This window comes from Penicillium malachiteum, assembly GCF_028827825.1.
Source record: "Penicillium malachiteum strain IBT 17515 chromosome Unknown utg000001l:1.0-8184562.0:1.0-8186909.0, whole genome shotgun sequence".
Taxonomy (NCBI): domain Eukaryota; kingdom Fungi; phylum Ascomycota; class Eurotiomycetes; order Eurotiales; family Aspergillaceae; genus Penicillium; species Penicillium malachiteum.
Window position 1 is genome coordinate 2,446,282 of NW_026643094.1, and position 1,075,328 is coordinate 3,521,609.

The following is a 1,075,328-nucleotide window of genomic DNA, read 5'->3' on the forward strand; positions in this document are numbered from 1 at the left end:
GCATGGAAGATTCTAATACCGCAAGTTTCATTTGATATTCATACCTAGGTAGAACTAAACTCACATGCACGAATTCTCCCAGTGGAACGTCGAAAGGTAGAAAGAAGCACATGAGCTGTTGACCAGGAACAAGCCCTACTGTTTTCGTGAGGGTCATCATCTACCAAGGAACCAAAAAGCTGGTACAGATGAACTCGGATGTATTAAAAACAACTGTCCACTACTTTGACCGCTCCATGGCTGTTAGTAGGACGTCATTCTTTGTTGTTGATTCTTAGGAAGCCCAAGAGTTCATTGTTAGAAGACAGGCCCCAAATGTTTTACCTACTCCCAACTTCAACGGATAGAGACCGGTCTCATCTCATAGAGACTGCCATACTACAACCAAACGATCGCAAAGAAAAGAACAAAGGAGAAGAAAATGCAGTTGGAAGAGATTATACTCGATCAATCGAGATGGCCGGCCGATCTACTGGAAGAAGTCAACAGAGCCCACGACCAAGCAGCACAGAATATTGCCTCCCAGGACAGATTATTGGCAGTCTTCATCGTCGTCCACGAAAGAAAAATGGTCTCTGAAGAATCAGAATTCATAATAGAGGGCGTCTACTCAGCTCTGGAAACGGCGAATAGAAAAACGATGGAAATTTTCCAATTGACTTATTCTGACTACCCGTCGTCTTCTTTTTATGCACAAGGGGTTTGGCAAAGCATTGGTCCGGACTCAGTGGGGTGGTATGTGTCTAGAAATGGCACATTGGCTCTGGAAATTGTCGATGAAGGTGGAAATGAATGTCGGGTCTATGCCCAAAGGCATGCTGTGGAGTAATGCGCCGGCCGATGTCAACTCCATTCCCCGTGGTCGCTTCGCGCTTGCTTGCATCGACTAGATGGAAAGAAAATACTCGAATTAATGATTCATGAAAAATATGGACCAAATCAAAAAGACTGGATTGTATGCTACCGAGATCTGGTTTATCAAAATTTGCGATAATGTAATGCTGCATATATGTGGACAATCTTCTCTTAGAATTCAATCTGCCACGACTTTCCAATCCCAACATTCGGGCTCTTGACAACAGCGTAGTCTGCCTTGCCATCCTTCTGCTCAAAGTAGTCTAGCGATGCGGTGGATGCTGTCTTAGCACCATCCTCAATGACGGTGACAGTACTCTTGTCCTTCCAAGTCTTAGGAGGATCAATTACAATAACACGCTCCACCGTGACGCCGGCCGTCGTCTTCAAGTACTCAGCGGTCTTAGGTCCCTTGGTGCCAAGGTCCTCAGATGACAGAGTAGAGCCGCGGAAGCGGAACTGGCGGTGAATGTAGGCGCCTCGCTCATAGTCGAATGTCTCGCCATCATCAAAGTAGAGAGTGCCATCAGCTCCGCCGTTCTTGTTCAGAGTCAGGATAAGGGTGTACGGATCCCATCTCATGAGGGCACTGCTGCGACGAGGTCGGTCTCGTCGGGGGACGATGTGACCACCCTGGATCAACAGGGGAATCTTATCCTCGGGGGCAGGGACAGTGTGTCTCTTGCCCGCACCCTGATAGACAGTGAAGTCAAAGTAGTCGTAGTACTTCTCGTCGTCGGAGATATAGATATCAGTGGTAAAGGTATTTTCAGTCACCACAGGCTTCGCAAGAAGACCAGTATCGCCCAGATACAGCTGGTCATCGATGGCAAAGCCTTGCTCATCTTCAGGGAAAACGTAGTACTGAGGGCGCACAATTGGCATACCATTCAGGGAGGATTCATGGAATGCAGTATACCAAGCGGGCAGAAGTTGGTATCTCAAGCGGACGGCCTGGGAAATAATGGTTCGGTGGGGCTCACTGATCAAGTAAGGCTCGCGACGCCGAGTATCAATGTGAGCGTGTGCACGGAAGAATGGGTACCAGATACCAGCCTGGTACCACCGCGACAGCAGCTCCTTGTCAGGGTTGTGGAAGAAACCACCAACATCAGCACCGGCAAAAGGATATCCTGCAATGCCATTAGTGAGAACCATTGGCAATGACATGGCCAAATGATCCCAAGTAGCCTGGTTGTCACCAGTCCACATGGCAGCATAGCGCTGGGCCCCAGCATAGTAGGAGCGAGTCAGGATGAATGGCCGACGGATCTCGCCCTTCTTGCGCTCCAGCAAAGCCTGGTAAGTGGCATTCACTAGGGTAAGACCGTTCACATTATGAACATCACGGTGCTCCCAGTCGCCGTAGTGAATGTTGTCCTTGGGCATGGTGGTTTCAGGCCCGTTGAAAACAGATGGCTCACTCATATCATTCCAAATGAACAGGTTAGAAAGCGAGCCTTGGAACTTGTCATATTTGTGAAGGCTCTTCCACCACGGAATGGCAGCAGGATTGAAGCAATCGACCCAGTTCGAAGAACCGGGCCAGCACCAACCATCATAAATGTCACCGTCTTTATTAAGAACAGCCAAGCCCTTGCTTTTGAGCTCTTGAGAAACAAAATAATCGTTCTTGTTCTTGATGTGTGGATCGATAAGAACGACCAGCTTACGCTCGGATTCAGCAAGCTGTTCTTGCATACCCTTGGGGTTGGGGAAAGAAAGTGGTTCCCAAGTAAAGTACTTGCGGTCGTCTGTGTAGTCAACGTCCAACCAGATCACATCGTAAGGGATCTGGTGCTTGTCGAACTTGGCATCCACATCCTTGACGTCTTCATCAGTGATGTAGTTCCAGCGACACTGGTGGTAGGCAATTGCAAAGTGCTGGGGCAATTGAGTGTAGCCAGTGAGTTGACCGTATGTCTTGCTGATGTCCTGTGGGGTGGGTCCAAGGAAGATAAAGAGATCAATTTGGCCAGCCTCAGAAATCCAGTGAGTCTGTGTGTCAGTCTTCGACTTAGAGCCCAAGGCGAGTGGGTTTGAGGAGGTAGATTTTTTGACAATGTCCACCCAAGTCTCAGCGGCATTGAGCCAGAAAACGCCGACAGTGGAATCCTTACGATGCGCCTGCATGAAGGGAATCGCGCCATAGAGGGTCATGGGACTGTTGAGTTCATACTCAAAGACATCCGAGTTGTACATGCGGTATGGGTTCTCATGGTTTCCAGGGCCGCCTCTAAAGCATGATTAGTTCTATTTCTACGTGTAGGGTTGATGGGGAAAGCGATACCGTGTCTCTCGGAGGGAGAGGGAGTCCGCGTGCTCGGGAATTCCAAACACATGGTTGTAACCAGGGAACGTCACATCAAGGGCAACACTCTCAGGGCCACGGGGCTTTGAGTCAGTGTTTCCACCGAAGCTCTCCTCCCACCATGTGCTTTCATCCTCCGCTGACTCGCTCTCGCTCTCGCCCTCTTTCTCGATCTTGGGGCGCCAATGCTCCATGTTTAACAGACCCTGGTGGTTCAGCTGCACATGAGTCTCGCCGTCCCTCTGGAATTCAACCTCAAAGGGTGCATGACGAATCACAGCTTGGAACTTGTCACCTGGGCCATACTGGACCTTGGTGAAACCTGCTTCAGCGTCTGCGTTCAACGCAGCCGACTTGCTGGCTTCCAATCCTCCAACAAGAACCCATTGCTCGGATTCGTCATAGCGCTTCTTGTTGATCTTGCTGTTGTGTCTAATTTCGATTTCACCCTTCATGCGCTTCTCCTCATCGACAATCAAGCGCGCGGCGCCAGATTCGAGGAAGGATAGAATGACAGGAAGGCGGACTTTTTCATTATTCGTAGTGGTCTTAATCAAGATTCCGGTCAATTGGCCGTCCTTGAACAGAACAGTGGAGGGGTCAAGCTCGTAGGGAGAGCTCCAAGATGCTCCTTGAGCGGAGGCATCATCGGCAAGAGCTCTGTTGCGTTTGCAGAATCCGGATTGGGCACATGTTTTGAAATTTTCGTGTTTTACCGTCACTTCTCAGGAGAATTGCAGTTAGAGATTGTAATGAATTCAAGGAGATATGGTGGTTCAGAGGAGGACTCACAACCGGGGACAACAATGCATCCAATCAAGACCACTAATGAGAGAAATAGTGTCCAACTGGACACGGGCCGACTCCGGGCCATATTGAATTGGGAATAAATTGCAATCCAAAAATCTTCAATCTCCTATTGAATACAGTATTTGGAGGAGGAGGATGACCTGCATCTGCAGTGGAGTTTACAGATGATTGGGAAGCTCCAGCCTGGCCTGACGGTGGGGAGCTGGGGTAATACAGGCGGCTATAAAAGTAAGGCAGTAAGGCAGTAAGGCTACAAGGCCACAAGGTATAATTCAGGTGTCAAGGTGTCAAGGTGTCCAAGCCAACACACCTTGGTGCCCCACCAATCCACCAATCGCGGGCAGAAAAAGACTCACAGGTATTTATTCTCCCTCTTTTCCTTCTTCTCTTTCTCATCCCTTGCTTATCTACCGATTTCGCATCCAATCTATCACAATGGCCGACGAGCAGACGTAAGTCACAATGCTTTCACCCAATGCTTATCATTTTCTCTTCCTACCTCTATACTTCGCATTAGCTATGCTCGGCTCTTTTACCCCTCCCTCTTTTTACTGGCGGTGAAGCTAATCAATTTGCTACAGTTTCATTGCCATCAAGCCCGATGGTGTCCAGGTATGCCTAAGATGCCCTTCACGTCTGATCCAATTCCCAAAATAATTGGTACCATGACCCATTGAGTCGCATTGACTAATCTAATCCCCAGCGTGGACTCGTTGGTCCCATCATCTCTCGCTTCGAGAACCGTGGCTTCAAGCTCGTTGCCATGAAGCTCACCAGCCCCGGCCAGGAGCTCCTCGAGAAGCACTACGCTGACCTCGCCACCAAGCCCTTCTTCAAGGGTCTCGTTGCTTGTGAGTTTCCGCAGCTTCCGTGTTACCAATATTTCACCCCGACTAACCTATTCCTAGACATGCTGAGCGGCCCCATCTGCGCTATGGTCTGGGAGGGCAAGGACGCCGTCAAGACCGGCCGTGTCATCCTGGGTGCCACCAACCCTCTGGCCTCCCCCCCGGTACCATCCGTGGTGACTACGCCATCGATGTCGGCCGCAACGTCTGCCACGGTTCCGACTCCGTTGAGAACGCCAAGAAGGAGATTGCCCTCTGGTTCACTCCTTCCGAGGTCCTCAAGTGGAAGTCCGCCCAGGCCGCTTGGGTCTACGAGTAAATTACTCGTCTTCCTCGACGCCTAAGATCTGATGAGTGCCTGTTCATGACTGGTTGCAGTATAGAATGCGATAGTTAAGAACAAGCCTCTCATGGACTTTCAAAACCAATACCAACATTATACAAATATATTTTTCTCCATGAGTGTTATACAGTATCTACATAAATCATCCGATAGTTATGTGTATTCCTAGCTCCGCCTAAGCAGCCGCCGAGCTGCTCGGCTTGTTGGCTGGAGAATAGCCCTTGCAAACCACGGTGTGGCCCATACACTTCCCGCTATCCGAAATGGTAAAAGAGCTTTGGTAATCGCGTACGCGGTTGCGAATTCGAGCACTAATCGCACGCCTGCTCTCTCCTTGTTGCTGGAATCGCCAGATGCTGTCACTTCATGCTCCGCGACGGTACTGACATCGGCATCATCGACCCAGCCCTTCTTTCTAAGCCATCGCCCAAAGCGCGCAGCCCCTTCGTCGAATGCATTATTCTCCCCAGACCCAGAAGACAGGTCTGGCATCCAATTGCCGTAATGGAAGGCCGCCACTAGACCGAATAGTGGCACAATGGCCGTCATCTCGTGTAGGATCAAGAATGAGGTGACATGAGTTATAGGAGCTCCAAGCAAGGGCGTTGTGTAGGTGCGCAGGAAGCGAGGTAAACGGTCATTGAACTGACGCAATCTGGAGCGAGAGTCTTTCGGAGCTGGGGGAGGAGTCGGGGAAGTCGGAGTCGAGAGATTCCTACGCGGGAATCTAGCTTGCGCGAGATTAAATACGACGCGAAGAAGAGAAAATTGGCGATGCGATGACATGATTGATAATAGAATTCGCCTGGGCAGTTATCGATAGTCAATTTTCAGGATAAGATGACCAACTTAGGCATTCAGGACCGCATGTCGGTGAAATAGTCGGAGAATCTCAGTTGATCCCGGTTGATCTCCAATGATCGCGCCTCATATCGCGCTGAGTAATCTTGGTTCCGGTCGATCTTAAAGAAATTATCTACATGAATAGAATTTAATTGGAGAATTCCTTATAGAACTAGCTCAATTTGAGGATTGAATGGTCTTAAATAATAAATATTAGCAAAAGTTTTTCAGGCGTAGATCTATCTAGCGAGCTTGGCCGTCATCGGCAGCGGGGGACATATTCAAGTCCCGGGTGCGGCCAGTTGCAGAACCTATGACGGTCCACTTCGGCCCAAATCCTACTCTTTCTTCCTTGAACCTCCCCCTGATTGCACTTCAATCAACCATCGCAATGGAGAAGAAGATCACAGAGAAGATTGCGGCTCTGCCGCCAGACGCAAACTACTTCTCGCTGGAGTTCTTCCCGCCGAAAACTCGGATGGTGGGGTAACCCCGCGTGTTGAACACTTCGATTATGAAGTAGCTACTAAAAAGGAGCTGGAGATAGATCACTTGCTAACTGTGGTGGTCATGACAGGGTTTTGCGAACCTCTCCGCACGTCTAGAGCGTATGGCACAGGCCCTCCGCCCGCTCTTTGTTACAGTCACTTGGGGTGCAGGCGGAAGCACGGCGGCCCGTTCCCTTGAGCTGGCCGAAGTATGCCAGCGACAACTGCAGTTGACTACTGTGCTGCATCTAACATGCACAAACATGAGTCGGGCGTTGGTGGATATGGCGTTGGAGGAGGCTAAGGCCCTAGGTATTCGGAATATCCTGGCACTGCGTGGAGACCCGCCCCGGAGCGAGGAGTACAACATGCATGGAGAAGATGATAGCAACAGGGACTTCACATTTGCGGTCGATTTGGTGAAATACATTCGCAAGCAGCATGGTGACTACTTCTGCATTGGTGTTGCTGCGTACCCCGAGGGCCATCCTGCCGATTCATTCCAGGATATGCAGGACCCGGCACGAGACCTTCCCTACCTGGTCGAGAAGACTGTTGCTGGTGCGGACTTCATCATGACCCAGCTGACTTACGATCTGGAAGCATACCAGAAGTTCGAGGGCATGCTTCGGAATCACGAGTCCGGCGCCTTTAAGACCATTCCTATCATTCCAGGATTGATGCCTATCCACAGTTACAAGATCCTCACCCGAGTCACAAAACTCAGCCATGTCAAGATCCCAGACAGTGTTGCCAAGCGCATTGAAGAATTGAAGCATGACGATGATGCTGTCAAGCGCGCCGGCGTTGACATCGTCAGCGAGATTTTGGGAGGTATGAGAGAGATCAAATCCCCCGGTCCCCGAGGCTTCCACTTCTATACTCTGAACTTGGAGAAGACCGTCTCATTCATTCTGGAGCGCTGTGACTTGATCCCTCCATTTTCAGTGAACCAGGATGATTCTGCCATCGATGTTGATGGTACTGTCTCTCTTGACGATGTTCCAACTCGCGCCCTGCAAGCTAGACGTCGCTCCTCCATCAACTCTCAACCCCACAACCGTGTTATTGTGGACAGACTATCTGGAAAAGACTCATCTCGAAGCTCAACACACGAGGCCCTGGCTGAAAGTGCTGGTCTACCTGCTCTGCCCCCGAACCGCAGCACAACCCTCCTCATCTCCGAAGGACTGGGTTCTCTGGGCAGAGAAGCTACATGGGATGACTTCCCCAACGGCCGATGGGGTGATGCCCGCTCTCCTGCTTTCGGTGAGATTGACGGCTACGGACCCTCACTTCATGTCACTTCCGCGGTTGCCCGTCGTCTTTGGGGTCACCCTGTTCAGCAGTCCGATATCAACACGCTGTTCCGCCGCCACGTTTCTGGCGAACTGTACATGGTCCCTTGGTCTGAAGGTGGTGCCGAGGAGGGCACAGATGCACTGAACGCCGAAACGGCACTCATTCGTCCCGAGCTGCTTAAGCTTATTGATGGCCGAGGCTGGTGGACTCTCGCCTCTCAGCCTGCCGTCAACGGCGTTCGTAGCAATCACCCCATCTTCGGTTGGGGTCCTCCCCGCGAGGGTTTCGTGTTTCAGAAGCCCTTCGTAGAGTTCTTCTGTTCCACGAACGATTACAATAATATCCTTCAGCCTCTCTTCAAGAAGCACGGCCATGAGAAGCTTTCATGGTTCGCCACAAACCAGGCAAATGCCTATGAGTCGTCATCGCCTGCTCCTGTTGCCGACACTGAGCTTGACGAGCTCGCTACGAACCCGGACAGTGCCAACGCTGTCACTTGGGGAGTCTTCCGTGGCAAGGAAATTATCACTCCTACCATCATTGAGGAGGTCAGCTTCCGTGCTTGGGGTGAGGAGGCCTTCCGTATCTGGGAGGAATGGCGCAGTATCTACCCGCGCAACTCGGCTACCGAGCGATTCTTGGATACAACCAAGAATGATGCCTGGCTGGTTTGTGTCGTTGGACAGCAGTTTGGTGCTGGAACTCAACCTGGTTCTAAGGAAGAGGAGGATGAGGTTAAGTGGATGTGGCGTGTCTTGGCAGGTGAGCAGGAGTAAGAAAGGAATCATACATTTGTCTTTGCATCTGCTGGATATACCCTGCAACATCCATTCGTTTTTTCTCATTCTTATTCAATGTCTTCTTGTTACTTTTTCTCATTTTATTGATTCTTTATTGTTGGTTATGTGAAAAGGATTTATGGTATCATGAGATATGGGATCCTGTATAGTACTTCAGCGTTTGCAAATGGCAGGACTATTACCTGAAACGACCTCCTGCTCCATCTACCTAAGTACTTATAATCTACTGGTATGGAGTAACCACTGGCCGTGGCAGTAGTATTTCTAAGAAATTTGAAATAGTAATGGTTCTCGTCGCATATTCGTTGCATGTCATGACTCTTATATACTTCGGTACGCATAAACCAACTTGGAACTTGAACCAAATACGCCAACTCAAATGCTTCGCTGCGACTTCGAGATACTTATCAGTAGACTAGCACGACCAATTAAACCTTAGAAGCGAAACCATGTTGCTCGAGACCATCTGCGTCGGTATCTGGGGTAGCGACGGAGGACTGAGAATCTTGGAACTTCTTTAGTGCATCATCCAGGCGTCCATAAACTCGGGGTGCGCGACGGGGCTGGTTGGTTAAAGCAGAGGGAAATTGGTAGCCACGTAGTCTGTATACGAATTAGTATCCAAGGCATATTGGATAACTCATCAATATTGTAGTTATCTCAAAACTGGTTCTCACGTACCTAGGTCCTGTGCCAGTGCAATCGGGTAACGTGGAGGCGTAGACACGATTAAAGACCCTGACATCTTCCTCAAAAGACCCACGCTGAATGCTTTCTCGCACACCCTGGAAGAACAGATCCAATACGTGAAAGTTATGCATTTGAAGGAGTGCCCAGGCAGTCATTTCCTTCGCATTCAGGAGATGGTTGAAATAGGCGCGATGATGGCGTCGGCAAGCATAGCATTCACAACCTTGACGTAAGGCAGATGTATCTTTCGCATACTGGGATGACCACATATCTATTCCAAGGGCGAGAGGCTCATTCCCGTTCTCTTGGGGAGGGGCAGGGAAGGTGAAATCCAGCGCAATGCCTGCGTCAGATGACACTCCGACGAAAGGAAGAGTCACAAGATCTGCACCAAGTGAGATCTCACGGAGGACTTCATGAGGACCACTAGGGTCACTGAAAAGTAGGCGGGGCAGAGCACCCAAAGACTCGGGGATAAAAGAAAGGGAAGCAGACTCGTACAGTGCCAGACCAGCGAGACGAGCACGGAACTCGGTTTCCAAATCATCCAAATAGAGTGTCTGCTGTGCATTATCAAGGGGCAGAATCGGCGCAAAGTATCCCGCTTGACATTTCTCAGCTTCAGGGACCGCATCGCCGTATAATCGGTCCAGCGCATCTCTGGTATATGCATGAGTACGATCTACCATCTTCCCCCGCCTCTTGTTGCCAGGTGGCCTCCCAAGGACCATATCAGCAAGTCCAATCACGACATCGGGCTTGAACTTTTGTATCGTCTTTATATACTGCTCGCCGGGTAGCTGGCGGTATCCATCAGAAGTGGAGATTGCGATCGAGGTCTCGGTATTGACTGGTGGGCATGCGATAGCAGGGAACCGACGCGAGCCTAGGATCAACGGCGATTCGGGAGAAGCGCACATGAATTTGCGCAAAGGCGACTCATTTGCGTCGACTGGGATATTATTTACTGGGGATTTATTATTTTTTCCAATGACTGATCTGAGCCCAACAGGGCGTGAATAATTAGTTGAGGCTGAAACAAAAACCCAAAGAGCGAAGAGAGTGGAGGGATTCTGGCATTTGCAAGTTGTAGAGCCATACATACAATCTTCAAGTCCCACATATAAGGCATTTATATCGGTCTCATTGCGCACATTGTCTTGCGAAATATGGGGTACCACACCCCGCGACGTGACCGGGAGATAATGCGGCGTGGCCAGTGCCTTGCGTCCGGCAATGGCCAATTTGCCGACTCGTGGTGCTAGAGCAGGGCCTGAAGAGCCCAGCACACTGAATGTCATATTGACAGACTGGTGATTCTCCCTATCCATTGTGGTCAATTCGTCTATGAAGTTGGAGAGATCTTATCGGAGAAAAATCATTGACAGGGGCCAAGTGGGGCTCGGGTGTGCCTGGCAGGCTGGTCCCAAGTATAGCCCTTTATCAACCTCACTTACCCTCTAATTTAATATCTACTTAATACCACCGTAGTTATTCTTTCCGTGATCAGGCTTCAGACTGAATTTGATCAGATTTTACTATTACAGACACAATAACTAGTTATCATTCTTTATTTTCACCATATTACCCGTGGACCTCCAAGGGCTCTCATGACCTGAGTTGGGTACTAGTACAAGATGGTCACACATTCTCCCTTATATTTGAGTAAAGGCTCCCCAGGTAACCACTCTGCCCTGCTAGTCTAGCGGTCGGCGACCCGTTTGGGGACAAAGGTACTGAAATGCGGACGCTGGACCCATTTTCAGTGGCAGAGACTTTACCGGCGGGCGGGAGGGTATCTGGCTTCGGCCAGGGAATAATGCTTTTTTTAATTTTTTATATTTTTTACTCATTATACTTCTAGCCATTCCCTTTCTATTCCTCTTTTTAGATCCTCAAAATAAAAATGATTGAAGGAGATAGAAGGGATTATGTGATGGCGATGGATGTATCAAGTGAGAGCTGTTGAGGCTATTCACGCATTTCCGATTTTGAAGGTCCTGGGTTCGATCCCTGACCTTGCTGGAATTCTTTTTTTCTTTGTTTCTTGACAAACTGCTGGATTAACTTTCTTTCCTATAAGACCTTCATATATATTTCTGGCTTGACTGATGCCTGTATAGACAATCCTGGTCTGCCGACTGGTTTTCTCTTCAAATTGCCACTGGCAGATACCCTTGATCTACTAGTAGCTATGGGAAAATTGAATGCTCACCAAGTGCAACATTAGGTTAGAGCTATTCCACCACTGATGCTCTAGGTCATCCAACCTAGAGGTTTGACTTCACTGGAGGATCCGTATTGGCCCTGTCATTTTCCAATATGGTACACAGCTCACCACCATCCACTCTATAGAGCTTTGCCCTCAGAACAGCACGGTTCTTTCCACTATACTCTATCTCAGAGACAAGTCTAGCCTCTTCGCCTTGACGCAATGGTCTAATCAGTGTTGCGGACAGATTCTTGCTTGTGCCCATTCGACTAAATAAACCAGGCTTGGAAAGAGCTCCAAGGAGAACGGTTGTCAGATCATCGACGAGTAAGACTGCACATCCTCCATGCAGGACATTGGCATTGTTGCATAGCTCTTCAATCACTCTGAAGCGATACGTGACGGAGGCATTGGGCGTCAGGGAGAATTTCTCAATAAAGATTTCAAGTTTGTTGAAGTCTGGGTACCATGACTGAGGTACGGAGTGTCAGTAAGGCTTAAACTGTCAAGCCATAACTTTACAGGCACATACCTTTGTTTGCGCGAAAACATTCATCCGATTCAGGTAATCGTGAAGACTTCGCTCAAAAGCAGCATCTGATAAGACCTCAGTCTCTGGTGTTGAAGCCATATTCAAGTTTTGGAAAGGATCAAATATGTATGTACAACTCTTGGGCGAAAGCAAAATACACCTGCCAGTGGGCATCCGTTGCTTTCGGCAGTTTATAAGTCCTTTCAACATGGCTTCAGCTCCACCACATCCATATCCCCGAGTATCCCGCTATACTCCACTGTGATCGGCGAACGTGTTCACCACACCTTAATGCAATGTGAGTAGTACGAATGCTATGGATCATGCACAATGTGGCTGAATTCAGCGCGCCGCAGCCCAACTATCGGGTGGCTCTGCAGAAAATTTGGCGTATGCGTGAGTCGATAGTTGTTAATTGGGCGGCGCTAGATTTTAGCGTGACTATCTGAGGCAATAAAAGCCGAGCAGTCTGTCACCGAGTACGCCATGCACTGCTCATATTTAAGTCCGTGTGGCTCGTGAACTTCAAAATGGACCTGATTCGGGTCTAGCAATAGCGTAAAGGGCTGAATGACATATCATTCTCTGGCGTTTTGTAGCGCGCTTGAATATGGGATAATACCATTGAATATCAAGCCTTAATAGCCTCTGGGCTCCATGAAGAGATTGTATGGAGCACAGGCTCCCGGCACAATGCATTGTTCAAGTTGTCTATGGGGCAACGGCTCGATGGTGGATAGGACCGGATATGTCACTGAGTCAATGAAAAACAGGAATATCGGTGAGTTGAAATGCGAGAAACCGCGGGGATGCAGAGATGCATATGGAGTACCCCGTTGCATAGTACGTAGCTGCATAAACAACATGACAGGCCAATCATGCTTGGCGATCCCATCGTCGCATGGCAGAAGCCGGACTGATATTTACCCGGTTCGGCGTGCAGTGTGGACTGGGGACATCCCGCCAACACCATCCACTGTGGGCGTCAGGACGCGTAGACATACGAAGTATAACCACTTCAAGGGAAATACAAAGTCTGGTGAGTGCGGATTAACTATAAATTTGAGCGCACATAGTTAACGTCGGACCTTCGATTTTCAAGTCGCACTTTTTTGCGCTTCCGATTGAATTCACAATGGACGACCAGTCACAGCCGAAATCAACGCGTCGCGGCGCGCTCATCGTCGTCGAGGGCCTTGACCGCGCAGGCAAGTCCAGCCAATGTGAGATGCTACGAGACTACATTTCGGAACAAGGCAATGCAGTGAAATACATCAGATTCCCAGGTATATTTCCCAATTTCACCAAACCACGGTGTCCTAGGTCTAACTCTTGCCTAGATAGGACAACACCCATTGGGCAGCTTATAGATAGCTATCTGCGCGGCTCAGCTAACCAAGACGATCACTCCATCCACCTCCTCTTTTCAGCGAACCGCTGGGAAGTGGCCAAGAGTATAGAGCAAGATATTGCAAGCGGAATTACAGTTATTGTAGATCGCTACTCTTACTCTGGCGCGGTTTACTCGGCCGCCAAAGCCAACCCCACCCTCTCCCTTGAGTGGGCATGGCAACCCGAGCTCGGCTTGCCCCGTCCAGACATCTGCCTATTCCTCAGCATCTCTGCTGAAGAGGCAGCGAAGCGCGGAGGTTATGGAGCTGAACGTTATGAGAATGAGGCCATGCAGACGCGTGTGCGTGAGTTGTTCCGCACGCTGTTTGGTCGACAGGAAGACATTGAGATTATCGATGCTGGGAAGACACTGGATGAGGTATCACGGGATATCCAAAGTGCTGTTTCAGATTGCATTGCGCGCCTTGATTCGATCGGGCCGCTGAAGGTTCTGGGACCTCTTGTCAACTAAGGGTGGAATATATCTCCCTCCAGGATAATTGTTGCACCTTATTCCACGAGCTCTGCGTCATCCCAGTCACTATCTTCGATGACAATCTCCAATCTAGCAGGGGGTGGAGAGGGCTGACTGTGTCGGCCAACCCCAAACTCTGTGTCTGACTCCAAGTCTACTCTCTCACACCAATCGTCATCCAATAAAGGATCTGTCTCGGTCAAAGTTGATGTTGGCTCCACGGAGCCATCACGCAAATTCCCTCTCCCTCCCTTCCCAGGGTTGGTCTTGCTGCTTGAACTCTTTGCGGATTCTTTCCGTTCGCGCCTTTCTTTCCTGCGCAGAATAATTTGGGCTTCTTTTTCAGCTCGATTGCGAAGAGTTAATTCTTGAATCATGAGTGGCCATTGCACGGTTTCTTTGCATGTTGGACAAGTACCCTGTGTTGGTACTAGAGCTTCCGAGTCATTGCTTGTCTCGAGAAAATGAGTAGATAGACATAACAGATGACATGTGCCTCGGCACGCCGTTTGGGGACAGACAAGGATTTGTTGCTCGGTTGGTGCGACCACTGCTTTGCAGATTTCACATTGTAGATCATCCGTATCGTCTAATATAAACATAGACTTCTCAAGGTAGCTTTCGAGTTTGGTGTAGTCAACCGATAAGTTTTGAATACAGCCGACTCTTTCGCTGTCTCCACTCGACGCTGAACAGTCTCCATCTAGGATGATCTTATCATGAGGGATAGGAGTATTCACCCGATCGTTCCAGACTCTCCAAACACGATGAACATCAGCACAGAAAAATCGTACGCGTAGTGGCCAGCTCGAAATATAGGTGGAGCGTAAAAGCGCATGTAGATCATCCAGGTGGGCCGTGAGAGATCTCCGAGAGCGACCGGGCCGAGGCCTCGTCTTCCCAGTCTTGGGATTCACGATGACTTTGGACTGAGACTGTTGATCTTCACTTTCCGGATGAATATGTCGAGTTCTATCCGGATGTTGCCAGGCCCATCTACTCATATATTAGCGGGTGTCGTTTATTTTTGAATGAAGAGAGTCAATTGGTTAGACATACTCAAATTGAAGAGCCCCCACTCTGCTCATAAACCCCTCAACGACCAAGACCATCTCCCAAGGCCGTAATTTATCTCGGGCCGTCCGTTTGGCTCCGCCTTTAGCATCTCCATTGTGTTGTGGGAGTCGCCTGATTGGGTTTGGCGTGGACCCAATATACAGCGAAGCGTGTCGGACGGTTGAGCGGAGAAGGTAACAACAGTAATAGGCCGGGATTGGCCGGAGCTCTCTCTGATCCTCCATTGCTTAAAGGGAATATTTATTGGTCTTTTGCTTCTTTTGAGATTCTGTTTAAGGGAAGGTAGGAGCTTTCAAGGTTGATTCTCAGCCGCGTTGACTATGTGGATCACATGATACGACCAACAATTATATCGGGAGCACGACGGAGTACTCCGTACGGAAGTATGCAGGTGGAGATAAAATTTCGCCATTTTTTTTTCACTTGAGGTGAGGTGGCATTGACATTACTTTGGCCCCAATAGCCTCTAGCCGATGAGTCTAGTGTATCGTAGGTTTTAGCTTGATGAGACGTCCACGCACGGGTAAAACCAGGGAACTCGGAAATCTCAGCCTTGGGCAGTTACCTAGGTATGGATCACATGAGCATTTGATAATCTATAAAAAAAACTCGAGGTATTGCCTTCACTTTGGACTGAAGAACCAAACAGCTGGGTACTAGTAGTATAATTTATATATGTTTATGGTGATATCTAAATAGTAGATTCTAGTTTTTTTAAGGTAAGATAATCGGAATGGATCTGAGATAATCAGCTGCATGAATAATTCGGTGATGTATCACAAAAAACGAGCTGCGCCCATTACCTAGGTAATCGTATCTGGACATTTGCTAAGATATTATTCAACCAAATGTAGACGCTCGGACCTTTAAGAGAATCATCCTTGATCCCATCAGAGATCGACCGTATGATTCCCCGTTTGCGGACTCGATCAATTTAGTGACGGTATAATTACCACATCAAACTAGTCCAGACGTGAAGATAGAGAACGGATTACAAGAGGTTAACCATTTATTACAGATAGTGTATCATTAGTACCATTAAATTACACAATATTCTCAATATCAGGGCCAGGCACCAAGCCTAAGGCTGCCCAAAGATCCACTTAAGAGCCCATAATGACAGGGTTGTAACAATACGTGACGGTCTTTCAAGTCCGGGCGATCCTTTAAGTAACTCAGAAGTTACTTTCGTTAATGTAAGACACACAAGAGTGACCTCGGAGTTACTTGTAAGCAACAACTAATGCACATAATCCCCATTCCTCCACTATCAAATCCATCCTTCCCTTTCCCTTTTCTTCTTGTGGCTTTGGCTCACTGCCTTTTCACTTGTTTGTCACAGCCCATTTCGATTTTTGAATCCCTTTATCTCTTTTTACTCTCAAATTTCCAATACCCTTATTTCGACCCAAATCGAGAACACCCCCCATTTTCTTCTGATCTCCACACTTCCATAGGAAACTTACACTCTTCCGCCCTTGTTCTCCAGTCTTCTTCGTTTACCCTTCCAATGCGCCAATCGCGCTATTACTGAACACGCTCCTCGGTACTCGATCACGGCGCTTGTTGCCTGGAATAAATCCTGTGCTCTTCCCACATAAGCTAGATTCGACGGAAGAGATGGTGGCCCCGGCCTCAACCGGACCGAACTCGATGGCTACTCAATCGTCGATGGGTCGTCAGCCGACCCGGTCTTCCAGCACCCACCCGTCGCACTCCCATAACGTACCTTTGAGTGCTCGTCGATCGGCGCCTTTGGACTTATCTACAGTGGAACGGCGTGGCCAGTCCAATTCCCCTCGTGAACCTTCGAAGCGCATCCGTCCTCATGGCATCCCCGAAGCACCGACATTTCGACCAACCGAGGAAGAATTCAAGGATCCAGTGGCCTACATCCAAAAAATCGCGCCGGAAGGCAAGAAATTTGGTATCTGTAGAGTCATCCCGCCGGAGAACTGGCAGCCATCATTTGCCATTGATACAGAAGTAAGCTCTACATGCGATCCTTGTCATCATGCTTCTACTTTTGCAGCGAGTGGAGACTGGTTTCCGCTGTTGCATGTATATTAGTCTCATGGCATGTTTTTTCAGTGACTGACCTACAATCTCATTTACAGCGATTCCACTTCAAGACTCGTCGACAAGAACTCAACTCAGTTGAAGGAGGTATGACCCCGAGTTCAGCCGAAATTGCTGCCGGTGGAAGTTCCCCCCAGCGCAGTTCTAATCCATACTTTGATTCAGGGAATCGTGCCAACATGAACTACATCGATGGACTTGCCATGTTTCACAAACAACACGGGACAAATTACAGTCGTTTACCTAGCGTGGACAAGCGGCCTCTGGATCTGTACAAGCTGAAAAAAGCTGTCGAGATTCGTGGTGGATTTGAGCAAGTGTGCAAAACCAAAAAATGGGCAGAAATCGGCCGCGACCTCGGATACAGCGGCAAAATCATGTCATCTCTATCAACCTCGCTCAAAAACTCCTACCAGCGTTACTTGCAACCCTACGAAGAATATCTTGCTCGAGCCAAGCCCGGTGTTCAGCAGCAGCTCGAGTTGGAACATGGTGGACCATACACTCCGTCTCCGCGTAACTCTCCCATGACCAGGAAACCATTGATCGACGAAACTGGCACTCCATCTAAACCACACGATGAAACTCCTTCAATTCCACGACTGGCCCCACTTGCGAGTACTCCGTTGGCGCACCCCGCTGATATGCCCACCCCGTCTGTTGAGCCTACACCCCCACCGCCGCGTCCTGTACCCACTGGATTTACCCCTGTGAATCTCGGTGCCGGTGGCTTTACAGCTGTCAACCATCATTCCCCAGCTGTTGCCCAATCCCCAGGATTTTCGGTAGTGAACAACGGTCCAGCCATCAAACACGAGGGGGAGAATGGGACATCGACCCCAAAGAGTGTTTCTGAGCATCCTGCACATTCAACGCCTGTTCCAAACGGTCAAGGTGGTCCAAACTTCAAGCGTGCAATCAGCCATGACAGTACTTCTCAAGGCGAAAATGGCGATGATGGTGGTAGCGGCCGGCGTAGCAAGCGCCTCAAGAAAGGTATCAAACCTGACACCCTCCGGTATTTCAGTATCAACTGACAATCTATTCTTTTTCTTTTAGACATGGCGCCAACTGTTGCAGGGTCACATATGTCACTTCTCCGTCCATCAGCCACCAAGCCACGCAAGGATGGCTCACAGCGAACTGGCGAGGTTAGTACTACCCTGATACATTCCATCCGATGAGTAATCTAATTTTCCTAGACGTGCGAATCGTGCGGCAAATCGGACGATCGTTCAGAAATCCTTGTGTGTGACAGTTGCGAACTCGGATACCACACGACTTGTCTCGACCCCACCACTAGCGCTCCGTCTGATCATGACTGGCACTGCCCCAAGTGTCTGGTTGGAACTGGAGAATTTGGATTCGAAGACGGAGGCGTTTACTCTCTGAAGCAATTCCAAGAGAAGGCCAATGAGTTCAAGAAGGGATATTTCGCCTCGAAAATGCCTTTTGATCCTGTTCTCAACACTCACAGACGTGAGACTGAGGATGACGTTGAGGCTGAGTTCTGGAAGCTGGTTGTCGATCTACATGAGACGGTTGAAGTTGAGTACGGTGCTGACATCCACTCAACTACGCATGGTAGTGGATTCCCGACAATCGAGCGAAACCCGCTTGATTCTTACTCGTCTGATCCGTGGAACTTGAATGTCCTTCCATTCTATGGAGATTCGCTTTTCCGTCACATCAAGTCCGATGTTTCCGGTATGACCGTGCCTTGGGTCTATGTCGGAATGTGCTTCTCAACATTCTGCTGGCACAACGAAGATCATTACGCCTACTCTGCCAACTATCAGCACTTCGGTGCCACCAAGACCTGGTACGGTATTCCCGGAGCAGATGCCGAGGCGTTCGAGGCAGCCATGCGCGACGCAGTTCCGGAACTGTTCGAAGGACAGCCTGATCTTCTCTTCCAGCTGGTTACTCTCATGCCGCCAGACAAGCTACGGAAGGCCGGCGTCAATGTGTATGCGGTAGACCAGCGGGCCGGCCAGTTTGTTCTTACATTCCCTCAGGCCTACCATGCCGGTTTCAACCATGGGTTCAATTTCAACGAGGCGGTCAATTTTGCCCCAGCAGACTGGGAGCCTTGGGGTGCTGCGGGAGTGGAACGCCTGCAGACCTTCCGCAGACACCCATGCTTTTCTCACGATGAACTGCTATTCACAGCGGCAGCTCGGGATACATCTATTACAACTGCGAAGTGGCTTGCGCCTGCCCTTGACCGATCCTCCCGTCGAGAACAAGGCGAGAGAGTAGCATTCCTAACCCGCCATCGAGAAGCCATGCCTCACAATTGTGCCATCGGCACCAACGCCCAAACAGGTGATTGTCAACTTAAGTTCGTAGTAGAAGAGGAGGATCTCCCAGAAGATGATTATCAGTGTCAGCACTGCAAGGCCTACACTTACCTCACGCAGTTCCGTTGCCACAAGTCAGGCAAAACTCTTTGCTTGTTACATGTGGAAGCTTATGACTGCTGCGGTGAGTCCCTTCCCCAGAAACTACTGGGCCCCGGCCATACCCTGCGCTACCGCGTCAGCGATGAAGAGCTCAGAGCAGTAGTCCAAAGGGTTCAGGAACGAGCCAGAATCCCCGAGGTCTGGGGTGAGAAGCTTGACAAGACCTTGGAGAATGAGCCGAAACCACAGCTCAAAGCTCTGCACACTTTGCTCAGTGAAGGTGAGAAAATCCCATACCACCTGCCTGGCCTCCAAGATCTTGCGGCCTTCGTCCAGCGTTGCGATAAATGGGTTGAGGAGGCGAACAACTACATCACCCGGAAACAGCAAAACCGCAGAAAAAACGAGAAAGCATGGCGTAAAGCTAGTTCGAAGGCGGCGGCGCAGCTGGACGAGCGTGATCGCGAAGTTCGCAGAGTGGAGAACATCTACGCCCTACTGGCAGAGGCTGATAAACTTTCCTTCGACTGTCCACAGATGGCGGCCTTGGAAGAGAAAACCCGCGAAATCGAGAAATTCCGCCAGGATGTTAACGGTGCCCTGATGAACCCGCATGTTCGATCGATCCAGGATATTGAGGAATTGGTGGAGTCCGGCCGAAATTTCAACGTGGAAATCCCGGAGGTGGAGCATTTGGAGAAGATTATGCAACAAATGAAATGGACTGAAGAGGCCACCCGTAAACGGGATCAGCGCCTCGCCCTCAAGGATTGCCAGGAATTTGTCACCGCCGGAGAACAGCTCGGAGTTACCGACTCCAATGAGAACCTAGTCTTCTTCAAGGAACTCAGTCGACATGGCGAGGCTTGGGAAACCAAGGCCAAGGAGTTGATGGCTGTGGAGGCTGTGCACTACCAGCAGTTGGAGGCTCTTTCCGCGCAAGCATCCCGCTTCCCGGTCTCGCCTGACACTTTGGCTGCCGTAGATGCCATCCTGACCAAACAGCGAGAGGCCCAAAAGAGGATCCAAACACTGTATGAAAGGAGTAAAGATCCCGATTTGAGGAACAGACCAAAGTACAAGGATATTCGTGAACTCATCGAGTCTCTGGAACAGCTAAACAGTCGCCCAATCGGGGCCATCGACCTGGAACGCGAACAGAAGCGCCATGAAGATTGGATGAGGAAAGGCAAAAAGTTGTTTGGCAAAGCAAATGCTCCATTGCACATTCTCAAGTCTCATATGGAGTATGTTGAGTCACGCAACTCTTTCTGTTTCGACCTGGATGACAGTTATCGGCCCCCTGTTGAGCCCTCATCACGAGACAACACTCCAGATGGCTTGCTGGAGAACCCAACCCCTAATGTCTGGGGTCCCAAGTCACGCAAGCGGGATGTTTTCTGTATTTGCAGAAAACTGGAAGCCGGAATGATGATTGAGTGTGAAGTCTGTCATGAATGGTGAGTCAATATATCCAAAGAAAAGGTATTCAAAGCAAATGACTAACAAGTCTTTAGGTATCATGGGAAATGTTTGAAGATTGCCCGGGGTAAAGTGAAGGAGTTTGACAAGTACACCTGCCCTATCTGTGACTGGCGTCAGAAGATTCCTCGTGATGCCGCTCGTCCAAAGCTGGAGGACTTGTTAGACTGGCAAGCTGAGATTGCCACCCTTCCTTTCCAGCCGGACGAGGAAGAGGTTTTGGATAGCATCGTCCACCAGGCGACTGCTTTCCGAGATTTTCTTCAAGGATTCACCAATGCAGCCTGTACGACCACTGAGGAGGTGCCTACATTGATCTTCTATTTGCGAAAAATCGAGGGAGCGGAGGTGCTTTTAGCCTACGAGACCAACTTCTTCCGCCAGGAAATTCATAAATGGGCGCCTGTCGCGCCTGATGCACCGCCCATTTTAGAACAATCCTTGTCTACGCGCAAACCTCGGCCCACGAAGCAACAGAAAATCATGGCCCAGATGGGTGTTGACCGACCAGAAGATCTTCCGGATCATCTCCGGGCTAAACTTATGACCGTGAAACGCAAGTCTGTCGATGCCCAATCTCAACCTCAGACTACTCCTCAGCCCTCTTCTTTGCAAGCGGTACCTCCAGTAGCGGGCAACAATCAGCCTGCTGCTACTGAACCGACATTGACCCCCATGTCTGACTCAAATAATAACACATCCTACCCCTTCTCCGCTGACTACGCCCTGCCCGCAAGCAACTCAACGCCTGCATTTGCATCCTCATCTTCTGCATTCCTGCCTCATGCAGCAGCAGCTTCACAGTCACCATCCTTCCTTCCTCGATCTCCCACACCTCAGCAAGGAATGGAAACTTCTCTTTTCAGTCCGACCCGCTTCGACCGTGATCCTCAATTTGTCAGCAGTAGCCCTCGCCCAAATATGGATGAGATGTTTGCCGATCTTACAAACCAAGATGTCGAAGCTGATGCTATGGAGAACACCCACACCAATGAGGTGCTCGAGGCACTCGATGTCAGCAATGGCAGCAGCCGCACTCCTTCTCCTACTGCCGAGCCTGCTCAAAGTGGGAATGTTGAGCCGGCCGAAGCTCAAACCGCCTGTGCTCCAGCTCCAGCTGAAGTTCCGGCTAGTGACACGAAACCAGAGGTCGATTCTTAATATTGTCTTTCTGTATCACTAATCTTAAATGTTTTTCATGTCTACTATCTGTTCGATTCTGACTTTATGGTCCTTTTTACCCCTTCTTTCATTGTCTCTTACTTTCTTACTCGTCTGTCGAATTCGGGTTCATTCTTAATCAGGGTGTCCTACGGGGTGACAGGGCCAGGCGAGCCCATGGAGTTTTCTAGCGCTTTATCACTTCTCTTCACTCCTGTTTTCTATCTCCTATTTTCTATGCCAGCTACGGCTATGTTTCTGATGACCCAGGCAGTCTGCTTCGATTTTGTTCGCTAGTTACAGTGTAATACTAGTTAAATGCACCATTTCATATCCAATATGGATTCTATTCAAATGTTCTATTATTACTACTACTTCTTAATCATCTTGGTCATGTACATCAAGGTCGTATGCCCCCAAGGCTGCCTGACCACCTGTATGAATGAACAGCACATTGATATGCTCCAATCCATTTTCCTCGGCATACTTACTGATCTCCTTCTCTTGTAGCCAATGTATCATTGCTCGAGCAACCTTGGTCGTATAGACCGGGTCCAAAATGACACTTTCATTCTGCGCCATAGTCTCTAATGCGGCCTTTGTCTCTGAATCCAAAACCCCATACGCAGTACCCACAAACCAATCTTCAAGTCGCACATCTGACATGTGTATATCCCTTTCGGACTCAAGCCCAATAAGCCGTCCTGCTTGTCGCGCAAAGGAAAGCACTCGTTGCTCATGATATGCCTTTGGCTTTGTTGGCGAATTCAAAACCCCGATAATGTGCCTAGTAGAGGTCATTCCATCCTTCTCCAGCATCTTAAAACCAGCAATCAATCCACCAACCGTACTCCCACTCCCACAAGCAACAAACACAAAATCGAATTTCCCCGATCCCTTTAGCGACATCTCTTTTTCCTGTTCTATAATTTCCACCGCGGCACGAGCATATCCCAATCCACCAAGAGGATGTAAACTCGCACCACTAGGGATCCAATAAGGAACCTCTCCCTTTGAAAATAATTCCCGAAGAACCGGCTCTGCATCCTCAGCTATAGGATCCCCTTCCGCATAAATCCGTACTTCAGCACCAAGAACCCGATTAATCTGCACGTTCCCCGTAGACAAGAACGCATGTTTATCCCTCGCAGTGCGCAGACCACCTCCCGTACCCCGGTGTAGTAGTACCAAAGCCTTGAGGCCTAGTTTTTTAGCGAGCGCGGTGACTTGCACGGTATGGTTACTTTGGATCGCACCCTCCGTAACGAGCGTTGTGACGGGGCCGGGAAGTGGATCTGTTTGTTGGTGGTGTTCATGGTGTCCGTATTTTGGGCTTTTGGAACATATATCCGGAACGATGTATTCAAGTTTGCGGTATTTGTTCCCTGCACAAGCGAGGGGCGCGGAGTGGTCTTCCCGTTTGGTGAAGATTGATATTTGGGGTTTCTTGTGTTGGAGGCGATTGTTGGTTGATGATGTAAGGGATGAGAGGGGGTGGATTGGGGATGGATGAGGGTAAAGGATTGGATAGCGGGGGATTTGGGCGAGCTTTTCGGGGAGTTGAAGGGACATTTTAGCCATTGTAGTTTGAATGATGGGAAATTGGAGTTCAAGCTCAGGGGGATGTTGATGTTGACGTTGAGACATTGACTTCGATGCGGGGATGCATTAGGCGGGATGTGGGGACGTGGGGTTTTTTAGTTTTTATGCATAAATTCGAGGTTGACATGTGAAATATTTCAAATGTTCAGGTTTAAACACTTACACGCGGAAATCTAGAGCTGGAAAAGAACTGATATGCCTTTTATGCATGAAGTTACATCCATACTAATCTCCACTCTTTGCCACTGCTGTCTTGATCACATCTTCAGACACGGGCAGGCTCTCTCCATATTGTTCCAAGAGCTGCTGCATAATCTGATGTCCTTTATGTCCAGTATCTGCAGCTATCGTCTTGACCATATCTTCCGAGACGGGTAAAATCTGTCCATAGTGGTCTAAGAGCTGTTATATAATCCGATATCCATTATGACCGATATTTGCCGCTGCTATCTTGACCACATCGTCGGAGACGGGCAGCATCTCCCCCGGTATTCCAGGAGCTGCTGTATGATCTTGTATCCTCTTCGTCCAGTATTTGCTACTGCAATCTTGACCACATCTTCGGTGATAGGTAGGCTCTCACCAAAGTGGGCCAGCAGCTGCTGTATGATCTGATGCCCTTTATCTTCAGTAATTGCCACTGTGGTCTTGACGTATCTTCAGAGACGGGAAGGCTCTCTCCACAGCATTGGAGTAGATATCCTATGTGATCTTTAGAATCGTTCTTTACCGCCATCTCTTTCATAATATCATATGTTATCATTGATACATCATATAGTCTTTGTGCCTTTTCAGAAGCTATCTCTTGATAATGTGGCGCCAGAGATATGAGGTCTTTTTGCTCTTTTAGCCCACTGTCGCACTCTTTATCAGCTAAGGATATTTCCAGGTCATATGAATGTCGTTGAGAGACTTCAGTATGAGAAAGAAATTTTGAGCAGAAATCACATTATAGCGGGCTGAGTTTTCTGTATTTTTGCCTGTCAGAACAGTGGCTGTACTCACAACAACTCTGAAGTGGTCATTGCAAAGTTTCAAGACAGTAGGACTCAAAACCCCCTTCAACAGACAGACAATATTACCTGCCTGTATTGATTCTGCAGAAGCCTGCAATGTCCACTGCGTGCCCCATTTGCTTCCACAACCCAGTGAACGCGCAGTGTCATTATAGGCTACGTTGATCTGTTGATGGCTATACATGGAAGTGCCTGGGTTAACATGATCAACGTAACCTAAAATCCACCCCTTTCCTTTAACCACAGCGACTAGCGTCTCGGGCCATGTTTCCACAGAGCATGAAATTGGAAATATGTCCATAGTGATCTGCTTGAAGACCTCATTCCATGGAAGGCGATAGTTTGGTTTTAAACTAGCTTGGTTGGTATCTTCGGCACTTAAGCCTAGTAATGCATAGACTTTATCATGTGGCTTAGTGGCATGATGATTATTGTCAGTGCTCCATGGGAATCGATCTCATAGCTTGGTCGAAAAAGCGCACCGCTTATAAGGTAAAGGACTGGGTGAATAGAGCTTTGTAGAAAGTACTGACACCCTCGAAGAAAACATGTCCGTTCATTTCCACAGAGCCACAGATGATAGAAATGCATCGTGCGACACCAATCTCTTGAAGTACCTATCATAGTTGGTTAGATTTATACTAGTATGTAGCGCTGGAGACATTTGATTCATTCCTTACCCATATTCGTTGGAACCACGCTCGCTGTAAAAGCTTCAGGCATATATCATTTTTTGTCTCCTGGCTCCGAGCCGATGACAATTCGTCCTGAAAAATTTCATTTTCTGCTCCAAATTGAGTTTGATCTTCTGCCAGGGCCAGACGACGAATCATTTTAAGCGCTGTTCCGCCGTCCTCTATGGATTCTCCCAGCCAGACAGTGACACAATTAGCTTGCACATATATCGCCCGCATAAGTGGAATTTGTGCGCTCGTCTCATCATCGTCATCCTGATTGATACATAGGGCATCGATCCACAATTTTCTTCTTAGCTGATGGTCTCGGAGGTGCAGCAAGGCTGTATAAAGATTGTAAGAATTATTGCACGAGGTTGATTTTCGCTACCCCAAACATAGGATAAAGCCTCAGAGATGCTTTCTACCATTTTGATTTGGTAGAATAAAGTTGAAAAGCTCGCATTTTATCTGGGCATCATCTTTCTCTGGGAGTAAAAGAATTACTAGGCGGGTGATATTCGGTCCAAGTCGAAGTTGGGAATAATCGGGGAGCATCTCCACCTAAACGATGTGTTTGGCTTCGGAAATATCAATATTGGAATTGATCACTTGAGTATGATAGGTTTCTTCACCCTCGGAAAAAATCATAGGTCGCTTTGGGCCGAAGGAAGAGAGATTTCCAACCTGAAAACACAGGGTTATTCTTTACCCCACTCTCAGCCTGCAGGTAATCGTCAGGCCTTGAACTTCAACCTTGGAAGTTGGCACCGATCGATTGCGCGACAAATACGGAGTCGGGCGCCTAATTATGACCAGTACCAGATCAGTGTTTCTTGATAGCTAATCAAGTATGAGTGAACACTAAAGCGAAAATGGAAGTTGAGAAAAGTCCAAGATCTTACTGTAAATAAACCAAATAGGGAGTACTTCAAGTTTTGCATATGTAAGTCTATCCACTACTCATCTTGGAATACTACCAGCATAATTTACTGTTTACTGACTCGGAGAAGAATTCAAAGCTATAAGAGTCGCATAACTGAACTAAACTAACAAAGTCAAACTATAGCAAAAAGCACAAACAATAACAAAAAATCAATAAGCCAAAAGAAAGTCAAGAAAGCAGAAAATCAGTCAAACAAAGTGTCAAGGACAGAGACGGTCAGTGATCAACTTGCAAGCAAGAGATCAACTTTGAGTTTCAACAGTGGCCGACGAACCCGACCCAGCCTCAGGAGGTGGTCCGACGTCGCGGACTTTCTGATCATTCTCAGAATTTTTAGAATCAATCTTCTTACTCTCCTTGGGACGAGCGGTGACAACCCTAGTCTCTTCTTGGACCTTGGGGTCCATTGTCACCGTCTTATCTCCCAGCCATCTCCAGACGTGAATGAGCTGCCAGAGGTAAGTCTCGTACTGCCAGGGCTGATCGCCAGCAAATTCCGAGGCAAGGAAGACAATCTCGTCGACGGTCAAAGCCGTGTGGTCAACGACAGAGGTGCACATGACATATCCAAGCACGTTGTTGTACTCGTTCTGGGCGAAGACACCACCCTTAGTGAAGTTGTACCGGTAAGTGTACACATCCACGCGAATAATAGCATTGCTGCGAGAGTTAGCGTGAGTGGGAGGATCAAGATGATGGATTGTACTCACTGCTTGATACAGACGAAGAATTTCTTGTCATAGGCCTCACCAGCAGAGGTGTCGGTGAGGAACTCTTCCATTCCGCGCGTGACGACGGTCTTGAAGCCATTGAGAGCGTCCTCCTCAACACCCAACGGCTTTGTGTTGGAACCTCCATACCCAAAGTAGGTGTCAATCGTGGTAGAGAGGTCCTTGCCGTACTATTTGGCAATTAGAATTTGGATTATCATCGATCCTGGGTGAAATAAACTTACCTCCTTACCGCAGTTGACACGGACAGACCTCTCAAAGCGCAATGCACGCTTTCCTGGGACACTGCGCTTGGCTGTGGACGCATTGTCAAGGAACATAGTTGTCAGCTCTGACTCGAAGGTATCAAGTCTAGCATCGGCAAGTTTCATGAGAATGTCCAGCTGCTCGCGGACCTTGGCACCGTCCGGATCCTGAGCCTCCTTCTCGATGAGAGAACTGAGGTTGGCACCCATTTTGGCAATAAGAGATGTTTGAGATAAGTTGAAAACTTGAGTCTGAAGATGAGATGATGATGAAGAAAAGACCTGGTCCTGGTCATCCTTTTATAGACATCGCTGTTGCTTCTTGCTCGACCTTCAAAATCTCAGCAACGTCTGTAAGGCATTCAGCGCGGTGGATGATGCCGATGTAGAATCCTTGTGAATGGCCAATTCCCTAGCCTCCCTCTCTTGAGGTTTCAAAATGAGACGAAAAGTACGTCCTTTCCAGATTTGGGTCAACTCCGAAGCGATTTTGGAAGTTGAGAAGTCACGCGAACGTTCAGCTCAGCCTCTTCAAGAAATTCGACCTCCAAAAGGGGAATGGATGAGCCCAGAATAAGAAAATATAGACTACATTGAGCGCGAACATGAAGGGATTTGGTTCGAATAAGCTGAGAATTCCAAGAATTCCATATTCTGCGAGAAAGCAGTTCTTAGCGACTGGTGCGGAGCAGGGAAACGGGAGCTAGTGGCGTTCGAGCGTAGTTCATGGAGCCTGATGGAGCCTGATGGAGGTGACAGTTCTTCAGGATTCCCGGCGCTAATGTATGTAGGAACGGCGAGCACCGTAGCGAACCTCTGTAGCCACTATCACATTCACCACGCTAGTGAGTTGATATGTCGGGGTATCAGATGACGCCTACGTAATGAGGACACGAACAGTCATCCAGGACATTTTTGGCGATTGATCGTCCACGTCCTTTCCGGGATTAGTTCCGACTCGCAGGCTCGCAGCAAACTCATATTTGGGCATTCTATAATGCCTACGGGGTTTGCACCACATCAGTAAGATGCCCATGGATTTTCCAACTTCGGCAAGAAAATCCATGTTGATCTTTCCAGATGTCCAGACTCGGTTCGAGGCTAACAATCTTATTTTTAGTTTTGGGCGTTGATTCTATCAAACATTAATGCGTGCACTTGGAGGCGCTATGCATCCGCAAGGCTGCATACGTGCAGTGCAGTATACCAAGTTGAGCCCTCCAATAGCATGATAATCCTCTGTCGCTCATTTTCATGATTTTTTACCTCGACAATAGTCGCTGGCAGATGGTGACCGAACATCTATACCCCGGTTTTCTACTAAATTGGTATCTCCGGGGGTCCTCAGTGTCGAACTCGGAATCTGCGCTCGTATGTTCTAGGCCATCTTAGGACCATGCCATTCTGATTCGGAGAATCCCGATCTAGTCTCACAGGCACAGCCTGTATCTCAGCTGACGAATTCCCACTAACCTCATCGCCGAGAGCAATAAGGTCTCCGATTGGACTCTTCATCGACTCGCCCTTCCAGATGCAAAAGAAGTAACCTGTTGCGGACACTGATATAACGCTAGAAACAAGACCCTTGGTTCAATTATCGGTGAACTCCGTCGACATATTCATCCTCTGGTAAAGTTGGCATGAAAGGAACCCGCAGGATTCACGAATCGGTCAGACGAGGCTTGAGATATTGTGTAACTCCCTTTTCTCTCGGTGATCTGAGTGTATCTTTTTTAGTGGCTTGCGTATGTGAAGCATTGGATAGAAATTCAATTTGTAATCCTCATACTAGTAGAGTTGCAGGTGGACTGTGAAATGAAAGGAAATTGGATTGTCATGATAGCCGGACGACCGGATACTTTGTATTGCTACCTGTTGTAGTACTAGGTGATAGGGCTAACGTTAATCTTCCAAGGTTTTTGAATTCAAGCCATGCTGCTACTGTGCACATGGGGACAGCTTCATTTTGATTCCACACAGACCTGATTCATTAGAATCAATAACGAGAGGTTCTCAATTGAGAAATTGCTTCAGATAAGGTCCATCGAGTAGTAACATCTTCAGTTAAATGATCTGCAACCATGTTAAGAGCTCTCGCAAACGTGCAATCTCCAGCCGCTGATGCTATTTCCTTTAGAATCTTCCCATAGGTCCAAATGTCATTCAATTGCCGAGTTTGAAATGGGAGATCAAATGGTGTTATCTCATCATGTATCTCTGGAGCTTGCCATCCATGCGTAATTCCACCGATCCCGCTAATGTCAATAAGAATCGCATTCCCATCTTTGTCTAAAACGATATTCGATGGCTTCAAGTCCATATGGGTTTTCCCTGCGCGATGAATAGTATCCAACGCACTCCCAATTTGGATAGCCCAGTCCTCCCAGCTGATATTGTTGAATTGTTGTTCTTTCAGGACGTGTTTCAAGGATCCGCCGCTATAGAACTCCAACAAAATACCACTGATGACCATCTCAGGCCGTTGACTACCTTTCTGGCAGGTTGCGTATGGATTGGTGAGCACTGCGACACCAACAGACTGGACTATGCCTCTTGCCCCTCTGAACTGTTCAAGGTTCTCTAGTTCTTGTTTTATGACATCCGTATCTTGCGGGTCGTAAAAAGGGCGATCGATTATCTTCAGAACATATGGCATCCTGTCACCTCTGTGGAAAACGCGAAACACTCCAGCCGATATCTCAATCTCTTGTATCAATTCAGAGATTTCGACAGCTCGAAATGACGGGAATTGAGCGGGTAATAGATATCTCACTCTCAAAGGATCCTCACGAATGTAATATTTCATATCTCCGATGACTCTTGGCTGATTGGTAACTCCTGGCTTCAGACACAGATTTGCAGTGTCAGTTGTCTCTGGGTCATTCAAAATAAGTTCAGAGACAGTATCATCCAGAAGCACCAGCGATTGGAAATCGATCATCGTGACAAGGTCTTGCACTTCATTGCGTCGTTCACGTTTGGACTTGAGTTGTCTTGGCCAGATTTTGTGAGAAGACCATGGGATTGCGCCGTGTAATGTGATTTTGATCCACCACTTTTTGTCATGAATACGGTAGATCACTGTCTGGGAGCGATTGTAAGGCTCAGGCTTGCATTGAACTTGGAAATCACTGTCTTCACAGTAAGCCTTGAATTCGAGCTCAGGGAGCACGGGTAAATCTTTTGCAGGTGGCATTCTGTCGTGTTGTCTTTGATGGGCGAGGAATAGTTTCGTGTTTTCAAATGTTTGGATCGCAGAGTTGCTCATGGAGTCATGGGTGAAGGGTAAAGGAGGAAGTTCTCGTTTTAGACCAAGTGAATCCCTTTACCCCCGTGACACTTACACTGTTGTTTGCTATTTGTTTCATAGTGCTATTAACACTGGCATAAATATTAGCTCTTCAAATCCTACCTACTCTTATTGACTATGTTGGAAACTTGAAGTAAATAGTGGACATGACCCAGCGTCAGTGACGTAGCGGAGTTCAAAACAAAAAAGAAAAAAACATTCGCACATTAATGATTCAGCTTCAGCATCGACTTCAACTTCAAGTTGAACTCCCTCAAATACTCACCCACCATGACAATCCTTCAATTCCTCCGAAAAGCCCGTCAAATACACCTTCAATTCCTCTCAGGATCCCTCACTGAATCCCCAATCTACGTCCTGGGTAATCCCTCCGCAGACCTCGATTCAATCATCTCCGCCATAATCTACTCCTACTGCGCCAACAACCACCTCCCAAGCAAGACACCACGCCCTCATATTCCTCTCCTGAATCTCCCCAAAATTCCATCTGGCCCAGACCTATACCGCCTCCGACCCGAATTCGTCACAGCGCTCTGGCTCTCCACACCCTTCCCCGCACTAAGACCCGATGAACAGTTTGAGGATTCGGCCGAGTCTGCAGGGAACTTGCTACGCGACCATATAATCACGGTAGCTGATTTCGCCCAATCACTACACGATCTAAAGCCACCAAGAAAGCATATCGAAGCAGACACTGTATTGGTGGATTGGAATGCATTACCCGAACGCCTCCCCGGAGGTGCAGGAGCAGAGGGGAAGGGGTCCCTGGGTGGCGTCTTATCAGAAGTAACCTTTCATGCGGTGGGCTGCATAGACCATCACGTCGACGAACGCTTCATGCCTGACAAGGAAAAACTACCTTTCAGCCAGCCGATTATAATCCAGCCTGGACCGGGGTCATGTTCCTCGCTTATTACGAATGAGATGCGCGAGCGTGGACTTTGGGGTTCGGGCTCGGATTCTGCTAGCGTGGACGCGTCATCGGAGATGGCGCAGGCGGCGAAGTTGGCCCTTGCGGCTATACTTATTGATACTTCGAATTTGCAGGCTGAGGGGAAGGTTACACAGGTAGACGTACGCGCTGTTGAGTTCCTGCAGGCACAGGTTGCGGCGGTCGGAGGTGAAGAAGGGTCTACATGGGATATGGAGAAATTCTATGAGCAAGTTCTCTGGGCGAAACAGAATAGTCTGGATCGGTTAACCCTGTCTGAGGTCTTGGGGAGGGATTATAAGGAGTGGACTGAGACGGCGCAGTCTTCGGGGACGAGCATGACGATTGGATTTTGTTCGTCTGTTAAGCCGATTCGTTGGATTCTTCGCAAGGCTGGTGGATCTCAGGCATTTTTGGATGGAATACAGGAGTTTGCGTCTTCGGAGGGGAGACATCTGGACGCGGTGGTTGTAATGACTTCCTTTACTTCCAAGAATGGCGAGTTCGCTCGTGAGCTCTTTGTTAGTACCGTGGAGGAGCAGAGTCCGGTCATCGATGGGATTAAATCATTTGTTGAGAATTCCGCGTCTCAGCTGGATTTGGTCACATGGTCTACCTTGGATGGTGAATCTGTGGATATCCCTGATGAGGAGATACGATCTACCTTGGATGGAGATGAGGGTATTTGGAGGCGATTATGGATCCAGAAGAATACCAAAGCGAGCAGAAAACAAGTAGCACCGCTTATGCGAGATGCTCTATCCAAGCTTTGATTTCAAGCTGGAGGGATACTCGATATATTACGACTGACATGCTAGAGCGAGGCCTACTACTAGGCAGGGCGCGTATTACACAGATCTACTAAATACTATGAATATACAGAATGGCAAGTTTGTGTACAATATTTTAATTGTTATTGAAATCTGCTCAAGAAAACGCACATTAATCAAACGCCAAACCATAGACATGGAAACATTAACTGTGCCAAAGAAAATGTAGACGCAATATATGCAATGTTCCAACATGGCCTGATGCAAATGCTAGGAGTGAAAAGGAAATGAAACAGCAAAGGCCCCAACAAATATGCAGACAAAATCAAGAAATGGCCACATCGACTATTTCTAATAAGCAAAACAAGAGATAAGGACAAACATCAGACACATTCCCATTCACAAAAGACACACCAGCGTGCTACTCGATCAGCCAGGACGAGACCACGCCAGGTACCGCGCTCGCCAATCTTGATCACAGTCTCCCATACACTGCCTTCAGCTGCGCCATCTCGGATAGAGTCAGATGGATTTTCAGGAGAGATCATGTGGTCAGCCTTGCGACTGAGACGCATGATCTTTCCGGAAGGAGACTGGATTGCCAGCTTAGCCGGCTTCTCTCGGCCACTGGCAGAACGAGTCGACGAGATGGCAGAGGTCGATGCAGAGAATTCATTCGAAGCACTGGACACAGTCGAGGCTCCTGCAGTACTTGACACCATGCTCAAGGCACTGGAAGGTCGATTGAAAACCGAGGGAGAGGCACGACCCTGGATGGGAAAGTCGTCCTTGCCCGCAGACTGTGGCGATGAAGGGTGTTGGCGAACAGCGAAAACAAACGTGTTATTGACAGCCAACCGCGAGCACTGAGGTTGCATAATGTAAAGATCATGGCGCTGGGCATGTGGCGTAGGATGGCGGAGGACAAAATCGTACGGCGGGTTCTCTCCAGTGTGTAGTATTGGCAGAGCCAATGCTAGCGGGTGTGGAATGTCTTTACTTGTGTGCATCAGACCCTTCTTGCCAGCATAAATCTTCAACACACCCTGTCCTTCATCTCCGGGTAGAACAGCCTTGACAGTAATTCGCTTCTGACCACCGACCCAGTCTGGCTGAACCAGAGCGCGTTTACGCAAAATATCACCACTCTCAAAGTAATCACCATCTGCGTCGCAGGCAAATGCTGGGGCTTCTACCTCGGCAGCACACTCGACATCTGGAGGAACGACGAGACAAATTTGCATACACTCGAGTCCATCAATTCGGATCAAGCTCGTATCATAGTCAGGAAACTGAGTGTTCAGCTTGAAATATTGTGGACACACTGTCGGGAGAGCGAGAAGAACATCTGGTGACACAGGAGGGCAGATGTGTTGTTCTTCAGGATAAAGTGGAACATGTGTATAGCAAATCTCAAGAGGGCGTGCAAGGAAGTACCAGCTTTCTGCAGTAGACGAATTGTTGGTGACAAATTTAGTTCTTTGAGGGCTTGTGGGATTCGCCAATGCACAATCCATGACGCGCCATTCCCCATCAACGAGCACCGAATTCCACCAGTGATTGGGACGAGACAAGCTTTCTAGATCCAAAGTATCTCCCGGGCTTTTCAGGAAGCCGTGAATGACTTCAGAGTGAAGTCCGACCGCAGCACACATATCATTGACGAGGATGGCAATCTCCTGGGGACTACCCCGTTTGGCATGAAGAACCCTCTTCATATCTACCTCAAGCCCATCGAGGGGTTCCTCCCAAGCGATCTTTTCGCTGACCCAGGTGAAGATAGCTCGAAGGCGTTGGACATCGCTCTTGTAAGGCCGGCAAATATAGCCTTGAGCCAGAGTCGTTGGGTTGGTCATTGGTGGAACACTGTTTATGAATCGGGCGCTCTTGTCAACCAAGGTCAAATTACCGGCATTGAAATTGGCAGGTTCGCTGATTGGCAGTCCATCAATACTCTCATCGCCCTCCGCTGTATCGTAGAGCTCCTCAACAGCATAGATGACCGGATGATCCATCATCTGGCATCGTTCGGCTCGCTCGATCCTCTCATTTCGACTGGGGGATGATGCTCGGTTGACATCGCGACGTACTTGAACCCAGTCAATAGCACTGGTATTGACTTCAGTGTCACGGTTCGTATCGCGGTTCGAATGAGACGTGAGCAGAGGTGATACAACATCCATCACCCTGTTACCTTTGGTAGGTGACTGAGAGCCACCGTGGATACTGCTTCGAGCACTCGCGGCGCCTGTTTTGGCGGACTCAAAAATCTTCTTGAAGAACCCCTGTTTCTTGCTCTTTGGGGTGGAGAGTCCGCCGAATACACCACCTGAATCACCGACGTCGTTATCGTTAGATGACCATGGAATAGCAGATGAGGCCCCTTGTCGTGATGTATTATGACTGGAATGGTATGAAACTCCTGTCATGGGAGATTCAGGCCTGTCCATATGGCCTGCGTCGCTAAATCCACGAGACCTAAAGGTATCCATGGCTGTGTTTGGTCTCTCATATGCACCATTTCGTCGGGCATAACTCCCTGCACTGGTCGCACTAAAACCGCCGGCGGACACCCCACTCATAAAGCTTTGACTTGTCTTATCAGTGCTCGATGTTACATTGGTGCCAACACTCTGCACGCCCGTAGAAGATGTGGCACTTGATTTATTCGTAAATGTGCGGTTCAGTTTATCAATTCGAAGATCTTGTCCAGAGCGGCGGCTTTTGAGATGGGGATACTGGGCTGGAATTGAATTGTGACGCGGATGATATGTAGCAGCATGCTTTGGAGGTGGTGGAGGTGGCTGATCATCACCTCCAGCTTCATTCTCATCGGTCGGTCGATTTTGATCTTCCAATTGACGAAGTCGACTCTCCATCCTTTGAACATAGTTGTTCAATTGAGGCGGGCCATCCATATAGTGATCGTGAGAATAAACGCTGTTCCGGTGGACCAACTCACCACGAGCTGGCTGTTTATAACCATCGAAACCTAAGGAAGTTAAGGGGCGGCGTCTTCGTGCAGGCGGTGTTTTATCCTCCATGTTATCAAACTCATCGCCCGACCAGGGATTGTTAAATGCTGGCGCGGGTGAACGCGTTGATCCTGGATGTGGTGATGGGGAAGGAGGATCGCGCGGCAAGCCCATGTCTTCCAAAGATGTCATCACATCCTCCATTGCATCTCGCAGAGGAGAGGGTGTATTTCCGTTGATATCCGATTGTGCGGAACGGGTGGACATTGCCCCCGGTGATGGAGTGCGGGAGAAAATGACATAGCGATCGTTCATATTCAAAGGAGTGGGTGAGCGCGATGGTCGAGGTGCATGAGTCGCAGGTTGAGGTGAAGGTAGGAAGCCCTGCTGTTGCGGTGGTGGCATAGGTGGCTGAGGTGAATGCGATCTCGGACGGCCGAGGGCTACGCGATGTGGCGGAGGCGGAGGAGGAGGAGAGTCGGCTTGATCTTGTATATCCATGCCAGAGTAATCATGTGGCATCGGAGAAAGAGGCTGATATGGGAGTGGGGAAGGCAGGCGATGCTGTGGGGGTTCAGGATGATACATGGGCGATACAGAGCGATTTGGCATTGGAGAAACAGATCGCTGTGGAATTGGGGAGTGAGAACGATGGTGCATTGGAGAAGGAGCACGCTGGTGCATTGGAGAAGGAGCACGCTGGTTCATTGGAGAAGGGGCGCGATGGTACATCGGAGAAGGGGCTCGGTGAGGCATTGGAAAGGGCTCACGATGCATCGGGATATCTTCTGGACGATATATCGGGGAAACTGCACGATGAGGCATTGGAGAAACCTGGCGATGGTGCATTTGAGGATCATCATAGTACATTGGTGACACTGGCCGGTGCTGCACAGTCGAAGGGGAATGATAAGGCATAGGTGAGCTGCCACGATGAGGCAATTGCGATGCTGTACGGTACGGCTGGGGAGAAGGCTGGCGTTGAGGTTGCGGACTTTGGTGGTATAATCGAGAGTTCTCCCGGGCCATGGGAGATTCCCGAGGCACAGGAGATTCCCTGGGCAGAGGGGAGACGTCTCTTGAGGAGGGAAGCGACGAGGATATGCTGCCGCGAGCCATCATATGCGAGGGCGATCGTTCAGGCTCCACGGATGTACGAGGTGAGACACCACGCGACGAGGACGGTCGGGATGCGGAGGAGGGACGGGATGAAACCGATCCTTGGTTTTTAACTGCAGATGCATGTGTACGCAAAGGCTTCACACTCTGGGGCGTACCACCAATACCTCGAGGGGGAGTTTGTGGAATTGAGCTGGTGACCGGAGTATTCGATCTGCTCCGGGCCAGGTTCGAAGCGGGAGACAGGGCTTCTTTGTGAGCTTGGAACGGCTTCCGGAATACTGTCTTCTGTTTTTTGGGAGCAGAAGTGGGATTATGGATTGGCGACGAGCCTGCTTGAACCATAGGACTCGTGTCTCGACTCACGGGCACGAAGTCCTCGCTCATCAGTTCCACGAAGTTAGATGGGAACAGTCCAACCGCCCGCTTGTCACGACGCAGACGACCCATCCACCATTGTCCGTCGCCAGCATTGAGACATTCAATCAAGTCGCCTTCCACAAATCCCAGATCTCGATTTGTCTCTCCTCCCCAAGAATAAACCGCGCGGCACCAGCATGGGAACCGCGATGGCAGGTGAGGCGCATTGGGTACCATCGCGATCGGAGATGTCGTGTTGCGGGCGCGGTGTAAAAATCGACAGTAGACGTAGGAGAGGTATGTTCAGAATGGGTGAGCTAAGCACGGATCAGATAGTGTCGCCGAGCAAGATGACAACTCGGTGTTTGGAATGCCGGTGATCTTATTGGGGACCAAGCCAGCTTGAGGTTGGAGGGAGGGGCGGAAAGGGTACACGAAGCCACAAAAGGTGCGACAACTCAGGCAAGCAACATAGTGGCAGAAATTGGAGGAAAAAGAAATGTAAAGTTTTGGAGAAATATCCAGCCTGGGGGACCAGGGTTTGAACAAGGCTGGAGGCAGAGGAAAGGGAAAGTAGTTCAGACGGTGAGACCCGAGAGCTTGTTGTTCAATGTTTACGGTGGTGACCCAATTTGGACTAGGGAAAGTCCGGCTTATCGATAAGCTTAATGCACGGTTCACCTCGGGTTGCTAGTCACTTGCTGTGTTTACATCGTTTGCAATGTTTACACTGTTTACACTATTGACATTTCTGATTATTAAGATCTTATTTTTCATCTTTCATCTATTGGAATCATCGAGAACACTTCTGGAGAAGCACCTTGTTCAACATTGAACTATATAACTCCCGTTTCATGGTTTTGAAAGCCTTATCCGATTTGGATCCGTGGTTGTCACTACGAACCAAGGGCCCTGGCAACAACCCGCCTCCCCACTATTAAGGGTTGGGCGCGATACAGTATCCCCACCTTGGCGCTAGGACGAAGTCAGATCTATAGATTCAGGGTCGATTCCATGATCAACTTCAAGTTCAAAGTACTACTGTAGTATGGTCGAACATTTTCTTCGATGTTACCCATCTCTCTGATGGCTTGTACTCGTCACCTAGATACCATGAATCCATCCATGGGAATGTCAACGCTCGAAGATCTTCTGCTCAAAAGGGTGGTGAATGACAGTTTTTCGTTATCGAATCGAGTAAGATGTACAGAGTACGTCAAATTGAGCAGTATCGGTGCAATGAACTTTGGATTAGAACTGATCTAGACTTTCAGTCTCAATATTCCATTGCTAGGTAGAATTTCAATCACCTCCGTGGGTGACAAATTTCTCCCCCGGATTTGGTGGAAGCGGGACCATGACTCCCCCTGAACATCTAAGTGATCAAGACCGGGATGAAATTGAGAACCTAAATGTTCCTCCCATCGATTTCTGAGTAATTGAGCAGATCAATTGATTCCCCTATGCGTCCAATTCCAAACCGTGGCAGGTCCAAGTGCTCACATTCCGATACAAGCTCAGGAATGACCAGCCACACATAAACAGTCCACCCTACGGGCTAGTTGACAAGTATCCCTGCAAGTCCCTGTCAATTACTTTTCTAGTTCGTGACTACTGACCATCCAGATGTCTATTCAGTATGAACATATGTGGTACTACTAGTATAATGGCTCCGTTCAGGTTCCAAGACTCAAATATTCCGAATGCCATTAGCATTTCGGGCCGGTTCGATCCGGTCTCCTATATTAAAAACAGAAGAGATATGGAACACCTTCTCCCAGCCACCCGAGCATTCCACTAAAACATGAGAACCTTCATGATCAATGGCATCCTTTCTGCCTATATGAATTGCCGGAAAGGAAGAGACGGACTCTTAAACTCGAGTCTGTGGCGTTTTTTGAAATATGCAAACACTGTATTCTTAGATGACAGGGGAATTGAGAGGAGAGCTCTGGTCGGAAAAGAGTCCCCTGGTATGCTGTACAAACACAATCTCTCACACTATTAATTGAACATGTTGCTCCAGGGATACTGCAATTTTGTAGATCTCATGTCCCCACTTCTTGTCATAGGAGAATTTCTGACCATTCTTGTCGTGGCAGAAGTTAAAAAAAACTTTAAGAGTTAGAATTGCTCATCAATTTTTCTCACAGCTGTCTTAGCGAGTAACGGCAGTGGTTCTCCAAGATGGCACCATTGAAGACGTTGCTTGCATTCGCGGGCTGTGGCCTAGCACCTTTAGCATGGGCTAAGGTTGTTCAGTTTGAATTAGACCTTACATGGCAAAAGGGTGCCCCAGACGGAAATGTTCGAGAAATGGTCTTCATGAATGACCAATTCCCTGGGCCAGAGCTAAGATTGGATCAAGGTGACGATGTGGAGGTACAACTCCCCAATTGATGTCCGGTATCATGAACTGTTGTACCCGAGTGCTAACTTGAGGCAGATCACTGTGCATAACAACCTTCCCTTCAATACATCTGTCCACTTTCATGGAATTGAGCAGCAGGGAACACCATGGTCTGATGGAGTACCGGGTTTAACCCAAAAGCCTATTCAGCCAGGGCATTCATGGATTTATCGGTGGAAGGCCACACAGTATGGAACCTATTGGTATCATGCTCATGGTCGTTCGGAAGTGATGGATGGCCTTTATGGCCCCATCTGGATCAAGTAAGTCGTTAATTTAAGATATTGCAGTTGAGATTCACGATACTGACAGAGAAAAGTCCCACGCCAGAGACACCCCAGCCTTTCCACCTCATCTCGAACAACCCCGCAGATATTGAAGCCATGCAAAAGGCAGAGCAGGATCCTCAGCTGATTATCTTGTCGGATTGGGACCATCTAACATTTGAAGAATATGATAAAATACAGCTGGACAGTCATCTGGACGTTTTGTACGTTTTGTTCTCGACTTTTGATGCGGAGCCTTACTAATTACATCAATAGCTGCATGGACAGTGTTCTTATCAATGGTCGTGGAGCTGTTTATTGTCCAGGAGGCGAAAACATCTCCAGTGTCGAACTCGATTATCTCAAAGTCGCAATGGACTACACACCATTGACTGATAAAGGGTAAATTTACAAGATACCCCTCCCTGTGCTTGTTTTACCAGATTTTAACTGACTCTTCACAGATGTTTACCCAATATTTACAATGTACAGGGCAGTTTCCCGCCCAATGATGAGACAAAAATCCCTCAGGGGGGTTAACTGGGGCTGCAAGCCGACAACTGGAAACCATGAAATTATTGAAGTTGATGGCAATGCTGGCTGGGTGAGCTTAAAATTCATCAGTGCGGCCGCAATCAAGGCCCTCATCTTCTCAATTGACGAACACCCGATGTATGTTTACGAGGTCGATGGCAGCTATGTGGAGCCCTTGCTTGTCAATAGCGCGGCTATCTTCAATGGAGAGCGTTATGCTGTCATGGTGAAGCTTGACAAGCCTTGGAAGGACTACACCATTCGAGTCCCGGATACTCAGGGCGACCAGGTCATTTCAGGTTTTGCGACCATGCGTTACAAGGGCTCCTCAAACCAACAGCCATCTCAACCTTATGTCGACTATGGTGGTAGGAACACATCTGCTTCCGTTGTCGCTCTCAACCCACGAGATATCCACCCTTACCCGCCTGTCACCATCCCTGCCAGTGCGGACCAGCTGATTAACCTCACAATCGGCCGTTCGGGGTCCCCTTACACCTTTACCACATCCGGTGGCACCTTATGGAACATGATGGCTAACCTCGATGATCCCATTCTTTATGATCTTGACGCAAAGAACAACCTGTCTCCCCAGCTCACTTTCGAAACTAAAAATGGCACTTGGGTTGATCTCCTCCTCCAGTTGGGTCACTTTCCCAACACCCCAGATATCACTCCTTCCCACGTTATGCACAAGCACGGAAACAAGGGGTTTGTTCTGGGCGTTGGACCTGGATTCTTTGAGTGGTCAAGTACGGAAGAGGCGGTCGCTGCCCATCCTGAGTATTTTGAGCTGAACAATCCTATGATGCGAGACACATTTGTTACTAATGGGCAATCCGGTCAAACTTGGATAATTGTACGCTATCAAGTTGTCAACCCAGGTCCATTCCTCTTGCACTGTCATATTGAGACACACATGGCCAACGGAATGGCTGTTGCTCTGCTTGATGGAGTTGACGCATGGCCCCAAGTTCCGGCAGGCGAGGACCAGAGTCCAAACCCTTCCCCAGTCACTTCGCAGAGTTACGCTCCAGCTCCGAGCAGTAGCTCCAACGTTAGATCTTCCTCAACTCCTAAGGTCCGGCCTTCCCCTTCGAGCACACCGCCGACTTCAGCCGCTGCACAGCTGTCCACGCCCACAGGGAAGCCATTCTCATTTACTTCGTCACCTAAGCCATCTTATACTCCATCTTCATCAATTCCTCTCGTATACAGTCCCAGCTCTCAGTCATCTACCTCCAGCACTCCTCCTTTTGTGCCAACTTCCCGACCGTACACACCGAGCTCTCAGCCTACTTCTGCTCAGCCCTCTGCACAGACTCCTAATCCGCTCATTGAACCTCCCTCTCCTTCATGGCTAGCAAGACTTGCTAAGATGGGTCACAATGCTTTGGCAAAGGAATTACTGCAGAATACCGAAGAATCTGAGGAGCGTCACAGGCCGTTTCCTCAAGAGGTAACTCTAATCGAGGAGAAGGCAATTGATGAAAAATGGGCTCAGCCCCCCTCAGTCATCAGGAGCCGCCGGAAAACACCGGAACCGGAGTTGATAGACTCCCCGTCACGGACTTGACCTTGTACCGACATACATGTAATAATTTACTTTTTTGCACTATATTAGCCTTTTCATTGATTTCTAATAAATTTGATATCAAAATTTTATCTGATTTAATTCTCTGTGTTCTTCAGGATCAATATTCACTGGCATTTTCAATTTGGGTAAGAATTCCAAGTTCAAGTTCAAGTTGTAATGATCAACCGCATTTATCATGATCCAGATTGATCTACACATGCGCAGGCGGTCCGTTGCGAGCCACTTTAGTTGACGATCAGTGCACATGTGTAGATCAATTGCGCCTCTGACGGAATATTCGAGCGTTTTAGTATCATTATGGGAACTTTAGTACTATAATCGTCTTTCAGACTCGGATTCGTGATGCGAAGCGTAACGTTCCAGTTCCATAATTGAAATTCAGGGTGACAGCTGTCACTGGTGGAGATAGAATCCACACGGAACCACTTTGGCTTCTTTTGGAAAGCTGAAGCTCAATCAGATCGTCACAGATCCATCCAATGAATTACCAGTGGCTTAAGTTATATTCTAATATTACCTAGTAGATATTAATTCGATTTTTCAAGAAATGGCAATATCCACGCACTGGCACTTCATAAGAGGATGTCAAGCCTGGGCTACTACTAGTAGTAGCACATGTAGGTATATGTGGGCAATAACCTTCGAATTAATAGCACTGAGTAATCCGAGTCCTTCAATGTTGGATGATGTACGTTGTATGTGGAAATGGCTTTAACTTTTTTCAACTCAAGGTCTCCAGGGCTATGTAGTAGTACATACAGTGCTATTAGGTAGACCCGATATCTCAAGGGCTGCACATGTGGATACTAATTGCACACTGGCACATCAATGTTCACACAGACCAACTTTGACCCTGATACATATATGGACCCTGAGACGCTGAGTCGGAGCATCCAAACTTGAATGGTCCAAGGTTCAAACACGAGTAAAAGAATTCAATGGTCAATGTGAAATTCCAGTGAGCACTCTCGACTTCAAATGTTCACATGTACATCCTGCCACTGGCAGTACCCAGGTGGTCAACTCGAAGTCATGACGTATTCAAGTTGGGTGATATAGCTGCATCATGCTCTGAAAAGATCTGCATAGAATTACTAATTTTGAAAATGAACTTCAAGTTAAAGCCACAAGTGCTGTTTTGGGGTATTGTTACATTCCGGGCTTGGAAGGCAGGTTTTGGGGTTTCCGAACCTCAAAGAAGCACAAACCTTGGAATATGTTTTCGCGGATTGGTCTGAACATTCAACTTGAACTACTTGATGGTATTAGCTATAACTCGAACTAGTACCCCTGAATGCAATCATTTGAAACGAGGTCAGAGCATTCTTCCCAGTTTAATATTCTCCTCTACTTCCAAGTTTTTTTTGTCGGTTCTGCAGGTACATGACTAGGGACCAAAGGTACATAGGGCATGACTATCACGTGATCATATAGAATCGAGTGTAACATTCCGAACGCAGCGACGATGAGTCTTTATTGTAACTATATGCGAGCTTTAACTCAATCGAGTCATTTAAATGTTGAATTCAATGCAAATTATTGGCTCATACATTATGGGTATTTTGCTTGAACCCCCACATCTGCCACTTGTTTCCCGCAAACAGCACTCCAAGCCCTGTACTTGTTATTGGGTCATGGGCACCTTTCTTATTTCGGAAGGGGAAAAGGGTCCAGGGTCATACCTAGGACCCAAGGAACCATATAAACTATGATTATTAAGTCCATTAAGGAATTGCCAAGGCAGCAAAGTAAAATTATATACTTTCTATCCAAAAAATAGAATGATCGGGATTTGGATCACAGTAACGGTCCCATTTTTAGCTTACCTAGATCATGGGCTCGTTCAATCGGAGTGTTACCGAACCAATACTGATGTGAATCAAGTGGATAAGATGTGGGTGTCTTGATATCACCCTTTCTGTCCCACTTTCACTCCTTTTTACCAGGAAACAGGGAACCAGCCCTGTGTTTCCCGATTTATTTTGCATAACTAAGAGTTCAATGATGAATGATGTCTTTTGACCCAGTCTAGCCCCACAATAGGTAGCGAAATTGTAGTTACATGTATAAAGTATGATACCCATCGATTCGCGCAGCACTCTGTGCTATTTTTTCTCTTTTTCTCTCAGCAAAGTTTCGGAACCCTTGGCTGGCATCGGGTTTGAGTATGAAGGGCCCCAGTCGTGTGTATCTCTTCGGAGATCAGACAGCGGATTTTGACTCGGGACTTCGTCGCCTGCTGCAAGCCAAGAATGATTCACTTTTGATAGCTTTCTTCCAGAAGTGCTACCATGCGTTGCGCAGGGAGATCAGCCAGCTTCCGCCATCAGAGCGGGAGATGTTTCCTCGTTTCACGAGCATCGTTGATCTCCTGGCAAGATACCGCGAGCATGGACCCAATGCAGCCTTGGAAAGCGCATTGACGACAATTTATCAGTTGGGATGCTTTATTCAGTAAGATCCTATAGATATAATGTCTGAAATATGAGAACTGACTTGATGAATTAGCTACTTTGGTGATCTTGGGCATGCTTATCCATCTGGGTCTGAGAGCTGTATTGTTGGTCTCTGCACCGGGCAGCTTGCTGCAGCGGCTGTGAGCTCTTCGAAAACGGTTGGTGAGCTCATGGCAGCCGGTGTTGAGACTGTTGTTGTGGCTCTCAGACTGGGGATGTGTGTCTTCAGAGTACGGGAACTGGTAGAAGGAAGTGGATCATCTTCACCTAGCTGGTCTGTCTTGGTTTTGGGTATTCGGGAGCAGGAAGCATTGCAGCTGATTGTAACCCTTGGCCAAGCTAATGTGAGTAGTTTGCCTGAAATTAGGCATCATAATAGTGACAGAGGAAAGCTAATATTTAATAGGCTGTTCCTCGGGTTTCTCTGCCATATGTCAGTGCTATCAGTCAGAATGGTGTGACGATCAGTGGTCCGCCCACCTCTCTGGACCAGTTCATTGAGAAGGCCCTTTCCAAGGAGAACAAGCCCACCAGAGTTCCCATTCATGGTCCTTACCATGCACCTCATCTTTATGATGCAAGGGATATCAACAGGATCATGGAATCATGGTCCCAGGACTTTGAGAGCTACATCCCGCAGATTCCTATCATCTCTAGCAGCACTGGAAAACAGGTCGAGACCGAGAACCTGGAGGAGCTGTTGAGAATCTCCCTTGACGAGATTCTCTTGCAACAGCTTGGTTGGGACAAGGTTGTTGATTCCTGCTCCACCATACTCAGATTGACGGAGGGACCGTGTACTCTGCTGCCAATTGCAAGCACCGCAACACAAAGCCTGCACTCGGCATTAAAGAAGTCTGGAATCTCTAACATTGAGCTCAATTGCGCAATCGGTGATGTGAAGAAGGATGCGAAAGGTGCTAATCGTACTGGCCGCGCGGAGCAGTCCAAAATCGCCATTATCGGTCTTTCCGGACGCTTTCCGGAAGCTCCCGACACTGAAGCCTTCTGGGATCTTTTGTACAAAGGACTCGATGTGCACCGAGAGGTGCCTGCGGACCGTTGGGATGTGAAAGCCCACGTTGATATGGAGGGAAACACACGAAACACCAGCAAAGTACAATATGGTTGCTGGATCAAGGAGCCTGGTCTTTTCGATCCTCGATTCTTCAACATGTCACCTCGTGAAGCCCTACAAGCTGATCCCGCCCAGCGAATGGCTTTGCTTACCGCTTATGAAGCCTTCGAGATGGCTGGATTTATTCCGGACAGCACCCCATCAACCCAGAAGAACCGCGTTGGTGTATTCTATGGAATGACTAGTGATGATTACCGTGAAATCAACAGTGGTCAGGATATCGACACTTACTTCATTCCGGGAGGCAACCGTGCATTCACCCCTGGTCGCATCAACTATTACTTCAAATTTAGCGGACCGAGTGTTAGTGTTGATACTGCATGCTCCTCAAGTCTTGCAGCTATTCATGTGGCCTGCAACTCTCTCTGGAGAAATGACTGTGATTCTGCAGTGGCTGGTGGTGTAAACGTCCTCACCAACCCTGACAACCACGCTGGTCTTGACCGTGGTCACTTCCTTTCGCGAACTGGAAACTGCAACACGTTTGATGATGGAGCCGATGGTTATTGCAGAGCTGATGGTATTGGATCGGTGGTCCTGAAAAGGCTTGAGGACGCACAAGCTGATAATGACCCTATTTATGGTATTATCAACGGCGCATACACCAATCACTCTGCAGAGGCTGTTTCTATCACACGACCCCTTGCAGGTGCCCAGTCCTTTATCTTTGATAAGTTGCTTAACGAGGCCGATGTGAATCCCAAGGATGTTAGCTACATTGAGATGCACGGAACTGGTACCCAGGCAGGTGACGCCGTCGAGATGCAGTCTGTGTTGGACGTTTTCGCGCCTGATTATCGCCGAGGCCCAACTCAGTCGCTTCATCTTGGCTCTACAAAGTCCAACATTGGTCACGGAGAGTCAGCCTCTGGAGTCTCTGCTTTGATCAAGGTCTTGGTTATGATGCAGAAAAACATGATTCCTCCTCACTGTGGTATTAAGACAAAGATCAACCATAACTTCCCCAAGGACCTCCAACAACGAAATGTACATATCGCTCTGGAGCCCACTCCTTGGAACCGTCCTGCTGGTGGCAAACGTACTACCTTTGTCAACAACTTTTCTGCGGCAGGTGGCAACACTGCACTTCTAGTGGAAGATGCTCCGATTTCAGAGCGCAATGGCGAGGACACGCGATCTGTACACACTGTGACAATTTCCGCGAGATCGCAATCTTCTTTGAAGAACAATGCTGCAGCCCTTGTCCAGTATATTGACACTAACAAGAATTTGTTCAATGTAAACGAGAATAAACTTCTTGCCGATCTTGCATACACAACCACAGCCAGACGTCTTCATCATCCCTTCCGTGTTAGCGCTACAGGATCCACCTTCGAAGAGATTCGAAATGGTCTGAACGCGAGTGCTAACCGGGAAAGCATCACTCCCGTCCCTGCTACCACACCCGGTGCTGGATTCCTCTTCACCGGCCAAGGTGCTCAGTACACCGGCATGGGAAGCCAGCTCTTCGAGCACAACTCACAGTTCCGGACCCACATAGAGCATCTGGATCGCATTGCTCAAAGCTTTGGATTCCCCTCTGTAGTGCCTCTGGTTGATGGAAGTGTTCCAGTGGAAGAGCTCAGCCCTGTTGTGACTCAGCTGGGAACCACCTGCATTCAAATGGCCTTGACAAAGTTCTGGATTTCTCTTGGTGTGACTCCCGCCTTTGTGCTTGGTCACAGCTTGGGCGAGTATGCCGCCTTGAATGCTGCTGGTATCTTGACCACAAGTGACACTATCTACCTTGTTGGTCGCCGAGCTCAGCTCCTTATGGAGAAATGCCAAATGGGAACTCATGCTATGCTTGCCGTCAAGTCCTCAGTGGCCCAAGTTAAGCAATATCTTGATGATGGCTCAGCAGAGGTTGCTTGTATCAATGCACCGGGTGAAACTGTCATCAGCGGCGCCAACGATAACATCGACAAATTTGCCGATACTTTGGCAAATGAGGGCTTCAAAGCTACCAAGCTTAAGGTGCCATTCGCTTTCCACTCAAGCCAAGTTGATCCCATTCTCCAGAGCCTTGGAGACATTGCCAAGGGTGTCATTTTCCACGAGCCAACCATTCCATTTGTCTCTGCTCTGCTTGGTGATGTCGTCAAGGGATCTAACACTGATGTCCTTGGTCCGAGCTACCTTACTCGTCATTGTCGCGAAAATGTCAATTTCCTTGCTGCTCTGGAGGCAATCCGCCACGCGAAGTTGATGACTGATAAGACTGTCTGGGTTGAGATTGGATCACACCCAGTGTGCTCCGGAATGGTCAAGTCTACATTTGGACCCCAAGCCCTGACAGTGACATCTTTGCGTCGCCAGGAAGATACTTGGAAGGTACTTTCGACAAGTCTTGCATCTCTGTACATGGCTGGTATGGATATTCGCTGGAAGGAATATCACCAAGACTTTGCTCCCATGCGCGAGGTACTCAACCTCCCTGCCTATAAGTGGGATCTCAAGAATTACTGGATTCCCTACACCAACAACTTCTGTCTGTTGAAAGGTGCACCTGCAGAGCCTGTCAAAGAAGCCGCTCCTGTGACTACTTTCTTGACAACATCAGCTCAAAAGGTCCTCGAAACCACCGGTGACAAGAACACGGCGACTGTCACTATCGAAAACGATATCGATGACCCCGAGCTGAACCGTGTCATCCAGGGCCACAAGGTTAATGGGGCCGCTTTGTGTCCATCCTCTCTCTACGCAGACATTGCTCAAACCTTGGGCGAGTTCCTTGTTGAAAAATACAAGCCTGAGTTAAAGGATCGCGGCTTCGACGTTTGCGATGTGGTCGTTCCGAAGCCTCTTATTGCCAAGGGTGGAAAACAGCTGTTCCGAGTCTCAGCAACTGCTAACTGGGCCGAGGAGAAGGTGCAGGTCCAAGTTTGGTCAGTTACAAACGAGGGCAAAAAGATTCTTGATCACGCTTCCTGCACCATCAAGTTCTTTGACACCAAGGCTGCCGAGGCTGAATGGAAGCGGTACACCTACCTCATCAAGCGAAGCATCGAGCATCTGCAAGAAAGCACAGAATCTGGTGACGCCCATCTTATGAAGCGGGGCATGATCTACAAACTTTTCAGTTCTCTGGTTGATTATGACGAGAACTATAAGTCTATTCGGGAGGTCATTCTGGACAGTGAGCAACATGAAGCCACCGCATTGGTTAAATTTGCTGCTCCTCCCGGAAACTTCCATCGCAACCCCTTTTGGATTGATAGCATTGGACATCTTTCTGGTTTTATCATGAATGCAAGCGATGGAATTGACTCAAAGAACCAAGTCTTTGTCAACCACGGATGGGACTCAATGCGTTGTTTGGGCAAGTTTGATCCCAATGTTACATACCGAACCTATGTTCGGATGCAGCCTTGGAAGGACTCAATCTATGCTGGAGACGTGTATCTCTTTGATGGAGATAATATCGTTGCCGTGTACGGCGGAGTCAAGGTATGTCACTCTAGCAACATAATGCAAATGGAAACGATAACTAACATGCGAAACACAGTTCCAAGCCTTGTCACGAAAGATTCTTGATATGGCACTTCCTCCAGCTGGTTCTAAGCCTGCTCCCGCCGCTAAGGCCAGACCATCACCGATTGATACCAAGAAGGCTCAAGCACCTCTTCCCAAGAAGGTATCTCGTCCCGTGGCTTCTCCCAAGTCCCCCGGAACTGGTATGATCACAAAGGCTCTGAGCATCCTGGCAGAGGAGGTTGGCATGTCATCATCCGAGATGACAGACGACCTGAACTTTGCAGACTATGGAGTTGATTCTCTTCTTTCATTGACTGTTACCGGTCGTTACCGTGAGGAAATGAGCCTTGACCTGGATTCCAATGTCTTTGTCGACCAACCCACAATCAAAGACTTCAAGCAGTTGCTGATTTCAATGAGCCCCGCCGAGAGTAGCAGTGATGGATCTAGCAGTGATGACAACATCTCATCTGCCGCATCTTCGACTGACATCTCAACTCCAAACTCCAGTGGTCTTCCGACGCCGACCAACGAGAAGAGCATGGTCCTCGAGCAGAATGACAGCATGCAGCAAATTTGCGAGATTCTTGCTGAGGAGATTGGCGTTGAGCCAGAGGAACTACAGGAAGACGTTAACCTAGGCGAAATGGGACTTGACTCATTGATGTCTTTGACTGTTCTCGGTAAGATCCGCGAGACGTTGGATCTTGATCTCCCGGGTGAATTCTTTATTGAGAACCAAACTGTCAATGAAATCGAGGTTGCTCTTGACCTGAAGCCAAAGGCCCCTGCTGCCGAGCCCATCCGACTTCCCGAGCAAATCTCAGTGTCGATTCCCAAGGCTATTCCCAGCTCAGCAATCCAGCACCCTCCAGCGACTTCTATCCTGCTGCAAGGAAACCCGAAGACTGCTACACAGAAGCTCTTCCTTTTCCCTGATGGCTCTGGATCTGCTACTTCCTACGCCACTATCCCTGGTGTCTCACCGGATGTCTGCGTCTACGGTCTTAACTGCCCTTACATGCGGACCCCAGAGAACCTGAAGTTCAGCCTTGATGAGTTAACATATCCCTACGTTGCTGAGATCCGTCGCCGCCAACCCAAGGGTCCTTACAACTTTGGCGGATGGTCCGCCGGTGGTATCTGTGCTTATGACGCCGCACGCCACCTAATCTTCGAGGAAGGTGAGAGTGTCGAGCGTCTATTTCTCCTTGATTCACCCTTCCCCATTGGTCTGGAGAAGCTCCCTCGTCGTCTCTACCGCTTCTTTGATTCGATTGGTCTTTTCGGAGAGGGCAAGGCACCTCCACCAAAGTGGTTACTCCCTCACTTCCTTGCTTTTATCGATTCCCTGGACGCATATAAGGCTTCTCCATTCCCCTTCGAGGACAGCAAGCTTGCAGACAAAATCCCCAAGACCTTCATGGTCTGGGCTAAGGACGGTGTCTGTAACAAGCCCAATGATCCTCGTCCCGCCCCCGCTGAGGATGGCAGCCCTGATCCCCGAGAGATGCTGTGGCTGCTGAACAACCGCACAAACCTCGGTCCTAATGGTTGGGATACTCTTGTTGGTCCCAAGAATGTCGGTGGTATTACCATCATGGAGGGTGCTAACCACTTTACCATGACTCGTGGTGAAAAGTCGAAGGAGCTGGCTGCATTCATTGCTGGCGCTATGAATTCGTAAACGCAAAGCAATCTTGTTACTTTGATTTTGACAGAGTTTCTTTTTATTTTGCACGAGATTGTCTGGAGTTGACTTTTGTTTTTGGTCTGTATTTGCTTCTTTGCGATTTACTATGTTGGTTGTCTATTCTTTCTTTTCTACCATTCTATACATAGTAATTTTGTGATCTAACCCACTCTTGGGCTTACTAGTTAATTGGAAACAGATACCTTGGGAAATCGGTCTTCTCTCACACATAACTACTTCTGCTCAGGTGGGAATTAGGAGTGCAACAGCTGAAATTCAGATTTCTGGCATACAGAATGAATGTAACCTGAATGCAATGCAACAAGACGCCATGATGGCTGAAACGGTAAAAATTGAACGAAAGGTAGCAAGAGCGAACACTTCAGTGGTCGAGAGTGTTGCAATAAAAACATGATCCGCGTGCTTAATGGGTATTATTTCTCTTGTAAACGTCATAGACTGGTGCTTGGGGAAACTAAGAAATGCAGGGAGCACACTGGGGATCCATGAAAGACCCAGGGGCCAAAGAACTAAATTGATGCCTCCGAGCTAAATCGCAGACCACTACCACGACCCATCATTCCGTTATTACCATTCCCATTGCCGTTACCATTGTTCACTCCAGGACTTGTAGGACGGCTTGAAGCAGCCCATTTGGGACTCCGAGGCTGCGTGCTAGTAGAGCGGGTAGAAGGGCGATTTTTGCGGATGTCGCGTAGCTCTTCTTCTTTCTTGCGTAGGAATTCATCGCGAGAGGCAAGCGTAAGTTCCAGTTCAGCGATTCGGTCAAGGTGAATTGTTGAATCGCTTTTGTTGGTGACTTCTCGTAGTTGGGCTGCATTGCCCTCAACCTTCCGCTTGAGAGCCACATTCTCAGATTGAAGTTGACGGAGTTCGTTTCCAGCTTGAGCAGCAGCATTAGAGGCATTCTGGTACTGTTCACGAGTGTAGTCTGATTGGTTGCGTTCGTATTCGGCCTTGCGCTCAAGACCTGAAACTTCTTGAGTCAATCGTCGAATCTCCTCCCGGGCTGTCTCGAGATCAGCCAACGTGCCACCACCATCCTTGAGTTCTTGGCGAGCAGCTCCGAGCTCGATGTTCAGCTGAGTTCTTTCCTCCTTCAACTTAGTAACATCATCTCTAAACTTCTCCACTCGTTGTTCCAGAAGCTTTCGAGATGCAGCCGCCTCATCACGCTCTACCCGAGTCTTGTAAAGGTCACTCGTCCGAGTCTCATAGCGATGCTGAAGAGTCCCCAGTTCCCTTTCCATTTCTTGGAACCGCATGTGCATTTGATTCAAATCATTTTGCAATTGCTCTTTTTCAGAGGCATGCGTGTTTTTCATTTGGACGATACTTTTCTCCAGAGACTCCAGCTCGAGATTCAAGCTTTCACTGGGCCCCTTAGTAGATTGAGTGAGTTGAGCAAGTTCTGGAGTGTCGACTTTAGTGCGTTTGAATGCAAGGTCATCTTGACCATCCTCTGACTAAAAGGATATTAGTTTCCAGAGTCATAAATAGTATGAAAGTAAAAACTTACCAATGAGCGCTTTTGTGCTACACCCTGTGATTCATCAGACGAAGATGTGGATGATTCAAGCTCATCAGAGGATACAAAATGCAAAGGCTCAACTGATGGAACCTGCCACTGTGCGAAGTTATGGAGCAAGTAGTTGAGGATCTCCTCGGCATGTTCCGGCACACCCAGTGCATTATCTTGGAGGTCGCCGACTTCATCATGGAGGCGAGCGGTGTATTGCAAGAGCAATCGCAGGCGGTCTGTCTCTGGCAAATCTGGCAAACAACGCTCAATGTGCTCACACGTGTTGGCTACGATGAACCAGATAACAGGAAGAAGATCATTATTGCGGGTAAAAGTTGTTCGAATATGTTCCACTGACGGACTCTGATGGTGGAAAGCTGTGTCAAGCGCAAGGATTGCAGATGGTGCCTTGAAAAGATCTCGAACACTCTCATTCGAATGGACGCCAAAGCTCAGCGGACCTTTGACCAACGAAACTTCTAGGTTTCCACCTAGCTCTTCCCGAGGTCGTGTGTAGGTAAACCCTTTGCCACGTAGGTAACGCTCAACAATTGATTGTTTTTTATCGTCTTGGACCGCCAGAATAACATGGAGCTCATGGGTACTCGCAATATCAATCAAATTCCCCAGTAAAAGGAACTTCGTGCTTGAATACTCCGCCCAGGAAGTCTGTCTATCAAGGTCTGACTCCGTCTCCACCAAATGATGGGAAATGTTGAGATCTGGATGGATGGAAACGTTGTTCAACTGAGCAATGACTTCGTACATCTTTGATTGCATTTCCTTTCGCTGAAACGTAACAAGGTTAGTTTAGTTCATATTAGATTCCAGGTCACCCTTACCTGGAGATTGGAAGCCTGGGAGTTTTGGCTGCCAAGAGCTAAAAAGTCCTGCACGGCCGCAGCAGAATTTGTCAAGACACGCTCATAATCATCTTTTACCCTTGAGTCCATGGGCAGAATCACCGCAAACTCAGATGGGCCAAGACGGAGGGACCCTGGCTGAGACTCATCGGCAACACCAACGGTCAATGCACTAGGTTGAATGGTCTGCATTCCAGCCTCGATGTGACCGAGATGAGTTGGCTGCAGTAAAGGTTCCGGGTGGCCATGGTGCACCGCAGTGTGAGTGTGTGCCATATTGTCGCCTTCAGTTCGTACACTCAACGGAACTGTTGTCTCAGGGAAGGACTTTGGTGCCACCGCGTCAACATCCCCTCCAGAAGATGGTGTCTGGCTAGCAGAGACGGGTGGTGCCGCTTGCCTCAGGTGGAACTGTTTGTCTTCCATGCTGAACCATATGACTCTGGTGGAAAATATGCAGGAGCTTTCACTGAGACAGAAAACGAGGGAAAGCTTATGCACAGGTTGGCTGTCCAGCAAACTCTATGGCAACTGGAGAAGCTTTCGAGGGACAGGTAGAAGGAATCAAAAGGGGGGAGAGGGAAAAGAGAGGCGATAAAAGTTTAGAAAGTCTAGAGACGCAAAATAAATGGCAAGTGGGAATTCTCGGCGACCCAGGTATCAAGGTTTAGCAATAGGCATCGATGATAGATGACCAAAGCGATACAACTCAACCTTGGTTGATTGCGGTTGTGGGTTCAATGTCACGGCTCAAATGTTGAAGTGCTGAATCATGTGTTGGTTGTCTTTCTAATGAGATAGAAAATTGATCAAATTCTCAAGTACGTCAAAATGAATGAGCCAGCAGCTCAGAGTTGACCGTGATTCTTGAAACTTGAACTGGTGGCTATGAGATTAGAGACCATACAGCAAGGTGTTGTGAATCTTGTGATTGCGGGTGGGTCGGTGTACAAGGAAGGAAAGAGGTACATGTCATTGTTTACAGATAAGCATCCATACCTTTATTATGCCTTCTAATTTCGGTCCCAAACACGCAGTTTGCAGAATGACGGGTGATTTAGGACTGGATGTATAGAAGAGGGTTGGGTGATCCGAGTCGCGGCGGTGATGAAGCTCAGACACGTGATAAGTACTATTATCGATAACAGATAAAGCGATAACAACCTCACTAATCAGGACTAGCGCGATCCTAGATCTACATTGTTGGAGATCATGACGGATTTGCCTCCCTCGAGGGCTCTGTAGTTTTATTCTCAAAGATGAATAAAAATCACAAAAAGATAATGCATTCAAATTACTTCATTATCTCGGCAATGTTTTTTGAACCTCAAATTTGGCCATGACTACATAGTAGTCATCCTAGTATGTAGTAAAAATGTAGGGTGCTTGTGCAAGTTTACACCTGGGCAATACTAACTTGAATATGTGAACATTTGAACATTAACGTCATCGATGGCACAAGAACATTGAAATCTAACTAGCCCTGGAGTAAATCTATATTTAATCTAAATGAAGTGTGATTATATTACCATTGCTCCTCCTGCTCCTTTTTCCAGCTCCCAAAATCAAACCCCAGTGCAGTAAGTGTCTTTATCTCACTGCGTTGATCCTCCTTCTGGACGAATGCCCATCTAATATCAGGAAACAATGCTTGCATCCAATGTTCACGATCTCCCCAGCATGTTCCCAATTTTCCCTTTCCATCGTTGATCAATCCAGGGCGGGCTTCAGCTGTGGCTGCCCAATTGTATAGATGGTTCAAATAGTCTGCATCCATGGGGAAAGGAAGAACATGAAAAGCCTTGCCCTCTCCTTTTTGTGAGATTTCACGTGCTTCTGCTTCTCTCATTACCCTATGTTCTGGGAGGTGTATCCTTCCTGACCATACCCTGGAGAAGACCGAAGCTTGATTTTCTGCCATGGGAAATGGAATCACCCTTTGTGAAAGCATAGGAAACGCAAGAGTGGGGTGATCGATGAAAATTAGTTGCTGATAGACATTCATTGTACGCCATCCGTGGGTTATGAAAGATGGCTTGATGGACTCCAAGAATGGGAATGAATAAAAATAGCCTGTACAGAAAACAATAGCATCAACTTCCTTCTCGATGTGGCCATCTGCGAACTGGACGGCTCGGTCATATTCTGAAGGAGTGAGGAAGGAGACAATCTCGGAATGGATAATCTTATCAGATGGCACCAATGCAGCTAAATATGATTCGGACTTCTGAGAGACAATGACTTTGCCTTTGCTGGACTGGTTGATCTGGGCTCCAATATCAAGACCCGATGCAGAACTCCCCACCACAATGACCTTCTTACTGCGAAATTCTTCAGCGGAGTCATAGAATTTCGAGTGAGATATCGCTTTAGGATATGGTCTATCCCAGGCTTCTATTCCTGATATTTCTGGAATATATGGAACGGCGAAGTGGCCACTGGCAACAACCACAGCATCATACATAGATGTTGTTTCAGTTCCAGTGTGCAGGTTCCTTGTGGTAAGATCACATGTACTGAGCTCAGGGTTTTTGAGCTTCACATCCTTGACTTGTTGTATCAAATTTGATGAGGTCTTTAATGTTCTGCGAATAATCTTCCAAATAGCGTCTCACCGTATGGTGCTTGGGGAAAAGCTGAGCCTCTTCCGGGAAAGGTTGGTCAGAATACCGCATCAAGTCTTTTGGTATATTTGTTTCCGGCTCAGCGTATAACGGCGAGACAAAATTTAACTCGCTCGTCCCCTCAGGTTGGTTGGTCCATATAGGCTCCTGAACGGGCTCATGCGGATTCAAATGTGGAACTGTGGTGGACATGCCAACCTTCAAAGATCGAGGAGTATAGTTCCAGACACCCCCGACTGAGCTTTGTTGCTCATATACATCAATCTTTTCAAAATATCTTTCCGCCAGGAGGTATCTATTCTGTTGGTCAGCAACATATTGCCTAGAATGTTGAATTGTAATCGAGATCAAAGCCTCAGCGTTCGTATTTTACAGCTGCAAGGCCAGAAGATCCTGCTCCGATTACAGCCACTCGTCGAACAGGGTTGGTGAGTACCATCATATGATAATTTAACCAAAAATTGAGATATGTTGTAATGCTTACCAGGAGGAGTTATGTTGAAGAAGCGGAGAAGCAAGTACTTGCACCATAGTGGAGCGAGCGGTGGAGCTTATCAGGGAAGTTCATTCAGTCTTTGTTGGAAGATACATTGATGTCAAGATGTTGTATTGAAATTTCAAGTCTAGAGAAACAAACAATTGACTCTTAAAGGAGCCCAAAAAGGCACTCTCAAACAAACCCTGTAACCTTGGAAAGCTGTAAGAATAGTTAGTTAACAGAGTGTCGATGCCCGATTATTCAGGTGCAAGGTAGGTATTGGCGGAACATAACTTTTGATACTAAATTGGTCTAATACCTGTATTATTACCATTGTATTACTCGGGCGAGCTGCATCCCGTAGCTCTCAGTTCTTGTCGCACTTGCGCCTCTCTACTCTCGTGCCTCTCACCTTCTCTGCTCTCGTGCCTCTACTTCTCGACCTAAACCCCCTTTGCATGGGTCCCTCTCTCCGGTATGCATAGTAAAGTGCGTTGCTGATGTTTGACGGGAAATAGCCGGCTCAATCATGGATGCAGCCGACCAGTCTTCGATACCGACTGCGTTGTCGCAACTCACCAAGGTTCCGATCGCGCAGTTGGCACCTACTGTGGAGCAGATTGAGGAAAAATGCATCGACGCAACAATCACCCTTATCTGGCCATATTCTTCTGTCAGACAATCTCTCAGCCTTTTGCTTTCTGAGCCTGATTTTAGCCTCCGCAGTTCGCATGGTACAGTGAAGGCGACATTCCATGGCCAGGCTGCAGAGAAGCTCGCGGCATCTCGTGTTGGTATCTATGAAAATATTCGCCTTTCGTTAAGGGGCTCAAAATTTGTTGCAAATGATTCAGCAGAGACATCTGAAAGTTACATCGCGTGGGAAATACACTTCGAATCGGCACTGTCCCTAGAGGTGTGTTAAGCTCCAGAAATGCTTCGCAGTTCCATATACTAACTTTCCGATATTCTAGATCAAACGAACACCAAAAGACTCCGAGTCGTCCGTCATATTCATCGAGCATGATGATCCACAGCCAGAACCTGAACCCGAGCCCGAAAAGCCTCCGCCCTCAACTCCCCGCGTCGTGACCCAGGAACAAACTACGTGGGAATCGCCAGCTTTTCTCCGTTCCGGTTCAAACCATTTCGGTGGTCTCCTACGTTCTTCACTCGGAATGTCTGCAGAAGAAGATGGCTTTGTCCCTGGTAAAGGAAGAAAACGTCCGAGATACAGCTTGCAACGGGATGACTGGCATCTTTTAGATGAACCTACAGACCCACAGCAGGTTGATGAGCCTGCCCTAGATTGGTGGGAAACAGATCCCTGGGAAAAGGCTTCGGAAACAGAGTTAAACCATGAGGAGACAGAAGATATTCCCAGCACCTTGCCCGATAAAGACGTTGTGGTGGACAATCAAGATGCTATGGGAGAAGAAAGAAATGCCGAAATGGTGTCAAATCAAGACGAAGAGATGGAGGTCATTCCTGGTAGTTTGCCCCAAAACGACGTTGGCATGGAAAATGAAGATGCCATGAACGATGATCAAGGAAATGTTGAGACAACGTCTCGAGAAGCTTCGCCCATATTCGTCAAGCCCTATCTTGACTTTTCCGGGGACATTTTCCAGACACGTTCCACGCAAAACGATAATGTCCTAACTGAGCCGAAGACAACCGCTTTTCAAGATCGCTTGATCTTAGCATCCCATCTGCCTACAGATACACCTCAACTCCGACCAATACCTTCTCCCGGTCTTCCGATCCCGTCGCCAATTGTATCAGATTCGAATGATAATCAAGGTTATTTTTCAGGACTGCACAACGTCACCGAATCTGTGTCTTTAGAGGCCAATCCTATCATCACTGCGCCAGAATCAATCTCATTCTCAGCCCCCTCCCCTGGGTCTCCGCCGCGGTCAACTTCAATGGTTGCTGACCCTGTTCGGATGGCGCAAAAGGACGAATCCATCTTCACATCAACCAATCTGGTCACCAGCCAGCCCGCATCGCCTATCGTTGAAGAGCAACGAGAGTTGACTGGAGGGTTGGTCCTCGATCAGACTGAAGCATTGATTTCATCCGAGTCTGTCGAGGACATTGGGGCAGTTGGAACTGTCTCCGCTAAAGAACCTATTGAAGATAACTTTTCTCCACACGACATAAATCAAGTCCCAATCCAACCAGCGGAGCTTGAGCCGATGACTGAAGAGATAGAAGATCCAGTGGACACTGAAATGGGCGACGCAGAAGCTTCTGCGCCTGAAGCTGACTCCGAGAATGCTCAGGAAGAATCCGATATTGAGCAGAAGGGTCTGGAAGTTTTATTACAAGCACATGATACCTTGGATGCAGAAGAGGCTCTAAGACCCAGAGAAGACAGGGTGGAAGAAGATGTTTCAGATGAAGAAGTTTTAGAAGATAATGCTTCCGATGTATCTCAGACCGAGATGTATCATCGTCGCCGTGCCAGCTTTAGTGAAGATGAAGGTGTCACAGACAATGAGGAAGCTATTTACGACGAGGAAAATGAAGACTCAACGACATACTCAGAACCCCAAGACGAATATGAGGAAGATGAATCCCAAGCGAATGATAGTGAGAGCGGACGGGAGGATTTACCAAGGACGCCTGCACAGCCCGAGGTGATCGTGTTGGATAGTGATAGTGAGGATGAGTCTAGCCACAATGGTCCGGCAATATCCCAATATATGCAGGTGGGACATGCAACATGTCGCTCTTCTTCTCCACAATCTGAAATGAATGAATCGGTTGCAGATGTGCGACCAAGACATTCATCGTCAGAAGCCGAACAATCTGAAATGGATGAATCGGTTGCAGACGTGCCACAAAGACAGTCACAGTCAGAAGTTGAAGAATCCGATGATGAGGACGAAGAGGTCAATGAAGAGGTCGATGAAGAGGTCGATGAAGAACTCGGAGAAGAAGTCGATGAAGAAGTCGATGAAGAAGCAAGCCCCTTGTATGGTGAGTCGGAATCTGAAGGTGAAGAAGATTCAGAAGCCGATAAGCCTGCTGTCTTCGGCCAGTATGACCGAGTTCGCGACAGTGACAAAGAAGACGAATCGTCAGTGGACGTTCTTGCACGAGATCACTACTCAGCACGATATTCCAGTCAACGTTCTTCTGTGGAGGAAGGTGACGATCAAACCACTGCTCCAGGAACCGAAGCTGAGGCTATGTCATCCAAAGGATATAATTCCGAGGACGTTATCAAAACCAGCACCAACTCAGAATCGGTCATTGATCTGGACTCAGACGAAGATGAAGACCAAGCCCCCGAAGCTAGGGAATCTACCTTTCCTCGAGAAGATTCGGCACCAGCCAGTCGGATTGAGAAGGCTTGGTCTACGAGAACCATTGACATGTTAGATGGAGCCAACGACCAGGATCTAGACGAATCTGTATCTTCTCAGAAAGCGGACGCCCAAGCTGAAGACAAGAACATCCAAGTCACATTCGAGGAGTCTACTGGTAAACAACTGTTGAACCCTGATCCCACACAAGCATCTAGTGGCTTGCGGCCTGCTGTCCAGATCGACAATGATGTAGAGGCACCACCAGAAGAAGACACTGAGGAACTTTCCATGGCCCCAGATTTCTTGTTGCCCCCGACTTCAGGCCTTGCAACAAATGTCACAGACCCAGTTGAACAAGCTGCGGTTTTGTCGCATCTTGAACAGGCGCAGATATCCCAAGGTATACCAGATGAGCATCACGCCGGCTATCCGTTAGTCGTCGTTCCCTCAACTGAGACCCGTTCATTTGATGAACAGCCACAAGCTGCACGAGATAAATCGCCGGATACCACTACTGCCGCCCTTAGCCAGCTTCCATCTCCAGACCGTCATGCCCATGGATTGCGGAGCAAGCTGTCTTACTTCGCACCTCTCGCCACACTCATCGACCATTTTGGGGCTTTGGTAGATACCGTTTCAATTGTGCATGAAATATCACCAATTGCCAAGTCAACCTCTGGCTCCAAGGACTATTTCATGACCATTCAACTTACCGATCCATCCATGGCTGGGACTGTTCTCCAAGCTCAAATATTTCGACGTTACAAGTCTGCAATGCCTACACTGGCGGAAGGAAACGCTGTGTTACTTCGCGATTTCAAGGTTCGCAGTTATGACCACTCGATGGTGCTGGTCAGTGTTGAATCCAGCTCGTGGGCTGTCTTTGATGGATCTGGACCGGATGCACAAGTAGATGGTCCACCGGTCGAATATGGCTCGGAGGAGCGGGCTTATGCATCTGGTTTGCGGAACTGGTACAGTGAAGTCGGTGCAAGCATGGTCGCTGATCACATGCTTCAAGTATCCATCATGAGAGATAGCATGGACAGAGAGGGCAGCTCTGTTCTCAGTGAAACTGGAAGCCTTGAATCTCCATCTCGCGACGTTCTAGCATCGACTCGAGGCTCACGACGCCGCAGAAGCCACCGCCGAGTTACTATCCATGAGCTACGAGATGGCCGACGCTACGCTGAAGTTGGATCACCGAGCACCAAAGAAAGTATCCATGAATTGCGTGACGGTACCGTCTATGCTAATCAGTGAGAGAGACAACATCACTTGAAGTTTGTCATCCATGCACATGTGTGTTCTATCAATTCCATAGGAGGCTCTCAACTCGAAAAAACTTTAACCTCTATACAATCCTCCCTCCTTAATATGTACTACTCACCTTTAATATGTTCGTAGGTAGTATGCCAGATGTACAAGAAATCCACCATTGGCAGTATCACTCACATCTTAGATGTCTTTTCCTCGGGATTGAAATAGTCCTTACTGACAGCCGCTTGAATCAACTGGTTCGCAATTGCCGTAGGCGGCGGCAGTCTCAATCCACCCTTATAATCGGGTCCAGCGGGACTGCTCAGATCACTAGTTCCAATACGAAGCGCTTCCTGCACTTCCTCGGCATCGAACCACCGAGCATCTTCCAGCTCGGGGTCATGTTCCAAGTGAATCTTCTCATGGGCAGGCTCGCTCACCTGCGCAATGGCACCAATCATCAAGTTTGCGGGATAAGGCCATGGCTGCGATGAATGGATCACGACTCGCGAGAGCGTCACACCAGCTTCTTCCCAGACCTCACGACGCACGGCATCCTCAATCGACTCCGCCGGCTCGATAAATCCGGCCAGTGTGGAGTACCAACCTGGCGGGTAGCGCTTTGACCGGCCCAGGAGAACACGCTTACCATCCGCAGAGAGAACTGCCACGATGATGGTGGGATCAGTGCGAGGGAAAGACAGGTTTGAGAGAGTGGTGCGGGTCGTGCAGGCGGAACGGTCCGCAGATTGGCCTTGCGCGGTGCGTGCGGCGTCTGTGGGTGGGCAGGCACGTTTGGTTCCTGCATTGACGGAGAGAGTGGGATTTCCACAGGTACCGCAGTAGGTGTTGCGGTTGTTCCAATCAACCAGGGCACGGGACTGCGCGTAAATAGCGGCTATGATGCACCGGTCAGTTTCTTGTCTCTAAACCCCAGGTTCTATACTTAGCGGGTTGACATACCTTCATCAGCAGTAAAAGTTGACACAACTCTTGCCTGATAGAACGACAGTCCCTTTGCCTCCATTGCGCTGATCACATCTTTTGCAGCGGCCTGTTGCTCTTCCGAGCCCTTGGGAGTAATATCGACAGCGAAGAATGGGACTCCGGAGTAGATCTTATAAGACAGGCTATTCTCTTTACGGCTCTCGTCCAGACCGAGGAAGATCAAGCTCGGGTTAATCTTCCGCGAGTCAAAATCCTTGATCATGTCTTCTTCAGATTGATCATAGATATCCTGCGGGATAAGCTTGCGAAGCTCATCATACTTGGCGTAGTATAACTCGGCGGGGGACCGGGTAAGCGGAGCGAGGTTGTTTAACAGAACGAATTGCGTGAACGGGTGCTTCAGGGCCGTGGAGATAAATGGGTGATCATCACGCAAGAAAGATAAGCGGTTGATTGGGGAGCCTGTGTGATATTTAGTTCCCATCCAAATTCTGCTCTTGACGATATTTGTCTCGAGTGCTCTCTCTTTCTCTCATCCCCTCGGCATATCCATACTGGAGAAATAGTTCACCGTTTCCCGGCCGAAGCGTCGCGATAACATTGATTCCGCGAGCGTATGGGCAGGAACGGGGATCTGGGACGATGCAGTCATTCTGATATGATCTATTTGATGCAAGGGGATATGTACAATCGATCAAAGCAAGCAAGGGACCGAAGAAGAATGCGATTGCGATTGAATTAATCAGCGGGCTGCTCCTGTGGCGCGTAAGCCGATAACTCAATATTACGTCGGACTTCCACCAATTATACTGCGTGAGGGGTGTATTCTATGTAATATACAGTAATTTGATTACAAATTCCTAACCCCGCGCCTCGGCTTTGTAGCAGCGAAATCAGGAAACTTGAAGTTATGTACGGACTTGGCTAGAGACTCAGTGCTGTATTAGACGGCCGTTCTATATCCTCCTTGTAACATGATTCAACTTATAAGCAGTAATAGAACCTCCGAGTTAAGAGTATATGAGTTAATCACCAACTGGTGGACTCAGGCGGTCAAAACGTACTGCAGAGCGGGGAAGCCCGGCCTCCCCACACACGTGATTTGGTGATGAATTCACCTTTTCTTTCAACTTCTGAATCTTACAATATTGGTCTATCGGAGAGGTGCTTGAGTGTGGTGATTATTCATAGTTATAATCATGGGTCACCTGATTACTCTAGCAACATGGTACGTCCGTTCGATTGGGCTAACGGAGCTCCATTAGCTGACTTGATAGCTCTCTTAACCAATGGGCCCTAGACTTTGAGGGCAATGCAGATCGCATTATTGAGAGTGTTCGACAAGCTAAAGCTGCAGGCGCTACTCTACGTGTTGGTCCGGAGCTTGAAATTACAGGTAAAATACTAAATAGCACATTGCACCCCCAGATCCAGAATGGAAGCTGACTGGGATCAGGTTATGGTGTGCTGGATGGATTCCTCGAAGGAGATACATTTTTGCACTCATGGGAGATGCTAGCCCGTATCATCGATCATCCAGATTGTCAAAATATTGTGGTTGATGTAGGCATGCCAGTTCGACACCGCAATGTGCGCTATAACTGCCGGTGAGGATTTCCGTAGCTCTACTGGTGTACAGACATTGGCTAATCCATATTCTTTCTTGACAGTGTCATTTTCTACAATCGAAAGATCATCCTGATCCGTCCTAAAATGTGGCTCGCCAATGGTTCGTCTCTTCCTATTCGCCGTTGTCCTCCTTCCATACTTATATACCATTCTCCAACCTAGACGGGAACTACAGAGAACACAGACATTTCATTCCATGGCAACGTCCCCAGGAAGTGGAAGACTATTATCTGGAGCAGATTGTTGGTAAAATCACAGGTCAATACAAGGTGCCATTTGGTGACGCAGTCATCAGCACAAGAGATACATGTCTTGGACTGGAAACTTGCGAGGAGTTGTTCACTCCTAATGGGTGTGTAGTACCTTTAGTCGAATTTTCATATACACTGGCTAAAATTTCTGAATCAGACCTCATATCCCATATGGTCTTGCTGGTATGTCAAGATTTGATGCTGAAAAGATGTGGTGCAGGAGCTAATACCATATCCAGGCGTGGAGATCATTTCCAATTCTTCTGGCAGCCATCATGAATTGAAGAAACTCGATACCCGTGTCAATCTCATAACACAGGCAACAAAATTGGTGAATAGACCCAAATTCTGTCTATTCTACAACTCCTACTAACCTATAACAGAGTGGCGGCATCTATCTTTACGCCAACCAGCAAGGCTGTGATGGCGATCGTCTGTACTATGACGGATGTGCCATGATCGTAGTCAACGGTGAGGTCGTGGCACAAGGATCTCAATTCTCATTGAACGATGTGGAAGTCGTCACCGCAACTGTCGACATCGAAGAGGTCCGAACTTATCGTTCAAGCGTTAGCAGAGGAATGCAGGCAAGCAAGCAATCACCATTTGTTCGGCTAGATGTGGACGTCCGACTTTCTCGTCGTGGCGAAGAAGCAGACCCTGGCCTCGCAATCTCCATGCCATTCAAACCTCATTTCCACGCACCGGAAGAAGAGATTGCTCTTGGGCCAGCCTGTTGGCTGTGGGACTATCTACGAAGATGCGGTGCCGCAGGATTCTTCATCCCTCTCAGCGGTGGAATCGACAGTTGCGCAACCTCAGTAATTGTTCATTCCATGTGTCGTGAAGTTCTAAAAGCAGTCCGGGAAGGTAACGAACAAGTTATAAAAGATGTTCGTCGACTCTGTGCTAAGCCTGAAGACTCGGATTGGCTTCCAAGCTCTAGTCAAGAGATTTGCAAGTGTATTTTCCACACCAGCTACATGGGCACGCAAAACTCAGGACACGAAACAAGGGATCGTGCAAAGCGACTTGCTTCAGATATCGGGTCTTACCATGTTGACTTTAACTTCGATACAGTGGTTACAGCCTTGATGGCTCTTTTCACAACAGTTACCAATTTCCAACCACGCTTCAAGGTACACGGGGGTAGTCCAGCCGAGAATGCAGCATTGCAGAATGTCCAGGCTCGATTGAGGATGGTTCTTTCTTACCTGTTTGCTTCGCTTCTACCGACAGTTCGCCAACGACCTGGTGGTGGTGGTCTCTTGGTTCTTGCATCGTCTAATGTGGATGAGTGCTTGCGTGGTTACTTAACCAAGTACGATGCCAGTTCAGCAGATCTCAATCCTATCGGCTCTATCAGCAAGGTGGATCTGAAGAAGTTTATTGGTTGGGCGGGTGTTAACTTTGATCTTCCTATCCTTGAGGAGTTCTTGCATGCGACGCCGACGGCGGAATTGGAGCCTCGCACTGCAACATATGTGCAATCTGATGAGGCGGATATGGGTGTTACTTACGCTGAACTGGGCACATTCGGTATGCATTTGAGTACATTTCACATTAAATGCGTTTACTAACTCATTGGAAGGTTATTTACGAAAGGCGGCCAAGCTAGGACCATGGTCCATGTATGAGAAGCTATTGGTAAGCCTTTTGAATCATCATCTATTTTCTGACTATATCTAATGATAAAACAGCATCTTTGGGGTAACGACTACAGTCCACGTGAGATCTATGAGAAGACGCGTCATTTCTTCTATCATTATTCTATCAATCGACACAAGATGACTGTCTTGACGCCGAGTTACCACGCCGAGCAATACTCTCCTGACGATAACCGTCATGATCTTCGCCAGTTCCTATGTATGTTTCTTAATCCATTGATGCCATACAAGGCGCTAACTAGAACTTTCAGATCCTTCTTTTACATGGGCATATAAGAAGATGGAGGACAGTGTCAAATTCTGGGAATCAAGGGGATGGACTTCTGGCAAGACACAGAAGAAGAGTGTCAAAGCAGATTAATTGATCAACTTGAACTGGATGGCTGAAATTCGATTTTGTCATGATATGAATGTAGTTCTACTCACTGAAGTTTCGGTAATTTAAGTCAAATTATTCAACGAAAAGAGCAAAAGAAAGACACATGAATTAGGCAGGAATTGAACCAAAAGGGAGATAGGAAATTAATTCAGTGAATGTAGACTGTTAGATAAGAAAAACACTGAGCTATTATGGGAAATGAGTGATGTTCACCGCACCCTGCAGATGAACTTGAAGATAAAGAAAATCGCTGAGGAGCAAAAATAGTCGTAGGTCATAACATAAAGAAAAGCGCCTCAGTAAAGATGAGAGCGAGAAACATTGGAGCGATCATCCAAATTAGTCTCGCCAGAACCAACCATTTTTAGGCTGCGAACCCTGTTCCCCAGAATTGCCATCGTCATTATGTGGGTGAGAGGTCTCAACAAACAATTCAGTCTCTTCTCGACCATCCTCAAACCGCTTTGTTTGAACCTTCTTGGTCTGAACCGAGCCATCAGGGAGACGTGTCCTTTCAGTGCTAATCATAGTTGAAATGACTCGTGGAGTCACGTTTGTAGATTCAGGCTTGATCTGTTTATTTTCGGCCGCAACAGTAGGAGTTGGAACTACCGAATCATGTGTCTCGGGGACAGACTTGCGGTTCCCACCTGAGACTAGATCCAGCCAGTTCTCCGTATCATCATTGCCTTGTTTGTCGTCTGAAGTTGCCCAGCCACGCTCGAGTTTCTCAAAGACCTCATGTCGTCGCTGTCGTTCCTCCATCAATGCTTGAAGAAGAGGACTTGAGGAAATCTCCCGAGAGAATTCACGTTCGCGAGTCTCAATATCTTGGAGGAAACGCTCATACAATTCCAACTCAGTTCCTGCTTGATGTTCATCGTGCGCAAGTGGAGGCTTTTCGATCGCTTCATTCTTTGCCTTGGATACATCATGATCCTCCTCATTGTATTTGTCGAAGGTGATACCAGACCAAGGGTGGTGTCTGCTACCAGGGACAAATTTCCACTGATCACCCAGAGTACCACGTTTGACGAGTCCATATAGCCACTCCATCCCATTCTCCTTTCTGCCCTTCTTCTGTGTCAAGGAAGTATGATCCAGCATGGGCTTCCCATTTTCCAAGCGGAGCAGATCTTCAAATGCCTCTCGCCACTGTGGCTCTGTGGAATGATAGGTGGAGTCAGGTTCAGAGCCGACCCGGAAAGATGACATGATGGAAGAGAATACACCTTTCTCGCGTTGCGACTGACGTTCAAGATGAAGAGGCGAGTAGGGGCTTAGCATGATGTAAGGGAGCGGCCAGGCAGGCGCGCCAGGCTCGTGGCTATCACCAAACATGCCTGAGAAAAATGGATGGTGGTGGAAAAATGCGGACGCGAAATGAAAGAAAGGACCTTCGAAGCGGTCGAAAAAGGAATCAGATCCAAAGAAACCGCAGGGGCGGTGATGGTTGTGCCAGTGATCATGGGGTTGTGAGGATCGATCATTATCATCAGGAAGGTATGATGATTGATGCGTCATGTTGGATCCATTGTTTTGGTTCTGGTCGGGGTTGCTGCCTCCATCTCCAGAAGCGTTATTGTTGGCGCTATTATCGGTACTTCGGTGTCGAGCGGGGTCACGTTCGGCTGCGCTGTTGGCGTTTGCGCCAGAATAGTCGCGATACGCCATGCTTTTGTAACCTTTGTCGGTGGTGAATATGGTCCAGTTATCTGATTGAGGAGGGGTAATGGAGGAGGGTAGGCCAGTGATTGACTGTAACACAGAAGAGACTTGTTCATCAGCGAAGCGCCGGAACGCGACAAATGGGTTAGTCTCGTTGTCCCAGTCGTTGTTGTGATTTCTTGGCATATCAGAATTGTTTGAGGTCTTGTTCTTATCGTCTGGGTCGCGGTCTGTAGGCATAATGGAAATAGTGATGAAAAGAGAGATGAAAGTGAAATGATTCAAGGTTGAAGAAGTTGAAGCTTGTTGGGGAACCTGAGCCCCACTTTCGCCACGTGAGTCTCCGCTCTTGTTGATGATATTATCACTTCTTATATACACTTGTACTCTGTTGTATAAAGAGACATTTTCTATTGTTTTATTTATATCAATCTCATATACAAACTATCCTACCGAGCGCGGAAGATGAGATATCTGTGCTGAGTACAGTTCATAGTCCAAACTGAGATCGGACACCTCACGGAAGAGACCCACTACTGCCCACTACGCTAGAACAACCATAGTTCAACCTCAAGATGATCAATTTGGAAGTATAAAATATAAAATAATTAAGGAAATGATCAATTGATATAAATGGAAAGTATCCAAAAATCAATAATAGACGTCATTAGACCATCTGACCTCAAAGACGAGCTCGCCCTGAGAAATTTTCCCATGCCTCATCAAACCCTGTAGAACGGATCCACATCCCGCGATCTCGACACCCAGCAGTGGAGTCAACGGCTGTTGAGGCGGGAAAATAATTAGCGACCAGCACTACGTAATTGTGGGCACACCAATCCAAGAGAAAAAAACTTACCCATATTGCCAATACGTAACCACATATCCCCGGATATCGGCAATCCACTCTCGAATGGCTGGCAAACATTCTGTCCATGTGCCAGGACACGCACCAGTTTAGCCAGGTGGCCGTCATCAGTCTGATGTGCCACAGCGCGTGAGATGACAGTATTCCAATCATCTTTTGCTGGATACTCGGTAACCTCATCGAGGAAGAGGGCTGGTGAGTTTCGAGATACATACATCACCAAGTCCATACGACCCTTCCATTCCAGTAAACGGAGCTTGGATTTCTGGTCTAGATACGAAAGATTCATGAATTTGGAAAAGAAGATAGCGGAGTTAACACAATGAATGAAGAAAAAGTCGATCTTTATCTCCTTTTCGCGGCGTTGGGCGGCAGCAGTGTAGTATACTAGATTATTGCATTAGTATTTGGTGTAGAGGTATGGTAGATGGGAAAATGGAAAGGTCCTTTCTAGATCCGGAAGATATCCACTCACCAACTGTATTGACCATATCTGCTAGTCTCTCTGGAACCTGTTCCTTTGAGACAGTATACTGAGCGGCATACTTGAGCATCTCCTGCGGCGCACGAACCAAGATCCCATTTCGAATTCTGTTAGTATCCGTCCACCTGACGCTATTTTTCAAGATTGAATTATCCTGTATCTCCTTCAAGAGTTCGAGGGATGTCTTTGTTCCTGGCTTGCCAATCTCACCAGCCAGCTTCTCAGCGGGTAGAAAAAGGTCACGACCCGTCCAGTCATCGTGGATAGCTGCCTGAGCTAATGCCTGGGCCACGATAGCGGGTTGATTGAATTCCAATCCGAAGCCAAGATGGATAATTGGATGAAGCAGGCCTGGGATGTCAGTCCTTGGCTTGTACCACATCTATTGAAAAGCACACATACCACCAAATAACCGACAAAGCATAGTCTCTGCACGACTATCTCCAGCAAATACATACTCTTGGAGAACATCGCCGAGCCCCTTGGTATCTATCGCATGCTGGAAATAGGCTAGAAAATTAGGGTAGTTCTCCTCTTTCCCTAAGTATTGCTGGAACTTTGTGCTATCCTGCATATTCCGGATGACGTCCGGGTTGGTGGGAAGAACAGGACGCTGATAGTTCTTGTTTCGGTCGTAGTAGGCTAATATCTGTTCGGAGGAAGCGCCGAGTGCATAGATACTCAATATGCCATGGACGATGTGATCTAGAGTAGCTTGTCAGAGTACTCTCTCGCAATATAATAGGCATCAACATACTATGGAACCCATCATTATTGAAAAAAACATGATGCTTCTCCATATCCTCTTGCAAGACCTGACCTGCTGTACGGGCGGCATCTTGCTGAACACCACGGCTATAGATCCCCGTATCCTTAAGATGGTCAAGCTGGATCTTTGTTGCAGTAGCCATGGTGATATTTCTGCTCAAGGCGGAGGATGAGCTATACGGACTTAGAGTGAAATGTGGCAAACTTCTCCGAGGCTGGGCGGCTAATATCAGTCGTGGCAGGAGCTGTGATACACGAGATGATGAAATCAAGAGAGGTATGACTCTCAACTTTTTCTTGCTGGTTAAATTATAGATTCTTGGAAGTTTGAATCCTTTGAACTTGAAGTTGTTTATTTTGAAATTCATCCGGGGACTCATGGTCCTTTTATGTCCCCAATCAGCATGATACGGGATTTTGAACTGAGATAGTTTGCGCTTGGATAACCTGGGGAAAGCTGCAGGAATCAAGAACCGAAACTCGGATGTGACCTATCAAGGATCAGTTATTAATTGATTTCAAGCTTAACAAGGAATGTGGAGATCGGACTTCGGGCTTTCGGCGCCAAGAAACGTCATGCTTAGTATGTGGACCAGGCCCTTCTTGCTGATTAACTCGTATTCCAACTTGAAGATTATTCTAAGGTTGACTCTCCTCACTGGTGCTAAGTCTAGATGAATACTACTTGATAATACTACACCTATTACTCATATAGAAGAGTCTAGGTTGCGGTTCTGGGCTGCTCCAGATTGTAGATTAAAGTATCATTTAGAAAAAGACTGCAATTAAAAATATTTCATTCATTTGGGTATCCTTAGATATCTCATCCTCAGTGCGAAAGGCACGACGCAACCGCATAGAATGGCTATAAAGACACGTTCCTGGTTTGCTCTTCTGCGTTTTCTCGTGTGCCACGCACGTCTTGGAGTGCGAAGAGAAAGAAAAAAATCATCTGCTATTTTCCTTCGCAGCGTCCTCTCGTTCCTTCTGGCGCAGTAAACGTTGTCTTTTGAAGCCCTGGAACAGTTTTGAGGAAGGCTGCTTCTTCTTGGACTGGCCCTCCTTCGTTTTGTAGTGGATGTAAGCCATATCATTACCACCGGCCATATCACTGAGAGTTGCAGCAGTACGTTTGGCAGTAGGCTTCTTCTTACGCCCACCCGAGCGCATCGAGAATAGATCATCATTCACCTGCTCCACATCGCCAGAAGACTCATTTTGCAACATGACTTCTTGGAGAAGTTCACGTCGTTCAGCGGGTGTCGAGAAGGACAGACCTTCATATTCATCGATGCCGTGAAGCGCGGTGATGACTTTGAAGGCATAGCCTTGGTCGATGAGGAAAGCCTGACGTTTAGCGGAGTAGACCATCTCACTAGTGTCTTTAGACACAAGCGAGTAGAAGAAAGCATTGAAGCCCTCGTCGTTACGACGCTTAGCCCGCAGAATACGACCCAGACGTTGAGCCTCCTGACGACGCGAACCATAATGGGATGAAATTTGAATGAGGCAGGTAGCCTCGGGAAGATCAAGCGAAGTGTCACCAATTTTGGAAAGAAAAATGGTGTTCACCTGCTCGTTGTGCTGGAAGTTTTCCAGAATACGCATTCGCTCATTCTGTGGAGTTCCTCCGTAAATGTATGCCTTGTTCAGTTTGAGCGCATAGCGTTCCAGCGCATAAACGTTATCGGAAAAGACGATGATCTTGTCACCGCGCTTCTCGTGATATTCAATCAAGAACTGGCATGCCTGGAACTTATGTGGGTTCATGATGTAAAGCAGAGCCTGTTTCCTTGAGCTCTCTCGCAGATACTCCGAGTAGAATTCAGTGGACATAGGACACCAGACCTCGGCACATTGAACCTTGGCAATATGACCCTGTGCAGCAAGCTCCATCCAATTGGCCTCATACAGTTTGGGTCCAATCAGGAAATTCAAATCCTTGATCTTGTCATCTTCACGAAGTAAAGTTGCAGTAAGACCCAGTTTGCTCTGTGCGGCGATCGCAGATGTCACCTTTCGGAACATCGAAGCGGGCACGACGTGCACCTCGTCAAGAATCATCAAACCCCATTCCCGAGATTGAAGCCAATCCATCATCTTCTGAGCCTCGTAAGAGCGAGCTCGAGTCTGTGACACCATGGAATAAGTCGAGACGATAATTCCAGTGGACCGCTTGAACTTTTCTTTATGATCAGATGTGAAAATGGCGATATCGCCGGGATCGATTGTGGTCCACCGCAAGAACTCGTTTCGCCATTGAACTACGGACATGGAACTCGTGCAAAGAACGATTGTACCTTTCCTAATCGTCGCTGCGGCAGTGATACCGACCAGGGTTTTGCCAGCGCCGCAAGGAAGAACGATGATACCACTCTTTGCGCGTCCGTTACCGAACATCTTACTGAGACTCATCTCTTGGTAATATCGAATGCGAGCAGCTGGTTTCAAGTCCATATCGATATTGGGATTCTCATGATCATCACGGAAATCGTACTCCTCGAGAGCGGGACATCCAATCGCTTGACAGCGAGCCTTAACAATCTCAACTCCAGCCGGTGGGATTTCGAAAGCGTATGTAATTTCCTCGCTGGGACCGACATCATCGATTCCATAATCAACCGCTTCTTCATCTGCATCTGCACCTGCATTCAAGTCTCGAGTCGGGGGCGCAGCAGCGTTCTGCTGATTCCCAGTCTCTCGAATACCAGCCGCATCCTTGGTTCCAGGAATGACGAGCGCGCCCATCTTCGGAGCCGCACGTTTAATAATTCCATCTTGAATATTAATTCTTTGTGGGCCGATAACTTCATCCTTCAACAGGCTCTGCAGCATTTCAGCGTCGGCTGTTTCCACGTAGTATCGGTTGTGTCGCAGGACCATGTGGATTTTTCCATAAGACTTAGTGAAGTCCATAACGAAATCTCGAACAGTCTCAGGCAGAGGAGTTTTCGAAAGACGATCCAGGAAAGAAACGATGTCATTAGGTTTCAGACCAACCGACACAGCCGCATAAAGACTATGTCCAGTCAAACGGTATTCATGGATATGTTGCGGACGTGAGAGGGGTTCGGCGATGGTAGTGAGGAAGTCCTGTGCTTGGGATGCCAGCGGGGAGAAGCTCTCCAATGTGATTGTGCCTTTCAGCGGTTCAATCCATAGCGGGCGGTTATAGTGGTCGACCTTCAACGGCAACGACGACATATCTTTGTAGCCAAATCGGGGATCGACCTTGGCGAGTTGCGATTTTTTGCTGTATGACTCCAGAGAGAACTTGCTAACAACCTCTGTACCCATCAAGCTTTAGCTACTGGATAGAGTGTAAGCAGAGAAGATTGCCACACTGTACCTTTGAGATTGTTCTGCGCTGGAACATCATCGTCGTCATCATCATCCTGGTTGTCCGAGTATTCATCGCTGCTAGAAATATCTGGAACCGGGGTAGAGGCGGGTGTTGGACGTTTAGACTTGTTTCCGGCGGCTTAAGACACTGTCAGCTATCTGACTCATTGTCAGAAAGGCAGAATACTTACTCTCTGTCGCCTTTCTCTTTGGAGGCATTTTGGAAGGTTTGGAGGGCGGAGTCGAGGGTGGAGAGATATTAAGGCAGGTAAATTCGGAGAAGTCGCTATCGATATGATCGGTCAGGCGATGGGCGCCTTGTAGAATGTATTTCAAGCTTGCATGCCACGAGCAAAGTTGGGTCGCGGGCAACAGGCGGCGTTCGCCGACTGAATAAAGCGACCAGAACGCAGGGAAACTTCTCTTCGAACAAGCAGCGGTAAAGATCGAGAGATGATGGTAAAGGTGGAGAGTGAGGAGGGTTTAGGATAGAACTGAAATGTAAATGAAGATGAAAATGAGAGAAGAAGTCGAAGATACGAAGTGAATGATAAACCTTTAATCGCCTGAGGCAGAAACCGGATCTCCCTATTGGTCAGCCAGGAGCCACCTTGAACTAGTGAATTGACGTAGCACATTGACTTGAACTTCTCCTACAAGTCGATCCCATCTTTACAACCATGAACACAGTAAGTATTTTCCCTAAGACTAGACCTTTGAATTCCCTGAATCTAATTGAATTTTACAGATCAGATCTACTTGGTGAGTAGGGGGGTTCTTACCCAAGCCCGGCGCGCACGCGGAGAGAGCTAGAAAACTGACCTGTGATAATCTCCTAGGGTTGGATGGGGCACTCTCTGTGTTGGTTAGTAATGCACCATTTCAAATCCTACAATTGATCATTGGCTTCCTATATGGAGGCTCAAGGGTCCCTTATTTCGGAGCGCTCAGGACTTACGGATATTTTCTACAGCCGGCGGTGGTGCCTATTACTTTGCCAAACAGTCCATCAATGCCGACCGACAATCCCGATTCGAAGCTGAAATGAAGCGCAAGGCCCAGATGAAGGCCATTGAAGATGATCACCGCCGTCGTCTACCTACCCCGAACTCAGCCGCCCCAAGCGACGACACCAACCTGACACCGAGTGTTGAGGCTTCGAGTGATCCCGCCGCCACGCGTCATGAGCCTCTGACAGAGAATGACCGAGTTCTGGAGAAAAGCAAATACGAAGCGGCAGCGCCGTTCCGACCGCCTAGTGGGAACAGATTCAGCTAGTCTGAACTTGTGTGGAAATATTGTACCTATATTGCTTGGCATGTAAACTATCATATATGGGTGGCTGCCCAGCTTGAGGCTGTGGCTCGACAAAAATGAATGGGCAGTGTCTTTGCCGTTTATCTGCTTACAATTCCTATTCATCGGGCAAGCAACTTGAATATCTTGGTATCAACTCTGTCGTCTTGGCTCTCAAACATCTGAATCTCCATGATGTCCCCGCCAAATTTAGGTCATGATGCCGAAAACCCAATGTTCACTTTAAACTTCATGCGACCACAAGTACGGAGTAGTAAATACTTAATCTTTCTAAAGTGCTAGTTGTATAGTATTCCTGTCGTCAAGGGGTTTGTAGGTACCTCCGTGCACTGTTAACTCAACTGATTCTTACTTCTACCCCCGGAGAACCTTGGAACTTTTGCACCTAAAAAACATCATGATATGCACCTGGGCATTGGGTATAGGTAACCCCGGAGTAGTATTGTTCTTTGAGTGACTACATCCAGCTGATAATGTACCCCGTACAGTGCAGGTATCCCGCAGCCCTACAGGCCGCTAACCAAGCTACCGCAATAAGTGGGGCCGTATACTCTATTTTAGTCTACGCATTTGGAAGTATGAAAATGATTCAGGGCGTTGTATTGTGAATGATCTAGATGCAATGGGCATCAGACATCTGGATAGCAAAAGCAAAAAAAAGTGTCCCACCGCGACACTGTAAAAGATAAAAAGCCACCCGCTCCTCGGTATCAATGAATCAGTAAAAGAAGGAAACCTTAACGCCAGGTCCTTAGCGCCCGTAAATCATGCATCATAGGTGAGGCTCCATGTTGACGCCTGCACTAGGTGAGAGCCAGAGCCCATGCAGCGGTGATGGGATGGCAAATGGGACTTAGGGACGTGTATTTGAAGAGTTGGATACATGTCGCGCCCTTAAGATATGTCTAGCGGGAATGGAAGCAAAGAGGAGGAAGAGTCCTGATTGTTCAAGCTGTTAGTTTTATGCAAATGAACCTTGCATAATAGTATACAACTTACTTCTTGCTGCGTTCACCAGACTTGCGGATACGCGAGCTTTCAATGGCAGGCGGGATAAAAGGCAGGATAACGCCCGAGGCGATGCAAGTCATCGCAATAGCGCGAGAAAGGCGACTGTCAGGACGCGGGCGGTTCGCTGAGAAGTGACGGATTGCCGGGCGAACAATCTGGGTACCCCAAACGGGAGGCATGGTGATAATTTGAGATGGAGTTTCAAAGTATGGTTTATAGAGGGAGTTGAGACGCGCCGAGAATAGAAACGGATGCCGAGAGTGGAGGAAGAAAGTGAGGGTATAGAGAGTTACTGAGATTACAGAGAAATCAAAGAAGTAGGTACCTTGGGGCACGTGGAATATTTATAACAACATCAGACAATTCGAGGCGTAACAGGGGGGGGGGCGTGACCAGTAAGTGCGGGGAGCCTGTGGGCTCAGGCAGCATGGGCTGATTCACAGCTGGGAAGACTCATCCGGGGTGATCAGACGCAATGACGATCTCTACTTAACAGTATTAAATTACTCACGCCATCGCGGGGTCCAAAAGCATCAAATGGCACCGGCCGAATAGGTGGGGCAGAATTGGGTCTGCCCCTCCTTTCCAGGCCTTTTTAATTCTCTCTATGGTAACTTGGGCTTCACCGCGTTCAAATAGGAATGGAATGATGCGGGAAAGGAGGCATCCGAACCACATTTGGGGCGTAGGAAGAATACCCGACCTTGGGTGCCGGTGGATAAAGGTAAATCATGTCAGATCTTAACAATGGGAGGGTCGATCTACCGGATAGTTTACCATGTTGATTTGCCGGCTAATCCGCGGGATTAGAAGTGATCATGTAGTCCGTAAATCCGAAATAACTGGAATGTAGTGATTGATTCGGTAGTTGAACAGATCAGAGAGGCAAATTATGAAATCGAACGAGCCAATTAATGTAAAAGATTCTTTAAAAGATCAAGAAGATCAATGTGATGAAAGTGATCAACATCCCTTGACATTGAGATCGTAGAGTTAACCTAAAAGGGAAAGTGTGTATGTAAGCATGTCACGTGTGATAGCTAATCAATAATCGGGGCTTGCAAGTCATCTGGGGCAGCTCCCTTCAATTTCAGATGATCAATGGTCAATGATCTCCGACAAACCCCGCCATGGCCTCTCATCATCTAGCCATTGCAAAGGCCTCCTTCTCAGCAGGTCTGTTACGCCCAGATCCAACCTCAGTCCCTAGAGAGGAGATTACCACCTTCCATACCTCCTTCGACCGCGCCCTGTCGCATTGCTCTCCAGCAAACATCCAGGTCTGAGCTGTTGCAACCTTATCCCCTCCTCCCCAGAGTTACTAAACCTCTCCGCCCCACACAGACCTGCAAAGCATGGCTACTCCACTATGTTGCATCCTCAGCCAACCGTGTAGGAGGACTAGCCAAATACCTGGTCGCACTGGCGGGCTCCGATGATGCGCCCACAGCTACTAAGTCCAGCCCGTCTCCGAAGCGTCGCCGGCTCCACATACTTTATCTGCTCAATGATCTATTCCATCATAGCAAGTACCATCTGGATGCCACGGCGACCTTTTCCACACTCAGTGGGTCCCTACAACCATATATGGTGGACCTACTTGGACATGCGGCAGCCTACGACCGGCAGAAGTATCCCCGGTATCATAAGCGGCTAGATGATCTTCTGGGGATCTGGTTCGAGCACGGATACTTCAGTCCCGACCTACTACATCGACTGCGGGAGGTTGTTAAGAACTCAGCCTCGGCGGAGGCAGCCCCGCTATCGACCGATCCCCTCGCTGATGATGCCGATGCAGTCAAAAGGCCACTTGGCAAGGATGTGCCATTTGTAATGCCGTCTACACATGGAGATCAGTCCACGCCGTACTTTGATCTTCCGGCGGGCAATTGGCTGCCTCATATCATTCCCAATTCCACCATTCCTCTTCATCCTGACAGCATTAAACCTTTACACTTTCTGGGAGGCCCCGCGGACGAGACGCTTGTCACAGTCCTCAAGGGGTTTATGAAAGAGGTGGACCATATATATGATACCGGTGATCTTGTGAAGGATGAAGAGAACGTGGATGTGGACGAGCTGGGCCAGAGAGTGCACCGAGATGAAATTACTGGAGATATCCTCGATGGCGAAACATACTACGGCTGGTCCCGTGCATTCTGCCAGCAAATGAAAAAGAACACACACAATTCATCCCGGGATAGTCAAGATCGGGACAGGATCGATAATGGCTACAAACGACGATACAGTGAGAGCTCTATGAGCGACAGAAGCAGGCGATCAGACTCTCGATCCCGAAGTCGATCTCGGGTCAGTAGACCCAAGTCTCACCGACATGCACCAGGGTCTAGAAGCCGTAGCCGCGAAAGCTCATACTCTCCCCGGGAACCATCCCCGCCCCATTTCCCCCCACCCCATCAACCCTCTCACGCCCACCCTCCTGCTACTCACTCTCAACCCTATAATCCCCAATTTGGATTCCCTGCCCCACCCCCACCTCCACCGCAGTATCCTGGGACCTGGCCACCAGCTCCACCCCCACATATGCCGGGCATGCCCTTTCCCCCACCGGGCCCCGGAATGAGCCACCCGGCCTTTCCTCCATCTTTCCATGCTCAACAGATGAATCTTCCCCCTGGTCAGCCCCTTCCTCCTGGCCAGTATCACTTCCCTCCACCTCATTCTGGCGGTCATTCTGGCGGTCAGCATGGGGAGTCTCGGGGATCACAAGGAGGCCGTGGTTGGCGGTAATCCGGTGATCAATGTATTTTTACATTCAAAAAGATGATATCGATTTAATGAGCTATATCGAGCTACCATGTGATAGTGAATGTCTTGAATATAGTTTTGCATCAAGTTGGTTCCCCGAGACACTGGCCGTGATTGTAACGAATGAACCGACGGCTCTTCGAGTCCTTATAGCAAGCTATTACGATAAGCATGCCCAACTTGAACTTGAAGTGAAGCTGTAACACAATCAGTAAAATACTACTAGTATTATACCTAGATACACATGTGTGTACTACTATTTCGAGACCCGGACTCAGTGCTCGGATGAGACTAAAGACTTGAGGATGAAAAGAAAACTCAAGACAGGTGCCAGTGCTATTGATTGATTTTACATAGAATTTAACAATTTCCCATGCAATAGGCCAAAGATATATCAAACGAAATGAAGAAATAGAAAACCAAAAAAAAAAAAAGGAAAACGCCAATGCCTTCAAGTTCTTCTGCATCGAATCAACAAATGCTCTCATGTGCATCAACATTGCGATACCGATACATATTCACCAAGTCAAACCAATATCTCATGACATCACATCATTGATCAAATCTACATTGGATTCCTCGCCGACATTATACCCAAAAGACTGATAGTATGCCTCCTTAGCCTTCTCAAAAGGCTTGCAAGCATTCATAGCAGCGCCCTGTTCAGCAGCAGCGTTAGCCATGCCCTGACCAAAACTTATTAACGGAATCTCTCAAATAAACAATAATTATTAACATACTTCAGTGTTGTTTTCGCAGCACATCGGGGTGTATCCGTGTCCCTGGCAAGTATTCGGATCCGTGAGTGGGGCCATCGCGTTGCCTATAATATATGTTCGTTAGTGATTCATTCATTCATCCACCACTGGCAGCATTTGAAGTCCGAGTTGGAGTCCTGAAGCTGCCAGTGCTTTAACGTGAACCGAGTGGAGATGAAATAGTCTCCAATGAGATTTCACGTACATTGAAACGAGATTTGCGAGCTAATAGAGATACCGCCCACAATTGGTACAAGATCCCCCACTGGTGCCATTAATTCCTTCGAGGTTTGCTCAAGAGACTGGCAACATGCTTTGTACTGGTTCCGAGGGCATTGATAGGCACCAACGAGGGTGAGAGTACTTGGGGTAGCCGAGTGTGAGGGCGAGGCAGTTGACGCAACGGACGGTGTAGACTTGGACGGAGTCGGCCTTTGCATTAAAGAGGGATTTGCTGCAACGGGGATAGCGACAACAATAGTGCAAAGTGTTGCCAGAGAGGTGAAAAGTGGCGCGAGACGCATTTTGGGCCAAAATTCCTGATACTATCTTTCCTATTTCGCGTCTGCTTTTCTCTTGTCGCTTGTAATCGTATATATCGAATAGAGTAAAAAGGGAAATCGAATCAAGGACGATAATAAGGCCGGTTGATCTTAATGGACGTGATGATTGAGGCTAATAGTAGGAATCTTCCAAAGGATTGTTTGTAGTTGAATTGATCAAGAGTCCCAAAAGAGTGTGAGCCAGCTAGATACCACCAGTCCAGTGGTAGATTGAAAGGAACGACAAGAGCTGGGCGTAACTACTAGGTCAATTGCAGCGTCATTCAGACGCTAGGTGCTGGCTGTCGACAAAAATTTCGTATGAAGCGAGACAATCAAAGGGAGAAAAGGGAGGACTTTTCACCCGTTAACAGGTGTACCTGGCTTGATGGACGGGATTCGGCCCTGATTGCCCTACTCAAATGATCTAATCCGATATTAAAGGACCTAAAAGGTCTCTGAATCCTGTTTTCCCCTGGCTATCTGGTCCTCCCTTAATTTTTATTGGTTTGGGATTCGAATCCCGGGATTCCAGGGATTCCAGGGGTTACAGACTGTCTTGAGACCTAGCAACGGAGGCTTTCATGTCATCTGGAATGTTCGAGCATCAACAAGAGACATCAATTGGTCTCTAAGAGATCTTTATTGTCCGGTATGTTGACATGGCAACATTCATATCCGATTTAGTAGGGAAACTCGGATATCCCATACACCAATATTGGTGAGTTTTTCTTTAATTTGATATGTCTGACTACAATTGCATTCCTATTTTGAAGCCTTCATTCAAAAAGTGCTTTGAATTTTCTTCAGATGAAGCTGTGACACAGCTCGCTACTACCTAGTACAGATGAATGTGATGGTGGTGGGAGATTCCCTGGTATGCAAGGGATTGACAAGATAAACAATGTGAAATTTGAACAATTTCAACAGACACTATTGTCTAAGAATGCTTTCTCTCAAATATCAAGGATTCTCTCATCTTCTACACCATAATACTGAATGTGAGCTGGTTCAGTCCCAGTATAACCGAACCTGATCCCAGAGCTCGAGCCTGGAGGTTAGGGCTAATGCGCACCGTGGGAAATAATATCCGGTACCTGGTGAACTACTTCACATTTAAGTACTAACTCAACATCAAATCACATTTATCTGGCAACTTCAACTTCAATTCCCCTTGAATCTAGACGCATAACTTAATTACTACTTCCGAGTCAACATTCATCTGTACATAACATTAAAGGATGGAACTACCACCACCTAGGACTACTAGTAGTATGTATATCATAAAGGACAACAACATTTGAAAAACAACACTTGGAACCTTTTTTCAGTACCACCTCAGGCTGCAATGACATTTGAATCAACTTGAACATTTGAACCTTCAAGTTGGAACTATATATAGTACTAGTAGCACTGCCCAGGTGGTATCCACGTGGATCATGTATGGGATCAATTCAAGTATGTAGTATATATTCCCACTCGTTCGAGTTCAACCTTGGAAGTTCAAATATTCAAATGTTTGAACCAATATTAACTAGTAGGATATATTCTAAATTGAAACTACGCCACCTACAAACTCCCAGCTGAACTGCCAGTGGGTACTGAGGTCTTTGAGCTATAATACTCCTGAGATGATGTGCAAACCAAGCAACTGCCTCACAAAATAAAAAAACACCAGATATTCAATCATATAGTACATCATAAAAGTACATCCCACTTGGTCGTAAGAAGGAATTTTTCACTCGAAGACTCGGTATCGCTGTCATCGAGGGCGTGGTATGTAGTTCATCAATAGTGCAGGGGCATCAGGAGAAATTGAAGACAAACCGGACCCAACCAAACCGAACCGAACCCAAACCCCCAAAAAGCAACTCGCTCGCTCGCTAAATATGTAAATATTGTACAAGTCTGACACCCCTTCACAGAAGGGATGACGAACGGGAAAAGACGGATCATGATACATAGGACACGGAGCCCGGAAGGTAGAATGATGTGAAATGGAAACGTCGTTTGTACGCTGGTCTTGGACTTATATGTCGATGAGACGAACGCCGAAACAGTCACACTTCAAATGAAATGGGAAGCAGGTGAACGAATGAAGTGTAGTTGGTGGTAGGCATGAGGGGGCAGTGGATGTGATCTTTTGGAAGATCTCACCTTTTTTTGGGAAATTTGTGAGTGTGGTGCGTGGATGGGAAGCAGGATCGATAGTCAAGCCCTCGAACTCCCACGAAGCATGAACTGGACATGCTTGCGGAGAAGAATCAATCTTCCGATGTTCTCTCTCCCTTGGGAGGAGAGACTTCGAAAGAAGGATGTAGGGTCGACTCATCGGTATCCTGAATACTGTATAAGCAGTAACAAAATGGGGGGAATATATAAACAGTGGGAGGGCTAAACAGAAACCATTCCACAGTGAACCCCCGCGCAGCTCAGGAACACATGAAAAGCAAGGCTGGAAATGCCGCACGCTGGGAAAGCAAAAGCTAGCACTTTGGCGCTGTATAACTCCAAGGAAACGCCGCCTCCCGGCGATTATCAAATATAGTCAAGTCGTTTGCAGGTGGACTATATGTTGATAATGCGCCATCGAACTCCAAAAGAGGATCGAACTGAGACCACAACGGTCACATCAAAGCGCACACAGAGACCGGGCCTCTAATGTACAGGATAAACATGTTAGGAATATAAAATTCATGCGGAAACCCAAACAAATGGGAAAAAGCCAAAGCGGGATAGCACACGTACTTGATGACCAAGCCAACAGGCTCTAATAGCCAGATCTGACATGATTGGACGATGTACGAGGTGTCTTAAACCGTTTCGCATCAGCCGAGGAACCCGCGGAAGTTGGTGGTGGTCCATTAGCTTTACTGGCTAGAACACCGTTGGAAGAAGTGCCGCTATTTCCACTGTTGCCGCTGCTTTGACTACTGCGACTGCTGGTACCATCACGACGGGTAGTGTCGAGGTCAACAAAAGAGGACATTTGGCGTTGAGTGTATTCCAACATAGTGCGGTTATAGTCCTCAAGAGAAGTTCGAGGATCAAATGACCGGTCAGTGTGAACATGACTAGCAGGAGGACCCGCTCCCGAGTCTTGAGCAAGAAGGTCAGCCTGCTGGTGCATTTGAGCTCTTTCAGTCATGGTGGAAGACGTCTGTGGAAAACGTGGTCAGCCGGGTGGATATTAATTCCTAGGTATATAGAAACCTTGAAGGGGGCAGTGTCTCGGGAATAGTCTAATGGGAAAAAAGATTTGAAGTGATCACAACACGGGGAGGGGGACCATGCATGAAGTGAAAACCTTTTCACCGCAAGTGGAAAGGCGTGATGCAAGCTGATACGGAGAAACAAACACCGCGGGAATAGGCAATCAGTATATTGGGGAGGGGCAAACAGCCATACCTAGGGAATAGGTAATTAAGATTGACTAGTCGATATGGAGGACTGAACCAGAGAATCGTCAAGGGGCTAAGTTGGATCTCTGTGTGGGAATCTGGGCACCAAAATGGCACCGATGGGTCCTTTGAGTAGTAAATTGGGAATAGGAATGTGTCTATGGGGCGGGAAATACAGGGTTAGGGCAAATCTGTAGAAGAGGGGCAGACTAATTGAAGACAACGAGATGGTCTAGTTCCAATTCGGAGGCTACATGTAATATATAACCTGAGGGAAGGGGGGGAAGTTCCCACTTGATATGAAATCACTGCTTATGTGCTCATGGGTTCGATGGCAAAAAAGAGTCCATGGACTAGGTTCTCATTGATAGGTCCACTGTTCCACGAGCCTATCATTCACGAAAGGAAGAGAGAAAAAAAAATAGAAAAAAGAAAAAGAAAAAAAAAGCTCGAGAGTCTGACTCCATCAGGCGGACAGCAAGGTGACATCATTGGCTGAGAGAGGGGGAAGAAATGAAAAGTGAGGGCTTCGAGCGTGTGGGCGACATCATAAGAACGGTACCTCTCCACCTTTGAGGATGAGAAAGGACTAGCCGCCTGTCTGACTGACTCTGTTTGGTTGAAACAGTTATCATCATGAATTCACCTATCTCCACATCTAGATAGCTACTGGTGCATATGGGGCACCGGTAGCATCAGTTGGTCCACTAGGGGGGGGCTTGGGCTAGTGGACTCTCCGATGACCTCACTTGGGAATGCATGAATGGACAAAAGTCCACAGTCTCCCGTACGTTCTGTGATCAGCAGCAAACCGACATGACCAGGCCCCCCCTGGTAAGATCTGCGCCTGACGTTTACCAGACGAATCATAACTCGAAGGCATGATTGTCGAGGCCCATTAAGGCCCATGAGGGGGCTTTTGCGACGCTTTAGGATAGGACACAGCATACTGTAGCGGGAACGCGAAGGTGGAGCCATGGCTGGTGAGTGGATTCGACGCTATTCCTCCGGAGTTTGGGGTATCGACAGGGGTGGCTTAAGTTCTGGATCCTTTTGGCGTATTTTGGCGATCTAGCACAAATATGCTTACTTTGTCGTTTACTTTATTGTTCAGCCTTGAGTCCACTTTGAAAGTGGACTTGGGAAGGGGACGGAAAAGGGTCAATTTCTTCCCCCCCCCATTTCCCCCTTGTGGGTGTATGCGACGTGAGGCTCAGGAGTGGAGTAAGCCATGTCGTCATAGCCTAAGCGTCGGGGCGATCCGAGTGTATCGATTTGGGTATTCACTCCTTTTTTATATTGCGGCCACGCATGCAGGAACAATAAGAAGTCTTTGGTGCCATTTCATTCCCCAAGACCCATGTCGACAATCGCAACATGGGAATTTCTGATACGAGAGAGCAAAAAGGACATCATTCTCAAGAAAAAAAAATAATGATATGCAGAATGCAAAAATGAGAGACACCGATCGGCCTGAGATTCCCAAAAATCCCAGTGGCAAAGAGTGGAGACAAAATCGAAAAGTGAAAAAAAAAGTGAGAAAAAAAGCAATGGCCTGAGGCATTGAATAAGCACCTGACGTCAGGGAGCCCTCGTTGAGATCGACATACATATACGGAATTGTCACAAAGAGACCAATTGACCACGCTATCCTCAATCTCAGTCTCATTTCCGATACTCCATGATTGGATAAAACACCGCATATAGCCCGCTATACGAAATATTCGACGGGCTAGACCCTTTATCCAATACAAGGGTGCAGAAACCAAAAATGCTTCGTGGCGTGGTCATGGTCCGAAGAGAGTGGAGTTCTACATGTACGGGAATGGGGCAAAAGGGATATCTACTCCACTGAAGCTTTGAATCAAAAATGGATCGAACACCCAGAACCACAGACCGCAAATGATTCTTGTCACATATGACCAGTGATAGCTTGCAGTAGACCTGGGTCCGGAACATCCAATATTCGCCATCCGCCATCTTAGCGGGGGAGGCGAAAGACGATGGGGGTCGCGCATGGGTCGGTACCAATGAGGTGGGAAAATCCTTATTTTATTTTATTTTTTTCTCTCACGAGTTTCCACTTTATCATTCCTACGAATTCCGAAAATCTTATCAATTATCAATTGAGAAAGTCATATGAATATTAGTCTTTATAGATTCGGACCCCTTATCCATTGCTACCTAGGTACCTACCTAGGTACCTGTACGTACTGGATTTTCCCCGACAGGTAGGGCTTTCCTATTCTGGTGACCGCCGCTTTAATGAGGGCGCTCAGGCTCAGGTTCAGTGAGTAGTTTGTAGTCTGTAGCTCAGGCTCACTGAGCGAGACCGTAGGTCACGTGAGTGGTCAGTGAGTGCTCAGTGATCCTGATCATGATCGTTCGCTGACTCATCGCATTGGCTGAAAGGGGGCATCTAAACGGGACCCAAGCTAATGTATTCGGTAAGCGAGCTGCGCACCCCACCGAAAATGCGTCCATGGATAGCACTTAGTTAATTCAACCATCCACCATGCCGCCAATTCGCTCCCAAACCTCGAAAAATCTAATTGAGCAAGAAGGTAGGATCTTATTAGCTATACAGGCTATAAAGAACCAAGAAATTAGTGCTGTTCGTGAAGCAGCGCGTCGGTTTAGTGTGCCTGAATCGACACTTCGTACGCGCCTCCGTGGTGTTTAAAACCACGCGATTTCTCGTGCCAATTCGCATAAATTGACAGAATTTGAAGAGGAAACCCTTCAAAAATGGATTCTTTCACTTGATGATCGTGGAGCAGCACCCCGGCCTACTACTATACGGGAGACCGCAAATCTTCTTCTTAAGGCCCGTGGAACTACCCCGGTTCAAACTATTGGGGAAAAATGGGTTTATAACTTCGTGAAAAGATATCCTAAACTATCAAACCGATTCTTAAGGCGCTATAATTATGAGTGTGCCAAATGTGAAGATCCAAAAATCAGTAGTGAATGGTTTAATCTTGTTTAAAAAACTATATCTTAATATAGTATTGACCCTAATTGTAACGGGTTGAACCCGACGAGGGCTTGTCAATCCTCGACGAAGCCCAAAGCCACGATCACGTACGGTCACGTTCGACGACAGTTGACCACGGACGTCTCCGCTTACAGCCCCACACGTGATCCGCGGAAAGACATATATGCCCCATCATGTACTATAGCTTCCTCTTCCTTAAGCATGAATGTAAACTGCATGTCGGCCTATATCGTTCTGCTTCAGTCTTTATAGAGCCCATCACATAAAGGGTTAATATTAACTTTTAATTCTTAATAGCTACAGAAGTTATTTAACACTAAATTTTAATAAAATTTATAAAGAAAACAATATTATACTAATTTATATATCTATATATTTATTAAATCTTTTATAGCCACTTAATCTTAGTTATTTATTAGTATTAAAACACTTATATGTTACGAACCGGCTGTCAAGCAACGTGAGTATGCACTTCCAAAGTGTTACTTACCGCAAGCCGTTATCCTGCAACTGTACCGTCGCCGTCGCTGGGCCTTACACGGGCTCGAGTCTATAGGGATCCTTGCACGGTAATGCTTGATCAGGGTGTCCGCTAGCAAGTCAGTCACGAGTGATGGAATCACGAGTGAGCTCCCAAGCTAGTTTGAGGTTGGTCTTCAAAGGTTCGACTGTGATCAAAGTATCTGAATTGCTGTACTGTAGGTCTCAATAACAATAGAGTAATAATCGCGAAGAACTAAATACATGATGGGTAACGAGTGTCCTTATATATCTAGTCCTTCCTATCCGTCGATGGGACCGGATCCCATCCGTCAGTGTGATCCGATCTCATCCCATCGTGGGATGGGATCTTGTCCTATCCATGCATGGGATCTATTGTTGGAATAGTCCCGTTGGTCACGTGTCATGGGGCCGGAAGTGGCCTCTCGTGCACCGTCCTTCCCGTATAGCCAGTATTCTTTCAGGCGGTTGATAGCATGCCGAATATGGCTCCTGTTGATGCCTGAGGCCCCAAATGGACATGCGTCCATTTGGGCCACGCGTCCATTATGGCCGGTCGTCCAGTCTGGGTCCGACCGCCAACTGATTGGTCCGTAATTGCTCCTGGGAGATCCCTCCGTAGTGGGTCCGTAACACCATCCCCCTCTTTCAGGTCTTTTGGTCCCCAAACGACCTTTGATTTGTTTTTAAACGTTGAACCCCCCTCAGGTAGGTGAGGCCCTTACTTTTCTGTATTTTCCCGTGTTCGTTGACCATGTCTTCAGCAGGAATCTCCGGCTCGAAGCTCCAAGATCGTATCGCCACTCAGGGTTTTCGTTCAATTGCCCCTTGCGATCGTTGTGTGCGTTTGCATAAGTCGTGTGTCCGTTCTTCGAACTCGAAGAAGTGTAGCGAGTGTGTTCGCGGCGGTGGAAAAGTGAAGTGCACCATGACTTCTGCTCCAACGTATTCCGAAGCCGAATGGCGAAAACTGGTTAAAATGCAGGCCGAGATTGCGGAGGAACGTCGCGCCGCTCTCGAAGCCAGTCAAGAGGCCATGGCTCGCCTGATGCGTCTTGACCGCCATGAAGCCTTGCTCCGCGATCGGGCTGGTGACTTCATTGCCCGTGATTACAATAAGATTGCCCAGCTCGAGGAACTTGAGCGTCGTGAGAAAGAAGAGATCGAGCGTCTCGAAAAAGAACGTGTCGAGGCCGATCGTCGTAAAGAGTGTGAAGCAGAGTCTTCCAGTGCCGCTACTGGGTCCGATAAAACTGCTCTTCCGGTCGTCCGTGACCAGGTTCTTGCGGCAACGTGTGCTGGTGGTGATCCTACTCTGACGCAGATGGTTGCGTCGGTGGATCCCAGTTTTTCTTTGGATGGTATTGATTTCGACGCTTTCTTGCGTTCCGTCCCGCAGGGGTTCTCTTCGCCTGCGCGTAGTACTGCCTCACCAATTGGTGACAGCCAGTCAAATTCTTGATGGGTTCCCATGTGTTTTCCGAGGTAGGGTAACCTTGCCATTTCACCAGGAGTTGTTGCTGATTGTCGTGCCATCGGTCCGCTAGGATTTCTTCAACCTCGTATTCTTCTTCGCTAGCGTTTTCGATTTCAACTTCTGTGGCGTTTTCTGCACTCTCTGGCGCTGGTTCCAATAATGAGACATGAAATACTGGGTGAACTCGTTTCATGCTTTCCGGTAGTCGTAGTCGGTAGTTCACGGGTCCAGTTTTCTCGTCAATGGTAAATGGTCCTAGTCGCTTGTGGTCCAGTTTCTCACTTGGTCGTTTTGTCTTGATGTTTCGTCGCAGCAAGTAGGCCTTGTCGCCTGGCTTCATGTCTGGTCCGGGCGTGCGCCTCCGGTCGACGTACATCTTCATCCGATGATTAAAGAACTCGATATCTCTAACCATTTGCTGGTGTAGGTTTTTGATGTTCTCCACTTGTTCTTGCGCCCCTGGCGCCACCGCGTGTTCCCCGATGGGTTCACCGATGAGTGTTGGGTTTCTTCCGTAATTTGCGTAGAACGGTGACAATCCTGTAGTCGCGTGCATAGCGTTGTTGTATGCGAACTGTGCAATGGGTAGCAATTCTGCCCAGTTGTCTTGCTGGTAGTTCACGTAGTGTCGTAGGTATTGTTCCAATGTTTGGTTAACCCGTTCGGTTTGTCCGTCAGTCTGCGGGTGGTAGGCTGTTGAAAGTCTATGATCAATGCCCAGTTGATCCGCCACTGATTGCCAGAATTTCGATGTGAACAGTTTGTCTCGATCCGAGGTGATCTTTCGAGGTGTTCCGTGGTTCGTAAAGATGTAACGTATCAGTGTCTTTGCGATCCCTTCCGCCGTCATTGTTTCTGACGCGGGTAACATGTATGCGTATTTGGTGAGTCGGTCGACGATGACAATAATCATATCATGTTGATCCTCTGTTTCCGGTAGCTTGGTGATGAAGTCCATCGTGATCCACTCCCATGGGTGTATCGGTACTTCCTTGTTTTGCATCTCACCATACGGTAGATGTCGAGTGGGTTTGTTTCGTAAACATGTATCACACTTCTTGATGTAATTCTTGACCTTTCGATGTATATTCGGTAGGTAGTAATTTCGTGTGATATGTTCAATCGTCTTCTCGATACCCATATGTCCGTGTGTTGGTACGTCGTGGTGTTTGGTGATGACTTCTTGCTGTAGTTCCCTTGGAATGTATATAAGTCCGTGGATCCACACAAGTCCATCTCTTGTTGTTTGTTCGTCTTCCACTGTTTGCATGATGTTTTGTAGTTGTTCATCGTTCTGTGTTGCTGCCTTGATTTTTTCCAGCCACTCGTTGTCGATGCTGTATGTCGTTGCTGCGAGTGTCTGATGGTTATATACGAGATTTCCTTCCCCGTCTTTTTTTAGGATAGCTGGCACAGCTTCCTTAGTGCCTTCTTCATAGTCAGGTCTCCTGCTGAGTGCATCGGCTGTTACGTTTTCCACACCCTTGGTGTGTTCGATTCTGTAATCGAATTGCGATAACGTTTCCGCCCATCTGACTTGTCGTCGTGTCAACGTCTTCGTCGTTGTGAAGTACGTGAGGTTTTTGTGGTCCGATTTGACCAAAACCTGATGTTTCGCTCCTTCTAAGTAAGGTCTCCAAACCTTGAATGCACTAACGACCGCTAGAAGTTCCTTGTCGTGTACGTCGTAGTTCATTTCCGCTGGTATCATTTTTCTAGACCAAAATGCAATGGTCCATCGTCTTTTGCTGCCACTTGGTAGTGTCTCGGTTTGCACTAGTTTCGCCCCAAGTGCATAGTCTGATGCGTCTGTTTCCACAGTGATTGGGTTCTCTGGGTTGAATCTTCCCACGATTGGTCGCTCCTTGAACCTTTCCTTAAGCGTGTCGAACGCTTCTTGTGTCTTATTGTCCCAACTCCATTGTGTATCCTTCCTGGTCAGCTTGGTCAGTGCTTCGGTGATTTTCCCGAAGCTATCTATGCTTCTTCGGTAGTAATTGCAGAGTCCCAAGAACCGTTGGATGTCTTTCACACATGTGGGTGTAGGCCATTCCATGATGCTTCTAATCTTTTCTTCTTCCATGCTGAATCCTTCTCTGGTGATCACATATCCCAGGAAGCCTGTTTCTTCTGTGTGGAACTCGCACTTCTTCAACTTGAGAGTTACTTTAGCTTCTCGAAGTCGTTGTAGTACTAGTCTGTTGTGTTCCACATGTTCTTCCATAGTCTTCGAGTAGACTAAGATGTCGTCTAGGTACACTACCACGAAAATGTCCAAGTATCCTTCCAGTGCGTTGAATATAAATCGCTGGAATGATGCTGGCGCATTGGTTAGCCCAAAAGGCATCACCACATATTCGAAGTGTCCCATATTTGTCCGGAATGCTGTTTTCCATTCGTCTCCTTCCTTTATTCTCAATCGGTTATAGGCGTTGGTGATATCATACTTTGTGAAGTACTTTGCTCCTGTAAGCCGGTCCTGGATTTCTTGAATCAAAGGCAATGGGTGTCGATCTTTGATGGTAATCGAATTTAAGTGTCGATAGTCCACACAAAGTCGAAGTTCTCCTCCCTTCTTGGGTGCGAACAAGACAGGGTATCCTGCTGATGAGGATGACTTTCTGATGTAACCTTTCCGTAGGTTTTCTTCGATGTACTCCCGGAGCACTTTTCGTTCTTTCTCGGATAGTTGGTAGATAGGCATGAATGTCGGTTCCTTGCCTTCGTTGATCCGGATCTCGTGGTCGAAGGGTCCATACTCTGGTAGTTGGCCCTCTGGTGGTGGTGTAAACACATCCTCGAAGTCTCGGTATTCTTCGGGTATTTCCGGTGTTCCTTCCTCTGTCGCGCAGAGGGTCTGCTCTCCGTGAGCTATCACGACATATTCTGTGAGTTCTTCATCCGTCATATCGGGTCGCTGTTCTGTGGTTGCGATGACGCTCACGTCGGTGATTTGGTGGGCCTTGCCTCGTGGCCGAGTGGCTACATCAGGTTTCCCTACCTGAGTGCCCTCATAGGTACCTGCTCCCTTTCCAGGCCCTTTCTGGTTTTCTTTGTTTTTCGTGGTTCCTCGTGTGCAGTTGCAATTATCGAATTGAATGGCTCCAGTATCCCATTGGATTACCGGGTTATGGTGTCGTAACCATGGCATCCCGAGGACGATGTCGAACGTGCCTAGCTCGGTGATGTCGAATTCGATGTTTTCCTTGTGTTCGCCCATAATCATTTCTACCGGCTCGGTCTCTAGGATCAGTCCTTTGTTGAGTCGCTGTCCGTTGAGTCCGACAATGGGTTGTGGCTTTTCCTTTTCTTTCACCCACAGCCGTAGTCTCTGGTTGCATTGTGGGTCCATGAAGTTCCCACATGCTCCTGAATCGACAAGGACTTTAACCTGTCGCCCAGTGATCATGGCGGTGACCTTGAGGTGTGCGCCCCATTTGGTCGCTGCGATTTGTTGTGTCCTGATTTGCTTGCTTCCATACCAGATTCCTCGATACTCTTTTTTCCACCTGGGCATGTTCAACCAGTTTGGTTTTTGTGGCTGAATCCCGTAGTTTAGTTTCCCTTGGTAGTGGATCTCGCAGTCATGGTCGTAGCATCCAACTACAGCCATTGCAGAGTGTCGTGGGTGTCGGGCATATCCATTGCACGAGCAGTTTAGGTCGCTGCATGGACATGTTGCCCTAAATTTTCCGTCGAAGTCCCCCTGGAACCCCTTCTTCCAATTTGGTGTTTCTTTTTCTCTGGTACTTGGTCGGTAGCCTTTCTGAGCCTTTAGCTGCGTATGTTGTTCGCAGGTGTCGTCAGTACAGTGCTTTGCCGATTGCATCCTGTGGTGTGGGTGTCGTTCGTATCCCATGCACCCACAGTCGATCCTAAGACAAGGGCATGTCCCTCTGTCTTCCTCGCTGTTCGTCGCGGTGTTGTTGGGAGTTTTCTGAGGCAATTCCAGGAACTCTGGTGGGGTCTCCGGGACCGTTTCCACTTCTAGGTTCCCGCTATCCGCGTTTGGGAGTACCTCCATCAGTTCCTGGGAGTCGATGGGTTGATTCCAGGAACCATACTGGGTCCATCCTTGACTCTCGATCTTGTTTCCTAGGATGTCGTTATCCTCTTCCTGGTCGTTCCATTCGATCTCAGGGAATTCGGTTTCGGTGACTGCGTCGCTGTGACTGTCCCAGTCCCGTTCGTTCATCCGGTTGTTCCATCCCTTATGGTCACCAGGTACTTGGTTTTCTTTGTTCCACTCCTCATCGTCAAGAGGTTGTCTAGTGGCTCGGAGCTGTTGCTCCCGGTTGTCGATAGATCTTGTTGCTCTGATCTGTTGTTGTCTTGGTGGTCCGCTGCTACGGCACTCACGTGAGTAATGCCCTGGTTTCCCGCATTTGAAACACAGTTGCTTCTCCTTTCGTCGTTTCTGTTCTTCGTCGGGGAGTCTGACTGCGTCTAGCTCCATTGGTCGAGGTCCGTACGGGTCATCCCGTCGGTCGTCTCGCCGTCGGCCTTGGTTGGCGCCTGTCCTAGGTCCAAACCGTTGCCCTTGGTGGTTTGGTCGACGGTCTCGTCGCCAGTGTTCCACCTCTTTCTTCTCTTGTTGTCGTTCCCATTCGCGGTTGTCAATACGGATCACTACGTCGATGATTTCGCTCATGGTCTCTGGTCGGTCCATTCTTGCTAGTTCATCCTTTAGGTGTGACTTAAGTCCGTACACGAATCTTGGGATCAATGCATAGTCGTCCCATCCCAACGTCGCGGTAATCTGTGTGAATTCAGAGACGTATCGGGATGCGGATCCGGTTTGTCGGATTTCTTGCAGTTTCCGTTCTGCGGTTCGTTTGGCGTCGATGTCGCCGAAGGTGCGTTCCAGGTGCTTGCACAGGTTTGCGTAGCTGGTGAAGATCGTGGTGGTGGTCTCAGACCAATCTTCCCGATCCTTCCCATAGTATTCGCGCACGTAGGGTTCGAGCCAATCCCATGCTTGTCCTCTCAGGTAGGTTGAGACGAAGATGACTTTGCTTTCTTCGTTCGGAAGCTGAGCCTGATTGACGTCAAGGTGCATGTCCATCTGGGTGAGGAAGCCCCGAAGCTTCGCTCTGTTGCCATCGAAGTTATCCGCCTTGGGTAACTTTGGCGTCGCGTGCGATGTTGGTCGTTGCCCGGTGTTCTGGGTAAGTCGTTCGGCGATCCCTTGGAACTGCTCCTGGGCCGTGTCGCCGAGGGCTCCCAGAGCTTTCTCGAGTGCTTTCATGTTGTCGGCTTGTTCCCGGATCTGAGCTTTCAATCGCTGGATTTCGTTGTCACGCTCATCATCGGAGTCGATGTCCATCTTGGACTGAGTTGCGGGTGGCACAGGTGCTGCCTTACCCTTCGAGGTACTGCCTTGCGAAGACATGATACTGAGATCACGGTCGTAGTAGACAGGGCGATTATTGTGTTACGAACCGGCTGTCAAGCAACGTGAGTATGCACTTCCAAAGTGTTACTTACCGCAAGCCGTTATCCTGCAACTGTACCGTCGCCGTCGCTGGGCCTTACACGGGCTCGAGTCTATAGGGATCCTTGCACGGTAATGCTTGATCAGGGTGTCCGCTAGCAAGTCAGTCACGAGTGATGGAATCACGAGTGAGCTCCCAAGCTAGTTTGAGGTTGGTCTTCAAAGGTTCGACTGTGATCAAAGTATCTGAATTGCTGTACTGTAGGTCTCAATAACAATAGAGTAATAATCGCGAAGAACTAAATACATGATGGGTAACGAGTGTCCTTATATATCTAGTCCTTCCTATCCGTCGATGGGACCGGATCCCATCCGTCAGTGTGATCCGATCTCATCCCATCGTGGGATGGGATCTTGTCCTATCCATGCATGGGATCTATTGTTGGAATAGTCCCGTTGGTCACGTGTCATGGGGCCGGAAGTGGCCTCTCGTGCACCGTCCTTCCCGTATAGCCAGTATTCTTTCAGGCGGTTGATAGCATGCCGAATATGGCTCCTGTTGATGCCTGAGGCCCCAAATGGACATGCGTCCATTTGGGCCACGCGTCCATTATGGCCGGTCGTCCAGTCTGGGTCCGACCGCCAACTGATTGGTCCGTAATTGCTCCTGGGAGATCCCTCCGTAGTGGGTCCGTAACATTATATAGTTAGAGAGTTAAAATAAAAATACGGCTTAGGATCAACCATATCAATAAACTTGATTTCCTTAAAGTATACCCCCTTACCCAAATTAAGGTATTTAAATAAAAAACTATTAACAATAGCTTTCTAGCTACTAGTTCAGTACCTTTTTATCCCGATCAGGTACTCTTAAAGCTCAATATTTATCTTTATGCACCACCACCTCCCCTAAGCTAGGGTAATGATTTAAGCCAGAACTTCACACCAAAAACCACTTTTACCAAAAAACAACTACGTCGGCAAGCTTCATCAATTAAAGCTCTATTTCGTACAGGATCTTGAAGTCCACCAAGTCCATTAGATCGCGCAATAAATCATTTTGTTAAAGGCTGCCATCTCGCATTACAAGGCGCTGCTATTTTAGCAAAGGAAAACAGCGAACTACGCGCCGCTAATGAGAAGCAAAAGCAAAAGCGGACTCGATCAACTAGGCAGATAGCATATGAGGGGGGGTCTCTCAGTTCAAGAGGTTCGTGAATTACGTTCGGAGCCATTCGAGATCCAGGTAGCGCGAATCAATAGCTATCGTGAGCAGGTTTCAGAGGGTTTACAGCCACGTACACAGGGCCGGCGAGGATGCGGAATATGTAGACGTCCAGGGCATAGAAGGGAGACATGTCCAGATAGACCTAGTGAGTTCATTGAATTAATCTTATAACGTTTTGGTTAAGAAAAATACATTTAAAATCAATAACTTTGGTTGGGTGCGCAGCTCGCTTACCGAATACGTTACTTCCTACCTAAAACAAAACTAGTATCAATCATCAACCAGGCCGATTAATTTTCCATGAATTTCTTGATGGCCCTTCATTTCCACATGGTCGGCATTATATTATATTTTAATATCCTTAATGTGTAATTAGCTCTAGACTATTGCACATACCCGCCATATACTCTATATCTCTTTTCCTAATTATCTTGGCTATTAATATGAATAATCCTAATGTCTCCTCTATTTTGTCTCCCTTATATTGATGTAAGACCTCCTTTCTGTGATGATTATTTTTTGTAAAAGCTTCCCTCCAAAAATGTGAAACTCAACAAAATCCGAGAAAAGAATTCTTCAGAAATCAGAAAAGGGCAAACAGAAAGAGGAAAAGGAGGGGGGAAAGAGGTAGGTCTACTGCCCAAGTGGATCGGATTACAAGGAAACGCAGTATCGGAGGCGATTCTTGGGGGAAACTTGGAAAAGAAGCTGAGCTGCGTTCAATCCAAACATGTAGTGAGTCAGCATCTGAAGCGAGGTTATGATTTTGCCGCCTTGAGGTTTCAAATGCTGTATATCCATATCTGAGTCACTCATCCTCATCCAATGGAACTTGAATCATCAACTACTAGTAGTACATGTTACATACTAGTACCATGCAATGATTAGGTACCCGTGGATAGCATTACCTAGTTATCATTTAAACATTGAATATACCTGGCTGTTTGAGACATACTTAATAGAGTAGGCCCTCATAGCTCCTTCCACCATTGCCTATATACGCACCTTCCTTCAGTAGCTAAAGTGGTGAGCAACTTCATCAATCGTAGAGGCCGTAGACACGTAGAAGACATCACGACCATGTCTGGCTCCAAGATTACCCCAGCTGCGCCCACCATGAACACCAGTCTGCCGACAATGCCGTCAACCCCTAGCCTCGAAAGCATTGTTTCCCAGCGAATCCTCACGGCCCTTCTCTTGGATCCGCCTTGGTGGAAGCTGTGCATGTTCTCTCTGTGGGGTTTTCTCACGCTGTGCTTGGTCCTCCTGCCGGTCTACGTGTACCAGGTGGGGCTCATGAGAGCCCGCGCTGGATTAAGGAGGTAGGACACCCACGCTGGGAATAACTTGAAGCAGGAAATATGTACTATGTGACTTGAGACAGTGCTAAAAGAAAAACAGAAGCGTTGCCGAAAACGAGGTCCTTCTTTCACCCCCGCTGCTAGCAAGCAGCCCCCTCTCTTGGATGAAGAGAGCGTGGTGGTGGCTCTCAACGCCAACAACCAGGGCTTGGGAGCGCGAGGCCAAGCTCCCACCGCCGGTATCGTGTCTGCCTTCGACCCCAATGAAACAACTCGGCAGCGAATGCCCCCCATCGGCCAATTCCAGGCTTTCGCATGGTTCCTTTTCAAGGAAACGGGGTGTGGAGGTTTTTAAGCTCAGCCGCACCACCGACGACGATCCCTTCTCGATCGATAATGAAGAGTCGCAGGTAGAGTGGTATGGGACAGCAAGTAAGTAGTACTTTTCTCCTCTCGATGCTAATGGGTGGCAGAGATCTTTAAACCATTTATTACATCATATACTGCATTTAAAACTTGCATCTGTAGATTTGTAGGGGGTCCGTCCAAAGCATCTTAAAAAATGCAAGGATTTACACTGACTTGAACTCTAGGTTGACAACAAAGTTCAAATGGAACTAAAAATTGAAGCAAGCCGAGCAAAATGGCCAGAATTTTGGCATTTTGTTTTCTTTAATTCTCATTCAAAGCCAGCTGGCCGCTTGCAACATCATTAATTGAACTACCTCGAGTACGTTTTGACTCATTTCGCATTCAAGTTTTCACCAGTAAATGGTATTTTTCGATTTACATAAACACCCAATATCAATCAAGTAGTCATCAGTTTTCTGATTCCGTTTAATGATTTTTGAAACATTTGAATAAAGGTGAAGGAGATCTGGACATGTCAATGCCATGGATTTAGTGAGCTAAAAGTGGGATGATCAGGATCAACTTGAAGTTAAAACACGTACCAGATCTAGCAAGAAAAAAACCAAGATCATTAACACCTTGGGAACTTCCAAGGTCATTTACCTTTGGGATCTGCGACGGCCGCTATACGTGCTTTATTGGCCGATATAAGAGAAGAGAGGGAGTGATAATCTGTGCCAGTGGTTCATGAGTTTGGGGTTCAGTTGAGGATGGATGGCACTCGACCTGAATTTCATATATACTCGAATCCATTGCGGATGTCTCTCAACGATTAAATAGCCCTGGAGTGAACTCGTGCTGCACACACAACCTATTCCATCTTATTAGAAATTCAAGTTGGGACCACTGGTCCATATGTTCCGTGGCTGTAGATACCTATGGTAGGTATCACCTTCCATCGCTCCTACACATCACGACACAGGGACACACTTCCATCATCGTCATCCCCCATTCAGATCTTCCAACACATCTAGGGTGCATCTAAACGTTCTTAACCCAGTTGCGGCCGCAGTTCAAATTGATCCCTGCATATGGATTGTTACACCAAGCCAGCCCTCGCATGTGCAACTTGAAGTCATTGCAACTGCCTGGGCTGACCAGACATACGGATCTAAATTTGTCGTTTGTGATGTAGAAACTGGGATAATATCGTCAATGGCACTCTTCAAAACTAATATTGGCCAGTAAGCCTCAGGTGCTTTTACCCTACGCTTTTTACATATGTACTCCTTTAATCTCAGAGATACATGTGTCTTGGAATATCATTTCATAATAGGCACTTGAACCTTGGAATATAACTACCTAAGCAAGAGGGTTTTCCAGGTAAGCACCAAGGAAAACGCATGCACTAGCTCGTAATAACAACTGAGAACATCAATTAGAAAGTAATCTCCTTTCAACATTTGAAGGTTGGAGTTACATAAAGATTCAACACAAAAAACACGATCTTAGAATATTTGAATCCTTGGAAAAATTCTGAGTTCACTACTCACCAGCAGGTGAGAGGCTCAAAGTCTTAGTATAAAGGAGGGTGCTTGTTGATCAAATCCAATGGATTCTCTTCACTATCCTTCATCAATCCCCACATTGAAGCCCGTAAGATCTGGTCATCATACCTATGAGTTGAATCGGAGAGCCGGAATAAATCGCGTACTTCAGCCTTTCGCGAGTCTGTAAGATCAAAGCCCCGGGATCGAATACAACATGCACATTCAATAGAGCAATGTCCAGTTCCAAGCTTTCGATTTTGGCCAGAAGTTGTAGCGCGCATCAAACAGCATCCACAATCGCGACCGCAACAGCCACCCTTTAAAGCGCAATCATTTCGGAGTACACGATGAAGATACCAGTGAGGATAAGAGCGCCATAGGTCAAAGGCTCTCGACAGGTACTCGGTAAACTCACTACGCCATCGCCACCATGTCTGTCGAAGGACGAAATAGTCTTGGTGCAGGCCGTCCAGCTTTTTTTGCATTACTTTTATTTCATCGGGGCAGCTAGTAAGCTCCATTTCATTAATGAAAGATTCCTCCTTCTGGACAAGTTCCTGGAGCTTTTGCTCTGTGTTGATCAAATTGTACTGAGCGGCAGTGTTGTCATAAGTCAATCTGTACCGGTATCTTTGAAGGGGCCCAATGTCTTCTTTCACATTTTTAATGAGATTTCTTTCCTCTGTGCTCAGGCTATCTTTACCTGACGCCATTCTGAGTAATCGATATTCCCTGGTGGTTTGAAGTTGTATGCTGTGAGTCTGAACTGAATAAAATGGAACTAGAAAAGTGATTGCTTATGAATATATTGATTGCTCAGTTATAAAAGGTTATGGGACCTGATAGACTTCCAAGTTTACTAGGAGAGGTTTAGTCATAAAGAATTATTGTAAGGTTCAAGTATCTTTTGAGTGAAAGAAGTACCCAAGTGGGAATCGGGGAACTATAGATGGACCAAAGACCACCCAGATCCATGGTTCCGATGTCTGCCGCGCCTTTAAGTGTGTCCGACAACTCTGTTTATATATATGTATAGGGCTTGGGTATGTCACGGGTTGAACCCGACCAGGGCTTGCCATGACAAGCCCAAGCGTACGGCCATACTCATCCCGCAACATAATGTTTGATCGCGGAATGAATAATGAAGCGTGCAGGGCTTTGATACCTTTGTGCTTAAAAAGAGGTTTATCAAGAAACCTGATGAACCCCTACATGATCGCCCCTACGCGTGACCGTACGGGCACGTGACCCATGGAAGGACTTATAAACCCCTAATCGTGTATAATAGTCTTCTCTTCTCTAAGCTTGAATGTAAATTGCATGTTGGCCTATATCGTTCTGCTTCAGTCTTCATAGAGCCCTTCACACTTTTGTCTTCTAAATATTGTAGGATTTAAATTTGACGATGAAAAAAATGAGGGGCATTGTGATATTGTAAATTTACCTGGTTCCTAGGAATAATAGGTGATAAGGCTTAATAAATTTTTTGATTATTACTATTTGTAGCTCCTGAGAGATAAAGATAAAGCGCTGTTCCAATCTATAGCAACTAGTTTCCTAGGATTCACTGTAATAGGGTAATTAATTTCTTTACGCTGGTAAGTAATTGAGTCGAGTGGCTTCTGGGAATAAAAATTTACATAGAGTCTGATAGGCTAGAAATCCGGATTTTGCACTGCTGATCCTTATGTTGAGATACAAAATGTGAAATACCATAGCTATGTGTACCAGGCCATCTCTTTCTAAATGGGAGATTGATTCCTAAGTAGGTCCACTTATTTGCACTAGCGCAGTGCATTTTATTTGGGTGGCTAACTCATTCCGTTGGCCCTCTGTGGTGCGATTGGTGGGTGAACCATAGGACTGGGAGCAGGCTCAGTGCCCAGGTGAGCCAGGGCTGAGCTGACTGATCCGCTCACTGAGTCTACGCCTAAGCTTACCTAAGGCTCAGTGAGCCGATCAGTGAGCTGGAAGCCGTGCTCAGATCTACTCAGTGAGCAAAAGCGGCGAGAGGGTGAGCACTAATCCGGAAAGAGAAACCAAAATCCGCCGGGGGGAAATCCATTACCTAGGTGTAGATGCAATTGTACTATGTATGCAGAACTGGACTCAGCACTCCGTGGGTACCTAGGTAGAATCTCGTATCATTATCAGTTGACCATCCACAACGACGTCAGACTATCCCTAGTGCTGTTTAAAATTGAGAAATGCACAGCAAAAGGCGGATCAATTCACTACTGTATGCACACTAAGATTGTGTGGGGCGCGAGTTCTGTAGGAAGACGCCGTTGTGTAATACTGAAGTAGGACATACCAGATGCAATGGAAGAATGATGTGCTGTCCGAGGCCCCCAACTACCTCATGTACAATGTCGTAACTCCGGATGTAAAGGACAGGGGTGAGAAAAAAAGGGGAGGTTTCTTTTGTGGAGCTGACCTCTACAAAGAGAGATTGGGGTTAGATCTACTCCGTACTTTGTGTATGGAGTACTGCATCACTGCGGGTAAAATCCAATAATGCTGCATAGTATTTCGTCCACATATCATCGGATCACACGGCAGTCCAGGGATCCTTATTGGAGAGAATCCCTTTGAATTACATATTGCCTTTTGTGGGATCCATAATCATTTGCCGACTATACCTGTGTAGGCAAGCCACCCATCTCGGTAACAGATATGACATCTCGGGAGGCGTCAGCCCAGACACTAGCAGTCTTCACGTTTTTGATATTCGGCTTATTTTTGGGGGCTAAAAGTCATTACTCCATTTCAAAGATACCCCAGGACATTGTTGAGGATCTCTTAGGGTGAATCATGGGCGTTGAGAATCTTCTAGGTGTCCTGGCGGCAAAAATGACGATTGAGTGGGCGCTAAAGGACCATATGATATCATGTCCTTCTCAACCTCGCACTTCAGAAACACAATTGTTTCAGTAAGCTCAGGCATTCTTAGAACTCTATACATTGTAGATAATACCATTTAATCTGGAACAGAATCAGAATATACTTCCTATGTCATGAATGTAGTTTCTCAGTAGACCTATGTAGTATATGAGATCATTATAACGCACCCGTTCGCAAAATCAAGTCTACCATGTGGCCTCTCGATTTAAGTCATCCGTATATCCTTCAGGGCTGGTCAATATGCGGCGAGTCTTAAGTTTTCTGTTGCATCATCGGTTAATCTCTCGTTACTAGGCCAGAAGTCTTGTTGAGATGATAATTTGAACACTCTACCTCGTCAGATGAAGGTCGGGTGAAGGCCGACTCAGAAACACGTTTATCAATAGTCCGCTAGTCACCGTACCTGGATGACCGCGGTCTAGACCTGTAGAAACCTGTTTTGAACAACCGTGAAAGACCAAAGCGTTAAGAATATGTGGATTGTATCGGAATGAATGCTTGTCCAAGTCCTGCAGACTCGTTTGCCAGATCCCTTCTTCCATCTCCACATCTTCCTCGCGCTGAGATGAAGTAAGAAATCAAGTCCAATCCACTGGTTAACCAGACAATGAAGCTGGTGACATAGATTCGGTGGTAGAAAACTCCTAGCAAGTGATACTGCAGCGGCGATGTTCGCTCAGTCTCAATCCGACCTCATTATGACGCTGATTTAGATCCATATGACCGGTTGCGCCCCGACATCTTCGGTTGGATGCGATGCCCAACCTGGAAACGTGAACAAACCTTCCTTTGCCCGGCCTTTACCTCATAAAATATCCCCGTCGTGGAGAATCAGCAGTATGCAACGAATGATCCTCGATTATGTATCACGGGCCGGAGGACAGCGACATAATCTAGTTCAGCAGTCTGAGCAGGTTGTGCACGATGCAACCGTAGAATCGGGTCATTAATCCTTGATCTTAGACTATTCATTGAATAGAATCAGCAAACGAATCCCTTGAGGTCACAGTGGCTAATCATACCGTGCGTTGAACTCAGTCAATTTACAGCAGACTCTCAAACCTGTTATTTCTTCGGTACCACTACTACATTACGCATCTCGCGCGTCCCGATTCAGAGGCTTTTAATCTCGAGGAGCCAATGAAGGCATAACGGCAAGAGATCCGGCCATTCATGAAGATATACCGAATTCTGGGAAATCATGTCATCTGGACATATAACCTGTTTTGGTTCAATTGATAAATGATTTTAGAATGCTATAGTAAGAGGCCAGCAAAGAGACTAGGCCAACACGCTGAAATCCCCAAGCCAAATGTTAAGGGGAGAGGAGGACATTGACAAAATAATGCATCGTATTTCACTTCGTGTTCATCAAACATAACCTAGTAAATTGATGTTAGTAAAACTCGACCAAGTCTACAGTGCCATTCTCTCATAGAATATACGGAATTGAACATACCCTTTCGTGCGCCCTGGAAAAAGAAGCGCACAACGAATACCTGCAGCGCGGCCATCGACACCATCATAAACGACTCGATCACACTGAAGTTGAAGATCCGACGCTCGGTACTGCGGACAGTACTGAAGTTACGGTTCTCACGCGTACGGAAGTACTTCTGGTTTCGAGAGATGGTGGACAGTTGTGAGGAGAGCTTGTAGATGGATTCCTCCAAGCTGGAGGTTTGTTCGGGGGTAGCGCCTTGTCGGGAGGGAAGTTGAGCGCGCTGCTCATTCTCGACCTGCACAAAGAAAGAAATACGTTAGTGATATAATTCCCCAGGTGGACTTGAGGACATCTTCAATGCAATAGGCGCATGTTGTTTATCCGCAGGTTGTGGATAGGGGCAGTTGACGTACAGCAATCTCGAAATCAACCATCTTCTCGGCAAATGTGGACATTTCATTGTTGAAGCAGAACTTGTATTCTCCAATGCTCTGCGCAGTGAAAACAAAGTCGCCCTGTCGCTGTTTCTCCTCGGCTGCAACAATCTTGTCGCCCGGAGCTTGGATAGAGTAGTCGACATCGAAGGAACCACCTGATTGGACCTGGAACAGAGAACCAATGTTAGAATCGGCTAAACTTGATAACTTCTAGGATCTCTCTTTTTTTCTAAAAGATCTCAGAGGTGACTGACCGCGAAGTAGAAGGCCACCTTGGCGTTGGCCTGCTCAACCTCCGCGTAGAAGCATGCCTTCTCGTTAGCTTCGAGGCGGTAGGTCAACGCGGTCGCAGAGACAGAGGAGGCCAAAGAGGCCAAACCGGCTAGAAGGGCGAACCGCATGTCGGAGAATTGAGGATGTGGATCGATAACTGCGCGTCAGGAGGTCGACGTCTCGGAGTTCAGTTGTTCTGGCCAGCTAGACGGCTGGCTCAAGTTTGCAGTGTTTGCACCCAAACAAATTACTGTATGCAAGCTGACCCTTAGCCCGACTCCTAAGTACTAAAGAACACTATGTATTAACCTCAGAATAAGAAGGCAATATTAAGACTTGGTGTTAATCATTCTACTAGTATCTACCATTTCAGTTAAAGAGCGGGTTACCTATTTTTTCATGTCTAGTAGCTCATTCTAATCTAATATCTGCCAGATTTGGGGTGGAATTGTATCTTTTGTAGCCAAAACACACCTGGGCATTCGTCTCTTCATGGCATTTATATCGCCTCTACTCCAACTATGAAACTATAAAACGGAGCTGAAAATGAATAAGAAGGAAAAGGAAGAAAGAATAATGGAAAGAAACAATGTTCGTCAGGTATGTGCTGCTCTTGTACCGATTTGCAGCATCTTGCCCTTACGCAAACCCCCACAGCGCCCCAGAAATCACTTTATCGAATGAAGAAACTCTCACTCTTACTCCAGAAAGAGCGGCTCTTGGTGGGATGATCAAGACCAAGAAGATCATCCAAGCCCGCTACGTCAGATAAGATATCATCTAAGAAGGGAGGTCATGATTAGCTTCTAGTTCCAAATTCTCATGATTGGAATCAAGTATGTTAGACTCACCATCTTCAATATACTTGGCATTTGGGAATGAGTTGCGAGGTACAATGGCAAACTTAATCTTCTCGAAAGGCTTGCCCTTGATACCTGTACGCTTCGACAGACGTTCCTTGGTTTCCTTGAAAATCTCGCCCTGTTCAAAATGTTAATACAATACTCGTGCAGAAGATTGCAGGATATGACTTACCGGCTTCACGATGAACTTGAAAGGAACGCCATGAGGACGGTTAGCCTCCCGGTCAAAGTTATAGGCACTGATTAATCGGTCGTCGCCATCCATGTTCAATTCCTCAGCTGGAATGCGCTCTGCATACAGTGTGGAGTATTCGTTGATGGTGGAGACGTTGAAATCCTCACGAATCTCCTTGGAGAACTTTCCATTGTGTGCCTCGAACAGCCTGATGTTGCCGAATGCCTCATCATCCAACTTCACCTTCTGCTGCAAGGCAGAGAGAAGTTCGGCAACGGTTCCATTGCGAGCTACAAGAACCTCGATGACCTCCTCCTTGGCGATGCCGTCAGGTAGGAATGTGACCTTGAAACTCTTCTTGCTCTCAAAGTCGCTGAGACTCATATCGAGGACCTCGTAGTATAAGGCGTCTGCGCGGTGCATGGTGTAGCCATAGGTACCGTACTGGCCGTTGAGGATCTGTGAGAGGGTCGAAGTGATGGAACGCTTGAGGAAAGGCTTGGCTTTTCCGGTGCTGGCCATCACTGGCGCGAATCGCAGATGGGTCGGGTCCACATTCAAGTGCTCGCCAACCTTCTTTGAGAACTGATCGTAGGTCATCTTTCGACTGAGTGTCAAGACAAAGTCACCTGGCTCCTCAGAAGACTTGATCGGAGCGAATGACACGTCCATACGGTTTAAGAGATGGTCATAAAACTGTCTAGCGTCGGGGAAAAGAGCTGCCTGGGGGACTTCGGAGTCTTTCAATGTGCGCTGGAACGTGATGATATCGCCATCCTGGATCTCTGATTGCTGGAATGTCTGCTTGGGCTTCATGATCTCGATCATGGTGTGCTTGATCTCTTCAAAGAGCATGAATTCAGTACCCACAGGCCAATTCATTCTCGCAAGAATTGTTGATCCCAAGTCGCCAACTTTTTGGTTCTTGCGAATATAAACAGAACCAACGCCAGCCAGTGTCTGAGTCGCGACATCAAAGTTCTTCAAGAAGATGAGAGCAGAGTCATTGCCCTCAGGCCAGGCCTGGCCGTCAGGCGAAACCTCCATCCACAGGCGGAAGTAGTTGCCCTTGGTACCATACTTGTTGTAGGCTTCTTCGACAGTCATTTCGGGGTCAGTGATGATCTGGTCAGGTCGAGTGGTCTTGTTTTGACGGTTGACCATAACCCAGAAACGGATCGCCTCAACACGGATATCATGTTCTTCCGCCATTTCCTTCGCAAACTCACCAACCTTCTTCGATCGAAGAACGCGGTACTGCTTAGGCAGTGCTGGGTCTTCGGCAGGAAGATCAATACTGGTAAGATCAAACCCGTGGTGAGACTGGAAGGACTTCTCGGTCAGAACACCAATGTTCATAAACAAGTGAGCCTCTTCTCTTTCCTTCTTGCGCCGAAGAGCCTCTGCACGATCTTCTGCCAAACGTGATTCTGCGACCTAATTAGTAGTGTTCAAAAGCATGAAAGGGTCAGATAAGAGGGAGACAAACCGATGTGAGATGGGATATCTTCTTTCGTAATCGGAAGAAGAACATCATCCACCCGTGTCTTTCGGACATACACCAGCATGTAGGCGTTCATCGATCGTTTAGTTGACAAAGTGCGAGTATAAGGCTGTCGAACACCAGTGGCGCCATTGGCCAGCTCATACTCTCCACCATAGTTCTCCTCCAAGACTTCCCTCTCGGTGACTCGGTTGACTCGGTCATCGTCAAATCGGTACCAATGTCCGTCCTTGGTGGGCTTCAAGAAAGCGTAGTAGTGACCAGCATCTAAACCACCACTGTGCACAAGGACTCCATGTAGTTCATAAGTCCAGGGCTCAGATCTATCAGCATTTTCAGAGAGATAGGGGGCAGCATCAAATTCCATAGGGAAAACATGTCGGTCGTTCACTTTCATCATTGTAAGGAGGTTCAGGTCGTACTCAAATCGTTTCAGGTGGAGGTGCAAGATAGGTGGAAAACTTTCGAAGATGACACCCTTCTTCGCATCTTGGAGGCCATATGGAGAGCCTGCGTCATACTTGTTCTCGCCTTCGAGTGTTTCCACTTGAATGTAATCACGGAAACTATCATCCAAGGTCTTGTTACCGCGAACATTGAGCTGGATGTCCCAAAAGTCCTCTACCCGAGAAGACTCATAGTCGACATTGATACAGGAGATGTAGGTTTTGGTTTTGCCGACAAACATGTCGGGAAGGGCCTTTTCTGCCACAGTGCCTTTCATCCTTTCCTCCAATCGCTCCATGAGCTTCCGGGAAAGCTCCTGGACATCCTGCTGTTCAAAAGCCTGCCGGGAATCCCATCCAAAAGACACAGTCAGCTCGTTTGTGGAAACAGCAGTCTCATTGGTCTGCAGGTTGTAAAACAACCGTTGAAGAGTCCAAGCACTGTTTTCACGAGTGGCCTCCTCTTCAGTGGGGATCTGGTAAACAGCCTATGATTATTGGTCAGTCATGATCTAGCTAGAGAAATCGAAGATGGCGCCATAGTATCGTATACCTTGCGGAAAGCATTCGTGAAATACAAGGATTGTAAGAGAGAGTTCAGGTAACAAGTGGCACCCTGGTTGCGCAGTCCGACCATACCAGTCTCCTTCTTGGAATCGTAACTTTGTGGGAAAAAATTAGCCATTGAGTTGCAATCCAAGTTTGAAGAACCTGCAAGGGCATACTTTTGGAAGCTGTGCCAGAGAACACCGGTAGGATCTTTGACCACACGAACATAGGCAGTAATATTGGCCTCATCGTCCTGGACTACCGGCACACCTTTGCCCTCCCATGGCTCGTTGAACAAGGTTCGGAGGTCGTAAAAACGAGTGAAGCCCCAGTCACCCTCGTCAACGGTGAATCGATGTGTCGCGGCTAGCATCTTTTTTTAGCGCAATCCTTCCTATCAACATTTTCGAACTTGCTTACTATGGGATACGTAGATCGATGGGTCCTTCACGTTCGATAAAACCAATGAGAACTGCACACAGGCATACCAGTTCTCTGGCGGCTTGCCCTCCCAGGCGTGTTCGAGGTAAAAAGAGGCATGTTCCGATTGGTTCCCGTAGGGGAAGAAGAGGATTCGCCTTAATTTTTTTTTTCTGGTCAGCATTTGCACCCTTGAAACAAATGTACTATGAGGTCACCCACCAAGGGAATCCACCGCAGTTGAAGACTGGTCCATGAAGCTTCCGATCCTGCTTCCTCCAGTCCTTAATGTGCCATGTATGAAAAACCTCCTCTTCGGTCTCGAGTTCAGGGTTTTTAGGTAATTCTCGTGCCATCATCGCCGCATCTAAAAGTTTGGAGGGGTCTCTGTTAGCTCAATCTGTCCCGAACTTGATCAGACCACTTCACATAGATTTGCATAATCTGAGAGAACAGAGTCCCATAAATCGGCTTGGTCGCAGATGTTTTGTTTTAGGGTTCACCACCGATTGGGTATTATGCTTGTTGTGATCCGGAATCTGCGGCGGAAGAGAGGGGAAATAGAAGAGAGTAACCTACGGTCAGCAGCAGAAGGCGCAGGATCAGGCTCATCGGAGCCGGCGCGAGAGACCACGACGACATCAGTCTTCTCATTGTTGTACTGCTCATAGTCGTCGACTAGCATGTCGTTCTCCGCAAGCTGGGGCCTGACGGTTAGATCTGCAATGACGACACACGCGAGGGGCACGGTCGGAGACTCACATTTTCCATGGCAAAAGCGCCCTCCCGTCCAGCCGGAAGGCACCTGTCAGAAAGGGTAATTTTGTGGAGAAAAGGGAGTAAAAGATGGTAGAGAATGAGAGGGAGGTGAGTGTCGGGAGGAATTTCTCAAGTTTGGAGAGAGCTTTAGCGGTGGCGGAGCCCTCCTCACTCGGCAGTTAAGAGCACCAAGTGGTTGAAGAAGGAAGGGGTAATAAGTAAATAATAACACGAATAACAAGAAGAACAAAAAGAAATATGAATGAAAGAAATGATTTACAAATAGAAAATAAAAATTCAATCAATCACCTATGTTAACTCTTTTTCTTCATCAGAATTAACTTGTTTTTATCATTTTAATTCTTCATAGTTCTGGTTCCTTAATACCCACATGTGAAGAACTTGACTTATACTACTTTCAACTACACAAGTCAAATAATACTACACATGACACTCTGTATCCTCTGACTCTCCCAAGCTATACTATACTACACCATGGGCCATTTGAAAGGCCATTCTTAAAATCAACTATGAAACACTAGCTTACAAACCAGCCTACGAAATCAGCTTTGTGAATCAGCTAGGTACGGGGTGAACCACGGGTCTGTTGAATGGCTTGTCGAAATGTTTTTTGATCTATATTGAGTCGCATAGTATGTTATCATTTTATCATTCCAACAGACCTATGCATTAACTCTTCATGTGCTAACCAAAGGACAATGGCCTGAAAGTTACTTATGCTCCACAAAGATCAGATAAAAGTACTGGAGGACTATATCGGCCATTTGATGTCTACTTGTAATTCTGAAGAATGCAATATGGTCGGTTGGTAGGCGATGTGTTGGATTATTCTCTCAACTTGAATGAGTCGCGTTCCTCTAACCTTTTCAAGTTGGATCTTGTACTGTATAGCCAGCTGGGCGATATATAACATTTAATGTTTAGGTAGTAAGGACACAAATTCCGATGTGGTGAAGAGGCAGAACTACCCGTAACCTTGGAAGCGGTGAAAACCACAACCTATTCAGGCGGACACAAGTTGTGCTTTACGCATGCTGATATCAACCCATGTCACGGTATATACTATAAATCTACAGCTTTTTTTTTACCTAGCAATTTAATAAAGGATCTCTTTCAGCAGTTCAAGTTCTAATTATCTCTCACACTCTCACCCGATACTAGTAGTAACTTGAAGCCCCTCTACTATGTTCTAGTTTTAAAGAAGTCCTACCACCTCGGCACATGTGCACATGTTATGTATTGATGGTACCGCCTATAGAGATAGAGATAGAAAATAATGGACCAGATAATCAAGTATGTACTTCCCAGTAATAATATTAAATGAAATTGAAGGCTATAAATAGTATATAGGTGGCTAAATACTAGAAAATATAGAATATCATCCATAATAACCTTGAAACTAAATCATAGGAAAATACTCCAGGCGGTGATACTTCTCACCGCCCGGCAGTTAGGGCTTACCGCCTTCCACGGCTGTATACATGGGGACCTAGAGCTCCGGATTGAACATGAGATCTCTACGTCTTAAACCTCCGAGAAAAAAGAAAGAAATAAGGTAACTGCATGGAGCACAATGCAGCTACTTCCAAGGAGCTGCAATGCTCTCCGGAAGGCGTTTAAACCTCGTTTCTTTGCAACCCACCAACCACCTCCATGGCGACCAGGTTCCGCGGTGGATGAGTATGACTCCGCACTCGGAAAACGTGCCTGATCTCCAAGACTAACCCGCGATATTCTTAGATGGGTCGAACGACCCATTCGCCCAATAAGTCTCCGCCAGTTGACTTTTTTCGGTCGCACATTGACAGAGCCTCGACTGATCAGCTCGGCAAACTATGTTCGAACTGAGCTGCCCACCCGGTAGGTCATGAAAATCATGATCATGAATCATGAATCACAAGGCAAAACGTGAACTGAGATCATTATAGTTTGGCCCATCGCCTGCGAGATATCCAACAGCTGCCCTATGTCGTCGTCTCTAACCCCCGTCTTACCCTCGTGTACGAGCTCTACTACAGAGCCTTCGAACGATTCCGTGTGATCCCCGAGATCCGTAGCTTGGACGATAATGAGAAATTCTGCGATGTGCTTCGCGATATGCTCAAGGAGCATCTGGTGGTGATCCCCAACCTGGCGACTGGAGTCTTGGAGTGCCGGGAGCTATTCCCGCCGGATGATATGGATCGATTCATGAACACTTTGCTGCGAGCGGTATGAACAACCTTGATATCGTGGGAAATGATCAACCCAACAAGATCAGAGCTGACCTTCTAATATAGAGAATCTCGCGCCGTGTCATTGCTGAACAACATCTTGCGCTAACCGAAACTTTCAATTCACCCTGGCATTTCCCCGACTCGCACGAACGAACTGATATGAATGCGGACTTTGTGGGCGAGGTGTTCCTGAAATGCAATGCAAAGGAAGTCATCGAGCGATGTGGCAAGGTGGCACAGGATCTGATGCGCAAAACCTCTCAGTCTTCCAACCTTCAAATTCCTGCGGTGAATGTTCGAGGCCATCTGAATGCAACATTCCCGTATATCCTCAGCCATCTGGAATACATTGTAGGGGAATTGATGCGCAACTCGGTGCAGGCTGTCATGGAAAAGTATCAAGATTCTTCTGAGCCACCGCCCCCGATCGAGGTCCTCATCTGCGAAACACCTCAGCACGTGATCATGCGCCTTTCCGACCAGGGTGGTGGCATCCCGCGCGAGATCCTGCCGTACCTGTGGTCATTCAGTAAAGGACCCCGAACTCAAACGCGACTTGAGAATCTAGGCCGTGTCCCCGCCATGGCTGCGACAATGCAAGAGCTTAAAGTCAATGAGCGCAAACAAGAACTGGCTGGGTTCCATGAAGGATCCCTTGATAGTCTGACATCCCGACCACCGAACCTACGCTTAGGCATGGGTCTTCCGATGAGCCGCGTGTACGCCGAGTACTGGGCAGGTAGCTTGGAGCTACATAGTCTGGAAGGTTATGGCGTCGACGCTTTCCTGCAGATTTCCAAGCTGGGAAACAAGAACGAGCAAGTAACGACCCGCGCAGCGATCGACGCTGTGTGAGGGGGTAAGCCTTGTTTTTCCCTTCAAAAAAACATCACCGTTGACAACATTTGTACTTGTGGCTTGTTCTTTCCTGGAAGGCGTACTGTTTTAGTATGCCTCATTGCACGACTTACTCCACCAATGACGATAATCCCCCGCGCGCTACTCGGGTAGTACATGGGAGATCATGAGGAATTCTGCTACCATTGATGAGGTGGCAGAGAAAGTACCTCCAAGATTTTCCAGAAGTTATTTGATCACCAGATGTGTACAATATCAGCACCTTGAATCCTCTTGAATACCTCAGTGTCACCTGCATGTACCTACCCATGTACCTACTTAGGAAGGTACATGGGTAGGTACTTAGGTGCCTGAGGTGTACTAGGGATGACGTCAGCCCACCCGATCTCTCCATCAGCCCTATCCATTCATGTGGACCATTTCTCCATCTCAAACAAGGTTGATCCAATACCTACGACTCCTCTGACTCCCCTCTGACGTCGTCTCGCCGATCATGAAACGAATTAATTCCCCCAGGGACGACAATATCCCTATTTACATCTTCATTCTCCTCTTTTCCATCCTCCTCCTCAGCTTTCTCGCAACTGCCGATTTTAAACGGTCTGCATCCGATTCTCAAGAACAATAAGCATCATCACCTCTATTATCATCAAATTCATCCATCATGGCAGGCACTTGCTCTATGCTATGTCTTATCTTGATCACTCTTTTCAGTAAGTGAATTTTATTTTGGATTGATCCAGACAGTTTATAAGAATGCAGCGCTAATAAATTTATAGTCCCTCCTCTAGGCGTCTTCCTGATCTCCGGCTGTGGAGTTGACTTCTGGATAAACCTCCTTCTCACGATTCTCGGGTGAGTACTAGATCTGTCGCGTGCTGGCTAGACCCAGTTTCCTCTTTCCAATCCAGTATCTAACAAGCTACCAGATACCTCCCAGGACATGTTCACGCATTTTATCTGGAATATGTTTACTACCATCGACGCAAGCAAGATCCCATGACCCGCGCAACACAACGACCCGCACCTGGTGTCTACTCCGAACGTGTTCAGAACGGCGGACACTCGAATCGGAACTATGGCACGATCTAAGACAAGACCAAGGCTGGTTGGCGCATAGTGGTTGATGGACTTTGTGGTTTCCGTCTTGCTTACTGGGGAGTCAATATGCCAATCCAAACTGTCCTTTCACGCGAGTACCCTGACGAAGCGATTATGGTCATTAATAGTATTACTTACATCCCCGAGGGCCATAAAATGAACCATTCTTAATGACTTACTACATTTACTGTTTCATTTGTATGAACCCGTAGAGCCATATTATTATCTATACCATCCATCCTTCTGATATTACACATGCATGTCAGGCCTTAGTGATTATAGAATAACCTAAACAAAATACCTAGTAGTGTAGAGGGAGTTCTATTCTAGGAGCGGACAGTAAAAAAGAACATCTGAAAAAGCCAAATTCATTCTGTATAGCAACTTGAAGCAATATGCTACTTTACGATTCAATGGTTAATCAATTAACAAGTAAAAGATCAATCAGATATCGACGTAGCAAGACAAATTGGAAAACTTCAAAACTTCGCAAAACAAAGAAATTTTTTTTTGAAACCACATAAAAACTTGAATCAATATCCACCTCAAGCATCGGTCAGAACCTTGGAAGTATCAGTCAACAAAAAGTGATACAGAGTCCAAGTTTCAAACAGGAGAACACACACAAAAGTATAGCTTCAATGTTGACCCAGTCATTCAAGTGTTCTAAGATTCAAAAATAGGTTCCCTATTCTTTGTGCTTGGCCAAGAAGTGCTTGGCCAAGAAGTGCTTGACTTTTTCTTTGAACGTTATGGTCTTCTTATCCTTCTTATCCGCCGGAACCCATCCATATTGTTCTGGATGAGTGATCAGAGCTCCAAACTCCAAAAGATATGGATGACGACCCACACGGGCTCTCACACCATGCAGTATCGGTCCATGTCCCCAGTATACCCCATCTTTGTTAGGATCGAGGTTTACCGATGAGTCCAAATCCACAGGCATCTCTCTCGCAAAACTCAAGTCACCCCTTTCATAGAGCTGCCTCAATAGCTTAATATGTTTTTTAATAGCGACTATTGGTTTTTGGTTTAAACCTTGTTCCGGGTCAATGATTTTGTGAATCTGGTAAAGATTCCCAAAGCTTCCATACATCTCCATCCAAAATACTCGATCAGGTCCCGGCCCATGACAACCACTGGCATGTAGATTCCAATCACAGCAAGTGTAATAATGCTAAGGACACGGAGGATAGGCCATTGGCTTATGATCGGATATCATGAAGTCATTAGACGAAACAGCCTTCTCTAGCATCTGGAAAAATCCTTCTGCATCCTTGATTGGTTCATCTAGATTGAAACCAACCCAAAGTGGATAAAAGTCAGACCACCTTTCCTTGATTATATCCATGCTTGTGTAGACTTTATAGTCTAGATATAATCTTCCACACTCCTTGATAATCCATCAAGGAAGTATAACTTTGAGATAGGGGTTCGCGTTGGCCTCGGTAAGTGGAGCCAAGACTCGAAGTCCTATGGACTTTAATTCCACCCATGATCCCTCTCTACCATCCTTGTATTTGAAAACAGTGTCAGGTTTGGGGATATTTGGATCAAGAAGGTTATCTTGCCAGAGCTCTGTGTCACAAAGGAGTTCTGGTGCTTCAAAATCAGGGGTCGGTAGGTGCTGCCACCGATCCTCCCAATTTTTCACTGGCTCTCTGTCATTATCAGCAGGGTGCCAGTCCTTCAACACTGGCAACTTCGAAATTGTAGACATCTTCGAGGTTGTAGGTTTTGGTATGGGTTTGGTGCTTTAACTTAAAGCTCAAATGCTCAAGCTCAAGCTCAAGTTCAAGTTCAAGTTGCTTCAAGCCTGAACCTGGGACCTCGGGAGTTATAATGATGAACTGGTGGGATAGTTGGGCGTTTAAATATCTCTATCTCCAATAAAGAGACCCTCTGGGATATTCAAGGTGAATCTCCGATTGAATGCGATAATCTGCGCCTTCATTCAACACCTCCAGCTCATTGAAAGTCCGAAATCCATAAAGGAATATTTTGATGATTTCCAAGTTTTCAGAGTGTTTCTTCAAAGAGACACTTGGGCATACGTGTGCATCTGGGTACCAAAGAACCAAAAAAGAAAATGAAAATGAACTTGAAAACAACTCTGGAAGTGATGTAGCAACATTTGAAATTTCTTTATCTTTCGATGGCTTAGCTATATTCTCTTCTTGATACTATGCACTTTTGGATTTCCGATGGGGTTCGAACGTGAGATCCATGCCCAGGTGGTTCCAAGGTCACTAGGTAGTAGTGCCTCCTGTTTCAGCTTCAATGCCATGTACTTCAAGTTGGGATAGCTAGGTATTTCATTGCGTGTATCATAATGGGAATGGACTGAAAGCCATAAGAATAGGCACCACTTATTATTTTTTCGGATATCCAGATAATATCGGTCAACCCGTAGGCGTACTCCATTTCTTTTAGTGGATGTATCTATATCCAAACAGAAACACCAATCAAATATACCCACCTCAACCCCATTACCATTCCTTAGACACTCCCAGTCTGACCCTCCACCTTCTTTGTCTTCAAAGCCGGAAACTCAAACGACTCACTCGTAACAACAGATCCATCCGTGTGAGGCAAAGCTCCAGATCCAGGACTCCACCAAAGAGCTCCAACCCAAGGTTGAACATTCCACCCAACAGACAAAGTGACATTCTCCCTTTCGGCCAATCGACCTGTAATATCACTAATCTGATACTTTGCCTTCTGGCCCCTTAATCGAAGAACACCAGGCGCAGGCTCGGCCTTAGCACTCTTCGAGGAAGCCTTCTTACTAGCCGCATTCTTAACATTCTTCTTTCCCTGCTTAACGGAAGAAGGCGAGATATAAGAAACAATAGGCGTAGGAAGAATCTCTAGCGCTTTGCTCTTGAGAATATCCCATGAATAAGGCGACGCTGGCGCAGGGATAATAGAGTCCCAGATTATAGCCTCCGAGGCACGAACACTCGAGGAGACATCATCGGATGAGGAGTATGTAGCATAGACGTAGACGAAGAGTTGTTTTGTGTTCCAGTTGAACAGTGGGGAGAGGTCTGCGTCTAGGTCGAAGCGGATTTGGGCATATTCGGATCGCTTGGTTGAGTAGTAGTGTGGTCGGCCCTTGGTTCTGTTTTACTTAGTATAATTCTCTTATATTTTCTTGCGCTCCAAGAATAAACTGAAATAGTTTGTAGGTATTCTGGACACATTGTGTTTGTGTTTGTGCTTGTGCTGGGTTAGCTTACACTTGGACATTCTTAAGCTGCACTGATGCTGTTGTCGCGTCGGTTGGGAATAGCAGCGTTGAGAGTGCAGCTACACCGGCGACTACGAGCGCAACGGTAGTGAAGAAACCGAAGACGGTTTGGAGGCGGTTGAGAGAGGAATGCATGGTGAGGTGGTTGAGACAGGGAAGATCGGGATGAATGAAGCCAGCTGGGCGTGTTTGGGGCTTATCGCGATAAGCACCGAATACTATAAACTAGTGCGATCGCTCAATGGATTCCCCAGGTTGAAACCCCTCTATTAGTATTTTCTTTACTTTAAAATCGCAGATTACAAGCTTGAGACAGCTTCATTAGGCTTGATTTGATTTGAATCTCGATTTCATACCGAGAATAATGGGTGACCATGTTCTTTTCTTTTATGGTAATACTCAACTCTCCTTCCCCTCCCATGGCCAGTTCCCACTTCGTATAGTTTGAACGTCAACAGATCGCGCATTGGACACTAAACGTTTACAGGAACGCTGATGGCACCACAAATCCTCCATCGTGTTATTCATGGTCGCGCAGACCCGGAACCCTGGCAAAAAGCGACACTTAGCTTCCAACCTGCCATACTGCATGGCTACCGACGCCATCGAGTGCGGGGCGCAGACTACCCGGGGATAATCTCTGTATCCGCATCTGCAGAGTCAGAATCCAAGACCAGAACCTCGGTCCTGGGAACTCTTGTCTCGGGTCTTACAGATGGGGATGTCCATCGACTAGATCTCTTCGAGGGCAGCGAGTATATCCGAGAAGGGGTCAAGGTGCGGACTTTGAAAGATGCATTGGATCAAGGCCACGAGTCAATGTCAGGTAATTCGAATAACTCTGGTGGGAATCTTTGTGATGTCCTTGATGCCGCGAGCGCGGAGTTTGTCGACGAGGCTGAAGAGGTTGATGCTGTAACCTATGTCTGGGTTGCTGGAAACGAGAGATTGGAGAGTCTAGAATGGGATTTTGAGTCTTTTAAGAAGGATAAGATGGCATGGTGGGTTGAGTCGGATGAGCGTGACTGGTAGCTGGGTTGGGTTCCTTGTGTATAGATTCAAATTCGAAATAGAAATGCTCATGCAGTCGAAAATAGTTGGTGATTGGTAGTATAGTACATATACTGTGTAGTCCTGACGAGAAAAACAAAAAAAATAACAATAATATCGATTATATGCTGACTTGGATATCTGTATGCATACATCTCATCTTGACGTCAAAATGTGAGCCAAATCATTCAACGCCTCTATGGTATCTTGGAACCGCGCCTTGTAATGCAAAGTCATCGAGACAAAAGAGAAACAGGGAATCTGATAATAATAAATAACGAAATCAAAGGTCGACGCCATCGGATTAGTCCCATCTATTCATATGTGGCAATACTCTCAGGCTCCTGACCGACCGTCTCGGACTTCCGATCGATGGTCTCGGTTGTTTGATCTTTGGAAGGGATTGTGGGTTGTGTTTCTGTCGGAGGCTTCTTCTCATCGTCAGCTTCATCATGTTTGTCATCATCCGCCTTCTTCGGTTCAGTGGCCCCCAGCAAGAATGAGATAGGGAACTGATCAACCATGAGTGGGCTCTGCTGATGATGTTTCTGTTCCTCATACAAATCATCAAGGAAAAGGCGGAGGCGCTGTCGAAGAAGACCAGGCTTAATATCAGGCCACTCAACCTGTCCCTCCTTTGGTTGCAGGATATTTGCAATGAATGAGTCTGGGTTCTGCACGAATTTCTCCACGTAAGCGAGAAGATATAGGCCGCAGTCCGAGTAATTATTTTGAAGAGGCAGGTTTGTGGCGCGCTTGCCCTTGATCGCTTTGGCGGTTGCTTTGGAAGAGATATCGATGCCGCGCTTTGATACAGATTCCTTGGCCAGGTACTGGCGCAGGATTTTGCTGGTTTGATAATGACTAATGTCAAGAGAATCGAAGGTGACAATGGTAGTTTGGTCTAGTCCGGAGGCTGAACCCTTTGAACCAGTTTCATCATTCTGAGAGCCAGGCTCAGATGCTGCATCAAGCTTGGACAAGTTGCAAATGATAGCAACGTACCAGTGGGCATTTTCGTTGATAGGAACAATAATGTAGTCGTACTCAAATAAATTGACGTTGCGAGTCCACTTCTCCACACCACCGTAATTGATGTTGGTACTACCAAGTGGAGAGTTTTTGAGGGTTTCGAAGAAATAGGAGTTGAAAAAGTAGACTCGTTTGGCAACTTCCTCGTTCGTGCGTTCGAGATGATCTTCTAAGAAGCGCAGGTAGAAAGCAATCAGGTTATCGTTAAGAAATTCATCTTCGCGCAAGCGTTCTCGATCTTCAGTGCTAACTTCTGCGCGTTTCTTCCCAGCTCGGGGGTAAACCATTGGCTTCTTCCATTTCGTCCAATTGGCTTCCTTTTCAAGAGGCTTTTGTGGGGGAGGAGATGTCTGCGTCCCAGCTTGGTTATTTCGTGCCGTGCGTCGAGTCGAGCGTGTCTCACGATCTAGGGATCCCAGAGTCTTCGGCAAGGGGACCTTGATCTCAATGTTTGGGTCGGGTTTATAAGCATCTGGTGATTCAGGTACTTCAAGAAGCTCTGATTCTGCTCTTGGGGCTTTCTCTGGTTCTGAGTTTTGACCATCCTCTGGCTCAGAGTCTTGGACATGTTGGAGTTCCGACTTCTTGGAACCCTGAGTTCCTGACAATTCAGCATTCTTTGGGCCTTGTTTCGGTGGTCCACGCATCTTCGTGGTAGTAATTTCGACGGCGACATTTGCGTCCAAGATCTGAACGTTCTCTGGATCAGGTGATTGCGAATCTGGCACTTCTCGTGATTCTACAGGACCATCCAATGAACCTATCCGCTGCATGTTGCCTTTCAGTCGTTTTGGCTTGGGTTCTACGCCGGTGTCCTGTAATGAGGACGAGACTTTTGAGCGAAAGCCAGAGAGACCTGTTGCTGGTGGAGCTTCTGAAACCGTGGTACGCTCAATGTCTTCCCGAGATCGTTTCTTCTGCGCAACGTGCTGAGCATGATCACGTTCAGTTTTCTTGAATGAATCGTTCATGAATTCTCTGAAATGCATGTTAGCTCGAAATCGCTCAAGGTGGAAGGCAAGCTGGGGCGGGTTCATGTCACATACGATGATTTCTTTACAAGAGTGCTCGGCCGCAGGCGGGACCCAAGCCTGCTTATAAAATCCACTCTCTCGCTGACTTCCAAAAACTCAATATCGACGTGATCACCCAGTGTAGAGGCACCTCTGGACAACTTCAATGTGACTTTGCAACTTGTCTTCTTTCCATAAAGGGCTTGGGCGATAGTCCGGATTGGGATTTCGATGTCTTTTTCTCCTCTGCCGAGAATGTCCTCTTGAAGGTGGATATTGTGTTCATCCAGGCAGATGGCAGCGCCTTCGGTTTTGCCTTTGGCAAAATTCCTTTGCAAGTCGCCGAAATGAAGGTACACGATCTCAAAAAACACAGCTTTGGAAGGAGGATGCGACTTTTTGGCCTTTTTCCTGGACTCTGAAAACATGAAAGGATCCATATCTGTGGATGAACGTTTTTCGTTGATTTGTTTCGGAGGAGGATTAGTTGTCACATCGCCCTGTATCTCATCATCGCTCTCTCCAGAATCAGGGACTGATTCGAATGCCTTCATTTTGGATGGTGACAATTGAAGAGGAGAGCTGGGTTGGATGAAAGGATGGGAAGAGGAAGGTTTAGGAAGAGAACGCGGAGATAGGGCTGTTGATTGAGACAGTGAATGAGAAGGCGCCTCATGCACGTCACTGAATGCCAGATCAAACCCATCACACAATTCGCTCTTCAGTCGCTTTTTGGCAGGTTTGCTGGCATTATCTAATTCAATTGGATCGCCTAGTCTGGGTGGATTCTTATTCAATATACAGGCCGGTTGTCTTGAACTCCCCACCCGGGAGTTTGCATTCAAGTTGCGGGTGATTGTGTCTCTCGGTTTAAACGCAGTGTTTGACTATGTATACCAAGCACATCAGTATTTATGACTATAAGAAGCTTCAGTATATAACAGAAATGTAGCAGAACATACCCCAGGAATTCTATTCTTTTGAAGAGACCTTCCGGGTCGAATCTGTACCGCATTGCTATCATCCTTGTACTTTGCACCCAGAAGGCGGGCCTCATCCTGGCGGGCTTGGCTATTTTTGCGTTTTGGGTCCTGGTTTAACATCGGTGAAACGTCCCCACAAGGACTAGGAGATGTGGGAAGGATCGAGGGGGGTGAAGGGCTTCGTTGCGAGGTTTCTTTTCGTTGGTGATCGGAGTGACGCGGTGACAAACTGGCGAGGATCTCGGAGATGCTGGCAAAAAGAGGCATGCAGAGAGCATCTTATGGTAGGACCGAGCGGAGCACCGGTCCCATCCTTAGTACTTCCTGGGTCTTATTTCGTCTCTTCGTCCTTTTGCTGTTTTTTTCTTTTTTTGGAATATTGATGTTGGTTATCGTCTATCGCTGGGCGGTCAGTGATTAGAAGCCTTATTCCTCAGGCGAAATAACCGGATTCGACTAGTTAACTAGTTAGTTAACTAGTTGCAGCCCGAGAGTAGATGTATAGAAGTAGATCATTAGATCAATAGATCAAGTCCTATGCTTTATAAGTATATAAGACAGAAATGAGATTTTAAAATAATCACTTTTAATTTCAATATAATCACTATTATAAGTGACATATATCTAAAAGAACGCTGAAGTATTTGAATCTCCAACATTGAACTTGAAACTTGAAGTCAAGGGCTTTGTACAAGTCCAGGAAAATTAGTACATTATGATAATGATTGAGCTAATCATCCTGTCGCTACTCCGTACTGTGAGCGGCAGCTTGAATGGTTTCCAACATTTGAAGCTCAGACTGTCACAATATTAAAATATTGTAATATTGATGAAGTGAGATAACTTGAAGGACCTTGATAGTACCTGGGAATCCGTGGACATACCATAATCAACATCAGCATCATGATATCAAGTTACAAGTTGATGACCAAGCTGCATTGTACATCGCATAATATTGAACATTGATATCGATTGAGCCGCCCACAAACACTAAATCATACTACCTAGAGGTATTATGGATTCGTAGAAGAACATCCAGGCCACGCCATCTGCAGATTACAGCTGCACTTTTAGCACCAGGGAGAAAGGAGTAAATAAGCATCACGCATGATCAAAACCAGAAAAAAAGGGCATAGAACTAAGGCATAAATGAGCTTCACTCAAAGACATAAAAAAAAGAGAAAAAAATTCAAATCAAACCGCTGAGTTCGCCTCGATGCCCCGCCGTCCCCCAAACCCAAACGCGTCCCAATGAGTTAGTGCATAAAAAAAGTTTTAGTTTTTTTTTTTCTCGGCTGTACTGTACAGGGCTCACGGCCATCAGAGAGGTAATTTATGAGGCTGGTGCCCCCTTACCCTTCTCTGCATCATCATGACCGCGCCGGCGCTCGTTAACTAGATGAGTCCCCGGGTTGGTAGAATTCGCGGCCTTTTCCTGACGGGCTTGGTCAATGGCAGAGCGCTGAGCAATGCTATCATCGTGGCTCTTCCAGACAATGTTGGTGTCGACCGGGAAAGCGAGCAGACGCTTGATCGTTTCTCTGTGGAATTGGGGATTAGTTTCATGATTACTACTACCCAAATGTGGAATTTCAATAACATACCTGATCTTAATGTTCCGCCCACCGTCAATCCGGGTCCATACACTCAACACATCCTCGCCACCACGCACGCTCAGTACAGCACCGCAGACCTCATCCCCAGCCTCGGCAAACTGGTCACCCACCATTGCCAGCAATAGATCTTCCCAGTACCGATCAGCCACACCCTTCTTCAATCGTACAATCCACTTGCCACCGCGCTTATTCGCCTCATCTTCCCAAACAGGTCGAATACCCTTCTTGAAAATATGGTAATCTGACACCGTGGGTAGCTGCGACGGCCGCTTCAAATGCGAATATACGGCCCAGAAGCTCTCTACCGAGAATATCGAGGCAAGCGGCACTGTCGACTTTTCATAGTCGGAGTACTTAGGTGTAGGCGGACGGTACCAGACAATCCAGGTTGACTTGAGTGGGTGTTCACCAGGTCCGGGCACGGAAGCCTGCATCAATGCCTTCATCCGAGCCGCTTCATCCTGTTCCGAGAAATCGCGCTTCTCGCCGGGATGCTTCGCATCTGACGAACCACCTGGAGTCTTGGGAGCGCCGAATGAGGCGAATGCTCCGGAGCCTAGGCCGAAGGCAGAGGAGGCATTGGTCGAGGGAGAGGCGACTCCGGCAGACATTGGAGAGATAGCGTTAAAGGGATTGGCGCGGCCGTGAGAGCTGTCAGGGCCAAACCGTTTGGATGAGCGGGGCAGGTCGACGCGGGTACCGTCCTTACCGTCGGTTCCGGACATGGACAAAGATAATTTAGAGGCGCTATAGTAAGAAGAAAAAAAAAGATGTTAGTGATCCAGTACCATATCAATGGATAATTTATGTATATGGGGAATCATAGGTGTTCCGCTTACTTTGCTCGACGAGTCCAGAGGTTGGCATTATCCATTGCGGCGGGTGTGACTGCCCGAGACACGAGCGGTCATCCGGGAAAAGAAAAAGCTTGGGAAGAAGACGAAGGGCAACACCGAGAGAGATTCGCGCACACGTCCGATTAGTGACGTCGACTGAAGTTCCAAAATGTTAAATTTGGCGAGGGAACGAAAAAGTAAAAGTGGGTTTAGATTGGCGGCGGAGGATGCGGACGGAGGTTGCGGAGGAGTGTAAGAGAAAAGGGTAAGAAGCAGGGTATCTAAGAAGAAGAAAAAAAAAGCGCCGGGAGTAGACTTAAAGTCAAGGATCGTTAAAAATGGTGGTGGGGAAGAATAGAAATTGAGGAAAGAGAGAATTGGAGGTGGAGGTGGAATAACTGGAAATAGAGGAAATAGAGAGGAGCAAAGAGAGAGAAGAGAAGCTCCATCATAACCAATCAGAGATAATCTCGCCTGCCGCACCGTCTATTTTCCCGAGCCGAAGTTATTTAAATCGAAATGAGTTTCATTTTTTCTTCTTCTTTTTCTTCTTTCTTTAAACAATTCAGACCACTTACTCAAATCAATGCCCGGACTCTTCATTCTCTACTGACCGGTCATTTCCGAAATGTGTGTCGAGACTAAAATGTCGCATCTAAAACCATCATCACGAGGGCTTTTCGAAGCTTCCCAAGACCCGTTGATGACCTGATTGACGAGACATTCCTTTTTATTGGATCCACGGATATTGTATCCCTTTTTAGTCATGTACGTTTCCTTAGTTGCAGTTATAAAATATTATTCTTCTTCCCATACATTTTTCTATCCTCTCCTATCTCCTTATGACGAAATCATTTGAGCTCTCTGGTAATCCGAGGTCTCAACCGCCTAAAATTCTACTGGACGCTTTCGTCCAAGGCTGGTTGGGCATGCGGTATATTGGCAAAGTCTGATTGGAGTTATATTAAACACTGGCATTTAATATCGGTTATATTTGGGAATCCTGGACTAACATGGATTAGTCTCGAGTCTTTGTTTTCATATGTTTGTCACCTTGCCCAGGGGCTCTGAAACATCCCGCGTAATTATCCCAACAACCCCATTGACGTGGAACCCAGCCCGAAATCAAACAAGCATTAAACATGAATGAATTAATTCTACTTTGTTGCCAGTGCATATTCTTTTGATCGCGTATATCGAATTCGAGACTTAAATCCGAGCATCGTCGTTTATAAGATAGATCACGCTGTAATAAGTGCATAGTCTATCTTAATGCTAGAAACAATGAAGACCTATGCTATGCATAAAGGACTCGGACTCGGAGACAAGCCACATGCACAGTCCAGATGAAACAAGCTTGGAAGTGCATGTGCGGCTTAAAACTAGTATGAACGGCTAAATGTTCCGATACCTCAATTTGCAAGAAACTTCAAGCCCTCTTCTACAATGGTTTACAAGACTCTGAGAGCCACACATGATTATAGATTGACACATGCATGATGATTGTAGGAATTGAATTCATGAGGTATGAGGGCAATAAATAACAGTAGCAAGCCCAAAAAGTATTTCCCGAATAGTTCGTCCCATGAAAATGCGAGCCCCATCCCACCCACGCTCCATGCAACATACAAGTAAAGCAAACAAAACATGGACTGCGCCAAAAAATCACCAAGATTAAACAGGTCGCGCGCGCTTAGGGTCGCGATCACTAGAAGCTTCCGCTTTTCGCTTCTCCCGGTCTTTTTGGTTCTGCGCTTCAATCCGACGAGCTTCTTTTCGAAGTGCCTTGGATTCAAATTCATGCCAGTCACCTTCCATGAACTCAAGCCTGTAGAAAATAAAAATGTTAAACTCGCATTTCAAATGAGGATATAGGGGTAAGGGGGGGGGGGGTGTATTGAGACTTACTCGGTAGCCTGTTTGGGAACGGGTTCTTCGGTCAGGAAGTAGGGGTGTTGTAACACTTGCTCAGCGCTAGGTCGCTTGGTATAATCGTACTGGAAGATCGACGAGATCATGTCCAAGGCAGCGGGGGTCAAAACCTCACGATAAATATCTTCAAACACTCTCTTTTTCCGCTCACGAGGACGCATCAATTGAAACCACGGCATTTCTACAAAATCCGCCCATTCGGTCCGGTTTGGCGTACCCAAAGCGTCATAGAGCTTTTCCAACTGGTTGATCTCACCACCGTCTCCAGGGAAGACTGCTTTCTTGGTAAACATTTCCATGCAAACACAAGCAGCACTCCACACATCAACAGCGGGTCCGTACCGGGTCTCACCCAGGAGAAGCTCAGGTGGCCGGTACCAGATGGTGATCACACGATTAGTGTAGTCCAGTTGGCGACTCTTCGAAAAGAAACGTGCCAGTCCAAAATCGGCAAACTTCAACAATCCTCGATTGCTGATGAGAATGTTGGCAGCCTTGATATCTCGGTGAAGAACTCCACGATGATGAAGAAAATTCAGACCTTCAAACATTTGTTTCGCTAGATCCTTCTTGTGTGCAAGGGTGAGGGAGAAACTTGGGTGGTTGATAAGCCCAGTCAAATCATGCGACAGATATTCAAAGACCATGAAACATTCGTTTCGTTCAACCATAACCTCCAGTAGACTGACGACATTGTGGCTGCGAAGGTGCTGCAAAAGCTTGATTTCCCGTACAGCCGTCACAGGGAATCCATCTTTCTCGCCTTCCATGCGGATTTTCTTCAATGCGACTTCGCGCTTGGTGAAGACATGGACACCCTTGAAGACTTTACCGTATGTGCCCGCACCAATCACTGATTCATTGCCCGGCTTTCGATAATATACAGAGTCAACCGATTCGTACTGCGCTGGAAGAGTGGGTCGAGCTTTGAATCGAGTCATAATCTTCTTTTGCTTGGGCGGCGGCGCTGGGGATGACTCCCGTGGTGGCTCCAGAGAAAAGTCTCGACGCTCTTGTCGGAAGTCTGGACGCCGGTCTCCTCCTCGCCGCCGATCTCGACGCTGGTCAAATCGTCGGTCATCTCGTCGGTCTCGGGGGCCGTCTCGGGGACCATGGAAATCTCGCGAATCCCGAGGGTTTCTGCGATCACCACGATCCCGTCCACCACGGTCTCGTTCACGTCGATCAAATCGTGGCTCCGGTTTGTATGTGGGGAGAGGTCCATTGGTTAGACGATTTCGAGGAGACGGCGCCTCGGGTGGAGGGGCTCTGACTGGAGGCTCTCGCGGTTGCATTCGTTGCGCCAGGTCTGGCTTTGGCTTTGGAGCAGGTGCGGGGGTTGTCTTCGCCTTCAAGGCAAAGCTAAATCTTCCGCCTTTATCAGCAGGGGTGGCAGCCCCGGGTTCGCGGTTTGGAGCTGGCATGTTCCGAAGATCATCTTGAGCATCGCCGCTCTCCGACAGAGATGGCGCGCGATCATTCGCATTGTCAAAGGCTGGCGGGGATTGAGGGTCAATCACAGATTGTGGGTGAGTTGGGTGAGTTCGGGATTCATGCGTATGCAGGGGCCGAGGGCTTTGATGTCCACCTCGACCACGGGAAGTCCACTGAAAGTTGTTGAAGTGGCCTCTTCCACCGCGTTGTGCTGGGCCATTGTTATATTGATGATGGCCAGAGTTAGAATATCGGGGACCTGGACCGTGGTTTGTGTGGTTTCCACGGTAGTTAGAGTGACCACCACGGTATGATGGTCCACCGTAAGAGGATTGAGGATGATTATTGGCTGGGCCATCGAAGGAGTGTTGCATTTGGCTGTGCGGTCCCGTAGGAATATTTTGATGATAGGAATTATCATTTTGATAGGGAGAAGTAGGTTGTGGCGATCCATGACGAGGACTGGTCGGCGTAAACTGTGGTGATCTTGAATAGGGTTGGTTGTCGATATGGGACCGAGAGGAGGGACGAGGTTGCTTAGTTTGCATATCCGATTGTCGCGACCCATGAATCGGAAAGGCATCCCGCAGTCCATCGCCTGATCGACCATTCTGGTTGCCATCAAAGCTCTGAGCCGGACGAGGCGATAGAGACGGACCTGAGGCGCCCACAATGGACTGCATTTGTCGAGCTGCGCCCATTGCCTCGTCACCTCGGGCACGAGAAGAGTATGAGGATGCCCTTGATGCAAAGGAACGTACTGAATGACGGGATATTGAGCGAGATCTGTAACGTAAATCTCTGTCACTGTTATAGCCTTCGCCGCCCGGCATCGGAGAGCGTCGATCAGGAGATTGTTGGTATCCTCGGCCTCGAACAGGCGACCTTGATCGCTCTAGCCTGGGAATATCGGAACGGCGGCGGTCTTTTCCTCGGCGATTATCACGACCGCGGCGTGGAGATCTTCGTTGGGGACCACCACGTCCTTGGAAACGACCCCCTCTGTTCTTGTATCCAGGACTACGGTCACGTCGGTCTCCATGCTTAGCAAATGAAGAGCGCCGTTGAGAAAATTGGCCACGTGGCCCACGAGGTGAGGGACTTCTTGTTCTTTGTCGTTTTGATGGAGGTCCAGATGGAGATTCTTCTCGCCGAAAGCCAGGGCCATCTCTGTCTAGCGGGCCAGACCGGTGGGAGTTCCAGTTGTTTGGTGACGAAGGTCCATTCTGATCCGATCGTCGATTATCATTGAATCCCGGAGAAATACCAGGTGAGCCACGCGGTGGAGATTGAACAAAGCCTTGGTCACCTGGTGCGGTTGATGAATCGGGACCGAAGCGAGATACGCGTCCAGTTGCCGGTGGCGATCGAGCAGGATAGTCAGGACGCCGGCCGTTAGGGCGTGGTGGACGTCCTCGATCACGATGGCGGTTTCTGCCGCGGTCTCGATGAGACCCTCGACCTCTGCGATTGTCTCGGGCACGGGGGTCGCGATCCGGGTCACCACTCCACTGGTCTCTCAAGTCCGGACTCCTACGGGATCCAGCCATGAAAATGTAGCCAGCAGCATCTGGCGTTGGCTATGGGAATAGAGAATAGCAGACCGAGCAAGAACGGGGTAAAGCTGATAAAACCCACAGAGTCGAATGGTCGCAGAGAGTGGAGCCGTTTAATCGTGAGCGCGTCTTTCCAAGCGGAAGTTCTTTTGGGTTTGGTTTGGGGGGGAGGGAAAGCCCGGAGGAGTGGTTTTTCCGAGAACAGTGTAAGTCGATGAGCAAGGAAGAGAGATCAAAGCAACCCCAACCGTTGTGTGGAGAATGCTTTCATCGATCGAATACGATGATATTCCAAATATCAATAATTTCCCGGGATTTCTACTATGTTCTTTCGTTGATGAAAGCGATGTGCGGTTTGAGGGCCGCTGGTAGGGGTCAAGTATTAGTTGTCGCCGAGATGCGACCAGGCCCCATGAGGCTCTCTACAGCTGGCTTGGGAGCAATAAACCATCAGCTCAGCCTTAGTTTCACGGTCGGAAAGTATTTCAGTTCAGCTCCTCTTCTGTTCGAAACAGAGTTATTGTGTTGCTTCTGGCTGCAATAATACCGAGGTGAGCAGGGGATAGATGATGCCCGAGGTGCACTGCCAAGTTTGTTGGCTTTTGTTTCTTCTGTTGAAAAAATTGCAGTCCACTTCAGCTCCTCGGATGGGATTTCAGTAAGCGCCTGCCGTTAGTTCTCATTAAAATTTGCTTTTGGGGCTTTGAAAATCTGCCGTGCCCTTGCTGACTTGATTGGCACTGCCCAGTTGCCTTGGTGAGGCAGGAGGACACATTAATGGATCGCTCTATCTACGTGCTGCATAAAGCCAAAGTGAAAACCACCAGGCCGGATTGCCGTGACTCGGTGCATATAAAACAAGTACCAAAGCTGGCTCGCTTGACTTGGTGGGGAAGCCTTGGCCCTTAGCTCAAGGTCATGCCATGGTGTTCTGGTAACACTCAATCCCAACATGAGGTAAGGGCGCCTGGGGAAATAGCGAGGGGATCTCATCACTCAAACATTCATCCACTTCATCCAAGATCCATGGGACAAGAAATTCGAGGAGGTCCGGTTGAAAAACTGTGCAGAACTTCAAGTCCGCGGTCGCAGATGAGAAATAAAGGGGAGAGTGCCCATTCACTGGAGTGCAGTGATGGTCATGATTTACAGCAGATGGACAAAATCATGTCTATCTGAAAAAAATAAACAAAAGAAAGAGAGGGATCTCATCTGGCTAAACGAGACCCAATATATCTGAAGAATGGAGAGCCGTTCCTCAATTTTCAACCAAAATCGCTCCCTGCAGCCTCAAATTTCTCATTGATAATCCTGGGAGTTCCATCTCGATGCAGAACACGCGATGCATTCCAAATTTCCCGTGGAGGATCTCAGCTGCAGAGAGAGTTTAGGAATGCGGAAAGTCAACCACGCTAGACAGGGTGCGCCGGAATTTCAGGGACTTGATTGGATGGATCACCCATGAAACTCAGTATAAGATCTGGGGAAGAGACGTAGAGGAGTATTTAGTAGACAAGTCTCCAGTAATCAACACCGTTCTATCACTTGTTGTATTCCGGTCCATGAAGGCGGAGGGGGATAAATGAAAACAAAGAAAGTTGTGCCTGTTGTCCAACAGCGGGTTGTGCGGCTTATACTAAAGCGTATCTTCCCACCTGGTGGGTTTTGTTGCTAACCGACCTAGCATTGCTGATCGACCCCGAGCCTGGTACTGTGCGGAATGCAGTTGCATTGGTCTGGCTAATACTCCAAAGGCACAACAAAGAGTGACAAGGGGAATGAAGGTTGGGAAGATCAAAACGTATTTAATCAAGGGGCAGGGATTATTAGTGATATGTTGAGGAGCATGCCGACGGGAAGCCGATGGGGCAAGTGGGACATGAGAAGTGTTGTTGATGTCACGTCAGGTTGAGGTTACAGGTGCCTGCAACTTCCGCCCCAGATCATGTGACACTAATGTCACGTGCCTCGCCGCCATCAGAATCAGATAACACTACCTAGGTACCTACACTAGGCTAGACATAGAACTCCAACAACATCATTATGCGAAATTGAAAAGAAAAATAAAAGAGAACAGAATTTTCGTTAAAATACTTTTAAATTCTTTTACCCCATTTTTAGATACTTCAAGATACTTCAAATGGAACTTGATTGAAAACCCCTCTCCGAGTCGACATATTTGACCCTCAAATCGCTTTGAAGCCCACTGGCTCACAAGTTCTCTTCGTCTCCATTCAAAGTTACTATTCGTAGTACATCCAAGTTGATCGTTGATGACTTCTAATGCTGATTGTTGTTCGACGGACGGTTAAGGTTCATGGGGGCCCCATTCTGCTGGTTTATGGTAGAGCCGGTGTTGGGTGTTGAAGACACATTCGAGGAACGGACTTGAGGACGGCTATGACTAGACCCTGTAGATGAGATCCCCAGTCGTGAAGTCCCATTTTGAAGCCAAGGAAGGCGTTGAATAGGGCCAAGATCACCATCGAATCGCGGGGGATCGTAGTGTGGAGCTGTTATTGCCACTTCTCCATTATTGTGCCTAGTCACATGCATAACGGTGAGTTCTGCACCTCGCGATTCTCCTCTTCCGAAGGGACCTTGCCGAGAATTCCTGCCTCGAATAGGTACGACTTCGCTTGGAGGGATACCCCCGATCAGCTGCTGGCGAATGAGGTAAGCCTGAAGAGCAGCTGCATCGCTTCTAAGCTGAGGAGCACGCCTACGCGTATTCGTCACATTCGGGGTAGGGCCGACATCATGGAGTCCAACAGCTGTCAGCTGCTCATTCTGTTCCTCGATTTCTTGAAACACTCGATCGAAGTCATTGGGCGTATTCACGATCTCGATGTTGTGTTGACCCGGGGGATTCGGGCCCACGGGGAGCCCGACTCTGCGTGAGTCGAGAACATTTGGAATCGAATTCTGGCTTGGAGGTTGACCCGGACCTGGGCCCTGGCCTTGGGTGCGGGCATGAGACTGGGCTTGGTGAAGGAGCGATGCACTTTGGAGTCGGGCAGCAGCAATTGCATTAGAATGATTATATGCATCTCTAGCCCGAGCAGCGGTCATTTCGTTGTGAACTTGAACATTGACTGCATCAGAATGATCGATAAAAGGACCTTGAGTATGATTTTCCACTGGCGGAGTACTTCTAACTGGCAACATACCGGAAGGGCCCTGAGTGCGATTAGCTCGAGCAGTTCGGACAAGAAACGCAAGAAGATGAGCCTCTGTCAAGTTCTCTGCATCACGGTGCCGGCCACGACTTCGCAAAACATTTCGGAGGGCTTCGGTACGAACACGAATCAATTCGGCGCGATAGGCAACATTCTGTGTAATTTGCGAGCTGGCTGAGCCTTGAATTCCGATTGCAGGCACGGGAGTACCTCTGTTCGCTTGGTTGCGATTGGATTCCTGAATACGACCAGTGAGATTATCGTTGCTCAGGGGTGCAGGGGATGATTGATTGACCACAGAGAGAGATGATTGCGCTGACTGAATAGCTGGATTGCCGCCCGAAAAAGGGTTAGCAACTCCGGTATTGAACGCGGACGTATTGATACCATTGGCTCCTCCTGTGTTGTTGTTTGTCTCCCGGTTGGTTGGGTTCAGCCGCTGATTAGTAGCTTGAATGGCAAATTGAATGTTGTTGTGCTGGAGGTTAGACGGAGGCAGACTAGAAGTATCATGTTGTCCAACTGCCAAAGCCCGAGGATTGACAACCAAGCCCATGCCAGAAGGCGAGTCAGTGGTTGAGATGGATGAGTTTCTTGTTATCGCAGCATTTGGGGGATTTGTTTGGGAATGAAAGAAATTTCCACAGGCCATTACATTGCCTCCAGAGGAATTCGGAGCTTGAGGAGTGGGGATCAGGCCATTGGGGTTTTGAGCAAGGCTGTTGGGAGCGGTAGAGTCGATGGCGTTCACATGTTGGACGATTCCGTTTGGACCATTGGAATGGACAGTCGCATGATTCATATTGGGCTGAACCCGAGCACGCCCATACTGTGGTAAGAGATTTCGAGCAATAAGACGTTGAACATGGGCCCGATTAGACATAGCTAGAGCTGAAGGAGCAGCAGCAGGTTCATTGACAATACTTGGAGCATCAAGATCGGTCATTTCAACGTCTGTGGATACACCTGGCTGGTTGGTCACTGCCAGCGCGCTCATCATATCCATGTTGACATTGCTCATCGAAGAACTCTCAGCTGGGTTTGCTGGGTTCGCTGGGCCATCATCTGAGGTGACATGCATTTCGTCGGGTCGAAGTGCTAAACAAACTAGCTTGTTAGTCCTGCTCCTTATACACCGAGTAGTATGGATATTGAGCAACCACACTCTTTTGTAGTCTCAGCTTTGTATATCGCGAAGGATGAGTCAACAAATAAGCGCGCGATGTTTTGCTTTCAATATCAGACCCTCGGTGTTGTGACTTAAGGGAACAAATACTCATGAGATTGGAGTTGATATGGCCCGACCAGGAATCAGGCTGAGTATGTGTCGGAAGATTCTGAGGTTGAGTCAGGGAGTTTGGAATGCATGGGTGGATTTTGGTCAAGAGAGGTGGATTTTGGATTGACAGAGGGGAGGAGAGGAAAGTAAAGAAATAAATTATTCAAGAAGAATAATACAAAGGTGATAGGAAAATCAGATGGGTTCAGTGAATGAAATGCTTTCACTTCCAAGGCTCCAAGGTCCTGGAAATCATTCACTTCGAAATTCATTAGATGAAATCGACACACTCACTTTTATGAATTAGGAAATTATTCTAGGTAAGGTTACTAGTAGATCTTATAACTATATGCAAAATATGATTTCCCGATCCAGTAAAGAAGCTCCCATTCACTTCCATGAATGCAGACAACTTGAACTTGAACCGCCCACAAAGAGAAGATGAAGAATACATCAATACTACATATCTTGGTATCATTAATGACATTATCTATATAGGGACTCGGACTCGGAGTACTCAAGTATTGATTTGAACAAGTTTAACTACAAATGTGCATTGTGGATATAGTGTAGTACGGATGTAGTAGTCATTGCCGGCATTAACTCCAGGTTTCAAGCCCTGGAGTTAAAGGTTGAATCCATCCAAGTTTCAACTTCCAAGGTTGAAGTTCTAGTGCCACCTGGGCAGTCCACAGGTAGCGCAGACCTTGGGGGTCAACTTCCGAGTCTGACTCCAGGGCTCAAGTGCTTGAACTTGAAGCCATGTGCACATGTGGCAGTGAACATCCATTTCAAACCCGAAGCGCACTTGGTCATACCTACATCGATGGATTGATAGTAGTAGTGTTGTGGCATTTCTTTATATTGAAATGATACATATACACATAATAAATATATGGCTAGAAACTTGAACATTTGAAGCCTCTTCATCAAGATTTCTAGTGTTTTCAAATAAGATATGAAAATTTCAAGTGTTGAAACAGCCTCGCCGACAGCACCAAAAGGGTCCGAGTCTTCATAAGCCAAAAGAAAACCGAGAGACAAAAGGAAATCAGGGGAAAGACATCCAAGAAAAAAGACCGCGTAAAATAAGGTGCATGTTGAAACATCATAAAGTTGAAAGAAGATTTTCGACATGAAAAAGTCATGATCAGAGATCCAGGCAGTCATGGGTCTCAATGAGTGTGCAAAGTGTTGAAGGACAGCCGGGATATATGGGATCCAAGAATGCTGTCAGAGGTATATGCAAGAACCAAGTTGAAAATGGAGAAGAAAAGAAGAAAAATAAGCTCAAGTCCCCGCCAAAGCTTCATTTTTGCCCCAAGAAGAAAAGAAAGGAGGAATCCATCATTACAAAAACCTGTTGAAAGGTCACACCCCAAACTCCAAAATCGTAACAAATATTAAAAGACCAAATTGATCAAGCTTATCGGCGATTCAGGAGTGTCAAAAACTCTTCTCTGGTTTTAGCACTGGATCGCATGCATCCCAACATGCAGCTTGTGGTGGTGGTGCTGCTAACCTTCTGCACTCCACGCATAACCATGCATAGGTGAGAGGACTCCATAACAACGCCAACACCACGAGGCTTCAACACCTCGGAGATAGCCAAAGCGACTTGCTTGGTCAAGCGCTCTTGCACCTGGAGTCGGCGAGAGAACATCTCAGCTAGACGGGCCAGCTTGGAAAGCCCGAGGACACGGCGATCCGGGATGTAACCGATATGCATCTGCCCCACATTGTTAGCGCTCATTATTCGCCACACATATATGCAGGGTTGCCCATACCTTTCCAGTGAAGGGAACCATGTGATGTTCACATAGAGAGAACACATCAATATCCTTGACAATGACCAACTCGTCGTGGTCCTCGTGGAAAACTGCACCGTTGACCAAGTCCCGTACATTCTCCTCATAACCTTTGGTAAAGTAGAGCATAGCCTTTGCGTATCGCTCGGGAGTCTCACGAAGACCCTCACGCTCGGGGTCTTCTCCAACACATTCTAAAATTGTTCGGACAGCACCTGCAAGCTTCTTTACCCGTTCTTCATTCTCTTCGGGTGTCGACTCCAATCGCTGCCGGGTACCAGGGCCTATGGGGCAGAACGTATATTTAGCAAATCCGAGCTTTCGTTTTCCATGGATCGAATCATTCTTGAGATAAAAAAGAGCGTTGCTTACAAGGCCAGCTAAGTCCATCAAAATCAACTGGTGGGTTCATGGTGTAAGGACTGGCGGGGCGGGATGTTGTCGCCGGCGGGGTCAATGGACCGGCCTCGTCCCGGGGATCGCGGGGAGGATCGTTGAGAGTCGGTCTTCCACTGCAGAGGAATTACATTAGAATTGAGAAGACAAAATGAAGAGAGGATGTGTTTTAAAGGACAATTTTGTCATAGCCGTACCGGATAGCTAAAGTGCCATGGGCAATACCCGCTTCACGGGCAGTGGCATCATCGGTGGGGGTAGCAGTAGCAGTAGCACCCTCAACGTCGAGTCCCAACCCCACGGGAACCCGGGGAAGCAAAGGACGAGCGAATGGAGGAATTGAGACTCTCGCGCTCACGAGCATCGCGAGCTCGAGTGCCTGAGCCAGGGTTAGAGGATGACTGCAAGGGGGAGCTACCGTTCAACATGTGGGACGGAATTGCAGAGGGCTTTGATGGAGGCGATGATCCAGAGCCCATGATGAATGATACCGAGTTGGTATAGACTGGATTGGAAGATACAGGGGGTAATGTAACTATGAAATCAATGAGATCACAGTCTAAATATTTCAGAAAGAGAAAAAAATTGGGATTCTAGTAGCAGGTCAGCATGGGCGTTACTAGTACACTTTTTTTTGACGCAACGGCCATCCGAGCACGCTAAGCCGCTTTTATGCAAATGATCCCCCTCACCTCTCCGATACCGCCTTGGTGATCCACCAATCGGGAGTTCGTGATTGCCCGCGGAGGATTTCAGGTTCGGAGACGGAATAACGATAGTGCGGGATATCTTATGTCGAGCATTCGGAGTAATCAACATTTTCCAACGAGGTTCAACTGAATGATTTAATAATAACCTTGGAAGTGAGTAATGTGATATTGAATGGCAATATACTACATATCAATTCAAAAATTGCATGGTTGAATTTTATATCGGGGCCAAACACTTGCACAATCTGACGGGTTGTGCTTTCTAGTATCTACAACCACAAGTACCTGGGTAGTCGGCAAGGCAGAGCATACAACCTTAGAAAATGTTACTACAAGTTGCGCACATGCAGGAATAAAACTGAACTGTAACAGATACTAGTATTTTAAATTGCGCATTACATGAACCCAAGTTTCGCCGGCAATCGCGTCAGGATGGAAATAATCTGGTAAACAAAAACTTGAGCAAGGACAAACTAGAACTCTATAGGGATCATGCCTCGAGCTCTTCAGTTGGAACATCTTCTAGGTCCTTGCCCACGATGGCATCCGCCACCTTCCATACCTGAAGGAGGTTGTCTTCCGCCGCTGAGCACAATACCCATGGGTCGCTAAGGTTCCAGCTGAAGTCGGAGATCCGGTTGGTATGACCGCCATGCATGAACAAACTGTACACGGGATTAGTCAATTGAAAAAAAATAAAATAAAATGAATGCTAGGAGGGAGACATACAGTTCAGGGGGGACCGTCCTGCGCGTCCTCGGGAGTCTGTTCCTCTCCAGCACGGCTGAGATCCCAGAACATGATCTTTCGGTCATAGCTGGAACTGGCCAGGACAGACTCCTCGAAGGGATGCCACGAGATCGATTGCACAGAGTCCGTGTGGCCTTCTAAAGAGTGGAGCTTGGTCTTCAAGTTTCGGAGATCCCAAAGACCAATGGTCTTATCTGCCGAGCCGGTCGCCAGGATCGTCTCAGCTGCCGGGTTGAAAGAGATGGAGTTGATGGCATCGCGATGTTGGCCTTCGGCAATCGCAGCAGCACGAGTAGTATCGGCAGAACGGACATCAAGGATTTGAAGGGTGATATCATCAGAAACAGTTCCAATTAGAGATGAGTGGAGAGGGTGGTGTTGAACATCATTCACGATTGAGGAGTGGTGAGTGTAAGTGCGGCTAGGCCGAAGGGCCTTGTTACCCTTGGTGTATGTGGTGAGGTCCCTGTTTTATGAATATAAGTTTATCGCTCGTGATGGGAATGATAGATATATTCTCACCAGAGTCGGATAGTCTTGTCTTCGCTACCAGTAGCAAGATGACCAGCCTCATGGGGGTTCCAGCTCAACCCGAAGCCCTCTGCCTCGTGTCCCAAAAGCTCCATCTGAGGGTTCACGGTCCCCGTGGGCTGGCTAGGGTGCTTTGAGCGATCCCAGATCATCACCCGGCCGTCGGTACACATTGTCGCAATGATGTTAGGGTTTTGAGGCTGATAACGAGCTTTGTTCACCTCGCCCTTGTGGTCAATCTTCTGTGCAATATTAAATTTGATCTCCATCTGAGGTTTCTTCGATCCACCACCATATCCACCAATCTCTCCACGCTCGTCATCGTAATCATCTGGGTTGGGGGCATTGGGGTTGGGAAGTTGTATGTGGGCGATTTGAAGGTAGTTCTGGGCATCGCCAGCAGTGTGAGTGCCGATAAGCAGGCGATGGGTTGAATAGGGCTTATCCGGGACTCTGTAACAAAGCACAGCTGTTAGAAGCTAGTTCCGTATGGCCAAAGAGACTCCTCAAACTCACTCCTGTTTGTCTGGAAGCCACTGGGTTGTGAGAGTTGGCCATTCCAAAGCTGTGCTCAGGATCATATCATAGAGGAAGGGCGCGTTCTTCTTCCATGTCTTGTATTCTGTTCACCGGACGTAGGGATTCAAGTCAGCCATGGCTGTCGCATATCACGAGTATAATATCAAGTTTATGATCAGGCATAGGAGATTTGTAGACCAAGTACCTTCATTGATGATCTTCTCGTTGCTGTGTTCGTTTTCCTTCTCCTGCTGGTCTTCCACAGCTGCTAATTAACTCAGTTAGCATTGAATAATTCTCATTTCCTCTTTCTCGGGACATACGGTTCTCTTCCTCGTAGGGGTCCATCACTTCCAAAAGGATAATGTAATCAGTGAGTTGGGGATTCAATCAATTAAATCAATTCACAGCAAGAGCTTCGAAAAATAGGAAAAAAGAGATGCAGTCGCAGAAAGATGGGCTTCAACACGCGAAACCCGCGTTAATGGGCGCCCGCTCGCGCTAGTCCCAATTAGGCAACCTAAGGCTTGGCAATGACTCGAGCTTGATTCACGCCTAAAAGTTGTCTCTCCACGGCCCTCTCTCCCACTTCTTCCAAATTCCTTTTTTTTCTTCCTGTAATCTTCGTTCATTGATCTGACAAGAGGAATTTAGCTCTTGTGGGATATTTGGCGTTGACGTCTGGTTATTTCTTTTCCATTTCCTTTCCTACTTGTTCACGACGAGACGACACTCTCTGACGTGCCCACCATTCTTCCTATTCGATTCGTCTAGCAACCCTACCCCTCCTACTTTCTTCCTGTACACAAATTCTCTCCATCTATTTTTCGCCTTAAGACTTTCCCTGCGACAGATACCGTATCACAATGGGTGTCCCCAAGTTCTTTCGATGGCTGAGTGAGCGGTATCCCGCCATCTCCATGCTCATCAAGGAGAGTCGCATCCCAGAATTTGATAGCCTTTATTTGGATATGAACGGTATCATCCACAACTGTACACACAGTGATAGCGATTCCCCAACATTCCGCATGTCTGAGGAGCAGATGTTTATTGCCATTTTCAACTATATCGAGCACTTGTTTGGAAAGATCAAGCCGCAGAAGCTGTTTTTCATGGCTGTAGATGGTGTCGCCCCACGAGCCAAGATGAATCAGCAACGTGCACGTCGTTTCCGAACTGCGCTTGACGCTGAGAATGCGAAGGAGAAGGCAATCGCGCAAGGAATGGAAATGCCAAAGGAAGACGCCTTTGACAGCAACTGCATCACACCTGGTACCGAGTTTATGGCCAAGTTGACCCAGCAACTGAAGTACTTCATCAACAAGAAAATTTCAGAGGATTCGGATTGGCAAGGCGTGGAGATTGTGCTTTCAGGACACGAGGTCCCCGGAGAGGGTGAGCATAAGATTATGGAGTACATTCGGCGCTCGAAAGCGCAGCCCGACTACCATCCAAACATGCGACACTGTCTGTACGGATTGGATGCCGATTTGATCATGCTGGGTCTTCTCAGTCATGATCCTCATTTCTGTCTTCTGCGAGAAGAGGTAACCTTTGGTCGCCAAACACAGAAGAAACCCAAAGAGCTCGAACACCAGAATTTCTATCTCTTGCATCTGAGCATGGTTCGAGAATATCTCGAGTTAGAGTTCCAAGAGCTAGAGGAAGAAGGTGCTCTAAACTTTCCATTCAATATGGAGCGCGTAATCGATGATTTTATTCTCATGGCATTTTTTGTTGGAAATGATTTCTTACCCAACTTGCCGAACCTTCATATCAACGAAGGTGCGCTGGCACTTATGTTCAAGATCTACAAGGAAGTTCTGCCTAAGATGGGTGGCTACATCAATGAAGAAGGTGTGATTAATGTCGAGCGCCTGGGCATGCTTATTGATGCGATGAGTGAATTCGAGCATCGATTCTTTGAAGTCGAGTACTCTGATGCACAGTGGGTAAAAGCGAGACAAAACGATGGCACTCTTGAATTAGAGACGAAACCAAAGGAGTTGACCATCACCACCTCTCAAAAGGAGATTCTGAAGAAGGTGAAGAAGTACGTCTTGAACCGGCCAAGCAAGGGATCTGAAGTGAAGCCTTTGGATTTCCCTCCCACACTACCGGACAGCGATCGCAACTTCATTGAAAAGCTTGCCGATCAACTTCGAGTATCTTGGTCTACAGCGGAGAATGCAAACGGAGATCGCTTTATGAGGCTGCAATTACCACAGCCCGAGAATAATGACTGTGATGATGATGAGTCTGATGAAGATGAGGAGGCCACCTTGGCCATTCAGCGTATTATTCGGAAGTACGAAAGAGCTAAAATTCAGGATATGACCGCTCAAGAAGCGCAAGAGGCAGCACAACAAAAGTACGATGCCACTTTCTTGCAATGGAGAGATAATTATTACCGCTCCAAATTCGATTGGGGGCTTGACAATGAGGAGGAGATGAAGAAGCTTGCAGAGAACTATGTGCAAGGTTTGCAATGGGTTCTATTCTATTATTATCGGGGTATTGCATCTTGGCCTTGGTTTTTCCAATACCATTACGCGCCCATGATTTCTGGTTAGTTCATTAGTGGCGTTTTTGTCCGTTTCGAGGGGTTTCACTTTATTTTTTTTTATTGACTGAAGGAACAGACGTAAAGAAGGGACTTGGTGCAAACATGAACTTTCGTCTTGGCCAACCTTTCCGTCCATATGATCAATTGATGGGTGTGTTGCCGGATCGGAGTAAGAAGATTGTGCCAACTGCATACTGGGAGCTTATGACCTCGCCTGATTCTCCTATCATTGATTTCTACCCACGTGATTTCGATCTTGACATGAATGGCAAGAAAATGGAATGGGAAGCTGTGGTAAAGATCCCTTTCATTGACGAAAAACGACTACTTGATGCTTTAAAGACGCGAGAAAAATACCTTACCCCAGATGAAAAATCGCGGAATGGCTTCGGAACTAGTCTGAAATTCACATATTCCCACGATGTGAACTTCGTCTATCCGTCATCCATGCCTGGAGTGTTCCCTGATCTGCCTAACTGCCATTGCATTGAGAATATCTTCGACCTCCCCACCATGGACGGATTGATTCCATACCATGGCCTGATGGATGGTGTCCAGCTCGGCGAAGCTGCCCTGGCTGGTTTCCCTAGTCTCAAAACCCTGTCCAATGCTGGTCAGTTGGGTTTCCACGGAGTTTGTGTCTTTCAACAGGATAGCCGGAACGAGAGTCAGGTTATTACTCTTCTAGACCCTTCCAATCGCTCCAACGTTGAACTTGCCAAGGCCAAGCTTGGAAAACGAGTTCATGTCGGATACCCATTCTTGCAAGAAGCCCTTGTCATCCGGGTTTCAGACGAACTATTTGACTACATTCTTCCTCCGGGCGAGCAACATGTTGTCTCCATCCCGCACACCCCTCAGCAAATTGAACAATGGAAGAAGAAGGCCAACAAAATTGAGGGCACTTACAGCAAGCGACTTGGTATCATCATTGGTGATGTTGAGTCCTTGGTGCACATCCAACTGTTAAAGGGCATGATCAAAACCGACGATGGAGCTACCATCAAAGAGTTCGCCGATGTCCCTGGCCAAGAAACCGATTTTGCAGCCCAAGTTGTCGTTGAAGATGTAATCAATCCCGACGCACGGTTTATTGAGCGAGAGGCCCTTCCAATTGAAGAAGAATTTCCAGAAGGTTCCCGTTGCTTCTTTTTGGGTGACTTCAACTATGGAAGACCTGTCCATGTAACGGGTCATTCCGAAGGCAAAGTCAATGGACTTGTCGCAGCTGTGAAAGGCCGCGAGCCAGAATTTGGGCGAAAGCACGTTCAGGAGGCTGAGCGATCAAACCCTTACATGCCCTCGTATGCTGTTGCACGAAGTCTACGCCTTAACCCTCTTGTGTTGGCCAAGATTACTTCCTCCTTCACTGTCGAAGTGGAAGGTCAGCGTGTTAACCTGGGTCTCAACCTCAAGTTCGAAGCCCGAAAACAGAAGGTTCTTGGATATTCTCGCCGTGGAGACTCCGGCTGGGAATTCAGCCCCAAGGCAGTCACCCTGCTTCAGCAGTACATGATCAACTTCCCGGAATTCATTGCTGGCATTCAACGCAACCCACAGAACGACCGCTACTCGCCTACTGACTTTTACCCGGAGGAGATTGCACTTGTGAAGATGAAGGAAATCCGCGAATGGCTTAAGTCAGCTGAGGCTAAGGACTTCCAAAGAGTCCCGCTTGAAGCCGAACAGCTTGACTCGGACATTGTCCTTCTCATCCAGCAGGATGCGGACGAAATGAACCAATCACTACCGGAAATGCAGCCGAAGAAGGTTCGGGGTGTCCCCCGAGGGGCTCTGCTTCGACCCGAGGATGTTGAACACCGTCTTGGTAGCCAGACTTTCAGGCTTGGTGACCGGGTTGTATATGCCCAGAATTCCGGAAAGGTCCCTATCGCTACCCGGGGTACCGTTGTTGGTCTCACCAGGACACCCCTTACAATCTTGCTTGATGTGGTTTTCGATGCGTCCTTTATGAGCGGCACAGACCTCGGCAAGCGTTGCGCGCCATTCCGGGGTCAGACAGTCCCTGCCGCATCGGTTTTGAATCTTTCCCACCGTCAGTTGGTCACTAGCTCCCGTGCTACAACAAACCAGCAATCTCAGCAGGAGCCTCTTCCCCTGACAGTCGCTGGATACGGAGCACCTGTTGGTCCCAACGGACAAGGGCAGCTGCATAATGCTCCCACTCCTCCTCCCCTCAGAGGCTCTTTCCGCGGTGCTGTTACTGGTCAAGCTCGAGGACGCGGAGGGCTGGGTAATGGGCAGTCGAGTACATTACCCTTCCGTCCCCACGTCAACGGTGGAGCACCCCGTGGACCTCGTGGCCGAGGAGGATTTGTGAATAACAATGGGAACAACGGAACTCGTGGCGGGCGTGGTGGCCGAGGCGGCTATGGCCCTATTGAAAATGGAGACCCCAGTGAAGGTGTGATCCAGAATAACCCTGATTTCAGGCCGCAGAACTACACTCAAGTTCCGCCTCCTCAAGGACTGGAACAGCGACGTGGTCGTGGCCGGGGTCGCGGTAATGGATCCCGCGGTAGAGGAGGCCGTGGAAGAGGTGCTCAAACAAATGACCAGTGATTTCTTCCCATCTAGAATACTTTGGCATCCGCCGTCTACTTTTCTGAGTATGAAGCGGCTTGCCATCTTGTATGCATAGAAAGGGAGTTATTTTCGAGCGCTGGCAGTCCATGACCTCAGGGAGTGGTGATTGAATTGAAATGCTGTTTAAATAAAAGAAAAAAAAATTACAAACCTCGAATGAAACATTCATTCGACAATAAATTTCCCCTCGTAAACTATACTAAAGTTTGAACTTCCATTTTCATATATTGCTGCTAGAGCTAGTGTATTCCACTCATCTTCGTATCAATTGAAGCCTGAGGTAACCTCATCATGCTGTTTCCAAGGTTACTGATACGCTTCTCCCGTGAAGTCTGATGAAATTGACTGTTCAAATTTTATGTGACATTGATCATCTCGTGCCACCTACTAACGATAGTATCAACTTGGAGGTACATAATGTTATTGTTGAGGTTGAAAATGATAGCGGCCTTGACACCTACAGCCTGAGAGAATCGCCACATGCAGCACCAGGATTGGCTGTCATGACATCTGGATATTCAAATGTTTTGCTTGTCCTACATGGGTATGTGCATCACGACTTGGAGATACTTACTGCGGAACACTCGAGTACTCAAATGCTCCGTGTCTAGTGTCACATCTATCATCCAGATGCCTGCTCCCATATCCTGTGTAGCCTGCTAGTGTTCCGAACCCTTGTCATAGACACCCTGATCGCCGTGCTCAGCTCAGCTCCAGACGTCCTTGTAGAGATAGAGATAGAGGGCCGAGTTTATGCCCAGGTGGAATCTCAAGTGCTCACTTGAAGCACCTGGGACTCTATTCAATCTATCAACCTCGACTGAATACTGGTACCCAAAAATATCGCTCGTTCATCAAACATGCCAGAGGCCTTCATCATGAATGTAAAGTAATCGCCGTCAGATGCGTTGTCTATATACAAATCTACAAATTCAAGTAAAGTACTAGTCTATACTCTAACTTGAAAGTCTTAAGATAAGTCGGGATGGACAATAAACACTTGAAGCCACTCACGATATCACGAGACCAATTCATTTCAAGAATGATCATATCAGAAGCTCAAGTTGTAGGTGCTGTCACAGCAGTTAACGTCTTCCAGTTGATCCCGCTGAATCGCCATATGGTCCTCATTCAATGCTTAGCTCGCACCCAGAGCTATACAGCAATTTATCTCTTCCGAAACAGCACCGGCGTACTAGTATTAGGCAAAATATGCTCGCCAACACACATATTAGGAGGTTTTCGATTATTCCTCCCGTCCTCATACTTGAACTCATAATCCATGATGATCTTGCTGAAAATTGCCTTGATAGTGCAACTCGCAAAGTGTCTTCCCGGACAAGCCTGGAAGCCTGCCCCAAAGTGCATGCTTGAGGCGGTGATATCAACAAACCTTGTAGAAGTTGAGGGGATTAGCGAGGATATAGAATCACATGTGGTGTCCTCTTCGGTTCCGATAATCTGATCCAGTTGCTTCTCGCTGAAGTGTTCCTCGTGGCATGTAAATGTTGCGAGGGCGTTACGATCCTTCGGTTTCTGACACCAGCGGAATCCGTCGAAGGATAGCGGATTTGCAACGAATGTGGGATCTTTGCTGATGGCTCCAGCCGGAAAGCAGATATGTGTTCCTCTGGGGATGAAGAGGCCGTCTGAAAGAGTAAATGACTCTTTTACAATCCGGTGGAAAGATACTATAGTTCATTAGCATAAAGAAGTCTGATCCTGGATAGAGTCAAGTCTAAGAGGTCCACACATGACGCTTTGACCCAGAGTTTTTGAGACATAAAGGAGAGAGGGCACTTGAAGAACTGAAGTAAGAAGTACTCACATTCCCCAGGTGGACCAAAGCGTTGTGACTCTCTCAAGAAGCTATCCAGCCGCCGCTGATTATCCAAAGAGCTCTTCGTCGCATTCTCCCAACCTCCCGAAAGCGTCTCATTGACCTCCTCTCTCAACGGGTACAAATATTCTGGCATCAATAGAAGATCATAAAGCGCATGACACATGGCCATCGAGCTTGTATGCACAACTGCAAGACTCATCAGGAGTAACATATGATGCGCCAAAAGCTCAGGATCCTTATCTTGCTCGTCTTTCGCCATATCCATCATCCACTGCAGGAAATCATCCGGCGGTACGTAACCTGGATCATTCTCTGCGAGTGCTTTCTCCTGTGCGGCCCAACGCTCGTTTATCATGGGGATGAAGAGATCCTTCACGAAACGTAGCTGTGCTTTCATTTGTCGTACGGAGGGAAAAAATCGCGCAACAAGTGGACGGAGCCAGGTTGGAAAGGGTCGGAGAAGGAAGATGGTGATCCCGACGTTCACCGAGTAGGAACTGGCTGTGTTTAACCATTGTTCATTTCGGCGAAGGACGTCGCCTGCGACGACTCGTGATGTAGCACGGGCGATTAGATGGACAAACATTTCGTGAGGCTTGATTGACACCCAGTCATCTTGATGAATGCGAATATTTTAGTAAACTTTCGTAATTATAGTGATGTTTATAGATCAAGAGGGTTATAAACCTTCGCATTCTGGGAGAGCGGCATTGAATGCGTAGCGTAGTTCATCTATTACCCATGGAATCACCCGTGCTGAGGGTTGGTCAACATTTGAATACAAGTGAGTCCAACTTGTCTTGGAAGCTGGCATAGACATACCTAGATTTGGAGTCAGACGTTTTCGAACTGTCTTGGAAGGCAGGGAACTGTTGATAATGATGTTGGTGTAGGATCCTAGGGCATTCTATCGAGCATGGGTCAATTGTCAAACACCAGGATATCATAAGCTCGGAAACTTGAAGCTCATACTTTGTACTGCGCATCCAAAGAACTAATCACTGTTGGTGGAAAATGTTTCATCTCAGCCAGATATTTGACTGGCAACACGACAAGCTCTCCATCACCAGTAAGCATTCGGAATGGAGCATCTCTGTACTATAGCACTTGTTAGTACACAATGCTTCCATAATGGACTTCAATCAACCAGCTGATAGAAATGATACCCTCTCATATCCCGAATCTATCAACGAGGCTGCCCTTGAATAAAACATGATCCTGTTCAATATGTCCGGTAAATATTTGGAATACCGCACAATGGGAATATGCTTGAGGCGATGATCTGTCTTCCTGCGTAGCAAGAGGCACACGAGCACAGCCCCAAGAAAGGGCCATACAAGAGAACCAGCCATCAATAAGAAAAGAGTAAAGTATGAGCTGGCAAAGCTTCAAGATTCAGGGGATTTTTATCAATTGAATACTTCAAGTTGCAAGAGATTAAGAAATCTAGAGCAACATGTAGGGTGGCACAGAATGGCATTCGGCTAGTATAAGGTGGCACCTCAAACAAAGAAATCAACCATTACAAAGGAACAAAGGTATCTGACTTGTTGGCAAGCTGGGTTTGAGTTCTGGATTGTTGGTCCTCAGGCTCACATTGTCTCTCATGTCGGTTTGCCCTTTTTGGAGTGAGCACGAACTACATAGGGAATACGGTGGAATCTCTTTGATATGATTTGGCGAGATCATCTCTAACATTCGATACCTAGTAACTTGAAGGTAGTACACTTTTTTGATGGGAAACAAAACACTCCCTTTTCCCCTATTATATACAAACGCCAGGCGCAAATGCAAAGTAGACATACACAGAGAGGGATATTCCTTACGAAGTCATTCATTCCAGGCCAACCCATTCACCTTCATCGTCGTCATCAGCATCGGCCATTTCCTCCTCATCTTCCTGAGCTTCACCGACAGTCAAAGCCAACATGGCACTCGATGGCTTCTTCTCAGCAAGAGCAGGCTTAGAGAGCAGATAGTTGAGATCGTAAAGGTTCTTCTCAGTCAACCGCTTGAGGTTCTCCCGAATTTCATCAACGGCCCGTTGAACTGCACGAAGTTCTGGAGCGAAGGTACCCGAGTTATCCTTGAAGTACCGACCATGGCAGCTGAACATAGATTCAATCCACATCAAGTTGAACTCAAGGTGGGGTGTCTCATCAGCTGCATGTGCGATAAAGCGAAGCAGGCGAGGCAAGTAGACTGTCGGGACGGAACGAACAACATGGGGGATATCCGAGGGCGGGATTGATTCGTAAACGGCACGAATAATCTTTGCTTCGTTCAATCGGAATGCCATAACCAAGGCCTTCAGGTAGGTGTTTTCTTCATCAACGGTGCCAGCTGCGGCAGCCTGGCGAGCAGCGTCAACTGTGGCAAGGATACTTGAAGGGGTGATGGTGATATCGAGATCAAAAGGATCAAAGACAAAATCGTCATCCAAGCTGTAGATAAGGAGTCCCTCGGTTGACGCAGCACAGAAGGCGCGGCCAGTGGGAGCAAAATCGACCGAAGTAACTCGTACTTCGGCCCCGAGTAGAACGAGCCCCGGCGTCACCGCGTTTGGCACCAGGGAGGGTGCTGTCGACACGATCTTCCTTATCAGAAGCCTCTCCTGTTTCGTCAATGAGAGCGCGAGGACCGGCCTCGGTGAGATTACGGCTGTTCAGGAACTCTTGGGTACCATCAAGGGAAAGGTTTACCGAGACGGTGAATTTCTTGATCAGGGATCCAGTACCAACGTCATACAGACAGATGTATTTGCTGTTTCCGCCCGCCAAAATACAGCTTCCGTCAGCACTGTAGGTGATGCGGTTGTAGGATTTAGTTCCCGCGGCATTAGCAGCTGTTGTGCGATCAGAGATCTTGCGGCCACCAGACACATCCCGACGTCCATCAACACCTCCCTGCTGAACTGCATCTTCCACTGACCAGAATGAAAGCTGGCCGTCTAGGGTAGATGCTGCAACTTGCAGGCCATCGGGGCGGAAAGCGACACTCAAAACATCCGACATAAGATGAAGAGGCTCACTTGTCTGTGTACGACCAAAGATGCTCCAAATACGGACCGTGTGATCCCAGCTGCCACTGACCAGGTGGTTTCCGTCTGCTGCAAAGCCAAGGGCTGAGACAGGACCTTCGTGGCCATTAAGCTGATCTAACAATTGGCCAGTCTGCACGGACCAGACATGGATATCGAAAGAGTCTGGAGAGCCAGCGCAGACAACTTCTCCACTAGGATCAACTGCCAAAGAGGAAAATGCGAGCCGGGAGGGAGCAGTAAAAGTTCGGAAGTTGCGGTATCGAATCAAATCCCATGCGCGAATCGATCCATCCAGGGATGCTGTGAATAAGACATTTCCCTTCTTAGCAAACTGACACGCGGTCACTCCGCTGGTATGTTCCGTAAATGTCACAATACAGAAGCCTGATTTGACATCCCAAACTTTAACCTTGCCGTCATCGGCAGTGGTGACAATTTTCTGGCCATCTGGGGAATAAACCAGAGAGTTCATGGAATCAAGATGTCCCTGTTGCTTCAGGATGTACGACTCGGATTGCCACTCCCACACCAGCAGCTGGCCGTGTTTGGACGATCCAAATGCGAGCCATTCTCCAGTCTTGTTAACAGTCACAACATCGATGTTGCTCTGAGAAACACTAGTCACGCAAAATTGTCAGCAAAATATTCAAACTAGCTTTGTAGAAAAACTCCGGTCACATACCTCAGTAAATGGATCATGTTGAATTCAGGCAAATCATAAAGTCCGAAAAGACCATTGGAGAAACCAACTACCAGCAAGTTGGAGGGTGCATGGAATGTGGCACAAGTGACCTTAGCATCGTTCTGCATGAAAAAATCCTTCTTCACAATTCTCCATCGAGCTTCACTAATATCTTCATCGGTTTCCGGGTCCTTCTTGGCTACATATTCCCAACGGAAAAGGGCACCATCCTGGCTGACAGTGTAGATTTTCTCCTGGTTAGCATCAAAGTGGGCGGTAACCACGCCTTGGCGGTGACCTGCCAGAGTGGTAGGCTCAAAGCCATCCTCAGGGTCCAGACTCCATACGCGCGCAGTCAGGTCTCGAGATGCGGAAAGCAGAAAACGGGAGTCGCTTGACCATTCAACATTGGAGATCGAGTCGAAGTGGGCTGCTAGATCCCGGTGCAACACGAACGGAGCGAATTCAATCTCGCCATTTGTCTCCGTACCAGGAGTAGAAGGGGTCTGCCAAATTTGCAAGCGTCTGCCCACGCCCACTACAAAATGCCTGCCGGACGGAGAGAACTTCAGGGCAGTAACGCGGCCCTTGAAAGAAAAATGGTGAATGGCAATGCGCCGTTGGAAATTGGTCAAAATTGCTCGACCAGTCTCATCCACGGTCAGCAGGAGGTTTCCTTTCGGGGAAAGATCCAGGCGATCAATATTCGTGCGATGGGAGAAGGGAAGAGTATAGGAGGTATTTCTAAACAGCCACCAGTCAGCCATTGTTCCATTTTGGATCTCCCCAAATGCCTCCATCAAAATCCACACTGGCGAAAACACCTACTGTACTAAATCGAAGACGGTGACCCGATTGCCTACAGGCGAAAGCAGGCAAGTTCCATCGGGAGTAAAGAGCAAATTGCCCTTACGGTAGACCGTCCCCAAAAGGTTGGAGAACTAGAATACAATAGTTAGTTGGATTGACCAGCAATATCAGCATTCCAATATACCAACATACCTTGAAATCGGTCTTCATTTTGACTGCGACAAGCTCTCTATGCTCCAAGTCAAAAATTGAATGATCGGCATTTACACAGCAGGAAAATGCGATAAGGTCGGATCATCTTAACACCGGCATCCGGTCCCTGAATGGTATAGTGTTATACGCTAAACTCAGATAGGAAAAGAGCCAGCTCCCTACTCCAGAGATTCAGGGGGAAACAGTAACCAAAGCAAGCCAAGAGTGCTCTCCTTTTCTCCATCCCACCCATAGGAAAGAGTCTCATCTTTCCTCATCTTCTTTCGTCTTTTCGTGTTCCTTGTTGTGTGCTTTCTTTTTCTTTCAATACCCTCTACGACCCCCTCTTTTTTCACCATGTCTACAACTGAGACTGCCTCGCCTATTGGCATTGCCAATGTAAGCTCTGTTCCCGCAAGCTCCGACCATTTGAAACTGGCAGGTCACTAATTTGGATATGTGGAACCATGTAGCTCCCCAACCAGCGGTGTGTATACCGTCTCATGGAATCAATGATTTCACCATCCATCATGGATAAACATACTAATGGATCATAATCTAGACACAAGATTGTTGCAAAGCGGGGTGCGGCTTTCACAATTATGGTGAGCTGAGGCCTGGAACTCCCTCAATTGAGGAAATTGCCGAACTAACCACCCATTGATAGGTTGCTGGCGAGTCTGGATTGGGAAAGACCACATTCATCAACACCCTTTTCTCCACCACCATTAAGAACTATGCCGATCACAAGCGCCGTCACCAGAAGCAGGTTGACCGTACCGTCGAGATTGAGATCACCAAGGCCGAGCTGGAGGAGAAGTTCTTCAAAGGTGGGGGAAAATATCATGGACCAGGAAATGTGTCATAGTCACTGACTAGCTCCCTTCTGATATAGTTCGCCTGACCGTTATCGATACCCCCGGCTTCGGTGACTACGTCAACAACCGTGACTCCTGGCAGCCCATCATTGAGTTCCTGGATGACCAGCATGAGTCTTACATGCTCCAGGAGCAGCAGCCTCGCCGCTCAGACAAGATCGATATGCGTGTTCACGCCTGCTTGTACTTCATCCGCCCCACCGGACACACCCTGAAGCCCCTTGACATTGAGGTTATGAAGCGTCTGAGCTCCCGTGTCAACCTGATCCCCGTTGTTGCTAAGGCTGATACCCTGAGCCACGCCGATCTTGTCCGTTACAAGGAGAGAGTAAGTGAACATGAAGCAGATCAAAAGATAGGAACCAGAGCAAGACTGACTTAACTATTTTTTGTTAGATCCGCCGTGTCATTGAGGCTCAAGGCATCAAGATCTACACCCCACCTGTCGAGGAGGACGATGAGCACGCCGCTACTCACGCCCGCAGCCTGATGGCTGCCATGCCTTTCGCCGTCATTGGTTCCGAGAAGGATGTTAAGGCTAATGATGGCCGTGTTGTCAAGGGTCGCCAGTACGCCTGGGGTGTTGCTGAGGTTGAGAACGAGGATCACTGCGACTTCAAGAAGCTCCGTTCCATTCTGATCCGTACCCACATGCTTGACCTCATTCACACCACCGAGGAATCGCACTACGAGGCCTACCGTGCCCAGCAGATGGAGACCCGCAAGTTCGGCGAGGCCCGCCCACGCAAGCTAGACAACCCCAAGTTCAAGGAAGAGGAGGAGAACCTGCGCAAGCGTTTCACCGAGCAGGTCAAGGTCGAGGAGCAGCGCTTCCGCCAGTGGGAGCAGAAGCTCATCTCCGAGCGCGACCGCCTCAACAAGGATCTGGAGGCCACTCATGCTGCGTATGTTTTAATATATATTCCTGGTCTTTGTGTCTATCGATTACTAACTTGCCTCCAGTATCAAGCAGCTCGAGAACGAGATCGAGAATCTGCAGGGCTCCAGCACTCGCAGCCACGGTCGTCGTTAAGTTGGTGGAAACGGCCCTGGTCGTTCAAAAAGGCAGTCTGTCTAATCTGTCTGCTCCTCTATTTCGTTATTTCTTCTTCTTCTGATTACCCTACGCCTAAGTCCTGCAATTTCACACGCTGGGGAGGGCGCACCTTCGCCTTAAAAGGCTGGTTCGTTTTGTTTCGTTTTATCCATTTGACGCTGGTAGCTAGCGATGGTGTCTACATTCTTGATAATAACCCCCTCCTGTTTTCTGTAGCGCAGGAAAAATACAATGTTAATCTGCTTCTAATTCCGGAATTAATTTTTTTTCAAATGACATGATTTCATCCACCCTCCAGAACAGTGTAGATAATTTTGCATAGAACAAAGAATGATATAGTTAGTATCTGTTAGTGTATAGAAGCTTGGCCCGAGCTCCACCGCGTCTTGTCCGCATTCTCCAATTTCCCTCCCCGCGATCATGATCTTTTGTTACAGCGATTAGCTCAACATGCCTCGCAAAGAATTCCCATCTCGGCATCTGCACACATTGAAGACACATAGTGGTAGGTCTATGTCAAACTAATATCATATAAAGCGTTTCGCTAACCCCATTTCGTCGCGCTAGTTCCTGTCAATGCGGTGACTTTCTCCAGCTACCCTGGCACATACGTGCTCACAGGCTCTTCCGATCGTGCTGTTCACTTGTCACGAGCTGTCCCGAATAATGCAGAAAAGTCTCCGCAAGCTATCGAGACCACCTCCCCGATCCAAAAGTACGAGGCGCATGGCTACCCCGTTCTCGACGTGGCCGTGGCTGCCGATAATGCGAGCTTCGTCAGTGTAGGAGGCGATCGGCAAGTCTTTCTCTGGGATGTTGAACAGGGAGTCACAAAAAAACGATGGGATGGACATACTAGCCGGATTGAAGCTGTACAATTTGCTGGAGAGGGTGATTCAGTGGTAGTGTCTGGTAATGAGCCCATTCCCCGCGTTCGAATCCTAGGTTGATGGTCGCTAACATTCATTCTTTTGCTATCTAAAGGCAGCGCAGATACGACTGTGAAGATATGGGATACCCGCTCTAAAGACTACAAGCCCATCCAGTCTCTGACCGAAGCAACGGACACTGTTTCCTCTCTCCATGTCCACATGCCTTCCTACTCGATTGCTAGCGGTAGCTACGATGGACATGTACGAATTTACGATGTGCGCATGGGAAAAACAACCGACGATGTCCTGGCGCACCCGGTAACTAGCGTCCGATGCTCGGCAGATGGAAATGCAATTCTTGTTTCGACGCTGGATAGCTATATTCGAATGCTCGATCGATCAAACGGAAAGCTCCTTGCAGCATTCGGAGGCCCGGAGAAAGAGAAGACCCCATTTTCGCATGCTAGCAAACCTCGACCTGCGTATCGGAATGCCGATCTACGTGTTCGTTCTGTCTTTGCACAAGGCGACGCTGTTGTTCTTAGTGGCAGTGAAGCCGCAAAGAATGATGAAGGTGGACTCGGCGCTTCAGTTTTCGCTTGGGACATTCTCAGCGGAGAGACTGTTGCGACGGTACCGATGGATGAGAAAGTCGTGAGCTGTGTGGCGTGGAATGAGAAGGGCTATTGGGCCGGCGGATGTTCGGATGGTAAGTTTCCTTGATTCAGATTAAATCTGTTAGCATTAACGCGCGAGGGAATCATTTTGCTAATAGTGCTGACCAGGTTCTGTGCGAGTATTTGGTTGAGCCAACGAATGATTGCCGACAATCAACGTGGGCTACCACAGTCTCCGCATCTAATCCATTTTTGTTGATGATTCTCGACATCATTCCCGCTTACGGGATGTCTAGTTTCACTATTCTAGGAAAGTGTTAAGGTACACTGTACGCTCTCCCTTGTTCGTGGGTTTATATAGTGGGATTTCCCTCCATGTCTGGTTCTTTTCGATCTCAATCCCATCTATAGAAAGGATCAGATCAAAGGGAGGCGATTGGGCACATTCGTCCATACTATACCAACATGAAACTCCCATCGATTATTATCGCAGCTACATCGTTGTGTTCAAGCACACTGGCCACCAATGTGACGATCCTTCGACCTAATGAACCATTCGTCCCCAATGACACACTACCCCCATCACACGCCGATTCTGATGGAGGATCAATTCTTCAGCATTTTGCGAACCTTGGCCGCTCAACGGAATGGAAACTAATTTCCAAGACACACTTCGAAGGCGACACGGGCGAGCCAGAAGGAATTGTCCGCTTCGGTGACGACCGATACATTGTTTCATCTGGAGTGTATACAGTTGCAACGAAAACATACGCCCATGAAATCAATGGAACCGACCGTACTCCCGGTGCGGGTTATGCACACATGCTTCTCTACGATGGTAAAGGTAGACTCATTGCAAATGCCACTATGACTCCCCCAGGCGACATTGAGTACCATACGGGTGGCATTGATTACGATGGCCGCTATATCTGGGATGCGATCGCTCAGTACAGACCTAATACGACGGCTACAATTGCTCGAATCGACCCATTTACATTGCAAAAGGAAGATCTCTTCCGTGTCCGTGATCATAACGGAGGTATTGTGCATGATACCATCACGGATGACCTTGTCACTCTGAACTGGGGTAGTCGCAATGCTACTACCTGGTCTCTGAAAGACTATCCCCAGGCCTTTACTCCTCTTCCAGGCTTTACTGAGCCGAGGTCTAATGTGCCGAATCCGACGTTCTTTGTTGATTACCAGGATTGCAAATTCCTCGGTCATCACCCTCTACCGAGTTCTATGATTGCTCGGGTTGGAGGACACAGTGACACATTCAGTGCGACACGGGCAATTATGTTTTGTGGCGGTGTTGCTACGTTGGATTACCCTTCGTCATCAGTCGATCTGGGTGGTATCGCATTGATTGATCTCCAGACAATGCTTCCACTTTGGGAGGTGCCTATCACCTTGACGAGTGACCTAGGAGTTTCCATGACAGAGAACCCCATCGATATTGCTGTTGTGGATGGTAAATTGAAGATTTATTGTCTCCCAGATCGACATAATTCGACCCTGTATGTTTACGAGGCTGCATGAAAGTACTATATTGGGTGGATGTGTCGGCAGCCTGCATGTAGCCTCAAGTATTGAATATGACATATCAGCTTCGAAGATCGAGCCTCTGCACTCAGACAGAAAGATTGTGATCCGTAAATCCACAACTCTAGTTTCTTCCAATAATGAGCTCCATCACGACATGAATGTAACCTTGGGCTTGAAAGTAGAAAGGGGGAAGGCCTAAGAAAAATCTACCTATCATACTATTAATGCAATATCATAGTTCAACGCAAGGCAAAAATCAGAATCAATTGGAATAGCTCAAACTGGGTATGAGAGATCGTGTAATCATACAGGACAACCTTGGAAGGTTTTGCAAATTGATGCTAAAAAAGCAAAAACAGATATTGAAAAAAGCACTTTTCCCCTCCGCTCCGTCACAACAATATGCAAGACTACTCCATAGATAACAACGCGACAACCATCCCAATGCTTCACAAAGGCAAGGAGAAAAGAACAGACCAAACAAAAATAAAATGAAACGTATCACTCAATTTTGGGAGAAACTTCACCCTGAAGCAACACCTCTTCGTCTCCAGTAATCTCATCATGTGCTTTTTCAGCCTCTAGTGCATCAATCGCTCTACGCAGCTCATCTTCCCCAACAATAATGGTACCAGCTCGCGCAGTACTCAAGAAGCTAATCTCCACTGCATCCGCCGAGGAATCAATATCCGGCTTCAGATGATGCGTAGTCGGTGGCAAGGAATGGTGATGCACATGAGGTCGTTTATTCTTATCCAGACCGCCGAGCGCCAATCGGGTTCCGAAAGTATCAAAAAGCGCGGGAACAGATCCGATCACGCTGCTCTCATTGCTACTCACAATACTCAGGTCTCCACTACCCGCGGCCCGGGACGAATGTCCATAAGTCGCTTCAGCGAGGCGTCCTGCAACACCGCAGACGATACCGGATGCTTCGAGGGGGAAATCGCGAAGATCTAGCATGATGGGGATGAGGTAATCTTCTTTGGAGCCGAGGAGAAGTCCCGAACCATCCTCGTAGCCTTGGTGTGAGCTTGTGGGGCTCGCGAAGCGGGGAAGGAGCCGCTTCTCGAGTAAAAGGGAGGCGGCGGGGTCCAAGGCTGCAAGAGTTAAAGAGAGGAAACGAGGTTCATCGATGAGGAGAGTTGTGGTAAGTGCATCACGCAGGATGGACATGGAGCTTTCTTGGCGATTGTACTGGTGATGAGCGGCGCATTGTACCAAACGAAGACTATCGTCTACATATGGAGAGATTTGGCGTTTGCGGAGATTGGCAAAAGTTCGTGTTTGTAGTTCCGCTAGGGTGGATGGGGGTGGGGTTACCGGTGGGATTAGGTCGCCATGGTGTTTTTCGAAGCGAGGTGATGTTGGGCTGAGAGGGTTATTGATGAAGGCTGCGGTGGCATTTTCGAATTGAAATCCTCGGTTCTCGAGTGTAGATATCACACTCGCCTTGCTGTGCAAGGGAACGAGAATGTAATCAGAAAAGTAAGTCGAAATGAAAAAGATGGAACTGGTATATACGTGTTAGTATGTGGGGGATTTCCGGGTTTGGGTGTCACCGTGACTGTCAACATATATTTTGACTCGGACTCGGAGTTGGGGGTACTTGAACATACATTCCTGCCATGGCGAGCGGACTGGTTAACTCCAGTACACGTTTGCCAGCCTCGAGTCCCTGACCAAGAACCTGCATCGCAATGTAGTCATTTTCACTAACGACCAGTCGAGATCGAAGCTGACTATCCAGATGATCAAGCTCTTTTAGAGTGGGCTCGAAATATTTGTCCACAAGGCGTCGAGGGCATATCACGGAGACCTCAACTGGAGTAATAGAGACATTCAAAAAGGCTGGCTGATGGTACTCGGAACCTTTCTCCGAATCATCCTCAAAATCTTCAAAGTCTCCATCATCATCCTCATGGGTCTTTTGGTCTTCCTCCAGAGGAGAGATTTCGTCATAGATCAATCGCAGAACGGACTTGAAGAAATATGCGTAAAGCTCCAAGGGAATGTGAACGAGGACCAACCGTTCTTCCTAAATATATACATATGTGAGTATACCAGTTGAATAGCGAATGGATGGCTTCGTTCCAGTACTCCACTTACCACAAAGTGGACCTGGGCGTCGATCAGAGTCAATGATTGATCCATCATGTAGTGGTTCAAGTTTCAAGTTCCTTAGTATGACCGGGATAGGATTGTAGTTTGTAGAAAAATATGAAGGTTATTTTTCCCAGGTAGACGTATGTTCAAATTGGGAAAAAATGGGTCAAATGGGGTTTGTCTCTTTCTTGGGGATACTCTCATGGCGCAGGGGAGAAATTACGCCATTGACGCAGCTAGTCACAATGTTAAAATGAAGTAGACGCCATCGGTGCTAGGCTTGCGTCAGTTGAGAGAGAAGCGAACTTTTTCGGGATGAGTCAAGAAATCCTAAAACGGTCCCAGAATAATCCGTAGTCGAGGAAGAGAGAAAAAAAGAGTAGAAGTGAAGTATTGAAGATGAGTTAAAAGAGTCGAAGAGTAAAGTTGAGGAAAGAAGGACAGAACCCCTCATTTCCTTCCCATTCTCCCACCTCAAAGATAATGCATCCTCTTTCACTCATAAGGGATTTTTTTACCCTCTTCTATCCATTTGTACCCAGTTTACCAAATCTCTTCATGAAAAAAACCTTTATCTTGCTCTTTTCCCCACTACTCTTATCATCCCGCGCTAGGCGCTGTTCCCGGTTGCTCACGGACCTACAATGTCGTGCAGTGGGCTTGGTACCTGATCGTGTGGAGAGTGAACCCCTGACAGGTACTCGGACTCTGCTGACTGCTGAATCAACTCTGATGCTCTGATTCAGATCCAATAAGATGGGATCGATTTATCAATCTGCACGTTCCCCTTTCGACCCCGCGTTGTCCACTTGACTAACAGTGGAGAAGGGATTCTATATCCAGATGCAAATACCCCGTCCTATCTCTCCCGACGCCAACCGGGTCACAAACTTCTAGTGCCCCGCTTCACTCTTGATAGGAAGCTCTTGACTACGGTTGGTGGCCTCAAGGACTCGGCGATCTACGATAAGCACAGTCATACCCTGGTTTGGGTGGAGCCATGGCTGGAAGTGGCTTTCCGCTGATACGACGTGCCTAGAACAACAGAACAAGGCAGAACAAGGGTCATTTGGTCGAGTTTTCAGTTTTCAGTCTTCGCCAGTGGACTGACTAGCTGTCTATGAACATACGCCTTAATGTGACATGCCATTAGGGAAGATGAGAGAGTGGAGAAAAGGAAAAATGATGCACGAATTGCTGTTGGCTCAGACATGGAAGCCATCGGGCCACCATCCAGTCATGCTCTACGTAATTAACCAACAACAATCCACAGGCCAATGGCATGATCCAAAATACCTGATCAGAATACAGGTTCCAGAAGATATCGAAAGCTCAAACAGACATTTCTTCCAATTGAGATCTATGTGAGCTTGTGTTTACAAATAACCAAGGTGGTCTGGCGTGGTATGTGACCCCTTACGCACGGGACCCGGCGCAACACCACTTTTGGTGATTCATCTACATGCTTGCAGCGGAGACCCATTGCTGGAATGCCTGAGGGGAGAAAAAAGACCAAGCTTGGGCGCCTGAGAGGCCCTTCATGAGTTCGTCCAGGGCTTTGTTTTTCTGATCCTTGAATGACGAGGGAGAAATTAGCATTGCAACAAAACATGGTATTGACCAAGGAGACAACATTGCTCCCTAGTTGCAGATCGATCAAGCATTGTTAAAGGAAGCTGAAATCCATTGCTTTCGTGAGTAGACCTTTCGACCAACACCGTCGCCAATTTTCGCCGACTTTCCTTCTTTTTGTCGACATCTTTGCTTTTTCTCGTTTTTAATTTCTATTCTTCGGCCTGCGGTACATCAATCGACTTGCCAATTCGGAGGATTTAATTATCCCTTCAATTGCAGTTCGATAGTCATTCGCTCAACGACTGCGATGGCCAAATTCAATCTGCTCCTGGTAGCTAGTTGGGCCGCAAAGCTTGCAGCGGCGAAAGATGTTTACCTCGACTGGAACGTCACTTGGGTTAATGCTTCCCCTGATGGGTTTGAGCGTCCGGTGATTGGTATCAATGGTGAATGGCCATGCCCTCAAATCGATGTGGACGTGGGAGATCGTCTGATTGTAGACGTTTACAATGGCTTGGGTAATGAGTCTACTGGTGTTCACTGGCATGGTATGCATCAAAACGGTACTGGAGTGATGGATGGTTCAACCGGTGTCACCCAGTGCCCAATTGCTCCAGGTCAACATATGCAGTACAATTTCCAAGTAAGTTGATTGTGCATACGACGAGATGTCTTAAATTAACATAGTATAGATCAACCAAACTGGAACGTACTGGTATCACTCACACACTATGGGACAATACCCAGATGGGTTCCGCGGTCCATTGATTGTACATGATCCTAACCCTCCATTTGAATATGACGATGAGTTCACAATCACGCTCAGTGATTGGTACCACGACCAGATGCCGGATCTGCTTGCACAGTACCAGTCACAAGAAGACCAGGAAGCCTTCGGTGGACGTGAGCCGGTTCCGAACTCAGCGCTGATTAACGATTCAACCGACACTAAGATCAAGGTTGAGCCGAATAAGACGTACTTGGTTCACATCATTTGTGTTGGTAATTGGCCTGGTCACACATGGACTTTCGATGGCCATGAGATGACTGTTGTCGAAGTGGATGGTATTTATACTGAGCCCTATCCTGTCGGTGACAAGTTGCTGCGTATTGCAACCGGGCAGCGTACCAGTGTTCTTATCCATACCAAGCCTGATGCCAGCCAGAACTTCGCGATCTGGGATACAATGGATATCAACATGATGTTCGTCTACGAGAACCGTTCAATTCCTGCGGGCTACAACCCTAATGCGACTGCTTGGCTGGTATACGATGAGACAAAGCCCTTGCCACCGCCTCCCGTTCTCTACGAGTTTGACTTCGTGGATGATGTTGATTTTGTTCCTGCCGACCACCAGCCTTTGCTTGAACCTGTCAACCACCAGATTATCCTCGATACTGGATCCGCTGTAATCAATGGAGTGCCCCGATTCACTATCAACAACAACACCTACATTCCTCAAGATGTGCCAACTCTTTATACCGCCAATACTGTTGGCTCGGAGTTTGCATCCAACCCGGCTGTATATGGTGATGTAAATCCTTTCATCTTGAAGCATGGTGAAGTTGTTGAAATTGTTATCAACAACCACCACGACGATTTACACCCATGGCATCTTCACGGACACGAATTCCAGGTTCTTCAAAGATCACAGCTCGGCGGAGGCTACTTCACCGGTCAGTATTACAAGAATGTCTCATCGACTCCTATCCGCCGTGATACAATCATGGTCCAGAATCACGGACATGTGGTTATCCGCTTCCGTGCCGATAACCCTGGTGTGTGGCTGCTGCACTGTCACATCGAGTGGCACGTGGAGGCAGGCTTGACCGCGACTATTATCGAAGCACCTGAGACATTCCCTCAGTCGGAGAGTCCTCCTCCTAAGAGTCACTACGACGTCTGCAATGCGTATCCCAACCCGACCCATGGTAATGCCGCTGGCAAGAAGGGATTGGACTTGACAGGTGCAAACGATCAGGTCCCGACCGAGGATCACGGTGCTCTTTATCCTGAGGTTGGAGAGCCTGCACCCTCTACGCAACCGGCAGCTCCCAGGCCAACCAGTTCCAAGCTTCCAGCGCCCGAACAGCAAACTGCCCCACCACCACCACCTGCTGCTAAGCCTACGCATACAGAGACTCCTGTTCCAGAGGCACCCCCGGCTCCTGAGGAGACACCAGCTCCCAAGCCTACTCATCCTCATGGCCCACTGCCAAAACAGCCAGCTCCCCAGGCTCCAGCACCTCAGGAACCAGCTGCGCCGCACGATCCTGCACCTCAAGCTCCTCCACCCCAAGCTCCGGCTCCTCAGGCTCCAGCTCCTCAGGAACCTGCTCCACAAGCCCCAGCCCCATCTCTACAAGTTACTCCCGAGTATCCTGCACCGGAAACTCCTCCTCAGGCAATTCCTGAGTACCCTGTTCCCGAGCCTGTTGAGATTATACCAGTCTACCCTCCCCCTCACGATGAGCCTATCTACGCTCATGAGCACGACTCTAAGGGTCCTTGGCCTCAGCCTCATGTGGATGAAAGTCACGGTCAGATTGGTGACGGTAAAGATGGTCCTCCCCCTACCTACGGTCATTCAGAGGACACTAAGGGCCCGTGGCCCAACCCCCACAACGACCAGTCTGACGCTCAGTCTCCTGATGGTCCCGACGGTGAGCCTGTCGTTGCCCACACAGATGATACCAAGGGCCTCTGGCCCAACCCTCACGTCAACCATGAGTATGTTAAGGAGGGTGGACACGTTATCCACCCTGCTCCTGATTCTGGGTAAGCTCACTTATCTCTCACTGCATACTCCTTTCTAACCATTTATTTAGTCCCAACGACCTTCCAAAGGACTTTCAATACTGGGGTCAATACAAAAACTAGATGAAGCCTTGTTCTTGTGAAGGGCTTGTATATAAGCTTTCGTGTCGTTCATTTCCCATTGACATGTAGTTTTTAATTCTAATGCTGGTCTGCTGACTTTACAGGCAAGCAAGTCAGTCTCATTCATTAAAGGATCTATTGAGTCCCAAGTCATGTAATGAGCATTTAGTCTCATCTTGCCGATTCCAATATTTTATTACTTCACCTGGATGCACACAATGCCGTCCAATCTTCCTACTAGCTTCTTCAAATCATCAAACTACGCATTGTTATACTTCTCTTCTTTATCTATTGATTCTAGTTCATTTGGACTTTCTTTGTGTTAGCATGTATACTATGGTGGGCAACGACCCCGAGACGTATCATGGGCAGCCCTGAAGCGCGGTTCAATGGACACCTTATATCAAGGTTCACATACTTGAGTACTCAGTCAGTAGAGTCTACAGGTAATTGGTGACCGACCCTTCTTTGCATGTAGGTACCTACGGGGTTACCTACAGGATCAGCTGGGGGTCAGGGGTCGCCTGGAAGGGAGGGTTAGCTGTTATATTGTTGGATATAGGCAGCTGGTAGCCCTAGGGATAAGCTCAGGCTGTAGGCACTCCTCGGGAATCATGACAGGTGGTGAGTAAAAGTGCAGGAATCCAAGTGGTAAAAGAAGTCTATCTCCTACGCAGATATGGATCGCAAGTGAAACTGTATAAGTTTGGGTTATATTGTAATTGGCAGCCTGGAAAATCCACGCCAGGACCTAATTGAAAGGCCAAAAACCAGAACTCTCGGTGAGGTCGCTTTAATTTTTGAGTGTCTGAGAACAGAAAATAAAGAAAATTGGGTGTAGATCATATCGCCGAACGCCCGCAATGCACAAAGACAACCCATTGCCCTGTCCACGCCCTCAAGGGGCCCACAAATAGAAAGTCGTATAATGCACAATAATACAAACAAAATCGAGAATCGGGCATTTTAGTCGTCATCCACACGGGCGCGCTTAGATCCGCGGTCGTCCTTGTCAGCCTCTTGAATACCGTAGCGCTTCTGACCTGTAGTCACATCGGCAATCATACTATCAATTCCAAAAGGATCCGCGGTGTCCTTTTCGAATTGGACAGGACCTTGACGTTCCTGTTAAATCACACCAATTAGCTATGAACCTGGGAAAGGTTACCGTTTTCAAACTTACCTCAGCGTCAGCAGCACCACGGAAACCTTCCTTAGCCCGACCCAAAACCTCAAACCGGCTCGTCTTTTGAATCTTGCTCATCTCGCCTTCGCCCGCATCTTCGTTGTCCGCATCGGCCTGGGCCCGAGGACGGTAGATACTGTTGATGGCATCCTGCGCAGCGAATAGCGGCTTATCGTAGTGGTTGTCTTCGTTGAAGCCAGAGCTCATACCACTGGTCTGGTTGAAGAGACGCGAATCCCACATGGATTCAGAGCTCTGTGTTGGCTTGGCTAATCCGAGAGCCACCTTCTCAGAGATATCACGGTTCTGCTCGCGTGCCATCGTCTGGATCCGACGCTCCGTACCCATACGGGATTGACGAAGCTGTCGCTCATTCTCCTGTCGGCGTTCACGACGCTCGCGCTCACGCTCTCGAGCTGCCTCGCCATCCTCACTCGGGGTACCGGACCTTGAAGAGTAAGGGGAAACACTGCGGCTGGCACTGCGAGAGCGAGAGCGGGGTCGGGAATCTGCGCGTCGGCTGGGTCCAGCACGCTCCTCGCGTGCCTTCTGTGCCAACTGTCGGAGGTGCTCCTCCTTCTGAGCCTTCTCCTTCTCTGCCAGCTTTTGTTGCATCTGGGCGCGCAGTTGCACCTCCTCACGTGCGTGACGATCGGCTGTAAATAGAGCCTCAGCAAACTGAGCGAACTTGTCATTAATAGACACATCTTGTAATCCACGGCCATCTGCTGCCAAACGCTTGTCCAGGGGAACAGTATATCCCTTGGGGTTCTTCCAATTCGACACGGGTGGGGGGGATTCGCCAGGCTTCTTGGTCTTCCGCAGTAAGTTTTCGAGGCGGCGAATGCATAACTGGAGGAGGAGGCGACGGGGGGGCCACGGGGAATCTTCTTGTGCTTGAACTTGGGAGGCTCCATAGGATCCTGTTGCCGTTCGACAATCTTCATAATCCGATCGTTCTTCTTATTATTATCGCCCATCTGGTTTGCTGGTGTGTATCGAACGAATGTTGGCTCGGCTCTGCTTCCGCCCTTCACGTTCTTTGGCTTCTGTGCAGATACAGCTCCGTCCACCAAGCTGGCCAGAGCAGTCTTGGTTTTCTCCATCTGTGCCTGAACTTCTTCCTCGGAGGGTCGATCAAGGGAAATTTCTCCCATGTCTACCCGCTGGCGTAACGGGATCAAATCCTTGAATGAGGCATGGACGATGCGGTTGTCTCCATGTCCCCGCCGAGCGATCGCATCGTACTTAACCTTGCCCTCGGCGTCGACCTGCACCGCGAGCGCATTTGATGTCGAGGAAGTGCCCTTTCGTCCCATGTCGAGGGGGTATTGCGCCACTAAAATCTCCGGGAAAGCACCGCCGTCGCCAAAATCTTCGGGAGCTCGAGGGCGCCATCCTGCGCGGTTGCCATATGGCGGAGGACCAGTTCTCTATTAAGAAACCATGCGTCAGTACAGTCCCGTAGAGCGAAAGCTTTCAAGAAGGGTGGTTCGGTACCCGTAGGACTACTTGAGTCTCGTCAAGCTGGTCGGCGCCCACCACACGCGGACCACGGGGTTGTGCATGCTGGGGCAACTCTTCTTCCTCGCCAGTGTATTTGGGCTTGGGGAGGGACTTGAAAAGCCCCGATGCGAGAGAAGCCATGATTACACTTGAAAATGAAGCGAAAGCTGTCAAGTCAAGTGGTTGGGTGAGTTAAGGATCTCGAGGTGAAGTGCTAGGCTTTTGCGGCACTGCGCAAGAGGTACTTTTGGCTCACCCTATAACAAGCCAACCAGTTGACGTCAGCAATAAAATAACCTTGGAACCATTTCTTATTTTGATAGATTTCAATATTATTTGAATTTCAGGCATAAGTGCACAGCTTGAAGATAATAAAATATCTTTATAGTCCAAAATCTCTAGAAAAATCTACTAGTACTAGTTGAGAACCATCCAGGTATGAGAATGTTCATTTGAAGACCCAAATATAACAAACAAAGCCGAAATGCTCATGTGAATACTAATCCATGAATTCGGCATCAACTTGAACGAGAGCTGCAGAGCTTTGGTATATGAATATTTGAATAGCCTAGAATCGATCTGAAACACTGGCATTCAAGTTGTAGTATTGGAGGAGAAAATGGTATGTGGCGATTATCTTCAAATTAACCTGAAACATGGAATAAAAATACACAGGAAAGGCTTCAGCTGTTCAAGACTTATCCCGATGGAGAGATATAGACTCACACACTTAAGAGGATACCAAGTGTGCGCGCATGGGGCAAGAAAAACCCTCCTTATCACCAACATCTATAAAATGTTCGCGGCCCTGGAATGTGTACCATATCTTCAATCGTTTGGGCAATAGGGGCGCAGGATCATGGAATCCAATAATTTGGAACTGGAATATTCATGTGAGCCTCATTCAACGCTGGGCATCAAGGGTCAGTAGCATGAGAACTTACTTTAATTGTATTTTCAGGTATCACCAGTTGGCTGCGATCAACCAGCGCGGCAACCGGAATAGTTACATCGACGAGTCGAGGATCGGGGAATTTGGACAGTAGTTTTTTGCTCGTGCCCGGAACATATCCATATTCAGCCTTGGTGATAACCAAGCCGTCTTGCGCTTCTTCCCGAGTTTGACGTCTTAGCACTTGATCAGCCATGAGTTCAATGGCTTGCTGGCTCTCTGCTCTTTTCTTGGGAATGAGTTTCTTCAGTTCATTATGGCGACGAGCCGCCGCTTGTCGTCTCTTCTTTCGATCCCTTGGTCGAATATAGCCAAATTCAACTGCACAGTATGCCAGCCATGGAACAACGGTAGCCAACATTGCAGCTTCGTGAGTAGCCTGCCGCGCAGGGCAGAGGATGACAGGAATATTAATACCCTGACCTAGTCGCTCCCATGAGACAGACATGTGAATACCCTTGTGAGCAATGCCAATAGCGAGCCCGAGTTTGGTATATTCACTAACCCGTCTAGTTCCCTGTACTGTCCAACTAACTGAAAGGTCCGGAGCGAGGACTGTGGTAATTGCGAGCCTTACAGCACGGGCTCCTTCCATCTTCTTCATGGGAAAGTAACCCACACCACTCCATTCAGACCTCACAGGGTCGTCACTGGGCTTGCCGGAAAACAAGTTTCGCTCATATTTCAGCACGAGGCCGCCTCCGCCGGGAGAAACCTGTAGCTGGGTGACCCATGACTCGCGGGCTCGATCAATATTCCTCTCCTTTCGCGAGATTTGTGCTAGCTCGTCATCGTCATCTTCATCACCATCACCGATGGTATCTTTAACTCGAGTCTTCGGTAGCGAGAGGAGACCAATCTGGAAACCACTTAGTTCATCCTCTGAGGCGTACATGGTATTAGGATACATCCCAAGAGAACTGAAACGGTCAAGCAACAGGTCAGGCCACTGCCAAGAGCCACTTGACCATGAAAAGAATGCTACTTTAGAAGGTGCTATTTCTTTCGATGCTTGGATTTCGAATGAAGGAGGTGCCTCAAGTAGGGGGTACTTTATAATGCTGCTGGCTGTAACTGAGAATGGCTTGATGCCAGAGATTGGCTGAATTGAACGAGCGATTGTTGTCTTCACAAGCCTTTCCGGAAGAACAACACCCTCCACCAGGACTGTTGAGTCTTGAAGAAAGGTAAATGGTCGCCAGCTCAATATTCCCTTTCTGCCTGCCAGTGCCCTGAAATTCGGGGCAATGGTGGCTCCAAGCTGCATCTCGTTACTGACCAGAAGACGCGGACCATCGACCTGGAAATTGTGTTAGTGAGAATTGCTGAGAGATAGACTGTGTTCGAAAACTCACTTTTACCGCAACCTCCTCATCTTCGCGGCCCTCGTAGGTAACTAGGTAAGTCCGTTTCTGACGAGCCAACCCACCATTAATACCAGCATTGATGGTCACATAGACTGGATCCTCAGTTTCCTCTAACTCATTAAGCCCTGCAGGCTGGTCTTGATCTTGAGCCTCGCTTTCATCATCCTCATTCTCGTCCTTTCTGGACAAAAATTCAGGCAAGGGCAACGGAGCCTTAAACTCATATGATGCGCCAAACGTGGTGATTTTCGGTGATGGGATCCCAAAGGTCACATCGTCTCCGTCCACTTGAATAATGTCCTCTGCATTAACTCCAAGTGTGATAGTCCCCTGTGGCATAGAAATGACATGTTAGTAAAAAGAATTGCTCTTGGAATAATGATTATTTCGAGGAATCGAAACCCACACTAGATTCCACCAAGCTCTGCACGGCTTTCCGCTCCCTCTTCTTCATTGTCTTCAAGAACCATTGCCGAAACTCATCCGGCGACATCGTCTTAACGCCGACCTCCTGTTTCTCCGCCTCCCCAGCCGTACCCATCGCACCTCGGTGGCCCCATTCTTGCTTGACCCCCTCTGCTCCCAGCATATCATACACTATGCGCTTTTGAGGGTCAATCAGAGCATCGTAGGCCTCCTGTATCCGAGTGAAGTGCTTCTGGGCAGCCTCCCGAAGATGGGGTGGTTGTTTATCCGGGTGGAAGCTTAGCGAAAGATTGCGATAAACAGAGCGAATTTCAGCTTCGGTCGGAGGTGGTTTCTGTGAAAGGCCAAGTAGGGCATAGTAATCGAGCCCTTCGGGGTAGTTGTCTACAATCATGTTGTAGTTCGCGTCGAGTGCGTCATCTTCCACCTTCGCGCCCAAGTTTTGAGCCGCTGTTGCAGCGGTCTGATCGAACGAGGCCATCGCCACTCACTACCTTCTTGTTTTAAATGTTTAGAACTTCAGGTGCGACAAAGCTCCATGATCTCCGATCTTGAAGGAAGGGCAGTGGTACGACACAGATCGAAATTCCATCGGAGAAACTCTCCGGTCTCCGCAGGCCCCGCAGGCTTTATACCGGCAGATTACGTTCGCCGCCTTTAATACCGCCCGTATACTGGCATCCATTCCAAGGTTGCAGGTAAAGGGTGATGACTCCTTGTTAGTTAGTATGCTTATGAAGTTAGCACTTGCATTGGTGGTATTTTCACATAGCCTTCAATAGTAAGGTTAGATGTAAGGATCTGCCCGGGAAATCAAATGCATATGTAAGGAACATTTGAAATATTTTGACGCCTTCTTAACTAACCTGAAATAAACCGGCACTGGCACCCGGGCATTTTAGAATTCTAGATTCTGAATAGAGGATTATAATAGTACATAGTTCCTAATACTGCAGAACAAACATTCGAATATCATGATGAATCCTTCAAAGAGGGTCTTTACTACCTTTGACTGCCCAGCATTACTCCAGTTAACCTCTACTAGTAGTAACGTGAACAGCCTCCGAAATTTTGAAGCTGGAGGATTGCGCTAGCCATAAAAATCTATTGATATTGAGCTGAGATCATAATAATCTCTTCCATACCATCATGATGGCAGTTGAATTTTAAGTTGAGCTCAAGTCTATTGAATCTGGGTTTTTCTTCTTCACTAAAGCTATAAAATGGGTCAGTTGTTTCAAGTTGCCCAAGTGGCAGACGAGTGACTCGGATAGCCCGTGCATCATGCAGCATACTATTAGATAATGTAAAATTTACTTGCCCAGGTGAGTTATCTATTCTGTAATAAACTAAATCTTTCAAATGTTAGATTGATTACCTTGACGATCTTCCCAAAATTGGGATGAATGCTGTACGAGCATGATACTAGCCCTGGAGTACATAGTGGGGAATAAACAGCAGAGCCTCATCCCCGCTTTCTAGGCAACCTTCTAAAGGTTAAACCCCCCGGATCCAAACACAGTCCAAGTCTCTAACATATTACTAAAAACACAAAAGCCAGCATGGAAGACTCTTCTGATCTCAGCCACTTGGGTGAGAAACCCCCCCATCTTCAGAATCAATCTTTCACTCCCTCCAGCCGAACGATATGTCAGCTTGGCAGCATTGTACCGCGACCGGATGCGCGCCCTACGGGGAATGTTTGACGACTTGGTGAAATCGCTTTCTTCCAAGATCCCAGTCCAGCTCATTCACAAATTAGCATGGCTTTGTCTACACAGACTCCATACGCGTGAAGAAACTGAGGAACTGCGCGGAATTAGCAAGACCACCGATATCGACATGTATCTTCTCATTTGTCTCAATACAGTCCTTGATCTACTTATGGGTTGTACAAGCGGTGGTGCTAGAGTCAAATCAAGCTCATCTCAGACTAAGATGCTTCACTTCCGAACACTGGACTGGGGAATGGATCCACTGCGCGACTTGATCGTTCAACTGGAATTTATTCGAGATTCTGACCGAGAGAAGGTCCTCGCTACGAGTATCACCTACGTGGGTTTTGTGGGTGTTCTCACGGGTGTGAGAAAAAACCTAAGTGCCTCACTCAATTTCAGACCTGTTCATGACACGACGCGGAATTTTACATTCTACGCCAATCACCTCTGTGTGCTTCTGGGGTTACGACAGTCCATTTCCTCGCTTCTCAGACAATATATTCTGCCTCCAAGTGACACCAATAATCAGAGTTCACCATATTCGACTTTGGAGGATATCGCGAAAAATGTACCTGGGACCCCTACCACAGCAGCGTACCTTATCTTCTCAGACGAGTCAAAAACAGTAACTATGGAGAAAGACCATAGGACTGCAGTCGTGCGGTCCTCATCGTCATTTATTGTCACGACAAATCATGACCAGGGACCTAACTCAGCATCACCGGAGGAAGTGGCACAAACAAAAAGACAGAACCATCGAGGTCTATCACTTGTTTCATCCGACGGACAAGCGATGGAGGATTTGATTGAAGACAGCAACGAGCGCCGTGATTGTATTAAAGAAAAATGGGACAATGAAGTCCAGGAACGAAATGAATCGAGAAATAATAGGATCTCTGCGAAAATTGAGATCCGGCCTCATGTCGAGTCATCGGGGTCAAGGTCTTCGGTGCGCTGGAGGAAAAAGAGAGAAGATGAGGAACTGAAGGCGGAGGCTGAGGCAAAACGAATCATCCTTCTGAATCCGGATGATGATTCTGATGTTGCTATTACGAAAACTACGTTGGTTAAATGGCTTACGACATTCCCGGTTGTGAATGAAACTACTCATTATGCCGCCATCATGGATCCGTGCAAGGGGGAGATTGCTTGGATAAGGCGTTATGATGCTAATGATTGGATTGAAGGGGAGAATTGAAAAAGAAAGATAGCTATATTCTTAATGGAGCTTCAAACTTAATACCTCAGGCGAAATTGAAGACACAGACTTGAATTCGAAATGCTCAAAATTACTAGTAATAGTTCTTGAAGACTTGAACACGAATTTACATCACTGGGAAGGATGAAGATGTCTCTGAAGATATATGTGAATTTTGAGAAGATATCCCAACCTCCGGACCCGACTTGTCGTCTTGACTTTTTAATATACATGTACAAAGTAGTAAGGGAGTCTGGAAAAGGCAAATAATCGCCGGAAAGATACAAGCCAGAAAGATTTGTGATCATATAGACCAGACCATGTTCAGGCTTGAAGACAGCAAGCTTGGCACAGATCAAGCAGTCTAACATAGATACCATCACGTCATAAGTAAAGACAAGCAAGAATAGTAGATGGATACCGAAGCACAGCTTGGCACCTTTTTCATGACAAATGTGTTCAAGGTTGTGAAGAATGCAAATGGGACAGGATCTCTTCTATAACGCTCACAGAATGAAGAAAGTTCAAATTGCCACCACATTGAAAAAGAAAGGGGGAGAAGAAGAGAGGAAAACGCTTTGCTTGTAGAAAAGGGAAAACGAGGAATGGAAAAAGATTTTTAAACGTCCTTCAGCCAAATGATTCTCTGCTCGGCAATGGCGATATCGTCAACGCGCATGCCATTCAGGAGCATTTCTTTTGGCATCGAGCCGAAAAACAAGTCCTCTTCAAGAGCACCGGGAGGATGGGAGGCAGAGGAACTAGCATGGACTTTGCTTTCGAGTGAAGACCCGACTAAAATGAAGCCAGTTTTGTCCTGAGTTCGAACTCGATCGTTCATACAATCAGTCAGGATGTCCAGTCGTCTCTGCATCAGATTTGCTAAGCTCACAGAGCTATCCCAATGGCGACCAAGGACTTTAACTACCCTGAGAGCACCCTTGAGTAAAGGTACACAGTCGGGGAGTTCTTCGATCAATCCAGCTGCGCTGAGAACGTCCACGGCAGATAGAATCAGGTAGCCCAAAAGTGGACTGAGAAGTGTGCCATTAATCCCGGGGATATCGTTGCTAAATCGAGAGGTTTGCACAATGTCGAGGTATGGCATACTTCCCATAATAGCTCTCAGTGTTCCCACTGCATGGTATCGAGCTCGATGGATGTATTGAACGAGGATGTCAGACCTCAAATTGGAGTATCGGGCATATCTGTAAACTTTCATCAAGGTAGCGTGGTAGAGCATGTGAATCGAGATGAAGGTGTCGGCCTTCTTGGTAAAAATAGCTCGTTCTAAATTGATCACAGAGAATGTCAGCTCCTCAGGGAGCCTTTTCATCCATTCCTCGGTGCGAACAGTGATAATTGAGTGAAATTCTTCCGCAAGTCGAGCATAGGTATCGGATGGAGTGTGTGCGAGACGGAACACATTTAAGGAAACGTCGCCCCAGAGTGCCATGATTTGAATCAAAAATGCCATCGAACTAAGAGAAGACCGATCATCATCTGCGCCGGAATTTTGGTTAAGAAATGGTTGGAAATAAGGTGCTGTTGCGTATTGCTGCGCCTCATATATCTCTTCACGACATGGAAGTCGGATCAATGCTGATTCAGGTGGAATGAACGTCGAAGACGCTGAGAAGAAGCTTGAGACCCGGTCTAGAATAAAAGCAACCCAATATGTCCGTCGACGACATTCAATTAATGCCTGTGGGTGTAATCCATAGTCGCAGGCTTGATTCTGATCCACGATAACGCCTCCAGACTCCACATTATATCTTAGGCCACTCACTGCTCGTCCTGCTGCCCCGATCGAGTCCCAAAATCCAACCAAGGATCCTGTAGCGTAATACAGAAGGCTCATAATCAAATGGCTCTGGGCAAGTTGCAAGGTCAGTGTATGCTGGCTTTTGAGAATAGCGAAACGTGCTACCCGAGAGTATCGTTTTAATGCGCCAATTTTGTCAGGCCGGTCGGAGAAAATGGCTCCCAGGGCCATCATCGCGTAGAGTAGCATCCTGTCTTCGGCAGACTTGGTATGACAAGACTTCACCCACAAAGCAAACCGAGTATGGGGGAAGATGTGATAAAGTCCATCGTTGACATATGTCAAGTATGATTCCAGGTAGTGAGTTGTGACCTCTGCATCGTACTCGTATGGATCAAGACTCCATGACCCTGCCAGTGGATCATCTGCACTGGTCTCTCCAATTTCTCCAAAGATGTCGGAATATTCTGGTCGAGGATTTTCAAGATCGGCCAACCTTGTAGCAGTGTCTTCGCCAGAACTGGCTGAGCGAGGGTCTCTGTACATGTGTGATGATCCATACGCTCGGTCTGTATCTAACATAGAATCGAACCTGTTGTCTGCGATGGCTGAAGTGGTCGGTTGCTCTTCCGAACCGGGCGAATGACCGCTGGTTCCAGGTAATGAAGTAGCACTAGCTGAAGCCTGAGGCATATTGTAAAGGGAGGGAGAGGTGTCAGAGGGAACATGTGGACCGGGAGAAAGGCCTTCTCTCATATCGTAATTGCTTAGTGGTCCTGTCGAGTGTGATCCTCTCAGGGAAGAACGAGTTCCGCGAGGGCTTTAAAAGATGTTAGTGCCAATTCCACCTATAAAATCTTGCTTTGCTGAATCTGGTACACACGACGAAAAAAACTTACGCACTCTCAAATCTGCACTCACGCCCAGATTTCTGACATTGATCGCACTTAGGTAGATTTGGATGGCATTTGATCTTCTTTTCCCGGCAGGTTAGACAGGCCTGTGCAAGTCGTTTTCTTGGTTTTCCTGCTTTGGTCACTCCCCAATTCGCATTGACAGGGACTCCATCAATCAGCTTTGGAACATGTGTGCCATCCGCATAGACATAACAAACTCCTTCTCCTTCAACATAACGTTCGTCAATGACATGCGGAAGCACCGACTGGCCCTTGGTTCGGTTGGCGTTCTCAGGAGATGAAGCATCCCCTACACCGAGAGACGTTTCGTGGTATAGTGTTCTAGGATAATTTATTTGACTGTGTTGAAATGATGATGCTAATGGATCGCTTCGTGTCGCTGAATGGTGTTTCATGTCTCGAGGGCTGTGCGAAGCCATCTGCGAGAGTGGAGGCAGGGTGCTTATCTGGGGCTGTGGGAAAGATTCTGAGCGCCCTTTGGCTCTGTCTTGTCCAGGTATGGGACTAAACTGCAATTGAGGGAAATTGTGCTGTTCATGTCGACGGAACGGATAAGAGTATTCACGATGATCTATACCGGCTGCTGGATCTGCGAATGGTGGGTGATAGGTAGGAGGGGAGTTTGGATCGGCATTAGGCGTTAAAAGATGTCGGAGAGAAGGCAATTGCTCGTTTCTTTGAGGTTGAGGGGAAGGTTCAAGTGATGTCGAATCTTTCCCCGATTCTGCACTTTCATCCTGTCGTTGCCGTAGGAGGGCGTCTGTTCCGAATTGCGAGTTGGCTGGTGCACGTGGAGGTGGGAGCTTGTATGGGTCATCCCCAGGTTCTGATTTATTAGCTGGGCGTTCCGGGGTAGTCTCGGGTGCTGAACTGTCGTTGGCGGGTAACATACGACCAAAGGAGCCTTCATGAAAGCCTGACATGACAGGCGTGTGGATCAAAAACGTTGTACTGTGAATCAAGTTCCAAGGCGAATAGTCATCGATTTGACAGTGCCACGTAGCGTAGAGTGTAGCGATATTGTGTTGTTCCCAGTATTCGAGCCACAGAAAGAAAGCGTCGCCAGTATATACCTGACAGTACAGAGCCGTCTGTTCAATTTTTATTTGATCGAGGGTCCAAAATCCTCGATAGAACGGTTGTGTATGATATCTATTCAAAGTGTGAGTTAGCAAGTGAACTGCCGTTACTTTTGTAGAAACTAACCATGAGCTAATCAAGCCCAGTAACCTCCAATTGTCTGGACAAAATAATGGACGGCAGGTCGAGGGTGGATAGATGCACAACTCTAATCGTCACGATAATGGCTCAACCTTTCAGGATGTAGATTGTGGTCCTGCCAATGCCTCAAACGTTTGCTTCAACGCTGTGGGTTCAATGAATCGTCAAGTCCGGATAAAGGAAGTCGAATTCGTGGATCGCAAGATGTGTCAACTCCGTTTTCCTTGAACGCCTGACACTGAATCGAGAAGAAATCGAGTATAATTTAAAAACGCATGTCGTAAATGGGTCGCTCTTTATGATCTTGTTCACTTGTTCATGATACCGCGGAATCCCAGTGGATTACATAAACCGAGAATTGCGAAAAAAAAAGTCGATATATAATCAGCAATTTACTCCAGGATTTGTGGAGTTTCAGTCGATTTGGTAAAGATGAAGAATCTCTGCACTTGTAGGAAGCAATATCACAGAATTGTGTTGATCCAAAACCACGGGATATACCGGGTTAGGCGAGCCTGAGCCTGCAATGTCTCCAATGGGCGCCCGAAAACTAATGAATGGCGAATGCGACATAGGCAGAAGTAAATCGATAGAAAAGCCTTTATGTCTTAGAGAAGAATAAAAGAAAAAGTCGGGGTTGGAATGAAATTAAAGCTGTTCTGAAGATATTCCGAGACTCCTCAATCCAGGAGCCGTTGGTGGCACACGGGCTTGACTATGGGAAAGTAACCTGGTCGTGTGCGTCGCTTGCCAGTGGTTAGTGCAGGGAACCCTGGGTAGGGGGAGACACTAAAGCAATGCCCTTGTCCAGTGCAATACGGAGTACACTAGCAAGAATTGAAGGACTCCGTGAGATGCCGGCAGGTTTGATCCCCGTTGAATTCTTTAGTTGACGTCTTGGCCTTTTTCCCCCTCTCCCCATACAAACAGCAAAGACGGGGGCGTAAAATCCCTCGGAGAAAAGGTTCACAGCCAAGAAAGGGTAATGAAGAGAAATAACACCTAAAATAAGGAGCAAATAACAAAGATAGAACCAAAAGGGAAGAGAAGGAGGGGTTCAACCACGATGCTTCAGAAAAGGACCAACAGAGACCGTTTGTATGGATACCTAAAGTAATCCATACATGAGAATTACCAAAGTACTTGGGGATACAACATACTTTCCAAGGTTTTTTTTATTATTATTTTCACTATTTTTATTTCTATTATTTTCTATTAATTTTTGATTATTTTTAATTTAGCTATTTTGCGACCCAAATCCATCCGATCGACGAGAGTGGAATTGATCTATTCTATTCTGGGTGACCCCGTCCGTGAAGGTCCAATTCTCCAATGCTTTTTAACTCCAAATAATACTATGATAAAGGGGTAAATAAATTCATGTTGACTATATTAAAAGGTAGGCTATTCAGAATACTGAAAATCAATATGATCTAGTCCCCGTTTGCTTTCATTTTAAGAGAAATGCCTGCAAGAGGCTCTCCTTTGGTGAACGCCACACGGCCAACGCCCGAAATTGAATGAAATTGGGTCGAAGGGGGCTCATAGAGTCATAGTAATTCTATAGCGCCATCGGAGAAAAAAAAAGTATTGACTGAGGTCATCTTTGTACACCTACGTTACCCCAAGTGGATACCTCCATCAGTACCGTTCCACTAGAGAATATACGATTCGTGGTCTTGTTTTTATTGTGGTGCCTTTTATTGACATCGGATCCCGAATTATGGAGGAAGTGCTGGCGTAATCTTGATCCGAATCCACCGGCAATTAGAATGCACTGCCGTGGAAACCTATGGGGGAGGATCCAAACATAGAATCTTGACGGGATGATCATGCTTTGATGTGTGAGATGGTGTACTACGGGATAGTGGAGAGAAAGAAGGGGTTAACCGAAACCACTAGACGGGTTCGTCCCGGTGGTGGTTCTCTAGTTAGCAAGTAGTAAGCTACTCAAGTGCTCCAGCTACTTACTATATTAATGAATCCTCCCAGGATCAAGGATGTAAGCATTCGGGACAAAGCGCAGACCTCGGAACTTGTTGATCGGCTTTTTTGCTCTCTTTGTACCAGTCCCGGAGTACGGAGAACTCAGTGAAAAATAAATAATATAAAAATAAAAATGAAAATGAAAAAAAATTTATATTTCGTGACCAGTCTCATGCTTAAGAGACATTTCCAGCTAAATCCCATGAATCAGGAGAGATGCTCGGGATTTGATGTCCGAGATCTGTTTTCATCTCATTTTGTTCAAGTTCTTTCTTTCCCCCCACAGAGGGAAACGGAGTAAAACGGTATGTCCGTTGACGACGACGCGCCAGAATCTTTTCGATCGGCTGAAGAAACGCTTCCGCGGCTGACCCTCTTTGAAGTCCCAGTGATCTGTGACTATTTCGTCTATGAGGAGCTTGTTTTGGGGTCCGGAAGCAGGGCCGCGAATATGCTCATTGTGGGTCATCTGTGTAGGATCCTTCGGCCGACAGTGGCGCGAGCGACTAGATGCCTAGATGGGCACATCCTTTTCCAAGTGTTTGGGGAGGGGGGGGCGCAGGGCTTATCGCCTTCTTGGCCTCTGGAAGATCGCTGGATCGCGTGGTCGTGCAGGGTGGACCGAGTGGACACGCGATTTGCAATTTTTGCGCAGGGCCCTCGGTTAGGTTAGCTCGGATGTTTCTCCATAATAATAAATCTTTTCTTTTTAGTGTCTGCCGTTTTAAGTCCGAATCGAGAGTCAGAGCCGAGACTTGGCTCCTCAGTTGAGCAATTTGCTGAATATTGGGTCTTAAAGCAGTGGATAGTCTTTGGAAAGAGAATCCACCTTGTTCGGAGAAAAATACCTAGGCTGGCATGTGCAGACTCTGCAAATCGGCTCTTTTTTTTCAACTTTCCAGTTCTTACATCGGGGTTTATCTTTTCTTGATTGATCTTTGATATGAACATCATTACCATAAAAGGATATTTTAACTTCGTATCCTCTCTATCTTTAATATCTTTAATTGGGGAGGTCCAGAAAAGGGTTAGAACACTTGATAGATGTTCCAGATGTACTTCAAATGTTGAAGAACTTTGAATCTTTTAAAAAAGATGTATCGAGTGGTCAATGTTACATTTACATCAATTGTACTAAGTACTAATTGACAGGTTCAATTTTCATACATATCAATCACTCCTCTTTCACTGGGATCCCTGGTCTTCAATAAAGGTCGGTAGTACCTGTTCAACTGCATGAAGTCAACTTCCCAGGTTGAACTTGAACCCCCCACTATATCTTTGACCTACTCCAACGGTAATGTACTCCGGACTTGACCACGTATTACTATGTCTCAAGCGCATGGCGATCTGATCTGCACGCCGTCATTTGGGATCCGCCGCCTATTTGGTCACTCTCAAGCCTCCCTGCTTTTTCTATTCTAGGTATCGCGTAAAAATTAAATGAGATTGTCCGAAAAGTTAGACCATTTTGATAATCAGAACAAGATAAAATACTAATTGAAGTTTAAAGTGAGATGGGAGAAGACTAGTCCGCTCGGGACTTCATGAGCTTCTCTTACTCCAACCCGGCAATGAATAGAGCCTGTCCCATCTGGCATGTCGACCCGAAAAACTCGCACACCTCATCACGGCTATAATATGACCATACCATTGGTTCCTTTATAATAGGACCCAGTTTTCTTCCGAACAAATACCGACCACAACAGTGACCTTAAACGGAGCAGACTACCTCTCTCAATCAAGTGCTATATGAATCCACTTATGGTGCCAGTGCTTATAACCTCTTTAGGGTCAATTGACGTCAATGTATACGAATTAACGTAGTTAAATTTTTCCGGATGGATAATTGCTCTTAACGAGTATGTACATGTAGATGTGAAAAAAATAATCAGATAAAAAATCCTGATATGGAGACTCGGAGGCGCCACGCCATTGTATCCGCGCATCCACATATGTACTACGATCATATACACCGTGACCTAAGTGGAGGACACTTTTCACTGTAGACCGCTCAAGTGCTGTGAAATAAATAAATTAATTTCTTCAAATTTTCGAACCTCGCATAAGTCTTGGCTGCACAGATGAACCATGTCTAGTTCTTGAGCTATCAAACGCTACTGCCAGTGCGTTGCAACTCTACTCAAACTTTGAACTCGGTATTTGCAGTTCAAGTTAGTCCAGATGTCCTAGATGTTTTGCATCGCCCGTGCTCCCTCCACATTATAGCGTCCGAGTCCCGGTTGACTCCCGGTAAAGTACCTAGGTATACTATTCTGGTGCCGCGCCCCTGAATCGTTTTCGTGTTAGGTGAGACATGCGTCTTGTACAAGAGCAAATCGATATTTCTGGATCCGCTAAATATGGACTTTCCCTTAATGGGACTCGCCTTCCACTTTCTACTCCATAATTCGTTATTTTCGCCGTTCTGGTTCGTATATCTAGACTGTTTAGGTTGATATTTACTCGTGCACTACGGGTATGGTCTATCAAAAACTCCAGATTTAATCCATATACCGCCATTCTTGACGAGTACAGTTTGAACATGTGTCTAAATTAATTTATTGTACATCCGAGGTCTTTCAAGGTTGATAGTAGTTAAATTGGTTGATCCTAGACATAGCCCACTGTTCCTCTTAAGGTCTCACCGGATGCCTAATATCGGACCAGAAAAATTCTCCGACATCTGGACTTTTCTTAATGTCTCATGGGTGTTTAAGTGGCTTTCCGAAAGGATCTCGGTTAATTCATGTTGCATTCTAAGCCATTCGCGTGGATCTTTATTTTTTCATTTTGAAATTTCCCCCTGTTCCCATATATTTTTAACTTAATAGTGGGCTCGCTAGTGAAATACCTGGTAACTCATCTCACGAAGCTTTCATACACGGCTCGTACTACAATGGAATCTAACCAGTCAAAAAAGGAAGATAGACCAAAAAAATCTTTTCCAAGGATCTTGTACCCCATTTACTCCATAGCTCCAAAACTCAATTCTACATTCCCGGACTCTCGGCTTCTGACTATGGCATTTCTGTAACTTTGCCTCGTCGATACGCGGAACTTCCGTGCCGCCCGAAAACTGACGTACATCGATCTCCACCTTGACCGAATCAGGCCCCTCCGTGCTGGCGACTATCGTGGACCCTGACTGTGTTCTTGGCGTCGTATGTTTGTGAATCTGATCGTCGCTTGGACTTTCGGTCGACTTTCCCGAAGATTAGCGTTTGTCCGCGTGCCCGAGTTTACAGTGCCTTTAGCTTAAATGTTTACTAGGGATACGTGGTATCTTGGGGAAAGGCTCCTCTTCCTGATGTTCACGGGGCTCACTATTGATTTATTTCCGCGGGTATGATTTTGTAAGATCATCCCAAGTCCCGGTATTCAAAATGTTGGATTAATCTCGGCATACTTCTGCACATGTGGACGGGTTTCTATGACTGATCCACTCTAAGGAAACCGGCGCCAACCGAATAAACAAAATTCAAATAGATTGAGGTTCTAGAAGTAAAAAGAAACATGTGAATCCGAATTCAATTAACGCAAATTAAGATTTTCTGTTCTCCTAGTCCGTCTCATTTAGAGTATAGTTCCATGTCTGTTGAACAAGGATGAGCCGGCTTCAGCCTCAACGTGGATTATGATCGCCATACTCTGTAGCTCCGTGTATAATCCGGAGGCTGGATCGCCAAGTTGACAGGTTACAGTTTTTTGTGCCCCTCAATTTCCGAGTGGGCTAGGGTATCGGACTCCGTTTAGATCAAAAGTACGAAATTCCAATATATGTCTCACTGGTTACTAGTATTGATGTATGATTTCGTCCCAACCTAAATGAATTAATATTAGCTCACACAGCCCCCGGATCAACGGTCTGCATTTGTACCCAAAAGAAAGTGCGGTATAGGATTTAAGACATGTGTACTCTGGAGTCTGTACTAGTAGCAAATTCAACTTCCGAGTCTTGAGGCCTAGGCAACGCCTATTGACACTGGCAGCGTCAGGTGCATGTGATAAAGATACTGAGGTATTAGTTTTTTTTTTCACCTGGGTAGGTTCTCGACCGGAGGAAACTGTCAGAAATATGATACTTGTCAACTCATATATGTATGTCCAACGTGTGCCTACAGGAGGCGTATCTAGATCGAGGCACACATGTGCATGGAAGATCGAACATTTGAAAGGATCTGCCAGTGGCACCTGGGGGATATGCCAGTGAATCCCGATATGGATTGCGCTCAGATGTTCAAGTTTTTCCTCAACATTTGAACAGTCCCGAGGTCTCCTCAGACTAGAGTAAAGAGCACTGTTCTCTGGCAGTGGATGATGTATGTAACAAGCCAAGCGATACACCTCAAATTTAGTACAACCTTGGAACAAAGTGAAACCTCATTTCCTAGATGTCTCTCAGAGCTCAGCTCCTAACTTTCGGTATTTACAACGGGTCCTGGCGTAGCACGTGAAATATTCTTCGATCTGAAGTACCGATGTAGCGCCGTTAATCCCGATTTAGCCTCTCGCATGTCAAGAGTGGAGTAGCGCGGTCCCGAAGTTCAACGCTTTTCAGGGGATCGGCAATGTAGTATGTATCATTTTGTCAGCCTACAGGTTGTTTTCAGCTGGCATAATTCTACTAGTAGGTGTATCTGTTCGCGGTGCTGAAGTGGAGGTGAAATCGTTAGTTCTAGTATGCACATGTGTCAGGATGCCCAATGCGCATTCAGAGATTGCTCTGGAGTCCTGACTTGGATTCTCCAAGCCTTGTACTTTGAGAAGCTGCATTCAACTTGATAGTACTATTGATATTGATGTTCAAAAAGAAAAAGAAGACAACTTTCCAAGGTTGGGAGCTCCGGATCTACACATGCCAGTGAGCTTGAGTACTACCATCTACAGCTTCAATGTCAACACTTCGATTCCCAACACTGCCACCGAGGCAGTGGACCAGTAATATCTACTGCGTACTTCGCAACAGTTCTAATAGTGCAAATAGTATGAAGTTTCAGCAGTGATCAACATTCAAGGCTGAATATTTGTCTGTGTCCTACATGTATCTCCGCGGCGCGTACGAGCCCTGATATCCATAACTTACACAATGTAAATGCTAGTGAATGTTACGAGTAGGGTGCTGTTCAAGCCACTGCCAGGGGCATCTGGGCATGATCATTCAAGTTTGAATACTAGTACTATGCACTCAGGCTGGCACTGGCACTGGCAACAAGCACCTTAAATGCTGGATGCAAGGTACATACATAGCACAGATAGATCTAAAACTCCTCCCACATACGTACACAAACTTGTAGTTATTATAGGTATTCCACAACTTGCATTTAAGTCATAACATTTAAAGTGGCATCATCTAGTTTTCTTTATACGTAAGTGCAGCTGAATCCTCCATTCGAGCACCGTTGACAAGGATGTCCCTTGTCACATTTGACTCTCCTTCTTTTGCATAAATCACAAGGCCTTTGTCGAATAGTGTATATATGCACTTTTCGTTGATCAACAAAATTCGAAATTTTTGACCCACATTCCAATCCACTGTGAATACAATTCTCACAAGGTCTTTTATTACTGCACTTGATCTTCCTGACCCTGCAATGATCACATGGCGACCTTCTCCCTGAATAAGACTGCTCTAATTGCTGTTGCATAATCGAGTGAGTCTCCTTCCAGAGCTCTTTACCTGCCATGTTGCAAGCACTATCAAGCCACAGAATCTCCTTCAGCGAGTTTCTCATATCCGTCCATTCAGACAGTTGGCATCTAGTCATGACTTCCACTAATGCTGTCGCATACCACTTTCTTTCGGATTTCTCAATTGACGCAATGCCACCCATCGTCAAGACCCACAACAGGACTTGATTTGTTGTTGAAACTTGCGGGTCCGATTCTAGAATCTCACTGTTCTTCAGCTCGGACTGTAATAATTGCACGAGTTTTGGGAATGGTGCGCCAACTCCTGCAAGTGGAAATGTCACGCCAATGCTGTAGATTATAGCAGCTATGCGGCATATCTCTGATAGTGCATTCTCATGGTGCCGTCCACTGGTGCTGGGAATGGACATGAGGTTGTACTGTGCTAGATTGCGCCTGTCGCACATCATCTGGGCGTCCAGTCGTAGAGTATCACCTCGGACATAGCTTTCAATAGACCTTGTGTAGGCAGCTAGTTCAAAGAATGTACATTTCATATCCAGGCTGATATTTGGATGGTTGCATGCCACTGAGCTTATGGTAGTAGTCTCCATCAGTATTTGGTTGTCGGATGTTTCTGTATCCAGTATATTTTGTATTGAGCCAGATAATGGGTAAAATGGAAGAGCCGGTGCAGTCAAAAGTAATGTAGAGTTGACAAGGACTCGGCTGCAGTTCGGAGTTAGAATCTTCAATGGCATGTCACAGTGTATAGCAGAGCTCAACTCACTAAAAGACTGCTGCTGCGACTCCTGGGGTTTGGATATTGGCAAGACCTCCACGCAGCTGTATAATACGACAGAGCCCATTTTGATGGGTCAAGTTAGGCTCCCTTGCACTGTGCACGTTCAGCCATTGGAGACCTTGAAGAGGTGCTTGAAAGGGAGACTCCTGGGACCATAATTTGTGCATCTCTATTTCGGGTTTCTCGACAGTCATCAAGACCGCCAAGATTGTTTCATCAGTAGTTGCACGTGAAGGATCTCGAAGGACATCATTGAGTGCGCTTATTGTCTCTTTATAGCAAGCTTGGAGATGCGGAGTATCGTCACTGTAGCGGGAAGAGATAACACCAGAAAGGAGGCCGTTGATTACCCGATGTGAAAGAGACGCAGAGAGTAACGCAGGGAACAACGCCCTGTCGTTCATTGATAATGGCAACCAAAATTGGAGATATGGATTTACCGAGTTTGTTGCAGGAAGCACACGAGGTGTCATTATTGAAAGCCCTAGATAACCAAGTTAGGCAAATCATGATATTTGGGACTGTGACATGCGTACGGTAGTTAAAGGCCTGTTGCACTACTTGAGGCGGAATGGAAGTAAGATGCGTTCCAGAAAGAAACGATCCTACTTGCTGGACCAGATAATCTAGAGGCTCTTGATTCATGTATCAGGATCTAGCGAACCAGGACATCACTGGGGATATTCAGACTCGTACGTATCTGCTGGTCATTGGTGATTGTAACGAATTGTTCAGGGCTTTCAGCCTGTATCTCGTCCACTTCCATTTCATCCATCTCATCTTCCCAATGCCGCTCGTCTTTGAGGGACCATAGCATAGGCTCAGGTCTTGAGGTCGCACCCATGCTCAATGACAATGACCCCTCATCCGGGAAATACGTTGGCTCGGACTGACTATAGTTCAAGTGAGAAATGATTCATAGTCAAGATCAAAGTTTCCAAGAGTTGTGTTAAAGAGAGAGAGAATGGTGGAGTTGGTAAGCACTAGATGTTCTAAGTCAAGTCTCAGCCCTGGAATGTCTGTAAGACGGAACTAACCTTAATGGAGTTCATCGACCGAACGCTTGAATCCCGATAACCGTGGGAAGTGGGGCATTTTGGCCTATCCTGACTTGGCGGGGTTTGAATATATTCACCAGTTGACGAGGCTCATGATACCATTTGCAGTGTCTTTTCAGACCTTAATCATGCTTAGCTGGGCGTAGGGGAAGATGCTTAGGTAGAAAGAGGCGTACTGTGTAAGAGAAATAATAGAAAGTATTAGTAAAAATCATAACTTGAAATTTGTTCAACTATTGACGAATGCTTTCTAAGACTCCAAAAACAGATGATAAAACAATTTCTTTGACTCATCATTCAAGACCTCACTTTAGAGTGCATTCGATTCCGCCTTCACGATTGCTGGAAGGGCTTCCCATACTGTTGGTCCCTCAGGCTTCCAACCGAGAGAGCGAAGACGAGTGGCTCGGCTTCGGCAGTTGCCTCCCCACAGGACAGGGGCCCATGGGTGAAACTTGGAGGCCTCCTCGACGGACAGCTCATCAACTTCCGCGGATTCAATCTTTCCCAAGTCTTTGGCGATTTCTGTGATCTTGGCAGCGATATCCTTCCACGCGAACTCGCCCGACTCAACGAAGTAGTATCCCTCGGGGCCCCACTGTGCAGATCCCCCGTTAGGCTTAAGAGCCTCTTCGATCAGCACAATGCACGCTTTGGCCACATCTCCGACATAGATGTCTGGTCACCATTAGCCATCGTCCCGAACGAAGAGAGTCATATGTAAAGAAGTGTACTTACGATCCCAAATATTTTTTCCTTCGCCAACAGTGAAACCACGTCCTCTCTTCAGAATCGCCTCACTGAGGAAAGGAATCTGCATACTTCGCTTCTTCAACGGGCCTTGACCAACACCATAAATAAGAGGAGGGCAGATGATGGCAGTAGGCACGTTGCTCTGAGCACCGGTTGTGAGCACAGCATCGTCAACGTCGCGGTGAAAGGCGGAGTCTGGAAGGGAGGTAATCTCCTTCAGGTCCTTGATATCATCGTACACTTTAGGTGTCGGGTTACCGGCGCCTGTCGACATGTCGTTCAACACACCGGTACCAGAGATATGAATCAATTTGCCGCCTCCAGTGGCAAGTCCTGCGATCGCAGACTTGACAACGGGGATATGGTCGGAACTTGCGAGTTCTGGTCTGCAAGTTAGTTCTTACTTCGATCATGAAGCGCCATGAGTTATGACTTACGCAGGACAACATCTGCCTTGGCACTTTCATCTTTGATAACATTTTCATCGTCGAGTGTTCCGATCACAGTCGTGATCTGAGGCCAGTGAGCCCGAAGCGCAGCTCCCTGCTCCTCAGTGCGGACCAGAGCCACAACCTCGTACTCAGGGTGGGAGGCAATCAAGAGTTCAGTGGCATGGCCGCCAATGTAGCCAGTGGCACCAGTGACGAAGATTCTAGGCGACATTTTGTTGGTAGTTTGTTGCTTGGTTTGTGACTTTTTTGTTTGGATCGATTGGATCTTGTGTGAAGATGATTGTTAAACTGGAAGTTGGTTGTATACCCCCAGTGATGGGCTTTTGTGCCAATTTATAGCCATCATTCCATTGATTCAATTTCGAATCTGTGTGTTGATTTTCAATCATTTAGATTCGTCAGCCTTTACATGTTAACATGAAGCTGCTCTCGCCGAACCCGCCGAGCTCGCCGGTCGGCTAAAGTTTCCAGAAATCTATCCAATCAGCACCAGACCCCCAACCCTATAGGAAAACCAGCTTCACCTCTTGTTTCATTTCCTATTCCATATTCGCCAGAGAATATTCCCAAATGGAAGTTGTCAAAATTCCAAGAATTTCCTGTATATATGCGGGGAAATTATATTAATCGATAGCTCCATGGCACTAGTGATATTCCCAACATTTGAACCCCGGTGCTAACCTTGGAAGAGATGTACCTTTTGCTAGTATCAAAAGACCAACTACTATCCCATTTCCAGGACAGCAGGCATATCTGACTTGTGGTCAAGTGATTATGGGAGGGAGGAACAGTTCTAGTACTATTTGTACATTACTAGTACTAGGTAGGCATCAACTGCAAGTTCAAGTTCAAGTTGAACACCGTGACTGTCCGACACTGCCAGTGGCAGGGGCCGGTGATTTTATGCTTACTAGTAGATATATTCATTCATCTCAACTTTGAAGCTTCAATTTTCAAGTTGAGAATCGGACACTGGCAGATTCTAGTATTCAGATCCATGCCAGCACTTGAGTGGATGAATCTTAGATGAAGCCTGGAATTCCACTCATACTACACTAGCACAACCTTGAAGCGTAAAAATCAATTGCACCTGCACATGTAGGCACACTCCAGGGCTTTAGTCCAACCTTGGAATACATGCAACTTGCCACCTGCCAGTGCCCAGGTGAGCAGTAAACGTGGAAACTCCGAGTCTTCTTTCTACCCCTGTTCAAAATGAGCTGGTTATTAGATCTGGAAACATGTCCTCATAATCCGTCCGGCGCATGTCAATAAAACAAAAATTCAACTTGAAGTGTGTAGACTCGGATTTTCCTAATGCGTTTTCCTTGGGGGCTCAAGCTAGTATAACGAAGTCACACCTTCAAATGTTTAAATAGGACAGCAAGGGTATAGGCCATTGCCAGCCTGAGTGAACGACTGGAAAGTACTCGGGTAAATTCTATCCGGTCTTTTTTTCTTTTAAACCTTGGAAGACAAGAATTCATATTGGGCCATGCACGATGCTACATTCTTACATTGACGGGCAACTCACCATCGGTGTACTACAGTTCTGCAAGCAATAAGATCATAACATAACCATCATATTATACTCCGAATCCAGAGCCAAAGGGGTATTGCAAAAAAGGACATTTATTCATTTTTGCTCAGAGACTACCATTTTTTCAACCGTAAAAACCCAAAAGAGAAGAAAGACAACGCTTACTCCTCAGACAGAGTGTTGAGGAAAGTGGCGTTAGCGCGCTCAGGCTTGCCACCCTCAACAGACTGCTGGCCAAGCTTCTGCTTGGCGTAAGCACCGGCGTAGGGGTTGAGACGGAGCATGACCTGCTTGTTGCGGAGAGGGTTCTTCTTCTGGACGTTGGTACGCTTGGTACGGGCCTCACCCTTGGGGGCGCGGACAACGGACTGGATTTCAGAAGAGTTGATGAGACGGGCAAGGTCAGCGTTGGCAACAAGGCCGGAAGGAAGGAGGTAGTCCTTCTTGAGGGCAGAGGGGCTGGTGGTGGTTCCGTAGACCTGGTCGAGAGACTCGAAGGCGGAGGAGGTCCAGACGACGAAGCGACCGAGGTGACCACCAGGGGCGAGCTGGAGGAGGTTGAGGGAGAAGACGGAGGAGGTCTCAACACCGGGGATGTTGCGGAAAGCACGGACAAGCTCCTTGCCATCGGTCTCGGGGTTGTAGACAACGAGGGGACCGCGGCGCTGGCGGAAGCGGCGGTTACGGAGCTTACCCTTACCAGCACGGAGCTTGCGGGACTTGGAGACCTTGACGAGCTCCTCACCAGCACCGAGGGCCTGGAGAAGGGCAATGGCGGCCTTGGTCTTGGTCAGGGCAGCACCGGCGAAGGTCTTGGACTCAACAACGAGGGGAACCTCAGGGACCTTGGCGACACGGTGACCACGGGCGAAGAGGAGGGCAGGGACGGAAGAAGCAGCAACGGCGGAAGCAGTAGCGAAACGCTTCTGGTTGAGGTTGATCTTCTGGTGCCACTTGCGCCAGACCTTGGTGGGAGCGAACATACGACCGGAACGGCACATGTTACCGAAGGCAGCCTGACCGGCACGGTGAGTACCACCACCAGAGACACGAGGAATACGAGCAACAGCACGACCTGTTCAATTGAAAATGAGGTTCGTTAGCGGCTTGTCCAATTGAGCCATTGAGTTTCATCTCCCATGAAAAATTCTTCCATTTCACATCTCCACTTTTTTTTTTCGATGTCCCCTCGAAGAATCTCATCCAATATCGCAATCGAAATGAAGGTTTTATTTAAACGTACCGGTACCCCAGGACTCAGCAGAAGTCTGCTCACCAGCCTTCTCGCTGACGGCGTAAGGCTGACGCTTGTTCTTGGCCATGCCGGTGTGCACCTGCCTGTAGAGAAAACATCAGCATTTCCACCTCGAACCAAATTTTCATTTCAAGAGATGTCGTACTGGACAATGTCCGAACGGATGGGCGCAGTGAAGACAGAGGGCAGGGGGTAGGTGGCCCCGGAGGGCTTGCCCTCAGCGGTGGCGATCGAGACGGTAGGGCGGGTGGCCATTGTTGTCGTTCGGTGTCGTTGGTGAGGTTGAAGTTCAAGAGATTCCCAGTATAGCCTGACCTGTGGATTTTTTCGCTTAGTGAGCTAAGCCTAGTCAGTGCGGGATCAAACCCTAAGCCCTGGTTAACTACATTTGGATATGCCCCACCTCGAAACCTTATGTAATTCATGTGACCCCACCCGAACTTTCCTATTTGGGATTGTTGACATTCGATTTCGTGGAGAAGGTGCGATCCACCATTCATACATACATCCACATCCTATCTAGATGATGCCAATATCCAGATCTACATAAGCTATGGGCTCATTCTAAACTTGATCACTTCCATGGATGGCTCTGCGTTTGAGACTTAAATGAATGGCACAATGACGCCATGTTCAATTTACCTATACTTACGTCTAGCTCACGCACTCGACGATTGCATAATCCTCCGAAATACTACTGACAGGAAATTTGAAAATCAGACAAGATGAATTTTTTGAATTGAAGACACTTGGTCGCACAATGACCTTCCCAATATAACCTCTTCTCCTAAATATACAAGACAAAAAGGCAAGAAAAAGAATGACTCCCCGAAGAGACAAAACGAAGGGGTCCGTTCTAGGACACTGACCTAGAAAACGGAAACGAAGCGAATGGAAGGAGAAGAAGCAGAATATGGAAAGAAAATGAAGTTCAAATAACACCCTAACCAGCAGGTGTTGTATCTATCTAAGCGTGGTGAGATTCACCGATATTTCGTTTGCGGAAGCGCAACTCAGAGATGGCACGAGCTCGTCGACTAGCGACGACAGACAACTCTGAGCTCGTACCTGAGGTGCATTTGGTGCCAGATGCCATTTGCTGAGCGACAGACCAGGTGCCACTGGCGCAACGCTGGAATGACGTGCCGGCGATACAATTCCACTCACCCTCTGTGCTGCATGAGCCGCTGAGGGTACCAGAGCTGGAGCTGGTTGAGGATGAGGAAGGGCTTGCGGGAGAGGCAGCCGAGGCAGTGGGCGTTGGTGCATACTGTTGAGCCGTGGAGGAGCTAGAAGGCTGAGCGGGTTCAGGGGCCTCGCTTGAGGTCGGGGCGCTGTATGATGGCGCAGAAGTTGTTCCCGAGCCTGAAGCCGAGCCCGAACCAGAACCAGAACCAGAACCGGATGAGCTAGAGCTAGAGCTAGAGCTAGAGCTGGATTCAGAGTTGGTACCAGTAGCGGAGTCACCAGCAGTAGCAAAAGTTGGAGTACCAGTGCAAGCTGCTGCACCCGCCTGGGCCAGATTGGATGGCTCGCCAAGATATTCAATGTTATCACCAGGCTGAGGGAAGCGAATGTCAACACTCTCAGAAGTAGTGCAGCCATTGATATTGGCAACAAACATGGGCGGGAAGCTAGAAGAGCGCTTCTCGACCTTATCGACAGATTCAATATCCTTGACAGCGGCGTTCTCAGATCTCTTCGAGGAACTGCTAGTCTTCACGGTCACTGGGGCACAGTTCATGTACATCTCACGGTTGCCGACGCGGTTGAACCAGGTCCAGGCGAGAGTGTACTTGCCGGCAGAAATGCCGTCAGGGATGGTGAAATTGAATGTGTACGGGTCGACCATGGTGGAACCACCAGAGAGGTTACCCTCAACATTGGCTGGGCAGCCACCCTGAAATGACTTAATAACCTGCCATTCGGTAGTCTTCGAAGGCGTCAGATCGGTGGTAAGACTGATCTGACATGATCCACCACCGTGAGTAGCACTGCCCTCGAATGTCAAGGGTTGAGATTCTCCGATAACCATTTCGTTTTCCTCGGTGACCTGGTATGTGTCTGAGCGTAGCTTACACGGGAAATCGCTGCCATCAGCAGCCAGAGGGGAATTGTTGAGCGTGTCTTTGCCGTAAGGAACAGGCTTCGTCATGATCATGTGGGCATGGGCCATAGAGGCACCCAGCAGGCCAATAAGGATTGATTTGGTGTACATGCTGAAAATGGGCAAAAAGGCTTTTTGAGTAGACGGATTGTCGTAACAAGAATGATGCTATGTAGGATCTTCTTCGTACCAGACGAGTAAGATCGCACGTAAAGGATTGGCTGGTAGTCGCGGGAGAACGGAAAGGATTGTAAATGGCCAGAAGACTCTGTTTTCAAGAATTAGTGATGAGGAACTTTTCAAAATTCGGTTGACCAGCAGTTTAAATAGACAATTTGAAGATCAGTGAAGCATCAGCCGCCCCCAGATCCTCAGAATGCAAAAACAATCCATATTCACTACTTCATTGAATGGGACCAAAAGCCAGACAAGCAGTTAATCAAGGGCAACTTACTAGTATTTTCAGACTAAGTCAAACAAGAATGGACAAATCTCTTTGATATTCTCTTGTTTCAAACAAGCTAATTGTCACAGATTCTGACAGATGGACTTCTTGAAAGAAAATGAATGTATGAGGCTGCCACAGGCAACGACTACCGGATGAATAAAAAGAGAGAAAGAAAGACAGGACTAGCCTGCGAAAGGTGTCAAACCGTGAATTGAGAAAGTGAGAAGACTGAGATGTGCGAGAAAAAAAAGGATCTGTACAATAGGCGCTGAAGGGTCTTATATTTACTTTTAGCCTCTCAGTCTGTTGCCCTGCATTGTACCCTTATTCTTTGTCAATCAGGACCCTGAATCATGATGAAGACCCAATAACAGGAACACATCACAATTAATCGCAGACTCGTAAAGTGTGATCTCCTCCACACTTCGCTAACTCAGAAATGGCTTGACGATCTCATTTTGCCAAACTCTAGGACCCATCATGGTGGGGGAGAAGCATTTCCAGAACGCTGGGGTGTTTCATATCTGCTCCTTTCACTTGCAGGTGCATATATCAGACGGTGAGTGGTGGCAGAGGGTAAGTAGTCTCCAGCCAGTCAGATACCAGAAGACAGACCCTCCAGGGTCTGCGATCTACATGTTCCAACTAGGCTGGGCGGCTGGTGAGGGAGCCAACCACCATTCACGAATCACCGCACAGACCGACCGCAAGGTGACCCCATCTACCCCTGGTAGCAAGATCTCTCATGTCGCACCATTAACCTTGGGATCCCAGGGATGCCATGTGCTCAGACATCCCGACCAGCGGACCAACGGGATTGGCTGCATGAAGTCACCCCCTAGGCGCCTATGGTTTCTTGTCAGCGGGTCGAGCGCCAATCAATCCACGAGAAATGCCAATATGCCACGACGGAATCGAAATTGGGGTTTACAATTCCTATGAGCGTTGCTCTCGTTTCAGCGGTCTTCCTCGCATGACAGCTCCACTACAAACTCGGTCTTCTTCAGCGACGACTCTCGGTTGGGCATCCGGTAACCCACAATTGGCATGTCCATGCAGCCGTGTGCACCCTTGCGACCTGTAAAAAAAGATTCAGAGACACCTACCGATGACGTATATGTTTTACGCGCCCAAGACATCCAGAATTGGATTGTGGCTGACAGGAAGAACTCATCGTCTGCATCCTACGAAATACATGTCATCTGCCCTCAACCATGCACATGGGGATATCATGGTGTTGATTGCGACTCATATTCCCTCAGACGCGAAGATCTCACTGGACCGTCAGATGCGCTGATCAGGTATCTCGCATCCCAGAATGACAGGAGCAATGGCTAACATGGTGCGGCTTAGCGCGGCGAAGATCTTGGTGGGTCCTCCGGGGAGAAGGGAAGGTATCAACCGATCCCTGTTTCAGGGACACCCATGTCTCATCACATTCATTCTCAGACGTCATCCTTCTACGTTTCTCCCGAAATCTGACCGGAGAATTTGATCGACTCCATAATAAAAAAAAAATCTGAGAACGAGGTTTTATGCTATTTGCTTTTATAAACTACTACTGGTAGGACTAGCAGTAGTATCCGCCACGATATATTGCATTTGCAGCCACCCGAGATTTCAAGTTAACATTTGCATGCTACTAGTACTAGTTCAAGTTCTTCGCAAACTTCAAGTTGAATTACTGACACTCAGTCAGAGGCAAAAATGCCAGTGGGTTCATGAGGCGTTTCAACCTCGGAGTAAGAACTGGAGAACAGCAACTGTGTGATACCTGTCAACGTCTCCAGGGCTATGAACTTACTGTTTTGCTCAGAACCCAGAGCTCGGAAAATAACGAATACGAAAAGCTAGTTTTGGCATGACCTCCTGGTAATTTCGTGTGTCTTGGCATCAATCTTCCTACTATCTAAGCGAATAAATTGGCAAAGGGAAGGTGATATGACCTCCTGCCAGTGGATAGGTGAAATTTGGAGAGGCGCGAACATCAAAAAAGGTTCTGACTCGTTCCATGGTACGATGAAATTTGGCCGCTTCAGCTTCAAGGTTAAATTCAATCTTTTTAAATTAAGGCACGATCGATACATCAACACTTCAAATATTGAAGCAAGCCGGGAACCCAGGCCTAGACGTTGCCCTCCAGGGGTGGATTATGACATATCTACCCACTGCGTCAAGTGCTCTGATTCGAGAGTGCCAGTGATAACTTGAACTTGAAGATGTCAATCATAACAAAATTCCCTTTCTCATAACTGTCCATATGTCTAGTGTGGAGTGCACAGGTGTTTGATCGACACAAGTGTACCTGAAGCTTTATTTTTTTTTTGGCATGGATGCTGGTTCAGCAACTTTGATAAATTGAACAAGTCTTTCAAGCCCGAGGTTGGCTCAAGCGCTAAATTATATGCATATCGATGTCTATTCTATCTAACTTGCGGAAAAGGGTCAATACTAGTACACACATGTGCATCCATCCGGGGCCCAGCATCATGCTCCCCCCTTCAAGTTTTAGCTCGTGTACTGAGCCAGATTGATGCCTAGGCGAGTTGATTCGTCTTCAGATTTTATCCACCCACAATGAAATATGACGCCTGCATAGGCAATCATGCACAGTTTTGTTAATGCAGATCGCCTCGGATCGGAATTCTCAGTCTGGGCCTGTGACCTTTGTAGCAAATGACCTCCCAGTTTCCACCGGGACCGAGGATGAAATCGATGCTCAAACCAGGGAAGATATTCAGTATTTCCGACACGTGGACAGATCCATTGAATCCACGTAGCGGTGAGCTTTGAAATACTCTAGCGAGAGATTTATACTGGTGGATTCATAGCATAGTGGGCGCAGGGAATTGCAATAATCCTGCCAAATGACAGATTCTTATTTCTTTCCTTTCTTCTTGCCCTTCTCGGCACTGGCAGAGTTATCGCCGCCACGGAAAAATCCACCCTTTACCAAAGCGTCACGACCAACATCGTTGATGAGTCGGAATCGTGCCGGCCCCAGATGAATTCCACCGTACCAACGGGAAACCACTACCAGGACGTTCCACACATCCATCAATTGCATGACATGTAGTAAGCGAGCGCCAGCAGCAGTCTCGCCATCATCATCATAATCTTGTATTTGCGTTTCAGTATCCGCTCCCACAGAGACACCGTCTTTCTTCTGCTTAATGCGCCATGCACTGATATTGTGTGTGGCTACCGTAACTTTCTTATCGGTTGCGGTCAGATAATCCAAGTAAGATTGTGCCTGTGCAAGACTTGATACTTGCACTGCTCTAGCCAGAAACACAGATTTTTTCTCCGTGACGACGTCGGAGAGGATCCAGTCTGGAGGATCGTCAAGTCCTAAGGAGTCTTTCAATGATAAGCGAGCAAAGCTTTCGGCTGGATGCGCTGTCGTTGAGTGAGGTTCATCAGAAGAAAGTGCTTGGTTTGCAGTTGATTCTGACTCCTCTGCAGGGCGGTCCTTGCTTCCACCGATGTTCAACTCAGGAAACACTTCCACAGCTTCGCTAATCACATCAAATAAACAGACAGCGCCAGCCTGCCATGTTCGTTCCACTATATCTTCCAACACATCGACTGCAATTTTTCCCTCCCCGCGCGCAGCAGTTGAGGCTGTTCCGAGAATATTGGGCCGCGACTCTGGGTATTTCGCATCGAAGCTAATGATAAAAGATAGATGGGGCTGTCCAGGAAGTCGGAGCGTTATTGTGGTATGCGCATCGTCTTTGGAGGAAGTGGTTCCTGTAGGGTCTAATGTGATGGTATCGGGTTCATAGATAGCATTGATGGCTTCTATTTCTTCAGCCAAATCTCGGTTCGGTAGGTCATCTAATTGCGACATTTTTTTTTGCATGGCTTTGAGGAAAGCAGGAGGAGTGGGACTGACTGCGGAGAAGTTTTGAGAAATCAATGGTTTCCCCGCAGAGCCTTCCTCAGGCCGCAAGGCACCAATCCAAAAGTAAGCGTTTGCCCATCTTTCGGAATTCTTTTCTGAATACTAAGATAATCAGATATGATCATTTGAATTACTCAATAATTTTGTACTGAGAATAATATGTAAAGCTCAGATGTTGTGGCTTGAAGCCTTCAAATGTTGGAATCAAGTGGATTCGCATAGTATTCAATCACATTCGATCTTTGAACGAACATTCATGTCTATACAAAAAGAGGATAACGTTCTGAAGCTTTTCTTTTAGCTACGCTAATTGGATAATATGGGTCGTACTCAGAGGAATCATTGGGCAGCATTAGATTCTTGGAAATCTCCATATGTCCCCTCCACTGGTAGTCAACTGGTTTTACATGCATGCCCAGGCCACCTGGGCATGTAGAACAGATTGAACATTTTGATGCTCATATGGTTCAAGTCACTATTTAGTATCATAAATATGTAGTATCGCAAGTCCAGAGGGGCAACAAGTTTCTTCAACTATCTCCTACATACTGATATGAATTTCAGCTTGGAATTCGCCCTTCTCAAAATGTCCTCATAAACGAAGGTCTGCACTGGAAATTTACTATAAGCTTAAATCTTATTTCAAGTTAGACATAGATGTAATTATGGAATGACGGCAGAGAAACATCATTCACGGGTCACTATTAAATAAGCCGAAAACTTAGGAGTAATCCTACATACAACATTTTGAAGGGTCAAGTTCTTCCATATGGTCCTTTAAAGGTATCATCAATACTAGGATATGCCCAAATGATCTCAAAAATACTACCCGAATGTTGGACGAGATCGGTTTAGACAGTGGAGCATCCATGAATGACAATGACTTCATGAAAGTTGGATGTTGCAAGTCAAGATGACGCATTTGAATTCTCAAGTATTTGAAGTTAGTTTGTAGATCTATCCAATGATAAATTCAAAACATCGAAATATTATGTTCAATTATCTCCCCTAGAGGTAACCTTGAAAAGGTTTAACCTAAGTGATGGTAAGCTAGTTCATCTGTAGTGTAATTCCCCAGAAGTTCGTCCTACCAAAATCTGATCAATCCTTACTGCTACCCCTGTAGGGAGGGATCTAATCTATCCGTGCGAGAGAACTACCAGGTAAGGTTCTAAGTCCGATGGAAGCACAAACATTGAAATCAGCCAGGCTCTACCAGAACCTGGAATCTACTAGTGATTTTAAAGATCAAATGTTCAGCTTTTAAGTCAATATAAGGACCAACTGCAATCAATAAGGTCAGATACAACTCGATCTTTGAACAGGTATTTGGGTACTAGTTTCGAAGGATGAAGAGTATAAACAAAAATGTGTTCGTCTGAGTGCTCTACCGGTGCCCAGGTGGGAGATAGTATTTATCTGGCTGCTCAGATTTCAAGACTTAAACTTCTGAGCCAACAATATCATGTCTTGCTCATGTGTGTCATACAGCTTGCCATGCTAGTACATACTACTCAATCTTTACCTGGAAAGTCAACATACCCTTGCTAAAATTTCAACTTTGGAATAATTCCCTCAAGTCAGATGTAGAATATCACACAGAATTGCGATTTCCGCCACTTTCTTTCAGCTTGAACCTTGAAAGTTGACAGCGGCGGTTACATGCAACTCTCCATAATCGAAACCACAATCTGGATTTCAAAATGTGGTCAAATATTGAGCAGAGAAAAGGCTCTAGATTGTGGGGAAATTCATGCAAGGTAACCCTTTCTCAACATTTGAAGTTTGACTTCCACCGGAAAAAGAGGAAACAAGTTAACTGGTATTGAGTCTGATAATCTCGGAGAATATTCAGATTCGACTAGACTCAATTCCAGTCTAGAACGTTAAATTTGTTTTCTCTGAACTTGATTTGAGAGAAACGAGCAGATAAAATACTCGAACCACTCTATATAAAGGGCTTGAAAGTTCCTCACCCCCATAACTATACGATCAAATTATATTTCGGTGCTCCCTTCTAGTTTTAAACTTGAATTCAATTCAATCTTGAAGCAATACTATATTGATTGATTGATCCAAAAATGCGGGTTGACGTTCTTCTTGCCATATTCGGGCTGGTGAGCACCGCCTTTGCCATGCCAGCCCCTGGGTCAGGTACGCTCTATTTTTGAATTACTTCAACACCTACTCGCATGTTTTAGATAATAACAACACGCAGACTTCGAGGTGATGGCTCGGGCTGAAGAGGCGCAAGAAGAGCAAGCGGCGCCTGCGGCAACCCAGGATGGTGAAAGGGGACCTGGCAGAGGAGGCGGGTGGGGAGGCGGAAGAGGAGGCGGGTGGGGAGGCGGAAGAGGAGGTGGATGGGGAGGAGGTAGAGGAGGCGGATGGGGAGGAGGCAGAGGAGGTGGATGGGGAGGAGGCAGAGGGGGCGGGTGGGGGCATGGCAGAGGAGGCGGGTGGGAGTGAGCGGCGTGGAGGTAACATAGGTGAAGATGGTATGGTCTCGATTGAACTAGGAATATCATGATTGGAAATTGGGAAATTAATAGGAGAAACCTCTGCAGTGGGAAGTGAAGCGTCTGTGAGGAGATGGAAATCACCAGTCTTTACAGACGTACTATACCAATAGGATGACTTTGGATTTATGTTCGAAGCAGAATATCACTATCATTAAAAGCTTTCCTTTTGATCAAATAGGAAAACAGTGTATGCAATTGGAAAAGCGTTTCTCGTAACAGTCATCACTACTAGGCAAGGGAATCTCAAACAAGGCATTAGTGTAAGCATAACCGACCATGTATAATCCAGTAGAGCTTGAGGCACCACAAGAAAGAGAACAATCAACAAATTCTTTAGATCTCCTATATTCCCGAACAGATCTCAACAGCCAGTGCCCAAAAAGTTGGCACCGGGACCAAGCTGGCGCATGTGCATCTCCAAAGTTGGTAGATCGTCGTCCAAGCCATCCAGATCCTTGCGATGCCAAAAGGATCGAAAGCCTTCCACAAGTCTGTATGTAAACGGAGCCACCTCATCAATGTCCATAGGTGCAAAAGAAAGACGGAGATACTTGTGAGCCTCCGCCACAGATTTAGGAGTAGGGGCAAACATGCTGCCCGGACCAACTAAGCACAGAGCTGGCTTTTGAGTAAGGTGAATCCAAAAGGCCTTGGACAACTTTTGAGCGCTATACTGAGATCGAAGAGGGTGAGTCTCGAAATCAACTTTAATCCAGGTGAACATTCCCGCCTTTGGCCAGACGAAATCAAACATTTGAACTCGGTCTACTACCTCCCAATCTTGGACCTGGGTTTTAGGTGTAGGACCTGACTCGGATTCCTCAGAGACCAGAAATTTGTTCTCTTCTAGAACATGGCACATGGCCTGCATGCGCTTCTCATAACCGGCTCTCAGTCCCTCCAGCCAGCGTACCCAGCCATCCATCTGCCAACCGTCAGGGCCTTGAGATTTGAAAATACGAGGCTGTTCATCATTCTGCTTCCCCATAAGCATTTCTGCAATCACTGATTGCACAAATCCTGAGGGCTGTTGCGTCGAGACTTCGGTAATACGAGTGATACGCTCAATAATGGCGGGTTGAGCGGTGATCCAGCCAAGTCGGCTCCCTGGAGCAACGGTCTTCGAAAATGTATCGAGTCTGACAACCCGGCCCTCCGTATCAATGGACAGATATGAAGGTGCCAAGGAGTCCAAAAAATGATACCCTGAAGATTTTCCATCCACATTATAATTTTGTGGAGGCTTTGTTGGTAATCCACGGGAATTGGCCTCCATCTCATATGCAGATGGGAACTGTAAATTCCAATAAGGCTCATCTTCGACAATTATCACGTCATATTGCTGGCAAAGTGCGTATATGGCTCTCTTGCGTTGAATCGAGAGCACACCGCCGGTGGGGTTCTGACCGATTCTGTTCTTGAAAATTAGTTTGAAGGCTCCATAGGTGCTTTACCCCTTGGAAATTCAATAGAATGGTGAAACGTACGTCACAGTATACATGAGATGGGGTCGTCGACCTTGTCTAGCATCCCAATTTTCTAAGATATCCGCCAAACCTCCTTTACCGAACGCACACATCCCTTCTCCATCAATTGCCACGCCAACGATATTCAGTCCTCGTGGCCTAGCAGTTTGAATGGCGTTCATGTAAGAAAATTCCTCACACAGGACTCCTTCCCGTTGACGGATCCAATCTCGATCGGGGTTCCAAACATTCGTGAAGAGTTCAATAGCCTTTGAGAACCCATCGGTATTACCACAGCTCAAGACGATTTCCGGGCCACCTTCATAGGGAACATTAGGGTGAAGGTGTTCGCGTACAAACTGTTTTAAGAAAGATAACAAGGCCGGATATCCCTCTGCAGTACCATATTGAAGTGCAGTGGTCAAGTCGATACGGCGCTGAACATCAGTGATTTCAGATAATTTAGGGACGATCACTCGTTCCGGCTTCGAATCGCCGGCGGTAACGGGCTTCAAGCGTTGTGGTCGAGCGACATTGGCCTCTAATGTGTCATAAGGGAAGTATGAGGGGTGTGGCAAGCCTGTGGAGAGCAAATAGTTAACCACGGTTGTATGAAATGACCTGATATGCTGATAGTACCTCCGGCAAAATTGGCGATTCCTGGGATCTGATAATACTTATAAAAGGCTTTAACGAAGCTGGCTGCACGATTTTTGGCAGTGTAGGAGAAGTGGTGTGACAAGTCTATCGGGGAAGCTGTCATAGTTGCTGATCACTGCACCTCAACGGTTGCGTAGAATTCTACTTAAAATGACGAACTATACACCCCAGGTGACGGGAGAAAAGACAATTTCGATCAAACAGGCAAATTGCCAATGGATTTCTATTTCTAATCTAGCCTGGGACCTCCGAGGCCCCCGGAACCTCCAAACCACCCCCCCCCCGCACGAGCCTACGTCGCGTGCTTGATAAGCAGTGCCGTTGGGACCCGGTCTTTCGCCGAGATAGTCAAGAACCAGTCGGGTAGGACCGATTAGAACAGCCCCAGAGTCTAGACAAAGAAGCAGGGCTAGGATTGGATGGTGCGAGTCATATCTTATCATGGATTTGGGCCCAGCCTTGAAGATATGAGATGTGCTTGCAAGGCTGCATTCTCCGCCTTTCCAGGAGAGAATATAAGGACCAGGGATATCTATACCCAATCGAGAGAGACCGTGACGTCCATGGGGTTATATAGTTCAAAGTTTACTCACCTCATCAAGGTGAGCACCCGTGGACGGTCTCCAGATGCCGGGGGTTAAATGTCAAAATTCTCTGTTGCACCGGCCTGCATTAGTGCAAGGTTGGCGGTAGGTTATATGAAACTCTCATTCCCCAGAAGGAAAATCGACTCACTTCAAGTCGATCTGAGAACTTTAGCGTTCTAGGAAAAATCTCCATTGTGTAAATATTCAGGAACCAGAATGAAGGGGAAAACTACAATGTCAACCACTTTTTGGATCTTGCCACGTTCATTGATGCCTTAATGCCTTAAGTCACCGCCCTCGACATCATTTGGCTTCTTGTACTTCGTTTCTTGCTTCTCTATTCAACTCCGTCGAAATATCCACTCACTCTCTTATATATTAATCACCCCCAGCACACATCAGCCTTGTATTGATATTCTCCTAGTCCCTCATTTCTTAGGTCGTTTTATGGGTATCTTGGTGCCTCGTCCCTGTTGATCCTCCACCATTCAGGGAAACCCACTTTTTGGAGCACGACCCCCACTGTTTTCGACTAGCGTGCCGACCGCTCCGGCACCGACATCATAGCTTTCACATTCATTCATTTGCGTCAGAATACACTTTCCAACACTTCCAGGTTCCAAATTATAGTATATGATGATCGGAGAGGGTCGTGATGAGGCCGGTAGGCTATATGTTGGCCCTCTGCTAGAGGACGACGAACGCCTACTCAATCCCGATGCTTCCGAGGATTTCCCGCCACCCGATGTGGAATCAGGTAGCGCCCTTCCCATCTGGTTACAGGAATCGTCCAAGTCTTTTCGCTGGGGCTGGGTCCCTTTACCATTGCGAAAAGCAGGACGAGCGACTGCAGATTGGATTAAAGGGCCCGACCCGTCTCATATGCTTCTATTGAAGCCATTGTTTCCGCGCGTACAGGAACTGCCCGTCCAGTACCTTGATCGATTCTTTCCAAAGCGCAAACAGAAGCTGGTTCTCCTTTTGGTGCTATATGTATCTTGGTTTCTACCCTGGTTTTTGATTCTATTAAACTCCCGTTCCTCGGGTTACATAGAAGGATACGGACAGCTCCAGACACTCTCCTGCTCTTCTAATCTCTGGTATGTGACAGTATAGTGAGCAAAACCGTGGAATGCGACTAACTGTGACTTTCTTCTGAACTAAAGGGAATTTGATAATGGATGCGGCATGAATGGTAATGACTGCCGTCCATTCATGGAATCGACTATCGCCTTTCGTTGCCCCGCAAATTGTCGCGACACCAAATTGTTAGAGCCCCATGTTGTAGGCAACCAGACCTTCAACTACCAAGGTCTTGTCATCGGAGGCCCACAGCCGCATTCCTCGGAACCTGGAGTATACCGCGCTGATAGCTTTGTATGCCAGGCGGCGATTCATTCTGGGGTTATCTCCAACGATGGCGGCTGTGGTGTTGTACAACTCGAGGGCGCGGCTCACTCTTTCCCGGCAGTGAAACAACACGGAATCCAATCGGAATCGTTCCCTTCGACTTTCCCCAAGGCATTTAGCTTTCTGCAACTATCTTCTTCGCAAGCTAACTGTCCAGCGGATCCTCGTTGGTCTCTCCTCGGGCTTACGGCCGCTGCGATCGGAGTGCTATGGCTTTTCTGTACTTCGCCGCCTGTGCTTTTCTTTAGCACATTCTTTATCGTATTTTCCCACACGGGACTTGTGGCCGATCCGCCTTCCTATCCAGGACTTGCCGATCTTGTTTCCACGCTGTTGTCTCGGATGCTCCCCGCATCATTTGTCGTATATGTCCTATACAAATTCTGCGCTGCCCCTCTTTTGCAGCCCATCAAATCACCTATATACCAGCTTGAGAAGCTCCTTTTATACCTGCCTACGCTGTTCATCGGGGCTTTGAACAACTATACTTTCGCGCGGCTTATTCCGCTCCAGCGCCTCACGCCAATGGATATCCAACAACAACCTGGCGCGAAGCTGGCACTGGCATTTGTGATTCCCATCGTCATTACTATTGTTTTCAGCCAAGCCTGGCAGATTCGTCAGGGTGGCCTGCTACCTCGCTACCTCAAGATTTATTGCACCATGGGTCTTATGATCCTGATCCTATCGCCACTTCCGGGCCTGCGACTTCGAATTCATCATTACATTCTCGCTATATTACTTATGCCTGGAACTGCTTTCCCGACGCGCCCTTCTTTGCTCTACCAGGGATTGCTCCTTGGTCTGTTTATTAATGGCATTGCCCGTTGGGGATTTGCCTCCATCATTGAAACACCTGCAGCCTTGGGAGAATTGGCTCCTGGCCGCAGTGGAGACCATGGTTGGTGGGGATCAACCTATCCCAATATCACTGATTCTTCGGTACATATTTTCCTGCCTGGTGAGGACTCCCCTGAGACTCACCATGGAAATGGTAACATCACCTTTTCTTTGTGGGAGCATGACCGAATGTCTGAACTCGCCGTGGATGGAATTTCCATTCTGCTCAACGACGTCGAACGTTTCCGGGGTTACGTAGATGAAGACAAGCGAGGTGAATTCACATGGCATCGTCATGGTCATGATGGGTTGGAGCTGCAGCAGCCGCTCATTTTCGAACGCCGGAGCCTCCAGAAATCGTTCGACACCCAGAGCAAAATTCTTGCTGACAGTGATCCTTCCGATGTGCCTGATGATCTGTTCTTCCGGTTCGCGTTCCTGCGGGGAGCTAAGCCCGGCAATTATGGACCCACAGGTGTCTGGCGAAGTGATGGGTCTTGGGTTTCCCCAGCTGCTCCTGAATGGTAGAAACTGTGCCATATTTGTCTATGCGCTGTATTTATTTTCCTTCTCATTCGTTCTTGCTTCCTCTGCTCTTTTTCTGCTGGATAGAAGATTATACATTGGTGGTATGTGTGTGCTGGATGCGCTCTCCCCCCCTTTACATAGTGGTAGATCCTGAGGGGCGCTTTACTCACAACACTCTTTGACGAACCGACACGCCGAATGAACCTGATGAATGTCGATAGTTTTTTGAGATTTCTTGTATTTATGAAATTGACATACCGTAGAACATCCAAGTGAACTAACTGATATTATTTCAATGCTATATAGTCGGATTTTGAGTAGCGTGCACGTGATTCCCAACGCTTCTAGGCAGCACCGCTTTTATCCAATGACTTAATTTACCAATATGCCAAGCCAATTCTGGTCGAGATGTACAGAGTACGGTGTGCCTACCTTCTTTGATTAAACAGCAACATTTGAAGGCAGTGCTTCTATCATGGAACCCGAGGGCTCCGAGCACGAAGAGAGAGGGGTGCCAAGCAGCACCCTAGCTCGACGCGCGGTATGTACAGTTCTCCACCCCTTGAGGGATTTACTACAACCTCTGCCACAAGGCAAGCAGACTATCACAATATCTTGTACTGAAAATTACTCTAGTGTGATCAATGCCGCACTCGAAAAGTGAGCAAAATATCATTGCATGACATGTTTTGCAGAATTGACGGAATTGGCAGATCCGCTGCGATAAGCGCTCGCCTTGTTCAAATTGTCGCAGCTCGAGCATTGTATGCCGATCCACGGGGGAGGGTCACAAGCGGTCAGAGCCAAGAAGGCGTGTCCTCATTTCCAGTCAGTAGTAAGTATCTACCATACTCTAGCTTGATGAATTGGGAAGTTAGTCCAGTTTGTGGTAACAGAAACTCCCAGTGAGAAAAAGATAGATTTGATCGAAGGGCGACTGGGAGGCATTGAGAAAGCGTTGCAAGAGCTACTCACTGCATCGCGATCCCAAAGCTCTGTATCAATAAAATCGTTTGGCTCATCTCATCAGTCACCCTTGTCAGTTGCTCGCGTCAGTTCTCCTGCGATAAAACCTGACCATGCAGGATTGAAAGGTCCTGGATATACTTCCAACTCTGCCATTGAGCAGCATGACCCGAGTTCTGGGTTTGAGGGAAACTCTTCACTCAGTGCTCACTCATTATATGCCAGGGACTTCTTGGAGTCAGCAGTTTCGCATAGTACACCCGAGGTTTTGTCGAGTCCGAAGATCAATGAGGCGCTTTCCTCATTGCGGCAAATCGTGAAGATGCAAAATAGGCGCCGAGGGGCTGATTCAAGTTCTCAAAGGGCTCAATTTTCTAACCAAGGCAGCAAACTAGGTGATCGTTGTGATATTCGACAACTAGAACTGCCGCCGTTGCCATTTGTTCTGACAGTATTGCGAAAAGTGAAAGGTATGACTGGCATAATCAATATGAAAGAACCATGCTCATTCTCATCTTAGCAAATCCACCCTCTTCATTTGGCGGCTATCTTCCATTCTTTAACGTGGATGTCTTTATTGAGAAATGCCGCGAAGTCTACTTCTGCACCGATGATTATTCTGATGCAACATTCATTGTCACAAACTTTGGGCTGTATAATATTTTCATCGAACTTGCATATGTAGAAAAGGTGCGAACTGCCCGGGATGAGTTTCAACATTATCTGCAGATCTGCAAATACAACTTGGAAGCGGCGTTGGCGAACTTGAACATTTTAATGCCGGCAACTTTTGATTCCATCTTGGCTCTCTCTCTGGGGGTAGGTCATTTCATTTCATATGTTGACTAACGAATCATAAATTTCGTGGAAGGCTGACATTTCCACTACTTAGGCAATACATGGCATTGAAATCTCTAAGCCATTACTGGGATGGACCTTAGCTTCAACAGCAATTCATATGTGTCAAACCCTGGGCTATCATCGTATGTCCTCCATGGAACATGACCCTCCATCGGTTCAGAAACAGAAGCAAAGCATATTTTGGTCCGTGTACACTATTATGAACATGATGTCCTTGCGACTTGGCCGTGCGCCTGTTGTTCAAGAGTACGATATTGGGCTGCCTTCCCCCTTTGAAACCTTTGCCGATGGAGGAATATGGGGCAATGTATGTGCAATATGGACAATACAGGCCATCATACAAGGCAAAGTATATACCCTTCTATATAGTCCCGTTGCCTTGAATCAACCAGAAAGCCAACGAGTCTCTCACGCCCGTCGACTTGCTGCCGAGATGAAGTCGGAGATTATTGAACCTTTTGAAGTAAGCAATTTCTTTCAAACTGCATGTGCAGATTTGATACAACAGGTAGACTGACTTCAAGACAGGATATCATGTCCTCTCCGGGGGCCGAATCAGCCCTATCTGATGTAGACATGCTCTATTTTCGAACCGAGAAGGTTAGCCGATTAGCAATATTGACATTGATATATCGAGCGATCCCTGCATCAGCCGAATCCGGGTCATCAAGTACTTTCATACCAGAATGTATTGAAACAGCTCGAGCCGCATTAGAACACCACCAAGAGTGTGTTGGGTCTTTGAAAGAAGCAAGCGAAATTATGCGATGTTCATACATGCATTGGTAAGAGCGGTCACCTAAGAATTCTCTTCATCTGATCTTGTCTAATAAGAACAGGTCAATTCTTCTCTCACCTTTCGTTCCCTTCATCGTCATCTTCTGCCATGTAATCGCAACCTCCAATACCGAAGATCTCACTCGACTAGAAGATTTCATCGCTTCTCTTCGACCATTGTGCTCCTTTTCCCAATCCGTTGACCGTCTCCATACAATCTGTTCTGTCCTCGGTACCGTTGCCAGACTATATGTTGAAGCCAAAACTACAGGGAAAGTGGGAGAAGATGAAAGCCTCTTCTCTGTTGGTCAGGAGTTTGATGCTTATCTCAGTGCCCTGGGACTTGCGCCTGGAAATTTAATGATGGGTAATCAGGGATATTCTCAGTCTGATATGTTGACTATGCAAGGTGGATCCTTGGAGCCTACCTCACAAATACCTGGGCTGGCTTCACCTGTTTCTCAATCACAAAGCCAAAACCACGAGCCTTTATCTGTGACTGAGATGTCACAGTCGGCCCAACTAGGAAATTGGTTCTCTGGAAACCAGTATATGATGGGCCTTCTTGAGGAAGATGCGCTTCAATTTGGTCCTACTGGGTGATAAACACTAAATGACGGGCTTCCGTCATTCTCCGGGTTGGGATACTACAAAAAAGATACAGCGAGCATTTTCTAGAACCTAACTAGTATGCACACCCAATGATTAAGACTTTGGCAACAACTCGAATCAGGCAGTTTGGGCCGAGAGAAGTGATTTGACAGCTTCATTGTGGGGCCGCTTATAGAGCCTGCACGGTTGACACTTGGGCTGGCTGTGGTTTGCTTATTCCGTGAAGGCGCTTTGATCAGTCTTGATGAATTTCCATCATCTTATTGGCCGCTTGTATGCGCCCGTGTTTATATCTGATCGACCACGTCAGCATTACTAGTCCCTTGAATCGAAAGATCCCCCGCTCTTATCTTGAACGCTCGAATAGCAAACTCAACGCCCCAAAAAACCTCACAAATTCGCAATGCATTTCAAACGAGTAAGGGCAATGCTTTCGGGAATGCCTCAGACTGAAAGCAATGATGGTTCGAAAACAAAAATTGCCAGCTTAAAGCCAAAATCCCTTGCCAGCGATGAGCGGAAATATCAAGATGCAAACCAACAAGAGATAGTTCAGACACACCATATTATAAAATCCAATTCATCTGAAAACTCCGAGGACCTGTGGATCATAGCTGAGAGACAGCTCAAAGACGACGTAAAAACGAAACAACTTCTGGTGCGAGCTGCCGAGATCGTGAAGGGTTGGGGATTCGAGCTGGCAACGGATGGAAAGGATAGACGTCAAAAACTCGCCAAGTTTCTGGATGCCAGAGTTGTCGACTTGGAAGACAAGAAATGGACTATCGGTGACCACGGTGCATCAATAAAGGAACAAACTGCCAAGGTGTTCCAAAAAATTTTGATGCTGAAGGATGTCTTTAACACGGCTGCGTCTACGAGTCCACCAGCTGCAATAGCATGTGCAGGTGTGGCAGTTGCTCTACTGGTAACTTCCCTCAACATGAGGATACTGTGAAATATTCTAATTGGTCTGGATTTAGCTATTCATTCAAACCGTCGAGCACCAAGGCAGTCTCTTGAAAGGACTGGATGTGCTCGCTGCATTAATCCCGCGCATTTACATGCTTGAGGATCTCTACTTGAGTCCAGGTATCACACCTTCGAGCGAATTTGCAGAAAAGTTCAAGGCAGGACTCATCTCTCTGGTTTGCAAAGTTCTGGAATACCAAGCGAGAGCATTGTGCTATCTAGACAAAAACTGGATTTCACAATTCGCAAGAGACTTAGTGAAGAAACATCCCTGGGAAGAACTCTGTGAGGGGATGAAAAGCCTTGAAGAGGAATCACACAAGTTTACGATCTTGATCGATGCAGCCGAACGGAAAGCAGACCGCAAGGCCAGAGAACAGCAGCTGCAGAACACATTGGAAAAAATATCAAATTTGGCAAATTACATCAAAGCGAGATGAAAACATCAAGAGATCTCTTCGAGAACTCTATACTTGTCCATATCGAGATCGGAAAGACAGAAATGGCCATCGTGTACCTGACACCTGCGAATGGGTCACAACCCACGCTCTCTTTAGGAACTGGAAAGCAAGCCACACTTCTGCCAGTGGTCTTCTATGGATCTCTGCAGACCCAGGCTGTGGCAAATCCGTTCTTGCAAAGTATCTGGTTGATGAAGTTCTCCTTAGTACAAGGATGACGACTGTCTGCTACTTTTTCTTCAAGGACGACTTTTCCGACCAGAACAACTCTGCGAATGCGGTTGCAAGTCTTCTACGTCAAGCTCTCATGGCTCGACCCTCTCTTTTTACCAATACAATATTAGAGAAGTTTGAAACTGATGGCCAACAACTCCTTGGTTCTTTCCAGAGCCTGTGGGATTTATTCATTGATGTAGCAGCAAATGAAAATACTGGCGAAATAGTTTGCGTGGTTGACGCTTTGGATGAGTGTCGGGACGAGGACCGTCTTCCCTTTATTCAAGCTATAAGCAGACTTTATTTGGAGGAAAACCCCAAATCAAAGTCCAATCTGAAATTTCTAGTCACTAGTCGACCATACGGACACATTCGCAGTGTATTTCACGCCTTGGAGACAAATTTACCGACAATTAATTTGAGTGGTGAAGATGAAATCGAAGTGGAGAAAATATCAAACGAGATTGATCTCGTGGTCACAAGTCGAGTCCAAGAGATTGCGCACATAAAATCCCTCGAGGACAGAGAATGCATCTTTCTCCAGGAACAACTGAAAAAGATTAGCAACAGAACATATCTCTGTGTCAGTTTAACCCTTGAATTCATTGAGAAAACGCCAGGTTTCACTAGAGGAAATGTTCGACGAGTTATACACAATGAAATACCGCTCGACGTGGACGAGGCCTATGAAAAGATACTAAATAGAAGTCCAAATCATGCCAAGGCAAAAAGATTACTTCACATTGTCACTGCTGCAAAGCGTCCATTATCTCTAGATGAGATGTCTCTTGCCCTGGCCTTCCGGCCTGGGAACGCTGACCAGGCTTATGACGATATCATCGATGAGATGGAACCAGTCGAGCGTCTCAGAACGTCGTTACGAGATCTTTGTGGGCTTCTTTTGACCGTCGTTGACCAAAAGGTTTACCTTCTTCATCAGACCGTCAAGGAATTCCTGGTCAGAAATTCCGCACTCGACATCATCGAAACATCAAATCTTTGGAAGCATTCCATTTCTCCTAAAGATTCAAGTCGAGTCCTCGCGGATATAGGCGCATGGCTTCTCTGCATGCATGAGGGGCTGAGTATTTTGAGATCGCTTTACGAATACTTTGTTGAATTCTGGCCAGTTCACTTTCGTGAATCTTGTGTCAGGAAAGAAGATCCTCTTGTTGTATTGGCAACTCAGTTATGCGATTCGACGATCATGGAATCTGCGAGGTTTCACGAATTTTGGAACTCCATGGGACAACTTCGATTTTATTATGACCACATGCAAGGTGACTTTCCGCTTGGAGTCTCAATATTGATATGCGCGTCGTATTTTGGACTTTCTGCGGTTGTTGAGAGTATTCTTGACAGCAGTGAGGTGAATATCAATGAAAAAGATCTCACATGGCAAAGAATACCCATGGGCTGGGCAGCAGAAAAGGGTTACGATGACATAGTCAAAATGTTTCTGGAGACTGGTAAGGTCGAATTTGGTGCAGTTGACCGTACTCAAGCATCACCATTGTTATGTGCGGCTAGAAGTGGACACACAAAAGTTGTTAAAGTTCTTCTTAGTTGGTGGTCAGATGACGTGGACTGGCCAGATGCGAAGGGACATACACCTCTCCTCTACGTAGCAGCTCTTGATTTTTATGGAGTAGTAAAACTACTCTTGGAGACCAAGAAGGTGGATGTCGATTCGGTTATTAGCGGTAAAAGAGCCCTTGATGTGGCTTGTGAGAACGAGCATCAGGAGGTTGTCAGGCTGCTCCTTAAAACCGGGAACGCAAGCGCCGACAGAATCCCTGGTCACCACCATTCACCACTACATATCGCATTGATAAACAAGCGTGAAGCTATCGCCATATTGCTTCTGGAGACTGGTCGTACTGATCCAAATCAAAAATGCGGGGATGAGCAAACACCACTCCATTATGCCGCACAGTCTGGACTAGAGACCGTGGTGAAATGGCTGCTTGATAGTGGTAAAGTGAGCGTTGATTCAAAAGACCGAAACGGTAAAACACCTCTCCATTTTGCTGCACAATCTGGAAATGAAAACATTGTGAAAATGCTTGTCGACACTGGAGAAATAGATGATATCGACTTGAAAGGTTATAAGGACAGTTCACCACTGTGGCTCGCGGCTTCTGAGGGCCATGCAAGTGTTATGAAGTTTCTCTTGAGCACTGGAAAAGTCGACCCCGACTCGAGGTGTTACCTGAATGGTTCGCCGCTTCTTACAGCGGCAGCTCAGGGACATGTGTCAATCGTCAAGTTGCTTCTAGATACGAAGGCCGTGGTAGTTGACGCAAAGGAGTCAACAGAGCAGCGTAGAGGTTTATCTATAGCTGCACAACATGGACACACGGATATAGTCAAGTTGCTCTTAGAGACTGGGGAAGTCGACGTTGAAACAAGAGATCTTCGACACGGGCGCACTCCACTCTTATGGGCAATTTGGAATGAACCATGTTTCCCAGAACAAGGATCTGTGGTTCGCATGCTCATTGAAATTGGGGAAGCAGACGTGAACGCACGAGACTCTGTGGGTCTGACGGCACTATTGCTTGCAATCGATAGAAATAGCGCAGAGGTTGTCAAATTTCTACTTGAGACTGGTCGAGTAGATGTGAATGCTCGAGGCTATCGTGATCGTACACCATTCGGTATGGCAGTTTTCATTGGACAACGTGAGATTATGAAGCGTCTACTAAGCACTGGAAAAGTTGAAGTTGACACACCATTCAACGATGGGCTCATTCCTCTGTTGTGGCTAGCGAAATGTGGATTCGAAGACATCATTCAGTTGCTAATCAGTGATTGCGGAGCAAACTGCAATGCACGAGCTCCTGCAGGAGATACTGCACTATCAATAGCAGCCTCCAATGGACATCCCAAGGTAGTCGAGTTTCTACTTGATACTGGCAAATTCGATGCGAACTCAAGAAATGACTTTGGCGAGACAGCACTGTCACTCGCAAGCCGCAATGGCCACCACGATGTGGTGAAGGTCCTGCTTGACACAGGAGATTTTGAGTCAAAGCCTGAAGTATCAACCTCAGATCAATCTTGAGCGCCTGATTGACAGCAAATCCAGAATGCAAATATATCACCCAAAGTTTCAGCCTGAAAAACAGGGCAACATTGAAAAGATCTTGTTCCAAGTTTACGTGACACGTAAATTATATTTCAATCTCCCACGTTCCTCCAACCTGAACATCTGAAGGTTGAAAGTGCTCCTTCTTTCTTCTTATCTCCATTTCATCTGTAGTCCAACTAGAACATACAGATCGGTACACGTGCAGACAAGTGTCCATCTTGAAAAAATCACGCATTGGGTCCAGACCCACTTATACTAAGTGGAGGTCCTTGAGGGTAAGAGTTTTACATTGATCAGAGGATTCAGAGCCGTATTCGCATCGCCGCGCCTGACGCCGGACTCACAGCTTCAATCTAGACCTTGCCCAGGTGCGAACAGTCCGGAAATCGGTTCACTTCCGATCAGAAAGGGGCTCATCATGATTTCTTGGACATGCCGAATAACGTCAGTGTGGTCAGTCTCCACATCGAATAGACTAGCCTAGATGACCCTCCAGGGCTGAAATGACTAAACATTTGAAATTACTACGAACAGAAGGAGGTTCCGGATAGTATAGCTATTTTCATAGTTGCTTAGATCTTGGCAATGTGATTATTCAAGTTTCAAGTTCTCATCAATAATGGCTTCTATAATCTCCTGGTTTGCAAAAACCGAGCTCACCCCGTGTCCTAAGGAGTAGTTTTAACTTGAAGTTCATGTAAAAGCCAATAGCCTAGATTGACAGACTATCAAAGTCATGCCTTTACCTTTAATGCTACCTGCTCGGTTATTATCGGTCAGCGCCTGGTTGCCTAGTACCTCTACCTTGCGTTGAGTACATGTATGGGTACCTCTCTCAGTACCTACTACTCTGCCTACTAGGTAGTAGCCTTAGAAATCTCTATAAAACATTTGAAGTTGTGATTCAAGTTGTGATGTAGTAATCCATGTCTGGTGTACACAATTACTTGGCCGAGCAGGTGGCGGTATTGCATGTATAGGAGGCATACAAATTGAGCCTAAATAGACACAAGATCACAGCCCTGCCCAGGTGGAGGTGATCATGATGTTCATTTAACAAATCTCACAATTCAATTCCGTCGCATGGGACTTCCTTTTTCAGGTTCAAATTTTCCTTAAGAACCACTCGTCGGACCTATATACTGGATACAAGGCAGTGAAAGGTTCCTTTTTAAGGTTCCGCCAAACGCTTTAACTAGGTAATTTATCCTGAATGCGATGAAATGCTTAAGGAGCTCCGACGGTGTACATCTGCATCATGATCCTAATGCTTACGCCATCAGACAGAGTGATCTCGAATGCTATCATCCCCATAATTACCAAAATGAGACTGATCACGCAAACCCCAAGAATCCCATCAGTGATGCCAATAATTGCGTTTTCAGATTTCGACTATGCTAATCGAAATTAGCACTTAGACACCACTAATTACACTCTATTTCCATCACATGACAGATATACTCATTCATGCAATGATGCAATAGTGCCGAGAACACCATAGATACGAAACTGTGCCTGACAACCAGCATACGTCTCTTCAGTGGGAGTCTGTGCCCTCCGACGATCCGAAATGCACACCTCTCCGACCACTGGCAAGCGACGGCGAAACCACCAATCTAAAAAAAAAAAATGCCCAGGAGAGTATCATATCCCGCAAGGCTACCACCTAACACCGCCATCTAAACTACCTAATGCAGTCTAGGGAGGTTGAAAGCAAATGCCGGCGGGGACAAAGCTCACCGGAGCGACGCCATCAAGATTCAAGGGGGCTGGGTGAGCAAGGCGTGATATGCTCACATGCCTCTCTTCCTCATTGAAACGAGGCCAAAAGAGTAGAGAAGATCATTATGGGCGGTAGTGGTAGTACAAGTGCAAGCGCAATGACTCGCCAGAGAACTCCATCGAACCATTCGGGGATTCCCACGTCCGCGGAGATCTTGCCGCCGAGGGGGGGTAAGAAGCCACCAAGTGGGGAATAGGAGGAAAACGCGTTGTTTTATTTTGTTTTTTCTTCTTTTCTGGGGTCACCGCATTTTGTTCGGCCCTTGCGCCATTATTCATGATGTTTGAGGTGTCATTAATTGTACTTCTTCATGGAATGACGTATTTTGATTTTCTGTGCATTTTGGAGGTTCCCTGTAACATCGACATCGATGATCCTTGAAAGTGCAATTAGATTTCTCCTCGGAGCAGACCGTACACAAAGGTACTTAACTCGGAATCCTCGGCCGACTCTTCAATAGCTTGGGTCGATTAAAATTTGCGGGGATTAGGGTGATGCTAGGATGCATGGACCAAGGTCCAGTAATTATGACATCCGGAGACTTTGCCTACTTTTGTATAGCTCACCTATAGGAAAACATCCAGAAGCCATAAGGAGGTGGTAGCTGCGTTCTGCACAGTGGGGCGTACCTTTCTGAGATGTTGCTGCTTTTATGTCATGCAGCTGGAGATCCCTAAGAGTAAATGTCAGTCTGGAGAGGGTTCTCATGGGGGGGCCTTTATTAAGCACTCAGTATTGTTGTTAGCGCCAACTTCAAGTTGACTATGATAGTATTTGCTTCATGATTTTAATCTGATAATGCGCACGTCCAGTTGAGATCGATTTGTTTATATTTATTTTTGTTTCTGTTTTTGCTCTTCCCTTTTCCCAATCCACTGTTTTCACTCAACATACGTTGTCAGTAATCCATTCGCCCGATTACTGCTAAGAATGCACATGCGGTTAGAGGAGCTTTAGTTTGAGACAAATCCACAAAATTGAAAAGCAATAGGAGAAAGAAATTAAACTGGAAACTCACCTGCATTAGCTCATCCACATTGTGGAGACTGTCCGCTGTCAAATCTGCCATATAGAGATTCATCGTCGGAGATAGCCGTGGCAAAGATTGAGCGGACATCTGATTGTCAAATTCTCCGAGGAGGGAAACCCCATAATTTGTTCTAGAAAATATCAGTATTTATCTCGATTTAAGAAATGGATTCAAAATTTTGCTCACCTTGATAGTCGTTCCAAGTGAACGGATCGCAGGGCATGGTAGAATCGGCATACAAGCCAAACTGAGAAACAAGGGCGCTATTTCCAGGTGTTTGCCCATGATGTTGTAAATTAGCATCCGAGTCACCTCTCCCTCCTAGTCCCAGTATAAGACTCAGATGCTCTGCAGCCTTTTGAGCCTCACGAGATCCAGGGCTCCAACGCAGCCAAATGGGGTATATGCTATGCAGTAAGTCGTAGATCTTTGTGGTCATTTCATTATCTGAAAGACCCTCTGGAGCTTTCTTGGATAGTTGAACATAGTAGCAGAGAATACTCATCCCGAGTAGAAAGACAAATCGGCTGAGCGACGTCAACATCCACCGAACTGGATACAACATACCATCCGACTGCGTTTCATCGTCTAGTAATTTTTGAAATTCAACTATTTGGATGGCTGCTTGGATGCATGCTTTTATCGAGTATTCATATTCCCCATTATCATATGCCGAACCCAGATACTTCCGATGCAGCCAGATCGTCATGCGCGGGATAGATAGCTGGAGCCAAATGCGCTGCATGACAATATGAGGTGGCACCGTCAATGACTGACTGAGAGGTTGCCATTGAAAAATAGGTGGGAGCAATTCATTGGCCTCTTGAAGGTTGCCGTCCAGTCTCATGACTTCTGCGTATGAATGCTCTTGAGTGTTTGCAAGTAGATCGCTGACTTGTCCACTTATATGATCAATTCGATTCCTTGCTATGAGGTAAAGAACGGGGGTGATATCGTTCTCTGATCTGGATGGTGGCATCTCAGTAGTAGTTTCGTCGAAGTCTGAATCAATGAGATTCAATGGTTCGATTGTATCACACTGGTGTAACTTGAGGAGACGTGGAAATCCCATCTGACTTGATAGACGGAGATCCATCTGCACTATGACAGCCCATACGCGACGTCTCATTTCCGCATCAAAGAGTGATATCTTTGGAAAGTTTTGAGGATCTCGATGGTATCCGCGACTCAGGGCAAGCTGCAAAATTATACCCATTACTAGCCACGCGCCAATGTCTGCATCTTTGCATAAAAGCAGCTCAAGGGTGATGTAGTGAATAAGGGTCTCCAGAATATATTTTGTGCCCTTGGTAAACTCGCCGAGGACAAGGCAATGAACTATTCTCTCACGGAAATTGGAAATTCGGATTAAAGCTTCAGCCTCTGGGGTATCCTCTATCAACTGCTGGTGTTGTGTTGAAAGAGCCATCATGCTGAATAAAAGGCCAAGCCATAGCAAAGATGCGGAAGCGGGATCTTGCCAGAAGTTTTCATACTGAACATCCGGTTAGCTCTAAAAAAGATTGAAGCGAGGATCCAGCACGTACCTGCTTGAGGAAATGACCACTATGTATCACAGGTATTGGTGCGCTATTTTGAAGATTGAAGTATCGTGCCACTATGCGATCCGTCACTGACCGAGGAGGTATCGAGGCCAGAATCTCCGCTTTTGTTGTGTGAACAGGTTGGTATAGAAGAAGAGGGCCAGGGCTGCGATAGGGAGCCGGGTCACTATTGGCCAGCATCCTTGCCTCTTCTTCCTTTTCGTAATGATCCTTGAGCTCGGAAATGCTGTCAAGAACAGCAGACCAATGGATGCTTCCGACATAGTTTGCACCATGAGAGTGGTGGCGCATACTACCGTACTCTGACGAAGCGGGTGAGTGCGCAGAAGGCTGATCGTGATCTTTTTCGTGGGTCAAAGATGCGTTCATCGGAGGAGACATTGTGTGGCTATCGGTAGAAGCCATTGGAGTCATCATGCCTGGACCTTCAGGCACAATACTTGGTGACTCTTTTGTTGTACCTTGATTGAGACTGGTCGGGATATCCGTCGCTCCTACATCTGGACGGACTGCTGGCACGCGCGAGTTATGAGGCTGCTGGGCAAGCGATCGAACTAAGCTCTCAAGCTGCTCAATGCGATCACCGACGCTCACCTTATTTTGGCGTTGCGGGCCTGGTGTGTACCTGCATGAGTGGCCGATGCCCTTGTTTGTACAGGTGTTGCATGGCATCTGTCTGTCACATCGCACTCTTCATGCTCAATGCTCTCATAAGTATGTGCCCAGTAGCTATCAATATGTAGTATGAGTGGAAATACATACTTGCGAGCTCTGCAAAATGTACATGACAGTATTGACTTCTCTCTTCGACGGTCCCGTAATCGCTGCGACACATCTGCTGCGGAGCCATTATGCAGTATCGAGGGTTCCATAGTTTTCGAATAAATTGACGGTGATAATTCACTAGCAGTTTTCGATGCAGGGAGACCAAGTGGGTCCGTTAAGTTCCCTTGTTCTTTGCTTTTTTCTTGCGGTGGAACCGTGGTGAGGTCACTGAGGTGGCGAGAGCTTCAGCCAAAGACAACGAAGGAGATCAATCGGATAGCCTGAAATAAGTGATTGTGAGTTGAATATTCAAAATCGGGGTTCTTCGTCTAGTTCATGGGTGGATTCTCGATCAACTGAGACAACGGAGCATTTGACGAGGTCAAGGATAAAGTAACGGAGCAATCGACGGAGCTTATTTTAACCCATCAAATGGGGGCCAAATTAGGGACTACATCTCACAGTCCCATTCACAATGCTCATGGCTATTACCCTCAATATTATAAAAAAAAATTGTATTGAATTATCATACCAAGATACTGTCCATAATAAAAATGAGATCTCAACATAATCCGTCGTTTAGAACCAGTGTGAGATGTATAATCACGTATAGTCTGATAACGGAGCAAGTTTCGGACCAAAGACTCCAGCTATATGATCAGTTCTGATATTCATCCTCCGTGTCTATGTCCCGATGTATCCCCTTTCTCCGTCTAGCTAATTATCATATAAAATCAATGTATTCACTTGAATTGAAATAAATCACTATGTTCCTCCCCTTTTGCTATTGTATTCTCATAATCCTCCTATTGATCTTAGATTCAGTGCAATCATTCATGAACATGCTAGGTAACAAAGGCACGCCTGACATCGCAACAAAAGCCAATTTCAACGGACATGAAATCCCACACTTGAACCCTACAAACTTCGATGCAGACAAGGACATCGAAAATAATTCAGTTGATAAGAAGACCACCAATACCAATGACCAAAACATCGTCGACTGGGATGGACCTGACGACCCTCAAAATCCTCGAAACTGGTCCAAAAAACAGAAAACATTCAACGTGATACTCATCAGCGCATCAGTTCTATACTGTAACCTTGCAACAACAATGTTTTCGCCAGGTGCCAACATCATGGAAAAGGAATTCGGTTACGACAATTCGACAATCGAGACCTTAACAGTTACCATTGCCTCACTTGGATTTGCGATCGGACCACTATTTATTGCGCCTCTCTCTGAGGTTTTCGGACGTTTGCCTATCTACCGCGTTGCATGTATCTGCTATATGGGATTTACAGTCGGATGTGCACGCAGTACCAATGTTGCTGAATTTCTTGTCTTCCGGTTGTTGACAGGATTTGCAGCCTCTCCATTTATGACGACTGGGGGTGGTACAATTGCAGATTTATTGGATAAGAAAGAAAGAGGTGCTGCTATGGCAATGTTTACTTCAGGGCCTCTTATTGGGCCGGTACTTGGACCTATTGTTGGAGGGTTTGTGACCCAAGATCTTGGTTGGAGATGGTCATTTTATCTGATTCTCATGCTGGTGAGCCTCTATATCTCAACTTTTACTGAGGGGCACGATGAAGCTAACAGAGCATCTTCTTTTCTCAATAGGCCGGCGCCGTCTCCATCGTTGGATTTATCTTCATGCGTGAAACATCTGCCTTGGTGATTCTGAAGGCTAAAGCTGTTCGTCTCCGCAAGGAAACTGGAAGCTCCAACTTTCATGCGGCTGGCGATAAACAAATCCCAATTAAGAAGCTTGTCACGCACGCTTTGAAACGTCCAATCAAGATTCTCGTCACCTCGCCACTCGTTCTCCTTGCTGCAATCTACCTTGCCTTTATTTTCAGCGTGATCATGCTTTTCTTCTCCACGTTCCCGGGTGTCTATGAAGATACATACGGCTGGAGCGTGGGGGTAACTGGTTTAGCATACATTGGGATCGGAATCGGCTGCGCGATTTCTATATTCACTTTTGGCAAGTTTAGCGATCGGATAGTACGAGGCAAGAACTCGGACTCGACGAACAAACAGAAATACCGTGCCGAGCGACGAATGATCCTGGTGATGTATTTCTGTTTTCTTGTACCCATTTGGGCTATTCATTTATGGATGGACTGCCTATTATCAGGTCCACTGGATTGCGCCCATCATTGGGACTGGGATCACGGGGATGGGGATAGTGATGATCACTTCTTCATGTCAAACGTATGTGATTGATCTCTTTGGGCCTCAGGCTGCAGCTTCTGCTCTTAGTGCTATTACTTTGCTGCGGAATATGTCTGGGGCTTGTCTTCCTCTTGCTGCTTCTTCGCTTTATGATAAGCTTGGTTTGGGTTGGGGGAATAGTGTGTTGGCTTTTATTGCTCTGGGATTTACTGTGGTGCCTTTTGTGTTTTATTTTTATGGTGAGAGGTTGCGAGAAAGGTTTCCTGTGAAGGTGTAGTCGTAATAGTGGCCGTGGCGGGTTCTATAGATAGAGTGGGTATTTGGGGCATTGTCAAATGATCAAGTTTGCTCTACTATTTTTATCTCAATTTCAAGTCTAATATTAGATAAAATTGAGACAATCATCTGAATTTATTTATTTGATATTGTAAATAAGATCATATTATTTCGAATTGAACTGTAGATCAATGCAATATCTACACTGTAGCCCTGGAGTGCATTTTATTGAGGATGATGAGTCAGCCATAATATGGCGTGCTCTCATTTACTCTCATTTACTCTGACTTCATTTCACTCAAAAGCGGCAAGAGATAGATACTAAAGGGGAAAGGGAACCCCCCAGGTACCCCAACTTGAAGATACATCGCATACCAGATACAAGTATATTCGTACACCTCGTACAGTACAACGTATATCGCGTAGCCTAGGCCGGGCTGAAGGCGTGCGCTGGCCACGCCCACCTTGTCCACCTGATCAAGAAAAAAAAATCCACGAAACTTCCAACCATTCAAAGATTCCACCAGGGGCATGAGAGTGAAAAAAGTGACTACAAGGACTCCATAAAAAGAATTTGATCAACGCCAATTGGAAGGAAAGGAATCCACATCCTAGGACCACGTGAGCGAGCCCCTGACAGGTTGTTGGTGGAACAGTTGCTTGCATATACAAAATTTGGAGACTCTTACTCCGTTACCTTCCAGCTCTGGAGGGCTTTGCTCATTCACCTCCCTATTTATCTCATCGTGCGTGATTTATTTGTGGTTCTTTAATGGGACTCCACGACTTGGCGTTAGCTTAACCTTTAACCGGACATTTTATTTTTTATTTTTTATTTTTTTTAAATTTGTTTTCTTTTCTTTTACACTATAAGTAACTGACAATGGGGCCGTCCCGATGGCCGATTCAGGATCTTCCCGTCTAACTGGTGCCGACAAGGTGCCGATTTTACGTAAAGAATTAAAATGCGCGAGAACCCAGACCCCCCCGAATGTTTTATGGACGATGGTGTCATGGTTCTTTTAGATTCTTTTTATGGATTTTACATTTTTTACCATTTTTACCATTTTACAATTTTTTTTTCTCATTTTTTTTTATATAGCTCATTGTACTATATACTACCTATACACTACCTATAATCTTATCTTATCCCTCCTCCGCGTTTCCCTCGGAACCAAAAATCTTCTGATCCAAAAAATCTCCAACTCTGGAAATCATTCAAAGAATTTTCATTCTCCTTTTTCTCTCTCCTTTTTTCTTTTATGCACATAAAAAAAATTTCCTGGTTTCCATCACTAATCCGCCCCCGGTGGAGCTGGATCGTCCCCGCCGTCTGATCGCGATTCTTGTTACATACAATTTTCTGCCTCCCCTCCCAGGGTACCCCACTATAAGCCCTCACCTCCATTTTTTCTCGCCAAGGCTCTTACTCCGGATTTTCTTTTTATTGCCCTGGCCCTCCTCGTCCAGATCCACTTCGATTCTCTCTATTTTCCTCTATAACCCCTCTCCTTTACAACCTCCTTATATCTCTGAGCCACCGGTTGGCTACCCCCCGAATCCCCGGATGACACAACCGCAAAAGACCATTGCCGTCGTGAACGCGACAGGACGGCAAGCTGCTTCTTTGATTCGTGTCGCATCAGCCGTAGGATACAGTGTACGCGCGCAGATTCATTCACTGAAAGGTCTCATCGCCGATGAGCTTCAGAATTTGCCGAATGTCACCCTCCTCCAGGGCCCTCTACTGGGTAATGTCCAACTGATGGATTCACTCTTTCAGGGTGCTTCCTTGGCTTTTATCAATACCACTTCTCAGTCTGGTGATGAAGTTGCCATTGGACGTGCCCTAGCTGATGCTGCCAAACGCGCCGGTTCTATCACACACTATATCTATAGCAGTATGCCAGATCACTCGGTTCATGGTCCTTGGCCTGCTGTTCCGCAATGGGCCCCTAAGTTTACCGTGGAGAACTATATCCGTCAGTTAGGTCTGCCGTCTACTTTTGTCTACGCCGGTATCTACAACAATAATTTCACGAGTCTTCCTTATCCACTCTTCCAGATGGAGGTGCTGGAAGATGGTTCCTTTGAATGGCGTGCACCCTTTGATCCGGAAACTCCTCTGCCCTGGTTAGATGCTGAGCATGATGTTGGACCTACACTGTTACAAATCTTCAAAGATGGGCCCAAGAAGTGGCATGGACATCGGTAAGTTCGAGTACCAGAGAGATAGGGCAAGAAAGAAGGAAAGAAAAAAAGATAATCTAACAGTACTCCTTTCTGCAGAATCGCTCTCACATTTGAAACACTTTCACCAAATCAAGTGTGCGCCGCATTTCATCGTGCTCTCGGCCGACCCTGCCGATACGTACGTGTGCCCAAGATTGAAATCAAGGTCAATGTTCCTATGGGATACCGGGAACAACTCGAGGCCTTGGAGATACTCTTTGGCGAGTGTGATGCCCCTTACTTCCCGCAACCCGAGTTTTCGCAGCCGGCTGCAGGCTCACCCAAGGGTCTGGGCCCAGCTGGAGGAAAGGGTGCTGGTGCGGGTATGATGCAGGGGCCAGGCGGCGTGGTGTCTCTGCGAGTGACAGACGAGGCTCGGCATCTGTGGCAAGGTTGGCGCGATATGGAAGAGTATGCGCGGGAGGTATTCCCTGTAGAAGAGGAAGCCAATGGACTTGATTGGATGCTTTGAAAGAAAAGCCTTCGATTAAGTCTAGTGGGGCTTTTCTCTTTTGACTTGAAATATGACGGGCTCAAGGAATTCTCTGTGGAATGTGTGGTTGCTGATGATAACGCAACTTTCATTTTTTTGCGTTTCTTCCTTGCTTTTGTTTGTTTTCTATGGGCTTATCTGCTTTTTTTTTCCTTTTGTCTTTTTACGACTGTTCAATCCCCGGCAGACGTGCATGGTGATGATGTCTATGCATGTTGATTTGCCATGCGGTGTTTTCTGCTTTTTTGTGTTTTTCTTGCTCTAATTATTGCATTTTTGGCGAATGGGCATGGGAATTATACGGGACATGACCTTTTTTTCTACCCGCTGTTCTTAATCGGATGTCCTGGAAAAGGACAATGGGGATCTATCTCTGCTCCCACCAAAAAAGTTTTTTACCTTTGCTCTATGTTTTGCCCGGGATTTATCGAATACCCGATCCAAAGCAATTTCAATACATCTCCTGATCTTTTTTTATATAAAAAAGAGAGAAAAAAAAATCAAATGATACATCACGAAACCTGGCACTATGAATTTACCATGAGCAGAAACGCCACAAATCTGAGACCAAGTCTTGAATGACACCATTTCCCCATTCCCCATTCCTTTGAGACTTTATTGGTATCTACTACGTAGTAGATAAGACCCGAAGCTCAACTTACGCTTTGACATCTCAACCGCATAACCTCGGCTGTATGCACCACGAACTCGAAGTATGCTCAAGTAAGGACCTTATCTAACCAATCGCCGGTTCCTACAGACCGCTCCTTCGTCCGACTCGCCCCAAGCTACACTCGGGGACGTCCCCGGGGACGCGGATGCGAGTGGCAACTGCATGAAAGAGACGAGATCCAACCTCGAGGGACAGGGAAAAAAAAGTACCCAAAATAGAAGATTGAATAGTTGAGATGGCGTCAAATTAAAGTGGTTTATTTGCCTTTTGTAGGGCCCGCTTGTCTTGCCATTCAGGTACAGTAAACTTTAGGATTGAGGGTCGGAAAAAGCAATGTGATGAAAGGTGGCTCCTATTTGAGCTTAATGGTACTTGAGAGGTTCAAATGTTGGGAGGAGTAGTTGGTTGGATAAGGGATTGAACAATACTAGTATTGTAAGCAGTTGAAGTTGGGGATTGAGGGGCTTGGAATTTCTTGGCCTGGGCATTGTATGTCATCGGGCATTAAAGTAATTGCATGATGAAACTGAGGGTCCTCAACATCTATAGATACAATGGGATCCAAGGTCCCCATATGTACTAGGTAGTATTATCCTGGGGGAGTCAACTGGCATAGAGCTCTTGGCTAGAGGGTATGGTCAACTGGTTCCATTGAGTTCTATGAACACGCCTGCAGTTAAAATGGACTGGGATGAATCATAAACGGCCGCATCTATAAAAACAATACTAGGTCATTCCTAGGCAGTTCAGTCTTTAATCTACTATACAAGTCATCGGAGTTTAACTATACCTGCTGAAATCTAGAGATCAGACCAATTTACTCTCACCGCATTTTATTCCTTTTCCTTATTCAAGTAGTTCAATGTTATTGGTCGTGGTCTATATGCTCTACAATGTCCTTATTCATTGACCGATGGCTCTCTACTACTTGATGGCTGCGGCAGTGCAACTCTCCCTCTGACCCGTTCCGGCAATTCACTGGCAGTTGCCTGTTTGCGTTATGTCCGAGTAGACTCAGCTATACAGTTATCAGAAAGTTGACAATATACATTAATCCCTAAGAATTGAATAATTGCCTATTTTCATATATTATTGTATTTATAACTATAAACATTGAAGGTTGAATAAGCGGAACTAAAAGCCGTGTTTTTGTACAGTGTCTAATTCGGTGGGAGGGGTTAGGCATGACGTATGAATTGATTTTTTTTTAATTAACACCTGAATATTAAGGCGATCAAAGTCCTACCGCGTTGCCTGGTGTACCACATGTGCCAAAGAACCAAAGAACCTGAGAAGTGAGCCGTGTTGTACTTTTTCGCTACAAGAAGATACTTCTTTCCCCACCTAATGCCCCACCAAAACAAATGTACCTTCTCTGTCACTCTATGTACACTTGAGAGCTCTCCGGAGTCCTTCTGCGCGCGTCGAGAGCTTTGATCTGTTTTAGAATTTTTTTTTTTTTAATCTCCCCCTCTTTCAATTTTTTTTTTCTTCTTCTCCCTTCCCTTCTACATCTACTCTTTATCTGATACCCCCATCTCTTTCCTTCCCTACTTTTTTTCTTTTCCTCTCACTTCATCTATTTGAGAGCTGTTTTCTTTCTTAATTCTTATACCCCATCTCATACATCATGTCTAACGGCGAGGATCAGTCGCTTCTTGAGCGCATTGAGTTCCCTTCTATCCCTGTTGAGGCCCAGTCCAAGATCGCCCTTTTGCAGGATGAGTTTATCCGTGCTGAGGTTGAGCAGCGTAAGTTCTCATTTGTTTTTCATTACTTGTTGTTTTGGACGGATATCAGTCTATGTGATTGGAGCTTGGCAGAAGCTAAGCAAAAAAAAAATCTGCATCAATACCATTGCTCAGGCCATCGAAATGACGAATAGGATTCAATTTGAATTCAAAAGTCTATGATGAAATGATATATTGGAAATTACTCTATTCAAGAACTCCAAGCTAACCAACCTTCCCCTGAACAGTCCGCGCCTCAGTTCCTCTTCTGACCCCGCTCTTCAAGAAGCGCAATGAGATCATCAACCACCCCGAGGTCAAGGGCGACTTCTGGATTCGCGTGTTTTCCAGCGCCCCTGAAGAGATTGATGAGCACATCCTGCCCACCGATGCCGCTATTCTCGGTGCCGCTCTTAAGAACATGAACGTTGAGCGATTCGAGGTCAACGAGAAGGGTGAGGGTGAGCCCCGCAGCTTGCGCTTCACCTTTGACTTCCAGACTGGCGAGGAGAACCCCTTCTTTGAGAACGAGAAGCTCGTTAAGGAGTTCTACTGGCGTAAGCAGATCACCCGCACCCCCAAGGGCAAGCGTCGCGTCTGGGAGGGTCTCGTCTCCGAGCCTGTCCGCATCAACTGGAAGAAGGATATGGATGTCACCAAGGGTCTCCTGAATGCCACTTGTGACCTTTTCGAGGCTGAGAAGAAGAAGTCTGGTCCCCGCACCCAGCTTCCTGAGTTCGAGGCTCTTGTCTCCAAGATCTCTGAGCTCGAGGCTGAGGCTGAGGGTCACGATGAGGATGAGGATGAGGAGGATGAGGAGGCCATGGGTCCCATTGGTATTAGCTTCTTCAACTGGTTCGGTTACCGTGGCCGTGATGTCACCGCTGAGCAGGCCAAGGAGGCTGCTAAGGAGGATGAGGAGCGCTGGGCCAAGATCGCCAAGGGTGAGAAGGTCGAGGATGATGACGAGGATGAGGATGATGATGAGGATGACGATGAAGATGATTTCTACTTTGAGGAATCCGAGGCCTTCGCCAGTGGCGAGGAGCTCGCCATTGCCATCGCCGAAGACCTCTGGACTGATGCCATGAAGTACTATGGTATGTAACAAGCCATGAAAGCCGAAAACCAGATCATTTCCCAGCTAACTGAATTTTCCCAAAGTCGCTTCTTTCGAGATGGGTGAAGACCTTGAAGACCTTGACATGGAAGAGCTCGAGGCCGATATGATGGAAGAGATGGATGAGGACGAGGATGATGACAACTCATCCGCGGATGAACAATCCCACCCCCGCAAGAAGGTTCGCACTTAAATCACGACAATTCCTATCGTCATACGAACGCCCTTGCTCCTGGTGATGCTGGTGGTTGTTTTGCTTTGATTTTTTTTGGGCCCCCTTATTGATGATGTACTATCACAGGACAATAACAAGAAATAATAGTAGCACAAGCGCAAATATGAGCGCTGCTATGCAAAAGGAGGACCATGTATCTAGGGTTTTAAAAAAGTCAGTTATGAAATCGTGATGCCCATGCTTTGAAATGTCCAATACGGATCTTGTGCAAGACGTAGCGTAGCCATGGAAGTAGGAGTAGAAGTAGAAGTAAAAGAAACATTAATCTCACCTTCGTTCTTCCGAACAATATGTCTAATACGTGCCATCCCATTCGTCAACTTCCCCCCCAACCCGATCAGCCAAAGTATCAACCTCATCAATCATGATAGCCTGATCCTCCAACTCCCTCCCCATATCATTCGCCTGCTGTCTCAAATTCCCCACTGTTCTAAAAACCCCATCCAACTGCTCATCCTGCTCATGCATGAGCTCGGTTTGTCTCTGCTGCTCCAAGGAAGCATAGTAATCATCACCCCGATTCTCCTCTTCATCTAAGGCCGCATCGAACTCCGTCGGATTCGGTAACTCCGGAGCAGGCGCATGTGACACCGTCGCTTGCAACTCCTGTCGCATTTTCTCGACTTCGGCCCCGACATCATCGACTAGCTTCCGACGTCGTTGTACCTCGTCTAGTTCGAGACCAAAGCGGTAGGGGTCTTGTTCGATGGCACGGACACTCTCGACTAGGTCATCGAGGTCGGTGCTTAGTTCTGTTATTGTTGTTTCGAGCTCGGAGCGGGATTGCTTTAGCTCGGGGTTATCGGGGTTCTTGGTTAAGGAGCGGATGCGAAGGTAGGAGGAGAAGAGTGGTCGACTAGCTTGGAGTGTTGATATGACGTCCCTGATGTCATGGTTAGTGAGGTTCCTGCTAGTAGTGATGGACTAGTAGAATGGTTGGTTGATGGATAAAATGAGCCCTTACGACTGGACTTGGAGGAAGGGGTCTGAGTGCTCCATGGTTGTGGTTGTGCTGCGGTATACTGTGTTGTAATGTAGCCTGGAGGTGAGAGTGATTGTTGATTAATGCGGAGCTGGCAGCTTCTTGGGGATCACGTGTTACCGAACTATAAAATGGTATAGTTCAAGTTGTGAGATACAATTCAGAGTGATTTTTGATTGTATACTGTTTTCAATAATATTAAATAATTTCTATACAATATAATGTCCTAAAATTAGCGGCATTAACAAAATAAAGTATTCATGCGACCGCTTGAACTCATCTGAGGAATACTATCGTGACTCAGCGGGTGGATCTAACGATAAAAGAAAAGATCAAAAAGATAACGATTTCCCCACGATCGACTGACCAAAACTGACAGGGTTCAAGTTTGGTTCAATCGCATCCCTGTGCTTTAATATGTCTCGCGAACGCCCTCTCCCACTTGCAGACGAGTGGGACAACCCCGATACCTACATCGATGCCCTCCTTTCCTTCTCCACCTCGCATACGCTCTTCATCAATCTATGTGGCGGGGTTCACATTCTCGATTTCTTAACGCGCGAACCCGATTTATACACGACTATACTCCCAGAGAACTGGGTAGCATTCTTCGAGCATCATGGCATACACGACATCATCCATTTACTACTACGTGAGGATATCGAACCTCTGCGACAACCAGGTGCACCGAATCAGACATGGAACGGAGGCGCATTCCCACCTGCAGATCTACTAGAGTACATTTACAATGTTCGTCGGTTAGTTTTGCGACGCGATTTCTATTCTCCTCATTTGGACAAGAAGAAGACCAAATTGCCGAGACACATTGCAGTGGGCATGAACAAGAAGAAGGTTCATGAAGTGGAATGTTTTTCGCGCTATGTTGGTGGATTATCGGATACAGTGGCGGAGCGACGTGGTGAACCTGTTTCGCATATTGTGGATTTCGGTTCTGGGCAGAATTACCTTGGACGAACACTGGCTAGTGACCCGTATCACAAGCATATTATTGCCATTGAACGGAAACATCAATATATCAGTGGAGCCAAAGGAATGGACGTCCATGCGAAATTGGCGGAGAAAGAGAAAACGGAAAAGACTTTCCATATCAAAAATAAGATGTCTCAGGTGAACAGTGCTGTAGATACTGCAACCACTACATCTGAAGAGCCGGGTGCTTGTCAGACAGAAGAATGTGTGGCTAAGTTCGGAAATGTCCCGGCGAGAGAAGTTGAGGAGAATATCGAAGAGACTACTGTCTTTAAAATGCTTGGAGAGATCAGTCTACAACCGGGTGAGATGTTTGGCTCATTTCCAAAGGGAAACCAACCAAGGAAGACCAAGGCTGAAGAACATATCATCGACGCTCGTGGTACGCTCAGCTATATTGAGCATGAAATTCAAGATGGGTACTTAGAGCCCATTATTGACCATGTTGTCAATCCATCTCCAGAACCAACACAAGACGGCACCGAATCAGACGAGGGACAGGTTGCTCTCACGCAGAACGGCAAAGAAAGCCATACTGATGCACGGGTGATGGTGGTCTCCCTACACTCCTGCGGAAACCTCGTCCATCACGGCGTGCGTTCTCTAACTCTAAACCCATCAGTGGTAGCAGTTGCCATGATTGGCTGTTGCTACAACCTAGTCACTGAACGTCTTGGTCCCGCAACATTCAAACTCCCCATCCTCCGATCTATACACCCACGTCTATATGAAACCGGCACATCATATGATCCGCACGGGTTCCCCATGTCGAAGCGCTATGAAGATTACAAAACTGCCAACACTGAAGGCATAAAGCTGAACATCACTGCTCGATCGATGTCTTGTCAGGCTCCGTATAACTGGGGTCGCACCGATAGCGAAGGCACCTTCACACGGAACTTCTACCGTGCCCTTTTCCAACGCATTCTTGTTGACCGTGGCGTCGTAGCTAAGCCCAGCGCAGTCGCGGATCTATACGAGGAATCGAATCCAGAAGCCGGGCCCAAGGCTCTGATTGTCGGCTCATTGCCCAAAGCTGCGTTTACATCTTTCACGGCGTACATGCGTGCTGTTACACATAAGCTGAGCCGCGATGTAAACTACGGCTCCAAGGTGCAGGAGCTGGTTGGATCGATGTCAGATGAGGATTTCCAGCGCTATGAGGCGAAGTACTTGTACGCGAGGAAGAATCTCGCTGTTGTGTGGAGCTTGATGGCGTTTAGCTCGCAGGTGGTTGAGAGTATTATTGTTGTGGATAGATGGCAGTATCTTCGTGAGCATGATTCTGTTAAGGAGTGCTGGGTTGAGCCGGTGTTTGACTATAGTGAGAGTCCTCGGAATCTGGCTGTGATTGGATTGAAGAAATGATGTTTGTACATTTATGAGATACAATTTTCAAAAATGATACCTCGCAGTAATCATCTGCGATTTTTGACATGTAGAAAGTTCCTCAGTAACTCTCTGGCCTTGATACTACATATGTGTATGTACAAAAGTGAAGACCCCTAGGAAGATCTTAACCAAGAGTCTGTAATTGATATCTTTGAATTTCATTGTTTCTTTTGGAATAAAATCAGGTGAAACTCAGGTGCTTATTGATACTATGGTTTGCATCCTTCATTTCAGAGAGAACGGATTGAAATTGAAGGCTTATCAGTGCACTGCCCAGGTTCTCTAGATATCTCGCTTGGTAAATCTCCTCAAAAATCGCCTAAGCCCTGGAGCTAGCCTTGAAACGAGTGGAACTAGATAAATACTGTGCCGCTCAAGTCAAGCCATTGGCTTAAGGCACGGGCCGACTAGTACTGTGATCTATCATCTAGCCCCGCTCAGGATGATGATGATCTTCCAGAGAATGAAGAGTGATTGGGTCTCAGTAAGACGCTATAATTCCAAGCCACGACACAGTGTGAAGAAAGCGCTAACAATATTGACCCCTCATTCAAATCTTACATGCACTTATAATCCTTCACGTTCCCTCACTTCTCTTCTTTATCTGCGCCGTGACCCTCTTGATAATCAATTTCCATTCAAACTTTCCAGACAAGTCAACAACTATGGCTCAATCAGCTGTCCCAATCAGCCGATGACCTTAAGGGCGGACTAAGCGAGTCAGAGCGTGTCGCAGCCATCAAAGCTGCTCGAAAGCTCGCTCAGTCGCTTGAGAAACCACGAGATGCCATTCTCAAGATGTCATATTCTGTATTTGCTCTTATCTACTCTGTTTATTCTTGATGACAAGGCCTTGAACGCCCGAAGCGGGCAACTACCGGTAGCTAATCTCTTACACGCTAGCCTGTGGAGATGGTATCTGTGAGAATTGCCATAGATTTAGGAATCTTCACAGCACTTGCAGAGAAAGATCACCCTATGACTCTAGATGAGTTAGCGGCAATTAAAGATGCGGATCCTATCTTTACAGGTAAACTTGATAGATCCCTTCTTACTCTAGGCCATATCAAGTTGAAAATGACTACTCACTGAAAGACTCTCAGAGCGAGTTTTGCGCCTGCTTGCTGGAATAGGTTACGTCGTGGAAGATGATGTGAAGATCTATTCCTCAAATGAGATCACTCGGCAGATGGCATTACCACGATATAGTGCCACTATAAGGTTTATGTGAGGCTCCCTACAAACTTGAATTTAATATCCCGGGTATCGGTTCGGTCTTCCACTACGGCTCTAGGCCCGCTATCAGCGCGTCCTGGTGGTCCTAATGATCTGTTTGGGGCGTTACAAGCGGATGATCTAGACCTGAGGCGATACCCCTTCAGAGCTCTGTTGGTACGTATTTGAAAGAATATGAATATAGTTAATCAAGTTGAAACTGAGCTAACGAATAAACCAGTGGCAGGAACTCTGATAGCTCACTTCGCGGTCAACTATGTATGTGGATATATACAATGTTCCTTCACATTAGACCCTCACTAACCTTCACTTCTCTCTCAGGACATGCCATATAAATACGTCGTGAAGGTGGCATCAAAGGGCTTCGATGAGGCCTCAGATCTGACCCCGTTCTCTTGGGCGTCTTACTTGGGCGACTCAGGACGCGGTCACGAGCGTAGGCGAGTCATACAACGCTCCAAATGAGCTGCCAGAGCTTCTGAATACATACCAATACTTGGAAAGTGCTAATCAATGCTTGATAAACAGGTTCGATTGCGGCTCGAACAGTGTTGCCGCTACTCCAGAATTCTTTCGTGCAACTCGGTTCCAGAACTCCCCAGAAGCAAATAACGGGCCATTGCAGTACGGAAATAAGAATAAGGATTCAATGTGGAACCTCATATCCAAGAATCCTCAGTTCAATGACGACTTCAATGCTTTCATGGAGGCCAGTTCTGGGGATCGAGGATTTTGGGTGGATTGGTTCCCTGTACAAGAGCATCTGCTGGATGGGTTTACTGGAGGCGCAGAAGACGTCTTCCTTGTGGATATGGCTGGAGGGAGAGGTCAAGATATAAAGGCATTTGAGGCTAAGTTCCCCAATACGCCAGGGCGACTCATTTTACAGGAAAGAGAGTGCATGTTAGATGAGGCGAAATTGAGTGGCAAGATCGAGAAAATGGGTTTTGATTTATTCAAGCCTCAACAAGTCAAAGGTAAATCATGGCTACTAGCAAAATGAAACGTTATGATAAAGAAATCTGATTTTCTACCATCTATTTAGGTGCAAAAGTGTACTACATGAAGAAGATCCTGCACGATTGGACAGACTCGCAGTGCCAGGAAATCCTACAGCATATTCGAAGTGCAATGTTGAAAGGCTATTCAAAGTTGATTATCGAAGAATTCGTCATGCCTGAAAAGGATGCCCCCTTACTCGCTACTTTGTGGGACTGGAATATGCTGGTCTTCTGCAGCACGATGGAGCGGACTCAGACCCAATGGAATCAGGTATTGGCTTCTGCGGGGTTCCAAGTTGTGAAGGTCTGGTCTCCTCCAGGAGATAGCCAGAGTATTATTGAAGCTGAAATGGTGTAAATGGGGGGGGGAAGTAACAATTATATCCAAACATTTGAATTATTATAATTTCGAAATAAAGTAACAATCTGATTGTGTCAACATATTATAAGAACACATGGAAATTACAACAACTGAGATGGCTGCACATGCAATTTGGTTTCATCACATTCAAATGCTCATTTTTCACGTTAAACTCATCACTTTGGGTCCAAAGGCTTATATGTATCGGAAAGCGCGGAAATTGCGAAAGATTTTTCGGGCGCCATGTAGCGTTGCCGCCATACCACCACCAGCAGTTGCCCATGCAGCTCCTTGAACTCGCAAGGAGTTAACAGGTATGTGTCTCTGTGGATTTGCGTTTGGATTTGAGGTATCTTGGACTATTATTATTAGTGCAACTGATGTTAGAGTGGAACTAAAGTCACGCTAGTCGCATAGCGGGGTATTTACCTGGCAGTGGGGAACTTGAAGGTGGCCATGATGAAGGCATCGTGATAGCTCCAACCTGCTGATCCAGGAGGTTTTGGAAGTTGTTAAAAGGACTTGGGGACATATTTCAGTCACTTCAATATCAGTAAGTTCAATGTGTACAGTAGAAATATTCAGTTTAAAAGAGGCAATGAGAGTAAGATAGGTTGTTTGCCTCTGAAGGCGATTTAATACCTGTGAAGCTCGAGCCACATGAGATAATAGATCAGATGATGAACGCCCGCGCTGATTTAGGAAATTAGTCAAGATCATTCCATTGGTTATGGAAATACTCGCTCTTCGAGTTATAATTCGTTCCTCCAGTCATGTTCCTTGGAACCTACATGCGTGGGCTCCACTGACGATCAGTCCAGATAAAAAGTGGCAATAGGCGTCCCATGCGTAGTCTGAAGAATAGAGAACGATATTCTTTCAATTATTCAAGATGAAATAGACGCAATTGATAGAGAAAACTTGATTGAAGATGCGAGACAAACTTTGACAATTCGAAATATTCGTTGTAGTGACAAAAATCCGGGGTTCAGTGGGGAAGAGACCCTGACGCCAAGAGTCCATTTCCGGACAGGTTCATCCAGCTATGAGATCATCGCAAGAATCAGTGCCTTGGCGTGAACTGCATTTTATCCATTTAGAAAGGAACATGATTCGCAATTATTCGTTCTTTGACCTCAATCACCATTGAAAGGATTATATATCATCGTGAAATACATTATCCACCGTGCAATCCCAACTCCGAGTCCGAATTCCAATGAACAACATCTCCTCATACGCCTACTCCTCCCAATGTCCCTCCCAAACTCCATGTTCGAAAAGAACTCCAACCCCAGTTCAGCCTCCTCATCACGCATCAAAAACCCCGATCGGCCATTACCGGACCCTGCCTTAAAATGGGGTATCACTCCCACCAAGCCACTCGACCCGAATGAAAAACCAGGGCCTGACCACCCTGTTCACCAAATTCCAACGGAAGAGCAACAGAGAATGCGAGAGAAGGGTATTAACCCGGTTCTGAAGGCTGAAATGGATCAAGTCTGTAAGGGTGAGGGAGGTTTTTGGCAAAAGGTTCGGCAAACCTCTATGGGAGGTGGTTCAAGTTGGTTACGGTAATTTGACACTATTTATGGACGGTATGTATGAACATGGGCCCCTGAGAGCGATGATTCTAATATTATTGGAGTAATGGGGCAATCTAACAGATTCCAGGGCGTTCTATATTCGAATCACGATACACGACGATACTGCACATCTGGCTGGACCGGAAATTCGTTTTTTTTCTTTCAAATGTTTCTTTTCGCATGGTATACCATCAATTGATGCCAGTGTAAGACCCGCCGGTGTTTTATGGGACAAATTGTGGTTTGACGCATCCATTCAAACTGATTTGTTGAACTTGAAGGGTATCTCGAAGGACCTGGGGAATAATCATGAGCCCGAAGTTCATCTTGAGGGGCCATTGAGGCTCAAAATCACAGAATCAAACATTGGAATCTCGGGGTTCTGGCGCACTCGGAGTCTCGGACTACTCCATATGTCCGACGTGACAAATAGATCAAGACACATAGATTAGCGAATGCATTTCATAGAGATTCTGTACTCCCGAGGTCTATTAGTACTCCAGCATTGGCATCCATTAATGTTAAGCTGTTCTAGTCATCGGAGTTACGCGTAAAGAGAAGATATCCAGATATCGGACTCGGATATAATGAAGTCGTTCATCCTATCTTGAGTAATTGGTGGCGTTAAACAGGATACGGTGAAAACTGCAGGATTACCAACAGATATCTGACTCATAAGCCTTATCCTCATTTAATCTTGCGGTAATTGGCAAGAGCCGATCGGTTAATGCGCATGTTATTCACGGGTGTTAGACTGTTGGTGTTATCAGCCGGGACTACTGCGTGACCCACCCCACATCATGCAACTCCTAGGCTCCTAGCACACATTATGGCAAATGAATTAGTTAAAGTGATGAGATCAGGAAAATTGAACAAAATTGGATGATTACCTGAGCTATACTCCGCACCTCCATCAATTTTTTGTGAATAAATCTCTCCAATGGACCAGTCAAGCCGCGTGGAGACTCGGTTGAAGCTTAGAAAGGATAAGCTTCGCGGAGTTCAACCACAACATCCCCGGCGGACTCCGCGGTTTACCCAAGCGAGAGGAATTTCCCTGCCGATCGCCATCTCATGAGTATCATATTTTATAAAGAATGATTCTCGATTAACTTCAACATGGTCATGTTTACAGCATGAAATTGTAAACAAATGTGACGAAAAGCGCCACAATACCAATGCGCAGCATGCCAGGAACAGTAGTGCCGATAGACCGGGGTATACCCTGGTCATTCCGGAGCACGGCCCACTTTGCTCCTGTGCATCTGATGAGGAGATGAGGAGGGGCGAAACTCGCATCACTGATAACACCTGTGGCGACCTCCCCACAGGATGTAACCTGCGTTATCATGTTGTTGGTTCCTGACCCGAGGAGGTGGAGATCCGTCGGTCTAATCTCGATGAGGTGAGCGATGGTGAGCTATGAGTGGAATGAGTGACATTTTGTGGGTGTCTGAGCGGGGATTCTATGATGAAAAACAATTTGCCAAATTTGCCCATAAACCTGAGATGGAGTGCAGGGTAACGAGGCACGAGGGACATAAGTAGTGCTGCCGATCCCTGCCTTCTATTCTTTTCCCCGTGTTTTTTTCCCTTCTCATTCTTCGGAGCTTAATCGCTGTCTACTATACCTGTAGACTGTTCGCCATGCACTCCACTGTTTACACCGGGCTTCTCTGCTCCCTGGCTGCGCCTGCTTTGGGCGTTGTCTGGGAGAGCCTTTCTGGCGGCGTCCCTAGCACTTGGTCCCTCTTGGATGAGCCCACGACCTCCACTATGTCGTTGGCTATTTCCTTGAGCCGTCAGAACATTGATCAGCTGCAATCAGCTTTGACCAAGGTTTCCACCCCGGCGAGTCGGAGTACGGTCAGTGGTTGGAGAAGGACGACGTTGATGCCCAGTTCCCTGTTGTCGATGAGGCTCCTGTTGTCAGCTGGTTGAAGAGCGCTGGTATCCAGAACTACACCCTCGACGGTGCTCTGCTCAAGTTCAGCGGTAGCGTTGAGACAGTCAACAAGCTGCTGAACACCACCTTCGCTGTCTACGAGAAGGAGGGATCCGTGAAGCTGCGTACCAGCGAGTACTCCATCCCCAGCACCCTGGCGAGCTACATTGATGTTATCTCGCCCACTGTGTACTTCGGCAAGACCCGCAAGGCTCTTCCCTATCCCACCAAGGGACACCTGAAGGCCCGTTCTGAGATCTCCGCCTCATGCTCTGACCAGATTACTCCTGAGTGCATCAAGGAGATGTACAACGTCGGTGACTACACACCTGAGGTTTCATCTGGCAGTAAGATCGGTTTCGGTAGCTTCTTGAACCAGTCTGCTTCGGAATCCGATCTGGCTGATTACCAGAAGCTGTTTGATATTACATCCCAGAGCTTCACCGTCACCACTCTCAACGGTGGTGTTGACGACCAGGATGACTCTGTTGACAATGTTGACGAGGCCAACCTGGATGTGCAGCTGATCAGCGCTGTCTCCCACCCTCTGCCTATCCATGAATTTATCACTGGTGGTACTGCGTATGTATTCATTCAATCTGAATAATGACTTCATTACTAACTATGAATAGTCCTTACTACCCTGATGCTGATGAGGAGGACGAGGATGAGAACGAGCCTTACCTCATCTACTACGAGTACCTTCTCTCCAAGACCAACTCTGAGCTCCCTCAGGTTATTTCCAACTCTTACGGTGATGACGAACAGGTGATTAATAATTTGTGACTGCACCATCTGTGTCCTTTTCTAATTCTCTGCTATAGACCGTCCCCGTGAAGTACGCCAAGTCTGTCTGCAACCTGATCGGTTTGAACACTCTACGTGGTCTGACCATCCTCCACTCTTCCGGTGACGAGGGTAAGTAAATCACCAGCACCATTGAGTACTATCTCAACTAACAATTTTAGGTGTTGGCTCTGCTTGCCAGTCTACCGATGGCACTACTCCCCAGTTCAACCCCATCTTCCCCGCTACCTGCCCCTACGTCACTGCTGTTGGTGGTACCTCCGGTGTGAGCCCTGAGTACGCCTGGAACGCCTCCTCCGGTGGTTTCTCCAACATCTGGGACCGTGCTTGGTTCCAGGAGTCCGCCGTCAAGACCTACCTGACCCACGTTACTAAGGAGACCCAGGCGTACTACTCCCAGTACACCGACTTCGAGGGTCGTGGATTCCCCGATGTCTCTTCTCACAGCTTGTACCCTGAGTAAGTACTCCATCGAAGTCCTATCTAGATATTACTGATACTGACATTTCACCAGTTTCGAGGTCATCCTTGGCGGAGAGGCTTATCTCTCTGGTGGTACCTCTGCTGCCTGCCCCACCTTTGCTGGTATCATCGGTCTGCTCAACGACGCCCGTCTGCGCGCTGGCAAGCCTGTCCTTGGTTACCTGAACCCCTTCTTGTACTCCGAGGGCTACAAGGCTCTGAACGACATTACCACTGGTGCTTCCTACGGATGCACTGGTATTGATCCCCAGAGCGACGAGGAGGTCGCTGGTGGTCTGACCATTGCTGGTGCTTACTGGAATGCCACTGAGGGTTGGGACCCAGTTACTGGTCTGGGTACTCCTAACTTCCAGAAGCTCAAGGAGCTTGTCCTTTCTCTGTAAAACAGATGATAGATGACTACATGTACAAATCTCTACGCTAGACTACGTGTAATATAATGAATCGCACTGGTAATTACCATGTGCATCACAAATATGATCAATTTGAAGTTGAAATACTCACTCGTGGACTCCATCAGTATACGCAATACCAAGCTTAGGCTCGAGTGCATCTTATTTTAAGCGGTTGGCCTGTCATTTCGCAGGTATTATAGGTAGTAGTAAATTCAAGTTTGATTATATTTGAGTTGCCAATAGTATCACAATTCTCAGAGTAGTCATAGTACAAGAAAAGAAAAAAGAAAACCAGCAAGGTCAGGGATCGAACCCAGGACCTTCAAAATCAGAAATGCGTGAATAGCCTCAACAGCTCTCACTTGATACATCCATCGCCATCACATAATCCCTTCTATCTCCTTCAATAATTTTTATTTTGAGGATCTGAAAAGTGGAATAGAAAGAGCATGGCTAGAAGTATAATGAGGAAAAATATAAAAAAAATTCAAAAAAAGCATTATTCCCTGGCCGAAGCCAGATACCCTCCCACCCGCCGGTAAAGTCTCTGCCACTGAAGATGGGTCCAGCGTCCGCATTTCAGTACCTTTGTCCCCCAGAAGGGTCGCCGACCGCTAGACTAGCAGAGCAGAGTGGTTACCTGGTGACCTTTTTACTCAAATATAAGGGAGCTCTGGTTCCTTGAATGGTGTTTAACCAGTGGACTCTCTGCTATTTACTGCCACTGTAATCCCTGTATTTAGATATCAAAAAAAAAAAAGATTCAAGTTCTAGATAATCAATCCATTCCAAATAATTTTGATATCATTACCTACCTAGTAGTAGTACTCTGTATCCCTGTAGTGAAAGTGGTGGCCCCATACTCCGCGTGGTGCCTTGAGGTAGTGAAGAAACTCAAAAGTGGTCTATCATGATTGTTTTTCTAGACTTATAATATACACTCGTACTTCTAAGGGTACTATTTCTACAGTATATAACCCCAAGGACCCTCTGAGTCTCATTTCATGTTGCTGTGACCGTATAGTCGATCTCAACCAAGCTCAACACTTCCCTCAGGAACACCCTGTCTACTCCTGAGTCTACTGGCGAAGAACTGCATAACAGGCAACATCTCATCCCGATTACTCGGCATCCCATCACCCTTCCTCGCATACCGACTAACCTCCACAAACTCAAAGACCTCCTTCGTCCTCTTCACCGCTGCTTCAGAAACAGCTCTCGAATCCCGCCCAGAAACCAAGAACACAGGTGTGCGATTCTTCTGACCAGCTCTAGGACCCGAAAGCGGATACGGCGCTCCGATGGAGATGACACCAGCTAAGGGCTCACTAATCACACCATCTCCCTCACCATTGCCACTTTTACTCATACCCAATTCCCTCGCAAGACTCAACCCCGCCATTCCACCTTGACCGAATCCCAGAACCAAGATCTCGCGTGGTCGGTACCCGCATTTCTGCATAAGGACGTCGCGCACGAGATCTCGGATGAAGGATGCAGTTTTCCCTAAGCCGGCATCCATGTCTAGTCCACCTGTTGAGGTGTCAAAGGCGACATCGTCGCCCCAGTGGAACCCGCCGAGGTCGAAGGGGAGTGGGGCGGGGGCTTGGAGGGTTAGGACTGTTGTTTCGGGGAGGTTTAGAGCGCGACCGAAGGGGGTGAAGCCTGCGGCTGAGTCGCCGAGACCATGCAGGAGGAGGAGGATATTTGGGGAGGGGGTTGAGGTTGGGTTTGGTGGGTTGGTGATTGTGATTGTGAGGTGGGAGGGGAAGTCGGATTGAGAGGGGATTTTCGTAGGCATTGTGTGGTTTCTTTCCTCAATTGCACTTTCTTTGCTTTTGCCCTTTTTTCTTTCTTTCTCAGAGATGCTCGGGTTCAAGCGTTGGTCTCAGTTGGGCTTTTGTGGCTGGCTGGAGTTGGATATCCAGACTTGTTTTGTGCCGGTTTGGGAGCTTTGTGTGGAGCTTCTCAAGCTCGGAAATCAGATAATAGCTCGGTCTCACCGACCTTGATTAAGCTTGAGGTGTTGAGGCTAGCTGGATTGGATTGTGGCTGCTTGTGGCTGAGTGATAGTGAGGTGTGGCTTGGATATCTCGGCACTAAGGTCAAGTTTTGCCCAGGTGATGTCGTGGATACCAGAGAGGATCTTGCCTTGATTGAGGGATAAGAACCCTGGAGCCGAGTTGGAGGGGCTGTACCAGTATGAGTTGGGTAAACAAAATGGTGGTATTGCCGTCGTTGCCTAGGAAGCGCCTAAAGCGCATGAAGTGATATCCACTGCCAAGACATGTGAGTTGAGGAACTTTCCAGTCACTTCGAGTGGCACTTTATGACCTCGGAGATCATGGTAATATGTTAATCAGTTTTAGAGCACTTGGGCATTTTCAGATGATACAGTTATCTCATTCCGGCGGCTAAACGATTGAGTATCGATGTAGAAACCAAACTACTCCGTAGTGGTATAGACCTTGACGTAACTATCAAATTTGAGACTGTTGGCTATATTAAACATGATACGCTCACTATATCTCAGAACCTTGCTATCATGCCAAAACATGACTCCGCATCTCTTTGACGGGGCACCTATCATAAAACTCCATATTAGGAGTCCGGACTCACCATCTGAATTGGATGTGGCGGCTATACCAGCGACGCCACATGAGGCGGTGCAAGTACGTAATGAGAACCAGATCTCTCAATCATCCAAAAAAAGAAACAAAAATTCCCGAGCCGAGTTCTGGTTCTGAATTGACTTTATCCGAAAATCATTACTTTTCAAAATGTTCTCTCCGATCCGTTGATCATGGCCATCATGGGTAATACACCGCTATTTGCGTGGTGATGCCAAGCACCTCTCCTGGTAAGGCAATGACAAGCCTCTGACAAGAAGCTTGGCCCGGACACACCGGCTGCATACAATCATCGGGCACCATTCTGATACCGTGTTGTCCGGGGGATACGTGGTCTTACCACTATGACTGGTTCGGTCTAGTCTCGGACTTGTGGTTGATTCGATTCGTCCGTCATCAGGCGGAGTAGGGCTGAACAATGGACTGAATGGATCGAAAAAAGACCCCTCCGATCGGCGAGCCATTGAGAGTGGTGGGACGCGTACTTGTACCCTTTTCTGATCCGTGTATCGTGATGGTTTCAGGGTAAAGTGATTAAAGCATGGGACGCTGTGTTTCATCCGAGTTCGTGGCATAATTGCAGCCTTGAAGTTCACATTGTGTCCAGAATCATTGAGGGTGCATAGTAGTGAAGTACATAGTATAATTAGTATACCGATGTACATAGTGACGTACGCTCCCACCTGTTCACAGCCTATAAGGTTGTCGAGATCGAATCTCAGCCAAAAATAAGACTCTTGGCTGGCGTTAAGTCGTTTCCGAAATACTATGCCCAGAGTCTCGGCGAAGTCGGGGTCTGGCACATCGACACCACAAAGATCATGATAGGTCATCCCAGCATAAGGGTAACCCCCTTATGGTTCCATCCGATTTGGATTCTCCCCACTTACCACGGGCATCCGGGGGTCGGATGGTACGTAAACAAAGGCTGAGGCGGTGCGATCTCTCGGACTCCACTTTGAAGAGGGGCAAAACTCAGGTCATTTTCAGAATCCATGGTCCGTCGTGTTTGGAGGGGTCCTCACTTCATTCTGCCGGTATCCCAAGATAGCACCTGTAAGAAGTCTGCCTCAGCCACGCTGTCCACATTCGGTGGGGCAGCGCCAGCTGAGACGGGTGCTCCTGAGCATCCTGAGCGGAATACGTACTCCGGACATAGTAGACTTTCTCGACATTTCTGTCAGGTGGCTCGGGTATAAGATGCCCCTCATCTCCCTCCTCTCTGACTGATTCTCTTCTCTATCCACATAACCTTTTATACCACTCCACCTTCTTCTTATATCACTACATTCACAATGGCTTGGGGCTGGGGTAAGTTACACTGCTTCCAATACTTCCTAATCCCCACTCCCACTGGCATCTGGGCACGCTTGCATACGCATGATTATGCATGGCCCGGATATCCATAACCTTCCTACTGGAATGCCTTATATAGAGAGTGGCAGCTGACATTTTCACTAGAACAATCCGATGACGCTCACCGTCAGGTTTACGGCCGTGAGGAGGAGCCACAGCATCACGAGGCTAAGTTCTCTCACGAGCTGATCGCCGGTGCCGCTTCTTTCGCCGGTATGAAGGCTTGGGAGGACCACCAGCGCAAGGAGGGTACGTCAGCTGCCTGCAGCCCATATTGAAATATATCTGTTGTGTTTGGAATATCATATGCTAACTCAAACTTTGTTCTCCACAGGCAAGACCGTCAAGCACGCTTTCGCTAAGGAGGCCCTCGCTGGTCTCGTCGGCGCTGAGGTCGACAAGCTCGTTGAGTCCAAGGGTATGGACGAGGTCGACAAGATCAAGGCCCACCACCACGCTAAGCAGAACGCCGAGAAGATGTACGAGGAGCACTACGAGAGCCGCGGTGGTGAGGAGTGGCACCAGGGCTACGAGCGCCACGAGCGCTTCGAGCGCTTCGGTCCCCCCGGTGGTGGCCGGTTCGATGGTCCCCCTGGTGGCCGCTTTGACGGTCCTCCCGGTGGTCGCTTCGACGGTCCCCCTGGCGGCCGTTTCGATGGTCCCCCCCGGTGGCCGCTTCGATGGCCCTCCCCAGGGCCGCTGGTAAATGCGAGTCCGTGCTGGCACAATGGACGATGACATGATTTAATATTTTGTTTCAATAAGATATCCTGGGCTCCTTTATTCCCCAGCTTGTGTATAAGCAGAGCCAGACAATGATGATCACGAATTGCTGGAATGTTCTAGTTGCTGATCTACGTAGTATCTATCATCTTGATAAGTTCCTTAATGGCGTCGGCCAAGCTATAGCTTACGTAGTAGTAGACCTCGGCGAAAAGTCCATATTCATGAATTCCCGAGCTATAGCTCATGTAGGATTGCAGGGCTTGGATTTTTCGGAATTTTTGTATATCTCTAATCTTCTCAGTCAGTTATCACCATGAGAACCCGCCGAGCAACATTCCGGAATCCCCACTGTGCATTCTTCAAAGGTTGTAGATCCTGAGATTTCGTCTTTTTCTGAATTTATTTCGTCTTTGGTATAAATTTTGAATCATGAACCATGTAATTGAATATCCATCCATGGATATACTATAGATTAGTGTAAGTACTAGTCTATATTCATATGAATACTCCATCAAGATGATTCTAGATGGTTTAGTCCAATGTTTAATATTGAAGTGTAAATAGCCAATTAACCAATCAACAAGTATAAATAGCTGACCAATAGTGGGGCACCTTTTTCGCCTGAGAATCCAGGAATCCATGAAATCATTCGTTTGCACGTGCTCTAGACCTCGTCGGTGATTGTTGCAATTCACTTAAGGATCAATAGGGATAAGACCGAGAATCTGGTACTTAGGTTCAGCCCTAATAGGAATCTTAATGAGAATCTCTGAGATGAAAATCTTATGCTTCTCTCTCTTATCACGGATCTTCCGAATCGCATCTGCAGCTTATCTGCAATAGACCGGGGCGTCTGGACTAATAGGTCCTAACCTGGAAAGTGACTGGACTGTGCTTCCATTGGCTAGTCTCCCATACCGGTTTTTCTTTTTGTTTTTTTCTTCTCAATTTTTCTTCTTTTTTTCTCCAACCATCCTCAGGCATGTCATGACGGAGATTCGTTGGCCAGGATGAAATTCGCGAAGTTGGTTTTGCCCCCGTGACACATCTGGACATTCCAATCACTAACCGATTTTCCATAGAGAGCTGGAACAGGAACTGGTTCCTGAGTGGCGGGCGAAATATCTCGATTACAAGGTACGATCCACGATATGCTGCATCCATGGATTTCGGGAGCATGGCTAATCGCACATCTTGTTATAGACCGGTAAGAAGAAAGTCAAGGCGATCACGAAAGCGATTCAGAAAGGAAATCGTGGTCCTCAAACTCCGTCGTTTCGATACCCAACCCCATCCTTCCACGAATCGCCAATTCTCGAGCGGTCCAATGCCAGGAAGCATATAGATGGAACGGATGAAGACGATACTTTGAATGAGAATGCGAATCGCAGAGGCTCTAGTCCCCTGCCGATTCCCCGCTCCAGGTCAACACCCAGACCAGAACGACAGCCGTTGCGCAATCATGGATCGCGACTTCCTGACACCGTTGGGAGCTATGGGAGCATCATCGCGACACCACCACAGTCGGGGATGATGGGATCAGACAGGGCTTCGTTCGAATTGCCAGATCCCTTGATAGACCCAAATGAGGAATATGTGCCGCCGGGGCAGGACCCAGGCTATCAAAAGGAAGTCAGGACTCCGTCTCCAGTCGCCAGGCGTGCGACTTTCACTGCAACTCCCGCGCAATCAATGGAAGATCGCACGATGATCCCAAGGACCCCGACGGTTCCTACCTTGCATAGTGCCAGCACTCAGGGAACAACATTGACCCCAACGAATTCAAATGCAAGAAACCGTACCTCGCAACTCCTTCGACGAGTTTGGTCCAACGCGGAAGGGGAGGTTCCAGGAAAGAAAGCAGCTGTTGATCCTGCGTTGGAGACACAGAAACGTCAAGACGAATTCTTTGAATTTCTGGACGCCGAGCTGAACAAGATCGACTCCTTTTATCGGATGAAAGAAGAGGAAGCTAGCGTCAGACTCAAAGTTCTTCGCCAGCAATTGCACATAATGAGAGACCAAAGGATTCAGGAAGTGTATGAGGTCAAGCGAGCCGCCAAGATTCTTAAGGGTGAACATCCCGATCGTACAAAGATGCTCGGCAAGTTGAACAGCTCCAGAATTAAAGACACTCTCACTGGGAAGACGAGGTTTGGAAAGAACACTCGGGCGTTGGAAGCGATGGGTACACCGAAGATTCCTGAGCGAGACAGTGAGTTTATTGCCAACCGACGAGACTTTATGCGGCGGCAAGATCCACAGAACAACGAGGTGTCTTACCGATCGGCGAAGCGCAAACTTAAGCATGCATTGCAGGAGTTTTACCGAGGAATTGAGTTGCTGAAAGATTATGCTCTCCTGAACCGGAAAGCTTTTAGCAAGATCAACAAGAAGTATGACAAAGCGGTTGATTCTCGGCCTTTGTTGCGGTATATGACCGAAAGGGTCAACAAGGCCTCCTTCGTGCAGAGTGAAGAAATTGAGCACCTGTTGGTAGCAGTCGAGGACTTATACTCTCGATACTTTGAGCGCGGGAACCGTAAAATCGCCGTGTCCAAGCTTCGTCACACCATTAACAAGTTGGGAGATTACTCGCCCAGCACTTTTCGGGCGGGCCTCCTACTTATGGCGGGCGTTCTCTTTGCAATCCAAGCGTTGGTTTACGCGTCACAACGTTTACACTCCGCCAACATGGCGGAACAGACTCAGACTAGTTATTTGTTACAGGTTTGTCCTCCCTTGCGTCTCACCCTGTGAAACCCACACGTCGCTAACTCGAACCAGATCTATGCAGGCTTCTTCCTGATCACATTTCACGTATTGCTATTTTGCGGGGATTGTATGATCTGGACAAACTCAAAGATCAACTATGCATTTGTTTTTGAATATGATACCAGGCACACGCTGGAGTGGCGCCAATTACTAGAAGTATGTCCCCATCCGGATATGTTCAGATGTTTTAGCTTTGGTCTCAGCTAACCTCGTATTTTTAGATCCCCGCTTTTTTCATGTTTATGTTGGGTCTTTTCATGTGGCTAAATTTTTCATGGATGAATGCCATGTACATATACTGGCCCGTCGTATTAATAGGGTTGTCTGTCTCCATCATTTTTTTGCCAGCCAGAGTGCTGCATCATCGCAGCCGAAAATGGTGGGCCTTTTCAAACGTGAGTTTACATTTCCATGCCTACTTCCATTGATGCAATCTAACAAATGCAGTGGCGACTTTTACTAGCCGGGGTGTACCCTGTTGAATTTCGAGATTTCTTTCTCGGTGACATGTATTGCTCCCAGAGCTACGCCATGGGGGTAAGTTGTCTAGTGTCTTTATTTTCATATTAACATATGACTAACTAATCTCTTCCAGAACATTGCACTTTTCTTCTGCCTATACGCCCAAGCTTGGGACAACCCACCCCAATGCAATTCCAGCCATTCAAGGCTTCTTGGGTTCTTTACTTGTCTCCCGGCAATATGGCGATCCTTCCAGTGCATTCGTCGATATGTGGACACGAAAAGTGCATTTCCCCATCTCTTGAACTTGGGCAAGTACATCTTCAGCATTCTGTACTATGCTACTCTCAGCATGTACCGTATCGAGCGACAGACCCGATTCCAGGCCTCCTTTATCACATTCGCACTCCTGAACGCTGTCTATACATCAGTGTGGGACTTGATAATGGACTGGAGCTTGGGTAATGCCTATGCCCCGCATCCCATGCTGCGAGAGATGCTCGCTTTCCGACGAGTCTGGGTGTACTATGTGGCGATGGTTTTGGATGTCATTATTCGATTCAACTGGATCTTCTATGCCATCTTTGCCCGCGATATGCAGCATTCCGCCTTCTTGAGCTTCGCCGTCTCTCTGTCGGAAGTCTTCCGTCGAGGGGTATGGACTATCTTCCGTGTGGAAAATGAGCACTGCACCAACGTGGCCTTGTTTCGCGCATCGAGAGATACTCCTCTGCCTTACGATATCCCGGCAACTCCAGCCTTCGATGGCGCCCAAAACGACGATGTTCAACTCCAGGAACAGCCGACGACGCCCTTTATGTCGCCAGGAGATGCAGAGCTTGGACCATCATCGATCTCGGGCCATCGTGTTCGGAATCGCCGACCCTCGGCCAGTGTCGCTCGTGTTGGAAACAAAGTTGCAGGCGCCCATACCCAAGACTTTGAGCGAAAGCGTCTGCCGACGTACTTCTCTAGCACTGCTCTCGCGCATGGACATGGTGTTTCACACAGTACTGAAGACACGTCTGATGAAGAAGAAGAAGAAGATGGAGATTTGACGACCGATGAGGACGAATCAGGCTCCACAGTTGATGTTGCCCATGATGACGCACAGGTTGCGGATGAGCGACGATCTCCAATGCACCGCATTGCGGAATAGACTGATGACATGACTTGCTTGAACAAAACATAATTATAATTTCATGACTAGCTAGACATTTGTTGATGAATGGACATATTAGTATTTCAAGTTGCTTCAAATGTTCACTTCAAGTTTCATTCAAGTTTTCAATGTTAATGTTCCAAGTCAAATCGACCATTGGACACTGGCAGTACGTATATAGAACTTGAAGGGAAATTCAACTTGGTAGTACACGGTTTGATCGACTTTCTTCCCACGTGCATCCATATGTGCACTCGTAATCTTCAAGATATCTGCAGAGGGCATCAACGAGATGTTCAATATCACAATCTTAGCATTCGATTGCACTCAAGGGTTGGTTAGCAACTTAGCATTAATTAGTTGATGGAGCAAGCTCCTTGATAAGATCGAGATACTCCACTTTGTTATCGATAAGAAGGCACGTGACTTCCTTGGAACGTCACATGGACGACGCCCCATTGTCATCTAGGCTTCAACACATCTTCATTTCTATATCTCACTTCTATTCCATCGACCTAGAGATAACGACGTGACATCCATAGCTCTCATCAATACTTGAACGCCATGGCTTCGAACGCCCGATACGAGCCCGCCCCGCAGCGGGACTCTTTTGAGGACCAGCATCAGAACTACACCCAAGCGCCGCCGTCTTACCAGGCTACAGCCGAACCCTCGCAGCCACGTTCCGAGAACGATAACCTGCCCGATGACTTTAAGGTACGTGACGCGCCATTTTGAAGCAAATTTATCTGCGAAAGACGTAGAAAATACTAACCTGGATGTTTCATAGTTCGGTGGTACCGTGGCTGAGGGAACGATTGATATTCGCATGCAGTTCGTCCGCAAGGTGTACTCCATTCTGTAAGTCATCAGGATCCTTGTTTTAGGAATATTACCCAGTAAACTAATAATCAAATCTATGCAGCACCGCTCAAATCCTCCTTACAACAATCCTCAGCTCTATCTCTTTCTTCAACCAGTCCTACCGCACATGGATCCAATCCAACTTCTGGCTTATGATAATCTCCATCTTCGGTGCCCTCGGTTTCATGCTCGCAACCTTCTGGAAGCGCAAGTCCTACCCATCGAACCTTCTCTTCCTATCCGCTTTCACAGTCACAGAGGCCTACTCCATCAGCGTCGTGACATCTTTCTACGATGCCCGAGTTGTCGTCCAGGCCCTCGTCCTGACTCTCGGCATCTTCGTCGCGTTGACCCTTTTCGCCTGCCAAACAAAGTATGATTTCGCGCACTGGATGCCATACCTGTTCGGTGCACTCTGGTTCCTAATTCTCTTCGGCTTCGTCGCGATGTTCCTGCCCTTCAGCAGTGCTACCGAGACAGTCTACGGTGTGCTTGGCGCTTTGATCTTCTCTGGGTATATCCTTGTTGATACGCAGATGATCATGCGTCACTACCACGTCGAAGAGGAGATCGCGGCCTCCATTTCGTTGTACTTGGATGTGCTGAACCTTTTCTTGTCCATTCTGCGTATCTTGAATGGCCAGCATAACAACTAGGAGCTGTAATGTTTTATGGCTGAGCAGGGACTATTGTCTGCTGTCAAGATTAGTTTTGGACTGTCGGGTATGAGATTAATGGCTGGATGATGAGGTAGGAATTGGGACGCTCCTCGGAGCTGGAATCTTGGGTATAGTTGTCTTTCAGTTTTTGCCGCCCTTCTGTAATCTTTTAGCTGGGTCGCTGTTTATAGCTTATTCGGTCATTCACTCTGCATACATTACACTCCTATTCAAGCTTGAAATTCAAGTTCCATTTACTATTACTCAAGTCTCATATTTTCAATCCCTTTACAATCGTCCTGCCTGTAGCTGCTCCTTAACTCTATTCACAGGCGTGTCCACTGTATGTTATCACCCGCTCTAGATTTCCACTCAATGAAAATCGCGTCGATATAACTAGGGAGTAAATTGGGCAGTATTGACCCTCAAATGATGCTGAGGTAGAGAGAGCATTTGAAGGAAAAAGTAAAAATAAAAAAGAGTAATTAATAAATAATAAAAAAGAAATAAAATATTTAAACAAAACAATCGACTCCGCCGGGGGTTGAACCCGGGATCTCGCGCTAACCCATAGGAGGCGCGCGCCTTACCACTTGGCCACGGAGCCCATTTATAAATAGATTTTTTTTATTTGAGATTGGTATACGGGTACATATCAGACCAAATTGAAAAGCCACTTTGAGACGTATATCAGCCCTACTCGACCTGACATCAAATGTCCACCTGCGCACTTGGTCCTCACTTCTAAGCAGAAGCTCCGTCAGTCCAACTTGACACAAATGCTGGAGCTGCTCATGAGGTCAATTATTTTTCATTTTCTTCCTCAAAAAATAATTTCTCCTTTCTTTAGCCTCTCTTTTTGTCAAGTACTGCTTTATAAAAAGCTCACCACGTAATGTAGAATAATTAATTAATCTATACTTTAACTTTTACACAACCCTTTTCAAATTATCCTGCCTGGAATCCATTATTTGAAATCATGGGATCAAAAAATGATGTCCTAAGATAGGGGACATAATGTGGTGTGATCTACAATATGAGGCGTATGCAAGCATTGGCAAGCACTGCGCGGGTGAAAAACCATACCATTCCTAGGTACTCGCCAAAAACGCGTTATGAATTAGGTAAGAAATTACAACTTCGATCGCCCCCATCCTTTCTGCGCAAGAAGTCCAAAGCTTTCTCTCTCCACGGCCGCATGGTCTGAAGCCGTGTTACCTGGTCGGTTCCCAGGACCCTCATCATTGAACTGCATCACTTCCCGCACCGTCTTGGACACTTCGAGGATTGTGCCTCCCTTAATTTGGTATTGTTTTCCCCGGCCAGAGCGATCTCCGATAATCTCGCTAACCTGATCCTGCTGCACCAAAGCCAGCATCACCTGTCCGACTTCCTCAGGAGTCACCCAAGCATCTGTGCTAGTATCTATCATCTTCAGCTTTTCAGGATGATCCGTCCACAGAGGAGTCTTGATGACACCCGGTGCTACCGCTGTAACGCGGATGCCGATATCCTCCAACTTGGCTAACGCCCGTACCAAGCCGTTGATGGCGTGCTTTGTGGCAACATAGATGGGAGCTGAAAATGTCGCGGTTTGTCCTGCAATGCTTGAGATGTGTACGATATGTTTCGGGCGGCCGTTTTCGCGGTGCTTTAGGAAATGCGCAATCGCGAGTTGTGTTGTGCGAATGGGATGGGTGACATTAATATCTACCAGGGCGTATCGTCCACCGGATGGTGAGTCTTTGCTTGGGGCTGAGCCTGGTGGACGCCAGAAGTTGCTCCAGTGCTGTTATAACCCCGTGGTCAGTGGATCGGCTCCTTCCTTGCTGCCGGTGTCATAAACCAAGACAGTTGGATCTTTTATTCCGATACATACCGGTTCATAGACACCCGCACCCGGGCAAACAATATCAATATCACCAAACTCCTTTTCTGCTACTTCGAACATTCGCTCAAGCTGAGTCCAGTCGCTAACATCGGTCTCTTGGAAGACAGCTCTCGCAGGGCCACCGGCATGCTTCTCGACTAATGCCTTGGCCTCAGGACGCAAGGTCAAGTCTGCAATCAGGACATTACATCCATTTTCAATAAGGAGCTTGGCGAAAGCGAAATTGATTCCTGCCAGGGTGCAGTGTAAGCACATCAATTACAATGATCAACTCCATGCCGATGGGAGGCGGTTACATACCAGAGCCTGCACCAGTGACGATGGCAGTTCTGCCTTTGACTGAAAGGGCCATGGTTAATGTAAGTATACGAAAAATGGAGAAGTGACGAAGCTAACACAACTCTTTGGAATGAACTAATATTTTATGGCTACGACTCTGTGGGACCTCGGGGTAAAATGCAGCGGGTAGCGTAACCGTTTTAGAGAAGAGGGGGAATGGCGGGGATTTAACCGGTGATGTAGGTTGGCCAGGCTCGCCGAGACCGGTATGATCACCGAAATCTCTGCAGTTCGATCAGCTTCATTTTTGGGTCTTCTGAGTAATTGACCCATCTGACAGGTTGGCGCGAAGGCCAATCCTGCTTATGGGGTTGATATGTGTTCATCCCGAAGTCCTCGAGTCCATCGGATCGCCGGTGGACCAGCAGTCGCCAGACTTACCTATTTGAAATGTGTCGCTTAAAATTCTCCTTTTGGGAGATGATGGATCGGAAACTGTATGTAGATCCAAAGCCTTCATATTCTTCTAGTTTATCTCTGGAGACAAATTATTGCTATTGGTTCTATATCAATTTCTATTGATCTGATCGGTGTAACTCCGACCAGCACTTCTATGACCTCATTTATCCACCAAGTATGCGGTCTGCCTTCCAAATAAGTCAAAGTGACCGCTTCAAATGCGCTACATTGTATTTAAGTTATGCTATTCAATTAATACTATGAGAAGAGGCCCCTAGCAACTTGTACATGTGTGGTTTCGCTTTAGTCGTGAAAAGTATCAAGGACGCCACCTGGGCACACTTTGAAGTATGACAGATGGAATAGCATGTCGCATAGACCAATTCTGCTCAATAATTGATTTTATTACTACTAGTAGTAGTTAAATTTAGAATGACTAGGACTGGTGTATTTTCAAATCTCATAATCTATTCAATTCTAAGGTTTTTGATGTACAATTCCTGTATCATATTCACATTGAAAAGATCAACAACTATAGTCGGGCCTTGATAGGCTCAACCTCAGCCTGGATTTCCGCTCTCGACCGCGCTGTATCCCACTTCACTAATTCAGCATACAGCTGTTGAATCCTCTCAGTCACCGCCCCACGTTTTCCATCTCCAATCTGACGTCCATCCACCTCACTAACATGGATCTGTGATGGGAATGTGCCAGTACAGAAAGCCTCATCTGCACCGTAGACTTCCGTCAAGGTGAAGTCCAATTCTTGAACAGGGATACCATTTGCACGACAAACTTCAATGGACTTTTGACGTGTGATACCTTGCATTTGATTGTTCTTCGTGGGAGCCCATACCTCTCCATTGCGGACGATGAAGAAATTGACTGAGTTACATGTCTTGACGAATCCATTCAGATCAAGCATAAGGGCTTCATCGACACCCGCCACATTTGCGCTGATGCAGGCTTGGACATCGGTTGCCTTCGAAATATGATTCCACATCTCATCTTTGACATCAGGTGGTCCACGACGGATGTGAGAGGTAATCAGCCGGAGTCCCTTCTGTTTAACACTAGGATCCGTGGCTTTGATTTCGGGAATGATAACAATCAGAGGGAGTCCAATGTTCACCGATGGATTTTGGTACGGCGTCGACTTCAATCCTCGACTCACAACAAGTCGTATATGAACATGTGCCTCATTTGACATGTTGTTTGCATCGATAGTGCGGTGCAGAAGGTCTAACAGTTGGCTTTTTGATAGCCTCAGGTCCATGAGCATAGCCTTTGCTGACTGAAACAGCCTATCGATATGATCTTTCGCGAACTGAACTCGGCCATTGTTCGCACGCAGGCCCTCCTGAGTTGCTTGTCAGTAAGCCTGCCATCAGATGGGATAGTATCGTATTCAGGTGGATCGACATACCCATATGCCGTCGCCAATTAAGAAATTGGAATCAAAGACAGAGACAACAGCATCTTTTTTGGGTACCAATTTGAACTCTGCACTCACTCCATCCCTCATTCCAATCTATTATCTGTCAGATAAAGCGATAAACACTGAAAAGCGGGAGGGCTTACCAAGATATCCTTATTCTTCTCATTGGGGATTGTGGCGTGAGTAGCGCCTCTCGCATTCTGATTAGCTGCCATAGCGATAGTTAACAATAATTAAATGAAGTAAATCGAACCATTAATCCTTTGAGAGCTTATCACGCCATCCTCCTCCTGAGTTGCGTACTTGGCACCATAGTGGGGTGAATCGCCGTTGTGGGGCTAAGCTTCTCGAATGAGATAAGTGAACCAAATACAGATCCACCGGATTTTGTATGTCTTGATAATAGATCGAATAAGAACCTTGGAATATAACGATATGCCCTTGAATAGGTATGAAAAAAGTGCGGAAGATATTAACAGTGTTCCGCACGGTCACGGTCCTGTTGATAGATCGAAACAAAACTAGTAAGACTCAAAAGAAGCACTAGAATACTACTATAGTAGCTTGATCGCCATGCTCTTGCATACTGCTAACCACCTCAGAGTTGAACTTCGAAGCATCAATTGGCAGTTTATACCCGTAGACCTACCTTTGGGTGGTACCAGGTGCCAACAGTGGAGACTCCAGCCACGGCTCTCCCGTGGTTGAGTCATACCTAGACATCTACATAAACGACCAAACTTCCATCATATGTGACCCAAGAGTCAGAGAAATTCGATTTTCGAGGGTATCCAACAATACGAAATTTCAGGTAAGAATCACGATGAAACAACTTGAAGTCAGAACTGGAATCCGCTTATCACAGAGAAACATGTTGACAGCCATCCAGTTCAATAATGGCGCCAGAACAATCCTCGAAAAAGCAATTTCATAGCACATCCTCTCCATGGGAGGCCCGCATTGGGTATTACCGTGCGGTGCGTCGTGGAAATCAGATCTTCGTATCTGGATCAACCGCCGCGGATCCTGATTCACCACCAGAGGCGCCCACCGTCCGTTTTCCAGGCGATGCTAGACAACAAACACGACTTATACTGAGCGAGATCATTCAAGCTATCCAGGCTGTTGGAGGACAAGGCGCAGAGAGCATAGTGAGATGTCGGATGTTTGTTAGCAGGAAAGAAGACTGTACTGCAGTTGGAGAAGGCTTCAGAGAGATCCTGGGGAAGCATCATGGAGGGCAGGTCGGTGCTGCTGCGACGATGATCGTGGTGGCAAATGGCTTTGTTGACGATAATATGCTTGTCGAGATTGAGGCCAATGCTATAGTTGAAGAAGATTGAACTCTTCCAAGGTTAGTAGTAGAGACCTATAACAATATCAATATTCAAATTGGATTCTTCGCTTGTAGGGGAAAAGGGATTCGGAACAATGATGACTTCCACAGAAGCATCAAATGAAAAAGGGTGTCAGAAATTATTATATGCCACATGGGCTGCTGTTTTCATCATTTCACCCAAGAGAGCCCCCAGAGTAACAAGAACTAGGCTTCTGTCTCACCTGCTCGCATCCGTCCCCGCATTTTACATTTTGGTAAACCCCAAGCTAGTGACCTTCATGAGAAACAGTCGCCGCAGCTAGCCTCATGACTGACAGCAAGCCCAGGAGTTGTAAAGTGGACTTCAGCTCACAAGATTGACTTCCGCAAAGTTGGGTTGCATCAGATCCTAGGATCATCCTATGCGCTGAGCCTGTGAGTGCATCATCAACCTCGCCTGATCACCTTGGCCCCCGCTTCCACATTTTGGTAAACCCCAAACAAGTGACCTTCATGAGAAACAGTCGCCGCAGCTAGCCTCATGCCTGACAACAAGCTCAGGAGTTGTGGAGTGGACTTCCAGTTCACAAGGTCAGCTTCAACAAACACAGGAACAAGAAGTTGGGGAGAGGAAGAAGGTGAGAGATGGGCTTTAAATATTGGAAAAGCGGTGGGGGACGCGTTGTTTGCCTGTCGCGGTGTTTGCCTTTAGCGACGTCTGCCTCTATGGTAGCGATGTTTACCTGTTTACATTCACTCCGTTTGCTTCTCGCTTCGCCTAAATCATTGATCCTGGTGGCAAATGGCTTTCTTATCGATGGCATGCTTGTGTATATTGAGGCTGATGCTATTAGTTAAAGAAGATTGAACTTTTACTAGTAGAGATCTATAATGATATCAATATTCATATTGAATTCTTCGCTCGTACTACATAGTGAGTTTGCATGTAGGTTAAAAGGTATCATATTGAGATGCCCATTCCGAGGTCCAGAGCTTGATAAATATGAGAATTCTTAATTCGTATCAGATAGGAGCTTTTGACTCAAAAAATACAAAATGAAAATTGAAGTAGAAATTCCATATACGGAGTAGAGCTCTGGAATACGTTGTCCGCTTTAATTGGGTCCGGGGGCAGATCACCGCCCGCGCTCCGAAGCTCGACACAACACAACCTCGCCTCAAGTCAGTCAATGCTCGATCGATAGCAATATGCGGCTTCAAGCGGCCCTTTTCGTCGCGGCATGCATGTCGCCTGCTGCGGCCATTTATCACGATGAGGTCAATCATATTGACTTTCACCATGCCCTCCTTGGTGCCCCCTCTCCCGACTCGACCTTCTTCCTAAAGCCCTCCTCCGCCTCAAATGCCTCCCTCCTCTACACAATCTCCGATAAGTCCATCCTGGGTGCTGTCAACCCTAGGGATGGTGCATTGCTCTGGCGCCAGAACCTCTCACGGGCTGGTTCTCCTGCCGGTGCTGGTATCCTGCGCGGCTCTGATGGAAATAATGCTGTCGTTGGTGCGGCCGGACAATATATCTCTTCTTGGACAGCCCAAGATGGCAAGTTGATTTGGGAGAACCAGTTCCTGGATGGTGTGGTAGCAGATCTGGAGCTATTGGAGCTGGAAGAGGCTGGTGCGACATCTGGTGCCCGAGATACCTTGGCCCTCATTGGCGGCGAAGGTACCGGCGCTGTGAGGCGGTTGGATGGTGCTTCTGGAAAGATTAAGTGGGAACACAAGGATGAGAGGTTAGTGCTCGCAGATTATTTTTCGGAGAATTGATAATTGATAAATGGTTATAGTGGTGATGTTGCCTTCCAGGTCTCATCTTCTCCGACAGACGTCTTCTACATTTCGCTCCAATCGGCTTCGAAGGGATACAAGATCAAGGTTACTGCGCTGGATCCGGTGACTGGTCGGCAAACTCGCCAATATACCTTGAACTCGGAGACCGATATCCCAACCCCCGATTCCGTCCTTTTCGTGGGCGCCAATGTCGCTTCGCCCTTGATCGCTTGGGCTGACAAGACACACAAGACCATCAAGGTCAACGTCATTGGCACAAAGCAGGTTCAAACAATCAACATCGAGAATACTTCTGGCCACGAGATCCGTCAGATTACGATTCACGCGCCCCACAAACTCAACTCCCTCCCCCACTTTTTGGTCCATTACGTGACTGACAATGGCGCATGGGCGGATGTCTATCACGTTGACCTCAAGTCTTCTGCTATTTCCAAAGCTTACCAGCTGCCCTATATTCAGGGGCAATCCGTGGTGGCTACTAGCAGCATTGATGCCAACGTTTACTTCACCCGCATTACTGACTCGGAGGCCGTCATTGTCTCCTCTGCATCCCACGGCATTCTGGGCCGCTGGAATTTGGAGGCTTCTTCCTCAGAGCCCGCATTTTCTGCTATTTCGGAGGTTATTGCCAAGGGTAAGAATGTCGCCGTCCGTGCTGCTGTTCTGCGCGAGGCTGGAGCTTGGGAGTTGATTCGAAACGGTCAGACTGAATGGACTCGCCATGAAGCTTTGATCGACGCTGTGGCTGCCACCTGGGTTGAGTCTGAGGTCCAGGAGAACCTGGTCCACGAGCTTGAAGTTGAAGGACACGAAAGTATGGTTGGCGCATACATTCACCGCGTGAAGCGTCATGCTCGTGACCTTCAACATCTCCCAGAGTGGCTTAAGGAGCTTCCTCAGCGAATCATAAGCAGCATTTTGACTGATGAAGTCACAAACCTTGATAGCTTCGGTGTGTCTAAGCCGGTCATTGTTGCTACTAAGAGTGGTCGTCTGTACGCCTTGAACACCGGCAAGCAAGGCAGCGTTATGTGGAACACCCAGGTGGAGAAGACCTCCGAGTGGGACGTGAAGTCGATTGTGACTCGACCCGGTGAAGTGACAGTCTATGTCGGCGATGGAAGCTCTGTGTCTGTGAACGTCTCTACAGGAGAGGTCATTTCGCGCTCTGTGCCCACAGGTGTGAAGCTCCAGGCGATCATTTCTCTTGAGAACCAAGAAACCATTGGCATCCAAGAAGATGGATCGCTGACTGGCGCATTTACCGACGCCACCGGTTTCCTTGTGACCACAAGTGCCGATGGACATGTCCTTGGCTGGAGCGGACGTGATAGTAAGTCACCTGTCTGGGAATTTGTTCCACCATCCGGACAGAAGGTTATTTCCGCAACCTCTCGTCCTGCCCATGACCCTGTTGCCTCGATTGGCAAGGTTCTTGGAAACAGATCTGTTTTGTACAAGTACCTCAACCCGAACCTCGCCCTGGTCACCGCAGTGAACGACAAAGACCACACTGCTGGTTTCTACCTACTGGACGGTGTATCCGGAAATGTACTGTATGCAGCCAACCAAGCTGGCGTTGACCCATCCCAGCCTATCGCATCGGTTATGACCGAGAACTGGTTTGCATACTCCTTCTTTGGTGATGTTGTTGATGAGTCTTCTGCCAAGGGCTACCAGCTTGTTGTTTCTGAGCTTTATGAGTCGTCTGCCCCCAATGACCGTGGTCCTCTGGATTCCGCCGGAAACTATTCTGCTGTTGACAGCCTTCCTCTGCCTCATGTCATTTCTCAGGCTTTCGTGATTCCCGAGCCAATCTCCCAAATGGCTGTCACTCAGACTCGCCAGGGTATCACGACTCGCCAGCTTCTCTGCGCTCTGCCCGAATCGAACTCCATCGTTGGCATTCCCCGTCCAGTTTTGGACCCCCGCCGCCCGGTTGACCGAGACCCAACTACTGCCGAGGCAGAAGAGGGACTCTTCCGCTATGCTCCTTTCCTTGAGTTTGATGGCAAGTGGTACATCACACACTCGCGAGATGTCTCCGGTATTAAGACCGTTCTCTCGCAACCTACTCTTCTGGAAAGTACCAGTCTCATTTTCGCTTTTGGCGGTGATATTTTCGGAACTCGCGCCACTCCAAGCCAGGCTTTCGATGTCCTTGGCAAGAGCTTCTCTAAATTGCAGCTTGTCCTTACTGTGGTAGCCTGCGCAGTTGGTGTAACCTTTTTGGCCCCCATGGTAAGATCTTCGCCTTTCCCCCTTTCTTTGACACTTCCATTGCATTTCAATTTACTGATCAACTTTTCTATAGGCCCGCAAGAAGCAAGTCAACCTGTTGTGGAAGGCAACTTAAACAACCTAGATTTTTGTTTCTATGTTCGTGAATGCATATACTACAGTAGTCCTACCTCAGAGTGGCCCTAGCTCTAGGCGGTCAACTTGACACATTTGAGATTACAATTTACACAGCTTTATAAAATAATTACTGTACGAAATCTTCCCATTCCATTATATACAGCTTCCTTTACAAATTATTTGGCATATAAGATTTTCTTATTCTATGTTGTGATAGCCTACTTGCATTGAAATTTCAGAACAAAGCACCGACAGGCTACGATACAGGCCTGGAGTACAAGTCCCTTAGGGTCCACTCACGCCCCGGGCTTCCCCCGAGCTAAGCCAAATTGGGTTGCGGCTATGCCTCCAGGCCTCCAGGGCTGATTCCCGACTATGAATCTACTTATGATAGCTTGGAGGCTTTGATAGGTCCACGGGTCTAAGCGCAATGTACTGTATTAAAACGAAATGCAGGTGAAAATGCTTACCTTTACATCCAAATACTGAGAGCCCTGCTATTAATAATCTTGGAAGCCTTAGATCTAAGCCTCCAAATTAGTGCCTTTTAATTACTCCCGATCGCCCACGGTTGTTCATCGCACTCTCATTCTCTCTTATTTCGTTACGTTATTTTCTGAAACCCACTCTGCTGTAACCCCCAGCCTGATAGCCTCTAGCGACCATCTCTATATACAGCTGTTCTCAAATTTACTCCTTTCTGTCCATAATCGTGGTGTGACGGATTCCTTGACTACCGATCTAACCTTGGAATTATGAGAGGTGCAAAACCGCCCCCTTATGAGGCTGTGCCAGCTGAAGAACAAGATTCAGTAGCGGCCCAGGCAACTGTTGAGCATTCGCTGGTCAAAAATAATGAACACGACAAACCCCCACCGCAGTCGTTGAATCATTCCTGGCTAGAGAGACTTTTGCGTCTAGCTTTTGATTTGATTATTGCCGTGATCGCGCTCCTCTTCGCTGCTTTTGGCATCATGGTCCTTCAAGCCGACGGAGATCCCGCGGGTCCAGGTACAATGGGCGCCAAACTTTTCACGGTGTCTCAATATGTCCGTAATCTGGATTCACTATTCCTTCTGTCTTCCATCATAACGAGTCTTTGCTAACAGCAACCCATTCTCTTAGACACCTACTGTTTTCCCTGTCTTGTTTGCTGCCATCGCTGGCAGCAGTATGAAAAGCATCGCGGCCTGGCGTGTCCAGACTAGTCAAGGAGCTACTATTGGGTTTATACAGCAGTGTCTCGGCAGCCAGACGATTTCGAGTGCCTTTCTGGTCCAGATTCGTCTCCGAGCCCTCAACGTTTTTGCTGTCTGCACTCTCATATTATGGTGTCTGTCTCCACTGGGAAGCCAAGCATCGCTCCGGGTTATTTCGATCGTGCCCAATTACCCAAGCACCTCGATCAACCTTACTACTGCGAATACATTCACTGAATATCAATATGGTCTTATTGATGGCGCTGAAATGGCTATGACGACCATAACAAATCCTGTCATTGCCTCTATAATGTCAACTACGCTGCTCAGGAGCCGCAACCAGGACCTCTGGGGCAATATTCGCTTCCCTGTGATCAAAAACCTCTCAAACAGCAGCTCTGACTGGATGGACATGCCTGCGAACAGTGAGTTGACCTACGCTTCTCTCGTTGGTTCCCCGGTCGCCGATCTATCTACCTCGGGTAACACATCCTTTACACTGCCAGGCTCTTACTTGTCTATCTCCTGTCCCGATTTTAGTCTGGTGAATCAGACCGGCTTTACCAATTTCACAAATTCTAGTGCTCCTGCGCCTGGCAACAACGCAGATTGCAGCTGGATAGTCTCTGAAGGGGGCACTCAATACCAGATTGCCATTTCAGACCCCTGCCCTGGCTTCAACACGACCATTGGTACTGGGACTCGATATGCCCGCAAGTTCGTATGGGAATCCGCTGACGGGTACTTTATAAATAACGGGATCAATCCTGATCTCTATACTCAGGCTACGTGCGACCTGACTACAACATTTGTGGATGTCAATGTAACGTGTACCGGGAGTTCTTCCTCCAATTCTGCTGGTAGCACTTGTACCCTGTCCTCCGTCCGCCGCTCGCCCACTCCGCCAGCAGATGGTAACTGGACTGTTCTTGACCTGGGTGGTGATAGCTACAGCTATCGGGAGGATGCCAATGCAGTTCTGACTGTTATCACCGAGTTGTTCCCTGATGCACAATTGGGTGGTGGCCAGCAACCCATCATATCCTATCTGATTGACCCAATTAGCGCCGTGGGAAATTATCAGGGGACGTCAGTCTATTCAGTTGGTCGCTCAGTATTCGAAACACGTATAGGCCAGATTTTCAATGCAGCCCTTTACCTTGGGATTAGTCCCTCGGCATTTACTGGCTCATACAATGACTCGAGTGATCTGCCTAGTGGGGGCCGGCTCAGTTTGAATGCTACAGTCACCACGCAGCACGATGTTGTGAGGTGTAGCCGGGGTTGGCTCGGTGTGCTCATTATTGCATCATTTGGAATCTTTGTCTTTGCACTAATGGGTGCGATTCTGCGTATCATGACGTTGTCTCCGGACGTTCTGGGGTCAGTATCTGCTATCTTTCTAAACAACAGGATAACAGGGATTACCGGGGCCTCGACATGGTCTTCCGATGAGTGGACTAGGCATCTGAAGGATGAGAAGCTATATCTGGGAGATGTTGAGCCTACGGCTGAAGTGGGTTGCATTGCGCTGGCAACTTCGTCAGATGATGTGCCAGTGGGTCAGATAAAGAAGGGTCGGGACTATACTTGAGTTTATCAAGTTTGACTATCATCATCCATATTACATCCATGGTTTCATGGCACTTAGTTTCACATACTATGAATCAACCCTTTTGTAGATTGCTTAGCTGAATTTTTATCTGAAACATTTGAAGGTACTGTTGAGAGTTTTAATAGGGAACATGGACTAATGACTACTAGCTTCGTTGAAGCTGCTTTTGTTCCCGATCGAGTACCACTAAAATTGACTGAATCCAACCAATTTAAAAAGAGATTGGTCAAGGAGGTTCAAATATTGATCACCAAGTAAAGAGCGCCGCGTGTACATCCGCGTGGCCCGCGTATATGTGCTGTTCAAGCGTGACGAAACATAATATGGAGGTCACAACTTGTATCAATATTCACGTCGCCACGCCGATTCTTTTTCCTAGTATGAGACAAGAGTATAGGATAGGTGTCAAATACCTCTAGAGTTCTCCACATGCGACCTTACCCGTGGACGAGATTGAAAAATGATGCGCCACGCAGAATATCCATATCACAGCATATGATACTATAAAATATCCAGATTTTACAATTTTGCAACCTTGTTTTTCTCATCCATGGATGCTTCAATGTTTTCAATTCCAGCGAATAAGCTCATGGGTCACATTATACGGATCAACCTGAAGTGGTCAAGATTTTTGGCCCCTTCATCCCTACTGGAACTCTTTCTGGCTAATCAGAAAGTCGAAACATACTCAAATTTGGAATTGAGGTGGTGAACTTGGTGCTTAGGGTGCGCAACTAGCGCGGAACAAGGGCACGGCCTCTCCAATGGATAGTGCTGATCCTACAACCACTAACTTGATGACGGTGGGGTTCTCTCTCGTTGACTTGCTTTTTTCATAGGTTGCAAATTTCACGTTGTCAGTCATCTCCAAAGCAAGTCTGCACTAGGAAGCCCTTGTGTGGATCTTGAAGGTGGTGACGGGGGATGATAAATGGCGATAGATCCCTCGGTCTGCACTTTGACTTATTTTGTTTTTTTTTTGTTTTTTTAGTTTTTCTTCTCCTGTGAAGCTTGCAAATATTGATCCAGTCTATTATCCGAAATTATGTTACTCAAGAAAGGACTGCCGAAAGTTCTTGGCTTTTCCTCTGAAGCCATTCACGCCTATCGTGGTCGTTCGAAAGGTTCAACCAAACAAGATAATACGACACCGGTTCAATTACCTCCTGGGACATATGCACCCAGCTGCTACTTTGTAGAAGATGGCTCAGAGGTTCCAAATTGCATTCATGAAGATGAAGCTGTATGGCAGCTAGACGAGATGGCAGAGAGACTAAAGCCTCCTGGTTATGAGGAGTCTCTTGATAAAGATAATATCGAAGAAGAGGAAGGGGCAGAGCAGACCTAGGACGAGAAAATTAAGAAGCGAGAGAGACTTGTCCGCGAACTCATGAATATGGCCGGGCCAGCACCGAATCCGCCTTGACGGCTGCCCTGTGCAGTGATTATTCCTCAACGTCGCCCTGGAAAGAAAGATCGTGGATTTTGTCGCGCATATGCCCCCATCCTAGCCGAGAGTGGCATTGATCAAGACACATTTTTATAATTTATCCAAAGCTTTGACAAAGCCAACACGGTATGTTTGTCTTCCTGATTTACAAATGAATTTACCTGCTGACCTTTACTTAGGTCAACCCAATCATTGAAGTTACCTTTATTGCCGCTGGTCTCCTAGGATTTGTTCCAAATGCAACTGCTCAAATTGTCAGCGCGGTTGTACAAATAGCGGCCGGTATCGCCAAAGAGCTACAGGCACGAAACCGTGCTAACACTTTTCTCGACCGAGTCAATTAAGAATTAAGAGGTTTTCATGCCTTGTGGTCTGGTCGCTATGATCATGGCATTCAAGGACGATGACAGTTCTGGATTTGGAAGCATCAAAAGACTATTCCACACTGAAAAGGTCGATATAAGTGATCTAAATGCTGGGGATCATGATACCATTCAGAGCAATCCATACGATCATCTCAACGAGGCAGCTACATCGCATAATATTCCTCAGGAGAGCCAAGGGTGGTGGAAGAGAAATGTCAAGAAAATCAGAGAGACAAACGGTCAGACAAAAAGATATGTTCAATTGCCAGAATCGGCTCCACTGATCTTCCCATATCTGGATGCAGCGATAGAGCAAAATGTGGAGGCACCACAAGGATTCACAAAGAAGATGGATGTTGCAGGCGACTGGGTCCAAGATTACATGGACAGGAAAGCCCATGCAAATCTGGTACATTCCTCTCAATCAGTCCCACATTACAAAATCACTAACGATTCACAAGGAGCGTGATAAGCCAGGTACTTCTCTGGCCATGTCCTATGATCAATGCAATCCCTTCAAGTCCCGGTTCAATGACCCGATCACCCCACAAATAGTGGCTCACTAATATCACTTGTTACGGGTGGTGCTATCGCTATGCCTAGTCGCCAGCAAATGTTGATTAGCCAGCTCCGCAAGCTCAAGGGAGGAGCAGATAGGGCGACCAAAAAATTCAGACAACATAGGTTTGGGTTTGATGAGTACAGTCAAGAAGATGAAGAAAGATGATATTTTCTATCTCACAGTGATCAATATGCCTACTCAGGAGGAAATTGATGCTGCGACTGCTCAACTGGGTGAATTGGGACAAGATATGCCCGCCCAGGCACAACCTGCTGCAGAGATGACGCGACCAGCTTTTGGATCACCTCACAATACCGAGAACTGTCATCCCACGCCCAGTGTCTCGTCTGAAGCTCTAGGCAATCGGTTTGCACAATCCTCGGTACTTCCTGGTGTGAGTGAACAATACTGTGAGGCTGGTCCTCCTCCTTACCCTGCTCAACATCCCCATTCCTAGTTACTAGTACTATCCAGTATATAGTAGGATGTGTACTTATATATCGAATGGAATGTCAGTGTGAAGATGTGCTGTTAGTGCCCATATTGCCTCTATGTCTGAATTACTAGATACAAGTACCACTGGGGCTCTTTCCCACCTTGGAACCTCAGAATCCCTGTTATTTATGAATCTCTACTAATCAAAAATCATCTCTCATTTGATTTTCCATTGCGCGGATAAAAAAGAGACAAAAAGACAAAAAAGAAATGTGCATCATCCGTGAATCGAACACGGGCCTCGTCGATGGCAACGACGAATTCTACCACTAGACCAATGATGCTTGGTTTACATAATCAGCTTCCTACTAAAGCATCATATTCGATTCCAAGGTTCGTATCACCTAGTAGTAGTACTCAGTAGACTTTAGCACCCTGGCAGTAAAAAATATCATAAAGACATTCTTCCATTAGGGTCGATTGACAGCTTCGAGTTTTAGAGCTCCATATATTCTACAGATTCCATAGATAGATTCCACATGCTGCTTCTTTTTAAGCCGGTTGAGAAGTGGCCACAAAGGAGCTATGCTGGTAGTAACCACCAGTAGCCATGGCTCACCATAGTAGAAGCATGCAATCGAAATTGGGATAACTGGAGAGTTAATTCCTATGTTAGTCATAATGCCTTCTTCCCGTCTACGCCCAATTGTTGGATCACTTACCTTTATATGCATGAAGAGAGTCCATCCAGAGCCAAATCACTTTACCAAACCCAAATACGGATGCGACAATACCCAGACCCATCAAAAAGCATGTTAACAGTTTCGTTTTCAATGGAAGTCGAAGATTGTGAATGAGGTATCCCGGGTAAATTCCGAGTATCAGGTCGGTCATGCCACCCCAAGCTAAACATCCTTCGTATATCAGTAATAGCAGAGAGTTGAAGTCGCCAGTGGTAAAATACCATGCATAAAGACCAGAAAGGGGTTTATTCCTGTCCCAGGGCACCAAATATGAGGGCTACAGCCAGGTTTTGGTCTGAAAGCCTGGCAAACTGACTTGAGCCATAGGGCACATAAATAAAGGCAGGATAGACCAAACTAGTCAGTAAATTCTATTCAGCATCTTTCAGAGCAAGTTGGAAGTCTGGACTCCAGATAATCTTGTAGAAATGATATAGGATGACTGCTTCCGGGCCTACCATGCGGACTCACATTCCCAAGTACAACGCTCCCTATCCCATATTCCCAAGCCGTATAAATTTGGGCTTGCACGTCGACGATATAAGCTAGTATACCAAGCCGCGCAAATGAAGCGCTGAGCTGCAGTAAAAAATAGCCTGCAGTGTGGTATGTTGTGTTCCAGTTGAGCTCAGGATAGTATGCTCCGAGGTTCATGATCAAGATGGTGGGAATGCCGACGGTCTGTATGAAGTTAGAACCTGTCTCACCGAGTTTCTACCTACTGATTTGTGTATGCAATATCAACGTTGAACTTAAAAGGATTGAAGTTCAAATGTGAGGTCCATATGGGCTAGTTCTTCAGAGCTGAAGGTCACATACCCAAGCAACCGTTGTCCATATCAGCGCCCAACCACCCTTCTTTTGAGTCAAACACAAATAGGTGTAAAGTCGCAATGGAAGTGATGCCGTCGCAATAACACATAGTATATCAACGAAAAGGACATTTTCGAGACCTGACCAGTATTCAAGGCCTGACGATAGGCTCTCTATCTCTAACCAGGTTGAGTTTGCAGGAACTTTACGATACATACTATTGATGGTACATGCTAGCGTAGGAAGCTGGACGTAAATGCTCTCAAGTGCTACCACTCTCACCGAGCGAATACCTCCAAATGCACATGTGGATAATAGGGAGGTTTTATAAAATGCTTTAACCTATATGAGTTTGACAAAAATTCAAATGTTCCACAGCCTTGAGTGCTTACGCAAATCTCACTAACCCTTCCAAGTTTACTCCTGCCTAGGTAGCAATCTTCATGCCTCAGTATAGGACCCTATATGTACACTATGGACCTAGTCTGCTTAAAGGTAGTATGTATTGGGGGACAAAAGCTTAAGTTGCTCACTGGAACTTGCATGTGTGACACGAACGCCCGGGGAACAAGCTGTTTCCCTCGAACATTTGAAACTCGAAGTCCTGGTCATCTCAAAGAATACTATCCATTCATTAGGTAGTATCAAAATGAGTGCCCTGGTGAGTGCACCTAAAATCATGTTTCAAGTCGGAACTTTGGAAGGAATGGGCACAAGAGAAAAAGCGAATATGGCGACCTCGGGAGATCACACATGTGCAGAAGATCTAGCACAATACTTTGCATATAACCTTAGAACTTTACAAAGAGCATCTACATGTGCCCCTTAGTAAAAGGTTTACCAATAACCTTGGAAGCCATACTAGTCAAACATTGAATACACTAGCCACCCAGCTAGTGGTAGTATATAGAAAAAAGAAATTGTGTTTAGAAAATTAAGTAGGATCCCAACATTTGTCGTCATTGGTAGAAGCGGGAGATAATGCGACGAGAGAGTCATAAATTAGGATGATAATGGATTATTTCTACATATGAGTCTATGGCCAATTCGAAGATTATCGACATCTGGATGTCTTATACTTGGTAGTAGTAGAGCCAAGAATGGGTTTAAAAGAACCTCCTATCTTCTCCAACTTGAACCTGATCGAGTCCAACATTTGAACTGATAAGATTTGAATCTTTCTTCTAAAATGGTCACATGGTTCGATATTGCTAGTATTTATGTAAGCCCCAGTTAATGATGTGATTCTTCATGATTATTATCTCAAATACCTTACCCTAGCTCATTACCTATTTGCATCCGTGGATGACACTACCGTCATGTAGATACAAAACAACCTTGGAACATTCAATGTTTGAACGCAGATTATTAATTCTTGATCCTTCAACTTGAAAGTGTCAGAGCTGGGATTATTTTTCGAAAAGATACCAGATATAATTCTCTATCTTTCAAAGGGTTACTATACACTCCTTTAGGACTAGTAATAGCTAGTAATGACTAGTAATTGATCCCTGCTGCCAGGATGACCTGCTGACCTCGCTCTCCCCACTACATCAGGTCTACTAGTGATACCAGGTCTAATGGACTCGCCAATTTTCTGTTCCTTCTGTTTTCTTTAGAATTAGCACCAATCCCAGGGGGTGATTGACTCGGAGAATTCAACATTTGAATGCACATTTCCAAGGGTCTCAGCTCAACCTGCATTGAAGAGATCCAACACTCAAGCAACATTTGAATTCTCAAGTGCTCTTGTAACATAGTTCAAAATGACGCTGCCACAACCACTTCCTCGGGTCTTGACCACCGAGGAAATTGTTCCAACGATGAAAAAAATCATCGAAAAGTACAATACCACTCGCGCTCAAATTCTTCGAGATGTTACCCCTGCCACTGCAACATTCGATAATGTCATGCTGCCAATAGCTCAGATCGAGAATGCCGTTCAAGGAGACTCGGAGTTAGGGATGATTTATATGCTGCAATATGGGTCACCGTCCCTTTCAACCCAAGGTGCAGTTAGCGAGGCTCAGAAATTGTACACTGAAGCCTCTGCGGGGTGGACTTTAGATGAGAACCTTTTCAAGCTCATCCAAGCAGCACGAGAAAAGCCTGAATTTCAGACATTAGATTTGGAATCACAACACTTACTGGATAAGGAGCTTCTCGAGTATAAGCACAAAGGATGTGGTATCCTACAACAATCGCAATCAGAGAAAGATGCGTATTACAAGACTCTCATGAAGATTGAAAGTCTGAAAAAGGAGTTCCAGCGGAATATAGCCAGGGAGTCTGGAGGCGTGAGCTTTACACTGGCCGAGCTGGATGGAGTTCCAGAAAACGAGTTGGCGAAGTGGAAAGATGAGCCAAAGAAAGAGGAAGGATCCGATGAAGACCAAGAGTTGAGTTCAGAGAAGAGGAAGTTTGTTCCTTTCGCAAACGGAGGAAACATCGCTGTATTAACATATGCGCACTCTTCTGAAACTCGGAAGACAATGTTCCTGGCAGACGGTCAGAAGCTTCAGCAAAACAAGCCTCTGTTTGAAGAGATTGTCAAGCTTCGTGCGCAGCAGGTCCGTATTTTGAAGTATGATACTCATGCCGAGTTCAGAATAGAGAAGCGGACTGCACCGAGCACGGATTCTGTGAAGCAATTTTTGGACCAGATACAGCCACCGCTTCATGTTCTTGGTCAAGATGAGATTGCAGTTATGCAGTCTCGACGACTGAAAGATCTACACGAGAGAGGAAAAGATAGTGAGAGTCTAATGAATAAAGGATTTCCTCCTTGGGATAAGCGATACTATGAGCGACTGTTGCAAGAAGAACTTGACATTGATCAACTGAAAATCTCAGAATTCTTCCCCTTGCAGAGCACTGCGGTTAAAATGCTGGGGATTTTTGCTTCTTTTCTGGGTCTTCGATTCGATTCTGTTCCAGCAGAAATGCTCAAAGATAAACTCTGGCATGGAACAGTCCAGGTTTTCTCGGTTTGGGACACGAGAAACCAGGAATTCATTGGATACCTCTACTTTGATTTGTTATGGAGAGAGAACAAATATCGGGGTAACCAATGTGTCAATATTCAATGTGTAATCCTTCCCTTACCTGGTTTATCTCTTTCTACTTGCTGATCAAACATCCATAGGGTCATTTACGAGCAGATGGAAGCAGACAATACCCATCGACAATTCTGATGTGTTCATTTCCGACTCCAACACCCACAAGCTGTGCCTTGCTCAAGCATTGCCAGGTCGTGACTTTATTTCATGGTAAGTCTCAATCAGAGATGACTAGAAAATTTTATTCTTGTACATTACATGTATATCTAACATGTCACACAATAGAAATGGGCCATGGCATCCACGACCTCCTAGCCCAAACCAAATACGTTCGCTTCCATGGCTACAGGCTACCCCCTGATTTTGGCGAGATGCCCAGCGTCATGCTAGAGAACTGGTGCTGGATTAAGGATATTCTCAAAGAGCTGAGCTGTCACTACACTACACTTGATGAGAACTATCTCGCAGATTGGCGGACGCACCACCCCGCTGAGCCAGATCCACCGAAGACCATTCCTGATGAGTTGGTCGACAATGTCATCAAGCATCGATATTTCAATGCGGGACTCTACTATCTGGACCAAGTGTAGGTTGTATTTAAACCATCGATCTCACTAAATTTCTCGTGCTTGGAATATGCAAGACTAATCTCTGGACAGGTCGATTTCGGTCTTCGATCTTCAAGTGCATTCACTAAGAACAGATGAGGAGATCGCGAATCTCGACGTGCGGAAGATTTGGTATGATGTCCGTGAAAGTATCGAAGGTATGGATTTCTCGGAGTGCCGGGATGGATATGACTTTGGGACTTTTACCCATCTAACGGCTGGTTATGATGTTTGTTACTATGCCTACCTTTAGTATGTTCCAAGATATTCTCATATGTGACAGGAGATGAGCTAACAGAATAACCTTGAAATTAAAGTTGCACAGCAATGGCTCAAGACTTGTTTACCTCGGTATTCGCAAGTGATCCATATAACAAAGATAAGTGGAGGAAATACCGACATGGAGTTTTGGAGTACGGAGGGAGTCAAAAAGATTTACTGGGCATGTTGGAAAATTTCTTAGGACATCCACCAAACATGAGAGCACTGGTTGAGGGGTTGACAGAAGCAAAGGCCAGGATCACACCTGAAGATGTCAGTGAAGATATCAGTGTGCCAGTCTGATCATGTTGCTGCATATTAGACACTACTGCTCAAAGAAATTTGGACGAGAGCTTGTTTTGGCAAGGGCATTGCATCATTCAATCATTGATAAAATATCTAGCATGGTATAGAAATTGGATAAGAAGAATATAGGGAAGGAGCAGTTTCAAACGCAAGGCATACGCAAATCATCCACTCCACTCTTTCATCTCATGTTTTGTGTTAAGAGAAAAAAGCTTCGCTCCGGGCATGATCATATAGAATATCTGATAAACCTCCAGAGAAAAGAAGAATCCACCCCATAACTAGAATCAGATCAGTGGCATGGGCGACTGATTCACATAATCGATATTATTATCCACAGACTCAATGCGATCAGCGCAAGTACCGAAGATGCGATCCCAGAGTCGAGTCTGCTTCCCATAGTTATAACTCTTCTTCCAACCCTTCCGGTGATGCAAGTCATGATCCTCAATGACAAGCTCCGCCTTGAAATACCGTAGCAACCAACTCAATGTCGATGGTGGAGTAGCATGAACCCGTAAACCAGAATGACCCGCAAGCTCAGCATACATGACATACTGATGGCAGATCCACCACTCATAGAAGCCCATAGGCATGCCCATCAACCTCATAGTGAAGTAAGTCGCCAACGGGATGCCAGCAATATCAAAGAACTCCTGCTCCAGATCAGCGTAAAGTGTTAGGAGCGGGTTCGGGTGTTTAGTGAGATGGTGTGTTCTGTGGTACTGCCACAGGGGCTCGAAGTCGTGCATAACACGATGATACCAGTAGAACCAGAAGTCGAGGATAATCCCGTATAATCCTACTTCAACAAATAGCCATGGGAAACTCATGTCGGCGGGTGTTTGACTAGTACTATAGGCGAAGAAGACTGTGAACATGGGCCGGAAGGTAGATGTTGAGAGGAGAGAGCGAACAACTTTCGCAACCCCGATGTCTGGGACGCCATCGCGGGCGTGCTTGTCACCATCCAGGAAGCCGTGAATGTGGCCCAGACGGCGGAGAACGTGTAGTTCGTGGATGGCGATTGCTTTGAATGCAAAGCCGTAAAAGATGAATGCGGCTATGGCACCGAAATTGTGACCTGTCCAGTAGATGTAGGCTTGCTGGATCAGGAGTGGAATAACGGAGTGGACGATGACCCAGCGGTGCATGGACCAGTCTGGGACATAGGGGACTGCGTCTTCTTTTAGGTGGATGGGGACTTCTTGTTCGAGGTTCTCCGGGTGTACGTCGATTAATTCGAAGAACCAGTGGAAAGGCGTCCACTCTGAGCGGGCCATACGGCGCCAGGTGGACTTCATTGAGTCATTAGGGTTTCGTTCGACCATGGTGTACTAGTATCGAGTTTGCACATAGGTGAGTGCGCACCGCAACGCTTGAATTGTGATTGTTGAATCCAAGTCCGTCGATTGTTTGAATTCTGGGGGTTCTGGGAAATCCGGGGTGGCGTGGGTATTTAAAGAATTAGGGAGTCACTACCACTCACTAGTAATGATAGTAGAGTGTCGATCCCCTGAACCACGGCATCATGTGAATCTCCACTTCACCCGCAAAAAGGAGCCTCGGAGTCTCCTATTGTCGATCTTATTTGATGGAATTATTTTCTTCCCCAACGTTTCTTTGGCGCTTAGACTCGAATCTGGTGGATCCTAGAGTCATGCACGGAGCATTATAACCACTTTGGGTCTAGTTCGGGGGTCCATCATGTTCATGCGGGTTCATATGTGAAGATGATACCATATGATGTTGAAGCCTGGAGATTCTAGTCAAGATTCTTTTCTCTAGTGAGATGTATACAACTTGAACTATCTATAGAGAATATTGGGTTATACTAGGTAATGTCATCGTATCCGTAGTCACACAAGAAATGCCCGATGCCCCTGAACTTGAATTTATGACAAAATGTATTCTGCTTAATCAGATAAAAGGAAATTTGATATTTAGATCAAGTGGATTTGTCGGTCCAGTCCCGACCAAACCTTCAGCACCATGGGAAAAGAGACTCGGAATCAAGCACATGATATCATAATATGTAAGTAAAGGTGTAAGCCTAGGCTTTTAGATACCAGTCCAAACTTGAAACTGCATGAAATTCAAGTTAAGATCGCCAAAGAGGCAGGGATTCCATTCAATCAGACAGCCTGAGGTGCAGCGTATATAGCACTCGGACTATCTCAAAGGCTCGTAGAGAGGAAGAAAGAAAGAAAAGACTAATGCAACGTCGAAAATAAACATAGACAGATTCTATTGACCGGAAATTCAAGCTCCACCAACTCAAGTGTTGACAACTGGGAATATAACATAAACATAGCCGAAGGAGACAATCATAACCCCGACAATCAAGCCCAACGTATCCTTATCTAGGCAAAAAGAAAAAAGAAAAGCAGATGAATCATGATCATATGAAAGAAGCTCATCAATGACATACAACAAAAATGAGTCTGAAGAAGTTAATAAGAAAACCCGAAACAGCAGACAAATGACAAAATGTTGGTACTTAAACCACTCCTCCAGTCTAATGCAACTGCACATGCAAAATCCCAGATAGTAATCAGAAAAATCAAATAAGCTTCCAGGCAGACACGAATTCTCATATCGAAAGCCTCGGCGGTTGAGATCTGTGATCTACATCTTGTGCGGAAACTCGTTTTCACCCCTTGCGGTTACTCCATGCGTCTATGCCGCCACAGTAGTAGTCTGAGTCTCCTCGGTAGAGACTTGATCAACGTTCACAGCGATCTTCTCGTTCTCCGTGGGAACGGGTGTGGAATCAGCATCGCTGCTTGAGGACTCTGCGGGGGCGGGGGACTGAGGAACGGGCACGGTCTTCCGTCGCTCCTTGCCATCTTCGGAACCAAGGACCTCGATCTGATCACCCTGGAACAACATCGGACCCTTGATAATGTCCGTCTTTTCGCCTGTCTGCACACCCTTCAGTAGCTCGCTGGCTGGTTCGTCCAAGTTGGGAAGGTCGCCCCATTGCCACTCCAGGTCGCCACCATATTGCTTTGGGAAACTGGAAGGGTCCATGAAGGATGCGAGGGTTGGCTTGACCTCTGAAGCGGAGAGAATGAAAATCTTGGAGGTAGTGACTGGGTCGAACCAGCGCTTAATCCAGCCCCAAACGGTAGGGAAGAAAGCAGGGGCACCGATAATCTGATGCATTGTTAATCATTGTTCTTTTAGGCAAATACTGTGAGAATGAGAATGCACTTACAAAGATCCGATCAAGAGTCTCAGGGTAATGAGCAGTAGCCAACACACTCGCGTCCTGCATATGGCTCTTCAAATTCCAGAACTGTTTCAATCCAACTCCACTAACATCCACAATGTTGGTCGAGGTGACAATAGGAGTCTCGGGGTTAGGTCTAGACAAAGCAGAGCAAAGAGGCATAACGAAGCCAAGCAAGTTCTCATACAAAGCAAACAAGTTGAGCAGGCGCGCGGGGACAGATGAGGACTTGTGAGATTCCGGTGTACCATTATTGATGTTCGCGTTATAAGTCGCCATCTCCTTTGAGTTCAAATGACGGATTTCGAAAACGTAAACGGGGATACCACGGCGATCACGACGACCAGTCCATTGCGGGTACTATAGAATTCCAAACAAACGTTAGTGATCACCATTCTGCCATCTCAAAACATCCAGCATAAATAGGATGAGTATGTAATCCAATTAACTCACCATCCGTCTGGAAGCCTCATATGAGTCCACACCAATATTCGCATAAAGCGACTCAATGGCATTTTCTTTGCGCCAGTCCTCCGTATCCTTAAATTGACCCCACGCACCCTCGACATCGAACTTTCGGGCTCGCAAGAACCGACTAGATAAGGAGCAAATTAGCATATTATCCCAATATTATTTCAGACCAATACAAATACGGCTCAAGGGTTCACCACATCAATGTAGCGATAGAGGTACAACATACAGCATTGTCGCATCATCATGGCTAGGAGGCTTCTCCTCCACGCCTTCAGCTGGTTCCACAGCAGCAGTATAGTAACCACGCTCAGCACAGACCGTCTTAAACTGTGCCAGTTTCTCTTCTTGTTCTGGTGTAAGGTGGTTCAAGTGACCGGCCAACCATTCAGTGCCCGCCGCCGCGGTGGCGGATGCGGCAGGGTCATTTTTGGATGCGGACGCTGTTTTGGAGAGGGAGGCGTCCTCGGAGGCCTGACTGTGGTGGGACTTTGTTCGCCAAAGCATGACGTATAATTTTCTTTCTTTTAACCTGAAATTTTATTAAGTTTTGGGTTGTTGATCATTCATGGAGGGAGAGATTCGGGGAGGAAGAGAGGGCGGTCAACTTTGAACATAATAAACTTGAAATTTGCGGAGTTCGGAGACCCTAGATGCTGACCCCGAGATCTCGGATGCTTCGGATTTCTTCAACTATGGGAATATGGGGTATATTATGGAGTTATTATACTTGGGGATTTTTCTATATTATTTGCTAATAGAATTTAAAAGATATTAATCCTTATACTATCAAATAAAGAGTCCTTGTTCAACTGGTCTCAAGCTGCATAGATCTTCAACCAAACCTAATCTGAAGACCCTTTATCAAGAAGAGATCGACCAGTTGACATCGGTGTCTACTATATAATATTGAAGTTTGTACTGACTTCCAGTCAAGGCTGATTTGATTAAGTTCAAATTACTCAAGAATCATACATATGGATATGGCACAAGATGTCTTTTATCCCCCGGAGAGGATCAATTCAGAATAACATTTGAAGATTTTGTACAGAACGCGCTACTAATCCCAGAAGCAATTTCTCATCATGGATAGTTAGAGCAATAAAAAAGAATTGAAAACATTGTAAATTTAATCCTCGGTCAGATCACCATACTCCCACATACCGCGACGCTCGCTCTTAGCCTCATCCTCCAAAGAGTGGAGAGTCTCCAGAGTATCAGGCGAAGCGCGCTCCCAAGCCTTCAACTTGCGAGGAACCATGGCCATACCCTCAGCGATAATGTCAGCGTTGATGCTCTGGTCAAGGCTCTTAGACACAGCCGGGTCCAGAAGAGTAACGTGCAAAGTGTTGTCCGAGTCAACGTAGTCAACGTTAGCAACGAGTTGACGGTCAAAGGCCTGGTCAGTAACAAAGTTCACAGCATCCTCAAGATAGTCGGGGGCGGTGGGGAATTGACAGAAAGAAAGGACCGCATCAACGGCCTGAGGACGAAGCTTCTGACTTGAGAACTGGGACTCGAGGGGACGGAGGCTGGACCAGGGCAGGGACTCGGAGTTACCGAAGTCAACGTACTGCACCTCGGAGGTCTGCTTCTCACGGTCGTTGCGGCGCACTCTACCGCGGTACCAGTTGCCATCTTCGGTGAACTGAGCAGCGACCCAGTCGCCGGCCTTGGGGGGACCAGACAGAGGAGTGTCGTTGGACTTGTTCAGGTGGAATGCACGGAAAGCGGACATGAGCTCGGTGAGCGCGCTGGTACCAGTACCAATCTGCTGGAGCTTGAGACGACCAGAAGCAGGGTCAACGAAGGTGACGGTAACATCACGGTAGTCCTTGCGACGCTGAGTAGAGACAGCCTCGCTCTCGTTACCAGTGCCGTTGGCAGTCTCTGATTCCTCGGCCTCGGCGGCCGCCTTGCTGGGGTCCCAATCGTGCCAGAGACCCTTGCGAGCCTCCTTAGCACGCTCTTCAGCGGCAAAGTATTCGTTGGCGTGACCAGACTTCTCAGCAGAGTAGGCGTGAACAGTAGCCAGACCTTCCTCCAGCAGGACCTTGGTGAAGTTTTCCTTGTTCACGTAGAGGGTTCCAATGAAACCACCGACCTTGTCAACGGTCTCAACGTCAATCTCAACATCGCGCTGCATGCAGCGACGGTTGGCCAGATCATGGGCCTCCTGGCCGAAGGGCTCGCCAGCATCGCCCGGCCCGCGGGCAGATTTGGGGGCACGGATACCGGACAGGACAAGAGTCAACTTGGCGTTCTCACGGGGGACCAAGACGGTAAAGCGGGAGCCAGACTTCACAAAGTCGACAACAGCAGGAATACGCTTAGAGCGCTGCAACACACCAACCTCAAGCTTGGCCTTCTGGGCATTCTCGGAGTAATCCACGATCTGCTTACCCTTGGGTGGCTTTGGTGACCACATACCACGGGCCTCCTTCTGTGCATCAGCCTCTGCAACAAGCAGAGAATCGTAGTCGGGGGATCGGTCATCGTCATCCATGCGGTGGCGAATAACGGAGGCGTAACCAGCCTCCACGAGAGACAGACCAACATTGACGTTGCCCTGAATCACAGTAGCGACTTCACGCTCCTCGTATCCCTCAGTAGCAGGCTTCTTGCCGTTAACGGTGACCTTAACGTGCTTAGCAATAACCAGCTTTCGCAGGAACTCCTTAGCATCAGCAGCGAAAGGAGCCTGCTTAGGGTCAGATGGCTTAGGCTGACGAATGCTAGTAAGGCTAATCTTCTTCTCATCACCAGCCTTGTTGCGCACAAAGATAGTATCAGCGTTCAAGACTCGGGTAACGGTGTAGTCGGCAGCGGCAGCACTGGCCTTGGATCCGACGTGACCAGTGAAAATACCCTTGCGAGAATCCTTGGCAGTGTTCTCAGCCTGGCGGAGAAGAGCCATATCGGCGCCGAGAAGAGCAGAGTGATGATCTTGGCAGCGGGCCAAACCCTCCTCCAGAACAAAGCGCGCAATGTTTCCCATCGGGTGCAGTAGTGTAGCGACAAGCTGGCCTTGTGGGGTGACGCCGAGCAATGAAACCTTCACCTTACGCTGCAACAATCGAGTCTCCACAAACTGCTGTGCCTCATCACCGAATGGCTCACTAGCCTGTTCCTTGCCCTCTGCAGTTGTGCGCTTAGCTGCAGGTGCCCGGATACCAGCCACAGCAACTACAGCCTGCAGGTGCTCCTCCGGGGACAACAGCAGACGCAGTACAACACGGTCACCGTTCAGGACCTTCTCAATAATACCTTCTAGCTGCTGACCCTTATACTTTGATACCAAAGCCGAACCATTTGACAGTTCATAGCTTGTCTCAATCTGGCCGTTGGAAGAAGATGCCCAGACACCCTTGCCTTCCTTCTCAGCCAGTTCCTCCAGCGCCCGCAATCGACCAAGGAGCTCAATTGTTTCCTCTGATTCATCACTGCGCTTGCCTGCCTCCTCACGGACCCGACTCCATCCTTCTTGGACACTGATATCGGGCAATTGAGCATCAAAGCCAGGCAGTTTGATAATACCATATTCGCGTTTGGCGCCCGTGGGGATAGTGTACACGACGTGGAACTGAATCACCTTGCCGACCAGGAGTTCACGAAGGAATTCACGAGACTGGAATCCATATACCTGTACCAATGGAGAAGAATTGTTAGCTCACTCGCACTCAGGGGACTGTGAATAAATGGGGGATCTGGGTCTCTCAAAGCTCCTGGTGACGGGAAGCCCCGTGCAAAGAATGGAGCTAGAATTGTGGTCGCACTTCCACGGCATGCAATTAACATTACAGGGTATACTACATACCTCATCACCCTCTCGCCTTAATCGGGGAGCAGACACATAAGCAAGGCTCAGAATGCGCTCTTGTGTAGGGTTGGTCACATGCGACAGCACGACAGTATCGCCTGAAAGGACAGACTTGACGCGAGCTTCGAAAGGCATGTTGAGGGAAAAGGGTCTGCTATCACGAATAGATAGCAAGTAATTATGGTAGAAAAATAAAAAACAGAACAAGAAGGAGGAATTGAACCCTTAGAGAACGAAGTTGGAGAAAAGGGAGCTTCGGAGGCAACGTGGCCGGTGTTGTGGGGGAAAGCGGTCTGAGCACTGACCACACCATCTAAGGAAGTATAAGGGGAGTTGAGACTATACAATGGCACGTGCACATAAGGATATATCAATCGTACAATAAAATAAATGGCATTCAATTCATCTCATCCTAGCCAGGGACTATCCTGAACTTTTCATCTTGCTACAAGATGGTGGGATATCAAGAGCCCAACTACATGGGGAGAAGACTCGGAGCTGGTTCAGTTAATTTAAGCGGCAATACCGATGACACCTATTACATGCATTAGTACTTCATTCTGGAGGGGTTATATACTCCAGGGGATCATGACTTACCGCAAGCAGGGCGGGGACCAGCGTTACCAGTCTTCTTGGACTCCTCGTTACCACCCTTGCCAAGGTCGTCAGTACCGGCGTGGACGACGAGGGTACGCTAAGATATTGTGTTAGTATTGATTCCAATCACGCAATCCATATTTCGGGTATATCTGGAATGCAAAGACGAGAAGAACTTACGCCCAGAACGCTCTCAACACCAATCAGCTTGACAAGCTTGTCCTGAACGGAGCCAACGGCGTTACCCTCAGCATCGGTCTTGAAGTTACCGAGGTCACCGACGTGACGCTCAGAGTCGGTGGGAGCACCGTGGGTCTTTCCGTGGGGGTTGACTATAGATCGTTAGATCTGAGTTTCGAGCTGTAGTTGATCAGGAACGATTCCGAATGGCTTACAGTGGGGACCAGCGGAGGTGCAGCCGTTGGTGTTGTCACCGAACTGGTGGATGTGGAAACCACGCTCAGCGTTGGCGTCGTGGCCGGTGATGTTCCAGGAGATGGTGGTAGCAGCGCTCTCGTCGGCCTGCTCGAAGGTAACAGTACCGGCGATCTTAGAGTCACCACGGATAACAGCAACTGGTATATATTAGCCTGGGATTCCCTGAAGCTCATTTAATTGATAAATAATGATAAATAAGCTTGTACAAGCTTCCAGAAGGTGATCCATCCCACCACAATCTGAATGAACCATCTTCCCCCGCACTCAGACACCAACCAGCGCTCTTCTTGCCGCAGGAGTACCCTGGAGAGTATATCTGAGCTGGTGGAGCTATGAGGGAGCAAAGCCGATAGGTTCGAGCTGATCCCCAAGGTGCTCAAATGTGCTCACTCTCCAAGGTCCTTTCGCCACGAGGAACGTGGGGACGGGGGAAGATCCAATAGTAGGAAGTATAAAAAGATCATGCTTGACACTTACCAGCCTTGACCATTTTGACGGTTATGAATTCTTAATTGAATTAAATTGGTTTGAGAAGGTAATGAGAAGAGCTTGAGGAGGGGAAGAAGAGGAGAGAAGACGGGAGTAGCAGAATAATAAGTGGATGATGTTGACGTGACTGCGTTACCGGAAGCTTGAGGGGCAGGTACCCGTTACTTAGTGCTTACGGCTAATTTTGCTGGTGAAAACATGTACCCGATACCTCATTACCAGACCAAAACATACCCCACCTTCCTTAAAGGGGAATTTGTAATGACATAATTCCGCATTTTCTTACTATATAGACCCCTAGTAGCTATAAGGAGGCGAAGATGAGTCGATTGAATTCACTACACACTATCATTTACTACTATTGATTGAGAGAATGGGTATACATCTTTCAATTCATGTACTTCATGTCATGCTTCGTCATCGTGGCACTTTGGGGGGTAAGCAACTGCGGGGTTCTGAATAAGCCGACTTGGTCCAGATTCACGGATATGTGAACGCCGAACGACCGAGTGTCGGATATAGGAGAATTGTCAGTTCAAGTGGACTCCCACCTGAGAGCTAAGACATGCCAGTGCTACTACTAGTAGGTACCTATGGTAGTATCAATACAATTGATGACTCAGATGCAACTTGAAATGTTATACCACTGGCAGTGGTGCTACTCTGAAGCTACGAACCATGAAGAAAATATAGAAATAGCCAGGCTAATATTGATAACATAGATTCATCAATTCATATCTACCGATTCCAGCATTTTTGAGGATCGCCAATTTACAAATCATAACTTAGACAAAGGGTTCAAAGAGAAACAAAGAGGGGGGGAATCAATCTAAGCCTGGATCTTGGCCTTGAGGAGCTCCTTAAGGGTAACTGCATCAGCAGCGAACTTGGAGATACCCTCACGGAGCTTCTCAACGGCCATAGCCTCCTCGTTGAAGTCGAAGCGGAACTCAGCCTCGTGGTGGAGGTACTCGCGCTTGGGGATATCCAAAGAAGCGGCGCTAGCAGCATCGAGCTTCTTGGGCACAGCAGCGGTAGAGTTGAACAGGTCCTCCAGAAGGTTGGGGGAGATGGTCAGGTAGTCACAGCCAGCAAGCTCGGTGATCTCGCCGGTGTTACGGAAAGAGGCACCCATGACAATGGTGTTGTAACCGTGCTTCTTGTAGTAGTTGAAGATGTCCTGGACGGACTTGACACCAGGGTCCTCCTGGGCAGTGTAGTCGCGCTTGTGGGCGGCCTTGTACCAGTCAAGGATACGGCCAACGAAGGGGGAGATGAGGAAGGCACCGGCCTCGGCGGCGGCGATGGCCTGGACGAGGGAGAACATGAGGGTCAGGTTGCAGTTGATGTTGTACTTGGACTGCAGGATGTGGGCAGCCTTGATACCCTCGTAGGTGGAGGCGATCTTGATCAGGATGCGGTCCTTGGAGATACCGTTGTCCTCGTACAGCTGTTGTCATTGTCAGTAATTGTCATCTTGGAAGATTCAATGAATCACAATGTTTTCGTGTACACACCTTAATGATCTCGAGGGCCTTCTTGACGGAAGCCTCGGTGTCGAAGGACAGCTTGGCATCGACCTCAGTGGAGACCTTGCCGGGGATGATCTCCAGGATCTTCTTGCCGAACTCAACCAGGAGACGGTCCAGGGTGGCATCGACCTGCTCATCGACGGACTTGCCGTTCTGCTTGCCGTAGGCAACGGCAGCATCGATCAGAGCAGCGTACTCGGGCTTCTTGGAAGCAGCCAGGATCAGGGAGGGGTTGGTGGTAGCATCCTGGGGCTTGTACTTGCCGATGGCTATTACATGTTAGCTGTATCCCACATAAGAACGTAGTCACAATCGATCATCGATATTTTTCATTGCCACTTAAGGGGCAGGGAAACACGTACTGGCAAAGTCACCTATAGCAAATTAGTGGGGAGTTCAATGCATGCATGGGATGATCGGTGGGACTTACCAGAGTCACAAACGACAACGGTGCCAGTGGACTTAAGCTGCTCAAGAGAAGAAGACATTTTGATATGAAGCAAGAGATTGGAATTGATGTGAAAAGACAAAAGAGTTGGAGAGAAAAGTGGCGACGTAAGAGTATTTAGAGGCAATCCATGGGGAACCGAAAGGCGGGAGCTAATACGGGAGGTACAAGTGTTATATATGGGAATCCCATAGTTAAACTAAGTACCTAATGGTATTCTCAACCAGGTGGGATGAAAGTGGGGCAAATATGACGCTGCACAATGAAATCACCAATATTTGCCTTGATACTTTTCTATCTTACCCCTCCAATTTGATAATGATAAACTCCAGGAACCGGATTCCCATTGGAATATTTCCCTTTAATCCGGAATACCTTACCACCAATTTACTTCATTAGTTCGATCAATTCTATATCTTTTATCAATTCTATATAGTACTCTGGGGAGAGACCCTGTGAGACCAAGAGGTCGGCGCAGTGTGCTCCGATACTGCCAGCCCGGAGTATGGTCGACCGGCCAACGGCCCACTGAGTGTATAATGGGCCTGCACTGTCCCTCACCGGGAGCCGGTTAAATCTCACCATCTACTCCACGACTGAGGGGATCCGTGGGCAATATGCTTTCCATTTCCCGCTATTTTGTATGCAGCGTTAAACAACCCCGGATTGATAGAACGGTCCAGAAATGCGGCTAGAAAATAAATGCAGAATAAAAAACAGGGAATCACCCAGTTGAAGAATTTAAAAACAGGAACAAAAAACGCCATGTGCTCTAACGTCACTCCTCCTTTTGTATGTAGGGAATCAATCCCTCGTGAAAAAGTACTCGTGTACGAAATAGATGGAGAAAAAAAAACAAAAGTCCATACACCTTCAATAGCCGCAGTTATCGGGAATTGGAATTGGAATTGCACCTCCGCGGATCAACGGCGTTGGATGCAGTTCCACTCATACTAGGTCATGTGGTTAGTCTGGGCCGAATAAGAAAATATCTTGAAAGGAAATTAAATCACTCACCACGCGGCCAACCTCATCCCCAGTATAAACAACTTGAGGGAGTGCTAAAATACAACTGATTCCGGCAGAGATGTTGGCACCCGTGTCGCGGGTGTTGTCTGTATGATGTAGTTGCCGGATCAGTTCCAGTTCAAATCGTCCATCATGGACATTCTTGGCCCAGATGTTGACCACGCCTCGATTGTGACCCGTCAATACAAGCTCTCGTTCGAGCCATTCGTTTTGGACGCCCTCGTAGAAGACGCAGGACAGGACGTGGTCATCGCTGGATTCACAGACCGGCTGGTCGACGAGAACCTCGCCATTCAAGGTATACATGGTGATGCGATTGCCCCGACACACAATGATGTCGCCAGTCACGTCGTTGATTCGCGCACACTAGAAGGCAAAGAATTAGTACCATGGTATAATTCCACAGAATATAAGAACTTACATCAACTGTTCCACTGGAAGGCAGAGCTCGTACGATGCATCGTCGATTCAAATCCCACAGCATGATCTGGCCATCATTGGAGGCTGATAGCAAGGTGCTGAATGACCGGGAAACTGCAAGGACAGAAACTGGAGCACGATGCCCAAAAAGAGACCCGACGGGTTGCAAATCAACCGATCGAGATGTTGAGGTAACCGTCCATAGAGAGATGGTGCAGTCGGTGCCACATGTAATGAGAGTGCGTGAATCTGCAAAGCTGGCTAAGGAGAGCTGGCCAACATGAAGATGCTCAAAGTGGCCGAGTAGCTTGCGATTATCCGTAGAATAGAACCGAACACTGCCATCAAAGAATCCCCATTCCATGTACTGATCATATGTGGGAGGCACGTTCAACCTAAGTGCAGCTGTACATAGTAGACGATCCTGCTTCATAGAGAGTGTGTTCACGCGTTCTTCGATATCTGGAAATAAACAACATGTTAGTTAGAATCACAAGTAGTGGGCACTCAGCCCGATACATACCAAGAAGTGAAAGTGGCATCTGGGTCAATGACTCTGCAAGAGTATCCAGTCGAGGAATTCGATGGCGCTGCTCTTCTCTCTGGGGATGAGTTCGCTGGAAAATTTGATGAGGCGTTTGACCAAAGTTATGAATGATGCCGATAGTCGCCAGTCTCTCCATTGGATCATCGATGGCATCCAAATCTTTTGCACCCTTGTACGAGAGATGATGGAAAACATTGACCGACTCGACGGCAGCCTCGCCTTTCTGCTTGCTACCGAACACAAGGTCAATCCAATGGTGAAGGTTTTCAGATACATATGGACTCTCAAGAGCCTCACGGTGTTTCTGAATGAAGATCTTAGGATCCCCTTTAGCCCATGGCGGGAGCTCAACAGAATCGATGACTGTACTTGTGTTCTGTAGTATCCCGAAATCATACTTGTTTGAGTTCACCAGGAACTCCGGGAGATAGAAAAACTCCGGAATCAGTTCACGAACATCAGTCATGTTTCCCCGAGAGGCGGATTCCCATGCTTTCCGGATTGAGTAAAAGAGTCGATCTGCATGGTCAAATGTGCCACCTTGCAGTAGCAGGTATGACTTGACAAAGGGTTGCAAACGGATAAGGTATGAGCTGACGATCATAGCAGACGAATAATGCGTTCCATAATGGAATGGGGGAGAGTCGTCATCACCCATCTCTGCGAAGGCATTGTATCGTTCGCGGAACCCGACTTCACGATCTGGGGTTTGGCAACCCATGGGCTTGGATAGATCACGGAAACTCTTGGGATTAGAGAGATCAAGCTCCTCACTCGTGTAGTCTGCGAGAACCCATGGGAAAACTGGATACTGCGTCAAATCGTTGAACGTTCGGCCAGCGAGCGTATTGATCAACATGAGATAATGGAAATTGGAAATTTCGCCACGAACCCATTTTCGCGTCGCTGGGCTGGAGGGAAGATGACCAAATACACTTGCAAACTTAGACCCAAGAGATTGTGGTGCATCATCTTGGCTACGCAGAGTCTCATAACGCCAGATATCCTCCGGCCGCGAGTGCCCAACGCTTCCAGTGACCTGAGGAGCTTGGTTGCCGAGCTGAGTACATAGCTCGTCTCGGACTCGAGCAGAGAAAAAGGTCAACAGGTAGCTGGTTCCATCAGTAAAGAATATTTCGAGAGCAACGTCACGGAATAGGAAACGTCTCTTGGAGACGCTGACCAAGTCAGACCATTTCCAACTTCGTGTTTCATGTTCTTGAGAGCGACGGTCGTTGGATTCTCGCCCAGCGATCATCCGCACATAGGGATCCCGTTCCTCTGAAGGTGCTTGCCAAACATTGACAATCTCACCATCGGCTCTCTGGAAGAAGTTGTCTAGAATGTAGATGCAGTCTTTGCCAAGTATCAAAAGGCCCTCGACGGCTTCCAGACCAATGATTCGAGACTGGTTGCAAACATTCTGTACCTGATCCCCTCGTTGAAGCGAGCGCATTACCCTGCGGTTTTTGTCTTCGTACTCTTCGATCTCGACTTTGGGGTCATCGATCATTTCAAAGTTCTCCTCCAGCATGCTGCGGTTATCAGCGTCGGCATCTTGCCCCTCGTATTCAACAGCCTCAGGCTCCTCTGTTAGTGCCGTTGGTGTTCCCACAGCTTCACCTTCCGACAACGCCCGCACTCGAGTGTCAATCTTCAGCACTGGGGGCTCAGAAGCCTTGCGCTTGGGCTGATAGTCTTGGCGGTCATCTGACTCATCTGGAACGACACGTAATCGCATACGACTGCGGCCTTCGGTCTGATCTAGTCTGTACTTCCTCTCTTTCTTGTCAGAGAGAAGACCGCCTAGTCGGCGGAGATCTAGTAGCAGGTTGGAGAGCGCAGACCACATGAAAGCTGAGTTATCCTGAAGATCTTGTAAAAACCTTTGGGATTTGAGAGTTTCTGATGATGAAATATTGGAGACCCAATGAGGCAGAGTGGCATCATGCTTACGAGTGACGTCTTCATCAAACTTCTCCAGCTGGGCCCATTGTTTGAGCTTTTCCTTGCGCTTTGCCATTCGGGATTTCGCAGATTCCTCACCCTTTGTATTCTCCTCTTGAACAAATACTTCCCATGATCGAGCGATGATGCCGAAGAAAAGAGCATCGAGATCATCACGTTCGTCATCAATCCAACGCAAGAAAGCTTCATCATCCATTCCCGCCAGAGCTTCGAACCCATCCGCAAGTCGACGTTGTAGAATTGGAGGCCCATGGCCCAGTAGATCAGAGACCTCATCGGGCTTTTGTACCAAAATTATTCTCCAAAGGCTTACAGCCGCCAGACGAATCTGCTCTCCAGTGCCTATCAACTTGCTGTACAGCAGGTAGAAAAGCAATTGGATATGCTGTGTTTCAATCTCCGCTGCTGCGAGAAGCACTACCTGCCAATAGTTCAAACGTTTCAACACAGTTAAAGTCTCATTCTCGTCTGCCTCTGACAGTTGGAGGAGAACGATTCTGTATAATGCAGAATGTATAGTTGCAACTGCTTGGTTACATAGTCGAATACTCTTCATGCTCGAGACATCTGGTCTCTGGATGTATTCCAGGATTGACCCAAGGAATTCAAGGCTGGAGGTTGCCCCATCAATGAACCATCCTTCATAGACAGCTTCTGCAAGGTGTGTTGCCAAGCGAGAGATATTGGTAAGAGTACGAGGTTCCTCAAGAAGATGAGGTTTGGTGGTGGGTAGATCTTTCAAAGTCAAAAGGAGGCGATTGAAAATCCAAGAGTTGAAGAATGCTTGATGTTCCAAAAATCCAGGTGGAGTCTTATGATAAAGTCCAAAGCCCGAGAATTCTTTCCGTTCTAACAGATGATCCTCAAATATTGTGAGAGCCAAGCCAAATATAGCGTTGACGAGAGGATGATTTGCCGCGGATCCTCCAGGAGAATAGGTGGGGTGAACGACTCGCCGGATACGAGCTGAAGATGGCTGAAATTTTGATTTGTCCGAGGAAACAAGTATGAACGAAGAACCACGGCGCAAAGGACCAGAATTATCCTCAGCCGCGGCTGGGAATTCGACTAGTGTAGTCTGCAGCACATTTGCTGTACTGGTGGCCCTCGAGCGTGGCCGCAGCACAAGACTGCTGTCATCAAATGAGAGCCCACCATATCGAGTGCTTAATTCTGTGTTTGGACTAATTGAGTCTGAACTGACAACAGTGGGGTAAAGTATTGTCAGTATTGCCTGGACATAGTTGGATTGATCTGTAAACTCTTGAAAGTTCCGTGAGATAGACCGGGCCTGCGCTAAGAACTCGACAATGGACAATAGCATGGAATATCCTTGCGCTTTTCGCTGCTCCAAAGAGGCATCTAGGGAAATTCATGGTTAGCAAAGCGGTTATTCCAGTCAAAGCTTCACTATCACATACCTGGGGAGTTCATTGATGACAATTTAAGACCCTTAGAATCAAGATTGTGTTTCTGTGTTGCTGTTTCAGCAACAACATCGTCCGTTAAAACGATGCTCTTCAGACCACTCTTTAACAGACCAGCAATGACAGGGAGCATCTCCGGATAGACTATACGAAGGTCGCCATCACTCAGGAACAGTTTAAGAAGTCCAGGGGCGTCAAAGGGCTGTTCAAGGTCTAATAATGCAATGTCTCGTCCAAATAGAATGGCGAAGCAAACGGGCCACAATGCCGGAATATTCCACCATCTTTTTAGGCGATGTTCCAAGATGATGTATCCGCCATTCTTGTCTGAAAACTTCTTGCTGTATCCACTGCCATGGACTACTAATAGCCGAGCCAGAATCTTGATTGCCATAACAACAACCTCGGGTTCATCTTCACACGAGAGATAAAGGAGCCACTGTAAAATAATTTGTCAGCATTGGGGCTTGAATTGGAAGCCAACTAGGATGACAAACCTTGTTTGTGACTGCTTTCGCGAATTTCTTCAAAGGAGCCGAGTCATGTTGATTGCATAAAACTGCTGCATACAGCCGTAGCATTTCAATTCCCTGCGCAGTAGCCGAGAGGTGATTCTCGGGGTTTGACTTCGACGAGCTAGGTCTAGAGGACGCTGCTGCAAATCGCAAGCTTTTTGCTCTTTTCAGGGTAGACGTGGGCTTGGGCAGATGAAGAGTGTATGTTATCGATAGGGCAAAGGATCGCAGGAGATCAGGAGACATGCTGCTCTCCATCAAAGATCGGAAAGAGGAAAGACAACAAGTCAGTGTTTCGGAGGAAAGCTCGCCGCCCTTCAAGGTCTCAATCAATTTCTTGCTGACACGCATACGGCCAAGCCTCTTCGCATTAAAGCGGCGGTAGGTGCTATCTGTGGCAAAGGTACTGAATTGGGTGTAATACAACTTGAGCACCGGTGCATCTCCATGACGCCATATATCCAGATCAACTAACAACACCCGATATGCAAGCGGATTTGTGATCAACGAATGGCTGGGGTTCTTAAAGTTGTATCCCACAAACTTCAGAGTTAGGTGGAGTAGGCGGAGAGTCAGCGTAGTTTGCTCCTCGGTAGTGGAGTTAGCCACGGCAGACTTATTTGAGGAGGACTGTCCAAGCTGAACTCCCAATTTCTCTCTTAGCAAGGCTGCAAGTATTCCATAGCCATTTTCTCGTTCCATGGCTTCGCTATTTCTCCAGTTGTCTTGAACCGCTTCGTACAGGGCCTCTACGGCCAATCCCAGGCTTGTGGGAGAGTCAGAGGCTCGTATTAAGCTGAGGTGAACAGCAGCACATCCACCCAAACACCAGCTCGCGTCATCCAATGACCAGGGAACTGCTACTACAGGGTCTCCCGTCAAAATTCCCACTCCCTGTGGTTGAGTCAGGCCATCATTAATGGCAGGGGTGGCTCCATTAACAGCAACGGCGTTCCCACCCGCTTTGGTCAGCTGCTGCAAGCTCTTGGCTGCTTGCTTTGACAAGAACTTTATCAGCTGTGATTCATCGACATTGTTGCTGTCGTCATCATCAAGAATAGCAACAGGGGAAACGTTGATCAATATCGAACTCTCGCGCACCAAAGTGCTGGCTCGCTTTCTGATGGCAGTCACGATATCCGATGACTCCTCTTTCCCAGGATGGAGGTGTTCGTTACGCAAGTTCAAGGTTGCGGAAGCTCTGTAGGTTTGGAACGAGCCAAGACAGTCTTGGAAGTTGCCATAATAGCGAGGCCCTAAATTGTAGAAAACAGCTATCAGATCGTCACTGAAAGCTTCATCCAGAAGTATGCCATTTGCTAGTGACCATCTCGAAGTGGAAACCCCCTTTCCAAGACGCATGGCCAGATCTTGGGGCGTTCCAAAAAATGCTTGTATGCGGGGAGATTGGCTTGGATGGTTAGCTGTGGGGGCCGTGGGGTAGTCAATCTTCAGCTGCTCCACAAACTCGCCGTCTACGAATAAAGATGCACGGGAAGAGGCTGCAAGTTTGGGACGTTTATGCACCAGGGCAATATGATACCAGCGACCAGACTGAAATTTAACAGACTTGAACCGCACACTAGGTCGAGGCCCACGGATGGATGTTTGAAGAATGAAATGTCGAGTATCCTTTTCAAGATACGCGAGCAAGAAGCATGTTTGGCTGGCGTCGAATGCGCCAAATATTGTGGTATGTGTATTCAAGTCAAATTCGTCAAACCGAACCCATGCTGCCAAAGTGTACCCCGCTGAAGTATTTGGGGGAAATGGCCGGCCTAAGGTTGCAAACTCCACCGAACAGAATCCATGCAAAGACAGATCGAACTGAATGGAAGGAGGCTCCTTGGAACATCTGAGGGCAGTCACAAGAAATCCCAATGCCTGTGGATTTTCGTGCGCTCGTCGGTACAAGGACACGGCGTCATCCAAGCTACTGATTCCTTGAGCACTAAGAAGCCGGGCCAAATCTTGATAAAGCTCCAAATCAATGGCCGTTCGGCTTTTATCGAACAGGAGTGGAATGATAGAAGTAAGCATCCCAGTAGCATGCAAAGCCACGACATTCCTTAATGATTGAGAGGCCAATTGACAAATAGATGCCGGTATGGCCAATCGCAGAATGTCACTGTCGGCAAAGGAAGCAGACTGGGATACCCAGACACGTACAAACGGACCCATGAGCTCTGCCACTTCTACCGTCTCAGCTGATCCTAGACACTGGTCCACAGCTTTCCGCATTTCCTTTGAAGATTTGCAACCAGCCTCGTGTGGAAACTTGGCAGACAGAGTAATAAAAATGCCTGCGACCGTTTCCTGGCAAAGAGCTGCAGCAAGGACTGCGCCGTACAAATGCTGTGCATCATTTTCGACATGCTGTACTTTCCCAACAAGCACCGTCAGAGAGCGCTCCAACGCTGCCGTTCCCCCTCCAGCGACGCGACGAGCGAAATATCGTCTGTTACCAAAATGTTCCTTCAATGCCTCGGCCAGCACTCCCAAAACGTCCTTATATATACCCAACGTCTCTTTTCTCTCCTCCTTCGAAAAAGCTTCGCCATCATAGAGCTCCGCGACCTGGCCTGCCAGGTCTAAGAGGGTTTGAAAACCCCGCAAGTGTCGAAATGTGTCCTTGGCGGTTCGTGGGCGGGCATCGTCAATAAATGTATGGCGGAGACGGAGAAGAGGCTCGGTAGCCGAAAGGGCTTGTGGGAGGGTGATCGAGTTGCTCGTGAGGGATTTCAACTGTTGTAAGGTAGGTGCCAATTCATCGGCCAATCGCTCAATTGATCCCGAGGGCGAGGGAGTGAGGGGCGGCGGAGCCATAACCAAATCTTATCCACGACCTATCCGATGGTGGAATACCATCAGAGACCGTGAATGGGCGATTGGCGAGTCGAGTGAGGCGGTCTGCATTGGTCTGGGGGGTGACGTTGGTGGGGAATGGGATCAGAAACATTCACACCATCCGAAGTGGAGTTGGAAACCACACGTTTCAATGTTCGGATGATCCAGACAATACACACAACAACAACCTTTGCCTTATCATTGAAAAATGGATCGGCAAGATGTTTATTGAGAGGCTCTATTACCATTGAACGGACAGCGGGGGAGGAACCTATCAGGTGACTTTTGGGGGCGGCCTCTTTTGGGGCGCAATGATGCGATCTGCCAAGTTCCAAGGTTTCAGTTTCCGGTATTATTGAGATGGAGCAAGTTTACAGCGTCAGGTATAAGTTACGAGATAAGGAGAGACCTTGGAACTTCCGATAAAAGATAACTACTAGGTAAAATGTGGAGAAATCTTGTGATCAACCTTTCCAGGGTTAGAATGATCATGACTCTTTATGGAAGTAGTATTGATTTATGTCTATCATTGCCCCCATTCTAGGCTGCATTAACCACCAATAATGCCTCGCGTCATCCGGATAGAAGCACGCGAGTTCGGAGGTTCCGTTGCCTTGTTCGTCACCTGGGGCACGAGAGTTGCTTAGTGGCCTGCCAGGTACCCGATTCTCATGCTGCACCGGGCAATATTCGGATTAGGACTCCGTACTAGTACTCAAAGGATAGGATTTAGCATAATAAACTCATTTATCTAACAGTCGGTATAAACAAACCATGGGAAGTAAGCAATCCCAATTATGTATAATTCATCCAATATTACAAGTCCATTCTGGTCTGCATGATGTGCGATAAGCATCTATCGCGTTTGACCGGGGAAAGCTACAGCATTCAGCTCCTCTTTACAATACATGACCATACCGCCCACCCCCGGTCTCGCTCCCCACTTAGCATCCTACGGGATCGACAGCCAGCGTCAAATCGAACAAGTCATCTGCGCCCGTATCAGTAATGTAATCGCCCGCTTGCATCATCCCGGATCCCCTAGATAAGGTCCACTGACTCTTACCTCCTCATTTCTCCTCACTCTCTCCCTCTCCCTCTTTCAACCCTTCTCCCTATATCTTCCCCCAATACACCCACTTCCATCAAACCTACTGATTATTTTTCCTATTCATTCTCTTTCTATTTTATTTTATCCACTCTCGTTCCAAGTCGATCTCGCCCATCATGAAAGGCTTCCTCGGCTTGACGCTGCTCCCGCTGCTGGCAGCTGCGTCACCAGCTTGGATGGATACCATCCATAATGGAGCTGCTCCCATTATTTCATCCACAAACTCACAGGAGATCCCAGACTCTTATATTGTCGTGTTTAAGAAACACATCAGTCCGTCAGTGGCTTCATCTCATCACAGCTGGGTGCAGGACATCCATTCTACCCATAATAAGGACCGAATGGAGCTGAAGAAGCGTGGGCTCTTCGACTTTGACTTTGAGACTTCCTTCCTGGGTATGAAGGATACCTTCCACATCGCTGGTTCGCTCATGGGATACTCTGGTCACTTCCACGAGGATGTCATCGAGCAGGTCCGCCGTCATCCGGATGTAAGTAGTAGACCTTACCCCAGTTTCCCCCATGATAAGCTCCCGCTAACCCAATCAACCCTTATCCATAGGTTGAGTACATCGAGAAGGACTCTGAGGTTCACCACATGACTAACCACGCTACCGAGAAGAACGCCCCCTGGGGTCTGGCCCGTATTTCCCACCGGGAGAGCCTTTCCTTCGGTACCTTCAACAAGTACCTGTATGCCGAAGATGGCGGTGAGGGTGTCGATGCCTATGTGATCGACACCGGTACCAACACCGACCACGTTGATTTCGAGGGCCGTGCCAACTGGGGCAAGACCATCCCTCAGGGTGATGAGGATGAGGATGGTAACGGTCACGGTACTCACTGCTCAGGTACCATCGCTGGCCGCAAGTACGGTGTTGCCAAGAAGGCCAACGTCTACGCTGTCAAGGTCCTCCGCTCCAACGGCTCTGGTACCATGTCTGATGTCGTCAAGGGTGTCGAGTGGGCTGCCGAGGCTCACATTAAGAAGACGAAGGAGGCCAAGGCTGGCAAGGTCAAGAAGGGCTGGAAGGGAAGTGTTGCCAACATGTCTCTGGGCGGTGGTAGCTCTCGCACTCTGGACCTTGCTGTCAACGCCGCCGTTGAGGCCGGTATCCACTTCGCCGTCGCTGCTGGCAACGACAATGCCGATGCTTGCAACTACTCCCCTGCTGCTGCCGAGAACGCTGTCACCGTTGGTGCCTCCACTCTGGCTGATGAGCGTGCTTACTTCTCCAACTACGGAAAGTGCACTGACATCTTCGCTCCCGGTCTGAACATCGAGTCCACCTGGATTGGCAGCCAGTACGCCATCAACACCATCTCAGGAACCTCCATGGCCTCCCCTCACATTGCTGGTCTGCTGGCCTACTACGTTTCCCTGCAGCCCTCTTCTGACTCAGCTTACGCTGTCGCTGAGATCACTCCTAAGAAGCTCAAGGACACCCTGATTACCATCGCCACCTCCGGTGCTCTCACCGACATTCCCTCCGACACTCCTAACGTAAGTAATCCCAAAAAACCCTCCACTGGCACCCATATACACAATGTGATCAATACTAACTTGGCTTTTAGCTGCTTGCCTGGAACGGTGGTGGTTCTTCCAACTACTCTGAGATCGTTGCCAAGGGTGGCTACAAGGCCGGCGCCGCCAGCCACGTCCCTGATGTCAAGGAGCTGCTTGAGAACGCTGAGAAGACCGCTCACGCCGAGCTCAGTGCTATCTACAGCCACATCAAGGATGCTGTCTCCGCTTAGAGTAGACAATTGGATTGAGCCTTGTCTGTGACTGGGCTCTTTATATGGGCATATGGATGGATGGTTACCACACTGGCGCAGATCATTTGGCTTTTTATCTCGGACTTTTTTATGTTTTGTTTCCCGATTTTTCCCTTTGGAGATCCCTACACACGGGTGATCAATTCCACACCTCATTAACCAGACTGTCGCTCCTTGCTTGTCTTTTTATTGTTACCGTAGCATATACTTCGGTCACAACTATACATTTCCTATGCCATCTAGAATGTGTTTAGGTTCATATACGAGTTTTCGCAGACTTGACAACCGTCGTCCCCTCTTGCCTAGTCGTAGATCACTATTTTTCGGTGGCTATCCGTAAAGACACTCCTCTTATGTCCCAACTAATAGTATCTATAGGACAGTCTTCATCTGACGTACATCTTGGTGCTTCTCCAAGTCCCAACACCACTGACTCGCTTTCTCAGTCCTTTCCTGCCCCAGCACAGGAATGCATTGATCCACAAATTTCTCCACGAGTTGAGCATCGGTCATAGGTCTTTCCAAGCTCCCCACCGCATGATCCACATGCTTCTCAATAGTGGCATGCTCCCCATTCTCTTTCTTAAGCAGGACCGTAAGATGACACTCATCAGCCCGAAGCTTCTCATTAATAGTAGCTTGGATCCGGTCTCGAATATCCACCACTCGCGGGTCAGTGACAATTCGATCCTCATACTGTGCTGGAGTCGCCTTCCCAAACAACAATCCAACCGCACCACCATGATAAACACTGAATTTCCCTTCCAATCCATCTCTCGGTGTCTTCTTCCCCGTTAATTCAAGAACCAAGGGATGAACCTTCACCTGAACGTCTATAATCTGATCAACAGAAAGTCCCATCCGGGTTAGTTCCTCATGAACCAAGATACACCCATCAATAATAGGATGCACCACAATTCCACAAGGAAACGGCTTGAATGCATTCTGAACGATCTCCCAGCGCCCATTCGGCGCAAGGCTCTTAATTTGCGCGTGTAGCTGGTTGGAGCTACTAACCACATTCGCCCAGCCGCGCTTGGCTTCTAGCGCTGTGGTCGAACTGGTGTAGTCCTCTGATGCTAGGATCGCGGCGAGAAGACCGTTTTGTGCGGCTCGACCTGGGTGGAAGGATTTGGTGTGTGAACCGAACATCTCCCGGAGTCCGGTGACTTGTGTTGCGGCGAGACCGATTGCATGCGCTGTTTGGGTGGTGGAGAGAGATAGTAGTTTGGACACTGCTACCGCTGCACCGATTGAGCCTGTGGAGCTTGTGATGTGCCTGAAGAATGAGAATTAGTATACTGGTTACAGTTGTCATGTATGGACTAGTGATTGTATAGTAGTTGTGTATTGCAACCTGGGACTTGGACACCTCCGAGTTCAAATAATTGAAACATTGAATACTAGGAGAGAAGGAAGTAACTTACCACCCAACATCATAATGATCAGGCCAAACCCCCAACCCAACCTTACACTCTGCTTCCACGCCCGCGACCAGCGCCGTGATAAACTCCTCACCAGAGACACTTCTCTCCAACGATTCCGCAACAGCCAATAAAGCCGACGCAACCGGTCCAGTGGGATGAATAATCGTATCGAGATGCGTATCGTCGTAGTCATGAACATGTGACGCAATCCCATTGAACAGCGCCGCATGCATGGCGTCCACGTCGACGCTTCCCTCCGAACCCAGGAGTCGCGAGGTTGGGGGACCGGAGAATCGGGCCAGCGCTTTGCGGGCTATGCTTGTTGCTGGATGGGCGCTTCCACCTACTGTGCACCCGGCCCAGTTGTAGAAGCTGCGGATTGCGGCTGTTCTTACATCGGTTGGCAGGGTGGTGAAGGTTAGATTTGTGGTCCAGGTTGCTAGTGCTTCGGTGGCCATTTTGAGTTTTTGTATATGAGTTAAAAGTTCCCTTGAAAGTCACGGAGTTTCAATATTGAATATGGGTTCAAGCTATGTGGGATTGTGGACACTTGAGTGTAGATGGTGCTATCTAGTGTTCAAATGTGCAGTGGATCAAATTTGTGACGTTTGGAGCTCCGATATAGGAACTTCAAGTTGAGGGGTCGAGATATGTACCCACTTTCAAGAAGTTGGAGATGACGGTCCCGGGGAATCTACAATAGCTACTAGCTACAGAATCGGACTAGTAGTATTAGTAGTACTGAGAGCAAAGTAATAAGCTTCAAATGCGCAAGAAAATCAAGGTTGTAATTACTATTCGGATGCACTAAGGGTCTTACCACATAGTACTTATGCGTGGTCTGAACTTGAAAGGAAGCGGGGAAGAAATTAGTATTTGATCCGAATAGAGCTCTATTAGGGACGAAATATACATTCCTACCCACAACGTCCCCAGTAGGAGTTGGGATATAATAACTGCCACTGTATATGTACTAGTACATAACCTTGGAAGTCTTCAAGTTGAAATAACTACCATTTGAGGGGTAGAGGACTATGTCATGGCCTGATCGCGGTCACCTTCAATTTTGAAGGATTTAAGGATCAACGGTGACTAGCACTTGAGTCAATTGACATGCCAAGTGACCTTTGACGGGAGTGGGGAATAGTCAATTGAAGGACCTCTGGGATATATGAAAAAAAAATATGTCTACTATAGGTCAAGGATCCAGGGTCATATGCGCAGTTGTGCGCATGACCCGTATATGCATACTTTTTGTCTGACATTTAGGTACATGGTTAATTGTTCACCGCCTTTCTATAATCAAACTTGCATATTCCTGCATGTACTGTGTAGAAGACAATGAGATACAACAACTCTTTTGAAGAAACATAACAAATATCTTGACTATACCAACTGGCGAGTGGAAATGAAAGTGGCCCCGGACCAATTAAACGAGATGAAATAACCACATTTACATATCGGGGTGGGAAGTTGATTATGGATCTATATTAATCCTAGTAAATTGACTAGTTCTACTAGCTTCAAACTACTGAAGTGCTAAGAACCAGGGGCGATAACGCATATGTTCGCCGTTTGAAGTATATCGCCTCGGCTATTTCACCTTAAAAGTGCCGAGTTAGAGTTGCCATGGAAATTCCTATCAGTTTTAGTCCTTCAATCTTAGAATTGTGAAGAATATCTGAAATTTCCAAGCTAACCTAGCCTATTGTAGACCCCGATCACAGTTACGCCATAGCTCTGCGATAAACAAGTGGGGAACCCGATAAGCAGTCAGCTGCTCGGTAGTTTCAAGGGTGTTCGAGGGGAACTTCAACTTCAATATTTAATATGAATATTTCAAGTTGAACACTTGAAGAGCTATATTCAAATCAAGAAAGTATTACTAGTTTATATAGAACAATCTTATTATATTCCCGAGTCAAGTCTGGTTTCGGTTCCACGTCCATAATGGTACCTGGCTCCACCATGCTGATGTAGTGGTGGACCATGTTACCCTCCCCTCGTTTCCGGATTTAAAAAAAAAAGCCCAGACCTCTTTGAGGAAAATCCCTAATCCCTGTGATTTTTTTTAATCCGAGTCTTTTTATCCTTTCCATCTATGACTCGGGTCATGTTCACTGTGACTCTTCCAACTTTGAATATATAGTGATTACACAAACGGTTTTTTAAACGGTTCTCGGTTCCGGACTTTTCCTGACTCCGACTTTGCCTTCTTTCCGCTTTCGCTTTGCGATGCGAGCCTTCGATTCGTGAATCGTTGTTCACTTAGGGGAGGTTTCCGACTTTATTCTTTCACTTTGTTCGCCTATTCTTATTGAATTATTAACTGGAATTCTCCTGATTGTCACCCCCGGGGGAGAAAAGCCGTGGAGCTTTGGAGCATTTCCCTCGTTTTCCCTATCGCATTGCTCCGTCATGCTCCCGCAATGTGCAGGCCCCATCTGGGCTGTGGATGATCTCTCTAGATGTTTCCAACGCAAGTAAGTTTCTTGGTACTTTTTTATTTTTTAGAATTTGTTTTTTTATTTTCCCTCTGCGATCAGCGGGTGGTCTCACATCTTGGTGTTACAAGCCGGCGACCGTTACAAGATTACAAAAACTAATTGAAAAAAATTGTTCCGATATAGCACCCTGCAAGTAACATTGCCCCTCGCAGCTTGCAGCTTATCCCTCCTCTGGATTGTCCTTCGCCTAGCATATCGCTATTTCGTTTCCAAACAAGGTGTCGCCTACAAGGTTCTTCCGAACGATGTCTCGGAAAATGAGGCTCCTAGCAGCCCGGAATCGGAATCCGACCCAATGCTGTTTCAGGCAGCTCAAACAGAACAATTGAAGCTAGAAATCGATCGTCCGCGTGGACAATTTATCGTCATTTCACTGGAAATCGCAGCCTTGGTAGGCCAGGTTGCGGTCTATGTGTGTATCCTATCAACTGAAGCTTGGGGTCGCCATGGAATATTTCCCGCAATCGCGGGTTTGGTATCCTGGGGTTATATACTGTTCTTGGTTTTAGTGCGTTTGCTACTGTCTACAATGGAAATTTTGTCGGCACCGCGCCTATGGAATCATACTGCAGCACTATATGGATTACAATGGCTTTTCAACATCATGGTCTTCCGATCTGCCATAATTCACCCGCTCTCAAAACACGCCCTCATTCTCAGCAGTATTGGATTTGCCCTGGGTACATTACTGGTTCTAATTTCCTTGACTACTCGCCGTGGCAACAAGCCCGTCTATGTGGAACGTGAAGATGGATTGGAACCTCCACGCTACCCCATGGCCAGTCTCTTATCTCTCGCCACATTTGCCTGGCTGGATCCCCTTGTCATGAAGGGTTACCGACAGCCATTGGAACTGGAGGATGTTTGGAACTTGACACCACACCAAAAGGCAGCAGCAGTTTTGACCGACTTTCAAAGCAGGAAGATGAAGGGATCTTTGGCTTGGAAGCTGCTTAGATTCTTCATTGGAACCATTTTGAAGCAAGGCGCCTGGACCATCTTTGCCAATTTGTTTGTATTCGTTCCCAGCTTACTTTTGAAGGCGATCCTCGAGTATGTTGAGGACCCTCGATCAACTACCCCCAATGCTGCTTGGTTGTATGCAATTCTTCTCTTCTGCTCTGCTATTGTTCAGGGCGTCGCTGATGGCCAAGCGCTCTATATTGGTCGTAAGATGGGTGTGAAAATCCGTGCGATCATTATCGGTGAGATCTACTCAAAGGCTCTCCGCCGCAAGGCTGGCGCGTCGTTGGATGCTGTTCGCAAAGCAACAGAGGAGCAGCAGGAGGCACCCAAGAGCAAAAAGAAGTCTCTCAAGAGTAAGCTCCTCTGCTTTGGTCGGGACAAGAAGTCCTCCAATGAGAATGATACCGAGACAGGTCGCAAGGTTGAGGCCGACGTGGAGGAAGCTGCCATGCAGGCTAATGTCGGTACTATCATCAACTTGATGGCCATTGATTCCTTCAAGGTTAGTGAGGTTGGAGCTTACTTGCATTTCTTGTGGGCCAGTGTCCCTGTGCAAATCACTATGGCCATCACCCTGCTATACAAGATCATGGGATTCAGCTCATTTGCTGGTATCGTCATCATGGTTTTCATGCTGCCGGTAAACCTCTTCATCGCTCGTCAGTTCAACAAAGTCCAAAACCAAATCCTCAAGGGTACGGATGCTCGTATTCATGCTACCAATGAAGTACTTCAAAATATCCGTATCATCAAGTACTTTGCTTGGGAACAGCGTTTCCAGGATGTTGTCAATGAAAAGCGCAAGGCCGAGCTCAAATCCTTGCGCAAACGTTATATCCTGTGGTCTTGTGCGGCCACAGTTTGGTACGGTACACCTATCTTGATCACCTTCATGTCATTCTTCTTGTACACTGTTGTCGAGAAGAAGCAGTTAACACCCTCAATCGCGTTCCCTGCCTTGTCAATGTTCTCGCTGCTGCGTGTGCCCTTGGACCAATTGGCCGATATGGTGGCACACGTACAAGAATCACAGGTCTCTCTCGCTCGTGTTGATAAGTATCTCAACGAAGAAGAGACCGAGAAGTATGAACAGCTCCGTCATACTAGCGGTGTCTCGGATGGCCCTGCCCAGATTGGACTAGAGAAGGCGACTCTCACATGGGGAACCTCTAAGCCCCAACCACAGCAGGCTTCCTCTGCTGAGACTGGTGCAGATGCGTTCCGCCTCATTAACATCGATGTTAAGTTCCCGATTGGTCGTCTGAGCATTGTCGCTGGCCCTACCGGATCTGGTAAAACTTCTATGCTTATGGCTCTGCTTGGTGAAATGCGACTCATTGAAGGTCGTGTCCACCTCCCCGGTGGAGTGTCAAGTCGTGCCGAGCTTCCAGTTGACCCCGCCACTGGCCTGATTGACAGCGTCGCTTACTGTGCCCAGGAAGCCTGGCTAGTGAACGACACTGTGAAGGAGAACATCACATTTGCTTGCCCCTGGGACGAGAAGCGTTACCGTGCAGTCATCAAGGCATGTGCCCTGGAACGGGATCTTGAAATCCTTGATGCCGGTGACCAGACCTTGGTTGGTGAGAAGGGAATCAGTTTGTCTGGTGGCCAGAAGCAGAGAATCTCTCTTGCTCGGGCTGTCTACAGCAGTGCGCGACACTTGCTTCTGGACGACTGTCTCTCTGCCGTTGATTCGCACACTGCCAAGCACATCTTCCGCCAGGCTCTGACTGGTCCACTCATGATCAACCGTACTTGTATTCTGGTTACCCACAATGTTGCTCTCACTGTTCCCCAGGCAGACCATGTTGTGGTCCTTGAGAACGGAAAAATCAGCGCCCAGGGTCGCCCTGATGATGTTGCTGCTACTGGCGCTCTCGGTGACGAGTTCTTCAAGTCTCGACCCGGATCCCATGCTAGTTCCCGCGGCCTGTCCCGTATGCCCTCTGACACCGAGGCGGAAGATGAGGCCAATGGTCACGAGCCGACAGGAGCCAATGGATCAGCCAACGGAACCGCAAAGAAGGACCAAAAGGATGATAAGGGCAAACTGCAAGAGTCCAAGGCTGTTGGTAACGTCAAGTGGTCCACGATCACCATGTATCTGGGTTCCATGGGCCAGTGGTACTATTGGATCGCAGCCGTTGCAGTATTCTGTTTGCAGCAGCTGGGCTCTGTATCAACAAACATTTGGATCCGAGAGTGGGCGAATGCATACCAGACTTCTAACCGAGGTGTAGAAACCGATGTTGGTCGTTATGCCGCTGCTGCTCACTTGAAGCCCCCGACTTTCAACGTTGGCAGTGTTTCAAAGGTCAGCACTTGGAGTCCTCCGCAACTCTCAATTAGTGTAAACCCCACAAGCCCTACCACTCCTGATGGTCAGGTTAACGTTGGTTACTACTTAATGGTCTATGCCCTCCTGGGTGTCGGTTACATTGCTATCTCTCTGACTCGTGAGGCTGTCCTGTTCTGGGGATCCCTTCACGCTTCTTGGAAGATTCATGACCGCCTCTTGAAGACAGTCATGCATGCCAAGTTCCGCTTCTTTGATTCCACGCCGCTCGGTCAACTCATGAACCGATTCTCCAAGGATGTTGAATCTCTTGATCAGGAAGTTGCGCCTGTGGCCATCGGAATGCTGCATAGTCTCGCTTCTGTGATTATGATTGTGATTCTCATTTCTATTATTACCCCGGGATTCTTGATTGCAGGAATTTTCATTACCCTCGTGTACACCGCTTTGGGAGCTATCTACCTAAACTCTTCTCGTGATCTAAAGCGACTTGAATCTGTGCAGCGAAGCCCATTGTACCAACAGTTCGGAGAGACTTTGAATGGTATTGTTACAATTCGTGCTTATGGTGATGGCCCTCGATTCATTGTTGATAACCATCGCCGCATCAACGCTTATAACCGACCTCATATCTACCTCTGGGCTAGCAACCGCTGGCTCGCGCTTCGAGTGGACTGGACTGGTGCTTTGGTATCTTTCTTCTCCGCTACATTCGTCCTCATCAATGTTGGAAAGATCGATGCTGGTGCTGCTGGTCTTTCCCTGACTTACGCTGTTACCTTTACGGAGAACGTGCTTTGGCTCGTCCGTCTGTATTCAGAGGTTCAGCAAAATATGAACTCGGTTGAGCGTGTGAGAGAGTATCTGGAAGTCGATCAAGAGGCCGCTCCTGTCATTCCTGAGTCACGACCATCCAAAGACTGGCCGACCGAAGGTGCAGTAGAGTTCGTGGGCTACAGCACCCGCTACCGACCTGACCTGGATCCTGTTCTGAAGGAAGTCTCCTTCTCCGTCAAGGCTGGCGAAAAGGTCGGTATTGTTGGTCGCACAGGTGCTGGTAAGAGTTCACTTGCCCTGGCTCTTTTCCGCGGACTGGAAGCCGAGAAGGGTCAGATTTTGATTGATGGCGTCGACATTGGTTCTATTGGTTTGCGGGATCTTCGTGAGGCTATTACCATCGTGCCTCAAGACCCGACCTTGTTCACTGGCACCATTCGAAGCAATTTGGATCCGTTCGGCCTGTTTAGTGACGAGGAGATCTTCACGGCGATCCGTCGTGTGCACCTCATCGGAGCCACTGCCTCCGGTACCACAACCCCCATGACTGAAAGCACTTCTACCGCCGTCGAAACCAACGGTACAGCCAACGGAACAGCCGACGGCAGTGCTGTGACTGTCGCAGACAACAAGAACATCTTCCACAACCTAGACAGTCTTGTCTCTGAATCCGGATCCAATCTATCCCAGGGCCAGCGTCAGCTTCTGTGTCTTGCTCGTGCACTCCTCAAAAAGCCCCGTGTTCTCATGATGGACGAAGCCACCGCCTCGATCGATTATGCCACCGATGCAAAGATCCAGGAAACCCTCCGTGAACTACATGATAGCACAATTATCACAATTGCTCACCGTCTTCAAACAATCATCGACTACGACAAGGTCCTAGTCCTTGATCACGGCCGCGTCATTGAATTCGATCACCCCTGGACTCTGATCAACCGTGACGAAGGTCTATTCCGCAGCATGTGTGATAACAGCGGTAACATGGATGTACTCCTCGATGGAGCCAAACGCGCCTGGGTGCAAAAGCGTCTAGTCGATGATTCCTAATCTTGCTTGATCATTTTGCATTTTTCATATATCTCTTAACTACGCGTACATATTCATTTTTTCCATCTTCCTCCTTCACTCTTATTACTCATATCTTTCCTTGGGGAGAGAGGCATGAAAAAAAGAGTTCGTGTACTTTTCATTTCTCTGGGCGGCTCTTGTGCTTCTGTTGGTCGTCATTCTTGACCATTTTTGTCTTCAGACCTCATGGCGTCATGGGCATTTCTGTTTACTACAATAAATTATTTCGGTTATGTCGAAAATTTAAGCTCATTACCTCATGTTTGTTTGTCAAGGGTCCATAATACGATATTTCAAGTTACTAAAAGCAGTGAGTAATGCTCCAAGTCATGACCTCTGACCGCGCATAGTATCGCTGGCATATAGCTACAACCCCAGATTTGAAGGCATCGAGAACCCAGCTAGACAATGCAATTCAGAGCTAACATTTGAAACTAGGCAATCTGGAATCACCTCCCAGGCTGGAGCTTGAGTAATGATCAAACAGTCTAGTCATCATTGCTGAAAATAACATCACATGTAAATACTACAAGTAAACTTGCTAGTTCAGTGAGTAATGGAAGATCCTCGAGTCACGAGGAGTCAATCGCAGGCAGAAGTTCAGAGCTCCCAAGCAGCTATTTGTGATAACCAACTTGATACTCTTGAACCAAGCTTCAAGTTCTCGATCCATGCAAAAGAAGGAGGCTGGCCGTCACACAACATATTTCGGTGTATTACCCAGGCATGCTCCCGACGGAGGCTGACATCAACTGTGGACCTGGCTGCCTGGTCTGACCCAGGTCGGTGAACACAAGGTACTCTACTCCGTTATGTGGATCCGATCGACCAATACATATGTGCAAGATGAGGTCAGGCGTGCCGCATGAGTAGGCGCGTCTCATCGGAAGGCAGATGTATAATTGCCCAGCCTCCTTTTTTTTTTCTTGATTTACCCCTTTAATTTAGATCGGATCCTCCTTATGGAATGATCCACATTTAAGGATAAAGTGAGGGAAAATTGAAGCTGGGGCTGGGAGGTAAAGTGCAAGTTGCATACCTCTCAGTGAGAGGAGGTGGAGGCTCAATAGCCCGTAGGCAGCCGTGTGGAGCGTGTGTGGGGAAACAGAACCCAACTTTGAGTAACGTATGTATCCGTCGCAGTACGGAGCATCCGTAAGCCGTAGTATGATTCAGTTTCATCGTACGGAGTAATTTGTCCGGTGACCTTATCACCGATCGGCAAGAAACCAATAAATGAGCTCACTTGCATAAGCCACAAAAGTCCAAGCAAATTATAAATCACTCAACGCCTATATCGGACCCCACGGACCACAGTGACGATACACAAGAGCGCAGCGATGAAGAATAAGACAAGCATAGATGGGACAAATGGAGGCGTGGTGATAACCATTTGAGAAGACTCAGAGAGGACCCAATCGACCTGCACAGTCTTGGCTTGTACTTGAGTCTGGATGTCTGCTGCATGATTCTGGCCCACATAATTCGAAGACGAGACCTCAAGTGATTGGGCGAGCTCGGGACTGATGTCCTGATCAGGATCAGAAAGAGGTGCGCGGAGAATGTCGATCTCTTTATCCGGTGTTCCGATTGACTGTAGTTGTTGTGACTGCCCAGTCCCTACCCCCTCATGCGCCATTTCATGTCCATTTGGCGAGTTGTTCACAGTGGCTGCTTCGTGAAGAGCAAATAATTCATCGGCGATCTCTTCCTCATCCGGGACAGTTTCAGGGAAGTAGTAAGGGGTTCGTTTGGCGAAATTATTGAGCTTGGCTTCGGAGTTCTGGTTGGTTGGTTTGGTGGATAACACCTGAGCGGAGTCGGTGGGCTCCCAGGTTGATTCTAGTGCTGCAGAATCTTGAAGTTTTGCTATCGAGGCAGGTGGGATAGCTGCTGATGTGGCGAGGCTGGTAAACCTCAATAGTATAGGAATTATAGCGAGCATTTGATCTGAAGGGTCCGACTCCTCCGTATCTCAAAGATGGGGTTAAAGATGGGGTTGTACTGATTACGAAGGTGCTGATAAAGAATGATCACATCACTGGAAACAACTTGTGATGTCGAATAGAGGAGAGATAAAAGATGGCAGTCTGTCACCTAGACATACTACTAGTAGTAATATATGAGAAAATCAGATATAACCAAGGAGAAGTAAGAACTGGAGGGGAAATGAAAAAGCAATGGATTCGGATGCCACGGGACTAGTAGTGCCCACCGGAGCGGGTCGGCTTTGGGTGTTTCTGCAGGTGCTCCAGGCTATTGTGGAGCTTTTATGCCTTAATGCACATCACTGGGAATTATGCCTGCGGCAACTTTGGTCAAGAAAAAATACTGTTTATTCTATTTTATTTATTTATTTTTGAACATTTGAATAGTCTAGACTCTATGGATAATCTATGTTAACTCGACCCACTATTGTCAGTACATGAAAAGGCCGACGGAATTTGTCCATCACGATATGCCTCATTGATCTGTACAACAACCCCATAGGTGCCACCAACCGCGATAAACGCCCCTAGAAAGAGCAAGAACACATGAAACCCATAAATCAGCTTGCGCAAGAGACTGCCTTTCCAGTAGTCGGCATGAGTGTATAGCCATAGCCATCCAGGGAGGCTAATCGCCAATGGGGCAAAACACAAAGCGCCAACAAGAGCAAGCACATACGTGAAAATGGGTATCGCACACGCAAGAATGAAAGAGATGGCAGCCACGCCAATTGTACAGCTTAGCCAGGTGCCCCAGTGAACTGCTGTGTTTGCCTGCAAATGTCTCGAAGTGCGCAAAATTCGCACGAATAGATACTTCGCTGCGACATGGACGTATAGACATCCACTGATAATGAGCCCGGGGAGGGCAATCCCGTATGCGACCCGTTTGACAGTGGGACCAGCACTACCGAGGGAAGGCGACGCGATCCATTTGCCACACCAGGCATAGATGACTAGACTAAATGTCAGGTAGGATGCGGTCACCAGACTCATGCTGAGGTAGACAGCCTTCGGATAATCCTTTGGTTTGCGCATCTCTGAGATCACTGGCAGGAATGCAGATGTAGCAGAACTCGATACGAAGATGGTCGCTGCAGCAGTAATCCCGGTAGTAAAGCTGGGACTACCGATAACATTGTATCCTAGATCAAAGTCTCCTGTCTGAGGTGCAGCAGCCGGTCGATCCCTTGTAGTGACTCCGATGCTGGAAATAGTTAGCAGATGCAAGACATATCATTGAATGACTCAGCTGAACATACACAATGATAAAGACAGCAATATACACGCTGGCGAATCCGACCCAGGTAAGCCAGCCAATATGGGAAAACTTCCGGACACTTGCACAGGCTGCAATGACCATCGTAGCAATGAAGGAAAACCAGACTGTACAGATAGCATACAAAGAAAGCGCATTAAGCGCGGTCGAGACACCAATTATCCCAGACGCAGCGACGATAACATAGCCAATTGTGAATAAAAATCCAACCACTTCCTTGAGAATTGGTCCACCAACAACCTGTGCCATATCGGCGATAGAATGGCAGCTTGGGTAGGCATTACGGAAGTTCCCCTGCAAGATAGCACAGTAGGTATTGAGAAGAGTCCAGCCTATAACATTGAGAGAACCTGGTAGAGCTCCCAGATCATACATTAATGATGGAATGGAGAGTACGCCAGTAGCGAAGATAACTGGATCGGAAAGAAGCCATGTTAGCGGTTCTGAATTTCGATGACAATGGCATCTGTTGAATCAATTGATGACTTACTCTTAAGGAAGATCACACTTGCCCGAATCCAGCTGTCGGTTCGAAAGTCAACTTGACCATCGCCTCTTTTGAAAACCTCATTCTGGTCTTGTACTTCTGCCTTTAGTGTATTCACTGGATAGGAGTCATCGGAAAAGTTGGGCGCCTCCTTGATATCATTTTCCATGGTAGTCATCATGAAATTGAGATGCGAATCTTCGTTGTAGCAGATCGAAACCCGTCTATTCCCACTGGCAGGCTAGGACTCGGAATATTTTTAAATCTCCAGGGTGAATATATAGGAGAATGCTCCACCAAGTGAGCACTTATCTCTCCCCGAGTTCTCCCATGAATGACAAGATCATTTCCTCTTTGACAGACTCAGAGGTGGAGTTTCTGGGGTTTCAATGCTCTGATTGAGCTAGGGCGCGATAACGAGCTAGAAGGAATGGAATGGCTCCACTGATTTCCCCACGAATTCTAGCTATCTGATAACAAACTTGATCCTCTGGAAGGATTGTCCATCGAGAGGTTTTGGGTAGGTCGGTTGGGGTAAACCCGGCCGGATGACCGCAATCGGTAAAGCCTTGGAGTAGGTGATTGCACTGCATAAGTGAGGGGGTTGGGAGATACCTGAGATAAGACTGGAAAATTAGCCAAGCTAAACTATGCATTCAGTCTGGGCCAGTTGACGATGGCTAAACATGGAATTGGAGACGCTGGAGAAGGTTGGAGTAAGAGCAATGTTCGGCAATTGGCCTGACAAATGTTGGGGATTTGGGTCAGATATCAAATAACCTTGGAAGCTCATAGTAGTAATATGTAGTAATATTAAATGTTATATCGTGACATATGGATTTAAGTCGAACGTTTTGCTTGCCTAAAGATTCCATGGTTGCAGAAATAAGTCGTAATGCTGACAAGCTACGTTCCATGTTGATTTTATCTTACCTGACCTTGAATCTGGCTGATATTAGTTACAACGTTTCAGCCCTTTTCATATAAGATAAAAAGATGAGTATTCATAATAGTTAATTATTTCAACATTGAGCCAGCTGGGGTAGGCATTAAAGCTCCGGGTGGAGGAGCATTCCTCGACTTGAATTCACGGCACACCTGCTCCATTTTCACAAACTCCACCCCATCATGTCTCAAGAAGTGTTCAATGAGCCTATAGAGGTTAGCAAATTGTGCCTATGTAATTAGAAGGTGGCGCAAACCTTTCATGCATTAAGAGAACATGTGGTCTCCCTGAGACATCCGGATGAATCGTAATCGGAAATATGAACTCATCATATTCTCGATAGAAATAATCGAAATGATCTCGCCAAATGTCCTCAACATCTCGCGGATTGACATAGCCATGGCTATTGGGAGAATTCTTGATAAACATCATCGGTGGTAGATCATCAATATACCAATTGGAAGGGATCTCAACTAGGCCAGTCTGAGGACCACGTTCCAAAGGCTTCATCCAGGTTTCCGCTTTCTGCTTGTAATCGATCTTGGTCCAGGTGTCACCTGTTCGCAGATAATATGGTTGGCAATCTTCGTGACTCATACTATGGTCGTACTCAATCCCATAGTCAAGAAGCAGCTGTGCTCCCTTCTTACTTGTTTCCCACCTGTATATATTAGATAAAGTTTCTGGGAATAGATCTTTTTCCCCACATACCAGGGCGCGACACTTCCTCGGGGAGGTTTGCCCGCAAACTCTGTGAGCATTCGGTACGTTTTGTCCAGCACGTCTCGCTGTTGCTCAATGCTCATGTCGGTTGGGTTCTCGTGAGAGTATCCGTGCAATCCAATCTCATGTCCAGCATCCCGGACTGCTGCCATGTCTTCTGGAAATGTCTCCAACGAATGACCAGGAATAAACCAGGTGGTCTTGATACCATATTTGTTAAACAGCTTCAAGAGACGTCGTGTTCCGATAGTTCCAGCCCAAACACCTGAGCAAGCATATTAGTACAGCTCACCGGACATTATCCCATGCCTAGCTCACCTCGACTAATGTCGTTGGTTGAATCTTCGCCTCCGTATGAGCCGAGCCATCCTGCAACAGCATCGACGTCGACCCCATAGGTGATGAGAACTCGTTTGTGACCCATTGATCACGAGATGGGGGATGATGGAGTGTGATTCAAAGCAAAGGCCAAATGAGAGAATTTGTACGGATCAATATGCCGGGAATCGATAAGAAAGCTTGGAGTTGTCGGGGCCACTGCAACATGGTCTTATAGCCGATCTTCATGTTGTTGAACTCAGATAACATCATATTTGAGTTGTAATTCGGATGACTCAAGTAAAGCTTAACTTACTTAGATGTTAGATGTTGGCGTACATATCCCGTCATCTCCCAGGGATCGACAGATTACTTGTTGTGGGTCTACTGGGTCTGAATCCGTCTGATATGTCCAAATGTTGGAGTCGGATTGGGGTCAATCAACACCGTCGGCAAAATGGCGATCCTGGTCCAACCATCCATTATTAGGTAAGTAGTCATTGGAGAGTGAACCCCGACCACTGAATGTCGGCAAGCGCCGATGATGTTAAAGAGAAATTATCAGTGACTGTCCTCTTAAATCTCTGTAACCCCAAGGATCAAGTATCAGATATCAGAGGCCCTGCCCATCATGTCAGTTCTTTTCACCAGCATATCGGAGTAAGTATACAGTGGGTTCAGGCTCAGATGGTACTTGTACCTTGTAACTTTAGATTACTGACTGCATGAAAGAAACAACCCGGTTAAACCAGGCGATGCTGAGGCGCTTATCCAACCCTTGGGGCTGACTATTGATCCATCGGAGTCAAATGACTTCCATACATTACTAGCTGCAGTTCACGAATGTGCCGAGGGTGTTCTTGCTCTTCCAGATTATCAACCGGTGTCTGATCAAGTCAAGTATCCACGGGAGAACGTTCGACGACCAGGTAAAGACGAGCAGGTCCTGGGACAAGCCTGGGCACACCGATTCCTTATTCGAGGAACCCCAGGAGGTGCCTTGACTGGGAAATCAATCAGCCTGAAGGATGTCATTGCAGTAGCTGGAGTACCACAGCTCATGGGCAGTGATATCATTCCATCGTGGACACCCACAACTGATGCGACTGTTGTGACGAGGCTTCTGGAAGCTGGTGCAAATATTCATGGAACCTCCACCTGCGAGAATCTTTGCCATTCCACTTCGTCATATACCAGTGCTCAGGGTGTTGTTGAAAATCCATATGCAACTGGCTATTCTGCTGGAGGAAGTACTTCTGGAGGTGCTGCTCTAGTTTCAGCTAAGCTGGTTGACATTACTATTGGAGGCGATCAGGGTGGAAGTATTCGTGTTCCTGCCTCACTTTGTGGATGTAGGTGGCACATTTATTCTTTTTTCTTAAACTTTTATTCTAATTCTCAATAGGTGTTGGACTAAAACCCACATACGGACGTGTCCCATATACAGGCGTCGCCAGCGGTGATGCAATGAATGATCATGTTGGACCTTTAGCACGAACAACCATGGAAGTTGCAACATGTCTTGACGCCATCAGTGGCTATGATGGCATTGATGACCGGTCCTTAGGTAGTACAAAGCCAGACTCAACAAATTTTGCAACAACTCTTAAACAAGGCCCTCGGCGACTTGACGGCCTCCTTATCGGACTCCTCAAGGAAGGCTTTGAGCATGAAGCAGTAGCATCCACTGTTCGGCAATCCGTTCTAACTGCTGCTAAAAGGTTTGAAGAGCTAGGTGCAACTATCGAGGAAATATCCCTCCCAGGTCACTTGCAAGGGCCAGCAATTTGGACCATCCAGCAACGAATAGCCGGTGCACAAACTCTGCTAGGTCAAAATACTGGTCGAAGAAGCTTGTGTATGACGGAAATGGAACGAGCCAGGCTACCCTGGACCGATGAAGGATTTCGACGAGCCTTTCCCTCAACAAAGAATGTGATTATCAACGGCCTTTACCTCACGTCACAGTTTCCGGATCTTTATGGCAAAACAGTCAACATTGGACGTCAAATGAGTGATAAATACCAAGTCTTGTTTGAGAAGTACGATGCGATCGTGATGCCGACCACTCCAGTGGTTGCTCCTAGACATGGTACACGAGGCTTACCTGTGGAGTCTCTTCAACCAAGTATGGGGCTCACAATTAATACTGCCATTTTCAATGTGACGGGCCATCCGGCCATGTCAATCCCTATCGGATTTGCGCCAGCCAAGGACGATGAAGAGATAATGTTACCTGTCGGCATGCAGATTGTCGGTGGCCTATGGCAGGAAGAGAAGATTCTACGAATAGGACATGCATGGGAGTCTCACTATGAGTGGACTAAAATGCAGTTTAGTACTGAGCTGAACTAGCCGTGGAGGAGAATCATAGCAACCTAATATTAGTTTTCCTTGAAATACATACATACAGAGTTGAAGATGCCATTCATGGTCTCAAGTGCAGTGCTGTCTCTCAATCCCACGTCATTATATTGGGCAGCTATATGATATCCGCGTACCTAGTGGGCATGTCACATGTGACACCGCTACTAGTCACTGCGTGTCCCTCCCCCTCAAGATACTACCTAGGCACAGAGCTAATTTCTTTATCACTCTCAGATTTATTTGCTTTTCTCATCTTGTCCACTGAGTCCACTGAGTCCCCATTTCTCGACATGAATGACACAAGAATTCCCCTAGACCAGATCCTAGGGAACGGAGGCACCGCTGTTGTCACACTGAAGACGGATTCGCTGTGAAAATGCCACTACGGTACCTATGGATCACAGATGTCGATCTACAGTGCTATTTGCGTGTCGTTCAGCTCGAGCAAGAAGTTTACCGCCGATTACAATCGAGCCATACAGAGCGTTGTCGTTCTATTGTCGAATGCGTTGAATTTCTTCCCAAGGCTACCAAACTTCGCTGGATGAAGAATGGGAATCTTCGCGCTTTCCTAGCAAATAACCGACCTTCTCAGTCACTAAAATTGAATTGGTTCTGTGATATGGCATCAGGTCTTGCATTCATGGAAAGAAGATCCTCGTCGCGGATATTGCAAGTCGAAACATCCTGATCGATTCTGATCTTTCTATCAAGTTCTGCGATTTTACCGAAGCCTCACTTCTCCCACTCGACACTGATATGGAAACTATCGACGGAGGAGGGTATAATACACTACTTGATATAGCCTTGCTTGGAGCTGTCTTCTACGAAATTGTCACCGGTGAGAAGTGTGAAATTGATCTTTTTGTCGACAGTGATCGAGCTCAATGGCCGGCTAGGCAAAATCTGCCACTCACTGAAGATATCTGGCTTGGCTCTGTGATTCAGGACTGTTGGACTGGTATATACCCTACCGCAAATTCTTTGCTTCAGGCCTTGGTAGCATCTCGTGATAAGCTTCATCATTAAAAGTACTGCCAACATTTGGAGGCATCTGGATCTCAATTTGACACAGGTAGCTCTGCTGATTTGAGGTGCAATTCCATAAACTGTAGAGGGGTTGCTCCGACTGATATCATGATGGATCAAACATTGAAGAATCAAGTCATGTGATGGTGAATTTATTATATTTATACCGTAATGTACCCTCCGTCCACAACCATGGCATGACCCTGGACAAATGAAGCCTGGGTTGAGCAAAGAAAAAGGGCCGCATCAGCCACTTCAGCGGGCTTTCCCATTCGTTGCATTGGAGCAATCTGGGCTGCAGGGGTAATGGCCTCCCGGACTTCTTTTTTCTCCATTATCAAGGGGGTCTCAATAACTCCAGGACAGACACAGTTCACTCGGATCCCATCTTTGGAATGATCAATCGCATCCGCACGAGTCATTCCAATTATTGCAGATTTCGACGCGCAATAAGCAGCTATGAGAGCCAAATAATCAGTAAGTCAATACACCTAACATGAATAGGCGAACTTACGCGCATTGGGCCGACCGACAATACCCAACTGACTTGCGATATTGACCACTGCACCGCGCTGTGGTGGGCGGCTGGGATCATGGCTGGGAAGCGGATCCTGTGCAAGCATTTGTGTGAGCTGTGCTTTAGAAGAAAGCCAACACCCCCGATAATTAATATTATTGACGCGATCGAATTCGGCAAGGCTGGTTTCCCCTGATCGCATGGGTAAACCTAGCACACCAGCACAATTCACAGCATAGTCAACTCGGCCGAATGCTTTCACGACCTTGGCGATAAATAATTCAGCGAACTGGTCATCCGCTACGTTCCCAAGATGTGCAAGCAGTTGGGTATTGGGGTGGGCGATGGCGATAGCCTCCTTAGTTTGCTCAAGCGTCTTTTCATTCAAGTCTGTGATTGCGATCCTCTCACATCCCGCTGTCGCAAAAGCGCGAGCTACAGCAGCTCCTATACCTATGAGGTTATTGAAATTAGCAATGTCCAAATGGGATCCACATCGGTGATCTTTCCGAGGTCTGCATATGATTACCGGATCCCCCAGCGCCAGTGACCACGGCCACACCTGGAAAAAGACGTTTGACCAACATAGGTCATTTATGTTTCTCAATAATGAAAGAAAGAAAAAACACACTGCCTATTAGCAGGTCCAGGTATATTGCTATATTTCCAATTTCAATATTCCTTGTCATATGGTGAAGAGTGGATCGAGACCTCGGGAACTGATAAGAGTGGAGTAAATTGGAGTCACCGCTTGGAGTAATTATCACTCAATCATTGGATTCTCTCCGAACCAGCTTGTACTGCTTGTCCCCTCCCCCGAGCCCACTTTCCTTTCCTTTCTCCAAGTACTCCGACATGCCATCCCCATCTCTATCACCTTCACCCCAGATTAAAGGCCGTGTTGCAAAAGCCCGGATTTGTCCCCATTGTGGCCGAGGCTTCCGCCGAACTGAACATTTGGAGCGCCATGTGCGAACCCGTAAGCGGCCCATTTGGAGTCTAGCACCTTGTGGCGGAGAAAACTGACTGTAGCTCCATAGACACCAAGGAGAAACCTTTCATTTGTTTTTGTGGAGCAGCTTTTACTAGACGAGATCTATTGAAGAGACATAATCGACTTGCACATCAAGATGACCTGTCGTCTACTAATTCTCAACCCGTTGGGTCACCGGTGAGGGCCGGTTCTCAAGCACCCCAGGTTGCAGCCCCGGGAGTCATCCCACAAAGGTATGATGCATCTGTCCGTCCAGTAGGATCAATTCCGGCCCCTTCAACGGTGCATCCATGGCCTGTACCCCAACCGGAGCATGCATCGTATCTATCACAAAGCCAGGCCAGCGGCATGATGCCGGCTGCCCCAGCTAATCACCACCCGGAGGCTCATCCTGGCATGCATGACCCGGCTATGATCCAAGCTGCGCAGTTGCTTATTCCTGGAGATTACCAGGCCCCTCGTAAGTTTTCAAAAATATCAAAATGATGCCAATGACTGACACTCTCCCTAGCGCTGTCCTATTTACCAGAAGATCTGAATCATTTTCAAGAATTCACTCATTTTTTGGATTCAATCGGGCTTCCGGCTGAATGGCTTCCTAACGAAGGAGAAGGCATTCAAATTCAAGAAATTGGTCTGGAAGACGTGCAAAAGACCACACAACCACCCCAGGAGCAATCACGACCCCAACGAACTCGAGAAGAGTCTCGTGGCGATTCTCCATTCCGGTCATGGTTGCCGTCAGTACCTAGGGGCGACCAGAGCCTAACAACTATTTCAGATACAGGTATGCATTATGTCCGATTCTTACTGGCGATGTTTTGAAAGCTAATTGTAAGTTTAGAACCGCCACACGCTGTCAATGCTTGTAGGTTCAATGTCTCTGAGGATCAACGGTTTCGACTCGCTGCTTCGCTTGAGGACTTTCGCAATGTTATACCCGACTTCACTCTTCCATCCCGCCACACATTAACCCGATACTTAACATCCTACTTTGAAGGATTTCATCCTCATATTCCATTCATTCACGTCCCGACATTTCGCTTTAATGAGTGCTCCCCAGAACTAGGGCTGGCTATAATGACGATTGGAGCCCAGTATCGATTTGAGCACCGCAACGCCGAAAAAATATTTCATGTTTCCAAAGCGATCTTATATGAACGTATTTCCAGAGAAGCTCGCATTGCTGCACATGGTTACCCCTCTTCACTGGGCGATATGCAATATACAAATGGGAGAGAAAACCAGCCCGCGACCCTTACGTCTAGTGCGTCGAGACAGATGGAAGTCATTCGCTGTCTGTTAGTGCTCATGAGCTATGCTACCTGGGAACGAGCTGGGCTCGTACAAGAGGCATTCCAACTTCAAGCTCAGCTCGTTCAAATCCTTCGGGAGGCGGGGTTGACAGAACCGCAGTCTGATCCACATGCTTTATCGACAGACTGGTATGAATGGGCTGACCAGGAGTCAATCCGGCGAACTAAACTTATCTCTTTCTGCTTCATACATATACATAGCATCGCCTACAATGTCTACCCGTCTCTTCGGAGCAGCGAGATACATATGCGACTTCCTTGCTCTACCAAAGAATGGATAGCCAAAAATGCCACGGAGTGGGAAGCTGCTCAACAAGAGCGGGGGCCTCAGCAGCTTTTCTTCCAAGATGCTCTCACTCTACTACTGCAGAAGTCAAGATCTGCAGTTCCAATCAATCCTATTCCCTCGCCATTGGGAAATTACATGCTGCTTCATGGTCTACTTCAGCGGATCCACATAGTCAGTGAATTATCATTACCAAATGGAAACCACTCGACCACCCTACCAACCGAAGAGCTTAACAAGATCGAGTAAGTATACCAAAAAAAGCCTTCTACTTCTTAATCACATCTAACTAAATGGTAAATAGACGTGCTCTTCGTTCCTGGACATCCGTTTGGCAACAAGCTCCCGAGTCAAGTCTTGACCCACATAATGCAAATGGACCCATCCCATTCACATCTAGTGCGCTATTAGGTTTAGCCTATGTGCGATTGTCCTTGAATCTCGGTCCATATCGCCGACTTGAAACGCGAGATCCATTGACAATAGCGTCCGCTCTTTGCCAATCCCCCAAACCTGAACGAAGTTACCGTCTTATCCCCGCGTTGATATATGCCGCTCACGCCCTCAGCATTCCTGTGCGATTAGGGATTGATCATATTGCCCGGAGTCAAGCCTTTTTCTGGAGTGTGCGCCACTCTCTTGCTAGTTTGGAATGTGCTGTCCTACTAAGTAAATGGCTTTTCACACTTGCTGAAGCGGCTCCGGATCAAGAACTCAGTGGTAAGCCTGCTATCTATACAATAGCTATCTCGATTTAATAGAACTAACAGTTATGCAGAGAATGAAAGTCGCATACTCAGATGGACCCAATGCATTGTGGAAGAAGCATACTCTTCAATTGATTTAGAAGATGAACCTGAAACTCCGCTCAACTTGGATCCAGCATCTTTGGGAATGGCGGTACTCAGATTATGGTCAAGGTTATTCAAACACAACACTCAATGGCCTTTCATCAATGCCCTTGGTAAGAGCTTGGAGAAGTATATGACTATGATCTGATTTGAATTCGACTTGTATCCCTATCATATGCACGTCATAATGTGTGTTCCTTCAAAATACCCCTTACGATATTTGAACATAGTTCTAGACCTCAACTTGTTAATATGAAATACTACTATTGGGTGATTGAACTTTCTGATATTTCTGGGACTGGAATATCGAAAGAGATCAAAGCACCAACTGACTAAAACCACCTGACTTAAAAATCCATGCCATAAACTTGAAGTTCTATAAATTCCAGATGTGACCTTATCAAAATCCCATCTTGTGACTACTAACGGGCCGAGTAAAGTAAGTGTCATGCTCTTGATACTTCAATAAATCAAGAATCTAAACTGATTATATGATAGCTAGCACAACTACTATGGGTCTGCCTCTGAATATACTGTCACGGTCTCTTGATATTTTGTTCATGATCGCGAACTTCCTAGCGGCACCAGATTCACTCAACCTAATACAATGCAGCCGATACTTCAAAGAAACTTTGCTTGAACAACTCTGGAGAAACTCCGACGCTATGGCTTTCCTATGGGCTCTAAAAAAGCCTTGCGATAATACTGCAGAACGTGCGATGAAATTCAGACCTCCAAATATCCATGCTTATATGTCTATATGGATGGATTCGTTCAAAATGGAAAGGCGTTTCCTGTCTCGGGCTGCTGAATATGGGCTTCCAAAAGCAACCTCACTTCTTATTAAGCAAGGAATGGATGTAAACTATATCTCACCCCTTTGCAATGAGACGCCACTTCTTGCAGCACTCCGTCCTAAAGAAGTCTCCTTCGAACTGAGGTTTGAGGCCATACCTAAGCTAGCTGGATATCTCGAAGTTGTCAAAATCCTACTTGAGAACGGGGCAAATCTTGAATCTCGTGGGGAAAGAGGGAATATTGCCCTGGCTCTTGCTGTGAGAATAGAAGAGAGTAAGCCATGGGTGAGGTTGCTGCTCGAATACAATCCAGATGTCAACTCCAGGAATGATTATGGTGAAACCCCTCTGTCTCTTCTAATGGACTCGGACAATTACTCTGTGATAGAGTTATTGATTAGCCATGGAGCGGACGTTGGAGCATTGATTCCTTCTCACAACTCCCATACACCAATCATAGCCATCGGGCATGCCTCAGCAAAGACCACAAGCCTTCTGATTAAACATGGGGCATCCCCATATGGTGGATATAACCTCTATAGGTATTCTATACTTCAAGTTTACTACGCCGGAATTTGGAGGTGCTTCGTCTCATACTTGGATGTAAACCTCCAGAAGAAACTGATGATTATTCAAGCCGGGCAAAGGCGGACGTTGCTGCAAAATGTCAAGATGAAATTGAATGGGCTGAAGGACATGATAATGAAACTGTACATCTGATGAGGGAAATGATTGCTCTTTTGGATGAGTAGCGCTTAAACTATTCAAGTTCATTCTGAATTTGCAGTCAGAACTAGTAGTATTCACAGGTTTTATATGCTTACATATCAATATCCATGAAGTTGATAGTATTGTGAAAAATCTTCCCCCTGAATTTCCCGAGGTCATTTCTTTCTTGCAACTTGGTTATTGTCTCTTTTATCTCCGTAGACAGTCTGCCAACTAGATACTGTAGCATTCAAAATCGCGAGAGTGACTCTTGGAACATACAAGAGAACATCATTACTTTGGCTCTCTATTTATACGGCAAGGCAGCGGGGCAATAAGGATTAAAGAGAGGTAGTCAGCCTTAAGCTTGAACATCAATGTAGAGAGTACTAAGCACTTGTTTGCAGCAAACTAGTAGGAGAGGGACCAAGAAGGCACATCTGGTATGTGCATAGACTGAGCGCGTAGCGCGTTTTCATGGTAAATATCAGGGGTCCGACCATGGGCATTGATCGGATGCCCAGACTCTACCATTCATCTGTCATTTGCAAGTACAAAAAGTACGATTGCCCCCTGAAGTGACCAAAATAAGCAGCCGCTTTTCATCGCTCACACCTTTCCGGAAACACCAATTGACTTATGTATGATGAAGGGTGCTTGCAAAGAGTTCGCAGCAAAAATTAAAGCCCTTGTATATAAGATATCCAAGCTGGTCTATCCAAAGGTATCCACAAGTATTAATTGACCCTGGACATCGCTGATAATTGACAAAGAAAATAGACGATCCGGAGACAGAAGTAAAGGGGGAACAGATCCACATAACCGACACAACACGCTCTTCAAGCGGCAAGTGCCTCAGAGATACAATGACGCATACAAAGAAAGCAAGCAACGATAACAATCCTTTTGAAATAAAGACCTTGCGAAAGAAATTATCACAACATTTCGCCGGCAGGACTACAACGCCACCCAGCACAGAGTCTAAAGACTCCAAACCGATCATAGTTACAAAGGTGCAATTGATTGAATTCCATGATACGAAGACGGACTTTGTTATGGAGATTGATGAGGATGGTAAGAAGCTAGTCCGCCGATATGACGCCTTCAGTGTGATGAAGCTTCATGGAGCAGAGGAGGCAATTGAGAAGTTCGGCTCCCATATTCTGCCCAAGGAAGGGCTACAGCGGAAAACTTAGCGAATAGAGCCAGGTCATTAGGTAGCCTTGCGCTTAGTGGCGGGGAAGAAAGCAACTATTTTTATTGAGGGGAGTTGATGGCAACTGTTCCATATCAATAGAGCCTGGAACGTCTTGGACTCAGGACGATGATCTGAAAACCGGGAGCAAGATGAAAGATAACAGATACACGAGCTCCGTCATCCCAGAATCTGCAGTTTCCATAGGATTGTCTGTACGCAATTTATGCTGTTTAACACTAGTTCTTATCACCTTAGCCTCACGGAATGGAATAGGATGAAGCACTAAGCCCTGCCATCATATATTTCAGACAAATTACTCTAAATACTCAAAGAGAAGATATGAAAAGCTTGCACTATGCTTGTGTTTGGGCGCAAGACATTGAAAATGCGACAAAACGAGGTATGATGATTGATTAATAGCGACGAAGAGCAAGGAATCTCTTAACTTTGTTTCAATGTGCTTTAGGAACACCAAGAGCACTAACATTCTGACGCAAGGATCCTAGTTTGGAAAGTAAATCCGTCCCTAGCTAAGTATGTTGTATAGTCTATCTCTCAAAACTTATCTCCATTAGAGTAGTATTGAAACATGCCTCCAGTCAAATATCTCTAGTCGAAGTCAAGAACTTTAATGTATCTAACAATTAATGCTGAGGTATATATACTAGCTTATGGCCCTGCCTAGAAGTATCCTGCTTTGACTGTTTCAAACACCAACGTCAGGCAGAATATCCACATGGTCCCTTGCTACAGTGCCTAGCGAAATCAGCTTCCTCCCTAGAGATCGGATTTCTTCTCCCAGGCCGCACTGCCAAGGCGCTAAGGCTGTAAAATATTTGACTGCCATCAATGAACAATACAGCTACAAAGAGTATTACTGTACATGGTATCTGACCAAAGCTGCAGTCATGTGGATGATATAGTCTCTGAGAGCAGCTCGATCGAATAAAACAACTCGAAGATACATCTGGAATAATCAATATGCATAGTACCGGCTGTGGAAGGCCCACTATTGTGGCCATCAATTTTTAGACCCCAGGAACAGCCACGAGGCTGTTAAAATGTTTTATTTTTGAACATGAAATCAAAACGCACACTTGTACATGTAGATCTAAATCGGGTTGTGTTTATGTTCCCCGATTAAGTTTTTTTTTCCTTTCCTTTTTTTAGGTGATAGGGAATAGACAGGGGAAGAAGACGTAGTTTCGTGAGGGCCCTCAAGATTGAATGCTGACGCTAGTCTCCAAAGGAGATCTAATCCTGTGAGAGCAGCCTTCCTTTGCTAATGCCTTGGTGCCATATTTCCACCACTCTTTACCGCCGTTCTGCCTGCCCGTGTGGCCAGTTCGACGTGGCACATGGTCATTATTTAGTCACGTGAGCTGCATTCAATCTGCAAGACCGCGGCTTAATCCAATGATAGTATGCCTTCTGCCGCCCAACTGCATTGCCCTCAGCTGGGGCTGAGCTACCCTGCTGGTGACGTGGCTGCCATGGGGATCTTACTTCTTGTGAGTGGCTCATCAACCTCTACGACCGAGATACACCTTTTCTGATATTCATTATCACTGAAATTCACCTTTGCTCTCAACTACTGTAGACCCACATGGCCTGCCCTCCACGCGATGCTTTCCAGATCGGATGGATCTGCGCCCTTCCGATTGAGGCTGCTGCTGCCACAGAAATGCTGGATGAGAATTTTGGGATTCTCCAGGAGCAAGATGCAGCTGATACCAACACCTACATATTGGGCCGAGTTGGCAAACACCATGTTGTAATCGCTTGTCTCCCAGGAGGCCAATACGGAACAACCTCAGCAACCGCCGTCGCGAATGATATGATTCGTACATTCTCTAAATCACTTCGTGTGGGACTGATGGTCGGTATTGGGGGTGGAATTCCGTCGGCTACTCATGATATTCGGCTCGGCGATATCGTGATTAGCTACCCCCAGGGCACTTGTGGTGGGGTGATACAATACGATATGGGAAAAGTGGTCACTGGAGGTGAATTTGAACGAACTGGATCGCTGAACAGACCCCCACGGGCTTTATTGGCTGCAGTCAGCGCGATGAGGGCTGCTGAGCTAACAGACGACCCTCGGTATCCTGAATTCCTCCGTAACGCCGCTCAAAGAACACCACGAACGGGAAGAATTTCGCCCGACCAAAAACAGAGCTCGATCGACTGTTTAAGCCACAGCATGAGCACTCCACGACTGCCAGTACTTGCACTATATGCCTGGTCGAATGGGAGGTGATCAGAAGCCAGCGTGAGAATGATGATCCGCAGCCCCATTATGGACTTATTGCATCTGGAAATTCCGTCATCAAACATGGGGGGGACAAGGGAGCACCTCAGGTCGAAGACAGGAGCGCTATGCTTTGAGATGGAGGCAGCCGATTTGATGTTAGATTTTCCCTGCATCGTCATCCGCGGTATTTGTGATTATGCCGACTCGCATAAGAATAAGGAGTGGCAAGGATACTGTACCATACAATCAGCATTTACAGCGGCCCTGAATTACCCGTAGTACGACCCGCCGTATAAATGATCTGCGCTAAGGTCTTGGCAGTGGGTCCAAAAAAGAGTGTTTGAGTGTTTATCGGTCAAGCCGATATTGAGAATGACTGTACTACATATCTTTCTTTGTGATTTCTTTTGTCAAAAGTCAACGAAGTCTTGAATCCAGGTAGGATACGTGTACTGTACACAAACACATAATTTATTAACGCCCGTTAGCTAAGCCGGTAGGGCAACTATTGCTGATCTACTTTACGCGTATATAGTACTGTGTCTCCTTAGAGCCCATAAATAAGACCTTGCCATATATGTCATTTCCAACAAGCAGTGTCGCATCGAACCAAAGAGAACTCTTTTGTTGAACCGAGAAACTTTGGGCACGCTTCAAATGTGTAGTCTATGCTCGTAAGCGAGATTTTTACTTTATCTTGATGATCTTGGAGTATTCTGAGAATGAGGTCACTCTTATACGGACGCCTGTAGAAACACATCAGTGGCGTCCAAAATCGATGCTTTGGTCCATTGATGAAGGGCTTCGTAGCCATAGCATGGACTTCCTTTAATAGCATGAAAATTCTTTTTGTAACTGAGAGCGTCAATGTAACCCTGATTCAAGAACTCCCTAGGATCACACAGTCTCGAGCAGGCCCAAAGCGTGCTAAGTCTCATTCGTTGAACGAGCTAACCTCGCTCACTTTTTTGTCTCCGTTTTGGTAATGGTAGCTGATTTCTCTCAGTTCCAGAGGAGAATATTGAGAAGCACCTGAGAAATGCTCCGAAAATGTATCGCGGTACCATGATTTTCAAGAGCAATTCTGCGTAGCAAATTCTATTAGAGTCCAACTCATTGAAGGCGATAATACATCTCATTTTAGAAAACACCTTGAGATGGGGCGAACACGTTGTCCATAATAAGGTCGTGTTGGCAGCTTAGGATTATCAACGGGCTAGGGATATTCCACAGCAAAGAAAACGATTTTCCATTTTTACGGGGCAGATATGTACAGTACACTGCACGCTATTCAATGGGGCGATCAACAAAACATGCGCGCCAAAGCGTTGGTAATAGGACCCAAGAGAACAAATGCAGTAATTAGGGAGGAAGCGGATTCCGCTAACCATGGATGTATGTATTTCCATGCCCGCATGCGTTGGGTATCAACATGACTAACGATTTGACCCCCGCTACTGACACCTGTTGCCTTCACAACACCAAGACGCTGGTCAACTCGTTCAAGCCGAACCATCCAAAGGAGTAAATCTCGGGTCAGTTCAGTCACTCCTATTCATTGCCCGGTTTTCTAAGACATCTGGTCAAATCTACCATCCATTCGCTCCGCCTGGCTCCATCGGCATCAATTTCAGCCCTCAAAAACAAACAAGTCCTAAAGTAACATCGTTTAATTGCAATCAAAAATCTCTTCCAATACTCCATCTGTCCAATCAAACCCCTCGGCGATCAGTGGGCAGCCAACCTCGAACAACATCTATCAGAATTATAACCGAATGAAACCAGGCTTGAATTTCCAATTCATCAGATGGATCCTCTCCCAGTAGACATCGAAGTGGATAGTACCATTGGTGTCTCCCAGACAGGCAGAAATCATGTAATTAACCTTCCAGGCAGAGGGTCCGCCTCCTTCACAGCGCTCGGAGTGGGAGAAGTCTATCCCCGAAATATCGATTGCCAGGGTGCTAATCTTCGAGGAATCTGTTAAGGGGCTCATGGGTTAGCTTCTGAGATTTAACTTGGCAAAGAGATTATATTGTATCAACATACCTCGCTCACTGACCCTGGTGGGGGGGATTAGCTCTGCCTGAGCTAAAGATGTTGATGACTTTCATGGGGGACTCTCCCTCTCGGTGGATTAAAGTACCTCTGTGTTGGATCATTACATCCAGTCGTAAGCGATCTCCCTGAATATACGTGTGATTAGTTGGAATTTCCATGAGATGGGTAATTTGGAACGGTTGCAGAGTCACGAAAATATACCTTTTTCACGAGCCAGTCAATTGAACCATTTTGGAAAGCAGAGCCCAAACACGAGTTTATGGGAAGGGAAAAGTCGACTGGATTCACGGTTGAGAACCCGAAGTGGCACGGACTACGCATGCTTTGTAGCTCAACTTTGCCACTACCCCATGCGATCGCACCCTGGACGACAGCCGTCAATCTGATAAAGACTTATAAGAAGGATTGTGGCCAAAGCCAAGGGAATAAACGTATACATACGCATTTTGACGGTCTGTGATGATGGTCATATCGGGAAATGCACGTATGATCTCACTTTGAAGGAAACGCGAAAGAGAGAATCCTCCGACAAGCAAGATTTTCTAAAATTCGTCAGTACATTCCAAATACCATCTTTCTCTGTAAGCTCACATACTTTAATGGCTGGTGCTTCTCCTTTCATACTATTGGCTTCACTCATGTGGCTATTCAAGTAATTGACAATTGTCCTGACAGAGGGTTGGAATAGCTTGAGAAGATCGGCACTGAGTGTGTCGACTTTAGCATCTCCCTAATAATACATGGACTTAGGGAATAAAGGAGGTTTCTTACCTGGATAGTATCACATGTCCTGTGCTTTGATTATACCACTTTGGGTCTGAGGGTTGCGACACGTTCATTTTGAGGGGGAGTTGGAAAATCGCATTTCCATGTCCAGTAAATGCACACTTAACTTTCATGAAATCCTGCATGAATTCGCTTGTGAGCCCAATCACATACCATGGTAAGCTAGAAAAGACAACACCGAATCTTTAAACTCCCTATCCACCGAAGTGGAACCGTATAGTTTCCCTTCATTATTTGATTAGCCTATGTTCAATTCTATCTCAGGGATGCTGAAAGACCTTACCTGAGCCTGGAGCAAGCTTATCGTATACAAGAGGAGTATACTTTGAGATCACAAAACTCACAATATCCTAGATAGCAACATTAAATTAAACAAAATAAAATCAGGCTCGTAAAGGGTAATTGACAACTGTTCCTCCCCCACAGTCGCAGACTAGAACTCCGTCTCCAGTCTTTGAAACTTATTAGTCTTTCAATCCAAACTCACATACCGAAAATAGTGTAACATACCTTGAGAGGTAAGGTTCCTGCATTATCTTGCAAGGTCGATAGAGCGAAGATGATGGCAGCGTCAGCCTCTATAAGTAGGCAGACATCATCACACTTCCTCGATCTAAACCCGCTGTTTCGATAGCAAAAAGCATATCCTACCTGGCTTCTGTGGACCAGTGCCCTGGTATGGTAAAACAGAATTTGATGGTGCTTGTCTCCAGGCTCTTCTCGGCATTGGTACATTTTTCTTTCAGATGGTCCCAGATCTTGGCCCGGAGAGCGCCCAGGTAATCTGAGATCGTGTCAATTGAGGATTTCCCTCTTGGAAGAGACATAATCCCTCGAGAACCTGCCCAACCCATTACCTCTGCTTTCCAGCTCTCGATCTCGATCTCAAGATCATCATCCAAGAATAACTTAAACCAAGAGATCATATTGGGCTCTTTCTGAGCAAGAAATCCCCACTGGTTCTCCTGAAGATTGGGGTTCTTCAATATAAGCAAGAACACTTAGAATCTTCTTGGGACGAGTCTTATCATCAAGTTGATTAATCAACCTAGGATAATAATAGGGGTTACCTAGCAAAATACTAGAGTAGCCAATGGCTAGAAGCGTTTATTAGAATACTCGCAAATTAATCATGTAATCATAAGCTCTTCTCGGAGATCATGACTTACCAAAGGCTGTAGTGCCAAAGTCAACCCCGACCACAATATCGTGCTTAGGTGTGGGCATGATGAATAATAATTATAATTCGTGAGAGCTGACTTTCTGCGATGATCGAGGGTTTTCTGCAAGTATAGGGTTGATTTTCTATGATAATCGTTGGAAGAGATTAGAGTTCACAAGAGTATTTTGGGAAATTTGCTTCTTTTTATGACCTATAGGTTAAGGGGTTTCTACCTAGCTAGTCCACAATGGCTATTATCATCGACTGGTAAGAAATGAGAAGCCTCATCTCAAAAGTGTAATTGAATCAATGAGAAGCGTCAGAATCATCAGCTTCAGCCATCTGTAATTTCCCGCCACTGTCGGTTTCCGCGACATTTCCAAAGGTTGACTCAGGCCATGAGTGTTATCTATCATATTTGAAACCGTCAAAGATTCACCGACATTTTGAAAACTTTACTATATGCTAATTAGGAAACAACAGGGATCCTTGTGTCTTGAATTCATCAAAATGAAGACCGCGTCTTTATTTTAAGGGTATGTCTAAGAATAATATTCTATTGGTTTCTATGAGTTTGCAATAGTGTCAACCTTAGAACTCAGCGTCATTTGCATGCATCTTGAAATGTGTTTCAAGGATCCTTTTCTTTTTAGGAGGCAAACTTGATGCACTATATCCGAGATCTAAAATCATGAAGACCTAGAGGTGGTCTCTACTCAGAGGTCCTGGTTGCCATGTTTCACGAGGGCTGCCTATTCTAGTCTCTAGTGTTTTATGATGCTTCCATGCATATTCCTAAATTGAAGCGCTTGCGTATAGATGACGTGGCACTAAGTTAGTCTGTAACTTCAGATTCTCATCAAAAGAATAATGGAGGAAAATATATATGTACATTCCTAGGAATGTGCTTTCACTGATCAAGGTTTATGGCTTGGCCAAGACTGTGTATGTAATTGATAGGGTTTTCTCTGTTAGATATTGTGGATCCAGACAGCCTACAAAATCCCGAATACGAATATCTTCAAATATTTGAAATGTCTGGCTTCAAGCCACATCCAAAATATACAGGGGTTCATATCGGTTGTTCTGTAGATCCCTCTAATACTGGGAAGAGTATTTCGTCTGTAGATGCAATAGTGTGTAGGATTCAGTAATCTAACACACCGCACTTTCGATTCTAGGCCTATCTCTAGCTAGTGATTTTCAAAAAACGAGACACGGGTTTCTCCGGGAGTAAGGGCGTTTTTTTCTCACGAATCCTTTGACCACAAAGAACCCTTTGAACGCCACCTAGTCTATTTCAAAACCAAAAAGAAATAAAAGAAAACCCTAGTTGCTCTGATCTTGGTCGTAAATGATGGTATACAAAAATTCAATATTTGAACGAATGTCTTAGCCGCTCTCTAGGGCTGTCGCTCGGTACACAATCTCTCTCTTTCCCAACTTTTTCAACCCTTTTGGTTTTTGTCCGAAGCATTTATTTCCCAATCTCATCTCTGGTGACTGTTCCTAGCAAGCAGGATGTGCAAAAGAGAGAAATCTCGAATGAGCAATACCCCGAAACGAAAGAAACTGCAGCCAAGCCCAGAGGCGGAGGTGGTAGGTTTGATAAAATTGTTCCAATTTTAACAGAGGATGAGAAAGACTGAATATCAAATATAGGCTGATGATACCCCTCCACCCGGTTCTGAGTTAGACACTGGGTGCATCAAAGTTGAGACCAGCAAAGAAGAAAATCATAACAGATCATCTAAGGTATTCCAAGATTGGTATATGTCCCATGAAATGAACTAACAAGTGTTCTATACACACAGAATTGCTGCTCATCCCCAATGAATTCCTTGGAAAATGACACATCCCTTCCCTTGACCGTTAAGGACCATGATAAGTCATCACAAAAGTCGAAACAATCAACACCTATTTCGAATCAATCTGAACGACTGCCACCTGTCCGACGTCAAACACTGTATAGAGAGAGATCTCCAGTGGCCGAAGAGAGCTCTTCAGACACAGACGAGAGCTATTTTGAGAGAGACCGGAGGTCGGGGTGGCAAAAAAAACCCCGTCCTGCTCCCCGGGACATGTTCCATCCTGATTACCCTTTTACCAAGAAAGACCCATATATTCAGCCACAGGAAGTCCTACCACTTCCAAACTTTACCTATACCTACAGAAGCTTTGAGGGATTTTGTGATTATATGTTTCCCCAAGAGCCGGATGATAAAGTCTCTTGTATGACTTCCGACATAAAACACTGGGTCAACGATTACTGTGGATCTCCAGTGGACATCGAAAACAGAATGACTACAGAGCAGAAACAAGCTGTGCTTAACTTTTTAGGAGATTGGTGCCTCTACAATGACTGGGACTCGCTGATCGCCACATTTCCCAACCAACGCTTTCGATTCCATACATTCACCCAGGCCATCATTATGAAGGATATCTTTCAGAGTCTTGTCGAGAATCCGTTCTACTATATGGACTTGGATACTCATTGGGACGGAAGCTCAGAGACTCTTCCTCCTACATTTGGAAAAGAGCTATATCAACATTGGCAAAAGCTTCTTCGCGGTGAGTTACGTTAGTGATACTATCCTATTACTCTGTCCTAATGTCTACTAATTTCTTTATCCTCTAGTGGATGAGCTAAGTGCGGAGAAGTGGCGTATTTCCACAGTTCAAATAATGAACAGGTATCTTGAGCCCACTGCTAGGCCAAAAACAGACCCCATATGGCCTGTTGAGGCATGGGACTGCACCACTGGTATACGGAGCTGGAATATTAGGCAGAGGTATGTAAATCAGTTGGTTCAAAACATGCTGGATCGATCCAGTCTCATTTCGCCTATGTTACTGGACCACGATCCCCAGAAGGAGCTAGACACCGAGCACCCTTTCCGTCGGGATGGACTGCTGCGTCGATGCTATGAGCAGGCCTGTGACTTTGCTGTCCAGATGTGGGTCAGGGATAAATCGATAATTCGTTTTGACGAGAAAATCAACGAGATAGGTCCATATACACTACTGCCATACCCTGACAGGGCGGGCACGCGTGACATGAAAAGGTGGTGGTCCAGCGGGTATGATTTCCATGATACTCCGTTCGATGATTCAACCGTCGAATTACATAAGGGACAAGAAACTACGATGATTTTGTGGCCTGCAATCTGGTCTGTCCGCTGCAGGCACATGACTGTGCCTTCTCGGAGTCTTAAATCATTTTTTTTCTGGGTATGGAGGAAGGAGTAATCTTCAGAGGGGCAGAGAATATACATATGTAGATGAGAGGGACTGGGTCTATACTATCCTTGCCTGTGGGCGTGTTTATCTTGCGGGCAGAGGGTTCGTGAAGCCGGACAATGCCCCTCGCAAGTGATCATTCTGTAATTTCCTAAATTCTCAAAGGGATTGATACGTAGTATACAGTCACCCCCTTCTTTCTCATCTGCGCCTCTCTATTTTCTTCTTTTTGTCTGTATTTATGTTCTTGGTTGCGTTGTCACTAAGATTGTTGTTTTGAATGCTGAAAGATAGGACGACTCCATATCCTATCCTGGGAGATTGGCGGAGGAAATTCAATTCGGATTTTTAGAAAATTCTTGAATGCCTTATTCTAATTTTTTTTCGTTCCTCCATCCCTGGGAACTTGTAGCTGTATCTGGATACCTTGCGTCTGAATTGATAAATTAAGTTGAATAGCTCCAACTTAAGGTCTGCTTTAGTTAAACCCTTGCAATGCCTTCTGATCTCGATATCAATACTGGTATTGTATCCTACATACGTAGAGCTTATAGAAGATAGGAGGTTTTTTTGGCCACGCACCCTAGAGTAAATTGCTGAAAATTCAATATCATTCTCAGGAGCAAGCATGGCTTGATGCAATAGTGCATTGAATAATTGTGCCTAAAGCACACGTATCTAAAACACTAATTTCCGGGAATCACATCACAATTGACTGGCCACTTGATCCAGGCTCACTGGTCTCACCCTTAGCCTTTCCACTCACCAAGAGCTCCTGGGATCGTCAGGCCTATAAATATACTTGACACCTATGTACTATATAACCTTGTAATTATCCTGTTGACTTGAATTTGAATACCTATACTATAATTCTTGTCCAAGTCATCAGCTTTTGTTAAATTGGACTCTCAGTCTATCTATTCTATCTGCCTACCTTCAGTGTACGGCAACAAGTTCATCACAATGAAACCAGAATATCATATCTCTCGATCTCTAGAGAGATTCGAACCAGCGGAGTCATCATCTCGACCCTACATTTCTCCATTACCACTTTATTTACCATCCAAGTTCGACAAAGTGAAGCTCGAACGACGTTTACCTGCTGCACGCACCTTGCGCTCTTTCTGGGCTTCCCTTAGGCATCAATTTGCCGTTCATTGAGCTCGTTTCTGGACACCGCTACCAAATGACTCGAATATGAAGGGTTTCCATATCTGGACAGCAGCCTTGATCAAGCTCCAGCCAGTTGAAGTAAAGGCAAGGCTCTGTTGATATGGGAGCCCAACAAGGAGCTGTGTACCAACAAATCCCTCTCTAGTGCACAAAGAGCGTTTATCCGACAAGCAAAGTCCAAAGGACCAATCCAGCTGTGGGTCAATACGGAGCAGGCTATCATTCACTGCCCCATTCACGCAGCGCTAGACAATAAATCTACCTCACAAGAACAGTACGCTCTAGCTTCCTCGCTGGAGTGGCTCGGCTCAATCATCACATTCGGGGACCATCGATTGGCAAGGGGGGATACTAGGCTGAAGTCACAGCAATATTCGAAATTGGCTTCCATCATTTGCACAGACATGTGTAATCTAGTAGGTGGGTCAACCTAAACTGATCCAATTGCAGTTGTAGAAGCTGCGGTTGAGCCCCACATCATATCTCAAAGCAGCATGACTAGATCCAGAATTGGACTAGCGGCAAGGCCCGAGATAGTTTCTGTATGAAAAAGATGGAAGCCGATTTCGAATATTGCTGTATTGAGAAAGATATCTGGAGAAAGCGAATCAAATGAGCTGAGTCCAGATGCCTTTCAATTAGAAAGGGGAACCAATTGACCGCTATGAAACCTTTCGTTTTTCGACAATGGTGCTACAAGGTGCGTCGACAGTTCAAAGGGATGGGCGAGCGGCGTTTTATAGGTGGATGGCAGATGACGGGAGCGGTAAAAGCGGCCAGCGTGGGCGCTAAGCCTGAAGCGGATCAGGGGTGGGTTGCAGTACCCGAACGGGCAGGGATATGGCGAAATCAAGCAGGCGGTAGATAGCGGCATATGAATGGTTGAACCCCGCTAACCGTCACAACAATTACTGAAGAACTCGAAGGCCGTTTCTATTGAATGGATAAGCTTAACCTACTAGTTTTATCTTGTTTTGTTGGGCCTTGAAATGAATGACCTTAAAATGATGATAATCGCAAATTCATTTTGAAAAAAAAACGCCTCGAATTGAGCCCAATAAATACTTACGGATAATTCTTTTTTGCTGCCAATAAACTAAAAAATCAACTTGAAGCCAATATTTCATCGATCAATCTTTTGTAACGGTATGAAACCTCCATCGCCTAGTCCGAAAGCTCAATCAAAGTGCCTGTGGGCACTGCAGGCATTTCAGGACCCACAGGAACTTCCTGCTGTGAAGGAGCTTCTTCGACAACCTCCTCCTCCTCAAAATCAATCAGGTCTGGCTCATCAAGCTGCGTTTGCTTCAATCGTTGGGCCTCCTTAGCCTCGATCAACTCCTTTGACAGGAACCCATTGTCAACCTCTGCAAGCGCTCGCTGCACCTCCTCCGAGTTAAGGTCCGTGGCGCTTGCCAATACTCCAAGGTGATTATCCATCACTTTGGCGCCCCCCATTGGCAAAGTTCACCCATCTATTCGTAGCCTGTTGATTTTGAGGAGGAACAGGCGTAGGTCGTGCCAGTGGCGGAATAACCCGAGATCCATTTTTTAAAGGTGGGCGGCGAGTGTGCACGTTGCTGCGACCGTAGAAGATGCTCTGTCGCGGGACCGGGGGAGGGGACGTCGTTGATTGGGAGGCAAGGCAGGCCTGCGAGGTAGTGCGCCGGATATAACTGTATTTTGAAATCTCTGCACCACCTCGACGAGCCTGCCTTTCTGAACTTGAACACACCCACAGCTGTGGATGTGAGTCTCTCCGCATGTTTTGGTACACGTCGCCTTACAGCACGAGCGGATGTCGCCGCAGGGTTTCCGACAGATAATCTTGCCGTGAGAAGATCTATACAGCGGGTCAGTATTGCTTCAATAGAGCTAGAGCTGGATGCAGTGACTTGCCCATGGCATTTGTGTGGACATACATGACCACACTTCAGTGTCGCCCCACACACCATATCGCAGCCGCCATTTATCTGCTGCCAATCCCCTGGAACTATAATTTGAGATTAGAAAATTGGGTGATAGAAGAAACTACGGCGAAGTGAGATAAGTATGCTTACCTTTGACCTCCATGTGACTGCCATGTCTCTCGCAGGTGAGTTTCAAGGCACCTCCAATGCGGCTGTCGCCGTCGACAGCGAATATGTCGATGACTTGCTTCCATAATGAACTCACAGAAGAAAGCAATGTCGAATTTCCAAAAAGGAAAAAACCCCGCCTAGCGCGAGACAATGCAACGCATACCCGATTGTCAACTGCAAGGAATCCAATTCCCTTGGACGTGTTGCTGCGGACAAGCGAGGCTAGAATGATGTCGTTCTCCTCACCTTGATATGAATCTACCGTAACAACATTTGGAATGTGCTGCCCGAGAGCTTTGTTTGTTCTCAGAAGTTTGAGCAACAACTTCCTCTGCCCATTGTAAAATGTCAAGATTGTCATCGCACTGGACGGAGTGCCGTTCCTAAGCAGATACGTGTAGAGCCCGACAGTCATGACAGCCTCCATCTCATTGAGCTTTGACGAAAGACTATCACCATTCTCGGGCCACTGATGATCGAAGAAATATGATCGCATAGACCCCATTCCTGGAATAGGAGGATATCCTGTAACTGAATGATGGTCCTGAAGCTTTCCATAAATCGGCTGAAGGAGTTCACTGATTTCTGGTATCATGCGTCGCTGCTCTCGTAGCATGATAAATGGTAAGTTATTTGCAACCAACCGTTCGAACATAGATACATCCAGGAAGAATGGTGGTCCTGCCAGATCATGCATAGAGCATTGTCCCTTGAGCTGCTTGTGATCACCAACAAGTATCAACTGTTGCAATGACTCAAAGCATGCAGCTGCAACCGGTGCTTCGATAACTTCAGCTGCTTCTTCGATCAGAACTATCTTGGGGCTCAGACTAGCCAAGAGGCCACGATATTTGCACAGACCTGTTGTTGTCATTGCAACCAGCTTGGCTCCTCGGAGAATTTCATGGTCACGTTCCCATCTGCCGATGCGCAAGTTGTTTGAAACTCCAGCGTAAAAAGAGGCCAATTTAGATACGTGTTTTTGAAGGATTTGAAACAACTTCGCGCGAAGGTGATTATAGAGTGAGCCTCGATGTTTAATCGGAACCTTCGAAAAGTCTGGGCTCTGAAGATAGAGCTCAATGGTCTCCTCTGAAACCACCTCCCGTGACTTGCCGCGAAAGGATGTCGCGAAAGTCACAGATCTTCCTTTCAGACCCTCATAATCTTCATTATCAGGCCCTTGCTCAGCTTCGAGCTCTTGTAGCTGCTCATACTCTGCGTCGATGTCATCAAATATGGAATTCTCATTCTCCTCACCGTAATTTGGCTCAAATAGTTCAATTTGGTCACTAAGCCACTCCTTGAACGGATCCACTCTCTGATCACCACTGGCCGTCAGCCATACATTGGTCTCCTGCGCCATGGAATCGAATTGCTCTTGGGTCAAGAGACCATATTTGACGAATGTACCAGCGCTCAGAGGGCCCATGCAAACTAGTTCATTCTCCAATGGCTTGAAAAGCTCAACAATCTCAGCGGTAATTTGTCGATACTCTGTCATCGCTGGCTCTAAAAGGCCATCATCCAGGCGACGAGGGTTGAAGGAACGTCTGACGGAGTACAGCGTTCTTTGGCAAATTTCTAAATCCTTGCACCTCCCACCCAACCGAATATAGTTCTTTTCAAAATGGGCCACTTGTCTGAGAAGCTGGTCCAATGCATGGTTTGTATGAGCGGCAATGATGATAGGAGGCTCACCGGCAATCGTATTGGCGAGAAGGATTTTCAGCGCAATGACAGATATATGAGTCTTTCCTGTTCCTGGAGGTCCCTGAATCAGGGCGAGCTTTTTTGTCAGCATCTCTTTTAGGGCTTGCCATTGAAGATCGTTAAGATTTCCCAATGGGGTCGTGGGAAGATCTGTCAGAACATTGTACGAAGATTTGACTTCAGAAGAGGTGCCAGTCAGGCACTGGAAATCTAATGAAGAATTTTCCATAATACTGTCCGAGACCGGAACATTGGCGTCCAAGTGACAGATGTGATTGCTCAAAGGGAAACTATCAAATATTAAAGATCATATTTCAAATGAGAAATCGCTAGCATACTTACCTTTCATGATAAAGCTTCTGAAGAGCTGTGAGGGTGTGCCGATAGGCTTCAAAATAACCCACTCTAGACTCAACCATGATCCATTCTGTCTGTGGATCGAAATCGATATCTTCGGGAGTGGCGAAGTAAATATCGACTTGGTGAGGATAATTTGAGACCAGATCCAGCGGTCGAGCTGCAACAGTTGCGACCACACACTTGGATTTGAATGCGTCCTTAGCGGGAGACAAAGCAACCACAGATCCGGCAAGCAAGCGAGAAGAGTACTTCCATAAGATCTTTTTACCAGCACGATGAGTGGAGAATCGTATCCGAAAGGCCATGCCTCCCTGAGCCATAGTGATGCGAACAATGTGTACCTAATAAAACATTAAATGTTAGAACAGTTGTGTATAACAATGACTTTTTGTGATGTGATACCATACCTTTTCATACACAACCACATCCTTGGTGTCAACCATCGAGGGATCAGCCCGCATGTATGCCACTGCGTCACGAAGTGGCGCAACAGAATCCTCCCGTAGGAGGGCATAGTGAGCTCCCATGTATTCCCCGGTTGACCCCCAAGGTTTTGTGGTGCAATTTGGCTGCAGAAGAACATCACCGTCTGTAATGCCCTCGGAACCCACGAGTTCTTCCTCAGAGGGCAGCTCTGACTTCTCCACCCACTCTGCATTCTGCTTGGCAGAAGGACCATGGGCTTGAAAGTATTGACGGACAGCCAGGTTAGCTGTCCGTTTTGTGTTGATGGTGTCCATGCCAGTGTGTGGAAACATATTGATCAAGGCTTGGTAGTATGTACCAGTAGCGCGACGAAGGAAGAATTCGGAAGTGTGAAGGTTCGAGGAAGAAAAACAGGCCAGTGGAAGTAAGAGGTAAGACTTAAAGTGCCCCTTGAAAGGTTGATGAGGTTGAATTGACTGATAAGTTGAAAGAATGAAGGTGTAAAAGAAGGTAGTAAGTTCCTTCCATAACTGCCCAGGTGCGCACTTTTTCTTTTCATAACGTCTTAAGACTCTAACGAGATAGTGATTTAATCTGATAATTTGAATGAGAAGGATTGACTATTTTCAATATTATCAGTACATCTAATATTCAATCTTTTCTAATGCTTTCGAGAATGAAGTTGACAAATGTTTATGTTGAGATTCAAGCTTGAATAAAGCATGACAAAGACCAATATATGATTGTCAGTCGCGATACAACTTGAAATAAGCGCTAGATGGGCAGAAATGATGCATTTATCACATATAGCTTTGATTTAGTGCATTCTTGTGATTCAGAATTAATTATCAAAACTTCCAAGGTTCATTTACTATTCAAGTGCATTTAAGAGGCCTTCTGGAATCTATATTGTAGGTATAGATGTAGGATTACGCTGATTGGTCAGACCCTGGCGGGAGATCACTTGACTCCAAAGGCTTCAACATTGAACTTGCGCGTTCTCATCGTTCACTCCTTTCAAGTCCCCAATTCTTGCCAATTCTCTCCCAATTTCTAGAAATTGATCATATTTTCAAATCAATTCCTTTATTGCTATTCTATCCTCTTTGCAAAAAGACTGTCAGAGCTTTATCACAACCCGCGCAGTGCTGAAATCAGCCGCGCGCGACCGCATATTCATCGGCCTCCCCAATCACGCTAGGGCAAAAAAGATTCAAAGACCTACAAGTCATTGATAATAATACTCATAATACACAGCTACGAGAGTGGGAACTATGGCGTCCCTTGAGGAGGAGGAAGACCGGGACTTGGGAGGTAGGTTGTTTCCTCATAGCTTTCCCCATACCCCACAGAGAGGGCGCATAGCTGACAATTTCTACGTTTGATAATTAGGATCCCAAGATGGAAGTAGTGATAATGAAATGGAGGACAATATGCGCGACATTGACGAAGGCGATGGCGATGGAGATAATGACAATGACAACGAACCGGATGCCGACCAAGACCAATATCAAGATCAAGACCCGGATAGCCCTTCAAATGCTAGTCAGGCCTCGGAAGGAGCTGGATTGGCGTCGCAACAAAATCAAGATACGAATATGACATCCCCTGGAAATGCAGATACCTCCATGGCGGACTCCTTCTCCATCTACCACCCTAGCGTGCGCCCAGAATGCCTGTCGGCCAAAACCTATGATATCCTCCCTACCACTGCCGCCCCTCACAGTACCTCAATCAATGCAATTGCCACAACCGCCGATATGCGCTGGGTTTTCAGCGGCGGGTCCGATGGATACACGCGAAAGTTCAACTGGGCTGAATCAATCAACAGTAAGCTCATGTTGACTGTGGCGCAAAGGCACCCCTTTGTCGACAGTGTTGTCAAAGCTGGTGTGTTAATGACATATTGGGAAAATATGGATGGAAATAGTCTGTCGCCAGTTTACTCCCTCGCATGTCAAAGTGAAGGGCTCTGGCTTCTCTCAGGATTAGAGTCTGGCGCTATTCGACTACAGTCGTTGCGTCACGATGAAGGCAAAGAGATTGTACAATTACGACAACATACATCAGCTGTTTCCTCGTTGGTCTTGACTTCGGATGAGGCGTCGCTTCTGTCAGGCAGCTGGGACAAACGAGTCTTTGATTGGGATTTGAATACTGGACAAGCCCGTCGAGCATTTGGTGGAAGCGCTGTTCAAATATCTACAGTACAGATTCGCCCAGAATCCAGTCTCCCCGTTCCACAGGATACGATCGATTTTATGTCTAATGGTGGCACATACTCCTCCAATTATCAGGCCCGAAACATAGACAAATTCAATTCCATGGATCACTCTCAAGACGCAGGAGACGCAGGTGCTGCTGAAAACCCGCAGGCGGGTTCACCGGCAGATTCTCTATTCGGCGGAGGAGATTCATTGTTTGGAGATGCAGATGGTGGCGCTGCTGATGGAGGAGAACCCTCGGGTGGTGTGTTTGGAGTCGATGAGGATGATGAGTTTGGCAAGGCTATGGCAAGCGGCCTGGCGGACGCAGATGCTCCCGGAGAGGTTGATACTGAGCCCCCACAAGCCGACATGAAACATCAGCCAGATTCTGCTGCGCCCGAGCCGAACGTGGGGGCAGATGGTCCAGAGCCAAATCGCGAGCATACAGATACCGAGATGTCAGGTACTGAGCCACCGCCACATGTGAATGGACTCCCCAAAGCAGAAGATATCGAATCATTCAAGAACCAAGATCTATCTCACGCTGCTCCGACCGAGCAGCAAGGATCCGGGACCGATACTACATTCCTGGCAGCGTCTATTGATGGAACGATTCGGGTGTGGGATAGACGCCAACCAGATCCAGTGGCTCGGATCAGTCCACGTAATGTTCCACCATGGTGCATGAACGCGTGCTGGTCTCCAGATGGAAACTACATCTACGCTGGACGACGAAATGGCACCGTAGAAGAGTTCAGTCTACACAAGGGTCTGCGGGAGGCCGAACGCACATTCAAATTCCCTCAAGGGAGTGGTCCGGTGACAGCACTCAAGGTGATGCCGAACGGCCGTCATTTAGTCTGGTGAGTTTGAAACCATTGATCAATTTTCTAGAATTGATTCTAACATGTCCCAGCGCCTCTCACGATATTCTACGTCTGTACGACTTGCAACATGACCAAGCATCCCGCCAAGCCACCACTCCATTCCTAATCATTCCAGGTCATCGTACAGGCACCATCTCTCAACTCTACATTGATAATGCATGTCGCTTCATGATCTCTGCCAGTGGAAATCGCGGCTGGGAGGGAAATACCACGGATGTTTTCCTGGGCTACGAGATCGGAGTTCCTCAATGATAGGACTTCCCGCTTTGGATTGATGCCTGTGCTAAGTGTGTTCGATCCGCAGAGTTGCCACACCTTATCTCATCCAGCTACTATGACTGGTTTCCTGACAATAATAAAGAAAACAAACTTTCATGAAGTAATCAATACCCGTATTTACATTATGAACCGTAAACTGGAAAGAGCGACTAAACCTGAACGCCAAACTTGATATCAACTTGAACATGTGCACGCAACGATGGTATATCCCAAGAAAACCGGATCAATCATTCTTCATCATGTCAAAAGCCATCACCGAAATGCAGTTCCGGACAAACATCTTGTCGCTGTTTTCGCCAGCTTTGTAACAGTGGGTTTTTGTTCCCACTTCCCTTCTCCTTGCTGTGTTTTCCAAAGTAAACATAGGCTGGCAGCTCGGTGATCTCCTCGTCCTCGTCATCGTCAGACATAATACTCTGCGACCTGCGGACAAGAGCTTTGAAATCGGGCATGATAGGATTGGGCACATGTGTTCGAGCCTGTACATGTCCGCTTCCTACATTATTCACAGTGATCAAATAGACAGGTGGTAAATCAGCATCACGTTCCGGACGGAGGGTCATCGGTGTCCAAGCCAAGTTGTCATAGGAATCCTCGCGATTTGTGTCATACACGAGCGGCAATGGTTGAGACAAAAGGATATCGTCCAATTTCTCGATGTCAAGAATCATGCCCGGCGCTTGCAAATAAAGTACACTGTCATATTGCATAAACTGAACTTGGCCTAGTCTGAGCAGTTTGGTGTCGGTCGCCGAGTAGCCTTTGGCAGCAGTCATATCAATTGGAAGTAACCAGATGCCATATTTGATGCTTGCGGAGCGTAGGATTGAAAGGGCCTCTGAAGCAGGCTTTCCGAGCTCTGCTGTAGACATGCGATCCCATTCCTCAGGGTACATGAATAGACGATCCTGAATTGAGGTCTTGCTTGTTGCTAAATGCTTGAAAAAGAGAATGACAGAGCATATGTCCGAAGGATCAGGGTTCGAAAGAAGCTGGAGATATGCGTAATTTCCACCTAGATTCTGGCGGCGATCGTGGCTTGTCTGTGGAGTGTCGGAATCACTCATCGAACTTAGATCTGAATCTGATAAGCCACGCTTTCGAGCGGAATTTTGGAATGTAGATCCCCGGGATCCTTCACCATGATGGGACCCAGGGGGTGGGCGTAGCGCATGCTGAATGCTCTTCACCGATTGTTGCTGTAGGACATATCCAGCCAAAAATAGCATCATTGAGAAGATGCACACCACCCCCATCGACACAATTGTGGAGACCGTTGACGAAGAAAGAAGGACCATGGCTGCCGCTGGTGGATGCAAGACATGAAAGGAATGTGAAGCATTGGATAAAATTCAAACCATCTCCTCATAACTACTGGTCCCTGAGACCCTGGATTCATGTGGGTAACCCTGGGGCCTGGAGAGGGGAGGGGATCCACGGTGTCTAGCCCCCCTGTTTCATGACATCAATTGTTTACCAGGTTGGCCGTGCGACTATCGATAAGGGACTTGGCGCGTCCGCGCCGGTTGCGCATCTGCCACTTTTCACCGCCCTGTAGTAACTTGATCGTAGATCCTTTCCAAGCTCTCTCCTCCACATTTTTTGACATCCACATCGATATGGCTCAGTCTCACCGCGCAGACGCTAGCGCATTCCTCGATAACCGTGGCTATACTGGCCCGCTTGTTCGGGGACTTAACCCGGTGACACTATTCGAAAAAGCGGTGCGCGACCGTATCACGGACTCCTACTACTGGAAGGAACAGTGCTTCGGTTTGAATGCAGCAACTCTCTGCGATCGTGCGGTCGAGTTGACATTCGTTGGTGGTACATACGGTGTCTCCGAAAAGCCATCACCATTCCTCTGTCTCGCTTTCAAGCTTCTGCAGCTCAACCCCGAACGCGACGTCATTCTCGAGTATCTCAATTTCAGCGATCCGGGCAGTGAAGACGATGGTGAAGGCGGCGCCCAGAATGGAATCCTGCAATCTCGTGGAGACTTCAAATATCTACGGGCTCTCGCAGCGTTCTACGTCCGGCTTACATTCAGCGCCGCCGACGTTTACAAGACCCTGGAGCCGTTGCTCCTCGATTACCGGAAATTGAAGCGTCGAGTTCGGGATTCATTCACCCTCACATATATGGACCAATTTATCGATGATCTCCTGACGAAAGACCGTATTTGTGGTACCAGTCTGTGGAAGTTGCCGTCGCGCTCCCATCTGGAGGACTTGGATATGTTGGAGGAGCGAATCAGTCCCCTCGCGGATGAACTGGAGGAGCTCGACCAGAACAGCGATGACGGCGATCGGGATTCTAGTGACAACGATTCTTCAAGTCGGAAGGACAATGGTGATGATGGCGACGATTGAAAAGTTTACCTTTGAGCAAACACGATCCATTATACATCAAACTGCTTCGCAACCATTGTTGTACCCCGCGCCGCTGATACTGAACCTCTTGGTTGGATCAATCCTCCATGATGCTGGTCATCTAGTTGAGGTTTCTGCAGGCATGCGGGACTTACAGTTCTATTCAAACGATACCCATTTAGCCATTTATGTTCATACCGTCTGGTCCGTGTCAGTAGTATCTGGCACTTAACATTCCTCATAATATCTCATTTTGACAGGTCTTTCGAGACTACGGTTGTCATACATTGTGATAATTGAACAAACAAAGCTGCCTCCATTGTATTATAGCTCACAAAAAGCCTCCAACCTGAGTGTGAAATGAAAAGAATAATCGCAATACAGAGCGTCAATAAACTTGCAACTTAGAACCCTTGCTGTCGATGCCACTTTTCCTTCCATCCTCTAAACCACGGACTATCATCCAGAGTCGCGACCTCCCATCCTTTGGGCACGGCACCACTCTCTTCTTGCTCCTTGGCCCACTCCTCGAGCTTCGGTAGAATCATATGCTCAACATGCCACACACCCTTGTACTGCATCAGGCTCCGCTTGCCCTCTTTTAATACCTTTGATATTAAAGCCGGGATGGCGGGTTCATCACGGAACTCGGAAATAGGTGTAAAAACGGCCTTGAAGTTGAAGACAACAGACGCGGATAGAGGGAGACGACGAAGTGTTTGCCAATCGACACGTAGAAAACAGTCTTCCACGGTAAGATTGGGATCCTGTGACTCCCGAAGAGCGACATGTGGGTCATCAGGTGCCATATACAGTGGTTGACCGACCTCAAGACCCCATGAAGCTCGTTGGATAGGTTTCTCGGTGGGCATCTTGGTAAAATACCTACCAAAGATTTGATCAAGTCAGCCTCTATTCTCTCACTTCATGGACGATTCAATGAAAGACTTTTGAAGTGTATCCAGCTTACCGGTCCATAGAGAACTGCATCTTCTCTTTATAATCCGGAATAGGAGAATGAATCTCATGTAACTGCTTCCCAATCTTGGTAGCCACATTCCATCCAATTGCCGAGCATATAACCGCTGCACGAAGGATATAGTACCCAGTCTCATCATCCCGCAACATGAGTGCAAAATCTTCAGGTACATGATCAAGGAGAACTTCCAATGCGGGCTTCGCTTTAATATCCTCTTCGATTCCTAGAATCCGATTATGCAGTATATGCTTATCAGTCAATGTGAAGTGCTGTGGATATCTCGCACAAATAAATTGCAAGACCATCTCCATAAGTTCCTTGCAAGCTAGCTCGGATCCAGGTAAAGCGTCAAGAACCGCTTTTCCATTCTTCGCGAATAATGCTTTACGCTGGGCAATACGAGCTCTGTATGTGCTCTCGAGTTCGATCCACCAATCAGTCTCTAGCTTTGTCAAGGCTGTTATGAAAGCGAGAACTACGTTAGTTCAGTTTCCTTTGGTGATATTGGGGATTTGTCACATACACATGGTTTGATGGTATGCCCATCGGAACGGACGGTATGGTCTTGGCTTCGCTTTATCAATATCATGGGCATGGTAAGGACTAGGAAGTGGAACTCCGCTCAGTGTGGCATAGTCCGGGAAGTGGCCAAGGGCTTTCACTTCTTCTACCGAGAATCCAGTTGGTGTGTACAAGTTGCCCGGGCTGTTCATATAATTGGCGGTCATGGGCAAGAGATTTTGGCACACTTTGGCTTCATCAATTTCATTGCAGTGGGAACGAGTTCCATTTAGCTGGAGGAGGGATTCCCTTCGTTGAGGTGGTAGGGCATCAGTGTAGCTTGAGGGCGATGTGGTGCTGTTGCCATTCTTTGTCCCGGGTGATACGGATCGGGGTGGCGTTCTAGCTGTTGAATTCTTGCGGCCGCGTAGGGTCAATCCGTTCCATACATATTTGCTTGAGAGTCGGTGGAGAATAAAATAGAAGGCGCTGATGGCTGCTAGGACCAGACCGGCTTGGGAGGCGCTCTCGGAGATCCTTAGGGTATCCATAATGGCTTAATCCATAGAGATTATTAGCCAAGAAGGCAGGACATGGATGTACGCCTAATCTGATATTTTATAAAATGTAAGCAGAAATGTCTCACTAGACATGCTATGGGAGCTTTCCAACCTTTAGAACTACTCAGTGATATTTGTGAAGTGGGAGAGTGGTTTATAAGAATCTTTATAAGTGGAACGGAGACAGAAGATACACAGGTATTCAAGTTCTTAGATCCGGATCCATGAAGCGGGGAAGCTCATTTCCATTGAGCTGGGTAATATCCACGCATAGTATAGCTATTTTGGTTAGTTTGCTGGCTGTGAAACCAGATTGCTTTTTCCTTGTTAGGTGAGAAAATGCATATCTACTCGTGGGCCTCAACTATGATGGTTACGTTACTTATAATATCAGGATGGCAGTGTGGAGGATCAGTATATTATTATCTTAAATTGGACTTTCTATCATGATAAGTTGATATCTAAAACTTCAAGTTGTGCTTTGCGTGTAGGAGGAAGGAAAGAAGTGGTGGTTTTGTTTGTGGTCTACTAATCTCATCCTTAACACCATCTGAGAAACCAGCGAATTCTAGCAGTGCATGAAAATAAGAGCTTGACTATAACAACTATGAGTATACATGATAAAACATACAGATCCAAACTTCTAAGGTTCTGGAGTCTCTGGACTATGTGCACAGAATGGGAAGAAAAGGATTCACTATACCTAAAAAGGCAAAAAAGTCCAGGCGCTTTGAAGAAGCAAATTGATTTGATAAGAAAACGTCACTCATCTTGAACGTGGATAAGAATGATACGTGTATGAAAGTTTATCTTGATTACGAAATAAAAATCTACAATATGAACCTTGGAACATGTGTTGAAAGGCAAATGTTTGAATGGGTTTCAATATTGGAACCTTGGAACTCATATGGTTGCTTAGCCAACTAGTTGCGAGTGGCTTGCATCACGGGCTTGATGGGAGTAATATGAGCTTTATATGAAAGAACTCGTGATTAATATTGAATCACTCGAAATTATTTGATGCATCCCCAAGTTAGCTCATTCAAATTCGAGGATTGACATAGGAATTATAATTATTCGAATATAGAATATGGTTCAGGTTGGGATAGTGGTATAGATTTCGTTTAAGACTATCACTATGTAGCTGCAACTTGGCATATTGATTGACAGCAATGAATGTCACGGTCTTACTACCACACACTTGAGTGCTCGCAATCACCAACCTGAACACTTCAAGCTCCAAGTCACACGGACTTGTCAACTCATGGATAGTATCGCGTAAACCCAACACTCACTCCTATTATACGACGATTCAAGAGATCAATATGGATCACAGCTCATGTGTCGCGCCACCAACTGATAAGGGCCCGTTCTTGGTCATGATGGTGAGAACTTCATAAAGCACGTCGGCAGCCGCCCTAAATAGCCACTTAGTTCGATATTTCTCAAATATCACCAAGAAGTTTCAGAATGCTTACATGGTTGTCAATTCAGCATTGGTGTCATAAGCTGGTGCGACCTCAACAATATCCGCGCCGATAAAATTGATACCGTCGAGTCCTCGAATGATTGACCTCAGTTCACGAGTAGACCACCCGCCAGTCTCGGGTGTTCCTGTAGCGGGTGCGACTAGCGATTTATTAGGTAAAGCCCAATAGCTCCGTGTTTTGGAAAATACATACAAGCAGGGTCGATGGAGTCAATATCAATCGATAGATATACTGGGTTCACGGTTCCGACACGGTCGCGAATCTTTTTGATAATACCCTCGGTACCTGAAATGGTCAGTGTAAGGCTTAAATGTGAAGGCATTTTGGGCGTGGGAATAAAACTCCATACCAATAGTATCAATCTCACGAGCCTCAACTATCTCAAAGCCACAATAACCATCATTTTCATAATCCGATGGCCCAGAAAGAGTTGTGCGAATACCAGCATGAATATTTGTATCGTTCTTCAGCAGTCCTTCCATGGCAGCATGGTAGAAGTACGTCCCGTGGTTGATGGCAGCCACCTCACTAGGAGAACCACCGAAGACCTTTGGCTTCCATGTGTCGCTATAGGTTATTCGTGTTAGAACTGGCATTTTTGGCGAACGGATATTGATGTATACTTACAGATGACTATCAAAGTGGATTACAGTCACTGGACCATAAGCTCTGTTGATGCTCCGCAGCAGGGGCAAAGTAATGGTGTGGTCTCCTCCCAAAGTGATGACTCGTGGAAGAGTCCTACCAGCTTGCGATTTTCCTTGTTTGTCTGCGTCCGTGAAAGGTCTGCGCATCAATACACTGTTGTGTCCTTCCTCAATCTGCTGAATCGCCCAGGCATTGTCGTACCTTGAATAATGTATTAGCATATTAGTTTCCTAGAAGCCCTCAATTTTTGGACATACGAGGTGACGGGAATATCTCCGCAATCCAGGATTTTCATCGCCCCAGAGAATGGATTGGCTTGGAGTGGCACGTTGTAACCTCCACTAGATTCACAGTATTAGCGTACTTCGTGGTGGAATGAAAGATTGAGAACAAGAAGAGAAATTTGTCAAGAGACAATCCGTAGTATTCATCTCATCCAAAAAGCTCCTTTTCTGTCTGTCACATACTAGAGATTCAGGCGACGAGATCCTTGTCTAATACCACTAGGGCCAAATCGTGCACCAGGTCGGTAGGATGTTCCAGTATCAAAGGGAGCACCGAGGAACGCGATATCGTATTGCACATCGTCGGTGGCCAAGCAAGGAGAGTACGGAAGACGACCGAACGTGGATACTCCAGAGAATACCGAGTCCGCCTGAGAAGTCGAAGAGGTTAGCAAGATCCAACCGCAAGTATCAATGTGAGATCATGCGTACCTGTGTGCCTCCATCACCTGGGAGGGTATTGTACCAAATGTCTTTGTATGGACCTGCAAGGGGAGTTTGATCATGACTTCCATGGGCCGCTGCCAGGCCGACCAAGGCAGTAACTCCAGCTACAACCAATCTCATTGTGATCAAGTGCTTATAACTAATATGCTGCAGTATCAAGTAGGTAACTCCAAATTCTGAACTGGGGCATGATGAATTTAGATGTATGTTGGGCGAAATGAAGCTTATATTCTTAGATGCTTCACTTACCACCGAAACAAGATCTTCAGCTGAAAAGAAACAGACATGATAGACCAAGCTGATTATACTAGTATCTACTGGTAATTTTTACAAGCATGGATCAACGTATACAGTGACCTACTGGTTGACCAAAACACTCCGAGACAATTGCATCAGACATAAATCTAGCCTGGAATTCTCTCTCCACTTTGCCTTAATCCGGCTACTGCTTGGAGAGTCGTGATCCCTGAAAGATAGATCGTCTTCGTATCATTGAGATCGATTGTTTTGTTTTCTCAACTCTTTTCACCTTCCCAATGAAGAAATCTAGGATGCTGTCGTTGGGCCTTGAATCACATCTGCATGCCATCATATGCAAGGATGTGCAATGCAAATCGAAAAAGGAAGTCCGGGGGAGAATGACATGATAACTCGATCTTATAAACTGAAGAATAAGATAAGCTGTGTTTGAGTTATTGATAGTATGGCTTATCAGTGGGCGATCAGGGCAAAAGGCCAATGAGGGGAAGATCATCTATCAGTTCAACACTCGTATACAGAATTTCTCCGAGAACGGACGCATTATGTGGATCATAATACCCCGCGGAGAATATCTTCATTCTTTCTCTTTTATTTCAAACCCTGTTTGTTTATACCCCAGAATTCTTATCTAAGATTTGCATAGTGGGTAGATTTGGGTTTGCGCTGGCATACAGGAAGCTAGATACGTTGTGCTTACTTGCGCCCGATAAGTTATGAAACAACAACTTGAATATTACACTAGAAAATCCTTCCATGCGGCTAGAGATCAATGATAACAGCATAAGCAACGATAACCCAAAATCAAATAGTTAAGAAAGAGTAAAGAAAAAGTTGCATAGAGTTGTGACAGTCTCTTGAATGGTTGCCGTGTTTAGTCTGAAACAGAGGCTAGACGTCACTGATAAGGGTCTATATTGCTTAGATCTCTGTCTAATGATTCTATCAGCTATTAAAGGAAAATACCAAGTAGGTGATAGGAAATTATTTAATGACTTATGAAGTAAATAGCTTAAACAAACCAGGCTATGCCCACTTCGAGCTATCATTGCATACAACATTGATTTTTTCCATATACCTTAGTATCCAACATGAATAACGAAAAGACCTTGGATCTTGTTAAGCACAATCAAGAGCAGATTTCGAATCCCCTTGGACTTCAATCTCCGATAAATGTTGAGCATGGAACGCAGGTCGTTTTGAATACATCAGCCATCAGTAGAAATGGAGTGAAAGTTCATCCGCAGCCTACATCTGATCCTCTAGATCCCTTGAATTGGTCTGGTTTTCAAAAGCATGCCATTCTTTCAATTGTTATGCTGAAGTATGTGTCACCTGGATTGGTCTGATCTCTTGTTTCGCGTCTAATCAGACTTAATAATGTTGATTGTGTTGCTAGATATTTTCTTTTCACATACCTCACAACAACTACAGTCCCATCTTTCACTGAAATCCAGACGCAATACCAGATCAACTACTCTCAGGTGAACTGGACAGTTGCTGTTCCTGCGTTGGGCCTCTCTGTGGGACCACTCATATGGTCATCTTTGAGTGACATCTATGGGCGAAGACTCATATTTCTGGTTGGCACAACCATAGCCTTGGTATCAACAGTCGGAGCTGCAGTTGCCGATACTTACTCAGGTTATATGGCAGCTCGGTTCTTCCAGGGTTTTGGTGTTAGTCCTGCATCTACAGTCGGGATGGCTGTTGGTACGTCAAATCCAATTTCTTCTCAGTGCGCCGTGTTACTCATCTATCGAAATTAGTAAATGATCTATTTTTCGACTATCAACGTGGACAAAAGCTCGGCTTGTGGGTGTTAGCTCTTGACTCAGGCCTTCTTCTCGGGCCGACCTGTAAGTTTCCGACTGTATTTTTAGCCTTTGATGAAATCAACTAACTGAAAAATTTGAAGTCGGTGGATTTCTGAATCTCGTCAGTGCACAGTGGATAAATTGGTTCAATGCCATTCTGTTCGCTTTGCTACTGGTCCTTGAATTATATTTCATGCCAGAAACCTTATACCCCAGACAGCAGATGCTCATCAATGAGATGCAACTGAAGGGCGATCAAGAGAAAAATAGAGGCGATTCGAGAAAAAGCGAAGCTGACAGTAAGATGTTGGCGCCGGGCACCCCAATCTCAGAAGAGTCATTGCTTTCAAATCTACCCCGAACGAAGATATTGGCCTTTGTGAACCTACGACCCATACCTGGTATGCGCCACCCAAAGCCATGGGACTCTGTGATTCGATTTGTCCTTACGTTCAAAATGCCGGTCGTTGTGATTGCTGTGCTCGGATACTCGTTCGTATGGTACTGGTGGGTTCTCTCTGTCATCACTATGGTTCCATCTGCATATGCAGAATACACACCCCTGATCCAGGGATTGCTATTCTTGGGGTTATTCTTGGGTACTATCGTGTCGGAGATTTGCTGCTCTGGGCGTCTTAGTGACTATATCGTTGCAAGACTATCGAAGCGGAATGACACTCAGCCCATGGCTGAAATGCGCTTGTGGCTAGCCTATCCCGCTATTCTGATCACAGCTGGTATGTAACAAGCAGAAAGCAAACAGTTTACATTGACTTTTAACTCTTCTCTTAGTCGGCTTGATTGTTTGGGGTGTTAGTATCGATCAAAACTATCACTGGATTGTCGGTCAAATCGCTTTCTTCCTGTGTATGACACCTTTTCAAATTCCCTGTTCCCATGAGCCTTCACAATTCATAATGAGCAGAAGCTAATTTCTCTTTAGTCGCTGCCGGAATACAAATCGGCAATACCGCTGCAAGCAGCTATATAGTCGATGCGTATCCCTTGCAATCAACAAGTGTTGTTACATTTTACGCTGTTTTTCTCAATCTGAGTGCTTTCATCAACCCGGTATCTTAGATCCCCTCCACATTCTCCCTGCATACCCCAGAACCTCCAAGATGCTAATTCGAATTAAACAGTTCTTTACTGTTTCGTGGGAAGCCTCGGTTGGTTGGACTTGGACTTTCACAACTCAGGCACTAATTGTCACCATCGGAGGCGGCCTGGTCATGGGTACTCTGCATAAATACGGAGGCTGGATGCGCGAGAAGGCACCACAACCCTCTTGGGTGAATCCTGAATTTGATATAGGCGCATAGGTAGTAATGCTGCTGGAGCTTGCACACATGCATACATAGTATGTCAATATAGCTTCGAATTTGAATCAACCAAACACCAGTGTGTCAAATGAGCACATATACTAGTATTTCAATATTGAGATCTTTTCATCTGAACTGTTCTCCTAGTTTTCAATCCAATTATATGTATATTCATTAAATTTCAAGTTCACTACAAAATGGCCAAAACTCAATGGATGTAAAACTCCACCTAGGAGGGTGGAATCATAATCGTGTTACGAGTGGATATGGAACACATTTGGTACACAAGAGGGGTCACGTCAAATTTCCCGCCTGTCTCAGAACAGATCTCTTATCAGTTTCAATTTTGAATGCTATTTGTTCTGATCTTTAACTTGGTTGTGGAGTAAGATCAACTTTCGGATGAATGTGGACACTTACTGTACCAATACCGTGATCATCATCTCCAGGGCTGGCATAACCTTGGAAGTCACGGCACTTTAGCAATCGTGCATAACAGTTGCCCCTAGCCGGAGCTCCGCTCATTCGCCCAGAGTTGCCATGAAACTGACTGTTTCAGTTTTTGTGGCTGCCTCAGGAAGGCTGCAGGGTAATCCTGGAAAAGAATCCCCAATGAGAAGACAGAAATGAATATAAACAATGATGGGAAGAAAATCAATAAGAAGTTGACATAACATGAAAAACAGTCAATATGATGGATCACATTGGGCTGCGTTATGTTTGTCCAACCTGCATGTATCTGACCCGCAGATAGTAGTAAATGTTTGGAGAGTTCGGGCGAGGCTTTCATGGCGGGGGTGGTGGGGCTGGAAGAGTAGGAGTCGCTGACGGAGATCAAGATGATGGTTCCGATAAAGAATTTCGGCAGTCAAGAAGTTCATTTGATTTATAAATAATTTGCTACATTGATATGATATCTCGTACTTCTTAGGTTGGGGTTACAATTGCCCCTATCTCGATTCCTCAAGTATGATTCCATCCTCCTTCCTAATTGGGGTACTGGATAGAGAAGTAAACTCTCTCTTTCTATTTCAGCTTCATGATGATGCACAACACTTCTTAGTCCGAGGTGGATTATTCATGTTATTATTTCTCATCTTTCAGCTCTTATCATCAAATCTATCACCAATTACAGGTTTACACATACTATGTGTGTTGAGAAAACTGGGATAATGCAAGTACAATGCAAAAATAACTGTTATGTTCGTATTTATGACACCCGAGATCGGATCAAACAAGTCATAGTCTTTTTCAAATGTTGAAATCTTATGAACAAAAGTCCGAGATGACGATTGCCGACACAGCGAGTCTTAGTTCTATACATTGGTATCTACTGTCGAGCTAGCCCCAAACTACCCGCTGAGGATATCATCATGATGAACTTCCCGGCAAGTTAAATTCACTAACTCATTCCATTGTCGAGTATTGAATAACCATTGTGCTGCGACCATCGTCTCAACCCTTCTTGTTGACGCAGCATCATGTCGAGCCCCGAACGAAAAGACCAGACCTCTGCTTCTAATAGCAACTCAATCAGTCCACCAAACGAGTATACTTCTCTTCTACCTCAGTCTTTTCCTGAGAATGATTCCAATCCTCAGTCAGACGATGTCTCAAACAACGAATTTTCCAATCCTGTGCTAAAGGAGTCTTGGATCTTGCTTAAGGGTGCTGTCCCAGTGATCCTCGCTTATATGCTACAAATGAGCCTGCAAGCCGTCACTGTCATTATAGCTGGTCGTGAATCTGCACTTAACCTGGCTGTCAGCGCCTTTTCTCTGATGTTTGCAATGGTTACCGGGTGGATGATTGCTCTAGGTGGCACTACTGCGCTGGATACGTTGGCGTCCTCGTCGTTCACGGGCAGTAAAAACAAACACGACTTGGGAATATTACTCCAGCGAGCATTTTTGGTTCTCGGCCTTCTCTACATACCAGCTGCTATTGTCTGGGCCTACTCTTATCCCATATTCCTGGCGCTTGGTCAAGACCCTGAGCTCTCATATCAGAGTTCTAGATTCTTGACATGTCTCATTCCAGGAGGGCTAGGGTATATCTACTTTGAAATTATGAAAAAGTACTTACAAGCGCAAGGTAAGTCATCGTCCCAAGTTTGGAATTTTAGGTTCCAGGTTCTAATGCCAGACTGTCCGATTAGGAATCATGAGAGCAGGAACATACGTCCTTATGATAACCTCACCGCTGAATGCCCTTCTATGCTACACTTTCTGTTATACACTCGACATTGGAATCCTCGGAGCTCCACTCGCTGCCAACATCTCATACTGGCTCTCATTCATCTTACTGGTTCTCTATGCAAAATTTGTCGCTGGCTCCGAATGCTGGGGCGGATGGTCGCGAGAAGCCTTTAAGAATTTGATCCCATTTACACGTCTAGCCATTCTAGGCATCCTTCACATTGGCACGGAGTGGTGGGCATTCGAAATCGTCGCACTTGCTGCCGGTCGCCTAGGCACAGTTTCATTAGCCTCTCAGAGTGTGATAATGACTGCCGATCAGATCATGAACACTATTCCATTTGGCCTTGGCGTTTCAACTTCTTCACGAGTGGGAAACCTACTCGGGGCAAGGGATGCAAAAGGAGCGATGCGCTCTTCTCATCTAGCCGCTATTCTTTCCTGTCTTTTTGGTGGAGTAGTACTAACCATCTTGATGGGGACGAGGAATCATTTTGCAAAGATATTCAACGACGATCCTCGTGTTATTGAACTTACCTCTGAAGTCATACCTTACGTCGCACTATTTCAGATTGCAGACGGCATAAATGGTAGCTGCGGCGGCGTTTTACGAGGCATGGGAAGACAGCATCTGGGTGCAGCGGTGAATGTTGTGAGCTATTATTGTTTCGCTTTGCCTTTGGGAGTTTACCTTGCATTTCAACGTTGCTGGGGACTCAAGGGTCTTTGGGTCGGTCAGTGTGTCGCTCTTTACTGTGTTGGTATCTTAGAGTGGGGCATTGTTGCATTCACCCGGTGGGATGATGAGGTTCGCAATGCATTCAAACGCATGGACCATGCGAGGACGGTGGAGTTCGAGGGTGATGCAGAGGTATCAGTCTGAAGCTTCTTCCAGGATGATCATTTATTTGATGAGTTGATTGTCAAGCAGTATATGGAGCCTAGAATTCGATTTTTTTCTATAATTTGTGATCAATTGGAACCTTGGAACAATATACTTGATCTATACCCATCTGAGTTGAAGTCGATCTTGTAGTTGGTTGATGTTGCTTTTCCAAGTTCTGCCAGTTGGAATCCTGATCTATGACGTCATGAAATCTCGGACTGATCGCTTTGTCAGCAGGAGTGGTCAGCCGTCAGCATCGAGGTTGAAAACATTGATCCTCGGATACTCCTAATAGTAAACTATTGAATAGAGTTAGATTGACTGTGATTTCTGCAAGAATGTCGACATCTGCAAAGACCATCATCGCAACCGGCGCATCATCTGGCCTGGTGAGACCCGAAATCTTGGTTGGCCGTATTCCAAACTATTGATTGCTGATGCAAACTCCAGGGATTCGAAGTAATCAAACAGCTACTGGAGCAGTCAGAGCAAGCCTACAATTTTATTCTGGGTGTTCGCAGCACCGAGAAGGTACAGGCTGCATACAATGATCTTGGATATGACACCACCAAGCACTCTATCACTATCCTTCCTCTCGATCTCTTGAGTCTGCGAAGTGTACAGCTTTTCACGCAGCAAGCTCTCGCCAAATTAGGCCCTCATCGTATTGATTATCTTTTCCTCAATGCTGGAATGTTAGATAAAGCTGAGGGACCTGGTCCTCATGGCTCTCAATGGTGTGAGGGATATGTGGTGAACCATTTGGGTAAGTGGGGAATTACCCCGCCAACCTAAACTCTAGAACAAAAGAAGACTGATGAATGTGTTTAATAAACAGCGCAACACTATTTTGTTCATTTATTGCGCGAGACACTTACCGCTTCGCAGACTCGTCTTGTCTTTGTGTCATCTGGCGCAATTCGCAATGTCCGAGGCCAGGATCCAGGTGAGTGGTCAGAATAAGCCCCACTTGTAAGCAGCTTATTGTTAACATGCCCGAACTACAGCTACTCTTGATGTCGACCTGAAAGCCAACTCAGGTGCTGGTATCGGCCCAGTTTACAGTGCTTCGAAATTTGTGGGTCTGTTAGGCGCGCACTACTGGCGTCGCAACCTTCCTCAATGCATTGTTGTTGCCGTTTCTCCTGGTCTGATCCCCAGTACTGGTCTTGCTACTAGCCTGGGCTTGAGCATGAGTATGCCGGATGCTAAGACTATTCCTGAGGGTAAGCAATTTTTCTCTTATCTTATTCTGCTTAAATGTAGTGTCTGACAATTTGAAAGGCGCCCAAAACCTTCTCCGTGCCTTCACAGTTAAGGATTTCCCGGCGGACCCAGAGCAAGTTTTCCTCACTAGCTGGGGAGACTGGTGGTCTAAGGAGGTTATCGCTCTGAGCCTTGATAAGACTTTACAAGACAAGTGGTGCCTCAGCAGGGAGGAAATTGAGAAGCAGGAGGTTCTTTCCAATGAGTAAGGCTCTAGCAGTCAAATCAACGATCTAACGGGTTAGTATCATCTAGTAGAATCTAATGCCTTTTTACTTTATGCATATATGGTATTGTGGTTCGAAATAACTTTTCGTCTCATCCCGCCGGTTGGTAGACCAGATATATAAGATTTTGGGATAGATCCACTGGTTGACGAGTCAAGCTAGCTGGGTGATATTCAGTCTCAACTTGAACACAGTGAGGCAACACGTTCGAGTACGCCGCATCTCCTGCCACCTACATCACACATCGATCATGTTGTGGAATTTTAGGTTTGCCCATCCTCGTAACTTAAGGCTCGGGTTACTTGGCGAAATAAGCTTAACGCTCTCGAAGTCTAAATCCGACGACTATCTGTAATTACTATCCAAGAATCCATCCGAACACACGTTGTATCAGGATATTGCAGTCGTGCGTCTCATTTATGACTATCAGTTGAGAAAATTTTGAGACTCCATCTTGAAGAAGATGCAACGTAGTCAGAGTGAGGCTTCCACGGAATAACCGGGCAAGTTGCCGAGCACTCGACAAGACCGATTGAGTTGGAAGATTCCAAGGTTCGCTCACTTAAACTTTCGAAGCCACTTGACCAAATCCGTTCCAATGTTACAATGCTCTTCGCAGTTCAAACATTTGATGATGCCCAACTGTTGCATGCACTCTTCTTTATCTGAGTTCGAGTCGGCAGCCTCGAGAAGAAGGCAATCCTTAGGCTACAACAAATTTGCACAACACAGAGTTTTCTTACAAGATTATTGCAATGTCACTTGCTCATGTTCAAGTTTTTTTAGAAAGAAATTTTCATTTCCACTAATCATTAATCAATATATACTACTAGTAGCCATTGATCATAAACTTCCGTAAATCAGTACGTTATGCGTAACTTATGATCATAGCATGCCACACATTCAAATTACATAAAATAGATAAAAGCCTCAGGCTTCTTAGTAAGCCTTCTCGTCAACGTGAGGCTGAGTGACCTCGACCTCATCAGCGGTGACAGCAGTCTTGATGTCCTCGACATTCTCAATGCCGGCCAGACCAAGGGTCTCGTAGATGCGCTGCATACGGTCGCGGTCGGAGGCGGCAATGGTGGCATCATCACCGCCGAAGAAGATATCCAGCTCCTCAAGGGTCTTGTCCTTAGTCTCAGGGGCGAACCACCAGATGAACAGACCACCGATACCACTGAAGATGGCGAAGAAGATGTAGGTGCCGTACTTCATGCTGCCGAGCATGTCCTTAGTGGTCAAACCAATGATGAAGTTGAAGAACCAGTTGGTGGAAGCGACAATGGCGACACCACGAGAACGTTGACTGTTGGGGAAGATTTCCTGAGCCAAAACCCAAGCGACGGGACCTATTGATTCAAAAGTTAGCAATTAAGCACGGATAAGGAAAGGTAAGTGGAGAAAAGACATACCCCAAGAGTAGGCGAAGTTGACGGCGAAGAGCCAGATGAAGGCAATAGCCACCCAACCTTGTGCTTTGTCGAGACCAAGGTTGAGATTCCAGTTATCCTCGTAGATACCCTCAACAGTAGCAACAACAATGTGGCAACAGAACATGCCGATGGCACCGACAATAAGGAAGGTCTTACGTCCGAATTTGTCGAGCCAAAGGACAGCGGGAATGGTGAAGGTGATCTGCAGAATACCGGTCACACCAGTAGCGAGGAGATCCGTCTTGGTAGAGCTGAAACCGAAACTCTTGAAGATTTGGGGAGCGTAGTACAGGACAGCATTGATACCGGTGAACTGCTGGCAAACCATGGTACCACATCCAAGGAAGAGACGCTTGAGCATGTGGGGAGCAAAGAGAGCCTTCCAGGGACCAAGCTTTCCACCGCTACCAACCAACTCAGCCTCACTCTCCTCGTCGAACATAACAGCAGCCTTGATTTCGAGGAACTCGGCACGGACGTTGGGGTCGTTGGCAGGAAGACGGCGGAGCTTGGAGAGAGAGGCAAGAGCTTCCTCCTCACGGTGCTTCATCATCAACCAACGAGGAGAGAAGGGGAAGTAAAACATTCCGAAGAACAAAATCCAAGCAGGAATGATCTGCAAGGCCAAGGGCAGACGCCAGGCAATGGTCTTCTGGCCGAGACAGGTGTGGCCGTGGTTTTGGGCAGCGTTGAAGGTTCCGTCGGCGAGGTAGGGGTTGGCGATACCCTCGGGCTTGCAAGTGTTGCCACCGACGAACTGCATACCGTAGTCGAGCCAGAAGGCAATGGAGGTACCGATGGTGATGGAAAGCTGCTGCAGGGAAACAAGAGATCCACGCAGCTCGGGAAGAGCAATCTCAGCCTGGTAAAGAGGAATAACCATACTGAACATACCAATACCGACACCACCAATGACACGACCAGCGAAGAAGTAAGCAGGTGCCTGAGCACCAGCCTGCAGACCAGTACCGAGGGTGAAGATAACGACAGCAACCATCATGGCGTACTTTCGAGAGATACGATCCGCAAGAACACCGTTGATCAGAGCACCGGCCCAAGCACCAAGCTCAAGAGCAGACACCAACCAACCCTGGATGGTCGAACCCATGAACGTGGGGAAGTGGTTCTCGAAGTTCTCCATAACAAGAACAGGACTCATCACACCTTGATCATAACCATACATGATACAACCAAGAGAGGCGAAACAACATGTCAAGGCAACATATGGGTTCTTGAGCATACCCACGATACCGTGGGACTTCTCCGCAGCCTTGCGGCCGACTACTGACTGACTGACCGCCATAGTGATAGCGTATAATCAGAAAGAGTAGAGAGTATAGAAAAAAAGTGGTGATCACAAAAAAGAAAGTTCTGTGGGGTGGGAAGTACCAGACATTTATAGGAAATTTTTCTTCTTTCTCTGCATTTTTTTTTCTCTTGTAAGAGCTAGTGCTCTGGCCAAGCCACTTTCTCCAGACCACGAAAACGCAGTCCTCGTGCTTCGTAGCCCCAGTCCCCAGTATCATGGCTGACAATGCCCTATGGGGGGGACCCTTGGTCACAGGATTCCATGTGCCGTGGCAAGCTAACCACAAACTAAGATATAGTAGGTTAGACTCGGGGAACAAAGTATAAGTCGGAAATGCTATATTCCGGAGATACGAAACACTGGCAGAGGTATGTAAAACCTTCCTCCACTAGCGAACGCCACTAAGCTTTCTGGCCAAGAGGAAAAGCCTGGAAAAGCCAAGTTGTGTCAAGCCCACGGCGTTGAGTGGATAGCGATGCGCCGAACTTTTTGAAAAAACAAGCCTCCTTTTCAAGAAAACGCCACTATTGGCCGGTTACATGACCATCCATTCCTTCAACTTGTCAGCTTAGACAGATTGTTTTTCCCCAAAGCTCAAGGGTCCCTCTTTTTTCGGGGGTGCTTCTCTATTAGCAGTCTAGTGCTTACGGGGGAACTGACATGCAGGCAATTCCCGACACCTTAATACCCCGCCTGTGACCGATATTTGACCGATGCCATTTGACACATGAGAAATTGTATTGGATAGATCTCGTACCGAAAATACTGTACGGAGTAGAACGTCTCAGCTTGAGGATTAATCCGATCAACGGCTTTTTTACGGAGGAACAATGGTCTGACTGGGGATCCATACTCGGGAATGCCGTAAGAGAATGGATCTGGGTGGCCGAGCCGCGTCCTTGTGATGAGAAGAAAAAATTTTCAGTAGCTAATTAAGGATCGCTAAATCGAAGGGGCAAAAAAAAGAGGCATCCAGGCGAGGTAGTCTCTTGAAAGAAAAAAAAAATCGAAAATTTTTCAAAATTAGAATAGCGGGGAGTGATTAACCTCATCTAGGTTAAGGTCGATAAAAGACGATCCCAGATTCAGTATGGTATGTTCTTGGCTCGTACGATATTCGGAGGAAACGAAGAGCGAAAGAGGGACCGTAACATTCTGGAATCCATCTCCATAAGCCACGAGGTTTCGGTACCTCAAAAGGTTCCATGGATTGTATGAGTTCTGACCTATAATCTTAGCCGTGTGGATGTTAGTTACCACATTTTTCCATTCTTTTTCTCCGTTGTCAGGTCAAGTGGATATCGGGATCAATGAGCTCGGTATAAATGCCAAGCTTTCGGGGAACCGAATCGCGGAGGGGACGCGTGGCTCAAATTTTGCCCATGGGGCTTGGATTCCGGAGAGATTGATCATCTTTTTTCAGAGCTTTGCCAGTTCCAGACGCCCGGTGAGTGAAAAGTGAACACTGTTCGTGGGGATAGAAATCCGGGGTCAGGAGACGTTCATCTGGCGATAGGCCGGGGGCGGAAATGAGAAACACTTTAGCGTAAATTATTTCAATTATTTTTTTTTCTCTTTGATCAAAGATTTTTGTTTGGATGAAATTGATTTTTCTGCGTCGGCCAACCGAGCCCGCTGATATGCCGGTTCTTCCGGTCTCGGCCAGAAAAGCCTTAGTTCCAGCATAGGCCCCGGGGCCCTTTAGAGGGGCCTACAAGTCCTTTGAGATTGTAGGGTCTCTTTTAATTTCCTGAACCAATGATTTCACAGTATAGTTGCCCGTCCCTGGCTCGGGTCTAACCGACAATTAGATGCGAGATTTGCCCATCTGGTTTAGTGAGAAAGTTTAGTCGGGACATTATGATTGACTCCCTTCCTGCATCTCTCATGGCTTTGACCCCTTTGGACTAGGCAGACCCCGGACTATCTGGGGAGACTTAATTCACTATGGAGTTTTACATAGGGGGGATTGGACTCATAGGACCGATGCGCACGGACTATGTAGTAAATGAGCTGGGCTAAGACCCAAAACAATACGATTTTGCGATGCTGAGTCAAGGAACACTCATCCCCCACAAAAAGCACCACATGTAAAACAAACCGGAAACTACGAACCTTCTAGTACACAAACATCCTCTGATCTTGTTGGTGGCGTGCTGCGCAAGCCATGTGTGGGTGTTGTGTGGGAGGGGTCTACTAACAATTCCATACTACTAGTATGACTCGAAGCTCCCTTCCTTCTATACTAGAAATCTGGGGTTTTCTGTTCTGACGGTGGGTCATGATCACCAGCTGGGATTCAAGAGCAGATACGGGGAATACTTCTAGCTCTGTCACCTGGACATGCACAGGGAAGCCGTGAATGATACCCTCTACTATCAATAACTGGGACTACCTAGAGACCGGTAGTATCGCCAATCATAGGCTCCCTAGGTACTCCGTACAATGTTTCACATGTAGTGAGTTGGCATGCCAGCGGTGCAGCAGGATATACTGTACCCTTTGGTCCGAGCCACTTGATCATATCTCCTCCCAGCAACCTTGGAATATTAAGCATTGCCTTTATTGGAACTGTGCATACGCGTGGATTCTAAGTACCAGAAATTTTAGTGCTTGCTAGTAACATTTGAATACTCCGCACAAGTGAAACCAATATCATGGCCTCGTACTGCTTTAATCTGATATCTGGAAGTTTACTAACTCGGATGGTATCCCGAGGAAGATAGCTCATCCGGAGAGTCTATATTGAGCATAGTGTCTTTCCCTCCCGAGGTCCAAGTAATAATGTCTGTGGTCATCGAATTGTCGTAATTCAGAGCTTCAAGTTTGCGGCGTCAACATTCAACTGCTACTAATACTTCCATTTCAATACTATTTCTTAAATCCGAATGTTGATGTTCTGTGGCATCAATGCCCCTTCCACGGAATTCCCGAACTTTTGAACTTGCCAGTAAGGTTTATAAAGCCGGGCGCCATAACCGTCCCACATTGCCAAGGGTGGCGGTAACACTGAGTCTGGTTCATTCGTTCTAATCTCGGTCTCAAGCTCTGGCCCGGGGAGGAATTTTATCGCAGAAGGATCTTTTTGCTATGATCCCACAATATCCCACAGCCACGTAAGGTGCTAACCTGAACGGGTGTGGACGTGGCGTTCTCCAATAGCAAAGAGATGAAGGCCTGATATAACTCCAAGTTCTCAGCATAATTTTAGATACTAGAAAAAAAAGAATCGGCATATGATCATTGATATAAATATCAGTCCATTTAGTGCCAAAGAGATGGGATCATATTGATATCAGACCACTGCACATGTGCATCGCCCTAATATTACACACGTGCATAGTACTATGTATATTCAAGTTCATGTGGTCTAAGCCCTGGGGCACTTGAGGTCTCAGTAGCACTTGAGTAGTGATATATAGCTCTCTCTCAAGTGCTCACTGCCCAGGTGGCACTTATGTACTAGCCCTGGAAGATGATGGATCTTCCCTTCCCTATGCTCCATGGATGAGCCTATACACATACTAGTTGACGATTGTCCATCTTCGTCCCTTTCGCATCCTTGCACATTTAGAATTAAGCCCCAGACATGGCACCGTGACGTTCCATCAATCTTCTTTGCAGTATCTACGATAGTGGTAGTAATACTACATACTACCAGTGACTGCCCCTGGCAGCACTTGAGTGCTGTTGAAGTTACACCTTTTGTCTTTATGGTCTCTCCCGAGGTCAGTAATTGACATTCCACTCAAGCAGCGTGATTTTGTCTGCTTGGTATTTAATATCCAGCAGCTCCCAGGAAACTACACGCTCACTGCTTTTTCTGCCAGGCGTCTGGGCATAGGTGATGCGGATGGATGTCGGGCTAGGTGAGTGTGGCCGTGTTACACCTGAGCAATGCACGAATAGTACTAGTATCTAGGAAACATCTACCTCAGGATAGAATTACTCCAGTTTTTATGAGTTTTTCTAGTTAGGCACATCCATATAACTTCCCACTAAGTTCACTCTCACGTCACGGTACTATTCTATATTCAACTTGAATTTTTTCAACATTGTGAATCCATTTGAAAAATCTTAAACCCCTTCATCCACGGAATTTGTATCTCTGATTTGCCTTGACTTCTAGAGGTATTAATACCCTTAGAAACTCAATTTATTGCATTGAGCACAACTTGTGTCTTCTAAAACAATGGCAGTCACATTAATAGCTCAGATATGCTATCTTAAGAAACAAGGTGCATCCTAGTTTCATCAATCTTTGTTTTCCCCCATACTGAAATAATATATCCTTTGTTTCCATTTTTTGCTACTAATACAGATTTAAGTTTGTCAGAAAGATGTCTCATTTTTTGGGACAAAAAGAAAGACAGTGTCTGTCAGGGTCACGTCTGACTTTCAGATCTTTCAGCTTGATTCAAGTTTCTCCTTTTTGCAGGCTCAACTTCGCTGAGTTAAATCAATCTCAGTGTCCTCATGGGTATTGAAAGCCTTTGCTACCGCTCACTGGAATAGAACAACACGCCACAGCCTTATTCTCGTTTATTCTCGTTACTCCCCCTAGTGTTTATAAGACATTCTATTCCCCAGGATCAGGAATACCCATTACCATCACACCCTGAAAGAGACTTCATTCGTATTGAGAAGGGGTTCCTTTTCTTCTCAAGTTCTTCTAACACTGTTCATACAGCTCACACTTTCGCCACATCATGTCCCCCTTTGGAGAGATCTCGCTCGATGCTCCATGCAGGATCAGAATCATACGGAACAACAATTTGCTGCAGAGCAGTCATCCTCTCAAGTCACCAATCACCTTGGGGATCTGCCCCTTGAACTCTTACTCATGATATGTGATTTCTGTGACACCTCATCACTTGTTAACCTCGCCCGTTCAAGCAAAGGATTCTTGGGAACCTTAAGAGTCAGAAAAGAATGACCGTGCTAGGAAGGGGCTTCTATGTCCACCAGAGGCGCCATTCGAACCCCACGATGACAAGGTACCTCAAATAAATCTTTGGATTAATGAACCAATGCCGTGGATGTGGATGTATAAACGCATGGCTAGAGGAGGCTTGAACAATACAGGATACCTTTGCCGAGTGATTGAGACAGGTAAAGTCGACCGGTTAAAGTTTCTTCTTGATCTGGGTGCTAATCCAAATTGGTGCACCATTTATGGAACCACTTTGTTGATTTATGCTGTACAAGAAAACCAGGCCAAAATCGTTCAATTGCTTCTAGACCGAGGTGCTGATGTCAATACTAAAATCTGGAGATCACCACCTGTGAGAGGATATTCTTTTGATTCATTTTACTATGCACACTACCTAGTAGAAGGTGATGTTGTTACACGGTTACTACTCACTAGCGGGGTGCATTTGACTGAAGCCCATATACATAAAGGCATACATTTCCGTTCTCTCGAGACTATTCGTGTACTAGTTGAAAATTTGACTCCGGCTACGTTCATGGGAAAAGAGAGTTACAAAGATTGGAATTTCAGCCTGCTCCATGAACTCACGGAACGAGAGGGACGCGATGCCCTGGATCTTGCGCTCTCTTTCAACCTCCCAGAGGAGATATTGAATGCGCGTTCCCCATCAGGTCGCACGGCTCTTCATGAGGCCCTTGTTAACGACAAGTTCCGACATCTAGCTTCCACTCTCATTAGTACTTGTGGCATTGACCTTGGCCTTAAAACTGACCTTGGCCTTAAAAATATATGTGGAGCCACGGCATTGCATATTGCTCTGGAACGGCAAGAATGGGACTTGGCTCACGAAATCATCAAGGCGGGGTGTCAATTGAATGTCATCGTTCTACACTATGGATTGTTTCATTGGAACGAACTACATATTTCTATTGCGAAGAATGCCCCCGTGGATATTATTTCTAGTTTGCTGACTGGTGGTGCGGGTATTAGTTAATCGCGTTAGCGATTTCAAGTCTCATATCGATTCAGCCACTTTGCAAACTCTCTTGTCGTGAGCAATTGAAAAGGGAGATGAAGATGAGGTTCGCACAATCCTTGATATGGGAATTGATCGGCCAGATTTGACGATCTAGCCACGGTGAGACGCCTATCCAGCAGGCTAAACACTTGGGCAATGTAGAGATCATTCGTATTTTAGAAGCTCCCCAGGGCTAGTTATAGAATAGAACATAGTGATAGAAGGATGGAGAGCTGGCATGTCGGAGTTAATGAGAAGGTGATATCTACACCTGGTCTCAACAAATTGAACCAACTTGATATTCCAAGTTGGTGAAAAAGAAATTTGGATGGATGGATTGTTTGGTCTATGTTAGTCCAATTGTAAATTATAAATTGTGCTATGAAAAACTCAGAATATTCAAGTTTTCTCTTCGAATTCGTCTGGTAGTGCATATTCAAGATTTGAGGTAAGGAAAGTAACACGAGTGCCCAGGTGAGGTTCTCAACCATCAAACACCCATACATGACGTAGTCAGGTTTCATAAATCACGCCACGTCAGTGAGATCTACAGATCTACATGGATATACGAGACCCTTAGGTTGGAGGGTAGCAATGGAAGAGTAATAATCACTGTGATCGTCCGATTCAGAAATGGTACCTAGGTATATGCAAGAGAATTTAGCTGTTACTCAAGTGATGGGAGGATAATTGTATTTCTCTAAGCATCATGAGTTAAGGCCATAGCAGAAACCTAGATGAGATAGGCACATGAATTAAGGAAAAGAGAAAAAGAAATTGGGATAAGAGCTGGCTGGATAGTACAATAGGTGAAATCAGAATTAGAGGAAAGAAAGATCAAGGAAATGGAGGCGATCTGGAGAGGGTCGGAAGTATGTACTGGAATCATATGGGCTGTGCGTCCATCGTCCACGGTATTTATGCAAGAGGTATGTAATGCTGGGTGCTCGTGAACTCGTCTCGACGGCGAATCATCGCTTCCCCCAAAGTAACCTTTGGAGGCGGGAAAGAAAAAGAAAGAAAAAAGTGGGCGCCGCTTAAACTCGTGTACTGTTGTGCCTCGCATTCATCCTTTTCGCGTCTAGACAGGGAGAGAGAGACCGTGGTGGCATGATGAAAGGAGCTCAGAACACATCCGACTTCAAATGTCTTCCCATCTCGGTTTTCCTCCTGACCACCACCTTAAGAATAAGAAGGAAAGAAGTCAAAGTGACTAATGGGTATCATAACAGAGCTGTTTTGGTAAATTCATGCGGAATTAAGGATGAAGGTAAACTCGGGTAGGGACGAGGGCGGGAAGAAGAAAACACAGATGGTGATGTGTGAGACGGATTTAGTCAGGGTTGGTAAGCTGTTATTGGTTAGAAAATGATCAACTGCACAGTGATTTTTCAGAATAATACTTACGCGAAGAACGGGTCGCGAGTAGTCCTCGTTGTCCTGCAGCGAGACACTGCTATCCCGACGACCATTGTGGTAGAGGGCGGTGTCCGTCTTCATACGGTTATCGGTGAAAGTGGCCTTACGACCCAGGCTGGATCCACCAGCACCTCCAGGGAAAACACCACGAGACCAGCTCGAACCTTGACTAGTTCGATCCGCCATATCTTGGCTAGGAACCGGGCTTGCAGAACGAGCACGCTTGCGATAGAAGAAGATGAGGAAAACCAGCGCTGCGATCAAGGCGAGACCTCCAATGACACCAACCACTATTCCAGCAATTGATCCTCCACTGAGACCAGAGCTCTTGTCACTAGTACTGGATCCCTTGTTACTGGCAGAGCCGGATGTAGCGGCTGAAACGGCAATGGTGATTGTTTTGACTTCTCCATCCGAGGAGGTGGTGACAGCTACCTGAGCAGTGGTAGTAGTGCTGCCGGTGGAGGAGGAGGACGAGGAGCTAGTCTATATTAAGAGTTAGCAAGATGTATCCCTTTGCTGGGTTGGGGTGATCAAAGATGACCATACGATCAATGATGTGCTTGAGGATGTGGTAGATGTAGTAGTCCCCTAATCCAGGCATTAAAAATCAGGACCCCTTGAAGAGCGCAGATTTAACCAGGACAAATGAGACTCAAAAAGACAAAGGTGGTAACTCGGGGAAATTCCTTGGGGCAAGAGCAAATGGACATAACATTAAACAGGAAGGGGAACGTACTGAGGAGGTCGAAGAGGAACCAGCAGCAGTGCTAGTCACGCTATTATCATCAATGGCGACGTAGGCAAAGACACCCTTGGAAGCACTTCCACAACTATCAGAAAGATAACCAGGACATCCTGTGTCACATTCGGTTGTATTCTTTTGAGTATCGGCAGCTGGTGCAACGTTGGAGCACCAACATTTCTTCCCTTGAAGAATGCCTAGAGCGTAGCTAGCACAGGTGACCTCACAAGCACCGTTAGACTGATAGATATTGCTGACTATTTGAGTCAAAGTTAGTAAAAATGATTCATTTTTCCTGACCTTGAATTTGACATCAGTTTCAAAAGGGAGTCCACCCACCAGCACTGAATGAGGATCCAGTATTCTCGGTCGAACAATAAGCTAGGGTCGTAGCTGCCCAGGCCTGTGGCAGTAAGGCCAAAGCCGAAACCACCAGTGAAAAACGCATGATGGAATAAGAGAGTGGCGTGACGTCTCGATATGGTGACCTCCTTTTTTTTTGTTGGTTGATCTCTTAGATCAGGTCCTGATGACCACCAATTTCACAGCACAGGTTTTTTGTGAGAGCGTTCACGAACGGATAGTCGGGGTAGAATGAGACGGAAAATCGAAATTGTGTGTGCCGACCGGTGGAAGAGTGTCGATCGCCCGTAGAGGACACCGGGGGTGGATGAGTGGTGCGGGAAAGTAAACGAATGCCTGATAATCCCACACCTAACCACCTGAGAGTTTCTTTAATTTAAAGGCCGCAATGATTGTCAGAAGGGAATTCGCATTGTCCTTCTAGGCCTTTATGATAAGTCGGGGGAGTTGCCTATGGGTGGGGTGGGAAACGAGTGTAAAGGGTAAGGGGGGGGGGGAAAGAAAGTAAAGAGGAGAAAGGGTAAAGATCACAAAAAGTCACGGGAATTAGGAACGTTTCTACTGTTTCTATGGACTAAAGTTGGTAATGCCGCTAGCTTTGCTTGTGGATACTGTGCATTTGTTCACGCACGTCCTTTTTGGGCCATTTTTTGGGTGTCAAATTTGGTGTATGATTATAGCTTGTAGTATACGTTAAGATTCTATCTTGTTTTGATTTATCTTTTACTTCTAATGTTAATTGAACTAGTCTGATTTGATCCTAAGTTGTACCATGGGATTTTCAGGGACGCTTTAATAGTTTAGTTCCTGCACCCTTTCCCCTTGGCTTTGTTTTTTTGTTTCTATGCATAAAAGGACTCGAAACCTGACGCGGCGCACAGTAAACCGAATACCAATTTGGTCTATGGGATCCACATCGGTAACATTGGTTGGCGTGGCGCATTATTCTCCCAGGAGATTCTAACATTCCCAGCCCTTCATTCCTTCATTTTCTTTGTTCTTTTTTTATATCTTTGAATCTAAGATGTCTTTTAAGGAACAAGTTGTTTTTATTAAACTTGATTCTTTCTACGGATTGATTCCGGTGACACCTGAGTGTTGTGTGACCGGAGGGGGGTGATAACGCGAACTAGAGCGAGGCATACGTAATATGTGGATAAGAGTTGAGAGTTGGTCTGTCTCAGAAGCTGCACTAACAAGCCACACAGAAGCTCTCCCGCAAGCCACATGAAATTATCTCTCGGGTATCCTATTCCGTGTCCCGATATTACAGCTACATATGAAAGATGACACTTACTGAGCTGGACTATGGAGTATAGTCCATATAATCAACTGTTGTTTTCCAGTCTGGAGTACAGAGCATAGAGTACAGGTTAATATACTCATCTCAACCAGAACTCATGAACCCGATCGCAAATGAATATTTGAATATTCTAATCACACTTGGCTCCTGGCCTAATTTGACAAGGGTTGGAGCTTTTTTCCAGTCAACTGGTGCTGTGGATTGGTCTATCCGATTCGACGATATCCATAATCATCCTGATTGATCAAAAAAACTGGGCATAGACGCCAGAGGCGACGATCAATTTGTGAAATCCCAGCAGATCCCAGTCTATCCATGGACATCCGAGTGTGACGGCACTTGCATACAGTCCTCAAATCATAAAGAACCCCTCTTTGGTGCCTGCACATGTGTATGCCTGTACAGACTGATGCCGCAGTTTCCGGTTGCCCCTCAACCAGCAGGACTCCCTCAAGTTTATTGGACATTTGAAGACCGATTAGTCTTGTTCTGGTAAGGGACTTGCTTATTATTTGCCCCCGGGGCGGGCCTAGTTGTTCTGCTTGTGGATGGTTTTTTTTTTTTTGTTTTTTTTTCTTCCTCCCCCTGAACCCATTCTGGGGCGTAAATTGTAAATAAAATACAGGACAGTCCTCCCTACCCTTATATTCTGATATCATATGAGTGGGTATGAAGGGTATCTGCTGTACCATACAATAGCTGTCTGTATGGACAGCTGTACTCATCTTAACTATGGGGGTCGGATCCAGACTGACGAAGAATCTTGGTCAAAGTGGATCAGTGTGGCTCCACACTGTAAATTGGCCAGGACGTTGACGGAATTTGAATGATATGATGCTGCATCGATCGTGATCGGTCTGGTCGATTCTTTTATGACCTCTCAGACTATTCCACAATTATTCTGGATAGATCCCCTCTATAACCCTGTATTCCTACACACTTTGTAGCCGACACATGTGCACTTCGCAGTACCTACTTGAGTAGGTAATATTAGACATGTCATCTTCAAATGTTTTTCTTTTCTTGAGTCATGTTATGAAAGACTTCGGATTTCAGATCTCGCCCCCCCCCCCTTACTCTCTGCCGATCGAATCCGTTGAATAATCCTCCGTACTCCGTACTAGGACGGATTAACGGGTATACAATCCACCCTGGTGATCACGAAGCTTCCCGAAGAGATCATGTAATCGGCGTTAATGATTCTAAGCCTCGAAATCAACATTGAGATTACTGACATCGGGAAGAACTTCAAAGTTACAACACCAATACAATCATATCACAAGACTCGAACCAGCCTGAGTGTTCCACTATGTACGGAGGTCGGTCCGGAAAGTTCTCGCCAGAAATTATAATTTCTTTTTCTCACACTAGGCTATATACAGTAAATATTGAAATATATCGCGTAATCAAGATGTATATAAAACGGAAATATATAGTACTGAAATATAATAACAGCTTGAAACAGTAAATATTCACATATCTTCCCATATATCGCTGTCGCTGTCGCTGTCGCTGTCGCTGTCGTTGCCGCTGCCGCTGTTATAGGCGTTATCACCTAACCCGCTAGGGGCTACTTCACCTAATTTATCACGCCCCTCACCGTATTCGTTGCCCCCTTCTAGTCTAATGACTTGCTGTATATGCCATGGTATACGTTCAATCCAAGCTTGAATTTGCGCCTGTGGTAGATCACGCCACGCAGCCTCCCATACTTTAATCCCTTCTTTACGCGATTTAGGTGCTCCTTTTCGCGTAGTGTATCTCTTCATCCAAGGCCATGCAGGTTCAATCATATTTAGATCAGGCGAATTTCCAGGCCAGATCATTCGTTGGACCCCCATTATATCAAATATTCGCTGTTGGTAGTGATGTGAATGGGCTGGTGCTTTATCCTCTTGAACTATTGTTTTCGTTCGAATTCGAGCACATTCTTGGGCGAATGGAAGTAGTTTTGGGGCTAAAATCACGGTGTTGTATCGGTACCAATCGATTCCACCTTTCGAATTGCGTGCAAGCTTTCCATTCTTCTGAGTCCATCTCCACTGAGGTTGTCTTCCAGGCTTATTGCGTAGCCCTAATCGCTGTATACCTGAATTAAGCTCCCATTCTGCACGCATAATAGGCTCTAATTCAGTATTCCATTCGGCGATTTGGTGTTCTGCTTCACGCTTTTGGGCTGTAGTTTCAGGTACCCAACAATGACAGGGGCCCTTCTGATCATAAGAAAAAGCACCCCAAAACATGAACTCAGAGGCCCCCTTCCAACGTTCTCGAATACAGCTTCGGACGAACCGCTCACTAGAAGTACGCCATACACGATATCCACCCCGACGGTGTAATAAAACAACCGCAGTTTCATCAGTCCAAATCACATTCTTCCAGTCTTCTATAGTCCAATGGGCGTGTTTTAAACACCATTCAAGACGTTGTTTTTTCTGCTCAGCGGCAAGCCCAGGCTTACGTGTAGGCTTTGTTTTTCGTAGGCCAATTTTTCGTAGTACATGCCAAACTGTTGTTTTTGATATATTAATCCCTAATTATAGAAGAAATATTAGAGGAAATAACATATCAAGTAACATATGAGATAACATATCAAATAACACACCAAGTAACACATCAAATATTATACTAAATAACATATTAAATAACACACTAAATAAAATATCAAATCTTAGAATAACTAACCTGATTCACTGCGTAGCTCTGCAGCTAGCTGTTCACATGTTTTCTCACGCCCATAGCGGTCTACACGGATTTTCGCCCCAAGTGTGGTTTTAAGCTCATCTGTTTGCTTAGATGGACGCCCAGAACGTGCTTTATCAGCTAACATTTCATCTGATATATTGAATGGTCGCTGATTCGGCTGAAAACCTCGTTCGAGTGCACGGTTCCATATGTCTCCTATAGTACGCCGTGGAATATTCATAAATTCACTGATCTCCTTAGGGGCATGTCCTTGGGCCCTTAGGTATACAATGACAGCACGTTGCGCAATATTGGTCTTCATTGTAGCTGTATAGGTGGGACAAAAGTGTAGCTGTGTAGGTGGGATAAAAGTGTGAAGGGGTGTACGGACTGTAGGCGGGGTAAAAGATAAAGATCTACGTGTCCACGGGTGTTATAAGCAATATTTAGCCTAGTACGTAACACGGCAATACATCCAATATACAGCAGGCTATACACCTGACATACAGGGCCGGTAATATATCAAGAAAAAGAAATTATAATTTCTGGCGAGAACTTTCCGGACCGACCTCCGTACTTGGCAGCTTTATCCACAGATGCATCTGGATGTACAAAATTCACCCATTCACTTGCAAGTGGTACCTGACCTCTCCACGGCCCTCTCCACAAAGCCCATGAATGATCCATTAATATGCCTGAGACAAGTCCACAATATACTCGGGTGGCGGCAGGGATATGTGTAATCATGTGGGCTGGGTTGCATCAAGGAAAAGGGGATGCATGGATCTAGACGCCTCAGGATGAATGATCGCCGGTCAATTTTTAAAAAAGCTTTGCTATCCAGATGTCCACGTAGGCTTATGTTTGGGGGCGATTCCTCCAGCATATCCACGAGATTCCATGAGACCAGACTTGGGAAGTTCGATTTGGCAACTTGAAAGTCACGTAGGCACCTGATAAGCAACTTGAATTTAAATTTCACTTTCTTGATGATCAGGTGTGGATGTATCCGGATATCTGGTTTGGTATGTTTTACAGGAACCATACGTAACATGCCAATATGCATTTGGTGGCTTGCGGATTGACTCTTGGCTACAGGTGTAGTTGATGATGATTTGTTGCCGCGGTAAAGATTTCCAATAAGCGGAACATTGACGTCGACAATGCCAGTGTGGCTTGCTGCTAAGAATATATGTTGCTAAGAATACCAGTGAAGAGTTTTCATTTAATGTTTATGCACATGTGCTCTTTCATCAAGTTCTTTAGGGTGTTTGCTCTACGTTCACGTATCAGAGGCCTTCAAACTTGACAAGGATATTCAAATGTTTCTTAACCGAGAAAGTCAATCTCAAACAAGTCTCACTTGGATAGAGTATATTTCTGCTTTCTAACTTAAATTTATATGTAGTGACATCATAATTATAAGAGTGAGGCAGTGTTCATTAATTAAACTCAGACGACAACTTGAATCATGTGTAGTACAGTGGTTTAGTCCCTGAAAGACCAGTACTACTAGCATCGAGTCATCGCCCAGGCGGGGGCGTCCCTGTGCCAATGGGTATCCTTCCAAGTTGGTACCTAGGTACTCCTGAGGTCATGATGAATGTGAGTTGATATCAAAGAAAGAATCTTATTCAAGCCCTTACCTAAGTAAAATGGACGTGTTGACCTGTATAGTATGTGAGAGATACTAATCAAAATGCGACAGATTAATGTTAACTATCTAGTAGTTGGAGTACTAGCAAGTGGATAGTGGACTTAATATCTTAATACTGGGGCATGGCCTGTAAAGCTAGGAATGAGCTAATATGCATGCTGTTAGAAATGTAAATGACAAGTCCGCAGTCAAGGATTGAGGGCTTACCAGTAATTCCAATTGCGACCATGTGGCAATATCAGCAGGAGCGTGAACTAATCCTTCGTCTACTACAGTTGAAAGTGGCATTCGAACACCCAAAATATCGGCATATTGCAATGCCATTGCATCCATCTGGCTGGCTGTCATACTGCACCCCGATGGGCTGGAATGGCACTGGATTTGTTTGAGCGCTTCCAGCTGCAGCTCTTGTAGGACAAGAGCATATCGCGCAACAAGGGCGTTATCTGTTGCAAAGGTAGCAAGATGATTCTCCAAGCGAGTTGCAGAATTCAAATACTGTTGATACACGTCTGCAGGTGAAGATGCTTGTTGGATTGTGTATACGAACAGAACGGCGGCAGCTGAGAAGCCATAATAGCAGGCACCCTATGAATAGCTAATCAGTTCACACTCAAAGCCCTCCTACTGTCTAAAAACAGGGCTCCGGAACCTTACCCAAAATGATCGAAACATCACACCGTCTTGAAACATTTGGCACACCCTATTGACAACATTTATAGCGGCGCCCAAGCACTCCTTAACTCCATCGTTGACTATCATCCTATATTGATCAAGCTCATCTCTGGAGCTGATCCTGTGCTGTTTGCTAAATCCCCTTAGCAAAAGGGGCCTGTTTGCGAGGATTACTGCATGCCAATATGTATAGTGCAGAACATCTCGTTGCCGATGAAATATAGGAATAAGAGGTGTACGCCTTGAAGGATCCATTTGCAAGAAGATGGGCAGCTCGGCACACCACTGTTGCAAAAGAGTCGTATATTTTGCCGCGAGGGTACATTGGTCTTCGATCGACACTGCGCGAATAGAATATAACTTTCGGAGGATCTTGGTTAAGATACGATGAAGCCTAAACTTGACAAGATGCCTTGTTAAATAACCAAGAATGGGACAGCGTCACACAGGGTGTGGATAGAATTACTTATAGTACGCAACGGGGGCAATCATTGTGGAGTACTCGGAGCTTCTCGCTGGCGCTAGAATATCCATGTGAACGCTCAAGTCATCGATTCCGGATGGTAGTTCTTGGTCAATGTCTTCGTCGTGAAATATCTTTGGACGGCCGAGCGTTAGGCTGAGATGCGTATCAAGGCAATAAGCACTCCAGAAGGTTCTGCGGCTACAGTCTGAGTCAATGCAGTTAGAACACTTTACTCGGCTCGAAGGGTGCTGCCGATGCAAGCCCAAAGCCAGAGCGAGACGGGCTACCGTTCCAAATAAGCTCCAGCAATGATTCACTCGCGACCTTGAGAGGAGCCAAAAGCATTGGAATAGCCTTGCCTGCACGCTACTAAGTCCCACAAAACTTCGCTCTTTAGAGAGTTGGTAGTCGGCTGCTAAGAAGTAGCGAACACTAACCATCCTATATCAGCGGTTATCCTGGTCGTACTGCGGATGGGGAACAGAAAGAGAGTTCCATTGTATAATAACTGACCTTTTATCTTCAGCTTTCTCAGCTTCAAATTCAGTTTTGTGCTCCTGAGCCATGGCAAAGATCATCCAGAGCATCGCGCGCTGAGCAGGCGCATTCTCAACATCTCTCATGGCTCCTAGAGTTTGCTGGAATTGCTCAAGCCACTCCTCTATTGTCCGTCGATGAATAATTCGATCTATAGGTATTGTGAATTCAAAGAATGTCTTGACCAGCCGCGACGACTCTTCTGGCGAGATCATGATTGAAGGAACAGGGTCGTATTCAGCCATCGGCGCGTCGCCAAAGGTGAAACTAGATGATGTGGGTTGGGTATTATGAAGACGCTTTTGCACACGCGCCAAGAAAGACAAGCCAGATGCTGGACCGACATATTGACCTTCATGGTCAGTAGTTGCATCCGGCGACGCGCCTAGGGGGCTTCTTTCGATCAGCGTGTTGTTCACCTCAAAGTCGTCGAGATCAGTCCCCGATGCTGAATGCGAGTTTTCTTCCTCGGTTCGCGCGTTAGATTCCAGGGGCACTGCCCTACGCGAGTTGTTGGAGCTGTTTAGTTCTTGATTATCGGAATTACCCGCGCGAGACTTCCGCCCACGCTTATTCGGAACGGTGTAAATGCACCTTGTCGCCTCCCTGGCACAGAAGCTACAAGGCCGATTACCTGTGCAGCGGATTTTTCTCCTATAGAAAGTTTCAGTCACCTTTATCACGTAGTATTTTGCAATGGTCAATGGCTTACCTTTTGCAGCGGTCGCATGCATGGGAAACGCGGATACGGACTCGCTTGACCCTCTCAGCGGATTCGGGAGAAGCTTGGACGATGCTAAACCTGCTTGAATCGTTCACCCATGGCTCGCCACTCTCTATATTGCCGAAATTCTCCATTCTGTCCGATAGAGCCAATGAAAAGAAGTGTACACGGATTAAAAGACGGTTGATAACGAGACGGATGCGGGTATGCGAACGGCTCAATTGAACTGCTTCTCAACAAACTTGGATAAGCAACTTCGGAAATATGGGTAATTAGATAGATGGACCTCGGGAGTCTTCTGCTGCTGGTCCAATCTAAGAAGAAATGATTGGATAACCGGGGTGAAATCACCCGTGATCGTGTTGGTGAGCCACATGTGCAGTTGGGAGTTGCACTTTGTGGGGGAAAACCTTGGAATGTACCTAGTGTTGTTATCAATACGAACATACCCGAGCATTTCATTGGCAGAAGTACTAGAATAGAAAAATAAAGACCTTCCAAGTTGAACTTCATAGGTGGAAATTCTAGTCAATTTGAACAATTTTGAATTTCCAACGTATATTTCACGTTTATCCACAAACCAATCGGGAATTCGGGGTTTTTGTTCCCTTTCTTTCTTTCTTTTAAAGATCCTGATAGGTGATGGATGGGATGCAGCAGGCCATCAAGACTCGGTTACCACATGGTCAAATATTCAGGGGGGCTCATGACGCTTCCCCAGTTGTGTGGGGAACGCGGGGAAGCCGGTATTGCCGTCGACCATCAACAACCTTGCCCAGGTGGAAGCGGTTGAAAGAAATTGAACCGTAGTGGAAAATTCAAGTTGTAGTGATAAAACCCATTCAAATATTATTATTTATCAAGGCTCCATCTCGTTTTTGTTATTTAAAATACATCAGCTCCTCGCCAGAATCTTACCTTCCCCGATTCTGAGTGATATTGTGACCTGTCTTCAATTTGACGTACCCAGAAATAACGACGAAAGCCAGAAAATGAACTCCAATTTATGGATGCTTGGGGGTTTGATAGCCGGTGTAGCCGTTGCTGCAACGGCTGTCATTGATCCATCACTCAAGCCTTCATTTTCAACGGTGGCCAATGTTTCAAGAGTTGATTATAGCCTTTCAGAGTATGATCGCATCGTGCTCCTAGTCGATGATGAGCCCTTCTTCTACAATGGAGTACAACTTAGAGTTGACAAGATGGCTGGTATCTGGAACATGACGGATGTTGAAATTGAGCCATTCTTCCAACTCATAGCCAATGATGGCTTTACAGTGGTCAATTGTCAACTTACCTGGGCTGATATTCAGCCGGATACATTCTACAACGCTTCAGAGTCAACCTATATCCGAGGTGGTAGATATGAAAACTACAATTATGTAGCGAATGTCTCACATCGCATTGGTTACGAAGCTGGAGACGAGGCCAACCAGGAGCTATCGTACATCAAATTCGATTATAGTGACTATTCACTCGCTCAGATCGACGCGGCGAAAGTACGCATCTATGTAAATTCAGCCCCTGATAATGATGTGGCATTCTCTGCGAACCTTTACGGCATTGCCAATGACACTTGGTCTGCATCTGACCTCACCTGGGCGAATGCACCTTCTCACGATGGAGTCAACATTTCCGGAACAAAAGATACGGATTATTGGTTCACTGATTCCAACCCTTCCTGGGACCCAATCAACCAAGCCAGTTACTACGATTTTGACGCATCATCCTTCATCAGAAACCATACTTCGAACGGTATCGCCAGCTTCATCTTCCAGCCCCAGATCAACAATACCGACCTAGCCAACGGTGCTACTCTATACGGCGCCAAAGGCCCTTTGCCCCCACAACTTTGGTAATCCAGTACAGAAAGCTGGGACTTTTCCCATGTTGATAAATTACTGGAATGGGCTGGTGCTGCTGGGATCAAGCTTGAATTCATCTGGTTTGGCTCGGATAGCACTAGCTCCACAGAAGACTTTCGGGTTCCGTATTTCGTCTTTCGGCATGAATTGGTGGAGAAAATCCAAAATGATGGAACCGTTGTTCCCGTCATGCTCAAAAACCAAGGCTATGGTTATGGAGTATACTGGTATCTTTCGGATAAGAATGACCTTGAGCTTCGAGCTCTCGAAAAGAAGGCACTGAAAACTTTGATGAATCATGTGGCTAGCTTTAACAGCGCCAATGGAGATATTAAAACACTAGTCGGAGTCGATGTCGCCAATGAGAACTCGGTCACGCATATCCACGGAGTAGGCGATACTGTTTACCACAATCCTGCCACCTGGGGTGCATACGTCAACTTTTCCTCGCAAGCCGCTTTTGTCGCCCGTACCGAGTGGGAGTATACCGTGAATTTGGCCAATGGAATTAAGGAGTCTAATTATCCTGTCTGGACGCGATTGAATACATTCACGACTGCGGAGGAAAAGTCGATTGACTACAATGAGGAAATGAGAGTATCCGGTGGTACGAGTTTGGATTTCGTGGGACTCGATCCTTATTCCACATCCACAAGCACCCTTTATAGCTATGGTCATCAACAGACTGTTGTTGGTACCTCGGATGAAAATTGGGCTGAGGGCTCTAATCTACCTATGGTCATGGAGAACTCTGGTGCCGTTTCAAGCGCTGAATCATTGCTTCTTGCTTCACTGGCCGGTGGAGCCTTCTACAATGTCTATGAGTACATGGGCCCTGATAATTTTGGCTTGTATTATCCGAAAGATACATCCACCGATGACTTCACTCCGGTGGCACGCGGCACATACGTTGCTGATGTCGTCAAGACCAACAAACTACTCAAGAGCTTGGCTCTCGATCTATCCACCAAAAGGCCTAGTGGCGCCAATGGAACTAGGCTGGTATATTTCAACCCTTTCAGCAACAGTACCTCAACTCAAGGCAGAATTTTGACCTTTGCAACTTCATTCACCGGTAACTCTACCGGTACTGTTGGACTTGCAATTGTTCGAAGTGACCACACTATTTTGTTGGCTAGTACTCGCGACTCAACATTCAGTATTTCTGGCATTGTCGACTATGGCATTGAAGCTGTGGAGTATGGCTACTACACAGCGGCGGGTAACTTTGTGGCTAATGGCACTCAATCATATATCGCTAATGCTACTGGCATCTCCGTTGATGTTGCCCAAGGCCTGCTTGTACATATTCAAACCAAGGATGCCTTTTTCGCTGTGAAATGACCTGGAGGGAATTTTGAGTAGGTGGTAGTATTAATGGGATTTCATTTCACTCCGTGGTAAACTGAAGCATGTGGAAATAGCATTGAGGGACTGTAAATGGCCAATTTATTTTTCTTCTACTTTTAGGTACATGTATCCTGTACCTTCTAGACTGTGTAAAATTCATGATCGCACAAAAGACCTGGGGACCTTGGGAGCTATGTCGAAAACCTTCAATGATATGAGAACTCATGATGACTATGGGACTCAGATAGTATTCAATTGATCCCAATGTTCCAGTCCCAAATTCAGCATCTATTCTGGGCAATGGATACGTTGCAAATAGTCTTCAATCTACTGGAAATCACGACACTGGACAAGTTAATTGTGGTGTTTTAATGATTGAAGATATTGACTCGGAACTGTCTTAGTTGGAACACGCACGCCCATGAACTAGTATACGTATATGAAATCCTCATTCTTCAAGTCAGTGACGTCAAGGAGTCCCTTGTCGTTCTCAACCGCAGCGCGTTGGTCCTGAACATCCTCAACTTCCACTGCTTTACTTTCCCAGAGCTTTTCCTTATTAATCATAGACATATCGGGCAGACGACCTGATTTTCCCAGTTCAATACGTTTCTTCTCATGCTTCTTGTTGAGGTAAGCGAGATAAAATGGGGTTAGTCTAGATTCATCTCATTAGTTCCGCAAGATAACCTAACTGCTGAAAAGGCGTCAAAAATGGAGTGACCTACCCGCAAATCACCCCAACAGTGACAAACATAGCAAGATCTGCGATGAGGCCTGTTCGGTACAGAGGCGCCTCATCGGTAGAGTAAAGAAGTGGTCCAATCACATTACCAGTGCACATGCCAACAAAAACAATGCCGGACGTGCACTTTTTCTTTGTATCACCTGCAGTGTTCTGCGCTTGCCATGCGTATAGCATGGGAGTGATTCCTGCCAGACAGGATACCTATGAAAAGCGTGCCCAGGTGTCAGCTAATTTTTTAAACGTAAGACTCTGAGTTTAGACACATAGGCCATACCAGATAATATCCAAACAGTAGAACTCCCTTTTGGGACCGTGGAACGGTAAGCATCAGAATAGCTCCAATTGTAGGTAGAACGCTAAGGCCAGCAATAACAAGGCCTTTACGTTGGGTCTTGGTAGCTATCCATGCAGCACCAATAATGGAGATGACCTGAACAACTCCAAATGGGATATTGAACAGAATAGTCTGAAAGCTGTTGAAACCAAAGGACTTGACGATGAGGGAGCCAAATGTTCCAATACCTCCACTCGCAATACTTCCAGTGTCCTCTCCGTCAGTTGAATGATTCCTTTTCTGTACTATTTCTGTGTTGGCATTTTGAGGAGACTTACGAGATAGCAATAATAGCGAAGAACCAGCACCATGTCTTCAAATCCAAGAATGTCTCCAAAACATGGTCCCAGCGCCATTCATGGTCAGAAATACCCATTTGGTTGGCCCGTAGTCGCTCTGTGGCAATAATTCTTTCCCTCTCATTCAAGCACTTGGCTTCAATTGGCGAGTCGGGCATAAACCAAAAGATCAAAAAAGCGTATAGTACTGTGAGTAACCCACAGAACAGAAAGATAGTTTGATATCGGTAAATAGTGGTGCTGCTGATATGTCCAAGACCATAAGTTACCAAGCTACCAATGATAGAGGTAACACCGTTCATCGCATTCCAATAGCTAACACGCATAGTTTGTTCGCTCCGACGCCACCACATCTGTGTGATGGCAACGCAACAGGGAGCGATGAATGCCTCGAAGGAGCCGAGAACAAACCGCATGCCGAGTAATGATGGGAAATTTGTACAAGCCGCCATTATTGATAGCGCAGAGCCCCAGAGAAGCACGGCCGATCCCAAAACCTTGCCTGCTGGAAGCTTCACGAGGATCAAAGCCACGAGAGGCTGCATGACAAGTTGAGCGAGGTAGAGAATAGATCCAAGCCACGAGTATTGAAGGCCGACCAAGTGAGCATCATCACTGAGACCGAAGATAGATACATAGCTATAAAATTGTGATGTGAGAATGGCTATTCTTGCCATATTACTCTATCGAAATAAAAACATTTTTGAAGGAGTGCATACCTCAATGAACTTTTATCCAGTTGCTGGAAAAAGTATGCCCACAGCACCAAAACTAGGACACGTTTGTCGATACGTCGGACAACAGCTTTCTCCTCTTCGTATGTGAAACTAATTGCCTCGGCCGAATGGTTGGCTAGAAACTCGATGGCCTTGGAATGCGATACAGGAACTTGGGTGGGTTCGTTTTTGGAAGGGGCGACACAAACTTCATCTTTGTCTTTATTGTCCATATTGAGTGCAAAAGTCCAGCCTGAGGCAAGTTCAAGTTGCGAAGTGTTTCTGTCTGTGACTCGGATTCCTTGGATCCTAGTGCTGTTGTTGAAGTATTGCTACTGCTGGGTTTCTTTTTTCGATACAAAACTGGAATTTCAATTCAGTCTTATCTAGGGTGGACCTTCAGTATTTATTTAAAACTTGAAGAGATGAATTGTAAGATATTTGATATATCCGCTCAAACACCCATACATCAATCTAAACCTTTGGACCCCGGATTCGGGAGAAGAACCCATGGAGTAGTCTTTGCACCAATGATACATTGGCATTTCAGCCAAACCTTGGAAGGGGGCTGCATTGTCCCCCAAAGTTCACTTCAAATGGGTGAGCATGCCACAAAGTGGCGTAGAAGGCGGGGAAATCGATGTCAAGTGATCCACATGCGAGAATTCAATATGACAATGACAAAAGATTTCGTGGGAAGTATCAACCGACGCTAATCCTTTCTTGTGGTGCCGGCAATTCTCCGTTCCTAGGCCCGTGAATACTACTTTTATCCGTTCCTATTATCCGTTCATTTTCCTTTAGGGCTGAACCTTGGAAGCCGGGATTCAGTTGTCATCAAGCGGTTTCAACATCAGCTATGTCTTCCTATTTTTTTGATTCTCCGTCAGGGTGATAACTATTTCAAGATGGATAGATGAGGGTGTTTCTCCGACCTCATAATACTTTTATTAGTACATATTAGCTTGGCATTCTCACCATTCCACTTTATCCTGGCTAAAACTTGAAGTATGGACTCTGTCTCATGCTTATTGCTCACTCTTAGTGAAAATGTTGTTCCGAGTAGCATTGATCTACTTCATTCAGGATATAGAACACCGGGAAATACCTGCTTCAGTCAATGTAGAGTATGCGACGTGGAATTTTCAGACAGGAAAACAAATATTCTACGAATACAAGTCAGGACTGGTGAAGTGATCCACTGGTGCCCAACATTTGAACGCTTGTAATCCTTTTACAGGGAGGCTGTCAACTGTGTAGTTCGGTAGACACGACATGATATTCATAACGATCAAATGGTAATGTGCTGCTATATCTGTCTTTTTTTTCTAAAGAAACCTTGGAAGGCATTTTTGTCTGTGGTTCAACAGATATTGTCCCAACAAACATGGAGTCCATGTTTACTTTCCGAAGTATAATCAATTTGCAAACAATAGTCAAAGAAAATGGCTGGATGATCTAGGTGAATGTTGCACCCGGCGGATCGCTGCGCCAACAAAAGCCCCTCAAGGAAGATTTATTATGTCTCTGACTTGCACAGCCTGTCCCGTACGAATAGAGCGGTTTGCAGCGAGACCAGTCAAGATCGAAGCTGCGCCATCAATGTGGCTCGCGGCTCTCATATTCTCATTCGGCTCCCTTATTCCAAAGAGATCATTTAGCAACAGGTTGTCACCACCTCCATGGCCTCCTTCGGCTTCTTCAACAGCTATGACACGTGGCTCTTTGAATAACTGTCGCAGAGTAAGGGTGATGCTCTCGGCAGCACCTTCAAGAGATTGCTCCCCACCAGAATTGACATAGCTACTCTCAACAATCTCCGCTTCTAGTCTGCCTGCAGTTCCATTGAAACTAATGCGAAATCCTTCCCATGGAGCATAGGCCGTGAGCGAGTAAGTGAGAACAACATCATTCTCATATCGAACAAGCACATTCATTGTGTCTTCGATATTGATGCCATCTCCAAAGACGCTTTGGTCACGATAGTACCCATCTTCATGCTCGGCGTCAAGATACAGGGCCTTAAGCATACCATTTTCTTCAAGATGTAAAGCAAACGGATCATCTTTCGCACTTTCACTGCCGTGAGCTCTTGAGTAAAACTTGCTTACACCACGATCCTCGGCATTCTTCTTGCCGTAAAATTTGAGATCGCCTTGTGCATACACGGTTTTAGGGCGAGACTGAAGCCAGAAGTTGACTAGATCAAAGTGATGAGTGGACTTATGGACTAAGAGCCCACCACTGTTTCTCGCATCACGATGCCAGCGTCGGAAATAGTCAGCGCCGTGACTGGTATTTAGCATCCATTCGAAATGAATACTGGTCACCGTGCCGATAGCTCCTGACTGTATGATTTCGAATATTTTGGTATTATGAGGCGCGTATCGGTAGTTGAACGTCACCCTCACCTTTCGCTGGGTACGTTCAACGGCGGAGAAGATCGCGCTACATTGTGGAGCATCGATGGTCATTGGCTTCTCAGTAATGACATCACAACCAGAATCCAACGCTCTCACAATGTAGGTGTGATGTGTACGGTCGATAGATGTCACAATAATCTCGTCTGGCTTTGTTTCTTTGATCATGGAGTCAAAGTCATCACTATGATAGGTCGCGATTTGACCACCAGTAATACTGTCGATGTTTGACTTGGCATAGGCAAGACGGGTACGATTATTATCGCAAATGGCAACCAAGATACTCGTCTCAGTGAAATTCTTCGCAATATTCGTGTAAAAGAGACGGGACCTTCCCCCAGTGCCAACGAGGGCATATCGTCTCTTCCTCGGCACCTCGTTGTCACCCATACTGATAAGATCTTTGGCGATTGTTGATAAGTTTTGATGGGCACAAGGAATAATCGATGGTGATATGGTAATAGCTCCTAGAAAAAGCGCAAGGTCAAATCATTTATAGTCCTATGGACATGTTCTTATTCCTGGTTCAACTTTTTTCTCTGCTCCTCTGTATTTCTCTCCCACTAGCCGAGCGGCTTCTACTTTTTTTTCCCAACGGCACAAATTGAACGGAACATTTCAACTTCCATTTTGTAATTTTGCGTATACGGCTTCATTTTCCAGCCCTGGAGGTACCGGTTGACGAGTGGTGGATATTACTTTTCGGAACATTTGAATGGACATTATCTAAAATTCCGTGCCAAGAAAAACACCTCCGTTTTACCCTTTTCTTTTGTCGCCATCGGCTCGGATCCTGATACACAACTTCCAAGGTTGTGGGGTTTCAATGTCTCCCTACTCCTGAGGTAGGCACTGGTAGTGGAACTCTCGGTGTCCGCAGTCCCCTTACAAACTTGAACATTTGAAATATACTACAAGTCACATGTATCATGATGTTTATATCGGGCGAGGTCAATATAGTCATAATATCGTATGATTCGTATCATATGGCTCATAACGCTAACCCATAACGCTAACTAACCCTGCATGCTAACTTTGAGTAACTGAAATTTCTTGAACAAGTTCATCGACGGCTATCAATAATCCACTCTCGCTCCTTAACTCTTCGTTCACCAGTCCATCGAGGACGCGGAGATCTTCTATCCACCAGCGAAGCCGAACGAGCAGGTCGAGATTCACGCTCGTTATTAATTTGCTGGATACGTCGTCGTCGAGCCTGACGGATCTCATCGGACAACTGAATCAGTTCATCAAGCTGGTTCTGTAAAATAATAATGTTAGAATAAGTTCAATTCACAAGTGGAACAAGGGACATTACCGGTTCCAGGTCGGAAAAAATGTAGTAGTAGGCCCTGGTCTCTTCAAACTCATATCCCAATCGTTCGATTGCATCACGAACCACCAAGTCTTTGGTGATTTCCGTCCAACGTTCATTCAAGTTGACCTCTGGCTTAGGGGGGCTCGGGCTCCGGTTCCACTCGATGGCCACGTTCAGTTTCAACCTCAGTTTCTGCTTCTGCTTCGGACTCGTCAGAGGATGCATCCTTAGGGGCAACTTCAACAATTTGGAGGGCTCCAGTCATTTCAACCACTTCCTCTTTTGAGGGAGTTTGAACTACAGACCACTCGTCTGTACTCTCCAGCTTCAACTCCTCGGCAAAGGATCGCGGAGTGGAGGTTGTCTCGCGGATGTCTATCTCATCCTCCTCAGAATCACGATATTGCAATCCCCGACTACGGGTAAAGCCTTCTAATTCTCTCTCACCGTTTAGATAAGGGGGCATTTGTGCTCGGCGTCGCCCATCAGTTTCCAAGGAATTTATGAATTCAGCGGTTTGACCGCCAAGAGTAGATTGTTCTTCATCGAGATGATTGAAATCAATATTTTCTTCCAGTCGACGTCCTCTTCTTTGGCTCCTAAATGTATGGATCAGATGAAAGGCTCACAAATTCAAAGCTACATATTATCTAAGCAAATTTCACGCACCGGCGACGGACATGAGTTTCATCAATGCTGTGACGTGAGGCTGCATTTTCTGGGCTGGGTGCACGAGGAGGCCGGGCCGTGTCATATCCTGTAAGTTAGGTTTCAATTAGCCCTGAATACATAGGCAGTAAACCGATGTTTAGTGAACCGACCATGATCGGTTTGACGATAGCGCATGACAATTTCTTCAACAACTGGAGATTCCCGCGCTGGGTCAGGGGATGAATCTCGCTCTTTGAGTGAGGAGCGACGTCGTTGGTCTCGGCGAACCTTAAGTTCATCACTTCCTATGCTTAGTCGTCGGCGCTCTCTTTTATCCCGCAGGATCTCCTTTTGCTCTTCTTCCTTCTGTCGCTCTCGGTAAAACTTATTGAAGTACGGCTCAAAATTTTCATCAGATGGCCAGGCTCTGGGTGGTCCTTGGTCATATTTAGAGCCACTTTGACGACGGTGACCCGGCGAGAACATGTCCTCCTCATCCTCGCTCTCTTCTTGGGGTGTAGGTCTGTCCTTCCACTGCATGATCATCTCATCTTCTCGCGACAAACTGGTGGAACGTAAGGGTTTGGGATGTTTTGAGCACGGCCTTTCTGAACGATCGACAATTCCCATTGCCTCATCACGGGTACGATACTTTCGGCCTGGGCCATAAGACTGAGCAAGTAGCTCATCACGGACCTCAGAAAACGATCTTTCTCGGCGTCGTGATTCGGGTACACGAATCTCGAATGGTGGCACACGTCCCCGGCGACGAATCACCTCCTCTTCTTCCCGGTCAAACTCAGCGTGGGGTCGTTGGTAGCTACCACGTCGCTCTCGTCTGTCAATTATGATTTCTTCCTCTAATTCGCGAGGACGTCGTCTTCTGCCACTGCGTGTCTCTCTTTCCTCCACAATGAGCTCTTTTTCATCGAAAGCACGAGTTGGTGCAGGTCGTGGTCGGGGATGTGAAAAAGCATCTTCTGCGAACATTACTTCTTCACTGGATCTTCTCATGCGGATAGGTGGATCAGGGACAGGAACAGGGATGGGTGGTTCAGGTCTGCGTCGAGGGGGAGCGAAAGGCTCCCGTACAAATTCTCGTGGAATGCGATCCCTGAGCCGCATGCGTTCCATCTCCTCAATAGGCGGCGAAATCCTTGGCCGACCGTACTCAATATCATCTTCATATCCACGTCCAGTCCGGCGTGAGCGTGGGTATCTTTTGCGATCAGCTTCGACATCATCTACTTCATAGTAGTATTTTGTGGTTGAGGTTCGACGAGACATGATTATGGTTGAGAAGAGTACCGGGTCATTCGTCGAGGTTGGTGAAATGGGTCATTGGGTATCATCCACTCAGTGCCTAATCATTCATGAGTTGGCACAAGTTGATACGTCGTCACCCGAATGTGACGCCCAACGGAATGTGTGAATGAGATCAGCTTGGTGACGTGAGCCGGGGCAGACCTGCAGATGTATGAAGGTTAGATCTTTGATCAAATTCAGCCTAAAGTTAGGCAAATGGTCAATTACGGTGCAACTGACGTCTTGTTTTTTTTGGAGAGCTCAAGTCACGGATGGTGAAGAAGGGTTGATTGTTTTGGATGGTCTGGGTGATGAAGAAGCACAAGGACTGCAAGGTGCTCAGTCTCTCACACGTGATGCAGCATCAGGCAGACTGAATCATGAAACTAGGCGTCACTGCTATGGCTCATAGCGAAGGCAGAGGTGTGGGTTCAAAGGTTCAAGGGTTCAAGGTATCGCGGGGTACGAGCAATTGTCAGGGCGCGTGCCGAAATTCAGCCTTACCAATGTTGCTCCGTTGCTTGGGGAAACAAGAATTGGCACAGTGAAGATCAACCTCCTGGTCACGAGGTTGAATTCAGGGTGCAAGGAAAGTACCCTCATTCACTGAATTACCCAAATCTTGGAAACCGCCTTAGCACCGTCTTAGTATGTCAAGGCACATCTGTTGGGGGCGCAGCACTATCGCTAGAGAATCCGGTGACCCCGCTACCCGCTGATGTCACACATACATTGTGGGACTATGGGATTTGCTATGACATGGCTACAGGTGAGTAGAAACTGAAGGCTAATGTAAGCTATAATGAGCAGTTTTATTTGTTTATTTAATGTATATAGATCAAGTGGCACGATCCATGGTTCAAAGTGGGCTTTTGACTGGGTCAACCGTAGTAATAAAAACCGGGATGACGTTAAAGGCTCATAGTTGACAGGGGTATATAGCAGGAGTATATTGTTCAAAGGATAAACTTGAACTACTCGTCAATCACAGAGTTCATAAGGTTGCCACTCAAATAATATGCAAGTCCAAACGCCGTGACTCATCCATGTCCATCATCACCTGGGCATGCACTAACATTTGAATACTGAGGTTAGCTGACAACATTTGAACCCATCAAAAGGCAAGGCGCATCTGTCCCTTTTCGGACTTTCCACGGGTGCTTCGACCTCCTCGGCCACGACTTGTCGGTCGAGAAGAATTTACGGAGCGTTCTTGTGGTTGAGCATTCCGTGCGGCCTGTCGTTCCTCATTCTCCAAGTCTTTGGCAAAATGCCAATCCTCATGTTCTTCTTTTTCATATTCAAGAATGGACTTGGAACAGCGTGGACAAGTAAACTGTGGGATATCGAAGTTCTCTTCCGGAGAAGCCACGCCCTCTATGGTGAATGATGCCGAGGCTCCATCTAGTTGGGACTGGGGACATCCTTCCTCGGATGGGGCAGAGCCACTAACAGGCGGCTGGTTGAAAAAGCGTTTAATGCTTTTTTCGTCGAGCTTCCTCTTCTTCTCCGCTGGCGGCTGTTCACTAAATGCAGTGTCCATATCACGAGATCTAGATGCATGGGTCAAAGACTTGGCCTGATCACCGCGAACCAAGAAGCCTTCAATGGCCCTGTTCTTGGACACACCATCCTCAAAATTGCTCACGCTCAAAGACAAGTTTGCACATGGCCATGCTTGTCCATCAGCAAGGACTTGGCACAGCAAAGTCTGAGCCAGCTCAAAAAGTAAATTCTCATCAATAGTATTAGAACCCGGAATAGGAATCTGGCGAGATCGAGTCGCTACAAGCCGATGGTGTAGAGTGATGACTCGAGGACGGCGTCTGTTTTCAAGTACACCATCCTCGACTAGTCGTCCGTAGATATCAGCTGCAAAGATGTGCAGCCACTTCTCTGCTTGTTCGACTGAATTGATGCTTGGGCGGAATGACTTTGCAGATAACATAGATTTGATCTGAGTTCGGGGGTTGACCTCGCTGCGATCATCTCCGCGGATAGTACCATATAGCCAAGTAGCTGTGTGGTCATCCAGTTTGGCACGAAGCTGATCCAACGACACGTCAAGAAGACCACTTACTTGATCGGTGCCAAAATCGGATGTGATCTGGTCTCCGAGCTTGCCACCCAACATCCGGATCTGAGTAAATTTATACCCAGCCAGAAAGTTTTGAACAGCGCGATTTCGCACGACGGTTTGTTTATCTGGCTTGTTGCAAGCACTGCCTAGTTTGGCAAGCATCTTATTACGTGCAACTCCCGCAGAGCATGTGTAGTGGAGATTATCCCACACAGCCTTTCTGACTGATCTTGTAATCTCTGCGGCCACCAGCATGACCACATCATCCCAATCCGGGTCATCTTCCTCGCTTTCCTGGAGGTCCAAATCTATGAGGCAATCCTGGTCCCATTGGAGCGCCGTTGTAGGAGGACAAGGCAATTCAACGTCCTTCTTGTCATTTTTTGCAATCGCCCGGAGTTCCGGATACCTCCGTAGCAAGACACAATAGATGAGAGGAGATAGATCAATGAAGACTTCATCGATACTGGCCTTTTCCAGACTCGCTGACAGTCCCTGTATGAGACCAACAGTTTCATCGTCATCTGAATCGTCCGTGCACCATCTCTCTACCTCATCCTTCATAGTTTTGAGAATCTTCCGCGACTCCGCCCGATAAGGATCCAAGGACACCTTATCAGTCTTGATATTCCGAAACGAATCATCCCGATAAGCCCATCGACCACCCTCACCCTCTCGAAACGTTGCAACGTGTTGTAAGATGATATTGGGGCATATTTTTCTGGCTTCCCCAGCTGTAATCATGCGGTTGATACCGAATGGTCTCGCCGGATAGTTCACCGCAATCAAGGATTCCCACTGACGGACAGCAAGTGGGGTATCACGCGGTGTGCCCAATCGCACCATCTCACATTGTGCATAAAAGGCATCGAGATCGATGTGTGCAATCGCGCGTAGAGGTGTTGCAGTAGAGCCTTGGCGCAGGAGTTGGAAGTGGCGATGGGTATACCGGGAGCGTTTTACGGCATCGGGAGGCGTGTTGAGCGGGTCTGCAGACGACATAATATAAGATGCGTCATGGTCAGATGGAAAGCGAAAGCTCTTTGAGAAAGAGAGTGAGCTCTTAGAGAAGCTTCGTTGAGGTTTGGAAAGCTTTGGTGACCCTTGGGATGGATGTCCCAATGTGGATTAGCGTCTGCACGTGTTTGGCTTAGAGCCTCAGGTTGCCAAAACAAACCATCCAAACTAGACAAACCACACAAACATCGGATATTAACTACACAATCCAGATCATAACAAACACCCTTGGAAGTATTCCATATAATATTAAATTGATATTACATTCCTAAGTCTGTGCTCAGGTGGCTTGATACTAGTAGTATTTTCATATCTAGTCAGGTTGAGAACTTTTCAAGGATTATGGGGATGGTTTGCTTTTTTTTTCTTCTTCCCACTCAATTGTTTATTGAACACCCGAGAACATACGGAATATTCCGTGGGCGGCTACATATACCTTGGCATGGACTCAGCTCACCGAGGTCAAAGTACAGAGTATTGGAAGCACTGTGACGCCTCAACATCTGACCTCGTTCAATTTCCAATGTCGTCAGCATCAAAACATATTTCTTTTTTTCTTATCCTTTCATTTCACTTTTGCGCCCACCAATTCGTGTTGGTCCAGACCAACCAAAACGCGCTGTGTGATCTCCTGCCTTGTGCTGACATAGCCGTACGCTGAGTGGCTCACGGGCGATCGGAGTCCTGCCCAACACGCATTCATGCCCAACGCAACTTCATGCAGTTTGGTGGCAACGGTCTGTCACTATTCCACCGATCTGGTCGCAGATTGGCCCCCTTACTGCAGTATTCGTTGCAGAGGAGGGTGAGGATCATCCCTTGTGGCCCTCATAGGTCCCGATTTGTCCAACCTTGTCATGCTCACGAGTCCGGGTCTAAGATTCCCGTCTTTTGCCACGGAGGGAGTCATCCTATAACGCTTTTTAGTCACTTCTATGTACTAACATAGGTTGACCGCTTCCTTGCTCCCCAACCCCCCATGACATACACTAGGTAAGCAATGATGAAAAAAAAGCAAAGAAAAAAACGCCCCTCTCACGAGATCCAATATGATGCCCAAGTGGCCCTACCAAAGACACTCGGACCCTTCAAGTTGTATCTAAATAATATGGGGGATCGGCCCTAGAAGTCAGCCTTTGTGAAAGTTTACGTAGTCTGGACCAAGACTAGGACCAGGATTGACTCTTCAAATCCCCTGGTTTCTTCATTATAAGGGTCTTTAGTGGAATAAGTTCAGGGCTAAGGAACATATTCGGTTAGAGACAGTGTGGTACAAAGTACTCTGTCCATTGATGTACGGGGAGTACCGTAGTACGCAGAATTTGCAGAATATTGCAGAATTTTCCAGATTTCTTTTTTTTTTTATTATTTTATTATTTTATTAGTATTATTTTCTCATGACTCTAAACCATTTTGGACCATGCATGCTTTTGACTTGATAAGTGGGGGAGTCGTGGCACCAGCCCAAGAAGAACGGCCCAACCGCCCTGCCCACTTTAGTTCGCCCCTTCTTCTTCCTTCTTTTCCATCTTTCCCATTTCTCTTACTACCTCCCCCCCTATCCTTTACACCTGGTCCATTGGAAAAAAAAAGGGACTCACTTAATTATAAAAGGCCAAAAAAAAAGATTCCCGGATACACTTGTGAGGAAGTGTGGCACTCCCAAACTTCCAGAGGATCTCTTTCCAACCCCGCCTCGGTGTTTCTCTCTTTCTCATCTCCCGACTTCGACTTGATTAGGTCGATCCCTATTTTCTCTCAGCAAAATTCCAAGGATTTTGATTTGAAAATTTCTTTTAAGCCCGGAACAACCACCACTGGACCCTAAGGATACCCCCTGGATATTTTACCTTCCCTGGATACAAAGGACTGTTTTGCTCTTCCGACCATAGGATCTCTTGTGGCCATCTCTCCCGTGGACTTTCGCCTGAATATCTATTTGATCTCTACCCAAGGATTCGACTCATTGTCATTTGAAGTGGTGACATTTGTGGATATCTTTGCACCGATCGCTCCATAGAACTCCAAAAAAAAGAGAACCAAATCTGTACATTTTTTGCCAATATAGCGGACACAACAACCCCAAGGATTTCACATCTACCCGGACTTTCTTTTCTTTTTCTTCTTTTTGGCCCGTCGGACCTGAGGACCCGTTGAAAAAAAAACTCCGGATACATCTTATTGCCTCAGGACACATTATGACAGGCCGTCAAAATGAATACTTTATTCCGGGTGAAGGAATCAGCCGCGAGGTGATCCAAGCAGATATCTGTCGGTACCTTGGAAATGACGCCCTTGTGCGACCGGGCAGCCATGGTGTCCGTTGCCCTTTTTCTTTGCTGTTATTTTGATGAAACCCGAGCGTAATGACTGACTTCCGCCGTACAGGGCCGCCAGGGATTTTTTATTCGTGCCTATCGGAATTTGACATCAGTAAGTTGATATACCGCGATGAATCCAATTGAAAATACAACCCAAAAAAACCAGCGACGAGGAAACCATCTGACCAAGGACCATCTGGATTTAACAGGAAATGATTGCTGATCTGAAGGCTGACTCTGCTCGTTGGGAAGCGGACGTCTCACGTCGAGCTGATCTAGGCTATCCACGAGGTAGTTACATTCAGGATGTGAACATGTCACACCCCCCTAACACTGGACCAGCGAGCTATTCCACTTCAGCTGTCCATGAGGTTCGTCAACAACAGGGGCCATCCCCTACAACATTCAGTGCTGCTCCTGCGCAGACATATATGGACCCTTATTCCCAAGGCTCATATGCCGGAACCCAAAATGCTCCCTACAACCAACCCCCTTCTTCCTACAGCTCCACACATTCACCTTACGGATCAGGCCAAGCTCCGTATCCTCCCCCTCAAGTCACCTACCCTGGCTCCACGCAGCCTGTCGTGACAGCTGCGGATATGCACCCTTCTTCCTACACCTACGCGGCCGGCTATGGTTATGAGGGCGGCCGAAATGCCCCTGAGATACCCAGGACCCGGCTATGATGACCAGTCGGATTATTCTCCCCAAACAACCGGGATGGCATACCCTACCACTACTGCCCCAGATCCCCGGATAGGAATGGAGCCGAGATACACTCCGGAATACGAGCGCAGTAGACCGCAACCCACCAGAGAACGAGACCCGCATCGTCGGCGGTAAATCCCAGATACCAGACTGGTATCTAGTTTCTGTCTTGTGCATTACATAAATTGCTTCTTCTCCATTATGGTCCACTGGATGGATGAAAAATCTCTTTTTTCCTTTGCCGCTCTGGACTGGGTCGAAATTCCTGGAACCTAATGATCTCTCCGATGAAACACAAAAATTCTCAAAAAATTATTCCTTGGACCTCCTCCGCTCTCCTCTCATTCATCGGTCTTACCTTTCCATTCCTTCGAAATAGAGAATACACCTCTTCTCTTGGAATTCCGGGATCACCCCCTAGGAACAGATCTCTTCTGTTGCATTGATCCAATCAGGTTCTCCACTTCACCATTCGTCGGATATGAATGCCATTTCTTTTTTCTCCATGGATTGATTCCACACTGGATACCATTGGCCGCTCGGGTCTGAGACTCGAACATGGTCCCCCAGGAGGGTTCTCCATATTTAATTAGTCTGCGCTATCGTGCAGTTGGCTCGTTGGGAGTAGGAGCATTATGCGTTGAACGATGGTTTTATGAAAACGGAGGCTCTTCTCAGCTTTGGAGCTGTTTGGGATTTCTTGCTTTTGCTTAATGACCTGCCGGATATCCACCAGCCACTCTGGGATTTTGTGGACTTTCTTCTTTTCTTTTTCTTTCTTTTTTCTTCCTTGGATGTTGATTCGATGGTGTACAGGGTTTGTGTTTGTGCTTTTAGCAATGTTTGTTCCATTTATTTTTTTTTTTCTCGTTTAACCTTTTCAGATTTGAATTGGTCTCCCCTTCGTGGGACATACGGCTCATGCCTCGCATGTTTGCTTTTTTCTGGGGGTCTTCCACTGGTTATTGGGAGAGACTGCTTTCATAAAGCGTGCTGATGATTGAACTACATGTAGATATGAGCATATACGGCGTTATCTGCCTTTGTGGTTGGTGCTTTGGTTTTGATCGGTTCTATCATATTAATAAAGCCTTTCGTCTCCTACCACAATGAAACACCAGGCATCATGACCTCTTGAAACATCTCATCATACGTTTAAACTTCCTTCTTGTAAACTTTGATTGCGTACGGAGTACTGTCGGGCTTAATTCCGTGTCTAAATTGGAGAAAAAAGGGTCCATCACTAGCAATTGATGTATCTTGATGTTCAGGTACTGATGATTTGAACTTGAAGTCAGGAGTCAGGAACCTTGGAGTCCCGCGTCGGGTACCTTCACCCACCTGGGCAGTCAACATACTAAGTTGAACCTTCAAGTTGGAACCTTTGGTGTCGACTTCACTACCACTACTACTACTACTACTACTACATGTACATGCCAGTGATGCTAATACATACAGGGTATGCAGCTACTAGTACCAGCACTCGAGTGCTATCAATATTAGCCCTTGAGTACGACTGCACATGTGTATATGTAAATTTGTGCATGTATAAGTCGATGGAGTCTCAGGCTGGTACTTGAAGCCTAAGCCCTGGAGCCAGCCTTGCATCACTGGCAGTGCCTGATCCCTATTGGAACATTTGAATACCATGGCGATACTTCCAAGGTTGCAGCATTCATAGGTAATAGCCTCCATGATCTTGATACTATATAGTATTCAAATGCTGTATAATGAAAGTGGTTACCCCAGCGTGAATATTTGATATAAGATCTGCTGGGCCATTCAAATGTTTGTAGATATTACATCATACTAGTATAAGATGTCCGAGTTTTGAAAGGACATGCCCAGGTGTGTCTGCTTCATATAGCATATCCATAGATGCATGTGCTAATGCCAGTGCTAGATGATTGATCCCAGATGTCAATGCTACATGCCAGTGCTCACATACTCACCTGGACATGCAAATGTCCACTAATGCCCAGGATTCCAGCAAATGAGAGTTGATCGATTACCGATTACCACCATTTGAACAAAGATTAAGATTTGGCCAGATTCTAGTGCCATATCTCTCGGTCTAAGACTACTATCTACATTTGACTTTGATCCCAATCAAAGACATAATTGAACACAAGAAATCGACTTGATGTCGTTTATATGATCACTCTTAAACATAGTACATACACTGCAGCGCGATACTCTCGAGACTCGACTATCCCAAGACCATATACGCGAACGAGATTGGTATCAAAACGCCTCTTTGTGGGGAGTAACAACCAGGGATAGGTTCGTTTCTTGCTGGCTCATAGCCGGGGTCGTCGATATGAATCCCCGGTTATGACAGTAACTCCACCCAGATCTCTCCATTTTGCTCAATTAATGCGCATCCATTCCATGACCAAGAATTGCCCGACACGGGTTCTTATGCTATCCGGCAGCTCCGTTTTCGTTGACTTTGGTCATTCTTTACTCGTCATCGAAGCCCTTGGGGATTGATCGCGGGCCCTTCGGGACTGTATAAATCAAGCATAATTATCAGTTTTCGTCGCTTTGAAACAGTAAGAAGAGTTCGAATTCTTACCGGGATATGAGAGGGGAATGGGCTCCGGGTCAACGTCACCAAGTGCACGACGGATGGGAGGCAGGGTGACCAGAGCAACGGGGCCCATGGAACCGATCACGAGGGAGAAGAAGATAGCAGGCTTCTCATGAGCGGCCCAGCGAATGTAGCGAAGAGGAGTCGACCAGAATTGAGGGGTAGACATGGTGAATGAACGAAGTCGACTGACGAGACTTGAGGGAGAAAATTTGCTGACGTAGCGGTACGAAGGACCAAAAAACTCAAGACCACAGCACTATGAACAAGGAATTGAGTATAAATGGAAATCACCCAGTGAAAAACTGTGGTGTAGAGGACGTGGGACCGTTGAACGAGATCAAAATCGGGAGGTCGTGGGGAAGAGGTGAGGTTCGACCGGAGATGCGCAGGTCCCAGAGTCTTGGCATCCGCCCGATTAACACGTCGCCCTTTCTATCTATACAACTCCGAACTTCTCCCCTCACCAACCAACCTATCCCTCCTTTTTTCTTTATTTTTCACAAGGTGTCCCGCTCCGCTGTGCGGAATTATTTATTAAAATGCGGTGGTGCCTTGCGTTACTTATCTGTGCCCTTGTGGCTGCAGTAAACGCTCTTAGTAGCTCTGGAAGCCGCCTGCTGGTGGTGTTGGATGATACCACCGAGAAGAGCAGTTTCTCGACATTGTGGTCGGATCTTGAAGGTGATCTAACGTACCATGCTGATTGAATATCATTGCTGACTTTTATACAATAGAACGAGGATATGACCTGTCTTTCGAGTCTCCCAAGAGTGATCAGCTATCCCTCTTCGCTCATGGCGAGAGAGCTTATGACCACCTTCTGATCCTCCCTCCCAAGTCAAAGGGTAAGATGATATCACTATTTGAAGCCTTAAACATCTCAATTGACTCTTCTAATTAGGCCTCGGACCTGCACTGAGCCCCAAGAACATTCTGGATTTCCTGAACAAGGACGGCAACATTGTCCTTGCTCTTTCTGGCAAATCTTCCACCTCCAGCGCTATTAGCTCCCTCCTCTTGGAAGTCGATATTCACCTCTCCAATGATCGCTCCGCCGTTGTCATTGACCACTTCAACTACGATACCCTGTCGGCCGCCGAGAAGCACGATGTCCTCCTCCTCCAGCGCCCTGGTGCTCTACGTCCCGATGTTAAGGCCTTCTTTGATGGTGAGGGTGTGCTTGCACTCCCTCGTGTTGCTCCTCAGACCCTGGGTAGCGACAGCCAGCTTCTTGCGCCGATTCTGAAAGCTCCTAGCACTGCTTACGCGTACAACCCTAAGGAGGAGATGTCTTCGCCCGACGACATTGAGTCGACCGGCTCCCAATTGAATGTGGTTTCGGCTGTTCAAGCCCGTAACTCCGCTCGCTTCACTATTCTGGGTTCCGTCGAGGCTCTTGAGGACAAGTGGTTCTCCGCCTCTGTCAAGGCTCCTAATGGCAAGAAGGTCCCCACTGTGAACCGTGAGTTTGCCAAGCAATTGACTGCTTGGACCTTCAAGGAGACTGGTGTTCTGAAGGTTGGAAAGATTGAGCACCACCTGGCTACTGATGGTGAGGTGGCTGCGGAGGATCTGAACCCCAAGATCTACCGTATCAAGAATGAGACCGTGCGTGAACCTTATATATTAAAGCCTTCTTCTTTATCTCATCAAACTAACGCCTCTTATCTATACAGGTTTTCAACATTGAGGTCTCTGAGTACGTTTATGACAAGTGGGTTCCCTTCGAGGTCCCCGGTGATGATGAGCTCCAACTGGAATTCACCATGCTCTCGCCTTTCCACCGCCTGGCTCTCCAGCCCACCAGCCGTACCGAGACTAGCGCTGTGTACAGCACCCAGTTTATCACTCCAGACCAGCATGGCATCTTCTCTTTCCGTGTGAACTACAAGCGTCCGTTCTTCACTAACATTGAGGAGAAGCATGAGGTGACCGTGCGTCACTTTGCGCACGACGAATACCCACGCAGCTGGGCCATCAGCGGCGGCTGGGTGTGGATTGCTGGCCTTTGGTCAGTCATTGGCGGTTTCCTAGCCTTCGTCATTGTCTGGCTTTACTCAGCTCCTACAGCCAACAAGGTCAAGAAGACCCAGTAAATTTTGTATTAAATTGTACCGTCAATGATGATGTGAAATATATTACATTTCTTTTCATATGATTGCATATTCCGAGTCTCAGGCTGAAGTTCAAATCATCATGTCGACCCAAGCTTTCCATTCTACGAGAAATATGGAATTTGAACAGTTCATTTACGTTCTGTCGAATTGCAAATTGGATTATGCTTCGGCGATGTCCAAGGTAAACGATAAAATAAAATCAGAACTCCAGACCATGCCAGCATGGATCAGAATCTCTAGTCCATGTAAAATACAGCACGCGCCGAGTCACCCAAGCATTGCTCGGGTGGGCCCAGACACTGATTGGGATGCTTCCTCCCATGTATGTCCCTCAAGGAAATATTGCTTTCCTTACAGACCTCGAGTCTTCTCTGGGTCCATCTGCACCTCATCTCCACTGATCTCCTTGACAGTTGTGTAAGCCGGCTTTCCAGCGTAGAGCTGATCAGACTGTGATGGTTTGCCGTCCATTTCTTTCGCAACAGAGATTGGGTGGTTTCCGCGGAAGCGTTTTCGCATATCGATCATGCCACGCCTATTGAGATAGAGGAGATAGTAATTAGCCATAATATTCTCTGTTTTCCATCTGTTGCTAAGTTGTTGTCGTTGTCGATCCGGTCCGGGGTTCGAAATGATGATTGACTCACTTGCACTCGCTGAATCCCTTCTTCAACTGTTGGCATTTCATAGGTAGCTCCTCAGCCAACGGAGAGCTCAAGCACTCACGCGGCGTGTGCCGCTGGACCATAATGCAGTCCGATTCCTGTAGACATTGGGCCAGTGCCTCTCCTGTGATTTGGTAGTTAGCGGAATGATCTGGGAGGGTAACATAGCGGGTCAAAGAGTAAAAGCGGGCCCTGTCAATAGAATAATCGGCTTCACTCACTGATATCTGCGCATGAACTCGGCATTGTGATCGAGGATATGCAACACGCTTAAGTCAAAGGACAAATTCGGCATCATTCGACTTATTGCTGATTGGTCTACCCCGGATGAGTAAGCACAGCGTTCACATGTCCGAGATGACGTCGCCAGAACCAATTCGGTCGCCTTTCGTCTTTAACACTTCTTCTTCCTTATTATACATTGATGGCAGTATTTATATTGAACATATGCGTGTATGTTTAGCATTATGTCGCGAGTTCCATTTATCGGGAGATTGTTCTGGTAAGTTCATGAATGAACCTGAAAACACCACATGTGGCAGGTAACCACTACAAGGTACCTTCCAAACCCATAGTAACAACAACAACTCATGTGGTACCATTCTAGGTTCGAATACCTAGCACTGCTAGGATCCTTGATCCTAGTCTTTCTAGAAACTGTCATTCACCTTATTACGTTCTGTCTTCGTGAGTTGCTTCATATCTTTCTTATCAAGTACGCGTCGCTGACCAACTCGCGATTAGCATCACCAATCATTCGGTTCTGTTACGATCAATCGAAGAAAATATTCAATCTGGTTATTCCTGAAGCACGGGATAAACGTACGAAGGAAGAAATACTCGCCGCTTCAATCGCCGAGGCATCAGACTTTACCGAGATCTGCTCGCTGTTTGGATACGAGGCGGAGGAGCACATTGTACAGACTCGCGATGGATACCTGCTTGGATTACACCGATTGGCCTATCGAAAAGGAGAAGAAGATATGCGCGTCAATCAGGGTCCCAGTTCAATCACCAAGAAAGTTGTCTATCTTCACCATGGCCTTCTCATGTCTAGTGAGGTGTGGGTTGCCTTGACTGACGAGCAGCGTTGTCTTCCCTTCCAGCTGGTTGAAAAGGGGTATGACGTTTGGCTGGGCAACAACCGGGGCAACAAGTATGCGAAGAAATCAGTCCGGTTTTCCCCTGGCTCAAACGAATTCTGGGACTTCTCTATCGACCAATTCGCCTTCCACGATATCCCAAATAGCATCGAGTACATTCTGGATGTGACGAGTCAACCATCCTTATCATACATTGGTTTCTCACAGGGAACGGCTCAAGCTTTTGCTACCTTATCGATTCACCCCCTATTGAACCAAAAGGTCGATGTGTTCGTGGCCCTGGCTCCGGCCATGGCACCATCGGGTCTTCGCAACCGCATTGTCGACTCACTCATGAAGGCTTCTCCAAATTTTTTATTCTTACTCTTTGGCAGAAGAAGTATTCTCTCCTCTACGACTATGTGGCAGACAATATTGTACCCGCCGATCTATGTTCGCATTATCGACTCGGCCTTATCACTTCTGTTCAACTGGCAGTGTCGCAATATTACTCATACCCAAAAACTTGCCGCCTACCTCCACCTTTACTCCTTCACCAGTACCAAGTCAGTAGTTCACTGGTTCCAGATTATTCGCAACAAGAATTTCCAATTCTATGACGACGAACTCCAGACTCCTTTCAGCCTTGTTGCCAGCGAGCGTTTCTACAAACCTGTCAAGTACCCGACTCGCAATATCAAAACACCTATCGTTCTACTCTATGGCGATAGCGACAGTCTCGTCGATATCAATGTCATGCTTCAGGGATTACCACGCGGCACTGTAGCCAAACCCATTCATACATACGAACATCTGGACTTCTTATGGGCAGCCGACGTGGACAAACAGGTCTTCCACCATGTTTTCGATGCTCTTGAAACCCACAGCCCAAAAGGGGTGAATGGGATCAGCGTGGCCAATGGCGTTAACGAAGTCAATGGAATCGATATATCCGCTTCAAGTCATTCACGACTGGACCGACCTCCCATTACAAGTCACACTTCGAACAGCTCTCATCCGAGACATCATGTTCATATTCCCAGTGATACCGTTCATAACGCTGCGCCATAGCTGGGCTTTTCCCTTCTTCCTACGTGTTCATTTCTTGCGTCTTGTACATTCACAGCTTTGCAACATCCCCATACCCCATATCATGAATCCCCATGGAATTTTATTTGTTTTTTTTATTCAATCTAAACCTAGAAAGCAATACACACGACTATGTCTAGAGCCAACTAAAGAAAAAAATATTTTAGTAACTAGTATTCAAAATAAATTAGTGTCTTGGCTCACTAGCAACATGATACTAGATCATATACGCTCCTCCACAAGCCTGGAATGTCTGGCCAGTCAACCACTGGGACTCTGGGCTTGCAATCAACGCAGCAATGTTCGAGACATCCTCAGGAAGCCCAACCCGGCCCAGCGGCGACCACTTTGATAGCATGGTCTCAATCTGCTCCGGCGTCATTTTATCACCACCAGGGATGTACTCCGCCGAGTTTTCATCGTACATATCGGTCTTCACACCACCCGCAGCGATACAATTAACCGTGATATTGCGAGAACCAAAGTCAACGGCAAGACACTTGGTCATGCCTTGAACAGCAGATTTCGAGGCAGCATAAACTGCATGGCGAGGAACACCCTGAGATAATAAAATCAGTAAATTATTCAAAAAAACATAAGACCCCAATTTCTTAACTTACCTTCACAGCCGAAATAGACGAAGTGAGCATAACACGTCCATGATCCGCCATGTACTTATAGGCCTGTTGCGCAACAAAATACTGGCCCTTGACATTCACCCCAAAGACACGATCGATATCTGCCCCCGTCACCTCCGAGTGATCCGCAAAATACTCAATCCCCGAGTTGCTCACAGCGATATCCAACCTCCCAAACTCACGCATCAGCGTCTCGAACATGGCGCTGACTTCTTTCTCCTGAGAGACATCGGCTTGGATCGTTATTGCTTGGACACCAAGTGCGCGGACTTGCTTGGCTACTTCTTCTGCTCCACTTGCGGATGAAACATAGTTAATTGCGACGTTGGCTCCGAGTTCAGCGAGCTTGATGGCGATAGCAGCTCCGATACCACGGCTTCCGCCAGTGACTATATTTTAAAGTGTTAGTCTGCGTATTTGGTATCAATTTTGATGGATACATGCCAATTGCCACTTTTCCCGTTAGGTGCTTGTTGACGGTCATTTCTAGAGAGTGTGGTAGATCGATTGTGGTGGCGATTAGTGGGGGTTGCAAGGGACTCGCCATCTTAATATCCTTTTATACTTATATCTATTTCGTCAGATTATTATGGTGATTAACCAATCAATAGCTCCAGGTGTCTTTTTTGTAGGGTTGAGCACGCATCGGAGCGGTCTGCCCCGCATCGTGGTGTTCAGCTGCACATGTGAGCGTGCAGGCATGATCTATTCCTTTTGGGGTATTGACCTGCAGTATTAGTACCATGGTGAAGCACAATTTCAATGTTTGAGGGTCTCAAAGCAGTACTTTGGCCTCTTCTTTATGTAGTAAGACTCTTGGAGGAACATCTTGCATATTTCATCATGCAGTCTCAGCCGTAAACTCTCCCTTGATAAATCCCATTAAACCTTGCATCCAAAAGAGAGGCTTTGAAGCCGAGAGAGCAAGAGACCATGATGTATTCAAATTTCCAAGTCATATTGAGCAAATCCATCGTGGGTTATGAATCAATTCCGGTCTCCTATAAACTTGAACCTTATCTGAATTCAGCAAAAAAAGAAAACGCTCCAAAACTTTTAATTCAACATCATAAAAAAGAACCTCTCCTCGCTAGACTATGCCAAGTGATAATCCAGACTCTAGTGGCAATTTTTGTATACAAGCCCACCGTTTCTCATAACCAGGAAAGCTTGAAACTGATCTCTATCCTTTTGTTTACTCATCACAGTCAATCTCACTCTTTTCTTCCGCGGGCTTCCTACCCACGAGGTAGAAAGTGACAACCAGTGCCGCAGTTCCAAACACTGGTGAAATCAGATTAGTTATGCTCCTATCTCATGAAATAATATAATATCGACAGTAGTAACTTACATGGTGCAGCAAGAAAGCTCTTTCGGAAACTGGCTTCGACAGAGAGTCTGGCATCGGTTGGAAGGGAGGCAGCCAATCGACTGTGTTTCAATATCTCATTCACCATCTTTCAAGTTCTCATGTTAGTCAATAAATCAAATAAGTCGAGGAAATTAGCTTATGCAAAGCATCAATCTTACCCTCATGCCTTCAACACCTCCACCGAATACCGATTTCAAACCACTTGCGAAGGCACTCCGAATGGCTCCTGCGGTAACAGATACACCCACAACTGAACCAATTTGTTGCATCAGATAATATGTGGTGATCAATCTCGCAGAATAATCTTCCGGTGAATAGGCGGATAATTCCACAAATTGGGTTGAAAACAATATACCCAATCCAATGCCGTAAGGAAAGGAATAAATCAATTCCCAGGTGTATATTGTGAAGAAACACCAACGAATCGTAATAAGAACGCCGCTCAAGATAGTTATAACGAGACCAGCCTGGGTCAATCCATGATATTTGCCGGTGCTGTAGCTCCATATTAGCACCCGCATTGACTCATCCATAGTTAAACAGTAAGATATGGTACTAACCTTTGGATTTTCCTTCCAGCTATGTATCCACCCACTGCACCTCCAAGCGCTGGAGGAGCTAAACTGGCAGATGCTGCAACCATCGAAAACCCTTTCATGCGAACAAAGAATTCGCTGAGAACCGAAGACAGCTACATATGACAATCAGATTCAAGTAAGACACATTCAAATGTTGGACAGTAATTAAACACGAGACGGATTCACTCACAGCTAGATCAGAAATCATAATCAATATCTGCACAACACAAACAACGCCAGTTCTGCTTGACAACATAAAAGACAATGGGATGAGTGGTCTTTTGGCCCAACGCATCTCGTGTGTACAGAATATCAGCCCAAGTAATAGACTTGCAGACCCAAGCCCAATGCTAAGGTATAGTTTATTTCCAGGGACTGTCTCGGCTTGTAAAACTTGGACCATCATCAAGCCGGATAGAATGGTACACACGAGCAACGTCATACCAGAGTAATCGAGTTCCGTTCTACTCGAGTCATCTTTGCTTTGGTCTTGACTTTCTAGCGTGGTAGATTTTGTCTCTGTAGGTGAGTCTTTTGGAAGTTGGAGAATCGCCATCAGTGTACAGATGATAACGATCGGTACGTGAACGAGGAACGACCTAGACGTGTCAGCATCAATACTGGAAGTGTCCCCTTTCTTCTGGATTTTTACCATCTCCATCCGATTAAAGTGGCTAACAGCCCACCTATAGCTCCTCCACTACTATATCCAATCATGGTAACAGTCATGAAGTAGCTTCGCAACACTGCGACTCCAGTGGGACCTCCAATATCTAGGCGCAAACCCTTTGTTAACAATATGTTGATAATCGTCTCATCTCTTTTGACTTACCATTCAGAAGGATAGAAGACAAATCCAACATGCCCGAGCTGCCAAATCCGGTGATGACTCTGCCAAGGATAGCGATGTAAATGTTCATCGACATTCCCTGCAAATCTAAGATCAGTAATTGAGATCAAAAGTAGAAGGATATAGGTTTGGCATACATAGTAAAGCAACCCACAGCATACACAATGTATGAGAACAAATAGGTATGCTTCCTCCCCCAGGCATCGCAGAGCTGACCATACTACTCATAGCTAGGGTTAATATTTTGAAAAACAAGCATCTGTTCACTGCCGTGGAAGTTCAAATCAACTTACAATTGGAAGTGATATCATGTATCCAAGATTAAATCCAGTGATAAGCCATGTGCTAGCATTCGTGGCATCAAAATTCGCCGCAATATCTGAAGCAGTTGAAAGAACAAAGGAGTCATCCGATGATGCAAGGAAAGATGCTGTCAATTGATTAGCATTATTAGATGTTTTTTTCGTTTCCTCAGTAAGAAAGAGCTGAGCATACATATCAACATCACAGTCAGGAAACTCCTGGCGATTTTAGGTTTAGTTGATCCATTTTCCAAATCCTGATGAGCGGTGTTTGGCTTCTGAAGAAGCGGGGATTCTTCCCCTGTCATTTTAGAGGTGCGATTGTCGACTGAGTGTAGGCAAAATCACACTTATGAGAATGGTTTTCTCTTGCAAATTTTTATGATCTCTATGGTAGGAGAAGAAGTAACAAATCACACCTGGAATACCCCAGCATCCCATAAATTCTTATCATGTCAATCTCATCTTATGTGGGGCTAGACATTAATAATACGTAAGTTGGGGTTAAGTTGGGGTTATTATCCCCTTTCAAGATGAGATATCGCTTGCCGGTTAGTGGGTCTTGACTCTTAGTATTATTGGACCTCGGGAAGACTCAAGTGCTTCAACTCAGTGACTCAGACTACTAGTAAAATGCAAAGAGCTGAGATTTGTATTTGTAAAAAGCAAATTTAATATTTGTGCAAGAAATCCGTATTGAATGACTCATATTGAATGCACATTTGCTGGGATGTGTTAGACAAAATGATAAATCGAGCGGCGCATATGCATGGAATTATCCCCTTGCAGTATGGAGGTGGAAAGTTCTTTCAACTTAGCAATCATAGCATAGAAAAACACATTGAGTCAGAATTTGTATAAACTACCAGATCAAAACTCCGCGTACAAATCGGATGAACATTATATGAAAAGTGGAATAGGAGAGTACCAGTTGACCTCAATCAACAGAAACGAACTATACTTCGAGCTCCATCTAAGATCTTCCTGGACACTGGCAGTAACCTGGGCAAAATAGAATCAATTGCCACTGGCAGCACTTGCTTTCTATCATAAATACTCGTGAATAGTAACACGATACCCACACGCCTCCGCTGGGAATCGCAACAACGACAATATCCTTTGGTCCGAACTAGACTCCAAAAACATACAAATGGCTATACACTCCTTCCTGATCCTTGCCTCAACCCAAGGCTGCCACTCATAAAGAGAGCACATAAGGCCCATCCAATGCGCCAAAATAATGAGCGCACGTGGATCCCTCTTCCGTAAAAGAGCCAGAAACTCACACTCCAACCTCCCCATGAACGAAGCAACATGTGCTACATTAGGACCGCTGGGTTCCAGCACCATTAACTCAGAAAGATATTTCAGGGGTGTATAGTAAATATTCGAGTCCTCAGTAGTTTCTTCGTCGATCTCACAAAGATCTGCTAGGTCTGGACTAAGACCTTCTCGACCTTTTGTTTCCTCCTGTTTGAATATCTTGTCTCCTGTTCTGTCAACTTCCTTGAATGCTTCACACCATATGCTTTTGGGGAGATATGATGATGTCAGGGTTAAAATGCAACGTAGGCCGCTTTGGAGAGCGAGCCAGTTCATGGATTCGGGCTTGTTTGTTAGGACCCAAGAGTCTATTGGCTCGAATTTCTCGGGGCAGATTGTCATGACACCCATGAGCATGCAGGTTGATAAGAGAGCGTCAACATTTTCTTCGTCGATTTTGGATGATAAGGCTTTTTGGTAAAGGTTTATGGCGTGTTGCCAGAAATATGATTCTGCAATGGCTCGTTCTTTGTTTGGGGAGAAACGATTGAAGTGGAGCATGCCGACTCCTAGGATGGTGTACATTAAATGAGGGCTCTTTAGATTTGAATTAGAGGATTCATTGAGGGTAGAGAAGGATAATGCATTGCATTGTTTTGGGAATACGCACTGAAAATGCGACGCGAATCATATCTGTCTTCATGACATTCCGAATTGCAGGGGCAGCGATTGTACCAGTTGAACAATTGACGAAATGATGAAACGCGACTGTGCTTATCGGTGTATCGGAATTCTTGCTCGTCAATGAATAAGGATTCCATCTCTGATCATGACTTAATGTGACCTCGATACTTTTTGTGATATCTTCAAGGGAAAGAGAAGCAAAGAGAGAAGTCGGTGGAGAGACAGACATCCATTCAGGAGAATTTTCCTCACGGCGAGAAACAGCTAACTCGGACTCTGATGAATAGTTGCATTGAATACCTCGAGTATTGCATCGTTGACATTCTGGTTTCCCTTCGTCACACTATACAACTTAGTCATGTTTCATCTTGAGCTTTCTGGTACGGCACACCTTGACTTTTCGTTTTTTGCACGTAAGACAGCCAGCCCGGGACTTTTTGTGAGCTCTTCGGGAGTGAAATTCTTGTTTTCTCTGCCCTGGCGGAGATACCCGAAATACGGTCTGGAGACCTTGAGGACTGGGGGGCTTGTTGGAGGTGCCACTGCTATCCGAGTATGTGTGCTCTACTCGTTTGCCATCCACAGGAACTAACATGGCTGTACTGAATAATTGTGCCGGAAAAAATAGAACATAAAGATCAGGATGAAAATAACAACATGGAGCAATAGGCAGATCTTCTTAAGATAATTATCGCAGTTGGAAATAAAGTTAAGCATCGCCACGCTCAAATCACGTGGCGGGGCAATGCTTCTATGCATGTTCTAGCAAGATGTTGAGGCTATTATCACTCTGCAAAAAAGCAGTCATGCTAGTTTAGGGGGGAAATCAAGTTCCAAAGGTTTAGCATATTGACCCAATGCTCAATACTCATGTAGGCGGGTCGAGGATTTACAGTCACCATGAGCGTTTTTTTTTTAGCTCTAGGGCTACAGACTTACGCTATGGCCAGGCATTCTTCTAAATACGAGCCTGGAAAAGCAAAGACATACTGAGGAGAGAAACTTGAAGTCATATGAACGATTCAATTGTTAACCGTCCTCACAACTTGACTAGCCATACTGACAGCATACAAAGAGGGTCCTCAACGGATCTAAAGATCGGTTACATGGTGTCAAAGAGAGCCCTCATTAGATAGATCGTTCATCCAGCGGGCAAATCAAAAATCCCACATCTCCAAGTTCGCCCAAATCAAAGCACGGTAAACGCCTTTCCGAGACTGCATCAGAGAGGATGAAAGAAAAAAAAAGGTGTAAAGAAGCTGGCAGAGTACATATGGCAGTAACACAGGAAGAAATGAAGGGAAGAAAAAAGTATGTAGGATGTTGTTTTTGTTTTTCTTGTCGTCAAGGGGGCATGACAAGGTCGAGGCATCAATCCTCATCCACACTGAGATCGGCAGCGTTGTTGCTGGCGCTGTCGAAGTTGGAGTTGTTGAATGTGAGCTTCAACTTTGGCTGGGTGCTCGGTGTACCTGCAGTCAACGGGGTATCAGTGCCAGAGGCGGCACCAGTCGACTGACCGTCGCCGACAGTAGAGCCGAGATCATCAAAATTGGCAAATTGAGGGTGATCAAGAGTCTGCCTCTTCAACTCCATCAAGCATTTAGCCTAGTAGACATGGTTAGTATCACCCTGTTAAAAACAAATATCACAAACTAGTAAAAACTTACCTCAATGTCATTTGCATCCTGGAACAGGATACTGCCATCCTCATTGTAGGTTCTGGCATTCTGGCAAAGGAGATGAATATCATCTCGGAACTCCTTCAAGCTCTGATAGTCATCGCGCTTCAACTTCTTTTCAATCGCGTCCATCGCAATCGGGTTCTTGATAATCATGTAGTAATCAGGATACTGCGATCGGGGCGGGGGCTTCATGAATGGCTCAATAATAGCACGAAGAAGGGGACCTTCCTCGCTGTCGGACCCTTCAGCTGGGAACTCCTGCTCCATTTCCTTCAGAGACTGAAGAGTAGTTGACACAATACGAGTCAAAATAGCGCGGTCCGCGCTGCTCAGAGTGTCAGGAATCTTTGGCTGGCGACCACGCTTCTTCTTCGGCTGCGGAGTCTCCTCAATGGGTTCCTCGGCCTTGCGCTTGGGGGCCGGACCGCGACGGCGACCTTGCTTTCGCTGAGGAGTTTCAGACTCATCGACAATGGAGGGCTCGGGTGAAGACTCCATGCCCTGTGCCTTTTTACTCTTCTTCTCCTTGCGAGCAGCACGCTCAGCGGCACGGCGTTCGTTCTTCTCGATAACTTGATCCAGGGTGAGTCGACCCTCCTCGAGGCCTTCCATGGCATCCAAGAATTGCTGCTCAGACAAGCCATCATCATATCTTGTCACCTTGCGCTCACGAGCACCACGTCCATAAACCTCGGGATCGGCATCCTCAGTGACAGGGTTGTCTTCCTGCAGATAAATATCGGGAAGTTCTTGGTCGCACATGAGACGGGGGAGTTTTTTGCCGGGGCCATATTGAGAATTGAGCGCGCGCTCCTTGTCCATTTCCTGGAAGATTTTGATCTCCTCCTCGGAACGAGCCATGATTTCGTTAAGGTCATCATCATCCATTTCATCTTGCTCGCTGATTTGATCAGCAGCTTCTGCGGTATCGAGAAGGGTTCGAAGAAGAGCATCACGTTCCTCGTTGGTTGACTTGTTATCGAATTTTCCGGCCTGAATGACCTTTCCATCCATATCAAGCTTAAACTGCGCACGCTCCAGAATCTTCTCTTCAACAGAGTTGGAACTGATGAGTCGCAAGATTCGAACTTCGTTCTTCTGACCGATACGGTGAGCACGATCCTGGGCTTGCAAATCCTGGTGAGGGTTCCAATCCGAGTCGTAGATGATGACGGTATCAGCAGTCTGCAAATTCAAACCAAGACCACCAGCACGTGTGGAAAGTAAAAAGCAGAAGTACTCCGAGTTGGGGTCATTGAAGACCTTCAAGAGATCTGATCGATCATCGGACTTGGTGGAACCATCTAATCGAAGGTATTTAAGGCCACGCATACGAAGGAAATCCTCCATGATGTTCATGATCTGAGTCATTTGGAAGAACATCAAGACACGGTGACCAGTGACACGGAACTTGGGCAGGATGCGATCAAGAAGTTCGAATTTACCAGCAGTTCGCCAAAGAAGATCGTTGGTCATGCGAGTAGGATTCATCTGGTCCTCAACGGGTTCAAAGACAAAAGGATGGTTGCAAAGCTTACGCAGCTGCATAAGCATGTTACTCAAACCACGCATTCCAGTCTTTCCACCCTTGCCATCGCCAACGGCAATCTTGTTGTGTGTGACAAGTTGCTTGTAAAGCTTTGCTTGCAAGGCAGAGAATCGACACTTGACAACACGCTCCTGCTTGTCGGGCAAGTCCTTCTCCACGTCCTTCTTGAGACGACGGAGCAGGAATGGACGAAGCACCTTGTGCAGACGACGAATTACAAGCAACTGCTCTTCTTCGCTCAGATCCATTCGGTCCTGGCCACCAGTATTGGCGAATGGAGTGTTGAACCACTCATCGAACGACTTCACCGACTTGAAGATGTTCGGCAGAACGAAGTTGAGAAGAGCCCACAGTTCAGGAAGGTTGTTTTGCAAGGGAGTACCAGTCAAAATCAAACGGTATCGGCTGACGTAGTAGGTCGACAAAGTGCTGCTCAACTTGGAGTTCGCGTTCTTCATACGGTGACCTTCGTCGACAATCATGTGAGTCCACTTGATCTTGCTCAAAATAGGGCGATCCTTAATGATGTATTCGTAAGTCGTCAGGAGAACCTGGAAGTTGCCCCATCGAATCTGCTGTTGCTGCTGCTTTCGCGCATTTGGAGGTCCCTTGTACACGACCTTGGTGACAGAGGGCGCCCATTTGTCAAACTCGATGTTCCAGTTAGTCAGTGTACTCAGAGGCACAATGACCAGGAAAGGACCGTTATTCCGCTTCTTCTCGATGATGTGGGTGATCAGACTGATGGTCTGGATAGTCTTTCCGAGACCCATTTCATCGGCCAAGATACCGTTCAAGTTGTTGTTGTACAACGAGATCATCCACTGCAGACCCTTCAATTGGTACTCCTTCAGAGAACCACCAACCAGGATGCTAGGCTGTTCGGTGACCTGCTCCCGGATACGATGAGCCACGGCATAGTAATCGATCTTTTTCTTGTTAGGATCTTGCTCGGTCTCATCATCGTCACTGTCAGCAATCTCCTCCTCTTCTTCTTCGTCTAGTTCCTCATCTTCACCATAGCGTTCGGCTTGGTTGCGCTGCTGCCGCCTGACTGAGGCAGCAAGCTCCTTCAAGAACTTGTCGGTCTGGTTGAGCAGATGGGAAATACGGGAATCCTTGGCCTGGCCAAGCAGCTTCATGTAGGTTTCCTCATCGTTGGCCTTCAGGGCCTGGAGACGTTGCTTGGCTGTTCGCTCCACGCGACGCTGCTCCTCTCGCTCCATATGCTGGTGGTGCTGTACCATCATGCGACCCAGTTTCTGGGAACGTGTGCGAACTCCAGTGGAGATATTAGCAAGCTCGGCGCCATGGTTGAGAATAGCCTGGAGCTGGTCGTACTGCTTCTTCTTCTCCCTGGTCTCACGAGCATCCCGTTGTTGCTTCTCAAGGGTCTCAGTGAGTCGAGCCTCACGCAGATTGGGCGTCTTAATCTTGCGATGAACGTAGCGGTTTGCAGTCATTCCTTGGCTGTATTGAAACATCTCGCGAGAGATAATGTCGCGAAGTCGCTGCTGCTTGGCATATTTGTCGATGGCTGCGAGCTCGTTGTAGACTCGAACCTTCAATGAGTCGTCACGAGTCGGGGCGTCGCTCGTCTCAGTATCCCAAACATCAACTGAGGCAGATTGCTCGGCAAGAACTTCCCGACGGCGAGCCATCGTGTGCATCAAAACTTCTTGTCGGCGTGCACGAATCTCCTGCAAATCCAGACCATAAGGCCAGACAGCAGGGATAGAGGGACGGTTTTTACTGATGCGGTACTTGTGGTAGTTTATCTGGGAATGCAATGCTGCGGGAGCCTCGAGACCACTGTACCAGTCTGCTTGGGGGGGTAACATCTTCATTGCCTTCAGCATTGTCAATGATCCTCTCTGCTTCCGCGACAGTAGCCTTGGCGCGCGACGGGATAGCTGCTGCAGTTAAATCGCTCAGAGTTTGAAAATCGTGGTTGGTGATAACAGTGCTGCTCTTCGCCTTCTCGTACAAAAGCTGTTGCTGTCGGTACAGGCTGTATTGAGCCTTGGTCCATGGTCCACTTCCGGCTACTGCAGGTCTTTCGGCTTGAGGCTGGGGTTGGCTTTGGGGTTGGCTTGGTCCTTGGCCGATTCCTGGAGCGGACGGAGTAGAGACATTTTGACCTGAGGGGATTCTGTCAGACACAAAACATATCTATATGCAAGAAAGAATTTGACTGATACTAACCCTGAGCGACGTGAGCCGCAGCAGCCTTCTTCTGTTGGAAAGCCATGACTTGCACATAAACGGAGAGAAAATATTTGTAGGTTTCTTTCTTGTCATTGGGAAGATCATCAACACGTATGCCTTTAGCATCCATCTGGGCTTTCATTTGGCGAAGTTTCTAAATTTATAATATTAGCTCTGGTCAACAGTGAATGAGCCTTGGAGGTGGCGGCAGTGAATGACAGCCGGAGTGAAGTGGAAGGGCAAAAAATCATTGAATGTTTGACATGACAATATCTTGGTATTGGTTACTCACTTGGAGAATCTCCTTCACTTGATCGGCATTCAAGTTTTGCAATGGATTCGCGACCTGGGCTGAGGTCGCGCCATTGGTTGGCGCCATCATTGGCGCCGATTGTGTGGATGCCATAGTATTTGTCTCTTTCTTGTTTAATTCATAAGTCGCGATAGAGTGGGCTGCTTGCCAGTCTATGATCAATGAAGACAATTACTTTTATGGTGAATGTCGCAGACTCCACTTATTGCCTTTGGCCTGACGCGACCGAACACGGAAGGGGGTAGAATATTGATGAGAGGGTAAAGACGTGATGGTTAGGGTAAGGTTTAATAGTCCGGGATGGTCGTGGTGGTCGTTCACGACCAGTAAGAGACTCTTGGCGATGAGAGACGCGATGATTAGGCGCGTGGTCGGCGGATCGGGGATGCGATCGATGGAGATTATGGAGAGGGGGCGGGTACTTGGAACAAAAGGGGAGAAATGATATTAATACGGGGGCGAGCCTGTTGCGCGGTGCAGGGCTCAAAAAAAGGGAATAGAGTAAATGCGGGGAGGATGGCGCGTGGCCGTGGATGAGAATGGAGATGGAGGGGACCGAGTTGCGCGACGCTCTCACTCGGGGAAACCTGGGTGCTCTCCAAGTTCGTAACAACAGGAAAGGGAGGAGATTTCGTGGGTATCACGTGATGTCTGCTGAGTCAAAACTGGTCTGTGCTGAACGCGCTGAAGGATCCACCTACAGTGTAGTCTTCAGAACCAATCATAGTTAACATGATTTTAGGCGTCCAGGCCACTGTTTACATGGATTAATGCATATGTGCATCTTTCATACATATAGGGAGTATTTATGTCAGTTAGCCGATCTATATTCATCTTAGCCACCAGGAGATATCTCCATTACACTGGCAACTTACATCACTACTTACTATGATAGAAAAAAAATGTGGATTGTATATGCCAGTGACGCCATAGTTCCATATAATTGTAGTTTCACTAGTGCTATACTCAGGATCAACTCATGCACGAACCAATGCAGCTCAGAGTCAAAGGAACAAATAATCCCAGTGTCCAACTCAAGAAAACAATGCAAAAAGGAGAGTCTCACAATGACATAAAGGGAAATATGGGTAAAACGAACGGAAAAAAATGCTACCTAAGTAGCAAGCACTAATAAGATCCAGCGCTAGAAGAGATAATAATAAGAAAAGAAAACAAAGTAAAGCCAAACACTCGTTTTAAATCGCAATGCCAAACGCCCCCGGTCCACCATCCCGGGTTGAATACACCTCATCTGCTTCCTATGCAGTGGTCAAGGTGCGCTTGACGGGTGGAGGTGGAGGTGGCTTCTTTGCACGAGATGGGGGAGGTGGTGGAGGGGCTTTCTTCGACAATCCAGATGCATTCAAAGCTGTAGAGCTAGGTCGGCGTGATGGCACGCTACCATGAGATGTAGCTGGAGAGCATGATCGATCACCGTACATCCGCTCTGGGCTGGAACGACCATAGGAGCCATAGGAGCTAACCTCTGAATCGGCATATGGATCCACAGTGGATCGAGCATTCAGGTAGGTGCTGCTTCGACGGGTCGAGAGAGTGTCACTTGCGGTTCGTTGGATCCATTGAGATGCCACCGGAGATTGCTCTTGTCGAAGCTGGGTCGGGCCCTCAAAAGTGGGGGTTCGACTCAAGACAGGCCGCGAATAAGAGTTGTTGGTGGGATACGCATCTCTCGGGGAAGCATCCGCGTGATTAGACGATACTGTCCGAGTCGGCCGAATTACGGGTCGGGCCTCCACAGCGTTCGTCAGCTCCTCCTGCACGGGCTCATACCTCTCTTGGTACGAGTGAGCTGTGTTGGAACGAGCTCGTCCAGGGTGACGGCGTCCGGGTGCCGGAGCAGGTGCGGCTCTATAATTACATGTTAATATGACAGAACTAGAGTGAGTGAATTTGAGGGAACTTACCCGCCAGGCCACTCGTTCCTCAGTTGCAGAAGGGCCTCCCGGCACCTGTCATGGTATTCCAGCTGGGCGTCCAGGAATGAGGTCAGATCCATCACGCTGTCAACTTCGGCGTCCTTAATGTCCTGCATGCGGCGAAGAACATCGTCATTAGCTTCTTCATATTTGACTTTTTGCGTCCGAAGCTCCTCTTCGACCCGGAAGTCCTCTTTCTTCGCTTTTTCCATCTTGGAAAGAGAAGTATCATATGCCAGTCGTCGACTGTCTAGCTTCTTGCGAGCCTGCTGATACTCTTTCATCTGGGTCAGAGATCGCTCTAGGGATTCAAGCCAGCTTGAATTCGCTTGTGTAATGTAACTTTCTTGAACACGAGCAATGCGCTCTTCGGTGCGTCCAAGCACTAAATATAGCCGTTAGAGATGTGGTTCAAGCGACTTTAGTGATATTCACTTACTAAGTAGGCACTGCCCGTATTCTGAGTTGACATCAAAGTCCTCTCCATGGCTGACCATGCTGCCTCCCAGATGAGCGACAGGCAAGGTCTTCTCCTTATCGTCGCCCTCGGTACGCTTGGAGATGGCCTTGACGTAAGCAGTCATGGACTTATGAATGCGGTCGACGCCTGTAAACCAACCACATTAGTATGAGGAGTCGATCTCTCAGTTAATTCGAGTTCTGTTTTGTTTACCTTCATGTCGCACTCCCATCTCTGTCTCCAGAGCCTTGAAATCATCTGATTGGTTGGTCTTGGCCTCACCACCCATCCGCTCTCCAGCCCACTGCTTAAAGCGTCCGATTCTCTTGTTCACGTGCATGATGAAGTTGGATTATTCTCTGGAGTGTGAGAAAGTTGGTAGGTGGCAGAACTAGTGTTGAAAATCTTCGAAATAGAAAACCCCTCTTGTCGCAGGCCGGCAGCGATTGGAGTAAATGTGTAATTGTTTTGTGAAACGATTGTAAATTTGCCTTGGAAGTACGAGTTCGAAGGAACAAACAGAAAAGAGTGGAAGTTGAGAAGGGGGGAGAGGTGGGGGAAAGAAAAGAAAGGGGAGGTTGGGGAAGGAAGCGAAGGGGAGAGAGAGACTTGTTGATAATAAAGATCCGGAGTAACTCCCACTCAAGACTTAAGATGGCAAATTCAATTAATCATTCACGCTATTGATAATTTATTTTAGATAAAAAAGGAAAATACAGAAAAAATAGTATTAAAAAGAAAGTAACAAAGCAATCAGAATGTATCAACTAATTCAGAAATTCTGGAACCCCCTAAAGCGTTTCACTGCTTGCATCCCAGATACAAATGTCGATCGGTGGAGAATGCGCTTCAGCTTTCTTTTTATTCCTTTCTTTTTTTCTTGTCTTATAATTTCAAGTTTCTATGATCTAGATCCTTAAACTGGAAGTAAACCAGAAAATCCCCCCTTTTTCTCTCCCAAGATCTGGGAAATTGAAAGTGTTTCATCTAGGCTCGATAATCTCGATGGCGGTTAAAGGTGACACGCGTTAGTGGGCCGTCGGTGGGGAAACGACAATAAGTTCAATTCCAATTGGAAGACCAGGAACTTCGTCCCGGATCGTCTTAGGCTATAATTATCTTCTTGACACGCCACCCTTTGGATTTCACAATGTACTCGGTACAAGAGGGAACAGGGTCTTGTGGATAAGTTCCATAAGGCGCCAATTGAATCATCATACTTGACTACTTGACTGCGGTGATCCCAACGGGATGCGTGTCGCCTGCCGATCGCACTCCATGCAAATCGCTGTAACGACTACGAGAGTGCACGGTGCATGGTGCATTGGGCACCACAAAAGTCTGGAGTTCTGGGTTTCGTCCATGTTTCAGTTTATCCTTACCGATTTAATGCCAAGCGTGCATGGTGGTGGCGATGAATATTAGCCACGTCAAATCATCGTTGAATCTGAAATGTGACTTAATCTATTTCTTATCCTTCACAGCCTTCTATGCAGGGTCGCCTGGCTTCCTGAAGACCTGTAATATGCTTATCTTTACTCCTGATAGATACGGAGTTGCGATATGTATCATGTATCCTGCCAGGTGTACTCCCCACTATGGTGTAACAGACCCATTGCTTGTTCGGAGTTATCAAGTCATAATGTAAACTCATGTCTCATTGCCGTCATATGCATCATATAATGTGATTAGAAAATAAAAGAAATCAGAAGCCTAAAAGACCCACCCCCGCCCCCTCTTTTGCCTAGAAAGAACCGGTTCGCGACCGTCTCACCTGGGCGCTCAAAGAATCCGGGGATCAATAGAGCAAGCTTCCCAAGGCTCTAGCCGCCCTTGTTCCTCAGCCGCCAACAAAAGATCAAACTCATTCCATGAATAGTCCATGATGACAGGGGAATCCAGCGGAGCCGCTCCCTCAGGAAGCGCGCTGCCTCGCACTAAATCCACATCAAAATCCCAATCCCTCTTCGTCCCCAATCCCCTTACCCTCAATGGCGATGGTTGTTGGGGTGGTGTTTCAAACTCAGACAAAGTCTCTGGTGATAAAGAGCCTGAAGCACAGCTTCCATTCCGAGTCACACTAATAGCATACTGACCCGGCGTAACGCCGAGTAACTTTTTAAACACCCGATGGAAGTGGCTTGGTGTCAGCCCTGCCTGAGCCGCCAGTTCATTCAATCGGGGTTTTTGTCCTGCAGCAGTTTTTTCCCGGATTTCCTTGCATGCTTTCTTGACCATTGCTGTTTGGGGATTACTCTGCACTGCGGTACCGTCCAACTGTGGCCGGCAGCGCTTACAGGGCCGGAAACCTGCATTCTCGGCTTGGGAAGGAGTGTTGTAGAATTTGACATTGGTTCGGCGAGCAAGACGGGCACCACAAGATGGTCGGCAGTAGATTTTTGTGGTGATGACACCGTAGACGAAGCTGTTCACTGTGGTATCACGCTTGGTTATGGCTTGCCACCGCTCAGCGGAGGTGAGGGTTTCCGTAGTCTGACTGAGTCGAGGGATTTTTTGTGTGGGATTTGCAATCATCATGAGAAATCGTAAGCAATATTATCTCGAGTTGCACTTCAAGTTACGAATATACTGTATAACTCGGAATTTGTGGGTACAATGAGTGAGAAAAGAAACTTGAAGCGTCCTGAATATTAAATGGGCTTTCAAATGTTCTGATCATCCGCTGATTGGTCAATTTGAGAGCAACGGGTTTAATCCGATCATTGTACTAGGAAATGCGACCATAAATAATATTGTTTACATGGATGGAATTGAGCCCTGGAGGTCTCAATAGCTTGATCATGATCCATGTTTATCTTTAACCCTTAGGTGTCACTGGCGCTTAACAGGTAGGCATCAGTTCCGAGATTTCGTACTAGTATGTACATTTGAAAGCGCCGGTTACGGCCCGAGGTTTATGTATATATAATCATCGACAAAACTTGAAGCACCGTGATTTTACTAGTAGACCTCCCAAGGTCCGAGTCCAGGACTCGGATTGAGCATACTACCTACTACTAATACAACATTTGAACTGTCCTCGGGTGACTTGACTCGAAATCTTGCCTAATATACTGGCACCACAGTGCCACTGCTCCAGGGCTGAGGTGATACATCAATCCGGCTGGATCAATGCCCAGGTGGATTGCCCAGGTGATCCATCATAATCCAACCTTCCAAGGTTGGAACCTTGGAAATCAACCGGCGATTTGTATGGACTCAGATCAAGCAATGTACATGATCCGAGTCATGATGGATACAATTGAGGGTTCCATTGTACTCAAGCGCTCAACACTGGCATCCATTGAACCTCAGGCTTGGAACATTTGAACTTGGAGTGCTACATATGTACTACTACTAGTACTACCTATGTACATATGATTGATTGAAATTTCCGAGTCGGGATCACTGGCACTGGCAGCAATTCTATGCACATGAGTAATACGTTGACTCCGAGTCCTGAAGGTCGAGTACTGGCACCGTGACTTCAAGTTTCCAAGGTTGAGACAAGTCCACATATGTAGGTAGTAATAAGTACCAATTCCTGTCTCGATACCTGGGAAAGGTATCTTCAACCTTCAAATATTCTCGACATCTAGAAGTCGTACCTATACATATAGATTAATAGGTGGGGACACCTGTATTATGTACACGCGGAAGAACATTGGAACATGGAAGGTTTGCATTGGCCAGCGGGCATGTGGACTGGGCCAGCCTGAGACACCGATGACTGAAGTCCATATAGATCGGACTCACTTGAACATCAAGATATTAGGATCAACCTTAAAAATCCACCTAACTAAATCTTATGTACTCAGTAGATATCAATCCTATCTAAGATTGATTGAATTAATGTACTGGTCTACAATCTACAAGGGCAGGCACCAGGACAGTTTGAAGTTTCGAAGGTGTATCATTGAGCCCCACTGGGCCATTTTTGATTTTCCATCCTGCCCTCGACAGAGGCCAACCCCGGACCCCATTCCATCACCCTTTTTTGTTGGTTTGTTCAGAAAAAGGATGGTGGCCACAACCTTAATTCGCTAAGGGCGCATGGGACGCTTATCCGCAGCCGCCTAAGTACATATGTCTCGTAGCAGAAGTCCATTTTCAACCCGTCACAAGAATAACTCCACAAATCATCATCACTACCCTTAATCCTTGGTCTTCTGGGTACCACGGAGCAGACCAGTACGGCGGGCAGCAATGAGACCAGCCTTTTGACCCTGGGCGGCGTAGCGAGAGATGGTAGAAGCCTTACCAATGTGCTGGTGGTTACCACCACCGTGAGGCTGTAGAGATAGAAAAAAACCACGTTAGAAAAAACGGATCCTGGAATCCATAGATTTGGGGGATAAAAGCAGTCAAAACTTACGTGATCGACGGGGTTCATGGCAACACCACGAGTCTTGGGCCAAGAGTTGCGCTTGACGGCGAACTTGTGCTTGGCGCGAGAAGCCTTCAGGAGGGGCTTGTCGGTACGGCCACCACCGGCGACGATACCAACCATACCACGGGCGGTGTTCTTGACGACCTTCTTAGCACCGGAGGGGAGCTTGATGCGGGTCTTGCCCTCATCGGGGTTGTGGCCGATGACGGTAACGTAGTTACCGGAGGTACGACCAAGCGCACCACGGTCACCAGCCTTCTCCTCGACGTTGGTGATGACGGTACCCTCGGGCATGGAGGCGAGAGGAAGAACGTTGCCGACGGTCAGCTGAGCGTTCTTACCGGCGTAGATGAACTGGCCGGTGTACATGCCCTCGTTGGCGATGAAGGTCTCGGTGATCATCTTGAACTTGTAAGGGTGACGGAACTGGACCTTGGCGAGGGGAGCACCACGACCGGCATCGTGGATGATCTCCTTGACAACACCACGGGTGTATCCGTGGCGCTCAGCGTAATCGAGGGTACGGAACTGAGCGGGGGCCTTGTTGAGACGGGTGTTGGCCGCTATAGACAGAAAAAAAAATCGACATCAGCAATCCATTCCAAATTCCCTTTGCGATTGTGGTGTAAAATGGTGTGGTGTATTCCAGTGTAATTCCATTCTCTTGCCTGCTCGCGAATGCAGCGTCGTCCGAAATTTCAATCCAGGATGTGTTTGTGGGATTTTTGGATGCGGTCGCACTCACTGAAAATGGAGCCACGGCCCTTCCTCTGGTTGCGGATCACACGACCCATGGCGACTGTCTGTAGGGAAAGAAGAACCTGTTGTTAGTATAACTGAGGAGGACAGACGAGGTCGGGGACGGTCGAGAAGGAAAGGTCGTACCTCGAATTGAAGATAGGCTTGTCGTTGGGAGGATGAGAAATCGTTGGAGACCGGGACTGTGTGGGCTTTAGGGCGCAGTCGCTAATCAAACCCAATTGGGGTTAGTGGTATGTGGATTATATAATTAGATCACCTGACTTTCGATCCATGGATTCACTAGACCAGTTGACAGTCTCTACTTCGCAATTCCCCACAAGACAAATAATTTTCAATCAGCTATCAGGAAAAAAAAAATTAGACCATAATAGGAATATTATCGCAATTAGAGAGTCTGACCCCTCTCAAAGAGCATTTACACCAAATGGGTCACTAGTAGACTATTCTCATCTTTTCAGTGGTCATGGTAGCCGATGTCCAGGCTGCTCTGCCGATGACCTAGTGCCCTCACGTGACCCTATCGATAACCCTGAGGCCCATAACTCGGTCCTGCACTTGGTATCATCACCCCGACCGTGCTGGATAAGTTGATTCATCTTGAGTACCTGGGCATAAACCATCGAATATTTGATCTCATACATTTAACTTAAAACAATTCAGGTCATTTTCTCAACAGTCGCCAGGAGACATGTAATTGAATATGATAAGCCTGAGAGACATTCAATGGTACTTCTCTAACAAGGTTTATACTACCAAGCTCCAGGGGGTTCAACTTTTTAACAGCAAGACCGTTTTGAATGTTTTGATTCAATTCCGAGCTGAATAATTGCCTTGTAAATGAGATCTCAGTCCTCAGAGATCACCCACATTCAAAATCTCGCCTTGGTACCTAGTTTAGGCAAAACCTATGCACTTAGAATCGATTTCATGTAGGAAGCCCTGTATAGATCATAATAGAAAAGCTCTCCTATTTAATTTTCAACTCATAACCATACTACACAAGCTCATTGCGTAGAAGAATAGGCGCGTAAGGAATCCATTAAATAATCACCTTTGCGGGCGCAGTTCCCAAGGACCCGACGTGACGTTTCCTTCGCGCACTTCAACTCTGTTCTTAGCATCTATCTTAACCACCCCCAACAACCCCACCTCTGAACATGGCACATTCAGATTCAGATATTTCTTCGCTGTCATCAGCACCTCCGACAGATGATGAAGCTATGGAGGTCGATGAAGCTCCAGTTGGTATTGCAAAGTACTTTAAGAAGGAGTCGGAAACTCCGCCGCCAAAGCGGGAGCCATCACCACCGCATGAATATGTCCTGGCCGATAATCCCAAGATTCCTGTGAGTTTTCCTGTCGCTGATATGTTCAATGGATTACTAGATTCTGTCATATACATATGACGCGTTTGTTATAATCAAAAACACGTTTGCTGAGTGATCGCATTGTTTAGTTCCTTGTCACGTTCCGCGCGCGCTTCCACGAAGCCTTTCCTCGAAGCATGCCTCATTTTGGACCACAGGATATTGAGAGAGGGTTAGAAGAGTCACCGCCTGGTGAATATGTAGAGAGATTACTATGCGCATTACTTGGCCTTGTTTTGAACCGCAAGAAGGACGTTGAGTATGGTCGCCACCCGATCGCCATCCCGCAATCCGGCGCAGAGCTACCAATACCCGATCGCTCTGAGCTATTACAGGCCAAAAGACATCAGGATCAAAGGAACTGACAATATATAATTTCTAGACGGAATCACTACACGCGACCACTGGAAGAGGCAATTTCGACGCATCAGTCGCAATGGCCCAAAGCATGGGAGGGCAAGAATCCCCTTCATGGGGGTCGCAGCTTTGCGACCATGTCGCCGGAAGAACGTGTATGCACCAGAGCTTTCTTTTTGGTTATGCCGAGATTTTCTTCTGACTTTTATTTTTCTCATCTTTTCTAGCTCGAACTATTAAGAGCATTGGTTCTCTGGTCTCTTTCCTCATCTGATGCCATTCAGGCCAAAATCAAGGAATCGTACAAACAAGCGCGCCACGACGATGATCTCAACCAACCGCTGTCTGTCCAAGCCTGGGGCCGAGATAGTTTGAAAAGGCGATACTGGCTCATTGAAGGGCAAGATGACACCCATTTCCGCCTGTACCGAGAAAGTAACCCCTCTCTGAAGAATATCAGCTGGCGGAGTGTCGCTGGAAGTATTCCTGAGATACAAATCATTGCCGAGAAGCTTCAGCAAGAGAAGGGAACAAATGCCAAGAAACTTAGTGAGCGGATTATGGCAGCTATTCCACGATTCGAAGCATCAGAAGAGGTCAGTTTTGTATGAAAATAATCAAGGTATAGAGCTGACAGAAAGCCTAGAAACGGCGCCGTCGTGATTATCGTCTTGCACGCAAGGCTGCGTTCTCTCGACCTGAGCCTGGCTTTTCAATGTACGAAGGCCGCACTCGTGGCAAACGGTTGAAGTACACGTACTCTGAGGATGAGGACATGTTCTCCGACGACCAATCTACCAGGCGGTCTGCTCGCAATGCCTCATCTAATGTGGCACCTGCTGAGTCTCGTACACGATTTACTGCTAGCGGAAGACAGGTCCGATCTCGCGCTGGAGGCCTATACGGAGAGGCCCTGCTTAGTGGACAGCGAGAAGATTCGGATGAAGAGGAAGAAGATACTACACGACCACAGAGATCTAGAACATCTACTAATCCTAATGGCTATTCTGGGTATGCGGCTGATGACCTTGATGATGAGTCGGAGGCTCGAGATTCTGGAAATGAAAGTGGCCATGAATGGTGCAGTGGAGATGATGAAAACGATTTTGAGGGCGACGACGAAGGAGAAAATGCAAGTGGCGATGAGTCAATCATCGATGGCGAACCCCCCTAGCCTTGTTGTCCAGCTTCGATATGGGAAAGGAAATGTACCAAGTGAACTCAAAACATCTGCCGAGGAGCCGCCTCCTGGGCAGGATCCTCTGGTGAAACCTGTTAGTCAAGATGGGGCCTCTACAGTTTACCCTACTCCCGCACCGCAGACTTCACAGCCGATCACTACGCCTGCAGCTCCAGCGGCAGTGGTAGCTGCATCGCCCATGTCAATTGGTGCCATCACTGAAGCCCCAAAGAGCAGTCACCCAACCGAAGCCAATGGATGGTCTGGACCAATTCCTCATGCCGAAAGTCATTCTGTCGCTGGAGCCCCTCAAGCTCCTCTTACCCCATGATTGAACCCGCAAAATTAAGCCTTTGAGATGCCCGTTTTTGGATAGAGAAGTCAAGAAGTCATTTATGTGTACTGTTTCGCTCCAGAGGGGAACCTTTGCTTGAAATGTATTATTTCTGTACAATAGAGCGATACGATAGGGATCGAAATAAGATAATCAGTTGAAAGAGAGGAATATACTCGTATCAAATGTAGGAAATGTGGCGTAATAATCTAGATATTGGGATATATAACAGACAATATGGATAGTACAGTAGAACTTGAACAAAACAAATATTCGAAACCATAACCCCAACGCCAAAAAAGTGCTAATCAGACAAGACGTAGCTGGCATCCAAGTTTAAGGACTTGAAACCCAGTCATAGTATTTTTAATCACAAGATATCAATCCGACCCAGCGTTAGAAAACTGGGCTTCATAGAACTGCAAAAACTCCAATAGCATCAGTCGCATTGCCCCTATTCGAAGAGCGAGGTAGAGAGTCCATAACGATGTCTACTCACTTCTTCAACTTGCGATGCCAACTTCGGGCTCTTAGTCCACTTGGGTGGAAGCTTCCAGTTATTGACCTCGTACCACCAACGACGAACTTTGCTGCCCAGCGTTTGTCCACCAAGGGAGGCACTGCGGTTCCAGAACTTCCAACCAGAAAGTGCAAGTGTCCAGACTGTGCCTTGAATAAGTGGGAGGAGGACCTATGGAATTACCACCAGTTATTAGAAAGTGCTTAAACAAAACATGACATCTCACAGGTACTTACTTGGTCCCTTATGGTGATCCATGCCACCCGTCCCCAGGTATCCGCATCCTTCAGACTAGCTAGATAACTTTGTTCGAAGCGAAGGTCGGGGAGTGGAGGGAGTGTCTGATGCCGGCGCAAGGGCCGAATTACCCGGCTCTCATCGACGATATCCGAGGACAAGCTGCCGGCGTCCGAAGCTGGAGCAGCAACCACGGGGCGTTTCTCGGAGGCCGCAGTGGACGGGTTGATGTCATGAGCAGCGGAGGGATGGGACTGAATTGAGGCGGTTTGAATGATCTCAGGGATCTCCAGTGTATGGTCGGCCATGGTGAAGTATTTTGAGATTAAATGATTGGGGAAATAGTATTTTGTCCCTTTGGAAATAAAAGCAAATAGACTTGTCACGGTTAAACTGATGGAACATATCACATCAAGTGGAGCCGCTTTCCGCCCGGTGCCCGGACTCTTTTCTGCCGGGCCCCTCCATCCTCTCCCACCTTCAGGTTCTCCTCCTGCTCCTCTTTTTATTTTGTTCAATTCATTTCCCCCGTTATCTAATACTTCCCTTTTTGTCTTCATTTTCATCTCAAAATGGCTGCCCCTCAAGGTTACCCTCTTCTGTGCTTGGAGAACCCTCTCCTCGATATCCAGGCTCGTGCTGACGATGCCCTCCTCGAGAAGTATGGCCTGAAGGCCAATGATGCTATCCTCGCTGAGGAGCAGCACATGGGTCTCTACGATGACCTCATGAAGCTTGATGCTAAACTTATCCCCGGTGGTGCTGCTCAGAACACTGCCCGGGGTGCTCAGTACCTGCTGCCCGATAACTCTGTCCTCTACATCGGTTGTGTTGGTAAGGACAACTACGGTGAGATCCTCAAGAAGACCTGCGAGGAGGCCGGTGTCCACACTGAGTACCGTGTGGACGAGACCCAGCCCACTGGCAAGTGCGGTGCTGTCATCACTGGCCACAACCGCAGCCTGTGCACCCACCTCGCTGCTGCCAACGAGTACAAGCTCGAGCACCTGAAGCAGGCCCACATCTGGGACCTCGTCGAGAAGGCCCAGTTCTACTTTGTCGGTGGTTTCCACCCTGACTGTCTGTGTTCCTGCTATCCTGGCCCTCGCTGAGGAGGCCGCTGCCAAGAACAAGGTATGGTTGAATCCTTGCCCTAATTTATAGATCGTCTGCTCACATACATGGAAACCTTCAGCCCTTCATGCTCTCTCTGTCCGCTCCTTTCATCGCCCAGTTCTTCAAGGACCAGTTGGACAGTGTTCTCCCCTACACTGACTACACTGTCTGTAACGAGACTGAGGCTGTTGCCTACTCTGAGAGTCACCAGTGGGGTACCGAGAATGTGGTTGAGATCGCCAAGAAGCTCGCCCTCCTGCCCAAGAAGAACAACAAGCGTGCTCGTGTCTCCATCGTCACTCAGGGCACTGAAGCTACCATTGTTGCCGTCGCTTCCCTCAGCGGCGAGGTTGAGATCAAGACCTTCAACGTCCACGAGCTCCCCAAGGAGGCCATCAACGACACCAACGGTGCCGGGTGAGTTAACAAGTCCCTCCGAGTTGATTGAAATATGCGGAATGCTAATATATACCGTAGTGATGCCTTCGCTGGTGGTTTCCTCGCCGGTCTTGTCGGTGGCAAGTCCCTGGAGGACTCCGTCGACATGGGCCAGTGGCTCGCCGCCAAGAGCATCCAGGAGCTTGGACCTTCGTAAGTTTGCCCGTAATGCCCTAATCTCTGTAACCACATACTAACGTTGAGCGATTTTATAGCTTCCCCTACCCCAAGCAGACCTACTCCCGGTCATAAATCAGTACCGCTCAAAATTAGATATGATGACTTTTCAACACAAGATTTTCCACTTTGGAAGATCTCGGTGCAACTCAATGCCACTTGACTGAACTTGCACCACCAACCTTTGGATGATTCAACCCTCTATACCCAATTATTTTCTTATTATATTTTTCTATTTCTTATTATATTTCCGACTTAACGTCGAAGAATCGAACGCAAAGGCACTTGTCCCTTGGGTGATATCTCTTTCTTTTTACTCCCGAGGTCGTTTCAATCAAGACAAAATGGGTACACATGTATTCGAAGGACTGTTGCGCTGGACATCTCACGTCTAACATGGCGTCTTCAAGTTTGCATTGTTGTGCGATATGGATAGAAAAAAAAACTGGAAGTCGGAAACTCGAACTCAGTGGAGATATATCCACAGATAGGTATCAACTTCCAAAGTTCAACGGGATAAACCGGGGCAGGCCCTGTTTTCAACAACAACAACAACCAACCCATTACCAATGGAATGAACATTTTTGAAAGAACTTGAAAATTTAAATGAAATGAAACGATGAGATCGAAACTTTGGGTTTTAATTGCAACATTGAATGTTCATATGGACCTCCAGGGCTGCTCTTTACAAGAATACTTAGTACTGGTAGGTAGTCTTCCAAGGTTACTACCTAGGTACCTACATGTAGGTATGATCCATCCACACCTGGGCAGATTTAAACGGTAACAAGATGATGCTAATTTGAATATTCATTGACCCTATCATCAACACTAGACCCCCACCACTTTCTGCATAATACTACCTAACCCATTCCCGAAACCAAAGCCCTTTCCAAAGAGTCGTATCTTGAATGTGCATCCATCATGTCACATCCACACGCTAAGACATTGCAAGAGGAATAAAGAAAGGGGTGACACAAAGACAGAAGACTATTTTGGTCATGACTGGACTTCATCTCGCATGAAACAGAGAAAAGAACAAAGAAGAGAAAATGAAAAGGGAGAAATGGAAACATCAACACATCGACAGTCATTCTAATGTCTCAGTTCCAACATCATTCTCAGCTGTGTCGAGTGTTGAACGCGCAGTGCAGACCACTTATCTATCTTTTCATAACACGAAAAGAAAGTGAAAGGGAATGCCACAGAAAGGAAACAAGGAGTGATAGGAATTATCGAGAATGGATCCATACATCTCAATGCAGAGCGTAGAAAACCATGAAATCCTAACTTGAGAGGGGAGACAATTCAGGTTATGAGAACAGATCGGGTTGAGAGTCAAGGGCTCGTAGACCACGATGCTGAAACTCGACGCTGAAATGCAGTTGCATCCATCAGAAAGGAAATATCAAAACGAGCATGGACATCGATCAGATCTCATTAACCATGACATATGAATGTCTGATCTGTGCTGGATAGTTCTTGACCATGTGAAACGGGAATAGAGCACACCGATACCAGAATACGTAAAGAGAATCCAGTTGCGCAGGATTTGAGATAATTTGACATCACCTTCTCGTATAGCTGATACGGGGTGAGTTAAGAATGTGCTGCAGAGCACATAATGCCATATTTTCATACTTACCGTACTAAAAACAAAAGCCGGGAATATGATCAGCCTCCTTGACCGCATCGTGGTGTCTGTCCAATAGCACCAAGTTGAGAAGCCGATTTTCGGTGGCCGCCCAAGCCAGGGGGGAATTGACTCGTGCTAGATGCAAGGCTACTGGCGATGAATGCATCATTCGCCCATGATGGTGCAGGCATACTCGACATAGCTTGGCTGGGCAACTCGTAAGAGCCAAAGGTCATTCGACCGAGTGATTCTCGTTCCCAAGTATTTGCTGGATAGGGCCGAGTTGGGACCTGAGGCTGAGCCTGGGCTGCAGACATGTTGGAGGCTGCCATCCATGAAGGAACAGACGGCGATGCATCCATTGAATTCGAAAACTGAGTTTGACCCATCATGCCGTGGCGGAGTAGTTCGTTGGCGATCTGGCCTTGAGAGGGGGACCGCTCGGACATGGGATTGACCGGAGACATTTGCTGCATTGGGGCCTGCGGGCCAAGACCTGGTGGAGTACGTGGAGATGTGCCGTCTCTTAGCGGGCCCGAAGATGAAGTGTTCCAGATACTTGGAATACTGGGCAGAGCGGGCAGCGGCGTGTATGACTGAGACAAGGACGTATGAAGAGCTGCAGCAGCATTGACAGCCGGCGGGCCCAGGCCCGGAGGAGCCCTAGGGGTCCCAAGCGGCTGCACGCCTGGTTCAGTGAAAGGAAAGCCATGTGAACTGGGCCTGATATGACCGGGCGGCGTGATCATATCCTCATTGTCATTTAGAAATGATGCAAACTGATCGGGAATGCCAGGTGCATTCTCATAAGTGTCCGACTCGACCAGACGTTCAACGCCTTCCACAATGCGATGCATATTGGCAGACATCGATGCAGTGGCTGACTGAGAGCCTCCAAACATGCTGCGAGCCTCGGCGACCGAATTTGAGTCTTGAGTTGGCGGTGGAATATCCTCGCGCTCAATGTTGGCATTTGGAAGAGTATCCGGACGACCCATCGGGCTGGAGAAGATTTGAGAAGACAGACCATCCTCTTGATAGATGAAGGTCTTCTTATCTTCATCGTCCACCAGAGCAATAGGAATTCTGTTTCCAACGACCAGGTCAAGACCATCGATAACAAATTCGCGAACCCGATAAAGCATTTCCATATTCGGATGACTTCTTTCAACACCGGGATCGGTCACACGAGGTTTAAGCTGGTCCTCCGTAGCATAGTATCGGCGAGTATTGGCTTTCTGATCTAGAGGTGCAAATCCGAGACTTTCTTCGTCTTCCTCTAGAAGGTAGTCAATCTCTGGGAGATGCACAACATCAAAGGTAGACGCAAGAAGAGTCAGGGTTCCAGCATAAATCTTCCAGAATTCCTTGATCTGGATCGAGAGAGCCGAGTCCTTTTCTTCCTTCTGCGCGATAAGGAAGTCGCTAGTAGCGAGAAGCCAGGAACTGTAATGGCGCAGAGCAGGTAGGATTCGACGCGCAACCACAGTCATCTTGTCTGGTCCATTATCAGCAGGCTTGCTATTGGATTCTTCCACTGCGAACCGTTCCAGCTCAACCAGCAAGATTTGTAGCAATGTGAAAAATGTCTTCACGTTGATACGCTCGAAGAAGATGCGCGCATTCGCCGACTCTTCGGTAGCTCGTGCTCGAGCAAAATCCTCGGCGGCAATATTGACAAGGCAGAATTTTTGGAGCGTACCCTCCAGGGATCTCTGTTCTCTGACATCCACAGCCAGCTGGCTCATAACCTCACTCTCTAATTCATCGTGCTCTGAGAAATCATTGCCCTTATAGCACTGCGCATGAAGATAGACAAACCAAGGAGCCAAAGCTCGGCCTGGGATACCGGCATCTTCTGGACGAATCAACTCTCGCTTGGCCCACGCATTCATAACCTTTCTAAATTCAATCTCCAGGTTTCCCTTAGCCGATGGATGGGGATCCCGAGCTGACAATGCCCTGTAGAGGTGATAGGTAGCACGGAAGTGATTGCCATCAGCGAGCGCAATAACCGCCAATTGATTGTGTGACGCGCCCGAGGTAGGGTAGATGACCGAAGCCAAATCATAATAGCCGATGGCCGGGCCCCAGTTACGATCCTTGTTCACTAATTCCGTTTCCCGATACCGAGAGAGGTCACCGAGTCGAATAAGCGTTGCGTGGCAAGATTGAAGAATGCGCTTCCGTAAGTCCGGCGTAACTTTGATTGGGGGCTGCGCGGCGAGGTCTGGAAAAGAGACGAAATGATTAGCATTTTCTTTCTAACCGTCAGACCGACTGAGAGGTTATTATGTAGAATATGTCGCACTTTCAAAATTGAACTTGCGCGCAACTTTCTCCAATTCCAGAATGCCGCCGAAGTGCGAAGAAAGATGCTGGATGTATCCGCGGTAGAAACGCTGACTTGATTTGATGAAGTCCAGATAATGCTTTTCGAGCTTCCGTTTCTCGACGGGCTTCTTTTTAACGTTCTCCTCTTTGTGCTATCCAGATTCGCACGAGTCAGCGACCAGAATATCTATATGCCTTCTTCCCAAATGACCGGCACTCACGCGAGAGAGCTTCTTGCGAAAGCGGGTATTGACTTTCAAGTGTGCTTCCCATAGGCGACCTTCAATGTCGTATTCTCGAGCGGCATCGAAATCGAGGAGGATAGCATTCTGGGATGCGGAGCGGAGCCTAACGACATGATCATATCATGGTCAGTGTGAACCGAGGGGGGGCGCACAGGTATTAATGTAAGACTGACTCGGCTAGATAGTGCGTAAACTCCACGTAGGTTGGTTCCTTCTCAGCGAGGCATCGCAAGAGCTCCCTTTCAGCATCAAGCGCAATCCTAAAAACCATCATTGTAAGAAGCTGTATTCAATTTTTGATATCTTGTCTTTTTCACTGTGTCAAGCACGGAGGGGTGGTCGGAGCACTCACTGCCACGCATCCTGGAACGAGGACGCCATAGTCGGGAAACCCGCTGACTCCAGGTGTGCGTCAGATGAGTCCTAGAAAGACGTCGGACTTAAAACACAGTAGAAAAGCCATCAGGCCTGATGGGGGGAGGTGAGAGGAGAGAAGATCTTAAGATCCGATATCAAGAAAAAGCGTGGAGTAAAAGGCACAAGCGCGGCAACTCCCCCTTGGACAGCGGTGATTGGATACGATAGAAGCGAGTGGGGATTTTCTCATCTACATTGAACTTGATCACTTTGACCTTCAATTATACTAGTATCTTTCAATGATGTGAGAATATTGAGTCTTCTTTTATTTCTTTTATAACCTTATCAATTCATTTCATCATGGAATAACCCCTTATGACTATCTATCTTGTCGCCACACCCTACTGCATAAAGCCCCGCCAAAGTGGACCGTGACCGATCACATTAAGCAGGCCCGACACCGCAAAGTCAGAGCTGGTAAATATGTCTAAACGCTCTCGGAGCCACTCTGGCTCCTCCTCAGACCTGGACTCGCATCCAAGGTCCCCGGATACAACAGATCACTCCACACCTCCACCAGAGAGAACGAAGATCGCGCGGGACTCTATTTCCGTCTCTGAGGTTATGCACTGTGCACTACCACCCCATAGAGAGACTCTCTCCTTTGCTTCTTATGAGGACTACGAAGTTCACTATCAGCAAACTCATGTCAACCGCTGTTCACAGTGTGGCAAGAATTTCCCCACTGGACATTTCTTGAACCTGCATATCGAGGAAAACCATGATCCTCTTGTAGCAGCCCGAAAAGAACGAGGTGATAAAACGGTATGTGATATGACTGCATATACGAGGCTTGAAGATGGGACTTTTCCTAATTCATGTCTGAATGAGTAGTACAGCTGTTTTGTTGAAACATGCGAGCGACAATGCTCGACCCCCCAGAAACGACGAATGCACCTGATAGACAAGCATATGTTTCCCAGGGTAAGTTCAGAGTAGCAATTCGCTTCCAAAGACATTGCTAACTAGTCCCAATTGCAGAGCTACAATTTCTACATTATTAATGATGGGATCGACAAACACACTTCTCTATTGAGGCCCATGAATAGCGATCGAAACCGTCGGCGCATTTCTACGGCATCTATCTCCTCCATCAACGAAGGACGACTACGACGTCGGAGTTCGGCATCCCAACCAAATACTGCAACAACTACTCCTCAGGCATCAGCAACTCAGACTAAACCAGTCACAGATGATATGGAGATCGATAACTTGGAACGGTCCATGTCGGCACTTCGGTTTGTGCCTGCCAGTGTAACAAGAAACAAGGTTAAGGCGTCTCGGTAAATTCTTGAAGATACCCTTAATTCCATAAATTACTTATGGTCCAATTCAATCATGACAACCTTGAAATGCATCAATCCCATTTAGTTCTTTATATGACCGCAGTAAAAGGAAATTATCCCGAATAATTGTTTTCAAGGTTCAAGCTTGATTGAAATCAGAATGAAATGCCAAACACATCACTGCTTCTGAAAACCACGCAGGATCGGGTATAGACAGCAATTGCAGATGACGAGTCATAATACATACAGAAAAGTAAGAATTCTCCCAGTTCCTTCCAACGTTTCCAATCCACATGTACAGAACTCCAATAGATATCCACCAAAAGAAATAAAGAAATAAAGAAAGAAGAAAGAAAAAGAACATTCACAAAGAAGGTAAACAATGAGACAAAAATGAATCAAAGGAATTAAAGAAAAACGTCGAGCAATAACGTCATTAAGGTGGCCAAGCCACTGTGTCATAGCAACTTCATGGGTATCAGAAATGGCGTTCAGATATACGGACCCCAGAAGTTCCTCTCTTAGCTCTCTAAGAGATCTGCATAAGCATCCAAGCTTGATCCAACCAGGTCGACAATCGCCCAGCTGGTATTTCCCTTGAAAGTGCGAGCCCAAACGCGGACAATAGCCACGCTCAGCTGGCGCACCTTAAAAGGATTAGCCATGAACTCCAAGTCCGGTGCACCAGGTGGATCAACAGCCATGTCAGTTTCATCCATCATGCTCTTAATCCACAAAAGAAGTTTTCGTTCATGTTCCGAAAGCCGCTGTTCGGGTTGCGTTGCTGGAATAGCGAGTAACCAGCGACTTAGAAGGAATGCACACTCAAGACTGCAAAGAGAGTGTTGGATACTCCAGAAAAAGGAGTGTGTGCGAGCCACGAAGTCGATACCCAGGCGGACTGGAATGGAGAGAGCATGAGCAGAGTGAAGCAGCGCCATGATTAGGCGTGGACTGCGAACAATCGGGGGTGATTCAGCTAGAGCCCCTGCGATTTGCATGGGATCCTGGGTGATGAGGTGTCGACAGGGGCCTAAATCAACGTGCAATCTAATATAAGCAAGGCCGAGGAGCGCAGTTGATGTGAATGCGATAGGACCCGCTGGGTTTTGAGGATCGATGCTAGATTCGGGGGTTCGTTTCCACAATGCTTTCCAGGCACTCAAGGAATTATCCAGCACATTGAGATCTTCTTGCCTTAAACTGGTGCCCTGCATATTCGGCGCAGAGAGACAAAGCTGGCGGGCGAAGAAAATTTGCTGAATTACGGCATGAATGAGGATGTAGTTGCCCAGGGGAGAGATTGGGGCTGATGGGTGCGAGATAGAGGATTTTAAGAAAAGCCGCGCAAACGCATCTTGGAAAGAGACATCGGTGCCTTGCCGCGTGCGGTACGCTCGACGCCATTGAATGGCGTTGTTGGCTTTCCATAAGTCATGGGAGCAGGGCATATTCAGCTTCAGCTCCCCATTTAAAATCAACGGGGGAATGTTGTACATGATGGAGTGCAGGTTGAAGAAACAGTAGACAATCATCTTTGTTCGTCTGTTACCTTCTCGTCGCACCCATTCTTCCCAGCTGATGGGATCTGGAGTGGGAGGTGGTTCCGTCAGGCCATGTTCACGAACGAGCCTGGCCAGGGTACTTTGGAGTGAGAGGATTTCTCGTAGCAATTCTGGGTGTCTTTCCCAGGAGGCAAACACTGTAAGTAGTAAGAAGGTTCGGATCACTTCCATATGGGCATCCGAATCGTCAGGTGTATAGATAGACGCGTTGACAGGAGGATTTGGCAGATGATGGTGTGTTTGAAAGGGGCTGCTGGTTGTATTTGAGATCATAGAAGAGCCACGTGAATTATAATGCCCAGAAGGAGGAGATATGTAATTCCAAGATGGATGAGGTACTTGCCGACTATCCCGCCGACGAAGGCGTTCTAGCAAGATAGCCTTTGCCGCATGGAACAAGTCGATTCCCCGACCATTTTCGAATCGGTAATGCGATCCAGCAGCGGCCGTGGCCAATGTGAGCTCTGGTGAGCATTTGGCAATAGACAGAGTGGGAACATGCACAAACGGTAGATGTTCATTTAACCCATTAATATATCCAGCGAAAAACCGGGATAGGGCATGTCGAGACGGTGGCACGAATCCTTTTGGCAGAACAAATGAGAATTCCTCAAGTTTTGAGACGAATATTTGACGATCAGCATTTGAAATATCCCAAGCCGGTCGAGATCCTTCATCCTGAAGGCCAATGCGATCTTCAATCTCATGTGATTCGGGCTGCAGCGATGGTAATCGGGATCCAAAGTTGGAAAATGATGGGTGTTCATCCACTTGCATTCGAGGATCACTCATCAAATCTCCACCCAGCCTTCCTGATGAAGTTACTTGTTGTTTCGAGTCCATGGATAAACCTGGGGGTAGCATTGGTTCTTCAACAGAGGAGAATACTCCCGAATCCCAGTCTGAGGAGAGGCCAACACTTTCTAAGAAGACAGTAAAATCTTGGACCGGGTCACCCAAATCTGTGAGATCCAATATAGAGGGCTCTAGACCATAATTATCGGTGATCGCTCTCTCTGGAACATGAGGAAGGGAATGGGATGGCGTGCCGACCGAATGCGATGTTTTCCTGATCGACTCCAGACTCTCCTGTTGTCCTTCCAATGCAACATGGCTCGCAGCATGCGACAATAAATTCAAGTCATAACCCCAAGAGGGATTGAAATGTGGGGTGTCTACTATCGACGGTGGTTGGATCTGCACCTCGGGAGGTGGAGGAGGAGGGACTTGGGTATGGACGGGAATAGCGTCGGCCAACTCTAGCATGCGCGACTCGTGGTGGGCAGGTTGGGTAATGGACGACTGAATTGGAATTTCATGGTGACTGTTCTCGTTTCCATTCTGTGTACGATGTTCTCGACCAGCTGCAGTCTCAGCGGGATGGACCAAGCGCTCATGTCGCACTAATAAGTCACTGGTTGCATGCGTGTAAGCGATTGGACGGTTATAAGTTGACCATTCGGATAGAAATTACCTTCGCGCAAAAGATTTGGAGCAAATGTCACATGAGAAGGGCTTCTCCTTGGTATCTAATTTGTCCTACATTAGTCCAGAGGTCACTCCCATGTTTTTGGGGTTACTCAACGAGTGCGGAGATGGCGTTGGAGATGCTCCAGGCGGGCGAAAGATCGGCTGCAATATTCACAAGAAAGAGACTTGCGATGAGCGGTAGCCTTCTTCTTGACTTTGGCAGCTTTATCGTCCTCCATGGTGGGGGGTAAAAATTTCCGAGGGAGTTGGGGTTATTTTTTACCAGAGAGGGGAAAAGAATTTGAGGCTTTTGGGAAACTTGGGAACTTCTTTGAGCGGGGAAAAAAATGGACTGTGGGGTTGGACGCGGGTGAGGGGGGGAAAAAAGCGTGAGGGTCACGTGGGATATACTATAGTCATGCCATGAAATTCATTAAAAAACAATTTATGCATAGATTCAAGTTGGAGAGAAATTGGTAGGGGGGAATTCTACTCCGAGTTTGTAGTGTGGCCGCATAACAGGTTGTTCTGCATGGTCTCCACCAACTTGAAGTGCGGAGAGCCGATGCCCAACTGGTCAAGTTGGAGCATGTATAAAGTACTTGATACCTGATATTACATATACTCTATAGCTGAATTATGGAGTATCATATATCTATTTAGTTGAATTCAACCTTGGAAACGATGTAGAGTTCTGAGGTATCTACTGGTAAATATGTGGAGCTGATACTACCTACAAGCCATACGGAGTACATGCTAGGTTAATAACAACATGCATATAATGTATCACAATTATTGGTTGGATATGAATGATTCGATAAGGTGTGTTTAAGCATACAGCTCGAATATAGGATTTGTTCTCATGTATTAAGGATAAAATTAGCGAGCTGTATCTAGTGGCCAGGTTACGTTACTTGAGGTGATCTAAATAGAAATTGGATGCCAAGACTTATTCAGAATAATTTGATATAATTAAGCTTAAATATGGGACATCTAGATGAAGTAGATTGGATTCTTGGAGCCTAAGGTTCCTACGTAATAGAAAGTAGTAGCACTGACAGGTCACTTCTAATATCTTCTCATATAGCAGTTCCAAAAAGGTACTTAGGCATACTAGTAGTAGGTAATAGAAGGTGCTCCAGCTGAGACATGATAAGTTTAAAATATGATAGTAGGTTAATAATTATTGGTTAGTACTACCAATCATCCGAGACTATGCTCAAGTGCCGTGTCAACTCAGGCTTTCAAGGTTCAAGTTGAAAACATACGCAGGTACAGCCGGAGGCATCTAATTGATGAGATATACCTTGATCATAAGTAGTTAGCATCATAGATGATGAGAAGGGCATTGGTAATCCCCGTCTACTTATATCCTGATTGGTGTATCAGTACATTTTCACTTTATGTCTTAATAATCTATACCAGTATCCATTGGATCCATGCAGCAAGTGGTCTCTTAGGACCCGTCCGAGTCCGAGTCATATAGTACCGAGTAGTCCTTACTAAAACATTGAAGTGACTTCTGACAACTCTGAGTCAATTTGAAGACACGGCTCTGGAGAACCTAAATCCTGAAGTAAGAGGTAGACAAAGTACCAGTGAGAGATACTAGCCAACCCTTCGAAGTAAGATATATCTAAAGTAGAAGTAAGAGATATAAATAATACCTAGTGAATGTGAGAGACTTAGTATCTTTCTGCTAGTATACCTATTAAAACTTACTTTTATAATGAGCCTATATCTTATCCTTGATCCGGATGTTTCTTATATAGCTCAGTTTTACTAAGATTCTTTTTCCTTTTTCCACCAAATTTTGAAGACTTGAAACATCACGATATGGGGATGCCCCTTGATACATCCATGGACCGTTGTCTCACTTTGATCCTGCTACACCACAATTTTTCCCCGAAAATCCCCCCTGAAACGTCAGATAAAATTAATTAAGTAGTTCATCTAAATTTCTTTAATCCGTACTACGAAGAGTTTTTCAGATCATCTGTGTCTTGGCTGTCAAGTGGAGAGCTAATCGGGATAAACGCCCGATCTCTCACACTAAGTGGTTCTTCCACCGATCTTCCCACCCCAAAAAAGCTCAGACATCTTCAGTCCGTTGTCCTTTCCAATTCCAATCCAGCCCGCCAGGGACCCTTTGTCCTCTTTGTTCCATTGTGCAACACAGGTCAGTATTCATTTCTGTCGCACCTAATGTCCGGGGCCCAATAGGCGGTGGTCTGGTGGTCGGGCCTGGGCCGCATATCATCGCCCCTCCTGGTCCCCAGACCCCATCATCATTTGACAACCCAGTTCAACCATATCCCCATAAACAACGACTGACCCTTTCAACAGTGTTCCATGATTATGTGTTGATACTACTCCTCGAAACCTCCGACTACGAATCGAGCCCGGCTCAAACGGCCCTTGTCCGCGGAGGCAAGGGCGTGTGATTTAGCCGCCGAACATCAAGGGCGAGATAAGGATACCTCGTGGCATCCACGGGCACAAAGGCATCATGCTGGCGAAGACGCAGTATGCTAATGGCCCCTTGGGGGTACCAACTCCAGTTACGGCTCACCCCACAACCACCACTCGACCTGGAACGGCCACTCGACTGGATGGATTTGGTTTCACAAGCCCAACCAAGTCGGATTTTTCAGAGGGGCAAGATGAGCTGGCGAATATTCGGTGAGACTACAGATTGTCAGTATATCATCCACTGGCGACGCGTACTGACTTGATATAGGGTGTGGGATGAGAAGAGAGTGGTGGTCTGGCTCCACAGCATCAAATGTGGACAGTACGAGCAACTATTCAGAGGTATTTGCTCTTACCAAGCGGTCTGAAGATGAATGGCCATTGACCTCATTGCAGCAAATCATTTCACCGGCGATAACCTGATCGATTGCGACCATAAGATACTACAGGAGATGGGAATCAAGAAGGTCGGAGATCGAGTGCGGATCTTCGTCGCAATTAAGAACCTTCGGAGCAAGGCCGTCGTCGTCACCCCCGACAGAAGAATATTGTAAGACATTCATTACTCATCACTTCCTGCGATATGTGCACTGACCTTCTATAGAACAAACTAGCTGCTTTAGAAACCGCCGCCTTATCCACCGAACCCTCGCGCTTCTCGGGCTTCCCAACATTGGGTAATCGACGCATGTCTCAACTGGCGGAGGAGTTTGGAAGACCATCTATTGCGACATCTCCGGCCGGGGATTCAGATCGATGGCGCAAGGATTACATGAACCAGCCATCATCGGGCAGCTCAGGGAATGGTCGCAATGACGGATCGAGCCGAGGAAGTTCGCACCCACGAAACCCTAGTCTCGACGGGTTGACCATGGGTCCTCTACCACCCAATTCGCCAGTCATTCGCGTGATCTACACCGGAGGACAGACCAAGGTCTTGGATATTCGGCATTGCAAAACACCCGATGAGGTCATGGTCGGCGTGCTCAAGAAACTTCAGCTTCCAGAGCATCAATACAGAAACTATTGCTTCTATGTCTTAGATGGACTAGATCCAGATCTGGCAAATTGCCGACGACTGACTGAGAGTGAGCTTATGGAAATCTGCGAGGGCGTCTCCAAGTCTGAACGTGGCCGTTTGATCTTGCGAAAGATTCATGCTGGAGAGCCGGATGATGACGAACTTCGTCGTGCATCGCAGCTGGCTGTGGATGAGAGTTCTGTCACACACCAAATCGCGTTGAACAAATCCAGTCGTCGCCAGCAGAACAAGATTCAACAGCTCACAGGTGAATCCTGGCAGGTTATCAATACTAAACAGCCAGTCTCACCAATGGGCCCCCGGCATCGTCCTTCTCCGTCTAATGATCCAGAGCAAATGTCGCCTAATGACCAGCGCAATCCGGTGGCTAAGCTTCGTTCATTCTTCGGCCAGAGACCTCCAAGTGAGATGATTATCCACGAGCTTCCGTCCTTCTTCCCGAGTCATGATAAGCAAGATATTGAGAAGACAATGCGGAGATCACAACGTCTCAGTCGTGCAGCCAGTCGCCTCAGTGTTGTCAGCAATTACAGTATCGCATCAAGCTTGAAGGATGCGCCGCCACTTCCACCCCTACCTTCTATCCCTCCCATACCCCCAATGCCCAACATTGCCGATGCCTGGCTGCAGAACCAAGGCGTGGCACCGGCCGCTCGTGCACGACCTATCTCAATTTCCAAATTTAATCTCCCCCAGGCTTCATACCGGGACTCTATTGCATCAACCACCCTTCAACCACTCCAGGAAGAATCACCAACATCAACAGAACCGAACCGGAAGTCCTACATTTCTCTTGATAGTGGCTCCGATGACGCTATTCCCTCGCCCCAGAGTACGGTCGGTGAGACTATGAGTGTTGCTACCCTTGAAGGCGATGCATTCAACGATCAGATGAGCGTGATTGTTGCAGAAGACGATGACGAGGAGGACCCCGGCCTGAACGATTTCTTGGCTGGCAACAACTTCGCACCGGCGAACTGGATGAAGGGCTCACTTATCGGCGAAGGTTCCTTTGGAAGTGTCTTCCTGGCTCTGCATGCCATTACCGGTGAACTCATGGCTGTGAAACAAGTTGAGATCCCCTCTGCTACCAAGGGCACGGACTTCGATCAACGCAAGAACACCATGGTCACTGCGCTCAAGCACGAGATCGAGCTTCTCCAGGGCATGCATCATCCAAATATCGTACAGTACCTGGGCACATCCGCTGATGAGGAACATCTGAACATTTTCCTGGAGTATGTGCCTGGTGGTTCCATCGCTACCATGCTGAAACAATACAACACCTTCCAGGAACCCCTTGTCAAAAACTTTGTTCGACAGATTCTCGCGGGTCTATCCTACCTGCACAGTAAAGATATTATCCACCGAGATATTAAGGGCGCAAACATTCTTGTAGACAACAAGGGTGGTGTCAAGATTTCCGATTTCGGTATCTCGAAGCGTGTGGAGGCATCTCACGTCCTGGGATCCCGCGCTAGCAGTGGTGGAGGTGGCCACATCAATCGCCCCTCTCTCCAGGGAAGTGTGTACTGGATGGCACCTGAAGTTGTGCGACAAACCGCGCACACCAAGAAGGCCGATATCTGGGGTCTGGGCTGTCTGGTTGTTGAGATGTTTATCGGTGCTCACCCATTCCCTGACTGCAGTCAGCTTCAAGCGATCTTTGCCATTGGAAGTAATAAGGCTCGCCCCCCGGCTCCAGAGCATGTGAGTCAGGAGGCTAAGGATTTCCTTGATATGACCTTCCAGATTGATTATGAGAAGCGGCCCAGTGCAGATGAGCTTCTAAAATGCAAGTTCCTGGCTATGCCGAAACTGGGATGATTGATGCTTTTCTTTTCTTTCTATTTTTCATTCAGCACAATGATATCCATGCATGATGGTTCTGATTTGATGGGTTATTCTTGTTCGGGATCTGGGTCTCGTTGGTCATGGAGTACTTTGCGTGTACACTTAGTGGTCTCCTCGAGCTTTAGCTTTGATTTAAGCACAGCGAATCCCATGATCATTATTATTACAATTCTATTTGAGGATAGCTACTGCCATAGTTCTTTTCTAATGTCTTTCGCTTGATAAAATTGGTAAAAAAATGAAGAGATAATACAAAATGTTGGGTGAATCGCAATGACCACTATGCAGGTCACTTCTAAAGTTACAGGTTTTGTAGGAACACAATGTGCCGAAGGGGATGAGAGGAACGAAATCACAACACCAGTAGAGTTAAGTGATTAGTTTAGTGCCTCAGTGGATGATCTTTCCGTAGAAAGGAATACCCATAGCGCTGAGGAGCAGACGGGCGTCCTTGTCCGCCTTGGCGGTGGTGTGGAGGGTGATATGGCAACCAGGAATCATCTTAGGGGGGGTACCTAAAAAACAAGCAGATTAGTATCAGAACGAAAGCAACAAAGCCAATGACAAATGGAACCCTGGGAAAAGAAGACTTACATATCATAGTTGACCTCAATCTCAGGGAAAAGAGCAACTTGCTCCGGTTCCAGACCGAAGGTAATGTTTCCACTGCTATCACCACTGCTTCCCTTAACACCAGGCCAATCTTTAATGCGAGGGAGAACAACATCAATCAGCTTTCCAAGGAAGTGATACATGTTTTCACCGTGCAGCTCAGCCTTCACAGCCACAGTATCACGACCAGGGACAATGCTCCAGTTAGCAACACTAGACTTGGACTTGAAGGTCTCAACTCGGACGTTGGAGATAGCCTGCACGGCGATACCAGCAACATGCAACCAACCGGAGTGGTCTGAAGCGGCGGACTTCACGTAACTGTGTATAGTGATGCGCTCAACCTTGGGGACGTTGTTGAATTTGATTGGCTTGCGGAGTAAACGCAATACATCTCCACCACGCGGTCCGCGGAGAGGACGGTTCTTGTGGTACGGGGAGCTGTCATCCCATTCACGGAGACGGGATGCCTTGACTGGAGGCTTGAAGCCTGGTGGAGTGTGCACGTAGCAGAGGGTGAGGATGTCAGATGCGACGGTTGAGTTGTAGGTCTGCTCGGCACGGGGAAGAGCGAAAGGACCGGGGACGAAGAGACGGGAGGAGGGATCGGAGGGAGCAGGGGGTTGGTGAGGGTGAAGAGGACCGCGATCATATTTAGGAGAGCGGAATTGGTATCTGGACGTTTCGAGTTAGGATAAATCTTTTTTTGGGACTGTTTCAAGAAGCTTCTCCGTCCTTGTCCCGTTGGGAAAAAGAGAGCACTGCGAATGGAGGATACATACCGACTCCGGGGAAGTTGGGTTTTGCGAGCTTTGCTTCGCGCAACGGGGTCAAATGACTTTGCGTCGGCATCGGAAACTTGCGCCGACAATGAAGACGAGGTCTCTAAGTCCTCGAGCTGGTCTGATAGACGTCGACCCGGGGCTTCATCGGAGACATTGCGTCGGCCCAAAAAGGCCTGGGGGCGGGCAGAAGGGGCGAATGCCCTGGGAAGTGCCCTTGCCAGGTATCTGGATGGCTCTCTGGCAGCCATTGTGTGGGGAGATATATGGTATTGTTGAACTCGAGGTTCTATGGAGCCCAGGGACCTGCGGGAAAATTGTTTGCACTTCGGGGATCAAGTCACGTGGCTAAATATTTGATGCCTGATATACGAGGTGTTAGTGTCGACGACCAACTGGTTCATATAGTTCCAGGCGAAAACGGTAACCTCAATTTTAGGGAACAATAGTACCTTCAAGTCAATTTAGCTCAAGGTCATAGTACTGTTGTATGAACTCAAACATTTGCTGGAGTTCTTCAAGCTTGAAATGACATTTTGAATGTGTTTCGAATCACCACCCATGAATTCTAACTACCGTGGACGTAACAGCGCTAGCCGCAGCAGCATTCCAAGGGCTAAATGAACCTTGCTTATATGGACCTAACTTGAAGAACTGCTGCCAGCACTACTTTAACACGATCTGAATGTTCAAACTTGAATGTTAAATAGGCACTTAGACCGAAATATTGGAAGCCTTGCTAGGAGGACTCAGTTTGACCAGCCTGACATCTGGAATGGAATATAAAATCAACTCATATGTATGAATAAGTTATTATTTTGGGATTCATACGATCCTGGAATCATTCATTACTTGCTCGGGACATATGGTACCAGAAAGAGGAGAGCAAACAGTAAGAAAATTGCAATATCGAAGATATCGATTTGGGCTGGCAAACTACGACTAACTTTTGGATACCAGGCAACATGAGAATGGAGATTCAGCCTAGGCAAACGCGCATGATGTGATAGTTCTATTCAAGTCACTGAAGAAGAAATATCCCCATATACTGCATATTTGAATTCGAAATTGAAAATCCAGATCTGCAAGGCGGGTATGGAGTACAGCTTCAAATGTTCCTCTTTGAGATGCCATTCGAGATCACCGACTCGGAACAGACCGCCTAACCTACCGCCCGGCAGATTGCATTGTGATCAGACGCTCGTGCCCCGCGAAAGTGATCAACACGTCCGAGCTTCATTCGATCAGCCCGCACCTGTCTTATCGAATCATCTTGCATCCATCTCTTTTGACGACCGGAGTGGCTCTCTTGAGTTATCCCGTGCCGCATATCAGAAGCTACCGTGGCATATGATGTGCTTTCTAAGAGTTCTATGGAAATCCTGCAGCCTCGAGTCCACCTGCCGTTAGTCTAGCTTCCTGACTACGTAGCCTGGAGGCTTCTCCGCATGTCGCCCGCTCAGTGATCTCATCAACCTACCTTTCCGATTTCCCTGTTAACCAGGGAGTTCCTGAAACCCGACATATCATTTCAAATACGCACAGCCACTATGAGCGGGATTCACAAGTTTCTTACTCGTCGTGACCGGCGCCGACAAGGCAAAGAAGAGGTACTGTCACAACTTTCTTTCAAATCCGAACAATCTTTCAGCCTTTCCCAGGATACATGAACCAGTCGCTTATATATTTTATCTTATTCATAGAATTCTCCTAATGTTTCCTTGCCTATTTTTCGTGGCCTTTTTGAAAAACAAGCCACAGCCGAGGAGAACCAAGAGCATCAGCGAAAGGTTCCACTCTCAATCTCTCCATTGATGTTCATGCATTAACCAGAACTCATACATAGACGCGATTGATCGAAGCCAAGATCCGAGGAATGGGTATCAGTGGCCTTGAAGAGCGTCATTTCAATTATGCTTTGCATGCCACCAAGGAGGATACCGACCAGGCGGTCACCCTGCTGTTGCTACTAGAGGACTCGATTGAGGGTATCATCAGAACCTACAAACCATCCACGAAGCTTCTGGGTGCAGAGAATCGACAAGGTGTGACCTGTTACTTGGACGCCTTGCTTTTCGCCATGTTTGCTCGGCTCGACTGCTTTGAAGCGATTTTATACAAATCATTCAACGATGAGCCCCGTCGGAAGTTGGTCACTTTGCTGAGGTTGTGGGTCAATCTGCTGCGATCAGGTAAATTGATCACAGCTGATATGGTATGTCAATTCTAAACTTTAATTTCAATTTACCTTTGCCCCTTTGAAGATCTTGAACCTGACATTTGGAAGACGAAACACATCCAAGATGCCCTTGCTGAGTGTGGCTGGGAAGATGCCGCTAAGCTGCAACAGCAGGACACCTCCGAAGCTTTTACCTTTATAACGGAAAAGCTAGAACTTCCCCTACTCACGCTCAAGATGGATATCTACCATTTTGGGAAGGAAGACGCAAGTGGTGATCACAAGTTCATCAATGAACGTTTGTTGGAAGTTGCCATTCCGCCTGAACCTACAGATGGTCGAACAATCACCCTCGAAGATTGCCTTGAGGCCTACTTCAACAACAGAATTGAAGTGAAACGGTATCTTGAGCGACGAAACACCCTGGGATCTACCAGATCATTTGAATCGCTGTCCACGACCAAAGGCTTCGCTTCTCACGTCGAGGAGGTTGGCTCCACTCCAAGACTTTCACCAGTCCAATCCGTTCAATCCAATTCGCCTCGAATTGGCAGATTAGGCTCTTGGTCGTCCTTTTCGGAGTTCAACGAATCTCTGTCGTCAGGACGAAGACTCAGTCGAAAGGATAGCCTGGTTAGAGAGCGATTTGTTCCCAACTCCTCAGACAGTCCATCATCTAGTGATCAGGATCCGTTTACGTCAGATAATTCTCAAAGGGGCAATTATCGGAAAGAAGTGATGATGCCGGCGTGGCAATTCTTCAGTTTGATACGTATGTCGACCCTCCCTTTGAGTCAAAATTGAATCTCGGCTAATAAAGCTAACTTGGACAGCATGGTACACTGACAATACACCAACCAGTGATGCTCAAGTTGCAGCACACTTTTCTTCCAAAAGGCCTATTCTGGGAATATGCCTGAAGCGCTACTCTTTCCTTCCGAATGGAACATCCGTCCGACTGAATACGTTTGTTGACATTCCAACCGAAATTGGACTGCCACATTTCATCCAGGATGACAACATGGATTCGAACGCTCCGATCTATGGGAACTTTAAGCTATCTCTACAGTCGATAGTCTGCCACAGAGGCAACTCGGTTGACTCAGGTCATTACATCGCCATCGTCAGAGGTACAAGCCCTGTTCCACCAGGATCGAGTGATGGAACAGGTCCCATTTCTTGCGAGGCACCTAAACACTGGATGAGGTTTGATGATCTAGCAAAGGAACGGGTGACTCTTATCGATATCGAGCAGGCTTTGAAAACCGAGTCACCATACCTATTGTTTTATCAGATTCTTCCAATTGACCAAGACGCTTCCATGGCTAACTACCAACACAAGCCATCGTCCTCAGACGCATCTGGCAGTACTTTGGATGGCGACATGACCGAATTTGCTCGAAAGCTCTCCAACTTGTCAGCTGAAGATAAATTGGACACCGGCCTCTTTGAGGATATCTCCTCTGCTCGTCCCAGCGTTGAAATCACCGGACCAGATAATGGCGCCCCGGCTTCACGAAATAGCGAAAGACCAAGTAGCGTGCTATTTTCAGAGATCAATCTACCTCCACCTCCAACGGCTCGATCCATGCCATCATCGTCGCCTCGATTAACACCCATGGACGAAGATGGCGGCAAAGGATTCCCTTTCGGACGTCGTGGATCACGCACTACAAAAAGCAGCACAGGAAGCCGTGCTGGTAGCCAGTCCGGAGAAAACAGAATCGGTGCTACTTTCTCACGATTCGCCGGAAGGCTGAGCAAAGACAGATTCACCATTGATAGCGATGATGAATCTACTACCGTCGACATGGAAAATGCCATGCACGAAGACGGCAAGCTGGAACCACCTGTTGAGAGCCGAGATAATAAATTCGGCAGAGGCCGAACCAAGGATCGTGTCCTGAAGGGCAAAAACAAAGAGAAATCGAAGGAGAAGACCCGGAATCCAGACCGGGAATGCGTGGTGATGTGAACGAGGGAGGAACTCATGGGCTTTTTATTCCAGCGGATTTATGATACCCCACACCTCATATTGTGTTGTTCCTCGATATTTCTGTTTGTTTTGCATATTTAAACTATTGATACCCGATGCATATAACAGACATGTATTTTAGAGATATATTAGTATCGACGCAAGAGAATGCGATCAACTCGAGAAGTCCACTAGCTACTAGTGGAACATTTTTAACCTCATCGACGATCTTTTTTTTCCATCAATAGCCTATGATAATTCAAAATAGCACCTACTAGCAGTACCTGTGGACTACTAGTACAAGTAGTCTCAAAAACTTGGAATTCTTCAGTCAAGAAATATAAGATAAAATTGGGTGATCCATTCTTCCAGTTCAACCAGTTGACTTATTCAACAAGTTCTTCCTTATCCAACTAGATGTATAGCGGCCCGGGTAGCCCTCTTCAGGTACGCCTTTATACTACGGTGGTAGTTGAGGCAGTACTCCTTACATACCTAGAGTAGGTAACCAGTGTCCTGAAGATACTACTATCTGAGCAGCATTTAACGCACGAAGTGTGTGTTGAAAATTGCTACTAGCTAGAGTTATTATCTATGAATTTGGCGACTCAGATTAGTATGGACGTCATTTTCCCAGCCTCATGTTGAAGCCTCAGGCACCAACTCGCCCTCCGCATTCCACCTTGTCTTGCCAAATCCCCCTCTAACTAAGCTAACTTACATGCAGCTTGCCCGAAGTCGCCGGGTGAGATAGCTTCTTAAAGTTGTCATGGCGCTGGATGGACCCGGCAGTTATATTGCTCCCAACGGCCTAATCGAGCCTGCAGACTCCCTGCCTATTTTCGATGTGCAGCGGGTGCAGCTCCAATTCCCCATTGCGGCCGACTTCGTGGCGGCGCAGGTCGCCAACAATGTGCTAATACTGGCTCTATCGACTAACCGTATTCTACGGATTGATCTCGACTCACCCGAAGATATTGATGGTATGATATATTTCACTATTCTCTTACTATCCCTTTGCTCAATGTTTACTGGGGTGACCGGAGCCTAATTGTGTTTATTCGTTACAGACATCGACCTACCCAAAAAGTCCTCCGAGATTGGCTTAATCCGTCGCATGTTCCTTGATCCCTCGGCTTCCCATTTGATTATCTGCACTACACTCGGCGAGAATTACTACCTCCATACCCAATCGCGTCAACCCAAGGCCTTGTCCCGCTTAAAAGGCGTATCCGTCGAAAGTATTGCTTGGAACCCTTCGCTGCCAACTGCCTCAACACGCGAGATTCTTCTGGGCACAACAGATGGTAATGTCTATGAAACATACATCGAGCCGTCAACGGAGTTCTATCGACGAGAAGAGAAATATGTTACTGCGGTATACAAGGTGCCTGACGCCTCGCCCGTTATCGGGATCTGTGCGGAGACAGTTCCATCGAGATCCGCCGATCAACGAAGGGTGATTGTGGCAACTTATGGAAAGTTGGTTCACTTCCTGGGTCGCGTTGGACCTGCGAAACAAGGAAGAGAAGGTGGTGGATCTTTATATGCGGATCTTTTCCAGCGTGAGACGCCCCTGATCCATGAGGTAGCACATCCAACGGGTACGGCACCGTCGGCCTTGATAACCTCATCATCTGCGACCGATTCCGGCAGTGGGTATCAAATCGATAACACTACTGAGAAGGCGTTTGCGTGGCTCAGCTCGCAAGGAATTTACCATGGCAAACTCTCCTCCGGCTCTCCATTTGAGACCGCAAACATGCTTCCCCGGTCGAAGTTCCCAGCCACCGAATCTGCTCGGGGCGGACGAAAGATGATACAAGATCCGATCACCGCAATGACATTATCCCAATGGCACGTTTTGGCGCTCGTTGAAGGGCGAGTCGTTGCGGTCAACCGTTTAAGCGAAGAAACCGTGTACGATCAAGCTGTGTTGGAGCCTAGACAAAGCGTCTTGGGTCTTTTAACAGATCTAACTCAAAATACCTACTGGCTCTTCACAAATCAGGAAATCTATGAAGTCGTTGCCAACGACGAAGATAGAGATGTTTGGAAAGTTTTCCTTGCTGAACAGAAGTTTGATGACGCTTTAGAATATGCCCGAAGCCCTGCACAGCGAGATGCCGTTTTGACTGCTTCGGGTGACTCCTTGGCCAAGCAAGGCCGTTATTTTGAAGCAGCGAAGGTATGGGGCAAAAGTAGCAAGGGCTTTGAGGAGGTCTGTTTGACCTTGATTGATAACAAGGAGTACGATGCTCTGCGGAAATACCTCATCTCGCAGTTGTCCACATACAAGAAGTCGTCTGTTATGCAAAGACTTATGGTTGCAAGTTGGCTGATAGAAATTTTCATGTCGAAGCTTAATTCATTGGATGACAACATCGCAACAAAAGCGGAGTTGACAGAGGGTGCCACTACTGGAGATATCAAGGATGAGCTGGGTAGCGTCCGAGCAGAATTTCAAGAATTCGTCAACAAGCATAAAGCGGACCTGGATAAGAAGACGGTCTACGGAATCATCAGCAGCCACGGCCGGGAAGAAGAATTGTTATTCTTTGCTACTGTTGCCAATGACTTCAACTATGTCCTCTCCTACTGGATTCAGCGAGAGAAATGGACTGAAGCGCTCAATGTTCTCCAAAGACAGAGCGAACCGGATGTCTTTTACAAATACAGTAGTGTGCTCATGACACATGCTGCTACAAGTCTAATCGAGATTTTGATGCGGCAGACAAATCTTGATCCTGAGCGCCTTATTCCTGCGCTGCTTAATTACAACAAGACTACGAGTGTTTCATTGAACAACAACCAGGCTGTCCGATACTTGAACTTCATCATCGTCAACCACCCTCACCCTTCTGCAGCTGTCCACAACACTCTTATCTCCATTCACGCTTCAAGTCAGTCAGCCTCAGAAGCTGGACTTCTTACCTATCTTCAGTCGCAGTCATCCTCACCACCTCCGTATGACGCGGATTTTGCCCTTCGACTTTGTATTCAACATAAACGCGTCCAGTCATGCATCCACATCTACAGTGCCATGGGCCAATACCTGCAAGCAGTCGAGCTTTCCCTGGAGCATGACGATATCGAGTTGGCCGCAATCGTTGCAGACCGACCGGAGGGCAATGACAAGCTTCGTAAGAAACTCTGGCTCCTAGTTGCCGAGAAAAAGATTCGTCAGCCAGGTACTGGTATCAAAGATGCGATTGAATTCTTGCGCCGCTGCGAACTCCTTCGCATTGAAGATCTCATCCCTTTCTTCCCCGACTTCGTTGTTATAGACGACTTCAAAGATGAAATATGTAGCGCTTTGGAGGAGTACTCCCGTCTCATTGATAATTTGCGTCAGGAAATGGATAATTCAGCGCATACTGCCCGCCAGATCCGCAATGAGATTACTGGTCTGGATACCCGTTATGCTATCGTTGAGCCCGGCGAGAAGTGTTGGATCTGTTCCTTGCCTCTTCTCAGTCGCCAATTTTTTGTCTTCCCTTGTCAACATGCCTTCCATAGTGACTGTCTGGGCAAAGAGGTCTTGGAGGGTGCAGGCGGCAAGAAGAAGTACATCCGAGATCTACAGACACAATTGAGCAAAAGAGATCTTTCTGCCTCCCGACGAGAAGAGATCGTGAAGGAACTGGATGGTCTTGTTGCTGAAGCTTGGTGAGTTGTCTCTGCCCGCCTGATCCTTGTCCCCCTGTAACTTTCACTAACGTTGACCTAGTATCCTTTGCGGTGACCATGCTATCAAACAGATCGACAAGCCATTCATTGCCGCTTCCGAGACAGATGAGTGGGCTCTGTAGTCTGTTGGTCTGATGATATTTACTTTTTTTGTGTTATGATGACTGCTCCAATAGGAATTTCATGGAGGGGCTGGGATCGGATCGACTTTCTATTATGCAATACCCTCTTTTTCTTCTCTTTTAGCGTGGTTCTTCCCTGTGTCTTAAGATCCCTCGTAAATAGCTACCAATATACCTTGTTGAAATGCGGGCCAAATCATTATTTTCTCGAGCTCGAGCTCTCAGTTCTAGCTCATGGTAGCACCTGGTTCTTCCCCGGTAAGCTACCACTGTGACGTCAGGATCCAAATAAACTTGATAATGATTTCGACCGTCGAACGACATGTGCGTCTATATTTGTTTTTGTGCGACATCTACTCTGGACGTGGCGTTCTGCGAGAGACGTGGAGCTTCTGTTGTGGTGTTTGTCTTTAAGCACTAACCCGCTCCCCCACTTTACATCTGACTCCTCTTCGACATGGATACATCATCCAGGAGAAAAAGATAAGACCTGAGTGGAGGCTTCCAATTCCATTGAATATCCAAAGAAATCCTCAAACCAAAAAATTGCTGTCGAAAAAAATCAATTACGAAAAAAAAATCAAGTGCTCAAGCCTTCACCACAACAAAGACAACAATCACACTTGAACTACCAAGGTCCAAGCTCAAGCAAACAGTAAGCCTCGATATCAAACCAAATGGAATACAACCTCTCAATTGAAATCTTCGGCACAGGCGAAGACCCCAAACATCGTTCTCACTGGGGCTTCGTAATTCATCAACCGCCACGCACATTCGGCGATCTCCTCCACGTCTGGCCTATCGACATCGAGAAACTTTGGTATGACTTTGAGCCACGTTTCGGTACCGAGCTCAATATTATGCAGGCACTTGGTCTGTGCCAAATCTCCACTTTGAGCTCTTCACAACGAAGACAGGCTATTGAAGTTATTAGCCAAGAGCCTGCCCCGAGAGATGGAAGGAGAAAATGTCAGGATTGGATCTTTAGTACATTGATTTCCTTGGAAGTTGAGGAGCTGGTTCCACCTGGAACTTCGGAGTTTTGGAAAGGGATGGTTGGATTGCCTGCGAAAGAGGTCCAAAGTGCGGTTGGTGTTAATTGGACATCTGTTGGGAACTGAGTGATCATGGGGGTTTGAGTTCTAAGAATACATTTAGGAATAATTGATCTCAAATTAATGGGCTAAGGCTCTTTTGGTCAACTGGTCATTATGGTTGATATGAATCCTAGACATTCATAATTTGTAGATTAGCTTGTTTGGTTTGAATTTTCTTTGCACCCAGAATTAAATAGAGGCTTCATTCAGAATCAACCCAGCTGCCAGTGCCTTAGGACTATTCAACATTGGAAGATTTGTCATAGCTCAGGCTGTTTGACGTAACTGACGCTCGTCTTGTCCACATCCAAATCGTCTTTAGCTCGCTCAATATCGACAGTAAGTCGACTAGGTTCTGTGGTGGCCTTGAAAGCCCAAATGCTTTGGTTTTCGAAGATCTCATCGATCTCTTCCAGAGATTTGCCGCATGTCTCCTGGAACAAGAAAAAGACGTGGATTGCGGCAACGATGCAGAAAGTCCCGAAAATACAGTAGGTCTATCAGAATTAGTGCGTGACCTCTATTAATGTTCAAATGGTTATACAGCGATAAAGTTGCTACTTACCTTCCACTGGATGTTTTGAAATGCTGGAGGTGTGAAGAATGTTAAAGCAAAGTTACAGCCCCAGTTGAAAAAGGTCGCTAGAGACACAGCTTTGCTACGGATGTAAAGGGGAATAATCTCGGGTGGGTATGCCCTATGAGTCGAATCAGTAGCCATCACCTTATTAGTTTTGTTCACCGATAGACTGACCATCCAAGAGGACTAAAAAACACATTTGTTAGCAAACATTTCCAATCTTAGTACGATGATTTTGTACATACCCCCATGTGGGTGCGTAGCATGCAATAAAAAGATATGAGCACGCAATTATAGCCTTAGAGGCCTTCGAGTTCGTAACTTTCCAGCGCACAGTGGGTGAACCATTTAGTCCACCTGGCACATAGTGACCATATGAAGCCATGAGTCCTGCTTGTGTGAACTGAAGAACACCCATTGCGAGAGCCCCAAAAATAAAGAGGTGTCGTCGTGGAAGTCGGTCGATGAAGATGAGGGCAGGTAATGTCATAATCACGTTAATAACATACTGTATAGATGCCGAGAGCAGTGTGTTATTGCCAGTCAAACCAGCCATCTAAAGTTTTGATCAGCCTTAGCCAGGAATATGAATGAGAGGTCGTTTAAAACCCACTTCGAATATGTAGACAATGTAATACATCATTGCATTTGTTCCCGTCAACTGAGCCCATATGTGAGTGAAGATGCCACAGTGAACTCGAATCAAGTTGCGCGAGTTGAAAAGTTCGAGCCAGGATGTGCTCTGGTACTGTTTCTCAATTCTTCAAACCCCTTGTCAGCTCATCAGACCAATACTGAAAACGTAAAAGATGACTTACTCTATCTTTTCTTGCATCTCACGGATTTGTGCAACAACAATGGGATCTAGTGCATTGCCTTGACCATGTAACTGTGAAAGAACCTCTGTAGCTTCTTCCCATCTGTCTTGTGATGCCAGCCAGCGGGGCGAGCGAGGAATCATCGGAAGGCAGCTCAGTAGTGCGATAGCTGGAATCCTTTGTATGCCCCATGGAAGTCGGAACACGCCGTTATTCCCCATAAAGGAAGCACCGTAGCTGATGAAGTACATTATCAGGATCTAACATGCGAGTCAGTGGAGATATGAGTAATATAGACGGAAGACTGAACTTACACCCCAAGTAATCATCCATTGTTGCAAAGAAAGTAGTCGACCACGTTGATGAGGCAAACTGATCTCAGCGATGAGAATCGGTCCTTGGCTAGTCAACATACCTACTGCGAATCCGTTGATAATACGGGAGACGATCAGCATGGCAACGTTCTGCACAGCACACATCAAGGTTGATCCAACAAGCCATATAATACATGCGATGAAAAGAAAATCACGACGACCAAACCGATCACTGGTCCATGATGAGAAGAGAGATCCTAACAAAGATCCCCCAGCCATGCTGGCCGTAATACCACCCTGAACTACCGAATCAGGATGGTTAAAGTATATCTTGTACTCATTTGTACCGATGATAGCAGACATACTAGACACATCGAAGCCTTGAATAAGACCTCCGATGGTCGTCATCCCACTGATCACGTACACATTGCTCAGACCTGAAGCCTTTCCCATGACTGTAGGATAACTTGGAATCAAAAACGAAGAGCTATGAGTAGCTCTAATTCCCAGCTCTGGGGCCCCGGATTTTTATCTACTCCACTCCATCAAAAAGCTCTAGAATCGCGCGCCAATGACACAAACGGTTTAGCCGACATCCGTTGAAGGTCCGGGAGCCGTGGAGTCAGATCCGTTGGATGGTAGTTCGTCAACCAACGCTATGATGGTGCCATCCGCACCAGTGATCCAACATGGGCAATAATCAGGGGATTCAAGCGAATGAAATCACCTCTTGATTAATACACTCAGACATGGGAAACGTAATTCTCTACGACTATTCTGCCATGGGCCACCGCACCTAAAGCCGTGTATAGCCGAGTGCCATGCGAGAGCCGATCTTTCTCCTTGCATCCCTCGGAATTCGCCATGTCGTGGAGTGGGGATATTGAGCTTGGTTCAATGCAGGAGAATGTGTCTGGAACGCGACGATCTAAGTCAGGTCAGATTAGCGTCAGCGATTCATGCTTATTTGAAGTACACATGAGCTGATACTTGAAACAGGCTGTACATTGTGCCGAGCTCGTAAAGTCAAATGTGATGAGAAATGGCCGAATTGTCTGAATTGTGAACGCCTTCAGCTTGATTGTCCTGGACCACCTGCTCCGGGTGCTATTACCCGTTCCAGACCACAAAGGCAAGGCGACCACGACACCCTTACCCAAGCAGGCACACTTCGACAACGAGTCGCCAAATCCTGTCACCCATGTCGCGTTGCAAAGACAAGATGTTCTGGTGGGTCTATATGTGGGCGATGTGCTAGCAAGGGGCTTGATTGCACCTCTGCAGCCAGTTCGCGTCGGACCAAAAATGACAGAGGTCTGTCATCCCAACATTTCCAAGTGCGTCGTAGTACACCCACAGATATCAATTCGGCAAGCGGGCTCCATACGACGATTCAAACGTCTCTTACGTCCAAATCAACTTTAGGTGAACTACCGAACTCTTTTGAATGGTAGGTCTCTGCCGTTATTTACCGCAACATCTTTAAAGCTGACTTGGTGAGGCTGTATACTTCGGAGATTCCCAGAGGCGAGAGGCTATACATTTTGGTTGAGGAATATTTTGCTCATATCCATCCACTGAGATGTAATGGCTTCGTGCATAAGCCTTCATTTATGCAGCAACTAGATGAAGATCCCGAATCATGTCGCCAGAGTGAATCTTTGCTTCATGTCATCTGCGCGTTAGGTGCAAAGTGAGTCCATTCACTTAGTTTTCTCAAATGGAAAGGCCCTAAATAACATAATTCAGATTCTTTGCACTTAATAATAACTCACAGTTGTCTTCAGAGACAGTACTCAAGGCAGGCAACCGATGGGCTAGGATTGCGAAAGCACGTATTTTCGTGGATATGGATGATTTGTCGTTGGAGAAGCTGATGGTTAGTCCTCCCCGTATAATTCTCTAGTTCAATTTGTTAACAGTTCTATACCATCCAGACCACAATTCTGCTGTATGAGCATGATCTTCGGATCGGAAGCTACGCAAGTGCGTTCATGCTGAGCAGCATGACGGCGCGGATGTCACAGGCACTGCAATTGAATTTGGAGATTTCTGCTGATGTGTTATGTACAAAACCAGAATCATCTTCGATTAATACTGAGACCAGGCGGCGGCTCATGTGGAGCTGTTACTTGCTCGATAGCTGGGTCGGTAGTGGTGTCAACCAACTTACCTTACTTGAGGATCGAGACTTGAAAATCCAGCTTCCGTGCCATAGTCACAACTTTTCGCTGGGAATCTCGTGTATAACAGAGACTATGAAAAATGAAAAAGTGTTAAGCTTCATCCCAAATGACCAAGTACCTCCCGATCCTTCTCAGAATATGGGAATTGAGGCATATTTCATTCGCCTTGTTAGCATCCGGAAGAAAGTGTTACGGTTTGTGCGATTATCCAATTCAGTCACTCTCAGCATTCAACTGACAAAGTACACCCAGATATGTCAAGCATTTAGATACAGGAAAACCTCCATGGCAAGCCGATTCTGAATTCAGTTTACTATGTTCCGAGCTTCACTCGTGGCGTCTCTCTCTTCCTCAAAGCTTGCTTTGGAACCCAAGCTCAATATATGCGCGGAAAGAGTCCTCTCAACTCGGTGCACTCACCTTACTGTGGTGTACGTTCTATCAGACATTAGTCGACCTCTATCGCATCGGAATGCCGGTTTTATTCCGTATACAAAAACACTTTATCTTTCCTCCAGAGCAAAAGGAGTTTCTGGAGCACTGTCAAAAGGTCTGCTTTGATAATGCTCGCGAGGCATCTACCATACTATCTGAGGCGCTGCGGCATGGTCTCAAGAATCTTGCAGACACTTGGTTATGTATCATTGCACATGATGGCACAAAAGTAATTTTGTATTACCTGAAACTACAAGAAGCTGCATCTTCGAGTAGCATGGACCAGAGAGAAAGGAATGAGGCAATTGCATTGGTTCAAAGTAATCTTCAGGTATTGCTGCAAATGAGGTCTATGGTAAAAACGGCCGAGCATTGTGTAAGTGTCTCTCTGAATTTGCTTTTATTCCTGACCTCATCTCACATTCAGACCCATACTTATGTGTTTTCAGTCACTCTCAGTTTTGAAAATCATGGCAGCAGCGGAGATAAAACCTGATATTCCTTTCGCCCCTCTTCTAAATGAAAGCTCCACAGAAACGTCGGAAGATACGTATGTGAAACATTAATCACTCATACGAAAATGAATACTGATGAGATTTAACAAAAATAGCCCCCCATCACCCGAATCACCAGCCCAGGAGTCACCAGAGAACATTCTTAACCCCCTCGCAATCTATCGTATGGCTCGGACAGCCTTACACGGAAAGCGAATCAAATCCCCCCTCGTCATGTCAAACACCAGAAAACAACGAATCCTCATCGCCAAATTCCACAAATAGGTCAAAAAACATATCAGCTGTACAAGCCTCTGACATCGACTTGAAGAATTCATTGCATATTCCTCAGCAGAGCCACCAATGGCCCTTCCATGATGCAGGCGGAATTTCAACCCTTGACCAAGTCTATGCAACTACTCAAAGAGATAGGGAATCTCCATCTATGACACCCAATATCATCACATCCATATCACAACCACCCTTTGGCGACATCTGGGATCCGGCAGATTCAGCGCTTCTGGATATGCTGGATGGGGGCATGACCACATGGACAGCGGACTACCTGACAGATGGACAGTCTGGTATTGACCCTTTTCTCTTTCCTTTCTAACGGAGGATCAGGCAATATCTGGAATTTAAGCTATGATTGGCATGGTGAGCGCAGAAGGAATATTCAAAGAGTGATAGGCAAAATCGTGATTCACAAGAAATCCATCTTACGCAAGGCGCAACTCAAGAGTCAAGTCTACAGATCTAGTGCTTCAATGACCCACAGTCGGGATCAATGAGATCGCCCGTCATTGAAAAAAGCATGCATATAACCACTCCAATCAACTGGAATTAAGAGAGGGTGATAGCAGGTCAAGTCTGACAGGCGATTGTCCTACCGACATCCTGCCTTGTTTGAGCTGCATTATTCGGGTAGCTATCATGTTCATTGGTAAATGGGTCTTCCGAGTCCCGGTTATAGATGTGCACAGCATTAATATGAGTAACCATTCACAATAATCCTCAAAGTTGAGACTCGGATCATTTTCAAATGATCTTGGAAACCGTTGAGTGGCAAAAGTCGATTCCTTTTCCATCTCTTCTCTGCATCTCCCGCGCGCTTGACACATTGAACTTTTATTTTGCTTCTTTTCCTCCACAGTAAGTTTTCGATCTGGGTTTCAAAATAAAGCACAATCCATCGACTTGGGAATCTGCCATGGCGGACGTATGGAAAGATCACTATGATTTCATTGTGATTGGCGGTAAGCTGATCCATATTAAAGTGATCTACCCGCTACTAACAGCTCCTAGGAGGGACTGCTGGCAATGTCGTTGCTGGCAGATTAGCAGAAAACCCAAGTTTGAAGATACTAATCATTGAAGCTGGTGTTGGGTTAGTCAATCCGTCATGAAAACTTTGAGTCTGTGCTAAATTATTCCAAGAAATCCGAGGGAACTTCCAGAAATCACTACTCCGGCCCACACGTTTCAATCGCATGGAGACAAACATGACTGGTGCTACAGGACAACATTTGTTGATACACAGAGCTATCGACGTGTTGAGACACCAAATACGCGTGGCAAGATACTCGGGGGAAGCAGTAGCCTGAATTGCTTTACATGGGTTCCAGGAAGTAAAGAAACATTTGATTCCTGGGCTGAATATGGTGGAGATGATTGGACATGGGAAAACTGCAAGGAATATTTCACGAAGGTGAGACTATCAATTAGTTGAGAATACCTTTTGCTAAAATCATAGAAAATCTTAGGCTACGAGATACCATGATGATGACCAGAAACATGACCCTGAGTTCTCAAGACTTGGTCGAGATGGACCATTGAATATCTCTCACGCAGACCTCCTTCCAGAGACAGCAGCCTTCCGAGAAGCACTGATAAAAGCCTGGGAAAGTAAGCGCCTGCAATTAACGAGTGATGTATACTCTGGGAAAATGGAAGGCCTTACGCATTGCGTAACTACTATTCACAACGGCGTTCGATCGGAGAGTTCTGTGTTTATAACAAACAAGCCCAATGTGGATGTCATGGCATCTACAATTGCTAGGGAAATAAAATTTGACGGAAATTCAGCAGTCAGTGTTACTGTGACAGATAAGGATGGCTTAGAGAGCACATTCAAAGCAAAGAAAGAAATTATCTTATCTGGGGGCGTTTTCGAAACACCCAAACTCCTCCTCTTATCCGGAATTGGACCAAGAACTGAGCTTGCTCATCATGCAATTGATCCAGTGGTCGTTTCAGAGAATGTTGGAAAAAACCTAATGGATCATCCAATCTTACCTCATGTTTTCCGACTGAAGGATGGTATGGGACTGGATAGCATTCTGCATCAGTATGGGCCGCTACAGAATGATGCAAAAAGACAATACGATGAGCACAACACAGGTCCCCTAGCCAGTGGGATTCTGGAGTTAATCGCATTCTGTCGCATTGATGACCGACTCGATGTGTATGAAGAGTATCGTGATGCCAAAGAGATGAATGGAGGGACAGATCCATATGGACCAGAGGGCCAACCACATTTCGAGATAGACTTTATGGCAAGTCAAACGATTTCCACCAGACAGACTATTATGAACTAACATTTAAAGCCAATATTTGCTCCACCGTTTCAACGAGACTTTTCCGTTCCCGAGGAGGAGGATTGGATGACTGTCATAGTCAATCTAGTCCGTCCACAGTCCAGAAATGGCTTCGTGAGACTGACTTCACTAGACCCACATGAGCAGCCGGAAATTAATCTCAACTTCTTTTCCAATAAACTGGATATTCTTGCCCTTCGTGAAGGTGTCCGTTTTGTTGATGACGTCTTAATGACAGGCGATGGCATGAAGGATATCATTCACGAGGATTATCCATGGCCAATCCAACGTACATCAGACAAGGAGATGGATTCAATGATTCTTGATCGAGCTCAAACTGGATTCAGTGAGCTTTCCTCAATTCAGTCTCACATATATGCGCAGATGATTTTAACTAACTTGGTGTATCTAGACCCGTGCGGGACCGCCAGACTGTCGATGAATGTTGAACAAGGCGTTGTTGATCCTGAGCTGCGAGTGCATGGAGTAAGGAATTTGCGTGTAGTCGATGCATCTATCATTCCCGTCATCCCAGACTGCAGAATCCAGAATGCTGTCTATATGATAGCAGAAAAGGTAAGATAAACTAGGAGAACCGGTGGCACTTGAGTCTAATTTGATTGTAGGGCGCTGATTTCATCAAATCTTCATATCCGTCCCTTTTTGGGCAATATAAAGATATCCCGAATCCCCTTCCTGTTGATAGCTGAGCCTGAGATGAAACTACCATGGCCATGTTGAAATACTGGCAGCATGGTCGGATTCTTTTCTACTAGCTCTTTGTATGGAGCTTAATGACATGTTAATATTTGAATGACGGACGAAAGAATAACCAGTAACATTTGAAAAATACTTCCACATAAGATCATTCTTCCCGTATCATGATGAACAAATCTTCGGATATTAAGACAAAATCCATGTAATAGCGGTACTGTTCCTGGGCGTTCGAGCTGCAAAGACTCGGAAGAATATAGGTGGATTTCAGACTCGGAGCTTCCTTATTCAAACGATAAGAAAATTAGAACTTGAATTCCTCTTCCTATCAAGTGCTATCATTGATCCTAACTTTATTTTTTTTCCCAATACCATTAGATCCACCTAGGCATATACATAGTCTCATACCTAATCTCAGACCCGTCATGGCCCCATGGCATTCCATCTCCGGATGAATGGAGAATATCAGGTCTGGAGACATTTATGAACTTAGATCACCTGAGAAGATAATTGAGCTTTGGATTATCTGGAGACACTATCTACACTAACGTTCATTTTGAATATGTAGTACTATCTACTCTGCTCTATTTAGGAAAGTATAACCGTCACGTGTAGATGCGGGGAAGACCACGCGATAAGCATAATTCAACTTGAAAAAGGAATGTGACGCCGACACTATCAACCTCTCTCAATCACTCCAGTTTTTACCCCAGGTCTTGCCATATCATGAGGTCGGATACTCAGCATGATGACATGAAGATGGGAACTATAAAAAGCCCTGCTGGTCGAGGACCCGGGTGAAGTTGAACATTCGACCATCCGTTCATGAAATCAAGCAAAATGGGATCTGTCCAAATCGAGATATGGTGTCCTCATCATTGGCGCTGGATTATCCGGTGTTTACAGCCTTTAACGCCTAAGGAAACGATTTCCCTCCTGGCGTATTCGTGTCCTAGAGGCTGCCGAAAGTGTGGGTGGTACCTGGAATTGGAATCGCTATCCAGGTGCACGAGTCGACTCCGAATCTCTATCTTATGCTTTCTCCTTTGATGAGGAACTCATGAATGAATGGCATTGGAAGGAGTCATTCGCACCACAATCGGAAATTCTTCGGTACATCGAGCGAATTGCGGAGAAGCACGATCTCAACAAGGACATCCGGTTTCAGAACAGGATCAAATCAGCCCGCTGGCAAGATTATGATGGGACTTGGCTATTTTCAGGCGAACGTGGCCAGCAATATCAGATGACCTTCTTTATCAGTTGTATGGGCTTCTTATCAACTCCCAGCTTACCTGCTATTCCAGGCATCGAGTCTTTCAAGGGTGAAGCATTCCACACTTCTCGGTAGCCGCGGGACCTTAATATCAATCGAGATTTCGCCAATAAGCGCATCGGTGTTATCGGAACAGGCGCAACAGGTATTCAAACTATTACGGCTGTTGCAAAAGAGCCATCTGTCAACTCTGTCAGTCTTCCAAAGGACCGCGAACTGGTCAGCACCACTGCGCAATGAAGAGATCACCCTTGAACAATGAAAGAGCATCAGGAAAAGTACGATAGTATCTTCCAACTTTGTGCTTCCACTCAAGGCTGTTTCATGCATCAAGCAGATGCCCGGAAATCTTTGGAAGTGACAGAGGAAGAACGCCGGGCGCTGTGGGAAGAAGTCTACGCAAAGCCGGGCTTTGCAAAGTGGCTTGGTGTTTTCAGCGACACATACACTAACCGCGAGGCCAACAAACTATACTCAGATTTCATGGCCAGCAAGATCCGTGAAAGAATCAACGATCCAGAGGTGGCCGATAGTCTTATTCCCAAGAACCATGGCTTCGGAACCCGACGCGTTCCGCTCGAAAGTGGCTACTTTGGAAACTTATAATAAGCCCAACGTTTATCTTGTCGATATGCAAAAGACTCCCGTGGAGAAGATCACTGAGACTGGAATCACAACAACAAATGGGGCGCATCACGAACTTGATGTTTTGATTTACGCAACTGGCTTCGATGCAATCACTGGTTCTTTCAGCTCTATTGAGTGGCATGCTAAGGACGGCCGCCCGTTGCTGGGAAGCAGTGATACCAAGGAAGGAGGACAAGCAATATGGGTGGATCACCGACCACAGACCTATCTCGGTCTAACAGCCTGCTCGATGCCAAACATGTTTATGGTTCTCGGACCTCATCAACCATTCGGCAACGCACCACGCACAATTGAGCATGCTGTTACTGTCGTCTCGGACCTGCTACAGTACTGCAAAGATAATAATTATAATTATGTTGAGCCAACCCCTGAAGCCGTGGAGAAATGGACTGAGCATGTTGTTGAATGTAGCAAAGGTCACCTTGCTAACGAGGTGGATGGCTGGATGACAGGAGTGAACAAGAATGTGAAGGGCAAGTCTGTTCGTAGTAGTGCCAGATACTCTGGTAGTGCTGTTGAATATCGGCGGCGGTGTTCCGAGTGTAAAGAATCTGGTTGGGAAGGTCTGACATTTGCATGATTTGGATAAACTTGAATTTAACTTCTCTATTGATTACTCAGACTTCCCAATAGCTGTAGAGACTTCCGACCTTACAACTTCTGCACTATGGAAAAATTCTTGATCCCGTTGAGACACTGCGGCAGTAGAACGTCGCCCGGAAGAATCCAACACTTTTTCAACGGCCTGCAGAAGCTGCAGATCTCTCTTTGGTGTTCCCATAATATCAATCACAACTGGTAGATACTCAGTCCTCTTAGTAACTTTCGAGATGTACGGTACTAGTACATCCCCAATAGGAATCATAATATCGGGAGCCCCAACATTTTGAAGAATAGGAGGTAGAAAAATCTGGTCCAATGCAGATTTCCAAAGAGGGGATTCAGTATGCTCATCGCGGTAGTTTGGAGCGGCATTCGCGACCGGGAGAACTACAAGAGGCTCAATTCCATCGGCTTGTCCAATTAGCATGGTTTCTAGTAGCCAATCTCTGTATATTTCCATTTTCTTGGTTCCATCTTCATGTTCAGCCTTCGAAATGGCGGCACCTTTCTCCCATCTTTGCTCCACGAATGGAAGAACATATAGCGGCTTGCCATCATGTTTAATGGCATATCCCTCACGAAACCCGTCAAATGCATGATAATACGTGTAGTGATACATCTGTGCTACTGTGTCGACCAAATATTCATCCAGATCATCAGACGTTCCAGGAGGATGGGACTCCTTCCATGCTTCTCGTATGGAGAGCCTGTTCACTGTGGCGGGAAGTAGAGTCACCATATCCGCAACAAATTCATCTATCATGTAAATTTGAAATAACCTTGGAAGTGGATGTGTAGCAAATTAATCAGGTGCTAGTATTTTACCAGCCTGGATAGCCAAGTACATAAGAAGAAACAACATGGCTCCTATGTAGTTTAATGAAGGGGAGAAAAGAAACAACTCGGCCCAGCTGGCCCAAGGTTAGCGGTCTCTGACTGCCCAGGTGGAGGACAGAGGCATTATCAGGATGGTCTGGCCTTGATCGATGGTTGAGGTGGCTCCAGAGGGCGGGAGGGCCTTACGGGCAAATATTTTTAAAAATTTTCTGATCCGCTATTTCTATCTGTGTTTTCAAAAAGCAAAAATGATCAAGAATGAATGAGATATCAAGGATGATGATGTAGTGATGGATGTATCAAGTGAGGCTATTCGCAGAATCTCACCTCACACCTCGATGCGCACTGGATTTCAAAAGTCCCCGGTTTGACTCCCTCGGATCAACATTTAATTTTCTTTTTCATCTATTGGAATATTGTCTTTATTACTAGTACACTCAAATGCTGCTTTTTATGGCCAACCCACAACTTGCCATTTGCAACCGCATTCCTGATAATTTCAAGTTCCTCGAATCAATGTAACTTGAACTACAAAGCTGGTAAGAGGTACTTCAAGTTGGCATCTGGGCAACACGTGCATTTTCCTTTCAAGGCTCTACTCCGTCTTTATATGATCAAGATTCCAGGGATTTGATATTACCCGGAATCAACCTTGGGAGCTAAACACGGGGGATTAAAGTACGTGGTGCCCACACGAGAGGTGTATTGCCCACATGTGCAGATTCTTCCACTAATCAATAAGGGAACGGTAGCCTGATTGTCTGCCGTGTCATCCGTTCAACTCCAGGCTGTTAACAAGAACTTCCGGTGCCTGATCAACTGTGGAGCCAGACCCCATTAATTGCGGGTCCTTAATCCTTTGGGGGAGCATTCGGACCCTGAAAGGCTTCATTTTAGTGTGAATTGTAGCCTACCGAGTGCAACATAGTGCTTATGGCCCCCGCCAAGAAGTAACTAAACGATTTAACTTGATTAAATCAAGAATTTCAGAAATTAACCCGCGGTTTGCATGGAGAATTCTGCGTTGCGGCTCTTCTGACTTGAAATTATAAAAAGCATGATCGAGACGGATTCTCTACCTCCATTCTCAACCATACCGACTGACTGGCATTCACGATGGCTCTCCTTTTCGCTGGTCTTTCATTGTTAGCAGCTACTCAAGCAGCTAAACTTACTTCGGTTGTTGTCCCTGGTGGATGCTACAATCTACCTGACTATGAGTCTGCCAGCCCTGATAATGCCGGGTTCGCCGGTCCCTGGGTTGTCTATGCTGATCAATGCGTGAACACGACCGCCCCTGACAACGCGTGCAGCATGGAAGGATTCGGTAGCCAACCTGTGGCTTGGGAGCAGGAAGAGGGAAATACCATTGTTGAAAGGGGATATGTAAGATGAGCAGAGCCCACAGTTGAGTTGATTATGCTAATAATATGATAGATTGGTATCGTTGAGGAGAACGATCTGGCCAAGTCCCCACTTCGCTGTATGGATGGCATCGGCTTTCAAGCTTGGGTCCCCGTCGGCGACTCTGCAGAGTACCGGGCAGTCAACATCACAGACATGCCGTACAGCGCTGAGCTTATGTGGAATCTTGGGTCTTACAGTGAGCCTATCCAGGCTTACTACCACTACTTGAGTGGCGTGAAACAGGATGGTATCTTCCTTGGTTCCCACAATGTTACCACCTGGGGTATCTCGCTCCAGGATGGTGTGGCTGGGAGTGGTGGAAAGCCGTGGTGGATGATTCGTTTACTGGGTCCAGGTAGTGCGGATCCTCAGACTGGAGATGCTTTGGAGGATGGTGAATACCGTACCTTCATTCGCATTGACGGGAGCTAAGGGTGTTTTGCCCAAGTAGCCTCGAAAGTTTGAGCCCGGAGGTTTTGTAATATCTGGAATGTACTGCACGTCCCCGAGGTCGCTTCACACAAGCAACACTCTACATAGTTACTCAAGTGCTATAACGTAAGCCACGGCCGTTCCGATCACACGGCCGTTCCGATCACTCCATCAAAAATCGCGTCTTTCAGCCAAAACATTTACTTCAAACCCCTGCGATGCCACCAGTTCGTTCTGAATCTCGGCAGAAATTAGCCAACCAAGAGGGCAAGGTCTTATTAGCCCTTGACGATATCAAAATGGCCGTACCACGTCTCTTCGCGCTGCAGCAAAGCTCTATGAGATACCCTACACTACACTCCATGTGCGCGCGCATGGCCTATCTTCATGGCATGATAAGCGTCCATCTGGCCATGAATTGACTCAACTAGAAGAAGATTCACTTGCTGAGTGGATAATCTCTATGAATACACGTGGAGCAGCACCTAGGCTATCTACTGTAGGAGAAATGGCTAATATCCTTCTTGCTGCACGTGGATCAACCTCTTCTTCTACCGTTGGTGTTAATTGGCCGTCAAGCTTTATCACGCGTCGAAATGAGCTCCGTACACGTATCTCAAGACGCTATAACTACCAACGTGCTTTGAATGAAGATCCAAAGATACTACGAGAGTGGTTCACCACTGTCCAACGTGTGATTAATGAGAATGGTATCCAACCTGAGGATATCTACAACTTTGATGAGACAGGCTTTGCAATGGGCCTAATTTCAACACAGACAGTTGTAACACGGCAAGAATACTCCGGTCGGCGATCGATTCTACAGCCTGGAAATCGTGAATGGGTGACAGCAATTGAAGCTATCTGTGCAGATGGCTATTCATTACCACCATGTGTGATTTTTAAGGGAAAGGTTGCTATCGCTAGCTGGTTCGATAATCTACCAAAAGACTGGCGATTCGAGGTCTCAGCTAATGGCTGGACTACCGATGAGATTGGCCTACGTTGGCTAGAAAGGCTATTTATCCCATTAACAAATTCACGTGTCCGTGGTCGATTTCGGTTATTGATTCTTGATGGCCATGGAAGCCACCTTACGCCCCAATTTGACCGAATCTGCTCAGAGAATAATATCATTCCACTATGTATGCCTGCGCATTCATCACATTTATTACAGCCATTGGATGTTGGCTGTTTTGCGGTATTAAAACGTGCCTATGGTCGCTTTATAAGTGATCTTGCACGTACAGGCTATAACCATATCGATAAGCTTGATTTCTTAGTTGATTTTCAACGCGCCCGGTTTGAAGCTTTGAAACCAGCTACTATCCAGAATAGCTTTATAGCTACAGGATTAGTACCAATTGATGCTGAAAAAGTTCTTTCTAAATTGAATATTTCGCTACGAACACCTACACCACCAGGTAGTCGACCAGGCAGCCGAAGCAGTCAATTTTCACCTAAGACACCTAGGACTGTGGTTCAGCTTCAAAAGCAAGCTTCAATACTGAAAGATCTTTTAAAACAGCGATCAAACAGCCCTCCAAGCCCGTCAAAATTGATCTTAGATCAGATCATCAAAGGCCACTCGATAGCACTACACAACACAGCACTACTGGCACAAGAAAACGCCAATTTACGTGCAGCAAATGAGAAGAAACGGCAGAAGCGCAGTCGATCAACTAGGCAGATACCATGCGATCAGGCTTTGACAGTTGAAGAAGGCCTACAGCTACTTGCGCAGGTGGAAACGCCTGTTGAAACACCTATAGTCGAATCACACACCCAGGTTGAACTGCCTATTCAGCCGAATCAGCCAGCCAAAAAGGCTCCACCTAGGTGTAGTGGGTGTCGAGAGATTGGCCATCGCGTTAATGTATGTAAAAATCGCTATATTTAGCTGAATTTATTAGTGTTGGTTGAGATGATCGAATTTAAAAAATTTCTAGTGGGGTGGGTGATCGGAACGGCCGTGGCTTACGTTACCCCAATAATATTTGACTAAGCACACATGCAAACCTCATTATGTATTTACGTGCTCAGCTAGATATTAAAGATAGTATCAACTGATCTATTACTAAAAGCGGCAAGGGTGGGCATCAAAGTAGAAAGGGAAATTTCGATGGAGTGAAACGACCTTGAAACTTCTCAATAGACATGTGGTATGCGCGAATTATAAAATATAACAATGAACTATACATAGAAAGACAGTATTTTTAGAACCCGGGTATTCCTAGCCCCTCCAATTAGGCATTGTTTCTTCATCATCGTCCACGATCACAACCATCCAGACTCCTACCTCTCCGTTACTGGCATAGAGAGGAGTGCAGTGAACCCAACGGTTACGACCGTCGGTGTTAAATCGAGTGACCCACTTGATTCGAGCAGTGACACTGCGTCCATTCATCATTGCTTGTGTGAGCTCATCCTTTACGGCAGACGAGCTACCGATACGGGACATAAAAGACGACTGAAGCATGCCAGGGATCTGAAGTGAGGGTGATGTGAAAATAACTTTAAGTGATGGGTATGGTCGGACAAGCAAATACTATAAGAAAATATCATTGTCTGTCGCAGGGATCTGCAATGATAACGGAAGCAATAACTTACATTCTCATAAACACCGGCCAAGGATCCACGCAGTAATGGTGACTTCATGTCTCGCAGTCGAATTGCCTCTGTTTCGCTGTCGACAGAGCCTCCACGCTGTAACCAGGTTCGATTACCCCGACTAGATGCTCTGCCGTTCGGTGGCTGGAAGAGATCACCGCCGTACTCTTGTGCAGCCGTCAACTCCTTAGGGCTAAACAGCTCTGCGAGCTGTTGAAACTCGTCCTTGTGTGGGGGTTCGGGCATCTCAGCAATGCTTTCCTCATCAGGGTCGCGGTATCGGGATTGTAGTTCAATCAGAGATTCCATTTGTGCGCCACCAAGGGTGAATCCTGACACATCGATTTGCGCACCGATGAAGTACTTGACACGGCCTTGGCTATCACAAAGAGGGGAGCATTGGAGGAGGTTCATGAATGGGGATCCGTCGCGGCGACTAGACGATGTGAATTCATAGGTTAGTTGGGTTTCTTCGTGTATTTTGAGTATGCGACAAATATCTTACTAGTTTAGGAAGAGCTCGGAGTGATGCCGGCATTCTTCAATGCCTTCTCGGATACGCCGAACACTGTTTTTGTTCGTCTTGGGCCCTTGCAAGAATCGGCAGTTGCGTCCAAGCACATAGTCCATGCCGTACTGCGTTGTTCGATGAAATTCTGTTCCCGTTAGAAATGCACGTTGAAATGATTGGCGGCAGACAAACCTTCAGATGCAAAAATGATTGGGTTATCAGGGCGCGTTGGGTCTGTGAGACAAAAAACCTCAGCTAGCGCATTGGATGTATCTCGGAACTTTAGTGGTAGTGTGCCGCGAATGCGCTCTTCCACAATCTTGCTAGTAATGCTGATGCACCTTGCTGCGATAAAGGCGGGCAGCTCTTCAGCTGTCAAGGCATGCAAGCCATCTATGACGCGCTGCTCCAGGACCTGGTTGGTAGTGATTCCGACAGCCTGTGTTCCTGTTTGAACAATTTGGACAGCTGGAGGTGGCACATCTGTGGATAATCGGACCAGCGCGTTCGCATACTCAATCGCTTTGAGAGCTTTAACAGCGTTGAGGTAGTAGGTAAGAGTGGAGATTGAGCGCGGCCGTTCTTCCAGAAGAAAGTCGCGAAACCGAACTAGCCAGCGCGGAGTGTTGAGAATTGTTAACATATGTTCAGTTCCGAACATGACATCGGAAAGACGCTCCAGTTTATGCAGAGGCGCCTCACTACCCTCGAAGGGCGCAATAAGATCATAGGAAGCGCCGTCATCATTAAAAGGATGAAACTCTTCTCGGTCCTCATTTGGGTTCATCTCCTGCAGCAGGGGCAGATCACTCGTTGTCACAAGATCTGCTGCTGCGACATTGCGTCGGATGTTCTTGATGGATGCCTGAGGTGGGGGGGAAAACCGTCTCTTCGTCTATCGCATCTAGATTCTTGGGTCGAGTAGGCGGATAAGGAAAATCATCCAGGATTTGATCACTCCTACATTATTCGTCAGTAATGAGCAGCGCGCATCCTGGGCGTATTGATCGCACCTGGATGTTCTCCCAGATTCCGTAACCCACTCATGGTACTCATCTGGCAACGTCTCTGTAAACGAGCGCAGAGACTCGGCGTCAGGACTGGCGATCCCGGTATTAAGATCTGTACGAAACATGATTAGGCCAATGTGAAGCTTGTTTCTTTCCTTTTTTTTTTCGCGGTTTTTCTTCTTCTGCGCGACCCTTGCAAAAACCGGGGAATCTACCTTGTCTTTAATACCTAACCCCCAACTGTGCCAAATGAGTGTGCATCTTATGCATCAATTGATCGACTATATCCACAAGTGGAATTTGCAGAAGAAGCATGCGAACACAAGATCTTAACAGGGGGGTCAAGACGACAATTACGAGCACAATGTGCCAGGTCACAATTGGAAAGTGAACGATCGATCGGTGTGCGGCCGCCGAACTCCACGAGATCGGTGTGATTTTTCAAGCAGTGATGCAATAGTGCAGCAAAGGGTTCGAGTAAGACATTTCCGATGCGAAGAACATTCGGTGATCTGCGGTTCTGTTGAGTCTATCGATTTTTGCGTTCCGCGGCAAGACCTTGACAGGGAGCCTACTCCGTGTTGATTGGCTTTGCAGGATTTTGGATAGATCGAACCGTTAGGCATGCGGTTACATTGCCATATGGGTTCGTTGTACTCCGTAAGTGGAGAATCTGAGGTGAATTTGTTATTCTCCATTTGAAATTCCTTTATCACTTGCATTGAGATATCCGTTTTGCGGGATTTGGTCACGGTAGGATGTTTAAGCATATCCGGGGTGAATTGATCCGTGTTTCAACTTGCAGGAAGGTTTTCCCCCTACTCTTGCTTCCCTGGAGATCTGCCTTATTCGTCAAAAGTACGAGGTCAGAGCGCCTTCGTGGATAGGTACAATGGGGTCTAGATTGCGGCTGGAGATGTTGACCCGACACTTTGGGTTTCCTAGTAGATGGAGTCGATAGTCAGTACGAAGTACGAAACAACAATAGGAGGACTTCGCGACAATCCTATAGTCCGTGCTCCGTGGTACGCTGGACTTGTCGGCTGTTCGCTCCATTCTCCACCAGAAGAGCCAGCGATCTGCCGTGAGTGGAGCCAATGCCCGTATTCCAACTTGCAAATATGTACTTTGTGATTCTGCCGAGGTGGTTATCGCTCTGCAACAATAAAAAGAAATAATAAATATATTTGAAGATGTGGGCAATTGAATAATGTCAGCCTGCAGCATATTTGAAATAATAACCTGTTCTCAAAATTGAAGCGAACCATATGTACAAAGTGCGGACTTGAAGTAGATATATCCTAGCGTCAAGGTAAGGGCGATATCGCGATAAGATAAGAACCCCCGGGCCTTATCGATAAGCGAAAATTTTCGGATTCGATAAGCTTCATCTCCGAGGTACTTCAATGTTGACGTCTATTCAAAATGCCCGAGAAGGTCCATACCCATTTTGGTGACGAACAGGAGTCTGCTCCGAAGCAGACTCTGCAGGCCTTGCCCGAGTCTACAGAACCCCAGGATGCTGGCCGCAAGAAGAAGCGGGCTAAGAAGCGCAAGCGCGATGAGTCCAATGACGAGTCCCAACCTAAGCCACGCGATCAAGAACCTCCTCAGACAGAAAAGACACTGCCCATATTGCCTGCGCAAAAGGAAGAGTCGATAGTGGAAATTCAGACTGAAGTCCCTGCTGAAGCGGAAGTGGCAGACGCTCCTCAACCACAATTGGCCAACAATGCGCCCAAATCGAAGCCGAAGACAAAATCCAAACCTTTGACCGATACCAAGACGAACTTCACCTCCCTCCGAGACAAGGCCGCCAAGCTTTACGAGTTGCGCAAGAAATTGCCTATTTTTGGACACGCAGATGAGATCAGAAAGAACCTCCGAGAGCAAGATGTTATGCTTCTAGTAGGTGAAACTGGTAGCGGAAAGAGTACTCAAATCCCGCAGTTTCTGGTGAATGAGTTCTGGTGTCGCCCGACCCAAGCCAAGATTCCCCAGAAAGACGGCTCATCCAAGTCCATCAATGTGGGCGGCTGCATCGCGATTACCCAGCCTCGACGAGTGGCTGCCATTTCCCTTGCCCGTCGTGTCGCCGAAGAGATGGGAACACCCCTTGGATCATCGTCGCCAGCTAGCAAAGTTGGTTATTCGGTTCGATTCGATACATCGACCTCGCCGAGTACAAGAGTCAAATTCTTGACTGAAGGAATGTTGTTACAGGAGATGTTGCACGACCCATGGCTCACAAAGTACAGTGCCATTGTGGTAGATGAGGTGCACGAACGAGGTATCAACGTTGACTTGGTTACTGGATTTCTACGGAATCTAGTCTCTGGCAAGCGCGAGGGACGAGGAGGTATCCCATTGAAAGTTGTAGTCATGAGTGCTACAGCGGATATGGAGAGTCTGCTTGGATTTTTCCAAGAGGGTTTTAAAGCCCAGCCTCAAATCCAAAACGGCGACACAAATGGGGCGACCGAGAGTAAAGATGTCACCAAAGATATCTCAGTCTGTCATATCAAGGGCCGACAGTTCCCTGTCAAAACTATCTACGCGCCGGAGCCCGTGCATGACTTTGTGGATGCCGCTCTCAAGATCATTTTCCAAATTCACTACAAGGAGCCATTGCCTGGTGATATTCTCGTCTTCTTGACTGGTCAGGAAACAGTAGAGGCCTTGGAAAACCTGGTTAATGAGTACGCCGTTGGGATGGATCCCTCTTTACCCCGGATTCAAGTCCTCCCGCTGTTTGCTGCTCTTCCCCAGGCTGCCCAGCAGCGCGTGTTTGCACCAGCACCATTTCGCACTCGCAAGGTGATTCTGTCGACTAATATTGCTGAAACATCAGTGACAGTCGCCGGAGTACGCCACGTGGTGGATTGTGGTAAGGCCAAAATCAAGCAGTTCCGTACACGACTTGGTCTGGACTCCTTGCTTGTGAAGCCTATTTCAAAGTCAGCGGCCATTCAGCGAAAGGGTCGTGCTGGTCGTGAAGCCCCTGGTCAATGCTACCGTCTATATACCGAACAGGATTATCTGACTCTCGACGAAACCAACACTCCTGAGATTTTACGATGTGATTTGAGTCAGGCACTCCTCAACATGAAGGCTCGCGGTGTTGATGATATTGTGCGATTCCCATTCTTGACCCGTCCTCCTCGTGAGGCGTTAGAAAAAGCTTTGCTTCAACTATTGAACATAGATGCGCTTGGAGACGATGGAGGCATCAGCGATGTCGGCCTACATATTGCCAAGCTGCCATTGACACCCACACTTGGACGAGTTCTGTTGGCAGCTTCTGAACATGGAAAGGAATGTTTGATTGATGTGATCGACATCATCTCCTGTTTTAGCGTGGAGAATATCTTCCTTAACACCTCATCTGAGGAGAAGAAGGAAGCTGCAGAGGCGGCCCGGCGGGAGCTTTACCGCCGCGAGGGCGATCATCTGACATTGTTGATGACAGTGCGGGCCTACGCCGGTGAGAATGCCGATCGAAAAGTGTGGGCTGAGCGGCACTTGGTGTCTCATCGGGCGATGCAGTCAGTGATGGTAAGTTTCCGATCTCGATGACATGCATAGTGCACCAACACTAATTGTGACTCTCTTTTTCTTCTTTTTTTTTAGGATGTTCGGAAACAACTGCGCACTCAGTGTCGCCAATCAAAACTCTTGCCCCGTGATGACCGACAGGACCAATATCATGATCCTGCACCTGTGCCCATCTTGCAGAGCTTCTTACGTGGCTTTGCGACTAACACTGCTCGACTGGTCCCCGATGGTAGCTACCGTACGGTGGTTGGTAACCAGACCGTTGCGATTCACCCCTCCAGCGTTTTATTCGGCAAGAAGGTCGAAGCTATCATGTATAATGAGTTTGTTTTCACCAACCGGAGCTATGCGCGGGGTGTAAGCGCAGTACAGATGGACTGGGTTGGTGAGGCCCTTGCTGGACAATGAGTGTGTTTGGTTGGTTTCCTTAGATGCCAGAAGACGTCATGCCATATTATGTCTCGTATATACCCTTCAAAAATTCAGCGAAGATCATACATGTCAAGTTTTCCTGTTCAAAACTTTGTACAGGTTGCAGCGCACTTCAAACATGCATCGGTGATCCGGTTTACAGGTGGGCGATCAGCGCATCCTTGCATTTACCCCGTTGGTCGAGCCACTGGACATGTTTTGCCACAAACTCCACATTAAACGCTTGGTGACCTATGCCACGGTGTTTTCCTCCGTATTCCGTACTCTTAGGCCTGGTAATCTATCTTTTCGGTGTACACAGCACATGTAGCCAGGGGGAAATCTGAGCACTCATGTTATGCACTAGACTCGGGCAATCACACGCGAGCTATCGAGTCGTCTGAGCTGAGAATCTCACTTTATCCACCTCTCTGGATGTTTATTTTTATACCTCTCATTATTTCTCTCATTAAGAAGATATCAAACACTTTGTACTGTTTACACGTCTGATCTTCCCTCTTGACTCGAAGTATACTAGTCCGATACCGCTACTTGGATCATCCCCACCGCCTTATCGTTATCAACGCATCATCATCCCCCAACATCACGCCTGCCACGTTTACTACGCTTTATTCTTTGTTTCTACCTTCTAAACCCCTCAAAATTTTCGGAATTTCTTTTCATATTTAAACGGAATCTCCGCTTCCGACCGCAAAAGCGGTCTTTTCGTTGCGGAGAAGATCCAGTCCTATTTATCCATAGCCTAGGAAGGCTTATCTAGTCCAGCTGCCCGATCTACTACCCCAGTCATTACCATGGCCTTCCGTGTCCCAGCCCAGGTTCCACGGAGAAGAACCTCGTACTCCTCCCCACAAGCCCCTCCTCCCCTCGATATCCCTACTCCCACTCCAGAACAGCAAACCGACGATACAACACAATGGGTACTGTTTTCTCCGACCGCCGATACCCACACAAGCTCTACCGATCGTACTCGTACAGCCGGAGCCTCTCGACTAAGTGACTTTGGTTCCTTTGGTACTGCGATCCGATCTACAGCCGGTCCTGAAGGTCAGGCTGTGGATGAGGATGTACTAGAGGACCAGTTGGACGATGATGGCACTGAGCTAGATAGCTTAGATGATGGGCTGCATGCTTTTCGCGCCCCATCACTGCCCTCCGCTCCACCTGCACGTCTCGATCAGGAAACTGCTGCTATACTACCCGCCCATGATGGCTTAGGTAGCTTTCAAGCATCCAGCCAGCTGGCGCAGGAGCAGATCTGGCAGCACGAGCAATATAACCCGCAACGGCGACCCTATGCTTCGACCCAACACCGCCGACGCTCAAGCGTCCTGCATCATTTGGATACAGTGAATGAAGGCGAGGCAGATGTCGAACGGGATCGCTGGCAGCGGATCGAAGAGTGGAGGATGGATCAAAGTCGAGCGCTTTTACAAGATATCGAGCGTCAGACTCGACGGCGACGCGGTAGTCGTATTAGTCGTTCTGGTGTCTCTGACTCTGATGCGATTGATCAGATTTCTCCCGCTCGCATCACTGGAACACTACCTGAGCCAGCGATCAAATCTGAGGAAGATCCAGAGACTGATGAGTCGTTCTGGCAACGTATTACTCGGAAGGTGATTCGAGATTTGATTGGAATTGACGATTCCTTACTCTCTGTTATATTTGGTGAATCCTTGCTGGACGAGCCATCCACACCAAAGAATTTTGAAGACCTTGATATGGAAACCGTTCTAGCCCGAGCGCTGGAGCCGGAGCACTCAGATCCGCCCATTTGGCAGAGCCGCGTCCTTCAACGGATCGCTCACGAGCTTGGAATCTTGGTGCATCAATTCTGTGAGCACCCGGGCGCTTTCACGACTTACTATCAAATGACCAAGGATATATCCGGTGAATATGCGGGTATGTCTTTAAATCTCCTAGCGGAGAGTAATATTACTCAAAAAGAGACCGAGAACACGGACTCAACGTCTGTAAATACTACGATTGACGATTCCATACCATCACCACAATTTAAACCAACCCTCCAAGACGCGAATCGAGAGCATGAAGCTCAATGGGGCATTGAAGAGGATGAACCTACTGCCAGTGGAGGAGACCCAGTCTCTGAATCCGCCCGGCTGCAGTCCGAACAAGAATACTGGGAACGCGGACTGGATGTTATGATGGTTTTCCGTTATCTTCGCACCCGTTTCGGTCGCCGAGGGTGCATGCCAGCTGACAAGCATTCCTCAACCCCTTCTCCCCGCCACACACAAGATGCTTCCCGTCGAGCTGCTATGATCCGCCAGCACCACCCCCTTGTTGCTCGAGCTCACTCCAGATCCCAGGCTCAGGCTCGCCGTGCGTCTCAGCTCTCTGGAGTTACAGGTCCTGTGGGCGTTTCATCACCTTTACTTCGTCCCCATCTTCGTCGACCTAGTTCGAGCTGCGCAAGCCAAAGTGCTAAGCTCTCGGCTATCTCTAGTCGTCGAACTCTTACTGGATCGAGCCGCAACTACTGGGACCTTGGCGGCAGTGTTGATAGTAGCAGCGTCATTGGCGTCGGAGCTGGACTCGGTGCCTGGGGCGAGACATAATTTTGTGCATTATTCATTGAACCTTGGAGTTATTTGGTGGCCTTGTTATATCATATCATATTATACGTTTACATATTGCGGAACATCATAGCAGACATCTGGAAGAACAAACTTGCATCTTGCCTTGAAATTCAATCATAATTTTATACATCTGAGTCCACTGGCAAATATCTCGCTCAGCTGGTAACAGCTTTTGCCATATATACTGATTTTGGAGTTATTGAAGGGCTATATGATAGGTGAATCATTCAAACTCGAACCTCCATATCTCAATCGGAGTCTAGACTTGCGAGCAGACTAGCAGATGGAGCAAAGAACGTCGTCCCTGTCAAAGGAGTCGAGAAATCCAGCAACCGATCATGCAGTCCCGGGGGATCCCCAAGAAACATCCGCTCTAGCATCTTTTCAATGACCCACAATCGACGAGTATATCCAATGAAATAGGTTCCGAACTCTCCAGATCCAGGAGACCCAAATGGCATATTGTCGCGCAGAATATCATGCTCATCACCCTGCTCATCCTCGATAGTATTAAGGGTCTTGTGAGACCGCTGTCCAGAAACAGCATCATCAAGTTCAACATTATCAAACTTCGTGCGTCCGATAATCTTCTCCTGTTGTTCCACAGGTAGACCTTTCCAAGCCGCAATATCATGCGCATATTTCTGAACAACGATATAGCTTCCACCCGACGCAGCCGTGTCCTCCTCCGCTACAAGCACGGAAGAGGGTACAGACGGTCCAACCGGGTTGGCGGTACCATCTACGAAACCAAGAAGATCGCGAACATCAAAGTAGCGGAATCCAATCGTCTCATCGATGACTGACACAGAATCGCCTAGTTGGTCCATGAGCTGACGCTCAAACTCAAAGCAGATATCGCGGCGCTCGGCGCGAATATGAAAGAGTAGGTCGCCTGGTGTTGAAACGGCTGTGTGTTTGGCACCTTTGACTTCGCGGAAAGGATGCAGCTCGGCTGGTCGAGGAAGTTTGGTTAGATTATCCCATATATCGCTGCCGATGCCGACTGTACAGGCGAATTGGGCACTCAAGTCGCGAATAGAGACGTTTTTGGCGAGACTGTCTAACCCTGCGAGTGTGGATCTGATAGTTTGAATTGAATCGGGCTTCTTGGTTGCTGTTACAACAAGGAATGTTGCGGATTGCGTTAATGGAGCGTCGACACGCTGTGGTTCAATGGGTGTGCGTTGACTGCTCATGGTTGCTTTGTTCAGATGGGGAAATATTCTGGTGCGGGGAGATAACTGAGGTATGTCGTGTCTTGGAAGCCTTAAGGCTTTATGTGATAAGTATTTTCTATGGCCTCTGGTGAAAATGAGGGTAAAATGTCGTGCTTTAGAGGATCCTCGGGCGCGAAGAATGTGGTTAAAGTAGTAGGATGTGAAACTACCCACTAGTGGCCTGCTCATATTTGGTCCCAAGCTACGAGAGAAGGTGGGAATGTACTTATTAAAGCACAAGATAAGGAGGAGTCAACTTATCTGATGTTCTATAGAAATAAGATGATTGGTTCGGCATCGAAAGGAAGATGAGATGATTTATCTCTCATGATGTCATACAAAAGATCACATCTATTACAGACTCGGAGTTTCAGTATTTAAATGAATCATAGAAACTGAATAATTCTGAATAATTTAACAACTGAGAATTTAAAGCCTAACGCGCAGTATAGCCACCGTCCACCATCAATGAAGACCCTGTAACAAAAGAGCTGCGTCCGCCTGCGAGATATAGTACTCCATCCGCAATTTCCTCTGGTCTCCCCATCCTCTCCATGGGCACCGCGGTGCCAATTCGCTCCATCATAGCCTGCAGAATCTGCGGGGATTTGGTGGTGAGTGGTGTCTCCGTGTATCCGGGACAAATAGCATTGATGCGCAATCCCTTGCTTGCATAATCATCCGAAGCAGTCTTCGTCAGACCAATGACCGCGTGTTTACTCGCAGTGTAGGCCGTGGAAAGGGGAATGCCAACGACTCCTTGAATTGAAGAAAAGTTGATAATAGAGCCGCGTTGCAAGGGTCTCCCATCAATACTAGACTTTATAGGCTCTTGCTCGAGCATAATCCTGGCTGCAGCGCGGAGGACGAAGAACGTCCCTGTAAGATTGATGTTCAAAATCCGCTCCCAGTCACTGGTTTCACAGAAAGCAGCTCCGCCGGGGTGCTTCATGGCAATGCCAGCAGCATTGACGACATAGTCAAGTCGACCGAAAGTTTTCGCGACTGTTTCGACAACTTCGTTGACTCGAGATTCATCGGCGATGTTGGAAGGGAAGAGTTCGATACGTGTGGGAGTGGCCAAGCCCTTTTGCTTTTGGCTTGCTTCGATCTCGGATTTAATGGCATCCAGAGCTTCTTGATTCAAATCGAGGAGAGCAAGACCCGAAGCTCCTTCGCTGGCGAATGCAAGAGCGCATGCTCGCCCAATACCCGATGCGGCACCTGTGATCAACGCGATGCCGGGGACGTCCATTGCAGATATTTCTCAGGAGAAGGGTTGAGAGTAATTGAGGTTTTGATATTTTCAAATAGAAAAATGATTTTGGATGTGTTCTTTGGTTCTAGAGGACTTGTCTGGGAATAAGTAGACTGTACAACACCGTGAGTCCGTGACTCTATACACTCTCCGCAGTGGGGCTGTCGCGGAGGCTTGCCTAAACAAAACAACCTTCTTATCTTACACTCAGCAATGTGTCAACACAATTATCAAAAGAGGCAGTTTGCATATGCATGCAGAACCAGTAGTATCAGCAGGCCAGAAGGTGAGGGGAAATCCCAAATTCAATGACTTGGTCATGCAAGCAAGATGCATGGTGTCGATGTACTAGTACTAGTATCACCTACCAAACCAAACACACCAAACACGCCATCATGATGATACTCAAACTTGAAGAGAGATGTGGGTGCTGCATTTCAATATTATTATATTCCCTACCTACTCGTCAACTGGTAGATAGACTGGAGACTCCGAGTCATTATGTGATGAGCTCTCTATCATAGACCTGGGCATATCTGGTGGCACATGTGCACGTCCATGTCAACTATTCGAAATTCTTTACTTTTTTTTAGTTCGGTCAAGTTCTTCAAGTTTGCAAGATGCATATGTGGAAGGTCGTTCCGAGCAATCAATAGTCTGATAAATCATATTTGCACATGTGATAGGCCAAAATAATTTCAAGAAAAGCTCTCTATATTTTAGCATCTAATCGACATCATGATCTGGAGGAATTCGCTCTTTGTCTAATCTATCATTTGGGAACCTCCGGGATGGTACCTGACATCTCAAGTAGTATTTATAGAGAGATTCAAATTCCATAGACCCCGGAATACAAAATACTATATCTAGCAGATCCATCCTCCGTCCACATTGTAAACTGCCCCAGTCACAAATGATGCTTCATCGCTCAGTAAAAAGGCAATTACATTGGCCACTTCGATTGGCTCCGCATGTCGCTTCTGGGCAGTGGCTTGAAGACCACGCTTAACATCCTCGGCATCCTCCCCTGGGACATGGGTGTATTGACAGAGCCTGTATATTTCAATCAGCCTGTGTCTTGAGTCGGGAAACACGATGCAGATGCTATCTTGATCTCACCTGGTGCAACGCAATTCACTCGAATTTTCTGGTTTTCTTTTGCTGCAGTCCTAGATAACCCAATGACGGCAGCTTTGCTAGCACAATATGGCGAGACACCGGGTGCTCCCATCTGTCCAAAGGTGCTTGCAGCAGAAACCTGGTGATGTTTAACAGTATTCTTGAAGTTTGAGCTGAGATACTTACAATACTAGCACCTGCTTTCATGGCTCTAAGCTGTGCTCTCAGACAGAAAAACACACCCCGCGTGTTAACTGCGAAGATGAAATCCCAAGTTTCATCACTAATCTCGGTGATAGGCTGGGCTGGGCTAATAATTCCTGCCATGTTCACTGCGCCATCGAGTTTGCCCAGCTTCTCAACAGTAGAGTCGATCCATGCATCAACATTCTGGCTGTGTCGTATATCAACAACAGTGTAAATGTGATTTTGTCCAGGCAAAGATTCTTGGGCGTTCTTGACAGCGGCTTCGTTAATATCCGCCAAGGATATGATTGCACCACGAGAAGCTAGTAATTTTGCAGTAGCAAGCCCCATGCCTGAGGCTGCACCGGTGATAGCAATCTGAAAGATCGAATATTCAGCAAGATATACTCTCATACATAATTATTCATACTTACCACTTTGCCCTCAAAAGATGCCATTTTTATCGGATTTGAAAGCTGAAAATCTTCAATTTGCGGTTATGTGACGAGAGGAGAGATAGGAAATCCCATAATCTTGTAGACATCCATGATTATTAAATAGATTTTCCCCATTACGTAGAAATCGATGAAATGGATGAGGAAATCGATGAATACTAACATTTTGATAAGCATAAATCAGATAGGAAGGTATCCGCGGCTCCAACTTGAACGGGCAAGTGTTCGCTATCTGACTCCACCTTCATTATCATTCCCGGCAAATCATCGGACTTCACCCGACCTATAACCAACTCTCTCAATGTGAGCTGTCTGCACTCATTATGGTGACACGTACCTCTGCACGCAGAGACACCGGCGCGCATACACGATCTTCCACAGGATGTGCAACAGTATGTACTTCTTTGCTCTGAACGCATGACTTGACTGATCTGAGCAGTGTCGGAGTCGTCACGTCAAATGCGACGAGGGACGCCCAACATGTTCCATGTGTGCATACTTCGATCTGCCATGCGCTGGATACAAGAAGGATGTATTCTTTGACAGTAAAAATCCAGACAGTCAAATTCGCTTTCGCCGACCTCTTTTGACTGAGGAAGAGCGACAACGAATGAGTGAATGGCTGGTATCAACTGCCCCACCAAAGTCAACAGCCAGATTACTCTCGCTCATCGATGAAGAGAGTGAAAAACGTTCCTCGGGATCAGATGAAATGGGACTTGTATTTGGTCCCTTTGGAGTTTTCAAAGTGCGGCAAGGTCAAGATGAGTGTTCATCACCCCTGGCAAGTGAATCCCTCCCACCGGTAGAGGAATCTGAAGATACTACTACAAGTAGCCCTCCGCAAAACATCTCCCAAATTTTGGAAACAATTCCGATAGCTTCGAACTTTGCTCAGTGGTCTCCCGAGTTCATGCAATCACTTCTTGAACAGCCTGATCAAGATCTCAGTCCAACAACTCCAAACTTGCTTGACATGATAATGGATCAAAGTCATTTGGAAACTCCTAGTATGACAATGCCGCCACACGACTATCAGCTCACTACATTTATCCCGACCACATATTCTCCAGTTTCCTCCTTAACCTCCTCTAACATTACCAAGTCCATTCCCCAGGATGCCGTTTTCCTTCTAAAACATTACTCGTCAACAGTCATAAGTCTCATGACCCCAGTACGGCACAAGAAGACACCCTGGCATATCCTATTTATTCCACATATTAAGGACTGTCTCGCAGCCCTAGCACTTGGTGAAGACCTGAGCCACGCGAGTCTGTGTGCTTTCTTCGGTACCTTAGCTATCAGTGCTTTCAGTTTGGGCGGAATGTCTCAATCTGAAAATTGGCTGGACCAAGGGCAGACATATCTCCAACGTGCTCACAGCCACGCAAGGTCAATGCTTATAACCGCCTATGATATTCCAAAACCAGCAAAATACAAGTCAATATTGATGGCAATCCTGACGATGGTACAAGTGTCTAACTTTTCGGGAAACCGACACCAAGCAGAGGAATATTTCCTAGAAGCTGAGAAATTCATCCGCTTAAGAGGGTTGAAGCGAAAGAAATCTCGCAAAGTCCGTCTTCTACATCACTGTTATGTCTTCGAGCGTATGTTCCACGAGAGCATCTTCGTATGTGGTGCCAACTCAATTCAGCGTCGTCATGTCCGTCGAGCGATTGAGTCCAGTGGTCTTTCTCGGTGTAGCGTCGATGGTCTTTCTTTCCGTCTATACAAATGGCAAAATCTACAACAGGAGATGCTACGAGTACGAGATCGGGAAGAAGGAGAGAATGATCTGCACCTTGAACGGCCAGGATTATTTTCAGCTACCCTTTACCCAGAGATTTTCGGAGTTCCCGAGCCTTGGATTCTGCTTCTTTCTCTAGTGATACGACTTGCAGTCGAAAAGGATGGTGCCGAGCAAGACCCGAACGGCAGCGGCCTGAATCTAAGAGACTATATCAGTCGGGCGAAGGCGCTGGAGGATTATATCAATCAACTCCAACGACCGAGTGAAATGGCCTTCTCTTCTACAACTCAGCAGTCCTCGATTGATCGGCATATTTTGGAGAACATGCTTGAGGCGATGCGACATGCACTAGCCATTTACTTTTACCGACGCATCTATAACCTAAGTGCGTCTATGCTGCAAGAAAAGGTGGTTAAGGTTCGCGATTGCCTGCTGCAGTGTCAGTGCGTTGATTCAAGCGTTGTCCATGGATCCGCAAGCTTTATATGGCCTGCGTTCATTGCGGCATGTGAAGCGGAGGATCCCGAGGTGCAGAAGTCTTTCGCTACCTGGTTTGAGACCTCAGCGAGGCGGAGTGGTCTTTCTTGTTTTAGTCAGACACTTGGTTCAGTTGAGGAAATATGGGAAGAGAAGTGTGTGACCTATGGACAGAGTGTTACTTGGTTGGATCTCATGAGAAGAATTGGTTCTCAGCAGCAGGAAATAGTATTTTGAGGAGGAAATCGGGTTCCCTTTCCCACCTGGGCAGCCTTGCGGTTGGACATCAATCATGATGATAATTGTTTAAGAAATATTTGTATTTATTGATCTTATTGGAATGACATGATAGATTTAAATAGCATCAATTAATTAAAAGTCCGATCGTACATAAGTCCAAAGTACCTGCCTGTGTTTATTTCCTGTGGCATAAATCATCATGAAGTAATCCAATCCCCAATTCATGGACAACATCATGTTATAAAATAGATAGAGAACGCCCCTCGCCCAGATAGTATGAAAAAGTATACATTCGGATCATGGAATTGCAGGATCCTTCGAGTTTGAAGCATATTCCTCACGAAGATGCTCAGAACTTGACGAGGCCAACCAGCTTCCACGATCTTTCTTCAGGCGTGAGGCGGATATGTCTTTAAAGCCGTATCCGTCATGGCTACCAGTACTTTCCTCCCTTCTTCCACGTAGAAGCAGCCGGAAATATGAGAAGATCGGGACGGCAGAGGCACAGAGGATGGCACAGGTGAGCTCGACTACACTCAGTATCTCAAATGCTGTGAGAGTCCATGTGTCATCGTCTGCCATTTCCGTTCCCGCCAATAAGACGGTGACTCGAGCCAAAGAACATCCGAAGGACCTAAGAAGTTTGTTAGTCTCACATGTGAATCCTTAGCAGGCTGTGTGAATGTCTGTCTTCAAGATATGACTTACACGAAACCCACTGAGAAGACTGCTGTGAGTCCAAGCTTGCGCTTTATATCCATTTGCAGGGTGATGACCGTTATGATCGGCAAGAGCAGAATAGCAAGGTCTGAAACCATACTCAAGACCAAGGGAGCACCAATGTCGCCTAAAGGTTGGACGCAAGTACCGGTCTCATTGGTATACGCATTGACTCTTTCCCAGTACCAGTTGACAGGCGAGCATTGCAGGATATAGAACAGGATGGTACCTAGACACAAAAGTGTGGCAAAGACCAGGTTGATCCACCAAGTGACTTTAAGCCATGTCTGATTCACGATAAATAGGCGACGATAATAAGTCAAAAGGGCGACTTTTGTTGCGAAGATCGATGGTCCGTTGAAGAGAGCAGTTACCCAGACACTCTGAGAAGCCGCGATTCATTAGCATCATGGAATAAGGAGAGTGGAGGGTGGAAGTTGTTATTTCAATTCGTTTCACTCACAGCAAATACTGAGACGAGGTCCTTATATGACGGGTCTTGGGCTACTATGCGGAAGGTATGAATACCTAAGCCTTTAGTCCCTGCAATTATTGTTGCGATGGTTCCAACATTGGCAAACAACTAGTGACATCATATTAGTATGGCTGATGAGTAGCAAGGATGAGCATAAATTGAAGGGACTTATAGCATACCAACGCTGCAACGAGAAAATAATCCTCCATGAAAGTCTTCCTATGAACTTTCCACTGGGCCCAGATGCGCATCGGGACAGATACATTTCCAAGCAGCATCATCACACCGCAGACGCCATAGATTGCTGACTGTCTGCTCTGCGGCCATTCTTCCAGTTCTGTTGAGGTAAGAGAAGTCATGATTGTCGTGCACGACAAGGGTAAGGGAAATTGAAATTCAATTTCGAAGGTGATTGCGGCATTTAGCTGTAAGTATTCTGATAATCACTGGGGCCAATTCTACATCTCTTTCTGCAGTTCCACTGGAATCAAACTCTACATCCTTCTTCTCTATATTAGGATGTTGCCTCTCCAAGTTGGGGGCCAGGGGCTCATTGATATTCAAAGCTAAAAGTTTCCATCGCATGACGCCGAGTCAGTCTTCTGAGGACCACTCCGTATTTACTTAGTAAACAACACGTATAGCACTAACTCCTGAAGGATCATATTTGATGAAGCTTACAGGCTACTTTAATGCGAAGGATTTGCACAAATTTCTGCAAATTGCAATGAAATTGGCTCTTGGGCCCCACATGCAACCTCGCATATTGACCTTGGGGGCTATAATCCATAATTTCTGAAGAAAACATGCATTAAATGATAAATGCATGAATAGAGCACGGGATAAAGCTTCATTTCGAGATTAATCCCCTTTATAGAAAGTGTCCACAGACTAATATCCTGACGGGGCCAAATTCCAAGTTTTCTCTTGCCTTTAGTCGTTTAGGCAAAATCCAGGTCGCGGAATTCGCGTAAAAGCTTTCCACTCCAATGCTTAGCGCTGCTTTTCATGCAAGTAAGCCAGACTAATTTCATCGTGGCGTGGTCCATGGTCTCAATTCTCACTTAGTGCTTGTTATCAGCACCAATCAGCCAAGCCAGCCACACCCGCTATTTTGACTAGCACTTGCACATCGACTCCACTCCAAAGCCCCCACAAAGAAACAAAGAAACATGGAAACAAGTTGAACTGTTACATGGTCGAATAGCCTGTTCAATAAACATTTATTGAAACAACGGCCCCCTTATTTGGATCATACAGTGGCCCCCTCAATCTTCCAGCAGAACTATACACTACTAACAACATTGAATATGGCTCAAGGATACTCTCAGGAGGATGGCCCCGTTGAGGCGCCACCAGGAGTCATGAATGCTAAGACAATTTGCGAACCCCTCTCTGAGATCCCGGATCCTGCTCGGGAAGTCCTGGAGAAATGGAGTCAGATTCCTTCCGCTGATGTAGTTCAGCATGTGAATGATGTGGTAGGTCTCTTCCAGCCTGTTTTCTAAGTTCCCAGTGGGGTTCATTGCTGACTGTGAATTTAGAGGGACCGCGCGTATGAAGTGGTAAGTGGTCGATCGATTTCCTGAAGAATATGTGCGAGATGTTAATGGAGTTGTTATAGTATCCATGGCCATCAATTGGTCTCTATCAATTTCTTGACATCCACATGTTGGGGTTCGACTCTTATCCTGAAATCCTTCAGTCGATCAAGGAAGGAGGCCTATTTTTGGACCTAGGGTGCTGTTTCGCACAAGAGATTCGGCAGCTGGTTAGTGAAACGATGATCTTTTCTAAAATGAGTTAAAGAAAAAAGACAAATTCCTAATTCATTACTGACAAATATGGACTTAGGTCCTTGATGGAGCACCAGCAGAAAATGTCTTCGGTGCCGACCTATCTATCGATCTCATGAACATGGGATATAAGCTATTCCTGGATGAGGAAAAGCTCGGTGTCAGATTCATTACAAGTGATATTTTTGACAGCCAATCAACCCTTAGGTCAGAGTTCAAAGGTCGATTCAGTGTGATTCATGCCAGCAACTTCTTTCACGTTTTTCCATGGGCGAAAACTATTGAAGTTGCTAAAATCACCCTCGGATTGCTCAGTGATCAACCTGGATCTACTATTTTAGGCACTCAGGTTGGTACTAAGAGAGCCAAAAACGTCGCTTTTCCCCATGTAAATAAGACTGCTTTTTTCCATACCCCAGGAACTTGGAAGAAGCTTTGGGTTATCGCCGCTGAGGAAATGGGCATTCAAGTCGACGTCCAGGCGACTGAGTCTTATTTCCCTAGTCATGATTTACATGGATGGCCCGAAGAGCTGGAATTCATTCGGCTACGCTTCCAGATTAGGAGATTGTCCTGAGCTTTTCAGGGTTATTCACTGCCAGTGTGAAGTTGGAATAGGTAGACGCTCAAATTTAAAGATTAAAATTACTAGAATATTTCTATAGACGTTTGAATATGCTCATTCTAAGACTCCTTCCACTACCAGTAGTATTTCAGACATTTGAATCATCCCAAATAGCCTGCACCACTGACAGTGTATCTCCAGCTGGTCTCTCTATTCCAACCCATTTGAAGCGCGGATCTGCGCTCTGCAGCAACGCCCGCCACATAGCCTCATCCCTTTCCCGAGCATTCAACAAAACCAACATATTAATATCCATTGCCGTATCCTGTCTTCTCTTCCACATCGGCTTGTTTTTGTGATCCAGAACATGATCATGAATCAGCACGCGCGTGCCCTGTCGCATCCCAGGTACCAAGCACTTCAGAATATTGATCGCATGGACATCACCCCAGTTATGTAGTACATGTCGTAGATAGAACACGGCGACATCACGAAGTGGCTGCAGAGCGAAGAAATCGTGAACCTGGAATTCTACATTCTTCATTGCATTTTGTGATGCTTTCTCAATCACTTCAGGCAGCTCCTGGACGACATAGTGCAAATGTGGATAAATTTCGGCCGCCGCCAAGGAAATTGCCCCATGCGCGCCACCAACATCCACAAAGACGGAGCCCGACGGGAGAGGCTGGAGGATTGGCCGGGACGCTTCAAGGAAAGAGGAGGGGCTGAAGCCGGAGCCGGAGGAATAACCCCTTTTGCTAGCGGCAAAAGTAGCTGCTCTCTCGGGGGATTGAGAAAGGGCGCTATAGAGAGTGAGGTTGTTGTTTGCGAGAGCGAACCCCTGTTCATTTTGATGAGTGAATTAGTGGCTGAAGGGGCAGAAGGATTCGGTTTCAGAACTCACTGATTTTGTCGGATCCGAGGAACCTGGAAATCGTTTCAAAGATTCAATTGTCTATAGATTGGGGGGGAAATTATGAGTTTGTGGTTTGTTGTTTGTGAGGCGTTTGACAGCCCTGGAAGTTACACTCAGTGACTCACCCTAGTTGCGCCAGGCCAACTATTTTCGCAAGTTGATCCAATCCAACCATGAATACCTTCTTGGCGGAGAAGCATGCTGGCTCTAGTGTGAACCACCTCATTTTCATTGGGCTCGTCAAATACGCGAATCGTCATTGCATGGCGCAGCAGGCGCCGGACATCCCCTTCAGGTAGTCCACATTGTTCAGCCAGTCCTGCAAAGGTGACGGGCTCGCCGGAGGTGGGCACAAGTTTGGCAATGTTAAACTGCTGAATAAAATGCAGTGATACGAGATTCGCATGCTACTGAGAAATTAGATGGTCTCCGGGGTCAATTAGAGAGTTGACAAGTCGACCTACCGCGGCATATGATCGGAGAAGATCTGCTGGCTCAAGAAGAAGATCTTGAATCTCACAGACTGCATTCAGTAGATTATTTCGAGCATCATCTGCTGCTGGAGGGAAATCAATTGACGTCGGGCAGTCCGACAAAAATGAGGGTTCCTTGAGTTCATGTTGAGCCAAAAGAGTGCGCAACTCTTGAGCCGATTTGGTGATAGTGCTCACTAGATGGTCAATTTGTGATGAGGCCATCTTGTTTTGCTAAAAGCTATCCAAATCCCTTGGATATAGACTGGTTTTATGCTGCAACAGTTGACAAATGAAATTTGATCATGGCTCCATGGGCGTGAGCCGGGAAATGCCTCATCCGTTATGTACCCATCGTGATAACTCATCCTAGCACAATTCCATATACACACTTTGTATATGGGTTCTTCACGGAGAGACTATCCACAATGGGATCAAAATCCGCCACTAATGAAATACCGAGAAGTAGATTTGGGGGCGAAAATAGTTGGTTGGTTCGGTAAAGGATAAGCATTGGGGGCTAAAAGACTATGGTGCTTATTTTCTGGCCCCATATGCTGAATCCATTACATTGAATATGTTGATCGCAGCGCCGGAAGAAGGTAGGTTGCAGCGACAAACACAAATATCGTACTAGTGTTGAGTCCAGCCCTGGCCTAGTGATGCACATGTGCCATTGGAACACTTCACGGGTCAGGACTCGGTTCAATCGTTCCGCGTGTTGAACAAGTGAAAGAAAATGGAAATTATTTAGAAAACATAAATTTAGGAAGAATTCAAGAGGTCGTTTCAACTTCTCATTTGCCTCTCTCTGCAGATCAGAAACAATTAGCACTCCATTATGCTTGCTCCGGTTGTTCCTTCTCCTACTATCGCTTTTTCCTCCCTAGAGAAACCCCAACTAAGGCAAAGCCTCGTTGAGGGCCTGGAGAAGCTTGATAAAATAGGAAACCTCTCATCGGAGGCCACCTCGCTGCTAGAGGTTTTCTATAGAGCCGCAGAAAGCTCGGCTGGCATCACATTTTATCAATCAAATGGTTCTGAAGTCACATCGAAGCGTCTAACTTACCAAGACCTCCTGGATCAAGCTTTGAATGATGCAGGAATTATCCAAAGGCTGAGTGATAACCTAGAACGGGATAGTGTTTTCTTATTACACTTTGACACGCATGAGGAGAACATTCGCTGGTTCTGGGCTGTGACAGCAGCGGGATACTTGCCTTGCATTGTGCCCAAGTTTGCCTCATCCGACGAGCGACGAATTGCCCAAGCAGAACATATTCTGCGCTTACTTGACGGACCAATCATTCTTACCAGTGGTCGTATGGCATGCGCCTTTAAAGATGTGGAAGTCAAGGCATTGCATCGCATGGACGATGTTGTGCATAAAGCCACATCCTTAAACTCGGCCATTCCACCATTGACACGCAATCAGCGCGAAGATGACCTCGGGGCTCTAATGCTGACATCTGGCAGCACGGGCTTCTCCAAGGCTGTGTGTCTGCGTCAACCGCAAATGCTGGCTTCAGCGGCTGGTAAGGCGGCACATTGTGGTGCCACACCTCAGGATGTGTTTATGAGCTGGATTGCGTTCGACCATGTGGTCAATCTTGTTGAGATGCATTTACATGCCATGCGACTGGGGGCAGAGCAAATCCAGGTATCTACCGAAGAGATACTGAAGAATCCGCTTCGCTTCCTTGATTTGGTTGACCAGCACCGTGTATCACTGAGCTTTGCTCCCAACTTCTTTCTGGCACTATTATCCGAACGTGTATCTTGTGCAGATTTTGACAAGGAGTCAGTATCCTGGGATCTCTCATCTCTCCGCTGTGTGTTCTCTGGTGGAGAAGCCACAGTGCGGCAGATGGCAGCAAACCTCTCTCGCGCACTCCAACCTTTTGGAGCTCAACCTTTCATCCGCGCTGGCTATGGACTGACCGAGTCTTGTGCCGGTATGATTTGGGATGTGATTGATCATACCGTCGATGACCTTTATAATGCCCCCGGCGAATTTCTTACTTGTGGTTTACCCATCCCTGGGGTGAAGATGCGTGTGATTTCCGATATCACTGGAAAGGAGGCGAAGGCAGGCGAAGAAGGTACTCTACAGCTGTATGGTGCCGTTATGTTCAGGGAATACTACCGTGACCCAGTAGCTACCCGTTCAGCTTTCACTGATGATGGCTGGTTCATCACAGGAGATAACTCCTATCTAGACGAACGTGGCCAGTTGTACATTACCGGGCGAACCAAAGATACTTTACTAATCAATGGTCTTACCATATTCGCCGTGGAGGTTGAGCATAGCATCGAACAAGCACTTATTCCAGGTGTGACACCGAGTTATACGCTAGTCTTCGCCCACCGACCTGCAGGAGCCGTGACCGAGTCATACTGTGTTCTGTATCTCGCCAGCTACGACCATGATGACGACGATGCCAGGGTACAGGCCAATGATGCCATTGAGCGCATTGCCAGTCTGGTTGTTCACGTCAAGCCTGCCGCGATTCTTCCCATTGCTCGCAGCCACTTCGAGAAAACTTCCTTGGGAAAACTATCTCGTGCTCATTTCAGACGTCTCTTTGAAAATGGTACACTTGATCCAGAACGCGAATTCCATGTATCGCGTCTTCAGGCATACCGTCAGGCTCATCGCCAACCACCCTCCTCTGAAATTGAGCAAACCATTCTCGATATCGTCTGCAAGCGTCTCTCTGTAGACCCCAACGAGGTCAGCGTTACAACCAATCTGTTCCAGCTTGGTCTCTCCTCCCTGGACTTTTACACGGTCACTCAAGACCTCCACCATACATTCAACGCCCGCGTTACTCTTCCCGAACTTCTTGCCGATCCCTCTATCTCTGGCCTCTCTCAACGCATCTCCGCCTCGATGAGCGATACCAATACAGAATATAACCCAGTCGTCTGTCTCCAACCACACGGCTCAAAGACTCCGCTGTGGCTCGTTCATCCAGCTTCAGGAAATGTTCTCATCTTCACGGCCCTCGCACGAGCATTCCACGACCGCCCCGTATATGCATTCCGCGCTCGTGGCACTCAGCCTGGCGAACCATTATTCACCAGTTTTACCGAGATGGCGGATGAATACACTGCTGCACTCCTGAAGAGTCAGCCCGAGGGTCCTTACGCTATAGCTGGGTACTCACTTGGAAGTAGCATCGCATTCGAGATCGCCAAGCGACTCGAAAGTACCGGTGCTGAAGTTCGTTTTTTGGGTGCCTTAGACGGTCCACCGGATATTGCACCGCTAGTAGGCGATCTTACTTGGACCGAAGCCTTGGTAATGATTGGCTATTTCTATGAGTTGATCTCAGAGAGGAGATGTATCGAGTTGATGCCAGAGCTGAAAGATGAGCCTGCCGATTATGCTTTGGATTATGTTCTTCGTGAAGCGAATCCACAGCGGGTGAAGGTTTTGGGCTTGGAGAGAGCTGAACTGATCCATGTTACCGATATCACGCATGGCTTTTGTAGTTCGGCTGGAAAGTGGATGCCTGCTGGAACAGTGCAGTCTCCTGTGGATGTCTTTGCAGTAGAGCCTTTATTGACAGTCACGGATAAGAAGGATGTTTGGATTAGACATTATCTTGGGAAGTGGCAAGCATTGACTAAGGAAGGCATGACGGTGCATTCTTGCGAAGGTCGCCATGCTGATATGCTAGGACTGGAGTTTGTGAATTCTTTGGCCTTGATTTTGCGGAGAGTATTATCTGAGCGTGGTGCTTAGTTCTTTTGATACTCATTTTCTAGGTATAACAGTACATCCTGGTGGACAAATATGAACAAGATTTGAATATAATAGTCTTAGGACCAAAATGATGTAATTAACTTGAGAGATGTGAATATGAAACTGAATTGATATTGGACAGGTCCTGCATATATAAATTTCTAAGTCATAAATTTCTTTAATTTGGCGTTGTTATATGCATCGATCATAAATCATCACTTGCTCTCAAGGCCCCAGCCTCGCACACGGCTAAAGACATAGGCACGGTCATTGCGAAGACCAAACTCACCCAGGTCATCAGTGAGCTTGTTGTAGTTCCAAAAACCTCTCCAAATCAATTTTGTATTTTTGGACTGGTTCGACTGAGACTTGGATGCCGATGTCGATCGTAAGGACAAGTGCATAAGGTAAGTGTACTTCGATTCTACGCCCTCGGTTTCAATGAAAATATCCCGTGGGTCTGAAGACTCCGGGGTCTGGTTAAGACCTTCGGCAGTTTGATTTTCCTCATCGGGAAGAGGCACGGGGGATGTCAGGCGCCAGCGTCCACGATGCCCATGTTTAAGGGCGTTCATCGCAACAGGCGGTATAGGATCAGCTGCACCAGACAAAGACTGGCCTTGCTCGGAAAGCCGGCGCTGATGCTGTTTGTGTGAGGTAGCCCGAGCAGTCTTAATGTTTTCCTTGCTGATGTGGGGCACCACATCTACTGGCTCGGTTGTTGAGAGCAAAGAAACCACAGTTCCATCGGGGTAGAATCGCAAGTAGCGATAATAAGTCACAATATGAATGGGGGTGTTCCAAGACACAGTTTGATATGTTGACTGGGCACCCGGCCTGGTGTAGTTGACTGTGCTTATATAGATTCCAGTAAACCGGATTCGTGGATAAGACTGGAATACTTGACTCCACGAAGCCAGCGGCTTGGGGATCTCCAAAGAGACTCCCTTTGGAAATGGTGTGTATCTTGTGCAGTTGAGGGTATAGATAGGATTTCCATAGAGATCACAGGCGTATGTATAGTGCATCCCGGCAAAGCCAAACTCGGGATTTTGACAAATTCCTTTCCAAATGTGTTGTTCCCGCAAAAAATAGTATGCAAATCTCTTGCAAACCAGGGCCATCCGACCAAAAGTGGCAGGGTCGCGCAAGCTCATATGTCGTAGGAGTTCCACTATAACCTCGGACGGCAAATTCGCGATAGGGCACGGCGGTGGTGGAGTATTCTCAATAGCAGGTTCCGCTTGTGGGATAGGAGAATTGGCGAATGATTCGATCAATTCGTTTATGGGCAACAACTCGACTTGAGAAGGGGCTGGCACCGGCACAGGCACTGTCTCTGATCCGCTTGGCGCCGGCTGCGCAGGCTTCTTCCACACATGCGCAAAGTGCTTGTTGCGATAAGTCTGGTCTACACTAGCATCAAGCTGGAAAACAGTTAGCAAAATATGATAAAAGATGGTTTATGCTACAAACACTCACCCGGTAAGCTTTCCGGTAGTCCTGTAGACTATCACCAAGTTTGCCCGCTGCTTCCTTCTCCACTGCCCGCTCAAAATGTTCCAAGGCGGAGCTAGGTTCATGACGATCCTTTCGAGTAAACACATCCTCTTCATGAGCCTTCTCTGGTTCCACACTCAGTTGCCCGACCTGTTGGGCAAGGTCCTCGGTATCAAAGGATGCCGGCGGGGCTCCCTCTTCTTCAAGGTCCTTGCGGTGAGACGCCGCATGTTGACTTGGAAGGAATCGAGTCGGGTGCGGGTCCCGAGTCTCAGATTGAGGGGTACCTCTAGGTTCAGATCGACCAGAAACCTCTTCGCGCCACTGGCGACGGAACGATTCAAGCTCCGGATTGTCTGTCATGGTATGAGGGGCGTCCGGTGTCGGAGATCGATTGCGATTGATAAGCCCACCTGGAGGGTCCACTGGGGCAGAAAGACAGATAGACAGAAAAGAGGGGGAAATAGAAGAAATCTATACAATAAATATAACATGCGCCATTGATTTTAGAACTTGTTGACCTCTTTCAAGCTTGAAACCTCAAAACTCGGTGAATATCAAGTAACAGAGAGAGAGAGCCGGGAAGCTTATCTCCGCCCGCCACCTCCCGCAAAACCCCGAAAAACTTCTAGACCGAGAGTGACGCATCTTTCTTAACAATCTCGCGCCGCATCCCTCTTTTTATCACACATTTTGTCTACTTAGGCTGTGCCTACTAATTGAATGCCGACCGAGTTAAATTTGAGCTCCTCCTTCAAGCCTCCAGGTACTCCCGGGAGCGAATTCGTTGCCGATATCGATTCCTCGGGGACGTCATGGACGTCCAGTTTTGAGGAGACTTCCACGATGGCCACTTCAACAGGGGCCGTTGCAACTCCTTCGGTTGGGAATAATCATACTACAAGTACCGATATTTCACTCGGGCAGCGAATGATTTCTGCCTCGGCTGGTAATATCTTGACCGGGCTCCTCGGTAAGTTAGAGAGACCGATGGCAAGTACCCTCGAAATGAAGTCATAGCTAATCCACGATCACAGTTACACCTCTCGATGTCGTGCGCGTTCGTCTACAATCTCAATCTCAACCACAACCTTCTGCGGCCTCACAATACACCACCCATACTACTCGATCCTTAAAGAACCTCCCTCCGAATATTGGAATCACCGCCTGTTGTCGGGAAGTATTCTGGGTTGGAGATAATGCGCAAATGTGTATGCTGGGCCCTCAAGGCAGTTCTATTGGAAGTCAGGCACATCCAGCTATAGACTGCGCGGTTGAGGAGACACAGCGACGGACATTTACATCAACATTGGATGGGTTACGGAAGATTGCTAGGAATGAAGGAGTGTCCACATTATGGCGAGGCCTTAGCCCGACGTTAATGATGGGTATTCCCGCGAACATTATTTATTTCGCCGGATATGACTGGTTACGATTTGATGAGAACAGTCCCGTGCGAAAAACAATTCCAGATGTTTATGTGCCATTTGTCGGAGGCGCCATCGCGCGGACAACGGCAGCAGCAGCTACCAGTCCTGTCGAGATGTTCCGCACCCGCCTCCAGGCTACCCCAGGAACGGGCGCAGGACATTTCAAAGCGACTCTGCAGGGATTACACCAAATGACTAAAGTCAACGGATACGCGTCTCTCTGGCGTGGACTGTCGCTGACGATGTGGCGTGACGTTCCGTTTTCTGGTCTCTACTGGTGGGGATATGAAAAGATAAAGCTCAGCCTGGAGTCAGCACGCCAACACACAACTGTCACAGCGATCGAGGCTGAAGTTCCCTCTTCTGCGACCGCATTCCTGGATAGCTTTATTGCTGGTGCCGCCTCGGGGTCTGTGGCTGCTTTAGTAACTACACCATTTGATGTTGGCAAGACGCGACAGCAAGTCTATTTGCACATGGACCATGTGCCTAGTAATGGTCAGCGATCTGCTAATATTCCCAAGGCCGTTATTCCTGAGCAACTATCACTCCCCAAGTTCCTCATGCACATTTTCCGAGAGGAAGGCACTGCTGGACTCTTCCGCGGCTGGTCAGCACGATGTCTTAAGGTTGCGCCAGCCTGCGCGATCATGATTTCAACATACGAACTTGGCAAGCGTATGGCCCGAGAGGTTAATGAACGACGACACGAGGCTTGAAAATACCTCCTCTCCTTTATTCTGTACTTTTAATGCATGCGATCATTGTTTGATCGCCTCTCCTCTACTCCTGTTTTCGCGTCGTTTTTGCCACCTTTTCCCCTGGGTTCAGGCGTTCTGTTTTGATACCGCATCAGCCGAACTATAGACATGTATGTATCGGTTTCTTTCTTTGTCTCAAAGCATGTTCGGAGTGGGTTTCTGGGATCAAAAGTACCCCTATTCTTGTATTATACGTTCTCAACAATCTCACCTTGGCAAATAATCTTGGAATCTTGGAAAAACCTTCGAAGTACCTCGTGATTCACCTGGGCATATTCATGTCTTAGATCGCCCTCTCGATGTAGATATGTTGTCTAATACAACTACTCGACTTCTTATGGATGTTCAAACCGATGACTTGAGTAGTATCGCTTGAGGCTAACTTAACTACTTTTTTACTAGTATTACCCTCTACTGATCATACTTTCAGCCTCGGTCCTGCACCCAGGCTAATGCAGGCAATACGCTAACAAAGCCAGGGCACTAATGTGCAAATAAGCAGGGGTTTGAGGTGCATGGGGTCTGTTCAGCGCCTCCTTTTACCCGGGTGCTTTGACTCATCGATCGGCACTGGCAGCCATAGTTGGCTTAGGGCGAACCAGGATGCCCGCCAGGCGTGTTCATCTGATCGCGCTTGAGGCTGAATCCCCTGAAGTCCGGCCCCCAAATCTCGTATTATCTTCCATTTAAATGATCCCTTCCCATGGTTCGCGCTATCCGTGCAATATAGGTCCAGTTGACAGCACTGTGAACCATGCCGTCGTCCTCAGTTTCTGGATTAAGGCGCCCGCCCTGGTTTGAGCATATCCAGAACGTGTCCAAGACGAACGTGGAGTAGGTGGACTCCAAATTCCCCGCTCATACGAGGAAATCAGCTAACTGGTCTGCAGTATTGTTGCTGTGCCGCCTATTGGAGCACATCATCAAAAGCCATGGACTGCACATAATAACAACATACCCTGGCTTAAAAACGAGTTGCTTCAACAAGTACCTAGAGCACGGGTCTTGTTATACCATCATGGACATGTCCACGAGCACGACAAGATTGAAAATCTAGGTCAACGCCTGTTAAACATATTATTAGATGAACGCAGAAAACACAGCAGTCGGCGACCATTATTCTTTATCTGCCATAGCACAGGAGGCCTCGTGGCAAAGTCATGTCTGGCTTTAGCTTCACGGGCCGAGCCGGCCCAGGCTATACTAACCAGCTGCTATGGCATCGCTTTCCTAGCAACTCCTCACCAAGGCTCGAGTTATCTATCGGCGGAGGAATATATGCCAAGTATTCATCGCATACTTCATCTTGAGCAGGATCTTCCTGCATCTCTCAGGGAACAATTTCGGCCTCGTCAGGATACACTCTGGCATCTTTCGAACCAGTTCAAAGCACTATCAGCTGATATGAAAGTCTGGTCGTTTCTTGAAACTATTGACTCCACCTTGACTGTATTGGATGTGGATTTTGGGACCACCGTGGAGTTTCATGCGCCCATTACATCGATTCGTTCTGGGTTATTGGATATTGAGCATGAGAATGAAATCCCAATGGCAACGGACCACATCGGAGCAGCCAGTTTCCAAGGCCAGGAAGGAGTACGCAATACGTTTCTGGTTGAGTTAGCCGATGCAGTCAACACGGCGGTGGAGCTCTCTAGTCATATAGATACCGAGTTGAACGTGGAACAAGAGGTGAAGGTTCAGATCAATGGATTTTTCGAGGACCCTGCATTGGGTGTCAGCGATGAGAGTCCTCTCAAACTATGGTCAACGCATGTCTCCTTGGAGGAGTATCTCGCTCGTGGACCTGGAGCATGTCTTCGGGATCGCTTGAAGCGTATCCACCCGGGTGGATTTGACGACTCCTCTATAAGCAGCTTTGACAGTCATCCCGTTCCACCTATCGTCCCTCCACAGGACCACCTCGATCACAATGAACATAATGAGACCCAGCAAGAAACTCGCCAGGAGCATCAAGAAACCAGGCCCTCCAGACCCACTATACGAGAAAGTCGAAGCTTCATCTCACCAGAAAATCAACTTTCTCCCACAATCCATATCACAGAAGCTTCCATGGATGGCTATTTTGGTAGAGAGCGTCCCTCAAGTGAAAGTCCACCGCCACCGGTGGAGCGAAAACGGAAATCCTCTATAGCCAAAGTGTTTGGTATATCCCATCTTCGGGCTCATAGACGAAGTACTTCGGATACAAGTTCTCAAGGAAGTAGCTCACGACCCGCATCGTAAGGACCACCCATCAATTTGAAAATTATACTCCATATACTAACAAAAACAGGGGATCTAACTCGTCGCCACGAAGTACCGGGTTCCTAGTAATCCCTCCATCAACACGAGACCGCATCAATCAACACGGCGATGCACCGGACATCCCTCGCTCAGTGCCTCGGTTCGATAGACCTGACCCCGATACTGAGAAACTACTCTGGATCCACGTTCCATATACACATACTGGATGGGTATCCCAGGTAATTCGTCGTGCCTGTCAAGATCGTCAACTTGAAGAACCAAGTTTGTAGGTAGTCAGTATTTCTCCCATGATGTTATGTACTAACTTGCATTGTAGTCTGAGGAAGTTTATCAATGACGAGAACTGGTATTCAAACCTCAACCGAGCGCGGCATTCGGAGCCTCATGCTCGATTTGTGAGACCTCGATGCATCCATTCCCGTCAGATGGATGTATCCCAAGGAATCAAAGCAGATGATTCGCATGATCCTCAATTAGCTCTCTATGTAAGTCTATCTTATCAACCAGCTTAATCTTTTCGCTAATACTCACTCTGGCAGACACCATATGTAAGTCACTAATGCCAGGCCTTTGTCCTGATGTATGCTAATTATCACAGCTTCATTGGGATACGTACCGGAATCTCATCCAGCGACGCAAGGTAGTTCAAGATCGACTTCGACAAGGTCGTTCACGCCCGGTACCACCCCGAATCGCTAATGCCAGCCTCGAGGCCCAGCTCATATGGCAATACTTGGGTTGTGAACCACCTATTCATTTCAGACGTACACTCGACCAATTCGGATACCCGAATCTACGGTCAACAATAGCTCGAGACGATGATCAAATGCTCTGGAAGCGTACTCGCAGGCCAGCTCGCATTGATGATCAACTCCGAGAGTATCTAGATGCGGCGAGCGACGAGCCCGATACAGAGCCAACGGAGTTCATGGATGGTAATGTACTAATGGTTGATCAACTTTGGCTCTGGATTGTCGATCAAAAGACCATCGTGACATTCTTCCCGAACCAGGAGGCTACGACATCTGAGGGAAAACTTTTTGAACAATCTAATCTTCACAGCAGTCTATATAATGAATTGAATGGGGATTTAGCGAGACGGTTTGAAACAGCGGGCGACCTTGCCGCCCTAATCATGTTGCATGCTGTGACTGTTCTCTTGGATCGAACTCTTCACCATGATCTTCAGGTTTTGAGAATATTTGAAGAATCTATAAGCATATTGGTATCGTTCCCACCCTTGTCTTAGCTGGTGAACTATCAATTTTAACCATTTATTCAGACTGAATCGGTGACGAAATCCTTCAAAAGATTCCGTAATCGTGGCTTCGCCGATAGACCCGCCGATCATAATCGTACTGCTGAAGGCAAGATCATGACTTCTACGCAGCGAGATCAACGAGATCGCCAGGTAGCACGACGCAACCGCGATGACCTATCCGTCCTGTTAGAACTACGAGACATTGAAGACGAGCTATCAACCATTATTAAACTTCTTGATCAGCAAGATGGAGTGATAAAGACTATGATGAAGTATTTCAATTTAAAGGACGGAAGCTGTGGAAAGGTGTTCCTTGATGCCGCACAGGTTCGGATTAATGAGTATCGAGCCCAGATGGGGGATATGAAAGAGAATAGTCATCTTGCTCAGAAAGCGGTATGAAATCAGACTCCACAGGTATATGTATTTTATGAGTATCAGCTAACTATGATTAGGTTGAAACACTCCTGGATCTGAAACAGAAACAGGCAAATGTGGATGAAGCCAAAATGGCGCGCTGGCAAGCAGAAGAAACCCAAAACCAGTCTCGATCCTTGATGGTCTTCACCATTTTCACCGTAATGTATGAAGCATTCTTCCCAAAGTGGCATATTCAAAACTAATAAAGAAAGTTTCTTACCCTTATCATTCTTCACCTCCCTCTTCGGTATGAACGCTCGAGAATGGAGCGGAGTATCAGAGAACATGCCTCTAGCCGAGATGTTCGAAATCGCAGGTATGAATTAGCCACTTGATTGAACTACATTTGAGATTGTTCACATCTAATCTGACTCTTAAAAAAGCACCAGCCTCATTCGCGATAATCGCCTTTGCTCTTTTAATGGCATTTAGCGAGAAACTACGAGAAGCAGTAACAAAATCCCACAAGATTGGATTCGGGCTTTGGGGCGACTTTATTTCCGGTCCTATCAAAGACTTTCTACATTGGCGCTCCATCAAGAATCAAATTCCTCCGCTTGCTTCTGAAGACTCGCGGATGCGCAAAAGGTTCGATCAGTACCTTGGGTATGAACAGCACCGGGTTAAGTTTGATGAGGATTTTTGGCAAAGAAGGAAAGAAGCTAAAAAGCCTGTTTTGGAGGTTGAGTGGAAGAATTCCAAGATTGCGCATCCTCCGACTGCGACTAAGGAGGTTATTTTGGAGAAGCCTAAGCCTACACATGGAGGTGAGGCTAGATTACCTGTTTGATTATTGTATTATATTTCATATTTGAACAGTGATAGAATGTTTAACCACTCCAGGCTTGAGTTTGGCTGAGAAGTACTGTCAAAAAGACATCCTATGTTTTAGCCAGGTTTTACTTGTAAGCACCCATACAGACTTGCACATGTGGCAGACCTGGGAAGTAGCCCTAGATGAACTCATAGCTGTATTGTAGTAATGGATATCGTATTCTGTAAGAAAATCTGTAAAAAGATGAAAGATAGTATGCGCCACAAACATCCATGGATCACTCAGTGGTATCTACATAGAATTGATCCGAAACCACGACGCCAGCTTTTGAATGCAGGGTCTGGATAAATAAAATAGAAAAGTCTTTGAATTGAGAATACCACAAATGACACCTGGGCGGTCATCTGAGACTCAAAACTTCAAAGAAACATTTGAAAAGATATTCGAGTATAAGAGGTAAAAGAACGAACTCCCAGTGCTGAACTCCCTTCTGAACACGTTCGATGCAAAGAAAAATGAAATAACCGTCACTGATCGGGGCGCCTGTGATGTACAGCATGGGAAATGCAAATAACCTTGGAATGCAAGAGTCTGAGTGTCTCACGATCGAGGGCAATGAGAATCAACCAGTTATCATTACTGGTATTTCCCACTGCCACCATGACAAACTCCCTCTCAAGCCTTCCCATTCGTAGATACTATTGTTGATGAGATATTCATTGCAGAATATTTCAAAATAGTCTCCATCATTTGACTAGGTTGTAAGGGCTTTGACACATAATCATCCATGCCAGATTCAAGGCACTTTTCGCGGTCTCCCAGCATGGCATGTGCAGTAAGCGCAACAATGGGTGTACGAGGTAGACTCTGGGCCTTCTCATATTGTCTGATTGTAGCTGTTGCCTCAAACCCACCCATCACAGGCATCTGAATATCCATGAGGACCACATCATATCGTCGACATTGAACCTCTTGCACAGCTTGCAACCCATTCCCAACAACGGTGACATGGTGTTTGGCTTTTTCAAGGATGCGGACAGCCACCTTGACATTGACGTCGTTATCTTCCGCAAGCAGGATGGAAAGAGGACGACTGTGTCCAGGTTGTGCGTGATTTGTGCGATCTCCAAGGGACAGAATAATCGCATTCCAAAGGTCGATCGGACGGCAAGGTGTAGTAATATAGGCTGTTATTCCCAAAGAACTAGTGGTTTTGATTGTCAGGGATAGGTCCGTGGCCATGATCACGACAGGGACGGTGGAGAAATGGTCACAAGTGCGCAATGTGAGAACCTCCTCCATTGTCGAGGCAATGATTGCACTGAAAGAGCTTTCCTCGCCGTTGCATCGACCTGAGGCAAGCTGCTTTTGCGTCATTACTACTGACTGAAGCCCAAGTTCATGCAACATGCGGACCGCTAGGGTTCCAGTTTCCTTCTGATCGCTGATCACGAGGAACCGGCGGCCTCTATGAGAAATGAGCTGCTCGGCGAGGGCGACCGGAGGCTCACTGACTTTCAACTTGCAGGTGAAACCAAAGGTACTGCCCTTCCCTAGGTTTGATTTGACCCAAATATCACCACCCATGAGAGAAATGAGCCTCTTGGAGATGGCAAGTCCCAGACCTGTGCCTCCAAAACGACGTGTCATGGAGCCATCCGCCTGTTGGAAATTGTCGAATATGAGACCAAGTTTGCTTTGTTCGATCCCGATTCCAGAATCTGAGACTGAGAACTCAAAGGTGGTTTCATCTGGAGCACAGGTGATGTCCTGGATGCGTTTGACCAAGACGTGGATTTCGCCGTGATCAGTGAACTTCACTGCGTTGCCCACCAAATTAATCATGACTTGTCGAATACGATAAGCATCGCCAATCAGGTAATCGGGTACATTTCCATCAACAGAGTATATTAAGCTCAATGCTTTCTCGACAGTTTGCACGTCGAATGCTTTCAGGACGCGCCATACGGTAGTGCTCAGACTGAATGCAGTCTTTTCGATTTTCATATGATTCGCCTCGATCTTGGAGATATCAAGAATGTCGTCAATGATGGTCAAGAGGCTAATGGCAAGGCTATGAACCATGCTTAGGGTTTCACGAATAGTCGCTGGTAGGTCGTCTGTATCGAGTGCTAAGCTGGTCAACCCGATGATACCATTCATCGGAGTACGGATTTCGTGACTAGGAGGATTTTGTTAGTTTGTGTGACCAGCTTCCACAGTCGAAACTGAAGACCATACCTTGTGTTTGCAAGAAACTCTGATTTACTGCGATTCGCCAACTCAGCAGCTTCACGGGCAGCCGTATTGCGCTGGATACTATCTCGTAAACTTGAGATCATCTTATTGATCTTCTGCTTTAGATCATCCATTTCACCTGATGCCGACACGGTGATCAGGGACGTGAAGTCACCACTCATGGCCGCTTCTGTAATTTCTCCAAACGCGCGAACCTGCGACGTGAGGTTGTCTGCCATCGTATTGACATCTTCACTGATCGACCTCCAAATACCATGTGAGCCCTCCACATTTGCCTGTCCACCAAGCTGACCACGCACTCCCACATCCCTCGCTACCCCTTTTAGCTCTCGTGCAAATTGTCCCAACCCATCCACCATACTGTTGATTGTTTCTTTGAGGGTGAGGATCTCGCCTTGGGCATGGACTTCGATTTTGGTGCTCAGATCGCCACGAGCGATCGCCTGAGTAACGTTGGAAATTTGCCGGACTTGCATCGTTAGGTTCTGGGCCATCGTGTTGACATTGTCGGTAAGATTCCGCCACTGTCCCTCGACATTCTCAACCTGTGCTTGACCACCCAGTGTACCATCGGTTCCGACCTCGCGGGCTACTCGGCTGACTTCGAATGCGAATTGATTGAGCCGGTCGACCATTGCGTTAATCGTAAGCTTCAGATCCAAGATTTCTCCCTTCACATCCGCAGTCACTTTCATTGTCAAGTCTCCACGCGCCACAGCAGTTGTTACTTTGGCAATTTCGCGGACTTGTTGTGTCAGATTCGAGGCCATACGGTTCACGTTATCGGTCAGGTTCTTCCACGTTCCCTCCACACCATGAACAACCGCCTGGCCACCAAGGGTACCGTCCGATCCAACTTCTCGAGCCACACGGCTGACCTCGAAGGCAAACTCTCGCAATTGGTCCACCATATTGTTGATAATATTCTTCAACAACAAGATCTCTCCCTTGCAGTCTGCTTGCACTTTGCTAGTAAGATCACCCTTTGCCACGGCGGTGGTCACAGTCGTAATATCACGGACTTGAGTCGTAAGATTGTTCGCCATGGCGTTCACGTTGACTGTCAATTCTTCCCAGATACCCTGGATGCCCTCGATCTTGGCTTGGCCTCCCAACACTCCTTCCGTGCCGACCTCGCGAGCCACTTTGGAGACTTCTTGACTAAACACCTGCAACTGATCCATCATTGTATTGATAGTCTGCTTGAAAGTTGCGATGTCGGGTGAAATCTCCAGGGGGTGCATTCGTGCTCTTTGGGATAGATCGCCATGAGCGACTTGGGTGATGATCTCCCCGATCTCTCTTAGCTCCTTCTGAAATGCCTCATTGATGTGAGTGTGTTTTCGTAGTTCTTTACGAAGATGGGAGCATTCGCGCTCGATCTCGGCGATAGATGAGTGAGCCTCACGACATTGAATCAGCTCCTCCACGATCTGCGAAATGAATTCCCGTGGTACCGAAACCTCCGGACTCTGTTGGTGCTGTAAGGCGGCTCGAGCCTGAAAGAGGTCGACATCGGCAGCCCGACTCATCTCCACTGCCATGATGGGTTGACAGTAGAGAAACTTGGGGTAAGAACCCGGAATCGTAGGCCAGATGGTAAAACGAAGGTGGGTATAATAAGCAGCAATGCTCCACTTTCTTTAGACTCGAAAGTCAGATCAAAGTAGAGGGGGCGTAATACCGGGGGTGTAATATTATTTGGGTAATTTTCCCCAAAGGTCCGGGGTTTGCCGAGGTGAGGGAATTCCCCCTGGTCGGAGATGAGAAAAGCAGCGGGGCTTGAGTAGAGTAGGCGCTCTTGTATGCATAACCGACCTCGAAGGTATTAAAGAGAAGAGGGGAGAGGGAAAGAGAAAAAAAGGTTCACAGTCTAAGGGGGGAAAGGTCATGTACTGGTAAACCTTGGAAGTGTGAGAGTAAGTTAAGAGGGACGAAACACGGGATGAAAATGCTGTCAATATAATTGTAGTCTAGACCGCCGATAGCTTACGCCTATTGGTGCAAAAGGTGCAAAACGAACAAAATGAACAAAATACCCGACGTATGATCCAATTACTTAGTTTTATCGCCACGCGCTGGAAAAGGGATATGCATATATTGCTCAGCTGGTATGAACTATCATAAGAAATATGTGGAGATATACGAACTTGATCTTAAGGTCTGCAGAGTTATATCTAGATGCAGATCAGCAAGGCTGCCCAGGTGTCAATGCGGGACGATCCTTAATTAACTTGGTCCACCTCTACAGGTCTTGTCCATCTGTCGATCTTGATAGATTATAACGGTTAAATACTCCCCATCCAATAGTGCTCACAACTTCAAAGGTTGAACCTCAGTGGAAAGCACCTGAGCATATGTGCATGACCACCTGGGCACCTTATCATACTACATGCAACTTGAATGTTACTTGGAGAGACGATCTTATCCAGGTGGAATATACTCGAAATTTAAGTTGAAACAAAAAAAAGAATAGTTTATAGCATCAAATAGAATGCATTAGCACCACATGGAGAGGGAATATGTTACAGTATTGCGCCGGAACCTTTTTCGAGCCCCAGAGAGTGGAGATGTTAAAAAAATGAGAAAAAAAAAATTGGAATACATGGTAATGAAAAAAACAGGCAAAAATACAGGTATAGGAAAGGAACACCAAACCGTTACAAAGATCCAGGGCCGCTGGGAAAGACACAGCGATGCAAAGAGATGCGCGGGGAAGTCATCAAGAGAGCACTAGGGTACAAGGGTTGAAGGAAAACATGGAGCTGGGGGCGCTTAGAACATACCGCCGCCCATGCCACCCATACCGCCCATACCACCACCAGGGGGACCGGCAGGTCCCTTCTCCTCGGGAGCGTCAACGATGGCGACCTCGGTGGTACCCAGCAGGGAAGCAACACCGGAAGCATCAACCAGAGCGGTGCGAACGACCTTGAGAGGGTCAACGATACCGCCGGCGATCATGTCAATGTATTCACCCTTGGAGCTGTCAAAACCCTTGTTGAAGTCCTTGGCGTACTCGTCGGTCAGCTTGCCAACAATAACGCTGCCCTCCAGACCGGCGTTCTCGACAATGGTGCGGGCGGGGCGGGTGATAGCGCTCTTGATGATGCTAACACCGAGCTGCTGGTCGAAGTTGGCGGGCTTGACGGAGTCCAGGGCGTTGGCAGAGGCCTTGAGCAGAGCGGTACCACCACCGGGCAGGATACCCTGCTCAACGGCAGCGCGGGTGGCGTTCAGGGCGTCAACAACACGGTCCTTCTTCTCACCGACCTCAACCTCGGAGGCACCGCCAACCTTGATGACGGCAACACCGCCGGAGAGCTTAGCAAGACGCTCCTGCAGCTTCTCCTTCTCGTACTCAGAGGTGGTGGGGTCAGCAATGAAGCCACGGATCTGCTCGCAACGCTGAGAGATGTTGTCCTTGGATCCCTCACCGTTGAGGATGATGGTGTCCTCCTTGGTGATGGTGATGGAGCCAGTGGAGCCGAGCATCTCGGGGGTGAGCTTCTCGAGCTTGATGTCCAGCTCATCGGTGAAGACGGTACCGTTGGTGAGGACAGCAAGGTCACCAAGGATGCTCTTGCGGTTGTCACCGAAGCCAGGAGCCTTGACAGCAGCGACCTGGAGCTGGCCACGGAGCTTGTTCAGGATGCAGACAGCGAGAGCCTCACCCTCGATGTCCTCAGCGATGATGACCAGAGGGCGGCGGAGGGTAGTGGAGGCCTCGAGAGCGGGGATGATGTCCTGGACGGCGGAGATCTTCTTCTCGGAGAGCAGGATCAGAGGCTTCTCGAACTCAACCTTCTGGGACTTGGGGTCGGTGATGAAGTAGGGGGAGGTGTAACCGCGGTCGAAGCGCATACCCTCAGTGACCTCGAGCTCATCCTCAAGGGTCTTACCCTCCTTGACAGTGATAACACCCTCCTTGCCGACACGCTCCATGGCAGTGGAGATGAGCTTACCGACGTGGATGTCGCCGTTACCGGAGATGGTAGCAACCTGGGCGATCTCCTCACCAGTGGTGATGTCGCGCTTGTTCTCCTGCAGGTACTTGACAACAGCATCAACAGCAGCCTGGATACCGCGGCGCAGATCCATGGGGTTGCAGCCAGCCGCAACGTTCTTCACGGTCTCGGAGAAGATAGCACGGGCAAGGCAGGTAGCGGTGGTGGTACCGTCACCGGCAAGCTCGTTGGTCTTGGAGGCGACATCCTGGAGAAGGCGGGCACCGAGGTTCTCGAACTTGTCCTGTAGCTGGATAGCCTTGGCAACAGTGACACCATCTATACAAGAGGACGTTTAGTATTGGGGGTTTCCTCTTTCTTCGCCTCTCTCGCTACTTCCAATGGTATCGAAGAATTGACACGTACCCTTAGTGATCTTGGGGGAACCGTAAGGAGAGTCAATGAGAACATTGCGACCCTTGGGTCCCAGAGTAGAAGTAACAGCCTTGGCCAGAGTGTCAACACCCTTGAGAAGGCTGGCACGAGCGTCAACGCCAAACTTGAGCTCCTGTTTGTTGGGTTAGCCGAGGATCTTCGGAATTGAGGTGATATGATTCCCAGTGCTTCAGCATAAGGGATTGAAGGCTCTACGCACCTTGTGGGCAAAACGCTGCTGCTGGACGCTCAGAGTGGAGCGGGAGAAAGGGGCACGCTTGGAGGCGGCGGACAGGACCGAAGCCCGGGAAGAGAGAGCGCGCTGCATGGTTCAAGAATAAACAATAAAAAGGAAAAGCTCAAAAGGAATTAAAAAGGGTTTATAGAGAAATGAGAAAGGCAACCCGATAAGGAGGGTTGATGATGGAGGAAGATGGGGAGAGATAGAGAGCTGGAGATGAAGCCAAAGTCTCGAAAATTTTCCCTTTCCTTCTCCCCAACCCCGGGAAGCTTGGCGGCAGAAGGAGCTAGAAGATCACATGATCACGGGTCTCCGGATCAACGGGACTATCAAGTTACGACTTACAAGTATCAACAACATCAATTGATTGAATAAAATCATCTATTAACCTTGGAATTATGGCCGGGATTACATTTCTTGGTGATTATTAAGGTCCGTTAATTATCTATCGATTCAAGTTGGTCTACATCTTGTATCTCACTTCAAGTTGGCAAACTTGAGCGAATCGGAAAAACAACCCGATGGAACTCCGAGTCACGGTCCGGCTATGTTCGGCTTCGGCACGGTAGTATATATCACTAGTACCTACATACTACTACTAGTACTAGTAGGAACATGAAGTTGAACCTGAGCATCCAGATGATCCAGCAACTTGAAATCAATCAATATTCATTTCATGTCATAGCACTTCAAATGTTGAGTGGATGGTGCAATTTGAAAATAAAGTCTCAAGCGCAACTAATTTTATATTTCAATTTCCAAGGTTTTAGTAGCTCTTCATTCAAATGTTGACTATACTAGCACTTGAGATTTCAAATTATGGCGTTTGTTGAAGTGGTGCTGCATGAGCCTCAACTTCAAGGCTGCAAATGTTGTGCGGGACGGGCAAAGTATCAGCCGAGGAATCTACTTCAACATTTGAACCTTCAAGTTGGATGTTGACGTTGTTCGAACTTTGACCACGTCCATGATGTGCATAACAACTACCTCATCTGGGTCAAGACTTGAATTGATGTTCCCACTACAACATTTTGAATTAATGGCACTAGAAATTTGAATTTAAACTTGAATAAATTAACCTTGATTGTGAAGGGCTAGTAAATCACTTCTTATCACTTGAAAAGATCCTTGCAACCTTGAGATCCTGCTGCAGAACTTAGAAAAAGCGAAACACCTTCGACATTCAAGGTACACGTCGATCGGACGTGAAAAAAAAAACCAAGCTCCTATGACTCCTGAGCGAAAAAAAAGCCATCATGGCAGAAAAGCAAACAAACAAAAGACCGCAAAAAGCGAATGCCAATGCTGCAACTCCATTCTCATATCATCCGTCCATTCATTCGAGACAACTGACAGCCAGTTGACCCTCAAAAACAGACCGATTTGAGGTAGCGTGCAGTCTCAGCGCTGAAGACAGAACATCTATCTAGTAGATGTTCTTTGATTCATAGAAATTGAAATCATCGTCGTCACGCAAGGTGGGATCTATCGCGTCGGTTTTCTCAATCGATCCCATCATATCATCTTCGGCAGCGGTCCCTTCATTGTACTCAGCGAACATAGAGGCAGGCGCATAGGAGGAAGAATCGGCGGATTCATCCCAATTGAGGTATTGATTCCAATTCTCCGCACCATTTCCGGTGTTTCCCCCCAAAACGGGCGGGTTCACGTTGGCATGCATTCCGGCAGGATGAAGATAGGATGGCTGCTGGACAAACCCAGTCGGGGCCCCCATGAACTGCGGGGCGACAGATTCCTCATAAGGGCTCATTGGGCGAGATCCTCTAGCGATAGCCTGGAATGGCGGCCCATTAGGATTGCCGTGGCCAAAACCACCTGTAACTACAGGGGACTGCTGTTCAGTGGGGTAGGCGACTTGAGAAAGAGTTGGGTTCGAGTAGATGTTGAACGGATTGGGGCCATTACCCAGGTAAACGGCGTGGGAGCGATAGGAAACTGGAGACATAAGCTGGGATCCATGTCCTCCAAGGTTGGAAGGAGAGGAGTGGATCTGCTGGCTGCCCGTTCCTGGGGTGGATTGATCAGGAGTCATTTCCATGGGAGCCCCTCCAACATGACCGGAAACTGAAAGGTTGTAAAGAGCGTTGGCATCGATAGGCAAGCAGACAATCTTGGATCCCTCATAATTCTCGCTTTCACCATTGAAGTTGCTGACTGAGATACTTTCATCACCGCTGTCATAATCAGGATCTTCATCAGAATTGTTACCAAAGTTGAGGAAAGGGGCTCCAACACACATGAGGGCATCTTCGTCAGAACCCTCATCGTGGGCGTCGCTGACATCATGGTCCTTGCGCTTCTGTGAAGTAGCGCTGACACGACGGTCGCGCCCCTTCAAGCGATGACTTTCTTTACGGGGAAGATGAGAACGCTTCCAAGCTGGGTCAGAGTTTTTCTTGCTCTTGCGTCGACGCTTGGGGTTCTGGTTCTCCTCCTCGCTAGTCCAGTCAATAGGCTCATCGTCAGTCAGATCACCATCGGAGCTTGGCGCCTGCTCATTATCCCTCTTGGAAGTTGACTTCTTGCGGCTTGTCTTGCCAGTGGCATTTGCTGCAGCTGGAATGGATCGGCGAAGTGGAGGGGGCACAGGCTTGTTCTCGGCCTCACGGCGGGTGCGCAGCTTTGACAGGTGCTGAATGATAGCGCCTTCGGTGAATTTGGTGCCCATTGTCTCGGCACACAGCGACCATGGGATCTTAACGCCCGTTGCATTGCAAGATTGCTGAACAGTTAACAGCAGCTGAATGTCCAGGTCATCTATCTCTGTCAGTATAGCTGGCCATGTGATTCATTCTTTCAAAAATATATTGGACACAAGATGACTGCAGAATAGTCGATCACATTCATGATATCACGAACAAAGTCCGAGTGGTGCAAGGTGTTAAACAAACAAGGGAAGCCCGAGGAACAGACAAAAGAGCAAAGAAGGAAAAAACAAAGAGGTTGCCGAATCAAAATGAATCTAGCACAGGGCACTCAACTTACTATCCCAGCGAACTAGCTGTCGCGGCTCTCGGCCATCGCCGCGGAGCTTTGGAGGCCGGTGCCTTTTTCCAGGCGTTTTAGCGCCCGGAGTAGGCGAACTCATGATGAATTCAACCAAGTCTGTTAACAAAGAATGTTAGTTAGGATGACTATGAAGCTGCACAGGCGCCTCATGAGAGAGAAACGCGTGGAACCCCAGCTCCCGCAGATCTCCCAGCCCAGGTTATCGATATGATCCTAGGCGAAATCTCACAAGAGTTCCCAAAACAAGAATACTTGAGGAGTCTCTGTTGAAATATTGAAGAAAGACACAACAGGCAGGCGAGGGTGGACCGAAACAATGGACGCTCAATCTCGACTCTTCCAAGATGATATAACGCGTCGATATCGCGTTACCTGCGGGGATACAGCGAGGACAGAGAAACCACCAAACTCTCCTGATGGGAGCAGCTATCTTGAAGGAGTGAAACTGACCTTGATTGATGAATTCGGAGTGATGTTGGTTAAGAATTGGATTTGAGGTGAGTGTAAGAATAGTGGATGGAGGGGAGAGAAGAGAAGGTGGAAAAGTGAGAGAATGAATGGGTGTCTTAAAGCTTTCTCCAGGCGCCAATAGCAAGATTATCAGATCGCCTTGGAGTCCATAAGGTAAGGGAACGGCTATTCAGACGATATCTCCATGGAGCCACCCAAGGCCGCCCTGTGGTATTGCTAGAGTTGTTGAGACTCTAGTCTTTGCTCAAACCTCCTGCATCCTGGCTCTTGAAAAATGACGCCTGAAGCTAAAGATGCTATGTTGAATATTTGCACACATACTAGAGGCTATCAAGAGGTATTTGTTTTATTATAGTGTGATTTGGTATTGCTCCTATTCTTTGCAAAAAGCATACACCTTTGCCAAGTCTCCAAAACACATGGCCGTGGCTTAAGATGTTCGAACCAATGAAGTTGAGTCCTTCAAAAGAGAACATTCGAAGGAATTTAGCTCCCCGCAAATTGTGTTGTGGACATCCAATATGTTGCTTAGTGGTTGGCTATCGAGGCAACCATCGCAAACTTGAAGGAGTGCAAACATCTACCGTTCATGCCGCCTAATTCCTAGATCAGAACCTTAAAGGTTAGATTACGATTGATAATAAATACAAGTTCCTTCAAAAAGTGTCCAAAACATTTAACCGCACGGATAAGCAATGGTGGATTGGGTCTACGACAAATGCAAAAGGGTTATAGATCCGGTGCAGAGAGCTTCAACCGGTTGAAAACGGGGATAGAACGTAAGCCACAACAACGTCGTAAAATTCGAAAAAATACTACGGATTATATTTATCAGAGTCAGTTAACCTGTTTGCTGTAATTCAAATATCATATACGGTCTACAAGTGCGTGAACGTTGCGGGGGAAAATGATGGTTTAACGTACAAATTTGCATTGAGGTTGCCGATTTATCCACGTGACAGAGCTTCAACACGTCCACGTGATCACCACTCCCGATCCTCCGAAGTCGAACGCTTCCAAACTCACCCGAAGCCGTTTTCACCCCCTTCAATCGAAACACCTCCTCATTCCACTCCATTCAAAATGACTGCCGTCTGGAAAGCCGCTGGCCTTACGTGCGTTTCTCTTCATAATCATTCGGAATTATTGATTTACTAACGCCGTGACAGTTACAACCGTTACCTGGCCATTGCCGCCCGCACGGTGCGCCGGTCTCTGAAGGACGGTCCTCGTCTCGCCTCTGAGCGCCGCGGCCAGATGGACCTCCGTTTCGCCAAGTGGGAGGTTAGTTGATATAAACCAGAAATTCCCGAAGCTTCGAGCCAGAAACTGACAAGATTCCGGCTACACAGAACGGCAAGCAAGGCAACGTCCGCTCTCTCGCCCAGGCCAACGATGAGGCCGTTGCTCAGGCTGCTGAGAAATAAACGACCAAATTCGCAACAATGCACTCTTCAACCGCGAGAATTTGATTGGGAAAATGTCGGACCTAGGCTTGGAAGGCCTGGGGAGGAGAAGATAGACTCCGGGGAAGCATTGAACTTGTACATGTGTAGCAATACAGGCCTGTCTGGGTTTGACAGAGCCTAGAAATCGCACTCTGCTTTTCTTTTCTTTTTATTCCATGAACTCGTATTTGATTGCCATTGAACTTGTGGATATTTTTTTCCCTTGGTATATATTGTAAGAGAAATCTTTATAAAAAGTGATCTGTTGAGCCGGCCGCACCTGCGTGACTGCGTCACAGGTACCGGTCTGCCTGCCCGAATCGCTTTTTCCCGCCCACGCTCTTTCCCCCACTCACCCCTCGATCCGTTCGTTCTCTCTCAACCTCATTTCTTCACGGCCGTTGCAAGCTTTGATTTTCCATGATCTGGATCGGCAGCGGACTGCAGAGCCCCAATTTCCTCTGCGATGCTGCCGAATAATGAGGTTCGTGTGCCCCCGCGGCCACTTACGCCGTCCGCTCCTCGGCGCGACATTACGGCCGAGTTCACAGAAGCGGCCTCAAGTAAGTTACTCCGAGTCCTATCCAGCTGGTAGTATTGCAGGTCTGACGATTTCACTTCATTGCAGAGCTACAGATCGGCGAACTCGTAAAAGATGAGGCATTCACACTCTTCGAAGCTGTTGGCGCATTGGAGGTACATCTTTGTTACACGGAGCGATAAATCGGCGAGAGGACACTGTGCTGACGGATTTTGCCATTAATGCAGATTATGGACTCGAAAATGGACAGCGGATACATTGCCTCAGGGGAGAACCAAGCGCAGGCGCTGGAGGACAATTACGATGTGCGACAAGAGTTGTCACCGGAGCAGGTCGTGGGTTTGATGGACCAGTTGCTTTGTTATGAGGTGTGTTCACATTTGGAATTGAGATGCACAGTCAGATTCAGTGGTTTTAATGATAAATTAGATGGCATGGCATATGGGTCATCCTCTTTCCCAGACGTTGTTTACATCCATCTATCTCGACAAGCTACTGTGGCCAGTACCCAGGACCATGGAGGATGCCCGATTTGACCGTGTGCCTAGCGACTCACCCCTCATCAGCCTTGTGCTTCGCTCATATTGCCTTGCACTGATCAAGGCCTGCGACCTTGTTCATAGCCGAGTGGCGGGCGAGTATTACTACGAAGTAAGTAGAAGCTGCAAGCAACTCTGATATAGTCTCTGACCGTTGTCATTACGCTTTTAGGAAGAGGACTTTGTCGCTCAGCTTTACCATCGTAACCTGTTATCTCCCTTTGACCCCTCCCACTTTTACCGCCTGCTGGACCAGGCGGTTGCGTGGGTGGATGCACAGAATGAAATGGACCAAAAGCTTCGAGATGCAATTCGGACTCGATTGATGTTTCGGTATGAATTCATGACTGCTCTTGATCAGGATCTTGAGGTTTTGGATACAAGGTCCACAGAAAACTTCAAATCATGTTTAGCACACCTCGATGCTCTGAAGGAGTCTTACCCCCTTGGCAAACCAGTGCCAGAAGCTTTCAGTTTGAAGATTCAACGCAAACTTGCCAGCACTGTGCCACCTCGTCCAATCGTGCATATCAATCATGAAGATGCACTTGATCATCTCAAGCGTCTCTGCAAAGACGCTATTGACATGCAGCAAATTCTTGAATATTGGGGACCTACCAACATCAAGGTAAGACTACTGACCTTTCTTACCGTTTCTTACCGTGACTTTCCCCTTGTTAATATTTTATCCTAGACTGCTATATGGACGCTTCTTTCTCGAAAGCCCCAGCCCTCCGTTTATATTCGCTGTCTGATGCAAGCTTTGATCGTGAGCGACATGACTATTCTAGGGGCAGTATCCGTCAGGAAATTCCTTTATGATGATCTTGTCGAGCTGGTACTGCCATCAAGCATTCTTCTCCAATCAAATATGGATGAGGTGGAAGTTCCATCCGATCCTCGATTCCAAATAGCTCGACTCATGGACGGATTTGTGAAACGATTTGCCCAGGTATGTGCAGCCGGTCTCAACTATTTGAACCATGAAACTGACCCCTCTTAGCCTTTTGTAGATTCAGTGCGATGTGCTTGCTTGAACCGGTGTCGTGTTCGTCGGACAGTTTGCCATACTGTTGTGGACTGGGATAATCTTCAGATGGAAGTCAGTATTTCCACCTGCTTTTTGAAATGGATGTCATTCTCATCTTAATACAGGCCGAAGAACTCGATTTACAACTCCAATCCCTCAGCAAGGAGCCTCCGCTGCAGCTTCATGGTGGCGAACCAACCTACTCATATCCACTCAGCAGCTGGGCATACCATCAGAAATTAACACAGCTTCGAATGATCCTTCAGATGGGCTTTGAGCTTTCCATCTACTCACCAGAGGAGCTCCCAGGGATGTACTGGTATCTTTCGCACATCTGTTCCACTCACCTTGGCCATCTTGATCGGATACGCACTTTTATTGTCGCAGCTCGAAAAAGAGACTTGTCCGCTTCAAACATCCATGCAGCAAGCACCAGTCGGGCAGCTGCCGCATTTCACAGATGTTACCGGTGCCTGGAAAGACTGACCACGCAGCTCATTGCTGTGGATGCTTTCGCGATTGCCCTCCACGCATTATACGTTCTTCTGGCACGACACAAGGTACTACCATCTGCTGCCGGGTCTGATGCGTACTCAACGGACAAGTTACGCTATGAGATTCGCATGAAGCCCTTCCTCCCCATATCTCTACCTGAATTAGTTCCGTATGAAGAATATCACCGCGAGGCTACTCTACAAGGTGATACAGACGTGACCATTTTAGAACGTGCCTCCAAAGCCATCACGGAGGCTAGAAAGGCCTGGGAAGCGACACTTGCCCATGGCGCTTTTGTTGAGGCTGTCTCGGCGAAGAAGACTCCACCCATTGCCATTGAGGAAGATTGGCAACGCAATGTGAAGGATACTATGCGTGCTTGTATCGGAGCTAGCATTGCCATTGAGACGGTTAAGAAAGCACTTTATAGTGATGAAAGGCCGGTGAAATTGCAGGTCAATATCCCCGAGGTCGGGAGCAAGAGCCGATGGCATGATTGGTGGAGCGTGCCGCAAGTTTCGCAGCAGTCAGAGTCTTAGTGCAAAGTTAGCCTCATTTTTAGGTAGTTTAGCATTTTGAGCGATCTCTTAGATCGAAGAAAAAAAAACATCATATTCAAGATATTCATATTCATGAATAGTGCAGATGTGTATATCAAGTTCAAGCCCATACTCTGTACTCTAACTAGATATATTGGGGACTATGTAGTGTGTACTAGAAGAAAACAAAACAAACCTAACAAACCCAACAAACTCTTCTACAAGTCACTTTCTCTTCCCCACATCTTCCCGTCTCTTCATGCAGCTTTTGAGCACTTTTTGTTGATTTTGACATTATTCTCTTGTTGATTGGTTTTTTGGTTTTTCTTCCGATAAAGTGGGGGAGAAATGCAAGTTGGATTCCAAGTACTACACACAGTACGCTCCCCAACTTTGCATCCTCAACAACTCCGACGGTCCGCTTAAGCCGCCAACCAAGGAACGCGGCCGCGTTATGAAATCATCGATTTTTCTTCCGACGTCCAAGTAACCCTTGTTAGCGCTGTCAATCTTCTAATTGACTTCGCGATCGACACTTCATCCACGCCAGTTTCGGCATCTCGGAAACTTCCATCATCACGGCCCCCCGAAGATCACAGTTTCTTTTCTTCTTTTCCCCAGAACAACTTGATCTGGGGCAAGCTCACGGACCTACCACAATACCGCCGCCACAATCCCTGTTACTGGTTAGTGGTTTAACCGAGATTCGATACATCTCGCGCGCCGCCTACTATCTATCTTTCTCGCTATCTTGCTCTACGTCCCACGTCCATCCCCATTCCTCGATTTGCCTATGCTGCTCTTTTTGGCCTTCCGCTCGCTGCAGGCAGCCTGACCAAGCTCCTTCTCCCCACCCTTACTCTTTCCGAGTGAAGGAGTAAGAGAGTGATTCTATACCGCGGGGCTCTGAAAAAATGCCGACGTATCCTATTCGCCGCCGACCGCGCGAGTGCAAGACCTGCCTGCCATGTCGTGCCAGCAAAGTCCGTTGCGACCGCAACGTTCCTGTGGGAATTGCGTTAAACGAAACTTTACCTGTTCATACGGTCGCCCGTCATCCAACAAGTATTCGATCCCGACGATCTCTCTCAATAATCCACCATCTGCGCCGTCACAGCCTTCCTTCGTCTCGCCCGCCGGCACGTCATCGTTCCCATACCCCACACAGCATGCCTCTTCCGCTGTCGATCACCCCTCCGGAATGAGTGATGAGCCTGACTCAGACCTACCGGAGATAATAGATATCTCCCAGGCTGAGTGGGATGAGATAAACAATAAGATGGTGGCCATGGAAGGTATCCTCGGTAGTCTCTCGTCGCTTTTCAATTCTCATTCGTCCCGTAAACGAAGCGAGGATCAGGGAATGGATCGCAAGGATTCTATCCGGTCGGAAGGTGTTTACGGATCGAACGTGCTGAAGACTGGTGCCGTCCATCTCGGTTCTCGTTCCGCCTTGGTGGATATTTTGGACAAATCCAAGGGTTCGGAGGATGCAGCGCAGGCGCTGCCACAGGAGGATCTTCTGGCCGAATTAGCACTGGGCAATGAGTCTGTTGCATATCCCTTTGTGGATCTTTGGTCATCCGATCCCTATACTTTCAATATTGCGGGAGTGTGTGCGGTTCTTCCAGATGATGCACAATGTCGAAGGTGAGATGGCTCAAGAGTCGAAGACGAGTTGGGGAACCATGCTAACGGTGTGAGTCTCCAGATTCGTGCAATTCTATAAAGATATCGGTGCGGTGTTGTACCCTGTACTACCTGATCTCAACGAACTTGACCGAAAAACAGACCGGTTACTTCTGGGAAGACAGCGGGCCGGTGGTATCTATAAGCCGGATGCCAACGGATTAGTCAAGCCGTTTGGGATGGATTTGCACTTCCTCAGCTTGCTTTTTGCGATACTTGCCTCTGGGTGCCAATTGTCAGATCTCCCGGAGCGGGATCGTGAGCTGACATCATGGGTATATGGTGCGACCCCCCCAAGTTCCCACGTTCACACGTTCACCGTGTCGATGACTCAATCTCCCCGAAGAGGATACTGACTTTCGATGCAGTATCTTGCGCGTACCAGTGTCTGCGAATGTTGAATTACGTCTCGCAACCTACAGTAGAGGTTATACAGATTCTCCTCATTATCAGCAATGTTTTGTCATACAACATGAATGCTGGCGCATCCTACACCTTACTGGGTAATTTCCACTTGATTCCGAATACATTTGGCGAATACCTCCTAACAATCTTTGCTTAGGAATGACGGAGCGAATGTGTCTGGTTCTTGGACTCCACGTGGAAACCACAGGGTTTTCACTTGAGGAACAAGCTTTGCGAAGGCGCGTATGGTGAGTTTGGACCAGTCTCTCTTTTCGTTGTTGCTTTATTGACCAAAATCCTTGCCATGTTTTAGGTGGGCAATGGCATTCCAGAATAGCCACTTTTCACTTGCTTATGATCGACCTTCTATTACTATGGTCAGCCAACCAGAGATTCCCTTTGATCGTAAATCGATGCCAGGACATCGTACCTACTTTGAAACCTTGTGCCGCGTGGTGTCTCTTGCATTGGAAGTGTTACGATCACGAATGCATCCGAACTCCTCTCAGCCGCCATTTCACGAGATTCAAGAGTACAAGCATCGAATCCAGCGTATGCTTGCAGAGGCCACACCACATCTGCGACATCGAGAAAACTGCGTCTCCTTGTCAGAGCATATCGAACGAACAGAGCTCCGTCTACACTCTTCATACCTCCTTTCAGTGTTATGTCGTGTCTCACTAGACTCCCATGCGCATTTAGATCACCATCGTCGAGCTTTGATTCGGGAGGATTGTATTAGCAGTTTGATTGAGACGGTTGACGCATTTGTGGAATTGCATGAAATCAACTCGCACTGCTCTCGATCTTGGATTAGTTTGCAAAGATCAATTGCTTCGGCTTTCTTGCTAGTCACGAATGACGATGGCCCGCGAACGTGGGAGCTCATTGATCGACTGGAAAAAGTTCTAGTCGCACATGTATACGCAGACGGGGACGCGGACCTTAATAATCGCACCGACTCTGCGAAACATCTTGCCTCTTCTCTTCGTGCTTTGCGTGAAATTCGGGAAGCGTTCCGTGCGCGCAAACCTGCGCCGTCGACCGCGACATCGCGTCAACCTCAGTCCTTCTCCCCACTTATCATGCCATCTCCTCCGTCGGTTGATACCACCCCCGAATTGCCCACCAACTTCGCACTTTCTGGTTCCGCACTTCCTATGGACGATTGGAGTATGCGCAATATTTTAGGCCGTGTTTCTGATGTCATGTTGTTCCCGAGTATGAGTGGACAGAGTCCAGCGGTTTAGGTCTTGCATTATGGCGTTTCCAGGCGTTTTATTCGGAAAGGAGGAGATTGGGGCCATACACTGGAAGTTTGGATATCGATATACCCCTGCATGACTGCATTGTCAGTTTGGTCAATATTTTCGACCTAATCAGCCACTTGTTATGGTCAACACACTGACACGAATTTTTTTTGGACGGGATTTTTTTTGGAGGAAGTTTTTTTTTGTCATTTCTTTTCCCCCCATGCACATACCTCGCACATTGCTAGTACTTAGAGCGCTGTGATATCATCGTCACCGACAATACAACCACAGTCGAGTCTCCGAAACTCGGATGTTTCAAATAAAACAGCCATCCATTCTCTTGCAACCAAACTGCGAAGCAGGAAATGAGCAAGCCCCTTCAATAAATATCACCGTCAGCCCATACGCAGCGTCACAAGCGTCACTTGGTGAGCATTCCCCTCGGATCCGGGGGCATCCGCCTCCGTTGGGTCTGACTCGCTCTATTTAAATCCCTACATCATTCGGTAAAGTCGGCGCTCGATCCCACACATTATGACCTAGCCAACAGTGTGGAGATAGCGAGTGGACACTCTAATTCAGTCGGGCACCTTTCTACCCCCGCCGTTCGGCCGGCCGAGAAATCGCCGCGGCCCGTTGAGATAGGATCGTCTGATCGACCGTGCTTCTCTCCACGACCCTCGGGGGGTTTAACCTAACCCTCGATTCAGCCCAACGATGTCAGCTTTTTCCAAGGTTTCCAAGGTTTCCAAGGTTCTATGACGGCCTATCCTACTCGTATCTTGTCATATATGTGGAGATTCTTCCCGGTATCTTCAATGATGCAATATCAATCTTCAGATTGCCGTCTGACCCATTTTTCCTATCCACATGGGTCCTTTGCTTATGAGCTCCGAACCTTATGCTGGTGCTCTGCCGCGTTAACGAGGTCCTTCGGCACTTGAGTCTCGTGATGGTATCCATCTGGGGAAGCTGCAAGATTGACCCTTTTATAGGTATGTGAGCTACCAATGGGATAAAGAGGACCAAGTTAGGGTGCGCCGCGGTCCTTGGGAAAGTGTCCTGCTTATGGCCTGTGGGCCAGACCCACAATCCTTTAGGCTAGCGATCGCCTAAGAATGCCTTTTTTTGGATGGAGACCCGGATCACTAGTACGAGTTGGTCCTGGTTAACCTATATCTTATTTTTATCGTGTCTTCCGGCCGAGGGTCTCGGAATGAAGATTCCCATGCACGTTTTAGCCAAGGCTGATGAAGATCTCAATTTCTATCCTGAATAGGCCGAGCTGGATGAGATTTCTGGGCATGAATTGTCCTCAAACGTGATTATTTTGATCTGACTATAGGTAGCATTCCTACAATTCATTGATGTCAAGTGGTTGATCCCTTAAGATGAGCACTGGCAGTGAAAACCACTCATCCCTATAAGTCAAGACCAGCTTCTTTCCATACAATTTTCCGCCTTTCCTGTACGGACTCCCCATCATCCTCATCAAAAACCGTGGCTGAGATGATAAATATCGCGAAACCAACCCAAAGCTCCAGAATAATCCGGCATATATTTCCGCAACAGACCTTTCCACTCTGCATCATTCGAGCCGAACCCAAACATCGCACCAACATACTCCCACCAAACAGGAAAATAACCAGACGTCTCCCAATCAATAATCCCAGTAAGCTTGAACGTCTCCGGATCAACCATAATATTGCAATTCGTGAGATCGGCGTGCGCAAGTGTCCAGGGTAAAGGGGAGGGCATCCTCTCCTTCCAAAGCGCAGCAACCTCATCTGGTACATCCTTGAAATTCGCAACCATCGTATCCCACAGCTCATCCTGCGTCGAGAAGGGACCATGAACTGTATATGAATCCCCGCCAAGAAGGAACGCATTATGTAGCGGCTGGCGATTAACGCTCTGTATCTTCGGCGAGTGAAACTGTCTCAGTTGAGAAATGTATTCCGCAGTCTCCTTAGCAAGTTCTTCTCTCTTTTCCTCTGTTATCTTTGACCATACTTTCTCGAGAGTTTCACCAGGAACTCGCTCTGCGAGTATAAAATGCCGAGTACCGTCTGTCCATTCTTTCGCTATACCAGGTACTGGGATTATGGTGTTTTCTTTGACGAAGGTTGTAGTCGCTGCCTCATGGACTGGTGGGTTCGAGTTTCGATCTTTAAGGATGAACTTCGATCCTAGAGACCATGCTCCTCGATCGCCGGCTTCGTAGAATAGTTTTAGATTGCTCTTGTAGCTGCAATACCTCTATCGTTCTGGTGTCCAGGTACATGCGAGACAGGGGATCTGATCTTTCGGGTCAGAGGGTTCCATTTTGAATGAGATAGAATTGAAGAGGTGGGTATTGAATGCTGTAAATGCTGGATGGAGCTGGTGGTTTTATAATAAAGCCAGTGTCAGTGGGGATCATTCAAATGTTTTGAGCCGCATCAAGTCTGGCCAAAGTAGCGGTGAGATTTCATGCCAGCACTTGAGGTGCTACTCCGTATATGATGCAGGGGACCGCAGTGGTCCAGAAGGAATAGATGTATCACTTTTAATTCCCTCTGCCAGATCGAAAGAGGGGTTGATGATACTCAAGTGCTTCTAGGGTTATTGCAAGAGTGATTTGATGTAAATCATTTCCCGCCTCTGATGACTCTGGCAATGAATTACTAGTACTACAAGTTTTCAAGCTCTAGGTTGTTTGATAAATAAGCAATACATCGAATATTTCGAGACTTACTTTTCTCTTCCATTATGTATGTACGATTTAAGTTTGAGTTCCAGCTTGCACCTGGGCAGGTCTTGGGCAGTAAAGATGGTACATAGGGATGAGAAGTTTTATATCTAGAATATGGGGACCTCAGGCTGTGAAATAAATGCCAAAAATGACAGCTTTTGATTCCAAAAGGACCTCTTTTCGTCCAACAACATCACTTTTAAGGTTTGATATTCCCAATAGATTCATTCCACTTACGACCAAAACGACGCCAAAAATGGCTCCATTCTGCAGTGCCATCTAAGCGTCCTCTCTCATCACCCTATCCAGTCAGGCGCTTCAAGTTATACATGTAATAAACTCCATCTTTCCCCTCTCTAAATGTCCTCATATTTCCAGGTGGTCTCCTCTTTAGAGTGGGCTATATATGCATGCATGCACTGGCATAACTTTCTTGGACCCGTGGGGAACCTTGGAAGAGTCCGGATTTTGGTCCCTTGACGTCTTGGCGGGTCCAAATAGAGCATGGTACATCTGAAATGCGCTAGGACAAGGACTAATCAATTGGAATATTACTATTGATCTAGACCCAGTGGGGAATAATACTAGGTGTGGAAATTCAGATGCAAATGAACCGCCGGCGAGAACATGGATATAGAGAATCACAAACTTGAACAGGAGATCCTTCTGCCATACCACGTGAGCATACTTATTGGGCACTACTAAGTACCTACTAGTATGAGAAAGAAACCATAGTAAACACACTATATTAGGCATAATTTTTGAAATATAAACTTCAAATTGGAACATTTGAAAACACCTAATGAGATGACGCAGCTATACCCCACATGCGAACTGTTAGTTCATTGCCAACTAGTGCCAACTAGTTATCACAGACAAATGATAGGCAACTTGAACCTATGATTTTGACCAAGACAAGACTAGTTTCTCTTGTTGTTTTCTCGCTTACTAGCTAGGCTATTATCCTCAACCCCCTTCCAGTGCTGTGCTTCCTACTTTCAACCCAGCTAGGGAAATATTCAATTACTGATCCACACTTATCCAGTCGCTATCCATGCCTTCAGAGATATCATTGGAGGTTCAAAATGGCTCTTTTCCAAATAATGATTGGATTTCGGAACGACCACCACTGGACTTGCCTTTTTTTCTGATTCCGTCAGCAATATTTGAGGGTGGAGCTCTTGTAAGTTCATCCGGGGATTTTGATCGCTTGTCCTCTTTAGACTAATAAACTTCAGGTTGTGAATACAGATGGTAACATCACTGCAACACTTTCCGCCACTTTAAGAGAAGATGGGAGTGCCATTCGACTTCCCCTACGACAAAGATTCCACGGCCTTCCAATCTTTATCTTTCATCGCTTGGCAAAGGTTGTCATTCTTTCTCAATTCTCGGTAAAAGGATCAAGTCTGCTTAGCTCCTTTCTTTTGAATGTTATGGCAGAAAGGTTACTTTCGACGCTGAAAGTAGCTAACGTACATAATATCATTTCGGAACACTCAAAAGATCAAAAGATGATACTATCGACCTTTCAGCGCATCTTTAGTCTATCCTTATGGCATCAAAGCTTTTCAGCTGCACTCCTTTACAGCATATGCTCAAGCTTGTGCTTTTACCTTCCCCTCTACGTGGGCCGTTCGATATTCTTTGAAGTTGGTGACTTTATGTCTCACAAGAACCTGAAAATCATATTGCTTATTCTTTTGACTTCAGTCCTTTATTTTGGGCTTGTGATACCCTCATATGCTGTCTTCATACGGGTGGCTGCCTCCACTTTGCCATTGCAAATTGGTGCAAGACATAAAGTGGACACAAAACTAAGTATCCACATGGCATGGCAAAGCTTCTCGTGGTCAGCTCGAATTGGTTTCTTTAAAATGCTTGCCAATGTCCTGGTGACAGAAGTATGTTTAGGGTTCATTGTGCTCACATACGTGCTTATCCTCTGTCATCCGGAGCTGCACCAAGATGTTGCGCGATGTTTTGCGAAGTATGCTGGATAGTAACAATTAAGTCATGGATGTGGAATATTCTCTGTGGCACTCCCATATACATGCCATGTTGCATACTAGTGCTGTGTTCAAATGAACTTGAAGGTTGATTTACTTATATGTTATAAGAGCTCTAAATTAGAATTAATAGTGTGGCATACAAGCCTTTCATCTGTATTTATTAGACAAGAGTCATCTCATTGCTGATGAACCAGTATGGTTATCACCTCGTATGTTGTTTCAACGTCTCCAGCAAGACATGGATCAATAAACCGACATGCGTGAACGCCACACAGGAGAGTGCTGATCTTGACCAATGTCCGTCAGTGTAGCGGTGGTATAGGGCGCAGAGGCCGATGAGGAGAACGCAACCTTGGAAGCAAGCTGGAGTAGATCTATAGAGTTTAAGAGTTCTACAAAGTTGCAAGGTTAGCGACATCAAGCAAATTTTTGATATCAGGATCATGACCAGCTGCTTTCTTACAAGTGTGTGGAGAAGGATCAATCGGAGTGATAGTAGTAAATAATATGTAATGATGAGGAGCTGGAGAAAGGATGGAATCAGCCTGAAGGAGACAGGGGAATAAAATATTCTTCTACCAGTCCAAAACTTCGATGATGAGAGAGCAGCCGATACTCATATGGCTACCTAGACACTCCGAAGTCGTAATTCAGCTCAGGAGATAATTAATGTATCAATCTGTGCTAGATTATATCGCAGTGACGTGGCCTCACCGTGCTTAGAAGGCATTTAGTGGAGAACTTCGGAGAGCTAGGCTTTGTGTTCGGTGTTCCCAATAATCTCCACATGTGCATGATCCAACCGTTCGGAACCCGTGCGTGAGCCTGAGCTTAGCTCGGCTCGGCTCGGTCCACGCGGCGTAACAAATGCCGCGATAGGAATCTGAGTGCTTGGGTTCGCGTAATCAATCACCACTTTTTCGTGGAGTTTGCAGACTGAAGGGTATGTACCTAGAATGATGGCAGTCTACTATAGCAAGAGAACTCTGGAGAAAGATATTCTGTCTCCACCACCTTCGCAGGAATAGGTAAATGCTTCCTGGATATCCTGGCTCTCCTATAGGCTAGTAAGGCTCAGGAGCGAATGTTCGTTTACAATAGAAATACACATGAAGCGAGTGTCACAATGCAGCATTAGTCCCTTTTGGCCACCAAACCATCGCATAAAGAGGTACCCCAGACCCACCTGACTGTCTAGTTGCATCTGCATTGACTTTTCCTTTCCCAAGAATGATTTCTTCAATTTCCTGGAATCCCAACGAGAGATATAAATCGCGGGAGCTTGGACTCGTCGCTTCAAGCCAGATGGGGACATCCTCAGCTCGAGCCGTCTTCTGATGCTGTCTCATGATAGCCTTTGCAAGGCCTGGCAGTGGAGTGAGTAATTTATCAAGATGCAATGATTATCATAGACCCACCTTTTCCTCGATGTTCATGCTCAGTCCCAATGCTGAAAATATAGTAGTATAGCTTCTGACCATGCAGACCTTTCTTTTTCGCATTGTCTGTCATACCAGAGAACTCTGTCCAAAGACGCTCCTACACTTAGCTTTCTCTCTGATGCCCCTTTCCTTCAAGGGATCAATCCTACCTTGAGACCCGAGAAACCAATCCTCCACAGAACACTGAGAAACCCAGCATACAGTAGCTTCCACGCATTATCAATGTATTTCCCCGGGGGTACAAGCACAGATGCCGCTTTCCAGCCATCTGCCTCGGTAATGATCGCGTCATTCAGTAATGCCGACTTGACTAGTGTAGACCAGTAGGTGGGTAGATATGCCAGGCGTTCCTCTTCCGACATTTCGAGTAACATGTATGTAACAACTGGGTCGGTATCGAAAACGTGACCATTTAAACGGGCAACGGGTTCTAGGAGCGCTGGTCTTCTTAGTCAAGTCAAGGTACGGTCTGGTTAGCTCCGGAGGGAACTCACTGTCTTTGCCATGAGTGAGTGGGATGGGCGTCTTCGACATGGTTAGGAATACAGTCTAGACTGGAGACTCCCATATGAATAATGAATAATTTATGTGCATTTCCAGGCCGACAGACATGTTGATCAAGGTGCACATGTGAGTTGAAGACTCAAGAACAACTGTAGTCATGGATGGATGTCTCATGTTTGAGACGACGTAATTTGTTATGTAAGCTAAATATTTCTCATTTGGGCATGGTTCATGGCATTTTTACCTTGATACAGTTGTATGAACCCATGTTTTTTGACCATAGCTTGATCTTTTTAGTAGTAGTATTGATGTCAGAGCCCTGGAGAGTCTGATTTTATCTACTACTAGCAGTACTTCAATGGATTAACCTTGAAATATAGTGGGGCCTATCTCCACTGGAGACTCGGTGTGCAACACCGAAGTAACAAAACGAACCCCTGAATATCAGATCAAATCTACAATTGACCACTACTAGTATAAAGGGATTTCATTTTAACTTGAAGCTATTAATTAGTACACAAGTGCTGTCAGCCTGAGGCTAATGACAATATGGACAGGGAAAATCAGTTTTTGTAGACTAGCGAACTTGAAGACCGTCCAGGTTGATTCTCCGTGATAATAATCTTTTCCACCAGAGAGGAAAGGCTAGCTTCGGGTACAGGAGTTTTTGCTTATCGATATGGCTTCAACGGATCATTCAATGCCAAAAACCTGAGGTAGGTTCCCGTCATTCACGCAAATCCACTTGGGTAGTAAACAGCATCGTGTGAATGATATCATTCACGCTGGGGCTAGGCATGGCTTCAACTCGAATATAAAAGGACTCCATTATGAGTTTATGCACTTACACTGCGCTTTTCTCCCCCACATGTGCCGCTCTTGTTGCACCACAATGGCCATTTTTCAGTCTATCCTGAATGCCTTGTTTGGCTTGGGTCAGAAGTTCAATGTCCTTAATCCAGCCTTTCAGTTTGTTCGGACTACCCTGTTCTCTTACCTCAAAGAAATGATGAAATTTACCGTTCCAGCCTTTTATTTCCGCATTATGGCTATCATTGAGGGAGGTGAGCAAACTATTGGTATCGTGGTGTGGGGGTTTAAGTGGGGAACTGGTGACCGGAACCGGGATGGAATTCTCCCTCTGGCATAATTTGCATAACCCGGTACCGGCATTCCTCATTTCTCTCCTGCCGATGCAGTCCTGGCTCTAAATACAACCTTTTCTTTTCCAAAGAGCCTCCCATCTACCAAAATATCCCTAAACCCACCGTCAAAATGGGTAATACAACTCTTCTTATTCTGGACATACAAAATGGTGTCATTGATCAACTCGAAAACACCGATTCCTACCTCTCAGGCCTAGCCGAGGCCCTATCTACAGCTCGCAATAACTCTATCAAAGTCATCCACGTTATCACAGCCTTTCGAAATGGATACCCCGAAAACAACCCCAACAACTCTTCAGTGCCTGCCGTTGCAGCGCGTGGTCAATACAAAGAAGGCGATTTCTCAGTCCAAGTTCATTCAAAGGTGGCTCCAACTCCCGAAGAACCCATCATTACAAAACGCCGTGTCTCAGCCTTCTTTGGAACTGAGCTTGACATGATTCTCCGGTGCTCGAATACCGATCATCTTGTTGTGGCGGGTCTTATTACTAGTGGTGCCGTTTTATCCACTGTTCGACAAGCTATGGACCTCGATTACCGTATCACAGTGCTACGGGATTTATGTATGGATCGTGATGAGGAGGTACACCGAGTCTTGATGGATAAGGTGTTCCAGAGGAAAACTATGGTTATTTCTGCGCAGGAATGGATCACTCAAGTCAATGCTGCAGCCTAGCTAGGTCTATTTGCAATGGAATTTCAAAATGCGTTTTAAGTGCTTTGTAGTCATTTCATAAGCACTGCTGATCATTGCATGAAGAATTCATAGTCGGATCCGGGGTATGGGTAGAGAAAAGTAGAAACTCTCAACCCGTTGATACTCATTTATCTGAAGTAATACTTCCGAGACCATGATCAATCTCAAGTGCTGCTAAAGCTTGGAATCTTGCCCCTCTAGTTTGATGTTCAATCGTATAAATACTAAATATATTACTAGTACACCTTAATTAATTCAACTTCAAGTTGAAGTTGGAAACGACCTGAGAGAAAATTACTACAGGAGATTCTATTTTTCTCCAAAGCATGACTATGCAAAGCTGTATTTGTTCTTTTTTTTTTGGAAGAACTTCGCTGTGATTTGATTTCAAGTTCAAAAGATCACCTACCAAAGAGCCACAGTTGATAGTCAGCGCGGAAACAGAAATGCAGGTGATCGACAACAATTGACCTACCTTGAAAGTACGTACCCAGGGCCAAGCTTAATTCTTTAAACCCTTTCAAGTTACTCTCAATGATAGAGTTGATTTTTAATCATTATAAATCACATCATGCAGTAGGTCGAATATAATGATAAATTCTGCTAGTACAGTGCCATGTTTTTATCTGATGTGTACTTCACAATATTCATCTTAAACTCCCACTGGCATCTCATCAGTCCATATGTCCCAAAAGTCTGGCCTCTCATGGGTCCTTGAGACCTAATCTGGCATTTATGGTTTCAAGTTGATTCACGATCACCCAATCCCCGAAATAGGAGATCAAGATGTACTAGTGAGGCTACATGCAGCGTCTCTCAATTATCGCGATATCTTAATAGCCAAGGTACATAAAGTGTAGAAACAATTCACGTAGAGCTCTAGTAGTATTCTACGCTGACCTCAAATTTCTCAGAGTACTGTCCCACTTCCATTCTTCCGCCCAGGAGTTATTCCAGCCTCAGATGGAGCCGGAGTGGTTGAAAAAGTAGGCATCAAGGTCCAAGAATTCCGACCAGGCGATCGAGTCTGTACCTATATTATCCCTCATATGCCTGAATCCAAGCAATTGTGTTTAATAGATACTTGTCATGGGCTTGGTCAAGCGGTTGACGGTACTTTGTGACACCATGGAGTCTTTCATGAGACTGCGCTTGTGCGTATGCCAGCAAAGCTTGACTTCCTTCAAGCGAGCACACTGACATGCTCCGGATTGACGGCCTGGAATGCCTTGTTCGGAGTTGAAGGATATAAGCCCAGGAAAGGAGACTGGGTCCTCGTACAAGGTACTGGAGGTGTCTCAATTGCTGCTTTACAGGTAGCCTTTCATCTCGCCTCTGTAGATTCTCAGATTGCTGATTTTGAGATATTTTGCTATTGCAATCGGAGCTACGGTAATCGCAATAACAAGTACAGATGAAAAAGCAGAAAAACTAAAATCTCTCGGTGCTCACCATGTGATCAATTATCGAAGGGATCTCGATTGAGGTGAAACAGCCAAGAACTTGACTCCAGAGGGCGAAGGTGTGCATATTGTTGTCGATGTTGGTGGTCTTTCCACACTTGCACAATCTCTCAAAGCAATTAGTGTTGGTGGACTACTTGTCCTAGCAGTTGTTTTGGGTAAATTGGAAGACGGGGGCATCGACTCCTTCTATCATGGATTGTCAGATGCGTGTGTGTACAGCGCGTGGGTTTTTCCTGGGGACCCGAGATCAGTTTCGTGAGATGAATCGATTCATAGACGCCCATGAGATCGAACCTGTCATTGACGACCGAGTCTTCGAGTTCGAGGATGTCAAGGCTGCATATGGGTTATTGGAGAGACAGCAGCATTTCTCTAAAAGGTGTATACGTATACAGCATGAATGAACTACATCATTGATTGTCCTTAAATCATTCATTTGTCGCTGTCTAGCTGTTGATCTCTTGCTAGGCAATGTAGCTAACAGATTGAATCGTGAATCGTGAAATCTTCATCTAAATCTAAAGCTTCACCTGGTTTCGATCCTGTGAACCAGAGCAACATGTTGGCTCTGGATGCAGGGTGGACTTGTTAAAAGACTGCGCAGACTGCGGAACATCCAGCGCAGGGTTCTTGTTGAAGAATCCATCTGGCTTCAGCATCACACTAACGCGTTCGACCGGCATCACAGGGAAATCTTCAGGACGAGGGTTGTGGGTGAGACCGAAAGCTAAAAGAGAGTAAGTATAATACATTACTTTGAGCGTCGAAAGTAACTTACTGTGCCAAAGAACGACATCCTCATCTTCAACCGCATCATTTCTGCCAGCCCAGACCTCCACACCCTCGGAACTCTTGCTTTGGTTCGTGAACTCGCCTGCGGCGAATATCTCATCATCTTGATACTTGGTCACCCAAATAGGACGAGTTGCGAACTGAGCACGTTTGGTTCCAAAGGACTTGGGAGAAGCCAGCATCATCTGACTTGGTGAAGTCTGCAGCTTATAAGCAATGGGGTGGTGTGTAACAGGGTTAATAATGTTATCATTGCGGATCTTAAACACCCGATGACGATCCACGCTTGTCCATGCGCTACCGCTTTGCTTGATTATATTCTTCTCGGTTGTGTACCCGACAGACCAAGGGTTTGAGTCATCCTCTGGCATGGGGACACTATCCTCGTAATAGATGGTATTTTTAAATCCATCCACTGCAGGATCCACGCGTAGAGAGAACAGATGCTGATGGAACGGAGCCATCACGCCAGGTCCAACATTAGTACCCCATGGTACCGTTTGGCCATTCTCATTATCGAAGGGTACCGTTGACAGGATACCAGTTGCACGAACCTCGAGTTCAATGTTGGCGGCTTGATCGAGAATAAAAGCGAAGATGTACTCGTAGTTTGCGACCGTGCAGATCATCTGGACGACGAGTTGTCTGTTTCGAACGACTGTCGCAGCCCCGCTGCGGTAATTGGTGTGTTTGTGCTGGAGACCGTTGTCCTGCTCGTGCATGCAGATAACATTCTGAAGTTGGATGGGAACACCCTGGGCATCTGTGCGGTATCCATCGAAGTATTTAATGTGGCCTAGACAATCACAGCCCAGGGCAAGTTGGTTGGCTGTGATTCCAAAACCAACATCGCCAACATCGAATGCTTGCTTGCGGTGGTAGGGACCACGAGGGTCTAGCTTGGTCAGCAATAGATCAAAATAATACAATAATTAATATCGTTATTATAAGATTATCACATACCTCCATATGGAACCGTCATCTCCGAGAAAGATAGACGATAGAATGTGTTGCGACCATCATAGGTCACGTTATGCAACACCAGTCCCTCACGATTGTTGAATCCAACACGGAAGCGCCACTTCTGCCATGAGACAGCATTCCCGATCACATTAAAGGAGGCACCTTCAGGCTGTTGAACGACATATGGTTTCAGATCAGTACGCAAAGGTTCATCCAGCAACTCATGTGCGTACTGGACGGTAGGAACGGGCTTCCATGGCTGGGTATCGGTGGTCTGGAAATCAGGCCCCCCGGGGAGGTAGTCCATGCGGACCAGCTGGTGAGTGATGCCATCAAAGACCGGCGAAAACTTGCAAGGAAGAGAGTACTGATTATTCCCCGGGTGGTCTGTTGCCACAATGTACATGTAGCACTGGAACAGGCGCCGATTCTCCTTGGAGTCATCAGTTCCGTAAATCCACGGATCCAGACAAACGGTCATGCCAGAGGGGAGCTTCAACTTCTCAATCTCCGCTTTGACAGCGGGGTGACTCAGACAGACTTGCTCGATCTCGAGCATTTCGTCCACATCGAGGGGGCCCTATGGCTTCTGTTACTATTTATAATGACGATCTTTATGAACAGTACATACCTGTACATCTTTCGGCAACTCCTTGGCCGAGACAATGGACTTGGTGTCGGCGTTCAGCAGGGCCTTATAGAAGGATCCATTGTCAAGGCGATGAAACAATGCCATCAACAATCGTGCAGGCTTCTTCGGACGGGGTTTTCCCAATCTTTCGGCCTCAATATACGGAATGACATCTTGCTTGATAGGCTCCTGAAGGTCAATGCGCTTGTAGCGCAATTTGACACCGGGGAAAGCGGATTCCAAGATTGTCACTGCCAATTGAATCTCCCCTGGAGTGATGGGGTCAAAGGGGTGAAGACTCGCCATGCTCAAGTTCTGAATGGAGTATTCTTGTGATATGATACAGATCCAGAAGTAAACAGCGAACTTCTTGGTCTTTTATATCTTTTGACCCAAACCATTTTGGGTAAATCTTTCGACAAGCGGGGGTTCAAATGTGATTCGTCGAGTCGAATCCACCGGCGCATCCTTACCATTTTACGGTTTAGCGCCAGAAGAGACTGATAACTGATATTTGGTGTGATTGGTTGGATCTTGGTGGAGAACTGGAGACATTTAAGGGTTCAATGTTGGCGATGAAGAGAAGACTATATGGTGTGTCATACGCGATAGCACTGGAGGGACCAGGTGGATTCAAAGCTTCAATTATTAATATCATTGCCATTGATCTTCACCTGGGCACATGAATCCGAAATCGTTTCAAATTAAAGTTGAACATTCAAATGTTGGATCCATGGATTTCATCCGTACCTTGGAGCCAAACATTCAAACTAATACGGGAGACTATAACGGCAATCTGGCCATAACCCCTATATCACTGGCAGAAAAAAAAAGAAAACTATAATACATACCATAACAGGCCTTGTGGCCTGGGCCTACCTAACCTTCTTATTTCTACGGAGTACTCCATACTGAATACTCACCTAGGTAAGGTTCAATTTAACACCCCTATCCTTAAAGCCAAATTTCTATAAAACTATGGACAGTAAGTATTCTAACCTAATTACCCTTTATTTATAATATACCAATCTTTAACCTATAGATATTTTCATATTATTACTAATATTTTTTCATTATTATTTATACTATCTTACTTTAGAAACTACTAGCATTTATACAATTATAATTTTGGCCTCTCTCACTTTAGCTATCTCTCACTTCGCCATAATTCACATTTCTCTTAAAAAAGACAAAGTCACTTCTTACCAATCAGAATAGACCATTGGTCATAATAAATCACATTGCTGATTTTTATTATAGCTAGAATCAACTTTTCCACGGCCTACAGTAGGCCCCTACTAAGGCTTGAGAGGTAATCAGGTATGTATTATTGAGATTTTTACAGCCTACTGACTCAGTATCCGGCGGTGAGGTAGGCGGTAAACTTTTACTATGGGAAAAATGGGTCATGGCCAGATGGCTGTTATAGTCTCCTGTCAAACTAACCAGTTTGGAAGACGACTAATAGTACATTGCTCAACAAAACCTTGGAATTGGAACTTGGATGCATGAGACGAGGTGCTCTGAATAAATGTCACCTACGCCATTTCAGCCAAACTATTTTTCATTCCAAAATGAGGACAAAATGAGGAGGAACTCCACGTGTAAAACGCGAGCTGGTTGTAATCCAGGGCTGGGAATGTCCCGCAGGGGTGTATACAAGGGACAAGGGGCATAGTAGTCGAATCGACCCCAATTGATTTCGTTAATTAGAATCTTCAATTTATCTAGTTTCAATTTATTGATAGCTCATAGCTTTCTTATAGACACAATGAAAAATAAATAACAATAGCCACAATTGAGCTCAATTTCGGGGGGATATCGGACCATTTGCGAGCCAAAATGGGTCGGAATTCGGGGCTGCTACACTCCATATCAGATCGGATTTCCAGATCTGACGCGACTTTTGACATTCCAGATCTCCATGGTCCAGACTATCGCGTAGAACTAGTATAAAGCCTTGTCACGTCCCTCGTCGCGTGCTTGACTGAAACCCACGAAGCCGACCACATCAACCACCATGTTCCTATAAGCATGCAAGCGACCGACAATTGAGACGATCATACTAACACCATCCACAGCAGATCTGTCATAGTATTCCTGAAATTCAGTCTTGATTATTATTCTTCTTTCCTCTTTCCTTGAGTACGACAACCTCGCGATATCGACTACTTCCATAATCCAGCATCATGGCGTGGACAAAATCTAAACTTCTACTCTTGCTCACCGGCACTCAGTATGCTTCGGGCTTCAAAAGCTATCGTCATGCGCATGGGCATCTCATGCCCCACGCTGAGTCCCTAGAGCCTCGAGACATAGCCTGGGCTGATAGAATCCCGGCTGACATGTTAATCGAGTTTCGCACCCTCACCACTACTGTATACCAAGATTGTAGACCTACCAACACAATCTTTGTTACAACCACCGTTATCGAAGATCTATTAGTAGAGCCAACTTATTCTCACCCCGAGCCTACCAACTTCGCGATCCAACAGCCTCAAGTAGCTGAATCTGAAGCTACGACCACAATCCACATGACAAAAACCGTTATGGATATCATGAGGGAGGACCTGCATTCCACCAAAACAATTGTGCGCTCTATTCCTGGATACGGCAATGCGACAGTCACTGTAGGACTGGATATCAACACACCATCCCGAGCAGCGTCAGAGGAAACCCCCACCGAAACCCACTTTTCGCCAAAGATCCCAGATTCAGTACATGGTACCGAAAACGAAGCCTCACGCGTTGTCTCAGATGATACAGAGCCACTCAGAGAGGCATTAGTCGATGAAAAACCAAACGCAATTCCTACACCAACCGATCCTGCGCCTGGGCTCTTACCAAAACTACCGGTCTTACCACAATTACTTCCCGCGACAGCAGTGCCTGACCTGTCACAATTGACACACGCTCTCGATCCACACGGACAACCTCTTCCATCCGATATCGAGTGGACCTCCCTTCCAAAGGACGGTAAATTTTCTACCAAAGGATTCGGGGGACGCAGTGCTCCCAAGGGGACGAATGTGAAATATCGCGGGAATATCGGGATTCCCTGGGGGAGCAACATCAATCTCGTGAGTCCATTCACAGCACACGAGTATAAATACGTTGTGAAATTCCAAGGCTCAAATACCGAGCCATGGACGGTGACCGTTTGGAATAAAGTTGGACCAGATGGGAAGATGGATGGATGGTATGGGAATTCCGCATTGACGTTTGTTCTTGCACCTGGCGAGACGCGTTATTTAGCCTTTGATGAAGATTCAGAAGGGGCTTGGGGTGCTGCGCCCGGAACGAAGGGCCTTCCGATTGACCCCTGGGGTGGATATACTTCTACTTGGGGAGAATTTACTTTTGGTGATGTGGAGAATAATGGATGGTCTGGCTGGGATGTCTCGGCTATTCAGGCGCAGATTGCTCATGATACTGTGCAAGGGATGCGGATATGTCAGGCTGATGGGAAGGGTTGCTCGATTATCACACCTGGTGCTAAGAAGGTGGTTAATGCTTATACTGAGTCGATGAAGCATCATGATGGGATTGGTGGAGCTGCGGCTCCTGGGCCTGTTAGACTTGTGGTGGATCTTGATTATCAAGGATAATTTTAATGTTTAATTTGCATGTAAATAAGAGCAAGGTGTTAGGATGCTTTGGAAGTGCAAGGCGGCATTGTTTTTGCATTCATATTGAACGCAGTATCTTGAGAATTCAATGACTTCAAATAACCTGAACAAAAACACCAGTGAAAGTACTACAATACACAAAAATTCAAAATTGAGATGAACACGACTTTCCAAGTTTTATAATCACAATCGCGCAGATCAAAATGTTCGCGACCAGACATTATGCTTAGGACATGGCCGGAATGTTCATAGCCTTGATAGTCCAGACCTTGCCACTTTGGCTTGAGGCGAGTCCAGTATAACTGGCACCAGAGCTGGTGACAATAGTGTCTCCGAAGGTGGCATCACCAGCATCGAGGGTGATGGTCGTGTTGAGGTACTGCTGGGCAGCGATAGTACCGGTGCAATCATCATCACACTCGGTTCCGGTACCGTAACTATTCTTATTAGCAGGATTCAAGTGCACTTAAAAAATGGAACTCATTCTTACCCATCCATGTAAGGTCCAGCAGCAATAGAGTAGGTGGACAGAAGAGCTCCAGTCACATCATTGGTCACAGTTCTGCAAGGGTTAGTACATCGTACGTGGTTCATTTGCGAAGAAGTCCTATACTCACTGAATCCAGGTCTGTCCATCACTCTCGAGGTTATACTCAATTCGCACATGATCAGTTCCACTAACAGGGCTGCCATCGCCACTGTACTGTCCAAAGGACCCGAAGACACTGGCACGCACACACCACTGTCCAGTTGTCGCGCCGCACCACGAGTTATCGGGCCAGCTCTCCAGGGTGGTTTGGATCAGATCACCTGTACCATTTGACATACCAGGCCACAGGAAAAGCTCTCCATTCTGTGTGGAGGGAGCTGTACCCGGAATGATGGTCGTGACGGCGTTGACGATGTTTGCCTTTGATGGACCGAGTGAGACGGCACCACCCCAGCTGTCTCTCTTGACAGTCGGGGAACCTCTTGGGATTAATCCGGCAGTGGCAAGGCCAGCACCAGCGAGGAGAGGAAGAATGATTTGCATTTTTGCGAGACTTTTGGAGAATGCCAATTTTGATCTTGGATTGATGCCAAGTTGAAGAATAAGGGTCTACTATTTATACCCAAGTTAGCACTGGAAGATGCAGGGTAAATTCAGGGTCAATTTATCCATTTAATTATAAGCCAAGAAGTGATGTTTTAACCCAAAACGAATTAAGATGACAGGCTAGTGGGTTGAAACGGCGGTAGTTCCACCCTACAGCATGCTGATTGATGCATTAATCCGGACTACCCAGGAACGGACAGGGTCCGAACATGATCCGCGAAGTGGAGATACAATTTAGAAAAGGATAAAAAGCCGAATACTCCATTCAGATATACAGCCGTAGCTAACAATCGCAGTGGAGAAGGGAATAATAATAGTATGGTTGCCTCTGTACGTGAAACAACCCACTGACTGCATGAACAAATGGAGACTGGAGACATGCGCCCGTGGCAATCTGGGATATATTGAATTACTCCAGATATTCCCCATTTGTCTCTCGGTGGATTATATCAAACATTGGCTTTGCACTAAACCACCCAGCTCCGTGAGTTCCCACTGTTTTATATGTTTCGGCAGCGTCGGCATCGTCGATCTTGATGGTAGCCCCGCCCCGACCTGCAGCAGCGGCATCTGCTAAGAGCTGAGCGTAGCAACACTTCTCCAGACAAACAAACCAGTAGACGGCTTCTTCAACAGTCTGACCGACCGTGAGCAGACCGTGGTTCTGTAAGATTGCTGCTTTCTTACCGCCCAACGTCTCTGCGATAGCGTGGCCTTCTTCCTCTGCCAGAACAACACCTCTGAATTGTTTATACACTGCGTGGTCCTAAGAGTTCAAGGAAAATCAGAGGTCAGTCCTGAAAAAAACAATTCAAGTTTCAATGGTGAAGCTCACATTATAAAAGGCACAGGAATCCTGCGTGATAATATCAAGTGGTCGACCCAGCGAAGCAAATGCCTTCCCATAGATACTGTGGCTATGAGCTGCACAGATCACATCGGGACGAGCTGTATGGATCGCTGCATGAATCATGAAAGCCGCCGAGTTAAGCATGCGATTCGCACCACCAGCAATAACTTGGCCTGAGTGGTCAACCTGGATCAAGTCCGAGGCCTTGATCAATGAAAAGGCTGTACCGAATGGGTTTACCCAGAATGTGGTTGGGTCGACGGGATCTCGAATAGTGATATGTCCGGCAACACCTATTGAAAAAAGTATTAGTTCGAGTCTAATAATAGAAGACTGACAAGTTCTATAGGAATTTGAGTATGCGCCTTCAATAGCGTACCTTCATCATAGCCAAACTTTCCAAAGATGCGAAACGCAGCTGCCAGCTGGCCCTTTAATTGTTCACGCTGTTTGAGCTTGTCCTCCTCGACTGGCATAGTCGGGATTGGCAGCACGGCTTTCTTGCCGTCGGCTGACTTAGGAAGCACATTTTCGGTGACTGTATCGATAGCTGCTGGGGGTGCCATGGTGAATATGAATTGGTAAATGGAATGAGTGCAGAGAAACCAACCCGAGAATTGGGCCGCACCTCTTATAAGTACCCCTCCCAGGGGCAAACACTTATCGGCAGTCCATTTGAGATGTAAGTCTGATTGGATGAAGTGATACTAAATCAGTTTCTCCATTCTTGGATCAGGCTGGATGAGTCCAAGCGGCCAGTTCCCCGCATCTCACAGCCTCGGTAGCATACCATGGAGCTCGGATTTGACGAATTTGTAAGACGGATAAAGCAAAAATGACTGTCGTGTAATGCTGACTACACATGTGCATGAACCTGAATTTAGAGCTTCAATTTTCATCCCATTGGGGAAAAATTATGTATTGTGGTCTGCATGTGTACGAAAAAGTATACAATTCCTTCCCAAGACAAGATTTGGATATGATCAAAACCAGACGCTGTATCACCAAGAAAAAATGCATAAAAATTAGAAAATGCCCGAAATAGTCGTAAATCATCATGGAAGGGGGAAATATCCCTCTTCAACTTCTCTCATCAGGACTTTCAGCAGATCCTGATCGGCTGCGTTCATAGCTTCACTCGCAAATTGAGTCGTAATAGGCATTTGACCCACTCTACCGACCAGCGGTTTTAAATCAGCCTGACAAAGAGTCCCCACCTCTGGAAGAGCCCCAGTCTGGAAATAAGTACGAATTCTTTTGGCTATGCATACTGATGGCGCGGCTAACGTGGTATGCTACAGGAAAGTTAATTTTATATGAAGATTAATGAGTAGGACCGGATTTTTACCTACCCCTTCTGAATCTTGTTCAAGCAATACTGATCCCGGAAATCGCCACGTCATATGTTGTGCACTGTTCCATATTAGAAATGTCTCTAGCAGAGATGTGGAAAAGCCGTACCTGTGCAGCGGTGTAACTGGATCGAGGGTATTTGATACAAATAGCATTGGATGTGAGGTGATACCTCCCATTGGACCTTGATATTGGTCAGTAAAAGAACTTCAGAATAGTACCTATTCGTCACCATACCTTTGAATGGATACTTTGCTCGTGCTTTCCACCCCGCACAAGCGAGCTCCATCTGAGCCCAGTAATCCCCCAAGGTCTTACTATCCTCCTTCATACCACGCCACATCTCCGTAAAACTATCAATATTGTGATCCGCCAGAAACTCGGCATCTGTGCAGAGAATAGCAGACATCGCATAGAGAGAATTATCCAGGCCTTGCGTGCACTGGGAGGACCACGGACCCGCAATACTGCATTCACTTGATGGGCATGAGCTGAAGTGTCGTTCATGTTTGAAATCGGCCATAGGGATCGCATTCCCCTCGGCAAGAGCACCAACCATCTCCGCTAATACGGGGAATGCAAGCAGCGGTTGGTAAACCGCAACTCGGAGAATGGCCTTGAGGTCTGTCCAAGTAATAACCTCCGGACCTCGATTTGAAGAGGCCATAACCGGAATAGAAGCATTAAGTAGTTGGTCCTCGAGCGCCCAATAAGCCGACTTGATTGCGTCGGGGCCTCCGTCCGCATAAAATGGGCATCCAGTTGGTCCAACAGCGTCACAGTAAAGACCGAAGCGATCGAAGATAGCATCAGCATCAACTATGACATTTTTCCCTTTGCCAGTGTAGTACATATCCATATTAACCACACCATCAAGGACAGCTCGGGATACTCGATCTGGGTAAAGAGCTGCAAACGTCGCTCCTAAGACCGTTCCATATGAACGACCCCAATACAAGAGTGGCTCTTCGTCTCGATGCCACTCCGTGCGCTTTGCAATGGCACCCATAGCATCATAACCATGAAGCTTATCATCTGCCTTCTGTGCCTTCAAACCCTCTTTCTCGCGCCACTCTCCATGGCGTTCCACAATAGTTAGCATGTCTCGGGCCACAAGTGGAGTATTAACATAGGACATCATCGAAGCATCTTTATCATTGTTATATACCCCGTTCATCTCATAGGCCGAGCACCCAAGATTCAGCGCCTGCGTACGCTGCCAACTCTTCAGGAGCGCACCGGGACTGCTGCCAAGCATGCCCTCCGCCTCAACCTGTAGCTCCCAATTCCGCTGAGAAACAGGATCAGGAAAACATGTTAAAGCTGGGTCAGTGGATCCTACACCACGCGGATCAAAACCAATGATGTCAAAATACTTGTCATCGGAGTTCATTGAACCAGCATCTGGGTCATTTTCCGCATCAACAATTGTCTGGAGACTTCGGCCCGAAAGAACCGCTTGTAATGTTCCAGGGCCACCAGGGCCACCTGAATCCTCATTAGCTCATGAGCGCTTGTGCATAATCTAACAATTTCAACTCACCGGGATTAATTAGAACAGCACCTCCATAGCGAGGATCGCTAATCGGTACCTTTGCAGGGAGCTTAACAACCGCCAACACGAATTTCCGACCTTCAGGATCCGGATCTTCATAGTCCATTGGCACTTCCAGACGAGCACACTGAAAATCATCTCCACAATTATGATACTCCAATATCTCTCTCGGTGAAATCTGGTCCCAGGTCAACGGTGCCGTGGATGGAATAACCGAAGGTCGAGTCTTGAATTTCTCCAGAAACGTGAAATCCGTACAAGTTTTAACAATAATCACTGTGGCCAAAATTAACTCCGCCCAGAGCATCACCCTCCTCCCCCTTTCCCTCCATAATACCGGTTGAAGTTGTAAAAGCGGGCGGGATTCGGTAGATTTCCAGTCCTCCATTGCTCATAATCCGAATACGAGCGTTGAGCGCAAGGGGCTCTAACAGCCCTTTTGAATCGAATCCTGACAACTCTAGGGACCAAGGGTCGACCACTAAATCCAGAAAACAAAGAAGATAATTTCCTGACACTTTCTGCCCGCAAAAGAAACCAAAATCTGGTAAGTCAGATAAGCACAACAAAAAGAACTAGGGAAAACCCAGCTGAGCCATGGCTCAACGATCGCAGGGTCCACAGAGGTCCACAGAGTGGGGAATAATGGAGACAAAGCCTATCAATGATCCCGAATGAAGCGGTCGGGCTGTGGATCATTGCCCATAGTTTCTCCCTGTATTCATTCATTGGTTTAGATAGAGAGAGGGATGTAGCTGCACGAGAAGAAGAAAAAAGTAAAAATTGATCGGCTGAGAAATCGCTGCATTCTGATGGGCTGACGGGCTGGGAAATCCTATCAAGTCCATGTGAGGAGTAAATGCCGGGTTATGGCGGGGAACCATCAACCCAATAATGCCTGATAAGAGTTAGTGACATGCTGAGATAGGCTAAACTCCTACCTACATATACGAATGTAGACTTGGCGTAGCTGGCCACTCATCTTTCTGGTTGTGGAGAGGGATTCTGGTTTGCTGAAACCGCTGCATGTTCATTTGGTGTTGGGCTGAGTGGGGCGCTGTTCTCCCACCACAGTGACTGACTCACTGAGCATTTGCATTTCCATATGGCAGCCTGGTTGACTCAGGTATTTTGACCAATAAGTCAGACTTTGGACGCCTCACAATTGAGGAATTCATTTCGATAAGTTTCGTGGCACCATAGAGCATAGCTATTAGCTTCACATATGATCGTGGATTGGCGGTCTAAACCGGAGAGATGCATCCATACAGGGAGAAAAATTGGGAAATCGTCCGGTTTTATACCTCAAAACACATATACTTACGAATAAAGTGGGCTGTGGCACAAAAATCATTGTAATAACGCCAGGTGCGTCGTCATCATCGGGTCGATGCTGTGGCACAAGGCTGCCAGGTCTGACATGGGGGCCGCAGAGCCGCAAAACTGGCCTATATAACCATACTCATTTCCTCTTGCATCACCACTCTCTCAAAATTGCACTCTCTTTCGCTCTCATATCCACAATCATCAAGCATCAAATCAAAATGACACTCTTACTTGAGACCTACATCAGCGAGATCACCGATCGTCCCTTAACTGACACCATCCACGCAATCGCCGAGCTCTTCCCAGGTCTTAAAGGAAGCGTCTCACCCAAATGCAAATACCTCATCACACACCCCGACTACTCAGGGGAAGCGCTTCTCAACGATCTGGGCAAGCTCTTCCTCAACTGTGCCGAACAGTGCAAGAACGAGCACGCCTCATTCCAGATTCGTTTGCTGCACCACTCCCTCGATGACCCCTTTGAAAATCTTTACAGAGAACTGTATAAAGAGGCCAAAGAGGGGGTGCTTAATGGGACGATTGTGCAGGAACCGAGCACCGAAGAGGGTTGTGCCTGCTGCCGTGGCGACCCCGACGCAACGATACTCTCAGGATTTCATGATGGTAATGCTTTCTATTATCCCGAAGAAGAGTACCGGGGTATTTGGGGAGACCAGAGTGAACGTGGATCATCCACTTATTATGATGAGGGGAGACGTGTGTCGCATTTGATGGCTTCAAAGGAACAGGTTGAGGAGGCGTTGGCGCGGGCCGAGGCTGAGGCTCCCGTGGCTAGCAGACTGTAGTTATTTACAGCCTTTCATTAGGCAATAGGGAATATTTTACTTCCAAAGAGGATTGAGTGGGATATAAATTTGATCTCTTGATGAAGGATAAAAGAATATTCCGGGACAGAAACTGATACTGAACCCCCAAAAATAACGAGAATGATAATGAAAATATTGAAATGAGGATGTTAAAATGGTGGCCAACTTACTGCATGTCTTGTTAAAAGAAGGCCAAAAAGCATTGACCAGTACCTTGATGGGGAAATGATAAGACCAATTTGATGTAGAGGGCTCAAAAAATAAAAGCAAACTTTTCAACGACGGCCACCACGTCTAGCACCACCACCTCGGCCTTTCTTCGGTGGCGGTCTCTTTTTAGATGATCCATGTGACCCAGGAGGTCCAGGCGGTCCTCGAGGAGCCTCTCGACCTCCTCGGGGTGCTCGAAAAGGAGCTCGGGGAGGCGGCCGAGAAAGTCCACGAGGAGGTGGACGGGAAGGTGCGCGAGGAGCAGGTCGTGCAGGAGGACGCTTAGAGCGAGGCGAGGAGGAAGCCACAATAGCTGGAGTTATAGTAGCGTCAGAATCGGCAACACCGGATTCGACACTCTGCAGATATGTGACGAAGTCATGGAAGTCTTCGAAGTCGCGCCAAGTGCGTGAACACTGGTCTTTGATAGAGGGGTTAATTCGCTCCCATAGGTGAAGAAGGCGATTGTGATCCTTGGTGTTCCAGCATTTCGCATATCGTAGCATAAGGAAGACAAAGTCACGAAGCGACTGTCCATTTCCTTGCTTAACATTGCAGTACAACTTTCGAGACTCCTGCTCAGTTCCATCGGGTGGAAGTAGCTGAACGAGGAACGTGCAGAATGTTAGCCAAGACACTTTAGGAAGTCGATTGGCATACGCGTTCCACCGAGCCAGTAGCGGTTCATGAAGACAACGTTTGCCGGCTTCGATCTTGTGCTCGTCATCATAGTAATTTGAGTACTTTTTGAAATGGACTTCAATATTGCCTGTGAAGTTTCTGAATTCCCACCAAGAACCCGCGCTGTAAGTTGGGACATGGGGGTGTGGCGGCGCAGGTGACATGCGACGTGCATGAGGTCCCGGAGTCTGTCTGCCTGCAGCTACTGTGTATTGATGAGGACCCGTAGGAGTACGCGCTCTTGGTGGAGTACGTGCCCTTGGTGCTTCTGGAGGGCGTTCCCGGGAACGGTATCGTGTCCTTGATGGAGAACGAGATCTGCGCCGTCTTGGTGAGCGGGTCCGGTCTCTTCTCACTGGCGACCGGTTTCCATATGATGGCCGCGCTGCAGGAGAGGGAGTCCTGTATCTTCTAGATGTTGCTGGTCTGGACGGCGAGCGAGGTCGAACTGACCTGGCAGGTGGCGAACGACCTCTATTTCTGGAACGAGAACGATCTCTTTGGTGTCTAGAAGGAGAGCAATCTCTGGGATATCTGGAAGGTGACCGAGCTCGGGGAGGAGAACGAAGCCTGGGTCGGGATGGAGAGCGAGCTTTAGGTTGTTTTGGGGGCGATCGTTGTCTTGGACCGGTAGGTGGAAAGGCCTCTTGTTGAATAGGTTGCGGTGCGAGTTGCGGTACGGGTTGCACCATTATGGGTTGCTCTGCAGGTCTCACCTGAGGCAGTTGCGTAGGCTGCTCCTTAATAACTGGCTTTGACTCTTGCTGGATAATACCATAATCCTCCAATTCAGCAGGGAACAGATTGCCTCTCAAGCCACTCAGCATCCTCACACGTTCGGGGATAGAATTTTCAATGACTTGAAGATACACCGTGTACGATATGTAGTCATCAAATTCCGTATGAGGCTTGCTGGCCTTTGCTCGAACAGATGGGAGAATTCCGTCCAAAAGACGCAACTTGTGATCATGAACGGTGAAAGTTGGAAGATGGGGCTCCCACTGGATCAGCCAAAGGGCGAAATGTCTAACAGGCTGGTTGGCGAACTGAGCACCATTTGAGAACAACATGGTAGCTGTTCTCTCATTGCTGTTGCGAGCGAGGGCATGCGCCAGGAAAGTAAGGTAGGATTTCCATGACCTCCCACGTTTGTGAGCGAATGCAATCCAAGGATTGCGAAACTGTGGTGCAAGTAAGCGGGCGCCGAGCTCGAGTCTAGGTTCATCCTCGGCGTAGTGTGTGGGGAACTTAAGGAAATACTCGTCAAGCCCCGCCAGAAACCGTTGACACTCATCCCATTTGGAGGCTTGATAAACGCCAAGTTTAGGGGGCGGGGGTGGGAAAGTGTATGCCTTGTTCACTTGCAGTGCTGGGTCATGATCTACTGGCTTGTTTGCACGTGGGCCTTCTTTCACAAAGGCAGCATCCGACGCAGGTGACACAGGCACATTATTGGTTGGCTTGACAACATGTCCATTGGTCTGCACACTGGGCGTGTTGTTCTGTTTCACCGCAGGCGAACTTAGTACCTGCTTTACCGGCATGGCTGGTCCCGTTGGTGCGCCAGTCGGCAGCGGCTGCAGCGGCGGTAGTCCAAGCTTGTTGTCCCTGAGTGTGATAGTGGGAATCAGCATCGGCTTCGGGGGCGACTGTACCGTCGGCTTGCTAAACTGGGCATCCCTCAGTGTTATAGTGGGAATCGACTTCGGGACTGCATTCATCTTTGGTTCTGGTGGCTCAGCGGCCACATTAGGAGCCACTGGAACAGGTACTGCTGGCTTTGTGATCGGAGCAGATAGCTGAGCAGGGAGCTTGACGGTGAGTGTCGGCGCTTTGCGAGGTGGTTGTATCTTTGCGGGAGAGGGAATGGGATTGATTTTCTGGATTTTAGCTGGCGGCACTTCGTTGTCTCCACGGGGACTTGCTGCAGATGGGCGGACTGCCGGGGTAGGGCTAACGTCATTCGCAGCGGAAACAGCAGGACGCTTGGCGCTCTGGACTGTAGCCGGTGGTGTCTTGAGCTGTCCAGCCTGTTTTGACGTCACCACAGGTTGAGAGACTGGCTTGGTGGACCCAGATGCCAGAAGGCCAGTGCGTGCCGGATGGACTCCCTGAGAGTTAGTAACCCCACCATTTGTGATATGGCCCTTCTGAACAGGGGACGCCTGCTCGGATTGAGGGCTCACAACTGACTCGATAAAAGCAGCCACCATGCTGCTAGTATCCGGGAGAGGGGTCACTGAGGGGACCGGGGTGCCCTCGCAACTCTGAGTACGAGCTGCATTAAGCTTGTCTTCTGCTTCTTGTAGCAACCTCTCCTCCTCCGCAACCTGGGATTGCAGCTCAATAAGCTGGCGTCGTTTACGCAAGCCTCCTATTTGAGCCCGTAAGCGGGCCATCTGGGCATCCATCTCGGATACCTCGTCGCCCGCTGCCATGATATCCGGTGTTTCCTCACGGCAAAGGGAACTGTTGTGTGGATGAAGGGTGTGTAGGTCGTGAGGGGTAGGAACCCCACTTCTTGGGTTCGAGATATGGTATTCGGGGAAGTCACAAAAAAGAATTGTTTTAAAATCCAAGCTTGGGCAAGTAAAAAATTTAAGGGAAGTCCACAATCTCGCGGGGATCTCAAAATCATGTCTCTCCAGCTGTCAGTCAACCGTGACTTTCCTTAGGAACATGGATATTCTGCTAATCGCTGATCAAGTTAACCAATAATGTAAGATATTGGAAATAGCGGTGAAGTAGTATACATCTATAATTGGGTAAAAATGAAAGCGGTGTGGAAGTAGACCCGTAAACGCGTTAAGTATACGTGACTGATCACTTTCTCTGATTGACACGTCTATACGCTAAAGTGAATAGAGAAAATTGGGCTGCAAAGTGGAGAACGAATGGTAACACGCGTGAAATGAAGCAGGTATTCAGAAATAAATTAAATATTATATATACAGCATATACTCCGTACAGTATGTCCAGTTATGAATATCACTCAGTTGACCTTTATTTTCCAGGTGACCCGATCAGGCAGGTAAACTTGCGATTGGGTGTATCATCCAGGGCATTCTTCACCAGATTCCACACATTCAAATCGTACGCCTCGCCAATATGTCCAACTGGATCCAGTGGGCAGTAGGTCTGAACCCAGACATTCTGAACACCATCTTCATGAATAAATGCAGTGGTGGGCGGGGTGACCAGTTCGTCGTACTTGGACGCAATGATCGTGATGTTGTTACCCGGTTGCGCGATGGGAGTTCCGTCATTCAATCGTTCCACAGCAGGTCCATCAGGGCCAAGGTCATTGCACGCCGCACATCCGACTGTGTCTAGGACATCGCCGACGACTTCCCGAGTGAGATTACCCAGAACATAAGCAAGCTCGTAAATACCCGCAAATGTGGTTGAGTGTGTGGGTGGTGCGATGGCGGCAATACGATCAATCAGGTGGGAGACACCTTCGAACTTCGGTACATAGAGGGATTGGAAGGCACCTTCAGAATGGCCGACGAGGTTCACCTTGCTCTTGCCGGTCTTCTCAACAACTTCCTTAATGTACGCAGCGATCTCAGGTGCAGACTCATCGACGGCCTTGAGTCCACCGAGAAATGGGAACCCTTCGTAAGCTCCATAGGTCAAGGAGTAGGTGCAGTAACCTTCGCTCTGCAGCCAGTATTGGAGATAGTTTAGATCTTCATAGTATGTAGCACCTAGACCATGTAGCAAAACCACGGGATTGGATGAGCTTTCGCAAGAGAAATCGTTAATCCCTGTCGCTTTGACTGTAGCTGCAGCCACCAAGGCCGAGGTGAAGATTTTGCGAATAGAAGTCATTGAGAGTCAATAGATGCAAGGCTGGGGTGTCACAAAAGAAAAACAAAGCTGCAGAAGCTGAGTTTTAATTGACAGCTCATGGCAGCTTCCACCCATGGTCTCCTTTTCAGCTTATTTCCCAAATCGCGTGTCGGATCCATCCGTGCCTGGAACTATTGATGTCGATCGAGAAATTGAGGATATTGAGTGGTCAGGGTAGTGGACCCTCAAGTTCTGTTCCGTCTTAGTGGGCTCAATGTGGAGTCTTTTAATCTTGCAGACTTGGAACTTACCCAATGAAAAAAATATTGACGGGATCAAAGGATCGAAGGTTGTCAGATTGAGGTCAGAGTTGTGATACGTCAATTTCCATTTACATGTATAGTGGCACTGGAGTAATGTGAAGTATCCAACTTGAAGATTCGAAGGTATTCTAATTGGAGAGAAAAGACTTTTGTTATGGAATCCTGAGTACGCCGTATCGTGATCTCGTTTAATAACAAAAAAAAGGATCTGCCTCATTATGTGACTTCAAGTTTGATCCGTGTTGAGTGGTGAGTCCTTATGAGTGGAGAGCTCGGACATATTGCCACCCCAAAGGCCCAAGGAATGGCGCTTCTCAACTAGACTCAAAACTTCAGCCATAAAAGCTCGCTCGGGACCGCCATCAGGGAAGGCTTCCCATGCCACACGTGTAGGAAACGCCAGGCGATTGATCATGTTTCCGGGTGCCGTGAGAATATAATATTCATATGTGCGACAAATGCCGCATCCAAGCTCATACTTCTCCATCAGAGAGACTCGATCCACCGGGCGGGTATCAATAGACGAGAGGATCAAGCGAACAGCATAGTATACACACATGGTTTGTGCAAGGAGAAGGTTTGGATATGTAAGTTTGGTTGCGGCATAGACAGCGCCAGTCCGCAAGTCTCGTCTTCTAAATATCGGGAATCCCTGCTCGCCTTTTTGCTCTGCTTCTTGTGGGGGACCATCTGGGTAGCACTCAACCCAATCTTGATGCCATTGGTAGAAACGACCTGTGAGATCAGTAATTCCATTCCAAATAGCAGTTTGCTTCACTGTCATTTCTTGTGCTCCCATCACGGATGACTCTTGTGCCTCCTGGAATTGATCTGATTGCGCTAGTAATGCAGGAACTTCGGCTGCCAGGTCAAGCAGGTGGTGTAGGATATCCTTAGTAGTCGTTCCGGCCGACCACGGGATTGTTTTCCACTCTTCGCGAGCAAGGAAGGATGGCTGTCGTGTTGCCATCGCACCACCGATCCAGTAAGGTCGTAGCTCAGTGAAGAGAAGATGCTCCACTCCATACATGTGATTTTCTGGTCCTCGATGTTCAATTAATCGCACAGCACCTCTGACATGAGCTGGGACACCACTATGTGTCGTCCTTTCCACACTCTCAAAAGCAAGTAACAGGGTGACTGTCACTAGCGTTGCTTCTGATTTAGATCGCTCAGGGTCAATCAATGCGTCCTGCAGTCCACGCAATACTCGTGGGTACAAACGAAAGCCCGACGCCTCAATTTCTTTATTTTGCACCGATCTACCAAAGAAAGCGACGGAGACTGCCTCGAATGCGTCAGAGATCAACGGTGAAAACATTCGAATCTCTGCAGCTGCGCGCAGAGCTCCTGCTCGACCAGACTTAGAATCGACCTCTGGACTAAACGCATCGACAAACCGTTCCACGAATATATCCACGGCGGGTCTTTGCATGCTCATCACAGAGATCGTTCCGGACGATCCTGATTCGGAACCACTGGACAAGGACATTCGTTCAGAAAGTTCACCATTTTCATCCTCCTCATCTTCGAGCGGATCATTGAAGTTGACCTCCCAGCTCGAATCTCGAGTAGATCGTCGGATTGGAATGACAGATCGTCGCAAACCGCCCGTATAATCGTAACCTTCGTATGCTGCAAGAAATAAAAAAGGTTCAGCTCGTGCAATCATAATAATAGCAGCGCTGATCCCAACCTACCTTCATGTCCCTCCCACGGTCCTACTTTCACCAGACTTCTCTTTACTCCACCATGTGCGGATCGAATCTCACGCACGAGCTGGTCAACTACACTAGACGGGGCGGATCGAATAGAGTCAAATAAGCCCTCAAGCTGGTCCAGCCGCTCGAGTTCTTGATCTCCAGACCCTGCAGCGAGACAGCGTTAGTGGCAGATGCTAGAGCCACGATTGGGCGATTTCAATGGAAATGAGACCCGGAGCCCCGCTGAAGTATAAAGGAACTAGGGGATGCCTCCACATACCATCTCGTCTTTCATCAACTTTTGTCCTCAATTCTCGGATCTCCGCCCGCAAATTCCTAATTTCCTCCGCTTGAGTAATAGGACGAGCTTCCTCGTCGGGAATGTTTTCGTAGACGCATTTCGATGGGTACCCGTGAGCGCAGCATGCATGACAAGGCTTAACACGATCACACTAGAACGGAGCGATGTTAGCTCTGTTTGCTCCGTTTGAATTGTGTACGTAGAATGTCTTTCAGTGGGGTGGCAGTGTAGACAGGGGGGCGCTTCGGGTACGGGAATAACGGTCCCTCCCGTCGCAGGGGATCTGAGCGGACAGTACCTTGACTTTACGAATTCTGCAGACCTTACAGGAGCGCGACTGGCGATTAGGCGCCTTCCTGACTCGTGAGTCGGGGGCGGATGGTCGCAATTCACCGACCATGGGGACGCGGCAATGGAGCGAAGGGGGAGGAGAGAATCATGCTGCGACCAACGGCACGGCGGGATTTGAACGAGTGAGATTTCGTCCGAGATCTCCTTCTCGGGGCGGTGGGGGGCGTCTCACAAGGGCCCAATTTTGGACCACCGATAGCTCTAGTAACTGGGGTTCTCAGGGACTCTGATAGCTCTGATAGGATGGTGGAGCTGCGGATCCTGCTCCGCACGTTGCGGCCGAATCCACTATTCAGTGGCCCCATTGGCGGAATGCAAGATGATGAGGCCGCGCAAACACTGTCACTGGCTTGAATTGGTAATGAGGGGCCGGTCGTTGGGATTGGGGACCTGTAAAATGACCTATCGGAATTGGATGGAATGATGTTGTAGCTCAACATAAGCCAATCGGCCTAGATTGCTTGAAGATTCCAACTCCCTATCTGGAGTATGGGTATGGGAATTCATCCCCACCATGCACTATGTGAATGTACATTCAAGGTCAAGTTTCTCGGGGGATCAAGATACTGAAGAATTCACTTGAAGCAGTTTCCAAGATCATAAGCTACCCAAGCCAGGAGAGGCAGGGACTCACCTGGACAGGGACGAAATACTCGCCCTTGAAAAATGAGCCAAGACGTCAATCTCCTCTATTAGTACAGAGTACCAAACATTTATTTGTTATATTCCAAGGTTCCAATTTCAAAAATCATAATCAAAATGCGGGGTTTCCCCTTTAATTTTCATAGAATTCTCAGATTCCTAAGCTATGTTACTACTACCTAGTACCTACTAGTACCGGCTTAGCATCTTATCATAATTGAGGCCAAAATGGACTCGGAGTAGTCCATGTTGAATAAGTAATTTACCTACTACAACTCCTTATTCCAAGGTTCTTTTGAAGTCATAGTAGCAAACTGCGCCTGAAGTGTCCCTGGGTGAGTCTACTACTAGTAGTACAACCAGTTGACTAGTCCTAGAAGTCTAAGAAATATTTCTGGTTCCACTTACATATAGTATGTACAAACACTTGAAGTATCATGATCATGATCTCCTGCATTTATAACTGGAAATTAAAGAGAGGTCAAAAGACCCGGAAGTTCAAGCTGGGCTCGATATCTAAATGCGAGATTTTCCTTTTGACATTATTCAACTACATACTCACTCTTCAGTCCCGTATTTGGCAGGTTGCATTTCTGTAGATGAATTTGCATTCCATCTGATTAGTATATGTGCTACCTAGTGTGATAATATCCTGGCAGTTTACTCTCAAAGCTCCTGGAGCTTTTATCATATCAATACTGAAATCCCCGTCGGCATATTACAAGTCCTCAGAAAAAGGGCAAAGTATCTACTCGGCACTCAACATTTGAAGTGCTTGGCCAGGAATCTCAGTCAAGTAGACACAGTGACACTACAGCCATGTTCACATACTTAAGTACCCAGTCAGTATGTAGTAAGTACAGGTATCTGGTGACATACCCCTCTTTGCATGTAAGTACCTACACGGTTACCTACGGGGTCACCTACATGATTACCTGGAAGGGAAGGCTAGCTGCTATATGCCAGGTGTTTAGTTGGATATAGGCAACTGGTAGCCATAGGGATGAGCTATACATCGGTTAATTCTGCCTCTCTGCTCTGCCAGGCGGGGAGGAAACTCGAAAAACCACTGCAACCCAAGTAGGAAAAGAGGTCTATAACATACTAATATACTGTAATTCCAAATGATGTCAGCCATTATTTCAGACATAAGGAATTATTGAATAAGATGAAAAGGAAGAACAGTTTGAACAACTTGAACAACTTGAAAGCGGAGAAACTGCGAGGCTATTATTTTTACCATGATAAGAGTACTATGGTAGTAGCGCGTGGCGTATAGCACTGTGGCAACTTAAACCTCGGTAAAATATAAAAATAAAGCTGGGCAAACCCCCAATCTTGAACATAAGCGCCACTGAAAATAGTGGTATCGGGAAATGCTTTCCCTTTGGTTATAGTCTCCAAGATCAGCGGAGCAACAAGCTACACAGAGAAGATAATACACGGAACAAAGTCAAAAGACTAATCTGAAACTCAAAGAATTCCACAAAAGATACCCATGATCTCACCATCTGGTCCAAAGCACGCGGATTTGGTCCGAGAAATACAAGTTGAACTCTTGAGTCTGGAGGTCCAAGGCCTAGCACGGTCCATCTGGGGAACCGTGTACACGAAGCTTTACACCATAAGAGGCTTGGCGTGGTTGAAACCCGGATTTGAGTGGCTTTGAATCGTGGGGTAACTCACCTCCATGGTCCTTTTGGGCCTATCATTCTCGTCATATGCATCTCACACCACCTTGGCACTTCGTGTATCTCTTGTCTTTCTCCGCAATCCGCACTTTTTATACCCCGTTAGGAGTGGAGGTGGCTAGTCCCCCCCCCCCCCCATGTTTTTCCCCAGACTCACATAATACGTCTGGGGTTACTTGAGATCGTCGGAGATACAAGAATCCGGAGGCTGTCTTATTGGACTGCGTAAAGATGAGCAAAGGCACCCCTGGAAAACTTCCGAGTCAAGCTGTCTTCTCTGTCTGAGATTCCCCTCTTTAGAATGGAGAATATAAAGCGACCACCCCGCACAGCTGACCTCCAGCAGTTTTTTTACTATCATCTCTGAATTTTACCCGATATCATCGAAGCCAGTGCTATTATTTCAAAATGGCCAGCAAGGAGCTTGGTCTCCCCGACCCTGATGTGGTCCAGGAGAAGGGCGAGGTATCCCATGAAGAAGCAGTATACAGAGCTTCACTTTCGGAAGAGGAGAAGATCGTCGAGCGCCAACTGCTTCGTCGCATCGATTCTTTGATTATGCCCCTGGTGGTATTGGTTTATCTTTTGAATTATATCGATCGGTGAGATTTCGGCGCGCGGGCCCTATGCTAGTTGATAATTGCTAATGCGGGAACCCTCGGATAGTAATAATTACGCTGCCGCTAAGCTTCAAGGTCTTACCGAAGAGCTTCATTTGACTGATACACAATACCAAACCTGCTTGTCAATCCTTTTCGTCGCCTATATTCTGATGCAAATCCCGAGTAACTTACTTCTCAATTATATGGGTCGGCCTTCGATTTATTTGGGGTTCTTCACTACAGCATGGGGTCTTGTATCCGCCTTGACAAGCCAAGTCAGTGGTTACGGAGGCATGGCTGCGTGTCGCTTTATTCTAGGACTGGTTGGTAAGTACGAAATGAAATCCTCCCTATAAATTCCATATTTACTGATTATCTTCCAGAGGCTCCTTTCTTTGCTGGTGTGCTCTTTTATCTCTCCAAGTGGTACACAAAGAAAGAACTCGCATTCCGAATGAGTCTCTTCTACTCCGGATCCCTGATTAGCGGTGCTTTCGGAAACCTCATCGCCGCTGGAATTCTTAGCGGCTTGAAGGGAAAACGCGGATTATCCGCATGGCAATGGCTATATATCATTGAGGGATCAATTACGATGCTCGTGGGAATCGTGATCTGCTTCCTTCTTCCCGATTTTCCGGAAACATGGAAACTACTATCTCCAGAAATGCGCCGTGTCGCTGAGCGACGTCTTGCAGTGGAAGCCGCCGAAGCCGACGTGGATGAGGAGGGTGGCATGAGTCAGATCAAAGGATTCAAGCTGGCAATGACAGATATCAAGACCTACGTACTTGCTCTTGGCTATATGTGTATCACTGGAGCTGCTGGATTCCAAAACTTCTTCCCAACACTCGCTGAGACCCTCGGTTATAACAACACAATTTCGCTGCTACTCGTAGCACCTCCATATGTCTTCATGGTCTTCTACAGTCTCGCACATTCATGGCTCTCGGACAGGTTTGAGAAGCGATTCTGGTTCTTCGTTTACCCGATCCCTATCACAATCGTGGGCTTTGTGGTATTCATGACAGTGGGCGAATTTGGTCCACGATACTTCTCGATGTTCTTAATGATCTTCGTTTTCGCCCAGAATGGCTCGCTTTATTCCTGGATTGCGAATGCCATTCCACGTCCCCCAGCCAAGCGTGCAGCAGCCTATGCTTTTATCAACGCGCTGGGTAACTCGGCCAGTATCTGGACACCATATACCTACCTTGCAAATGAGAAGCCATATTACAGAACTGCGCTGTCGGTATGTGTCGGTCTTCAAGTGCTCGGCGGGCTTTGCGGAATGTTCATGTATTTCAATCTTCGCATGCTCAACAAGCGACAAGAGCGATTGGAGAATGAGGACTACCAGCTGAGCGAGAAAGAACTTCGCCGACTGCAAGTGACTGCAGATCTTGAAGACATTGATATTGCTGCTGCGCGGCAATTGCAGAAGGGGTTCCGATACACGCTGTAGTGAGATGATAGATGATGGTACTCTTTTCTCTTTTCTTTAATTCAATGAAGCGATTTGATACCAGTTGTGAGCCCACAACTGCTAAAACCAATCTTGAGATCAACAGTAGATCTTTAATCCAGGAATGAGCCAAAGTCCCAGTGTAGGTCGTACGAGTGGTGCCAATTCCTGCCCCACTAGAATCCACTCGAATGCGGAGTAATTCTTGACAGAAACGGCTCTCACGGAGATCACCTGGGCCCCAGCTACTTTTAAAACTTCCATCCACCCAACAGATCAAAAGCTTTTCTTTTACTCTTAACTTTCAGAAGACTCTTTGTTCTACCTACCAGGTAACCTGATCAGAAATAACCAAATCAAGTGTCTTCGTGTCTCATTCCAGAGTGATCGACATACCGTCCCTTTCTCTCCACTTCCTCTGTTCCACTGTCGCTCCACTCGACTCTATCAGACATGATGCAGTCTGCACTTTATCGTCCGGTTCTTTCGCTAGCTCGTAACCCCGCAATCACTCGATCCTTCTCGGCAGCACCATCAATCCTGGGAGCTGGAGATACTGGTTCTCCCAAACCACGGGGCTTTTTGGCGGAGTAAGTGACCAAGGGAGTCGGTGACGTCACTACCAAGGTAATTCTGACTTGAACAGAAATGATGCATTTGTTCGTCGAGAGGCTGCAAGTGAGGCCATGTACGTTCGGGAACATGAGAGAGAAAAGTATGTGGTCAACTTATGAAATTTTTTTTATTTCGCAACTTTGTTAACCCAGGTGCAGGCTTGAGTTGCTTCGAAAGAAGCTGAAGGAGCAAAAGAAGCATACGGATGAGTTGGACAAATATCTGTACGTGTTTCTCCTAGGAATTGGTCTATCTGCGGGATTGAGAATATGCTAACAGTTTTTAGTGAGGAACTGCTTGCAGATCAAGGTGGTGAGAAGAACTAGGTTTTGTACCTATGGTCCTACTACGACTGAGAAAATTGATCGAGGATATGAGTGCCTCTCCGTAGCAATTACACATATGCAATCTTTTATTATCGACCCTTTCACTGCTTTTATATCCTAGGCTTGTTTCAATGGCATAAATTATGCTTTCGCTAGCTTCAGCAAAATCAGCCTCTGCTTAGATTTTTGCTTGCCATCTCCACCGGTAGCTAAGACAGGCCCACCGAGCCATCACGAACATTCCCAGTGCAACTATGAGCACGCTACCCAGATACGCGACCATTGCTCTTGATCCAACTGCCTGCAGCATCTCACCACCGATTGGGATACAAATGAGGGTACTGGGTGTATAGACTGTCAGTTAACTGATTACAACAACCAGGATTAGAAGATAGGAACCACTTACGCAATGCTCACAATGGAGTAACAAGCGCCAAATCTTCCCCCAACCTCGCTCGCTTTGGATATCTGTCCAATACACGCGGGCGCCAGACTTAGGAATGACCCCGACGCTAGTCCGAAGACTATGCTGAACATGTATAAACCAACTAAAGTGCCACCGAAGGGTAGCCAGATCACGAATACAGCGAGAGCTCCGAGCGTGATGAGTGCTGCTTGTGTGTTGATCCGACCATATTTATCGGCGACCCTACCAGCAATGAGCCGGCCTACCGTTGAGAAGCTAAAAGATTGTGAGTTAGTTTTAACAAATAACCACAGCGAGTCCCAAGAAAAGGGATATTCATACACGTTAAGTACAGCCAGCAGGATCACACTGGTAGAAGTGCTGAATCCCTGCATCACGACATAGGTCGGATAAAGACCAATGCCAGCGAAGACCTCCAATTCCAAGCCTGCAATGCCAGTTAGCTCCCAATTGCACAGACTGGATCCTGGAGAATCGGTTGCCACTTACTGAAAGTCCCTAGAGTCAACCAAGTAAACCGCGCATCCTTAAACGCCCGCAAATTGATAGTCGACTTGCTTCTCCCCTTCGGCAGACGAGATCTCACCAACAAAATCCCAAATCCACACAGAATACCCACAATCAGCGCCAACAATCGAATCGACCATTTATATCCAATACTAGTAAATGCCGACCGAAGCATCAACGGAAAAGCCACACCACCAAGCCCAGCTCCAGCCATCGCAGTACCCATCGCCATGCCAACTTTCTGATTAAACCAATGTGGCACAGCAGCCAAAGCAACAGTACTCAACAGCGCAGCGCCTGTACCCGTAACGACACCCATGGTTAACAGAAAATGCCAATACAATCGACACTCTGCTAGGATCAAGAGTCCAGCAACATAACAGATTGTACCTGCGATAAGAATGCCCGTCGGTCCGTACCTATCGAACATTGAACCAACCTGCGCACTTAATCCTAGACCAAAGAAAAGGAATAGACCAGGGATCCAACCCACGACACTGGTGGAGTAATTCGATAATTGGTGCGTGACGAAATAACTTTGGAGAACACCGGTTGAGTTCATTAATCCGTAAGTACTCATGAGCAGAAAGAATGACCCTGCGATAACACTCCAAGAGCGGAGTCCTCCATCTGGGAATTGGTCATCTGGAACTGGCTCAAGGATATGAGTTGTTACTGAGGATTGTTGTGCTGGTGGTTCAATTATCGTGAATGCTGATTGTGGGGCTTCATCGTCATGTACACTCGGGTACCTAGGGTCATCATGTCTGCTACTTGATGCCGAGGGTTCCTCGAGACCTCTTTCTCTTGAGAATAATGGTTTATCGGTGACTGTGATACCAGATTTGAGCTGTGTAGCCATCTTTATCTGGGCGGAGTGGTTATAGTGGGAAGAGAATGGTGCAGGGTTGGAAGGGCGCAAATTGACATTTATCAATCATCGGGTGCCGTTCCCGATTTCGGTGATTGAACGCGACATGCATTGCTTCAACAGAGAAGATTGGTGGTTTCGGGATTCTAGCCGGGGAAAATTGGGTCTGAAGTGTCGGGGTCACAATCGGGGAAGGCTTTGTGGGTCTGGAATCTGGATGGCCCATCTTGTGTGATAACACTGCCCAGGTGATAAGTGTAGTTTATCCTATCGCTGGAGAATCCGATCTTCGTTCTAGCTTATCAAATTCTGCATAGTCGATTCTCATAATATTCTCGAATCTTGGATGGATGGCTTTAGTCATGAAGTTCAGATGAATCGCCTGTAAATGCTAATTACATGCGCAGATCACCAATCTATGAAGTTTACAGAAAAATTCAGCCGATAAGCTACTACATAGTAGTAAGAGCTCAGATATATTAGATAGCACTTGAGTATTACTAGTAATGCAAGTTGATCCTGAATCCCTGATCATGCCAGTGATTCTCATTCATCAATGTCTACTATAGACCTCTTTTTCTACTTGGGTCACAGTGGTTTTATTCACCGCCGGACGCCTGTCTTGATACCCGACTCGGAGGAGAGACTACAGCTTGATTCCCTAGGGCTACCAATTGCCTATATCCAACCTTGGAACAATATACATAACAGTTAACCTTCCCTTCCAGATACCCCTCCAGCTAACCCTGTAGGTACTCGGTCACCTGTAGATGCTCTGACTCGGACGGAGCCATGTACTTAAGTATGTGAACACACCTGGCCAAGCACTTGAGTCCTGAGGACATATCTTTCCCGATTACAAATGCTCGCTGCTACTATGTACACTGGCAGTGCTGCGCGCGGCGTGAGTACTTGTGTACTAGTACCTATGTGGGGGCCGTAAATTCATTCGAGTCTTACCTCTTTGGGTCCCCGCCTATTCAAGTCACGGTTTAACCTCTCTTCAACTTGAACTTCACCCAGAACTGATCTTTGAGATCAAACACCCTGATATTCCTAAAATGCCTATTCCAGTTGAACAGATCCTCGCACCATATGAATACAAACCCGAGCTCGTGGAGCGCATAGCCTCACGGACAGTCAAACCCCCTATCACCATAACCAAACCCAATCCAGAATGGCCACAACGATTCGAAGAAGTCAAAACGCGAATTGAAAAAGCCCTTGGGTCCTTCATTGCGGTGATCACTCATACCGGCTCAACCAGTGTTCCCGGTCTACCCGCAAAAGACATTATTGACATCGATTTGACTCTGAAAGATGCCACGGATGAAGTATCATATGTGAAGCCACTGGAAGAGGCAGGGTTCAAGTTTCTCTTACGCGAGCCCCGATGGCATGAGCACCGGTTCTTTGTTGAGGATTGGCCTAACGCCTACCATGTTAATCTCCATGTGTGGGGCCCTGACTCACCTGAGGCTGCTCGTCACCTTATCTTTCGTGACTGGTTACTTAAATCGCCGGCGGACCGGGATCTTTATGCAAAGGTGAAATATGAAGCGGCGGAACAGACTTCGGATGAGGAATCAGTTATGGATTATACTCTTAGGAAGGATAAGGTGATTCAGGAGATTTTAGGAAGAGCATTTCGTGATTTGGGCTATATCGAATGAATTGGAGATACTCAACACTGAAGTTATGAGTCGACAAAGGACATATTAAAATTTTTCATTCTGAAGACGCAAAAGATGACCTAGCTAAGAACATTGAATGCACTTGATCTGAACTTCAACTATTTCAATCTCATTCAATAAATTGCACCTTCAACAATTCAAAAAAGAAACCATCATAACGCGAAAGGACTGCTTGAAATATCAATCAATGGGTTGAACCTTCGAAAATTACAAAAGAAAAATGCAATAACTCAGAAACACTAGAAACACTGTTTGTAATATCAATCAAGAATAATAGGATCCGAGGAATCATCACCACCGGTCATCACAACTGGAATGCGATTTAAAGCAATCTGAATAGAGTCATCGTTCTCAGTCTTGATCTTGACAGATTCTTCCAAGGCTTTTGGCTCTGGGGACTTCTTCGGAGGAGTCTTCTCTTCAATGGTCTTTGGAGTATCGTCCTGAGCACCGACTTGAGAATTTTCCTGAATATTTTCCTGCAGATCAGCTTGGAAATCACCCTTGGTATTATCCTGGACATCCCCGGGGACATCAAGTACCACAATGGCATCACCCTGAAGGTCAACTAGGACAAGATCAGCCTGGTTCTCCTGAGTGACTCCCTGAGCATCATTCTGTGCATCTTTGGGAGTATTTGCCGGGGCATTGTCTGTCTTGGTGTTAGTCTGAGCCACTCCTTGAGGATCCTTTTGCATGTCCTCTGGGGCATCAACGATGATGGTATCTGGCTGATTAATTGCCTGAACAGCTACTTGAGGCTCATTTTGAGCCTCAGCTGGAGCATCAAGCTCAATAACATCATTCGAGACATCACTCAGTTCACTGTCAGTTTCTTCTTCATCAGAGCTTTCAGCATCGTTTTCTTCCTTTTTCTCAGTCAAGTCCACATCTTCATCATCATCTCGGCAGTTGTTGCAGCGTACTTTTTCCACGCCGTGGCGATCGATAAAGTTGCGTCTGTTCTCTTCATGTTCACCGAAGATACAGTATTTCTGTTCATACTCGAGGCAATAAACGCAGATACCTTCGTAGATCAGTTTGGTACTGCGAGGGATACCACAGTGAAGACAGAAATAGTATGAGAGCAAAGAAGATCCTGGGACAGAGACTGGTGAGCCAATGTATTCGGGAGTTCCCTCATAGCCACTTGAGAAGTTTGCCGGGAAATAGTTCCATGGTGGCATTGGCATGGGCTGCATTGTTATGGGTTGGGGAAAGGGCATATAATGAGCCATTGGCATCTGCTGCTGGAAGGACATTGAATACTGGAAAGGCATTGGTCTTGGCATCTGGCGTGCCTGAGGAATGGAAGCCGGGGTCGGAGTAGGAACAGGAGCAGGAGTAGATTGCATGATGGGAGCTGGCGCTGGAGCAGGTCTTGGGATGGGTCTTGGGATGGGTCTTGGGATGGGTCTTGGGATGGGTCTTGGGGTGGGTCTCGCGTTAGATCCAGATGGCCGGCTTGGACCTGCCAGGAGTTCCCGAGCCCTTCTGCGCTCTTCCTCAAGCTGCTTCTCTCTTCTTTTCCTTTTGTACTCTCGGTCATTCTATCTCTAAGTTAGCCTGAGTTCTGTGCTTATCAAACCAAAGAAAAAGGATATTGGATCAAATACATCTCTGTGAATCTTTCGGCAACGACTGCACATCTTGCACAATTGAAGTCCGTTTAGTGAGATGAATTCCGTGATACCAAAGTTGTCCTTGCACTTGATGCAGGTTCGAATGTTAAGACCTTCTGCGGACGCTTGCTCCCAAGCATTCATGTTGAATATCTGGAAGATGGTGATCTCGAAAGAAGCCGGACAATAGGATATGGAGATACGAGGAAAGGTTTGAAAAGCACCTTTTGAGGCTGCGCTGGAGGAAAATGAAGGTCGAATGTGGGAGATGGAAGAAAATTGATAGAGGATTGACCTCAGGAGGAAGAAAAGATGTTGAGTACCAACCGATTTTCGGTTTGGTATAGGGTTGACCTGTGGTTGTAACTCAGCTTGTTGATCAGGATGAAGCAAAGAAAAGAAAAAGAAAAGAAAAGAAAAGTACTAAGGAAAACAAAAGATTAAGGGAAAAAAACAAGTCAAGTCTTCACGCGTCAGTGAGATCAAGAGGTGTATGTAGCTGGCTTGGGGTAGGAAATTGACTTCAAAGGGTGGAAGTGTGTTGGAAAGGAAAAGAGATGGAAAATAAAGGAAAAGAAGATAGAAAAGGAAGGGAAAATCGCTTGTAAGGTTTTGCGCAGAACGACGAATTTTGGGAGACTTACAACGGGACTGTCGTTCTGTTGATATGGTCAGGTTAGAAAGATGGAAATGAGAAGAGATGGAGAACATGGAAAGAAGGGGGAAGAAATAGACAAGAATGAGAAAATTGCTTGTAATGTTTCAAGCAAAATGACGATGGTTAGGCGACTTATCACAAAACTATCGTTGTGTCGATATAGTCAAGCCAGAGAGATAAGAAAAGAAAAGAAAAGTACCTACAGAGGAGTGTTGAAATAGGCTGCTTGAGTTTCCAAGCAGAGTGTTGATATGGTCAAGTTGGAGAGATAGAAAGGGAAAAGAGCACCTATAGAGCAGTGTTAAAATATAGGCTGGTTAATGTCTGTTGGGTGTAGTGTTAACCTCAGGCCTTCAAGTTGGAACTGCCACAGTGAGTAGGTTGATCAGGAGGAAAGTAAAAATATCAAGGGGACTAAAACTTCCAAGGTTAGAAGAGTCAGAAGTCAAACAGTCGAAAGAGCAGGAGGAAAACAATATGATCATAAACTTAGACGAAGGTATACACTAAGAATAGATATACAACAAGGAGGATTAAAGCAACGTGGGTAGATATGCTAAGCCTGTAGCTTATTCGTTGAATCTTGTTCTGTTCAGCTGTTTATAATGACAATTCGTCTTCCAACTCCAATCATTCCTAATACGCCAGTATTCAATATCTTCATTATTCGTTAAGAATCATCGACTTTTGATATAACCTGACCATAAGTAATTAGCAGGGGCTATACTAGTAAACTGCTACATATATGGTGACATTGAAGTGCTTACATAGTCTCACTTATCTTTGACTTGTTCCTCACTTATCCCTCATTTGCTCCTCACATATCTTTTATTTGTTGAAAGCAAATATACCGAGCTAGCTCACCTCTTCTGCTTGCTGTCTCCAGTTCGGAGACAGCAATTTGAAGTGATTTGAGGTCTAACTCGTCGTCGTCGTCGATCAAGGGTTCATCTGCGCCCGGGAGCAAAGGCATAAGCGGTATATCCATTGCACTTTGTAGTGTGTCGAGGCGATGGAGAAGGTCTTGTTGTGCAAGTCGCTGCATAGACGTACATGCGAGTACATGTCTGATATCAGGCTCGCCCGCCCGCGCCTGCTTCTGTATCTTTTGTAGGGAGAGTTCACACAGCCGGTAGGCAAGTTGGTCGGAATCAGTAGATGGATTGTGTGTAGCAAAGGCTGGGTGAGGAGGTGTAGCATTAACAACACGGAGTTGTTTTCGGCCCCGATTCAAACTTGGCGAGAAGTTGCGAGTGATAACTCTGCTGGCCTGCATTTTGAGAGTCGTGTATATACTTGTTTATGGTGGTGATGAGGATTTCCACAAGGTTGTTTCTTAAGAAAGTAGTCAGAGTCAGTTGAAATGGATATTATAGACAGGGAAAGCTTGATATAATCGACTCATGGTGAGCTCATGAGCAACCTAAGAGGGTCATACCACATTTCCCATCAGTAAAGAGTTGGACTGTTTTCACCCATATGTCGCCACTGCATCATGCCACTGCCGAATCACCAACCACAATAGCCTATCAAAATGCGGAATTTCTCATGATTTGTCGATCCTCGTGATTGATTGCTTCCATGAACAATCAAAGATCAGCGATTGCCAAATATAACAACTTGATAGGATCCCTGGCCAGGCCTTTTGCGATCATGGCAATGATTTCGGCATATACCATCAATCTTCACGGATCTAAGTCTGTGTAGGCTTCAGAGCCCCGGAGATCACGGATAAATAATGTATCGGGGAGCCAATATTCGAAATGATCATCTTATCTTGCCAATCACTTTGTTCCCCCGGTCGGCCCATGGAATGATCTCCTTTTACCCCGCCCATACATCCCGGTCTGAAAGCGAATCATAACAAACATTTGAACTCCAATCAAAAGGAATGTGAAAATTGAATACTTGACTCTGTATCTGGAGCTGAATTTTGCTAGATTTTGGAAATGATTCGAAATCTTGACTGGAGGTTCTCGGACTCGGAATCGGAGCGGGTTCAGACTGGCAGATTCACCAGTTGACCAGAAACTTGTACCAGCGCAGAACATTGAAAAGGGTACAAGGATGAGATGGATCCCTTTCAAGGTCAGTATAAATATTAAACATCCAAATTTCAAGTTTTCTTGCCTAGGTGCCTAGGAAAGGGAAATTCGAAGCTCTCAAGGTCGATATCCAACATTCAAATGCAAGGTTCGAACTTGAACTTGAAGGTTCAAAATGTTGAATCTGCCAGAAGTTCAATGTGTGCAGACTAATTTAGGGAAGTATATATGAATGGGATCTCCGGATTTCAATGATGTTTCTAGTAGTACATACTAGTACGTACATAGTCCTGGAGATACTAGTAGTCTTCAACTTGAACTTGAAGTTTGGAGTAAAAGCCCGGAGATCATTGATTCAATTACTACATACTACTGGTAGTACTACCTAGGCAGTTGCCTATATCCAACTAATATCCATGCACATGTGGTGTATACCTAGATATGTAGCAGCTACCTAGCCTCAGGCTTCCTTCCCCTTCAGTTAACCCCGTAGGTAACTGTCAACGGTACCTAGGTGCTTGGGGGAAGAGAAAGAAGGTTCCGTGGACGGTGATATCTACAAGGGACGGGGCCTATGGTCCCATGTCTAACAGTAACCCCGTAGGTAACCCCATAGGTACTTACATATGTACAACATTTGAAAGAAGTGTAGGTCTTCCGAGTCAGTCACCTGTAGTTGCTACTGACTGAGTCCTGTACTTAAGTATGTGAGCATCCGAATCCCTGTCTGAGCGGATTTGAACGCACCTCAACTTGAAGTGCTAGCCAAGCACTTGAGTGCTGAGACATACGGTCACATATGAACCTTTCCCAATTTCGCTGTTACAGCGCCACCAGTTGACGCTTCGTGTGGCGTGAGAACTTGTAGTACTAGTACTCACTCCTAGCCGACCGCGACATTCGTGGATATTGCATTCAAGTTGAAGTACCAGTAGTACTAGGAGTAGTACGGAAAGCTGGCTGTTTCAAGCTAGAGTATGACAGGACTTGACATCTGGAAGAACACGACTCGGGATCTGTGACGTCTGCCCAGATAAAGAGGATTGGATTTAACTTTCAGGGTCCAACGCCCCTAAACTGGAAAGGGATACAGACTCGGAATTCAAGTTCAAGTTCAAGTTGAGGCTTTATAATGTTTGATCTTTCAAGATTATTCCGAGTCAATACATGATTCAAGGCGAGTCTCCATTGAATTACGCACACTGGCATCTACTAGTAGTAACAATGGGGCGATGAGCTGACCGCTCCACACTGGCACTAAGTAGATCTTCCTCGCGATATGGGTAAATCCTTTAGAACTATCAATTTCAAAACACTAGTCCACGGGTATGGAGTACTAGTAGCAGCAGCAGCGCCTGACTACTAGATGAAAACGGCATTGTTGAACTGCACATGTGTGCCTACTAACGCAATGATTTCGAATTATAAGCATCTAGTCTAATAAAGAAAAACGTACATAGTCAGCTCTGACTCGCTGTTCACTCAATTATAATTAACTCATTAGTACGTAACCGGGCACAGCTGAATGATTTTTAAGTTAGGTTACATTGATGTCGACGGTAGGCATCAACGATAGAGAATAAATGAGAAGATAGGTCGGAAGGATTGAACCTCCGACTGATCCTGATTAGGATCTATCACGGAGTTTAGAAGTAGACTTAATTGCTCACGGATATAAAAAAACCTCGGAGATGAGAGAGGTCTTAATTCTGGAAGCCTACCCAAGTGGAGCTGATGGATGCTGTGAGGATTAATGCCGCTGAGTCAGCGCACTCCAAAAACCGATCTCACCCGGGAAAACCCTGTTTATTTATCGGCTTGATCGGTGTTTAGAACACCCGATATTGATCAAATGAACCATCCGGTTATCAATTCTGATCTATTTCAGGTTATTTCAAGCTTCCAACATGCTCATGACTGCACGAAACAAGTCAATCCGAATTGAATATGCATATACGGTGTCCCGGTCTACCAAATATGGTCAATGAAGCTGCCCAGGTGCCCAGGTGCCCAGGTGAACAAACAATGGATGTGTCAGCGGAAGATGCCAAGTTCCGGGTTTTCTTTACATCGGGCCTCCCCCTGGTGAGATCCACATTGGCTTGAGAGCAGAAATTTTGATCCATTATGGCGTGGGTCCCTCAGCCCGAACAAATAAGGATTCATTGTTCCCATGCTAAAACAAAATGATCTCTCCTTAGCCATGGGTCAGCCGCGTGGAAATGCTGATGCCATGAGCCGAATGGGGCCTAAATCTCCTAAATGCGAGCAAATGCGAGCTATGATTGGAAATCTTTGTCTCGGAGGGACTCTCGGAGTGACTCAAAAGCCGTCTGTTCACATACTTCAAAATGGGACCCACATATGCGCTGTGACTTGCGTTTCCAATAATACACATAAAGAGTCTGATAGCCCACATATGACGAAAAAACGTTAAACGCAAATTTCGGTGCCATCATGGAGGAATCTAACCCACCTCCATCTGAGAAGGTGTCATTGGATATCAGGTATGAGACTGAGAGTACAGGCACTGTGCTTGGAGAAGAAACTCCTATCAAGAAGAGCATCAACAGCAGCCCTGCTCAAAGCGAATACAAACCCGAGTCGTCTTTGTTGTTACAGATTCAACAACAGAATGAGCGAGACCTAGCATCCGGGTTCAAGCGACAGGAGCTGGGTGTTACCTGGCAAAATGTCAACGTCGACGTGATCAGTGCCGACTCCGCCGTGCAAGAGAATTTCTTTTCCCAATTCAACATCCCCCAACACATCAAGGAGTCTCGCAGCAAAGCTCCCCTCCGTACCATCTTGCATAACAGTCATGGTTGCGTCAAGCCTGGCGAGATGTTGCTCGTTCTGGGTCGTCCAGGATCCGGCTGCACCACACTTTTGAAGATGCTGGCGAATCGACGAGGTGGATACCAGTCCGTGCAAGGAGATGTTCGATTTGGTTCATTGACTGCCGATGAGGCGGAGAATTTCCGTGGCCAAATCGTCATGAACACTGAGGAAGAGTTGTTCTTTCCTACCTTGACGGTGGGCCAGACCATGGATTTCGCAACTCGTCTCAAGGTTCCTTTCAAGTTGCCCAATGGTGTCGAGTCTGCCGAGGAATACAGTAAACAGTCAAAGGAATTCTTGATGGAAACTTTGGGAATCTCACACACACATGATACCAAGGTTGGTGATGAATATGTCCGTGGTGTCTCTGGTGGTGAGCGCAAGCGTGTCTCCATCATTGAAACTATGGCCACTCGAGGATCCATTTTCTGTTGGGATAACAGTACTCGTGGTCTCGATGCAAGCAGTGCTCTTGAATGGACAAAGGCTATCCGTGCTATGACAGATACTCTTGGATTGTCCACTATTGTCACCTTGTACCAAGCTGGTAACGGAATCTACGACCTTTTCGACAAGGTTCTCGTTCTCGACGAGGGCGAGCAAATCTACTATGGTCCCCGCACAGAGGCTCGTCCCTTTATGGAGGAGGCGGGTTTCATCTGCCGTGAGGGTTCCAATGTTGCTGATTTCCTCACTGGTATCACCGTTCCTACTGAGCGCCGCATTCGCGAAAACTACGAACACCGCTTCCCTCGCAACAAGGATGCCCTTCGAGAGGTCTATGAAAAGTCATCTATTCATACACAGATGATCTCCGAATATAACTATCCCGATTCAGATGTTGCTCGTGAGCGCACCCAAGACTTTAAAGAGGGTGTGGTTTTCGAAACCTCCAAGCAGTTGCCCAAGAATAGTGCTCTTACTGTCAGCTTCACTGACCAGGTCAAGGCCTGTATTGTGCGACAGTACCAGATTCTCTGGGGAGACAAGGCAACCTTTATCATCAAGCAGGTTGCCACGTTGGTCCAGGCCTTGATTGCAGGATCGCTTTTCTACAACGCCGCTGATAACTCCAGTGGTCTGTTCATCAAATCTGGTGCACTTTTCTTCTCGCTGTTATACCACAGTCTGCTTGCGATGTCCGAGGTTACAGACTCCTTCAGTGGACGTCCCGTACTTGTTAAACACAAGGACTTCGCATACTTCCACCCAGCTGCGTTCTGTATCGCTCAGATCACCGCTGATATCCCTGTTCTACTGTTCCAAGTCAGCATGTTTGCCGTCATTGTTTACTTCATGGTTGGTTTGACTATGTCTGCTGGTATTTTCTTCACCTACTGGGTTGTTGTGTTTGGAGCTACCATGGTAAGATCGATATGATTCCCTTTTCTAAAGAGTATTAGCTGACTTTCACAATAGACTATGACTGCCTTGTTCCGCGCCATTGGAGCTTTGTTCACAACATTTGACGGAGCTTCCAAGGTGTCAGGTTTCTTGATTGCTGCGCTCATCATGTACACTGGTTATATGATTGAGAAGCCCGAAATGCACCCCTGGCTTGAGTGGATCTTTTGGATTGACCCACTTTCATACGGCTTTGAGGCCCTTCTTTCAAACGAGTTTTACGGAAAGACCATCCCTTGCGTTGGTTCCAATCTCATTCCCAATGGTCCTGGCTACACCGACTCCCTATACCAGGCTTGTGCTGGTGTTGGCGGCGCTAAGCAAGGTGCCACATCCGTTAGCGGAGTGGATTATCTTGCCTCGCTTTCCTATGACCGCTCCCATTTGTGGCGAAACTTCGGTATCAACTGGGCTTGGTGGGCTTTGTTCGTTGCTGTCACTGTCATTGCTACCTCCAAGTGGAAATCGGCCGCTGAGAATGGAAGCTGTCTTGTCATTCCTCGTGAACGTCTCGATGCTCACCGTCAAAACTCCAAGTTTGATGAAGAGTCCGGGGTCCAGGAGAAGTCCAAGCCTTCTGAGAATGATGCGCATGACTCCGAGGCTTCTTCTAAGGATATCGATAACCAACTTGTTCGGAATACATCCGTGTTTACCTGGAAGGATTTGAGCTACACTGTTAAGACTCCTACTGGCGATCGGGTCTTGTTGAATAACATTTATGGTTGGGTCAAGCCCGGTATGCTGGGAGCTCTTATGGGTTCTTCCGGTGCCGGTAAGACTACACTGCTTGATGTTCTTGCCCAACGTAAGACAGAGGGTACTATCCAGGGTTCGATTATGGTTGATGGACGTGACCTACCTATCTCCTTCCAGCGCTCCGCTGGATACTGTGAGCAACTGGACGTCCTGGAGCCTTTCGCCACCGTTCGTGAATCTCTTGAATTCTCTGCCTTGCTGCGTCAGTCCAGAGATACTCCGCGTGAAGAGAAGCTGAAGTACGTTGACACCATTATTGATCTTCTGGAACTTCATGACCTCGCCGATACCCTCGTCGGTCGCGTTGGTGCTGGTCTGAGCGTTGAACAGCGCAAGCGTGTCACCATTGGTGTTGAGCTTGTGTCCAAGCCTAGCATTCTGATTTTCCTTGATGAACCCACCTCCGGACTGGACGGTCAATCTGCCTACAACACCGTGCGTTTCCTTCGCAAGTTGGCCGATGTTGGCCAGGCTGTTCTGGTCACTATTCACCAGCCCTCCGCCCAGTTGTTTGCCGAATTCGACACCTTGCTACTTCTTGCCAAGGGTGGAAAGACTGTCTATTTCGGAGAAATTGGTGACAATGGTCAGACGATTAAGGATTACTTCGGACGTTACGACGCTCCCTGCCCTCCCAACACCAACCCTGCTGAGCACATGATTGATGTCGTATCTGGTCAACTTAGCCAAGGCCGCGACTGGAACCAGATCTGGCTTGAATCCCCTGAGCACGAGAAATCTTTCAAGGAACTCAACAACATCATTGAAACCGCCGCAGCTGCCCCTCCTGGTACCTTCGATGATGGCCAGGAATTCGCTACATCTCTCTGGGAACAGACCAAGTTGGTCACCACCCGCATGAGCACCGCGCTTTTCCGTAACACCGACTATATCGACAACAAGCTGGCCCTGCACATCGGTTCCGCTCTTTTCAACGGATTCTCATTCTGGATGATTGGCGACAGCGTCGCCAGCATGCAACTCCGTCTTTTCACAATTTTCAATTTCATTTTCGTCGCCCCCGGTGTCATCAATCAATTACAACCACTTTTCATCGAACGCCGATCCATCTACGAGCAGCGAGAGAAGAAATCCAAGATGTACTCCTGGAAGGCCTTCGTCACTGCCCTAGTCGTCTCCGAAATCCCCTACCTCTGCATCTGCGCTGTTCTCTACTTCGTCTGCTGGTACTACACCGTTGGATTCCCTAGTGATTCCAACAAAGCCGGCGCAACATTCCTTATGATGCTTCTGTACGAGTTCGTGTACACTGGTATTGGTCAATTCGTTGCAGCCTACGCTCCCAACGCTACCTTCGCCGCTCTCGTTAACCCCGTTATCATCGGTATCCTGGTTTCCTTCTGTGGTGTCCTGGTACCATATGGAGAGATTACTGCGTTCTGGCGATACTGGATTTACTGGATGAATCCATTCAATTATCTCATGGGTGGTATGCTTGTCTTCGATGCTTGGGATGTGAATGTGAAGTGCAAGGAGAGCGAATTCGCTGTTTTCAATACCCCGAATAACTCTACATGCGCTGATTACCTCTCTACCTACCTGGAGACCATTGGCAAGAGTATGAACCTTGTTAACCCGAATGCTACCTCTGGTTGCAAGGTTTGCGAGTATACCAAGGGCTCGGACTATCTCAATGATCTCAATCTTCTGGAGTACTACTACGGATGGCGTGATATTGGTATTGTCGCCATATTTGCGCTCAGTTCGTATGCTTTGGTCTACCTGCTGATGAAGCTGCGGACCAAGGCCTCTAAGAAGGCTGAGTGAACACTCTTTTCCTTTCCTTTCCTTTTCTTTTTTTTTATTACTATATTCCAACGAATTTTCGGATTTCGATGAGATAGACAAGATAGACTGCATTCTAGCATTTGACATTCATGCGATTTTCATATCGCACAAAATAATAATTTCATGTTCATTAATTATTCAATTCAACTCCATTCTCTATTCATACATTAGCCATGAACCATCATAGAGTAACTTGGATAGATTCATGGACAAGTTCCAATTTCACTCAAGTTATCTCATGTAGCTATGGCAGAATTTACGATAAACTTGAACTTGAAGGATATTAAGAAGTAATGATAATATGAGGTCATATCATATGATGCTGCCCAGCAGAAAGAAAAGTCTAGATACATGAACCAACACCGGATCTATCAACGCTAAAAGATCAAATAAATCGCAATCGCTAAAAAAACAAGATGAATCCCTCTAAACCAAACTCCACAAAGAACCGATGAAATCTTTATCGTGTATATGCAAGAAAAAAGAACCAAAAAAATCTAGAAGCTGAAAAGACCAGTGCGCTTCTTCCCGAAAGGATAAATTATGAGAGCGGACATGAAAAGACCAACGGTAATACCAATAGCAACCTGAATCATTCCGTATCCAAGACTGGAAACAGATGTACTGGAATCATCAGTTGATGATGTGTTACCAGAGATAACCTCGTTGGCGTAGCTCAGACCAGATAGTAAGGAACCACTGGATGCAAGACCAGATGGAACAAGCACGAAGATACCAGGTAAAATAGCAGTTGCGGCATGACCATGCCACAGACGACTGTATAAGTTACCCAGAAGACCAACAGTAAATGCACCAACGGTATTCGCGACTTCAGATGAAGAGCCGAATTTCAGTGTGCTGAAGTAGTTGGCAATGTATCCGGCAGTAGCGATGAAGACCATAACTGGCATCTGCTTCCACTTGGCCTGATTGACGAGTGCGAGGAATACGGCATAAATGGCAACGAAGGGAAACTTGCGCACGTAGACTGATCCGTATACGTCGAGATTGGGACATGTGGTTTGGGAGGATGCGTTGTGGTCCATTAGACCGTAGATTGTAAGACCAACTGTGATACCGTAGCCGAGGAAGAGAGAATAGATGATAGCGTACACCATGCGAATCGAGCCAGCGATCATTTGGTGGGATTGCAGTTCCAGACTGCTGCAGAGGACTGTGAAACCGGGGAGGATAAGAGCGACGGAGGATTGAGCAAGAGCAGAGAGGCAGAATAGGGGTTCCCCATTGTGCGTAATGCTACCGAAAGCACGCGCCAGGAATGAGGTTAAGATGGCAGCGGTGACTTCGAAGACGTTGGAGTAGAGGACTGAGCGGGGAGCGATAACGTGTTGCATGAACCCAACGAGGCAGCCGAGAATGAAGATAATAGGCATATCGATTGGACGGGCTTCGAAAGCAAATGGACCGACCGCGGCACTGGCTAAACCGTAGCAAAGAACCGTGAGCCACTTGTTGTATCGTGACTTGCGCTGCATGATATCGTCCAACTCTTGGCTGGCTTCCTCGACACCAATCAGGTCGTGGACGACGTTCTTGTACACATTGTGGGTATCAGCAAGTCGGCCCAGGTCGACACCTTGCACCATTCTCACGAGCTTGACCTCGGCGGTACGAGTTGCCGGATCATCGAAAGACATGATCATACAACCGGGAAGGTAGAGGAACTGTCCTGAAACCTCCAGAACTCGCGCAGTCATCTGCATGTACTCTTCCAAACGGTGGGTAGGAGCGCCATAGCGCATCAGAGCACGGCACAATTGCATGATGTATCGCTGACGGGAGATGATCTCGGCAATATGCACGGTAACACGGATTTCATCCTCGAGACGAGTCTTGCGCTTGCTCTTCTTGTGTCGCTTACCAGGTTGGAATGCCTCAGCAGCCGCCGGCAAGCTAGCAGAACTGAAGTTCATAGAAGCATTGATCAGCGAAGAGGTTGATCGATGGTTAGACTTCTTGTACCACTTGAGCTTCTCCTTTCGAGGGGTAGCAGCTCCAGAAGTAGGCATAGACGGACCCAGAGATGGCGAAACAGACCCGATCTTCTTCGGGGTCGTCACACCAGACGAGACCTGAGTCTCACTATCCGAGTCATCACTAATGACACTCTCCGGGCGCGAGGAGCCACCATTTTGAACCGCCTGAAGTCTCAGAAGCTGCGACAAGATACCACTACTACCGCCACCGAATCCACTTGATCGACGACGCGCAGCAGCAGTATAATCTCGCAGCAAGCCCTCAGGGGTAGTTTGGCCCGAGCGTTGGTAAGCACCACGTGGCTTGCGCTTCAAACGGTCTCCGACCGATGTCATACTGCGCACGAGACGATGCGCCTCGGCGCTTGGCGCAGCCTCAATGGGTTCATCGCCAGCTTCCAGAGCGCGCAATCCATCTGCATCACGACGAGCGCGACGAGCTTGGATTTCTTCCAGCGGAATGCTAGAGTCAAAGTCATCGGGAAGAAGGGATGCATTCAGGGCCTCGCCCTCATCCGTAGGACGACCGAGACGTTCACTCCATTTGACAGTCTTCTGTCGAACTAATTGACGAGCCGCGCGGAATCGCTCACCAACAGATTGTTGTCTTTGCACGGAATCCGGCTCATTCTTCTCTGAGAAACCATTGTATGAATCCTTGCGGGTGCGACCGCTACCGTGGCGGGAATGTGCGGGGACCGGCGGGGTGACGCTTCCGGATAACGGGATATCGCTCAGCTCTGCTGGCGGCAGTAGAGGACGTTGGGACGCGTCAGATTGGTCTGAAACGACTCGTAGAGTGTCGGATGGGTGTAAGTATCGTTCACTGAGACGACTGATTGAGCGAAAGCGCACACGAGGCGATCGGGTGCGAGATTCTATTTGAGGTTCCTCTGCAGCGGGTTCGGGTAACGTGGGCGGCGAAGGCGGCGAAGGTGTTTGTAATCCGGAGACAAATTGAATACTCTCTTCAGTTGGTTGACGTTCAAAACTTGGACGGGTGCTTGGGTTTGTAGAGGGGAATGGATATTCGGCGTAATCATCGTTCGGACTAGGGTGTGGAAAAGGAATTGAGTCGGACATGAGTAGAGGACCGGTCAAGCCGGGAGTGACTCTATGTGTGAACGAAGGACAATGAAACGAAGGTGATGGATGATGGATGAGGAAAAAGAGAGTGAGGGAATGACAGGCAGTATAGTATATAAATATTTTTATTAAAAAAAATTAAGAGTCACAGAGTCTAGACTGGAGTTCGGGGAGTATCAATGCTCTGAACCACGGATCCAGTATAAGGAATTCGGGCTTGTAACATGGGGGAGTTTGAACTTAGGGTCTTTATTTTTCCTATGTGTTTGTGTATTTTATATAGAATTCCATATTAGATTTATTTTATTATTTTTCTGACAATCTTAACTTTTTCCTGATTTTTTTTTCACACTTTTTTAGTATTCATCCACCTAGATCAGGGATCGTCGGATCCGCATAAATTCCCATCGATAAGGGACATGCATGACAGCTAAGAGGTGATTCGCTATTATAAACTGACTTGCAGAGATTTCTAGCTTTGTCTTTTTATACTAAAATTCGCCTTATCCTCTAATAGGACCTTGATACTATCGGGTATCATCATGACCTCTTCCCCCCTTCATCTCCGTGATTATGCCTACTCAAACTGCCTAACTTTCGGTAAATTCCTGGATTTCTTTCCTCAGAATTCTAGAACCGAACACGTACCACCCGCACATCATGGTGGGTCGGTGGCAATTCACAATGACAGTGGCACCGGGGGCCGAGCGAACCTACCCGCTCTCTACTTTCCAAGGCTTCCATGGAAAAGAAAAAATAGTGGAATCTAGCGTGGTGAGAATTGCCAGCCCTGAACTGATCTTAGCAAAGAAGAAAAATTTCCCTTATCATCTCATGATAATATCCACAATTAGGTTCGCATTCGGTCTTCCCGAGCTGACGATCCCGGGATGCCGGTCCATATTATGGTGCCGGTGCCGTATAGCCACCTCCTGAGCTTTGATCCCGAGTTAACCTATATAAGATTCAAGTTTTGAATATGATGGTCAATGGGGGAACTGGGATTACATCAGAGATCGTCAAATATTGCACAGCTATGGAGTCAATAGCAAGGGGGGGTAAAACACATAGCATAGTGGGGGGGACTCCAACAGTAAATGGAGCACTTGAGCTCAAGCCAAGATCTCGGTTATACATAGAAACAGCTTTCGAAGCTCCACCATGGCAAACTTGAACATAAAACAAAAGATGTCGAAACACATTACGAATTCATTGGCGAATAATTGTCCAGAAGTTCATATCAAACTAAACACAAAGCGCCACCAAGTGGGTCATTTTCACACCACCTGATCATTTAGCGCAGAGTCCATGTTCTCGAATCCCCTTAGTGCTCCCTGAGGCTGCCACGAAAATACACACTAAGAACTCACTAAGAACTCAAATCCAAGCTTTTAGCTGTAAAAGAGTGCATTTCAGGGTTATCTAGACAAAATAGAAAGAAAAAAAGGTCCAGCCGTATAGTGTCTCCACCATCCCACCTTGTCCCAATCTGCAACGTGTATCACACTCTCATAGCACTCGGTACACACCTGGACACATCTACTCCAAGCGCTTTTTATCCGGAAGAGCCCACCCATTCAAGTATCCTACACCGGCGTTGAGATACGTCGCATATCCTAACCACGCGGCATACGGAGTCATTAACCAGAAAGCTGTACGGTCCGCATCCCACCAGTTGATCATCAACAAGGCCACATTGCCCACCAAAAACGCCATATCGCCAAGGGCCGCGGCTGGTCGCCCCACTCCAAAGAAAAGTGGCATCCAGAGGAAGTTCAAAGCCAGTTGACTCGTGTAAAGGGTCTGGGCGCTATTGTTAGCGTCATGAGCCGCTAGTGAGAGTGATCGAGACGCTGTAACGGTCGCATGGTGAGACGCATATCCCATTAGTCCATAGAGTACCGTCCAGGCCGGTCCGAAGAGCCAGCCCGGCGGACTGAAGGGCGGTTGCCGAAGATCCTTGTAGGTACTTTGGGTTTTGTTTCCTAAAGATGTGATACATTAGCGTCTCGTCATTTGATAGATGAGGGATTTTCGGGATTTTCGGAATCCTGAGACTATTTTTTTTTTTTTTCCAGGTACTCACGGTTCACAAGGAGGGCTGTGGCGGTCCCGCCGATGATTGGCGTGGCGATCGAGAGTAGGGGTGATGAGAAAACTCCCTGTGGCAGAGCAAAAGACCAAGGCATGATGTGGACAATCTGATAGCTGATTTATTTATTATGGTGTGATTTGTGATTCAACAAACAGTGAAGTTCTAAATGCGCGCGCGAAAGGGGAATTGAAACCATCGATCGCGATCTGGTGGCTTTCACATTCAACTACGTCACTGGTAACTCGAGAGCTTGGTTATTGACTCCAGCCAACCAGCAAGGTCAATATTCTAATATTCTCCTAAGACGTGACAAATACTTGGATGAGGTCAACTCTATCCCAGATACATTATGGTGCATGTTGTCGCATTGTGCATGATGCATAGTCGGTGCAGGATTCTGCGCGAAATCCGCCTTCCACTTTCCCCTGTATGCGTTGGTCAATGCGACGGAAATTTCAAGACGCCTCCTTTAGCGGGGCTTTCTATCGCCAGGTGATACTTGGTGAATGAGAATCCCCTTTGCTGCCCAACGGGGATATCACAAAGCTTAGGCCGTTGAGATCTCGTACACCGTAAAGGGGTCATATGGGGCCTCTCGATGTGGAGAGGAAACACTACCAATTAGCCACAAACATCATATGCATGGGCAACTTGAAAGATAGATAATAAACAATGCGAGTTTCGCCAATTGCATCTTCAGGCGGTCCCATGAGCCTGAGATCAACTTGACAAGACCGGGATAACCCCTTGAGTGCCCTCGGCGCTAAATTTTCGGCTTCATTAGTACGCAGAACTAGACAGGGAGCTTATTCCGAACCATTCTAATGGGTCAGGATAGCTAATGATGCTCGCACGGTCACTATCCTGAAAAGGTAGTGATCAACTGAGCTCTTCGGTCGTGACAGGTGGGTAAGATGATCTGCAAGAGAGCTTCCAAGATTCACATGCTCAAATTGCCACTGACTTGGACCTGTACAGCAACCTGCAATATGAGATAAGAAATGAAATCATTTGCAATCAATCTCGATTCCAAAATTGACCGGTTTGCTACTACTCGAATTTTGATCATTTCCGCGGTACCCGAAGTGTTTCTACTATTTCTACTATGGACATCGTATATCTCCGACCCATTAATTATCCGATGAGATCAGCCCTATGACTTCGAGTTCTGATTCGATGACTCGAAACTCTATTACATGGTTCAGCGGTAATTTTTTTGGTATGAACTATTGGTTTGAAATAACTTTTCTGCTTGAGTTACTCTGGAACGTTCTAAACGTTACTTGCATGGACCGGTAAGCGCCGTGGCTTGTTCGGAACCTCGAATCAAACAAGTTATCCAAACCATCCTAATATTCTGCATATTCTACATTGCACCATCTCTAGACATCTTGAAACACATTGCGTTTCCCACTGCTCCATTGTCCACGAGTATTCACGACAGCTCTTGAGTGGCCCACTCTAAAATAATTATCCGAGCCAATCACATTGGATAATTGAGTGGATTAGTGGAGCCTCGATCCAAATTTAGATGTGCCATCTGAATCGAGTCCCGCTCATTCATCAACCATGGATATCATGCACATTCCAGCCATTGTATAACTTTATTCTATCCGGATTTGCCATTGAAGTCTAGACCTGGGCCTCGTGAAACAAGCAACGTCATATCTTCCGTACATCACTACATCATTGTGGAGATATATGAGTGTTGTTATTTACAGACAGGCACTTTTGATAAGGACTACGAAGACAAACAAGTCGATCTAGAACATCATGATCCCCGATGAATCCAAGAAAAGCATTTTGGAATTCCGAGTCTCACACAGAATAACAACGCCAATGCCTTATTCCTTATCAAGCATATCTTTATATCCTTTGTGGGGATATCATAACTTGAACGCTGGCGCACACCCATTCCAGCCATTTGTGTCGCATCCATGAATATCAAGAAGGCACACAGATAGACAGCCGCACCAGCAAAAACTACTGTTTTCGCCATTTTCACGCCGTACGGCCTCCAAATGCACCAAAACGAAGATCAAATGAAAGAGAATATCGCGAAGAGCGCGTACCAAAAAGATAAGAAAAAAGTTCAACGGCGAGCGTGCGAATTAAACTGATGACTTCCGCCGTGGAAACGAGACAAGAATAAAAAAGAACAGTAATCGGACAGTACTCAAACCAATATGACCAGGCCAGGTAGCTAGGCCACCCGACCTGGTCAGCATACCAAAATCCGTTTTATCCCTATGAGGGAACAAAGGCATTCTGACAGATCTGAGTGATGCATCCAGCTCCACATTTTGGTGTCTAAGCCCTTTGAAGTATCCAGACTCCGCACAGCGAAAGGGAAACTTCATGCCAGCATACTAAGGGCTAAAGAAAATGTGTCGAGAGCTGTGAAAATAAGAAATAATATTCTGGTAAGACCGGCTTCAGGTTCATGTGCTAATAGCCTGTTATATTGTACCCATGTGTGCAGGCACAAGAGTCTTGTTTTCTTCATATCATGTACAATCCTCACTCCCAAGGGGTATATTGGACTCTGTCCATCATGATATGTCGCCGCACACAACTATCCTCCCACATATCTCACCACCCCACCACCCGTCTTTTTTCAAACGTGAACCAAATGAAAGCCGCGGTTGAGGAGCATATTTACCGAAAATATAAAAAAAGAAATCATTTGCGACTGTGCGAATTGAACCGATGAACTTTCGGTGAGGCAAAAAAAGAAAAAAAAAAGAACAAGCAAACAGAGCAATTTGACCAGGTCAGATGGGCTCAGAGCCTCCACCCCCTCCCCCTCCCCCTCCCCCCTAGACCACTTGACCTGGTCATTATAGTGGATTACTTTTTATCCCTATGAGGGAAAGACAGGCATTCAGAGGGGTTTTTCCTGTGCCTCTAACTCTACATTTTGGTGTCCTCGCCCTTTAAAGTCTTGGCTCTGAGTATAGCAGAAGAGAAATGCTATGCCAACATTTCAAGGGCCAAAATAATATCCCCAAAGCAATACATTTGGTGTTGACCGAGTATTATATGGTAAATTCAAAATAAATACATCAATCGATGTGCGAAGTCATAATAATACTAGTAAGAACAAGTTGACACACTCACCTGGGCACCGGCACAAGCACAATACTAGCGAGGGACACCCTAAGGCATAGATATGGCCAGAGAGCACTTCAGTTATAGGTGGGGGCCCTGGAGTTCCTTTCCATAGTCTCGGGCTTGTAGGTATAAGGCAAAAGCACCGAACATTCAAAAACATCATAGATGATATAATTTGAAGAAATTGGACTCGGAGTTGGTGCTGAGGTCCAGATGTCTCCAGGGCTGTAGATACTGCACAGCGCTGGAGGTATATAATACCATATCGAATCCGTTGACCTCCAGGGCTGTGGACGACTTCCAAAGTTCCAAGATCTTTCCCAAGGCATAATCATATTTTCATAATTTTCCGAGGGGGATCAGAAGTAAACATGTATTCATATTGTTGCGATAGATCAAATATTGTGCATTAAATGATTTGTCGATAGTTCTTTGGTTGGACTCTCAGCCATTGGGACTAGCTCGATGAGGAGGAAGTCGAAGCAGGAGGAGCTTAGCGCGCATTATCTTTGGAATGTTGTTGGCGCATTTGCGTATCTGGAAGGCATAGCCTTGAATCTTTATGTATCGTGTCAGTTCAGGGCTTCATATTTGTGACAGTTGGCACGGTATGAGAGCCATTGTCACTTAGCTTGATGGCTGCGATCCTTATGGGTTGAGTTTTTTGGTGAATGGAGAAAGTACGTGTTGGGATTCTTGGGAGCCGTGTATTTGGGAGAGTATGGAGAGAAGTTCTAGTTGGCCGGAGAGCTATCTAGACAAACAGTGTGTTCCGAACTACTTTGTAAGGTCACTCGCTGATAAGGTTGCTTGACATTTCCACGAGCAGGGAGCGAAGTGAATATTCTATCTTCTATAACTACTCCAAAAAGCGATATTATACATACATGATAGCGTGATACGGGGAGACAAATGACGAATCGGGTTTCTCTCTAGGGTGACATGGTGTGGTTGTGGGCAGCTGTCACTGTAGCTCGCTTGATAAGCCCCTCACGATCCATCAGGATCACGATTCCCCGCTCCGATAGCACCAACTCCACCTTTCAATTGATAAACTGGTCAATTTCCTGTTCAATTACTTTTCAATGTGAGAGTGATACAACGTTGATTCTTCAAATCCAACATCATACCGAGAACCGAAATAATGACGAAAACAGTGTTGCCAGCTCTGCCACACCCAGATTCAACCCTTTCGATATGGCATCGGACAACGCGCTCATTCCCGCACCTGCATGCAAATCGACTCATCCCAGTGCCCGCATCAACAAAATATCTGATCATAGGCTCGGGACTTTCTGGGGCGCTGACTGCGTGGAAGTTAGTTGAGAGTGGAGTTAAGGGTGAGGACGTTTTGATCATCGAGGCTCGAGAAGCAGTCTCCGGTGCTAGTGGGAGGAATGCTGGACATATTCGACCTGGTGAGTGCTCTGTCTTCACTTCCCCGTCACAGATTCATATCGTTTCAGCCCTAACTTCTACTTAGACTCTTTTCGTGGGTTTCCTGATTATGCTGCATTTCATGGACCCGATCAAGCCAAGAAAGTCTTGGAGAATGAAAGGGCTGTTCTGGAGAGTGTTCGCAAATTTGTCAAGGCGCACAATATTGATAGTGATTTCAATTACATGAGAACATTTGAAGTTGCCCTGACGGAAGAGTTCGTCGCTCTTCTAGCTAAAGCCCTGGAGGAGTTCAAAGCTGCTGGTGGCGATACTTCCCACATCAAGTTCTACGAAGGGGAAGAGGCGAAACGAGAGACCAGAGTTCCCAATGCACTTTGTGCTTACGAGTCTCCCGCGGCATCGAATCATCCAGGAAAGCTAGTACAGTGGATTTTGAATGATTTCATCAGCAAAGAGGGTAAGTTATGGACTCACTGTCCAGCAACCAAGATCACTCGCGCCGAGGGCTCTACAGCTGGCTTGAGATGGAAAGTCTCTACTCCCCGTGGGATTGTGGCTGCCGAGACTGTTGTTCATTGCACCAATGCTTATGCTTCGTACCTGTTACCCGAATTGACCAAGTTCATTTCGCCTCGTCGATCGCAGGTCAATTCATTTGTCCCACCCCTTTCGCTTTCTGGTGAATATACTCTCAAGCATACAATGGCATTAAGATATAAAGCAGATCACTTCTTCTCCGTCAATTCTTTGACTAATGGCATGGTCTTACTCGGCGGTACAGGGACTAAGAATAGCTCAGATATGACATCCGAAGATTTGGCCTCGCTTGATGATTCGAAATACAGCGATCGCCTGGCAGAGAATAGCACGAGGGAGTTTTTGAGCCTCTGTCCAGAGTTTGAAGCCACAACACTCCGACATGGGGAAGGACTGGATCACGCATGGACTGGGATCATTGGTATGACGGCGGACCGTGTACCGTTGATCGGACCCATCGAAGGTCTTGAGGGTCAATGGATTTGCGCCGGATTTAATGGCCATGGTAAGTTTATCTGGACAAATTCTTTATCCAAGATCTCCTCTCTGACTATGGACAGGAATGGCTGGGATTTTTACTTGTGCCCCTGGATTGGTCAAGTTGATGTCTGGTCTTTCTTGGCAAGATACTGGTCTCCCAGAATGTTTCCAATTCAGTACCGAGAGAATCTATCGTTTCATAAGACAAGTTGGAAAGAGCGCTCTTTGAATTACTTGAAAACTTAACTTGAATGTTCATGAACCTTTGCCTGTGGCATTCCTGATGTGCTGGATACTATACTTGTGAGGCAGGCCTGCGGCCCATACATACCAGTGAATCAATGCTATAGATACCGAGTCACGCTTCATTGAGCAAGCTCATTCCACTTCTCATGACCTGAGCTATCCGTCCACAACATAGGATATTTATGACACATAATAACATGTGTATCTTGTCAAAGCCCCAACTCTCTGCAGTGAGGTGTATATGCAAATTGACTAATTCGGATTAGCGTCGCTATCGTGCACCCGATTAGGGTTAGCGCATTATCACTACGGATCAACCAACCTACACAATCATTGGTTGATTTCAAGTATATTTGCACAATCTAATGGAGATGACACTTGACAATCTACCAGTGATCTATCATTTGACTAATTCCATCTTCCTCGCTACCCTGATGAGGTTCGCGCAACCGAGGGTGGAGTATGATAAACTTTTCCCGGACCTTGCCGATCACAATGACCACAAAACACAGTCTGAGGCTTGAAGAGTCACATGGAAAGAGAATATTTATAGAGGGCTTAAGCCCCCCCACCTTGAAAACCACTGAAAATTCTTATACAGATAACCGGCTACTGGCAGCTCCACTAGCATCACAATGAGAACAGTCCTCTCAAACGACTATCTCATCTCAGACCGAGGCGGTGTCATCGAAAATCGACATGCAGTCCATGCAGCGATCGTGGATAGCACTGGCCGTCTTCTATACTCCCTAGGCGACCCATCACGAATAACCCTCGCAAGATCCGCCGCAAAGCCAGCCCAAGCTGTCGCAATCCTTGAAACAGGCGCATTCGACAGATTCGATTTCGATGACGCGGACCTTGCCCTTATGTGTGCATCGCACAGCAGCGAAGAGCGACATATAGCTCGCGCACGCAATATATTGGAAAAGATCGGGGCCAACGAAGGAAATCTTCAATGCGGTGGTCATACCTCTATATCCAATGCTGTAAACCGAGCATGGATCAAGAAAGACTTTACTCCAACGGCAGTTTGTAGTAACTGTTCTGGGAAACATGCTGGCATGATTGCTGCGACGATAGCACTTGGTGCCGATGTCGACACGTACCATTTGCCCACCCATCCAATGCAGGTCCGGGTCAAGAATACCGTGAACGAGATATGTGGCCTTGATGAACAAGGTTCAACATGGGGGTTGGATGGATGCAATCTACCTGCTCCGGCATTTCCTTTGCTTTACTTGGCTAGAATGTATGCATCATTTGCTGCTGCTGCCTCTGGGAACCATGCTACAACTACACGTTCTCCTCGAACCCTAGCACAGTCTCGTGTCTTCAAAGGTATGTCCCAGAACTCAGAGTATGTTGCGGGCGAAGATCGGTTTTGCACGATTCTCATGCGTGCATTCCAAGGTCTACTTATTGGGAAAATTGGCGCAGATGGTTGTTATGGTATCGGGATCCAGGAGTCCGAGGAGACGACACGACTTGGTGGTAATGGGTCAATCGGCATCGCCATCAAGATTGAGGATGGCAATATAGATGTTTTGTATTCGGCTGTAGCGGAGGTCTTGGAGCAGCGTCAGATAGGAAATCCTGATATGCGTCAAGAGGTTGCTAGATTTCATTCACCAGAGATTAGGAACACGGTGGGAATTGTAACAGGAAGACTTGTGCCGTGTTTCAAGCTACGAGAGATATGAAGTACGGAGTGGGACATGTGTTGGAATAAAATGGGCTGGCATTTCATTCACTTTTTTTGGTGTTTGTGTTTTCTAGAATACATGAGATTCGTTGTTTTTTTGGACTTTTTTTAATTTTCCACGTTCTTTTTTTTTGTCTTTCTCAGTGGGCAGCTTTTTTTTCAAGGTTTTTTCTTTTCAATTTTTTTTGTTGTTTTGTTGTTTTCTGAGAGAAAAAAAAGAAAACCGAAACACATCCCCTCAACCCTCAACCTATCCACGAAGCCATGTCATGTGAGGCTCGTACCCGTCACTCGGTGGGAATAATGTGAAGCATGGATCTATCAACCATCCAGCTCACTTTCTCGCACCCAAGTGACAAGCACGAACCTCACACAACAATAGATATCGCGGAGAAGCGGCCTACTGGACCATTTCGTTGAAGGTGGGTGTGCGGAGGTAGTTCCGCCCATCTACCTTCACGGCACAAGCAACCTGATTACCCTCGCCATCACGGAGGGTTGAATCCTTCGCATCGAAGGTTATGGCGAGGTCCCGCTGGGCCTGACCCATGAAGAAAATATTGAGTCGAAGGCCTTCATAGTAGCGGCAATCGACTGTGATCTCATCGGAGGTACCGTCTGTCAAGAGCACCTCGATCTTTACCTTACCCCATCCCGAAGCCCGAGTCTTCGCCATCTCAGGGATCCGCTGAAGCACCTTACAGACGGGCTTATCATCCCGGTCATACTCCTGATAATCAGTCATGACTGACTTATCACCCGCATGCGTGAGGGGCGTCCTCATCAACAATCACCCAAGGCTTGACCTTTCCGTTATCTGAGAGTTTGATGAGGGGTTCGGCCGGTCCTGTTGGCTCGGTGCTGCGCTTGCCAAATATTCTCGCTTCAATCGACCCAAACTTCGGAGCGTCCTGTCGATTTTCATCTGCTGCTGGTGCCTTCTCCTCTTCATTAATCGAAAGCTGACGCTGTTTCACTGCCGTCTTATCACCAACAACCGGACGACCAACAGAGGGGCTACCGATAGTGATGCCACCAAGAGTCAGACCACTGGAAGAGGAGTCATCAACAGAGGAGCTATCTCCTGTGGAACCACCAAGGGTCTGAGCAGCAGGAGTCGGGCTATCAAGGGTCTGAGCATCAAATTTCTCCGGTTCGTACATCCAAATGCCACCTTTCGGTTGCCAGTTCGGAGGGCGTGCATCCGGATTCAGCCAGTAGCACTTGGAGGCCAAGTGGAATAAACCTCCACAATATGCGCATTTCTTGTCCTCGGTGTATTGCGGCAGTGTTTCACGTAGCATCTTTGCGTGTTCGTGGTGATTCGCACCGGGAGGGGGCCAGTACTTTCGATTTTGCAGTCTGAGGACAGCTTGGGCTGTTTCCAGGCGTTCGACGATATTATGGCAAGTGTCTTGAAAGTCCACGATACTGAAATCACTCTGAAGATGATAATCATCGGCCTTTTTGTTTAGGTCCGCGATTATGGGGGCGAAAATGCTCTTGTTGTCGAATATGTGCAGCTTGACCAAGAGTTGGCAAAGTGCAAAGTATGGGTGGATTCGGACAGGCTGAGTTGCCCAAATGTCGAGCAGCATTTCCATGAACTGCAAGACAAATTCCTTTGTGGTGGCGTAAGTATCAGGGATTATCCACATGAACTTCTGAACACAAGAGATATCTGCATATATTGCGGCGGTTTCGAACTCGGCTTTTGCTTCAGCAATAAGCTCGTCTGCCAGCTCAGTACGCTTTCCATGGGCCAAGATCTTTTTCAGCAGGTCATCGGAAATGTTATGGGCAAGCCACTTGGAAACCTTGCGCGAGAAATCAAGCCAGCGGCTTGATTCAGGACTCTCGCGACGGGGTCGGGGGACTTTAATGTCCAGAAGCTTATCGAGTCCGAGCGTCTTTAGGTACCAGGTGATGTTGCGAAGCCAGATATCGAAATCCCCTGGATTCTTGAGAAAGTAATGGACGCTAGTGATATCCAGGTTGAAACTCAACGGAAGGTTAGTAGCCTGGTCATCCTGGTCATCCGGTTCATCCTTAGGTAGGATAGACCAGTCCCTGTCCTGAGAAGCGGCCGACATGTTGGCTACGAGTGAATTTGCGATGTGAACGAAGAGGTTCAATAATGGGGAAAAAAAGCGTATGGGAACGAAGAAATTTTGGTGTACGGTGGTGATAAAGAAGAAGGGAGATGGAGGGTGCGGGCGAAGTGACGGATCGAAGTGACGGGTCGACGGCGAAGAGCTCGCGTCTGGAGCTAAACAACCACCGCGTCTTAAAAATTTTAGCTAGGCGGGCGTGCTTTTTCTGCCTACGACCGTCTGATAATAGTAGAATTCAATAAAATTGTGAGCATTCTCTTTAATACTTATGACTGATGCGGGCCAAGCCTTTTTTTTTCTCCCACGCCCTACTTTCCCATGAAAAAAAAACATTCATCAGTCTGTCATAAAGCGTTTTCAATAGAGCTAATATCACATCGGATTCTGAGTCCTCTTAGGGTTTCTGAATGTCTGTTCACTAACAGGATAACTTTGAAAAATGTATAATGGTATGTGATTCAATTTTTGTCACCGCTGTGCTATATCCGGACTGCGTCTATTGACGTACTAACACACCTCTATAGCGCATGCGACCTTGGCGGAGAGTCTCCATAGCTTCTTCGATTCCTTCCTTGTTCAAGGGGAACTTCATTGTGGTCGGCACAATTTTTTTGTCCGCAGCGAATTGCACCAGGGACCGGAGGCTTTGCCGAGAGGCAACAAGGGACCCCTGCACACGGATTCCCCTCATATTCAGGGACAGCATTGGAACTGGAGATGGCGCAAAGTCGACTGTCAATGGGTAAATTGATCCCATGGTATCCATCAAGGGGATGAGGCTGAAGCCAGGTTAGCAGGAGTCTTAATCATGGGACTGGGGTTTGAACATACGAGGAATAATCAACATTAGCACTACCACACAGCAGAAGGTGCTTAACTGGCTTGCAATCTTCCAGCTTCTGGCCAGCTTTGAATACATGGTACTCGGAAGCACCAAAGCTAAAGGCTTCTTCTCGCTTGGCCTCGGAACTGGAGAAGACCACGACATGGCAGCCCATAGCAGCTGCCAGCTTAATCGCCAGATGGCCCAGACCACCGATGCCCATGATTCCAATTCTATCAGTCGAGCGGACACCATATTCACTCAGGATAGTCCAGACAGTTGCACCAGCACACATAAGAGGTGCCGCATCAGCAGGGTCATAGCCCTGGGGAATAGGAACTACACAGCCGGCATCCCAGACAACACCACGACTGAAGGATCCCAGGTCATGATCATGGGAGCCGTATTCTTTCTTGTTCTCACAGTATTGATCCCAGCCTATTTGGTGAGTTAGCCTCCATGGCATGACGGTTATTAGGGCCCCATTCAGAACCTACCATTCAGACATTTTTCACAGGTTCCGCAAACGTAGTGGGTGAATCCGAATCCAACATATTCGCCGACCTTGACATTGTTGACGTTCTGGCCGATCTGACGCACAATTCCAACACCCTCGTGGCCAAGGACCTGCCCGGACTTCAAGAAGTGCTCGTCCGTTCCACACAGACCAGAATGTGTGGTCTCGATATAAACTTCATTAAAGCCTAAGGTTCGGGTTGTTGTATCTTCAACGATCTTTCCCTCCTGCGATCCACGGAAAACATCGAAAGTGACACTCATTCTGGTTGGATTTTGAGTTGAAGTTGAGGAATAGAGGTATTGAAATGTGAATAAAGATTTGCGGATCGAATCCAGGAACAAGTCTAATACTTAAATACATTTGGTGGGTCAGAACCCGTTGTCTACGAACAGGTTCTCTAATCCAACTTGATTTCTCAGAATTATGACATATCAAACCAATTTTTTCCATATGCCGAGGTCCCTCCAAGGAATTTTCTATGGAATTTTGAGGCAAATCTTCAAAATTAGGGTTATCCTGCGGAAACTACTATGATCCATGGTCCTGCAAGAGGGGACCTGATCCCAAATAGATAAAAGCTCCGTATAGCCGCAATCCGAAGCATCCGAGGAAGAAGATTCTTCGAATAATCTTCGCTCAGTCTACCTGTTTAGGAAAAGCCGTGGATACTCTGTTGATATAGTATCCACCATAACCAAACTCCAACCCGTCGGCCAAACCTATTCACCCGAGAACAGGGAAAATTCGGCGACTTTTCTGTTGCCACTGACACAAAATCTGACTGAATAAAGTTATTACTAAGAGATCACCACGTGGGAATATGCTTCTGTGGCGTTCACGTACATAATTGGCGGTCAGATCTAATGCTTGGTTTCAAGTTTTTGCTTAACTACGTTCCAAGGTTAAAAACACTCTGCTTTGTTATTAATCTATATGCCAGGATAGTACTACAGTAGCAGGCCAAACTTCTGGAATATCACACAATATCCAATACGAGTGCCATTTATTATGATTATGATATTCGAGGTTTTATGCGAGAATGAACTGAAGACTACACATATGAATGAGGCTCAGCTAGCGCCTGCGCCTTTCCGTTTCAAGTTATAAAAGTGGATCCCACAAGATTCAAGTTTCAACATTTGAACAATTCCATGATTCCATGATTCATGTACTGGATTTTATGGAATATTTGAATGATTTGATTGGTTGCCAGTGCTGTAATATACATGACCCACATAAATTTAATAAGCGCGAGGAAATATCCCACTAGTTAGTTATTCCACAAATCCCTTGTCTCCCCTCATATAACCAAAAATGAAGTTTTGCTCAACGGTTCCATAACTCAGTTGGTTAGAGTGTCATGCTAATAACGTGAAAGTCGAGGGTTCGACCCCCTCTGGGACCATTCTTTTTGTTTTTATCTTAATCTGCTCTGGTTGTGAATCTTTTTTTGTTGGCCCTACTGCTCCCTGTTCAGTGTAGTCATAAATCTCAATCTATTTTCAATTCAGCGGTCGTCCTAGGTGCTGAGCCCTGGGAAATGCCCCAATTATATCTTCAAATATCACTAATGGATGGCCCTGTATATTAGAATAATGTTTGACTGGTATTCCAAACAGCATTCTGAAAGAGAAGAGTAGTAAAATTCGCTTTGAAGACTCTGTATGTCCTCGCGAAAAAAAATTTCGAACTCCAACTCAAAAAGCAAACGGCAGGTATAATTTTGAATATTGAATGAAGGCCTTCACTATCACAAAGATCGTTGAAAGTCTTCAACTTGAAGTTGGTTAAGAGAAGAATGATGACAACTGCCAGTCACAGTGAGTCATTGAATGGATTTATATTACCAACATTGTGCATCACATTTGCACTGGCATGATCATCATGATGCCCACTGGCAGGTGCCCAGGTGATGCACATGTGATGCAGCGAGCTAAAGTTTAGTCCTTCATCAAAGGTGAAGTTGGAACAATTCTCTCCCAAACTCCAGGTGATAGTGCCATCCGCGCCAGGTATCTTGTACATTGTGCTCGTATGAAGGGAGGAGAGCAGGTATTAACTGTCCTCATTCCAGTCAACGGAATCGAGATGACCAGTGGAGCAGCCTGAGTCCACAGGTTAGTTCATATATAATATACAAATGAATATTGAAAGTGAAATAGTGAAATCAGATGGGAAAAATTGTCTGATAAAGATACTGAGTCCCGGCCATCGCTGAGCCTTAGCTCCGAAAGAAAAGTCCCTAGACCAGGTGCTTCGGGCTGCAACAGATCTGGGCGCTAACACCACAGATGGTGACAGCCCAAGAGGACTGCGGGCTGTGATGGATGTCAATGGCGGAGTCATCAACTTCAAAAACATGGATGCCCCTGATATCAGCAGCCGACTTTTCAAAATTCGTCACTGCGCTCGAAGGCAGCGGCTCCCACGGCTGGGTTCCGCACAAGTATTTCAGTAGACAGATTCTCAGACGAGAGCACGCAAAGCACATCGTTGCTACGGACGATGGTCCACCAACTGACATCCATCATTACCTGGCATAATGAGTACAATGTATCCTCATCTCATCCTCACCATGTTGCGTCTTTCTGTGAGAAGCCCGCATCATCCGGGGGAGAAACACATTTTACGTCCTTGTTGGCAGTATACAACAGACTGAAGAAGGAGTGTCCGGAGTTACTGGAGCAGTCTGCCAAGATACATGTACAAGTCCACGGGTTTCACCATAAAGCTGTGCAGACTCACGGTCTTGTGGGTGGAAATGGTGTGTTCTCTTCTGCTGCATTTGGGCCTGTAGACGAGAACTTGCAAGGGAAGTAGCAACGCCAACCTGTAGAGGCTCGCATTGAGACATTGATGAGATGGATGGTTGGAGTCGGGAAACCATGGATGCCCCTTGGCGAGGATTTGACTGGGAATGGACTGAGACCGGTGGACTGAACATTACTCACCGTGTGGCTGGTATTCGCATGCAGCCTACTCGAAAAGTGCCCCTACCCAATTATCTTGACTAGTCTTGACGCTCTTCTTTAGATCTCCGGTATGGAAGAGGATGAAGTTATTCCAAGGGAATAGATGGACAAGGCGGATGAAATCCAAAACGAACTTGCGTCCGGTGATGCGATGGCAATTAATGTGAGTATAGAAATCTCTCCAAAGTTCAACTCAAGTCTAGTACTAATGGAGAATCCAATAAAAGTTTGCGGACCAGCATGCACGCCTGCCCAGAGACACCGGCTAGCTTCTGGGATAAGCCGGGACTTCGCGGTGTCCCTATGAAGGTGTAAGCAAAATTACAAGTATTGAATGTATTTCTTCTGATGCCCACAGGTAACAGAGATGCAGCTAGCGCTGAATAACCTTCTGGCTAGTCCAATTGCCCATAATCTCATTAGTTCTCTAGTGGTAAGATACATGCCAGTGCTTGGGTCTACATACTCCGAGCCTGTAGGGCCCTTCAATGGTATTGAGAATGAAAATATCAGATATATGTGAGGTTTATTTCCAAGGCTGTCACGTTATGAGCACTGGCAGGCCTTGAATTCGCAAGGTCGAATGTGTTGGAAGTAAAAGTCATATTGCTCGATGATTATTTCGGAGTCTCGAATGATAGTAACAGGAGCTTCCACGCCAGACACCGGGAAGACCTGAACAAGATAATGAACTGCTCCGCTAAAAACTACTGCAGACTGGCCGAAAAAAATAAATTTCTGACAAAATGGGCGCAGCCGCAAAACAAAAGGAAGAAAAAAGAGCATATGACAAAAAAAGACTGCCCGACCTGACTCCATCGCACATAAACCATGTCCGCATATCAAGGAAGAGGACGCGCAAGCTTCAGGAAGAAATTGATAGCTGACGTGGTATTATTGATTAGTCGTCAGCAGAGGTGTCCACAAGGTCACCGTCAGGGATGTCCGCAGGGGTATCGGCAAAGGTATCGGCCTTGCGTGCATCGCGCTTGGAGTTGGGCTTCTGAGCAGGAGTCCACTGGGTATCTTCTCCCTCATCACCCTCGGCATTGGTAGTGGCGGCAGCCTTTCCGCGACGACGCTTGGGCTTGGGCTTGTCCTCAGCGGCAGCTTCCTCGCCCTCCTTGTCGGCATCAGCAGCCTTGCGCTTAGTGCCCTTAGGAGCGCGAGCACGCTTCTTGGGCTCAGTCTTCTGGGGCTCAACGTCAGCCTCGGCGCCAGCATCGATATTGCCTGTCTCGGTAGTTGTCTCCTTGGTAGCCTCGGTGTCCTCGGCGTTTTCGACAGGCTTCTCCTCTTCAGTATCAACTTTGGTGGCCTTCTTGCGACCTCGGGCAGGCTTCTTCACCTCAGCATCACCGTTTTCCCCATTTGCAGTATCGGCCTTGACGGCCTTCTTGCGACCACGGGCAGGCTTATTGGGCTCATCATTGTCGTTCTCCTCCTTGTCGGCATCGGCCTTAACGGCCTTCTTGCGGCCTCGAGCGGGCTTCTTCACCTCAGCATCGCCATTCTCCACATTTTCGGCATCGGCCTTGACAACCTTCTTGCGACCGCGGGCAGGCTTCTTTGGCTCATCATTTTCGTTCTCCTCGGTGGCATCCTTGATGGCATCATCAGCCTTGACGGTCTTCTTGCGACCCCGAGCAGGCTTCTTTGGCTCATCATCGCCATCGTCCTCGGTATCGTTGTCCTTTGCCTTAGGAGCAGCCTTCTTGGCGCGACCCTTCTTGGGCTTCTCATCAACGTTCTCATCATCTTCATTGGTAGCCTTAGGCTTTCCAGCCTTCTTGGGGCTCTTTGAGTCATCGTTCAGTTCGTCATCCTGTAACGGTGTTAGTCATGTATCAATATTTATAAAGGAGTGAATATCATACAGTTGCATTAGCCTTTTTTCCACGGGGCTTTGGGACACGGAAAAAGCGGCAGCCAGGGCGATTCATTTCAACGTCCTAGAATGGGCCAATTTGGTTAATTTCCTCACAATGGTATCAAATTGTACCATATCGGGATCACTTACGCCATTCCATTCATCATCATTGACATGACCCTGCTCAAATGCACGACGGACCTTGTCCTGAAGTTCCTCGGGGATCTCATCGAAGCCATCCAAAAGAGTCGGGTCGACTTCCTCAGACTCGTCTCCCTCCTGCAGATCATTCTTGATGTTCTGAATCACAGTAGGAGAGGTACAGCCCCTTTGAATCATTAGTTCTCCTGAAAATGAAGCGTGTTTAGAAACAGGATGCTTTTCTTTGCTTACCAGTGGCGCCACATCCAGGCCTGGATTCTCTCGGTATCAATCCAAGTGCCCACGCGCAGGGCGCCTTTCGGGATCTTCACCTTGGCATCCTTACATTCTTTGTTCTGACAGCCAGCACGATTAGAGGGACTGAGTTCTGCAAACAAGTGTCAGTGTTGAATAAATTATGTGGTGAGATTTAGCGATGGAGATGATGGAGATGCTTGGTCAGTGCGAGGGCCAACCGCACCGCACGATATCATCTCAAAATCAAGCGTTCGCCGCGCACATCCACGCGTCAATAGATTTAAGAAACATTGATACAGTGCAGGCAAAGAAGGATGGGTTGATAAGTTTTCCTTTTGATTGAAAAATCATCAATCTTGAAGTCAAACTTACCGACACGGTGAGGCATGATTACAGGCGACGCGCCAGTGAACCTTACACAAAAAAAAAGTTTCAGAAAAGAGAAGCAGAGGGAAAATAAAACGGCAGTTCAAACTGATGATTTCCAGAAACCGCCAGTCTGAAGTAGAGGGAACTGGGGGAAAGGAGAAAAGTTGGGGGTTGAGGGGAGTTTAAGAGGAGAGGGTGACGTGACTCCAGGCTGAGGTGCAAATCAAACTGATACTTTGGGGACACAATCTTTTCAACCTCTAACCATATTTCTGGACTAATTATTATGCGGCTCGGGATTTACTAATTGATTCAAGATTTTGAATTTATTATTATGATAATATCCCTGTTAAATATCCTAATTAGTCCACTTATCATTGATCAAAGAGATCATGTACTGTTACCAGCGACCGTCCAGTAGCAGGCACTATGCTCTATCAGCAAAATGGGTGTACAATGGGTCTTTTTTGTCCCCAAGATTAAGTATCAATTACTCTTCTCCTAAATGCATATTTGCTGGATTTATATTGAGAATATTAAAAATCTATTGGTGTGAAATTGATGATCTTTTGTGATTCATGCAATGGGCTATACATACCACACTAATTGGGCGCCGATGTCAAAGATGCATGTGCCTAAATACAAGTTGCCTAAAATGTACAATAGCAAGTCTATCAAGGGCGATATATTATATCCAGTCTCCAATCTCTATACTATGCATCAGTAGTTAGTATCATCTTTGATTTATCAGAATCTACTAGTATGGACTCGGAGTCCTATCCTTTAATTCATTCAGCACCATGCCCATAGCATGTGTAGATAAGATATAAGTACCCAAATAAACCATAAAAATAGAAAAAGAAAAATTGATTCTCGAATAATAATACAACTATTTTATAAGAATTCTATATTATTATCAAAAATTAGACATCAGGATGATTTATACTCTGTAGACCTCTCAAGTGCTCCCAAACCGAAAGCGGTTAGTGTGTTCCGCGGAGCTTCAAATGTTCTTCGCATCTTCAACTTCATGTTCAACCCACGTCTACTTCTCCATTTGCCACTTAGCGCCTTTCTCCTTGTCGCAAGGGTATCTCCAAATTCCAAACACGCAAAACAATTTTCTGGGAGCAAATACTACATCAATACTCGGTAAAATACCGGGCAACGAAAAAAAAAAGACCGAGGTCGCAAGCAACCATGTCTGAACCTGGCCCCGATTCCCTTCCTACCAGCGCCGATCCGCGCAGCAAACGGCCCACTAAGCGCCGCGCCATTACACCACACTCCGAACAAGCAACGGAGATCAAAACCCTGTTTAAAGACCCATCGAAAGAGGTTCGCCTCCCAACTGCCGCGAAAGATCGCACCGTCGCGTCGCTTTCCGCGCCACCGGAGATTGTCACCAATGTCCAGGGTTCATCTGCTGGTGCTGGATCTGGCGAGTTCCACGTCTACAAGGCCAGCCGACGACGCGAATATGAGCGATTACGGAGTATGCAGGCGGAGGTAGATAAGGAGAAGAATGATGAAGATTGGGAGAAAGAGCGGGAAGAGGCAAAGAAGAAGGATGATGCGAAGACGGATAAGAATCGACGGAGGAGAGATAAGAAGAAGGCTGCGAGGGGAAAGCAGAAGAATGGTGGTGGTGCGGATATGGATGTTGATGGTCCTGCGCCGGGCATGAAGAAGAATCCCAATGTCCCTGGTGTGTCTCTTGGTGGCCAGACTGATGGTGCTGGAGAACAGTATGCAGAGGAGGCTCCTGGTGTGATTATCCACGACGATGATTGAATGGCGAATCATGGTGGATGCTGTATGATACTGATACCCATTTTATGCTAATTGAGAAACTTGAAGCGTCTTTCTGTTCAATTTTCGATATTTGACAGACCATGGCATTTTTATAGTATAGTGTAGTAGCCCTTCCTTCACCTAGAACTTGCATAGTATGCACTTCATGGTGTTCAAGACTTTGAGTCATACTCTGGTACTTGAAGTTTGCTATACTAGTACACCCCGTATCCTGAAGCACCTGCTTTCCTGGCTCACACTCCTCCAACTTGCCCAGGTGAGGACTCAGACTTGACTCAGACTTGAGTCTTGACTCCCAAGCACTTCGACTCCAACAACTTAATATCTACGCACACATTTAACCAAATTCTTCTTGGTATAACCCAGCCCTGGAGGTTACATCCCTCCGATTACGGTAAAAGATACGAGTGGGGTTTTACATAACCCGAGGAACCGCGGACTCCTTGCCGGCCTGAGTCAGACTCGAACGGAGTTTTCCCCTCGATCCCAGGTAGTCAGAGAAAGGCAGTGATTCTTCCCCTGTGCTGATTTCCCATTTTACAAAGGTTGCGCGGTGCCTAAATTCAAATTTTGATCATGGCCGCCACAACTGAGGGAACAACCACTCAGCAACCAGGCCGAGAATCAGCTACCCGGCTTGGCGAGGATATCGATGTAAACGAGACTACATCCCTGCTGAAATCTGCCAAAGCTGAGCCTGCAGATGTGCGTCTACCAGGCCAACAGTATGGAGCGACGACAGAAGCAAACGGTGATGTCGTTTCTGAGGTGGATAGTCAGGACGAGAAACCTTTGCCCTTGGCTCAGATCCTCTTTCTCTGCTATGCCCGGGCGATAGAGCCCCTGGCGTTCTTTTCTATCTTTCCATATGTTAGTCAGATGGTTCAGGATAATGGGAATGTTCCGGACTCGGATATTGGGTTTTATAGTGGACTTATTGAGTCCATGTTCTCCTTGACTCAGGCTATGGTTATGCTCTTCTGGGGCCGTTTGGCCGATCGCATTGGACGTAAGCCTGTTCTGGTCTTCTCTTTGCTAGGTGTGACTGTTGCAACTAGTCTCTTTGGAACCGCCAGATCTATCGGGCAGATGATTTTGTTCAGATGTATTGCTGGTGTCTTTGCTGGAACGATCGTCACAATCCGCACCATGGTAGCTGAGCATAGCACGCCTGCAACTCAGGCCCGCGCATTCAGCTGGTTCGCTTTTAGCGGCAACCTGGGCATTTTCCTCGGTCCTCTACTGGGTGGTGCACTTGCTGACCCGGTCCGTCAATACCCCGGTCTCTTTGGAGGAATGCGTTTCTTCGAGGACTACCCCTACGCGCTATCCAGCTTCGTCGTGGCGATTATTGGAGCCACTGCCGCTATGTCGACTGCCTTCTTTGTTGAAGAAACATTGAAGAAGGAGCCTGCAGCCGCAGGTGTTGATGATAATGAGGCGTTGGACAACATCTCTGTCCGCCATCAAAACCGTGACATGACAACATGGGAGCTTCTTAAAGCGCCCGGTGTAGCTACAGTGATTTACGTCTACGGTCATCTGATGGTTCTTGCCTTTGCCTACACAGCTATCATTCCCGTCTTCTGGTTCACGCCTGTTTCCCTCGGTGGATATGGCTTTACACCTATGCAGATTTCTCTTCTGATGGGTATGAACGGCGCTGCGCAGGCTGCTTGGCTTCTCTTGGTCTTCCCTCCACTACAGAAGCGCATTGGAACAAAGGGTGTGATACGTCTATGCGCAGCTGCCTACCCATGCTTCTTACTAGCCTGTCCTTTTGGAAACGTCCTGCTACGTATTGGAACCAAGGCCGCTATCAATACTTTCTGGGTCTTCGTGCCCTTGTCTCTGATTATTGGATGTGGTGTGAGTATGAGTTTCACGGCAGCTCAGCTGGCTATCAACGACGTATCACCTTCCCCCAGGGTCCTGGGTACTCTCAACGCCGTGTCCTTGACTAGCACTAGTGTGCTGAGGGCTTTCACACCGGCTCTTTCTACCACTCTCTTCGCGCTGGGCGCGAGGTCTCAGCTACTTGCTGGCCACGCTATCTGGTTGTTCCTAGCCTTGTTTGCTTCTGGGCTGCTACTTGCTACCAAGTATCTCCCAGAGCCTCCCAAGACCCGCAAGCGCCAGAGCAGCCAGGAGAGCTAATATCATTGACTTGATTTGAAAAGCACAATGGTCGAACCTGGGGCCTTGAGAACTACGAACCTAAAGGTGGTTTCAAGCTCGAATGGTTATTTTTAACGCCTCACCTTGCATGTACTACGTCAATTTGAGGTCTCGTCATATGACGGACAAAGAGCATATATCCATACCATGCGAATATACCCATGTGACAATTCATTTTGGTCTAGAATGTTCATACAAGAAAGAAAACCGGAGGTATTCGTATAGCATTATGTACGGACCTCAGGTCCTGAATCATCTTTTTGTTTTTTGGTTCTTGCTCATATCTATTACTTACTCCTCGCCACCACCAACGCCGCCGGCTTGTTGAGCCGACTTACCACTGCAGATATCGTCGACACGAAGAAGCAAGCATGCGGACTAGAATAGTAGTTAGCTGACCGTAGATTTGATAGGAGAAGACAAAAGCTTCTTAGGCTTACCTCGACAGCAGTCTTAATACTCTGGAGCTTAACAGCCTCAGGCTCCCAAACACCGTACTCCTTCATATCGACCAGGTTACCAGTCTCGCCATCCAGACCCCAAGAGTTGTGGCCCTCAACGTGCTTGGCACGCAGGCGGGTCAAAACACGAATGGGGCTAGCACCAGCGTTCTGAGCGAGTGTGCGAGGAATAACCTCCATGGCATCAGCAACAGCCTTGTAAGGCCACTGCTGCACGCCCTCGATGGAGCGAGCCAATTGGCTGAGCTTGACAGAGACAGCCATCTCAATAGCACCACCACCGGGGGACAGACGAGGGTGGAAGATGACGTTACGGGCAACGCCCATAGCGTCGTGGAGGTTACGCTCGATCTCGTTCAGGATATCCTTGGAAGGACCGCGCAGCAGAATGGTACAGGCCTTGGGGGACTGGCACTTGCGCATAAATGTGAAGTATTCGTCACCAATCTTCTCAATCTCGAACAGTCCGCAGCGGGTACCGATGTCGGACTCTTGGATGTCGTCGACACGGTTGACAATGGTAGCTCCGGTGGCACGGGCGATACGGTTGTTGTCGGTCTTACGGACACGGCGGAGGGCAGTAATGTTGGCCTTCATGAAGAAGTGCTGTGCAAGGTCTGAGAGGAAAGAAGCGGTTAGATAAGTGACCTAATGCACAGAATGAACATAAAGAGTAATTCTTACCAGAAACACCCTTCTCGGTGATGACAATATCGGGCTTGAACGCCACGATGGCGTCGCACATGTGCTTGACCTGCTCCTCCTCAATCTGCAGAATACGGTTCCAGTCATCTTCCTTTGAGACCTCAATGTTTGTCTGAGACTCTCCCTTCTTGTACTCGAGAGGGCAGTCGAGCAAAAGAATACGGGGGTTCTCAATTCTCCTCCGCATCTTGGGGTGGGTGATATCCTTGTTGACCATGACACCATCAATGACCTCGGAGTCTTCGATTTGACCACCAGGGATCTTCTCAATACGAGCGTAACGCTTGATATCCACCTCCTGCTTTCCACCACCCACATCAAAGGAAACCGTTCGCACGGCGGTCAATGCCAGGTTGCACATGAGATCGGACCACCGAGAAACGAACTTGGTACCAATGGAAGACTGGATAAGAGAGGCCATAGCCTTATCATCAGTGATATCGACGGGTACGGAAACCTCTTCGATGATCTGGAGGGCATCGGCGAGGGCGCGCTTGAAGGCGGAGATAATGACGACGGGGTGAATGTTACGTTCAAGTTGAGGGAGAGACTGAGCAAGCATCTCACCAGCTGGAATGGTGTTAGTGATTTCTTTCCCCGCACTCTCATTTACCCATTCATAAGAAACATACCCAAGATGATGACGGATGTAGTACCATCACCGACCTCCTCGTCCTGGGTACGGCTGAGCTCGATCATGCTCTTGGCTGCGGGATGGGAGACCTCGATTTCACGCAGAATAGCGTGACCGTCGTTGGTGAGAACAATACCACCCATTGGGTCGAGAAGCATCTTCAACATGGCCTTGGGACCGAGACATGACCGAATGATGTCGGCCACACTAGTGGGGGGTATATCATATTAGTATCGGGGCGGAGGAAGGAACAGCAGAGACCGGGGAATGCGGGAGAGAATCGTACGTCTTAGCAGCAGTAATGTTGGACAGCTGTGCTCGGCGACCAACTTGGCGATCACCGGCATTGGTGTCTATTCAGGAGGCCGTAGGTTAGTAAATGCCGCCTTAGGGGAGGAATCGGAGGGGTACGCACTCATCACCACCACCGGAGCCTGCATTTTGGCGGTAATTCAATATGGGAAATCAAAGAAAAAGGGAACGAAGTAGACTCTAGTCCAGATGCAACAAAAGACTCCTGATGGATAAAGAGGTCAACTCGGCGCCGCGTTGAGGTCGCCCGCATCCCAAATTTCCAAAGTGGGAGCTCCTTGGCACTAAACCCAAACGGGTAGGGACAAACTAAGCAAACAGGGACTACATTGACCGATCATTATATCACACTCAACAGTTACTTATAACAACTACTTATGATCAATAAATTGAAAGATTTGATCGATAGTGTACACAGTAGCATTTCTATTTACTTGTCAAATGATTACACATCAACAAATACTACATACATCTCCAGAATATTCGTACAAGTGTCCCTGATTGTTTTCCGCCGGCCCCACCCCTCATTACTCAGAAACATCCCCATGCTCGTTTTGACTCTACCAAGGCGGCATTCCAAGTCATTATTAGTATACCCGGCTTTCTCCAATCTCGACCACATCAAAAACTCCTGTTTCAGGAAGGCCAAACTTCTTCAGAGCGGTCTTCAACTTCTCTGGGGGCTCAAGTACATCTTCCTCGGTCAGAACCCAAGTGCCCCAGTGAATTCCCAATGCATTCTTGCATTTAGTATCTTGAAACATCGAGACAGCATCGTGAGGGTCACCATGAACAGGACTCCATACATGACGAGGGGCGTATGCACCAATTGGGATCAATCCAAGGTCGAAGGGACCCCGGAACTCGCCCACCTGCTTGAAAGCAGGGCAAACAGGGAAATCATATTTGGGATCATGGTCATCCTCTCCTTCGGGGACTTCAGTAACTGGACGGTATCCGGTGTCTCTGTGTAAACAAACTTCGTCAGCCGAACAGTTCTTTGGGTGTTGGATTATGAATGAGGGCTTACCCTGCGAAGTATACTTTCTTCCCTCCCGATTCGAGTGCCCACGAGCACCACAATGTTTTATTTCGGTCATGAATACCCCGCGCGCTGACATGCTGACAAGGTAAAGAGCCAATGCGGGCTGTAATATCCGCGCTCTTCATATCTCCTTCACCCACGGCCTCAACCTTCGCTTCCGTCTGGGTTGACGGTGATAATGTGATATCGCGCTCCTCCCACCAGTCCAATTCGGTAACCTTGTGAAATCCACATTTTTCAAACCAGGATTTATTCCCAAGCGGGACGAAGAAATGGCAGTTGGGATGTAACTTGGCAATTGCGCTAACGGTATGGTAGGACAGGTGATCGTAGTGGTTGTGAGAAATGAAAACAGCATCGATAAACGGGAAATCTTTTGGTTGACATGGCGCGTCTGTAAAGCGTTTGGGTCCTAGTAAGTTGTATGGTCCACAGTGTTCCTCGAGAACCGGGTCGAAGAGGACGCGTAGGCCGCCGGGAAATTCAACATAGTATGCAGCATGGCCCAGCCAAGTTGCTCGTAATTGGGGAGTTTCGCGGGTAGGAAGGAATTCGGGTTTGCGAACAGGAACCGTGGGACCACTGGTATCGGGAATATTGCCTTTTCCATTGAAGCGACGCCTAGGAAAACAATGTTAAAATTCGCGCGAACACTTCCAAGCGCATATTAGACTTACTTCATAACCTCTGCAACATTTTTAAGCCCGACATCTCGCCATGAGCTGGTAGAAATTTCGAGTCAGTGTCATGCCATACACAAGGTGACAACATGGATCACTCACTCCCAGGGATTTCTAAATCCCGATTTACCATGATGACTCTTTTGGGCAGCATCTTCAGGTGCTGGTCTAGTTGAAGCGGTGGCTACTGTCAACGCGTAGAGAATTTCTGTTGTAGTTGCACCCATTTTGCGAATCGAGGTGTAGGGCCTGTATAGACTCGGCCTAAAATGGCGGGGACGATGCAGAAAACCACGCATGGGGAAAAGAGCCTTTTTTTAAATGCTACCACGGAGTATTAGAAGGACATCAAAAGTCAAAAAATCATCAATTCATCGCTCTTGGGGGCCTGAGTAGATTTCTGTGATGTGATTGGGACAAATTGACGGGAGAGCCACTCATCACTCCTAAATCCGAGTATCTCCGCCTAACTTGAATTGCCCGGCGTACATGGTCTTGCCGACTCCGATTATGATATGGGATATCATGGGATCAGAAATTTTTTGATAGAGCAGAACATAGTTTCAAGTTGAATTGAATATTAATCTAATGAATTTATCCAAATTTCAATCATTGTCATGAACAGTATAATGTATAGTGTAACCGGGCAGATCAAACTAGATCGGCCCGTTGTAACTCCGATATCACTTCTTATCGTGAGCTACAGATCTTTTGGCTTCATTGAGTCTCAAGTCTGGGTATGGAGTCAAGTGGCACTCCCAATGTGGTGACTGCACCATCTGCAGGAGATTTAATCCTGCAGCAAAAAACACAGGCTATCCAAAATGCCCAACAGTCGGCTCAAAATGGCGACGGTGGTATTTTCTCTCAACTTACAAGCAATCCCTTATTCACAGCAGTATGTGTCTCTTTGCAGCGCTAGCTTCGGTATTGGCTAATGAAATTGATTAAATGTAGGGATTTGGCCTTGCGGGTCTAGGAGCAGGTCTCACCTTCGCCCAAAAAGGAGTCCGCCAGGGTGCAGCTTTATTACGCCGGCGCATGCTGGTTGATGTCGAGATCAGCATCAAAGATGATTCATACCCATGGTTCCTACACTGGATGACCCTCTATCAGCAATCGCAAGTTGGTGCAGCCCGTGCGACCGCCACGAACTCTGGCTTCATCGATCGCATGCTCCAAAAAATGACACCCGGAATGCGCCATCTCTCAATCCAAACCCAGAAAGTCGAACACTCCAACGGCGCGATTCATACCCACTTTTCCCTCGTTCCTGGACCTGGAAAGCATGTCCTTCGCTATAAAAATGCATTTATCTTCGTCAATCGCGTCCGTGAATCCAAGTCCCGCGATATCCAGACCGGAAAACCATGGGAGACGATCACTTTAACGACTCTTTACTCTCATCGCCATATCTTCGAGGATCTTTTCACCGAAGCTCACGCTTACGCTGCCAAGTCACATGAAGGGAAAACAACAATCTATAATTCTTGGGGTACGGAGTGGAAACCATTTGGCAACCCCCGACGGAAGCGTCCACTCGAGTCAGTGGTTCTTGCTGAGGGTGTCAAGGAGCGGATTGTGAAGGATGTGCAAGATTTCATCTCGAGTGCCTCCTGGTATAACGACCGAGGTATTCCTTATCGACGAGGTTATCTGTTGTATGGACCTCCCGGAACTGGCAAGAGTTCTTTTATTCAAGCGCTAGCTGGTGAACTCGATTACGATATTGCGATCCTGAATCTTAGTGAGCGTGGACTGACCGATGACCGGCTAAATCATCTCCTGACTATTGTTCCTAATCGGACATTGGTTTTACTGGAGGATGTAGATGCCGCTTTCTCGAATCGCCGTACGCAATCTGATGCAGACGGATATCGGGGAGCCAACGTCACGTTCTCTGGGTTACTGAATGCGATGGACGGAGTGGCTAGCGCCGAGGAACGAATTATCTTCCTCACTACCAATCATGTTGAGCGGCTTGACGAAGCCTTGGTTCGACCAGGGCGCGTAGATATGACTGTCCGTCTTGGCGAGGTATCACGTTATCAAGTCGGCCGTCTCTGGGATCGATTCTATGAAGACATTGACACCAATGGGTCGCACCGAAAGATTTTCCTCGACCGGCTTCAAGACTTTGGCTTGATCGAGGATGAGAATGGTTATAAGGCCGATCGCTCTCGAAACACTAGTGCGGCATCTCTGCAAGGTCTCTTCTTGTATAACAAGGGCGATATGGAGGGCGCGATTGCTATGGCCGAGGGACTTACCTATTCGGTGCATGATGAAGCAATGGAACACAACGGCCCTCAGTGAATAACTGTGGATCTGACTGTATGATGTAAATATTCCCCAGCAAAATGTACAATATAGAAGAAATCCTGTTATCTTTGTCCCGCATTTTCTGCAGTTTCTGCAGACTCTCTTCATCCAATCCCGCTCGTCTTTTGTGGTGCAAGCCCCGGTGAGTTGCATCTCCGCATGCGCCGAATCTTCAAGATCACTGAACTTTACGGTGAGATTTACACTGACAATACAACCAATCGGCAACTTGAAGAGCGAGAAATTAATGAATTGGGTGCTAAAACCACCAATCATGGAGTTCGTGACGCGCCTTTCCCTGCAGTCACTATCCCCGTCGCACGGACTCAACCAATCACACCCATTAACAATTAAGCGCCCGGCCCCAAAAATAGGCTTGTCACATACTTATCCCATCCTGCACGGTGTGAAGGAACCGATTCCCACCGACACAAATGGGGTATATGTCAGTTAAAACATCCCCCTGTTCGGGGTCCTGGACAATGTATCAAGTTTTTCTTCAAGGAGACCCACGAGCCTATCAATCTGTCGTGGTGTGGTCTAGTACTAGTCTGGATCTATATACAACTGCCTTCAAATTCATGACCACTGGTAGTCATGAGTCAATTTCAACTATTTCCATCGACATCGCCGGAGCCAAAGGTGCCCAAGAACCCGTTTCGTAAGGGTATCAAGAAGCCAGTCTCGACTGTTGAGTTAGAGGCCTCAATCCCTCTCGATGATCTCCAGGATTCCTCCAAAACAAGCGAGTCAGTGCTACTACAAATTATCCAAGATACTCAGACTCTTCCTCCCCTCCTCCTTTACCAGCACATCTTGCGCGATCAAAATCTCCTTCCAAATCGGTCTCATCTTATGAGTCCTTTTCTCCTCAATCGTCCCGTAGCCGAAGTCGACAAGAGAGTCGACCAAATCATCGAGCCTTACCGTCGCAAAGTAGTATGAGCAATAGCAGCGGTAGTTTTCGCACAGTTAATTCAGCCGTATCGCCTCAGTCTTCTCAATCGTCTGTTTCGCCAGTTCCAATGAGATCAATGTTTCCTCAATTTGACCCCAAGCTTCCACTTGATCAGCAGGGCTCGCCACCCATGTCGAGCGATACACCTGAGGCGATAAGGAAGGCTCGGAGGCCTAAGTTGACGCTGGCTTCAACTTCTGAAATTGACCAGTTTCTCGGCCCAAAGACTGTGCCTGCGAGTGTACTGAACTTTCCGACTGGGGTTCTGGAATCTGACGAGGTTCGATTTTCTTCACCGCATGAATTGGAGATGTTATGGGAGGCTGCAAATGGACAGCGACCACAGCAACTATATGGCACATTTAATCTGCGACTGACAAAGTGAGTTTGATTTTTGATAATTTCAACCAGTCATAAGATCTGTCTTTCTGACTTGATTCAAGAACCGGTCCTGCAACCTTCGCATTTGGAAACTCCCAACAACCATTTTATACGTTGCAGACGTATTCGAATAACGAAATATCGATCTCTCGGGCAGCGCCATCAAACCCTGATAATGATGTTCCAATCATGACATTCAGTCTTGAGGACCGCAGTCGTCGCGACCACCCCAATGACGGACTTATTGCACTCCTCTTTTCGCGGCTTGCTGCTATGCTTGCGATCGATCAGGCCGCCGAACTCAGCAAAAAACACAACCTCGCTGGATCCGAGGCCTCGGAAGTCGAGAGGAACGCCCTCAAGCGAGCCGCAGCTCAGGAGTCATGTCGACTATCTTGGAATCGGAATCTAAGACTTTACGAGCTTCGTCATCCCTCATTATCTAAACGAAATCCTCCTGCCCTTTTGGGAGCTGCAGGTATACCGCTTTCGCCTGTGCAGGCACAGTCATCCGGGGTTCTTTACATCACTGTCTCTACTCCATCGAGCGATACGAGCCCTAAGCAGCCTCCAACAATTATCGTCACTGGTCCCGTGTCTTCTACTGCATTCGAAGCCGCGCAACAAGCTGCCAATCCTCGCACATCGACCTTACCTGCTCCAGACTTGGACGAGCCCCTCGCAACTCTAGACTTTGCCACTCGAACATTCTCTATCTGTCCTGCAGCTGTTATTGCCACAATTCCATCATTATATGCAGTCGATTCCTTGATTGCAGCCATTCTGGCAGTGGCTGTATCAGATGAATCCACCAACCCCATCCTCGCAGATATGGAGCTCGGCTCTCCCAAGTCAATAGCGCCAAGCGTAAAGTCAATGTCGCGACAGGGTCAGCCATTCCGTGGAAAGCTCATTACAACTCTCGCAGAGCGCGAAGACTATGCTGAGAGTATCGAGCTGGCCTCTCAAATCGAGTCAGCAGCTGCCAAATCTGCTGCTCATCCGAAAAGTAACTATTTGAAATTCTGGAGCCAGAAGAATGTCACACCGCAGGACGTCAAGGAGTCATCGAAGTCCAAGAAATCCAAAAATAAGCAAATCGTGGTCGAAGAATTCGACCTTGAGAAATATGGTCGCTACGGTCGGACCTCCTCACGCGAGGGGGAGAAACTCCCCGGAATAGTCCGAGGGATTTTGAGAATTCTCTTTTTTGCTTTGGATCTAATAGTCAAAACATTGACTGCTTTTGTTAAAGTGTTGGCATGGCTATTGGTAAATATGACTCGTTGTGTGACCAGTGAGAAGTTCTAAGCTGGACTTGGATATAATGTGGATTCTTTTTTGATTTCTGCCACTTCACTTCTGACAACTCATTTCTGTTCCTCTTCTTATTTTTTATTTGTATTCTTTTTGTTATCTCTTTTTAAATCTTGTTTAATGTCTTCAAAGGTTTTTTTTTAAGTGACATGAATCATGTTCACCGCTAGTTATACCCAATCAACGATCTTTACTACGAACACAACCTTGGAAACCACATGTGCATGCACAGGTGACTTCTGCATATTTATGATATCCGCATCTGCATTATCTCCTACATATCATACATCAGATAAACCAACGTGTTCAAGTTCATGATAAACCTGATCTTGATCTGGTCCAAGTTTAAGTTTTTACTGGCTACAATACTAACCCGCACGCTATGAACTAGACTGATCTTTTATCCAGTTATCCATTCAATGGCAAGATATGCCGAGAACCCACCCACTTGATAGGAACTACGATTTTCAACGTGGATCTCAATGTGGATTTCAGCTCGCCATGAATATGACGTGGTGGATCTCCCGTCAATAGTTCGTCATATCGTCCAATGATTAACATTGAATTCCTTCTAGCGCCCAAATAGAATACCCAACTCGGCATCTCCGGCCGTTTGTTACACGGGCACCCTGATGATTCAAGTTCTTAGCCCTAGAGATGATTTAAAATCTTTTTGAGTCCACTAGGGGTGGAATCATGATTCAATTCTGTTGAACGCGATCCATTGAAGCTTCTCCAAGCTCTCAATTCCCACTTCCCTAGCTGCAATGGCGGACAATTCTACATTCCCGTTCACGATAACGGAACATGTTATCGATGGACAGCATATTCGGGAGTATCCGGATGCTACCGTTGACGGAAGCTCATCCCTGAAGCTTGTCTTGAAGAAATACACCCCTGTCAATAACCCCAATCCCCAGCCCGGTGACGTAACAATAATTGGGGCTCATGGATGTGGATTTCCAAAGGTGAGTAGCTACGATCTTAGCGCCAGATATCATGGTAGCTTGCGAAGTGGATTAGCTGACGAGTCACCTACATAGGAGCTATATGAGCCACTATGGGAAGACATACTCTCCCGGAGCGAACAAGACGGTTACAGAATCCGATCTATATGGATAGCCGATGTCTCGAACCTTGGTGCTAGCAGCATTCAAAATGAGAAAGTTCTCGGAAATGATCGTAAGAACACAATATTCCATATCCACATTGAAGATGCCCAAGCTAACTATATCAAGCATCATGGCTGGACCACAGTCGCGATCTACTCCACATGATCAACAAATTCCGCGATGAGATGCCACAGCCTATTGTAGGTGTGGGACATAGCATGGGTGCAGGACAACTGTACGACACTTCACCCAACCTAAAAACTCGAGATATCCCTTACTGACATTGTATGCAGTGTTCTTCTATCACTTCTTCATCCCCGTCTCTTCACATCCTTAAGCCTCGTCGAACCTGTCATCGCACCAGACATAATAACGGGTAAAGGTCCCCTCTTGTCCATCGTTTCACTAAAGCGCCGCGACACATGGAAATCCCGATCTGCAGCCATCGAAGCCGCGCAGAAAGCGCACAAAAAATGGGACAAGCGTGTTCTCGACAGATGGATTCTTCATGCATACCGTGATCTCCCAACATCCACATCAACTCAATCGACCAACTCCGAAGCAATCCCAACCGATAATCCCGTCACGCTTACCAGCTCAAAATACCAAGAGGTACTGCAGTACCTGCGACCAAACCCATCCAGTCATTTAACCCTGGGCGAGGAACCACAAGAAACACCGGATACTCCTCCCCATGATCCTCTTCTCTATCCCGATATCATCGGGGACCCCGAAACCACAAATCGATTCTATCGCTTTGAGCCAATCTTCGCATGGAAAATGTTAAAGCATGTGCGTCCACCTGTACAGTACGTATTGGGAAAGAGCAGTCCCATTTTCTCAACGGAGAATCGTACAAAGATGGTTGAGCGCACAGGAAGGGGAATTGGTGGAAGTGGCGGAGTTCGCGCTGGACGGGTGGAACAGAAAATCATTAAGGGCTCTCATCAGCTACCTTTGGAGCAGGCAACTGAGACAGCTAGTGCTGTTGGTCCTTGGATCAGCAAGTCTATTCGGATTTGGGAGGAGGATGAGGTGCGAGTTGCTGAAGGGTGGGCTCGTCAGCCTTTGGATGAGAGATTGAAAGGCATGTCGGGCTGGATTCCTGAGTTGCAGAAGATGATGGAAGGGGATACGCCCAGAAGAGATTCGAGGCTTTGATTGAATACTTAATGGTTGGTGATTTTCCTGTGATTTTCAATTCTAGATTTAAACTGGGCTATAGATTCTAATTATGCACTGGGGATCGTTCATTTATGCACTGAGCCCTGTAAGTCAAACAAATTCCAAATTTAATGTTTGAGCATCGACTATCTCATATACAACACTCCTTCACTCTTGAAGAACGAATTTTGAACACACTGGCAGCGATAAGGATCTCGCCCCTACCCCGGCAAGGACCTGAAGGAGTGGTCGGTCTCCGAGTCGTTTACTTATGTCGGACTATTACTCTCACGTTCCTGACGACCAAATTCTCCCATAGCCAATCTCAGTACTCTTCCCGATGAGTACTTCAGGCAATGGCAGGTATACACCTCTGGATATCTACTGAGTCACTTACTGGACGATCTTTTTAAGAGCCCTGACTCAGGGTGCTAGCGATCAAGTGCTCTCTTCAAGTGAATGACCCCCCCTACAGGAAAATAACATCTCAATTGACTTCAAACTCCGGAGTATTCTTTTCCATTCATGACTCGACGTCAGTTTCCTAATCTCCGGAGAAATCCCGCGACTCTAATTTTAGTCTTGGAAAACCGGATGAGGGAGAGGATACTGCCGTTGGGGTCCAAGCACGTTTTGATTATCTTGATCTTCAATCCTTTGACCGGTTCAAGTTAGTGAACAGGGTTCTGACTCGGCACGGAGGCTCCAAGTGGGGCAGGGCAGGACCCTGAATCTGTTTGTTATACAGTATGAAGATCGATATTCCTTGATTAACCAGCGCCAACAGATTCTAGACAGAAGCCAGAACCTTGAAAAGCGAGAATACTCCATCCAAGGATCTCTTAACGGACAGAAAACCTATCCGTATGGCTCCCTTTTCCCGCCATTCACGGAGTGCATCAATCTCGTATTCAATGTCTCAGCCACTACACTTTGCCAAGAACAATCTTCATTCCGCGCACCAGTCAGAGATGCGTGGAGTTCAGATAGTGGAGAGAGAGAAAGAGTCTCATGGAGGATAAACATTCAAGCTTAATCCAATTGAGAAGAGGCCTGCGAGGCTGGCAGATATGGTGCAAGAGGAAAATTAAACAGTGATCAAGACCCGAAATTAGGGGTTTTGGGGGCCACAAGTTAACTTCAGGTATATACGGAGTAGTCCCGTCGCATCGCGTGCGATCATCTAATAAATTCACTTCTATTCATTTGTTGACCATGCCTCAATTACAATCTTGTGGGCTGTACGGCCTTTCCTTCTTTTTTGGCGAAACTTGTGTCTGCATTCCCAAATGCTGATTCCAAACCTGTTGCTCATGCTGGCTTTCAGCGCAATATTCCCGCTCCAACCAATGCGCCAGGGCCAGCAGATAGTGCCCTGAACAAGCGAGATTCTGTTGATACTGCATATGCTACAAGTAGCTCATGTTACCCAGTAACAACATACACATCATGGGTTCCCGCCAGTGTATGCGGTTATGTGGACGGCATGTGGGAGGATGGTATGTGCTCTCTTTGCATCATGAGCTTGTTAAGAGACTCCAACACTAACTTTCATCTCAGATAGTATGGTTTATTGCGGAAGTGGGAATCAATGCGTATTTCATACATCAGACAGCAGCTATCCTGGCATGGTAGGCTGCTGTGCTGGCAACGACCCCAACGCCTGCGCATACGAGACGACGTGCTACGATAATAATGATATCTCTGCCACGCCCAGTCTGACAGAGCATTATGATATTTTCGGTGTTTACTGCACAGCCACTGGCGCTCCAGCCTGTCAGACATGGACATATCCCGACCTCGGCGTTATGGGTTACGGGTGTGGCTATACTGCTGATTTCGAGACCTTATACTTGGTAGCTACATTGACATCTACCACCGATACCAGTTATTACGATGGGTACCCCACCGTTGCCGCTGTCAGTCCTTCAATTGTCGATGATCAGTGGATTGATATCTATGTGTCTGGCACCGCCGCTACAGCCACGACGGCAATGTCGGCTGAAGTAACACCGGGCCTGACCACTTCAACTACCTCTCAGTCAACAACAAACAGTCCCTCATCAGTACCCAGTCACTCATCGAAGAAAAGCTCATCTAAAAATACTGCAGCTATTGCTGGAGGTGTTGTTGGTGGAGTAGTCGGCGCAGCTGGTATCGGTGCAGCGATTTTTATGTTTTGGCTCCTGCAAAAGAAGAGAAAGCATAAAAATACAAACACGATCGCTGAAGCCTCACAACCTGCATTCGGTGGCTCAGGTCCAACTGAGAACATGCCTCAATATCCTACGAGTATCCTTGTACCCCCTCAGGAGGTCGAGGGCAGCACATATCAGCAATATGCTGAAGTAGACGGATATTCCGCAGCCCAGAAATTCCCGAGCTCAGCTGCAGCTCTAGATTCTTTGGATAACAAGGCTCAAGCGATGGATTCAAAGAGCTTTGTTGCAGAATTGCCTGCTCATCAGGATGAACAACGTCCCCTCTCTGGTGACACGTCGCGGCCAAGTTCACCCCAACGTCGATAGGGCTGTTATGCATGTGTATGGGCTCAAGTTTCGACGGTTTTTATTGCATATTTCTACAGTATATCCTTTTTGATACCTGTGAGCTTCTTTGAAAGCTTATGGGACATTATACCCAGTGTTTATGTATATAATTCTTTTTGACAACATATTAGTTCAAATGTTCATAGCACGACTTGGAGTCGCCATTAGTGAATGCACTCGAGTCCTTTCAAAAGATTGAGAATGCTAGAAGAATAGCACTCAATCTCAGCTATTTTTTGATACTAAATAGTACCTGATAACTCACTCAGTAACACGAGAGCTCAAGAACCTTGGAATACGGAGAGTATGCAGTGTCACGGTCCGTGACTGAGGCTATTGGCAGCGGGCATCTGTACAGCGCCCTCTCCCCAAATTGAATTCGATGAATCAGATGGATGAATTTTCCTACTTATCTTTGACTTGGAACCTCTAAGGATAAAATAACTCGAAAGCCCCCTGAACCCTGAATTTCCTGATCCTGAACATTCTTCGGAGGGAAGGGTGGCCAGGGATAGAAGCGAGCACAGCAGCGGAGACATGGCAACTGGCACATTCTTTTGTCATTCCAAAGCGATCAACAGGGGATTTCTCTCGGTATCCACAGCAACTGAGGCGAAATTGGATGCCGACAGAAGCCTAGATACACAGTTTGGAAGGGCGTCCACTTCCTAATGTGGAGATGGAACGACATACCTTCACGTCATGCCCGCCAACGACGGCACCAGGGATCAAGGGATGCACAAAAGGGCAAATTATGTATCTTGTTTACTATGATTTTCAGATACTACTTATATGGCGAGAACTTCTCAGTGCCGTGGGCGGCTACGTGCTTTTGATTTTCCTGCATCAGCTCTTGATTTGATTCCTCTATACCCATCACACAAAACAATCATATAATCTTTCAAAATGCGTTCCTTCATCACTACCGCTGTTCTCATTGCTGGTGTCACTGCCCAGACTACCAGTGACTACCTCAAGTGTGCTGTGAGTATTCGATCGCTTAGTACCGATAAGGAAGACGCACTAACATTCATATAGGACGCTGCCTTCGATGGCATCGACCTCTCCACTTTGCAGGAGTGCTCCGACAAGAGCAGCACTGATTGCTTCTGCTCCAACAGTGATGCTCTGAGCAAGATCTCCGACTCCGCTGCCAAAGTCTGCAGCGACGCCGGTGTTGGTACGTATCCTTTCCCTCACCGCAAAATCCCGAAACAGGGTAACTAACGAATAAACAGACCTGAAGAATTTGCAGAGCTCCCTGTGCTCCAGCGATCGTGAGGCTGCCCCAGCTCGCCATGCTAGCAACCCCATGGAGCCAGCTAGCAACATGCACATGAACATGCACATGGCTGATGGAAAGCGTGCCTACGCTCCTCCTGCGCCTGCCGAGGCTGCCGCTCCTCGCGTTATCTACGTGACCGAGACCAAGACCGAGTGCGGTTGCCGGGCTACTCCATCTGCCTTTGACCCCTCGCACCTGTCCCAGATCCCTGTTGATGTTCCTGCTAGCAGCAGCATGGCTCCCATGGGCGCTGCCTCTACCCCTGTCTACTCGAATGGTATCTTGGTCGGTGCTGCTTCTTCTTCTCGTGCATTTGGCTCCCAGATGGCTGCTACCCCCACCCCATCTGGTGCCTCTGCAAACCGTTTCAACACCTTCCAGGGTGCCGCACCTCAGGTTAGCGCTGCCCGTGGCGGTATCGCTGCCCTCGGCGTCGCTGCTGTCATGGGATTGATGATCGCTCTGTAAGATGAAGGTGCAAAGATTCCTTTTTGTGTGATGGATTCTCTATGATCAAGGGCACTGGATCAGGTGGTGTATCATTTCTTGGACTGTTTTGATATGATTTATTTTTCCTTTTATGGGTCTTGGGAGTTTATATTTTTTTTTATCTGTTCCTTGGAGAGCCGATTGACTGGGTAGTACTATGGATATTGAAACTATAATGATCAATGAAGTATGATTTATTCTACTATCATTCTTGCTCCTGTAGCGGGCTAGATAATACAGAAGTCGTAGTGTAGGTCCTCAGCTTGTGAATACAATGGTCCAACACATTTGAGCGACACCTTAAAGTTCACATTGAATATATCTGAAAGTATACAGACGACTTATTAGGTGCGCGACTATTTCACCGGGTAGGCTGACAGGTAGGTGAACAGGTAAGCGAAGAAGTACTCGAACAAACATGTAGACGCTGCTGGATTTGCGAAACCTCAAGCAGGCTCATAGAATTGTCCCAGTGCCACACTAGAAAAAAAAGCAAACCATTCTTTACTGGGAAAGGCGGCCGTGAACTCAAATTATCTTCTCCAAGCTGTGCATGCATTGCCATTCATTTTAGGCCTTCATGGACCGCAATATTCTCAGCGATCGTGTTGATACCTCAACAAGCTTCCCCGAACACTTCGATTTCTTGATAAGCTTGAAGTCATACGCTAGATGCAACGAGTTTAACTCCCCTCGCATTTTGAATGAATCTCCAAGGAGCCCTTGTCTTCCTGATCCACTGGGTAAAATCCCTTCTCAATGATACCCAGGTGTCGGGTTGGTAACGATTTACCATTTCCGACAACGTGAAAGTACATAAGCATATCATTGGGGGTAAGGGTCACCTGCTTTATACCACGAGTCACTGCCAGGTAAAAAGAGCCTTCTAGTTCATGCACATGTGCTAGGTGAGGAAAGATAACAGCGGAGTGCGGGTGATGGAGGCTTCTTCACGGTGCGGTTATGCCGTATGTGGCAAAGAGAACTTGAAGTGACTTCAGGTTTACTATAGCTTGTTGGCACCCTATTTTCTAGTTATATGTGGTACCTGAAGTCAGGTGCAGCTGAGCTCAATATCAAATGACGTCGTCTGTTTATAGTCAAGATATCCTACTTCCAACCTTGGAAGGTTATAGACTCAAGTGCTTGCCAGTGTGTGTGATCTTCATTGAGATTCAAGTTTAGAGAAAATCAAGGCTACATTCAAATCTTGTCTTGCGCACATTATTCGTAACCCTCCTTCTATCTCCCGCTGCGGCGATGTCAACAGTATGTGGCATTGATGATGGGAGTGGAAAAGGTTGTAATAGTAAATTGGACTATTAGAACATCCATTTTGAATCTTCAAGCTTCAAATATTGGATTAATCAATATGATAAAACCTGAATTTTGACAGAAGCACCGAGGATTGGAGCAAAAGTAAAAATACTAGTTAGCAACATTTCCAAGTGAGCTTCTTTTGAAGCAATAGAAGATGTAAAATACACCGCAAGTCCCCATGTATAACCAAACTTCATTTCTCTCATATCGTGGTCATAGTCCCAGCTATCCTCTTCTCAAACCCATTGAATCTCCTCATGTTTTGGCGGTTTATCAATGAGATCAAATGGGCGCTGAGTACAGTCATCAATAAGACCATACTTCGAAGCCAGCATAATCTTCCGAAAGTATTTAGAATCACTATCGGGGTTCAGTGGATAATACAATTTCATGGTCTCCTTTTGTTTATCCGTAAAGGCAAAGCCATGAGCTGCTTCGCAACAGCCACATTCAACTGTACAATGACCAACTCCTAACCGGCGGTTAGGTTCAAGTTGGTGCTTGCGCTTTTGACAGCATCCACAAGCTCGACCACAACATCCGCCTCTATCAACACAATCCTGGACAAGTGTTTTATGGAGATACCATTCAGGCTGTGGTCGCCATAGGTTAAGTCCCTTTTTTGTCGAGGTGCTCAATTTTGGCCATAGACTTTTTCTTTCTTGTTCAGTCATGAAGAACTCTGCTGGAAGTTCTTCGAGCTCTTTTCCTATTTCTTCCACTTCTTTGACATCTGACTTGAAGTCGTTTTGATTCATTTTCTCTTGTAAAAGAATCTCTCTTTGAGTAATTTCTCGAAGTCGGCGCTCAAGTCGGAGAAACCCATCAATTAGTTCACGTTTACCCTTGTCCCAACCGTGACGCCGGGCCTTTTTTTCACGATTGTGCTGGAGCTTATATATGTTATCTTCTCGCTCTGATTCCATTTCAACTTCAACCTTTTGAAGCTTCTTGCCCTTGAATATGCCAACTTGAAGGAAGCGGGCTATGGTGGTGGTAGATGAAGGACTCATACAACGCTGAGGTCTGAGGTCGAGCCTGGTATTATTAACTAGCAGGGTTGCTCGGTGCTCGGTATGTTGCAGGGATTTGGGAGAGAAAAGTTGAAATCAAAGGATTTTGATCTTGATGTATATCATCTCTGGCCTGTTTGGGAAGCGGAGCGTTTCAACGTCCAAGTTGAGCTTAGTAGCACTTCCAAGGTCTTATTATTTGTTTTCTTAGTAATATAGGAAATTACTAAGGAGAATTCCAAGGTTATTGGAGCCACCTGAGCAAATTTGAGTTTACCCTTAGTAAATGATATTCGTCGTCGTAGTGGTAATTGCGCCCTCAAGTGCTAGTATTCAAACATTTGAACTTCCAAGGTTAAACCTTGGAAGATATCAATTCATTAATTTACTATAGAAGTGCCCACGAGTACCTACAAAATAACAGAGTATCTAGGAAAGCAAGGCATAATCATATACTCATAGCCATCGAATAAACCAGCCCATCATCAAACTCATCACAGCATAAAGCTCTCCACTCAAGCATGAACCGCCTGCTGAACACGCGGGTAAAGCTCAACAAGCTTATAATAGATATCCGGATGATCATTAATCATAACCTGAGGATCCCAACCCATCGCCACAAAGATAGTCTCAACACCACTTCCGATAGGAGTCATGAAGATCTGGCAAATCTGAAGACCAATCACAAACGAGAAAGCCATGATAACAGCAGTGAAATCACCACCTGAGTTGTAAGCCGGTTTGGTGAATTGCAAGTACAAGTAAGCCAGCAAGGAACAGACATAGGCCACAAAGGTAGAACCCATAGTCAAGACAGGGCCCATCAGACAATCCTGCACCAAGGCATCAATTCCACGGTCGCGCATCATCGTCCATGTATCCTTTGCAGCAGGGATATAAGCCTTTCCGTATAGTGCGATATGGCAGAAGGCATAGCGATTGAACAACGTGACTAGCCAGTCAAGCAAAGAGATAAAGCAACCCAGAATCCAGATGAATATCGAACCCACGATATTTCCCTGTGCGGCTTCCTGTCGTTGAGCAACAGAGCATGCTTGGCGCATCATGTTGATGATGGCAATGATCAAACTGCCAAAACTGATACTGCCAAAGGAATAAGTCGTCGCACGACGAAACGCTCCGCGAGTAGCACCCTTTGGCATTCCACCTGCTGACCGACTCCAGAAATACCAAGACCCGTATACACCCGCGATTGTGGTGTGAACCGTGTTCTTGACCCACTCGCTGAGCCAATACATGGCAAAAGTAGCATAAACCACTAAACCGATAACCTTCGCGTTGCTGCACCCGCCATTTGCGCATGCTGGATTCGTACCAGTAGAATCAGGCTCGTATGCAACATAAATCGCGACAAGAGTGACTGAGAACCATGCCGAAAACGCAACAGTCACGAGACCGCCCAACGCGCTGACGAGGAAGACATTCCCATGCTTTCGAGCAATATCCATAGTGGTCTGTAGCATGAATGCAGTAAACGGGATACGCGGGATCCAACTAATGAAACAGATAATCGCGAAGACACCAAATAGAAGGAACACTATTCCTCCTCCATACTGCTTGCGCGCGATATAGTAAATGCCTGTTGCAAGAGCGAAGACGATATTTAAGATACCCGTGATCCAAATGAAGGTTTTGGTGAAATAGCGCGCGGCCATGAAATATCCCCATGAGAAGACCAGCGCGACACACAGGACGAAGATGAATAAGACAAGCGTGTTGGTGTTCAATGAGAAATCATTCCCTGAGTCATAGATGCCTCCTCCACTGAATCCTTTGTTCGTCGCGTACGAGTGGATTGTTAAGCCCGAGACTGCTACATAGCCCAGGAAGACCGCGATCAGCTGTGGAAGTTTTTCATTTAGCTTCCATCTCGTGTGCACCTTGATATAGTATGCAAATGCTACCCAAAGGTATCACTTACCAAGAGCCCTGCCCATATATCGTTATACTTCGGCTGGTCGATCTTGAAGGCTTCCTTGAAAGTCTGACCAGATTGAGGCGGCGCATTCTCTGGGTATGGAGGTGGGGGTTTTGGCTCTGCGACAGGCGGCTGGTAGTTCCCATTCTGTTGATTATAGCCATTGGTATAGTTGATGGGTTGACCCTGCTGGTCGAACCCTTGGTTGGGATTGTAATAACTCGCTGCTTGACCACTCATGACTGCATCATCTAGAATAAACGCATGAATCAATAAGAGAAGAAGAAATCAAGGAACATTTTGGGCAGGAAGTAAGGAGGTTTTTATTTCCGCATTGGAAATCCATGACGACATGCAACATCAAGACGGGAAGTAACACGGTCCAATCTCCAATGATCTTCAATTATCTTCATGTTCATCGGGGATCGCTGGACCCTTGAATCTCAGAAAAAAAAAGTTAGATTTAAGGGCCAAAAGACCTGTATTTGGGGGGAATATGATAATATGTTCTATATACAAGAATAAAGAAAAAAAGATATGAATGCCATGCGTGATCCAGTGTATGATGCGATCGTTTTTTTTCCATGACAACGCCCAGAAAGTAGCCAGAAAAAGTAAATGCAAGGAGGTTTCATCCAGGTCTGTTCGGATGCCTGCAGTGCTCTGTTGAACTTGACATAATTATGATTAGGAAAATTAGTACAGAGCTCCCAATTGGTCCAAAGTGGTCGAGCCCTGCAGGTTGTACAACTGTCCATTTCTTGGCCAGCCAGCAAGGATCCGAGTGTCCCACTTTCAGGTCTATATCAGGCTCGATTTCCCCGAACAACGGATCAAGGGAACTCAAATGCAGCTTTATCGAAATGCATGGTGCTTTAGATGGCGCCAGGAGTCAGCCACTCGAGTTTCAATACCAGGATGGGCGTTCCGCCGACGAACGGGAAAATCATCTGTCGCAGGCTTTAGTTCACCCTTGCTGAAAGCAATTGATCGACGCATCTTCTCTTGACGGACAGCTGTACGGCGAGCAGCACGCAATTCATCGATGCGGCCTTGTCCAACTCGATGTTTTCGCAAGAAACAGTCTTCTAGTAAAGCATTGGCATCAAGTATTTTCTTGGGCACGGTTTGCACAACTTGGAAGACTTCCATTGGATCGGAGACCGCTAGGATATCGCGCTCACAAGCTTTAAATATAGCTAATGAGACACGGAAGAATGTTTTGGATCCCTCGTAGAAGAAGATGTCCCAGACACGCAGAGTGGTTTCTAGAGGGAGAGTGCCGATGAAGACAGACATGAGCCAATTCGTCAGACCCAGAGTGATGTCAGGCAAACGTGAATTGACGTTCAGGGGAGGAGGTTTGCCACGGCCAGTGGGAGTGCCTCCCATGCTGGCTATTTTGGCGTAGATTGCGGGCGTGGTATCCCGTAGGAGAACCATTAGAATCCAAAGATCGATGTTTGCACCTTCCAGGCTGATTTCATGTGTGCCAGGTAAGTAGACCGAGGTGATAATATGCAACATCCAAAAGGCTTTCTCCTCGGGGAGGAAAAGGAGAAGCATGCCAGTGATAAAGTTGAGCGACTGAGTGTATCCCACTTTAGGATTGTAGAGGGCAAAGGCATACAGAACTCGACGAAGAGATTGAATCATCTGCGTCTCCGTTACCCCGGAACTCTGGGGGTTGCCGCCCGATTTCTCTGCAGCATCAACAGATTCCGGTTTAAAATGAAGGTTGTCGGGGAAGGTTCGGTGAAGATCACGCTCAATGTGCTCTTTGTCATCATTGCTAGGTGAAGCCATGACCTCCGCCACAAGCTTATCGTAAAGGCCAGTGTTGTTGTTCAGGAGCTCATACCCACCAGCGTACCAGAACCACGCAGCACCTCTGTACTCAGATGGAATTCCTTTTCGCACAAATCGTTTGAGCTTGGTCGACTGGGGTGGAAATGTGGAGGGGTTTGTGATCGGAAGACCATGTTCTTGTAACATAGCATGCCACTTCATTCTTCGTTGAGCTGTGTAATTTGAATACGGGCCCTTCCACCCGTCATACTGCTCACGGGTCACGTATTGAGTTGCTTTACGAAACCCATAATCATCTCTCGTTTCATTTCCCGAATTGAATGGAGGAGGTACAGGGCCTGGAATGAAGATTTTGGATTGTGCTCGTTTGTGAACAGACTGAATGCTAGAGGTGTGGTCGGAGGATGAGGCCTCCGGTTGTGGAGGTGTAGAGATCACAGGTGGTAGAGGTTCCGATGGAGCAGTTTCAGGTAAAGGAGCTTCAGAAGGTGGTAGCGGTATTGTAGAATCCACGTGCACAGGTTCAACCCATGCTGATGCTGGAAGTGGAGGAACGGGAGGAACCTCCTCCATGAGAGGCTTCGGAGGTGGTATACCTTCCAGGTGCATATCCCGAGAAGGAGGCGGTGTTATTGACGGCGCTTTGCTATCTGCTCGGGATCTTGGAGAACCAGGCTCCTCTGTTACATCACTGAATCCATCCAAGTACATAGAGATTGCATCTTCAACACTCATACCCCCATCCATGCTGTAAGGAGCATCGGGCGTATCTGGAGACATATCAGTAATTGAGCTACTCTTGGTGAGAACGCTGCTGCGCTCTGTACCACTGTGCTGCTCAATGCTAGATCGAGAGGTCATCGCAGAATTGACACTGGTTCGAAGGCTATTATCGTCCGCGGGTCCGTTGGAAGGAAAGCGCGGTATTGGCAAACCATGAGGCGTTAGCTCTTGGCGGCGGTCTGGGGATTCTTGCAATCTGGGCCGCCTCCCGTGTAGTCTAGATGTGGACATGGATATGCGCAGCCCACCTCTAGCTGGCGGGGCCTTGCGAGGGGGTGGTCGGTCCGGTTCGTTATCGCGCGGGTAGAATCTTGGAGGATGGTGTTCGGGGGATGGTAAAGGTGGGTAGACAGATCTCTTTGCTCTCCATTCTTCTCCATTGTCCTGCGGGGAACCTGCCCGCAAGGATTCAGGAAGCCATGGTCGATCATCTGAGACAGGTTGGCTTCCCGGGGGAATGGGTGAGCGCGAACGCGTGCGATACGGCTGGTTGAGGGAACGCGGCGACGCTCTCGGGGAAGGTATGTTGGTCAGTGGCACACGTGGATCAATCCGCAGGGGATCTAATCGGGGTCCATTGGCAATTTTGCGACGACCTCGTAATTCCGATTCAACCAAGGGAGGCGGGTATCTCGAGCTTCCATTTTCTGTGACCATGGCCACGAGCTAGCAACCAGATCCCGCTGGACATTTGTTTTTTGCGACGGGAAGAAATCAAATTTGATGGCTATCTCGAGCCGGAAAGTGGTCAAATTGAAATTGGCGAATAGGAAAATAGTCGCGTGTGTATGGCGTGGTGTATATTGTACTCCGTTTCAGGGCAGGCTTTATGGTTATCGCGGCCGAGAAGGAGAGAAAAAGAGAACCAGAGGCAATGAAAAATCGAACGAAAGGCTGAGCAAAACCTTGCTCTTGGGAGTGGTCAAAGGGAATTGAATCTCTCTAACCAGAAAGGAAGACGAAAAGAAAGGACAGCCTGCCAGAGGACTGGAATGAGGGAAAAGAAGATGATTTTGAGACAAAAATCAACAGAACCCTGATCTGGTTTAGCGTCACATGACGTAGACTGGCAAGGGCGTTTCATAATTTCATAATTTCATAAATACAAGAAAAAAGTCAATTTTACTGGTAAGTAATTTACTCCTCTTTTTTATTTCTAAAAATCTGACTTGTCTAATAAGAATTTTGGAATAAATTAAGGTGTTTCTGGGGATACGAGCTGTACAATGTCCTATGTATGCGCAACGGGAGGGACCACGGATGCATCGCCGATCAGGGACTTTGTTTACGGAGTACAGTCTGGAGCATCTGGGCATACATCCGGTTACCCTGACAAGTTGGAGACGGTAAAAGACCTTGCAACTATTCAATTCTCCTATTAGATTCTTTTTTTATTTGGTTTTTTTGCCATTGAGCATCTTAAAATCAATAATAGTGCTAAGTAGGGACTATTTACGCATAGATCCTTCAGGGCTTAGGCTTAGGCTTAGGCCCAAATGCCGAGATGAGAATGTTGGGCTTTGCTTTTTACCCCAACACTATTGCCCTGGTGATGAATTTATACATACACCCCTTTGATACTCTTCATCTTATCCTTGTGATTAAAAGTCAGATCAAAGGAAAACATCTATGTTGACACCAGTTCATGTGTTCATTAGAATATCCCAGGGGCATTCACTGGTGCAAATTAAGAGTACCAAGTCCTCCGGAGGTCGCGGCCGGGTGGATAACGATGTCTATCTAGGCCCTGATGGGCATCTCGGTAGGATCCACAACACCATTGAATGATCACGATTCTAGGAATGTGTCTGTGCAATGTTCTCGAAGCCCATTCCATTACAGGGGGAGTACGGAGAACTCCGTATGTTTCAAATGTTACATACCTAGGTACCAACTCTCCACATTTTCAAGTAGGGCAAATAGTCCCGAAAATAGATCTATCGTCAATGAATGCATCATTGTTCAAATTCATAACAACCGAATACATTCCCTGTGCGGAGTAGTGCGGAGTACAGAGTCCGCACGACTGTATTTCTCCTAAAACTGAACCTTGGAAGCTATATTACCTTTTTGAGACGTATTCAAAATGTTCTTGAATGGCCTCGTTTAAGAATCACAAATTACGCCTAGATCCACGAATCCACTATCCAGGAGTCGGAAATACTCCAGGACTCTATTGATTGTATTCAAGTTTCCTGTAATAGTCCGGTACTGCTCAGATGCAACTCCTCACTGCACTAATACTAGTACATAGTGGTAGTCAACAGGTCTCCTCACTCTTCTTGGAAGTTAAAGGTTCATACCTATATTCATGACATCTATCATTCTAGCTGGTTCAAGTAGATTAACTTTCACGTTTATAGGACTCAACCTTGGTTTAAAGTGGATCAGTACTGCTGATAGGACCAATAAGAGGCCTTAATTTAATAATCATCCAATCATATCATACCAAAAACAAGCTGTAAAAGGGGCCCGGGGAAGGATGAAACTGTCTAATGCGGATCAAATCTAGCGGTTTGTGATAAGTCAACCAGGGAAGAAACCTTGCAGCCATGTGTTTTCGCTTAACTGTCGTTCGTCCCTCGTTATCAAAGAATGATCTATCATAGTTGCTCAGAATAGACTCCTCTTACCCACAATCTTTATCTTCATTTTATCAGCATTGTCAAGCTCTGAACATAGTAGAGGAAGTTGAAGTTGAAGTCCGAGTCCCCAGTATATGCAGGTATATTCATATCATGATCTTGTGACCAATGTCCCGATATTGAAAACTTGAACTGCATCTGGCCCGGTGAGACACTTCAGTCCCATAACCGCGACTACCAATTAGGCCCAGATGCCTGGTATACAGAATCCGAAGTCTGCATGCAAGTGGACATGCTCACCGGCTACGGTGACAAAATTAAGATCACGATGATGCCCAGGTGCATGATCCTGCTAAGACACGGCGGACGAAACATCGTGACATCTATCAAGTCTCGGTATTGACAGCACTGAATTGAAATATGTTGCGAAAACACGTGTCTACACCCGTGGACATGTTCATCATTTCAAATTTCAAGGTTTCGAACCATACACGATAGATATACTCCGTGTCAGAGTCAAAAAACCTCACGGGTGGGGCTGGGCCATCTATAAGAAACCTTGGAAGTAACTACCGGGGAACTTGTTCCCTCTGTATGGGGAAGATGCGGCACATGCAATCATTACAAAAGAAAGTGACAGCTCGGATTTCTTTCGAATTGCTACTGCATCAATTAGCGCTACTTCAATCTTTGAGTGACGTGGACAAGGTATGGACCAGCATCTCCAGATATCCTTGTCATATTTCAGAGTATCAGCTCAAGGCAACATTCAAGTTAAAGCTCCACACCTAAATTACTCTCAAATTGCTCAATTTCCAGAAGCATTCGGATGATTGAAATTTGATGAATCAACACGAAAGTGTGCGGTAAACAGCGGCTCACATATGTATGCATCCTGCACCTACTACTTTAGAGCACTTTTCAGCCCCGGAGATAAGGAGAGGGTACTCAAGCCTCAGCTCTGGAGGCAAATTTGTCTCATTTTACTAACAGGTAGTTGCTACGGGAGACTGGCCCAGTAGATATAATTGTTTTTCGTTAAATCGTGCGAACAGTTGTTGCGGCCTGGGGAAATTCAAAGATTGAGAGGATCAGAGACATCTGCAGCAGTCATGTACGGCAGCCTATAGTCGCCACCCAATATACAGGACACTGGCATATCCTGGCTTTCAACTGATCCACGCTGAATCAAGCTCTTGACAACCTCCCGATGGTTGATTTCAAACATGTCTACGATTGTTACTGAGGAGCTTGAAATGCTACAGAATTTCATCAAGTAAAAAGAATAAGTGCATGGGATCAACGAGATTGATTCATTTTATTTTTGATATGTTCAGGCACAAGTCTTGGGAACAGGTCTCAGCTTGTCCGAGTCATTACACAGGCCAAAGGGCTATTGCAGAGAAAGAGATGCAGGAATTTGGCAGCGTCGAAGTCATTAGGCGTGGCTCATGGGTCCTTGTCCCGATTATTAAGCTTTAGCATCAGCATTTGCATGCTTGTGAGTCCACTCGCGCGCAATCTCCTCATATCGCTTCTTGTCGTTCTTGTATTGCTCAGCAATCCGACCCTCGACCGCATCATCGGGCATGGGCTCGGCGAGCAGTTGACGAGCAAACTGCAGCACAGCACTGATCTTTGAGCTGGGCTTCCATTCATCCGCTCTCAGCATACCAAGACACATGCTCCCCTTTTCATCATTTGTCACGTTGGGGTGGTAGATCTTTGTTGCGAACGAGACCGTAGGAGGCTTGAAGGGGTACCCGGTTGGCAGGGAAAGTTTGACTAGGAATCGACCTTTCTGTGTGAACAAATAGATCAGTAATAAGTCTTTTTTAAATAGGAATATAATTCGGGGTTTGTTTCCTCCCCCTTGTAGCCGTTGTCCGGGCTTGACTGCCCCCTGCCTGACTGGGTTGGCAGGGGAACATCCCGGGCCATCGGAGAATAAGTATAGTAGAACGCCTTACCTCATAAGGGGAACCTTCAGGACCTTCCATGTACACCTTCCACTCATAAAGGTTGGACTCATCGGCCAGCTCAACAGTGATACCTTCCGGGGGCGACTCTGTGAGCTCAGCCAGCTCCTGTGATAAGAGAAATGAGAATCAGTAACCGCACCCGAAAGCGCACCACAAGATACAAAGAAGATTGTGATCAGAAGATGATTAGCTTACCTTTGAAATGCGCTTCAGACTACCCATATTGTCACTTCTGATCACCTTGTAGCGGGGCGCGTGATGACTGCGGGGTGCGCGTTGATGGCAGAGACGTGCCTTTTGTCTGAAAGGCGAAGTCTAGAAGATCAGCTTTAGTGATCTAATCATGGATTTAATGAAAGGCCGTCAAAATACTTGCACCGTGTGAGTCACGAATGAAGTGTGGTAGCTCCGAGGTCGTAAAGCTCAAAGCTCCGAGGAGTGGGAAGTGGGGGTGCGCGAAGACGTCAATATCGGCCCGCAGGGTCAGAATAGCTCCAGCTCCAGAGCCCCAAAACAAAACATCTTTCCTACAAACTATGTACTTTACTAGATAATTATAGATACAGGACACAGCTTTTTTTCTTCTTAATTTGTACTTTAGATATTTATGAAATCTTCGTATTTGGGAGCAGTTACTTAAATCCGCTTTTTAATACACTCTATAGATTATTCCCGCTGCAACATAACCATCAGTCCCATCAGACCTAACAGAACGGTCTTTAGCCAGGGGTGCTCAGATAGCATGATGGTCACATAGCCGACCATGGGGATATATCCCCGAACAGATCCAACAATATCGGCCTCTCGGTCAAGGTGATCCTGGCCTTTCGCATAAACTGGGAGATCGATCATTAGTCTCAGAGCAATAAAAATAAACTAGACAGGGTTGCACAAACGTTCAGTGTCATCGGCAAGATTGTTATCACCCTAAATAACAAATAGCGATTGTCAGTTACTATAAAAAAAACCATCACAATTCAAACTCTATTGTCATACCTTGGTTAGCAGCATGTGGGTACTGGGCGTCATATCACTATATTAAACAACAGTTAGTTAGACAATCGCAAAATGAGGGTTTCTCCAGAGGTCTCAGAGCACGAAAGTCCACATACACTGTGATTTCTTTGACTTTATTCTTGGCGTCAACTTCGGGAAATGTCCGGACAACACGGTGCACGATGCTAGGAACTGTCAGTGGGAGGAAGACTCGGGCGACGCGGGCTTCCTTACGGGATATCCTTTCCTCGCACATTATACCTATTCCCAGTCAGTATTAACCTCACATGAAAATGTAATCCTTATGATTGCGGATACTCACACTACCACCTCGCCAACCTCTGCTCTAGGACTGCGATTCCAAAGCTAAGGCCCACCATATCAGTCTAGAGTTCCAAGTGTGAATTGGTGAAGAACGTGGATCAACTCACGAAAAGTAAGTCTCCGCGTTGGAAAGCAGGTTCCATCGAGCCGGAAAGAACAACAACGATTGGGCTGCTGCTTGCCGAAAAGATAGAAAGACCCTTCCAGAGCATGAAAGCTGTTGATAGAACGCTACGCATTGTCAGCGGGACACTAGGCCAAGGAATCGCAAAGTGGCGGATATTTACAGTGCAAAGTTCAGCACCTGTCCTATTGTCTGTCGGACATTTGTGGCACCGGAGGATAGTGAGGATAGCATGGCAGGCGACTCTCGTGGAAGGTAAGATTAAGAAGGGAGCTTCGCAGAGGTCGTCACGATACGGTGGGATAAAGAATGAGGACTTCAGGTAGTTGTTAAGAACTATAAAGATAGATTGTATTAGCGGTAGGTCAGGGATCTCATAAGATCAGGGTAGAAGCTCACTGGTCCCAGCAGTGCCGAGTTCAAATGTTGTTGTTGCGGAGCTGATTATCTTGAATGCGGAGAGGTGGCCTCCGTCTCGCCGCGTCTCGCCGCCTTCACAATTGCCCTCTTACTATACCCGCAGTCATCCCTAACTTAACTATCACTTTGGGCTGAATAGAGCTTTAGAACTTGGGAACAAAAAATCTCCATTAATAAAAAGTTCTTGGTTTTTGCAACAGTTGGAGAGATAATGCATCAACTTCTAGCTAATCAAGTATCATAGTCAGCCATACATCAATTGTCCCAATTAGACAATGTTTAAGAGTCCTCCTTTTTGGGTTGAATAGCCAGCCTTACCCACTGACAGGTGAATCATAGTTGATCAAGACCCGGGGCTTTGTACACATGCATTAAGACCTGCACTTAAGCTGTACGATACCGATCAATTGGACTTGCGCTCTTATGCTTACCATGCTACCTGGGCACATCAATGCACTTCACATCAATGTTTCCAATATTTGAATTTCCCCTCCGAGGTACTACGATATACCACATATGCACATATATCTCTTGTAGATTAATTCTTCACTTCATATGAGACACTCAATGATGCGATAAGTTAGGCCACGTCATGCACTGTCCATTTTGCGGCATAAAGCAAAAGAATCTTATCCCGGAATCTTATGGAATCTTATTTTGGATTTTGACATCATTTGTCATATTTTCAAGAACTCATTGATGAATATTATATGCTGGATCATCAATATTAACTTGGATCAGTTCAGAAAGGTCCCCCCCTCGTAACCCAAGGAATGCAGATAGCCGTCGTGTTCATCCCTTGGAGTATGGGGTCACACTTAACCTTGGAAGTTGAACCAGATATAAACCGATTTAATTGATTGATCACTTTAATCCATACATAGTAATCCAGGTATCAGTCCATTATATTGACCTCTTATCTCATATAATATATGTGTGAGGTCTTATTCCTCGGGATTATAGTTGCAGATCAAATATTCTCAGCCCAAGAAAAGAGCGGAGCCTTTACATACCATAGAGGCAGCCTCTCATTCTTCGGAGTAATAAAAAGAAGCTAATCAAATCCCCCCTGTGTGCTACGCGCCAATAATGTACATGTGACACATGTGTACATGGAATCAAATATCAAGTGCATGGAAATAAGAAATTTTCCGAGCTGTATCCCATCCCGACTTCGGAACTGTACTGTGCTCTATATAAGATTGATTCTAACTTGAAGGTTTCTATGGATCTTCAGAAGAGAAGACAGTCAACAAATGATTCAGTATGAAGTCTAGTTTGCTTCATATGACAGACTTCGAGTCGGATGAGTCCAAGATCTCATTAGAGAAGGAGCTTCGAGAGCGACATCTCGAACTCACTCCGGATGGAAGCGCTCTACGATGGAGACGTGACAATCCTAAATATCCGAGGAATTGGACGGGGCTTCGGAAATTTTACGATACAGGGGTTATCTGTTTGTTGGATCTCTTTATGTGTGTGTTCCGTCTTGATGACCAAGGTTTATGGTTTTCCGAGTTGCTAACATCATATTCTCAGAACTGCAAGCAGTACAGCAGGTGTAAGTCGTCGGCCTGGTCATCACAAGGACATAGCTGAAGTACAGATATAGGCGGCCGCAGCAGCAGAAGCAAAACACGAATATCATCTAGATCCAACCTTGGCAACTTTTTGCTTTGTCTCTTTGTATGAGTATCAGTACGGATCTTGAGCTTTGATATCCTAACAATTATTTAGATTCCTCCTTGGTCAGTGTCTAGGTAACATTGTTTTACCTCCATGGTCTGAGTGCTTTGGGCGGAAGAGGATGTACCTTCTCAGCAGTGGTCTGAGCAGTATCTGCTGTGCAGTCATCGGACTTGTTCATTCTCTACCCACAGCTATTATTATGCGCATTATTGCTGGCACTCTTGCGGCGGTTCCTGGAACCATTCTGGGAGGAAGTATTGAAGATTTGTTCAATAGTCAGGCCCGAATCTGGGTCGTGTTTTTCTGGACTGCCGCTTCCAATATTGGCTTGATACTTGGGCCTATCATGAGCAGTTATATCATTGAGGCTCTAGATTGGTATGGTCTACTACTTTCTCATTGTTGAAGACAAGACTGATGCTAAGCTTCAACATCTTCTAGGCGATGGGTATTTTTTACCTACGCAATGATTCTCGCGGCTCTCACAATCCTATTAATGTTCATCAAAGAATCCCGATCGTCTTGCGTCTTGACATGTGAGGTTAATAAGCTGCGGCACATACTTCCCACAATTCCATCGGCCCTGAATCACGATCACTCTCCGGATATGCAAACGTTCGCGAAGGAAGCCCTCTTCAGACCAGTTCAATTATTTTTCCAAGAGCCAATCATTTTTACAATTTCTATGATGATCTCTGTTGCAATGTCTATTATTTACATTTTCACCGAAGCTCTGCAACCCATCTATCAATCTATGGGCTTCTCCGCATCACAAGCCTCATTGATCTTTATGGCGATTGGTCTAGGGACTTGTTTTAGCACTCTGACCCGTATCCTCGATTGCTATATCTTCAACCGTCGACGCGATCAAGGTCTTCCGATCAAGCCAGAGCACAAGCTAGCAGGTCTGGCAATCGGTGTGCCCTTCCTGGCAGTTGGGCTATGGTGGTTCGGATGGACCATCCCGCCTAAGGTACCGGCACTAGGTGGACACTGGGTAGTGCCCACCGTCGCACTAGTTCTTGTTGGCTATGCATTGACAGAGTTAGACTCGGTTTTATATGGGTATATATCGGACAGTTATTTGAGTTACTCAGCGAGTGCGACCGCGGCTGTTGCATTCATGAGAGGTATGCTATCTGCAACATTTCCACTTTTCACAAATCAGATGTTCGATGGGTTAGGTGCCAATATCGCCGTTTCAATACTGGCCGCTGTTGCAACGGTATTCTGCGTTGTTCCACCCTTGTTCATTTGCTATGGTGAGAGAATTCGAAAGAAGAGTCGTTTTGCAAGGTACAGTTGGGAAATTCAAGAGGAGATGGGAAAAGAGGATGAAATTTAGCTTCTTTGTGCTTCAGTACATAGCGAGATCTTGGGGCACATGGGAAAACCGTGTGGCAATTGAGCCCTGAGGCATTCAAATTGACACAGTTCTTCATCTGGCCCCGGGGATGCCGATGCTAGACCGGTTGAAGCCCATTATACCCTCAAGTCATGACGTTCAAATGTTTGTACCTATGCCAATGGTCATTTAATAGTGTACTTATACAGTCTACCAGTTGAAATCATAAATTTTTGGACAATCAAATATAACTAAACTACCAGTTGACTGTTCGCAACTTTCCGCTATCTGGGGACATGCTTTCTATTCTCTTTCAAAATCTCACAATTCAAATTGACAGGTAGACGAATCAATAGCAAGAAATATCTTAACATTCGAACAACATGCTAGCGTCTATGACATGATAGAAGCCCCATATCTAAACCATCTGAGGGGTTGCATCTGATTTGTTCTGTGATTGATCTGCCTCCCAATACACATGTTGCTTGCCATGTCGTGTAATCAATCCATATACATCGAACGGATCGATGAACTTCTGGATCCAGTGGCGAGGATCATCATACCCTGGACCTTCGATTTCCGTCACACCATCCTGGGCGAGGTAAATTTTGTTTGAGCGTGGCAGCTTGTGCATAGGATGGAAGATGTTTAGCATGGTGGTATTACTGTACATAAATACCACCTCAAAGAACCAGAAGAACCACTCCTGTTTCAGAACAGGGCTAATGTGCTGGATATCGGAATAGGTGTTCAAGCTGGCCGCGGTGAAGTACTCGACTGTGCGGTAAATTGTTCGAACAGTAATCAGCGCGCAACTAATGTATAGCACAATGAGACAACGCTTAATCTTATTATTGAGCACACTTCCTTTTATGCAATTGAAGTGGAATCGTGTGGCAAGTGCGACAAATGCAGCCATCAATATGAGCTGGAGGATCAAAGCTGCCTTGAGCAGTGCCTTTCCGACATTTTGTTGTTGCTGTGTAGAGTTGGCGCTGGCAAGCTGAACGGCACCATTGGCAGTTATAACTTCAATGATAACTCCAAGGGCAATGAACGTCGAGTACACGCGACCGGGATGAATGGGTGAGTGGTATGGAATGTAATAGAGGATTCGACCTAGGATGAAATAATTGGCTCCTTCGTGAACGGGCCTAGGAGGGGGAAAGTCATTGGGTCAAGCCCTGGAGATTGAGGAGTTAAGTAAGGTCTTGGAGGCAAAAGGGGACTAACGGTCCAGCAAGTAGCAGAACGCTACTTGCGATGTAAATATTCACATTATCCCATTCACCAAAGGCAGCGACAGTGCGAGTGATGAATCCTCCCGTGAAAAGTAGAGCGGACCATGGCAAGAGGCCAGTGACTTTCCAGGACTTGTGCTTTCTGTAAGGGATAGAGCACGTTAGACTGACTCGGTATATACGGCAATATTCTTTGAGTGAATAGGTTCATACATAGTTTGGTATAGATGAACAGCTCCTGAAATTGCGAAAAGAATCGCAAAGGCAATGGGGGCACCTTTATTTGGTGCATAGAACCAGAGGCTTCCCTCTTCTACTAGTCATTAGAATTCCGGCTTCCAAGCCCTGAAGGTTGTAGCGTTATGCATGATAGTTTGCAAAAATGGAACTCACGGTATGATCTTGGGTCGAGCATTATTGAAGTAAAGGCTTCAGACTCGGAGCGAGATTGGTTTGATATCAGGCTGTGTATGCATTAGAATGCATCCATCCATGAATATTTGTATGAAATGCGAATGAACATTTGAAAGCTTGCCTGGGCACTGAGGAGATGCTTCAAAATGTTTCGTCCGAGTCTGTATTCAAACTTTGAGTAGCGGATGGTAGTAGTAGTACCTAGGTAGGTAGGCAGTGCTGCCAGTGGTAGGGATTCAAATGTTGAATCTGTTGATGCTTTTCAAGCACTCAAGGTTTCAGCTTTAGCGGAAGGCCTGCGTATATATGTCCAAGTTGAATTGGAAACACTCAAGTGCTTCTGAGTTCGATACATTTAGTCTCAAGCGAAAACGAGTTACCCAGTTGGGATATATTGAACCACAAATCATATCCAGTATGCTGTCATATGGAGAATCTTTCCAGGGCTGACGGCAGCAAATCAGTAGCCATGGTTCAGAGTCTCCGAACACGAGATCCGCATAGAAGGCGTAGATGATGGCCCCAATACGAGACAGCGGGCCCATGCGTCATTTCAAGGGTCTTGTGGTCCCATTGAAAAATCCCCGCTCAAAAGCTCCAAGTTCTTCCAAGGTTGTGATCACGTACTCCACGCTGGTGATTTGGATGTAATGACTTGGAGTACACGACCTTGCTCAAAATGGTAATCTCGTACTCGGGAAGCGGAGCCTTGTGGAGCCTTGCGGAGCCTCAGCGTATGTATGATGCAAAAAGATAATTTTAAGCTAGAAGAAAGCCAACCAAATGGGCAAAAAGAGACATCAAATGGGTCAATTGATTTTTCAAATGTGATATCAATCCATCATGTAAGTTGATAATAATGATACATGCAAGGACTTTGAAAAATATATATACAACTTGCCCTCAAGTCTAGTGTAGACTTTATAAATTCTTAAAACTTCCAAGTTGAAACCACCTGGGCAAACAACCAAACCAACATTTGAATTTGTGCGGCCACCAAAAATTCATCATAGGTGGATCACTGACAGAAGTTAGCAAGACTATCCATGACTCCAGATGTCAGCAGCACCGTGACACGCTATATCCATCATTCCCGAGGTCACTCCATCGTAAATCATGTAATACATGGTCTACTTACCATAATAAATGTCAAATTATTTGATGCATCAGGACTCAGGAGAATTTACTTTAGTCTCTTGGGTGGGCTTCTCACCATTCTCCTTCTCAGCCTTCTTCTTCTCAACCTCCTCTTGCTCAGCCTTGGCCTTATCAGCCTTTAGGTTGCTGGCAGTAGTCTCCTTATGGAATCCTCTGAAATGGGCCGGCAGGGTTGGATCCCATGCCCCTCTCTGCCTATAAAATTCATTGTTAGCTAACAAAGCTCCCCGCACCGAGGTAGATAGGCTCAGGATATACCTGTAGTACTCATTTCGAGCAATAGACATAGTGAACATTATGGTCAGGAAGGTCACACCCAGACCAAGCAACTCATACCGGCCGGCACTGTTGAGAGACTTCATGATGGGTGTTGGGGATTTCAAAAGTTCCTCCAGGCCTTTGATTGTATCGGTGGGGGATTCTTTTGTCTCAAGTTGGTTGATGAGAGGCATTGTGGGATGTAGGGGATGGATACAGGGGATTGATACTAATTTTGTTCAAGTTAGTAGACCTCAAGGCTCTTTTCCTACTTGGGTAGCAGTGGTTTTTCGATTTGCTCGCCATCTGGAAGAATACCCAGAGGGGCAGGCCGTCGATTTTCTAGTGGGAGGGGGAACGAACTGTGTGCGGCGGTCGCATGAGGAAGGAAGGAAGTCCACCAAGGTGTGTGTTATCTACAGCCCTGCAGGCAGGCAGACCCCCTGGATTTTTTTTCTTTTGTTTATTCCATCTAAACATGAGTATATCTCTCTTAATTCAGCTACCTCTCACTTTAGGATATCTCTTACTTCAGTTATCTCTCACTTTAGATATCTGTCTATATCTAACTGTATAGCAGCTAGCCTTCCCTTCTAGGTAATCATGTAGGTAACTGAGTATGAAACCCTGTAGGTACTTATATTCAAAGAGGGGCATGTCACCACCTGTACAGTCACCTATACATACTACTGACTAAGCACTAAAGTATGTGAGCCTGGCTGTAGTGTCACAGACTCACAGTGTCCACATATGTACTTGACCGAGATTTCTGGTCAAGCACTGACTCAAATGTTAAGTGCTGAGTAGATACCTTTTCCCAATTTCATTGCTACAGTGCTGTGCGAAGCGCGGCATCAGTACTTATAAATATACTCCTTGGGGTCCCTAAACTCAGGGAAGTAGACACGAGTAATTGATGGTGTTGTTGGGAATCGGGATATGAGATGGCTAGAGGAAATATTTCAAAATTTATAGTCAAGTACTACCTAGTGAAGAGGGGAACCGTTAGGCAGTGTATTCTAGATACACGGGTCGATCCAGCTAGCATGAATGGATAACACCAACCAACATGTACGTTGTGTAGGAGTGTGTATTCTAGACTATAACGACGGGCATTCTTGTACGTACAAAGACGGGACTGAAAACATGACAAAACAGAGATGTAACCAAACGGTAATTCTTAGCACGGTACGTGTAGTAGGGGACAGGGTACCCCACTACACTAGGTACTGGCTGTGTTTGATTCTAATGATAAGCCTTGAATGAGTTACTAGTTTCCTTCTCTAGGTAGATTATCGATAATTCTATAAAATTCTATAAAATATTGAAAAGCTCAAAATGAGATGTGAATATCACATGACAATTTAGACGGTTGCCGTGACAACGCACATCACCTCCACATCGGGAAAGCGCGGGTGGAGATCTGTGGACATCGAATGTGATCTCGATTTCTTTGCACATCTCCACAACTCAACGTTCTGGTACCTTGCAGAACACCGTCAATATGGCATCTAAACAGCCCCAACCGTCATTATTTCAAGTCTATCTCCGCCTTCGCCCCCCATTCGCCGAGAAACACAATGAATCCGACCGTTTCCTCGCTGTCGAGCCTCCTGAGGCACAGGACGACGCCGAGATTATCGCGCCTGTCTCGACTCATGTCACTCTACAGCCTCCCAATGATTCGCGGAAGCGTGCGATCGAGAGATTTGGTTTTACAAAAGTTTTCGAGGAAAGCGCATCTCAGTTGGACTTATTCCACGACACGGGTATGGAATCCCTAATTCGAGGCGTTCTCAAGGAAGGTCGCGATGGATTGGTGGCCACACTGGGAGTGACAGGTAGCGGAAAGGTTTGAGCATCCCCCCCCCCATTTGGGTCGATCAATTTGAGACTTATAGTTGCAGAGTCATACCATTTTGGGATCCAAGTCACAACGAGGAATGACCCAAATGGCATTAGATGTCATTTTCCGATCACTGCGACCAACTCTGAAAACGGAGGATGGCAGCATTAGTCCCATGATGCTCGCCTCGCTCGCCGGGTCTGATACATCCGAAGCGCAAATATTTTCCGCCCAAACGTTTCTGGAGGCCGTATATGGCGAACCCAATGGGAACGGCGGCCGCAATTCAAGAGCGCAAACCCCTATGAGCCCCTCTCGCGCACAAACCCCACTGACGGTACGGAGCCCCATAATCCTCAATGTCCCAGGATCGCCAGTAAAGCGTCCAACTACCCCTGGATCTGGTCTTCCAAGACCTTGTATCAACCCTGGAAGCCCACCAAAGGCGGACTCAATTCCAACGTCGACTCAAAATCGCACGGATTGGCCCAGCGGACTCACTTCAGTGACCGATCATCCGGAGAGGAATCCAGGCCCCTTCAATCCCCTTCCTTACACACGTCCCAATCCCCATGAAGTTCGTTTAGCTAAATCTCGACTTATTGTCTTTAAGGAGCCGACCCCTGCATTGATCTTCCCTCGCCGTCAACCGCGTGACCGTCCCACCGCACTGCCTCGAGTTCCCGACGTGAGCCACTTAGCTATTGACCTCAATTCCGATGCCGATTATGTGGTGCTTGTTTCTATGTACGAGGTCTATAATGACCGAATCTTCGACCTTCTATCGCCCGCCATAAACCCAGGCAACACGATGTCTCGAGGAAATAACCAGAAAGATCGTCGACGCCCATTATTGTTCAAATCTACTGAGGGCTCGCCTGACCGGAAGGTAGTTGCGGGGCTCCGTAAGATTGCCTGTGGCACTTATGAAGAAGCTCTGTCTATTCTCGATGTTGGGTTGACAGAGCGCAAAGTTACAGGCACAGGAGCGAACAGCGTTAGCTCACGAAGCCATGGCTTCTTCTCTCTCGAAGTGAAGAAGCTCACACATAACAAACGATATGGAGAAACCACTTGGGTGGGAAACGCACTCACAGTTGTGGATTTAGCTGGTGAGTTTTTCGAGAAAGAATGTAAGATTATTGGCTAATAAATGCAGGATCGGAACGAGCAAGAACCGCGAAGACAGCTGGTGCCACTCTCGTAGAGGCTGGAAAGATCAATGAAAGTTTGATGTACCTGGGTCAGTGTCTGCAAATGCAGAGTAACTTACAAGACGGCATCAAGGTAGGGCTTCTCCAATCAATATTTAAATATGTGCGCAACTCACATTATATAGACTGCGCTTGTTCCTTACCGCCAGTGCAAGCTCACTGAACTACTATTTTCCAACTCCTTCCCATCATCCAACCAAATGTCGCGAGGTCATTATCCACAGAAGGCTGTCATGGTTGTCACTGCCGATCCTCTCGGTGACTTCAATGCAACCTCCCAGATCTTGCGGTACTCTGCATTAGCGCGTGAAGTCACAGTACCGCGCATGCCTTCGCTTACGGAGTCTATTCATTCTTTCACGTCTGGTCGAGACCGAACAACTAGTGGGCGTACTTCACCCAATGACGCATCTGCAGAAGAGCTGGAACAGGCGACCACAGAGATTGCACGGCTCACGAGTGATTGCCATGGCCTTGCTATCCGTTTGGCCGAAGAAGAAATTATGCGCTCCGAAATGGAAATCAGACTGAGAGCTGCCGAGGAGCGATGTGTTGATATCGAACAAGAGGTTCGTGAGGAATGCTGGGCTGAGATGGATGAGATGATGGAGGCAGAACGTAGACGCTGGCAAAGTGCATGGGATGACCAGGTCAGTTTCTACCAACATCGAGGAGATGCTCAAGCATCAATGCTAATGATATGCAGACTGGTCGCAATGATGAGCACGTTGATCGAAAAATTGAGTTGGTCTCTCGTGGGTTCAACAGTAAGTTGATATTGTTCACTTCAAATCAAATCATCATGTTCGGGACTGATCATCCATGCTAGTTTACGAAGACCCGGAACCATCCTTAAATGAAAGAGCTGAAGAGCTTGAGAATGAAAACGAGCAGCTTCGCCGCCGTATCGCCGCTCTTGAGCGTGAAATGCATTCGCATTCTCCCACCCGGAAGCCTAGGGCCAAAAATGCTGCACCCAGCCAGTCATCCAACCTCCTCGGCCGAGAAAGCGACATCGAGAATGCTCTGCAGCGCATGAATCAACTTAACCTCACAGACACCATGTTCTCTCCTGCGCCTCCTCCATCCTCGCCAGGCAAAAAGATGAGAAAACTGGGCACCAGAAAGATGGACTTGGGTCCTGAAATGGATATTTGAAGAATGCGAGCTCGCTTCGCCTGTCATGACCGTTATGAATTGTTTTTTATGGACTGCTGGATTTGTTTGATACACCCCATGGGCAAGGAGACTTGGCTTCGGCGTTTTGAATTCCTAAATTTGGCGGAACAGGGCATAATATCTTCTGGGTTTCTACTTGTTTATTTTAATTTGAAGTTTGAACATAATAATTTTAGTTATTTTCTGACTCGGACTTTTAATCCTGAATCTTATGCTGCACTATTTCTTAAAAGTAGTAATGTTTATGCCGTTAGAACAGAGACAACCGCTGCTTCATGATACCAGTTCAAAGTTTCTAGGGACAGTCCGAGTCTAGCTACAGTGCGATACTGGGACAAGATTTTATCATTTTTCGAGTCAACGTGGATTGGAAATGCTAGTATTACGCAATCTCAAAAGCAATTGCTGGTATCAATGTAAATGTAGCCATAAAATCTCCATAACGCCGGTCTGTGCTCATTTGCAGGACATAACTCCAAGCCCCCAAAAAGTTTCCCTCGCAAGAAAAATAAAGCAGAATAAGAAAGATCAAGTAGGCTAAGCTGGTATGGTGTCCATGGCGTCCAGTCTTTCAGTGTCCTCACCGGGGGTAGCCCTGTCAGGGTCATCCTCTTCATCGACCTTAGCCTCATGTTCATCATCTTGGTCATCCAGCCTGCTATCCTCAATGACTGTTTCATCGCCCTCGTCGTCCTGCATCTCTTCGTCGTCATTTCCAGCATCGTCGATATCTAGAGTATCCTCGATACCGGTCTCAACTTCAGTGGCATCGGCATCTCCTTCACCCTCCTCCTCGTCCTCGCCTTCGCCCTCATTTTCATTGATTTCTTCATCCTCGTCCCCCTCCACTTCTTCATTCTCCTCATTTTCCTCATTCTCTTCATCTCCACTTCCACCATCATCTTCGGTATCACCCACTTCCTCACGCAGTTTAGAGAAAAGCTTTGGCTTGCGTTCGGAGGAGGTGATATCGAGTCTCGATTCATCAATATCGGTCATCTCGGTTTCATCACCACTATCACGATGAGCATTGAGGTCTGCACCATGAGCTCCACTGTCAAGTCCTGCCGCAGCCTCGTGCTTTCCAGCAATAGAAGTAGGGCCTGAAGAAGCTGCCGCATTGGAGCCCCGTCGGGTTGGCGTTGCTTGTTCACCATCCCCGGTAGACGTCAGCTTGCTCGTCGCAGTTCGGGGTGCCAATTTCAGATTCACAATAGTATCGGCTCGCTTTTGAATGTCCCGGCGAGCGATACCCTTGGTACGACCGCGGGGAGCAGGGGTGTCTGATGCTGGGAGCGAGGCAGCGGGTGTCGAGGCCTCGGTGTTTGTGTCGCCTGTCATGAGAAGGTGATCAACCTTCATCTTTTCTTTGTTCTCCTCAGTCACTTGCTCCACAAGCAGAGGCATGTTAACCTCATAAACCCGAGAGTAGAGATCTGCGATGAGATCTTCAAACATGGTAACCTTCATCAAGTTGTTGTTGAGTTTCTTCAACTCCAGAGCGTCCCGGATCAGCTCCAGAATAGCCTGGCTTTCTGGTACTAAAGCATTCAAGCTTTCCAGTCGGGCTGTCTTCGAAGAGAATTCTTCCCAGCCAATTGGTTTGAACACAGTTTCTTCGTGGCCTTCGTTGATTTGAGCAGCTCTCCGAATCATCTTGGCGAAGGTCAAGCAAACATCTTCCCAAAGCTTTGAATGGTTGATGAAATCGCCTTGCTTCTTTCTGACGCGGCGGAGCAATTGGTCCAAGCTAGCACGATCATCCAGCTGGTCAAGCAAATTGACAAAGAAATAGACGTAGCGCGTCGTGTACACAAAATGTCTACCGGGCCTTTCGAATTCAGGCCGCCATACTTGAATCGTGAGTGTTTTTGTGAAGATCTGGGACATTTCATGTTTTGCAGCTGCAGCTGTCGTCGCGTTCTTGTCATCATCATAGATAATATGTGCAGCCTTGGCGCTCATCCGATGATGCCAGTTCGACTTATCGGCGCTCTTGAATTTCTTGATGACTTCAAGGATGTAAGGCTTCCAAGCGTCCATATTTTCGGGCGTATCCACCTTGCGGGCCCAAGGAGTGATGGTGAGGATTTTACTTCCCTCCGAAGGCTAATTATTTTAGTGAAAAGAACACATAGAAAGGAGAGGATGATACTTACTGTCAAATGTTCTCCAAGAACTAATCTGTGAACGATCGACAAGAGCTTGAAGTGAGGCTCGAAAATGGGATCAGCCCGCGAATCCCTGCGTTGCGGAAGGGCTGAAATGGCGTTACGGAATGCATCTAGCACATCTTGGACTTCAACAGGTTTCGAGGTTGTACGCAATGAGTCATCGCAGTTAAACATCTTCCACAAGCTCTTCCCGAGGAAGTAGTGGGTTCTAGTTCACAATTAGCACGGGTAACACACTAATTCATAGAAATTGAGTACTGACATCCAATGCTTTGGCTTCTCATTGGTTGCTTTCCTGAGAAGATTGCTGGCAAAATTCCAAACAGAGTAGCGTGACATTTCTTTGAAAGGCTGTGCCTTATACATCTGTTGACTTTCCTGGCTGCTGAAATGTCGAGAGAAATCTTCCAACGAGAAGGCAGCCATTGAGAGTGGATCCCGAGAAGAAGCATAGAGGCGAATTCCAAAGTCCGTATAGAGATCAGACAGTAAACTTCGTGTCTCTACTGTAGGCTCAGCAGTGTTGGCAGCCACCGAAACGGCCATTGCATAACAATGGATTGCATATCTCTGTGTCGCAGCCAGTTCCTGTTCCGTACGGCTGTTGTTAATCTTGTCTGCACCCCATGTAATCTCTTCCTCCAGTTTTGTGTCATAGGCCTGTGCTAGCCGGTACCAAGTCTCCCATCTACCAGTTCCATTATCCAAATCTTGTCGAAAGAAGGTTATGGCATCTTCTAGCTCTGAGATCGATCCAGGACTTAGGCGTTTTTGAGCTCGGAACTTCGTCAGAGTAGCATGACCAAGGAGGAAATACCACCCCTTGGCGGCAATCTTGGCGTTCTCTCCAGGTACTGGATGCATAGAAAGTTCTGTTACTCCCTGTATGGCTCGAAGAAGGTGGGAGGGGTTGATCGGGGCCTTGATGTATGCGCTGAAAACGCGCCTGTTGAGGCTTAGTTGCGGTGATTGCGAAGAAGCTTTCACTGAGCCAAGTGGCGCAGGAGGTTTCACTGGACCGATTGCAAGCTGCATTTTTTCAATGGTCATCTTAAGCTCTGATTTGGACAGGTCTTTCATGTTCATTTTGTTTGCTTGTCTCATAACAAAGTCGATCATCATGGTAGCTGTATGACGATCCAGTTTCTCAGGAGAACATCCATGATCAGTAGTGCCGTCAACAGAGGAAGTGGAGAACTTGATACCATAAAGATCGAAGAGCACTTGGCAGATATCGAATTCGTAATCACCCTTAGTCTCAAGATCAAGTAACTCGGACTTCAGGAGCTTCAAGAATCGTTTTTGTGAATAGCGGCACATGGACCGAACCCCCAGCGCATGATGCACAGAGCGAAGAATATGGATATGATCTTCCGATGGCTTATTGGAGATGTTTGAGGTATTCGAAGCGGCTTTGTTCTGGGATACTGCTTCGTTGAAAAGGGTATAGAGCAAAATCCAGCACCGTACATACATTTCTCGCATTCTGTCTTTGAAGTTCTCAAGAGTTTTTGCCAGGCCTCCACGAAGATCACGTCCAGAAATTTGACCGACCCGGACCGCATCCTCGTAAAGGACGAAACTGTGCAGAATCCGAGTTAACCTAGCGACGGCAGATATGGACGATTGCAAATGATCCATATCTAAGCATTCGTAAGATTTATCATTGTCAGGTTGTTGCAGCACCAGGGGGATAAGTTTGCCCATAATTCCATCCAGAGTTTTAAGACAACCCAGCAAAGAAACTTCACGAATACCACTCGCCTCCTGCAGGTGCTTCACGTCTTCAAGCTCACGCATGACCGTCTCGATACTTCGCAAATGACATGAAACCACCTTCGGGGGGGTAATCGATGCTCTGATACGCATCTTGAAGTTTTCGCCAGAGGAAGAGTCGTAATGTGGCATCTCCTCGGTCAAGGAAAGATGCCATCTCGCTCGAATTTGATGGAGTCACTACTACATCATTCTCGGAATCTCCCACATACTGCGCTGATGAAGGCTCAAGGATTGGCTCAATAGCTTCTATCATTGAGATTGGATCTTCGTCGTCTGCCTTGAATACCTGGGCGAAGAAATCCATGCATTTGAGTTTGAGCGCTTCTTGATCAATGGTGGCAATAGAGAGTTCGGCCATGATAGAATTATTGATGAGTCTGATTATAGGGTCGTTGATAGATTGAAACGTTTGCTTCAAATCCTGAAGACACAACAGGATGTGATCACGATCAGCTTCTCCGGCAAGATTGAGATGAAATGTCGATGTCCACAAATGACGAAATGCGATATTCTGTCGGCACTTCTCGGACGGACAGTACGCTATGCAGAGTTCCAAAGAGGTCCGGGCTAGCATAGCCCATCGCGTCAATCGGTCACGCTGCGAAAGTGTGTTTTGTTGGCCTGCCTCATTGCTAAGACTCTCAACAGAGGAAAATATATCCAACTGTATCTCGTAGATGGCTTGAATCATTTCCACATCCGCAAAGTCCTTGGTATCATATTTGAATTCATTTTCAGAGTCTGATCCAAGGACTCGACGCTCCAGACCTGTCACATTTTCACATAATCTGGCAAGCACGTATGCATCCTCACGGAGTAAAAGATCTACAGCGACCTTCTTGACTTCCTGGGGCCACAAAAAACTTGTATACGCAGATTTCATTGCCATGAATTCCGAGACGTGTTCACCAAACTGTGGCATGAGCAGACGTCTGAGCCATTCGAACGACACATCATGGGGATGCATGTAATTGGCGTTGTTGATAGTTTCCGCAAAGCTGTAAATCTCCTCTCCGGATGGCAGCTGCTCGTGAACGGGTTGTCTTCGGGCTGTCTTCCTGGAATGTTCAAGAAACACGGCTAATCCAGACTTGTTCGATCCTGATAAGCCCTTCAACGAAGGATCATCTTTTTGTTGCATCAATCGAGATTTTTCATCATTCCAATGTTTGATAATGCCACGCATATCCTGGAACAATCTAGTCTTGGGGTCCTGCGGTACCTCGTCAAGTTCGTTTAAAGTAGCCACTTTTTCCCTGAGATCTTCGATGGTTCCAAGAACAGGAACGCCAGCTTTGCTGAACGAGGATCCGAGAGTATTGAACATCCATTGATCTGCATTGACGAAAATTTCAAGACGATCCTCGTAGTATTTCTCTTGATCAAAGGCAACTTCTTCAGGCTGCACAAGCGCATCGGCATTGGATTCACGGGCCCGTGTTCTTCGGCTCTTCATGCGTCCTCCTTCTGGAGGATCATCATTTGCCGCTGATGCAGATGATCTCTTGCGTGCGCCGATTGGTGATTTGGGCTCTGAATGTTCTTTTTCTGGCTCTTCTTCACCAAGTTGTTGCTCAGCTGGAACAGAATGACCTTCCAATGACTCCATGAGTTGTTTTTCTGCGTTTTGGTCAAAAGAAGACTGTTCCTCTGTAGGTTCTGTTATTTCTGTGGTTTCTGCCGGCTCTTGGGGCGCGTCTTCAGGTAGTTCTTTGGGCTCATCGACTTGATTGGCCTCTTTGAGCGACTCGGCCTCATCCAACATATCGATATCGCCATTCTCTGTCTTGCTTTCCTCAGTTTTGTTCTTGGGGTCATCTTCAATGCCCTCCATTTTGACAGATACAGTATCTAGTAGCTCAGATTCCCTGGTTGGAAGAGTTACATAGAACGATCGACTTGGGGCATCACCCATAGGAGCTGCTTCCTCATCATCCAGCGCTTGGAGAATGGCTTTTCCTATTAAATCCCAGGTAGCGTCAGAGGGCGCGATCTCCCGGCGGCGAGAGGTGGACAAAGCAAGAGGACCTTTAGAGGAACTCAATGAGCCAATCTCAGTCGGAAGATCTGGGAGATATGGGTACGGATCTTCATGCTGCTTGAGATATTTGGCAAGAGCTTTTTTTGTCTTCTTGACGGGCACTTGTGACGCAGACAGACCGTCAAATAGCGAAGTCAGGGTGGCTCGCAAACGGTCCTCCGAAAAGATCTCTTCCAATCCAAGCAGTTCCGGTCGTATCTCAAGGCGATTGTCATCGTCGGCAAGTACACTCTCGAGACAGAATCGATTCAACCGATAACTTTTCAGAGCACTGCTAAGCCTCGCGCTTTGTCTCCATAGATTGAGATCCGTGTCATCTCGTTCCAAAGCATCTGCAAACGATCCCAAAGCTTGTCTAGAAGCCTGAAATGTTTTCTGTACTGTCTCGGGGTCTTGCGCAGCGGTTCGGATCGTTTCGTGTACTGAATCGAGGAGGTATTTTCCGTAGTTCTTGTAGGATAGGTAGAGAGTCTGAAAAAGGCTGGAGGTGGAGTCGTTGACGTTGAATTCCGTACTTGTATCGGCAGATTCTTCATCAGCAACGTTCGCTACTTGCGCATCTGATTCCGCAGCTCGTTTGAAGTCCGAAATCGATTCGGGGTATTTGAAGATCTCCGAGCTAAGAAGAGATTCGTAGGCTTCTGCTGCTTGGGTATAGAACTCAGGACCTTGCGAATGAAGCTTAAGGGCGGTTTGGTAGAGCTTCAGCGCTTCTTCGATTTGAAGCTCCTTGGTATCGTCAACCTCATCCTCAATGATATCGTCTGGCTCCACATTCAATGAGACCCAGCTTGCCATGGTTGTAGCTTTCCACGCAGGGTGATCAGGGAGAGAATGAAGAAAGGTCAAGTAGCAAGGATAGCATTGCCGTACTTTATCCACATCTCTCGAGGTAAGTTATCAAAGTAGGAGGAAATGAAACTGATAAGAATCGCCGACGCCAAACACGAGTTCCACGCGTGATTCCATATCAGGCAATAGCGCTCTCTCCGCCTTTAGTGCCTTATGGCCTGAATCTCTTTCGGACTGTTTGTGTAGTCAATCACCCCTCTCCATCCTCGAATACATTATTCATTTGGCCTCTACTTTTTTTAAAAAAAAAACGTCGCTCAATTCTCCTAGCTCTCTTTACGAAACTCATAGTTGAGACTGCTGCGTCTTTTTGGCCGGCGCGATGGTTGCGCCCGCTGTCCCTGAGTATGCTCCTGTTCCCCCGGTTTACGTGTTCCGAGTTTCCGGGGATCGCATCGCATGCGCATAGCCATTGTCTCTGAACGGCAAGGGATGGGATGCTGCGCAAGTTTTTGAATGTGTGGCTAATACGAAAGAACTTGCAATAGGATTCACGAGGAGGAGGAGATCTATATTGCCGTTGATGCGCGTACCGAGTCATTGCAGAACTTGCGGGAGCTGGGGCCTCCAGACTTGGTATATTTGGTGAAGCAGCCAAAGGCCAACTCCACTCGCCAGGTTAGTATAAAGATTTCATATATGCTGCACAATTGGAACCAGAACCTAGCTGATAATCCACTTATTTGCTTTCTAGACTGGTGTATATCACCACGTTACTGGTATCGATGCCTCTTCGTCAGCCAGTCTTGCCGCCTATGTCAACACCCTCACGTTCTCTCCCCTCGATAAGACGCACAAGGTGGTTTCAGGAATCTACTGGTGAGAAACAATAATCTCTAGTGTTTCCGATCGTGACCCTGACAGCTCACATAGTTGCTACAATGCGTTCTCTCACCTGGACATGCGAGTCGAAGTTAAGATTCCTGGAAGCTTAGAGGCTTACTGTATCGATGAGCGCGGAGACAAGCGCGTTGCTACGGAAGCTTTATGGCTGGAGACTTTCCTCTGCGCTGTTCTTAGAGCTTATCTGTACGCTGATGATGGATGTGGAGACCAAATCAAGAAGATTGTCGGTGTTCGACGCTTCAACCCAATTACCAACACAGAAATGGAGCATAAGTTCTTGGATGCTGCTGAGAGATTGTTTTTCTTGGGTATGCTTATAATTCACACTATCAGAAACTGTGCTAGTTACTAACAATGCGACAGGACGCCAACTCAGCTCCGATCCCGAAACCCAAGTTCCAAACACTGTGAGCAATCATCTCACTTCCGGAATCCTCAAGTACATTCACACAACCGGCCGCTACACATCTGGTATCAATCTTTTCGAGAAGCTGCGCACACGAGATGTGGAGGTTTCATCCCTGTTGGCCCGAGTACAATTGATGGCCGATGAGGAAGTTCAGGCTGTACGGTTGATGTACGACGCTTTGCAGGATGTCCCAATGGACTATGCTCTGCTTGATTGCCAGGCTTCATTCTGTCAGACTAAGGGCGAAGGAGAAATGGCCTTGGAGTGTGCTAAGCGGGCAGTGACTGCTGCGCCGAGCGAGTTCACCACCTGGGCCCGTCTTGCTGAAGTATATGTCGGACTGGAACGATGGGACTTAGCCCTTCTCACTCTCAACTCTTGCCCCATGTTTACATACCAAGATAAGGATACCCCACGCATGCCACAGCCATCCCGCATTATGCTTCCAATCCTCTCGGAGAGCATACTCGACGAAATCGATGAAGGCCAGCCCAAGCAGGGCGACCCCCATGACTTCATACATCCATCTCTACGAAAATTGCACGCTGCCGGTTATCAGGGAACATTCTTGAAAGCCTACAACCTTTTAACAAAGATTGCTGCTGCAATTGGATGGGATCAACTGTTGAGGGTACGAAGTGAGGTTTTCGTCATGGAGGAGGAGTACCGCGTCGAGCGTCATCATGTGCCGAAACCTGCACAGTCACTTGAGGCAGAGTTGAACGGTCACGGTTCCAGTAGCACCGGAGAGGACGAGGAAGAGGACTCAGGCTCTGTCACTGGTCCTGGTCCAGAAAATTCCGCAAATTCAGCTGCTGTCAATGGCGACTCCAACGCTGCAGATGCCGAGAGCTCTATTGAGCGACCCGAACAAACAGTTGCGTCGGAGGTGGTTAAGTCCGGCAATGAAGATGTATGCTTCCCCATCCACATAAGAAAAATGACCATGCGTGTGCTAATTCTTTTTTCACTGTACAGTCTGACCCATCACACACCGCATACACCCAATTCCGCAACAAGCGCCTTTGTGAGCGATGGCTAGACAACCTTTTCATGGTCCTGTACGAGGACCTTCGCATCTATACTATCTGGCGCACAGAGATGGCTCAGTTCCGTCAACAGGCAATGGAGTACAAAAAGTCCCCCACTGAGTGGGAGATTCTTGGTGAGCTGGCGGAAAGACTTCACCACTTCGACGAGGGCATCGAAGCGTACCAGAACTGTCTGGCAACTCGATTCTCACCCAAGGCCATGCGTGGTCTGCTGAAGCTGTACGAGAAGCGGAATGACACTCGGGGGATGTTGGGTGCACTGATCCGTCTCATCGCATGGCAATACCGCTGGTACTCCGAGGTAAGAATCCTATCCCCAAAATCCACCAACCTTGTTTTCACATGCTAACCTGAATAGTTCTCTCCGGAGCTGTTGTTCTTAGTGCGTAAGCTGATTGAGGACGAGGGCGCCGTCAAGGTTCGCAGCATCGTGCAAGCCACCAACTTGCCCCAGCCCGTCCTGGATCTTACACACCAGTACTGTCAGCTGTGTGCCACATTCCGCAGCAGCGGTAGTGATACTTAAAGGTTTTGTTAGCAAATATTGTTTATCCGATTAGGCTGGGCCGAGGCTTTTCTGAAGCCATATTTCTGTGGGGGGGGGGTAAGATAAAGGGACGCTTGCAGCGGTAATGATTATCATTCATGAGGCCTGTTTCTTGATGCCTAGGTAATTTATCTCATTTTCCTTCCCATTTTTTTTCCTGTCAATTAAACTGCCGCGGTGTATCTTAGATGGTAAATAGGGTATTATTTTCTCACAATTTGTTCATTTTATTGCAAATAGCTCAGGTGACAACCTGAGTTCACCATTGAGATTACATGACAAGGATGGTGTCACAGGCGCTGAGCACGTCAACTGCCACAAAAAGAAATAGTTCCTCGAGGTGCATGAACTCGGAGGTAACGTCTGAATCCTCAGGTCACAACGTCCGTACAGGAGGCCCCCAAGGTCAGTTAGAAGGAGCACTTGAGGGGAATCATGCTATGAATCCCTCGAAGGATACAACTTACTAGTCTGAATTAAGAAGGATCTCATCAAGCTCACCCGGGCTGATTCCAACGTAATCTCAATGAGGCTATACGAATTCTGCAGACGAAAGAAACTACCCAATTAAGTATGTGATTAAATAGGCTAGATCAAATGTGACAATCCACTATGCAGCTCTAATTTACGTAAAAGGAAAGTTACATGGCGATAGAATCAATAGAACCATACCAAAGACGGCCTGAGGATAGTGTAGAATGACAAGAAATGGGACAAGTGGGGTTTAGTGAGGGGGCTGGCTTATGGGGTTCTTCTGGGGGCGATATCCGGCGAATGTGTATAGAAAGAGAAACATGACCAAAGTTGGCATTGGGGGCCATGATGTCAGTGTAAGTTTTAACCTCTTTAGCTCATCTCATATGAGATTCAGCATATCAGTGATTGTAAGTGTCAACATCTGATGAGCTTATGGCTTACTTGGCCTTTCAGGATCCTCTTTGCTTCAGTAATATGGCCCCCATTTCTTACTGCACATATGCTAGTGCTAGCAGCTTGGCCATTAAGCGGCATGTTTCTGCAGCTTTAGCGTGCCAAGACAAGTTATGCGATGAAATGCGACATCTGCAGGCAGATGAAAGAAGCATTTAGAAAGGAATTAACTAGAATGGAGCCAGTTGGGTCCATTAATCACGCAATACGGATATAATCTCCAGGGCTGTGGGGATATTCTGCGCATGTTTATTTACTTCAAATGCTAACTAAACAGCATCCATGTATAATGAACCAACAAAACTTAGTACCTAGATGGTAGTCTTCTAGTAACTAGAAAACTGAGGTCAATACATAGTAGGATTGTGCGTTCATAAATAAAAAATTAAATTTCATTAGTTTTCTACTCAATTGGCTCTGGTAAGCCGCCTAGCAACTAGCAACCACTTCAAAACCATAAGCTGGCTTAGAGCCTTGGAGGACGGGGCCAGAAATCGAACATTGAGGTTGGCCCCCGAGATGACTTGCAGAAACGGATTAGTGAAGGATCAATGGAGGATACCATTTTTGATATTCCAGATATAGACAAGTGATCAATAGTATCTTGGAACCTTGCAAGACTTCAAGAAAAACTATAAAGCCAGGCTCATCGACCAGCAAATCTCTCTTCATCATCCACCATCAATCCAATCTTCCTCACAAACAATCAATCAATCCACAAAAAACTTTTCGGTTTTCATTCCTCCAATCTATACAAAATGTCTGCTCCTGTTATTGTCATTGGCCCCCGCGAGGAACTCGCCGCCGCTGCTGTTGTCCACCTCCAGCCTGAGTGGGATGGTAAGTAGTTCAACATTGCAGATCCTTATGATAACCCAGCAACTAATTGAGATACAGTCATCCACGTTGTTGACAACGTCGAGTCCGCCGTTGCTGAAATCCCCGCCCTTCTGAGCGGTGCTCCCGTTCCTCCCAGCGCTCTGGGCTCCAAGAACTACGGTAACGGTGTTGCCGCCGTCATCGTTGCCGGTCCCTTCAGCGATGCTGACTTCGAGACTGTCCGCGCTGCCTCCGCCTCTGTCTCTGCCGTTCCCTGGCTCAAGTTCGACATCAGCAAGCCTGCTCCTGCCATCACCCCCGAGGGTGGTGCTGAGGTCATGGCCCGCCTCAAGGGTGGTCTCGCCGCTGCTGCCCCTGGTGTCGATGCTGTCATCCTCTACTAGATGACACAACCTTATCAATTGTCCTCTGTGCAATTTTTATATGAGTGAATGTGCTAGTTTCTTTGTTTATAGCCTGGATTGAATAAAGCATCTTTTTTATCTTTTATCTATGTTTTGATCATATCACATTGTGAAAGTAGAACCAATTCACACCGCGTAGCTTTAACTTCAAATGTTACCTATTCAAGGGTTTGGGAGTCGCACTTGCATGTGGTCTTGTATTCAGCTTTATGTAAGACTTCATTCTCAATCTGGACACAACCTTGGAACCTTCAAGTCTTCCTCACTCCTCGCCCCACACACTGGCACTTACTAGTAGGCACTCCATCATCATTCCCTCCAGATTTCCACGGATCCTCGGTATTCTAACCTTGGAATTGAGGGTTTAAATGACAGTTTTTTTTTCTATGGTTCTTCCAAGGTTTTCGACTAGTACCAGTCTCAATCAAACATCCATCATCCACCGTGACGATCCGATCTTCTGCACATGGGTCCCCACCGGGCGAGTCAGAGAGATAGGGAAATATACTCAAAGCCTCATACATAGTATCAACTCCAAGGCTCTTTTCCCTCGATAATTCAACATTTGAAGCTTCCCGAGGTCAACGTGCTGTTTAACCATAGTAACCTTCAACCTTGGAAGTTGCCCAGGTGGAACTTAAAGTCCCAATATCATGATGCACCTGCGATGGATATGTAGTACATACTATGTATGTATTTCTTGTCAACATGTGCAGGTAGAGTCCACGGGTGACCTACCCACTGGCAGTAACTAGTAGTAGTATATATATTCTTCATGTAACTTGGAAATCATCGCCATTTTAATGTTGATACCTAATTTCACCTGGGGATTACTAGTAGTAGTAGGTAAATACAAATGAAATTAAACAGGAAAAAAAACACGGATTTCCCTTAATTAATTAAAGACGTAGATCAAAGTTGAGACAAAAGCCCAAAAAATAATAGACAAAAAAGAAGTTGCGCTGGGAGGGAATCGAACCCCCCCCCTGCTCTTGACATCACTTGGAAGAGAGCAATCCTGTTTAAATTGTTAGTGTTCCGTTGATTTGAACTCGGAAGCGGATAAATTCTTACCTAACCACTAGACCACCAGCGCGGCTTAATGCGGAAAGGATCATAACAAGTACTTATCAAGCTACAATCATGAGCATCCAGAGGCCCAAATGTACCTCGATTCCCAGCTTTCGCAACATTGAATGACTCCAAAATCCGAGAGTTCGAAATCATTTCAAAAATAGTGTGTAAAAGAATCATATTGTAGAAAGTTTTTTTTTTCAAAAAAAAAGAGGACAAAAAAAAGATGCGCTGGGAGGGAATCGAACCCCCCCCTGCTCTTAACATCACTTGGAAGAGAGCAATCCTGAATAATTTATTAGCTGAAATTCTTGTAATATGCTGAAGTCGGAAATTCTCACCTAACCACTAGACCACCAGCGCGATCTGTGTTAGTCAGCGACCAGAATTCGGTACAAACCATAGAATATTCTCCTCGTCTACTTGGCATGGTTCCAGGTTAAGAGCCCTGGAAGTCACTTTCAACCTAGAATATTGGAGCAACTTGATGTGAATTCCGAAGTACCTAACCATCAATACCTATATACCGCATAGGCAGTACAAATAGTAGCCCAATGATTCAACAGTCAATGCATACCTATGTGTCCTAGTAACATAGGGAGTATAGAAAGCATTCATCTATAGATTAAATTGAGCAGCATGTATACTAGTAGTTCATACTACCTTCAAAGTGCTAGAATTTGCACCGATTGATATGAAATATCTACTAGTATCCCCGGGCCAGTCTATATGTACTCTCCAGTCAAGTACTGCAAGGAACTCTTGAAGCCCGGTTTGAAATGGATAACATCTATGACTGCTATACCTCCAGATGTCCATAAGCCAGGACCACCTAGATAGTAGTATCTTATATCAAAGATAGATGATACATCGAACTATCGAAATATAAAGCCATTTTCAAGAAGTTCTGGAGACAAAAAGCCAGTGTACTCCACACATAATTTATTCATCATCCTCCTCTTCGTCATCGATCTCTACCAGATCCGCTTCTTTAGGAACAACGCCGCCCTTAGCCTTAGCTGCAGCTTGAGCTGGACCACTAGTCTCTGCCGTCTCATCGGCATCCTCATCGTCCTCACCCTCTGCCTCAGCTTCTTCATCCTCCGCATCTTCCTCATCGCCATTGGCAGCTTTCTCATCGGCTTCAACGGACTTAGTCTTTTGCTTCTTGGCAGCTGGAGGGCCTAGACGGAGAATTGGGTAGTGAGCAATCGGATCATACATAATTGCGACGATAGCAAATATGATAGTGAGATGAAAAGCATACCTTCAGCTTCTGGCTCTTCTTCTTCGTCGGAGTATTCCCCCTCCTCGCCTTCCTCGTCCTCTTCATCGCTTACATCATCGACTTCGACCTCGGAGTCCTCGTACCTATCAATGCGCGCATCGAGTTAGAGGTTGTTCTAGTACTCATGGGGTCTCCATCGATGCATTGGATGGTTGGGGAAGCATTGCGACCAATGCGCAATAAATCGCGCATAAGCCGAGGCTTATATGTAGTTCGGCGCAGGTTGGTTGAAATTGGGTAGGGGAACATCATCGCCAACACGTAACACTTACTCCTCTTCCTCCTCACTATCATCACTCGGAAGCGCCTGGAGCTCCTCCTCGGGGTCATTCTTTCTCTTGCGAGTGGACATTGTGCGAAAAATAAGGAATTATAATGAATGGACTCCCAAATTGAGACCAAGGAGGAAGTATATAGTTTATAAGGGGGAGGGAGGAAGTAGGGAGAAAGAGGAAGGAATCAATTCTCAGCCTCGCGCAGTAGTTATAAGAGCGAGAAGGGGGAAAAGAGTGGTAGAGAGTGGCAGTTACCACTGGGGAAGGGGGAAACGGAACCAAGGGAGAGGGGGCGCATAAGCTGAGGTGACGACATATGGATTTGATAGCTTTAAGCTGGGAGGGTGTGGAGACGGAAGTGCGTGGCACTGAATCCTGTGCGTGGTAGATAGATAGAGCATGAATCAGAGAGGCTGGACCTTTTTTTTTTCTCTTTTTTCTTTTCTTTTTTCCCCTGTTCTATTTACATTCCACCCTGGTTGCTGGTTGTTGCTCAGACCCCTAGATGTGAGAGGGACTTGATCCCTCCATTTCCCCATTTCCACTTTCCCGGCTTTTCTTTCCTTCCCCCTCTTCCCCCCAAAATAATCCCTCAATGTAGTAGTTTAATCAACCCCTTTTAATCATTTACTGTGCCAAGAATTCAAAATTCGCCATACTGGGATCTAACAGATTCTCATCAAGCCCAAATCCATATGTTCCAACCATATCATAGATCAGATCTGGTGGCGGGAAACCTTGAGCCATCGCATTCGCGCCCCCTGGCACGTCGCGGCCGTCCACAGTCTCCCCATTACTAGTACCCACCTGCCATGCAGCCTCCCAGGAGTCAAAACGCTCTAGCATTTTGCCTAGTCCACGTGCAATGTGTCGCGTCAAATGACGCTCACCAGCTGAGACACAGTTCATCAAGTCAATCACTCGCTCAACAAGCCGACGCACCTGGCGCGCATTGATGCTGAGGTAGGCTGAATTCCAGTTGATAGCTACTTTCAGTAGGAAAACTGCCGAGAAAGTGACCATGGTATGAGTAAAAATAGGAACTCCTACGATGGCATCTCGTATGTCAGGCTCCTCCAGTACCATGTTCAGACAAGCCATGGCGGATGAAATGGCGATATTAGCCGATTCCTTGCGATCCATAGAGAAAACAGGTGTATTAGAGGGTGAAAGAGCGCGCAGAGATAGCGAGTTAAGTTGGAACTTGGCGAAATGGTAGTGTAAGACAACGCCCTTAGAAGGGTATGTGCGTACATATGAACTGTCGCCTATTGTAGAGTTAGTCAAGATAGTTCTAATTGAAGAAGCAGAAGTAATAGTAGTAGCTCACCTGATCGAGGTTGCCAGAGAAGTCGCCATTGATCCACTGCAACATTATATACACGAAGCTGGCCAAAGTCCGCTTCAGTGAGGGCTTGCTCTGTATCACTGCCAAACATGCGGTAGGCCTCGGTCAAAATCATAAATAAAGCAACCTGCGCGAGGAGGCGAATATCGCCTGGTACTACCATCGGTAGTTCCAGAAAAACCTCGTAATTTCGAATCGCAGTGTCCTCGTGAATCACAGGTGGCCGCCCGTAAGCAATACTAAAGTGGTGATCGCACACATAAAGCAGATACCACAATTGCGCCCGTTCGTATTGATCGGTGTGACCCCGCGTGAGGCGTTGGTAGCTCTGATGCAGACCCAACTCGGTTGCAATACGAACCGCATGTCCTGAGAGCTTCCAACTTAACTCCGACAACCAGAAAGCACCAACACAAAGGCCTCGAACATCGTCTAGCGTATGTGCCCGGGTAAGGGCCATACTCGATACTAAAGACACGTACTCATTATAACATCGGTTCAATGTCTCAGTGCGATTTGGTATGTGAAGTGCCGCCACCGTCAAGACTGCAGCTGAAAGCAGAGTAGATGCGCGACGAACGGATGTCAGATCACGATGTACCAGAATGATTCCGCCCCAAAGGAGCTGGTTCATTGTGCGGCTGAAGTATGCAAAGAGCTCTTCGGCCTCATGGATCGATATTAGACCACGGGTAATAAAATCCTCTTCTAATAAGGTCTTCTTTGGTGCTTCGATATGATTGTTTCGTAGATTGCGCAACTTGGTGACTTCGTACAAACTGCGCATGGGTGCTGGTACCAACTCCGGATCTTGGAGATCAGGTTCTTGCGAATGCTCTCGAGTGACGTCCATCACTACCCCTGGCCCATCATGGTGACTGGTAAGCGGTTGAGAGATATCAATGGATGGCCGGTATGCATGGTGTGAGGCAGCTGGACTGGAACCAATGAGAGAGTCTCCAGCGGTATAAGTCGAGAGATCGGGAAGTCCTGCTTGTCGCAATAGCTGCGATACAGCGGCTTGTAATTGTTGCATTGAAGAAGATGCTTGCGACTTCCATCTAAGATATGGAATAAAAAATCATGTTAGAATTGTGTAGTTTTCACAATGCACTCTCCATCTGGAGAGAGTAGGGGTCATTGAGTGCACGCACATCCCATCGTCGTCGACAAATTTTTGCGAAAAATCATTCACGACACATTTGATTCGACTTCGAACACATTTTGTGCAATTCGACTCGCCTGGTCGGAATTCGCATCGAATCTTGTGTCGTTTACACTCCGCACCTGGTGGCGCTGATTAGCGATGCATGATGTGGGGAAGTCTTCAGACTTACAGGCGCGGGCTTTGGAAATCTTAGGTGCTGGCCGTGACTCTCCGGAGCGAACGGATTCCTTTGGAGAGTCCAATCCAGCTTCTGTTGAGGACCGTTTGAGTGGGGTCGAAGCATCCATGCTGGGATGGAAGATGTAGTCGGTGATGCTCCGGGGTTTAGGGGAAAATCCATTTTGGCGGGGAAGCGGAGGTGGATTCCCGATGCTGGCCGAGGCCACTTCTCCGACTTTCTTCTATTCTACCAGGGCCCTTCTTCTACCCCTGAGTGCAGGCCTACACTAATCAATTTGCTGACCCTATATAGCATGCTAGCTCTCCAGGAGTCCAGGTTGATTTTTGACTTCAATGATCTTCATATACGTCAACTTGAACTGGCCAAACATGATTTCATTTATACTTCCATCACATCAGTCTCTACTCCGGGGATGTCAGAATGTACCTGAACTGGACACAACTTGAATATAGGACCGAATTGAAAAGCACCTCAAGCTGCCTGCGAAGCCAATTCGTGGTAGCAGATCCACCCAACCACATTCCAACCGGGCAAAGTCCGGTGCGGAGGACTAACAACGGACCCCCCTCGGACTTGATGCGAACGCGGAGAGTAGAGCAATCCCCATAAACTCTGGCAACGACAACAAATTCCGAAGAAGAAAACAAGAATTCCGCATACTCGAAAATTGAGAAACGAAGTCTCCCTTATCATCATGCACATTCTCATCACTGGCGCGGCCGGTTTCATCGGTCAATTGCTTGCCAAAGAGCTGCTAAACGACCCCACATATCGCGTCACACTGACAGACATTCACCAACCTCCAATTCCCAACGGTGTCAAATACCCACAAAATGCGACCGCCGTCAAGGCAGATCTTCTAACAGCGGCGAAGGAGGTCGTTGACGCTTCTCTGGATGCGGTCTACGCCTTCCATGGGATCATGTCCTCTGGATCAGAGGCCAACTTTGACCTGGGCATGAGCGTCAACATTGACGCCACCCGGAATCTATTGGATGCATTGCGACACAACTGCCCTGGCGTTCGAGTTATTTACTCCTCAAGCCAAGCTGTGTATGGGCAGCCCCTGCCAGAGATCGTGACCGACAACGTGATCCCGACGCCTGAATCATCATACGGTGCCGAGAAAGTTGTTTGCGAGACCTTGATAAATGAGTACACTCGGCGGAAGTTCATCAATGGATTTACTCTGCGATTTCCCACCATCTCTGTTCGCCCCGGCGCACCAACTGCCGCCGCCTCTTCCTTCCTCTCGGGAATGATTCGTGAACCACTAGCTGGCCAGGAATGTGTTATTCCTATCGAGGATCGGTCGTTCAAATCATGGCTGTGCTCGCCAAAGACCCTGGTGCATAACCTTCTCCTCACACTCAACCTTCCTGGGGACGCTGTACCCCCTCATATCCGCCAGATTAATGTGCCTGGTATCTGTGTGACTGTCCAAGGCATGATGGATGCCCTGGAGAATGTCGGCGGTAAAGATAAGCTCGGTCTTCTTAAAGAGAAAGAAGATCCAGCTCTTATTCCAATCCTGAAGTCCTGGCCCACTCAGTTTGATAACGCACAGGCTATATCCCTGGGCTTCAAGCGCGATGAGTCCTTCGAGCAGGCAGTCAAAGATTACAAAGAGGCCCTATGAAACAATTACAAATCATGTGTATAGATAGAACCCAGACATCGTAAAGTCCAATAGACTAAACCTATTTCCTTGTTGTGCATTGATTATACTCCAAGTATGCTGCTATCCATTTCAGTACTCGAGGGCTGACTCCATGACAAAATTAATCGCAGCGCTAGGCAAAAAAGGAAGGCCCTTCTTAGACCGTTCAGTTCACCTACTGGAAATTTTTCTGAAAAAAAAAAGAGAAAAAAAAAGAAAAAAAGACAAGGTCCATCCCGGGCTCGAACCGGGGATTTCAGAAAGTGTGTCTCAAAATCTGACGTCCTATTTTGGGTCTGTTAGATTTGAATCTGGTGATAAGAATCATGGGAAAGCCGTACCTAACCACTAGACTAATGAACCAGATAGTGCTTATGTCATCTATGTTTGAGTATACCCAAGTTTGTTTAACACTGTTCACTTTGCTTTGGCCACCCCTGTCAGGTTAGGCCAGCGACAGAGTGCACCCACTTTTTTGGGGGGTAGTATTTTTATCTGGGCTCACCATGGAAAAGGTACGGAGTACATAAAACACTAAAGTTGAATTTTTTCAACGACATTTGGTAGGGATATGATTTTTTTTACCACATATGTTATAAGAAGTGTTTATATAAATTATCACATCTTTTTGAGTAAATCAATAGAAAAGATAACTATATTATAGTACTATGTATTGAAGAGGGGAACGCAGTGAGGTAGTCGGAATACACGGGTCGTTCCAGCACAACAAACCCCCACACCAATGCTAATGCATAAGACCAAAGGCGAACCCAAAGGTCCCATTAAGAAGAAAGGGAAGACAAGGACATTGTAGCTAGAATCAAGCTGGATGTCTTATACTAAGACATAGGGGGTAAGACGAGAACGGCAGAACGGAGCAGACCATAAGTACTAGCTATTGCGTAGGCTTAGTTGAATTTAGTGAGTTTTTTTTTTGGCAGAATTAGTGGCAGAATCTAGGCGGTAAAAATCGTGACAGAAACTTTTTTAACAATATTCCAAGCCCTGGAGGTTGTAGACCAAGTGGTGTAACGTGGCAGTCAAGCAACACAGGCACCTAGGCAGGAAAACTATCCACTCAACTCAACCTTGGAAGCTGTTAGTAAATCTAATATTGTATAAAATATTATGGTCGACAATAGAGGAGACAAAAGGAAGGAAAAGAAAAGGAGTAAGAAAGAAGGAAAGAAAAAGAAAAAAAAATTGAAAAAAAGAAAGGTCCATCCCGGGCTCGAACCGGGGATTTCAGAAGCTGTGTGTGTATGTCAAAATCTGACGTCCTAACCACTAGACTAATGAACCAGATTGTTGCTAATAAGGTTTAGTTTGCTAATAAGAGGGATTCCCGGTCTTCCAACCCCAGGTAGAAGTTTGCCCTCACATGGATGTATCTTGTATATTTTCAGGTATACTTCAGCTCATTTCCTTATGATTGACATTAATTAATCACTAAATTCCAAGCATGCCACCATCTACTCCGACACTCGCTCCAGTAACGAAATCACTCGCGGGGCTAGACAGAAATATCAAGGCTCCCCTTAGATCGCTCGGATCACCCCATCGCCCTGCCGGGGTTCGCTGAATAACGCAATCATTGTATTCCTGATGCTTGGCTAGGGCGGCCGTCATTGGGGTGGTGAAATATATTTTGAAGCTTGGAGTTAGCATTTTGATTCATCATGATTTTGCCAGCCCTGGAGGTCTTCGTTGTGCCACGCGATACATACCCTGGACAAATACAATTGACTTGAATATTTCGACCTGCGAGCTCATTGCTGAATGCTTTTGTAAACCGAACAGCACTCGCCTTAGAAGCAGCATATTCGGAAGTGTTCCAGGCAGCCTGGTATGCTGTCATGGACCCGATATTGATGATCTCCCCGGGGCATCGAAGTCGGAGGAGTTGTTGGCCATTTCTTGGGCAGCAACAAAGCTACCTTTAAGGTTGACATCTAGCACCTATGAGTCAAAATTAGCATTTCATTGAGAAAATAAGAAGAGACCACTCCTACTACTTACAAGGCTGATATCTTCATCCGTCAGAGTTTCCAATGGTCCATGTCGATTTATGCCAGCGCAGTTGACGAGGATATCAGGCACAATGCCCGACATCCATATGTCAGTGAAGCACTTGGGAACTGATACAGAGTCTCCAAGATTGCAGTCAAATCGATGAAATTCAGCGCCAAAAGAGCGCACCTCCTTCTCCAAAGTCCCGACCGCAGAATCGCCTGGCAATTGGATTGAGACGACATTTGCTCCTGCTTCGGCTAGTGCGATCCCAAGAGACTTCCCTAGACCCCCTGTTATCCCAGTCCATATCGCTTTCTTTCCTCGAACAGAGAATAAGTCAGTCAAGAGCGTGGGTTCTTTCTTCTCGCTCTCTTCCACAGGGAATGCTTTCGCACGGGCAAACTTGGACAATGATGACTGGGCTCGAACTGGCTGTATGGCTGATAGTGATAGTCGAGCCAGAGGACAGTAGAACCTCGTCTTTCGTTGGATTATTGAAGCCATTTTGCCTCTGGTCTGGGATATAATATAATCTATTTTTCTGGGGGTCTATTGAGTCATCTAAAGAATGGTATTTACTCTTAACAGCTACTACATTTAGGCAGAAATAGGCAGTTGTAGGACCAATCACCAATTCAATTTTACTCAGTATTTTCTTCGGTCTTGGGGTTCAGTGGGATGAATGCATGAGATGAATGCATTCGAGAATCTAGATCTCGGCATCCTTGAAGGTCACCGGACGTAGTGGGGGATAGTCTACGGGTGCTGTGGGGAACCCCGCAGCCGGCAGCCGGTACCCGATAAGGGGATTCCGGCGGAAGCTATAGTTTCCGATTCTTCAATTTTAGGTGGGTTCGATGTTAGAAAAAAAAATTAAAATTATCGAATCACTTAAGAGAACAAATGAATTTGATCTTAATAAGAAAGAAGCGGTCACCAGCTTGCTGGATCCTAGATTAATAAGTTGATTAATAATTGTGGATTAGTTCAAAAGACCGGAATCATGCTTAGCCGCATGAGTCGATCTTGTTTCATCACATCTGTCAAATACCTGTGACCTCTACAAAAATCAACCCATCCAATTTTACAAATCGCTTCCAATCAACCATGACATTGCCGACCAAATCGCAGCGCTGGGTGCTCCGTGAAAAGCCCTATGGCGAACCTGTACTCGGCGGTGACAAGCCAACCTTTAAACTAGAGACCGCTGATATCCCGACCATCAGGGATGGACAAGTCCTGTTGAAAACACTGTACTTGAGTAATGATCCTGCACAACGCTCATGGATCTCGCCACTAGCTCAGAAAGAAAGACTTTACGTGCCACCAGTTCAAGTGGGTAACCCAATGAGTTCTATGGGAATTGCCCGTGTCGTGGAATCTCGCAGTCCCAAAGTTGCTGTTGGTTCTTTGGTTACAGGTGCACCTGGATGGAGCGAATACGCGGCACAAGATGCAGAAAGTGTCGCTGTGATCACTCCCCAGCCTGGTTTGCCTGAAACTCATTTCCTGGGCGCTCTTGGATTGCCAGGATTTACAGCATACTATGCCCTGACGCAAATTGTCAAGGCGACAAGTAAGGACGCCATTGTTGTTAGTGGTGCGGCTGGTGCTGTTGGCACTATGGTTGTCCAGATTGCCAAGAAAATGATTGGATGTCGAAAGGTACATCCTCTTCTCGTTTCGCCAATGGCGTGAAAATACTTGCAGTTTCTTTGATCTAATTGAATTTTTAGGTTATCGGCATTGCTGGTACGGATGAAAAGTGTCGGTGGGTGGAGAAGCTCGGCGCCGATGTTTGCGTGAACTATAAGTCGCCATCTTTCAAGGAAGAGCTCACCAAAGAGACGGAAGGATTCGTCGAGATCTATTTCGGTGGGTGACTCATCTATCGGAAATCGGAGTATTGGAAACTAATTATAGTCTTGAATCAGACAATGTTGGTGGTGATATTCTCGACTTCATGTTGACCAGATTAGCCAAGTTTGGTCGAGTCGCAGCTAGGTATGAGTCTCAGAATACCCTGATATTAACACGTCCAGGAAATACTGACTTTGACAGTGGCACCATTTCGAACTATAACAAGGACTCGGATATAACTGGTCTCAAGAACTTCTATGTAAGTTGCTCTGTCAATATTCCCCTTCCATGATGTTAAAAGACCCTGTAAATTGACCTCATTATAGGAAGTCGTGACAATGCGTCTCCAGATTCTCGGCTTCATCAATACTGATTGGATTGATAATTTGTCCGAAGTCCGAGCCATTCTGGTTGATGAGTGGAAAAAGGGAACTCTCCTCATTGGATATGAGAGTGAAATGGTCATCGAAACTGAGTTTGAAGATATTCCCCGTACTTGGATGATGCTTTATTCCGGAGGAAACACTGGCAAGCTGGTTACAAAGCTGAAGGAGTAAATTCATATACTGCATAGACTCGGAATAGAAATACCATTCCATACATGCATTTCGATGGCTATCTTGGTCTTCAATCACCTTCAATAATCTCTAATTCATACTTCAAATGCGTCTTAAGTTATTATTTCAAATTACTAATGCGGCATCTGTCGTAAGAGTGTGTTCAAATATTGAGACTGAAGGCTTTATAATATCTCTACCGGTAAATTTATCTGCTACTTGTGGAATAACCTTGGGATCTAGCGCTGTTTATAGACAATAGAGGCATCAATTTTGAGCATGAGTGCATGCATTGACTTATTTCAAATTTATTCAATTATACTATGCATTGATTATCGAATAAATTGGTCTGCAAAGTCCTCCCCGAGTCCGATCTTCTTGTAATGCTCTCGTGCACTCTTCAACTTGGAAAAAACATCCTCAATTCCAATCGCATTCCCTTCCGGATCAACATAGATGTAAGCTCCAGTCACATGGAACATAGTAATCATCTCCTCCACACCCTCTGGTACCTCAAGTGTATGGATATCACCCGATGGTTCATAACTGTATCCTCCCTCGTTGGCCCACCAATCATGCTCCAGGTAATGCCATCTTCCCTTCAAAGTTGTCGCATGCACGGGGCCAGTATGACGGTGGCGACTAAGAATACCGGATCGTCGCACACGGAGCAAATTCACAAAATAGCCCTGAGAAACGGAAAATAGAAGCGGTCGGAACCAAATATCCGGGGCTTGGGGCACCCAATATTTTTCGTCATCGTCGACTGGATTGCCGAAATTCAGGATCTTGGGTACAACGAGATCTTCTACCACATTGGGAAGAGGCTCGCCTCGGTAGGGTATCGCTTCAGCGGTAGGACGCTGGTTGTCCGATTTGGAGTCTTGTATAGAGCCCATTATGGTCTGAGTTGAGTGGTATCGGAGTATGAACTTGAAGGAGTTGTGTAGAGCCAATCGGTTTATATCAAATCAGCGGATGACAATTAATAATTGACTGAGCTGACAGGTAAATTCCCGAAGCGATTCACATCACTATTATAGCGATTGCAGAAGTACTGGTATTCCTCATGAAACAATAAATTCATGTTGTCATGTTCCTCAAGTGTGAAGATCCGATATGGAATGAGTGGGGGCTTGCTTACTTCCACCGGCAATAGCCTCCGAGGTCGGGAGCCCTTGGATGCCGCCGGAACTAACATTTGAATACCCCAGGCCTAATGACATCCCTCGGTGTTCGCGCCGAGATAAAAATGCGGGGGATGTTGATCACTTCAGAATAATGGAATAGTTTGGACTCTTGTCCAAGGAGATTCACGGGATTTGTCACGGTGTTACATTGTTAGAATGAAAATTTTTGATTGAACTATACGTCTGCTCATGTCGGGATCCGAACGAAGTGGAGATGGAATAGAAAATACTGAATGCATGTGTTTCCAGTCTCCACAACTATTCCACCCAATAGCCTGACACTCTCTTGAACTAATCAGAGTTGACATGCTCAAGACCGACAGAAGTCGGAGCCTCCTTCTCATTAGTTGAATCTGAATCATCATATCGTGCGTTCTCAATATCATGTCGCCGACGATCCACTCGACTGGCTTCAATCACTGCCACTCCTTTCACACTTTCTTGAACACCTTGAGTAAAGCAACTCCATCCATGCCCTTTGCCTTCAAAGATATAATCAATTTGCTCCAGGGATAGACCTTTGGTTTCTGGATATAGGAAATAAACCATCGGTATGAACGATGCGTTAAAAACAGCCCCTAGATCAATGTCAGAATAAGGTAGAATTTCCATAATAGCAGATAAGACTAGGTTCAGGGAACATACAGACGACATAATATTTCCAGCCAATGGCTGCAAGGCTTGAAGGTGTTACGGTGACCACGATACCATTAACTGCTCAGACGTTAGATATGAACAACTGCGAGAGGAAGGATTGACTAACACAGCCAGTTTGACGCCGAAGCAACTGCACCGCCCTTTGAACGCATTTTTAAGGAATTGATTTCCTAAGAAGAATATCGCTATTAGATATTGCCAGCCGAAGCGATGAAAATAACGCCCGAGTGGTTACCGGTGCATACATCCATGGAACATTCAGATAGCTAGCCAAGCATATTAGTCTCTTGTTCAATCGAAGCCCCGAGATTCAGTTCGTTCTCATACCTCATTCCAAAGGCATCATAGAATAAACAATACATCACAACTGTCATGATGGCACCGCCTTGGCCTGGAACATTGAAGCCGACCGCAATCAATGCCGACAAGATCATCATAGCCACTGCACCCCACAGCATGATGGTCCGTCTACCAATCTTCTCAATGAATAAGACTGGCATGAATGAGAACACTGCATATTGAGTTGCAGCCACTGCAGCAATTATGTGACCCATATTCTCTTTAACAGGAAGGTATTCAACGAGAACGATGGGTAAGTAGTATGCGATCGAGCTATGATTTCCCGGTGTCAGCCTTAAAGCTTCGTAATGAGGGTAAGTATGATGACTTACTTGATACCAGTCAGTTGCTGCATATAGAGAACACCAAATCCCAAGAGCATACGGCGGAAATTTTGCTGGCCTCCGTTTTTGAAAAGATCACTCCATGAACTCTGTCCCTCTTCTTCCAGTGCCGCACTAATCTCATCGCGGACTCGAAGCACTTCTGGGTCATTTTCGTCACGGTCCTGGAGACGAGCAATGATTCGCGTCGCTTCCTCAATCGACTTGTGATTCGCGACCCATCTTGGAGATTCGACGAGGAACGGGACGCTTACAAGAAGGTAACTTGCTAATATCAGCTGCACACAAATAGGGAAAATCCACTGGAATTGTGACGCGGCATACGAGGCTCCTAATGTTATCCAGTTCGATAAGAGAAAGCCGGTGTTGATGTTGGCACTTTGAATTGTGAGGTAAACACCGCGATTATCTGCCCCTGGGACTTCGGATTGCCACTGGAGAAAATTCGTGTTAGTAATTCAGGTCTATAGGGAGTTCGCAGAGTCTTCACATACCGTGGGAACAATTGATGTCATTACACCCACGCCCATTCCTGTCACAACTCGACCGACCATCAGGTGTGGGATCACCCTGGCGGTAGCTTGGAGGATTGTCCCGACAATGACGAAGACGCAGCCAATATACTGCGATAGTCAGCCACAGCTAAAATCTGCTAACCATCGAAGTTTTGATCTTACAATGGACTTTCTTCTCCCTAGCTTCTCGCCAATTATTAGAGTGAGAAGGGATCCAATCAAACAGCCAATATCATAGAGGCCAGTGATAAGTCCTTGTTGTAATGCCTGCAGAGTCTTTGTCAGCATTATTTTTTATTATTCTGATGAATTTATATCAATTGGTTGATTTACCGAAGGGTTGTTGAATTGGTTCACAAACGAAGTTGAATCGATAATGTCGCCCATCACTCCTTGATCATCTGTCAAGCGTCAGAACATGCCCATTGAAACAGATCATTCAAGGTCGGGAGTTATTACAGCCAAAAAGCAAAAAGCCCATGCTAGTGGCAGCACTGATATTCATGTCCAACGTTCTACTCCTGGGTTGAAACATTTTGAAGTTAAAATGAAGGTAAAGATAAGCAAGTGCTACAGCAATGAGAAGAGAAATCCTTAATCATGATTTATCGATTAGTCGTTAACTATTTATTCACATGGAAAGTGTCCACATATTGCGTTGATAGACAAGGATGGCTAGCAACTCCCCATAACGAGTTCCGGGGCCCCGCAAAGCTATAACCCAGTCCCGGAACTTTCCTGGATGCGGGGAGTGGTAAAATAGGCAATCTGGATATGCGTCGGTGGCTACACATTCTTCTTTTTTCAGAATCCTTGTCAAGTTCTCGGTAGATGAGACTACTCTAATCTCAGTAGCTATTCCAAATAATCTTGAGATCAGGCATATGGAAGCATTCCATCATTTGAATCTTTTATTCAAGTTCAATGCGAGCACAATTAATGAGATCTTAGTCTCATATTTCAAACTCATTATATGAAAGGAGTTCAATTATCCTTTTCAAAATATTCTGATTCCAAAAGGTCAGCTTTCCAATGCAGCCTACCTACCTCTTACCCCCTTACTCATGCTTCCGGTGGAAGAAAAGAGGATGATACTCACTGTCTTGGCAATCTGTTTTAAGATGAGAAATTAGTTCTCCCTAGGAATTTCGTTTTCTCCATCTCATAGCAATTTTTTTAGATAGAGTTTCACTGTACTCGTGCAGCGAGTGGGTGAAGCTCGGTAAATCCGGCTAAGCGGCTGAGGAGGATCAAACTGATAGAGTTCAGGATCAGACAAAGAGGGGAGACCACCTGGACAGGGTTCTCCTCAATGAATCATGAGTCTTGATATGTTATCCAAAGTCCAAGTCATGGTCCCTGTTTAGTAGAACCTTGAATGAGCCAATAAGAAGAAAAGTAACAACCCCCACACGGCGACCAAGCTTTTAGTGAAGTGTGGGGTAAATAGACAACTTCCCGCCAACTTCAACTCTGTCGTCATCATCACTCCCCAATTGACAAGCAAGATGGACCGCGAACGTCCCGTTGAGTATGGCAGGGCAAAACGTGCACCTCGGGTGTCCTCAGCGTGCCAGCGATGCCGTCGGCAGAAGCTAAAATGCGATCGGGAGCGACCCTGCGCGCTCTGTACTCGGTCTGGGGTAATCTGCATCTCCGAAAATCGTCCCACGCAGAGAAGGCGCAGGGGCGGTAATCGAAATGCAGCAAATAATGCAGCTCGAACTCCGCGAGAGGTATCGGTACCTGTAGATCCTTTGGATGGCAACGTCGTGACGACACTTGGTAGTGCAATTATAACACCGGAGCGCGATCTGATCAGCTCCGAGGAGCTGAGTAATGATGCTCTTAAATATCAAAGCTCTGGAGATAATGTCTCCGGCTGGTTTGGTCCTAATGCTCGAACCTCGTCTGCGGGAATGACACAGGAGGTGAGTGGACTCGAAGTGTAAACAACTGTATGCGTATTAACCAATGCGTCGCAGATCATTGACCAGTTTAGCCCAAAGACGATACTGGCTAGCTCAACCTCTGCATTGCCAGGAGGCTCAAGATCAGATGATGTGCTTGGTAACCACGCCGAGAAGTCGAGGTTGATCGAGACGTTTGATTTTGAATTCCCTCTCAGACCTGTTGCGGACTTCCTCTTGGAAACGTATCTTGGAGCCGTCCACTGGTTTATGATGGTGTTTCATGAGCCCACATTCCGAAACCAATATGAGAGTATCTTGGATGATCACTCATCTCCCAAATCAAACTCCAAGCTACTTTTGATCATCCTCGTACTCTCACTGGGAGCACATTATACCACAGATGACCGAGTGAAAGCCCACAGTCCAACATTTGATTTGGAAAAATTTCGCGAAAAATCACTAGCGAAGGTTAAAGAGCGTTTATGGGACTTGCTTGACGATTCAGATGTCGAGTCTGTGCAGGTTTGTGTCTTGCTTGGCTCATTCTATTTGTATCACGGTCGCCCAAACCTAGCATATGTGGTCCTTGGGGCCGGTATCCGATGCAGTCAAATTATGGGCTTGGATAAAGAGTCATCGTGGCGAAGGGTGTCAGAGATGGAAAAAGAGGAACGGCGAAGAACGTTTTGGGCGCTATTTGTGTTTGATAGGTGAGTAGTCTGATCTTTGGTTCAGCATCTTGCCTCATCATACTAACATGGCGCGACAGATTTGCTTCGATTGTTTACGGGAAGCCCTGCTCTATTCAAAGAGAAGGAATTGACGTGAAGATGCCCCAAAACCTCGGAGACACCACGATACAGCATCCACATTTTCACAGTGTGGCTTCTATGCCCGACGGCACAACGGAATCTGTCACAAGCTTTACCTACGTCAAGTTCAAAATTCAGCTTTACCAACTTGCGTCCCCCATTGTTGCTGATGTTTACTTCCACCGTAACTCAGATCCTAGTATTCTTGCAGCAAGGGTGATGAAAATTGATCGCCAATTACGGACCTGGTTCACGAGTTTGCCTCCGGAACTGAAGCTGCAGGAGCTGTGCCGCCAAGGTATGAAAGAGACTCCACAAAATGCTCGGATATTTATGCTGCAAGCCCTTGCTTTGCAGCTTGCATACGATAATGTGAAGATACTCCTCCACCGACCGTCACTATCGCAGAACATTCTCAATATGACCCCTGGGCCTGCTGAGGAAAATTCCCCACAAAACAGAGACGGACAGTCCTTCACTTACACCCGCGAAGCCCAAGGTGCGCTTCTTACAAGCAGAGATAATTGCTGGGAATCTGCGATCCAATCATCCAGATTAGGGATATACGGGCAATGTCTTGAATACGCACGCGAAACCCACGCAGCAGCATTTTTGGGTATAAATTTATTCACTGCGAGCATGGTCCTTTGCGTGTTTGCATTGTCAAATCCGATATCTACCCAGGCACAGCTTGCTAAGCAGGCTGTGACCCGAGTCATGTCTCTGTCTCGATTTCTTGCCAACCGATCTATTCTATCCGGTCAGACTAACTTAGTTCTTCGAGACTTGGTGAACCTGATTCTTGAAAAGGAAAGAAAAGTTATGCTTTTCGCCGATAAGGAGCCTCTCACTTCACGGCCCAACTATAACCAGATGGGAGTCGCCAGCAAGGAAACAATCCCCATGAATACATTATCGCCTATGCCATCTGAGGCTTTTGAAGAACCACAAGAGTATAGGTCGCTGTCTCAGTCTCCATTTGAGGATCCTAATGCACCATTTTCTGCCTCTCTACTTGCAAATGTCACGGGCCAGATTCATGACATTCCGGACTTCGCAAATTTGGATTTTGATGACGGCATCGCCACTCTCCAAGAAGGTATGTTGATTTGCTTGAGTAATATCCTCGAACTGTAGACTAAGAGACTCAAGCTAACAGCACATAAATTGTAGCCATGTTTCCTACCATCAACACCCAAGGCTCATGGAATTTTCCATCCGAGATGGGTGTTTCAAGCGCCCCATTCCAGCCAGGCGAAAGAATTATGAATCCGGATTTTGACATTACCAACTCTATTGGACAAACATGGCTATGGAACCCGTTCTCTGAGTCCTATAGGGGCTAACTGTATACATTGACTATTGTACAATACTTTCCATGTTCAAGTTTCACTGCAAGAACCAAGTTCTATTGACCATGATGGTGGTCTCACCATCTTATTTCCTCTATTTATCTAACAAGTGACATCACATAGTCAGCTCCAATTCCAACACTCTCATAATGAGCCTTGGCTGTCTCAAGTTGAGTGAACACATCCTCAACCCCGACGGGGGTTCCATCAGGCTCAACGTATGTGTATGAGCCAGTCACATGAAACAGAGTAACCATTTCCTCAACCCCCTCAGGAACTTCCAACGTGTGGATATCACCAGGTGGCTCATAGGAATAACTTCCAGGGGTAGCCCACCAATCGTGCTCGAGGTAATGCCAGCGTCCTTTGAGTGTCGCAGCATGGACAGGGCCGGAATGCCGGTGTCGCGATAGGATGCCGGATTTGCGCACGCGAAGGATATTCACCCAGTACCCTTGAGACAAGGAGAACAGAAGAGGTCGGAACCAAACATTTGGTTGTTGGGGGACCCAGTATTTTTCCTCTTCTTCGAGATTGAGAACGGATGGAATGACGAGGTCGTTGGCAACGCCTGTGAGGAGAGGTCCGCTGTAGGGGACTGCTTCTGCGAGAGGGCGCTCGGATGGAGGCGGCATTATGTGAGGCAAAACGAGGAGAAAGAATCAAAATATCAGAGTTTGATTATTATGGTTATTATGTTTGGATTAAAATGTTGGAAATCCTGGGAACTTCTCTCCTAGCAGCTAAATCTACCATCAATAAATAGCCTATGCAACTGAATACCCCGCTTCAAGTAAAACGAGCAAATAAATTTTGAAGAATTACAAATGAAAGAGATTTAATCTATGACAGGGATCATGAAAGGACTTGTGACATCTAGAACACCGTTCAACTGTTGTTGTACACGATCGGAAGAGCAGACGGTTAAATTGATAGCTTCCGGTGGAAACTCCCACGTTAAGAAGACATCCAACGGGTCGGAGATCGGATTTCAATCGATCATCATTGCCAACTTGTAAATATCAAGCTTACAAAAATGATGGCAAAGAGAACACCAAGCTGCACGCTTTTGAACTTATGCGTGTCTATGCAGACTCGGGCTTCCTACTTTCTACATTTCTGAATCAAGATGGGATCTACTATCGACTGCCACCCACCTCTGAATGACCTCTTCTCCATCCGGGACAAGACAGCCATATGTACTGGTGTTACGGGTGGAATAGGCCAAGAGTTGTGTCTTACTCTAGCCCAGGCCGGTGCCAATATTGTTTCTATACAATTAGTGGACGACCCAAATGGCCCTAAACTCCGTGCCGCTGTCGAAGCACTGGGACGATCCTTCAGTGCATTTGAGTGTGATATTTGTGACTCAAAGGCTCTACGAGAAACATTTGGCAAAATTTGGAGGAATGAGATTCAGCCTGATATTTTGCTGAATTGTGCAGGAGTGAATCGAAGGGGAAAGGTCGAAGATTTGACCGATGAGGACATTGATGTTGTGAGTGACAACATCTGAGATATCAGACGTCCCCCTCTTCTAATCGAAGCGCTTATATTAATGACTCTATTCAGGTCCTCGGAACAAACCTCAAAGCAAGCTACGTTGCGGCCCAAGAATTTGGGCGACAATTAATAGCACTTGAGCGCCCTGGGAAGATCGTGAACATTGGTTCGATGCTCTGTTTCCTAGGAATGTATAATGTTTCTGCATATGCCGCCTCTAAAGGAGGCGTCTTGCAAATGACAAAGGCTTTTAGCAATGAATGGGCCTCGAAAGGTATTCAGGTCAATTGTATTTGTCCCGGGTAAGTTTGTCACCTTCATATTGGCAGATCCACTCATACTAACATAAACCTTGAGGTATTTAAAAACACCTATGACGAAGAAGATCGTGGACGATCCCGAATACAGCTCATATATCATGACACGTACTCCAGCTCGGCGTTGGGGTGAACCCAAAGATTTACGAGGAGCACTCATCTTCTTAGCGAGCCCCGCCAGTGATTTTGTAACAGGGACCAGTATTGTGGTCGATGGTGGTATGTTGGCTATGTAAAGGCAGATCCAGCTTTGATCTCAAGTGATCAAATCATGAATGAAATATCTATTGACAAGCTTCGTGTTATTTATCTTCTCGTTATTGCTTTTGCCGTATAATCAAAGGGGTTCTTTACACCCCGCACTGTGTCTTTTTCCCCCTTGAAACCCGTTCGGCCGAACTTCACTCACCTGAGCAGGTCACACATCAATATCACCTTCTCGATATAACTAAAAGAATGACGATGATCTCAGGCAGCTTCGTGCCCAGCTAGTATATCTGGTTGTCGGGCTGAAGTTTCCCCTCTCTGTGTTTTTTTCTCAACACGACATCTCTCAAGTTTTTTTCTCTTTCTCACCTTATCACCTTGTCGACCTTGAAAACTTGAACATTATGCCTACCATTATGGTGGCTGTTTTTCGTGGGGACCCGATCGACTGGGCTATGTATCGACACACAGCGATTCACGTTCGATACGCAGATGGAGAAGATCATCTTCTGCATGTAACCGGCGCACACCCGTTTTTCGAATACACACCGCAACCCGAAGACCCAACGAATATCGGCTTGAAGGTGGAGGCGCTAATCCCGGTATCGAGCCCTGGGGATTCCTTCACGAAAGAAATGATCGAGAATTCGTGCGCGCAAACACCAGTTCGAAATGATCCTCATAATAAAGATTGGAACTGCCAGAATTGGGTGGGAGAAGCACTAACGGGTCTGGTTTCGATTGGCTGTGTAACCAAGGAGCAAAGATCAACTGCGCTAGGGAGAATGTTGGATGTTTGTCTGGAAGCTGAAGAGGAATGAGTCTCAGGTATGTGAGTTCTCTCATGACTACTTTATATTTTCGTTCCTAGTCTGACTATTCAATAGGTACTACTTTTAGAACAACTGGATTTCCCAGTCACTGTTCAACTTGAGTTTCTGGTTACTTTCCGCGTCTGAGATACACTTCAAGTTCAATTTGCGAGTTCATGAAAATAATCAAATACATCCACTACCTAATTCATCAAAATATGCAGGCTCGGGCTTCAAACATGTCCACATATGTCGATAAAACTATCAGTGTCAAGATTTTCTCATTCTCAAGACCGTATTGACGCCGTGACTTCATCTCCAAACCTGAGATCTCTTAGCATGCATTCGGGTATTAAAAATCAAAAGCGCTCCCAAACCTGTCCATCAATAGAAATCAGCCTATTGAACAGCTGGTTTCTCATTCCCATAGCTGTCAATTGGTAAGATTGACGCGGCTCCTTGCCGACAATAAGCAGGCCATCAACAACCTCTTTCCCTCCCATCGCCCATCCAACAACTAACTTTCCCTTCCACCCCATTCCACCTTGCTTCTTCATCTCTTGGACATCCGAGATAGGAATTTTGAACAGTACCGAGCTGCTCTTTCGGCTTTCAATTTGGATATCTCCATGCTGGATATCCGTGGTGAAGTACAATAGCGGAGGCTCCTTTGTTGAGTCAATAACAGCCGCTCCACGCTTACCTTTATACCTGGCTTCGAACTCCACAGGGCCAATTGGTACACTCTGTTTGCCCTTTGAACGTAATACGCCAACCCGATTCGCGGCAGGAACAGAGCCGATCATTGCCCGAACCTTGTCTAGCCCTCTTTTGCTTTCGACTCCAGTTGCTGTAGTGCTCTTGAAGAGGCCGATTACTCTGGATGACCAGGTATTCCGACCTATCGCGTGACTCTGAGGAGCCGTATCATGCGTCCTCATTTGTTGCGCATCATCGGAGGCGGCCTTGTGGATATCTTCTGGTGTAGCACCAAGAGTAAGCTCTTCATGATGGAGTGAGATTGGTCTAGATGGCGGTCTATCCAGTGAGCTTGGCGGTGGTGGTAATGGTGATGCATTGGCCTCGCCAATTCGAAGAAGGGTGAGAGTTAGTTGTGCGTTTGTCGGAACACCTTTGAGTAGTGAGCTGCAGAGGCAAATGATTAGCAGAGAATTATCTGTGTGATTGTCAACATACTTCTGTAACTCCAAGAGCTTTTCCCATCGAGGATATTTCCGGTTCAAACATTGGATCCCGCGCCAGATGATTGGATCTCCAAAGAATGCGAACCCAATGAAGAAACTAGTGGACTTTACAAGAGCATAGCTCGATGTAAACCTCGACAGGAGCCACAGCGGCGCTATAACCGAGGCGAGGCGCAGCTGAGGAAAAAGTCGTGGGAAGGGTGGCGTGCCAGACAGAGCACTTGAAAGCCTAGTTAGCCTTATACAGACAGAAATCATGGAGATTGGTGCGAAACGGACTTTCCAAATTTCTCATACATATCAGTAATATCGTTAATTACTTGCATCGAGATATTGGCAGCCTCCAAAACGGATTGTTTCATGGGTTGTCGAGTTTTGTCATGCGTATCAACTGGAATCCCCCCACTCGCAGCGCTCTGCGCATCGGCAGAATTGGAAACAATATCCATCGCATCTGGAACACTCGCTTCGAAAGGTGCATCCTCAGGAACAGCTTGGTCGTTCTTCCCGACAGCACTCCCGACAGCAACAGTAGCAATTCCAGCTACCAGGTTACTAGCCTCCTTTTCAGCAGCTTCACCTTTGAAGTTTTCCGGCGCACCAGTAATACTATGATCGGATCCAAGTACGCCGGCTTTGGGTTTCTGAACGCCACCCGTACTCTTGTCCACGAGAGCAAGTGGGGCTGGAGGAAACAGCAATAGCCGACATGGAGGAACCAAGATGATTGCGAGTAAAGTGGCGAAGAATGCTGGCATTAGAGAATCAAGCAGCCAGGCCATAGTGTACGCACTACAGAAAATAGCCGTTCGACGAGGTTCTTTCCAGGACCGTAGGCGAGCGACATGCTTGATGAACCCTGTTAGGCCAATCACAACTGTGGTATAGAACCTTTCAAGAGTCGCCCTCAGCTTATCTGGCGAAAACTCATCATCGTCGGATCGAGTGAGGTCAAGATTCTGAAGAGGAGCGGTTGGTATTGCTTTGACATTGTAGACTTGCTATTGATGGTCAGGCATAGAGTCTCAGGGAAATATAATCCAAGCCGATGTCAGACCTTATCAAATCTCCTCAGAAGCATCCATAAGTCTTCATTTGACAATCCAGCTACCAAGGCCTCGTCAAAATGCTCAGAGGGCTTATTCCATCCTAAATCTGTCACTTCGGTAGTATTGTCTGTTTGCTGTGATAGGCCTTTCTCATCCTGTTCAATTTGAGACAATACATGGCTATCAGTTGGCCCCTCAAGAGTCGGAGGCCTCTCTGTAATTCCATTCGTGTTAACACCACGGCTGAAGCCTGCGTCTGATGGAGGCGATGGTCCTGTCATTATTGAAGATAGTAACAAGTTTTGTAGGTAGGCTGTAATACCCGGGTAAAGCAGCCATTCATAGATCGATAGTGAGTTAAGAGAGAGTTAAATAGAAGGAATGGACCTGATTTCACTTATGAGACATGGGTTACAAAGTCTCTCTTTTGTTCTTCCTTGTACTTCAACCTGTACTCGGGTTAGTGACGTCATCCTGAATACTGACCAGTTGATGACCTCTGACCTCAATGTCAACTCGAGATCGAAAGATTTCAGGCTGATGGTCGAATGAAAAGATAATGTTCATATGTTTGACTCAAATGAGACCATTACTTTCTCTACTGTACCATACATATCAACATAGTGTGTTCGCTGTCGTCAAACAATGATGTCACATGACATACGCGCTCCAAAAATGGAATCCAAAATGTCGCGTCGTTCAACCAACACTTCAAAAATTCTCAACTTAACCTGATGGCAGAGAGACCACCATGAGCGAGCAGTGTGCTAATCCTTTGTTGCTGGGATGGATCAAAGAATGGCTGGATCAAGCCCGTGAGCGCAACAGCAAGGGTGTGACAGTGTGGGTATCTCGCGTCCTTTTCGCGTCCTTTTCGTGATCCCTCGGTACTGATGTCATTCTAGCTACAAGAAGGCCTACGAGTCGATGAAAGCATGTCCCTTGGAATTTGAGCACCCATCGCAGGCTCAACAACTGAGCGGACTAGGGCCGAAACTATGCGATCGTTTAACGGAGAAACTCAAGGCACACTGTGCGGAGCACGGCCTTCCCATGCCGGAGCCTCCTGGTCAAGGTGAGAGCACCCTATAAACAAACTACAACCCCCCCCCCCCCCCAAAAAAAAAAAAGTGAAAAAAGGTGAAATCTTACAAGTTTTATTTTAGGAAATAAAAGAACATCTGATATTGGCGTTGCTGATCAGCCTGCCAAAAAGCCCCGAAAAACTAAGCCTTATGTTCCAGCTCTACGGTCTGGTGCTTATGCTCTTTTGCTAGGCCTAGCAACGATAGGAGAAAATGCGGCACAGGGCATGACCAAGGCTCACCTCATTGAAGTGGCCCAGCCGTGGTGCGACAGTTCTTTCACGGCGCCAACTGACCCAACGAAATTCTACACAGCATGGAACTCTATGAAAACCCTCGTTCGGAAAGATTTGGTCTATGAGCATGGTCGGCCACTTCGAAAATATGCACTCTCTGAAGACGGCTGGGAAGTCGCTAAAAGAATCCAGAAGACACTTCCTGAGTCAGCCCAGAACATGATGGCCTTCACAGGAAGTGACTTCCAGGGTCAAACTTCACAAGGTGCTTCGGCTACTGGCGCTCTTTCGATCGATGATGATGACGAAGTGCAACTTGAATATGAATCTCAGTCAACTATTCCGCGATTCCCAGCCTCAAATACTGACGGCCCGACCGACCCAATCTCGCTCCCTCCTGGAAGCTTCACCATCCAGCTTGTGTTAGATACCCGTGAAGTCCGTACATCAACAGACAGAGACTACATTGCGAATGAGCTCATCAAACAAGGCATCACTCCACAGGTCCGTGCTCTAGAACTAGGCGACGCGATGTGGGTAGCCAAATGCCGTGATCCAGCTTACCTCTCCCGCTACGGCGAAGAAGGCGACGAGGTGATGCTAGACTGGATTGTTGAAAGAAAACGTCTGGATGATCTGATAGGGTCAATCAAAGATGGTCGATTCCACGAACAGAAGTTTCGTCTCCGTCGCTCTGGCATCAAACATGTCATCTACCTGATTGAAGAATTCTCAGTGACGCACCCCGATGCTGCGGGCGGCGCGCAGAAATACCAGGATATGGTCGCATCGGCTATTGCATCCACGCAAGTTGTCAATGGCTATTTCATCAAAAAAACTAAAAATCTGGACGACTCGATCCGATACCTGGCACGCATGACCCTGCTTCTCCGAAAGATGTATGGAGCCTATGACACGCCTAATGAAGAACCTAGTTCCAGCCAGCCTGCGGCATCATCAAAAGTCTCTCTTATTCCCAGTCGCTGCATTTCCTCTACTCAGTCTTATTTGACACTCCTGGATAGTCTTCGTGCCCAGGATGATTCCCTCACATATGGCGTGACCTTTTCCACTTTCTCTGCCCTGTCCTCGAAATCAGATGTGCTTACTCTCCGAGACATCTTTCTGAAGATGCTCATGTGTACCCGCGGTGTGACAGGCGAAAAGGCGCTTGAGCTACAACGACATTGGCAAACACCTCGTGGTCTGGTGGAAGCTTACATGGCTCTAGAGCCCAAAGATCGGGAAGCAATGGTGTCCAACCGGCTACAATCTTTGGTGGGCAGGAAAAAGATTCCCAAAGCCGTGAGCAAGCGGATTTCAGAGATATGGGGCCAGAGCGGTTAGAACAAACGAATATCGATGTTACGCATTTCTTAACATGAAATTTGAAATAGATCAAGATGAAAACGAATTAAGCATTATCTTTTAACAATGGCAATAATCTAGACTGGACTAGATACTACTAATTATCCATTACAGTCCACTTCTTGATACATTGACTCGGATCATCCACTTCCGTCGCACTTCGGGTTTCGTTTCGGCTTTGAAAATCCATACCCGAAGACCAAAGCTATGACAAACCCGAACAATCTCAGCCTAACACGGCGATGAAAAAAAAGATCTAGATCAAACTCAAGCCACAGTGGGTCTTTTTATGGAAATTCTAGTAGGGAAAAAGGTTAAAACTCTTCGGATTTGATTCTATAGCTAACAATTTTGAAAACCGAGATGCGTAGTTCATCTCCACCGGAATCTTCAAATCTGCGTCAATGGTCGCGAAGATTGAATATTTTCCTTTTAAACTATTTCAACCTCAATATTTGATGCTTCCAAGGGATTCAACACCCCAAAATGCAGGAAGAAAAGTGCGATAGACCTGTGACGAGGTCACAGGATTATGATTCGGATTCCACTAGCAGCTCATTAACCAAATTGGAGTTTGACGACTCAGAAGAATTCGATAGCTGGAAAGGATGGGCAGTGGTAGCAGCTTCCTCATGTATTCTTTTCATCTACCTCGGAATTATCTATTCATGGGGCGTGCTGGAGACAGAGCTTGTTGATACAATGTCTTTCTCATTAACAACAATGACCTTTGTCGGTTCCTTGGCTACCTCATTTATGGTTTCGATCGGATTCTTAGTCGGCATGTTCATTCGACGAGTTGGATATCGACGAACTGCGTGTCTTGGTGCTCTCTTGATGGGACTTGGAGAATTCATGGCTAGCTGGGCGACCAAAAGTCTACCTGGTTTGTTTATTTGTCACGGTGTGGTATTTGGCATTGGAGGTGGCTTGACTATCCTGGTATGTGATTCTTGTTTGTGAAATAAATGCGTGTCCTTTAGACATCGATGCATGCCTATACCCCGGTATAAGATGACCCGTTTCCTAACTGTGGTATCTAGCCCTGTTCAACTGTGCCTCTTCGGTGGTTCCGCAAGCACCGTGGTCTGGCAACTGGTGTGGTTTTTGGAGGAGGAAGTCTTGGAGCAGCGATCATGAGTGTCGCTACAAATCTACTTGTCGATGAGGTCGGCGCTGCATGGACCTTTCGGATATTCGGTCTCCTCTTATGGGCTGTCTGTATACCAGCAGGACTCTTCATTCGGAAACCAAAGAATGCCAACATAACCGTCCCAGAGCTCCAGTGGTATGTTTTCAAGTTGAAATGCGAAGTTCAATGATTTGAGAAAGACCAGAGACTAATCACCAGGAATCTCTACAGGTACCGGTTCAAAGAACGAAAATTCCTTGTTCTGTTCATCGGTAGTGGACTGGGCTGTTTCCCATTATTCGTTCCATCATATTTCATTCCCATTTTCGCGCGCGCGGTTGCTTCACAAAAAGTTGCTATCATTATCCTGGCATTTTGGAATGTCGCCTCGACCATCGGGCGGGTAGGAGCTGGATTCCTAGCTGACTCGGTCTTGGGACCGCTGAACAGTCTCGTTCTATCTTTGTTTTTGGCCGGTGTCAGCTCTCTAGTGATTTGGCCCTTTTCAAGCTCCATCGCGGTATTGTCCGTCTTCATTGTGATCAATGGTATGGGCTGTGGTGCATTCTTTAGTCTCATTCCCACAACAGTTGGGTCAATGTTTGGTGCTCGGAATGCCCTTGGTATCCTTCCACTTCTCTGGCTCGGATGGTTCTTTGGTTATTTCTTTGTAAGACATGGACTTTTTTTCTCTATCTTGACTGCGCAATTCTAACAAGTTATTCCAGGGATCACCCATCGCAGCCGGACTCTATGCCATGGCCGACAAAAACTCCGGAATTTCTGCATACCGACCAGCCGCTTATTATACGGGCGCAATGTCCATCGTGGGCATGTTAATCATTGTATGCGTCCGCTGGATGTACTGTGGGAAGTTGATGACCCGCGTCTGAGACCCCAGAAGTATTATTTTGCCTCGTTGCAGCGTCAACATCTCCACCTCCACCTCCACCTCCACCTCCTTGGTCCAAAATGAGACCGAACTCTGCAGGCCACCACTGCGACCATGCGCCTTGTTCACAAGCGCTGTTGGTCAAATCGGTCAGGATATCTGTTAATGGCATATCCAAATGCATCGAGTCGCCCTCGAAGTTTAATGGCTCCACTGGTCTGCCATCATCTCGCCCCTCGGCCCCTTCAATCTCCTGGATATGCTGGTCTGATCGATCGAGAACGCGGAATTCGTGAATGGATTGGTGAAGAATATCGAAATCGTCTCGAGTTTTGCCAAAGTACCGACCGCGGTCGTCAGCAGCTCTTTCGTATAAGAGAGAAGCATATTTAAGGGTTTTAATCTGCGGGACATGAGTTAAAACCAGGAACACGGGGTGGACAACATAATCTGAGAAAGATTGCCCATAGCTAGGGTGGAACATACCCAGGCATCACCAAGCTTCCAAACCCCACGGAATTCTTCTAGATAGTCTAGACACATCTTCATCAATTCATCTGCACGAATGCTACGACCAATATTCATCTGTGGAAACCGAAAAATGTAGAGGTTCATGTAAGCGGCGGAAAATGCGCAGAATCCGACAAAGGGCGTCGCAAGAGCAATTCCACATTCTCCCGCCTCGTGAAGGAGATCGGCAATGCGCTCTGCCGCTTCGAATAGCTCGCGCGCACTCTCTTCCCACCATCCCAAGGGTGCCTCCGCCTCCAGGGTTGGGTGATCGACTGGTCCTCTCGGCGCTGATACCGTGGTCGGTAAGAACGGGAAGTATTCCCGATGTAGCATAAGAGTGCAGACATAGTATAGCAGGTTAATGTATGTGAAAGATTCTCCATAACCAAGGCTCATGTGAATAGCCACTGAGTTGCTGGGATAATGAAGTCGATGATGCTGTCCTGCTCGCCACGCCCTAAGTTGACTTTGTGTGCGATACCAGGGTGACCCGCTCACCCACGGACAATTCTCTGGTGCGCACATCCCTGGAGCCCGTCGACCATCATTAAAAATGAACGTCATGACTTGTGCCCAGATATCGAATCCGGATACTAGGATCTCAAACCCGTGGGCGATGATTAAAGGCTCCTCGGGTTGTTGATCAAGGAGCGGTGTGCTTCGCTCAAAGCCCATGGTGATTAGGTTAGCATCAGGGCCAAAGGCAAATTCTACCGTGCTCAATGGACGCATAACCTTCAGCTTGACCATCTCGGACATTGGTAGCATGGGTGGGTTGTATGTGCCAGAGCTGATCATTCGATCCATGATGAAACATGCCCAGAATGCTCGATTTTCAATAGCCAAGGATACTGCGTCTTTTGACCCGTCAGCTGTTGGTTCTAGTGGGTAGGGTGCTACTCGTTGGCTGTGAATCGCTTGCATCACTCGAGTTGCTATTCCTGTTTCTTTATGTCAGTCTTTGGTCTGAATACCATATGAAATTTGACTTTTGCATCTATCATTGTGATCAATAGGGTCATTTCACAACGTACCACAATAGATCCATGCCTGATGAAAGCCACAAGAGCCCCATTCGTGTAGTGTCATAATTAGCAGGGATTGCACGGTGTGGATGCGAGGCGGTCGTAGTATTTCATCGGCTAGTTTGGCTTTGGTGTAATCCAAATAAGCCTCACTGGAGAGTAAATGGACCGCCCAGTCTTGATTCACCAATACTGGCTGCACTTTCACAACCGCCAGCATAGCCGCCAGGAGCGTTCTTGTGGACTGGGAATTAGACTGTAGGTCTTTTTGAAAGGCGGGAATGTGTAATATTCCCAGTTCAGGAAATTTATTAGTGAAGACATTTAGTCCCTTGAGGATAGTACCGGCGCTCAAATTGTCCAGATGCTGGTCTATCATGGCAATCGAGGCATTTTGGTCCGTCCGTCTGCCCACGTAACTTGAAGTGACAGTAGGATTGGACGGGTGTACTGGTCTTCTTGCATCGTCATTTGCCGTAGGCGAGTGAGAGATATTTGATGCTTTTAATATCTCTCTTCGGCTTGATCGCTGATTGGGCCTCGTGAGAGTACAGCCTGTAATACCAGACTTCCGACACTTTTCACATGGTGCAGTTCCTGAATGCACACATTTAATCTTCGCTTTTCTGCAGCTGGGTCAATTGGATATCCAGTAAGTAGGGTATGATGAGAGGAGCCGTACCGGCATGATGCACAGGAGACACTTGATCTCATTTTCACTCTTTGTCTGTTATTAGGAACTCTGTCCCAGTAGGATGCTACGGTACTGAGAGAGTATAGTGGAAATTTTCGGATTTGGTGGCTCGGTTCTCGGATTGACTTCTTGGCATTGTATGAACACTGCAGTTTGGAGGCATTCTTCAACGATGCTCTATTAACCGCCATCAATCAACATTTTCTGTTCCACTAGAAAGGTAGATAACTTTCAAGTTTCCAGCTTAATGCAAGATTTACTATTTAACTCAGGCTCCCAGTGATGAAAATCAAGACATACTAGTAAATGATGCCTGGGTGCCAAGGCATCAATCTGAAGTGAACATTCCCGAGATATCAAGCACCGGCACAACTCCATGCTATTTAACGAGTATGCACGTAAATTTGGACTTTTCTATGTGACAAATAGGCACTTGGAAAATAAAGGCTAAATTATCCCCATACCAGCGGATTCATCTACTAGTATAGATACCAAGTTTGAAGATTTAGATAGAGCTATGCAATATCAAACATTTGAAGCTAGTACAATTGCGGCCTAGCGTCATGCGAGCTTGATTCTTGTCTTTTCTATGTTTGAATCGGATGAAATATCATCAATAACTGCACATTTACATCGTATATACCATCTTGAAATCCGGAGGAAGTAGCACATGTATCGAATTCTAATGGTAGAGGTTAAGAAATCAGATGCCACGCTAAAAAAAATTCAACCACATCGAAGGCTGACATGTCGTAAATTGAATAAAACAGACAAAAAAGAAGAAAAGCAAAAAAGAAGTGACCAGGCCCGAGCTCAATCAATCCGAGGACCTCATCGGAATAACATGTCGTGTGATTTTGTTACTCATTACAATTCATGAAGGAAGTATCCGTCGGTTAAATAATGACTCTTCAAATGCTCCCGATTCTCAGCGATGGCAGGCTATCAAGAGGCATGCAATGTTTCCCTTAATTCATCCGACAATGGATAAACTTGCTCATCCGGTAAAAGCTTTCTTGCGGCCTTGAGAGAACCCATTTCGACACGATCCCTAATCTCGTGCATCATATCGGTAACATCCACAATGGAAACAATCCATTCATCAACATATCTCTCTACAGCTTCGGGACCAAGTCCAATCTGAATAGACCGATAATTCAAGGGCCGGAATTCAAAGTTCCGCTCCGGGTCCCATTGTATGCGAACTGGGCTGGCATGTAGTTGCTTCTGCCATTGTTCCTTGGTCAACGTGCTATTGTGCCCGCTAGCGCCCCAATGGCTTAGACATGAATTTTTGAGAGCCCATTCAAATCCTTCACGGGTAATCTCAATAGCTAACACACGCTCTTGGCGCTGTTTTGTTGCCCATCCGCTGCGGTATGCCATCCATAAGAAAGATGGTTTGATCCATGTCATCCGGACCCGGGTGAAGGGTAGCTTGAATTTCTGTGCCTCGAGTGCTGGGTTGGCAATTTCGGATGAATAGGCTTGGTAGACCGTTATAGTTTTCGGAGTATAGACTGCGCGAATAGCTCGGTAGCTGTGGGGATCAGGAACTTGATCTGGCATTATGTTCCAACTTGAAGATTGCGATCGTTTAATTACTTTGGGGCAGGAATCAGGGTGGATGCAATTGGCGTTCTGTTCAATGGTTTCGCATACATACAATTGGAGGGTTTGCATATTCTTTGGGAAGAAAAACAGGACGAGTCAATTTCATTGATTACCTTTATATTAATGAAGGCTTTACTATAACGAAATGTCTGTTGACTCATAAGTTGCCCAGTTGCTCAGCCACCCTGAGTCACCATACTCGTATTCGACTTGAAATGTTCCAAGATTGGTTCACTGGGCAAGTTTGAGACGCGAGGTGATCAAAGTGCCCAATGCTTCATTGATTGACATTTTATAATTTGGATTCTCTTGACTTTGACACACAAAATATTTATTCAAAAATATAGATCAATCAAAAGAAAAAAGAAAAGAAAAGAAAAGAAAAGATCAAGGCAAAAAGAGATGGTCCCAGAGGGGGTCGAACCCTCGACTTTCACGTTATTAGCATGACACTCTAACCAACTGAGTTATGGAACCGTTGAGAAAAAATCAATTTTTGGCTATATGAGGGGAGACGAGGGATTTGTGGAATAGTGGGGTCTTTTCTATTTCCACTCCTTATGACTTTCACATGTTTGCTTCTAAAAGCTGAAAAGAGAACTTGGAAATCTTAAAGAACATTTTGAATAGTGACCAAGGTCTATCTTGATCTAGTCTAGTTCATATTCTCCGTAGCAGAAAAAATAATTTTCCTGGCGGAACTAAGACATAAACGACTTTTCTGTCCATGTGCCATGGGTGAATCTTCCTGAAACGTTGTCGGCTCCAGGACCAAATTTGAATTATATATAGGCAACTTGAATTCTCCAAACAACTTTTTTTTTTTCCTTTTCTTTCTTCTTTTATACCCCTCCAGCACTTACCCTTTTTCAAACTTGAATTTCCTTCAAAAATTTCGAAGACACTCGAACTCGAATCACCAAAAGCATTATGTACTGGTATTATACCGAGGTTCCACAACCCAGCGCGGGACCTCTGAGAGCTCTCGCCAGAAACACACATTATCATGCCTCTCGGACTGGGCATCTCTTACTCTCCGCATGTACACCCAAGACCAAAGTTGGCGTGAATACATTATGTGGACTGCCCGAAGAGTTATTTTTCGCAATATACGACATGGTCTCGTTGGAAGATCAGATCTGTATTTCACTGTGCAATCATCGACTTGCCTACCTATCTCGAAAACGTGGAATGCATCGAGATTCTCGCTCATATAATCTGGAAACTCCGGGCATAATTGCAACACGATCGGAACGAGACCTCCCAGAGTATTTCTTCTGCGACTTTTGTCGGCTTCTTCACAAGTATGATGGATCCGAGGCCTTTGGAATGAATGTAATGTGCCCGAAGAACCTAGTCGATACCCATGTGTCCAGAGAAATTGCTGGAATCAAGGTCATGGTGTCGTGAGAGCCCATGGTCAAGATGTCTTTTCGGCCAGAAAGATCTCTTTTCTTCAAGTCAAGCTCGCTATGAGACGATTTGACTATGGTCCAAAGGCAGGGATCAATATTGATTCTTTACGCTATACACAAGTCCACCACTATCCCCCCGAGGAGACGGTCAACCCGGAAATTACATCGCTTTTTTTTCAATAGAAGCACAGATATATCCTGGAGTTCCTGGTCGAGGTGTTTATATCAGGATGCAAGACATAGTGCTTGCGGAAAAACCACATGGTTTGATTTATCCACCGTATGGAACTCCAACTGAAAGTCCTCTTTTCCCTCCAAATGCGCTCGAGCTATGCCAACACATTGGGTTCAAAGAATTGATAATTCCGGTTGTGAAGTCCTTCATTAATGGCAAGGGAAGCAAGGTGTCAACTTCTCATACTTGTGATAAGTACAAAACAGATTCTCAAATTGATGTCTGTATGCTTGGTTCAAAAGCAGCTCTCATCATGACAAGATGGGTCTACTTGGGCCCTGGGGTTATTTCAGAATCCCTTTTCTGGAAGTATCGTGGGATACCTCGACACCTGGTTCCAAAATTAGTTTCATGCTCCCGCTCCGCGTCCTGGGAAATTGGTAAAAACAAGCCAGGGAATCTCCTTCCAGACCCGCGCTCCTGTCTTGAAAAATTGGCTTCTGGATCATTTCAGGACTTACAGTCACGCAATGCCTCCTATCTTCAAGATCAAAGATACTTGAAAGTTTTTCATCGCAATCTGTTGGTATGGTATAAATCGTTCGAAGAGCCAGGTTTGAGAGGGGCCATTCATTCCTGTCGATATTTCATGGGAAGAGAGCTACAAGCAAAACCAGGCACAATCATCGCTTGTATTGGTGATGCAATGAAGGAGATGGAGTATCTTATGCAACCACGCGACACTCTTCCTTATCTCAGTATTTAATGTCATGCAAGTGCATCTCCAAGTCCATGGTTACTTTATTCCATGGAGATATTGTTGAAATATGCGGGTGTGTATTAATGGATTTATTATCACCTTTGGAGGCCGCAGGGTATATTGTTATCGGTTGATCACGAGTTGTTTGGGTGGAAGTGTTCAGGATTTCTTGCACAGTCTTTATTTTGATGTAATCTATATTGTTAACGAAGCAGATATGAATTGGCCGGATGGTGTAGTTGGTTATCACGTATCGTTAACACTCCAATTGGACTGTAAACCGATAAGGTCCTCGGATCGAGCCCGGGTCTGGTCACTTTCTTTTTCTTCGTCAAGTTTTTATATTTTAGCTAAATCACCTACCATTCGAGGTTCCGCCAGTAGAAAAGGAAAACTATTCATAGTCCATGGGCTGAGGCTAACTCCTACCAGGACTTGTCAGACATCCTGATCGACTTTTACCATCTCTTTACCTTTGGTCACGCGTGATACCGCCAAACATGTTGCTCCAAACCAAATCCTATCCTACCTATTGAGTCACAACATTAGCCTACTTCGCGATCTGGAGTTGCCGCTTGAATCAGCACTGTCTGCGCCGCCAAGGAGGAGGATCTCTTAGGGAAAACCGTGGCCATTAGAGGGATAAACCATGGCCCCCAATGGAAAAGCTGCGATCCTCTGGATAAGGTGGACCCTCATTCCAATCTTCAATGCTTTAAAGTGATCTCTACCTAGCATCAGATAGCAGATAGTGACAAAACATTTGCAAAATGGAAGAGGTTACACAGCCCGGGTCTTCAGGTGCCCTCACTGCTCAAAGTCAATATTCTTACCAGTTTCCATGAATACCGCTGTCCCCCCAGTTTCAGGTTTCAATAATGGCTTCGGTCTTCCACTGTCTACTCCAGCAGGGTTTGGAGCCCCGGTTTCTTTCCCCCCAGAGTAGCTTCGGCGATCCCTGTATACCACCAGGGCTTAGAGACCCTGGGCCCTCTCCACCACCGGGTGCCTTTGCCAACGTGGTTTTGCTAGCTCCAGCCAAGGTTTCTCCTCCACGACCGCATGCCTTCGACAACGTGTCTTCAAAAGCAGGGTTTGGAGCCCCTGAATCCTCTCTTGACGATAATCCATTACCGGTTTCTCAAGGCAATAATGGCTTCAGCAGTGCTCCACTACCTGCTAAACCCAAACCTTCTTTTGATAATATATCTCAGGGGGCATTGGGGTTTGGAACTACATGTCCTTCATCTCAGACTTCATCTAAGTCCTCTCCAGGCTTGGTGAGCACTGAAGCTCGGGGTGACAATAGCACTAAGGATAGATGATATCGAGATGATAATGGAAGGAGAGCAGTATTTGAAGGCAACTATCTGAATGTTGGGAAGGAACGCTACTATTTACGACTCTTTTTGCAATAAAATTCCAATGTTTTCTTTGAAGCTTTTACTAGTAGATACCTGCCAGTGAGGATATCTGACCTTATTTGGATCAATTATTCCTTTCTCAAAGGCAAATAAGTCAAAAACAGAAACTAAATAGAAAAGTCCAGATGAAAATAGAAAAAGGTTACAAATGCGGCGAAGGATTTCGATCGACTGGAGAGTAGCTCGGCATGCGAAAGAATATATTTGAATAATACATACATATACTAGGTAGTAGTGGGTCGATTTCTCGCTACACTAAGAACTAGCTCGAAGAAATAAATGAAAACATTTCTAGTGCAAATCGGCTGAAACGTCGAGTTATCTGGACTGTGAGGAAGAACATTGAAAGGGGTCAACGAACTTGAGCGTCTAGTCGAGTCATAACTTGAAGTTCCTATTTCACTACTGGCCGAGAAAGAAACTCGACCTCCATCTCGCCGGGCGCGTAAATATGTGTTCTTTGTTCAGACTTTGGCGGAAGCGGGAAAATGCGCTCGTGGATCCTGCCAGTGCCTCTGGTGTGTATGAATTCCATCAACCTTGGAAGTCTCTATTCTACCTATTGTAGTGGGGTACCCTGTCCCCTACTACACGTACCGTGCTAAGAATTACCGTTTGGTTACATCTCTGTTTTGTCATGTTTTCAGTCCCGTCATTGTAAGTACAAGAATGCCCGTCGTTATAGTCTAGAATACACACTCCTACACATCTCTCATCCCACCCCTACGGGGTAGTCCGGCCACAACGTACATGTTGGTTGGTGTTATCCATTCATGCTAGCTGGATCGACCCGTGTATCTAGAATACACTGCCTAACGGTTCCCCTCTTCACTATGTATTCAGGGCATTTTACAGCCTGGATGGATTAAAAAATATAGCGTTAGAAATTCTAGGGTTCAAGTTTGTGCATATGTTACTGTAGAAAATGCATATTGTAAAGATGTTTCAATGTTGAAGGATCTTATCAGTGCTAAGGAGCGACTACCAAATTGAAGACTAACCCCACAAGGCTCAAGTTCTATATGTGAAAGAACGACAGCCCCAGAGAGAGCAAAAGTAGGCCATTGCCTGTGGACTTCTAGGACAGAAAGGCTTGGGAGAGTGGTGGTCCAAAGGAGCGTGGTTGTGCTAAGGCACAATTCAGAAAGTGTCTCACGGACTCAGCTGAGAAAAGTGGGTCACTTTCCAGCGGTCGCGACTCGCGTGAGCCCAGTATGAAGTTTCTCCTTAGCTTGCAGCAATATTAAAATGGAGATGCAATAGAAAATAAACAAGACAGGAGCTTGCAAGATGACAGGAAATATAAAAAATCACTCAACGATGTTCTTTTATCCTTGATAGTTGCTGCTGCGGATGCTTCATCGGCATAGTGAGTGACCTCTTGAGGTAATTCATCTTTCGGTCTTTTTTTGCCGATAGAATACATGTATGTTGCGACTAACATTATTCAATTTGTGATTTGACATCAGCTTGCCCCATCTTCAGCTGAAGAGACACTGCCCGTCACTAGTTGCGTCTCGAGCCGGCTCATGTAAGTCACTATAGCCGACAACTTTGGAAGTGTCTTATGACCTCCACTTGCCACTTGCCCCTCCAGCTTTCAAGTTATATTTCATACCCAGACTTCAAGTTCCTGCATTTCACCAATTCGGCCCGAGCCGGAGAATTCTTTGGATTAGCAGGTTATTTTTGCCTGTAATCTAATATATCCATACGATGTCACCGAGCTGACGCAATGTGGCTGAATGACAGGAGCTGGGCGTATTAATATCTTGTCAATGAACTTGACTGAGAACTTAAAAAGACAAACATGTACTGCCAGGTGGCTAGTCTAGCCGAGCAAAAGAATCAAGGTAAAACCTGACGAAGACAGGGATTCTTAGGATAAAACAGCCTGAGATAATTAATCTTAACCCCCTCTTTCTTCATATCTGGTTCTATATATATATATATATGAAAATCAGCTTTCAAAAAAACATTTGAACTCAAGCCACTCGATATTCTATTAAATAACTTCATCCAAGCTCAAGAGTCACTGACATTAAATGGCAGACCCTTCTCAACATACTGGCCTAGCCGCCACCTGGACCTTACAAACCGGAAACCCTCCCCCAACTGAGTGGATTGCCTTACTCCAGAATGGACGAAGCTCCGAATCCCTAGCCGATGGTGTCTTTATGCCAGACGACCGTTGCATAGTGGATCCGGTTGATTACAAGGACGGCGGGAAGTATCGCTGTGAGTATTATATCACGCCATGAATATCAATCAACATGACGGCTAATGTTCTCCCATTAGCCATCGTCAAATTACAAATGACTTTCGAGGGTATGCCTCCCAAAATGGCAACCATGGGTACCGGCTGGCTAATTCGCCCGGATATTCTTGTGACTTCTGGACAGTGTGTCTACGACCACGACGGAAACGATGGTCAGGGATATGGCCGGGTTAGCACCATGCACTGCCACATTGGGTACAATGGTCGCGACTCTCTGAAAGGTCCGTCTGTGCAGAGTCGATATGCGAAGAAGATTGTGACCACTGGCGAGTGGATCGACAGTCGAGACAATATTAATCGCGATGTTGCCTTTGTGAAGCTTGATGTGCCATTCACAGGCAACCTGTGCAATTTTTCATATGCTGAAACTCCGATGAAAAGAACTGAGTTAATCGGTATTGTTGGATATCCGGGTGATGAGCACCTTACGGATGAAGAGTGGGTTGATGAGATTGGCGCTCAGATGTATGAGTTATTCCATGATATCAGGTTCGACCTAGAAGATCATCCCTCCCATATACTACAGCACCGTGTGTCTGCATACAGTGGTAAGTTCTATGATTTAATGTTGTGATGCTATAACCCCTTTAGTAAGGATATATAACTAACAAACCTTTATGGGTAAATATAGGCCAGTCTGGATCTCCTATCCTCTGTAAGAGGACTCAAGTATCTATTGGTACCCACTGTTCCATTTTAGGTGATAAGAATTCTGCCAGTACTATCAGAGGTCAATATGGGATTGACTATGATGCCTATATCTCGGCCTTAACCACATGCTATCCAATAATCAAATCTATTGATTGTATCAACTTTGTTAAGCCCAGCAATCTGGCTACTACCACCAAAGTTCCCAATCTCCCCTCTCATAACACCCTGTCCCCAGACCTTATGAGTAAGGGGGACTTCCTCAATGCTCTCCAGTCTGTTATTGGTGTTAATGCTTGGGTAGGAGAGGTTAATAAATCAATTACCTCCATGTCTCCCCTGCTTGAGCCGCTTGATGGGCCGCTTGATGGGCCGCTGTCAGCTGTAGCCGGTTCTGCCCTCGCAGCCATTATCCAAGCCGCTGGCACTGAGTCTGATTTCGTGAGCACTACCCAAGCAACTCATGGGGCAACAGAGCGTGCTGTCCTCGCCGAGTCAATACTGCAGTCCGTCCTCAGAATCGAAGACACCGAGCTGATGGAGAAACTCATGCACAACATGCGAATTACTTACTCTGAGCTGGCCCCGCATGTCACCAACATTGCCGCCAAAATGACACATCTTCTGAAGGATTCTGCACTGACTATCGCCGCCACCCAGGACTCTGTGAGGAAGAGCGACAACTTGAAAATCGGTGAGCGTGGAGGCATTTCAAACGACGCAGAGTCTGTGCCCGGCATTAATGCAATTCAAGCTCCATCTGTGGAGGGTGTGCTGGGACCCGCTACAATTAGCAATAGCGAGGGAGGCTTCTTTGACAAACTGGTCACTGTCTTTCGCAAGGGCTTGGAGGTAGGGGGACCATTCATGGCGGGCCCTACTCCTCATATACAGTTGGAGATTCTGAACGAAGCATGGGCACCATCCGGAGAGGGACGTATATCCCAAGCCCAAATCGCACACAATTCCGACCTAAAAAATGACGAAAGTTCTGTCCTCAGTGATGATGCGATTCAAGCCCCAGTTGTGGAGGGTGTGTTGGGACCGACCGCAATTAGCAATAGCGAGACAAGCTTCTCTGATGAACTGCTCTCTTTCATTCACAAGTCGGTGAAAACTATGGAACCATTGACTCGCAAGGCCTCTTATGAGGTTGTGAAAAAGGGATGGCCAACTTGGAGAGAGCAAAGTGTGTCCCTAGCCCAAACCGAGAATAATTCTGACCTAAATACTGCTGTCCTGCTCACCCAGAGAGCCGTTATGGCAGAGGCAGCCCTTTGTGCTGTCATCAAACTTGAAACGAATGACGTTGCCCGCGTTTCTAATTCCCAGAAGGAATCCCAGTTCGGCGCTCAAGGGTTTTTTGACAGCATCAAATCTATGGCCCAGGTCATTGGTGATGCCGTGTCCGAGGCCGCCCCGAAGGTAATGAACGCTATTTTGCCAATCGCGGTACGTGCCTTGGGTAAGGAAATTGCAGTGTCATCTTCGAATGACGATGATATCCCGGCACCTCCAGCGCGCGGCAAAAGGTCACCATCCATTGCTGGTATAAGTGACGATCACAACCTCGGCTCCGCTTTGGAGCTGAGTGCCTTGTCTCTATAAGCCATTTGGCAAAGTCCGTTCCTACCTCTATTAAACTGCGTCCCAGTTCCAGAGAGCCGCAATTTGCAGATGTTGTCGGCACGACCCAGAATCCTTATTTATCCCCCAACTAATGTAAGGGAGCGATGAGCTTGTAGAAGTCCGATAAACACCTGCTAATACGACTTAATTTCAGGCTCGTGCTCGAAGGATTTGGTTAGGCCGCAACACTCTATGAATCTCGTCTACTTTCTTGATGGGACTTCCCTTATGGCAGTATCATAGGCGTTTTCCTGCTTTTCCTGCCATTGTCCAGACTTTTTGCTTCTTCTTTTAATGGATTGGCTTTGATTTAATCCCGCCTGTCTGCTCATATGTCAAACTTGAAAATACTTTTTCGAATGGATTTGATTACAGTCCCAATAAGTATTCATATAGGTAGAGATTAACCCCAAATTCCCAGCAGAGGGTGGATTAAAGCGGCGAGATAGGTAAGTGTTTGCTATTATTCACTAGCAACTTAGCCCATTTTACACTCTGTGTTTTCCATATATCCTACACTAGCACGGCTTGAAAGTGGTTAATCTTTATTTTTGGTCTTTCGATCCTGCCATTGGTCTCTATTAACTACGCAAGTTTGATTATGTACTGCCAGTGAAATGCTGTGGAGTCAGTGTGAGAAATGTGACATGGCCTGACGCATGTCCAATAACCAGGGTATCATCCACGGTCACGGTACACGTTGACCGATAGTCATGAGGAAGCAATATTATTTTTGGGGGTCCTTGAAAGACCCAACCATCATCTACAAAGAAATCTCGGCTTCCCACTTCATCCCAATTAGGATCGAATGATCGAACGTCTAGTCGACCATGCCTAGTTGTAAGCATTTGGCTATCCTCGGAAAAGAAATCGGCATATCCTCACTCATAGAGTACAGGAGCTCCAGTGCCTTGAAGTGACGTTGCCCAATCATTTGACCTGTTTTTATGTTCCAGAGTTGGATGTAAGACTCGGAAACATTAGCAATAGCTAGCTTTTCTTCTCTAGAGAAGGCTGAATACATAGGCAGATGCATGTCTGGATCTTCTTCTGGACCCAACTCGAATGTTTGCGCAAAAAGGGTCACTGATTCCCCGGAGTTCACATCCCAGATATCAAACTGACAAGTCTTCTTGATGTCGTCTGGATATGTTTTCCTGGATAAAACACCCATCATTGCTCCATCCGGCGACCAAAAGAAATCAAAACCTCGATCATGTTTTTTGAACGGCATTTTAAGGCCAGGAACTGCCCATCGGGAGAAAACTTCAACTCAATGGGTTTTTCAATCAGACCATAGAGAGTGTGAAGAAGTGTGCCAGTATCAAAATCCCAAATCCTGACCACTGGAATCTCATCCCCCAACTCTATATCATCTTCTCTCATATCCTGAGGTATTTCCTGAAGTGTAAACAAAAGCGATTTGCCCAGCAGTCTTTTCTAAGAGGTGATTCAGGTGAATGTAAAGTGATCCCAGAAAGAGATATAACATCTTTATTTATTAGTAAATAACCCCTTCCTTATTAGATATCTTAAAAATGAATTAACATTTAGATAAAATAATTCTCTAAAATTCATACAATAAAATTTTTATTACAAAATCTAAATATTTTTTAAGATTTATACATAGCTAGGATTGGCTAAATGCATTTCTACCCGTGGACAACACTGCATACCGAATATGAGCTATACAGTATCGGCACGATCTATCCACTATAGCCACATGCCAACATTGGAAAGTTCTTAATTTTGCGACCCCTGAGCCCGCAGCCACTATGTATCGGTACAGTCTTCAAGGTTTAGCCGACTTTTTTCGGGGATGCACCAGTGATTTTTTATGACCCTACTGACCCTCCAAGCTGAAAAAGAGTGTAATATTACTAGACCACGATGCCCTATCTGCGTCTAAGCATCTGCACATAACGTAATCGGTAAGCGAGTGGCCCATGCAAGCGAGCGGCCCAGTCCAAAACACATAGTAAAAGTGGTAAATTACAACTTCATTTCTCAGCCACAACAAATTAAATTTAGTCACAGCTTAAAAAGTAAGCTACTTACTATATTTCTAGTCAGATCTCGAACTGAGGAACCCTTTAAATGAGTATTCGTTGCGTTTACCAAAAATACCACGTATTTTTCATGAACTTCATCACAAGATATATATCTGAACTATCACGCCTTGGTTCTTCCTAAAACTGTTCCAATCCATTCAGAGACATATATTCAATACCGTCCTATCATATAAATCCATTCTAATTTATTCTGGTTGAGAAATGAAGTTGTAATTTACCACTTTTACTATGTGTTTGGACTGGGCCGCTCGCTTGCATGGGCCATTCGCTTACCGATTACGTTACTGTAACCTTGGTGGCCTGAATTACAAATACGACGCGCATGTGGCGAGAGTGATGGAGAGGTATATATCTTTCAGCCCCGTAATGAAGTATATAGAAAGCGACTGCAAGGGGAAAAGAACCCCTATTTCTACGGCGAAACGACCGCCTTATATACTTGTTGACTACGGAGGTCGGTCCGGAAAGTTCTCGCCAGAAATTATAATTTCTTTTTCTTGATATATTACCGGCCCTGTATGTCAGGTGTATAGCCTGCTGTATATTGGATGTATTGCCGTGTTACGTACTAGGCTAAATATTGCTTATAACACCCGTGGACACGTAGATCTTTATCTTTTACCCCGCCTACAGTCCGTACACCCCTTCACACTTTTATCCCACCTACACAGCTACACTTTTGTCCCACCTATACAGCTACAATGAAGACCAATATTGCGCAACGTGCTGTCATTGTATACCTAAGGGCCCAAGGACATGCCCCTAAGGAGATCAGTGAATTTATGAATATTCCACGGCGTACTATAGGAGACATATGGAACCGTGCACTCGAACGAGGTTTTCAGCCGAATCAGCGACCATTCAATATATCAGATGAAATGTTAGCTGATAAAGCACGTTCTGGGCGTCCATCTAAGCAAACAGATGAGCTTAAAACCACACTTGGGGCGAAAATCCGTGTAGACCGCTATGGGCGTGAGAAAACATGTGAACAGCTAGCTGCAGAGCTACGCAGTGAATCAGGTTAGTTATTCTAAGATTTGATATTTTATTTAGTGTGTTATTTAATATGTTATTTAGTATAATATTTGATGTGTTACTTGGTGTGTTATTTGATATGTTATCTCATATGTTACTTGATATGTTATTTCCTCTAATATTTCTTCTATAATTAGGGATTAATATATCAAAAACAACAGTTTGGCATGTACTACGAAAAATTGGCCTACGAAAAACAAAGCCTACACGTAAGCCTGGGCTTGCCGCTGAGCAGAAAAAACAACGTCTTGAATGGTGTTTAAAACACGCCCATTGGACTATAGAAGACTGGAAGAATGTGATTTGGACTGATGAAACTGCGGTTGTTTTATTACACCGTCGGGGTGGATATCGTGTATGGCGTACTTCTAGTGAGCGGTTCGTCCGAAGCTGTATTCGAGAACGTTGGAAGGGGGCCTCTGAGTTCATGTTTTGGGGTGCTTTTTCTTATGATCAGAAGGGCCCCTGTCATTGTTGGGTACCTGAAACTACAGCCCAAAAGCGTGAAGCAGAACACCAAATCGCCGAATGGAATACTGAATTAGAGCCTATTATGCGTGCAGAATGGGAGCTTAATTCAGGTATACAGCGATTAGGGCTACGCAATAAGCCTGGAAGACAACCTCAGTGGAGATGGACTCAGAAGAATGGAAAGCTTGCACGCAATTCGAAAGGTGGAATCGATTGGTACCGATACAACACCGTGATTTTAGCCCCAAAACTACTTCCATTCGCCCAAGAATGTGCTCGAATTCGAACGAAAACAATAGTTCAAGAGGATAAAGCACCAGCCCATTCACATCACTACCAACAGCGAATATTTGATATAATGGGGGTCCAACGAATGATCTGGCCTGGAAATTCGCCTGATCTAAATATGATTGAACCTGCATGGCCTTGGATGAAGAGATACACTACGCGAAAAGGAGCACCTAAATCGCGTAAAGAAGGGATTAAAGTATGGGAGGCTGCGTGGCGTGATCTACCACAGGCGCAAATTCAAGCTTGGATTGAACGTATACCATGGCATATACAGCAAGTCATTAGACTAGAAGGGGGCAACGAATACGGTGAGGGGCGTGATAAATTAGGTGAAGTAGCCCCTAGCGGGTTAGGTGATAACGCCTATAACAGCGGCAGCGGCAACGACAGCGACAGCGACAGCGACAGCGACAGCGACAGCGATATATGGGAAGATATGTGAATATTTACTGTTTCAAGCTGTTATTATATTTCAGTACTATATATTTCCGTTTTATATACATCTTGATTACGCGATATATTTCAATATTTACTGTATATAGCCTAGTGTGAGAAAAAGAAATTATAATTTCTGGCGAGAACTTTCCGGACCGACCTCCGTAGCGGGCTAAGCCTTAATAGAATCGTGACCTAGATATTTTGGTATACCATTCCGTCCGCTTTTTTGACTCAATCAAATGCCAGGTGGTGATACCTTTTCCATAGTTCTCAATAAAGTAATTGAAATCAATCCCACATTTTTTTACTCTGCCCCCGCGCCTCCCTCCGGGGAAAATTAGCCCTTTAAATATCTGTCCGCCGTGAACTACGTAGTTTAGTGGGGTACCCTGTCCCCTACTACGCGTACCGTACGGGTATGATATTTCGGTACTGTTCATTCCTTACGTTATGTTATGTTGTGTTATTGTACGTACAAGATTGGCGTTCGATACTAGAAGACAATACACACTCCTACACATCTCTGATCTGACCCCTACGGGTAGTCCGGACACATTGTCTTTGTTGGTTGGTGTTGTTCTTTCAGTCTAGCTGGATCGACCCGTGTATCTCGAATACACTGCCTCACGGTTCCCCTCTTTAGTAGCTACGTACCAATGGTTTCAGCGGATCATAGTGAGGGTAGACCCACTTCCAAATAATATAGGCGCTCCAAGCGGCTAGAAAATAATAATTATTTATCAGGATCTTGTTGTGATTCCAAGCCTATCTCCTGCCTCTATGGCAAATCGCCCAGGTGGGGCTAGGTTGTCGGCTTGGGGAGGGCCAAAACTTAGCGTGTTTGTTTTTTAAACAGCTTCTCGGTTTACAAGATACTAGGTGGGAATGCCACGATTTTTCCAAAAAGTGTCACGCACAACCGTGGTTTTTCCGCTACCACCCCCAGGTTATCACGTATCGTTAACAAGTCACTTGACTTCTTATTCCGATAAGGTCCTCGGATCGAGCCCGGGTCTGGTCACTTCTTTTTTTAAATCATTTTTCGTCCCAATTTCCCCCTCATTTCCTTTTTTTTCTTTCTTATTTTTGACTAAGAAATGGATATCTTAATCAAGTTCTAAAATCGTGAGAGGAACACAACTTGAAAACTACCACGTCACCTATATCTCCCGTTGCTATCTGCTATAGTTGGGAGCCGCACCCACACCCCGTAAAAATAGGAGATGTTGCCCCCTAGGATTCCCCGAAGCCCCTATGGGAACCCTCACTGGTGTATATGTCTTTCCTTTTTTCCCTTCCCCTTCTCGCTATCGTGTATGAAATTGAGATCAATATCCTACCTATTCAAATGGTTACCGAGTCCAGTGCTCTTAGGCGGATCAAGTACTTAATATTGACTAGGTAACACCGAGTCTCTCGCTGCGGTTGGGATAGAATCTATGCAATAGAAAATAAGAAATTTGGACGAAGAAAGCTTGGAAGTCTAGCCCGGGCTTACGCAATATGTAGTCAGGCTCAATAGTGCCATTAAATGCTCTTTATACTTAGCTTTATGAGGTTCACTAAGCTCAGAGTCAAGAAAAGTATGGACCTGAGCTTTCGATTCCTCACAGTGAAAGTAAATACGATTAGTTTCAAGGGTAGTAATTAAGAGATCCTCGTTTAAAAAGAGTCAATAGTCGGATTTCTCGCGTAAACCTCTACCATAACTACACATAAGCTTGTTCTGATACTAGTAATGGAATACAGTTTGACATCCAAGTGATATTTTCTTGATCGTTTTAAATACATGAGTGCATCCAAGGTTTCAAAAACAGAAAAATCAATTTAGCATAACAAAAAACCCCGAGTGCTCCGTGCTTCAAAAGTTTCCAACTATTTTGCAATGGCGTTGACCAACTTTCCCAAACTAGTCTTGGCGTAACTCAACACAAAACTCGCCAGCTCCTTGTACATAACTGGCTTTTCTTCCTCCTCGCGTCCATCGTATGTCGTCTCGAGCTGTGAAGCAGACGAGGCCACCTCAAGATAAAGGCTGCGCTCGGGACCAAGTTCTCCGAGACAAACTATGAAACTTCCAAACTTAAGGAGCATTGAGTTCAAGATAAGACGGCACATACGGCCATTTCCATCAAGAAAAGGGTGAATGTTCACAAAAATATGCGTATACTTCGCCGCAAGACTGATTGGATCAATAGATCCAGACTTGATGGCCTCGCTCATATCGCTGTCCAGTTGGCGGATCATCTCTTTCATCTTGATTGGAAGAGCCGTTGGAGCGGTGAAAGTGTTAAACCCAGCACTAACGTCAACGGAACGATAAACACCACTATATTCAGTCCAGGGTGCAGTTTCGGCATCAACTTTGTAAGTAAGAATGCGATGCGTTTCCAAAATAAGTTCCTCAGACAGGTCCTGGTCATGGAGGCAGAGTTGCGTTATGATATACGCAGCAGCCTTGGCGTGCTGCACTATCTCGCGACGACTGCGCAGGATGGCTGAAGAGCTCGTGGAAAGCTTTGCTTTCATGCGCTCTGCCTTGATTTTCTGGTACTCCTCGTCCCGTTCTTGAATGTCTTCGGACACATTTTCTCCACGGAAAATCATCATACAGAGATTCCAGGTAATATCAAGTCCACAGCCCGCTTTTTCGATCATGTTCGACCCATAGACCATTTTTGTAAGACACTCCAAGATATGATCCTCCAAGTTGGCTTGCTGCTTTGGATCCAGAGTGCTTTGGAGGAGGCGTTGTACTTCGCTCTCAAGCTCCATCATCTCTGGGAAAACAGCATCAGGATCAAAATCTTGGTGGGCAATCTTGTAATTGTAAACTTCATCCTGGATGATGGTAAATTTTGTCTCAATCCCACGAACGGAGCGGGACAACGTTCCATGGGCGAGACGCAAAGTCGACTTCATCATCTTGGCCAGTGATTTCCCAATGTGACCTTTGGGAGCGGCTACATGTGTCGATGGGGTCGAGGAGATATTCAGGCCTTCAAACGCAGACTCCAGACTCGCACGCTTCTGTTTGCTGCGCTTTATTGGAGAAACCATGTTGATTTCTTGCCGAGAGTTTTGATGGAGGTGAAAGGATGGCGGCGCCGGTTGCGAGATTGAGATCTATCGATGTCGATAGTTGTTTTTGCAGTGTGCTCGGATCGATTGAGGCAGATAGCGTCGGAGCCAAGGCGTTGAGAGAATGATGACGAAGAGAAAATAAGAGGAGGAGCAGACATACTTAAATAGGTTGTCGGAGCTGGAATTTTGAGGTATAGTGAATCTAAAAGGCTTAGTGCATTCCACCACACCTTGGAAGGGTAGATCATTTACCGCAGTGAATAGCGGCCCGCGGACAGACCGCTATTCACTACGGCAGCCCGGGTGTCATTCTGGCAGGTCTCTACCTGGTTTAGGCATGGCTTCCGGCACTGGGAACCTTGGAACCTTGGAACCTTCTAAGGTTCCATAAATATCCGTCCCCGACAGCCTTTTGGGGATATTTTGGCTATATCTCTCTGTGGCCTATGGTGACAGTAGGTCCTATATGTAAGTGCATCGTGGGGCTGTCATGTTGCGTTAATCAGGATCTAGGGCTCGGTAATTAATAATTAACGGTGCATAGAGCATTCTCATTTTTTTTCTGGGATCAATAACAATCATGCCTAGCGTATCTGTTTTTATATGGTCTCTAGGGTCTAGGGACCTTATGCTGTGCGGGAAGGCTATGGTTTTCCGAGTAAATGCCACGATGATTTACAAGAGTGCCACACCAGAATCGTGGTCTTCCCGCTATCACCCTATGGTTATCACGTATCGTTAACACTCCATTGGACTGTAAACCGATAAGGTCCTCGGATCGAGCCCGGGTCTGGTCACATCTTTTTTTTTTTTCGTCTTTGGAGAAATAAACTTCTTGGGGAAAAAATGGATTTCGTTTGGCTATATATGTGGATCCGTCTTTACCGCCATATTCTACCTCCAATTCTGCCGTGTAAATCACCGACCGCCTATTCCTTTTCGATGTACATATTCGGAACATCATTTTACCTGTTGACATTCCAAGGTTTTCTGGCCTGGCGTAGATCCCCGCAGCCCTCCCTTTCCTTCTTCCTTCTTCGTGCCCTTTTTTCTCTGCGTTTTCGTCCCCTTCAGCAGAAAAGGGGATTTTGGAATAGCGCGCCGTCCTGTAATTTTCCACTCTACTACTTGGTGATTTCCATTTGAAAAGAGCCGTTGAAACAGAAACCCAAGACTTAACCTCTCTGTTGCTTTCGGTCGTCATTCAATTCATCTGTTTGGAGTGATAGTACTCGAATTTGCAGGTACCTGGTTTGCGTTTCATCACACAGGGCATTCCATTTAAGTTCTTTGGACTTGACAGGATGAACATCGTGTGTGCTCGCAATCTATGCACACCGGCAAGGTTGTAATTATTTATACAATTGCACGAGCAGCAACACCATATAGCAGTGCCTCCAGTTCGGTGAAGAAGGGCATTGGAAGTGTCGGGGCTTTCAAAACCTTCACCTGGCTGATTGTCACCCATATCTTCACCCAGGGAAGAATCCAAGTTTTGAGAAAATTCCGTTTCAATGTGTCCCTCTGTCCCTCGCGGTGAAGACTCCTCGAGAGGCACAGCGTTTGAATCTTCAAATTCTGGGTCAAGGTGCGCAGACATTGCGCCACAGGGGCTGGTGTCATCACCGTTCGCATTTACTTGCATTATGGACAAAGCTCTACGCGACATGGAACTTTCTTTGTTCTCAATGTGGGTGTTTCTGGCATTTTGGGGGTTGTTTCTAGCCATTCTCCAGATTCAATCAACTTTGTTTGATTGCTTAAAATCAACATGGAATCCAAGATCACATGTAGCATTGCACATCGTAACTTATCAAGACATGGTTCTCATCTAACATAGTACATACATGTACATCATTCACTCCAGCTTCCATCCCTTCTGAACCTTCATCTTCGCATACCATTCCTTGACATACCCCTTTCCAATATGAGGCCCATAAAGCTCAGTTTCCCACTGAGGCGTAGGAGGACGAAGGCCGGTTTCTTCAAGACAGGTCTTCCGCAGCTCCTCAATACTTCCGCCACGATCATAAATAGAGACCTCGCCCAGCGAAGCACGCTCCAAATGCATCTTTGCCCGCAGCTCCTCAGTAGACGCATTATCAACTGTAAAGTCGTCGTTCACAACAACACCGTACCCATTCCGGGCTCCGTCGAAGGTAACAAGCTTGCGGTGGGCCTCAAGAGCAACCCTTTCGGCTGGCCGCGTCAGTGGATCGCCTAAGCCACCTCCGCCCCAGGTCACCCATTCGAGCAGATCGCCAACGTCCACGCGGATATGGTCGCATTTCGAAGGAAGAATCTCGACAGGTGGGTTCTCAGCGGAGATGGAGTAGCGGTAGAGGATTTTGCGGGATCGCTGACCTGGCTTACCAAGCTTGATTCCCCAGGGCGGGGTGAACCATCTATCATCATGGATGCTAGCTTAAGTATTAGTCTATGTATGTAATCTTCATATTTCTGAACCGTACCTGACTTCACCACGACACAGAAACCTGTACTTCGTGCCCTGCGCGTTACCGCCGCGGTAGAACCCCGGACCACCACTGTCGGCGACGCTTTCGTTGGACTCGATGCGGAGGGGGTAGTTGAGCTCCAGAAATTCGGCTGGTTGATTTTTAATTGCAGGAAATAAACAGTGGCAATCCGGTCCGTCACCTGCTTGTCGCGCGGGGACGCCTCCGAATCCGATCTGGTAGAGCTGGAACCATTCGCCGTTGGGCTTGAAGCCCGAGTAGAACAAGTGCGGCGAGTCGCTGAATCCGGCAGCGGCTTGGTACGCGTCGTTCTTTTGGCCGATGAGGGCCTGGATGATATCTAGTGTACGACCCATCAAGTGTGTGCGGCATGAAATGGGGGCTGGCCGTACAGGTTTTAACACGCTGCCTTCAGGAATGTGGACGTCGATCAGGTCGTGGAAGCCGTCGTTGATTACGGTGCCTGGTGCAGCGGCCTTTGGAGAACACCTAGTTAGCAAGAGTCATGGAGGAAACTGTAGAAATTACTCACATAAATCAGATAAAAGCCGATAAAAAGCTTAAACATCGTCTCTGAAAGAAAGAAATTGACGGAGGATTGAGCTTGCGGGCTTGTGCCAGTCCAGTCAAAGGAAATTCGATGACCGTCAACCTTTTGCATGGAGCAGGTCAGTGCCCAGGGTCCGACGCCGTGGCCATCATCGTCCACAAAGTCAGTGAAGGTGCATTCTTTGTCGTCAAACTCGCGTTCAATAATCTTTGCTAGTCCGGCGCGGTTTCGCTGCAGTAACTCCTCAGAGGCGGCTAGGTAGACCTCGACTCCGAAGCGCGTGGCCAACTCGGAGACCCGGTTAGAGGCCATGGAGCATGCCGCCACGATGGCAATCAGATCAGAGCGGTACCAGTCAGGTTGGCGGGAGTTTCTGCACAACAGATCTACCAGATCCGAGCTCATGACGCCGCGGCTGTAGAGTTTCAGGCAGGGAATCTGGACACCATCCTCGAATACTGAAGTGGAGTTGATGGACATACTTCCGGGAACCCTGCCGCCGACATCTGTGAGATGACCAAATTGCGAGGCCCATCCAATGATTCTATGCTCGTAGAAGATTGGTAAGAGAACGATAATATCGTTCAGATGGCTGACTGCTCCTTGGACCTGGTAGGTGTCGTTGGTGATAAAGATGTCACCTTCTTCGATAGTACCATGCCAAGCCTCAAGAAACTGAGGAATAAAGCTGCCAAATTGGCCAACAAGCATCTGTCCCTTGCTGTTCGTGATAACATTGAACTCGTCTTGCTGTTCCCGAATAGCCGGAGACATACTGCACCGCAACATCATCTTGTCCATCTCGCCTCGGATAGAAGCGAGGGCTGCGGAGATCAGCGTGGGAATGAGAGGAGTGTTCTTGACAACGTCGGCCGCAGATTGAACTGTGTGGCTGACTGCATCAGAGGACTTGGCGAGTGGATTGATCAGGATGTTACCTATGCTATCAATCTCTCCGTAGTGACCAGGCAAAATCAAGGTGTTACTGCCCATCTCCGTGATGATACATGGCCCATTTAGCTGGACACCCTCCTGGCTGATCTTTGTGCGATCCCACACGGTAGCCTTTTGCTGGCTGCCCTGCACCGTAATTGTTTGCTCGCCCACCTTGGATCCTGGCGCAGGCTCCTTGGACGCGGCCTTTTCAATTCGTGGGATGTCAACTATAGGCGAGTCATCCACTAGAATAACACCCAGACGAATCAACTCCAATTCAAAGTTCGGCAGACAGTAGGTAAAAAGCTGTTGATGCTGGCTGTCGAATTTTTGGCGAATCACGTGCTGCCAGTCCTCAGTATCGAGGGCCAGCTCGTCCGCTTCGAGGTCGACGGTGATTGTCAATGCTTGGCCCTTGTACCGCAGATCGGCCTGATACTGCGCTTTCCAGGTGATGGGCCATGAGGAGCCGATGGACTTACTTAGGGTATCTCGACCCTGCTTCTCCAATGTGGCGTACTGGTCTCTGACAACTGCAGATGTAATTTCGGACACTAGTCGGATGAAAGTCGCGGACTTCTCATGGCTGATCTTCGTGAAAGAATCTCCCTGCGCGCATAACATTCCAGGCGCGGGAGGAATGATGATCACCGACACTCCAAGTAGCTGGCCAACAGCGTTCGCATGCAGAGGACCTGCACCACCGAAGGCCACCAGGGCAAATTCTCGAGGATCGTAGCCCTGCTCCATGGAAACCTGACGCAAGGCTCCATAAATTGTCTCATTTGTAAGAGCGATGATATCCTCTGCCACCTGAGAGACAGGAAGGCCCATCTGCGATGACATTTCCTCGACAGATTTGACTGCCGCCTTCATGTCCAACAAAAAGTCACCTCCCAGCAGGGCCTGGGGCAAATAACCCAGAACCAAGTTTGCATCCGTGACTGTTGCCTGAGTGCCACCGTGTCCGTAGCATGCAGGTCCCGGTGATGCGCCAGCACTTTCAGGGCCTACCCTGAGAGTGCTGGTGAGCTCCATATATTCTGCAATTGACCCGCCCCCTGCTCCGACAGTATGGATATCCACGGCCGGGGAGCGAACAGACAGGTTTCCGATTGTTGTATGTCGTCGAAGCTGAGGCTGGCCGTTGTATATAAGAGCACAATCGGTGGAAGTACCACCCATATCCAATGTGATGAGGTTCTTATATGGAGTACTTCGGGCCACGACGTCTGCCACTCCTGTAACACCTCCAGCTGGACCAGACATGAGAATGTTAACAGGCAACTCCCCAGCTAGGGCCAAGCTGGTCAAGCCACCATCACTCTTAAGCACCCGAATGATATCGCTTTCGGCGGCGAGCGTGTCGACAAGGTTCGAGAGATATTTTTGGACCTGCAGGGGTGAGTTCTCAGTTGCGGACCATGCAATGTAAACGGCAAGACCAACTCACCACCGGCTTGAGGAAGGCGCTCGTGCATGTGGTCACCGTGCGCTCGAATTCACCCAATTCTGGCAGAACATCGGCCGAACAGATAACAGTGACATCAGGACCGAGCTCTTCGCGAATGACTTTCTCGACTACCCTTTCGTGGGCATTGCTACTATGAGAGTTCAACAAGGAGATGGCCACAGCTTCGGGATTTTCCTTGCTCAGCGATCGCAGGCTCCGCCGCAGATCCTCAACATCTACAGCTGTGACCGGCTCTCCATGCACTGACATGCGCTCTTTGCATTGCACCACCCGTTCCAAGGGGACAATTGGCTCTGGCGGTACAAAGTTCAGCCAAGCACCCAATCCGCCCGGGATCTGGGATCGACGCAAAGCCAGAATGTCTTTGTGGCCAGCTGTGAGCACGAGAGCAGTCTTCGCGCCCTTGCCTTCTAGGACTGCGTTGGTTCCCGTTGTCGTTCCATGGTGAATGAACTGGAACTTTCCCTCCCAGTCGAATTGGGATTTGAGGATTTCGCGGGCTTGCTTGATGCCGTTTTGAATACCGATGCTTTGGTCGGGGATTGTGGTAGGAACCTTGGTCCGTACGGCCTGACCGTCAGGTGTGAAAACATATACGTCGGTGAAGGTACCACCGACATCAACTCCGAGTTGATATCCTTGATTCATGGCGTTCTTTCGTTGATGGGAATACGAGCGTGCCACAAAGCAGCATGCAGGAGATCAATGTGAGCCGGCGGGATAGAGGGGTAGCGACACATTGCGAGTGGGTACATAGGTTGGAACACAAGTATGACATCTCTCGCAGATAGTCAAGGCTGCGGTTTCGAAAACTTCGTAACGTGAGGGTCCAGGTCCACGGGTGGCTTGAGGTGGATCCCGAGCGGGTACTGCCCGCGGACCCAGGTGAGGATCGGCAACAAGTGTTTGAAAACACCGATGCTGTAAAGATTATGTACAGTCTAATCGGGACATCCAAAGGGTCCGCTCAATGCAGAGAGGGAACGAACTGCGCTCAATTATTAGTTTTTCAAGATAATTGTGGGGAACTGTATGTAGCTAAGACCTAGATTGATACAAGTGTATACTAGCTGTACTAGCCCCCAGCCGTGCCACCCACTTAAACTACTAAACTCTAGCACTTCAAAAAATCAAAAAAGAACTGTTGAGAACTTTTGAACATTCACTCCTTCCAAACTCAACTCCTACACATCTCATCATGGCTCTCAAGGAGCAGGGCTTCACATCGGACGCCGAACGAACCAGCGTCACAGACTCGACCGAAGAATATGAAACTTTCAAGAAGACCGAAGACGGTGTCGCCTTTCGCAACGTCAGGTGGTTCAAAGCCTGTATAATCCTCGTCAAGGTCTGAAAAGAATGCGTGTCCTCAATAATCCCTGCAATTGATCCGTTCAAGTTCTCCCACCCGGAAATGTAGCATCTTCATCCGTGTGGCGTAACGATACCCAAAGAAGAATTAGAACCGTTGATCAATCCTTTTTAGGGATTTCATGCAAGCCTCCACAAAGCACTTATCGCAAGGCCCCCTCATGGATTGCAACATCTGAACTCAGATCATGCTCTCCAACGAGAAATTGTTTACAGCGCCTTCCAGGGCTGTGGGTCTGTGCCAGATCATCCTGTCTCCACCTCCGCTGAACTTAGTTTGGCCCTAAAGTGACCATTAAGCTGCAGTAATATACCTCTACTAAGTGAAGTGGGAGCTCAACTACTCCTGGAGCCCTCAGGTTCCGGTTGAAGGACACTCTCGATGTCGGGCATGCACATGTGATAATTCTTCAATTTTCGTTCTTTTTCCCGAAATCCCCAGGGTTCACCTGGGCAGTTCCAAGGATGGCTTCAAGGCTGTAATTCAATGGTTCGTTAATTACATTCCTAATTTGCCCAGGTGGAGTAGCGTCCACGGTGGGATTCTAGATCTGGGCGGCAAATCGTTCCTCCACATGTGCATCAGTCATCTGGAAGACTGTTTGATATCGCTGGTTACTATGAAATCGCCTGCTCCGGAGAGGGTTTGATACCGTAACCTCAAATGATCCAGGTGCTATATCTTCAAAATACAAGCGGGGATTCGTACCTATAAGGTGATTGTGATTGGGAGCTGTCTCATATGTAATCGTATTGAAGCGATCCAGGATTCTTCCACAAAATATGTCCTTATTATTTCAATGCTATTCCACCAATACCTACATCCTAATCTAAAGGCCAAGAAGTTGGCACATATGTGCACTCGTACCTCTGTTAAGAATAGAGAGATACCTGATCCCCAGTTGGATAACAGACATCTAGAGTAGCTATGGATTTGTGTAAAGAATAAATAGTCAGTATTAATCCTAAAGCTTGAACAACCTTCATATAACCTCCCCCATTAAACAAGTAAGGCCAGAAACAATGTATTCTCCTGATCATGGTGGGCAAAACCACTCTCAACTCTTAACACACAGGAGCTAGCAAGTTCCTCCAAGTTCCGGTCCAGTGAGCGCAAAGCTTTCTACCCATTATAATAATGAAGAAGGGTGCAACTACCGCACATCAAGTATTGTGGGAGATCCCATTCCAGCCGAGTTAAGATCGAGACTTTATTGTTTTGTGTACGAGGCAACTTGGCTATTTGTCTCTGAGACAGCTCGGAGATTCGATGATTGCATAGGGAAAAGCAGATAAGATCGGCCGACGGAAGAAAGTCGCATATTGACAATATTAGTTTAGGAGGGAGCCCAGCAAATGTTGTAGGGCTAAGCGTAGGATAAGAGCTGATCGTCTTGCATGAACTAGCCATTCTATGTGAAGTGGCCGTTTTTTGTGGCCAGAACGTTGAACATCCGATTTAACACGATTCTCAAAGATCGCAGAAAAGGAATACGGGAGAAGTGAAGAGTAGGTGGATCAGAGAAACCTTCCAGGGGTCGTAGGTTGTTCATCCATGGGACATCTGCCGTTTCCAAGTTTGTGGTGGTTAGACCCAAATTAGACTAGTAGTAAATTCATGATTCCAAGGTTGTGATATGAGATTGGGAAAGATGGAATAAACTAAAAATAGGCGGAGATGTTGGAACTGGCGCTGGAATGAACCACAATTCTTCTTTTTTTCTTTCAAGTTAACATCGTGAAAGAAAAGCTCTCCAAAGCTCCACTTCCAACCATCATTTATCGCTACCGTGCTGATGCCAAAATTTTTTCTCTTCATGGTCCTTCTGATCTTCGGAAGAAATCCTTCTTCTCATATTCGATTGATGACGCCCCACATGTGGAAGAGATATTCTACCTGGAGACCTATCTCAATCCAATAATGTACGTGATCCACTCCAAATAAGGGCTGAATGACATAGAGACATCTGGAGCTCAACATGCCTCTATCCCTTAAGAGTGCTGTGGAGCACATGTGTTTGCATCTCAAGTAAGTGGAAGAGTTGATTAAGATAGCGCCAGATTGACCTGGGGGATAGCTGTCCTGGAACGAAGTTGACTGCTTTCTTTCATTGTACCAGATATTTTCTTTCATATGCACACCTGCACCGCTGGAAGTGATCTTTCTGCCCGGATTTATTGTCAAGCGCTTTGATTTATTGATTCCAAGGGATGTGAAAAATCAGTCTCAAAGACCTTTGCCATGGCATATTGATGAAAATTCCTCTCAGTTCTTTCATTCACCAGCCAACCTCGAAATCATAAGACAATGTTCCGGAATTTTGAAGTTTCCTTTCAAGTCTGGAGTCTATCACTGCTTTCATCAATTTGCTTTCAAGATGCTGCCAGTAAGTCACACAGGCTCTTTCAATAATTTGATGTTCTAAATATAACTTATGGGCTTTAACTGATGGCGAGTCTATCTTTATACTTAATACTCGGTCCAAACCAACCATCAACTAAACCTTTTCCTAATCTACGGAACTCCAAATACCTCTTAAACAGTTCAATCTTATAGCAAGAAGCTATAATCCTGCTCAAAAGTACCAACATGTCCACCCGTACTGGCACGAAACTGGATGACTCGGGGAAGAATAGTTCAAAGAGGCCTAGAGGAAAGCAGAGGGGTTCGAATCCCAGGAGCTCAAGTGGAAGGAAGCACGAACAAGGACCTTCCAACCTGACAGATGATGAACATGACTCCAAGCGGTCTAAGTCCGAGGATAGTTCAGAACAATTATTTGAGTCCGCGGAAGAGGAAGCTAATTTATCCGATTCAACCCGGGTGCGTAGAAAGAAGCACAAAGATTTGCTTGAGATGCTGTCTTTACTTGAGAAGCGGGATCATATTCTAGAGAAAGAAGAGGAAGAAGCCAACCGTGATCCAAAATACACCCCAAGACCCAGAAGACCCCTTTTCAAAAGATATAACTTTGAAGCAAGGCCCATTATATACCCAGAGGAAGTTCCGGCGGACTGGCATCATGAGGATACGGACATTGATGAATAGTAAGGACTCGAAAATTTAATTCTTCTAATGAGAATCATTTGTTGACTTCAGTTCCTCACAGTGACATCGATGCTATGATAGAACGATGCGAGCAAAGAATCGATGATGCAGTCCTGCCGCAGCTATGGGTAGACAGACTAGAGCAATACCAACAGATGAAAGCCAATAGGGAGGCTCTTCAGGCTGGACCAGATGCAGCTTTTGGAGTGCCCGTTCTGGCGCGTCTGCAGACTCTTAAAGCAGCTCTCAAACATATTGACGAATGGGGAGACGTTTTCCAACAAAAGAGAAACATTGAGGGTATCATGAAAGCTTACAGGTCTTTTGATTTGTGGTATTATCCAGGTCGAGTGACTTATTGGTATAGAGGAAGGCAGGTTGCGGGCCCTGAAAATTTCGAGTGGAGCCGTTATTTGAGCTATTATAATAGTCCAGATCATAACGGGAAGGAGTTTTGTGTTGAAGGAGTAAGTATAATCCTCGATGCGTATGAAAATTTGACCTTTGACTTCAAATCTTCCAAGGTTCTAATGCTATAGCCAAATCCACGCATATATACGAGCTTTAGACTGACTTGACTTGTTACTCATTAGATTGATATGTTCACTTTGAACAACAGCATGGCGCATTGTAATCCTGAACTAAACATGAAGCTCGAAAAAAACCCATATGTTGAAAATAAGTTCAGATATACACCACATAATCATGTACGTTTTTCCTCCTACCGCACTGGATCTCATACACTGGCATAAGATCCCAAATGCGTCTTTCAAATGTTCAACATTGAACATGATTCTATGCCGAACTTCTGATTAATAAATGTTTTAGTGGGAACTCAGCTTCAAATCGCCATTTTTACCCCCATCGACTGCATGTACCCGAGATTTTCTTGATGATACAGGGGCTACCTTCCCACACCTTCTCATGAGAGATCTAATGGATATAGAACATTTTGGCCAAGGGGCTCCATTTTTGACTTGGGCCCATGCACAGACTTCTCAAGGAACAGTCCTAACTCCAGTGGTCATGCTCGAATTTAACATAAAATGGCCGCCTAATCAACCTGAGCTACTTGTAGGGCGGAGAATGGCTGCCAAATCTTATTTATACGCATTCGAGCATTGGTATCCCCTCGCAGTGACTGTATTTGGGACAAAAAGAATTGATAGCGTGCAAAGATTGAGTGGACTTTGGGTGCATCGTCTATTTTATACTGCGAGAGCTCCCGATAACCAAGGAGCACTATATGTCAATGAAAGTCACAAAGGATTAAGGGAGGCGATCCCCGACGTTAACAACTTAGATGCAATATTGCCAGATCAGGTAAATGGCGCCGATATGGACGATTACCTTGAGAGAGGATTGGACGGTGACTTCCTAAGTCCCTTAACGAGTACAATAGCACAGTAGTTGTTAAGGTTCTGACTTCAAATTGCTTCAAGCTCAGAGCCTCAATTACTCACTCCACATTTCAAGTATTAGCTTACTTCAGCAGTGACATTGAAGTTGTCCCTACAAATGTTTTCTGTTTTCTCGAATTTCAAAGTTCAGTTACTGCCAGTGGGTTTATTTCTGCCTTTTCTATAGAAGCCAAATTCTCTTCAAGTTCTTTTATCCTCGCTTGCTTCAAGTTAGAAGACTTCTCATCTCACATGTACTAGTAGTATCATGTCTTGTTCCTCTTGTCATATCAATTTGGAAAACATGTTTTGTCGAGTAGTAACTAGTAATCTTTGTCATAAGTTATACTGGACTATCAGCCCTGATGGCTGCCACCTGGGCAGCTGATGCACAGGGGCTTGAAATATGTGATTGTTATGTAAAATTTCCACCCTTGTATTTTAGTCGAATAAGCCTTTGCCAATAATTCATGATGCCAGAACCTTGGAATAGCACAGGCTGTTTGAGTACGGCTGAGCGGACGCGAAGACCTCTCCTTATGCGATTTTCCAAGAAGCTTCAAGTTATTGTATGTGCCTATTGACCATTGCAGAGATTTTAGTATAAAAAAACCCTTACTCATTCAATTATCTTCCTCGCTGGTGGTTTGAATAAAGTCTCCAAAGGCTGAGGAGGCCAAGGTCCGCTGTCAAAAATACAACCAATTTCATATTGACCAGAATCCAAAAGAACTCCATTCTCAAGCTTCTCATCGTCCTGGTCTGGCAAAAAGACCCACGCAGAAGAATTTACAGGAATTAAAATAGCCATTGAAAAGGCTGAGCCTTCCAAAGTCCAGGAGCATTTAATTCGCCCATATGGACTTTCGTACTGAATCTGTGCGCTGGTGATAGTTCCTCCTGGAATAGGTCTGATTTTGAAAACCTTCCAACCTGGCTCAAGTATGCTTAGCCCACCGATTTTCTCATGTAGCCAATTGGCAACGGAACCGAGAGCATAATGATTGAAGCTAGTCATCTGTCCTGGGTTGATTGTTCCATCAGGCAACATACTATTCCATCTCTCCCAAGTTGAGGTAGCCCCCATGGTGACTGGGTAAAGCCATGACGGACAACTTGTTTCCAAAAGCATGCGGTAGGCGATTTGATGCCAGCCTGTTTTGCTTAGTGCGTGGGTAACAATTGGCGTACCCGCAAATCCAGTCGCAACTCGAAATTTGGCAAAGCGGACTTTCCGAGCTAATCGATCCCCAGCAGCTGCGACTTGGGCTTGCGTTTCAAAAAGGCAGAACTTCAAGGCAAGAGAAAGGGATGTTTGCGTGTCGCACATCACCATACCTTTTGGTGTGATATATTTCTGCTGGAAAGCTTGTTTCAGGCGAGCATGATCTGCGCTATATCGTTCCTGATCGTCCGGTTCGCTCAAAATGCCGGATATCTCGCTCAAAACACCAGTCACATAAACAAGGTAGGCATCTGCGACAAAGACTCCGTCGGTTTGGCCGTTTCCAGGATCCTCTGGGGGAGCAGATGGGTCTAGCCAGTCTCCATGCTGCCAAAGCGATGTAGTCCACAATCCATCTTCACCTCGTGAGCAGCCACGATCCAGCCAAGATTTCATGCTCTTGTATTGTCTCTTTAAAATTGTTGGATCTCCAAACCACTTATAAAGGGCCCACGGAACTAAGATAGAAGCATCTCCCCACACAGCCTGGGGTGGACGAGACTCCTTTGCGAATTGAACATTGGGTATGATCATTGGCGGAACACCATTATCATCGTCTTGCTCCAAGACCAGATCAGCTAGCCAATCGGCCAGCATTCCATTTGTATTGTAGAGGAAATTAGCTGTCGGGCTGAATACTTGAATATCACCCGTCCAACCCAGACGCTCGTCCCGCTGAGGACAGTCTGTCGGAATCCAGAGAAAATTACCTCGCATACTCCACACAGAATTCTCGTGAAGTCGGTTGATTTGACTATCAGAACATGAAAACCAGCCTATGCGAGGCATATCACTATGAATGACTACTGCGCATACCTTATCGGCTGTCAATGGACACGAGTCATCTTCTGGAGACCACCCGGTCACTTCGACGAACCGGAATCCATGAAATGTAAAGCTTGGCGACCATTCTTTGAGCTCTTTACCAGAGCAGATGATGGTATCGGTGCATTTGGCAGCTCGGAGGGGACGCATTCCGATTTCACCACGTTCCAGAACTTCGGCATGTCTAAATGCCACACGATGGCCAACCGGCTTCGTCAATGATCGAATTTGTAGTGTGCCCACCAAATTCTGACCAAAGTCCAACAGTAACTTTCTAGACGGAGATCGAAAAATCTTCTGTGGTGGTATGGTTTCTGTGGCTCGAGCTGGCGGTCCCTCAGGCAAAGTGAGTGTGGCCGAGGGAAGAGGAAGAACAGTCACTGGAGTCCATTGTGTGCCAGGTTGGGCAGGAGAGCCTGTCTTCCAACCAGGCTGCTCCGACAACATATCAAAAACCTCACCATCGTATATCTCACTGCTCAGCATGGGTCCCACGTTCCATTCCCATTCCTTGTCGCTTGTAATCAATAGAGGTGGGCTCTCATCTTCGAATGTGATTTCCAGCTGTGCGATTAGACCGATATCCTTGCCGTAGATCTGCCGACCCTCCCTCCACAGTTGAGACGCGAACCAGCCTTCACCGATCTCTGCTGCCAGCATATTCACTTTATCGAAGAGAATGAGATCGGTCACATCAAAAATATGATAGTTGTATCGAAAGCGGTATGAGGTAAATCCAGGAGCCATAAAATAATCGCCCACGCGCGTTCCATTGAGATAGATGTGATAAACACCTTGAGCGGTAACATAAAGTCTTGCACGTCGAATCTTGCCGTTATTTGAAGATGCTTCAAATGACCTTCTGAGTAGAAGTGGACGAATAGGTTTATCAGGAGAGGTTTCTTGTTGTCCAGTAATTAACCGGGCCTGCCATTCACTTTGATCCAGCAGGCCCACCTCGACTGATGACCATGCAGACCATTCTGTTGGAGTAGGCTGCTGACGATCTTGTGAGCTACCGATAGATCTCACCCGAACTAAGACCCCTTCTCTGGAGTGTAAAGGAGAGCTTGGCCAAGGCACCCGGACGGACTGAGGAGAGTCCACTCGATAATGTTCTGGTAATCCATTTCGCTGAATTTCTATCTCATAGGCGTGCTGTTTCCACCCTCTGCTCTCTCGGTCACTGCAGACAAACTGCCATGAAATGTCAGGCGTGGTGTTCTGTATTCCGAAACCGTCCACGCGATTGTCAAACGTTGGTGGTCCGAGGGAAATGGGACTGAATTCATTCATCGTCGCGGAGGAGGTGAAGAAAATGAGCTTGTGTACAACCGATTGGTCCCAGTATTTCTATCTCCAATATTAAGCAATTAAACTGGGTCGGCCATCAATTCATTCAGCACTGAGAGATTATTTGTCAAGTGAGGATTTTTGAGTGCCCAACCAACATACCCCGCATAGTCCTTACGCCTCAGCAGCAAAGATGGCGCAATCGCATGAAAGCGGACCTAGCTTTACAAACTTGAAATTATTATCAAACTGCACCTAGTTGATTGCAAAATTAACCGTGATACTCAATATGAACAAAAATCAAATTGTCGATCTGAGTACTCAGAAGCTCTCCATACCGTGAAGCTACACGGTTGAGTGAATATTGACCGGCTTCTCACGTTGTAAATGCTGATGAGTTTGCAGATTCGTGATATTTAAGCCAAAGATACGATGCAAGGCCTCTAATACCATACTAGTACCTCCAAACTATGGCAGGAGAAGTCAGATAAGGAGAAAATAAATGAAATGAGATAAATGTCCATTGCAATTTCCGCCTATTAAGCCGCTGTTGGCCTGAATGGAAAATGCAGTTGCGAACTCGAGAAAAAAAAGCAGAAATGACAGAAAAAAGAAACATCAAGCATTAGAAACAAACATTTGAACAACCCTTGTGTATAAACAAACCCAGGAATAGATGAATCGACGCTTGAGAGAGGACGAACAATTTCCACAAAGCCACATCGTAGCATTAGAGTGATCCACACTGGTTGGCCCTATGCTTCATGAGATTATGCCAAAGCTAGCTTTTAAACACTCTGGAGCTCCTCTCCAGAAGAAACCATTGGCTGCTTAGACAAGGTGGCGTTACTGTAGTGCCCCTGAGCCTTGGCCGAGAGCATTCTCCACTGGTCACCCATAATTCTTCCTGGGTGGGCGACAGTCATGGCCACACAGGCAATGGTAACCATAGCACTCTCCAGAATCATCAGAGCAACTTCGTTGTTGGCGAGAGCACTGCTGAATCCGCCCTGTAGCTCGGCAACACGGAAGCAGGATCGAATGTAGATAGTGAGGACGGCAACTCCAAGACCTGGTTTCGTAATAAAGTTAGACTGAGCCCAACAGGAGGTAAGATAATTTCGCAGTACTTACCCATAAGGAACATCGTCCACTTGCGACTGGCACGAAGAGAGTCAGTGGCCTCGTTCTTCATGATCTCTGCGCTACGACGCACCCTCAAAGCAAAGTCCAAAGCGAGTGCGACGAACAAGGTCAGCGATCCAACCTGGAAAGCCAAACCAGCAATCATGGTGTTAACACCAGCATTGCTCAGGCTTTGTTGGTCAGACTTCGCAATAGAGCTCACAGCACCACCGGCAGCTTGAAGGATCAAAGCGATCAAATCACAAGTCATGAAAATGTAACTGTATGTCTTCGGGCGAAGTCGGGAGATATCCTCTCCGTACACAATGACGATTTTTCCAAGGCAAATGTAGATGGCAGCGGTGAAGAAAGCAGGTCCAATAGTGAGAGGAATAAGATACCTAGATGCGGGATTCTTGGTTAGCTGGTTTGATTTATTGACTTGGGGAAAACAAAGGCACATACAAGAGGAATCCGCTGAAGTTGAATGGGTTGTGATGCATCATGATACGACCAGCGTATCCCAATACTTCAAGAATAAGACCCGGGAGCATCGCTCCCATGTATGTCCATATGCGGAATCTCGTTCCCAGGTAAGCTTGTGCAGCCATAATAACGCTGAAAATCAGGACGAATAGAATGTTTGCTGCAAGGTTTGGCTGGTAGGTGACATGCGCCAAACTAATTGGACAGGTTGCCAAGGTACAGTCGTCAATGAGGATTCCATTGTAGTAGTCTGACATCTTGTATAGAGGTATAGGTTGATTGAGTCCTGATTTTTTTTTGATATTCACAAGGAAAGATAGAGAAATCGGCAAAGATATTAGATGAATAGGATGATTGAATCGGAACTGTGATGAGTTGCTTGATATTCTTCATTTTCATTGCATTCAATGCCATCTTTATACCATCGTGACAACTTGTCAGGCCTACCTATTACCCATCCAGGACTCGGAGTCTATGCCCTATGAGTCTATACCATATCCTAAAATAATGTTTATACAAAGACCCTACGAGTTGGGGGCTAGATTGGGGGTCAAGATTAGCTTTCTGAACTGCGATTGGAAGTTCTATATCCCGTTGATACTCCACACTTCGCACTTCGCAACTACCGGGGTACGAAGAGAGTACGAAGGGGTATCAAAATGGGGGCCAAAAGACCGGGAGAGAACGGGATTCAGCTCATATTCCCACTCCGCGGACCGCCCCGCTCAGCCTCACTTCGGACTCTTAAAAGTCCCCCTGTCCGACCTGCATTCTAGATCATATTCCGCCGCTCTTTGCCTGCCCCATACAATGTCCGCTCCGAGCCAAGGGCGGGTCAAAACCTGTGAAGGATGCGTTCGCTCTAAAATTAGATGTTCTCGCGCCTCTTCCGCACAGAAGTGCGATCGGTAGGGCAGAGATACCCCACTTTCTCCCCCTTTTACGGTTATTCGAAACTAATAAAGCTTCATAGGTGCATCCGCTTAGGCTTGGACTGTTATTATCGTCTGTCAAAGGCTCGAGACCCCAAAAAGAGAGCAGCGTATGTATCCATTTTTTACCCATCTTGATCATGATCATGCAGATCATGCTAACTCCGGTTATATGAAGGCGTATAGAGGAGCTCGAAGACAAGGTTGATAGGATTCTGGGTCAATTAACCAACAACCCACAATCGGGTCCATCAACTTCATCGTCATCCCAAACCAGTCAAATCAGCGAACCCAGCACCCGAAACCCCTGTGATGTGATCGGCGATGGACTGGTCACACAGGAGGATGCGTCCCGTCTCCTGGAGAGCTATCGCGAGATGATCCCCTGTTTTCCATATGTGCAGCTCCCGAAGGATTCGACTATTGAGAGTCTCAGATCAGAGAAACCTTTCCTGCTGCTATCCATCTTGTTTGTCTCCTCGTTTCAGAACGTCCCACTTCATCTCGCACTCGAGAAAATTTCAACCGCATATCTTGGGGGCCAAGTCTTACAGGGAAATGGTGTTCACCCATTGGACACCCTACAGGGCTTGCTTGTTACTATAGGCGGGTATGTGCATGAAAAAGTCTGTGCTATCTATATCCACAATCGTTGACCATAGCAATAGAGCCAAAAAAAGCCACCATTTGATTCGACTTTCTGGGTATCTTCATCTGGCACAAGGCATCATCAATGATATCAGACTCGATTACCCAGCCAAGGTTCGTATGGCAAGAAAAAGACTTAGTGTTATGGTAGACGCAGATGTCCCAGAAAAATCGATATCGGTGCAAAATGAAGAAATGCGGGCACTGGTGGGATATTTCATCCTTGATAAATGGTGAGTATTGTCTTTTGCGAAACAAAAGTCTATTTTTAGGTTCACTGACATGATTTTTTTCCCTTCTAGTCGCTCGACCATGTTGCAAAGAACAAACAAAATGCCCTTGACACCTTTCATACAGTCGTGTGCGGCAAAGTTGTCGCACGAATGTGAATATCCCACGGATCAGTTTCTACTAGGCCAAGTCCACTTCCAACACATGCTTGGGCAAGTTGATGAACTAGTGGCTCGGGGATTGGATCACACCAACCCTCCACTTGCAGACATAGAAAGCATTGTTTGCACCCTTCGAAGCCAGATGGAAGGATACAAATCCCAGTTTCCCGTCCATTATCACCATGACAGTAAGTTAACTTGACTTCTTCCTTTTTATAATTCAAATCGTAACACTCGATCAGTTTTCCTCGGGGCAGATTCTAGCATTTTCGATGTCCATCTCTACCAAACAGTCTTTTTCGACGTATACCCATCCGCAAGTGCTGTTGAGTCTATCGAACCACTGGTAGCTCTCCAACGAATCCACGCTCTCTGTCAGGGACTGGCGGCCGCGCAGCGATGCATGAGCTTCTACTTTAGTCTTCCGCTCGGAATCGAAAAGAGATGGAGCTATCTCCAGTGGATAACCAACGGCTTTGGCATTATGGCTTCATGCAAGCTTGCTTTAGCCGCTATGGAGCCTTCGATCCGGGATCATGATCAAGTTCGAGCACTCAGAGAGTCATTAAACATGCGTATGCAGCTAGAAAACATACTTTTGCGTTTGGAAACGCTTGACAAGGATTGCAAAGGCGGAATCTCAGATGGACCCGAGACTTTCCACTACCACACTTGGACTCGCCAAATATCCGATTGGTTTCAAAATAAATATTACCTTGCGCGACTGAATGGTGCAGGTGAGCATAGAGGCCCGTCCTCAGCTCCAAGTGTTGGAACAAATTGGGTTCCTGGAAGCAGTGTATACGAAGTACCACTGACTGGTTATGGTTTCCCTTGGATGGACCCCCCGGATGTGGCGATAGAAAGTCTGTTTCCTGGTGCCGGCCATTCAGTTTGAATGAAGACCCCCTCCTAAGAGGGGTTTGGCTGCCAGTGGCAATCTGTGGAAAGATGATGATTTACTCTTCCAACCTCAACGGGTCGTTGGTACCAAAAATTAGGTGTGCAAAACTCGGTCTGTAATCCTGAGCTGTTTGAACCACCGAGCATACGAAGGTCGGTTCTGGAATTTCACAGTTCTCAGGGTTGTAAATATGAATGAATTTATGATGATTTGTACAGGCGTTCAAGGGGTAGAATAAACCTGAAGGTTATTGAACAGAATTTGAAAATAGAATGTCCATGACACCTTCACTCGGTATAAACATGCCATCTGGAGGGAGGTTTCCCATCAATATGAACTTGAAACCCCCGATAGCGATATAATGACAATGACAAGTAATCTTGGAGAGCCACGAGAACCTAAATGCCACTAAAATGGCTCCAGAGCAGGGTCCACTGATCTCCCTTCCTCCAAAAGCTCTTTCCATAGCTGCTCCTTGAACATTTTTCCTCTATCTCCATCAAGAAAAGGAGTGTGTCCCACCACCTGCCCACCCATCGGCAGAAATTTCCCATGGCTCTCAGCACCAGCTTCTACCGCAGCATGTATAATAGAACGACCACCCTGTTGTATCGGTATAGCTTTCAGCTTCAGAAAGATCCAGATAATCGGTTGGATCCACATTGAAAGCTGCGACGTGATCCCTGTGTTCACTACCCGGGACAGACGCTGTTGACAATGACTTCGGAAGCAGGCACCAGCGAAGCAAGCTTCTGCGCGAGGCCAATGATCGCTAGCTTACTGTTGAAGTATCGTTTAGATGGCGTGATGAGTTTCTTGTTGTCGAAATATTCAAGCACCGTACAATTGGGTGGAATCGGGACTTTCTCAAGATCGCTTTTGAAGTGGTTGAATGAGCCTAGAAACGTCACGCGCGTGGGAGTGCTTCGTCGAGCAGCTGTGGCTCGGAGCAGGCCCAGAAGCTCAAACACAATGAAGAAGTGAGTGTAGCAATTGACTTGCATGTTCTTTTCGTGGCCACCCTTGGTATCTTCGAAATCGTATAGCGTGATGCCCCCATTGCAAAGCAGAAGATCTAGCTCAGGAACTTGCTCTTTCACTTGCTGACAGAATCGCAGAGCTGATTGGTAGTCCTCCAGATCTAGGTCGAAAAATTCGAGTTGGCATTTTGGGTTCACGTGTTGGATTTCTGCATTTTCACGCAATGCTGCAATGGCATTTCTACCCCTGACTTCAGAGCGAGTGGTGATAATCACCCTCGATGCTGACAGGAGAATCGCTTGGCGCGCAACCTCGAAGCCAAGCCCTTTGTTACCTCCGGTAATTATGATTGTTTTTCCCGCCAGCGTGGACCCATTGGGGAGCGATGTTGTTTGGTCGGACATATTTATTTAGAACCACAGATAAACCAGTTTTTCTCACTGTTAGGCTGATGGTCAAGATTCAGGGATCAATGAGTTCAGTCCCATTAGTAGTATTACCCGATAAAGTTAGACTGAATCAGCTGACAGCATCCTTCAGGCTAAATCTCGGGTTTTATTGTATAACTCCGATAACATCTGCCTTACGAAGTCAGCTCTTTATACAGCAGCAATTTGGTACTGGGTGCAACTGTCTGTCCCCACCCTGATATGCATAAATCTCTATTGTTTCTCCAAGTCATGGTTCGCAGGTGCCTATGATGACACGTACATGTAGCTCAGGTGGAAATAGAATTTACTAGTAGTTTATTGAGGCACCAACAACACGTGTACCCACGCGGTTTTTTAGAGGAACCCGTGGACATGGATAATGTCATTATTTTTCTATTCTGTTAAAATATTCAATTGATAGAATTATCCAAAGAACTAAGTGTAATTTTTGCAAGGAAGATTTTTTTTTATTTAGCCATATGGATCCTCTTTCAAAGGCTCCCTAGGCAAAGGTGCCATGGAATTAATTATTTTCGGCCGATGTATAGGGTCAAGCCCCCACCGAAAACTCTTGGCTCGCTGACACTGTTTGACACTGTTTGTATTCTCGCCATGCATTATTGTGGGGCCTTATCGGCCGATGTATTGTCTTGCCAAGGGCACCCTCTTGGCATCTTGGTTATCTTTGCTTAGTTCTATGCAGGATATCTGGATGTTAAATACAAGGTAGGGGTATCGACAGCTCTTAAACCTATTGGTACTATCGAATATCCTTTATTCTGTATTCAAGTTGCTTCCGACACTGTGTTGCTCAAGAAAGACCTTACGCGACGAAATAGACACTCACTACTATATCTTCATACTACCTTTGAAAAAAATCGGGAAAATCATACACTCTCAGTCCACTGCCATGTTTCTCAAATGGCAGTTGAGTCTGCTTTCATTTCAACAACTCCTTGTGCTTGCTGCAACACTACAAACCCCCTCGAGAGATCGATCCTCGGGCGATGAATCACCGGCAGCAGTGGGTGAAGAGTCGAGAAATCCAGATTCCGAGTCCTCTTCTTCACTGAGCTGCTCCCTTGACATGGTCGACCTCAAAGAAGTCGACTATAATACTATTTTTGATGGTGCCTACGGTTCTCGATTCGAAAACACCATCCTTACCCTTTGTTCTGAGGAGGGCAAACAAATACCTTGGAAAAAGACCAGCCAATTCGAACCTTCAATTTTAGACCAAGTGGCGGAGCGGTGCTGCTCAGATATTATGTATGGTTTGGAAACAGGTCCGCTCAAAAGTGTGCATTCCGAGTCTGTGGGATTTCATTATCCTCAGGCTGCCACTGGTAGTGCCAATGGGGGTCTTTTCAAGTTGTTCTTCTTCTCAGCTTTTGTATTTTGTCTATTGTATATTATTAAACTTACATACGGGCGCAAGAGATAACTAGGAGTTTTGTTTTTTAAAACAAAAATTCATTGGCAGATGTCATCAATAAATGTGAAGCCAGTTACACCCAAGGCTTGACCTTATCAAATTTGAGACAAAACTTCAAATACCAAGTAGGCTGTGTCAATCATAGACTCACAATTGTTTGACGAGAGCCAAGAAGCTCTTTGGACCTGGGCACTCCACCTGGGCACTCCACCTGGCAGGCTCCAGCCCTGGAGGGCACCTGGGCAGGGATGTAGGATGACTAAGTCACAACCTGCAGCCCGCCGCGCCACGCCGCACCGCGCCGCACTCCCTTGTCGTGTATCTTCGACTATGGATTTCTCTTTTTGAGCCCTCTTAAGAGTCACTCATACCATGCAGACATCAATACATATCAGTCGCAAACGTCCTGTAACGGCATGCACAGAATGTCGCCGAAGGAAACAAAAGGTGTCCTGCAATCAGCTCCGTATTTAAGGGACATTTATGAGTACTAAATTATTGGTAGTGCGACCGTGAAAGGCCATGCAATATGTGCACCGGGAGGGGTGTCCCGGATAGGTGCACATATGAATATTCAACAAGGTAAGGCCTGATCAATGTAGTCGCTTGAAATGATCTCTTGTTATTTACACAAGAAACATCGATCTTCTAACTAGTACTTCTGATCACAGCCCCGATGATGGATCGACTTCCAGAGCAGACCAAATACCTCTGCAAAGTCCTCCCTTGACAATCAATGGAAGTAATTCTTCAGAGATGCTTACAGACCAGTCAATCCGGAATCAAGTTGGATATGGTGGGCCCAATGAGGCGAACTCTCTCTCGGAACTATATGAAGTCGGTTTAAGATCCTCTTTCTTGTTGATTATTACAAAACTGACGGAGATGAGATAGCTTATCGGAGATAATAGCCAGCTACCTCCGCTCCATTCCACATCCAGCAGCATGCCTTTGACCTCACAGATGATGCGAAACTTTTCCCATCTTTGTGCAATGATGCCTTCCCGTGCAGTTACACGAGAACTCATCGAGATCTATTTCTCAGAGGCCAATTGGTATCTTGCACTACTAGAAAAGCATTACTTTGAAAAGCTCTTCAGCTCTTGGTGTGCTATCAGCGACCAGCCTAGAGAAATTTCCCATTTCGAGGGGGTTTCTAGCGATCTTCTCCATTTTCCAGCTCTGATATTTCAGGTCCTGGCTGTTGCTTTGCAATTTACCGCTCCCAACATGCCCTGTATTCAGGCTTTAGGGATAGACAGTTTTACTCAACGTGACTTTCTCTCGAATAATTTCTCCACTAGAGGGATGGAAATCTCGAGCCTTGTGGGAAGACATGACCCCACAATTACTGCTGTCCAGAGCGATCTCATGAGGTCATTGTGGCTGAAGAACTCCAGTCGTGGGAGGGAAGCATGGCAAGTCTTAGGCGGTGCAATCAGGTCAGTTTTCACATCACCGTCTAATTGAGGAAATTTCTAACCATCTCTGAATAGGATGGCTCAAGATCTAGGACTCCACCGACAGGCTAAGGTCATTCAAAAAGTGCAATCTCCACTAGAAGAAACTCTTGATCTCTTGTGGTATGATGAGTATAAACGAAGGTTATGGGTCAAGTTATATTCCTGGGATAGGTAGGACTCTCTTGCCCTCATCTGCGGCCTATCATGATACTCATAAAAATAGTCATATGGCTTTCACTCTTGGCAGACCTCGAGCAATCAACAGCAGCGACTGTATAATACTGCCGCCATTAGATCGCGATATCCCTGCAGATCCCTCGAAAACGATTCCGACGGCTTTATTCTCCCATGAGCCTCCATCATCCTTCACGCCCCATCTCTTTCAATACGCCGTCTGTCAGCAGATGCATGAAGCCATGTCGCTAGGTCTTCATAGAAGCCACATTGAAGATTATAGTCGGGTCGAGATTATTCATGACCGCATAATTTCTTTACTGAACAACTTGCCTCCTGTGCACAGGTTGGCAAACCCCGATACGTCCTGGGATTCAACCCATACACATATCCCTAAGCAGCGTCAACAAATAGCAACAGCGGCGCATTCATTCCTCGTGGCCCTGCACAGACCGCATTCGAAAACCCATGCGGCTAGTCGTGATGCCGCAACTCATTCAGCGCTTTCTATACTCGATGCACAAGAACGTCTCTTCGCTCTTATGGCAAATCAGTACTCTAATATCTACGCTCTCTCCGTCTATACCGTCGATGCCTCTATCTTTCTTTCCGTCACCACCCTTCAATACCCACCCTCGGATCCTGCTCTAGCAGAGATAATTGATCGTGCAATTGAGAAGGCTAGAAGTCGTCTTGAATTTATGAAGGAAAGAGTTTCCTTATCAAATTCAGCGTTACAGATTCTAAAACTTTGTCACCTCAAAAAACAGTCCCTGTCACAACTCCAGTTTTATGCCCCCACGTTTGCGGTTCCTCAATCCACCCAAATAGGAGAAACTGCTGCTTCGGGCGCGATGAGGATTGATGGCACATCAGATCCCGCGCCAATAAGTCCTGTACAAGTCCATATGCCCAGTACCATGTCAAATTTTGAGCCTAGCCAAATTGACAGTGCGGTTATGTTTGACGATTTCATCATGTCGGATTTTGACGTTGAGTCGTGGGTGCAACAGATGGGACTGATGAATGATCTGGACGATTATTGATATACATCTCAAACGATTCATCCTAGCTTAATCTCAGACACTATTTACTCAAATCGATTTTCAACAGCCAACGGGCAGGCCAGCTGCTGTATAATTTGCACATGTGAATTACGAAGAAAAAGAATTATCAATGGGATGACTGTAAACTTGAAGAAGTCAACTCGAACAATGCTAGGCGGTCAAAAAACTTCCAGTACTCGAGTAGTAGAAGAGCCTGAGGTCCAGATGTCTATTACATAAATGAGTGCTTAGATGGTTTACATATGTAGATGCTGTTCTCCAACATTTGAATGATCAGTGTCATTTACTGACAACAAATTATCCTGGGAAGATACTACTTTTCACCTCAAAAAAGAGAAATTAAGCATGTGTTGCACATGTGCTACTCGAAATTTATAAGAGAGGGGAAAATGTAAGCTATGGCGCCCTTCTGCGGAAAGTCAAAAAGCGAGAATCTATAGGATTCAATATCTATTTCTTTTGTCTAGTGAACATCTGGAACAGGGTTGCGATTTTTCAAGATTGTGCGGCTCTTTTATCACCACTATAGATGAGAAACATAGCCCGTTCAGTGCCAGAACTTGAGCTCTTTACCCCGGACTATTTCCCATCCCTGGTTCATAGCCTCGACCACATCCCCAGGCAAGGGTCCATGAGAAAGAGCCACCAAGTTCTCCTCCGAGTGCTTCAGGCTGCTAGCGCCAATAATGATGCCATCACCCTTTTCTGCCTTCAGCTGAGAGTGATGAGACAACCAACGAAGTGCACACTCAGCCTCGGAAAGCCCATTTTTCTTGGCAACTGGCCGCAGAGTCTCCAACGCATCAAAGTAGCAGTCGTCGAAGTAACGGTTGCGAGACAGTTTACCCTGGTCGCGCTTCGGGTCAAACCGAGAGCCTTCCTCGAACTCAGTCATGTCGCGGGTATAACGACTAGTCAAAAAACCTCCAGCTAGGGGATTGAAGCAATAAAAAGATAGACCGTAGTAGCGCAGACATGGGAACAGCTCAGCTTCGACCGCGCGGTGGAAAGAATTGTAGAGACCCTGGTAGACGGAGGGTTTGACCCATCCATTCTTCTCACAGAGTTCACAGATCTGTGCGACTTCCCACGCCTGGTAATTGCTAATACCATACTTCTCAAAAAGTCCCTCCTCGTATAGTTCGTTGACTGCACGAAGAGTCTCCGCAAATGGCACGGTTCGATCCGGTCCATGAAGATACCAGGTTGTGACCTTATCGACCCCCAGTGCCTTCAGACTTCGAAGCAGACCTTTACGGAGGCCCTCGGAAGAGTGGTGGTAAAGCTCATCTGGCGACAGAGCTGGTCGAATGGCGGTTGGGTAGAGTTTGGTATCAATTTTGATCCCACGGCTTGGGCAGTCCAAAGCTCCAAGGTACTCCTCCGATGAACCTCCACCGTAGACTCGGGCAGTATCAACTGTGTCATGACCATACTTTTGAAACATGTCGAGGACGGCCTTCGTTTCGTCAATGGTGTGAATCCGGGTCATTTCCACGCCTACAGATGATAATAGTTAGTGCCGTGGTAAACGCCTTGACTGATTTCGAACAACATACCTGGCTTTCCAAGGGTCATAGCTCCAAAAATGACCTTAACTCCAGCACTGCCGGCTGTCGGTGAGGTTGTCATATTTGCTAGAATTCAGATAACCTTGCAAGTGACAATGGTGAAGTGTAAGCTTGAAGTGATAATTGGAAGAGTTCAAGTTGTCAAGGGACTCGGGAGTGCACAGGTGAGTAATAAATAGTGGTGGCACTGGTGGGGAGGAGGGGTCGTTAGATTTTCAATGCAAAAAACCGAGATGTCATTAGATCGGACATGTAGGGACCTTAAATCCGTCACTTCATTCATTAGTAAATTTGCTGGCATATACTGCAGATTTGATATGCTCAATTTTAAAGGAAATACGGATCGCTGATTGGAGAATATTGTTAAGGATGATATTTCCTTGAAAATAAACCAATAACAACCTTTCGGCCGATGATCCACCCAGTGTGGATCAGATTGCCAATATCGGCCGATGAGGCGATGAGCGTCATCTCAAGTTGGGTTCGACTCGGAGTTAGACACATCGCCGACCAATTTAGACAGAGAATAGAAAGCTGTGCCGTATATAAGTATGGAGAAATCGGTCCTCAATCTGAAACCATCAATCGTTGTGACACCAAAATTAAAATACATCATTATTCCTTGAGACCAAACCAAAAGAATGAAGGTTCTCGTGACAGGTAAGATCCCTCGAACGTCTCTTCTCACAGCTAGAAGTAGCTAATCCTTGGATTTAGGGGGGCTCTGGCTTCATTGCCTCTCACTGCTTAAAGGTATTGATCTGCAATGTTCAAGCATACAAGTTCTCAACAGTACTGACACGACGCCTAGACTTTACTTGCTAGAAACCATACTGTGGTTACTACTGTTCGGAGCGCCGAAAAAGGTGAAAAGATCATCGCTGCTTATCCGGAATCTTCCAAGGGCCAGCTTTCCTACGTGGTTGTTCCTGACATTGCCCAAGAACACGCGTTTGACCAAGCCATCATTTCGGACCCCCCATTTGATGCTATTCTTCACACCGCAAGCCCATTTCATTTCAACTTCCAGGAACCCAAGGAGCTACTTGACCCTGCAATCAATGGCACGAAGGGAATTTTACGCGCAATCAAGGACAAAGCCCCTTCAGTGAAGCGAGTAGTCATTACCTCTTCCTTTGCTGCTATCGTTAGCCCAGGCGAACATCCCGACGTGTACAGCGAGAGCCAATGGAACACAGTCACCTACGAGGAAGGCATTGAATATCGTGAAAAAACCTACCGTGCAAGCAAGGCACTCGCTGAGCGAGCTGCATGGTCTTTCATGGAAGAAGAGAAGCCCGGATTTTCTCTTGCAACCATATGCCCTCCGTGGGTCTTTGGACCTCCAATTCATGCCCCTGAGTCCCAGGCAGCACTGAATACATCAAACGCTTATTTTTTGATGTTGATGCATGGAGGATGGAAGGAAAAGTTGCCTCCAACTGGCACCTGGCTCTGGGTTGATGTGCGAGACATCGCTCTTGCTCACGTCAGAGCTATGGAAGTTCCCGAGGCAGCTGGAAAGCGGTTCTTTACTACTGCTGGCCACTTTGATATGAAAGAAGTTGCAGAAATTGCCAAGAAGAGATTCCCTGAGTATGCCGACAAACTTCCGACTGAGTTGGCGTCGGACAAGCCCAGCCGTCTTTATGGCTTCGACAACAGCCGCTCGAAGGAAATTCTTGGGCTAGAATATCTGTCACTGGAGAACTCTGTTGTCGACACAATCAAGTTCCTACAGAGTCATCAAATTTGATCACTCAGATAGAAAACTCAGCAATCTCAAGGTGACTCTCAGCCTACTCCCCTGATCTGCAGCTAATGTAACATTGCTGGGGGGTCAAGGAATGCGCATCATGGAGCAACAATATTGATAGGAATGAGATCAGCTTGTACATACGCCTTTGTTATTCAAAATTTGTAAATAGATGTATATCTTCCGAAATTAAACAAAGGACCAGGGTCAGAGACTAGTAAGTCAGAGTTATAGCAGAGAATTTGTTGACTCTTTCAATCACTGTCATCAGTTTCTTACACATCACCGCCTTTATCTTCAGCTTCCCGGTGCTCGCCGACGTCCTGCTGCAGATGGGTGTAAATGTGCAAAATCAGGGTCTTGCATAGCGCGTTGCATGAAATATTCAAGAAATCCTGCGGGCATAGGGCCATTACCTCCACCTCTCCCTCGACCACCAACACCAACACCACCTGCACGTGTAGCCCTCATTGCATGCATAAATGGGTCTTCTATTTCATAGCCCTCATAATCATAGGCAAATTTGTCATCATCATAGTCATATTCATCATCGTCGTCATCATCGTCATCACCCATTAACCCACCCCTTCCGGTCTTTGCATACGGTCCAAGAAGGAAATTAACCTTGGTACCCTTGAATAGGTCCACAAGAGTCTGATGTGCTTGCTCTGGGGTTTTGCCTTTTGGAATGATCTGACCAGGGAGCTGAATGGGCTGCGTGATATCGACCGAAATCATTCTAAAGTTGACAAGGTCCGGATATGAGCCCTTCCTGCATTCTTTCGCAATATTTTTCACCAAATTGATGACGGGAGAGTTGCAGTCGCCAACAGTCAAACTCCTAAGTGCAGGGGCAAGTTGAGGGTTGACTGAGACGATTGCTTGATGAAGGTGAAGCTCTTGAAGAGCCGTGAAATCGCGTAGAGGCCCCATTTTGATGCGGCTAGAAAGGAATCGCTGCCAATCCCTGAGATCGCTAGGCTCCCTGATGAAGCCTAGATGCAAATACTCGAGAGTGTCTTTATGTGTCATGAGGGCTTCGCGTGCATGGGCCGCATTGAACTGCGATCCCATGTAGGTATCAGGCTCACGTTGTCCGAGGGTTATCATCAAAGTTATCAAACGCAAATGCCCTCAGTTTCTTGCATGCGTGTGTGAGTTTCTTCAAGAACGCAGCATCGATACCGCAACCCCGGAAAACTAGCTCTTCCATATGCAGTGTTCCTGATTCCCATGTGGATGGAAATGTTGTGCTTTGGAGATCACCGTACTCTACAATGGAAAGTTTTAGGCTAGGCAAAGACAGAAGCTCGTGGTAGGACGCAATGTCGTAACCACTATTTTCAGCCTTACCTACCAGACAAATGGCTTCAAGCTTTCCCAAAAGTAGGGTTCCGGGGGAAAAGGTCCGAAAAGGCGCTCATGGAAAAAGGCCGCCAGGGAGGATGAGGCGACGAACATTGGGAGTTATGTTGATGACCAATGCAGCGAATACACTGAGGTCGCCTTTCCTCATATGAGAAATCCAGTCGTCCTCTTTATCGCCGAGCTTGAGGTCTTTGATTGCTTTCGTAAAAAGCTCGATGTCGCTGGAGGCAATGTCGGCAATATCATCATCGTCATTTTCAGGTTGGTCGAACATTAACGGCCCCCTCAATGGTAATATTGTGAACAAATTGACCGAGGTAGGGATGAGTATAGAGGGTCCTTGCAAAGCGGACCGTGTCCTGGACATTGCCAAGTATGCCGTCATCGACGAATTCAAAACAGAGCAGAGATTGGGCGATATCACGGAACCTCTTTGAAACTAGGCACATATTGTATAGACTCATGTAGCCATCTTAGTCATCTTGCTTGCCGTTGTTCTTTTTCTTGGTGCCCCAATTCTTAAACTGTGTTACCTCCCATTGGGGGGCCCGACCGGGGATAGAGGAGGACAGAATATGCCTGACAAGCTCATCTGGAAGTTCTTGCAGATTAGGCATTTTTGGTTTGGAAAACTCAGAAGAGCTCAACGCAGATGCCGGAATAGAAGAAATTGAAAAAAAGAATCCAGGGGAATATGACCTTGAGACGTGTCGAGTGTTGAGTCCTGGACGTGTTGGACGTGTCCAACGCGGGATGCCTGCATGTACCATAACAGGAAATCAGGGCTCTTATATTAGGGCTTCCATTATGATTGATTGATCATTGGTTCAAATCAATCCAGGTACACCATGGATCGAAATCAGTTTCACCACTTGCACTAAGAAGTTATTTCTCTAACCCTACTTTGAAACCCACCATACCTATTGCGGTTACTCTACCTCTGATCACCTGTCTTGGCGTAATTTTCATACATATATAAATAACAGCATAGAAACAGATTCTATATTACACTCGTAACGTATGGCTTTGGCAGCTTCCAGAATGTGCAATGATTTTCTACGAAGTATATAGCAGCACATACGCCAGGAACTTCGTATGTCGATACCCAGAAATAGCGTGAACAGGCGATGTGGTTGAAATGATATTGCAAAGCCAACAGCTCACTAGTTAACTCGTTAATAGGAGCTGCTTATGAAGCAAAGTATATGCATAACGTAGCTCCCGGTTGACCTGGCCACCCCAAAACACATACAAAATATTGGATATTGATTCCTCTATATCTCAACCACCAGAGATTTATTTCTATTAAAGCATTAGCATCTACAATTCCCAGGCTGTATAAAGAGCACATCTAGATTTTAGACCTTTCAGAGTATTATTTCAATGCTTTACCATAAAATACAGCGTAATTTTGACGTTTTAGATTTGAACGTATATATCTCTACTAGTTCTTGAAGGAATTTCCCTAGACTACACCATTATGTTAGAAACGATAACTTTATTCTATATATGCAATATATTATCTTAAATAAATATATTTGTTGAGATATGAAGTTATGATTTGTCGCATTTTGTATGTGTTTTGGGGTGGCCAGATCAACCGGGTGGCCAGGTCAACCGGGAGCTACGTTACTTATCTACATATCCCAATCCAAGCGTTGAACAAATGAACTTGGAGAGCTGGCACAGAATTATTTTTCCTTCTTGTTTTTTAAGCGTTTTGCACGGCTTGATTGAGCTGCCGCCATTAAGAGAGCCTGGTCCGCTTCAGAAAGTTTCTCCTTGGTCTCTTCCATGGCCATGGCGGCCTTGAGATCTTCCTTCGTTTTTTCGACTTGATCGTCTGTTGGAGCACTGTTTCTGATAAGGCCGATAATAATTTCCTGGCTCTTGGGGTTATCGACCCAATTTGGGATCTTGTCCAAGGACTCGCGATTTTGTTTGTAGTAACTGAGAATGGATGCGAAGCTCTCGCGGGCCTTTTTATCACTCATGGTCACAACTGTGTGGATAAATATGAAGACAGAATGCTTCTTCTTCCGCAAAACTTTTTCACTATATATATTTCATGTGAGGAGATATATATTCAGGTTTAAGATTACTCACCTTACCTCAGTTAATGTTTTGTTGGCTTACGGAAGAAGAATACATGGTTAAGCGGGGTAAAAGAGGGGTTAAGTATGTCGCTATTGAGGAGCCTAGCTGACAGTCAGCATAAGTACCCTTACACTTCAAATGTTGCATTTGAAAGGCTTACTAGTGACTAGCCAGAAAGATCTTCCAACCAATAAGCCCTTTACATTACTTAAGCACGGGCTATATTTCCTAGTCTCTTAGGTTTCAACCTTCGAATCAATATTTCGTAGATTTCACTATTTATTCACTCGAAGCAGAACCAAATCTTCCGAGATCATAATTCAAGCAGCTCATCAATTGGATAGTGATCGCGAAAGTTTTCTTGATCACCTGCGCACTTGTCAGTCTTGAGCTTCACGAGTTCTCTCATTTCTTGTCGCTGTTCTTCGCTCAAAAGTTGAATACGGTCATCCAACGTGGTAAAGGTTCCATAGCACTGTGGATCAATAAATTTCCAATAAATTTCGTCGAACATGGAACTGTACCTTGCTGCTAAGCAGGTCCAAAATAACCCAGTCTCCATGGAATCTTTCATACGGAGAGAAAGACGCTGTGGCTCAAATAGAAGTTGTTGTTCAATCAGTCTGTTTTCATGGTCGCAAAGAACTTCCAGGAAGGCATCAAGTCTAGGCAAATAGCGAGCCAGAAAGTGATCGAGATCGTCCTCCCAGTCCTCCGGACTTTGCAATAAGAGCCACCAAGGAGCTACCCATGTAAACTCAGCAGGTGCGGTATATGTAAACTCCCAATCAATAACACCTGAAACATGCGCTGTAGCGATATCTACAAGCACATTTGAAGGACGGAAGTCATCACAATATAACCGGAATGGCCTTTGACGATGCTCAGTGCAAAGGTTCTTTGTAATCTCTAAAAAAAGACAGCGAGCAACAAATTTCCTCTGGCAGTCTTCCTTGCTGCTAACAGCATCGTGTTGTTGCAACCGGAGTTGGGAAAGATGTTGCATAGCAAGCGTTTCAAAATATTCTGTCGCTGATTTAAAGCTGTGTGAAGGGAAAACTTCTCCTGGTAGATTGGCAGACACCATCAATTCGTTCATGTTGAAGGTGAGTGGTCGCTGAGTGATAGCAAAACTGCCTTCATTTCCCTCAAGTGCACCAATGGAATCAAATTCATATTGAGAAAGCTCGAGTATGTATGAAGCCATTTCGCGGTAGGCCCTCTTAAAATCCCGGTTATTTATTTGCGGGTTCAGGACCGGTCGTCCCGCCAAAGAAGGATCCCGAAGGATCTGTGACAATGGCACTCCATCAAGAAATGCCATAACAATATACGGACCTGCCCAGCAGACCCCGGAGCCAAAAACTTCAGGAACAGGAATAGAAGTGGTATGGCGTATCCACCTCATGGTAGCAACTTCAATCTGGACTTTCTCTCTGCGGCAAATAGCGCGTCCAAGAGCAGCGAAACGGACAATGACATCTGGTCCCTCATCATATCGAACCCGATAGCAAATATTGAAAGCGCCGCTTCTCCATAGACATGCAGATACAGCTTTCCCTGGTCGATGTCTCTCAGCGAGTTGCATGGACGAAATTTCTGGGTTTCGGCTCGACCAAAGATTCAGCCAGGCAGCGGCTTTCTGTTCCTGTTTTTGTTGAGCAAGATGATCAAAATCCATTTTTATCGGCGGTCACAGTTTCAAGGTATATCAGGATGCAGAAGCAATGTCAGCGACAGAAGAAAAGTTCTACCGTCGTGAAAGGAGGCAGACTGATAATTGACTCCCCTAGGTTCCGGAGTTGGATACTACCGTGTTTGTCACGTGACACTCGATCTTTTCGTAGTAGGCGGTCTGGAATTGAAATTTGAAGACTAGATTTACATCCACCTGAATATTTGATAAATCTAATTCTGTTATAATTTGTGCTACCTTAGAGCACGCCTCAAGCAATGAACTACGGAGAGTCGGTATAAACACATCTCACGTAATATATCAAAATAACCACCTGGTAGTATCTTTCAATACAATACACAAATTGAAACTAACACTAGTCTGAAGCCAGACTAGCGTGTTTCAAAAAAGGGTTTAAGAAAGAATCTCTGTGTGTAAGTGGTGAAACTGATTTCGATCTGGAGTGTAGTGATCCACATGTACTCCGTATCTGTCGACCACTAGTTCACCGTAGATGATCTATCTCAGGCACTACAATGGCTAAGATGGTCCACACGTGATTTCAACATACTGATTCGCGGAGCACCTACTCCACTTTGATCTATACTCTCTTGCACCACTATATCAACATTGGAAAGCCATTCACAACCTCAAACATCCAGGTCACACAAATGTGATCTGGCCTTCACAAATTCACTATTTGAGCACCTCTATCATACTCCTGAAATGGATTTACCAAAACTCCAGACAAGAATCATACAGGGATCCAGAACAGCATGCCCTTAACTGACAGTCATCGTACGTGAATCTCTCTGTCAGAAATTTGAAAACGTATCAATCTAACCTAAGAAGAGCCTCCTCTGGAGCCAGAAGAGAGGGAGATTGTCAAGTATTACAATGGCTGGACCAACTACATGTTCTCGTACTGTCTAAAGCCCTGGAATGACGATGATGCTGAGGAGGGCAAGGCAATCCTAGAGGCAATGATCCAGCATGATAAGGAAGCCGAGCATAATGAGCTTGAAGAAAATCACCATGGCTATATTGATGATTGCAGCTACCATGATGAGGACAGCAATGACCATAACGATAGCTTCAATCATGATGGCACTCACAATACCAATCATGAAGATGATTCTGACAGCTACGATCATGAAACTGAGACAGCTGTTGATGATTACGCTGGTGACTACAGCTATGAGGATTATGGTGACTTGAACAGCGATGAATGCTACTGGGACTATTAGGATCGACTTGACTTCTGACGCTATAACCTCCAGGGAAATTTTCATGAATTAGCCAATACCTCTTAGATTTGAATTGAGACGACCTGGCCCTCCTATTAGACCCAAATAATCAATGATATTATACTCTTCAAACATTTGGGCCCACAAGTATACTGTTGAAGTTTGGGCCACCATTATTTGGTTCAATAGCGCTCCAGTCACGTAGAGCTTGAATCTTCCTCCTCCACACTTCCTCAGCGCATTTGCTCAATACGCAGCTCTTCACTCTCCAAGAATCCTGGTTCATCGGAATAGACATGTAAGAGTGTCTGTCTTGCTCCGCTTCACATTCCCTCATTTATTGCAGTCTCAATCGCTATCAGCATCATTCTCAAGCCCATCAAGTCCAAATACTTTGAACAAAGAAATACTGGTCACTGACTGCTTTTCAGTGTATTACACTGGACGAGAGATAAGTTTGTTTAGCTTCTCTCTATTTATGAACAAAGACTAACTTGATTCCTTCAGCGTGTTGCATCGTTTATGAACACAGACCTTCGTGATTCCTTCAACATTTTGTATCAACTCTCTTTCATCCTTCGCTTGAAACGAATCAACACAGCTCAGTCCTTTCAAGCTCAGCTTGAACATCACAAAAAAACATGTCTCGCCCGGAGAACCCCACGGCGCTTTCAGGCTTAGACGTGGCCGAGAGCATTCATCTTGAAGACCGAGAGCTTTTCGAGTCCACAAAGTATTGGCTTTTCACACTGTTCCGAATTGTCTATGATGCGGAAGCGCTTGAGCCCATGGAAGTCCCCGAGGTCTCAAAGCATTTCATATGGCTCATGATCGACTTATCCGTAAAAATGACGTTCCTCCATGTGAAAAAGTTGCTGGATTTGATGCGCTTGGAAGCAGCAAAATTGGCCCTGAGACCTAGGGTTCCAGTTGAGATTGTGGATCTGATTCTCCAACAAATTCCGGAAAGTCCACTTGTCACGGAAATTCCGAATATCATGCGCTGCAAAACAGATCTCGCTTTGGAAATTGCGAAATTAGACCTTCAACGATAAATTAAATCCATACTTCTGGATGATGTTAGCAACCTGTGCTGGTGATTCCGTTCTCGACGAGCCTACCAAGGAAGAGAACAACACATACGTGCAGCAAACGAAAATTCCGCTTGGACGCAACGCTCCCTACTGGCTCATGACTCCTGGAGCGATAGAGTTTCTTAAGGAGAAACTTATGCATCAACCCTAGAAGAGCAGGAGATGGATTATTCCAAGTTGGAGCGACATCTAAGTTTAGGAAACTGGGAGTATGGATATTGTACAATAAAAATGAAGACATCGGTGTGTAGTAGCCGAACTTAAGACTGACTAAACTTTGGCGAGCAAATTTCGATAATTGGTATGCTTCGAAATGAGGATGTTATTCTGACTACCATAGTACTAAACTTGCATAGTATTCACCGGGTAGAGCACTGAAGAGATTCAGTTACTGAGAGGCGTAAAATACTGCAAGTAAATCTTCTGCACGCTTTCCATAGGCTCGATAAGTCGACTCCAAGGCCGGGAGGGGAAAGTTGGCATTTTTCTCTCTAATGAAATCCAAGGCTCCTGGGGTTTCAATCCAACAAAACCGTTGACCTCTCCGCGTGATCCAAGAGGCCGCCTCAATGGGACTCCCACATCCAGCGGACATGGGGTCGGTATTGTATCGACCTACGACAGACTGAATAATGTCGAGTGGTGGGTTTGCCAACAGCCTCCACCAGTAGAGGTTGGTCTGGTAAATTTTCTTGTAAAGGGCGTCGACCTGGGAATCAAGCTCTGCGATTACAGGGGACAGATCGCGGGCACTCATGATGCGGCGATTGGCCTTGATTGCTGAGCTGCGAGGAATATTGGCCATGATATTTTTTAGCACCTCCTCGGGGACATTCGGCCCAGCGGCTTGACGGGCATTGTGAAGGTCCTTCAGATCCAGCAGAATCTTGATCTTCAACAGAGTCAAAGTTAAAAGGAAGGTGATGCTGTCTGTCATGTCCATAAATCTCACCTCTATGTTCAACCAGAGATCAACATCCTCAAGAATATCGGCATTCTTAATTGGGGTTGGTGCGATTTGTCCAGGTGAGTGATTTTCAGATTCCTCCCAGATGGTCCACGCCTTGATGAATCCATAGACCTCTTGATCTTCATCAAGTCGAATCCAAAGAGTTGAAACCAGACCGCCCGAAAGTAATTTATCGTGGTAGTAGGGCATCATCAGCTTCGAGAGAGCAATTCCTTCTCTCACGGATTTCTTGGTGTACAAGCGCTCCATGCAGTCAGTCAAATTGAAAATTGCAGGGAAATAAGTTTTTGCGTCAGCTGGAAAGCGCTCATCTCTGCGAACAGTGCCAAGTCGCGACAGATTGGGAAGTGAGGGGTCGCTGGGATGAGGACCCAACTGAGCATCGATGACTGCCACGGTCGCTTGAGTCTGTTTCACATCATTGCAGATCTCTTTGTTTTCACGTCGATGCTGGGCCTGGTGCTCTCTACTGCAGTAAGATAGCACACCACAGTCAGTGCAGGTTTTCAGGTCTTCTTTCTTATCACAGATCGCACATCCCCAAGGTAAGACTTTTTTCGGTTGAACGGGGGCTTGGAGCAGGAATGCTGGTTGCACGTATGTACCTGGGGGATCCATTGTCGATTGGCTTTTTTGGGAATATTTTGGGGGATGTTTTTGGAGGGGCTATCCAGCTAAGGAGTGGAGAGATGGAGGACGAGAAAACTTGAAGTGAGGCTTGATAAAAGATTCAAATGTTTGCAATCAGTGAAAGCATCACGAACGCTAGGTACAAGCCACAGTGAAAATGGTATGGAAATAGAACAGAAGTCAACATAGGAAATGTTTATTTCATAACTTTTATGTGAGAGATAGAAAGTGAGCCGTTTGATAAGTCGTGACTTGCTGCGTGAAATGTATGGCTGCACATCGGAATTACCGGTTGACTTCTACAGTTCCACTGCTCCAACATTCAACTTATTATACAATCGCTTCAATTGTTAAGTGGGAAATTTGCAATATCTTTCACAGTCTTGCATAGAAGCCCCCGGTCTCAAGTCCATCCCTCCCCGTCTTATTATTACTTGGTTTTAGATTTTGAGTCGCATACTCCGAATTCACGTTGGTGAATACGTGATAAATCCAGGAAGCGAGCAGCAAACTTGAAATCATTTAATCTACAGAAGAATTGAGAAAAAGGCAGAATGTTTTATTCATTATATTGAAATTTAGTCTGCTATCGATAGAGGGTAAGCTAAGAGCAATCATGAGAGGGAAGGTGACTAGAAGGAAAAGCAAATTGAGCTCTACGCTCAAGCTAGTGGATATTAGGCTGAAAAACACAAACGCAGAAAAATCTTCCCATCTCATCTCAAGCCTCATATCTCAATCATCATCACTGCCGACATCATAATAATCATCCTCATACTGGCCTGCAAACGCTTGCTCAATGTGATCATCATCATCATCCTCATAACCATAGTTGTCATCAATCTCGTCGGGATCCTGAGTACCTGTAGGGGCCTCATCGCCCGGAGCGAGAGTATCGTTGTCAAGGTTATTCTCTGGCAGTTTGCCCTCGGCTACCGTTTCCGAAGCTGCATCCTCCGTTGGTTTGGTCACTGGTGCAGAAGGTGAACGACTAGAACGAGGGGGAGGAGTAGCTTCATGAGGTTTGGCGACAGTACTGGGAGCATGAGACTTGCGTTTGCGACGAGCAGGTGCTGCTGCAGGAGGAAGACTATGGCGCGATGTGACACTCATACTGCGACTTCGGCTTCGGAGATTCTTCTCATCCTTGGCTTCAGGAGTATCTCCGGGATTTTCGCCGCCATATAATGTGTCCAGTAAAGAATAATTGATCTTCTTACTGAATCCACGCACCTCCAGCATGCGTCGTGTGGCTTCTGCTGGAGTTGACGCACGAGAGCTACGACCTTCAGCGTCTTGGCCCTCAAGATAGCCCACGTCACCAAGGCGTCCCTTTCGACGCTTGCGTGGCTTGCGATTTGTTTCATTTCCCATAGCCTCGTCGAGTGCACGTTTCAAGGCCTTTGATTGTTGTGTGCGAAGGTAGTCCTTGTTGTCTGTCACCCAAATGCGCTCTTTCATTTCCACCTCTGCGGGGGTGAGGAGACAATGAGCAACTTCGGGGTCATCTTCGAACTCAGCAGAATCAATCTCTTTGTCGTCTGAGACCGGCTTCTTGGTTTCTTTGTCGATCACACTGTCAATCATGGAGGACCCCTTTGAAAGCATCAGATGCATCTCGCTTTCTAGAGACTCCTCGGATTCCTGCTGCTCCTTAGTCGGAGTCGGCAGTGAAACTCGACGTTGACCCTTGCCTTTGTCCTTGTGTTCGGCCGCTTCTTGCTTGCTATCTTCGATAACTCCGCTGACAGCATTCGTGATGGACGAGCGTCGGTGGGTGGTCTCAAATAAGGCGGGATCAATTGGGATGTCAGGAATCGCAAAGCCATCTGCGTCGACACGACGAGGTTGAGTAGAGTCTGCCTCGCTTACCAAATCATCTTCGATTTCGGGTGTTGCCTCTGGTAGCCTGGGCACTGCCTGGCTTAGCCTTCGGCCTTCTCTTGCTCGAGTGAAAGAAGGGGGGTCATGTGCATTTTCTAGTTGCACGGATCGGAATTGGTCCACAGTGAGTTCTCCGCTCTCTGTCGAACCGAACTCCAGCAGACGTTGACTGATTGTAATCTCAGTGACTTTCACAACGTACACCACCTCGCGAACGGTTCGGCGGAAATTGTTCATGCGCGCTGCGAGGATAAGCGCGGCACCGCAAATACCAGCCGGTCGTCGACCGGTGGTCATCCAGTCACGATTCATTCGCTGCACAATGCGTACCGCCTCACCAGCAACCGACATGGTGGACGAACCGAATTCTAATTGCTTGGCAAAACGGTAGATCAAGCTTTCCGGATCAATGGGGTTCATTAGGAAGACATTTCCACCTATCCGGAGCTCATCGAGAAGCGCCTTATAGGTTCGACCAAGTTTGAAGACATTAATCTGGATAACGAGAAGTTAAGTTAGTCATATTTCTCAAAAGCGTGGAAAAAAAGCAGAGCTCAAACTTACCATTAGAACATCAGCGAAGTCGATCAGCATAACGGTATTTCCGGCTTGGCGACGGCAGGCAATATAAAGACAAACAGCAGCGACAGTCTTAATTCGACGACCTTGAATGAAGTTCAACCCGGCAGCAAGCTTGAATACTTGACCAGCAGCTTTGGAAGCACTCTCGGGAATGTTCAGTCGTCGTGTGCACTGGAAGATGTATTGATTTCCTGGTATTCATTAGTTTTTTTATCACCAGAGAAGGCTGCATATACCAGATTACTTACCACTTGCTTCGGTTATTTCACGGCTTTCCATGCCACCACCTCGCTGAAAGCCCGGACCAAAGCTCCGAGTATGAGTCTGGCCCTCTCCAACAAAAGTACCCTGCACTACAGCAGCACCGGAAGAGGATTCACCGAATGTCACCTCCGAGACAATGTTGGATTCGCTAATAACTGTACCACAGCCGGTACAAACTTTTGATCCGTCATCGTCGACGATATGCGGCGCAGGACAGCCCGGGTTGGGACAGCTTGATGTCTTTGGGTGTGTCGTGGGTCGTGCTGACTGGGGGCGTCCAATTGATCCAGGACGCTTGATAGGTGTCGAATTTGAGGTTTTGAGGGTGGCGAGGCGTCCAATTGGAGCCCGGGGACCACGAGAACCCACGGTGATGCGTGTAGGCTTTGCTACCGACATTGTGGCGGGAGGACGATGAAGATGGAAAAGAAGTGAGGACGGCAATTGAGAAGAGGATTGTCGTATGTAGATGAGACGAAGGAGATCGAATGTCAAGATGTCTTGACAGATCAAAGTGCCTTTCCAGTAGGACTAAATTGGGGATATCTGCATTTCGCGTCGCGATAAGATGGATGAAGGAGGCGGGAGGGAATAAAATGAAGAAAAAAATGTAGAGATCAGAGTGGGAGCAAGGGAATTGATGTGGGTATTGAGTAGCTGGCCCAAGTCATTCACTGAATACTGTCGAATTGAAGATATCTCCTCCAATGTATGCAGTTCTTCTTCCTGATCAAAGTCCGTTTTTTCCCCTTGCTTCACGTCAAAAAAAGATAAGTGATAAGGACGCGATGAGTGAAGCGCGTGCGGGCGATGGGCCGAGTGAAGTTTTTTTTCCAACTTCCGGCCCACCGCGCAGGTGGCTTAGTGGTTGAGTCACGTGGTCGGGAAACGCCTCCTCAAATGAGTCACTTGAGCATTATCAGTGTTCGAGCCCAGATGGAGATGTTGTAAAATATGTTTTGAAAAGTCTTCAAATGAACAAAATAGCAGCAAATAAAGGTTCTTTTGGAGTCTCCTTGCTTATTTTTATTTTCTGAGTCGAGAGTGAAGTTGAACATTCGAAATAAACTGCTTGCTGTGAGAGTTCTCTAAAGTGACCTCGATGCACTTGATAATTGAACTAGTCCTAAATAGGAAGTAATCACTTCATGCCTGAGATTTCTCCCTTTACGCCTTAATTATCAGGCACGAACGAAATCATTTTTCTCTCTACATACAAACTGCCGGTGTGTATCACTTACTTTGCCTAGATCTATGTGCTACGTGTTCGTATATGCACTGGATCTATAGTTTTCATGTAGACTGGAAATTAGGGCGCTCAGTTTTCTATTGATTAGATTTGAAAATCGAAAAAATATCCCAATCTCCTACCAGCCAGTTGACGACTAGGCTTATACGCATACGCGGCGCAGTCTTGTCAAGATGCCCTTGACGCTGACGCCCTTAGACCTATAGAAGCATGCACATGATCAAGTCCTTCAAGGTTTATGAGTTCTCTTCTTCATGCATTCTTGGCCGATACTTCAATTGTTTGCTAGCAGCATACTACACGAAAATCGTGGCTAACGATCATTGGAATGTAGTTGCGGCATTTGTGCGTGGTTTGGACGTGGATCGCGCACAAATGGCTCGTCCGTGCCGTCCTCTTACACTCCACCCCGTTCCTGGATATTTCTTTTTCTTTCTTTTCCAGTGATGCCATATATGATCTTACATATAACTGGTCCCCCGTCCTTATCGATGATGCAAAACTTGAACTTGCTGTCTCGTAGTCTCCGGTCTTGACTTGAGTGGCGCGATCCTTGATATTGACCCACACTACCCGCATCGGTTCTAACAAAGCCTTAAAGACGACCAATACCCTACATAAAGGCCTACTTGATCTCAAACTTGGTGCACAATACCAATCGCTCGATAAATTTTGTCGCGTGGTGCCCTTGTGACGATCTTGAAGATCTCCCCAGTCTCATTCATGATGTCGTCAGCGCCAAGGAGCCCACCTCGCACGCCGAAGATGCAGTCGCAAGATCCAGAGTCCGAAACAAGACGCAGTGTGTTTTGGGTTGGCAATGTGCATTGTGCTTCATGCGTTGCTTATGTTACTGAGGTCCTGTCGGAGATTCCATCTGTCAAGGACATTGATGTCTCGATCCTTACTCATGAAGTGCGCGTTACCCATGGTATTTCTGTACAGCCAGCAGATCTTGTTTCTGCTCTAATTCAGGCTGCATTCGAGGTACACCATGTCTCGACATATGATGACCGAGGGGTGACAATATCAGAGCTTGATACCACCACTTGGAATCCCCGCAACTCGATTCTATTCGCAACTCCCAGAACATCATATTCCAGCATCTCCTCGAATTTGAAAGATAAATTGCACACGAACAGAGATAAACGACACATTGCCAACTGCGACGCTTGCAAAAAAGAAGAAGCCATCAGTATATCCTGTTCTTCTCCCTTGACCGACTCTACTAGCACACCACGTGAGAAAGTCACACCGAAGGATGCTTGGAGTGCCGATCTTGAAGCAGGTCAAGGCTGGAATGAAAAATATATCGAGTCCTCACAGTTTCATAATAAATCACCAGCTCTTACTCAAAATGCCTCCACATATCATTCCCCTCGAATTCCTTCGCCAATCCCTGAAACGCCTCAATTGCCATCACCGGAGCCAATTGAAGAATACACTGCACGTATCAGCGTTGGTGGAATGAGCTGCGCATCGTGTGTGAATAGTGTTACAGCTGCCATTGAGGATCTTGACTGTGTTAATCATGTTACCGTCAACCTGCTCACAAACAGTGCCACGGTCGTATTCGTTGGTCCTCAGGATAACGTGGATAAAATCATTGACCAAATAGAGGATATCGGATTCGAAGCGTTCCTTGACGAAGTGATATCAGTATCTACCGCCTCAAACCCCACCCAGACTACCGAAGAATACGTCACCGAAATCGCGATTACCGGCATGACCTGCGGATCATGTGTTGGTTCAGTGACTCGAGGACTCGAAGAACTTTCCTTTGTTCGAAATGTCTCGGTTAACTTGCTGTCTCATAGCGGCAAGGTGGAATTCCACGGACGAGATAACTTGGATAATATCGTAGAGAGAATTGAGGATCTGGGTTATGATGCCGCGGTCAACAGTGTTCATCCTGTGGCCGAAAACCGTGATGATATTCCTACTGTGCAAAAAAGAACAATCGCTATTCGTATTGACGGAATGTTCTGCCATCACTGCCCCGAGAAGGTTGTGGCCTGCTTGGAGTCTCTTCCAAATGTCACGGTCGAGGAAAACCCGTCAGAAAAGAATCCTATTCTCAGGGTCACCTATACGCCGGAGCCACCGTCTTTGACTATCCGGAATATTCTTGCCACAATCGATGAAGCTAATGGAGCTTTCAGTGCAAGTATCTATCATCCACCAAGTATCGAGGATCGCTCCCGTGCCATGCAATTACATGAACGGAGTAGATTATTACTTCGTTTGATTTTCGTATTCGCCGTGGCCATACCAACCTTCATTGTTGGTATTGTTTTCATGTCTCTTGTGTCCTCGCAAAATCCGATTCGTCAATATCTCGAGCGGAAGATCTGGTCCGGGAGTGTGACACGCACAGAGTGGGCGCTTTTCATCATGTCGACACCCGTCATGGTCTACGGCACTGATGTGTTCCACGTTCGAGCCATGAAAGAGATTCATGCCCTGTGGCGTCCCGGAAGTCGTGTGCCGATTCTGCGGAGATTCTATCGGTTCGGTAGTATGAATCTCTTGATATCTGCAGGAACTGCAGTCGCCTACTTCGCGTCTCTCGCTGTGCTCATAGTCGACGCGGTAGTTGGAACCAAATCAAGCGCCTCGAGCACAACTTATTTCGACTCTGTTGTGTTCTTGACCCTTTTCATTCTCGCTGGTCGATTTCTGGAAGCATACAGCAAAGCAAAAACTGGAGATGCGGTTTCTTCTCTGGGAAACCTTCGTCCTTCCGAGGCTCTACTGATCCATTCTCGTGGCGTGGATTCGTCAAATACATCAGATTCCGATATGACCACACGCATTAACGTTGATCTCTTGGAAATTGGCGATATCGTTCGCATTCCTCATGGTGCATCTCCACCAGCGGATGGTATCGTAGTTGAAGAGGGAAATTTCCAATTCGACGAAAGCTCTCTCACTGGAGAGTCGCGTCCCATCAAAAAGAACACTGGTGATCAGGTCTACACAGGCTCCGTAAATGTTGGTCAGCCCATGCAAATTAAGGTCACTGCGCTCGGAGGCTCATCCATGCTGGATCAAATCATTTCAGTGGTTCGCGAAGGTCAAAGTAAACGTGCTCCTCTCGAAAGAGTAGCAGATCTACTTACATCGCACTTTGTACCGGTCATCACTCTTATTGCTATCCTCACCTTCATCATCTGGCTTGCACTGGGACATTCTGGTGTGTTGCCTTCTGATTATCTCGATGTGGCGGAGGGTGGATGGACGTTCTGGAGCTTGGAATTCGCGATCGCAGTCTTTGTGGTCGCTTGTCCATGTGGATTGGCTTTGGCTGCGCCCACTGCTCTCTTTGTCGGAGGTGGCCTCGCAGCGAAACATGGAATCTTGGTCAAGGGTGGCGGTGAAGCATTCCAAGAAGCCAGTCGGCTTGATGCTATCATTTTTGACAAGACTGGAACGCTGACTGAAGGTGGGAGTCTTAAGGTCTCTGATCATGAGGTCTTGACGAAAGATGAAGGTCTTTTGAAGATTGCCTGGGCTCTAGCTCGCAGACTTGAAGAGAGTAGCAACCACCCCATCGCACAGGCTATAACCGCTTTCTGTGCATCACAACCTCGCGCCGATATCTTGTCCTCTGATATTCATGAGATCAGTGGCCAAGGAATGAAAGGAACTTTCACTGTGTCTAATGAGGCAACCGAACAGCAATACGAAGCTGCTATTGGAAATGAACGCCTACTTGACAGCATTCTACCCTCCGGCACAGACTCCTATTTTGTGTCGAATTTGCTTTCGCAGTTCCAAACAGCCGGCAAATCAACTGCGATACTCTCGCTTCGTCTTCTCAACCCTGAAGCTCCCACGGAGTCCCAATTCATCCCCGCGATTGTTTTCGCGACCTCAGATACCATCCGACCTGAAGCAATCGAAGTAATTTCCGAGCTTCATAAGCGACACGTTGAAGTCTTCATGTGTACCGGTGACAACCAAAGAACAGCGCACACCGTCGCGGACATGCTTGGAATCTCCAGATCCAATGTAATGGCTGATGTACTTCCCTCAGAGAAAGCTGCTTTTGTCCGTCGAGTTCAAGATGGCTCAGCGAAAGGTCCACACGAGCAACGAATCACTCGTCCAATTGTCGCATTCGTCGGTGATGGAGTGAATGATTCTCCGGCACTTGCAGCTGCCGATGTGAGTATCGCTATGGCTTCTGGATCAGATGTTGCGATCAATTCCGCCAGCTTCATTCTGCTTAATTCAGATCTCAGTACGATTCTTCAGCTGGTTCTTCTCAGTCGACGGGTATTCAACCGCGTGCGACTAAATTTTGGATGGGCGCTGGTTTACAATGTGTGTCTCGTTCCTGTTGCTGCGGGTGTCTTCTATCCTATTATTAGTGGTCGCCATCAGAAGTCTGTCGGTGGTGAGATGGTCAATGTGGATGAACATTGGAGACTGAGCCCGGTGTGGGCTGCGTTGGCGATGGCGTTGAGTAGCATTTCTGTTGTCTCGAGCAGCCTGGCTTTGAGAATTGATCTTGGAAAGATCAAGAAAATCTTTGGCTGGAAGAAATGAAGGCCATATGCGGATGCTCATCCGTTCTACAATGATCAATGTCGAAGAATCTGAGATACCCATATTTTTGTTATAACTTTTTTACTTTCCTGTGTTACTACATGCAAATTTTCATAATAGACTTGTCGGGAGCTCTGTGTTCGCTACCTATGATAGAATGTGTCTCTCCAAATATACAAAAAAGAAATTGCATACAAGTAATCTTGAAATCACTGGCATACTGCACTGAGTGCTCTAAATTACTGAAGCACGCGTGCAGCCCGTACATAGCGTGAGATAAATTTGAATCATTCCCGACTCTATATATTGAATGTAGCTCCGAACCACCAGGTCACACCCTTTATGACAAAAAACGAGTGGACTTCGTAAAGCACGCCTGCTGGTATGCGATGCCCAGTGTGGACCCAGATCTCAATGAAATCATTACCAATTTGCCAGTCCGACAACCATACTAAACTGACCACCAGCAGCGGCTGATGCCAGTTTCTTACCCTCAAGAGACTTGCTCTGAAGAAGGGTAGGTGTTTCCACTTCATCAAGACCAACCTGACCGGCTTGGCTTTGAGCATTAAAGCCCCAACTATAACCCTTCCCAGAGTCCGTGACAGCAAAGGAGTGATCAGTACCTGAAGCTGCGAATACGACCCGACCATCAATTCCCCTGAGCAAAGTCGGTTGCGTTAGTATGCGCGGCCTGTCATATTCATCATGAATCACATCGGATGGTGCCATATCTTTGAGTCCCAAACCAAGTGCCTTGTTGTCAATACGGCCCCATGCCAAGCACTTCCCAGATTCAGTAACAGCTATGCTGTGGTCCTTGCCGCCGAATATTGAGACCAGGGCTCCATGGTTTCTAAAGGCGCGGATTTCTGATGGAAAGGGAATCATTGCATCATTCTGGCCAGCAGTCGTCGAAATCCCTGTTTGTCCGAAGTTATTCGATCCCCATCCATATACCACGCCGTGAGTATGTACAGCGAATGAATGGTATAGACCAACACCGATGTCGCAAATTCCTGGAGGAAGAGCACATTGATACGGTGTACGCGGGTGTGGTGGTCGCTGTCGTGGGCTTGCCCGTCGACGACCAAGTTGATGTTGCTCGTCACAGCCCCAGCTGAAGACAGTACCTTTTGAGGTTAGTGCTAGGATGTGTTGTGCCCCAGCGACAATTTTTGTAACGTTCTCAAGACCCAGGATGAGGGTAGGGATTCGCTGTTCCTTTTTACTCTCCAGCGAGAATCCGACACTACCACTTGAGCCCTGGGATACAAGTTGTTAGTCACATAAAAATAACAAATACTTTTTTTTCTTTCTATAAACATACTCTGAAATTTCCCCAGCCGTAAACTAATCCATCCACTGTCAGGGCAAAAGTCGCACTGTCTGACGCGGCTAATTGGGCGAAAACAGTGCCCTGCGGGAAGTATGAGGAGTCCACAGGCATCGGGGTCGCCTCTTTCAGGTTGATTAACACGTCATCATCATCGCTGTCCTCACTCGACCCAGCGTCCCCATTCGCATTCTGCGCATTGTCTGTATCTTTGTCCGCCTTAGTATCGCGAGCCAAGGTGCCCTCGTCATTGACGCCCCAGGTCAAAATTTGATTATCGTGAGTCAGCGCGACGGAGTGAACTCCTCCCACAGCGACATGTACAACACCAACAGTATGAGCGGCCAGTTTCTGGTTTAGCACGGGACGAAGTATTTCTGACTTCTTGGTGAGGTCTCCCAGGCCAAGTTCGCCGTAACAATTGGTTCCAAACACGTAGACATCCAGTACTTTAGTGGGTACGTTATTTTTAAATTGATGATCTAGATTCCGTACACATTTGTTCGTTAGTAAATTAGTTAACGCGTTTTTGAATTAATTGCAGGCCAGTATACCTTTCTGGCGTTTATGGCTTTTCTTGAAGGAGTCGATTGTGCTGGTGTCTTTCTTTTCGGCCTTCCTCTTGCGCCCTCGGGATGTCTCCACTGACTCCACATTTGCCTTCTTTTTTGGGTCCGCGGAGCTGGGCTGCCGTTTAGAAGGCATATTCGAACACAAGTATCAATTTGATTCAATGATTCGAGGAGAAAGCACAGATGAGCTTGTTTAGCATCTGAGAGGCAAAGTATGGGTTTGAAGATGTGTTCTTTGATCTTAGCAGAATCAACAGACCCATATAAGAGGTAAACAGCTAGGCACGTGACCTCAAAAACACCTGACCAGGATCCATTACTGTTCCAAGGTTGACCAGTTCCACAGCCGTAGCCTTGTCCTTAATCAACTGGTAATTGGAATGTTAATAACTCGGAAGCTACTGAGGTTCTACAGTCTACACCTCAGCCCTGTCAGGCTACGAGGTAGTTAAAACCCTTGGAAACCATATATTAAACATTTCATGTTCTCATTTGGTGTCATAAATAAAACTGAATATTTGAAAGGTACAGGGAACTCCACAATTACGCCAGGAAACCGAAACCCCGCCGGTATAATCCATAGTAAAACACCATTCCAACACACCCTCCAGGGGCGTGAATGAACCCGGGCTGCGCGAACTGGGTCAGTCGGGCGCAAGTGAGTGGAAGAGAACACTAAATCCAGTAAAGATTAAAAAGAACAAGAAGAACAAAGAGTTGGCGGTCGAGGAAGGGCGTGGTCGCTTTGTCGAGTGCCAAGTCGAGAGGGTGCACGCAAGATTTTGTTCCTCTTTTTTTCGATATCGTTCGGTTTTTTTCGAAGGAGGTAAAAAAAGAATAAGAAAATAAAATAGATCGAATTTACGAGTCGATCTCCATACCCATTTCTACACCCCCGCTCAGCCCCGCTCCCATGTTGAGGCTGGAAGGCGCATTCGAAAGAGCTTGTTGCAGAAGTGGTATCCCAGTATCCCCGTTGGCGGTGAAAGGCTTGATTGAAGGGGCGTTATTTGATCGGCTGGAGGCAGTAATAGGAGCAGTGCCTTCGAAAATGATGGGCGTGTTGCGTAGATTTTGCAGGCAAGCATCCCAGGAGGAGGCCACAAGCTGGGCCTGGGTGAGGTCTTCATTGAAGAGGTAGAAAACAGGTGCCAGAGTAGTGGTGGAAGAGGCACCCACGAGGTAGGCGTTGAGAGCGCGGCTTTTCATGAGCATTTGCGAGCCACGTAGGTAAGCGGCGTATTGGTTGTCGATGTATTTAGTCCAACCGCGGACAGCAGGAGCCATGTCATCGTCGATACCAATGCGTTGCCAGCTGATGCCGAGAAGACGGGTGGCATCGTCGATGTGAGGTTCGGCAGGTGGCGTAGATCCACCAGGGAGGATACGGTGCTGGTCAGCTTGAGAACCATTGAGGCGATGCTGGATCGAGGAAAGGGCAATGTCGTCAAGGCCCGGGGCGGAAGTGTCGAGACGCTGGGCTTTACGGCTGATATCGGCGGCATCAGCTTGCTGCGCATTCGACCGCGACGAGACTGGAGCCACTGCGGCGGCTTGGGATTCGGCTGTCTCTTCATACCATGTGCCGGTTTGACTCTCGGCGGATATGGCGAGACCAGTTTGAGGATTGAGGAGAACCATTCCTTCACCATAGATGGGCTCTACCTTGGCAGCTGGGGCAGGCTTCGGAATTGGAGGTACGGCGAGGGCCTCTTCAAATGAAGCTTCATCACGCGACCTCTTGCGAGATGGCTTTGGCGCGGTAGCAGCGGGCGTAGGCCCGGAGCTAGAGATAGGATGGACTGGGCCTACCCCAGCAAAGACAGAGCCGGGGCTAGCAGGGAAACCATGAAAGCTAGTAGGTGCTCTCAGCAGGGACTGGGAGGGAAACTGAGCGAAGGCGTGTTCCTGGGTAGGAGAAAGAGCCATGGCGGGACCGTCGGAAAGGCGTTCAAGAACCATTGGATACATCTTATATCGAATTGAGGATCAAAAAGAAAACTGTTCTGTTTTGTTAAGTGAGCAAGCAGCACACCATAAGCTACAACCACCTATAGATCAGAAGCCGGGATGATGTCGCAAGGATGGGAAGGAAAGAGAGAGGTAGGTCAAGAGATAATATAAAGAATGAGAAGAAAAAAGTAAGAATGATAGACAAAATATGACGAGATGAGGGGGGAAAAAGATAAAATGGACCAAAGATAAGGTGTAGAAGGTGGGAAAGTAGGTAGGAAGAAAGGGAAGAGAAATGCGCCAGTGAGAGGATCTGAGGCGATCCTACTTGTATCTTCAATGCGGAGGGTACCATACCATACTAAAATACCACGGGTTGTATGGAGGATCCGATCGGCCGTTACTGTAATAATTCAAGAGTAGGATCCACTCTAAGTCGGCGCAAGCGGACTACGCTGTTTGGCTGTGGGGAGACCCTCATCTGCACGCGATTGACCAATGAAGGCATGCAGATATGGGTTCCAGGCCGATGAGATGCATTGATGTGCGTGCGAGGCGCATGAGGCCCAGCTCCTGTCGGCTGTACGAATTACGGAATACTCCCCTAGAGAATCCCGTCTCTACAATTACTCATCTCAGCTGGTCATTTGAAGCCTTCCCAGGGCTGTTTAGTGCCGTTTGCCGAACACCAGAGTACGCATACCACTATACTCCTTACGGAGCAGCCCTGAAATCTAGCCCGGGAGCCCAGGTGAAGAATCATCATATGAACTTGAAATGCGAAAGGCTACATATAATGTCAACAGTTAGATTCCGGTTATTTCGCCTAAATGGTCATCGATCCGTGTTCAGATGGAAGAACAAAAACTGCCTCGTATACTCGATAATAACCTTACATATGCATCATATCAACCTTGCCAACACTATTAAACCAAATCAACTTTAAATTATCAGGAATTCGACGAGTCACAAAACAATCAAGTATCAAATACTCCTACTTTCAATCATTAAGGTTCCAAGGTGAGCTTAAGCATAGAATTATCACGGTGTAAAATCTACGCGAATCCAGGGAGGCATCCACCGTCACTGGAAATCTTCGAATGCTAGCACCTTTCAAGTTTTCCCTGGGTAAGGGTGTATGTTTAACCGGAGGAACAACCCGTAAGACCACCGTGGTAAGACGTCGCACTTGTAGATCGAAGTAATATCAGCCTATGATGCCAGGCTGGCACCTTCCTTGAGAGCGCCATGAGACTAGTGTTCCGAGGTAGAGTTTCCTGGCAACACGTATATAGCCTTACAGCCGTCCCTCAAGCCAGGCGAAAAAAAAAAAAGCTGCGAGCGGTGAGGATCGAACTCACGCGGAATTATCCATCAGGATTCATGTAATTACTTAAATCTGACGCCTTAACCACTCGGCCACGCTCGCTACAGACAATTCAAGTCTGATCGTGGAGACCAGTTTAAGTCTCAATGGATTATGCGTCTGATAACGGACACCTTAGGCAGAAATATCGGCCGTCGTCATCTGGAACCTCTGTCATTTGTGCAAGTCAGGATCATTTTTTGGGGCTCTAGCTTACTTTCAGCCTGGGGTTGCCTCAAATGCTCATTTCTAGTAGAGCTACCAGTACTGAGCAGAAGAAAAAAATTTTCAACCAAAATATTAAAACTCTCAAAAAGTCTATTGGAAGTACTATGATGACATGAAGGGAAGAAAACACCCGAATGAGTAGAAAGAAAAGGGAAAAAAAGAAGAAAAAAATTCAAAAGCAATCCGACACCAAAGCTCGTGCAAGTCTAACTTGAAATCAATATTCGTGGAAAGGAAAGCAACGACAGGTTGCGAGAAGGTCAAAAATGCGGCTAAGCAGTAAGAAACAGAAGTAGCCATCCATTTCTTATCACATCGCGAGAATGTATAGGGTAAGGACCGGACACAAGCGGGATTTCCTGCATGTCGCCGTGTCTGGCTCAAGAAGGATTAGAAAAGGGGAAATAAAAGGAGAGGCAAAGGAATGTTAAAAGCCGTTTGTTGTTTGTCTGCATCCCCAACGGCTATCCACAACAGCTAGCTAATTGCGCCACATCACAGCCCACGAGTCACGGGTCGGATTCTCCGTTTTCATGTGTATGTAGCAATGTGACTCGTGGGCTCCTGCTCATAAAAATCCATTGGGAATACCACGGATATCTGTTTCACGGGTCATCTTCGAGTATTCGAAAAAGAGAGATCATGAAGTTTAGTTGGCAGGTGTAGCACCGCCAAGCATGCCCTTCACACGATCAACGGACTCAGGGGCGTAGCTGGGGGCGATAGAACCAATGAAGAGGAAGAGGATCAGGGCCGCGGCACCAAAGATGATGAACTTGCGCTGGGCGGGGTGGGTGTTGCCATACTCAGCCCAGGCACGGTTGGCCTGGCCAGTGTACTCGCGGATCTTGTCACCACCAAGCTTGTAGTAGACAAGACCAATGAGAGCAATGGAGTAACCGAAGAACTGGAGAGGAGTGACCGGGGTGTTCCAGAGCATCATTGAGGCGGCTACGAGGAGAATATCCTTCAAGACACCACACAGGGTCATGACCAGAGAAGAAGTCTTGCCAATCTGTAGACACAAGTTAGCAAGCCAGCCAATAGTGTTATTTTAGAGATAAGTGATGACGTACCAAGAAGACAACCGAGACGTTCAGCAAGAAAGCGATCATAGCGTTGGCGATCAGGATCCAGATACCGACGCCATAGATCTGCTCCATGGTCACACGGGGAACCTCCAGGAACAGAGCAACTGAACCGTTCATGACGGCGCAAATGGGAGCAAAGTAGTACAGAGAAACCATAGGGTCCATCTTGAACTCGGCGGAGCTCAGAAGACGCTGCACCATGACCAGACGAGTGGCCTCGAAGACAATACCACCCAGCTGGAAGAGGAAACCGACCATGACGAACTTAATCTCACCGAACGAAGCGATGACCACACCAACAACGATGATTGAGACGTTCGCGAGGGTCTTGTAGTTGACGGGAGCCATACCCATACCCCAAGTAGCCAGGAGGACAGCGACGGGAGTAGTAGCCTGGATAAAGCATGAATTAGTTCGGCCTTCCTGACTTGCATCCACAATGGGCTGGGTTCAAAACGCACCTTCAGCATTTGAATGAAAGCAACACTCAAGTATAGATATGTCATGTTACCACAGATCAAGGACAAACTGAACATCAGTCCGATGGGAACGATCGCGCGGAGGTAGACACGGCCGGTCATCTTGACAGTCTTACGGCCATCGAGGACAGTAGTAGTCCGAGCCAGGATCTGGGTCATAATAGTCGCGAAGGTCAAGTGCCATGTTGTGAGGATAATCGCTGAAGAAAGCAAAGTCAGAATATTTGGATAATGGCGCAACAGGAGGTATGAGGGGCATCTAGGGACATACGGTAACCTATGTATCCAGATCTGTTAGCGTACTTGATTCCTTTCTGATCAGTGATAAGCGGGGAAAGATGAGACTCACGGAAGTTGGCATAGTCAAGGAGGTACTTGTTGAACAAGATGACACTGGAACTGAGAGTGATCCAGACACTATAATCCCCCCCGATATTAGTCTCCTGGTGTTCCTCTTGAGGTGTAGGGGATGGTAGCTCACCTCACGTAGACTGCGGGGTGGAGAGCGGCCTTGGGTTCAGACTGCTGAGCAGCTGGATTGACCGTGGGGAGAGTCTGCTCGCGCACGACCTCACCGGAGGTACGGACCTTCTCGCCGTCGGAGCTCATAATGAAAGATCGAGTTTGGTCGGAGAAGAATTGTCGTAGTTCAAAGGGCCGGGGGCGCGAAAGGCTTCCTTGGCCAAAAGCGGAGGAAGCCACGGGGGGTGAGGAGAAGAAGTAGAATTACAAGAACACTGGAAAAACACCAAGGTTTCAAAGATTAATGAGTGTGATTGGAGTTGGACCCAAAAAAAAGAGAAAAGTACAAAACCGGAGAAGCGCAAACAGGAGGATTGGAATTGGAATGGAGTACGTACTTCGAGAGGAATTGACCGAAGTAAAAGGCAAAATGGCTAAGCGGAGCCTCGAGAACTGCAACCAGCTTGAAACAGCTTGAGAGAGAGAGAAAAAACGGGGCTGGCCGGGCTGAACAGGCTGAACAGATCCAATGCTAAATCAAGTGTCCACTTGAATTTTTATTATTATATTCATAGGTCATTGTATTAATTCCAAGGTTAAGTCCAGATGTTGAGGACTGCCCAGGTGGATTATTTCATATTTACCGTTTATTATCATACCAATACTGTATCAAACACGAGTTTGATAAGGCCACTTGTACTTTTCAGGATAGATCAGACTCAATAAAGTGGAGAATATGGAAGAGAACATTTGAATATATTACAATAAATTACAATACAGAATTGTTCAAACCAAACCAGGCCACCAGGTGTCCACAACTCCTCTCTCCACTCTCTTCTCGTGGTCTTTTTTGTCGAGCCGCAAATGAACTTTTATGTTTATCTCTATGGATGATTTTTTGTACTATAATTAGAACGGTGTTTTTTGAGATCCTGGTGTGATTCTATTCCTCCCAATCCGGACTTGATGGAATGTAACGTATTTTCTTGTGATAACTCCCCTCTTTCGGTTTGAGATTAAAAACTGCTTCGTCACAGAGCCACGCTGATCCAAATTAACCATCAGTTGACAGAGACCACATTACGCAAGCAACTGTGCGTCTGACCCACTGTGACCCGCGTTCAGTCGCCCGCTGGACCAGCGCGCGGTCCTGGTCCCTTACGGGTGGAGAATGCGGCGATCGCCTTGAGGAGGCTGTGTCTGACGCCATCGCCCCGTTCAGGGACCGTGTATGGTCCACCTGGGTTAAGGAACAGGGGGAGGAAAAGGAGAAAGAAAAAGTAAAAAAAAAGTTGAAACTGAAAAAGCAGGGGCCCCAGAACAAACACAGTTGGATCTAATGGTGGATAGTTCCTAAAGAAGCTTTTGGTTTCACTCGTTCTAGACGTTCTTCATAATATATGAGTATCAAATCAACTGAACTTGACGATCTTATTTTTTTGCCCAGCCCTGAGAGGTTGGAACCACTTGATTTATTTTTGTCGCTGTGGTCCTTTTAATACGTGTTTACTCAATCAATTGAGATCCAGGGAGAGATGATCGTTAAGATCCTCCTTGTCTCTTCCCTATTTAGGGAGGGACAATCAGTGGATCCCGCCTGTGCACACTTGGTTGTACCCTGAACTCAACACAAGATGATCATCTGCGGACTTCCGGAGCTCATCTCCCAATTTTAATACAATGGTGAGTTCTACTCAAGTGCTCGTATCATGACAATCTTGGGTGGAACGTTGAAACTCTGTAGACCCTGTAAATCTTGTAGCTTTGAATGAATCCACTCTATACCAGACACGATGTATCTAGAAATTTGATATAGATTAGTTTAAAATTATGACCAGAGATTGCCCACAACGTGCCAAACGACATCGGTGGCGTTTTTTAGTTCCATTTAAGTCCCGATGGGGATTTATTGAATTTGAATTAAAAAAAAATAGAAAAAGGAGAATAAATTGTGATGATAATGATTATGAAGTCGAGAAAGTCGAGTCAGACGCCAAATACTCCGATTAAGATAACAACATTCCTGATTCATCCTGGGCATACTAGGATTTCCGCAAACTGCTAGATCCCGTAGGAACTCCATACGCGTCCCATATTTGATACGATAAGACCCCAGACCAATAACGGTCGTTCGTGCATTGTGATCGATTCGATAGTTTAAACGCCAGGGTCCAGTGGGCGGAGGAGGACGAATGGGCAAAGAGATAGCTCTGACTCTTCGGAGGGTCAAATCTCCCTCAGAAAAAAAAAATAATAATCATAATAATAAATGGTTGAAATAAAAAGAAAAAAAAATCAAATCAAATCAGATCACACTTGAAGGTTATATTTCTGTACCAATCAGATCATCACTAATCCATGTTCATGTTCAATACTCCTTAATGGAGGCAAAATGGAGCGTACGTGTTCGGGATGTAGAACAGACGCCACCCCTGAGAAAGGGAAACAAGTCTCCCTAATGCAGCCATTGAGAAGGGTTTTTGGGCCAATGTGATATGGGTCTGGACCTTGGATCTTCCTTCAGTCTCCAGCAGCCACAGTTAAACCCAGTAGAAGAGAAATAGACCAGTAATGTAAAGAAAAGCAAATTAGCGTATGTTTGTGGTGGGTGGAAACCTGAAACAGGCACAGGACACTCCACTCTGCGACACCGCTGAAAGTGCCGGGTCCGTTTTACCCCTACCCACGGTTTTGTGAGTCCTCCCACTTTCCTCTCTCCAACTTCCTTATTATCCCCTTCATCCCAATCGCTTTCTCGCAGTCTTCCTAGCTGCTCGTTCATCTTCTATGCTGAACATCGCTCGCAAGACTTTCAAACGAGTGCCTAGCTTCCAGGACCTCCTACAAGGCAGAATGACCCACCCCGATATGTATGGATTTAAATCCCCCTCACCGCAATTCGGTCAAAACAACTAACCTCATGTTAGTACTGTTGACGTTCTCGTCATTGGTGCCGGCCCTACTGGTCTCGGTGCTGCTAAGCGTCTCAACCAGATCGTAAGTCCCAACTTCTGAGTTTAAAAGATGCGGCCGTAACAGGCGCGAAGACAGAGAAAGAAAAATAGGGGGGTTAAGATTGGAGGGGTAGTACGGATGAATTTGATCTCAACTAACTCAACTAACTCAATTATCTCTAGAACGGCCCCTCATGGTTGATTATTGACTCCAACGAGACCCCCGGTGGTCTGGCTTCCACCGACGTGACTCCTGAAGGCTTCGTACGTTTTTCTCCATCCTCTCATTTTGCGGGGCAGATAAAAATTGGGGGGAACAAACACAGCTGACGCGCTCATGACAGTTGTACGACGTCGGTGGCCACGTTATCTTCTCCCACTATAAGTACTTCGATGACTGCATTGACGAGGCCCTCCCCAAGGATGAGGACTGGTACACCCACGAGCGTATCTCCTACGTTCGTTGCCAGAACGAATGGGTTCCCTACCCCTTCCAGAACAACATCTCCATGCTGCCCAAGGAGGAGCAGGTTAAGTGCATTGATGGTATGATCGATGCCGCTATGGAGGCTCGTGTTGCCAGCACCAAGCCCAAGAACTTCGACGAGTGGATTGTTCGCATGATGGGTACTGGTATTGCCGACCTGTTTATGCGTCCTTACAACTACAAGGTCTGGGCTGTGCCTACCACTAAGGTATGATACTTGATTGTCTTCTTCAGTCGCAAATTTCCAAATAATCCCTGTGTCTAACGCATTTTGAACGACAGATGCAATGTGCTTGGCTCGGTGAGCGTGTCGCTGCCCCCAACCTCAAGGCTGTGACCACCAATGTCATCCTCAACAAGACCGCCGGTAACTGGGGTCCCAACGCTACTTTCCGTTTCCCCGCCCGCGACGGTACCGGTGGTATCTGGATTGCTGTTGCCAACACCATCCCCAAGGAGAACACTCGCTTCGGTGAGAAGGGCAAGGTCACCAAGGTTAACGCCAACAACAAGACCGTTACCCTGGCTGACGGTACCACCATTGGTTACTCCAAGCTCGTCTCCACCATGGCTGTTGACTTCCTCGCTGAGGCTATGAACGACCAGGAGTTGATGCCTCTCACCAAGCAGCTCTTCTACTCCTCCACCCACGTTATCGGTGTTGGTATCCGTGGTGCTCGTCCCGACCGCATCGGTGACAAGTGCTGGCTCTACTTCCCCGAGGACAACTGCCCCTTCTACCGTGCCACCATCTTCTCCAACTACTCCCCCTACAACCAGCCCGATGAGTCCAAGAAGCTGCCCACCCTCCAGCTCGCTGATGGCTCCAAGCCCTCTTCCTCCGAGGCTAAGGAGGGTCCTTACTGGTCTATTATGCTGGAGGTTTCCGAGTCTTCCATGAAGGCCGTTAACCACGAGACTCTCCTGGCTGATTCCATCCAGGGTCTCGTTAACACCGATATGCTCCAGCCCGGTGATGAGATTGTCTCTACCTACCACCGTCGCTTCGACCACGGTTACCCCACCCCCAGCCTGGAGCGTGAGGGTGCCCTCACTCAGATTCTGCCCAAGCTCCAGGAGAAGGGTATCTGGTCTCGTGGTCGCTTCGGTAGCTGGCGCTACGAGGTCGGTAACCAGGACCACTCTTTCATGCTGGGTGTCGAGGCTGTTGACAACATTGTCAACGGTGCTGTTGAGCTGACCCTGAACTACCCCGACTTCGTCAACGGTCGCCAGAACACCGAGCGTCGTCTGGTCGATGGTGCCCAGGTCTTCGCCAAGAACAAGCAGTAGATAATTTCTTTTCTTTTTCTTTTTCCACCTTTATTCACCCTTTTATTTCCCCCTTTTTTATTTTATGTTCTCGCCTCTTTGAAGCCGAGGCTTTCTTCTGGATACACTTGAAACGAGGTCTTACACCATTATGGAAAAATATACATGTCCAAGGGAGCATTTGAAGCGGCATCTGGGAGACAATCTTGTTGGCGTTTCATGTGAATAACTTCCCATCATCACTTTTGTTTAACTTCTGCTTGTCACCTAGAGCCGGATTTGCTTGTGGTCTTGTTTCAATTTCGTGATACACACTTTTTAGACATACGAAGATTGCTTATTCTAATCGAATCCCCCTGTTGACGAATGCACCTGTTCCACCATGATCCTTGTAAGCCCACTTAGCATGATACACCGCTGTCCTACGTACATCAAGTGGAACAAATCTCCTGATCTGCCCCAATCGCCACCGTCATTGCCACGCCAAGATCTCCGCATTAATGAACGCTACGTACTCATGGATTTAGTACGGAGTAGGTACTCCGTAATGTGCCTGGGGATCTCCAATCTCCACATCTTCAAGCCCCCGAAATCTTTTACCGGTTGACCATCACTGACACGTGCAGCCACTTACCAACGTTTCTCTCTCCAGATATCTCATGGGTAGGTCAGTACCCACAAACACCGTGACCCGTGGATGGAATCCAGGGCAAAAAAAAGATTGAAAATAGAAACATAAGCCTCTTCCAAGGTTAACAAAATAACCGTCGGAACCAAAGTCGATAGGAATTTGGTTCTCAGTGCTGGTTGGATACCGCGGCGAGGTTATTTCAGTGGCGGTTTATGTGGGTCGTGCCTGGAGCCAAGCATTTACTAACACGAAGGACGAGGGATAAAAATATTTTTTGTTTTTTATGTTCCAGGGTTGGTGAGGCTTTTGTGGAATTGAATATGGGTCTGGACTGCAAGCTTTAATTTTGGGGTTTATGTGCTGGAGTTGGTGGAAGGGTAAATGAGCCTGATATTGGTCTGAAGAGGAATTCTGAGGCATAGTACGGTGATACTAAGAACAAGGATCTCCGCAGGTATATAATTAGTCTGAATATTTCAGATAGATATTAATTCCTCCCAATTTACTTAAAACTTAAAACCAAAAGAGCAACTTGTTCCACAGGTTATACTATTGAACTATATACAACACCAACATCAAATATGCCCCCAGACTCGGATGTCCGAGTGATCTCACATCATCAATCTTCCTAGTATTCGCAGCAGAGATCTAATCAGACCGCGACCCGCATCCACTCTCAGGCACAAGACTAATAGCATCAAGCCACACTAACCCAGTCACCGAGCTATCCTCAGAGTCACAACCAGCCGCAACATGTATCGTCTCGGTGGATTTCTTCGGCACAAAGCTACCAGTAACAGTTACCCACGAACCAAAAGTATCCAAATCCAGACTTTGGTATGTGATGAGACCCTTCGTAGTGTTGTGACCCGAGGATACATAGATCCCACAATACTCCGAGCTATCGTAGGGAACCTGGGCTTCCGCGCTGAAGGTATAATTCTTTCCCGGCTTGAGGTTCTTCAGGACTTGCGAGATGGTGTTGGAGCCGTTGTCGATGGCGGTTTCTAAGCTCCTGTATGTGTCTTGATATCGGCTTGTGCCTCAAAAATGTTTTGTTCAGGAGAATAGTGTCTAATGGGGGAAAGGGTGGTATATCTCACAAGTAATAGTCACCGCTATATGCGCTTGTTCCACTGCTCACTGTGGCGACGTTCACGGCAGAGGTACGCCATGGGAATAAAACGCCAGATTCGAAGCCTGGGTTCACGATGGCATTGCACGCTGAGAGGGCCATTGCGATCAATGGGTAGTGGAAAGAGGTGAGATTAAGGAGGATGGGTTGAGATTGATACTGACTGAAAACTTGAACCCGAGTGCGCAAAATTGGTTTATATCATCTCATTCTGTCTGAGACATATACGATGGGGGATGCGGGTTTTACCGCTTGGAGGCCTTGCAAGGAAAATCAGGGTCCTTCAGGGCTGAGACTAGCCGCTTTCAAGTGCCAGTAAGGTTTGAAGGAAGCTGATGACTTGGATGTAATCTGACCCGCTTTGCTGATCTTTCTGGGTGAATGGGAGACATCTGAAGTGCTTCGAGTTTCGATCGAATATTCAAATTCAATACCATTAGTCTAATCTGGAATTTCATCAATCTCAACAATTCGGGTCAATATGTTAGTCCAACTATGGTGATCGCCAGCTCTGTGGGGGCTCCCGGTGGAGTCTCTCATTGTGACAAGCTCTGACAAGCACTTGCGCCCACAGTGAGTACATAGAAGGTTTCCGTGGCGCATAAGGTGTAACACTTCATGAACCCTAGGTGAAGCTCACTATGCTACGGAGCCATATTATGAGTCGCGCGATACCCTTTCGAGAGTTTTAGATGGCCTCCAGCCGTCTAGATGGATTAAGAATAGAATATTGTTTCAAAGTATCCGGATATCGAACATTTGAAGCTTCTGAGCTCAAGTTCCCAGCTTGACCTCCAAGATGACTTTGCCAATTTTGTCTTAAAAGCAGCAATTAGGCTTTTTTTGGTGCTGTCAACAAAAATGGACTCTGATTCCTTTTCTTTTACCTTTTGATGAAGGTCACACCCGAAGGAAACTTGAAGTGGGAAGGGGTGTCCAAGTATCATGCAGGTGATCAATACTATTATTAAGGATGATGATATCCATGGATCAATGCACGTTTGCTTTATCAATCAATGGATCCACTAGCATGTATGTTTGTGCCATCATTGGACAAGTCAAGTTTGTTTCAATTATGGAGAATTTGTGCTTTTAAATGTTGTTCATGCTATGCACTATGATTCGACATCAATGTCAATCATCTCTTACCTGAATCATCGATATCAAACCTTGGAACTTGTTTGGTCGATCATATGTAAAATCTGGTTATCGACCAAATATCTCTAAGCACTCAGCGTAGTTTCTCAGCTCACAGCTGACGGCATTCAAGTTATACCTGCTTGACGATCTCACACCAACCAGTCTCTTAGCGCTCTTGGCTGGAGCGACTTGAATTATTGATCATAAGTTTGTTTTCTGGTGCCGGTTCAAATTATGTTATTATCCTCCGGGAAGCTATTCGGCTACCAAGTCCACCTGGGCATATAGACTATTTATAGGAGTCTTGCTTCCCAGTCATTGTATCCATACTAAATAGCATTATGTCAGAAACATTCCTAGAAATACATAAGCACGCTCAAGTGCTGCTCAGATGTGAGATTCCAAAGAAAGGGTAGCCCCGGAATGATAAAAGTGTTGGGAAGAGTCCGTGAATTAATTCCGACACGTGCATGGCCATGGCAATATTATTTACTCGATAATCCTTTAGCATTTGATTGACTGGGATTCGAGTGCATCGGCTAGTGCAAAGTATACGAACGTGGCGTCACGGTATGATAAAACTCGAATAAAACTCGAGCGACGTAAGCAAACCTATCACACTAACTGTCAGTGCGGAAGATTTATCAAATCATGATGAGCTCAAGTGCTCGTTATTATCCGTAATGCATGAATCAGTACTCCGTACTTCGTACATAATCTAGTACATCAACATTGGAACCTTGTGAGTATAGTGATTGATCGTACGGAGAGCGAAGGATCCCTGCGTATAGAACTATTGATATTGGGCAGGAGTCTACCGCTCGGTGCTTCTCAACTGGCCTGGGTCCACTGGTCTACGTAGAGATTAATGCCAACTGGTGTTCTCCTTCCAAACACGTCTCACGAAAAGACCCAGGCATTTGAGATCGGAATACTCGTATTCGGATCATTCAAGAGACTCAATGGACCCAACATCCACGACCTCCGCTTTCGCGCGTGAATCTAACGACAATACACGCGTCTCTTCAGGGGCGGAATAGACCTCGGGAGTGAGTCTCCGTAAGGCCGAGTATGTAAGGCCCCTGGAGGACAAAGGATGACTAAGGTTCAATTAATTTGAAACCGCGTCTCCAGCGTGAGTACTCCGTAGGAACTCCGTATAGCCTTGCCGTGTACTCCGTGCTTCGTCCTAGGGATGCTTTACAACATTTGAAAGTGCGCGGAAATCATCGCGGCTCATATACCCGCGGTCCAATACAGGGGCCGATATTGATTCAATGGTTTGTTGTGCCAAAAAAAAATTGGATCAATCCATTTCAGACGGTGTCCACATGGGGTTTCCTACTTGACTCCGCACAAGGGAAGTGGATGGCCCCGGGGGGGGGGGGGGCACAGCCTTGTAGCGTTAGGATTTGACCTGGACAAAGTTTCGAAGGATTGAATATTTCACTTTCCAGGTGGGAATCAATGGAAAAACATAGGATCCCTAAAGTATATTAGAATCAGATAAAAAAAAAAAAGGGTATTGAGATTCTACATGAAATTTCCTCTTACCAGTACTTTTCCCCCTTTAGATCTCAATTAATACGGAGAAAATTCAATTGTTCTAGAAATAAAATTGATTCCAAATTCCCTTACATTATCAAATATCAAAATCGTTTGTTGAGGTGTCAAGCTTAACCACTAGTCCCCCTTGGTGGTTAGCTTGGAGGCTAGTTTCTACATATCGGTATCCACTTTCCAGTGCAACTCAACATTTCCAGATCTCCGACTCCCATGTGAGATCGACTCCTTGGAACTTAAGACATGGATCAACTCCTTACTCCGAGTCTGTATCTCGGGCAGTTAATCTAGACTTTTCACGTGCTAGAGACCTCGCCACCGATTCCTGGACCCTGGCAGCCCCGGCATTGTGATAATGCAAATGCCTCACATTCTTCCGTGGGGGGGGGGGCAAAAATTTGCCTTACGAGATACTAACTTCATCTAGTAAAAGGGACATTGGAAAATTTCTACTCCGGAATACGGAGTCAACTGGGGATAAGAGAAAAAAAGATGCATTGACAACCAGAGAGAGTAATATCAGGGGCTCAATGAGAACTAATGATTAGACTTAAACCTAGTAGTGGCAAAACAACCTATCATGTCTCTTCGGAAAATGAAAATTCAGCGCTAAATTCCGAAATAGAAAAAAGCTCCATGAGGATGCTTCCGAAAATCAACGTCTTCTCAACGGTTTCGTTGAGTTATTAAGCGAGTTCCAGAAACTCCAGGGCTCCGACTCAGGAGTCCGCAAATACCTTTCTTACATTGGCCCACCATTAGACTCAAACCCATGGATAGGGGGCCATCCACGTCTAGAAGGTTAGAGGTACTCCAGGGGGCCAATCAATTCCTCATGCAGTTTTTCTGTCAATTAAAAAAAATAAATAATTTTTAAAAAATTTAAATTTTTTCTTTATTATGAAAAAGGGGCCTGCTTTTTTCTCAAATTCTTGTATTTTGAACAACTGACTTAGATCTTACTGTTCTTCATAGAACAAGAAAAATCAAGTTATGGCTTCTTCTACAATCCAGACCGTGGACCCTGTCATTCAATTGAAGGGAGACACTAAGGTAATTCATTCTTCTAGTATAACCCTCAATGATTTATATAATACTAACTTCAAACAAAGGCAAAGGATATCACTTATGGCTTCTTGAGAGACAAGGTCCCAGCTCATTGCTTTGAGCGTTCGGCTCTTAAGTCATTTGCCTATCTATTCCGTGATTTTGTCTATGCTGGTATCTTGGTATGGCTTGCTCTCAAGATTGATCTCCTGCCTACACCCGCCCTCCGGGCTACTGCTTGGGTTCTCTATACATTCTTCCAAGGATGTGTTGGTACCGGCATGTGGATCATTGGTCACGAGTGTGGTCACGGAGCTTTCTCGCAATACTCTAAGCTCAACGATGTTGTCGGATGGGCCATTCATTCGCTCTTGATGGTTCCCTTCTTCTCATGGAAGATTACCCATGCCAGACATCACCGTTACCACGGCCACATGGACAAGGATGTGGTTTTCGTCCCATTTACTGAATCTGAACTTGCGAAGAAAGAGCCTACTTTGCTCAGCAAGTTCCAGGAGCTGGTTGAGGAAACCCCTCTCTACCACGCCGTCACCCTGCTCGGACACCAAGTTCTCGGATGGCAATTGTACATGTTCTTCAATGTCAGCGCTGGACCCAAGAGTCTTCCCGAGAAGGGAACCCCCGCCAAGATGTTCCGTAACAGCCATTTCGACCCTCTGGGCTCCCTGTTCACTGGTGCGCAAGCGCATCTGATCGCCATTACCGACCTGGGTCTCTTGATGGTTGCAGGTGCTCTTTACTACTTCGGTACTCAGATTGGTTTCTGGAAGGTTGCTCTGCTCTACGTCGTGCCCTACTTCTGGGTTCACCACTGGTTGGTGGCTATTACCTACCTGCACCACACTCACCCCACCGTCCCTCACTACGACGACAAGGCCTGGACCTTCGTCAAGGGAGCTCTTTGCACTGTCGACAGACGCTTTGGCTTCATTGGACGCCACTTCTTCCACGAGATTATCGACTACCATGTCATCCACCACCTCTTCCCCAGAATTCCCTTCTACCACGCTGAGGAGGCCACCAACGCCATTGTTCCTTACCTCGGCGACCAATACCGTCTTGAGGAGGAGATGTTCCTGAAGTCATTGGTGGATACCTTCAACACCTGCAAGGTTGTGCATGACCCTGATTCCGAGGGTGCTCTGCACTGGAAGCTTTCGCAGAAGGCGGAGAAGAAGAGCAACTAGGTCACTTTACAGACCTGATAGACTTGCCTTGTTGTACGATTTGCTTTTTTGTATATTTAGAGATCTCCGATAGACTAGAGGATAGATATCCCCATTCATAGCCCAAGTGCATGCATTCAAAATTCGAGCATTGAACATTGAACATCGTGATCTTCTGTCATTTACTCCGTATAGACCAATCCAATATGATAGGAACTTTAGATCTTTGATCTTATCTTTTCCGTTTGAAGTCTGGGTCTGGCACGGACAAGGCGCCCAATTAAAGTACCTATCATTGATCCAAAAATAACATGTCCAGGTGCCTGCCCTATGCATACCATCATCCTAACACGACTGTCCATCTTTGATCAAGCAGCTATATACAGCCCCAGATCATTACAAAATGTGTGGAAACGGAATCCCTGTCACTTTAAGATGATACACATACGCAAGAATATCGGCGTATGATTGTTCGGCAGTCTTCATTTCCTACGACTCCGTCCCATCGCCAAACATCACTCCAAGTCCTAGGTATAAGTTTCCTTAGGCTGATATGTGAATGCAAAGGCCTCAGTTTGAATGCTCTCTTATCTTAAAATGCTTCCCGATTTGTTCTAGTCACTGGCAGCTAATAAAACTAGTTTAGGCAGCATCGCGATTACGTATACCCACATGCAGTCAACAAAGCCGCCAACGAACTTCAAGTTCGTAGGAATCGACAATTGTAAAATTTCTTTTCACTCAAACTGTTTAACTCGTGGATATATGCCAGTGCACTGTTTCAACCGCAATGATGGACGACTCGGAACTCATGGATATACACCAGTGCATGCATATGTGTACGTACATGTGTCCCGACTCGACCAGAATGATGGACGAGGTCATTGAATACGTGCTAGACTCGATTTCCTACCTCCCCATCATGCAAGTGTTGGCAGGGTCCCTCGCAATATTCACTCTCTACATTTGTGCCCGAATCAACGGCACGTCAGAGTCTCGAATCAAATACTACTATCGCATCGGCCTTTTCAGTGGTCTTGGTCTCCTACTCCTACTCATAAACCTTGCGTTTTTCAGTCACGGGTATATCGTCGAAGTCGACTTTGGCAATCCACCAACTGTAGCCCTTCTAGTCCTCGGCTTTGCAGTATTTTGGTTTTTCGTGGGCGCGTTTTTCTTCAACCAGGAACATGAATCAAGGAAATTCGTGAGCGATGCAGATATCTCTCGCTTACATCGTGCGAGAACCAAGGAATCTGCCGATGATTTGAATGAAAGAATTCGCACAGAGCTCGAGATTGAGTTCCTTGAAGAGATGTTACGTACTCGTCGTGAGAAACTCGAAGGGCTGAAGTAGCTTTCGCCCCCACTGGAACGGGAGGGTCTTGCTGCCTGGTAAATGGAAACGGGGCGCAGATTTTAGGGGCCCGACTAAAAATCAGAGAACGAACAACTCGAGCCTCGAAGTTGTTGCCCCGTCAATGCCGTCATGCGGCTATGCCATTTTGCCCTGGTGCCCGTAGGGCGTTCATGGACCCATGTTTGGGGCTAATTCTGAGACCGCTTTCAACACCGCCTTTACATGTTATCTGAACTTGACGTGGTTGAATCTGATGTGCTGTTTCTCTCTCAAAAAAAGAGCATATGTAGTTAGAATGGTGGTCTGATCTGCGGACATTTATCTTGAATATCAAATTTTTGAAGTGATAATGTAACCTTTGGAGTAATTACCTGAGACAAAATCGTTTCATGGGTTATATTCAAGGCACGAAATGCCCATCTTGATACCAAGCTTAACCTTGGAATCTTAGTTAGTCCTGCGACTCACCAAAAAGTTTGGAGCAGAGCTTTGGAATTGACAAAGGCTCTTTTTTATTGCATTTTTGCGCCTTTTTTCCTGCTATATTATGGATGTACACCGGGCAATCTTCCTGTCGCTAGCGTGACACCTTCCGTAGTCTCCCGACATCTTGGAGGCACTGCCCACTGCAGGTGGCCGATGAGGTCATTCAAATACACCATTGGGATATTTAAGTGCTTGTCATCTTCCACTATTTCCCACATCATTCACACACACTCACTCCGAGATCTCTCGGATTTCGAAATATATAAAAATGTACTACAATGAGTTCCCCCGCGACGATGAGCCCGTCTTCCGCCGTGCCTTCCTGATATTTGCCACAACCCTTGAGGTTTTCTTCACAACCATTGGCCCAATTATGCTAGCTGTTTTGGCTGCCTTTGCGATCATCGTCCTCATTGTGCTCTTCATTGTGAACCTTTTCACTGCTCTGAGACCCAAAAAAATACCATCAAAGCCTACACAATCCTCATCGATATCAAAGCCCTCATCAAGCGATGTGGATGAGAAGAAACGCGTGGAGATTGAGATTGAATTTCTCAGTGAATTGATGAAGTCTCGACAGGAGAGATTGAAGCAGTTGTCCAAGAGCGAATAAGTATTCTTTACTTCTTTGCTTGCTATCCAGGACAATCCGACGATACAAGGCTTTGTTCAACAGGGCTTGAATGAATATCAACTTCAGGTATTGATCGGATCTTATTCCAAGGTTCCTCCTTGACCTATCAGTTGATACGCCCTGGAGGGTGAAACATAGACGACAGTCCTGCAGGAGCACAGCCTTGGGAATTCCTGAATCCTTTAACTTGAAATCTGAACATCTGAAGGCTTCCAAATTTCCAGTTTTCAAGTTATAAGGCTCAACCTTGGAAGTAATCAAGGGGTCCTTCCGGCGAGGCTGTAACACTGGACAAACTCAGCCCCAAGCCGCGAATTTCCAAATGGACCAAGTCAGATTCACAATATACACTGCATATGCATGTTTCTATATTTTATAAGACATTCAAATATTTGAACCTCCTACTCCTAGCAAAATTCTCTGTTGACTCGTATACATTTCCCAGAATGAGTCAAGTACGTAGTGTGCGGGGTTGAAGCGAATCATTGATCGGGTTTTTCTAGCCTTGTTCCACGTCGCTTCTTTCTATTAATATAATTTGTGGAATTAGATAAACGAGTAAACGAAGGCCTAGAGCTTCAAAAATGTCGGTTAAAACCTACTAGTTACGAGCTAAAGGCTGCAGCATTTTGAAATCTGAGACATTGATAAGCTGATTCTAAACCAGTTGACGTGAAATTGTGAATATGTGAATATCTCAGTGATGAATATGATAACCACCACATACAATGAGACAGGTATAGAAACAAGGAAAAAACAAATCATATTCCTGCTAAATAAAATGAGGAGTAATTTTTCCAAATTCAACTAAATTATACTAGCGGGAGGACGCGTCAGTTACTGGGTCATCCAAAGGGAGACGAATTCTGGATCGGAGCTCCCCCACCGGCGCACATCCGAACTATACATAGCTCTAAGAATCATGGTTTCAGCCCAACCTCTGTGAATGTACACGTTGTACGATTCATCTATCGCACAAAACTGAAAGATGGCGTCCAATCCTATGGGACTAGCAAATAAGAAGTGTGATTATTTTTATCTCTTGAAAAATGACGTTGTAGGCAAGTTGACTTGAAAAGATAACATTTTTCATTAGAAATAAGAATAAGCTGGTAGTGACCGCCAGACAGCACGCGCGGCTTCTCAAATTCAACAGCTTTTAAGCATCAATCATAATCATCTGCACACATTTTGGAGCATTGATTCAAACATTCATCCAGAGTGTACTCCATACATTTTTCTCATGAACACCACCTGACAGAAGCGCGACGCAATTCCCGATCCATATGGGGCCTGTTAGTGCGATAGACCGGGATCCACCACATTGGCAGGCGAGACCGCAGATGTAGCTAAACCGGACTTGTCAAACTGTGTCTAAATGGAACGGCGGCGAAAGTTATGTCCGACACGGCGGCACGGTTCACGGGAAACCTGATCAGTGCGAAGAAGCCACGAATGCTCAGCATTAGTTGGGGCCCATGCAGCCAGGGAAGGGTTCGGGGGACGGTAGTTCTCTGCTATATGTTAGTGAATCGTTCGATCATCGGTCTGAAACTGATGATCATCCTGTTGAAATTGCACAGACCTTCATTCCCGGGTGAGTGACGCATGTCATTGTTCTCTTTCTGATATCCCGCTGCCGGGGACCACGCTGGCTCGTCCCACCAATACTGATACTCGCCATTCGGCTTTCGAGCCACAGTAGATGAATCCCGAGCTGTAGCGGAGTCATTGACGGTGTCCACTGTTAGGTGGGCCAACTCGGTTGTCAAAGAAGGATTTTCTCCCATTGGGCTTGGGTCCATGACGAAGGTGCGTCCCGTAGAGTGATTTGCCGCGTAGGATGAGCCGTGAGCTTCATCATCACGTTCGGTTTTGATATTGTCGTGCTCGGTTTTGATACATCCGTCTCCTCCTGAACTGTTAGGAGGTGCTGTAGAGTTTGATGCGGTTCGATCGTAGCCTGGTTCAGCTTTTGCTTCATCTTTCACGTCCAAATCGTTGCGATTGTTGGCAAGTCTACGTTGATCGATAGCAGCCAGAGCAGCCAAAACCTCCTCCTCCCCCAGCATGATCATTGTGGGCGGGAATCGGATCATTTTGAGGTTAGAGGGGGCATATCAGACCGGAGGGTGATGTCGAAGTATGTAGAAAGCACAGAGGAGGGTAAAGAGAGTCGTGGAGAGAGGCAGTCACACCTCACTTCGCTGAGTCGTTACATTATCAGATAAGAGTATTACTCTAAAAAGAGACATTCTTCTAGATATATTAATATATATGTAATTTTTCCAGATGAAATTGATAGAACAAATTGAAATCTGAAGAAGTTGAAGTATTAATAGCAATCTAGTCGGGACACTAATAGTAAATAGTACTAACCCATACTAATAGTATCTGGGACTCCGCCCCTCTTATCCTTTTTTTCCTGCTTCTTCTACTTTCTCCTTCTAATTACTTGAATCCTTGACTTCTCTGCTTCTTCTTAACCTGATCGGATCATGCCTCCGTTGCGTTTGCCATCCCCGCCATAATTCGTTGGCCTTTTTCAATTTGATCCACCCCCTTTCCCGCCCTTCTTCCTCTTCCCCTCTCGAGGTCAACAACTCCTCCCCCAAAAATCTAGCTTCGGTCGCCCATCATGAATGGGGATCTTAGTCTATCCCAGTCCTTGGGAGGACTTCGGATAGCAAATCCAGACGATTCGCCGCTTCCATCAGAGGACGCGACCGCTGGTTCGATGGAATCTGGTCCATCCGGCCAACCGGACGGTTCGGTATCAACACATCCACAGATTCCCGCGCCGATTGAGGAAGCTCCTACGGCATTTCCTCCTGCACCTGTCGATGCACCTGTACCCGACAATCGCTCGTCCGTCATCTATTCATTTCCTGATCTCCCACAGCCATCGGGTCCCTATCAGCCCTACTCGACTCATCCACACTCTACTCCGCCGAATCCATCCCGCCCCCTTTCCTCTGTCTACGTCAACGGATCTTCCTCCGTTTTGCCCCGAGATAACTCATATCGCATGCGAACAGACTCTGGGGCTTCATCCACATCAACGTCGCACTCACGAAAGGACGCTCGGGGTGTTGCCGCAGCCCTACAAGCAGGTGTACCTGTCCGGGATAACTCTCATAGCGACCGTTCCTATCGAACAACTCACATTCCGGCCAATGGACCGGCTGTAATGCGTCAGTCGTCCAGAGCACACGCCCGAGGAACCGGCCAACCACCAATGTCTCGAGGTCCCTACGGTATGGAGAACGGCCCACCACATAATAGCGAGGATTGGCAGGAGCGCGGTGCTGCGGTCTCAGTAAGACAGGAAGTGGACGCCAACGGGAAGACTGTCTCGCGATACGTCAAGAAAGGTGTCCGGGATTTCTCGTTTGGAAACACTTTAGGAGAAGGATCATACAGTACAGTGGCATTTGCGACAGATCGACAGACATTGAAAGAGTATGCGATCAAGATACTGGACAAGCGACACATCATCAAGGAGAAGAAGGTGAAATACGTCAATATTGAGAAGGACACATTGAACCGTCTGACCGACCATCCGGGTATCGTGCGACTCTACTATACTTTCCAGGATGAGCGCTCTTTATATTTTGTTCTGGATCTGTGCAAGGGTGGTGAGCTTCTAGGTGTTCTCAAGCGGATGACCACCTTCGATGAAGAGTGCACCAAGTTCTACGGTGCGCAGATCTTGGACACAATAGATTATATGCACAAGCGCGGTGTGATCCATCGAGATCTGAAACCCGAGAACGTCTTACTTGACCATCAGATGCACGTCAAGATTACCGATTTCGGTACAGCAAAGATACTCAAATCCTCACCACGGCCAACCGATAGCACCAGCTCAATCCCGCCCCTTGATTCCCCAGACTTCCCAGAGGAAGAGCGAGCTAGCTCTTTTGTTGGCACAGCAGAGTATGTCAGCCCTGAATTGCTGACGGAAAAGAATGCCTGCAAGGCAAGTGACCTGTGGGCATTCGGCTGCATCATTTACCAGTTATTGGTCGGCCGCCCACCTTTCAAAGCCGCAAATGAATACCTAACATTCCAAAAAATTGTGGCCTTGGACTATGAATTTCCCATCGGATTCCCTTCTGTTGCTCGTGACCTGGTCGAGCGTCTTCTTGTACTTGAGCCCGCCCGACGGTTGCAAATCGAGCACATCAAAAACCACGAATTCTTTGCCGGCATTACCTGGGGACCTGAGCTGTGGAAGCAGAAGGCTCCTCGTCTTAAGGCTTATCAGCCACCTCCTCGTGAGCCCATCAAACTCAATGGCGACAGCAGCGAAAGCTTTCCTCCCACGATCTCGACGGCTCCTTCTAATGCGCCCAATTCCAGCTCCCGCGCTCTTCCTAGGGTAGTCACAGAGCTGCCTCCGCCAAGCCAGCTGGATATCGAATGGTCGCCAGTGCTGAGTAGATCCAATGAGCGCATTCTGAAATTGGGGAATATGGTTGTGCTTTCATCTCCTGCATCACACAGCCCAACTTCTAGAAATGGCGGCAGTGAACCGGAAGCCCCAAAGAAGTTCTCACGTTTCTTCTCGAGCACAGCAACTAAGAAACGCCAACGGCTGGTTATGGTCACATCCTCTGCAAGAATTATTCTAGCAGCTCCAGGTGGCGATGAAAAGAAGGCGAAACTCGAAATCCCTCTTCTTACATCTGGCACGCATTGGAGGAGCACAACCGATTCCAAGGGTCACTCATCATGGATCGTGGATACAGTAAGTGAATATCTTGTTAAATACATCTTATATGTGTTTTTGTTACTAACTTCAATTCCAGAGGGATAAGCATTTCGTTTTTGAGGACCCTAAGCCATCATCGAGCAACATCGGGGCTACGGCGTTATCAGCACAGGAATGGTTAGATGCACTTGATCGGGCGCGTGAGATGGCTTTGACGCAACAAAGCTCCGGGCCTTACTCCGCCGAAGATGCTTTCCGAGAAATTTCCTCCGGGTTCTCCAGCCATGCCAACACTCTTGACCGCGCTTCAGACCTCCAGAATGAGAACAACGTGCCCCAACCACCGGTACGCAACACTTTGGTCAAACAACAAGCCGATACGGAATCCGTGAAGGGAAAGAAAAGGTTCAGTCGGCGTCACTCTAAGAATGGTCTCGCTGCCGTGTTCTAAGACCGCCGAGCTCCACTCTCGAGAGACTCCCCCTTTTCTTGCCTTACTTCCCCCGGGCGCCCGGACTCTCTTCCGATGACATCCAATCCTGAATATGGCTCTTGCAATTGGTTAGCTTTTTGCTTTATCAGCTTAGTCTCTGAGCTGTTAGCCATTCAACTTGGATATCGACCCGAGAAGTCAAGGTCTCCCACAAGGATGACAGATGTCTCCTTTACATACTGGTTATTTCTTCTGTTTTGCATATTACAATGACAAGCGTGCTTTGTTCGTATAGGGACATGTTTTGCATTTAGAACTGGAGAGGGAGCATGCTTATTTTCCCCCTCTCATCATTGCGTCGCCTGTTGAATAGTTCACTTTTGTGTTTTTCTTTCTTCCCTGACCCTCATTTTCTTGCCTGTTATATATCCCTGCTTCTGCTCCGATCTGATGCATACTCTTTTCTTCTACGTCTGGCGATCTTTATTGAAGACTTCTTTTCTGAGATGTCGATTACTGTCTAGCGTTCTCAGCTACAGTGAAGAAATTTGTTACTGTGCGGTTGTTTCATTGTTATTGCCGAAGAATTCTCTTATTCTCTCTCTCTCTTTATCTCTATCTCTCCTATTGTCCTCAAAAAGTTGGATCAGGACGGTTCTCGGTTATTCTCCATTCCTCTGGATATTTGCTTTGTCTCTTCGGAATCCTTGTTTTGTGGATTGCTCTCATATACCATTTCCTTCCCCTAAGCACCAGTAATTCCTTGGACTGATGCTTACTTCTTTGTGACAATTCTTTTTATTTTCTCTACCCTCTTCTTATACACACTTGTTTTTCATCTCTCATGTCTCATGGCAGACCTTGTCTCTTATTTCCATTGTGCCCGGATTCAAAAATTGATATACCCGATTCTCATCACATTTTTCTTTCTGAGTAATATGAACAGCTCGCATTATTAATCGAAGTATTAACTGTCCAATCCTGCGTGTACTAGTAGTAACCTTGAAAATCGTCAATTGAATCATATACATCATCAAGTTCAAATTATGTACAGCCAATATGTAGGTTGAAGAATAGAGGAACTGGTATCCCCATTTTTATACATCAAACGCACGGGCAGTGCGCAAATCAAATGAATAGCCAGTCAAGGCGAGATGCGTCCAGCTCATCCACCCAATCAAAAGAGGAATCAAACGTATCGTCATCATTAAGCTCTTGATCGAAAGCTCCCCTCGGTAGAAGTCCATCGACAAGGCCAATAGGCACATTTTCACGTTCTCGGCGCTTTAGATCCTGTTTCTGCCACATAAGTCGAAGAACCCATGCCGCATTGCGGACATTGACACTCGCAACGGCTTGATAGAGGAAGCCGAGCTTCTCAAGAACAAGCGAACGCTGCTCTAAACGTCGACATTCGGCACCGGCAATGAAAGTCGGCCATATGAGACACTTGAAATGGGGGTCTGAGGTAGGAACAGAGCAAATACGGGTTATAAGATCGTGAGAGGCCTGGGAGTGGTCTGAGGGAAGATTAGTGTCGGTCCACGGAGGTGAGTATCCTTCTCGGGCTCTTGAGAGGACACGACTAGTATAGAGGTAAACGGCGGCTTGGTAAGCACTAGCTAGGGCGATGCGTGGGGAGAGATCATCAAGGAAGAAATATGTTTGCATTTCTCGAGCCCAGGAGACAGGGTCGAAACTTCGGATTCCTTGGAGAAGTTGAGCATATGATTCTCGGGAGAGTGGTTGGCCTTGTTGCATGGAGATTCCCAAAGTTGTGGGTCTAGGAGCTGCGGCTGCGAGCTCAGAGTCAGGATACCATAGTGTGTGGACGAAGAAAATCACTTCGAGAAGGTAGGCCGGACAGCCAACCCAGGACGTTTCCTCGAGACGTTTGAGCATAGCTGGTCCCATGGTTTGAGGGTAAAATGGCTTGGAGAGAGCCCCAGGACGTGCGAGCGTGGATCCCATGATCTCCATGATTAAGCACCCATCTATGGCAACTGCCTCAAGTCCCTGGACAATGCCTTGACCGAGGGTGTTCTCGGGTCGACTTCGTAATAGTTTCTTCGCGCCTTCAATATGATAGCTCCATGCCCCGCTGCCAGACTCGAATAAATCCAAAAGAGCAAGGACGACAATAGCTGCCAAAGTAATATCGTCTTTTTGCGTAGCAGGGTTCGATAGGGCCTTGGATAGCTGATGGAGTGTACGCTGCTTGAATTCCAAGAAATGGTGGTAGGCTTTTGAAGTCGTTTGGCGAGAACTTGTTGGGGTGATCATGTTTTCGATATCCTCGGGTGCCAAAGGAGCGTCGATACTCAAGGGATTATGGGATGACCAAGGCATCATCGAGGAGTCGGAATTCGATACGAGCGAGTAGTGCAAGGCTCCTATAGCCAATATTGCGTGCGCTAGAAGCGGCGAGTGACCAACTAGCGAGATAATATCTCGCCATGGGTTCTTGAGCTGGGGGTAAATCAGGAAATCGTTCGTCATGTACTCGTTATCTGAAAGTAGGCGAGGTTAGCGATGGACTGGGCGTGTATAAAAAGAAAATGTAAAATATAGTAGCAGAATATGCATACAGTGGTTAAGATAGAATCTTGAAGTGTGATTAAAATCTTTCAGCAATGGATCAACCAATCCCCATGGCGCTGGAATATACTCCATCGGTGTACTTCGTGGGACATGAACCATGGCATTTTCCCGCTCATTTAGTAAATTTGAAGCAATAAAGTCTGCCTCGTCAAAAGAACCAAAATATTCCTCAAAGTCTCTTGTATCTAGAACCTCCTGTGTCCAATATGTCTCCGCACTGGCCTGGGGCCCCGAATTTGGAGATGAATCTGTATCAGACGAGGATTCAGGTATAGGAAAGAATCCCGAGTTGATATGGGATACATCTGGTTCGAATGTTTGTGCCATTGCTACTGCTTGATTCTGGTGTTTATCCTTCCCAGAGGACTTCTTCATCTCATCGAAACTGCGACCCATCATTTTGCCTCGACTAGCAACCCCACCCTTGACCCATACCAATGGTTTTTGGTAGCCCAGACATTCTTTCCCCGCATCTCGGCATTTTCGACAGGTGGGCTGGCCATTGTCGCAGATAATGCGACGGCGTCGACATGTATAGCACCCTTTTGTCATGATCGATGGAGATTTGAATTGTAAAATCCGTATAGAATCAGGCTAGCCACTTGCGGGTGTGCTTGGCCACTCGCCATCGCGTGATCAAGAATCGGCGATCGGTAGACAGGACCACTTGGTCATCGCTAGGTGGGAGGAGCGTCGTAAGGATCGGAATTTCCGTTCCAGAGTATCACCGGAGTCGTCTCCAGAAAAAGTATGGGGGAGGAGGAAGGCATGTGTCATCGAAAGTTGGGGTGCCGGACCCGGGCTTACTAAGGATTAACTGGAGATGGATATTTCTCCAGATCCCCTCATCATTCGTAAACCGCGTGAAACCGCTTGCTTTCATTTCCGTGTCTGGTTCACAACCTATCAAAATGGTCTGGAAGGCGCTCTGGCTCGCAGAATTGGAGGTAGGCTTCATTTTCTCCCCCTACAGGTTTGATGATAGCTGACCGTCTTAGCGCGCAATGATCAGCCGTGTATGTCACCCGTCCCTTGGTTAGATGACCAAGCATTTCTAACCTCGTCCTCAGCTCTTGCAAAGTCAAGTCTGGCATAAAATGGTCGGTCGGGTCTATCAACGTGTTCAATATCATCGCCATGGTGTGCCGATGGAAGAAAGCCGAACAACGCTATCCGACGGTAATTGTCTTCACGGGTAACTCCTCCATATCATCGGTTCATAACTGATAGAACGTTTAGGCCAGTTCAACCGGTTCCTGAAGTATTTCAAGGAGGAATTGCAAGACCAAGCAAAGGGGAAGCCTCCGAACAAGCTGTGATGTTTGGATCTGGCGTTATGTTACTCATTTTGTTTCAGTCCTAGATGATACCCATGCATATGACTTTTTTGCCAACTTTTTGTCTTTGTTTCATGTCGTTCAAAAAATGCATGGGCAATACACCACTCTTTTCTCACCATGTGTGCTTTCAATTGTTTTGGTTTTGTGCCACTGGATTTGAAATTGGGATCATGCAGACTATACACGTAAACCTGAGCGCCTAGGAATATCAACGAGTATTGAAGATTGGCCCAGTTAAGGGCGCAGTTACTTCGAGTTGAACGAATCATATTAAAAGCCGCATTATGCCATTATGCCAGCGCGTATGGAATATACCATACTGTATTTGTCAATAAGTCCCTCGCTACGGAGTATGGAGAAGTTCGGACATGGAGTACATACAAATGACCTACATGGATGAACCCGTTGGACAGGTTATGCCACTACTATTTTTCTTTCATTAAAATACCTTAAAAACCAGCGATTTCAGGGACCAATTTTTGGTCATTAAACGATCCATTAAGAGGGTCTCGAAGCAAGCCTCGTACGACAACCATGCTGGGCAGAGGTCTAGACTCCCACAGTGTTAGAAGTCTCTTGCCGTCTCTAGGTGGGGTGGGCTTGTCGCCCTGCATTGCCTAGAGAGTCCCGTTCAGGCCCTAGTCGTTTGACTCTTCAGCGCCACATTGCCTTTAATGGCCGACGTGAGATTACTCCCTGACTCCCTGACCGGCTGTACCGGCTTCGATACTTCGGGACAATGGGTCTGGTAGATAAACAAAGCATCAGGAGTGAACAAACAAATCCTCAATAGCCCCCATCGCCAAGGGTTTCAGGCGTTCTGGCATCCTATATTCAGTATTCTTTAGAGATGAAATTCTCTTTCAGCTGAAGACAACACAGCCTTGATCGACAGAACAGTGTAGGATTTAAGTCGATGAGGTGACATGTTGAGACGTTACTAATTATGGGTTGGCGTGAGGGGTGGATCTTTGTGGGCCAATGATCCGGTATTGAATTTGGGGGAGGCCGCGAATCGTATGGAGTACGGATTGTGATATTCATAAGGGATGGGTGACTATTGGACGCGCAAGACGAAAGAGATTTCAAACTAGAAATTTCAACATAAAAAAGGAATCTGAATGGAATAAATAGAATCAATCAGATCTAATGCCACATGCAATGACCCGGAAGCGCCGTATCCATAAGTTATTTATGGCGTTTATTTTTTTTTGCTACTGTAACCTTCTAGGAACTTTATGATGCAGTTGGCTGCCTAAATACATATGCAAGACAATAAATACATAAAATACATTGAATACATTAAAGAATGTGCTAGTTTACTACCGGGAACTCCGCAAATTGCTAGATTCCAAAGTGGATGAAATGAAAATTACAGGTACGAGAAGATGAAACTAGGGCCGGACTAGTGGACCCGATCGAGTTAGCGGCACTTGACTCGTGTCTTGTGTTCCTTTCTCCCTTTCCCTTTTTCTCCCCTTCTACTCCCCTAAGTCATTCGCTCTCTATTTTCCCACCTTCGTTTAAAATATACCGCATTCTTGTCTTCGATTCACTGGTTGAAAGAAGACAAAATGCGTCTCTCCAAACTCTCGTTTCTAGTCCACGCTCTGCTCCTGACCGCCGTTGCGGCTCAGGATCTGAAGCGGGACGCCAGTGATCTGATCTCCGATGTCACCAACAACGATTCATCCAGCTCTGCTGCCGAAGCGGCCACTACTTCAGCCGAACCCACTTCTACTTCCACCACTTCTACCACAGAAGAAACATCTACCTCGACTAGTACCTCTAGCACCAGTACCAGTACTAGCACTACCACCACTAGCGAGGAGCCCACAACCACCACCACTTCCGAACAAGCCGCCAAAACTACTACGGAAGCCACCAAGACCAGCGATAACAACAGCAACAACAACAACAACAACAACAACAACAACCAAGCTACCAGTACATCATCGACGACTTCAGAAAATGACCAGAAGACTACTGCTGCTGCCACCGTCTCCTCTGCCTCCACCACCGAGTCTGCCGTTGTGAGAACTTACACTTCATACGAGGTTGTGAGCGGAACCACCAAGGCGAATGTGGTGACTACTACCTCTGCTGCGACCAATACTGGATCTGCTAGCTTGAACACCGGCAACAGCGGTTCCTCTAGCAGTGGCCTCTCGTCTTCGGACAAGAAGATCATCATCGGTGTTGTCGTTGGTGTCGGTGGTGCTATCGTGCTGGGTGTTCTGGCCGTTGTTATCTGGCGCATCCAGAAGAAGCGCAGTGAGCAGTATGGTGATGAAGATACCGACTTGATGGGCGGCACCGCCGTTGGCTCCGGTCCCCGTGAAAAGGCCCCTAGCCCGTCTGCCAACACTCCCTTCAAGAATACACTGGACCAGTACCATAACCCTGGTCCCGTCAACGCTGCATCAAACTTCTAAAGTAAAGGGTAATCCTTTTGCTTTTAGATTTTATTTCTGACCCCACCAAAGCGGGGCAGAATCTAGCGGGCGGTTCACATCCAGTGTACACCTTGTCTGTACGATCATCATGCAATTTTCAGGCGCAATGGGCAGGTCAGGCGAAGATCACGATTGTTTTTATTTATTACGGGTTGCGGGATTTCATTCATATATTTTTGGGTTCATCTACCCTTTCACTCTTTTATGGCGTCATAGATTTGACTGTGTTTCCACTCCTTTGAGCGTTATCCTTTCAGCACCCTGAACAGTCTTTTTTCCGGTGATCGCACCTCTCCAATTGGACCCTTGTGCCAGTTGCGGCACGCTTCGGCTGCATTATATCTCAACTCGGCTTCTTTTGATTCCCCATGACAAAGTTATTCACTTTTGGCTCGATATATCCTGTTACTTAATTCAGCTTTTTCCTACCTAAGGAGTGTCTATGTTTTACTACGTTTTGAAAATGTCAAAAGTTTCCTGAAACTACCTTTAATATCTCTAGACCTAGTCGTAAGCGAGCCTTGACTGGCATTTCTGAGAAGAGAGCACTTGCATTCGATATCACGAATGCCAGGACTTTGGAATGTCAGACTCATCGAGCATCTAGTGTACTTCAGGGTTGAAAGAGCATGTAATATCGTAGGCGCCAATGTATGCAAGTTATCCAGTAGTCTATGTACAAATGGACAATAGTAATTTATAAGTATAGATTAGGTGAAAGCTAGATCTCGTCCGGATCGAAGTCCACATTCCAGTTGACTGACGTGCCAACGCGCCACTGCACGTGGTGTGAGATGCGCGTCGGATCGCGATCGCGACGCATCCCCCCCAGCCTCCCACCCCATACAAAACTCCCCCCAGACACAATGATTCTTCTCTAGGTCTATTGTTGACCCAAAGTGGAACCTTCTCCAATTCATCTACTCCATACAAGAAACGCACTAGGCTAAACAACAACACATTTCCATATCCGACCCGCGAACCACGGAAAACCCACTTCTCTACCAAGCCGCGAAACCCGAACTCAACCTCCATCATGTTCGCAACACAACCCCCCCTCAACCCCATTCCGCCAAACACGCCACTACAGTCCTGCGCGCCCATCCCCTCTAGGGCCGCGCAGCACAAACATCTCCACTCCTCCCTGGACAATGGACTCTCCTACCTTCGGATGTCCGCAAAGCCAAGCGCAAAAGCCATCCGGTCTTAACGCAGACACATCCTTCTCTCCATCTCCGGTCTCATTCTCGCTAAATAATAATTCCCAGCCTCAACAGGCTACTCGCCAACATTTCTCTTCCCCTATCTTCAATACTGCCGCTGCCCCTGCTACACCTTTATTCTTCTCGCCGAATTTGCCATCAACCTCGAACTCGAACCCCTTCTCACCGGCTTCTCCGTCACCAGCAACTCGGGGTAGCAAATTCGCGGATCGGTATGCGGCGCAGGTAGCTAATCCGATGAAGAGCTCTGCATCGCTTGCTCGCTCGAAGACGCGGAAAATGTTCCTGAATCGCGTGCGCAATGAGCGTGATGAGGGTCGATTCGAGGCAAGAGGGGAACAGATGATGAGGGCTGATTACATGGCTGAGAAGCGGCGGTGGGAGCAATCCATGGCTAGGGATATGGATCGAGTTCAGGGATCGAATGAGATGCTGGAGGATGATATGCTTCCTGGTAAGTGTTTCGTATCCTTCTGTTTGTGGAAATATATGCTAACAGTGTGGTCGTAGACGAGTCTGAGATTCGTGCGCTGGATGAATTTATCTCCCAGGAAGAGGCGATAGAGATGGCAATGTATGAGAGTATGTCTCAGCAGGATACGTCTTTCAGTGATGCTGAGTATGATGATATCTTCATGACGATGCCCGGCCCTGCGCTAGCGCATCAGAGTCCGGATATGGATATGTCATGAGTGGTTTGTCTGCCATGATATTGATATGTGTGGGATATGTTGGTTTGACTTTTGAGCGTCTATTTTCATTGCATTTAGTCGGCGTTATCTCATGGGAACGGTGGGACTGGGTCTTATTATCAAGGGGGATACCTCGGAGTAAATAATCAGGGTATCGGACGTGTGTATATGTACAGTACAAAGCAACCCGATGAAATATCTGTATCGTCATAAATCTTTAACTTCCCAAATCTTCCTCATGTTCGTATTACCCTTATTGCTGGGGACAATCAGGGACACCTCCAGGTCCTCCAGGTCCTCCAGCAGCAGCTGCGCCTAGAGTCTCTTCCATGAGTGGGTTCGAAACCAGCTCTTCAGGTGGGCTGCCAGCAGCTTGCATCTATAAAAGTAAATCAGTTTCAATCTCAATGGCACGGAGTCCAGTAATCAACATACCTCCTGCATGCGCTCCCATACATACTCCCGACACTTGGGATCATCATCCGAGTATGTCGATTTCTCAAACTTCTGCACAATCTGCTTAACCACCTTCGCCTGGGCCTCATAGCGCTGCATATCATCCTTGGGGACCTTGCCCTCAGCCTTATTCTTCTCAATCCAGGGCTCAAACTTCCCATCTAGCTCCTTCATGGGCTCATACAGCATCTCCTTATTCGAGAGCTGCTCCATCATTCCCATAAACATCTTCGTCAGGTCTCCCTCATCACCTGCACCCGCTGCACCAGCCTCCATAGCCTTTAGCAGCTGTGCGAGCATATCATCTGATACTCCATCATCCTCCGTAGCTGCCTCCGTCGCGCGATCACCAGATTCTTTCATCCGCTCCATCGTGCGCTGGATCGCATCACTAAAGGATTCATTCGTCTGTTCATCAGATGCACTAGCTCCAGTAGAAGTAGCAGGAGCTGGCACAGGAGCAGCAGTACTAGATGAAGCTTTTCCACCCAATGCTGCCGCCGCCGCAGCAGGATCTCCGCCTTCCTCGGCCATAACATCGGCGAGTAACTGTTTCAAGAAGTCACCGGGGGGGGGATCCCACTTTGCTCTAACTGCTTCGCAAATTCATCTGCACCCTGTTCCACTGATGATTGAAGAGTAGGATCTCCCGCTGCACCGGGGAATCCACCCGGATTCCCTATCATATTGGCCATATCTTGTTCCAACTGTTTCAGGAAGGCATCTTCGTCGAAGTCCTCAGTTGAGGGATCTTGCGTCGGGACAGGCGCAGCGGGTTGTGCAGTAGGCTTTGGTTTAGAGAAATCATCTAGGACATCTGTTCATCCGGGACGTATCGAATTAGTTTGGATGCTCCTCGGTATATTTTTCGCGAGTGGGGGGAAGATGAGGGGAAATCAGGATCATGCAGGGGGTGTCTCATACCGTCTAAATCGTCCAGATCGGAGTCCTCGTCATCATCATCGTTACGGGTTGAAGGTATCGGCTGATCGTCTTGTTGCTTCTGTGGGGGGCTCTGCAGATGGTGCTTGCGCACTGGGCTGTTGTTGTTCAGCCGAGGCGGGGGTTGGGGCCACAGAAGTGACCACGTTTTCCTGTTGGTCGCCAGAGGGAGATGTCATGGTCGCTTATTCTTTATTTCCCCGTTTTCTTTCAATCCTTTTCTCTTTCTTTGCTTTGTTCCGGTGTACTAAGATGGAGAAAGGGCTTGATGACAGCTGGGGATGGATAATGGCATGTGACTTGGGTTTGGCGGGGAACCGAATGCCGATCGCCGAGCTGTTTTGCATACATGTACATCATATGGACCGTCAAGTCCTTACTTTGATCAATTGATCTTTTCAAGGGAGTCTGGGGTATAATGACATGAGATCTGATAATATTGACATTCAGATCTGATCTGATCAAAAAACTATATATGATGAACGTGATCAGGATATCTTGATCCGAAGATTCCCAATGGTCTAAAATGTATACGGTTCTCTACTTGTACCAATTAGTCCAACTTAACGAGGGGAATCTGCAACGCGGCCAAGATTGCATCATGTCCCAGTGATTTTCTTGTTCAAGGGGGCCAAAAATGGTCAAAAAAAGGACCACATGATCTCCGCGGCTTGGAAGCCTTGGAATTGACCTGGAAGAGTCAAAGGGTCAAGGCACTATTTCTTCTCTATTGACCTGCCTAGATCGGAGCTAACTTAGCCTCAAAGCCTATAGTGTCATGTCTTTAATGCACACTAGTTTTAGAATTTTTCGTTTTTTTTTTTTTTTGCCCCTGAAACTCCACGGTGAACTGAATTGAGAGTGAGCGGAGAGCACCGATGTTAGAAGTTAGAACCCACGGTTGGCCCCGGTATCGGCTATTCGGCTTAAGTGACCTTCCAAGTCTGGTACTCCGTATATAGTGAAAGTACCCAGGTAATAAGTAGTCAATTGGTATAACTGATGTAGTGTACATAACATTCTCCGCGGACATCTGGAACAGGATTCGTCGTTTTATTTCTCCCTTTTTTTTGCTTTTTTTTTCTCACCCTTTTCTGTCCTTTTGTCCTTTCCCTCGCATTTTCTCTCCACAAGGCAAATCCACTCTCGTACCACTAACTCCCAACATAGTGCCCAGGTGGACCCGTCCCCATCATAGCCATTCATGGTTACGAAGGCGAAAAGAAAAAAAATTTTCCTACAGAGAAAAAAAAAACTGAGAGGGAAAATAATAATAAATAATAATAAAAACTCAAACTAGGCGAAAAAAAAGCCCCTCTCATCTGACCCTTGGGAAACAATAATATTATTCGTTTAGTCAATAGTTTTACTCACATTTCTTCTCCTCCCCGCCCCGTTTATCTCAATTCTCTGACTCTTCCTTTCTCATAATTCAATTTCTTTTATGTCACTCCCTTGTCTCTTACTCGTCCATTCCCTATTTCCCGCCGAGCCGCGCGGGTTTCGCGTCTGTTGATAATATCCAAAACTTGATTAATCTTTTCCTTTAGCCGATCCTCCCAAAAAGCCCGTGGTTCGGCGGGAGAAACGAATATCCCTGTGCAGTTGGTCCGTGTTGCGGAGGACAAGCACGGTGGGAAAAGACGTGATCGTGATTTCTGTTAAGTAAGACTTTCACTCTAAAGGGCGCCCGGGGTCGAAAATTCAATAGTCTCTATGGTCGAGACTTCCCATCCCGATCACAATGACACGGTCATGGACCCCGTCGTGCCCAAGTCCGAACCCTTACCGGATGGTTCGATCAGCTCGACCGTGTCAACCCCCGATCCCGAAGTTGAAGCCTTAACCCAAGATCCGGCTCAGACTCAAAAACGAAAGGGAGGAAGAAAACCTGTACGTAAAAAAAAAGCTTTTTCTTTTTTTTTGACCGCTGATGCAATAATCCGGGGCCCCGCATTCCTTTTATCTTTATTTTTGTTTTGGCTTGTTCTGATTTATGCGATCTTCCCCTTATCTCTGCCTTCCCCGGGGCCATGCATCAGCTCGGTCCTTTTTCTTATCTTCCCACATTAACCCACCTTACCCCTTATTCTAGATTTACGCCACCTCTGAAGAAAGGAAGCAGCGTAATAGACAGGCCCAGGCGGCCTTTCGGGAACGTCGCACCGAGTATATCCGTCAGTTGGAAACTACTATCAAGCGCAATGAGGAGTCCCTGCAAAGCCTACAGCAGAGCCACCGGAGTGCCGCTGATGAATGTCTGATGCTACGATACAAGAACTCCTTACTGGAGCGAATCTTGTTAGAAAAAGGTAAGAAATGACATGCAAAAAAACAAGAAACAAAATTACCCTTGCGTTTTGACATGCATACATGTTATACCCATCGGTCAAGAAACTCCTCGCTGACCATTTCGCTAAGGTATCGATGTTCAAGCTGAGCTACGGCTGAAGACCGGAGCTCCGGGGGTTCAACCGAAGACTACCCCGATGCCTCCCAAGCCGGCACCAGGCCCTGCAGGACCCCGGCCCACGCAGAGACATCCCGGTCTTGCTTCCAAGTCTGATGCTTTTGCCATGTCTCAGCGTGATGGTGCATATGCTGTGCCGTCACCTCAGTTCCAGGCGACACCTACCTCGCATGTCTCTTCTCCGTCGCATGCCAAGTCACCTGGCTTTGGTTTCCAAGGTGGAATGTCCCCCATCGGTGTTGATCAGCAAGGGACTGCACGTCCACAATTGCTGCCTCAACCCCGGACATTCAATAACCAGACGTCACCATCAGCGATCAGCATGCCGCAGACAGATCCCAATGACTCCAAGCCACGACTGCCGCGTGGTCAACAGCAGCGGGTCGCAGCTGCGTACTATCCTTCTCCATTCCAGAAACATTATGATCAACTGGGTGAGTAATTCTCGGACAGATTATATGAAAAGAGAAAAAAAAAAATATATATAACAATGAGCAAAATTCTAACTGGTTCATGCAGAACAAGAGTATGATGCACAAGCTGACTTGGTGGACGAGGACCACGATGGCTCAGTAAATACTTACGGGGTACCCGGGTTCACACCTCAATCGGTTGCTTCCGGCTCGCATAATTTGTCCGGGTTCAATGCTCCTTCCGGCGGCGACGGAGCTCCCGGAGACTTCGGAAATGCAAACCAGTTGATGGGACAATATGAACCTATGCTGGATACTGATCCGTTTGGACTCAGTGCAAGTATGCATTTCCCTACGCCATTCAACTACGAACAGAACAATACTCGCAATTAAGCGATGCATTTCTGGTGGTGCTTACTTCTGTTATTTTTATGAGCTCCGAGCGAAAAACTTTCGTTGCATTTTCCCGCATTGTAAAGGAAAGACGAGAGAGAGAAAAAAAAAGTTGTCGAGGCATCTGGTTGGGTTACATTGGCTCCTCCAAAAGTTTTTTATGCGAGCATTGCCTGGCGTTGAGTTGAGGGTTTTGTGAATATTTTGAATGGTTTTTGATATTTTGATACCATCGGGTTGTACATGGTAGTTGGTACATTTGGAAAATAAACTCCTATTCAACACTTGTAAAAAAGAACACTGATTAAAAAAAGAAGATCAGACTCAATCGAATCTCTCGAGTTCGAATTCTAGTATATAGAATCTATGATGCCATCTAGTGACGCCATGATACCCTAAGCCCTAGCCTGATTCGCTTAGTAAATGGCGCCTAACCGGATTCGTGCTGCACCACAAACCCTCAACCTTCCCTTCCTACGACAACACCCCTTCAATCACCATCATTCTAAGAGGCTGGATCTGCTGAGGTTCTGCCTTGTGCCTACCCTATAACAACCCTCGTTGATCGTTGAGCGCCTTCCCCGACGGAAGGACTCCGCAACACCAGGCGTCATGGTGGACGTTCGGTCCAAGGTACGCTGAAAGTGGTCGAAATCATGAAGCGCAGCTCTGGATTTCGACATAATTGGGTTTTGTTGCGGGCGCTGTGGCTAACTTCAATCTGTGTCTTTTTTCCGTTCAAATAGAACCTCTACGAGCTTCTTGGTATGTGATTTCGATTCGAGCTTTCCCCAAAAACTTGCTTTATCCAAATCATTCCGCGAATTCATGGGAACATGCATCTTCGGAATTTGGTTCCCCTTCATCCTCAAAGCATCTCCAAGCTTCAAATTCATCCTCAGCGACTAACCTCTCTGCTTTTCAGGCAATGACCCCGAGCTCGACCCTAGCAGACCCCCTGCCCCTCCCGCCCGGGCCGTCGACCGACCCGCTCCCCGCGTTGGCAAGCGTGATGCCCCCAAGGAGGCTCCTGCTGCCTCTGCTTCCGCCCCTCGCTCAGAGAACAATGGCCGCCGTGGTGGCCGTGTGAACACTGGCAACGACGCTGGTACGTTAATGGAATCTTGTGAAATTTGATGGCGGGGAGTGATGAAAAGTGTGGGGAAAGCTTGAGATGGATGAACCTGGAAGCTGACGGAGCTTCTTTTTTAGCCTTCCGTGACCGCAACGCCGGCCGCACCAACAACCGCTCCAAGCCCACTGAGGAGGGTGAGCAGCCTTCTCGCCCTCGTGGCAACCGTGGTCCCCGCGGTGACCGCCAGTCCCGCACTGGTCAGACGTAAGCGACCATCTTCCAATCTTCATTTTTTTTTCTTGAACGAAAAATGAAGAGATCTACGATCAGCCACACGAAAATCGAGGAACTACTGGAAAGAAAGCAAAAAGAAGTTTCAGAGCGCCCTCGATGAATGTGGTGGTCAATTTTTGTTTAAACTATCGAAACTAACATTTCTATTACAGCGACACTCGCAAGCAGGTCCAGCAGGGCTGGGGCGGCGAGTCCGGCGAGAAGACCCTCGACGATGAGCGCGTTGGCGAGAACATCGCCAAGGAGGACGAGAAGGAGCCCCAGACCCCCGTCGAGGAGGCTGAGGAGGCCGACAAGTCCAAGTCTTACACCGACTACCTGGCCGAGAAGGCCGCTCGTGACAGCCTTGCTGCTAAGCCCGTCCGTGCCGCCAACGAGGGCACCAAGGAGGACAAGAAGTGGGCCGCCGCTACCGCTCTGAAGCGTGTTGATGAGCAGGAGAGCTACATGGCTCCTACCTCCGAGAAGACTCAGCGCCAGAAGCAGCGCAAGGAGAAGAACGTCCTTGACGTCGACATGCGCTTCGTTGAGCAGCCTCGCTCCGGTCCTTCCTCCGGACCCCGCGGTGGCCGTGGTGGCGACCGTGCCCCCCCGTGGTGACCGTGCTCCTCGCGGTGACCGTGCTCCCCGTGGTGACCGTCCCGCTCGTGGTGGTCCCCGTGGTGGTGCTCCCCGCGGTGCCCCCGCTGCCCGTGGTGCTCCTCGCGCCGCCGCCGCCGGTCCTACCGTCGATGAGAAGAACTTCCCCAGCCTGGGCGGCAACTAAACGTCTTCTCTCGTGTTGCCCTTCCACCCTCTCATTTTGCCCACCGGTGCTATCTTAATGGGGAAATGAAAGGGCTGCCCAGAACCGTCCTTGGTTTCTGTTCCGCTTCCAACTCTTCTTTTTTTCTAAATGCTCTCTCTGATGAAACCCCGTCTTTATTCTGGTCCATGGAATCCAACTGATGCTTTATGTGTGGATCTCCTTCCCTATCTTGATTTTTTATGTGGGACTAAAGTACGTGTTTTGTGTGTTTTGAGGCGGGGATGGAGAAAGAATGAGAGAGAGAAGGGATTCTGGACGTGGCAGACTTATTCAAGGTCGTTGAAATGAAATGAAAGAAATCGGTTTGTTTTTTTAATCTTTTTTTGTTCTGGGCTGCGATTAAAAAATATGGTCATAACTTTGGACATTTGATTTATCCTTTTCGTCTCTCAAGGTCGGAAAGGAGTGTCCTGGTTGTGCCTTTGTGTCTACTGCTCTTTTGACATGTATGCAAACCAACGTGAATTGGATGAAACTGAAATTCAAAAATAACTTCCATTATAATCCGTAAATGATGCGACTATACTCCGTACATCGCTCAAATTGACAACCTTAACTTCTTTAGATCTATGCCATCGCACCATTAACCTTCAATATCTGACCAGACATCCAACTACTTTCCTTCCCAGATAAGAAAGCCATCACCGCTGCAATTTCCTCGGGCTCTCCAATCCGATTAAACGGATTCGTCCCCGCCAGTGTCTTAATCAACTGTTCCGACTTGCCCTCGAGAAATAACTCAGTGGTAGTCGGCCCGGGCGCAACAGTATTAACCAAGATACCCCTCCTCCCCAGGTCTTTCGCCGCAACACGCGCAAGTTGCTCGATAGCACCCTTCGCAGAGGCGTAGAGGAGGTATGTAGGTGCGATGGCAGAAACAGAGGTTACGCTACTAGAGACGAAGATAATGCGTGCTCCTGGTGACATATGCTTTGCAGTTTTCTATAGAATCATAGTTAGTTCAGCTCATGTTTTCAAGGACTCGGATTATCATAAAACGTACCTGAGCAAGGAAATATGGTCCCTTAACCATGAGGTTATACGTAGAATCAAAGTCTTCTTCGGTAGTATTTTCCAAATCTCTCATAGGAAGAATTCCAGCATTCAAGATGAGGATATCAATCTTGCCAAAGCGAGTAACCGTCTCTTGGACTAAGTGGTCCAGATCTGGGAGTTTGGATACATCGGCTTGCACGGCTAGAGCGCGATCAGAGCCGATTTTTTCCACGAGATCATTCGCTGCCTTTGCGCTAGATCGGTAGTTGATTATAACGTTGGCGCCTTCGCTGGCTAGTCGGAGGGCGGTTGCTTTGCCGATCCCTTGGGAGGAGCCGGTGATGATTGCTACTTTTCCGGATAGAGACATTGTAGATGTTTTGTAGTGAACTGGATTGTAAGGTTGATTAATCGTATAGATGGATTGATAACTTGAAGATTTGTTTGTGATGAATACATTTTGTGTAGAAGTCCATGGACTCTTTTATATCCTCATCATGATCTCATGTCCATATGGATATAGTATAAAGGTGTCCGTAGCCCATGGTCTTAACCCCGGACATGCCCCGGATTTATCCCAGATGTTTGCATCGACTACGGAGTACGGATGTTAGAGAGCGTCATGGATAAGCAGCGAATAAAATCATCGAAGGTAAATTAAGTGCAAACGTTGCAAATCAGACAAACCAAACAAATTAGCCAGTTCTCGGACTCCGGTCTTTAAGCACCGGACTCGGCATAAGCGGCTTTATCATATGGTACGGTCCGTGGGGCGATCGTGGAATTTTAGTATTGAGACCCTTGGAATCAGTCAGCACAAAAGTACGGAATCTACATTCCATTGACACAGCTCCATATTGATTTGATGTGGGAAAGTGATGTTATCTCCGCTTCCAAGATCTCACTGCAAGCTTTATGGATAACTCTCATCGGTGAGAACAGCAAGGTCTGGAGATCAGTGATGCAGTTACTGAAGGATCTCTAGTATCTCTGCATGTGAGGAAACTGGTCCACAAGCCTTAAGGGTCCAGGTTAGTATGAGTTCTCTAAGTTACACTAACCCAGCTCCATAAGGCTTATGTTATGGGCCCGACACGTTCTATCTTAGCGCATAAGCCTTATGTACTGGATGCTTTCTATTTTATCTAAGCCCATATCCCTTATGGAATGGATGGTTTCTATCTTGTTCTAGCCTATAAGCCTTATGGACTCAATGCTTCAATCTATGGTAGTCTGCCTATTTCTCCAGGGCTCCTATTGAGTCAACTGGTAGTAGTAACGTGTGTAGTATCAAATTTGGGGTTGAAACTAATTTTGGATTCGACCCAAGATGTCAGTATGTGGTGGCATAGTATATAGTGTTACTAAACTTGACGTCGAATTTGGCTCCATATATCAGTATATTATATAACAAGATATGGATTTCTAGAATATGCTTGGTCCATAACGCTTATAGACCTTGGTTAGGGTAGAATGTACTGACTTCATAAGGCTTCCAAGGTTATAAGTCAAAATAAGATACACAGCAAGCATTGGGCCCATAAACTTTATGGTCCAGGTCAAAGTCATCTTGGAATGCTTTCATTGTCCTCCAACAGAAAGATGGCTCACAGCTCACGCAGCACAGGAGTAGTATCGCCAATGTTGATCTCTGACACTCCCTCAAAATGCAGTAAGGTTGAAACCCCGCTTCTTCGGCAGTACAGGATATTATGCCTTCCTGGGTCGTGAAAGTAAACATTTGGCAGATTGTTGGCTGTCCCCGATAACGCTTGGATGGCTTGGTTGAAAGGAAGAAAGCGTCTGTAGCTCACTTTATAAAAACGGTAAACTCATAGGTTGATAGGAAGCCAAACCGAAGAGAGTACTTCCTCATCTGAGCAACGACTTGGCCTAGATTAAGATAAATAAAGGGTTAGTTGAGTTCTAGATGGAGATGAAGTTCTTTAAAGGAAAACAAACCAATAAGGGATTCCAAGTATGCAGATGTTGGCGATAAAGTTCTATCCAGGTGGGATGGGAAGATTGTCCAAGGTGTCTTCAACTCGCCAACAAGGTAGACATTGGTATTATCGGGATAATCGGAGTCGGTAACGCCAAAGCTGACATCGAGGAAAACACAATCTGCTAGAGCGAGGGCCTGAATGTAACCGGGTCGCAAAGGTTACGGACAAATCGACCCGACAGCTCAAGCTCGTTTCCGACCGTGTCAGTTTCATTCTCTGGTGAATTGGGATTGGATGATCAAGGTGAGATTGGAATGCCTCAAAAGTCACTTGCACATCATTGAGAAAAGAATCCCAGATGGACATGTAGTTGACCGACAGGCGATCTTGATGGATGGACGGATGAGAGGTGCCATGGTTGCGGCTTAGGGGTGGTAGAATTCGTGAAAGCTGTGTCAAAGCGGGCTCCAGAGCGGGCTCCATTTGTGTGCTTTTAAAGCAGGAGTAGGTAGCGCTTTGATTGTGAATCGTGATGCTTTAAACTCGACGATTAGTTCAAGAGCCGATGTGGGTCAATGAGTTGGAGTCTGTGACCCGAAAAATACTGGAAGGTTTATGGGCTAAGATAAGATAGCCTTAGACCCAATATGTTCCATGTCAACCTAGGTTCATGTATCTAGACCTAGTGCTCTTGACCTTCCAAAGGTTGGTATATAAGTTTTGGAACCTTGGAAGACCAAACTTGAAGCGTTCTCAGGTTCAAGAAGAACTTCTAGGCAGAGTTACATTGTGTCCAAAAAGTCCTTACCCACCCTGTTTATTACCAAAAATACCGAATTAAAATTATCAATTTAAATAATTAAATTATAATATTTTTGATTGAATTCAATTATAATATTTTTGATTGAATTCAATTATATATATATATAATTGACTGACTAGACTTAGGGTCTTTAATATTTAGTATAATATCCACGGACTGCACCTACAGCCTCCAGTCTCCGCGGAAAAGACATGATCAAACTATCAATAGTACTCTGTGGAATTGACCACCAAGCAGTTTTTAAAAGATTTTGAAACTCACACCAGGCAAGCTTTGAACGATTCTCATAACGTAAATCAGGTCGTATACGGAATACTTGGCGTTTTAATAATGCCCACATTGGTTCAATTGGTGCAAGATCAGGGGAGTGTGGAGGCCACACCATAACCTCAATTCCGTGAGTCTCAAACCAGGTTTGAGTACGTTGAGCAGTATGAATCTTTGCATTATCTTGTTGAAATAGTATACCAGGTTGACAATGATCGATTAAACCTTCGTTAAGGGTATTGATGTAGGATAATGCCGTATAACCTCGTTTTCCAGGACTTAAATCCCGCTCCATAATGACTAAGTCAGAACGACTCCCTAGCCAAATAGCACCCTATACCATTTGAGCAGTGTCCTTTCCATGGGATCCAAAATTAATCATTTGAGGCTCAAATGCCTCTGAACAGAGTCGGAAAACCCACTGGAGTTGACTATTAGAGCGGCGCTGTATGGAGCACTCGTCGGAAAAAATGATTTTTTGTAAATCTTGAAAACCTCGCCACTTCCTCACAGATTAACGTCGTCGAAGTGCATCATACCTTTTTAAAGGTATCCTCTTCCCTGACTTCCATTTTTTAATCTTATATGTGTATAAGATATGTCGAATAGTATTTTTTGATAATCCACCAGGAGTAAGACTTTGAAGTGCTGCCCAGCTGAGTTGGGGCCTTCGACGCACAAGTAAATATATATATCGACGAGTCCTAGGGCTATATTTTCCAGGGCGCCCTGACCGAGCTCTCGAAGTAAAGTTCTGTTGTTGATGGAAGCGTTGTAACGTGTTGAATACTGTCTTACGGGTGACTCCAAATGCCTCTGCGACAGCAGTTTGAGTCTGTCCCGCAACGCACATAGAAATAATAGCCGAACGCGTAGATTCTGATAATGGTGCATTTTGAGGTCGACTATCGCGCATTATCTGGCCAAATTCATGTATACTAGGTGTAGCGCGCCATTGTAAACAAAGAGTGGTAGGGTTAAAGAGGGGCGGTGAAAAAGTGGGTAAGGACTTTTTGGACACAATGTACCTAGGCGAAACCCCTATATAGCGGACAGAAAAAAGAAAAGAAAAATATCTACCTATATCAAGTCTCTTAATTCAGTTATCTCTCACTTACCTCTTATATAGTACTTTAACTATCTCTCACTTTAGCCTTATATATCTATAATACTTAGTAACTTAGTATCAATCAGTCCATAGGGAATAGGGCAAATCAAGTCTTTCATAGGTCTAGAGGGGCTTCTCTTTGATGATTTAGGCAAGTCAATACATAAAAGTATATCTACTAGAGGTAAGCTATATATATGATGTTTAATATGGTCCATTCAACCTAAATCCCAACAAGATACCTAGCTATTCAAGCCCTGGAGTTCTCTCACTTTCGTTTCACATCCCTCCCTCCCTTGTAATCCAAACTTCCTACCTTTAACACATATATCCACTGTCCCTAATACCAAGCCCTTGCTATTTTGATCCGTTCTAAATTCCTCACTTGCAATTCAACCTTCTCATCTTCAACACCCACAAACCTCATCTTTTATACCCATATCTTTTCTACAAACCTTCATCGTTTGTTCCCTTCAAGGTAAGTGATTGGTCCTTCTCAAGTCTCTATTTCTTTTTGATGATTACTCTGTAATCCAGCGAAGCTTTCATCCAACAGATGTGAAATATGTTCAGCTAACATTTCTGACCCCTGATAGCCAAGAGATCGAGGCTCAGCTAGTTACTCTCCCACCTGCGACCGAAGAGGACATCGCTGAAAATTCAGACACTGAACTAACCTTGGAAGGAAGTCAGATGTTTTGGACTACCCCGTGCCAATCCCACCGGGATTTCCCCGTGGGCCTGCACTGACTCTTACTGAAGAGCAGCTTCGCGTGGCGCTATACTTCTCAAAAGCGTCTAAAAGACTGATTGGCCCAGAAAGAAGATAGTGGCGAGGAGACAATCTCCTCAGAACCTCATACTACCACATACTCTTCGAGAAAAGAAGAGCAACCTCCGAGTCGGGGTGGCGATTCCGGCACCGAGAAGAAGTCCTGCGAGGAAACGCGGGCACGAATAGGGCAGCTGCAGCGTCTCGGTTCCATGAGCCTCATATATATAATTCCTCAGGCGAAACAAGGACCACAGCGAATGCAGTTTTTCGAAGACATCAGACATCCAATGGTATCTTTCAAAAATTGTATCGAGGATATCCTTGAAGCATCTTCTAGAGAGCAACTGGTTGCGCTTGCGCTTATTAACCAGCGTGAAGAATTAAATCAATCCTCACTTCTGTATCGACAAAATCCTGATCATGATCCGAATGATCATGCAGATTGGGATGTTGACAGATGGAGAGAGGCATATACGACCCTTCTCGGCACTCATAGTGCCCGGTTGTCCACCCTTCGACAAGAGAGCAACAGAAATATTGTCGAAGCTCAATCACACGTCAATCTCCTCCCGGGCATTATTCAGGACCTGCAGCAGGCTGGAGCTGAATTAAGCTCAGAGCATCTTTTCGACATCGGTATAATTCTCTTCAACATCCCCATCGGTACCGAGTCGGTGCAGGCAGAAGAGACTAGTACATAGCCGATTTTCTTTTTATATTCCGAGTCAGTACACTTGAACGTGCACAGAGTCTCTTTATATTCACCACACTTCAACATGCCCAGAGTTCTTCTTTTTATATCTAGCACGCTCCCATGTGTTGAAAGTTTTACTGGGGAACCCCGGGCTGGTATAAGAAAACTTTCTTTATTTCAATTTTTTTATTGAAAACGCCTGCGGGCTAGGCATTTGTGAAGTTGCGATTGCTCTCATACCTCTCTCACGTGGAGTTTGAGACTCGGCTTCATTCTCCGTGGAGTGAAGCCACTTCAAGACCCAAGTAGCTGGCATTCTGCTCTATTGATCCAGATGTTAGAAACAGTAATTAATCAAGCTAAGATGAGACTGACTTATAAGAGAGAAATGGATTCAAGTAAATAGGACTTGAATAAGGGTTGTGAGAATGTGCGGTGAAAGAAGGAGGTGAGGTTTGCGATGCACCACCGAGGTCAGATTCAAATCTCCTGGGAAACAAGAGGGTCAATACTGAGCGTCCATAAGTTGGGGCAAAACAAAATGGTATAGCTGACTTTTCAGATGGAAAAAGGAGGAGGAGGAGGCCGGGTTGTGGCAAAAGAAAGCTGTATATCTGCCAGACTCAACCTTGGAAGCCTTGCATTTGTGGGAGGATTTGTGGGCGCTTACTACTTGTAGGAAAAGCTGACGTCGGATCAGGTATCGGGCCCGTAGGTGGAATCTGGACTTGAATACCACTGGTCTGTTGTGTAGGTCCTTGAAACGGAGATTTAAATGGTCCCCAACTTGAAGATCCAACTGATCCCACTTCCAGTCCAGGATTTTGATCTTGAACTCTCTGGGCCTAGATCTAAAGTTTAAACAGCCAGCGCACCATTTCCAATATCAGGGACAATAGCCAGCTTTCCCGCATCAAAATACCGTTCAAATTCCTTGCTGACCAAGATGCCATTCTGGGGTTCCAAGGTTCAAAAATATCACCACCCTTGCCAAATATTGCATCCATGGTGCCTTGTCCATGCATGCATACAAATAGATGCGCAGCGATAACAATATCCTTTGATTCATATATATGGGCAACTGGACACCACAGCTGGTCTTCAATAGGGTGTTTCGCATTGTAAGCCTTGATTAATTCAGCTCGCCAGTTAGACTGCTCAGCCCTTTTCCTTTTTCCGGCCCCAGTCCAGTTGATGTTGATGCCCATTCTAGAGGTGGTAAATAGCCTTATGAAAACGGCTTTTAGTGTTCTTGCTGGCTGTTTTTCCCCAAGATGCGATACCCGGTCACAATAAATTTTTTGGGCCTGTTTCTGAGTATTTATGCTCTCCAGTAGGGCCTTAGCTTCCTCGATGGCCTCCTAGTCAATATCTTTACCGGAGTAACTTCCTCGTGAGATGATTTGGCCCTCTGTGACAGCTTGCTGGATGGCGAAGTTCTCTATTTCTGTGGCTTTGGACCAGTCTACAGAGTCAAACTGGCCAGAAGGCCTCCATGCATTCCATGCATGCTCAATCTCGTGGTTGAGGCAGACCTTTCGCTTTTTTAGAACAATAATATCCTCCGTGCTGGTATCTGGGAGTGTGTCTAGCGAATCTTGACTTTGACAATTTGATGCCATAATGAAAATTGTAGGTGTAGGTGCCAGTGGTAAGAATAATGTGCGCAGCTTTGATCTCTTTGTCCGGGTTGGAGGATGATTGATCGGAACAGTCGGTGATTGTGGGCAGTTCCTTGGACAAAGTCTGCGAGTCCTTTGTGCGCCGCTTTTTCAACAGGCCTCCTAAGCTTAGCATGGAGGACAGTTGCTGAAGGACATATGAAAGAGTTAGGTAACTAACAGACCAAGAAAGAGATATAGGTAGAGGCGCCATGTTGTATCTCACTGTATCCCCAGGACCTGAAAAAAGATTAAGCTTTTGACATCTGACTTGTAATAGGTATAAACCTCTTCTTGAACCATATCTTCCAAGTTGTTTGACCTGTTTCGACTGATACTTTTTCTTGGCCAAATGCCATGACTCAGGGTATAAGGGCCCATCAGGCTATAACAGCTATATTGCTAGTAGAAAAAGAAAACTATATCTCTTATCTATCTCTCACTTCTTACTTACCTCTTATTTATCTTATATAGTTTTTCTAATATATATCTATAAGTCAGAGGTCTTTATCTCTTATTACTTCTAAGGTTACTATAAACTGACTTTTTCTCTTTTTGTTTTTAGCTCCTAATCAGCTCCGATTGCCAAGTAAAGGCATATTCTCTTTAAATCCTACCTGAAGTAGTGAGGCTTATAGAGCAGGGAAAGGGGAGAAACCTCTATATAGGGGAGAGAGTAAGAGATAGAACTAGGCTTTAACTATATATAAATTAATCTGATAAATATTTTGGTATATGTACTTTTCACCGCCAAGGTAGTGGTATAAGTGAGATGTTAAGAGTTTTCTTCACTTCCTCTCTTTTACTTCTTCTTCATATCCCCATTTCTAGAAAACGCAAAACTACCAAGTGAGTTCCTCCTATTTCCAACCTACTATTCAACCGTCGCTGATGATATTTGATGAGCAGAATCACGCAGTTTGCCAGTGCATTTCCAAGCTGGTTTTCATTATGATCCTGGTAGTAGCTTGCTTGGTGTTCCTCACTTAGGACCCGACCACAAGCTCCAAGATATCTTCAAATGTTTGACCCAAGGGAACCAGGATCTTGGGGTACCTACCGAAATTCAAATGGCCCAGAATCTCAATTCGGTCGGACTATATGAAGCGCCTTTTGATCTCTCACCGCAGGACAAGCTGAACAAATCTCTGGAAGGAAATGAGTCTGCTTTCAGAACTGGACTGGTAAGGCCTGGTAGTAACTGGATATGGCTATTTTCATCTACTTATTATTATTTACTAGGAATGACCCTTGAGTACCTTCAACGGCATATGGATGGGACTGATCATAATCAAGTGTTGATCCAAGATATCCATAACGATGGGGTAAACCTACGAGCACTATGTTTTGCCCAGACACAAGCAGAGCTTTTTACAAAGTCTGAGTTTTTCCAGGTTGATATGACCTGTGGAAACGTATCGCTGGAGAGATCCGTGAAGTGGTATTTGTTACCAAGGAGCCAACGTTGGATCGAGGTATATCTAGATTCTACTATTATTGACTGTCTTTTACTAATAATTACTATTAGTTCCTGTTCTAGCACGGGCCTTTTTCAAAAAGACGCTTGGTCCTTGTCAACAAAGACAGTATGTACTTGCTGTGATAAGACAAATGACATTTTAGCTAATGATTCTTTAGCCTCTCTCTGGTGGAAAAAGCCCACATAATATGGCCTTCAAATAATCCGATACATTCTGTTGAATGGTGTCCAAAGCCTAATCGCTGAGTTGTTGAAGATATTTGTGGATGATCTGAACTGCATCGAAGCCACTGAGGTTCTTCTTACACTCTTGGATATAGCATTCGCAGCTACGGCAATAACCGTTTTTTGGACAACGACTTTCTTCGAAGCCTGGGAGATCCAGACCCATGTGGTTATTGGATACTTTTTATTCGTAGGAGGTTTCACAATTGCATACTTGTTGGAAGTTTAGGCAAACTGAGAAGGCGTTGATAGAATAGCAGATATCGAGAATTTTGACCAATATCGGGAAGTTTCAGAAAACAGTTCACATTTCAATACTGATTTTTTTAATTATCTCACCTGAGTAGTCCAGGTACTATGAAACTACATGTATCTAGTACAATTCCTGTGATATCATGGACATGGACATACTACGTAGTACCTCCGAGTCTGATTGGGGAGAATCTACCCACAGCTAGTAGCACTTGAGTACTACTAACAATTCGCCAAGGTTGAATACTCAAGTGCTGTCTTCAAAATAGCCTTTCATTCCCTGTTACATAGGTCTGAATACACTGTTCAGGGTTATATGTTGAGAGTCATAATAAGAAGTCGCATAACCCCAAATCCTTTCAAGTTGTTTCACTTCAAGTTAGCATAGACCTACGGATTCTCATCAACAACAACACAACAGCACCAAGGCGGACTCAAAGAAAATGGTTGTCAAATTGAATACTTTAAAATTCCAGAAGAGAGATACACTACAACTTGAATTTTGGAAGCCTATGAGTCTGCCTGGGGAACTTGAATATCATGATAGTAGATACACGGACGCTGACATTTCAACCAAGAGTGGCACCTGGGCAGCAGATATGGATAAACTTGAAGCTGTATGTAGCCGCACATGCAGCGCGTATAATATCAAATATGGTTTTCAAATTGACATCGGATTCAGCCTATATGTGACTGGTAGCGTGAACCCCCTGGGGAAATAAGCCTTATGGACACAGAATCCTCTACCTTTTATGATCCATAATAACTGTGGGCCTACTTCAAGTTGGGCTTTTCACTCCGACCCATGTTCACAAACCTTACAGGCCTAGACAACTTTCTATCTGATAACCGGACCAAGTCAGCCGATGGAACTACCTAGTAGCGGAAGAACATTTGAAGCAGAGTTTAGAATAAACTGCCTGTAATAGGGATTCTTTTACATGGATAACATTGGAACCTTGAATTTGATGCTATCGGTGTTAGTTATCACTGTCCAATCTCCTCCAAAGCCTCGAATAATGCAAGCTGCCTGTGAACCACCTTTTCATCATGAGAAACTGGGTGACCCTGGCATGCCCGAAAGATAGTCATACCAGTTTTTCTTTTTTTGCAGCCATAACATTAATGTGCTGTTGGATGGCTTCCCAAGTCCCCAATGACTCAACTCATGCCAGATTCAGGTACTGTAAAGGTTTACCCCATGGTATCTTGATACCAATCGGGGTAGTGCAGATACCATTTTCAAGCAAAAGATCCCACGTCTTGCCTCTGAGCTGAACATCATTGGTGCTTTTTTTCACCAGGAAAAAGTTCGCATCACCTTCGAAAAGGAACAGTCAATCTTTGCCTGTTGTCTGAGGTAATTAGCCTCATGTACTGCGCCTAGTCGGTATGTAGTGATCTCAATAAGCTGAAGAACTTTTCCCTTTGTGAAGCTTTCACCATTTAAGGCACTTCGGAGACCCGCATGTAATGCAACATTTGCACTGCCGTTGTCAGAACCAGGCAATAAGGTGGGGTATTCTTTGGCAAGGTATTGTAAGCGTCTAATAGAGCAGTTTATTGTACCTGAACCTGATAACCCTTGCTCTGTTGGAGTTGTAGAGGATGGTGGTATTTTTTCCAGAGCTTCCACTTTTCTTTGTAGCTCACCAATGGGAGCCCAATACGAGGGTTGGTAGCTTATTTCCCATTCATCCTGCTCGGCGGATGAATAAAGCTCCTGTCAGTCACCAAGCATGCCCATATCTTTGACACGGTCATAGACAGACTTTGCCAGCTGGATATATGCTGGGTGTTCAATGATTTGATTCATGCTTGGCTGAGCTTTCCGTCTCTTAGGGTTTTGAGAAGTAGTAGCTTAATGAATCCTCAAGTCCGAAAATGACGAGCTGTTTCCGAATCCTTCGCCAAGTCACTAAATGGCTCTGGTGGCCCACGTATTGCTTGGATCAAGAAATTAGGCGTGATATTAGTCTCAGGGTCGATCAAAGATTGTCTTCCCACTCCATTATCACTTAACCAGTCTATCGCCTCCTTTTTAATAATGTTTTTGATCTGAAAACTAGATCAAATAATCTGGGCTTTCAAGTGATGTTCTGGGGTATGAGAGTCATCTCGACCGGGAATGAACAAATATATGGGCCACCAACTCGTAGGTCCTCGTTCAGAAACCCATCTGGGGTCATGCAGTCCTCATCGCTACTAGATCCATGGGATCGCCTTTTTCGCCCGTCAGTGGACAGCTTTCCAGACTCATCATTTGAGCCACGAGGTTGCCCTTTGTTGCTATTGTGTTGCCGGAGACTCTCCAGGATAGCCCCTTTGAGAGAAAGCACCACAGGAGAAGCATATGCGAGTTCAAAGTCTGAGTTGCGGGAGCTGGATTGTGCTATGGTAGTATTGGGTGTCATTTTGATATGTCGAAAGCTTTTCACGCGGTGGGCCTCGTCAACAATGAGAACACCAAACGTGTTCGTATGATTGGTTTGCATGCTCTTGCGAACTGAAGGCTCTTTTAGCCATACTTGCTGGCTGCCTCGTAACTGATCGTCGAAAAGAAATGGAGCTTGCGATCCCTCAATTCCACGTGGAAAGTCCAACACATCAGAAATGATGGATTCTGCTTCTTCTTGCTCCAGCTGTGGCAGGGCCGGTGTCTCAGAGACCTCGATGCTCTGGAAGTCTGAGAAATTGGATATAGCCGATTGTTCTTTTGGGTGCTCCTATAAACCTGACTCTGGAGGACCTGGCTGTGGCAGGGCCAGAATTTCTACATGTCCTATGATTCTAAGTCAGCTATCTTCAATGACCTTGGTGGCCTAGGCACTTGTGAAATTGTGATTGCTCCCATACCTGTCTCGCTTCCAGGTTCAGCCTCATGTAAGGTGGTTGGCCCAAAGCCAGTCAAACACCATCTCCGACATCCTGTTATTTTGATCCAGATGTTATCTAACGTGAATTATCAAGCGTCGATGAGACTCATAACTCACTTGCGGATGAGATGTATAAGTCGGAAACGGCGAACTTGCTCGTGTCTTGCTGAAATTGCGGTGGTTTGGGGTAAGAAGAGATGGGAAGCAATGGGAAGATTCAGATCGCCTGTAAATAACCTCGCGGGAGGGGAATGCAAGCTAAGAAGCTTTCAAGTTGCCAGTAAGGAAGGGGGGAAATGAGAAACTTGAATGGACTCGGAACTTTTCCATGGGTCGAAAGAGAGATATAAACTATCAGGCCTCAATATGACTTAAATGAAAGAGGAGAAGGGATTCAGCCTTGGAAGTAAACTCAAAGAGGGCTATTAGATGGAGATGTGGAGTAAAGACTTGAAAAATATAATGTTTGCTGGCCCTTAGGGTTTATACCAGTGGCTGGAGATTTCCAAGGTTGGGGAGAGAAATATAGTTGACTGTGAGGGATGGAGAGAGAGGAAGGAGTGGAAGGAGTGGAAGAAAAAGAACCTTGGAAAGGAAGACTCGGAATATAAGATAAAGAAGTGAAATGAGAAATTGGAAAATGATAAGGGTATAGCCTTTTACGCTTACTACATAGTACTGGGTTTATGGTGCTGTTAGCCTTGATAGTTATTATATAATTTAGTATAGTATATACTTATGTACCTATAGTAGGCTTCAGAAATCCAAAAGCCATATCTTAAACAAGTTATTCTGGGTTGGGAATTACCTAGCTTTAGGACTAGATTAATAGTAAAGACTATGGATTATAAGACTAAGAGTCCTTACTTTCTTCTCTATTCAACCAAATTATCTTATTGCTAGTATTACTTGCAGGCAAAGTTACAGAAGCAGAGGAGCAAAGCAAGAAGATACTACTATGAGAGCGGGCCTAGGATATTAATCATATCAAGATATTATCTAATATCTCCCATATACCCATAGTATTACAACTAAAATTTAGGACCTGTGAAATCGACCCCAGGGGCGCCTTTCCACCCGTAACTTTGGAGGGCGAGCGGGCCGCTCCGCCCGCTGACCAACACCATCATTACCCCCAGCGCTAGGATGGTTAACTTCAAGGTTGTTAACCTCACATCACCTTTATTGTACATTCTCCCTACCTCACTAAAACCAGCCTCTTTTCCTTCTACATGCCCAACATGGCTAATATCATGAGATGGGTCACAAAGGCGCTTCGAAAGCCTCCCTTCCCTCCCCTTATATTTCCCACCGGTGGTTACCAGACCGTTCCTCCCTCGGAGGTACTTGAGGAGGAACGATTTGAGCAATTCAAACAGGGACAATATTATCCTGCTAATATCGGCGAAGTTCTCACTTCCAAATATCAGGTCATCGGTAAACTTGGTTTTGGGACAATTTCGACCGTATGGCTAGCTCGCGATCTTGAGTAAGTCATGGCAAATCTACTGATCAATTAAACGCTGATCCACTAAAATAATCAGGAGCCATCGATATGTGACACTCAAAATCTCCACTCACAACGAAGATAACGGAAGAGTTTCAGATCTATAAGCAACTAAACCAAGGGAGCTCATGGCACCCTCGTCATGCTCATATAAGGAAAGCACTGAATATCTTCACACTCCCCTCTTCGGGGGTAACCATTCGTGTCTTGTTCAGATCCCGATGTGGGAGAGCTTTCGGGATCTTCTTTATCGTAATCCTTACCATCGATTCACTGAAGACCTCCTCAAATCTGGCCTTATGCAAATACTTCTTGCACTTGACTACCTACACACTGAATGCAAGCTTGTCCATACAGGTAATACATATCCATAGGGCTTTTGAAAACGCGTTACCCTAACCTATATTCCTATAGACATAAAAAGCGATAATATTCTCCTGGAAATAGAAGACCAGTTCATCCTTGAAAGTTTTACCCAAGCTGAGCTGAAGAGCCCTTCACCCCGCAAAATCGTCAATGATTTACCGATCTACAACTCGCGATGTTTTGACTTACCGAAGGTATTTGGCCGAGCAATTTTAAGTGATTTTGGATCTGCTGTAAAAGGAGATGAGAAAAGGAACCACGATGCACAGCCAAATGTTTATAGATCACCGGAGGTAATGCTGAAGACTGATTGGAGCTACCCGGTTGATATATGGAATGTTGGTGTCATGGTATGCTCTGCCTATCACTCCTCTCTCTCGTCATCAGTACTAACCCTGTGGGATGACAGGTGTGGGATTTGTTTGAGGGTAGACATCTTTTCTACGGAAATGACCCTGATGGCAAAGGGTATTCGACACGGGCGCACTTGCAGAAGTTATGGGTTTTCTAGGGCCACCTCCTTTAGATATGCTCCAACGTGGGAAACGAAGCCATGAATTCTTTACAAGCGATGGTGAGTATTATCTCCCCGCTCAGTGCACTTGACAAAGGCTTACGAAGAATTCTTACAGGGAAATGGAAACAGGACATAGAAATCCCGGCGGGGGTCAGTCTGGAGCTGTCGGAAGAGTTCCTCGATGGAAAAAATAAGGAGATGTTTATAGCTTTCATGAGAGGGATGCTTCAGTGGCGACCTGAAGACAGGAAGACAGCAAAGGAGCTACTTCAGGATCCATGGCTGAATGATTAGTTAGAGAATCTTGGTTCTTTCTATTATCGTTTATCCTAGAACCTGCTCCATTAAATAAAATCTGTCATTTTGAACCTTGGAAAGTGCGAAAGTAGCAATCCCCAACAGAACTACAATTCCAGAACCTCAATTGGCCCCCAAGAAGATGCTCAAACAATGAGAGTAATGGGGCGCCCAACTCAAATCGGTAAAACTAACCGCATTCCGTAATTCACAGGTCCATCCCCCATCTCCAGGGCTACGTTCTACGTTCCAATGTTGCCTTAGAGATAGAGATCCTCAGACATCCGAGTCGAAATGGCCCCTCAATCACCCACAGCCATTCTAATCATCCATGGCGCCTATTTCCTTCCAGCTGCCTATGAAGCATTCAGTAACCGCATCACTGAGGCTGGTCTAACAGTCCGCTGTCCGCGTCTCCCAAGTTGCGGTGATACCATCCCACCAACCGCTCTCCTCAAGCATGATGTCAACGCCGTACAGGAAGCCGCGAAAGAGCTCATCGCCACAAATCACAAGATAATCGTCCTCGCCCACTCATATGGAGGAAGTGTTGCTTCAGAAGCAATAACATCCGATCTATATTCCATAAATGGAAGTAGTGGGGTCGTCTCACTGATTTACCTAGCAGCCTGGCTCCTAGTCCCGGGCCAGGGACTCGACGACGTGGTTGCGAAACACGGCATGCAGAGCAAGGTTGATCTGGGCACGCATGGCGATGGCGTGATGTTTCCCCAAAAATGCGGCCGATTCATTCTATAATGATATTGATCGTGCAGAAGCGGAGGAGTTGTCGAGGGGAAATGTCACCCATAATTGGATGGCGGCTACCGGGAAAATGACACATGCTCCTTGGATGGAACTTCCCATGATCTATGTGTTTTGTTCGCGGGATTTGGCTATCCTCCTTCCTTTACAGCAGGCTATGGTTCAGGAGGCGGTGGATTTTACCAGTGGTGGCCCTGGTGGGGGTGTGGGGATCGTCACGGAGATGATTAATTCGGGTCATTGTCCTTTCTTGAGCAGACCGGAGGAAGTTCAGAGAGTTATTGAGATGGCTGTAAATAATATTAGATAGATAGATGTCTGGAGGTGTTTTCTACTACTATCATAAATTATAATCTGTAAGTAGTAACAGTGCCAGAAGCTGTCGACAAATGTACTATGCATTTATGATCTGACATACCTTAATTTGCGGGATCTGACATAGTGGACCTCTTTTATTACTCGGATGGAGGTTGGCAGGTTATTCAACCCCTCCAGTTGACCTCTTCAGGGTCACAGCCCATCGATGCTTCTATTTTCTCCCTTATTCATATAGCTTACCCGTTGATCCCTTTAGGTACTTCAAAATGTTACCTGCATAGAGGTCCTTTAACAGAGATCCCCAATCAAATACATAGCTTCAAGTGTCCAGCAACTTGAAACTCAAGGTTATTCCCAAACGGATAATTAGTCAAACTATCCGAGTGCCCAGGTGGATTGTTCTGGATTATTCAGGATGCTGACCCCTCGCTGAAGAAAGTGTCCGATAAGCTTAGAAATCCAACCTTGAAAGTGGGGTCCTTTGGAAGCTTGAGGACTCCGATGACATCCATGAATCGTTTAAAAAGCTCTCCATCTACAACTTTTTTTTTCATCTGCTCACACCCCAAGATTATATTGAACTTGCTCCACCATTATGCCTCACCCAGACATCACCCTCTACACAGCCCAAACCCCCAACGGGATCAAGATCTCTATCGCATTGGAGGAGCTTGGGTAGGTCCTCTTTTTACCGAGGTGCATTTCCAAGGTTACTGACAATTGGCAGCCTTCCCTACAAGGTCAAGAATCTTGATTTCTCCAAGAATGAACAGAAGGAAGAGTGCGTACACCTTCACCTGCAGTAAATTGAATCAGTAACTAACAGATCTCCAGCTGGTTCCTCGAAATCAACCCCAATGGTCGCATTCCGGCCCTGACCGATGAGTTCACCGATGGCCAAAAGATTCACCTATTTGAATCTGGCGGCATCTTAGAATACCTCGTGGAACAATATGACACCGATTACAAGATCTCTTTCCCCAAGGGCACCCGTGAGCACTATCAAATGACAAACTGGCTCTACTTCCAAAATGCGGGTGTGGGTCCCATGCAAGGCCAAGCCAACCACTTTACAAGATACGCACCGGAGCGAATTGAATATGGTGTCAACCGATACGTCAATGAGACTCGCCGACTCTACGGTGTACTTGATAAACACCTTGCTCAGTCCAAGTCTGGATATTTGGTTGGCGACCACATTTCCATCGCTGATATCTCACACTGGGGATGGGTTGCCGCTGCAGGATGGCCTGGTATTGACATTGATGAATTTCCTAACTTGAAGGCGTGGGAGGAGCGTATGGCGCAGCGCGAGGGAGTTGAAAAGGGCCGTCATGTTCCTTCTCCGCATACCATTAAAGAACTCATTAAGGACAAGGAGGCCCAGGAGAAATACGCAGCTGAGAGCCGAGCATGGGTTCAGCAGGGAATGAAGGATGACGCAAAGAGCAAGGTCTAACTAAAATAATGAATTATTAGTGAGACAATTCAAATGGATATATGTATCAGAAAAAAATAAAACATGTTATCGAGTTCCTTGGTTGACAACTAAAACATCTTTGACTCGAATACTCTTACCGCCTTAATTTGCCCCTCCACGTGATCGGTGGCCACTTTTCATTTGGAAGAGCTTCGCCAGTCTAAAGTAATTTCTTCACATCTTTTCTTGTAACAACTAACATAGCCTTCTTTTGACTCCAAAGAAGTCATGGCTTGGCGAAATCAAGGAATTACGGGCTCCAACAACATCCCGCTGGGTCGCCGTCGATTCAACGGCGAGGAAGAAGAGGATAGCCGCGATGCGACTCCTTCTTCCATGCCCGATGGCCCCAAGCGTGGTCGCAGCCCCGTTCGAGGTATGAGACCCCCATATACTACGTTTCAAAAAAAAAAAAAGCAATTTCTAATGTTCTTTTCCTTAGCCGAAGCTCCTGCTGAAGATGGCGTTAAACGACGTAAGAAGCGCAACCGTTGGGGAGATCAGCAAGAGAACAAGGCGGCTGGTTTGATGGGTCTGCCTACAATGATTATGGCGAACTTTACCAGCGAGCAGCTGGAAGCTTACACTCTGCACCTGCGTATCGAGGAGATCAGCCAGAAGCTTCGGATCAACGATGTGGTCCCTGCTGATGGTGACAGGTAAGTACTATTATTCACTCCTTGATCGATTTTTTGGATCTCTTTCTTTTGATGGCCTCCCGCTCACGCAAAATTTAGATCTCCTTCGCCACCACCGCAGTACGACAACTTCGGTAGACGTGTGAACACCCGCGAGTACCGTTACCGCAAGCGTCTCGAGGATGAGCGTCACAAGCTGATCGAGAAGGCCATGAAGACCATTCCTAACTACCACCCACCTTCTGACTACAGACGTCCCACAAAGACCCAGGAGAAGGTCTACGTCCCAGTGAACGACTACCCAGAGATTAACTTCAGTATGATAACTAACCCTCTAACTCCTAACTATCCCTATGCTGTGTCTGCCATGACTCCCTGCTCGACTCGAGCTGACGAGACATTTCCTTGGATGTCCTCGGCCCGTTTCTTGCTAACCCTTGGTGCTTGATGTTGCACACATGCTTTATGCTCTTATAAAAATTGCCGGATCACTAACACTTAGCTCTTTGCTATCTTTTTTAAAGTTGGCTTACTCATAGGACCTCGTGGAAACACCTTGAAGAAGATGGAGACCGAATCTGGTGCTAAGATTGCTATTCGTGGCAAGGGCTCCGTCAAGGAAGGAAAGGGTCGATCTGATGCCGCTCACGCTAGCAACCAGGAGGAAGATCTTCACTGTCTGATCATGGCGGACACCGAAGAGAAGGTGAACAAAGCCAAGAAGCTGGTTCACAACGTCATTGAGACTGTAAGACCGAATCCATCCCTTTGTTTTTATGGTTCATCTAATTAACTGGTTTCTTTCAGGCCGCTTCCATCCCCGAAGGCCAAAATGAGCTCAAGCGCAACCAGCTCAGAGAGCTGGCTGCTCTTAACGGTACTCTTCGTGACGATGAGAACCAGGCTTGCCAGAACTGTAAGTTTATATGAATCCTATTTTAATTGTGGAATAAATTATTGACGATTTCACAGGTGGTCAAATTGGACATCGCAAGTACGACTGCCCTGAGCAACGCAACTTCACCGCAAACATCATCTGTCGCGTCTGTGGCAACGCTGGCCACATGGCCCGTGATTGTCCCGACCGCCAGAGAGGCAGCGACTGGCGCAACAACAATACTGGTCCCGGTGGTCGTGGTCCTCGTGCTGTTGGCGCTGGAGATGCTGTCGACCGCGAGATGGAGGTGAGTTCCAACTTTATTTTCTTGATAAACCATAGCGAGCATATTGACTGATCAATTCTTAGCAACTCATGAACGAACTTTCGGGTGGCGCCCCTGGCGAGTACCCGCCTCGTCGCATTGAAGCCGGCCCCGAACAGGGTAACCAAGGCGGCTATCCTCCTGCTGACGACAGTGATGTGAAGCCCTGGCAACAGCGTGGTCCCCCACCGGCACCCTCAGCTACTAGTGATGTCGCCCCTTGGCAACAACGACGTGAGCACCGTCCTCGCGATGATTACCAACCTCGCGACAATTACGGATCTCGCGACAATGGCCCCGCGCCCTGGGCTCAAAGCCGCGGTCACGATAATTCTGGATACGGTGGCGGCGGTTATGGATCTCACGGCGGCTCTCACGGCGGTTCTCACGGTGGCTCTCACGGTGGCTCTCACAGTGGATATGCTGCGGCTGGTGCTGCTCCTTGGCAACAACAGGCTGCCCCTGGCGGTCATGCTGTTCAGCAACAGCAACCCGCTTACGGCTATGGCGGTTATGGTTATGCTGCTCCTGGTATGGCTGCTGCTGCGCCCGGCATGGCTCCTTGGTCCTATGGAGCTGCTGCTCCTGGTGCCGCTCCTGGCGCTCCCCCTGGTGCTCCTCCTGGAGCTGGCAGCCCTCCTCCTCCGCCTCCACCTGGTGATGGGCCCCCACCCCCCTCCTCCTAGCGACCAGCCCCCTCCACCTCCTCCTCCCGCTTAAAGATTTCTTTATGCCATCACTTCATTTTAACAAAAAATCAATGGGGGCTTCTTTCTGCGTTTGCTTTCCGTAATCAGTGATACCGAAGATAGGCTGTCTGTTTTGCCTCTATGCTTAATGTGATGTAATCTGTTTCGGCTGCGAATATGATGAATCGAATTTAGTTTTGTGTTCTCCCTCGGTCAGTCGTAGATATGAGCTCCAGTAGTGCCAGTAGTACAAATGAGACGAGACTAGGTCCCTGGATTGGTGCCTCAGGCTCCAATTCTCCAAGCCTTGGCTTCATGGAGCTCTCCAACTTTTTCATCCCCGCAAACTGCCCCAGCTTTATTTCTACCCTTGGCCTTTTGGTGTGTGGATATAACCTTGGAGAAGCTACATATCACACGGTTACCGAGAAACTAGGTCTCTGCTGTCTCAAATTACCCCACAATTTGTATGCAAGCAAGCTTCGTCAGTCGGAGATTTTGCCCTGCCGGCCGGAACCAATATGCAAGCTTCCGCGTCCGCTCAGCGGAAACCTTGGCAATCTCAGCGCAAATCTTCCTTGCGCTCAGCTAGATCAAGCCATGCTGCTTCTTCATATCACTCAACAAGCCCTCAAGAGGCTGTCCCTGAAGACCGTGACCCTGCGCGCCGTGCATCGACGGCGACTTCACAGTCTTCACAGCCAAAATGGTGGCGAGTGCGTCTATTTCGAGGCATGATTAAGGATGTGAAGCGCAGAGCTCCTTATTATTGGAGTGATTGGACTGATGCGTGGGACTATCGAATTGTTCCTGCGACAGTGTATATGTATTTTGCGAAGTAAGATTGTTCTAAGTATCAATTTCAAATTGGACTACCAAATACTGACATGATTAGTATTCTGCCTGCTTTAGCTTTCTCGTTGGATATGTTTGAGAAGACCAATCAGAGTTATGGAGTCAACGAAGTTCTACTTGCTTCTGTTCTTGGGGCGGTTGTGTTTTCTGTCTTTGCGGCTCAGCCATTGGTTATTGTTGGTGTCACTGGTATGACTTGACCTTTGATTCAATACAATGAAAATGATGGGAACTAATACCATATACTTCAAACAGGTCCAATCACCGTGTTCAATTACACTGTATACGATATTATCAGTCCCCGGGGAACCCCGTACCTGGCATTCATGTGCTGGATTGGAATGTGCGTTCTCTATTACAAGTGACACATCATATGGTGGTACATACTAACGTATATTATAGTTGGTCGCTAATTATGCACTGGATACTCGCTATCACAAATGCATGCAATGGATTGACCTATGTCACACGATTCTCATGTGATATCTTCGGCTTCTATGTTGCCTGCATCTATCTCCAGAAGGGTATTCAGGTTCTCACTCGACAATGGGGACAGGCTGGCGAGACTTCAGCGTACCTCGCCATCATGGTAGCTCTACTCGTCTTGATGGCTGCCTGGATCATCGCGGAGCTGGGTAACAGTAATCTCTTTCAAAGATATGTTCGAAAGTTTCTCGAGGATTATGGCACACCTTTGGTCATTATCTTTTTCACCGGATTTGTGCACTTTGGCCATATGCGTGATGTTGATGTCTCGACCCTGCCGACCAGCAAGGCTTTCTTCCCTACACTTGATCGAGGATGGTTAGTGCATTTCTGGAATATCGACGTTGGTGATATTTTCCTAGCTATCCCATTCGCCATTCTCTTGACAATTCTTTTCTACTTTGACCACAATGGTAAGTGTTCCCTTTTCCCATAAATTTACTCTGGTTAATGATTTCTAGTCTCTTCACTCATTGCTCAAGGTACTGAATTTCCTCTACGCAAGCCAGCAGGTTTCCACTGGGACCTTTGGCTGCTGGGCCTCACAACTTTTGTGGCTGGAATACTTGGCATTCCATTCCCCAATGGACTCATCCCACAAGCGCCTTTCCACACTGCTGCACTTTGTGTTACTCGCCAGGTAGCCGATGAGGATGATACCAACAAGGGCAAAGCCATCCGAGTCACAGACCACGTTGTGGAGCAAAGAGTCAGCAATTTCGCTCAAGGTCTTCTCACCCTCGGAACGATGACTGGTCCGCTCTTGATCGTCCTCCACTTGATTCCCCAGGGAGTCATGGCAGGTCTTTTCTTCATCATGGGTGTCCAGGCTCTCCAGGGTAACGGTATTACCCAGAAACTGATCTTCCTAGCCCAGGACAAGGAGTTGACTCCAGCCTCTAATCCTCTTAAGCGAGTGAAGCGTCGGTCTGCGATCTGGGTCTTTGTGATCATCGAATTAATTGGATTCGGTGCTACTTTCGCAATCACTCAGACTATTGCTGCGATTGGATTCCCTGTTATCATTCTCCTGTTAATCCCTGTTCGGTCATTCCTGTTCCCGCTTTGGTTCACCCGTGAGGAACTGAGTGTCTTGGATGCACCCACTGCAAGCCCTTTTACTATGGAAAGTGTTGGTGGAACACACGGTCTAGACGACGATGAAGACGATGAGATTGATGCCAGGGGAGTACAGTCGAATGAAGGTGGCATTCTACAGGGGCGTAACTCCCCGTCTTCGGATTCTGCTGTTGAGGATAACGATTTGGAGAGGGGTGAGGCATATGAACTTCAAGTTCGCTCATCTGTACGAAGAAGAAGTACGGCGAGTCGAGTTGACTAGATGTAACTTGAAGTTGCACCATCCATGTCCACATGCACTGGCAGTATTCCAAGCACTTGAGGTTTACATAGATGGATGATACATACTAGTACCATCATGATGCAGTATTTCTAATACTACCTAGTCCACTGGCACCGGTGCATACATATATATTGATGTAGCACTGGCAACATGCACAAAATCCATACTATCTAGATTCAAGTTCTGATTTAAAAGTTTCACCGTCATAATTGAGTTCCTGAGAAGTAGTAGAAGAGATATTGGCTCAAATTGAAGCCTCACATTTTTCGAACATTGATCTAAATTTGCAGTAAATTTTGTTCCAAATCTACATCGGAGAAAAAAAAACATCATTAAAAACCAAACGGATTAGTCAATTTGATGATTTTTGAAAAAGAAAAAAAGAAATGACAAGAGTGGGATTTGAACCCACGCCTACAAACGTAGATCAGGAAACGGGATTACCGTAAGAGTCAAGGTGGACCTTAACCTGACGCCTTAGACCAACTCGGCCATCTTGCCAATCGATATCTTAGGGGGGTAAATTCAGACGTGATATTCATCTCAATTTTTCTAGTGCAAAATTGGGACAAATAAACCTTTTATATCAGGCACCAAGTATCCGCACCGCCTGGTCCAGATCCCATTTTCTGCCGCAAAATTATTTCTCTGATCGAAGGTCAAGACAAAATCGCAATCACAATGGCGCCCTTACAAGACGATCCGAAGTCTGATGACTCCTACGTATCTGATGTCTCAGATGAGGAGCAAGTAGAGGCTCAAGACCGTGCCCCCAAGCGCCGACGCCTCTCCGAGTCTTCGGACGATTCCTATGTTGCGCCAACACCGCTCCCCACTCTCTCACGTATTAAGAAGAAGGACGATACTGCGAAGAGCACCGATGCGAAAGATGAGGAGGAGCCGGTTTTAATCAAGGATGCTCTTGAAATTGGTCTGCAGGCCGAGGCATCGACCTTTGGAGCGCTTAATGTGTCCCCATGGCTGATCGGCTCTTTGACTACCATGGCTGTTCGCCGACCCACGGCTATTCAGAAGGCTTGTATTCCTGAGATTCTGAAAGGAAGGGACTGTATTGGTGGTAGTCGGACAGGTTCCGGAAAGACCATTGCATTTGCAGTTCCAATTATGCAGAAATGGGCTCAAGATCCTTTTGGAATCTTTGCTTTGGTTTTGACTCCAACTCGGTATGTCCTCCTTTGGTTCTAACGATATAGCGATAGCGTCCTGTTACTAACGGAATTTTCTCTGCTTGTATAGTGAGCTTGCGCTGCAAATCTTTGAGCAGTTCAAGGCTATCTCCGCGCCTCAGAGCATGAAGCCTATACTTATCACCGGCGGCACAGACATGCGGCAACAAGCAGTTGCTCTCGCCTCGCGCCCTCACGTCGTTATCGCAACCCCAGGTCGTCTCGCAGACCACGTCAAAACCTCCGGCAAAGAAACCATTGCCGGATTAGGACGTGTCCGAATGGTGGTAATGGATGAAGCAGACCGACTCCTCGCCAGTGGACCGGGAAGCATGCTTCCGGATGTCGAAACCTGTCTATCAGCGCTCCCATCCTCAGCCGAGCGTCAAACACTCCTATTCACAGCCACATTAACCCCCGAAGTACGAGCTCTGAAAGAAATGCCCCGCCCAGAGAACAAGCCTCCTATCTTCGTGACCGAGATTTCCACCGAAAACCAAGGCAATATCCCCCCAACTCTAAAAGTAACATACCTGAAAGTCCCCATGACGCATCGCGAAGCCTTCCTACACGCTTTGCTCTCCACCGAGGAGAATATCACCAAGCCAGTCATCATCTTCTGCAATCATACCAGAACAACCGATCTGCTAGAGCGTACTCTGCGTCGACTCGGTCACCGCGCTACTTCCCTGCACAGTCTGCTCCCACAATCTGAGCGTACATCGAATCTTGCTCGTTTCCGTGCGGCGGCTGCTCGGGTCCTCGTCGCTACGGATGTCGCATCTCGTGGTCTTGATATTCCGTCCGTTGAGCTGGTCGTTAACTTCGATGTTCCCCGTAACCCTGATGACTATGTTCACCGTGTTGGTCGTACAGCTCGTGCTGGACGATCCGGTGAGGCGGTCACGCTGGTTGGACAGCGAGATGTCGAGCTCATTCTTGCTATCGAGACTCGGATTGGTCGACAGATGGAGGAGTTCGAGGAGGAGGGTGTTAATATTGAGAGTCGTGTTGTCCGGACGTCTGTCTTGAAGGATGTTGGTGCGGCGAAGCGTGAGGCTATGAATGAGATTGAAGAGGACCGTGATGTACTGGGCAGAAAGCGGAACAAGTTGAAGAAGCTCCGGTAGATGGGTACTCGAGTCTTCTATCTTGATGTTTAAAACTAGTATATATGGACCAGTGTTAGTTTGTTCAAGCACTTGGATTGTTTGATACCATTTATTAGATACGAATAAGATTTCAAGCGTTGATTTATTCCCTCTATCTTTCTATCTAGGGTTGTGGAATCAACGCTGGATGTGTGCGCCGGGATGTTCATATATAAATGTGAACTTTCTCTCCGATTTCCTTTCTGAAGTATGGGCACCTCGTTCCATAGTACTGCTCCGAGTCTGCTGAAAGTCTGGTCTCGGTGAGGGACCAAACACCGAATCCAACAAACACGAATCCGGCGTTGAAAGAAATGGATCTTCAAACAAAGTTGAACAGGGTGAAAGGAGATCTGTGTTTCCCAACCCCCAAAAAGATGGAACGTGCGACATAGGAGAACATGGCATCGTGAGATCACCAGGTACAAGAACAGAAGGCCAGGACTCCCACCAAATCTCGGATGGGAACTTGTCTAGCTCACTCGCAATCTGTAGTTGAGCTCTTGCTTCGGGTGAAAGAATATCAGTTTCCAATGCCTCAGTCTGATGCCGTGGTCCATGACAAGGGCTAGGTAATCCTGTTTCGAATCCCCCAATATCCAATGTATGCTCCAGATTCTGCAGCATCTGGTCGAAGGCGATATTGGGATTTTGCATATTGACCATGCAATCAAAGTATCCTGTTCCACCAGGATTGTATAAGTTCGCTATTGGGGACGGATTTAAAGAGGAAGGAAATAGGTCAGGTAGATGCGGTTCATCGAAGGCTCTCAGGAGTCTTTCGTTTAGCCAGGGCTGAGGCTGAGACATGTTGGATGTCACACTGCTTGTGGATGAAAAGTGACTATCCTTCCTTTGTTTAATCGGGGAGTTGGCCAGGTAGGCGTTTCTGAGACCCTTTCTCAACTAGAAGACAGATGGTCAGGGCTGTTAAACTGATTCCCTCAAGTTTTCTCAATCCGACTAACTTACTTTCTTCCTGCAATGACTGCAGGCATGGTTGTAGATCATATTGTAGTGATAGATTGGATTGATTAAGAAAACAAGCAATTCAGCAGGACCTCGACTCAAATATCATTGCAAAAGTTATAGTTTTTAGAATCATAGGTAGTATAACCGGACAAAGAAGCAAGGAGGATTGACCACTGGCATTCTTTATTTTATATGGATCCTTTATCACTGACAACACATGTGCACCGTTTCAAACTAACCTTGGAACCCTCTACCATAGGTGTCGGAATTCACTCGTAGTAAATTCGGTAATTCGACAATTCTCTCGAAGATCATCATGATTGGGTTCGCCACGTTCAATTGGGTGCAACGAGATTCCACATTCCTGGGTTCACTGTCGACGAAGGATTGGACTTGGAAAAAAACACGCTACACTTCCATCTATGATCAATCTCGATCTCGATGATCGCTGATTGCTTTCGATGATCCAATGATCAATGAATCAGCAATTTACCAGCAATTCAGAGAGTACGATTAAGTGTCGGTGTAACCCCGGGGCCGTCGATCCATTGAACTACTGTGCAAATGTAGGTTTGTAGGGCATGGAAAAGCGTTCCGAGTGAGAAGGGTGTCTGCCAGTGCCAATATTAGTACATATGCATAAGTTGAACGAGACCGAAGTTAGCCCGTATTATTTACATATTGGTCTGAAACTTGGACGATCCAGGTGGCGTTTGTGACAATTCCATAGACTCAAATTCAAGGCCATAGGACTGAAGAGCCTCCCTGATAGTGTAAAATTTGCCATCATTTCAAACCCGATTTCTGTTCCGGGAGTACAAGCATGTCATGGTTATGCAACAATTTTTCTTATCATGAAAATTTATACAGTTGGAGGGGCGGTAAATGGTATTATTGATTGCATGCAGGAGGATAAAGATTCCCAGAGTCAAAACGCCTTGCATTCCCGATGTGAGAACGCCTAATTCCATCCCGAGAACACTGTGACAAATAAACTTTAATACATTCGTGAAAAGCAAATCGAGTTGTTGAGAAAAAATGAAGAAAGCGTTCAAAACTTCGTTAATGCCGTCATCTCACCCAGACCAGGCATCTTCTCGATCATTTTGATCTACAGTGCTCATCAATTTGAGTAACCCGTCAACCGCGTCACCACGTTGAGATGGCGACATATTCTCCCGAGTAACTTCACCTGATTCCTCCTCAGGCAAATCTCGGGTGCGACATGTGCGGATTGCTGTAGCAGGGGGACTGCTGAGCTGCATGGGAGAACCCAAAGTGGGTGGTGGAGTTCGCTGTGAAGCCTTGCCACGTTCGACGCGTTCGGTAGTGTAGGCCAATGGGGAGGGATGAACAGGAAGATCAGATGTTGGTTGGCAAGGTGTGGAACTCATATCAGGCATGAAGCCGATCCGCGGAGTGGTAAACTTTGGGGTTGTGGTGTTTTTGAATGACAATGTAGGCAGAGGAGAGGAAGAGAAGGTTGATAGGCTGATACGCGAGATCTTGCGACTGTGCTCTTCTAGACTGGCGACTCGGCGGTCAATTTCGTTGTTGGGGATGTTGCGCATAGCCGTTTGTAAGGTTCTTCGCAAGCGGGCGGCTTTCTGTTGGCGATATAGTTAGCTACATGCCTCAAGGGAAAATATATCCGTTTGTCTGGTATGAGAGCCCCGCTTACCTCTTCAATGAATGCCTTTCGTGCAATCGGGTCCTCTGGAATTGTCTTCTTTTCTTCTTTCGAGTCCTCCGTGGTGGGCGTGTGTGGGGTATTCATGTGTTGATTCCCGTCGCGTGGCGAGCGTGTAGGTGAAACGACACGAGTATTTTGCGCGTCCATTTTTTCATTTAATGGCTGTAGCATTCCAACTATGTTAGCTTAATACTCAATTGGAAGCTGACACCGAGAGTCAAGCCAGATTTTCATGTGTTTACCTGTTGGTTTGAGGTGTTTACTGGGGATTGTGAGCTTTCGTTGAAGCCCCGCGATGTTGGCCGTTGTTGACCATTGTCTCCAACCTCGTCAACCTGATCCCTTGTCCTTTTTTGGCCAGCAAAGATTGGTGAGGGAAGCAGTTTCTTAGGTGATGTTGTTGAGAAGAGAGTCCGTTTGACTGGTGTGCTGGTGACCGAGAGAGGCTGTTTGTTTCGGTGGACTGGTGACAGACACGCGTTGATGTCCTTGTCCCCGAGTATCCGACGTCCGTCTTTAACTGGACTGAATGGAATTGAGGGGACCTGCATTCTTGATTCGTGGATGCTGGTTGCCATTGTGAGGTGTTGGAGAAATTCAAGTTACAAGAGCAAAGTTGAGGTCCACGATAGATACCGTGGCGGGGAAGTGGGTTTTCAGAGAGGTTCGTGGTAAAGGAAATTGGATGGCGGTCTATGTAGTATAGTGCGTGACAAGATATACCAGGAATTGGGAACTTGAAGAATAGAAAGAATATAAAAGAAGGAAGCTTCACGAGAATAAGTGAAGAAGAAAAAACGGTCGCGTCAATCGCGTATAGTACTAAGATCCTGATACCTTACTAGTCTTGTATAGAGCACGGACATTGGCTCCACTAGAGACCGCGATCGTGTTGCACGCGTCTGATAACACTTGGAGAATTCACTCCAGTTGATTTAAATCAGTTTGGTAAATACTTTTATTAATGATTCTATGACCTTATATAGTAGATGTTAATTATATCTGATTTAACAACATAGTGATTTTTTTTTTCATAGTACACTAGGATCAATCTATTATAACCAGGATAGAGTACCACAATTGGTTCAGATTCTATTCTTTTTGAGGTATCTGATCAGAGCATGTGTACTCCGTACATGTATGCTCACGGGTACTCGCTTAAATGCTTTAATAATCGCGTGACCCTCAAAATACCGTAGCATGCAAGTGTTATGCAAGTACGGAGTACACGTCGCGGCGCCCACACGCGACACTGAAACTAGCGGGACACGCTTCAAAACTTGCGCCACTTGATTTGATTTTTTCAAAGAACGAAAACAACAACAATAGTAGTCAACTGGTACTAATTAATGATGCCAATAGGTTGGTTGTAATTTAGTTTATAATTAAGCAAAACTGGTCCATACTATTAGCGATTAAAAGTGTTGATATGTACCACTGGCAAGTTCCAGCTCAATTCTATATTCAGTCGACTAGTACTAGTATGTAACTCGTACCTGACACTGGCTCGCATCATGATTGTCAAACCTGAATAATTCAAACACTTGAATAAGGTATTAATATGCAAATAGTATGAGAACTATGAATCAAATCCATTTGTCTCAATATTTGATCCTTAGATATTCAAAATACTGAAGTACTACTAGTAGTATCATCAAGGATATGCCCAGATGAACTCGGATATAGATCTTCAAACTTCCGAGGTCAACTGGTTCAAATGTTGCACCTAATATTTTCACGATAGCAAGATATATGTTTCAATTAATTCAAAATGATCTTTATTATGCCCAGGTACATATGTATACGTCCATGGATCTATTGAAGTCAAGACTACATATACTTATCCCTTTATGGTATCTCCGCATGGCATGACATCATCGGAGAACATTCATCTCATTTCAAGTTGTACTACAAATTGAACTTATGATAACTCCAAGTTACATATACTCCCAGTCACTAAAAGAACGAGAATCAATACTATCTACAATAAAAGAAGAAGAAAATCCAGCAATAGAAGATTCATCCCAGTCTCAAAGTAGCCCTGAAGTGAGGCTGAGTTCGGACCAAGTCGATCTCACCTGTGTGACCAAGGTTCCTTTCCCCGCATTTTACATTCCTGCACCCCTTGAGTGGTTTCATCTCTGGTCACACACACAAGGATATTATCTTTCCTGTACCTATCTTGTCATTCCTTAAGCAGCCACGATGCAGTTGTCACTTGCCCTTGTGGCTGCTGCCCTCAGTCAGGCGGTCGTGACGACGGCATCCTCCCTTACTCCTCCGGTACTGCCGTTGATTGTTCGGAACCCATACCTCAGCACATGGCTGGGAAATGCCCGGGACACACCTTGGTCCAAATGGCCGATGTTCTATACCGGAGAGGAAGTAGGCCTCTCAGTGATGGCCCAGGTCCCAAGTCAGGGTTCGGTTTATCCCCTGGTGGGCAAACCTCAAGATTCCCTGCAATCAAAGAAGAAGTAAGAAAATGAACAGCCCCGGAGACAAAATCCTTCAAATGTACTAAATTCTGAGTTGACTGCAGCTATAAAGTAGAATACCCTGAGTATCTCGGACATAACTATGACGCTTCCACTACCAACTTAACCTACCGTATTGAAACCGAAGCCTCTCTACCTCTCGATATTACAGTTTCTTTCCTGTCTCCCATCACGCCGACATCGACTCTGCGGCAGTCCATTCCGGCTTCCTACATCACGGTAGATGTAAAGGGCGATGTAGACGTGAATATCTACATAGATATTGATGGACGCTGGGTGAGTGGAGATACCGAGTCGAGAATTAATTGGGAATGGGACACTGTAAATGTCGAAGGCACCAAGAAAAAGAAGCCTAGTCTTCAGAGATGGCAGATCCGGGAGAGAGAATGAGCTGTTGCTATCTGAGATTCGCGATCGTGCTGAATGGGGCACCCTTCATTTCACTGGCCCGACCGTAAGTTGAAAAATTCCATACTGATAATCTTAGATCTATTTTAACGATTTCCATAGAATACCAACTACGAGTCTGGAGAGGCCGGACAAGTACGACAAAGATTCGCCAGCAATGGTGTACTAGGGAACGAGAATGATAAGGACTTCCGAGCCATTCGGGACCGCTCCCCCGTCTTTGCCTTTTCCAAGTCATTCAGTCTCGGTCGGTCATCGAAGCAGACATTTGATAGCGTCACATTTACGATCGCTCTGATTCAAATCCCCGTTGTTCAATATGCATCAGCTCGCGGATTGACTCTCATGCGACCCCTTTGGGAGTCCTGGTTCCCAACTACCGAGGAGCTACTAAGTTTCCATTATAATGATCACGCTGCAGCTGGCTCCCTAGCAGCTAACTATTCCCAGCAAGTGGCCGATGATGCATATCTATCTGGTGCTGATGACTACGTTGAAATTGTTGCTCTCAGCGCGCGACAAGTCATGGGTGCTACCACTTTCTCTGGCACACCGGATAATCCCATCCTATTCTTGAAGGAGATTTCATCTAATGGAAATTTCCAAACCATTGATGTCATCTTCCCGGCATTCCCTTTCTTCTTATACACCAACCCGCGCTGGTTGGCATACCTTTTGGAGCCATTAATCGAACATATGTTGAGTGGTCAATACCCTAACAGCTATGCTATGCATGACTTGGGTGCACACTTCCCTAATGCTACCGGTCATCCGGATGGCAGAGATGAGTACATGCCTGTGGAAGAGTGCGGTAACATCCTGATCATGGGTCTCGCGATTGCAAACTCGCTTCAATACGAGGAGGCGTCTGAGGCTGCGTCCATGTGGTCTACCCAAGGCTACACCTCTTCGGGCTACGATACCGAAGACGCCGGTATTTTCCCTCTGAACGACCTCCAGGTACTTTCTGGTATTGCGCACCAGGATGGTAAATGGGGCGGTGGCCGCGAGGGTAAGAAGCTTGCCGAGAGATGGGTCGAGAGAAGTTACACTCTTTGGAAGCAATGGACTGGGTATCTGGTGGAATTTTCCTTGGAGCCTGCCAATCAGCGTATGTACCCATCACACATCCAGAATCCCCAGAGTGAAACTAACGCATAGATATAGTTTCTACCGACGACTTTGCAGGCTGGCTAGCGCTGCAAACCAATCTCGCCTTGAAGGGCATCGTTGGTATTAACGCGATGAGCAAGCTTGCTGAGCTCACTGGACACAAATCTGATGCGTCACACTTCAAGGTATGCATGAATATTCCTATACTTACAGCCTAAGGTTGCTAACATTGTCACGTAGGGTATCGCCGATAAATACATTGCCAAGTGGGAAGAACTCGGGATGTCTCGCGACGGCACACATGCGAAGGTAGCCTACGACTGGTACGGTTCTTGGACCACGATATACAATCTCTACGCAGACGCCCAGCTTTGCTTCCACTTGGACGGAACTGACGATCCATCGAGCAAATCATCTGGTTTTGTCCCTCGCCACATTTACCAGAAGCAGTCACTGTGGTACCACTACGTTCGACAGAAATATGGACTCCCTCTTGACAGTCGACACTTGTACACGAAGACCGACTGGGAGTTCTTCTCAATGGCAGTAGCTTCAAAGCCTGTTCGCTCCGAGATTTTGGAATCTGTTGCCCGTTGGATCAACGAGACTGTTACGGATCGTCCGTTCACGGATCTTCATCAGACAGAGGGAGATGGCAACTTCCCTGGTCCTCACTTCTTTGCTCGGCCTGTTATTGGAGGCCATTTCGCGTTCTTGGCTCTAGAGCGTGCATGTGGGGGTCGAGCTATGACCGGATTATCGTTCTTGGATGAGGTGGATGACGAGACTATGAAGACTTGGTCGATCAATGCTGAGACTGCAGCGGCCGAACTTGCTACTACTTGGAAGCAGCATCACGGTGCAGATGCGGAGCTGTAGAGAAGCTGCGAGTCTTCTGGTTTTTATGGGTACAGAGAGTGACAAGAGGGTGTTCATGGTAGCTTGAAATAACGCCGATGATATATCGGACTAGTCATGCATTCTGTATCTGTGTACTCCAGGGACTATTGTGTAGGCTCATGAAATGTACAGCTTTCCGGAATCAATATGTTGCTCGCTTAGAGGGGTGAAGAGACAGTCAATTTTACTAGAGGTCAGCTAGCCAGTACATAATAAGACCCAGCACTTGAGGACTAGTGTAGCAGGTTAAAACTAGGAAAGGCCGTACATAATTCAAAGCACGGCCTAAAGAGTAGGAAGACATCAGGTCCCCAAACTTTAGTCATAATCAAAACTTCACCTGGGCAGCCTGTCAATCAAAGATGGAACTGGTGATCAACTGATTGTTGCTGTAATTTAATTACAGTGTTGGCATGCACATGTAGATGTGATTGTGTTGTTGTGCTGTCTGAGTCTCTCATTAACTTAATAGGGCTGGTGAAGCGAGAGATCCCATATAGTTTAGTCGAGGGGGAGAATAGTAACAAGTCAGCCCTGTTGGCCTAATGGAATAACGGTCTCCGACTCTACTCGACGAGGACGGAGGTATTGGACGGGATGGTCTGGGTCCCTAAAATGGCTGAGTTGTAACCAGGGGGTGGTTGGGGCAGCGGCTTCGGCCGCGGGCAATTATTTTTTTTTTAAATTTTTGATATTTTTATATAAAATACTTTCAGGCTCGCTCTTTCTTTCTGTCTTTTCAGAAATCGAAAATAATCAAGAATGGGTGAGATATCAGGGATTATGTGGTGGTGATGGATGTATCAAGTGAGGCTATTCGCAAAATCGCAGCATCTCATTCTCGCACTCCGATGCTCCTGGTTTTCAATTTTCTTGGTTCGATCCCTGGTGTGATCATATTTCTTGCTCATTTCTTTTTGTGACTTAATAGCCTGGAGACCTAAGCGTTAACACATTAAACCTTTTGCTATAAAAACCCAGGGGTTCCGTTTTATCAACACCAATGATGCGCATAAAATATTAGAGAACAAACTGGAAGTCACGAACTCCGAGTCTCCACGATGCATGTCAGGGGTTGTTACAAATAATCAATTCAGCTGCTTATAGTATAAGATAATTCTCCTGGTGATCCTGTTCTGAGCCAAGGTCAACTGGTATACTATGTAGTGTGGACAACCCTCGAGTTGATATCTTTTTGATCGAAATTCGGTGCTGGCTAAGACCTACATAAAAGAGAAAAATCGTGGAGCGTGTGAACTGCATAGTATCAATATCATTCAAATAACTTGAATCCATTTCAAATTAAAATATTGATCATATGTATGCTCGAGGATATTACGTAGTTAAGTTACATTGTGGCCTCCAACTTCGCCAAAAAAGGCAATTTGTCAATGCTTACGTGGTTTTTCCAATTACTCCCAGGCTTTCAACCTCAATTTCTATTTGTCTCTTTGAAGCTATATAACCAATTCATCTCACTAGAGCTTCAAGTTTGTTCTAATAAATACTGTTCTCTCCTTCCTTGACCAATAACTAGCACCGCCCCAAACCCGCCGAACCTCCCCCGCTTTCCACCGCCCGATATACCCAGGCAACGCTTCAACTCAACACTCCAGTTCAACCTCGCGCTTGCATTCCCTCGCCATTGGGACTACCCACAATTTAATCATCTCCTTCAGTCCTCAAGTCTTCCCCGATATAATAAAAAGAATCAAACCACGAGAACCACCGCCACAATGTCGCAAATCAACTACCGCACCATCAACATCGACCAGCTCGACCCCGAGTCGTCGGCCAACTTTCCTATGGAAACCCTCCTTCCTGCCACCCTCCCTCAACCTGAAACCTCCACTGATGCCGCAAACGTCGCAACCCAGGTGCGCCAGCTGCTGCGCGGCGGTGATACCGAGGGTGCTCTCCGCCACGTTCTAGACACTGCGCCGCTGGGCGGCGACGACCGCGCCAAGGAGGTACACCTCGCAACTGTGATTGAGGTGCTGCAGGGTATTCGACAGGCTGAGATGACTCGCGTGCTGGAGGGTGTCTGTGGTTCTGATGGTGGGGCTGAACGGGCGGATTGTTTGATGAAGTACCTGTATGTTTTGGACTGATGGGATTCCATTCATTACGCATCCTATTCACGTTTTCGGAACACCACGATGGGATTGAGGATGAAGAGCTAACTTTATACAGGTACAAGGGTATGTCTGCGCCTGCTCCTAGCAATGGTGCTCAACCCCCACGAAAGACCGTTTCGCCGCAGGAGACCGGATTCTCCCAGGTTCAGGCCCGAAATGTTGGAGAGGGCGGTGGTGGTCAGCAGATGAGCGTTTTGCTCAACTGGCATGAGAAGTTGGTGGAATTGACAGGGACTGGTTCAATTGTCCGAGTTATGACGGACCGCCGGACGGTTTGAGTGAAATCACCGAGTCGACTTTTGTGTTTTCATTTTGCTATTCCCTTGTAGAGGCTTGATTGCATTCCATACAATTTCCTTTTCTCTTTTTCATTTCTGTCTTTCATGGAGCTTTCAGCGTGACTGTTTTACATTGGTTTACTAAAACATTATGTTGGAATCCACCCTCGGCCTGACTTTTTCCCCCTTGTACACTATATGCTGTGAGATCTCAAGGCTTTGAAAAATCACCTCCTCCAAGGATATCTTTGAGATTGACATCACCACTACCGCGCTGCAATGGCTGCGGTTGGTTCTTACCCTCTTTCCAGCCAATCATATAGATCATTCGGAAAGTAGCAGGGATACCGGGAGCATCCTCATCCATATGCAAGGTACGGTAGATAGCCTCATTAGCCAACAAGACATCCCGGGAGATGGGACCAGCCTCACGGTGCATAATAGCATTGCTTTCACCCATAGCCTGGAGATCTTGCATGAGAGCAAATGTATCCGGGAACTCCACCACGATATCCTCAACATCCACCGTAAGCATCTTGAAACCAGCGCGGTTCAACAAACTTCCAACATCCTTCACATCTGCAAGTGGAGACACATGGGGACTCACACCACCGCGTCGTTCGAGATCAGCAAGCTGCATCGATCCCCGAAGCTCGAACAGGGTGTCACCGCCAAACATAGCACAAATAAAAGGAGCATCCGGCTTGAGTATAGTGTTCACTTGGTTAAGCAGTCCTGGCAGATCATTGATCCAGTGAATTGATAGCGAGGACAGTACTGCATCGAATGTGTTTGGCTGGTATGGCAATGTCTCCAAGTCCGGAATCACGTCGCGGTGGATGTCGATCTCCTTATTGAAGTCCATATCCTCATCTCGGTGAAGTAACGCTCGTGATGTATCCGCGCATGTGAGTTTGGAGATTTTTGATGACAGGGGTGGTGTAATTATACCCTCGGGTGTCCCTTCGTCGATGTAGGGTGTCGTCAACATCCGCGCAATGTTGCAGCTGTTTGCGCCAAGATCAAGGACATTTGGAAAATCACGCTTGATGTCCTAAGCAACCACGAATGTAATTGCGAGTTAGTCACTGTTTGCTGAGCCTTTATAGCTTTCCTAGCTTCGATCCGCACAGACATCCTTACCAGCAACCGTTCGCATAAGCGCATTGCCACCTCATCTTTCAAGTAATCGACTTTTCGGCTCTCCTCAACGTTCCGCGCAGCTCGGTCCTTCTGTAAATGCTTTGTCTTGCGATTGAATATCTCAAGCATGGGGTTGCCTGGTGTTTGACTAGCGTAGGATCGGACGCTTGATGCTGCGAACAGACATCGTCGCGGAAGGCCGGGGCGCATAATGTGAGGGGATATCATTATAGCTGGATTTCGAGTATTTTTGAGCAGTAATATCAAGACCAAGAATCCTAGTCCATCTTATATGTTCTGTGGTAGCGGTGGTGTTAAAGGAGTGGAAAGTTGAAGGTGGAGAAACCTCTAAATTTTGTTCTGACGTCGATTGTTGATAGCCCAACTCCGCAGCTCAATCTCCGCGACACTTGCATTTTCTTGAGTCCGCCATTGCAGGAATCCACCCCGCAAAATACGAGTCATATGACCGGGACTTCCATTTCGACATACTGCACAGCAAGTTAATAACATACTTGCACCTACTTTGGGCTACGTTTTCACGGTATGTGCTCGCGCATCAAAGGAACTCCTTACCCCCGCGACGAAATGGCGCGCGGGACAATCATCCATATGGAGTCCGATACTTGACGAACATGTACTGATCCTAACAGTACCTTGGGCAGCACTGAATCTTAAGCTGTCATTCTATGCGTCGCAATCTATCCTCTCCAGATCACTGTCTCGACTCCTTTAACGCGAAGCATGAATTGACCTAACGAACCACCTTGTCTCTGAAACGCATTACCCGATCGTACATATCTTTCTACTCGCAGACCATAACACAATGTCGCGCCCATTTCCATACACCTATATCTCGTGCCCCTGTGCCGATACCCGGGTCCCTGACCCGGAAAGGAAGCGGAGGTCCAGGGAGTCCCCGCGAAAACCGACCCCAGAACGACCGGAGACTTCCCAGCCAGAAGACTCGGAGAAAACTAAGAAGGAGGAGATTCAAACGGCACAGGATGAGGATGAAGAACAGACATTCAATCCCAGATCCCCAAGGTCCAATTTCTCACTATACCCACCGGAGCAGCTGCTGTATTGTGAGGATTGTCACCAGATCAAGTGCTCTCGATGCATAACAGAGGAAATTGTAAGCTGGTATTGTCCGAGCTGTCTATTTGAGACACCAAGTAGCATGGTGAAAAGTGATGGAAATCGGTATGACTCGACCACCACGACTGCAATGACCCTCTTGCTAACAATATTTCATCAGATGTGGTCGCAACTGCTTCAATTGCCCTGTCTGTACATCTCCATTGGCTGTCAGCACCCTTGAAAACGTGACAGGCAATGGTACTCAACAAGGTCCGTGGGTATTGTCTTGCGGCTACTGCATGTGGACGACGCTCGACATCGGCATCAAGTTTGACAAACCAACCAATATTCGCAACCAACTGCAAAAGATGACCGATGCCACGGCAGCACCTGCATTTGATACCCGATCAAGACAAGGCTCTCGCGCCTTTGGGGATTTGAAATCTCCTTTGTCGACTTTGACTTCTATTGCGGATGGACAGCCTGCTCCTAAAGAGGGAGGCGAAGATACACCCGCATCAAAGGAGGAACCATCGGAGACTGGTCCTTCAAACACAGATGCTCGCTTCGCAGCCTTGAAGTCCTTCTATCGTACCCAAATCTCAGAGACATCGACTTCTCCCAGCGACCCTCTAGGCTCAGACTTCGGGTTCTCATCACCAGGCGCTCTGAACCGGCTCATGTCTCTCTACGCCTCCTCATCTCGCCTAAGCGGACTCTACGGCGGTAACAAGAAAACCAAATCAAAGCCACCAGTAATGCGAGAGGCGCTTACCGCAAGCGAGGGTCTACGCATCGCATCCGAAACCGAAGAAAGTGCCATAATTCAGCGACTCGCTTCTGCAGATGGCGGCTGGGACAGCGTCGCATCAATCGAGCAACGCTCGCAACAATCCCCAGATGTGCGTTTCGTCGACGAGCTCCTCCCACTACCAGCACTCCTCCGTACCAAGCGATCCAAGCGCTGCAAATCCTGCAAGCATATTCTCGTGAAACCAGAGACGAAGCCCCAGTCTACACGGTTCCGTATTCGTCTCATTGCACTTAGTTACATCCCCCTCCCGACTCTCCGTCCACTTGCTCTGCCTGCTTCCATGACTGCTCCTCCACCACCGCCTCAAGATCTTAATGCCTTGCCTCCACTAAGACCAGTTCATGTGTTACTCACACTAAAGAATCACATGTTCGATCCTGTTCGCATCACGCTCGCTACGCCCTCTGTAACACCAGGTCGTGTCGCGAGCAGAGTCACCGTGCTTTGTCCTCAGTTCGATATTGGCGCAAACAGCGATGTATGGGATGAGGCGTTGCAGGGTGCTTCGGCTCCTGTTACGGGTGATTCGCGGATGACGAGTCTACGAGCTCATGAGAAAGTGCCCGAGGCAGGTAAAGTTTGGGATAAGGGTCGAAACTGGACAACCGTTGTACTAGAAGTTATTCCGGGGACATTGCCTGGTTCCGAGGCTGAGACTTCTACTGTTGGAGGTAATGAGGGGGATGAGGGTGTGGTGAATGGTTCAAACCAGGATGAGGATGTACTGGAGATTCCGGTCTTTGTGCATATGGAGTGGGATGCGGAGGCACAGCTTGAGCAGCAGAATGTGGGTAAGGCTTCGAAGCCTGATGATCTGGTTGCGAGGGAATTGGCTTACTGGATGGTACTGGGTGTTGGAAGGATTCAGGATTCCTTTTAAGTGTGCAGGTTCCTCATAGAGATGTTGTTTTCCTTTGTTCATACCCTGTATTTAGCCTTTATACATAGCATATCAAGCCATTTTGGTACAATCGGTTCTTTCAAAATGACTGTTGAGAAGGAGTTGAGGATGGGGCTACTCAGATTGTATAATGCGGGGAGGTGCCCCAGCGCATAAGGTTACTACTAACTATAACAGCCTAGGGCGAATATAGTCTAGATCTTAGATAGGGAAGGCATGCAGCCTCCCCGTGTCACCCATATGATAGCCCTGGAGGTAGAGCAGAGCAACTAGACCTACGACACGAATTGAAATTCGGAAATGCTCAATTGGAATAGTTATCACATATCCCATCCCATCCTCATTAAAGAAGAAAACACGGGTCCGGATGGAAAACTTAGCTCCGTCGGCTTACCCTCTGGTCCCCTCAAAAGGCCTCAATTCATTAAGAACAAAAAAAAGGAAAAGAAACAGCACTTTTGAGGGAAATCCCGAGAGCGAAACCATGCACCAAGTCAAATGGAAGAAGGGGGGCACATAAATCAAAGAAAAACCCGTGAATGCATTTTTTGGTCTTTTCACCCTGTCATGCTTTCCTTGAATCTAGTTGAGTTTCAAGACCTAGAAACAAGTAATCCCATACACCGACATCCTTTCCGTTTCCTTTCCCTCCCTTTCATAACAACACAGAAGCAAAGCAAGCTTAGTACTCAGCGCCGCTCTGGGGGAACTCGAACACAACGTTGCGGCCGGTCAAACGGCGGTAGACCTCGCCGTAAGCATCGAGGCGGTGGTCAACACCACCACGCTCCTTCTCGTCCAGAACGACCTTGAGGGTCTTGGAGCCGTCCTCCTTGGTGCGGATGCGCTTGCCGACGATCTCAACGGGGTAGACCAGGTCGGTGAGGATGGAGTCGTGGACGGCGGTCAGAGTGCGGGAACGGGGACGCTTCTGGGTCTGGTTGGAGCGAGAGTTGACGGAGCGCTTGGGGCGGGGCAGGATGCGGCGCTGAGCAACGAAGAGGACGTGGCGGTCAGAGAACTTCTTCTCCAGCTCACGGGTCAGGCTGATGGGATTTCGTTAGTTTTGAGTTCTGATAAGAAATTCCACCCACGGAGAACATGGTAGCCCTCCGCGTGTCGTAGATGGTGGTTATTCGATGTCGGATTTCAATCGGAGTCTTACCGCTGCTGGATCTTGTGGAATCCCTGGAGGAGAGGGACAGGGACGAAGATGACAATAGCCTTCTTGCCGTGGCCGACCTCAACCTAATATAGCATGTTAGAATACTGGGTTGTCCAATGTGCCGCACGCGCACAACAAAAATTAAAAATTCCAGATCTCCACAGAAATCAGCGTCGACGAAGTTTTGTGTTGTCGGTGTGTGTCCATATTATCCATGATCGTTGAAAATTCCATCCATGTCGATAATGCCTTGTCGAGTGTTGTAGAAAGAATTGAGAGGCAATTCGACACATTCCCATAGTATCCACAAATCAAATCCACCTCTTTCACACAAATAACAATCCGTCGACGCAATTCCAATGGTTTCTGTTGGGCGAAGGCGAAGGCGCATTTCTTACCTCGCGGGCAGAGGTGAACTGCAGAGGACGAAGGGTGGCCTTCAGGTCCTGTGTGTTGCTCTCGAGGTCGAACAGAGCGCCGGCGATGGCGGTCTCGAGCTCGGAGGGGCTCTGCCGGGAGGGCGAGTTGAGGGCAATCTTGTTGACAGCGGCCATTTTGAGCAACGGGGTGCTGCGGGTTGTGCTGGTTGAGATGTCGGCGGAGGGGAGGTGTTCTCGCATCAAGAAGCCAAATGGGAATTTGCTGTGGGATCGGCATATTCGCTTAGGGTGCGCCCGTTCCTATTTGGGGTTAGTGCGTTTCCCCCTTAGGGGATTGGTGGTCCCGTGACTACCCTGCCCTCGGCTGCTTCTGATTGGCTACTCGTTCCATATTGATTTTAATATTTTTTTTTTATTTAACAAGAGTATACTATTAAGAGTCTATTCAAGAGTGTCATGGTCTATACATTCTAGGCAAGAACTGTATCATTCACTGAGAAAGAAGATGAAGAAAAAAAAGACCAGGTGGTATACTAGATGTACAATAGAGACATCCATTCATGCCTCTAGTGTTGAAACAAACACGAATGATCTTGGAGAAAAGGCAGGAAGAAACGAAATAAAGGCGTCAAAAAGGTATGGTGAAAAAGGACACACGCCTACACACATGAAGAAAAAGTTTGCAAGGAGACATGGAATCGAAAAACAGGGCAAGGCCAGGGAACACATTAACAAGCACAGCCTTCTTTAGCTGTGGCAGCATTTCGATCACCCAGATTGACTCGAGAGTCATCTCCAGAGCGACCACCAAGAGTATTCTGTCCACCAGCACCAGCGGCACCCCGGCCAGTCTTCAAACTACTCTCAGGAATAGCATTAGCGATGGCTGTAAAGACATCTACTACATTCGTCCCGGTCTTTGCACTGGTCTCGAAGAACAATAGACCCTCTTCATCAGCATAACCACTCGCCTCACGTGTAGAAACCTTTCGAGCATCACCCGGTGTCGCATCCTGTTCCTCACCCTCTTCACCAGTTGCCTCATCACCGTCGGGTCCAGCCGACTCAGACTCGGTCTCGGGAGCAGCAGATGTGTCACCACCGTCATTGGTTAAGTCCAGCTTGTTACCGACAAGGGCAATGACAATACCGGGGCTAGCCTGGCGCTGAAGCTCAGCCACCCAGTGTTTTGCCTTGGTCAGCGAAGAGGGTTTGGTAACATCGTAGACCACGAGGGCAGCTTGGGCGTTGCGGTAGTACATTGGGGCGAGTGAGGCGAAGCGTTCTTGACCTGCGGTATCCCAGATCTCGAATTTGATTGTACGTGTAGGAAGGGCGCATTTCTGTGTGAGGAAAGCAGCTGGATTATGACGTTAGCACATTTGCACGAGGTCAAGTCTCGAGGGTTAAAGATGAGTTGCTGGGTCATTTGAATGGTTTGCCCCAGATGTAACATGTAACACCATGCAAGGCCCCATTTGAATGGGACGTAATCCCGTACATAATGGAAGATCCCCGTCTGGGGTCTGTTTCATCCTTTGCTGATCTTTGGGGAGAAGGGCTGAGGAATGGAGGCCTGCTTACCGCCGATTGTTGGCTCTTTGTTCTCCTGGAAATCATTGTTGACAAACCGAAGTACAAGGGAAGACTATGTAGCGGAATCATCTGATTAGTGATTGGCTCCCTGTGTAACGTGGCAAGGACGATTTGTACCTTTCCTACGGCCGCCTCTCCCAGCAGGACAAGCTTGACGCTGCTGCTAGGCTTGGGACCATTTGCACCGGCTGATTCGGACATGGCTGTAAGAGAATTCGGAGAACACAGGGAACGGGAACGATAGAATCAGTTAGGCCGTCGTGCAGGAAGCAACGCCTGTCAAACAATCGGCGATCAGGCAGAAGGCTGAGCTGGCGATATTCAGCTGAAACCTCGTCTTTAGGTCAGCTGCCGGGAATGTAAGACAGGGATAGATTGAAGGATATGTGATTCTCTTAAGGGCTGAATCAGAATTCAGGGAGGATCTCGGGGAGATGTCGCAAAACGCACCGGTAATCTGAGAGAGATGAGGATATCACTTGTTAAGGCGGAGGTCAATGATGATGCACTTCCCAAATATGGCTTAGCGCAAACACCATACTCCGAAGTCACGTGGTATCCCCGTATAGCCATATAGAGCAGGGTGCATATACCAATGCGTAGAACCTTGGAACCTTTGGAAAGTATATGACGATCACAGGGATTATCTGCAAATTGATCTGACTGTAAGCTTAATTTGAGTCAATGAAGTTTTATCCAAGGTGGGGCGATGTGATTCCCGGTTCTTAGTAACATGTGTCTTAAGGAGTGGAAAGAGCTAAGATCAATATCAGGAACAACAATGAACTCACTCAGGCTTCCAGAAAAGGGCATTTGAACCACAGAATGCATTCTAGAAGAATGAAGCACCGAATTAAACTTAACTATTCGGAGATAAGAGTTACCAGCGGAGGAATGGTACTTTTGCAAGTACGGTCGACGAGAAGCTTGCTGTCAACCTTGGGAAGAAACCTTGTACCCCGTTCCCTAAAAAAAAATTATGATCAACTTGAAGGTACCAAGTATGCACTACTCATCCTTCATTGGGCCCAAAAGGATCTGAGCCTGTAAGTGATCACGGTACGAATTATCTGGAGTAGCTAAGGACTTGACCAGAAAATGCCCACCATGACTGCAGAGAATGCATCTGGCAGTTGTAGAACAAGATTCTCCGATAACTCGTGAACACGAAACCTCGTTCCTGGGCCAGGCTAGTGCCCAACGGGTATATGCAAGATGATGTCGGGTAGCGGCGACTGGTCGGGATGTCTCTGCCGATGCATTGAACAAAGCGCACATCCAAAATCAGGCCGGCGGTTCCTGGACTCGGTAGTCCCCAAGCAAATCTGCCCGACGCATCGACACAATTCGGCCTGCATCTGCCAAACCCGAGGGACACGACATTTGGCATCTGTCAAACAGTAGAAGATCTTTTTTACGATTTGTCTTGAAGTATGGATTGGACCGTGGGCTAGACTGAGGGGACCGGGAGCTAAGATAGAAAAAGCCGATAGGCGCTTTTACATTTCGCGCGCGCGGAGGTTATGATACACACATCAAAGCTGTCAAGTTGACATAGAAATCTAAATACAAATTCCCGATATAGTCAAAAAGAAAATGATTCCAAAAATAGAATATCAGCAAAAACGTGCTATTGACCGTGTGGTCGAAGGTCTAGGTTCTTCTGGTATCAACCCATGCATCCCATGCAACAAAATCCGACCCGTCTATACCAAAACGCCGTCGAAAAGAAACAAATCAAAAAAGCAGAGAACCACATAAGAGAGATAGGAAAACAAAAAACACATGAAACAACTTTTGAGAGATCAAGGAAAAGGTAACCCCGGGGAAGTCATGTCGTCGGTAGAAGGTGTAAAAGATAAGGTGGCGGATAGAAGAGCGGGTTCCGAGATGAGGTTCAAAGCGTGCATGACTCGAATAGAAAGTCGAAAATCAAGAAATAATAGAGCGTCGACGCTGAGGGGAATCCGAAACCGATGCGAAAGAATAATTAAAAGGGTATAAAGTTGGTCGCGCAAATCCGGTGGCGAAAAGTTGCAAGGATATGACCGAAAGGAAAAAAAGAACAGGAACACCATAAAATCCAAAATGAATAGTGTTACAGTTGTCTAGTACCGAAGTTAGTTATTGTTCAGTTGGTGCCCAAAATAAGGCGTTCGGTTTCGGGACTCACCAAAAAAGAGTGCCAACTCCAAGGCGTAGAAGCGTCAATTGCTAGCAGATAGTGCCAGGCAACAATAAAATAAAATTCCCAAAATACCGCGCAATGAAATAACAATCCCAAATCAATTTGCGAATTTATTTGGGAGGTGGAGGAGGAGCACCAGGCTTCTTCACACCAGTAGTATCGTAAGCACCGCGTCCCATGTTGAAGGCCGACAGGTCCCGAAGAATCATATTAAGGTCTGCGGAGGCAATCATTGTTAGGTCAAGATTGAAGGTGAAAAAGGTGGATTTTGCAAAGTATGGTAGTTGCAAGTAGATAGAAATCTGAATGCGACTTTGCAACTTGAAATGAGGAATGAGATGAAGAACTTACCAAAAATGACCACGAACGGATCTTATATAGTCGTTTTCGGCCGGAGCTTCGAACAACCAGGCAAACGAACTCCCTATCCCACCCCCGAAAAAAGAAAAAAGAAAAAGACGGACGACTAGGTTCTAGACAAGGGTAGGCGGCAATGATGGATGTGTAATGCGGTCGAGATCGGAAAGGTTGATCCTTTTTAAAGGTGACCACTAGGACGATGCGGGCAACAGCAGATTGTAGGGCAGGAATGTGACGACACAGAAACCCCAACAAATAAGAGTAATAGGTTGTAAGTTGTTGGACAAGAGGCTCGACAGGTCGTCGCTCGTTGCTTTTTATGGGTTTGTACCACGGGAAGATCGTAAAGTCGGATTTGGCCAGGAGATTCAAAATGATAAGCGCGAGGGTGGCTGCAGAATCAAGTTCATAAAATCGCGATCTGAACCAAGAAAAACGGCCAGAAGGGATAGCTAGGGGGGCCCTTGGAAGGAGAAGTGCCGCGGAAGGGTGGTCCGGTAGATCCGGGTTGAAAAAAAAACTAAGTATCGCAAGGGAGGACAGGGACTTTGAAGTAGGGGGAGGCGTTTATGGATGGGTATGTCCAAGATAATGATGTTTGGTCCCTTAAGGAAGTTCGAGAATAAATAAATTTCAACTTTAGGGGAGGGAGTGATTGCGTAGATATAGGATATCAGTGAAAGAGTGTGTAGGACGATCTTCTCTTTTTTTTTCTTTTTTTTTTATTATTAGTATTATAAAAAAAAATATTAAATCAGAAAATCCAAAATGCAATTCCAGAAAAGACGTATGAGAAAAGGATAAATTAAAAGATGAAAATAATAATAATAAATCAAAATAAAATAAAAGGGAAAAAAAAAGCGCCTTAGAAAAGAAATAAAATAAAATAAAAGATGAAAAGCAATAAATCGAAATTACAAGGAGTAGAATAATTAGAGAAGAAAAAAAAATACCAAAAATGATCAATAGAAAATACCTAAAAAAGAAAATCCCAAAATCCCAAAATTACTAAATAAATATTTTTATTTTGCAAATCACAAGCTCATAGGCTCCATATTTTTCTTTGTTTAGCACCGAGCGGCTCTCCCGTCCCCTTGTCCGGGGAACAGGAACGCAACCCCCTTTCCTGCGTTCTTATAACGTTCTGGTACTCGGTACAAAATACATACGGAGTACCAGGACGATCTAAGCCTGCTTTTTTTTGTCCTTTTCTGCCCAGGTGCTATCAATCAAAACCCCATGATTCATCACAATTTCCAAGGTTCTATCGATACATCATCACCCCAGCCACACTTGTTTTCTTTTTTTTTCGGGGCTTGATATACGGGTAGATTTTTTATCTATATCATAATTTCAATCGTACCTTACTCCCATACCTAATCACACAAGTACCATGCATATGATTCTGATTCCCCCGATGAGAGCTCTCATTCCTTCCATCCACTTAGGGGGAAAAGGATGACCCAGGAAATAATGAAAAATAGCTAGGAACCAAATCCTCGGGGAGCCTTTTGCATAAGTGGAGTAGGGGAGGAAACAGCCGCAGGAACAGAAGGGAAAAAACGGATCCATCCGAAATAAGACAGCTTCGAGTTGGACATGGGACCTCTGGGACATCTGGAGACTCTCTTTCTTCAAATGTTCTCGCGTGGTTCGAGCTCCATCGGACAGATGGATCATTTTCTAACTATCTTAGTACTAGATCAGTTCGGAAACTTGGGAACTAACCCGCTTCAACCATTCAAATGCTCAATCCCAGGGGTCCTTGGGTAGACTCTGACATATGATGCCTAGGTACCGAAGGACAATGTTTCATAGCTGTATTCAAATGTTCTCTATCTAGGTAGGTAACTATTACCTAGGGGGGAGTCAATATTTGAACTTAAATAAGTGTCATTTCACATTAAAAGCACTTGGTGTGATCAAGTTCAGACATTCATCTTAAACTATCACTACTAGGTAATAAATAGTTATAAGTCCTAAGGTTATAGGTTCAACTTGTCTTATTACTCGGGGAAATCTCAAACCAATAGCCTCATTCTAGTGATAACTACGGAGTAAGTCTCGGGAATCTTAATCGACCAATCGCTTTATCTTGTCCCGCAATCTGTTACAATCTGTTACAATCACGATTCAAACAAAGCCAGTCATTCGGTTTATCACCTTTCTTTTTGCTTTCCGAAGTTTTGGTTTCGCGCCCAATATCGCCCGGTCGTCTCATGATAGGTATTTGTTTTTTTTTGAATGGATTTTTCTCTATCTACGTAGTGATTTTTTTTTTAACCAACACAGATCGAGATAATTCGTTCCTGTTGGGATGAAAAAAACAACAGACCCATCATAGGGGGTGGGACGGGGCGCGCTACGAAGCCCCGAAAACTCGTTACGGCGCGTCGATTTCTCATAGTCAAATCAGAAGCTCGAATAAACCCACTCCTCGGTTACGTATGAACATTCTTTTCACCTTCTAGCCTTTCTAGTCTCCCCGGGGACTTGGGTCCATCGCCCACATCGCCCACATCGCGGTATGGTAATTGTTCTCCATAGGAATTTTTTGGATTCCCTGGTGCAGAAAACAGTTAAGGGGACCCACCCCCATATCCGCTGAGCTTCCCCTATTACATAGCTGGCTTCAAATCCCATGCGTCAGCTGTTATTTTCTACCTCGCCACTCTGGAGCCCTTCTAAATGACTCCATAGAAGCTCCTCGATGGTAATCCGCGTATGGTGACTTCATGATCCCGTAGTGGAAATTATAGGTCTTGGTCACGTCTTATTCCTATTTCCCACCCCCTTCCGCGTCAATTAGTTCGTCACCTTGTTTCAGCCTATCCTAGGCGACTCATTCGTCCATACACATGTGTAATAAGGGTTCTGGATGAATAGATCACAGCTCAACTCCATCCAAGTCTAGAACTATTTATATGCTGTACCCTAGTGGCTTGTCGGAATTAAATCACCCATTTCAATCGGGCCTAAAGATCTACCGCGGAATTGTAGTCCGAAGCCGTTAGCGAGATCGAAGAAAGAAGAAAAGAAAAAAATGACACGGCAAGTGAAACTTCCTAGTATATCTCAAGTGCTCCAGTTGTGGCGAAGCAGTCAATGAAAAGCGCTTACTAGTGACCAATGTTGACATAACATAGGTGTCCTTTCTGTTCTATCTAACAGTTGCTAATGTGAATGCCGCCTCTTCAAGCCACCTTCGTCCAGAACGCATCCTTATTCGTGGTGCTCAGGCTCCAAGATGGGAATTGGCGATGATCCTCAGTGGGTCGCACGCGGTAGAAAACCCTCCCAATATGGCCCCAAATATGGGCCTCATAGTATTTACGTTGCAGTAGACTGATCCGATCGGGAAATGAACTCGGGGTTTTTCTGATTTTCATCCACAATTTCAGACTGAAAGAGAAAATTATGGATACTGAACGGAGTCCTGAAAGTGGAGAGAACGGAGTTGACCAGCTTCCTTTTTCTTTCAAAATGTTCTCTTTGGTGGATCCGGCAAGTTATTTCCCCATCAACAGGCTCGGGAAGACCCCGTTTCTATTACAGCTAGAATAACGCTAGAAACGGGAGAAAGAAGAGAAGGTTGGGATTGATGTCTTCCAGAACTTTGTGGACGCTCTATTTACTTTAGTTACTGGGTCCCCAAGGATAAATGTCGGGAATATTTTCTCCGTGCTCCCCGATGAATACTACTAGTATTTGAAGGATTTTCAATCTAGATTTTTGTTGATTAATCCCCCTTTCTTTTTTCATTTATTATTATTTTTTCGGATTATTTTTTTTCTTTCCTCTTTCAGGGTTTTCGATTAGGGTATAACGGCTTCGATCCAAGGCCCTCAACCGTGACGCTGATCCAGTCACAGGCTTGCCACAGCGGGTTCCTGAGAAAAACGCGTCTCCAGACTTCGGCTCGATGCATTAGTCTCGGAACAAGGTTTAACTGGCATGAACTACTTGGGCTCTTTTCGGGAGGATCTGTTACGTAGTCTCGTGTACTCCGTACCGTGACTCTTAATCAAATAGGTGAAAAAAAGTAACTTGAAAGTAAAATCAAGAAGTATAGATAGAGTGATCCCAATTTTCCGTACTCCGTACATTACTCCGAGCGCCCTATGGAAATACTCCGATCGGTATATCGCCGGTCACAACATTACGCACATGCATAGTGGCGCTTTCAGGGATCAGGGGGTGGGAAAGCCCCATAACTTGGACTTGGTTAACCGCCTTACAGCTTGATACAAGCAGGGGGTGGTCAAGGTCAAGACTCGGTACATGGTACACCGTTTCTTTGTTCGATCTCGATATGTCAAGTTGCATATCCCAAAAAGTAGACAATTGTGGCGGCCGTTAGAGAATTCATTTTCATTGGTATTTGGTCCACTTGACAACATTTTGATCTGCTTGACTGCGGAGTTTCTACTTGTGGCGTAATCCATTTTTGATGACACCTATGCCCACTTTTTGGGGATATGCTCTAGAACGCATGTGCATATGTACATACTGGACTTAAGTGCTTCAAGTCTAATGAATTTCATTGAATGTTCTAGATGCAAATATGGAGTACACTCCATACCTCGTAGATTATCATGTAGATTATCAGGTAGGTCATTGTAATTAATTCGATAGTGCAAGGTCAAATTCCCCAACATCACTAGGGCTTCGCGGAAGTGAAGCCGGTCGATCCTCTCTCTACCCAAAGAGGTAAAAAGAAAATAAAGAAATCAAAAAAATTGAGAACCCACAAACAGAAAGCTTCTGGAACGTGTTTATCTAAGGTATGGTATTCCGCCGTACTCCGTACTCCGCAACAAAACTTATAATTTATAAGTTATAATGGGAAAAAGTTGACTGCAGTTACCCGACAATTTGGATCCCCGAGTCCAATGATCCACGATGCATTTTTCTTCATTTTTTTTCTGAGTCGAAAAAGAAATAATGGACTCGAGTCTAGACATCTTCCCAGGTTGTGTGTAAAAGAAATAACCAAAGTACGCAATCATTCTCTTTTTTGGGATCCCGTTGAATCCATCTGGATTCAACTGGATTCAACATAATTTGATTAATCAAAATAAACAAAACTTGCATCATTTTCAAGTTCAAGTTCTTGCTAAAATATTCAAATTCAAACATTTCTCTCTATCACTTTCAAGTTCTCACTACTAGTAAGATCGTCGGAAACCTGCGGCGACTTCCGTGATAATCTTCAACCACCCGGAAAGCATCCAGAAAGAATGTGGATATCTAGGGATTGCCCTTGACCCGACTCAAATTAACTCGCAGGTGCCAGGAGAAAAAAAAATACTCAAATTAAAAATGGGATGAAAATCAAAAAGATGACGATCGACTCCACGGCCCCAACATCCATCGTGTCGGGTTTGGATCGCCTCCTTTTCCCCCCTACCGGGTCTATCGCCCCTGACTCGAGATGCTTTTTTCCCCAGTGAGATCGTGACGCAGGAGGGACATACTGTAATAGTATTCCATTTCAGAAATCAGATTTTCAGATCAATCGAACACACTTGCAGTGACCCACTGGAACATTCCTAGCGGCCGGCTTCACATTCCCGTCTTTCCGCAGCCACTCATTGATTGACGGTTGATGTTTCCATCCACATTAATGTCCACCAGTGGAGAAAATCAGCTTTTCAAATGTGCGCCTCCGACGCGGGTTTTTGGGAGGTTGGAACACCCCTGGGTTCATCGGATCGGCGTCGTACATGGCACTTGGGCTGCAGGTTGACACTCGCTTCGCTACATATGCGGCGTACAGAGAGGGCGGAGAACGGAGTACGGAGTACATATGGAGTACATTCATGAGCAGCATAACTTGCACTGCAACTTACAGTTACAATTATCTTGCAGACCGCTATGACCTAACCTCTCTCTCTCTCTTTGGATTTCACCGATCGATCACTACTCCATGCAGAAGCGATCAAGACCAATTTCACTAGTGGGTTTGAGAAGATACATGGTGGGAAATACGGAGAACGAAGTACGGAGAAACCTCGATATGGAATCCCATCCCTAAAGTACATACTACGGAGTAAGCAGAACTACTATTCTACTATATTCAATGTTCGTACCTATCTGTCTCACGAGCTCCATTTCTATTCAGATCCCCAAAAAAGTTTGTACCTTATTTCTTGTAGATCACGACTTAAAACCGTATTAGCGCCTTAGGATTCCTTCATCTATCTCGTCTCGATCCAGACTCTTACAGATCGTCCCCATTCTCCCCGATCGCGATGCTAAGATTGAAGATTGCGCCCCTTCCCGCTTCTTGCATTACACTAGAGGATCAACCTTGGGGATGTCTCGCGGAACGGGAAATCCGATGCAAGCTGTCGAATCCGACCACCAGGTTCATTCGATGCATCATATTCATTCCTCGGTGCCAGTGCCACCCAATGAACCGGATTCACGGATTCGTCTCGATCTTCAGTAGATTAGACTCAAAGCACTGCATTGGAATGCAGGGACCTGTCTTCTCTCTCCCCTTCCTTCAGAATAAGAATGACAAAAAAAGAAAAGAAAAGAAAGGTACAGGATACCTATCCATAAACAATACGGGGTGAACTGAATCGAGAACTTTCTCCATCCGTTAAGATGTCATCATATCGTCAACCTGTCACATTTAATTTGGAATAAATCATTTAATCATTTACATTCCAGAGTTGCCACATCATTTACGGAGTGACTCCCCTCAGCCCCGAGAACAAACAGTGTGGTACGCCATTTCAAACTGCAGCGAATGAAGTCAATTAGCAAACAAATCTCAATGCAACAAATAAAATATTCAAAATAGATTTTCTTTATATCTCACCTGTTCATTGGTCTGGCAAATTACTACCCGAGGCCCCTTGCCGGTGACCTGGGAGACATCTTTGACCGTCTCATCACCAGGTCCCTCCTCATTAGCTTCCGGATCGATCGCCACGCCTAGACTCCGACACTTCTCAGTCAAGGTACGGCGTAAAAGTGCACTCTTCTCTCCAATGCCCCCAGCAAAGACAAGGGCGTCGACTTGTCCGTTCAGCTTTACGTAGTAACTACCAATGTAGCCCAGTATCCGATCTACTAGAATCTCGAATGCAAGCTTGTGCGCTTCTGTTGGTGGGTTCTCCACTGCAATCTCCGCAAAATCGGTGGTACCTGTCAAAGCTTTCCACCCAGATTGCTTGTTGAGGATCTCTTCTGCCTATTAAGTGGGTACACGAGTTAGATCGTATTCGCTCGCTCATGTGAATAATAGAGTAGCTTGGTCTTACTGTGCTAATATGCATCTCTGTCGTACTTGCGGGGCTCAGTTTCCCCGCTTCGTTAGTATAATGGAAGACTAAGCTAGTATCACGAGGTTAATTAGCATGATGTTTCTACTAGCTGGAGGTTCACTTATGGGGAAAGGAGCTCACGATGGATCGATAGAGCCGCTTCTTGTTGCACCAGGTAATCCGGCAAGTGGTGTCAAACCCATCCTATAAGACAATAGTTAGTGGAATTCCGTAGGAATATATAAAAACAGCAGCGTACTGCTACAGTCCGCCCTCAGACTAGAGGTACTCACGAAGTATCAATCGATTTCCCATCTTTGATAGCACATATCGAAGCTCCACTCCCAATATGCATCGCAATAAGATTAGTCTGCTCAGCCGGTTTACCCAGGAAATGAGCAACAGAGCGTAAAATAAACGAGTAACTGATTCCATGAAATCCATACTTCCGTAACCCGTTTGCTTGTGCAATCCTCTGATTTATAGGATAAGTCTTCACGTGAAGCGGCATAGTCTGGTGGAAGGCCGAGTCAAAGAAAGTGATACTCGGTACACTAGGAAGTTCTTTCCTACAAAGCCGAATGATTTCAAGCGCAGAAAAATTATGCCTATATTTCGCATCAGTAATAGCTCCTACGTTGGCTTGCATAGCCCGGAACTTCACGTCTAAAATCACGTACAGTGGAGCAAGATCCTCCAAGGCTTCAAGATGGTGCAAAGTTTCATCAGTAATCTTAACCGAGTCCATATAATCACCACCATGAACTACTCGGTGACAGATATACGCGAGATCAGCATCACTGGCAACCTCCGAGAGCTCGGGGTCATCGAAGCAGCGCTTGAGGATGTACTTGAATGCATCCTGGGGTGTGTCCAGCTTTTCCTCCAGCTTCTCTTTGATCTTGACAGCTCCGCGCTGGTACTTTAGAGCAGGTGGTGGTGCTGTGATTCCTGAGACTTGGGCATCTGCGATGGCTTTTGGTGGGTTTTCGTATGTATAGAATGTGACTTTAACCGAAGATGAGCCGGCGTTCACGGCAAGAATGTATTTTACCATGACTGCGAGGAAAATAGATATTCCTTGTGTATGTTTCTTTTGGAATCAGGTCACCTGCGTCTGTATGAATGGCTAGTTTGTGGAGTTGGAGAGATGGAGGTGATGTCAAAGTGGTATCAGAGTTGTGACGTCGCTGATGGGAGAACCCGGATAATATACCCAACTTGAATGCATCCATGGCATGATCCGTGAATTGGCAATCTATTAGATCGCTTAAAACTTGAATGTTGAACTTGAATTTAAGCCTGGCTTTTGAAAGTGGTTTGTATGTTTCTTGTAATTATTCTTTTGTATTCATTCACTTTCGCTCAAACTTGAATCTAGATGTCGTCAATCCCTGCCTATTATCTCACACTTAACCTGACGAACCCGACGCCGCAATGCCAGGCGAAGTCTTGATCGGCCGAATCCACAACGAATGCCATCATATCTTTCAGGTTATTTTGAGAAGTTGAATCATGATGTTACTCTGTCTTAGATATTATTGGATCAAAAAGCGTGCCATGCGTTACTCAACTTTCGCAGAGCCGCGTCTTACATTGCAGCTTGTATGTACTACCTCAACAGATCTCGATTGTCACATGTGTGGACGTTCATGAAATTTTCAAGCATTCACTAACATTTGAATAATTCGAATATGAAAGCGATTGACCTCTATATGCTTTACATGGTCGGCCCAGGACAAGCGACAGGGATCCTAGCCGCGTTATGGCTAGAAAGATCATTGAAAAAAAATCTAACCCCAGAGTCCTAAAGACGTGCAAGATCTTCACAATCTTATCTCCACGTTCAGTATGACTGCAAATATGAGCGAGGCGGAGACTGGAGTTGAATTTACGATAGCCTGACATTTTCCCTTTCTTAGTCACATCAATGCTGAGACTCCGTGTCCAATTCACGAGGGTGAAAATTGGGATGCACTTTTGCTGTTTCATTCGGTGCAGTCATGGATCATCCCAATCTTATTGTGACCTGCAAGATGGGATATGGAGAGGCTGAGTCTGGCCCAATAACAGTGTAAGTATCACCAGCCATGTTGGGCGACAAAATGCTAACCGGCATCTAGGTAGATCATGCATGCGATCGTATACATCAACCCAGGAATCTGGAACTGTACTGTTGAGCCTTCATATCAACGGAATCAAGCTTAGTGAGTGCAACCCCTTCGCATTATAGATCATCAAGATCCCTGGCCTTGTTCAGTGGATATGGGTACCAAGTTCGGTTCGTGGAGGACATGGATGACATTGATACAAATTTCCACTGTTCTATAACATGGACTGTGAGAGACATCCAAGGATTCAGACAGCTATGCGTGCCGAAACCCCGATTCTGAAGTGGCGCTGGCCGATTCTGATCCCGAGAATGCCCGAGGTAGACTTATTCTCCAGTTGTGTCATTTCTTCATACAATTTGAGTCACTGAGTCTTTTTTAGGGTTATCCAGGGTGTAAAATCTGTCGTGGGCATTTCAGCGAAGGTTCATTTCATTCGCATCAAATCCCATTGATCAAGGTGAACTCTGATAAAGACGAGCTAGACATCATGCAGAAGTGGCTTAGACTACAACCCCATTGAGCTTTTCACAAATGACGGCAATCGTAAGAAAGTGCCATGAAGGCAGCACGCAAACCCACCAATCAATCATTTGTTCAAACCCCAAATAGCGCAAGGCTACTTCACTGAATGAACTGGAGCGTAATAACCTTGATGCAGTATTCAAGGTGACGGATAAAATTTCCCAATGGGATCATTGTCAAATGTGTGGAGGACGTGTCATTGAGGTGCCAAGTGAGCACATGTGTCAGGGTTTCATACAAGGATACACCTTGTCAGGTCACATGTGGATATTTGGAGAGTTTTCTTGGTATCACAAGATGATGATACATCACGCCAAATTCATCATAATGGTCAGCCTCCGTCTCGCACTTTAATACTGATCCTAATACTGATCCAAGGCTATGGATAGTTCAAAGGTTGAAGACCCCAAGCGGCACAGTCCGATGCAGGATGTCGTAGAGGTCGTGTATACTTACCCCCGGAGGCCAATAAATTTCTAGCAACCGTGCATCGTTGCTTGAGATTGTCAAATCATATTAACCTGATAGTGGGCTTGAAGCAGCGACTCCCATTCAAATATTTACCCCACGCCAGAGGAAGCCGAGAACCATTGTCACGCGGGGCGGTGTTGTTGTACAGATGATGGCCTTGATACCGACATTGTGCCCGTATGTATTGGCACTTGTGTTCAAATTCACTGCAACTGTGGTACTCATACGAGAGCGAGCACCGAAACTGTGCGTTCGTGTTCTCAACGTGTCGGACTTGATGATTCCGGATAAAGCAGGAGCACATCCACGCTCATTGTAGACCAAGGCATTTGATAACCTCTTCACCACGGATACATGTATTCATTTCACCATCACGGACAACTGACAGAGTTTCCGAACGGCTTTTTGATCGTTCGCGCCTTGAGCTGGGTTCGACTGCTGGATATATGAAGACACGACGACGCCATTCGGTATGGTGCTCGTTAAAACGGAATTTGCGTGGTATCATGTGGCATAATCTGCTGTTCAAGGGGAGCGTATTCTAAAGAGAAGATTCAAAATAGACACTGAGAGCTGTAGATGCGTCATAATATTGTTGGATCGAGGAGATTAATTATTCGAATCATGAGAGTAAGCACAGTCTGAATCTGGACCAATCTTGGTCTTTTTCATTATCTCACAGCTCTGGAGAACCATGAATGAGTTCTCTATGCAACTTGGTTTCCGTTTGCTGATTTGGGTTGTAGATACTGGGGAGTTAAATGATCCTCTGGAGTTCAGGGGAGGTATGGAGTCGATTTTGGGAGAGACTGATGTCACACTTCACAGTGTTGTCAGCAACTTGAACTTTGCAATGCACTTCAGCGTTATCAGAATGCTGTTAGCATTGATTATCAGAGGAAGATGCATAAATCTCCTATGAACTAAGAGACAATGGCATCATAAGTTCAAGTTTAAGAGTCATCGGCAGCATTGATGGGAATGACCCACTGTCTTAAAGAAATATGGGCCTCGATACCTGTCAAAGAAGGTCCCTGCTATCACATGCATTTCAGAATATATTACAAATACATAAGAAATAACGAGCCCCTCAATTGCAAGGCTCGGATTCCAATTCTTCTCGGCGAATTTAGAATATCAGTATAAGTACTAGCGGTGTGACCTACCCATGTCAGAACCCGATCTACTGCATATAGTCCAAACACATCCCAGTATCCCATTTGATCTTTAGAATTTTCTTTAGATGTGTGAAATGAAATATTGAACTGCCATACCAAGTTGCCACTGAAAAGACCTTGAATTAGCCGCCCGGGAGTGTCGGATCGGATTTAACGAGGTATCCCGAGTGGTTCAGAATCCACTATATCCATCCACACTAAACCAAGAACAGAGGAGCTTGCGAGCCCTGGAGGTGAAAGCCAGATTAATCCTGTGAGTCGGCCCGAATATAATATCAGTCTGGACCAATCTTGTATTGTTCCTGGTTCAATCTCAATTTTTTTTTCTCTTCTATACAAACTCCGTGCCCGTAATCCGTAGGACTTTATAACCTAACGACATATATGACCCCACCTTGTCGTGTACTAGATCCATAATGATCCAGAAAGAACGTTTCTCTAGTCCTATAAGCGATTGAAGATCTCCTTCACTAGTAGAGAGTGAATTCAATATTTTAGTCGGGATTGGTTCCTCCGATGGAGCCCGGAAACGGTTTCAACCGGCATAAATGATAATAATATTATAATAACTCGTGGCTCCCCTCGTTCCAGATATCTGGACTCGCAAGCATTCTCGTTTAGGGATAGTACAGGTGCTCAGCCTTACTCGAGTTTTTTATACTTCGTGTCATTCATTAAGTAGTACTTTGCTGATTTATCTGATTTTTTCTTTCTTTTTTGTCCTTTCATTTATATCCGTTTGTTACCCTTGTTCTCTCTTTAAACTCCGGGGCAAGCTTAGCATCGTTTACATCCCGATTTATTCCCCAGGGTTCGCACACCCTTGCATTCTTTTCTCTTAAGTTCATCACATAATACTGCCAGTGGGACTCGGCATCATGGTTGTATCTTCAGAAACAATTGGCTGCGTTGCCTATATGGAGGGCGTTGGCACCTCTTATGGATATGTACCACACCTTTCAGTTGGTGTCGTTTTCGTTGTCCTATTTTCAATTTCTATGATCGTTCATACCATTCAATTTTGCTGGAAGCGAGTATGGTGGGGTGTGGTGTTTAGTCTCGGGTGCATGGGTAAGTTCTAAACTACTACACATCAATTCTCTACGAATATCCCTAACTATCTTATAGTGGAGGTTCTCGGATGGGCTGCTCGATTATGGTCAAGTCAATGTCCATACAACGGTGATGCATTCTTGATGCAGATTTCGACCCTAATTATCGGTATGTGGACACTTACATGAACATCAAGACTCAGAACCCTATACTAACCTCATACTCAGCACCAACTTTCTTCACTGCTGGTATTTACATTATCCTGGGTCGATTTATTCAACTTCTCGGACCCGAATCTTCAATCCTCAAGCCAAAAACCTATCTCTGGATCTTTTGTACTTGCGACATCCTTTCACTCGTCATCCAGGCCGCCGGTGGTGGTATGGCCTCCGCTGCAGTCAACTCCGTGAACGGAAACACCGCACCTGGAACACACACCATGGTTGCGGGTATTGTATTCCAACTATTCTCTGTCACAATCTTCGTCTTCTGTGCCATCGACTTTATCCGCCGTTCCTTGCGCTATAATCTTCTGCAGCCCATGAAGGGAACTATCCTTCCGCTGCTGTATGCCATGATCTTCTCCGTTATCTGCATCTATATTCGGAGTATCTACCGTACTATCGAACTGTCTCAGGGTTGGTCTGGATACCTCATTACTCATGAGCGATACTTCATTGCGCTGGATGGTGCGATGATGATTTCTGCTGTTGGAGTTTTCAACTTCATCAACCCTGGTTGGTTCTTGCCGCAGACTGGTGGTCGTAAGCGGGAAACCTATTCCAGTGATGAGATCGAGATGAATGTTCCCTCAAGCTCTTAGATTTTTTTTTTACTTACTTATGTCTTCTCATCTGTCTCTTCTCATTTATGATCTTTTTTATTTTGCTGCAGATAGATATCTCGAGTTTTGAAGAGCCATAATTGGAAGACTACACGCATAGTAATCTATCATATTCAATATCAGATACTTCAAACCAAACTCCATTGTATATCCCATAGGATGACTACTGGTGCCTAAAATAGTTACAGCTACAGCTACTAGGAGTTGTTGAGGTACATGCTACTAGTACGCTACATATGAGGAAGTTTATGTTGGGAAGAGCAGGATTTTATTTCAAGTATTGAACCCCGTAACAAAGAAAACAGAGACAGAAACAGGAGAAAGAGAGGAGGTGACGAGTCGCCGAGGATAGAACTGGGTAATGGGGATATGGGTTAACCACAAGAATGGAGAGAGGAATGTCTGTGTACATGTTAACATTCAGTACCCGCCAGCTTTCGTTGAAGGGAAGAGGTGACTTACGCCCAGTGATCCCCGAGGAAGACTTCAGTAAGAAGAACAGACAGAGATGTAACAACAAACATCTTGACGCGCCGAGCACGTGCAATGAAAAGGTGTAAAGATACCTGGCAGATGTTGCCAACTTCAATGACCAGGTTGTAGTGGATAGTTCATGTTGACGTGATGGATGGATGGATGTGAGAGAGAGTGTGTGTTGTGTTGTGTTGTGTTGCATCGTCTTGTCTGTGGAGTGGATTCCCATAAAGCCCACTATGCCGATTGTCCTGAGGTTCCGCGAAACCCGCCACGGTCATAGCTGCTTCCTCTCTTAGCTCTCTGTGCCGATTGTCCTGAGGCCTCGCGAGACCCGCCACGGCCACAGAAGATAAGCACCAGCGGCGTAAATGCGCTGCAGGTTGTGCTACTACCTGCATTGTCGAGACTCCGGTGAGCCTGAGATGGCATAGTAGCCAAGCAGTGGAAAGTGGAAGTGGAAGGTCGTGTCCTGAAGCCCACTATGCCGATTGTCCTGAGGTCTCGCGGGACCCGCCACGGTCATAGCTGCTTCCTCTCTTAGCTCTCTGCGCCGATTGTCCTGAGGTTCTCGCGAAACCTGCCACGGTCACAGAAGATAAGCACAGAAGGTGCCAGTCCCCTATGTGTCAATGCAGGCTGTGCTACCACCTGGATTGGTGAAAGAAGGAGGGCGTTGATTGATCATGGGCAAGTGGAGCCTGGAGGTGGCTATGGGAGATGGTCAGATTTCAATGTATGTATTTGGTTGAATATGGAGACTCACATGTTTCCACATAGCCCAAGGAAGGAGAGGACCATTGACGAGACAGTGCTGAGACATGTGTGTGGATGACATGGATGAAGGATGCAAGACATGATATGCATGAAGGGTCATGTCAACAAGAGAAGGACATGTGAATGAATGATGTCGAGACATGATATGTGTGGAAGGTCATGTCAATAAGATGAGGACATGTGAAGGAGGCGAAGTCATGATGGAAATCATAGTGAAGGCCATGGATATAGAAGGTTGTATCCACAGGATGTCAACAAGGTATGATCATGTCGCGAAGAAGTAGTGTCAACACAGCTCAGAAAAAGAAAATGATGTGTGTGGTAGTCAGGTCCTCAGACGCGTTGGTAAACAGAAAACGCGTTGGAGTTGAACGTCAAAGTCATCAAGGCCCAAGAAAGGTGGGGTGTGGTCCAGTGGATGATGGATGATGATGATAATGATAAAGGATCATCATGATAAATGATGAAGGATGATGATGATGGTTGATGGTCGATGATGGAGTGTGGGAGAGTTGGAAAGAGGAAGAAGTTCGAAATCAGAAAAGTTGGGGGTATTTATACCCTGGGCCAGGCAAACATTTCCAACGAAGTGAGAGTTGAGAATTGTCGATCTGTATCGTGTTCCATATTAAATTGACCGCCAGAGATGCAGAGACACCACTCGCTTCTCTTACTTACCAGATCACGCAGAGAGGCGCGTTGAGAATCAAAACAATAAATGATCTTGCTCCTATAAGCAAAATATTTCGTGATCTAATTATTCTAATCTAGTATACTATCTTGATGCGAAGCTATTTTGATCTGCCAATGAGGAGGTTGCCGTATAGTTCATAAGGATCTAGATCAATTCCAACCCCAGATCACAAAAATGATCTGGATCTCAAAGGTATACTAACATTTGATGTTTTTTAATGGGGTATTGAAGAGAGTATTCAATTTTTTTGTTTCTATTTGCTGTACCCAATATCAACTCAACAATCTTGGAAGACCTACAGGTGTTTTCAGGCCCACTGCAAAAATCTAGATATTCAAACTCAAATGCTATACTAGAATTTTTACCCCTGTAATGCTAGGTTAATTGCTTTTCATATAGTCAGAGTGACCTTCTCCAAATTAATTCAAAATGTCCTCGAATTTGGGGTTTTATCTGTATGAAATCCGAAGTGGGTGATATACTAGTTAACTAGTTATATGATGGGGCTCAAATCCAGGCACCAATATCACGTGCGTCAGGCAAAATATATCCCACTTTGCGACAGCCTCGAATTCTACATACCCCTCAAGCTCCTTCAATTTTACGAATGAACATTACAACTCGCATTTCCCGGACCTTCATCTTCTTGAACAGACTCAGTCCTCTGCATAGACTTCATTTGCACACAATGGTACCCAGTACGTTGAACCGGACACCGCAACCAGCCCAAAAACACAGATCCATGACTCACATTACACTAAAGGCAACAAGACTCTCGTTATCTCCGGCCCTAGCGGTGTCGGCAAGGGCTCTTTAATCGAAAAGCTCTTCAACGCGCACCCCAATACCTTCACATTCTCTGTCTCCCACACCACACGACAGCCCCGAGCCGGCGAAGTCGACGGAAAGAGCTACTTCTTCGTCTCCCAGGAGGAATTCGAGAGCCTGAAGTCAGAGGGAGGCTTTGTCGAGAGCGCCAAGTTCGGCTCCAACAGTTACGGAACTAGCCACCGCACTATCGCTGAACAAACCGCCAAGGGCCAGATCGTTGTGCTGGATATCGAGATGAACGGCGTGAGACAGATCAAGGAGAACCCCAATATCGAGCCGCGCTATGTCTTTATCCAGCCTCCTAGCATGCAGGCTTTGGAGTCTCGATTGAGGGGTCGGGGTACCGAGAATGAGGAGGATATTCAGCGCCGACTGGGTCAGGCCTCTGCGGAGTTGGAGTTCGCGAATGCCCAGGTTGGGGATAAGATTATTGTTAATGATGATCTGGAGACTGCTTACAGGGAGCTTGAGACCTTCGTCTTCCAGGAATAAAAAGTATAGACGTGGAGTGCTAATATGTCGGAATACCATATGATTATGTGTTGAAATAATCCGAATCATTTATTTTATTCAAATTCTCAGGTTGCGTTCAATCAAGTCTATAGAGCAGGCCAGGTATTACCCAGACTTTGGGTATGAAACAAACGGTGAGCCAAAGGGAACAAAAATAGGCGAATGGTATTGAAAACATCACAAGCAAGGGGAAAACAGGAGAAGAGCCGGGGTATCGAACAATGAATAAACCAAAACACCATGATTAAAAAAACAGAAACATCAGGATTATTCCAGAGATCCCGGAAATGCAAAATGTAATAAGCCGAGTGCCAGAAGAACCGTGTGAGATAGTTTACATGAAACTAAGCTCGTCCTCGCTATCCTCCTGGGAGCAAGGGATGACAGACTTTCGCCGAGTGGCTATGATTGGGGTAGCTCGAGAAACCAACTTTCGCGTAGATTGTCGCCGTTGATCCATTGGTCGATGTACCCTTTTTCCAATTGTCACCGATGGTCGCACAGGGGCAGGACGAGAGAGTCGGTTATTAAGAATGACAACCTCAATTTTGGACGCGGGCTTGGATTTGATAGGAGATGTCCTATCCGGCATGCGATTTGGCATGTCTCGTAGAATGCGGCGATGCGACATAAATGGCTCTAAAGATGGGGACCTCGATGCACATCTCTCAGAGCTTGAATCGCTTATGCAGACCTCAGCCTGATCCACGACAACCATTGGAGCGGTACGTCGTCGTTTGGCCGGTCGAATGGGTGAGGTATCAACGACCTCCAAGTTCCGCTCTGTGCCAAGAGACGATGGAGACGAAGTAACGCTCGAGGGTAATTTTTCGAAAGAGTCTGACTCAAGGCAACTGCTATCGGTTGAACAAGGAATGCACGGCACTTGTGGAGATAACTCGGTGGCTCGTCGCTTCCTTCCAATAGTTGCGTTCGTCGGCTTGACAGCAGGTGTGCGAGCAACCCACTCACCAATACTATCTTCCCAACGAAACAAGCCACTTGGCTTACTTGGGATATCTGCTTCACTGGCCGACCCAGAGCTTGTCTCCCTTTGTTTCCGAAGAGTCATAGCTGTCTCTTGAATCTCAACGGCCCAAAGATGATCGTCCGGCTCCCCAGTCGCCTCGGCAAATTCCATGGCAGCCTCAACGGCAACCCGGCTTAAAAACATGGCCAAACCCGAGCCCTCTGTCAAGTATGGAAGTCTTGACACGATGCGTCGAGTTTCACTGGCCATTAACGTATTTTCCTCCTCACTCGATGTACTGCCAAAACAACGGAATGATTGTCGTACGAATAATGCGAGCTCTTTGATCAGGTCAGAGCGTGATGCCAAAAGATTTGAATATTCTTCAACTCTCGCGGATGATTTGACCACAGGCTCAGTATGGCCTGCTAACACTGTATCGTTACACTGCAAAAGCGAACCAGCTAACAGAATGCAACCGCGCCTTAACAGGTGATGTGATGAAAGAATAAAAGCATCGGATAGTGGGCAGGCGTTCATTTCTCTCTTCACAGCAGATAGAACCCGATTAATAGTGTGGCCGGCTTGAGTGCCATCTGAATCCTTGATATTGTCAAACTCTCGAGACCGTGATATGTGCATGCCACAAAGTGCCGCAAGAAGACTTGTTACCTGGTTGCTTAACGCATCTTCCACTGGCAAGGGACATCTCCGCTCTATGCCTGCGGAGTTTGTATGTACTGCTGACGAGGTTCGTGCAGATCTGCCATCGTGATGTTTGGTCGCACGCTTTTGTCCAAGGCGTTCAGAAGTATCGGCAAAGAGGATGTCGCATGCAGAGACGAGCACAGTCTCGATGAGAATCGAGGCTGCGGTGCTATCACCATCCTCCCTGGAGAATGATATCGTTGCCCGGGTCATCCAGTGAGTCCATGGCTTAGTTGCCATCCACTCCGGATGTAGCACGCCACGACTAAGAAGTTTTGCAAGTTCGTGGAAAACATATGACCGGTGGGATGGATCGTGGGAAGCATATCTGTGTAAAAGTCGCAAGGGCTCACCGAGAGAGCTATGGTCGGAGGACGGGTTTAGTGCTTGAGGAAAGGGATGAGTCGAGCGCTCGGAAAGAAGTGTTGAAAGAAGCGACTCAAATGCGTCCAACTCGCTATACCGACACTTTTCAATCAGTGCACATGCAATTGGGTCCGTCAACCATTTGTTTTCTATCATTGTTGAAACCAGATGGATTCCTTGCGCGCGGACTGCCTCCCTCAATGGCCTCCATCCCCTCCCATGCGATGCGTAGAAAGTCTCGAGCTCGGTGAGATACGCATCACACATGTCCTCGTGCGCGTCCTTATCAAGTTCATCCTGCTCTTCCTGTTCCTTTTCGATGAACTTCGGCAGGCGTCTTAACACCGTGGATAGCAGGGAACGTGCGCCCATCCTGGGTTTAACAGATGCATCTTTATTTTCACGCCCGGATAGTCGAGTATTGGATAAGAAGTTCTGAAGGATTCGATCAAGATTATGTGCAATATCGGCAAACCCGGTATCACCAGACTGATCGAGCAGTTCCTGCCATGGACTCTTATGTAGAGAGTACCGATCACGAAACGCCTGCTGTTCCTGGTTCTGCGCCGATCGATTCTGTCGTACCGGTGGCTGTGAACGAGCGCTGGACGGTATTTCCCATCGTCTTCCAGTGATCAACGGCGTTGCGACCTCAATTGCGCCGGGGAGAACACGAGATGTTTCCGGGCTGTGCACTAACACCCTTGCGCGCTTTTTCCCAGCCTTACTTTCTTCTCGCCCATAATATCTATGTCGAACTCGGCGCTGAGCGGGCCTCTTCCCTGGAATCCAGACTGGATCATCTTCGTCGGCGTCTGACCCTGAGTAAGCTTCCGGGGCACTCGTCGCCTTGAGCAGGTCCAACTCTTTCTCGTCGGAATTGTCTTCTTGATCGGCTATCCTGGATTCCGCCGCGATAATCGCCAAGGTTTCGTGATGCTTCTCGAGTCGACGATAGATGGATGTCAGTGGGCGCAGCATGCGGTTTGCCCATTTTGCGGTGGATGGGACGTCGTCCATTAGGCCTCGCTGGGAATTAATCTATCGTTAAAGATCATACAACTGTGAAGTAAGCCATTAGTATCATCAGCGAGAGGGATATCGAGGGAGTTGTCCGCACAGCAGTAGGAAAATGTTCACAATCAAGTTTGCGACATAGCATGGCAGTTACCACGCCCAGTCCTGAACCATGCGCGCGTGAAAAGGAAGTGAACAATAAAAGAAAATAAGATAATTATTGGAATACAACGATAAGGCGCGTTCAAATGGAATGCTCCAAGAGATCGGAGTCGGAGAAGACCTCGGACCAAAACAAAGTAAATAATAGTGGGTCCAAGGCGGTCTAGCGCCATTAACCCTGTCACCAGTTGACCTTAACCTATCAAGAGTATATTGGTCTACTTCACGCCCATAACAAAAATAGTTCTTAGCTCTCCACAAAACTGGTAATTTTTCCATGAATTTTTGACAGCCCTTCATTCCAAGGTTTCTGCAGGGTCGACTTTTCATCATTTTCACTACTTGAGAGATACTTCTAGGGTTGAGATACAGATTCATCTGTCGGCCTGTTCTGCTCTTCTCCTTTTTCATCGGAACTGGATTTTGTTCCCTGTGTTTTCGGGGCCAGTTGGAGCTTCTGAAAATCGTTGGCATCCCTGATCCGTTCACAGATTGTGCGACTATCAATTCAAGTGCCATGGTTCAGACCGTTTATTGAAAAATCAGTTCAGGTGTTGATTTTTAGCCAGTGGAGTCATATTCAAGTTCGGTCATGCCAAATTCGATCTCAGCCGCGAGCAGCCGCGTTTCATTTCTCTTCCAAGGTTACAATGTTCTTGGAGGAGCCCTTATTAGTCCTCAATTTCTGGGACGGGCCGGGGGTATATCACATGAATAGCAACTCTCCCCTTTTGAAAGCATCTAACGCACTCTGGGTAAGTGGATCTTCACTTTTGTCAAAACAATGCTTCGCACGTTCCTCAGGTTTCCAACTGGTCATGTCCAACCGGTCACCGCCGACTGGCCCCCCCTTTAAACGCGTATGCCGGTCTCCGGCAACGCACCTTGTACTCTTCCAGAGTCTTCTTCCAATTCCAAGGATCATTCTTTTTGGCTGTGGGCAATGGGATCGTAAGTCTGGGTGACTTGATCTTGCGGCGAGCCAGCTCATTCACCAAGTCGCGAGGAGACTGGGGCTTAAAACCGTACTTGTCGGCATAGCCCATGATAACGTTAGATGTGTGACGGGTTTTGCTAAGCTTTGTGTCCATCATCACAAGGTTGGACGACCCGAGCGTGATGATGCCCCCACCCACGAGAACGTTTCTTTTCTTGCTTCCAATTTCAGCCGCAACCAGAACATACATCCCCATAACAACTCCCAGATTTTTCACTTCAGAATCAGGGCCCAATAGATTTTGCCGTTCCAGAGTAGCAAGCATAGTCAGGAACATGATCTGTACAAGACGGCAAAGCTCAAAAAGACAGTTGGGATCATCGACACTATTTGATTGTTAACTCTGATCCGAAAAGTGAAGAAAATAGCGCTGGTTCGGTGTAGACTCACTGGTCTATCAGCTCCATAGTGCCACGCGTGAATATTAGACCTATCGCCTCACAAATAGCCCATTGATTCTTCCAATTCCCTTCCTCTTCATCAAAATCTAACAACAGATTCTCGAGAAGCTCTATCAAGCCGTAGCTTTGGTGATACTTGAATGTATGGAGGGAAAAAACCCACGGCTCGCGGACATTCGCCAATAACTCAACTATCGACGCTCTCAGTAATCCGGCATAGCTCACAACCCAGGGGTGGTTTGGATTATCTAGGGTAGGCTTGCGACAGACACAAGGGTCCTGGCAAAATTTCTTTCCAATTATAGTTGTCATTAGGCTCAATGTATATCTGGCGGAAAAGGGGATGTAGCATACTGAGTCCTTCTTAGTCTCACTTTGGTCCTCCTCAGTCTCACTCTGGTCCTCTTCAGTATCTTCAGTCTCGTCGTTATCAGGAGATCCAACAAAGTTCCATTCGCATAGAGAAACCAGTCCGAATGCTTTCTTGGTATCGACGAGTATCTCCTTGTACAGGACATCGTAGAATGAAGTTATTGAGCCCTTGGTATAGCGTGGGTTTGGTAAGATGTCAGACGCGTCCGGACTTTCATCAGATCTAGGTCGCTTGGACTTGGAGCCTTTGATGGCTGAGAGTGATTCTGTTGATTTCCTTTTCGGAGGCATCTCTTTGATTTGAGTTAATAATGGTCTATATAGTCCTAGAGACTCGGAATTACCTTCACCAATTCGGTTAAATGTGTTGGGTCCGAATCACTTGGGACGCGTGCGCGTTCCAAGGTTGCGACTGCTCAGGTGTATTGCGGACCAAAACTGCAGACGGTGAAAGCTGGCAAAATGCTCCCACATGGCGACAGGTAACGTAATTCCCGGCCGAGCTGCGCACCCACCACCATTAGACAAATTCAAATTCAAACAATTTAACCCAACACCAATAAATTCAGTTATAAATACGATTTTCACATACATTAATCCGATGGCCAACCTCTCGACATCCACTACACCTAGGTGGAGCCTTTTTGGCTGGCTGACTCGGCTGACTCGGCTGAATAGGCAATTCAACCTGGGTGTGTGATTCGACCATAGGTGCTTCCACTGGTAAATCCAGATGCGTAACTAGCTGTAGGCCTTCTTCAACAGTCGACCCCTCTTCGCATTGTATCTGCCTAGCTGATCGAGTACGCTTTTGTCGTTTCTTCTCGTTCGCTGCACGTAAATTGGCGTTTTCTTGTGCTAGTAACGCTGTGTTATACAGCGATATACAGTGGCCCTTGATGATTTGATCTAGCATCAATTTTGATGGGCTGGGAGGGCTGTTTGATCATTGTTTTAGAAGGTCTTTTAGCATTGAAGCTTGCTTCTGTAGCTGAACCATAGTTCTAGGTGTTTTAGGTATAGATTGACTAGACCTGCTGCCTGGTCTGCTATTTGGTGGTATAGGTGTTCGTAGAGAAATATTAAGCTTAGAAAGTATCCTTTTAGCCTTGATTGGTACTAAACCAATAGCTAAAAAAATTTTTGAATAGTAGTTGGTTGAAAAGCTTCTTGCCGGGCACGTTGGTAATCAGCTAAGAAATCAAGCTTGTCAATATGGTTATAGCCTATACGTGTAAGGTCGCTTATAAAACAACCATATGTACGTTTCAACACTGCAAAACAACTAACATCTAGTGGCTGTAATAGATGTGATGAATGCGTAGGCATACAGAGTGGGATAGTGTTTTTTTCATTGTAGATTTGGTCAAATTGGGGTGTAAGATAGCTTCCATGGCCATCGAGAATCAATAGCCGAAATCGACCATGGACACGTGAATTTGTAGATGGGATAAATAGCTTTTCTAGCCATCGTAAGCCAATCTCATCAGTAGTCCAGCCATTAGCTGAGACCTCAAATCGCCAATCTTTTGGTAGGTTATCGAACCAGCTAGTAACAGCAACCTTTCCCTTAAAAATCACACATGGTGGTAATGAATAGTCATCCGCACAGGTCGGTTCAATTACAGTTACCTATTCACGGTTTCCAGGCTGTAAAATAGATCGCCGACCGTAGTATTCTTTTCGTGTTACAACCTTCTGTGTGGAAATAAGACCCATTGCAAAGCCTGTCTTATCAAAGTTGTAAATATCCTTAGGCTGGATACCATTCTCATCAATAACACGTTATACGGTTGTAAACCACTCTCGTGGGATTTAGGATCTTCGTTTTGGGCACGTTGATAGTAATATCGCCTAGGAAAATGTGTTCGAATCTCATCACGTCGATTAATGAAGGTTGACGGCCAGTTCTTGCCAACTGTGGGTTGGGGGTGGCTACCGCGTGCAGCTAGTAGAATATTGGCCATATCTCGTACATTAGATGGCCTAGGCGCTGCACCGCGTGTATCCATAGAGATGATCCATTTAGTAAGTGAATCCTCTTCCAACTGAGTCAATTTATGGCCATTTGGGCGTATATCGACGCGAGATTGAACACCGTGCGCGCGACTGCGTAGTGTGGACCCAGGCACGCTAAATAGCCTGGCCGCTGCGCGAAGAGACTTGATTTGGCCCTTTTGAATAGCCTGTAAGGCTAATCAAACCTTGCCCTCTTGTTCGGCATTTTTTCGGCCGAAATATTGCGAGAAATATTGCGAATTGGTGGCATGGTACGTGATTAAAGAAGATAGGTTGGTAGGAATACGCGATTTTAGATGGGGTGCGCAGCTCGGGCGGGAATTACGTTAGGGCTTTGTTATTTCCGCTGCTGCCGCTTCAATGGGGGCGCTCAGGCCCAGGCTCAGCGCCATGGGCTTTTTCAGCTATACTCAGTAGATTTAACGGCAGAATACTCTATCTAAAATTGTGGAATCTAGGTATCGAAGGGATTAATGGTGGCTAAAAGCGCTTCTGCTACATTTTGTCTATTCAGGCAAAGCAGAAATTATGGAGGAGCCGTCAAAAGTAGAATACCACCATTGAGTCTGATAGCATATCAGGCAGTCTTGGAAAAAAAAAAGCGCCGTCCAACTTGAAGGTCTTGCACATGTGGCTGGCTCACTGGCACGACTTGGATACATAGTTGCAAATGATGACTTGTATATATGGACCACGATTTCGCCTATTTTTCTGGTTATTAGTCACTAGAAGTATTTCTCAACTGCCGATTCCAATGATCACGGTGTTGGCCAGCATATATCAGAAGCAATATAATCTGCTGCAGACTCAGCTCCTCATACACAAACTCAACCGGTCCCACTAGAGACCATATTTGATGCTTGTCAGTCCTGAGACAACACCCTTCGATAGACGGTAAATACAAGAGGCAACTATCAAGCAATTCTGCTGCTTTCGGGATACTTTGCTCGCTTTTCGTGCTGCAGAGAATACCCCGCCTGTAAAGCATCGTAGAACCCGAATCATCCTGTTGTCGGATTAGGACGGCGTTGGTACCTTCCAGAAGGAAAACATCATCTCCTTCACAAGCGCCGGATGCAGTCAGGCAGCTGTCAGACGACATCATCTCATACAGAGGCCCACCGCCATGTCTGGCCATGACGTTTTGTTGTGCACCTGTTATTATCAGAGAAAAGGTCTTTCCTGCCAGCTGTTGGCGCTGGGTCTCGTTCAACGCAAATGGGGAAGAGTTCCTTGCCCGGCTGCGGCAAGCTCTACAGGAAGATGGAGAGGGTTGAGTCACATGCCTGAGATGTCCTACATGAGTGAATTCGATCTTAAAAGACAGACTCAAGTTGGTGTCTGGAATGCTGGCAAGAATTGCACTTTCTTGAGCATGGTGTAGCTTCAGAATGTTGAAGAGATCCAGCGCGGTTCTAATACGAAGCTCATGTGGCAAAGTGCTTAAAAGGCGCACGAATAGAGACATTGGACTTGCTGAATAGTCCACGACGACCTCAAGGCCTCGGTCTTCTTTGTGTTTGTCGGATGCGCTAGCGAGACCAAGCAGGCCATAGACACGATCGCGAACATCGAAACACTGTGCCAGACCAAATTTCAGAACCAGCGTGACAAGTCCTTTGTCTATAAATGCGCTTCTTCCCTGTTCCATCTTATCCAGCTCATTCAGAATATCCCTTGCATGTCGTCCGGCCGGTGTGCTTCCAAGAACCATATCAACTCCCGTGAAGCCTCCGGGGACAAAAACGCCCTTGTTCCATCTGGGGAGTTGTCTAAAAACAGACCATGGTGTCGACTTTAAGCCACAAAACAGAATAATGTTTTGCGCAAGGAATAGCTCCTGAATAATCCACAGTCTCGTCCAGTATGACCGTTGGTATACCGTATCCAGGGCCTCTCCGTCGGGCGCGTTGAAATCAAGGGCCTCGATCCTGGTCTTTTCCTCCCCCAGCTTGGTTCTGACTATAGTGCTGCTCGCTACCGAATCAGAGCATATGTCAAAGACGAAATCGCTCTCGGCTGTGCCGGACCCAAGCCAGACGAGCACGTTTTCTGCCTGTGCATAAAGATCGCCTACCCGCCGGACCTGGGCGTTTCGCTCGGCAATGTCATCCTGATTGATACAGATTGCGTCCACGAAGACATAATCGTCTCTATAAGCACTACTAGCTAACACTTTCAGGAAGCTGTGCAGATTCTCCCGGATGAAGAAGAGACGATCGTTGATGAAGATCAGTCGGTCGGCTACGGTGTCTCCCCATTCATAGGAGAGACTGTTATAAGTGGGTTTCTCTAAGAATTTGCATACCTTCAGAGAAAATCTGAGAGGTTCTTCTGAGACAGTAGAATCGAATTTGAGAAGTCGGATGTAGTGTTCATCGGTGGCCAGTGGGGTTGTATAGACAAACCCCGCAGTATTGGCTGTCATGGTTGAGTCGAGATGGTGTAATGCAAGACTCGGACTGAAATGTAACTTGAAATCTCACAAAGTCAACCGCAAGGATGTGCTAATACTGAGATGATGTTTAAGGTAAGTGGACACATTGAATTTTGTGGTGACATGGATCTCTTAATATGATATTCTTTGTTTACAAAACCTGATTCCAAGACATCATAGCCTCATTCTAAGCCTCACTGGCAATTTACGTGGGTGGTAAGCTCAAATGTACCTGTACATACATAGGTAAGTAATTGGTTCCAACTCCAACCTGGGAAGTCCTACAAGTTCGACTCTATGGGGTTACTAATAATGTTCAAATAATGGTAGATGGAATAGACTCTGTTCATAACCCAAAATGAATTGGAATACAATTTTAGATACAAAAGACCGTCGCATCAGCGCACATCGTGACATCGTGATATATGGTCATATGGTACAACCAAATCAATGAACCCTCCCATGCCCAGGACAAGATCAAAAGATTAAAAATCGTAATGAACCAAAAGAAAAAAAAAGAAGAGAGGAGATGAATCTAATAGAAAGAAAGTACAGCATGTTTCCGCTCATCAACCTTGAACCGAAATCCCTTCCGAAAACAATCATGGAGTATATTTTGTTGTTAAGACACGAGTTGACCAAGAAAGGAAATTGTAACCTGGAACCAAACAGAACTAATGAAGAAGAAGTTTAAATTAATGACAGCATAAAAGAATCTATGCCTTGGACTGCTTGGAGCCCCGAAGCTTGGGGTTGGCAGCAGTGCGCTTCTTTTGCTTAGAGCCAGAGCTGTTGGCATCACCGCCCTCAATGAACTTCAGCAATTCATCGATGCTGCGGGAGTCCAGGGAACCAGAGGAAGCAGCCGTACCAGCGGTCTCAGGCGCAGTCTGGCCAACCTGGGGCTGGACGCGAGTACCCATGGAAGAGGTGCGCGGGTTGATGTTGATGCGGCGCAGGCGACGAGCCTGAATATCCTTGGCGTGCTTAGCAATGGAGACAGCGTTCTGAGTCAGCTGCTCCAACCAGCTCTCAGCCTCCTTGGTGTTGCGGTCCTCGGGACCCAACTGGGCAAGGAAGATGTTGTAGGCATCACGCATCTTGGAAACGGCAGCCTTAGAGTCCTGGTCCAGAGCCAGAGCCTGGGCCAGCTGGAAGAGGATGGTGGCGGTGTTGATAGACTCCTTGCCAAACAGGTTCTCACAGACGGCGAGGGAGGCCTCGAACCACTTGCGAGAGTCACCGTACTGCTTCAGGTGCTGCAGCATGACGGCGGCGTTGTTCATGGTGGTGATGGAGTCAGGGTGGTTGGGACCGTAGATGATCTTCCAGAGATCCATGGCGTGCTTAATGTAGACCAGAGCAGTCTTAGTGTTGCCAGAAGCGTGCTCAAACAAGCTCAAGTTCAGGTAAGCCAGAATAGTGTCAGCAGAGTCAACACCCAGGGTGCGCTCAGTAACGATGACAGCCTTGCGGGCCAGCTCCACGGCGGCATCCTTCTCATCGGTCTGGTAGTAGAGCATGGACAACTGGTGATAAAGCTTGGCAACCTCAGGGTGCAGGATACCGTAGATCTGCTCGTGCAGGGACAGAGACTCCAGAATGAGCTCCTGGCCCAGTTGCTTCTGGTTCTGCATAAGCGAGATACGACCGGCTTCCAGAGCCTCCTCAGCAAGGGCGCTACGGGGAGACGCATCGCGGACAAGGGGGACAATGTTGAGAATGTCGTCGGCAAGGATGGAAACAGCAGGCTTGGGCTCGACGACAGCACGGCTTGGGGACTTCTCGGCGGAACTCTTCTTGCCCTTCTTGCCCTTCTTGTTGCTGTTGCTCTCATCCTGTCCATTCTTGTTGGCACCGTTGGTGGCGACTGGGACAGGCTCCTTAACATCGGCCTTGTTGAAGGCATAGTCGCGGGAACCAAGCTGAAGACCCAACTTAATAGAGATGTCACGCAGGAGCTGCAGGTGGCGAAGAGAGTTGACCCATCCGTTCTCCAATGTGTAACGGTAGCGGATGGTGACCTGCTTCTGAATATCGGCGCGGAGGGACTCAGGGGTGACCTTCTCAAAGGAGAAATCGCCCTCGGGGTAGACCTCACGCAGAGACTGATCAATCTCGGGACGAGGAGCAGCGTTGACATCAGTACCCAGGAGGCAGTTCAGCAGGTGAGCAATGCAAGGGGCCGCGAAAGGAGCAGGGACGTTGCGCAAGTAGCCATTGGCAACGTGCTTGAAGCCACGAGCAATCATCTCCTGGACCAGGAGAGTAGACAGAGCCTGGAGACGGGCACCCTTATCAGTGGACAGCTGAGCCAACTTACCCAGGTAGCGGACGTTGATACCACGCTTGTGCAACAGCTGAGTCAATGAGTTGCCATCCATAGGGAAGCCAACATCGCCATCGTGAAGGTCCTGGATCAGCTCGGGCATAACCTTAGAGCGCAGGTGGTCGCAAGCATCCCGGACTTCCTTCTCATCTTGAGCCCACTGCTCCTTCTCTTCCTGAGTCTGGGGAACCTGACCGCTGAAGACATCAGGGTTAAGAGACAGGTTGAATCCGGAGATGTCAACACGCTCTTGGTCCCCAGCATCCTCAGTCTTCTCCTCAGACTCGCCCTCGGTCTTCTCCTTAGGCTCCTCGGCGGCCTTGGCGGCCTTGCGCTTCTCGACCTCGCCCTTGACGTACTGGCTCATCTTGGATCGCCAGTATGACTCAACAAGCTCCAGTCTGAGGACGGACATACGGTGAGGGTAGACATCGCTGCCAGCCTCCTCCTGCCATTCACAATCGAGAGGGGCGATGCGGTAGAGGTCCAGAACGTACTTGCGACCATCGGTGCCCAGAAGACCCTTGGTCTCAACACTGCCCTCAAGGTCGTGGCGCTTGCCATCCTTGTCCCAAACGGGGTGCTGCTTGACACGGAGGGCCTTGGAGAGCTTCTCGAAGACAGGGACAAAGTCCTCGTGGGTAGCCACGACCTCCTTGCCCTCAACACCACCGTAGTCGATCTGGTGCTCACCGGGCTCGCGCTGCTTGAAGATACCGGGGACAATGCTTTGACCCACAATACGCTTACCGAGGTAGTCAACAACGACGGTACCAGGAGTAAACAGACCCTGAATATCCAGCTGGTTCACAGCCTTGATACCCAGAACATCCTTGCCAACGGCAACACGAGCAGCCTCATCACCACCCTCGGAAGTGAAGGTACCAACACCATCGGCACCGAAGGAGTAGAAGATGTTGTTGTAGACAAAAATCTGGGCATCGCGAGCCTCAGTAGGGTTCAAAGGAGCAATCTCGCCACGGGCGACCAGGACAGCACCACGAGCAGCAGCCTCGTTGTAATCAGCAAACAGCTTAGAGGTCAGACGCTCACGGAACACACGGTCCTGAACAGTGTCGCGAGGAAGTTCACGGGTGGTCTGGAATTCCTCATTCCAATCACGCAGAGTCTCGGCATTGTCAGCACCGGAGATCAAGAAGCTCTCCTGTGAGCGGGTGATGTCGGACTGGTGAGCGGTCAGGGTGGAGGAAGTGGGAGCAACCAACCACGGGCTGTTAGGAATGGCATTCTGGAAGGGGAATGTGGTCAGGAGATCCTTCTGGTTGTTGGCCTCCTGCAGAGCCTCGAATGATGTAGTGAATGAAGGAGACAGCTGGGAGATGAGAGTCAGGAGCGAGTGGGCGCTGGCCTTCTTGGGAATTGTCCTGGGGAAAGGATCAAAACGAGAGTTCGAGCTCTTGTTCACGAAGAAACCCGAGACGTGAGCGGTGATCTGAAACTGCTCATTCTCGTTGGTGTTAACCTGGATGTACAGCAGGTGACCCTTCTGGCGGAGGTGGTAAGGAACGGGGTTCCATGCTGAGAGTGAAATTGACTTCACAGTCTTGGGGAGGGGCTCCTCAGACCGGGGGAGGATGGTCTGCAGGGAGGAGGGCCCAGTCAGGTTGTACTGAGCCAACGAGTGGTCCTTGTCGGATTCACCAGCCTGAGCTGCCTCAGCGGAAATGGCATCGTGCAGGGACAGACCGGCCGAAATACCCTGGAGAGTGTCCACGCGGTCACCAGCAGCACCAACCAACTCACGCATGCGCACAACATGCATGCGAGCCTCCTTCTCAGTGTAGGGGTCCTCAATAAGCACAATTTCGGAATCAGCCTTCAGGTCAGGCACCTCGGACAACTCGACAAAATCGTTGATGCGGGCTCCATTGTGCTCGAGGTGGAAGCAGGTGTACTGGAAGGTACCGGGCAGCTCAACAATGGATTGGCGGACGTCTTGGACCTGTTCTTGGCTTGAGACCTATCGGAGGAGAACGAGGATCAGAACAATGATCTAGAAATTTGGCACAAATCATATACCCACCATCACCTGAATCTTGTGAGGAGCATGAGGAAGCTTGACGGAGATCTGGAAAAGGCCTTGACACCCAAAATCAGAATAAGAAGTTCGATCTGTTACGGAAACCATTGCACCTACCACCAGCATTCTCATCTTCTGCAATATCATCTACGTGGATGCCATTCTCCTGAGGAACCTCTATCAAGGCATTAGACCAACTGTTTCAAGTCATAGGTGGCCCGTTTCAAATTGCAATTCGATGTGTCGTGTGACCGATTGCCGGGACCTGGAAGGCAGACCAACCTTTGGAGGGCTCCAATTCCCCATTAGTGTGTGCCATTATGTCGAATTGGTGAATGGAAAAGCTCTAGCAAAATCAATTTGCGATGAACAGCTACTTCGCGGGCGAGCGGAGTAGAAAAGGTCGTGTCGAAGTGACGGATCGAAGTGAAAAAAATCGAGGACCTGCGGGGAAGCAGGAAGAAAAAAAAGTCGCTATGATACAAAAATGGGGTAATTGAAGCAGATAAGCCAAACACCCCGTACCCCAGAAGATCGATGCAAAAAGGAAAGGGTCTAGTAGAGTAGAAAAGGTGGAACGGAGTAGGAGAAAATTTCGCGGATGCGGCATACCCTCGGAAGTGCTCGGGCGGTGGGTTCGGGGAAGGCACCGTGGAGTCCTTGTTCTTCTCCACACAATGGAGAGACTGAATCATGATGACAGATTGTTTTTCTAGGTACCCTAGATATATCTATGTACCTGAATAATTGTGAGAACCCAGTTCTGAAAGAAGGGAAAAGCACCTGGGCATGTGAAAATGGTCATTATATAGATCATTGTATGAATGGGAAGATTTTGGTGCCTCAGGCTTCTCCGCGGAATATTTCTTTGTCTATAACGAGAGAAGATCAGTAGAATCAATAAATTAATTGATAAAAGTCTATTACATATGTAACTTAGTAAAATTCAAAGGTTTATTCAGATATTTTGAATGCGACTTGTATGAATGTGGCTATTCTTGTGGTCAGAAGTATATTATACTATTTAAGTGATATAACTTGAATATTAGGGGGACTCCTATACTAGTTGACTACCCTGTTAAAGTAGTTATATAGATAAAAGGTATAGGAAATGCCTTTAATCTTTATTCCGTGGAATATTATAATCCAGATGAATTAAAGATAATATTTAATATAATCTTAGAATATATCTTAATTCAACTCCAAGTCCGTATATAGTAAGGAAATTAACATTAATTCACCCTTCTTCGATGGCTTCGATCGCGCCTTGACCACAGCATATCCTTCCCCACGAGCAAATGTGTTGATTTCTGCCAGCCCAATCTCCCATGACGGCCGTAGCCTTCTCACAGGGAGGATCGGCAGTTTGTAGATTTTGTACGAACTGTCTCTTTCATTATTGGTCAAGTTAAAAGATGCGGGCCACCCGGAGCGGAGGAATAACATTACTGGGTATTTGTTCTCGAACAGGGGTGTTTAAATAGATATTGGTTTACATTCCCTTGGGTTCTTAAGAGAAATGCTTATTGGTATGTAGGTACAAGAATAAGCCTAAAACCTGATTATTACCGATTAGAATAGCAATGAGTAAAAAAAAGAAGGAGAAAAAGTAATAATACTAGGGAGAGAATAGAAAAAAGAAGGATAAAAAAATGGGATGAAAAAAATGAAAAATGCTTGACCGATGCAGGGCTTGACAACGACCTTGAGATATATAGACCTTAACAGTTCAAGTTCAAGTTCAAGATGAAACCATTGAAACCGTTGGAATCTCACGCTTTACCAACTGAGCTAACCAGCCACTGGTTGAGAAATCCGTCAGAATTACGGTATATAGTCCACAACCCTAGTATAGTATGAAAAAGAGTGAGTATCTGGTAGAAGTAAGAAGGTTAGGGGGGGGCCTAAGGCTCCATGCAAAAGAATTCTCAGTTTGGAAAATATGGGTAAAATGGTACCTACCTACCTCCAGGGCTCCAGGGCTATGACGCCTGTTATGGTATTATAGTTTTTTTTTCTTTTCTGCCAGCGATATAGGGGTTATGGCCAGATGGCCGTTATAAGTCTCCTGTAGACCCATGTTGTGATCTGAGGGGTAGCTGAAGACTGGGTAGTCCGATCTTAACATGGAAACTGATCTGCCAAGTCCAATAATATCACCTGGCATATTTTATGGTACAAAGACTCCACTTTGTCTAAGCCACAACTCCTTCTCGCACTTTTCTGACCTTCTTTTTCGACCCATTTTCCACCCATTGTCACTCTTTTCAATTGGGGGGGATCTTGACGTGTCTCTTTTCGGATTTTGTGGATTTTTTCAATACCATTTTTGGGGCCCTTTTGGTCTCAGGCGCTCTCTTATCTTGACCAAGCTTCCCCTGGTGTGGCGCCTTCCCCGGAGACAGCTCTATAACTCTTACCATTTACGACTGTGCATTAGATCAACCAGATCCACAGATCGACGTGCATTGTCCCTGTCATCCAATATCAACTATTCCTTAACATCTGTTTCTCTGATAAAAGAAAAAGGAAAAAAAAAGACCCAAGGTGACACAGTCAGATCAAGCCTTATCGGGCCTCCACAGCCACAATGTTATGGAAACGACTTGCACCACCTTTATCATCATTCGCTCGACAGGGTCTAGTGAGACCAGCCAGAGCTCAGGGACGCATCGTACAATACGCATGCAAGAGGTTCAACTCAAACCCTCAAAGCACTGGCCAATATGCTCCTGATCCCACCGACCAGAATGATGGGGGAGAAGACCGGGGCCGGGGCAGCAGAAATGATGACCCAACCCTGAAATCCACCATCTTGAAAATGCTTGAGACTGCTGCAACTACTGCGGCATCTATTTTCATCCTAGGGTAAGATTCCTCAAAATGATTTCAGAGGAACCGGCCCGACTAATCTTTACTTAGTGTCGCGGGTTACTCATACCATAGGTACTACAAGTACCTCATCCTGGACAAAATGGACAATGCGTTCAACCCAGGTGATCCAGCTCTCGAGGTAGCCGGTGTTGTTTCTGGTAAGCACCAGTATAACCACGAGGAGCATTGGGTCACTCGAGACGAGCAACCCCGGATCGATGATATCGTGGCTGGCCGGAATGGGGGCCACTATTATCTAATGGTTGGTGAGAAGGGTACTGGAAAGACCTCGATGCTTCTCGAGGCCATGCGCAAGATTAATGGTACTGGTGTTGCTATGTTCGAGGCGCATGCCGATCTAGAAATCTTCCGCATTCGCCTGGGAAAGGCACTGGATTACGAATTCCATGAGGAGTAAGTCTTACTAAAATCCACTGTCCCTGATCTGTGACTGACAAAGATACAAAAGTTACATTGGCAGTCTGTTCAGCATTCGGGGTCCACGAGATACCACAGCTTTATTGGATATCGAGCGGGCTTTCAACAAGTTGGAAAAGGTTGCGCTCAACAGAAGACGCGACCATGGACGACCTCTGATTCTCATTATCAATAGCACTCACTTGGTTCGTGATGATCACGATGGACAGGATTTACTTGAGATGATCCAGCAACGTGCGGAACAATGGGCTGCCAGTGGTCTCGTGACAACCAGTAAGTCCTTTCTCCACAGCCATGTTCTACTAAAAAAAAATCATGGGCTTATGAAATTGTAATCAGTCCTGAACAGCGACGACTACTGGGTTTACGAGCGCCTAAAGCGATATGCAACTCGCATGGAGGTCATTCCCGTCAAGGATTTACCCAAGGATAAGGCTATGTCTGCGCTGAAGAAATACCGACACCAATTCCACCAGCAAGAATTGCCATCTGAAGTCCTCGAAGAGGTCTACAAACAGGTGGGAGGCCGACTATCGTTCTTGAACCGGGTGGCCAAGTCCCGGGACATCATGCAGACTTGCGCGGAAATTTGTCGTGCCGAGAAAACATGGTTCCTTAACAAATGCTGGATCTTGGGTATGGAGATGGATGACGATGTCATGGACGAGCAGAAGTATTCTGTAAGTTCCCTTCTATATGAGAGCTATGAGAGTCTATTTGCGTACAATAACTGATGAACGCCCAGTCCGCTGCAATGGTCCTGGCCAAGGCCTTGGTTGATGCTGAAGAAGAGATGGATATCTATCACCCCGAACTAGGACATGTGCTTCCCGAGATTCCGCTTCACAAGGCACGCGAGATCATGACCCGCGCAGATTTTGTCCAGTCCTACGATCATGATAATATCTTCACCATCGACTCCCGAGCCATGGTGCGCGCTGACTCCGTGCCAATGCAACGTGCATTCCGCGAGATTTGTGCCATTGAAGGATTCGATAGTCATCTTGAAGGAACTCTACAGCGCATTGGTGATATCGAGTCTCTTGGCCGTACACGTGAGCTGACCATCAAGGACCTCTGGAACCAAGGTAAATACCAAATGGTCATGAAGGATACAACAGGTATGGAAAAGGGGTCTATTGAATTCTCCGTTGCGGAAAAAGAAGAATAGATACTTCCAAGGTTCTTGGATGTTGATTATGTATTTTATTATGTGTAATATACCAAGAGATTTGCAAGTTTGACGTGCTCCTTCCAAGGTTATGAGTTTTATGACCTTATAGAACCAAAAGCTGCTAGTAGTGACATCATCCGCCCACTCACCGCCAACATCATTCTTCCTTCCAACTTGAACTTTCGAGCTTCCTCTAACTCCTAGATGACCCTTTGATCCCTATTCTGTCCCGTGTGAAATATCACAGAGCCTCAGCATGGCGCCACGAAAGAAATCAGTATCGGTCAACGAATCGCCCAAGCAGGACTTCACCGAAGCTCTGGCGCCCGTGGTTCCACATCTGGCGCGCATCCCCACACCAGCTCGCTTTCTCCTGGTGGTTCTGAGCAGTCTGGCTCTGAGCTCTGTGCTATTCACCCTAACTTCTGGACTGACAGTTGGAGACCTTGGTTTGATCAGCAAGCATCTGGAGGAATGGTGGGAAGTTGCAGGGCTAATGAGCTGGAGAGCTGTGGAGGTTGGACTTGTTTGGGTTCTGGGATTCGACAGTGAGTGAACATCCTTGCTATTGAGGAATCGAAAGATTATTCAGCGTTGCAATCGCAAATTGGAAAGCTAACAAAAAACATCACATCAGGCTGGGATGTTTTATCGTTTCTCTACCTCACCCACCTGCCTACCTACTCGCTCTTGACATTCTTCTACAATGTCAGACCAACATCTGCGCTCATATCCTACACAATTACGGTCTCTTCAATTGTGATCCCATTCTTCTTCCTGCGCAGTCCCGCGTCCGTCCATAATCTTTCGCACGCTCCCTCGGGCGCAGTTGCCAACCGATCTATCCTGCAAGACCGCCCCACAGCCATTTACACCACCCTCGCGGCAACTTCTATCTTTACAGTTGTTCTATACGCTAGCTATGCCTCCTGGCTTCCCACCATGCTGGTTGTGCACTTCGAGAGTATTCCCGACATTAGCGCCGCGCATGCAGGTCCAGCGGGGTTTCCGATTCTCTTTTTGACATTGATCCCTGCTGGTTATGCCGTGCGCGACTTTCTTTTCGTCAGCTCTACAGGACATGACATAGGCCCGGCTGTCGAAGAATCACAGCCTACGGATCATGATAGTCAATACATCGTCATCAGTGTATATTGCAGGACTGTGGGCCAGTTGTCGGCAAAGACTAGAATTCTCGCTTCTCGGACTCTGATCCTCGCTGCTGGTGTATTGCTCAATACCGTTGTGCAAGTTGCAGGTACCATTAGAGAAGTCTCTGTCGAGGGTGCGTCTCTCTGGGGTGCTGTCTGGTCGGTTGCGACGCTGGCTGTTGGTGCTTTGTTTGGGTGGATTGAGGCCGTGGAGGGACTATGATTCTCACATGATACAATGAGTGTACGAGGTGTTCCAGGAGTAGGCGTGCTAAAGACCTGATGATTCTTTTTGTTGGTGCTGGGTTTTTGGACTTGATGTTTTTGTCTAGCGTGTTATCACTTATCAACGAATTATTTCTAGGAATAATGAATTTTATGTAGTTTATTGCACTGGCGTGGGAGAACCTACTTCGTCTGCCCGTATAGAAATTTCAGGAGTTAATAGTATAAACGCTATTGATTATGAGTCACCTGGTTGAAAAGAATCGAGAATATGTACTCATAGTGCAGTAAAAACCACTAGCTCAACGTGTATATCGTAACTTGTAAATATCAAAATGGGCAAAGTAGGGAAACTGGGCCTGAGTCAAGCCATGACAAGATTCTGTAGGGTAAAAGTACAAGAAATCAATGACAAAAGACGCGCAACTGAAGGATATCATGAAAGAGATTAAAATCAAACTTTCCAGCCATAAATCTACCATGTCAAGCGTAAGAGAACAAAAAAAGAGATTCCGAACAAAAGAAAAGAACATAGGAAATAAATGTTCAACAAAATGATACTCGATCGAGGCGAGAGCCATGAACGTCAATCACTTGGGCAAGTATGAGCCATCTAGGCTGTCTCTACCTGCCCAGTACTCTCTTGAGTATGATGCTCTTCCTTGGTCGGACTCTCAGGGATACCAGGTGTCGTCAACAAAGAAGCTTCCCGTTCTAACGGATTCCCAACAGATGACTGAAGAGACATATGATGTGAGCTAGCGACCGTAGAAGACCGCATAGACTCATCACGCGAGAAATCCTCACTAGCCGCGATCATAGAAGTATGTTGTGGATCCAGCTCAAAAACCGGAGAAGGCTCAGCGGGTTTACCCGTATCAGCGGAGTCAGGTCTTGGGTATGTATCACCCTGAAGTTCTCTGGGGACCCGATTCAAATGTCTAGGTTTAGTAAGACCCGGTGAAGATAACCCACTCCAGTGAGCTTCGGAGGTATCATTTTCAGAGAGTCCCGGACCCAGATTAGACAAATCCGCCAGTTCATGCGGGTGAGGCATCTCTCTACCTAGAGATTGTAAACCGCTCGCATCAGGGTTATCTGCCGCAATCTTGGACGTAATCGACGTAATCCGAACACCATCCGAGTTCAAAATGCTCATAAGACGCTCAGCTGCTCGAGGAACGGGAACTTGACCCGTAGCCAAATGCGCCGCTTTGAGTTTCCGGTCATATATCCTCTTATTTGCGCTCGATCGCTCAAGCACGAGTCCGAATTCGGCGGAGATTCCCGCGTATACACCTCGCGTCTTCGAATATGAGTAGAATCCTGATATTCCCTTCGATCCTGCGATACCCCCGGACTCGGTACTTCGGCCGGAACCCAGGGCGAGTGATAGGTTCAGTCCTAGATGGATGTAGCCAGATTGGATGAACTTCTCCACTGCTTCATCGGTACTCAGCACGAAGACGAAATCCGTGGACTCGACGCCGAGAAGTGGACCGAGGCCTAGGCCTGCGAGACTAACAGCTGATGGTGCGGACCAGTTACCATTAGGAAGACGAAGGACAATAACACCTGAGCCGAAACGTCCAGACCCAATGAATCCCCATCGGGTTAAACTGCAGATAATAAGCGCCTAAGGTGGTATGTTGTTAGTTTTTGTCAAAGAACATAATAAAACCACACTGATAATTCTACAGTGTTGTTTATCGCCTACCTTGGCGCGTGTTAGAATCTTGCGAGGAATACCGCCATCGTCGACTTTGGGGTTGATGAAGGAATCTAGAATATTGGCTGCTTTTTCGCACTCGGCTGCACACGGTTGATTAGCGCCAGGATTCCTTCACGGGATTCTGAAGAACATGAACATGTTTTCCTGGGTCCTTGTTTACTCACAGAAGTTGGAGGAATTCGGATTATGGGTCGGGTTCCTCGTGCCCGCTATATCCTCTTTACTCGGCATTGCTTCATGTGCAATATCAGACCCAGCTGGATAGGAAAGATAATTTGATAGAAGCTCCACGTTTCTCAGGAGAGGGGTGACGCAGCTTTAGTCATTTAGTACGATCCTTTGACTTGGGCTTGGCGCTTCCAGCCGCTTTGTTGACGGGCTGTGAGTGGGGGCGAAGCGATACGCTATTAATCGACTCCGGAGGCCTGATCGAGTCAATAGAACCCCCCCCCTTTTATTAATAGACCATTAATAGACCCAACTGTTGGTTTGAAAAGACCAATGAGATTTTGAACCATGGTCTCTGATCTGATTCTTCAGAGATATTAGGTGTGCTAAGCAATTGAGAGTGATAAGAATAGCATTCAAACACGAACAATGTCTTGTTTACGTCATTTGTCTTAATATTACCCAGAGAGGAATGAAATACTCGAAAGATGGTAACATTGGAAGATTATACAATAGAATATTGGAGGATTCAAGAATATCGGAGTACACGGAGTTCGATCTATGCAGTTAAGCTTGAACTGGTCACTAGTGCGACAGTGGGTCTCTTATACAAGACTCGGACAATATGAGCCATAGACATTCATAGTTGAAAGCCTCCCCGGAGATTACGGACCACATCGATGTCTCATAGTAATGGGAAGGGTAATTCTAGACCCACGTGAAGCTACGAACATCTGGGGTAGAGAGTGATATACCAGTATATCACAGGATTCGATAAGAGATATGGGAAATTTGATCACGACTCGGAGGTGGCATGACACGATTTCACGTCCACAAGTTGAACTATCGAAATATTGATCTAATTTCACTTCCCGGCCATTTAATTGGGCACAAGTGCATATAGCAGACCTATAGTTACTATAAAAGTGTCAGGATTGTTGGATCGCGGTCTTCTTTCCTATTCGGGTATCCCCGAGCCTGTAACCTTGAAAGATTCGAACTCTCCCGAGGTCATCTTGCAAAATTTGAAGAGAATTGAAGCGACGGATCGAACTTAAAGAGCTGAGTGTTCATATATTGTGGTATCATACAAAATGTACATATAGCAAAATAATAAAACAGTCGCTAGAACGCTATCAAAATAGCACATGTGCAACATAAGAAAAAACCAACAAAAACATTTAAATATCAAACATCCACCGTGTATCGTGTATCGTATATCATTTACAAAACCCCCTGTTCAAGGGGAAATAGTAACTGTAATAGGAGGCACCACAATCGCCGGCGGGGTGCGAGGACGCTCAGGGATATCCTGAGAAACGGATTTTGTAGGGACATTTTCCTCGTCTGTAGTCGGAGCATCCAAGGGAACCTCAGGAGACTCATCCGACTCAGTATTCCTTTTTGAGAAGGCTCTCTGAGTAAATCGGACAACAGGCTGGAAGTAAACTTTTACACCGCGAACAAAGACGTTCCAAAGCTTCACGAAAGGCTTCAAAATAAAAGCGAAGGCTCCAACAATCGCATGGAACACGGTTCCAAAATGACGATCAGGAATAAGACGTAGAACAACAGCCCATGGTAAGCATCCAAGTGCACAGATCAGACAAACTGCCCAGAGAATGCCACTGAGCCGGGTTACACCAAAGGCCTCGCCTCCAATGTATACGATCATGATTTGTCCACCGATCATGATGGCGTTGATACCGAGGAACCAATAGTTTTTGAACATGCCTTCAAAGATATTAAACTTATTATCCAGGCGACGGTTGTTGAATTCGTTGAAGATCTGCATCCATACGAATGTGTTGAAGACCACTGTTGAAAGTTGCTTTGCGCGGTGATCGGGGTCGTCTGTCACGAGGTGTGCGCTTAGAAGCTTATCACCAGCGAAATAGAGCATAAATGTAATGGCTAGTTGGTAGATTGCTTGGCCCAGAATCATTTTCCACATTGTTAGAGTAAAGAGAGAGGCGCTCTTCGGGACTGGTTTTCTATCCAAGATCTTCTCTGTCGGAGCATCCGTGGCACTGTTTCAAATTAGCGAGAATATTCCTATAGTAAAAAGAAAATTATACTCACAGAGCCAAAGCTGCAAAAGTATCCATGATGAGGTTAACCCAGAGAAGCTGAACCGCAGTCAAAACACTAGTGTTTGAGCTGCTATACACAGATGACACAAAAGTCAAGGCCACAGCAGTGATGTTGACCGTAATCTGAAATTGCAGGAACTTCGCCACAGCATCATTAACAGCTCGTCCCCAGGAAATAGCCGTAACAATGGACCGGAAGTTATCGTCTAGAAGAATAATCGAGCTAGCCTCCTTGGCAACCTCTGTCCCGGCAATACCCATGGAGAATCCAACATCTGCAGTTCGCAGAGCTGGTCCATCGTTGGTACCATCACCAGTGACAGCAACGGTTTCACCGAGTGCCTTGAGTCTTTCAACTAGAATACGCTTATCTTCGGGTGAAGAACGTGCCAGGACTTGAAGACGGGGAACGACCTGATCCATTTCTCCGTCGGATAATTGACGGAACTTGGGGCCTTCCATAACAAGACCATCTTCGGTTTTAATACCACAGGATATTGCGATGGCTGTAGCTGTGGCGACGTTGTCTCCTGTCACCATCTTGACTTGGACTCCAGCGGAATGACACTTGCGAATAGCAGCTGGGACTTCAGGACGGAGAGGGTCTTTAATTCCCACAACACCAACCCAAGTCATATCGTGGAATACATCGTCAAAGTCCGCAGAAGAGGGATTATCTTCTAGTCTCTTAGTCTTGGTAGGAGGCCAAGATGCAAAATCCTTGTAAACAATTCCAATCGTTCGAAGTGATCCTTTGGCATATTGATCAATAGCCGCCAAGATAGATTCTCTCTGATCATTGGAAATAAATTCCGTGTAGAGTGATTCCTTGCACACGTCAAGATCGGTGATCTGAGTAGTACAAGCGTGGACCATCAACTCGGAGGCACCTTTAACAAGTAAACGGTAGCCCACGGACGGATGACGGTAAACCACACCCATACATTTCCGAGCAGAATCAAATGGAATCAACTGAACAATTTCCGCAGATCCACGCTCGGAAGCGAGATCCATACCTAAATAGTCACGAGCCATTTGGAGAAGGGCAACTTCGGTTTTACTTCCCACGAACTCCTTTTGACCATCTTTTTCCTCTTCAAAAGCGGTAGAGTTTAAAGCAACACTTTTTATAATGAGATCTCGCATCGAGGTGGAGAACTTCTGAAATAGTTCCGAGATACTCAATGGGTTATTACCAGTGGTCTCATTTTCGATCTCAGTGGGTTGGCTGAATTTTTCAGTTGAGCTCCAAGTGCCAGCAACCACTGTCATTTTGTTTTGCGTCAAAGTTCCCGTTTTATCGGAACAAATTACAGTGGCATTTCCCATAGTCTCACAGGCTCGAAGAACACGCACGAGGTTATTCTCCTTGACCATTCGAGTAGTAGCAAATGCCAAAGCAAGTGTCACGGCCAGTGGAAGACCCTCTTAAGTAGATGTTAGTCTCGAGTTCAAGATTGAGAAGAACGTGTTCAGAGAGCACTACTTACCCGGAATAGCGACCACAATGACTGTTACGGCGACAATTAGAATATCCACAAATTCCTTGCCCTTTGCAGCAGAGTTTCCCGTATTGTTCGGAAGGTCGGCGATGAAGCGGAATAACAAGATAAGAAAAAGAATTATCGCAGCACTATACATCATTAGTAAAACTTGACCTTCATAACAGGATTTATAAACTTACGCTGAACCCAAATATCCAATCCAGTCAGCCAATCGACCAAGCTTCACTTGAAGCGGAGTCTGGTCATTTGAAGTCTGTAAAGAGAGCATGATTCGACCGTAGGTGGAGTATGGGCCAACACTGGTAACCAGGTAGGTGCCAACACCCTCAAGAACCTTACTTCCAGAGATCATGAAAGGATCAAGCTTCTTAGTAGCTCTTCCTTCAATGATCTGCTGCCAGACTTCATGTCCATCTGTCTTCTTCATCTGGTCTGACTCGCCAGTAGCAGATGATTCATCACATTTGATACCATGTCCTGAGATTAGAATTCCATCGGCAGGAATGGAGTCACCGGGTTCTAGGTGAAGGACATCACCGACAGTAATATCGTAGACAGATATCATCATAGACTTGCCCGAGCGAATGACTTTGACCTTACGATCATTATTCTAACACAAATGTTAGCAGACGAAACTCATAAGGTTGTAAGTATATTTACCCGTTTATTCAACTTAGTAAACTGTCGTTCCTTTTGCCAGTCATTCACAGCGGTGACAACTGTAACAATCAAAATAGCCACACAGATAGCAACACCTTCCACCCACTCCACACCTGTGCCATCATCGACTGTCTCATAGATACCCAAAGACAAAGACACAATAGCCGCAATAGTCAACAGAATAATAATTTTATCATTATACGCAATCCAGAACAGTTTCAAGAACCCTGTGGATTTCCTCGCGGGTAGTTTATTCTGCCCGAAGACTCGAAACCGATCTTCAAATTGCGTACCTTCACCAGTAGATACCGGGACAGGTAGCTGTGTTGTACTAGATTCCTCTAACTCTTCAAGCGGTGGCTTAGCCGTTGAAAGCCGTCTAGGTAGAGGAGGGGTTACTTGCTGGAAAGTAACAGTGCCAGCAAGTCGACCCTCATCAACAGATAATCCAGCTTGGAGGTCAGTTCGTAAACCGCGTTCAAGGCCTTGTAAGCCACCTAGAGCATGAAACGCAGCTAGGGACTTTGGATTTTGTAATTTATTCAGTTGACCAGGCGAGAACGCAAAGCGGTTATCGAGGACATCGAAATCTGCTTTATCACGAGGATCTGGTGATAGTGCCTCAGACAATGGGACATCATCATATTGTAAGGTTGAGTGGAGGGTTGATGAGTGGACATCGGAGTTTGCTCGAGACCGGACTGCTGTATCCGTATTTGAAGCAAAGGAATCCGAGCGAGGACGCAGAGTCTCTCCATCGATAGACTGGGATGGTCTATGTGACATATGGTGAACACCTAAACGGGTTGGGTCTAGGTTCCAAGCCATATCTGGGGATAGAGAAGAAGATGGGCTATGGTTTAGATCTGTTGGACTGGACCATGATGAAGATGCAGTTGCTGATGAGATAGATAGCGAGCGCTGAATCATGGAGAAGAGATAAATGTTAGTATAGTTTCTTGCTTGCCGCCGAACAGGTTTCGGATTTTGAATAGGTCGAGAAACGTACCTCTCTGCCCGATGTACTGGTTACCACAATTGGGCTCAGGAATGCGCCTTGATGTGCCGAGTTATCATTTGGAGGAGACATGGTCTGTAACTGGGCGCCCTGCAATTATGCAAGTTTAATGAAACGGTTCCTCAGTTATGTTTGAGAAAAAAAAAAGTTCGTTTCGAATCCCGGGATTGATGATCCTGTTATGATACCCTCCAACCTCCGATTATCTTCTCAGGCTTGGTAAGGTGGCTGTGTAGTAGTATTATGCCTAGACCGCCCAGAACAGATAGAACCGAACATGGACAGGACGTGGAGAGCTCGCTAAGGGTTAACCTTGAAGCAGATGCCAAGGTGAATGAGTGGATTTTGTGATCCACAACTTTTATCAACAAGAGAGAAAAGCGGGAGGTATGAAAGAGGAGACGAGGAAAAAGCCTATCACCCGGGAGGCTGAGCCTCTAAGACTCTCACTAGGCAGTCCAAGGATTCCTCAGTCTAGCGATCTCGTAAACAGGACTTGAAGTGACAAAGAGCTAAGTGCGAGCGAGGGGCGAAGGGGCGATTTGATCATTCATTGCCAGAAGTCATTCAACAAACACAGCCCACGAAATGGGTACAGTAGATCTACAATGCAAGCTATTCTGCTGAAGAAGATAGGCGCCGAGCTGGGAACTTCTCAAAACTCTAGCTTGCTTCTGCATTTTGCGATCCCGTGGCGCCGGGCCTGACGAGGCCGTCCAGACTCAGATATTGTGGAAGTATTCAGTCCCGATGATGGTCCAATACGAGTGCAGCATGACAGAGTTGGGTTGGCGCCGGCCTCCACGGAAGTGGAGAGACTGGGTTGCTGCGCCTCAATCCCTAAACCAATGATGGAACGGAACGAACATGATTGATAGACCCCGCTCGAAGTCTATGCGTCAGATAAATGGCATTCATCAAGTCACAGGCACATATACTGGCATTTTTTGGGGAGAGTTTCAGGTTGGGATCATCTGGAGCAAGGAGGCGGCAATTTCATGAAGTCACGGTTGAGAGCGTCATAGCGGTTAAAGTTGGGATTGAAGAGGGTCTGGTCTGGGCTGACCGCTACAAGTTTCGGGATATCAATTTGAGATATTTAATAAGCGAGACTAAAGATTCGTGGGAGGGGTAAGAGAAGATTGAAGGCATACTATCTACTCCGTACTAGCCAAGCTAATACACTTAGTGGTTGCAAGGGGGATCTTTAGAGTGCTGCTAAGATGTAACCCGTCACGGTATCTCAAGTTAACTCCGAGATCTGCATGAGTCCATAATCGTAAAATGCGCCTCAATGGACAGGGATGCTCCAGTCAATACAATCTGACATGAACCTGACATAGATCAATAGGCGTAAGCTTTGTGTAAGCTTGTGATGATGAGTGAAAAATCAGAGTGGATCACGTGTGGGGCAAGTTATGTACACAAGTACATTATGTTCATCGCAGATAAGAAATTAATAAGACAATCTAATTGGATATAAGACGTCTACGCCACAGTAGTATAATGTCATAAGTGGCTTAGACACATGGCAAATTAACCTTGTGGCGGTGCGGGTACCTGATGTATTGCCTTCAGCTCATTCCAAGGCTTGATGCCTATAGAAGTATTTAAAACATTCACACACCCAGGTAAACACATTTTCAGGTGATAGGCAGTGGCCAAAGAGGGCTATGCCAGTACTTAATTAAAGCGTGGCAAGAGGCTATACTTGAGAGATGATCAGACTCAAGGCAGTTTCGAGACATTCGTATACTTCACAGCCCCCTTCTAGGCTCCTATTTCAAGCAGGACACATTCCAAGACACTCAAGTGCTGAATGTATTGAACCTTTGGCACTTGGGTCAGACAATTCATATTTTCAATTCTCCTGGATCTATCTACACATTAGCAGTATTAACCAAGGTTCATAACCAAATTAACATTCAAAATATTCAGAAGCACCGGCAGCGAGAGAAAAATGAGGAGAGGAAATGGAAATAGAGTGAGCATAAAATGAAAATAAGCTATCAACTAGAAAAAAATAGTAAGAGGATCAAGGAGTGGGTATCTATGTAAATTAACAGTAGGGGGTGAAAAATAATAACAATAACAAGATATTCAAAGACAGGAAGAATGCAATGAGAAATGGAGGCAGAATCAAAAAAGGTAAGAAGAAAGTGAAATGAGGTCAAGTGACAAGTAAGAATCACAGAACTCAAATCACATCGCTAGCAATAGGTCGTGGCCTTCCGGCTTGGTCGAAGAATACGGGGACTCTGAGCCCCCGATGTCCTATCGACTGATTTTTGTTCATGTCGCGTATCCCATAGCCCGAAGGTAACAATAACAGAATCCCGGATCGCAGATCACAGACTCTCCGTGAAACGGCTCCCTCGACTGCCATCCAGGTGACTCCTGCCCAGCGCATCTGGCCGGGGAAGAGGGATTGCACTTTGTGGCTGTGCAATAGGGTGGGATGGGGTGACCGTGGTGGCAATGCCAAAGTTAACTGAACTGGACACCGGGAGATGGACCCTTGAAGGTCGTAGCGGTGCAAGGGTCTCTTCCGCCTCTCGAGTGTAGGTTGCATCTAACGGAGAGCCGAATGGGGAGGTTGGAGGGGGACCGTGGGTGGTAAGAGATGATAATGGTCCTCCGGTTGGGGATGTAGGTGATATGCCAATCAGACAGTCCGGAATAGTAGGAGAATCACCACCTAATCCACCGCCGTAGCCATCTCCTCCGTGAGTGAGAACGGGAGGGATTTTGCGACCAGAGATCTTCTGAAATCCGCGTTCACTTGACCCGGAGTCGATGGTGCTTTCAGTTGCGGTTGTCATCGTCGACTGACGCCAGCGTTTCATGAATGCAGGAGCAAGATAAGCTGCGTTGAAAGGATTCGAGTGTCCGTCTCGTTCAGCGGTCTCCATACTACCGGCAGCTCCCATATCACTCGACGGAAGGGTCTGTGTGCCCTTACCCTTCATAAAGTTTTGAAGATATCCTTTGCGACGGAGGAAGTAGAGTACACAGAAAACAAGAAGTGCAAGACCCGCGACACTACCCACAACACCACCGACAATCTTAGATGTAGTTGGGCTGATGGATGACCCTGAGCCCGAGGACCCGGAGTTTGTGGATGAGCCCGAACCATCTCCATTTCCAGAGCTAGAACTGGTGCCTGTTTGCGCTGCGCCACCGTACACATTCGTGGATGATGAAGATGACTGGATAGTACTTGACCAGTACGAGTCGATGGAAGAGCTGGTAGGCGCGCCAGTAAAAGTAAAGGTAAAAGTAGTTGAGGTAGATGAAGGATAGTAGTAGTCATTCGGAGGAAGAGAACTAGTGGTGGATGATGTAGTAGTTGTACTTGCAACTGAAATCAGAGGGGTCGAAGAAGCTTGCGCGCCAGTGACAGGAAACACGCGAGGGGAGGAAGCAGGAATACGCTGTTTGCTGGTAGCTGTAGACTGCGTGGAAGTCGAGTTGTTGGATGGGGTTGAAGTCAAACTAGCCGTTGGAGTTGCCATAGTGGAGTTTGTCAGGGTGGAAACAGAGCTTCCTGAGAATGTGATTTCGCCAAAAGCTGAGTTTGACACTGTCATGGGGAATTCTGTTCCCGATGATTGCCATAAAGTCTGGGAATCAGTATCAACAACCTGGACTACCGTTTGCACTGGCGCGGCTGAGGCTGAAGTAGTCTCTGCTTGCCGTCTAGCAAGTAGATCTTCCGTGATATCAGTCAGATCCTTCAGACAAGTGATTTTTGATGATGGACTACACAAATCATCAGATGAAAGGGAGTCCGGTGGTGAGAGAGGATTTTGAATTGTGCCCACTGTGTGGATATTGGGTGCCGATATGTCCGCTGAGTTCTCACCCAGTTCTTCATCATCTTGAATTGCTTCCATATGATGCTTCGCACTAATCATCCTGTCAACCCTAGAATGGCGATGTCCATGGCGAGCCATTTTGTTGGTATTTGTGCAGAGAAAGAGGATAAACAAATGTCTTCTCGTAAATCCTCACAGAGGTTTATGGCTGGATCGACCAGCACAAGAACGAATAGAATGATAACTTTCTTTTTTGAGAGAGCGAATTGATCAAGTAGTAGGGTCTTGCCCGTGAGTTTTGACAAAAGTTCAGGATCAATATTGTCCAAGAATTCCAAAAATGCCAAAACGAGAAACAGAATTGGATCGAAAGGAGTAATGAGCGGATGCTGGAGGGGAGTGAATCTACCACCAACGATGATCAGATTTCAGTAATGAGTGAATGGCATTGAATAGCCTAGAAGTGATTATGTTGTCAGTATTGAATGTTTTTCATGGTGATCATCGTGTTGTTTATGGATATCATGAGGTTATTCAACCCTATTCATGGATATTTCACTGTCTCCACGTACCGTAATCAAAAAAAGAGTGTAGGGACAAAAAATGAATACAAAAAATGAAGGATAGACCGCGCGTCCTAGTCCATATTGAATATTCCAAAATATCTTCTCCCTTCAAAAATCAGAAAAGGCGAAGTTAGTAGTCTCACCGTCTCCCCCGGAGTGATACAGGTCAGACGCGATGACAAGAGACGCACTAGGTGTTTGTAAGACTTGAGCTTGATTGTTCAAGCCTTTTTAATCCCCTGAACTGCTCAAGCAGCTACTCTGTTGAGTATGACTTGGGTGGGGGAAAAGAAAGAAAAAGAGGGAAAAGGCGAAATGAGTGGAACGGCCAGACCCAAACACTTCTCCCCTATCGACACTAAGTCCCGACCCGCGTGGATGACGAACTAACCCGACGGGGCCGAGTGGTCTTTGTGTCAATTTCCTCTGTGATTTTAGGATTGCACAATTGTGAACATGGTTGAAGAACTGTCAAAATTATGCAATGACTTTCCTAAACATTTGTTTATTTGTTTTGAGTAAAAGAAACCTGTTAAAATTTGTCTCTTGCAGTGAGGAGAATAAATGATTCGAAAAAAGGACGCAGGTACAGAAGAGACATTAACCAATGAAGAGAGAGTTAGTGGAGATTATCGAGGGTTCTGGCCAGCCACTGTCACTTTAACTATACCTAATTTAGTTTAGTCTACCACGCAGGTTTAATTAGTGATTTATTAATATCACATGATCCCTGTAAGTAAGCAAGGAGCAATATACTGCACTCATACAGAGTAACCCGTACTCTCCTTTACTACAGGGCTTTATACTGTGAAACCTTCAGTCCACGCCGTATCATGAAGAAGACTTATGAATATTATCAATCCTTATTCTCAAATCACTGGTACATTCCGCTATCTACTTAAAAGAGAATCAACTTGAACCACAGTGAAGGGGGGGTATTTAGTAAAATGGGACGCTTGCTCTCCATATTGGCCCAATGCTAGTGACCGCTTAGAATGTCTCCAACTCTTCGGCCGCACCCTCCTCAGCCTCAGCAGGGATCTCAAATCCATCCTACAAAGAAAGAAAATGTTAGATCTTAGAGCCTCATATCAAGGGGGGAGGGGGTGATAGGCGGGGCAAAGGGGCAAATATGGAAGTATGGAAGCATGGAAGTATACCCGGAAGTAAGCAATCATGCCCAGACTTGGAACGTACCTCAGTAGAGTAAAGAATGCCCTGAATGCGCGTCACCAAAGTATCCTCCTCCTTCTCCAGCTCGGGGTCAGCCTCGATGGCACTTTGAAGCAGCAGTTCAATATCACGAAGCTTCGCAAAGTAAAAGTCACGCTCCTTCTCCAATCCCGCAATCGCCTCCTTCTGGGTCGCAATCTCCTGCTGCAGAGCTGCAGTGGGAGCACCGCCTGCAGTAGCAACCCGGGGACGGACACCAGCCGTGGTCGGGGTGACACCGCGTCGTGAGCCCGCTGAGGGAGCGCGGGAGCCCGCGGCAGCCGGAGCACTAGCTGGGCCACCAGAGGCCTTTCGTCGGCTAACGGCATCGTAATCACCTCCGGGGTAGTGCTGGTCCCAGTAACGCTTGGTCCACTGAAGGAATTCCAAGTTATCCTGCATGCGGCATTTGGTAAGGGACTGGACGGGAATAGGCTTGTCTACAGCGTGGCGGCCGAAGACGTCTGGATGAAAATGAGACACGTTAGTAGAGGGATTCGTTGATGAGGCTGAGACCGGGCTGAGGAAGTCGTAGGCACGTACTCTGGAGAACCTTGAAGTTTTGCAGGTAGGCATATTCAGTGTTGACGTTGAACTTGACCCGGGACATGGGCACATCCACTAGAGAAAAAAAATCCCCGCATTAGTATACGCCAACTTTTTTTTTCTTCCGTTCAGGGCTTCGCGCTTGACCGCCAGTCGATGAATCTTGCGGCTGGGATTCAACTCACTGAATATCGAGTCAAAGATCTGGCATAGTGCAGCACTATATGAAACCGTTCACATCACGCGTCAGCCTTGTATTCTTATCGTCCATCGTCCTGCGCGTGTCGTCGAGGAGGGGGGAGGTTGTCGATCCATCATACCCGGTTCCGCATTGCTCAATCTTGGTGATGTTCAACTGGAGGAGGTTGTTCAACCAAGCCAGGAGCTCTTGTCTATATTGAGACTAGTTAGTCCACTGAATGGATGCCAGACTGGAGATGATCGTCGATAGGGGGGAAGGAACACGGACCTGGATTCACCCATGGTGGGGTAATAATAGTTGTAGTTGGAATTGCAAGATTAAAAGGGATAGAGAAAAAGGGAAATGGGAAGCTAAAGAAAGCGCGGATCAGGGAGATCAATCTGCAGGATCAAGAGTCCTTTGCCGGGGTTTGCCTGTCTGTGTTGATGCAAAACAACGACGGGATTGTTTTGATGCCAAAATCCACGGATCATGACGGCGCTAGTCATTCTTCCAGCCAATCACAGTGGTCTTACGTCATCCTAGCCTTATGCCTGAATTTTCAGTCCACAACGACATGAACTGTGCACACATGAGCAATGAACCACATCAAAGTAAGTATAGGGGACCTTGACATTACATAGCAGAATGTCAGATTCATCTTAATTTTACGATATTATAAACCTGAGAAAAAAGGAGGACGTGAGATGAATCCAAAGATCGTATCGTCGATCCCAATATTTACTCCATTGCCAATTTTAAACTCTAGCGAATGTGAATCTATGCCCCAATTCTTAGTCCCAAGTATCCCAGGCCCCCAAAAGACTGTATTTTCAATATCCAACTCCAGTTCCATCCATAATGTAATGCCAACCAATTTGAGCCAACATAAGTTCAATGTTGAAACGAAATAAACACGCTCATGAGAAACAAACAAGAAATTATAAGAAATTTATACTTGGAATCACTCTTCCAATAGTTCAATACCGTCAAGTCCGTAGCCAAAATCCATGATCACAGCTCGAGAGTCTTGACTTGTGGCCACAATTCGTCGATAGTCCGATTGGACATTGAGCATCCAGCTAGTAGTCCACCCTGGCAGATCAATGGAGAGTTCACCAGAGTCGGCATCGAACACCTTGACACTCATGTCGTAACTGCCACTGACAATACGCTTTCCCATGCTGTCCAAGTGTAGTGATCGAATCAGACCAGTGTGCCCCTGAAGGGCATTGACCAGCTCGCCTGTGTTGGCATCAAACTGATAAATAGTCTTGTCATTACCACCAGTCAAGATGGTCCGACCATCATCGCTGAACTCAACACAGGCTAGACCCCGATCTTTGCTAGGGAACTCCCGAACACAGTGACCGGATGTGACGTTCCACAACTTAACCACGCCATCGCCACTGGCCGAGACCACGAGATCACCCCGCAGTTGCACTGCATTCACCGGCCCGCGGTGGCCCACAAGCGTCTTCAGGAGTTCGCCGGTATTCCGGTCCCACACGCAGATGGTACAGTCCTTGGAGCAGGAGATGATGTAACGGTCATCAAAACAGACATCCAGTACACCGGCGCGATGACCAGAGAGACGGCGAATTGGCTTATAGTCATTCTTAATATCCCACACGATGCAGGTATAATCTGAAGACCCAGTGACCATAATCTCTTCGTCGAAACGGAGGCAAAGGATCGAGGCACTGTGGTAATCCAGCGACTTCTCCATCGGTGTAACAATACCCTCCAGGGGAGTCGATGGAGGGCAGATGGTTAGAAAGGGAGACTTTCCAGTTGCTTGCTGCGATGGATTGTTCACTTGTCCGATTCCAGGGACCTCGTCAGGAGGAGGACCGATGACCTTGAGGCAAGGCCAAGGGTAATGAGCATCCCAAATACGAATTGTACGATCGCGAGATCCGGTTATAATTTTATTTCTGAAAATAAGTCATTAGCAACAAGTCACCAGATTTAAAAGGTAACAAGAACCTTACTCATCAAACTGTGCACAGTATACACTATCCTTGTGCCCGTGCAAGTAAATCGCGGCAGCCTTGCCCTCCTTCCAGCGCTGTTCAAGAGCTCTCTTAACCAGAAACATCCGCTTCCAGTCCTGGTTAGGCCTATTCTTACCCAGCCCAGCCGGCTGCTTCTTCTTGGTCGCAGTGGAATTTGCCGGACGGCGGGGGTAGGCACCACGAAACACAGGCTTCCAGACATGGGGTGATGATGCGTGGTGATGCCAAATATTTGACACCAGTTCAGAATTCAACAAAGATGCAGGGTCCAAGTAGGAAAGAATGTGAGTCATGATCTCGGAAGGCAAGTAAGTAGCAGGATCTAACAATCAGTTAGCTATACATCTTCTGTTGGGATAAAATCGATTTCACATGTCTTACCAATACGCATGACACCCAACTGAGTGTCTGAGTCCGAGGGATCGCGCAAGTCAATGCCAATCCCACTCTCAGTATCCTGCGTCACTCTCATATCGAGAGCCTTCTCCCGCTCGATTCGAGCCAACTGTCTAGCCAGATCCATCTGTTCATTCTGCGCAGCCGCTGCAGCACGAGCAGCTGCACCGAAGAACTTATCATTTGGGATGATAGGTGGTTCCGACCCATGACCCGGAATTGGAGCCGGAACTGCCGCGGTTGGCGCATAGAAATCGTGGAGTGCGGAGACACTGTGGAGAGAGGGACGGCGGTTGACACTGCAGGCCATAGTCCATGCCTGGGGACGCACATCCCAATTACCAGACGCAGCATTGCGCTTGTGGCCGGCATGACCCGAGACCTTATAGTGGCGACCATCATCATTCTCCTCCTCCCCGGACACACGCATGTTGTGCTTGGAGGACTTGCTGCGTAGTGTGACGGAAAGCCGGCGGCCCAGAGCCACTAACCCATCCACTGGATGACGCAAGCTTGAAAAGCTCTTGGCCGCACGGCGTCGAGGCACTGCCTGTTGAAAAGGCTCAATCTCCTCGACAGCCGAGGCATCCTGATCACAATACGCCTCCGCCGGGGAGGTCTCTCTCCACTGATCGAATGTGAAATCTTTGGGAAGGGGAATGGATTGCACCGCGGTTCGGGCTCGTGGACGAAGCGATACTGAGGGTCGTCGCCTCGTGGAGGTTGAGGTAAAGGTGGTATCTCGTGGCGACATGGCTTCCGTTGTCGCGCGAATAGTGAAAAAGGCGAATCAACAAGGAATGATCCTGGCGTTAAAGACCACGATCGATCTCGATCTCCTGTATATTATATGGTTCAAAAAACGACTGTAACTTTTTCCCCAATCCCAGTCTAGTTGTATAGTACTTGTATGTCGAAATGCAATATATGGAGGGGGGTTTTGAGGCGTAGGGGCAAATGAAATAATGAAATGATAAGAAAGACTGTTCAACAATGGAGCCCCCAGGAACGACTAAAAAGAAAGACGAAGAGAATGAATGTAAAAGAAAAAGGGCGCAAGGAGAAAGGAGGTAGGGAAATTCCAGAATTAAGGGCCCTACAACTGGGGGTCTGAGAGTCGGGCGGTGAATCGGGATGGATTGATTGGGTTTAACTCTTAAGTATCAAGTATGTATGAGTTACCTCCCGCTTATATTCTAAGCCCTTACAACGTCATTGTACTCTCTACTTACTTCACTACCTGCACCTGAATAGATTTTTTTTTCTTTCTTACTGTAAGGATCTGGGGGGCAAATCATGGGGGCAAAAACTTGGAGTACCGCAACTAAGCTAATCCACTAATTATGCCTTATAGCCCAAGTACAGAGTACATCCGTTCAGTCTGACCCATTGGGTTTTAGGGTGGCGACCTGATCCAAGGTTAGTAACAACTTTGCTTAGAATCGGGAAAAGTAGGGTTTGACTGAACTTGACTGAATTAAGGTGGAACAAAATCTTTTTCCATGAATCCATGCCGGTATACCCGTCGATCCTGTTCGGCCCGGATCCACTATGGGGAATGTTTGGGGTTAGTCCACGATGCATGTTACGTATCAGCCCTGGAGGTGTCTCTGTTAACTAACTAACTATTAACGTTAACTATTACTGGCACAGCACCTGAGGTTTCAGGCCCCTGAATCTTCCTCGACAACTATTGATATTATACTCCTTGTGTTACGGGCACTCCGATGAATTCTTTCAGGGGGTCAATTCCCCGGATCTCCGCTTTACTTCGCAAGAAACCGTTCCCCATCCCTTCTCCTGGCCCACATTTACCGCCCGACATACTCATTGATGAAGAGATCTCGCCCGTATACAATTCCAAGCACTTCTATCCAGTGAAGCCAGGAGAGGTTCTCGCCGATCGCTACCAAACCCTGATCAAGGTTGGCTGGGGCGTATCCTCAACAGTATGGCTGGCGCGTGACTTGCAAGTGTAGCCTTTGAATAACTTGAATTCAATTCGATGCTACACCTGTTTCTAACAAAGAAGTAGGCATATCGAAGAGCCAGAGAATATTGTGACAATAAAAATCGCCAATAAAAATGCAAATCTTACTGGTCATGAGCGCGATGTTGAAGAGCACATTTCTACAGCAGACCCATCACATCGCGGTCGCTCACTTATGCGAACATTTATAGACACATTTGAAATCCAATAAAAGGAAGGTTCTTATTCATGTCTTGTGTATCCACCAATGAGAGAGACATTGTCGATGTATCAGCGCCGCTTTGACGATAGAAAAATGCCATTGCCCCTCGCTAAAACCTACATTCGTACTCTTCTTACAGGGCTGGACTATCTACACAAAGAATGTAGAAAAGCTCATATGGGTAATTATATACCCAGCCTGCCAGTGATTATATTTGTATCATACTGATCCCAGACCGTTAGATCTCAAATTTGACAACATGATGGTCTCATTCGAAGATTCAGCCGCGCTTTCTGATTTCATGGATCTTGAACTTGAAAAAGACTGATTTAACAGGACGATCAGTCTATCAATCCCGTAGTGATTTTGGACCTCTCAAAGGGCTTCAAAGCATACCAAAGCTCGTGGATTTTGGCCTGGCGACCAGACTCCCAGAAAACGACGACTGGGGTGTCTGGCCTATTCAGCCAGATCCTTATCGGGCACCAGAGGTGATACTGGGCAATAGATGGCAAATGGAAGCGGATATTTGGAATTTTGGTGTTCTGGTGAGTGTCACTCCCCCGATATGATTGCATCCACTAATATCTGAGTAGATGTGGGATATGATAGCAGGCAAGGAGCTCTTTCAGCATTTTTATGATCAAGAAGGTCGCTACGATCCTAAACTGCACATTGCTGAAATGATAGCCTTACTTGGAAACCCTCCTCCCGAGATCAGAAAAAGGTATCATGTCATGCGAGAGTACCCTTGGCCACACCCTGTCACACGAGAAGATGGCACAGTATGCGAGACTGCGGAAGAGGTTTTCTGCGGGCCGTTCTTTGATAGTAATGGTATGGCTGGGCCCCCTTCTCTTGATTAAGTTCTCATCAGGCTCATGAAATATTCTAACTCGTTCGCTTCACGAGCATCTGATTCCTGACCGGAAGCTAGATGATGCGGTTCCCTTCCTTGAGGGAGAAGAGAAGGAATTGTTTCTGGATCTTGCTAGAGGAATGCTTGTATGGCATTCTCAATTTACAAAAACGGCAGGCGATCTGGCGGAGCATCCATTTCTTAAGCTGAACCGCACCTGCACCTGATTTCTGAGCTAACGAAATGACTCGAAAATGAGGGTCCTATCTCCACTTTCTGTATAATAATAAATCTTACTTCTGGTGTCATATGTGTGCTCATATATCTAAGATGAATTGAATTGAATATTGAAGGCTTCAAGTCTGTTCTGTTATTAAAGGTATCCGCGGTTCTATGTCCCTCCGAGTCTCCATAGCTTCTTAACGCCTCTCTTCCAACTATCTAAAGACTTTATCGTAGCCAGTCAAAGTAAACCGATAACGAACATCCCCCTTCTTCATCCACAGCATAGCCTCCTTCAAACCCTCCTCACCAATCGCAATCTCCTCAACCCAACCTTGAAGTCCCTTCTCCGCCGCCAACTGAAGCATATTCAACATTTCCTTCCTGCTACCCAAATGGCTAGCCCCAATCAGCACTCCATTCCCAATCAAATTCTGCGCCTTAATAACCTGACCCTCTTCCTCTGGCAATCCAACACTAATCCAACGCCCATGAACATCCATCATAGAAAGGTATCTCGCAAGATCAAACCCCTCCGACGAATTCGCACAGTTGATAATCAAATCAAACGAGAACCGATGCGGAATCTCCCATCCATCTTCAGCGGTAGCAATGTACCCATCCGCGCCAAGTTCCCTTGCATCAGCCTCCTTCGCTCTCGATCGCGAAATAGCCCAAACCTCCGCTCCGAGTGCCTTGGCAAACATAATTCCGAAATGACCAATTCCTCCCAGTCCCACAATACCTACCTTTTTGCCCGGTCCCGCACCATTCCGTACTAACGGCGAGTACGCCGTCAGTCCAGCACAGAGCATGGGAGCTACGGTGTTTGTTGGAAGTGCATCCGGGATAGGAAACACCCAGTGCTCGTGAATTCGTACGTGAGAGGAATATCCACCCTGACTGGTGATACCGGTTTCAGGCCACACAGAGCCGTACGTATCCATCATCTGTACGGGACAGTATGTTTCGTTGTCGTTTCGACATTGCTTGCATTCGCCGCAAGAGTAGGACTGTGCGCCTACGCCGACGCGTTGGCCTTCTTTGATGAGCGTGACTTTTGGTCCGACTCGAATAGCGCGGCCGATGATTTCTAGATATGGTTAGTTTCGTGGTTCTAGAAATGGGATTCTCGATCTGGAAGACATACCGTGTCCCACGCAGAGAGGGAATTTCTGATCTCCCCATCCACCTGATATTTGAGTTAGTGGGTCTGTAAGGTGTAAATCGCGAAGTGGGACATACCGCTGATGGTGTGGACGTCACTGCCGCATACACCACATGCCTCGATTTTGATGTCAACGTCTGTCCTGAGTTAGATGGAGATTTTTGTAGGATAGATCATTTAACAGCTCACCGTAGTCACCGAATGGCTTCAGCTTGAACTGTCATAGTGAGATGGTCAGCTATATGGTCAGTTACAGGGTGCATTGGAGTAGGTAACTCACGAATCGCTTGTGGAAGTGAGTGTAGGTATCAGGACCATCAACTTGGAAACCCTCAGCTTCTTCAGGGTACGGCATTTTGTCAGAATGACTCAGATGATTTAAGTGAAAGAAATGTGGAGTAGTAGAGATGGGATCAGAGAGAAACGTGTAGAGTAGAGGGTGATAATTTGGATGAGTTCGAGTTAGAAATGGGAGAGGAGGAGCTATATCAATGAGCCAAGGAAGCACTCGAGACGAAATTTTTCAACTGAGTATCTAGAGTGCGGCATATAGTTTTGCTCCATCATGTCACTATCATGTGCCACCTATCTCGGCATTAGTTCCCCAGGCTCCACCGCCAGATCCAAGAATCAGAGGTCCTTCTCGCCCGAGAAAAACTCAATTATCCCGACTTGAGTAAATTGGGCTTGTTGAACGTGGGGTGGTGTGGTTATTTTGGAGCCGTGGGGCGTGGTATGTATAGTATTTGACTCCATCAGAAACCTCGGGACGATAAGAGTCACTTATGGCTCGTATATTCAACTAGAATTCTCCATCAATAAAATTTTTGGCTGTGCGGGTAGTTTCAATTCAAATGATAGAATTTAGGATTGATCAATAGATTTAAAATCCAGAGGCCAAAGAGTATATAATTCTTGGGAGGTAGGTACCTATACTCCAGGGCTGTATAGTAGGTACAAGGATACGGAGTAGTATAGGTAACCATGAATAGCACCTTAAGGTGGAAGTACTCATATCAAAATCCTTTGGAATGGATTGATTATTTAGAACTTGAAGGGGGAGGTTTTTTTGATATCTAAATGCAAGGATTACACTGGCAGTAAATAGTAAACATTCAAGGAACCAGAGCTCCCATAAATTTCAGTTAAAGGCTCCCCCAGTAACATCTCTGCCCTGCTTGGCCTAGCGGCTTGTGGCGGTCGGCGACCCAGACTCAACGGGGACAAAGGTACTGAAATTAGGTATGCCGGGCCTAGTTTCAGTGGCAGAGAAAATACCTGCGGGTGGGAGGGCATCTAGCTACGGCTAGGGATAATGACTTTTTTCATTTCTTTTACCCATTATAATTCTAGCTTTTCTCTTTCTATTGCACCTTTCAGATCTTCGAAATAAAAACAATTGAGCGAGATAGAAAGGATTCTGTGATGGAGATGAATGTATCAAGTGAGGCTGTTGAGGCTATTCACGCATTTCTGATTTTGAAGCTCCTGGGTTCGATCCCTGACCCGGCTGGTTTTCTTTTTTTCTTTTTCTCTTGTCGAGCTACATTAAATTTCTTTCCCACCATAGGTACCTTCAAGTTTAGATATTTAATCCATATCATCTTCAAATATACTAAAATGTCCCCCACGTCGGCAAATACTCTGAATGGCGGAGAATCAAATTCCACCAATCATGATAGAGTTAGGTAAATGTGGGGGAGGGGTTGATGCACTCAAGTACTTGACATCTATACTACATATCAATTACATCGAAGAGAATAAATAGATAGAAAAAAAGTAGATCGATATCAAATCAATTGATTCACTCTGATGCGATTTACAGCTTCAAAATTATCCATTTAGGAAATCCAAGTGTAGCTATATAGTAAAACAGCAAGTGCCGTGCCCCGCGATGACATCGGCTATTGACGTTTTTCAAACGCCGGAAGAATTATGTCCAGCTCCATCGACACAAGATCCCTGCCTTTTCTCTTTCTCTTGAGCCAATTCCACTTTTCTACTCCTCAATCACTGATTTCTCACATCCCTCTATTCCACACAACCCACCATGGCCCCTCCTAGCGTTTTGATGGTAAGAATGATCCGCCTGTCGCAATCTAGCTTCAGCTAACCAGAATCCAGGTCGGTACTGGCGAGTACACCACCGGCTTCGTCGGCGGTGGTGCATCCGGATCAGATAAGAAGGTCGGTGTCGTCGGATTGTCTCTCTTCGATCTGCGCCGACGAGGCAAGGTCAGCGAACTGAGCATGGTCGGCGTATCGGGCAAGAAGTTCCCAGGAATCCGTACGTAAAAACAGCCATTACCCAACACAGCCTATGAGCCAATTCTGACTATCTTAAGGTGATCATCTGCACAAGAACATCTGCCAAGTCTACAATGGCCTCGACACATCCTTCGCCTCCTTCCCAGCAGACGACCAAACCGACCCAGACGCCTACAAGACGGCTATTGACGCCCTCCCCAAGGGCTCCGCCATCACCATCTTCACTCCCGACCCAACCCACTTTCCAATTGCGCTGTACGCCATCGAGCGCGGCATTCACGTCATGATCACCAAGCCCGCAACCCAACGCCTAGAAGACCACCTCGCCCTTGTGGAAGCAGCCCGCAAAAACGGCGTCTTCGTTTTCATCGAGCACCACAAACGCTTCGACCCCGCATACTCCGACGCACGCGCAAAGGCCCGTACCCTCGGCGACTTTAACTACTTCTACAGCTACATGAGTCAGCCTAAGAGCCAGCTTGAGACTTTCAAGGCGTGGGCGGGTCGCGAGTCCGATATCTCGTACTATCTCAACTCGCACCATATCGATATCAACGAGAGCATGGTTCCGGATTACAAGCCTGTTCGTGTAACCGCTACCGCCTCACAGGGTACAGCTGCGGCCCTCGGATGTGTTCCTGAGACAGAGGATACAATTACCTTGCTGGTTGAGTGGCGTCGTCGCGATAACCCTGCCAAAATTGCGACGGGTGTCTACACTGCTAGCTGGACGGCTCCTCAGAATGCGGGTGTTCACTCTAATCAGTACTTCCACTGTAAGTCATTTCCTTCTGACCTCGCGAGAGATCATGTTTACTGATTTTTACAGATATGGCCGCCAATGGTGAGATTCGTGTAAACCAGGCGAAGCGTAGTTACGATGTTACTACTGATGAGCAGGGCCTAATCTGGGTGAACCCGTAAGTTGAATAGCAGTGTTGTTTCTTTGGATTTTACTCATACGTTCTGTTTAGATTCTACATGCGCTATGCCCCTGATGAGGAGGGTAACTTTGGTGGCCAGACCGGATACGGCTATGTCAGCTTTGAGAAGTTTATTGATGCTGTCACAGCCCTCAATGAGGGTCGTGTGACACTTGACCAGCTGGATGCTCGTCCTCTCCCTACTTTGAAGAACACAATTGCCACCACAGCTATCCTCGATGCTGGTCGTCGGTCTTTGGATGAGCGTCGCCCCATTGAGATTGTTTCAGAGGGTGATAAGTGGGAGCTTAAGTAAATAGACTATGATAAACTGTATAGTTCTGTTTATATGATGAATGAAATTGTTACATGTGCATAAAATCGTCTTTTTTAAGAATGAGTGGACAATATAGAAAAAGCTGTGGGGTATTAGCAGATACCGCTAGAAGTAGATTTACTAGCTAAGAATCAAAAGGAGCTGAACGACATAATGCGGAACTCCGAAATCAACCTGACGCCATCCCTGCAGAAACAAAAAAAGAATCCCTTAGAAGCAACATCTCGTGGTATCATGCAAGAATCTCAGTTGGAAAAAAAATAAAAAATAGAAAGCCTTTATCGCCGAGACCCGCCTTTGACGATCCCATCAATGCCCTTACTCAACTTCACGCGACACTCAGGGCAGTACCATTTAGCTGTACGCGAAGGGACCTCAGACAGGCCAACACAGTCGAGGTGGAACCATTCGCGATCGCACTGAAATGATAATTATTAGCAAGGCTCAAAAGAACCAAAAACGAAGGACATAACTCACATCTTGATTCTCACAGCAGATCATCGTTCCAAAGCTCACGTCTCCACAGAGACAGTATCGCGGTTCATTTGCATCAATCTTCTCAACAACCCCGTCTTCGTCAACACGAACATCGTCCAGAATGCTAAGACGCTTCTTTCCTGGCTTGGCCTTACGACGGCCATAGCTCACAGCGGCACCACCATCCTGACCAGAGGAAACAGGACCAGGTGCGGGACGCTTTCGTCGACGAGCTGGGCCTGGAACACTGGGTGCGTGAGAAGTCTCCCGAATTGGAGTCTTACGGGCCGGCGTAGCGCTCTTGATACGCAGGTCTCGTGCACCAGCTGCATTTATGGAGGCACCACTAGCCAAGCCGCCAAGCTCGGCCGCTGCGGCCGCAGAGCGTCGAGATGAAGGTCGCGTCACAGGTGGGGTAGGTGTGTTGGTAGGCTGGGCAACAGATCGTGTGGAGCGTTTTGAACCATTGGGAGAAGGTAATGGAGGCGAGATCTTTGTTTTGGGGGGCTACTTTGGTCGAAATCGTGGGAACAGGGAGGGGCGCATCCCCTAGGCCATTGGGACCTGTTCCTCGACTGGATCGTCGACGTGATTTTGATGTTGCTTGTGCCAGTACAGGGGGTGCCAGTACAGGAGGCACCGGCGCAGATGTCGGATCAAACAGGAATTCCTCAATATCATCTTCGGCGACCTCCCGCTTTCTTTTACGTGATGATCGGCTAACAGGTGTCTCTTGAACAGCTGGAAGCTTCACAGTCAAATCTATCTCTCCATTAGCTGCCGCTTCTCGTGCGAGCAACTCTCGCTTTAGCTTCTTAGCCTCATTCAACTTCATGCCTCGGTTGCTTAGCTTTGTCTGATCCAATTCCTTTGGCTTCTCGCCTCGGTGGGTCAGCTCAATATTGTCACAATCAATCAAATCATCTCCAGCCTCTTCAGCCAGAGCCTTGGCAGCGCGGTAGGCCTCCCAGCCACGACCAGAGAGGGATAGTTCACGATGGATCATCACTTCGCTTGGCTGCCAGACTGCATTCTTCTTCATCTTCTTCCGCAGCCTAGTCATCTCCCACTCGGTCAGTCGCAGCCATGGCAAATCCTCGCTACCAATTTTCGCGTCTGGAGGCGGGGGCTTTAACAGAGCAAGCGCAGCACTTGTCAAAGCTTGGGTACCCGAGCTAGGTCGTCGGGCATGTTTCTCCTTCTTTGAGGGTTTAGCAGGCTTGGGTGCAACTATGTCAAGATCAGCCTCGGCATCTGACTGCTCGGTGCTGGCAATCGGAGAGTCCGGGTTAAAGCCGACTAGGTGGTCTGCGACACCGGCGCGTCGAGATCTGGACTTCTGCGAACTTCCGGGTTTGCCATCCAGGCGCAAGGTGATACGCGGCGTGGGTGCACCCGATTTCTTGTCCTTGCGCGAACGCTTCGCATTAGACTCAGGTGGAGGCGATGGCTCAATAGAAGGGGGTCTCGGTAGGGTCTCCAGTTTCTGGCGAATGCAGCTCAAGCGATCAAAGTGGCGATCCACAACATCATAGATGCGGCAAGCCTCTGCGTAGGCAGATTCCCGGGAATTAATCGCGCGATCCAGCTGGTGTGAGATATCGCGGCGAAGGGCAATCGCGCTGGGGCGCTCATCGGATGCGAGTTCAGGAAGTTGTCCGTAGGTCTTGGTGAGCTCATGGATGTCTTGCGCGGAGTCGAGATAGCGGTCGTCAAGACCACGGATAAGGGTGAGGGAACGGATAAGATCGGCTGGGAGGTATTCCGTATAGTCGATGAAATCAGTTACGGTCGCCTGCGCGTCAGGATCGAAGGGGCCATCGAGAATGACCCCGCCGCTGTGATCGGTTTCATCGGTCATCGGCATCCTTGCCGGTCAAAGGACGCGTTTGGTAACCACAAGAATAAGGAGGAGCGTATTTGAAACACAATAAGAGTCGACCAGGACGATGATACTTTTAAATGAGGTCAGTCCAATGATTAGGTGCGCGATATCGGTTTCATAAGAGGTCAGCCAGTATCAGCTCTAGGCTGCGAGTGCTAAACAATGGGGTTCCTGGAGCCTCAGGTGTTTGTTGCTTAGTCATGGGGCTGGGCCATCTCCAATATCAAAGACCCGCTATATACATTTATTGGGGTCACAGTATCTCTTCAAGTTGAACATTATTACTTTACATATTTATTTCATTGAAGATGTTTTTCAAATTGATCCTAGTTTAAACATTTGAATTTTATGTTATTCCAAGTTCCAACTTGGGGGATTAATGAGTGTGTAGAATTTCGAAAAATTTAAGACTCGGACTCGGAGATATATACATACATCATAGTACTACAGTACTACTAGTACTCAGGTCTTCCAGAATATCCATTATATACTAGGTACTACCTAGGTAGTACTAGTACTCTTGCCAGTGCCCAGGTGTCCAACCTTCAAATGTTGGAACTTGAAGTCCCCTTGGCGGTGACTCGAGCACTTGAGAGCTTGATACTACTACTAGTAGTACGATGATGCCCATAATAATACTGACATCTGGATGAAAAGGACTTGGAAGATCTACTATGTAGTATTCATAGATATTGAATCAATCAAAATTAAATCCCAGTTCTTGAGTCCCGGTGTTGACTGTCATCTCCAGGCTACGATATCACAATTTACAAAGGCTGCCTAGAGACTTTCACTGAAAATTGTTGATGGATTGAAAATCTATCTGAAAAATTCACTCCAATACCTATGAGAGCAGATTAAGAGCCCCTCAACCCGCTCGCTTGTCACGTCCTCGTCCCCTCAGTTGACAAACGCGTTACTACGCACACGTAAAGTTACGTTCCTACCAACACGTTCCTGCTATCTTCTCGTCACCACCAACACGTCCACGGGTCACTACGAACACGTTCCTGCCGCCGTCTTCTCTCACGGGAGAGCGCTCCCGTTCTCTCACGGTGTTCTCCCGACACTAATATTAACGTGATCCTCAAATCCAACCACGTGTCACTGCGTGTCAGCGAAATTCAAAATGACTGATAACTACGATTTGGAAATGCGCCTTGCCATCGTTGGTAGGGAGCTGGAGGATGTTGTTGATGCCGAGGCACAACATGAGACGCCAGTTGCTGAACCTCATGATTCCTCTGCCCCCACAGTAAGTGGCTCTATTTTTCCGCAACTTGACGGTAAACTCCGGGTTCATGATACTCGTGCTCTCTACCCTGTTTCTTATGTCCGGAGTCGCGTTGTTGGTTCTGTGCCAAGAATCTCCGATAACCCCGTCATACAGCCACCAATGGCCTCCAGTGCACTTTTGGAAACAGAAATCGAGAATGTATTGTCCTTCGTCCCTGCACACATTTTCGCTAAGTTCCCTCAGAAGTACATCAGCAATGCTTCTCAACAAGACTACATTATCGAACACTTCTTCAAGGATATCTGGAACCGGAGTTGGGATCTGTAAGTCGCGTTATAAGCATATAGACATGACAGACTCCACTAACATATTACCTATTTCACCCCCAGGTTTTATCTGCCCCTCCCTGAGAGACAAGCTCATCAATCACTTATCCTCGTGCCGCAGTCTCAGGCTGAGAACATGCTCTCTCACATCAACGCTGTGGTTTCCCTGAAGCTAACTCTCGATGGGATGAAGCAGGATCGACTGGTACTTGACTTTGTCAATCTTCCAATTCCAAAGCCGCTTTACCTGGGAAGATCCAATGACGCAGAGGAGAAAAAATTTCTTCAGGGAAATATCCAACGCATGGAGAACTTCGCAGAATGGGATGACCTTGCAAAGGACAACAATTCCCTGATATTTAGAGCGTTCACACAGTACCTGAAAAATGTCATCCTGCCAACAATGAACTGCAAAAAAGCGAGGTGGAATTCAAAGCGTCGAGCTAAGATGGCTAAGATGGCCAAATGGACCAGCCAGCTAAACTGGCTGCTAAGCTGTCTTGGTCTGCGCCCTCCTCCTGCTTCCGAATCTTCTCCGAATGGAGACCAGCAATCCGTCTTGGCTCCTGTGAACGTCCTTATGGCTCCTGAATGGGATTTTCACAACAATCCTGTTTTCGTTAGCATTGACTGTGAGTGGATGGAACGATCGTCATGGGCACTGACAGAAGTTGGTATCTCTATCCTGGATACCCACGACCTCGTCAACCTGCCGCCCGGTGATTATGGCGAGAACTGGAAGAAGAGAATTCGTTCATACCATCTCCGGGTCTCCGAGCATGAATCCCATATCAATCAGGAATTCTGCCTGGGATGCCCGGACAAGTTCGAGTGGGGCCAAAGCTATCTGATTGATCATGACCACATGGGTGTGACTATCGACCATTACTTGAGTTCGCATGGCGCAGGTCGCAATCTGATTCTGGTGGGTCTGGCCATGGACCATGACCTTCAAATTTTGCGACGAACTGGAAGTGTGTACTTCTCTCAGCCGGAGGGGGCTATGTTTAACGATCGTCTCGACGTTGCATACTTGTTCCGCGCTCTACGCAACATCGACGTGCACCACGGAATGGCGCGCCTTTTGGGCGAGCTGAATGAACTCCATTCAGAGTGGCTTCACAATGCAGGCAATGATGCTCGATACACCATGCATGCACTTGTTCGGATCGCAATGGAGGCCGCTGGTGAGAAGCAAGAGAGTGAGATGGAAGTTGTGGATTGACCGCGTTATGGGATTTAGGTCCCTGAGTTTCTGGGTTCCTGGATTCCCCTGAAATGTACACTAGTTCCAACGATTGACCAAAAAAGATAAAAACCAAAAAAGAATGAAAATTGTTATGCCCCAAGTTTCTATCAGATTATAACCCCCAGGTATCGCATAGACAGACTATCTACGATAAGCCTAAGTTAGGGCTGGATCTGACGCCATAACCACATCAGCCCCACTCCAGCTCCATCCCCATTAATTAGCCCCTCCAAAACTTAAAGATCCGAGAAAGTGCAATCTCTTCTTAAGACCACTCGTTGCAAACCCCCCAAAAAGCCTAAAACCTGTTGATCCATTGCCAAAATGACAACCCAAGGCCCCTTAACAACTTGGCTCCTCCAAAGCACCCCTCAATCCTTGAAGCGTGCAACAACCCACCCCTTCCTTGCCGCAGCCGGCCAAGGCACCCTGCCAAAAAGCATTCTCTCCCAATGGCTCTCGCAAGACCGACTTTATGCTCAATCCTACATCCGATTCATCGGCCAACTCCTCGCCAAAATCCGTCTGGACTCCCGCGCCGCAAACCCACAAACTCACCTCGCCTTTTCACCCGAGCACCAAGCCGTAGACGTCCTAATTGACGCCCTGGTAAACATCCGTACCGAGCTACGCTTCTTCGAGTCCACAGCCGCAGAATACGGTCTCGACCTTGCTGCTATCAGTGCCGATGAAGGTGGATCCGCACTAGCTAGTAATGATCATGGAAGTATCATTACCACATCTGCTAGGATCTCGACTACGGGCTCGACTTCTTGTCCTGGATATACAGGATCAACCTGTCACCAAGACCCTCCTGTGTCGGATTTACAGGGAGATTTGAATTCCGATAAAAGTGTTCTCCATCGACTCTGTAATGCGCAGGGTGAATGTCAAATGCAAGCTGGTAGTGAAATTTGTTCCCCTCCACTTGAAACTGCCGGTCTTCGTAAGAAGATCGTCACGGATTGTGAACCCTGTATTCAACCTGGATCTGGGGGAAATCTTGCGTCTGCTGAGCCGTTGGAACGTGGTGGTCCGGTTTATTTCTCCGCGACTAGGATTACACGTGCGTATATTGATTTGTTCATGTCGGCGGGAAGTGCGGGCGTTCCTGTTATTGAGGGACTGGCGGTGCTTTGGGCTACCGAGGTTTGTTACCTGCGGTCTTGGAAATATGCGGCTGCGTTTTTGAAGGCGAGGGCTGGTGATGACAAGGGGAAGGAGGACGCAGATGGCGGAGCATTGAAGGAGAAGTTTATCCCTAATTGGTCGAGTGAGGAGTTTGAAGGCTTCGTGAATCGGATTGGAGAGGTTTTGGATCTGATGTCGACTGAGATTAAGGGGGTCGAGGAGGGAGAGTTGATGCGTGGGAGATGCTTGGAGTGTTGGAGGCAAGTTGTTTGGTTGGAGGAGAGATTTTGGCCCATCATGCCGGTGGAATAAGATACACAACTCTGCATCTTATGTTGAAATTGTACTACGTGGACATATCCAGTTTCTTGTCTACTGTTTTTTGGAGACTTGCATCGTCTTTTGAGCTTTTTTTTTCACATTGTATGGATACATACGTTGATGGAGTGCGGGCCCCGTACATACAGAGCCACCGAGGCTTGAATGGCATAAACAAGATAAGCAGTAACAGTCCCAAACCGAAATGAATCAAACTCCTAACCATTCAAATAAAGCCAAAACACCGATTCTTCACTCCTTGACATCAAGAAAAAGAAGTAACACGTATAAAAGATACAAAACCGATCAATTCCCAGGTTCCACCAACACCGGTGTATGCGGAACGAGAAAAGAACCACCAGACACGGAAAAAAATAAAATAAAACAACATTGGAAGCATTTCAAAAACAAGAGGCATTCAATCTAGGTCAACATGTTGTACATCATGAGAAAAAGACGGCAAAAAAGCACGCCTAGGTAGCTGTCGCACGAGCAGCATTGCTCAGCTGTCGATGGTACGAGCCAATGGGTTGGAAACCACTATAAGACAAATTAGTATTTAATTGAAGATGACGACGATGGATTTAAAATGGAAAACTTACCGAGCAAGGTCAAAGCCACCACCATCTTCTTCCTCCTCCTCTTCCTCCTTTCGCGAGCTGCTCGGACCGATATCCCCGCCATCAGATTGTAGCGGAGGTAAAGTCCTGCTGGAAGGAAGACCGTTGGAGGTTCCCGGTTTGCTAGGGCTAACCAAGTTCGGCGGTGGCGGACTACTACTCGGGAAACCGCCGATAATCCGCTCATCAGGCTCACCCTTAATTGGACTCAAATCTGGCACCGGGCGCGCCGGGGTACTGCCAATATCGGCAAATTTCCAGAACTGGGCCGGGGAGCTCATGGGCATAAACTTTGATGGGATCTGAGCTGTGCTGGGAGGTGGCAGACGGGGCTGTTGGCGTTGAGGAGCGGGGGTAATCATTGATGAAGGGCCATCGTCGTAATAAGAGGAGGAAAGCACTGGTGGGGACCCGGCAACATTATCCGATAGTCCGTAGGCGTGGCTGAGATTGTTGCTACTGCCATTCTGTGCCTGGGTGGAACTGGCACTGTTGCGGGTACGGGCTGGGAGCGGAGATGGTTCCTCGTATGTGCGCGGGTTCATATGTCGAAGTGGGTGGTCGGAGCCAACGCCGCGACCAGCGCGCGAGCCACGCTCTGGGGTAAAGGCCTCTACGGGTGCAACGGGAAACGAACTGAAGCCCGGGGAAGAGACTGGTGGTGATTTCTTAGAGGTCACGGGAAAGGATGTATTGATCGAGGCGACATGGCGATCACGAGTCACCGAAGATGGCGGCTCCTTGGTTGCCGGAGATGATGGAGCTGAAGACTGATTTCCCTTTCGCATCTGTTTCTTGCGGTATTCCTCACGATACTCCACAGCAATCTGCCACTTCATTCCCTTGCCCGGTTCATCAGTGCGACGGGGCACCTTCTGGAAAGCCTTGTTCAGAGAAAGGTTGTGTCGAATTGAGTTTTGCCAACCGCTCTGCGAGTGTCGATAGAAAGCATAGCGGTCCATGATCCAGTTGTAAATACTGTTCAGAGTAAGTTTCTCCTCCTCACTAGAGAAAATGGCCTGCGCAATCAATGTGGCGTAGCTATAAGGCGGCTTCAGATCCTTGGATGAATCTTGGCTATAGTCGATTTCCTCTGTGCTTTCCATCATCATACCCCGGTTGTAAAGCGGAGACTGCTTCGCCGTGCGCGCGCCAACTGTAGTATCCGGCGATCGAGGAGGCGGCGTGACAGTGCGCTTCAAGAAGCTCGGAGCTGGCGCCAACGAGGGACCACCAGAGGAAGAAGGCCGCGCCGACTCTGTAGCTTGCGAGGCTTGTGGGTGAGCATGGTGCGACGCATCCCAAGCCACGGAAGTTGGGTCCGGCTCTTGACCATTGGCGATGCGCTGAGCGCGCTCAACAAAGCTAGGGTGGATATTAGGGACGTCACCGGGAGTGACAAACATCATCTGAGAATTGGCGATCTCAATAATATCTCCACAAGACAGAATCGCATCGACACCTCGCTTGATAATTGTGTTGTTCAGACGAACTCCATTGCGCCCGTTCACACGGATGTGCCAGGCTGGTGCCTGTGTCCCATCATAGAAGATTTCTGCATGCAGTCGAGAAACAAACTTGCTCGGACCTAAATCCACATCGACATCTGGAAGCGATCGGGCGGCAATGGTCACCGGACTGGACTGCTCAACGGAGCGCTGCTCGCGGTCTGGTTCGCGACCGATGTTGACATGGAGCGACTTGACGTAATAGGTCCAGTCGCGGCCGGCGATTTTCGCATATGCTTGGATACTCTGTTCGTTCTCGGTCTTGCTGTTCGAGTGGTCGCGCGTGACGCGCAGTTCTTCGCGCGGGATATTGAGGTATGAAATCACCAAATCCACCGTATCTTGATGTGTTGACTGATCATGTTCGCCGGCTGACTCCTCGTCATCGTCGGATTCTGGTGCCGCTTTGATAATAGTCCGAGTAGGTGAGGTGCGACGTTCAACCTGAAGTAAGTAATCTGAGTCAGTCGGGATGCTCCTCACTTTGCTTTTTCTTCTTTCTGTATTTCTTGATTTGTCCAAGAAAATTTGGTCTCGGACCAGCCATCTCGCCACTGTCAGACTTACCTTGCGCTTCTTTGCAGATGGGCGACTAGGCGACGAGTCTGGTGCCTCAGCATCGGAGGTTTCCTGCAACTGCTGTTCCTTTCGGCGCGCACGCCGACGATTGGAGAGCGGCATATCTTTCTTTTGCTTTAGACCAAAGAATCCGGAGTTTTTATGATCAAGAAGATCTGCGTCAAAATAACCGGAGATAGTGGCCGCACAGGTTTCAGGATTCGGATTTTTCAAGAATGTGGGCAATGTAGCCGTTGAAGTTGAATACTCTGCAAAATATTTGCAGCGCGGGGCACCAGGATAAGGGATTTGAAAGAACAAGAGAGACAAAATTCTCCCCAGTATAAGATGAAGAAAAAAACACAACAGATCAACTCTGGATCCGGATTTGAGCGGTCGCCCCAGTTTCGGAGAGAGGTAGAACCAGAGAATGAGAACCAAGAACCAGTCGATTGAGGCGGATTTTGCCACCGGAATAAAAAAGAAAGGAATGCTGAAGTAGTTGAACAATAATCAAATATGATCAGACAATTTTCCCCCCAACGAAGCGCACCAACAAATAGAGGTTTCAAGAAGTGGGAACCTGTGTGGCTGGAGGTTTTGATTATCGATAATCCCTACAATCGACGCGCGATGGCGTCTGTTTGGGGTGACCGCCTTGTCGCGTGGGGAGCGTGTGATGTATTCTGTGTTTTTTCTTCTTTTATAAAGAGTAACCGGAGAATATAAAAAAAAAGGAAGAGGAGGAGGAAGAGGAAGAAGAACAGAAGAAGAAAAGAGAAAGACGAAATAAGAAACAAATAAAGAAGACAAAAAAATCATAGAAGAAACAAATTCTAGTGCGTTTGGCCGTAAACAGATGGAGGCTTTTTGGTCACAACATTGTATGATACGAACGGGATAGTGGGGGACAGGGCCCTGAAATGGGGGTGGATCAAGTAATTTATTTAGTAATACCATTACAATCTCTATTACGTGCTCAACGTGGGATCCACGATGCTTCCGAGTGCAGTCAGATCTATGAGATCCTACCTTAAATTCAAGAGAATCAGGTTCATATAGTGGATATCAGAATATGATCTATTAGTGTCATCATTCATTTGACATTCTTAATGGTATTCTATACACTTAGGGTTAAAGTGTACTCTATACACATATGCAAGGAATAATTTGAACGGAACCCTAGATGCCAATAAAATCTACTAACACAGGTACACATGCATATACCCCCTACTAACACCAATTATAAAAGAACATTCAGCATAACATTCAAAAGTCTACTGACCTGATCAAACCTGAAGATAGTCCCATCTATACAACACCCCGGTCGTTTGCGTCACTGCTCCCGGATGCAGTTTAGTTTCGCCCGTTGGAATGTTGCTTTTCCTTCTTGGGCTTTGACATGTCGATCAGGCGTTGAACATCACTAAATCCGGCGCAAGTAGGATTCTATGATTTTTAACAAGAACCTCACCACATGTGCACCATGTAACATTATCGTGAAGATGGATCTTATTTATGTTAAGTTACATAAAGTACTATTTATCTTGGAAGAGGGTCCATCGGACGCAAACAACAGTGGGTCGCAGTAAATAAACAAAGCGTATGTAGTTTTATTGCTACAGGGGAGAACTTAACCCCCAGAATTACTCAGTGGAAGTTAATGCTGGTAGAGGCTTAATAAAAAAGAAACCAGAAGGAAAGATATCAATAGTAACCAATAGAATAGTAAGAATAACGACAAGTAAGAATAAAATCCACAAGAGGGGAATACTCCGTACATGACCCACTTTTAGGTCGGGGTTTTCAACAAAGGGAAAAAGAATAAGAAAGCCCTGAAGCCTGAAGGGGAAGAAACCTGACTGAAACGGAAAAAGTAACCTTGAAAGGACGACAAGATGGGTAGAAATTCTGGCAATGGACGGAAAAGAAACCTTGAATCAGATATGGTCATAACAGCGTTAAATGCAATGGGAATGATGCTGAAGCATCTACTCATCACCGGGCATCTTGGAATCTCCATCATCATCCAGTCCACGAAGGGTTGGGTATGAGACAGACTCGGTAATGGGATCAGACTTGAGAATAATGTCTTCATGGGACGATTCGGGAGAGGCATGAGCACTGGAGCCATGTGCACTTTGCGTCTCAATTCCCTCCATAGCACCATCTACGGACGAAATGGACCTAAGACTCTCTCCAACAGAGCCAGAATCAAAGTGACCAGCCTCCAAAAGCTCTGAAACAATTCGTCGCAAGTTCTCTAGCAAGCGAACCTTTTCAACCCAAGCTACATTTACATCACGCTCTGCAACCTCGGTCGCGGCCTGGGCAGTACGCTGTGCAGCTTCGTGGTCGGGAGAAGGTCCAGATAGAGCTGGGTCAATCAAACTCTCTGAAATGTTGACATGGTGCTCGTTGGTGGGTGTGCGTGCCCCTTCCTGCTTGCCATCAAGGGATGTATCCATTTGGACATCCTCTAGTTCACGCTCAGCAGGGCGTGCACGCTGCAAAGTGCCTCCGGTGTAGCGACGGCGGTCATCGTGGTGGTCATAAGCTCCGAGAGTTGAAGGAGGGGCGGCGCCAGATGAAGTCGGGTAGCCAGCAGTCATATTATCAGCCATGGTAGTGGATGGCAGGCGAGGGTACATGCTAGCGCCACTCTCATGTGGCGGAGAAACACGGTGGTGAAGAGGCATAGAGATCGGGGAACGGTTGGAAGTGTAAGACTGGGCGCTAGAGGGAGGGGTCAAGGCGGGAGTGCCCACGGATGGGGAGTGAGCAGCGTTGGACATCATGGGGCCTGGGGCTGTGGCAGTCACATGGCTTGGAGGAAGCTGGGAGGGGGGGAGAGTTGGTGGCTCGGTAGTGCATACCAGGCTGCACGTAGTGAGCGCCGGGCTGGGCGACGCCGGCAGCAGCGACATTCTCATCGCTCTCGTAGATGGTGTTCTGCATCTGCTCCAAGAATTGATCAATGTTAATGAGATCATTCTTGGTGCGGACATTCGACATCGGAGGTAAATGGTAGGCAGGAGCCTGAGCGCCGCTAGGGCTGTAACCACCACCACCGCCGCCAACAGCTACGCCAGCGGGCATGGGCTGATACTCAGGAACCGGGCCGTTAAGAATAGGAAGCTGCAGGGCCTGAAGACCCAGCAGACGTTGGCCAACAGCCGCGTAGGAGTTAGGATCGAACTGTCGACGCTTCAGGTCTCCGAAGAATTCGTTCAGAACATCGTACCCGCGCTTCCGGTCATAAGACTGGCCTCCATCATGGCCCTGGCTGAGTGCATAGTAGACATTCCCGTAAGTGGGAGGATTGGCCGGAGGGGGAGGCGGTGCATGAGTTTGGTAGTACTGAGGGGGACCATGAGTGTAGGCTTGGGAGACGCCGTTGATGGGACCCTCGAAGTAGTGGGTAGCAGCTGCGTAGCCCTTGGGATTCTGGGGAAACATCATATCCGGGTGGTGCTTCAGGCCAGGCTCAGGAGACCGGATCTCAGAGTCATCTGCGTGAGTCTTGACGTGTTTCTTCAGATCTTGAGGGCGCTTGAAAGCCTTGCCACAGAACTCACACTTATGAGGCTTCAAGGGAACATGAACCCGGATATGAGAAGTGATATGATCACGCTTGACTGTTGTGGTGTTGCAAGTTCCCCATTGACACGTCAGATTTAGGTTGTTGGTGCTTTTGCGACCGACATGGCGCTCACAGACGTGTTCCTGTTTGGAAGCGATAGGTTATTAGTATGATGCGATGCGATGCGACACCATGAATGAATTGGCTTACATAGAGGGCTTCGGCAGTAGGACTTGTCTCAGTGCAGCCAACCCATTGACAGGGGAGCTGCTGGCCAGCGTTCATTGAGTTGTTGATGGCGGCGGTGGCGGCAGCGGCTGTCGCCGTCACCGAGGCAGTTGGAGTTGAGGTAACTTGAACAGCATGATTTTGATCAATCGGAGCTGAAGCAGCCACCGTTTGAGGTGTTGAAGTTGGGATGTTGTTCTCCGTCATGATGCCAAGCGCGGGATGGGTAGGTGAGCGCGGGATGGCTAGGCACAGCGTTCTCAACAAGAACCACAAAAAAGCACCAGAAACAAAGAAACCAGTGAAGTTTAGACGATACCGGAAACTCGTGATTCGCTGATATCTTTTGATATGATTGTGAAAACGTGTAATTTTTAGAATCAGAAAAAAGACACGTCCAAAGGGGGGGAGGGGGGAAAGAGGGAATAAGAGAGAAAGGTGGAGGGGGGGGAAAGTAAGAAGAGTAAGAAGAAGGGGGAAGACTCCGCAGGGAAATAATAAGCCGAGACTTTGCCCAGAAAAGTCCTTTTACCGGGGCGGAGGGACAAGACAACAGCCAAAAAGGGACACACGGACAAGACCGGGCCAAGAAATTATTCCACTCAGTGGGTCTAGGCTGTGCTCATACACACACTTTTATGTAAGAGAGTTTTTCTTATACGGAGTAAGTACCATATTATTTTAATGTGGACAAGCTAGGAGTTCTATACTATTCTCATTTTCGTCCTCAAAATTTTCACGTGTCCTTTTTTTTAGTTTCCGAACAAAAGTTCTCTGTACAGAATAACCCAAGTACATATGATCAAACCTTGAGAAAGCTTCTGGAGGCGTTGTTTAGTCCACGGCTAGCGTATTGCCAGTATTCAGGTATTGTAATATACTCTTGTTCTCCTATCAAATGCGCCGGAGATATGCTCAATCAGGTTAAGCGTCAAGATAAATACCAATTTTTACCACAGGATTTCCAGGCTATCAATACCTACATTAGGCTTATGCCGACATCTCGAATGAAACACATGTGGTGTTCCCATACTCCCCAACTCAACCATGGAGGAACCTTGGAAATGAAAGACAATGTATGTAATTCATATGGATGAAGTGGCAATGAGATTTTTGGGGCCAACATAATCCGTACCCCTCGCCAAGCATCCTTAGCCATGGCGATGCATTCTTGGCAGCCAAGGTTTTTCCTCTTTGCCAAATCCCGCTCCGAGGGGGACCTGTCTTGGTGTCTCGGCGCTCTTCAAACTTGGCACTACTCTTGAAAATGTTTCTGGCCCCAATAACTTTGATGCCTATTTAGCCCCCAGTGATGTATCTTGTCTTGGCTTTGGTATTTCTAGAATTACCCCATGGGTGAACGGGTGACATGGAGAAAGGGGGGGGACCCCGGAGAGATCCGTGTTCCAAGGTTGTCATAGTTAAGGGGCCGTACATATTGCCCGTATTCATCTATTTTTATATTTATTTGACAATCCATGAGCGTTATATACAACTGTCATCTCAGTCAGACAAACACTGGCACAAGAGGGACACACCTGGTGATAGAACTTTGAAATAAGCAGCTGCTGAGGCTGTGCAAGTTGCACCAGTGTAACGGACGAGGGCTTTTAAGCATTCCACATACCTCCATAGACATAAATCACGGGAGGAAAGGGTACGGCTTAGCTTAAATGCAAAAGCCCCATCTTGTTCCTAGATCTATGGGTTGCCCGGAAGATATACCTACAGTACGATCAACCTCTCCTCGTTCGCTTCGGCGGTTGATACCAACTCCAAATATTCAATCCGACCTTCGTCCCTGAAGTAACGGGGTACGAGGCATGCCAAGTCTCCTCATACCCCGACCCATCCGGACGTAGATTCTCCCAAAAGATCGCATTCCCCTTGATAGGCTTGAATGTGATCCCAGGTTTGTGCTTCGGAATCACCCCATCAATACTCTCATACACCTTCTCTGAGCTCGAGTCTTCCTCATCCTCGCATTCCAAAAACTGACACCACTGCTTGCCGGGTGGCATCTTCAATCGTGGGAAATTCGTCCCTCCACCTTCACAATCCGCGCCAAGGTATACCATGAATGTACTCAGTCGGTCCCCGCCCAGCGCTAAGGAGCCTGTCCAATCGTAGTGGTGTCGGTAGTGTCCCGAGACATTGTAGCGTTGCGCCCACATGCGCTCGATATAGAGGTGAGGTCGCCATCCCTGGAAGGCGCGCGCACGGTCTTCTAGACAACGGACTGTATCATCGCGTTCGAGCAGTGCGCGATCGGAGAGACGTTCTGAGGGATCGACTTTTTGGGTGACGCCATCGTAGATAATTGAGGGAGTATATTTATTCAAACTGGAAGGATTGACATGCGTTAAAATAACTTGAACCCAAATGCTTGAATAGACCGAACTTACCTGATATCAACTAAATGGTCGGCTTCTTCGTCACCGAGAAAGTTCTCCAGGTACAAGATAAGTGGTGTGCGCGAAAGCAAATGCACTTTGTAGCCCGCGGGCTCGCCGGGACAGTTAAATGGTACGGCATCTTCCGGACTGAGCAAGGTATCATCCACGAGGTTCAATTCTGGAGCTGAATCCGAAGTAGCCCAAATGTCGTTAACATCATTAAAATCGGAGGAGGGGGTCGTGGATTGAGAAACAAAGGGGCGGAGAAGCGGTTCGAGAATGAAAATGTAGATCGGGATGAAATAGAGCGCCCACGTGAAAAGGGTTGATATGTTCGGGATTGACGCCATCGAGGCGTTGTCGGATCCGAGTCGGGATCAAGTACGGAGTATGCAAATGATTAAATAATAAGAATGTGCAGGTAAAGCACGAGGCAAAGTGTGACGAGGATTTAGGCCATGCGATTGGACCTTGCGGAGTCTTGCGGCTTGCGAAAGACTCTAATTGAGTGTTGAGGGTTATTGTCCGTATTCAATATGTGTCAGATACAAAGCTGATGGCCGAGTGATACCTTCTAGGTAGTTGTAGGTGTAAAAGGAGCCATATCGATTGAAATGATGGGGAAATGACCCTTCAGGTTGGAGTCATTCATGTGGGTCTCTATCTGGCAGTCCGATCGTACCATACACGGAAGGTTGAAGCCTAATGTTTCTCCACCCACGTGTATGAAAATGAATGGGTTATTAAGTTAACCTTTGTCATTATGTTGGTGATAACTCGTGGACGCAGAAGATTTTGTGTTAACTAATGGAATCTGCCTTACTGTCTATATAACTGGCATCGCGCGAAGAGAAGCCTTCGTACCGATTTCCAGGGCCAGTACATACCAGTTGACTAAATCTGAATAGTATCAATTCGACTGAAAATAGTTGAATATTGAAGACATTACAGATATTCATTGACTGCTATTACTAATAGGCAACGATTTAGTTTTGTATTTCCATGAAAAAAGACTGGTAAAAGGAACACGCCAATACCAACTACGCAACGCCAGCCAGGTATAACTAAATTTTCTTTTTTGCTTTCCTTCATAAGTGCATATCGTCGTAGAATAAATGTGCAAGGTACATGTTCAGACCCCAGCATTCATCCACTGGGTCCAGTCATCATTGGATACCCCGTTGCCAGGTCTGTAGGGGGCATCATTCCCGAACAAGTCATCGAAAGAGATTCCCAGGTCCATTTTCATTCCCAATGAGTTCTCGTCAAAACCCATCGCGAAGTCCGGAACTCCATTACTAGTAGGGGCCGTCGTCTGTTCCTGCTGTACATTTTGATCGGCTGGGATGTTGGTCGGTTGGAAGTTGTAGCCTTGCCACACGAAATTTTGGTTGGGGATGGAAACGAGGTCGGGGCTGCTCAGAGCCTCACTTGGGGTGTTGGAGATTGGCGAGTGGATACGCGGGGAGCTCATTGGTTGTAGCCGGCTCGGCACTGATGACTTTACTCCGGTCGATGCCCCGAAGTTGGAGATGTTGGCGAAGTCGAATCCAGGGGTTGCTACGCCGGGATCGATTGGTGAGTTTATTCCAGTATGTGAGTTCGAATCAAATGCGAAGTGCTTGTTTGCCATGCCCGGGCGATCATGGCGGAAGTGGTCATCTTCTAAGGTGGACATAGGTTGCGTGGGGTACGCAAAAGGATCATCAGATGGGAACATCATTGGCATGAGATCTGGCAGATTACTGGGGTTAGTAAACTGCTGCGACCAGGCCAAACTTGGTTGTTCTTGGTTGGCGAGAGAAGGGTTCATTGAGCTGGACGACATGGGCTCTGGAGTGGCCATGGCCTCTGTCAGGAATTCCGGTGTCGAGGCCAACCAGGTGGACTGGGTACCGCTATCGGTGGGACGGTTACTTTGGGAATTGTCCAAGCTTCTTTGGCGGCGAGTCGAGGTGTCCAAAACCTGGTTCTGTTGCATCATATGCGTGGGGAAGGTGGTTGAACGATGGGGTAAAGAGAATTGGTCCGATGCTGACATTGGAATATTTTCTGGCTCCGAAACACTAAAGGGCGCAGGTCGCTTCAGGTTTACCTGAACTTTAGAACCTTGGCGATTCTTCAGCATTTCGGGCAAAGTCTTGAACAAACACTGGTGAATGGAATTAGCCGGGAACCAGATAAAACGAGAAGGATGAAACATACAGTCAAGCTCTGAGAGCATCGGTCAGCCGCCATACTCTTCTTGGCTAACCCGGCCAATGTGGCTTTACCCTCCATCGCGTCTTTGAGAACGCCATCTTTGGCGGTGGGGGAGTCGGGATTCTCGACAACGAAGAAAATCAACGACAGGATAGCAAAATACGTCGTGTACATGGTAAACCAAAAGGATCCATTGAGAAGACCCCGTTTGTGCATTCCTGTCGTAATGTGAACGATGTTTCGGGAAACGCTGACGCAAGCTGCTGCACAGGCATAAGAACGCTTATCGACGCCCCGCGCTTGGGACCCTCCTGATACGTAGTGTAAGAACGGTCGATACATCACCATCTGCACGTGCGCATAGCTGATACGCAGTAACTGACGAATCCTAGAGGAGGAGTTAGCTAAATTTGACTAGGTAAGTGATCATGCGGATGGGTTTCTCGGTTACCTTTCTAGCTGTGGAGAGACCTCTGTACCCGGGCGCAAAGCTGCAGGCAGTTCCTCCATCCAGTTTTGGAGATCCCGCTCAATCTCACGGATCTTGGAGTGGCTGACCATGTACCTCTGATCGAATTTGGAACGGTATCGGGCATTCTTGACCGGGTATATGTATTTAACCACCTTCAAAAGGATAGTTGCAAGACGGGTATGCGCGTTTGGTCCAGCCATTAACGGGGTATAGTCCGAGGGCATTGATGCGATGCCCTGCGCAGTAATGAAATCTCCATCAATTTCCAACGGGTATTCTTGGTCGATGTCGTCTTCGCTTAACATCTGGGGAAGACCCAGTAGCGTGCTGACATAGACATCCATCTTGCGAATAACCCAAAAGATGCGTTTCCGTAGCTCTCGCTCGATTGGATTAAAATCCGTTGCCACATTTCGATGAAGGCCCAGTCGTAAAGCTGAGCGAAGACCGATTCCTACATAAGAATAGCACGTACTAAGCTTGGCGGAAGATTGCAAGAAGAGAACCATGAAGCAAATGGCTTGTAAGGAAGTCAAATCTCGGCAGTCCGTAACCTCCAATAGCTGGCGCCCGGCTTTGAAGAATTGAAATCTGAAATTTGGCATAATTAGCTTCCTAGGTTTTCTTTTCCATATCGACTCACAGCAAAAAAAAATTGTCAACTTACCCTTGACCGATCGCACCTTCATAACCAGCTACATCCAAAGTACCAACTCCATCATCTGAGAAAAGACATCCGACTGCCATCACAATATACAAAAGTGGAAGAAACGAGTTCTCCTCATTGGTGAATTGATCAGGTGATTTATCGTAGATATCTTCCAGACTCGCAAAGAACGACGGTTCATGCACGAAGCGCATCAGGCTGCAGGCATCATCCAGCGCATTGTGACACAAACGTCGTGCGACCGCCCGAGGCGGCAAATCATGTGTGGGCGGTAGAGACGAGTCTTGAGGTGAATCTGATGCAGATTTGGGGCTTTCAAGCGAATGTGTAAGACCCCCGGGTCTCATTATCGGCAGGTCAGCAGCACCTAACTGCTTTCGCAGTCGCCGAATAAAGATGATACCTGAAGTATGGCCATGATAATCCCAGTGGCCCTGATCATCTCGATCTAAACAGCCAGAGTTATCGACCATGGTCTCTAGTAAAGATTCATCTCCACCCTCAGGGCTCGGTTCAGTTGGCTTTTGGGTAGGCTTTGGCGCTTGCGCTCCGGTCGCCTGCTTAGCCTTGTGTGCTGCGACAAGGCGCTGCTCGGTAGCTTGTACATCTAGTTGGGGGTCGTCGAGATTGATGTCCGGAAGAATAGAACGAAGAAGGGCCTCGGCCTTATGCATACGAGCCTCGAGGGCTTCAACATACTGCGGGGCAGGATTGCGGCGACGGTTAGAAGGTTGGTCATACGTGCATTCTGTGGAATGTTAGCCACGTGTGGTACGAAGGCCAGATGGGATTTCGGTGAATCGCACCATAACTATAGACCGTGCAGTGGGTGCAAGGCTGTTTCCCATCACATTTGATCTTCTTTCTACGACATTCATCACAGGCGCGTCCAACTCGCCGCCTCTTCTGCATAGGCAAGGACTGGTTTAGTTTGGGATCAGGGGAAGCTTCCTGAATGGACATGTCATCGTCGTGCGAATAGATATCACCCAAAGCGGGGTCCTCCTCATTCTCACCAGAATGGGGGCCCGCGTTGGCTGCCATAATTGTTGAGGTTGAGAAGGTAGTGATTCATGTAAGGAGGGCTGGGCGATCGCTTTTTTCGCAACTTTTCTTGATTGCCCTCCTTACGGAAACATTTGAACAAGACTAAAACCAAGGTAGAGAAAGGTAAGAGAAAAAAATTGAAATCACGAATGGTGTAAAAGAAAAAAAAAATATTAAAAAAGCGGAGTCAGTTTCGAGTAGTACGTTTCTGCAGAGAGATCGTCGAGGGGAAAGATGATGATGAAATGCGCAGTGACCACAGACTGAAAGCGGTGGGGGATAGAATGTTCGAAAAGCTTGGCTTTTTTTCTTACAAATTACATATACATCATTCCAAGTTTAATATAAGAGAAAACAAATCAAAATATCATACGGTCTTTGGTGGAGATAAATACTAGCTTTTCCCTATTCTACGGACATTTCTATATGTCCGTGAAAAGAGTTAGATTGGCTTTTTTTTTAGTTATCGGACGTCCGGTGTGCGCCAGCCCGACAGGGCGCATGGTCATTCAGGGTTCTTCTATTGAGGCATTTTCCTTCGGCTTCTTCTCCGATGGTAGAGTTTTTCCGTCTCCACCCTCTTTTAATTCGGTTGGAATCGGTTCTAAAGAGCTCTCGGTCTTGCTTGGAGATCATGCCGATAATTTAGATCAATTTAACCAACCGTTTGACCCGTCGGAATCTTGATTAGTATACACCTCGGTAGTTGCCTCGGATTTAACAACTAGGGGTTACCAGTACTCCACATAATAAATTTAAAATCGAACCGCGTGAGAAAAAAAAATACGAGCTCCAATCCTTACAACTTCCAAGGGTTTGAGATTTAATTTCCTCGGGGTCTGAATTCGGCGAATTTTAATCAATCGCCGAGCGGGATTCCTGTCTCAGTAACAGTAGAGTCATCGTATTCGAGATGTCTGGGGCATATATGTGAGTCCACCGTGGCTTGATTGGTGCTCGTGTCCGTATCCATGCAGGTGCCTATAGGCCCTGGTGCTTTGTCCAATCAGCCATAATCGGCATTTTCTTTCTTTTGAACCCGTGGACCACTCCGGGGTTCGTGCCCCCAAGCCTTGTGTGTTATGGAATAGTGTCCGCGGGTGAGGCGTTGGGAATATGCGCATAAAATTGTGCTTAAATCTACCGTATGCCTTCCAAGGATAAAGGGGGCCATGAGAGGCTGGAAATAGAGATTCACGCCGCTAGTACTCCGTACTCCATATGGAATAGGGGTTTAAATGTTTGTACCTAAGATTTCAAGGTTATGCCTAAGAGTATGGGGGTGGGTATGTCATTTGGAGGTGCATTAGTACTTGCATAAATTGCTTCCAAGGTTGATGTCCAGATGTCAGGTGAGGTCAGATGATGGCCTGTGCCTCAGGACTCCAAATAATCACACCATGTATCGTCGCGTCTTGATTCTTTACGATAATGATCAACAAACTGCGGAGCACGGGTCTCGAACTCGGTACTTAACTGACTCGAATCCCCCTTGTTTCAGATCCTATTATCGAATCTGCATGTACGGAGTAATTGGCGATCACCTTAGTTCATGCACAAAATCCTGCTTTGACACATAAGCACCTAGATCAAAACAACATTTGAAGATGAATACTCCTTATCGTGGGAGAGATATCTTTTGGCCTAGCCCGATAGGCATCGTCACGAAGGGATCAACTACCTGGGCATGCCCGTGGGCACCAAGGAGCATGACAAAGCCCTGTGACGCGACCGGGAATGCCCACGCGAGGATAAGCAATGCTCAGAGGAGCCACTATTTGAAACGGGGGAGCTATTCATGAGTGGGGACAACCCTACAGTAGTGAAGCATTAGTCTCCTAGTCCGTTGTTCTCGGCATTGAAACCCATTGGGTTGGACGTGACAACCCTGGTCAGGGTATCGATTAAGCTATGAAGCTCGCCCTGCATGGAATCAAGATGTTGGGAAATACTACTCCGTAATATGATTCATTATCTCAACCAGGAGCTAATATATTGGAATATGCTCCAACAATCTATAGTACATCAACTAGTTTCCCCTGTCATTAGTGAATGACTGGGTTTACTCCTCACATCCCGCATCGCATTCCCTCTTGGCTAATGGGTTCGATCGCCCCTTGGGCACGTCCCACTTCCCCAATGATTGGTGATCGCCACATTCTACACCAACGCGCGCCTTTAATTTGTTGATACTTGAGCCCCTCTTATAGAAGCTGACAGCCTGGAGCTCTCTCATGCATCATCTTATTTCAAGTTACTTTCTGCACATGTGCGGTTATACCAGTGGCAGCTGCGCTGCATTGATTGAATCATGGCTTACGTTCTCGTCACTCTCTGTTGCGTTTTTGTATCACTGGGCTCGTTTTTATTTGGCTATGACTCTGGAGTCATTTCATATATCATCGAACAAGACACTTTCCTGGAGAAATTTGGATCTCCTGATCTATCAGATGCGGCTAGTGGTGGTATAATCGCATCATACACAGGTATCGTTCATCCCAAACATGGAATGTGATATCGTCAACTGCAGCATCTAACGTTGAGTGTGCATGACCAGGCAGTGCCATTCTGGGGGCCTTGCTGGCATCATACATTTCCGATTCTGCAGGTCGGAGAATAGCAATTTTCATTGGAGGACTGCTGGCAGTTCTTGGTGCTGCCCTTCAAGGAGGGGCCGTTACTATTTCGATGCTCATCGCCGGACGATTCATCGCTGGTCTTGCAATTGGTCTGATGTCGGCAACAGTTCCTGTATATTGCGTATGTTTAGCTATAACATCCGAGAGATGTTTCGCTGGCGACCATCCGCTAATTTTGTCCACAGAGCGAAATTGCACCAGCGAGTATTCGCGGCTTGCTGGCAAGCATGCAACAATGGATGATTTGCCTGGGTATCATAATTGCTGTGAGTACCCATTTTCAGACACTAGAAACCCTCTCCTTTCTCAGGTCACAAGATAATCAACTCTAACCTGCCTTAGCAATGGGTCGGTTATGGATGCTCGCGATACTCTGATGACTTCGTCTGGAGATTTCCGCTTTCCCTCCAGACAGCACCCGCTATTATTCTTACATGCGGTGTCTTGTTTCTCCCTGAGTCACCCCGTTGGCTTCTCCAACACGGAAAGGATGGAGCCGCGCGCTCGGCGCTCACACGCCTGCATTTGAATCGAAGCGGAACAAATAGTCAGCTTGTCGAGTATGAACTCGCCCATATTTGCGAGGGTGTCGCCCCCGAGGACCATGCGGTTGTTTCCTGGAGCCAGTTTTTAAAATCCAAGCGATGGCGCTACCGACTCCTGCTCGCCTGTGGCCTGCAGCTTTTCACGCAATGCTCTGGAGCAAACGTGATTCAGAACTATGGGCCTCAGCTTTATAAGTCCCTTGGTCTCTCCACCTCGAGTTCACTTATGCTCATCGGCATCTTGGGTGCGCTGGCGCAACTTTGGAACACCTTATTCATGCTTTTCATTGACAAAGTCGGACGGCGAAAGCTGCTTATACCATCTCTGCTAGGTATGGGTGCTTCCCTGTGTGTTGAGGCCGCTCTCGCACACTATGTCGATTTCAACAATTTTAACGCCAATCCGAATGCACTTCGCAGTGCGATTGCAATTTTCTTTGTGTTTTCTCTTTTCTTCACTGGGCTTGGACTCATTTCCTGGGTCTACCAAACTGAGATCTTCCCTACAGCTCTTCGAGCCCGAGGATCATCGGCTGCGACTGCAACCAGTTGGAGTATGAATCTCCTCTTCACGCAATCGTCACCTGTCGCATTTAGGAATATTGGATCCAAATACCTCTACTGCTTTGCCGCGTTCAACTGGGCTGCTGTATTCATTGTTTGGCTCTGGTACCCGGAGACTGTGCGCCGGACCCTTGAGGGAGTTGAAGAAGTCTTTACAATCCAATCCACTGTTCCACAGCCGGAGATTATAATTGCATCATCTTCTCCAGGGAATTTGCGACCTCACTCCCAAATGAAGCACAAAGGAATGGATCCATTGTCGATGCATCCAGCGAATGGTAGTTGGAGTAGCCGAAGCACCACATCGCCTCGATTATGGTGTAAGAAGTCAGGTGAAGTATAACACATGGGCATGGGAGAGAATACGCACGATATCATGTTTCACGAATTCATTACTTCAATGTAAACTAGAAAAATTTCTATCATTTCGGTTATATACAGTTATAGTGGCTTCAAGTTGTGAAATGCTCTGACCCCTAATGGCTTGGGATCACATCTCTCATAGTGTCGCCGATTGCTTCACCACCACTGCCACTTCCCAATAACATCTCATTCGTGGTCTGAATGATGAAGCGGCGGTAACTGATTAATGCAGGAGACCCATTATCTCGAACCTCGAGTATCAAGTGCAGTACCTGTCCCTTCGGCACTGCAGCCCGACTGATAAGTTCAACACAGCACTTCTCCGGTGGCGGAAGCGCGACATCCACGACACTACCAGTCTCATTAAGTGGCTTGATATCCAAAACACCAACCTCATATTGAACAGACCATTGAGTCGCACTCGGATCCCGGTATTGATACCACGTGAAGGTAATCTGATCATTAGGGTCAGGATCATATGAAGCCGACGCATCTAGCTTGAAGGTAGAGCCCGCCTCGAGCTCAAAATGCATCGGCTCCAGACCCGCACTGCCACTAACAACAATGACTGGGTGATGATTGGCCTTGCTTGTATCAGACGACAGCGACCACTGCATCCGCGCAGCGAAATCCGTCTGGAACGCATCGCGCCATCGCCAAATCGTCGCATGGTTAGACTTGTGTTTCTGCCCATCTAAACCGACAACTTCATCAGAGGTATCACTGAAATGGCCATTGACAGTTCCCTTGCCGCTAATATCAGTCGCGATGTATCGACCACCCCACGATCCATATTCCGGTCGCTCAGGTACACCAAGTCCGTTCTGAATAAGATACAGGAATGTCGGGGTATCGCCCTCGGGAATAAACATATAGTCTGGATACGTGGAACCCAACGGTCCGATCTGGATATTATCTTTGATCCACTCCTTGCTAATCTTGCTGGGGTCCGGTCCGCCCTTGTCAAAACCGTACCATGCGTCGCCGGAAATACCGGCCCAAGTTGCCATGCCATACTGATTCCAGCCGTGCACGGAGCAGATGTAGAAAAGGTCGGGGTAGTTGTATCGAATCCAGACGCCAGTGTCATCTTGATCCGAGATTGTGTAGACGCGTAGCTTGGAGCGCAATTTGAGAGCCTCGGAGGCGGAATGTGTGTTTTGGATATTGAGTAGGACGGATGCAAGTACGTTCGTTCCGCCCCAACAAAGGATCCAGAGGGGTTGGTCGATTGGTGCCAGGATTCGCTCTAGCAGGAGTTCGCCACCTTCACTAAGGGGAATATCGTTTCCTACTGCTGTCATGCCGTACGACTATGTGGTCGCGTTAGAGTCCACGATATCTGTATGCATGGGTGTTGTTTTGGGGTAATTTACCTCTGTTCCTTTCTTAATCAAGGATCTCAGCGAGTTGGCCGTGGGGTAAGGATCTTTTGGGTTTGCGTGAGCGTTGAGGTTATCGACTACTTTCTCATATCCATCCACGATCTTGTGCATGTCCTGTGGACAGACCTTGTTCTTCATCCATGTCGATGTACACGCGACGAGACCTTCAGTTTGAAACTGATTGGAGTACAGAAGATAACGCACCAATGACTCTGCATCGTCAGGTTCATTGGAAATATCACTGAGAATAAACACTCGTGGCTTAGAAGGGAAAGTTTGAAATCGGTCGGGAGACGCCATGATGATACGACCACAAAAAGAGGAAAACTTGAAAAGACTGATTAGAAGTTTAGACCAAATAAAAAAGTTCGACAAAAAAGGATCCTATTTGAACCCATATAATAAGTAGTGGATTCCCAAAATCGCAACTTGAGCCACACATCCCCAGATTGAGGAGCGGGGAACTGATGTAGAACCCGGGGAAATGAGGAGATCCCGGAGTTCAGCCGAGTCTCTCAAAATGAGCAATTGTAACCGCCAGGAACCGACTAAGCGAATGGCATGTACACCGCCGACGTAAGTGGAGATCCACTTCGGTATCTAATTGATCTTGAGACGGCTTAAGACATTGCCGTTGTCGAGCATCGGGAGTGGCTGGAGGGAGTCAGCCCATATGCCGGGTTGCGGGGCCCCACTGAGGGTTGACAACAAAAGGGTTAGTCTATTCCCCCAGATCCCGATTCAGGGAAAAGAATATGGGGAGAACATGTATACGCAATCGCCGCTCTTTTCTCCGCACTTCCTATATAAGGATATACATTATCCCCGGATTGGATGATGACAAGGGTAGGTGTTTATTGTTGATATTATCGTGTGAACTTGGAGACATCAAGTTCCACTTTCCAAAAATGTTCGCCTCAATTAAGCAGTCTGCTCTTTACCAGGAGATGAGTCCCCGCTTATTCTTCATTGGATCCTTTGTCTCATTGGGAGCCATGGGATTTGGCTACGATAATGGTTGGTGGGGAGGTGCTCTGGATCTTCAACCATTTGGGGAGAAGTATGGAAGCTGGGATGCCGCTGATAATTCCTGGTCCATTCCTTCTGTGAAACAATCTGCAGGTACTGGTACTGGCTCTGCTGGCATTATTATCGGCTGTCTTGTTGCACCTTGGCTGTGTCAAAACTTGGGCCGCAAACCAACATTGTTGGCTATGGCAAGTATGCTGACTGCGGGCTGCCTGTTAGAAGCTACGGCAGTAATCTCGTTCTGGCAGCTGGTTGTTGGTCGTATTGTTGTCTATTCGGGTATCGGGTTGGCATCTAACGTGGTGCCTATGTACCAGTCGGAGTGTGCGCCTCCAAGAATTCGCGGTATGTTGAGTATTGATCATACGAGGTGAAGTGTATCTCATACTAATTTGACCCTCAATAGGTGCTTTCCTGACCGCATACTCTTTCTGGAATACATTTGGTGGCTTCTTAGCCAACCTTGTAGTATTTCTATGCCAGAACTTGACTACCAAATGGGCCTACTTGTGAGTAGCGGAATTTTACATTTTATCATGGCACATTCTGACAACCATTCCAGAGCTCCCGTCCTATGCCAGCTTCTGGTTCCTTTCGGTATCGTGCTATCTTATTCGTTTCTACCCGAGACTCCACGTTTCCTAGTCTACCGAGGTCGATTCCAAGAGGCTGAGGCCGCTATAAAAGCCCTGTACGGTCCAACTTATAATGCCCTGGAGGAAGTGCAACTTTTACAGCTTCAGGTTGAAGAACAAAGGGAGCTTCATAAGGCTACAAGTGTGCTAGACTGTTTCAAAGGCACAAATTTCCGACGAACTGTGATTGCTGCTGGTACTCAGATCCTGCAGCAGGCTCAAGGAATCTCCTTCGTCAACAACTTCCTCGTGACATTCATGGAGCAACTAGGATTTTCTGATCCACTGAAATACAATGTCATTCTCACAGCCTGTGGTATTGTGGGAAATTGCATCTCCTTCTATACATTTGACAAGCTCGGCCGACGCATGATTATGTTCTGGGGTGCCTTCGTCATGGGTGCTATGATGATTGGCGTTGGTGGTACTACCGCTAATGGTTACAATATTTTATCAACAATGACGCAAAACGGCTGCATTGCTATGCTCATTCTTTGGTACTTCTTCTACTGTCTATCATGGGGTCCTGGCGCATGGATTCTCAGTGGCGAGATTGGAACTGGTCAACTGCGTGAGCGAACTCTACTTTTGGCCTCGCTGGGTAGCTTTGTCACGTCTGTGCCTATCAACTTTGTCAATCCATATGTTCAGGCTGAGATTGGAGGTCGGACTGCGATTATTTACGGCAGCTTCTCTGTTGCCTCCATGGCCTTCATCTATTTCCTCCTTCCTGAGACCAAGGATCGATCCTTGGAGGAGCTTGATGAAATGTTCCAGCAGAAAATTTCTACTCGCAAGTTCAAGAGCTATATCTGCACTGGTCTTGGCGCTCAGATCAGACAAGTGGAGAACAAGGAAGACGAAGCAGAGTTCAAGAGCAAGACCAATGAGATTGAGCATGTGGAAGCTGCTTTTTGAGCGCTACCCCATATCAGTAACAAACTATTATACATTGATTTGAAGACCAAATACACCAGACAAAACTAGTGCTACGCTAAGAGCTTCAATGTTTACACTATATATAATTTTGACTTAAGATGAACGATACGACGATGTAATGAGCTAAGACTCCGAGTCCCAGTAACTCAGATTTTCCGAGTCTTGTATCCAAATATCAGTAGGCCGAAGGAAAATCTGGGCATACTAGTAGATGAAAATACTATTATCATGTTCTGACTCGCCATTGATGCCCAGTCGGCCGTCCCAGAATGTATGCAAGGAAGCTTATAATCGCTTTCCTCATGCGAATAATTCTACTGATCACCAGACCAATTCCATCAATCCAGACAAATAGTCAAACAAAGAAGGCGATTTTGATTTCAAAGGCTGGAATGAAATTCTCATGTCAGAAATTGTCGCAGGTATTGCAGATACCCAGCGTTCGATCATTGCAACGCACGGGAGTTCGGTCACCTAGGGAGGAATGACCGTCCCATTATTAGGACACCCTGTCATAAAGTTCCACGGCTGGGGATGTGCCCTTCTGTCCTTATTCCTTGGCGGTCGAGATACCGTTGACTTGGTACTCGAGAAGATGATGCGCAGAGACCTAGTCTGACGTCGATGCCAAAAGGCTGCCCTGCTTCGGGGACCTACTCCGGACCCCTATTGCCGAAGACCGAGCCGGGATACTTAATGTCTAAGGAGTGGGGTAATCTTCGGAGAACTCACCTGCTAAGCAATCAACTTTCAAGTCCCGATGTTCGGCTCGTTCTTTTTACCCCATATTCGGACCGGATGGCGTCCCAAATAGGTAACTCTAGCCACTTTTTTCCATATTCATCTTATATCATAGAACATGAGGCATCAATATTTGAGATGACGAGAAATGAGACAAGATTCACTCATTCTGTCAGCTGAGACAATGTCCTATTCCACCGCAACTAGTATTTGAAGATATTTTGTTGAATCAGTAACTAGTCGTGTTGGAATTGGCAATTGGAACCGCCGCTGTCTCTGTTCTCATAGAAGCTTTGTAAAATATTATCTCATCAAATGGTATTTATCATAGCATCTCAACCTATATTCAGTCTGAGATTCAATAATTCTGTCTGGAGATCTACTGCAAAAATGTCGAAGTCCACCGTAACTCTTCCCTCTGGCAAAGAAATGCCTCTTGTAGGCTTCGGTCTGTGGAAGGTTCCCAAAGAAACTGCGGCTTACACTGTCTATAACGTTAGTCTGCTGAATAATTGATACGCAACTTATGGTATCTGACTTGCAACAGGCAATCAAATCCGGATACAGGCTCTTTGATGGCGCATACGACTATCAGAATGAGAAGGAAGCCGGCGAGGGTATCCGTCGTGCTATTGCCGATGGCTTGGTTACTCGTGAAGAGATATTCATCACAACAAAGCTCTGGAACAACTATCACCGTCGAGGCCACGTACTGGAGATGGCCAGGAGACAGAATGAGTCGTGGGGACTTGGCTACATTGACCTCTTCCTCATGCATTTCCCGTGCGCGTTGAAGTATATCGATCCTGCAATTCGCCAATACCCGGTAAGTCAAGACTAAAATATCCATACAACATGGAATTTGCACTAACTGATAATGCGGTAGGCATGGTGGATGGATGATGCCGGCACAGTTCAAACCGATAAGGTCCCTATTCGCGAGACATGGGAAGCCATGGAAGAGGTCGTCGACAACGGCATTGCCCGCAGCATTGGTGTTAGCAACTTCCAGGCCCAGTCAATTTACGACATTTTGACCTATGCTCGACACCCACTCTCATCGCTGCAAATTGAGCACCACCCATATTTGGTTCAGTCTGAGCTCGTTAAGGTAGCACAAGAGAATCGGATTGCCGTCACTGCGTACTCCAGTTTCGGGCCCCAGTCTTTTGTTGAGCTGCCGGCTCAATTCTCTGCAAAAGCCAAGGATATTCAACTGCTGTTTGATACCGAGTGTGTCAGAGTCATTGCAAAGAAGTACAATGTGACACCTGCCCAGGTGCTTCTGCGCTGGGCCACTCAACGGTGAGTGTCTTTTGAGCATGTCTTAATTGTTCGATGCTAATGAGTCTGGCAGAAATGTTGCAGTCATTCCCAAGTCAAACAATCAAGCCCGACTTGCTGAAAATCTGGATATTCTTGGCTTCGATATGACTTCTGAGGAAATTGGATCTATCTCTGCCCTGGATAAAGGATTGCGCTTCAATGACCCTGGGTATTACCTACCAAACCACCAAATTCGAATCTTTGCTTAAGAAAAATTAGCAAAGGGTCTTATGAGTATGTTTGGTTACCATCTGCGCATCGAGTCCCAGATCAACTAAATAAAAATACTTGACAAGGAACGTCTGTAAGATAATGAAAATTTCAAGTTTGAAGTAAACCTTGGAAGAATGTACTAGTAGCAGACAGAACCTTCAGATGTTCAATATTGAAAGCTCTAAGTCTGTTATTATCAATCTATGTAAATTACTCAGGGGCCTATAAGGGTGAATGTTGCCTGGTTTGATAATCTCATGAAGAAGATGTGTTCAATTAAACCAAGGGTATTTCAAGTTCCCAACTTCAACTGGTACCAGCACTTGAGTGTTCTGTCTTCGTTGATACATGAGTCCCAGGACCCTCTTTCCTAAAGCCTGCAACTTATTTAGTAAACGCCGTCCCGAAGTCCTTACATGAGGTAATAAGATTCTCTTTACTTTGAGTAAGAAAGGAGTGAAAGATAGAAGAAGGCAAGCTAATGACAATTTATCTTAGTCACTATGATTATGTCTTTAGATTATCCTCATTCACAGCAGGCAGAAGGCCATCTCAAGTGAGCAATACTAGGTAGTAGGTGATTTAACTGGCAAGCCTTCAAATGTTGCGATAAATGGAGATAAATGCTCTACTGACATAGGAGAATTTATTGAAGCACAATTAGTCCCTTGTTGCCTGATTGCTGCACCGTACTGTATCTTATTTCCGCCCGTTTTTATTTGCCTACAGGCAGGAACAATTACAGCGCAGATTGTATCGTAATGTATGCGATATCGCAACCTTGGAATTCACCAAATATCTTAACTGCAAGGTAGTTCAGCAGAACACTCAGAAGAGTGGTAATAAGACTTCAAGTGGAATTTGGGAGCTACAATAAGCAGAATTGAATAATATGAGGATTGAAGCGTCAGTAGAAGCTTAAATTTGTATTATTCAATGAGATCATATCAGATAGAGGAAGGTGTTGATGCTGACAAGCTTCAATTGCCCCAGGCTTCACTCGACTGCTGGTGCCTCACCGCCTTATGGCTCACCGCCTTGGTAGTCCGCCAAAACCCCGTCTGAGATCCCCGATCTCAAGATTCAAGGGACCTGTCAGTGTCAATCTGTTTCGGGTTCGTGAGGTTTTACATGTTCCAGACGTCTTTCTGGGTTTCTCTTTTTCAATATCGCACCACAAACATACCCTTCGAAGGCGAATTGGATCATCCCTGTTCCCCCACCTCATCGCGACCGGTGGAGACCCGATCTCGTGAGAGAAATTGTCAGGACTATCTCTGAGCTGGTAGTGAGGATTACCTCGATCACATATCTGCGGTCGCAAGGTCACCAAACAGTTCGGAGGAGGATTTCGCACTCCGAGCAAATAGATACGAGCCCCATGATGCCTCCGTGGCTCTTGCTTGTATCTGTGCGGATTTAACTCATCCCGCGCGCCCTGTGCTCCCCGATACAACTTGAACGAGGTCGATCCTCTTGCACCTGGATTCAAAATTTCTATTCGCCACCCAAGCTCTCCACAAACTAGTTTGATTGCCTGTTGGGCTTTCTCGTCTTCCATTTCGCTATGGCGCCGGACCCGGAGCTCGCCGCCGGCGCAAATCATGTGAACGGGTCCTCCGAGAACAAAGAGACCTCCAAGACGAATACAATCCCTTACGAAGCAAACGCGGATACACCGAAAAGCGGAAAGGGCGCAAACTGGGCTGACGTTTACAGCGAAGTCTATGACCCTAGCAAGAGTATATCGCAATTCGCAAACAAAGACACCCCTCTTCCTTCCATCAAGACCGAACCTGCTGGTGACGACTTCGAAACAAGATCTTTGGGCTTTGATGGCACCAATGATAGTCGCTCGTCAAAAACACTTGCCAGTCGCAAAAACTCACTGCCTTTCCGTGGAGCCTCCTCTGAACGTTCCTCCCCCGCGGTCTCCGTTAATCCTTCAACCTCCAAAAAATCCGCATCTGCAGCTACCAAGAAAGGTACCGCAAAGAAGCCAGCAACCAAGAAGCGAAAGGCCAATGATCTTGATACGGATATTATTGACGAGCGTCGGTCCAATACCCCTGCATCTCGTGCCAGCAAAGCCCCGGGCCAGAAACAGGACTCGGTATCCAATGCCGGCTCGCCCGTACCCGAACCGAAGAAAAGGAGTAGAAAGCGCCCAAAGGGACGTGCTGCTGACGACGACGATGACGAGGAGGACGAAAACGCCATATTTTGTATTTGCCGACGACCTGATAACCATACATGGATGATTGGGTGCGATGGTGGGTGTGAGGATTGGTTCCACGGGAAATGTGTCCACATCGATCCTCGAGATGCAGAGTTGATCGAGAAATATATCTGTAAGTCTCATTCATCCATGTGTTTTCCATCCAACCTCCAAATTTTTCAAAGCTGACAGGATGAAACCAGGCCCCAATTGTAGCCAAAGTGGCAAGGGTTGCACCACATGGAAACCGATGTGCCGTCTCACCGAATGTCGTAAACCAGCACGCTTTGCTCAGAAGAGCCAGAGCAAATATTGCTCCGACGGACACGGTCAGGAGTACATGCGTCGTCAAATCCGCTTCCTCGAGTTAGGACCCGAACAAAAGGGTCAAGATGATTTGGGGAGTATGGGCAGCATTCTCACACCTGGAAATCTCAGAACGATAATCACAGGTGGAAACTCTGCGGATGGATTCCGGAAACTGGGTAATGAAATCATTACCCCGCCACCAGAGTCCATGGATTACCACGGTATCCCCAATAACAATATGAAGAAGGAAGGCGAAACACCATCGGACACAAAGACAAATGGAGATATCCACCCAACAACAGAAGTTGAATATTCCCTCGAGGAAACAGCCAACCTCGAAAAGATCGGAAAGTGTCGCGACGAGCTTTTGCATCGCAAAGAAATGCTTGCAACTCGTACGGCATTCATCGCGCTTGTGCGCCAGCGAGCGAAAGCGGTTGTAGAGAAGTTGAAGCAGAAGGAACCCAAGGGCGGATGGAAGGATATCTGCGGGTTTGACTGGAGACTTGCCTGGTCTGATGGAGAATTCGATAAATGGCGACTGTCCGAAGCAGGTAAAAAGGCGCTCGTGGAAGGTACAGCCCAAGCGCTTGCAGGCAGCTATCCCACCACCACCGATCCAGATGGCGACACATCCATGGACGGCGAGGAAGGAGACGAACTAGCCTTTTTGAGTCGCGGTATTTGCACGAAGAAGCGTTGCGAGAGACACAAGCAATGGATGAAGGTGGAGCAGCAGGATATTGTGTTTGAGGAGAACACAGCAGATCAAGATCTTGCAAGATATGAGCAAGACGCACGTTCTGTCACTGAGAGGGCTGTTCTGAGGAAGTGGGCCGGTGAAGTTGCCTTCTAATTCTGGGGGAGAAAATACCCCCTTTTTTTCTCTTTCTTTGTTGCCAGTGGCTTGCTGCGCAAAGTCAGTATAAGGACTGAGCAACAAATAAGAAATATTGATACCCCTTTTTTTCTATCTTCGAAGACAAATAGCTGGGCCATGGATCGGAGTTGGTGTTTTTTTGATCCCGCGATACTCGGAGAGTGAGCTGGGAGGAGCATTCATGACCCCATAGCATTTATTCAGGCGCCTCAGGTGGACCTAGTCATGTATTTCAACTTGTACTATTAGTAGTGATTGTATCGCAATAGAGCAATCCGAACGAACTTTGAATACCCATTCAAATCCCCATTTCACAGTCACATAGGCTCCCTCATCTTTGGGGTGACCAGATTCCCCATTTTCCCAAGCCCGTCCCCATGCGATCTTTGATGACTTCTGCCACATGGGTGTATTTCACATCGGAAAGCAAAATATGCGTATCGATTCCTTGATCTAGTGTCCTCATCGCCAGGTTTGACAGGAGAGGAGTTCCCGGTTTCTGAAAAATAGAATGAATTCCATCGTCGCGCGCGGATCTCGTATCTTCACTAGCCGCAATATTCTGTCTATTTGATCCCTCTTGATCAACTTGGACATAAGCAGAACCAAGCCCATGAGTGTTGACAAGCATGACTGAAAGGAAGTCGGAATGTGTGCGGGACAAGCGTGTCAAGAGACGTAAAGTACTAGCCAACACAGCTGCTCCTCTAGCCGGATTTGAAGCTCGAACAACGCCTTCAGCTAATGTATCCAAGCCGACTACAGCAAGAAGGACGATAGATGTGCTTTGGACTGGCTCAGATTGGCCTTGTTGATATTTTTCTTGAATTTGCTGCAGCGATCCGGATACCTGCTTGACAGCCTGAGCAGCTTGAAGCAGGTTATGCACTGGGAGGAGTTGAACGGAATCTAGACGCTTGATTGCATCGTCTTTGGAGAGGCCAGATGGGCCAGAGTGCAAATCATTGAACAAGTTTCTGGCGGCAAAAGCATCAAAGTTGGTGGGATATATGATGAACGTGTTTGTCTCTGCTGACGGAGAGTTTCTCCGGAGATGTGTGGTCATAAGCGAACGAGGGATCTAACTTCATATAAGAAGAATGTAAAGTGGAAGAGTGTAATGCATTAGAAAAAATTCTTGCCTGTCCGATGTAATCATCACTATCACCGCTTCTCGCTCTTAGTCGTGAGAATCCAATAACAGATCCACAGCGGAACACCCCGGAATCAAACAATTGAATTCCTTTATTCCAGTCCTCATCGAGCTTCCAATCATTTTTTGTTGATTCCTGAACAGAGTGTTCGGAGTTAACTACCATGGGTGTTGTGTGAGGGAGCAGAGAGTGAGCAAGGATAGGTTGAGCGGGCTCTGAAGCGTAAATGCTGGAACTTAAAGTCATGATCGGCAATTATCATATAGACTGATAATCTCGTATTTATTGAGGGCCTGTGTAGTGTGGAAAGTAGGTTCATCATTTGGATGCTAGGTGGGGTGTTGAGGAAGAGATCCACCGCTCTGTGAGATTCTAGCGTTCCCGAGACCCACGAGCTGTTTATATTGCATATAAACACAACATGTCTATTAAGAGGGAAAGAGAGAGAGAGAGGATGTGTGGACTTGATTAATTTTTTCTTAAGACCAAATAAATATCGAAAAGCGCGTATGGATAGAAGAGTATAATGCAGTATGTATTAGTACATCAAAGTTATCCCTCCCGCCGTCTCCAAACCCCATTACCCTCAGGAGTCCAACTCGTATTTCCCAAGTCAGTTTCTAGCCCAAGAGCAAGCTCCTCTCGCAATGCATCAAGAGCTAAGTCTCGACTGCTGAATTCAATTAAAGACTGTTTGTTGCGGACCCCAAACCCAATCAATGAGTAAGAAGTTGACAGCTCTGTCCATGGGTCATAGGGGTCCAAAGATCCACGCTGCTCCATTTCCAGGACATGATTATCGGCATTTGGTGCCAGCTGTACGCTGAACACTTCAAGTTCCGGCATAAGGGGAAGAATATCCAGAACCAGCTTCACATGGTTGTAGAAGGGGAAAACTGCGGTATATGAAAAAGACGTAAGCCCGCCCAACATGGCCGACAGATGTTGCGGTGGGAATTCTGGTGGTTTTAGCTGGGATCCCCATTCACCGAGAACAGAAGGCACCCGAGAGAGGAAATATTCATAATGATTATATGCTCTTAGGGATGATGATTCGTTAAAGCTCATGGATGTCCACGGGCGGGCCAAAAGCAGGCTATCCGAGTCGTCCAAATCGGGTAGAGAAGCTATATCGGATGCGCTTTGTTGTTCTAATTGTAGTAACTGCAGCTTGATATCGAATGCCCAACTATGGCCATCCATTATACGAGTATTAAGCATGTTTCCAATAAAGGTTGGTGGCGCTAGCACGGTAACACGAGTCGGGTTTAGATAACGGAGAATCCGACGCCACCAACGATGATCGACCGGATCAAGTGATGCATGTTCTATGATCGCCACGAGAGAGGTTACATAGCGAGCCAGATCCGAGCCCAGAATAAAGGCTTGGAAGGCTAACTCATCGTTCAAGTCCAGACAGGCATGGACGAATAGCCGAGGTCGCACAAGATCCAGTAGGTGGTACGAGCATTGCGCAAGATGCTTAAGATCTTTCTTCTCTGACTGGGTAATTTGACGACATGGGACTTGATGGATTCGTTCTATCGAAGGTGGTTCTGAATTCAAATAAAAGATGATCTGGTCCAGTAGTTCATTTGGGAGTAATTCCAAGGCGCACGACATGACGTTTCTCGAAGGGATAATACCCCTAGCTCTACATGACGTGATTCCTCTCAAATTTCACAGGAGGTAGTGCTCTTGTCGTCAACTGGTTGCGGTTACAGAGTGCTGGGTACTGAGTACTGAGTATGTACTGAGGTGAGGTTGATCTCGGGAACAGCATCGACGTTGAAGTGCCGGTTCCCCACTTGTCCGGACGCAATTCCTCCACTTGGCACTTTGTCAGATTTTACTCAGCCTGTGTCTGTGCTATGAGCGAAGAGAAAGATTGAGGGGATGTAGAGAGAAATGAAAGATGTTGTCTGACGGAAGTATCCTCAAAGGGTTATAAGACCATTGTACATCGCAACAATAGGTAGACATCAAGAAACCTGGGGATGGACAAATTCGGAAATCCCCCCGTCAAGAAATTAAAGAAAAAAGAAAAAAAAATTGTGGAGCCCACTTGAACACTCCACTGTCAAATTTATGATGAATTATTACTTTTTTTTTCGGAGTTTGCCACTTCTAGTGTTACCTATTTGTAGCATACCAAGCAACATGATCCGAAACATTTCTATCCTAATGTATAACTCTTACACGTATAGTCTCAAACATTGTCAAATGATCAAATATTCTACTGAATTGTTTACCCCAGTACTTTATACGCCAAGGAACGCCCCGCATTGGTGCTATGTCCGGAGTACATATGCAAGGATGAAACTAGGATTATTGCTCCGTATACTCCGTTTAAGAAACCCTAAATCTTGACGTCAGTTGAGCCTTCAAATGCTAGAATGCCAGCAATTCAATATCTTCCTTGATAAACTGTCATTCAAATGGTATTAATTATTTCGACAATCCAATTCTTTATAGCGTCTCGATAATTCAAATGGGCATCCATTCAGAATGCTCAATCAAATGAATCCGATAGGCGGCCCCGATGTGGAGATGCTCATCTTTGTGATCAAAGCCCCACAAGCTCCGGATGCGAAGGCAAAGACAGAGTAGAGATGAGCCTGGTTCCGTGCCCCTCTTTTTCATAATCTCGGGCCCTCATTCATGATTTTCCTTTTTCTTCTTCCCTTTCCCTAGATTGAACTTGCTTTTGTACATAGCTGTTTTATCGTGAGTGCAAACGTGTCAAGCATTATACAAAAGGGCAGCTCAGAACTAACACTTGCAACCCTTTAGATCACTTCATCATGGCTCCTCAACTGCACCAGAGACCCCCTTTCCGTGCGGAGCACTTGGGCTCCCTCCTTCGCCCCCAGAACCTGCTGGACATCAAGCTTGCCCAGGAAGCTGGCAAGGCTTCTGAGGCCGAGCTTATCGCTATCGAGGACAAGGAGATCACCAACATTGTTGAGACCCAGATCAAGATGGGTTACCCTGCTGCTTCGGACGGAGAGTACCGCCGTCACAGTAAGAATCATATTAACTAGGCGAACGTGTCATGTGCACCTGTGCTAATAAATCATTTAGTGTTCTGGGGCACATTCTTCCCTGGCCTGGATGGTTTCGATGAGGTCACTGAGTTCGAGACTGATATCTTCCGATCCTACGCTCCCGATATCGCCGCATTCCTGGAGGCTGGCCACAAGCCCGGTGAGACCGTTCTCTGCACCGGCAAGATTAAGCACGTTGGCAGCACCTACATCGACCAATTCAAGTACCTCGCTAGCCAAGTGCCTGCCGACCAGGTCAAGAACCTGAAGATCACCCTTGCTGCTCCTAACTGGTACCACCTGCGCTACCGTGAGGGCAAGGCTTACCCTAAGGAGGTTTACAGCTCCGATGAGGAGTACTTCGGTGACATCGCCAAGGCCTACCAGGCCGAGCTGAAGATTCTGTATGATGCTGGCTGCCGCAACGTGCAGTTTGACGACCCTAACCTGGCCTGTAAGAAACACACTCTCATGCAAAACATAATAAAGAGACAATTGCTGACCTTTGAATAGACTTCTGCTCTGAGAAGTTCCTTGGCGGTTTCAAGGCCGACCCTCTGAACGTTTACACCGCCGACGACATGTTCGAGAAGTACATCAAGCTGTACAACGACTGCTTCATCGGTCTTGCTGAGGACATGCACGTCGGTGTCCACCTCTGCCGTGGTAACTTCGTCGGCAGCCGTCACTTCTCCGAGGGTGGCTACGACCGTATCGCCATTAAGCTGTTCCAGGAGCTTAACGTTCACACTTACTACCTTGAGTACGACACCGAGCGTGCCGGTGGTTTCGAGCCCCTCAAGCACCTCCCCACTCACAAGAACGTCATTCTGGGTGTTGTCACCTCCAAGTTCGCCACCATGGAAGACAAGGAGGAGATGAAGCAGCGTGTCATCAACGCCGCTAAGATCATTGCCGAGGGTAACAACATCAGCCTCGAGGCCGCTCTTAACCAGGTTGGTGTTAGCCCACAGTGTGGATTTGCTTCCCACCGTGAGGGTAACGCTATTGACTGGGATGGCATGATGAACAAGCTCCAGTTGGTCCGTGAGATTGCCAACGATGTCTGGCCCGGCCAGCTCTAATTGGAGAGCGAAAAAAAAAATTAAAACGACTGCAACGAATACCCCATCTGTAAATTTTTGTCACGGCCTGGATGCGCCATTCTCTAGTTGCTCTTTCAACAATGCAACGGAGTTGGGATTTTCTTTTGTGTACAGCGCGCTGGTGGGATGCTTGGGACGAACATCATGACCTATTTTTGGAATACCAACTTAACGTATGATTCTTGGATATAGTTAATGAACAGAGAACCCGTTCATAAACAAAATTTTACCTATTATTTGTAGTTGTGGCGTCTATGTTGAGAGTATGTAAGAAAATGAATCAGTAGAGGACCATGGCGTGGGGTAATGGCTCTTATTTAGTACGATGCATTAACACCAAGGTCCTCATAGTGCACCTGAGTTGGCGTGGCATGTACGAACTCGGAGTAATGGACCCCGATGTTTGAATAGTCCACAGTACTAGTACATCTAGTTTATGAGATTGATGTCATATGAGGATCTCAATTCGAGTCTATAGCCTTCCAAGGTTGGTATAGGCACATTCTACTGATAGACAAGTAATCCTAAGGCCAAAGATACAATTTTCTGCATTCTCTACTACTCAGCAGGACCGAGAATATTACACTCCTTGACAGCAGAGCTCTTATGAGTCTTCAAATTTTCAATCTATACCAAAGAATCAGTCATCAATCCTGTATCTGTATCTTGATCTGAGTACATACCTGGTAACGAGGCATCGCCTCTGAAGCCTCAACACTTCGACCAGTCAACGAAGTCGACTCAGTAGCAACCTCACGAATGACACCAGTGCTTTGACTAGTGTTGGAGTTTGGCCCTGGAAGAAGAAAAACACTTATTAGTCCTTATTTTCACATTCTCAGCATATCACCAAGCATTCATACCTCCTACTGGCTTGTAATTGACTCTTTGTCCTGTCTGGTAGGCCGGCATGGTTTCCGAGTATGGTTTTGGTAGGACGAACTCGTTGTGTGGGGATTTATGAACTGGCTGAGACTTGTGCGTTTTGGGCAATTGTTCCAAACCCAAGCTTCCAATGTTAAGACTGGGACTAGATTGAATATTTCCTTTACTCAGACTTGCACTGGGGCTCTATTTATGGCACGCAGGATACTAGCAATAAGGAACAGGACCCGACTCCCGAGGTTCACGTCACTTTTACAGTCGTTAAGATAATCAGACCAGAGCAGCTGTGGTGCATTACGTCTTGTTCGCCATCTCGGACACCGGGTTCAAGTTCCGAGACAGCCAGGCAGAGTATACCGGGTAATGGATTGGGACTTGTCAGACGTATGTCATATTCAATTTGATTCAGATGGTCTCTATCCCAACGCTATTTTCAGTCATTCATCTCTATGAAACTAGTCAACTCTATACACATTGGGGATGCAAACAGAAAATCACAGAAATATTGAACACTGGCAACGCTGATGATATGATCCAGGGTAAAAGAATTAAGTAATTAAGATGAAGCTCCGGAAGAGCCCATGGGTAAGAACAGAGGGGATATCATAGAAAGAAATCGGGAAGGTAAGTCGAAAGGAGGAACCCGCATACAAAGGAAATCATCTTGGGGGAAAATATCCCCAAGGAATAAAAGGAAAACAGGGCCCAAATGCTGCATCATATCGTCATCAAACACGGAGATGAAACGAAAAAGATGAATACTTTGTAGGACAGTGCGAGGTGTTATACACAAGGCGACAGGGGGTGCCTCTCAGGATCATAGCCGAGAAAATCCAGGTCCCAGGGTAGATTGGTAAAGGTGTTATCGACGGCGCTGTATGCCTGGATGGGCGCAAGTCTGGAAAGCTCCAACGGGGAATCAATCCTTGGCATTCGATTCGATGGCGAGACATGTTTATTTAGCGGGTTGGGTTTTGACGTTGTTGGAGAGCCAGGCCTGGGAAGTGGAGCAAATGCGGGTCAGTGCTGTTTTTGTTTTGGTCCGGACGAACAGGGTAATTTGCACTTACAAGACCCTCAAAGATACCAGTACCATCAGTTGCCACACTAGGCGCAACATACCATAGCTTATCCTTAAGCTTGTTCAATTGGAGCTGGTTGGTAATTTCCTCAGGGCTCAAGTCTGAAGTACAATTGTTAGCACGTGGCCAAATGGGGGCATAATAAATCATCGTGAAATATGGGAGACGTACGACCAGAGATATCCTGCTTGTTGGCAAACACGAGCAGGAGGGCATCCTTCATTTCGCGATCGTTGATGATCTTGTGCAGCTCCGAGCGAGCCTCCTCGAGACGGGCTGTGTCGCTAGAATCCACCACGAAAATCAAGCCTTGTGTACCGGAGTAGTAGTGTCGCCAGAGGGGACGAATCTTGTCTTGACCACCGACATCCCAGACATTGAACTTCACGTTCTTATAAGTCACGCTTTCGACGTTGAAGCCCACAGTGGGGATTGTGGTCACATCTTGGTTGCTGAGTTTCAACTTGTAAAGAATTGCTGGAAGTCATTAGTATTCGACTTCATAAGCTGGTCGCATCTAGCTTCAATCCAGGGGTAGCTCATACTTGTCTTTCCAGCAGCATCGAGACCCAGCATAAGAATGCGCATTTCCTTCGTGCCGAAGATCTTCCCCATCATCTTGGAAACTGAGCCACCCATCTTGGCGAATCAATTGTTTGAACTTGAAGAAGTATGAGGCCGCCCTGTGCCAACAGAGCAAGTTTTAGAGAGATTGTGGCTTTCTTACAGCCGTAGAAGTTATGAACCTGGGAAAACAAGACAGAGAACGAGATGAGGCGGGGGAAAAGGGGCAGGAAATGGCTGACTCAGCATGGACCCGTAGACCCACCATGCTAATTTACTTATTGCGACTACAATCACTTTAACATCAAATTGTACTCTTTCTGTCGGAGAAGATGATAGATGCATTATCTCGATTGAAGAGTATTAAAAGGTCGTTTCTATGGTGAAATTATAATCCTGAGATCGTGTGCACATCCAAAATTCTGCTTTTCGGCCAGGGCATCGGTAAAAAAAAAATTCAAGCCACTAGTAGTCCGTCCGACGCCAGGGCCAGCTGAAACAACACTTGAAACAGAAGGGATATCGATCTCGATTAGTTGGTAAACATTTGGAATTTTTTGAATTACAAATGTGTTCAAGGAAGCCTGCCAACATGATCTACTCATTTTTTTCTCATTATATAGACTGTTTCCTCATTCCATTGACATGTTCCAAGGTTGCAAGCTAAGCTATTTCAATGTTTCAAGCGTGATACTAAGACCTCACCAGAGGTAGTATAGTACATGTATAGGAGCCCTGGGCTATATAGAAATCAGAAATCTACATTGACTTCCATGGTTGGGATGTGATTTTTCTGATAAGATAAAATTTAGGTATACCACGAGTTCTGTTAGGTAAATTAGTCTAGAATTGCCCAGTTGTTGGATTCTCAATCTGGACAGTGGTTAGATGTGCCGGTTTAGCTACGAACACAGCCAAAAGAATTTATTAATTATAGGCAATGCACGACGAAATACTCAAGATAGTTTCAACTTGGAGTGTTTGTCTTTGATATTGATAACTCAGATGTATCAAGGAAGGAGCCGTGGTTGCATCATGATGATAGTTGCGTCATGATCCAGTGTCACCTACGAAACATTACACCAAACATCTAGACATCGTCCAATATCTCTTCTTTTCATACTCAGCACTATGGCTGCCCCTGGGCATGAATTTGAGCGCCGCGCTTCTGTAGCGCAGCAGCGTCGCCTCTCACAACAATTCAGGAGACATGCATGGCTAGCTCCTCCTTCAGCGGTATGCGTGCTAGAGATATCCGATGCCTACTTCCAGAAAGCTCACATGGCCAAAAGACCATTTATGCAGGCATTTCGACGTTCTTCTCAACCCAGCAAGCTTCGACAATTGCCATTGCCTTCCGCGATACCACATACCTTCTAGACTTTATCGAGAAAGTATTTGATCCCGCTGAACACGAGCCCGATGCGGATGAAGCAACCGACTTTATTATCGCAGAGCTGAAAGAGTATGGGGAGAAACATTTGGAAAAGATCGTCGGTGTAGCTATGCCCAAACATGTCGCAGAGCGATGTTCCAGGCTTTGTTCACGCTTATGGGCCGAACTCGACATCCTTCCTCTGGTACTTCCAGAATCCAGTGTCACAGACTGGTACACATCACGTCAACGTAAGATGGCTCCTGATGGGGATCCTAAAACGATTGACGAAGAAGCGGAGTCCATGTCGCGAAAATGCGTGCGGTAGGTTAAGATCGACAAACCTGTGGAGAAACCCACTGCTGAACTTAATTCAGATTGTTCGGACCGGAGAATATTCCCCTGCTGCAAGTGGGTTTTATGGGCCTCGTGGAAGTTGATACGGACTTCCACGTGCGACTCACAAACCTTGATGATTTTAAGAAAACGGTTTCGGCTAAGACATGGTTTGCGGTCGATCATTATGCTGAGGATCTGAAGAAAAGAAATGTTCGAATTGCCTGCTTCAGCGCGACTCCTCAGGGTGGGGGAGTGGCTTTGATGCGTCATGCTTTAGTACGGCTCTCTTACTCCTTAGGCACGGATATTAGATGGTATGTGGCCCTCCTTGCAGTATATTGATTATATGACCAAAAATATTGATTTGCAAGAATAACAGGTACGTTCCCAAGCCTCGACCAGGAGTATTCCGGGTGACCAAGGACAATCACAACATTCTACAAGGTGTTGCCCGCCCTGGGGAGCGCCTCAGTCAGCAAAACAAAGAATTACTACAATGCTGGATTGAAGAAAACGCCAGGAGATACTGGACTGGCCCTGATGGGCCCCTCCTTCCTCCTTCGGAGGGAGGTGCCGATATCATAATAGTGGACGACCCTCAGATGCCAGGTATCATACCCATTGCGAAAGAGAAGGCTCCCGATCGGCCGGTTTTTTTCAGAAGCCATATTCAAATTCGTAGTGACCTCATCGAGCAGCCTGGAACGCCCCAGGCCGAGGCATGGGATTTTCTATGGAGCCAGATGAAGCTTGCCGACTGCTTCATCAGTCACCCAGTAAGTGCCTTTGTGCCTAGCGATGTGCCATCTGAAATTGTGGGCTACATGCCGGCTTCGACTGATTGGTAAGTGATCCGAAGCATATGCATTAGCATGCTGACGTGTCCAGGTTGGATGGGCTGAATAAGAACATGCGCGACTGGGATGTGGCGCATTATGGACGCATTTTCAATGCAGCTTGCAGGAATGCCGATATGACGACTATTCGTTATCCTGAAGGTATGTCGGAGGAGCTTTTCTATGATCGTTATTCATGAGATAAGATAGATAATAACCCTCCGCATTAGACCAATACGTGATACAGATAGCGCGATTTGATCCGTCGAAAGGCATCTTTGATGTGCTACACTCGTACGAGAAGTTCTATGACCGCCTCGTCAACGCTCGGCCTGATTTGGCACCTCCAAAGCTTTTAATATGCGGCCACGGCTCGGTGGATGACCCAGACGGAGCGATGATCTATGACGAAGTACTAGAGCATATTGAGACCAAGATCCCTGAGCTCCGACATATGATCTGCGTCATGCGACTACGGCCCTCTGATCAGGTTTTGAACGCTCTTCTCTCCAAGGCCACTATTTCACTGCAGTTGTCCACTCGTGAAGGGTTTGAGGTCAAAGTGTCAGAGGCCATCCACAAAGGAAAGCCGGTCATAGCCACACGCGCTGGTGGCATCCCGTTGCAGGTTGAACACAACAAAAATGGGTTTCTGGTGGACATAGGCGACACCGATACTGTGGCACATCACCTATTCAACCTGTGGACCGACGAGGATCTGTATCGTCGTATGTCGCAATATGCAATTAGCCACGTCTATGACGAAGTGAGTACCGTGGGAAATGCTTTGGTTTGGTTGTATCTTGCCTCGAAATTTTCCAAGGGCGAGCTAGTACGTCCAAATAGGCGTTGGATTAATGACATGGCCTTTGAGGAACTTAATCTTCCAGCGACAGGGGATGTCCCCCATCTGAAGCGTGCAGTCGAGGTCGAGAACATGGGATAGGAATCAGTCCCCGAGTTCTTCTTTTTCATTCCCGCCAAATTGTTTCCCCTCCGTTCGTTTCAAGTTGTGCTCCCGATATCATGGCCTCACCCAAATTGTCTCCGAACATAGCGTTATCAAACAAATCCCAATTAACAGTCAATAGTCATAGCGATAGTCAATATTCATCACAATCAAACTTCGTTTAAAAACGTTAAAAAAACTGCGAGAGGGTATCATTGGAGCTCAAATAAACAAACAAGAAAATGTAAATCCAACCAAACCACTCTAGGGCCTTCCAACAACCCTATATCGCTCCCTCGCCAAACCACCCTCCGCACCTTCAACCCCATATCCCTCACCAACCTCCCCAACAATACGAGCAGGCCTACCCCCAACAACACACCAACTCGGCACAACCATACCAGGCGGAACAACCGCTCCTTCCAAGACGACCGAAAAATCCTTTATGATAGCCATACTGCCAACCGTCGCGCCTGCACCAACATGAACATGATTCCCAAGCGAAGCAGCCTCAACAACAGCCGACTCTCCAACGAAAACGTGGTCACCAATCTTCAGCGGGTAAAAGGAGTGCACACCACGATGTAATCTGCTCGGTGGACGTAGGATCGCACTCTTGGAGATGTAGCTGTATCGACCGACTGTGATGGCGACACTGGGAGCATTGGATGGTGGGGGGTTACTAGGGTCTGTGGAAGCGGCAGAAGATGGGATTCGGTATAAGTCGCCACGGATAACGGCTTCGGCTTGAATGACTGTTTTGCCGCCTAGAATGATATGTTGTGTGCCGTGGATTTGGGAGCGGCGCGAGATCTTGTTACCCGTGTCCTGGTGGGAATTAGCTAGATTTCTATTGGGTTGGGGAGGCCGTGGGAATCAATTGAAGGTAGATAGGGAGAAATTGTTCACATACTGTCTCGATGTACTCGCCCTTTGCGACTTTGGGAGGCATTTTGGAGGAGCTTGGTTATTTGTTTGGTCTTGGATGTTATGGTGATGGTGATAGATGCGGGTCCAGGAAGGCGGTGTGATGGGGGTATACAGGCTTCTTGGATAGTCTGAGAGGAATCAAGACAGAAAATAGTTCGTGATGATTTAATTTATGCTGGATGAGATACGGTCCAGAAGCAATTATCTTCATTGAAGATTTCGATTTAACACAGTTCAAGTCCAGCGGCTTCGAAACCCCTTCCCATCCCACATTGTGCCCATTGTATTCCATTTCCCCGTTCGAGATGGATAAAGCGACCATTAAACAGATAGTTCGAATCGATACTAGTTCTTTGGTTCCAGTAGCCAGGCTCTATGAGAAATTTCAAGCTAAACTCAACGGCAGTAGTAGGAGATAGTGTGTTGATAATATCACCATGTAAAAGCCATTAGTAGCACCCCCAATCACCAACACTACCTGACAATAACAGGTATATTTCAGTCCAAAAAATTATAAAGCTTTTGTCAAGTAAGTTTTCCAGGTAACGCTCAACGCCCATTATTCCTCATTTGAGAAGCACAATAGCTCCTCCAGTCATCCAGAACAGTTATCATGAGCCGAGTGTTACCAACCCATAAAAGGGCACTCAAAAGGAGCATGAATATTCCGAGCACTGCAAAAAGTAGCTGGTCGAAGATATCTGTCCCCTCGTGAGGTACCGTCATTTTCAGGAGCAATGCCCCTCCTACTGAGCTCAGTGATGCCAAAAACATGAGACTAAGACTCCCGAATGCGCTCATGTACAGGTCGATGAAATTGACGGGTGCCATGTTGATTTGTGGGAGGTGCACTGAAGAAGAAGAGTATAATCTAATAACTCTGATGGACATCTGGATGGAGGTTGAAAGGGATCTAGTAGAATTTGAATCTGCAATTCCTTAAATTTCGAGTTGTGATGTGGGGGCCTCATAATAACACCCACTCCGTTCTTAAAAAGGAGTCGATCGCTTTAAATGTTTGACCAGTAAGAATCAGAGTATATTATGCCAGCGGCCCATTCGAGTATTCCAATTCCCCTTCGAGATAAATAAAGCGACCATTAAACATTTTCCATTTGAATAGATATCTCAAACCAATCTCAGGCTTTAGTATGAGGAGATGTCAGCACAGGTGCAGGTAAATGTAATGTTAGGAGATAGAGTGATGATGATATCACCTTGTAAAAGCCATAGCACCCCGATCATCAGCACCACCTGAAAAACGCCATATTTCAGCCCAACTAATTACGGTATTTTCCAAGTAACGCTCAAAACCCATCATCAGTTTGAGAAGCATAATACCTGCTTTTCAGGACATCCAGCATCCGTATCATGGGCCGAATGTTACCAAACCATAAAAGGATACATAAAAGGAGCAGGTATATTCCAATCACTGCAAACAGTAGCCGCTCGTAGATATTTGTCCGGTCTGGACTTGTGTGACGCATCAGCATATTCAGGAGCTTTGCTCCTATTATTGAGCTCAGTGGTGCCAAAGAGGTGAGCAAAAGAGTGGTGAGGGCGTTCGTGTAAAGGTCTTCGCCGGTGATGGACGTCATGTTGAATTGTAGAAGTTGTGCTGGCATTGAGGAGGAAGAGTAAAAAGCGATGATTATGATGCTGATGAGAATTTGAAGGGATTTGGTAGAATTTGAACCTGCTTCCTTAAAGTTCAAGTTGGGATGTGGATGTCATAATAACACCCCACTGCCTCGTTCCTAAAAAGGAGTTGAAGGCTTTGAATAGTACCATAGGTACGCGTGGCAGCACCTGGGCAATAGGACCCCTAAGATTATGTAAACAGCTTTTATCTCCAGGCTCCAGGGTTATATCCATGTAGATGATTGCACATGCGCAGCTGCAGCCCCTAGTACATACTTCGCTCCTCTCAGGATTTGTGATTAGACCTATAGACCTCTATACTCCCTGCCGTGGAAAGACTCCATGTCAGTACTCCTACACTTCACATTTCCTGGAAAATATCTACGAGCACTATAGTAAAATGCCATTCTGATTCAAAATGTTCTTTTAGATTGGTCTAAAGTAGAGGCAATCGTATATTTTCTTCTAAACAGATAAGATGCAAACACAAGGGAGCACCAGAACCAGCGCCAGAACCCTTCTTTAACGCCCTGTCCCACAATTGCTGAAGTAAAGTAGCCATCATTTTATGATGGGGTATCTGAAAATAAGTATAAATGCGCTCAAGATATTCTCGAACTTTGGCCTGCAAAGCTGGAGATCTTGATGCTTCATTCCCAATAACCGCCAGCGGCCATATCAGGGAATTAGCCATGGGTATATGAAACTTTTCCGCAGCTTGAATAACCTGCTCAATCCCTCCACATATCTCCCGGGTAAATCGGTTGACAGAAATTTCTTGTTCCCTCGGTAAAGGAACCGTGATGTCGGCTTCGAAACCACCACGCCATAGGTAGATCAATGCCGTCTTTCGCATGAGCTCCCACATTCCAGTGAGAGTTATGCTTGTTTCCAAGGGCATTGAGTCGGGGATTGAGGGCGGTTTCCATTGAGTGATGATCGACTCCATGAATGCAATCAGTTTAGCGTTTCTTGTGTTAGCCATCATAGGAGACCCATAGATGGGACTGACCCCAGAGCCTGCATGGGATGTTTGAAATGCGAGTTGCTCAAGATATTCTCTATAAACAGAGTCCATCTCCTTTCCCGAGAAATCGTCTTCCACAATGGCAGATACCAAGGCAATTATCGTCATCAGACTTTCGGGGTATCCGGAGCTGATTTCCCACCCGGAGAATGCCTTCTCCTCGACAGAAAGGCTCAGGATCTCATCCGGGGAACATAATCGCCAACGAAGCCAAAGTCTCTGACTAGACTCACGTCTTCCAACCGACATCGCCCTGATATCGAGATGAGCTGCTGTCATTGTCGCAAATTGGTGAAGATTTGATTGAATTTGAGTACCAGAGGCGGGAATTGGTGTAGACTCGAGTAAAGCAATAAGTCCATTCAGATGAATCGACCAAATCTCGTGTCCGGGTAAGCCGAAAATCCACAGAATCATAGAAACGGCGATCGCTTCCTCAATATCTCCCTGTCCAGACTGCAGACGAAATAGGTTGGATCGGAGATTTGAGATAACTTGCTGATAACTATCCATTACAAGAGTCGGACTCGACCTATTCGAGCTATTTTTGACAGGAGCCGAGTCATTGATGCCATCACTTAAGGATTCCAATGAGCGGAACCTAAGAGCTAGCGATAACAATGCAGCAAGACTGGTCGCGTGACGTGCTGCAAGTGGCATCAAACATTGTAAGATCGGAACCCCGTATCCCGGAATGGCCACGAGAGTTCGTTGACACCGTCGAATCACTGATCATAGAACTTTATTAGCGATCAATGCAAGTCCAAAAAAGCCAATTGCAGAATCCAATGATGCACGCACGGAATCGGATATTTTGATTATCGGCGCCACTGAGTTTCAAATTCCATGCCGTGACATCGAAATAGCTCATCTTGGAGCATTTTCGGCATCAATGCAATTCGTATAGCACATCCCCACAAAGAATGATGAAATTGATACAGAGAATATGACTTCTCAAAATCGATATAAAGCAGGACACCGACGGTAGATTTCAAGCTTCATAGCAGCTCCTATAGTTCTTCTTCAGGGTGCTAGGCAACGATCTATTTTCTATGGGTCTGTGCGTAATTCAGTACCATTTAGAAAAAAGCAATGATTAAATTCAGGAACCGGACTTGCTTTTGAACGTGCATGAATACGAGGTGACTATTGGTTTGAGAATATGATGGGACCATAGAAAGTAATTTACCGTCGGTTAGTTTCTCTGGTTCAATGGTGGGGCTTAAAGGTGGAAATGTGGAGTAGATTAGGATGAAATTAACGAATAAGACATATCAATGCCCCAATTCAGGAATCTGATAAGTGCTTAGCACCAACTGCATTTCACCTTAATTTCACACTATGTGGGTTCCTAATGACGGGTGATCAAGGGTTCCTTTCCAATTTGCGTTAGTATATTGAAATTTTTTATCATGAAATCTCTGAATGCCGGTGTTTGATGACTCGACTTTCAAAAGCCCGCGGAGTTAAGATTGATACTGCCTAGTGGATACGAGCGACCCCTAGTCTTTGCCTCTGGGGCACAACATCTTACGCGGCACTTCGTATCAGCCTCTTTAACTTAAAGCATAGACCCCCAACTTGAAAGCCCATTTTTCCCTTGATCCCCACATTTGTGCACGAGCCATTCAATTCAATCCTCCCTATCTTAAGGGGAAATGCCTCATTATCTCTTTATGAAGGTCACATGCCTAATATTAGGTTTTTTGTAGATAGCTAAATTAGCTGGATTAGCTGGGTTTACATGCTGCCTAGTGCGATATCTGCTTTTATCCTAAGCCCTGATTATCATAGTCCAAATCAGCCTCGTCTAAGACCGCCCCGTTTGAAATGAAGTGATTTTAACAAAGGTACTATGTAGTATGCAAGTGATCTTCACCACTGCAGCCAATGACTTGGCCGGCTTTCTATTTTTGTGTGATATGATTGAGATTTTTTTCCCTTCAATGGCTAAACGGCAGGAACAGGTGGGTAGTAGGCAAGTGGAATTCTCAAGTCTTTTACTCTTAGTACCTCAAACAGTTGTTCCTTGAGGCACGCTCAAAGAATATTGAATCTCATTGATCTTCAAATCTTCCAAATTGCCGACTCGGGGAGATAAAGATCGGCTCATTACATCAGATTAACTCGCCGGGCCCGGGAATCTTAGTGCAGACCTATTTTTTATGTGCATTAGGCTTAGTAACTCACATTCCAATATTCTCATTGACTAGAATTCCATGCACATCTGGGGGGGAATTCCTGGAAGCATTGAAAAAAACTGGGAATGTGGGTCTTCTAGAAATGTTCGGCTGCGGCAACGGCACATGGTCTAACATAGACCTGTGCACATGTGAACAGACGTTTCTCTCCAGATAAAGAAACCTGGTCCGAGTCTGAGAAAGGAAGGTCAAGGTAAGTTATTCTCAATAGTTTATGCATTCTGACCATGGATGGTAAATGTTTCACATCAATGTCTTGCTGCCAAGCATTTTTAAACGGAATATCTACACCACGTGTATTATTCATCTCCACATTGGAAGATCCGTGTCGGCTACATAATACCTAGTAGTTAATACCTCCGAGATCCGAGTCCCGAGGTCAATCTCTACCTAGGTAGGTTCAAGTTCCTATAACTCCGGGTTTATAATCATGAAGAATTTTCTTATGTGGTGCGCAATGTGGGGAATTTTTTTCAACCCCGAATCGGCTTCGGCATCGTTTTGCATAGCCACTCGCACTTTATTCAAAGAACTATTAAGTGTACGTATGTCCCAGCCCCAAAGATATCATGAGACCTAGAGATGATACGGGCTTTAAGACAGAAAACTTTAGATCATATTTGAAACACTACTAGTAGCTCACGTCAACAAAATAAGCATAAAGTTCACCACTCCAGACAGAGCAGTCAGGGAAACTGTCGATCTCTTAAACTATAAATAATCCACCAATTGACGGATCTATGGGCTGATTAGGCACCTAAATTCTTTCATAGATCGTAGTCTTAACCTACATCTTATTGGTTTAATTTGGGATAAGGGAAAAGCCAAGGAATACTGGTTCCATGGATAGTGCGTACCCTAGTTCAACTCAATGGGGTAGTAGTGCCCACAAATCTACAAAACTACAAGCATTTTCCCCTTGGCATAACACAGGGTCACACTCAATGATATTCGAATTATTACTAGATAAGGCGTCAAGTCTTGGGCCATGGACATTGATTCGCCCTTTGAGGCCGCGCCAAGGGCTTGCGATCGGTGCCACTCCCTAGTCAGTTCGTCAGGGTCCGAGTATTTGACGTTTCAGCAACTTACTCTCATTAGAAAACACAATGTCCATTTGGCAATCCTTGTGGAAGATGTGAGCGTCTTGGTCTTACGTGTACCAACGACCGACCACAGCGTGCGCGTGGCCGCCCTCCAAAGGGTGCCTCTCGATCTCGTGTATGTCAAGAACCTTCAAGTTCTGTTTAACGGATCAAGTTATATCACTTTTAGCAGCAAACTTATACTTCTTGCCAGCATTCCCCAGAAGACACGGCTCTCCAGTCATCGCAAAGTGCATCGCCACCTACCGAGATCTCACCTTTTCTTCGAGGTTTACCGGAACTATCCTTATCCTATGAGGTAATCTTATCTCTTATTCAACAATTCCTATCCTCAACCCCACGCATGGGCCTATACAGCATTATCCCTGCCTGTACAACCCTGGAATTAAGCTACGATCATCCTCTAAAACAGACCTTGGAGGATGTGATTCTTCAACCCGAGTTCCGTTGCACATTAGTTGCAATCGCCTTGAAGCTATATGGATCCCAGGTTTCTGGCTATCAGCAGGAGAAGGTCAAGGCGGATCGAGATTCACTTCATATCGCTACCCTTTCATTCATTCAGAAGATCCCATCAAAGGACAACCACCTCACCTTACCCAATGTCCTTTGTCTTCTACTACTCAGCCATACTTGGTGTAGAGTAGAGCAATTCTCGGAAACGGCAATCCAATGGTGCTCTCTTGCACGATTCGCTTTTGATCATGCTCAGCGGGAATATGAGAGCAGATCTCTATACTCTAGGGAGTTGATACGCCGGTAAGAGAATTAATCTTATTGTGACCGCAAGATTTCAAGATTCTTTTCTGACATGAATCTCACATCTCCAGGATAGATATTGGAATCAACTTCCAGGAGTGGTAAATTTGGCCTGGATTCATAGCTCAATGGCCTAAAAATCACTAACAATCTTCTCGAAAGTGTCCTCGCACTAAGTCATAACCGTGTGGATATGCTCCCTCCACAGTCGAAGTCGAATGATTCAATACAATTCGTGACAGATGAGGAATGGCATTGTATGGGTCATTCATTGGATTTGGCTAGAAGTATTCCATCTGGGGATCATTCTTCTTTCAATTTATTCAACCCATTTAGAAGGTATGGTTTGGACCAAATTCAACTGAGTCATACGAACATTATTAGGTAACTGACTTTTTTCTCGCAGCATTGTCAAGGGAATTGTTGAAGAGGATTCAATCGGATCACCATCATGGATTGAGACAAAAGCACAACTGGACGATTACTTTTTCCAATTCCCCGAAGATCTACTTCAATTCAGCAAGCTAGAACATGCTTATCAATTTGAAGCTATGATATGGATGCACGGCTTCTTCATTGTACTATGTGAGAGATCCAATACCACTCATGGATGATCACAAGGGAATATCAAAATTAACCCGCCCCCAGACTCTACCAGAGACATCATAAATTTACTCAAGGACCGATCATACCTCCAAGTTGAGAGATTCTGTCACATTCTTGAACATTCACTTCTCCTAAGCGAGGTATGTACTCAATCACTTACCCCAGGATATCTAACTAACACAGACAAATTTAGGTTCTGCAGCCCCTACTATCCATCGATCCCAACGTGGAAAACCTCTCCCCAACAACAATATACTTCATCTGTCTCTCCTCCGCAGTCCAAAGTCTCGCTCTTCGCCAATTCACCTTTCAATCCTCCTTCGAACGTCTTACTTCCCCATCAACCCTCCTCGTCGCAGCCCAAAGCCATATAGAGATCCTGAGAGTTCTCCAAAATTCCTCTCGTCAAACGTCACTATTGATTAGCGAATCGCTCAATCTTCTCACCTCTTGTCTAGAGATAGTAAGTGGTGACATGATCGATGAATTTAGTTTCTCATGCGAGAAACTCTATCTCTATCGCTGGACGCACAAAGGAACTGGGATGTGGAATCTGAAAGAAGAAGAAGCAGACCTGGAATGGAATTATGTGGAAGTCCCAAGCTCGACCTTATGGAATGGAGGAACGGGTCAAGAGACGGAGTTAGCAGTCGCGATCTTACAGCTTTGTTCCCCGGCACAGCGACTATGTTCAGCCGGATTTTTTGATTTAAGTATTATGATACCAATGTAGTTTTAGAAGAAATGATGGATGAAAAAATGAAAATATATGGTATAACTTTGTGGTCATTGAACCGTGAATATACACTACAAGAACAAAACTTCCCACAACTAGAAGCATAATTTCGGGATATCCTGGAGAACGAAATGTCTCCGAAAACAATAAAATCAAAACGTAAGACGTGATCTCCCATTTGGGAGACCGCACATTATTCCAAGCCTGGGACGGTAAGAGTCCAGTACTAAACAGGCTTGGTTTTGATAGCGTTGCAGAGAAAATCGCTTATTTCTTCTGCGTGAACTCGAAGTCTCCATCCCAGTGAAGCTTGAGACCTGTAGTAAAATTTTTATTAGTATACCATTCACAAACGTATTTGGAGGAAAGAAAAACTTACACATAGGGAAGGGGAAGTAAGAGGTGCCATCCTGGCGCAGGTAGACGAAGTAACCACCATCCTGCTTAATCTTAGGAAGCTGACCCTGAGCACCTGGGGCGCGGCGCAGGTTCTGCAGACCACCGACGACACGGAGCATAGAAACCAGAGCAATCTTGGTAATCTCCTGACCGAAGCCAGTGTTGGCGCCCTGGCCGATGGTAATGTAGGAGTCGAGAGGACGGTCGAGCTTGACCTCAGTGGGGTCAGGGAAGACGCTAGCGTCGTGGTTGGCCTGGACGAAAGAAGCGAAGACCTTGTTACCGGGCTGGATCTCGACGGTCTTGCCGTTGTCCTCCACGGTGACGTTAGCCTGAGCCTCGCGGTAAGCGCCGAAGGTGCCGTTGATACGGATGGCCTCCAGGCAGTAGCGGTACAGCTGCTCGTCGTTCTCGGGGGGAGTCTTCCTTGGCGAGACGGTTGATCTCAGGCAGGTACTGCTTGCCCTCGCCGGTGTAGTACTCGATGACCTGAGTGAAGACCTGGCCCTGGGTGGGGACCAGGGAGACGATGGTCGGGATGATCTGAGACCAGGTGATCTCGGAAGAGCTGAGACCGGATTCCTGGAGACGGCGCAGAGCAGCGGTACCGTACTCACGGAGAGCATTGTCGTGGGGGCGGAAGCTGTTCATCAGACCAGAGAAGAGACCGCTGTTAGTGTCAGCCTTGACGGTGGCCTCAACGACGGAGCCGAGCTGCTGAGCAACAACAGTGGCAGCACGGTTAAGGGAGTACGACTTGGTAGCGTCCACGTCGAAGAAGAGCGCAGAGAAGATGGTGGTGAGGATCATGTACATCTCGTGCTCAGTGAAGAGACCGGAGGGGTTCTCCTCGGTCTTCAATGGCAGACCGAAGAGAGCAGCGGCGAAGTAAACGTGAGCGGCATTGCCGACATCACGAGTAATATCAATCTGGTTGATCTTAGCAATCTTGCCACCATTCTGCTGAAGGAGGTGCAAGGTGGTCTCCTCGTAGAACTTCTTGATGAGCTTGGGGAGGTCCTCAGTGCCGAAGGCCTTGCTCATAGCCTCCTGCTGCTTGGTGTCAAACTCGCCCTTGCCAAAGAGCTCCTCAAGAGCGGTGCTCCAGGAAGCCTTGAAGTCCTTGGGGTTCTCCAGAACCTGCTTAGCAGCCTGGTGAGAGGTGAGGTTGACACGCGAAGCAGTGAAGGAAGGAGCCTCGTAAGAGTAGTCCTGCTCACGGCCGAGCATCTTCATGATGTTACGGTTCTCGGTGGGGATGGTCATGGGGTAGTGAGCGTAGATCGAGTCAGGCGCGTAGTAGTTGGGGAAGGCACGAGTAGCCAGCTTGTAGAAGACACAACCCTGGTTGATGTTTAGGTCGTAGCGGCACTCGTTGTAACCCCAGTTGGTCAAGTTACGAGCGTTATAGTCAATGGTGTAGTGACGGTCACCACGGACCAGAGCCACGGCATCGGACAGAACGGCACGAGAGATGGTGTAGGTAGGGCAGATACCAACACCGGGGATCTTGGGCTCCTTAGCTTCCTCGGAGACAATACCGGGGTACAGCTCAACGTAGTCAGGGTGCTCGTACAGGTGACGGAGAGTGTTGGCAATCTCAGGGTCAGAGTTGATCTCCTCAAAGGTATCGTAAGTCTTCAAGCCGAAGTGCTTACGGAACTCATTGAGGGAACCAACGTGCCATCTACGGGCAGCCTCCATACCGAGAATCTCGATGGAACGGAGAGCCTTGGGGACGTTACGGGGACCGAAAGCACTGGCAACGTCCTCGGTAGCGTTCTTAAGGATAGCAACAAGTTCCTCATCCTTGAAGGTACCGTCCTCCTGACGCTTCAGGTGGCCGAATTCACGCTTGGAAGGATCGGGGTCCAGCATACTCTCAACCTTCTTCATACCAACCAGCAACTCATGCATGGTGACCTCCTCAGCAGGCTTGCCCATGAGATCATGGTAAAGCTGGTCAATCCACTTCTCATCGCCCTCGGCGATGGTAGAGTGCCAACGGTAGGCCAGGTTGAACTCAACGGAACACTGGTTACCGAGACCGGAGGGAGTAGCACCAGCCTTCTCCATCTGGGCACGGGGGTCCAGGCACCAAGTAGAGTTGCTGCGGTTCAGGTTGACAATAGTACGCAAGTAATCGTACAGAGTGATGTTAATGTACAGACCACAAGTGATCAGACGAGCAGTCTGGAACAGATCCTCGTCACGCTTGACCCAGGCCTTCTCAATGTCTGCGTCAGACAGACCGGGTCTAGGCTTAGGGATGGAGAAGCGGCCATTCTCGTTGATCTCAGCAATCTGCTCAACAACGTGGTTGTGGAAACGGTTAAGCATAACAAGTAGAACACCACAGGCAGGGGGGAGAGCATTCAGACGACCTTCAGAGAAACAATCGGGCTTCAGCTTACCGTCCTTGTGGGAACGGATAAGATCCTGCTGCTCCTTGACATCACCGTACAGAATGGAGAGATCCAAGTAGGCAGAGGTCTTGTTCAAGTGCTGCTGGCGGTAATCGGTCTGGAAGATGTCTATAGATGAAAAATCAGCGCCTGTACTATAATTTCCAAATATTCCAGAGGAACCAACCGTGAATAATCAGAGAGGCCCAGTCGAAGAAAACACTAGACACCTTGTTAGGGTGAGGAGTGAATTCCTGACGAGCGAACAAGCTGTCAAAGATCAGACCAGGATCAGGCAGACCACTGGGCTGGATTGTGAGAGGGGGAATTGTGCGGCAGTATGCGGTGTTAGCAGCACCCAACCAAGGAAGGGTGGGGTTGTTGTTGGAACCATCGGCAGAACGGTACTGGTATTCATCGCCCATGTAACTGTCATCATGTTAATTTTTTTTTTCTCTGTAGCTCTGGCGCATAGCTATGAAAGGGATCTCTTACGAGAGAGGAGGGTGAGGAATTGAGTTCCACAGCTCGTCAAGGAATTGGTTGGTGAGCTCGACACGGTTCTTAGAGTGACCGGGCATATCGGCGACAAGCTATATATCAGTATTCAGATTAGTTTCATAGCCCAATTGCTGTCAAATCTAATTCCAATTGAGACTGCTCGTACCTGAATAATGCGCTCCATGAGGTAGGTCTTGTCATTAATCAGCTCACCAGAAAGCTTGTTCTGGACGAGATCCTTGACTGTGCTGAGATCCCCGAGATTGAGGGTCTTAATGTCGTCAATCAGACCAGTGGACTGGTCGTGCTTAAGGTAGGTGCCATCGCCGGTCTGGTTGGGCAGAGGCTCGCGCGAAGCATGAATGGCTTGCGCGTACTTCTCAAAAACAGCAACAACCTCGGCACGCTTCACCTGGTGGTTGTCCTCAACGACCTTGGGAGAAGCTTTGCGAGGAGGGGAAGCCTTAGAAAAGCGCTTGCTCTGCTTCTCGGCCTTCTCGGCCTTCACCTCGACCTCGCCATTGGCGCCGTCCTTGTTCTTCTTGAACTGTGTAGAGAATCTCCGCAACATGGTGACGAACTGTAGTCTGAGGCTCACACAGACAATGTCACTCGAAAGGAAATACAAAAACAGAAAATTAGGAGGAGGAAAATAATAAAAGAATAAAAAAACAATGGCTTTAAATTGACAGATCAGGGGGAAGAAGAATAAGAAAAGTACACGACCCTCGGATTTAAAAACGAGCTGTGTGGGCAACCCAGGTCACCACAGCTGCAGGACTGTGGAGCAAGCATAAGTGGCGGATTTGTTATCGCCAATAGTTGATTGACTCCAGGACAGTGATTTGGCTAGATCTGATTGGGGATGGACAAGTTCGGTGCGTACTAGCCTCGATCTGCTTAGAGTCTGTGGCTCAGAGACAAAAATTCACCATCAGCTCGGAAGCCCCGCGTGGGACAAGCTCGAGGAGGTCCAGCTGGTGCTGATTCGACCCCACTTCATCATAGCCTCTCCCTTTTTTTTACGATGACGAATGGCTGAATCAAGTAATTGATCTTCTTTCACAGACTCCAGGTGGAGAGCTTCGAATTTGTGGAAAGGGGTGGACCAGGCAATTGAACGCGGCAGAGAATATTCCATTCAAGTTGGTAAAAGCTTCGGGTAAAAGACTTCATTGAGAGTTCATCACTGGAGGAACAATGTTGTATTCCTATAATGTTAATGTCAGTGCATTGAATCTTTGTGCATGGTAATGCCTGATAATTTGGGTGAGTTGTTTTTTTATTTTATTTTATTTTTTTTTGTATTTTTTTTTTCTCTCCCAGGGTCAAAGAGACCAATAGGGGCTGATGTCAATGTGCAGTAGCGGTGTGTACGAGGAACCAAATCTCGAATGGAGTCATAATGCACTAGGATCTCGATGTTCAGCCAGATGGATCCATGATTGCGCTAAGTGGGGATTAAGTTGACACGGAACGATCAGGGAAAAAAGAAAATTTTACATTCTTGGTGGCTGGCTGGGGAGGGGCTGATCCCCTGATAACCTGTTTCCTTTTTATTTTTTTATTTTTTTTAGTAGATTCAATTCAAAGTTGTTCTACCTCAAGTCATGAGAAGGAGAGGTTGGTCTTGCCCCATATTAAGTTTAGACGTTCGACGCAAGGAAGAAATGTAACTGCAGTGAGCTTCAAGTTTTTCGTAACCAGCTTGGAAGCATAATTTTCCTTTTTTCTCTTGCATCTCATCCAGTCCTAGAGAGAGATAGATCGGCAATATGACCCACCTGTTCGCCCACTTACTATGGACTCCTATGGACTCTAGTTGACTGCCAAGAGAAACGAACGGGCCGCTCAGGAGCACGAACCGCATTATGGCTCTGATCATTGGCAGATGACCCTGCTAGTCATCATCTGAAATTAATCAGAATCTGATCTATCACTCCCCACCTCTCTCAGGGTCCCTAACCCATTATTCCTCGTGGGAGGTGCATCAAGGATAGGTATGCACCTATGCATTCAAGAACGTCAGGGATCATGGAAAATCTTGACCATCAGGGGGATCTTCTGTTCTGTTTCAGACCCTTGTAAGACTCTCTGCATGACTCGAGAAGGGTACAACTTAAAACCACGGGTCAGGCAAGTATGGCATGTCCGGGGAACGCGGCCACTCCCGTGGAGGCTTTGGCACGGACAAGCACAAGCACAAGCACAAGCCGACAAGAAGCAAACAATGCAAGGTCATCCATTCACAAGAGGCCAATTCATCATTGATATTCCGTATATTCATTGTCAGAATAATTCCATGTGATATTGTGTTTCTCAGCTGAAGATTCAAAGCGCTAGGAGGCGATTTAAAAAAAAAAATGGGGTCCACAGGAAAATTCAGACCGTAAGCTCGTAACTTTCAATCCGCGTCATTCTCTTCTTTCAGCCTTTACATCTTCAAATGACGGAACAGACAGGTGGGTCCCGGCGGGCCACGATGTGGAAAAATTGACACATTGGGCGTAGTGACGGCGTAGTTTCGATTGGGAGATCCAGTAACATGGGCCTGAGGAAGAAGTTACTCCGGAGAAGAACCAGACAGCTGGGCACTGACGAACGCCCCCTCTCTTTTTTCTGAATCCCCCTATCTTTATGGGATTCTTGCGGTGGCGGGGAGGAGACAAGATCGACATTAATATCCCGAACCATACATCTCATCTGGGTCTTTTCTGGTAGAGATTGTCTCATAGGCCCAGTCCCCCTGTGATCGAGTTTTTTAGATTGCACGGTTTGCAGAATTTTTTTTATTATTATTTTCACTTTTTTCAGCACGCTTCATCCCGTCAAAAGCCCCACTGGGGATATCCTTTTGGGTGGTTTAGTCCATATCGGAAGTAGAAAAAGGAGAGCAAAGCGATCCGATCCTTGATGGAGATTGGATGGAAAGCGCTCCGGTTTAGATGCAAAATGTTTGTCATGTACAACATGAGCAGTACCGATATGTAAGGTCAGCCCTGCATTTTGGTCAATATCGGAAGAAAAGACAAGGAAATAAGGCCCAGGTTTTTTGTTTTGGGGTACTTTGTTCTCCTCTTTTCTTTTTTTAAGGAGACGCATAGGGTTCTGATCACAGGGGGGGAGGGGAGAAGCAAAAGTCAATATCTACTCAAATACTTCACCTAGAAACTTGATTCGAATGAAAAAAAAAGTACAAACTAAGAAATCCCCATAAATTCATACTTAGCTTAGCCAAGATGAAGATAGTCTTTTCTTATGTTGTAATTGGAATGTAAACTATCCCGTACCAGCTCCACAACTCACTGGAGCTTGACGTATTCGGGATTGCAGCGATCGTCTCCGGCGTGACACGCCTGGAGCATTCTTATCCAACCCCCTCCTGGGGCTTCTGGCTCGGCGGTCTCTGATTCGCAGTCTCGGCGCCCCTCAAGAGAGCTGCAGATTGTCTTCGCAAAACCCCCAATTCTTTTTTTCGTTTATAATCTTCTCAAGGGCCACCGGAGGGATCATAGGAAACTTTCGCGACTATGGCTCACCACGCAGGCCCTGCACCGGCCCCAAAACAGTTTGTGCTCTGTTTTGATGGTACGGGTAATAAGTTCGCCGGTGATGAATCTGATAGCAATGTATTAAAAATCTTTCGCGTGAGTTTGGTGCTGCTCCGATGGTCGGATCTGTGAATGTCTTAGCTAATTATACCTTCATAGATGTTGGATCGCAGCAAAAGCCACCAATACCACTACTATCAACCTGGTATCGGTACTTATGTGACAACAAAATCACTCACAAGCCATGGGCGCATTCAGCGCATCCGATCCTGGTACGAAAAAGCCAAAGATTCGGCTGTTGGATCCTCCTTCGATGAGCATGTGATGGGTGGGTATAAGTTTTTGATGCGATACTATTCTCCCGGCGATGAGATCTTTTTCATTGGATTCAGTCGTGGTTCATATATTGCGCGTTTCTTGGCTGAAATGCTGGACTATATTGGTCTGCTCGAAGCCGGTAACGAAGAGCTGATTCGCTTTGCCTGGAAGACCTTCGCCAAATGGCAACAACGCCAGGGGGCTGTCACAGAGGAAGACGAAGAGGAAACAACAAAGCTGTTCGAATATATGAAGGCGTTCCGTGAAACCTTCAGTCGTCCAATCACTCGTATCAAGTTTATGGGTCTATTCGATACTGTGAACAGTGTGCCACGTTTTGAGAATGCTTGGATGCAGCGCAGCAAGTTTCCCTATACTGCACGTAGTTCAGCTCGGGTGATTCGCCATGCCGTTGGTATTGATGAGCGCCGTGCCAAATTCCGTCAAGATCTGATTTCTGGCAAGCGCCCACATGAGAAGAAGATGAAGCGTCATCGTCACCACCTCCCTGCTATGCCTCACATTCCTGCTCCTCATCTCCCTGCACCTCCCATTTTTGAAGGCCACCTGGCACGTCATCAAGATGCTGAGCACCATTTGCATATTCGCCACCAGGATACCCAGCGCAAACAACAGGAAAAACTGCAACAGGAGAAACTGCAGAAAGAGAAGCAACAGCACGAGTCACAGGCCGACCAAGTTCCTGCTATTCGCTTGAACGATGACTCTGATGGTCCACAGCTCGAGACACCGCCCGCTGGAGACAAACCTGAGTTCGAGGATCCTGGCTGGGGTCCCAAGGAAGGCGAGTCATACTACCACTCTCATCTCCATGGTCAGCGCCCCACGTCACCGGCAGGAACCAGCGACAAGGCTCAGGCTCCCGGGGCTCCCCGATACCGCGCGCCTTCTCCTCGACGCAACCCTTCTCCTCGACGCAACCCTTCTCCTCGACGCAACCCTTCTCCTCGACGCAACAGTCTCGTTGTTCCCAATGGAAAGCCATCATTCGATGACTGCACATCCATTCGAAGTGGTCAATCCGGCACGATATCGCTTCAAATCCCCGGTCAAGATGACGAGGAGTATGATAGTGACGAGGAGGAGCAAGACATTCACGAAGTTTGGTTCCCAGGTTGCCACGCCGATATTGGTGGTGGATGGAAGCTGGCAGATAAAGAGATGTGGGCTCTGAGCCACGCTCCGCTGGTATGGATGGTCCAGGAAGCCCAGAAGGCTGGTCTGGAGCTCGACGAGCGCAAGATGAAGCAGTTCCAGTGTCTCGAGGAGTTTGACGGTGACTATACCCCAATCCAGGAGACCTTGGGCAAGCGCCGTGGCAGCCGAATCAGTCAATGCCCCGACGGACAGGAGGACCCCAATATTTACCGTAACAGTCCAGACGAGAAGCAGCAATCTGCAGCCAGTCGAGATTTCTGGCATGCGCTACGAGCATCTAGCACGAAGGGTCTGAAGCATGACTGTCTGGAATTCGACCAGGGTCTGCCATCCCTCTCTGTAATCTCTTGGCGAGTGATGGAGTGGTTGCCATTCCGACGTATGGATCTCAAGTCCGATGGTACCTGGAAACCTATCCGCTGGCCTCTGCCACGTGGTGAGGTTCGCGATGTGCCTCTGGATGCGGAGATTCATGTATCAGCTATCCGCCGCATGCAAGCAGATCCTACCTACCGACCTGGAAATATTATTGTTGGTGGTGGTGGTCGTGGTGTACGCCTAGCACCCGAGGAACTTGGTATGGGTGAATGGGTTGTTCTCAAGAATGAGGGAGATGATGTTCGTGAGACGTATGTGCGGAAGGACCAGGCCACAAAGTGCAAAGAGGCTCTGTCACATCCTCATTGCCTCCACTGATGATTCTTTGATGATTCTTATAAACCTTGATATCCAATATTCTACTTTTATTATTTTAATACATAGTCACTGCTATCTGCTGTAATCAGGCATTTCACAAATTGATCTAACAATCTCGAGCCATCTGGAGCCATCTAGATTCCTGCCAATGTAGCCCGAATTAAAATTCACCTGGTACCAGTAGTAGTATTTAGATATGATGTAGAGTACATACGCTTGGTGGAACTGTGTCCTATGTCTAATAATACCTATGAATTGAGCAATCGATTCATCTGAACTAGAAAATTTGCTGGCTTAGAGCAAGACGGGATGAATTCCACTGTGAAACCATCCAAGGCCCACCTCGGCACCTTGTGGTGACCTCGATTCGAAACCCACTACGGACACTACGGGCACTAGTCCTGAGATGATGATGCGGGTCTTCGGAGTTATGATCATCGAAGGTGTGCTGGCGAGTTGGAGTACAGAACCCCTATACGGAGTACTGAGACATGTAACCCTATAACACCATAGAGCCATAAGCGGGCGTTTGAGAGTGAGTCAGTCTACTTATTTTCAGAAATTCGTCCACTTGACTCAGATGATCACAATTTAAATCTCTTCAGACTCGGAGTTCATGTGAAGTTCAAGTTCGGGGTTTCCGATCTCCAGAGCTGTTCATGGCTACTAGAAGCACATTGTAACCCGGGCCCTTACATTGATGAGGATTCATCGGATACTATTTCCATAGATACTAGTTGGAGAGGCTATCTGGTAGTATTTATCAACTAGTAAATACACATGGGCAGTAGAGTCGTAAGATAATCGATATCAGTCTTGGTGTAGAGTCTGGACACATATGGAGACCAGATATTCCGTGGTTCTGATCATGCCTAGACTCAAGTACTGCGATTCTAGGCCTCAGCTATTAAGAAGTATAAGAGTAATATAATATCATGTTATACATTAGTATGTATTCATTCAGTTTATACACTCGGGGCACTACTAGTAGTTATCAAATGAGATAATTAGAGAAAACACTACTATCAACCACTAAATAGATCAACTCTACCCACGTTTTCAAACTCCAATTAATTCATATAGATTAACATCTTTAGTACCATGGATGACTTCAATCGGATACCCACGACGTTCGAATAAACTGCGGCCACGCATACTTATTATTGGTGGAGCAATGGATCCTATCTCCGTTGTAAACCGATCCATGGATGAAACCTCCAATGCAGATTTAGATGTCAGATTGAAAGAGAGAAAGAAAGAGCTCATATCTCTTTTATGATATCATTTAAGTGATTTACATAAAATCTATAGGATTATACTAATTAATAGAATTCTACTATCATCAAGTCTTTCAATATGAAAAAGTCGAGTATCAAAGCCGCAGGGTCCCGCGAGTCTGGACCTGCCGCGCTCTCTCTTTTTTTGCCTCAACCATCCTTTTTCAACTTCTCTCTCTTTCCCCCCCCACTCCGACCCTCCCTGTTCCAATCTTTCTGGAAGCTTGGCCGGTCCAAGATTTCTCTTTTCATCGAAGTATTGACAGGATGCGCCCGTGATTTCCCCCTGTTCAGCCCTTCCCTTTTTTTCTTTCCTTTTCTTCCCCCTTATTCTCTCTCCTACTCTTTTGGTCATCATGGATACCAGGTCGCAACGACCCGAGACTATGCGCTCCTCTCACTCCGACTCCAGCGATCTCGCGAGACCTACTCTTTCCCCGGATCGAGTGCGAAAAGAAGACGTCATGATCACTTTGTCTATCTCTCCCGAAACAACGGCTCCCCCACGGACCCGATCCCCTTTGGCCCGATCGCACCTACGCTCTCGATCACTGGTGGGAATCCCCGGCATGCCATCGATGACGCGCGCATATTCTTCCCCAGGGCTGGACTCTCGCGGAAGATATATCTTCGTCAACGGCCGCGGGGTGGCTGCATCGCCTGTTGATGGCGCAAAGCGAACCTTGCCCTTGCAGATGCGCGCGGACGATCACATCGAGACCCGAATGGGGTCACTCAACATCTCCGAGACCATCTCGGAGAACGCCGAACTCGAGACAGTACCCAAGTCACCTTCTTCTCAGCCGGGGTCATCGCCAATATTGATGCCTCAAACATTCCCTCGCATCGGTCGCCTGCGCTCCACTTCCCCCCTGCATTTCCAACAACCCATGGGGAGCCCGCCTTCCGCCCATACCTCCCCCACCCTCGGCGGCAAATACAATGAGTCTTATCCCGGCCAGTCCGCTTCATCTACTTCATCTGTCCCATCTACGCCAACTAGTCTGCGATCTCGGAGTCCAAGTATTTCGTCGCTGGAAACTATTCCCGACATCCCGGATGCTGAAGCCGAAGCAGTTGAGGAGGATGATCGCATTGCACAGTTGAAGGCCGCTGCAGATGCGGCTGACGCGGCGAGCAATAACAACCGACGACGCGGTGCACCCGACGCAGCTAGTCTATCCAGCTCTTTCAGTACCGTGCGTGGCGGTCGCAAGCGATGGAGTGTCTGTGGCGCAGAGCGTCGACAGGATCTTGACCTGGAGACTATCTGGGAAGACTGAATATCGATCCCGTATCCCCCACCCCATTCAACGTGAGACCTACTTCTCAACCTCTGTCGCATCATATGCGCACGAACAACACATCCACAACTACGCAGTGATCTCAAGCTCTTGAGGCCACACCATTCATCCCATACGACCAAGCTGTCTCACCTTCCCGGAGTTGATCTCCATGGGACCGGAGCAGTCTAGTCGCTGGGTTATTTCCTGCTCCGCCATCCTTGACATTACTTGATACCCTTTCATTCTGTACCCGACACATACATATTTTACCGTCATTGAACCATGTTCCAGGCGCCATCTCATCACACCAAAAGGAGTTTTCTAGTGGCGGTGTGCTTCTCTTTTCCTCTCTTCGGTCTGCGTTTATCTTTGCGCGTTTTATCCCGTTGGCATTCGTATGAACTTTCAGGCGTTTGGTTTTCATTTACTATGCTGAGCATACTTTCATCTTTGTGCCTGGGTGTGCCATTTGCTTTTGTCTCTTATGCTCAATACCATGGTCCCGGTGCATCTTACTCGGGGTCTTATTTTGTTAACGTTAGCCTTTAGGCTCAGAATTGAATGACATGGCATTAAGCCGAAACACTACAATAAACCAGCTTTGTCTAGATTCTGCTAGCGCTCTGTTGTAGAGAGATGATTCGAGATTATCAGATGATGTATGCATTCAAGTTTAATTAAGATTAGAGGTCTATCGTAATTCGTAGACACGATCAGTGTGTCTATGCTAATCATTCAAGTGAGTCATGCCATGCTGAAGCTCTGTCCTTTTCCCCATCACAGATCCAACTGGAATCGTGGATGAGTACGAATCCTGGCACCATACCGGCTCAGGAAAACTGGGAATGCACAAAACGCAAGCGCAATAAATGCAAGCAAGGAATTCCCCCAACCAAGTCCTAGGGTATCATACATCGAGGGTCCAGCAAGAGGAAGAAAGCAACCAACAAGAGACCGCGTCACAGCATTAGCAGCTGTAACCGAGGCAGCGAATTGGATATAAGAGTCAACCAAGTAGGTATTAATGCACAACTAAAAAGTAGGTTAGCAAAAACGAAAGCTACAAGACAAGATTCATCCAAATCATCAAGAGAAAACTCACAAAGACACACATCAACCCACACCCAAAGATACCAGTGCCAACAATAGGCATAACCCACTGCACATGAGCCTCAGCAGACCATCCATACCAGAAAAGTCCAATAGGCAAAAACCAACACCCAACAAGCATAGGACCAAGTCTAGACTCAGGCGTAAAGCGACCCTGGGCTGAATGCTTCGCGGCAATCCGATTCGCAACTCGACCAGTAACAGAGAGACCGAGCATACACCCAACTCCAAAACCCAGGTATGCAAGACCGGTCATTTCACTAGGCCAGCCATATACATCTTCGAAGATAGAAGAGATGGTAGTGAACATAAGATAGAGGTAACCGTATGAGACGGCACCGAACATGGTCATGCAGAGGACTATGGGAGAGCGGAAGAGAAGTTTCAAGGGACGAACGCCGGCCATGTAGAAGAGTTGTTTACGGGTGAGACCGCGGTCGAATTTTGAGCGGTATTGATTGTTTCCTGTTTCTTTGCGAAAGGCTGCGGCTTTACGTTCTAGAAGGACGGGGGCGTATGTTTCGCGGTAACAGAATATTGTGGCGATTAGCATGACACCTCCCTAGAAGAAATCAGTATGAGATGAGATAATTTGAATAGGAAGGACTCACGGCAATAGCAAGAATCCAGAAGACCCAACGCCATCCTATATTAGCACAGACAAATGAACCCGCGACGGGACCGATGACTGGTCCCAGAATTGGTCCCATAGCCCATAGAGCCATCACTCCAGCACGCTTCTCTTTCGTGATTAGATCCGCAGCGGTTCCAGAGCCAAGAGTCATTGGACAGCTGCCGGCTACACCAGCCAAGAAGCGGAAGACGAATAGTTGAGGGAGAGATTGAGAAACGGCGCATGCAATTGTGAAGATCACGAACATGGTGTTGCAAACATGATATAATGGCAGACGTCCGTATATCTCGGATACTGGAGCAATCAGGATAGGTCCCACGGTGTATCCGAGTAGGAAGATAGTAACAACGAATGATCCTAGCATTTTGTTTGTTGAATTGAATTCTGCTAGGACATCTGCTTCGCCTGGTGCGAACATGGATGATGATAAGGGTCTATTGAGTTGAGTTAGTATACATGAATCATCAATACTCGAAATTGATCATTCAAATGGTGTTGCAACAGTCCAGATATGCCAGGGCTTATTGATACTTAGAAAGCACTTACGTGAGAAAACTATTGAAACCCATGCCCGCAAGTTGTCGAACTTTCTTCATGGTAGGCCATGTCATTGGAGAGTTCGGATCATTAGGTCCATCCCAATCGACCACAAATGGATCCTTAACTTCTTCTTTTGAAGCTGGAGGGTTACCGGCCGATGCTTCTACATCCTTCAAGTCCTCTTCAGATCTACTCTCCATATCGAGTTGCTGTGCCTCTGAGTCCACAATATTCAGCTGCGGCTCTTTCTCACCACTCACCGCAGAAGACCCACTCGGAGAACCAAATGATTCGCAACTCCCTGTCATTAAGTGTTGATGCAGAACCTTGGAAAATAGCAGACTTGCGTGGAACCGTTAACTAACCTCAGATGGGATTCTCTTCCGGGGGTTCAAGGTTCAAGTATTCTTTTATCTTGGGGAATAGGAGATAATATCAAATTTGGAAATATGCCGAGGTATAATTCAAGTGGACTTCGAGACTTCAAGTTGAAACCTGGAAGTGAGTAGAGTAGCAAAGTGCGCAATTCAAGATGAATTATCTAGTTCCGCGCCTCGTCTAGATATGTACTGTCTTGAACTGGTAGTAGTAGAAGGGTATATGTAGGATTTATAAAAAGAAACTAGGCTTCTAGAAAAGCTTTTCTTATTTATCAACATTTGAACGCGTTTACAACGTACATAAGTAGTCTCGGCTACGTGTAGCTCCGGATTCAAGCTTTTCAAATGTTATATTAAGAAAAATATGACGGTCGTAAGCCTCTATTCGGACGGAGTTCCGTGCACAAATTGATGCATCGGATCTAGTGTGGAGCCCTCGGCATGTCGGTGCCGGTGATAGCCAATCGATATAATTGAGAAACGAATGCGAGACCAGCCTAGAATTATGATAGGTTCATCGTTCTGTAGCCTGTATGTACTGTAGATGCCAGGGAGAATTTCCAAAGTTAGATAGATTCAAAATGTTTGATCTCGTATTCGTATTCGTAACCTCGGAAGGACAACATTTGAAAAAATACATAGTACAGCCCCGGAGCCCGGAGTACTTACACGTTTCATCTCATCCCAAATGGCAAAAATCGTTCGAACACCTCGGCTTCAACTTCTCCCTTAGAAGAAAACAACCCCAGGTCATCTTCTTCCTCCAGAATATTTTCCATTGCTTGCTTAGCTGCCGCAAGTTTAACCTTGCTTAAACGTTGGTTCCCCTGAAGACCATATATGAGAGATTGTCGATGCAGGGCACGAGCATATTGAACCTGTCCGTCCTTTGAGTCTCGCATTTCGAAGTGAGAAATTGTCTCATTAAGAGTTTTACTAGGTAATCAGCAGTCAGTTAAGAGTATAGATAATTGAAGTGTTCAAAATTGACACTGACTTGGCATCTTTGAATTGACCTTCCTTGGCGTATAAATTGGCCATCTTTAGTAGAGTGAGGGCTATTATGTCGGCCTGCTCGATTGTCTGAAGCTCTGGATCAATTTTGTCATGACCCAGTACCGTCAGTGCGATGGTATAAGAAAGTTTTGCATCGTGGTAATTCGACATGGCAAACTGCGCGTCCCCCAAGACCAAATGAAGTCTACCAATGCTAGATATCAACCGCATTAATTGGCTTTCTCTGGCTGTTGTCAAGTATGTGACTCACCTGCAACAATCGATGTCGTGCTCTGGTCTGAACTCACTGCCGTGGATTTTCTTCGAGTCGGAAAGAAGATTTATAGCCCCTTGAGCGCATCCTTGTTCAATGAATATAAGGGCAAGGTAGGCGGTGAACACAGTGTAACTGGTCATGGCCTTCGTTGATCTTTCACGAAAAGCACTGATGCGATCTCGTGCGCGAACGATTTCTGCGATAGCATCGAGTGATTTCCCTTGTTCATAAACTTGGATTCCGTCCCGAACTCTTCTATTTTCTGTTGCAATGACTTCATCGAGGGAAGTATCAGTCACTGACATGCGATGGTCTGCGGCTGGTGCATCAGGATTATCGGGCCCACTCTTCAGCTTGACAGGCCCTGTTTTAAACGCTCTCTCGCCATGACAAACTGTCGACCCCTCCGATTCGGAGGCCTTCGTTTCCAAATCCTCATCAAGCAAAGAATCCTCTTTCGCGACTTCTTTGGCTCCATGCAGAGCAGTGTCTGTCGACCCTGGACCGCCAGAGTCTGATAAACTTGAAACCTGCGTGATTCCTAGCTCCTCGTCATGCTCTCCTGTGTTTTCACTCGGCTGTTGATCTTTACTCATTGCAACTGCTAGTGAGATTATTTCAAAATTAAATGATTTGGATCCAAATCCCGGTCCTAGAAGCCCCGAGTTATGATCTTTCAGGAAGTCTGGTACTGTTTTAGCTAGCACGGCGAGACGCGGAGATGTCGCTTCCGTGCGAACCGAAGCACATTGATGGCACAAGACTGAGTAAGGCTCGAATACTATCTTACACTGTGAAGTAAACCGAGATTTTATCGACATTGCCGGAACGTGTTGTCGAGTGATTGTCGCAGACGCATTGAGGTAGATTTCTGCGATCTTCGAGAGTTCCGCTTCACGATCCGCGGGGTCGTCTTGAATGACACAGAGCCTATCAATCCAGAGGTACCGGATCCCAAGAGTATTGGCAATGCGGCACGCATCACGGTAGAGAAGAGGCATATCATCCACACGTCCCCAATCACCACGTAGGCCAAGAGTGGACTTGGTGAGTTTCGTCTGGATGGATTGATCGTTCTGGTCGGCCCGGTCGGCCCAGCTGTAACACAGGGCGATATAGTCCGCAGGTTTTCCCTCGGTATCGATGACCCTCCATCCGGATGTCTGCTTGTTGATGTGGACGAGACGTTGAGGAGTATTAGGATGCCACTGATCGTTCGATGCGGGCAGCCCTTTTCCCTTACGCGAAATAGCTAGTAACTCATGAGCCATCTCGAGTAGCTCTACATCCTCTTCCGGATTATTGAGGACTTGCGAGTTATACCTGAATAATGGAGAATGAGTATTTGGTACAGCATGGTTTATTTGATAACCTACCAGGCACATTGGAGGATGAGTTTGATGAAGGGAGCATAATGCTCAGGTGTCATTAGGGTTGATGCGGCGACTTCCGACAGACGGTAGCATTGAGTGTGAATGCGAGAGAATTCTGGCCAGTAGCCAAACACAACATTCTTGAACTTTCTCTGAGAAGGCCACTGTGCAAGAAGCAACTGTACTGCTGTGGTAAATGCATTTTCCTGTTGCTGGGCATTGATCAAATACTCCCGCACAGCGGACTGAATCACTCGATGCATTCGTAGGGAAGTACGGGAGCTGTCAGCATCGCAGACTCTGTTTCTCACGCACTCAAATTTGGCTTTTTCAAAGCTTTCATCTGTAATCGGAAATGCTCGGATCTTAGGACGGAGTCGTTGCGCTTGGAGTAGTGTTGATTCCGGGGTGTCATAGGGATCGAGATAGGACATCACACTGCAAAAGCTTCTAGCTTCGGGTGGAAGCTGTTCCATTTGCCAACAAGAAAGCAGCAGTTCATTCATCAAAGGAGGAACATCACGCCGTTTCAGCCGAGAGATTATACCAGTGACATCATTCAGGAGGCTCTTTATAAAGCCATCACGAAGATCATTTTGTCTGTTGCGAAGTTGTGACCCTGTCTGTATTGCTCCGGCAATCATGGTCAATGAAAGTGGATTACCCCCAAATAGGTGAACTAAACCGAGATCTTTGATTTCCTCTTGAGGGAGACCAGTGATCGCATGCACCAATTCACCCTCTTCCTCCTCGCTGAAGGGCGTCACTTGAAACTCAGTTAAAGGGTTGCCCGGGAGAAGACTAGTATCCGCTGACCGACTAGTGATGAGAACGTTGCCATGGGCACAGCGCGGGAAATAAGTTATTACAGCATCAATCTCATCGGCATCATCAAAGATCAACAGCCAGTTGGACTCGGTTTCCGTCAGCCATGTTGTAAGTCTGGCGCGACTCTGCGCATGGCTGTGTTCCTTGCGACCTTCAATCAAATGGAGAGCAAAAGCAATCTCGTGGAAAGACTGGGCGATACTCTGTCGATGGCTAGCCTGTACCCACATCACAGAGCTAAACTGCAGCCCGTGTCGGTGGACGTACTCGCGGGCGACCGCTGTCTTACCAATCCCTGCCGTGCCTGTCAGAATGGCGGCTTTTTGTTCACGAAGTTTCGTGACCTCTTGTCCCGTTTCCTCCTCATGACTGAAGTATGATCGTAGGGATTCCAAAATTCCGTCCCGTCCGCAAAAATTAGGCAACGAATCTGGCAATCTAATCTGAAGGGGAAGAGACCGCCCTGATGCTGTTCGCAACGTATCTTCTACAATTCCATCATCTTTGTCATCTGTGTCATGATTTGGTCCATTAGAGGCCTCAAATCCAGCTGTCCGTGGGTCTGTAATGCTGCGGAAAATTTCGTCTGGCATCTTGTCTTTGTTCGGACTGCTGCACCTTGCATTTTCGCCATTGATCTCCTCGCTTGATCCGACTGAAATGTCGACCTCAGTGATGCTGTCCTCCGAGTCGTTATATATTATACCGTTCGACTCGTGGTCTACTGCCAGTGGAAGAGGTGAACCGAAGTTCAATTTGTCGTCCGACAATGGAAATGCTGCACTTGGAATTACTTCAAGTTTTGATTCACTGAGAGAATGGTGATCCTCCAGACTCTTAAATGGCTGAGTACCAGTGTCCGTGATTTTCGGCCGAGGCTCCCATTGATTCGCAGCAATCATGTCAAACTTGCGACGATACTTACTCTGAGAGTGGAAGACACATTGCTTCTGCTCACCCTCATCTTCAGACAGGTCCTCGTCCAAATCCGCAGTCGTCCACTTCCGAACCGTAACACTGCCATCACACACGCAGCCCTCGTATTTCGTTTCACTGCGACGGAAGAATGGTTTTGACTTGACAGATGAGGACGAGATGTGAAATAGTCGGGAATAAAGTGTTATCTCCTCGAAGCGATCGGAAATAGCTTTCAGACAGCAGAGCGCTTGTTGACTACATATATCTTGAGGAAGTTGATTCGAGGACAGCAGAAGGAACTTTCGCACGAGACTCGACCATTCTTCGCGGTTAGCATCTTTCAGCTTTGGGTCACCGACCATGACCATGGTGTCGAGGCACTCAAATAGAGCTGATTCACCATCATGATGTTGTTTGGGATGAGCTTCTATGATAGCCTGTAATGATAGTGTGTAAGTCTCACAGATACCTGGTCATCATTGCTTAATGTATAAAGCAATCTAAAGTATTGCAAGGCAAAAAGGGAGATAGGGGCTTATGGACACACTCACCTTCTTCAGAATGAACGCACCGAGCCGATACCCTATGGTAATGACGTTGCAGTCGGGGTCCTTGGATCAAGCAGTGTATTGAGCATCTATGTTGGATAAAAGAGATATGCAGACCGTGACATACCTTGGCTCGATCCGTGCAGAGCGTTATGAGCTTATGGTATAGCTCTTTCCCCGCCTCGCAGACCAGTTCCCAGGACTGAATAGATTTTACCTTAATACCGTGCCAGTAGACCCATACTTCGAGTGAAGGTTTGAGCTTCGCGCAACAATTCCGAATCCATTCCATAAAATGCGGGCATGTTTGCTCGGCAAGGGAGTTTGCAAAGAGACCTGGGACAACGACGACTCTTTCGAGGACGATCTGATCAGCAGAAGGTTTCAACCTTGGAAGGTGTGCAGAAGCAAGTAATCACCATCTCCCCTGGTCAGAGCCTGTTATTATCTTAACTTACAGTGTCTTTGGATAATCATCACCCTCCACAGCGTGGAGCCTTGTAAAGTGTCCCATCTTGACGAGAAAGACTTCTAGAGAAAGAGCGTCCTCTTCATACTCAAAGGGGCAAGAATTATAAGATGAGATACCTCACGATCTCACATTGAAGGCTGAGGCCGTGCCTCTTCAGTAGGGTGGAATGACAACGAACCCCACATAAGATCAAACACACTTTCATGCAGCCCCGTCTGCAGTAGAGTGGGTGAGTTCGCACGTCCTGTTGGTCAATGTATCTAAGCGCCCGCATGGTTGTCCGCAGGATTTGAGGAGGCGCAGCTGACACGACACGATCTGAGCCACGCTCGTATAATCCAGAGCAAATGGCAATGAATTGACCTTGTACATAATACGCCAGCATTCAACCAGGGTTTTTTTCGGTCGGACACGAGATAAACAATATGCCAGACTTCGAACATGAACATGAAGAAATGTCAGATGGAGTTCGATTTCTATGCTCACGAGTTCAGTCTTTGAATAACGACCCATTACATTCCGTTGCTTATTTGAATAATCTTGCATCGTATCTTGACGGGCCTTATCAAAAGTCATCACGAAAATATCCCTCAACTCGAGTTGTTAATTTGCCTGCGAATAGCAATGTTTTTCTCAACTCATATTCTCTTAATGGTGCTCAGAGGCCACGGGCCAGGCAATATAGCGATGTTTCTGCATTCCAGTCTACAAAGGAAGATTCGGGGACTGAGATGGTCTTTTTAACCGGCTATCCATCCCCACAGTGGCTGAATACTGTGGTTGCGCGATATGGGATTGATCATCGATTTCTCCATCGCCATTTGGAATTTTTACCGACCGGTCAAAGAGACTGGTTCACTACACCCAGTGTACCGTCACGATCGCAGCAGTTCATTCGCCTAGTGGTGCCATGCATCGTGTTCACTGGGAATGAGGGTCGGTTTGTCCCCGCGAATGATCTCCAACAGGCTCGGTTTGCATGTGCGGAGCTCCTGCGACAGAAATCAAAGAGCTTTTTTGGTGGAGCAGGGGCATCAACAGGGCAGACTATTGTACGACAAGTCAACATTCATAGTGGTGAGGCGATGGTGCTGGAGCATGCGATTACCATCAGCGTACACAAGAAAGGCCAAGCAGCCAAGAGTAAGAAAATGACTTCCCAGCATGAAAATTAAAATTGATACTTACAAGTTGATTACAGTCGTCGTCTGGAGCGATGCAGGAAACGATTATGTTCCCGACTACTTGCCGATTCCCGCCACCGATGCTTTCAAAAATCTCGGAAGTGCCTTAGAATGCTGTCCGGTGTTCTTTGAGAAGCATATTCCCATACCAGTGGAATCCAGAAATCAGACATGCTGCTGTCGGGGCAATGCACAAGCCTTATCGGTTTTGTCCAGTAACTATGGACATACTCTAAGCTGGAGTGCACTACAGGATGACCCAGTTCTCGTTCTCGAGGAGTTATTCGCCTTCCAGTCAGCCGCCGCGATGCAATACCTGAACATGCTGCGAAATGACATAACACAAGCCATGTATCGAACTCAAAAGATGAATGTTGAATCGTTAAATATAGACGATATTGCGAACTTCGAATACACAAAAGCAGTCCTGGTCCGATGGGCCTCGCACTTCCGGGGACTGAGCCAGGCCCTAGATCCCGACTCTCCTGGGAATCCCATCGCCCCATTAACTCATCAGACCAAGCGGCGAGATCTACTGACCCTAGCCAGGGGAGATCTTGCCTGTCTTTCTGCTGAAGCTCAGGTTCTAATAGAATTATGCGATAGTGGGAAGAGTACTATAATGACCAATTTCTCTATTGCGGAGTCAAAACGCACGGCTGAGGAATCGCGGCTAGTGGGAGAGCTTACCAAACTGACCAACAGATTGACTTTCATATTCCTGCCAATCTCGTTTGTGACCTCAGTATTTGGGATGAACTTCAAGCAGTTCGGACAAGGGTCTCTGGATATCTGGATTTGGGTGGCCGTTTCAGTCCCCTTGCTTATGGTCTGTGTGATTCTTGTGGAGTGGAGGATTTCAGTTCGAGCACTTGTCGAAAAGCTTCTGGCAAAGGTACGACAGGCTCATACATGATATCCTAAATGGGGCTTTTAAACCTACATAAAATGATAACTACCTGGTATATGCCTGGAATATGAGGCAGCAAGTCATGGGTTGGATCAAATATCAGAAAATTATGATCGATACCGAGGTACCTATGCTTGCTTCAAATTATTTTAAAAAATCCAAGTTAGGCTTATATATTCACTAGACACCCTAGCCTTATCACTGGACTATCGAGGTACCTCTAGCAGCACTTGAGTGCGACCAATCGTTCAAGTCACCTTCGTTCCGCCACTATGCACACTGATATGTATACTTTGTGCCAAATTAAAATTGAACAAGGAATCTAAATTGATCCACACCTTCCCAACTACCTCGGCAGGACCTACCGTTTTGGATTATTAACCACCAAAAACGCTCCGAGGTCAGATCCCTTAACATTCAACGGTAGCCAATCATTTGCGGACTCTGGTCTCCGCTTCCTATCAGCAATATCAGTCAAAACTTTGCCACGACTTCAAATAGTTGGCTTTTCATGTACAGATCAGCTATTCAGTGCACGTCTCGACTATCCTCCTCCTCCTTCAATCGGGTATCCTATCTCCAATCGCGTGTCATGAGTTCAAGGCCACACGTTGGTATCATCGGTGCGGGCCTTGCGGGTCTCCGCTGTGCCGATATTCTGATCCAGAATGGAGCCAAGGTCACTATCTTAGAGGCTAGGAATCGCATTGGTGGAAGAGTAAGTAAATTCCCTTTGTCTATTCGTGATTTGCAAGCTTCCCCAGGTGATCTTCTTTCATTGGAAACCCCGAGCTAAGCAGTTCAATTTCAATAGATTTATCAGGATGACCTGGAGGGCCATGAAGTGGATCTGTAAGTAACTAGCTGACATTGAAAATGCCAATTAAGAATGACAATGAACCATGAGCTAATATCTCGCAGTGGCCCGAACTGGATCCATGGACAGGGCGAAAATCCCATCATGTCGCTTGCCCAGGCAACGCAAACTGTCACCTATGATCCTGCAGGCGGCAATTTCATGGTCTCGCGCGATGGAAACTTCATCGGTGAAGATCTTGGCACCAAGGTCTCGGAGTTTGTATGGGAAACCATTGCGGAGGCTTTCAAGTACAGCAACGAGCACCGCGACAGCATCCGTCCTGAGGAAAGTCTCTATGATTTCTTCCAAGAGAAAGTCCAGCAGTCAAGTTTCTCCAAGGAGGAGCAACAGCTCTGTCTAGATGCGTGCAAGCTTTGGGGAGCCTATGTGGGGGAGCCTACGGAGAGACAAAGTCTAAGATTCTTTCGATTGGAAGAATGTATTGACGGATGTAAGTCTTTGGTCCCTTTTCATGATACTCAAATCGGATGATTAACATTCTGGGACTAGACAATTACTTTGTTGCGGGAACCTATAAACGGATCCTTGAACAAGTTGCCAAAACAGCTCAATCCCACGCTGACATCAAACTAAACCACCCAGTTGTGAACATCGACACCCCTACCAGAAAGACTGACACAGCTATCAATGAAAACCAGGTAACTGTAACCACAGTCTCTGGAGATCAGTTCAAATTTGATGATGTGGTGGTAACCTGCCCACTTGGCTGGCTCAAAAATAACACCAGCGCATTCACCCCCGAACTCCCACGCCGACTCCTCCAAGCAATTGACAATATCTCCTATGGACGCCTCGAAAAAGTCTTCGTCAAATTCCCTCGCCCATTCTGGAAAGTCGAATCTGAAAACTTCAATTCAAATCTACCCACAACCCCAATCTTCACCCAATTCCTTGAGCCAAATTACGCAAATGAGCACCCATCACACTTAGAATGGAATCAAGAATGTCTCTCCATCGCCTCTCTCCCAGAACCATGCGCTCATCCAACCCTCCTATTCTACACCTACGGTCCAGGTGGTGCACATATTGTTCAGAGCATCGCATCTCTTGATCCCTCTTCAAAGGAATACAAAGATACTTTAATCGCTACGCTCCAACCCTTTTACTCCAAGTTACCCGGTTACGATCCCTCCTCGACAGACTGCATCCCCACTACTGTCCTTGCTACTCGCTGGCAAACAGATGAATATGCGGGATACGGATCTTACTGCAATTTCCAGGTTGGGTTGGAGCATGGTGATGTGGACATCGAGGTTATGCGCTCGGGTGATGGGACTGGTGCGGAGCGTGGATTGTGGTTTGCTGGCGAGCATACATCGCCGTTCGTAGCTCTGGGTACTACGACGGGTGCTTATTGGAGTGGAGAACGAGTTGCTGGACAGGTCTGTGAACGGAGGAGATTGGCGCGTGCTGGTGTGTCTCATGGGAGAGATGATTCTCTGCCTTCTGCTAAAACGAAGCTGTAGGTTCAAGTCTAGACTTGAGGCCTTGGTGACTGAGCTTAGATTTCTGATTGTCGATCAGCGTCGGAGATAGACTTGTACATAAAAATACTAGATGGCTGCTAGACATATGGAGTCGGTAGGTATTGAAATTAACCAGTTACTACATAATCACCTGCCAGTGGGCAATATGACGAGTCTAGTTATTCGGCGATTTCATTTTGTGCCACTGGTACTAGTAATTCATCAAATGTATAGTATTTTCAACGGTCAATATCATTGTTCGTTACTGGGGTCATCCCAGAATTAGTTGATCTATACCGGGAGCTATCTCCCGCAGCCTGGTCCTGCTAACAACAGCGACCAGCGACAAAGACAGGGCCATAAGGGCTAAATATCCAATTCCCGCACAGCGAGTCAAATATAACTCGAACGGATAGCAGATATACTCGAAGAGAAAAGAAGGCCACAATGGACCTTGGGAACAAGGAATCATGGGTCTCACGTGACGATGTGGCGAAGAACCGCTTGCAAGCACACATCGCGAATCAGAATCATGACAAGAAGGAACGACAAAAGAAAGAAAGAGACATAGTGAAAGGAGACGGGAAGTTTCAAAAGTGAGGTACAGAGAAGAGGGGGTTTTCAGTGATGATGCGGTCTAAGGGAAGTCTCCTGGTTTCATTCACAGGGGGAGCACGGGAGGATCAGTGCTATCGCCAGGCTCCTTGACTCAGGGAAAGAAGTCCCTGGACACAGTCCAGATCATCTTCTTGACTACCACTTGTCCCAACAGCCATGAATGCAGATACCTCTGCACTCAAATCTGGCGGCACTTTGCCCTGAGTGCCAGCTGCGAATGGTCGATTCCGTTTCCCCGTATTCGTCAGCCCTAATCCCTGGTTACGGTTGGCTTCACGCAAAGCGGGGCGGGAAGCGTGAGAAGTTGTACGACGACGAACAGGAGTTGATCGGGTTCCTGGAACCCAATTTTCCTTATCGGAATCACCAGCATCCAGCTCAAAGTCCACATCGCCGGACTTAGAGGTCATTGATTTGGAAAGCTTCGAGACAGATGGAGAAGCCCGGTTCCGATCTGTCTCAAGTCGTCCCAGAGAAGAAACTGTACGGGCAAGCTTTCGCCTCTTTTCTCCCATCGACTGGGAGATCGGGGTACGGGCAGAGTCAGCATGAACATTAACGAAACTATGCCTTGTTGATGAACTGCGTGTGATGGAGCGCTGAGATCGAGACTGGAAGAGACCAGGTGAGGAGTTGGGGGCAGCTTGGGAGCTGGCAGGTGTGAACAGGGCACTTCGGGCGTCGGTGTCAAAGAATGACTCCCAGTTACGAGGATCACGAGATCGACCAAAGGTTCGATCCTTTTCACTCATGCCCGACCGTGGTGTGGCTGGGAAGATAGCACTATTGCTACGCCGCAAACTTGAGAGCTTGGTGCGACGTACTGAGAACATAGCCACCCGGTTCTTGGACGGCGATGGCTCATTTTCAGCACGGATGACAGCCTTTCCATCCGACGACATTGCAATACGCAGTGAGTTCCGTCCCTTTGGCGGTGACGGCGTCATCTCATCTTCTTTTCGTACCATAGCCTCCCCATCGAAGGACATCGACAACCTCAACGAAGGAGGTGATTTCACTGGCGTCGTCATGCCATTTACCATATACTGATTTTGTAACCCATCGTCTCTGAGATCAGAAACAGATCGCTTCCGCTTCGGAGCCTGCAATAACGACTCTTCTGATATGTTGCTGTCCAGATTTTGACTCGAATCCGCTCCATGAAATTCCTCCTGCGTGGTCGGCGGGGTGTAATCCAACGCTTCAGTCGCCACACTCGTTTGTGTGCTCTGGGGTGGCAGTTCGGGTTCAAGCTCAGTCTCATCCCTCTCACTGGTCACCGGGTCCGGTTCATCAGATAACTGCAACAAATCGCCACCCCATGATTTTGGCCTTGTCCCCTCTGCTGGAGTGTGGGCGTCGACCGACAACTCTGCCCCACTCGAGGACCCTGGGTCCGCAGACGCGTTATCATCACTAGACGGGTGTCCCAATGGATCGGACATACTCGAACGAGGAGCAAGTAGTTCGTGCGGCTGGAGAGGTTTGGATTTCCGTCGGTCGTTTTGGCGGCGATTCTGGAACCAAATCTGCAAAGAATTAGTTATGCGGTCTAGGGTGTGGAGGCATTTTGCAATCTGAGGTCTTGGCATCGCGTACTTGGACCTCTTTCTCGCCGAGCGAGACGCGATTCACAATATTCGCTCGAGCAACTTTATCCGGCTTGGGGTTCTTCTGGTATTCGGCTTCTAAGATGGCGTGGTCCTCCGGACTAGTAGAAATTGGTCACATTGGTTAGATTATACGCGTTTTCCGAGGTCAATCCGGGCTAAAGACTCACCTCGTCCGGCGGCGTTTTTGACGAGCAAGTAGCTTATTATCGACACGCGGAGGAAGGTTCTGGGTCAATGTTTTCTGGGAGTGAACGAGGAAGGCGTAATTGAGGGCATTGGAATCCGTGGCTGGGAGAGACGGCGAGGAAGAGGCTGCCGCCACCACTGAAGGCTCCGGATCAGACATAGTCTCCAACTAAAGCATAAAGAGAGGAGGATGGATGGTTCTTGTCCCAAGGAAGTATGGGAGCCAAAAACCAGAGAAAAAACAAAAATGAAAAACTCAAAAACAAAAAGAAAGTGGGAGAGAATTGGGAGTGAGGCTGGAGCAAAGAAGAGTATGCAGACCAAGACCGTAGTGGAATCGCGTCGCGATTGTGGACGCGGAGGAGCAAGACCGTGCCCGCGCTAGTTTTTTTGATATTTTACAACTTTGTCTCTCAAGTTACTTACTTTGGCCTACTTTTTACCCTGATTTGGTTTCTATTTTCTCTAATTTTCTTCATTTTGAGCTATAAATTATCCCATTTCTAATATCTATCTCTTTTAACCTCTCTCGTTCCCTCTATTTACTCCCACGATTGACGCGGTCGGAGGTAAGTCGGGATTCCCCACTGCGGCCACGGACGTGGACCTATGGGGCCATCGCGTGTCCCACGTCACGTTAGGGAGAATGCGTGAGATTCTAAGAATTTTGGAGGCTCTGGTATTTAGCATAATTCATGGCATCACACCTCCGAGGAACACCCAAATTCCCCGGTGAAATTGGTATGTTAAGTATGTGATCTACAGGAAAAAAGCCCCGAACACGAAAGACACGTGGGCACGTGACCTGGAGTACAACAGTTGACTACAGTTGACTACAATTTACTACAGTCATGATTTATGTTCGAATGATCATGATTCATGCAGCGGTATTCATCCCTTTTTGCGACCTCCGTCACATTTTATATATCGATGGAACAACCTTCCGAGGAAACCTATCAGACAACGGCAATGATTCCCATAATCAAGATAATTTGATCTGAACTCGAAGCAATTGCTCAGCATTGCGATATGCAAATTTCTCCAAATCCTCTCCGCCAATCAACCCGCTCTTCTCAATCGTCTTGAAAAACTCGAGTCCTTTTTCATTCGATGAAAACGGATAATCGACACTGTAGAGCACGTGGTCGATTGACGTGGTCTGCAGCAGGCAAGCCAACGGAGGCAAGGAGAACATACCACTAGTCGTGATCCAAATATTCTCCCGCCATACCTCTTGGAATGATCTCTCCCGCCCCCACCGTGCAGAAACTCCAAATACTCTGTCCAGCTGAAAGGGAAGCATCTCGCCCATGTGTCCAATGATAATCTTCAACTTTGGGAACCGGTCGAAGAGTCCACTGGCATACAATTTCAGAATATGCAGTGCAGAGTCCGAGTGCCAGCCCCAGCCATATGCACTAAGAGCCACGGCAACAGATTCATGATAATTCCCACGATAGTGGTCCATCTGACTATCAGCGGCCCAAGAAGGATGGATGTAGATGGGGACATCTAATTCCTGGGCCTTTTCAAACATGACCCAAAATTTCTCGTCATCGTAGAACTCGCCATTGATGTGAGTGTCTACTAGTGCACCGACGAATCCCAAGCTTTTCACGCAGCGCTCGAGCTCGTCTGCCGCAGCGGTTGGATTACTCACTGGGAGTAATGCAAACCCTGCTAGCCGATTTGGATGCTTGGAGATAGCAGACACAAGATCGTCATTTGCTGCTGTGCAGACACTGACAGGCATATCCCCGGGACCATGAGAGATGATCTGGAGAGATACGTTTCCGCGATCTAGATCTTGTATACGTTCCTCGTCAAGGGAATTCAGTTTTCGTACTAAGTCAGGTGGGAAAACAGCAAATTCATCATGTTTTTGAGCAGCGCGGACGTGCGGCGAGACATAGTGCTCTTCGAGGGTGATTAAGGGTATCATGATTCAAATTTTGGAACGGCTGTGTCACTGCAAATTTTGTGATAGTACGCATGGATTGAATAGTTTGAATCAAATGTGGATACTAAACAGATCATGATGTTGGATGTCAACTGAAGATATAAGCCCAGCATTTAACCCCGATCTGCCAAACTCCGAGAGTCCGGATCGGTCCGATATATGACTCAAGTGCCGATATAATGACTCAAGTGCTTGACCGTATAGAGGAGTAAGATCATGATGTTTCTTATCACCGATTAAATCCAATCTCCGTGTTTCAGTCAACTGGTTCAGGTCTAAACGTGCACCCATGTTCCTTGTTCTATAGGACCAATATTCAATTTTTTGTCGAGCCTCGTCTAGCCTATCGTCAACTTAACACGCTGCTAGAAATTATTTTGAATACTCTACATGCACCAATGATGTACTACTCAAATTGCCGAATGCGATCGGCCATAATCAAAGTTTGGAACCAATCAAACCAACTCACATCCCAATAAGCGAGTGACTACGGAGTACTCCAGGGCAATCTAAACCGGGCCGTGCTTGATTCTAAACAATTCAAATGTTCAAGTGCGGGGGTGATGAGACCGGTGAACCGGACAGATTACGGGCATATCCGAGCCATTCACCAGAATCCCCACAGTGCATATACTGAAATGGGTTGGTTCACGGGAAGATACCGGCTCCTTACCCCTACCGGTACATACCCCGGATTCTTGAGTTCCTGATCCTTCAAATATTCCAGATTTCCATGTAACGAATTCCTGTCATCACCTTGTCGCTCGGGTAGATTGTATGATCGATTAATCTGGTCCTGCCCCGCATCCCCAACATTTTCTATGGATTAAAAGGATCAGATTAGTCCATCCCTTCAATCTGAAACGCGGTGATGTGTTTCTTCCGGTCTATCATCATCTTTTCCAATTCTTTCCATTGACCGAATTCGCGGTTCAAGGACAATCGGCCACGATGGGTCGTCTCTACAGTACCTTTATCGCCATTCTGGTGTCAATGGGCTCCTTTCTATTTGGTTACGACAACGGTGTCATGACCGATGTCATTGACTCCCCAAACTTCTTACAATATTTCCATACTACAGAAACATCAGCTATCGTTGGAGCTATCAACAGTGTCTACTCTGGTGGAGGTAACAGCTCACCCGAAAAGGGATGTTCGTGGATTCTAGCAATTACTCACATTTTCTTCACAATCCAGCAATGATCGGTGCCCTACAAGGTGGCTTGACTGTTGACCGTTTTGGGCGTAGACGGACTATCCAAATGGGCGCTTTGACCTGTCTTATTGGCGCCACAATTCAAGCAGCGGCTCAGAATTTAGCCATGATTCTCATCGGTCGTATTATAGCTGGCTGGGGCGTGGGAATTATGTCCATGGCCATACCAGTTTATCAAGCTGAATTTGCACATCCTCGATCTCGGGGGTTGATTGTTGGATTAACTCAGCAAATGATCGGTGTTGGATCTCTCGTTAGCACGTATGGAAACCATTTCTTTTTTTAGCTTCATGTGGATCATTAACGATACTCTAGGTGGATTGGTTATGGATCGCTTCATGCGCCAAGTACCAGTGAATTCCAATGGCGGTTTCCATTAGCTGTTCAGGTCATCCCGGCTATTATCCTGATCATTGGTATGATTTTTGTGCCGGAATCTCCACGTCATCTCATCGAAAAGAATGAATACACCGAGGCAATGCGGGTTCTCCATAAACTCCATCACGATGGGACAAACGACGACTGGATCGAGACTGAGTACCGCGCGATTTGCCAGGCGATTGAGTTTGAGAAGTCGATTTCAACGCCAGGTTGGATAGCCATGTTTACCGTTCCAAAATGGCGTATTCGAATGCTGTATGTTTTTTTTCTCGTTTCGCTGGGACTGTTCTACATCCATATTTAGCTCGAGGCTTACGATTATAGACACGGACTTGCGGTTCAGATATTCACGCAGATGACAGGCATTAACGTCATTTCCTACTATCAGACAATTATGTTTAAAAATCTTGGGATCTCAGGGAATCTCAACACACTCGTTGTAGGGATTTACAACTGTGTTGGCCCAATCACCAACTTCATCTTCGTGATTTTTATACTTGACCGAGTTGGACGACGGAAACCCTTGCTTTTTGGCACAGTCACTATGTCCATTGTATTGATATGTGAGGGTGTGATCAACTCACAAGATCCAGATGGCACGCGGACTGGATGCAGTGTCGCTGGGATATTTTTCTTATTTGCCGTGTCGATTACATTCTCTCTATCATTTGGTCCTTGTAGTTGGTATGTCATACCCCCTTTTCGGCCTATTTCTTGATTACAGTCATGGTTTTTCTAACCGTCACAGGGTTTATATGGCCGAGGTTATGCCAATGCAAATTCGCGGCAAGGGCAGTGCATTCGCTGTGGGAGTTGGTAGTTGGGCGGTCAGTGCATTGTGGAATGAAGTTTCACCCATTGCTCTTGGGAAGATCCAATGGAGATATTATTTTATTTTTGTGGCATGGAGTGAGTCCAAATACTATTCTCAGTTTTCCGGTTGAGCCTAAGTCCCTGCTAACGATCTATTTAGATCTCTGTGTGACCTTTCCAGTCATATATTTCTTCTTTCGGGAGACTAAACAAAAAAGTCTGGAAGAGATTGATCTGCTCTTTGATCAACGATTGTCGGATAGATCCTCTGTAGATGTAGATACAGAGTTGGGCAAAAAGGTATATGCAAATGTATTGAGAGCCAATATAGAGGATATTACATTCCAAGGACACTAAATAATGATATCAAACTCTACAACTCGAACTTTTAACAAAGAGTAAGCTTTATAGCTGTTAAAAAGTTCAATATGTTGGAATTAAAAAAGCTTTTCTGGGGAATCAATAGTGCCATCATGCATCATCAACTTCCGTACTACTTCTACTTCACTCACATCATTTACCTAGTCACACTGATCAATCATAATCCAGGCACTGTCATACACAACAAATTCTCTGGGTCAGCATTGAATTGGTTCATAAATAAATAGAGAAGACAGCAAATATGAGAAAGTCTTAGTTAGAAAAAAAAATTCAAAAAAATAGAAGGACCTCGGGAGAAGAAAGAGAAAGAAAAAAAAAGACTATCAAGCCGATCCGAGAGCATGACTTGAAGCCACTAACATCTTGGCCGCGTATCTTTTCCAACAACTTCGCGTAACAACTGGCTAAAAATTGAAGAAGAAGGGAAAAAATAACAAAATTTTAAAAGCGACTACCCAGGATCATATTGTACCTCCTTAAAAAAAATTAATGAGTACAGTGCATATATTCACTTAAAGCGGGGACAGTTTCAGGGTTCTAGCGCAGATGTCATCTGATAGTGCGTGTGTAAGCCCTGGAGGTATCTCTCAAGTCTTAAATTATCGACACGTACTTTATCGATCGCCCTGGTCCTGCGTTCCCTATTTTTAAGTTCTCGGGTTTTATCCACACCCAACGCGTGGTGTTTAAACTCACTCATCCTCACCAACCCTGCCCTTCGACATCTCACACCCATTTCTTCACGGTAAGTTTCAAACCCATATTTTTACTTCGAACCTGTTATTTAAATCCTTCCTTGTGACTTGGCACTAATTTTCTCACATAACAGCTGTTGTCGAGCCCTTGGACGAACCATACAAAAAGCTGAGATACTCTAAGAGAACGAGCGATCGGGTGCATCCACGTGGTGCAGCAGGCACTACAGCCATTGCCTTGGGGGCTACACTAGGAACGTGCATTGTATTCACGTTTCTTTTCATCGGCCTGTAAGTTTTGATCCTCTATTCTGTTGCCTTATACGGTGAGGCTTTTATGGGTCTCCAGAGCATACTGTGTCTCACTACCTATTGACACGGACTCGGGTCCGATGAAGTGAGTATAATACTGACAACTTTGTATACAGGATAGCCCTCGTCTACCGAAAACGGAAACAATCAAGCCCTGAAGAGCGGCTGGCAAAACTCAACACCACATCACCGGTACTAAAGCTAGAAGAGTGGTGGAGCAAGAAGGGGAGGAAGCTGGGTAGCTTTGAAGCCTTAGATAGGCTGTTCAACTGGTAATAACTCTCTCATTTCTCTCACTCAACCTTCATATTGGCTAATTGACTGGTAATTTCTAGCCCCGTGTGCCTGGAGGATGTGAGTCCAGTCCAAGAGATACGTGAGCTACCATGCTCACACGTCTTTCATCGAGAGTGTCTGGATGAATGGTCCCGAAGGGACCATTACAACTGCCCGGTCTGCCAACGGGCTTTTGTTGACCCTCCAAAAAGACCTCCGATGGTATGATTATGAGTGGGAGGTCTGACTTGGAGGCTTTTTAAAGCTTCTATGGTGTCATGTAATCTTTAATTGACTGAAAGTTTGAGGATAATTATAAGACGAGGTTATGATTCTCGCAGATCGACTATGCATTCTTGGATTTTAAACTAGGGTAGATACTGCTTTTTAAGTGCACATATGCATATGTGGCTGGAACTTGAAAAATTCCAAAGTATTTGTGCTAAGAACTCAGAGAAAAAATTTACAAGAGCTGAGCTGATGAAAATAATTACTCCCGAGGTCGTGCTGTTCAATGTTGGGAAATTTATCTTAACATCAGGCTGATATTTTGGTTCTAACCTAGAGTAATAATCATCACCTGGGCAGCGTTCCTAGGCTGTTTGGGAAAATAAATGTTAGCCCAGAGTCATCGCAATAACCACCAGCGTCGTCTGAAAAATAATCTTAGCCCAGAGTCATGGAAATAACCACCAGCGTTCCAAAGTTGTTGGGAAAATTATCTCAGCCATAGAGCCATAGCAATAATCACCAGCGTTCTGAAGTTCCTCGGAAAATAATCTCAGCCCAGAGTCATCGAAATAATCACCAGCGTTTTAATGTTCTTTGGGAAATTATCTCAGCCCGAGCCATCCAAAGCAATAACCACCAGCGTTCCAAGGTTCTTTGGGGAAATATTCTCAGCTCTAGAGCCATCAAAATAACCACCAGCGTCGTCTGAAAAATAGTCTTCGCCCCAGATAGGAATAACCACCAGCGTTCCAAGGTCCTTTGGAAATTTATCCCAGCCCTAGCTATGGAAATAGCCACCAGCGTTCTGAAGTTCTTTGGGGAAAAAATCCCAGCCCCAGAGTCATAGCAATAATCACCAGCGTCGTCTGAAAAATAATATTGCTCCCAACCCTGAAGAGCCACAGCAATAATCACCAGCGTCGTCTGAGAAAAAAAAGATTTTCAGCCACACATTCATAAAAAATAATCACCCACGTTGCTTCAGACTAATCACCCATCATGCCCACCTGCCCATATTATTTGGAAAATAATGTTCTATTTCAATTTATTACTACCAAGCATAGAGTAAAGATTATTATCTTCTACGTAACTTCGAGCATTATTCCTATGGGCTTAGGCTAATGTTGACCTTTCAAAATTGAACAACATAAGTCTGAGTCAATGTGTGGGAACCGGTCTTGAGTGCCGGTGAAGGTATGACCCTTGAGAACTTGAAGGTCAAATCCCAGCCTTCCAGGTCAGTTTAGCTCTCCCCATCGGTTATCGGTTGTGCCAGACAAAAGATTGGATGCCTCCAATTGGAGGAGATCACATCGTGAAGGTATTTTATTGCGAGAATCGCGATGCGGGCACATTATAGCGGGCAAGGTGATCGATTCTACCTTCTCGATCGATCAGGTTTGTTGTTAGAGGGAAGGATTTACCCTTGTAAAGAGTGACATGATTATCGAGATTGTTCTGCTCCAAACCATCCACAGAAATTCATATGCACCAAAACCCTAGTACTAGTACTTCAAGTTCCATGAAGGTAGATAATTAACTGATTAATTTGGATAGAGACTATGTAGGCGCTAATGGTAGACCTGGCATTAATTGCTGCATTATAAATCCCATAGAATCAAGGGGCAAACCCATCCGCACTGGGGAAGTATTCCGTATTAAAGTCCCAAGCATTGTAGTTCGACCAATCCAAGAAGCTAGACAGGCCAGAAGTAACATCGTGGACCATATCTGCCTGGACAGGCTGGGGGTCCAACAATTGATCGAGAATGCGAGATAGTTTCTTTTCCGCCTCGCGACATGTATGATAGTTTCCATGCCCAGGTCGTGATACCCAGGATAGTAATGAGATGAAGACGCTGATATTTCGGATCAGTTCTGCGCGGGGGAGAGCAACGGCATGGGGCCCGGGCTCATGGGACTGGTGCAGAAGCTCTACGAGAAGAACACTGGCACTTGGAAGGCCATATGTGAGAGCCTATCATGGAAATTAGCATAATTTCCATATTAAATTTGACCAGGGTGAAGGGAAATCGTACAATCCAAGAATAATGTCGATCAAGATCCACCATGGGATGTCGTTGCGAAGTGATAGTAATGACAATGGCAAGGACGCGGCGGGATACATCACAAAGCGCAGCTCTTCCGGTATTAGTATGCTTGATCAGAGCTCTCTGAAGGAGGAAACAGGTGTAAAGGTAATTAAGATATAGGTAAACGATCGTCAACCACCCATGATGGAAGTCATGGGCTTGTTCGCGATCATATCGAAGATAATCCGGTGTTGCAGCCCAGATCGTTCGCATATTCTCTTCGATTTCGCTGTGCAAAAGAATCGTGTTAATTCAACTTTGGGTCTACCTCGGGATTCGATTGGAACCGGTTATCCGGACTCACTTTGACTTTCGGACAAGACTGCGACTTTCAGGGGTCCCTAATGCAATATCAAGGGTCTGTTCTCTTGAAACGGCAAGATGAAATCTAACTCGCGAGGTGCTCAGTCGATTCCGAACACCTTTTGTGTTCCAGCCATTGCTATCAAGATCGGAAATTGCTCGTTCAAGAGTCTCTCCGCCCGCAACTAGATCTTCGTCACTCAGATCAAGTGGTGGGACTAGAGTGCAATATCGGTAGTTCATGAGAGGTGGTCGACCAACAAAAGTTGCCATCATCTTGTCCATATAGAAAGCCGAAATAAAGCATCCTCTGCGCCATTGGCGAAGGAAAAAGGGACAATTCTCGGAACTGTCCGTATCAAGATGGATTCCTGCCGCATAGATTGTAGCGACCAAATCACCCAGTCGACGCCATGCCTTGTAGCCTGGATTTTGATTAATGACCGTACTATCTGAACAAATGAAATGGTTATTTGAAACACGTACTTGAATCGCCATACTGCTGTGTTAAAAGCATGACATCATTATATTGCAGATATGCCAGGAGCTCATTGGCCGACGAAGCCTGATCACAGAAATTCAGACATATAGTGCCTGCTTGTATAACCTGTTCCAGGAGCCGATCTTTTACGCCTGGGGTCCTCACTCTCCTGGGAGACCTCGGGATCATTATCCGGTGTGATGACAAGCTGCTGGCCACAGACAGAAAAGATATTTGCCAGTGCCTCCCAACGTAAATTGCGGCCTGTGAAGGAAGCACAATACTCTTGAACGGTCATTGCCTGATGAGTTGTCATTGCCCGTGAAGAGTTCTGGAAGATCAAAGTGGCCAAATTCCGCAGCTGCGGCATTGGATCATTGGCATTTAATCCACCAAAGATCTCCTGTATGGAAGTGAGTATAGCATCTAGAACAATTTTGGGTACGACGGCATTCCATGATCGAAGATAGAACTTGTCAACCAGGCTTTGGCGGAAGGTGAGATTATAGAGGAACAGTAACACGTCGGCCCCAGATTGGGCCCGCTCCGGCTCCACTGATAGGACCGGATATGAATCTGTAGTCTCTTCAGGCTCAAAAGGGATCTCATTTCGATGCTCTGTCAGAACAGCCGCAAAACTTGTCGATCCTAGATAACCGGGTAACGCAGATGGAGGCTCTGCAGTCGCAAAGATACGCCCGCCTCCCAGAGACCCGGGACTAGAAGCACTGAACCCTCACCATTAGTAATTTGCAGTCTCAGATGAGATTGGAATGTCATTACTTCGAGTTTGGTTGGCTGACCAGGCGACTTGGCGGTGGTAGAGAAATGCTAGTAGTATTTTGAAGTGATCGCCGCCTGGTCATTGGGGCTGGATGATAGAAACATTTGTCGCTCATGCGTTTCGAGGCACATCGGCGACAGACGGGTCGTTCATGATCACATCGTTGTTTTGAACGCCGGCAGGGCTCACATGACTGTAAAGCACCATTACGCCGTGTTACTGGCGAATGGGAGCGGCGATCATCTGTATTTCTCATTGCATCTAACGAGCTTCACGAATCACGAATCACACTCATCTTGTACATCAGTGGTGGAGAGAGAGGCTAAAGTCTTGGCATAAGCGTGGAAGCGGATAAATAGTTTTCCCGATGTTATTTTGACCAGTTGACCATTGTTATTAGTAGGAGCGCCACTACCCCATACCCATACTTTTGGATGAACCAATTTGGAAACCCAAGATATCTGAAGATTTCCTATGTAGGTTAGTGCATTTTATCTCTTCCCTCGTGATCATCAATTTTATCATCCACACGTGGATCAATACATATCTTCTTACAAGGTTGAACCTTGGAAATGTTCCTAATCCATAGTTTGTGCTCGGTTTATCATTGGTTTGACTTTTCTAGTATGGATTCTAGCTTTGAATGACAATTTTCATCAAAATTAAGTATAGATCACTTGGGGCCTCGGCTGTTGCTAATATTGGTGAAATCCATTCTCTTCAAGGCTTAAGATCAGCGCTAAAGAGTCTCCTTGGGGCCGCCCCCACTCAGTCAGAAGCGTTCGGTTGGGGGCGCAAAATGAGCTAGTACTTATATTTAGACTATGCGCGTATACTTCTCCCTTCTCCATCATTATCATTCCGTCTTTAGGATCCAAGATCTTAGGACATTCACACAATTTCAACATGGAAATCTTCAAAGTGGTCCAACATGTCATTCCCGGCCAGCACATTCGGGAGCATCCTTATAGCGTGAGAGGACCTCAAGAAGGTAAATTGATGCTTTCCATCAAGCAGTACATTCCACTTGACCGGCCCGAGCCTGTCCCAGACAATGCGATTACTGTCATCGCAGTTCCTGGAAACACAGCTGCCAAAGTCAGTTATCACCCAAAGAACATGTCATCGACTGATACTGATTGAAACAGGAGCTGTTCGAGCCTATATGGGAGCGTCTCTGTGTCCGCATGAAGCAGCTGGGCGTCCCATTGCGTGCTGTATGGATCGCCGATCTATGCAATCAAGAATCTACTGTTGCGATTAATGAGCCTATTCTGGGTGAAATCAGTATGTCTTAGAAACTTCAACTTCACCCACTTTTCCCAAGCTCTGTTGTTAATTGTTTCTCAAGCGCATTGGAACGACCATTCCCGCGATTTGCTTCATATGATCAACCACTTCCGCGATGAGATGCCTCGTCCACTAGTTGGCGTTGCTCACAGCTTAGGCTGTGCTCAACTGTACGTTCTCAACCCCATGACCTGTTAGAACCAAGCTAACACTTCCCAGTGTCCATCTTTCCACAATTCACCCCCGTCTTCTCTCAGCACTAGTTCTCTACGAGCCCATGATCCTCGACAGCGCCCCCATTCACGCTGCAGGTCCTACCAAATTCGGTGGCAACGTCCACCCAGGCGCATTCGCTCTCAAAAGACCCGATCTCTTCAACTCTCTCGAAGAGGGACAAGCGCATATCCGTAAGCGATTCGCGCACTATCACCCCGAGGTTGTCGCCCGACACGTGAATGTCACACTCCGCCCAACTCCAACCCGACTATACAACAAGGAGTCAACGCCCGGATTACCTGACGGAGCTGTGACGCTAGCAACATCTAAATACGATCAGGCAATGATGTACGCCATTCCAAACGTGATACCCGAGTCAGCAGGTCTGGACAAGCTATTACTCCCAGATTGGCATCCTGAACGTGCGATTCCACTATCAATTGGTCGGCCGGAGCCCCATGCTGCGATGGAGATGCTACCGTTTGTCCGAGCTAATGTACTGTGGGCATTTGGAGAAAAGAGTTTTGCGTCACGGCCCGAGGCACAGGATCAGAAGATGAACCTTACGGGCTCTGGGTTTGGAGGAAGTGGTGGAGTTAAAGCGGGGAAGGTGGAGAAGGTTGTTTTGATGGGTGGCTCGCATAATTTTGTTTGTGAGGATGTGGATTGGACTGCTAATGTTGCTGCTGAGTACTTTGCGCGCTGGTGGCCTCGTTATTTAGCAGAGGAAAAGGCTTTGGAGGAGTATCGGAATCTGATGTGTGATCCGGTGACGGGCAAACCGACTGAAGCTAGTCTTCGTTGTTTGTTGGACAATGGTCCGAGACCAAAGTTATAGATGAACCTGCCCAGGTGATGAGGTTGTTATTATAGGAGTACCTTGTTATGTGATATTTGTGGTTAATTTGCATGAGATATTTCAGCGTGAATCATTTATTTCAGATGAATATGAAAGTTGCGCTCTTGAGACATGACAAGCAGCTGCCCGCGCAGGCGTAATACGCCCACTACTATGGTAGTCCTATGCGGATACTTCAAGGGTTTTACAACTTTAGTTCAGTTCCATGCCAGCGTAATTCTCACCCACTCCCACAATTGCCACTCATCCATCCCCAGGGTTTAAAATGGAGCCAATGATATGTCCAGTTGTCAATGTATGTGATGCTGTCTCGTTCAGGTACTCTTTACTAACAACCTCACGTACAGTCCCAAAACCGTGGTCCGGAGGGAGTCTTTCCGCTGGACGAGAAGAACCTTGACTCAGTTACAGACAAGATTCTGGCAACCCTTCTTGAGTCTGCCCCCGTTCTCTACAAACTCGGCGGTACAACTGTTGTGCGGCTCTCACGATAATTGGTTATGAAAGGTGGCGGTAGCGTCCTACCTTGTGAAGCAGAGACGCTAAATCTCGTTGCCTCTAAAACCGGAATCCTAGCCCCACGAGTCTACCCGCTCATTCCAAATCCGAGATGAGACGCAGTAGTTCGGCACAAAAGGATATATTGTGATGGATTTTATCGAAGGCCAGCCCCTGGATGAGTGTTGAGCAACCTACCGCATGACGAACAAAGGCAAATCGCCACACAAATTGCCGACATAATCGCCCAAATGCAGTCTATAGTGATTTCACAGCCCGGTCCCCTTGGTGGCGGACCGTGTCGTGGACGCTTCTTCACGGATTATAGCGCTGGTCCGTTAAATGATACTGCTGAATTCGAAGGCTGGTTTAACCACAAGCTTGCTATATGCAAACACGTGAACCAAGCCCCCAAAGATACCCTGCCATTTCAATTCACCACCTTTGTCCTCACTCATCAGGATATAAGCCCTCGAAACTTGATTCTGGGTCAGAACGGAGAAGTATGGTTGATTGACTGGGCTCATTCCGGTGCATATCCTCCTGCCTTCGAGAGCGCTGCATTATCGGCCCAGCAATTTTTCACAGACTTTAATGAGATCGTTCTATCTCTTATTCCACGGTACCCTGAGGAAGAACTGCAGCTTGAGTCTATTACATACGGGTTGATTACCGCAGCGCTGGCTTAATGAGGACGTGGTATATTTTTACAGGTCCCCAGATTCTAGATGTGAATACGATGTCAAGTTTTTAGAAAACAATTGATAATGTACCGCATATGCGAGTGGCATCTTTATTAATTACTGGAAGTTACTTATCTGAGTCTTTCCATGCAGATTAGGACTAGGAGTATGCAGCTGACCAGCTCGGTGATTACGACTTAAATTGATCCTGCATGTGGGCTTGATCTCTAGGTAAATCGGTGCGCTGGAACCACAAATGCTTGGGAAGACTCGGACAGATGGGATGCAGCACTTGAGGAGCATGAACTCGAATCCTATTGGGAAATGCACGGGAAGACTATATGTACCTGCCTAGGTGGGTATTTACGTATGAGATGCCCCATCCATCCGAAGGCAGCTAAATTTGGCTTGTACAGATTACGCTTATTGAGTAGGTATGGAATATTTGCGCGAGCAGAAATTCATTGTCATATCACCGTGAAAATAGGCACGTACAAGAAAAGACTCCGCAACAGAACACCATGCTATCGGGATGAAAGACTAGCAGAGAATTGAATCGCTCGGATCAATAAAGACTCAGGTCATAACAAGCTCGAAGTCACCCAAGCATTTGACGAAAACAAAAACACAAGACCGAACGCCACTTGGAACATGCCCAGAACCATGATTTCACGCCAGAACGAACCGGAAGCAAAAGAAAGTATCAGAAGAAGAACATTAGGTCTCAAATGCAGAGAAGAAGGGGTATGTGAAAATTTTCCCAAAGGGGACAGGGAGAAGAGAAAGTGTCGCCACAGGCGAACAGGGTCACCGAGACATCAAACAATTCGAAGAGTCATTAATCTCATTACTGCACAGGCCGCACGGCTCGAGCAGGGCTGGATGTGCTTCCAATACGTCCACTGGGCTTGCGAACGCCTCGTGTTTCGTTCTTGGAGCTGTCCGTTGCCCGTCGAGGGCTCGAGCGAACCTTGCTGACAGAAATTGGAGCACCACCACTCTTACGAGTCACAGGAGTCTTAGGAGCGGAGTTCTCGACCCAGTTTTCACGATCCTCGTGGATATCATCAGTGAGAGTGTAGCTTGCTGTGACCGTTGCCGAGTAGCTGATGGATCGAGTAGTTGGGGATGCGACAGGTGATCGTGATGGTCGCTTGGCCAACATCCGCAGCTGGGCCTCTTCTTCACTCTCGCTGCTCTCATTGCTTAGACGGTGGCCACGCTGGCTGCGTTGCTCATGCTCCACAGCCAAAGATCCAGAAGCTGTCCGGGCGTAGGGGTGGTGACGGGAATCCTTTCGGTGCGACTTGCGGGGCTGACCAGGCGTTGGGGCTGGAAGGTTTTCCTCATTCTGCTGGCTAGCCGCACCTTCGTTGTGATCGATTTCTCCTAGAGCAGCACGCTTGGAGTGAGTGTTGTTGGGGGGTGTGGAGACAACTCCATTGCTAGAGCGCTTCTTGGTTGACACACGAGCTGGGGTCACAGGAGCTGACTGGGCCAGCTTCTCCCGCATGCTGTCCTCAAACCACCACTCACGGAATGAGCCCTGGTTAAGGTGCAGCCAGTGTTGCTGAGGACCGACAACCATGCCGGGTCGCATGAATCGCATGAAGGCAATTACTTCATTGGCGGTAAATCCGTAACGGTAGATAAGGTAGGCGCCAATCAAGCATCCTGTACGACCAAGACCCGCCTTGCAGTGCACAGCGATTCCCTTTTCCTTGACTGTGATCATCTCGTGCGCCATCTTGATGAACTTGCGCACGAGCTGCAGAGGAGGACAAGTGCCATCTTCAAAAATCATATCAATATGAGCGATTCCCATAGCTGTGAAGTAAGATGGGCTGTAGAGTTCCGAGTTCAATCGCACGACAAGACCGACATTGCGAGTAGTAAAGTGAACAAGGACGTTTTTGAATGGCAGAGGCAATTTTGAAGAGCAGACCTCGGAAATTGAAGAGGGTAGTTCATCGTACTCGGGTGTGTTCGCGGGAACTGGCGCAATAGGCTGGTGTTGAGGAGAGGCGAAAGCGAGAAAGTTGGGTGTCACCCAGTTGAAGTCACCCATATCGACGCGCTCGAACTTTTCGTATCTGTTGTTCCATCATATTAGTATAATTCATCAATATATTTGAGATCAAAGCTTACTCTTCAAGGTTGAAATCCCGCAAACCACACAGACCCTTCTCCTTAGCTTTCCAGACTCCGTAAACTACATCTTGGATGTTCAAGATAAAATCCGCCTGGCTGTATCCAGCATCACGGAATGGCATGTATGGGGGATCGGCTTGCGCAATTGGCGCAAGGGCCAAATGGGGTGGCCAAGACTGAATCAGAACCATGTAGCATGCGACCAAACAGGCAGCGTTCGCACGACTACGAGCATCAGTCTTGCTGTAGAAAACCACAGGTCGGTCGCTGTTGGCGGGGTCGCCGAGAATTTCGTGGAACAGGACCGCAAATCGGTACAGGTGGCCAATGTGAAGGGGACCAAAGTCGGCATGGAATGCATTGTAAAGGAGAGTATCGTCGACGGTGAAGTACACGGGAGATCGGCGCTTGCTAGTCGGCGTGGTAGGCTGTTGAGCGCGAGACCGCTTGCTCGGGGACTTAGGCTGGTCGAGAGGATAAGGGAATGGTGTTCTCGAGCTTGGAGCCGAGTCATAAGATGCCAAATACAGGCGGTCTATATTTTGATGTTTGTTTGTTGTTAGACCCCACCATTTCAAGCGCTTAGGATGAGAACAATAACAATCTCATATTGGAACGAACCTTGGATGTACTCGATCATTTGGCCTGATTCAGACATGATGTCGGCAGCGTAGTTGCAACTGTAGCTTATTCGATGAAGCGAATGTCAACAATGCTCAGTGAGCCGGTGTCGCAAAATGTTCACGATTGGTGTCGGTGCCCAATGGCGTGGGAAACAAAAGCTCGGCAAATGATAAATTGCAAGAATTCTAAACGCTCATGATCCGAATTGACCAGAGGAATAATGAAAAGGTAAAGATAGTGCCTTGGTGAGAGAGACTGTTCAGGATAGAAGAGCGGAAGAAGAATCTCATATGGTGTTGGGGCAGCTGCCATGCCACGCTAACGATGTTATGTTGTGCTGGGCTGAATTGGGATTAGTGCGGTCCGTTGACTCGACAACCACCGGTATTTTGGTAGCCTCAGGCATTCAACAACGTTGCCGATTACCTCATCCAAACATCCCAAACTTAGAACAAACAACCTCTATCACCTGGACATTATCTGTACCTACTTGCGTCTAATGCAACTTGTCTTGCATCCGATAACTTTGTCTTCATCTTCGTTGCCTGGGTATCTGAGCTATTTTTATCACATTAGGATAATCAGACCAAATAATCAAGTGATACTACTATATGGGCGCCTGAAGCGGGCAACCCATTATGTGCAAGTGCAAACATTGGAACATTCCAAGTATGGTCATGACCAGTGAGAGGATCATAGTCTGCAATGCATGTGTCAATTCCGATCTAGACGGACTGCCTCACACTGTGAACTCCGCTGTACCTCCAGGAGTACAGCTCACTTGATCCTGTAGCACTTTAGACTAGCTCTCATGTTGCGATTCGAGTTGTGATAGTGAAATACCCAGGTATTCAAATGTTCTTCTAACCTTCAGAGGGCCCTCCTCCTGTTCCGAGCTTCCGCTACATGGATATATATGTATATATCATCACTACACCTAGGCAGAGTTTTACTACTAGAGAGCCTCCAATCTTAACCTCTCGAGCCATCTAAAAAAACTATTGCGGTGGCGTCAATCACCCCTTGATAACCGTAATTGGAATTAGAGATATCAAAATTGAGACCAAAGCGAAATACGGATTTGAACCATGGAAGGCTCTGTGACTAATACTACATAGTTGCAAATGTTGTTCGCCACTTTGTTTGTTGACAATCCGTAAAGTCAACAGTGACAATGTTGTTCTCCACTATCCCAACCTCATTGGCTCCCGTCTCCTGGATAGGGGTCTCGACTCTTTGATTCCCCGGGTCGTTGCTCTCATGACGATGCAATCTGCCTCATCAGTCTGAATGTACCCCGTTTTGAAGAAGACTTCCGATCGCAATTGTCCAGCTGAGATTGGATGGAATATTTGATTTGGCCTTGGGAATGGTTGAAATATATATAGCACTAGGCGTCAACAATTGATTATTATTATTATTATTGAACCGCTTGAGTGGATCCGGGGCTTTCCCTCTGCACAACCTTGGAAGGTTCCAAACCCTCGAGACACACAGTAGGTAGCAACGGCCTGATACATCCAACTTCTTACCAAGTTAAAGCTCTTGCGGTCTCCCAAGCTTCCCGAGGTCCAATAAGAGAATTGGGTTCGGGGGTTGTTAATAAGACTCCGCAGAGCCGTCTCCGCCAATCCTATCACCCTTACCGCATCGAGCCGGCAGACAGGTGCTAGCGCATGCACGATGAGCCACCCCTCGCATAGAGAAATGAGATGCCTCATTCTGGGGGAGTGTTGTTAAATGGACTCCCCTGTTATTATGAATGCCAGGTGGACACCTCCAGCGCTTAGCTTGTCAGCCCCTGTGTATCACGGACATCAGAGTATGTATGTGCACAGAGGAAGCTAAGGCATGACTCTGCAAGTTAAGCCTATTTAGGACACAGGGCTCACCTGAGGACTGTAAGCTTCAAACCCTTACGAAATGCTCAGAGACAAACTCATGCACATGTGCATGCCATCTGCGCAGTCAAGAAAAGATCTTGAGATACTATTCCCCTGCCCATGAGGAGGTTGATATTCCAATTCTTACTGAGTGGTCTTGTATTCATACCTTGGACTCCACTTGAATCATGAAGGTCCACTAGTACCTTAAAAAATGTTATAGCTCACAACCAAGTCCATCGGGACTCCAGACTTCCAAATGCCTACTATGTGCGGAGTACACGAGAAGGTGTTGAAAACTTCAGGCTCGAGCGCCGGAGATCATGAAGTCCTTCTGAGACCTCTTCGATCCTTGCTGCTACTCCACAAGCCTTATCCAGATCGAGTCCACCGCTAATATTTGAGCCACAGAGAGAGTTAATTTGGCGCTATCGGGGGATTTCATTGGAGTCCATGTGGGCACCTCCCTTGTTAGACATATACTGGTCGACTCCTTTGCCTGCACAGAGCCTCTGATGGCAGCAACTTCCTGTCGATCAATATGCACGGTGGTCCAAACGGGCGACAAAAAAGGCAGTAACGAACTATGAGCCCCTGATGATCATGGTTACAGCGCATGCGAGGAGGTCCAGTGCCCACATGTAGTCGCTCAAGCTCATCAAAACAACGAGATTGAAGTGTATATAATGTGGTCAGGAAGCTGCCAATTCGAGTCTCTACCACTCAAGTCACTCATTCCACTCCTTTCGGTCCTTTGCCTGTTTATACAACTTGTCAACTTAACCCAGTCGCTCTTTTGACAAACTCTCAACATAACCAACAAATTGCAAAAATGAAGTTCACCGGAGTTGCCATTTCCTTCGCTCTTGCTGGCCTTGTCTCTGCTGCTGCCCTCCCTCCTCTTCCTGGCAGCGACGCTGTTGGCGGCCTTGAGAACACCGCCGCTGGTGTGAAGCGTGATGCGGGTGATGCCGTCAGTGGTGTTGCCTATGGTGTCAGTAGCTCTCTGAATGGAGTCACTGGTATTGCTGGCAGTGTTGCAGGCACTGGCGAGAGCACCACTGCGGGTGCTGTTGGCACCGTCGAGAAGGGAGTTGCTGGCGCTCTTCCTGGTATGTACACTGCCATCACATCTATGAAGAAAATTAAAACATCTGCTAACGGAAAACAGGAGCCAAACGTCAACTCGGCCCCGCAGGGGGCGTTGTCGGTGGTGCCACTAGTGCCACCGAGGGTCTCCTTGCTAGCGCTGGTGGAATGGTCCACGCAAAGCGTGATGGTGGTGATGCGCTGAGCAATGCTGTATATGGCACTACTAGTTCCCTGAACGGAGTGACTGGCATCGCTGGAAGCGTCGCGGGCACTGCTGAGAGCACTACTGCAGGTGCTGTCGGTACTGTTGAGAAGGGAGTTGCTGGTGTTCTCCCTGGTAAGCCAAAGTTCCCTATGCACCACATGTAAACCTTCTGTGAAAACTAACCTTTTGCTAGCCAAGCGTCAACTCGGCGGCGTTAAAAATATCGTCGATGCCTCTCTTGTCAACGATTTTAGCATGCTTACTGGCAGTAAGTGACACTTAGTGTCTTGTTTTCATTCATGTCGTTAACCACTTTACAGACCCTGCCGGCCTCATTGGCGCTCTTGGTGGTGTTCAGGCCGCTATGGCTAGTAACAAACTCACTAGCGGTCAAATTGCTACCCTCCCCACTGAGCTCCAGCACGTCGTCGCCTTCATCTATACCCCCTAGATGCTCGTTGATAATATTGCTTTGGCTGGATGGGACGCATTCAAGGTGTGATGACTCCATTTGGTCGGCATTGACACGGTGAACCTTCTTTTTTTTCCTTTTTCCTCCCCCAGGTGTTATAATATGCTTGGGCTTTCACACGAAGCTTTTGTAGTATATTTTGATGAGTACACTTTATTATTACCACGACTACGTATCTCATAACTTTGTTTATGGGACCGCTTTTCCTCCAGAATGTTTCTTGCTTTGATATCTTGTTTTTAACCCAAAATTAAATCTGATTCCTCTACGAATCCTCCAGACGATCATAGTTCAAATGTTAAAGTTGTGCAAATTGAAACTCCGGGGAGACATCAAATGCTGAGTCACCCACATTCATCCGCATCGTAACCCGCTGAGATCAATTCAACTCATGCGATAATCGAGCTGAACCCCATTTCAACCCGGTACCATATATACTGCTTGCATTCTATTTTGCGCATTTACCATCCAACAACACATCAATTATGGCGTCCACAGAACCCCCTCCCAAGGCAGACTTCCCTTACTCTCTGTAAGACAATCACCCCACTTCCACAGCTTCAACTTGATACCTGCTCATGGTAATGCCTCAAAGCTGAGAGAACGATGCTAATTCGCCTTTTAGGGAACTGTCTTTCCCTCTTCCAACGAACCGTCTCGCGTCAGCAGCCCTCCAAACCCTCGAAGTTGACGCCGAATTGTCTGCGTTCGTGCGTCGCACATTGACACTCACCACACCAGCCGAACCAGTGACCGAGCCCCAAGAAAAGAAATTGAAGCAAGATTCCGATGATTGCAAAACGGTCTTGCAAGTGAACTACTACGCGACTACGAACCGTATGCTGCGAGTTGCCGTCAATGGGTTCATGGAAAGCATGGGTGTTGTCCTGGGCGCGATGGCCGAGCTAGATTTGGATGTCCTGGAGGCTGAGATGGAAGGATGAAGTGAGAGTCATCGAGTGTGCTTCTTTCGAGTACTCCAACTTTTATGCCACGCGTCAGGAGAAAGTCCGCATACTGGCTCTTCAAGTCCTCAAAGAGACCCCTCAGCTATCCGATTGCCAGGTGGGGCGCAGTGGTGGCATTTCACCTACAGAGTACTCCGTACTCCTCAGGGATATGCCATAGATCACGCCACATCTACATAGACTATGGAGTATGCGACGACCGTCGGACCACGCTAGTACTCCGTATTTGATTTGATTTGAGGCACGTTGGATTCGGGCTAACGTGGTCCCGCAATGCACATTTTCCGTTTTGGGGATATGCAGTAATCTATCATCGGCAGATGGCATGAATTGGTGCAAATGGCAAGTGCAAGAATTTGTTCATAACGTGCGTACTTGGCACGGGCGTATACCGATTCGGGAATTAATTCGAGACCTTATTACTCTTCCAAGCCGATTTAGTGGAATTGATGAACGAATAAAAAAAACTTATGTCTCGTATTCGTTCGCATTATCGTTTAACTGGAAGTATTCCAAATCTTGTCGTTTTTCCGGACCAAAAAACCACCATAAGATCCAGACCATAAAGCTTGATAATATTTAAGCTGCGTAATGAAGTGGATCATAGAATCAATAGAAGAAGAAGAAGAAAATTGAACTTGAATCATGAATAATAGTAGAACGATTTCTAGATCGACCAATCAAAAAGCTTGGAATTGATGGTATCGGCTCGGGTCCTTCAGACTGCCGTCGGCCCCTCATGACTCCGTGTCTGGACCTATTGTCATTGGTAATAAGTCTTGAATGCCGAGGCTCCATTTCTCTATGCCATTAAAGCAAAGTTATCGTATGCGCGCGGTCGTTCGTGCCTATATAACGTCTTGGCCCACTCCCCGCGTCTCCCGATACTACTCGACGACGTCATACTGCCATCCTCTCCGATACAGCTCCCCTCTTCGACCTCACAACTTCTCAATAACAACTAGCCACGTGCAATACAGAACAATGGCCTCCGCTACCTCTTTCTTCGAGTTCGAACCCGCTGACAGTATGTTCGGTCCTGACCCCCCTGACCTTCCATCCCAGGTCGCAGATACTCTTGCAATCTGGCGACGAAACCGCCCCTCCAAAAAAAAAAAAGTCTAGCTACTAACGAGTTCTCTCTCATCCAGAGAAGGGTAACCCCTTCCCTCTCACCTCCCTCGAGGGTAAGGTCGTTCTTGTCGTCAACACCGCCTCAAAGTGCGGTTTTACTCCTCAGTTCGAAGGTCTGGAGAAGCTCTGGCAGACCCTGAAGGCCAAATACCCTGGCGACGTCGCCATCGTCGGTTTCCCCTGCAACCAGTTCGGCGGCCAAGACCCCGGTTCCAACGACGAGATTCAATCTTTCTGCCAGGTCAACTATGGTGTGACATTCACCATTCTGGGCAAGCTGGACGTCAACGGTGAAAATGCCGCTCCTATCTTCAACTGGCTCAAGGAGAAGCAGCCTGGCATGCTGGGCCTCAAGCGCGTTAAGTGGAACTTCGAGAAGTTCCTTGTTGGTGCCGATGGACAGGTTACCGGTCGTTGGTCCAGCATTACCAAGCCCGAGTCTCTGGAGGCCCCGATCGTTGAGCAGATTGAGAAGGCGCGCAAGGCGGGTATCCTCGCTTCTCAGAAGGCCACCGAGGAGGCGTAGGCTTGATTTTACTGAGCCTCTTGAGAATATGTGTTAGGCGAAGCTCTTTCTCGCCACTCTTCTTTTCCTTCGGCGCTTTTCACTTGTATCCATAGGGATTTGCCTTTTTTGTCGTCTTTTAAACTTATCTAATTAGATATCCCCTGTACGAAATATGAAATACGAGCTTCTACAAGAACTGAAACTCCGGCATTCTTTTTGCTGGTATGATTGATTGGAGAGTGGCTAGTATATTTCTTTAAACCAAATGGAATATTCATTTTCCACCATTTGAGTCATCAGCGTCATCGCATTTCTGATAGCAGACTTTTCGTATGTCGTCGAAGATAGATCACTCATATCTCAATTATGCCTCAGAGCCTTTGGGAATGAGGTTGCGCAAGGAGAGATCGTAGACAACGTCCTCGACCTTCTTGACCTATTGAGTGGGAATATCATCAGTCATATGGTGGCAGTTGAAAGAGTATTTCATAACTTACACTGTACTTGATACCATCGCTTCGCTTTCGGAGGATATCGTTCTTCAGGTTCAGTAACTGGAATCCAGAGAACAGTTCCTTGACGAAAGCTCCAATCTGGACAGGGCGTTCAAAGTCACCCAGGGTAACCGAGTTGACGGCCAGGCGAGACTAAATCAGGGTTTGTCAGATAGAAACGAAAAGTAAGGTACATTGGATGGCATACCAGTTCTTCAACCATGGAAATCAAAGCCAGAAGATACTCCTCAATGGTCAAGTGGAAGGCATCCTTCTCCTTCAAGTTGAAGGGAACTGTGTTTGGGGTAAATATTAGAATAAGTGGCGTCTTTCTTCGTCACGGCCTAACACATACCTTCCAGGAATTTGCCAACATCCTCAATAGTCATGAAAGACTTTGATTCAGGACCTTTGTGTTCCTGAAAGCCACCCAGCCATGCGCAAAGCTCGATAGAAGAAACCTATCAGGACAGTCAGCTTACAGTACATAAAAACGGCAAAGATTGAGATATACCAAGTTCTGAAGCTCCCGGGTCCAGACACCATTGTACTTGTAAAATGGGTGCTTATCGGCAACAGCCTTCAGGCGGAAAACCTCTTCCTTCTGAGCAATGATCGCGACAGTGGCATCGTCGAGGACAGACTTGACTATTCGGTTTGATCAGCCAACCGATGAATTTAGGTATACCATAGTATATGTAATACTAGGCTCTCGAGCAGAAGGGAATAATCGCCAATTTCAAAATTCAAAACGTACTCTGCTCAGATGGTGTGGAATGGGCCCTTGCGAGAATGGCCTGCGTAGAGCGTCCTATAGGCTAAATTAGCTTCCTTAATTTCCACAGAATCCAATACCCCGCGAAATGAGTAAGAACTCCTCAGATCTGTAGAACTTACCCTTGCGCGCGAGCGTCTGAACAATATCGTGCAGTTCCTATCGTAAACTCACTGTCAGCCTGTGTGGTTGGGCACTCTGTGCGCCGCGGTCGTGCTGGAGCTGGCCTTGGCAGACGCGAAGAATTTCGATTTGCGCGGCTGCGCGGATTCTATGATGAACTCACGTCGCGGACAGTGGTCTCCTCGTCAATCTTCGTTTGAAGATCCTCAAAAATTCGTTGGTCAATCATTTTGGTGCTGATGTTGGGTTTTGGGAGAAATGAGAAGAGGTGAAGACCTCGCGGTTGCGGTGTGTGGTGTCACTGGTATGGTTAAAATGACGATGTGAGGTGAGCGGTTTACGTCAAAATTGAAGGTTGAATAAAATAAGGAGATGGCAAATTGGATTTGATATTTGATGATAAATGTTTAAATGTCTGTTTCTTAATTTTTCCTCACCTTCAGGATTGCGCTGCTTTTACTAGGCCATTTAGTGGCAAATGGGAGGGATTACCTGCAGAGTTCGGATCTAGCTCATTTGGTTATGCTGAGCAATGACTACAATGGTTTTTTTTTTTATTTACATATCAGATTACCGATTTTGCAATATGGATTCATGCCCATGCAATCAAGAGATATACCTTCCAAGGTTGGAATACTTTAAACTCTTGGAGCAGGACGCCGTCTTTGAAAATTGAACCAGCTGGATCTACGGAGTATATGGAAGCCATGATTTCAAATGTATCTCTGGGTTCTTCATGCTAAAGTCTCAAGCACAAGTAATCATTCCCCATTTTTTCTACCAATCGTAATCGTAAAATTCATGAATGATGTGTCTGTAAGCACACGCCGCGCATCGCCATATTCGCCAATGTTGTCAAATAAGCCTTGCCTAGTACCGGTATCTTGTCGAGTAATCTGCACAAGTCCATACCCGTTAGTAGAGTTCAGCCAATAAGTGCAGGGGAAGTAGAACATACCCTTGGGACTAACGACCAGACCGCGGCCCTTCTTTGCACCCTTGTAGATGGTCTCGATAATATCGATCAACTCCTGCTTGTCCTCCAGCACCCAGTTCAACTTGTTGTTGTTACCAGTACCGAAATCGCACATCATGTGCTTGTTGCGGTAAAAGAACATGATCGTCATTCGGTCGTAGAGCTCGTACATGGTATTGAAATCGGGGACCTGGTCAACGTCGCAGAGGTAGATGACGGCGAAGTCTGTCAAGAGAGCGTTAGATAAATCGAGCTTGTGAGGGATCAGATTGGGTTACTCTTCACTCGTTCGGCGATCTTGTAGAGGAGCTCATCTTGACGGATACCTGGTAGATTCGTATGTCAGTCACGATTTCACAAAGAGAGGGGCAGGAAATGGCAGCTCACAGTCTGGGTCATGGTCGCGGCCGAATCGAATAACCACGAGTCTCTCCTCCTCGGAGAGAATAGCCTGGTCGACGTGCCAGGCTGTCTGGAGATGAGGCAGAACGATGGAACCCATGGTGTTTGTACTTGGTGAGGAGGAAGCTCGGAGTGAAAATTGGAGAAGCCGTCTTATCGCTGGACCCCGCGATAGAATGTACGTTATAAGTTGGTTTGTTTCCCAAGAGTCCATCAAAGGCGCTTTGGCGGAGTGGTCTAACGCGTATGGCTGCTAACTGTATTCCTTCGGGAGCGAGAGTTCGAATCTCTCAGGCGTCGAATTTGATATCTTTTTTCTCACTTTTTTTTTTTATTTCACCAAATTCTAGATGCCTATTCCAAACCCCATCATGATAATTTTTCAAACATTTTGGTATCATTTTTGCAGACCTATGCAAATATCGGCCACTCGACCTTTTTTTTGGGTTTGGGTTTGGTGCTAGCCCTGGAGGTACGATGGATTGATATATAAACCTTCCAAGACTGGAATCATCAACAGTACCGAGGTATGTACACTCAATAGTATCTCACAGTTCAACTCAACGCTACTAATTCCTTGAAGCATACTACGTAAAGTGACTCGGAACGCCACTGTCTTCAGTTTTTATTAATTACATGTACATACCAGCAGTAGTCCTATATCTACATACTCCAGGGTAGTACATTGCTAGGTAATAGGTACATTGTACATAGCATCACTGCGGCCCCCGCCCCCGGGGCCCCATTAACGAGTATCCTTCCCCGGCCCTGCCCAGGTGAGCTGGAGCCTGGAGCTTGTCGACCCCGCTCGGAAGCAAAACGAATTATACAATTCTGCTAAGATGGACAACATTCGCATATTGCTATCACTCCAAGTGCTCAAGTGCTGGTATGCCCCTTCGTGACCCATAAAAATGGCCGATAGTAGTGCATACGCATCGAGACGTACCCATGGTCAGGAGAAGGTGGTTATCCACGCCGCTGACCTCTATCTCCTGGTAATCACCCCGTACCTTGCAAATCCAAAACCTGGAAATAGGGCTATACGCTAATGTAATGGTTGCTAGGAACAATGGAATGATGACTCTACTCTCTCAGATGAAGCCCAGCTCTCAGAGATTTTCACAAAGTGGCTGGAGATTGGCCGGCAAGGCCGCCTGGTTCGTTTATGCGATGTGCTCTAGAATAATTTGCAATGACTAATGATAAACTGAAGCCTTATGTGGACCAGCTAGAGGAGATGTCCCGTGGCCGTGATGATATTACCGATGCTGAGAAAGACCTACTCGCCCGTGTCCGAAATCATTTAGACCGTCAGAGAATCAGCTACACACGTCTCGTGCGCACTTTCTACAGCGACGACTCAGATACAAGATTTGCAGATCTTCTCTCGCAGAGCGAGTTTGACGAGCCCGTCTTCGACAATGCCGCGCTATACGACGCTGGAGCAGACAACGGCCTACTGTCACTGCACAACATCCTTATACGTATCCCGCAGATAGTTGAAATGACGGCATGGCATGTGCTTCACTGCGACGAACAAACGCAAGAAGCCTTACAAGAGGCTATGAGGGTTGGCCTAGACGAGATTGGATATGCTGTAGCGATGTATCACCTGGCGTCCAAATGGAGCCATGTGCTCATTTATGACAAAGAGGCAAATGATACGTCGAAAGTGCTGCTGGTTTACCTCGACGACCGTGGACGGGTCCTACGTTACTCCCGGCTATGGAACTTCGAAGAATTACAGGATGCCAGCGCTATGCTTTGGACGGGCCAGGATACCATGAATCGGTGGTGGGAGGGAGGACAGTACGGGGAGGACTGGGAGCCTCAACATCTTGCGAGGCAAATAGAAGCTCAACAGCCGTGGAGGAACCGTCTGAGAAGGACGCAGGCAAGAGTGCAATCTTCGAAGACTCAGAATGCCCGTGCAGTCTAATTAAACAACTGGCGTATGATCTGACCGGAAAGTCAAGGCAAAAACAAGCTTCTTGTCCGCAGAAAGCTCAGTAAACACGGCCAGAAGAGGATCCCTGTATTTTCCATGAATATCTCAAGAAGATCACCGTCTCGACGATGATGTTCTGGCAGCACCTGAGATCCATGTCTCATCTGAATAGTACAGCCCGGGTACTTGACTTATTCTCCTGGATGTCGGTGGAACATTGGAGATCATGATTCCTGCTCAGCCCTCGGGAAAATTTGCATTAGTTACACATTGACTCGCGTGGATATCCATAGATGCGAAACTACCAGTCATTGATGCTGTAGGTGGCGTATATCACTCATGAAATAATCGATAGTACAGTGGGGTCTTAGTGCCCCTTTGCGCTTGGACTGAGTACTTAGTACCTGGATATACCGGTACCTATTTTGTACGGAGTAGCGCTAACACGTAGTACATCGATGTTATCTGACCGGATCAAGCCGGCAAGTGTCAAGCCATGGATAGGCGCCCACTTGCACCCTGTAGCACACGCAGTTTGTTTCAGCAGCCACCTCGCACTCCTCCGCCCTACACGTGTCAGTTTTCAGTGAGCTGAACTCAGCCCCTCCCTACGTATGAGAAATTGAAAAAGTTTGGAACAAGGCGGAACCATCGATGCCGTCCCAATCATAACGTAGATCTGCGGGTGTCCACTAGCTGTATCGGGTATAGTGAATAGGAATATTCGGCGCAATGGGGAGAAAAGCCATGAAGCTAAAGCTCACTAAGGCTTGGCAAATTCGTAACAACTCGCTGGAAATGGCATCTGAAGTCCAAGGAGTGTGGCGCGGGGCTGTGGAGGGGTTATAAGGTCTGTTTTCTTTCCACCCTCACTTCTTCTCTATCCACAACACACATCTTTTCTCTAACCAGAATCACCTTACCATATCTATCACCATGGGTTTCTTTGATCGTATGTCGCAGTACATGTATTTCTGAAGATGACCTACGCTGACTGACACTCTTCTTACAGACGACAGCGAGGAGGCTCGCCACCACGACCAGGTCACCAACCGCCCCCACGAGGCCAAGTGGTCCCACGAGCTCATCGGTGGTGCTGCTGCCTACGAGGCCATGAAGGCCTACGAGGACCACGAGGCCCGCAACGGTCAGTCACAAAGCTACTCTTGACATTGGTACGACCAGATTTACTGACCCCGCTACAGGCAAGGTTGACAACCACGCCAAGGCCAAGGAGATCATCGCCGGTTTCGCTGGTGCTTTCATCGACCGTGAGGTTGAGACCAAGGGTCTGGACTTCGTTGACCGCGAGAAGGCCAAGCACCACGCCAAGGAGCGCCTCGAGGAGGGTATGGGCCGCAGCGGCCGCTGGTAAACATTCAACATATCATATGAGATGACCCAGAGTGCTCCTCGGCGACGAGGAATGCACCGCATCCATGGAGTTGCATACAATGAATGAATGAAAGCCTTTGAATGAACGCCAGTAATAAATTACTGCAAGAAATCTTCGTAGATAGTACCAGGGAGATTCTATGAACGGTCATGGTTCATGTTGATAAACTGGAACCTGGGAAGCTGTAGTACCTTGTGGGAATAATATCTGCACGTAAGTTTCAAGCCCACAGCAACAGATCCCAAATAGAGGAAAAGCAAAACAAAAACCTCAACATGACCCACTGAACCCACCACAGGTACCGTGGCGGTGTGTTGGGGTGTCGCGTTACGACTCACTTGACCTCAACACATGCACAGCAAGGCCGAGGAACTACTCTGTCTACGTTAGGTACTCTACTAATTGTAAGATGAACCATTTCTTCTCCAAGTGACCGGACAAGCCGATGCAGTTGATGAAAAAAAGGTTGTTCGCGTCGATCGGGGGTAGTGTAAGCCCGATGACACTGTGCACCCAGCATGCGCAAGCACAGAGGCCAGGTACGAGATCCAAAAATGAGAATAATCAATGTGTTTCCCGTAGGAAACTTTCAGAGATTAAACTGAAAAGAACAGATACTACACTTGATCTAAGCCAATTGGCAAAGAGAGCTGGAAAAGAAAAAAAGAAGAGGAAGGGAAGAGAGAGGGAGGAGGTATTTATTGAATTCCAAACCGCGCTAGTCCACTAGTGGAAATTAGCCGAGCCAACCACAACCCAGCAAACGCTGGCCCTCTTGATAAGTCAGACCCCGTGACAGTTTCCTTTGTCATGTGACCAAGACGGGTGAATGAGCATGACACGTGACTGTTGCCCTAAGCCCTGATACTGCCTAAAGAGGATAAGCGCCTCGCACCGACCGAGTTAGGCAATTTTGGAATTATGGATTCGATTAAGGGCTCCACTACGAAGTCCAACAGATCTTCTTCTGACCATCCCTCTTGTCGGCGCAGGATATTCACCTCTTTGCGACCTTTCCCGTTTATCTCCAACTCCAACCCATCCACTCAAAATGGCTCCCGCTGCTGTACGTTGAATTCCGATGAACGCTTTGCTGTTCCACCCGACCGGCTCTGCAACAGATGGTTGTTCACTGGCTTTGAAAAAAAAAACCTGAATATTGGAATATCTATTCAGCGTCACAGAGCCTTTGTTCAACTTCTGTTCAGATGACCATTGGGATTTCGACATCATGGAGCAGTAGGCTAACGTTATATTTCACAAATTAGGCCCGTGGTCGCAAGGCCCAGAAGGTCACCCAGAAGGTATGTCGCTTACAAAATCTTACAACCCAATGGAGAGAAAAGACTAACGAAGAGCCTATAGTTCATCATCAACGCTTCCCAGCCCGCTAGCGACAAGATCTTCGATGTCTCTGCCTTCGAGAAGTTCCTACACGACCGCATCAAGGTCGAGGGCCGTGTCGGCAACCTCGGCGACAACGTTGTCATCAACTCCATCGGTGATGGCAAGGTTGAGGTTGTTGCCCACATCCCCTTCTCCGGACGCTACCTGAAGTACCTGTGAGTGATCCTGAGAACCCAATTCCTTGAAATAATGCGGAAGAGAACACGGGACTGACAGTTGCGTCTTTCTACCAAATAGCACCAAGAAGTACCTCAAGAAGCAGCAGCTCCGTGACTGGCTCCGTGTCGTCTCCACCTCCAAGGGTGTCTACGAGCTCCGCTTCTACAACGTCGTCAACGACGAGGCTGAGGAGGATGAGGAGTAAATTCCTTCCTCTTTGACTCAATGTTGACCTCGTCGATCGATTCGGACTCGTCTCTGGTTCTAGCTTTTGGCCTTGGACATTAAGTTGTCTCGAGAGCACGGGCTATGGATGGTTGGATCGTGGATACGTGGGGATAAACTAGCCCTTGTGGCTATGAATACAAAAAAAGTCTATACCCTTCCATTTTTGGTCCTGCCATTGGCGTAGAATTTCTTTATCAAAATGTAGTCTGAGCTGTAAGACTGTGGATATCAATGCATCTCAGATTCATTGAACGGTCATAGTCTACCAGTTTATCAGCGAGAATATGGATCTAGTAATTGGTATCATTGGCTCCTTGTTTCTCATGCACTAACGTAATTCCCGGTCTCGCCGTACACCCGGTCTCGCCGTACACCCCATCAAAAATCACGTCCATCTACCTACCTACCTACTTCAAACATCTACCATGCCACCAATTCGCTCTGAATCTCGGCAGAAATTAATCAACCAAGAGGGCAAGATCCTATTGGCACTGGAAGATTTAAAAAATTGCCGTATCACCACTCTCCGTGCAGCAGCGAAGCTCTACAATATACCCCATACAACGCTAGCCGACCGCGTAAATGGCGTACAAGCACGCGTTGATCAACGCCTACCTAGCTATAAATTGACACAGCTTGAGGAGGATTCGCTTACTGAATGGATAATATCTATGGATACACGTGGCGCAGCTCCTAGGCCATCTACTGTACGAGATATGGCCAATATTCTACTAGCTGCGCGTGGTAGCCACCCCCCACCTACAGTCGGCAAGAATTGGCCATCAACCTTTATCAATCGACGTGATGAGATTCGAACACGTGTCTCTAGATGATATGACTACCAACGTGCCCTAAACGAAGACCCTAAATCAATTCAAGCATGGTTTACAACTGTACAACAAGTTATCGATGAGAACGGGATCCAACCCGAAGATATCTACAACTTTGATGAGACAGGCTTTGCAATGGGCCTTATTTCAACACAGATAGTTGTTACTCGGCAGGAATACTACGGTCGGCGATCTATTCTACAGCCTGGAAACCGTGAATGGGTTACTGCAATTGAATCAATCTGTGCAGATGGCTATTCATTACCACCATGTGTGATCTTTAAAGGCAAGGTTGCAGTAGCAAGCTGGTTTGATAATCTACCATTTGACTGGCGATTTGAAGTCTCAGCTAATGGCTGGACTACTGATGAGATTGGTCTACGTTGGCTAAAAAAGCTATTCATCCCATCAACAAATTCACGTGTCCGTGGTCGTTTTCGGCTATTGATTCTTGATGGCCATGGAAGCCATCTTACACCCGAATTTGACCGAATCTGCTCAGAGAATGATATTATTCCACTCTGTATGCCACCACATTCTTCACATCCTTTACAGCCCCTAGATGTTGGCTGTTTTTCTGTGTTGAAAATTGCCTATGGTCGCTTTATAAGTGGTCTTGCACGTACAGGCTATAACCATATCGACAAGCTTGATTTCTTAGCTGATTTCCAACGTGCACGGGCTGAGGCATTTCGGCCGAATACTATCCAAAATAGCTTTTTAGCTACTGGATTAGTTCCAATTGATGCAGAAAGAGTTCTCTCCAAATTGAATATTTCTCTTCGAAAACCTACACCGCCAGGTAGCCGACCAAGCAGCAGATCTAGTCAATTTTCACCTAAAACACCTAGAACTGTGGTTCAGCTTCAGAAGCAAGCTTCAATGCTTAAAGATCTCCTAAAACAGCGATCAAACAGCCCTCCAAGCCCGTCAAAATTGATGCTAGATCAAATTATCAAAGGGCATTCGATAGCACTACATAACACTGCGCTACTAGCTCAAGAAAACGCCAATTTACGCGCAGCGAACGAGAAGAAACGACAGAAGCGCAGTCGATCCGCTAGACAGATACCATGTGAACAGGGTTTGACTGTTGAAGAAGGCCTACAGATACTTACACAGCTGGATTTGCCAGTGGAACCACCTGTGGTTGAATCACACACCCAGGTTGAACTGCCTGTTCAGCCGAATCAGCCAGCGCCTAGGGCTCAGCCTAGGTGTAGTGGGTGTCGAGAGGTTGGACATCGAATTAATGTATGTAAAAATCGTATTTATAACTGAATTTATTGGTGTTGGGTTAAAATATTTGAAATTTAAAAATTCTAGTGGGGTAGAGTGTACGGCGAGGCCGGGTGTACGGCGAGACCGGGAACTACGTTATGTAGTATACTTCCTCTTTGGCCCACCTGCGAGACCCAGCTCCCGGGCTGCCTTTCTTACATCTTGGGAAGTTTCACCAGGCGGCGCGACCAAGGCATTGTTTTCAAACCTCCACCCCTTTGCATTCAATCTCTTCCATATCTCGCCGGCTTTTACCCGCACAAGATCACTCGTTGCAATGGCATCCTCTTTAGAGTCGTGTCCGTCGTCTCCTCCCATTTGGATATTCCGTTCAAGAAACCTGTGTGCCAGCCCTTTCAGACTCATGCGAAGGGGGAGACGACCTCTTGGATGCGGATAAAGGAGGACAGTATCGATGATAGTAGGATGAATGATACGGCAAGCGTTAAGATCATTGTTGATGGCATGGCCAATTAATGGGGTCTCGGGTTGTAGAAGCTCAAAAAGAAGAGCCCGCGCTGCGGCAGGTGAATCGACAACCTTCAAAGGCTTTTTATCCTTTCCAACATCCTGTTGTTTATGTTGATTGGATGAAGGACTGTAAGGAATTGCAGATGCATAATGTTCAGGGAGGACACCTGAAAAACGGGAGTTGAGATCCAAGACCTCGCCCATTGGCTTTACCAAAATATCCAATAGCTCATGGCCCTTCGGCCAGCTCACAGCAGTGAGGCGGATGAGCTCTAAGCCCAAGGTAGTATAGCCCATCTCACAGTCAAAGCATACGGGATCCAGGTGTTCTTTCTGTGGCTGCTTCGGTGTTGTTTCAAACTGAAGAATCGAAGCAAGGCGCTTAGCCTCAGAGACTTTGAAGACATGCGTCTTGGCCTTAGTACAGCCCGATGATGTGCCCACCGATTCACTGCAGCAGGGAAAGTAAGGTTCTGATGATCCGGTAATACCATCAGTCTTCTTGCGCGCCGCTTGAATTGGCTTGTGTGGATGGTAGGTACAGTGGCCCCCGGTAGCCAAAGCGCCATCCTCGCGACGTCCAGGAAAGACCTGGAAACGCGCACCGCACCGGTCGCACTTCTCCCAACCCTTGGACTCAAGGACTCCCTTCTTGGCCGTCTCGACTTCTGTGGCTGTGGGTGCCTTGGTAACATAACCAAATTCTTCAAGGCCGAGCACTGGAGTAAGAAGTGCAGCTGAGAGAGCAACCTCTTCCTTTGGCGAAAGATTTGTTGTGATGGGCTTTGATGATTTTGGCAATTTTGGCTGAATAGGCTGGATCTTATAATATCGTGAATTGAGATGGTCCATAACCTCTTTCGTCCATTCCACCACCGGCATTTTTGTTAACTTTACAATGCGAAGTTTGATGACATTGGAGTAGACACCAGGACTACTCTTGGCCACCTTTTCCTCCTCGTCCAGAGCCATTGTAATTAGTTCATCTTTGCTTAGAACAAAGCACTTGTTCGAAGTATCTTTATCCTTGGCAAGTTTCTGATTGAGGGAGACGATTGCTCCATGTAGCTTGATCAGAATGGCCGTCCGGACTGCATGAGTTGCCGGAGCTTTGGCGATCATTCTAGGATTGAGACTTTCTTTCGGCACTTTTCGAGGAGGTAGTTGTGACACGGCGCTTGCTGACGTAGTGGGTACAGCCTTCGGAGTAGCTTCTTGATTCGACGACTTAGCAACTGCGTGCCTTGACGGAGGAGGTGAGACCTTCCGCGAGATAGATGACAGTTTGGGCGCAACCTGCCCGGCATTTTGAGATTGCTGGTTCAACGAAGGTGAAGAAGATTGTATTTGCAAGGATTGCGATGAGCTTGATCTTGAGACTAGCGATGGAGCAGTTTTTTCGACCTTGAGCCTTTTTGGAAGGTGCTCATGATCAATTGCATTTGAACTGTTCTCTTCTGCCTTCAGTTGGCCGCGATCCTGAGTTTTGTGCGAAAATATGCAAGTCATAAGAGAGCACTGGCCACCCTCCGGACATGGGATATCATTAAACAGACCGAGTGTGGTAAACATGATGAGCGAAAGATTTTGGGCCAGACGTTCATAGTATGAGATAGTCTTGGTCTATGGCGTGGATGTTGAGGTTGGACCCCAGTAGTGAAGTCACAGGAACATGCGAGAGAAAGGATCTGAGCGGGCGGAGTTATTGGTCCAGGTAGGCGCAGGCTGCAGCTCCAGTGAAAAAGAAGCAATGTTGCAGCAGCAAGGACCCGCTAATCATACCAAGATGCCAGCATAGACAGCAGGGGCATCATAAATATTGGTGATCTGTTAATGGAGATTTCCCCAAGACGAGGATTTTTACACGATTCAATGTCGTAAAGTTTCTCATAGATCCCAGGAAAATTAAATGGGATTTATTATTACTTGGAAGTAACAAAGACCTCCAGAGCTGATTTGATTCAACAAAGTGAGGCCCGAGGTCTGAAGGTTATGCAAACTAGACAAATACTAACGTGATTCCCAAGCGAGCGGCCACCCCAAGCGAGCGGCCACCTGACCGCGTTCGCGTCACCCGCGTCATACCTTACCATCTTCAACCACCCACCATGCCACCAAAACGCAATGTCTCGGCCGAAAAAAATGGCAGTCAAGAAGGCCGAATCTTACTTGCTATTGAGGCTATAAAAAAGCAAGATATCACAGCAATAGCCACAGCAGCACGTGTATTCGATGTACCTCGCTCTACGTTACGGCGCCGCCTTGCCGGCCATACTAATCGATCCGAAACTCGCGCGAATAACCATAAATTAAATGAAACTGAAGAGAATTCACTTCTCCAATGGGTGATCTCTATGGATATACGTGGAGCTGCCCCCCGTCCGGCTACCGTCCAAGAAATGGCCAATATTCTACTTACAGCGCGTGGCCAGACCCCCCCTCAAACTGTTGGCAAGAATTGGGTTACAAACTTCGTAAGACGACATTCAGAGCTTACAACCCGTTTCTCTCGACGATATGATTACGAGCGTGCGAAAATGGAGGTTCCAAAAGTGGTTCAAGAATGGTTTAATCTTGTTTTTCAGACAATTCAAGAGAATGGTATTCTATCAGAGGATATCTATAACTTTGATGAGACTGGATTTGCAATGGGACTTACGGCAACTGCTAAAGTTGTTACTCGTTCTCGATATTATGGTCGGCGATCACTTTTACAGCCTGGAAATCGTGAATGGGTAACAGCTATTGAAACAATTAATGTTTCTGGATGGGTACTTCCACCAGTAATTATTTTCAAAGGCAAAGTTTTGATTGAAGGATGGTTTGAGAATCTTCCATCTGATTGGCGATTCGAAACTAGTCCAAATGGATGGACAACTGATGAAATTGGACTTCGATGGCTTCAAAAACACTTTATTCCAGCAACAACTGAACGGACACTTGGAAAATATCGACTTTTGATTCTTGATGGTCATGGGAGCCATTTAACTCCCCAATTTGACCAGACTTGCAAAGAGAATAATATTATTCCAATTTGCATGCCAGCCCATTCTTCACATCTTCATCAGCCACTTGATGTTGGATGTTTTGCACCTCTTAAACGTGCATATGGTCGGCTTGTTGAGAATCAAATGCGGCTTGGTTTTAACCATATCGATAAATTTGATTTTCTTGAAGCCTACCCAATCGCTCGTAAAGAGGCTTTTCAAACCCAAACCATTCAAAACAGCTTTGCAGCAGCTGGTTTAGTACCATTCAACCCAGATCAAGTACTTTCTAAGCTTAATATTCTTCTTCGAACACCTACACCCCCAGGTAGCCGCCCTACCAGTCGATCAAGCCAATTTTCACCCAAGACACCCCAGAACCTTATTCAGCTTCAACGGCAAGCTAGTTTAATCAAAGCTCTTCTAAAACAACGTTCAAAGAGCCCTCCAAGTCCACTCAAACAGCAAATCGATCAAGTTCTTAAGGCCTGTGAAATTCAGATGCATTCGACAGCTTTATTGGAGGTTGAAACACGTAAATTACGTGCCGCCCACGAGAAGCAGAAGCAGAAGCGCCAACGGTCTACTAGGCAGATACCTAATGAGGGTGGAATGACGGTTCAAGAGGGCCAGGAAGCTATACAGCGTGCTATACAGGTGGTTGAAACACCAGTTGCCCCTTCCGTACCGCGGCCCAGGGCACCTGTCTTACCCTCTCAGCTAGCTAGGAGAAAGCTGCCAACATGTAAGAAGTGTGGAGAAGGACATAGATCAGATCACTGTGATATTTAGATAGATATTTTAATAAATTGGCGTTACGGTTCTAATGATTATAATTAAAACAGTGGGGTGGCGGCTCGCTTGGGAATCACGTTAACGTATTCGGTAAGCGAGCTGGCCACCCAACTTAATTTATTAATTTGAAATATATTTTTCTCAACCAACGCGCTTTTAAATTAATCAAACTAGCTATTTTCTCTGTCTGGGCATGTTTCTCTTCTATGTCCTGGCTGCCTGCATATTCCACATCCTCGCCGGCCCCGCGTACGTGGCTGTAAACCCTCTGAAACCTGCTCACGATAGCTATTGATTCGTGCTACTTGGGCCTCGAATGGCTCTGAACGTAGCTCACGAACCTCTTGAACTGAGAGATCCCCTTCGTGGGCTATCTGTCTAGTTGATCGAGTTCGTTTTTGCTTTTGTTTCTCGTTGGCGGCGCGTAATTCGCTGTTTTCCTTTCTTAAGATTGCAGCGCCTTGTAACGCGAGTTGACAGCCTTTAACAAGTTGGTTTATCGCACGATCTGATGGGCTGGGGGGACTTCGAGATCCTGTACGAAGTCAAGCTTTAATTGATGAAGCTTGCCGACGCAGTTGTTTTTCGGTAAACGGGGTTTTTGGTGTGAAGTTCTGGCTTGAATCACTATCCTGGCTTGGTGGAGGTGTTGGTGTATGAAGACAAACATTGAGCTTTGATAGAACCCGATTGGGACAAAAAGGTATTAAACCAGCAGCTGCGAAGCTATTTTTAATAGTCTCCGATTTAAATATCTCAATTCGGGCAAGGGGATATGCTTCAAGGAAATCAAGTTTATCGATATGGTTGATCCCAAGCCGCATTTTCATTTCAACCATCCGACCGTATGAGCGTTTTGATACCGCAAAACAACCAATATCAAGTGGCTGTAAAAGGTGTGATGAATATGCAGGCATACAAATTGGTATAATGTTGTTGTTTTCACAAATTGTATCAAACTTTGGTGTTAAATGACTTCCATGGCCATCAAGAATTAGAAGTCGATATTGGCCTTTTAACCGTGAAAAAGTTGATGGAATAAAGAGATTTTGAAGCCAACGAATACCAATTTCATCAGATGTCCAGCCATTTGGACTTACTTCAAATCGCCAATCATCTGGGAGGTTATCAAACCAAGACTCGATAAAAACTTTGCCTTTGAAAATCACACATGGAGGCAGCGCCCATCCCGAAGCATTTATACATTCAATTGCAGTCACCCACTCGCGATTTCCAGGTTGTAATGGTGATCTCCGACCAAAGTATTTAGCCCTTGTAACAACCTTTGCGGTCGCTATTAATCCCATCGCAAAACCAGTCTCATCAAAGTTGTAAATGTCGTTAGGGTCGATGCCGTATTGAGAGATGGTTTTTTGAACAAGATTAAACCATTCACCAATGATTTTTGGATCTTCACATTTTGCATGCTCATAATTATAGCGTCTTGAAAATCGATTCGATAGTTCAGGATGTCTTTTCACGAAGTTATAAACCCATTTTTCGCCAACTGTTTGAGCTGGGGTAATTCCACGGGCCTCGAGAAGAAGATTCGCAGTTTCTCGTACAGTAGCCGGCCGGGGCGCTGCTCCACGATCATCAAGCGAGAGGATCCATTTTCGAAGCGTTTCTTCTTCGGTTTCTGTCAATTTATGCGAGTTGGCGCGTGTATTCGCGCGGTTTTGAACACCACGGAGGCGCGTACGAAGTGTCGATTCAGGCACACTGAACCGACGCGCTGCTTCACGAACAGCACTAATTTCTTGGTTCTTTATAGCTTGTATAGCTAATGAGATCCTACCCTCTTGCTCAATTAGATTCTTCGAGGTTTGGGAGCGAATTGGTGGCATGATGGGCTGATGAAGAGAGATGGTCTAATTAATTGACGCGTTTTGGGTGGGGTGCGCAGCTCGCTTACATGCGCAGCTCGCTTAACTACCGAATACGTTAACTAATCTCGTATCCTTATCGGGTTATCGGGCTTATCGGGGACAGGCGCATCATCAGCTGTCTTAACTCCGGCCAGCGCCGGGGCTGACTCTTATTAGGTTGCCTGTCTGCTGATTTTGATTCTGAAATCATTTCACCCTCTTCTCACTGTAACTATGGCCGGTATCAAGAGTCCATCCAAGGTTGACCACCTTTGTGTCCTGGTGCACGGGTATGTCTCTTCTCCTTATTCCCAGATGACGTGTGACATGGATCCAAGCTAATCAGGTCTTTTTTGGTAGGCTGTGGGGCAATCCATCTCACCTGGATTACATGGCAGCAGTCCTCAAGGAGAGATATGGAGAAGACCATCTTCATGTTCTTTGTCCTGAGACAAATAGCGGCAACTTCACTTATGATGGAATTGAGGTGGGCGGCGAACGAGTCGTGAACGAGGTCGAAGAAACACTGGAGAAATTGGAGAAAGAAGGCCAGAAAATCACCAAAATAAGCATCGTTGGTTATTCTTTGGGAGGTCTTGTTGCCCGATATGCCATTGGATTGCTTCATGCCCATGGGTGGCTGGACAAAGTGCAGCCTATGAACTTTACAACTTTTGCTTCACCACATGTCGGGGTGAGAACGCCGTCGAAGGGACTCGGTGGGCACATTTGGAATGGTCTAGGACCCCGAATGGTTTCCATGTCAGGCCAGCAACTATTCATGGTGGACTCTTTCCGCCAAACAGGACGGCCCCTGCTCAGCATTCTCGCTGACCCAGAGAGCATTTTCATTCAGGGGCTGAAGAGGTTCCAGAATCGAAGTGTATATGGAAACATTGTGAACGATCGGACTACATCATTTTACACGACATTATTTATGAAAAAGGATCCCTTTCAGGACCTCGAGAATATCAACATCAATTATGTGGATGGCTACGAGCAAGTGATCATTGACCCTGATGAGCACTTGCTACCACGCCCACCAAAAGAGCCCGAGACCTGTTCCGAAACATGGGTTCGGTATAAGGCGACTGCACAGAACATTCCTTTCTATCTCCTCGTTATGGTGCTACTACCTCCTGCTGTGATGGCATTTATTGTGAATTCCGGAGTCCAGACCTTCCGCAGCCAGAAAAGAATTCGCTTACATCTGGAGGGGAAAAATGGGAAGCTTTTCGGTAAATATAAGGTGCCTCTACTAGTACAGGACGTCCAGTGTGCTATGGACGAAGCCGTTGAGGGTGCAAATGCTCGACAGGAGCCCGAGTATCTTTCAAGCTCCGATCTGGAGACAGGAGACTCGCTCAAGAAGACCACAACAAGGTCTTTGAAGTCCACTGAATCGGATTCAGCATTGCCTCCATATGAAGGAGAGTCTTCAGCCACCCACAACTTAATGTCCGGATTCCCTACACTTGCATTGACGCCTGATCAATTTGATATTATCGACTCTCTGAATGAGGTGGGATTCAAGAAATACCCCGTTTACATACATAATCACCGACACAGCCACGCAGCTATCGTGGTTCGAATTCAAAAGGACGACTTCAACGAAGGAAAGCTGGTGATGAAGCACTGGCTGGATAATCGGTTTGCGGTATAATTCATGGCGCATGGTTTCATTTTCGCGGTGGCTAGGATTTTCTTTCAAGGAGTTAAAGAGACCTGTGAACTGTACATTTTGACATCTACACAACATAATAGACCACCACACCATCTATTCTAATAAATAATTGTTGAAATATTTCAACAAAAAGTTCTAGAATTTCTCAGCCACTTCATAAGAAATCTTACTGATAGCACCCTTCCTAGTGATTTTGCGAATAGTGATCGGACCAACTAGCCCAGTCCGCTCCACATGGGTACCGCCACAAGGAGTCTGATCAAGTCCGCCAATGCTGACAATCCGAACAGGACCATCTCCAAACTTAACACGATCATTGGCAGCTGCTCCATCCTCCAACCAAGATACAGCAACAGACAGATCCTGCTGAACCAGCTCATCAACCTTAGCCTGAATCGAAGGTTTATGTTCATTGTAGAGCAAGCCCTCATATTCCAGACAGGCCTCTCTGGGAGCATGATTGGCCTTGCATTCTTTCATATCAGGCATGAGAATATCCATGGCCACGCCGAGGATATGGCCTCCGGTATGTAATCGGGAGTGGTAGTCACGTCTGGCACCATCCACTCTTTGCACGACACTCTGACCTTCCACGAAGGAGCCCGAGTCAGCATTATTCAGTTTGCCGAAGTGAATAATTCTTCCGTCTGATGTCTTGCGAACTAGAGACACCACAAAGCTGGGCTCCTGGTCTGCCAGGGCGATGCTACCCGTGTCGCTGGGCTGACCACCACCCTGGGGGTAGAGAATAGTCTGGCGCGTAGTTATGGCAGAGTCATCTGGGCCGATATTCTTCGCTAGGCTTTTTTCATCGTCTGAAAGGGATGAAATGGGTTTATATGACACAATCTCTGTGGTCAGAGTTCTCAGAGAGGAGTCATGCAGATAAACTGCTTCTGTAGGATGGGCCTGTTTTCGTTCTTTAGCAACTCCATTGTATTTAGGTATAAGGTAGTTCAATTTCAGACGTCCATACCATTTCTCTAAACAGAAACTCTCTAAAGATCCTTCTTTGTCAATTGAACGTTCTTATCAAGAGATGTGTTCAGAAACCAGATCTCCCGGACTCAGGTTCCTGTGCCGGTTTAGTGTGGGGCATATGTCGAATGAAGGGCGGAGCCGACTGCCGGAATATTCAGGCACTAGAATTTTCTGGAAACAAGTGTAAGATAGTAGGTAAGTCTTTGCTTCATGTTCTAGTTTTGAGGAGCCATATGTGTCAATTGGTGGATTGTCTGTTCACATGCAGTTGAAAACACATGCCCTGGTGGGCATGTTGATTAACCCATTCTTGCAGCCTGTAGTAGGTCCTATCATAACATCGAACATTTTTGAAGATTAGATTATCAATCAGTATGTGACACAAGCAAAAATATGGCATTCAAGCTTAATATTTGAACTACCAGTAATTGCCCATCTGAATATCTCAAACTTGAAATATCATCAGCCTGAGCTACTACTAGTACTCGTAGGTAATAGATACCATGGTAAGTGCCATTTAGGAATTCTCTATCTAGTCTTTCTTGAGATCTCAAGAGGCATGCTACAAAATGGATTCGGATATGATAACCATGATTTCTTTTAAAGAGTATGGATATTCAAGCGTTAAATGTCATATTGAATCCAGAGCCAGCTGGTATCTTGGAAATAGACGGTCGCAAGGAGGAATGAGTACCAATAGATGACTGGTCAAATAGAAAAAGAAGCAAGAAACTGACTTCAATTCTGTCTCTCCCCCGGTTTGAAATCGGTAAAACCAGAAGAGGGGTTTACTGCAACGTCTTCTGCTGTTCGCGCTCCACCGCAAACTTCACGCCGTCAAGGACGTTATCACAAATCTTCTTAGGCGCAAATCGAGGATCAGTACCATCTTGATAGACACCGGTCTTCACCAGAACAGAGAACCATTCGTTTTCAGCAATTTTATTGAAGTCATTCGTTCCGCGAATATCGGATTCCGGTGTATCACCAAAGAAATAGACTGTAGAAGGAAGCTTGTCGATACCATGGGACTTCTGACACCATTCTTGTAACAGGCGTGTGGCAAACTTAAATGTACCCATCTGCGGCTTGCCAAAAGCGACGGTCCCAAGATCCTTCTCAGCAATAGCCTTGTAAAGCGCCTCAACAGAGGCACGCAGTGCACCCATACCAATGCGTGAGTGCTCATGTGAGGTTGACCACAAGATATCATTGTGGGAGAAGAATAGTGGGGGACCCTCATTAAAGGTCTCTGATCGTTGATTCAGATACCCATTCTTCGATACCAGACAATCCAGAATAATCTGTTGATCCCCTGCCCAGTCGCGACTATCAGCGAAGACAAAAATAGCCTGAATTTGTGTCATGTCGAGATCTAAAATTCGGGAATTGCGAAATTCATCATCGGTCAACTTTCGGAAGGGAGTTGTGTCGTGTCGGGTTTTGATAATATCGCCAGGAGTGATGACATTCTTGAATCCATATCCTTCTGCCACAATGCGACATTTCTCGCCCTCACCACCGACGACAAGAACAGTATCGTATTGATCTGCCATCTCACGCATGGGCGTGTGACCGCAAATGAATTGACCCGGGGAGATGTCAATTTCTAGGCAAATAAACGAATAAGCTAAGGTCAAAATTGTAATATGGAACTTGAAGTGGACTCACCTAATTGTTGGCTAAGATCCTGGCATCGTTCTTGCTCAGTTTTTCCACCGCCATTGGTAACGAAGATGTATGGACTGTTTTCAGGTTTGTTAGAAATGAGATGCCCATAAATTGATAGTTCTCAAATGGAGGATGGATGGAAAGACAACGCACACTCGAATTCCATATGGGTTCTCTCCATTGATGTACTTCATGGCTTCTATAGCCTCGGGGATGGGTTTTCCACCCCGCATAAGAACACCATCGATATCAAAGGCGAGCGCAAAGTCGGTATTGACATCCATTGATGGAGTAGATAAGGGAGTGATTGATTGAAGAGAGTCATCAGAAGAAGAAATGATTTCTTCTCTTGTGTTAGATGAAGCGATATTTGTTGAAGAAAGAACCATATTGAGGACAGGTGCACCAGATTCACCGAAGATGATTGATAAATTGGATAAAGAATTCACTGTTTGCGTAGGTTCCTCCTTTAATACTAAATCCTCCTCTTTCATATTATACCTGGGGAGGTTTGCCGAAGAAATGAGATCATGATCTCCACTGAAACTCATCAAGTTATTTGAAGAAACAATGAAGTGGGGATCATTAAAATCGGCCCGACTGGCATCTAGGCTGCAAAGACTGTCCTCTCTCCGGCCTACCAAATCCTCGGTAGTCACCATTGTGAATGATGGGTGATGTTCAGAAGTGGGTCAGAAAGCGGGTCTACAAGTAACAGATCGCCAAAGAGACGCGATAAGACTTAGAAGAACGTCTTTTCTTCCACACTAGGAGAGGTTTGAATTGGGAGAAAATAGTCAGTTTTTTTGGGATAGAGATTTACTCAAGAGCTTTGTGCACACAAGTCAGAGGAAGAGAGGGAAAAGGGGGGGATTTGCCCATTATTATAGCATCGTCAGCTCTGTTCAGTACATATCAGGAATTGGCGCTGCTTGTACGCCCATAGACCCACTTTCTGCGTGTGGCTTAAAGCCTTAAGCCTTAAAGTATTATTATCTTCGTCATTGCTCCTCTTGTAATAATCCCAACTGTCTACATTGAAACCCCTGCACAGTCGGAGGTCCTTACTAGAATAAGCCTCTGCTCTGCTTAGCGAAAAGATGCTGAGCCGTCTATACTTCGTGATATGCTGTTCAAAAAGAAAAAGCTGTGCGTTTATGGATTTATGGATTCACAATAGTGAGTCCATGGTCAGAAGTCACCAACCTACAACCTAGAATTGCTGCCCAGTTGATTGATTGATCCATAAATATGAAATAATGTAAGCATATTAAGTGGGGGTGTATTGCACGCCATCAATACTTATGACTGGGTGATTGATGTTGAAAGTAGAATTTTATGGAGCCTCTCGAGGATGCACCTGGGCAGATCAAGTTACCAAATCCCTGATGATGGCATCTCATATCCATATCCAATTAGAGTACAACCTCTCTAGGATCGGAACCGGTAAAATTGTTCTTCCTGGGTTGCTCTGCGCTATAATGTGCACAAGATGATTCAATGATGATACAACTCATTTGAAGGATTCTGCTACAAATGAGTATTCATTCAACTTAAGCATTATTCTTAAAAATCCCTCAAAAATTATGAGTATTCGGTCACCGAATATTCAAAATATTCAAGAGAACAACTTGAGATGAATATAGAAAATATTACATCATCAGACCTGTTTGGGATATGACGTCATATGTATCTTCTATTGCTGACTCATCTTTCATATAGCGCCGTGGCGCACCGGGCGCAAGAGGTTCCAAGGTTGAGATTGCCACAGTCAATCCGCAACCGGCAAGAGGCTTGGGATGGCGGCGATTCATATGTTGGAGAGGTATGTGGTAGTACTTTGATCCATATTAACATACGGAGTACACACTTCCTTACCGAACATTTTGAGTCCTAGCCTCGCCTTGGAATGCCAGCCACCAACAACGACCAATCATGGCTCTGAGGCTATGAAAATGTACATGCTCTCAACTTGGACTTAGACGTGTGAACACCTTGACTAGTTTATCATGATTGATTCCAATCCATGGGCTAATTGAACCCACCAACTGATCTTGCTTTTGAGCCCGAATACGCTTGTGGTGATGAAGAGTGGACCAACCCCCAATGAATTATTTAAATCATTCAATGTTTGACCTGTTAAGATATAAGCCTGTTAATGTCAAACCTCAAGTGCTTGAATGGTTGTAAAAAATTGCCCATGAATAGTCTCAGGGTTGAGACGTATGTATACTCAAGGTATACGGAGAATGCATTTTCACCATACACGTACAACTTAAAAAACTTGCAAACTCTGAGGAACAATATGACTCTACAGAGGAAAGTTAGACCATACTAACTTGAACTAGGTATAGAATTGGCGACAAATTTGCACAAATAGTCGTTGCTGTCAGCACTTGAGTTTGAGTACCACATGCAGTACAACTTCTCTATAAACACCATCATTTAAATAGTAGTGCTCAAGAGCTAGCTGGGGAAGCAAATCAATTTGGCCCTTGAAAGCAATGTATTATCGTTTACATACTTCCAGTGCATTCAGACCTCGGGAAGCACTGAGGCTAATCGACTAATAAACTGAGCATTGGATCTTGACAACGATCACTTCCGAATTTAGATTCACGGCTTGGGCCGCTATGGATGTCTGTAGTCAGGATGCTCACCAGGCCCGATTCCATCAATATTGCTATCGGAATTAACCGATAAGCGACTCACGATCCCGGATTCACAATTTGCAAACGACTTACATCCAGAGAGAAGACTTCGGTCACACCTGGTTAGAAGCCAGGATGATGAGTTGCCCAAGTCAAACTGTGCCTTCATTTCCCCTCAAATCTCACAATGATGTCAAAATCCACAGATTGGCAAGAGTCGGATTCTCTTATGTACAAGAAACTGTGACTCCCCGCCCTCCAACCCCCAGATGGGCGCTTTCCCCAGAAATCCCCAGCCGTGTTAAGCCTTGTGGACAGAGACTGTGTCTACTTTCTCCACCGAGAACTTACCCCAACATCGGCCTCACGAATGAATCAAAGCATGTTGACCATCTCCACACCTTGACCAGGTGGCAACGGAGGACTGTACCTTACGGGTCCCGGTTTGGAGACGGACACCGAGGACGGAAGAAACCTTGGAACCTCGGGTTGATTACGTTTCACCGAATGATAACTCAGTGGACCCTACAACCCTAAACCTTTGGAAGCAAGAAAGGTACCAAAGTGGGTCAACTCAGTTTTAGGACTCTCCTCCGTTCTCAACACCAAATGCGGCGACGGTCCACTTTTCTAACGAATCCTCAGTTTTTTTTACATGATGACCCCTCAATTGTCGCAAGGTAGAATAAGCATTCTCTTCCAGATCGAAAGAGGCCTGCATTTCCCCGCCTCATTGGAAATCTGGGCACGCGATTCTGTCCTCAATCATCGGTCGATCGACAATATAAGGTGAGAAGGTTTCAAGAAGCCAAGACATATTGGAGCTTCTCGGAGTCTGTCCGAATTTGCCCGTTTATAAGCGTTGGGGTGATACACGAGAAAATTATTGCTATTGTTTGTGTGCCCACCTTCTTTTCCAATTCTTCCCTTTACGCATCTTCCTTCACCAGCATGGATCACGACGAGATATCCCATGGCCAGCACGGTCATGTTGACGACAATGCCACCACGCATGAAAATCCCAGTGGGGCCCGGGACGAAGAAGAGAAGATGCAGCCTACGGCGGCATTCCACGATAGAGATATTAAAGTGGGATACATGAATGAGGCGGATAGGCATATCTATGAAAGCGGCATTCAGAAATTCAGCCGCTTGGGCTGGAAGCGCTTGACCGTTGTTCTTATTGTTGAAGCCATTGCCTTGGGAAGTTTGTCGATTCCCTCCACTTTCGCAACCCTTGGCATGGTTGCCGGTGTGATCTGCACAGTTGGATTGGGCTTGGTCGCAATCTATACTAGTTGGATTATTGGAAAGGTCAAGCTTGCGTTCCCTGAAGTTGCTCATTATGCTGATACTGGCCGGTTAATGGGTGCACGCTTGGGATGTCCTCGATTTGGTTTTGAGTTGATCAACGCGATGCTTGCTATCCAGCTTCTTTTCCTGACTGGATCACACTGTTTGACTGGAACTATTGCCTTTATTAATATCACAAAGAGTGATGTGTGCTCTGTGGTATTTGGTGTTGTTTCCGCAATTATTCTGCTGTTCCTAGCAGTCCCACCTAGCTTCACTGAGATGGCTGTCCTAGGTTATATCGATTTTGCCTCCATTATTATCGCAATTGGTATAACCATCATCGCTACAGGTGTGGATGCTAGTAACGCCCCTGGTGGACTTGCAGCTGTGAACTGGTCTGCATGGCCTAAGGAGAATCTCTCCTTTGCGGAAGCCTTCGTCTCTGTGACCAACATTGTCTTTGCTTACAGCTTTGCACTTTGCCAATTCTCATTTATGGATGAGATGCACACACCTCGAGACTACGTCAAATCCATTTGGGCCCTGGGTATTATCGAAATTGTGATTTATACCCTAACAGGTGCTCTTATTTACGCCTTTGTCGGACAAGACGTTCAGAGCCCTGCCCTTTTGTCGGCTGGTAGCCTTCTTAAGCGTGTTGCCTTCGGTATTGCGTTGCCAGTTATCTTCATCAGCGGGTCTATCAACACTGTTGTTTTTGGCCGTCTTGTGCATGGCCGCATCTTCGCTAATTCTCAAATTCGATTTATTAATACGAAAATGGGATGGATCACTTGGTTGGCTGTCATTGCTGCTGGTACAGTCATTGCATTCATCATCGCCGAAGTTATTCCATTCTTCAATGATCTGCTTTCGATCTCCTCGTCACTTTTCATTTCCGGATTTACCTTCTACTTCCCCCCTATGATGTGGGCGCTTCTTCTGAAGAAGGGGAGCTGGCGGGAGCCTAAGAACATCATTCTTGGTTCGATCAACCTGTGTGTTTTTCTTATTGGAATTGTCATCCTGGTCGCAGGAACATATGCTAGCGTTGACGATATTGTGAGTCACTTCAAGCTTGTCGTTTCGTTGATTTTCTGGATAGCGCTAACAATTATATGACAGATCAACAAGTACAAGGCCGGCACTGTGCATGGTGTTTTCACCTGTGGCTCTCCAGAGTAATTGGTCGAATTTGTTTGAATAAATGTGGAAAATATTTTGAAAGCATGAATGAGCGTGAACCTCTATATTATGAGAGATGATATCGAACTAGAGCGATAGATTAAATCTAGGAACTTGCCTCGGCGTTTCTTGGGTTAAGATAGGAGCATACCCCATAAGAGATCCCAGGATAGATGCTAGAGTGTGGGTTCACATATGAACCCCATGTACTTGCTGGTTCATCTTCTTCAAATTGATATCCTTCCAGAGGAAACAAGACGTCCACGTAATGAGATAAAGGCAGGTAGCGGTGATAAGCATAAGGCGTTGAGTGTCACCATACGCATGATCGATAGCATTACGAACGTCCGAGCCTCTTGGGTAGGACTTTTGAACCACCAAGGAGCCATAAATACTGGAGAAATCAGACTGAGCAGAGGCTGGCAGACGCTCTTCCAATCTGACTGGAAATATGCCAGTCCACATAGCAACAGCAACGGTGCCACCAAGGGCACTGCCAATACTAGAAACCACACCTTCGATCGCTAGAATAGCAGGAATGTTTCTCTGAGCGGATACTGCTATCACCGTCATCTGTTCACAGGTGACAACCGTGCCACCACCAAATGCAACAAAGATCTGACACATCACAATAAAACCGATGTTACTATCTGGCTGACGGAACTTAATCATGAGCCCAACACCCAGAATGGTCAGAGGGACGCCGAAGCAGAAAGCCCACAGCTTTAGACGACCGTTGTAACGAAGAAGGGCTCCAAATACAAGACACCAGAAGGTAGAGCCTATGGTGTAGATGTTGGCAATATAAGTTGCCTGCGTGACAGTTTGGTTGAACATGACTTGAAGGACGGACTGGAAATAATCATCCCAGATGTACCAGGCAAAGTACAGAGACACGACCATTGAGAAGGTAAAGAAGACTATTTGGTTCTGAATAAGCTCCCATGGCATGAACTTCACGGGGGCAAAGTATTTCTCCCACAAGGTGAATGCGATGATAAAAATAAATCCAATGATAACGAAGCAGATGATCATAGGCGAGCGCCATTCCCCGGGTTGATAGGAGTACAAACTGAAGGACAGGAGAAAAAGCGAGAAACCAGTGGAGATTATGAGCAGACCAATGACATCAAACTCAACACAGTAATAGAATATTGATTGCCAAAGAGACCGTCCACTGCTCTTCTTTTCTGCCGGGCTCAACTTTTCGGCCTTCTTTTGAGTATGGTACCACAGAGCCCAAAGTGGGACACTGATTATGGGCATGATTATGGCAAAAACACCGAAACCCCATCGATACCCAATACCATCTGGAGCGAGTATTCGACCAGCGGCATATCCATAGATCCAAGGGGTGATCAGATATGGGGAAGCGGCATATGCAATCCAAAATGCACGGTTCTTCAAAGCAGTGGTATCAGCGATAAAGATAGTCATAGAGAAATCTATCATGCTGAAACCGGTTTGATAGAATACCTGAGCAGCACAGTAAGTCTGTACATTCTTACAGGCGGCCATCGTGATCAGTCCGAGAGTCAAAAATCCCACGCCGATCCCGAAGGCCTGAGGTCGTCCCCAGATATCCATGATCTTGGCATAGGGGAACTTGACCATTACGGCGACTATCGAAGGAATGACAGAAGTGATGCCGGTGAGGGAATGCAGCTCGAAGTCACTGTAAATATATGGTGACAGTGTGCTGAGCAGACCAGAACTAAAGTACTCTAGGAAGTTGACGATCCAAACCCTTGAGATAGTAGTCAGTAAAAACACTTTAAACACTTTGTATAAGGAAATTATGAGAGAGAAAGGGGACAGCTCATAGAACAAACGCTGCTACCAGGGTTTTCTTGGTCCAAGCTTGTGTGCTTGCTTGGGCTTTCTGGGTACCAGTCTGGGTCTTTTCATCAACTATTTCATCTTCCGCAAGAGACTGATTGGTCTCGTGTGATTTCTCCAAAGGAATTTGAGAATTGACCGGAGCTTCCACATCCTGCTCACTACTTGTTGACTGTTCTTTAGTAGACGCCTTATGTGTAAAAGGATTAATGAAGCGTTTCCGAACTGTCATTTTGCTGACAGAAGAGTTCGAGTCAAGAAAAGTATCAGGGGTCCCACCGAGTAAAAATGGCTCCGAAAAATTTGAAAATTGCATTATGAACGAACCAAGCTTGATTATATAGGCATCAAATTTCACCTAGGTAATTCGGAATTGCCGGCGCATCGCGGAAACTAACCAAAGTGAAAACTTTTCCTTGGTCACGACTCACTATACCTTGATCAGAAACCTGATCTAGTCAGTATGGAGGAAAGTGCACGAGTTTTTTTTCTCTATTTGGACATCACCGATGATGATCCACGGCATTTGAAATCTGATAGGGTCTAAGTCAGGGCCAAGAGTTCAACAAAGCTCACGCCAAGGAGCTTGAAGAAGACCAAAATTTAGTGCTGACGAGAAATATCATGAGCTCACGAGATGGACCCACATAAGGACCCCTGATCCGTGTTATCTGATCAATCTGATTGACTTCATCATGTTCTTCATCTTGTTTCGGGGTTTGCCGTCAAAAGTATCAAACTTCAAGTGATTGTTGTTTGGCCTAACCTGGTTGAAACATTTGAAGGAAGAAAGGAGCGGACAAGGCAATGGTTAAGGAAGGAACTGTGCCTTTAAGAGAGCTACAGAGAGCTTTCAGACCATATGACCTGCTCCCTTAGTCTGATACCTTTATTTCCACCCAGGTGGCTAAGAGTCTAGTAGTACCAAAAAGCACAAGAACGACCTTGAGTGCATGGTGTAATAACCTTAACACAATCACCTGGGCAAGCACTTGAGTCAAATGACCGACTCCAATGCATCGCTAATAATTTACATATAGAATATGGAAACCTGTGAAATCAAGAACAAAAATGACAACCTTTGACGCCAGAAACGGCCGCCTTTCCACCTGTAACTCTTGGAAGGGAGCCCCCCCTAGGAGCCCCATAGCACACATGCAGAACTAATCTACTGACCACTTCGAGCTTGCGGATATTCAACTAGACCTTTTAGTAACAGCTAATCAAAAAGAATCCCAAACTGAAAGAAAACCTACAGGGAGATCCCAAATTCAGAACCAACTTTAAAAAGCCCCTTGATTATCTCCTGATGCGAATCACTCGGACTTGTACTGCTGTAAAAAACCAGCGCCTTCCGATATGAATCCGGGCATTCGGCATAGCCCTTGGCATCCATCATAATCTCATCGTACACCGGAGTTTCATACGTCTCGAATTTGTCTCCCGTATCACGAATACCAGTAATGACGCCATCTTTTGCACCTGGGTTCATATGATATCGTGCCCATAATGCATCACCGTAACGTTTTTCAGTGATAGCCGTGCAATATAGAGAGGTCCATGGTTCGAATCTTGGCATTCGTATAGTCATATCAAGGAGATCAGAGACTCGAAAATCAAGGAATAAAGGCGCGGGTAACGGCTCAGAGGACCTTAAATGAGCCATATCTTTAACTCGGAGTATATCACTCTGGGTGGAAAGAGTTGTCAGAGAACCGTTCTGTTATGATAGTATATGAAGACCTTAGAAGACTTCCAAGGTTGATGGGCTCTAGGTTGAGTGATGGATGTATCGAATAGGTAAGAATAAGCAATTAGGCTACCATTCGAGTTCTAGGCTCCAGGACTTCTAGCTAGTATGAAAACTTTGGAAGACCGCTTTCCATTCTGCCATGTGTTATTGGACTATTCCTGATTGGGTATTTTGAAGAAATCCACCTCATGGAGCACTGAATATGGATGCCTTATGATATGACCTACCTATGACTTCCAAGGTTGTAGGCGGGAGAACAGCTCTAGTAGTCAATATTATTGGACAGCAATTCCAAGCATTTGTTATTTAGCTTCATTCCGCTATCTGTACATCTGGTATTCCCTATGTATGATGCAATAACCTTAACAAGATCAAGTCAAATCACTGACTCCAATGCATCGCTAATAATTTACAGTTAAAAAAGGAGAGAAAATTATAAAGCAACTCGCTGACAAAAAAAATCACAAGAGATAAAAGAGAAATTAGATGACAAAGATAGAAGTTTAGTCCACACTCAAGATCAAATCTTCTCCTCGTCGAGATGGAGTCAAGTTTCGACTCGATGGTGAGACCCTTCTCGGAGCATCTCCAGGTCGTCTCTGCGGACTAGATGGGTACAAGACCCGACCAGGGAATGCCTCAGAAGGATATGGCAATTCTGCTGAGACTGTGCGCGAATGGCTTTTGCTCCGACCACGTTCAAGCCAGAAGTCCTCTGGACAGTATGGAACGACGACTTCGCTGGGTGGACGAGGACTGCTCCCAGGCTGGATACGTTTGATATCATCTCCACGGACGACACGAGGTCGAGAGACGATGTCAGGTGCCTGGGCTGTTGGGTTTGATGGGTGTTTGGGTGCGGGTTGTTGAGGATTTGTGGGAGGTTGATCAGTTACAAAACGGACATGTGCGGTGCTGAAAGGTGGTGTTGTAGCGAATGTATTAGATGTATGATCTGAGGACTCGGAGCTGTAATTGGGTCCACTGCTACTATTTGATGCGATGGACCTGCGGACGCGAGATGAAGTGGCAGAGAATGGCGGGCCCAGTTTTCTCTCTCGAGGACCGGCTGGGGCTTCGCGGGGAGATTGTGCTTGGGTGGGGGTTGGTTTTCTTTGATTTGCCGGACGTCGAAACTGGGATGCTCGGAATCCTTGTTTTAGGGCTCGAGGGTTGGGTGGTAGACCAGGCGTGGGGTTTGGGAGCTTCGATTTCGCACCACGCGTGCTGGGAAGATCAGGTAGTTTCTTTTCAATTGTGGTCTGAGTGCCGTCTTCTTCGAATAGAGTCTCTCCACTTGATGGTCGATGACTGACTCTTAATGGCTGGGGACATAGACCAGGTGTTCGGATCGGAGGTAGCTCTGCAAGAGTGTGCTGTGAGTCTACCGTCCTGGGCGAGCCGTCCCAGACCGACTCAGATGTAACTGCGAATCCTATCCGCTGATTATTCTCATCGTGTGGGCTGTCCACCAGACGAATACCTGAGCCAGTGGCAAACCTGGGTGGATATTGAGAGGTTGGGTGGAAGACTGGTGGCTGCCGGGGTACTTGAGATACTTCCAGTTCCTGCCTGGGTTGTAAAGCACCGGAGGCAGAAGGTCCTGCTCCTGGGTCCGGATCGAATGAAGTCTCCCGGGATAGGGATTCCTCTGGAAATTCAGCAGGTCGATCATCCCCAACCTCCGAGTCTTGCTCTATCCGGTTATTTTTCCTCCATCTCTTAGCGCCATAGAAGACAGCAACTCCTATTATAAAGCAGCCAGCAACCCCGGATACGACAGAAACCCCGATCACTGTTCCAGCACTGACGCTACTACCGCTGCTTCCACCTGTAGCAGCTGAAGAATTCGTGGATGTTGATGTGGACATGTAGGAGCTAATAGTATGCGGGGATTCCCCAGACCCCGATATCGTAGAAGCATAAAAGGATGTAATTAAAGCAGTCGTACTCGATGTCGGGGAGCTCTCAGTTGTCGAGCTCGAGGTTTGAGAAGACTCAGAGGTGGAAGTGGCTTCAGCATGATGACTTGTCGATGTTGTCGAACTTGTTGAGCTCTCGGTTGTTGTGGCTGATACATCTGTCGTAGTGCTTGATAATGTACTGGCAAAGGTAGTAGCTGTGAGTGTGGAATGGGTTTCAGAGAGGGCCCCAGACACCGAGTCACAAATATGATAGGCCTTGGTGCTCTCTCTGATCGACTCAGAGCACAAAGCATATGCACATTCTATTGCAGCCTCCCCCAGTGTGAGGGTACTGGCGGTCTCTGCCCGACACAAACACTTATAATCGGTGTCCGCGCAACTCGACGACAAGTAATCGGCTTTGATGAAATTTTCGGTGCAATTTCGAGCACAATCTGGGATCATGTCCCATAGTTCGGCGTTTGTCTCATTGGGAGCATCTGAGCTGGCCGTACATAATGCGAATAACGGGAGGACCACGAGGAGTATCCTGAACACAGGATGGAGGAGCATACTGTGATGACTCTGTACATGAGATGAGAATTGTTAGCTCGAACGCCACTTTCCGCTCTCCTGAACCTCCTTACCTATTCATATGATACATGAGAGTGACTACCCTCGAAGGAATGTAATTTGTGGTTGTATCATCATCAGCAGGTGTGCTGTACTGCTGTATGCCAAAGACTCGTCGGTCTATGAAGTAAAGAACGTTGATCAAGAAAAGCCAAGAAAGATTCAAGAAGGAGTGATTGATAGATCTGAATCTGACCAAGGGTCAGGGACTCGGACCTCATTAAACATAGAATGGTGGGCGCATCGAGATCCCAGGCGCGAGACCATTGTATTCATTATGACGCTGACCGGCTACTTCACGAGCCAAGCAAATGCCACCCAGCAAGATCCTGAAACGCAGCTGATGGGGCGGTGCCTAGGTAGCGCTATGTTGAAACCATCGTACATACCCGATCCTGGGTATAATAAGCAGGCAAATGATTGTGACTGCGAAGCGCCCTGGTCGGGTGTTGTTTGGTGTATTTGAGGGCTGTGGTCCTAGCGTCACTTTACGCGCCGGGGCTCAAGGTGGGCGCTTGACTTGCAGGGTGAAAGGACAACGCGGCGGGACTGAGCGTTTCAGAATTCCCCAGCCTCTGTCGATCTGCTGATCTGATTTAATTATCGCCATTGAAATCATACATCTCATTCTTGAATTGTATGCGTGTGGACTTAGATGTCGATTGGCTCGAATCGGTTCGGTCTTGGCTTAGCCTACGAAGGCTTCTGGAAATTGTTCACGTCATTTGAGCTTGATGATCGCTCCCGAAATATGGTCATATGACTTCAACGGATCCTGCTTTGTATTCTGAGTCGCTGGGATCTTGGAGGTTGCTCGGTTCCAAAATGTTGGGATGCATCCTTGTCCACCTAGGCGGGCATCCATGACGGGTATACCATCTCGGTAAATTCAAGGTCAAGGGTCCAAATTTGCGTCTGATAGTGAGAAAATTGCACTCGGTTACATTCTAATTGTTTATGACAAGGCTATTAATACAAAGATGCCTGTCACATTGTGCCCAACTATGATACAACCATTATTTCTTTTCGCCGGTCCTGCCCAGGTGGTTTAACCGACATGACCAGCCAAATTCGGGACCTCGGAGAGATAATAAGCAAAATAAGCGAATAATCCATTGAAGCTGTATACAAGGTATGAATTTCTATTAAAAAATATGACATTGACTTTTCGTGATAATGCAACCCCTCGGTCGTGGCAAGTTTCCAACGCTGTTAGTGATTGCTGACTTGCACATTGACCTCTCGTGATACATAGATGCCACTATCACCTATACGCTCATCCTGACTCGTATTTGACTCTTTGCCAATAAATGACACAAGCCCAACCTCGTCCCCATACATCGCAGATTCCAAGGCGGTATTGTTCCCCTTGGAATTATTACCTGCTGAGGGTCCTGACCCTCCATATCGGTCCGCATATCGTGAATTCGAATTCGCAGTCGAGCCCTCGCGACCGAATATCCTTGTCAATAAAGGTCGGAATGTAGGAAGACAAGCGCTAATTAGGTAGATGTCGGGTTCGGCGACACTCCAGGCCATTAGATCCGTGGAACTCCACGACCCATCCTGCACAGCGTTTCCTTCAGCGAAGATGATGAATCGCATAATTGAGGTAACCAGGCCACTAATACGGGAAATAATGGTTAGCTTAAGATTCGATGGAAGGTGCGCATCATCAGTCTGGATGGATAGGTAACTCACAGGATACCAGTTGCAAACGTCAGGATCAGACCAAGCTTCACCTTCATAGTAACATTCAAGTTCCAGACAATGGGGACAGGCATCGCAAGCATGACCACGTCCGTAATGATATTCGGCAATGATGCCCACAGGAAAAATGCCTGTTTGTCATAGCATGTGCCAATTGAGGTATCCCAATTAGCCTTGAATGGCCGACACATATTCAAACACATGATACCAGATACCACAGCAGTCAGGGTAATGACTGCTGCCAATATCAGGATTATAGACCTGTATGGATTCACGGTCCAGAGACGTCCATAGAGTGCCAGAACGGCTAGCTTGGGGATGGCGACTGTCGAGTAGTAGTAAGTCGAGACTACCAGCAGCCAGATAAAATATTTCGGCTCTCTGCTGGGTGTTTGCATTGCCAATGCTTCTAGATGACGACCAACGCCACCATATTTCACAAAACCTGCAGTCAATTGTTAGTATGAGGGTCCCAGATGAGATATCTGGAAGCTTTGTATTTGAATACTTACAGAGGGCAAGTGCAGATAATCCCACTGCAACAAATCCTCCAGCGCCGGCCAATACATCATCCAGACCCCACGGTGTTCTTGATAGAGAGCGAGAATAGAACCGCAACGCTAAAAAGAAAAGAGTGATCGGCAGCATAGCAGCCGCAACGCCAGTTAGGCGGTCTCCGATGTTCGCATCTAGGTACGCTTGCGACAGCGTCGAGTTTGATCGAACCTCCAAGATCATTTTGATGTATAATTGATGGTTGACGGTGGGTATGAAGTGGAACTTGAATATTCAGGGCCCGAGGTGGGCATCGAGCATATTTTCAACATTGCAGAAATCGGTGGAGTCATACGTTGCCCGAGGGCGATCAGGCTTGGAAGTTTCATCAGTTTGCAGAAAGGAATACCAGATGACTGGAATAGGGGAACATCAATGCAGACAGGGAACTTAATTGGGGGCCAATTACATGATCGCTGCATGAGAAAAAAGGGATTCCGCTTCATCAAGTTGGCCAAGTTAGTTGGAATTAGTGATAACCGGCGCCCCGGTGGATATGAACATTGATGTTAAAATGACTATTATCAAGAATTAATGGAAATTTATTTGTCTATTGATTTTTAGCATTGTGAACGGTTCATTCTCTTTCATCTAGTAAAACTCTGAAGAGGGTTTGGTATGCATGAAGCAGATCGCAATCAAGGCCAGTGCATAGGTTGCATTGTTTTCCTTAGTTTCTGTTGATTTATCCACTGGGCAAGCCACCAAGTGGGTTGAAGGATTAAGCTAAACCTTTGTTGCATTTGAATGGCTGATCTGCATCAATTGCCCCCTTTGCCACCTTCAAAATGTTGGTCATGGCTTGAGTTAAGCAAACTAAGTGTCAGGAAATTGATCCGTAACGGGTATGGCCGTACGGCCCCCTTCTTCGCAAGCAGATTTACACATGGCACAATGATCCACTTGCCTAATTATGAATGCACTCCGAAGCGCAGGCAATGTATTTTGCATATCGGAGAAAGGACACGGAATACCCGAACACTTTAGCGGTGCGTACTCCGTACAGCCTCGGAAGATATGCTAGCCGACTCGCTGGATACCTCCGTGTCCTGCACAATAGTATTTGTCTCCATGATTTGAATAAAAACCCCTGCAAATCCTCATTTTGTTCAATTGAAGATCCACATCTCATCGGGGAGATATGAAGGCGTTCCTTCTCCGTATTTTGAGTGGATACACACCGAATCAAGGCCAAAGAGGCTTCGGCCACGGGGCTGATGCGGGCTTCGGGAAGGGTGGAAAGCCGTGATGGGCATAGGCTTATTGATGAACAGGCTACTGCACCATACGCACGGGCTGGACGCCTCATAATCTATAACACACTAATGCAGTCTCCATTAAGTCTCGACGCGTGGTTTGTCCTCTAATAATCCAAGTTTTACCTTTAATGGCCCCTCAATAGACTCAATGGCCCCCAAATTGTCACGTGTCTGTCATTGAGAGATCATTGAGGGGTTGATTCGGGGACATTAGAAAGCATTAAAACCACATTGGAGGCAATTTGCCGAATGATCGATGCTCGGCAAATTTGCGGGTGAACTTGAATCCGGGGGAAGAAGCGGAGCTCCCATGTGTCCCATGTGTCGTCCCATGGTTGTGTGTGCGTTGGAGTTACCTCCACTTAGTCCTGGGGTACTTAGCCGATAGCCATGACCCATGAATTTAAATCTTTCTTTATGAACTTGGAAACTTAGTTCTCAAAATTATTCCAATGTTCTAAACTGAGCTCAATATGCTTTTTTCCTTGTATAATGCTCCATTTATTGCCATCGGGCTACTAGTTGCCTACTATCTAGTGCCTTATGTGCAATCTGGGCACAAAAGGAACATCCCGAGCCCCAGTCTTGCGGCTTTTACTAATCTCTGGCTCTTGTTACAGGCACGACAAGGAAAACGATACCTGTCCGTGGATGAGGCACACAAGAAATATGGAAAAGTGGTTCGAATTGCACCGAATCATGTTTCTATCGCCGATGATGCTGCTATCCAGGTCATCTACGGTCATGGAAATGGTTTCTTGAAAGCGTAAGCGGGGGCTTATGGAACCACTCAGAAATTCTCACCACTAATTACATCTTCTCTGTAGTGACTTCTATGATGCCTTTGTGTCTATTCGTCGAGGATTGTTCAACACTCGCAACCGAGCCGAGCACACTCGCAAGCGGAAGATCGTCTCCCACACTTTCAGCGCCAAGTCGATTGGCCAGTTCGAGCAATACATTCATGCCAACGTAAAGCTATTTGTCGATCAGTGGAATAAATTAGCGGAACTGGAAACAAACCCAAAGACCGGCTATGCTAATATTGATGCGTTGAACTGGTTCAACTACCTCGCCTTCGATATCATTGGTGATCTAGCCTTCGGAGCCCCATTCGGTATGCTAAAGAACGGTAAGGATATCGCCGAGATGCGCAAATCACCTAATGAGCCACCTCAATATGTTGCCGCAGTCGAGGTTCTTAATCGTCGTGGCGAGGTTTCTGCAACACTGGGTTGCTTGCCAGCTCTGAAACCTTATGCTAAGTGGATCCCTGATCGCTTCTTCACTGAGGGTCTCGCTGCCGTGGAAAATCTTGCTGGAATTGCGATCGCTAGAGTTAACGAGCGCGTGAAACCTGAAGTCGTGGAGAAGAACACTCGAGTTGATCTTCTCGCTCATTTGATGGAGGGTCGGGATGAGTCCGGTGAGAAGCTGGGTTTGGAGGAATTAACCGCTGAAGCTTTGACACAACTTATCGCTGGATCTGATACGACCTCGAATACCTCTTGCGCTATCTTGTACTGGTGTGTTCGTACTCCTGGTGTTGTCGCTGAGCTGCACAAGGTTCTGGATGATGCGATTCCTAAAGATTGTGATGTTCCCACATATGCCATGGTGAAAGACATTCCCTAGTAAGAACTCTCTTCCCAACTCTTTTATTTCTGCATTTCTGACTGATTCTTTAGCCTCCAATGGGTTATCTCAGAAACAATGCGAATTCATAGCACATCTGCCATGGGTCTTGCACGAGAAATTCCTGAAGGAAGCAACCCGGTCAGAATCGCTGACCAAACCTTCTATGCTGGTGATATTCTTTCCGTCCCAAGCTACACAATTCATCGCTCCCAAGAAATTTGGGGTAGAGATGCTGAAGAATTCGTCCCAGCAAGATGGGAGAACCTCACAGCTCGTCAAAAAGCCGCTTTCATCCCCTTCAGCCACGGTCCTCGTGCTTGTGTTGGTCGGAACGTTGCTGAGATGGAGCTTCTTGTTATCGTGGCTACCGTCTTTAGTCAGTTCGAGTTCCAGATTGAGCAGGAGGAAGAAATGCAGACGCGCGAGGGCTTTTTGCGTAAGCCACTTGGCTTGCAGGTGGGTCTGCGTCGTCGTGTCAGAGTGTAGATGTTTTGTGGGGAAGTGCGAGATACGTGCCACTGGTTGACTGGTTGTGATTTAGGTCCACCGTGGTTGTTCTGATTTGTTTAGATCACGAGCGTTAAGAGTAACGAAACAACCGAGTATATATGTAAATAGAGTACTTAGATCCTGTGAGTCTTTGTTATTGAGGTTGAATTCGAGGATTAGCAATGAACATAGTTCGAGTATACCTTGAAAGTTCGATGTTCTCTAGACTAGCACTGGCAGCTGAAAGGTTTAAGACGAGTCATGACATGTCACATTGATCCTGCATCGGTTCCACCGGAATATTAGAATGCGGGGTCCGATCGGAGCTATTTCATACATCGAGTCCAGGAAGAATGTGAGATTTCTCAAATAATTGCCATTCCATCAATCGTAAAAGCTAACCAACCCTGTCATACAGGATGAGGTGGTATCATTTGAAAAGCGACAAACGCGAATAAACGAGGCGGCATAACAAAGGGAAAGAGAATAAAAAGGGAAAAAAAAAGATAATTCATGGCTGCACCTCATATGGCACATTGCGCCAATATCAAGGAATTATGAAACATCATGTCATGTCGACCGCGACCTGGTGTGGGGAACACAGGCTAATCTCGGATCTCTGCGGAACGACGCTGACGCTGACAACTGGGACTCGACGATGGATAGTCACCGCGCTATATCTCCACAGAGGGAATGGTGTGTGGAGATGTAGCTTGGCGCCAAAAGATGTTCCCCTTTAAAGGATTTCGCGCGAGAGGAAAGCAGTCGAAAGGTCCGAGGCGCAGCGACGGCGTGAGTTGTAATCTCCATGAGATTAATATTTGAATATGATGTAGCTAAGAAAGGAAGTGCGATTAGTATGTGGATCTTCAATTTAAGATTTGGGGGCGTTCAACGTACAAGGCGTGGATAACACCGGGAATCCAACCCAGGATGGTCAGACAGATGTTGATCAGGAGGTCAGCACCACATCCGCGCTCTAGGAAGACACCCAGAGGAGGCAGGATGATGGCGAAGATGATCTTGCAGATATCACTAGCTTTGATGTCAGTTTCAGGTCTTTGGTGTTTTTTTGTTCATCTTCTCAGTTCTCGGTTTTCCAGGGCCCGATCGGCCCCCAGTTTTTTTTTAGCTGGTAAGCTTGGGGAGGGTACCCGCATGCGACAGGGATGCCGAGAGCAGACCGAGTCGATGGAAGAGATAAAACTTACGAAGCAGTGAAAGGCATGTTGACGAGTATGGAAGTTGAAGGGATTGGGGGTAAGAGAAAAAACTTGGAGGGGAGGGAATACGGAAGAGAGAGAGTCTTTTAAAGGGAAGAACAAGAGCTTCTGCCTCTATTACATCATGGACGCCACTTCTGTGGCGCACATGTCTCCATTCTAGTTATCACTACTAATGATTGGTTCAAATTATAGCTTGTGGCTGGTTTAAGAATGATAAATTGAAAAGCAAGGTTTTTTTTTCTCTTTTTCTCTTTTTCTCTTTTATTCATTTTAGTTTTGACGCTCGTGGTGTTCCAAGATTTTGAAGATTCCTACTATTACGCGCTGATGTATAAGGGGTCAACTGCCCAGTTTCCCTTGTACCTCGTTCCTGACTACTCCGTAATAATCTATGGAATTACCCTGTAGAAAGAAATTCAAATTCCAGTTAGAGATAATCCACCGAGTCTCTCTTGGCTCTTCTCCTATCCTATCCCTGTTCTCTGTTTGCTGGTTGCCTAGAGACGTCTTGGCATAGTGAGGGTGTACAGAGTAAATGAAGTACAGGATACTTGACTCACAAGGCCTCATGAACCTGCGAGTAGTCGCATGATAGTGACGATCTCCTGCAGGATTGTGCTCGGCATGTACTCGTCACTTGTGGCGCCTCGCAACCCAACGGCCAGCCCTACCATTCCCTCCCCACTTATGACTTGCCAAGGTCGTGCTAAAGCAACCGAAGCGTCATTGGGCCATGACTTCACTGTTCCTCGAAAAAGCAAATCATCAGAGTTCGTGCAGGGGATTTGCGGTGGCTGAAAAAGCAAGAAAAATAAAAATTAAGGAGTAATTCCATAGCCCCTGACGCAAGTCGATCTATTCTCTCCGATCAGTCTGTACCATGTACTCCGTATTCGGGACTTGAGTGGATTACTATTTTAAGGATGGGGAACTCATAGCCGCCCATAAGGCTACATCTTATTTACAAAAACCTATGAGATTTTAATAAATATCTAGATGAGGGGGGAAATCCACATCTTCCAGCAATGAGTTCCACTGTGGCACATCTAAAACAGGAGCCACAGCCACAAATTCCGACCAGAGCTTCTCCCAACCATCTTCGTCCATATCGTTGATTAGACTATTACCATCGGAAACAAGTAACGACGATGGCTGTGTTGTGGCGGCTTTCTCTTGTGTAAATGTCACGTTGCTAGCCTGGCCAGTCTCGTTGCCTAGCTGGTTCCTGGTTGGGATGTCAGCGGCAAGCCCCTCGCGGGCTGCAGTCGTGTCATTTGGTAGCATAGATCCCTGCAGTCGCTGTTTATGTAATGTCGACATGAGCGTCTGTAGGTTTTTTTGAAGGCCCTCCATCAAATTATTAGATTCTCGCTTCGACTGCTCGAGGGTCTCGTAGGCGGCAAGCACCTTGGCTTTGCGGGCGGCTGCATCGGGCGCAGTCGGGTTGAAGGAGACATCCATGGCTAATATTAACGCCGCGAAGAAGACATGATGCATGACTGTCCAGAATCGAGCGGGTCGCAGCCCTATTTCCGGAACTAGATCATCCATCGCACGACGGATTTCCAGGACCTTGTGGGCAGAGCGAATACAGACCATGTGCGAGTATGCATATTTGGAATTTGTAATACCCTCGAGATGATAGGCTCGATGTAAGCGACAAAGACGAGTATGAAGGCTGAAGTGGACGCTGAGGCGCTGCCAAGCGATGTAAGGTCGTTCTTTGCAGATTTGCCGGCTTTGTTCGATGCTTTCCGGGTCAAGTTTAAGAAAGACCGGAAGACTGGCGAAGTGGTCATGGAACCTCGTATCCAAATCCATGATTGTGGCATACTCTGGTTCTTCTGCGTCAAGGAGGATGGATGGAAGAGCATCGACCACTTGACGACAGAGATCGGCACATTGGACTCGAGCATAAAAACCCGATATGACCGTGGGCATGAACTGGGGAAATGTCTGCTGAATGCCATCACTAGTGATGAACTCGTCATCTGTATTGGTTGGCATGTTCACATTCATGTGCTTGGGTTGGAATACATAGGCTCCATCCTGTGGACCTCCAGCGAATGCGAGAAGCCTATGGCAGTTAGTACAAGCAAGAAAGATCTATTGTTGGCAATAATTACCAGTCGGACGCAACCAAGTTCCACCAAACTCGTCGCTGAACTTCAATATCAATCATGTCACACCCTTTAAGTCTTCGCTCCTCGCGAGACTTGGCCGTGTCCAGTCGATGAATGTTCAATTCCCTTGCCATCAGTAAACAGTGATTCCGAAGAGTATGCACGCGTACTGGGAAGCAGTCCGTATTCATGAGTATGTGACCCAAGGTTCCGATGGCTACAATAGCAGTAGTTGATGGTTGCAAAATGTTTTCGTGATGATCCAAAATGGCCAATGCAAGACGACTGTATGATATTAAAGCCGATTGAGCCTCTTCACTTGTTGAATTTAGCTTGCTCAAGAGTACCGGCGTCCAGCCTAGTACCGAACCGGCAAATATGCTAAATGTCAACATCAAGTCGGCTGCTGGAGGCTGCTGGCCGTCCAAAATACCTTCATATATCTTTTCCATCATTTTTCGGGTTGAAGGAATATGAAGAACCCCGATTGTTGGTTGTATTACTTCTGCAAAATGGTTGAAAAGTTCTTTGGCCTGCCACAGTGGAGGGAGCTTTCTTGTCAATTCAACGATACTTGGAGAATTGCTCGACCCATCCGAGCTAGACATATGATGCATGCTGAATGGGGTAACATAGTGGGAAGCAAAACTCTAGGAAATGAGTCAGTATCTGTACGATTCATGATTGACGCCCCAGCTGCTGTTGATAGGGAATACTAGTAGTGGACAAAGATTTACCTGCTCTGGCGAAGAGTTCACGTTTGTGAGAATACCCTGGAATTCAGTTCGTGATTTTTGAGGTACAGTATAATTTGGAGGCGCAGTGGACTTTTTAAGAAAGGCTTCCTCCAATCTTCTTATTCGATAAAGTAGTTCATCGGAATTGCTTGAATATTATTAGCCAGGTGGATGGAGTTGTATCCTTAAATGGGGCGACTTACTGAGGCGCCGAGTCCGATTGGACATTGCCAGGCTTTGATACTACAGCAGACTGACTGGATTTAGTAGCTGAATTCGGTATCTGTGACTGGTCTGGACCACTCAAACTACCCTCGGGGCTTTGTCCTGAGTATTCACAGGGAATATTTCGAAGCACGCAGTTTGAACATGGCTGGGCACGGTCACATCGACGCTTCTTATCACGACAAGCATGGCAAGACAGCGGGGGTCGGCTCCACCGATGCACTGTTGTGATTGGATTTCCCTGGGCGTCTCTCTTCATATTGTTCGTATAATCTAACGATATATGGTTACTATCGATCGATAGACGGTATAGACGGGTAATTCCACAAGGCCGCGGAAGTCCGCGGGCTTTTATTTATATAGGCAAAAAATATTAGTCTCAGAGTTTGGAAAACGTCAAATAATTGAAGCAATCAATAAAATCCATGAACTCTTGAGACTGGACTTGGAGTCGAAGGAGTCGAAGGATCCGAAATCCGCGGATGTCCGCGGGTGATGATGTCTTATACGGTTAGTGTGGTACTGTCACATATTTCATTACATACGGGCCTTTTTGGCCTACATTCATGTAACATATACACTGTATTACAGCCCGGGGATCTGTCCAGTCCGAATAATTGCGCCCATGTGAATGGCTGCCCAGGTGCTCCCCGCAACTCCAAATATCTTCATATTTCCAGGCTTAATGTGGGGAGATCGATGAACTTACGGCTCGTCGAGCTTAATAAATATGCCAGCTATGATTGCTTCTTCGCGGGTGCCATTGCGCCTTGCGCGCAGCTCACGACGAGCTTCAGTCATCGCAAGGAGCATTGGCTCTAGCGTGCGATGGAATAGCGCCTATACCTGGCTCACCAAAACACCGCACAAAATTGTGGGTTACCTCAATACTGGCGACCATTGGCCTTGAATTTTTGACTAACATATCTATTAGCTTCCAGAGGATGTGGTATCATCTATTCCGTCATCTTACGAGACCAAGTCGAGCGCTGTCCCCGTCCTACTCGTTACCCCAAGTCTTGCGCACTGGCTCGATCCTACGTCGTCCTTTCTCAGCGATTTTATGACAAAATTTCACCAATCGTCTCCAGAGACAATTACTACCCGTCACGCTGTTGCCGCTGTGGTTGATAAAATCCCAAATGTTGCGCAATCACACTCTTCGTTATCGGAAAGCGCAATTGGAGCATCAGAGGAATACGAGGGCGTTTCTCTCTTGGTGATCGAGGGAGATAACCTAAAATGGAAGGCTGAGCCTCCTCGTCGTATTGGAGACCCGGCTGGCGAAGAGCCTAGTCTAGTGGTCTCAGTGCGCGACGAGGGATCTGCCCATGCGGTTGGCTTGCGCCTAGCCAACACGGTTTTCACCAATGGGAAAGAACGAACCTTCCTAGGAATGCGCTGGACTGCCGGTATTAATGGCTATGTTTTGGATAGATCCGTGGGCCTTACAAGCTGTGTCGTTACGTCTTCAGAGGCTAGTGTCCAGCCTGAATTATCCTTACCACTACAACCTGTCACTCAGCGCCGCAGGGTGATCACTGGCATGGGAAACATCTTGCGTCAGCTGGCCAAATCTACTGACCCGTCTTCAAATGAGCCAATGCCTGCCTCAACTGAGCTTGAGAAGGAACTCCCACGATATATCGAAGAGAATAACATCGCAGATCGGAGAGTCTCCGTTTGGGCATTGGTTGAGAAACCCGATATTGAAGTTGCTGGTGAAACATTATCTACTCAAGATCGGCTGACAAAGTCACTGAGTCAGGGTGGCAAGTTACATCGTGTGATGAGTGGTGGTGGTGGATGGGGCAAGAAGCAGGGACTTCTCTCATTAGATCCAGAGATTGCTTTCCCAACTATGCTTCCTACAGATCAAGCTGTCAACTTGGATCAAGTGTTTGATCCTAGTTCCCGTGCAGATGAGCCATTGGAGATGCCTTCTTTCCTTGAGAACGGATTGATTGGAGAAGATCTCTCGCATCTGTCGCAGGTTGCAAATGCAGGAGATTTCATTGAGTTCTTTGTGTTGGTCGAATCATCATATTCACACAACGTGAAACTCGAGTCAAAACATTATTGTTTTGGAGTGATGTCTAATGCCGAGGAACCAGATTATCAGGCGATTGGTTCTGAAGAAAAGCACCTCGAACCGGTTCCCAATACGTTTGGAGCTCTGTCTGAGAAGGCGATTACCTACACCCAGCCTGTATTGCAGGAGGGTAAGACGACTGAGTCTACCACCAAGTTGGACGTATCGGGATGTCGAGTGACCCTGCAGTGTGGGGGACAGTGATCCCATCAAAATGTGAACTAAATCTGTAAAATAGACATCCACAATAATCAACAAAAAAGAAAAGCACTCATCAACTCTCATAGATACCTAGGTAATTCTGTTGATGTACCTAAGGCCTATCAAATCTATATTACGTAACGGTCACATGATCCGCCAGCGTGGCTACAGACCGGGACCTCTCGTAGCTGGCTCTCCATCCTTTCCGAGCACCGCCAACCTCCTCTCCTTTGCCTCACACCTATAATCCCCGGGTTCTCCCATCTAATTTAAGCTCCGACCTTACTTCGGCAACCTCGTCGGGCCTTCGATCATCAAAATGGCCACAGAACTCTGGTACGTTGTGATTCCTTGTCATTACGACGACACCCGCCCCCTGGGTGCTCAAGCTACCGGCACTCGGCCGGTTTCGCACATCTTGAATTTGCACGCATTGATAGAATCCCCGCTAACTCGATTTTAAACAGCCCCGTCTATGCGGTTAGTCTAGCTCCCACGACCACCTCTTGAGTCGAATCTTCAGGCGATCCTATCATAACCAGCCGCCCCTCCCATCTCCCAACACATGCTTGGTTTCATAACTAGCTCGACAGAACAATGACTGATCTGACTTATACAGCCCTTCTTCGGTGCGCTGGGTTGCACCTCAGCTATCGTTTTCACCTGCTTCGGTGCTGCCTACGGTACCGCTAAGGCCGGTGTCGGTGTTTGCAGCATGGCCGTCCTCCGCCCCGACCTGATCGTTAAGAGTACGTCAAGCTATATACACTTAGAGGAGACTCGGTGAATGCTCCCATAATCGGACAATTGACTAACATGCTTTCGCAGACATTGTCCCCATTGTCATGGCTGGTATCATTGGTATCTACGGTCTGGTCGTGTCGGTCTTGGTTGCCAACGACCTGACTCAGCAGCTCCCTCTGTACACTGGTTTTATCCAGCTGGGTGCTGGTCTTGCTGTCGGTCTGGCTGGTCTGGCTGCTGGGTATGTTTATTCAAATTCAAACCCATGAAATATCAACATGAGTCATTGATAACTAACTATCGCTACAGTTTTGCTATTGGTATTGTTGGTGATGCTGGTGTTCGTGGAACTGCTCAGCAACCTCGTCTCTACGTTGGAATGATTTTGATTCTCATTTTCGCTGAAGTCTTGGGTGAGTACCGCGATCTTCAGCCCAGTCACTCGTTTTTTGTTCTAACAGTCTCCTCCCAGGTCTTTACGGATTGATTGTCGCACTTCTCATGAACTCTCGCTCCAAAGCTGTCTGCTAGATGGGCTGGACCTCTTAACACTCGGAATCTCGACACACCATGCGCCGAGCGCATACTGAGCCGTGTATCCCGAGGTGTCTAGTTGTGAACCTCTGATCCGGCATGACAAGTGCATCGAATCATCCGTCCCATTATGTCGGATCAAGGGGGGTTTGAGTTGTGGAGCAAGCAGGAAAAAGATTTTCGGCTACGATAAATTCATTTGAACTTGTGAATTGGAATGTCTTCTCTTTTCATCATGGTGGTATGTAGAATCGGGGATCACTATCAATCGAATATTGGAACCCAATTGGGTGGATAAGTGTGGGTAGATATTGGCTTACATTGCATGAATGCGCGCTGGATATTGTACTTTATGTTATATTGAGTCTCCTTCGGGATTCATCTCTTTCCCTACCTTTTTCTTCACTTTTTTGGCTCTTTTCTTGTCTTTTCTTTTTTTGGTCTCTAGGTCCTTGTATCCGGTAGTATGATATAATAAACCTGGCCTGTGCATTTTGCGTTTGCTCTTATTCTCATGACTCTCGCGTCACATTCTGGCTCTGTAGATATCTAGATATCTTGCCTAGGTCTTCTGCAGGTACATTGGGCTCAATGGCGTAATACCCCAGGACACTATTTTATGCAAAATGCACGTTTACTAATTGGTAACTGTTTTATCTGATCTTATGCAATATCAAGAAAGAAGATTCTATTGGCTAGTCCATGCATAAGCTTGAGAGGTAAAAACACCAATCATGCACTGTTCAACAAGATCGACTTCAAAAATTGAGTAGCAAAAAAAAGTAACGGATATGAGAGTATTTAATGTATAGGAGTTTAGGCCATTGAAGAATCCATAGGCCAGAGAGGAAAAAAAAAGAGGTTGCAATGTACTGAAAATAGACAAGAGGATATATGCCCTGCAACTCAGACAACATCAACCCTCAAAACCAGATGCAAGAAGCAAGAATCAGGCCAAATATGCATCCATTGAATAAACCGAACCAAAAGAAAAATTGACACCAAACGAAATGGAAACGCAACAAAACGCCCCAAGTCTAAGCCTTATCAAGCTTCCGGCGCAGAGTTCGCGTTCTCCGCATCAGCTTCTTAAACTTGTGCTTCTTCATCTTAGCCTTACGGCGTCTCTTAGTGCTAAGCGCATGCATGGTGGAATTTTGACGCAAACGCTCAACATAAGTCATGCCGGAAGAAGAGCTGGGAGCATCAATGGAAAAATCCTCGTGCAGACCAGGAGCCTCCATCTCATCACGAACAAAAGGACCAGTGGAAGCCTCGTAGGTCTTACGACCATCGGCGTGACGGGATTCCCGGATAGTCAGGACGGTGGAGTAGGTGGTTTCCTGCTGGGAGAGAGCTTCTTGGGATTCCATGGCATCGATCTCGAGCTCAGCGGTCATGTCCATGGGAACAGGAGGTGGGGGAGGGTGGAAGGGACGAAGACGACGGACGTATTCCTCGACGGACATACGGCTGTCGGCACCGTCGAGAATTTGGAGCTCGCCGTTAGCGTCGCTGGTGAAGCGGCCGTGAAGCTGACCGAGTTGTTCTTCGGGTTCGAACATGCCGTTGGCGCCGGACTCCAGAGACTGGGCTGTGGAGGAGAGAGTGAAGATAACATCTTCAGGCTCGTTTTTCAGAAGTCTCTTGGAGAAGATCGCATCGAAAGCTTCGGGGGTCGAGGTTGGGGGGACCGTGGTGGTCACGGAAATGGGACGGTGGATGGAGAAAAATGAAGCGACGTGAACGTCTATGAGACAAATTCAATTAGTCAAAGAAGCTCTAGATGTTTAAAACAAGTAAGTACTTCTCGCTAGGCGTGAAGAAACTCACCATGTGGTTGGCGGTGTTGCGTGGAGGGGACGCTGGGAAGCTTGGAAAATGCTGCATGCTGCTGACTGGATTTGGAAGATCCGCTGCGGGCACCGCTATCCTTGCCTCGGCGGCGGGAAGTCTTACCCTTCTCACTGGAAGAGTTCACTCCCTTGGCCGGGGTGGAAGTATCCAGGCGGCGCGATCCATCGCTCGGAGGAACTGGCGGTTTGGAGGAAGATGAGGAGTATCGTCGTTGCTGCACATGGCGGGTTGCGTCCAGGAGACCAGTACAGGGGATGTTCTGGGTAGAGCGAGATACGCCGGAGAGGGGCGCCCATGCGGCCCGGCGTACAGATGTTGACAGCATGGTTTGACTTGAGACCCAGCGGCTATGAAGACGGTGAAGATGAGTCTGAATCGGAGGCGAAATCATCGGACCGGAACTCGGCGTCTCTGATCATGCGGGATTAGGTAATCTGTTGCCTAATAAATATGGTGTCTATGTATAATTTGGAGACCTAGAAGTCATTCCTGTACTTTCTACGACATCTATAGTGTTTCTTATTTTATTTCATTCATTAATCCAAAAAATGGGATTTATTCCGGAGTTCAGATGATAGACTGAATTTTACGGAGCAGGAGGATTTGTACTCAACACTAGTTCGTTAGGTAGTGAGTGTTACACCACATGATCAGGTCGAAAGGAGTAGAAAGTCTCATTTCTCTTTGTTTTGGCTAACCTAAGTATGCCCAAGTGCCCAGGTACCCGGAGGACATGAAAGAAAAATGGCCTCGTTGGAAGTTGAGAATGTATAAATAAACAAAGAAACTGTAATAATACAGTCGAGTCAAATATCTGCAGCGACATAGAAATGAAAAAGTGGTATCATCCTGCATGATCAAAACCAATAAAGAAAAAGAAAGAAATGAAAATCTCAATTAAGAGGTAAGACAAAAAGAAAACATCACAGAGATTGGCGTATGGCATTAGTTCGCGAAATGGAACGAGCTTTTGGATGCAACGTAATAGACCCAAGGATGCGACAGAGGGCCAACGACTCCTCCTCTATCAAGACGCCTCATCAAAGAAAAGAAAAGTCGAAAAATAGGCAAGGAATGCAAAAAGAGCTGGTTAATGTTGCAAGGGACAGAAAGGAAATAAACCGCCGAGGTATGCAACCGAAGAAAATAAAAGAAGGCTAGAAAGCTCGACAAGAAACGAAAATCGACTTGTTGGTAAACTTGAAGCACTGACGTTCATCATAAAAGCAACTGGATATGTAATATGTCGCTGCCTTATAGTATCAAGGTATGGAGGTTCTTTTGAATGATCATATCCTGTACTGAGTCCATGGTGGCCTTCAATAGCGTAGTATCGGTGGCATTAGTTTGGTGGATATAGATCTCACGGTCTGGGATTCGATTAATTCCACGGAATCGATCGGCAAAGTATCGCGCAGCAGCCTCGAAATCTGTATCGGAGCCGCTGTAATCCGGGAAGTGTTTTGAAATGGCAGAAATGGAGAGTTTGGCTTTGAAGAGATCGATTTTGTTGAGGAAAAGAATGATAGGCTTTCGTTTGAACCACTCTCCATTGACGAGTGATTCGAAATAGCATCATAGCTTCGTGCATTTGATTCTGTAGAAATATAATTAGTGCTTTGGTTCGTAGAGTATGATTGATAGCGTATGCTTACCGCATTCTGATCCTCCACTAAACATTGGTCGTACCCTGACAGGGCCACCATGAATAACAGACACTGCACTCCCTCGAAGCAGTGAATCCATTTCTTGCGCTCTGATCGCTGACCACCCACATCCATCATTCGGAAGTTCATCTGTCCAAGCTCAAACAAAGTTTCTGTGATACCGGTGGTTCGAAGTCGAGCTTGTAGCATATCCTGGTTATCAGGAAGCCACCCAGGGCTGAAGATGCGGTCTAAGGACTCATAAAAGCTAGGGTCGTCAGCGATTGAATTAAAGGGAGGGATGAGGTAATAGACTCACTAGCTCAGGTTGTCGTGTAGCGCAAACTCGTGCCCCCGCGCCACGGCCTTTTGAACACCTGTATCGAGCCACATGGCCCTCATGGCATCACGAATCTTCAAATCAGAGAATGCATCATCTGAGCCGACATCCGGTTCTGTCTTGTCTAATAGGTCGCCCATAGCCTTTAAGAATGATTAGAATCTCATAAATAACCAGGATTCGGAATGAAACTCTACCCTTGTCTTCTCATTTTGAAAATCTATGTTCTCCGCATTCATAATATCCAGTAGCACCTTGAACGCAATGACAATGTTGGAGTAGATCACAGCCCTTGTTTGGTGTCGCTCTTCTTCAGGAAAACCTCGACTATGAATAATGCGCATTTGCTTGATAATGGTCGATTTTCCAGATTCTCCAGCACCTAAAGAAATTATGAGCACGATTCATAATTATGCGCGCAATAGCAGTGGGAGGCTTCTGCAATGTGGCAATTACTAACCGAGTAATAAGATCTTGATCGTCCGATCCATTGTCTTCTTATCACTTTTGATGACCCGATCAATACGAGCATTTCGTTGGAGCGCATCTCTATCCGCCTCTGCGGGCTTTGAAACCATGCAACCCATGATTACAATGCGAATTAAAAATCTAAACCCGAAGTCGTTAGCGATTGAGTACAAAAAAAGGTGTACGGTGCTAGATAGAGCGGGTGAACTAGGCGGAGAGGAACTGGCAGATCTTATTCAGGGATATGCGCGCAGCTCTTTCCCCTCTCTTTCTTCCTTTCAAGTTCCATTGAGGCTGATGGGATTTCTTTGACAAGAACGCGCCCCGGGTTATGGGCGCATTTTCCGGAGAATATGATAGGTGAACATACTCTCAAGTTAACGACCCCCTTGTCCAACAGTATCAGCCGACCCACGCGACGAAGAAACGGACGTAGCCGAAAGATCCTGTCAACGCCCGGGGTGCGCTTCGATCGATTCTTCCAAGATTCCCCACCCCCAGGACCTGCCACGTTCCGTTATGAATTTGTGCCGACGAGTTTCCAATTGGACCAGATTATCCTCCGAGACACCGAGGACGCCACTTGGTAGGTATTGGTGACTTTTGGGAAGTGAATTGCGAAAATAGGAAGGGAATCGCGAAGGGGGAGAGCAGTTGAAGTCGCGGCTGAAGTTCGAACGGGGATTCCAAACTTGGGAATTTCGCGGGGGAAGAAGAAAAGCAAAATAAAATCAGGATTATCCTTTCTAATCTCCGGAAACTACCTAATGAATTCCACCCTAAGGATTCAAGGTATTGAAAAAGATGAAGGGGAAGTTAAAGAGAGAAGGGGGGGGAGAGAGAAGAAAAGAGGAGCCAAAGCTGAGAAGGGTCAGTAGCACTCGTCCCACAAGCGGGGAGGATTGTACCCGGCTAGACCGTGTCTTGATGGTTTACTCAATTACTCAAGAGAGAGAGAGAGAGAGTCCGAGAACTGAGTCCTGCGGAGTGCAGATTCCTTGGCCCACTTTTTTTTGGTATAGAATGATATTATTCTTTGGAATGTGAGAGCTCATATCAATATTATAAAATGCCAAATCTTCTTGACTCCTTATAGGGGTTAATTTTTAAGAAGACTATTCATGACTTGAATCATGTTTTGTAATGTACATTATAAAAAAGTCCTTACGAACCGCTTGAGAGTGGACGGAGTACCCGTACCAGGGACGCTAGGCTGATCCACTAGAATGGGGCCAACTTTTGCCCCTTGTGATTTATGATTTACAGATTAATCGAGACAAATTCAGGAATCTCCGACATATATATGAACAAGAATGGGAATTATGTGCACATGTGGTTGTAAGGTTCTATGAATGTTCTATATCTATACTTGATAGTGACTTGTCTATATAGAACTATGAGTATATGGAGGTACTATGTACTATTACTCCATATGAATGTGTATCTGGAATCATATTCCGGACACAACTAGATAATTAGAATAAAGAATAGAATAATACACAAAAACAGACCTCCCTCCGATCCATCGCGACACTATTGAATATTGCCTCGGGTCGTCTCACGCTAAACCAATCAGACTCAAGTCAATGCTTCTCGAACAATAGATTCTGCAGCCATCCTTGCATACACTAGTGATTTATACTCGGAGGATTCACAGATTACGCAGTTCATATAACTATTTATTCCAACTGAAATAAAAGATACTCTACTACAGTATAATCTCCTCCGTATGACTCTATATAATACAAGTTCTGTGGGTTCGATGGTTCTTCGCTGCGTGCCAAGGCGCCAGGTGGAATGCAATCCTGCAGTGATCGGCAAGCAAAATGCTGAAACCCGCATGGGCTGTGCGCATCGTCAACGCAAGGAAATTTCTGAAACGTTGGTGGAATCCTTGATGACTTTACGAGTCCCCTATCCATAGAGTATTACTTTACGGAGTCCTCTTTACCTAGTACTCTTTACTATTTACCGGACTTACTATTCTACTATTCACTATTCACTATTCACTATTTACTCTTTACCACTATGTACTATTAGTATGATCCACACTTTATCGGCTCTAGTGATCATAACTCCGATTCAGCTCTTATAACCGTCAGCGCTATTACCACAGATTAAGATCGGAAAAAGGATTCGGTTCTTGGCTTGCATCAATTGGTTCAAATGTTCATTATAATCCGTTCGGACTATAAAGGTTGATGTACTCCGTTGTCCGTAGCCCTGCATAACTTACTTGTCAAAACAAAACATAATTATAAAGTAAATCTATAACCCAAAAGATAAATCAAAATAAAATAAAATAAGAAAAAAAAAAGTCAGCCACACCGTACAATCCCTGCTACGGAGTCATCAACCGCTACTCCGTATATGCTTCACTAATCAAAAACGCCTCTCGCTTACTGGCCGTTTTACTCCATCAGGGACCAGCAAGCCACATCCATAGTCCTCGACATTACCAAGGTTGGAACGTCTCTTCGGCAATCATTGTGGAGAATGTCATGAAAACCATCTCCACAGGACCACACCCACATGCCCGTGCACAAGGAGTCCAATGACTCCAATCTCATGAGAAGTGGATTCCAGCCCGTATCGCCGCATGAACTGACTTCCGCCTCCCCTTAAAAAAAACACGAGAATGGAGCACTTGAGAATGAAGAAAAAAAAGCTTTTGCGTCTTTGCTGGAGCCCGAGCCCGCCCTGATCTCCACAAGTTCTATTAAATGGACTTGCTCGGTTTCCTGGCTCCGGTTTCAGAAACCTCGGGGGGGATTTACTTTGCCCGCGTCCGTCGCTTTTACTAAGGCAGGGGTAATCCTTTGCTCATTAATCGGTGGAGAGAGATTTCCCTATCAGAGAACGCATCACAGGCAGATCGAAATACCTCGGGTCCCGAGTAAGCACTTGATTATGCATTATATTTTATTTGACACAAAAATAGGACCGGAGTGCATTCATTCTGGGGATATGCATGTATGCCACCACTGGCATCATTAGATCGGATTTTCCGGAATTACAAAGGTACTTCTGGTACTCTCTGGGGTAAAAAAAAAGAAATTAATAATATCGCTTATGTGGACGCTTAATTTTTTTTTTCTTAAGAATACACTGGAAATCTCATAATCTCAAGGCTTGAAACATTTGAAGGATGCACAAATGTCTTAATTCATCAGTCCACTTTACCATGCTACTATTGATTTTCTCAACTTTAAATATTGAAGGTATTCAAGGAATAACTCATGAAATACGTAAACTGCCTGTGTGTCCACGTTCTTTGGTGACGAAGCTAAATTCTCACTGGCCCACCTGGGCACCCGGTAAAAGACTCCTGAGTTCAACCAAGACATTTTCGAATGCAGTCCGAGTCAAAGTGTTCAAGTGTTAGAAATCAGGAGTTACAAACTTGGAAGACAAAGATGCGACGAAATTCCCCTGATATATTGCGTGATCCCCATAATACTGACAGCTCCAGCTTACACTGGCAGAGTGTTCCTAGTAGTATCGACAGTGAATTCCTTCAATGTCATGAAGGAGGACAACATGCTAATCTACACATTAAAACGGCGATCACCAATCCTTGATTTCGGGCAATAAGCCTAAAAGCAGTAAAGACAACACCAATCCAGGAGCTTAAACTTCCACAAAGTCTAAAACATCATCACACTCGAGTTCAAATATTCTTCTTCAGGGGGGGCCCGACCTCATCGGAACGGGCAAGCTATCCGTCAGACGCTAGGAAAATAACTACCAACCACTCGGAGTGCAGAATTCAGATGTAACCCAAATACTGCCGTTAGCTAACTCTGGAAGGTAGTGATAATCGTTTGCACCAGATGATCTCGGTGGAAACACCTTAACGGGGAGGCAGATAACTGGTAAAAACGTTTGAAAGTGGAACCCTGCACCACACCAAATTAAACTTGGTCGATCAATATTTTGACAGGCGGACCTCAGGGGTTCCGGGTGCCGGCACTGCCTGCATAGATCCGTATGTCGATTTTGGATGCATAACCTGTTTTTCAAGGTTTCTTTTTGCTTGAACCTTGGAGCCTGAGGGACCTAAGTTTGAATAGCTTGAGGTGACGCGGTGTTCCTATATTTAGTCATTTGAGGTGTATCTAGTACCAATGCGAACATGTTCCAAGGTTGAAGTACTGGTGAGATACTGTAAACTTTGGAAAGGACTCGGATGGTCTAGATGTCCTTGATCAGCCCCGGGCCGTCCATTATAAACTAAACCTTGGAAAGGCTTCAAGTTATACTGGTAGTACATCAATACCTAGTACTACATGTATCATTGATGTTTGAAGTTGTTACCTATTTACCTAGGTATACATCATGACATATGGATGTATCTTCAAGTTTGATCCTGACCTTGGGATCCTGCAAGAGATGTGGCAATGCCGGTTCTTGCCCTAACCAGCTCCCTTTCCCAATGGTTAGACTGAGATAATGTCTTATGATTCAAGATAAATGAGTAAAAGCTAAAGAGGTGGAAAACATTACTATGAAGTATCAACCCTGATCCCGTGGCCCGGGTCGAAGTGCTTAAATATAGTATATAATCAGATTTGTCCGACGATACCAGGCTATCCTGCGAGAGAGCCAAATGATTAGGCGTCGGGTTTGTGGGATGAGCATTGCTATCATGCCTGCAAGTATGCAGCTAATCAAGAATTTCAGATTCAAAGCGATAATGTCGGTCAATAATGTAAAGCTAGGAAATTATTCAAAGAGGTTTCAAATGTTTGTCTGGCTTTTGAGGGATGCTTACGGGTTCATCGTGAGGTTATGGGGGGTTATGGCCCTTTCAAGGTTATGGGTTGCGCCTTCAGTTGAGAATTATTTGCACTCCGTAGTACAATTCTGTGAAACTCAGAAAGAATTCTTTGGGAAATAATAAAATGGTATATTTAAAGCGATTTTCCCCGGCAGTAGCTTGGAGGGCTTAGGGCATACGACGCGTCATCTGGGTGTTAGAGCTATTAGTAGCCCCGCCGTTATTGCTCTAGTCAGGTCTACAGAAACCACTTGATGAGTCGCTAGTGTACATGTGTACCTTTACTCAGGATGAAAATATTGTCAAAGCTAGCGGATACAGTATAAGCTAGTAAGATGTTTTCAGTCTCATTTTCAATACCTTCACAGCAAGTGTGACTGGATGAAAGCTGTTGTTTGCCATCATCTTGGCCTGAGATCACCAAACCAGTGCCATGTCATGAAGTGCATGGCCTGGAAATCCTGGAGCCGGATGGCTACTAGTAGTGATTTCGATGTTCGAAAGTGAGGATGTAAATGAAGCATCTTGGAGATGAGTATTGTATAGTAATGTATGACAGTAGAGTACAATGTATATGCAATAGACAGGCAAGTAGAACAGAAACATTTTAATACACCGGATGAGTATAATACAAGCCCACCTCAAAATCTATAAGTCTATGCAAACCCGCTCAATGGGATATCTCATGCAACAAAATAGCGCCAGACAGAGAAATGGAGAAGAGAGAGGGGTGATTTCACAAGGTTCGGAGAAGTGACACGAGGATGAGATGAAATGTGGAAGACGTGCTAATTCTATCAGACTCATGCCTTGACCAGTCGCTCGACTGGGACATGGATAGCATTTTGCATCAGCCAGTTAAAGGGCCTCGGGGCGGCTCTAAATTCCTCTTCAATAATGAGGGCGGCTTCTAGCATGATGTAGAGGGAGTTGATGGGTTTGTAATGGGTAGGGCCATTGAAGATGTCACTGTAGACAAGGTCCCTTGACATGAGGTACCGCAGGTTGCGGTTTTTCTTTTTCGATTGCGTGCGAGCAGCCAGAAGGTAGGTTATAGGGTTGTCGTGGAATTCTGAAGGAATATTATTCAATATGAATTCTTTCACGTGGTTTTCCTCAAGGGGCTGGCCAACACCAGTGATTATTTTTCCGGCGTACACGCGGAAATGGTTGGCATCCGCGGGAGAATCTTCAGGGATGGTGCTGAGCATAGACGAGAGGACGGTTTGTCTCATTTTCAAGCTCACGGATTGATTCATGCAAGCGTATCGCCAAAGGACTCGGCACATATTGTAGAACCGATTCTTGAAAGCAATCAAAAACAGACGCTCCCATGCCTGTGGCAACATACGGAATGAACGAAACTTGGAGAACATGAATAGATATCGGAGTGCATCGCGTGGGCTGGAACGACACATTGGCAGAACTTGAACGAAGGCGGTACAATCAACATCAAGTGCTTCCCTGGCACAGATCTCTAGCAACTCGTCCGTAGCGGCGAAGTTCTTTAATCGAGCAGTTACACTGAACATCTGACCCAGCAATGAAGGGGTGAACCAGTCGGCGCCGTGAGTTTGTTTCATCAGAGCGATGAACGATTCCACACTTTGTCCTCGTTCAAGGTGCACATAAAGCGAATCTTGAATTGTCAATGCAAGGGCACTTCGAATAACCGCAAAATTGGTCATGTGGCCATTCTGCACCATACGCGTGACCACAGCAGCCTTCTCGCTGGGAGTAATCAAAGCTTCCAACAACGCAAGCCATGTCTTAGCGTTCGGACGGATCTTGCCTTGGGACATCAATAGGAGGTATCGGCGGAAGTGTCGAACATCCCGGTGACGCGCCGCAAGGCGAAGAAAGATATTATAGGTATCGGTTGTCGCAACGTGATTCGCGAGAGAAAAGACAATTCGAGCACCTTTCACTTGGTTATGGCTACACAGAAACTCCAAGGCCCGATTTGTAGCGGCTGTAGATAAGAACGGACGAAGAGATTCATCCTGGAAGAGCCTAGTAATCCGTCGCGTAATCTCATCACCGTCGGTCCTCGGGTTGCGAGTCACACTGATTCGCCCAGGGCGACGGGCTGCGAGGCCTGCGTTTGTCAAATCCTCAACATATTCAGTGAATTCCCTCACTGTCCGCAGAGACGAGTGAGGAAGGCGAACTTCTTTGAGTGAAAGAACTTTGTTGAGCTTCGTCTGCATGGCAAAATCCCAATAGCCGCGCATTTTGGGGCCACCTGACTGCAAAGAAGAGACAATAGTAACAGGAGGGTTCTCCATATCGATAAGTGGATCACCCTTTTCTTGGAGAGCTTGTGTGCGCCGGATCTGAGCCTCGACCAAATCCATGGTGTGGTCTGATCCCGTCAATATAACCTTGCGATCCCCTCTAACACCCTCAGCCGCATTCAAAACTTGCACCTTACATCCGTGATGCCAATGTACGAACCAGATATTATCCCGCAGGCTGGATTGAAGAACACCAGCAAGAAGTGCTAGTGTTGCTTCGGGAACGAGGAGCTCCCTTGACTTGGTGCTCCTCGTGGGTTCCGTCCGAGTATTATTTTCCACCGCTTCCAAAAGAATCATCATATCATCCCAGGTATCATTGATGACAGGGGTGAATCCTTGATCTCCAATACTTTTCAAATGGCCTTCGATACGAAGCTTCCTCCTATCCTTGACAGATAGCTTCTTCTGAAGGTCGCTAGCTGGAGTAAACTCCGGTGTCGACTGCGGTACTTTCTTTTGAGCGAGAGCTTTTATTGAACCTTCAATTCGTCTCCGCCGCTTCTCTTTATCACTCATATTGGTGGTACCTGGCGTACGCCGAGTGGTCTTCTGGTTCCCATTTCCGACGCGCGCGTGAGGCTCCCTCGGGGGGGCTTCTGAGCTCATTATTGGGCCTTGAATGTTCAACACGGTTACTTCCCCCCACTGTCCTCGCATTTTGGTCTCTCGCTCGTGAAAATGGTCCCGAGGCGGGATTTTCGAGATTCCGACTACTGGCGTCGGAGGAGCTCCATTGAACCGTTTGTCGGGACAATTGCGGTAGGGGTAAGGAAGGGGTATTGGATGACCGGAATGAACGGGGAGGCGCTCGATTTTTGCTTCTCGGAAGTGTTCTCGGCGTCCAGGAAACAATCGATCGTCGTTGCTGTAGAGCAGAGGCGGCCCATCGGGGGTAGAGGAATAGCAGAGGATCTTCGGGGCCAGCCGCGGCACTGTCTAAGACGACGGAAAGACGTCTTCCAAGACACGGGCGGCCACTCGTGAACATATGGACTAATGCACCGGTGGCATCCAAGCACGAAGCAGTGGTAAATGCCGCAAGATGTCGCGGTTCCGATCTTTTGACTCGGGAAAAAACCACGCGGGAGCGGAAGGCGGTGTCCGGGCTCTTGGCAACATCGGGATAACTATGAGTTTAAGACTAAGCAGTGTACAAGATGAGATTAGAGTACTGTGAAATGATGAATGAATGATTATATTTGTGACTAATAATTGAAATATAGAAGGTATACGATCGTTCATCCATTGACTGTACAGCGAGGAGATCAATAGATATGTCCTTCCCGGCCGATTTCAGCAGCCTTGGGGATACCCTTGATTTCCTGCTGTTCAATAACCTGAAGAGGCTTATCAGATGCTTGTGCACGCTTGGACAACAAAGTGTCGTGTCGAGAAACAGGTGTCAAGTCAAGTAGATCAGCTGCGGAGCCGTTGTGGATATCAGTAAACATATCTGGGCCAGTGACATGCTGCCTGGCATTCTCCATTGCCCGAATTAAGTTATCTTTCTTGCGATTTAGTTTGTCTGGGTCATCATTATCTGATTTCTCCAGAGTATGAGTGAGCTTTTGTATGACGATGGTAAGATACGTCACGAGTTGCCAGCGGGATGCTTGAAATAGGAAAGACGCCATGATTTCTGGGATCTATTACAATAAGGAACAAAGATTAGCTGTAGTCTAGACGCAATGCTAGTGTTTGGCATTTCGTAAATGCTTACCTTGTCGTTCAGATAATAAAGTTCCTCACCACCATCTTGTACAAATGTCTTCAGCGCATCAAGCCTCTCACGATCAATCGAGGCCATTTTTAGCGCATGCATGAGAGATGGAATATCCGCAATCTCCTCCAGAGGCGTCTCTCCGTTGAATGTCGTGGTAGCACGACTCAGAAACCCTGACTCGACTTTCGACAGACCCGCGATGCTTTGTTCTCGAGATTTGGTCTTGGAAGAATGGATGGTAAAGTAATCCTCCGTCAACATATGCGCCTTTTCAAATTCCGAACGACCCCGATATCTCCTTTCTGGAATCTTGGCTCGCAACCGGACCCATCTTCTCCTTCTTACAAAGGAGTGAAACCATGGATGCGTGCCATGCCACTGTGAAGAGCTGAAAGAGAAGGAGTATTCCCATCCTTGCTCATCAACATCACTTGACATGTCAACGTACCAAGTCCTCCACGCCCACTCCCAGCTGGGATCAGGCAATTGGGCATTGGTTATATTAACTGGACTGACACGGTTATCATGTGTCATCCAGGCGCCAGGATCGAAGTTGAGCAGTGAGCTATGAGAGTACAGCGGTACTCCAAAGAAGAAAGAGCCACGCTGATTCTCGTATAAGATATCCAGTTCTGTCATGGATTTTGTATTGGCGTCCGAATCGGCAGGTTGAGATTGAAGGGTCTCGTTTGTATGGCTCTGAACTTGGGATGGAGCAAAGTCCACCGTATCAACGCGAGTTATTTCAGTGGTGTTATCCGGTCTTTCATTATGAGGACCTGCCGAGCTCTCTGCTGAGATCGATCCCCTCACTCGCGATGACTCTCTACTCGGTGATGCGTCGGAGTCTGTTGGAACCCCCAGTCTATCGGGTTGCCATTTAGCATATTTGCGCTTTGCAAGCTGTCCTGATACAGATGCCCGGCTGATATGCTTCGATAGGCTACTGCGATGTCCGTGGGTAGAGGGTCGGCGTGAAGAATCCCTGCTTGTTGCGGGTTGCGAGGGAATAGTGTTATCCACCAGACATATAGAAGTAGGTGAGTCTGTCATGGTTTATGGTGTGGTAGGTGTGATAGAAAATATTCAAAAGGTAGGTGTTTGTTCCACAGCTCCTATAGAAGCTCCAGTACTCTCACGAGAGTACTTGCATTATCCGAAGACCGATCGCATTACTCCAATGCTGCCTTATCGTAGTCCAGAACCAGCTGAACAGAAGCTCGAGTATGCAAGGAGAGAGAAATAGGAAGAAAAAAAATTAAAGGAAGGGACAAACGAGAGGTGCTAAAGGAATGAAATCATAACTCAAAAGTCTGAAAGTGAAACTAGGAAGATGTTCTTACCAGGGCAAGGAGCAATGACATCGTTTGCGGGGGAGACCCGGCAACGCCAAGCCCTTCAACACCAACGCGTGAAAAACAGTCTCCGCATCATTTAACCATCTATCACCACCTACAATGGGAGCCCCCCCACTACCGCAAGATCGAGCTCCAGTCTCCAGCAGACTTTACATACCTCTATGCCAACACAGTTGCACTCTCCCGCCAAAAACTCGACTTGAATTTACCCCCATCCGCATCAAACGATGACACTCCAGATCCTATGCGCGAACGCGTAAGGGAATTAGTAGATGACGTGAGTTATACCATTATTCTAACACTGGATTTTCCCTATTGCATGAATGCATTGATTCCAGTGCTTGTCACTGACATGTAAATAAATAGTACATAACCCGTACCTTCACAACCGCATCTTCCTCAATCAGCATTAATGGCATCGACTCCTCCCACCCTCAATTCCCCTTCCCAGCTTCCTTCACCGCACCTGAAACAGTCGAGTATGAGCCCTTTGATTCGGAGCTTGCCTCACGCGTCTCAGCTCTCTATGCACAGCTTGAGTCTCTTACTACGACGGTAGCGCAGCTCCGACGGGATGCACCACGACAAGCTGCAAAGTCATACGCAACTCAGTTAAGGCAACTCCTTAAAGAAGAGGGTGAAGAAGATGAGGAGGAAGATAATGATGTGGATGAAGGTGCTGAGAATACAAATGAGAAGGATAATGGGGCGATGGATGTGGATGAGAATGGTGATGGTTCATCGAATCAGAAAGATGGGAAGCAACCTACTGGATCTAGTCGGTCGCGAAGATCTCGACGGGATCCAGAGTGGGAGTTGCAGATTCCACTAGGGACTCGTGAGGAGACGGAACGTTGGCGGAGTGGGGATATGGCGGATGTGTATGAGAATACTTTAAGAACGTTGCAGCGCCTGCAAGGCGAGGCGGATGCGGACGAAGAGGGATCAAAGGGCAATGCGTTGGCCACGACAGTTGGAAAGGCCGAGAGGGCTGGACGGGCAGCTGATGTGGTGGAGAAGATGTGAGAGTGAGGACGAATGTGTCTATTTTCGGACTCCTTGGGTTTTGGGTTATTCTTTTTTTTTCCTTTGCATGAGGAGTTTTGGTGTCTCGGGTTAACTGGGGACTCATGATACCATGTCTTGTGCGCATTCGGCCAAATGGCCATATTATATCGAGTACTGTCTACGATTACGAAATACTACTTTCTGGATTCTGATTGCAAGGGCGATCCTTGGGGCATTTTCGCTATGTGCTCTCCCATGTATACATTCCATTGTCAATAATAAGCAAAGGCCAGTCTTCAACCTCACTCCTCAACTCGCTTTTAAATCCACCGCGGACTTGCCATTCTATATCAAGCGCGGTATACTCGCTTGTTCGACAGGCAATAAAACGACATGTAAAATAAGAAAACTCTCGATGATATCTAGATCAGAAAAGGTAAACAAGGAAATAAAAAGGGGCAAGGAGCCCACAAGATTGTGGGTGGGGATGTCGTGGATGATATGTGTGGAAAGTGTCCAGAAGAGACAAGACAAAACCTGGTTTGACCAACAGAAGTCCACAGTAAGACTGGTAGAACTCACGACCAGAAAGATTATCACATGGACCAGAGCACTGGCGGCTGGAGTAACTGCTTTCTGTCTATTTCAGGTAGGTTGTTTTCAATTTTGCTTCTCTCCTTCTCTGTTTTCGCACGGTGAAAGGGGATGTATGATGGCGGGGACGGGGGTTGGGCTATAAAACGCTTAAGCGCTAGTCTCAGCAGTGCCTTCCTGGGTCTCAGCATCCTTCTTCTCGGAGACGGGCTCCTCGGCCTCAACAACAGCGGGGGCAGCCTCAGCAGCGGGAGCCTCAGCAGCAGGAGCAGGAGCAGCAGGAGCGGGCTCCTCCTTCTTAGCCCAAGCAGGAGTGGAAGCCCACTCGGATTCCTGCCAAGGACCCATGTCAGAGAGCTCACAGCCACCCTCACAGGCGCAAGAACCGCCAAACTCGACGGGCAGGTTCTCCTTGGGAACCTGAGCAAGCAGCTCCTTCTGGTAACCGCTGCCAAGAACGTGGATCTTCTCAACGGTGACGGGGTCAAGGAAGCTCTTCACGGCACTGAAAGCAGTGCTGAAGCCCCAGGGGGCGTTGATCAGGTACAACTTGCCAAGACGCTCAGGGTAGTAGTTCTGGGAGATCTCGGAGGCCTGGCGAACGTAGGTGTAGACGGAAGAAATGCTGGTGATACCAACACCCTTCAGATCCATGATGGTGCAGCAAGTCTCGAGGAGCTTGCCAGCCTTACGGGAGCAGGCGGGGAGACGGGGGTCGGCCAGCTTCTCGTACTCGGTGACAAGGTTCTGGAGCATACGCTCGCTGGTGGTGATCTTGTACATGGCGTTGAGGTCGATCTTGCCGAGCTTCTCAATGTAGACGGGACGGCCATCCTATACGAGAAAGAGACGTTAACAATTCTGTATCTCATGTTATATTAGAAGTAGCAGTGAGGGGCCATACTTTGTCGGTCTTGTGGTAGTATTGGGGGTAGTACTTGAATACATCGGCCTTCTCCGTGTAGTCGAAAGTGGCGGGGAGAGCATCGGTGCCGAATTCCTTACGCCACTTCTCGCAATTGACGAACCTGTTGGATGAAAAGATTCAAGTTAGAAAAAGAAAAGAAAAGAAAAGTTATAGATGAAAAACAAAAGGGAATGGAATTGGAAAACAAGAAAACGAAATCACATGTGAGATGCAAGGGTTCTTCGTGCAGAGTGCCAACAACTCGAGGAATCGGGGAACATACATAGTCTTCGCGGCCTCGATGTCGAACTTGCGGGCACGGAGGAAACGCAGCAGGGTGAGAGTGTCCAATCGCTCGGTGAAGCCCTCCTTCTCTAGGGCCTGACGCAGCTTGATGACCTTCTCGTCCTGCTCCGGAGTGGTGTGGCCGGGGTGGCCAGAGCCAGCAGCCTGGCCAGGGGCGGTGGTAGGGAACTCATACTGATCGTACTTGGGATCAGTAGGTAATGTCTGCTCGGTGGCCGCCATGATGAATGATGATACTTGGGGGACAGAGGTGGTGGGGTGGAAAGAAAGTTGGGTGTAGAAAGAGAAAGGCGGAGGGAGTCGCAAGTGGCCACAAGAGACTAAAAAGTGCCGGATCGCCCACTGGGTTTGTAAACAACCGCCCGCTGTTTAAGGCACAAACTCAATGTTTATCCGGGAATAATAGTAGGGTATATTGATCCAGTAGTAAAAAGTTAACAGAAATTCTTAATCGAAGTTCAAGGAGTGATTTGAGGATCAGGGGGCCGAAGTATCGGTGTACAACTAGGAAAAGATGCCCAAATCTCTTACATCTATTGATCTGACTATGATTGTTTGAGCTATTGGATACGGCTGCATTCATCAAATACTAGAAGATAAAGGCCATGACTATTTAGGTAATAAAATGATCCCCAATGTCTATCTGCCCTATTGCTAATACGAGTACGAAAAAAGCACTCCAGTCTGGACATCTGGAGTGTCCGCAAGCGGCCCAACTCTGCCATTTCTATATGCGGCCTAGATATTGAAATTTCAGATGAACCCCTTTAACCCTAAGTTCAAGCTGAAAGTTTTCGTCCTTACTTTCTGTCTTTCATGACAGCTTGTCAGACATAGAGTATAAAAGGGGGAACTTAAATACTACTAGTAAGGGGACAGGGGGTATAAAGAGGGGCATGAGGCGGTGTCATCTACTCCACCTCATAACTGGGAAGTGGCTATGAACCCCACCATCATGATGTACTACTAATACAGTATAGGAAGAGTAGATCACTGGCATCTACCATTCATTATTAAGAGTATCTGAGTCTAGATATTGATCGAGTTCATGTACATATTGGGCATTGGCAAAAAGATAAACAAAAAACATACATAACATACGGGTATTCAATCCAAACAACCACACATCGCAGAAGACATAAACACATATTATTATACACAGCGCAGATAGACCCAACGTTCGAAGGGTCGGAGCGGTGATAGCGCAGCATGAACAATTGCCAGACATCAAGATTACAGGCCATGCTCAAGGTACAAGCCCGAACTGAAACCACATAAAACAAAACAAAACAACAAAACTATGCGCTGGGTATAACTTGCAGAAAGAAAACCAAGAAAATCAAGGAGATCAAACAAAAGAAATGTCCAAAGGAATATTCGAAGGACCACCTGCAAATCCCGAACCAGCGGGATCACCGACGATCATATTCCTTTAGATATGTTCGTGTATCGACAACATTCACACTAGACACATGACCCCACCAAGGAATAGAGGTGGGGAGAGTGTCTGATTCATGGCAGGGGGAGAATTTCATTCCGTTCATTGATGGTCAAATGGACGGCTCATGTATAAATCGGATTAAAGATCCGGATCCATCAGGTCATCAAAAGATTAAGTGGCGAATGTCACCGTTGACTTGAATTTGGTGGAACTCAAGTTGTAGAGAGAGAAGAGAGAGAAAGGGGTACTGTTGGTCCCCCTCTACTCGACCTCATATCGATCATAAAAGTGAAAGGGGTTGGGGATGTAGTGTGGCGTTTACCACCCCTTCTTGCGTGCAAATCGCTTGTTCAACAGAGTAAGCACCTTGGTGACATTGAACTGGACATACTCCAGATCAAGGTCCTCCAGGTTGTCCTTCTGCATTTCCAAAAGATCATCGAGCTTGAGATCAAGCTCAAGCAATCCACGAGCTCGGCCCTTATAGTGCAGACTGATGACGAAAGTACCAGGAAGAGGACTCTTGAACATAAAGTAGATGTTTGCTCGGCGGTTCTCAGGCACATTACTGCGCCGAATAACACCTTCTTTCTCAAGTTGCTGGTGGGTGAACTTGTAGGGTCCCAGCTCCTGGTGCTTCTCCTTCTTCCGTTGCTTGCCCTCAGATTGGCTACGCACGTTGTGGAGATAAGATTTGTAGGTTTCCAACTGGCCTACCAGGTATGCGTTGTGGTCACGGATGGTGGCAAAGACCTCTTCCAGTTTTCGGGTTTCCTCCAGGACTTTTTCCTTCAAGGAACCAAGGTGGACCAATTCTTGCTCCACTTCGTCTCGGAGAAGACTGAATTCATCCGATCGATCGATCACTCCCATATCCTGTAGCTGACTCAGCAGTTCCATTGTGCGGATTCCCTTCCGTACCATAACTGCGTCATTCTTCAGAGTGGCAGCAGCTTCGGCAATGCGGTCCAGCCGCAGAGGTCGACGAGCTACTGAAGAGTTGGGAGGGAGCGATCGGAGGATCTGGACAAATGTAGACTTGGCTTCCATGAAGAAGACTTCCTCCTGAGTAATATCCAGCGCAGCCGTCAGGTCATCCAGGGCGGTTTCCCATCGACTGAACAAGGGAACCGTGATTGTTCGATTCTCCTTGCGCGGAACCTGGGGTGGGGATACTCCCAATTCTTGCAGCAAGAGGGAAAGGTGGGAATTGTGATCCTGGGTAAGAGCTGCGCTGTGCTTGTCCAGAAGCGCATGGGTGGCATACATTTCGTTCAAAGTGATTTGAAGCTCGAGGTCCCGTTTAGAGAGAGCAACGTAGTTGTCCATTTCCAGACTCTCATAGAAATCTTGAACCTCACAAAGGTCGAGTAGGAACTTGTTGACACGCTCCTTGTTAGACTCAATGAATGGCTGCAGGCTTGCCATATAGGGCTCCTTGGCGTATGAGGGCTTGTTGGCCAAGTTCTGTAGCATTTTCGCGATCAGAGTCAGGGTGCGTCGGGGCTTATCGGTGGGCGTAGCATCAATCAGCATATAGGAGCGGGGAGTGACAATTGCGGGATTAATGAAGCGCAGGAAAAAGAATCCACCGATCAGAGTACAAATCGTCTGGTCTTGGGCATCAGGGTACTTGCGGCGAGACAAGCTCCGAATCTGCTTGCAAATCCAGCGAATTCCGTATGGCGCCTCATCCACCGAATCAATGATGGTCGTCAGGAACCCGTTGGCAATATCTGTCAACATCTTCAAGCGGGGCGCAATGATGGCCTGCACTTGTTCGTTGGCGGCTGCATCCTCTGCCGTGACGGAGCGAGCAAGATAGTCAGGCAGAGAGCCCGTCTCCTCCTCGATCTGTTTCACCATGCTCTCGTACACCTTCAGGGGGTTGATTTCCAAGTCAACATCCCGCAATTCAATCAAAGAGTTGATTCGGTCGGCAAGGACTTGTTTCAGGTAGCTCTGACCGGGGCCGCGACGGGTATAGGTTGTCATCATCCGAGACACGGGGGTGTTTTGTCGCAGGAGGGAGGAGTATTCGGGAGTGTTGTCAAATTGGTACGTAAGGACGGATTGGAACATAGTGAGCAACAAGTGCTCTTCACGACTTTCGTATTGGTTACCATAGATGGTGAACATGACCGTTTGCAAGAGCGAATCGATCTCTGCCATAGAGACTAGTCGACACAAGTGGGCGATGTGGCGGGGTTCCGATTGCAACAAGAAAAGTAGATTGCCGTATTTCTGGGTACGCTCATCGTTGGGAAAGAATCCTTCTTGCGGGTCGGCAGTATCGTCTAAGTGACTGGCAACTTCGTTTTGCTAGGGCGTTTGTGTGAGTGGAGGGAATTCTTTTGGGATTTAGGGGGGGTTAGTGTTAATTGGAATTTGTCTTACCTCCTCCAAAGCCATGCGATTCTGAATCAGCAATGCAATTCGAGAGTCCAAGTAGCGTACATCCTTCTCTAGAACGAAGTTCTTCTTGGACTGTGAGGAGATCTTGGACTTGAGTTCTCGAAGGTGTTTCTGGGCTGTGTGAGGGGTCAGCACGGCAATTTTTCCTGATCGATTACTATAGAGATTGTATTCCTACCTCGCGCCAGGTCATCTGAAATTTCCAAGTCTCTATCCTTGGCGGACATGGACAGGTACAACGCGGTGACCGACATCCGCTTGGATTGGCGGAGCGACCGAGTATCGTGCGACGACATTGTGTTCTGTCGTGCGACGGGCTGAAACGAGGACGAGGAGGAAGAAGAGGCTCGAGAGACTCTGGATGCAGGTTGAAGCATCGTCGCTACGGACATTTTGGAATCTCAGGGTGATCTTGCGAGGGGCAGTTGGACTGCACGATCACCTAATGAATGTTTGCGCGTCAGTCTAGATAAGGCAAAATCAGTTAGTGAATGCCAGTGAGTTAGAGATTTTGAGTCTCTTTTGATTTCTCCCTATTTCTCTCTCTCTCCGTATTTTCGAAAAATTTAAAAAAAAAAGGATGTAGGAGAAATATCTGTGAGAAAAGAGAATCATACCTAGAATTTTTTTTTTCCTTCCCACAAGGGGTCAAAGTTCCCAATGGAAAGGGGGGGAAAAGGGCGAACAAGGAAGAATCCGACAATGATCCAAGTAAACTGTAGGGATAACAAAAAAAAAAAAAGGAGAGAAGTATGAGAATAGAAGAGGAGAATTAAGAATGATTCAAGTTAAGATCAAAGAGATCAAGGAAGAATAATTCTCTCTGGGGAAAAGGGGATTGTGGAGCTGATGATTTCCGAGGTTTCTCTTATATGATAAATCTTATGCAAGGGGAATTTTTATCTTAAATATTTCTATCCTTTACATTATTATATTTACTAGTAGATTTTAATTAAGTAGTTCATGAGTTCTCTTTACCTTGTCAAATTGTAGATTCTACTTTCATTACTATATTTAATTGTTGAAACTTCATCATTGTTCAACTTCAACTCTTCTTCTCTTCTTCTTCTTCCAATGTTTACCCCTGGACCAAATATTGGTTCGCCCCTTTTCTCTTCTTAACCTTGGTTCATAATGGAAGAAGTATGGGAAATGGATTCCAAGGTTCTTATATTTATCGCCACTGCCGATGATCCCCTTTACTTCTTTGCCTATCACTCTAATGGTCTTGACGTCAAGCAATGAACTTTTTGCCCCTCCCCTCATTCCATATATCCTACTCGCAGGTACCTGCATCCGAACAGAAAATGGGTCCCTAGCCGGGCCGCACTGACTCCTAAGTGGGGATTCTGATTGAACCGCCCTAATTTGGGTAAGACGGTGCGGACTTTGTCCACGAGACCTCCATGTGGACGCTGCATTCCTTGAAGGTTAGAAAATAAAATAATAAAAAACCTTCCAGTTTCAGTTTAAGTCCTTGTCTCAATTCCTTCTCTCCAATCTAGGGATTTATGTATAACACAAAAAAGGAAGTCTATCACTAACATCGGAAGGCTTATCGCTCCTTGTTCCTTTCCTCCGCATCCCACTGACCTCATTCCCGGTCCGAACAGGAACTCCACTGTTCTCAACCCATTGAGGGGTCTTGGCTGCTGCAGGTGCATCAATCGTTCGACACTATCGGTTGTCTCATACGCAAGGACTTTAGCGGATCTCTCAGCCGGATTGGCACTCCCGGCTACTTCTTCCGACATCGTGCCGAGATGGATAAATGTTGGACTTGTTTTTTGGATAATTAAAACTAATCAAAACCGGGCCGGTTTTGATTTGATATGAGTTCTTTGTTTCCCTTCTCTTGGGATAGATAACATCTGCAATGGCATCACATTGATTTGAATCAACTTGGATCACGCATTCTTGGTGGTCTCGTGGCGTGACCCCTCTGACTTCTAACAAATCGCTCAAGTGCTACAGAGAAGCTGCAGGATCTCTTAGTGCCCCAAGCTCAAACTCCTCTACCCTATCCGAAACTGTTCTAATCGCACATTTGGAGTAACGGACTACCGACTACGGAGTATGCGGGGGTGCACTGAACACGTCCTCATTGCTTCTTCTATTCAACCTTTTCATTCTTGATATTTGATTTCAATTTTATTAGGTACGTATCAAATTGAAGTTTGCTTCTGTTTTATTTTTATTTTTATTTTTTTTCTTTCACATTGAACTTTGTATCTTTACCTTGCAACTGTGCACTTGCATTCCTGGTCAGTGCTTTGCTGCTCAGGGGTAAATGCGCACAAGAGTGGATCCTAGTGGGACGCAGGATGGAGACTCGAAGTCCCCCTCCACATGAACTCTCAGCACGCTGTACATATGTCCTACCCCCCTGACCACGAAGCCGTTCTATCAGTGACACATCCGTCATGTCGCTGAGACACTTTATGCACATACTCCGGTGTGGCGTAAGAAGGAATGCAGCGGCAAGTCAACTTGAATCAGCAATGACTCTAATGACTCTAATGACTCTAATGACTCTAATGACTCTAATGACTCCAAAAGGAGAAACATCAACATTCCACCTATCTTATTTTATTTAAATCTTCTTTTTTAGTATTTTTTTTGTTCATTAAATTTTCGATTCACTAGTTTACCCGCACCACACCCGCCATGCTCATCCCAGCCCGGCCGATCAACCACACGGGCCACATGCATCCCATCCCGTCCGTCATGAAACGCGCCAAGATCCGTCACAGATCCGTTGCAGCTGTAACCACCCCTATTTGGTTATGCGCATTTATGCGGTTCTTCCGCTGTATATACCTTTGCGTGTGCAGGGATGTAGGATCGGCAATGCATATATCTCAAAGGTGCGCGGAACATGGGAAATCAACGGCCCGCTCCCATTGCAGCTCCCTTTCTCGTGTACGCGGTGTATCATGCTAATGATGATGAGCATCCTACTTATCCGGCCATCACCGATCTATGACTCCGCAATTCCAATTCCTTTTAGAAACTAGTTATGTACATGCCTCTTTGGGGTGTTAGGTCCGAACAAATCTTGATTCAATGGAAGTGTAATTATCCACCGTCGAACCTTGCATATCTTTTTTCTTTTTCTTTTTCTTTCGCTGCTTTTTTTAAGCGGGGAATGGTGGTCCATGCGGAATGATGGGAGTCGGCTGACCACATTGTTGTCTGTGCAATGTATCCTAGGAAAGCTTGGAGCTTCTGAGGTTCATTGCTGGGGTACTCCGCAGCGGGACATTGAGCTTTTTTTTCATATTTGTTTTCATCTTTTGTCAATCTCCATATGATCTTCGCGCCAGTGAAACGCGCTTCGAGATAAGTTCGGATAGCTGCTGGTTGACGCAATGTATTGGATCTGCACATGTGCAGTCCACACCAGGCATTCGAGGTACTGTTCGTCGGTATCTGCATTCAGTATGGCTGCCTTTTTCTGGGTTGCAGCAGCCGGCAGCCGAATTTGAAGTCTCAGTGCTTATCAATTGCCATGGTATGACTGGTCAATGGCACCATGTGGTTGCTCTAGACTCGGTTATTCAGTCTGTATTGGTTCCCTGTCATTCCTTGAAACCGCCAAGTAGCTCAGGCATATTTACAATGTTTCAAGCTGCACATGCGGGACATGCACTCAACATCTGAATATTCCCTCGAATGAGATACAAGTGACTATGTATACCCATCGGTACTATAAGCTTGCCTAGGTCCAAGGGTGGAGTAGGCTCCAAATTCTACTCACATACCACCGGTAAAATGCTTCAATGCTATGTCGGCAATCATACTTTCAATACTCTTCTACTAGTGAAATTTAACATTTGAACGATTCAAATATGCATTAATATGCAATCTGAGGTCTGGTTTGCCTCCAATTCCAATTCTACATTCCACGTACACATTGATCTGATTTGAACCAACTACTATAATCCTTCCCGGGCCTCCAGTTGGCACGTGTATTGTGTAAGCCCTAGCATCCCAAATATTATATACAACAAATTCGACAAAAACCATTCAAGTTGATAGAAAATATCCATGAAAAACACCAGCTAACAATTAAATAGCCCACAGCTATGAAACCCCCCCAAATTAGGAACAATCAACTGAATTCTGAAAACTTTGGAAGAGAAGCTCAAGTATCCTTCTTCTCATCCTCACCCGTTGACTCCTCGCCTTCCCCCTCCTCATCATCACCCTGTGGCTGAATCCTAGGCAACCAAAACCTAGAAATTAAACCACCCAAAAACTTCTGATCAACCCATCCCACCAACCCATACAAAATCCAACCCCATCCCCAAAGCGAAACACCCATCATACTAGCAACCACCAAGACCGGACCCAGAATCAGCAACGAAAGCACAGCCCACAATAAAACCGCAACAGCTGCGAACAGAAAAACACCCGCTAGGAATATAAGCAGCGGGACTCCACAGCAGATAATTTGGCAAACAATAAACGTCGACGCGATGGGTCGTTTCAACGCTGCGTCATACATTTGTCCTTGCTTCGCTGGTGGGAGGATATATTCCACGAGCCATTTGACAAGGTTCTCGAAACGATCCATTGCTTGTGGGAATAAAGAGGACATCCATCCTGTCATACTAGACCAGAGTCCTTCGACTGGAGCTGGGTCGTGTTGTGTGCGTGGTTGGCCTTCATCGCGGGGGAATTCGCCGGGAACTATGGGGTCTGTAAGGTCTTTGGTGGATTTGTTGATCTGTTTCACGGGTCGGTCTAGTTTTGGGATGTTTTTCACGTTGCGAGTTGTTGTTGATTCGAGTTTGTTTATTGGGATGCGATTTGTGACACCGCCGGTGACGGAGTCGAGAGACATGGTGGAGTTAAGGTGATGATTACTGTTGATGCTAAAGAGCTTGAGCTTCAAGAGACACGTCGGATCTTCGGTCGCTATTTACTCACTTGAAAGCTGAGATGTCTTTTTATTTTAAGGTGAAATCTACGATTTGACGACATAGATCTATATCAACGATTCAATACGGTGATGACGTAGGGGGCGCTACGTAAACTGGTTAAAATAGATTAACTCGACCCTCCCACTCTTCATTAATGCAACTAAACAGGCTATGATATGTAGCAAAGAAATCAACAAAATGATGAAGTATGATGCCCTGTGTCTCCAATTTAATGTTTATCTTAGCCACAACTACGTGGCTGTGGGTTGTTAATTGATCCAAGTGTCCAACCCTGGTGGATCCATCACTAATAAACGTTCATATGAGGTCTCGTGTGTGCCTTGAATTGGTAACTTCCTGACCTTCAACTGGGATTTAGGAGTTTTATTTGGAGACTTCGAATCCATTGATGCCAGATACACTTCATGGAAGATAGAGACTAGAAGGCTGGCGATTTTCTCGTAGGATCCGCACACTGGCTTCAAGAGAGTGTGACTCCACTGCAAAAATTAGTCTCTCGGCAATTAGAGAATCCTTATTGAACCAGAACTGGTCATACTTTGCCTTTGTTGTCAATTTGATAAAACCAAAACTCATTTGAGTCGGTTGCTAGGCCATACACTTTACAGTTCGCTTTGCCACTGCGCAGACGTGCTAAGTGGAGCATACCTATCGTATATCAGATAACCTTGTTTTATGAAGATAAATGACCTGGTATCTTACCCATATACGCATGAACTTCCCCCTCGTCAAAATATCCTGGTAATTCAGTATGTACGATAACAAAATTTGTGGCAAGCTCCTCGAGAGGACCATACCATACGCTATAGTATGGAACACCATAACAGGCACAGGTATAGTCTTCACCTGGATATGGTAAGCCGCTGTAGGTCCATTCGAGGTCACTTTGCAGGGTTAGTGCATTCGAGAAGGAACCGTTTGCTCTGAGAAAGACATGGTCGAGAAGAAGATCAAGGCGTGTTCTGCGAGTAATCATGCTACGGGGTTCATGAAGCGGGAGCTTGTTAAGGTATCTCACTATTTGCAATTAGCGTGACCTCCTTAAGCTTCATAACTTCAAGTCCCAGTGCTCACAAAAACCTAGTGGGAGGATTATTCGTGCTCCAGGTTCCATCCATGATTTTTTGACCTCAGCCAGGAAGCGGGCTCCTGGCGAAGAATTCTTTGTGAAGATGATACCAACACCTGGAACTTTCAGGTTTCGTGCATGGAAGTACAGACCATCTAGAAGGTGTTCTGACTCCCATGCCGTTGTTTCGGCTGTTCTTTGTAGTTGTTGCGGTGTTATTTTACCCTCATTGCAGTCGAGAGCTGCTGCAAAGACCAGCGCGGCCTTGTAGTCGAGCTTGCAGAGCTTAGTGTATTGTGTGTCTGGCATTATTATTACCTATTTCAAAATAAAAAGAATATTTGAGGAATAAAATCGAGGTAATGATTAGGAGATTGGGTGCTCAACTTGAAATGTTCAAGTTAGAAAAAAAGTAATGCTGTCGGCGCTCAAAGTGTACGCGACCACACGTTTCTCACCTGGATACCCCCAATTAGGCATGGCACCTCCAGTTTAGATATATCATCACCTGGGCAATCGTAATTTCTACATCATAGCTGAGGTACCATGGACCAAACGGCCCATACAAGTTATGTAAATAGCAGAGAATGTACAAGAACTCCAAGTTGAAGGCCAGAGTACCCAAAAGGGTATTTAATTGATATTATACCTGAACGCCGGTTCCATGTGAAAGGGTAAGTCTATTCTTCTGGTCATGTCGCATCATCATGTAATATGCCCAGGAAATCCTGGTCTTAGGACTATCCTGAGCTATCGCCTTGTGTAGCCCCAGCAGGGATAATCGGTGGTTCTGCCATTCCCGGGTGTGGTGGCGCAAGAGGATCAAACCCCGTTCGAATCGAACCAATCCCTTCTTTCAGGTAAAGGACAAGGCGATAGGCAGAGCTGCCATTCAAATAGTAGCGATGAAGTCGTTTGCTGCGGATAAAGCCCAGACGCTCGTATAGCTTCATTGCGGGGGTATTGGTCATTTCGGTCTCGAGAACGATCTGTGGGGTGCAACACATTAATTAACTGGAAAGACAGAGATCAGGAACAAGCTTGTCACAAACCTCGTCTGCATCTCGCTCAGTCATTGCATCGATAGCCATGCGCACCAGTTTTGTCGCAATACCTCGACCCCGGTACTCCTCGCGCACGGCCAGCATGGCGATATACCCCCTCATTGGACCACCGCGATGCGGCTCTAGCTTTGACACCACGACACCAACCATCTCGTCCTTTTCGTCCATCGCAAGAAAACACAGATCGCCCCATTGGTACAGGAAGTAGCGGTAGACGTAGATACTGTAGGGCTCGGAGAGATCTTTGGAGATCAGTTGGCGCATTGCGGCGACATACTCATTCTCGCGCGAGCGCTCATACCGCACGTAGCGGAGCGGTGAAGCATCTTGGCTCATACCCGCAAAGTCATTGAAGATCCAAAAGGGAAGATAGACGGTCTGGGATAGACGTGGTTGGAGTTAAAAGAGGAAGTGGGGTGAAAGCGATAATGGAGATAGAAGGAAGCACAAGGCGGAAACCCAAGTGTAAATGGGAAACTGCCCGATTACCATGTGACGCCGATCGTTCCGTGTTTAACCAGCCATTGATTTTCAAAGGTTAATCTTTCTTTTGATTATCCTGAGCTGTCCGATTTTGGTTCTGATATAATTTTTCTTCTCCCTGTGGCCCTGTGGGCTCCCTGCTTTTGATCAATTGGCTCCGCCCTTGCCCCTCTTGTCTTTTTAAGCGGTCGCTATGTTGCGCCGCCGCACCGGGAAGGACGACGCCTCGTCCCGGGACGACAGCAACAAACCAAGCACCCAGCCACAATCGGAGGAGGATCGCCTTCGAGCTGAATTTCATGGCGCCAAGGTCAAGCAGTTGGTTATACAACCAGCTCCACGTCGAAGTAAACGTCGCAATGGGTTTATATTCGTGTTGGGCGGATTGTTCGGCGTGTTGATTGCTGTGTTCTTCGCGAACCAGCAGGAGGTCATAAGCTTGGAGTCCTTGTTGGACTTGAACCTTGAATCTTTGATCGATGTCATCCCACAGGGAATTGTCCGCGATGCGAGAGAGTTCTCGGTATTGTTTCTTCTCCTTACAACTTACGGTCTAGTGTTTACTGTCCAATGCGCTAACTAGTCGTGGTAAATACAGCAACACGAACGCGATGCCGTCAACTACGATTCATTCTCCGTTGGTCTCCACCTACAATCGCAAGGTGTTGAGGCTAAGCACCCAGTCGTGATGATACCTGGAGTCATTTCCACCGGACTTGAGAGCTGGGGGACAGGAGACAGCTCCCGCCAATACTTCCGACGGAGGTTATGGGGTAGTTGGAGCATGATGCGTGCTCTGGTTATGGATAAAGCAGAATGGAAGAATCACATCATGCTCGATCGTGAGACTGGCTTGGATCCACCTGGAATCAAGCTTCGAGCAGCGCAGGGCTTCGACGCCACGGACTTCTTTATCACGGGCTACTGGATCTGGAATAAGATCCTGGAGAACTTGGCTACGATCGGGTATGACCCAACGAACGCCTTTACAGCTGCTTATGACTGGCGGCTCTCATATCCGAATTTGGAAGTTCGAGACAAGTATTTCAGCCGACTTAAATCCTATATCGAGACCGCTGTTGAGGTCCAGGGCCAAAAAATTACTCTGACATCCCACAGTATGGGGTCGCAAGTTGTTCTCTACTTCTTCAAGTGGGTCGAGAGCGATGATCATGGAAAGGGTGGTAAGGACTGGGTCAATAAACACATCGACTCATGGATCAACATTAGCGGCTGCATGCTCGGCGCTGTCAAGGGTCTAACAGCTGTGCTATCGGGCGAGATGCGTGATACGGCACAGTTGAACGCCTTTGCGGTGTATGGACTGGAGAAGTTCCTCTCCAAGGAGGAGCGCGCGGAGATCTTCCGCGCAATGCCAGGTATCTCTAGCATGCTGCCCAAGGGCGGCGAGGCTGTTTGGGGCAACGCAACCTGGGCTCCAGATGACCAGCCGGGCCAGGACCAAACTTTTGGAAATCTTTTGAACTTCCGTGAGACGAACTCGTCGCTGACGCAGCGGAATCTCACTGCCCCGCAGAGTCTGCAGTACCTGTTCGACCAGAGTGAGGACTGGTACCGTAACCAAGTGCTGGGAAGCTACTCGCATGGCGTTGCCCACACAGCTGCTGAAGTCGAAGCTAACGAGAAAGACCCACGAACGTGGCTCAACCCACTTGAGGCTCGTCTGCCTCTTGCCCCAGATATGAAGATCTACTGCTTCTACGGTGTGGGCAAGCCCACCGAGCGTAGCTATTGGTACCAGGAGGAGAATGATCCTCTGGTCAACTTGAATGTTAGCATTGATACCACAGTCACTCTGAATGAACACGTCGATCACGGCGTGGTCATGGGTGAAGGCGATGGCACAGTCAATCTCCTTAGCACGGGATACATGTGTGCCAAAGGTTGGCGCATGAAGCGATATAACCCAGCCGGGTCTAAGATTAAGGTCTTTGAGATGCCCCATGAACCAGACCGCTTCTCCCCTCGAGGCGGGCCTAACACTGGTAAGTCTCTGACTGACCCCTTTTTTCTTATCTAAGTGATCAGTTGCTGACTCGTATACAGGTGATCATGTCGATATCCTTGGCCGTGCCTCGTTGAATGACCTTATTCTCCGAGTAGCTGGTGGAAAGGGTGACGACATCGAAGAAACTTTTTTCTCCAATATCCGCCAGTACGCGGATCGTGTACAAATCTTTGATGACGAATAGACTAGCAATGAATTTTGGATGGGCGCCTGGGTTTTTCGGTTTGAATTTGTGTTTGGCATCTTATCATCATGTATACTTGACCTGAGCCATGTTAGACTTGAATATGGAAAGATGTGAAGGATGATTCTGTACGGCTGTGATGGATTGATCTTTGTACATTTTCTAGAATTTATGGATAGATGCATGGATTTGATAGTACTTCAGTTCATTCAGTTTAATACTCCTAAGGTTATTATACCAACTACGGACTCGGAGTAGAGAGATCCCATATATTTTAGTCGAGAGGGAGAATATTAACAAGTCAGCCCTGTTGGCCTAATGGAATAACGGTCTCCGACTCTACACGACGAGGACGGAGGTATTGGACGGGATGGTCTGGGTCCCTAAAATGGCTGAGTTGTCACCAGGGGGTGGTTGGGGCAGCGGCTTCAGCCGCGGGCAATTCTTTTTTGAAATTTTTGAAATTTTTCTAGAAAATACATTCGGATTCGCTCTGTCTGTATGTCTTTTCAGAAATCGAAAATAACCAATATTGAGTGCGATATCAGGGATTCTGCGGTGGTGATGGCTGTATCAAGTGAGGGTATTCGCAGAATCCCACCTCGCACCTCGATGCGCACCCGATTCCAATTTCCCCATCGAATTTGAAAGTCGCCGGTCCAATTCCAGCTCTCGTCGTTTTATTTTTCTATTTTTTTGTTGGAAGCCTACTACGGAAACACACCCTCTAGACTAGGAGACACCCGTATGTGAGTTCTACCACTTGATCTTAGGTTACAAGCCCCGAAAGTGTTTGTACGTGTACTCCGTATAACTGTCGCTAGCCTTAGTAACTCTAGAACTACTAGTAGCACACCAGAGCGCATCGTATTCAAGTTATAAACGTTGACAATAGGGCCGTTGACACCGTCATGGTAGAAGTGTGCACTAATCCACATCCATCATGATGCCCAGCACTGGGCCGATGCATGCGTAAGTGCTGGATAAACTCGAAGGTTCTGTTCATCTGACTGATATGCACTAGATATTACAATAATAATCTGAGTGTCGGACCTTACAACTTTAATCTCGGTTTCATTTGAGATTCACGAACCCCGACATCATGATGGACCTATAGAGCTCAGGATCAATGTCATCATTCTTCAGCATCAAAACCCGCATACCCCGCGCAATACCGATCAACAAAGAAGCAAATATTGGACCCCGATAGCTAGCTTTTCCGGGGCAGCCTATCAGAAGTCTGGATATGGATCATACATGATGTATCATGCATCGGATATGTAGGATAGCTACATTGCTCGATTTTGAGTCCTCCACTATACTGTACGCTGTCACTGGCAGGTAAGATGTACTTACAATGCGAATCACCAGATGCACATGGGCAGGCAAAGCACACGAGCACATGCAAGATAGGACAGAGTAGAATACGAAGTCTGGATTTCGTTTAGAGTAAAGCTACTTAGGGACTGTAGGGAGTACTCATATTTGAGAAGAAAGTTATGCAAAGAGGGCAATACATAACTCGAAGCACGCACGAGGAATAAAACTGTAATAAATCTCATCCCACCTGATGATACATAATCCAAAGCCCTCCGGCAGCCTCGGAGGAAGTAAGTTTGGCCCGTGAGATCGACGAAAAGTGGCGTAAAACCACTTAAGAGTCCTGGAGAACTAGGGATCTGCAGTATGCAAAGCGGGGGCCAAGAAGCACCAGTAAGATCTGCAAAGGGCCAAATCAGGAATCTTGTCTTGTCTTTTTGCACGGGTATCATAGCCCTAGAATCAGGACTCAGATTACATTTACGAGTACGAGTACGCTTGTTTTTTATGGCTGCAAGGTTTTCATACGGGGTATTATACCCATGAATCTTTAGTTCCTCACTGGTAGCTTTGTAGGAGCTTGGGTGTACTATTCTTGGGCATGAAGATTAGGCTCAGTACTCTAGCACACCGTAGTGATAAGAGCATGAGTCCAAGGTTTGAATAAATGAAAGGGACGGGAATTAAAGCTTCATATACAAAGTACGTGGTTACTATTTAGCAAGCAAGTGTTGTAATAATGTAATGTACATTTCTTCATAACTTCATCTAGGGATTAAGAATAATGCTAACGATATTTCCAACGCGATCGATTCCTGGGATATAAGGTAACCCAGGGATCGCAAATGCAGACCACGCCCCCTTTTGAGGGGATAAAACACACAAGACATTAGGTGGGCGGGAGTCGTGGTTGGTGGATGCATGGTAGACATGCCATGCCAAATCCAGTTGGATCGTGCTTCATTCCCATAGCCAGAAGCGAAAAGAGCGGTGATCAAAAAAGGAAGATGAGCTCCGTCGAATCCCATTCTCCTTCTGAGTCCACCGCATGTAGTCCGTACTGGGTATCCAGTCGGATTTCATGGATGATTCCATAGAGACACTTCTCTAGTAGTAATCATCCAATGCCGACGCCGGTTTCACCTGCCAGCGGCGAAGGCACAAAAACGAAGGTCAAGCCGAATCCACGGTTCGTGATCCTTCTCTTTCTATGTGCCCATGCAATAAATCATGTCCTCAAAAAAAAAGCAAACAAAGATATCCAATATTCTAATGCACAGCGAGTGTAGTGCAAGCAAAGAGGCGCCGACACTTTTTTTGTTCCCATAAAAAAGTCGTTTCCCAAGTCCCAGACGCCAGTCATAAGCGATCGACACGAATGATAAAAATAATTTTGTGCAACTGCACGAGCCGAAGAAGCGAAAAAAAGGGTGGCTCGTGCAGGAAAAGAGGTCGTAGCGAAAGACATAGGTGAGAAGTGAATAATAAGTGCAGATTGTTCCAAGGGGAACAACCCGATTCTGTACAAGCGAAGGTTTCCAAACAGTGGCGATTGAGACGAGGCACAAAAGAACCCAGGCAGGTGAGCAGGGTCCGCCACCGGAATTAGTATTATGGACGGAGGGGGTTGTCACTCCAGCGGGAGAGTGACGAGGCATGTACAGCCAGAAGGTAAAGGTGACCTTCGGCTCAGAGCGGATGAAATACCGCGCAAACCGGAGGTTTCCAATAGGATTAAAAACCTTTAGGTGTCGAAAATGGTTCGATGCAGATAATGTGTCCCAATATTGTCGTGAAAAAAAGGGTAGAACGCCGTTTCAAAAAGAGTAGATGCAATAATGAACAAGTCGAACACGGATTGATCCAGTGAAACGTCACCGGAATTAGCGACCGGCTTCAATGTCGTGGTTCGAGGTCAGGGTTTCGCTCTCCCAAGCGTAGTGGTCATCCACAGGGCTCAACGAGCCCGAGGAAACGGAGGATGAAGAGCCAACGGTCCACTCATCGCTGTCCAGGTTGAATTCACCATCCAGAGTAGCGAGATCGTAACCGAATTGGCGGGAGGAGTCTCCAACTTCCACGTAGTCGTAATCCCAGCGGAACATCTTGTCGGTCTGGATGCGCGGGAGGAAACGAGTCTTGGCAAAGTAGAATGCCACGGTGGCGAGGAGGCCACCACAGACAAGGTCGACCGCATAGTGGTGAGACAGGTACATGGTCGCCCACCACATCCACAGAGTGTAGGTGATCCAGATGAACTTCAACCGAGGGAAAACGTGGCTCATGAACAAAGCCGCCAAAGTCGAGTCAGCAGCGTGGAGGGATGGGAAAGCGCCAAAGACCACGGGAGACTGTTTGAAGCCGGAGGTGTACAGATCAATTCCGAGCAGCTTGTCGATGCGGGCCAGACCGGCGGGATTTCCCTGCATGGAGTAGTCGGCAGGGCAAGACCGTAAAGGTTCTCGTACCATGGTGGCGAGCATGGGAATGCCAGCTGGATCGTCACGGCCAACATACTGATGTATCCCAGGGTTCGGGCGAAGAGCGGAGTGGTACCCGGAGGGCCGAAGAAGAACAAGATCAGAGAGACGACAAATGGCGCGCCATAATGGCAGAGTCCGTAGGGAATCCAGGCCAAGATATCCAAGACGACATTTTGGTGGGCTGACAGGATGTTGCTAATGTTGGCTCCATACAAGATGTTCTCCATAGCAGGGAGTACTCGGACCCAAATTGCAGGTCGCCAATCGCTCGGAACGAACCTATTACAGCATTTGTTAGCTAATTCCCTTGTCAAAGCGCGTGCATCTCCTCCGTGTTCTTTCACAGTGCGATGCCACCGTGGGCGCGCAATGATAACGTCACGTGGGGGCGAAAATCCAGGGGAGGTTGAAAACATACTGGCAAGCGTAGAAGAAAATGAGCCACCCAGCAATGGGCAAGAAAGGGAGAAAGAATTGCCGTGTGATGGGCATCAATAGAGAGAATAGAAGCAGAGTTGAGATAGCGGTCTTAGCCAGCGGGCCCGGCGATTGCATGACAGTCAGGGAGAAGATGCCGATTATAAGCAGTAGTAGATACTGGAAATCATACATCGTCCATCGGTGGGATTGAAGCGAACGCAGAGTATCGGCTGGAGAGAACGATGTCTGCAAATTGGCGATGGACGAAGTTGGTGATATGCGACTCCGGAGCTTTGAGCGGATCTTGCGGCGCATGCGATGCGGCACCAAGAGCTGGAATGAGCGCCATGGCACCTGGATTTGAAGTTTACCGAACTGATTTTGCGTGCGATCCTTCCATGATGGAAAGGCGTTCATCTTCACGGAATGGATCTCCCTCGGGGAGACTCAAGTAATCACTCGAATGTAGCAGGGGGGGTATGTGAATAAGTTTCGAGGGATACCGCGGGATGAGACGGAAGGAATTCGCAGTAGCGTTCGGGGAAGAAGAGTAAAATCAGCTGGAGATGATCGGCATAGGATAGGAGGTGAGGAGACTGGAAGTAAGGCGCCGAGCCCTGAAGGATAAGTAAGAAAATGAGAAGGGGGGAAATGAGAAAGGATAAGTAAGGATGAAGAAAAGCACCTGGGCAGAGAGAGTGAGGGTGTAAGTAATTTTTCGGTGTATTGGTATTACAAGTGTTTCCAAGTTTGGCGCCGCAAAGTCCATGGCGTCACTAGTTTTCTGGCCCCTATTATACGACATACCCGATTTAGGGAGGTTTGGTTCATACTACATGAGAGTACTATGGCCTATGTTACTCTACCACTTTATGAAATTATTAAACTATTTGAACATTGAATTAATCTCTCTCTCTCTAAGATAATTCTCCTATTTCTTATGCACTTCGTAGAGATATTTACTTAGTATTCTAATACGAGGTCATCCCGACTGTGCCGGGCGGATGCGTCGGAACGGAATCACGGAGACCGAGAGAATGCATGAGAGATCACAACGGGGTTTATGTGATCAAATCCGGTTCAGTATACAGAAACCGAGGTCAAATGAAGTCAACCGATTGATTACCTTTGTTCAAGTCCAAAATTCCATGTTGAAGTGAAACTCATTAAGGTAATGAATCAACACTACTAAACCTAAGTAAGGAATGAGTACGAAAATTATACTCCGTACCAGATATAAAAAGAAAGAGGATCAAAGGGCCAAAAAGACTTGATACACTGCGATGACAATACTCTCAAGGCTGAGTGCTGAATAGAGTATGTTATGTTTTTTTTTCTCTTCATTTTTCATTTGGATCCATGGAACTCAGGGACATTAAGAGCCTTAGGTACACATCAGGGGTGTATTGGGGACACAAATTTCATAAATTTTCAATATAAGATCCATTGTAGAAGACCGATTGGCCCACCCTCCCTTCTACGGCCCCATAGTTCAGACCCAATGGCCAACGGGAGGCGTCAGATCTTCTGGCTCAATTTCGCTTAGCCCACGGTTGTACACGCCGGATTCGTATTACCAGTTGTCCCTGGTGATTTCAAGGGGAGCTTACAGGTACGAAGTACTCGGCATAAACAAATGATTCCCCCAGGGACCAGCATGTCCACGAGTAACTTGCTACTTGCTCATATGTCTAGATGTCTTCTTCGGCATTGCTCAAGTGACAAAATGATCATCGTCGCGGGGAAACCTTGTGGCTTTGCTGTGGCTCAATTTCTTCCCCGAAAGTTCAATAGAGCACTGGCAGGTGCATGTCCCAATAACGGTGCTCTGCACGAATGAAATACATGATCAGCTTGATCAATGTGACACTATACAACACTATCGGTTCTGGTTTAGTCTTGGGCCCCATAAGTAGATGAGGATGTGCATGTCCCCATCAAGAATAAAATGAATTGTCTCAGGAGAGATGCCAGCCTCCCCGTTTCTATTTTCATTTTCAAATCCCTCTCAACGTTTTGAATCTCAAATACAATGTAACTTTTCATGGGGGCCAAATATCTTTCAGGCCGATCATGGCCTAGCTTGTCGCCCCCAGTTTCAGAATACATTGTCGCGCGACTGGGGCCAATCACGGCTTTACAAAGAGGGCCAAAGCTCCGAGTATGATTATCTGCGCGATATATTGAGTAAATTTCCGATCAGGCACTGCATAAAGATCTATCAAGAATCAGAAGAAAAAAACAATGCAAGCTACAAGTTACCAGTGATCTAAGGGTACACGTGTACTCCGCAAATACAACGCCACTACATCATTAACTCCCTCGGCATTCGGGTATTGCGTTGCCGCTTATATCAAACATCTTGAACCAGTACCTGCGCAGTGGGGCTGACCAGGATGATTCTATCAATCAGACCGCTTCAATTCAAGTTTGATATTCTCCGGCACTCGCAGTCTGGTGGTCCATGCTCTTGATCGAGCTAAGTGATTGTGACTAGCGAATGACCCATCAATAATTGTATGATTTCTCTTCAATGGTGGATACTGATCATCTTACCAAGTACCGTTCCTGCTCCTGCATGTCAACTCAGACGGGAAGTGACAGCTTCATATCACACACATTGAACTAATGTTTGCTTCGTATCCATGATATTTCATCTTATCCATGCTCCAGTTGACCTATGTATCCACTGCACATGTGCGAGCAGAGCGTTCAACGGTCATAGCTTTATAGTAGAATCGTTGAGCCAGGGACACATTCATGTCGTGCATTTCTGGATATGATCCATTCAGCCTCACTTTCGCCTAAATCTAAATCCCCCTTGAATCAAGGGCCAATTTGAGTATGTATTTGTCAATCCATACATTTGTGATGAAAGCCCAAACTCGATTTGCATAACAAATAGCAAGCTTTTTCGAATATTGATTTCATTCTATATTTAAGAGCAAGTCAATAATAGGAAGTATCCTTATAGAGTACAACTTGAAGTTGAATGTAGAACAAGTTGATAGCTTACGTTTCAGATATCAACGTTCGCGTACCCGAGACCAATCAGGAGGAAGTAACAACCAGACTAAAATTCCGTATATTTCCTTGAAACATTCATGTCACGAACAATATAATAATCCTCCATGACAGCGTAATACTACAAAGCAAGATACCACCCCAAATTAGGTATGCCTCGTACTCGTAGAGGCTTTCTTCATCAGTCGGATGCTGCCTGGAGTAAAGTGGATCCGGGCCAAGAATGTACATGGCAAGGCTTCCAGCAGGGAGACTGTCCCTCACTTAGTTTGATGAACTGTCAAACTCAAGACGTGTCTGCGCCACATATATGGGTACACGTATGAAGTCAGCATTCGCCCGGAGATATTTGCAAGAATGGTTGAAATCATTGGTATCTTACTGAGATTGGACTGGGGGCCGAGGGGCCGCTTACGGCACATTCAATATGGTTGACTGGTTTATTTTTGGCAGAGATGTCAAGATTGGCGCGTTATCTCGGTAGATTGCCTCGTCTAGGAAATTGTAGTGATCGGATATTACACACGTGCGCGTTTGAATCTATTCTTACCGTGCTCGTGCATACTAGGTAGACGTTATAGAACTTTAACATTATATCACTGGTACTAAGGACAGTGTTCTAAGGTAAAGATCATCCCGACTCAAGGAATATTACCTAGTAGGTAGCGGTGCATAGAGCTTAACTTGGAAATTGCTTCGAATGCACCTAGAAATAGGACGAAATCAGAGATCTCAAACACGTGAGTGCGATTTATCTTGATCGGAAAGAAGTTATTACTCATTCTATACATGCTTCCAAACTTGGTAGCATGTGCCGTCGCGCAAAGAGGGCGCAATTACGCACTACATAGCCCGGGATTTCCGAGCCCACGCAATTCAGATGCATCCATGGATCAAGATAGAAATTACACACTTTCAATTCCAAAATTACAAGTAACAGACTAACCCCGCAGTTCTCATTCCCCAAACGTGCCTCTCAAGTGGCTATGCCAATGGGGCTTGTTCCTCAGCCCCCTTACGGCAGCACAACATCCTGACTTGGCATAACACAGCCAGGATTCTTGACGAGTTTCAGCCCTGCACCACAATCTTGAACATTGAAGCCCAATTCAGGCTCACCGTTTTACCGTCCAAGATATGACGATTGTCAAGAGGCTGACATCCGGTGTAGATCATAGCTTGATATTTTCAACGGGATATGGATTGTCATGCCATATCCCCGCCCTGGTGGGGTATCACTGGCATCTGATTTACCTACATAGGCTTTAAGGCTGGTAAGGTCAACTGCTGGTTTCGTTATGAAATAAAGAGGATAAATAACTTCAAGTTACAATACAGCTCAATGATCGAATACAGGTTGGGTCTAAAGTTTGGAATGGATTGTTTTCAAGGCTGGGTGCATCGCACATCAAAACCCTTACTTGCTAGTGAACATCCACCCACTCATCGGTCGGAATAGGGCAGCATTTGGAGTGTTAGCAGGTCTTCGGCTTTGATCTGACGTGCAATGATGCAAGAGGGGATCTAGCTGGTCATTGAGTCTTTCGACATCCACTGGCAATAATATGACGTAGATTTCAACTTGTCGAGCAACTTTTCGACGCTAAATAGAGAGCTGAGAACTGACAGATGGGCGAGGGAAAGTCTTTGATTCGATAATCTTTCTGAGATCAAATCGTTTAATAAACATGTACCTCAAATATCGGGCTGAACTTGAAGATCATTGATCAGATGGTACACCAATCATGATCCTCTCAGTCTATCTGCACAGTGTGTAGCTCCAGCCCTGGAGGGCTAAACACCGGAATACATAGTACTACATATGTATATTTTCATCTAATAAATTAGATTACTACCTAGTACTAGCCGTGACTCGTACTATGAAGTGGCTTGAAAGGATGTTCAAGGTTCCGAGTCTTCAGATGGATGTCTGTCAAACATTCAGAGTCCGGGGTTATCATCTCAACTTGATGTTAAAGTACTGTAAGTATATAACACTGCATACTAGCTTACTCCGCGCATCTGGACATTACTATTGATCCATGGATGTAGATCAATCATTCATTGAAAAAGTTGAATTCGAGGAATGAACATATATAATCCAAACCTCAGGATCTACTTGATCCCAAAACCTCTCTAGCTAATTAGACCCTATATGAAAAAAGACACTTTGACTCGCTGAACGCCTGGTCCGATCATTGAACATTTGAATCATTCGGATGCCCATATACCCCAACGCCATGACCCATTAAAACTCAGAAACGAATGAAATTTTGGTACAGTCCTTGCTGAGGATTACTCGTGGTCTGGGTGATCTGGTCCTCCATGAGCCAGCATCTGGAAACCCTTCACAAGACCCATGGCAGAGCCAGCCGCAATACCGCCAACAAGGACCATTTGAACTCCACCGATTAAACCCTTGCGAATGTTGCGGCGACCGCGCCAGCCGCTCACAAAGCAGGTTTTGCTATAGCCAAAGAGGAAGAGAGCAACAACCATAGTAGCAATTGACCAGCGCAGAGCAACGAATGCATCATGTGGGCCAACGAAGAAGTAAGGCAGGAGAGGTACGAAACCTCCGATAAAGTATCCCAGGGCAATAGTCAATGCACATATGACAGCGCGTGAACCTGATGGCTCAGGCATTGTGTGGTGGAAGTTCATCAAAAAGGAAGGAAGCATAGGTGAGGCGGAAAGGTGGTGAGTAAGTTGGGAGACCAGCTCGGATGGTAGCTCGTAGGGCTCGAAAATATCGGCGATGGTGCCTGTCACCGAGCCAGGGTCGGTCACTGTTTGGGCTTGGGTTTCCTTGAATGTGGCCTTGTATGATTCTCTGCACATCAAGTCAGTATATTGATCGTCGTTCATGCACTAGGTTTGCTTTTTGGGGGGGTTGTTCCTGGTGCGGGGTGCTTACTCTTCACTTTTGGCTCCTAGATATCCACCGAGTCCCATGGAGATTGCGCCAGCAATGAGCTCGGCCATACCACCAAAGACGACAACTCTGGTATCGCCCAAAGCTGACAGACCAGCTGTCAAAGCAAAGGGCACAGTCATACCATCAGACAATCCAATGATGGCATCGGAGACGGTACGACCATCAATCCAACGACCGGGTTTCTTGTCCCCATTTTGCTTATCGCCGGCCTCAATATCAGAGGTCAATCGAAATTGCTCCTTCTCCTCATCGACAGACGAACTGCGATCGGACAACGGGGAGTAACTAGACATTAGGCCGCTGATTGAAGTAACGGACATTGTAAACAAGGGATGAAAGTAGGAGGTTGAACGAGGACAGGAGTGGAAAAGCAAAAACAACAAAAAATGGACGGACTTAAAAGTGCACTTAGGCAGTTCGCTTGGAAAAGGTTACAATGCTCGTGCGGAGACACAAGCCCATCACAGCCTTTCCAGGCAAAACGTGCTTGGCGTCCTGGTCTAGTCGCTTCAACTCGCAGGATGCAACCACCGGCACGTGCTACGCTGATTCGAGGAGATCACCAGCATGAATGGTTGGAAGTGGAGTCTTCAGTGGGGTCCGTTAGTGCTTAATGATACCATATAACCAATTATATCTTGATTATTGTCAGCGGTGGATCTTGGGTTGACCCACCATCTTCATTTCCATTCGCCAGGCACCACAAAGTCATCACCACCACCACGCGATTAGATTGCATCGAAGCGGAAAACATAGGCTCTAGAAGCTACATGCCAGCAGGTACACGCGATCCGATCATCCGTAGGAATTACCGGAGTACGGAATATCTGCATCTTGCCCCTGATATTACTCCACAATAATGAAAACCATCACGAAATGATTTATTTCACCTGAAAATGCACGCAGGATGGAGTAACCGGAGATGCCGAATAGGTCAGATGCATCCTTATCGGGTGTATTCCCTCCCCCACTTTAACAAGGATGGGGAATCAGTTGCACAGGTCGGGTGTATCGTGCTGAATTCGCCCGCATTGATAGGCTTTAATCTCATTCCCTGGGGGAATTATTTCTTCCCGATATGAGCAATTAGCGTCGGAGGTCGCCCTCGTGCTCACTCTAGCTTCGGTGATAGCTGCTGAGAAGAGAGACAAGGCGCGTGTCCACTTTGCGAAAATATTCAGAGACGGTTGAGAGACGGCAGTTTCCGACAGAAGCCAAGAATATGGACTCATTTTCAAGGCAGTTGCGATCATCTCATAACAGCATGGGCAATGATCTGCTCCACTATAAATTGTCGGGGTTTCCCTGCTGTCTCGTAGACTGCGCGAGATTTGGATTCGGAGCGAATTTTGGAAATAAAACACATCCTCTGAAGATATGAAGTCAGCTTGGACTCTAGCTGCTCTCTCGGCCCTGGTCGCGGGAGCATCGGCTCGCCCGACGGACAACACCCAAGTGTGGACCCAATTGCGCAAGAATGTGAGTGGTGTCAACAGTCAAAGTAAAAAATTACAAAGTACATACACATCTGACAATCAGTCTGAAAACAACAGATCAAGCATGTCATTTACTTGACCCTGGAGAACCACTCGTTCGATAACATTGCGGGATACTGGGACTTCCACCCAGATATTGATAACCTGCGTAACATCAACTTCTGTAATGAGTACACCAACCCCAACTGGACTGTCTATGGAGAGCCATTGGAGATCTGTGCTGCGCCATACGAGACCGAGGTTCCCCTGACAGATCCCGACCACAACTTCGCCGGTGTCAGCTATGAGATCTTCCGCAAGTGGAACCCCACCAACGATGATGAGCCTACCATGCAAGGCTTCATTGAGCGTCAATCCGAGAAGTACAGCGAGACTCCTGGTGATGCCTCCTTCGTCATCAAGGCTTATGACGAGAAGAAGACGGCTCTGCTTGCTGAGCTGGCCAAGAACTTTGCCTTCTTCGATTCCTACGTATGTTGAACGAGATATAGGCAATACAGGGAACATTGCTAACAGGATCATGCAGCACGCGGAACATCCCGGCCCAACCAATGTCAACCGCCAGTTTGCGACTTCAGGATCATCCTGTGGCTTCGTTGACAACACCGACCAAGCTGCTGGCTGGTATAACAATGTGACGGGTACTACCTGTGCCACATCAATCTTCGAGTCCTTGACCAACAAGAACATCACCTGGAAGAATGTATGAAATAACCTGACTTGGTTTGAATAGTTCAACAGCTAACGATGGGATCAATAGTACTACGAGACTGATATCATTGACGCATACATGTACAAGGTCAGTTTTAGAGCATTCGCGGCACATTTTGATCTGTTACTAACCCTGTGCAGTGGGTTCAAGACAACGCCATGGACCAGCTGGTTCACGCAGACGAATTCTACGATGATCTCGAGAAGGGCACTCTGCCCACCTTCTCTTACATCAACCCGGAATGCTGCACCATTGACTCCATGCACCCAACTAGCCCCATGGCCTCTGGTGAGCAGATGATCAAGCATCTGTACGATGCTATCCGTCGCTCCCAGTACTGGGACAACGCGTAAGCCTGGAGTCCACATTCAATGAATGCTATATTGCAAATTCTGACCAGACTCATCACAGCCTTTTGATCATCAACTTCGATGAGCACGGTGGTTTCGCTGACCACGTTCCCCCTCCTATGAACATTCCCCAGCCTGAAGATGGTATCACTTTCAACGGTACCTCTGACGGCCACAACGTGACCTACGACTTCACCCGTCTTGGAGTTCGGTACGTTTCTTAAAGTCTGTTTACGAGTCCCCGATGCTAACCTCGATTCTATAGCGTTCCTGCTTTCCTGATCTCCCCCTACCTTACTGCCAACACCCTCATCCACGACCAAGGCACCATGTATGCCACCGACTCTGCTTACACTCACAGCTCTATTCTGCACTTCCTGCAGGAACTCTGGAGCCTGGAGGGTCTTAACAACCGTGTGCAGTGGGCCAAGACTTTCGAGTCCATCTTTACCACTGAGGGTCGCACTGACACTCCTGAGACTCTGACTACCCCGACCTGGGGAGGAGGTATTGGACAGCCAGAGCCAGAGTCTTTCTACCTGCTGAACCAGGACTACAGCTACTACGCTGACATGTAAGATATGTCAAAGTTGACGATATACGGAAAGGGAAGACGAATGGATCATTCCCGAGATGTAAACATGAACTTTATGGCAAAATATCTAATAGGAGTGTAACTCCATGATAATTAATATAACCACGATGTTATGTTGAGAAAATGCTTTAATTCAGATGTCTGTACCATGTTCAAAGATAGCGAGCGAAGCGTAAAACAATAAATTCAAGATGGCAATGCCATCGCAAGATCTCCACCAAGAAGATGTTTGTAGCATATGCGCAGGGATCTCGGGGTATAAGGCATGATCATTGTCATAACGCGTTTAGCAGAAAGCATGAGTCTGAAGACAAACGCATGATGAGAAGAAAAAGTAAGAAGAAGGAGAAAAGGAAAAATATGAAAGGACGAAATGCGAAAAGAATAAGGCTTCATCTGTAGATCCCGGCCTAAGTGTGAAATGCAAAGCTTGCATCGACAGTAGAAGTGGATATCCAGATCGGAGAGTGATAATCGAGAGGGTTCTGCAGGGACCTAGCTTGGTCTAGTCGCTCGATAGCTGGAACCGTACCCAATCACGGGTAAGCGTAGGATGCTTAATTCGAGTGCCTAACCCAAAGTACAAATTAGTCCTGAATCAATCAAAGAAACAAAAAAAAAGAAAATCACATCCGAAAGTACAAAGCGGGGAGAACGTACGGCTTGCGCTTCTCAACATGAGCCTCCGTGCTCGCACCCGAAGAACCAGTCATATCCCAGAGTCGACTCTTGTACGCAGGGAAGGAAGTATGATTCCACATGTTCACGAGTACACTAGAAACAGAAGATTAGCTCAGTCCCTCCAAGTATCTGGAAATCCCATCGTCCAACGCAGGAACCGTTTCCAGCAAACACAGTGTAACATACCTCTGACTCCGATCCTTATACTCCTCATCCTGCATCTCCTTAACCTCAACTTTCATTCCATCCTTCGTAAAAACCATATGCTTGCGCTCCATCTTCTCGCGCGTATTCTTGCTCACATCTTGAGCGATAGTGTACGCAACGTACCCGACCACAGCGAGAATAGTCACGAAAACTAGGAGCAGAGCGAGAGGAACGAAGTTTTCCAGCGCCATTTTTTAGGGTGGCAGGTTCGAAGTTATGAGTTGAGTTGAGTCGGGGAACTTTGGTGTGGCTTTGTCTGAGGGGCGATCGAGGTGGAGACGAATCACGATTTTAACGGTGTGCGCGTACTTTTCTCCGTGAGCGCCAAGTGAATCGGGAAAAGGATAGTTGGCGTTTAAGGGTATTACTGTGAGAGAAGAGACGAAAGGGAAATGTATTCTTTTCAGGTTGAAACGGTCTTTTGGGGTCCAAATGGAATTGAGATCAGCTATATAATAGAATCGGGGCTTACTTTAACCCCCCCCGCGACGTTGTGTGGCGGTGCGTCTCTCACTTGTTTCCTTTTTGGGATAAAGGTGGCTTTGCCTTGTTAGGAATGACCTATTTATATGTCACATGCGGGTGTGCATACTCCAGGTACATATTTAGCAAAAGATTCTATCTAGGATCATTGTCGAATCTGCAGGTGGTACCAGGGAAATAATTGCTGCATCAGTTCAAGTTGGGGTAATTGCTTACATCCACTGGCATCTGATCAGATCCAGTCTGGCAAGGTTCCGAGTCTCACGAGGCCCGCAAATAACACTGAACCTCGGACCAAAATCTGTTAATAATACTTGAAATATAGATCTGTATATCTAGTAATTTTTCCATTTGGGCCTCCTTTCTAAGAATGGCAAAAATCGCTTGATCGAAGGTCGAACTGCAGGAAGGTAAGCCGAGGCAAATTTGCGGTCTGCAGGGATACTCTTTTCCCGGCATGTGGCTTATCCGTGACGGCCTGGGTGAGAAGAGTAAGTGCGCAATGAATAGGGTGAGAGCGGGTGAGAATCGCCCCTGGTTGCGCGGCCACCACACAGACCCCGGTTCGGCTATATAAGAACTTATTGTTTCATATTTTTTTCAATTTCAGATCAAGTTGATAACTTCTGTATACGGATTTGATAAAGCTTCTATATAAAAGAAGGGGTAACTGTAAATCGAAGTGATTCATTTGATAACCTAGATTCCCGACGGGAGAAAAGCACCAAGAGCACACTAAATGAACGAGTATAAAAAGTACAAACAAAGATACTCGGCTCCTCAGCTTTTCTGCCCAGTCATTGCTTATTTCCGGACGTGTGTGCTTTCGACGAAGCCACCGGCTTTAGGGTAAAGTCTCGTCCAAATCCTTCTGGAAATTCTGCCGTCGTTTCTTCCTCCATCCTCTCTTCCGTACTGGGTGATAGTCCAGCCTCCAGAAAGAAGATTTCGCCCCTCAGATGGCATGTCTGCATAGTTGCGAAGTCTCGTGATATCCGCTGGATAGATTCGTTGCTCAAGTAACCTCCCACATGCCTGCTCCTCCGACCCACCCCCGCTTCTTCGCGTTCGTGGAGACCATGAACTGCAAAGTGTCGCCGGTGCCATAATTTTCGATGACACTGAAGTTCTCCCTCATGTTAATACTCAGCCCGGGAGCAAATATTCAAGCACTGCCCGACATTTTCCTATTCATCGCGCAATCTCGACAGGTCCTGAGCTTCTTCGTCGGACGAGATGGCTGTCTTTGATTTCGCCAGTAGCCTGTCCATGACATCTCGCATATGCTTTTCCAACTTGGCAGCTGTCATATCCAGGCTTCTTTGCATTCCTACAGGCCCTCATTTATAAGTGTTTCGGGAGACGTTTCTGCTGACGGTCAGTAGGGTGTCTTTAGGTTCCAGGTGAGAACCAGCTCAAGGATGAGAAATCGATAGAAACTTCGAGCTTCTAATTTTCTATCGCTGCCCAGCGCGTCAATCCATTTATATGGAAACCCTGCTCGCTATGTAAAGTCGGTAAATATTGATCTATCTTCCAATAATCCCCGGATTAAGACTATTTATGTACCGAATGCCTTCTCTTCTCTTTGTGTCCATCTCTGTTACACAAGGCAGCTGGTCTCCAAACACGATATTTTGAGGATCTTCTAAATTATAGGCTGGCCATTTTACACCATCCACCCCTGTGCCAGAGACTCCGTTTGGGTCAAGATCTACGATAAAGTTTATCCACATTTCGCCCATGATTCGAGACATCTTGGAGTAGGGGGGGACTCTGATTCAGAAAAGGGTTTCTTGTAAATCCGATACCGTCCTTGTTTTGAAACAAGGGTCCTATTTCGGCTCCATGAGTCACACCGGCTTCAATTCCTAGCATGGTATCCCCGCCAGACGGCACTGCGTCAAATCGAAACGAGAAACAACGGGTATGTGTTGAAAACACCTCGCAAGTCAATCTGTGCGATGCAACTAATTCAAGGTCGCCGATGAGTGTAGAGGCTTGAAGAAACTTCTTATCATTTAGCCCGAAAGATGGAGTGATGATGTGATCTGTATCCTCGGATAAAGGGTATAGACTCAAGAGCCTGTGCGCAATCGATTTTGGGAACAGCCAACCACCTTTTTATGTCAGTGAGCCTCCAGAGATCACTAGTTGAAAGGACATACTCACGGGTGAGATATCGTAAAAGTCTACCAGGCTCATCCAACCGATCTGGAATGAAGCTGCTCCCTTCATTAGTCGTCGTACCGATGATGATCGGTACCGGGATGATATTCCCTTCTTTAAGAAGAATGCTGGGAAGAGATTGGAGAAATTCCCCGTCCACTGCTGGCAGTGACAGTGCATTCAGCTCTGATGGGTATGTCTGCGACATAGTTTCAAACACTTTGTCTAAATCGGCAAATGGCACTTGGCGTAAACAACACAACGTGGCCTGACGATGTGAGCAATTTGCCAGATGAACAAGTTTGTTGTAGGCAGTTTCGGCCGATAATCCAGGAAGATATGTTTCCATTATTGGAGAGCCGCTTTGCATGATGGCCGCCCTAAAAAGACCGTCATCACGTCCGCCAAAGGCTATCAAATGGGCTCCCACATTGGAAGCTCCGGAACTACCCCCCCCAAATGGTAACTTTCTGTGGGTCTCCATTAAAAGCCTGAATATTTTCCTGTATCCACTCCAGTGCCAGGCGCTGGTCTTTGAGCCCCAAGTTTGTCTTTCCATGTTCACCGTCTTGGTTTCCTGTTATGAAGCCCCAGGCGGTCGCACGGAAATTCAAAGATACACCAATGAAGGCTTTTCCCAAGGTTGCTGATTGGGCAACGAGGAAGGAAACGTTGTAACGAGGATCACTGGACCCTCCACCAACTCCTGCACCGCCATAAAAAAAGACTGCAACCGGCAAAAGCTGTGGAAATTGAACATGTGGTCGTATAACATTGATAGTCAGACAATCCTCAGACTGAGGAAATCTTGTACGATTATTCTGTATATTTGATCAGAAATGATGATTTTGTCTACCTAGAGCGGACGGTACGCTTACACCATATGTCAAACAGTGAGGCCCATAGGCTTTAGCTTCTTTCCGATGATTCCAAGACTGGTTAAGGGCATGGGGTATGTCAAAGCGAAGATCGCCAACTGGTGGTAAGGCGTAAGGCATTCCAAGGAAAAGATCCTGAGCAAGATAATCATTTCGCATTCCGGCATAGGTCCCATTTTTTGTGAGGGCAAGTGGTGCCGGTCCATAAATCGAGACATTCTCAGGAAAAAGTGCATTCCAGAGATCAGAGGCTGCGAAGAATGATAGCAACGCAACCAGAACAAGTATGGCGAGGATTTTTTTTATCGCCCAACGCCTCATTTTGGAAAGGTAAAGAGGTGTTGTTTTAGGACAACCAAATATAACTGGATTTACGATCGTTCTGTCGTTAATCATTCTTCTTCAATTATGGCGAAGAATTCGCCTTATCCGAAGATCATCCAGAAAGATCACGCTATACACTCGTCCAAGTCGAGATAAAGTATGATTTCTCGGCGGGACAGCTACTTAGCATCCGACCGCTGACAAGTTCCAGGTCTTCCCGATAGTTTTCTTCATCATTCATCTCGCGGAGACTTGGAGAGTATACTCTGTTTCTGGATTTCACGAACCTATCACGATTTCTACGACGTTAATCTCGCTCATTGCATCGACCGGGATTCTCGTCAATACACTGCTCGAAAAGACCAGAACCTTCCAGCCGAGACAAGCTTTAATGGTCTATCTGGCCCTTTCTTTAGCGAGAGATATCATCGTTTTTATGTTAGAGGCGACGTTGAGTGATTCATACTGGCACAAATCTCACTTCCTCAAGTTTCGAGCATGCTGGGAATTGAGTTGGTTGGTCTATCACTCTCAGATCCAAGGACCCAGCTTTGATCAAAATCGAGAATCCTTAAACTTAGAGGAAGAAGCTGGGCTTTTGAGTCGTGTCTTTTTCTTCTGGGTTTTACCGGTGCTTCAGCAAGGGTACACAGGTTATTTAGCACTTCACAGTCTACCTGAGATCCACTCAAAGCTACGACCTGAGACCCTCCGACAGAAGCTTTTGGCTGCATGGATAGCAAGAGGTGAGATCACTCCATTCTATGAAGGAAATTACACTAATGCTATTGAAAGATAAGCCTATCAAGAAGTGGACATTGCCATTTGTGCTGTTGCATTCATTTCGATATGCTTTTCTGTCTCCGATCGCGCCCCGACTCTCGCTTATTGTATTCCGCTATTTGCAACCTATCTTCATTGGCATTGCGATTGATTTTGTCAGGGACTCATCGTCAGGAAAAGGTTCCTATTTAGTGGGCTATGCCACAGTCATCTACATGGGATTGGCGGTAAGACACATAGCGTATAGTTTCAGTTGATGAATTTTGAATTAACAATTCCCAGGTTTCAGCGGCCATTTACCAGCATCGAATCAATCAGTTACAAATCATGATCAGAGGAGGTATGATCAGCCTTGTTCATAACCACTCACTAAAGGTCCCCGCGATGAGCTCTGATAGCTCCGAAGCTTTGGCTCTGGTGGGGTCCGATATTGAAAGCATCGAATCAACAGGAGAGATCTTGCACGAGACTTGGGCTCAGCTTTTTGAAGTGATTATTGGAACTTTTATGTTGGCAGCCCGAGTAGGATGGCTTGCATTCTTGCCATTGATCATAATATTTGGTGAAGCCCACTATTTTCGAATCCTAATCCTAGCTTTAAAGTACTAACAGAGCTAAACAGGATGTTCCAGGATGAGTGTATACGTCGCTAATCACCTGGAGGGTAAACAAAAACACTGGAATCTTGCAACTCAAAGGCGTATTGCAACTATTACATCCGCATTGAGTGGCATCAAAAGTCTTAAAATGCTAGGCATGGAAGAAGCAATTCAGACACAAATTTCGTACTTGAGAAATCAAGAGTTACAAACTTCGGAGGGAATGAGGTGGATTTCAGTGGCATATAATGCAAGTGGTACGTCAAATAAACTCGAAAAACTACATTCTTTCCTTGCTGTGACAATCTCCTAGCAAATGCACTTGGTATCTTTGCCCCTGTGGTTACACTAATGCTCTATGCAGCCTCATCGCAAAGTGAGGGGCCTATGCAGGCTGGTGAAATATTCTCTTCCGTTGCTCTTCTGGCGATGGTGACACACCCAGCGAACATGGTTATGACCCTAGCTCCTCGTGCCGTTGCTGTAATGGCGAATTTTGCTCGAGTGCAGTCTTATCTTACCAAGTCTCTAATCGAGGATATCCGTCAGTGCACAGTTGGACGGTTCACGCACCAATTTGCCTCGGTGGATAATGTGACTATCGATTCTGCTTCAGAAAACTTGCCCATTCTCCGGAATATCTCCTTGGATATAGAGAAAGGTGATATTTTTCTCTGTGTCGGTCCTGTGGGAAGCGGTAAAACAACTTTGGCAACGGCCTTTCTAGGCGAGACAACTCCATCGTGCGGAATCATTCAGGTGCCAGCAAAGCATATTGCGTATTGTGCGCAAGAGCTATGGCTCCCGACTGCCACCATTTGCGATGCAATATGTGGGGAGGCTATTGAGTTAAATTTGGAGTGGTACAATACGGCAATTGATGCATGTGGATTGCTTCCTGACCTCAAGAAGCTTCCTGATGGCGACAAAACCATGATTGAAAATAATGGTATAAATCTATCAGGGAGACAGAAGCAGCGCATTGTGAGTTTCCTGACATTCCATCCGAACCATGTCCTATTGACTGAGACGTCAAGGCTTTGGCTCGGGCCATATACTCTCAATACGAATTTCTAGTTCTTGATGACCCATTCAGTGCACTCGATAAAGATGTGAGAGATCACGTCATACGAAGTCTTCTCGGCTTAGGGGGTCTATTCAAGCGAATGGGTACAACCGTGTTTTTGATAGGCAACTCAAGTGAGTCAAGTATCCAGATGGTCGATAAGTAGCAGGGTTCCTAACAAATGAAGCAACACTCCATCAATTTGCGGACAAGGTAGTATCACTAAAAGATTCAACGGCCTACCCCCAAGCAGCATTTGACAAAGAAGACCCAAACCCTTCTTCAAAGACTCCCCTCTCGTCAGGAATCCCGTCTGATAGTGATCGAAATTTAATTTCTAAAGGCTCAAATGGACCAAGTTGGACTTATCGATCGCAGGATGCTGCAAAAAGAATGTCTCAAAGTGCTGAAAGTGCGATCTACGGTAGGATGATCTCATTGGAAATATTTCCCTTGAATTTTACATATTGACAGAGGATTGAAATAGGGTTCTATCTGAATTCGGTTGGCCATTTTAATGCCCTTCTTATGACGATTTGTACCGCTACATACTCCTTCACCCTGATATTTTCCCATTATGTACTCAAGTGGGCTATTGAGGCACCTCTAGAGGACCTACGATTCTACATGTGCTTTTACGCTGCAATGTCAGGTATCGCATGGGTAGCAACAAATGGTACCATGTGGTAAAGTTCATATTTACTGTATCGCAGGAGTCTCAATTTTTAACATTATCTAGGTCAACTCAAATCAAGATTGCATTGCGTTCAGGAGAGGTGCTCCATGCTCAGCTGCTTGATAGAATTCTTCGGTTCGCCCCATTCCACAGTCTGCAAATCTTCACAGGATTTTTGGCAGTCAACTAACGCGAACAAGGGCTCCTCTTGCATATTTCACAGAAACTCAAGTCGGCGTTACCCTGAATAGGTGAGATACCTAAATTTTGATCTTGGCCTGCCAATAACCTTGGCAATTAGGTTTAGCCAGGACATATCTCTTATTGACAAGCAACTTCCTCCTGCATTTGCCAACTTAAACACACGTAAGATTTCTCTGTTCTACTTTCTCACAAATGTCTCAAGGTTGTTTTCTTTGCGCTGAATATCCTTATCAGAGATCTTCAAACTTTTAGCGCAAGTATTTCTCATACTAAGCGTGCAGCGTCTGATGGCGATGACCGTTCCATTATGTTTTTTCTTCGTTTACTTCATCCAGCGAGTTTACCTTCGAACGTCTAAGCAACTCCGCTTCCTTGATCTGGAGTCCAAGTCGCATGTTTTGACCACTATTGTTGACACGGTATGTACATCAGTATCTCCCAGTTCTATGTTGTGACATTAGTCTAATAACATTCCTAGACCAGCGGCGCAAGTACGATCCGGGCTTTTGGCTGGCAACAAAAGTTCCAGCACAAACTTGATGAAGCATTGAATAATTCCCAAAAACCTTCGTACCTCCTTCTTTCTCTGCAATGTTGGCTGAAGCTTGTCCTGGATTTCTTAATTGCATTGATAGCGATCATTCTTATTGCACTCACGATCGGATATAGAGACACTACAACTGGGGCGGATATTGGATTAGCTCTCAACCTTATCATAGTGGCAAACACAACACTTTTGAAACTTGTTCAATCGTGGGCATCGCTAGAGACCTCTTTGGGAGCTGTATCTCGATTGAAGAACGTGCAAGATTCTCTGTTAATTGAGGACGAGGGCAGGGAAATCTCGGATCCAGGCCCACAGTGGCCATTGTCAGGTGAAACACTGATAGAAAACGTCTCAGTCGCATATCCCTCGTCTCAGGAACCTGCCCTACGAGATATGTCTCTTCACGTTTTTGCTGGACAAAACCTTATTATCATGGGCCGAACGGGAAGGTATGTAATCTTTACCACAATGGCAAATTCCGAGTCTCACGGAACATCCTGGGGAATTCAAGGGACTGACTGCTTTTAATGGTAGTGGAAAGAGTACACTCATGCTTTCTTTACTCAAGCTTCTCACTCCTAGGGAAGGGAGAATCCAAATAAACAATGTCGATATTGCTGGAATTTCCTCAACTGCCATGCGTCGACGCGGGATCATAGCAGTGCCACAAGATGGCTTCAATATCCCAACAGCAACCCTAAGGTTCAACCTGGATCCTTATCACACAAGCTCTCAAGATGCAATCATTAGGGCGCTTAAAAAGACGCGACTTTGGGAGAAGCTCAGATCTGTTTCGATTGATGAGTTTCATGTGAGCTCAGATGAGATCTTGGAAATAACGAGCATGCTTGACATGCCCATGTCATTGTTTTTACCATTATCGACTGGTCAATTGCAGCTCTTTGCACTGTGTCGGATGCTGCTTCGTGTATGGTCAGAGGTATCTACAAAGCCGATTGTTATCTTAGATGAAGCGAGCTCCGCCCTGGACCCTGAGACTGAATCAATCCTTCATGGGATTTTAGTCGATGACCTCTCCACCCACACGGTTGTGATGATCGCCCACAAGATTGATGGGATTTTCAGTGCCATACGACCTGGGCATGATAAAATTGTGACAATTCAGGATGGTCAACTTTTGAATGAATCTTTGATCAGGGAAGCCTGATGAATATCAGTTTGGAGGCGAAGCTGCAGAGGTCTCGAGCTTGAACACTGACTCTTGCATACCAAATAAGAGTTGGCCAAGGGTTCTGGCTCTTCGAACCTCTTCAACAAGTATGAGCCGAATAAAGTCGATTGGAAATCAAATTGTTCTTCATGCTGTATATATAGGCTCATATTTCCCTCTGAATATGACGAGCAATGACCCTTCCTTTGGCTATTCAACTTTTGAACTACAACAGAGAACTTTCGTTTCGGGTTTGGAGGGGGAGAAGGGGTAATCTCATTGAACTTTCAGATAGCTAGAATTTCACGATATGATTCACAGTTTCCCTCCCCGTACATAAGATTGCCAGGTGTTTGGATGAAGAGATGAGAACAGCAAAGATATGGACAAGGACAGAAAAGAATACGGCGCAAAAAAACAAAGATGAGGAACTAAACCTTTGTTTTGTACATAGAAGACTCTTAAGAAACAGCGACAATTTCCAGCGGAAGCCACATGAAAATTGGCACCTGCTTGTTGAT

The 1,075,328-nt window shown here is 46.8% G+C and overlaps 413 protein-coding genes across 413 annotated transcripts, besides 2 other annotated features; 191 read left to right on the forward strand and 222 right to left on the reverse strand.

The window, feature by feature from the left end:
* Window positions 1-689: 689 nt before the first annotated feature.
* N7483_000914 (uncharacterized protein) lies at window positions 690-890 on the forward strand (the record flags this gene model as incomplete). Its single annotated transcript, XM_057084352.1, has 1 exon — window positions 690-890. The coding sequence occupies one exon, from the start codon at window positions 690-692 to the stop codon at window positions 888-890; it is 201 nt and encodes a 66-aa protein (XP_056950501.1).
* A 136-nt stretch (window positions 891-1,026) lies between these two features.
* On the reverse strand, window positions 1,027-4,040 carry N7483_000915 (glucan 1,3-alpha-glucosidase ROT2; the record flags this gene model as incomplete). Its single annotated transcript, XM_057084353.1, has 3 exons — window positions 1,027-3,091; window positions 3,146-3,887; window positions 3,959-4,040. The coding sequence occupies 3 exons, from the start codon at window positions 4,038-4,040 to the stop codon at window positions 1,027-1,029; spliced, it is 2,889 nt and encodes a 962-aa protein (XP_056950502.1).
* A 371-nt stretch (window positions 4,041-4,411) lies between these two features.
* Window positions 4,412-5,143, forward strand: N7483_000916 (uncharacterized protein; the record flags this gene model as incomplete). Its single annotated transcript, XM_057084354.1, has 5 exons — window positions 4,412-4,428; window positions 4,558-4,588; window positions 4,680-4,827; window positions 4,885-4,988; window positions 5,057-5,143. The coding sequence occupies 5 exons, from the start codon at window positions 4,412-4,414 to the stop codon at window positions 5,141-5,143; spliced, it is 387 nt and encodes a 128-aa protein (XP_056950503.1).
* A 189-nt stretch (window positions 5,144-5,332) lies between these two features.
* Window positions 5,333-5,953, reverse strand: N7483_000917 (uncharacterized protein; the record flags this gene model as incomplete). Its single annotated transcript, XM_057084355.1, has 1 exon — window positions 5,333-5,953. One exon carries the CDS (start codon window positions 5,951-5,953, stop codon window positions 5,333-5,335), a length of 621 nt encoding a protein of 206 aa, XP_056950504.1.
* A 448-nt stretch (window positions 5,954-6,401) lies between these two features.
* Window positions 6,402-8,576, forward strand: N7483_000918 (methylenetetrahydrofolate reductase (NAD(P)H) MET12; the record flags this gene model as incomplete). The annotated part of the gene is made up of 2 exons (XM_057084356.1): window positions 6,402-6,491; window positions 6,588-8,576. The coding sequence occupies 2 exons, from the start codon at window positions 6,402-6,404 to the stop codon at window positions 8,574-8,576; spliced, it is 2,079 nt and encodes a 692-aa protein (XP_056950505.1).
* A 452-nt stretch (window positions 8,577-9,028) lies between these two features.
* Window positions 9,029-10,621, reverse strand: N7483_000919 (tRNA-ribosyltransferase family protein; the record flags this gene model as incomplete). Its single annotated transcript, XM_057084357.1, has 3 exons — window positions 9,029-9,203; window positions 9,282-10,242; window positions 10,396-10,621. 3 exons carry the CDS (start codon window positions 10,619-10,621, stop codon window positions 9,029-9,031), a joined length of 1,362 nt encoding a protein of 453 aa, XP_056950506.1.
* A 939-nt stretch (window positions 10,622-11,560) lies between these two features.
* N7483_000920 (PaaI family thioesterase) lies at window positions 11,561-12,133 on the reverse strand (the record flags this gene model as incomplete). Its single annotated transcript, XM_057084358.1, has 2 exons — window positions 11,561-11,974; window positions 12,035-12,133. The coding sequence occupies 2 exons, from the start codon at window positions 12,131-12,133 to the stop codon at window positions 11,561-11,563; spliced, it is 513 nt and encodes a 170-aa protein (XP_056950507.1).
* Window positions 12,134-13,169: 1,036 nt separating this feature from the next.
* On the forward strand, window positions 13,170-13,898 carry N7483_000921 (bifunctional thymidylate/uridylate kinase; the record flags this gene model as incomplete). Its single annotated transcript, XM_057084359.1, has 2 exons — window positions 13,170-13,320; window positions 13,375-13,898. 2 exons carry the CDS (start codon window positions 13,170-13,172, stop codon window positions 13,896-13,898), a joined length of 675 nt encoding a protein of 224 aa, XP_056950508.1.
* Window positions 13,899-13,936: 38 nt separating this feature from the next.
* N7483_000922 (structure-specific endonuclease subunit SLX1) lies at window positions 13,937-15,202 on the reverse strand (the record flags this gene model as incomplete). Its single annotated transcript, XM_057084360.1, has 2 exons — window positions 13,937-14,897; window positions 14,961-15,202. 2 exons carry the CDS (start codon window positions 15,200-15,202, stop codon window positions 13,937-13,939), a joined length of 1,203 nt encoding a protein of 400 aa, XP_056950509.1.
* Window positions 15,203-16,631: 1,429 nt separating this feature from the next.
* On the forward strand, window positions 16,632-22,105 carry N7483_000923 (uncharacterized protein; the record flags this gene model as incomplete). Its single annotated transcript, XM_057084361.1, has 5 exons — window positions 16,632-16,964; window positions 17,096-18,053; window positions 18,117-18,208; window positions 18,260-20,922; window positions 20,980-22,105. The coding sequence occupies 5 exons, from the start codon at window positions 16,632-16,634 to the stop codon at window positions 22,103-22,105; spliced, it is 5,172 nt and encodes a 1,723-aa protein (XP_056950510.1).
* Window positions 22,106-22,483: 378 nt separating this feature from the next.
* Window positions 22,484-23,677, reverse strand: N7483_000924 (1-aminocyclopropane-1-carboxylate deaminase/D-cysteine desulfhydrase; the record flags this gene model as incomplete). Its single annotated transcript, XM_057084362.1, has 1 exon — window positions 22,484-23,677. The coding sequence occupies one exon, from the start codon at window positions 23,675-23,677 to the stop codon at window positions 22,484-22,486; it is 1,194 nt and encodes a 397-aa protein (XP_056950511.1).
* Window positions 23,678-25,208: 1,531 nt separating this feature from the next.
* On the reverse strand, window positions 25,209-25,828 carry N7483_000925 (HET domain-containing protein; the record flags this gene model as incomplete). The annotated part of the gene is made up of 3 exons (XM_057084363.1): window positions 25,209-25,340; window positions 25,404-25,741; window positions 25,771-25,828. 3 exons carry the CDS (start codon window positions 25,826-25,828, stop codon window positions 25,209-25,211), a joined length of 528 nt encoding a protein of 175 aa, XP_056950512.1.
* Window positions 25,829-26,585: 757 nt separating this feature from the next.
* Window positions 26,586-27,529, reverse strand: N7483_000926 (uncharacterized protein; the record flags this gene model as incomplete). The annotated part of the gene is made up of 3 exons (XM_057084364.1): window positions 26,586-27,003; window positions 27,054-27,244; window positions 27,299-27,529. 3 exons carry the CDS (start codon window positions 27,527-27,529, stop codon window positions 26,586-26,588), a joined length of 840 nt encoding a protein of 279 aa, XP_056950513.1.
* Window positions 27,530-29,315: 1,786 nt separating this feature from the next.
* On the reverse strand, window positions 29,316-30,515 carry N7483_000927 (protein kinase domain-containing protein; the record flags this gene model as incomplete). The annotated part of the gene is made up of 1 exon (XM_057084365.1): window positions 29,316-30,515. One exon carries the CDS (start codon window positions 30,513-30,515, stop codon window positions 29,316-29,318), a length of 1,200 nt encoding a protein of 399 aa, XP_056950514.1.
* A 384-nt stretch (window positions 30,516-30,899) lies between these two features.
* N7483_000928 (putative exopolyphosphatase) lies at window positions 30,900-32,333 on the forward strand (the record flags this gene model as incomplete). The annotated part of the gene is made up of 1 exon (XM_057084366.1): window positions 30,900-32,333. The coding sequence occupies one exon, from the start codon at window positions 30,900-30,902 to the stop codon at window positions 32,331-32,333; it is 1,434 nt and encodes a 477-aa protein (XP_056950515.1).
* Window positions 32,334-32,713: 380 nt separating this feature from the next.
* Window positions 32,714-37,021, reverse strand: N7483_000929 (putative SH3 domain protein (Cyk3); the record flags this gene model as incomplete). Its single annotated transcript, XM_057084367.1, has 1 exon — window positions 32,714-37,021. One exon carries the CDS (start codon window positions 37,019-37,021, stop codon window positions 32,714-32,716), a length of 4,308 nt encoding a protein of 1,435 aa, XP_056950516.1.
* A 1,950-nt stretch (window positions 37,022-38,971) lies between these two features.
* On the forward strand, window positions 38,972-41,570 carry N7483_000930 (multicopper oxidase; the record flags this gene model as incomplete). The annotated part of the gene is made up of 6 exons (XM_057084368.1): window positions 38,972-39,166; window positions 39,231-39,457; window positions 39,514-39,684; window positions 39,737-39,862; window positions 39,925-39,995; window positions 40,045-41,570. The coding sequence occupies 6 exons, from the start codon at window positions 38,972-38,974 to the stop codon at window positions 41,568-41,570; spliced, it is 2,316 nt and encodes a 771-aa protein (XP_056950517.1).
* A 2,188-nt stretch (window positions 41,571-43,758) lies between these two features.
* pksP (polyketide synthase alb1) lies at window positions 43,759-50,349 on the forward strand (the record flags this gene model as incomplete). The annotated part of the gene is made up of 4 exons (XM_057084369.1): window positions 43,759-44,045; window positions 44,100-44,391; window positions 44,454-48,635; window positions 48,694-50,349. 4 exons carry the CDS (start codon window positions 43,759-43,761, stop codon window positions 50,347-50,349), a joined length of 6,417 nt encoding a protein of 2,138 aa, XP_056950518.1.
* A 536-nt stretch (window positions 50,350-50,885) lies between these two features.
* On the reverse strand, window positions 50,886-53,187 carry N7483_000932 (uncharacterized protein; the record flags this gene model as incomplete). The annotated part of the gene is made up of 3 exons (XM_057084370.1): window positions 50,886-51,842; window positions 51,896-52,687; window positions 52,741-53,187. The coding sequence occupies 3 exons, from the start codon at window positions 53,185-53,187 to the stop codon at window positions 50,886-50,888; spliced, it is 2,196 nt and encodes a 731-aa protein (XP_056950519.1).
* Window positions 53,188-54,286: 1,099 nt separating this feature from the next.
* On the reverse strand, window positions 54,287-55,824 carry N7483_000933 (putative flavin dependent monooxygenase; the record flags this gene model as incomplete). Its single annotated transcript, XM_057084371.1, has 3 exons — window positions 54,287-55,336; window positions 55,377-55,685; window positions 55,759-55,824. The coding sequence occupies 3 exons, from the start codon at window positions 55,822-55,824 to the stop codon at window positions 54,287-54,289; spliced, it is 1,425 nt and encodes a 474-aa protein (XP_056950520.1).
* Window positions 55,825-56,392: 568 nt separating this feature from the next.
* On the forward strand, window positions 56,393-60,446 carry N7483_000934 (uncharacterized protein; the record flags this gene model as incomplete). Its single annotated transcript, XM_057084372.1, has 2 exons — window positions 56,393-56,779; window positions 56,838-60,446. 2 exons carry the CDS (start codon window positions 56,393-56,395, stop codon window positions 60,444-60,446), a joined length of 3,996 nt encoding a protein of 1,331 aa, XP_056950521.1.
* Window positions 60,447-60,634: 188 nt separating this feature from the next.
* On the reverse strand, window positions 60,635-62,043 carry N7483_000935 (NAD(+) diphosphatase; the record flags this gene model as incomplete). The annotated part of the gene is made up of 3 exons (XM_057084373.1): window positions 60,635-61,341; window positions 61,407-61,853; window positions 61,947-62,043. The coding sequence occupies 3 exons, from the start codon at window positions 62,041-62,043 to the stop codon at window positions 60,635-60,637; spliced, it is 1,251 nt and encodes a 416-aa protein (XP_056950522.1).
* A 547-nt stretch (window positions 62,044-62,590) lies between these two features.
* Window positions 62,591-65,299, forward strand: N7483_000936 (glutamine-dependent NAD(+) synthetase; the record flags this gene model as incomplete). The annotated part of the gene is made up of 11 exons (XM_057084374.1): window positions 62,591-62,619; window positions 62,669-62,787; window positions 62,848-62,998; window positions 63,062-63,120; window positions 63,183-63,372; window positions 63,429-63,454; window positions 63,511-63,602; window positions 63,655-64,810; window positions 64,863-64,918; window positions 64,972-65,137; window positions 65,190-65,299. 11 exons carry the CDS (start codon window positions 62,591-62,593, stop codon window positions 65,297-65,299), a joined length of 2,154 nt encoding a protein of 717 aa, XP_056950523.1.
* A 357-nt stretch (window positions 65,300-65,656) lies between these two features.
* Window positions 65,657-67,225, reverse strand: N7483_000937 (uncharacterized protein; the record flags this gene model as incomplete). Its single annotated transcript, XM_057084375.1, has 1 exon — window positions 65,657-67,225. The coding sequence occupies one exon, from the start codon at window positions 67,223-67,225 to the stop codon at window positions 65,657-65,659; it is 1,569 nt and encodes a 522-aa protein (XP_056950524.1).
* A 442-nt stretch (window positions 67,226-67,667) lies between these two features.
* On the reverse strand, window positions 67,668-69,326 carry N7483_000938 (questin oxidase family protein; the record flags this gene model as incomplete). Its single annotated transcript, XM_057084376.1, has 5 exons — window positions 67,668-67,768; window positions 67,845-68,240; window positions 68,329-68,688; window positions 68,740-69,042; window positions 69,095-69,326. Coding segments are annotated over 5 exons (1,392 nt in total), but the record flags the coding sequence as incomplete, so codon positions are not given.
* Window positions 69,327-70,053: 727 nt separating this feature from the next.
* N7483_000939 (TFIIH/NER complex ATPase/helicase subunit SSL2) lies at window positions 70,054-72,666 on the reverse strand (the record flags this gene model as incomplete). Its single annotated transcript, XM_057084377.1, has 3 exons — window positions 70,054-72,392; window positions 72,455-72,586; window positions 72,639-72,666. 3 exons carry the CDS (start codon window positions 72,664-72,666, stop codon window positions 70,054-70,056), a joined length of 2,499 nt encoding a protein of 832 aa, XP_056950526.1.
* Window positions 72,667-73,127: 461 nt separating this feature from the next.
* Window positions 73,128-73,725, forward strand: N7483_000940 (uncharacterized protein; the record flags this gene model as incomplete). Its single annotated transcript, XM_057084378.1, has 4 exons — window positions 73,128-73,136; window positions 73,196-73,209; window positions 73,287-73,312; window positions 73,421-73,725. 4 exons carry the CDS (start codon window positions 73,128-73,130, stop codon window positions 73,723-73,725), a joined length of 354 nt encoding a protein of 117 aa, XP_056950527.1.
* Window positions 73,726-74,759: 1,034 nt separating this feature from the next.
* N7483_000941 (uncharacterized protein) lies at window positions 74,760-74,954 on the reverse strand (the record flags this gene model as incomplete). The annotated part of the gene is made up of 1 exon (XM_057084379.1): window positions 74,760-74,954. The coding sequence occupies one exon, from the start codon at window positions 74,952-74,954 to the stop codon at window positions 74,760-74,762; it is 195 nt and encodes a 64-aa protein (XP_056950528.1).
* Window positions 74,955-75,905: 951 nt separating this feature from the next.
* On the forward strand, window positions 75,906-77,526 carry N7483_000942 (RNA polymerase II-binding domain-containing protein; the record flags this gene model as incomplete). The annotated part of the gene is made up of 2 exons (XM_057084380.1): window positions 75,906-76,055; window positions 76,120-77,526. The coding sequence occupies 2 exons, from the start codon at window positions 75,906-75,908 to the stop codon at window positions 77,524-77,526; spliced, it is 1,557 nt and encodes a 518-aa protein (XP_056950529.1).
* Window positions 77,527-78,083: 557 nt separating this feature from the next.
* N7483_000943 (hydrophobin family protein) lies at window positions 78,084-78,826 on the reverse strand (the record flags this gene model as incomplete). Its single annotated transcript, XM_057084381.1, has 3 exons — window positions 78,084-78,254; window positions 78,285-78,367; window positions 78,508-78,826. 3 exons carry the CDS (start codon window positions 78,824-78,826, stop codon window positions 78,084-78,086), a joined length of 573 nt encoding a protein of 190 aa, XP_056950530.1.
* Window positions 78,827-81,614: 2,788 nt separating this feature from the next.
* On the reverse strand, window positions 81,615-81,992 carry N7483_000944 (uncharacterized protein; the record flags this gene model as incomplete). Its single annotated transcript, XM_057084382.1, has 1 exon — window positions 81,615-81,992. One exon carries the CDS (start codon window positions 81,990-81,992, stop codon window positions 81,615-81,617), a length of 378 nt encoding a protein of 125 aa, XP_056950531.1.
* A 4,680-nt stretch (window positions 81,993-86,672) lies between these two features.
* On the forward strand, window positions 86,673-87,063 carry N7483_000945 (uncharacterized protein; the record flags this gene model as incomplete). Its single annotated transcript, XM_057084383.1, has 2 exons — window positions 86,673-86,953; window positions 87,024-87,063. The coding sequence occupies 2 exons, from the start codon at window positions 86,673-86,675 to the stop codon at window positions 87,061-87,063; spliced, it is 321 nt and encodes a 106-aa protein (XP_056950532.1).
* Window positions 87,064-94,963: 7,900 nt separating this feature from the next.
* On the forward strand, window positions 94,964-95,539 carry N7483_000946 (uncharacterized protein; the record flags this gene model as incomplete). Its single annotated transcript, XM_057084384.1, has 2 exons — window positions 94,964-95,170; window positions 95,285-95,539. 2 exons carry the CDS (start codon window positions 94,964-94,966, stop codon window positions 95,537-95,539), a joined length of 462 nt encoding a protein of 153 aa, XP_056950533.1.
* Window positions 95,540-97,111: 1,572 nt separating this feature from the next.
* Window positions 97,112-97,798, reverse strand: N7483_000947 (uncharacterized protein; the record flags this gene model as incomplete). Its single annotated transcript, XM_057084385.1, has 1 exon — window positions 97,112-97,798. The coding sequence occupies one exon, from the start codon at window positions 97,796-97,798 to the stop codon at window positions 97,112-97,114; it is 687 nt and encodes a 228-aa protein (XP_056950534.1).
* A 3,636-nt stretch (window positions 97,799-101,434) lies between these two features.
* Window positions 101,435-102,271, reverse strand: N7483_000948 (p24 family protein; the record flags this gene model as incomplete). The annotated part of the gene is made up of 3 exons (XM_057084386.1): window positions 101,435-101,728; window positions 101,847-102,035; window positions 102,125-102,271. Coding segments are annotated over 3 exons (630 nt in total), but the record flags the coding sequence as incomplete, so codon positions are not given.
* Window positions 102,272-102,816: 545 nt separating this feature from the next.
* On the reverse strand, window positions 102,817-106,905 carry N7483_000949 (ubiquitin-specific protease UBP15; the record flags this gene model as incomplete). Its single annotated transcript, XM_057084387.1, has 9 exons — window positions 102,817-102,923; window positions 102,995-103,124; window positions 103,179-104,611; window positions 104,671-105,619; window positions 105,685-105,793; window positions 105,857-106,046; window positions 106,101-106,258; window positions 106,323-106,467; window positions 106,680-106,905. Coding segments are annotated over 9 exons (3,447 nt in total), but the record flags the coding sequence as incomplete, so codon positions are not given.
* Window positions 106,906-108,453: 1,548 nt separating this feature from the next.
* On the forward strand, window positions 108,454-109,951 carry N7483_000950 (protein kinase PKP2; the record flags this gene model as incomplete). The annotated part of the gene is made up of 4 exons (XM_057084388.1): window positions 108,454-108,560; window positions 108,621-108,740; window positions 108,809-109,091; window positions 109,160-109,951. The coding sequence occupies 4 exons, from the start codon at window positions 108,454-108,456 to the stop codon at window positions 109,949-109,951; spliced, it is 1,302 nt and encodes a 433-aa protein (XP_056950537.1).
* A 667-nt stretch (window positions 109,952-110,618) lies between these two features.
* Window positions 110,619-111,046, forward strand: N7483_000951 (YqaE/Pmp3 family membrane protein; the record flags this gene model as incomplete). The annotated part of the gene is made up of 3 exons (XM_057084389.1): window positions 110,619-110,667; window positions 110,734-110,809; window positions 110,884-111,046. The coding sequence occupies 3 exons, from the start codon at window positions 110,619-110,621 to the stop codon at window positions 111,044-111,046; spliced, it is 288 nt and encodes a 95-aa protein (XP_056950538.1).
* A 697-nt stretch (window positions 111,047-111,743) lies between these two features.
* Window positions 111,744-112,001, reverse strand: N7483_000952 (uncharacterized protein; the record flags this gene model as incomplete). The annotated part of the gene is made up of 1 exon (XM_057084390.1): window positions 111,744-112,001. One exon carries the CDS (start codon window positions 111,999-112,001, stop codon window positions 111,744-111,746), a length of 258 nt encoding a protein of 85 aa, XP_056950539.1.
* A 459-nt stretch (window positions 112,002-112,460) lies between these two features.
* N7483_000953 (uncharacterized protein) lies at window positions 112,461-112,775 on the reverse strand (the record flags this gene model as incomplete). Its single annotated transcript, XM_057084391.1, has 1 exon — window positions 112,461-112,775. One exon carries the CDS (start codon window positions 112,773-112,775, stop codon window positions 112,461-112,463), a length of 315 nt encoding a protein of 104 aa, XP_056950540.1.
* Window positions 112,776-113,554: 779 nt separating this feature from the next.
* N7483_000954 (signal peptidase complex subunit SPC3) lies at window positions 113,555-114,443 on the reverse strand (the record flags this gene model as incomplete). Its single annotated transcript, XM_057084392.1, has 2 exons — window positions 113,555-114,179; window positions 114,298-114,443. 2 exons carry the CDS (start codon window positions 114,441-114,443, stop codon window positions 113,555-113,557), a joined length of 771 nt encoding a protein of 256 aa, XP_056950541.1.
* Window positions 114,444-114,672: 229 nt separating this feature from the next.
* On the forward strand, window positions 114,673-115,340 carry N7483_000955 (gamma-glutamylcyclotransferase family protein; the record flags this gene model as incomplete). The annotated part of the gene is made up of 2 exons (XM_057084393.1): window positions 114,673-114,700; window positions 114,796-115,340. The coding sequence occupies 2 exons, from the start codon at window positions 114,673-114,675 to the stop codon at window positions 115,338-115,340; spliced, it is 573 nt and encodes a 190-aa protein (XP_056950542.1).
* Window positions 115,341-115,672: 332 nt separating this feature from the next.
* Window positions 115,673-117,957, reverse strand: N7483_000956 (uncharacterized protein; the record flags this gene model as incomplete). Its single annotated transcript, XM_057084394.1, has 2 exons — window positions 115,673-117,368; window positions 117,437-117,957. 2 exons carry the CDS (start codon window positions 117,955-117,957, stop codon window positions 115,673-115,675), a joined length of 2,217 nt encoding a protein of 738 aa, XP_056950543.1.
* Window positions 117,958-119,719: 1,762 nt separating this feature from the next.
* Window positions 119,720-120,727, reverse strand: N7483_000957 (eukaryotic translation initiation factor 4E; the record flags this gene model as incomplete). The annotated part of the gene is made up of 1 exon (XM_057084395.1): window positions 119,720-120,727. One exon carries the CDS (start codon window positions 120,725-120,727, stop codon window positions 119,720-119,722), a length of 1,008 nt encoding a protein of 335 aa, XP_056950544.1.
* A 1,785-nt stretch (window positions 120,728-122,512) lies between these two features.
* On the reverse strand, window positions 122,513-125,784 carry N7483_000958 (putative protein kinase; the record flags this gene model as incomplete). The annotated part of the gene is made up of 2 exons (XM_057084396.1): window positions 122,513-122,666; window positions 122,747-125,784. Coding segments are annotated over 2 exons (3,192 nt in total), but the record flags the coding sequence as incomplete, so codon positions are not given.
* A 2,256-nt stretch (window positions 125,785-128,040) lies between these two features.
* Window positions 128,041-130,020, reverse strand: N7483_000959 (uncharacterized protein; the record flags this gene model as incomplete). The annotated part of the gene is made up of 1 exon (XM_057084397.1): window positions 128,041-130,020. The coding sequence occupies one exon, from the start codon at window positions 130,018-130,020 to the stop codon at window positions 128,041-128,043; it is 1,980 nt and encodes a 659-aa protein (XP_056950546.1).
* Window positions 130,021-131,644: 1,624 nt separating this feature from the next.
* N7483_000960 (GTP cyclohydrolase I) lies at window positions 131,645-132,786 on the reverse strand (the record flags this gene model as incomplete). Its single annotated transcript, XM_057084398.1, has 4 exons — window positions 131,645-131,947; window positions 132,006-132,310; window positions 132,399-132,538; window positions 132,620-132,786. 4 exons carry the CDS (start codon window positions 132,784-132,786, stop codon window positions 131,645-131,647), a joined length of 915 nt encoding a protein of 304 aa, XP_056950547.1.
* Window positions 132,787-133,622: 836 nt separating this feature from the next.
* Window positions 133,623-135,280, reverse strand: N7483_000961 (WD repeat RBAP46/RBAP48/MSI1 family protein; the record flags this gene model as incomplete). The annotated part of the gene is made up of 6 exons (XM_057084399.1): window positions 133,623-133,797; window positions 133,932-134,348; window positions 134,405-134,866; window positions 134,930-135,035; window positions 135,138-135,200; window positions 135,256-135,280. The coding sequence occupies 6 exons, from the start codon at window positions 135,278-135,280 to the stop codon at window positions 133,623-133,625; spliced, it is 1,248 nt and encodes a 415-aa protein (XP_056950548.1).
* Window positions 135,281-135,798: 518 nt separating this feature from the next.
* On the forward strand, window positions 135,799-140,081 carry N7483_000962 (chromatin-binding exonuclease XRN1; the record flags this gene model as incomplete). Its single annotated transcript, XM_057084400.1, has 2 exons — window positions 135,799-137,500; window positions 137,575-140,081. The coding sequence occupies 2 exons, from the start codon at window positions 135,799-135,801 to the stop codon at window positions 140,079-140,081; spliced, it is 4,209 nt and encodes a 1,402-aa protein (XP_056950549.1).
* A 1,221-nt stretch (window positions 140,082-141,302) lies between these two features.
* N7483_000963 (cytochrome P450) lies at window positions 141,303-143,300 on the reverse strand (the record flags this gene model as incomplete). The annotated part of the gene is made up of 6 exons (XM_057084401.1): window positions 141,303-141,796; window positions 141,934-142,563; window positions 142,636-142,704; window positions 142,771-142,855; window positions 142,921-143,046; window positions 143,115-143,300. Coding segments are annotated over 6 exons (1,590 nt in total), but the record flags the coding sequence as incomplete, so codon positions are not given.
* Window positions 143,301-143,782: 482 nt separating this feature from the next.
* On the reverse strand, window positions 143,783-146,693 carry N7483_000964 (snoRNA-binding rRNA-processing protein PWP2; the record flags this gene model as incomplete). The annotated part of the gene is given in 5 exon segments (XM_057084402.1): window positions 143,783-144,471; window positions 144,491-145,608; window positions 145,674-146,417; window positions 146,502-146,614; window positions 146,676-146,693. 5 exon segments carry the CDS (start codon window positions 146,691-146,693, stop codon window positions 143,783-143,785), a joined length of 2,682 nt encoding a protein of 893 aa, XP_056950551.1.
* Window positions 146,694-147,032: 339 nt separating this feature from the next.
* On the forward strand, window positions 147,033-148,586 carry aspC (septin CDC12; the record flags this gene model as incomplete). The annotated part of the gene is made up of 7 exons (XM_057084403.1): window positions 147,033-147,074; window positions 147,149-147,162; window positions 147,238-147,280; window positions 147,343-147,505; window positions 147,571-147,881; window positions 147,950-148,458; window positions 148,517-148,586. 7 exons carry the CDS (start codon window positions 147,033-147,035, stop codon window positions 148,584-148,586), a joined length of 1,152 nt encoding a protein of 383 aa, XP_056950552.1.
* A 474-nt stretch (window positions 148,587-149,060) lies between these two features.
* On the forward strand, window positions 149,061-150,290 carry N7483_000966 (WD40 repeat domain-containing protein; the record flags this gene model as incomplete). The annotated part of the gene is made up of 4 exons (XM_057084404.1): window positions 149,061-149,115; window positions 149,178-149,522; window positions 149,595-150,191; window positions 150,268-150,290. 4 exons carry the CDS (start codon window positions 149,061-149,063, stop codon window positions 150,288-150,290), a joined length of 1,020 nt encoding a protein of 339 aa, XP_056950553.1.
* Window positions 150,291-150,564: 274 nt separating this feature from the next.
* On the forward strand, window positions 150,565-151,641 carry N7483_000967 (uncharacterized protein; the record flags this gene model as incomplete). The annotated part of the gene is made up of 1 exon (XM_057084405.1): window positions 150,565-151,641. The coding sequence occupies one exon, from the start codon at window positions 150,565-150,567 to the stop codon at window positions 151,639-151,641; it is 1,077 nt and encodes a 358-aa protein (XP_056950554.1).
* Window positions 151,642-152,148: 507 nt separating this feature from the next.
* N7483_000968 (ACT domain-containing protein) lies at window positions 152,149-153,804 on the reverse strand (the record flags this gene model as incomplete). The annotated part of the gene is made up of 3 exons (XM_057084406.1): window positions 152,149-153,160; window positions 153,267-153,685; window positions 153,757-153,804. 3 exons carry the CDS (start codon window positions 153,802-153,804, stop codon window positions 152,149-152,151), a joined length of 1,479 nt encoding a protein of 492 aa, XP_056950555.1.
* A 1,831-nt stretch (window positions 153,805-155,635) lies between these two features.
* On the forward strand, window positions 155,636-158,209 carry abr1 (multicopper oxidase abr1; the record flags this gene model as incomplete). Its single annotated transcript, XM_057084407.1, has 3 exons — window positions 155,636-155,971; window positions 156,021-158,107; window positions 158,158-158,209. 3 exons carry the CDS (start codon window positions 155,636-155,638, stop codon window positions 158,207-158,209), a joined length of 2,475 nt encoding a protein of 824 aa, XP_056950556.1.
* Window positions 158,210-159,175: 966 nt separating this feature from the next.
* On the reverse strand, window positions 159,176-161,042 carry N7483_000970 (SKIP/SNW domain-containing protein; the record flags this gene model as incomplete). The annotated part of the gene is made up of 4 exons (XM_057084408.1): window positions 159,176-159,334; window positions 159,393-160,211; window positions 160,265-160,828; window positions 160,896-161,042. 4 exons carry the CDS (start codon window positions 161,040-161,042, stop codon window positions 159,176-159,178), a joined length of 1,689 nt encoding a protein of 562 aa, XP_056950557.1.
* Window positions 161,043-161,631: 589 nt separating this feature from the next.
* Window positions 161,632-164,127, reverse strand: N7483_000971 (J domain-containing protein; the record flags this gene model as incomplete). Its single annotated transcript, XM_057084409.1, has 4 exons — window positions 161,632-161,781; window positions 161,846-163,153; window positions 163,209-163,550; window positions 163,627-164,127. 4 exons carry the CDS (start codon window positions 164,125-164,127, stop codon window positions 161,632-161,634), a joined length of 2,301 nt encoding a protein of 766 aa, XP_056950558.1.
* Window positions 164,128-165,208: 1,081 nt separating this feature from the next.
* On the forward strand, window positions 165,209-166,562 carry N7483_000972 (uncharacterized protein; the record flags this gene model as incomplete). The annotated part of the gene is made up of 2 exons (XM_057084410.1): window positions 165,209-165,239; window positions 165,286-166,562. 2 exons carry the CDS (start codon window positions 165,209-165,211, stop codon window positions 166,560-166,562), a joined length of 1,308 nt encoding a protein of 435 aa, XP_056950559.1.
* A 619-nt stretch (window positions 166,563-167,181) lies between these two features.
* On the reverse strand, window positions 167,182-170,167 carry N7483_000973 (Zn(II)2Cys6 transcription factor; the record flags this gene model as incomplete). Its single annotated transcript, XM_057084411.1, has 2 exons — window positions 167,182-169,147; window positions 169,227-170,167. The coding sequence occupies 2 exons, from the start codon at window positions 170,165-170,167 to the stop codon at window positions 167,182-167,184; spliced, it is 2,907 nt and encodes a 968-aa protein (XP_056950560.1).
* A 7,882-nt stretch (window positions 170,168-178,049) lies between these two features.
* On the reverse strand, window positions 178,050-178,951 carry N7483_000974 (uncharacterized protein; the record flags this gene model as incomplete). The annotated part of the gene is given in 2 exon segments (XM_057084412.1): window positions 178,050-178,068; window positions 178,080-178,951. 2 exon segments carry the CDS (start codon window positions 178,949-178,951, stop codon window positions 178,050-178,052), a joined length of 891 nt encoding a protein of 296 aa, XP_056950561.1.
* On the reverse strand, window positions 178,872-179,731 carry N7483_000975 (uncharacterized protein; the record flags this gene model as incomplete). Its single annotated transcript, XM_057084413.1, has 2 exons — window positions 178,872-179,371; window positions 179,584-179,731. 2 exons carry the CDS (start codon window positions 179,729-179,731, stop codon window positions 178,872-178,874), a joined length of 648 nt encoding a protein of 215 aa, XP_056950562.1.
* Window positions 179,732-180,255: 524 nt separating this feature from the next.
* N7483_000976 (NAD-dependent epimerase/dehydratase family protein) lies at window positions 180,256-181,361 on the reverse strand (the record flags this gene model as incomplete). The annotated part of the gene is made up of 3 exons (XM_057084414.1): window positions 180,256-180,623; window positions 180,684-181,079; window positions 181,136-181,361. The coding sequence occupies 3 exons, from the start codon at window positions 181,359-181,361 to the stop codon at window positions 180,256-180,258; spliced, it is 990 nt and encodes a 329-aa protein (XP_056950563.1).
* A 1,490-nt stretch (window positions 181,362-182,851) lies between these two features.
* Window positions 182,852-184,200, reverse strand: N7483_000977 (60S ribosomal protein uL4; the record flags this gene model as incomplete). The annotated part of the gene is made up of 3 exons (XM_057084415.1): window positions 182,852-183,765; window positions 183,934-184,028; window positions 184,091-184,200. 3 exons carry the CDS (start codon window positions 184,198-184,200, stop codon window positions 182,852-182,854), a joined length of 1,119 nt encoding a protein of 372 aa, XP_056950564.1.
* Window positions 184,201-184,912: 712 nt separating this feature from the next.
* Window positions 184,913-186,163, reverse strand: N7483_000978 (lytic polysaccharide monooxygenase AA11 family protein; the record flags this gene model as incomplete). The annotated part of the gene is made up of 1 exon (XM_057084416.1): window positions 184,913-186,163. The coding sequence occupies one exon, from the start codon at window positions 186,161-186,163 to the stop codon at window positions 184,913-184,915; it is 1,251 nt and encodes a 416-aa protein (XP_056950565.1).
* Window positions 186,164-186,980: 817 nt separating this feature from the next.
* Window positions 186,981-187,442, forward strand: N7483_000979 (uncharacterized protein; the record flags this gene model as incomplete). Its single annotated transcript, XM_057084417.1, has 1 exon — window positions 186,981-187,442. One exon carries the CDS (start codon window positions 186,981-186,983, stop codon window positions 187,440-187,442), a length of 462 nt encoding a protein of 153 aa, XP_056950566.1.
* A 1,936-nt stretch (window positions 187,443-189,378) lies between these two features.
* N7483_000980 (IMPACT family protein) lies at window positions 189,379-190,353 on the reverse strand (the record flags this gene model as incomplete). Its single annotated transcript, XM_057084418.1, has 1 exon — window positions 189,379-190,353. The coding sequence occupies one exon, from the start codon at window positions 190,351-190,353 to the stop codon at window positions 189,379-189,381; it is 975 nt and encodes a 324-aa protein (XP_056950567.1).
* Window positions 190,354-192,691: 2,338 nt separating this feature from the next.
* Window positions 192,692-192,937, forward strand: N7483_000981 (uncharacterized protein; the record flags this gene model as incomplete). The annotated part of the gene is made up of 1 exon (XM_057084419.1): window positions 192,692-192,937. One exon carries the CDS (start codon window positions 192,692-192,694, stop codon window positions 192,935-192,937), a length of 246 nt encoding a protein of 81 aa, XP_056950568.1.
* Window positions 192,938-193,290: 353 nt separating this feature from the next.
* On the reverse strand, window positions 193,291-195,158 carry N7483_000982 (putative aromatic amino acid aminotransferase; the record flags this gene model as incomplete). The annotated part of the gene is made up of 3 exons (XM_057084420.1): window positions 193,291-194,341; window positions 194,417-194,975; window positions 195,035-195,158. 3 exons carry the CDS (start codon window positions 195,156-195,158, stop codon window positions 193,291-193,293), a joined length of 1,734 nt encoding a protein of 577 aa, XP_056950569.1.
* Window positions 195,159-196,278: 1,120 nt separating this feature from the next.
* On the forward strand, window positions 196,279-198,420 carry N7483_000983 (LCCL domain-containing protein; the record flags this gene model as incomplete). The annotated part of the gene is made up of 2 exons (XM_057084421.1): window positions 196,279-196,742; window positions 196,809-198,420. The coding sequence occupies 2 exons, from the start codon at window positions 196,279-196,281 to the stop codon at window positions 198,418-198,420; spliced, it is 2,076 nt and encodes a 691-aa protein (XP_056950570.1).
* A 475-nt stretch (window positions 198,421-198,895) lies between these two features.
* Window positions 198,896-201,627, forward strand: N7483_000984 (uncharacterized protein; the record flags this gene model as incomplete). The annotated part of the gene is made up of 7 exons (XM_057084422.1): window positions 198,896-199,080; window positions 199,134-199,255; window positions 199,317-199,856; window positions 199,907-200,205; window positions 200,279-200,710; window positions 200,776-201,032; window positions 201,087-201,627. 7 exons carry the CDS (start codon window positions 198,896-198,898, stop codon window positions 201,625-201,627), a joined length of 2,376 nt encoding a protein of 791 aa, XP_056950571.1.
* Window positions 201,628-202,039: 412 nt separating this feature from the next.
* On the forward strand, window positions 202,040-203,048 carry N7483_000985 (uncharacterized protein; the record flags this gene model as incomplete). The annotated part of the gene is made up of 2 exons (XM_057084423.1): window positions 202,040-202,564; window positions 202,620-203,048. 2 exons carry the CDS (start codon window positions 202,040-202,042, stop codon window positions 203,046-203,048), a joined length of 954 nt encoding a protein of 317 aa, XP_056950572.1.
* Window positions 202,948-206,352, forward strand: N7483_000986 (ankyrin repeat domain-containing protein; the record flags this gene model as incomplete). The annotated part of the gene is made up of 1 exon (XM_057084424.1): window positions 202,948-206,352. One exon carries the CDS (start codon window positions 202,948-202,950, stop codon window positions 206,350-206,352), a length of 3,405 nt encoding a protein of 1,134 aa, XP_056950573.1.
* Window positions 206,353-209,349: 2,997 nt separating this feature from the next.
* N7483_000987 (fungal specific transcription factor domain-containing protein) lies at window positions 209,350-211,138 on the reverse strand (the record flags this gene model as incomplete). Its single annotated transcript, XM_057084425.1, has 3 exons — window positions 209,350-210,687; window positions 210,740-210,758; window positions 210,831-211,138. The coding sequence occupies 3 exons, from the start codon at window positions 211,136-211,138 to the stop codon at window positions 209,350-209,352; spliced, it is 1,665 nt and encodes a 554-aa protein (XP_056950574.1).
* A 1,226-nt stretch (window positions 211,139-212,364) lies between these two features.
* On the forward strand, window positions 212,365-213,984 carry N7483_000988 (MFS general substrate transporter; the record flags this gene model as incomplete). The annotated part of the gene is made up of 3 exons (XM_057084426.1): window positions 212,365-213,078; window positions 213,150-213,746; window positions 213,775-213,984. 3 exons carry the CDS (start codon window positions 212,365-212,367, stop codon window positions 213,982-213,984), a joined length of 1,521 nt encoding a protein of 506 aa, XP_056950575.1.
* Window positions 213,985-215,550: 1,566 nt separating this feature from the next.
* Window positions 215,551-216,687, forward strand: N7483_000989 (NmrA family NAD(P)-binding protein; the record flags this gene model as incomplete). The annotated part of the gene is made up of 2 exons (XM_057084427.1): window positions 215,551-216,194; window positions 216,273-216,687. 2 exons carry the CDS (start codon window positions 215,551-215,553, stop codon window positions 216,685-216,687), a joined length of 1,059 nt encoding a protein of 352 aa, XP_056950576.1.
* A 2,324-nt stretch (window positions 216,688-219,011) lies between these two features.
* N7483_000990 (histone chaperone napB) lies at window positions 219,012-220,424 on the forward strand (the record flags this gene model as incomplete). Its single annotated transcript, XM_057084428.1, has 3 exons — window positions 219,012-219,132; window positions 219,360-220,211; window positions 220,276-220,424. 3 exons carry the CDS (start codon window positions 219,012-219,014, stop codon window positions 220,422-220,424), a joined length of 1,122 nt encoding a protein of 373 aa, XP_056950577.1.
* Window positions 220,425-220,760: 336 nt separating this feature from the next.
* Window positions 220,761-221,465, reverse strand: N7483_000991 (SNARE domain protein; the record flags this gene model as incomplete). Its single annotated transcript, XM_057084429.1, has 2 exons — window positions 220,761-221,349; window positions 221,431-221,465. The coding sequence occupies 2 exons, from the start codon at window positions 221,463-221,465 to the stop codon at window positions 220,761-220,763; spliced, it is 624 nt and encodes a 207-aa protein (XP_056950578.1).
* Window positions 221,466-221,865: 400 nt separating this feature from the next.
* Window positions 221,866-223,806, forward strand: N7483_000992 (uncharacterized protein; the record flags this gene model as incomplete). Its single annotated transcript, XM_057084430.1, has 1 exon — window positions 221,866-223,806. The coding sequence occupies one exon, from the start codon at window positions 221,866-221,868 to the stop codon at window positions 223,804-223,806; it is 1,941 nt and encodes a 646-aa protein (XP_056950579.1).
* A 466-nt stretch (window positions 223,807-224,272) lies between these two features.
* N7483_000993 (S-adenosyl-L-methionine-dependent methyltransferase) lies at window positions 224,273-224,673 on the forward strand (the record flags this gene model as incomplete). Its single annotated transcript, XM_057084431.1, has 2 exons — window positions 224,273-224,314; window positions 224,482-224,673. The coding sequence occupies 2 exons, from the start codon at window positions 224,273-224,275 to the stop codon at window positions 224,671-224,673; spliced, it is 234 nt and encodes a 77-aa protein (XP_056950580.1).
* A 717-nt stretch (window positions 224,674-225,390) lies between these two features.
* On the forward strand, window positions 225,391-226,425 carry N7483_000994 (uncharacterized protein; the record flags this gene model as incomplete). Its single annotated transcript, XM_057084432.1, has 3 exons — window positions 225,391-225,502; window positions 225,633-226,043; window positions 226,112-226,425. The coding sequence occupies 3 exons, from the start codon at window positions 225,391-225,393 to the stop codon at window positions 226,423-226,425; spliced, it is 837 nt and encodes a 278-aa protein (XP_056950581.1).
* Window positions 226,426-227,679: 1,254 nt separating this feature from the next.
* On the forward strand, window positions 227,680-228,003 carry N7483_000995 (uncharacterized protein; the record flags this gene model as incomplete). Its single annotated transcript, XM_057084433.1, has 1 exon — window positions 227,680-228,003. The coding sequence occupies one exon, from the start codon at window positions 227,680-227,682 to the stop codon at window positions 228,001-228,003; it is 324 nt and encodes a 107-aa protein (XP_056950582.1).
* Window positions 228,004-229,140: 1,137 nt separating this feature from the next.
* On the reverse strand, window positions 229,141-229,362 carry N7483_000996 (uncharacterized protein; the record flags this gene model as incomplete). Its single annotated transcript, XM_057084434.1, has 1 exon — window positions 229,141-229,362. The coding sequence occupies one exon, from the start codon at window positions 229,360-229,362 to the stop codon at window positions 229,141-229,143; it is 222 nt and encodes a 73-aa protein (XP_056950583.1).
* Window positions 229,363-229,658: 296 nt separating this feature from the next.
* Window positions 229,659-231,629, forward strand: N7483_000997 (S53 family peptidase; the record flags this gene model as incomplete). The annotated part of the gene is made up of 6 exons (XM_057084435.1): window positions 229,659-229,792; window positions 229,840-230,538; window positions 230,589-230,724; window positions 230,781-230,874; window positions 230,925-231,222; window positions 231,278-231,629. 6 exons carry the CDS (start codon window positions 229,659-229,661, stop codon window positions 231,627-231,629), a joined length of 1,713 nt encoding a protein of 570 aa, XP_056950584.1.
* Window positions 231,630-232,671: 1,042 nt separating this feature from the next.
* On the reverse strand, window positions 232,672-233,442 carry N7483_000998 (alpha/beta hydrolase; the record flags this gene model as incomplete). The annotated part of the gene is made up of 1 exon (XM_057084436.1): window positions 232,672-233,442. The coding sequence occupies one exon, from the start codon at window positions 233,440-233,442 to the stop codon at window positions 232,672-232,674; it is 771 nt and encodes a 256-aa protein (XP_056950585.1).
* Window positions 233,443-235,566: 2,124 nt separating this feature from the next.
* N7483_000999 (DUF3759 domain-containing protein) lies at window positions 235,567-236,365 on the forward strand (the record flags this gene model as incomplete). Its single annotated transcript, XM_057084437.1, has 3 exons — window positions 235,567-235,582; window positions 235,733-235,876; window positions 235,962-236,365. 3 exons carry the CDS (start codon window positions 235,567-235,569, stop codon window positions 236,363-236,365), a joined length of 564 nt encoding a protein of 187 aa, XP_056950586.1.
* Window positions 236,366-237,363: 998 nt separating this feature from the next.
* N7483_001000 (SPX and EXS domain-containing protein) lies at window positions 237,364-240,749 on the forward strand (the record flags this gene model as incomplete). Its single annotated transcript, XM_057084438.1, has 7 exons — window positions 237,364-237,377; window positions 237,436-237,490; window positions 237,557-239,083; window positions 239,141-239,284; window positions 239,350-239,523; window positions 239,576-239,665; window positions 239,724-240,749. 7 exons carry the CDS (start codon window positions 237,364-237,366, stop codon window positions 240,747-240,749), a joined length of 3,030 nt encoding a protein of 1,009 aa, XP_056950587.1.
* A 567-nt stretch (window positions 240,750-241,316) lies between these two features.
* N7483_001001 (Bax inhibitor-1 family protein) lies at window positions 241,317-242,272 on the forward strand (the record flags this gene model as incomplete). The annotated part of the gene is made up of 3 exons (XM_057084439.1): window positions 241,317-241,469; window positions 241,543-241,613; window positions 241,678-242,272. 3 exons carry the CDS (start codon window positions 241,317-241,319, stop codon window positions 242,270-242,272), a joined length of 819 nt encoding a protein of 272 aa, XP_056950588.1.
* A 1,135-nt stretch (window positions 242,273-243,407) lies between these two features.
* Window positions 243,408-244,518, reverse strand: N7483_001002 (uncharacterized protein; the record flags this gene model as incomplete). The annotated part of the gene is made up of 3 exons (XM_057084440.1): window positions 243,408-244,064; window positions 244,155-244,396; window positions 244,467-244,518. The coding sequence occupies 3 exons, from the start codon at window positions 244,516-244,518 to the stop codon at window positions 243,408-243,410; spliced, it is 951 nt and encodes a 316-aa protein (XP_056950589.1).
* Window positions 244,519-245,436: 918 nt separating this feature from the next.
* Window positions 245,437-246,557, reverse strand: N7483_001003 (Aminotransferase class IV; the record flags this gene model as incomplete). The annotated part of the gene is made up of 3 exons (XM_057084441.1): window positions 245,437-246,264; window positions 246,331-246,435; window positions 246,486-246,557. 3 exons carry the CDS (start codon window positions 246,555-246,557, stop codon window positions 245,437-245,439), a joined length of 1,005 nt encoding a protein of 334 aa, XP_056950590.1.
* A 681-nt stretch (window positions 246,558-247,238) lies between these two features.
* On the forward strand, window positions 247,239-247,685 carry N7483_001004 (YjgH family protein; the record flags this gene model as incomplete). Its single annotated transcript, XM_057084442.1, has 1 exon — window positions 247,239-247,685. The coding sequence occupies one exon, from the start codon at window positions 247,239-247,241 to the stop codon at window positions 247,683-247,685; it is 447 nt and encodes a 148-aa protein (XP_056950591.1).
* Window positions 247,686-248,869: 1,184 nt separating this feature from the next.
* N7483_001005 (uncharacterized protein) lies at window positions 248,870-251,825 on the forward strand (the record flags this gene model as incomplete). The annotated part of the gene is made up of 3 exons (XM_057084443.1): window positions 248,870-249,411; window positions 249,466-251,710; window positions 251,784-251,825. The coding sequence occupies 3 exons, from the start codon at window positions 248,870-248,872 to the stop codon at window positions 251,823-251,825; spliced, it is 2,829 nt and encodes a 942-aa protein (XP_056950592.1).
* A 757-nt stretch (window positions 251,826-252,582) lies between these two features.
* On the forward strand, window positions 252,583-254,620 carry N7483_001006 (uncharacterized protein; the record flags this gene model as incomplete). Its single annotated transcript, XM_057084444.1, has 2 exons — window positions 252,583-252,876; window positions 252,953-254,620. 2 exons carry the CDS (start codon window positions 252,583-252,585, stop codon window positions 254,618-254,620), a joined length of 1,962 nt encoding a protein of 653 aa, XP_056950593.1.
* A 1,066-nt stretch (window positions 254,621-255,686) lies between these two features.
* N7483_001007 (uncharacterized protein) lies at window positions 255,687-255,989 on the forward strand (the record flags this gene model as incomplete). Its single annotated transcript, XM_057084445.1, has 1 exon — window positions 255,687-255,989. One exon carries the CDS (start codon window positions 255,687-255,689, stop codon window positions 255,987-255,989), a length of 303 nt encoding a protein of 100 aa, XP_056950594.1.
* Window positions 255,990-256,472: 483 nt separating this feature from the next.
* On the forward strand, window positions 256,473-256,925 carry N7483_001008 (uncharacterized protein; the record flags this gene model as incomplete). The annotated part of the gene is made up of 1 exon (XM_057084446.1): window positions 256,473-256,925. The coding sequence occupies one exon, from the start codon at window positions 256,473-256,475 to the stop codon at window positions 256,923-256,925; it is 453 nt and encodes a 150-aa protein (XP_056950595.1).
* Window positions 256,926-257,208: 283 nt separating this feature from the next.
* Window positions 257,209-257,475, forward strand: N7483_001009 (uncharacterized protein; the record flags this gene model as incomplete). Its single annotated transcript, XM_057084447.1, has 1 exon — window positions 257,209-257,475. The coding sequence occupies one exon, from the start codon at window positions 257,209-257,211 to the stop codon at window positions 257,473-257,475; it is 267 nt and encodes an 88-aa protein (XP_056950596.1).
* A 1,092-nt stretch (window positions 257,476-258,567) lies between these two features.
* Window positions 258,568-259,225, reverse strand: N7483_001010 (uncharacterized protein; the record flags this gene model as incomplete). Its single annotated transcript, XM_057084448.1, has 3 exons — window positions 258,568-258,615; window positions 258,668-258,877; window positions 259,016-259,225. 3 exons carry the CDS (start codon window positions 259,223-259,225, stop codon window positions 258,568-258,570), a joined length of 468 nt encoding a protein of 155 aa, XP_056950597.1.
* Window positions 259,226-260,775: 1,550 nt separating this feature from the next.
* On the forward strand, window positions 260,776-263,240 carry N7483_001011 (M3 family metallopeptidase; the record flags this gene model as incomplete). The annotated part of the gene is made up of 5 exons (XM_057084449.1): window positions 260,776-262,098; window positions 262,155-262,278; window positions 262,354-262,654; window positions 262,728-262,928; window positions 262,994-263,240. The coding sequence occupies 5 exons, from the start codon at window positions 260,776-260,778 to the stop codon at window positions 263,238-263,240; spliced, it is 2,196 nt and encodes a 731-aa protein (XP_056950598.1).
* A 290-nt stretch (window positions 263,241-263,530) lies between these two features.
* On the reverse strand, window positions 263,531-264,574 carry N7483_001012 (sterol desaturase family protein; the record flags this gene model as incomplete). The annotated part of the gene is made up of 1 exon (XM_057084450.1): window positions 263,531-264,574. One exon carries the CDS (start codon window positions 264,572-264,574, stop codon window positions 263,531-263,533), a length of 1,044 nt encoding a protein of 347 aa, XP_056950599.1.
* A 1,348-nt stretch (window positions 264,575-265,922) lies between these two features.
* On the reverse strand, window positions 265,923-267,456 carry N7483_001013 (SEC14 family lipid-binding protein; the record flags this gene model as incomplete). The annotated part of the gene is made up of 4 exons (XM_057084451.1): window positions 265,923-266,402; window positions 266,464-266,838; window positions 266,932-267,073; window positions 267,179-267,456. 4 exons carry the CDS (start codon window positions 267,454-267,456, stop codon window positions 265,923-265,925), a joined length of 1,275 nt encoding a protein of 424 aa, XP_056950600.1.
* A 622-nt stretch (window positions 267,457-268,078) lies between these two features.
* Window positions 268,079-270,904, reverse strand: N7483_001014 (putative transcription factor (Snd1/p100); the record flags this gene model as incomplete). The annotated part of the gene is made up of 2 exons (XM_057084452.1): window positions 268,079-270,592; window positions 270,767-270,904. 2 exons carry the CDS (start codon window positions 270,902-270,904, stop codon window positions 268,079-268,081), a joined length of 2,652 nt encoding a protein of 883 aa, XP_056950601.1.
* A 377-nt stretch (window positions 270,905-271,281) lies between these two features.
* On the reverse strand, window positions 271,282-272,294 carry sod1 (superoxide dismutase SOD1; the record flags this gene model as incomplete). Its single annotated transcript, XM_057084453.1, has 5 exons — window positions 271,282-271,304; window positions 271,367-271,463; window positions 271,547-271,698; window positions 271,762-271,941; window positions 272,282-272,294. 5 exons carry the CDS (start codon window positions 272,292-272,294, stop codon window positions 271,282-271,284), a joined length of 465 nt encoding a protein of 154 aa, XP_056950602.1.
* An 828-nt stretch (window positions 272,295-273,122) lies between these two features.
* Window positions 273,123-274,313, reverse strand: N7483_001016 (sedoheptulose-7-phosphate:D-glyceraldehyde-3-phosphate transaldolase TAL1; the record flags this gene model as incomplete). The annotated part of the gene is made up of 4 exons (XM_057084454.1): window positions 273,123-273,743; window positions 273,811-274,094; window positions 274,188-274,199; window positions 274,256-274,313. 4 exons carry the CDS (start codon window positions 274,311-274,313, stop codon window positions 273,123-273,125), a joined length of 975 nt encoding a protein of 324 aa, XP_056950603.1.
* An 883-nt stretch (window positions 274,314-275,196) lies between these two features.
* Window positions 275,197-283,005, reverse strand: N7483_001017 (Beige/BEACH domain protein; the record flags this gene model as incomplete). Its single annotated transcript, XM_057084455.1, has 6 exons — window positions 275,197-275,226; window positions 275,291-275,668; window positions 275,724-276,184; window positions 276,246-279,599; window positions 279,659-280,103; window positions 280,162-283,005. 6 exons carry the CDS (start codon window positions 283,003-283,005, stop codon window positions 275,197-275,199), a joined length of 7,512 nt encoding a protein of 2,503 aa, XP_056950604.1.
* Window positions 283,006-284,253: 1,248 nt separating this feature from the next.
* Window positions 284,254-285,895, forward strand: N7483_001018 (S8 family peptidase; the record flags this gene model as incomplete). Its single annotated transcript, XM_057084456.1, has 3 exons — window positions 284,254-284,628; window positions 284,700-285,641; window positions 285,713-285,895. The coding sequence occupies 3 exons, from the start codon at window positions 284,254-284,256 to the stop codon at window positions 285,893-285,895; spliced, it is 1,500 nt and encodes a 499-aa protein (XP_056950605.1).
* Window positions 285,896-286,288: 393 nt separating this feature from the next.
* On the reverse strand, window positions 286,289-287,801 carry N7483_001019 (MmgE/PrpD family protein; the record flags this gene model as incomplete). The annotated part of the gene is made up of 2 exons (XM_057084457.1): window positions 286,289-287,195; window positions 287,344-287,801. The coding sequence occupies 2 exons, from the start codon at window positions 287,799-287,801 to the stop codon at window positions 286,289-286,291; spliced, it is 1,365 nt and encodes a 454-aa protein (XP_056950606.1).
* Window positions 287,802-289,761: 1,960 nt separating this feature from the next.
* N7483_001020 (uncharacterized protein) lies at window positions 289,762-294,942 on the forward strand (the record flags this gene model as incomplete). Its single annotated transcript, XM_057084458.1, has 2 exons — window positions 289,762-289,826; window positions 289,974-294,942. 2 exons carry the CDS (start codon window positions 289,762-289,764, stop codon window positions 294,940-294,942), a joined length of 5,034 nt encoding a protein of 1,677 aa, XP_056950607.1.
* A 1,306-nt stretch (window positions 294,943-296,248) lies between these two features.
* Window positions 296,249-296,908, reverse strand: N7483_001021 (uncharacterized protein; the record flags this gene model as incomplete). Its single annotated transcript, XM_057084459.1, has 1 exon — window positions 296,249-296,908. One exon carries the CDS (start codon window positions 296,906-296,908, stop codon window positions 296,249-296,251), a length of 660 nt encoding a protein of 219 aa, XP_056950608.1.
* Window positions 296,909-297,362: 454 nt separating this feature from the next.
* Window positions 297,363-298,895, reverse strand: N7483_001022 (putative neutral amino acid permease; the record flags this gene model as incomplete). The annotated part of the gene is made up of 3 exons (XM_057084460.1): window positions 297,363-298,158; window positions 298,214-298,673; window positions 298,721-298,895. The coding sequence occupies 3 exons, from the start codon at window positions 298,893-298,895 to the stop codon at window positions 297,363-297,365; spliced, it is 1,431 nt and encodes a 476-aa protein (XP_056950609.1).
* Window positions 298,896-299,734: 839 nt separating this feature from the next.
* Window positions 299,735-300,810, reverse strand: N7483_001023 (polysaccharide deacetylase family protein; the record flags this gene model as incomplete). The annotated part of the gene is made up of 4 exons (XM_057084461.1): window positions 299,735-299,870; window positions 299,920-300,324; window positions 300,375-300,651; window positions 300,705-300,810. 4 exons carry the CDS (start codon window positions 300,808-300,810, stop codon window positions 299,735-299,737), a joined length of 924 nt encoding a protein of 307 aa, XP_056950610.1.
* Window positions 300,811-301,335: 525 nt separating this feature from the next.
* Window positions 301,336-303,059, forward strand: N7483_001024 (putative amidase; the record flags this gene model as incomplete). Its single annotated transcript, XM_057084462.1, has 3 exons — window positions 301,336-301,364; window positions 301,437-302,056; window positions 302,110-303,059. 3 exons carry the CDS (start codon window positions 301,336-301,338, stop codon window positions 303,057-303,059), a joined length of 1,599 nt encoding a protein of 532 aa, XP_056950611.1.
* Window positions 303,060-303,447: 388 nt separating this feature from the next.
* N7483_001025 (uncharacterized protein) lies at window positions 303,448-304,100 on the forward strand (the record flags this gene model as incomplete). Its single annotated transcript, XM_057084463.1, has 2 exons — window positions 303,448-303,665; window positions 303,704-304,100. 2 exons carry the CDS (start codon window positions 303,448-303,450, stop codon window positions 304,098-304,100), a joined length of 615 nt encoding a protein of 204 aa, XP_056950612.1.
* A 161-nt stretch (window positions 304,101-304,261) lies between these two features.
* Window positions 304,262-305,204, reverse strand: N7483_001026 (SDR family NAD(P)-dependent oxidoreductase; the record flags this gene model as incomplete). The annotated part of the gene is made up of 3 exons (XM_057084464.1): window positions 304,262-304,557; window positions 304,615-305,070; window positions 305,147-305,204. 3 exons carry the CDS (start codon window positions 305,202-305,204, stop codon window positions 304,262-304,264), a joined length of 810 nt encoding a protein of 269 aa, XP_056950613.1.
* Window positions 305,205-305,472: 268 nt separating this feature from the next.
* N7483_001027 (uncharacterized protein) lies at window positions 305,473-308,212 on the forward strand (the record flags this gene model as incomplete). Its single annotated transcript, XM_057084465.1, has 7 exons — window positions 305,473-305,596; window positions 305,658-306,071; window positions 306,123-306,398; window positions 306,456-307,056; window positions 307,129-307,458; window positions 307,518-307,933; window positions 307,992-308,212. 7 exons carry the CDS (start codon window positions 305,473-305,475, stop codon window positions 308,210-308,212), a joined length of 2,382 nt encoding a protein of 793 aa, XP_056950614.1.
* A 2,223-nt stretch (window positions 308,213-310,435) lies between these two features.
* N7483_001028 (uncharacterized protein) lies at window positions 310,436-310,765 on the forward strand (the record flags this gene model as incomplete). The annotated part of the gene is made up of 1 exon (XM_057084466.1): window positions 310,436-310,765. The coding sequence occupies one exon, from the start codon at window positions 310,436-310,438 to the stop codon at window positions 310,763-310,765; it is 330 nt and encodes a 109-aa protein (XP_056950615.1).
* A 1,608-nt stretch (window positions 310,766-312,373) lies between these two features.
* On the forward strand, window positions 312,374-313,027 carry N7483_001029 (uncharacterized protein; the record flags this gene model as incomplete). The annotated part of the gene is made up of 1 exon (XM_057084467.1): window positions 312,374-313,027. One exon carries the CDS (start codon window positions 312,374-312,376, stop codon window positions 313,025-313,027), a length of 654 nt encoding a protein of 217 aa, XP_056950616.1.
* Window positions 313,028-314,786: 1,759 nt separating this feature from the next.
* N7483_001030 (uncharacterized protein) lies at window positions 314,787-317,095 on the reverse strand (the record flags this gene model as incomplete). The annotated part of the gene is made up of 7 exons (XM_057084468.1): window positions 314,787-314,990; window positions 315,284-315,464; window positions 315,524-315,624; window positions 315,678-315,812; window positions 316,379-316,481; window positions 316,520-316,868; window positions 317,038-317,095. 7 exons carry the CDS (start codon window positions 317,093-317,095, stop codon window positions 314,787-314,789), a joined length of 1,131 nt encoding a protein of 376 aa, XP_056950617.1.
* A 2,235-nt stretch (window positions 317,096-319,330) lies between these two features.
* Window positions 319,331-320,245, forward strand: N7483_001031 (uncharacterized protein; the record flags this gene model as incomplete). Its single annotated transcript, XM_057084469.1, has 4 exons — window positions 319,331-319,601; window positions 319,669-319,822; window positions 319,865-320,110; window positions 320,170-320,245. The coding sequence occupies 4 exons, from the start codon at window positions 319,331-319,333 to the stop codon at window positions 320,243-320,245; spliced, it is 747 nt and encodes a 248-aa protein (XP_056950618.1).
* Window positions 320,246-322,607: 2,362 nt separating this feature from the next.
* N7483_001032 (uncharacterized protein) lies at window positions 322,608-322,901 on the reverse strand (the record flags this gene model as incomplete). The annotated part of the gene is made up of 1 exon (XM_057084470.1): window positions 322,608-322,901. One exon carries the CDS (start codon window positions 322,899-322,901, stop codon window positions 322,608-322,610), a length of 294 nt encoding a protein of 97 aa, XP_056950619.1.
* A 325-nt stretch (window positions 322,902-323,226) lies between these two features.
* N7483_001033 (uncharacterized protein) lies at window positions 323,227-326,355 on the reverse strand (the record flags this gene model as incomplete). Its single annotated transcript, XM_057084471.1, has 5 exons — window positions 323,227-323,286; window positions 323,366-323,436; window positions 323,504-325,527; window positions 325,580-325,938; window positions 326,005-326,355. 5 exons carry the CDS (start codon window positions 326,353-326,355, stop codon window positions 323,227-323,229), a joined length of 2,865 nt encoding a protein of 954 aa, XP_056950620.1.
* A 942-nt stretch (window positions 326,356-327,297) lies between these two features.
* On the forward strand, window positions 327,298-329,369 carry N7483_001034 (WD40 repeat domain-containing protein; the record flags this gene model as incomplete). Its single annotated transcript, XM_057084472.1, has 3 exons — window positions 327,298-327,337; window positions 327,416-329,093; window positions 329,147-329,369. 3 exons carry the CDS (start codon window positions 327,298-327,300, stop codon window positions 329,367-329,369), a joined length of 1,941 nt encoding a protein of 646 aa, XP_056950621.1.
* A 269-nt stretch (window positions 329,370-329,638) lies between these two features.
* On the reverse strand, window positions 329,639-330,694 carry N7483_001035 (uncharacterized protein; the record flags this gene model as incomplete). The annotated part of the gene is made up of 1 exon (XM_057084473.1): window positions 329,639-330,694. The coding sequence occupies one exon, from the start codon at window positions 330,692-330,694 to the stop codon at window positions 329,639-329,641; it is 1,056 nt and encodes a 351-aa protein (XP_056950622.1).
* A 321-nt stretch (window positions 330,695-331,015) lies between these two features.
* On the forward strand, window positions 331,016-331,768 carry N7483_001036 (PRP38 family protein; the record flags this gene model as incomplete). Its single annotated transcript, XM_057084474.1, has 1 exon — window positions 331,016-331,768. The coding sequence occupies one exon, from the start codon at window positions 331,016-331,018 to the stop codon at window positions 331,766-331,768; it is 753 nt and encodes a 250-aa protein (XP_056950623.1).
* Window positions 331,769-332,172: 404 nt separating this feature from the next.
* Window positions 332,173-333,799, reverse strand: N7483_001037 (heme-dependent oxidative N-demethylase family protein; the record flags this gene model as incomplete). The annotated part of the gene is made up of 3 exons (XM_057084475.1): window positions 332,173-332,653; window positions 332,739-333,204; window positions 333,271-333,799. The coding sequence occupies 3 exons, from the start codon at window positions 333,797-333,799 to the stop codon at window positions 332,173-332,175; spliced, it is 1,476 nt and encodes a 491-aa protein (XP_056950624.1).
* Window positions 333,800-335,138: 1,339 nt separating this feature from the next.
* Window positions 335,139-336,797, reverse strand: N7483_001038 (agmatinase; the record flags this gene model as incomplete). Its single annotated transcript, XM_057084476.1, has 8 exons — window positions 335,139-335,226; window positions 335,287-335,437; window positions 335,491-335,583; window positions 335,648-335,865; window positions 335,926-336,147; window positions 336,204-336,287; window positions 336,414-336,601; window positions 336,663-336,797. 8 exons carry the CDS (start codon window positions 336,795-336,797, stop codon window positions 335,139-335,141), a joined length of 1,179 nt encoding a protein of 392 aa, XP_056950625.1.
* A 1,229-nt stretch (window positions 336,798-338,026) lies between these two features.
* On the forward strand, window positions 338,027-340,074 carry N7483_001039 (uncharacterized protein; the record flags this gene model as incomplete). Its single annotated transcript, XM_057084477.1, has 7 exons — window positions 338,027-338,259; window positions 338,335-338,648; window positions 338,705-338,794; window positions 338,854-339,489; window positions 339,545-339,619; window positions 339,696-339,823; window positions 339,895-340,074. The coding sequence occupies 7 exons, from the start codon at window positions 338,027-338,029 to the stop codon at window positions 340,072-340,074; spliced, it is 1,656 nt and encodes a 551-aa protein (XP_056950626.1).
* Window positions 340,075-341,555: 1,481 nt separating this feature from the next.
* N7483_001040 (MATE family efflux transporter) lies at window positions 341,556-343,155 on the forward strand (the record flags this gene model as incomplete). Its single annotated transcript, XM_057084478.1, has 2 exons — window positions 341,556-342,168; window positions 342,233-343,155. 2 exons carry the CDS (start codon window positions 341,556-341,558, stop codon window positions 343,153-343,155), a joined length of 1,536 nt encoding a protein of 511 aa, XP_056950627.1.
* A 341-nt stretch (window positions 343,156-343,496) lies between these two features.
* Window positions 343,497-344,633, forward strand: N7483_001041 (short-chain dehydrogenases/reductase; the record flags this gene model as incomplete). Its single annotated transcript, XM_057084479.1, has 5 exons — window positions 343,497-343,547; window positions 343,609-343,924; window positions 343,997-344,104; window positions 344,166-344,384; window positions 344,443-344,633. The coding sequence occupies 5 exons, from the start codon at window positions 343,497-343,499 to the stop codon at window positions 344,631-344,633; spliced, it is 885 nt and encodes a 294-aa protein (XP_056950628.1).
* Window positions 344,634-345,590: 957 nt separating this feature from the next.
* On the reverse strand, window positions 345,591-347,393 carry N7483_001042 (sugar porter family MFS transporter; the record flags this gene model as incomplete). Its single annotated transcript, XM_057084480.1, has 2 exons — window positions 345,591-346,006; window positions 346,070-347,393. 2 exons carry the CDS (start codon window positions 347,391-347,393, stop codon window positions 345,591-345,593), a joined length of 1,740 nt encoding a protein of 579 aa, XP_056950629.1.
* Window positions 347,394-352,867: 5,474 nt separating this feature from the next.
* Window positions 352,868-353,326, forward strand: N7483_001043 (uncharacterized protein; the record flags this gene model as incomplete). Its single annotated transcript, XM_057084481.1, has 1 exon — window positions 352,868-353,326. One exon carries the CDS (start codon window positions 352,868-352,870, stop codon window positions 353,324-353,326), a length of 459 nt encoding a protein of 152 aa, XP_056950630.1.
* Window positions 353,327-354,683: 1,357 nt separating this feature from the next.
* N7483_001044 (ER membrane protein Wsc4) lies at window positions 354,684-355,962 on the reverse strand (the record flags this gene model as incomplete). Its single annotated transcript, XM_057084482.1, has 5 exons — window positions 354,684-354,701; window positions 354,758-355,255; window positions 355,319-355,360; window positions 355,509-355,771; window positions 355,854-355,962. The coding sequence occupies 5 exons, from the start codon at window positions 355,960-355,962 to the stop codon at window positions 354,684-354,686; spliced, it is 930 nt and encodes a 309-aa protein (XP_056950631.1).
* A 5,669-nt stretch (window positions 355,963-361,631) lies between these two features.
* On the reverse strand, window positions 361,632-362,215 carry N7483_001045 (transcription factor domain-containing protein; the record flags this gene model as incomplete). The annotated part of the gene is made up of 3 exons (XM_057084483.1): window positions 361,632-361,649; window positions 361,730-362,110; window positions 362,180-362,215. The coding sequence occupies 3 exons, from the start codon at window positions 362,213-362,215 to the stop codon at window positions 361,632-361,634; spliced, it is 435 nt and encodes a 144-aa protein (XP_056950632.1).
* Window positions 362,216-362,659: 444 nt separating this feature from the next.
* On the reverse strand, window positions 362,660-364,058 carry N7483_001046 (Zn(II)2Cys6 transcription factor; the record flags this gene model as incomplete). Its single annotated transcript, XM_057084484.1, has 3 exons — window positions 362,660-362,861; window positions 363,177-363,854; window positions 363,913-364,058. 3 exons carry the CDS (start codon window positions 364,056-364,058, stop codon window positions 362,660-362,662), a joined length of 1,026 nt encoding a protein of 341 aa, XP_056950633.1.
* An 858-nt stretch (window positions 364,059-364,916) lies between these two features.
* On the forward strand, window positions 364,917-365,783 carry N7483_001047 (uncharacterized protein; the record flags this gene model as incomplete). The annotated part of the gene is made up of 1 exon (XM_057084485.1): window positions 364,917-365,783. One exon carries the CDS (start codon window positions 364,917-364,919, stop codon window positions 365,781-365,783), a length of 867 nt encoding a protein of 288 aa, XP_056950634.1.
* A 195-nt stretch (window positions 365,784-365,978) lies between these two features.
* On the forward strand, window positions 365,979-367,133 carry N7483_001048 (uncharacterized protein; the record flags this gene model as incomplete). Its single annotated transcript, XM_057084486.1, has 1 exon — window positions 365,979-367,133. The coding sequence occupies one exon, from the start codon at window positions 365,979-365,981 to the stop codon at window positions 367,131-367,133; it is 1,155 nt and encodes a 384-aa protein (XP_056950635.1).
* A 432-nt stretch (window positions 367,134-367,565) lies between these two features.
* N7483_001049 (uncharacterized protein) lies at window positions 367,566-369,469 on the reverse strand (the record flags this gene model as incomplete). Its single annotated transcript, XM_057084487.1, has 5 exons — window positions 367,566-367,797; window positions 367,868-368,088; window positions 368,162-368,423; window positions 368,500-369,159; window positions 369,240-369,469. 5 exons carry the CDS (start codon window positions 369,467-369,469, stop codon window positions 367,566-367,568), a joined length of 1,605 nt encoding a protein of 534 aa, XP_056950636.1.
* A 1,272-nt stretch (window positions 369,470-370,741) lies between these two features.
* N7483_001050 (Gfo/Idh/MocA family protein) lies at window positions 370,742-372,046 on the reverse strand (the record flags this gene model as incomplete). The annotated part of the gene is made up of 1 exon (XM_057084488.1): window positions 370,742-372,046. The coding sequence occupies one exon, from the start codon at window positions 372,044-372,046 to the stop codon at window positions 370,742-370,744; it is 1,305 nt and encodes a 434-aa protein (XP_056950637.1).
* Window positions 372,047-372,719: 673 nt separating this feature from the next.
* On the reverse strand, window positions 372,720-372,971 carry N7483_001051 (uncharacterized protein; the record flags this gene model as incomplete). Its single annotated transcript, XM_057084489.1, has 2 exons — window positions 372,720-372,917; window positions 372,954-372,971. 2 exons carry the CDS (start codon window positions 372,969-372,971, stop codon window positions 372,720-372,722), a joined length of 216 nt encoding a protein of 71 aa, XP_056950638.1.
* A 136-nt stretch (window positions 372,972-373,107) lies between these two features.
* Window positions 373,108-374,912, reverse strand: N7483_001052 (uncharacterized protein; the record flags this gene model as incomplete). The annotated part of the gene is made up of 3 exons (XM_057084490.1): window positions 373,108-373,573; window positions 373,644-373,731; window positions 373,796-374,912. The coding sequence occupies 3 exons, from the start codon at window positions 374,910-374,912 to the stop codon at window positions 373,108-373,110; spliced, it is 1,671 nt and encodes a 556-aa protein (XP_056950639.1).
* Window positions 374,913-376,044: 1,132 nt separating this feature from the next.
* Window positions 376,045-378,012, reverse strand: N7483_001053 (DNA-directed DNA polymerase eta; the record flags this gene model as incomplete). Its single annotated transcript, XM_057084491.1, has 1 exon — window positions 376,045-378,012. The coding sequence occupies one exon, from the start codon at window positions 378,010-378,012 to the stop codon at window positions 376,045-376,047; it is 1,968 nt and encodes a 655-aa protein (XP_056950640.1).
* A 2,213-nt stretch (window positions 378,013-380,225) lies between these two features.
* On the forward strand, window positions 380,226-381,037 carry N7483_001054 (uncharacterized protein; the record flags this gene model as incomplete). The annotated part of the gene is made up of 3 exons (XM_057084492.1): window positions 380,226-380,345; window positions 380,416-380,460; window positions 380,558-381,037. The coding sequence occupies 3 exons, from the start codon at window positions 380,226-380,228 to the stop codon at window positions 381,035-381,037; spliced, it is 645 nt and encodes a 214-aa protein (XP_056950641.1).
* A 34-nt stretch (window positions 381,038-381,071) lies between these two features.
* Window positions 381,072-381,335, forward strand: N7483_001055 (uncharacterized protein; the record flags this gene model as incomplete). The annotated part of the gene is made up of 2 exons (XM_057084493.1): window positions 381,072-381,190; window positions 381,221-381,335. 2 exons carry the CDS (start codon window positions 381,072-381,074, stop codon window positions 381,333-381,335), a joined length of 234 nt encoding a protein of 77 aa, XP_056950642.1.
* A 2,187-nt stretch (window positions 381,336-383,522) lies between these two features.
* Window positions 383,523-383,821, reverse strand: N7483_001056 (NADH:ubiquinone oxidoreductase subunit NDUFA3; the record flags this gene model as incomplete). The annotated part of the gene is made up of 2 exons (XM_057084494.1): window positions 383,523-383,569; window positions 383,638-383,821. The coding sequence occupies 2 exons, from the start codon at window positions 383,819-383,821 to the stop codon at window positions 383,523-383,525; spliced, it is 231 nt and encodes a 76-aa protein (XP_056950643.1).
* Window positions 383,822-384,194: 373 nt separating this feature from the next.
* N7483_001057 (dolichyl-diphosphooligosaccharide-protein glycotransferase) lies at window positions 384,195-385,751 on the forward strand (the record flags this gene model as incomplete). Its single annotated transcript, XM_057084495.1, has 4 exons — window positions 384,195-384,336; window positions 384,390-384,500; window positions 384,557-385,263; window positions 385,332-385,751. 4 exons carry the CDS (start codon window positions 384,195-384,197, stop codon window positions 385,749-385,751), a joined length of 1,380 nt encoding a protein of 459 aa, XP_056950644.1.
* A 372-nt stretch (window positions 385,752-386,123) lies between these two features.
* On the reverse strand, window positions 386,124-386,683 carry N7483_001058 (PET191 family protein; the record flags this gene model as incomplete). Its single annotated transcript, XM_057084496.1, has 3 exons — window positions 386,124-386,307; window positions 386,420-386,561; window positions 386,659-386,683. 3 exons carry the CDS (start codon window positions 386,681-386,683, stop codon window positions 386,124-386,126), a joined length of 351 nt encoding a protein of 116 aa, XP_056950645.1.
* A 344-nt stretch (window positions 386,684-387,027) lies between these two features.
* On the forward strand, window positions 387,028-388,590 carry N7483_001059 (sterol esterase; the record flags this gene model as incomplete). Its single annotated transcript, XM_057084497.1, has 1 exon — window positions 387,028-388,590. One exon carries the CDS (start codon window positions 387,028-387,030, stop codon window positions 388,588-388,590), a length of 1,563 nt encoding a protein of 520 aa, XP_056950646.1.
* A 235-nt stretch (window positions 388,591-388,825) lies between these two features.
* On the reverse strand, window positions 388,826-389,793 carry N7483_001060 (uncharacterized protein; the record flags this gene model as incomplete). Its single annotated transcript, XM_057084498.1, has 3 exons — window positions 388,826-389,167; window positions 389,229-389,635; window positions 389,787-389,793. 3 exons carry the CDS (start codon window positions 389,791-389,793, stop codon window positions 388,826-388,828), a joined length of 756 nt encoding a protein of 251 aa, XP_056950647.1.
* Window positions 389,794-390,441: 648 nt separating this feature from the next.
* N7483_001061 (uncharacterized protein) lies at window positions 390,442-390,703 on the reverse strand (the record flags this gene model as incomplete). The annotated part of the gene is made up of 2 exons (XM_057084499.1): window positions 390,442-390,530; window positions 390,598-390,703. The coding sequence occupies 2 exons, from the start codon at window positions 390,701-390,703 to the stop codon at window positions 390,442-390,444; spliced, it is 195 nt and encodes a 64-aa protein (XP_056950648.1).
* Window positions 390,704-391,987: 1,284 nt separating this feature from the next.
* Window positions 391,988-392,656, reverse strand: N7483_001062 (uncharacterized protein; the record flags this gene model as incomplete). Its single annotated transcript, XM_057084500.1, has 3 exons — window positions 391,988-392,125; window positions 392,340-392,476; window positions 392,542-392,656. 3 exons carry the CDS (start codon window positions 392,654-392,656, stop codon window positions 391,988-391,990), a joined length of 390 nt encoding a protein of 129 aa, XP_056950649.1.
* Window positions 392,657-393,395: 739 nt separating this feature from the next.
* N7483_001063 (Zn(II)2Cys6 transcription factor domain-containing protein) lies at window positions 393,396-394,890 on the reverse strand (the record flags this gene model as incomplete). The annotated part of the gene is made up of 3 exons (XM_057084501.1): window positions 393,396-394,208; window positions 394,282-394,638; window positions 394,687-394,890. 3 exons carry the CDS (start codon window positions 394,888-394,890, stop codon window positions 393,396-393,398), a joined length of 1,374 nt encoding a protein of 457 aa, XP_056950650.1.
* Window positions 394,891-395,666: 776 nt separating this feature from the next.
* Window positions 395,667-400,119, reverse strand: N7483_001064 (putative RSC complex subunit (Sth1); the record flags this gene model as incomplete). Its single annotated transcript, XM_057084502.1, has 5 exons — window positions 395,667-395,903; window positions 395,966-399,292; window positions 399,348-399,670; window positions 399,735-399,891; window positions 400,030-400,119. The coding sequence occupies 5 exons, from the start codon at window positions 400,117-400,119 to the stop codon at window positions 395,667-395,669; spliced, it is 4,134 nt and encodes a 1,377-aa protein (XP_056950651.1).
* Window positions 400,120-401,309: 1,190 nt separating this feature from the next.
* Window positions 401,310-402,787, reverse strand: N7483_001065 (uncharacterized protein; the record flags this gene model as incomplete). The annotated part of the gene is made up of 4 exons (XM_057084503.1): window positions 401,310-401,919; window positions 401,976-402,372; window positions 402,427-402,594; window positions 402,661-402,787. 4 exons carry the CDS (start codon window positions 402,785-402,787, stop codon window positions 401,310-401,312), a joined length of 1,302 nt encoding a protein of 433 aa, XP_056950652.1.
* A 1,442-nt stretch (window positions 402,788-404,229) lies between these two features.
* Window positions 404,230-404,982, reverse strand: mpt (putative DNA repair and transcription factor Ada; the record flags this gene model as incomplete). Its single annotated transcript, XM_057084504.1, has 1 exon — window positions 404,230-404,982. The coding sequence occupies one exon, from the start codon at window positions 404,980-404,982 to the stop codon at window positions 404,230-404,232; it is 753 nt and encodes a 250-aa protein (XP_056950653.1).
* Window positions 404,983-406,601: 1,619 nt separating this feature from the next.
* N7483_001067 (60S ribosomal uL2 domain-containing protein) lies at window positions 406,602-408,064 on the reverse strand (the record flags this gene model as incomplete). Its single annotated transcript, XM_057084505.1, has 5 exons — window positions 406,602-406,739; window positions 406,823-407,400; window positions 407,583-407,640; window positions 407,723-407,803; window positions 408,041-408,064. The coding sequence occupies 5 exons, from the start codon at window positions 408,062-408,064 to the stop codon at window positions 406,602-406,604; spliced, it is 879 nt and encodes a 292-aa protein (XP_056950654.1).
* Window positions 408,065-408,756: 692 nt separating this feature from the next.
* N7483_001068 (uncharacterized protein) lies at window positions 408,757-410,834 on the forward strand (the record flags this gene model as incomplete). The annotated part of the gene is made up of 6 exons (XM_057084506.1): window positions 408,757-408,945; window positions 409,056-409,225; window positions 409,349-409,478; window positions 409,551-409,928; window positions 409,970-410,469; window positions 410,498-410,834. 6 exons carry the CDS (start codon window positions 408,757-408,759, stop codon window positions 410,832-410,834), a joined length of 1,704 nt encoding a protein of 567 aa, XP_056950655.1.
* A 383-nt stretch (window positions 410,835-411,217) lies between these two features.
* Window positions 411,218-411,902, reverse strand: N7483_001069 (DUF1770 domain-containing protein; the record flags this gene model as incomplete). The annotated part of the gene is made up of 3 exons (XM_057084507.1): window positions 411,218-411,256; window positions 411,337-411,528; window positions 411,594-411,902. The coding sequence occupies 3 exons, from the start codon at window positions 411,900-411,902 to the stop codon at window positions 411,218-411,220; spliced, it is 540 nt and encodes a 179-aa protein (XP_056950656.1).
* A 264-nt stretch (window positions 411,903-412,166) lies between these two features.
* On the forward strand, window positions 412,167-413,400 carry N7483_001070 (adenosine kinase; the record flags this gene model as incomplete). Its single annotated transcript, XM_057084508.1, has 5 exons — window positions 412,167-412,652; window positions 412,708-412,728; window positions 412,790-413,127; window positions 413,188-413,301; window positions 413,364-413,400. 5 exons carry the CDS (start codon window positions 412,167-412,169, stop codon window positions 413,398-413,400), a joined length of 996 nt encoding a protein of 331 aa, XP_056950657.1.
* A 1,599-nt stretch (window positions 413,401-414,999) lies between these two features.
* N7483_001071 (uncharacterized protein) lies at window positions 415,000-417,921 on the reverse strand (the record flags this gene model as incomplete). Its single annotated transcript, XM_057084509.1, has 5 exons — window positions 415,000-417,191; window positions 417,273-417,447; window positions 417,517-417,643; window positions 417,714-417,800; window positions 417,893-417,921. The coding sequence occupies 5 exons, from the start codon at window positions 417,919-417,921 to the stop codon at window positions 415,000-415,002; spliced, it is 2,610 nt and encodes an 869-aa protein (XP_056950658.1).
* A 459-nt stretch (window positions 417,922-418,380) lies between these two features.
* On the forward strand, window positions 418,381-419,244 carry N7483_001072 (uncharacterized protein; the record flags this gene model as incomplete). Its single annotated transcript, XM_057084510.1, has 3 exons — window positions 418,381-418,722; window positions 418,792-418,881; window positions 418,939-419,244. 3 exons carry the CDS (start codon window positions 418,381-418,383, stop codon window positions 419,242-419,244), a joined length of 738 nt encoding a protein of 245 aa, XP_056950659.1.
* Window positions 419,245-419,764: 520 nt separating this feature from the next.
* Window positions 419,765-422,517, reverse strand: N7483_001073 (uncharacterized protein; the record flags this gene model as incomplete). The annotated part of the gene is made up of 3 exons (XM_057084511.1): window positions 419,765-422,222; window positions 422,283-422,337; window positions 422,394-422,517. The coding sequence occupies 3 exons, from the start codon at window positions 422,515-422,517 to the stop codon at window positions 419,765-419,767; spliced, it is 2,637 nt and encodes an 878-aa protein (XP_056950660.1).
* A 2,270-nt stretch (window positions 422,518-424,787) lies between these two features.
* N7483_001074 (STE11 family mitogen-activated protein kinase kinase kinase) lies at window positions 424,788-427,619 on the forward strand (the record flags this gene model as incomplete). The annotated part of the gene is made up of 4 exons (XM_057084512.1): window positions 424,788-424,960; window positions 425,019-425,092; window positions 425,147-425,277; window positions 425,355-427,619. 4 exons carry the CDS (start codon window positions 424,788-424,790, stop codon window positions 427,617-427,619), a joined length of 2,643 nt encoding a protein of 880 aa, XP_056950661.1.
* A 417-nt stretch (window positions 427,620-428,036) lies between these two features.
* N7483_001075 (mitochondrial 54S ribosomal protein uL5m) lies at window positions 428,037-429,291 on the reverse strand (the record flags this gene model as incomplete). The annotated part of the gene is made up of 3 exons (XM_057084513.1): window positions 428,037-428,147; window positions 428,255-428,933; window positions 429,041-429,291. 3 exons carry the CDS (start codon window positions 429,289-429,291, stop codon window positions 428,037-428,039), a joined length of 1,041 nt encoding a protein of 346 aa, XP_056950662.1.
* A 1,299-nt stretch (window positions 429,292-430,590) lies between these two features.
* Window positions 430,591-433,194, forward strand: N7483_001076 (ubiquitin C-terminal hydrolase family protein; the record flags this gene model as incomplete). The annotated part of the gene is made up of 5 exons (XM_057084514.1): window positions 430,591-430,650; window positions 430,744-430,830; window positions 430,887-431,255; window positions 431,328-431,991; window positions 432,053-433,194. The coding sequence occupies 5 exons, from the start codon at window positions 430,591-430,593 to the stop codon at window positions 433,192-433,194; spliced, it is 2,322 nt and encodes a 773-aa protein (XP_056950663.1).
* Window positions 433,195-433,963: 769 nt separating this feature from the next.
* N7483_001077 (vacuolar protein sorting protein DigA) lies at window positions 433,964-437,006 on the forward strand (the record flags this gene model as incomplete). The annotated part of the gene is made up of 3 exons (XM_057084515.1): window positions 433,964-434,177; window positions 434,265-436,863; window positions 436,925-437,006. The coding sequence occupies 3 exons, from the start codon at window positions 433,964-433,966 to the stop codon at window positions 437,004-437,006; spliced, it is 2,895 nt and encodes a 964-aa protein (XP_056950664.1).
* A 677-nt stretch (window positions 437,007-437,683) lies between these two features.
* Window positions 437,684-438,127, forward strand: N7483_001078 (uncharacterized protein; the record flags this gene model as incomplete). The annotated part of the gene is made up of 1 exon (XM_057084516.1): window positions 437,684-438,127. The coding sequence occupies one exon, from the start codon at window positions 437,684-437,686 to the stop codon at window positions 438,125-438,127; it is 444 nt and encodes a 147-aa protein (XP_056950665.1).
* Window positions 438,128-438,363: 236 nt separating this feature from the next.
* Window positions 438,364-440,268, reverse strand: N7483_001079 (sugar porter family MFS transporter; the record flags this gene model as incomplete). Its single annotated transcript, XM_057084517.1, has 7 exons — window positions 438,364-438,600; window positions 438,669-438,801; window positions 438,854-438,869; window positions 438,912-439,239; window positions 439,297-439,444; window positions 439,502-439,761; window positions 439,816-440,268. The coding sequence occupies 7 exons, from the start codon at window positions 440,266-440,268 to the stop codon at window positions 438,364-438,366; spliced, it is 1,575 nt and encodes a 524-aa protein (XP_056950666.1).
* Window positions 440,269-441,428: 1,160 nt separating this feature from the next.
* Window positions 441,429-443,215, forward strand: N7483_001080 (fungal specific transcription factor domain-containing protein; the record flags this gene model as incomplete). Its single annotated transcript, XM_057084518.1, has 6 exons — window positions 441,429-441,508; window positions 441,565-441,694; window positions 441,738-442,195; window positions 442,254-442,812; window positions 442,886-442,986; window positions 443,047-443,215. 6 exons carry the CDS (start codon window positions 441,429-441,431, stop codon window positions 443,213-443,215), a joined length of 1,497 nt encoding a protein of 498 aa, XP_056950667.1.
* A 925-nt stretch (window positions 443,216-444,140) lies between these two features.
* Window positions 444,141-446,237, forward strand: N7483_001081 (GMC family oxidoreductase; the record flags this gene model as incomplete). The annotated part of the gene is made up of 7 exons (XM_057084519.1): window positions 444,141-444,186; window positions 444,236-444,317; window positions 444,368-444,638; window positions 444,694-445,485; window positions 445,537-445,873; window positions 445,940-446,103; window positions 446,154-446,237. 7 exons carry the CDS (start codon window positions 444,141-444,143, stop codon window positions 446,235-446,237), a joined length of 1,776 nt encoding a protein of 591 aa, XP_056950668.1.
* Window positions 446,238-447,081: 844 nt separating this feature from the next.
* N7483_001082 (flavin-containing monooxygenase) lies at window positions 447,082-448,123 on the forward strand (the record flags this gene model as incomplete). Its single annotated transcript, XM_057084520.1, has 4 exons — window positions 447,082-447,107; window positions 447,163-447,566; window positions 447,618-447,736; window positions 447,791-448,123. The coding sequence occupies 4 exons, from the start codon at window positions 447,082-447,084 to the stop codon at window positions 448,121-448,123; spliced, it is 882 nt and encodes a 293-aa protein (XP_056950669.1).
* Window positions 448,068-448,745, forward strand: N7483_001083 (uncharacterized protein; the record flags this gene model as incomplete). The annotated part of the gene is made up of 1 exon (XM_057084521.1): window positions 448,068-448,745. The coding sequence occupies one exon, from the start codon at window positions 448,068-448,070 to the stop codon at window positions 448,743-448,745; it is 678 nt and encodes a 225-aa protein (XP_056950670.1).
* A 33-nt stretch (window positions 448,746-448,778) lies between these two features.
* Window positions 448,779-449,531, reverse strand: N7483_001084 (Amidase; the record flags this gene model as incomplete). The annotated part of the gene is made up of 1 exon (XM_057084522.1): window positions 448,779-449,531. The coding sequence occupies one exon, from the start codon at window positions 449,529-449,531 to the stop codon at window positions 448,779-448,781; it is 753 nt and encodes a 250-aa protein (XP_056950671.1).
* A 1,190-nt stretch (window positions 449,532-450,721) lies between these two features.
* N7483_001085 (uncharacterized protein) lies at window positions 450,722-451,444 on the forward strand (the record flags this gene model as incomplete). The annotated part of the gene is made up of 2 exons (XM_057084523.1): window positions 450,722-450,991; window positions 451,043-451,444. 2 exons carry the CDS (start codon window positions 450,722-450,724, stop codon window positions 451,442-451,444), a joined length of 672 nt encoding a protein of 223 aa, XP_056950672.1.
* A 2,233-nt stretch (window positions 451,445-453,677) lies between these two features.
* Window positions 453,678-455,700, reverse strand: N7483_001086 (uncharacterized protein; the record flags this gene model as incomplete). Its single annotated transcript, XM_057084524.1, has 5 exons — window positions 453,678-453,992; window positions 454,055-454,490; window positions 454,560-454,710; window positions 454,758-455,460; window positions 455,530-455,700. 5 exons carry the CDS (start codon window positions 455,698-455,700, stop codon window positions 453,678-453,680), a joined length of 1,776 nt encoding a protein of 591 aa, XP_056950673.1.
* Window positions 455,701-457,000: 1,300 nt separating this feature from the next.
* Window positions 457,001-459,538, forward strand: N7483_001087 (putative ATP-dependent RNA helicase (Hrh1); the record flags this gene model as incomplete). Its single annotated transcript, XM_057084525.1, has 2 exons — window positions 457,001-459,130; window positions 459,206-459,538. 2 exons carry the CDS (start codon window positions 457,001-457,003, stop codon window positions 459,536-459,538), a joined length of 2,463 nt encoding a protein of 820 aa, XP_056950674.1.
* Window positions 459,539-460,356: 818 nt separating this feature from the next.
* Window positions 460,357-462,144, forward strand: N7483_001088 (uncharacterized protein; the record flags this gene model as incomplete). Its single annotated transcript, XM_057084526.1, has 1 exon — window positions 460,357-462,144. One exon carries the CDS (start codon window positions 460,357-460,359, stop codon window positions 462,142-462,144), a length of 1,788 nt encoding a protein of 595 aa, XP_056950675.1.
* A 269-nt stretch (window positions 462,145-462,413) lies between these two features.
* On the reverse strand, window positions 462,414-463,364 carry N7483_001089 (Dyp-type peroxidase; the record flags this gene model as incomplete). The annotated part of the gene is made up of 1 exon (XM_057084527.1): window positions 462,414-463,364. The coding sequence occupies one exon, from the start codon at window positions 463,362-463,364 to the stop codon at window positions 462,414-462,416; it is 951 nt and encodes a 316-aa protein (XP_056950676.1).
* A 457-nt stretch (window positions 463,365-463,821) lies between these two features.
* N7483_001090 (SDR family NAD(P)-dependent oxidoreductase) lies at window positions 463,822-464,640 on the reverse strand (the record flags this gene model as incomplete). The annotated part of the gene is made up of 1 exon (XM_057084528.1): window positions 463,822-464,640. One exon carries the CDS (start codon window positions 464,638-464,640, stop codon window positions 463,822-463,824), a length of 819 nt encoding a protein of 272 aa, XP_056950677.1.
* An 869-nt stretch (window positions 464,641-465,509) lies between these two features.
* Window positions 465,510-466,406, reverse strand: N7483_001091 (SDR family NAD(P)-dependent oxidoreductase; the record flags this gene model as incomplete). Its single annotated transcript, XM_057084529.1, has 4 exons — window positions 465,510-465,696; window positions 465,738-465,901; window positions 465,949-466,326; window positions 466,383-466,406. 4 exons carry the CDS (start codon window positions 466,404-466,406, stop codon window positions 465,510-465,512), a joined length of 753 nt encoding a protein of 250 aa, XP_056950678.1.
* A 484-nt stretch (window positions 466,407-466,890) lies between these two features.
* N7483_001092 (fungal specific transcription factor domain-containing protein) lies at window positions 466,891-468,870 on the forward strand (the record flags this gene model as incomplete). Its single annotated transcript, XM_057084530.1, has 1 exon — window positions 466,891-468,870. The coding sequence occupies one exon, from the start codon at window positions 466,891-466,893 to the stop codon at window positions 468,868-468,870; it is 1,980 nt and encodes a 659-aa protein (XP_056950679.1).
* Window positions 468,871-469,170: 300 nt separating this feature from the next.
* Window positions 469,171-470,427, reverse strand: N7483_001093 (uncharacterized protein; the record flags this gene model as incomplete). The annotated part of the gene is made up of 4 exons (XM_057084531.1): window positions 469,171-469,507; window positions 469,582-469,976; window positions 470,057-470,176; window positions 470,248-470,427. 4 exons carry the CDS (start codon window positions 470,425-470,427, stop codon window positions 469,171-469,173), a joined length of 1,032 nt encoding a protein of 343 aa, XP_056950680.1.
* A 951-nt stretch (window positions 470,428-471,378) lies between these two features.
* Window positions 471,379-472,441, forward strand: N7483_001094 (uncharacterized protein; the record flags this gene model as incomplete). The annotated part of the gene is made up of 4 exons (XM_057084532.1): window positions 471,379-471,549; window positions 471,613-471,633; window positions 471,693-471,839; window positions 471,923-472,441. 4 exons carry the CDS (start codon window positions 471,379-471,381, stop codon window positions 472,439-472,441), a joined length of 858 nt encoding a protein of 285 aa, XP_056950681.1.
* A 136-nt stretch (window positions 472,442-472,577) lies between these two features.
* On the reverse strand, window positions 472,578-474,043 carry N7483_001095 (Sterigmatocystin 8-O-methyltransferase; the record flags this gene model as incomplete). The annotated part of the gene is made up of 3 exons (XM_057084533.1): window positions 472,578-473,270; window positions 473,471-473,752; window positions 473,810-474,043. The coding sequence occupies 3 exons, from the start codon at window positions 474,041-474,043 to the stop codon at window positions 472,578-472,580; spliced, it is 1,209 nt and encodes a 402-aa protein (XP_056950682.1).
* A 616-nt stretch (window positions 474,044-474,659) lies between these two features.
* Window positions 474,660-477,569, forward strand: N7483_001096 (non-ribosomal peptide synthetase; the record flags this gene model as incomplete). Its single annotated transcript, XM_057084534.1, has 1 exon — window positions 474,660-477,569. One exon carries the CDS (start codon window positions 474,660-474,662, stop codon window positions 477,567-477,569), a length of 2,910 nt encoding a protein of 969 aa, XP_056950683.1.
* Window positions 477,570-477,784: 215 nt separating this feature from the next.
* N7483_001097 (putative F-box protein (Pof7)) lies at window positions 477,785-479,432 on the reverse strand (the record flags this gene model as incomplete). The annotated part of the gene is made up of 2 exons (XM_057084535.1): window positions 477,785-478,996; window positions 479,052-479,432. The coding sequence occupies 2 exons, from the start codon at window positions 479,430-479,432 to the stop codon at window positions 477,785-477,787; spliced, it is 1,593 nt and encodes a 530-aa protein (XP_056950684.1).
* Window positions 479,433-479,792: 360 nt separating this feature from the next.
* N7483_001098 (putative mitochondrial carrier protein) lies at window positions 479,793-481,218 on the forward strand (the record flags this gene model as incomplete). Its single annotated transcript, XM_057084536.1, has 2 exons — window positions 479,793-480,042; window positions 480,107-481,218. The coding sequence occupies 2 exons, from the start codon at window positions 479,793-479,795 to the stop codon at window positions 481,216-481,218; spliced, it is 1,362 nt and encodes a 453-aa protein (XP_056950685.1).
* A 796-nt stretch (window positions 481,219-482,014) lies between these two features.
* N7483_001099 (uncharacterized protein) lies at window positions 482,015-485,999 on the forward strand (the record flags this gene model as incomplete). The annotated part of the gene is made up of 10 exons (XM_057084537.1): window positions 482,015-482,094; window positions 482,151-483,503; window positions 483,557-483,793; window positions 483,845-484,013; window positions 484,068-484,076; window positions 484,127-484,753; window positions 484,811-485,185; window positions 485,245-485,372; window positions 485,422-485,525; window positions 485,593-485,999. The coding sequence occupies 10 exons, from the start codon at window positions 482,015-482,017 to the stop codon at window positions 485,997-485,999; spliced, it is 3,489 nt and encodes a 1,162-aa protein (XP_056950686.1).
* A 660-nt stretch (window positions 486,000-486,659) lies between these two features.
* N7483_001100 (CheY-like superfamily) lies at window positions 486,660-489,787 on the reverse strand (the record flags this gene model as incomplete). The annotated part of the gene is made up of 2 exons (XM_057084538.1): window positions 486,660-488,166; window positions 488,226-489,787. 2 exons carry the CDS (start codon window positions 489,785-489,787, stop codon window positions 486,660-486,662), a joined length of 3,069 nt encoding a protein of 1,022 aa, XP_056950687.1.
* A 1,231-nt stretch (window positions 489,788-491,018) lies between these two features.
* On the reverse strand, window positions 491,019-492,953 carry hsp60 (chaperone ATPase HSP60; the record flags this gene model as incomplete). The annotated part of the gene is made up of 3 exons (XM_057084539.1): window positions 491,019-492,529; window positions 492,617-492,758; window positions 492,846-492,953. 3 exons carry the CDS (start codon window positions 492,951-492,953, stop codon window positions 491,019-491,021), a joined length of 1,761 nt encoding a protein of 586 aa, XP_056950688.1.
* A 1,339-nt stretch (window positions 492,954-494,292) lies between these two features.
* N7483_001102 (uncharacterized protein) lies at window positions 494,293-495,975 on the reverse strand (the record flags this gene model as incomplete). The annotated part of the gene is made up of 2 exons (XM_057084540.1): window positions 494,293-495,644; window positions 495,873-495,975. The coding sequence occupies 2 exons, from the start codon at window positions 495,973-495,975 to the stop codon at window positions 494,293-494,295; spliced, it is 1,455 nt and encodes a 484-aa protein (XP_056950689.1).
* A 1,475-nt stretch (window positions 495,976-497,450) lies between these two features.
* Window positions 497,451-497,794, forward strand: N7483_001103 (ATP synthase subunit epsilon family protein; the record flags this gene model as incomplete). The annotated part of the gene is made up of 3 exons (XM_057084541.1): window positions 497,451-497,482; window positions 497,537-497,651; window positions 497,720-497,794. The coding sequence occupies 3 exons, from the start codon at window positions 497,451-497,453 to the stop codon at window positions 497,792-497,794; spliced, it is 222 nt and encodes a 73-aa protein (XP_056950690.1).
* A 487-nt stretch (window positions 497,795-498,281) lies between these two features.
* Window positions 498,282-500,959, forward strand: N7483_001104 (N-alpha-acetyltransferase 35, NatC auxiliary subunit; the record flags this gene model as incomplete). Its single annotated transcript, XM_057084542.1, has 8 exons — window positions 498,282-498,378; window positions 498,444-498,511; window positions 498,584-498,724; window positions 498,786-499,007; window positions 499,068-499,523; window positions 499,590-499,847; window positions 499,899-499,997; window positions 500,051-500,959. 8 exons carry the CDS (start codon window positions 498,282-498,284, stop codon window positions 500,957-500,959), a joined length of 2,250 nt encoding a protein of 749 aa, XP_056950691.1.
* Window positions 500,960-501,926: 967 nt separating this feature from the next.
* N7483_001105 (fungal specific transcription factor domain-containing protein) lies at window positions 501,927-504,303 on the forward strand (the record flags this gene model as incomplete). The annotated part of the gene is made up of 5 exons (XM_057084543.1): window positions 501,927-502,609; window positions 502,671-502,930; window positions 503,017-503,151; window positions 503,211-503,301; window positions 503,367-504,303. 5 exons carry the CDS (start codon window positions 501,927-501,929, stop codon window positions 504,301-504,303), a joined length of 2,106 nt encoding a protein of 701 aa, XP_056950692.1.
* Window positions 504,304-505,797: 1,494 nt separating this feature from the next.
* Window positions 505,798-506,631, reverse strand: N7483_001106 (aminoglycoside phosphotransferase family protein; the record flags this gene model as incomplete). The annotated part of the gene is made up of 2 exons (XM_057084544.1): window positions 505,798-506,522; window positions 506,589-506,631. The coding sequence occupies 2 exons, from the start codon at window positions 506,629-506,631 to the stop codon at window positions 505,798-505,800; spliced, it is 768 nt and encodes a 255-aa protein (XP_056950693.1).
* A 3,542-nt stretch (window positions 506,632-510,173) lies between these two features.
* Window positions 510,174-511,028, reverse strand: N7483_001107 (GNAT family N-acetyltransferase; the record flags this gene model as incomplete). Its single annotated transcript, XM_057084545.1, has 4 exons — window positions 510,174-510,418; window positions 510,471-510,591; window positions 510,644-510,933; window positions 510,989-511,028. 4 exons carry the CDS (start codon window positions 511,026-511,028, stop codon window positions 510,174-510,176), a joined length of 696 nt encoding a protein of 231 aa, XP_056950694.1.
* An 862-nt stretch (window positions 511,029-511,890) lies between these two features.
* On the forward strand, window positions 511,891-512,148 carry N7483_001108 (uncharacterized protein; the record flags this gene model as incomplete). The annotated part of the gene is made up of 1 exon (XM_057084546.1): window positions 511,891-512,148. The coding sequence occupies one exon, from the start codon at window positions 511,891-511,893 to the stop codon at window positions 512,146-512,148; it is 258 nt and encodes an 85-aa protein (XP_056950695.1).
* Window positions 512,149-512,273: 125 nt separating this feature from the next.
* N7483_001109 (cysteine hydrolase family protein) lies at window positions 512,274-512,840 on the forward strand (the record flags this gene model as incomplete). The annotated part of the gene is made up of 1 exon (XM_057084547.1): window positions 512,274-512,840. One exon carries the CDS (start codon window positions 512,274-512,276, stop codon window positions 512,838-512,840), a length of 567 nt encoding a protein of 188 aa, XP_056950696.1.
* A 704-nt stretch (window positions 512,841-513,544) lies between these two features.
* Window positions 513,545-513,985, forward strand: N7483_001110 (alcohol dehydrogenase; the record flags this gene model as incomplete). The annotated part of the gene is made up of 3 exons (XM_057084548.1): window positions 513,545-513,571; window positions 513,608-513,706; window positions 513,776-513,985. The coding sequence occupies 3 exons, from the start codon at window positions 513,545-513,547 to the stop codon at window positions 513,983-513,985; spliced, it is 336 nt and encodes a 111-aa protein (XP_056950697.1).
* Window positions 513,986-514,021: 36 nt separating this feature from the next.
* On the forward strand, window positions 514,022-514,731 carry N7483_001111 (zinc-binding alcohol dehydrogenase-like protein; the record flags this gene model as incomplete). The annotated part of the gene is made up of 3 exons (XM_057084549.1): window positions 514,022-514,253; window positions 514,348-514,536; window positions 514,604-514,731. The coding sequence occupies 3 exons, from the start codon at window positions 514,022-514,024 to the stop codon at window positions 514,729-514,731; spliced, it is 549 nt and encodes a 182-aa protein (XP_056950698.1).
* A 114-nt stretch (window positions 514,732-514,845) lies between these two features.
* Window positions 514,846-517,019, reverse strand: N7483_001112 (Copper amine oxidase N2-terminal; the record flags this gene model as incomplete). The annotated part of the gene is made up of 4 exons (XM_057084550.1): window positions 514,846-515,054; window positions 515,106-516,014; window positions 516,083-516,662; window positions 516,714-517,019. The coding sequence occupies 4 exons, from the start codon at window positions 517,017-517,019 to the stop codon at window positions 514,846-514,848; spliced, it is 2,004 nt and encodes a 667-aa protein (XP_056950699.1).
* Window positions 517,020-518,902: 1,883 nt separating this feature from the next.
* N7483_001113 (uncharacterized protein) lies at window positions 518,903-520,321 on the forward strand (the record flags this gene model as incomplete). The annotated part of the gene is made up of 1 exon (XM_057084551.1): window positions 518,903-520,321. The coding sequence occupies one exon, from the start codon at window positions 518,903-518,905 to the stop codon at window positions 520,319-520,321; it is 1,419 nt and encodes a 472-aa protein (XP_056950700.1).
* Window positions 520,322-520,568: 247 nt separating this feature from the next.
* On the reverse strand, window positions 520,569-521,375 carry N7483_001114 (uncharacterized protein; the record flags this gene model as incomplete). The annotated part of the gene is made up of 2 exons (XM_057084552.1): window positions 520,569-520,779; window positions 520,960-521,375. 2 exons carry the CDS (start codon window positions 521,373-521,375, stop codon window positions 520,569-520,571), a joined length of 627 nt encoding a protein of 208 aa, XP_056950701.1.
* Window positions 521,376-521,847: 472 nt separating this feature from the next.
* Window positions 521,848-522,854, reverse strand: N7483_001115 (Decarboxylase NovR; the record flags this gene model as incomplete). The annotated part of the gene is made up of 3 exons (XM_057084553.1): window positions 521,848-522,204; window positions 522,274-522,581; window positions 522,668-522,854. 3 exons carry the CDS (start codon window positions 522,852-522,854, stop codon window positions 521,848-521,850), a joined length of 852 nt encoding a protein of 283 aa, XP_056950702.1.
* A 489-nt stretch (window positions 522,855-523,343) lies between these two features.
* N7483_001116 (alpha/beta hydrolase) lies at window positions 523,344-525,584 on the reverse strand (the record flags this gene model as incomplete). Its single annotated transcript, XM_057084554.1, has 5 exons — window positions 523,344-523,583; window positions 523,641-523,701; window positions 523,750-523,825; window positions 523,879-525,129; window positions 525,185-525,584. 5 exons carry the CDS (start codon window positions 525,582-525,584, stop codon window positions 523,344-523,346), a joined length of 2,028 nt encoding a protein of 675 aa, XP_056950703.1.
* Window positions 525,585-526,740: 1,156 nt separating this feature from the next.
* N7483_001117 (uncharacterized protein) lies at window positions 526,741-527,328 on the forward strand (the record flags this gene model as incomplete). The annotated part of the gene is made up of 1 exon (XM_057084555.1): window positions 526,741-527,328. One exon carries the CDS (start codon window positions 526,741-526,743, stop codon window positions 527,326-527,328), a length of 588 nt encoding a protein of 195 aa, XP_056950704.1.
* Window positions 527,329-527,624: 296 nt separating this feature from the next.
* N7483_001118 (uncharacterized protein) lies at window positions 527,625-530,678 on the reverse strand (the record flags this gene model as incomplete). Its single annotated transcript, XM_057084556.1, has 3 exons — window positions 527,625-528,540; window positions 528,597-528,886; window positions 528,957-530,678. The coding sequence occupies 3 exons, from the start codon at window positions 530,676-530,678 to the stop codon at window positions 527,625-527,627; spliced, it is 2,928 nt and encodes a 975-aa protein (XP_056950705.1).
* Window positions 530,679-531,243: 565 nt separating this feature from the next.
* Window positions 531,244-532,074, reverse strand: N7483_001119 (esterase/lipase family protein; the record flags this gene model as incomplete). The annotated part of the gene is made up of 1 exon (XM_057084557.1): window positions 531,244-532,074. The coding sequence occupies one exon, from the start codon at window positions 532,072-532,074 to the stop codon at window positions 531,244-531,246; it is 831 nt and encodes a 276-aa protein (XP_056950706.1).
* Window positions 532,075-532,584: 510 nt separating this feature from the next.
* On the reverse strand, window positions 532,585-534,762 carry N7483_001120 (uncharacterized protein; the record flags this gene model as incomplete). The annotated part of the gene is made up of 4 exons (XM_057084558.1): window positions 532,585-533,993; window positions 534,059-534,226; window positions 534,342-534,513; window positions 534,685-534,762. 4 exons carry the CDS (start codon window positions 534,760-534,762, stop codon window positions 532,585-532,587), a joined length of 1,827 nt encoding a protein of 608 aa, XP_056950707.1.
* Window positions 534,763-537,454: 2,692 nt separating this feature from the next.
* N7483_001121 (putative MFS transporter) lies at window positions 537,455-539,110 on the forward strand (the record flags this gene model as incomplete). The annotated part of the gene is made up of 3 exons (XM_057084559.1): window positions 537,455-537,648; window positions 537,713-537,975; window positions 538,032-539,110. The coding sequence occupies 3 exons, from the start codon at window positions 537,455-537,457 to the stop codon at window positions 539,108-539,110; spliced, it is 1,536 nt and encodes a 511-aa protein (XP_056950708.1).
* Window positions 539,111-539,563: 453 nt separating this feature from the next.
* N7483_001122 (uncharacterized protein) lies at window positions 539,564-540,051 on the forward strand (the record flags this gene model as incomplete). Its single annotated transcript, XM_057084560.1, has 4 exons — window positions 539,564-539,700; window positions 539,757-539,825; window positions 539,884-539,949; window positions 540,012-540,051. 4 exons carry the CDS (start codon window positions 539,564-539,566, stop codon window positions 540,049-540,051), a joined length of 312 nt encoding a protein of 103 aa, XP_056950709.1.
* Window positions 540,052-540,229: 178 nt separating this feature from the next.
* Window positions 540,230-541,847, reverse strand: N7483_001123 (uncharacterized protein; the record flags this gene model as incomplete). The annotated part of the gene is made up of 4 exons (XM_057084561.1): window positions 540,230-540,392; window positions 540,458-540,733; window positions 540,800-540,944; window positions 540,968-541,847. The coding sequence occupies 4 exons, from the start codon at window positions 541,845-541,847 to the stop codon at window positions 540,230-540,232; spliced, it is 1,464 nt and encodes a 487-aa protein (XP_056950710.1).
* Window positions 541,848-542,917: 1,070 nt separating this feature from the next.
* Window positions 542,918-543,529, forward strand: N7483_001124 (GrpB family protein; the record flags this gene model as incomplete). The annotated part of the gene is made up of 1 exon (XM_057084562.1): window positions 542,918-543,529. The coding sequence occupies one exon, from the start codon at window positions 542,918-542,920 to the stop codon at window positions 543,527-543,529; it is 612 nt and encodes a 203-aa protein (XP_056950711.1).
* Window positions 543,530-543,810: 281 nt separating this feature from the next.
* Window positions 543,811-544,737, reverse strand: N7483_001125 (uncharacterized protein; the record flags this gene model as incomplete). The annotated part of the gene is made up of 1 exon (XM_057084563.1): window positions 543,811-544,737. The coding sequence occupies one exon, from the start codon at window positions 544,735-544,737 to the stop codon at window positions 543,811-543,813; it is 927 nt and encodes a 308-aa protein (XP_056950712.1).
* A 1,910-nt stretch (window positions 544,738-546,647) lies between these two features.
* On the reverse strand, window positions 546,648-547,106 carry N7483_001126 (uncharacterized protein; the record flags this gene model as incomplete). The annotated part of the gene is made up of 1 exon (XM_057084564.1): window positions 546,648-547,106. The coding sequence occupies one exon, from the start codon at window positions 547,104-547,106 to the stop codon at window positions 546,648-546,650; it is 459 nt and encodes a 152-aa protein (XP_056950713.1).
* A 3,226-nt stretch (window positions 547,107-550,332) lies between these two features.
* Window positions 550,333-554,667, forward strand: N7483_001127 (putative ABC multidrug transporter; the record flags this gene model as incomplete). The annotated part of the gene is made up of 2 exons (XM_057084565.1): window positions 550,333-552,081; window positions 552,136-554,667. 2 exons carry the CDS (start codon window positions 550,333-550,335, stop codon window positions 554,665-554,667), a joined length of 4,281 nt encoding a protein of 1,426 aa, XP_056950714.1.
* A 518-nt stretch (window positions 554,668-555,185) lies between these two features.
* On the reverse strand, window positions 555,186-557,768 carry N7483_001128 (threonine/serine exporter family protein; the record flags this gene model as incomplete). The annotated part of the gene is made up of 1 exon (XM_057084566.1): window positions 555,186-557,768. One exon carries the CDS (start codon window positions 557,766-557,768, stop codon window positions 555,186-555,188), a length of 2,583 nt encoding a protein of 860 aa, XP_056950715.1.
* Window positions 557,769-559,310: 1,542 nt separating this feature from the next.
* Window positions 559,311-559,960, reverse strand: N7483_001129 (TspO/MBR family protein; the record flags this gene model as incomplete). Its single annotated transcript, XM_057084567.1, has 2 exons — window positions 559,311-559,756; window positions 559,858-559,960. The coding sequence occupies 2 exons, from the start codon at window positions 559,958-559,960 to the stop codon at window positions 559,311-559,313; spliced, it is 549 nt and encodes a 182-aa protein (XP_056950716.1).
* Window positions 559,961-564,124: 4,164 nt separating this feature from the next.
* Window positions 564,125-565,627, forward strand: N7483_001130 (NAD(P)/FAD-dependent oxidoreductase; the record flags this gene model as incomplete). Its single annotated transcript, XM_057084568.1, has 3 exons — window positions 564,125-564,398; window positions 564,464-565,423; window positions 565,479-565,627. 3 exons carry the CDS (start codon window positions 564,125-564,127, stop codon window positions 565,625-565,627), a joined length of 1,383 nt encoding a protein of 460 aa, XP_056950717.1.
* Window positions 565,628-566,279: 652 nt separating this feature from the next.
* On the forward strand, window positions 566,280-567,347 carry N7483_001131 (asparaginase; the record flags this gene model as incomplete). Its single annotated transcript, XM_057084569.1, has 1 exon — window positions 566,280-567,347. One exon carries the CDS (start codon window positions 566,280-566,282, stop codon window positions 567,345-567,347), a length of 1,068 nt encoding a protein of 355 aa, XP_056950718.1.
* Window positions 567,348-567,749: 402 nt separating this feature from the next.
* On the reverse strand, window positions 567,750-568,094 carry N7483_001132 (uncharacterized protein; the record flags this gene model as incomplete). Its single annotated transcript, XM_057084570.1, has 1 exon — window positions 567,750-568,094. One exon carries the CDS (start codon window positions 568,092-568,094, stop codon window positions 567,750-567,752), a length of 345 nt encoding a protein of 114 aa, XP_056950719.1.
* Window positions 568,095-568,104: 10 nt separating this feature from the next.
* N7483_001133 (uncharacterized protein) lies at window positions 568,105-569,442 on the reverse strand (the record flags this gene model as incomplete). Its single annotated transcript, XM_057084571.1, has 1 exon — window positions 568,105-569,442. The coding sequence occupies one exon, from the start codon at window positions 569,440-569,442 to the stop codon at window positions 568,105-568,107; it is 1,338 nt and encodes a 445-aa protein (XP_056950720.1).
* A 517-nt stretch (window positions 569,443-569,959) lies between these two features.
* On the reverse strand, window positions 569,960-571,066 carry N7483_001134 (NAD(P)-dependent alcohol dehydrogenase; the record flags this gene model as incomplete). Its single annotated transcript, XM_057084572.1, has 3 exons — window positions 569,960-570,242; window positions 570,295-570,724; window positions 570,784-571,066. The coding sequence occupies 3 exons, from the start codon at window positions 571,064-571,066 to the stop codon at window positions 569,960-569,962; spliced, it is 996 nt and encodes a 331-aa protein (XP_056950721.1).
* Window positions 571,067-573,196: 2,130 nt separating this feature from the next.
* On the reverse strand, window positions 573,197-573,660 carry N7483_001135 (uncharacterized protein; the record flags this gene model as incomplete). Its single annotated transcript, XM_057084573.1, has 2 exons — window positions 573,197-573,340; window positions 573,463-573,660. 2 exons carry the CDS (start codon window positions 573,658-573,660, stop codon window positions 573,197-573,199), a joined length of 342 nt encoding a protein of 113 aa, XP_056950722.1.
* A 1,019-nt stretch (window positions 573,661-574,679) lies between these two features.
* N7483_001136 (PARP-type zinc finger-containing protein) lies at window positions 574,680-576,435 on the reverse strand (the record flags this gene model as incomplete). The annotated part of the gene is made up of 5 exons (XM_057084574.1): window positions 574,680-575,603; window positions 575,656-575,730; window positions 575,799-575,976; window positions 576,042-576,177; window positions 576,420-576,435. 5 exons carry the CDS (start codon window positions 576,433-576,435, stop codon window positions 574,680-574,682), a joined length of 1,329 nt encoding a protein of 442 aa, XP_056950723.1.
* Window positions 576,436-577,616: 1,181 nt separating this feature from the next.
* N7483_001137 (PRKRIP1 family protein) lies at window positions 577,617-578,210 on the forward strand (the record flags this gene model as incomplete). Its single annotated transcript, XM_057084575.1, has 1 exon — window positions 577,617-578,210. One exon carries the CDS (start codon window positions 577,617-577,619, stop codon window positions 578,208-578,210), a length of 594 nt encoding a protein of 197 aa, XP_056950724.1.
* Window positions 578,211-578,807: 597 nt separating this feature from the next.
* Window positions 578,808-580,388, forward strand: N7483_001138 (MFS transporter; the record flags this gene model as incomplete). The annotated part of the gene is made up of 1 exon (XM_057084576.1): window positions 578,808-580,388. One exon carries the CDS (start codon window positions 578,808-578,810, stop codon window positions 580,386-580,388), a length of 1,581 nt encoding a protein of 526 aa, XP_056950725.1.
* A 312-nt stretch (window positions 580,389-580,700) lies between these two features.
* Window positions 580,701-582,649, reverse strand: N7483_001139 (chaperonin-containing T-complex subunit CCT3; the record flags this gene model as incomplete). Its single annotated transcript, XM_057084577.1, has 6 exons — window positions 580,701-580,787; window positions 580,850-581,487; window positions 581,555-582,145; window positions 582,208-582,416; window positions 582,496-582,562; window positions 582,625-582,649. 6 exons carry the CDS (start codon window positions 582,647-582,649, stop codon window positions 580,701-580,703), a joined length of 1,617 nt encoding a protein of 538 aa, XP_056950726.1.
* Window positions 582,650-583,108: 459 nt separating this feature from the next.
* N7483_001140 (uncharacterized protein) lies at window positions 583,109-584,473 on the reverse strand (the record flags this gene model as incomplete). Its single annotated transcript, XM_057084578.1, has 4 exons — window positions 583,109-583,487; window positions 583,552-584,187; window positions 584,244-584,288; window positions 584,349-584,473. 4 exons carry the CDS (start codon window positions 584,471-584,473, stop codon window positions 583,109-583,111), a joined length of 1,185 nt encoding a protein of 394 aa, XP_056950727.1.
* A 512-nt stretch (window positions 584,474-584,985) lies between these two features.
* N7483_001141 (bifunctional AAA family ATPase chaperone/translocase BCS1) lies at window positions 584,986-586,562 on the forward strand (the record flags this gene model as incomplete). Its single annotated transcript, XM_057084579.1, has 2 exons — window positions 584,986-585,144; window positions 585,204-586,562. The coding sequence occupies 2 exons, from the start codon at window positions 584,986-584,988 to the stop codon at window positions 586,560-586,562; spliced, it is 1,518 nt and encodes a 505-aa protein (XP_056950728.1).
* A 603-nt stretch (window positions 586,563-587,165) lies between these two features.
* N7483_001142 (uncharacterized protein) lies at window positions 587,166-589,218 on the forward strand (the record flags this gene model as incomplete). Its single annotated transcript, XM_057084580.1, has 3 exons — window positions 587,166-587,507; window positions 587,564-587,907; window positions 587,970-589,218. The coding sequence occupies 3 exons, from the start codon at window positions 587,166-587,168 to the stop codon at window positions 589,216-589,218; spliced, it is 1,935 nt and encodes a 644-aa protein (XP_056950729.1).
* Window positions 589,219-589,991: 773 nt separating this feature from the next.
* Window positions 589,992-591,497, forward strand: N7483_001143 (alpha/beta hydrolase; the record flags this gene model as incomplete). Its single annotated transcript, XM_057084581.1, has 4 exons — window positions 589,992-590,192; window positions 590,268-590,406; window positions 590,463-590,571; window positions 590,630-591,497. The coding sequence occupies 4 exons, from the start codon at window positions 589,992-589,994 to the stop codon at window positions 591,495-591,497; spliced, it is 1,317 nt and encodes a 438-aa protein (XP_056950730.1).
* Window positions 591,498-592,986: 1,489 nt separating this feature from the next.
* On the forward strand, window positions 592,987-594,028 carry N7483_001144 (uncharacterized protein; the record flags this gene model as incomplete). Its single annotated transcript, XM_057084582.1, has 2 exons — window positions 592,987-592,999; window positions 593,112-594,028. 2 exons carry the CDS (start codon window positions 592,987-592,989, stop codon window positions 594,026-594,028), a joined length of 930 nt encoding a protein of 309 aa, XP_056950731.1.
* Window positions 594,029-594,955: 927 nt separating this feature from the next.
* N7483_001145 (extracellular serine rich protein) lies at window positions 594,956-595,802 on the forward strand (the record flags this gene model as incomplete). The annotated part of the gene is made up of 3 exons (XM_057084583.1): window positions 594,956-595,033; window positions 595,088-595,229; window positions 595,288-595,802. The coding sequence occupies 3 exons, from the start codon at window positions 594,956-594,958 to the stop codon at window positions 595,800-595,802; spliced, it is 735 nt and encodes a 244-aa protein (XP_056950732.1).
* A 1,577-nt stretch (window positions 595,803-597,379) lies between these two features.
* N7483_001146 (uncharacterized protein) lies at window positions 597,380-598,156 on the reverse strand (the record flags this gene model as incomplete). The annotated part of the gene is made up of 1 exon (XM_057084584.1): window positions 597,380-598,156. The coding sequence occupies one exon, from the start codon at window positions 598,154-598,156 to the stop codon at window positions 597,380-597,382; it is 777 nt and encodes a 258-aa protein (XP_056950733.1).
* A 515-nt stretch (window positions 598,157-598,671) lies between these two features.
* Window positions 598,672-600,335, reverse strand: N7483_001147 (choline transporter-like family protein; the record flags this gene model as incomplete). The annotated part of the gene is made up of 2 exons (XM_057084585.1): window positions 598,672-600,018; window positions 600,099-600,335. The coding sequence occupies 2 exons, from the start codon at window positions 600,333-600,335 to the stop codon at window positions 598,672-598,674; spliced, it is 1,584 nt and encodes a 527-aa protein (XP_056950734.1).
* A 615-nt stretch (window positions 600,336-600,950) lies between these two features.
* N7483_001148 (putative GTPase activating protein (Gyp3)) lies at window positions 600,951-603,344 on the reverse strand (the record flags this gene model as incomplete). The annotated part of the gene is made up of 1 exon (XM_057084586.1): window positions 600,951-603,344. One exon carries the CDS (start codon window positions 603,342-603,344, stop codon window positions 600,951-600,953), a length of 2,394 nt encoding a protein of 797 aa, XP_056950735.1.
* Window positions 603,345-606,743: 3,399 nt separating this feature from the next.
* On the reverse strand, window positions 606,744-607,476 carry N7483_001149 (putative ubiquitin conjugating enzyme (UbcB); the record flags this gene model as incomplete). Its single annotated transcript, XM_057084587.1, has 3 exons — window positions 606,744-607,073; window positions 607,243-607,359; window positions 607,450-607,476. The coding sequence occupies 3 exons, from the start codon at window positions 607,474-607,476 to the stop codon at window positions 606,744-606,746; spliced, it is 474 nt and encodes a 157-aa protein (XP_056950736.1).
* Window positions 607,477-607,920: 444 nt separating this feature from the next.
* sec11 (signal peptidase complex catalytic subunit SEC11) lies at window positions 607,921-608,932 on the reverse strand (the record flags this gene model as incomplete). The annotated part of the gene is made up of 8 exons (XM_057084588.1): window positions 607,921-608,090; window positions 608,151-608,181; window positions 608,251-608,287; window positions 608,367-608,435; window positions 608,485-608,511; window positions 608,573-608,616; window positions 608,682-608,805; window positions 608,862-608,932. The coding sequence occupies 8 exons, from the start codon at window positions 608,930-608,932 to the stop codon at window positions 607,921-607,923; spliced, it is 573 nt and encodes a 190-aa protein (XP_056950737.1).
* A 1,473-nt stretch (window positions 608,933-610,405) lies between these two features.
* Window positions 610,406-612,152, forward strand: N7483_001151 (uncharacterized protein; the record flags this gene model as incomplete). Its single annotated transcript, XM_057084589.1, has 5 exons — window positions 610,406-610,593; window positions 610,658-610,679; window positions 610,731-610,804; window positions 610,856-611,185; window positions 611,249-612,152. 5 exons carry the CDS (start codon window positions 610,406-610,408, stop codon window positions 612,150-612,152), a joined length of 1,518 nt encoding a protein of 505 aa, XP_056950738.1.
* Window positions 612,153-612,570: 418 nt separating this feature from the next.
* Window positions 612,571-613,808, reverse strand: N7483_001152 (putative RTA1 domain protein; the record flags this gene model as incomplete). The annotated part of the gene is made up of 4 exons (XM_057084590.1): window positions 612,571-613,306; window positions 613,386-613,535; window positions 613,607-613,706; window positions 613,787-613,808. The coding sequence occupies 4 exons, from the start codon at window positions 613,806-613,808 to the stop codon at window positions 612,571-612,573; spliced, it is 1,008 nt and encodes a 335-aa protein (XP_056950739.1).
* Window positions 613,809-614,973: 1,165 nt separating this feature from the next.
* N7483_001153 (uncharacterized protein) lies at window positions 614,974-615,417 on the reverse strand (the record flags this gene model as incomplete). The annotated part of the gene is made up of 1 exon (XM_057084591.1): window positions 614,974-615,417. One exon carries the CDS (start codon window positions 615,415-615,417, stop codon window positions 614,974-614,976), a length of 444 nt encoding a protein of 147 aa, XP_056950740.1.
* Window positions 615,418-616,727: 1,310 nt separating this feature from the next.
* N7483_001154 (uncharacterized protein) lies at window positions 616,728-619,441 on the forward strand (the record flags this gene model as incomplete). The annotated part of the gene is made up of 6 exons (XM_057084592.1): window positions 616,728-617,075; window positions 617,125-618,181; window positions 618,229-618,356; window positions 618,409-618,933; window positions 618,990-619,050; window positions 619,113-619,441. 6 exons carry the CDS (start codon window positions 616,728-616,730, stop codon window positions 619,439-619,441), a joined length of 2,448 nt encoding a protein of 815 aa, XP_056950741.1.
* Window positions 619,442-619,999: 558 nt separating this feature from the next.
* On the reverse strand, window positions 620,000-626,254 carry hir3 (putative transcriptional corepressor of histone genes (Hir3); the record flags this gene model as incomplete). Its single annotated transcript, XM_057084593.1, has 4 exons — window positions 620,000-621,571; window positions 621,622-621,844; window positions 621,899-623,569; window positions 623,625-626,254. 4 exons carry the CDS (start codon window positions 626,252-626,254, stop codon window positions 620,000-620,002), a joined length of 6,096 nt encoding a protein of 2,031 aa, XP_056950742.1.
* Window positions 626,255-626,630: 376 nt separating this feature from the next.
* Window positions 626,631-629,141, forward strand: N7483_001156 (ChAPs family protein; the record flags this gene model as incomplete). Its single annotated transcript, XM_057084594.1, has 7 exons — window positions 626,631-626,653; window positions 626,797-626,926; window positions 627,003-627,127; window positions 627,182-627,462; window positions 627,518-628,476; window positions 628,542-628,916; window positions 628,974-629,141. 7 exons carry the CDS (start codon window positions 626,631-626,633, stop codon window positions 629,139-629,141), a joined length of 2,061 nt encoding a protein of 686 aa, XP_056950743.1.
* A 1,709-nt stretch (window positions 629,142-630,850) lies between these two features.
* Window positions 630,851-631,315, forward strand: N7483_001157 (uncharacterized protein; the record flags this gene model as incomplete). The annotated part of the gene is made up of 2 exons (XM_057084595.1): window positions 630,851-630,932; window positions 630,990-631,315. The coding sequence occupies 2 exons, from the start codon at window positions 630,851-630,853 to the stop codon at window positions 631,313-631,315; spliced, it is 408 nt and encodes a 135-aa protein (XP_056950744.1).
* Window positions 631,316-633,352: 2,037 nt separating this feature from the next.
* On the reverse strand, window positions 633,353-634,050 carry N7483_001158 (uncharacterized protein; the record flags this gene model as incomplete). Its single annotated transcript, XM_057084596.1, has 3 exons — window positions 633,353-633,594; window positions 633,678-633,781; window positions 633,971-634,050. 3 exons carry the CDS (start codon window positions 634,048-634,050, stop codon window positions 633,353-633,355), a joined length of 426 nt encoding a protein of 141 aa, XP_056950745.1.
* A 550-nt stretch (window positions 634,051-634,600) lies between these two features.
* On the reverse strand, window positions 634,601-636,776 carry N7483_001159 (putative C6 transcription factor; the record flags this gene model as incomplete). The annotated part of the gene is made up of 4 exons (XM_057084597.1): window positions 634,601-635,241; window positions 635,304-636,382; window positions 636,476-636,608; window positions 636,659-636,776. 4 exons carry the CDS (start codon window positions 636,774-636,776, stop codon window positions 634,601-634,603), a joined length of 1,971 nt encoding a protein of 656 aa, XP_056950746.1.
* Window positions 636,777-637,364: 588 nt separating this feature from the next.
* N7483_001160 (SDR family oxidoreductase) lies at window positions 637,365-638,309 on the forward strand (the record flags this gene model as incomplete). Its single annotated transcript, XM_057084598.1, has 1 exon — window positions 637,365-638,309. One exon carries the CDS (start codon window positions 637,365-637,367, stop codon window positions 638,307-638,309), a length of 945 nt encoding a protein of 314 aa, XP_056950747.1.
* Window positions 638,310-640,184: 1,875 nt separating this feature from the next.
* Window positions 640,185-640,847, reverse strand: N7483_001161 (SDR family NAD(P)-dependent oxidoreductase; the record flags this gene model as incomplete). The annotated part of the gene is made up of 2 exons (XM_057084599.1): window positions 640,185-640,289; window positions 640,350-640,847. 2 exons carry the CDS (start codon window positions 640,845-640,847, stop codon window positions 640,185-640,187), a joined length of 603 nt encoding a protein of 200 aa, XP_056950748.1.
* A 603-nt stretch (window positions 640,848-641,450) lies between these two features.
* N7483_001162 (MDR family NADP-dependent oxidoreductase) lies at window positions 641,451-642,760 on the forward strand (the record flags this gene model as incomplete). Its single annotated transcript, XM_057084600.1, has 5 exons — window positions 641,451-642,008; window positions 642,080-642,218; window positions 642,278-642,347; window positions 642,405-642,462; window positions 642,530-642,760. 5 exons carry the CDS (start codon window positions 641,451-641,453, stop codon window positions 642,758-642,760), a joined length of 1,056 nt encoding a protein of 351 aa, XP_056950749.1.
* A 332-nt stretch (window positions 642,761-643,092) lies between these two features.
* N7483_001163 (2,4'-dihydroxyacetophenone dioxygenase family protein) lies at window positions 643,093-643,659 on the reverse strand (the record flags this gene model as incomplete). The annotated part of the gene is made up of 1 exon (XM_057084601.1): window positions 643,093-643,659. The coding sequence occupies one exon, from the start codon at window positions 643,657-643,659 to the stop codon at window positions 643,093-643,095; it is 567 nt and encodes a 188-aa protein (XP_056950750.1).
* Window positions 643,660-644,241: 582 nt separating this feature from the next.
* On the reverse strand, window positions 644,242-646,340 carry N7483_001164 (sugar porter family MFS transporter; the record flags this gene model as incomplete). Its single annotated transcript, XM_057084602.1, has 10 exons — window positions 644,242-644,528; window positions 644,596-644,664; window positions 644,714-644,777; window positions 644,843-644,873; window positions 644,935-645,219; window positions 645,279-645,724; window positions 645,785-645,913; window positions 645,968-646,072; window positions 646,139-646,206; window positions 646,265-646,340. The coding sequence occupies 10 exons, from the start codon at window positions 646,338-646,340 to the stop codon at window positions 644,242-644,244; spliced, it is 1,560 nt and encodes a 519-aa protein (XP_056950751.1).
* Window positions 646,341-647,313: 973 nt separating this feature from the next.
* N7483_001165 (Zn(II)2Cys6 transcription factor) lies at window positions 647,314-649,667 on the forward strand (the record flags this gene model as incomplete). The annotated part of the gene is made up of 3 exons (XM_057084603.1): window positions 647,314-647,736; window positions 647,791-648,428; window positions 648,488-649,667. The coding sequence occupies 3 exons, from the start codon at window positions 647,314-647,316 to the stop codon at window positions 649,665-649,667; spliced, it is 2,241 nt and encodes a 746-aa protein (XP_056950752.1).
* Window positions 649,668-649,980: 313 nt separating this feature from the next.
* N7483_001166 (2,4'-dihydroxyacetophenone dioxygenase family protein) lies at window positions 649,981-650,517 on the reverse strand (the record flags this gene model as incomplete). Its single annotated transcript, XM_057084604.1, has 1 exon — window positions 649,981-650,517. The coding sequence occupies one exon, from the start codon at window positions 650,515-650,517 to the stop codon at window positions 649,981-649,983; it is 537 nt and encodes a 178-aa protein (XP_056950753.1).
* Window positions 650,518-651,011: 494 nt separating this feature from the next.
* Window positions 651,012-652,730, forward strand: N7483_001167 (uncharacterized protein; the record flags this gene model as incomplete). The annotated part of the gene is made up of 4 exons (XM_057084605.1): window positions 651,012-651,380; window positions 651,455-651,687; window positions 651,743-651,921; window positions 652,261-652,730. The coding sequence occupies 4 exons, from the start codon at window positions 651,012-651,014 to the stop codon at window positions 652,728-652,730; spliced, it is 1,251 nt and encodes a 416-aa protein (XP_056950754.1).
* Window positions 652,731-653,080: 350 nt separating this feature from the next.
* Window positions 653,081-655,256, reverse strand: N7483_001168 (DUF3292 domain-containing protein; the record flags this gene model as incomplete). Its single annotated transcript, XM_057084606.1, has 4 exons — window positions 653,081-653,867; window positions 653,919-654,146; window positions 654,206-654,927; window positions 654,984-655,256. 4 exons carry the CDS (start codon window positions 655,254-655,256, stop codon window positions 653,081-653,083), a joined length of 2,010 nt encoding a protein of 669 aa, XP_056950755.1.
* Window positions 655,257-655,726: 470 nt separating this feature from the next.
* Window positions 655,727-657,643, forward strand: N7483_001169 (crossover junction endonuclease MUS81; the record flags this gene model as incomplete). Its single annotated transcript, XM_057084607.1, has 3 exons — window positions 655,727-655,818; window positions 655,881-656,050; window positions 656,142-657,643. The coding sequence occupies 3 exons, from the start codon at window positions 655,727-655,729 to the stop codon at window positions 657,641-657,643; spliced, it is 1,764 nt and encodes a 587-aa protein (XP_056950756.1).
* Window positions 657,644-658,150: 507 nt separating this feature from the next.
* On the forward strand, window positions 658,151-659,689 carry N7483_001170 (uncharacterized protein; the record flags this gene model as incomplete). Its single annotated transcript, XM_057084608.1, has 4 exons — window positions 658,151-658,606; window positions 658,708-658,952; window positions 659,028-659,466; window positions 659,525-659,689. 4 exons carry the CDS (start codon window positions 658,151-658,153, stop codon window positions 659,687-659,689), a joined length of 1,305 nt encoding a protein of 434 aa, XP_056950757.1.
* N7483_001171 (fungal specific transcription factor domain-containing protein) lies at window positions 659,633-661,605 on the reverse strand (the record flags this gene model as incomplete). Its single annotated transcript, XM_057084609.1, has 3 exons — window positions 659,633-660,091; window positions 660,175-661,142; window positions 661,236-661,605. 3 exons carry the CDS (start codon window positions 661,603-661,605, stop codon window positions 659,633-659,635), a joined length of 1,797 nt encoding a protein of 598 aa, XP_056950758.1.
* Window positions 661,606-662,865: 1,260 nt separating this feature from the next.
* N7483_001172 (DUF4291 domain-containing protein) lies at window positions 662,866-663,489 on the reverse strand (the record flags this gene model as incomplete). The annotated part of the gene is made up of 1 exon (XM_057084610.1): window positions 662,866-663,489. The coding sequence occupies one exon, from the start codon at window positions 663,487-663,489 to the stop codon at window positions 662,866-662,868; it is 624 nt and encodes a 207-aa protein (XP_056950759.1).
* A 3,273-nt stretch (window positions 663,490-666,762) lies between these two features.
* Window positions 666,763-667,209, forward strand: N7483_001173 (uncharacterized protein; the record flags this gene model as incomplete). Its single annotated transcript, XM_057084611.1, has 1 exon — window positions 666,763-667,209. One exon carries the CDS (start codon window positions 666,763-666,765, stop codon window positions 667,207-667,209), a length of 447 nt encoding a protein of 148 aa, XP_056950760.1.
* A 2,144-nt stretch (window positions 667,210-669,353) lies between these two features.
* Window positions 669,354-671,842, forward strand: N7483_001174 (trypsin-like serine peptidase; the record flags this gene model as incomplete). Its single annotated transcript, XM_057084612.1, has 3 exons — window positions 669,354-669,546; window positions 669,607-670,134; window positions 670,218-671,842. 3 exons carry the CDS (start codon window positions 669,354-669,356, stop codon window positions 671,840-671,842), a joined length of 2,346 nt encoding a protein of 781 aa, XP_056950761.1.
* Window positions 671,843-678,048: 6,206 nt separating this feature from the next.
* On the reverse strand, window positions 678,049-679,233 carry N7483_001175 (Fic family protein; the record flags this gene model as incomplete). Its single annotated transcript, XM_057084613.1, has 1 exon — window positions 678,049-679,233. One exon carries the CDS (start codon window positions 679,231-679,233, stop codon window positions 678,049-678,051), a length of 1,185 nt encoding a protein of 394 aa, XP_056950762.1.
* Window positions 679,234-681,115: 1,882 nt separating this feature from the next.
* On the reverse strand, window positions 681,116-685,342 carry N7483_001176 (uncharacterized protein; the record flags this gene model as incomplete). Its single annotated transcript, XM_057084614.1, has 4 exons — window positions 681,116-681,677; window positions 681,729-682,210; window positions 682,267-684,615; window positions 684,674-685,342. The coding sequence occupies 4 exons, from the start codon at window positions 685,340-685,342 to the stop codon at window positions 681,116-681,118; spliced, it is 4,062 nt and encodes a 1,353-aa protein (XP_056950763.1).
* Window positions 685,343-688,655: 3,313 nt separating this feature from the next.
* On the forward strand, window positions 688,656-689,748 carry N7483_001177 (uncharacterized protein; the record flags this gene model as incomplete). Its single annotated transcript, XM_057084615.1, has 3 exons — window positions 688,656-689,113; window positions 689,176-689,581; window positions 689,734-689,748. 3 exons carry the CDS (start codon window positions 688,656-688,658, stop codon window positions 689,746-689,748), a joined length of 879 nt encoding a protein of 292 aa, XP_056950764.1.
* Window positions 689,749-691,133: 1,385 nt separating this feature from the next.
* N7483_001178 (alpha-L-rhamnosidase) lies at window positions 691,134-693,860 on the reverse strand (the record flags this gene model as incomplete). The annotated part of the gene is made up of 1 exon (XM_057084616.1): window positions 691,134-693,860. The coding sequence occupies one exon, from the start codon at window positions 693,858-693,860 to the stop codon at window positions 691,134-691,136; it is 2,727 nt and encodes a 908-aa protein (XP_056950765.1).
* A 785-nt stretch (window positions 693,861-694,645) lies between these two features.
* N7483_001179 (RTA1 domain-containing protein) lies at window positions 694,646-695,725 on the reverse strand (the record flags this gene model as incomplete). Its single annotated transcript, XM_057084617.1, has 3 exons — window positions 694,646-694,929; window positions 694,992-695,383; window positions 695,448-695,725. The coding sequence occupies 3 exons, from the start codon at window positions 695,723-695,725 to the stop codon at window positions 694,646-694,648; spliced, it is 954 nt and encodes a 317-aa protein (XP_056950766.1).
* A 553-nt stretch (window positions 695,726-696,278) lies between these two features.
* Window positions 696,279-697,056, forward strand: N7483_001180 (Zn(II)2Cys6 transcription factor domain-containing protein; the record flags this gene model as incomplete). The annotated part of the gene is made up of 3 exons (XM_057084618.1): window positions 696,279-696,376; window positions 696,442-696,510; window positions 696,579-697,056. 3 exons carry the CDS (start codon window positions 696,279-696,281, stop codon window positions 697,054-697,056), a joined length of 645 nt encoding a protein of 214 aa, XP_056950767.1.
* Window positions 697,057-697,483: 427 nt separating this feature from the next.
* N7483_001181 (uncharacterized protein) lies at window positions 697,484-698,338 on the forward strand (the record flags this gene model as incomplete). The annotated part of the gene is made up of 2 exons (XM_057084619.1): window positions 697,484-697,628; window positions 697,683-698,338. The coding sequence occupies 2 exons, from the start codon at window positions 697,484-697,486 to the stop codon at window positions 698,336-698,338; spliced, it is 801 nt and encodes a 266-aa protein (XP_056950768.1).
* Window positions 698,339-698,752: 414 nt separating this feature from the next.
* On the reverse strand, window positions 698,753-699,729 carry N7483_001182 (uncharacterized protein; the record flags this gene model as incomplete). Its single annotated transcript, XM_057084620.1, has 2 exons — window positions 698,753-698,947; window positions 699,052-699,729. The coding sequence occupies 2 exons, from the start codon at window positions 699,727-699,729 to the stop codon at window positions 698,753-698,755; spliced, it is 873 nt and encodes a 290-aa protein (XP_056950769.1).
* Window positions 699,730-702,136: 2,407 nt separating this feature from the next.
* Window positions 702,137-703,874, forward strand: N7483_001183 (fungal specific transcription factor domain-containing protein; the record flags this gene model as incomplete). The annotated part of the gene is made up of 3 exons (XM_057084621.1): window positions 702,137-702,633; window positions 702,688-702,825; window positions 702,878-703,874. The coding sequence occupies 3 exons, from the start codon at window positions 702,137-702,139 to the stop codon at window positions 703,872-703,874; spliced, it is 1,632 nt and encodes a 543-aa protein (XP_056950770.1).
* A 568-nt stretch (window positions 703,875-704,442) lies between these two features.
* N7483_001184 (aldo/keto reductase family protein) lies at window positions 704,443-705,527 on the reverse strand (the record flags this gene model as incomplete). Its single annotated transcript, XM_057084622.1, has 2 exons — window positions 704,443-705,395; window positions 705,455-705,527. The coding sequence occupies 2 exons, from the start codon at window positions 705,525-705,527 to the stop codon at window positions 704,443-704,445; spliced, it is 1,026 nt and encodes a 341-aa protein (XP_056950771.1).
* A 580-nt stretch (window positions 705,528-706,107) lies between these two features.
* N7483_001185 (SDR family oxidoreductase) lies at window positions 706,108-707,222 on the forward strand (the record flags this gene model as incomplete). The annotated part of the gene is made up of 3 exons (XM_057084623.1): window positions 706,108-706,119; window positions 706,184-706,219; window positions 706,278-707,222. The coding sequence occupies 3 exons, from the start codon at window positions 706,108-706,110 to the stop codon at window positions 707,220-707,222; spliced, it is 993 nt and encodes a 330-aa protein (XP_056950772.1).
* Window positions 707,223-707,519: 297 nt separating this feature from the next.
* On the reverse strand, window positions 707,520-708,296 carry N7483_001186 (uncharacterized protein; the record flags this gene model as incomplete). Its single annotated transcript, XM_057084624.1, has 1 exon — window positions 707,520-708,296. The coding sequence occupies one exon, from the start codon at window positions 708,294-708,296 to the stop codon at window positions 707,520-707,522; it is 777 nt and encodes a 258-aa protein (XP_056950773.1).
* Window positions 708,297-708,309: 13 nt separating this feature from the next.
* On the reverse strand, window positions 708,310-709,207 carry N7483_001187 (uncharacterized protein; the record flags this gene model as incomplete). The annotated part of the gene is made up of 3 exons (XM_057084625.1): window positions 708,310-708,597; window positions 708,682-709,029; window positions 709,124-709,207. 3 exons carry the CDS (start codon window positions 709,205-709,207, stop codon window positions 708,310-708,312), a joined length of 720 nt encoding a protein of 239 aa, XP_056950774.1.
* A 1,074-nt stretch (window positions 709,208-710,281) lies between these two features.
* Window positions 710,282-710,584, reverse strand: N7483_001188 (uncharacterized protein; the record flags this gene model as incomplete). Its single annotated transcript, XM_057084626.1, has 1 exon — window positions 710,282-710,584. One exon carries the CDS (start codon window positions 710,582-710,584, stop codon window positions 710,282-710,284), a length of 303 nt encoding a protein of 100 aa, XP_056950775.1.
* Window positions 710,585-711,000: 416 nt separating this feature from the next.
* N7483_001189 (phosphotransferase family protein) lies at window positions 711,001-712,368 on the reverse strand (the record flags this gene model as incomplete). The annotated part of the gene is made up of 1 exon (XM_057084627.1): window positions 711,001-712,368. The coding sequence occupies one exon, from the start codon at window positions 712,366-712,368 to the stop codon at window positions 711,001-711,003; it is 1,368 nt and encodes a 455-aa protein (XP_056950776.1).
* Window positions 712,369-713,138: 770 nt separating this feature from the next.
* Window positions 713,139-713,609, forward strand: N7483_001190 (uncharacterized protein; the record flags this gene model as incomplete). Its single annotated transcript, XM_057084628.1, has 2 exons — window positions 713,139-713,160; window positions 713,215-713,609. The coding sequence occupies 2 exons, from the start codon at window positions 713,139-713,141 to the stop codon at window positions 713,607-713,609; spliced, it is 417 nt and encodes a 138-aa protein (XP_056950777.1).
* Window positions 713,610-714,250: 641 nt separating this feature from the next.
* On the forward strand, window positions 714,251-714,664 carry N7483_001191 (uncharacterized protein; the record flags this gene model as incomplete). Its single annotated transcript, XM_057084629.1, has 1 exon — window positions 714,251-714,664. One exon carries the CDS (start codon window positions 714,251-714,253, stop codon window positions 714,662-714,664), a length of 414 nt encoding a protein of 137 aa, XP_056950778.1.
* A 427-nt stretch (window positions 714,665-715,091) lies between these two features.
* Window positions 715,092-716,291, reverse strand: N7483_001192 (zinc finger MYND domain-containing protein; the record flags this gene model as incomplete). The annotated part of the gene is made up of 1 exon (XM_057084630.1): window positions 715,092-716,291. The coding sequence occupies one exon, from the start codon at window positions 716,289-716,291 to the stop codon at window positions 715,092-715,094; it is 1,200 nt and encodes a 399-aa protein (XP_056950779.1).
* Window positions 716,292-717,038: 747 nt separating this feature from the next.
* Window positions 717,039-719,432, reverse strand: N7483_001193 (transcription factor TFIIIB subunit BRF1; the record flags this gene model as incomplete). Its single annotated transcript, XM_057084631.1, has 3 exons — window positions 717,039-718,682; window positions 718,752-718,960; window positions 719,018-719,432. The coding sequence occupies 3 exons, from the start codon at window positions 719,430-719,432 to the stop codon at window positions 717,039-717,041; spliced, it is 2,268 nt and encodes a 755-aa protein (XP_056950780.1).
* Window positions 719,433-721,008: 1,576 nt separating this feature from the next.
* Window positions 721,009-724,836, forward strand: N7483_001194 (putative copper resistance-associated P-type ATPase; the record flags this gene model as incomplete). The annotated part of the gene is made up of 1 exon (XM_057084632.1): window positions 721,009-724,836. One exon carries the CDS (start codon window positions 721,009-721,011, stop codon window positions 724,834-724,836), a length of 3,828 nt encoding a protein of 1,275 aa, XP_056950781.1.
* A 423-nt stretch (window positions 724,837-725,259) lies between these two features.
* On the reverse strand, window positions 725,260-726,877 carry N7483_001195 (RCC1 domain-containing protein; the record flags this gene model as incomplete). The annotated part of the gene is made up of 3 exons (XM_057084633.1): window positions 725,260-726,102; window positions 726,167-726,654; window positions 726,727-726,877. 3 exons carry the CDS (start codon window positions 726,875-726,877, stop codon window positions 725,260-725,262), a joined length of 1,482 nt encoding a protein of 493 aa, XP_056950782.1.
* Window positions 726,878-727,605: 728 nt separating this feature from the next.
* Window positions 727,606-728,715, reverse strand: N7483_001196 (uncharacterized protein; the record flags this gene model as incomplete). Its single annotated transcript, XM_057084634.1, has 1 exon — window positions 727,606-728,715. The coding sequence occupies one exon, from the start codon at window positions 728,713-728,715 to the stop codon at window positions 727,606-727,608; it is 1,110 nt and encodes a 369-aa protein (XP_056950783.1).
* Window positions 728,716-730,940: 2,225 nt separating this feature from the next.
* Window positions 730,941-732,470, reverse strand: glfB (uncharacterized protein; the record flags this gene model as incomplete). The annotated part of the gene is made up of 5 exons (XM_057084635.1): window positions 730,941-731,306; window positions 731,368-731,775; window positions 731,844-732,061; window positions 732,211-732,278; window positions 732,343-732,470. The coding sequence occupies 5 exons, from the start codon at window positions 732,468-732,470 to the stop codon at window positions 730,941-730,943; spliced, it is 1,188 nt and encodes a 395-aa protein (XP_056950784.1).
* A 2,640-nt stretch (window positions 732,471-735,110) lies between these two features.
* Window positions 735,111-737,057, forward strand: N7483_001198 (protoporphyrinogen/coproporphyrinogen oxidase; the record flags this gene model as incomplete). The annotated part of the gene is made up of 5 exons (XM_057084636.1): window positions 735,111-735,193; window positions 735,251-735,320; window positions 735,461-735,541; window positions 735,622-735,972; window positions 736,047-737,057. The coding sequence occupies 5 exons, from the start codon at window positions 735,111-735,113 to the stop codon at window positions 737,055-737,057; spliced, it is 1,596 nt and encodes a 531-aa protein (XP_056950785.1).
* A 1,258-nt stretch (window positions 737,058-738,315) lies between these two features.
* On the reverse strand, window positions 738,316-738,904 carry N7483_001199 (carbohydrate binding domain-containing protein; the record flags this gene model as incomplete). The annotated part of the gene is made up of 2 exons (XM_057084637.1): window positions 738,316-738,682; window positions 738,771-738,904. 2 exons carry the CDS (start codon window positions 738,902-738,904, stop codon window positions 738,316-738,318), a joined length of 501 nt encoding a protein of 166 aa, XP_056950786.1.
* Window positions 738,905-742,498: 3,594 nt separating this feature from the next.
* N7483_001200 (oleate delta-12 desaturase) lies at window positions 742,499-743,760 on the forward strand (the record flags this gene model as incomplete). Its single annotated transcript, XM_057084638.1, has 2 exons — window positions 742,499-742,558; window positions 742,618-743,760. 2 exons carry the CDS (start codon window positions 742,499-742,501, stop codon window positions 743,758-743,760), a joined length of 1,203 nt encoding a protein of 400 aa, XP_056950787.1.
* Window positions 743,761-744,607: 847 nt separating this feature from the next.
* Window positions 744,608-745,096, forward strand: N7483_001201 (uncharacterized protein; the record flags this gene model as incomplete). The annotated part of the gene is made up of 1 exon (XM_057084639.1): window positions 744,608-745,096. The coding sequence occupies one exon, from the start codon at window positions 744,608-744,610 to the stop codon at window positions 745,094-745,096; it is 489 nt and encodes a 162-aa protein (XP_056950788.1).
* A 757-nt stretch (window positions 745,097-745,853) lies between these two features.
* Window positions 745,854-746,198, forward strand: N7483_001202 (uncharacterized protein; the record flags this gene model as incomplete). The annotated part of the gene is made up of 1 exon (XM_057084640.1): window positions 745,854-746,198. The coding sequence occupies one exon, from the start codon at window positions 745,854-745,856 to the stop codon at window positions 746,196-746,198; it is 345 nt and encodes a 114-aa protein (XP_056950789.1).
* A 1,395-nt stretch (window positions 746,199-747,593) lies between these two features.
* N7483_001203 (uncharacterized protein) lies at window positions 747,594-748,318 on the reverse strand (the record flags this gene model as incomplete). The annotated part of the gene is made up of 2 exons (XM_057084641.1): window positions 747,594-747,733; window positions 747,805-748,318. The coding sequence occupies 2 exons, from the start codon at window positions 748,316-748,318 to the stop codon at window positions 747,594-747,596; spliced, it is 654 nt and encodes a 217-aa protein (XP_056950790.1).
* Window positions 748,319-748,857: 539 nt separating this feature from the next.
* Window positions 748,858-751,387, forward strand: N7483_001204 (PDPK1 family serine/threonine-protein kinase; the record flags this gene model as incomplete). The annotated part of the gene is made up of 2 exons (XM_057084642.1): window positions 748,858-750,972; window positions 751,034-751,387. 2 exons carry the CDS (start codon window positions 748,858-748,860, stop codon window positions 751,385-751,387), a joined length of 2,469 nt encoding a protein of 822 aa, XP_056950791.1.
* Window positions 751,388-752,497: 1,110 nt separating this feature from the next.
* N7483_001205 (Zn(II)2Cys6 transcription factor) lies at window positions 752,498-754,522 on the reverse strand (the record flags this gene model as incomplete). Its single annotated transcript, XM_057084643.1, has 2 exons — window positions 752,498-753,879; window positions 753,958-754,522. The coding sequence occupies 2 exons, from the start codon at window positions 754,520-754,522 to the stop codon at window positions 752,498-752,500; spliced, it is 1,947 nt and encodes a 648-aa protein (XP_056950792.1).
* Window positions 754,523-754,881: 359 nt separating this feature from the next.
* N7483_001206 (uncharacterized protein) lies at window positions 754,882-755,289 on the forward strand (the record flags this gene model as incomplete). Its single annotated transcript, XM_057084644.1, has 4 exons — window positions 754,882-754,917; window positions 754,969-754,986; window positions 755,041-755,149; window positions 755,210-755,289. 4 exons carry the CDS (start codon window positions 754,882-754,884, stop codon window positions 755,287-755,289), a joined length of 243 nt encoding a protein of 80 aa, XP_056950793.1.
* A 1,595-nt stretch (window positions 755,290-756,884) lies between these two features.
* On the forward strand, window positions 756,885-757,745 carry midA (putative cell wall protein; the record flags this gene model as incomplete). Its single annotated transcript, XM_057084645.1, has 1 exon — window positions 756,885-757,745. One exon carries the CDS (start codon window positions 756,885-756,887, stop codon window positions 757,743-757,745), a length of 861 nt encoding a protein of 286 aa, XP_056950794.1.
* A 1,031-nt stretch (window positions 757,746-758,776) lies between these two features.
* N7483_001208 (uncharacterized protein) lies at window positions 758,777-759,681 on the forward strand (the record flags this gene model as incomplete). The annotated part of the gene is made up of 2 exons (XM_057084646.1): window positions 758,777-759,443; window positions 759,500-759,681. Coding segments are annotated over 2 exons (849 nt in total), but the record flags the coding sequence as incomplete, so codon positions are not given.
* A 253-nt stretch (window positions 759,682-759,934) lies between these two features.
* On the reverse strand, window positions 759,935-761,439 carry pex19 (putative peroxisomal membrane protein receptor Pex19; the record flags this gene model as incomplete). The annotated part of the gene is made up of 5 exons (XM_057084647.1): window positions 759,935-760,060; window positions 760,117-760,730; window positions 760,796-760,954; window positions 761,062-761,177; window positions 761,429-761,439. 5 exons carry the CDS (start codon window positions 761,437-761,439, stop codon window positions 759,935-759,937), a joined length of 1,026 nt encoding a protein of 341 aa, XP_056950796.1.
* Window positions 761,440-762,795: 1,356 nt separating this feature from the next.
* N7483_001210 (bZIP transcription factor) lies at window positions 762,796-764,355 on the forward strand (the record flags this gene model as incomplete). The annotated part of the gene is made up of 4 exons (XM_057084648.1): window positions 762,796-762,972; window positions 763,175-763,391; window positions 763,501-763,983; window positions 764,069-764,355. 4 exons carry the CDS (start codon window positions 762,796-762,798, stop codon window positions 764,353-764,355), a joined length of 1,164 nt encoding a protein of 387 aa, XP_056950797.1.
* Window positions 764,356-764,967: 612 nt separating this feature from the next.
* On the forward strand, window positions 764,968-766,490 carry stm1 (uncharacterized protein; the record flags this gene model as incomplete). The annotated part of the gene is given in 6 exon segments (XM_057084649.1): window positions 764,968-764,988; window positions 765,102-765,120; window positions 765,281-765,463; window positions 765,568-765,694; window positions 765,877-766,242; window positions 766,259-766,490. 6 exon segments carry the CDS (start codon window positions 764,968-764,970, stop codon window positions 766,488-766,490), a joined length of 948 nt encoding a protein of 315 aa, XP_056950798.1.
* A 609-nt stretch (window positions 766,491-767,099) lies between these two features.
* N7483_001212 (putative oxidoreductase, short-chain dehydrogenase/reductase family) lies at window positions 767,100-767,898 on the reverse strand (the record flags this gene model as incomplete). Its single annotated transcript, XM_057084650.1, has 2 exons — window positions 767,100-767,474; window positions 767,536-767,898. 2 exons carry the CDS (start codon window positions 767,896-767,898, stop codon window positions 767,100-767,102), a joined length of 738 nt encoding a protein of 245 aa, XP_056950799.1.
* Window positions 767,899-772,734: 4,836 nt separating this feature from the next.
* On the forward strand, window positions 772,735-773,148 carry N7483_001213 (uncharacterized protein; the record flags this gene model as incomplete). Its single annotated transcript, XM_057084651.1, has 1 exon — window positions 772,735-773,148. One exon carries the CDS (start codon window positions 772,735-772,737, stop codon window positions 773,146-773,148), a length of 414 nt encoding a protein of 137 aa, XP_056950800.1.
* A 616-nt stretch (window positions 773,149-773,764) lies between these two features.
* N7483_001214 (uncharacterized protein) lies at window positions 773,765-774,763 on the reverse strand (the record flags this gene model as incomplete). The annotated part of the gene is made up of 3 exons (XM_057084652.1): window positions 773,765-773,986; window positions 774,017-774,486; window positions 774,520-774,763. The coding sequence occupies 3 exons, from the start codon at window positions 774,761-774,763 to the stop codon at window positions 773,765-773,767; spliced, it is 936 nt and encodes a 311-aa protein (XP_056950801.1).
* A 3,162-nt stretch (window positions 774,764-777,925) lies between these two features.
* On the reverse strand, window positions 777,926-778,482 carry N7483_001215 (uncharacterized protein; the record flags this gene model as incomplete). The annotated part of the gene is made up of 2 exons (XM_057084653.1): window positions 777,926-778,033; window positions 778,081-778,482. Coding segments are annotated over 2 exons (510 nt in total), but the record flags the coding sequence as incomplete, so codon positions are not given.
* A 364-nt stretch (window positions 778,483-778,846) lies between these two features.
* On the reverse strand, window positions 778,847-779,642 carry N7483_001216 (uncharacterized protein; the record flags this gene model as incomplete). The annotated part of the gene is made up of 2 exons (XM_057084654.1): window positions 778,847-779,437; window positions 779,616-779,642. The coding sequence occupies 2 exons, from the start codon at window positions 779,640-779,642 to the stop codon at window positions 778,847-778,849; spliced, it is 618 nt and encodes a 205-aa protein (XP_056950803.1).
* Window positions 779,643-780,876: 1,234 nt separating this feature from the next.
* On the forward strand, window positions 780,877-782,319 carry N7483_001217 (uncharacterized protein; the record flags this gene model as incomplete). The annotated part of the gene is made up of 5 exons (XM_057084655.1): window positions 780,877-781,124; window positions 781,264-781,499; window positions 781,557-781,917; window positions 781,976-782,082; window positions 782,141-782,319. The coding sequence occupies 5 exons, from the start codon at window positions 780,877-780,879 to the stop codon at window positions 782,317-782,319; spliced, it is 1,131 nt and encodes a 376-aa protein (XP_056950804.1).
* Window positions 782,320-782,616: 297 nt separating this feature from the next.
* N7483_001218 (uncharacterized protein) lies at window positions 782,617-783,081 on the forward strand (the record flags this gene model as incomplete). The annotated part of the gene is made up of 1 exon (XM_057084656.1): window positions 782,617-783,081. The coding sequence occupies one exon, from the start codon at window positions 782,617-782,619 to the stop codon at window positions 783,079-783,081; it is 465 nt and encodes a 154-aa protein (XP_056950805.1).
* A 919-nt stretch (window positions 783,082-784,000) lies between these two features.
* On the forward strand, window positions 784,001-784,864 carry N7483_001219 (glutathione S-transferase family protein; the record flags this gene model as incomplete). Its single annotated transcript, XM_057084657.1, has 3 exons — window positions 784,001-784,080; window positions 784,133-784,186; window positions 784,240-784,864. 3 exons carry the CDS (start codon window positions 784,001-784,003, stop codon window positions 784,862-784,864), a joined length of 759 nt encoding a protein of 252 aa, XP_056950806.1.
* A 249-nt stretch (window positions 784,865-785,113) lies between these two features.
* On the forward strand, window positions 785,114-787,411 carry bbp (putative zinc knuckle transcription factor/splicing factor MSL5/ZFM1; the record flags this gene model as incomplete). Its single annotated transcript, XM_057084658.1, has 7 exons — window positions 785,114-785,261; window positions 785,328-785,544; window positions 785,623-785,840; window positions 786,048-786,271; window positions 786,331-786,439; window positions 786,496-786,707; window positions 786,770-787,411. The coding sequence occupies 7 exons, from the start codon at window positions 785,114-785,116 to the stop codon at window positions 787,409-787,411; spliced, it is 1,770 nt and encodes a 589-aa protein (XP_056950807.1).
* Window positions 787,412-787,935: 524 nt separating this feature from the next.
* On the forward strand, window positions 787,936-790,097 carry N7483_001221 (anion exchange family protein; the record flags this gene model as incomplete). The annotated part of the gene is made up of 5 exons (XM_057084659.1): window positions 787,936-788,252; window positions 788,310-788,458; window positions 788,525-788,612; window positions 788,672-789,168; window positions 789,217-790,097. The coding sequence occupies 5 exons, from the start codon at window positions 787,936-787,938 to the stop codon at window positions 790,095-790,097; spliced, it is 1,932 nt and encodes a 643-aa protein (XP_056950808.1).
* Window positions 790,098-790,799: 702 nt separating this feature from the next.
* On the forward strand, window positions 790,800-792,435 carry dbp8 (ATP-dependent RNA helicase DBP8; the record flags this gene model as incomplete). Its single annotated transcript, XM_057084660.1, has 2 exons — window positions 790,800-791,302; window positions 791,376-792,435. The coding sequence occupies 2 exons, from the start codon at window positions 790,800-790,802 to the stop codon at window positions 792,433-792,435; spliced, it is 1,563 nt and encodes a 520-aa protein (XP_056950809.1).
* A 2,069-nt stretch (window positions 792,436-794,504) lies between these two features.
* On the reverse strand, window positions 794,505-795,699 carry N7483_001223 (uncharacterized protein; the record flags this gene model as incomplete). The annotated part of the gene is made up of 3 exons (XM_057084661.1): window positions 794,505-795,035; window positions 795,110-795,283; window positions 795,385-795,699. The coding sequence occupies 3 exons, from the start codon at window positions 795,697-795,699 to the stop codon at window positions 794,505-794,507; spliced, it is 1,020 nt and encodes a 339-aa protein (XP_056950810.1).
* A 1,627-nt stretch (window positions 795,700-797,326) lies between these two features.
* Window positions 797,327-800,019, forward strand: N7483_001224 (putative glutaminase; the record flags this gene model as incomplete). The annotated part of the gene is made up of 6 exons (XM_057084662.1): window positions 797,327-797,598; window positions 797,664-797,895; window positions 797,954-798,073; window positions 798,130-799,138; window positions 799,195-799,325; window positions 799,381-800,019. 6 exons carry the CDS (start codon window positions 797,327-797,329, stop codon window positions 800,017-800,019), a joined length of 2,403 nt encoding a protein of 800 aa, XP_056950811.1.
* Window positions 800,020-801,776: 1,757 nt separating this feature from the next.
* Window positions 801,777-802,456, forward strand: N7483_001225 (actin-related protein 2/3 complex subunit 5 family protein; the record flags this gene model as incomplete). Its single annotated transcript, XM_057084663.1, has 2 exons — window positions 801,777-802,135; window positions 802,234-802,456. 2 exons carry the CDS (start codon window positions 801,777-801,779, stop codon window positions 802,454-802,456), a joined length of 582 nt encoding a protein of 193 aa, XP_056950812.1.
* A 211-nt stretch (window positions 802,457-802,667) lies between these two features.
* On the reverse strand, window positions 802,668-803,809 carry N7483_001226 (uncharacterized protein; the record flags this gene model as incomplete). Its single annotated transcript, XM_057084664.1, has 2 exons — window positions 802,668-803,510; window positions 803,600-803,809. 2 exons carry the CDS (start codon window positions 803,807-803,809, stop codon window positions 802,668-802,670), a joined length of 1,053 nt encoding a protein of 350 aa, XP_056950813.1.
* A 616-nt stretch (window positions 803,810-804,425) lies between these two features.
* Window positions 804,426-806,376, forward strand: N7483_001227 (putative dynactin Arp1 p62 subunit RO2; the record flags this gene model as incomplete). The annotated part of the gene is made up of 2 exons (XM_057084665.1): window positions 804,426-804,805; window positions 804,861-806,376. 2 exons carry the CDS (start codon window positions 804,426-804,428, stop codon window positions 806,374-806,376), a joined length of 1,896 nt encoding a protein of 631 aa, XP_056950814.1.
* A 703-nt stretch (window positions 806,377-807,079) lies between these two features.
* Window positions 807,080-808,116, reverse strand: N7483_001228 (40S ribosomal protein eS7; the record flags this gene model as incomplete). The annotated part of the gene is made up of 3 exons (XM_057084666.1): window positions 807,080-807,443; window positions 807,563-807,645; window positions 807,961-808,116. The coding sequence occupies 3 exons, from the start codon at window positions 808,114-808,116 to the stop codon at window positions 807,080-807,082; spliced, it is 603 nt and encodes a 200-aa protein (XP_056950815.1).
* A 554-nt stretch (window positions 808,117-808,670) lies between these two features.
* Window positions 808,671-809,739, reverse strand: N7483_001229 (Rab family GTPase; the record flags this gene model as incomplete). Its single annotated transcript, XM_057084667.1, has 3 exons — window positions 808,671-809,302; window positions 809,527-809,590; window positions 809,656-809,739. The coding sequence occupies 3 exons, from the start codon at window positions 809,737-809,739 to the stop codon at window positions 808,671-808,673; spliced, it is 780 nt and encodes a 259-aa protein (XP_056950816.1).
* A 9,059-nt stretch (window positions 809,740-818,798) lies between these two features.
* N7483_001230 (uncharacterized protein) lies at window positions 818,799-820,423 on the reverse strand (the record flags this gene model as incomplete). The annotated part of the gene is made up of 6 exons (XM_057084668.1): window positions 818,799-818,837; window positions 818,919-819,293; window positions 819,364-819,436; window positions 819,508-819,570; window positions 819,660-819,974; window positions 820,047-820,423. 6 exons carry the CDS (start codon window positions 820,421-820,423, stop codon window positions 818,799-818,801), a joined length of 1,242 nt encoding a protein of 413 aa, XP_056950817.1.
* A 380-nt stretch (window positions 820,424-820,803) lies between these two features.
* Window positions 820,804-821,042, forward strand: N7483_001231 (uncharacterized protein; the record flags this gene model as incomplete). Its single annotated transcript, XM_057084669.1, has 2 exons — window positions 820,804-820,860; window positions 820,902-821,042. The coding sequence occupies 2 exons, from the start codon at window positions 820,804-820,806 to the stop codon at window positions 821,040-821,042; spliced, it is 198 nt and encodes a 65-aa protein (XP_056950818.1).
* Window positions 821,043-821,369: 327 nt separating this feature from the next.
* Window positions 821,370-821,440: a sequence feature (Short protein (N7483_001232, KAJ5736107.1) was converted to a misc_feature.).
* A 49-nt stretch (window positions 821,441-821,489) lies between these two features.
* Window positions 821,490-821,493: a sequence feature (Short protein (N7483_001232, KAJ5736107.1) was converted to a misc_feature.).
* Window positions 821,494-821,698: 205 nt separating this feature from the next.
* On the forward strand, window positions 821,699-822,000 carry N7483_001233 (uncharacterized protein; the record flags this gene model as incomplete). The annotated part of the gene is made up of 2 exons (XM_057084670.1): window positions 821,699-821,797; window positions 821,860-822,000. The coding sequence occupies 2 exons, from the start codon at window positions 821,699-821,701 to the stop codon at window positions 821,998-822,000; spliced, it is 240 nt and encodes a 79-aa protein (XP_056950819.1).
* An 11-nt stretch (window positions 822,001-822,011) lies between these two features.
* N7483_001234 (uncharacterized protein) lies at window positions 822,012-822,356 on the forward strand (the record flags this gene model as incomplete). Its single annotated transcript, XM_057084671.1, has 2 exons — window positions 822,012-822,023; window positions 822,090-822,356. The coding sequence occupies 2 exons, from the start codon at window positions 822,012-822,014 to the stop codon at window positions 822,354-822,356; spliced, it is 279 nt and encodes a 92-aa protein (XP_056950820.1).
* A 2,173-nt stretch (window positions 822,357-824,529) lies between these two features.
* N7483_001235 (RTA1 domain-containing protein) lies at window positions 824,530-825,527 on the forward strand (the record flags this gene model as incomplete). The annotated part of the gene is made up of 3 exons (XM_057084672.1): window positions 824,530-824,722; window positions 824,780-824,872; window positions 824,932-825,527. 3 exons carry the CDS (start codon window positions 824,530-824,532, stop codon window positions 825,525-825,527), a joined length of 882 nt encoding a protein of 293 aa, XP_056950821.1.
* Window positions 825,528-828,181: 2,654 nt separating this feature from the next.
* Window positions 828,182-828,816, forward strand: N7483_001236 (guanylate kinase; the record flags this gene model as incomplete). Its single annotated transcript, XM_057084673.1, has 2 exons — window positions 828,182-828,191; window positions 828,257-828,816. 2 exons carry the CDS (start codon window positions 828,182-828,184, stop codon window positions 828,814-828,816), a joined length of 570 nt encoding a protein of 189 aa, XP_056950822.1.
* Window positions 828,817-829,171: 355 nt separating this feature from the next.
* N7483_001237 (uncharacterized protein) lies at window positions 829,172-831,901 on the reverse strand (the record flags this gene model as incomplete). The annotated part of the gene is made up of 1 exon (XM_057084674.1): window positions 829,172-831,901. The coding sequence occupies one exon, from the start codon at window positions 831,899-831,901 to the stop codon at window positions 829,172-829,174; it is 2,730 nt and encodes a 909-aa protein (XP_056950823.1).
* An 865-nt stretch (window positions 831,902-832,766) lies between these two features.
* Window positions 832,767-834,121, reverse strand: N7483_001238 (uncharacterized protein; the record flags this gene model as incomplete). Its single annotated transcript, XM_057084675.1, has 3 exons — window positions 832,767-832,910; window positions 832,945-833,383; window positions 833,448-834,121. 3 exons carry the CDS (start codon window positions 834,119-834,121, stop codon window positions 832,767-832,769), a joined length of 1,257 nt encoding a protein of 418 aa, XP_056950824.1.
* A 2,446-nt stretch (window positions 834,122-836,567) lies between these two features.
* On the reverse strand, window positions 836,568-838,277 carry N7483_001239 (HET domain-containing protein; the record flags this gene model as incomplete). The annotated part of the gene is made up of 1 exon (XM_057084676.1): window positions 836,568-838,277. The coding sequence occupies one exon, from the start codon at window positions 838,275-838,277 to the stop codon at window positions 836,568-836,570; it is 1,710 nt and encodes a 569-aa protein (XP_056950825.1).
* Window positions 838,278-839,002: 725 nt separating this feature from the next.
* Window positions 839,003-842,975, reverse strand: N7483_001240 (translation initiation factor 3 subunit CLU1; the record flags this gene model as incomplete). The annotated part of the gene is made up of 4 exons (XM_057084677.1): window positions 839,003-842,596; window positions 842,660-842,715; window positions 842,774-842,833; window positions 842,939-842,975. The coding sequence occupies 4 exons, from the start codon at window positions 842,973-842,975 to the stop codon at window positions 839,003-839,005; spliced, it is 3,747 nt and encodes a 1,248-aa protein (XP_056950826.1).
* Window positions 842,976-845,246: 2,271 nt separating this feature from the next.
* Window positions 845,247-847,139, forward strand: N7483_001241 (ATP-binding protein; the record flags this gene model as incomplete). Its single annotated transcript, XM_057084678.1, has 5 exons — window positions 845,247-845,524; window positions 845,579-845,944; window positions 846,000-846,241; window positions 846,308-846,648; window positions 846,714-847,139. The coding sequence occupies 5 exons, from the start codon at window positions 845,247-845,249 to the stop codon at window positions 847,137-847,139; spliced, it is 1,653 nt and encodes a 550-aa protein (XP_056950827.1).
* Window positions 847,140-847,398: 259 nt separating this feature from the next.
* N7483_001242 (uncharacterized protein) lies at window positions 847,399-848,516 on the forward strand (the record flags this gene model as incomplete). The annotated part of the gene is made up of 2 exons (XM_057084679.1): window positions 847,399-847,690; window positions 847,780-848,516. The coding sequence occupies 2 exons, from the start codon at window positions 847,399-847,401 to the stop codon at window positions 848,514-848,516; spliced, it is 1,029 nt and encodes a 342-aa protein (XP_056950828.1).
* Window positions 848,517-849,131: 615 nt separating this feature from the next.
* N7483_001243 (SH3 domain-containing protein) lies at window positions 849,132-850,481 on the reverse strand (the record flags this gene model as incomplete). Its single annotated transcript, XM_057084680.1, has 3 exons — window positions 849,132-850,154; window positions 850,236-850,330; window positions 850,415-850,481. The coding sequence occupies 3 exons, from the start codon at window positions 850,479-850,481 to the stop codon at window positions 849,132-849,134; spliced, it is 1,185 nt and encodes a 394-aa protein (XP_056950829.1).
* A 1,177-nt stretch (window positions 850,482-851,658) lies between these two features.
* On the reverse strand, window positions 851,659-855,766 carry pmcB (putative calcium-translocating P-type ATPase(PMCA-type); the record flags this gene model as incomplete). The annotated part of the gene is made up of 6 exons (XM_057084681.1): window positions 851,659-852,448; window positions 852,501-853,938; window positions 854,002-854,144; window positions 854,196-854,626; window positions 854,677-855,597; window positions 855,686-855,766. The coding sequence occupies 6 exons, from the start codon at window positions 855,764-855,766 to the stop codon at window positions 851,659-851,661; spliced, it is 3,804 nt and encodes a 1,267-aa protein (XP_056950830.1).
* Window positions 855,767-858,042: 2,276 nt separating this feature from the next.
* On the reverse strand, window positions 858,043-859,650 carry N7483_001245 (uncharacterized protein; the record flags this gene model as incomplete). Its single annotated transcript, XM_057084682.1, has 1 exon — window positions 858,043-859,650. One exon carries the CDS (start codon window positions 859,648-859,650, stop codon window positions 858,043-858,045), a length of 1,608 nt encoding a protein of 535 aa, XP_056950831.1.
* Window positions 859,651-861,068: 1,418 nt separating this feature from the next.
* eb1 (microtubule-binding protein BIM1) lies at window positions 861,069-862,319 on the reverse strand (the record flags this gene model as incomplete). Its single annotated transcript, XM_057084683.1, has 6 exons — window positions 861,069-861,131; window positions 861,276-861,754; window positions 861,834-861,911; window positions 862,022-862,056; window positions 862,157-862,228; window positions 862,306-862,319. The coding sequence occupies 6 exons, from the start codon at window positions 862,317-862,319 to the stop codon at window positions 861,069-861,071; spliced, it is 741 nt and encodes a 246-aa protein (XP_056950832.1).
* A 662-nt stretch (window positions 862,320-862,981) lies between these two features.
* N7483_001247 (F-box/WD repeat-containing protein) lies at window positions 862,982-865,185 on the reverse strand (the record flags this gene model as incomplete). Its single annotated transcript, XM_057084684.1, has 3 exons — window positions 862,982-863,954; window positions 864,012-864,357; window positions 864,417-865,185. 3 exons carry the CDS (start codon window positions 865,183-865,185, stop codon window positions 862,982-862,984), a joined length of 2,088 nt encoding a protein of 695 aa, XP_056950833.1.
* Window positions 865,186-866,158: 973 nt separating this feature from the next.
* N7483_001248 (uncharacterized protein) lies at window positions 866,159-867,709 on the forward strand (the record flags this gene model as incomplete). The annotated part of the gene is made up of 5 exons (XM_057084685.1): window positions 866,159-866,406; window positions 866,467-866,585; window positions 866,960-867,171; window positions 867,220-867,460; window positions 867,561-867,709. 5 exons carry the CDS (start codon window positions 866,159-866,161, stop codon window positions 867,707-867,709), a joined length of 969 nt encoding a protein of 322 aa, XP_056950834.1.
* A 210-nt stretch (window positions 867,710-867,919) lies between these two features.
* Window positions 867,920-869,227, reverse strand: N7483_001249 (NAD(P)-dependent alcohol dehydrogenase; the record flags this gene model as incomplete). Its single annotated transcript, XM_057084686.1, has 5 exons — window positions 867,920-868,797; window positions 868,855-868,896; window positions 868,950-869,009; window positions 869,062-869,089; window positions 869,153-869,227. The coding sequence occupies 5 exons, from the start codon at window positions 869,225-869,227 to the stop codon at window positions 867,920-867,922; spliced, it is 1,083 nt and encodes a 360-aa protein (XP_056950835.1).
* Window positions 869,228-870,922: 1,695 nt separating this feature from the next.
* On the forward strand, window positions 870,923-872,379 carry N7483_001250 (Gfo/Idh/MocA family protein; the record flags this gene model as incomplete). The annotated part of the gene is made up of 5 exons (XM_057084687.1): window positions 870,923-870,946; window positions 870,997-871,159; window positions 871,218-871,916; window positions 871,970-872,060; window positions 872,115-872,379. 5 exons carry the CDS (start codon window positions 870,923-870,925, stop codon window positions 872,377-872,379), a joined length of 1,242 nt encoding a protein of 413 aa, XP_056950836.1.
* A 299-nt stretch (window positions 872,380-872,678) lies between these two features.
* On the reverse strand, window positions 872,679-874,744 carry N7483_001251 (putative PHD finger domain protein; the record flags this gene model as incomplete). The annotated part of the gene is made up of 3 exons (XM_057084688.1): window positions 872,679-872,819; window positions 872,878-873,309; window positions 873,389-874,744. 3 exons carry the CDS (start codon window positions 874,742-874,744, stop codon window positions 872,679-872,681), a joined length of 1,929 nt encoding a protein of 642 aa, XP_056950837.1.
* A 1,147-nt stretch (window positions 874,745-875,891) lies between these two features.
* On the forward strand, window positions 875,892-877,550 carry N7483_001252 (uncharacterized protein; the record flags this gene model as incomplete). Its single annotated transcript, XM_057084689.1, has 2 exons — window positions 875,892-876,322; window positions 876,389-877,550. 2 exons carry the CDS (start codon window positions 875,892-875,894, stop codon window positions 877,548-877,550), a joined length of 1,593 nt encoding a protein of 530 aa, XP_056950838.1.
* A 348-nt stretch (window positions 877,551-877,898) lies between these two features.
* N7483_001253 (putative transcription regulator PAB1642) lies at window positions 877,899-879,017 on the forward strand (the record flags this gene model as incomplete). Its single annotated transcript, XM_057084690.1, has 1 exon — window positions 877,899-879,017. The coding sequence occupies one exon, from the start codon at window positions 877,899-877,901 to the stop codon at window positions 879,015-879,017; it is 1,119 nt and encodes a 372-aa protein (XP_056950839.1).
* Window positions 879,018-879,496: 479 nt separating this feature from the next.
* On the reverse strand, window positions 879,497-881,832 carry N7483_001254 (putative forkhead transcription factor Fkh1/2; the record flags this gene model as incomplete). Its single annotated transcript, XM_057084691.1, has 3 exons — window positions 879,497-879,563; window positions 879,626-881,595; window positions 881,719-881,832. The coding sequence occupies 3 exons, from the start codon at window positions 881,830-881,832 to the stop codon at window positions 879,497-879,499; spliced, it is 2,151 nt and encodes a 716-aa protein (XP_056950840.1).
* A 1,868-nt stretch (window positions 881,833-883,700) lies between these two features.
* Window positions 883,701-885,727, reverse strand: pacC (putative C2H2 transcription factor PacC; the record flags this gene model as incomplete). Its single annotated transcript, XM_057084692.1, has 3 exons — window positions 883,701-884,546; window positions 884,596-885,435; window positions 885,503-885,727. The coding sequence occupies 3 exons, from the start codon at window positions 885,725-885,727 to the stop codon at window positions 883,701-883,703; spliced, it is 1,911 nt and encodes a 636-aa protein (XP_056950841.1).
* A 1,529-nt stretch (window positions 885,728-887,256) lies between these two features.
* On the reverse strand, window positions 887,257-888,266 carry N7483_001256 (oxidoreductase, 2OG-Fe(II) oxygenase family; the record flags this gene model as incomplete). The annotated part of the gene is made up of 2 exons (XM_057084693.1): window positions 887,257-887,863; window positions 887,926-888,266. 2 exons carry the CDS (start codon window positions 888,264-888,266, stop codon window positions 887,257-887,259), a joined length of 948 nt encoding a protein of 315 aa, XP_056950842.1.
* A 782-nt stretch (window positions 888,267-889,048) lies between these two features.
* Window positions 889,049-892,301, reverse strand: N7483_001257 (putative C6 transcription factor (Mut3); the record flags this gene model as incomplete). The annotated part of the gene is made up of 5 exons (XM_057084694.1): window positions 889,049-890,068; window positions 890,122-890,506; window positions 890,570-891,181; window positions 891,258-892,005; window positions 892,064-892,301. 5 exons carry the CDS (start codon window positions 892,299-892,301, stop codon window positions 889,049-889,051), a joined length of 3,003 nt encoding a protein of 1,000 aa, XP_056950843.1.
* Window positions 892,302-894,615: 2,314 nt separating this feature from the next.
* N7483_001258 (uncharacterized protein) lies at window positions 894,616-896,395 on the forward strand (the record flags this gene model as incomplete). Its single annotated transcript, XM_057084695.1, has 4 exons — window positions 894,616-894,790; window positions 894,862-895,064; window positions 895,129-895,209; window positions 895,286-896,395. The coding sequence occupies 4 exons, from the start codon at window positions 894,616-894,618 to the stop codon at window positions 896,393-896,395; spliced, it is 1,569 nt and encodes a 522-aa protein (XP_056950844.1).
* A 133-nt stretch (window positions 896,396-896,528) lies between these two features.
* N7483_001259 (DUF1593 domain-containing protein) lies at window positions 896,529-898,100 on the reverse strand (the record flags this gene model as incomplete). Its single annotated transcript, XM_057084696.1, has 2 exons — window positions 896,529-897,728; window positions 897,792-898,100. The coding sequence occupies 2 exons, from the start codon at window positions 898,098-898,100 to the stop codon at window positions 896,529-896,531; spliced, it is 1,509 nt and encodes a 502-aa protein (XP_056950845.1).
* Window positions 898,101-898,708: 608 nt separating this feature from the next.
* N7483_001260 (uncharacterized protein) lies at window positions 898,709-900,382 on the forward strand (the record flags this gene model as incomplete). The annotated part of the gene is made up of 3 exons (XM_057084697.1): window positions 898,709-899,174; window positions 899,236-899,338; window positions 899,392-900,382. The coding sequence occupies 3 exons, from the start codon at window positions 898,709-898,711 to the stop codon at window positions 900,380-900,382; spliced, it is 1,560 nt and encodes a 519-aa protein (XP_056950846.1).
* Window positions 900,383-901,534: 1,152 nt separating this feature from the next.
* Window positions 901,535-902,679, forward strand: N7483_001261 (uncharacterized protein; the record flags this gene model as incomplete). The annotated part of the gene is made up of 4 exons (XM_057084698.1): window positions 901,535-901,639; window positions 901,692-901,970; window positions 902,031-902,449; window positions 902,502-902,679. The coding sequence occupies 4 exons, from the start codon at window positions 901,535-901,537 to the stop codon at window positions 902,677-902,679; spliced, it is 981 nt and encodes a 326-aa protein (XP_056950847.1).
* Window positions 902,680-904,250: 1,571 nt separating this feature from the next.
* Window positions 904,251-906,066, forward strand: N7483_001262 (putative PHD transcription factor; the record flags this gene model as incomplete). Its single annotated transcript, XM_057084699.1, has 2 exons — window positions 904,251-905,034; window positions 905,105-906,066. 2 exons carry the CDS (start codon window positions 904,251-904,253, stop codon window positions 906,064-906,066), a joined length of 1,746 nt encoding a protein of 581 aa, XP_056950848.1.
* A 355-nt stretch (window positions 906,067-906,421) lies between these two features.
* On the reverse strand, window positions 906,422-908,867 carry N7483_001263 (F-box domain protein; the record flags this gene model as incomplete). The annotated part of the gene is made up of 3 exons (XM_057084700.1): window positions 906,422-907,171; window positions 907,293-907,459; window positions 907,829-908,867. The coding sequence occupies 3 exons, from the start codon at window positions 908,865-908,867 to the stop codon at window positions 906,422-906,424; spliced, it is 1,956 nt and encodes a 651-aa protein (XP_056950849.1).
* A 1,181-nt stretch (window positions 908,868-910,048) lies between these two features.
* Window positions 910,049-911,376, forward strand: N7483_001264 (cobalamin-independent methionine synthase II family protein; the record flags this gene model as incomplete). The annotated part of the gene is made up of 3 exons (XM_057084701.1): window positions 910,049-910,268; window positions 910,329-910,745; window positions 910,805-911,376. 3 exons carry the CDS (start codon window positions 910,049-910,051, stop codon window positions 911,374-911,376), a joined length of 1,209 nt encoding a protein of 402 aa, XP_056950850.1.
* Window positions 911,377-911,955: 579 nt separating this feature from the next.
* On the reverse strand, window positions 911,956-912,309 carry N7483_001265 (hypervirulence associated TUDOR domain-containing protein; the record flags this gene model as incomplete). Its single annotated transcript, XM_057084702.1, has 3 exons — window positions 911,956-912,024; window positions 912,081-912,193; window positions 912,261-912,309. 3 exons carry the CDS (start codon window positions 912,307-912,309, stop codon window positions 911,956-911,958), a joined length of 231 nt encoding a protein of 76 aa, XP_056950851.1.
* Window positions 912,310-913,237: 928 nt separating this feature from the next.
* On the reverse strand, window positions 913,238-914,003 carry N7483_001266 (ADP-ribosylation factor family protein; the record flags this gene model as incomplete). The annotated part of the gene is made up of 4 exons (XM_057084703.1): window positions 913,238-913,279; window positions 913,353-913,465; window positions 913,536-913,841; window positions 913,910-914,003. 4 exons carry the CDS (start codon window positions 914,001-914,003, stop codon window positions 913,238-913,240), a joined length of 555 nt encoding a protein of 184 aa, XP_056950852.1.
* A 1,056-nt stretch (window positions 914,004-915,059) lies between these two features.
* ccg9 (putative trehalose synthase (Ccg-9)) lies at window positions 915,060-917,424 on the forward strand (the record flags this gene model as incomplete). The annotated part of the gene is made up of 6 exons (XM_057084704.1): window positions 915,060-915,164; window positions 915,221-915,627; window positions 915,681-915,956; window positions 916,022-916,486; window positions 916,531-916,640; window positions 916,709-917,424. 6 exons carry the CDS (start codon window positions 915,060-915,062, stop codon window positions 917,422-917,424), a joined length of 2,079 nt encoding a protein of 692 aa, XP_056950853.1.
* A 267-nt stretch (window positions 917,425-917,691) lies between these two features.
* Window positions 917,692-918,379, reverse strand: N7483_001268 (dynactin subunit 5; the record flags this gene model as incomplete). Its single annotated transcript, XM_057084705.1, has 2 exons — window positions 917,692-918,255; window positions 918,341-918,379. The coding sequence occupies 2 exons, from the start codon at window positions 918,377-918,379 to the stop codon at window positions 917,692-917,694; spliced, it is 603 nt and encodes a 200-aa protein (XP_056950854.1).
* Window positions 918,380-920,434: 2,055 nt separating this feature from the next.
* Window positions 920,435-921,538, reverse strand: N7483_001269 (uncharacterized protein; the record flags this gene model as incomplete). Its single annotated transcript, XM_057084706.1, has 1 exon — window positions 920,435-921,538. One exon carries the CDS (start codon window positions 921,536-921,538, stop codon window positions 920,435-920,437), a length of 1,104 nt encoding a protein of 367 aa, XP_056950855.1.
* A 3,137-nt stretch (window positions 921,539-924,675) lies between these two features.
* On the forward strand, window positions 924,676-925,196 carry N7483_001270 (uncharacterized protein; the record flags this gene model as incomplete). Its single annotated transcript, XM_057084707.1, has 2 exons — window positions 924,676-925,091; window positions 925,163-925,196. The coding sequence occupies 2 exons, from the start codon at window positions 924,676-924,678 to the stop codon at window positions 925,194-925,196; spliced, it is 450 nt and encodes a 149-aa protein (XP_056950856.1).
* Window positions 925,197-926,700: 1,504 nt separating this feature from the next.
* N7483_001271 (peroxidase/cytochrome P450 family protein) lies at window positions 926,701-930,309 on the reverse strand (the record flags this gene model as incomplete). The annotated part of the gene is made up of 6 exons (XM_057084708.1): window positions 926,701-926,750; window positions 926,813-927,258; window positions 927,314-929,366; window positions 929,425-929,666; window positions 929,733-929,830; window positions 929,905-930,309. The coding sequence occupies 6 exons, from the start codon at window positions 930,307-930,309 to the stop codon at window positions 926,701-926,703; spliced, it is 3,294 nt and encodes a 1,097-aa protein (XP_056950857.1).
* Window positions 930,310-933,268: 2,959 nt separating this feature from the next.
* On the forward strand, window positions 933,269-935,482 carry N7483_001272 (T6SS phospholipase effector Tle1-like catalytic domain-containing protein; the record flags this gene model as incomplete). The annotated part of the gene is made up of 2 exons (XM_057084709.1): window positions 933,269-933,385; window positions 933,449-935,482. 2 exons carry the CDS (start codon window positions 933,269-933,271, stop codon window positions 935,480-935,482), a joined length of 2,151 nt encoding a protein of 716 aa, XP_056950858.1.
* A 1,633-nt stretch (window positions 935,483-937,115) lies between these two features.
* N7483_001273 (uncharacterized protein) lies at window positions 937,116-938,042 on the forward strand (the record flags this gene model as incomplete). Its single annotated transcript, XM_057084710.1, has 1 exon — window positions 937,116-938,042. One exon carries the CDS (start codon window positions 937,116-937,118, stop codon window positions 938,040-938,042), a length of 927 nt encoding a protein of 308 aa, XP_056950859.1.
* A 780-nt stretch (window positions 938,043-938,822) lies between these two features.
* Window positions 938,823-940,637, reverse strand: N7483_001274 (MFS transporter; the record flags this gene model as incomplete). Its single annotated transcript, XM_057084711.1, has 4 exons — window positions 938,823-939,077; window positions 939,148-939,717; window positions 939,767-940,223; window positions 940,336-940,637. 4 exons carry the CDS (start codon window positions 940,635-940,637, stop codon window positions 938,823-938,825), a joined length of 1,584 nt encoding a protein of 527 aa, XP_056950860.1.
* Window positions 940,638-941,972: 1,335 nt separating this feature from the next.
* On the reverse strand, window positions 941,973-943,253 carry N7483_001275 (uncharacterized protein; the record flags this gene model as incomplete). Its single annotated transcript, XM_057084712.1, has 1 exon — window positions 941,973-943,253. The coding sequence occupies one exon, from the start codon at window positions 943,251-943,253 to the stop codon at window positions 941,973-941,975; it is 1,281 nt and encodes a 426-aa protein (XP_056950861.1).
* Window positions 943,254-943,354: 101 nt separating this feature from the next.
* Window positions 943,355-945,469, reverse strand: N7483_001276 (uncharacterized protein; the record flags this gene model as incomplete). The annotated part of the gene is made up of 1 exon (XM_057084713.1): window positions 943,355-945,469. One exon carries the CDS (start codon window positions 945,467-945,469, stop codon window positions 943,355-943,357), a length of 2,115 nt encoding a protein of 704 aa, XP_056950862.1.
* A 1,077-nt stretch (window positions 945,470-946,546) lies between these two features.
* Window positions 946,547-948,221, forward strand: N7483_001277 (uncharacterized protein; the record flags this gene model as incomplete). Its single annotated transcript, XM_057084714.1, has 2 exons — window positions 946,547-947,264; window positions 947,323-948,221. 2 exons carry the CDS (start codon window positions 946,547-946,549, stop codon window positions 948,219-948,221), a joined length of 1,617 nt encoding a protein of 538 aa, XP_056950863.1.
* A 586-nt stretch (window positions 948,222-948,807) lies between these two features.
* Window positions 948,808-950,561, forward strand: N7483_001278 (flavin monoamine oxidase family protein; the record flags this gene model as incomplete). The annotated part of the gene is made up of 4 exons (XM_057084715.1): window positions 948,808-948,933; window positions 949,030-949,067; window positions 949,137-949,525; window positions 949,585-950,561. The coding sequence occupies 4 exons, from the start codon at window positions 948,808-948,810 to the stop codon at window positions 950,559-950,561; spliced, it is 1,530 nt and encodes a 509-aa protein (XP_056950864.1).
* Window positions 950,562-951,250: 689 nt separating this feature from the next.
* Window positions 951,251-953,138, reverse strand: N7483_001279 (homeobox domain-containing protein; the record flags this gene model as incomplete). The annotated part of the gene is made up of 3 exons (XM_057084716.1): window positions 951,251-952,708; window positions 952,779-952,890; window positions 952,960-953,138. 3 exons carry the CDS (start codon window positions 953,136-953,138, stop codon window positions 951,251-951,253), a joined length of 1,749 nt encoding a protein of 582 aa, XP_056950865.1.
* Window positions 953,139-953,960: 822 nt separating this feature from the next.
* Window positions 953,961-954,920, reverse strand: N7483_001280 (amidohydrolase family protein; the record flags this gene model as incomplete). The annotated part of the gene is made up of 1 exon (XM_057084717.1): window positions 953,961-954,920. The coding sequence occupies one exon, from the start codon at window positions 954,918-954,920 to the stop codon at window positions 953,961-953,963; it is 960 nt and encodes a 319-aa protein (XP_056950866.1).
* Window positions 954,921-955,889: 969 nt separating this feature from the next.
* On the forward strand, window positions 955,890-957,705 carry N7483_001281 (sugar porter family MFS transporter; the record flags this gene model as incomplete). Its single annotated transcript, XM_057084718.1, has 6 exons — window positions 955,890-956,067; window positions 956,136-956,415; window positions 956,470-956,790; window positions 956,860-957,219; window positions 957,284-957,444; window positions 957,509-957,705. The coding sequence occupies 6 exons, from the start codon at window positions 955,890-955,892 to the stop codon at window positions 957,703-957,705; spliced, it is 1,497 nt and encodes a 498-aa protein (XP_056950867.1).
* Window positions 957,706-958,275: 570 nt separating this feature from the next.
* Window positions 958,276-959,012, forward strand: N7483_001282 (putative RING finger domain protein; the record flags this gene model as incomplete). The annotated part of the gene is made up of 3 exons (XM_057084719.1): window positions 958,276-958,288; window positions 958,559-958,715; window positions 958,853-959,012. 3 exons carry the CDS (start codon window positions 958,276-958,278, stop codon window positions 959,010-959,012), a joined length of 330 nt encoding a protein of 109 aa, XP_056950868.1.
* A 1,849-nt stretch (window positions 959,013-960,861) lies between these two features.
* N7483_001283 (putative C6 transcription factor) lies at window positions 960,862-963,111 on the reverse strand (the record flags this gene model as incomplete). Its single annotated transcript, XM_057084720.1, has 6 exons — window positions 960,862-961,221; window positions 961,283-961,565; window positions 961,641-962,064; window positions 962,126-962,233; window positions 962,286-962,848; window positions 963,047-963,111. 6 exons carry the CDS (start codon window positions 963,109-963,111, stop codon window positions 960,862-960,864), a joined length of 1,803 nt encoding a protein of 600 aa, XP_056950869.1.
* A 699-nt stretch (window positions 963,112-963,810) lies between these two features.
* N7483_001284 (toxin biosynthesis protein) lies at window positions 963,811-965,248 on the forward strand (the record flags this gene model as incomplete). The annotated part of the gene is made up of 4 exons (XM_057084721.1): window positions 963,811-964,002; window positions 964,056-964,191; window positions 964,256-964,364; window positions 964,414-965,248. The coding sequence occupies 4 exons, from the start codon at window positions 963,811-963,813 to the stop codon at window positions 965,246-965,248; spliced, it is 1,272 nt and encodes a 423-aa protein (XP_056950870.1).
* Window positions 965,249-965,534: 286 nt separating this feature from the next.
* N7483_001285 (uncharacterized protein) lies at window positions 965,535-965,763 on the forward strand (the record flags this gene model as incomplete). Its single annotated transcript, XM_057084722.1, has 2 exons — window positions 965,535-965,564; window positions 965,617-965,763. The coding sequence occupies 2 exons, from the start codon at window positions 965,535-965,537 to the stop codon at window positions 965,761-965,763; spliced, it is 177 nt and encodes a 58-aa protein (XP_056950871.1).
* A 255-nt stretch (window positions 965,764-966,018) lies between these two features.
* N7483_001286 (phosphotransferase family protein) lies at window positions 966,019-966,456 on the forward strand (the record flags this gene model as incomplete). The annotated part of the gene is made up of 1 exon (XM_057084723.1): window positions 966,019-966,456. The coding sequence occupies one exon, from the start codon at window positions 966,019-966,021 to the stop codon at window positions 966,454-966,456; it is 438 nt and encodes a 145-aa protein (XP_056950872.1).
* An 841-nt stretch (window positions 966,457-967,297) lies between these two features.
* On the reverse strand, window positions 967,298-969,259 carry cdcA (phosphoprotein phosphatase CDC14; the record flags this gene model as incomplete). The annotated part of the gene is made up of 3 exons (XM_057084724.1): window positions 967,298-968,543; window positions 968,599-969,136; window positions 969,223-969,259. The coding sequence occupies 3 exons, from the start codon at window positions 969,257-969,259 to the stop codon at window positions 967,298-967,300; spliced, it is 1,821 nt and encodes a 606-aa protein (XP_056950873.1).
* Window positions 969,260-971,940: 2,681 nt separating this feature from the next.
* On the forward strand, window positions 971,941-972,569 carry N7483_001288 (uncharacterized protein; the record flags this gene model as incomplete). Its single annotated transcript, XM_057084725.1, has 2 exons — window positions 971,941-972,220; window positions 972,280-972,569. The coding sequence occupies 2 exons, from the start codon at window positions 971,941-971,943 to the stop codon at window positions 972,567-972,569; spliced, it is 570 nt and encodes a 189-aa protein (XP_056950874.1).
* Window positions 972,570-973,362: 793 nt separating this feature from the next.
* On the forward strand, window positions 973,363-973,821 carry N7483_001289 (CTAG/PCC1 family protein; the record flags this gene model as incomplete). The annotated part of the gene is made up of 2 exons (XM_057084726.1): window positions 973,363-973,409; window positions 973,503-973,821. 2 exons carry the CDS (start codon window positions 973,363-973,365, stop codon window positions 973,819-973,821), a joined length of 366 nt encoding a protein of 121 aa, XP_056950875.1.
* Window positions 973,822-974,829: 1,008 nt separating this feature from the next.
* On the forward strand, window positions 974,830-975,505 carry N7483_001290 (glutathione peroxidase; the record flags this gene model as incomplete). Its single annotated transcript, XM_057084727.1, has 2 exons — window positions 974,830-974,872; window positions 974,997-975,505. The coding sequence occupies 2 exons, from the start codon at window positions 974,830-974,832 to the stop codon at window positions 975,503-975,505; spliced, it is 552 nt and encodes a 183-aa protein (XP_056950876.1).
* Window positions 975,506-975,851: 346 nt separating this feature from the next.
* N7483_001291 (translin) lies at window positions 975,852-977,108 on the reverse strand (the record flags this gene model as incomplete). The annotated part of the gene is made up of 8 exons (XM_057084728.1): window positions 975,852-975,923; window positions 975,985-976,134; window positions 976,190-976,275; window positions 976,337-976,442; window positions 976,496-976,629; window positions 976,739-976,792; window positions 976,879-976,915; window positions 977,043-977,108. 8 exons carry the CDS (start codon window positions 977,106-977,108, stop codon window positions 975,852-975,854), a joined length of 705 nt encoding a protein of 234 aa, XP_056950877.1.
* A 532-nt stretch (window positions 977,109-977,640) lies between these two features.
* N7483_001292 (DIM1 family thioredoxin-like protein) lies at window positions 977,641-978,357 on the reverse strand (the record flags this gene model as incomplete). The annotated part of the gene is made up of 3 exons (XM_057084729.1): window positions 977,641-978,080; window positions 978,134-978,181; window positions 978,243-978,357. 3 exons carry the CDS (start codon window positions 978,355-978,357, stop codon window positions 977,641-977,643), a joined length of 603 nt encoding a protein of 200 aa, XP_056950878.1.
* A 1,095-nt stretch (window positions 978,358-979,452) lies between these two features.
* N7483_001293 (uncharacterized protein) lies at window positions 979,453-980,199 on the forward strand (the record flags this gene model as incomplete). The annotated part of the gene is made up of 1 exon (XM_057084730.1): window positions 979,453-980,199. The coding sequence occupies one exon, from the start codon at window positions 979,453-979,455 to the stop codon at window positions 980,197-980,199; it is 747 nt and encodes a 248-aa protein (XP_056950879.1).
* A 945-nt stretch (window positions 980,200-981,144) lies between these two features.
* N7483_001294 (DUF3759 domain-containing protein) lies at window positions 981,145-981,583 on the forward strand (the record flags this gene model as incomplete). The annotated part of the gene is made up of 3 exons (XM_057084731.1): window positions 981,145-981,160; window positions 981,221-981,355; window positions 981,414-981,583. The coding sequence occupies 3 exons, from the start codon at window positions 981,145-981,147 to the stop codon at window positions 981,581-981,583; spliced, it is 321 nt and encodes a 106-aa protein (XP_056950880.1).
* Window positions 981,584-982,638: 1,055 nt separating this feature from the next.
* Window positions 982,639-983,375, forward strand: N7483_001295 (60S ribosomal protein eL22; the record flags this gene model as incomplete). The annotated part of the gene is made up of 4 exons (XM_057084732.1): window positions 982,639-982,670; window positions 982,873-982,908; window positions 982,970-983,166; window positions 983,249-983,375. Exons 1-4 carry the CDS (start codon window positions 982,656-982,658, stop codon window positions 983,373-983,375), a joined length of 375 nt encoding a protein of 124 aa, XP_056950881.1. The 5' UTR covers window positions 982,639-982,655.
* Window positions 983,376-985,605: 2,230 nt separating this feature from the next.
* Window positions 985,606-987,552, reverse strand: rex3 (putative RNA exonuclease Rex3; the record flags this gene model as incomplete). Its single annotated transcript, XM_057084733.1, has 1 exon — window positions 985,606-987,552. The coding sequence occupies one exon, from the start codon at window positions 987,550-987,552 to the stop codon at window positions 985,606-985,608; it is 1,947 nt and encodes a 648-aa protein (XP_056950882.1).
* A 4,312-nt stretch (window positions 987,553-991,864) lies between these two features.
* N7483_001297 (lipase ROG1 family protein) lies at window positions 991,865-993,293 on the forward strand (the record flags this gene model as incomplete). Its single annotated transcript, XM_057084734.1, has 2 exons — window positions 991,865-991,920; window positions 991,991-993,293. The coding sequence occupies 2 exons, from the start codon at window positions 991,865-991,867 to the stop codon at window positions 993,291-993,293; spliced, it is 1,359 nt and encodes a 452-aa protein (XP_056950883.1).
* A 156-nt stretch (window positions 993,294-993,449) lies between these two features.
* On the reverse strand, window positions 993,450-994,293 carry N7483_001298 (putative alanine--tRNA ligase; the record flags this gene model as incomplete). Its single annotated transcript, XM_057084735.1, has 2 exons — window positions 993,450-994,223; window positions 994,291-994,293. The coding sequence occupies 2 exons, from the start codon at window positions 994,291-994,293 to the stop codon at window positions 993,450-993,452; spliced, it is 777 nt and encodes a 258-aa protein (XP_056950884.1).
* Window positions 994,294-995,083: 790 nt separating this feature from the next.
* Window positions 995,084-996,250, reverse strand: N7483_001299 (phosphatidyl synthase; the record flags this gene model as incomplete). Its single annotated transcript, XM_057084736.1, has 3 exons — window positions 995,084-995,904; window positions 995,967-996,040; window positions 996,120-996,250. The coding sequence occupies 3 exons, from the start codon at window positions 996,248-996,250 to the stop codon at window positions 995,084-995,086; spliced, it is 1,026 nt and encodes a 341-aa protein (XP_056950885.1).
* A 3,318-nt stretch (window positions 996,251-999,568) lies between these two features.
* Window positions 999,569-1,001,098, forward strand: N7483_001300 (uncharacterized protein; the record flags this gene model as incomplete). Its single annotated transcript, XM_057084737.1, has 2 exons — window positions 999,569-1,000,975; window positions 1,001,039-1,001,098. 2 exons carry the CDS (start codon window positions 999,569-999,571, stop codon window positions 1,001,096-1,001,098), a joined length of 1,467 nt encoding a protein of 488 aa, XP_056950886.1.
* Window positions 1,001,099-1,001,287: 189 nt separating this feature from the next.
* N7483_001301 (Major facilitator superfamily domain general substrate transporter) lies at window positions 1,001,288-1,003,169 on the reverse strand (the record flags this gene model as incomplete). Its single annotated transcript, XM_057084738.1, has 2 exons — window positions 1,001,288-1,002,845; window positions 1,002,931-1,003,169. The coding sequence occupies 2 exons, from the start codon at window positions 1,003,167-1,003,169 to the stop codon at window positions 1,001,288-1,001,290; spliced, it is 1,797 nt and encodes a 598-aa protein (XP_056950887.1).
* A 2,024-nt stretch (window positions 1,003,170-1,005,193) lies between these two features.
* Window positions 1,005,194-1,007,167, reverse strand: N7483_001302 (uncharacterized protein; the record flags this gene model as incomplete). The annotated part of the gene is made up of 1 exon (XM_057084739.1): window positions 1,005,194-1,007,167. One exon carries the CDS (start codon window positions 1,007,165-1,007,167, stop codon window positions 1,005,194-1,005,196), a length of 1,974 nt encoding a protein of 657 aa, XP_056950888.1.
* Window positions 1,007,168-1,008,439: 1,272 nt separating this feature from the next.
* N7483_001303 (uncharacterized protein) lies at window positions 1,008,440-1,009,675 on the reverse strand (the record flags this gene model as incomplete). The annotated part of the gene is made up of 3 exons (XM_057084740.1): window positions 1,008,440-1,008,851; window positions 1,008,929-1,009,382; window positions 1,009,450-1,009,675. 3 exons carry the CDS (start codon window positions 1,009,673-1,009,675, stop codon window positions 1,008,440-1,008,442), a joined length of 1,092 nt encoding a protein of 363 aa, XP_056950889.1.
* A 1,549-nt stretch (window positions 1,009,676-1,011,224) lies between these two features.
* N7483_001304 (cytochrome P450) lies at window positions 1,011,225-1,012,875 on the forward strand (the record flags this gene model as incomplete). The annotated part of the gene is made up of 3 exons (XM_057084741.1): window positions 1,011,225-1,011,517; window positions 1,011,579-1,012,385; window positions 1,012,440-1,012,875. 3 exons carry the CDS (start codon window positions 1,011,225-1,011,227, stop codon window positions 1,012,873-1,012,875), a joined length of 1,536 nt encoding a protein of 511 aa, XP_056950890.1.
* Window positions 1,012,876-1,013,692: 817 nt separating this feature from the next.
* N7483_001305 (YqaE/Pmp3 family membrane protein) lies at window positions 1,013,693-1,014,106 on the reverse strand (the record flags this gene model as incomplete). Its single annotated transcript, XM_057084742.1, has 3 exons — window positions 1,013,693-1,013,714; window positions 1,013,779-1,013,913; window positions 1,014,090-1,014,106. The coding sequence occupies 3 exons, from the start codon at window positions 1,014,104-1,014,106 to the stop codon at window positions 1,013,693-1,013,695; spliced, it is 174 nt and encodes a 57-aa protein (XP_056950891.1).
* Window positions 1,014,107-1,015,085: 979 nt separating this feature from the next.
* Window positions 1,015,086-1,016,682, reverse strand: N7483_001306 (fungal specific transcription factor domain-containing protein; the record flags this gene model as incomplete). The annotated part of the gene is made up of 2 exons (XM_057084743.1): window positions 1,015,086-1,016,181; window positions 1,016,231-1,016,682. 2 exons carry the CDS (start codon window positions 1,016,680-1,016,682, stop codon window positions 1,015,086-1,015,088), a joined length of 1,548 nt encoding a protein of 515 aa, XP_056950892.1.
* Window positions 1,016,683-1,017,919: 1,237 nt separating this feature from the next.
* N7483_001307 (uncharacterized protein) lies at window positions 1,017,920-1,019,485 on the forward strand (the record flags this gene model as incomplete). Its single annotated transcript, XM_057084744.1, has 2 exons — window positions 1,017,920-1,018,063; window positions 1,018,124-1,019,485. 2 exons carry the CDS (start codon window positions 1,017,920-1,017,922, stop codon window positions 1,019,483-1,019,485), a joined length of 1,506 nt encoding a protein of 501 aa, XP_056950893.1.
* Window positions 1,019,486-1,019,801: 316 nt separating this feature from the next.
* On the forward strand, window positions 1,019,802-1,020,757 carry N7483_001308 (H(+)-transporting V0 sector ATPase subunit c; the record flags this gene model as incomplete). Its single annotated transcript, XM_057084745.1, has 6 exons — window positions 1,019,802-1,019,818; window positions 1,019,950-1,019,962; window positions 1,020,102-1,020,231; window positions 1,020,311-1,020,467; window positions 1,020,536-1,020,639; window positions 1,020,699-1,020,757. The coding sequence occupies 6 exons, from the start codon at window positions 1,019,802-1,019,804 to the stop codon at window positions 1,020,755-1,020,757; spliced, it is 480 nt and encodes a 159-aa protein (XP_056950894.1).
* A 1,040-nt stretch (window positions 1,020,758-1,021,797) lies between these two features.
* N7483_001309 (mitochondrial 37S ribosomal protein mS38) lies at window positions 1,021,798-1,022,942 on the reverse strand (the record flags this gene model as incomplete). The annotated part of the gene is made up of 2 exons (XM_057084746.1): window positions 1,021,798-1,022,510; window positions 1,022,594-1,022,942. 2 exons carry the CDS (start codon window positions 1,022,940-1,022,942, stop codon window positions 1,021,798-1,021,800), a joined length of 1,062 nt encoding a protein of 353 aa, XP_056950895.1.
* A 929-nt stretch (window positions 1,022,943-1,023,871) lies between these two features.
* On the reverse strand, window positions 1,023,872-1,025,190 carry N7483_001310 (guanine nucleotide-binding protein subunit alpha; the record flags this gene model as incomplete). The annotated part of the gene is made up of 5 exons (XM_057084747.1): window positions 1,023,872-1,024,162; window positions 1,024,273-1,024,531; window positions 1,024,583-1,024,746; window positions 1,024,801-1,024,985; window positions 1,025,064-1,025,190. The coding sequence occupies 5 exons, from the start codon at window positions 1,025,188-1,025,190 to the stop codon at window positions 1,023,872-1,023,874; spliced, it is 1,026 nt and encodes a 341-aa protein (XP_056950896.1).
* Window positions 1,025,191-1,030,654: 5,464 nt separating this feature from the next.
* On the reverse strand, window positions 1,030,655-1,032,808 carry N7483_001311 (uncharacterized protein; the record flags this gene model as incomplete). Its single annotated transcript, XM_057084748.1, has 1 exon — window positions 1,030,655-1,032,808. One exon carries the CDS (start codon window positions 1,032,806-1,032,808, stop codon window positions 1,030,655-1,030,657), a length of 2,154 nt encoding a protein of 717 aa, XP_056950897.1.
* A 608-nt stretch (window positions 1,032,809-1,033,416) lies between these two features.
* N7483_001312 (uncharacterized protein) lies at window positions 1,033,417-1,034,927 on the reverse strand (the record flags this gene model as incomplete). Its single annotated transcript, XM_057084749.1, has 3 exons — window positions 1,033,417-1,033,797; window positions 1,033,872-1,034,141; window positions 1,034,220-1,034,927. The coding sequence occupies 3 exons, from the start codon at window positions 1,034,925-1,034,927 to the stop codon at window positions 1,033,417-1,033,419; spliced, it is 1,359 nt and encodes a 452-aa protein (XP_056950898.1).
* Window positions 1,034,928-1,035,054: 127 nt separating this feature from the next.
* Window positions 1,035,055-1,036,258, forward strand: N7483_001313 (uncharacterized protein; the record flags this gene model as incomplete). The annotated part of the gene is made up of 3 exons (XM_057084750.1): window positions 1,035,055-1,035,098; window positions 1,035,227-1,035,509; window positions 1,035,599-1,036,258. The coding sequence occupies 3 exons, from the start codon at window positions 1,035,055-1,035,057 to the stop codon at window positions 1,036,256-1,036,258; spliced, it is 987 nt and encodes a 328-aa protein (XP_056950899.1).
* A 726-nt stretch (window positions 1,036,259-1,036,984) lies between these two features.
* N7483_001314 (SEC14 family lipid-binding protein) lies at window positions 1,036,985-1,038,269 on the reverse strand (the record flags this gene model as incomplete). The annotated part of the gene is made up of 3 exons (XM_057084751.1): window positions 1,036,985-1,037,668; window positions 1,037,739-1,037,862; window positions 1,038,025-1,038,269. The coding sequence occupies 3 exons, from the start codon at window positions 1,038,267-1,038,269 to the stop codon at window positions 1,036,985-1,036,987; spliced, it is 1,053 nt and encodes a 350-aa protein (XP_056950900.1).
* Window positions 1,038,270-1,039,806: 1,537 nt separating this feature from the next.
* On the reverse strand, window positions 1,039,807-1,042,295 carry N7483_001315 (Ras GTPase activating protein IRA2; the record flags this gene model as incomplete). The annotated part of the gene is made up of 3 exons (XM_057084752.1): window positions 1,039,807-1,041,810; window positions 1,041,886-1,042,019; window positions 1,042,082-1,042,295. The coding sequence occupies 3 exons, from the start codon at window positions 1,042,293-1,042,295 to the stop codon at window positions 1,039,807-1,039,809; spliced, it is 2,352 nt and encodes a 783-aa protein (XP_056950901.1).
* A 1,090-nt stretch (window positions 1,042,296-1,043,385) lies between these two features.
* N7483_001316 (uncharacterized protein) lies at window positions 1,043,386-1,043,657 on the reverse strand (the record flags this gene model as incomplete). The annotated part of the gene is made up of 2 exons (XM_057084753.1): window positions 1,043,386-1,043,404; window positions 1,043,449-1,043,657. 2 exons carry the CDS (start codon window positions 1,043,655-1,043,657, stop codon window positions 1,043,386-1,043,388), a joined length of 228 nt encoding a protein of 75 aa, XP_056950902.1.
* Window positions 1,043,658-1,046,050: 2,393 nt separating this feature from the next.
* Window positions 1,046,051-1,046,752, reverse strand: N7483_001317 (seipin co-factor family protein; the record flags this gene model as incomplete). The annotated part of the gene is made up of 1 exon (XM_057084754.1): window positions 1,046,051-1,046,752. The coding sequence occupies one exon, from the start codon at window positions 1,046,750-1,046,752 to the stop codon at window positions 1,046,051-1,046,053; it is 702 nt and encodes a 233-aa protein (XP_056950903.1).
* Window positions 1,046,753-1,047,900: 1,148 nt separating this feature from the next.
* On the reverse strand, window positions 1,047,901-1,048,230 carry N7483_001318 (uncharacterized protein; the record flags this gene model as incomplete). Its single annotated transcript, XM_057084755.1, has 1 exon — window positions 1,047,901-1,048,230. One exon carries the CDS (start codon window positions 1,048,228-1,048,230, stop codon window positions 1,047,901-1,047,903), a length of 330 nt encoding a protein of 109 aa, XP_056950904.1.
* A 431-nt stretch (window positions 1,048,231-1,048,661) lies between these two features.
* N7483_001319 (peptide alpha-N-acetyltransferase MAK3) lies at window positions 1,048,662-1,049,321 on the reverse strand (the record flags this gene model as incomplete). Its single annotated transcript, XM_057084756.1, has 2 exons — window positions 1,048,662-1,048,910; window positions 1,048,974-1,049,321. The coding sequence occupies 2 exons, from the start codon at window positions 1,049,319-1,049,321 to the stop codon at window positions 1,048,662-1,048,664; spliced, it is 597 nt and encodes a 198-aa protein (XP_056950905.1).
* Window positions 1,049,322-1,049,655: 334 nt separating this feature from the next.
* N7483_001320 (phospholipid:diacylglycerol acyltransferase) lies at window positions 1,049,656-1,051,681 on the forward strand (the record flags this gene model as incomplete). Its single annotated transcript, XM_057084757.1, has 3 exons — window positions 1,049,656-1,049,991; window positions 1,050,067-1,051,474; window positions 1,051,536-1,051,681. Coding segments are annotated over 3 exons (1,890 nt in total), but the record flags the coding sequence as incomplete, so codon positions are not given.
* Window positions 1,051,682-1,054,884: 3,203 nt separating this feature from the next.
* Window positions 1,054,885-1,056,321, reverse strand: N7483_001321 (phosphatase PAP2 family protein; the record flags this gene model as incomplete). Its single annotated transcript, XM_057084758.1, has 3 exons — window positions 1,054,885-1,055,495; window positions 1,055,519-1,055,763; window positions 1,055,903-1,056,321. The coding sequence occupies 3 exons, from the start codon at window positions 1,056,319-1,056,321 to the stop codon at window positions 1,054,885-1,054,887; spliced, it is 1,275 nt and encodes a 424-aa protein (XP_056950907.1).
* A 4,902-nt stretch (window positions 1,056,322-1,061,223) lies between these two features.
* N7483_001322 (VIT1/CCC1 transporter family protein) lies at window positions 1,061,224-1,062,186 on the reverse strand (the record flags this gene model as incomplete). Its single annotated transcript, XM_057084759.1, has 2 exons — window positions 1,061,224-1,061,761; window positions 1,061,846-1,062,186. 2 exons carry the CDS (start codon window positions 1,062,184-1,062,186, stop codon window positions 1,061,224-1,061,226), a joined length of 879 nt encoding a protein of 292 aa, XP_056950908.1.
* A 1,057-nt stretch (window positions 1,062,187-1,063,243) lies between these two features.
* Window positions 1,063,244-1,065,002, forward strand: N7483_001323 (uncharacterized protein; the record flags this gene model as incomplete). Its single annotated transcript, XM_057084760.1, has 7 exons — window positions 1,063,244-1,063,345; window positions 1,063,420-1,063,833; window positions 1,063,889-1,064,065; window positions 1,064,123-1,064,161; window positions 1,064,215-1,064,423; window positions 1,064,486-1,064,635; window positions 1,064,690-1,065,002. 7 exons carry the CDS (start codon window positions 1,063,244-1,063,246, stop codon window positions 1,065,000-1,065,002), a joined length of 1,404 nt encoding a protein of 467 aa, XP_056950909.1.
* Window positions 1,065,003-1,065,645: 643 nt separating this feature from the next.
* Window positions 1,065,646-1,066,098, reverse strand: N7483_001324 (uncharacterized protein; the record flags this gene model as incomplete). The annotated part of the gene is made up of 2 exons (XM_057084761.1): window positions 1,065,646-1,065,793; window positions 1,065,887-1,066,098. 2 exons carry the CDS (start codon window positions 1,066,096-1,066,098, stop codon window positions 1,065,646-1,065,648), a joined length of 360 nt encoding a protein of 119 aa, XP_056950910.1.
* Window positions 1,066,099-1,069,392: 3,294 nt separating this feature from the next.
* Window positions 1,069,393-1,069,758, reverse strand: N7483_001325 (carboxylesterase; the record flags this gene model as incomplete). Its single annotated transcript, XM_057084762.1, has 1 exon — window positions 1,069,393-1,069,758. The coding sequence occupies one exon, from the start codon at window positions 1,069,756-1,069,758 to the stop codon at window positions 1,069,393-1,069,395; it is 366 nt and encodes a 121-aa protein (XP_056950911.1).
* Window positions 1,069,759-1,070,197: 439 nt separating this feature from the next.
* On the forward strand, window positions 1,070,198-1,071,153 carry N7483_001326 (ATP-binding cassette transporter; the record flags this gene model as incomplete). The annotated part of the gene is made up of 3 exons (XM_057084763.1): window positions 1,070,198-1,070,507; window positions 1,070,557-1,070,771; window positions 1,070,827-1,071,153. 3 exons carry the CDS (start codon window positions 1,070,198-1,070,200, stop codon window positions 1,071,151-1,071,153), a joined length of 852 nt encoding a protein of 283 aa, XP_056950912.1.
* Window positions 1,071,154-1,071,177: 24 nt separating this feature from the next.
* Window positions 1,071,178-1,074,804, forward strand: N7483_001327 (ATP-binding cassette transporter; the record flags this gene model as incomplete). The annotated part of the gene is made up of 12 exons (XM_057084764.1): window positions 1,071,178-1,071,400; window positions 1,071,457-1,072,127; window positions 1,072,181-1,072,363; window positions 1,072,439-1,072,528; window positions 1,072,553-1,072,633; window positions 1,072,684-1,072,895; window positions 1,072,949-1,073,020; window positions 1,073,086-1,073,136; window positions 1,073,187-1,073,251; window positions 1,073,324-1,073,508; window positions 1,073,568-1,074,085; window positions 1,074,171-1,074,804. The coding sequence occupies 12 exons, from the start codon at window positions 1,071,178-1,071,180 to the stop codon at window positions 1,074,802-1,074,804; spliced, it is 2,985 nt and encodes a 994-aa protein (XP_056950913.1).
* Between the last annotated feature and the right edge of the window lie 524 nt (window positions 1,074,805-1,075,328).